Genomic DNA, 845,462 nt, shown 5'->3' on the forward strand with positions numbered 1-845,462 from the left:
AGAACCATGGATATTTATACATGGGAGGACTGACCATAACCTATACACGGATTTTCGACTGTGTGAAGAGGTGGCACACATAACCCTCCACGTTGTTCAAGGGTCAACTGTTTTTACTTATTCATTCTCATGAGAAGAAATTGGGTTATATTTCTCTTTTTTGCACACTTTTTGTCTTTTGTTCATAGTAAAGTTTTGCTGTTCTTGTGGAATGATTTATCAAACTTTTTAAAAAAGTCTTGCTTTGGTATTATTTATATATAACATGGAATATATCTGCTACTTGAAGTTTGATAGAAGTTTTCTATGAAATTACCTAGACCTAAGATCTTTTATTTTTTTTTATTTTTATTTTTTTTTTGCTATTTCTTGGGCCGCTCCTGCGGCATATGGAGGTTCCCAGGCTAGGGGTCGAATCGGTGCTGTAGCCACCGGCCTACACCAGAGCCACAGCAACGCAGGATCCGAGCCGCGTCTGCAACCTACACCACAGCTCACGGCAACACCGGATCGTTAACCCACTGAGCAAGGGCAGGGACCGAACCCGCAACCTCATGGTTCCTAGTCGGATTCATTAACCACTGCGCCACGACGGGAACTCCTAGACCTAAGATCTTTTAGAGAGCAGATTTTAGGAATTCTTGCTCTGGCACAGTGGGTTAATGATCTGGCTTGCTTCTGTAGTGTTGCAGGTTCATTCCAGTGGGTTAAGCATTGCTGGTGTAGGTCGCAGATGTGGTTGGAACTTCCACATGCCATGGGTGCAGAAAGAGAATAGATTTTATTGTATTTTTTTTCTTTTTAGGGACACACCTGTGCCATATGGAAGTTCCTGGGGTAGGGGTTAAACTGAAGCTGCAGCTGGACCCATACCACAGCCACAACTGTGCTGGATCTAAGCTGTATCTGCTACCTATGCCATAGCTTGTGGCAATGACAAATCCCTAACCCACTGAGCAAGGCCATGGATCAAACCCACATCCTCAGGGGTACTCTGTTGGGTTCTTAGCCCACTGAGCCACAGTGGGAACTCCAAAAAGAGTAGATTTTAATTGCCTTGGTCATTTCTTTGCTAATAAAACTTCTATTCCTTCTTTTACACTTCTTGAATTAATTGTAATAACATACACTTTTCTGTGAAGTAATACACTTTAGTTTTCTAAATTTGTGACATAAGGATAACCATGATATTTTCCTATAATTCTTACCTTGTTTAGTGTAATTTTATATTCCCTTCCCATCTATAATCTTGTTTACATGTGCTTTCCTAATTTTTTTTCCACTATAGTTGCCACTTGTTGAATTTAATGAGATTTTTCAAGAACAAATTTTGATTTTACTGGTTGTGCCTAATGTTCATTTTACTTAATCATTTTCTGCTTTTATATTTATTCTTTTCTTTAACGTTATTTTGTTCTGTTTTGTCAGTCTTTTCTGGTTCCTTAAGTTTGTATGTGTGACAGGATGAGTAATCAGGTATTTCCTGTCTCTGTTTTGTCTGAAACCTAAAGGCCAAAATAATAGGTGACAAGGACCTCTCCATTTCAAAATGATGGTTTAGTTTATCTATGTACAACTGACAAAAGAGGTAACTGAAAAACAGTTTTGTGACTCTTGGCCCCTCACCCAACTTGAGAAAATGAAAGGATTGTGTGTAGTAGGTAACATTTTTCCATCCATACTTCCCCACTGCACAGGATGTGGGGTAGGGGGTGAGGGAATGTTCCCTCTGACCTGAAGGCAAGTTAACGCTCCTTTTTCATTTTTGCCTTAAACTGGTGATTAATTAGCCTGGGCCTTTTATTTTCTTGTTCCAGTGGCTGGTTGCACTCAATAAAATCCATCTGATTTCACTGTTGTTATAATTATGATTTTTCCCCAAACCTTTCCAAGATTTGAGACATTGCACCCATCAGTGCTTTTCCTTCTACTGTGACCCTCCCTCATTTCACCACTAGTGAAATTTTAACAATTGCACTCTACAATAGTTTCCTAAGATGGTCTCAATTTTACCACATCCTACATGAAAATGTCGTACATCCTGTTTTCTCTCTCCTTGGATCTGGCCAAAGCTGTGATTTCTTTGATCAGTAGAATATGGTTTAAGTGGTACTCTTGGCCTAGCTTGTAATTGAACTAGGAGTTTTTACATCTTCTCTTTTGGAACACTTGTTCTTGGAATGTTCCCTCTTGGAACCCAGCTTCCATGATGTGAAAATTCCACATGTATGCACTCTGGTCACACATCCTAGGTGATCTTGCAGGTGAGGCCAGCCCATGGGAATGAGCCCAGTTAAGTTCCTAGATGATTGCGCTTCAGTTGATCTCTTTGAAGCTGAAAAACTGCCCAACTGAGCACACAAAGTCATGAGAAATAATGAAGTAGTTAATTTTAAGTTACTCAGTTTTGGAGTTACTTGTTATGAAACAATGTGTAATCAAAATATGGTATGATATGCCAGGAGCCGCCATATTCCATTCACTACCAATAATGGGATCTTCATTGTTAGCCAGATGATTGGTGGTTTGACTCCAAAATTCCATCCTTAAAGTTTACTTCCTTGGACCACCTGGTACAAACTATCTGAAATCAGATCCATATAGGAATATTTGTTAAGATAAAGATAATGCACAGTCTATTGGAAATTAGTCAGGAACAGTGCCTGCAAGGGAGTAAGAAAAAGATTAGGTAGATGGAGAGGTTGGACAAAGATGATACATTTGTCCCAGAAGTCTCAGCCAATCTCACTGAGACTATTGATATAGAATAGAGCTTCAGTATTACTTAAGTGAGGCATCCTCGACAGTGCACCACAATATCCACTGTAGTGCCACTTAAAATATTTTGTGATTCTATTTGTTTCTTTTTTACCCCCTGCCTTTTGTCTGTTAAACTTTCTTTGTTCTATTTCCTCTTCCCACCTTGTTGCTTGAAAGCTATAAACATTTCTATTCTTCTTATGGTTATCTTTACATTTTTGAATATATATTTAGCCTTACAACTTTCTATCAATGTCTATATTTAATCAGACTATCTGTGTTTTGCCTGGAAGGAATGGAATTTGTAATCTACCGTTATGTGTTTTCTGATCCAAGCCTCTTTTCTCTGCTGCCTCTCTAGAATAATATGCTATATAAATCTACCTTATTATGTTTTTCATTAATAATTTTTAAAATTTAATTTTTTTCTTCTGTTAGCACTCATTCTGTATCACTCACTTTCTTGCACATATTAAAGGTTTTATTGCAGTTAATCCTATAATTATTTCTTTTTTAATTCAGTGAATTTTATTATATCTATAGCTATACAACCATCATCACAACCTAATTTTAAAACATTTTCATCCCGGACACCCAGTTCATTCCCCCATCCTGTCTCCTTTGGTAACCATAAGTTTCTCAAAGTCTGTGAGTCTCTTTCTGTTCTGTAAATAAGTTCATTGTATCCTTTTTTTAGATTCCATGTATAAGTGATAGAATATGATGTTTCTGTCTCACTGTCTGATTAACTTCACTTAGCATGATAATTTATAGGTCCCATCCAAGTTGCTGCAAATGCCATCATTTCATTCCTTTTTATGGCTGAGTAATATTCCATTGTGTATATGTACCACTTCTTTATCCACTCCTCTGTCGATGGACATTTAGGTTGCTTCCATGTCTTGGATGTTGTATATGTAGTGCTGCAATGAACACTGGCGTAGATGTATCTTTTTGAGTCGTGGTTTTCTCCAGATAGATGTCCAGGAGTGGGATTGTTGGATGATATGATAATTCTATTTTTAGTTTTTTGAGTTATCTCCATGCTGTTTTCCATAGTGGTTGCACCAGTTTATGTTCCTACCAACAGTATAAGATGGTTCTCTTTTCTCCATACCCTCTCCAGCATTTATTGCTTATAGATTTTTTGATGATGGCCATTCTGGCTGATATAAGGTGATACCTCATAGTAGTTATGATTTGCATTCCTCTAACAATTAGTGATATTGATCATCTTTTCATGTGTTTTTTGGCCATCTGTAGGTCTTCTTTGAAGAATTATCTGCTTCAATAGATCTTTTGCCCATTTTTTGATGGGATTGTTTTTTTATATTGATCTACTGGAGGTGCTTATATATTTTGGAGATTAATCCCTTGGCACTCATTTGATTTGCAGATATTTTCTCCTATTTTGTGGGTTGTATTTTCATTTTGTTTTCTCCCATTTTGTGCATTGTCTTTTGTTTCGTTTAGGATTTCCTTTGCTGTGCAAAAAACTTTTAAGTTTAATTAGGTTCCATTTGTTTATTTTTGTTTTTATTGTCATTACTCTAGGAGGTGGATCTGACAAGATACTGTTATGGTTTATGTCAGAGAATGTTTAGCCTATGTTTTCCTTTAAGAGTTTTATAGTATCCTGTCTTATATTCAAGTCTTTAATAATCCGTTTTGAGTTTATTTTTGTTACGGAGTGTTCTAATTTCATTCTTTTGGCTGTAGCTGTTCACTTTTCCTAGCACCACTTACTGAAGAGACTGTCTTTTCTCCATTGTGATCTTTTCCTCTGTCATAGATGAGTTGACTGTAGGTGTGTGGGTTTAATTCTGGGCTTTCTATGCTGTTCCACTGATCTGTGTTTCTGTTTTTGTGCCAGTACCAGACTGTTTTGATGACTGTAGCTTTGTAGTAAGGTCTCAAGTCAGAGAGCCTGGTTCCTTCAGCTCTTCTTTCTCAGGATTTCTTTGACTATTCTGGGTCTTTTGTGCCTCCAAGAAAACTTTAAAATATTTTGTTCTAGTTCTGTGAAAAATGCGTTTGGTGATCTGAAAGAATTGCATGGAATCAGTAGATTGCCTTGGGTAGCATTGTCATTTTGATAATACTGATTCTTCCAGTCCAAGAGCATGGTATATCTCACTATCTGTTTGTAACATCTTTAATTTCTTTCATCAGCATCTTACAGTTTTCAGAGTGCAGGTCTTTTGTCTCATTAGGTAAGTTTATTCCCAGCTTTGTTTTTTTTTTTTTGTTGTTGTTATTGTTTTGTTTTGTTTTGTTTTTGATGTGATAGTAAATGGGCTTGTTTCCATAATTTTTATTTCTGATCTTTCATTGTTGGTATATAGAAATGGAGTTGATTTCTGTGTATTAATTTTGTATCCTGCAACTTTACCAAATTCACTGGTGAGCTCTAACAGTTTTCTAATAGTGACCTTAACATTTTCTAGGCATAGTGTCATATCATCTGCAAACAGTGATAGTTTTACTACTTCCTTTCCAATTTGAATTCATTTTATTTCTTTTTCTTCTCAAATTGTCATGGATAGGACCTCCAAAACTACTCTGAGTAGTAGTGCCGAAAACGGACCTCCTTGTCTTGTTCCTGATCTTAGTGGGAATTCTTTCAGCTTTTCACCATTGAGAATGATGTTACCTGTGGATTTATAATTTATGACCTTTATTATTTTGAGGTAGGTTCCCTATATGCGCACTTTCTGGAGGGTTTTTATCAGAAATGGGTGTTGGATTTTGTCAAAAGTTTTTTTTGCATTTATTGAGAGGATCATATGGTTTTTATTCTTCAGTTTGTTAAGGTGATGGGTGTATCGCAATGATTAATGTGCAGATTTTGAAGAATCCTTGCATCCCTGGGATATATCCCAGTTGGTTATGGTGTATGATCCTTTTAATGTATTGCTAGATTTGGTTTGCTAGTATTTTGTTGACGATTTTTGTGTCTATGTTCATCAGTGATATTGGCCTATAATTTTCTTTTTTTGTGGTATCTTTGTCTGGTTTTGGTTTCATGGTGATGATGGGCTCATAGAATGAGTCTGGAGTGTTCCATCCTCTTCAGTTTTTTGGAATAGTTTCAGAAGGATAGGTATTAGCTCTTCTCTAAATTTTTCATAGAATTTACCTGTGAAGCCATCTGGTCCTAAACTTTTGTTTGTTGGAAGTTTTGTAATTACTGTTTCAGTACTTACGATTTTTGGTTTTCAGTTACCATGAAGTTTTTATACAGAAGTCTATATACACACACACACACACACACACACACACAAGATTGTTTTAAGTTGCTAGTCTTTTAATTGCAAATGCATCTCTAGTATCCTACACTTATACCCTCCTCTTCTCACTATTTCTGGTTTTGGTAGATATTTGTGTGTGGATGATTTCCTACCTTTACTGTATGTATGCTTTTACTGGTGAGCCTTGTCATTTGTAATATTTTTGTTTCTAGCTGTGGCCTTTTCTTTTCTGCCTAGAGAAGTTCCTTTACTATTTCTTGTAAAGTTAGTTTAATGGTGCTGAATTCTCTTAGCTTTTGAAGCTTTTGAAGCTGTGAAGCTTTTGATTTCTCCTTCAAATCTAAATGAGAGCCTTGCTGGGTAGAATAATCTTGGTTGTAGGGTTTTTTCTTTCATCACTTTAAGTATATTGTGTCACTCCCTTCTTGCCTGCAGAGTTTCTGCTAAAACATCTGCCGATAACCTTATCAGGGTTCCCTTGTATGTTATTTGTTGCTTTTCCCTAGCTGCTTTCAGTATTTTCTCTTTGTCTTTAATTTTGGCCAATTTGATTAATATGTATCTTGAGTATATTTCCTCTTTGGTTTTATTTTACATGGTCTTCATTGTGCTTCCTGGATTTGAGTGAGTGGTTCCTTTCCTATATTAGGGGAGTTTTTGGCTGCTATCTCTTCACTTATTTTCTCTGGCCCTTTCTCTCTCTCTTATCCTTCTGGCACCCCTATAAAATGGATGTTGGTGCACTTAAAGTTGTCCCAGAGTTCTCTTAGTTCTCTGTCTTCATTTAATTTCAACTTTTTTTATCTTTTCTGTTCCTCATCAATGATTTCCACCAGTCTGTCTTCCACCTCACTTATTTGTTCTTCTGCCTCCTGTGCTATGCTGTTGGTTCCTTCTGAATTGTTTTATTTCATTTATTGTATTTTGCAACTCTTCCTGCTTAATCTTTAAATCTTCTATTTATTTGTTCAGTGTTTCTTATAATTTATCAATCTTTGCCTCCAGTTTATTTCCAAGATCTTGAATCATCTTTACTATCATTAGTCTGAAGTCTTTTTCATGGATGTTGAATCATCTTTACTATCAATAGTCTGAAGTCTTTTTCATGGATCACTTAGCTGTTTTTCTGTTTCTTTTTTGTTGTTGTTGTTCTTTTATCTGAGTCATAATTCTCTGCCTTTTCATTTTGTATAGATTTTTGTGTAGTCTCCTTTTTGCAGGCAGTAGGGTAGTAGCCTCTCTTGCTTCTGGTGTCTGCCCCTTGTGACTGAAGTTGGTACATGGGCTTGTTGCAGGCTTCCTGGTGGAAGTGACTGGTGCCTGCCCATTAGAAGGTGGAACTGATTCTTATCTCTCTGGTTGGTGGGGCTTTGTCTCTGGTTGTGATGGCTGAGTGCCTGGGAGGTCTTTAGGCAGCCTGTTGCTGATGGGTGGGGCTGTGTTCCCACCTGGTTTGTTGTTTGGTTTGGAGCTTCTAAGCCCTGATGGATGAGGACATATTTTTCCGAAATGGCCACCTCCAAGGGAGTTCACACTGATGGTTATTCCCTAGACCTTTGCTTCCAATGTCCTTCCCCTACAACGAGCCACAGTCACCCCTTGTTTTCGCAGGAGATCCTCCCAAGATCCACAGGCAGGTCTGACCCAGTTATCCATGGAGCCTCTTCTTTGCCCATGGAGCCTCTTCTTTGCCCCCCACTCTTTCAAGAGTGGAGGCTCTGTTTTCCCCAGTCCTGTGGAGCTCCTGCACACAAATCCCCTGGGCCTTCAATGCCAAATGTTCTGGTGGTTCCTTCTCCCAATGCCAGACCCCAAGCATGGGAACCTGATGTAGGGCTCAGAACTCACTCTTGTGGGTGAGCCTGTGTGATACAGTTACTTTCCAGTCTGTGGGCAACCCACCTGGGGGGTGTGGGCTTGCTTATATCATGTAATTGCCCCTCCCACCATCTCATGGTGACCTCTCTTTATGTTTTGGTATAGGGTATCTTTTTTGGTAGTTTGCAGTCTATTTTGTTGAAGGTTATTCAGCACTTGGTTGTAATTTTGTTGTTTTCAAGAGAGAAGTTGAGCTCCAGTCATTCTACTCTGCCATCTTAATCCTGTCCATCTATAGTGATTATTTCTGAGAGAATGAAAGGATGATCCATTTTCTGAATACCTTAATATTTGAAAATATCTGTTCTTTTGATTTATTTGAAATGCTAGTTGTTTGGGCATACTATATAGGTTCAAAACCAGTTTTTCACTTGAATTTTAAAGTTATTATTTCATTGTCTTCCAGCATTCAGTGTGAAGAAATTATAACTATTGTTTCTTTGTAGATGATCTGATTCTTTCCAGAAAATTGCACCCAGATATATCTTAATGTGGGCACTTTACTTTCAGTTTTTCTTCCAGAATTCCAAGTAAATAGAATCATACAATACATAAATCTTTGGGGTTTGAGTTCTTTTAATCACCTTAATGTTTTTGAAGCTCATTCATGTTTCTATGTATGTTAGTAGTTTATTCTTTTTGTTGATGATTAATAAAGCCACAGTTCTGTTCTCTATGTCTGTGAGTCCATTTCTATTTTGTAGATAGGTTCATTTGTGCCATGTTTTAGATTCAACATATAAGTGCTATCATATGGTGTTTGTCTTTCTTTTTCTTACTTACTTCACTTAGTATAAGGATTTCTAGTTGTATCCATGTTGCTGCAAATGGCATTATTTCATTCTTTTTTACTGGCCAAGTAGTATTCCATTGTATGTATGTACCACAACTTCTGAATCCATTCATTTGTCAGTAAATATTTATGTTGTTTCTATGTCTTGGCTCTTATGAATAGTGCTTCCGTGAACAAAGGGGTGTACATGTATCTTTTCAAATTATAGTTTTTCTGGATATATGCCCAGGTGTGGGATTGCTGGATCATATGGTAATTCTATATTTAATTTTCTGAGGAATCTTCTTACTGTTTTCCACAGTGGTTGTACCAGTTTACATTCCCACCAGCAGTGTAGGTAGGTTCCCTTTTCTCTATACCCTCTCTAGCATTTGTTATTTGTAGAGTTGTTAATGATTATAATAATAATCATTTTTATATCTCTATCAGATAATTCTAACATCCCCTTCATATCTGGGTCTGGTTTGGGCTGTAGCTTTGTTTCTTAGCAGTAGGTTGTTTATTTCTTGCCATTTTATTTACCCCATAATTTTGTATTGAAAGCTGTGCCTCTTGTGTTGGACAATAGAATGAGGTAAATAGACTTTATGTATCCCTTCTGCTAGGCATTTAGTGTATGAGTTTGAGTAATCTAGTGAGGAGTTTGGTTGAATTTGCAGTTTATTCATGCTGTGCTAATTCTCATCACACGGTATGCTTCATATTCCTCTCCCTAAGTCTTGTTTGGAATGTGAGCTAGTTTTCCCAAGCATTTTTCTCTTCATCTCTTCTACCCTTAGCTTTTAGTCTTCTATTTGCAGCATGCCATGAAGAATGTCTGTCTCCCTGCTCTTATAAATCTCCTATCAGTATTTCACTGTTACTTGTTACTCAATGCTTTTAGCATGGTGGTGGAAGCAGAGAGGACAGTGTCTGTCCTGATCAAACTGTAGTCTTACGTAACCCCTGTGTTCCTGAGTTTTGGGAATGTGACCTTCTTAGAGCTTTTGCCTTTCTACCATTTGTACTTGGTTTTCAGGACATATTCCTGCTTTTCCCTCTAGGGTATAGAGATTTTTCCTATGACTTTTCCCCATCTGCTATTGACTAATGTCAGTAGGCACTGTTGTAGACACAGTAGCTGCTGTTCTTCCCCTCCAGGTGTATTACAAGGCTTACTTTTTCAGGACTTTTAACCATCATTTGTTGTGTGCCCCATATAGTTTGTGAAGAAAAGCCTGCAAGAAGATGTGAACACCTTTTATATGTGTGGCTCCCAGGATTTCATAGTCATATTTTTGTGAACTCACGTTCAATATCCATCAATTTGTTAAGTCTTCATATCAAATTCTTACTGGTATAGACTGTGTTTGCTGCAGGTAAGCAGCTGCTATCTTTCCTTATGGACACTTGTCTCTCTTTAGATTTTAGACTGCTTGGTTTTCCTCTAAACTCAATTTTCTGAAAGTTTCATGAAAATCTTGATCTTGCATTTTGGCTTTTGGTTGTAGTATAAGGGTCAGAACAGTGTTTTTTCCTGAGCAGACAACAGAAATCTTTTATTTTATTTACATATTTTTTAGCCATGCTCATGGCATGCAGAAGTTCCCCCACCAGGGATTGAACCCACACCACAGTAGAAACCAGAGCTGCTACAGTGATGGTGCTGGATCCTTAACCTGCTGAGCCACAAGAGAACTCCATAAATATTTTAATCATTTATTTTTTTGAAAATTGATTTCTGTAAATTTTTTATATATTCTAGATACATATTCTTTGTCAGATATTTGTATCGAAAATATTTGCTTCCAGTCTGTGGCTTCTGTTTGTATTTTCTTAATTGTGTTTCTTGCTGTACTTAAGTTTTAGAATTTGATAAATTCCAGTTTTTAGTTTCTTTCGTTTAGAGCTCTCTGTGTCAAAGATATTTTTATCGGCTATAAGATCCTGAAGATACTCTTCCATGTTTTCTTTGAAAAGTGCCACTGTAGCTGTAGCTTATATGCAAACATCTATGATCTACCTTAATTTAATTTTTGTCTGTGGTACAAGGAAAATATTGAGGTTCATCTTTTTTTTTTTTTTTTTTGTCTTTTGTTGTTGTTGTTGTTGTTGTTGTTGTTGCTGTTGTTGTTGTTGTTGCTATTTCTTGGGCTGCTCCCGCGGCATATGGAGGTTCCCAGGCTAGGGGTTGAATCGGAGCTGTAGCCACCGGCCTACGCCAGAGCCACAGCAACGCGGGATCCGAGCCGCGTCTGCAACCTACACCACAGCTCACAGCAATGCCGGATTGTTAACCCACTGAGCAAGGGCAGGGACCGAACCCGCAACCTCATGGTTCCTAGTTGGATTCGTTAACCACTGCGCCACGACGGGAACTCCCATCTTTTTTTTATACTTATGCAATTGTTCTAGTACTATTTATTGAAAAGACTTGTCTTTGCCAATTAAATTACTTTGATACCTTTTTCAAAAATTAATTGACCACATGTATATGGTTTTACTTTTAAACTCTACTCTTCTCTGTTGACCTAATCTTTCTTTCTTCATCTTTTTAGAGCCACACCCATGGCATATGGAGATTCCCAGGCTAGGGGTAGAATCAGAGCTTGCTGGCCTACACCACATCTGCAGCAATGGCAGGATCTGAGCCACATCTGCAACCTACACCGTAGCTCATGGCAATTCTGGATCCTTAACACAGCAAGGCTAGGGACTGAACCTGTGTCCACATGGATACTAGTCGGGTTCATTACTGCTGAGCCACAGCAAGAACTCCCTACCTATTCTTTCCTTACACCATTACCAGCTGTCTTTATTTCTGTAGCTCTATTGTAAGTTTTGAAATCAGAATGAGACCTAAACTTTGATCATTTTTTGAATTGTTTCTATATTCCAGGTATTTTGTGTTTCTTTAAACATTATCACTCAAACTTTTCAGTTTTTCCGAACAAAGCCTACTAGCATTTGCCTGCATCTCAATTAGGGGAAAATTGATTTATTGACAATATTGAGTCTTCCAGTCAATGAACATGGTATATCTTTCCATTTATTTGAATCTTATTTGATTTCTCTTAGAAGTATTTGGTAGCTTTTACTGTAAAAGATTTGAATGTCTTCTGTTGAAATGTATTCATAAGTATTTTATGTTTTTTTATTATATTTATTTATTTATCTGTTTATTATTTATTTATTTAATTTTTCGTCCTTGCCTGTGGCATGTGGAAGTTCCTCAGGCCAGGGACTGAACCCAAACTATAGCAGTGACCTGAGCCACAGCTGTGACAGTGCTGAATCCTTAACCTGCTAGGCCACTAGGAACTCCTTTTATTATATTTTAATTGAAATGTTACTGAATTTCCAGTTGTTTCCTGCTAGTATGTGGAAATACAGTTGGTTATTTTATTCTGACCTTGTACCCTGTGACTTTACCAAATTCACTTCTTAATTTTAGGAATCTAAGCCAAATCTAGAATTTTTTTTTTGACCTTGTACCCTGTGACATTACCAAGTTCACTTATTAATTTTAGAAATCTAAGTCAAATTTGAGGATTTTTTATGTAAAAATCAAGTCATTTGTAAATGGTAGCAACTTAATGTCTTTCTTTTCAACATTTATGGACTTTTAACTTTACCTAAAATCAAATAATTGCAAGTGTTGGTATTACAGTTATTAATTGGCTTTATTGAGATGCAGTTTGCATGCAATAACATTTATTAATTTTAAAAGTATAACTAGAGTTTTGACAAATGCATAAAATCATGTACTAACCATCAAACTTAGACAGAGAACTTTGTGTCACCACCCAAATCCCTTCAAACCCATGTTCATTCACTCCTCTACCCTACCTTGACCCTGAGCACCGTGATCTGCATTCTATCACTTCACTTTGCCTCTCCTTGAATATTATTTAGGAGGAATTGTATGTAGTATTTTATATCACGTTTTACCTCTACATATAAACCACAAAATTCAGTGTTATAAGTGTTGCTTTAAACCATGATTTGTCTTCTAAATAAGAGAAGAATATGAAATATAGCCTTTTCCATTTACACATATATTCAGTTTCTGCCGTCTTCATTTCTTTCTGTATATCTGAGTTTCCTTCTTGTTTCTTTTCCTTCAGCCTAAAAATATTCCTTTAGTATGGAATTCTGGGTCTGTAGGGTTTTTTTCTTTCAATAGTTAAATATCTTCAAAGTTAAAAAACTTTAGAATCTAATTCTGTGTTTTTTTATCCTAATTATTTTGATTAGCCATCATGTGCCATTTGTATTACTTTCCTTAATATAGAATATATCCCCTCCCCCCCCCCCCCGAAGGGGATGCTTTCAAAAGTTTTTTAAAAAATCTCTTGTTTTCAAGCATTCGAGTTAGATGGACCTAGATGTGGTTTCATTTCTGTTTATTCTGTTTAGGTTTCTGAAATTCATGAATCTGTAAGTTGATGTTTACCTAATTTGAGAAAATTTCAGCCATTATTTTCTTCAAATAAATTTTCTTCCTGAATCATTCTCCTTTACTCCTGGGACTTCAGTTACAAGCTAAATATCTTTATATTGTCCAAAAATTCATTGAGACTTGTTCATTTTTTTAAAAAAAACAATTATTTGTTCTCTAGATTGGATTATTTTCATAGCTACATTTTTAATCAGTTCTATATTATGTATAACAAATTACTTCAGAATTTCATGACATAGCAGCAACAACCATTTAGCTCTCACAGTTTCTATGAATTCAGAATTCTGAATTATCTGAAATTCCGAAATTTTGAGTGGGTTCAGCTGAGATCTCTCGTGAAGTTACAATCAGATATTGGCTGGAGATACAGTCATTTGAAGGCTTGATTGGAGCTGGAGAGTCTACTTTAATTTGGCTTACTCATGTAACTAGCAAGTTGGTTCTTCTTTCCATCAGCACTCAATGGGGCCGCTTTGGGTTTCCTCATGTCATAGCTTCCCTCAGAATAAGCATTCCACAAGATCAAGGCAGAATTCGGCAATGCTTTTGCAATGCAATGACCTTGAAAATCACACACCTTCACTTCCACTATCTTCTCTTTGTTACATAGGTCAACTCTAATTTAATGTGGTAGGTAAACTCAGAAGGGCATGAATACTAGGAAGTGAAAATCAGTGGAAATGACCTCTCTCTCTCTGTCTTTTGCCACACCTACAGCATGTGGAAGTTCCCAGGCCAGGGATCAAACCCATACCACAGCAGTGACCCAAGCTGTAGCAGTGACAGACAACACTGGATCCTTAACCTGCTGAGCCACAAGGGGACTCCAGTGGGAATAATCTTGAAGGCTGGATACCATATTCTATTTTCATGTTCACCCACCCCTTTTTCTGCAATCTGCATACTTCTGTAAGCCCTTTGTGTGATTTTTTATTTCAAATTTCAGATAGTTTGCTTATTTAGTTCCTAAATTTCCAGTTATTTCTCTTGAATAGTTTTCATATCTCCGATAGGATTACCCATCTGTACAGTAATTATGTATCATTTTCTTTAATTATTTGAACATGTTTAGAATAGCTATTTTAAATAATTTGTCTGTGAATATCAACTTATGAATCATCTTGGGGTTTGTTTTTGTGGATTGATTTTTCTTTTGATTATGGTTCACATTTTCCTACCACTTCACATATATAGTCTTTTTTTTCTTTGCCACACTCATGTGGCATGTGGAAGTTCCTGGGCTAGGGATCAAATTTGCGCCATAGCTACAGCAACACTGCAACACCCAATCCTTAACCTCTTGGGCCGCAAGGGAACTGCTATAGACTTCTTTTTGAATGCCGTTATCTTTTTACTGAGGAGATTTTTTTTTCTCCTTCAAATTAAATTTGGTGGGATTCATACTCCAAAATCATGTCTCCCCTGTGGTGAAGAACAGCTAAGATTTCTCCTCAGTTTTCCAATCCTTCAGTTTTGCTTGGTGCATTTTGCTGGGCTCCTCGGAATCTTCCACACATATGCTTAAATCAAAGGTTAGCGTAGTGTTTGAGCATAGTTTATATGTAGATTTTTTGGTTCTTTCACTGTGGTCCTGTCTTTCTGGAATTTCTTCTTTAATTTTTAGGCTCTCTGTCAGCGTTGAATTCTGTTTTTGATACCTCCAGCTACTAAGAATTATGCTGCCTGCAGAGCTCTGTGAAGAAAAGCTGAGTAAATGTGCATTTTAATCAGAAGAGTTCCTTTCTTTCATGAGTTACCTCATTTCCAGTTTTCTGATTTTGCTGGATCTTTCTGCATATTTAAATAACTCTTTTTATAACTTAGTTCAGAGTGTATATTTGTCATATGAAGAAAGGTTAAACATATCAGATACTTAACCATATCAGAATTTTTTTTTTTCTGGCTGCCCAGTGGTATATGGCGTTCCCAGGCCAAGGATCTGATATGCATCTCACTTGTGACCTGTGCCAGACCACGGATCAAACCTGCGTCCCAGAGCTCCAGAGAGTCCAACGATTCCATTGGGAATCTCCAGTGGGAACTAGCCATATCAGAATGGAACCTTGTCCATTTGCATTAGAGTAAGGAAGGAAATAGCTCATTAGTAGCTTTGGGTCATTGATCCTGTTCAATGATGGACTTCACTGTGAGATGTTGACAGAAATCAAGATCCCTTATTGGAGTTGGGAGGTATCCTAACTGTTGGTATCCACAGATTCCCCCTTCCCCCTTGAATTATTTAGTTCTCTTACTGAGAAATCTTCCAATTTCTGTATGGCTGGGACTGTGATAGATATAAGACTGTTTTCCAGCATTCTGGGAGCTGACTGGACCTGAGAGTCTCACTGTTTATTATATAGAGTTTTATGAATCCCCCTGTTTCAAGTATATACCTGTGCCTTATGATCTAAGACATATTTCATTTTTTGCTTTTTTTTTTTTTTTTACGGCCACATATGCCACATGTGGAAGTTCCCAGCCTAGGGATTGAATTGGAGCTGCAGCTGCCGGCCTGTGCCACAGCCACAGCAACTCGGGATCTGAGCTGCATCTGCAGCTTACACCACAGCTGGATCTTTAACCCACTGGGCAACGCCAGGAATCAAACCCGCATCCTCATGGATACTAGTCAGGTTTGTAACTACTGAGCCACAATGGGAACTCCCATTTTTGGTTTAAGATTGAACAAAAGGAAGATTAAAGAATAAATCTACTCTTTTTTCAAAAGGCTTGGAAAGTGTGGTTTTTGGCTGTGAATGATAGAGGAAATGTAGGGGCCTAAGAGCTTCTTGGTTTTTTTTTGTTTTTTTTTTTTTTTTGTCTTTTTAGGGCTGCATGTGGGGCATATGGAAATTCCGAGGCTAGGGATCAAATCGTATCTGCAGCTGACAGCCTACACCACAGCCACGGCCATGTGGGATCTGAGCCACATCTGTAACCTACACCACAGCTCATGGACTGGACCCTTAACCCACTAAGTAAGGCCAGGGGTCGAACCTGAATCCTCATGGATACTAGTGAGGTTCTTAACCTGCTGAGCCACAGTGGGAACTCCCCTAAAAGCTTGTTATAAAAAACATTGAACTAACTAATATCTTATTCTCCATTCCACTTTTAGAAAGATCTGGTACTCCAATGAACATTTCTGAAATTCTGTGTTAAGAATTGTTTCTTCATATTGGCTTTTCCCATTACAAATCTGGGTTTCAAGTCTATCCAGTCTTCTAAGTGAGTTACCATTTGTTCGTATGTTCCAAGATTCACAGTTTTAGTTGATATTATTTCTCCCTCTCTTTTTGTGGCTATATGTCTCTGTTCCTTTTCTGTGATTTTATAGGTGATAGTTCATAATGAGTGACAGTTAATTGCATGGATTCTATTCCTGTTCCATTTGTTTAAATTTTTTTCATCTTCAGTTTTTAACTAACTATAAACTGCATGAAACCAAATACCTTCTTTTTAAACTTCAGCTAATATCACTTCTACAAAAGTCAGTTGTACAATGCATAGGTGTCAAATGACTAAACCAATGCTGATTGTAAATATCAATTCTGCTATCACCTCTATACCATGAAATGGTATTTCTCTAGCTATTGTTCCATAATAGAGAAGGAAGAAAAAGGCTTAACATCTCTTTCAATGTAATATGCTTACTTTGGACTTATATTGTAAAAGAATTGCTCACAACAGACAAATATCTACATGCAGCACTGCCACTTAAGGACTTGCCTCAAAAGAGTCTGAATAAAAATAGCCTAACCAGTACTGCATGCCCATCCCTCCAGTGGTCAGTGCAAGGCAAAGGGAAGCACTTAGTAAGAGCTAGAATTTACTTTCAAGACCTTTATTAGTTTGAACTTGGTTTTCTAAAAGGAGGATTAGTGAATTCATTTTCTGAAAAGAAACAAGTCATGTAAATATTTTCAGTCTTTCACCATATAATTCAGTATTTGAATTTGTATGAATCTGCATATACTTTCTGTTCTTTAGGCTATTTGTAAACCTGATCATATGCTAATCTTCATTAAATTACCTGTGAAGAATAGTTTTTGTATTTATTTTCCATTTCCAATCAACTAAGGATAGCATTCCTATAATTAATTGGTTAGATTTTTGGTTTTCTGGTTTTGCTCTTTGCCCAGGGTGGGCTGGTGGGATGGTAGGTCCCAATATGGCACAAGGACTTTCCATTGTGTCTCAGCAGCGGATTAAGAACCCGACATAGTGTCTCTGAAGATGTGCATTTGATCTCTGGCCTTGCTCAGTGAGTTAAGGATCCCACATTGCTGTGGCTGTGGTATAGGCCAGCAGCTACAGCTCAGATTCAACCCTAGCCTGGGAACTTTCATATGCCAAAGGTGCAGCAGTAAAAAAAAAGTAGTAGTAATATCTATATCTATCTCCCTCTCTCTATATATATCACAAAAGCTCTTAGGAGTAAGAAAGTAATCACTAATAGGAGAGACCATTGAACCATTGTGTTTACTATTGTAATCAGGAATGAGGACGCACTGAGAAGAATTTAGTGCATGTTGCGGGAAAGTAAAAAAAAAAAAAATAGTTTGAATAAAAATAAAAGAGTTATTTAGCCAGAAATGAGATGTGATATGTCCTTATACATGCAAAGATTTATTACAGAATATAATGACTGATTGTTGTTCATCTTTACCAAAATCTAAAAAGAAAAAAAAATGCTCAGGAGTATAAATATAAATGATAAAGATTTAACCGGTACTTAGAAGGATAGCCTGAAAGTTGATAGGCAGACATTAGAAGGCTTATGATGGGTCGCAAATCTTGGGAAAAGGAAAGAGTTTAAATGTAGCTATCTTCTCTGTCTTGGGTGATGACAAGTCCTGCCTTAAGTTGGCTTCCACAGGGCCCTTCCAGACCCGTAATTCTCAGGGTCACTTCTGTTGCTAGCCTTCTTCAGAAGTGCAAAGTCAGCTAAACATAGCAAATACCTGCTTTCAGGAGCTCCAACAGTTCCAAAGGAGGCAGTGCCAGCAGCAGCAGCACCACAGTGTCTATTATAACTGAAGACTTCATTCAAAGGTGAGTCAGGTCAGCATGGATCCAGGCACTTCCTTTTCCTTCACCTTTCACTGGCTCTAGGCACAGGAGCCCTTGCATGGGTCGTAGACCACAGAACACCCTCCCCAGCAATCACTAGAACCTTTGATAGAAGGAGGAGCAAAGGATGGCTGTTAGCTCGTGCTGGTTGGGAGGGGCTGCCACCTAGACGCGCTTAAGAGGAGATGAGTTGCGACAACAACCAGGTCCCTTTCTCACCATCCTGCTGGCCACAAGGGCCCATGTGCTCTCAAAGCACGCTGGGGACCCGCCACTCCCAGAACGGGTATCCTAATTCGTGCAGTCCCTTCCAGGCTCCCGGCTCCTGCAGGAGGGCGTGTGGGATGATGCTCAGGTCCTTGTGCCTACCCAAGCTCCTGCATCCGGAGCCGCCCTAGCTGGCACCGCCGCAGCCACAGCCACAGCCGGAGAGGGAGAAGAGAAAAAAGGGAGGGGGGTTGGAAAGGCTCGTAAGAGGGAGGAGTGAAGGTGGGGAGGGAAGGAGCGAAGGGGGAGGGAACCTTTCTCTTGTGCCTTGCCTCCGCCTCTTCTCTCTCTCTCTGTCTCTCTGGTTGGCAGAGTCTAGGGTTCTCCCTTCACACCCTCTCGCAGTTCCTCTCCCCCTGCTCTGACCACCCTTCCTCCCGACTGTGCCGAAAGGGAGTCGCAGCCGAGCGCGGCTGAGGGCGCCGGGGAGGTGGCGGTGGTGGGTGTGTGCGTGTGTGAAGGACGCCACCTCTCGCTCCTGCGTCTACAGGCGGTGGCGGGGCTTTTCGCTCCGGCAACGGTGGCGACAGCGGCCCCGGCTTCCGGAGTCCCGCCGCGAAGATGCTCAAAGTCACAGTGCCCTCCTGCTCCGCCTCGTCCTGCTCTTCGGTCACCGCCAGTGTGGCCCCGGTAACCGGGAGCCTCATCCCAGATTACTGGATCGACGGTTCCAACAGGGATGCTTTGAGCGATTTCTTCGAGGTGGAGTCGGAACTGGGACGGTAAGGCGGATGGGGGCGAGCTGAACGTCGTGGAGCCGGGCGCCCCGCTCTCAGACTTGGGCTTCTAGGGAAGCCCGCGGTGCACACAGGGGGCTGTCCCTTTCGCGGCGACAGCTTCGGAGGATGCGGGTGCTGGCCTCCCTGTCCTTTGGTTTCTACCCACCTCGTGTCGGGGAGAGAGCTCAGCACCATTTAAGTGCTGGTTGGGTCTCCCTGGGAGCACCCAGGCCAGTACAGCTGCGAGCAGCAGCCCCACTCTCTCCCACCCTTCCTCCTCCTCGCCGGCTGCCACTTCCCTTGGGTGACAGTTCTCACCACACGTGGGCCCTGCTTTCCCAATTGGTGTCTTAGCTCACGATTATAGCTTGCCAGAGGGTCCTGTTTGTCTAGTTATTTTTTGGGGTGGGAGGCGGAGGGTACCTCTCCAAATCATGACAGAATTATTAAATTCGATTCTTCCTCCTTTCCCTCATCAAGCTTTCCAAAAAGCAAGTGGCACTAGAAATTAAACTTAAACACTAGCTTCCCTGCAGAGTCTGCTCAGGAGTGATGGGGGGATGAATCATTTAAGAGAGTTGAAGGCAGAATAATGAACTAGTGTGGCTTTAAAGAAAATGCAGCACATGGGGTATAGGCAGTGGTAATTAGTGAAGAGTTTTGCTACTCTTCTTTCATATGCTGGAGTGATTTATTTATATTATGTATGCAAAAAGCCATCTCCCTGGGGTTGCAGAAATGTCCCTCATCCCTCCTCTGTAGATCCAGAAAGGTAGTGGTTTTGCCATGTGAATAATGCCATATGTCCTCATATTTTTATCCACTGAAAATTATTCTTTCCTTTCCCTTCCTCTTTTTTCATCTTTCCTTTCTGTTATCCATAGGTAAGGAGACTTCTTTTCAATGCTCATTTTAGAATCAGGCCCTTTATTGTAGGGAATCTAAAGATGTAATGTCAACAGTTAACAAGTTGAAGCTTCTGTACTTAATATTTCTTTGCAATTTTATTTTCCATTCTCTTTTTTTGCTGGAGTTTAGCTAACAACCATTTTCTTTGTTATGCTACTGGAGACTACAGGGTGAGATTCTGGATGCTAGTACTTAGTGGGACTGTGTGAAGGATAACCCTTCCCCTTCAAGTTGCTACTACTGTTAATGGCTCACAGAGTGTAGAGAGTGTGTAAGAGAGGCAAAACTTGTGAATGAAAATTTAAGAGTTGACACTGTTAAAAAAATGTTTCAAAGTATTTGAGCATTGGATAATGCTCTTGTTTTGGGCAAGTTTTTCTCTGCTCATTTGAAGATCTGTTACTGTGTGCATTCCCTAGTAGGCTAAGAATGAAATGTCTCCTGTAAGATTTGTAGCCTGCATAATTGTATGATGAGCTGCAGTGGAGCATTGTAAACTTCTGATTAAAGTGATAATCTGTTTAAAATTGTTTACTTGGTGAGTTTTAGAAACTGCCAACTAGTAGAGGAAGTATATGATGGTGCTACACGGACTGTCCAACCATCAAATCTGTTTTCTGAGTAACGTTTACCTTAGATGCCCCTAATTGGCTCTGACCTACCATCAGTACACATTGTCTTTGTGAATAAGCTTCATTATTGGGAAGCTCAAGAAATTTCCTTTAAGGAATGGGAAAGTGGGTAGAAAAATAAACTGCCATTTGTATACATATGCAGGATCATAGATTTCCTAGAGAAAACCTAAGGAATTTGAAGTTTATTATATTTTGTAAAAAACTTGAAATTTATTATATTTTGTAAAAAGCTTTTTCAGTGAATTTTGGAGCACAAATATAAATCAACTATATATTGCTAAGATTCTCTGCTGTCTAGTCATTTGATTGTCATGAAAATCACAATTAACATATTTTAAGAAAAGTTCGTACTTCTCTTTTTCAGTATTCATGTATGTTAGGTAAGTTCTCTGTAGATGGCAGTATTGGCGAGGTACATGCTTATTACTCCATTTGGTTGAGACCGAGAAATATTCTTCATGACCAAAGTTATTTTTTTTTTCAACAAAATAAACCTAAAACATAAAGCAGCCATATTACAGATATAATTACTAAGACTCTGTAAAGCCAGAGGATGCAATAGGAGTATAATTTTAGGTGTGGACTGAGTGACAAAAGGCTTCTTCCTTCCTGCACTAGCGATAAAGTTGAGGCTCAGTCAGTTGGTTTCAAATCTTTACTCTCTTTACTCCCAGTCTTGGGCCAAATCTCCCTACCAGTGGTGACTCCAAAGCCAAAACATTTAATTTATTAGCAACACAGTTGTCATTAAGATATAAGAGAACAATGCTCCTGATGTGTGCTGCCACTGTGGTTAGTTCTTTGGTGTAGACCTTTCCAGATAAGGAGCTGATAAAGTGTAGATTCAGTAATAGATTAATCTATTACAAGTAAATGTGGTAAGCTAATGACTCCAGAATTCAAGAAGATTAGACATATGACCATCAGGTCAGCATACCTTGAGGATATATTTGGGGATTTCAGGGAACAAAATTCCCAAGCTTTGAACCGTCTGAAGCCCCTGGATGGTGCTGGCAGCACTGATCCACATGTAGCCATTAAGATAGAGGTAGATGTGACACCTTTCTTTGGGGAGGAAGAGAGTAAGGCAGGGGTTGAATGGTGTTAAGAGTGATTATTTAAGAGTTTCAGGCAAAACTGATTTCTTCCCCCCAAACCACATTTGAAAATACTGCTTTGTTTTTAAAATTTGTTTAAAAGTTTATAAAAATCATGATACACCAACAAATTCAGTTCTACTTAAAAAGATGAATTGGCCATTTTCCTATTCAGGACTCCATTTCCTAGAGAGTGGTTGGTCCTTTGCCCAGAGATTTGAGAAAGTAACATTTTAAAAGGCCTTTCCAAGGAAGAAGGGAGCCTGCCTCTGTCCTAGATTCTGTCCAGTGCTTTGGCACATTGAAGGGACATATTTGTCCTGGGCTGCTCTCTGGTGAGGGTTTGGCCCTGTGCGTTCAAGCTCACATTCTGTCTTCAGTTATCTCTTGCTTTTTGTTTCCATTTGTTGTATAAGATTGAAAGAATATTTGTAACAAAATCAGATCTCTCTCCCCCTCTCCCATATACACAAGTTCAGAGAAACCAAATGAAAGATAGTTAAGATAAGAGAATGAGAGTATGAAGATCACAGATTTGAAATATTTTGAGAAAAAGTTATTCTGCACACTTTTTCAGAGCAGAAATTAATTTTTTTGGAATCACTTTTATAAAAAGTTTCCATTCCACTTAACTATAGTTTCTTTAGGCTAGTGACCTTCAATACCTGCCCCTCCCGACTTGGTTCACTTATATGGCAACCCAGTTTAAGTGTAATTATATAGAATCCCTTGCTCTGTGTATTCTTGCTCCAGAACCAAATAGATTTAGGTAGTGAGTCACAGGTGTGTATAAAGTGGAAAAAAGGGAGTTCCCGTCGTGGCGCAGTGGTTAACGAATCCAACTAGGAACCATGAGGTTGCGGGTTTGGTCCCTGCCCTTGCTCAGTGGGTTGACGATCCGGCTGTGGTGTAGGTTGCAGATGCGGCTCGGATCCCGCGTTGCTGTGGCTCTGGCGTAGGCCGGTGGCTACAGCTCCGATTCAACCCCTAGCCTGGGAACCTCCATATGCTGCGGGAGCGGCCCAAGAAATAGCAACAACAAAAAAGACAAAAAAAAAAAGACAAAAAAAAAAATAAATAAAAATAAAAAAATAAAGTGGAAAAAGCTTCATAAAACAATGTTTATTCATATTACTAGCAATATACTCTAGTATTTCCTCTCCTGTATTGTTTGATTTTATTCTAGTTCCTTACAAATGTTGGCTGAACCCATGTGATACTAGTAGGTTGTGACTCAGTTTGAAAAGTGCTGTTTTAGACTGTAAATCTGTATATGCCGTATTATGAAGCAGAGTCCTTTTGAAAGATGCTTTGCAGACCAGTTGGTAACACTGAGTAGTGTCCACTTACATAGCTCTGTAGAAAAAAAAGTTGTCCTATCTTTACCTCCAACATTATTGAGTTTCCCTTTCCAAATATTTTCGGAAAAACTCTGGTGTCTCCATAAGACCTGCTTTGTGCATTGTATTTTGGACTGGCTGAGTAGGACAGGAGGCTAGACCAGAGGCACCTTCACTGTGGAGCAGAGGAATCCAGAGGCCTGAGCAGGGCTGTATTCTACTTGGTAACACCTCAGTTTGGCCCCAGGTAATAGCAGCAAATGCTTCCTGTAAGTAAACAGGAAAGTGTGCATTTTCTCAAAGATGGGCTCCAACCATTGCTCCTGTCTGGGGAGAAATCGGATCTTCTTCTTTCCTTCTTCTCTCCCTTCTGTTTGTTCAAACCCCTTCCTGAACCATTCTTAGCCAGTCCTTTCAGGCTCTTGGTCTTCCCCCTATACCAGGTACTTTAGGGCCCCATGGCCTATCCAGTGTATCCTCACAGCTGGCTATGCGTCTCCTGCCACACACACTGTACTGGTATCTTAAGCTCTTTTGGAGCAGTGGTTTGTTTTTTGTTTGTTTGTTTTTTTATCTTACTAGGAATTTAAAGTATACCTGTTTAGTCCCCTCTTATTTTTTGTGTAACTGATACTTTTCTTAGGCAGTTGACTTAGGAGCAAGGTGGGGTTGCAAGTGGGAGAATAGAAACTGGGGCTGTGCAGATTTTGCTCCAACACTAACTACAAGGTCCTGGAAGGCAGGGCCTGTGGATTTGGTTGGTTCACTATTGTGTGCTCATCCATTGTCTAGCACAGTGCTTAGTACTCAGCAAATGCTCAGCAAATAATTTTAAGGAGAATGAAAGAATGATTATAAAATGCACCAGGCACAGTGGGCATGTGGTCTCTGTCGGTTGTGATGTAATGACCTCAGCTCTAGTGACCCCAGGGAAAGGGAAATCTGGTGACCTGTTTGTCTTCTCCCCAACACTTATGTGACTATGATCCTAATCTCACTCAGCATTGGTTTTCTTTCTTCACAGTGGGAGTATTGATAACTGCCACCTCTGTAGTTTGTAGGTGTTGAAAATAATGCTGCTTTTCTCTTGGCAGAGTGCTTTGTGGCTCTGAAATGAAAGGGATTCAGTTTCACCTTCACTATCATTTTACCACAGGCGTGTCAGAATTAGAAGTTCAATCAACTTGAATTTAAAAATATGAAATGCCTCCAAGCTATGCCAACCACTAAAGTTAATACATAGTAAATGCTAAATTTGGAAATACTCTTATTGTAAAGAGCCCTAAAGTCAAGCGAAGATTATGACAGGATCATTACTTTAAGAGCACACTATTTTCCCATGTTTAACTACTGTTGTAAGGGTAAAAATAACTTCTCATTTGGAAAAAAAAAAAAAAAAAGACGCAGGTGCTATCTGCTTCGTTGTTCTGGTGAACTTTACTTGGAAAAAAAAGAGAAAGAGAAAGAAAACACTAACCACAAAATAGCTTCAAAGACCTTTCTTGTAAACACTTTACCCTCAGACACATCTGTGTGGATTATGTGTTTGCAGTAATACTTTTGAGAATAAAATACTGAGTGGTAGCCAAGTAAACTGTTTCAACTACTAGTTACATTGTTGTATGTTAATGAGGTGTTTTTTTTTTTTTTTTTGGTAGCTTAAAAAATAGTTCTTTTAAGATTCCCTTTCAGGAAAGCTAACATATATAATAAAGATATTTTTTTTTTCAAATTTCAAGGTTGAGTTTGTTCTGCAAAATATAGTATTTAGTTGAATCAGTGAACTGTATAATTCAGGCTTAGAATAACTTTAGATGAAATCGGGAGCAGCTAGAAGCAAGGTTTTACTGAAATATATTAATCTTCACCTTAATTATTTTAAAAAATCTATTTGGTAATGCAGGATCATCTGAAAATTTTATAACTCCAATGGTTTAATTAGGAAGTGAGATCTATATTGATGGCATAGTATTAGTGTATAAAGGACATGTGCTCTTCAGTGTAGTCTATTTTTAAAATTCTAATTGCTAATGGAGGGCAATGGCTGTGTGGGTGATGTAAAATAATTAAAGGTCTGGGTGGGAGATTTTCCTCAGAATCTTATCAGTAGCAAAGATCAAATAAGGACAGAGTGCTGAACAGGGGTGATTCATAATGATGGGCAAAGGGTAGTATGTGTAGAGCTTGCTCTTAGAGTAGTTTCTCAACCTTGGCACTGTAGACATTTGAAGTTAGAAAATTCTTTGCTGTGGGATCTGTCCTGTGTGTCGTAGGATGTTTAGCAGTGTCCCTGGCCTCTGCCCACTAGATGCCAGTAGCAGCCCTGCCTCAACCATTCCCACTCCCACCAGTTGTGACAACCAACTAGGCATTAGCAAATGTCACCCCCTTTTCCTGTGGAAAACTATCAGCTTCGGAAGCTTGAAGCCAGTCTTTTACATTATTTTCTTTTAGTCATGTAGATGTAATAAGGAGTTGAGGGATAAAATCATTAGGCTGTATTGATTATCTGCTACAACCAAATGTTTCACCTATTTTTATGTAATACCATTGATTTCTGTCATATATGTATACTACCTGTGCTGTAATTTGCTTAATATTTTTGTTTAAATCACCTCATTTTTGTTAACCTAGATTTACTGAGAATACTCATTTTCATTAAATTGAAAACCACTATTCATGCAATAAATAGAAGCATATTGTAAAAATAAATTGCAATAAAAACAAAGCATTTCTATTAAATTGTAACTACAGATGTTTGCCTACAGAAGGCTCTAAGCCTGAGGATTTTTCTCTCTTTGTTAAAAAGGAGATTATCAAAGATTAGCAGGGTTAAAACCATAGTAGCACAAATTGAGGTTTCCTTCTTGATGTAATCTAAATGATTGAAAAATAATTGCAAAGAGAATAATGTTGACATTTTTCAATTCCTTATATAATTCCATGCCTTTGTACCACTTCAAAGTCTTCTCTATTACAGGTCTGACTATTTGATTAACTATGAACTAGTCAGTTTATGCTGGGTTTGTATGCATGTGTGTGTGGCAGGGCAAGGGGGCTAGAGTATGAATGAATATGATACATAAAACATGTTTGGCCTCAAGATGTATAGTCTACTGATAAGGCACTGACAGTAAATTGAATATGAGATAAATAACCAAATAAATAAAGCTAATTCCAGATGGAGGTAATGAAAATTACAGCAGTCTTTACAACAGAGTGATAATTCTGACTGGGAAGATTGAGGTAACTTCATGGAGGGTTGGACCATGAAATGTGGCAGGATTTTAACAAGATGGAGCTTTGGCGAAGAGCATACCAGATGGAAAGTACCTTCTTAAAAAAAAAAAAAAAAACTGGCAGAAAAATGTGGGGTATACATTTTATTTTGCAGACTTTACAAAACATTAACATTGTAATGGCATATTAGGTTGGGAGGGTAAGTTGCTATCAGACCAAAGAAAGTCTATTAAAAAAAAAATTGTGTCAACTACAAACCAAAATTGTAAGAGAAAGTAACCATTATGAGAGCAAAAGGTGGCTATAGAATCAACTATGTCTTGGGCTGAAGATGTGGAACTCAGAACTTGCCACTAATTCATGGTGTGGATAAGTGAGGGGGGTTGATAAGACAGAACTTACCACTTTGGTTAAAAAAAAAAAAAAATGAAAAAAGGAACCCTCCCACAGTCTATGACTAGAATTAAGAAAGGGGAAGTGTGGGATTGAGAGGATTAAGATCAGTTCCCTAGGCTGGGTAAAGAGCCTATAAAGGGACAGACAGTAACTTTTTGTGGGCCACAGTTCTCTTTGACAACTCTCAACTCTTAACAATTGGGTGAAAACAGCTGAAGACAATACAGAAACCAATGCACATGGCTGTGTTCCAGTAAAATTTTATGACAGTGAAATTTGAATTTTGTGTAATTTTCACATCATAAAATGTTATTCTTCTGATTTTAAAATAACATTTTAAAATGTAAAAGCTATTCTTCAGTTGCAGACTGTACAAAAACAAGTGGCTGTCATATTATTCCATTGGCCCCTGGTTTGCTGACCACTAACCTTGATCAGTCAAGGTAAAATTCTGCTCCTTCTCAGTTACACAAGAATTTCAGGTTAAAATGATATCAAGCCTTCATTTATTCAAGGTTACTTTGACAATGTTAACCTAATATTGCTTATTCCAGTGGGCACAAACTTTAAATGCATTCTTATTCTTTTTCTACATCTGTTGAAACTAAATTGCATATTTTACTCATATAGCACATTGGCTAGCTCCATTCATCATGTGTTTGAAAATGGAGTAGCTTTACTTGAAGTGTATTTAAGTTAAATTTCCATACCATGATCAGCATTTACATTCAAATATTTTTGGAGAGTCATTTGTTTCGTATATAACAATTAAATAGTTTTCAGCTTGATCATTTTCTTATATTTGAAGTGACAGTTTTAACAAAAATAATATGCTAAATAATCTATCAATAAAAGATTTACTTCAAGTAGTTTAATTCATTTTTCTGTTTACTAATATGTGCAAGTGGAGTTATCCTATATGCTATGCATATATCTCAGATGGATTAATAAAGGTCCTTTAAATTGAGATGGTTTAGGAGTTCCTGTTGTGGTTCAGCAGCTTAAGAACCCAACATGGTCTCTTTGAGGATGCGATTTCAATCCCTGGCCTCACTCTGTGGGTTAAGAATCTGATGTCACCTTAAATTCTGGCTATAGGTCAGGAGTAGGTCTTTAGCTGCTGTTCTGATTCGATCCCTAGGCTGGGAACTTCCATATGCAACAGGTACAGCCATAAAAAGAATTTCTAAAAATTGAGATTGTTTAAATAAGCATTTTTTGAAAAAAATTATTCCTGTTTATTTTGAATAGACTTTGGAGCTGTAATAAGCCAGTCACTCATGTGTTGACTGAAGCAGAGGTCTCCAAAATGGGATGCTCATATCCAGGGGGTGCATAATGGGGTACAGTATTAATTTTCTTTTCCTAATTTTTGCTTTTTTGTTTTTGAATGTTTTGAAAGAACATTATATAATGTTTCAGTAGCATATGCATGTATAAGTACATAAATGTACACAATTTGAGAGCACGTGCTCAAAAACATTTTATTAGATGATTGCTGGATCAAAGAATGATAATTGTAAGTGGTCACTGATAAGCTTCTTTGCTTATATTTAAATATTAATATTTTACATTGTGAAAATGATTTTAAAGCAAGTACATAGATCAAAACGCAAACAAAAAAATCACAATGCAAGGTGTGACTTTGTGCAGAAAGGGGAAGTGGGTGCATATGTGCACTTGTTATGCATTTTAAGACTACCTGATGAAAGGTTTTGATAAGGACTTAACTGCCATTATAACCAAAAAAGTCACATAGCAGAAAAAAAGAGAAAAGGAATACAGCTTACCTCCCAAGAAGGTTAAATGAATTTTCTATTTCTTTGTTGTTGAACCCCAAATTTATATTATTTGCAAGAACCTCACTTTCAAAATACCTAACTCACTTTATGCTGAGTTTTGTCAGCTGCTGGCTTAAGCAGCTGACTGGATTTGCCTAAAGTGTTTGGTGGGCAAGGCTTGAAGAGTAGTGAGCATTAGTCACAGGATACCGAGTTTAAACCTGGTGAACAAATCCATTGTAATCTCTTACTTAAGTCATGCTTCAGGGTGAAATGTTTGAAAAGTTCACCAGTTACAAAAATATTTTTCAAAAAATAAAAAAGCCTAGACTTGAGATAACACTCTTGATGAGAATGGCTTGCTAAAAAAGTAGTGCATATGACATGCTTGTAACTGTTTTTCTCTACTAGTATGTGGTAGCATTCTTTGTTAAAATTGTACTTTCCTTGATTCATGTCGTGATTATAGACAGAATTTGACTAATATTACAAACCAGGAAAAAGAGTAAGAGATAGCAAATCTGTAATTATGTTCAGATATTTATTGTTACTTGTAATGCAGTATTTGAATGATTTCTTCCCACTTTCAGTGCTTATGAACTATTCAATAGGGACTTTTGCTTGCATTTCCCCCTTCATTGCACAAAATCTTACTTTTTAGTTTAGTCTGCCTTATTTCTTGTACTGTCTTGAAAGGAGAGTTAGTGACTGCTTTAACTTAGTGACAACCTTCCATTTGGAATTCTAAGTGATGTACAAAATTGTTCTTTAGTTGTGACAACTAGTCAGTCCAAGTTTTATTTTTAACAGGGTGTAAATACACTGCTACCTATTCATTCAAGTGATTTTTTTTTCAAATCTCCGTGTTAGGACAACCACTGAGAAAATAAGACTATGTTATCAGATGTAACCAAATTCAAAATAGATAATTCAATAAATCAGTCTGGCCTCTTAGAGTGTGCAGTCATTTGGCCTATGAAGATTTCTTGTATGAGTGGAAACATTTTTAGTGGCTCCTGTGGGTCCTTTTCCCTAAATGTGAACATGTGAGCTAATAAAAATGTTCAATGAGGAAAACTTTTGAGAAGTTCTCCTGAGTGTAACCTGTATCTAGAAGTGAACTAAACACATGGTAAACAGAGCTTGACCTGTGGATGTCGCCATATTGACTGAAGTGGAAACCTGAGGAAATTCTCAGGGTGATTCACAGCAAAAGGTATAGTTATTTCAAATCTTGAGACACTAAGGAAATGAAACGTCAGGACAGAGCTGAGAACCCCCCTGGGGAGCAGATGAGGTTCTGGCCTAGGCCAGGAGGGGGCAGCAGAGTGCCAGTCCCACTTGAGCTGGCAGGTGGTAGAGGGGAGTGATCCTTAGGGAGCCACAGCCCGAGGGAACAGTTGGGCAAGGTAGCTACCCAGGAAATCTTTAAGACTAGGCAGCAAGGAGACCATTCTGGACCTGAGAGTGGAGATGAAGGAGGACTGCTGAGCAAGGCAGGCACTAAGAGCTAAGCTAGATGGTGCAGGGTACAGGCAGGAAAACAGGCAGGACAAAATTGATACTTGATGGTTGTGCCTTTGGGCATAACACTGGACCTCAGACTCATCTGTAAAATGAAAATTGTGGTAGTATATCCATCACAAAATTGCTATGATGATGAAATGAGATCACATATGTAAAAACACTTAGCTCCATAGCTGGCATGTAAGCTTAATATCATTCCCAGACAGGGCACAGGTGGGTAGGGGACAATGAATCCAAATTAAGTAGCTACAGGGGAAATACCATAGTCCTGCTTACCTGGCTCTTTTAGCGGTCTGATCCCAACTTGCCTGCCCACCACTTCTCCTAATTACCACCATGGAGTGTTCACCAGGAACTCTGTTGTAATTTTCCTGTCTTTATGTACATTGCTAATTATTTCAGTAATACAACAAGGTAGTCATCACCAGCACCATTTTTCAGAAGAGCCTGAAGCTCAGAGTGGTCAAGCAGCTCATTCAGGCTTACACAGCTGGAGCTGGGAGCAGAGCTGGGATTCAAGACCAGGTTTTTGGAATACAGTGCTCCTCTTTTACCTGCCATCCTCAAGGATTCTCCTATCTCCGTGATGTTGTGTGTGTGAAACTCTCATGGCCTGAAATGTCATTTTTTCTAATTCCTCCAGGATAGTCACCCTGCCCCCCCCCCCCAGGTGATAGGTTTCTCTTGCCTCCCCGTTCTCATACCATGTCACACATTTATGTCTTACAGGTGAATGCTTTGTGGCCCTCATCACCAGAGCTGCCCCCCCATAAGTGCTTCATAAGTGTTTGTGAGATAGCAAGTGAATGAACGAATATTAGAGAAATTAAATGAACAGCTGCAGAAATAAGCACACTCTTAAATCTCTCTTTTTTTTAGGATGTTTTCCTTATGCAGATCCTCTGCTAAAGCAGTACACTGTGAAATTACTTATTCAATGCCCATGGCCCCCTCTTTAGAATGTAAGCCTCTGTGGGCTGAGCCTCTGCCCCTTTGTTCACTGCTGTGTCCCCAGTCCTAGGGCAATGCCTAGTATGTAGTGGGCACTCAGTAAATATCTGTTGAGTGAGTCAGTTGTTCCAGCCAGGTGTCTGCAGTTGAAAGCCTTTTATAACGCTGGGGGCTTTTGGTCTTTCATCAGGCTGCTCTGTCTTAAAGGACCCCTATCTCTGAATGACTGGAGGTAGTGTGACCTTCTGTGATTAGATAATCTACCTCTAAGATAACTTCTAGCCACAAGTGTATAGACATCTGTGTTTTCTTCCATAGTTCTTTACTGTATGTTGCAGAGACAGAGCAGCTTTTGGATAAGTAGCGCTCTAAGCTTCAAAGGCTTTGTAAATGTGTTAGAAGATCCTTGGATAATTTTTATTCTTACTTTGTGCTTTTTAAATGCCTCATCTCTTTTTAGAAACATGTACTCATTGTTATATTTGCTCATCTTTGCTTCCTTTAGCGGAAGTAAAAATGCTAAAAGGGACTCATTTAAAATTATTTAAATTTTAAAATGATAAAGGAATCACTTCTTTAAAAAAATAAAAAAAAAAAAACACAATTTATGACCTGTTTGTGGCCGTGCAATGATTAGCAATGTTCTGTGACATAGTCCTGATATGCACACCCTGCTGGACCCACAGGAGGGGAAGGAAAGCTAAGGAGAGAATCATGCAAAAGATAGGAGCATGAATGACCTGTCCTGCATCTGTCTCTCTTTGGGGTTATTATTTAAAACCATTCTATTAAGATGTCTAATTATTTGATCAAATTTAAAAAGTCACTCCTTGACTTAATTTCCAAGTAGGCTCATTAACTTTACATTCATGATTTTTATGCACCATCAAAATAATTATTCTGGGGTCTTCCCTGGTGGCCTAGTAGTTAAGGATTCGGCATTGTCACTGCTGTGGCTCGTCTTCAGTCCCTGGCCCAGAAACTTCTGCATGCCATGGGCATGGCCAAAAAATTATTCTGGAAAACCCTATCCCTATTTTTGATGACAGAGGCCAGGAGAGTATGGTGAAGAAAGCACCACATAGGAGAAAGAAGGGAGAGATGGGGCTGAGGGATGGAAGAAAGGTCACTCCTCACCAGGACTACTACTTGTTTTCTACACCTCAACCCACAAGCACCTCTCTGTCCCTACCTGATTTCTCTCTGTTCCTGTGGTTCCACCAGAGCCCAGGCCCACTTCATTTTCTTGGTCTCTTCCCTTTTCATAGCCTGAGTGTTTGTGTCCTCCCTACAAATTCTCATATTGAAGCCCTAACCCCCAGTGTGATGGTATTGGAGAAGGGGCCTTTGGGAGGTGGTTAGGGTGAAATGAAGTCATGAGGACGGGGCCCTAATGATGAGATCTGTGCTCTTACAAGAAGAGAGACAGGAGAACATACTCTCTCTCCTTCTGCCATATGAGAACACGGCAAGAAGGCAACTCTCTGCAAACCATGAAGAGAGTCCTCATCAGAACCCAACCATGATCTTGAAGTTCCAGCCTGCAAAACTATGAGAAGTAAGTGCCTTTTGTGTAAGTCCGCCAGTCTGCGATACTTTGTTTTGGCAGCTGAGCCGACCAAGATGCCCTTATACCATTTACTTTGATCACAACCTCAGAATCTGCTTACTGTGTTACCTGAGTTAACCTAGGCTAATGTGGCAGGCAGAGCTTGAGGAAAGGGATGTGCTTTTCCTTTCCCAGATGTCTACCATTGTTGTTCTCCTAGGTGTGGGGGATTGTGGTCCAGAGACTCACTTCACAGGGAGCATAGCCCCACATTTGCTTTATCGAGGATGGCTAGAGCTGCTGTCTAGGCACACACCTTGGTATCTACTATGCATCCTTATCCATACCTGTTGGCTTTCTAAGTGTCCGTGCCTGCCAGCTCCCAGCACATTATTTCCTCAGCAGCTGGCACAGGATTTTTTTGGTTGCCAACTAGAAATATAGCTATTAAAAAATAAAACTTGGCCCATATTGAGTATCATATGTTTCCATCAGAATTTGAATCTGCATTCTGGTGCAACCCACACGGTCACTTGTGCACCTCCCTCAGGACTAAGAACCAGTGCTACTCTGACCAAGTTTTCACTTGCTTGTTCTAAATGCAGTTTTTGGCCTAGAAAAACCTGTGATGCTTATGATTGGTTGAACACCAGTCTACCAACATTTACTTGGTCTTACTGAATTTATTAACTTGTTCAGTGTTTCTTTAGCACTAGGCTGCCTGCTCTGAATAGTGTTAATTTTATAGCTTAAATTGTTAATTCTCTGGAATCATGTTCGTGTTTCTTAGTTTAATGAAAAGCTAACTCAAACACTGAGACATGGAATAAACACTGCATGACTTCACCTGAGCTTAAGGTAATCCAAGAAAGGAGACCTTAATGTTTATAAATATCTGACTACTATTCTTTGGCATTTCACATACTGAAAACAATGTATGGGATAACCTTAAGGTTTCCCATGCCTGCAGATAAAGGAGAATTAGGAAGTTTAAAATAACTGCTGTAGATGGTTCTTTTTTGTAGAATTCTTACATTTTGCTTTACTTATAAGAGGAGCCTTAAAATTGGAAAATATTAATCATTTTGTAGCTATGAGTTCTTATTTGTATCAACTTTAACTTTGTTATAGATTCATTAATTTTGTATTGAGAATAATGCATTCTTCACTGGAAAGTTAAATAACCAGACCCAGAATCACTGCACCTTGACTGTGGTGGAGAAATTAAGAGGAAAGTCCTGGAAATCATTTAAGGATATTAAAAAAAAAAAAAAAGAGTTCCCGGTACTGGCGCAGTGGAAATGAATCCAACCAGGAACCGTGAGGTTGTGGGTTCAATCCCTGGCCTTGTTCAGTGGGTTAAGGATCTGGCATTGCTGTGAGCTGTGGTGTAGGTCACAAACGTGGCTCGGATCCCCTTTTGCTGTGACTGTGGTATAGGCCAGCAGCTGTAGCTCTGATTTGACCCCTAGCCTGGGAACCTCCCTATGCCGTGGGTGTGGCCCTAAAAAGAGAAGAGAAAAAAAAAAAAAAAACAGATCTAGTAAGAAATATTTTAAAGCAGCCTGTAGTCTGTATATACTGGTAAAGAGAAACATATCTCATAAAAGAGATTTCTTGTATTGAAAGGATGTCACTATTAGCCATACCTAAAGACTGTATTTCTCTAACTTGGTACCTAAATAGTAAAATAAAGTTTGAGGTTTGGTTTCATCATACAGTTTACCCAAATAGTAAAATAAAGTTTGAGTTTTGGTTTCATCACGTATTTCTTTAGTAGCTGCTACTAATTGTCTTAGTCTCTTTTCTGCTGAAGGAATTTCTTTGTAGCATTTAAGAAAACAAATTAATAAACTTTGAGAAAGGTGTTAATGAGATACATATGGTAAGGGAAAAAATAGAGACTAGATGTCTTAGGAGATGTGTCCTACCTGACTGTCATTCAGGTAAGGGGCATTAATCATTGCTCTCTGTAAAGAAAGAGGTGATACCACAATCCTAAGTGATTGGATATCACCATCTTTCAGAAATGCCTTATTGTTCAAGATTCTGATTATGAGTTGACTATAGGCTGACTCTGAGAATAAAAATTGGGGCTGCAGGCCATATAAAATGAACCCATGGCTCCAGTAGATATTAATAGAACTCCCCGTGGCAACTATGATGGTGTAAAAATACATTCCAACTCTGGTACCTATTAGCTGTCTATTTTTAATGAATTTTTTAAACTGTAATGAGCTTCACTTTCCTCATCTGTAGAATGAAAATACTGGTGCCTTTCTCACAGGATTACTGCAAAGATTTTAAAAAGACAAATTATGTGGCTTTATTAAGCAAAAAAGTGCTGTGCATGTACTGCCTGAGGCTTTTTGTTTAAATAGCGATAATAGGGGTTTTTTATGTTTTGTTTTGTTTTACTATTAACCCCAGACTTTATTTGGATTTCATCAGCTTTTCCCTTAATGTCCTTCTCTTCCGACTCTAATCCAGGCAACCATGTTGCATTTAGTTGTCTTCTTTCCCTGCCTTCTCTGATAGGTGACAGTTTCTCTGTCTTTCCTTGCTTCTCTTGACCTTGACAGTCTTGAGGAATACTGGACAGGTATCCTTTAAAATGCCCCCTAATTGGGGTTTGCCTATCATTTTTCCACTTGATTAACTAAGGTTGTGAGTTTGGGGAAAAAATACCACAGAGGAAAAGTGCCCTTTTTGTCACATCATATCAGGGGTACTCGAAACTACCTGACATCCCTGGTGATTTTAACCTTCATCATTAGTGAAGGTGGTGTCTGCGGAGTTTCTCTGCAGTATAGTTACCACTTATCCTTTCCCCTGCTCTCTCTAGTCTTTGGAACAAAGTTGCAAAAGCTAAATCTAACCCTCTCATGGGAGGGAGGGCGATTAAGCGCCACCTCCTGGAGCAAGGAATATCTACATATTACATTATTTGTAGTTCTTCAGTAAGGAAGATTAATGAGATATTTTAGCACTAATAACTTCGAAAAGGTATAAAAGATGATTGAATATCTTATGTCATTTTCCAAAATTCTTTTAAAATATACTGCCAGCATAAATCATGCAATTAGTAACATACTCAATGGTGAGAAACTTTGAATGAGAGAAGCTGTCCCTGGCATCTCGTGCTTAGACAATGGAGAGAATTGGAGATGATGGTTTAAGGGGAAGGTGTGAAGTCAGAAACTCTCTTTCATTTACAGGGAGGTCAGCAGGTTCTAGATGGCCTATGTATGTGTCTTGTGGCCATACTTCATAATAGGAACAGTTCTCATTTCAGATGGCCTGTTCAACTTTCTGTTGAAAGACCACATAGGCAGCTTCAATGCAGGCTGTTCCAACTGACTCTTTCGTCCACTCACCTCCAACAAACAGCCACTACAAAACCTGTTTGTCTTGTGTATTCCATCTCAGTCAGTGTTACCACCGTCAACCTTGGCTCCCTACCTAGGATCTGGGACACATTGTGGACTTCTCATTCACCACTGCTAATAAGACATAATTCTTTCACTTAATAGGCATGTGATCTCTGGCACATCACTTATCCTTTCTGAGCCTCAGAAGAGTAATCTCATAAATTTATTATGGGGATTCAGTGAGATCGTGCATTATAAAGTTCTTGATGTGATATATATTCCACACATTCCTTGAAGAGTTAGATGTAATGTCTCCCTCTTAAATAGGTTTTCAATTAGGAGCCCTCTAATTGGCTCCTGGTTCTTTTAGTTCAATAAATTAGGAACTCTTTCCTTGAGTATTACCCCGATGTCTTAAATATTATCTCTACTCTCATCTACTTCCCATTCTGCCTGGAAGGTAACCTTTCAAAGCCTAGGTTTGATTGTGCCACTTCTCTGCTTAGAACCATTTAACGTCTTCCATCTTATCCAGGGTAGGGAACCCTTTTACATGGACAGCAGGTCTTTTCAGAACAGCTCCTCTTGCTTCCTGCCTTACTCCCACTCAGCCTACATTCTCACCTTGCGTGCCAGCCCCATCTAATGTTTCTCCTCATGTGAGACCTGTCAGGCTGACCCATTTCAGTGTGCAGCACTTCCACTGTTCCCTCCATAAGCAGCACCCCTTCTCACCACATACTCCTTATCTACTATATAAACATCTTTGCCCTCTTCAGGTGAGCACAGGAAACTTGGCCTGACTCAGAGGAAGGCCATCTTAAACTCTGCCCCTATAGCTTTGAGGCACTGCAGGGAAGGCTCCTTGCTCCTTCATCTTGATCAGGGCACTTCTAAGATGGTTTCATTCCCATGTGCCTGCCCAGGCTCTGGCGCAGGAAAGATTCTTGACTGCTGTGCTAAAGATAAACATTATATTATGACCAAGTTAACCTTACTGGGAATGTTACTAGCCTTGTGGGGGTCTCTATTCCTTCCCCTCTATGCCAACCGTGCCCTTTCTGTTATTTTTTTCTTTTCATCTTTTTGAAGCTTAGAGAGAATGAAGCAAGATTCAGGCAAATACAGGAAGAGGTACATAGATAATGGTTCTCTCCTCTTTTTGAAAAGGGACACTGTTGGTGAAATTGTCAAGTCTCAAATTGTAAAAACACTGAAAATATTGTGATTACAGGTGTGTAAGACTAAAATGTGCTTACATCTATACCATCCTTAAGATTCTGACATAGGTTTTCAGGACTTGAGCTGGGTAGCACCTTAGAAATCAAGCACAGGGAGGGCACGTGTTTTTCCCAGCTCTCCAAAACTAGTTAGTAGTAGCAGTGGGCCAGAACCTTGGTCTTTTGCACTCTGATTCTGTGACACACTTTATTTCCTCACAGGTGCTCTTTAGAAACCTGGGATTAAATTAAGCCAGTCCTAGCTCTTCTTTCTAGAACTTTCCTAAATTATTTGAGAATACAAAATTTCTTAATCTCCAGAAACTGTGACAGATTGTGGTTTCTCAATTGGCACTATTTTCTACTTTGTTGTGTTTACTTTTTTTTTTTTTTTTTTTGCAGAGGATATAGTCTTAAAAATTAAAATACACCAAAACTGTTAAATACTGGAAATTTTATAGTTGATTTCTTTCACATTTTATACAGTGTTCATTCACCTTGCGAAAAAACCCCTGTTCTTAAATGTATTGGGAAATCACATTAAGAGTCTCAGCATGCATGTCAGAGTGTATTCTGTTCCTGTTGGTATTTGAGGGCTAAGATTCTCTTTCTCGTACAACTCATTTAGAAACTAGTCAAAAAGTGCTCCATCTACTTTTAAATGGCCACCTGTATTAAACTATAACATAAAATAAATAGCCTTTATTTGTTCTTTCTAGCTCTGGGACAATCGAATGAGCAGGTAAATTGATTAATATATTACTCCAATATTAAGCTGTACTTAGGAACTGGAAAAATTAGATAGGGTATGTTTATGGTGCTTGCATATGTCATGAGACCAGACCGAGCCTGTTTTCTTATAGCTGGGACACAGCTGATTCCAAAAGTTCTTTATAAGACAAGTATATTGAATATTTATTCTTAATTTCATTTAATGCTGCCAGCATCTGATTTGATTTGTGTGAAATAAATATTCTTTTTAAAATTTATTTTTATTTATTTATTTTTTTTTAGACCACACCCATGGCATATGGAAGTTCCCAAGCTAGGGGTTGAATTGGAGCTACATCTGCTGGCCTACACCACAGCCACAGCAACATGGGATCCGAGCCGCATTGCTCATGGCAACAGCGGATCCTTTACCCACTGATCGAGGCCAGGGATCAAACCCACATCCTCATGGATTCTAGTCGGATTCGTTTCCACTGTGCTATAAGGGGGAACTCCTGTTAAATAAATATTCTTGTCTTTTCCTCCTAACCTTAGTTGTTTTTCTGACTACAGAGATGGCTGTCAAGTTAGGTTTTAAATTCCTTTTACTGATAAGAAAAAACTATATTTATTGTTGATAGAAATGGCAGAAGTTTTCATTATCTGTAACAGGGAAAATTGCAACAATGTCTTATTTCTTTTATTCACATGCCTATGTCTAAGCCTGTGCTGAAGAATATAACACTAATAATAGTTAATGCTTTATCTCTTCTTTCTTAGTCTACTTCCTCTGACATGAGTCAGCAGTGCCATTTTTTAAATTTCTCTCAAACAACTTCTGCTTTGGCCCTTTCAATCTGATTTTTATCCTCATAATTCCATTAAAAAGTGACGGGTGAGTTTCTACCTGACTTCTACCTCCTAAATTGATTCTCTGATCTCACTTTTTAAACCTCTTAACTGCCTGTCAATCTGCTGATAAGTTTTCACTTACCTTTTTAAAAGCCATAAGATGAACATGCTCTGTGTGCCATGAAATGCTGAGCATTCATGGACAAAGTTTACTGATATAAATGAAACATACCCTAAGATTCACTGAATGTGTATATCATAATCATGTGAACAGTGTTATCAGTCCCAGGAATAGATGGTTCTCCCAAATAACTCTAATTTGTATAACCTGTATTCAGCCAAACCTCATTTTTAGTTTTATTTTTCTGTATCTATTTATAACAGGCATCAGTGTTGACAGTTTTTCCTGCCACTATGTAGAGCAGGGATTCCTAACTTTAAACTTCCATGCCTCTGTTTTAGGACTACACGACACTCCTAAAACTGAAAGTGAAATATGTGTATAATCATTTTTTGGAGGAGAGTGACCATAGCTTTCAACAAATTTTCAAAGATGCTTAAGGAACCCTAATATTAGCAATTCATCCAGACACACACATATTCTTACATCTGCTCAGAACAGTTGGGTAGTATTGAGCTTATATTGACTTAATCATTTAGTAAACTCCTTTTCCCTCTTTTCTGTTGCCCTACCCAGTCCATTTATCCTCAAAAAGAGCTTTTTATATTCTTATATACTGTTTTTGCTTTTTCTATGTTCCCTTTAATTAATTAAGATACTGTTATGTGCAACTGCAGTTCAACAAGTGTATATTGAAATACCCAAAGGAACCCAGCTCAGACTGTCTAAGTAATGGCATAGATTAATTGCCTCAAATAATTGAAGTCTGGAGGTTTTTCAGGTTTTAACATGTGGTTTTACTTGAACCACAGATTTATTTATCCTCATTTCTTTTAATATTGCCCTCCTACATATGTAGGCTTGTCTTCGTGCCAGTTTTCCTCATGGTGGCAAAATGCTGCAGTTTGAGTCGTGGTGTTGGCAATTAACCATCTCATCCAGGACAGTAGGAGTCTTTCGTTTCTTTTACCATTTAATAAAGCAAAATCAGTATGGTTAAGGAGATGTCTTGGAGATCGAGGAGGTGCATTAACTGACATAAGCCTGTATTACCACCATACCTAAACAGGTCACAAAGAGAAAGGAGAAGAAGAGATTACTGTTTTTGGTTAGTGTCAGGCAAGGTCTACTTTTAGGACTCTGGCCATTCCACCTTGGGTGTGAGTGTGGGTACTGCTAGGAAAGATTCTGAGCAACAGCTAGCAACATTTATTATGCCCCTTAAATTAAGTGGGGTTCAAGCATAATGTTCCTGGTGTCTGATTACCATTAGGCTGTGAAAGATAGGATTTACTGCTGTAGAATATGGGACTTTTTTATTGTATTCCCTAAAGAAAGTTTGTGAAACATTAGTTCCTTGGGATGTTTTATCAATCAGAGTCCTACCAGAGGAAAAAAACCAGTAACACATACACATGCACACATGCACAAAGATTCATTTATTTTAAATAATATTATAAAATATAAGTATTTATTTACTTCTGGAATTTGCTTTATGTGATATGGAAGCTGGCAAGCCCAAAATTTGTGAGGCAAGCACTAGAAACTCTTGAGCCCGAGATGATGCTGTAGTCTTGAGATAGACTATCTTATTTCTCAAGAAAAGCTCAGATTTATTCTTCAAGGCTCTTAACTGGTTGGATGAAGCCTACCCACATCATTGAGAATAACCTGCACTTTAATGTCAACATTAATGAGATCGCCGGAATACCTTCACAGCAACATCAAGACTGGTGTTTAATTGAACAATAGGCTACTATAGCCTAGCAAAGTTGACACATAAAACTAACCATCACAGACTTTAGAAATTATAAGGACAAAGAAGGGTTCTTTGTTTAAATAAATGGAGAATTGTTATACTAAATGTTACTCTGAGACTTTTCATTTTTAAATGTGCTCAAATACACGTGGTTTTAAACTAATTCTCAAGCTTATTTGGTCAAGGACGTTTTTTCGTTCCCCTGAGGAACATCTCACTGGACTAGTGAATGCATTTTGGGAAACACTGGATTAAACTATGGTGGAGGAAAAGGGCTTTATTGTAACTGTGGGCAATTTTATTTGTTTGTATGTTTCTCTTTGAGTTCTTAACTGTATTAATGTGTGTTCCTCTTCTTTTGTTAGATTATAAGCCCCTTTGAGGTCATGCTTTGTGTCTTTACGAAGTGGAGATTCAGTAATGTTGACTGAGAAATATTTTTAGATAAATGAATGGTTATTAAGTCTTGAGCTAATGATCTTTATATTTGCTTAAGCCATCACTTTCCCTTGGCAGATATTAAATTGTAATAGCTTTAAAATGTTTGCTGCTCTTCGGAGATTTTCCCACTGTGAGGAACCATCCAGTAAGATGGACAGGTTCTATGTCCTGAGCACAATGTCTCACTTTATTATTATTTTTAACTTTTTAATGTGACAGGCTGTAACTTTGTTCCACTGAAGAGATTATTTAAATCCATTGAAAACAAGTGAAAGAAAAGGACAAAATAAGATTGGAAAGTAAGTCTGTTTCTGCTTTTGTTTTGTTTTACTGTCTTCTAACAGTATTCAGCACAATACTTTCACTGGTGCTTGGTATATGTTGTGCCTGACTCTTAGAAGAGAAAAATATTTCCTGTTAACATTGCATGAAACCATTTTTATTGTGATGATGAATTATTAGATCAAAGCTGAGATTTTCTCTCCTGCAACCTATCAAGAATATCATGTGGTCCATTACAGTTTATAGAGTCCAGAAGAGGGTTAGAGTCCTGGCCAAAGACAATGACCAGTAATCAAATCATGTTGTGGGTAGACCCATCTGTCTGGAAGGCAGTGGAGCATGAAAGGCAGATGTGATTGTCACCTGTACATCCTTGTGCCTGTGAGCTGTTATTTGGACCCCTGCCACATCCTCTGAGCTGTTTCCCATATGGGGGCACAGTGTTGTGAATAAGTAAACATATTTTTGGAAAATAAACCAAAATTTAAGGTCTGATATTATTGGAAAAATTCTGGAGGAATCTGAAGAAACTATTGTTTTAAAATAGCAAGTTTGATTGAATTCAGCCAGAATACTTAAAAGCCTGTTTGTGTGTATAGGCAAGAAAAAGTGGCCACATTAACTTCCCATTCCTTTCCTCATTGTCCTAAAGTAAAGGAGGCTTTAAAGCTGCCCTCAGTGAAGATGTTGGGTTAAAGCCCAACCTTATAAAACTTAAAAGGTTTATTCTTCTTGAGGACAGAGACTGTCCTGGAATTACCCGTTCTGCTTGAGAGAGTAGCTTGAAAATTAAAAAGAACTGGCTTTGAAAACTTTTTTCCCAGATTATAAAAAAACTCAAATATTATTATATATAACATATAAATGTATCTATATATATTATGTTTAAATATATTAAATAAAGTTATAGCATAAACTCACTTTGAGTATAGAAATTTTGGAAATGATAAAAGGCAGATTATAAAAATTACTTTTAATCCCATTACTCAGAAATGATCACTATTTACATTATGCTCAGTTTTTTGTATTTGTATATATATGTAATTGTCTTCACCTATTTATGTCCCCAGTTATTTTGTTTTAGGGTTTTAATATTAAAGTTTTCTATATTTATGAATATATTTATTGATCAATTTTAATATTCTTTTTAATAATTTAAATAAAATATAAAAATATTTAATATGTCCTTTCATTGAGTAGGCAAAAATCACATACAGTAATAGAAGCTGACCTTTAACAGCTGTGTACCATGAGCTGGGCGTTATCTTTATTCTTCTCAGTGCTCACGATCACCTGCCAGGTGGGCATTATTAAGCCAGGGAAGCAGAGGCCTGGGGCAAGCAATAGCTTGCCAGGTCACACAGGCATTAAGTGCCATGGCAGAGGATGGTCTCATTATCTGACTGCAAACTTATATTCCTAAAACTGTGATATTGCCTGTTCTGAAGTTAATTCCATATGGAATTTGCTAGGTCATTGACAAAATAGCTAAGATATAATGAAATTATGAGCAAATTGGCCAGGCATGCAAACTTGATATTCATTACCTAACACAGGCAATTCAGAGTGCTTTCACATTTGAGAGGTATGACATGACTGTACCACCAGGGAACTGTGAAGAACTGGGGGAGAGAGTCCTTTGGCCTGGTCCTACATGATTGAAGGCATGATGCACTTTCAAGAAGGAAAATTTTCTCTACAGGCTTTTCCTAAGAATCAGGCTTGTTTCTGATAATGACCTCAAAATGTATCAGAGGACCCAGATTGGTGACTTTTTAGCTGATAACCCATATTATATTTAGTTATCTGTAATCACTCCCCATGGACTCACCACATGTCAACATTTTACTTCCGGAAGGATGCGCACATAACTGAAGGCTCAACACCATTTCCCACTGTACTGCTTCTTCCTGTGGTGACTTCATTCCTTCAACATTTACTTTTAGTCCTCATATCTGCTTCATTCTTCATCCTTTCTGCCCTTCCCTGGCTCCCATTTTATCATCTCTCCTTTTTTTCTTTCAGTTTTCCATTTCCAATCACCATTGTCTTCTGTCCTAACCAGTGTTTTATCTTCCATGCTGACCTTCAACTCCTTTGTCAGGCAATGCTGAGCTCTATCCATGAGTTTTCTTATATTTTTCGGACTCTTTATGTAGCACTTCCCCACCCCTCAATGCAGCGTGACTTTCGTCAACCTGACACCTGTCTTTGTTTTATAAATTCTTAGACATAAATCCAATGTTGGTAGCTACATTTTATAGTTTCTACTTTCCTTAGCTGTACTTTGATGAGGTAGTAGTTCATTTGCCAGTGGAAGGGCTCTTGTGTTGTGAATAATCTGATTATATTTTACTTTTCAACATTCTGTTGTCTGCTGCACAAAGATTTTGACCACAGAAGTGGTATCTAGTACACTCTGCACTGACCAAGCCACTTTATTGCAGAGGAATAAGTGTCTTTTTGAATACTTTATCCAAGGTCATTTAGTCTAGCAGAGGTCTTGTCTACTTGGGTGTCCAAGTTGATCTTGGAAACACACAAGTGCACTAGTAGAAATTGAAAAAAATCTTCAAGACCATAGCAGAGGAGAACTACATAGCAAGACATATTCAATGTGTTTGTCATTCCCACTGTATCACAAGGCTAGAAGGAAGGCAAGACTGGGTTAATTACAGCTCCTTGTTAGCTTCTTTTTAAAACAAAAAATACAACTATGATTATTAAATTTGATAGAGATTTTATTTCTTTCTATGATTTTTCTGGTGTCAGTACTTTTCTTTGATGCTCTCCATTTGCTCTTAATTTTTTTCCGTTCTGCCTAGTCTATCCCTACCTTTAAAAGCTTCTAAATATCAAAACTAGATAAATGAGATGTGATATGTAACTATTATGGAAGAGAAATTTCAACACATATTCATCAGTGAAGGTTTCCTGGTACGGAAGTACACCGAGGAAGCTCATTCTTTTGCAGTCTGTGTTGTGTGGTCTAAGTATGTGACTTTGTGGCATTGAGTTTGGAGTTCACCAGGTCTTTGGTCTTCAAGTCTCCCTGCCACTAATGAACTCAGATTTGATGAGAGAAAGCAGGAGATAATTATGAATCCAAACTCATGCATCTATGTACTTTTTCCTTTCTCTTTATGCTTGTATTACATTTTGATTAGTGTTAACATAACAGAAGGCATCTGGGCCAAGGCAAAGTCACCAGATGCCAAGTCAGAGTCATTATTGTACGATGCCAATGTGCCATCATATTCATGGCAACTCTGGGAATTACTCCCCTAGTTTGTAATCATACACTTTCCAAGAATGGATCTGTTTGGAGGTGTATTTTAAACCTTGTCACCATCATTTGTCTTGGCTTCTTCAGTTTGATTTATGTGGGGACTCTGATGGTTGGCTGCTGAAGTACCATCTGCACATAGAGATACAGGGCTCATGCTGTAAATAGTAGGGTATACCGTAAAGCCTAAAAGAGTGAATGCCTTCTTATATGTTTTTGCTTAGTATGAGGAAGTGTGAGAGAACACAAATAAGACAGCTTCCTTATTTAGGGCTTCATGATATATTCAAGACCAGCATTTTCTTCTACAAATTTTCCCTGGATCTCTCTTTAAGCATTTTAAATTTAATAACATGTCTGGGGAACTGTGATTACTACTGGAGTTGGAATAACAAAACTCTACAAACTTATTTATAGGTCCCAAAAAAACTTATACATGATATTTAACTTTAAAAATCTATAATGACATTCTTAGCAATAGGCTAGTAACTAAAAAGTAATAATAATAATTTCAGTAGTAAGTTAATTGTGATGTAACACTTACAAAAAACTTGCTAGGAAAACCTTGACTAATCTTTTGTAATTTGCTGCATATTTTATTTTCTGGAGAAATTCTTTTATCTCTGGTTCTATTGACTTTCAAAATAAGGACTGGATAAGGACCTTGTCCGCAACATAATGATAGTTATTGATGTAGCATTGTATGGACTAGAAAAATAATTCCAGTAATCTACAAATTTTCACCAGTCTGACAACTGCTTAGCAATAGCAAGTGCTGCTACCTGTACTGGCGAGAGCTCGGCACAGAAAATGCATAAAGAGATATGACTCAGGCCATAAATTGTATTTGCATTTCTATTAAATTTCTTATTTTTGTTAAGCCTGTTTCCTTGTCTACAGAGACTTTAGGCCATTTGGCCTCTGCTTATTAAATAACTACTTTATAGCAACACAGACACACACACATCCACATTCATGTTGATAATGTCTTAGCCTCTGATGTGAAGGTAGACACTCATTTTTACATGGCTGATTCTTTAGTGTGCCTCTTCTGTACCACATTCCTGCCCTTTGTCTTCCTCCAAAAGCACCTTTGAGTTCTGGCAGCTGCACATGGAGAAGCCTTGGAGCCATGTGCTAATGCTCCTTTTTTGAGCAGACCTCCCCAACCAACAGCAGGTACTGGCTGCCCACTTGCCCCAGGAGCCTGGGAGGAGAGAGACTTCCAGTTCCAGACAGGGTTGGGCTCTTCTGCCTCAACAGATGGTCAACATTTGGTTTCTCAGTCCTGTCACCTGGACAACTCCAGTACTGTTATTTATTTTTCATTACTTCACTAAAAAGAAGCAGAAAGGGGGAATGCAAACCCATATCAAAATAGCCAAAAGCTTCAATGTTGACAGGAGTGAAACTTGATATTTTTAAAAAAGAAAAAGAATAGAAATGAAGATGGCACATTTGCTAAAATGCTTTAACTACAATGCTATGATCTTGATTGTATTTATTTTATTTATGGAGGATTAAACAGATTTAGCTATTGAGAAGCCATTGAGTAGATTTTATACTTTTTAAGATTTTTCAGAAATAAGTGTACCAGAAATTTTCACTTTAATTTTCTAATTTGATACTCCTGCATGCACACGGATATTTCTTCATCTCAGACAAGATGTTTGTCATTATCAACTCCATTAAGCTACATAATGACTAGTCAATTCATTATTCAAATAATTTCCAAATTTCAGTTATCTAAATAATAAATTGCTTGTTAGTTATATGTAAATAAAGAAGTTATTTCAGAAGTCTTATGGTGCTCAAATAAAGAACTCTGATAAAACTCTCAGTTTAAGATCTAAACATTGAGAGTTCCTGTCGTGGCTCAGTGGTAACAAACCTGACTAATATTCATGAGGACACGGGTTTGATACCTGGCCTCGCTCAGTGGGTTAAGGATCCAGTATTGCCGTGAGCTGTGGTATAGTTTGCAGACGTGTTGCTGGGGCTGTGGTATAGGCTGGCAGCTGTACCTCCCATTCGACCCCTAGCCTGCGAACTTCCATATGCTGAGGACACGGCTCTAAAAAGACCAAAAAAAAAATCTAAACATTGAATCTGGCTTATGAAAAATAGAAGCCCACAATAAATGATCTTCTAGATTACTGATGCACATAGATGTGGAAGGGACTCAGATTTTGTTCTCAGACATAGTCAGGATCTGTTTGGAAAGTTAAGGGCAAGGGCCTTAGTTCTGCCTCCTGGGATGTAACTAGTTGTATTGCTGTATCATATTAACTCATTTTATGAATTTGACACAAAAAAAGAGAAGCTGACAGAAATGAGGATTTAGGGTGGGGGGCTTGTGAGACCCAAATGGAGATCATCATGGGCAGACCCTCCAGAAAGCTGGCTTAGGTTCCTGCAATGTGCCCATTGCAGTGTGGCTTGTAAGATGACCTCAGGTTTCTGCTCAGAATCCTTTTCTAGATTGTGAGCAGTGTTGACACCCTTGATAAAACACCCTTGATAAAACACCCTTGATAAAACACCCTTGATAAAACAGAACAGACCTGTTACTCTCCTTCCCTCTTTGCTGTAACACAAACTGACATTATTTTATTTTATTTTATTTTTAGGGCCACACCCATGGCATATGGAAGTTCCCAGGCTAGGAGTCGAATGGGAGCTGCACCTGCCAGCCTTATCACAGCCACAGCATCGCCAGATCTGAGCCGCATCTGCAACCTATACCGCAGCTTGCAGCAGCACTGGATCCTTAACCCACTGAGTGGGGCCAGAGATTGAACCCACATCCTCATGGATACTAGTCGGGTTCATTACTGCCGAGCCACAAAGGAACTCCTCAAAATACAGATTTTAAAGTGTAGCAAAGGTGATGTTCATGTAAGATATGAAGAATTAACATTTTAAAAGAGAAACTGAGGAACTAAGAGGTCAGTTTCTCTCACAATTCAGAAATTCTTTCACATAAGCACATCTGCTCATTCTGTCTACTCTTGAGTACCTAGGTTTATCACCTACGATGGCCAGCATCTACAGGGCAAGGCATTGTCACTGCCAGTCCTTCAGCACTGCATGAGTATTGGCATCTAAAATTTGGGTGATGATGGTAAAAATGAAACTAGGTATGTGATTCATTGAGTAATGAAGGTGCTGGTCCCAATTCCCTTGTTTTCTCTGGGGTTGTGCTTCTTAAGGGCTGTTTCCATACCCTATGCAATTACTTGTGTTGACCTCTAGGGGACCCACATCAGGTGCTGAGGGGAAAACCTGAAGCACCACGTGGCAGTAGCACTGTAGTGAGATCGTGCAAAAGAATCCAACAAAATCTGTGTTCCTAAAGCTGAACTTTTTCCAACCTTTACTTAGAACTTAAAAAAAAATAAACACAGTGGTTTTATGTGTCATCTAAACTGGGGTTGATTACTGGAATTCCTTGGTTTGACTAAAGTACATTTCTGATTGACTTTATTGAAGGTCTGATATCATAGTTGAATATTATTTGATCTGCTTTTGATGGCCAGGTAGGCTGGTTCCTATGTCTTACACATGACTTTGGTTCGCCCATCCCATGTCCTTGTTACCCATATTGGATCTACTCATTTGGTGAGCTGTGAGTATAAAACTTCTTTCCAAGTACCAGACATTGGTAATTTTTGTCTCCTTACAAAGAGAAAATATTTGCAGCAGTCTTTTTTGTAATCTGAGTGGGTTTTCTTGGATTCATGCCCGGCAAGTTTATTTTTGTGTGGAGTAGGCTGATTTTCTAATATTCTGTATATTTCTTGATAGGGTTTACCAAACTATCCTTGTTGACAACTTCACCCAGGTCAGAGTTTGAATAAATGCAGTGGAGCCTTAAAAAAGTCTCTATCTAAATAAAGTTCCCTGAGATCTGTATTGCCCATTTTTAGAGTAACAATTTCTTTAGCACCTTAGCTCAGCCTGTCTTGGGAATGAAAATAAGAGCTAAGTTGTGTGTTTGCATTCCCAGAGCCCCAAGCTGTATCTGTAAAGTTCCCATTATTTATCTTTGTAGTCTCAGACACTTTGCATATGTGGATTCATTGTATCTTCATTTTAAGATCATCCAGAGTCTCTGATGGTATTCTAATTAAAAGCTCATTTCCTAGTTACCACAACACTGTTTTATGCTCCTTAAAATAGTAACCTCCCCCAGTGTAGTTTTGGATATGTGGGTAATGGGTTAGAATCTGCAGTACTGTGGGAAATAAGTGAATTTCAAGCTAATAGAATAAAGATTAAAAATGATCCCCTTTAAAGTAAGTTTTCTCATCTTTAGAACGCACACCAGCACACACACACACACCGTATATAGCTGTATATATTTTGATATTGACTAATTGTCCTTTTAAAACTGAATGTAGTCCAGGGAAAAATTTCAGCAACTAATGGATTCTCTCCATGTAATTTGAAGTATAGAAAAGAAAGAAACAATGATTTTAACTTAAATATCCCAAAGATTTTCTTACTGAACTCATGATATCCATGGGAAGAATATTGAAGGAGATATGGGCACATTTCCAGTGATCTGCTGGAAGTGACGAGGATCTCTGGGTCTGTAGAGGATGGGACGTGCGTAAAGGTACACTGTCCTGATTTCTCTTCACCAGGTCGTTACAGTGACCCACATGTACTGCTCCCAGTGATCAGAGGATGTTGTAATTTCTTAATGCCATAGCCATATGTATGATCTCATAATTGTTCTGGTTTCCATTAGGAAAATGTGATTCACAAAATTTCCACTGTAAAAAAACTAATTAAAAGTATTCCAAAAGAGCTTCACATTAACAAAGTATTTCCTGTGACATTCATTTAAGAGTGAACTCCTTTAGAGTGTGAAAGTGGATTTTTATAGATCATTAACAATCTGACAGGTTCTGGGAATAGAAAAGTATAAAACTGATGTGTTGGGGAGCAATGCCAATTGAAGATCAATCAAAAGTGACATGAAGTATTCCTGAAACCTTTAGATGAATTAAGCAGAAAGTAACTCAATTTATAAGCCATTTTGTAAGAACATATCAATTATATACCTTTGTACACTGTCTATAAATTCTTTTAATGTCATCATAAATAATAACCAAAGAGATTTTTAAAGAGGCAAAATAAGTGTACCTGTTCTTCCCTTTATGGCTAACATTCTGAAAAAGAAGTCAGGCTGCTTGTTTCTCCTTACCTGAGTCTCTTATTCTCTTCTCTATCCAGGTCAACCTTGGTTCTGTCCTTCTAGGTCACCTAAACAAATTCTAAGATCTTTTATCAGCGAAGTTCAGCAGAAATAATTTTTTGGCCCTTATATTCATTGACTTCTTTCTGACATTTGATAGCTTTAATCATATAAAACTTTTGGAAACATCTCCCTTTGGTTTCATTTATACCAGGCCTTCTGTTAAAAAAAAAATCATCATACTTTACTGGCCCTTTTCTACCTTTTTTGGGGCCCACACTTGTGGCACATGGCCATTCCAGGCTAGGGGTCGAATTGGAGCTACAGCTCTTGGCCTGTGCCACAGTCACAGCCACAGCAACACGGGATCTGAGCCACATCTGTGACCTACACTACAGCTCACAGCAACGCTGGATCCTTAACCCACTGAGGGAGGCCAGGGATCAGACTTGCATCCTCATGGATACTAGTCAGATTCGTTTCCACTGTGCCACATTGGGAACTCCCTTCTCTGCCTTCTTTACTGGCATTTCCTTCTTGGTCTATTCCTGAAGAATAGGCTTCACCCAAGCTCCACCCTCAGCCTCCTTGTCTTCCTCTACAGCTCTTGTTGTATGATCTTGTAAGTGCCAACATTTTTTATAGTATTACTCAGTATTCTTGACTGAATATGTGTCTATAGCATCTGACTCTTTTCTGTACTGTAGGCCTGATTTTCCAATCTGAGTATTTTGTCTTCCTCAAAAAGTTCATGCTTCTTTCCTTATATACCTGCTCTTAAACTTCCAAGTTCTCGTGGGGGTAGTCACAGGCTCTTTCTTAGCTCTGTTCACTCCTTATTTATCAGGTCACTCCATCATTTCCCAACCCTGAAGATCCTTCAAATCCAGAAACTTCTATGCTGCCACTGCTTTGTCAAAGCCCTCATCTTTCTCACCTGGATTACTTCACTGGTACCCTAATATGTATCCCGACCCCTAATTTCTTCCCTTTAACATTCACCCTCCTTATAAAGTCAAATATATTCCTAATTAAAATCTGATCATCTCAGTCTGATCTCTCCCTATATTTTTGTATACGTAAATTGGCTGCCAACTTAACTTTTGACACCTCCCTCTTAAAATGCATTTCACTCTTCCTAGAATGCCCTTTGTCAGACCTTGTCTATCTGGTGAACCCCTGCTCATTCTCTGTGATTAAGTTTGCTTGTCACACATGGTAAGGTTTTTTATGATTCTTCCAAAATTCACAAATGTATCACAAACAGTCACAGCAGTAATTGTCTGCATCTTCCTCACCTCATCATTCTTGGGATTTCATCCTCTGCCTCTGACAATTGCCTTTCATGTCACCATAGTAAGATCTTTATTGTGCTTCTAACATTGGGAGAGAGTCCTTCTATTTGGTTCCCACATTTAGCATTCAAAAGTTGGGAAGAATGTCCCTTACTTGTGTTGCATTCCCTTCCAATTTATGCATTGATCACGAGCAGAATTTTCCTCTTATCCCTTTAGTAATAACGCCCTATTCCATGACTTACTCTTCCTTACAGATCTCCTCTTGTGAAGCAGCTTAAGGTCTTTGGGACTAAAATATAACCAATTTGAGTGACTGACACTGTCTTCTTAAAAGTATTTCTTTTCTCCATATGCTTAACCATTGTCCAGAGTCATAGATTATACAGTATATCTCCTTTTTTCAAGATACATAATCTGAAGCATTAAAGAGAAGCCCTTATCCTTGATAGTTTAACAGTTCAGGAATCTTAGATCTGCAGGCTCATCCTTGTGTCCATTTATTAGCATCTTCCTTAGATTTCTGGTCTCCTCACTCCACCACCATATCTGCATGGGCTATGAAGACCCAACTTAGGTCTTCCTTCATCAAGTTTGATGTATTAAAGACAAATTTCACCACACCAGCTAAACAGGCAAAAAAAGACTTTATTCAAGACAGTTGCTGTAGGGGAGAGAGATTATTGTCATAGGAGAGAGAGCTTGAACTCAGCTCCATTGAAATAAAAGGCAGGAGAGATTTTAACTGCTGGGTTGAGCTCATGGAAAAATGCTAGAAGACATTAGTGGGGAGATTGGTCAGTGTTTTCAGGCCATCTGTATTTGCTAATCAGTGCTTGTGGAAGTTAGGCTCCTACCTTCCCACAGACACTAGGACATGGGGGGGACTATCTTTCTGGATGGTTACATTTCAGAGGGATAGCTCCCCTTTCCTGGAGAAATAAAGATATCCCTGGGTTATATAATATTTACTTCTCAAAGAGGCAAAGGAAACCTTATAAATGCAAGTTTTCTAAAGTAAATGCTGTAGGGAATGGGAAATCGGCTGACTATAGTCAGGAAGAAACTTGTCTAAAGTTTAGTCATTTTTAAGTCCATCTTGGTCAGATGGGTAAACATTATCTAAAACATAAATAAGACCCACTTAACTTGCTTTCTTGAGGCTTTTCATATTCCATTAGTAACAGTGAAATGGGGCAGGTGCCATTATTAGTGCAAGTTTTATGTATTTTCGTCTAATAATATGCTACAGTTGTGAATAATTTCCCTAAGTTATGTCCTTTTGAGAAGAAATGAAAAAACACTTCAAAATAAATGCTTTTCAGTTATCACTCTTCCTTCTGATTCTCCTTTATTAAAGGTGAATGCATTTATCATGCAAGTAGATACTTACAGTTTGATTGACTTGTATTATTACTTTCTCTCTACTGTGGAAGTACCCGTTAGGATTAGTCTTTTTTGCAGCTTAGGAAGTAATAATTTAGCACCTTAGCTGGGTTGTTTTCTAATATAAGTGAATCATAGTAAGCCATAAGTCAGATAGGTTAAAGGGTGGTAGTCAGTGAGACAACACAGAGAGATCGTAGTTCAGTATCACCATCTGTCTAAAGGGTACAGTTTCAAGGGTGCTTGTTGACTACATCAGATGATTTTCTTTTACACCTGATGGAAACAGTGTTTGACTTCGTTTCTCATGCCTGTTATATGAAATCTATTTCATAAATATAGTCAGTGATCTAGAGGCAGTACTGATTGTTAAATATTACATACATCATAATTATCATTGTGAACTGACCTTTTAGATAAAGTTTTCATGAAATGAGAAAGATGTGAGCTGAGTCAGGGTACTAAGTGAGGGGTGAGTAAAGGCTGTTCAGGGACAATCAATAATTTGAGTTCTTTAGGAAATAGCGTTATTAATCCTTCCACCTTTATTTTTGTTTGTATTGCTACTTTTGGCCACTGCTCCATTTCTTTCCTCCAGTATTGCTCCTGCACTAGCTCGCCTCACCAAACCCCATTACCCTTGCCATCTCCCTTTCTAGCTCCTCTTAGTTCCGAACTGACCTCCTGCATCTCAGCGAGAGTAGAGCAGTTTTTATTACCTTTGTATCTATTTTTTATACAGAGAAAGTCTTTAAAAATGTAAACCAGACCATATTTTTCTTCTTAATTTCTCTAAAACACTCCCATTGCTTCCCAATACACTCACAATGAGTTCCAAGCCGTGGACCTCAAAATCCAGCATTCTCTATATTCTGCCTCCCTCATTCACCCAGACTCTCATCTCTTACCACTTTCCCACTGGATCATGATCCCCAGGCATGCTGTCTTTTCTGTTCCTGCACCTGCCAAGCTTTTTTCTTCTCTGGAGTATTTGCCCTAACTGTTCCCTCTCCCTTAACAGCTTTGCCTCCAGATCTTGGTGTAGCAGGTTTTTTTTTTTTTTTTTTTTTTTTTTTTTGCCATTCATCTCTCAGCACAGACATCCTCCCCCCTCATCCATGAGGAAACCCTGACCACCCAATCTGTATCAGTCCCCTTTCTCCACTTGTTCACCCTCTGTAACCATCTTCTGGTTTAGTTCTCATTTTAACACATACAGTTACCTGAAATTTTCTTGTTTGTTTTGCTTGTCGAGTTGCTTTGAGAATATAAGCCCTATGCAGGCAAGGATCTGGCCTGTCCTATATAATGCTGTAACTAAAAAACTTTTTACTGCTTATTAAGAGGTATACATATGAGGATAAGCTGCTTACCCTGTCTTCAAGAAATATGAAATTTAGTAGGAAGAGATAAACTTTGTATCCTGATAAACATGAAATAAAGCTATGTCTTATAAATTCCATAAAAAAGACAGAACAAATAATAGAAGAATCTAAAAAAGGGAGCCATCACTCAGAGAGGAGATGAACAATAAATGCTCCGTTAGTAGATAAACTTCATGTTGGGTTTTAATAATCATTTGGGTTTCAGCAGATGAAGGAAATGGCACATACATAGGAAATGGCAAGGGAAGAGGAAGGAGTTTTTCAGATGAGCAGCAGCATCAGCGTGAAGTTTGGCAATGACCTCTCTCCTGGGAGGCTTTGAAATGTCCTTGGTAGGTGGTGGGAGCCACTGGAGATTTGTTTGCTGCACTGATGCTAGCACAGCAGTGCTTGTTAGCAAGAGTAAATTAGACATCTTTTAGTAAAACAGATTGGAGTGAAGACAGGCTGGAGGCAGGGAGACCAGCTGATTAGCAGTCTTTTTATGAAATGACAATCAAGAGATGACAGAATAACACTTTGACAGGATAGTAGTTTTCCTAAAGAAATATATTCAACACACATTTACACACATGCAGACACATTTGCGTACCTACAAAGAATGTTTCCCTTACTATATTTATCCTAAATCGGAGTTACTCCATACTTCAAACCTAGGTGTTTTTCCGTGTTGTTCATGATACTTCTATCTGTGGGCTACATTTTTTTTCGGGTCCATTTTGCTATTTTCATGTATTTAAAAGTGTGTTTAAGATCTCTATGACTCCTCAAAATGTTCCACATTTTTGACATAGCTAAAACATCTCGCCTCAGTTTGGCCACTAATGGTCTTTCTTTCTCTTGAATTACTATCTTGCTATTTAGGGGGCTTTCTCAACAGATTGGCATAGTTGGCCTAATTTTCTCTGTTAAGTCTTTCTTGCCTTTCCATTCCCCCAACACACACACACACACGCACACACACACACACACACACACACACACATCACGCACATCAGATTGAATCATGCTTATTCCAGAGATGTCTTGCCTTACAAATCACATGTCTAGCCATATGACATTTTGGTTATATATCACATTCATATATTTTGGTTGAGCCATATATCAGTATATCATAGCTCCAGTTAAGGGTGTCAAAGTGTTAAATCCACTGGATGTGTTTCAATTCTTACCTTACTGGAATTCTTAGAATATTGATGCTAATGACCACACTGTCCTTGAACCTTTTTTTTCCCATGAATTTCCATGATACAGCATTCTCTCTGTTTTCTTTTCTCTTTGTTTCTTAGTCTACATCTTCTCTAGTAGAATATTCTCTACTTGACCACCAAAATATTGACACTTCCCAAAGCCTAATTCCTCTTCTCGTTTAATTCTGCATGATCTCCCAGTTGTAACCTTCACTCTCATGTCTCTGGCCAGTAGAATCCTCTTCATTTTGGCTCCTAAATCCTTTTGAAATGACCCTACTAGTTCCTGATAGCTTCCTTGCTGTCTAGTTTGTTAAGATACTCCAGGCTCTACCTCTACATTTTGTGCCCTAAATCTGGGATCAGCCCTTTCTCCAAAAAGTTCTGGTTTCTTTTAGTGGGAGATGGTATTTTAAAACCATAATTTGGGTGCAGTGATGGTGTTGAGATAGGATTTGCCGTTGTTTCTTGGCTTTTCCATTATATATACACAAATTAACACTAATTCTTATAATTCAGATTTAGGACTATGTAGTTCTTATTTCATCTCTTGTATATTACATCTGTGTTTTCTTTTTTCCACAGTGAGAATCTTGGTTCTGAAGGGCACAGAGGATGACAGATTTAGAATATCCTACATTATAAACACAATAGCCTCAGAATAACAATTATAATACCACCAGTATTATTTATATTCTGCCTTTTTTTTTTTTGTCTTTTTGTCTTTTTTTTGTTTTGTTTTGTTTTTGTCTTTTTGCTATTTCTTGGGCCGCTCCCACGGCATATGGAGGTTCCCAGGCTAGGGGTCAAATCGGAGCTGTAGCCACCGGCCTACGCCACAGCCACAGCAATGCAGGATCCGAGCCGCGTCTGCAACCTACACCAAAGCTCACGGCAACGCCAGATCCTTAACCCACTGAGCAAGGCCAGGGACCGGACCCGCAACCTCATGATTCCTAGTCAGATTCGTTAACCACTGCGCCATGACGGGAGCTCCTCTTTTTGTCTTTTTAGGGCCGCACCCACGGCATATGGAGGTTCCCAGGCTAGGGGTCTAATTGGATCTGTAGCGGCCAGCCTGCGCCACAGCCACAGTGACGCTAGATCCTTGACCCGCTGAGCGAGGCCAGGGATTGAACCCACAACCTCATGGTTCCTAGTCGGATTCGTTTCCACTGAGCCGCAGTGGGAACTCCTATATATTTCTTTTGATTTAGGAAATGTTAGTGAGAATACTGATGACTTTGTTGTGTATATATTCTAATTGATTTATAATGTTACAGACCTCTGTATTATTTATTTGTTTGTGTAACAAATGGTACTGATTAGTAGGAGTGATTTTTTTTTTTCTCAGTGTTCCCTCCTTTATATTTGAGGTTATCAGTGGTTTCCAAGAGAAGCCAAGTGGGAATTCCACACTCAACAAGTAGAGGGTATAATTAATTACTGAGGAAACACCTGAAGGAGGCTAGCGGTGGGCCCTGTACTACTCATTATTTTTATTCCTCTTGTAATAAAGGGAACTTCCAGACTCACAAAATTACTAGATGCATTGGAAATCAGTAATTCACCTTTTATATGCTTTCCTTCCAGTGAACATAGTACTGATTTTTTGTTGCCTGCTAAGGTATATTTTAGTGGCTAAATCCCTTGAAAACTACTTTGAGAGGATCTTAATTGTTGTTCAAATAAAAATGAGTTTTTTTCTGATAGATCTAGGACAGAAAAGGAGTTTAATGGATTTGTTTTGGAATAACATATAAGGTAGATCGTTTAGGAGGAAAAGGAAAGCTGAAACAGATTTCTAGAGGAATAACAAGAAGGCTAGAATTTTCATAACAGCAGGGTCCTTGTGTTTCTGGGCCACAAATGATCTCTACTCAATTTTGTTTTTTTTTTTTTTCTCTAAGATTTAATATTTTTAAGGCAGCTCTAGGTTCAAAGCAAGATTGAGAGGAAGGCGTAATGGTTTACCATAACATGTCCCACTCGATTTTACTGTGTAAGTGTTACTTAGTACAGAGAAATCTTAACGTTTGCAGGAAATTAATGGGAAAAAACTAAAGTCTTTTGAGCTTTTGTCAAGCCAGTTTAGGGGAAGCTAAACTCACATTTAACTCTGAAAATATTAAGTAGGAAGGAAAAGGAATAGTAGGGAAATCATACTGTATACATTTGTGGTGTGATTTAATAGCTGAGAAGCTTGATTTGTGATGTGTGGCATTTCAAAGATAATTTCTTTCTGCTCCTATTTTAATATGATATCACTCACCAGGCATTCCTTTCTAGCTACTTCTAAACCTGAAAGGCATTAAAAAGAAAGAAATGACATGGAGAACATGGAAAAAATAGAATTAAGGAAACATGGGGATTCATTTAAAAGGAAAAATTACAGGAACTAAATATATACAGTTTGAATTACATCAGTTTAAGAAAGGATGTAATACACAAATAGTGATAAGCCCCAAAGGAAAATAAAAGCTGGGAAGATTTATTTGATAATGTAGGGGTATATGACTAAAAGGAATAAAATGAAATCGAGGTAGGAGAATTTAGTTTAAAAGTATCTTATTTTTTTTTTTTTTATGGCAGCGCCAGTGGCATATGGAAGTTCCCAGGCCAGGGGTTGAAGAAGAGCTGCAGCTGAGGCCTACGCCACAGCCATGGCAACACCAGATTCAAGCTGCATTTGCAACCTATGCCACAGGTTAGGGCGATGCCAGATCCTTAACACACTGAGGAGGCCAGGAATTGAACCCACATCCTCCAAGAAACAACATTGGGTGCTTAATCTGCTGAGCCACAATGGGAACTTGAAAAGTATTTTATATGAACCAATAATGATAACTTGGAAAAAATGCTTTTTAGTGTTTGTATGCATTGAAACTGTTACACACTATACCCATATTTGCCAAGAAAACAGAGGTATCTAATATCCTGTTGTAAACCAATCTGCATTGAATAATGGGGTTTGTGAGGGGTTTGACTGGGAAGAATGGAAACAGTAAACTTTAAACTTGACCATTTATTGTATCATATAATCTTCTGACTTAAGTGACCTATTTTGGGTAACTCATTCTCTTTCAAGTGACTTTTGAATCTGTTGTATTCCCTCCTTTCTTTATTTTCCTCTCTGAAGTGGCATTAGTTGTATGAGGGATGGGGCTTACATGATGTCTTGGTGGGATTAATAAGAGCCACATAACCAGTCCACATTCTTTGGACTTTCCTGGGTCCTTGAATCGTGGGGGCTGGTTTGGTTTGCTTTCTACACTGGTGGCTGCTGAAGTCTATCTGCCACGACTTACCGTGTGAGTGCCACATGCGCACTGAGAGCTGATGCTCCTGGTCCAAACTCTCTGCTTTTACTTACAAAGTCCCTGCACCCTGTGCTTATTTAGTCCTATTCCAACTCTTTTAGCACCTCCTCACTTTCTTCTGGATTTCCTGCATGCCCTAAAAGAGAACATCAAAGTCTTGGCACGCAAACCCAGCTCACCCATTGAGCCACTTTCATCTGCTTGTGCTCTGGTGTATGTCATACAGTACATGTCATGGGCATGCGAAGCCTTTCCTCAGACAACATGCATGGAAGTGTGCCACTAGCCAGACTTTCCAGTGTTTAAGAGCTCCATATGTCTATCCAAAAGTTTATATAATGATCAGCCCCTTTCAGAGTGAGAAAGTATAAGACCTGTGTGTCTGCCTTTTAGTCCTGCCAGTATCTCTCCTCTGGTCTCACAGGTCACCAGGCCAGGTCTGGCATCCTTTCATTCCCTCCTCCAACCTTACACTAGCTGCCTGTGCCATATCCTTGTCTATCCAGGAAGGGTTTCCCCCTCCCCTTCCATGATATTACAGTGTCAGAATAGCTGCTGGAAAACATGATTTTCTGGGAAGAGAAATGAAAACTCATATAGGCAATATTTTTAAACTTGTTACAACAATAAGAACAATGTTAGATGTAGGTTCTAGTATAAATGGTTGTGTAAATCTCCTTCCTACTAAGGCTCTCACTATCCTATCCACTACCCTTTCCCCTTCCTGTCCATCCCTTCACTGTTATTCCTCTTATACACTGAACAGCTAGGTACTTAGATCATATTTGCTTTCTACCTCTGGTGACCACCATCACCCTGGCCTCTGAGTTCCTCAGTGACCTAGTTACAGAATGCCTCCTCACCAGAAATTACTGTATCTTGTGGTCCCAGTCTTGTACCATAGCCTTTCCTTTCATTTTTCTCACATGATTACTGTGGAAATACTCTTTATTGTTCAGCTTGGCTTCTCAGTTCTCTTCTTGCCTATTAGCTCCCCCTTTTCCCTCTTTCTCATTTCTCTTCAATTCCGTGAATCATACCTTCATACTCTCTTAAAAGTATCCTCAATTCTCATTATTCTTCATTTTACCAGTCTGGCAAAACCTCAGTTTGCATCAATTTAGTTGTCCAATTTTTCCACCCTGCAACCTGGATTTCTCAGTGCAAAGCATAGCCCTTAGTATGTACTAATTACCTAATATTTGCTGAATGAATAAAGTCTGTGAAATACATATAGGGTAGTTTTTAAGATCATGGAATTTGGATAAGACATGGGTACTGCATTTTAAACTCTAGGGCCTTGGGCATGTTAATAAACTCTCTGTATTTAGATGTCTTCACCATTAAGATAAAGATCAGGAGTTCCTGTTGTGGTGGAGCAGAAACGAATCCGACTAGTATCCACGAGGATGCAGGTTTGCTCCCTGACCTCGCTCAGTGGGTTAAGGATTCAGCGTTGGCATTAGCTGTGGTGTAGTTTGCAGACACAGCTTGCATCCCGTGTTGCTGTGGCTGTGTATAGGCCAGCAGCTATAGCTCCGATTTGACTCCTACCCCGGGAACTTCCATATGCTGTGGGTGTGGCCCTAAAAAGCCAAAAAAAAAAAAAAAAAAAACACCTAAGATCACAGTGGTGTCTACCATATGTGAGGATTCAAAGGCCAAGTGAGGTTAAAGCACTTGACAAGGGGCTAGCCCATGGTGCCCTAAAAGGCATGCTAACTAGTGTGTAGTTGTTGAAACAGAGTAGACCAATCACCTACATTTGCACCATGGTTTATTTGAATTCCTCTACCGTGTTGCTTCAATAGATCAAATAGCTATGATTGGACTGGCTAGTGGGAGGAGTGGAGAGCAAGGGTAGAAGTTAGATGAGATCGCAGCAAGTAGGAGGTGGGAGTATCTTTCAGTGGTTAGTAAAATGATCATAGTAGTTCTCTTTTTTTTTTTAACGTTTTTTATTAGAGTTGATTTACAACATTGTGCCACTTTCTGCCATACAGCAGAGTGACCCAGTCGTGTGTGTGTGTGTGTGTGTGTGTGTGTGTGTGTGTGTGTGTGTGTGTGTGTATTAGGACACTGGTTTTCTAAATGTTCCATAAAAGTTCATATATGCTCTGTATTGGAAGTTTCAGCAACAACAACAACAACAACAACAACAAAAACAGAAAAAAATGGACATCACACATTAAGATAAAGATCAGGAGGTCCTGTTTTGGTGCAGTGGAAACAAGCCCAATTAGTATCCAAGAGGACGTGGGTTCGATCCCTGGCCTTGCTTAATGGGTCAAGGATCCAGCATTGCCATGAGCTGTGGTATAGGCTGGCAGCTGCAGCTCCAATTCAACCCCTAGCCCGAGAACTTCATGTGACCTGAGTGTAGCCCTAAAAAGAAAAAAAAACTTAACACCTGATTTAACATATTCATGTCATGTACTATGCCAATGACTGCAAATTAAAAATTAGATACTGTTACATATCTGAGTTTTTGTAATTAAGATAATTAATTACTTGGACGTGTTATAAGTAAAATTATTCTAGTATTTCAATAAAGTGGAAAAATGCCTGAGTACTAGTTTGAAGGAATTAAAATAAATTCTCTAATAGGAAATGTGGCTTTAGTAGAAAACAAGTCATGGGTATTTCTGCATAGTTTATAGAAAACTTTTAAAGAAGCCATTGATTTTAAGAGGTTTAAAGTCGTTTATCTTCATATCTTTGTGCACAGTGTTGATGAAATAGTTGGCAATAAAAATTAATTTGCTAGGGCCTTCCATACTCAATCATTAGGTTGTACATACCACTTTCTTCACTAATACACTCAGTTATGATTTAGAGGACCATGGTTTCTGCTTAATCATCAGTATCCATCTAAAGTATTATCTTTCTATGAAGGTATTCAAGTGCTAGGTCTATTTCTATGCTTCCCTGAGTCAGGAGTCTTTGGAAAGAGGTGTCTCACTGTGATTCACCTTTGTACGAGCCTAGAAAGTTTTGTCATGTTGGATATGTTATTGTGTAAATAAAGTATATGACTGTTGTCTGCACCAGTCATCACTTAGAATTTTCATTATGATTTCTCTTTTTTCACTTCATATTTCTTTCTTTTTTAAATTATTTTTATTACTCAATGAATTTTATAACATTTATAGTTGTACAACAATCATCACAACCCAATGTTATAACATTTCCATCCCAAACCCATAGCGCATCTCCCTACCTCCCCAGCCACCAGCCTACACCACAGCAACGCAGGATCCGAGCTGCGTCTGTGACCAACACCACAGCTCACAGCAACGCTGGATCCTTAACGCACTGAGTGAGGCCATGGATCGAACCCACAACCTCTTGGTTCCTAGTCAGATTCGTTAACCACTGAGCCACGACGGGGACTCCATCCATAAGTTTTTCAAAGTCTGTGTGTCAGTATCTGTTCTGCAGAGAAGTTCATTGTGCCTTTTTTAAGATTCCACATGTTAAGTGATAGCATATGATGTTGATGTCTCACAGTTTGATTAATTTCACTTAGCATGATAATTTCTAGGTCCATCCATGTTGCTGCAAATGCCATTATTTCTTTCCTTTTAATGGCAGAGTAATATTCCATTGTGTATATGTACCACCTCTTCTGGATCCACTCCTCTGTCGATGGACATTTAGGTTGTTTCCATGTCTTGGCTATTGCATATAGTGCTGGAATGAACGTTGGAGTACATGTATCTTTTCGAGTCATGATTTTCTCTGGATAGACGCCCAGGAGTGGGATTGCTGGATCAAAGGGTGATTCTGTTTTTAGTTTTCTGAGACATCTCCATACTGTTTTCCACAGTGGTTGCACCAGTTTACATTCCCACCAACAGTGTAATAGGATTTCCTTTTCTCTGCACCCTCTCCAACATTTATTGTTTGTAGTCTTTTTGATGATGGCCATTCTGGCTGGTATAAGGTGGTACCTCATGGTGGTTTTGATTTGCATTTCTCTAATAATGAGTGATGTTGAACATCTTTTCATGTGTTTTTTGGCCATCTGTATGCCTTCTTTGGAGAACTGTCTGTTTAGATCTTCTGCCCATTATTTGATGAGGTTGTTTGTTTTTTTGGTATTGAGCTGCAGGAGGTGTTTTATAAATTTTGAAGATTAATCCCTTGTCAGTTGATTCATTTGCAAAGATTTTCTCCCATTCTGAGTTTGTATTTTCATTTTTTTTAGGGTTTCCTTTGCTGTGCAGAAATTTTTAAGTTTAATTAAGTCCAATTTGTTTATTTTTGTTTTTACTGTCATTACTCTAGGAGGTGTATCTGAGAAGATGTTGCTGTCGTTTATGTCAGAGAGTGTTTGGCCTATGTTTTCCTCTAAGAATCTTATAGTATCTGCTATTATATTTAGGTCTTTAATCCATTTTCATTTCTAATTTTATTGATTTGAGTCTTCTCTCTTTTTTTCTTGATAAGTCTGGCTAAGGGTTTATCAATTTTTTTGATCTTTTCAAAGAACCAGCTTTTTGTTTCATTGATCTTTTCTATGGTTTTCTTTGTTTCTATTTCATTGATTTCTCCTCTGATCTTTATGATTTCTTTCCTTCTACTACCTTTAGGTCTTGTCTGTTCTTCCTCGAGCTGCTTTAGATGTAAAGTTAGCTTGTTTATTCGAGCTCTTGTTTCCAGAGGTTTGGCTTGTATTCCTATAAACTTTCCTCTTAGAATGGCTTTTGCTGCATCCCATAGGTTTTGGAGTGTCGTATCTTTGTTGTCATTTGCTTCTAGGTATTTTTTAATTTGCTCTTTGATTTCTTCAGTGATCCATTGGTTGTTTAGAAACATGTTGTTGAGTCTCCATGCATTTGTGTTTTTTGCAGTTTTTTTCTTGTTGTTGATTTCTGGTCGTATAGTGTTGTGGTCAGAAAAGATGCTTGATATGATTTCAATTTTCTGAAACTTACCGAGGCTTAATTTGTGGCCCAGAATGTGATCAGTCCTAGAGAATCTTCTGTGTGCACTTGAGAAGAATATGTATTCTGCTGCTTTTTAATGGAATGTCCTATAAATATCTATTAATTCCATCTGGTGTAATACATCGTTTAAGACCTGTGTTTCCTTGTTGATTTTCTGTCTGGATGATCTGTCCATTGCTGTAAGTGGTGTGTTAAAGTCCCCTGCTATTATTGTGTTATTGCCAATTTCTTGTTTTAAGGTTGTTAGCAGTTGCCTTACATATTGGGAGCATATATATTTACAGTTGTTAAATCTTCTTGGATTGATCCTGTGATCATTATGTATTGCCCTTCTTTGTCTCTTATAATATTCTTTATTTTAAGGTCTATTTTATCTGATATGAGTATTGTTTCTCCACCTTTCTTTTGATTTCCATTTGCATGGAATATTTTATTCCATCGTCTCACTTTCAATTTGTATGTGTTCCCAAGTGGGTCTCTTAAAGTCAGGATATATATGGATCTTGTTTTTGTATCTGTTCGGCCAGTCTATGTCTTTTGGTTGGGGTATTTAGTCCATTTACATTAAAGGTAATCATTGATATGTATGTTCTTGTTGCCATTTTATTAACTGTTTTGGATTTGTTTTTGCTGCTCTTTTTTCTTCTGTTCTTATTCTCTCCACTTGTGGTTTGATGACTATCTTTAGTGTTGTATTTGAGTTGATATTTCTTATTTGTTTGTTTATCAATCGTAGATTTTTGCTTTGCAGTTATCCTCAAGTTTTGATATAGGAATCCATATATATACGAGATTGTTTTAAGTTGTTGGTCTCTTAATTGCAAGTACATCTCCAGTGTCCTGCATTTGTACCCTCCTTTTCTCATGGTTTGTGATTTTGATAGCATATTTTTGCATGGTTGATTTCCTACCTTTACTGTATAAGCCTTTACTGGTAAGCCTTGTCATTTGCGGTATTTTTGTTTCTAGGCATGGCCTTTTCTTTTCTGCCTAGAGAAGTTCCTTTAGTATTTGTTACAAAGCTGGTTTAGTGTTGCTGAATTCTCTTAGCTTTTGCTTATCTGTAAAGCTTTTGATTTCTCCTTCAAATCTGAATGAGAGCCTTTCTGGGTTGAGTAATCTTGGTTGGGATTTTTTTCCTTTCATTACTTTAAGTATATTGTGCCACTCCCTTCTGGCCTGCGGAGTTACTACTGAAAAATCTGCCCATAACCTTATAGGGCTTCCCTTGTATGCTGTTTCTTTTCTCTAGCTGCCTTCAGTATTTTCTATTTGTCTGTAATTTTAGTCAGTTTGATTAATATGTCTGTTGGAGTGTTCCTCCTCAGGTTTTTTTATATGGTACTCATGTGCTTCCTGGATTTGAGTGAGTGGTTCCTTTCCATGTTAAGGAAGTTCTCCACCTATTATCTCTTCAAAGATTTTTTTGTCCCTTTCTGTCTTCTTCTGGAACCCCTATAATATGGATGTTGGCGCATTTAATGTTGTCCCAGAGTTCTCTTAGACTCTCTTCATTTCTTTTCAATCTTTTTTCTCTTTTCGGTTCTGCATTGGTGATTTCCACTAGTCTGTCCTCCGCCTTGCTTATTCATTCTTCTGCCTTGTGTATTCTGCTATTGGTTGCTTCTAATGAATTTTTTATTTCAGTTATTGTATTTTGCATCTTTGCTTGCTTAAGTTTTAAATCTTGTATTTCTTTTTTCAATGTTTGCTGTAAATTATCAATTTTTGCCTCCAGTTTATTTCCAGTATCTTGAATCATCTTCAGTATCATCAGTCTAAAGTCTTCTTCTATGCCACCAGAGCGGCCCAAGAAATAGCAAAAAAGACAAAAGAAAAAAAAAAGGAATTCCCGTCGTGGCGCAGTGGTTAACGAATCCAACTAGGAACCATGAGGTTGCGGGTTCGGTTCCTGCCCTTGCTCAGTGGGTTAACGATCCGGCGTTGCCGTGAGCTGTGGTAAAGGTTGCAGACGTGGCTCGGATCCCGCGTTGCTGTGGCTCTGGCATAGGCTGGTGGCTACAGCTTCGATTCAACCCCTAGCCTGGGAACCTTCATATGCTGCCGGAGCGGCCCAAGAAATAGCAAAAAAGACAAAAAAAAAAAAAAAAAATCTTTTTCCTGGAAGCGGGTAATTTCCATATCACTTATCTGTTTTTCTAGGTTTTTTTCTTGCTCCCTTATCTGAGTTATAGTTCTCTGCCTTTTCATTTTTATAGGTTTTTGGTGTGGTGCAGACAATAGAGTTGTAGCCTCTTTTACTTCTGATGTCTGCCCTGCTTGTGGCTCAAATTGGTACAGGGACTTGCTGTAGGCTTCCTTATGGGAGGGATTGGTGCCTGCCCACTGGTAGGTGGGGCTGATTCCTATGCCTCTGGTAGATGGGGCTTTATCTCTAGATGAGATTAGAGGAGGCTGTGTGCCTGGGGGGGTCTTTAGGCAGCCTGTTTACTGATGGATGGTCCTGTAATCTCACCTGGATTATTGTTTGGCATGGGGCTTCTCAATTTTGATGGTTGAGGCCAGATATTCCCAAAATGGCCACCTCTAGAGAAACACATGCTGATTAATATTCCCGAGAGGTTTGCCTCCAATGTCCTTACCCTACAACAACCCACAGTCATCCCTTTTCCCAGGATGTCCTCCAAGAAGTGCAATCAGGTCTGACCCAGATTCCTGTGGAGCCTCTGCTTTGTCCTGGGACCCAGTGCATATGAAAGCCTGTGTGTGCCTTTTAAGAATGGGGTTTCCTTTTCCTCCAGTCCCATGGAGCTCCTGTGCACAAGCCCCACTGGCCTTCAATGCCAGATGCTCCAGGGGCTCTTTCTCCCAATGCCAGATCCCCAGACATGGTGACCTGATGTGGGGCTCAGAACACTCACTCCTGTAGATGAGTCTCTGTGATACAGTTACTTTCCAGTCTGTGGGCTTCCCACCAGCAGGTATGGGGTTGCTTATATCTTGTAATCACTCCTCCTACCATCTTGATGTGGCCTTTTTGTCCTCTGGAGTAGGATATCCTTTTGAAAGTTTCCAGTCCATTTGGTTGAAGGTTGTTCAGCGTCTCATTGTGATTTTGTTGTTTTCTCAGTTGATGTTTCTTAATATCCCCTGCTGATGGCATAACACCTTTCATAGGACACACACACACACACACACACACACACACGAAAGTCAGATAGAATTTTCCAGAAAAAGTCAGTTTATATAAGTAATTATCACACTCATGTATCATTTATGTAGAAATTTACTTGTAAGATTTCAAAGAGCTCACCTGGAGAAGAATGTAGCAATAACACCCATTCTTTCAGGATATAAATTTTTGCTGGGTGGTTAAAGATGGTCATTATTTTTCTTCTAATTTTTAATTTAACAAATAATACATGTATTCATTCACATCATAAGGAAATTAAAAATATAGAGATGGGGAGTTCCTGTTGTGGCTCAGTGGGTTAAGAACCCCATGCTGTCTCTCTGAGGATGTGTGTTCAACCTCTGGCCTCAATCAGTGGTTTGAAGTTCCAGCATTGCTGCAAGCTGCAGCATAGGTTATAGATGTGGCTCTGATCAGGTGTTGTTGTGACTATAGCATAGGCCACCATCTGCAGTTCCAATTAGAACTGGGAACAGTTCCCTAGCCTGGGAACTTCCATATGCCCCAGGTGTGGCTGTAAAAAGAAAAAAAAAAGTCATATGTAAATATAGAGTTACTAAAATCCTTCCTGACTGCTTTCCCCATTCTAGAGCCATCCCCAAATGGTTTTGTCTTTGGAATGTATCTTTTCGGCTTAAAAAAAAAAGTGTTTATATACTATATGTACATAGGACATTTTAGCTTTGTCTTGTATATGTGTGTGTATGATTTTAATATAAAAGTATTACAAGTATACATTATTCTGCAACATTTTTGTAGTCTGTGTGTCCCACAGGCTCTGTACCAGGACATATATTTTGACACCTACATGATATCAACTTCAAATAAAATCCTTTATACTTGCCTGATGGGATCCATGGACTGTGGCCACCCAACCTCATTATCTTCCTTGATCCCTCTTTTCCACCCACACTGGCTATGCCCTGAAATTTCTAGAACATACTGAACGTACACCCATCTATGTCTCCTGCTTGACAGGTTCCAATCGTAGATATTTTCTTGCTTCATCCCCTTACTTCATTCAAGTCTGCACCAAAATATGCCCCATTGGGAACTCTCTGCTGTTCTTTTCCATCCCTTGCATGTTCCTATTTGGCTTCCCTCCCTTCCTCCCTCCCTCTCTCTCTCTCATCAGTCTATCTTCCCTTAACCTGCTTTATTTTTCTTCCTAACACCTATCACTACCTGGAAGGTAATAGATTTATTTCATCATTGTCCGTCTTCCTCCACTGGAATGTATAACATACTTTCAGAGTTTGTGCACTGATATATCCCCAGGAACTGCTACAATAGCTGGTGCGAAATTGATGTTCCACAAACATTTGTGAATGATCAATGAGTATGGAAGTTTATTTAGTTTATTTTACTGTTCCCTTTCTGATGGAAATTTAGGTTGTTTCCAAAGTTACCCTATGACAGACAGTGTCACAGTGAATGTTTTCTTATATGTCTTTATGTATATACATGCAGACGTGTTTAGGTAGGTTCGGATAATAAATATCTTTGCATTAACATGTATGAATATTTAAAATGTTAATAGACAAGGGAAGTAGCCCTCCAAAGGTTATACCAATGTATACCCTCCCAAATGGAAGTATATGTTTCCTCATATCCTCGCCACACCACATGTAATTTTTCAGTGTTCATCTGTTGGGAAAACCAAAATTTTTATGCTAAGGAAGAAAGAAAAAGTATGACTTCATAGGAAAACATTACTTTTGGCCTAAAAATTATTCATTTCCTTTAAATGTTCTATCAGTCTTTTTTTTTTTTTCTTTATTTATAAGCCAACTTATACTGAAAAAGTTCAGTACACTGTTGAGTAATAGAAGGGATAGGGTGACCATTTCTTATTCCTGGCCTTAGTTTTCACTAGTAAATGGGATTTTTGTTTTTTTCATAGCTTATATATTGAATCAAGAACATTTCTTAGTTTGCTATATATTCCTTGTTTTCCATGAGTTTTCTTTTTGTTGTAATCAGAAATGGATGTTGCATCTTATTTTGGGGGGATCCTCCTGTGGGTTTTTTCTCCTCCAGTGAATTATATTACTATATTTTTTTAGTATTATAACACAGTTACATTCTTGGAATAAATGCTTAACTTTGTCATGATGAAATTGATTTGCTACTACTTTTATTGGGAATTTTTACTACATGTCCACAAATAAGATTGACTTTTGTTTCCATATTATCCTGTCTAACTTTGGTATAGGAGTTATTTTAGCATTATAAAATGATTACAATAGCTTTTTCATTTTCTATGCTAGAGAGAAGTTCCTATAATCTTGAAATTATCTTCTTTCTGAAGGTGTATGGAGATGCATTCATTCAACTATTTTAGCAACTAACTTTTGGGGAGTAGATATGTAAAGCTTCTTATAGTGTTCTATCATTTTTTAATAAATCTCAATTTTTTTTCATTTTTAAAAATTTTGTTAAAGTGTGGTTGATTTACAATGTTGTGATAATTTCTGCTGTACAATGAAGTGATCGGTTATACATGTATACATATACCTTCTTTTTGAGTCTTTTCCCATATAGGTTATCACAGAACATGAAGCAGAATTCCCTGTGCTGTACAGCAGGTCTCTGTTGACTCTCCATTCCATATACAGTAGTGTGCATGTGCCTGTCCCACACTTCCAAACCATGTCTCCCCACCACCTTTGCCCTTTGGTAACCGTAAGTTTGTTTTTGAAGTCTGTGAGTCTGTTTCTGTTTTGTAAATAATTTCATTTGAATATTCCCTTTGTTATTCCATGTTTCCTCTCCCTTGCTCTTTTAAAAAATTTTACCTGCCAAACCATCTGGATTTTACGTAAATACTCCTATTTTTAAGTGTTGGCAACTAATTTGATTTTTTTTAAATAACTGAATTGGCCAGGCAAAATACTGGCACTGGCCAAACTTTGAGCTGATAATGATCGAAAATTATATTCCCTTCTTCCTTCTTCCTAGTGGAAAATCGTCATTATTAACAAACGTTTAAACGCATATTTTACTTCCAATGACAACAATTATTCTGTAGCTGTATTCTCTCCAGATAAGACCAGAATCAGAGGGCACTTTAATTTTTTTCTTCCTTTCTTTTTTTGACACTTCTCATGTTGACAGCACCTGGGATTTACATTGCAAATTGTTATTGCAGTTTTTTAAATTTGTAGTTTATACTTATCTTCACTTAACCAAACATTTTACTGTTTTCTTTGCTCGCCACTACTTCTGTGTTCCATTTTCCTCTTATAGTTATTTTTAATTGTATTACAGTATCGCCTGTAGTAATTCTTTCAGATAGTGTCTGAGAGTCATAAACTTTGAGCTTCACATGCTTAAAAATCTTTTTATTTTGCTTTCTTTATATAGCTTAGGAGCATTTTAAGTTCAAAGTAGTCTATCTCATAACTTTAAAGATACAGTTCCATTGTCCTCTTATATCAAATATTATTGAATACACTTTTTAAATGTAATATTTTTTTCTTCAGTGTTTCTACTGGAAGCTTAGTATTTTTTTTTTCTTTATTCTTAGTGTTCCCAGACTGACTGTGGTCTGTATCTGCTTATTTTCTGTCCTCTCTCATCTCTTTGATTGTGAGGGCTAATGTCTATTTAGATTTAAGAAATGTTCTTTTATGATTTTTGAGGCATTTCCTCTAGTCAGCTATATCTATTCTGTTTTAGGAACTATTATTATATAAATGCTTGAAGATTTATATCTATCCTCTAGGTCTTTATGTTTTTCTTTCAAGCTCCTGTTTTCTTTTTGTTGTTGTTATTTTTGAATTCTGGTATACTTTCTTAGCTCAGTTTTCCAGCTCACTTCATCACTCTTTTAAAATTGAATTTCTATACTTTAAAATGCACAGATCCCAAGTGAATAATAGAGATCAAGATTTGGAACAGTTAGAAGATTCCAGAAAGTCTTTTGGGGCTTCTTTCCAAAAAAGGGAGGGTGTCCCCACCCTCCACTGGAGACAACCCTTATTTTGATAGTACTATCACCTAAGATAGTTTTGCCTATTTTTGAATTTTATGTAAATGAAATTATGTAGCTTATATTCTTTTGCATCCGGTTTTCACTCTATGTTTTTGATCTTTTTTTTTCATGGTAATGTTTGTCTCAATAGTTTGTTCCTTTCTGAGAGTTATGCCGTTATATAAATATATTACAATTTGTTTATCCAGACTTTTGTTGATGAGCATTTGAACTGTTGTGGAAAAAGCTACTACAAACATTCTTGTACAAATATTTTATGGATGTATGCACTTATTTCTCTTGAGCCTATCCACTTTTGAGTTATATCTCTTTTGTTTCTTAGCCTATCTATTCAGTTTTTAATTTTAAAAAAATAATGTTTTCATTTTTAAGATCTCTTATTGGTTTTCTGTGTGTGATATAGTTTATTTCCAAATCACATGGAGAGTGATTTGTGTATTGAATGTGTTACTCTTTTTGTTCTATTTTCTGTTCTATAAATTGGGTTGATTTTGTATGTTTTCTTTGGGCCTCTCTTTCATGTGGTAATTCCATGTTGTCTTTTCATCTCTGTGAGTTTAAGACCTATTTACAGCATCTTGTGCTTCTCTATTCATGATTCTGAAAAAGCGATTGAATATACTTGAGGATGAGGCATCCCATAACTGGGCTGTTGGGAGCCAGCACTGGGGATTCTGTCTGGACATGACTGCTCAAGTCACCCTGGGGTCAGGTACCCCTGGTTTCTCCAGTACAGTGTAAGTGAGGCTTGGGGGTCATGAAAGGCAGGTTTGGCTATGGGAAAGCACATGATTGGTGATGCAGCCAAATGCCCTTAGCCCCTGGGCCACCTTCACTTCTCTAACTGACTGTATACCTGTTCCTACCACTCCCAAGTTTATTGTTTTCTTGGATCTAGCCTCCAACTTTTTTGTAGCAGGCTGAATTTTGGCATTTAAGTATTTCTTTTTGAGTTAGGTCATGTGTTGTTTTCCACCAGCTCTGTGAATATTTTGTTTTTCAAATATATTTTTGTCATTTGTATGGATTTTGAATGGGATGGGAGACTTCAATAACTTCTTATTCTGCCATTTTGATCCCATTCTTTCCTTAATGAAGGCTTGGATAATAGTAATAACTTCTCTGTCATAAACGTAGTTAAACATTAAAGATGTTAAGGCAGAAGAATCTTTACTGAAAAAAAATTTAATATGACTTGGGGACATCTTTCTATTATTTACTTATGGTCCTTCCCAATCACAAGAATTTGGTCCCTTTTAACCTTCAAAGGCTGTAAGAAATTTGTTCTTAAAACGAAGCATGTATGTTTTTATTCCCTTTGCCATAGATGGTATTTTGCTAGATTGAAATTACCTGTTTTAAATGAAAATCTCCACTTGGCTGAATTCCTATTTCCAGGAGATAGGCTCACATAGCTCACATGAGCTCACCATATATTATTGAAAAGTTATCTTTTATCTAGTTAATTTTCATTAAGATTTTTAAAACTTGGGTGAAAAACTTTGAGAAACTGGATTTTATGTATACAACACATGAAGCTCCATGAATAATTAGGTATTTGAATCTTAGAGATGTCAGCTGTGGCTTTGGAAGCTGCAGGCTTTCAACCATTTAAACTGGAATCTCGTGGAAGCTGAAAAAAGTCCTTGGCTTGTTCTTGCAGCAACTGGCTGAAAAATATCTATTGAATAAAACAGTGGCATGTGGTTATGCTGTGCCATAAAGCATTAGGAGCATAATACATCACACATACTCCCTGCAAAGTGATTTTCTGGGATTAAAGGTAATGTTTCACTCAGCCAGTTGTCTGTTACAATTTCAACTAACTTGAAGCCATTTTATTTTTATTTCCCTGCTTACCTTCCTCTCAGAGTTTCATATAATAAGATTTACAGTGACTTCAATTTTGGTAAGGAATCATAAATTTCAGCAGCTCCAAAAGGGTAAAGAGTCAGCATTATCTTGCAATCAGTGTAGTTTTTTAGGTGTTAAACAGCGCCCCCCCCCCAACACACACAAAAATTATGAATTTTTAAATGCTGGTCCTGAAACTTAGTCACATTTTCTTCTCTAATTTTATATTACACACCTCTTTGTATCTCTCAACTTTAGCTTCTACACTAAATTTCATATGTTTTACAATGTCAGCTAATTTATTAAAGTTTAGAGGACCAAATGATTATGTTTCTTACTGGTGAGAATTTATAATGTATTATAAGGCTATATACATATAATAATGTGAACCTAGAAAAAAATTTTAATTCAGTACTGCCAGAGGCAATGTTTGATCATTATGGATAATATTTACTTAATTTTAGGATATAGTATTTCTCAGAGAAAGAGGGAAAACTAATATATGTAAAAATACAGTAAAGATGTGTGGTATAAGAACTTAAAGAGTCAACTTTATTCTATTTATATTTCAATGGCTTTAATAATGTTTTTAGGTCATTCCTCTGTGTGCTTTATTTCTCCCTACCCAGACAGTAATGTCCATAAGGAGAAGAGTTTTTCTTTTGTTTCCCTCCTATATATAAATAGTTACAGCGTCAGTAAAGAAGATGCTTGAAAACTTTGGAGTCATGTGTATCCCCCTGGACACTTGGGAATATCTATTTTGTATGGAAAAAGCACGTTAACTCAAACCCATGCAATCATTCCATTTCACAGATCCATGCAATGATGAGTTTCAATAAGAAATTTAGAGGGGAGTTTCCGTCGTGGCTCAGTGGTTAATGAGCCTGACTAGGATCCATGAGGACACAGGTTCGATCCCTGGCCTCGCTCTATGGGTTAAGAATCTAGTGTTGCCTTGAGCTGTGGTGTAGGTTGCAGATGCAGCTCAGCTCCTGCATTGCTGTGGCTGTGGCTGTGGCCAGCGGCTACAGATCCAATTAGACCCCTATTAGCCTAGGAACCTCCATATGCCACGAGTGTGGCCCTAAAAAGTCAAAAGAGAAAAAAAAAAAAAGCAATTTAGAGAATTGAACATTTGTGTTTTTTTGTTTTATAGTGAAGCTAAAATAGTTGAGGATAATTTGAGAAAGACCATAATCAGTTAATAAAATCTTTAATGAAAAGTTGTTTTAAAATGTGCTTTTGTAACAAATACATATGAATTTATATATTGTAGTACATTATAATATTACAAATAGAGATCCTGTTAGGTGTATGTGAGTCAATAGTTAAGAGAACTAAATATACAAATATTTACTAAGTGCTATGAATTTGTAATTTGTATTTTTTTAGTTGGGCTTACCAGCTGCCTCCTACAAAAAAATCACTCATTTCTTTCCTTTCTGAAGAAATAAGAGGGAGGAAAAAAGGTATGGTTTCAAAGTGATTATAGAAAAAAATTAAAATATATACATATAACAGATTTCCTTTCATAGGGAAAAAGTGATCCTAGAGAGAGTTCTAGAAAGGACTGCAAAATGCCTTAAGACACTTACTCATTGACACAGGGTACCTCAGTACAGCCTCTGGGTGCAACCCTCAGAGAATATTCTAATGAATGCTACCCCCAAAGTATGAGCCTAGTGTGAATGACACCTCAGTGGGGTATTACAGCATGAGAGCTTGCTTAGAGAAGGAATTTTCATCATTTACCTGAAATGAATCCAGTTTGTACTTTAAATTCCCTTCGTTTGAAGCAAATTTAGTCATAGGTTTGAATTGATTGTGTGTATTGACCCAAGATGTTGGAATAGAAAAATGGATACTGCTGGGAAAAAGGAATGAGACCAGACTAGGATTCAGAAGGACCCGGGTTCCTGGCCCAGTGACTACAGTTCAATATTACACACCGTGACTGAGCTACTTGGATGCAGGAGCTCTGTCACCATAGCAACAGTGGGACCACTTGTACAGATCGTAAGCTGTCTCTACCAGTGAGCTCCCACCCTAAGCCATCAAATCCATTTACTATAAAGCCAGATGCTACACACTGAAGGATGCACAAACCAAACACAGATGAGCCAGAGGGAGGGAAGGCGTAAAATCTTCTCTGAAAGTAATTTTTTCCTCATATGATAGAAATAATTAATGGTTAGAGAATATAACTATTCTACTTTGTGTCAAAGTATAGTTAATTCATCAAATTCTGACTCCCATTGCTAATGAACTGCTTCTCTTTTAGAACTCAAGAACTTTATTTTTTATACTGACACTCATTATTATTGTGTTTTTGTTAGCAGTTCTCATGCAAACATGTGCATGTGCGTGTGTGTTTATTGTGTGTGTGTGTGGGTATGTGTTCTCCAATAGATTTTGAGTGCTCTGAGCATGAGAATTATGTTATTTATCGTTGCGTTCCTTGTACCTACCTCTGTTTGGCACTAAGCTAGGTATTCTTCACGAATGCTGTTTTAGTTGAATGTAATTAGGAATGTCTGAATTTAGTGAGTGATAACGTACTCCTGATTAGATTTAATTGGCAAGTGCATTGGAGGTGTCCATATAAAAGAAAGGAGTGTTAACAGAGCCTGTGTTTAGAATAATACTGAGGTCCAACAGTATTGAAACATAATTGTTAATTTTATGTGTGCAGCTTGTAAACAAAAACATTAGAAGAGAGTATTCATGAAGAGCATAAAAATGCCTTTCAAAGTGTGTGTTTTCATATGTCTGATTGTGGTTTACTAATAGAATAAGAACATTCCCCAGATATCACAGAAGGGAGCCCATTTTGAAACAGAATAAGCTTTGAAATGATATTTCGGGTAGTTATTAGACAGTAATGATAACCTCTTTGTTTTAAAAATCAGACCCAGGAAATTACAAGCTTGATATGGGAAGCATTCTGAAGGCACTGGAGAAGTATTACTGTATCTTAAAAAGCAGAAAAAGAATCCATTAGTTAAATTTCACTGTTTTGTTTTGGTTTTCTTTGAGAAATAATTCTGCCAGGGAATTCTCATTGTGGCTCAGTGGAAGTGAACCTGACTAGCATCCAAGAGGATGCAGGTTCAATCCCTGGCCTTGCTCAGTGGATTAAGGATCCAGCGTTGCGTGAGCTGTGGTGTTGGTCACAGACTTGGCTTGGATCCAGCGTTGCTGTGGCTGTGGTGTAGACCAGCAGCTACAGCTCCAATTTGACCCATAGCCTGCTAGCCTGGGAACCTCCATATGCCAAAGGTACAGCCCTTAAAAAATAAATAAATAAAAGCAGAGCACATAAAAAAATAAGACTGCCGGTAACATGGCCTAGTTATTAACCAAGTTTTAAGAGGCCTACCAATAGTCTTATCTTTAATACCCATGCTTCTTCCCCTCTGTCATGATGCTTTATTATAATTAAAATATATGCAGATGATCAAGAACTTGGCAAAGAAAATGAACACTCCAAAATTTGAAATACAGTTATTTCTATAGGAAAGCCAACTGTTCTGTTAAAAATCTAGGCTGACTGACCTAGATCTCCAAACTGAAAGGTTTGCTCAGACACGTGCAGCCATGTAAATCTCTAAGATGTGGGTTATTTAAACAGATGGTAACTGTGACACAGTAAGCTCCACATGCAAATTGGCAGAGGCCAAAACCAGAAAGAAAGCAGGCTAGAGAGGAAACATTATCTCACTGTGGCCCTCTGAGAATTTTAATTAAAACAATTCGGAATACTTGGATACACTTCTTTGGAATATTAATTGAATATTAGTAGTGGTTATATCATTGGTGTGATAGCAATAGTGGGAGAGGCTGGGGATTTTTTAGAATCTTCTTTAGATTTTAGTTAGTTTCTGGATGTTATTTGGTCCTGCCATTTATATTCACTCAAATAGGATCTGGAAGAAAAGAGTAAAGTGGGGGCAGTTGCTACTGTGGTACAGGCTCCATCCCCGGCCCTGGAACTTCTTCATGCCAGGTGTGGTTTTTTAAAAAAAAGTCAAACTTTTTATCTTTCGCTCATAAGGAAGAGGAGAATAGCATTTTAGGGGAAAGGAGTTAAGCTTATTCGTTAAGTACTCTGAGATTTTGGAACATGAGAAGATGATCAGGAGACATAAAGGATAAAACACTTCATCTGAGAAGTTAAGTTCATAAGAGTTTAAGGTTAGGTTTACAGCTTATATGCATCAAGACAGAACGTGAAAGAATGGCTGCTTCTCACCAAGAGCTGTTATCTCAAAATTGACAAGAAATTTCCTGAAATTAGGGCAACAAAGTTCCGTTTCTTTGTTTTGTTTTGTTTTGTTTTTTCTTTGTTGCATTTTTTTCTCCAAAGAGAGTTAAGGGCTGATCCACTTACAGGAGTGTCTCATCCTGCCGGATGGCTCTGACAGAGAGCTGAATAATCAAGTTCATGCTTGATCATTCTATCTGACATTTAAAATACAAAAATATGTGTAATTTCCTAATGTTATTGTACTTTCACAAGTTTGGAAGCTAATGTGGAAATTGAAAATTTTCCAACTAAAAAAATTAAAAAGACTGATATTTCCATTTGCCACTGAAAAGTAATTAACCCCTGGTGAATACTTGTGTATATTTACTTTCAATTTTCCTAGTTATGCAGTGTTTAAAAAAATATCCATAATGTAAGAGTATGGTTCTCACTTTAAAAGTAGAACTTTATGAATGATTAAATAATTTTTCTGTTATCCCTATTTCTGATGCCTTCACCTCCACCTGGCCCAAATTAACTTCTATAATTAGCTTTCTGTGTTTCCTTTCAGCTTATTTTTAATGTTTTGATCTGCAAGTAGATGTATATGGCCACAAATGTATAGGTTATAATCTTCCATTAGTTTGTTCTATATGAATAAGATCATATTCTATGTATATTTTTGCAACCTGCTTTTTTTTCCTTCAACAATATGCTTTGGAGATCTGTCCTTATATTTGGATATAGATCTACTATACTTGACTCATCAGTAATTTTGTTTTACTAAAATAGGAAAAAAAACCCAATGCCGATTGAACTGAGACTCATATTGAAAGAGCTCTTTTAGACGTATTTAGATGTACATTTTTATCACATTACTCTGGGTATATAGAAAGGAAAATAAAAGAAAATTAACTAGTTAAGATATTTCTAAAACCTCTTCACATTTAGAGTTAAATTCTTCTTGAATCACTACTTGACTGATACTTGCCTTTTTCTAACTAATGTCATTCTTTATGCCATCAAAAGTATTGATAAAAGAATGCTCTACTACTATTACCAATATTTTCTTCCAAGATGCCAATACCCATTGTGTCTATTTTGATGTTTACTCTTTCTTGATCTGTCCAGAAGGAGAATTGAGTATTTATAGATAACAATCAGGATTCATTTTTTTATTACTCAATGAATTTTATAACATTTATAATTGTACAGTGATCATCACCACCAAATTTTATAGCATTTCCATCCCAAACCCTCAGTGCATCCCCCCACCCCGCAAACTGTCTCATTTGGAAACCATAAATTTTTCAAAGTCTGTGACTCAGTATCTGTTCTGCAAAGAAATTCATTGTGTCCTTTTTTTAAGATTCCACATGTAAGTGATAGCATTTGATGTTGGTGTCTCATTGTCTGACTGACTTCACTTAGCATGATAATTTCTAGGTGCAGGATTCATATTTATTTTTCAAATAGTTCTTAAATGGTTTGCTGTGAGCAGTGTTGCAAGATGGTATTTGTTCAAGTGTGCCATCAGAAATAACTACTCATTTTTTGCGTGTTTAGCCAGTGGCAGCAGAACAATATATACTGCTTAGAGAACAGAGATCTTACAATGAAATAGATTATAAGAAGCAACGCTATTTCATAAAATAAAGTATGAAGAAATGCATCTTAGAATTGGTGAAATATGGTCATTTATCCTTTTAACTGCTAAATAGTATTCGATCTTAAAACTATACTGTATTTTAATGCTCTCTCCCTCTATTCCTTGGCATTTAGGTTGTTTCCTTTTCTTGTCATTCTGTTTCACTTGAAAATGTTCTTATTTTTGTGAAATGTGTCATAATATTTAAATTAGGTAACGTGTTACATCTATTTTCATAAAATTTTCATAGATAGATATAACACTTCGAATATGGTTAAACTTTAATATGTGATTAAAATAAAAAACTAAATTAATGCCAAGGTAACTGTTAAGTGAAAATTGTTGTCCCCCCTCTTTAAACATACTATTATACTATTATCACCATCAATTATTTAAATAATGCACTTTATGTCTTACTTATAACTCTGTAAGCCAGAAGATTTTCAAAATTTATGTTGATAAAAGATGATTGTGGGCAACAAACATTTCATATTTGGCTTTGACTTTTTTTAACTTAAATATAAATATGGGTTTGTCAAATAAACATTAATCAATATATTCATTCAAAAGACTTATATTGGTAGTTTTATACTGCAGGGCCCTGTATTGGGTAATATGAGAAATATTAACATGAAACTAAGATGTTATCGAGTCTCTTCATTATAAGCTCTTGTCCAGAATTGTTCCTTGTTTCTCGCTTGCACTTCACATTTGAAGTGCAGGTCTAAACTTTGAGGACTTACACGTACAGACTCTATACCAGGCAGATAAGAGTCCTCTCTAGATCTGGGCAGAGCCCTAGCCTGAGGTAACCCTTCCTGTTCCACCTCTCCATATCACATTCTAGGAGGATACTTTCTTTAGAGCTGTAAGTGCTTCCCTGGGTCTATAGGAAGAGAACTCTTGAAAATTAAAAGCTTTTGATAGGCACGAGTGTCCTGAGGAAGGGAGAAGCACCCAAGCACATCATTGCCTCTTCTTTCTGAAGCTATTTTTGCTGATTTGGAAGTTGAACATACTAGTGACTTTCCAATATGTTGATCCCTATGGAAATAGGCAAGACTATAGTTAGATTTTTGTTGTCTATCTAATTTACATTTTCATTTGTTTCTGATTTCTTCATCATTTTTAAGCTATAAAAAAAATCTTTATTGTATCTTCCCTCCAAAAAACACAACAAATTGGCTCTATCACAGAATTGCATATGGAACCTAACTATACATCAATAGACTCTGTCATCATGTCATATCTTACAAGCTTGGAAATATTCTAATTTTTAGCATTCATATATGATACATATGGAGTGTCTGTCACTAAAATAAGAGCCATATCACATATTGTTCTTTTGGCTGGAGCATAAAAATAAAGCCCTACTCCAAGGAATTGAAATAACTGAAAATTGTCTTAAAGTGATCATGGTACACCAGACGGAAAAAAAAAACTATGTATTTTCAAAACATGCAGAAATAAATATACTAGTGAACAGCTTAAGTATTATTTGGAAAATGAAATGCACACACACACATACATCTGAGATGTCCATGTATCTCCATGTGCATTTTAATGGATCCTACTAAATTTGTACTTTTCACAGTCTCTGATGTGTTTACACAAATCTCAGGTTCCCAATGTGATTTTCATGAAAATCAGAATGCCCTGTTACTTTACTAACTTAATTGTTCAATAACATAATGTTATGTGCTAGTAACAAGATGACACCTTTCAGCTTTCCTAAAACATCTATAAACATGCTTAAAAGTGCTGCAAAAAATGAGGTTCCTATGCATACTGATGTGCCCTACTGTGCTGTATGTTTGGCTCCAATGGATGCAGTTTGTTAATGCACTCAACATTCATGCTTTTTCATGTAGATAATTTCTCAGATCTTCTCTTTTTCTTTTCCTGACTGTAATTCTAACAGTGCTGTGCTCTTTGAGTAAAGTGACGTACTGTTTTTATGGTAGTCCCCTTAAGGGTAGGTTGTTTATGTTCCTCATTAGGTCCGTTATGATCAAAATGACGCAGTTAAAACTTTTCATCAGCAGGCAGAATCTCTGCTGATCCTTCTGTAGGTGCTCCTGTGATGGTATTTCCCTGTGGTAATCCATTTTTCTGATAAATTCATAAGAAGGGTTTCAGCAGTCTGTTGAGGAGGATCCTTTTCACTTTACATTTTGCTGTTAGTAGTGTTGCTTGGGTTGTTGAATGGAACACTAGCCAGAATCTATCACAGCCTGAGTTGATACATGACTAAAATACAAAGTATATATTATTAAGCTGGGAACATACTCTTGTAGGAAAAAAACGGAGGTATTCAAAAATGGAGCAAAATCCACATTCAACAAATAATCATGACATCTAAGAGTTAGAGGGTTCTAGTTTCTGTACATAGCAGCATATTTCATCTGATTTAATCATCGTAACAGCTCTTTCGAGGTAATTCTTAGCATTTTCTCTTCATAAAGATGAATAAATGGAGCTTCAGTGAGAGTAAAACTTTACTCTCCAGTATCACATAGCTCTGCCATTTGTCATCTCACTATATCATATAGAGAATTTTTACTTGATAATATATGGCTGACAAATTTTTGCTTATGCATACATATTGTAGGACTACTAAGTATAAAATTAGCTTAGCATAATAATTATGAACATTAATATAGTACATTTATAAGTTATATAGCAAATTTTACATGCCATATTCCATTTAACAAAGCTTTGAAGCCCAGAATGTTCAAGAAGTTTGCTCCAAATCACGTCTGTTAAGTTTCAAAGCCAGGACTTAAAACCCAGTTACTCAAGAGCCAAATTTCATGCTATTTGTTGTGTATCTAACAGTAATCTAAAAGTTTATTTTATGAAAATTTTGCTGCTTTAAATATTTCATTAAACCGCTAATGTTATAAATTTATTTTTAATGTAGTATTTCTATCAGTCACATGTCCAAATATAGAATACTAAATTTTAATCTAATCCTATTAGGAGCTTGTGAATTAATACACATTAGAAAGGAAAAACCAGAAAACTGCTACTAAACCTCATTCTTTTTTTTCTTTTTAGGGCTACACCCGTGGCATATGGCAGTTCCCAGGCTAGAGGCTGAATCGGAGGTACAGCTCCTGGCCTACACCACAGCCACAGCAATATGGGATCCAAGCCAGACCTGAGCCAGATATAAGCTTAATCTGCAACCTATACCACAGCTTGCAGCAGTGCCAAATCCTTAACCCACTGAGTGAGGCGAGAGATCAAACCCTAATCCTCATGGATACCAGTGTAGTTCCTAACCTGCTGAGCCACAACGGGAACTCCCTAAACCTCATTTTTTGATTCTTTAATAGGAGAATGAAGGTCTTTGAAGTTAAGTTTCCAGTGTTTTTAGACAAATTCATCCCTTCCTGTTGCTTATCATTCATTCATTTTCTTTCTCCCTTCCTCTGTCTCTTGCTTTCTCTTCCCTTATCAAAGCATTGAGCCTTTGTGTATGTTCCTGAGACTTTTGGAAGTCACAGATAATCAGACCTCTTTGACCTCTTCGTTAAAAGATTGCCAATTAGCGGGGATACTAGTATCTTTTGATAAGAATAACTTCTCTGAACCATCTTTAACTGATAGGTTTTTCTCAGGTTCCTACAGGTACCTATAGACAAAAGACTACTGCACTTTTCCCTCTTTTTTTCCTAAAGTATAAACAGGCCACTAGGAAAAAAGCCTGAATACTGTTCAGAGTAGACAGTAGGAGAGACGAATCAGGCCAGCTGAGGCAGGATAGGAACAAACTCCAGAGAACGTTGGTGTGGATTCGAGTGATTGTAATAGTGAATATAGTTAAAGTTTAGAAGAGGTCAACAAAAAAGCTTTTGTTAATACTTAAGTAGAAAATGCAACTTTCATTTTACAGTTCATATGAAATCTTGACTAATTTGGATTTCATTTATCCTGTTTTTAAATTTAATATTGCTAATGGTGATGTGATGAATTATTAGATATTAAGAAAAGCTGTTTTTCAGACATGTATGATATTTACCGTGATAGATATATTGTTTTGACTATTTTGTCAAAATATATTTGCATGCTATTTTGTTTATTTTAATACTTTAAAAAGTGATGGAAGTATTTGATTCTTATATAACAGTATCTTTCACATATCTGTAGCATTTGCTAATCTGTTAGAGATGATATAATAGTCAAAAATGGCCATCTCATATAAAAAGAATTAAAATTGCATGTTAACCTTTTTATGGCCCCCCCAAACACTCCACAGATATAGACAAATGGAAAATTACCAGCACTCCAGGAGCCTCTTTCCTGTCTTCTAATCATATCTCCTTCCTTTCTATGGTAATCAACTTCCTTGCTTTGCTTTATAATTTTACCCACTAAGTTTGCATTTCTAAATAATGCAGTTTAGTTTTGCCTGTTTTGACTTTTATAGAAATGAAATTATTCATTGAATACTATTTTGGTCTGTTTCTTTTGCTGAAATTTAGTTTTTTAAGATTTATTCACATTTTGAGTATTGTTATAGCTAATTATTTTCATTGCTTTATAGTACTCTATCATAAAAATAAGCCACAATTTATTTTTCTGTTCTGCCATTCAAGGAAAGATGAGTTGCTTCCAGGTTTTTGCTATTACAAACAATGATGCTCTGAACATCTTGTTTCGTAACCCAGGATACATGAGCAAGAGTTTCACTAGGATGGATAATCAGAAGTAGAATTGGGAGTTCCCGTCGTGGCGCAGTGGTTAACGAATCCGACTAGGAACCATGAGGTTGCGGGTTCGATCCCTGCCCTTGCTCAGTGGGTTAACGATCCGGCGTTGCCGTGAGCTGTGGTGTAGGTTGCAGACGCGGCTCGGATCCCGCGTTGCTGTGACTCTGGCGTAGGCCGGTGGCTACAGCTCCGATTCAACCCCTAGCCTGGGAACCTCCATATGCCGCGGGAGCGGCCCAAGAAATAGCAACAACAACAACAAAAAAGACAAAAGACAAAAAAAAAAAAAAGAAGTAGAATTGATGCTCATAGGGGATGCATGTTTTAGCTTTATTAGATAATGCTAAATTTTTTTCCGAAGGTATTATATCTCCTGACATGACCACCCGTAGTATATGAGAGTTTAAATTGCTTCACATGTTTGCCAAAATACTATTTTGATTTAATGTCTCAATTATCTTAATTTGCATTTGGTGATTACAAATGTTGAGCACTGTTTGATATATTTATTGCCTATTTAGATTTTCTCCTTTATGAAGTCTCTATTCCCTTTTGCCCAATTTTCTATTATGTTGTCCATCTTTTTTTTTGTTGATTTGTGAACATATATATTTTGGGCTTAGGCTTTTAGCCTTCCTTCCCCTTGTGGCAGAGCATGGAACAGAGGGATTGTCCACTATTAGTTTATTAAGAAATGCAATTCCAAAGAAAAGCAATGAGTAGCAAAGTGAGTAAAGCCGAAAAGAAGGGAGAATCAATGAACAGATGAATTACTGAGCGGGGTTCCCCTATGTGCAATTGATTGCTCAGTCTCGGAGGATTGTCCCCCAGGAACAATAAATGCCTCTCAAGATCTTTCACTGCAGGAGAGGAAGGGGAAAATATTTATCTGCCAGTCTGGTCAAAGGTCTGTTTGTCAAAGGCCCACTCACAGGTGTTAAGTAACGCACACTTCTGGGTTGCACACATGTGGGTGCTGAGTGGCTAGTGCAGAGTCAGTAGAAAAACTCATGGTGGGAGAAGACAGGCTGAAACACAGGTATAAGGTAAAGTATCCAGCTTTTGTATGAGGCCTTTATTTTTTGAGAATACAAGATGCCCCCCTCACTTCTACTAATCATCACAGCAACCTCTTCAATGTAGTGATCTATAATAATCTCTAAAAGACTTAGGCGAAAGGTATAGTGAAACAAGTAATAATCTCCATTGTTGTAGGTAACCTCAAGGCGGTAGTTTATATTCACTGTAAGTTTCTTTCAACATCAGTTCTATGTTTTTTTCTTACTCTTGGACATTTGAGTCAGGCTTGTTGCTGATTGGGTGAATAGTTCCAAAGCCTGGAGAAGTATGAACCTTTAGATATTTAGTTTTTGTTGGCCTATAGCTGCTGCAGTTGCCCAGTCATCATTATTGCAGAGGCACCATGAGATGACCAGCAAAGCACCCCATTGTGTAGCAGAAACTCTAGCTCCTCTTGATGATCAAGCTTGATTACCCCTGATAATATAGTAATTCATTTATTTGTCTACTGAGCCTCAAGCATGAGGTATCTAAAGTTTAATCGGAACATCACCATGTCTCCTGAGGAGGCATTATCTGCAGAGTCTAAACTTGTGGGGACAACAAGGACAAATCCCACAAGTGGGAAGTATTGTTGAAAAAGGCCAATCCTACCCCTCTCCCTAGATTCCCAGACCTGTGCATTCCAGACCAGTACTGTACCATATATTTGTCATTGGTTCAATATATAAACTTTGTTATAGAGAAGAGATACCCTCACTCAACCCCATGGAACTTTCTTTGAGCTGGTACCTAAAATGATCCTATAATTGGTCAGTTCATTGTGCTATTAAGCCACTTGCTTTTAATCTTAGAAGTAAAACCAGTGATTCCCACCATCGTGCACCTTTTTTCCTCTATCATGAGCATTTTTGCACCTTCTTGGCATAAAATGATCCCCAGCCAGAAATCAGAGGGTGAGGCCAAATCCTTTTGAGCTATCACTAATTAGGGAATTAAATACCAGGCATTAGGAGTGAAGGACAAGAGAAATGAACTAGAAAATGAAGGAGAGCCAAGATGAAGATGTTTTATTGTGATGGCAAACATTAAATGTAACTGCTTGATTCCATGATCCTTATGAACATCAGAGGAAGGGTTGAGGAGAGAGCACAGGTAAAGAGTTTGTCCACTGGCTCTTGAATTGGTCACAGAAGAACTCTAAGGAATTGCCCACACTTGTGAGTTGCACATCTATGGGTGCCAAGGGGGTCCAGTGTGGTACCAGCAGGGAAAGTCCATGGTAAGAGGTGGGAGAGAGATTGTTCAGGCATTAGATAAGGTGCCAGAAGTTCCACACTATTGTCCATAGGGTCTAAAATTGCACTTCTCTTATAGTTTTAAAAGTGAATATCTAAAACTTGAAGAACCAGTTGTGCAGATTTGGATTCTATCATGACACTTGGACTTGTAGTTCAAATGTCATTTAAATTATGAAAATGCTACATGGCTCCTTATGTTATCCTGAGGAAATCTTTTTTTTTTTTTTTTTTCTTTTTGCCTTTTCCAGGGCCGCTTCCCGCGGCATTTGGAGGTCCCCAGGCTAGGGTTCTAATCGGAGCTGAAGACGCCAGCCTATGCCAGAGCCACAGCAACGCGGGATCCGAGCCGCGTCTGCAACCTACACCACAGCTCACGGCAACGCCAGATCTTCAATCCACTGAGCAAGGGCAGGGATCGAACCCGAAACCTCATGGTTCCTAGTTGGATTCGTTAACCACTGAGCCATGACAGAAACTCCATGGAATTCTAAGGGAGGAATCTCAGAATCCATGTTCCTGGGGTGCGTATATACATGAAATTGAAAATAAGTGAAATCAGCACAAAAATTTTAAAGAATCATTTACCTTGATGTCAAATCATCTAATGTAGATATGCATTGGATTTAGTGATTGCATATCGGAGCTCTTTTCATTATGTGGTCAAAAATTGACAATTTGAAGACTCTCAGAGTTAACGGTGGTTATCTTTGGTACTTAAATTATTTTCTTCTTTATGCTTTTGTGTATTCTTCGAACATTCAATAAAAAATACATTTATGATCAGAAAAAAATAAAATGAATGTTTTAAAATGAGTAATGGCAGAAGGGCTGAGAAATGCTGATTTTTTTCCCATGTAAATCAGTTTCTTTCTTGAGACATGTAGACACACTGTATCACTTTTCTTTGAAGTTAACCGAAGCAGGTGGAAATTTCTGCTCAATCGTATGTCTTTGCATATCTTCTTGGTACCGTACAATATCTGAAACCTCTATTAAGATTTTAATCAGTCTGTATTTTTCAGCCTATACATAGTGTTTTTGCTTTTTCTCACGGTCTTTTCCTTATCTACCCTTGAAGTAATACTTCTCAGTTGTTTGAGATCTTGGGGTTTCTCTTGAAAACCTGTTCTTCTATAAACATCGCATAAAACATGTCTTACAATAACTTGCAGGTGCTTAAGAAAAGGAGATTAAAAGATTAAAAAAGCCACAGTGGGTATATATTTATGTTTCTAACATCCTGCATCATAATCTGTGATTGGCAGGGGAATTAAGAAGATGCCCATTTGTAGTGAATTTTATTTCCATCAAACCATAGGTCATGCTAACATTGGGTGGGTGCGACCATTCAGTCTACAGTAGCACCAGGGAGAGTGTCTCCTCAGTTACCTCCATGGTGTCGCCCTCAAAGGTTATAGTGTGTGTGAACTAGTTTGACTTTCAGTAACCTTCTGTTACTCTATCTGTATCATATTTGAATTTATCCAAGTTTCTTTAAAATTTATGTTTTACAACTATGCAATATCAACCACAGATTATTACAGAAATAAAATACTGCTGTATTTGAGAGATATATATGGTGTGTATAAATGAGGACATGTGTAGCAAGAGCTTACCTTATTATTTTAATGGATAAATAGCTTCAGAAAAATATAGGTTTTTTTTTCCATTTTCTAAAGTGAGTCAAGATTTTAAACTTTTATTTTGAAATAATTTTAGATACAAATTAAAAATTGGAGGAATAGTACAGACAGTTCCTGTTACTCCCAGCAAGGTTCTCTTAATGATAACATCTTATACAATCTCAATGCAACCGTTAAAATCAGGAAATTGCCAGTTGTGCAATTTTATAAGGTAAACCACATAACTTATTTGGGTTTCACATTTTTACATGTACTTTTTTTTTTGTATGAAATTTAATCACAGATATGGATAGCTGCCATTATAATCTGAATAGTGAACAGTTCCATAATCACAAAGACACTCTTTTGTGGTATCTCTTCATAGTCACACCTTCCCCACCAATCCTAATCCTGCAACCAAGAGTCTGCTCTAGATCTTTTTAAAAAAAATATATATATAGTTTTTTTTTCTCTCCTTAATAGCATACCATGAAAATTCTATATCCTTCCTTAGCCTTTAGATACTCATGAATTTGGATCATTAAAATGTATTTTAATCATCTCTTCTAAATAGATTTTTGTGGATTTTCATGTTTAAATATAGCAACACAGCTACCTTTAAAATTGGGTATTAATGACCTGCTGGCTTCCTATATTTGAAATAGTTTTGCATTGGAAGAGGTGACAGAGCAAGGATTTGATTTTTGTTAAATTTAACATAACTGATATTCAGAGGAATATAACCAGTGATTTCTCTGTATTTAAAAAGCAGTAGAAGAGACATCATTGTCACTGACATTGTCTTTTCTGCCACAAACATATATGAAGAAGTGGCAAGTGCCACACATTGTTTTGGATTCTGAGATACTCAGAGGATTAGGATGCCAATCCTTGATAATTGACTCAGCACATTCAGTTCATTGTTGAGTGAGCTTCCCTGGGAAAGTATTCACTTCAAGGTTTTTAGACTTTCTAACTCAAACTTATATGTAAATTTAAATTTCTGAAGGAAAATACTATGCTTATTGAAAAGTAGGTTATGTGTGATGTCTTTGTGTTCTTATAATTTTTAAAAATGGTTTGTTTTCTTGAAAATAATGGAAAGTTCATTCACTAGTTTTGGTTTATCTACTTATTCATTCACCATTTCATTCATTAATGTATTCAAATGCACATAGAGACCTCACAGTTGTTACGAATGAAATGTGCATAATAGCCCCTTAATTCTTACAGTAGGAAAGTAAAGAACTATGTAAGTGACTCATGGGTTTTAAAACTACAAATCTCATGATATGAATTTAAGCTTGTATGAATGGAGGGAACAAATCACCCCTAATTCTATCACAGGTAGCTTTGTACAATGCCTTTTAGTTATTTTATACATACACATGCATAATTTTAAACAGCTGCATTGGGGCATGTACATTTTTTATATTCTTTTTTAGCATTAATGTGAAAAATTAGAAGGAGCAACGTAAAAAAATTCACAATGCCACATTTTCCTTCATTTATTTTCATCCTGTGGTGTCCAGAGTCATGACTGAGATATATATTATTCAGGTACAAAAGAAAGATGGCGATATCATTAAGAATACTAGCATTATCTAAGCTACAAAAACTGATGCACATTGTTCTGTATTATGTTGCAAATATTGCTGATTCCTAGTGTTTTGGAGAGCACCCAGTGGGGGCTCGGAAGAACATCTGAGTGGTACTGAATATATCCTGTGGCAGAATCCCTTGGTGCTTGAGTTTCAAGTGTCCAAACTTGGCATGTTTCCTCCTTTTTAAAAAAAGCAGGTTGCATTCTTCATGAGAAAAAGTTGAGCTATTATTATTATAATTAATTATGAAGTTGCTGCAGATGCTGCTAAGCTCTGTTTAGTGTGTGAAACTGTTAAGTTTTTCACTTTAAAATCAAAGTGATGAAAATCTGATTTTCATACAGCTCTGGTATCTATTACAGGGAAGTAGCTCCATATAAAATGTTGAGATAAATTCCACTTCACTTTAGAAATTTGTGACTTGCAGATCTAAATTTAAAATTAAAAATATATTGCCAGCTGCCATAGTTTAGTAGGGCTTATTTGCAGTGTCCTGGCTTTCAAATATAACTCTTTATAATAATTCTCCCAAATTGATTGTCCCCTTTATCCTTCTATTTAAGACTTTAAAATAAAAAAGGAACCCAGAATATCTGCAAATGAATGGAATTGTGTGAAAGGGAGTTAGCTGCAGTGGTGGGGTTGGGGGCAGGGAAGGGGGAGTCCAACAATAAATATCTTAAAAGTATGACTGTTTTCCAAGTTCCTTCATATTCAATACATTTCTCATTCAGATGCACCACCAATTGATTTCCCAATCTGAAATTAATTGTCAGTATTGTATTACTCTAAACTTGAATATGAAGCATAGGGAATTCTAGTTCAAGTTAAGTTCAAGAACTCTAAAAAAGTTTACTAAAAGTTACAGTTTATCCTTTAGCCTCCAGCTTGAACATGTGAAAACTATAATTCATGGCAGTGTGCAAGGAGGAATCACCTCAGATTCCTATCTGTAAAAGCTCTACCTGTAATAAGGCAAATACATTTAGGTACTTATTAAAGCCATCGTGGAATTATGGCTCATGGAACATATAGGAAAGAATACTTTATTTACTCCTTAATTCCAAAGCTTATCTTGGAAATTGCATGCTGGGATAAGTCTGTAATATTTTAAAATATTCAAATACTGGGCTCCTCCCTCTTCTCCCAACTGTTGTATGGGAAACAGAAGAAACAGAAAATGAGAAAAGAGCAAGGACAACTTAGACTGACAGTTTTGGGTTTTTTTTCTTGTCATACTGTTTTTAAAAAATGAGGTTGCAGCATACAACCAAAATTAGGGTTTTTAAATGAACTATGAGTCCTGATTCTTTTTTGGTCTTCATTTACTGTGTTGTTGACCCTAGTAACTTCCTTCAAATAAGAGTTATTTACTGTGCATGCCTTCCTCTAGAGAATTAGCAGCTTTTCTTTTGGCACCCCTTCAATATCCCACCTCCATCCCTGCGGGTATGGCAAATATCAATATGTGCTCATTGGCTGTGTTGGAAAAAGAAGCATCTGGTAGCTCAACATAAGCTTCCTCTAAAAGAAATCAAGCTTCCCCCTCAGGAAATGTAAGGGAATATTTAAGTCTAGTGAAGACAATTCTGTTAATATCACTCCTACATTCCATCCCTCAGGAAAACAGTTAGGAAAGTTTCCACTGGTGGCCCTTATATAGAATTCCTAATCAAGAATTCCTGATTCAGCAAATCTTTTAAAAGGGAAAGGTAATTAACTGTAATCTTTGCTTTCAGGTTTTTTTTTTTTTCACTTATTTAAATTTGCATTTGCATATTGTGATTGTTTTATCAAATAAATATCTTCCATTGAAAATAGTCAAATATATATGTTTATGACATATATAAGACATTTATGATATATATGACATTTATGTCATATATATATGATAACTCTATACATTAGCTTAGGTAGACACATAACCTATGGCTTGAAAGAAATTGATCTGGAGTGAAAAGGTGTTGATAACCAAATGAGTGAGAGAACAACATCCTTGGAATATTGGCTTCATTATGATATTATTACAACCCTTGGGAAATGCTATTGGGTGATGGACCCAATTTCTACTGTGCTAGACATTTCAGATTCAATACCAGAAATTCTGGTTCTGTCTGTAATACTGAAAAGATTATTATCATTATCAACATTTAGATCTATATCAGTATATTTTAGATACGTGTACAGCATAAATCAAGTAAGTATATGTAGCAAAGTTGGAATTGATTAGAACCTTTATTAGGTTCTAAAAGGGAAAACTAATAAACCCTTTCTCATAATTACCTAAAATTGGCAAATAGAGTTCCCTGGTAGCCTAGTGGTTAGGATTTGGCATTATCACTGCTGTGGCTTGGGTTCAGTCCCTGGCCCAAGAACTTTGCCTGCCATGGGTGTGGAAAAAAAAAAAAAAATGGCAAAAATATACATTACGTTTGGTTCCTTTGACTGGTGGAGTTTCAATTTTTCTTTTTTTTGTTTTGTTTTGTTTTTTGTTGTTGTTGTTGCTTTGATGCCATGCCCATGGCATGCAGAAGTTCCTGGGCCAGGGATCAACATTAACCTAAGCCAGAGCAGTGACAATGCAAAGTCTTCAACCACTAGGCCACCAGGAAACTTCTCTTAAGTTACTTTAGGGTATAAAAGATTCACTTTTATGACTAAAATGCACAACAGTATTTTGATTTCTTGGAAATTTGCTCAGTTAGAATGCTATTGTAAAAATGAGTTACTTGTAGAAAACTTTAGAATTTACCTTAAAAAATGAAACATTGTTTTCCTTTTTCATATTCAACACTTTTATGTATACCATGCAATTAATTTTCAGTACCTGATTGTATAGGTGACTTAATAACTCATTTATAATTTTTGAAATCTCTCCTGGTGGTGCTTCTAAATTGATGAAGTACAGTGATCTCCATAGCACCTAAGGTAGAAATATTGCTTAATTTGATTCTAAGCTCCTTAAACAAAGAAGTAGGAATATTGCTGAATATTATTCAAAGCTGCTCTATAATGAGAACATTTTACAATTGGAAAATGATATATATTTCAACATCTTTTATTTTTAGAATTCTTTATTGCCTATTTAAAATTGTTATGGCTAAGTTCTAAATAAAGAAACATTATAAACATATGCTATCAAATTGGATCCCATATAAAATTAAGACTAGTAAAAGGAAATAGTTCCTGGTAAGGCCAGAATACTTTTCACTGAAATAATTAATGCACAATACACTTAATTTGGATAACTTTGACCTCTTTTGCAGAGTTCTCAAAATAACTAGGCAACTCAGCTATGATCATACTCTATCCAGTGAGAGAATTACCTTGGCTTTCTCCTTTCATTTCTCTTGTAACCCTCATAGGCCCTAGTTATGCAGGTGGGCATTGCCTATGAGAGCAGGATGGGATGAAATGTGGCAGACAGGAGTCCTAAAGCCCAAGAATGAAAGCAGAATTAACCCAAGGTAGCGTTAAGTAGGTTACAAAAATGCAAATTATTGTCCAGATGAAAAAACCCAAGACTATAGCTAAGAAAATACTGCTAAGAGACGGAGTTCCCATCCTGGCTAAGTGGTAATAAACCCAACTATTATCCATGAGGACGTGAGTTTAATCCCTGGCCTTGCTCAGTGGGTTAAGGAGTGTTACCATGAGCTGCGGCTCAGATCCAGCATTGCCGTAGCTGTGGTGTAGGCTGGTGGCTACAGCTCCAATTCGACCCCTAGCCTAGGAACTTCCATGTGCCATGGGTATGGCCCTAAAAAGAACTAAAAAAGAGAAAAGAAAATACTTCCAAAAGAGAAATCTAAAAGTTGAGGCCAGGATGAAAATGGGAGAAGGAACTCAAAATGGGTAGGTAGAGAGGTCTGGTGCCAAGTGGAATCAATGGTAGGACTGGAGAATGCAATTCAGAACTCAGCAGAGGGTAGGATTGTGCTGGAGCCCCACCCCCACCCCTTGGATGCTGTGCCATTTCCTTATGCTTTGGGAGTGTGGTGGGTACAGGGAGTCTTAACAACTGTAAAAAAACATATTTGTTCTTTGTCTTTACTTTTTTTTTTTTGTCTTTTTTTTTTTTTGTCTTTTTGCTATTTCTTTGGGCCGCTCCCGCGGCATATGGAGGTTCCCAGGCTAGGGGTTGAATCAGAGCTGTAGCCACTGGCCTACGCCAGAGCCACAGCAACGCGGGATCCGAGCCGCATCTGCAACCTACACCACAGCTCATGGCAATGCCAGATCGTTAACCCACTGAGCAATGCCAGGGATCAAACCCACAACCTCATGGTTCCTAGTCGGATTCGTTAACCACTGCGCCACGACGGGAACTCCTGTCTTTACTTTTTTAACTTCCATTTAACCCTCATCCCTCCACAACCTTTTTTTCTACCTGTAGCCCTCCAAGAAAACCACTCTCACTAAAATAAGTGTGGGACTTCATGGCCTCTGCAATGAGATAAACTCAGAGTCTCAGGGTGTCAGTGCTGCCAAGATAAAAATTACCAGACCCTTATTGCCCCTCCATCCCATTACAACTATTACAAATTTCTTGAGCCCCTCCTGCACAACTGGCCTACTTTGCTTCTGCATATGAGGAAAGATATTTGGCCACTCCTTTCCCCAACCCTGTAAGAAAGTATATGTCTCCAACCAATCAGCAAACGTGCAGTAAAACTTCACCTCTCTCCTTTGTTCCTGAGCTATAAGAATAGACAGAATTCATGTTTAGCACGGGCTCTCCCTGATCATCAGGAAGTCACCCCGTGTGCTAAGCAGCATTTCTTGCCTCAATAAGCTGGTCTTTCTCTTCACCCTCCTGTGAGTCGGGAAATTCTTTTCCAACCTGAGCACGGGCTGCATCAGTACCGACCTTCTAAGTAGCTGGTCCAATGAGCAAATTTTAGTCCCTGGGACTTAATATCATTAGGCCTACCCTCCTTATAAGTGGCCAGATTTAAGATCAAGTGTGTGTGATTTTACTGTTGTTTGGAAAGAGAAAAGAAAAGTTATATTTGTGGGGATAATTGTGACTGAATTTGTTTTCATCACCTCAGCTAATAGTTTAGGCTTGTGGTAGATATAATTTCATGCTGTCGCTGCCATTCATTTTGTGCACCTCATGTATTGCTCTCTACCAGCAATATTTTAACATAGGACAAAGGAAGCTCTAGGTTTGAGTTGAAGTAATGTAAAATGAGAAGAAAATGCGTGGAGCCTGACAGGGATAAAAGGTATATTTAGAGGACATTTGAAGAAACATTGCCATCTTAAAGAAAAGTTTGAAATATGGCTCTTTTCTGCTTTGGGGTTATTGTACTTTCCTAAGTTTTTATAAAATGTCTCATACATTTCCTGGAAGAGGACAAGATTACAGTAACTGCAAGAAATGTAGATATAGTCCTTGCTCTATGGAAAAAAGCACCTAATTTAGGAATGGGAAATGTGTATGTATGTTTCCAGTATAAGGCAGTCCAGTATTAAGCGCTAAAATAAACACACAAATAACTTTTTCATTTATTTAATATGAAATCATTGAGTGTTTAATGAATGCAAGCAACCATGTTAGGTGGTAAGAGGTTTGTATTGAGGACTGGGGGAGCAGAGTGAAAGAAAATGCTTTGGGAGAAAGGGAAAAAACCCGAGCTGGAGTGTCTGTGGGAGGCTGGTAGGAGAGTAGAAATCTGAGGGGTGACTGAGGATAGCTGTAAGTTTAAAAGGTGAAAGGAAATGAAGAAGTTTCTCTGGGCAGCAGCATAAGTCAATACGTGAACTGAGTAATGAACATGTCTCCCAGGCATAGTGGTGATGTCTAATTTTGCAATTCCCTGAAAAAAAAAAAATCAAAGAAATTGGTTGTAAAGGGCAAAATACATAGTTCCTAATGTTCTAGACTGTATTATCTAGTACAGGAGCCACCTCCCATTGTTATGACTACTGAGCAATTGAAATGGGCTGATCTGACTTGAGATGCATTTTAAGTGTAAAATATGTGGTAGATTTTAAAGACGTAGCACATGGACAAAAAAGAATGTAAAATATCTCAATTTTATATTGGTTACATATTGAAATGACAATATTTTTGGAAAATCCAATTTATATTGGGTATAATTTAGATATATTGATTATATCAAGTATATCGTTAAAATTAATTTTACTTGTTCCTTTTCCTTTTTAAAATGTGACTAATAGGATGTTAAATTACTTATGTGGTCAGCATTCATAGCTAGCACTTTGCTTCTATTGGACAGTGCTGTTCTAAATACTATAAAATAGAAGAGTATGGGAGTTCCTATGGTGGCACAGTGGTAACAAACCCAGCTAGTACCCATGAAGACGCAGGTTCGATTCCTGGCCTCGCTCAGTGGACTAAGGATCTGGTGTTGCCGTGAGCTGTGGTGTAGGTCGCAGACAAGGCTCAGATTCCACATTGCTGTGGCTGTAGTGTAGGCCAGCAGCTATAGTTCTCATTCACCCTCCTATCCTGGGAACTTCCATGTGCCGTGGGTGTGGCCCTTAAAAAAAAAAAAAGATATAAAAACCCTCAAAAAACAGAAGAGCATGGAAACAGATGAATTCTACACTGTGATTACTTCTCATGTACATATATTTTAAAAGCCTTCTTTGACTCCTAATCATATGCCTCATATGTGACTGAGGGTAGGATTTTCCTTTGGGTTGCCAAGTTGACTTGTACAGTATTATGAAGTTTCATCTATACTGAACTTCTCCTGGGGTCCATATACTAAGTAAGCCTGCAAGCAGCCTCTAGCTCCATCCAGGAGCCATCAAAGTTGGACTCTTAGCCAGGCACTTTTACACCCTGCCTCCTTGTCATTTTCATCTACCACTTCACCTAGAGGTTAAACAAATGAGAAAAGAGAATGAGAACTGAGACAAAGCATGAGATGATGAAGCTAGCTGAAATCACAGAAATGACAGACCAATTGTATGCTAATATCTAAGTCATGGACCTGCTTTGCTTCTAAGATTTGTGAAACAGGATAGAGTTGCAACCATGAATACAAGTGAAAAATACAAGGGCAAAAGAGCACATCTGCACTGATTGTATGTTAAGATGCTTACGTTTTTTTCTTCTTGGTAGTCTGAAACTTTGCCTTATATGGGACTATGACTCTTCACTTCCTCTAGTTTTTTGAATTATTTTGAGATTCTGTAATTGTCTTTTTGAAGAAAGCACCTAGTGATATATACTATTTTAGTAAAAATGAAGTCATTGATGAAACTGTAGATAATCCTTGCAGTGAGTCTTTTTGCCCAAGGTTTCTTCTCAAAGAAAAAAAAAAAAATTAATGTCTTATTTCCCCCTTTTTGTTAAAAATATTTAATTCACTAGCACTTCTTGGCCATTGATACTATAGTGGTGGATATCATAGACAAATTGCTAAAAAGAATATAATTTACTTTTTCACTGAATAAATGAGCTGGCTTTTTTTTTTGTAGTAGTAGTAGTATTTCATAGAAACTGACAAACTTCCACACATCACTTTAAGGAGTTGACCCATTTAAACTCTTGCAACCTATTTTAAATTAGTGAGAGAGAGAGGTTATGAAAAAATATGGGATGGTAAATGTTGGAGTGAAGTGAAAATTAGGTTACTTAACATCACTTTTTAATATGTCCTAAGAACTCTCCTGTTGAACTGCATTTTACATTAGATTTGGTTGAATGTGTATGCATCAAAATTACCACTTAAATTTCAGGGAAAAAAAATCTCTTGAGAGCCAAAATGGATTCAAAACATCTCTGTCCTTTGTGTTCAGGAACTCAGTGACCATAATTTTAAATAAGAAATTGTATTTATTTGGGAAAATTTGCAATTTGCAAATTTGCAATTTGAACTGACTCATAATCGATATTCACACACTGGAAAAGGACAATATAGCTTCATGATTAATTTTTTTTAACCAACCCTCTTCAGATACTATTTATAAAAGGTATGTTTGCATCCTTCACCCATTAGGTTGTCTCTTTGCTTCTGCATATCTCAGACAAAATATCTTCCTAATAATAATGATTATTTACCAGGAAATGGCAATGAAAGACTTTTTTGAGAATAACTCTTCTCATTCTATGGAATAATTCACATTCTTGCTTACATACTAAACAGTCACAATGAATATAAATGTGTACATTTAAATAACTTCAAATGATAGGAATTAACAAAGTGACTGATGGTAACTGCTGAACGGTTTTCACTTGGTGAAACTCTTAACCAAGTGGTTAAAGGATCTAGAAATCCTGATTTTATTCCAGTCATGTCTGGGATTAGAATGTCCACGAAGAAGAGCCATTTTTCTTTGAATGGGGTGTTGGAAAGGACCTAGATAGGAAGATGAATTTTTCTTGGTAAAAGTAGCTTTCATAGGGATATCTGGCTTGGAAATCATAAAATAGGTAAAGGAATTAGATTTTCGCAATTCAGAGAGACATAATTCCATTCTGTCCAGTTTCCTATGTCCTCTCCCTACTACATTTTGAGGACTTTGTTTTACCTAAGCGCTGCAAATTTTTTTTTTTTTTGTCTTTTGGGGACCAAATCTGCGGCATATGGAGGTTCCCAGGCTAGGGGTCTAATTGGAGCTGTTGCTGCTGGCCTACACCAGAGCCACAGCAATACCAGATCCAAGCCAGTCTTCAACCTACACCACAGCTCGCGGCAGTGCTGGATCCTTAACCCACTGAAAGGGGCCAGGGATCGAACCTGCAACCTCACGGTGACTAGTTGGATTCATTTCTGCTGCACCACAATGGGAACTTCTGCAAAATTTAACTTTATATAAACTCGGTTCCATTTACAGACTTAGATTCATTTTTAAGACAGGACTGAGGTATACGCCATTGTAGTTTTTTGCATATTCACTCCATCACTTATTTTGTCTTCCTGCTGTTTTCTTGGAAAAAGATTAAAACTTACTTGGCTTTCATATGATAAAGAGAGAAGTCTCTTTGTTCGGTTAAGAATCATTTATTTTGGGGAGTTCCCGTCATGGCACAGTGGTTAACAAATCCAACTAGGAACCATGAGGTTGTGGGTTCAATCCCTGTCCTTGCTCAGTGGGTTAAGGATCTGGCATTGCCGTGAGCTGTGGTGTAGGTCACAGAGGCGGCTTGGATCCCGAGTTGCTGTGGCTATGGCGTAGGCCAGCAGCTACAGCTCCAATTCGACCCCTAGCCTGGGAACCTCCATATGCTGTGACAGCGGCCCAAGAAATGGCAAAAAGACAAAAAAAAAAAAAAAGAATCATTTATTTTGAAAACTTTTTGATGTAATTAATCGGCATTTGCATTAGGTGAGGATACTTACTAAATAGTGAATATTCTTAAATTGTAAAGCCTTGGAATTTTTATACTTTTAAACTGCCATTGACTTTGGACTGAAAGGAAATGTTAAAGAATTTTATATTTATAGGCTCTGTTCTCTCAGTTTCCAGCTACTACTTGGTTGTGAATTAACCGCTTTTGGAAACTGCCTAAAGTTTTCGGGATTCTGAAGTTACCTTGTAAAGTATCAAAACCACTTATTGTTTTAAAATGTAACTTATTTACTAACAAAATATAGCTGTACCTTAATTATTAAAAGCCTAGGGTTTAAAAATCCCATATGTAGAATTATAAGAGAGGAAGTGATAAGGATCACAGAAAAATATTTTGTTTTACGAAATAAAGTTCTCTTTAAAGATAATAATTTGGGGGGATTTCCTATCGTGGCTGAGCAGTTAATGAACCCAACTAGTATCCATGAGGACATGGGTTTGATCCCTGGCCTTGCTCAGTGGGTTAAGGATCCGGCAATGCTGTGAGCTGTGGTGCAGGTCACACACGCAGCTCAGATCCCACATTGCTGTGGCTGCAGCATAGGCCAACAGCTACAGCTCTGACTTGACCTCTAGCCTGGGAACTTCCATATGCCATAGATACAGCCCTAAAAAGACCAAAAAAAAAAGTACTGTACTTATCAGTATTTATTTATGGATATTTAGCTGTAGGTCACGAAGTTTGCAAATAAAATTTAAAACAATTTTGGGAGCCATTGCCTTTGACAGTCCAAAATGACCCCAGAGTATCTCTGGAATTGAAATTTAGTTAATGCAGTAGAAAAATGCAATGTGATCTAGACATGTTCAGTTTCGTTGACACAACTTTTAGGAAAAGTCAGTTATGTAAAATATTCCATTTATGAAATGGGAAATAAGAGCTAGTTATCTGGGCTTTAGCCCTAGATATGTAACTCATTAAAAATGCCTTCTATAATCTCAAAATAAAACCCAGCTAATAATTTGAAAGAAAAAAGAAAATTAAATATCCAATTATTTGAAAGTAACATTTGTTTAATTATAGATGAAAAATACACTGAGTTGTAATTAACCTTCCACTTGGCACATGGGGTTTATCTGTGTTGTGGTTATATTTGTTTAATTTTATTGACTAATTGACTTCTTTGTATAACTAACAGGTACTAAATTCCTATCAGGTGCCAGGGACTGTATCCGTGCTGGAGACCTGAATGAATAAGACTTGATCCCTAGGCTTAGAAATCTTAAGAGTCTTGTGGGTTCAGACAAACAAACACACACAGAAGAGGGAAGCAGTGCCACAGGGTTGAGCAACTGTTGGTTCAGTGCCTTGTGAGTTATACTGGTTAATGATTGCAGGACATTGCAACCTAAGACTATTGTATTGCCAGTAAGCATCCACATCAGATCAGTTGCCACCTGAATGGTCTCATCAGTTCTCCTTGGTAAAAGGCAAAGAAGGCAGCACGGTTAATGACATGCATTTGTGTGAAACTCTTCGAGGTCTGGAGTCAACACCTCACTCCCTGTCTGGCAGCCCTGGCCACTCTTGGTTGGAATGTGTCAACCATTTTTTTGCTGCATGTAACCATCCTCATCAGGAACTATTGAAGTTGAATCTTCTTAAGCTAAAGCCAAATCAAGATGTGACCTTTGACATTTGGCCCCTTGGTGTTGACCCTGATTCTGAACTGTTGGATATCTGCTTAGTGTGGGGTAGTTCTTCCACGGGGAGCACTGTGGCCTCGTGCTTCTCACTGGATGTAGGCTGTTTTATCAGCTTCAGCTTGCTCTCCCTGCATTGCATGCCCCCTAACCACCATTCTTTCACATCCACCATCTCTTTAAATTTAACGTTGCTGATTGTTAAAAAGTGAGTTTGAAGTGAGCTGTATAGGGGGACTCAAGACTTAGGATTTATTTTATCCCTAGCACCATCACTGGTCTCTTGAGGGTGAGTGTAGACGTTGATTAAGGAATGTTTATTGGACTGATGCTTTTACTTGCAGGAAAGTAAATGTGCCATCTTTTAAATGCTTGGAAATAAACAGACAAATAGTTTCTTAAATTAAGGATGAGTACAAGAAAGAGTTCAATCTTGTGTATTTGTTCTCCACAACCTGAAGAGTGTTTAGTGCCCCCTTCTTTAGTATCCCTCCCTGGTGGGTACATGTTACTTAGCCTAACATGGAATATTCAGCTTTATTGGTATTGGTGCAGAGTTGAGTTAACCATGCTCCTCAGTCATGACGTCCTATATACTCCAGGCTATATGTGATATCTCCAGTTTTCCTCTTTACCAGCCTCCCTACCTCCTCTCCTAGAAAGTATCCATTCTAATGTATCTGGTCTATATCTTTAGAATGAATGTATCATTATAAAATTCAGTGTTTTCTGTATAAATATGCTTTTAATATATACAAATGGTACTATGCTGCTTAGTGAATGAGATGCCAGGGGGTTTTCAGAATTTCAGTAAGGCTTTAAGTGAAGGCACTAATAGCAGAAGAGGTAGGCAGGAGCCAATTGATGAATGATCTTATATGTCATGCTAAGGAATTGGGGTTTCACCCATCAATATAGTAGGGTGTTACTGAAAAGTTTTTTAAAAAGTATGACAATATCAGCTTTGAGGCTCAAGATTATTTTGACAGTAGCATGGAAGATGGCTTGAAGAGTATGCACATAAATGCTAAGCCTGGCACTTAGTAGGATCTTCTCAACACTGATAGCTATTGCTTTTCATCCTTCAGTAATCCCTGTCCTACTGAACACAATATCACTTTAATATTAAGAATATATTATGACACATTCACTTAAAGTTCTGGCGAATTACAAAAAGCGTACTAGTATTTTTTAAACTGGTTGAACTGCAAAAAAAAAAAAATCATTGTAAATATATCTTCTTCTCTAGCACACAGAACAATTATTTGTGTTCATTTGGAAAGCCTTGTCCACTGTTCTGGGTTGTGATGAGTGTGATGAGTCCCCTTAGCTGTGTTCACCTGAACACAGTGGTGAGCATTATTCTTACAGGCATGTTACAGATCTCATACATTACTATTCTGAGAGTATCATTAAAATGCAGTTGAATTTAAATAGTGAAGTGTATGTGCAGAGAGAATGTTATTAAAAACCTGATGGCCATCAATCGTTCTGTAATCAGAGCATTGCCTGGTTGAAAGAGGAACTTCAAATCCCACCTTGTACACCTTCCCCTGATCTCCCTCTGCTGTTGCGAGGAGATGTGACATCAGTTTAGCTGGCATAAGGTTGTAATAAAGTCCAAGGCAAAAAGAAAAAAAAATTATTCTAGTTCTTTTTCCTTATATTTTCTAAAATTGGCTGGTGGAAGGGGCTGCCTGCTGCCATGTGGCAGCCACCACCTGCACAGTTGCTGGCTTTGGAGAAGACTTGCTGAGAGAGAGTGCTGGTATTAGCATACTGTATAGTATGCCTTGTACCTCTATGATTTGTTTTGAGATTAAATGGGACTTGTATGGAAAAGCTCTAAACAAATGATACGTTAACCTATTTTCTCTGTGGAAGGAAAAAAGGTGCTGGAGATGGTAAAAAGGCTGCATAATGAATCAGAGACCAGCTGGACAGTCTGTGACTCCCACGGAATGTGTAGGGAGATATTCAGATTTTATAGAGCCAGCATCACACCCTCTGCTCATATGCCAGAGTTGTCATTCAAAAGAAAGTTTGAAGGAGTCCATGCTTTTTTAGAGATATTTCTCGAAGCCTGGTAATTGTAAATATTACATAAAAACACCTGTGTTTGCTGTTGTCTTTTGTCCCATTCCTGTAGAGGATCAATGAGTATGATTTTTCAGTCTTCTCAGTCTCGAGTAACAGTGAGGTGGGTTTGTGCTATTGTTGCTATTGTTTTTGCTTTTTGGTGTTTTTGTTGTTGTCGTTTCTTTGGTATTTCTTCACTGCCAATTCTCTTGGTGTATTCAGAAAGCCAGATTGAAAAGTCAAAGAACTGAAAATATGGAATGGATCTCTGTTCTGGAAACGTTACTCCTTTTCTTTTTAAGGCAAAGCAAATTCCTTGTTTTTCTAATTATAAATAGTTTTGGTACAAAGAACTTAATCATTCCAGGAAATACTTTATATCCTTGTGAGGTGATGCACCCTGCAAGATGACACAAATATTTCTCATGAAGCTGGGTTCCAGGACTTTAAGACCAAAGTGGAGGACTCCTCATGGACACCCAGAGGATGTAGGTTTGAGAAATTGCCAAGCAAGCCAGCTATCATGATGTTTACCAGCAGTGGCTCTAATGCTAGAGAGAACTTGGATCAAGCTCCAGATTTACCTCTTGCTAATTGAATGATTTTGAGTGGATAAGTAACCTCTCTGGGCTTCAATCTTTTCATCTGTAAAACAGGCATAAAATAGAATTATGCCCATATGTTCTGAGAATTAAAGGAGGTAATGCATGTAAAGAACATAGCACAATGCCTAACCTAGAGTAACTGCTTATTACGTGTTCATTACTGTTCTTTCTAAGATACCTGTATTTGTTCATATTTTTTGTGATCCCATCAGGCTCAATCAGAATATCCAGATGCATCCTTGACTTCTCCTTTTTAGATATCATGGAATTTCTCATGGTAGTCAGAAATTCCAAGACCCAAATGGATATTACTTCAACCACAGATTAAATAGAATTCTTCAGGCTATGCCTTATAAGTATTCTAGAGAAGTCCAAGAAACTCTCAGAGATGTCTTTGAGTTTAAAACACAGTGTAAGAATGAGCTGAGGGCCAGCAACCCATTGGTTCATGTGATTTGTGGGTGGATGGCTCCTGCAACTCATCTTGGTATCTTCAATGGGGAAACCTTTAGGACTTTGACTAAAATATATTTTTGGGAAACTTCAATTAGTAATGGGGCCCCTTTTTTCCATCATTGGGCAAATATGATTAAAACTAACTTCTTTGCAAACTTAAAACTTAACTTTAAAGCTACATGTGAAGAATTTTTACTGCGTCAGGTAGATGTCCCTTCTATTCTGGGTATTCTGTCTTCCTAAACAATTTACAATTCTAAATTAGGTGAGTCTCACCTTGAGCTAATGTTTCTTAACATCAGCACTGTTGACATTTTGGGGCCAGTAATTCTTTGGTCTTTTTTTTTTTTTTTTTTTTTTTTCTTTTCCTGGCTGCACCTGCTAGTCCCAGGCTGCACCTAATTCCCAGGCTTAGGGGCTGAATAGGAGCTTCAGTTGCTGGCCTACACCACAGCGACAGCACCATCAGATCTGAGCCACATTTACAACATACACCACAGCTTGAGGCAACACCAGATCCTCAACCCACTGAGCAATGCCAGGGATTGAACCCGCATCCTCGAAGACACTGTGCTGAGTTTTTAACCCACTGAGACACAATGGGAACTCCTAGTCTTTTTTTTTTTTTTTTTTTTTTTTTTTTTGAGTAATGTCATCTTGTCCTTTGTGGGATATTTAGCCACATCACTAGCCTCTGCTTACAAGATGACAGTAGCAAGTTGTGTCGCACTCAGAGAACAAAAATGTCTGTAGAGATTGATAAATGTCACCTAGAGATGGGGCAAAATCACTCCCAATTGAGAGCCACTGTCTTAAGTGCAGCTACTTATCATAGATAATTTTAATGCAGGTCTAATTACATGACAAACATTCTTGCTTTGAGCAATTTTGCTTTCTCCCCTTGATCTCTCTGTCCTTTGGAGGTCATTAAGACTCTTCTCTCTTTATACTTATTCTAATCTGTGGCATTACCCATCACCTCTGGTCATATGATGGTCAGGTCTTTCTAGTCTGGACATATTGGCTGGATTTTTTAGTTTTGAACTCCATATATCAAAACTGTTATTCAGTAGGTAGTAACCCGGAAGACCACCATTGTGATCAGGCCGAGATCTCCTGACTCCAGCTTTGGTGACTAAGAGTCCCCCAAAGAAAGAATAATTCATCTTTGTCCAATCCTGACTCCTGTCTGAAAACCTGTTTTTCTCCTTTTTACTATAAAACCCCTTGCAATTCTTTCTAAGGGGGAGTACAGTCTTTAAGGCATTAGACTGCTGTGACCCTCCTTTGCCTGGCAAAGTAATAAAGCTGTTTTTTCTCCTTTACCCCCCCAAAAAAGAAACCTGTTATTCAGAGAAACCTCCCTTTCTTCAAGTTCTTTCTCCTCTCTTCACCATTCTGCCGATGGCTCAGGCTGAAATTGAACCACCTCTGACCTCTCTGTCCATCTGTCTTTTTCTCCATCCCACCTCTATCATTCACCAAAATGACTTTTGAAATCTCTCCTACAACTTTCTATTTTCTCCTTTCCCTCCAACGCTGCCCTCCATCTCGCCATTTCTGATGACTTCTCTAACACTCTATTGGATTTTGTTCCTTCTCCCTGGAATATATCCTGCGTCATTTATCCTCTCAAAGCATTGATCATGTTACTTTCACACTCAGAAATCTCAGTAACTTTCCTCTGCCATAGGAGTTAATGACAGATTCCCAATCTTGGCAAGTAAAACTGGCCATACTCAAGTCTCATCTTATCTCACATTAGACTGCCCCCTCATCTACCCAATGGATTAACCTACCTAACATTTCTCACTGTTCTTTGTGTGTGAGTCTTGAATCCCAGCTTCTGAGCCATTTCTCACTTCCTTTTCATGGAATGGCCATGGCTCTCATCTCTTCCTGCTAAATTCTTCATACCCTTGAAAGGGAATTAAATGATACTTCCTTTATAAAGCTTTACCTGATTCCATCACTTTACTTTAAGATATGGTTGACCTTTTTCTGAGCCTCTTCCTTGTACTACTTGGTCTTCTAGCAGCATACATAATTAGAGACCCAAGAAAGATTAAGTGGATGAACAGAAATAGGATCTCTTCATTAACAGAATTAAAATTTGAAGTGTTTTTCTTTCTGCTTAAAGATCTGTTAGAAACTCTTTGTTATCAATTAATTTGTCATCATACTTAAGTAATATGAATAGCCACATAACTTTTCTTAAAAATATAAATTATGCAAGTCATCAAATCTTCCCTCCTCACTACATGTTAGGTTTGTGAACTTGGTCATATTACTTTATGTCTCTGAACCTGGGTTGTCTCATCTCTTCAAATAGGTTACTGTTTTGAGCTCATGTGTGCAGAGAGGTTCATGCAGTGCCTGGAATGTAGGGCTCAATACTGTTGGCTGTTTGTTCCTTACCATAGAACTATCTAAAACACACTCTTTAAGTGAGTTTCTTCTGTAAGGATGTCTACAAAATACCCATAATACAGACATAGCCATTGCTGCTTAGATATTTTATTGTCGAGAAATTAGGGGGAAAGCCAATGAAATGGGACTTAACTTTAATGTATGCTCTTTGAAGTGATATGTGAGGTGATGTAAATTGTCCTTTAAAGTAGTTTTCTTACAGTGATTGTATGGGTGTATAAAGTGACAGGAATAGAGGAGTTCTCCCATGGCACAGCATGTTAAGGATCTGATGTCACTACTGTGGCTCTGGTTACAGCTGTGGCACGAGTTCAATCCCTGGCCTAGGGAAATTCTACATGCTGTGGGTGTGGCCAAAAAAAGTGATAGTAAAGTCTTCTTTGTAGTGAACATTAGAATTCTTAAATATGTGTCTTTATTCCTTAATAGGACATTTTTCCCCCTTAGAGACCACTGTTCTAAAGTGTAATAGAAATTGGAGTTCCCATCGTCATGGCACAGCCGAAATGAATCAGACTAGGAACCATAAGGTTGCGGATTCGATCCCTGCCCTCACTCAGTGGGTTAAGGATCTCTTGTTGCCATGAGCAGTGGTGTAGGTTGCAGATGCGGCTCAGATCCTGCGTTGCTGTGGCTCTGGCATAGGCTGGCAGCAGCAGCTCTGATTGACTCCTAGCCTGGGAAACTCCATAGGCCGCAGATGTGGCCCTAAAAGGACAAAAGACAAAAAAATAATAATAATAAATAAAATGTAGCAGAAATTAATGGACAACCTCCTGGCCTATTCACAGGCAAATAAATAAATAATTGCTGTTTTAAGTTTAAAAAAATTAATGGGAAAAGCAGTCCATTTTAATTACGGTATTTAGGGAAATGCCCCTATTTAATACATAAGATATGGTTAGTACAAATGGAATTTTAAAGTAAGATTTGGTTAGTAAGATCTGACTGTGTAATTTTGTGGGAAAGTTTGTGATATTTTTTGGTGCTCTTTAAAACTACTCATAACAACTCATTTTCACTATCTTTGTCCACATCCAGATAAGATTTGACCAACAGTACATCAAAATCCATATAATGGAAAGTCACATTCTAATATTGTCCAAATTCTTTTGCAATCATAAATCTGCATTCCTTTGTTAGTAAATAGTATACCATTATCCAGTTTTGTAACAGTGAAGCCTGTTAATGAATATAAAGTATTTCTCTTCTTCATTGTATTTATAAGAACATAATTACAAGAATGTAAATTGTTTTATATTGTTCTGGTGAATGTAAAATACTGCTCATAATATACACCTTATGTTTCAAAAATTTGCTTTATAATTGACCAATAAATTTAATAGTGCCTTTAATCAAAAAGAGAAATAAACATGTTGCATTATCTTTTCAGAGTATTTTCATATTTGGGAATTTTAAAAAGCTGATGGTTAAAAATCTACAGAAATTAATTAATGTTATTAATATAATGATATTCTCCAGTATAATTTTGCATTTCATTCCTATTCTTGAATATGATTGAAAACCATTGAAATCATCGAATAAGTGTCTTGTTGATATGTAGAAATTAACATTTCCATCTTCATTAGGCACAATATACAAATGAGGACAAAGTTGGTATTTCCCGATATAGAAGAGTTTATTGTGTTTAAAATAAACCAGAAACAACTACAAACAACTGAGAGAGCTTTTTCAGTCTTGACATTTTGATAAGGTGATAATGTCAGTTTAGATGATGAAAATGTTATTTCTGAAATAGATGGATGTGATATCAAATAAGTATTTTATCAAAGATGGAGAATGCAATAGCAGCATGATATGACAAATGGATAACATACATGACTCCACATGGCTATTTCTGTTCAAGATACTTTGTTTTCTGATAAACATTTTATTACCTTATTTATTGCTGGGTCAACTGGGAAACTCTTCCATACCTTATTTGAAATGAATGTGCATTGTGCAACCTTTTGGCCAGAGTTCTTTCAGACGAAAGCTGTTAGTGGAAAGGTTTTATTTCTTCCACAAAATTAGTAATCAAAGGGAAAGGTCACTGTTTGCCCAGATAATTAGAAACTTTTGCTAGCATTAGCTTTTCAGTTGATTGGGGATAGAAATGGTGAGCTACTTTAATTTAAGGACTATTTGCCTTGTGGAATTTAATGAGTATTGATTTGTTCAGATTAATTTGAAATACTAACATTGTAGGTGGTGAACAGAACAGGGAATGTCATTTATTAATGAGACTATGTCTTTTTTGACTAGGTTAGTCTTCACTTGGGCTTTTGAAATCAAATGCATTAAGGAAAAAAGAAGGTATTAAAATTCAGTTTAGCTCCATTTAATGTACCTGACACTGCTAGGGTCTTTGACATAAAATATCCGATTTAATCCTCATGACAACCTTAGTTGTTGAGGATTATGATCTCCATTTTTTTACATATGAAGAAACTCTATTTACCTCATTCTTATCTCTTTCCCTCTAATTCTTAAACTCATTAATTCTTTTTCTGCAAGGTGCTTAGGAGGAGCTAAATAAAAGGTAGCTTGGAAAAAAACAATGATTTTCTGTTTGGCAGTGTTTAGACAATATGACCATGGGTTCATTCTCAGTTTTTCCATCTGCAGCCAGTGGCAACTTCTGCTGCTAGATAATTTTGATTGTCACCTGAATGATTACAGTGGGCTGTAATGCCATAGCCAGAATCTGTTTTGTCTGTGTAAATTATACATGCTTTACTGCTTTTTTCAGAAAGCAACACAGGTGTTCTAGGATTAAAATTGAGGAGGGGCACAGGAGCTTATCATTTTGTTTGGCTCATTAAGCATTAATTAGATGCCATTTCTAATTAATGCAGGAAGCAGAATAGACCACTACATTTTAGCCATTAAAGATCATTTTAGAACAACTCACATTACTTTATGACCCTAAGCAAACATTACAAACAATAAAGAGGAAATTGACATTCTCCCAGGGGGTTTCCAATCATTTCTAATCATATCAATGTCCTGGCATGCAGCCTAATGCTCTAATCCCTTCTTCCCAGCCTCCCTTGGCCATTCCCACTCCACAGAGTGGGGCAGGGGATGTCACCAGTCCCCTGGGGAAGATAAAGCATCTGCTCAGTCCTTTTCTGTAGCCAGCCTTTGTGGTTTCAGTTGAGGATACTTTGTGATCACCACTGTCCCACTTTGCTGTTCTCAACCATTTACTCCCACCCAACAGATATTTGCCCAGGAGGCCCAGTCTGACATTTGGGAACACACTTTTGAATTGTAACCTCCTTTTCCTTCACTTTTTCTTTGAAGATTAGGGCACCAACGTGGCTTTTCTTTTAACTCTGAGCCTTTGATATTAGTTGAGTGATTGATCTTCCTCCAGCTTTGGAGGCTAGACCCTTTGCTCTAAATAGATGCTGAGGTAAGCACATGAAGATGCGCAGAGAAGCCTCTTCTTCAGTCATAGAAAGGATTTATGTTCAATCAGAAAACTCCATTATGTGCTTAAATTAATTGTTTTAAAAACAGTTTTCTTAGGTCACATTTAGGAGGTATTATTACAAGAAAAAAGGGTGCAGAGCCTATAGTGTCTCAGTGTTTGAGCAGCATTGATAAATCACTGGGAAAAAGGAATCCATAATTTCAATTAATATTACATTTTCAGGGATAGGAATAGCAATATTCTACTGTGTTTCATAGCTATTTAAATGTTCCTGGAAGACCAAGTGAGAACAAAGACCAGAACAAAAAGTGAAGACATTTTACCTTCACACTAAAAACCGAGTCGGTTTTGTAATTGGATCATGGTTCTGTGTTTTGAGGATCAAGAACATATGGGAATTCCTTTTGAAATTTCTAGCCAGTTTACATTTGTCTCCTTTGCTTTTGTCCCAAAAGGAAAATGCAGGAAAATTAACTGAAGAGACATACAAAAATTAAAAAATTTTAAGCTTCTTCCCACAGGATAGGAAGTCCTGCCAAAAGGATACAAAAGCTCAGAATTAAGGAGACCTCAGGCTTCCTTCTTCATAAATTCTTATTTCAGCAAGAAAGAATAAATAGAGCCTATTAATGCCTTCAGTAAGTTAACATGCTAGGAGAATTTCTACATAGCGTCTAGGCAGTCTGGGGGCATATGGGTTATAAAACTAAGAACTGTCTGATGCAGGGGCTGGATGTGTCAGAAAATAAATGTAAAATTTCAGTTACATGACATAGTGATTTGAAACAGTTTAGTTAGTTTCAGAGAATCTGTTTGTGGTAGGTAGATGTTTCAGTAGACTGCTGTTTCAAGGGATATATTATTGTTTCCAAGTATTTAATTGGTGGAAAATATTAGGAAAGCCTGTTGTTTTAAGAAAGAATTTAGGTTTTCAGAGGAGAATAAGCAGTACTCATTTGTTTTAAATTTGGGCCTGTGGGGAGTGTTCTATAATATTAAATTTTTAAAAATGTGCATCACCCAGTAACTTTGTAGACAAAATTGTATATTTTAAAGTGTTTTGGAGTCTATAAAGCATTTGAACTTATCTCATGTGATCTTCACAGTGTCTATGAGAAGGACAAGGCACAGGTATGATTAGACCACATTTGTAGATGAATAATCTGAGGGTCAGGGAGCCCAAATGATTTGCTTCTGGTCAGGGCCACCTTCGTGAGCCTATGACCTCTACAGTCACATAGGTTCCCTCACTCACAAGAGATCTACACCTGTTTTTGTCCTTTTATTTATTGAGGTATAATTGACAGACAATATCATATTAGTATCAGGTGTACATCATAGTGATTCAGTATTTATATACATTTTGCTCACCATAAGTCTGGTTACCATCTGTCATCATACAAAGTTATCCCAATGTGATTGACTATATTCCCTATGCTATACATTACCTCCCCATGAATTATTTATTTTATCAGCGGAAGTTTGTGCCTCTTAATCTTCTTCGCCTATGTCACCCAGCCCCCAAGAACCATGCCATCATCAACTAGCAGTTTATTCTCTCTCTGAGTCTATTTCTGTTTTGCTGTGTTTGTTCATTTGTTTTGTTTTTTGGATTTCACATTTAAGTGTAATCATACAGTTTTTGTATTTATCTGACTTATTTCACTTAACATAATGCTCTGTAGGTCCCATTCATGTTGTCACAAATGGTAAGAGTTCATTCTTTTTCATTGCTGAATAATATTTCATTATTTATGTATGTGTATGTATATATACAAAACACATCTTCTTTACCCATTAATCTATCAAAGAACACTTAGATTGCTTCCATATCTTGGCCATTATAAATAATGCTGCAGTGAATATTGGGATACATATATCTTTTCACGTTATCATTTTCACTTTGGGGGCATAAATATCCAGAAGTGGAATTGCTAGATCATTTGGTAGTTTAATTTTTAGTTTTCTGAGGACCTTCCATACTTTTTTCCATAGTGGCTGTACAAATTTATATTCCTATCAACAGTGTACTAGGGTTCCCTTTCCTCCACATCCTCATCAACTCTGTTATTTGCTGTGTTTTGGTAATAACCATTCTGACAGGTGTAAGTTGTTATCTCTTTGTGGTTTTGATTTGTATTTCCTCAATAATTAGTAATGTTGATCATCTTTTCATATGCCTATTGGCTATCTGTATGTCTTCTTTGGAAAAATGTTTGTTCAAGTTCTCTGCTGATTTTTAAATCAGGTTGTTTGTCTTTTGACAATAAATTATATAAGTTCCTTATATATATTATGGATATTAAACCTCTTCTCAGATACATGATTTGAAAATTCATTCTTCATTCAGTGGGTTGCCTTTTTGGTTTATGGATGGTTTCCTTCACTATGCAAAAGCTGTTTGGTTTGATGTAGTCCCATTTACTTACTTTTGCTTTTTCTGTCCTTGCCTGAGGAGACAGATGCGAAAAAAATCACTGAGACCGATGTCAAAAAGCTTACTGCCTATATTTTCTTCTAGGAATATTATGCTTTCACATCTTACTTTAAGTCTTTAATCCATTTTGAGTTTGTTTTTGTATGTGGTATAAGATAATGATCCAGTTTTGTTCTTTTGCATCTATCTGTCCAGTTTTCCTAACCCAATTTTTTAAAGATACTGTCTTTTCTAAACTGTATATTTTTGCCTCCTCTGTCCTAGCTTCACTATAAATGCATGGGTTTGTTTCTGGGTTCTCTATTTTGTTCTATGTGTCTTCTTTCATGCCAATATTATACTTTGATTACTATAGTTTGGTAACATAGTTTGAAATCTAGGAGTGTGATACTTCCAGCTTCGTTCTTTCTTTGTTTTCTCTATTCAGGGTCTTTGCATCTGGTTTAATGCTCTGCTGTCACCATTTTGCTGGTCTCAATTTTTTAACCAGGTGCCCTGCGTTGTCCGAATGCAAACTTGCATTTTCCTTTTAAATAAATCTATAATCCAGAATCCTAAAAGTAGTGGAATAATATGTGAAAACACACAGAAAGTATTGAAAGGATATTTTTCAGTAGAATGCGTGAGTCTAGGTCGCTAAGAAAGGACAGGTTGGTACTATATACAGAAAGAACTGAAACATTTGATTCAGTTGGTATAAATTACTTAATCCTTTCAAACCCCAGCTTTCCATTTATGGCAAGATTATAATTATAAATAGTAATGGTTGGCTTATATAAGTATATTACTAAATTTAGTAAATGCATTAGGAGGAAGTAGGATATTTATCCATGACACTAAATGGCTTACTAAGTAATAGCTCTGAGAAAAATGATCATGCTTTCCTGTTTCAACTTAAAGTTGACAAAGTCTATGGCTAGCTGAATTCTCTATTCCTGTGATCCACACTGCTGAATCTCTGTGCCAAACCCAGGTTGTCAGATAGTAAAACTCTAAGTATGGTTCCTGTTTTCTGGGGCGAGTAAGTGAGACTCATTGAATACTGTTTAGGGAGCATAAGACTCTTTTAGCGTTGATTGCCTTAACATAACTATGAATGACAGTTATTTTATTCCCATCTGAAATTTATCACCTAAAGGGAAGGGGGTAGAAGACATTATGTTTTTAGAGGGGAATCCCAACAAACTGGAAAGTTTGTCAAGCTCTGCTATCAGTCAGAGTCAATTCAACTCAGACAGCACTGTCCAGAAGAGCAGTGTCACTTCCAATTGTAAGATTGACTTTTAAATTGTAATGAAATGTCACTGATAGGACACATTATCTGGCATTAATGAAAGAAACACATGATACATTAACAGAAAGGTGGCTGTGACCTGTGGAAACAAATAGAAACATCTGAAAGAATAAATATGACCGTGATGTAAGTAATACTTTTAAATCCTAAGTTTGAAGTAATATGATTTTATCAGTTTTATCACAACAAATACTGTTTGTAAAGATGGGAAACAGTAACTAGGTATAAGTGGACTCTTGTTTGCATGTTTATTTTTCTTCTTTTATAATAATAGTCTTCCTTCTTTCCTCATTCCCTTCATTTCTTTCCTTTCCTCCTTTAATATAACATGTAAGGCATTGTTATGATAAGAATAATAGGGAATAGAGACTTATTCATTCAATCCCTTTAAGTTATCTAAGCCAGTATTGCAGGTCTACTATATGAAAGTCATTGGCTGGGCACAAGCATCCTCAGGTCACTGTGAGGGAACATAGACCACAATGAACTGTCATACAAATCAATATGTGATAAGTTCTGTAGTGGTGGGGATATAGTAGAAGTGAGATTAATTATAAATTGAAAAAATATTGAGTTTTTGTGACCTCTCCAGATTGAAAGCCACATGAGATTGTGTATCTTTTTGAGAAACCCTAAGATATGGAGTAGAGACTTGGGTTTGGCCTCAGCTCTGCCTCTTATGAACTTTTTGAGCAAGACTAATTTCTTTATCAACTGTGAGTCATAATACCTACCTTGCCTCTTTGCTACACTGTGGTGATTATCACATCAGATTATCCAACTCAATATATAAAATATTTCTTGAACTCCAACTATATAGGAGTTTGGTACCAGGGTAATAGATCAGTAAAGTACTCCCTTAATTCAAGGAGTTCACAGTTCGGACCCAAAGTTGCACACTCTGATGCTTATAAAGGTCAGGGATGTATTTTAAATAAGCAAAAAGACACTGAAAACCAGGGGAAGGGAGTTCCTCATGGTCTAGTGGTTAGGATTCAGCATTTGCACTGCTGCAGCCTGGGTTTGATTTCTGGTTTGGGAACTAAAATCACACAGCAAGCTGCTGCATGCTGCAGCCAGAAAAAGAAAAAAACAAATGAAAAACCCTGTGAAGGGTTCCCTGACACACTGTAGAAACTGTCTAATCTGGATGGAGCAGCCTTTGTCAGCTTCAGCTGGTTATGATTATTGAGAAATGCTAGTCCCATGTTTCTAGGCTTAGTTTTCTTAAAATGTGAAATATCCCAACTTTATGTAGTCATCTAATTACAAAAATTGTCTAAACATTTTGTAGGCAAAATATATCTGTGAAGGGTGGAGTCAACTTATGAGAGGCCATTTGCAAGCTCTGGTCTAGACAGACATGCATTCATGTGAATACATCACAAAGCAACAGGCTCTCTCTAAAAGACAATTGCTTTTCAAGCTGTACCAACTACTGCTAGACCCAAATTAAAAATCAGTGCTGCTAGATTCAGGAAAAACGGGCATTCTGAATTTTTTAATGAAATCTCTTAATATTTAAATGTTGGCAAGACATTCGACATTTTTAAAAACCCTGTACAGGCCAAACATATACGTATGTTAAATAAGCTACCAATCTGTCTCTGCTAAGCCTCTTGTCAAAGTAGTGATTGTACTGATTTCTGTTCCTTACGGTTTCATAATATTAAACACTAGACATTGCTAAATGCCAAAGACAAGACTAAGTGATAGCTAGGAGAGATGAAATCTCTTCCTTGTTTTTATCAGCCATCTGGTACAGCTCTCAGCCACATAAATCTTTTAGAAGCAGCAGTTGGGTTAGACTTAAGGACTGTGATCTAAAATGGGTAAGTTACTTTATCCTAAAATATACTTGTTTGATCATCTATTCAACAGGAAAAATTTCTTGGGCACAGTGTTTTTGTTTTTAAATATTTTTATTATAGTTGATTTACAATGTTCTGTCAATTTCCACTGTACAGCAAAGTGACCCAGTTATACAAATATATATGTTCTTTTTCTCATATTATCTTCAATCATGTTCAGTCACAAATGATTGGATATAGTTCTCTGTGCTAAACAGCAGAACTTCATTGCTTATCTACTCAAAATGCAAGTTTGGATCTACTAACCTCAAACACCCAGTCCCTCCTGGTCCCTCCCCCTCCCCTTTGGCAACCACAAATGAGTTTGTTTCTCTTGTACAGATAGGTTCATTTGTGCCCCATTTTAGATTCCACATATAAGTGAAATCATATGGTATTTGTCTTTCTCTTTCCGACTTACTTCACTTAGTATGAAAATCTCTAGTTCCATCCATGTTGCTACAAATGGCATTGTTTTTTCTCTTTTATGGCTGAGTAGTATTCCATTATGTATATGTACCACAACTTTTTAATGGATGTTTAGGATGTTTCCATGTCTTGGCTATTGTGCCTGGTACTGCAGTGAACATAAGGATGCATGTATCTTTTTCAACGGAGGTTTTCTCCAGATATGTGCCCAGGAGTGAGATTGCTGGATCATGTGGCAGTTCTATATATAGTTTTCTAAGGTACCTCCATACTGTTTTTCACAGTGGTTATACCAGGTTACATTCCCACCAACAATGTAGGAGGGTTCCTTTTTTCCACACCCTCTCCAACATTTGTTATTTATAGACTTATTAATGATCCATTCTGACCAGTGTGAGGTGGTGCCTCACTGTAGTTTTGATTTGCGTTTCTCTAATTAGTGATGTTTGACATTTTTTCATATGCCTATTGCCATCCATTTGTCTCCTTTGGATAAATGTCTATTTAGGTCTTCTGCCCATTTTTTAGTTTGTTTGTTTGTTTGTTTTGCTGTTGAGTTGTATGAGTCGTTTGTATATTTTGGAGATTAAGCCTTTGTCAGTTGTGTCATTTGCAACTATTTTCTTACATTCTGTAGGTTGCCTTTTTTTTCTATGGTTTCCTTTGCTGTTGGGCATGGTATTTTGACATGATAAAATTAAATCTCATGCCTCAACATTCCTATTTTCTCCAGAAACAATAACAGAAGCTACTGATATTAAAACAGCTACTGAGAATGTCAAAGGAAAATTTCTTAACTCTGCCCTTATATATTTATCACTTGCAAATCTCCATCAATCAAGGCTTTGTCAACATTTGTAAAGTACTATCAATAAATGCATAAAGAACAAATAACAAAAACCAACCAAATCAAAAAATGGGCAAAAGACCTAAACAGACATTTCTCCAAAGAAAGTATACATATGGCCAGTAGGCACATGAAAAATGCTCAAATGGAGTTCCTGTCATGGCTCAGCGGTTGACAAATCCAACTAGCATCCATGAAGATGCGGATTCAATCCCTGGCCTCACTCAGTGGGTTAAGGCTCCAGCATTGCTGTGAGCTGTGATGTAGGTCGCAGACAAGGCTTTGATCCTGCATTGCTGTGGTTCTGGCATATGCCAGCAGCTGCAGCTCCAATTGCTCCCCTAGTCTAGGAACCTCCATATGCTACAGGTGCAGCCCTAAAAAGACAAAAAAAAAAAAAAAAAAAAAAGCTCAGCATCACTAATTATTAGAGAAATGCAAATCAAAACTACAATGAGGTAACACCTCACACCAGTCAGAATGGCTCTCATTAATAACTCTACAAAAAACAAGTGCTGAAGAGGGTGTGAAGAAAAGGGAACCCTCCTACACTGTTGATGGGATGTAAGTTGATACAACCACTATGGAAAACAGTATGGAGGTTCCTCAGAAAACGAAATATAGAATTACCATATGATCCAGCAATCCTACTCCTGGACATATATCCAGATAAAACTATAAGTCAGCTTGGGCTGTGGGATGGAAATGCTGTGAAATCAGATTGTTATGATTATTATACAACTACAGTTGTGATAAATTCATTTGAGTAACAAAAAAAGTAAAAAATAAATAAAGTCATACTAGATATGAAAAAAAAAAACTATAAGTTAAAAAGATGCATGCACCTCTGTGTTAATTGTAGCACCATGCACAATAGCCAAGACATGGAAACAACCTAAATGCCCATCAGTAGATGCATGGTTAAGGAAGATGTGGTACATATATAAGTGGAATACTGCTCAACCATAAAAAAGAAGAAAATAGTGCCATTTGTAGCAACATGGATGCAACTAGAGATTCTCATACTAAGTGAAGTAAGTCAGAAATAGAAAGACAAATACCATATGATATCAATTATTTGTGGATTCTAAACTATGGCACAAATGAAACTAATCTACAAAACTGAAACAGACTAGCAGATATAAAAAACAGACTGTGGTTGTCAAGGGGAAGATTCTATCAAGTTTGATTTTATTTGTTGCAAGAACAGATTTATTTGGGTTTTTGCACAAAAATACAAACTGTAAAAAAGAGCCTAACAGAAATTTTATTTTATTTATTATTTATTTATTTATTTATTTATTGTCTTTTTGCCTTTTCTAGGTCCGCTCCCGTGGCATATGGAGGTTCCCAGGCTAGGAGCTGTAGCCACTGGCCTACGCCAGAGCCACAGCAACGCAGGATCCAAGCCGCACCTGCAACCTACACCACAGCTCACAGCAATGCCAGATCCTTAACCCACTGAGCAAGGCCAGAGATCAAACCTGCAACCTCATGGTTCCTAGTCACATTTGTAAACCACTGAGCCACCATGGGAACTCCTAGAAATTTTAGAATTGAAATTGCATTACATGAAATTAAAAATTCATAGGCTTGAAGTAGATTGGAGGCTGCAGAAGAAAGACTTAGTGAACATGAAGACAATCCATAGAAATTATCTGAGTTGAAGATTAGAGAGAAAAATAATTGGTAAAGGAACAGAGACTTAGTCACTTGTGGGAAAATATCAAGAGGTCCACTATACTAGTAATATGTGCCCAGAGGGAGAGGAGAGAAAGAATTAGGAGGGGACCACAGCGAACATCATTCTCAATGGTGAAAAGCTGAAAGAATTCCCACTGAGATCAGGAACAAGACAAGGATGTCCGCTCTCGCCACTACTCTTCAACATAGTTCTGGAAGTCCTAGCCATGGCAATCAGAGAAGTAAAAGAAATAAAAGGAATCCAAATTGGAAAGGAAGAAGTAAAACTATCACTATTTGCAGATGACATGATACTATACTTAGAGAATCCTAAAGACTCTACCAGAAAACTGCTAGAGCACATCAATGAATTTGGCAAAGTTGCAGGATACAAAATCAATACACAGAAATTGACAGCATTTCTATATACTAACAATGAAATAGAAGAAAAGGAAATTAGGGAAGCAATCCCGTTTACCATCACATCCAAAAGAATAAAATACTTTTGTATAAACCTACCTAAAGAGATAAAAGACCTGTACTCTGAACACTATAAGCCACTGATGAAAGAAATCAAAGATGACACAAATAGATGAAAAGATATACTATGCTCGTGGATTGGAAGAGTTAATATTATCAAAATGACTATACTACCTAAGGCAATCTACAGATTCAGTGCAATCCCTATCAAATTACCAAGGACATTTTTCATAGAACTCGGACAAAATATATTAAAGTTTGTTTGGAAGCACAAAAGACCCAGAATAGCCAAAGACATCTTGAAAAAGAAAAATGGAGGTGGAGGAATCAGGCTCCCGGACTTCAAAGTATGCTACAAAGCAACAATCATCAAAACCGCATGGTACTGGCACAAAGACAGAGATATAGATCAGTGGAACAGAATAGAAAGCCCAGAATTAAACCCATGCACCTACATCCAACTAATCTATGACAAAGGAGGCAAGAATATACAATGGAGAAAGGACAGCTTGTTCAATAAGTGGTGCTGGGAAAACTGGACAGCCATATGTAAAAGAATGAAATTAGAACACTCCCTAATACCATACACAAAAATAAACTCCAAATGGATTAAAGACCTAGATATAAGACTAGACACTATCAAACTCCTAGAGGAAAACATAGGCCAAACACTCTCTGACATAAACGACAGCAACATCTTCTCAGAGCCACCTCTCAGAGTATTGACAACAAAAACCAAAATAAACAAATGGGACCTACTCAAACTTAAAAGTTTCTGCACAGCAAAGGAAACCCTAAACAAAATGAAAAGACAACCCACAGAATGGGAGAAAATCTTTGCAAGTGAATCAACTGACAAGGGATTCATCTCCAAAATTGATAAACACTTTCTGCAGCTCCATACCAAAAAACAAAAAAAAACCCATAAAAAAATGGGCAGAAGATTTAAACAGACAGTTCTCCAAAGAAGACATACAGATGGCCAAAAAACACATGAAAAGATGTTCAACATCGCTCATTATTAGAGAAATGCAAATCAAAACCACGATGAGGTACCACCTTACACCAGCCAGAATGGCCATCATCCAAAAGTGTACAAACAATAAGTGCTGGAGAGGGTGTGGAGAAAAAGGAAGCCTAGTACACTATTGGTGGGATTGTAAATTGGTGCAACCACTGTGGAAAGCAGTATGGAGATTCCTCAGAAAACTAAACATAGACCTACCATTTGATCGAGCAATCCAACTCCTGGGCATCTATCCAGAGAAAACCATGACTCGCAAAGACATGTACTCTGATGTTCACTGCAGCACTATTTGCAATAGCCAAGACATGGAAACAACCTAAATGTCCATCGACAGAGGAGTGGATCCAGAAGAGGTGGTACATATACACAATGGAATATTACTCAGCCATTAAAAGGAACGAACTACCAGCAATTTTTGCAACATGGATGGACCCAGAATCTATCATGCTAAGTGAAGTCAGCCATATAATGAGACACCAACATCAAATGCTTTCACTGACATGTGGAATTTGAAAAAAGGACAGACTGAATTTCTTTGCAGAACAGATGCTGACTCACAGACATTGAAAAACTTATGGTCTCCAGAGGAGACAGTTTGGGGGGTGGGGGAATGTGCTTGGGCTGTGGGATGGAAATCCTGTGAAATCAGATTGTTATGATCATTATACAACTACAGATGTGATAAATTCATTTGAGTAATAAAAAATAAATTAAAAAAAAAGAATTAGGAGGGGAAAAAATGTTTAAAGAAATAACAGGCAACTGCTTTTCAAATGTTATTAAGAACATTGTAGATTCAAAAAGCTCAATGAGGAGTTCCCGTCGTGGCTCAGTGGTTAACAAATCCGACTAGGAACCATGAGGTTGCAAGTTCGATCCCTGCCCCTGCTCAATGGGTTAAGGATCCGGCGTTGTCATGAGCTGTGGTGTAGGTTGCAGACACGGCTCAGATCCTGCGTTGCTGTGGCTCTGGTGTAGGCTAGTGGCTACAGCTCCAGGTCGACCCCTAGCCTGGTAACCTCCATATGCCGCAGAGTGGCCCTAGAAAAGGCAAAAAAGACAAAAAAAAAAAAAAAAAAAAAGCTCAGTGAGCAGCAGGTTTAATAATACAGCACAGGGAACTATATCTAGTCACCTGTGATGGAACATGATGGAGGATAATGTGAGAAAAAGAATATATATGTGTATATATATGTATATATATGTATATATATATATGACTGGGTCACTTTGCTGTACAGTAGAAACTGATGAAACACTGTAAATCAACTTAATGGAAGAAATAAAAATCATTGTAAAAAATAAATAAATCAACAGAAAACCAAACCTAGACAGGTAGGCCAAAGCCAGAAACCAATGGTAAAGGGGAAAATCCTTTAAGCAACCCAAGAAGATATATACATGGAACAGTGATATAGATTATGGCTAATAACCTCATCAGAAAAAATGGCGATCAGAAGATAGTGGAACAGCAGCTTTCAAGTTCTGAAGAAAAAAATCTTATCACTGCAGAATTCTATATCTAGTGAAAAATGTCTCTCAAAAATTAGAGTAAAATAAAGACATTTTAAAATAAATGAACACTGGGCAAATCTATTATCAGTGCACATGAACTTCAGGAAATGCTAAAGGAAGTTCTTTGGGCTGAAGGGAAATAATACCAGATAGAAATTCAGATTGTAAATAAAAGAATATAGGTAATATAAAGGACTTTTTCACTCTTTCCTTAATGTCTTTTAAAAACTAGTCATTTGAAGCAAAATAAAATCACTGCAGAATTAAAATACATGAAAATAATAACCAAAGAATAGACAAAGAAGGAAAGATGGTTAATGGAATTACATTTTGAGGTTCTTTGTTTTTGTGTATATGTAGTTTTTTGGGGGGAGAGGGAAGTTTGTTTGTTTGCTGTGATATTTGGTGCCTTGATGTGGGGTTTCATTTCCCAGAACAGGAATTGAACCCAGGCTGAAGCAGTGAAAGCACAATTACTAACCACTAGACTATCAGGGAACTCCCTATTTTGAGGTTCTTATATTTTATAGTATTAGCTATGAGCAGACTGTGATAAGCTAAGGATATATGCTGTGATCCTTAGAACAACCAGTAGCAAAATAGAACCATGAGATATACCTTAGAGGCCAAGAGAGGTGTTAAAATAGAATATTGACACACTAAAATACTTAAAGATAGTGGGAACAAAGGAACAAAGAACAGATGAAACAAATAAAAAATAGAAATGTGGATGATTTAAACCCAACTTTATCACTAATAATATTAAATGCAAATGAACTAAATACTGCAATCAGAAGGTGAAACACATGATTAAAAAGTGCACAGAGGAACTGAACAGACATTTTTCCAAAGGAGGCGTCCAAATAACCAATAGGAACATTAAACTTCTAAGCTTAACATTGCTAACCATCTGGGAAATGGAAATCAAAATCACAGTGAGATATCACCTCACACCTGTTAGAATGGCTATCATCAAGAAGACAAGAGATATGCTGGCAAGGGTATGGAGAAAAGGAAACCGTTATGTTGATAGGAATGTAAATTGATGTAGTCCTTACAGGAACCAGTATCAGGGTTCCTCTAAAAGTTAAAAATAGGACTGTATTATCCGGCAGTCCCACTTTTGTGTATATATCAAAAGAAACAAAACCAGGATACCAAAGAAATAGCTCCCATGTTCAATGTAACATTATTCACAATATACAAGGTATGGAAACAATCTAAATGTCTGTCAAAAGATATATGTATCACATCTTCTTTATGACATATGATATATATAAAATTCAGCAATGGAAAAAGACAGCCTACTGTTTGTGACAACATGAATGGACCGTGAGGGAGTTATGCTAAGTGAAATAAGTCAGACCGAGGAAGACAAATACTATGATATCAATTTTATGTGAAATATGAAAAAGCCAAACCTGTAGAAATAGAGAGTAGAACGGTGGTTGTCAGAGGTCGGGGGATAGGGGTTATAGGGAGATTGTCGTCAGAGGTTATAAACTTCCAGTTACGAGGTCAGTAAGTTCTGGAGATTTAATGCACAGCATGGTGATTACAGTTAACAATAAATACTGTACCATATACTTGCAAGTTGCTAAGAAAGCAGATCTTTTTTATAATTTTATTTATTAACGTATAGTTGATTTATAATGTTGTGCCAAATTTTGCTGTAGAGAGAGTAGATATTGAATGTTCTTACCATAAAAATGATAATTATGTGAGGTGATGATGGAAGTGTTAGCTAACACAACTGTGATAGTCATTTCACTGTATGTACTTGTATCAGATCAACATCAGTGCACACCTTAAACTTACACAATATAATATGTTAATTGTCTCTCAGTAAAATCAGTAAAATTTATTATAGTGTACAAAAACAATAGTACATATTGTATATATTTTTTAATTTATATGATTTTTATTTTTTCCATTACAGTTGATTTACAGTGTTCTGTCAATTTCTCCTGTATAGCAAAGTGACCCAGTCATACGTGTGTGTGTGTGTATGTGTATATATATACATATATATATATGTATATATATACTCTTTTCCTCACATTATCCTTCATCATGTCCCATCACAAGTAATTGGATATAGTTCCCTGTGCTATACAGCAGGATCTCATTGCTTATCCACTCCAAATGTAATAATTTGCATTTATTAACCCCAAATTCCCAGTCCATCCCACCCTACCCCACCTTGGCAACCACAAGTCTGTTTTCCAAGTCGTGAGTTTCTTTTCTGTGGAAAAGTTCATTTGTGCCCTATATTAGATTCCAGATATAAGTAATACACATACGGTATTTGTCTTTCTCTTTCTGACTTACTTCACTTCGTATGAGAATCTTTAGTTCCATCCATGTTGCTACAAATGGCATTATTTTGTTTTTTTAGGCTGAGTTTATTCCATTATGTATATGTACCGTATCTTCTTAATCCACTCATCGGTCAATGGACATTTAGGTTGTTTTCATGCCTTGGCTATTGTGAATAGTGCTGCAATGGACATATGGGTATTTTGCTTTGTTTTGTTTTGTTTTTGCTTTTTAAGGTCACACCCTCGGCATATAGAAGTTCCCAGGCTAGGGGTTGAATAGGAGCTATAACTACTGGCCTCTGCCATAGCCACAGGATCTGAGCCACATCTGTGACCTACTACAGCTCGGTAACACTGGATCCTTAACCACTGAGCAAGGCCAGGGATCGAATCCACATCCTCATGGATCCTAGTCAGGTTCATTAACCACTGAGCCATGAAGGGAACTCGCAGGGTTCATGTATCTTTTTCAATGAAAGTTTTGTCCGGATATATGCCCAAGAGTGGGATTGCTGAGTCATGTGGTAGTTTTATATTTAGTTTTCTGAGGTACCTCCATACTGTTTTACACAGTGGTTGTACCAATTTACATTCCCACCAATAATGAGGGAGGATACCCTTTTCTCCACACCCTGTCCAGCATTTATTTGTTGACTTGTTAATGAGGGCCATTCTGACTCATGTGAGGTAGTATCTCATAATAGTTTTTAATTATTAGAGAAATGCATTTGATGTTAATAAGCATAAGTGAAAATGTAAAAGTTGGATTAGATGGATATGTATTAAATATATTTTAGTAAATGGTATGGAATAGAAGAAAATGGGACTGGCAATGAAGGATAGATGTGATAAAAGAAGAATACATTACATCTGTCTTCATAATGTATCGTGGCATTAAACGATTGATTGGAAGTTCAGTTCTGTGTGTGCTGCATGCATGTGAACACACCCATTCAAAGAGATAAGAAAAATAAAATCTCCACAAGAAGTTGAATGGCTAACATAGGAGGCATTAAGTAGTTTGAAGCGAGAAAGGACTAGACTATTAACACCTTTTATATCTGTAGTTTTTACTGTTGTGTCACTTTGTGATTGAGAATGAACACTTAAGGCAACCTGATAATTTGAAGCTCTTTTTTATTTACTTTGTGGTAGCTGAACTTCAGCATTTGGATTTTAAAGCTTCTTAAGTTCTTAGGTTATCTTAGAATAGGAGTTTTATGAAATTTTTTAAATAAAAGGGGTCATATTTCAGCCAGTCCTTTTAGAGATTCAGGCACTAGGAACAAAGTCACAACTAGGTGCTGTCAGGCAACTGCTGAAGGAAATTGTTAACCAGACAAGCATGGTTGTGAAAAAACCAGAGGCACCCTAAGTAGGAAACGTAATGGTTCATTATCTGAGTTGATTACCAGGGTTGAAGAGTTAAGCATTTGGCAATGTATGTAGGTCCTAAGGAAGGTAGTATAGGTCAGTGTATGTAGGTCCTAAGGAAGGAATTAGACATAAATACAGTGGATATAGATAAAGCTGACATTGGGCAAAAAACAAGTGAGAATCTGTCAGAGAAACAGCTGCAAGAGTCACTGTAAGTCCCTGAGGAGAGAACATGATGTAACCCTGATACTGAAATGGAGTGCTTGCCCTTGGTCCCTGCAGGATTTAGCAAGTAAATGAACCTGAGAAGGGAGAGTGCAGATATGGACAGACTCTGAACACAAACTTGTTAGAACTTTGGACCTTGAGCACTTCTTGAGATCTGAGATTTAGTATCATTCCTCAATGTGATACTTTTGAGATTTACTTTTGGACTATAAAATTTAACTGACTTGGAAAAACTCCAGGTCTAATAACAACTTTCTGAATTCTAAAGGTTAGCCATTCTTCAAGTTGTTGATTGAAAATGCCAAATCAGTAATTAAATCATTTCAGTAATTTTTTCTTCCGTTCTTTGTTGGTTTAAGATTTAGATTTTGTTTGTTTGTTTGTTTAATCTTTGGTGATCAAAGAACATCTTGAAACACCTAAGTAGTAAAGAGCATTGAGGATTTGCAGCTGACCGTGATGGAGAAGGAAACACTGAAAAATTGTCACTGGAATGAAGCAAGATGTATGGTGACATTACACACTCAGAGATTTTGACTTTTCAGGCTCTTGTTCCTGAATGTGTCTCTCCTTTCTCCTCCAAGAAGAATCAATTTTGAGGTTATAACCAGTCTTCTTTAATAATTCATTTAATAAAAAAAAATCAATGAAAAGAATAGATGTGTTAAATAATAGCAGGTCAATCATGTGGAAGAAAAACCATGCTATGCAGTGTTGCACATAGGTTTTCATCATCTGATTGACAGTTCTTACCTTTTCACAGTGAGCATAAGGAAGATCTTTCCTGCAAACACATACACACCTTGGAAGTAAAAAATTTAAAAATCAAATGCAAAAACAAGAAATAAATTCATTAAAATATTTAGAAATGATTACTATTTTCACAAAGTTATATTCTTTAACCAAGCACCATCAGCATCAGAAAAAGATGACTCCTTCATTCCATTTCAAGATTCCTCCCACTTAAGAAAAATTAAAATCTTTAATGACTTATGAGGCCTAATATGCTTAGCAAAGACAGTTTTACATGCCTATGAAGCATGTCATTACAGAGATACGGTTGGGGCCAAGGAACAGAGTAGTCAACTTTTTCCAGACTTGTATATTAAGAGATTCCATATGTCAAGTTGTCGCGCATTTCCAAAAAGCAAGTTTTAGGTTTGGTGCCAAAAGAAGCCAAGCTCTATTGCTTCAACACAAATAGTCACAAATGTCCTGCTAGGTCCTCCCCCAGAAAGCCAGTCTCTGATTTATAGCCTCTCTTAATGGGAGAGTGACAGTGATTATAAATTGTCTTAACATTGTGTGGTCATCCTAATGCCCTGAAACACTTATGTCAATCCAGACTTCGGAATTCCTGTTGTATTTCGAATCAGATGTAACCTCTGTCTGGCTCATTGAATGTATTTGAATATCTATCTGTCTCTCAGCTGGTGGTTAGACAGTATGCCAATACACTTTGATTTTTTTTAAGGGAAAAATTAAATGAAACCAGTCTCTTTAGGAGTAAAAAGGTAAGATTATGAAAAAAAGAATAGAAGAAAAACTCTGTTATAAAAGAGATGAAAAACATTTTTAGGTGTTGTTCCTTAAGCGCTGGGCATGAGGAGCATGTAAAGGTGAAGCATAGGATAAAAAGCTCCCTTTTCTGTACTAAGTAGTCCAAAATGTGGTAGTAAGCGATTTTGCTTGACATGTCTTCAGGCAAATAAATATTATATCTGGAGCTTTTCCACCACATCTGTAAGTTTGGCTCATAGTGCCAAGTAGTAACATCAAGTGTATAATACACATACATTACAGATTTGAGATATAATTGACATATAACATTGTGTAAGTTTAAGTATACAAGGTAATGATTTAAGATAAATATATATTATAAAATTTATGCCTCCATATGATTAGTTATTACAACCATCGCCTCACATAGTTACAACTTTAGAAATAGCTTTTCAAAGAATGGAAAGATTAAATGAATAGAACAGCCCAAACTTATATGAGAATAACATTTCAGTAATTGAATCTACGATCTGCTGAAATTAGACAATTAAATCATTTAATGTGTGTAAACATTATTTTAGAAAGAAACCACATTTTCAGTATGTTTATATGAAAATAAAAATATTTTGCATATTAGCAGTAAATTTTTAATGCATAAAAAACTTTTTGTAATAGTGTTGTATCCACATTTCAAAATAAATTGTGTAAGTAGAGAATCACCATAAAACTTCCTAAGATATAAAAAGGAAGGATTTTGTATTCATGGAGTTATTCAACTGGAAAAAAAAAAAAGCTTTACTCTTCATTTATAGTCATTTAAAACATATTCTTTAACAAAAAAGCAAAGGAATATAGTACTATCTTTGTCTCTTTTTTCAGGCATTCCAATTAGTTTGTAGTTGTATTGCATTGTGGTTTTAATTTGCATTTCCCTAATGACTAATGATGACTAATCTTTCTTTGTGATTTTTGCCATCTATGTATTTTCTTTGGTGAAGTATATGTTCAAATTTTGAGCCCATCTTTAAAATGTATTGCTGGAGTACCCCTGTGGCCTATTAGTTAAGGATTTGGCATTGTCACTGTTGTGGCTCAGTTAGATCCCTAGTCCAGGAATTTCCACATGCTGTGGGCAAGGCGAAAAATAAATAAAACAAATAAAATAAAATACTTCCTTGTTATTGGGCATTGAGTTTGTTTCTAATTCTAGATACAAGTCATTTATGAGATAGGTAATTTAAAATTTTTCTGTCTGTGCCCTTCAAAAAGCAGCCATTCTTATTTTAAAGGAAGTCCAGTTTACCTGTGTATTCTCTAAATTATTGTGCTTTTGGTTTTGTATGTAAGAAATCACTGCCTTGCTGAAGGTCACAATTTTTTTTTAAGTTTTAGAATTCTAGGTCTTAATTTATATCTGTGTTCCATTTTGAATAATTTTTTGGTAGAGTGTGAATTTGGGTAAAGACTTTTTGTTTTTGCTTTTGTTTTTTGCCCATGTGTATCCACACTATTTATATTTAGAAAGACTGTCCTTTCTCCATCGATTTGCTTATTTCTCTTTATCAGAAACCAGTTAGCTGTGTATGTGTTGCCCTATCTCTGTATTCTTTTTTCCATTCCGCTTGTCTACATGTTTTTTCTTTCTTCAAAACCACTTTCTTGATTACTGTAGCTTGTATTAAGTCAGGAAATCAGTATATGAATCTTCTAACTTTAAAGAGTATGTGTATTCTGCTGTTTCTGTGTAGTATTCTCTAAATGTAATTGAGCTTAATTTAGTTGTTAAATTGTTCTGTCTTCTACATCCTTGATGATAATTTGTCTACTTTCTCTATTAATTGCTGAGAAGGTAAGTTTATGTCTCCAGCTATATTTGCAGATTTGTCTATTTCTCCTTTGAGTTTTATCAGTTTTTGCTTCATGTATTTTTTTGAATTTTTTAAATTTTTTAAGTTTTATTGAAGTGTAGTTGATTTACAATATTGTAATAATTTATGCTGTACGGCAAAGCGATTCAGCTATAAGGGTACACACATCCATTCTTCTTCAAATTCTTTTCCCATATAGATTATCACAGAGTATTGAGTAGAGTTTCCTATGCTAAATAGCAGTTCTGCATTGGCCAAACATTCCATATACCACAGTGTGCATATGCCAATCCCAAACCCCCAATCCATTTCTCACCCCCCTTGTCCCTTTTCATAACCATAAGTTTGATTTCAAAGTCTATGAGTCTGTTTCTGTTAGGCAAATAGATTCATTTGTGTCCTTTTTTAAATTCCGCAGATAAGTGATATCGTATGATATTTGTCTTTCTCTGTCTGACTTACTTCACTTAGTATGATGATCTCTAGGTCCATCCAAATTGCTGCAAATGGCATTATTTCATTCTTTTTTTGATGGCTAATTTTCCATCATATGTATGTACCACATCTTCTTTATCCTTTCCTCTGTTGACAGACATTTAAGTTCCTTCCATGTCTTAGCTATTGCAAATAGTGCTGCAGTGAACAAAGCAGTACATGTATCTTTTTGAATTATAGTTTTGTCCAGATATATGTCCAGGAGTGGGATTGCTGGGTCACATGGTAGTTCTATTTTTAGTTTTTTTGAGGAACTCCATACTGTTTTCCGCAGTGGTTGTACCAATTTACATTCCCAACAGTGTAGGAGGGTTCTCTTTTCTCCTCACCTCTCCAGCATTTATTGTTTGTAGACTTTTTTGATGACGGCCATTCTGACTGGCATGAGGTGCTACCTCATTGTAGTTTTGATTTGCATTTCTCTAATAATTAGTGATGTCGAACATCATTTCATGTGTTTTTTGAGGAAAACTGCGTGTCTTCTTTGGAGAAATGTCTATTTAGATCTTCTGCCCATTTTTTGATTGGGTTGTTTGGTTTTTTGATGTTGAGCGGCATGAGTTGTTTGGATATTTTGAAGTTTAAGCTCTTGTCAGTTGCTTCATTTGCAAATATTTTCTTCCATTCTGTGGATTGTCTTTTTGTTTTGTTTATGGTTTCCTTTGCTGTGCAAAAACTTTTAAGCTTAATTAGGTCCCATTTGTTTATTTTTGTTTCTATTTTCATGTATATATTTTGAAGCCTGTTGTTAGGTACATATACATGTACATTTGTTATGTCATTTTGGGAAATTGACCCTTAATAATTAAGTAGTGACCGTCTTTATCCTTGTTCTGAAGTCTGGCTGACATGATGTTAATACAGCTGTTCTTGCTTTCTTTGATTCGTGTTTGCATAATATTGCCCTTCTAGCATTTTATTTTTATCCTATTTACACCTTTATATTTAAAATGCATTTATTGGGAGTTCCCGTCGTGGTGCAGTGGTTAACGAATCCGACTAGGAACCATGAGGTTGCGGGTTCAGTCCCTGCCCTTGCTCAGTGGAGTTGTGGTGTGGCTCTGGAGTAGGCCGGTGGCTACAGCTCCGATTAGACCCCGAGCCTGGGAACCTCCATATGCCGCGGGAACAGCCCAAGAAATAGCTAAAAAGACCAAAAATAAAAATAAAATGCATTTATTGTACATGTTATATAGTGTGGTCTTCATTTTGCAATATAATCTTATCTTTATTTAAAATTGATATATTTATAAAATTTACATTTAATGCAATTTTTAGTATGATTGGATTAAAATCCACATTGTTGTTTTATTTTTTAACCTCTTACATTGTTTTTCCCCCAGCATTTCATTTTCGATTGTTCTATTTTAGCTTCATTATTGAAATTTTCATTTAAAAATTATTCATTGCCCTAGGTAATGCAATATACATCTTTAATTAATCAGTTTACTTTTAAATAATATCACACTAATTAACATGTAATATAAGGATTTAACAGTGTTTTCTCAATTTCTTTCCCCATTCTTTGTGCTATTGCTGTCATACATTTTACATTCTTATAAGTACAGTTGCTTGCTAATTTTTTTGCTTGACATAGATATCTTTTAATTAAAGGTGAAGAAAGTAGAATTTTATATTTACCTCCATTTATTCCATTACAACTTTTTATTTCTTTGTGTACAATGTTATATCTTACCAAAGTTTAAAAAAAAAAGCGTTGAAATTTTTCTTACCTATTAGCATTTATACCACCAGTTCCTAACTCTTCTAGGCTCTGTTAAAAATTCGTTGTGTATGGAGTTCCCGTCGTGGCACAGTGGTTAACAAATGCGACTAGGAACCATGAGGTTGCAGGTTCGATCCCTGGCCTTGCCCAGTGGGTTGGGGATCTGGCATTGCTGTGAGCTGTGGTGTAGGTTGCAGACGTGGCTCTGATCCTGCATTGCTGTGGCTCTGGCGTAGGCTGGTGGCTACAGCTCCAATTGGACCCCTAGCCTGGGAACCTCCGTATGCCGTGGAAGCAGCCCAAGAAATGGCAAAAAAAAAAAAAAAAAGACCAAAAAAAAAAAAAATTGTTGTGCATGGGTAGCTAGGAATGTGTCTGATTTTTATAATTATTTTTTCTTACTTAGAATTTCAGTACCATTGGACTAAATATACCATAAGGGATCCTTTGGCCTAATCTTCAAAGTCTGACAGATTTACTTCAACTGATCTTATTTTAAGACTTATCTGAAGTTCTCTTTCTAAGGTTGTACTTAAGCCTGCTTGGTCTCTTTTTGTCTCTGTCTCATTCTCTTGCTTTTATGACTGGAGAGGGAGCATCAGGACCATACTGTCCTACTTTTAATGTTCTCTTTTTAGTAACCTCACACATATATCACATATATAAAGGTAGTTATTGTGTCTCTTCTTACCATTCTCCTTTACAGGTGAAAAACGTTCTGTACCTCTCCAGGGTTTTTATAGAGGGATAAAATCTACTTTCTTCTCTGTTTGTCTTTAACCATTTTATAGTATTTTCTCCTGAACATTTAACAGTCATTTTTGTTCAGGCACATTCCTTCATCAAGATGAAGGAATCAGTATCTCTATGGGGCTAATATTGGCTCTGGGAGGATGTCAGGGCACCAACTGAGGTGGTATAAATTCTCAAGTGTCCCCAGCACCTTTGCCAAGTAATGAAGACTCTCTTGACTCATACGGTCTAGTACTGAACTTAAACCTTCTCCCTGAAACCATACGATCTTGTTTTTTTTTTTTTACTCCAGTCACATATCTTTAGAAAAGCTCACATATCTTTAGAAATTGAGTAGAGGTCCTCCAAAAGTTGCGTTTACCTGAGGAACTGGTTTATTCCAGATATGACCAAATACAGCAGGCTTAGGCATGTTACTTATTTAGGGATGGGCCAGGAGGAAAAGAGTAGACTGGAAAACCTAGAACTTTTCTGAGCACACTCTCTTCAGTTTTCAGAGAAAAAATCCTCTCAAGACTTGGGCCAGTCTTATAGTAGAACTTATAAACACTTGTCAGTTATGAGGGTAACTGCAAGAGATACTTATTTTCAAGCTTTCCTCTTGATTTCTTGTCCAAAGCATAACATTTTCTTTTTGTTTTTTTCCCCCTCAAGGGGTGCTACATCCATTGTGTACAGATGCAAACAGAAGGGGACCCAGAAGCCTTATGCTCTCAAAGTGTTAAAGAAAACAGTAAGTTTATTTCATTGTATAATAGCATCTCTAAGGGATTTGTGACCTGGAGAAGCCAGGAGCCCTGATTCAAAGGACAAAAGGGCCAGGCAGCTGCTATGTGCAGCTAACTCATTTGAATTGTGATTATGAGAGTGGAGCCCAGTGGGTTATTTTCTGATGGAAATTGTGAGATTCTTTGAAAACAACTGGATCTCAAATTAGATATGGTTGTGGGGAAGAGAAGTATGGAATGGAAAAACATTTAGAGCTGGCAGGTAGACTTTGGTTTGTATACAAATCATGTTTTCAGACATTTATGTACATATATATAATGTCTAATCACAGTTTAATGTACTAGAAAAGCTTGCTATTTAAAAATACCTAAATGAAACACAAATAGATGCATTTGTTAAGGAAGTCATCAGCTTCTAAGTTGATTTTCACATGGTGGGTTTGTGTCAGTAACGTACAACCGGACAAATGCTAATGTATCTGGGACTGAGTCTGCTCATCTAAGAAGATTGTATTTGAATGAGAAGAAAGGATTTTATTTTCGGATTGCTTCTTTTTTGCCCTATACTTGTAGGTGAGCTGAGGAGGCAAAAGTTACTTAGGCTCATCACCAATAAGTAAGAAATCCTAAGGTGAGAGTTCAAAATACAATGTATAGTGGCATTTTAATACTCCCTGACCCCTAAAAAGTATTTGTTATTGTAATTCTCTACTTAAACTTTCTGTTTTTATATGGTTCCTCCTTAGAAAGCCACAAAATGATAACATATTCTTTTAGAGCAAATTCTTCCTTTCTTAAATTTTATGTGAATAAATATATGAAATACATATATTTCATATATATTTATATGTGATTTTTATATATGTATATTTCATATATATAAATATAAATGTATATAAATATGTATATACTTCTGAAATATATACACCTAAGTTTGTGAAAAACCTAGCTGTAACATATTCTGAGGAGAGAAGTATCATTACTTTTGAAGTCAAATAATACCTCTTTGAGTCAAAGGGATTTTTTTCTAAAGGCAGCTTAATACCACCAGCTGTTTATATATTGTCTGGCACAGGGAAATTTTAGACTCTCATGTAAGAAGAAGAGAATAATGGCACAAGATTTTAAGTCAAGTAGAAATAGATTGACATTTTGAAACACTGTTAGAATTTAAGGGCATTCAGCTAACTAGAACAGTTTAATTGAAGAGGGTAATAATATAAATGGCAGTTGCTCTTAATAAACTCTTCATTCTGGATTTCCTTTTCAGTGTAGGCAATGATTTAAGCTACTCCAGGATGTAGAAGAATCTTTTGTTAAGTGTCTACTTTTTATGCAGCTATATTGGCATACTTTAGCAGTAGTCACTCAAGAGATGTTTTTGGACTTGGTTGTTTCCTTTCTTGCTGGTTAAAAAAATAGTCAGTAAAACTTGTGTGTGGTTATTTTATTTTCATAGCTGAGGAACTTTGAAAGGCACTAGCTATATAAACATGTAGAAAAATAAGTATTCAGAAATGACTTGTGAATGCTCAGAATCCCCAAGAACAAAGGGCTGGTTTAGAAAGTAATGGTTTATGTCAAAAATCTTTGGATGAAATGGAATAAGAAATAAGTGAAGACATCTGGTAGGTTCATGGCTCTTATTCATTGGAATAGTAAAGCTCTGATTTGCCCTGCATGTCCTCTCCACCTCTGTGGTGAAAACATCTTCCTCAGAAGACAGGCAGGAAGAAAACATGGATAGGAACCAAGTGTCAGATGGAGCTGCAGAACAATGCTGTAAGGCAGATGTTGTCAAACACAGTTAATGTTGTACCAAATAGAATGAGAGAAAAGCCCCAGAGAAACCTCAGTTTTGAGCATGAATTAGATGGAATTCCCAGCATTGTCTCCTAGAATCAGCCATGCCCAGAGATGTGTAAACGAGAGGAAATACAGGCAAAACCACAAAGAGCGATTGCCTCCAGCATTTAATTCCATGTAGGTCATGAAGACAGAACTTCCTCATCCAAATGAAGTGAATGAAGCCAAAGAATCTATTTATGGAGAAAAAGTGAGGCAGGGAAAATGAAGTATTTTTCTAGCCAATTCAGAAAAAGATCTTTTCTTGAGGGAGAAAAAGAGCTTTAGAATACTTGAATGATTTATATAATCTATTTATTAGATTGACCTACATAAAATTGCATCTATTATGCCATTTTCGAACTATAAAAGTGACAATTTTGTGTGTCTCAGATAACCTTGAGACCACTAAACCACCTCCCTGGATAGGTCCTTGGATCCTCATTTTATGACAAGACCTGAACCTCAAAGATCTGAAGAATTATCTGTATTCTGTCTGTATCTACCTATGATCTGCCAGCTATCTCTGAGAATTTCCTAGGGCTGGTGTAATAACCTGGATGGCTTAAAACAGTTAACATTTATTTTATTACAGTTTTAAAGGCTAGAAACCTGAAATTAAGGGGACAGCAGGGTTGATTCCTTCTTGAGGGCACTGAGGGTGAATTTGTTGCCACTCTACTAGCTTCTGGTGACCATCAGCAATGCTTGATTCCTTGACTTGGTTGACAGTGTTCCCTTGACTTGTCATTGCATCACTCTGATCTGTCTTCTTTATCACATGGCAGTCTTCTTCCTGCATGTCTTCATATCATCTTCCCTCGTTGCATGTCTGTGTTCAAATTTTCCTTTTTTTATAAGGATACCCTGTTGGATTAGAGGCCCACCCTACTCCATTGTGACCGCACCTTAAATCAACTGCTTATGTTTACAAAAACCAGTCATTCTCAGTAAAGTCACATCTTTAAGTACTAGGGCTTAGGACTTCAACATAGCTTTTGAGAGGAACACAGTTCCACCCATAATATGATCTGTAGGAGAAGAACTCTAAGGTGAATTTCAAAATGTTCCATTCAATAATCTATCTGAAGTTGAGTAAAAGTTTTATCACATTTAAGAAAGTAATAAGCATAAGAAAACCCATCTATTTTATGAGAGATTAGATTCACATAAAAACATTTTTATTCATTTATATATATTTTTTTTTTTTTGGCTTTTTTTTTTTTACTTTTTCTAGGACCGCTCCCACTGCATATGGAGGTTCCCAGGCTAGGGGTCAAATCAGAGCTGTAGCTGCCGGCCTACACCACAGCTTATGGCAATGCCAGTAACCCACTGAGCAAGGCCAGGGATTGAACCCGAAACCTCATGGTTTCTAGTCGGATTTGTTAACCACCACGCCGTGACGGGAACTCCTAAAAACGTTTTCAAGTCCAAGAATGTTTCCTATCTCTTCAACAAGTTAATCCTCTTTCCCAGGATCTGTTTAAATGCCTTTTCAAAACAGTTTACCCCAATTCTATTTTGTGACAGTATAATTATTCCTTTCTTATAGGTTAATATTTTAGGAAGGATTTAGTTTATATTAGCAAGGAGGGATGTTTTCCCCCCATTAAACACCCTGATTATCACTGGCAATACATTAAGCACTCATATGTCTTAGTGATAGGCAACGACTCTAATTTATCCATAGGAAGACAGACTGAAGCATCCACTGCCATGGAGAAATCTATGTTCCATTAGCTGTCAGGTAAAAGGACAGAGTTAATGTTGACAATAAACGTAAATTGTCAGGTTCAGAGAGTTGAGTATTTTGGCTAATAAAATATCCTTGTGGGAAATTAACATGTAATTATGACAAAATATTTAAAATTAGCATATATTTTATATATGGATATAATAGCATGTTCTTTGTATATAGATAACTAAAATTTCTAGAATTAGAATACATTAAAATACATCTCAACTAACATCAAGGTTTCTGCAACTTTCAAATAGTTCACAACAAAAAAAGTGTGAGTGTGTATAGGGAGAGAGAGAAAGAGAAAGAAAATACAGGAAAAATCAAGTTATTAAATTTAGGATGGCATAATAGTGTCCATGCTGGTATTTCAAAAAATTTCAATATGTAAGAAAATTCTCATCACAAAAAATGTTTGAATTAAAACATACTTCAGCATTGAGATCCTGTTCAACATAATATTTCTCTGGCCATTCAGAAAGCATTTCAAGATCTTACATTTTCTAAATGTCCTAATGAACACTAATAACTCTCTACTGCAGATGTATTGAAGTGCCAGAAAACAGAAAATGATAGTTAAACCAGTGTTTTACTGTATTGAAAATCCTGGGCTTTTCCAGAAACAACATCCATTTGTCTCATTGCATCACTAATGAGGATAATGCTCTGAGGGTAGTGAGAGTAAGCAGATGAAAATGAATTGAGGGGTTCTCTCGGTTGTTATTTAATTTTTTTCCACTTAGTGTTAGTGATTCTTGGACTGAAGAAGTTATCAAATCACGAGGAGTGGCATATCTACTCTCCTCGTAGGGAAAGGTGACCTCCTAGTAACTTTTTATTATGAAACAGTTACAGATTCACAGACAGTGCCATTTTTGTTGTTCACAAATACCTCATTACCTTGCATATAAGAACTTATTGGCTTGCGGATATTAGAGGAACTTTTGCTCTGAACTTTGTAAAACAATCCAAGGTGAGGAAACAAGACTCGCTCTTTTTTCCTTCACACGTGACCCTTTCATCCTCTCCTTTTATTGTGATATTTAGAAGAAATTGAGTAGAATAGAAAGATTTAATAAATTATGTCCTCAGATTAACAATTTTGGGGCATTACAGGATTCTGATAGACATGGCTAGTGGGACAATCAGTGACTTATAAGACAGGACCTTTTTACTGATGTGACATGGCTTTTGAATATGCTGAACTTAAAACTGAACAGAAGGAAAAAAACATAAATTCAAGTAAATGTCAAAATTTAAACAGATTAAGCAGATGGAACCTTCAGTCTGGACTGACATTTACTGAGTTAAATGGAATCACCACTTTTGAAGAATTTTGGTGACAATGGAGTCACAATTTCAGGAATGAGCTATAGGCATAATTATCTCTTTTCCTAAAGAGTATATACCTTAGAGTGTATCTAAATAATCACACTTTAGCCCTATCATTATGACTCATTTTCAAGAACTGATTGAGATTCAAGAAAATTATGCTCACTCACTTATAGTGTCCCTGGAATTTTGAAGACAAATATTTAAATTCTAGAATTCTGATAACATTTCTGGCTATATGGTATATGGCTCAGCTCTTGAAAAAGATTGCATTCAGTTTACTACAAAATCCTTTCTTGAGATACGCAGTATTGAGTATAAAGATTGATCTCTGTGTGTAAATTCAGAATTTATGAGTCTGAGAGCCAATCTCAGTGTATAAATTTAGAATGTATAGATCTTTTGACTTTCCTTAAGAATGGCTGTGCAGTAATGGGGTAAGATCATGGCTATGGGGACAGCTTAAGTTCAGGATTAATTCTGCTGCTTACTACTTGTGTGACTTTACAACAGTTATGTAAATCTCTCAATCAGTTTATTCATCTGTGAAATGGGTTTAAAACATCTACCTTATGGTGTATAAGTGACAATTAAAATGAGATAATTTATGTAAAATATTTCTCAGCACCTAGAAAGCCTGTAATAAATGGTGAACATTGTTCTTATTATTAGTTGTAATGGGTCCACACAGATATTTTATAATAGTACCAGCTCATTCTTTGCAATTCTGTTGTTGTCATTAGCTTGATTTAAAACCAAGCCGTGAAGTGTACAGAGATGAATTAAGCAGATATGCTGCCTTTGAGGTTTTTTTTCTTAATTTCATTTGTTTCTTTTTTAAAATTGAAGTGTAGTTAACTTACAATGCTGTGTTAGTTTCAAGTGTACAGCAAAATGATTTGGTTATACATACATATATATATATATATATATGTATGTATGTATTCTTTTTCAGATTCTTTTCCATTATAGGTTATTATAAGATATTGAATGTAGTTTTCTGTGCTATACAGTAGGTGCTTGTTGTTTACTTATTTTATATATAGTAGTGTGTATATGTTAATCCTAAATTCCTAAATTATCTCCCATCCCTGTCCCCACTATTCCCTTTGGTAACCATAAGTCTGTTTGCTATGTCTGTGGCCACTTTCTGTTTTATAAATAAATTCACTTGTATCATGTTTTTTAGATTCCACAATTATGTGATATCATATGGTATTTGTCTTTCTCTGTCTGACTCCACTTAATGTGATAACCTCTAGGTCCAACTGCATTGCTGCAAATGACATTACTTCATTCTTATACAATGGAATATTTTATAAATTATATAATTATACAATATTGTATATAATTATATAATATATATACGTATACACATGTACACATACATGTGTATATCCCCCCAAGATTTAATTATTTTTTCCTTTATTTTAAAATTTACATACAGTAAACTTTAATTTTGGGCATACATTTCTATGAGTTTTGACACATGCAGAGAATTGTGTAACCACCAGTGCAGTAGAGTTATAGAAGTTTTCCATCATCCTAAATGAATACCCCTTCCATGTCATACTTCAACCCTGGAAACCACAGATCTGTTTTCCACCCCTCTGGGTTTGCATTTTCCAGGATGTCATATAAATGGAATGATATAGTACATAGCATTTTGAGTCCAGTTTCTCTCTCTTAACATAATACATTTGAAATTTATCCTTATTATTGGATGTATCAATAATTTGTTAATTTTTATTACTGTGTAGTATTGACGTAACATATTTTATTCATCCATTCACCATTGGGTCACTTAGATTATTTACATTTTTATGGTGATTTATAATAGAGCTCCTATAAACTTTGGCATATAGGTTCTTTTTTTTCTTTTAATTATTTTATATTGTAGCATAGTTGATTTACAGTGTTGTGTTAGTTTCAGGTGTACAGAAAAATGATTCAGTTATACATATATACATTCGTTTTCAGATTCTTTAACCATGTAGGTTATTACAGAACGTTGATTGGAGTTCCTTGTCCTATACAGTAGGTCCTTGTTGATTACCTGTTTTATATATAGTATTGCATATATAATAATCCCAAACTCCTAAGTTATCCCTCCCCTCTACCTTTCCCATTTGGTAACCATAAGTTTGTTTTCAAAGACTGAGTCCATTTTTGTTTTGTAAATAAGTTTATTTGTATCATTTTTTTTAGATTCCACATATAAGTGGTATTATGTGATATTTGTCTTTCTCTGTTTGACTTAATTTACTTCATAGAATAATCTGTATGTCTGTCCATGTTGCTGCAAATGGCATTATTTCATTCTTTTTTGGCTGAGTAATATTCCATTGTATATATGTATCACATCTTCTGTATCGATTCCTCTGTCAATGGCATTTAGGTTGCTTCCATGTCTTGGCTATTGTAAATAGTGTTGCTTTGAAATATTGAGGTTCGTGTAGCTCTTTGAATTAGAGCTTTCTCCAGATATGTGCCCAGGAGTGAGATTGCTGGATCATGGGTAACTCTGTTTTTACTTGTTTAAGAAATTTCTGTACTTTTCTGTAGAATGGCTGCACAAATTTACGTTTCCACCAACAGTGTAGAAGGATTCCTTTTTCTCTGTATCCTCTACAGCATTTATTTGTAGACTTTTAATTTCTAGACTTTAATAGTAATGGCCATTCTAACTGGTGTAAGGGGATACCTCATAGTTTTGATTACAGTTCTCTAATAATTAGCAATACTGAGTAGTTTTTCATGTGCTTGTTGGCCATCTATATGTTTTCTTTGGGGAAATGTCTTTTTAGGTCTTCTGCCCATTTTTAAAATTTTTTTATGTTGAGTCATATGACCTATTTGTATATTTTGGAAATCAATCCCTTGCCATTAGTATCATTTGCAAGTATTTGCTCCCACTCTGTAGGCTGACTTTTTGTTTTATTTATGGTTTCCTGTGCTGTGCAAAAGCTTTTAAGTTTAATTATTTACCATTTATTTATTTTTGTTTTTATTTCCTTTACTCTAGGAGACAGATCCAAAAAAATATTGCTGCGAAGTATGGCAAAGAGTATTCTGCTTATGTTTTCCTCTGGAAGTTTTATAGTTTTATAGTATCCAGTCTTACATTTAGATCTTTAATCTGAGTTTATTTTTGTATATGGTATTGCAGAATATTCTAATTTCATTCTTTTTATTCCCTTTTTTTTGGCGGGGAGCATGCCCACAACATGCGCAAGTTCCTTGGCCAGGGATTGAACACGGGCCACAGCAATAACTCAAGCTACAGCAGGGACAGCGCTGAGTCCTTAGCCTGCTGAGTCACGAGGGAACTCCTAATTTCATTGTTTTACTTATAATAGTCCAGTTTTCCCAGCAGCACTTACTGAAGAGAATTTTTCTCCATTGTATATTCTTGCCTCCTTTGTCATAGATTAATTGACATCAATATGTGAGTTTATTTCAGGGCTTCCTATCTGTTCAATGATATGCATATATCTTTTTATGCCAGTACCATACTGTTTTGATGACTGTAGCTTTGTAGTAGCATCTGAAATCAGGGACTTCATCTTCGTATACTTTGTACACTTTAGTACCCGGCCCAGTGCCCAGCAGGTACTAATTGACACACGTCTATCTATCTATTCAGACATTCTCAATTCACAAGGAAGTAGTATTTCAAATATGCATTTGTAAATTGGCTTTTAGAAATCTGATTATATTTCCAGGCTAGCCTATAAAATCTTCTTTGCCCATTGTCTGTAATACTTTTGATTATAAAGAACAAAGTAAAAATAAAACCACTGCAAAAATAATGATGAAAGTATGGAAAAATAAAATTGAATAAGAAATTGTAAATAATCTGGATCAGCTGTATTTGAGAAATTTTATGTTTGATCTATGAAAAATGAAAAGCTGAAGGAGACTTAGAGGTTAGTGGAACCAGCCCTTTATTATGTCTAATTAAATTTCAAAGTTCATGAGTTTTTCCTTTTTACATAGTGAATTCTTATTGTTCTGTTCTTCTACTCTGACAGTTTTTAGCTCTGTGACTTTGGGCATGTAACTAAACCTGCCTATGCCTCAGTATGCTCACTGAAAAAAATTAGAATAATAGTAACTATCTTAGTGGATTATTGTGAATATTAAATTAAGTAACAGATATGCTGCTTAGAGGAGCATTTGGCATGTATTAAGTGCTTCTTAAATGTCGGATATTATTGTTGTTACTACTTATCTCTTTCTGATGCTCATATACTAAGTACTTCTTTAACTATCACATTCCTTCTTATTTTCTAGTTATTTATGTAATATCCCATTCATCTTAAAAGATTTTAATCTCTCTGCAGGCAGAGGATAGCTTCTATTACACAGAGCGTAAAGATGATATACCATTAGGACTTAGTAAATGTTTTTCAATAACGTTTTTGCTGTCATTTCAAAGCAAATCAAAGAATAGAGGAAGGACAGATGTAGCTTTCTTAGGGAGTTGTGAATGTGCGGTGAAATGGTTAATGTTATATATCAGCTTGACTAGGGTAAGCACCACCCAGATAACTGGTAAAACATCATTTCTTAATGTGTCTGTGAGGGTATTTCCCGAAGAGATTAGTTTTAGAATCAGTAGACTGAGTAATATTAGTGGGTACCGTCCAATCCTCTGGGAGCCTAGAACAAAATGGCAAAGGAATAATGAATTTACTCTCTCTTCTTGAGCTGGGACATCATCTTCTCCTTTCCTCAGACATCAGCACTCCTAATTTTAAGGCTTTCAGACTCAGCTCAGGACTTTATATTAACAGCTCGCTGATGCTCAGGCCTTTGGACTGGGAACTGAATTACACCAGTGGCTCCCCCAGTTCTCCAGATGGCAGATTGTCAGACTTCCCAGCTTCCATAACCATGTGAGCCAATTCCTATAATAAATTTCTTCTTATGTATATATCAAAAAAAAAACCCATAAGCAATGAGCAGCACCAGACATGTTGTATACTTCTGTATGAATAAATTAATTATATATCTGCTAAAAATAGATATATGTGTTACTATTATGAATAAAATTTAATATGATATTTTAAAAGATTTCTGATCATAGGACCTCATACTTAAACCAGTCTTGGATGCCTGTGATTTCTATATTTGGAACAATTTCATCCCTACTGCTCTATTCTTATTCTTGTCATTGGAGCAATGTGAGTTGATCCATAGTGTGAAAGCTGTTTCAGATCTAAATTTTGGCATATTTTAGTTATAATATAAAATTACCTGCAGATTTCAGGAAAGGCTTTTCTTGAATAATTTAATTAACATTCACCTAGTAAATGTTCCTAACTTTTATAAAATTTTATAAGTGCTAAAGTGTAAAAGAGACCTTTTATCCTCTGCAGTTAGTTGAAGAGCCACGCATTGTGACTTGCTAATAATTTTATGAGTTCTTAACTTGCATTCATTTTTCCTTATATTTTTATGAATTACCTCTATGAGTATATACATATGATGCTGCAGGAGACTTTGAAAGATTGCTCTGCATTAAAATGCAGAATGTACTCAGGCTGCCTTCAAATTCTTGGTAGTTAAATCTCCAGAACATCTCCATTAGAGGAGTTTTCAGGGTCCTCAGTTCTAAAATAGAGATAATTCCATTTAAACGGCTGTGTAAACTGAGGATTACCTGTTTTTTGTCTCCTTCGGTCTAACCTTTGGTAACATAGAAAACTGACCATGGACCATTCATTTTTCAGTTTCTGTGATGTATGTAATAGATGGCTAGGTTAATCTCAGTTAAAGATGTGCATCTATTAAGCATTGCCACAGCTACTTTTAACCACTCATGGTTATGCTCTAGAAGTGCAGTCAAGGTCGCCCTTGGTCAGTGACAGAGAAGAGAATAATAAATCACTGGCTCAAATAGACTTTTTCAGCCCAATTGAGGTCTCAGAACACATTAAGGAAAGTAGCTTCCAGATAACAAGCCGTGTCAAGTGAAGTGAAACTTCATTCATTCTGTCAGTTGGAACCTATTGATTTTCATAGGGACTATTAAGCTGGGTTTCCTGGAATAGGAACAGGGATATTTCTATTCAGTTTGTGACCAGTAAATGTCTACAAGTGAAGAGAGGTAGCAGGGTGGAATGTTAAAATTTTTGCCTGATTTGTATGCTTTACCGTTAAAGATCCACTTGGAAGTCTGAACATTCTCGCAGAGAATTAGTTGTTGCAGTTTGGTTTGTTTTCTTTCTTGATAGAAATGCTTTTGGAATCTTTCACAATTCCGCTCACTTATCTATTCCCTCATTATATTGATCTTTCACAGGTATTTTGTTGCCTTTAAAAAAATAAACACCCTAATTCAGAGGCAAGGTGAGGCAAGGCAGGTAAGGAGAGAGAAATTGAGAGATGGAGAGCTGGTGCCTATATGCTACTGACCAAAAAGAAATACTTTGCAGTTACACAGACCGCTTAAGTTATTAAAGGTAAACCTCTAGAACCCAGAACCCTCTTTTATAAGGAGTGTGTGGTTAGAACTCTAGTGACCTTGACCTTTACTATGAATCTATGGAAAAGAAAAAGGAGATAACTAACTAGCCCATACCAGAGGGAGAGCTTATGTTACTATACCCTAATACAAGAAAGAGACCAGAAACTCTCAGTGAGGTGGGTAGAAAAGGCCTTGTAACCAAAAGAGAGATACTGGACATTAGGAGAGTTGAGAGAAGCCCAAGGTCAGGAGGGCAGAGCTGGGGAGTGGTGCCTGATGGACCACAACCAGGAAAGCTGAGAGAGCCTGAAGGAACACAGCTGATCAGCCTCGAAGCAAACTTAGGATTCCTATCTTAGAAGGGAAAACCAGGAAAAACACTTTAATAAGTTTTGATTTTTGTATTTCTTTATGATACAAAGTTGAATGGTGGTCAAATCTTTATCCAGACAATTTAAGAAGAGGAGAAAGAAGGCTAAGAAAAGATCAAGTTGTGAAACTCCAAACCATTAATTTGCTAAGAGAAAGGAAATGAATGACTCTATGCAAAAGATATTGATTAGACGAGATCAAAATAATTTTCAGTATTGAATCTGCTCTTTTAAAAGTAAGCAGTCACTGGAGTTCCCGTCGTGGCGCAGTGGTTAACGAATCCGACTAGGAACCATGAGGTTGTGGGTTCGATCCCTGCCCTTGCTCAGTGGGTTAAGGATCCGGCGTTGCCGTGAGCTGTGGTGTAGGTTGCAGATGCGGCTCGGATCCCGAGTTGCTGTGGCTCTGGCGTAGGCCCCTAGCCTGGGAACCTCCATATGCCGCGGAAGCGGCCCAAGAAATAGCCAAAAAAAAAAAAAAAAAAAAAAAAAAGTAAGCAGTCACAAACTTCCTGCTGAGGCCCAGTAAGGTAACGAACGAACCTGACTAGGATCCACGAGGATGCGGATTTGGTCCCTGATCTTGCTCAAAGGGTGAGGGATCCAGCATTGCCGATGTGAGCTGTGATGTAGGTTGCAGACGTTGCTATGGCTGTGAGCAGGCCAGCAGCTGTAGCTCTTATTATACCCCTAGCCTGGGAACTTCCATATGCCTCGGGTGTGAGCCTAAAAAGACTAAATAAATAAATAAATAATAAAAGTAAATAAATAGGAGTTCCCATCGTGGTGCAGTGGTTAACGAATCCGACTAGGAACCATGAGGTTGCGGGTTCGGTCCCTGCCCTTGCTCAGTGTGTTGATGATCCAGCGTTGCCATGAGCCGTGGTGTAGGTTGCAGACGTAGCTCGGATCCCACGTTGCTGTGGCTCTGGCGTAGGCTGGTAGCTACAGCTCCGATTAGACCCCTAACCTGGGAATCTCCATATGCCATGAGAGCGGCCCAAGAAATAGCAAAAAGACAAAAAATAATAATAATTAATAAATAAATAAATAAAAGTAAGCACTCTCAAATCACCAGTTCAGTTGTTGTAACAGTAAAGAAACATAATACTGATATGAATGGAGCCCATGCATAATTTTTCCAGGATATGTAGCAACCCACTTCATATGTTAATAACAAGTGCCTCAAAGGAGTGTTTTGCTTAAGGGAGTTTTTTTTAAAAAAGGGATGTTTTCCTGAAGGACACAGTAGAATGGAGAAGTGGAACCCAGGGCTTTCCAAAATCTGAGTCCCTTCTATTGATACCAGCCAGGTCCTGAAAGAGAAAAAAGACCAAAAAAAAAAAAAAAAAAAAGTAAGGAATGACTGTGGCCCAGATCTGGGACTGAAACTAGATGTTGCTCCTTACGAAACTGATAAAGGATGAAAAAGCCTTTGCTGACACACAGGCACAGAGAAGCTGAGTGAAATTCATGTCACACTCTAAAACAAGAGTTTCCTATGTACAGAGAATACAAGCAACATATTTCTTTTCCAAATGCTGTTAAAACCTCAGTTTAATGAATTTCAGCATACAATATCTACTAACAAATGAAAGAAAAATAACGAGAGAGTGTGTAATATACAAAACGTTGCTTGGTGTGGCTCTGTTTGTCTTTTGCCTTTTTTTTTTTTTTTTTTTTCTTTCCTTTTTACAGCCACACCTGCAGCATTTGGAAGTTCACAGGCTAGGAGTTGAATCTGAGCTGCAGCTGCAGGCCCACCGCCACAGCATCACCTGATCCCAGCTGTATCTGTGACCTACAGCACAGCTTGTGGCAACTCTGGATCCTTAACCCACTGAGTGAGGCCGGAGATCAAACTTGCATCCTCAGGGAGACAAAGTTGGGTCCTTAACCCACTGAAGCACAATGGAAACTCCTGCCTTTTGTCTTATTGGTAGATGGGGTGAAGTAATGGTCCCTCTTGTGGCTGTGTATGTGGAATTCCAGTTTGCTTTCTGCTTTGTCAGTATCACAGGATAAATTCAATTAAAGCTGCTCATACTTATCTCTATCCTAGAATTCTGAAAAACGTATAAAATGGATAGTTATATCTACAATGCTTTTTTCCCCCACAGCATATCAGGCTGTCACTGGGAGGATTTTACTTTGAAATTTTGAGATCAGAATAATCTAGAACTGTTTTTCCATCATAGCATCAGGAAATAATTTGGGTGTCATGATCAGTTTCAGTTTATGACCTAAATAATCAAGTTTTTGACCTAAATAAATTGACCTAAATAATCAAGTACTATAGGCTATGAATGATTTCTTTTATGAATGATTAATCAAAGTGGATCCAAGAGTACCATCCTCATCTTTTAAATTTTGATGTTTCTTTTTCACAGCTGCACCTGCAGCATATGGAAGTTCCCAAGCTTGGGAACTTGGGGTCTAATTGGAGCTGCAGCTGCCAGCCTACACCACAGCCATAGTAACATGGGATCCAAGCCACATCTGCAACCTACGCCACAGCTTGCGACAACACCAGATCCTTAACCCACTGAGTGAGGCCGGGATCGAACCTACATCCTCAAGGATACTAGTTGGATTCTTAATGGGAACTCCAAATTTTGACATATTTTTATGAAGGGGAATGTGTTTGAGTATCAGTATTTACCTGCCATATTTATATCTGCAAAAAAAGAAATTTAAGTATCCTCTATTTTTTATGATAATTAAAATTCTTCCTGAATCTGGTACCAACTGAATATATTTGGGGGGAAATAGTTAAAGTTTTCCGTCAAAGATATCTTAGTCTTTTTCAGTTTAAGAGTCTCTTTTAATTTAAAAGAATTTCTTTAGGGTAAACATTCAGTGTAAATTCAGGTCTCTTTCAGAGCTCTCTCCCTCATCCCATTCTTCCCATACTGGCTTCAGGGCTCAAGGGCAACTAAGTTACCCATGGGAGCATGGTCCCTAGAGTGAGGCTGAAGCAGCACAGCCATGCAGCACAGCCCACAGCATCATCAGAGGCTGACTACCCTAGAGACCTGACTAGGTGAGAAGACCAGCAACTGTAGACAGCTGGGGGACACATCACGGGGTTGAATAATGGTCAGTCATTCAAAGACGGAATAGCCCAGTACCTGCCCCTTTCTACTGCCTTCTCTGAAGCCTGTCAGTCCTGGAAACTATCAGAGAGGAAGCAATGCTAGGGCACTAGCATGGGATGTATACATATCTACCCAATTACTCACACATGGGACTTCTAAGCTCTGAGCCATTTAATCCAGAGGAGATTTAAGGACACGCTGATGGAGTGCCTTGAGGTTGTACATATCACAGTAAAGAAAAAGACTTTGAGAAGGGCTGAGCTGGTATGCTTTAGTTCTGATTTCGGAAATATCTGGTCTCTTCCCAGAAAAATGAAGCTCTGGGGTTTATGTTAAGGCAAATCCAGACAAGAAGGAATACTACTGTGGAGTAACATCTAGAATGGAATTTTTTTCAAACTTTGAGTCATTAAGACTTCTAATACCTCTTTCCTATTCCAGCCTCATAGCATTCTTATATTACTTTTGGTGTCATTTAAATGCCTTTTTTGTCTATAGCCTGTTCTTTTTCTTTTTTTAAGGAAGTATCTTTAGTATTTTTGAAGACTATTAACCAGGGTATCTGAAGGTCTTAATTGTGTTAGAAAGAACAGTCAAGGAGCTAAAGCTTCTAAGAGTGTCCAGATGTTCCCCTATTCAAAGTATCCTCAGTAAGGGATTCAACCCTAAGATGTAATTGATGGGGTCTAAATGCTAATATATCCAGGAGTACTTTTTGTTTTCATTATTTGACAAGTTACAAAGTCACAAGCTTCTTGAATACCTAATTTCTCAGTTTTAGATCTCATAGATGATTACTTACTTTTAAGATCAAAGGGAGACCTCAGGGCTTCTGAAAGAATAGTGTTACGCCTCTCAACATTCTCTTTGTGAACATTAGGTATTCTTAAAACTTTGCTGTATTTTCAGTGAACATTATAAGAAACAAAGTTGTATTTCCATATTTATATAGAGAAATATGCATGGTTTTAAAAACTGAAAGGAAATGAACCTTTGAGTTTAATGATAATGATTATGTTATAATGGTAGATGTTTCTCTTATTTTTTATATTTTACATTTTTTTAAAGTGGCTATGATACTTCTATAGACATTTATAATATGTATTGCCCTCCAGCCCTGGCAATATGAACATAAAAGAGAATTGAGGAAGCTAATATTATTTTCCCTTTTTAAAATCACCAGGTAGCCATTTCTTTTTTGCATGAATCCGACCATGTGGGTATTGAAGCCACCTCAATATGGGAGTAGGGACCCAGCAAAGCTTTTCTTTGAAACTGTCCCCTGGTAGGCACAGAAACAAAGCAAAAACAAAAAACAAACAAACAAACAAAAAAACAGTTGTGTCCCGTCTCAAGAATTCTCTGCTTACCAAGGATCTCACTTCTTCTTTAGGAGTGCATGGTACATTCCAATTCTCACTGTTCTCTTTTCTAATTTTCATCATTTCACTCTCATTTAATCTCTTCTGTGGTTTTGTTTGACCCAAAGCATGGATCACACCAATTAAAGTCAAGGGGTGCTGTTTGAAAGAGAGACTATGAAAGCTCTTTGTCCTATAATGGGGTAGAGGAGCAGATATGGAGTATCAGTACCTGCTGCGATGAGTTTAGAAAGTCAGTACCTTCACCAGAACACCAGAATTAATTACATTTCATGGAGAATCCCCCGTTTTCTGTGGGAGAAAGTGGCCGTTTGTGGCTCACAGTTTGGAAATCACAAGCTATTATCTTTGTAAGCTCTAGGAGATCTGGGTACTTAGCTCAGACTGTGAGACAGGCAGGCATTCTCTACTCCATTGGTGTTGATAACATGACAAAAATGTTATATAAATTTGAATGGTGGGAGGAGAAATGACTAACCAAGTCCAGTCTCATCTAACCAAACAGGCATATTTCCCTTTAAACCACTAACCTTTTGTAGTCAAACAGCACCATCCCTCATTTATTCATTCAATAAATTAATGTATGCTAGGGGTTGGTAAATAACACTGGGAATACCGACGTGTAAAAAATAGACAAGCTCTTACTCTCATAGAGCTTCTGTTCTGGTGGAAGAAACAATGAATTCATGACTCAGTGGTAAGATAGATTTGTGTAACTGTTATAAAGGGATTAGAGTGATGATTGGGGTGTGTGTATGTGTCTGGGTGTGTAGCTATTTTTGATGCAGTGGCCAGGGAAGTCCTCTCAGTTACTCTCTGAGTGAAGTGAGATGATCTGGTGGAAGAAGGGGTAGCATGTGCAAAGAAAGGCCTTGGAGCCTGGTCTGGGACTTGGGGGGCCTGTGTAGAGAGAAAAAAATGACATGATCAAAAGGGTGAGACCAAGCCATCCTGAGTTTTAAGACCTTGATCAAGTTTGCATTTATTTTAAACACAATGGAATGCCAACAAAGGCATTTAAGTTGAAGAGAGACATGATCTGATTGACATTGTAAAGGTCTCACTCTGGCTGCTCTATGCAGAGGGAATGATTGCAAAGGCTAAGAATCAAAGCAGGGAGACTAGTCAGGAAGTGTTACAGTAACTATAGCCTTTAAAGTAAAAGAAAAGTCAGACCAGAATGGTGATAAGGAGTGATCCGTTTTGTGTGAGGAAGAGAGTGATCAAATATTATATTAAGTGCTGCTGATGGAATAAGATCAGAAAAGAAGCTAGTCTTCTACAAGGAGACCACTGATTTCTTCTAAAGGCAGTTTGGGAGGGGTTCTTGGGATGAAGCCAGATTAAATTGCACTGACAAACATATGGGAGAAGGGAGGAGGAAGTGGATAAAGAATGCAGAGACAGCTCTGGAGAGGTTTTCCACTAAGCCAGGTGGAGACCGGCTTTGGAAGCAGGAAAAGGGGTAAAGAACAAGATGAGGTCTTTTTAAAAATAAGAGATAAAAATAAGAGATAGTAAGTGAGGATTGCCACCATATATTCTCAATGCCAGAGATGAAACAAGAGAAAGAGGTGTGTAAAAATGTAAAGTCCTTTCTACTTTATATACCATGTTCTCTTCCTTCTTTTCTCTCCCTCTGTTAAGCCAGACCTGCTTCTAAAGAGAGTCTGGCATCAGCCACATCTTCTGCATAAACTTTGTTCAGCTTGTTGTCTCTCCCAGGAATTTTTTTTTTCTTTTTTGTCTGCACCCACAGCGTATGGAAGTTCCCCAGGCCAGGGATCAAAAGCCAAGCTACAGTGGCAGTCTAGGCCACAGGTGCAGCAATGCCAGATCCTTAGCCTGCTGCCCTTCAGTGGGGACTCCTCTCCCAGGAATATTTTAAGCCTACTTCATTCACTTTAAAGTCAAAGACTGTTTTCTGTGAAAGAATTTCTAGCATCTGTAAGCAGGAGGCTTATATTTTAGAATATAAGAATGAAGGAGCAGAGGTAACCTCCCTGGAGGAAGCTGTTCTCTTCTGAACCTACCTGACTTAGAGAAGTTTCAGGGTCTGAAAGACAAGTATCTTTCTTTCTGGGTTGAGCTTCTCAGTGAATTTTTGTCTTGCCTAAATTCTATTCTAACCTCTGAGCTCCTCTTCCACTAGAAAGCTTTCTTTTCTCCTTTTTGCCCTCCCAAATGTTTTAGAATTTCCAGGGAGTAGGAGATGGCTATTATAGAACTACCGAAATATGTTTCATAATATTCAACACCAAGCCTATTTGAGTGAAATGCTTCATTAGTTTGTCTTCCCATACTGATCAGAACCAGATTGGCATTATGCTAGAATTGGTAAATGTAACAGAGGATATTGGTTTCTCTACAATTTCCATGTTCTTCCTGTTCCCACCCCACCAAGTCCAGCGCTTATCACCACCTCCACCTTTGAACCATCACATCCTTCCTTTCTCCTCTCCATCAGATCCAAAGTCACACTGGGAGAATAACATTCAAGACAAAAGACTATCCAGTACAAAGTGGGGAGGTTCAGAAGTGGAAATGCCCTTTACGTCTTCAAAGATCAATTAGATGATCAGTGTTGTACTGTACTGTACTGTACTGTAGTAACAGGATGAATGGAAGACACAAGATAGCCAGGTTTCTGTTAGGTCTGGAAGATAAAGGGTATAATCAGACTTGGTTAAAATTCTGTAGTTATTAGACATATGAGCCTCATATAGGAAAACCTCAATATTTGTATCTGTGTCCCACATTTGATTTTTTGCGTGTTCAAACAGCAGTTCTTAGCTTTCAAATCTTTGTAGGCTAAAACTGTCATTCTTAAATTTAACAAAGCTCTAGTTGTCTTTTCACCACATATGTTAGTGCCAACATGTACTTGTTGATATGTCAGAAAACAGAATGCTAAATTAAGCAGAAGCTGTGCATAAAGAGTTGTGAAAAGTTAAAGACATTTGTCTGTTTACCCATTAATAATTTATATTTTGCTTCTTTCCACCAAAGATTTGAGGAGCACAGCTCTGTACTTCTTAACTTCACATCATGTTCTCTTTGTTAAAACCAAAAAGGAGCCCAAGAAGCCAGAGGGATAACAGAGACAAAAGAAGACATACGGTCTCAATCTCTGCAAAGAACATGAGATGAGGCTGAGAATTTTATGTGGAAATGCTATTTTATTTGACTGAATCATGGAAGAACTAAAGCATAATCTCTATCCATTTAGGTCACCCCAACTTGCCAAGAGTATTTGAAGTTTCAGAGTCTAGATGTAGAACATATATGAGGCAGCCAAGAGGATCGAGGCTGCCAGAAATCCATGTTGCAGTCCATCTCTTTTTCTCTAGTTCATTCACCACCTCTGTCTCTAGCCATCATTCTCACATGCAGAAGCTGGTCTTCCTTCCCACCCCCTCATTAATTCCTCATTACTTTCTTAATCACATATTTTTTAATTCTTCCTTCTTTTTTCCTCCCTCAACCTTCCCAACCCCAGCATAGGAGTAAATTTGCTGCATATCTCAATGAAGGGCTTGTATTTGATCAACTCTGTTCCAATGGTGGAGTCTTTTTCTCTGATATTACTCTAGAATTATACCTCTTATCCATTTCTTTCTTCCCCATGGAGACAGCAAATTTGGGATTTCTTTCAATATTAAGGAACCTGGATTTCTACAGAGTTTTAAAACTGTACAAATCTGTGTAATCACTCTTATGAAATTATTTTTTTCTTAAATGACTTTATGAGGATGAAAGGATATATTTCTTTGAATATTTAGGGCAGTTTAAATAAGGGAGGTAAAATGAAACTTTACAGAAAAACCCCATGTGTCCAAGCCATTTTATAATTATCCATTTCATATTGGCAACTAGAACAATGGCACAAAGAATGTAAGTGGGAGACGAAGCTCTTTCTGAGAGGCAATAAAATACAATAAATTAGAAAAGCAGAACTGTGGTCCCACTGCTGTCAATCTGGTTTACCTGTGACAGATTAAAAACTCAAGACTGAATCCTGTTTGGGCAAAATTCCTATGAGCCTCCTCAGATTCCTTCCACCTGCCTATCTTCCAAACCAGGGAGGGCTGGACCACCCACTGGCCATTTCATACTACCAGGCCAACCAAACATGTACCTTAAGTCTCTTTAAATTTGAGTGAGATATAACATCCTAGGAGGAGGGATATGGCATCACAAATAATAGCCCAAGAGATTAGATATGCAGTCAGAAGTATGGAAAGGATGGGAGTTCCCGTCGTGGCTCAGTGGTTAACAAATCTGACTAGCATCCATGAGGACTCATGTTCAATCCTTGGCCTTGCTCAGTGGGTTAAGAATATGGCGTTGCTGTGAGCTGTGGTGTAGATCACAGACACAGCTCAGATCCTTCATTGCTGTGGCTGTGGTGTAGGCCGGCAGCTATAGCTCTGATTCGACCCCTAGCCTGGGAACCTCCATATGCTGCAGGTGTGGCCCTAAGAAGAAAAAAAAAAAAAAGGTATGGAAAAGTTAGCACTGTGGGGCCAGAATTCACCAATGGGAAAGAGGAAGAGTTTCCTCAGCAGTAAACTCTCTTTCTTTCCTCCTGCCCATGAACTTTTTAAAGGCATGGTGGCCTTATATAGCTCTTCTGGAGAACTACCCACCAGTTGGATACAACTGCCCACATGACCTTCTGTGTCTTTACAGCTCAGTGTAAGCAGTGGGCTCACTGCACTGCTCATCTCTTACCTGGCCTCACTTCCCCTTTTCTTACTCTCACTGCCTTGGGTTTGCACTTTCCAAATAAAACACCTAAATGTTGATAGTCCACCTTAGGTTTGTTTTCTGGGAAACCTAAGTTAGAATTTTAGCAATGTATATTTTTTATAATTGAAAATTCTTAGTAATTAAAAACTACCATTCTTCAAGGTATTTCATAGATAGTAAAGGTACGTTGTTTGGGGTTTCAGTATTATTGTAATGTTTTGCTAAAGCCATCTGTCACTGTTTCTCAAGGTGCAGACTCTGTCCTCTTCTGCTGTCACAGTTTCAGAGGAAAAGAGAATATTTTTTTCTTGGTTATTTGAGCAAAATTTGGAGGGAGTTTCCTGATTGTGGTGATTTCGATCTGGTGGATGTCTCTGATGAAATCACTATGGCCAGAGAACAGAGTACTCTGATTGGTTAGGCTGGGTTAGGCTCTCTTCTGTGGAAGGAAGACAGGTGAAGTCATGGACAGCTCCAGTGGGCTTGGGACAGGGATCTATAAAAGAAAGGAAGATGAGGAGGAGTAGGTTGTGCCTTAGTGGTAATAGCAATGACTTTTGATAGCAAAGGGGCCATGCAAGGGGTCTGATACGTTGTGACCCATATTTTTGTATCTGAAGCAGAGGGGAAAGACCCTGCAGCTGGACAAAAAAGGGAGGAAGGAGACACGGGACAAAAAGTTTAGGAATTAATCTCTACAATTGACCTGATTCATCTAGATTGTTATTGCTATTTCTGATTCTCTACTCCAATGAAGACATTTCTAAGGTGGGAATATCTTTCAGTTTCTCTCATTTTTGCCTTTTAGGTGGACAAAAAAATCGTAAGAACTGAGATAGGAGTTCTTCTTCGCCTCTCACATCCAAACATTGTAAGTGGTTTTTAACCTACTGTTTCAATTAATGTCCAGAGTTACGGAATGAGATTTTTGTTTTTTACTTTCCATTCTGATAATGAGGAGATTCTTCCTCCAGCTCTTTTTCCTATCTGATCTTGTTTTTTAATTCTTTAACTGAATAAATCTTAAGAATACTGTCCCTTGAAAGAGTTTCCAAATGGACAGATAAGTAGTATATACCATCTTTATTTTCATGCATAAATGGATTTTCATGCATCTTTATTTTTCACACAAAAAAACCTGGAGGTTTTTTTTTTTTCTCTCTAATAAAACACTGGCTTTTTCCTTTTGTGTGCCTATCTTATTAATATGCCATCGCTGAAATGCCTGTGGAAAAAAAATGCATTTCTTTCCAAAGTCATTTCCATCTCCTATGAGAGAGTATTTGCTTCCGAAACAATGTGAAGATTCAAATAAATGATGTAGTTGAATGGAGAAAATAAAACATCCTCCGAAGCTCTGCTCTAGGCTATGTCCAGACAAAGGCACTGAGAGAAAAAAGAAGGGCTGGGGGAAAGCTTTCTAGAGCCAATGAAGTGAAAAGAACAAAATCATTTTCCAGGCCATAACTTGTTTTTATGAATTGAGCCACTTAAAATACTTTTCTCATTTCTTTGTGAAAGTTGCAGGGTTCAGGAGGATGACCTGCAATGCTTAGGCTCAAGGCAAAGTACTTAAAACTTCTATATTAGCTAGCAATGTATTCAGCTATAAATAACAGAAAACTCAAATATGGTGATTTAAACAAATATTTTCCTTCTGTTGTAAGAAATCAGAAGCTAGGCAGTCGTTGGCACTGGTTCAGCTCCTCAATGATGCCATCGAAGATCCAGATGCCTTCCATCCACTGGTTCTACCATCTTCAGTTGCACTGGCTTTCACCTCCATGCTATACCCTCCATGTTCCCTCCATGGTTTCCCTCACAGCTGCCGCACAGTCTTTACAAGTCTTCAAGTCTATATTCAAGACAAAAGGAATGCAAAGACCTCACTAGTAGAGTCTGATGAGAAGAGAAAAAGCTTTTCCATAATTTTCAGCTGCAGCAGAATTCTCTTCAGATTTTATTGACCAGAGCTAGTTACAAGATCACCCTAAACTGCATGGTGTCCAATCATAATCCTTAATTTGAGACTAGGCATCTTGCTTCCCTAAACAAACCAGAGTTCTGTTTGCAGTAAAACAGGGGGAGAAGGGCTTTGGATAAGCAATTAACAAAATTTGCCGTATACAATCACCACTTTTACATTATCCACATTTTTTTCTTTCAAAGAGAAGTCAATGTGGAATTTTCCTCAAATAGAGATGAGTCCTGGCCATTAGCTTTTCAGAAAGAAAGTATCCATAATTGGTTGGATTATCTGCATGTGATGAAAACCTTGTTATGTTCAGTCTAATCGATGTCACTATTACTTTTCTGAGTAATTTTTCATCTACCACAACTCTTTAGCTATTGAGGGATTTCCTTTCCATACACACAGGCTTTAATCTGGTCCTATTCTGTCTCAGACCCCTAACTGAAGTTCTTTTTCAAGGAGAAAGGGGCTTTTGTTTCTCTACTAACCACAGTGCTTTCAAATGGTTTCGGAAGTTTTGCATGTTTGCTTCTGTTTTTTTAATTTAATTCTGTTGACATTCAGAAATTGGGATGGTTTGGCAAAATTAGGAAGTGTTTATAAGGAAAGTATTTTTCAGCCATCAAAAGGAAAAATATAAAAACCTAAAAGGAGCTTTGAAGAAATAAGGTAACTGATCAAAACAACCAGAGAGTGACAAATGACTCCCTTTTACTAGAATAAGGAACCCTTATTAACCATAATCCAACATCTTGCTATTATAGAGAATGCTGTTGTAGCCATGGTTATAGTTATTTCCCAGAAAGATGAAAATAAAGAATTCATGGGTTTTTTTTTTTATGTCTTTTCCCAGATAAAACTTAAAGAGATATTCGAAACCCCTACAGAAATCAGTCTGGTCCTAGAACTCGTCACAGGAGGAGAGCTGTTTGACAGGTAAGTGGGTCCTGGAAATCCAACCACAGAAAGGTTTTACTTCCAGTTAACAACAACAACAAAAAAAAAAATGGAAAATTTCTCCTAAATTTTTTCATAATTACTTGTTATGGCAGTCGATAACTTCTACTAAAATAGATCTTAGAAAGAGTAAAGAATGGAAGGAGAGTGATATTTAAAAAGATGTAGGTAGATGAGAATTTGATATGTTTAGTGAGTAAAAAGAGAAACATTATACTATTTGCTTTTTGCAAACATTTACTTCCTCAATAAGAAGCTGAATTTCTAAAGTCATAATCTAAACTAAAAAAGATTTATGGTAATGTTTTGTGAGAAAATATTTGATGAAAATTGTGGAAAGTTAAACATGTACTGTAATAGTATTCTTTATTATGTTCCAAAAACTCATAAAGATCTATTCTCTCCAAATGATTATTTGTAGGCCTACTTTCTCTATTAGGATGTGTAAAGAGTTCCAAGTTGCAGAGAAAAAAAAGTGTTCTGTTATATCCAATTATAGCCAGTTTTAATTGTCTGTTCATATGTTCATCACTTAAGTCAAGGGTTTGAGGATGGCAGGGAGTATGCCTGGAAATCTGGTAGAAGATAGGCAAACTGTTTGTACAAGAGAAACATGCTTTAAGTCTCCGTAGCTTTCCCACCTTTCTCATCTTCTCAGAATTCCCTGTTCACCCTGATGGGCTCCTGGGAGCTCTTTGCTGTGCTCATCAGGGTAATCAAACAAGAATGGAATTGGAAAACAAAGAGACTGAATAGGTATATGTTGGAGATAATAAACTGTACACTGATATAAAGGTCTTATTGGTTGAAGAATGGGTTAAGGAGTTCCTGTTGTGCCTCAGTGGAAATGAATCTGACTGGTATCCATGAGGATACAGGTGTGATCCCTTGCCTACTCAGTGGGTTAAGGCGCCAGTGTTGCCATCGCAGATGTGGCTCCAATCTGGTGTTGCTCTGGCTGTGGCGTAGGCCAGCAGCTGCAGGTCTGATTTGACCCCTAGAGACAAGTAGGCTGCAGACAGAAAGAAAAGAGATTGAAGGAACCACTGCTAAAGCCTGAATGCCTGGAGCACAGTAAATTCTCAATAAATACTTGCTGCATGAATGAGTGAGTGAGCCACTGCTACAGTGAATGGACTCTGAAGAGAAAACTACCTTAAGGGGTAAGGTTTAGAATGTGTTGGAAGAAGAGCATGCCACCCCTCCCTCCCCACCAACTCCACCCAGTTATATTTGCTGCCTCTTCAAGAGCCTCCAAAAGTATTCATATTGGTTTTCAAAAGTTTTGTCTGTTTTTAATGTTACCCAGTATGGATTTGGATATTCAGATAGGAAGGAGCAAAATGGCCTTGACTGGAGCTACATATGTATCTTTAACAGATATATAATTTTGTTCATATATATGTTGAAATTTCCTCAGAACAAGTTATGTGAATTATCAGATTTTATAAATTGTAGCATTTAAACTATATTCACTCTTTACAAATAAATGTATCACCTAAGGGAAGGAGCCTAGACATACACTTCTAGAGGCATTTGGTTCATAGTCAGTTGGACTCATGGTTCTAAATCCTGACTTAAGGAGTAAATAATTCCACAGAGTGGTTTGCTTAACTTCTCTGAACCTCAGAATAAATCCAAAGCTGTGATATGTGGCTAAGGAAGCTTAGACACTCCAATCCACTATAAGAGCCTTGTCCTAAAACCATCATGTTCCCATATGCTTAGTCAAGGCTCCTCTGGACCAGCTTATTTGAATGTTACCTAAATTTGCCAATAATGGCTCCTTTTTCAACACCTCTTTAGCTGTCTCATTCATGGACATACTCCTTCTGTAGGTACATTAATAGAGTCAAATTATAGTTAGATCCTGCTGGCTTTGGAGCCATGAGGTATCCCTAAGGAAGACTTAGATATTTCTCTGCTAATTATGGTCTACCAGAGAGAAATCTCCTGTTCTTTGCAGATAATTGCAGAATAGAAATTCTACAGTTATCATCTACCAATAGAACTTACTATTTATAGCTTCTTACCTCTATTATTTGAATCTGTTGCATTTGAATAATGAGTCTTTTTCCTTCCCTTCTCCTTAGCCTTTCTTTCACGAAAAAATTCTTGTTCTCTCATCTTATAATCTAGCTGATTTTGATGGTATAGAGTTAATTCAGCTATAGATAAAAATGAAAAACTAGATGCTGTTGATAAATTTCATTTAATGATAAATGGATGAAATATTCAGATTTAACAGGGGACAGCCAAAGGATGGCAGACAGCCAGTAAAGCACTCAACCACTCTGTAAACTCTTGGTGGTCTTAGACGATAGACTTTTTCCCCTGAGTGTTGCTGTCCACCTATCTGTTGCCATATGTAAGATGAATTTGATTTCTCCATTAAGTTACTTAATTCTATAGTTATCTCTAAGGCTGTATCAAACTGAAAATATATCCTGAATTATTATCCATGTGTTGCTTTCTTTCTTGAGAGCTAAAAATCATATTATGGTCTCTTTCCTGTACTTAGGTCAACAACCAAATTTATTTAATTGTGATGATAGAAATTTATTCCTAGTCTAATGATGACTCTAATAGTATCTAATTAATGAACTAATGGAGCAACTAATAGAGAGATAATTATATTAGTCCATTATAGTCAAAATAGTTGTATTTTATTAGCAGAAGATATGTTCCACAGTGATCCTAAAAATTTAAACATAGTAAATCCAAGTGGAATCTGCTGTTTCATGTAGAATATGAATAATACATTGAATAGGGTAACTGATTACAATTTTTGGAATAAAATAAGTGATATTTTATGTCCAACAAAATCCCCCCCCTCCAAAGTCTCTACAAAATTATATCATGTAAAAAGAAAGCTCCAGAGGTTTTCTGTTTCATCTTTCTCAGTCTAGTCACAACTCTTATCAATTTATTGAACTTTTTAGGTGGACAAGGTATGAGGTTATTTGCTTAATAATAAATATTCAAGTTTTTTTCTGGAAAATGATTGTATTTTAAGGCAACTATTAGCAATATCCTTCTGGTCTTCTAATTAAAATTTTTTAAAGTTTTTTTTTTCTGATTTTTGTCTAACTCCTGTATCAGAGTATCTTGTAAATTTTTTAATTGTCTTGTTTTGGTTTGTTTTCTGTTTTCTTCTTGTATTTCTGCTTGCTGGATTATTCAAATGCCAAACATTATGTATAGAAGATTTTAGACTTTGGGGCTTTAAATGTTGTTGCCTTCCAAAAGAGCAGATTTTATTTTGCTCCAGCAGGCAGTTAAGGTAAGGAGCAGATCACTTTAATCTAATTAGGCATTGGACTGATTCAAAGCTGGGCTTCCTGAGGGTGAATCTATTTCTTGTCAACTCTTACTCATAGGGTTTTGCTCTTTAAGGGGCCCAAGTTAAGCCATGGGATTTTGCCAAGGCTCTCCTTCCTTGACAGACCCTAAATGCCAACTTCTGTTCTGTCCACCCCGGATGATGGCCTGTCAGCTGCTAATTTCGAATCAGTAAATGCCTTTAAAGGGAAGGCATAGGCATCAGATGTCAGGTTTGCTTTTCAGGTTTTTCTTCTCTTCTAGGACTTGGCTCCTAAAGGCTTCACTTCTTTGTAACTCTCTGATGTCTTCAAATGTACTTTAAAATATATTTTATTTAGCATGTTTTTATTGTTCTTATCTGTAGGCTTGTCTACCCACTATTACTGAGAGAAAAATTCAGTACATATGGTTTTATAAGTTTTCATAGATACTACTGAGTTTTCCTCTTTCATGTCAACACTTTGGGGCAGCAGGATGAAAAGCATTGTCCCCATTACACAGATGTGGAAACTGAGAATGAGTCAATGTAAATGATTTTCCCCACATAGACAACCCAACTGTCTTCTGGCCCAACTCTTCCTCCTCATATGGCCTCACTGTCTTTCTTATTAAATGCAGTTAGCCCTTTTCAAGTCATTTCAAAAGAATAAACTATTATTTACTTTGTTTAAGGAGAATCCCTGATACATTGATTGGTCCTATGCAAAGCTATATATGTATCTAACCTGCTCAATCACCCTTCAAGTGTTTTTTTGAAGTATTATTATCTACACTTTTCCAAGATCACAAACTCTAACAATTAGTAAGTCATAAAGTCAGGCTTGAAACTCGTGTCTGTCTGACTATACATTTTTTTTATTTTTCCAAAACTGAAAATACTCTCTTTTAAACTATAATAAATTATCAGTATGCAGGGGAAGTAGTGGTTATGTTTAGGGGTTATGCACTGAGCCCATTAGTTTACTTGACAAAGTCCTAGTATACTAGCCTTAATAGTCATTTGTACTTCAACATTCCTAGATCTCTTACTCTTGGTGAAAGTAAGGAATTTTCAGGACATTGTCATATTTAGAATTAGAACTTAGGGCTTTTCTCCAGTTTCCACGGAGTTGTGTCATGATTAGTGTTCCGGTTAACCAAACCCAGAACACATCTGTATTTGCAAAGACTATAGTGTCAAAAAATAGTCATTAATATAATGTCTAAAGTGAAGATCTATAAAATCCTATTCTCTGGAAGGATAATTAGTCACTGCAATGAGGGTCATTTTTGAGTGCCTTTTGGGGTCCTGGCAGTGGCAGGGCATTTTATTAAACATGATCTCATTTAATTCTCATAGCAGCATGTACACAAGGTCGGTCTGGATATATGCATTCCAGATTTTCCACCCACGTTATTCTCTTTCACCACCATGTTAACCAGAGTTCAGTGTCTTTACCCTCAAGGAGCTCATGGTCTAGAAAAAGGAAAGTAAAACTTTATTATGGACCCAAATATACTTTTAATACTACCATTACCTCAAAAAAATTATATTAGAGCTAATAGAGATAATCGTAATATCACAAGATAAAAAATAAAGGGGGACAGGGACTAAAAAAAATAAAGAATAATCAGTAGTACACAAAAAAACATATCATAATCTACTTTGCATTTGCTGGAGGTTGGTCACAAATTTACCTGGAAGGATTCATGTGGGGAAGATAAATGCTATAATTAGGGCATAAACACAGTACATTGGTCACAAATTAAGGAGGTCTTTTGAGTCAGAAATGACTTCACAGAGCTAATAGACCCTTTTGAGCTGAATCTTAGATGGGAAATAGGAAATTGGCAGGTGAAGAGTTGAGGGAAGGGCAAAGTGCCATCCAAGGCAGAGCACACTGGCAGGGGTTAGATAGGATGATCTTGGTGACCGTCTTAGAAGCTGTTCTAGAGAGGAAGCAAGCAGGTGCTGGCTACTTGTCAGATGAATGAATGAATAAACTCTGTGCTCTTGGGCAATGCGTATATCATTTTGGGGCCAGGCTTTTCCTTTATAGTATGAGAGAAATGGACTAGGAATCCCTTAGGCCCATTTCCAGGTGTCCAATTTCATTTGGCCTCCCCTTTCTCCTACACTGTCAACTCCTTGGCCAACACCCACATTGATCTACAATTCCCTCACTCTGTCCCTAGCTTTCAAATTTCATAGGTGCTAGTAATATACCCTTTGAAATGTGTTTTTTTTTTTTTTTTTTTTTTTTTTTTTAGCGTATAAACTTAATACTCTTCCGGAGAGTTCTTAGAGAAAGCATCAATACAGATAAAGATGCCATCAAGGATATGAGAGAAAAATAGTGAATCTTGTAAAGGAGTGGTGGATTTACACAGGGTACAGAAGAGGTCGTTTACATATAATTTTGTGTGTACCAGCATAATGATGTACTAGCAGCCCTTAAGACTTACTTCCTGAAACTCTTATTATTTGGGGCTTTTACCATATGCTATATGTTACTCAATCTCACCAGACCACTGTCTTTCTCACATAAACCTACAGTCATCTGATAACATCTTCATTTAAGAAAAAGCTGCCATTGGTAGGATGAGCAGTAGGGCTCCTAATCTTTGTGCCAGGAAGTCTGAGGGCCTCGGGATATGATCAATTAGAGCTTTTCAGCTGCATTGCCTGCACTGACTGCTGGGCTGGAGATGAGCTCAATTCAATTTGCAGCAATTAAGGTGACAGAAGCAAATGAACAAAAGTCATATTTCAAAGCAGATCAATGGAAAGAAATAGGCACTGCCTGTGTCTTCTCATCCTACAATTTTAAAATGATGAGAGGAAAAACAGTCCCAACTGGGGAGAAGAAGTGCATGTGGGCCGACACAGCAAAGAGTGGAAGTAAAAGGCACAGTCTTGGAGTAAGAAGGCCTGTGGAGACCAGAGATTCACAGCCTGGGAGCCAAGGGAAACATACCCCATTGTGCTTCCTTCCCAAGTCTCCAGAAGTAGTTAGGCCTTTCAGTGACTGTGAGACCTGTAGGAACTGGGACCCCAGGGCAGCCTTTGGGGCTGGTGCTATGATTAAAATCCTAGGAGAGATTTTATTTTTAGCACAGCTTACAGTGGAACAACAGGAAATTGTGTAGCATAGCTGCAAACTATATGGCCCTAGACTTTCAAAAATGATCTTAAGATACTGGTAGCAATAACTATCTTCCCATTGTTTCACAAAGCATAAAGAAGAAATTACTAACTCTGAAGGTAAATATGGCAATAAGTATGTTTAAATATAACAGATAAAAATATCCACTAAAATTTTCTTCCTATTTTTACATCTATAAAACTCCTACAGTAATTGAATATTTTGTTGCTTCTAAAAATTGAGGTCACTAGTACATTTTGTATAAAACTGTAAACTCTCGACTGTATGTACATTGTTCAATTTCATTGGCATTTTTTAAAATTCCAGCTAAATTTTTTGTAGGAATTGCTCTTTATTGCCTCATGAAATAAATATTTTGCTGAATTGAATCACTTTGATTTTGTTCAAATTATAAAAAAATCCATGTTATTACAATAACATCTAGAAACCATGCAACTCAAGTTTATTCCTCAGAACAGCAGTTTCCACCTGTTGCATTTTGCTTTGAGAATCATGTATATGGCTGTTCTCCCTCTGCATCCATGGCCAATGTGCCTGCCATGAGTGGGCATCACTTCCCAGTCTAGTACTTTTGTTCCCCATGATAAGAAACATAGACAGAGGAGTTGTCCAAGTGACCACAGTCTAAAATTTTTCTTACATCCATTCACTTAGCAACTAGTATTGATTCCACAAACATTTATTGACCACATACTATGAGTGAGGCTCCCCGAGTGATCAAAGCAGCAGTCTAGTGAGAAGGCTAAGAATTTTGCCACAATACCCATCAGAAGACATTGACCAAACACATCTACTATAGTCATGCTACCTAAATGAAGAGGAAAAGCTTGCAGTATTTCACTTTCCTTTTCTTGGTCACCAGTATCTTCACTTACAGTCTGAACTCTAAGTTATAAACCTGCATTTGCAACTTGAGAAATTCCCTGCTATTGCTCTTCCCAGTCAGTCATGGTTGGCCTAGCTGGTAGCTCACATTATAAAGTATTTAAAATTGAATGTCTAAGTCCAGAAACCTCTCCTGTGATACACTGATGAACAAATCAACTGAGAACAAAGTTCCTTTAGCAGAAGGAGCTTGAAAGAGAAGCACTTGAGTTCTGATGGTAGGACCAAGCTATGGTGTGCAGAGTTCATGTGAAATAAGGTAGGGAAGGCACCTGCATTTGTGTTCCTGCCCCACATCTGCTCTAGAGATGTTTCTGACAACAGAGTTAATAAATTTCTTGGATATACAGACCTTATTATAATACATGTTACATATATAATGGTGTTTTTATTAGTAATTCCTCTGGTCTCATCTGGGGCAGTACCCAAATCTTATTCTTTATTAAATCCAGCAAGTTCTTGGCTCACATTAAACAGAAATATTGACTGAATAGCATTACCCCATCCTCACAATCTATTTGGGTCCATAAAATAGAAAACTCTTATATGTGTATAATTGCATACTCCAAAGAAGAAAACCAAAGCAATGGAAGAAAATGTATATGAAACATTCTAATTCAGGAAAAATTTTTTAAAAAGAAAGACGTTAATTTGATATATGTAAAAAGAGCAAGTCCTTTATTTGGAAAAGAAAAGCAAAAGAGAGAGCGGGTGATTGAGAGAGAAGAGTAACAAGTTAAAAGAGAATAAGAGACATCAACGAATCCATTGCATGGATACTGATTCAAACAAACAAATTTTAACATGTCCAAGACAATTAGACATTTGAAACACTGCATATTTTATAATATTAAGGAATTATTGTAATTTATAGATATGATGATGGCATTGGAGTTACGATTTTTAAAAGGTTTTTTTTATCTTTCAGAGATACCTCCTTAAATATCTATGAATGAAATTGTTACTGAACCTAACTTGGGTCCACTTGCTCTCAAGCAGTGGAGCCAATCTGCTAACCCTGGGTTGTGATTAAGGAAATCAGCAGCATTATTGCAGAGCACTAAGCAAAGAGTTCAGGTAGCTAGTATTTAAAAGGCCCGAATTCCCCAAAAACTTTCAGGGAAAAGTCTTTAAAGATAGAGTGAAGGAGAAGGGTTGTGGGGAATGTGATCAGCTCACAGACATTCTTCTGATTGGTTTGAGGTAATCAGGAGTCAACATCATCAACCTTCTGGTTCTAATCAGTCTGGGGTCTACGTGCTTGTGAACAGCATACAGTTAATTTCTTTCACCTGGTGGAGGTTTCAATGTCTGCAAAACAGCTCAAAGGACATGGCTCAGAATATTATCTATGCCCCTTGAGGAGGAACTAAAAGTCCTGACTTTTTTTTTTTTTTTTTTTTGCCTTTTCTAGGGCTGCACCCACAGCACACAGAGGTTCCCAGGCTAGGGGTCGAATCGGAGCTGTAGCCACCAGCCTACACCACAGCCACAGCAACTCGGGATCCGAGCCGCGTCTGCGACCTACACCACAGCTCATGGCAACGCCGGGTCTTTAACCCACTGAGCAAGGGTGGGGATCGAACCCACAACCTCATGGTTCCTAGTCGGATTCGTTAACCACTGCGCCAAGATGGGAACTCCATAAAAGTCCTTGACTTTGTGTAATGGCTAAACTGTTATTATTTTGTCTTGCTTAACAGTGTTCCTTTGTTTCTGTGTTCTCTCACTTCTTTGATTAAATTTAATCTTTGAAACTGAGGAAGGCCTAGGAGGCTAAATGTTTTCTATGGAGAAGAAACAGGTGGAGGACACAAGGGTGTCTGTTGTGGGAAGGCCCCATAGGGTCCTGCTTGGTTACAAAATTATATGATGTTAGATATTTGCTTCAAAATAATATAGGAAGAGGAGAAGTTATTAATTGGATAGATCAAACATCACTGGCCAGGAATTAATAATTGCTGAAGAAGTGTGACAATTAAATGGGAGAGTTCATGGTATATTGTCTACTTGGTATACGTTTAAAACAATTTGCAATACAAAGTTTAAAAAGATTTTTTTGTGGGGGTGTTCCTGTTGTGGCCCAGCAGAAACAAATCTGACTAGCATCCATGAGGATGCAGGTACGATCCCTGGCCTCACTCAGTGGATTAAGGATCCAGTGTTGCCTTGAGCTGTGGTGTAGGTCATAGACGCAGCTCGGATCTGGCGTTGCTGTGACTGTGGCATAGGCCACCAGCTACAGCTCCGATTGGACCCCTATCCTGGGAACTTACATGTGCCTCAGATGTGGCCATAAAAGACAAAAAAAGAATTTTTTTTGTCCTCAATAGGATAGATAGTTCAGGCCTAGGCAAAATAAATGTTTTTCATTTTCCTAAATAAAAAATTTCTAGAACGCCAACTTATGGAAATTGTTCCCCTACTATTACGGTGGCTTGTTGCATTTGTTTAAATAAACCTTCTTTAACATTAATTTATTTAACTTTAATATCTACTCAACTGAATGGATATATCTGAGAAGCATTTCATGGTTTCTTTTTAGGATTGTGGAAAAGGGATATTATAGTGAACGAGATGCTGCAGATGCCGTCAAACAAATCCTGGAGGCAGTTGCTGTAAGTATGAAGTGACAGCAATAATGTCATTCTCGATAATCCCTTCCTTTTACAGAATGATCACTTAAGAAGTGTATGTCAATGACAAGCCATAATATTTACAGAAAAATAATATGAAATATTTATTAGAAAATGTTGAATAAATTTATGTTTTCTATTGATTACTCAAACTCTGAAAGATGCAGTCCCCATATGTAATGCCATAAATTTGTAAAAATCATTCAAATTCTATTATTATAAACAGATCAGACTTTGGAGTCTGTAGTTGTTCTTTCCATTTCTTGAGTTTGTCTCTGTATTGTTTTTGTTGTTTGGTTAGGGAAGAGGAAAAAGATTCAGTGAGATAAATATAGACCTTAGAGCGTAGAGATTATTGTTTTTCTTTCAAGGGGAGAAATGAATGAATCCTGAGGAAAAAAAGTCTGACAATTTTATTTTTTTAAAGAGAGAAATACATTAACATTTTAAACTGGAATAAAGTTTTATAAGTTAATGATGGAAACATGTGCACACATCTACCAAAAATATATTACTTTGAAGAAATTGTTTGTATCAAATTAATAAGAAAATATTTGCCTAGATAAAACTGAATGCACTGGTGAAAACCTTCTCGTTTATTTAGTAGTGTCTGTTATGTCCTGGGACACTTCAGTGATTCATCTATTGACTGTAAAGCCAGAACAAATTATTCTTGGGACAAACAGGATAGGGCCCAAAGGGAGCTATTTATCAAGATTAGTTAAAAAGACAAACCTATAAAATATACCCAGAACTATGGTATATTATATTAATCAGAGTCAGTTATGTAACTAAAATCATTATTCAATATCTTGAGAAGCTTAATGACACAAGTACATGTCCTATGAATTTTACCTACAACCAAAACAGGAAGGAGGGAAGGAGGAAGGAGAGGATGAAGGACTGCCAACACCTAACCAGCTTATGTACCAACTGTGGTGGGAGAAAAACCAGTCTCCACAGTCTTTGCACATGGCTGCCAGAAATAAAAAAACTTATGATCCAACCAAATCTGTTATTGAGCTATCAATTGACTTTATAGCCCAGGCTTTCCAAATTATTCTTGCCTATAAAAGTGTCGTAGTCTTTTTGCTGTGGTGGGAGATAAAAAAGTTTGGGGGATAGAGAAAAGCTAGAGAAGATGTCATGGAATTTTACTCTAAATACACAATGCAGTTCCTGATTATATGAATTTTGAATCTAATATTCATCTTCTCACTACCCTAAAATAACCACTCCAGTCCAGATTTTTCATCAGGTACAATGTATCTATCATCCTGGGCTCCTAAACTTGCCAACCTGGGGATGGTTTTTAACTTTTCTGTTACTATCTCTCCTCACATCCACCTTCCCAAATTCAATTCAATCTGCAAGTGTCCATGAACATCATCCTGCCCCTATGTCATGCTATGATTGTTTCTGGCATGATTAGAAATAATAATAATAATAATAATAATAAAACAAAAAATCTTTTAGTGGCTTCCAATTCCTATCGCCAAACATGCCCGCAACCTCTTTTGCAATCACTGTTTTCATTTTGTCACTTTTGAGTTCAAGAGTGGCAGTCTTATGCACTTCTTAATACTCATTTTAAAACTTCATGTCTCATTATTATATATCATAGAGTATCTGTTCAGTTAAACCTACTGGTATAGCAGTTAAGAGTACTTTGGGAGCCAAACAGAGCTAGGTTTTGTTTCTAGATGTGCGAGTTTGGGTCTATTTCTAAACACCTCTGAGCCTCAGTTTCTTCATGTAAAAAAGGCAGAACATTCAATGTAGCAGGGTTGTGGAAAAGACTAAGTGAGAGAAGGTATGGAAATCAGAGTACTGTTCAAAAAAGAGGGAAAAGAAAATAAACAACTCCAGAGTCAGTGTATTTATTTAAAGATGTATTACCCGTTATAAATCTATTTATACAGATCTACTCTACAGCTAAGTAGTATAATAAAAAGAAAATGACAATAGTGGCTGCTCAATAAATATTTACTGAATAAATAAATGAAAATTTATCAAAATAGTTATAAATAACCACTATTCTATATTTTGTCTTTCTACATGATACCACATTACTAAAACATTATTATTATCATTTTTCTATTCAATTCCTCTGCAACAAAGCTATGTAATTTGCTTCCATTCGTGAGATTCTTTTATGTTCCCTTACTATCGTTTAATTATTTTCCTTTCATTCAAAACTCACTTCCTTCAGTATGTTTTTTCTGGTTGCTTCCATGTACTTAAGTCAGCTCTTGAGTCTTTTGCTTATCACAGTGGGCATCCAATTTGGTAATAGTTCAGGTAGCTGACTGGAAAAATTTATTGTCATTCAGTAAATGAGAAATGGATGTTTTCAGCATCAGAATCTTCCACCTTTTGGAATTACGTCAATTAAGGAATCAAAGGGCCGCCAATGGAGATGCTACTGCTGGAGGTGCCCCACAAAGAATTGAGGGACAAGAGTTCTTAGAACTTTATTCCAGGCCTACAAAGATGAATTGATTAGACCACTGCTAGTCCTAAATTTAAAACAAGAACTTTGTTATTTTACCTACTCACAAAGCTCCACAAAGCTCCAATTGAAGAAGTAGGTTACCATATTCAAGTTAAACGTTCTTTGAAAGAATGTTTTATAAAAAGCAAATTTTCTCTGATTGTTTGAACTAAGGCTTAACTTAAAGAAAAAAAAATAATTTCTCTCAGTGTTTCACAGGTACAAAGCAAACAATTTAAAGCTTGTGAGAAGTAGCTGACATTTATGAAACAGTTTATTTCCAACTACATAGCTATAGGTAGCTATAAAAAATAGGACATTTAGGAGTTCCCGTCGTGGCGCAGTGGTTAACGAATCCGACTAGGAACCATGAGGTTGTGGGTTCGATCCCTGGCCTTGCTCAGTGGGTTAACGATCTGGCGTTGCTGTGAGCTGTGGTATAGGCCAGCGGCTTCAGCTCCAATTAGACCCCTAGCCTGGGAACTTCCATGTGCCGCGGGAGCAGCCCAAGAAATGGCAAAAAGATGGAAAAAAAAAGGACATTTGGGAATTCAAAGTAATCAGTGATATATCTCACATTTCCTCTGGATCCCACACCTCTTTTTTTTTTTTTTTCCGCTTTTTTTAAGGGCCACAGCCATGGCATATGGAAGTTCCCAAGCTAGGGGGTCAAATCGGAGCTATAGCTGCCAGCCTACACCACAGCCACAGCAACGGGAGATCTGAGCTGCATCTGTGACCTGCACCATGCCAGATCTCGGACCCACTGAGCGAGGCCAGGGATCAAACCTGCATCCTCATGGACACTAGTTGGCTTCGTTTCCACTGTGTCACAATGGAAACTCCCACACACACTTTTAAGAATGTATCTAGGCTGGCTTTTGAAAGCACAGAGGTAGAAAACTTTAAAAAGATTAAAAAGTTCTTGGGAAATATGTTGCAGGCATAATTATACCCCTTAGGCAACAAATATTACGATCCTTCCCTTCCTCCCCACTTCATCCCAATTCTTGCCCTAAATATTTCAGAGTATTTGTCTGAGTGTAATCTTGGCTTCTGTGTTTTAGCTTTAAATAGCATTTTTTAAAGCTTTTAAAGTGAATGTGAAAAATGTTTCTGCCTTTGCGTTTGGATTCATTCAGTTACTCTTTAGGTGCAGATCCTTAAGCCTTCCTGAGTAGTCCATCTTCTTGAAATGAATTCTAGGTAGGTCCAAGCTAAATAACCTAGTCATATGGACATTTGGGAAGGGTCATTGCATCATCTGTCATAAAGCATGATGCCACACGTTAAAGCCCTCCTTTTCCATTTACTTATAGAGATGACCAGGAGATAATATTTCACCTTCTCTGGGAGCTCACTGTTACCACCATCTCTTTCCTTGTCACCAGTGATATCTCACTGTTCCTTTATTTTCAGCAAAATCACTCTCCTCTTTTTTCCACCCCTGATGCTGCCTTCCTTCTTTTGCTAGCCACATTTCTCTTGAGCATGTCTTAATTGCAAAGCCATGAACTTGGAGCCTGGAATAACTTGATCTATATAGTATACACTGAATTTATTAAAATAAAAGGAAGAGATTTAAGAAATATTAAATATGTCTGCTATCCCAGCACATAGATTTTTTCATTTGGATTGTTTTAAATATTATAGCGATGGGCGTGAAGAGTTGCAAACAAAAGCATCTAACCCTTTAAAGTTATGGAAGCCAATATGGCATTTGAACATAGAAGAATAACAGGAAATAGACATGATTATAAGGATGCATAGAAAGATGAGACAGTAGAAGCTTGTTTTGGTACGTTTTTAAAAACCTATAATCTCCCCTTAAGAAGAACAGATTCAGCCCATTAGAGAAGCAGTCAGTGAAGAATTGATGACTAGATATTAAATAACTGGGAAAGCAAAAGGGGAACACTAAGCTAAGGTATTACAGAGGTAGCAACTTCAGGGAACGGCCTCCTCTTGGACTGGAGAAACCAAATAAAGAGGTTGAGATGATTAGAATTTAGACATGTAAAGGAGGTGCTCTATAGACCTGCGTGAAGGCTTAATGCTTGGCCTGGCTGGTATCTCACTTCTGAGCTCAGAAGAGTTGCCTCTGAAGCTGGCACACAGACCTTTGAGAATGGTGTTCTAGCCAGATAGTGCTGGTGTCTCTGAAGAGGGACCCTGGGATTGGTTGGTGCTGTGATCACTGGAAAAACTGCAAAATGGAATTAGAGGCTGCTGTCGGAATGATCTGCCATTATTGCAGAGTTAAAAAGTATTGATAGGGTGCATGGGAAGAATAAACAGAAAAACAGTCTCAGAAAGGGAGCAAGTTCATTCATCCTCTTAAAGCCACCCACTGTCTCCCTAATGTCCTCTAGGAGCAGAACCAATCAGGAGGCTAGCAGAAGAAGGGAAAGAATGACTTATAACTCAAGTCCCATCTTCACAAAGTAGACTATCAAAGCGTCGATTTAAAGCTAAAAGACAGGCGTTCCTGTTGTGGCTCAGTGGTAACTGAGTATACAACTGGTATACATGAGAATGCAGGTTCAATCCCTGGCCTCGCTCAGTGGGTTGGAGATCCAGTGTTGTGAGCTGTGGTGTAGGTTGTAGATGCAGCTCAGATCCCTCGATCCTATGGCTATGGTGTAAGCTGACAGCTGTAGCTCTGATTCATTTCCTAGACTGGGAACTTTTTTAGGGTGTGGCTCTAAAAAAACTGAGACAATAGCTTAATGAATGGTACTGGAATTTCTTTGAAAACAAATTCTCATAGTTTTGTTTCTATTCATAGACTCTTTTAAACTCTTCATAGTCTTTACTAATGTGCATGAAATGATTCTAGAAGTCAGTGAAATCAAAACAAGTGCAGCAGAGTTAAAAAAAATACTGTCTACATTTTCTATACTTGATAACATTTATAGGTTTAACAGGAAATATATATGTTATTCAGCTTTGCATTATATGATGTGTTTAAACCTTCTTCTGCCTGACCTCTTATTCCTTGATGTTACCAAATCAGGTCCACTGCTTGCCACTCAAAAATCCATACTTGAAAGATACAGTGTTGATAGAGAGGAAAATTGCTTTTAGTCAGAATACTGACAGTCTGGGGAGATGGTGGACTTTGTGTCCCCTGAAAACCACCTCCAAAGATACTGCTCAGCCATGGATGTTTTTAAAGGGAAAAATGGAAGTAATCTCAGTTAATCATTGAGATAAAGGGTCAGAGTCTAGTCATTCCCTACTGTATGCAGGGTGGTCAACTTGTGATTTTTCTTTAGGTGCTATCTTGTTTACACAATTCTAGAGTTTACTGAAGGGGAAGCTAGGGAAGAGATCTGGTCATCTGTTAATTACCCATTATTCATTTCTACTTCTTGGATCTATGGAAAGAACCAACAATTTAGGCAAGGTATTATGCAATCAAAAGATTTGAAAGATGTGCTAGGGCTGGAGATAAGAAGGACATGGGGCTACCTGGTTTAAGGTTACTAACAAGACAAAGGAGCCTCCGGCAGAGAGCTCTTTCCTGCCAAAAGCTGCTTACGTTGACAGAACCTATCTACTTTTATAAAGACAGAAAAGGTCAGAACTTCTTTTCCCACTGTTGGCTAAAAAATGCACAACCTAAAAATTGAGAATTATGTTTTATTTGGTAGACAAAACTGAGGACTTAAGCCTGAGGGACTGCTCTGAAGAAATAGGGGAGGAACAAGGATATATAGCAGTTTTTCAACAAAGACCAAAGTCAGAAACTTTAAAGGATTACTACTTTAAAGGATTACTGCTAAAGATATCTCAAGTAGTGAATTTAGTACTTTTCTGTGTTTGGGAAGATGCAAGAGTCTGGGATCTCTGAAATCATTCCTTTGATATACACCTTAACTATCTGGTATCCTGCTTTTTTCTCCATCCTGAATCCCATTAGGGTACACAGTTGGGAGTGGCTGCAATTGGCTGAGGGCTTGGCAGGGGGTCTCTTTGTCTCCATCCCAAGTTCCCTTGGGGCTCACCATTGAGCATGCCTTTAGTGGCTTGACAGTTGCAACATCCTTTGTTTACCTTACAGCAGGCAACATTTTTCATTCACACCACCCTCCCTTGCAGATAGACAGGGAGGGTGACCTGATCCTCACCCAGGAGTTCTGATGGGCAATCTACTTATGAGTTATTGGAGAAGTTTCCCTTTAATGAAAGGAAGACCCTGGAAGGAAAGGTCATTTCTCTTTTCACTGTCATATTTGGGGTTTGTATATGATGCGAAGAACTGCTTTTGCTGTCTGGTAATTATGAAGAGAAACATAACTATATTGAAGAAGTCAGAGAAAAAAGTAGACACCATTGAAATTCCCCTCTTGGTATTTCATAGAGGACAATAAGTTTCTCAATATTTCTGCCACTTTAAATTGTATATCTTGTTACTTGAAGCAATAAGATACCGAACTTCTTGAATAAATTTTGAGTATATGTTAATGATGGTTCTGTGTTCAGAGCAAGTTGTGTAATTTTCCATCCTTCTAAACATAGCCTAAAGGGCATACTCCAAGATAAAAAAGATTCTGGTCCTGCACATTTCTAAAAATTTAATTATGGAGTCCCCGTCGTGGCACAGTGGAAACAAATCTGACTAGGAACCGTGAGGTTGAGGGTTCGATCCCCGGCCTCACTCAGTGGGTTAAGGATCTGGTGTTGCCGTGAGCTGTGGAGTAGGTGGCAGACACGGCTCGGATCCTACATTGCTATGGCTATGGCGTAAGCCAGCAGCTGTAGCTCTGACTAGACCTCTAGCCTGGGAACGTCCATATGCCATGGGCGTGGCCCTAAAAATTTTTTTTAATTAAAAAATTAAAAATAAATTAATTAATTAAAATTTAATTTCATTGAATGTAACACCCACACACTGATAAATCAGGATTAAGTATGACTCGAAGGGGAATGAGGTTTGAGGTTATTAACAATAAGTTTGCTTCTGACACTTGTTCTTTGTTTTTGTGAATATTTGTCCTGCTTGAATCCACTTAGTGTTAATAAAATGATTCTTTTGAGGACTTAATTAAGCAATAAGAAACAAGAACAGAAAATGTGGCAGTTTTGTTGTTTAAGTTTGTTGGTTCCTATGGTATTTACTTTTTTTTTTCCCTGAAGAAATTTTGACGGTTGTTACTTTCATTTTGAACATTGATCTCTGGAGGATGGATTTTAATGCGAAGTTCAAGACAATGAAACACTACAATGATAATTTTACTAATAAAAATTTAAACTAGTTACGTATTCTCACTAAACTGAGAGATTACAGTCACCAGAGAAGAAATAACAAACAGTTCTGTTAATGTCCCAGTATTTTGATTTATAAAAAGAATAGAAGAACATTAGTCAAGGAAATTAAAGAAGATTGAAAGAAATGGAAAGGTATTCCATGCTCCTGGATTGGAAAAATTAATATTGTAAAAATGGCCATACTATACAAAGCAATCTACAGATTCAGTGCAATCCCTATTGAATCACCCATGATGTTTTTTTAAAGAACTAGAACAAACAATCCAAAAATTTATATGGGCCCAGAATTGCCAAAGCAATCTTAAGAGACAAAAACCAAGCAGGAAGCATAACTCTCCCAGACTTCAGGCACTATTACAAAGCCACAGTCATCAAGACAGTGTGGTCCTGGTACCAAAACAGACATACAGACCAATGGAACAGAACAGGGAACCCACCAATAAACCCGGATTCCTATGGTCAGTTAATCTTTGACAAAGGAGGCAAGAACATAAAATGGGGAAAAGACAGTCTTTTCAGTAGGTGGTGCTGGGAAAACTGGACAGCCACATGTAAATCAGTGAAACTGGAACACACCCTCATAGCATGCACAAAAATAAACTCAAAATGGCTTAAAGACTTAAATGTAAGACAAGACACCATCAGACTCCTAGAAGAGAACATAGGCAAAACATTCTCTGACATCAACCTTACAAATGTTTTTTCTGGTCAGTCTCCCAAGGCAACATAAACAAAAGCAAAAATAAACAAATGGGACCTAATCAAACTAACAAGCTTTTGCACAGCGAAGAAAACCATAAAAAAACACCAAAAGACAATTTATATAATGGAAGAAAATAGTTTCAAATGATGCAACTGACAAGGACTTAATCTCTAAAATATACAAGCAACTTATACAACTCAACAGCAAAAAAGCCAACAACCCAATTGAAAAATGGGCAAAAGACCTGATTAGACATTTCTCCAGAGAAGATATGCAGATGGCCAACAAGCACATGAAAAAATGCTCAACATCCCTGATTATTAGAGAAGTGCAAATCAAAACTAGTATGAGGTACTAGTCAGAATGGCCATCATTAATAAGTCCACAAATAACAAATGCTGGAGGGGGTATGGAGAAAAGGGAACCCTCCCTCATTGTTGGTGGAAATGTCAAGTGGTATAACCACTATGGAAAATACTATGGAGATACCTTAGAAAACTATACATAGAACTACCATAGGACCTGGCAATTCCACTATTGGGCATATATCTGGACAAAACTTTCCTTGAAAAAGATAACATGCACCCATATGTTCATTGCAACACCGTTCACAATGGCCAAGACTTGGAAACAACCTAAATGTCCATCGACAGATGATTGGATTAAGAAGAGGTGGTATATATACCCAATGGAATATTACCCAGCCATGAAAAAGAACAAAGTAATGCCATTTGCAACAACATGGATGGAACTAGAGACGCTCATACTAAGTGAAGTCAGAAAGATAAAGACAAATACCATATGATGTCACTTACATCTGGAATCTCATATATGGCACAAATGAACCTTTCCACAGAAAAGAAAATCATAGACTTGGAGAACAGACTTGTGGTTGCCAAGGGGGAGGAGGAGGGAGTGGGGTGGACTTGGAATTTGGGGTTCATAGATGCAAACTATTTCCTTTGGAATGTATAAGCAATGAGATCCTGCTGTATGGTGCTGAGAACTATGTCTAGTCACTTGTGATGGAGCATGATAATGTGAGAAAAAAGAATGCATGTGTGTATGTGTGACTGGGTCATCTTGCTGTACAGTAGAAAATTGATAGAACATTGTAAACCAGCAATAATGGAAAAAATTAAAATCATTAAATAAAAAAAACTAATTTTTTTAAAAAAGGAGTTCCTGTCATGGTGCAGCAGAAACGAATCCAGCTAGGAAGCATGAGGTTTCCGGATCAATCCCTGGCCTCACCCAGTGGGTTAAGAATCTGCTGTTGTCATGAGCTGTGGTGTAGATCACAGTCTCGGCTCAGATCCTGTGTTGCTATGGCTGTGGTGTAGGCCAGCAGATGTAGCTCCACTTCAGCCCCTAGTCTGGGAACCTCCATATGCTGCAGTTGCTGCCCTAAAAACAAAATAAAAAAAATTCTTTTCCCACCTTTATTTTCATTACACTGCATTCTCTTCTCACATCTCTGCCCACTTGCTCTCTGAGGCTTTACTCCATTCTTTTCCATCCAGTTGCACAATCCCTCTAAGGACCTTTTTCTTTGATTCCTTTTCCAGTCTACCTTTTTTTCTTTTTATACTCCGCTTTTGCCTCTCCTCTAGCCAAGAATAAGTGATAAATAAAACAACAGCAAAAAGCAAATGTTTCAAGAGACGAACCAAAGCCTCTAGCCCAGGATGACCATGTTCCTACACATAGCATGCACTGTAGGTCCTGAGGAGAGCTGCAGGAAGCATACATGAGGCACAGTCCCTGCCTGGAAGAATTTAACAAGAAAAAGAGGATTGAAAAACAACATCTGAGTTATCTTTCTTGAAAAGAAACACCTCAGGATTGAGATGAATGTTTTCACTATTGCAGAAGCCCCATGAAGTGTCATGGACATAACCTTTCTGAGTAGGTGTGACCTGATTCTTATTTGCCATCCTTGCATTACAGTCTCCAGAAGTTCATGCGCAGCTGTTTAGTCAGGTTTTCAGTTGCTCAAGGAATGAGATTCACAGAATCCCTGACTTTGGAGCAGGAAAATTGGATAACCTCAAAGGGTAAAAAAAAAAAAAAGTTTCTAGTTAATGGTGGCAAATGTAAAAGAAAAGCATTAAAAAAGGAAACAAAATGTAATAATAGAGAACTACCCGCAGTGTCCTTATGAGGTCAGAAAAGGCATGTATTGTTTCTGTCTCTATAGATGACCTACAGAAATTAATGTGAATAAGGAGAAAGAAAAAAGATGAGGATTCAAGTTATAAGGCAATATGGTTTTAAATAAGGTAATAAGTCTTAATTACATCTAAAATCTTTATTCCAAGCAGGTGCATATCAGATATGAGAGCAAGGATCTTATTATATTACCACAATACCTTTTCTATTTTAAATGAACTTTAGATTAAGTTGGAAATTTGGCCTCTTTTCTGTTCCTGTGACATTGTATCGCATACCTACCTATACTGTTCCTCTGAACCTGAATGCTCTGAAAAGCTAAAATTCAGAAAAAGCTGAGCAAAGAATTCTACCACCCACAATGGGCTCTCTAGGAGGACAGTCTCTTCTTGAGGTCAATATAGTTTTTGTGTGACAGCCTCTACCTACGGGCCACGAGGGAAGGACTCTTCAGCTGGAAAGATTCTTTTGAGGATGACCCCCCTTTTAAGAAAGACTGCTTGGATGGGAAATATCAAAGTATTGTGGTCTGAAGGTGAACAGTGATCCTTTCTTTGTTTATGGGTGCTTTTCTCCAAGGATAGTAGAATAACTAAGGTTACACTGTAGCTAACTATTTCTATGTTGTTCATTCATTGATTATTTATTGGAGCATAGATTTGGGACCATGAAATTTATTTCCTTGCTCTCAGGTAAGAGTTTGCCTGCCCCAAAACTACAGTATTATTTGTCTTGTGGGAATGAAGTCCTATTTTGTATTATATGGATTGATGTGCATCCTCTGCTTATGATGTCTCTGACCCATGAAAAATAAATTTTTATTTTGGGAATGGTTACTTCAGAAGTAGTGTGGAAAAAATGAACAATTCCCTGAAAGAGTCAGGTAGAATTTTTTTTTTTTACTGTCTGGGTCAGAAAAAGAGCTTTCAGGCAATATTATAATAAATACTCTGTTAACTTCATTCCTTGAACAATGAGTTTTGATTTTAATATTATTAAATAATTCAAGAACAAATTCTGCAAAATTTTTACAGAGTATTTTGCCTGCCTCATAAATGAGAAAAATATAATTCAATGAAGATGTCAAATTAACAAATAGGCATAGACCTAGGTCTGTACATTGCACCACTCGTGGACATAGAAGGTTAACTTGGTTTTCTTGGTTTAGTCATTGCCTTTGGTTCCATCTCAAGCGTGTAACTCCTGAATGAAGAGTGCTCACAAAAAAAATCCAACTTACTCACTTGACTAAGATTCAGAGTTTCTCAATGGAAACTATAGGAACACTAGGTTCATTTGGGCAGGGCAATTTTTTGTAGATGTTTAGCCTCTCTAGCTGTATTAACCTGTGCCAGCTGTATTAATCTGAATACCACAGATTGGGTGACTTAAACAAAAACATCAACAACAACAAAAAACATTTACTTCTGACAGTTCTGAAGGTCAAAAGGCCTAGAACAGGGTGCCAGTATGGTTAAATTCTTAGTGAGGCTCTGTCCTTGTTTATAGACTGCCATCTTCTTGCTGTGTCCTCACAAGGAAGAGAGAGAGAGCAAGCTCTGGTCACTTTGTCTTCTTATAAGGGCACTAATCTCATTACAGGGGCTTTGCCCTCATCTAAGACCTCATCTAAATCTAATTCCCTCAAAAGGTTTCACCTCTAAATACCATCACAGTGGGAATTAGGGTTTTAACATATGGATTCTGGGGGGACACAAACATTCAGTCCATAGCACTAGCCTCAATACACTGACTGCCAATAGGAGGTCCAGATACTGTAACTACAACAGGAAAAAATACTTTCACGGTTTCCAAAGTGTCTAAGTGAAACCGTCCCATTAATCTCTCTGTTCTCTCCGCGCCCCCCCCATCTCTTTATGTCTCCCTGTCTCTCTCTTTCCCTCTCTCCCTTCCCATCTCTCTTATGTTCAACCTCTCTCCTTTCCTCCTTCCTTCTTTCTTCTCTCTTTACTTTGTAAATTCCAGAGAATCATCACCATCCAGAGTTCTAAAGAAATGGAAACACCATTGTAATATATGCAGTATTAGACATTGTTAACTTTTTTGCCTAGTTTAAAGAAAAAATTCAGCAATCACCAGGGATTTCAAAATGTTTTCTTGACCTAAGAGAAGACAAGAACACCCTTTGCTCATTCCAGTGTCGCACTTGTCTTTCAGTCTTTTCTAAGTGTAACTTAAGGCCCCTTTATACAATATCCTCTATTTTTAGCTCATGAAAGAACTGTGAAGTAATTCTAATGCATTTTACATGCTATATATTTAATATTAATCTTCCATGATTTCTGACCTCAGTGTTTCCTCCCATTTATTTCACTTAAAGTAACAGAGCCTGCTCTACTTTTTTTTTTTTTTTCCCAAAAGAAATGGTTCCCCACATATCATCAGTCCATAAAATTTTGCTGGAGGGTCCAAATTCTGCCTACTAGGTTGTAAGCAGAGTTAATTGGTTAATTAAATAGATAAGTTCTTACCAGGGCTTTGGACACTTAAAAGTAGTTGAAACTCAGATTTTATTAGTAGAACATTCCAGGTGTTTTAAAAAATATGTATAAGTTACATGATTGTATTGGCAAATGATGACCACCAGGAAAATGAGTAGTATATGTACATAATGTGGAATGACAAGGGTAAGTCACAGTTAACTTCATTTTCTTTGTGTAGCAGTATATATTAAACCCAAAGTACAGTATTTCCCTTTTACTTTAGGCCTTGCCTTCCTTCGTTTCTTTTACTTGCAGTCAGCCATGGTCTGAGAATATTAAGTCTAAGATTCCAGAAATAAACAATTTATACGGTTTGGTTTTTTTTTTTTTTTTTTTTACTTTTTAAAAATTAAAGTATATTTGATTTACAATGTGCAAATTTCTGCTGTATAGCAAAGTGACCCAGTCATTTCCATATATATATATATATATTCCTTTTCTTACATTATCTTCCATCATGGTCTATCCCAAGAGACTAGATATATTCCCTGTGCTGTACAGTAGAACTTCATTACTTATCCATTCTAAATGTAATAGTTTGTACCTATCAATCCCCAAATCCTAGTCCATCCTACTCCATCCCCCCTTCCCCTTGGCAACCGCAAGTCTGTTCTCTATGTCTGTGAGTCTGTTTCTATTTTGTAGATAGGTTAACTTGTACCATATTTTAGATTCCACATACAAGTGATATCATATGGTATTTGTCTTTCTCTTTCGGGTTTACTTCACTCAGTATGAGAGTCTCTAGTTCCATCCATGTTACTGCAAGTGGCGTTATTTTGTTCTTTTTTTATGGCTGAGTAGTATTCCATTGTGTATATATACCACATCTTCCTAATCCAGTCATCTGTTAGTGGACATTTGGGTTGTTTCCACGTCTTGGCTATTGTGAATAGAGCTGCAATAAACATGCGGGTACATGTGTCTTTTTTAAGGAAAGTTTTCTCTGGGTATATGCCCAAGAGTGGGATTATTGGGTCATATGCTAATTTTATGTATAGATTTCTAAGGTACCTCCATACTGTGGCTGAATAGTATTCCGTTGTATGTATGTACCACATCTTCTTAATCCATTCATCTGTTAATGGACATTTAGGTTTCCATGTCTTGGCTATCGTGAATAGCCAAGTGCTGCAGTGAACATAGGGGTGCATGTATCTTTTTTAATGAAAGTTTTGTCCAGATACATGCCCAGGAGTGGAATTGCTGGATCATATGGTAGTTCTATATTTAGTTTTCTGAGATATCTCTGTACTGTTTTCCATAGTGGTTGTACCAATTTACAGTGCCACCAGCAGTGTAGGAGGGTTCCCTTTTCTCCACACTCTCTCCATCATTTGTTATTTGTAGACTTATTAACAGTGGCCATTCTGACCTAAAACACACCCCTCACACCATGCACAAAAGTAAACTCAAAATGGCTTAAAGATTGAAACATAAGACACCATAAAACTCTTGGAAGAAAACATGGGTGAAACATTCTCTGACATAAACCATACAGATGTTTTCTAGGTCAGTCTCCCAAGGCAATGGGAAATAAAATAAAATAAACAAATGGGACCTAATCAAACTTACAAACTTTTGCACAGAAAAGGAAACCATAAACAAATGAAAAAAAAAAAAACCCTACAGAATGGGAGAAAATAGTTGCAAACAGTGCAACTGACAAGGGCTTAATAGTTGCCAAATTATGCAAACTCATACAACTCAACAACAAAAAAACAACCTAATCAAAAAATGGGTAGAAGACCTAAGTAGACATTTCTCCAAAAAAGATGTACGGATGGCCAGTAGGCACATGAAGACATCATTAGTGAAATTAGGCAACATCACTAATTATTAGAGAAATGCAAATCAAGGAGTTCCCGTCGTGGCTCAGTGGTTAACTAATCCAACTAGGAACCATGAGGTTTCGGGTTCCATCCCTGGCCTTGCTCAGTGGGTTAAGGATCCGGCGTTGCCGTGAGCTGTGGTGTAGGTCGCAGACACGGCTCGGATCCTGGGTTTCTGTGGTTCTGGCATAGGCCGGTGGCTACAGCTCTGATTCGACCCCTAGCCTGGGAACCTCCATATGCCACGGGAGCGGCCCAAGAAATGGCAAAAAAGACGAAAAAGAAAAGAAAAGAAAGAACTGCAAATCAAAACTACAATGAGGTACCATCTTACACCAGTCAGAACAATTTATAGATTTAAATCGCACATCATTCTGAGCAGTATGATGAAATTCTGCACTGTCCAGCCCCATCCCACAATGGATATAAACCATCCCTCTGTGCAGCATATCCCACTAGTCGCTTAGTTGCATCTAGGTTATCAGATCAACTATTGCAGTATTGCAGTATTTGTGTTCAAGTAACCCTTATTTTACTTAGTAATGGCCTCACGTTCAAGAACAATGATACCAGCAATTGGGATTTGCCAAAGAGAACCGTAAAGTGAAAAGTGAAAAGTACGTGATAAGAAAGAAAAAAATCTCATTCCGAGGTTACTAAGATCTATAGTAGGAATGAATCTTATATGCATGAAATCGTGAAAAAGGAAAAAAGAAATTCCTGTTACTTTTGCTGTATCCCTCAAACTGCAGAAGTTATAGCCACAGTGTGTGTGGTAAGTGCTTGAAATGGAAAAGGCATTCTTTTTTTTTTTTTTTTTTTTTTTGGTCTTTTTAGGGCCGTACCTGCAGCACATGGAAGTTCCCAGGCTAGGGTTCGAATCGGAGCTATAGCCGCTGGCCTGCACCACAGCCACAGCAATGCCAGATCCTACCTCCTCTATGACCTGTACCACAGCTCACGGCAACATCAGATCCTTAACCTAATGAGCAATACCAAAGATTGAACCTGCATCTTCATGGATGGTAGTCAGATTCATTTCCACTGAGGCCAAGACAGAAACTCTGGAAAGGGCATTAAATTTTTACAGTCAAATATTTTTACAGTCAAAAATTGTTATAGTCAAATCACTTGAGAGAATAAAGTGATTAAAAAGTAGCATTTCTATGCACTAAAAAATATTTTTTTTTTTCGAGAAACCACACTCATATAACTTTTGTTACAGTATATTGTTATTTATTTTAACTTGGCCACCCCCCACACACCAGCATATGGAAGTTCCTGGGCCAAGAATTGAACCCATGCCACAACAGCAGCCCAAGCCACTACCGTGACAATGCTGGATCCTTAACCTGCTGCACCACAAGAGATTTCCAGTATATTATTATAATCATTCTATTTATTGTTAGCTATTGTTATTAAACTCTTATTTTGCTTAATTTATAAGTTAAATTTTTTCATAGGTATATACATAGGAAAAACAGAATATATATAGGGTGGAGTTCCATTTATGGTTTTCAGGCATCTACTGGAGTCTTGGAATATATCCTCTGAAAATTAGTGGGGCATTGTATAGCTTTCAACTTTAAATTTGATACAGCACACCTGCAAGTTGGGGATTATTGTGTTGGCATCTCTGTAGTAATCAGTTTTCTTCAGATTTATATTATTTAAAAAACTTTCTTCAGATGTTTAGTATCCTTGTTGATTTATAAGATAAAAGCATATGTCATATCACACCATTTCCCCCCTTAACTCTCCAGTGTCTCCTCATCACATTCACCGCCTCTGTGTGGCCTTCAAAGTCCTGCCTGAAAAGGCCCCTTGCTGACTTTATGACCCTCTCTCTCCATGGGCCTTCATTCACCTCATTCCAATGATCTTCTGTTCCTCTGGCATGAGAAGCTCTAGTCCCTGGGATTTTGAGCTCTTATTTGAAACTGGAATATAAATTCCCTGAGGTCTTGGACATCTTTCTATTATGTCCAACACTCAGATGACTCATAATACATACTGGGCATTCCATAAATATTTGTTGGCTGACTTGACTGACCAAAGATTATTTATTGCTTCATTCACTTATTCATTCATGCATTTACTCACCACCTACCCAAACTGAAGATATTTACCGAGCATATATTTAGACCCCAACACACTGTGAAGACAATAAGAGAGTACATGGCACTTGTGTGCCAAGAGCTGGTATTTATTTTCTGTAGTTCACTATTTGCTGACTGCAGAATACCCAGTATAGTAGTTTTCTAATCGTGACTAACAGATTACCACAAATTTAGCAGCTTAAAACAGCTCATTATTGTTCAGATCTATAGTTCTAAAATCCAAGGGGCTTTACTGGGTTCTCTACTTAGTTTCACAAAGTGGACACCAAGACGTTGGTTGTCCAGGTGCCTATCTGAAGGTTCTGGGGAAGAATCTGCTTCCAAGCTTGTTGACCCTCCAAGTTCATTGGTTAGATTTACTTACGTGAGGAAAAAAACGGGGTGGGGAAGTTCCCATCGTGGCGCAGCAGAAACAAATCAGACTGGGAAACATGAGGTTGCAGGTTCGATCCCTGGCCTTGAATAGTAGGTTAAGGATCTAGCGTTGCCATGAGCTGTGGTGTAGCCCACATATGCAGCTTGGATCCTTTGTTGCTGTGGCTGTGGCATAGGCCGGCAGCTGTAGCTCTGATTTGACCCCAAGCCTGGGAACCTCAATACGCCGTGGGTGCTGCCCTAAAAGCAAAAAAAAAGAAAAAATTTACTTTGATGTGGTTGTCTGACTGACCTGTTCCTTCGCTGCTTGTCAGTGGGTGTGCCGCTTTCAGCTCCTAAAGGCTACCTCATTCCTTGGCACATGCCTCCCTCTACCTTCAAAACTAAAGTACTTCAAATCCCTGACTTCCTTTTCTGACACCAGCCAGAGAAAACTCTCTGCTTTTCAAGGGTACATGTGATTTGATTAAACCTATCTGAATAATCTCTGGTTGTCACATAAATTAATATCCTAGGAATGCTGCCTCATCATATTCGTATATTCCACCTACACTCAAAAAGGAGGGCACTTAATATAAGAGCTAATTTCATACAGGAGTCCTTCATAGAATTCTGCCTCTTACAGCCAGACCAATCTACTCTTACTAATCAAGGTGTGATGCATTGGTTTTCTAATATGATGTATTCAAGTTAATTCAAAATATGGATTCTAGAGGGAAGTAAATTAAGAATACAAAGTTTGACCCAAACACAAGAATAAACTTGAATGTCATTGGTTTCCAGGCTTTTCAAAGACACTCACTGACAAGCGTTTGGTTAGTTTGTTTTCTAATGTTGTAGCACTTGTGTTCTCATGCTCTTCTCTCCTGTGTTTTTTGTTTGTTTGTTTTGATTTTTTGCTTTTTAGGGCCGCACCTGCAACATATGAAAGTTTTTGGGCTATAGGTCAAATTGGAGCTGTAGCTCCCGACCTACACCACAGCTACAGCAACATCAGATCCGAGCTGCCTCTATGACCTACACCACAGCTCATGGCAATTCCAGATCCTTAACCCAACGGGTGATGCCAGGGATTGAATCCGCATCCCCATGGATACTAGTCCAATTCATTTCTGCTGCAGCACAATGGGAACTCCCTCCTTTCTTTTTTTTTTTTCTTTTTTTAATACGTTAGGAAATCAGTTCTGTTACTTCAGAACATTAACCACAAGTATTTTCAAAGGTTTTCAAAACTATTTGCAATATCCTAGAAAACAAGCTGAAACACAGATCAGTGATCAAAAAGAAATGATGGCTGTGGCTGAAGCTATGTGGGGCATATTGGCAAAAATTATATAAATATGCAATATACTTACATACATTTGTTTTTTGTTTGTTTGTCTTTTTTCTTTTTAGGGCCACACCCACTGCATGTGGAGTTTCCTAGGCTAGGGGTCTAATTGGAGCTACAGCTGCCAGCCTACACCACAACCACAGCAACGCCAGATCCAAGCCGAGTCTGCCACCTACACCACAGTTCACAGCAACGCCGGATCCTTAACCCACTGAGTGAGGCCAGGGATCGAACCCGAGACCTCATGGTTCCTAGTTGGATTCTTTTCCACTGCACCATGACCGGAACTCCCGACTTACATACATTTGTTTTTTTTATGTTGCTCTCTATCTTATCTTTTCCCTTAATAATATGCTTTGGAAATTTGTTTCACTCATGTATTAGCTCTCTATTGCTGCATCACAAATTACCACAAACCTAACATTTAAAACAACACCATGTATTATCTTACAGCTTTGTAGGTCAAATGTTAGGCACAACATGACTAATTCCAAGATCAAGGCATCAGCCAGGCAGCCAGGCTGCACTTTTCTCTAGAGAGTCTGGGGAGGAATCCGCTTCCAAGCTTATTCAGTTTGTTGACAGAACTTAGTTCCTTGTGGTTCCCTTCACACTGGCCTTCTCCATCTTCACACCTGCCTGGAGCATCCAGTTCTTCTCATGGTTTGAATCTATTTCACTGATTCTCTGCCTTCTGCTGCTGCTTTTAAAGGCTTATACAATTATATTGGGCCCATTTGGATAATACAGGAAATCTCTGTATTTTAAGGCAATAGTGATTAGTAATTCTAACTACATCTGCAGAGTTCCTTTGCCATGTTACATGGTGTGTTTGGAGTCCCAAGACTAGAATATGGAATCTTCTTTGGGGCCGTGATAATGTCTACCATATTTTAGTGCATACGGATTTTTTTCATTCTTTTAATTGTTATGTCGTTTTTCGCACTATGAGTTCTATAATTTATTTGTCCAGTTCCTACATGTTTGTTTAAGGTTTTTTTCCAATTTTAAAAATTATAAATATTATTGTAACAAATATTTTTGTAGGCACATTTATGCACAGTGAAAATATTTCTTTAAGATACATTCCAAGAAGTGATTTGTATGAGATAAGTAATAAGATCATTTTATATTCCATTATGGATGCTGTTAAAGTGCAAGGCTTAACTAGTCTACAATACTGCTAATAGTTTGAATCTGCCTCTTTACCAATATGACCAATCCTGATCATTATATTCTTTATTCTATTCTTTGTTCTGTTTTTTCAGTGATTTTTATGTGTTTTCCTCCTGGTGTGGGAGCACTATATATATTCAAATCTGAATCTTTATGATATATTACAATCTCTTACATATATCTTTATGTATAATCTGTATCATATAGACAAATGGATAGAGTAAATATTTTCTAGTTTTGCTGTATGTTGTCTTGCATAATTTTCTTATAGGGGATCAAATTTATACGAGTTTTCCCCCATAGGTTCTAAGATTTTATATTTTTTATATCTTTCTCAGAAAATCCTTTCATATTCTCTTTCTTTTTCTCCCTCTCCATATATACTTAAAATCTTGTGTATTTACTCAAAATACTTTTATAGTCTTTTTGTTTTGCTGTTATCTTTTTCTTAGTTCAATAGCTCTTTTTTCCCCACAGTTTTGATAAAAATCTATTTCGTTATTGGTGGATGGCGCCTTTAACAGTTAAATACACTGAAATAATGTATAGATGGCTGCACAACTGCAGCACTGGTAACTAGATAGATAGCCAATTCACCTAGAAACCAGCTAACAAATAATTGTCCAAATATTTAAAATACAGCTCTTGTTTAGATCATCCTTTGGGTGATGATCACCTTCTTGGAGGGGGAGGGGAAGCCTGCTGGTCACACTGGAAATATATTAAGGGCAAATCTCACATCCGTTCCCAGAGGTTTCTTTCAGCTGCGTTAAGCCTCCAACTCCAGGGAAAACCCAAGTTTGTACCCTCCAGCATGAATGTTCTTCCCATCTACCAGCACAGATAATGGAAGCTTCACACCAGGCCTCAGAGTCTGAGTATATCCCACTCTACTTAAACTAGAATTGTTGACTTTTGCAGAAATGGAAACAGTGGGATCCAACTCTTTGGCTGCAATACAAAGCAAGGGCAGTTGGTTCTGGATGTCCAAGCAAGGTTTACTGATGTGTCAAGATCGTCACATACTTTTTGATAAATTGATCCTCTGAATTCTGTCCTATCAATGACATTAGTGTGCAGCTTGAAGTCCCCAGTCCCATAGCCCACTGCAGACTTACTGTTTGTGAGCTTTGATTAGGCACTGTCAAAGGTCAACTGGTACCCAGCAAGCAAGCCCTCATAACCAAAGACCCCTGAACCATGAATTGCAGGTCCAGCAAAATACAAGTCAACATCACAACCAAGGTTTATATACTCCCTTTTATAAGAAGACTTAACTTTACCACTTTTCTTTCCATTGTTCGGTGAAAATGTGTTATCAAGTATCAGTTTCAAACCTTGAGAAATCTGAGTTCCCACTGTGATGCAGCGGAAATGAATCTGACTAGTATCCATGAGGATGTAGGTTCGATCCCTAGCCTCGCCCAGTGGCTTGGTGATCCAGCTTTGCTCTGACCTGTGGTGTAGGTCACAGATGGGGATCAGATCCTGTGTTGCTGTGGCTGTGGTGAAGGCTGGCAGCTATATCTCTGATTTGACTCCTAGCCTGGGAATTTCCATATGCTGTGGGTACAGCCCTAAAAAAAATGGGAGAAAAAGACAAAAAAAAAAAAAACTTGACAAATCTAGTCTTCAATAGCAATTTCTTCTCCCAGAAATCAGTGTTTCACTTTTCTGTGAAAGTCAGACCACATTCACACCATTTATATTTGGTCTCCAAGGTCCCAGAAACTTTAGCAGTGTCTGTATCGGATGAGCCAGATGTTGAGAATTCCACTCCACTTCATCACTTTGTTCTCACATACAGTTTCACCAACTCCAAACCAAATCCTTTGTTGAAAATATCTCTGGCAGCTTTGCCAAGGTCAGCACATGATGGAAGAATATACATTGGCCATTGGCAGTTCTGTCCATAGATCACCATGGCGAAGCCACAGGAAGAGATGTTCCCCTCTACCCTAAGCAAGTGCTTTGGGTGCTTCTGGAAGACTGTCTCTCCTGGCCCAGGGAGAAATGAGTGGGGCACAGGGACTCCTCATGCATCCCTTCCTTCATCTGTTTAATAGCTTTTTTTTAAAGTATAGTTGATTTACAGTGTTTCATCAAGTTCTGTTGTACAACAAAGTTACCCAATCACACACATTTCCCTATGCTGTGCAGTAGGATCCCATTGCCCATCCATTCCTAATATAACAGTTTGCATCCCCCAAGCCCCCAAAATGCCCATCCATCCCCCTCGCTCCCCTTCCTCCTGCCTCCGGGAACTCCAAGCCTGCTCTTCTTGGCCATGATCTGTTTCTTTCTTTGTTTGTTTGCTTGTTTGTTTGTTTGTTATATTTAGATAGAATCATCTGTTCCGTATTGTAGATTCCACAAATAAGTGATATCATATGATATTTGTCTTTTTGTTTCTGGCTTACTTCAGTTAGTATGAAAGTCTCTAGATCCATCCACATTGCTGCAAATGGTGTTAGTTTGTCTTTTTTATGACTGAGTAGTATTCCATTGTGTATATATATATCATATCTTCTTAATCCATTCATCTGTCAATGGACATTTAGGTTGTTTCTGTGTCTTAGCTATTGTAAATAGTGCTGCTATGAATATAGGGATGCATGTATCTTTTTGAGTGAAAGTTTTGTCTAGATATATGCCCAGTAGTGGAATTTCTAGGTCGTATTATAGTTCTATATTTAGTTTTCTGAGATATCGCCATTTCTGAGATACGCCATACTGTTTTCCAAAGTGGTTGTACCAATTTACATTCCCACCAACAGTGAAGGAGGGTACCTTTTTCTCCACACTGTATCTTTTTGAATGAAAGTTTTGTCTAGATATATGCCCAGTAGTGGGATTGCTGGGTCATATGGTAGTTCTATATTTAATTTTCTGAAGTATCTCCATACTGTTTTCCATAGTGGTTGTACCAATTTACATTCTGACCAACAGTGAAGGAGGGTACCTTTTTCTCCACACCCTCTCCAGCATTTGTTATTTATGGACTTGTTAACGATGGCTATTCTGACTGGTGTGAGGTGGTACCTCATTGTAGTTTTGATTTGCATTTCTCTAATAATTAGTGATATTGAGCATTTTTGCATATGCCTGTTGGACATCCATATGTCTTCTTTGTAGAAATGTCTGTTAAGCTCTTCTGCCCATTTTTCAATTGGGTTGTTTGTTTTTTTGTTGTTGAGTGTTTAATAGCTCTTTAATCTACACATATTAGTTTGATCCATCTTTGTTTAATCCACATTATTTGTTCAATAACTTAATAAGTAGGTGCATGTCAGTTTTCATGGCTCTTTTACTATGAAGAAAGCAGCAATAGCATTTCCCCCATTTTAAAGTTGTGTACAAACAAGCTTGGAGAGGTGCAAACAGTGGAACCAAAGCTGTTAAAACTCCCAGTCTAGGCTTGACCACCTTGCCAGGCATCTATACAAATCTTCATTATTGGACTTTGGGATTCTGAGCCTTTTAAGTTTCAATCTGTACAAAAGTCCAGTAAGTTAAACAGCCTTATGGGCTCTGGATAATTTTCTGCACGTATTTCTAAGTCAAAGCAGATAGAAGAACATTTGGGCTATTTTGGTTTCCATGACTCCCTGGACCATTTCTAAGAGGTCTTCCAAACCCTAGTAATATAAGGTCCTACCCCCTCCTTCATTCACCTATAATAAATTCTTAAGCTAAATGCACATATTTGTTAAATTTTTTATGGCTGCACCCATGGTATATAGAAGTTCCCAGGCCAGGGACTGAATCCAAGCCACAGCTGAGACCTGTAGTGCAGCTACAGCAATTCCAGATCCTTTAACCCCTTGCAATGGGCCAGGGACCAAACCCATACCCACAGCAACCTGAATCAGTGCAGTCAGATTCTTAACCCTCTGCGCCACAGTGGGAATTCCTTGTTCTAATTTTTAACTTTTTCTTTTCCTAAGAGATAGAATTTTAGAATTTTAGAATTTCAACAAATCTACTTCCTTCCTTGCACTCTTCTGACATTTTCTACCACTGTTGTGATGCACTAACCATACTGTATTATGGTTAGTTGTGCATAGACCTGTCTCCTGAAATAGGCATGACTAATGACTTACTCATCTATGTCTGTCATCCTTTTCCTCTGCCCTCCACCCTTCTCCCCCCGACACACACACCCCATATACACCTTTGTATTCATAGCTCATAGCAGGTACAATATATATTCATTGACTTGAATCTAGTTATTTACAAAAGCTTGTTTAGGAGCTCAGCATTTTGAGTGCTGAGAATATTTTGGAACTGGCCTTATATCTTTGGTTTTTAAAAGATAATAAGACTTCAAATACATTTAATAATGCAAGATACTGTTAAATTACATTACTTTCAAAAATGATAATGCTAATCCCACTCTGCAGGAAAGCGGTTTTCATGGAATATAATGTCTTTTAAAATCTAAATACATATACATGACAATTTCTCTATGTCTTGGAAAAGATCTAATTTCATGGAACTTGACGTGATGATAGACACAGGGGAAAATCCATGTTGGAAAACGTAATCTCTCATACATACACCTTGCTTTTAGTCTTGGATTCGCCTTCTCAAAACTTAACCTTAAAACACATTTCTGTGAATAATATGTTGAATGTGCCATAGGTTCTGACCATCTGTGTGATTTATTCTCTGAAATAAATGTTCCCTTGTATGTTGGAACCTATCTAGAACCACAGTATTTAACTTTTTTTTTTTTTTTTTTGTCTTTTTGCTATTTCTTGGGCCGCTCCCGCGGCATATGGAGGTTCCCAGGCTAGGGGTCGAATTGGAGCTCTAGCCACTGGCCTACGCCAGAGCCACAGCAACGCGGGATCCGAGCCGCGTCTGCAACCTACACCACAGCTCACGGCAACGCCGGATCGTTAACCCACTGAGCAAGGGCAGGGACCAAACCCGCAACCTCATGGTTCCTAGTCGGATTCGTTAACCACTGCGCCACGACGGGAACTCCGTATTTAACTTTTAAATTAACATCCTAACTTTTGCCTGTGAAAGTACTGTTACAGAAACTTAACCACACTCAAGGCTTAGTCGCTCTGAATCTTACAGAATTCCAGAAATGCCATCTTATTGTAAGTTAAATTTCACTGAGGAAGACCCTTGTTACCCACTAAATTACATCATTCATATCTTCTATTTATATTTAATGCTTATGCTTTACTCTGCTAGAAAACTGAAAGAAGAAAGAATCTTGAGAGGAATATATGATATGACTAAGACCTAATAATAGCTATCTCAATAGTAATCGTACCAGCCATCACTACTACGTATTATTAAGCACTTATTGTGAACCAAGCTTTTGCTGAAATCTTTTTGTTAGTGATTTTTATTTTTTGCTAACATCTTTACAAAAATTATTTCACTTAATCTTCACACCTATAAGGATGTCCTTCTCTTTACATTAATTTCACAGATATGGAAACTGAGACTCAGAAAGGTTAGGTAACTTTTTTAAGATCACACAGCTGAATTGTGGCAGAATCAAGATTAGAACACAAAATAAAAGTTTACTTTAGAATTTATGCTCTTAGGAGTTCCCGTCGTGGCTCAGTGGTTAACAAATCCGACTAGGAACCATGAGGTTGCACGTTCGATCCCTGGCCTTGCTCAGTGGGTTAAGGATCTGGCGTTGCCATGAGCTGTGGTGTAGGTCACAGATGCGGCTCGGATCCCACGCTGCTGTGGCTCTGGCCTAGGCCGGCAGCTACAGTTCCGATTAGAACCCTAGCCTGGGAACCTCCATATGCCGCAGGTGCAGCCCTAGAAAAGGCAAAAAGACAAAAAAAAAAAAAAATTTTATGCTCTTAATCCCTCCACACTCTGCCTTCCTCTACCATATTCTGGTATAGTTGATGTTGGGCCCAAAGCTAGAGACACAGATGAGCAGACAGAGAGGCCTAAACACGGCAGGATTTTAAGGACTAACACTGAAACATGACAAATGAGATACATCTATTTGAGATACATCTATTTGAAAGATCACATGGCAAGAGAAAAATCACACTTTTTTAAAATACACATGTGCATTGCAGCTGGTGTGCCTGTTGACATTTGCCTTTGCTTTTTTACTCTTGAATTCAGTCCTTAAAAACTGCTTATTTGACATAATGAAAAAGGATCTCTTTATATGCTGTAATTAAAAAATTGTCTGTCTCAAATTAAGAATATATGCAAATGCATATTCCATTCTTTTTTTTTTGGACAAAAATAGCTGAGAATAATGATAGATCCACAGATGTAACTCTTCCAGATACAGTCAGCTCTATCACTTTGTCTACATCCAAAATGATGGTTGTATCAAAAGTTGAACATTCCTTTATGTGAGTTAATAGTACGAAATTAAGCAGAAGTTTTATTCAATTTTTTATAGCCAAATTCAGTGTACATTTAATTATTGTATTTCTTCACAAGTAGTTGCCTATTTAGCTAGTTTTAGGGGGTCATAAACATAGTACAGTACTCATGGCTTGATTATCCAGATTGGTCTTACCAGGCATGCTGATGATGAGGCTGACTCAAATAGCAGCACCCTGTGTTTTCAAAATGAAAGCATCTACCAGCTACTTCTTTGACATTTTGTAGAGTGAATCCTTTTTTCCTCAAAGTTAAATCAAACAACAGTTAGAACAGGCAAGCTCAGCTTGGCAGAATTTAGGACTTTCTTCATTCATTCATCTAACTTTTCTTAAATATTAAGAATAGTGGGGTAGGCTGAAAGGAATTAGCTAAAAGGAATTTTGTTATGGCAGGATAGTCAATACAGTGCCAATATGATTCTTTTTGCATTATAGAGTTTACTAAGTAACTTATTAGTTTTGCATATGATTAAAATCTTATTCCCCATGAGCACCAGAACCACATTTATATTCACATGGAATTTTCATGGAATGGGCGATATATTGAGATGCTTTGATTTGATTTTGGTTTTGATGTTAGATTTCTACCTTAATGTAACTTCAGGAGGTTAACTCTGAGCCTCATCATATGAATGGTGCATTTGTTAATAACTGATGGAAGTTCCCTTCATGGCTCAGCCACTAATGATCCCGACTAGGATCCATAAGGATGTGGGCTTGATCCCTGACTTTGCTCAGTGGTTTAAGGATCTGGCATTGCCATGAGCTGTGGTATAGGTCTCAGACGCAGCTCGGATCCCACGTTGCTGTGGCTGTGGCATAGGCTGGCAACTGTAGCTCTGATTTGATCCCTAGCCTGGGAACTTCCATATGCCAAGGGTGTGGCCCTAAAGAAAAAAAAAAAAAAAACCTGATGAATCTTAATTGACAAATCTTAATCACCCAAAGTCTATATACTTTACATTAGAGTTAACTCTCAGTGTTGTACATTCCCTGGGTTTGGACAAATATATAATGACACATATCCATCATTACTGTATCTTCCAGACTATTTTCACTGTCCTTATTCCTCTCTGTTCCACCTATTAATCCCTCCTGTCCCACCCCAACCCCTGGCAACCACTGAAAACATTTTTTTACTTTTTCCCTAGTTTTGCCTTTTCCAGAAAGTCTGATAGTTGCAATGATACAGTAGGTCACCTTTTCAGATAGATTTCTTTCAGTTAATAATATGCATTTAAGGTTATTCCATGTCTTTTCATAACTCAATAGCTTATTTCTTTTTAGTGCTTAATAATATCCATTGGGAGTTCCCGTCGTGGCGCAGTGGTTAACGAATCTGACTAGGAACCATGAGGTTGCGGGTTCGATCCCTGCCCCTGCTCAGTGGGTTAACGATCTGACGTTGCCGTAAGCTGTGGTGTAGGTCGCAGACTCGGCTCGGATCCCGTGTTGCTGTGGCTCTGGCGTAGGCCAGTGGCTACAGCTCTGATTAGACCCCTAGCCTGGGAACCTCCATATGCCGTAGAAGCGGCCCAAGAAATAGCAAAAAGACAAAAATAAAAAAATAAAATAAAATAAAAATACTAAAAAATAAAAATAAAAAATAATAATATTCCATTGTCTAGATGTAACACAGTTTATCACCTCGCCTACTGAAGGATATCTTGGTTCCTTCCAAGTTTTAGGAATTATGAATAAAGCTGCTGTAAACATCCACATACAGGTTTTGTGTGGACATAAATTTTCAGCTTCTGCAGGTAAATATCAAGGAGTATGATTGCTGGGTCACATAGTTGGAGTATGTTTAGTTTTACAAGTCGAGGCCATTTAAAGCTTAGAAGTAACTTTAGTAAATGAAGCCTTCACAGTTTTGTTTTTTTTTTTTTTTTTTTTTGTCTTTTGTCTTTTTGTCTTTTGTTGTTGTTGTTGTTGTTGTTGTTGTTGCTATTTCTTGGGCCGCTCCCGCGGCATATGGAGGTTCCCAGGCTAGGGGTTGAATCGGAGCTGTAGCCACCGGCCTACGCCAGAGCCACAGCAACGCAGGATCCGAGCCGCGTCTGCGACCTACACCACAGCTCACGGCAACGCCGGATCGTTAACCCACTGAGCAAGGGCAGGGACCGAACCCGCAACCTCATGGTTCCTAGTCGGATTCGTTAACCACTGTGCCACGACGGGAACTCCGCCTTCACAGTTTTGATAAAATTGTATTTTATTTTCTTTAAATGAAATATCATAGAACATTAGAGATCATTTGATCACTTTTATCTGTAATATAAGAGATTTTATGATTATCATAGAGTATAGAGAATCACCGAACAACCAACATATACAGATGATTTGATTTATTTTCTGAAGCATCACTCTGAAGTGTTTTAATTACTAAATGAACTATTGCTACTAATACATAAAAATTAGTAACCATCAATGTAATTCCTCATGTCAGTTCTTTAAGTAGGTTTCTTTAGTGATATATTTGCATGATAATAACACTTTTCATATATTTAAAGCCTTTTTTTGGGTAAATGTTCATTTTGCTTCAATAAATTTTAAAATGTTTATTTCATAAGTTATGTAAATATATATATAGTAGAATGTAATAAATGGGTACTTCATCTTTCCTTGGAAGGGAATACAGCCTGTAATGACTCAACTGTTTTATAGATTTAGGAATCATCACTAGGATTATTTCCAAGCTGAGTACTCTTGCCTTTATAGAAACTTACTGAATGTGACTTTTATCCTTTATATCTCTACAACTTTGGATCCATTTCACATCTGGCACCACTCTCAAGCACGCCTATGGGCCTACAAAAAGGGAAGAATTTCTCTCCAACCAAGAAACAAGCAGAAATTATTTTTTTTCTTTCCTATAAGAAACCTCAGGAACTTATAGGTGAATACAGTAGAAATTTCAAATGTAGAGTTTGATCAATGTTGAACTAAATGCAGAATTTCTCCAGTTGTCATTCTTTACTTCCTTAACAGCTTTTGGGTTTTGTTTTTTTTTTTTGTTTTTTTTATTGAAGTATAGCTTATTTACAATGTTGTGTTAGTTTCTGCTATACAGCAAAGTGATTCAGTTATACATATATTTATATTATTTTTCATATTCTTTTCCATTATGGTTTATCACAAGATATTGAATATAGTTCCCTGGGTCTTTCTTTAACAGCTTTAACTGCACTTACTGGTACATCAGTAGCAGTGATATGTTCAACATGGTCTCACATACCAAGGATAATTCCAATTTTAGGTATCAAGCAAAATATTATTTTTAAAATATTTAAAATGTAATAATTTGGTATTGTCTGCTCAGAACAAGGTGAAGTAAAGGGGAACCAATTTATATTTTTCCCTGAAACAAATAAGAGATATGAAACGTGATTTTCAGAAACTGGACATCAGGAAGCCCAAGTGATACCTGGAAAAGGGAGCACAAACAGTAGGAGCCCTGTAATTGCCTGAAGAGGATTCCTGGGCTACCATGTAAGGAGGAAAAAAGCAAAGGGAACGCAGCAGTCTCCCTGAGATGGGGACACAGAATAGAGAGTCTGAAACCCAAGGAGGTTGGAGTTCACAGAGCAGAGTACCAGAGGAGAAAGAGTGATCTCTGCGGGGCTGCAGATGCTCCCTCCCCCAAATCTTCAGCCCATGCACGTGAAGGAACAACCCAGGGCCAGGAAAAGAACCATGGATTAGGAGGAACGAGGCATGTTGCTCGCATAGGAGTGGGAAGAGTTTGTGTTCCCAATAGAGAAGACAAATTTAACAAAGTTTAAAAGCAAACCTCAAAAGGATCAAACTATTTTCAGTAGTATAACTTAACTGCACCCAGAACAAAGCTAAAGAAGATTACAAATACATCTGTATTTGCCCGGCATCCAGCAAGATAAAATCTGTGCCCAGTCACAAATTATGAGAAATGCATGCAGAAAGCACTTCCAGAGTGAGAGTGGATGAAAGCGGAAAAAAAAATAAATCAATAGAAACAAACTTAGAAACAACACAAATGAAAACAGTTATTTTACTGCAACCCATATATTCAAGAAGGGAGAGGAGAGATTGAGGATGTTAAATAGATTCATGGGAGGAATAAAAAAAAAGACTGAATTCAAACATCTAAAGATGAAAACTACAGTATCTGAGAAAATATACAGGGTGGAATTAACCCAGCAGATTAGGCATTCCAAAAATAAAAGAATATGAACTTGAAAACACAGCATTAAAAAGCCATCCAAGGTTGGAGTTCCCTTTGTGGCTCAGTGGGTTATGAATCCGACTAGAACCCATAAGGATGCAGGTTTGATCCCTGGCCTCACTCAGTGGGTTAGGAATCTGGCATTGCCCTGAGCTGTGGTGGTGTTCACAGACGCTGCTTGGATCCAGCATTGCTATGGCTGTGGCTGTGGCGTAGGCCGGCAGCTGCAGCTCCAATTTGACCCCTAGCCTGGGAACTTCCATATGCTGCAGGTGTGGCCCTGAAAATAAAAAAGCAAAAATCTATCCAAGGGGGAACACAGAGAAAAAAGACTAACAACAAAATGAAAAGAATACCAGGAGTTCCTGTCGTGGCGCAGCAGAAACGAATCCAACTAGGAACCATGAAGCTGCAGGTTCAATCCCTGGCCTTGCTCAGTGGGTTAAGGATCTGGTGTTGCCGTGAGCTGTGGTGTAGGTTGCAGACGCACATCCTGCCTTGCTGTGGCTCTGATCTGACCCCTGGCCTGGGAACCTCCATATGCCGCTGGTGTGGGCCTAAAAAAAGCAAAGCAAACAAACAAAAAGAACATCAGTAAGCTATGGAACATATATGCATATATATTATTTAGAAATGCATACATATGTATTTAATTGGAGTCATTGAAGAATGATGGGAGATAGAATTATATCTGAAGAAATAACGTATACAATTTTTCAAACAATGAATCTTATGAAGCCACACATTTAGAAACCTTAACGAATCTCAAGCACAGGGAACATGAAGAAATTGATACCTAGGCACATCATATTCAATTTTCTTAAAACTAAAAATAAATGAAATGCCAAAAAAGCAGCCAGAGGGAAAAATACATTGTATCAGAAGAACAAAGATACAGATGACATTAAATTTTTCATCAGAAATAATGCAAGTAAGAGATAGTGGGATAACATCATCAAAGTATTGTAAGAAAAAAAAAGAATAACCCAATATTCTGAACTCAGTGAAAATAGCTTTCAAAAACAAATAGAGTTCATCAGATACACACAACATCAAGAATTCATCGCTAGACACCAGTAGTACTAGGGTAAATTTGATCGTGCACTGCAAAAAGGAACTAATCAATTTGTTTTATCTCCCTTTCCAGCCTGCTGCCCAAGGGCAGCTGTTGACATTGCCTTAAACAAAGAGCAGGACAAGTTGAATTTACTAAGTTTTTTGAACATAGAGCCACAGGTTATGAATTGGTTTGGACATAGAACATCTTTCTAATCCGAAGACATTAAGAGCTGGTGCCTGGCCCAGCTCAGGTAGCTCCACCATTTTAGCTATGTAATAAACATTTATTAAGTGCTAGTATTAGCTGAACACCAGAGTGAATTCTAGCTATTTCTTGGGATTTTGTATCTATTTGTCGATGTCTGCTGTAGAGCCTCCTTCAGCCCACAATTCTGGTCATTCATTCATTCACTCCTTCTTTCAAACATTATCTCACATTTATCAAAACCTTACTAAGCCTTTTGCCTAGAGTCCATAGGTACAAAAGTGAATAAAACAGTCCCTTCTCTCAAGGAGTTTATCTTTTACTTTGATAGACAAATACACAATTAACTATGATAACAATATTAGTATCCCTGGACAGGGATGTGAAGAAAATGCCATGAGAGGCAGAGAAAATATTTGTTTTATTTGTAGAGTTAGAGGAAAATTTCATAGAGGGGGGTGATGTATAATCTGGGTTATGAAGTATTCCTGGTACTGTTGCCATGGTAACAAATGATCCCCAAACCTAGCAGTTTAAAAGAACTGTTTTACTATGCTCATATATTCTCTGGGTCAAGGCTTCAGATAGGGCATGGTGGGAATAGTAGTTATCTCTGTTCCATAATGCCTAGAGTATTAGCTGAGAAGACATAAAGCCTTGGGAGCTTAATGGCTGTAGGGCAGGAATCACTTCAAGGTGTCTTCACCTACATGTCTGGCAGTTGATGTCTGTCACATGGATCCTCAGCAGGCGCTGTCAGCTAGAACAGCCATACTTAGCTTCTCCAAGTTCAGTTTTCTTACAGCATTGAAGCTTCAGGTAGTCAGACTTTTGCATGGCAGCTCAGGGATCTAAAAAAGAGTATCTAGCAAACAGAGTAGAAGCTGCATTGACTTTTATAAGCTAACCTCAGAAGTCACTTCCACTGAATTCTTTTGGTTACCCGTCAAGTCACAGATGAGATTCAAGGGGAGGAAATTTATCTCCACCTTAAATGAGCAGTGCAAGAATCTGGAAGAGCATCTGAGATGAATAAAAGTGTTATAAGAATCTTTAGGAAATACCCTTTGGCACATGCAAGATCACTATTATTTGGGAACCAAATGGGTATATTGCATTCTTAGGAATAGTAACTAAGGCTATGTGCTAGAGCATGGTAAGAATCGTCCCAGGATGAAGTACAGCCATAAATTGGGAACAAACTTTGAAGGGCCTTTGATTTTCATGCTGAGGAGGTTAGGTCAGAAACCCTTAGTGATAAATTGTTTTTGTTTTCCAACTAGAGAATTGACATGAGTTCCTGTGTTTCAGAAAGATGACCTAGGTATTACGGGGTGTTGTAGGGTCAAACATTAATACCGCCAGTAGAGAATATGAAGGACTATATACAAAGTGGTAAGAATGTAAATGAAAAGAGTGAGAAGATATAAACTATATGCTGAGGATAGAATTATGACTGACTGGCTAAGGCTAGGAAAAGAAAAGAAGGCATCGCAGATGACACTGAAATAAATGAGAATGCCCCAGAACTTGACTGTTTTGTCTAACATGGATTCCTCAGGCCCTAGGATGATCGACGGATTAAGGCTTACATTGATCTGGTCAGGGGAGATAGTAGTTACGTACTTCACTTCTCATATATTTTGTTGACAGTTCTGAAGGCATCATAGAGTAGAGACTGAGGATAAAGATGATGTTAGTGGCAGGTCTCCAAAGCAGATATGACACAGAAGCAGAATGTTCATTTTTAAGCTCTTACTTTAATTTATATATATTAGTTCTAAACTTTCTGAGCAAATTTATGCAGTTTAATTTTTCTTCCCAATAGGAGAACTGTAGCCAGAATACCGTTTTCTTTTTTTAATGACTGGTTTTTCTTTGTCCTGTTAGATTTTTAAAGAGATTCAAACTTCCTCTTACCAACTCCTGAGACATTATCAATTAACCACACACAGCCCATCGAACACAGCATAGCTGTAATTAAACTAAATTACTATGCAGTAGCTTTCATTACACAATGACACAGTTTTTGTTAGGACCATAGAGAGAGTTTAATTACATGTCTAGACACCCCCTGAATTCATAGCAGCAGTGTTATCTTTGTCTATTTAAAAGAGAGTTTTTGCTTTTGGTGATTGCATTTTTTGAAAGACCCAATGAAAAGATACATTTCGGGTTTTTTCTTTTTTTTTTTTAAATTCCACATTCTACTTTAATACATATTTCATTTAGGAGCCATTTATACATCTGTGGATGGAAATGTTTCCCAAGAAAAAATGTCCAGAATTTCACTCTTTGACATATTTGAAATACATTTCATTGCATCCAAAAGCTTTCATTCTCTAATATATCCCAAATATCCTCTCATAAAGTTTTTGGGATTTTTTTTTTTTTTTTTTGGTCTTTTTGACATTTCTTGGACCGCGCCCGTGGCATATGGAGGTTCCCAGACTAGGGGTCGAATCAGAGCTGTAGCCGCCGGCCTCCACCAGAGCCACAGCAACAAGGGATCCAAGCCGCATCTGCGACCTACACCACAGCTCACGGCAATGCCAGATCCTTAACCCACTAAGCAAGGCCAGGGATCGAACCTGCAACCTCATGGTTCCTAGTCAGATTCATTAACCACTGAGCCATGATGGGAACTCCTTTTTATTTTTATTTTTATTTTTTTATAATGTATTAATGTATAAATTATAAACTGGAGTCTGAAGCATAGACATCTCTTAATATTTCCAGCTTCCTCAACCTTGTGAAGAAGCTCAACTCTTTGCCTGAGGATGGCATGCTGTCTACATTTATCCTCAGTCCTGCCCAATCAACTTCTCTGGACAGTATGGAGAATTCAATTTCTATGTAGTCTGTGTAGTCTCTGTTTGACCGGAGCATGCAGATCCGGGATTTCCCTTTATTTCTTTTGTGCTCCAACCTGTTATGGACATGGCTCGGATCATCAGTGTCGAAAAATGAGACACGTGAACACAGGGAGATCTCGACAAGGCTCTTTACTTCTGCAGAAGGGTGTGGTACTCCAAAAAGTGCACACACTGAACAAAGGACCCTCCTATTTATCCCTAATGTAGGTGATGTACTTGGCCCCTTCCCATAGGTCAGGTCAGGGTGCACATTCTTCCCGGTTGGCTAATTTGAAACAAATTGTTACTGTGAGAAGAGGGAAAGAGGAGGAGGGGGTCGCAGGAAGGCGAACAGGAGCCAGATGGAGTAACCAAGATTTCCTTTGATAGAAAAGACATTATGTTACTTTCCACAAACCTAATCTTTTCTTTCTTATTAAAAAAAGAAAAGAAAAGAAAAAAGAGTTTGCTGCTGTTTTCTGTGTAACTGCAGATCATTTTTTCTTTCTTTTTTTTTTTTTTTTTTTTTTTGGACCTTTTCCCAAGCTATTCATTGTCTTCTGAATATCGCCTTTATTTAATAGGTCAAGCCTTTCCTTAGCCTCCATTCCTAAAATCTCATCTTTCTTGAAATCTGACCATCTGCATTGGAAATAAAGAGATTGAAATTATGACAAACTTATCATCTCTAAATATTCTCAACAGCCCCTCAGGAAGTTGCCTCATAACATGCACTTGCTCTAATCTCATATACAAATACATTTTATATACTGATTTATTTGTAGATTACATGTATGTTGCTTAGTTTTCTTTATATTCTTGTATTCTTTTAGCATGCAGTTTGTCTAAGTTAAGACGCATCACTTTTTTCCATTAATTTTTTGCCTAATGCCTAATTTAAAATATCCATTCACTTTATAATTGCCTCTGGAGTTCCCGTCATTGCTCAGAGGTTAGTGAACCTGACTAGCATCCATGAGGACTCGGGTTTGATCCCTGGCCTCGCTCAGTGGGTTAAGGATCCAGCATTGCTGTGGCTGTGGTGTAGGCCGGCGGCTACAGTTCCAATTGGACCCCTAGCCTGGGAACCTGCATAAGGGTACAGCCCTAAAAGACAAAAAGAAAAAAAAAATTGCTGTTGATAGTAGTGATAAGTATTTATTGAAGTCTTGAGTGAATGGTTTGAAACTAAGAAAAATAGTATAGGCAAAAATGATATTTTCCATCTATAGTAAATAGATCATTCTGAAAAATATATACTTAATAGACTTTTATGGCATGCACATACATAGAAAGAAAAATGAATTTCCACCTTGCTTCAAGTACCCACGTTCCCCTACTCCGACTTGTGCACCAGGAGACTCGTACAAAAATCAGAAACAAGAATTGTATGACTGTTCTTCATGACCTCTTCCCCTGTCAACTAGTCTAGCCTTTTACCCCAGATTTCCCAGATAGTGACATGCAAAATCATCTGCTCTGTAAAAGCATCCTACTCCCTTTCCCGATGATATCACCACCCAGCAAGCATTTCCCCGCAAAGCTTTGCTTTATCCAAACACTTCAGGCCACACCCATAATTTAAACAATGATGGAGCCTTACTGCAGAAATTGTAGCAAACCCAGTCCTCTTCAGGCTCACCACTGAAGCCCAGCAGGACCCTTTCATTTACAAATGGAGGCCTTTTGGCCTGCCCACTCTTCACTAATGTATTATTAGAGCTGGACAATGCAGCTCCATTTTATTACAATGGGCAGTACAATTTATGAATGTTTTTAGACATGAAGGAAATTGAAGAGGAAGCTAACAGATGAGTTTTCAAGTGTCTTTCCCCAAACTCGCCTGAGGCATGTGTTGTATTGAATATTCAGATCAACTTCAAAGATGTGAAGAAATTAATTCAGCCATAACTATCAACTTAATGTTACTACAGAAGAAAAAATAATTATGTGATTATTCAAAATGTCACCTTGAAGATGAAACCCTTTGCCTGATCTTACAGTTGAAATGTTCTTATTGGATTTGGCTTTTCTCAAAGTGATGCTGTAAATCTCCTTCATCTAGGATAGTCCCTTGCACCTCTGAGGTGACGAAGTATTATTATCCAATAAGTATAGTGTATGTTTCATCAACAGATAGATGCAGAGCCCTACTTCAGCTAAATGTATCAAAGTGATGTTACTATGGAAATAATAGCACTACAATGTAAGCACAAGAATTTAAAATTCTGACAAATTAATAATGGTCTAGTCTGGAGATATTTCTATGTTGAAAGAGGAAGTAGCAGAGATAGGTGGAAGAAAAGGCAGTACTGGTAGGGCAGTGCTTCTGGGTAGGGAGGGGCCACAGTACAGGATCCAAAGCAGCACCCAGGGCTAGCTCTTAAGAACTACCAAAGACCAAGGACAATGGAGCATAAGCAAAACAGTAGACTTTGAAATGCAACTCATTGTGAATGACAAATACTGTTTGTCATAGAAATTCCTTGTTTTACAGTTGGGAAAAATAGAGTAAGAATGTTTCAAATCCTAATTGCCTCAAACTTTGTACCTTTTCTAACTTCTAAACATTCTTACTGTAAACTGTGAACACATATATAGCAATTTCATTTTGTATTTTACTTAGATTTGTTTCAGGGTGAAGAAAACTAATACATTCTAGGTCTCTGTAATTTATATTACACCTTCTTGAGAAGACAGGTTGTGGCAAATTAAATGAAAAATGCATACGAAACAAAGAAAAATTTTTTTAAAGTGAAGGAGACGTAAATATATCAGGAAAAGGATAGTTATTATAACTGGAAATATCTTTTTCACTGAGCTCTTTGGCAGCCAAAACAGAAGAAGGAAATATGATTAAATAAAAATTATGTATTTTCTGATCAAAGTATCCTTTAATACTTCAGAAAAGAGCAAATCTCAAAGGATTTCTAAATGTAATTTATTTTATAAGAGACATGGAACAACAAAAACTGAGACCTAACAACTCCTGCTCGCGGAGTAGAATATCTGCTACATGCTAAGGGCTTCCGTATCCATTTTCCGTTTTCACTACAAATGGACATTGCAGATAAGGAAACTGAGATTTAGAGGGTGGACGAATTGTTTAAGGTACACAGGTATACTTGGGGTATGTTGCCCCAAAGTACTTCTTATAATATTGTTCCTTACTAACTGTTTCACAAAAACCTTATTATGCTTTATTTCTTAAATTAACCCTTGATCTTGGTGCAACCACTGTGGAAAGCAGTATGGAGATTCCTCAGAAAACTAAACATAGACCTACCATTTGATCGAGCAATCCCACTCCTGGGCATCTATCCAGAGAAAACCATGACTCGCAAAGACACGTGTACTCTGATGTTCACTGCAGCACTATTTGCAATAGCCAAGACATGGAAACAACCTAAATGTCCATCGACAGAGGAGTGGATCCAGAAGAGGTGGTACATATACACAATGGAATATTACTCAGCCATTAAAAGGAACGAACTACCAGCATTTTTTGCAGCATGGATGGACCCAGAAACTATCATGCTAAGTGAAGTCAGCCATATAATGAGACACCAGCATCAAATGCTTTCACTGACATGTGGAATCTGAAAAAAGGACAGACAACTTCTTTGCAGAACAGATGCTGATTCACAAGACACTGAAAAACTTATGGTCTCTGGAGGAGACAGTTTGGGGGGTGGGGGGATGTGCCTGGGCTGTGGGATGGAAATCCTGTGAAATCAGATTGTTATGATCATTATACAACTACAGATGTGATAAATTCATTTGAGTAATTTAAAAAAATGGAAAAAAAAAACAATGTTAATGATAAAATGAAAAAAAAAAGTTAACTCTTGATCAAAACCAAGACCAAAATATTGGAACAGAACTCAGCAAAGATACACCCTTGGCACCAAAACATTAAAATTTTTATTATAAAATCCTTAAAAGTGCATTTGTTTCCCACCTTGATTTGTCTGCAGATAAAATTATACTTGTCATTTCATGCTTTTTTCTAAAAAAATAATGCACTTTCCAAAAGTTGAGCCACTAAATTGTTCTTGTCTGCCTCTGACACTTACTTTTCTTCCTCCTTCTCCTTCATCTTTTTATTTTCATAAAGTTTAAATTAAATTCATACTCATCTGGTTACTTGTTCTTCCAATTTCCTTATTAAATGTTACCATTTGTCAAGATAACCTTTAGTAATTAGAGAATTATTTCTCTTCATTAAATTGTTCAATTCACATAGGTTTGATAGCTCTTTTCCCAACTTTCAGGTGGTTTCCTTGCTTGTCCTCGATTTACTTTAATTATGATTATGTTTATTATGATTTCTAATCCTTTTTTCTATATACATTGAATCTCCATGATTTAAGTAATCTGTAGCTAAGATTGATTGTACATTATAAAGTCTATTTCTTTGTGATTAGATATTCCTTAATCAGTTCTATATCATCAGTATGATCTTATAGAATGTCTCTATTCTCCTGTGAATCCACGGTTTTGAGGAGTGTGGTTTCATTTTCCCCTTTAGATCTTTTTCTCCTCTGCTTCTCCATGTGCAGTGATCTCCATGTGTCTAAACGGGATTAGCATTTGATGAGAGTAGAAGTGTGTATTTCATTTAAAACCTTGTTTGAAAATAAGAGAGAGTGTGCCTATTATTCAGCTCTTAAACTGCTCTTTTTATGTCTTCAGATGCCATAAAACAAGTTTTCAAAGAATATTCTAGAGATTCCTGGAGGGTCCCTGAGTTTCCTTAAAGAGGTTCTGTGAGGTCAAAACTATTTCATCATGGAGTTCCCGTCGTGGCGCAGTGGTTAACGAATCCGACTAGGAACCATGAGGTTGCGGGTTCGGTCCCTGCCCCTTGCTCAGTGGGTTAACGATCCGGCGTTGCCGTGAGCTGTGGTGTAGGTTGCAGACGCGGCTCGGATCCTGCGTTGCTGTGGCTCTGGTGGAGGCCGGTGGCTACAGTTCCGATTCGACCCCTAGCCTGGGAACCTCCATATGCCGCGGGAGCGGCCCAAGAAATAGCAACAACAACAACAACAAAAGACAAAAGACAAAAAAATAAATAAATAAATAAATAAATAAATAAATAAAACTATTTCATCATAATATGAAAGAACGCCTCCTTACTTATCAAAGTACAGTGAAATTTTCCAGAGTCTACATGTCTGACTTTACAATAGAGAATAGAAGCAGATATGAGGATCCGCTGCTTTCCATTAAACCAGAAATTAAAGAAATTTATAAAACTTTAAAACAATAGTGTAGTGCTCACTGATTTTTTTTGTCTTAGAAAATATTTATATATTTAAATGTTTATGTTAACATCATGAGTTCATTTTATTTTTAAATAAATAAGTCATCTTTAGATTTCTTCATTTTCATTGCTTACACAGGAATTAATGTTAGCTATAACTCACCATTAAACAAAAGCTCTTTCAAGTTCTTAATATTTTTTTTTTTTTTTGGACTAAAAAGGTTGAGAATTGGTGCTCTGAAAATGTTGCTGCTTCTAATGATTTTATTTCCTTCAGGGAAGACAAAACATCATACTCTATGTTTTCTTTCCTCCTGGCTTAAAAGTTAAATATATTAACTATTGAACAAAGGCAATCAGTGGGTCTAAGCTAAAATAAAATAGTAGGAGTTCCCGTTGTGGCGCAGTGGTTAACGAATCCAACTAGGAACCATGAGGTTGAGGGTTCGATCCCTGCCCTTGCTCAGTGGGTTAAGGATCCGGTGTTGTTGTGAGCTGTGGTGTAGGTTGCAGACTCGACTCAGATCCTGCATTGCTGTGGCTCTGGTGTAGGCTGGCGGCTACAGCTCCAATTCGACCCCTAGCCTGGGAACATTCATATGCCGCGGGAGCGGCCCAAGAAATGGCAAAAAGACAAAATAAAATAAAATAAAAACAAAAAATAAAATAGTGATTCCTGCCATTTTGTCAATCAAATACATTGAAATGTCTCCTCCCATATATGTACATGATTGTGTCATAGCTTTTATCAAGTAATTTATAGCAAATGATCCCTGCCTTTAAAAGTCAGGTTCATGACTGCTAACATTTTATTGCTTTATTTTGTTTTTCAGTTTCTTCCTCTAGTAGTACATGACTCCTAAATCTATTATTTTCACTAAAACCTAGCTTCTCTTTTCTGGTCAAGCTGTCCTTTACAGAGTGCCAGATGGTGTTTTGTTTTTTGTTTGTTTTGTCTTGCTTTTTTTTACTTCAACTTAGAATACATAACCACTATTTCTGTTCAGGAAAGCCAGAACAACATTTAATGAGAATCTTTATATAATTTGTACTTTGCTAAACCAACACTTATCAGTTCATCTCATTTGTTGTTATTATGTTACTGTGTCATTTTCTTTCCAAAGCAATGGACCTTCTAAATTGGGTTAGATTAGGGAAGAAAATCAATATTTTCTATTGATCCCAAACTATGCAATTCTTAAGTATATTCCAAAGCTATTACATGAGATTTAGTATCTTTGCCTTCAAACTCAGCTTATATAAGATATAGTATCTTCCTCCTTAGGGATATGATGGCTTTTCCAGGGTATTATTCAAGGCTGGGCATGGTCATCTGTCATTCTCTCTCTATCATATTCTCGTTCTCCTTCTCCTCTCATTACCCTCCCTCTTCTCCATTATTCTTCCCTCTTCTCCTTCATTTTTATTTTCCTCTCATCACAGCCTACAAAATCAAATAATAAGTATTTCTGGAGCATCTGCTTAGGGTTTATGTCATGGGCAAGAGTATGAACTCTACTGCCAGTTGCCCAGGTCTGAACCCTGACACCACAGTGTCTAGTTGTGACATAGTGAAAATCTCTTAGCCTCTTTGTACCTCAGTTTTCTCACTTGCAGAGTAAGAATTATATGATTTATATCACAGACCCGTTGTGAAGATTAAATAAACTAGTAGGTCTAAGGTGTTGATAATAGTCTTGGACATAAATGGTATTATCTACGTGTGATAATGATCTAGTATAAGGAGTAAGCTATATGTGGTAAGACATGAACAAAAGTATTTTTTTCTCACTGTTGTCCTGACATATCAACACAGTGAATCCATTCTTCTCAGTGAATAAAATTTCAGGCCATGCCCATAGCTTTTCCAGTCCCCTTTGAGTAATGAAAAGACCAGAATTTGACTCATCCTGCTTTTTTTTTGGAGCTGTTTTTTTCCATTTTTAAAATTAAAATATAGTTGATTTATAGTGTTGTACCAATTTCTGCTGTACAGCAAAGTAATTGTTATACATATATGCATTACATATATCCATTTTTTTCAGACTCTTTTCCCATAAAGGTTATTACAGAATATTGGGTAGAGTTCCTTGTGCTATACAGTAGTCCCCATTAGGCAGTAATTCCATATAATACAGAGTTCATGCACCCATCCAAAACCCCCAATTCATCCCCCTCCCCATCCCCTTTAGTAACCATAAGTTTGTATTCAAAGTCTGTGGGCTCTGTTTCTGTTTAACATGATGATTTCCATGTCCATCCATGTTGCTGCAAATGGCATTATTTCATTCTTTTTATGGCTGAGTAATATTCCATTGTATGTATGTACCATATCTCCTTTATCCATTCCTCTGTTGATACATATTTAAGTGGCTTCCATGTCTTGGCTATTGTAAATAGTGCTACAGTGAACAGTGGGGTGCGTGTGTCTTTTTGAATTATGGTTTTCTCCGAATAGATGCCCAGGAGTAGGAATGCTGGATCATATGGTAGTTCTATATTTAATTTTTTGAGGAAAACTCCATACTGTTTTCCATAGTGGTTGCACCAATTTACATTCCTACCAACAGTGTAGGAGGGTTCCCTTTTCTCCACAACATCTTCAGTATTCATTGTTTGTAGATTTTTTGATGATGGCCATGCTGAGTAGTATGAGGAGGTGATATCTCATTATAGTTTTGATTTGCATTTCTCTTAATAATTAGTGATGTGGAGCATCTTTTCAGGTGTTTTTTGCCCATCTGTATGTCTTCTTTGGAGAAATATCTATTTAGACCTTCTGCCCTTTTTTTTAAATTAGGTTTTTTTTTTTTTTAATATTGAGCTACAGGAGGTGTTTGTATATTTTGAAGATTAATCCCTTGTCCATACCTTTGTTTGCAAATATTTTTCTTCCATTCTTTGGGTTGTCTTATTGTTTTCTTTATGGTTTCCTTTAAGTTTAATTAAGTTCCATTTATTTATTTTTATTTTATTTTCATTACTCTAGGAGTTGCATCTGAAAAGATATTGCTGCAGTTTATGTCAAAGTGTGTTCTGCCTGTTTTCCTCCAAGATTTTTATAGTATCCAGTCTTACATTAGGTCTTTAATCCATTTTTAGTTTATTTATCTTTATGATGTTAGAAAATGTTCTAATTTCATTCTTTTACATGTAGCTGTTCAGTTTTCCCAGCACCACTTATTGAAGAGACTGTTTTTTCTCTACTGTGCATTCTTAACTGCTTTGTCATAGATTAGTTGACCATAGGTGCATGGATTTATTTCTAGGCTTTCTATCCTGTTTCATTGATCTATGGTTTTACTTTTGTGCCAGTACCATACTATTTTGATGGCTGTAGCTTTATAGTATGGCTTCATCCAGTTTTAAACTTCTTCCCTCACCCAATTTGGACCTTAAAAATCTAAAATTTATAAATATAGGGGATACGGATTCTTGTTATTTTCTTTTTTTATCCTTTCTCTATTTCAGCCAGCTAGATACTGATCGAGCTCCTTCCAGGGTTGGGATCTGAAGGCAACAAGGAGGAGTAGGATAGGAAATAGAGGGTTAAGATTTTGTCTCACCATATTAGCATGGTCTAGCACCCGTGTTCTCTGGGTTTGGCAAGTTACAAAAGCCTGTTGTTCTTTCCCTATGTGACACCATTGATGGCTCTGCAGAGACTCACTGCAGTATAATTCTCTTAATCCAAGTGCTCTGAGTGGCTCCTCAGCTGCCTTCTATCATCTCCCTCATGTTCTGCTTCCTGTGATGCTGAGATATGGTGGCATCATTCCAGAAGAAACACTCCAGCAAAGGAACCTCTTCAGAGAGACTAGTGTCTGGTTTTCTTCTGCATAGTCCATACTGGACCCGTAAGAAATGCGCTTCTTTGTCCATTTATTACTTGAGGGCAGCTAAATATCATTGAGACCCTCTCTCCTCAATCACTACTCCAACCATTTTCCAGTTTCTCGTGAGTGAACCAGGTATCAGCCCCTATTTCCCCAAATCAGTAAGTGACACACGTCAAGTGCTACAAATTGTGACCTTGAAGCTATTCATCCCCTCTACTTGGCTTGAGTAGAAAATAAAGAGAGACCTCCTCCCTTCCCCTATGAGATGGGAAAAGAGAAAAACTACAGCACTCTGGCAACTTTTTATCTTAAGCCAAAAGAAAAATAGGCAAAGGATTTGAATGGGTAATTTATAAAAGATGAAAACCAATAAAGGTATGGTGAAAAAGTAGACTATAGCAGTAAACAGAGAAAGACAAATTAAACCAAACTTAAGTTATGATCTTTATGCTCCAACTCAGCATAAGTTAAAAATGTAAATTTAGAAAGATATTAGGGAAACATACACATTTACACTGTTTATGTGAGTAAACATTGATGGAGTCTTTTAGGAAAGTGATTTTGCACTATATATATTAAAATTTAAAATCTATATACTTTTTGACCCCACCAAACCTGCTTCCAGGTATCTGTCCTAGAAAACACCAGCAAAAATACTCAAATATTCAAGTACTGTAAGGTTTATTACAGCATTATTTGTAATTTTTAAAAACTTAAGTGTTTGTCAAAAAGGAAACAGCAAAATAAAAAATGATATATCCAGCAACAAGAAAAAAAGGATGCAAGGGTTAAAGAGAATGAGCTGTAGTGATATGTGGGAAAGATTTCACAGACATATTGTTAAAAATAAAAGCAGGAGTTCCCGTCGTGGCACAGTGGTTAACGAATCCGACTAGGAACCATGAGGTTGCGGGTTCAGTCCCTGCCCCTTGCTCAGTGGGTTAACGATCCGGCGTTGCCGTGAGCTGTGGTGTAGGTTGCAGACGTGGCTCGGATCCTGCGTTGCTGTGGCTCTGACGTAGACCAGTGGCTACAGCTCCGATTCAACCCCTAGCCTGGAAACCTCCATATGCCGCGGGAGCGGCCCAAGAAATAACAACAACAACAACAACAAAAGACAAAAAGACAAAAGACAAAAAAAATAAAAATAAAAAATAAAAGCAGTGTAAAATTCTTATTAATAATACCTTTATCAGAGCCCCCATCATGGCTCAGTGGAAATGAATCTGACTAGCACCCATGAGGACGCAGGTTCGATCCCTGGCCTTGCTCAGTGGGTTAAGGATCTGGTGTTGCCATGAGGTGTGGTGTAGGTCGCAGATGCAGCTTGTTCACAGATGCAGATGACATAGGCCAGCAGCTACAGCTCCAATTCACCCCCTAGCCTGGGAACCTCCGTATGCCATGGGTGTGGCCCTAAAAAGGTGTAATAATAATAATACATTTATGTAAGAAAATGGAAAAAATTGGGGATTTTCCTTGTACACACACATTCATGTTTGTAAATGAGTAGTAAAATGTTCATACTATTTCAAACTGTTGAATGATTACTTTTGTAGAGGGACTTGAGTCTTCCTCTGGAGGGGAAGCAGGATCAGGTAGAACTTCAGCATTCACAACAAGAGTGTTGCATGTGTGATTGCACATGATTTACAAAATAATTTAAAATATAAAATGAACAGAGTTATCAGAATTAACCTCTTAGATCATCTCAAATATAACACTCTATGTTAATAGGATTTACTAATCATCAGAAGAGCCTATGAGAGCATTCATTTTCATTAAACAATATTTATTATATTAAGAATGTACATATAATAATTGTATAATATATAATAATTACATCTAAATGTCTTTTAAATAAAATTTTGAAGACTTTGCTATGGTTGTGAATATCTAAGATGACATATGTAATTATGCTTTTCAGATAAATAATCAGACTAACTTCAATACAAAGCACCCTGACCCCATTATAATAATTAGCCAATTTGAGCTGATATGGTAATATGCGTATGAAAATTGCATCTAATACTTTCTGAGAAGTAAATATTTTACTTCTGGCAATTGTTTCTTTACAATTATATCCTGCATTTCACTTTCAGGAAACTATATGTAAGCTCTTCTCAAATGGCATATAGTTTAAAACATTTTCCTTCATGGTGTTTATTTTTAAATCATAATATATGTGTGGTTTTGAATCATATAACTTAGTAAAGATTGTTGTAATTCTGGAAAGATAAATATAAATGTTGGAACTATAAATATAACTACATCAATATTACTTCATTATTTTCCATTTAGTACCTACATGAAAATGGGATTGTTCATCGTGATCTCAAGCCAGAGAACCTTCTATATGCAACTCCAGCCCCAGATGCACCACTCAAAATCGGTAAGGATGTTTCCTAATGTCTTATGACCCCTTTTCCCAGAGCAGAAGAAATTTATTCCATGGAATTGCTCCATCCATTTTCAGCTCCATTAAATTTCCTCAGTTATTGGTGTCTATAAAGGAATAATACATTGTTTTGGAAGTCTGTGCTCTTTGCTGGAGTATTAATCTGAGTTAGTGCCTGGAAGTTGGTGCTTCATTTCTGGGCACGTATAGGAATCATTGCTCTTGGAAATGACAGGGACTTCAGAAGGTGACCTAGTATTTTATAGATAAGTTTTATAGATAAGTAGAAGAAAGTCACAGGCAATGCAACACTTCTTTTTTATTATTATTAACTTTTATTCCACGAGGTAATTAGAGTTTAATTTTAGATAAAGGAGAACTGTGATATAAAATGCTTACTGCATATCAGTGAGTTTGGACCTTGAATCATTTGTTCATATGAACAGAGCTAAATAGAGTCTGTATTTCTCGAAGTGCATGCCGCAGAACACTGGTCCTCAGTTGAATGAGCAAGTGTGAAAATTGCCTTTCAGTAAAAACAAGGATGGTTTGTGGAGGTGCTAAAGTTGGTCAAGTAAGTTAGGATATGCCAACTTAAATAAGATTTTTATTTCTGTGGGATTTTTGAGAAAGTTAAAAATGCTAATATGTAGACTGACATCTGAATTAATGTCTTTGTGGCTTTTCCCAAACCTTATTTGACTCTGGAAATTTTGTGATTTTTTTTTTCCGAATAAGCACTTTGAAGAACTTAGGGAAATCTACCCAAAAAGATCATTAAAACAGCATTTTAGAAAACATATTAAATGTTACTTTCTATGTCCCTTCCAAAGCACAACTTCATTTGCCAAAAAAAAAAATTATAAAATGTATTTTAAATGAAATCTCTTTAGTAAAATCTGTATTGAATCCTCTGAAGGGCATTGCCCCTTTGGCACTCCTTTATAATGCTAATCTGCTGAGTTCACTGCATTTATAAGTGTTAACACCTTTGAAAATTAAGTTGTACGTAGAGGAGCTCAGACAACATAATGTGCTTTATAAGCACAAGAACCTAAAGAAAAAACACTGAAGTCCTGCTGAGCAGCCAGCTTGTTCTCATAATCACTCCTGAAAGACAGTGGGCAGCAGGGAGTCTTCCATTTCCTTTGACATCACTTTCAAAGATTTTATCCTTAAAGAAATTTCTTTAAATGGATGGATAGATACTAATTTAGGCAGGAACACCTTTCTTTCTGAAGGACTTCCTGCTGCTTTTTCTGATAAGGATCAGTCAGCATCTCCATGGAAATTGGAGTTTATATTTGAAGCCTAAAATGGCATCAATTCTGAAACTACCATTCTTAAAGAATGGCCTTGAACTGTTTCCTGATGTTTCCTGAGTGAGAGAGATGCAGCCCAGCAAATAGACCATAATAGTAGCAATTTCTGATAATGTTGTATCTAGGTAAAATTCTGAGAAACAAATAACAAGGATTTTTGCACAGAAAAGCTTTATGTTTCTCATATGAGTGTAAATTTTATGTGTCACATACGCTAAGGAATAACATTATTAATTTTGAGGTAGAGTATATTTTGATGTTTTTGTTCATTTTTTGACATTTATGAGAGTCTAATTTTGTATTTATAATTTCTTGTAATGGGTTAAAAGTTCCGAATTATATCACTAATTTATATAGTTCTTTACAGTTAGTTTCCAAAAAATTTCATAATTAAGATCAGACAGAATGTACCTATTGGACCTCTTACTTCAAGAAGAAATAGCTTATTTACTAAAAGCTGATAATTACAAAAAAAGAGCATAAAATGTATTTGGGAGTCATTTTTTTTTATAGTTTAAAACAAGACTTGAATTATCATTTAGCTTTTTTAGTTTACTCTTGGAGATGACTAGTCCCTATCTACTTCCACCCTATCATCAAATACAAAAACAAGCAAACAAATAAGTTAGTTTTATTTTAAATAACAAATTATTCTGTCATAATGGCTAAGGAAAGACTTTATTAAAATTTGTTCTTGTCTTCTAAGCTGACTTTGGACTCTCTAAAATCGTGGAACATCAAGTGCTCATGAAGACAGTGTGTGGAACCCCAGGGTACTGCGGTATGCTCTTTTATACTGATATTTTACTCTTACTGTTATTTGAAATCCATGGTTTGATGATGTTGTTTTTCAACTCCTAATTTCTCTATTTAAGACTCTTACAATTTGGTGTGAGTCTCCATGAGGAAGGTATATATAATGACACTCAGACCACCTCTTGTTCTGCATGAGGGGTTCAGTGATGTTGATTTTAGGGCACCCCTGCTCGAACAGCAAGGAGAGAGGGGGCCCAAAGGAGGAGGGACCAGGTGCTCCACAACCACTTTTGGGGTAGTAGCTACTTGGACCCACTCAGGAGTAGAAAGACAGGCACCAGGACAAGGGTAAAGAAAGAGATTTGTGACTTTCCTTATTCACTTTTACTTGGGAGGATGTGTGAGGAGAGTATGTGCCATTAATTCAGACGGCGTTTAAGACAACAGTGAGAGTGGAGTAGTCTCTAGATCTCATTGATGGCCCTGGCCGAGCCTCGCTAGGACAAGGGCTGTAGGTGGGCTTTCCCACCAAAGTTCCCCCCGTTTCTGGGGATGAGCTGTGGGATGGTCCTCACATCCTTTTGTCCCGTCTCCCAGCATGGCTGAAGGCACCCCAGAATAGACTACGATCCAGAGACAGACAGTAGCATTTGACCCAAGCCAGGGTGAAGCTCGTCCTTTTTTCCTGACAGCTGTATTAATCTGGCAACAACCTAAAAGCCAATAAACCTTGCAAAAATTATCAAGAATTTCCCAAGTTTTTGTGACTTATGAGTATGTGGCAAATTAATTAAAATCCTAATTTGGATTACAAAGAAAAGAGACAAGATTTCAAGTTATTAGTCACAAGCTATCATTTCCTCTTGGAAGCATCATCTTTTTATGCAAATCTTCCTTCACTCACTCATCTCTTCAGCAAAATCACCAGCTAAATATTCAAGCCAGGGCTTAGCACTAGGGAGATGCATTTTCTTGCTCCCACCCGCCCCCCAGGGGTTCACAGACTATAGACATGTAAACTAAAAAAAGTATAGCACTGTAAGAAAGCATATGGAAAGGCTTCTATGGAAACATAGAAGGGTGGTATTTGGAGTTATCTTTTTCTTCTATGACATTTATATTTGTTAGTCACTTTGTCTCAGAAATACACACATAAGAACTACATAACTAACTCATTTTAACAGCTTTTGAATTCATAGAAATCAGACTGGAGAAGTACAATAAGATAACAACTGAAGCAAATGTATGATTAAATTCACAGAAGTTTAGTGCTGGAAGAAACTTTAAAGTTCACTTACTAATATCCTCATTTTACTAAGGCCAAAGAGTATGACTTCCCCAAGATTGCACATCCAGTTGTTAGTGGATCAGAGATGAGAATCCAGGTATCAAGGTCCTAAAAACAGAATTATACTTTTCCCTATTCAGAAAAGCAATATAGGTAAGTCAATATAGTTTCCCTTCATAGAAATATTTATTAGTTATTGCCTTTGGTTTAAAATATTTTCTATTTTAATTTTTTTAAGCCTCAGAAGTATTACTTGATCACTGCCAGAAATGAAAATCCAAACATACGAAATCAATATTAACAACCTCATGACTCTTCCACACTTTTCTCCATATTTATATGTTCACATAAGCATTTTATAATTTTGATTTTAACTAGTTTCCTTGACTTAAAATAGTATTTTAGGAGTTCCTGTTGTAGCTCAGTGGTAACGAACGTGACTAATATCCATGAGGCTGTGGGTTTGATCTCTAACCCCACCTAGCAGGTTAAGGATCAGGTGTTGCCATGAGCTACAATGTAGTTCACAGAGGCAGCTCAGATCTGGCATTGCAGTGGCAGTGGTATCACCAACAGCTGCAGCTCTGATTTGACCCCTAACCTGGGAACTTCCATATGCCGTGGGTGCGGCCCTAAATAAATAATATTTCAGATTAGTTTCTTGCAATTGAATTGTTCATAAATCCAGTAGTTATGCAGAATTAAGTAGTACATATCTTTCCATTAAATCTTTACATTGTGCCAAATACTCTCATTCTGTATCTTAAGATGATTGAGGAGTTCCTGTCATGGCTCAGTCGTTAACAAACCCAACTAGTATCCGTAGGACTCAGGTTCGATCCCTGGCCTCGCTCAGTGGGTTAAGGATCCGGCTTTGCCACAAGCTGTCGTATAGGTCACAGACGTGGCTCTCATCAGGTATTGCTGTGGAAGAAAGATCATTGAGAACAGGAGTAGTTTATTAATTATAAGTTAATTCAGAAAAACTATGGCTTAAACAAAACAGTTGATTTTTCTGATGCTAGAAGTCTAAAGAGAGGCAATCCTGGTGGGTCCACAGCTATGGCTTTGCAGATATAGCAAATCTCAGTACCAGAAATTCAGAATTTTTCTGTCTTAGTCTACCATTCCACAATATGTTTCCTCACAGTACAAAAAGGCTACTTGAAATCAGTCATTACATCTGCATTCTACACAAAAAGAAGGAAAAAAGACTAAAGAAGAGTGCACCTTTCACTATTAAGTTCTTTTGCTGAAGCCCCACATGTCACTTCCACTTATATCTTATTAGCCAGTACTAAATTATAGCCTCCACACTACCAGGAAAAGTGGCATTATGTCCCTTGGCTAGATGTGTTGCTATCCCAAATGAATTGAGGGTTCTGTTGCAAAGAATGAGTATTGCATTAGATAATTCACTATCTCTACCACAGGCTTATGAGAGGATCTACATCCTTAGAAAAGAATGTGAAAATCATTGTGGTATGTTCCCTATAGACATCCTCCTGTCTTGTTTTTGTACTTTTCATTTTCCTTAGAACCGTTAGCTAACAACCTATCCATGACTCTTCCCTTTTAATGATGCCATATGACCTTTTTTCCTTTCTCTAATTCATATATCCTAATTTGTCCTCATCTTGAATTTCTTTCATGCCCACCATATCACCAAGACTGTGGGGAAAAATAGGAACCCTGAATTAAGTACTTTGTGCCAAGTAGGGTTGCTCATTTGTGATCACTAATTGCTGACCAATTGATAAAAGTATTGAAAGAAGATTGAGAAAAGAATGATAGAACAAATTAAGGATTTCCCATAAGAAGAAAGCTGTTGTTCAATTTAGGAATCATTATGTAATATCATACTCTAAGTATTCCAAAGCGGTAGGTAGTTCAGAGAAATCCTCTGAGAATTGAGCAGTCCTGAAATGAGACGATCAGGGAGAAGTTACACTAGTGATCTCTCAGAGTTCCTTCTGTGACTAAGAGATAGCAGAGTCCTTTCAAGGGCTATAGTAATAGTGATAAGAGCAGTTCTTTCTTGCAGCAGTACTCAGTGTCATCCTATAAAAGAGTGATTCATGCATGGATAAAATGAACTTGAAATGTCTAATAGACTCCATGATAGGCACTTAGATCATAAGCGTGAACATAGTATGGTCTTTCTTTTCAAAGATTTCGTAGGCTGTAAAAGAAGAAAGACCTATACACAGTAAATCAGAGTTTGCTGTGATAAGCTCTATATTTTTCTGAGCCAAAGGCTCAATGATAAAAAGGGGAAGGAGCAATTAATCCTTCCTTTGGCCTTTGCAGAAGAGGGAAATTTGAGCTGGACGCTGAAGTATTAGTAGGAGTTCAACAAGTGAAGAGGTGACCACAAGGCATTCTTTGTCAGCAGGCACAGGAGAAGAAAAGCCAGAGCAGTAATAGCATCTGGCAAATTCAGGGATGTTAGTTACTTTTTCACTTTGCATGGTTAGAACATAGTCTTTGGTGCAGAGGATATAGATGGACTTGGAAAAGTAGGATGGACCAAATTTTAAAACAATCTATACATCAGCTTAAGGAATTCTGACTCACTTTGTAGTTAATAGTGATCCAGCAAAGGTTCTTAATCAGAGCAATTATATTTTTAAATCAAATCTGTATTTTATGAGTATTTTGATAATGACATTAGATCAGATGGATTTGAGAGAGAAAGAGATCAAAAAAAGACAAATTAGAAAACTATTATAAATATTCTTTCCTGTCACTCTAGAAACAGCTTCTCAGTAAATAATATTTGATCTACTCCCAAATCCTTTTTTAAAAATATAAAATTATTGTAAAAATACTGTTTCAACTCTTGTCATTGCCACCTTATAAAACAGGCTCATTTTAGAGATAATGCCACCTTATAATAGAGGCTTATTTTCCATTTGCTGTTTTTTTCCCTGCAGATATCCCTATCACCCTTGAGGCTATATAATGGGTGAAAAGGGAATTAAGTGGTTGAATGAGATCAAGATAATCCTTCCATTCTGCTATAGTAGAGGCTCACCAGGAAGGAATAATTTGCTGTATTATACAAAAAGGAAGGGAAAGCAGCTGGGAGCCTGGGGGAGGGGTGGAGATTGAGAGAAAAAATAGAAGTGCTTTGTGGACTCTTGACACCCTAAACATATGTGGAATTATTACTATATAGGCTGAAGCAGGCTTGGAAACCAAAAACAAGTAAGTTCAGTATATTTAAAAAGCAAGGTTCAAATTGTATATAAACAGACATATGTATTCATATAGGCTCTTGGTCAAAAGAAATACACTAGAATATTACCTCCAAGTGGGAGCAGAGGAGAGGGCAGGCTTTTAAGGATACACCTATGTTTAGTAACACAGAAAGCATTGGAAAAGCTAAGTTATGGAAAAACAGAAGTCCCAGTTACCCTTGGGCACAGGAAGTGGGTGACCTAGAAGAGAGGGAATATATGCGGTTTTGAATTTTTTAATTTAATATAATAATATATCTATTCGTCTGTTTTATAAACATTTAGGCAAGGCTGAAGTCCCCTTTGAAGGTTACCCTTAGGTCTAACCCTTCCTCCTTCACCACTTATAAGTCCTGTCATACTTTGCGTAGCCTTCTGAGAGTACTTAGGTAGGGAGGAAACTGTCCATTGATAGAATGACTTAAAAATGAGACCCAAGTACAAGACTGGCAGGAATCACTGTCATTCTGTAGAAAGCATGACTTTACACAGGGACTTTACATTTAACTTGGAATGGTGACAGAGGAAAGGGCTGAGCTTGTTTCCTTGCTTGATGTGAGGGTGATTGCATCCTAGGTCAGTTATGGTTCTGGTTCTGTATGCTGGGTCTAGTTTCTACCTTGAATAGAAGGGTTTTTCAATTACATCTTTTTAGGGAGTGGGTGTTTATGTAATACCATCTGTCATTTATCAGGAAATTAAAAAAGGAAAGCCACCCATTCAGTCTCATTTGTAGAAACTTTGCCCCAGGCTATGAATAGCAGAGGGTTCTCCTATAAATGAATCGAAAAAGAAAAATCACAGATGCTGCGTGTTTAAGCAAATACTCATTATTTCCTGGGAAATGTGCCCAGTTGAAACTAAATTCCAGGCCAGAAAACTAAAATTTGTGATTCAGATAAATGGAATCACTGCCTAGTGCTCTGAAATAGTCCATGAAAGGTTCAACATTGAAGAGATGCTCAAAATCTTGTTGTTGGGGAAAAAAAAAATAGGTCACAAGAAAGAAAAAATCCATCAGGCCATGGTTCCTGATAAGTGTGCTACAATGTAACTGTGCAATGTTATTCCCAAAATGTCTTAACTGGTTCAGATATTTAAGGCTTGAAGTCTGTGGGTGTTCAAACCTACCCATGCCCATCACAGAAAAGAAGTACAAGATGTTCAAGTAGAATAGAAAAGAAGTGGTTAGATTAAAAGAGTGTTTCTGTCTAATATCAGCTATCCACTTTAGACATGAGCTTAGTTAATTGAGCTATGTATGTTCACATTTTATATTCCTGCTTGTCTGTTTATCCAAATTCTGTTTTCAGAGACCTGAAGCTATTAAGAATTTCTGTCTTCTTGGCATCTGCCAGGGTCTTATTATCATAGAGATAATCCTACCTTGTTACCCCATTGCTGTGTTCTAAAGAAATAACCTATTCCATTCACAATACCAAAGTTACAGACATTTTTCAACAGTCTACAGTCAGAAAGAAGAGATTTCTGTCTACATGAACACACATTACTATGAAGAATGTTGAGAGTTTCCATTTTGGCACAGCAGGTTACAAACCTGACTAGTATCCATGAGGATGTGGGTTCAATCCCTGGCCTCGCTCAGTGGGTTAAGGATCTGACATCGCCATGAGCTGTGGCATAGATCACAGACATGGCTCAGATCTGGTCATTGCTGTGCCTGTGGCATAGGCCGGCAGCTGCAGCTCCGATTCACCCCCTAGGTTGGGAACTTCCATATACTGCAGCTGTGGCCCTAAAAAGTGAAGAAAGAATGAGAGAAAGAAGGAAAGAAAGAAAGGGAGAGAAAAAGGGAGGGAGAAAGGAAGAAAAACAGACAAAATAAAATACAAAAAAGAAAAATGTTGGAAACTTTAAATGAGATAAAAGTAAATTGAATAGCCTAAAATACAGACTTTCAGAACAATTTCATGGTTTTGTTTATTTCTAGAGAACTAAATAACTAAGGTGAATAATAAGAGTATCGAATTATGTTGGTAATCTAAACAAGTATGGGATGATTTCACCTGAAAACTAGTTAAATACCCAGAGCAATGACTTTCTTTTTGCAATGAACTTAAAAAATAAAATAAAAACACTGGAAGAAATAAATACATAGTAAAATGCCATCTGCACTGCCAGTAACCTCCTCCTTGACAGGCTGATGTCTAGTGTGTGTACACTCAGTTCCTGTGGGGCTTGTTGACAATAGGAAGGGAGCACGGAAGCTGAGGGGATGCTAAGCAGGTTGGTGAGGGGGGCCCAGATCCATCTCCCCTTCCTGACCACAGACTTTGTTTCCCCCGAGATAGGCCATATCCCTAAGGCATCATAGGGTTGTCCCAGGCATGCTTGCAGTACCTGATCCAAATGAACAAGTGCAGGGTAAAGGAGAAAGTGGGGCTAAGGGCAGATACAGCAGTGGTGAGAAAAGGTCGGAGCTCTTCTTGTTCTTGAGCTTGCAGAACGCAGGGATTCTGCAGTTGAGTGCAGGCTTGTTTTAAGCTGTCTTGGAAGTTTTAAATTTAGAGGAAAATGAGTCTCTTGGGGTCTTTGTGTTGGTCTGATACTGACCTAAACAAAGGGCATTCTGTGGAACTTTAGTCCTTTTTTCATTCAGTAAATGTTTTTTAAGCTCTTATGTACCAGGCACTATGCTAGGTGCTAGAGCTACAGCAGTAAAAAAATTTTCTTAGTTAAGGATGGTACATTTTAGAGGAGAAAGTCAAATAATAAACAAAATACATGTGTAAATTATATAAAAAGAGGTGATCATTTCTATGGAAGAATATAGAGTTGAAATGAGGATAGGAAGTGCTCAGAAACTAAGTTACCATTCAAACAGGGTGATCAGGGAAAGCTTCACAGGAGAAGGGAACATTAGAACAAAGGCTTGAAAGAGGTAGGGGAGAGGGCACGTGGGTATCTAGGGAAAGAATGTTCTACCTGGTGGGAACAGAGCACACCAACCCTGAGGCAGAAACATGCCTGTCCAGGAAAAGAGGCTGGTCGTTTAGAGTGAAGTGATAAAAGAGGGAAGATAGGTGAGGGGACAGAAAGCTCCTGCTGCAAGAGTATAGCTAACATTCACTGAGATGGGGAAGACTTTTGAAACAACAGGTTGGGGGCTTGTTGATTTTGAGATGCCTGTTAGAGATCCAAGTGGAGGTGACATATGGGCCAAAGATATATATCCCTGAAGTTCAGGAGCAAGGTCATGGCTCTTGATATCAATATGAGCAATATCAGCTATTTAAGGTCCTGAGACTATCCACCAACACCAAGGCAGAAAAGAAATGATCCAGACTTATCCCTGGGCAAGGCAACATCACCATAAGGAGGCCAGAGAGAAGAGACCACACAGTATCATTCATAGACCATAAAATTGTAGAAGCAGCTCCACAGGACAGAGTTAGGAATTATAAGTAGATGTTGTAATGCACAGATTTGGGACTTAGTAAACAAAACAATATTCTACCGTCTCAAGCTGTCAGCAATATTAAAGGCTGCTTCTCTGGCTTGGGAAATGGTCACAAAAGCTGAATGACTCATCTCTTGGGATTCAGGGTCATCAACAAGGGGAGGGGGGAAGAGTCCTGCACATTTCTGCATCGCCCAACAAATACCTGGCATATGGTATTAAATAATATTACCGTAAAAGCTGAGAGTATATTCTATATATGTAAACTAAGATGAGGATTATAACCACCTAGTTAAGTCAAAGTTAACCAAGTACACTTTGGCCTGAGATGGCTGAAACATTGAGTCTAAAGAGATTGTCACCAACATCATCCTCTCACTTCTCATGCTCCCTTTGGTTTAGAGCCGGTCTTTTAATGTAAACCTTAACTTCTGGGTCTCCATGTCACACATCATTTTTTGTGCCCACTTGCTTATAACTGGTAGGGACTACTTCAAGAACAGAACCAACTGTGCCAGAGAATTCAAGTGCTGTGAGAATTCAGCTCTATTATTACATATGTGAGGGTGGGATGATGGGAGGAAACGAGTTCAAAAGGAAGAGGTGATTGATGGCAAGTAGGTAGAAGACTTGCTTAAAATGTATTATTTGGGCTCTGCATACCCACAAAATGTTCCATTTTAGAATGTTTGGTACAGAATGGATCTGTGTAAAATAAACATTAAATGTTTCAAAAGAATTATTATTGATAATTATCAGTAAGATGCATAGCTTCTCTAAAGGAGAACACAGTGCTTGCCATACTTAACACGTGAGACAGAATTCAAATGCTAAGTCCATTACTTTATATCTGCTTCTCCATAAAAAAGAGATTCTTATATAATGTTAATAGTAGGATGAGATGTGTTTATTTATTTATATGCTCCCTTATCCCACAAAAGTGGAAAGGTGGCTTTTCAACAGTTAACACGCCTTTGCTGTGCCTGAGTCAGCATCCATCACGACTTTACAGTGACCCAGAGACTCAGTGTGATTAAGATATGGAATAAATAGTGATTACTCCAAGAGGAAAGGGCTCAATGGAATCACAGAAAAGTGAATTTCATAAAAATGAAACTTTCACAGCATAATAAAAATAAGTTGTGTTTTCTTTTTCCTCTTCTGAAAGGACTGGGTGTTCTCAAATATTTGATTTTCTCTTCAGGGTATTATTTAAAAAGTAAAAAGTAAAGTGAGGAAAATAAACAGGCTCTTTCTTCACCCATTTATAAGATTTATACAGAAATAAATGTCATTCAATTCCTGTGGCAAGGAAGACTTTTTTAACAGCTAAAATGAAAAACATAAAGCGAGAGTTGGATTGACTGATATTTGCGGTGTAAAAGATCAAGAGCCAAGGAAAATAGAAAGGATGCGTTAGAACATAAAGCAGCCTATCATGTGTGTTTTAAAACATTGATTCAAACTTTTTTCTTGCTCTACACTAACAAGTTATAAATAACTAAAGTGACAGAGGCTTCAAATGCCTCCTTGGTTCCTGTCAACCTTCCACAACATAGCATGCCTAGAATTGATGGTATTCTGAGCTTCACTGTAGTAAACTGACAAGCTGCTCCTGACCAGAGGCAGCCCCCTCGAGATCTGTGTTCCAGTCTGATCCATTCCACATCTTTAACACTTAACATACTGCACTGGGACATTACCCATCTTTGTTGTCAAAACAAAAATTGCACTTGACAAAGTTAAAAAGGTTGTGCCCCAATCCTGCCAATTGTATGTGACACCATAACAAAGGACTACATATCCAGTTTGGCATCTGCCACCTGTAGGATGCTGCCCTGAAGGTATCCTTCTCCTCTGGGTTCCTAGGCTAAGTTAGGAACCTCGCAGAGGCAGAGAATTTCCAAACACTGCTCTTCTGCTTCTGGCAAGTAAATCCCTCTCCCTTCTCCTTCCAGACTCCTCACTGCCCAGAGGCAAAGCTTAGAGAGACTTCTAGATGCTGTGCTAAAGATGCCATGGATTTTTGCGGCTCAAGAAAACTCTGACTTCAAGATAAGCCTCTGCAGTGAAAGTCCCGCAGCGTTTTCCCCTTAACTGTGGGAGGTGGAGTAGTCCTATAAAATCAGATTCAGGCTTTAAGATGAAAACAGATTTTTTTCCCCATTTTTTTTTAATTGAGGTATAGTTGATTATATTGTATTAGCTCTAGGTTACAACATAGTGATTCAAAATTTTTAGATTATACTCCATTTATAGTTATTATAAAACATTGGCTATATTTCCCACGTGTTTTGAATGGTTAAAATGAAAGTACAGGAGAGAATGTAAGAACAAAGGAACAAACAACAGCCCTGACCTAGAGGAATTTGCAGCCTGGCCTGCCAGGCACTGGTCACACCTGGGCCTCGCTGAACACCAGCTGTGCTCCCGCACACTGACTTATCCAGTTCCCTGAGAGCCTCCTCCCTCTTCCTGCTGCTGAATCTCTTCGTGTCTGCTTTCTCCACCCAGAACCCTCTTTGCTCTCCTTCCTCAACCACTGTCTCTACTTCTTTGCTTGGTTAACTTCTCTAGCTCTTTCGCATCTATTTAAACTTTGCTTTCTCTGATCCCCTTTCTTGATCTTTCTGACCAGGTCAACCCCCTATTAGAGACATGCTCCTTCCAAGCACTTCCGGTTGCCACTTTATACCTCATGTGGTTTTTCTTGATCAACATCTACCTTCCCCCCTGTAAGCTCTGTAATGGTGGAAACAACTTCTCCGTTACTCTGCATTATTCCCCCAGCACCACCTACCAATGCCTGTCATACAGCAGGTGCTTAACAGATAGTTCATGATTTATTCAGTGAGTGAGTGAATGAACCTGTTGATTTCCTTCACCTTAGTCTCCCTTGGATTTGTCTTTCTCAAAACAGTTAAGAGTAGTTTAAACAAGTCTTCCGATAAAGAATGCCACACTCTAGTTTTAACTCCGTAGAGAGGAAGGGATCATAAAGCTCATCCAGGGCATTGACAAAACGAAGGCACACTCCGTGACCAAAATTGTCCCTCAGTTTTCTCCTAGGGTTTCAGGAAAAGAGGAAAAACCTAGAATCAATGGTCCCTATTGGTGTGTACTTGATACTTCTTATTTTAGAACCCTTTCCAGTTGTGATGATTTTATTTAATAAACAATTAATTCCAATCTTTATTTGGACCTTAAATTTCTAGATGTTTTAATAGTACCACCATCTTGTTAAAAGAACAGCACTCTGAGGTCTAAGTGGTATGTTGGTAAATAAAAATCATAATTAAATTTTGAAATTTTAATATAGTTTTTATATTCAATTAAAATTGCTTTTTAAAAAGATAGGTATCTTGGCAATTCCGAGACCATTTACCAGAATTACTCTTTATTGGAGACTGGAGCGTGAGGTATCCTGGAGCTCTGGAGCATTTAATGTTAATGAGCAAAAACATGAATGATAAATTTATGAAGTGGCAGAAAACTTGGACCTGCTTAGATAGAAGGTCAATAAATTATTAATTGACTACTTCAGAAAAAAATGATTCTAACTCATTTAAAATTCATTTTAAAAAATTGTATTACAGGAGTTCCCATTGTGGTACAGTGGTTTACGAATCTGACTAGGAACCATGAGGTTGCGGGTTCCATCCCTGGCCTTGCTCAGTGGGTTGAGGATCCGGCGTTGCTGTGGGCTGTGGTGTGGGTTGCGGACGCAGCTCGGATCCTGTGTTGCTGTGGGTCTGGTGTAGGCCGGTGGCTACAGCTCTGATTGGTCCCCTAGCCTGGGAATCTCCATGTGCCACAGGTGCGGCCCAAGAAATCGCAAAAAACACCAATAAAATAATAATAATAAAAAATAAAAAACTGTATTACACCTTGAAATGTGTTTATTGTCCCATTATGTTTATTTGTTTACCTGTTTTGGCAGTGAGGTGAGAAAGATATGAAAAGCAGCATTAAAGAATAGACTAGTTGATGTCTTCTTGAACTAAATTGGAAGTAGTCAACAATTTCTCATTCCAAGAAATTACCCACAAATTACCCACAAGGACATTTGATACCTAGAAGACTTGAAGTGCTAGTATGCCAGAGCCTAAAATTTATTCTAGAAAAGCTTTTGGCTCTTGGAAAGGGTTCAGATAGATTATAGGGCATGTTCTGCTCAGTCAAGGCCATGTTAACTAGTGGTTTAAAATACTGAAAGATTACTGTGGATGGTATCTAATTGTGTCTAGGTGTTTAGAGTTTATTTCACTCAAATTTTATAATATGACTAGTAAATATAATATATATTTTGCTTTTTAAGTCTGCACCCGTGGCATATGGAAATTCCCGGGCTAGGGGTTGAATCGGAGCGACAGCTGCCAGCCTAGGCCACAGCGACAACACAGGATCCAAGCTGCATCTGTGACCTACACCACAGCTCATGGCGAAGCCGGATCCTTAACCCACTGAGGGATCAAACCCACGTCCTCATGGATAGTAGTTAGATTCGTTATCACCGAGTCACAACAGGAACTCCTGATGATTCTTTTTTTTTTATGATTTTCTGATAATTCATTTTAAAAATCCTTTTTAAGAGAAGTTTACTTTGGAGGGCAAAGACATTTTATATGCCTTTTGTCTCAGTTAACCTCATGGTGGAAAGTCTCGCTTTTCTCACCACTGGTTTACTCACATTGCAGCATAATGCCTTAGGAATAAATTGCCTCTTGAGTTGCACACACTGCTATGAAGGGAAGTCAGATATTGCCATGTCGGGTAGGAAACCCAGATGTCCTCTAAAGTGAATTCAAAGAGGATTTTGATCCACGGTATTTACTTTATTTGGAGCCTATGGCCTGGGAGCTGTGGAAGCTAGCCAAGAGAAAGCACCTGATCTTTGAGACAGCGTGCTGACCTCTGGACAGCACAGAATTGGAGGTTTGCTTTCACTGGAGCCAACAGGGTAGGTTCCCTCAGGGCAGCACACAGGGTTGGTGCTCCGGCAGGAGGGAGGAGAATGCAGCAGATTCTGTAGGTGGAATGCTTGTTCTCTCTTCTTGCTTGAACTCTCATTTAATTATCGCTTTACTTACATCACAGCAGCTAGCAGGATGAAACTCAAAGTAAACTTGGAAATTAGCTAGTCCAGTCCATCTTGATTTTAGAGGTAAAAAACTAAGACCCAAAAGATATATGACTCTCCCCAACATATTTATGTCTGCTTATCAGTGTGAGACTTGAAAGTGCTTCACTGATATGGAGACCTGGAATGGGGAAGGGCACATGGTACCAACTGTACATGTCAAATCCATGTGCCTTCAGCTCCTTGACAGTAGCAGCCCTCCTGAAAGTGGCAACATAACCTCAGATCCTTTTGTACTATGATGAGCAAAGCATGTGTGAGTGGGAGTTCAGTGTAGAGGCTGTTGGGGCCCAAAGGAACCGTCTGTGGGGTACAGATGGCTCTGAAAATGAAAGCTAACCTGAAAGAGGATGGTGTTGGCTTTGAGCATGCATTTTTTTTTCTCAATTATGTTAATTAAATCTTAAAAGGAAATTTTTCTAGGAATAATTTTCCTATAGATGAGAAAAATTTCTTGGCCCCAGATCCAATTCTTCAAAGGGTGCATCTTGCTGATTTGCTGCTGAGAGAGCTAGAATGCACACTCTCATTACATTGCACAGGCTCTTCATCGCCTATATTTTATGTAGCATAGTTTCTACAGGGAAATGAATATCCTAATTAGAAGGATGGAGAGAAGGGAAGACATCAGTGGAAAATCCACCGTGTTCCTAACTGTAAACTAAATTCAGAGTCCCATGAGGAGAGCTTTCTTCCAGAGCTCACTTTGACAATCTGCACTAAATGTAGTATTCCCAGGCTGCTTGGACAGGGATCCAGTTCATGCTCTTCTACCCCCACCATGGGAGGGAGGAGTACAGTGCCCCTGTCCCCAGTGCCTCCCTCAAGATGCCCTCAGCATTCACCAGTCAGCTCCCTCAAGGACCCCACTGACACCTACAGCTCTTTTGTTCAAAATGCCTCTCTTGACTGCTCTGGGCTATAAAGCTGAGCTCTATTTCTTTGTAGAAGGTAAAGCTCTCACTTCCCCTTTTCTTCCTTTGTTAGTTAGGCAAGCAAACACTTCCAATCCTCAGCGCAAACGTTGGACCCAGTTAACTCTCCTTTTCCATAGCTCTAAGGTAACAAAAACATGGAAGATCTCACTATTCTATGCTCTGTGGCCGTTTCATGGCTGAGAAGATCTTCCATTTTCACATGGTGGGCAAGGCTGATTAAAGCTGCCTCATTGCACACAGGGAAGCCCCTTTTCTCAGTTCATAGTCCCAAACTGACCGAGGACATCTGCTCTCTGGGAATCTACATGTAGCTCTCAGTACCAGGACACATGCCAGAGCCCCTCCAAGCTCCTGAGACAACTTTCTAGTACTCCAGACTTTCCAGTCCTTCCACCACCTGCCCTGGTCTCTGCCCTGCACACTGACACACACACACACTCATGGACACCCTGTGCCTCAGGTGGCATGATTGTGCCTTTTTCCCCTTGCTATGCAAAACTTTCACTTCTTTCTTTCCTTTGTCAGAGTTCGTTTTGTAGCAGAGATGTAGCACTGTCTATCAGATTTGAGCAGTATCATAATGTTCTGATGTAGAAATTACAGTCAATAACTTTGTATACCCCAAACACAGAGAGACTGTAATCTCTCCCACTACAACAGATGTAAAAAAAACTATAGCATCATACTTTGGTGTGAGGAGAGAAGATTGACTATAAAACTGCTCTGAAGTTTCTGTTGATGAATTCATTTCTTCCCATTGCTTGTTATTAAAATGTGAGTATTGAATTTAAACTCCAATTTAACACAATATTCATTCTTTCTGCAGCACCTGAAATTCTTAGAGGATGTGCCTATGGACCTGAGGTGGACATGTGGTCTGTAGGAATAATCACCTATATCTTGTAAGTAAAGAAAAGCAATCTCTATACATACTGTTTGCCTTGCTGTAGTATTTTCTAGGTACTCGTAGATTTCCTAAAAAGCACGATTTATTTTTGACTTTTTGTGTTTTTTTTATGACATACTAAATGGAGTTAGAGAGTTTTCTGAGAATAAGCTTTTTATTTTGTAATTTTTGGGGGGCCAGAACTTCTGTCTAGGGCTTTCCTGTGTCTCATTCTGCTATGCAGTGTATAGCAGATTTGGGGAAGAGTTTGTTATTTGATGGTAATAATGAACATGAAACTCAAGTCCATCTATTAAACTTGAATTTATTTTACTTATTTGCATCTCATCAAAATGATTAGAATAGTATTCCTTTTTAAAGGGCAAACGGCTATTTAAACTCTGAAGCAATCCCAAACTGGTGCATTTTATATCAGGAGTTTTTTAAAATGCCTTTGGCTATTCATTTTGTTTCCTATATCTAAGTTCTCAAGGACCTTTAGTCTAATACTCTAAACTCAGAGAAACCTTTCCTTTTTTTTTTTTTTTTTTTGTCTTTTTGCTATTTCTTGGGCCACTCCGGGGGCATATGGAGGTTCCCAGGCTAGGGGTTGAATCGGAGCTGCAGCCAACCGGCCTACGCCAGAGCCACAGCAACGTGGGATCTGAGCCGTGTCTGCAACCTACACCACAGCTCATGGCAACGCCGGATCATTAACCCACTGAGCAAGGGCAGGGACCGAACCTGCAACCTCATGGTTCCTAGTCATATTCATTAACCACTGCGCCACGACGGGAACTCCGAAACCTTTCCTCTTGTAGAAAAAAAAAAAAATGGGATAAATCTCTCATTCTCTGAAATCCCCAACTCCATTCCTGAGCTACTACAGGAACCTACTAATAAACATGGAATTTCAGGAAATTGGCCAAAGAGATTATGGAATTGCAGGCAAATACAAAGAAAATAAGCAAGAATGATGGAAGAGTGTTTGAGGAAGAAGGTTGATTTTAGAACAGCTACAAAAGCAGGATATCAGTGAATTCCAAAATTTAATCCAAAACAAGTAGATTTGGGTAATTTGATAGGATTGCATTAAATCTGTAGATTTCTTTGGGTAATCTTACCATTTTAACAATATTAGTTTTCTAATCCAAGATCATGGTATATCATTCCATTCTTTGCATCCTCTTTAATTCCCTTTATTAATGTTTTATAGTTTTCAGTATATGTCTTTCACCTCCTTTGTCAGGTTTATTCCTAGGGTTTTTTTTTGGGGGGGGGTTCAATTTTAAAAGGTATTTTTTTTTATGTTCCCTTTCTGATATTTCATTGTTAGTGTAAAGAATGAATGCAAGCAGTTTCTGAATGTTAATCTTGTATCCTGCTACTTTGCTGAATTCATTTATCAGATCTAGTTGTTTTTGTGTGGAGTCCTTAGGGTTTTCTGTATATGGTACATGTAATCTGTGTATAGTGATAGTTTTACCTCTTCCTTTCCAATGTGGACACCTTTTATTTCTTTTCCTTGTCTTGTTGCCATCACTAAGACTTCCAATACTATGTTGGATAGAAGTATTGAGAGTGGGCATCCTTGTCTTGTTCCAGATTTTAGTGGTTGCCAAGGGGGGAGGGGAGAGGGAAAGGGATGGTCTTGGAGTTTAGGGTTAGTAGATGCAAACTATTACAATTAGAATGGATAAACAGTGAGGTCCTACTGTATAGCACAGGGAACTATATCCAGTCTCCTGGGATAGACCATGATTGAAAGGAATATAAAAAACAAATTATAGGAGTTCCCCTTGTAGCTCAGCAGTAACAAATCTGACTAGTATCCATAAGGATGTGGGTTCAATCCCTGGCCCCACTCAGTGGGCTAAGGATCTGATGTTGCTGAGAGCTTCGGTATAGGTCACAGACTCGGCTCAGATCTGGTGTTGCTGTGGCTGTGGTGTAGGCTGGCAGCTGCAGCTCCAGTTCTGACCCCTAGCCCGGAAACTTCCACATGCCATGGGTTTGGCCCTTAAAAAAATAAATAAATAAATTAAGTAAAAGGAGGAAAGAAAGTATATATGTGTATAACCAAGTCACGTTGCTGTACAGTACAGATTAGCATACTGTAAATAAATTATACTTTAATTTAAAAAAAAAAAGACCTACCCACTGAAAGTTAAAAAGAGAAAACAGCAGGTTTGGTTGTCATTTAGAAGACACTGCATAGTTAATTGTTGGAACCTATAATTTTCAAATCCATAAAAAAATCTTGAAGAGTGTAGAAGAAAGTATATTAGCTCAAAGAAGGTTGCTGTGACAAAATATCACAGACTGGGTGGCTTAAATAGCAGACATGTGATTATATAATTCTGGAGGCTCAAAGTCTCAGGTCAGGATGCCAGTAGGTCGGATTCTGGTGTGAGCTCTCTTCCTGGCCTGTAGACAGTGCCCTTCTCATTGAGTCCTCACATGGCAACAAGAGACAGCAGATTCTCTGATCTCTTCTCCTCTAAGGACGTTAGTCACATTACAGGATCCAACCCTCATGACTTCATCTCCCCCCTAATTACTTGCCCAAGGCTCCCTCTCCAAATACCACCACAATGAGGGGTTAGGGCTTCAACACTGGAATTTTAGGGAGCACAGTGTAGTCCATAATAGAAAGAAGTTTGGTTTGGTTTGGCTAATTTGAAAGTACTCTTAGTGCACTGCCTAGGTAATATGAGCTAGGAAGGGAATAACTAAGGTTGGGTCCCTCAAGCAAATTAGCAAACTCTAAGTTCACCTGGGTTGGTATATTGTCTGGTAGTGACCACAAAAAGGTTTAACAAGCAACCCATAAAATAGATATCTGCTATTATATAATGTCAAAGATATTTTCAGTGATCAGTTTGTGACCTGTGTTTCCAGAATATATTAAAGCTTGAGAAGAATGTAGGGAATGTGTAGGGAATCATGCTTTTTCTTATGAAAGTGCAAACTGTTAGGTAATGGCTGTTTGCCACACTAAATGTTTAATTCATTAAAACGAATTCTCAAGGCCACATCATAGAATTCCTTCAGCTTATATTGAGGTCACTTTTATGCTGCCAAAAAATGTTGTCTCTTGAATTATTTAGGTGACATATCATTCTTAGTGATGTTAAATGAAAAACTGAACTGCAAATAATGATGCAGATTTGCCTCCAAAATGTAAACCTGCCTGCCCAATTATCGTTTTATTTTGAAATGTTATGAGAAGGGTTGATACGTTAAGAATATGCAAGAGAAGGACTTCCCTAGCCTGGGAACTTCCATATGCCGCAGTGCTGCCTTAAAAAGGAAAATAATAATAATAATAATATGCAAGAGAAGTTCTCATTGTGGCTCAGTGGGTCAGGAACTCAGCATAGTGTCCATGAGGATGTGGGTTCCCATCCCTGGCCTCACTCAGTGAGTTAAGGATCTAGCGTTGCTACCAGCTGCAGCGTAGGTCGTAGATGCCACTCAGATCCCGGTGTTGCTGGGGCTGTGGTGTAAGCTGGCAGCTGCAGCTCCAGTTTGATCCCTAACCCAGAACTTCCATATGCCACAGATGCGGCCCTAAAAAGAAAAAGAAAAAAGAATATTTAAGAACTCAGAGAGATGGAGGTAGGAAATTAAGTAAAATTTGCCCTGAAAAACTGAACTAGGATGATTAAAACTCCATGCAGTGATCACTGATATGGGGAAACGAAGGGGAGAAATGTGGCTCTTTGAGAAGCATGTTATTATAACACTGAAAATAATTTTAAAATCTGTCAAGTTTCTTACCCCTAGTTCACTTAAGGTCATCAGTTGATAGGTATTGGTTGAATAAGAAGTAGTAGCCTCCAAAATGCAAATAACAATGTTGCTCACAACTCATATCCTTTAGTTCTGTTCTAACTTTTGTCAGCCCCTAAGGCTACAGACTTTTTATTTAATCTGTAGTTCATTAATAATTGATGAAGTCTACCAGGCAAGCTCATCGGAACATTTTTTTCCAGTGGATCATGCCATTGGGTTTAGGTACCTCCTTTATTATTATTAAAAGTTCCACCAAGGTATTTTGTACTATGACCTTGCTGTTTCTTTTTTTCTTCTCTTTTTCTTTTCTCTTTTCTTTTCTTTTCTTTTCTTTTTGACTATGCTGGCCACATGCAGAAGTTCCCAGGCCAGAGATAGAACCTGCACCACAGCAGCCATGGTGGCCACAGCAGCAACAATGGTGGATTCTTAACTTAACGGTGCCACCAGGAAACTCCCCCACAAATTTTTTTAGGGCCAGTCCTGTGGCATGTGTAAGTTCCCAAGCTAGGGTTCTAATCAGAGCTACAGCTGCTGGCCTACACCACATCTCACAGCAACGCCAGATCCTTTAACCCTCTGAGCAAGGCCAAGGAGCAAACATGCATCCTTATGGTTACTAGTCAGGCTCATTAATGCTGCACTGCAATGGGAACTCCTTTTTGTTTTTAAATGACTTTGCTGTTTCTAAGGATGACAGTAGGCTGGAAATGAAGACCATTTTGTTATTTCTCACAAGAATTCTGATCCTTCTACTTTTACACCTAAACCCTTTGTCCCCACAGAAAAAAGCAACTGCTAATGTTCTCCGGTCAGAATCAGATAACATCAGAGATTCAAACTCTTTCAGCTTTCAGCCCTCCAATTCTGCCCAATGGCTTGGAGCTGCCCTGTATAATACACTCACACTTCCAGCCCTTATAATCCTAATGTCCTCTTAAACTATCCTTGTCACCATTCAAATATTTCCATTTCTGAAGGATTTTCTCTGTGTGTGTGTGTGTGTGTGTGTGTGTGTGTGTTTACATGCACACACTGTTCTCTGTCACATTTCTTCCAGTTCTGGCTTTTGAGGCTGAATATATAAACTTTTCCCCCAATTTTTGGCCACCCCAAGACATAGGGAGTTCCCAGGCTAAGGATCAGATCTGGGCTGCAGTTGTGACCTATACTGCCTCTGCAGCAACGCCAAATTCTTAACCCACTGTGCCATCCTGGAGATTGAATCTGTGTCTCAGTGCTCCAGAGACACTGATAGTCCCTTTGCACAAAGCAGGAACTCCATGAAAACACAAACTCTTTACCTCTGTCACCAGTGTTCAAATTTGCTGACATGATTGAGATGAAAGAAAGGCATTTGACTACTGTTTCTTCTGAACTGTCATTTTTCTCTCTAGATTTCCACAAGGGGAAACATGAGAGTTCCCTAAACTAAGCCTGGGAAGTTGGCTAATTTCTTTATGACTAGCCAAAAACAAGCTCTATTTTTCTGCTATTGTGTAGGGCAGAGGAGGGCCGGGTAAGGCTGAGCTGCCTCCTTGGCAAGTTATGGGCATCCTTATGCTGGAACAGGATTCCATGTGTGAAGCACTGCAGTGGGAGAGGAAAACTGCACAGCCCAGGCTTCAGCACCCACAGTGGGTTAAAATCCAGCATTGCCACAGCTGTGGTGTAGGTCACATCTGTGACTTGGAGTCAATCCCTGGTCCAGGGAACTTCCATATTCCACAAGTACAGCCAAAACAAAAAACAAACAAACAAAATCAGCCTTGGCTTTTCCTGGCTGGCCTCAGGATATTTGAAAGAGACAGAGACTTTCCCAACAGGGCATTCCCTGACCAAAAGGATGTGAGAAATTGCTTCTTTCTAGAAACCCCCTACATTAGGATGTACTACAACCAACCCAGCCAGTTTGAAGAAAAATTTGGGGAAACGTTTTTTAATTTATTCATCTTTCCCCCCATTCTTTGTCAAATGCAACACATGCCCTGGCAAGGACTTTTTTTTTTTTTTTTTTTTCCAAGTTCCCCTTTGATCTCTAATGAGTTCAGAACCTCCACAGACCTGTAAACAGTGGAAGCTTGGTGGTCCCAAACCAACAACTCACTTTTCGTCTCTTCTCTTTAGGATGCCAGAGATGGCTCTGTTTCTTTCTTCTCACTTTTCTCATACATTTTTATGCTGACCTGTGGTAGAAGATGAAGGTGAACATAGTGAGATGTCTTTGAGATGTGCAAAAGTGAGGGTCACATACCAGGTCGAGGGGATGTGAGGCTGCTTGCCTCTGTTGGCTGCATCTGCTGATTGTAGTAAGTCTTCAAAGGCCATTCCTGACAATGATGTTACCTACTATCTCTGCTCACTCTGAAATCCAAACTGGAATGGGCTAGAAATCTAATACTTTATTGATCTCTATGGAAGAATTCAGTGAATAGGGCTGAATAAAAATGACTAAAAACTTTTCTTCCACCTTTTACCTTTTTATTCTCGAAATCCTAACTTTTCCATTTTGTAATAAATTGGAACTCTAATCAATCTGTCTTCTCAATTCCTGGTGATAAAAAAAAAAAAAACCATGAAAAGTCATTAGCATAGTGCCTATAATAGTGTTAGCTATTATTGTTGTTGTTTTGTGTCATATTCATTAAAATGATTATACCTCTTATAGAAATGTTAGATTGGTTATGCATCTGTTCTTACTTCTTGAAGATATGACTAGGTGTTTATACAATCAAAAGTGGATTGTATCAAGGCAATTACGTACTTGTGCTGAGCAGATTTCCATTCATAACAGGAAGCTGTGAAAATGGACACTCTTAAATTTCTGCCAAATCTTGGTGAAATATACTTAGGCTTTTAAAGGCGTTTTATTACCTCTCTTTTGTCCCTGTAGACTCTGTGGATTTGAACCATTCTATGATGAAAGAGGTGATCAGTTCATGTTCAGGAGAATTCTGAATTGTGAATATTACTTTATCTCCCCCTGGTGGGATGAAGTGTCTCTAAATGCGAAGGATTTGGTAAGTGTGACCACAACAAAATGAAACTAAATCTCTTACATTCATTCTTAGGTAATTAATGGGCAGTGCCATTTTTTAAATTTGCCCTCCTTAAAATCTTATTTCTTTTTAAATTGTAAAGTATTGTAATAAAATAATGCACATGAATGCATTTTCCTTATAGATAATGAAAACTAGGTATGTTTCATTCATCACTAGCTAAATTATCAGAAATTACAAATTGCTGCAGTATTAATGAGTTTTTACCATCTAGTCAGTGTAGAACCCTACCTATGAAGGTGGCTGTGCTGGATGAATCCAAACATAATTTACATAGAATTCTATTTTAAAATGGTTTACAATTACATAGATTAGTTATACTTTGAGTAAAACAACATTGCTTCTTGAAATGTTCAAACTTATTAAGATATCCTCTTAGTAACTCAAGTCCCATTGCACATGATTGGCATTATAAACAAGTTACACTGTACATTTGTTTGGTTTTTGCTTGTTTGTATTACTTGGCTTATCACTTCAGGTAACAGTGATGTTTGTTTGCATTCCGGAAACACATACCCTCTGAGGATTTAGCCCACCTATTCTAAAATAAAGAGGATACTGGCGTGTAGTTGAAACATTTACCATCAGTCCTCTAGAGCAAAACCATAAAGAAAGAACTAAAGCCGACTTTTGAATCACAGAATGTTAGATCTCCAAGAGATCTTAAGAGCCATCTAATCTTCCTTGCATTTTAAAGATAAGTTTGCTAAAGCCCAGAGAATGAAGTGACTGTTCCAGTTCACACAGGTTCCCAGCGGAAAGCTATCATTAAGAGCTAAGGATCCAGGTTTCCAGACCCTTTATATAGTTCTCTTTTCCCTACTTACCATCTGTGTTCTTCCATGAAAACAGATTCCCTATGGGCCATGGCTTTTCCAGCGTGGTTGGGAAGGGAGGCAGCACATGTGATGTGTCGTGTGTCACCCCAGCTTCTCCCACACATCAGGCCCCACACTCCTAAACAGCTCTTCAATCCATCCATTTCTCTCCCACCTCTACCACCACTATCCCAGTCTAAGCCCCCATCCTCTCCTGGCCCATGGCCTTCTATTGTGCTCTCTTAAGTATGCTCTCCACACAGGATCCAGAGGAATAATGGTCTTATAAATCATTTGCATCATGTCACTCTTGTGCTTTAAGTCTCTGAGGATAAAAATCCAAAATCTTTAATAAGATCTTCAGACTTCCAGTCCCTTATCAGGGTAGCTCTGGCCATGGGCCATTGCTCTTTCTTCTGCTTTGTGAAGGTCTTTTCTCCTTCCTTCCTCATTCTTCCTCTCCATCTTTACACACATGTGCGCGCACGCGCGCGCGCGCGCGCGCACACACACACACACACACACACACACACACCTCTTTGCATGGGAAACTCTTACTTCAAGCCCTGGCTGCCATGTGACATCCTCTGGGAGACTTCATCTCCCGCACACCATTCTCACAATTGGTTTGTTCCTTCTGCCACCTGTTCCTCTGCCCCTTGCACTTCCTCTTCATGGTAGTCATCATTTATATATACTGGCTCAAAGGTGTTCTCTTAATTGGGTTGTAAGCTCTGGGAGAGGATGAAGCATGTGTGCCCAAATCTTAGTACCATATGGACATAAAAGTACAGGCTCAGTAAATGTTTATTGAATGAAACAGTGAATCATGAAATAGACCAAGGCTTCTTGAAGTCTGACACACCTGGATTCAAGTGCCCACTTTCTTATAAACTGTAGGTATGACCTTGGCCTTGTTACCTAACCTCTTTAGGTGTTAGTTTTCTTATCTAGGATAATACTGTTACCTATCTCTAAATTGTTGGGAGAATTAAGGGATATAATACATGTTGAGTAACTGCCACCAACATCCGCAGTAATCACCTTATTTAGTCCTCCTTCCATTTATTTTTTATTTTTAATCTTTTGGGAGCTGCACCTGCAGCATGCAAAAGTTCCTCTCTCTCCCTCTCTCCCTCGTCACTTTCTCCCTCTCTCCGTCTCTCTGCCTCCCTCTCTCTTTCTCTCCCTCCCTCCTCCTCTCTTCCTTCTTCCCTCCCTTATGCAGCCAGGGAGCAGCATTTTTAAAAAAGAAAGAAAGAAAAGGGCCCAAGAGGGGCCTTTTTAGTCACCCCGTTCATATGTGGGTCTTTGTATAAAGTCACAAAAGTAGAGACTTTGAACAAGTTAGGACTTGAACATGCCTCCTGACTCCACATAATCTCTGCCTCATTCCAGGTCCCCACTTCTGAGCCCACGGTTGGGAATTATCTTGGTTGTTGATCTTCCTAGCAATTTATTGTCTGCTTATCCTCAGAAGCAGGGGTAAACCTTTCAGAATGGGTTACCACTGGTTTGAATTCATTCCTTTAAACAAATCATACCCCCAAGCCACTGACATCTTTACTTTGATTCTAAATTGCTTTTTACTCCAGCTGTTGACTTAGTCTTTCAAGTACCCTGAAGGGATTAGAGAGACCTATGAACTTGATGATAGACTCATGCTGTAAACATTAAGGGCTATGATACTACCCTCTTTGTTTGCCATTCAATCCTCACAGAAATGAGGGATGCATGAATGATTCCATCTCCATTGAGATGTATTTTAAGTTCTGAATTCTAAGTGATGTAAAGTGCAGCCTAGAATTATTCAGATGCTAGTTTTCCTTCAAAGAACTTCCAGTCCACAGGCAAGGCAGGACTTGTTTCTTTGACCTCCAGGGGCAAGCTATCTGCCAGTTTGGGCTCTCAGGTAGCACACACCACAGCTTTCTCAGACTTCCTCAGTTAGCGGGACCTGAAGCTGTCCCCACAGTGACCTCTGGGGCTTAAAAGGGTTTTGTTTTGTTTTTTTAATGTATATATAGCATACTGTGAAGGAAATAGAATAATAATGTATATCTGGTGTACTGCCAAGGAAATAGAATAAGACCTAGAAGTTCATAAGCTGAGGTGCAAGCCCAGATCACCCCAGAAGTCTACCTAAAAAGTTGTGGTTCTTTATAACTTCAGGTCAGAAAATTAATTGTGTTGGATCCTAAGAAAAGGCTGACTACCTTCCAAGCTCTCCAGCACCCGTGGGTCACAGGTAAAGCAGCCAATTTTGTCCACATGGATACAGCTCAAAAGAAGCTCCAGGAATTCAATGCCCGGCGTAAGCTCAAGGTAAGATGCATTTATTTTGTTTTATTAAAAAAAAAAAAAAGATTTCTCACATACCTTTACAATCCAAGATAATTCTATTATTTATCTAATACTATTATTCATCGCCTGCGGTACCAAGAAAAATCTTGCTTTGAAACCCCAACAATGCTGATAAAAAGCCACTTAGAGTTCTGTTAATCCTCTCATAAGAATTAACTGTTAATAAAGAGAATTCTGTTACATGTTGAGATTCACTCACCAAATGAATACATTATTATTGCTTCTCACTTAGGGCTGCACTGCTTGAACATTTTCAGGAAACTGATATTTATTCAGAAAATTGTCCTCTTTCTTAATATGCAAAAACTGGGAAACAGTTTTTAAAACTATTTTGTAATATAGATAAATAATTATCATACTTGGCAAAAATTAAAATAAATCAACTGATAGGGGAAACTATCTACCAAAATATGTCTCTTTTTATGAAATATATATGAGATAGAGAGTAGATGTTTTTCTCTCACATAATGATGTTTAGGATTAGCTCTATCTGCAGGGCGTCTCAGAAAACAGCTGAGTGTCAAAAATAGTGTTCTGTTTAGAAATTGCTTACAGGCTGATAGAGACAAAATAAACCTAAAGGGTCCCATGGTCAAATTAATTTGAAGTACCCTAGATTAAATAACCTTGACTTAACCCAGGATTTCTCAAATAAATTTGACCATGAAACTCTGTTATCTCCATAGTACATATTAACATCCATGGAACTAGTGTTCCATGAAGCACATACTTTGGAAAACACAATCTAAAATTTTTGAATACTGGATGGGACTAGAGACTCATTCTAAGTGAAATAAGTCAAAAAGAGAAAGACAAATACCAAATGGTATCACGTATGTCTAGACTCTAATATATGGCACAAATGAACCTTTCCACAGAAAAGAAAATCATGGACTTGGAGAACAGACTTGTGGTTGCCGAGGGGGAGGGAGAGGGAGTGGGAGGGACTGGGAATTTGGGGTTGATAGATGCAAACTATTGCCTTTGGAATGGATAAGCAATGAGGTCCTGCTCCATAGCACTGGGAACTATATCTAGTCACTTATGATGGAGGATAATGTGAGAAAAAAGAATGTATATATGTTATGTGTGGCTGGGTCACCTTGCTGTACAGTAGAAAATTGGCAGAATACTGTAAACCAGCTATAATGGAAAAAATAAAAATTATTATTAAAAATTTTTTGAAAAATAAAATAAAATTTTTGAATACTGGTAATCCATAGGAAAATACATTTACTCAGGCTTTCAGTAGTCCAAATAATTAAATGTGCTAATTGGAGATTAAACAAATTTTGCCATTCATTCTCCAAGCAGGTTTTCATTAGACAATCTTAGAATAATGTACTTTGAAAGATTAAACACTAGCATATAATAACAAGCTCCTTAATGCCAAATTGAGCTTGAGCTCAGACCTGGGATTTTAAGTGGAAGTAACCCTTGACATTTTTCTGTTTCCACTCAGGCAGCAGTGAAGGCCGTGGTGGCCTCTTCCCGGTTGGGAAGTGCCAGCAGTAGTCATGGCAGCATCCAGGAAAGCCAGAAGGCCAGCCAAGAGCCATCTCCAACACAGGACGGCAGTGAAGATGTTAAAGCTCTTCCGGAGGGAGAGGAAATTCATGGATATGGGGCTCAAGTGGCAGTTGAGGGGGCAGAGGCTGAGCTGATGAAGGTGCAGGTTGTAGAGGAAGTTAAAGAAGCTGATATAAGTGCCACTGAGGCCACCGAGATGGTGTCTGAGGCACTGGAGGATGGGATAAAGGAGGCTGACCTGGAAATAGAGGAGGGCCTGGTGGAGGAAAAGCTGAAGACTGTTGAGGAAGCAGCGGCCCCCAAAGAAGGGCAAGAAAACCCTGCTCTGGAATTTGGAGCTCAGCAGAATGATGTGATCCTGCCAGAGTACTAAATTGGCTTCCTTCCAATCTGGGAGCCAAATCCTGGCACTTTATACATTTTGTCCTTCAGCAGGGAAGGTGTGGAAGCATGATATGCACTATCGTGATTTTGTTTTTGAGGTGCAAAAAATACATATATCTCAGTTGGTAATCCTAACTTCAATGCATGTGACTGCTTTATGAAAAAATAGTGTCATCTATGGTTTGTAATGGATACTTAATACAGATGAATTAAATTTGAAATTGCAAGTAAACAACATAACATTTAAAAACATACAGTTTCAGGGACCAGTAGCACACATTAGAAGTAAATAGTAACAGATTGTTTTTGCTGTGCAAACCTCACCATCCTACATCGTTTGGATTTCTTCACAAGGCGGTAATTCCTTTGGACTGTTGCTCAGCTAATGCTAGGTAGCACTGTAAGATGTGTTCCCATGACATTCACATTATTTTCAGTAATATGTTCAAACTGTTTACAAGGAGATTGTCAGGTTAGAGTTGTATGATATGTGCAAAAAAAAAATCCACTTATAATGGTGAGAAATTGAAGCATACTTTAATAAGGGCTATGAAACCATATGCCCCTAAAGTTCATGTGGAGAGTGGTTTTTTTTGTTTTTTTTTTTTAATCTTGTCTTTTCTTTCACAAAATTCCACCACTTCATAGTCCTGGAAAAATATTTTACAAACTCATGCTGAGGAATACATGTGTTCCTTCACCTGCTCCCTAATAAATCCTTCTGATGCACACTTAGGGTGAAATACAGAAATTTAGGGAAGAAAAGAGGTAAGACTAGGACTTAACTAATAAAGACTGATTCCTTGTCATTTTTCAGATAAAGTTGGATTTATTCATGAGCTTGTACAACTTGAAAAATAGGAACATTTTTATGGATAAACTCTATATTCAAATATTTAGAAAAATCTATCCCAAAAGCTGGTGCCAAAAGTGTCTAAATGGAGCGGGAGTAAGATCCCATTATAAGATCATTCATTACTGACTTTCCTATAGTAAGGAAACATTTTTGTTTATAAAAGTCCTTTTTTCGGGAGTTCCTGTTGTGACGCAGCGGAAACGAATCCAACTAGGAACCATGAGGTTGCGGGTTCAATCCCTGGCCTTGCTCAGTGGGTTAAGGATCCAGTGTTGCCATGAGCTGTGGTATGTAGATCAAAGACACAGCTCAGATCTGGCATTGCTGTGGCTGTGGTGTGGGCTGGCGGCTACAGCTCTAATTAAACCCCTAGCCTGGGAACCTCCATGTGCCACAGGTGCGGCCCTAAAAAGATTTTTTAAAAGTCCTTTTTTCCTTCATTTGGTGGTTATTTAGATATACTGTCTAGGGACTAAGGATATTTCTGAAAAACTAATGTATCTTTTTCTTAGAATAGAGGCACGCATAATTTGCAATGTAGATTTTAAAGTTGCCATGTTGAGCAATTTAAGACAATGCAACTTTTAATACACAAAGACAAAAAGCAACAAGGGAAAAAATACTGATTTCATATCAGAATTTTAAGAAATGTAACATTAGACTGAATACTTTACCGTGATATTTTTTTCAAAGTATTTCTCTTTGGTTTTCTTTGGGTGGGGGTGCATACCCACAGCGTGTGGAAGGTCCCAGGCCAGGGATTGAACCTATCCCACAACAGTGACCGAAGCCTTAATCCACTGTGCCACAAGAGAACTCCTCTTTGGTTTTCAAATGAACACTTTTTCCTTATAAAAATTACAGTTAAATTCCAAGTACCTCAGATGTATTTCTAGTTTGAGCTGAAATGAACGTTTTTATCAAATTAATTATGCAGCATATTTTTACTAGATTTCCTTAATTTTAAAATAGGGTTATTTTCAGGCCAATATTGTGGACAATAAAAATGACTATCACATAAAAATCCTCATCAAAAAAAGATCTTAAATTCTTTTGGCTCTTCCTCAGGACTATTAAATTGGAAAATGAAATTAAACCTCTGATTTCGGGGGACTATCAGACCTTGTAGACAATCTGCTTTCCAAGTACAAATCTTCTTTTATTACTGTTTTCATGAGAAGAAGATAAGGTAGAACTTTTTATCTTCCATAGTATAGGATCCTGCCAGATCAATGATGTGAAGGAAAAAGCCCTTAAGGGCACATCATCTGGGCTCAGAGAAAGATTTTTGTTTCATTTTATTTTTATTAACTAATAGAGAGTACTTTTCTTATTCAGTGTTTCTTTCCTTCTTTACTCTCTCTCTCTGAATTTCCATTTTAGCTATTAAAAGGGGCTCACTAGTCTTAACTTTTAAGAATGCCTTCTTCCCTAGGCGTTAAGATTTCCATTTTAAAAGACCAATTGCCTCGTGTACTTTTTCCAGAAAAACTTAACAGGTATATATATGGTAAGTGTCCCATATATTGGAAAAGGGAAGAGAGGGAAAGGACTCTTAGTGGAGAATGGCACTACTAGTTGGGAGATAACACGTTGTCCCTCCCTCACCACGATGCTGGTCCGCAGGCAGTCTTCCTATCATCCCAAACTCAGGGCTGACTGCAGTCGGTCCAACCAGTGGACTGGTTTGCAGTGAAGGCCACTGCAAACGCCAAGGCCAGTGTGTGTTTAAGAATTTACCCATTTACATGAGTACACATGCCTATTCCTTGGTAAATACTCAAGGGTTTGAGCGTACTTTCCTCTTTTGTTAACCTGTAAATTGCACTCCCTAAAATTCCATGAGAGTTTTAAATTTTGACTTGTATGTTAAAGATTAAATCCTGATAATGCTTAAAGAGTGACTGATTGAGTCATTTCAGTGGAAAGAAGTCAAACCTTCACAAAAATTGGCCATTTCAGCCAAATGATTCAACCTAAGATTTCATAGAGATGCAGTTTAAGTTAGGATAATTAGGTTAACATTTTTGAAAGAACAGTAAACATTTACATGACTTGTTAAAACGATATCTATCTCAAAGGTTACTTGGCTAAGTAATTGTAGACTATTGCAGATAGAACCTTAATTTGGTGAACTATTTCATAATGTTTCCTTTAATTGACACATTGTAGTCATTGTAGTCACAAAGCAAAATAATTAAAAGAATTTCAACAAACAAATTACATTTTACATTTTAGAGCTGACAGTTATTATTGATTTTTGTTTTCAGGTTAAGTTCAGATACAAAGCGTAAACTAAACCGTTTTACCATAAAGAAGGACAATCTTGAATTATTTCCCCCATTTAAAAAGTCTAATTGGAATCCCAATGATTTTTCTCTAATCATAAGAGCTCATTTATCCCATGAATACATAAATAAGGTTGAAATTAGAACAATATAGTTGAAGTCATTGTCTAGAATAAGTGCTGTCTAATATAAATGATACCACATATATAATTTTGAATTTTCTCTTAGCCACATTTTAAAAAGTTAAAAAAAAAAAGCAGGTAAAATTAGCTATGCATTTTAATCCAGTATGTCCAAACTACTATTCCAGTATATAATCAATAGGAAACATTTATGAGATCTTTTAAATTTTTAATTTTTGTACTTAGTTTTCAAAAGCATGATTATATATTGCACCTTTAGTACATCCAGTGCTCCATAGCCACATGTGACTAAGGGCTACTGTGCTGGAAGAGCACTGGTCTAGAGCACTTTTCAAGCAAAATGACACATGAATTTCTATGCTTAGATCTGCGCTGCCTCAGTTTTCCACACTGATACATTGGTAGGAGGCCAAAAAGAAAATGTTTCAGAAATATTGACTGAAATGAGTAAAAACCCTATTGGCTACTTCTACTTATTCATGTGCTTCAGAGGAGGAGTGTTTCTAACATGACTTTTAAAGAACTATACTCTCCTGGGTATTGATATTGTCTTTTGGCCACAGTTCTGTCATCCCTCTCTGGGCCTGGAATCTTGACCACAGGTTGGCACCCTCCTGAGCCCTGCCATGAAGCCAGTAGTAGCCTCATGTACCAAAATCTGCTGTGGGCGACCCACACAGAATCTAAATGGGATTTTTCTGGGCCTGGACTAAGCCGGATACCATCTCTGTGTTGCAGGCAATGTTTCTTTCTAGAAATCTTCTGAAACATACTGACTTTGCATGATAAAGATTGTATGATGAGGATATCATCCCAGTTATCCCTAAAATGGGGAGATGACTATCAGCTGACATTTTTTAGATTTCCTTAGAAGGGTTTGAACAACACTGCCATTACACATGGATTTAAAAGACTTTTGGAATTTTCTTACATACTGCTATTTTAGAATAATCCTCAAGGTTCTATAGCCATTTTCAGTGGCAGATTTTAAAACAAAGCAACAGTTTGCTTTTTACTGTGACTTCAATTACACAGTATTTTAAACATATTTTGTAATGTAGAATGTTTAGCAGTCCGTATTTCCAGTTTCACATGCAAGATAACTACTTTGCCTATAGACAGACTGAAGATTTAGAGAAAGCCATTTTTTTTTCATAATTCAGTTGTTTCACAGAAGCATCTGGTTGCATTTTAAATCAGAAAATAAAAGAAGTAAATACCAGAAAAGGCAAAGGATACAACCAGTAAATCATTTATTCTGTTTTAGGATTGTCCTTGCAAAGCAAATGCAAAAAAAAAAAAAGTCAAAAAAGTGAATCAGCACTAGGTTTTTCTTGATGAGGTTGATGCCACATAAATTAACATAAATATACTGAGCAGAGTTAGTTATATAATTACAGTGCCATTATGTAATTTACTTGTCTTGCAGAGTATTCAGTCTGGTTATCTTGGTCTACTTTGGCTGGTGCAAAATTTCCAGACGCTCACCTACATAATGGGATTTGTAATATCCTTGTAATTACTGCCTATTAGGTCATATTCCAGTTTCCTTAATGCTCATCACTGATATATTCCTCACCAACGTCGTTGCTAGAATTTGAGCATTTACTGGTTAAATACTTGTAGTTAAACTCTTTATGTGTGTCTTCAGTGTTTTTTAAACATTTGTGCATATATAATCTCAATATTAGTATTATAATATTCATAACCACATGATAAGCAGAAATGTGACCAATAATTTTTTATAAATTTTTTTTTCAAAGCTCTTTTCTTCCCCTGGCACAACTCAGGGTGAGTTCTGGCTCCTTGACAAATAGAAAAAAAAAAAAGATCACTGAAGAGATATCAGCTATCCACCCATGGTAACCAAGTTCAGCATTTCCTCTTTTTACATCCTGATCTATTAAAGGCTAGTTTTTGTCATTATTACTTTCAGATATCACCTGAGATCGGATAAGATAGCCTCAACTCATAAAGCCCAACGATTTATATACTTATTTTGGAGAGCAATAACAAACTTGACTGATTTGTTTGCTTGTTTAAAATTCCAAGTTTCATGTATTCTCTGTGATGAACTCTACGGGGTTTGAATGTGTGACCTTAACTTCCTTCAATATTCAGCCTTTTCCTTATCACCTGGCCCCGAGGTCTACCTAGTACAGGATGGAAGCCTTGCCATGAGAGTGGACCATCTGAGTCCTTGGCAGGAACCAGACATTGCTCTAGCAAAGATTCTTGGTTCTAACTTGGTTGACTTGGTTGAGCTCAAATGAGTCACATGGGGAAAAGCCTCTTCCATGCTTTGATTGAAAGTGATGCTGTTTGAATATTGGTGTGGTGCAATTAGAAATGGAAAATGGGTTTCATCAATCATTTGCTCATCCCATGACCTGCTGCCACGTGTCCCGGATCACTGTTTTGTTCCATCCCTCTGGCCATCAAGCTGCCCTCCAGGATTTTGAAATCCTCTAAACTTCTGGAAATAGTATCCAAGACTGGTTGAAGGAATTTGGAGGCCTTGGTGGTCCAGAATTTAATTTGAAGTTCTAAACAGCAGTGCAAAGACTGCAAAATAATGCTGTTCTTGAATAGTTGCTTTGGGCACATTTTGAAGATTGACCTAGAATATCCATGGATGTGGAATATTTATATGTGTAATCTTTCCCATGATTCACTGTGTTAAAAATGATAGCTATTTAATCTTCAGTCAGATTATATAATAATATTTATTTTCCATTTAAAAGATTATTTTGGGCTGCTTAAGTACAATAGGCTTCATATTAGAATTTTTGAAAACGATTGTTTTCCCTAAGCACTGTCGCACTCTGGCAATTGGTTGTGGATGATAAAAATTTACTAGGCTTGTCCTTTCTTTGTCCTTTCCTTGATATATGAATGGTAGGTAACCTGGTTCGTAAAAGACGCAAGTAAGAATGACTATACATTGCAACCTGTTACTTCATAACTGGCTCCTTTTAACCTGACTTATTTTTATAGACTATCATGCAGCTAATATACAGGAGCATACAAACAGCATATTCATTACATTTTTATTGTCAAGATTATTACTTATTTCAGAGTTTCCTGAAGTGTTTATATTCATGCACCCTTAATCTCAGTCATATTTTCACGGCTCCCCACCAAGCCAAAAGAATTACCTCACATGCCCATTCATTAAGTAGTTAGGTCCAAACAATGTAATAGTACTGCATTCCATGTCCAACAGATGTTGCTGTGTTTCCCTTGACATTGTAAAATGTCCTATGAGTTTACTGAGTGGGAACAGTCAAGAGGCAACAGTCTTTATGCTCAATAAACTATGGGTATGAGAAAAAAAGGATTATTTGTAAACAAGTTAGGGGCTAATGTTTATACTCTTATTTGAATGTTAATCATTGTTTTCTTTATGGTCTTTGTGTACATATAAAACTTATATGTACATTTTTTAAAAAGCAATTTCCAAATAATTACCCAAGGAAATAAATCTCCAAAAATGAGTTTTCAGAAGTCAGGCAAACTATGGTTCACAGACCAAATCCATCAGAAGCCTGTTTTATCAATGAAGTTTTATTAGAATACAACCATGTTCATTTATTTATACATTGCCTCTGGCTGCTTTCACACCGCTAGGACAGAGTTGAGTAGTTACAACAGAGACTATGGCCCAGAAAAGCCTAAAATGTTTATTTGACCCTTTGTAGAAAAAAAAAAAAACACAAAAAACTGATGACCCTCTTTATCATGGCACTCTGCCTTTTCAATGACATCAAGGAATACAGATTCCCATACTCCAGATTTCTCTCCTCCTCAGCTTGGGGTTCTTATTCCCCATTTGCTTCTCATGAAGTTAGTAGAGGTTCGTTTCTGTGCAGATACTCTCACAACAATAATTTCTCTGGAAGTACAACTTTAAAGTTTTATAGATTTAAAAATTCAAAATTGCATCATTCCTGAGAAAAGTTTAGAGCATATAGCAACTTGGTTAAAAGAGAGGAATTAAAAAGATTTCTATCACTTCAAGCATTTTAGAAATTTGATCCTTTTATTTAAAATCATGTAAATGACATCTTACATTGCTCATATTTAAGTCAATCTGCAGCTGGTACTTAGTAAGCTAAGAAATGAGAGCCCTTTGGTTCTGAATCTTTCATAATATTTTCAAGTAATTTATACCAATTGGATTTTCACTTAATCATTTTTAGGAAATAATGTGCCTCATTATGTGGCATTCTCTGACAATGATATGCTCATCGATAGCTCAGGAAACAGGCAAATGGCCATCTTTTTATGTAAGAAAGCTATTTCCAATCACCATGTTTTTCTGATTGTTATATACTTCATTTCTTCAAAAAGAGAAGGCCTTGAGTAGATGCTTTCCTTTCAACTTACATATTTAGAAATCCAAGAAGGGCCCTTCTCTTAGTCTATTTCTGTCACAGGGAAATTATTCATTACACAATATCTGCCTTAAGGGAAGCAGGTGGCCCAGATACTAAGAACGTGGGCATGCATAACCTTTGTGTTTGACTTTGACCATCTATAGCCAAAGGGTGTAAATGAGATATTGAGTAGAAAACCTATCTCAGTGTACTATGAGGAGTACCTAAAATTATATCATAACTCTGATTAAATAATATATTGTTTTCTTTAAACTATTGCAGCAATCAATATGAGGTGGCCCCTGGGATACACTATACAGGAAAAAAAGAGATGAATCGTCTGCTGGCTTCTCATATTTGATGTGAGTAGAAGGGAGGCTTTACTGGCATGGAAGAAGGAAAAGGTAAACTGTAGGTGAGGATTCCACATTCCCATCTGTCCATTTTTCTTGATTGCTCAGACTTTGAAGGCAGTTGTTAATGGACTGAAGTTATCATTTCTCAATAGCTCTCAATATCTGGGTCACCAGCTTCTTTTAGAAATGAAAAACCACAGCCAGTAGCTAATTTCCCTCCCACAATAATAAACAGTGCGGTTTAGGAAATATTAGGCCTACATCACAAGCATACTTTAAAGAAATGATTTGGTAGTTTTGAAAGTTTCCGGAAGCAGCCCATGCCAGAAACCGATTTTTTCAGCAAACTTCCACTGAGAAACAATTACGTACAATGAAAGAGTCAGAGTCAAATTAAACCCATGCTATCCTCTCAGAGTGAGCTTTGTAGTTGAAGAGAAAAAACAAGTGTGTATACAGCCTGTCCTAATTCTAGTCAGGCAGTAAGCCTCCAGAGATGGAAAGCAGGAAACGCCCCGTTTTCCTTGGAATGATCAAGGAAAGTTTCCAGGGAACATCAGCTAGATTTGAACGGTAGGGAGAACCTTTGCAAGTAGGGAAGATGGAGACGGTACATTTGGCTGAGAAATCTAGAGTGGAGAAGTGTGGTGAAGGAACAGTGCCGGGTGGGAAGGGCTGAAATCTGCAGGGATGTGTTGCTAAGACTGCATGAGTCTCAGATCCTGTGCAAAGTTGAACTAGACAGACCTCAGCCCTTTCTTAACTCTGCGTAGACACTTGTGCACCATTTCCTCAGAGCTTCCAGCCCTCTATGATTTCCTACATACGTGGCTAATTTGGTGCGTCCTCAAGCAGAATAAAAATCACCCAACACATCAAAGACATTTCTGCAAGTGACTGGTTGAAACAAAGCCTCAGTCGCTAAAAGCAAAAACTGCATTGGTAAGATCTCCACAGACAAAGAATAAAAGATGATAGTGATTATCTGAGTAAGTTTGGCAAAACTCCAGTATCTGAATAATTCCCTGTGACTCTAGAAAATCACCTTACCACTTGCTAAAGCTTTGCCAATGAAGGCCCATATCAAGGTTACTTCTTTCAGAGTTATTTTAACCTTTTAAATTATCTGACCTGAAAGGGCAGTTCCCACAGGATTTGAGACAGGGTTATACCTGAAAGCTTAGACTTCAAAAGACAATCTGTGCAAAACAGCTAAGCTTCAGACAGTGAAATTTAAAATTGTCAGAAATGCTTTCCCCAAACATTGAGCTGGTCCTGTGGAATTCTTTCTTCTACATTCCTCTCTTTTGCCCCTTTATACACCCTTCTATAATTTCCCTTTTCTATCACTCATTGCAGGCAGTATTTTACATCCATCTTCAAGAAACTTATTTTTAAAAAATAATCAGATTACAATATATATGCTTTTAGTTGTCTTGCCACATTGCTTGTTTCAGATATTGTCTGTTATTAGTAAATGGCTGCATCATTCCTCAGGGCAAATGAAATGAAGGAAGCTACAAAGGTTGACTATCTTCTGAGTGTTGGAGAAGAAGCCAAGACATAGACTGTAGGAGTACAGAAAACATAAGTTAGCACGAATTGAGAAAGGAATACTTCCTACTAGGGTTTTCAGACTCAGGTAGCATTATCTGGTATGTCTTTTCTAGGTTTTGTTTTTTGTTTTTTGTTTTTTTAAGGGCTACAGGCACGGCACATGGAAGTTCCCAGGCTAAGGGTCAAATCAGAGCTACAGCTGCCGCCTATGCCACAGTCACAGCAATGCCAGATCCGAGCTGTCTGCGACCTATGCCACAGCTCACAGCAATGCCGGATCCTTAACCCACAGAGGGTCCCAGGATGGAACATGAATCCTCATGGAGGCTCATTTCCACTGAGCCACAACAGGAACTCCCTTTTCTAGTTTTTCCTAGAGGAGAAATTTGCATTGCTGTGTTGTCAAAACTTTTCAGGACTGAAAAGATCTAAGCAGCTCAAGAACAGCATGGAGGATTAGATAATGGAAAACCATTAATATAGGAAACCTGCATCTCCAGTAGTTTAGACTGCAAGTCATTAGCCAAAAACAAGTGCATGTAGGATTTGGAGGACAAAGAAAAACTGTAAATATTTCAGTTTACACAGCCAAGATTATAGGCCACCTTCCTAATTTCTGACTGAAAAGTACTGGAAAAGGAGCTGTGAACATTTCATTTTTAAAACTTGTCAAAATGGTGCTATTGACTCCTTAATACAAAGATATATTGAAGTATTTTTAGGTAAACATGTAAGTCTGGCCTGGCCATAAATGTAAATATAGAGAATGTTTGTAGAGAATTCATCAAAACTACACCCATATGGTTCTGATTGAGCTACCATTTTCTTCAGTGGCAGTGACTGACAGTGAGTCCCTGCTTCCCTCAGATAGGACTCAGCAGAGTCATTGGCTCTCTCAGCTGCCCAAAGCTTGGGGCAGACAACATGAGAGCTTCTTCTTGGACTCAGGTTGGAATACCCAATTAAATGACCAAACATGCTCATTTTTTGGTGTTTCCCAGGAACATAAGGGAAGAACATGTGACATGAGGCAAAATGGATGTTGGTAGACTAAGTGTTGAAATTACCCTGGTGAAGGCCAGTGTTACTTTGTGTAAATCCACTCAGATTTGTCAGAGCATGCCAAAAGAAGCATATACCTTACGCTGGGAAACCTGTAAAGCAATCTGCATGTACAGTATGATAATAAATCATCTAAGAGCCCACCAATACTTTGGATTCTGTGATTTGAAATGTTACTACAATTCAAGAGTGACACAATGGACATTTTCCTTATACTGAAACTATGGAGTTGAATCCTTCTTTGAGTGTTTTTCCATTCTCTCAGGTAAAATTATACTCTGAGATTCACAACATTTTTAATCCTATACAGTGATGTCACAAAATCATAGCATTAAAAGGAGATCTTAGTAATCATTTAATCCAATAAGCTCATTTTATTAAAGGGAAGTATCAATCAGAGGTGATGGCTTATCTAAGGTCACAGTGGCTAAGAAGAGAAGAGATCCAGGTTGTCCGTCTCCTAGTCCACTGCTCTCATGACTGGGAAGTCAACTCAGTGGATACACAATAAATGCAGCAATTCATATAAAAATTGATTTTCATTATAAAAATTTGAAAATACAGAAAAGTAGCAAATTACTGCTAAAGAACGCCTTCCAGAGACAAGCATTGTCTTTTTTAAATCTAGCATTAGTTTTTTCTCTTACAGACTTTAATCATATTGTAATTTTTTTGCATCACCATAGCACTACAGCATAAGCATTTTTGGATAATCTTTACAAACATTTATGATAGCTGCACAATAATTCAGTGTCAATTCTTTTTCTTTTCTCAGTAACACTACATAAAGCTTTTTCTGAGTTTGGGGAAATCTAGTCTAAGGAAATAATCCTAATTTAGAATTATTGGTCCTAATGATATTCAGTGGTCCCTTCATGGTGATGCTTTCAAACCCACAGGACCTGAGAATGAGAGGGAAAAACTTTTAGTTCTCTCTTAAGAAGCTGATGTTTAGAAACACAAACTGTAAAAAGATATGAAAGTCCTTCTTGAGCTTGGCCTCTGAATTAGTAAACATTTGTATGAATGAAATACTTGAGGGAAAGGGGTTAATATGTCAGTAAGGTTTATTCTCAGAATTGCAGCTTGCTGCTAACTACTGTTAGATCCAAAATCCTCACTTTGTTGAGAAAACACACTTATCCTAAACCATGGCTTTTTTTTTTTTTTTTTTTTTTTTGGCTGCACCCATGGCGTATGAAAATTCCTGGGCCAGGGATCGAACTCACTCCACAGCAGCATCCCAAGCCCCTGCAGTGACAATGTCATATCCTTAACCCACTGCACCACAAGAGAAATCCAGCAATGACTTCTTGAGGGATATGCTACAGAAAAACAAAAACCTCTCCCATTTGCAAGTCCCTTTTTGACTACCTGAAACCTTTTTACTTCAACCTGGTTTTGCACAATCACCAGACTACTTCCTTTGATTAAAAAAAAGAAAAAAATTAGCTGCCTTGTACTTAAAGGATGCCATTAAATTATGTACTTAAAGTAGGAAAGCTCCTGAAAAAGGACAATACCATCAAATAATGAGTAAAAAGACCATTTTGGTACTTGTACACTATGCTTCCTCCAGAATTTTTATCGGCAAAATACTTCGCACTCCAAATCACCTATGTAGCTGATTACACAAGTAACATGGATCCACCCTGTATTTCCTGGGATACATTTGCAGTTCATGTTTTCCAGCAATTTCCCATCATCTCCTGGCACTGAAGGCTTCATCCATAGCGGACCCTCTGCTCCACAGAAATAGAAATGGTGTAATATAAACATAGGTCATTCACATTAGATGCCATGTGACACCAAGCATTAACAGCCTACTGAGGAAATGCACACATTATCTCAATTAAGGATAGCTATGTTGTATCTGCCATGTAGAAGGGGCCCAATAAATGTTTCATGAAGGAGTGAATGACTATGTTGCTATTTTCATTTCTATTTTGTGAGTCTGTCACTTTCTTAGTTGACATCTAAAGGATCTTTATACCCACTGCTCAGAGCTGATCCACTGAGAGATGCTGTGACTGGCTAACCAAAGAGCTATTACCAACCCTTTCTCCAAGAGGCTGGAAATACTTGCCTTCCCAATTAGGGGTAAGTCACATGCCTCAGACTACTGGAAAGAAAAGCTACTGAAGGCTAAGGAAAACCCTTTGCTTTCCTAATAAAAGAGACAGATAAGGGGTACCATGCCTTCCCCTACTTCTTCTTTACTTGAATGTACATGCAATTTCCAGGGCTTCTTGGTAACTATATCATATCTAAGGGAAAGATAGGAGAACTGTAGAAACACTGGCCCTGACATACTTGGGCTGATAAACACTAATAATTACCAATATTCAGATTTTTTCTTAAATGAGGAAAGTAACTCCCCATTTGCTTAAACCACTTAATAGTCGTATTTTCTTTTTTCTTTTTAATAGTCATATTTAGATTCTATTGCATATTCCCCACAGCATCTGTAACTCCTTTCTTATAACATAGATTAACAATTTCTTTGTAATCACTTCCAGCCTTTTTCAACTCCAAATTAAATCATCACCAACAAATGCTAATCAAGTTAATACAATTATTTAAAAATATGTACAATAAACCTTACCCATATGTTACTGTAGTAAGGGTAGAAGAGTAGAGTATGTCATCATCCTTGCTTTATAATAGCAAATCAAAATTCAGTAGTGTTGTGGCTAATATTATATGAGACATTGGCAGGAGATTAGCACATGCATTATTAATCTTAATTTTCCAGTTTATATTTTTCTTTAGTAGAAGTCCAGAAAGGTAAATTACATACTTTAAATTCAGATAAGGTGAAAGCAACTTATACAGATAGTATCAATAATTACAAGAGTGTCTAGAAATTTTATTGATATATTTCATAGCAATTTTAAAATAAATACACATTTTATTTATATTAATACATGCTCTTAGTTTCATAAAGATTCCAGATTTACATACTGGCTAATAAGAGAATTATAAACTTAAAAATAAAATCTATATATATAGTCTAGGTTTTATTGACTAGCAGGAGATGAATTTTTATTTAACCATACATGTAAAATCTGTGGAAACAACAAAACAACAAAGCAACTGTAATTCCAACTTCCTGTGTTCTGGGATTAATGTAATGTTTCTTCAGTGCTTAGATTCCACCATCTCCTACTTCTAGAAGTTGAATAAGAAAGGCATGAGAGATAGACTGGACAAATAATTATGCAACACAGGGTCTAATGGAAACCTGGTCAGGTATGCTAGCTTCTCAGGTATGCTAGCTTCTCTGCTAATTTATGCATTGGGTTGGGATAGCTACAGGATCCACTTAATTAAAAGAAACTGGATTTGAACAACTGATTGTAAGGATCCTACAGTGCTCTTAAGTAAACAGGTAATGCTTTTATCTACAACAAAGGGAATTACTCATACCTGAAAGTTCAACAGACCTGCAGGGCTTAAATTGTACTATCTTCTCCAGAGGCAACCTCAGTTACAGTTTTTAGACTGAGATGTTAATTTAATTCAAACTAATACCTGAGAAAATGTCCTTCAGTTAGGCAAGAAAGAGGGAGGAAAGAAAGGACTTTTTTTTTTTAATTGGGAGATAATTTTACATACAGAAATCTCTATTCATATATATCCAACCTCAGTAAAGAGTGAAATGAAGATATTTTTAAAATTTACAATCTGTCTTTAATATTCTAACAGTTTATATTGTACATAACTGTAGAACACTACATTCTCATAATTATTTTTGCTCAGTATTGTGTTAAACTTCAAGGATAATCAACACATACTAACATTTCATGCAAAAGTATCACTTATGATAAATTACTTTTTATTGTATGAAACTAATTTCCTTAAAAAAATAGGTATCATGTACTGAAAATAGTACTATGCCAAATATTTCCTGCATATACATGTTTCTAATACAAACTAGCTATAAGCTAGGGAAAATAATAAACCACACAACTCCAAAGAAGATTATATTCTTTCATTTCATCAGCTGCCTTATGAAAAGTTAATTATCTTTAAAGGAAAGTAATTTTTGGCCATAATTTTTATTGACAATTACTAACTGGTTTATTGCTGATATTAAGAAGTCCCCTTTAGCAAGGACTGGAGGCTTCAGAGACCAGAAAAGATTTTGAAGAAGAAAGTACTTCTACGGAATTCTCTACTTCATATTATAGAGACAAATTAATACATACAGAACTGTGCTGCTCACTAGAGGCTATTAGCCTCATGTGGATAATGCACACTTGATCTATAGCTAGCCCAAATTAGTAAAAAATACACCAGAGGTCAAAAAATTAATTTAAAAGAAGAATGGAAGCTATCCTAAAGATTTTTACACTGATTACACGTTGAAATGATAATATTTTGAATATAGACAGTTAAATGAACTCTGTTATTAAAATTATCTTAAGCTGTTTCTTTTTATTTTCTAATGTGGTTTCCAGAAAATTTTAAATTACATATATGGCTCATATTACTTTTTTGTTCTACAGCACTGCTACAGAAACAATAGACTTTTATATGTTAATATTAATCCCAACCAAAATTTTGTATCATTATGCTATTTGAGATAACATATTTAATACATTATCACAAGGTTCCTGAGTTTAGAATCAAATACACTTCTACTCTTGAAAAACAAAGTCAAACAAAACCTGCTATAATCTTTTTCATTATCTTCTTCATACTAGCACTTGTGCTAAACTTCGGTTATTTATGAATTAGCAAACAGGCAAAAGGGATCTTTTTGGGTGATAGAAATATTCTAAAACTGGACTGTGGTGATGCCTGCACAACTATCAAGGTATTCAAAATCACTGAATGTACACTTACAACTAGTAGTAATAGCATGGAAATTATACCTCCATAAAGCTGTGTTTCTTGTTTTGTTTTTTTAAAAAAGAACAAAGCTAGAGCTTAGCAGATCTAAAGTGCCGTCTAGAAGCTGCATATAAATTTCAAGTAATTCAAATTTAATCCATTATATGGCTCAATATTGCAATGAACATTTTTCCATGAGGATTCTGTTACCTGCAATGGTCCTCATTTAACAGTGGATTATATAATCACTAGTAGGAGGTATCATTTTAAAAAAGCAAAGAGAACATGGAGTAGCTGAGAGGGGACAGTTTATTTGCCTTTCAGGGCACCCAGCTCAGACAATAGTAGCCCTTATAATAACGTATACCTTGTTGCACACTTACCCAATCTGGGCACCCTGTTATTGGTATTCTGCCATCCTAGACAGAACACTGGAATATAAGAAACCGCCTACTCTACGCTAATAAAACCAAATAAAAGATAATAGATTAAGTCAAAATTAAATTTAACAATTTCCATGGGAAACTGAAAGTTAAATTTCTCAATTCTCCTTCCCATTGCAAGAAAAAAAAGTAGCAAAGAAATATAGCAACTCAAAAATTATAGTTGATTTGGAAAAACATTGGTGATAAGTAAATTTCAAGTTAAGAATATTGGATCATTTGTACATTGCTTCCGTCATACCTTGAAACAAATTATTTTCAGTCTCAAAACTGTGAGATTATTCACTGTGGATATTATTTGGTTTTTTGTATCTCATCTCCAATAGCCCCAAAATAAAAATATGTCAGCTCTACTTTTTCTACTTTATCAAAATAGATCTGAAGAACTATGACTTATGCTTCCTTTACACTCAGGAAAACACAGTAAAGTAAAACACAGATGAAGCCTTCATACAAATAAACCACAATATGCTTTTGTGCTTTCTGTGGTCTATCTAGCAAATAGTATTTCCAGAGTTCACTTTACCCTATATAACCAAAAAAGAAAGAAGGGAAGGAAGGAAGGAGCCGGGGGAGGAGGGAGGGGGAGAAAGAAAGGAAGGAAGAAAGAAAACAGTAGGAACAGTAATAACTCGTAAATAACTCACACTCAACACTAGAATAGATTTCAAGATGTGTGCATGTACACAATCATAAATACAGACAAAAATTTGAAAGGACACACTTGAGTTCCCTCAAGTTCTCATCTTAGGTGTAAACCAGCTAGATAGTTCAAAAGCCAAATATCATGTGGAATGTTAAAATCATTAAGGAATGTTCATTTAAGGCAGCCACAGAATCAAGGGACATATCATATACAGTCCACTCTATAGTTATAAAATGACCCATCTAGGCATTTGGATAAATTTATGAATGCATTTGTTACAGTTCTAGAGTAAAGTTACATCACAACTGTGAATGATTACAACATAGTAATTCTTTATGAGCTGAGTGACACTTAAGACTGAAACGTACAAAACATTCACTGAATTTGACTTTTTAGAAAGATAATTCTCTATTGGTCAGTAATGGATTCCACCACCCATTTCACACTACCTATAATACTGCCCAGTCAATATGGTGTCCCAGCACACATCTGGCAGTTTTATGCACTTATTCATGCATAAATGTTTTTAAGACTCTCAAAGTAAATGCACATAAAGATATAAATACATTTTTAAAGATATCTACAAAATAATGCTATCTAGGTATCAAAACTGAACTGCATTTTACTATGATATCTATTCCTTTCTTATTTCTGACCTGAAATACTTAAAGTAATACAAGTCAATTGACAATGAAGTTCATTTTTATGAAGTATAGAGAAAAGCTTTTTTCTTTTGGTCCAAGATACTGTTAAACTGATAGAGCATACTGAAAGTAAAACATTAATATTTAACTTCCAAAAAACTAGAAAACTTTTACAGAATGTTCATAAAGCTATAAAACAGGTGATTTTTACCCTATCAGCATGAAGCTTGGCTTTCTCTCATTTCTAAGCAGCCAATATATTCATACTGAGGCACTACTCGAGTTTGGGTCAAAAAACTCTTTATCTACTTCTTGGTGGATTTCTGTCATACTCTCCATTCCTAGACACAATGTCATACCAAACAGTGTGCATGTAACTGTCTAGAAAAACTGAAATGCCCCTCTTAGATGGCTATTTACTTTAGGAATAAAATAAACCAAAAAATTTCAAATTTTTCTACAGGCTATGTAGAAGAGGAAAGGATGATTTTTACAGGCCATACAGCTGAGACAGAGTTGATTCAGAGGACATAAAATCATAAGTTTAAACATATTATGTCTTCTGTAAGGCTTTTTGTAAATCTCCATAGAAGTTGATTAAAGTGCTTGCCATGGCTGTATCTACTGCAGACTGGGGTATCATTCCACGCAGATCCGTCTGAATATAGCCAGTCAAAAGACTCCGGTTAGGATTGTCTTTAAGAGGAACACAAAACCAACCACAGGGATGGTTATATCCACGAACAAATTCTGACCTCTTTTCACTCCAGTCAAGACTTATCCCTACAAGGCAATTTAAAATAACACAATTAATAACAATGATTGACATTTGTCTAAAACCCTCATTAAAGAATATTATCAGATTTGGAGTTCCCGTCGTGGCTCAGTGGTTAACGATTCCGACTAGGAACCATGAGGTTGCAGGTTTGATCCCTGGCCTTGCTCAGTGGGTTAAGGATCCCACGTTGCCGTGAGCTGTGGTTATAGGTTGCAGATGTGACTCGAATTCCGCATTGCTGTGGCTGTGGTGTAGGCCAGTGGCTATAGCTCTTATTAGACCAATAGCCTGGGAATCTCCATATGCCGTGGAGTGGCCCTAGAAAAGGCAAAAAGACAAAAAAATAAAAATTTTTTTAAAAAAAGAATATTATCAGTTTTCTTGTTTAAATATTTTTCTTCTTGTCCATGTAGATGAAAATTAAGCCCCAAGAATGATCATGGAAGAATGAAAAAGATAATTGCCAAGTGAAATTCCAACAGAGGCTGGTAGATATGCAATGGGGAAAGTTCTAATTCCTTCAGAACAGATGGCATCACATCATCTTGGTAACTCCCTGGAAACTATGAATCTTCACTGTAGCAGCCAGGCCTCTAGGTGCCAGTGATCACACTATGGTACCACCACTAGTCCCCACAGGCACTACTATATCCAACTTTGGTTCTGGCTGGTTAAGAATAAACAAGTAGATGTTTACCTACAACTGCCAACTCGAATATAGACTATACATACAAAGAATTAATTTACCTATTATATATTTTAGAAAGCAGAAGCCTTCTAATAAAAATACTTTTAATTTTGAAAACAAAAATATTACACAGATCAAGGAAGGAAAAATATTCTAACACATACCAAGCCTTTCTTCTAAGTTTACAACTAAAAAGCTGTTTCTTGAGAGTAACTTAAAAGGAAATCCACTGACTAGATCCCTTTCTTAGAGGCAATGATGTGATCCATATTTGTTAGCTGTGACTTGTAGGATTACTATGTAAGTGGGAATAAAAACTTATCAGAAAGATTGCAAAAACCATTCTCGATACTGTTAATTCCTAGCATTGGGCATTTGCAAACAGACTTTAGGGATTATAAAATAACTATGAAGGTTAAAAATATATCTTGTGTTGAAAGGAACATCCAGCCTAGAAGAGTCAAATATTTAAAACAAAACTGAAAGAAAATATAAGGTTTTGAGTAATTACCACAGGATAAAAGCCCTTCTTCATAGCCCACAGTATAGGAGAAGTCAACAAACTCTCTTGGGGAAATTATATTCCAAAGCTGACCAGCAGTAGTGTAACGCATCACACAGCAATTCTGAAAGAGAACAGGTAGCAGGTGTTCGTACTATGCAAAACACATACAGAGACTCACATTTGGTAAGTTAATCTTTAGTAAAAATTAATACTCACTTAAATGTATTATTATTAATCACATTTCTTACAGTGATTCTGACAGGTTGAGATCTCTACTCTAAATCTCATTGCTACTGTATGGACATAAGAGGATATACAACAAAATGCAGTAAGTTTCCCATATTCAAACCTCTTTCAACAGAGTCATCTTTTATCCTATATGATAAAAATCAAACTAGGGAGTATAGATTATGGGTTTATAAGATAAATATAAATACTTTGGCTAAAACATCAACTATGTCAATAAAGAAATTCAAACATGGCAGAAATGAATTAATAAAAATGGAAAAAGAAATCCATTTGGTTAGCTAATTCTCTAGTGTCTAAGGTAGCATTTTAATCTTTGATTCTGGTTTTCCAGCACAGTGGCATGCCCTGGTCATATAGTAGTTAGTACTCTGCATTGTGATTTTGGCTAAATATTAATGGAAAGCCCACATACAAAATTACCTAGAAACCTGAATATGATGGTGGTATTTTAGGAATTTTAGATTTCAGAACCTCAGTTAAAGTTTTACAATTAAAGACACTAATGGGGAGTTCCCTTCGTGGCTCAGCAGTTAACGATCCCGAGTAGGATCCATGAGGATGCAGGTTCGATCCCTGGCCTCACTCAGTGGGTTAAGGATCCAGCATTGCCATTAGCTGTGGTGTAGGTCACAGATGCGGCTAGGATCCTGTGTTGCTGTGTTGCTGTGGTGTAGCTGTTGGCTCCGATTCAATGCCTAGCCTGGGAATTTCCATATGCTGCAAGTGCTGCCCTAAAAAGAAAAAAAAAAAGAAAAAAAAAAAGACACTAATGATTTTCTTAAGCAGCAAGGGTAGAGCTACTACAGAAAACAAAGGTAGTTCTAATGTTCATTGGTTAATATGAGGAAACTCAAGCTTTTTAAAAGGCAGTAAGGATAGCCTTGTGAGATTTTTGCCATGACAACTTATTCTCAAAACAATGAATATAATAAATACAAGTGTGTACACATGTTCACATGTGCATGCTCGTACACACACACACACACACACACATACACACACAATCTGAAGTGACATTCCTAAACAAATACCTCTTCAAAGTGCTCTAAAATATCCATCGAGGTCATTAAGCTGTCCCAATCCAAGCGACAGGGACCTGGTCGTATATGGTCTATTACATTATTGACAACATCATCTATAACACCTTGGGCTTTGAAGCTGGAGGAAAAAATATAAAAGTCAAAAGCTATTAGAATGGAAATTTTCAGCATGCTCTCACAGTTCAGAGCTCAATTCAAAAAAGTAAACTCTAATGAGGATTTTTTTAAAAGAGTAAATCCCAACATCTCTTCTAATAAATTAGGTTCTATCAATTATTTCATCAGAATGTACGCTTTGTCCTCAAATCTGATAAGAGATATGAAGGCTATCTTGTGCATTATCATGAACATAGTAAAGTACCTTCATATTATGGTGTAGACAAGAACAGTCTATCGAACGCTATAAAGCTTCTATTTATTTTGTATGCTGTTCTTTTCGCAATTATGCTCTAACGCATTATTAGTATACACATATTTTTACCCTGACTTGAAAATAAAAACTATATTCTTACTTCACATTATTCAAAACAATTCCAGATAGACTATAGATGACTATGTAGAATTTAAAATTTTTAAACTATGAGACTACAAATTAATTCAGGCAACCTTTTGACCTCAGGATACAGGGAGATTACTTGAATACTTAAAACACAAAAACACAAATAACACAAGATGGTTAAAATTAAAAGCTTGCATATGACAAGTGATAGAATAAGTAGTTTCTTTAAAAAGTAGCTACAGGAGTTCCCGTCGTGGCGCAGTGGTTAACGAATCCGACTAGGAACCATGAGGTTGCAGGTTCGGTCCCTGCCCTTGCTCAGTGGGTTAACGGTCCGGCGTTGCCGTGAGCTGTGGTGTACGTTGCAGACGTGGCTCGGATCCCGCGTTGCTGTGGCTCTGGCGTAGGCCTGTGGCTACAGCTCCAATTAGACCCCTAGCCTGGGAACCTCCATATGCCATGGGAGTGGCCCAAGAAATAGCAAAAAGACAAAAAAAAAAATAAAAAAATTAAAAAAATTAAAAATAAAAAATAAAAAAATAAAAAGTAGCTACAGACAGGAAGATAAGTGCAACACATATAAACAGACACATACTTACTATAGCAGATATATGATTAATTCCTATGAACCAATGAGAAAAAAACAATCCAAAGAAAAGATGGGCAAAGAACAAGATTGACATGAAATGTCAATAAACTTAAGAAAGATGCTCAATTTCACTCATAATTAAGTCATGACTAGCAAGATACCACCTCCTATCCCTAAGACTAGCAGAGATGAAAAACGTACTAACAGGAGTTCCCTTCATGGCTCAGAGGAAACGAATCTGACTGGCATCCATGAGGACGCAGGTTCAATCCCTGGCCTTGCTCAGTGGGTTAAGGATCCAGCGTTGCTGTGACATGTGGTGTAGGTCGCAGACACAGCTCGGATCAGGCGTTGCTGTAGCTGTGGTGTAGGCTGCCTGCTACAGCTCCAATTCAACCCCTAGCCTGGGAACCTCCATGTGCTGTGGGTGTGGCCATAAAAAGACAAAAAAAAAAAAAAAAAAAAAGTAATAACAAGTATTGAATGGAAGGGAATGACAACTCTCCAAGTACTATTACCATGTCAGAGAGCAACTTGGCAATGTTTAGTAAAGCTGGATGATGTACATCTCTAAGACATGGGCACATACCCAGGAAAAGTATACATGTGCCTAGAAGGAGACATGTACCAAGAAGTTTACTGTCACACTGCACTTTATAGAGAAGAATTGACAACAACCTAAAAATTTATCAGGAGGCAAATCTGCAAGCAGATAAACACACTGTAGTATATGAATATAGAAGTGAAAGAGCAGATCAACATGTAACATCATGGGTACGTCTTGAAAACATAATATTGAATGGAAAAAAATAAATCAAATTACTAAAAGAAACACACATATGGTCAAAGTTTGAAATAGGAATAATATACACAGCTTCAAAACAGTAATTACCTCTGGGAGGAAAGAGAAGAAAAGGAAGATAGATTGGCTTTAACTCTATATCATTATTTTGCCAGGTCTTTGTTTCTTTTTTTTTTTTTTTTAAGCATCTGTAGCTTTTTTTTTAAATCATTTTGTAAGTATCTCAAGCTTAAGCTTATATTATCTATCCATCCTAAATCTGCTCTTTCCTGCTTGTGTTCTCTAACTTGGGATATCTGTGGGGGTAGTTGGGAGGGGGTATTAGGAACCAGTACTACAAATTAATTCAGGCACCCACATGAGAAATATGGGATTCAGAGTTTCCATCGTGGCTCAGCGGAATCGAATCTGACTAGGAGCCATGAGGTTGTGGGTTCAATCCCTGCCTGGCCTCACTCAGTGGGTTAAGGATCTGTCGTTGCCATGAGCTGTGGTGTAGGTCACAGACCAACTCAGATCTAGCGTTGCTGTGCTGTGGCACAGGCCAGCAGCTGCAGCTCCAATTTGACCCCTAGCCTGGGAAACTCCATATGCTGCGGGTGCGCCCCGCCCCCCCAAAAAAAGCAAAAAAAAAAAAAAATCATAGATCTTATCTTTCTGGAAATGCTATCTTTGGTAATACTCTTCGAAACACTCTGTATACAGTAAGTGCAAGTCAGAAGTTTTATTTTAGGAGTTCCTGTCGTGGGGCAGTGGTTAACGAATCCGACTAGGAACCATGAGGTTGCAGGTTCGGTCCCTGCCCTTGCTCAGTGGGTTAACGATCCGGCGTTGCTATGAGCTGCGGTGAAGGTTGCAGACACGGCTCAGATCCCACGTTGCTGTGGCTCTGGCGTAGGCCGGTGGCTACAGCTCCAATTCGACCCCTAGCCTGGGAACCTCCATATGCCGCAGGAGCAGCCCAAGAAATATCAAAAAGATGAAAAAAAAAAAAAGTTTCATCTTAAAAAGTGCCAAGTCCCAAATGATGTGAATATTTCACTCCAGCTTCACAAGGCAACTATCTCCACTGACTGTAAAAAACAATTTTTTTAAAACTGGTTAAAGGCATAACTTATGCTCAACTATATGCAAAAACCAAAAATCAAATGAAAATCATACATAAAAATGCCATCTAGAGGTACACACTTTGTGTTAAACAAAAGCATTTTAATATATAAAAAATATATTTAAAGTCAACCCAGAGATTGTGCTACAGTTTAGTATTCTGCTTTATTTACATATCTTGAGCATTTTCTTATGTTTTTAAATAATATCTGAAAATAATGGTTTTTTGTTTGTTTGTTTGTTTGTTTTATTTTCCCACTGTACAGCAAGGGGATCAAGTTATCCTTAGATGTATACATTGCAATTACATTTTTTCCCCCACCCTTTCTTCTGTTGCAACATGAGTATCTAGACATAGTTCTCAATGCTATTCAGCAGGATCTCCTTGTAAATCTATTCTAGGTTGTGTCTGATAAGCCCAAGCTCCCGATCCCTCCCACTCCCTCCCCCTCCCATCAGGCAACCACAAGTCTCTTCTCCAAGTCCATGATTTTCTTTTCTGAGGAGATGTTCTTTTGTGCTGGATATTAGATTCCAGTTATAAGTGATATCATATGGTATTTGTCTTGGTCTTTCTGGCTCATTTCACTCAGGATGAGATTCTCTAGTTCCATCCATGTTGCTGCAAATGGCATGATGTCATCCTTTTTTATGGCTGAGTAGTATTCCATTGTGTATATATACCACCTCTTCCGAATCCAATCATCTGTCGATGGACATTTGGATTGTTTCCATGTCCTGGCTATTGTGAATAGTGCTGCAATGAACATGCGGGTGCATGTGTCTCTTTTAAGTAGAGCTTTGTCTGGATAGATGCCCAAGAGTGGGATTGCAGGGTCATATGGAAGTTCTATGTATAGATTTCTAAGGTGTCTCCAAACTGTTCTCCATAGTGGCTGTACCAGTTGACATTCCCACCAGCAGTGCAGGAGGGTTCCCTTTTCTCCACAGCCCCTCCAGCACTTGTTATTTGTGGATTTATTAATGATGGCCATTCTGCCTGGTGTGAGGTGGTATCTGATGGTAGTTTTGATTTGCATTTCTCTTATAATCAGCGATGTTGAGCATTTCTTCATGTGTTTGTTGGCCATCTGTATATCTTCTTTGGAGAAATGTCTATTCAGGTCTTTTGCCCATGTTTCCATTGATTGATTGGTTTTTTTGTTGTTGAGTTGTATAAGTTGTTTATATATTCTAGAGATTAAGCCCTTGTCAGTTGCATCATTTGAAACTCTTTTCTCCCATTCTGTAAGTTGTCTTTTTGTTTTCTTTTGGGTTTCCTTTGCTGTGCAAAAGCTTTTCAGTTTGATGAGGTCCCATGGGTTTATTTTTGCTCTAATTTCTATTGCTTTGGGAGACTGACCTGAGAAAATATTCATGATGTTGATGTCAGAGAGTGTTTTGCCTATGTTTTCTTCTAGGAGTTTGATGGTGTCCTGTCGTATATTTAAGTCTTTCAGCCATTTGGAGTTTATTTTTGTGCATGGTGTGAGGGTGTGTTCTAGTTTCATTGCTTTGCATGCAGCTGTCCAGGTTTCCCAGCAATGCTTGCTGAATAGACTTTCCTTTTCCCATTTGATGTTCTTGCCTCCCTTGTCAAAGATTAATTGACCATAGGTGTCAGGGTTTATTTCCGGATTCTCTATTCTGTTCCATTGGTCTGCCTGTCTGTTTTGATACCAGTACCACACTGTTTTGATGACTGTGGCTTTGTAGTATTTCTTGAAGTCTGGGAGAGTTATGCCTCCTGCTTGGTTTTTGTTTCTCAGGATGAAAATAATGGTTTTTAAAGACTATAAAATAGCATGCTTTATAATTTAACCATTTCCCAACTATTGGTTATTTAGGTTGTTTGTAATTATTAATATTAATTAGTAATGCTGTGATGGAGGAGACAACTACTTATATATATAACTATTATCTTCCTGATGATTTCTTCAAGATAAATTCTTAGAATAAAGTATGCTATGCACTGAGTAAATACATACAGAATACTAGAAGGATTTTTTTTTTTTTTTTTTTTTTTTTTTTTTGGCCTTTTGTCTTTTTAAGGGCAACACCCTCAGCACATGGAGGTTCCCAGGCTAGGGGTCTGTTCGGAGCTATAGCTGCTGGCCTACACCACAGACACAGCATGCAGGGTCCGAATTGGGTCTGCAACCTATACCACAGCTCATGGCAATTCTGGATCCCCAACCCACTGAGTGAGGCCAGGGATTGAACCCACAACCTCATGGTTCCTAGTCAGATTTGTTTCCACTGTGCCACAACAGGAACTCCAGTTTGTTTTTTGTTTGTTTGTTTGTTTTTTGCTAGAGGGATCTTATACACCATGGTAAGAAATTAAAATTTTCTCAACCATTCGATATTATTATTTATGATCCCCTCACCACCAACTGATCCCTTCAGTCCACCAGGGATCTAGGCATTTTAAAGGCTCTGAATTCATAACATAGTTTGCCCTCAGAAAGTTTAAAATCTTAAAAGCAAAAGCCAAATGTTACTAGCAATGATCATATAGTGATCATTTGTATATACACTTAAAGTTTAGCAGTGTCTTAAGGGCTACATAAAACTACAAGAATTTACTTACAGATGTCCATTGAATTCTTCTGAAGGCTTCCTCCAAATTGTTACATCTTTCTAGAAAAATAAAAACAGTGTATAGTGATAATTACATAGGTGGAAACCTAGATATAAAACTGACAACTTCAGAAAATCTAGATTATTAGCTTTTTCATGAAGATAAAAACTTTAAGTAGATATTCAAAGAAATACATAAGTCATTTATACCATCAGGTAAATCATTTCTTACTTAAATTAAAGACCTCCAAGAAATATTTTTCAGTAGCTCAATGATACCCAAACACTGTTAAGATTAGTGATGGCCCTATTTTATTGGCCATTATTATTTGCCTCATTCCAATCTCATCTATTTACTGTTACTACCAGATTTAGAGTAGGATAATAGAAATGTTCAATATTTCATTCTGAACTTACTCATACCTCTTTTTTAAATTAAATCACTCACATCTATTATGATAGTGCCACCTTGAATCAGTCCCTACATTTTTTTCCAGACCATTTCCCAGGAAATGTGGAATATCAGAATAGCTAGAGCACTTAACTGGAAGAGTCCTGGGCTCTAGGATTAGCTCTGTCAATGCTCAGTTATATTGTTGGTTTGGGCAAGTCATACTGGTAAAAAAGAATACTAACTGGCCATCTCCACAGACTTGTTAAAACGTGTGAAACTATTTCACACTGTCTATCTCTATACTTCCTTAAATTGACAATGACACATTTTATTTATTGACTTGAGAGGCTGCTCTTTGGAATCTTGTTACCATGAGTACACTCGCATGTCCAATATCTGAAGAACAAATGAAAGTGAAGGATTACTACGTTTCTTCCTTTGTGAGATGTGAAACACCAATTTTATTAGCACAATTATCTATCCTGCACATCCATCTAAAGTACAGACCATATTTTTTCATTACACAGAAGATATACCCCAAATAGAAGTAATTTAATTAATTTACCATTTTCTTAGCAACTCGCCACTTATCATCTTCAATGCTATGGTATTGGAGGAGAGTGTTTTTAAGTCTAGTCGCCAAAACAGCTGCATCAGGCAGGCCTTCCATCTGTTTTTCCTGTAACAAAGAGTAAGATCAGCATCAGCAAATACCAGCATTAGATGCAGTAGGCCAGGGAGTCTAAATCTAGCTTCAAAATAGAATCACCTGAGGAGCTGTAAAAGATACCTGCATCCCACCTCAAATCAACTAATCAAAATCTCTGATGGTAGGACCTAGGCATAGGTTATTTTCCTAAAAGCTTCCAAGGTGTGGAACACATAGGGATCAGAAACACATATCTTGAGTTATTAAAATCACTCATATAAAAACTAAACTAAAACCCTATTTCCCCTTCTAGTAGAATCTAACAAAAAGGAATAAACTATAAAGCTCCAGATGAGTTAAAGAAAAAAAAAATACTGCTCTTTCCAAAATATAAAAATAACATACATGGCATAAACTCCTAATCCTTAGAGCTTCAGCCATTGAAAAATTTTTATTTTATAATCCAACACATAGAACTCATTAAAGCAGACAAATGGCAACCACAGTTGGAAACCTCTTCTAACATCCTTTAAGGATACATCGCCAGACTTCTGAGGAATTTTAAAAGTTTGAAGAACTCTACTGTCTTCAATATTTTATTTCACTTGATGAAGTGTCAGAGGATTCAGTGAGGTATCTGTGTAACCAAGGAGGTGACAGGAAGACTTTAGAACCACCAGTACAGCATAAACAGGTGATTTATAATTTTAAGGCAATAATCTTAACTATATAAAGAGGAAAGTACTATATCATTAATAATTCCAAAGATAAGCTAAGTTCAACAGTACTTCTAAAGGGAAATGATTACTAACCTTGAAAGATAATAAATTTAATAAAATGAGGGATTCTAAATATAATCATTTTAAAATACTGCTGCAAATTCTTTGACATACTTGTCATCAAGAGGTGGAGTCTGTGACACTGCATGACTTCCACACCCAGGCTAGAAAAGTCCATGCAGCCCCTGTATGTCTCTTTTAGAATAATCGCTCTGGGAGCTTCTGATCCAACATACAGAGATATATGATCCTGATCATCAGCATCTGGTGATCCTGAGGCTGATGGGTGGAAGGCCCAGGGGGAAAGAAGAGGAAGAGAGGGAAAAAGAGAGGGACAGAGACAGACAAGGACACACAAACACATGGATCCAAAGTCCCAGGTCCAGAAGCCGATTTAGAGCTTCTTTCCTAATAGGCATCTCTTGCTTCCCCAGGCCTCCTTTAATTTGCCTCAGTCTTCCTTGTGGCAAGACATGTTTCCTTGAAAACTCCATCTTGTCCTTCTTTACTTTATCCCATCTTCTTGTCTTACTTTATCCCATCTTCCTGCTTTGAAAAACTAGTCCAGTATAGGTAAATGACTTAAGCTTAAGAACAAAGACCTAAAGGCATAAGTGACTTAAGCTTAAGAACTGTTATGTGCCTAGAGGTCAGAGTAAGAGCTTAACCCTTTACCACCTAAGTGGCTTTCTAAATAGTAAAAGAACTTATATAAACAAACCCTGTATCATCCACCCATAGCCACTCCTCACTTGATCTCATCTAAAGAGCACAATAAAAGCAGTGTGGTTTCTTGAAGCAGGGCGCTCTCGGTCCCTGAAACCTTGAGTCCCCCGGTTCCCACCTTTACTTAAGATAAATGTCTCTGTGTCTTGTTTTATGTTAACTTTTTTTCCTTAAGTTTCCCAGCACCTGTTCTTCAGCCCCATCCTGCTGAGCTGGCCTTGGCACTTCCTCATCTTAATAATTCCACTATTAGAATGATAATTGAGCCAGTTGCTCAAAGTCCAAAGCCTGGGCATCATCCCTAATAGGAATTAGTAGATTCTTCACATACCATTGCCTACAATATTCTTGTTCTACTGGTCTGATTTGCTTTCCATCCCTTAAATAGCTTGTCAATAATAACTTGCTATTATTTTTCTGCCTGGATTAGTAGATCCTAAATCTGAGCACGACACATAACAACTTGTAATAACAATTTAGTTTAAACCTCCTGTCCTTAGTATAACCTTCCCCAAATCACTATTATACCCTTCTTTTATTTTCTTCTCAGTGCATCACTATGTGAAATTAACTTGTTTCTTTATTGATGTACTATATTCTACTTTGACCACCATGTCCCCAACTAAAAGAGGAGTGGTCTCATGTCTGCCTTTCTCTCTACTACATCCCCACCAACTAGAATACTTCCTGGAACACAGTAGGCCCTTAATATCTGTTGAAGTGTGTTTGCTTCAAAACATGAATTATTTGGTCTTAACTTCTCTCCTTTTGGTGCTATGGTACTCTCCAGTAAAAGGCTTTAGGAGTAAGCTGTCCATTTACAGAACCACCAAGTTACTATTAAAAAGATGAAGAAAAGATCTAAATGAAATATCAAGGCTCAAACTTCTATGGGAATAAGGATGCAGTTTTCAAGTACAAATGCATACACGGGAATCACCTTTGTTATAATTTGTAGTAGTTGCTGAAGTTGATAAAGACTTTCTCCTGTCAGACTCCTCTGAGTCTTATTTTTGACGAGGCCTAGCTCTTAGGCTTGTCCTTGGACCCCTTAGTCCAGTTTTAGAATCCTATTGAGTCAGTTTAGTGAAAATTCCCTACCCTCAAATTTCCTTATCCCACCCTCAATCTTAGCACGTTGGCCTGCCTTCAACAAGAATATTGTCAAGTTTGTTTGGGGCAAATCCTCCTTACCCTAATGTTTCCTTTAGTAATTTTTCATTCACTGACACCCACCTTGCTCCTTGGCTATATACCCTTACTTGCCCTTGTTGTATTCAGAATGGAACCTAGTTCACACCAAGGTTTCTTTTCCACTGTTCTTGAATAAGATGTGCCTTTACCACTTCAATGTCTGTACGTCTCTGGTTTTCTGTGACGCTGTCTTTGGATATTAGCTTTCATGGCCCACAGCCAGACAGTCTGATTCAAGTGGGTCTGTTCTTGAATAGGCCCCCAAAATCTAGGTCCTTTAAAAAGCGTCACTGGGAGTTCCCATCGTGGCACAGTGGTTAACGAATCCGACTGGGAACCATGAGGTTGCGGGTTCAATCCCTGCCCTTGCTCAGTGGGTTGATGATCCAGCGTTGCCATGAGCTGTGGTGTAGGTTCCAGACGCGGCTCGGATCTTGCATTGCTGTGGCTCTGGTGTAGGCCAGTGGCTACAGCTCTGATTCAACCCCTAGCCTGGGAACCTCCACATGCCGCTGGAGCGGCCCAAGAAATGGCAAAAAGACAAAAAAAAAAAAAAAAAAAAAAAAAAAAAAAAAGTGTCACTGATCATTTTGTTATCCAGTCAGGAGTGGCAACCACTAATTTAAAAATTAAGGTGACAAAAATAAATCAGTGCTGTAATCAAATTTAAACAGCACAAAGCAGAGCATAAAAGCCATTAAGCATGATAAACATTAAAATGATATAGAAGGAAAGGGGAAAAAAATTTTCCCTCTACTATTGTCTTATGTTCTGTCTCTGGGACCTGCAAAGTAAATTGAAAAGTGATAGACTAACAAAAGAAAAGACAAAGTTTATTTGATTTTAATACTTTAACTGTTATTTGCAAAGAGGCCTTCAAAGAAAAAAAAACTGGAGACCCAGAAAAGCAATTATACCTGGGGCTTATACACCATTTTAACAAGGGTGATAAATTGTGGAGAAATGACAAGGGAAAGGGATTTGAGCTTCTAAGGGTGGTAAATTATGGGAAGCTAAGTATATGGGAAGAAACTAACAAGAGATAAGGGCTATTTTAGTAAAGTGTGTTTGTGCAGACCATCCCAGTGCCAACTTTCTGTCTCCAGTGATAGCAGTTATTCTCCTGGTACAGGAGAGGGAAGAGGAAAGACCTTCACAAAAGGAAATTTATATTCTACTTGTAGGCAGATAGTGGAAGTAAAACTAGTTCCTTCTGCATTTGCTGCTTCTTAATTGCCTTCAGCTCAAAGTAACCTTTATTCCAAAGTGGCGTATTTGGGGGGGGGGGTTGCCATATCCCTTCAAAAACATGGGAAAGTATATATAAAAAATTCAGTAATATCAAACTTAGGATCTATGGAAGTGATAACAAAATGTTTAACAAGTATAGATCCCACTCATAGACAAAATGTGGATGAGCTTGTTCAAAAGGTTGGCCAGTCAGGAATATATCTCATTTCCACTCAAGAGACTGCCAACTGGATAGGCAGTACAATGACCTTATTTAAGGGCATGTAATAAACAAGCACAAGTTCTGAGAGAGGACATGCAAAAGAAAGTTGATTTATCTTACTGGGATCATTATCATAGACAACACTCTTTAAATCCAAAAGTCACTTGCCAGATTCCTGTGGCTGGAAGATAAGATTATTTTTCAAAACTCTTTGATAGAAATAAAAGATGAAGTGGAAAACAGAGACAACATTATCTTTATGCAAATCTAGCATAAAAAAAGTAAGCAATAAAAAACTACCTGTAAAGATGAGAATCTGAATCTTTAAGGTGTTCACCTTAGTTATCATTTAATCCTACTGGTTAATATAAAGCACAAACTCCTTAATATGGCTTATGGGCCCTTTTATATTTTGGCCAAGCTCATTGCCTAATTGCCTTTCTTAGCTCCCCCTCCAATGTTAAATACTCCTATTAATGAGATTCTTTAGGTGTGGTGGGTAGGAGGTAGGAAAAAAAGAAAGCAAAGTAAATATAAACTTGGAAAGCTGTCTTTTAGCCCAATGGCCTATACAGCCAGGCAGTTAACTCTTACATGGATCTTTTTTCATCAAGACTAAGTCCAAAAATGAATAACAGTTACTGTCTAAGCTGATAATCTGTGTGTGTGTGCAAGCAAGACAGAGCATCTCTCAAGAACCAAGGTGGGGGGGGGGGGCAGGGGAACAGTATTAGGGTTATCAATATTTTGGTGCTCTCCTAATACAGCACACTCGTACTAATTGGAAAGAAAGCACACAATATGCCCTACTGCAGTCTCTTTCTGTGGAAATGGTCGGGAAATGTTTTAAATACATGTGAACTCCCTCTTACTAATTCTTTTATTTTCCTTCTTGACCTTATATCAGGAAATTCTCCAACTCCAACACTTACATGTCAGAGAAAACAGGTACTACTTAAACTGTGTCAAAATCTAACAGCTCAAGGGTTATACACTCTTCACAATGCTATGACCAAGTGCTGAGTAATATCCACCTTTATTTTTTCCTTAATCTTTTTGTTCATGTTTTCTATGTTTATGTCTTTGAAGTGATCACTAGTGTAGACAGTGACTGCCATGACAGAGGGGCAACTTTCACAAGTTAAAAATTTTCTTGAGGTCATTTTTTTTTTTTTTTTTTGGTCTTTTTTGCCATTTCTTGGGCCGCTCCCACGGCATAAGGAAGTTCCTAGGCTAGGGGTCTAATCAGAGCTGTAGCCACTGTCCTACGCCAGAGCCACAGCAACACGGGATCCAAGCCACGTCTGCAACCTACACCACAGCTCACAGCAATGCCAGATCGTTAACCCACTGAGCAAGGGCAGGGATCAAACCCGCAACCTCAAGGTTCCTACTCGGATTCATTAACCACTGCGCCATGACGGGAACTCCCTCTTGAGGTCATTTATCAGCACCAGAATCTTTGACCAATACAATTTCAATTTTTGTCAAATGTCAATGAAATGATCATAGGTTTTAATTAAATATGGAACATAATAAACATTTTAACCTCTAAGAACTGAATGCCATAAAAATCTGTACTTATGTAGTATAATTAAGTCAGAAGTCCCTTATTAAAGAAGCTCATAATCAGAATTGTTTTACATTCCATTACCTAATTGATATGGGTTTCATTTATGTGAACAGCTTCAATTTAACATGTCATAGATTTCTCGCAAAGATGTGCAAACTAAGGCCTTGTAAATTAAATTATATAGTCTACCTAACATAAAAATTTCAGCACATACTTAATTTCCAATCAATTTTGAATTTAGTAATTCAGCTTTTCGAATTTGGTCAAGTACAGTAGTTTCTCATTTTTGAGACTGGCCATAGCAGGAATGCAACAGAGAAGCCTTTTTCTGCCATGTGACTAATGAATACTCCTCTGATTTGGTGCTAACTTTGGCTTATTTTAGGACAAGCTTTATAACACTAATGAGATTTTTACAACACTTAAGACAATATTAAATTCTAATACTGTCACAACTTTGAGTTCAAGTTAATGAACTCCTAATACTCTAATCCTTTATTTAAAAAAACTAACTAACTAACATTTACTGATCATTTACTATGTGATCGGTCTTTCTGGCCACTTTAAGTTGTATTATTTAATTTAATCCTCACAAACAACCTTAAGAGGTGATCCTCCAACTAAGAGGCAAAAGTATCAACAGAGAGATTAATTCGCTTATCCAAGAACACACAGCTAATAAGTGATGGAGCCAGAATTCCAACCCAGGACCTTTGCCTTCAGAGACTAAAGGTCAATTCTGTAAAACATTACACGCGGATCACAGGCTGAAAAAGACTACATTAAAAACTGTGACACCATGTTGCATCTGTCAAATTTTGTTTTGGCTCCTCAACCTGAAAACTCTCAGGTAATCTTTCTTAATTTTAAATGACAGATAATACCAACATTAATTTATTAAGGAATTACAAGAGTTAATACATTTAGTATCGAACCTGGAAAAGAGTAAGCTCTCAGAAGACTATGCCACTTAGCAACAACACATCTCAAAGCCTGGCCTGAGAGAATGGACCTTCGCGGTCTGTGCATCTACTAAGAACCGAGAAGCACTGTAGCCATCACAGAACACGACCTCAATGAGTCTTCACCAAGGCCGCCCGAAGCGAGGTTGTTACATCCGTTTCCCATTTGACAGATGAACTGAGGCATCATCGGAGTCCACACGATGGTGAACTGGGTAGAAGGGCGAGGTGCAAGCCCTGAAATCCTTCCAGCGCGACCCTTCCTCTCACTTCTAAGGTCCACAACCGCCCCGACGCCGACCCACCACCCTGGACCTCCACGGAGGCTTTCCTCGCCCACAGTCCAGAACAGCTCCGGGAAGACTCCCCTGCCTCCCTCCCTCCAGAGGGCCTCACTTTCATGCCTCTACTCACAGCGACCGAAGGTGGAGCGAGGAGCGGTCCGGAGTTCAGTCGCGCCGGGCTGGTACCGACTCCCCGGAGCTCTCGCTCAGCTTCCCCGCCCGCCGAAGCTTAGGCAGCAGCAGCCAGTGGGCGCGAAGCCACTGCTAGTCGCAGCCAATTGGAAGGCAAAAAGCTCTTCCGGGAAAGGCGGGCTGAATTCCGTAGCCACGCCCCCGGCACGAGCCTGGGGCTTCAGGGGTATTGGGGGCCGAATTTGGCCAGAGCAACGTGTGTTTGCTTGGATTGGCTAGCGGGGCAGCGTGCGAAGTGCTGATTGGTCGCTGGGAGATGGAACGATTTCGCGTGGGGTGTGAGTTGGTCCGAAGCTGGCCACCTGCGTGTGTAAGCAAGCTTGGGAGTTTGGCTCAGGCAGGGTGTCCTGTGGCATTTAATTGAGAAAGAACTTTACGTGGCGGTAAATCCGTCTGGAAGGGAAAAAAGCACAAAGAGGCTGTATAAGGACAGCGAGGGATAGACTGGCTTAAATTCGCGTGAAGATTTAGTATCGCGCGGCTGTACTAGTGATCCCAGGGCCAAAAGTCAAATAAGGAAGGAAGGAAACGCGCCCGTGAGAGAATAAAGGGCGCTTTGGCCTCCCGAGGTCTCTCACGACTCAGAGGCTTATAAACAAAGTCGCTGCCACAGTGTGAATTGACGTTTTGCCAAATTCTTGTCTTCAGATAAGGGAATTCTGAAAACGACCTTGAAAGTAGAGAAGAGGAGTGTGCAGATAGCTTTAGCAGCCTCGCAAAGGGTTCTTGTGTTCATCTATTTGAAGGTGAGTGACATTTCTTCCAGGGGCTGTGAAGTCACCCATCTGATAGGATGTCTGACAAATCCCGATACTGAAAATCAGAAGTTTGCAAGTTACATTTACTAGAATCTGTAATTTGAGAACCAAGATTAGAAAGGAATGCAGTGCTACACGATTAGACATTTTTGATAGACTTGTACTGAGAATAAATAATACTCCATATATGTTTAATTAGCATCACTGAAAGAATCACCAAATACCACTTGCTAGTTATCGCTGGCAGATATTTTAAATTCTATCTCAGTGTTACATATAAAAGGAGTAATAATTTGGGGATTACTTTTCCATTATCATCTTACCTGTATTCACCTGTAAAACACACCTGCGGGGCGGGGTACTATGTGGATTCAATGAGATATAAGGTATGTGTAACTTTAACCAAAGTACTTTTCCACGACTCTCTCAAGGTATTATCTATATATACATGCAAACAAGAACTACAGTAATTGGCCAATAATAACTAATAAGTGATTGGAGCCCAGGCATAACTCTTAAGGCAGATTTCATTTCTGAGCAGCTGAACTGGAAGTTGGTCTAGGTCTGCTGGACTTTAAAGCTGAAACTTTTAACCCCCAGGAAACTCATAATGTTTCCCAGCTCTCTGTTAGGCATCTACCTGTGCACAGCAGTGGGGGGGACCAGAAATGCAAAGCATAATCCCTGAAGATTTACAGTTAAATGGTAGAGAGAAACAAGTTCACATTAACCACTTCAGAAAAGTAGAAAATTAGTATCTCTCATTATTAGAGTTGAACTGTGGGCACGTAGCTCAGTAGCTCTGCATATTCTTTCACAGAATCTGGTGGAATATGTTTGAAACAAAATCAACTTGGCTTTTTTTTTTTTTTTTTGGAGGTGCTGCATAAGAGCTCACATCAAACTTATGCCTATAGGGAGGTTTTTGTTTCTTTGCCCTTTGCTAATCATCTGTTGCTGTGTTTTTCTCAGAAAGAAGTTGGGTTAATTCAAAAGCACCCTATATCTATAAAGTGGAATGCTAATAAAAGCAAAACTGCAGGTTCATAAAAAATAATATTATCTGAAGCTATTATTGAGGGTTATTGACCAGGCAGAGCACTAAGCATTTTACAGGTATTAATTCATTTAATCCTGATAACAATAATGTATGCACTATTATTATTATACTCATGAGGGAACTGTAATATATAGGGCAATAGACAGGTCCCTATACAAATAGTTTGGAATACATGCAGCAGAAGAAATTATCCTTCCATCTAGAGTTCAAGTATAAAAGAGACATATAATGTATCTGATCAGCTATAGAAAGTCACCCCAGGAGGAAAAATAGCTTCCCTGCCAGGCCTTGTATGTAATCAGCCTGAATTTTTTACATATCTAAAAAAAGGAATTTTCAAGAAGAAAAACAAAAAAGTTCCAAGACACAGAAATAATATATCCACTATTTCTGTCGGTGGCAATAAACCTAGAAATAAAAATAAATAAATAAAACTTGCACAAATATCCCCAACTCCTTGAAAAAAAGTTTTTTTAAATCTGTCCTCCAGACTCTCTTTGATCAGAAAGAAAACCAGCTATACTGAAGAACATTAATAAAATGTTTAGCATTAATATTAATAATTATTAACATTTATAAAAATAAAACCCCTACCTATCAAAACGGGGGAAATGACAAATTCTATACTTAGAAAATTTGATTCAGGAAAATTCATAGCTTTAATTCAAATCAACAAATATTTATAAAATCTCTGTTGTTAGAAACCTATTGGAGCTCCCATCGTGGCTCAGCGGAAACAAATCTGACTAGTATCCATGAGGATGCAGGTTCAATCCATGAGGCTTTGCTCAATTGGTTAAGGATCCAGCATTGCCATGAGCTGTGGTGTAGGTCGCAGATGCTGCTCAGACCTGGCATTGCTGTGGCTGTGATGTGTGTAGGCCAGTGGCTACAGCTCCGATTCTACCCCTAGCCTGGGAACCTCCATATGCCACAAGTGCAGCCCTAAAAAAAAGTCAGTTTGAGTTGACTTCCTCTCATTTGGGATGAAAGAGGTTTTAGGGAATAGAGGAACCCTTTTCTCTTGGAACACTTTCTTCCTGTGTTCCATCCAGCCATGGCCTGGAGTTAGGTGAAAACAGGGAGGAGGTGAGTGTTAGGAGGGAACGTCACAGCTGTAGCTATAAAGGAGGGAGGACCTGAACATTTCCATCTATGGCTATGGGGAAACAAGAATAGTTCCTGCATTCCTGGGTGGGTCCTGTGCCTGGCTGGAGCAACCTCTTGGTGTAGGGCATTTATATATACATGGGTAGAAGACATGCATGAAAATTACCTATTTCTTCTCTTGTTACAAGTATCTCAAACACCCAAGGTTGTGTTTAAAGGAATTTTAAGGCCAAGTTGTGTTTTCTATGTTCAAGTTCCATGAAATCCTCCTATATCCTTTCCATAAGCCTTCTTCACATCTTTTGAATGAGTTTCTTTTCCTTGTAATCAATCCCTGACTGTCATAGAAGTATATCCCTATCCCCTGGAGGAAATGTTTTCTATGCTTGAACTAATATCAACCATGATATTAACTACATATTCTTATCAAGGAAGGAGGCAGAAAACTTTGCACAAATCATTAAAATAACTGAGCCTCAGCTTCTTCACCTGCAATATGACATTGACCTACAAAAATCCAAACAGTATTGTTGTGGTACAAAAACAGATATTTAGATCAAGGGAACAGGATAGAAAGCTCAGAAATAAACTGATACACTTACAGTCACTTAATCTACGGCAAAGGAGGCAAGAATATGCAATGGAGAAAAGAGAGTCTCTTCAATAACAGATGCTGGGGAAACTGGACAGCTACATATAGAAGAATGAAATTAGAATATTCTCTAAAATCATACACAAAAATAAACTCAAAATGGATTAAAACCCTAAATGTAATACCAGATACAGAAACTAGAGGAAAGCATAGGCAGAACACTCTGACATAAATCACGGCAATTTTTTTTGGATCCATTTCCTAGAGTAATGGAAATAAAAACAAAATTAAATAAATTGTTTGCAGCAACATGGATGGAACTAGAGTTTCTCATGCTAAGTGAAATGAGAAATAGACAAATACCATATGGTGTCACTTACATGTGTAATCTAACATATGGCACAAAGGAACCCATCTACAGAAAATAAACAAACTCATGGATGCTGAGAACAGATTTGTGGTTGCCAAGAAGGGGGGGAGGGAGTGGGATGGCCTGGGAGTTTGAGGTTAGCAGATGCAAACTATTGCATTTGGAGTGGATAAGCTATGAGGTCCTGCTACATAGTACAGGGAACTATATCCAGTCACTGGTGATGGAACATGATGGAAGATAATATGAGTAAAAGAATGTATATATGTGTATAACTGGGTCACTTTGATGTACAGCAGAAATTGACAGAACATTGTAAGTAAACAATAATAAAAAATTTTAAAAATAAGTTTGTCTTATCCACCTTCAAAAAGAAAATAAATGGGAATTAAATAAGTTTAAAAGCTTTTGCACAGCAAATGAAAACATAAATAAAATGAAAATACAACCTACAGAATAGGACAAAATATTTGCAAACAATACTATCAACAAGGGATTAATTTCCAAAATATACAAAAAGCTCATACAGCTCCATATTTTAAAAAACTTAACAGCCCAATCAAAAAATGGGCAGAAGACCTGAAGAGACATTTCTCCAAAGAGGACATACAGATGGCCAACAGGCACATGAAAGATGCTCAATATTGTTTATTATTAGAAGTATACAAACCAGTACAGTCAGAATGGCCATCATTAAAAAGTCTACAAATAACAAATGCTGTAGAGGGTGTGGAGAAAAAGGAACTCTCCTACACTGTTGGTGGGAATGTAAATTGGTGCAGCCATCATGGGGAGCAGTATGAAGATTCCTTAAAAGACTAAAAATAGGAATTGCCTTGTGATTCACTGGGTTAAGAATCACATGTTGTCACTGCTGTGGCTCAACAGTTTGATCCCTGGCCCTGGAAATTCCACATGCTGTGGGCACAGCTAAAAAAATAAGTTAATTAAATAAAATAAAGTCATTTTAAAAAAAAACTAAAAACAGTTACCATGTGATCCTACAGTCCCAATCCTGGGCATGTATCTGGGGAAAATTCAGAAAGATACATGCACCCCATAGCAGCACTATTTACAATAGCCGGGACATGGAAACAACCTAAATGTCCATTGACACAAGAATGAATAAAGAAGATGTGGTACATATATAAATGGAATATTACTCGGGCATGAAAAAACAATAAAATAATGCCATCTGCAGCAACATGGATGGACCTAGAGATTATCATATTAAGTGAAATAAGTCAGAGAAAGACAAATACCATATGATATCACTTATACGTGAAATCTAAAAAATGATACAAATGAACTTATTTACAAAGCCAAAGTAGACTCACAAACTATTGAGTCTGTGAATACAATCTTATGGTTACAAAAGGAGATTGTGAGGGGTGGGAGAGATAAATTAGAATTTGGGGATCAACCTATACACACTACTACATGTGAAATAAACAACAAGGACCTACTGTATAGCACAGGGATCTATACTCAGTATCTTGTAATAATCTATAATGGAAGAGTCTGAAAAAGAATATATGTATACTGAATCACTTTGCTCTACACCTGAAATTAACACAACATTGTAAATGAACCATCTTTCGATTTAAAATTTTAAAAAAGTTTTCAATTTAAAAAAAATTTTTTAAGTGTATCTTCTTTGTAGGGTTGTTATAAGTAATCAAGACAGTGGCTGCAGAGGCTGGCACGGATTTTGATACTGACGGGCACACAGAAATGGCAGCAGGGGTTGGGGAAGAACCCTAGGATGAGAACACAAGTCAGAGTGTAGAGCAGAGGTCTCCAGATCTCACATACCTCCACATTATAGGAGGCATTTAAAAATACAGACTTCAAGCCCTATCCTGAAACTATGAAATCAGAATCTTTGGGGGTGAGGATCTAGGAATGCAATTTCTGGATGATATCCCACAGCTAATCTAAGACCAGTCTGACGCTTGCTTAAGACCCCCCAGGAAAGAAGAGGGAGCAAGCTTTGTTTGAGAAGAGAGCAGGTCAGAGACACAAGCAATTAAGATTCGGTGGGTGAAATACTGAATTGTCTATGGTATTTATTTCTGTTACTTCTTGTGCTTTACTCTTTTGTGCTGTCTGCTCTATTGTTTAAATCTTATGCTAATATTTTAAAAATACGCTTTTAAGAAAATTGAGGGCAGGAGTTCCCATCGTGGCTCAGTGGTTAACGAATCTGACTAGGAACCATGAGGTTGCGGGTTCGATCCCTGGCCTTTCTTAGTGGGTTAAAGATCTGGCGCTGCCGTGAGCTGTGGTGTAGGTTGCAGACTCGGCTCAGATCCTGCGTTGCTGTGGCTGTGGCGTAGGCCGGGGGCTACAGCTCCGATTAGACCCCTAACCTGGGAACCTCCATATGACACAGGTGTGGCCCTAAAAAGACAAAAGACAAAAAAAAAAAAATCCAGTCTGAAACTTTATAGTAAAACTTTGCTAATCTCTGCTTTAAAACATATTTCACCAATCTAGGTTTAAGATTTAAAAATTTAAAGAGAGGAGTTCCTATCGTGGCACAGTGGAAACAAATCTGACAAGGAACCATGAGGTTGCGGATTCGGTCTCTGGCCTCGCTCAGGGTTAAGGATCTGGTGTTGCCGTGTAAGTCGCAGATGCTGCTTGGATCTGGCATTGCTGTGGCTGTGATGTAGGCCAGCAACTATAGCTCTGATTAGACCCCTAGCTTGGGAACCTCCATATGCCGCAGGTGAGGTCCTGAAAAGACAAAAGACACACACACACACACACACACACACACAAAACCTGCTAAAAAAAATTAAAAATAAAATTTAAAGAGAGAAATTCAGTCTTGATACTCATCTGAGATTCCTTGTTTCCTTGAATCATGAATATCAAGCAGATGGGGAGGTGAAACCCCTTGATAAGGAAAAAAGTATAAGCAAATTCAATTGGACCAAGACCTTTGACTTAATAAGGTCAGTTACTCCTCCTGAGAATGTACTTTGTTCAAGGGAAGAGCACATTTGTAAATATTCCAGGGAAGAGAACATTGTATTACATTCGAATAAACAAAAGCACAAACTGATTGTGACATGTTTGCCTTTGACAAAGCTGATGTTTCTGGTTTCCCATTTCTCCTCTTAACTGTATTGTTTCCAGGGCCTCTTCTGTATCAGAAATACTTATAAAATATTTACATTCGCAGTCTGACTAGTCTTTATCTCCTTCCCCCCTTTTCTCTCACAGAATGAGAGCCCTTAATTTTCAGCTGGGCTCATCATAGTCCAGAGTAGCAGATGTTTGCCAGGCCCTCTGATAGCTAGAGCTCTGTGTGGACTTGGATCCTGCTAATCAGATGTGCCTGTGAGAGGTCTGCGGTGTAGAAGCCATGCTGTTATTGCTTCTGCAGGTCTAGGCAGCTTTCTGTCTCCCATTGCCCTGCCCCTGTTCAAGGTTGCTTTGGTCCTGGTGATTCCCCACTAGCTATAGGAACATCTGCCTTGGTGGCCCCACACTGCATTGATGGTTGTACTGTCCTCAAAGGATTCCTTCAGCCTCTCACTGATTCTCTAAGCCATAACAAAACCTGTACCAAATCCTTTTGATTAAACTAGTTAAAATGGATTCTGTTCTCTGCAAAGGAGCAATACAAAGCTTGGAATTGAGAAATGAGGTGATGCCCTGAAGGATATTAATGTATGTTTTCTTGATTTAGCAGTCCAATAAGCAGGTGACGAGGACAAGCCACAGTTGTCCCTCCTTATCCACTGATTCTGCATCTGCTACTTCAACCATAGAACCCAAGGATACTGAGGGCCGACTTTTTCTTTGCTAAGGAAAGGACTGAGGATCTGAAACTGTAGCAGACTCTCACCTGTGTCAGAAAATCTCAAATATTTGTGAGCCTGATAATTTGGTGTCTCCCAATGTTGGAAAAGTCCACTGTGTCTGTACCTCTACACTAAGGCAATAATAAGTGTTTGCTCTGAAGGAGTATGGTGGCCCCGGCTATTACAAACACCTCCCTGAAGTACTCTGGGCTAGACAAGAAGAATCAACCCAGCAACACAGATCAGATTAAGAGTGTCGCCTTACCATTCAAGGCCCTTATTTTAGGGCATTATGGAAGCTGTATTAGTTTGCTAGGCCACTGTACAAAGTACTATGAACTGGGTGGCTTAAACAACACAAAATTTATCGTCTTAGAGTTCTAGAGGCTAGACATTTGAGATCAAGGTGCAGCAGGGTGGTTTCTTCTGAGAGCTGAGAGGAAAATCTGTTCCATGACTCTCTTCTGGCTTCTAGTGGTTTACTAGCAACTGCAGGCATTCCTTGGCTTGTGGCTGCATCTCCTTGAGCTCTGCCTTTATCTTCACATGGCATTCTCCCTGTGTGCATGACTGTCCACTCTTCCTCCTTTTATAACGACATCAGTCAGATTGGGTTAGGGCTTACATTAATGACCTTATTTCAACTTGATTACTTCTGTAAAGATTCTGCCTCCAGGAGCTGCTGTCGTGGCTCAGAGGTTAACAAATCTGATAAGTATCCATGAGGACGCAGGTTCGATCCCTGGCCTCACTCAGTAGTTTAAGGATCGGGCATTGTTGTCAGCTGTGGTGTAGGTTGCAGATACAGCTCAGATCCTGTGTTGCTGTGGCTATGGCGTAGGCCAGCAGCTACAGCTCCGGTTCGATCCCTAGCCTGGGACCCTCCATATGCCATGGGTGCAGTGCTAAAAAGCAAAAAAAAAAGAAGATTCGGCCTCCAAATAAGGTCACATTCTGAGGTACTGGGAGAGTTAAGAATCAAAACATCTTTTTTGGTGGGGAGGCCCAATTCAGCCCACGAACACCACAGATAGGTTGAAAAGAGCCTGTGAAGATCATAGCAAGTAATAATTAAAGCCAGATCTGAAAGTGTGTGTGTGTGTTTTTCTGTATTTCTGTGTCTGTGTGTCTGTGTGGGCATGGAGAATAACTCACCAGTCACTTCCTGGATCTCCTGTCCACAGGTAGCCACATCTGAGCCTGATAGAGAGAACTTTGCGTTGACGTCCTGGCCTGTGAGCTGCGTTTAGTCTCTGGATGGGACTTTGAAGTCATACTCCTCAGGTAGAGTCTGAATTATCCTCTCTTTGGGGAAAGGGGTGCTTGCAGATCCCAGAGGTGGAAGTGGTGGTCTGTGGCAGACTGCTAGATGTCCTCCAACAGCTGTTCTTTCCCTTTTTTTTAGTCTATGGCAGTAGAAAATCTAATTTTTTATCTGGACGCAAGATCAGTCCAAATAAAGACTGTATTTCTGAGCCTCCCATGCAGCTGCAGCTTTGGTTATGAGTTAGTTTCTGCCAGTCAGCTGCTCTCTTGGAATATTTAAAAGGCAAAAGCTAGGAGGGGCAACGTGAAAGTCTCTTGCTTGCCTGCAATGGCTTCTCTACCAGGGAGGCTTTCCTGGTTGTGATAGAGGCAATGTAGTTTTAGAACTGGTGACTATAGCGTCAGCTTCCCAAATGGATAAGCGCCTTCCTGAACGCAGAAGAGACAGTAGGTCCCTAGGGGCCTAGTTTTATGTGTGACTCTCAGATTTGTTTTTGAGAGCTCAAACTATAACCTACTTTATCAGTCTTCCCTACAGTTTTATATGGCATAAGACTCCATAGAAAATTCCTTCTCTATTTAAACTAGGAGAGAGATTAGATTTACTGTCACTGAGTTTGTCCAATGAGAACTGGAATTTTTTTTTTCAATTTATGGATGTTGCTGGATGAAGAAACAAAGGCTTAGAGACAGTAGTGAGCTGGTAAACCAGCTGTCTAGTGGGGGAAATTGCCCCATTTGTAGCATTTGACACCATCTATGGTAACTACTCTTACCATGGATGATTCCAAGTCTCCAAAATTTAAAAAATTGTAGGCAAAATTCCTGAAAGTGTAGCAACTGGAGTTTACAAACTGGCTCCTGTTCTAACACACCACTGCTTACAGAATGTAACTTTCCCAAGGTATCAAGTCAGTAAGTATTTAATAAAAAGATCGAAAATAGAATGACATTTATTCTACCTAAAAAACTATTGTACCTTATCAAGAGAGTTTTGGGCTCTCAGCATAACACTAAATATTTACATCACGTGGTATAAATGCTTTCAATGAGTTTACTTCAGAGATTTAGTTAATGAATGTTGAGGCAGTAGTGGAGGAGTTCGTAGTATTTTAAAAGCTTTAGGGAGGATGTGGGTAAATGGTCATTACCGTTATTATTACATGCACATGACATAAACAGAGATTTGAACAGCTTAAGACCATCAAAGTTGCAGACAGGACTTAAGAAATAAGGGAAATATAATTAATAAATTTAAAGGTGGTGCTTCTTGACTCCATTGAAACTTAGTTTGCGGTTGAGATAGTAAAACAACTGACCTGCTAGAAAATTCCTGAAGACCACAGAGTGAATTGAAACTGGGCTTTCTTCAAGCACATTTAGATGATCATAGTATTGCTTCTGTTAAGGAAGTGATAAAGAAACTGTTTGGCTGGGTGGCGGGGGGTGGGGGGGGAGTGTTGTGAGGAAATTTGATGCTTAGTCTAATTAGTTAAGACCTGGCCATTGATGGAGCCTCCGAGAACAGTGAAGCCAGGCATCTATTCTTTACCTCACTGTTGCTGGGACAACCTGGCCAAGACAAAAAGTAAGTGTTCAGAAGAAACCTTAAAATAAGATGACAGATCTTATTTTTGGAATTTGAGCAAAAAGCTAAATAATACTAAAATAACAGGTAAATTTTGCAAATGCACACAATAATGAACATTTCATAGATCTTAGCATTCTAAAACTATAAGGCGAGAATGGTAGGAAAGAGAAGTACAAAGGACAAGAAGTGGGTAAAGAAAGATGTGATTGTGAGGCTCAGACATGGACCTTCTCCTTGTATTGAACAAACCAACCCACCAAGCCACCGCCCTGAGCCCGGTCTCCCATGGCCCCACTGGGCTGTGTTCTCTCTGGGCTTTATGGACAGGAAGGCTTGGTGAGTTCTCCTTCTCTAGTCAGGTGACCAAACAGGTTTTGCTTTCGTTTTTTGTTTTTTATTTTTTTGCTTTTTAGAAGGTGTATGGAATTTCCCAGGCTAAGGGTCAAATCAGAGCTACAACTGCTGGGCTAAGCCACAGCCACAGCAACACTGGATCCGAGCCTCGTCTGTGACCTACACCACAGCTCATGGCAATGCCAGATCCTTAACCCACTGAGCGAGGCCAGGGATCAAACCTCAGCCTAATGATTCCTAGTCCGATTCGTTTCTGCTGAGCCACGACAGGAACTCCAGGTTTTGCTTTCGCACAAGTAAAACTATAGTAAGATTAGAGGTAATTCTCAAATCTGCTGTTTCTTTATATGGAAACAATATAATTCAAAAGGACAAACCATTTTGAGACTGAGAATTCCCTCGAAAGTAAGGTGGAGTTATATGAATCCTGTTCTTCCTCAGATATAATTGCTTTGAAAGCGTTTCTCCTGGTTTCCTTTTATGAAGAAAACTTTATTGAGTAATTAGAAAATATTACCACTTGACAAGTGAGAACAAACGCTAAGAAAATAGATACTTCAAGATAAGCGTGAAGACACAATTTTATCTAAAAATGCTACTTCTTCATAGATGGAAATTAATGTTAATTTCCGCCTCAGTCACAAGTGTGATAGTCTTTTGTTTTCACATTTCTTCAACCCCTTCTGACATCTTCCTCTGTCACCACCACAGCCTCATGTTAATAGTATTATATTGGAATCCTAATGGTATGGAACACATTTCCCCACTTCTACTCTTTCTCAGCCCAAATCTATCCTCTACTAAGTAGTTCCTGACTAATTTTCCTAAATCACTGCTTTTATGAGGCAGTATTTTTCCACAAACTAATGATCCATGTGTGATTTATTAAAGCATTATGGAAATTTGTCCCAAATTAGAAAGAGCCAAGTTGTGCCACAATAGAGGATTATTAAATCTGATTCAGTATATCAATAAAATGTTATGCAGTCATTAAGAACATGTTATAGAAAACATTATCGACCTGAAGAAAATATGTGTTGGAGTTCCTGTGTGGTGCAACAGCATGGGTAGTGCCTCTGCAGCGCCAGGATGCAGGTTCAATCCCTGGCCTTGTACATTGGGTTGAAGGATCCAGCATTGCTGCAGCTGCAGCAAAGGTCGCAACTGCAGTGCAGATCTGATCCCTGGCCCAGAAACTCCATATGCCGTAGGGCAACCAAAAATGAAAAGAAAAGAAAAAATATTTGCACACTGTTGAGTATAAAGAAAAGCATGAAACAAGCCACCTAGCAATATTTACAGATTCTATGAAAAGAAGTAACCACTCTGATTCAGAACTTTTGCTTCTTGGAATTTATCTGAGAAAATACTAAAGAATGGGTGCAAAAATTCCAAGTTCATCTTCATCCAAGAATTGTTTTTAATTGCACAAAAATTATAAACAACCTACAAGTCCAAAAATATGGGGTTGAATTTCTGTGTGCAATCAAGCTAGAGTAACAAAGTATGTTCTCTGACCACAGTGAAATTAAATTAGAAATCAATAACAGAAAGTTATCTGGACAAGCATTTAATTCTTAAATACTTGGAAATTAAATGACATACTTTAAAATAACTCATGAGGAGTTCCCGTTGTGGCTCAGCACATTGAGACCCGACTAATATGCACAAGGATGTGAGTTCAATCCCTGGCCTTGCTCATTGGGTTAAGGAGAATTGCTTCAGTTTGCAGTTTAGGTCAAAGATGCAGATTGGATCCCGTGTTGCTGCGGCTGTGGTGTAGGCTGGCACCTATGACTCTGATTTGACCCGTAGCCTGGGAACTTCCATATGCAGCAGGTGCAGCTGTAAAAAGAAAAACAAACAAACCAAAAATATTCATGAGCTAAAAACGAAATCTAAAGCAAAATTAGGAAAAAATTTAACTGAATAAAAGTGAAAACATAGCATATGAAAATTTATGGTATACAGCTAAAGCAGTAATATTACCTAAAGCAGGAATATAGGTGGAATATTTTTCCCTTATACCTATATTAAAAAATACCTATAATACAAAAGAAGATCTTGAGTGAATGGCATCAGCTTCCAACTTAAGAAGCAACAAACAAAAAAAAGTCCAAGTCTTTTAGATACAAACTACCAGGCTTATTCAAGAAGAAATAGATAACCTGAGGAGCCCTATATGAAGATACTGAATTTGAAGTTTTAAACCTTCCCACAAAGAAAATTCCATTCTTAGATGCCTTCACTGATGATTCCTACCAGCCATTTAGGGGAGAAAGAATATTTCAACACAAACTCTTCCAGAAAATCGAAGAGTTCTCAACTCGTTCTATGAGGTCAGTACTCTGATCCTGAAATCAGAAAAAGATACTATAAGAAAACTACAGGACAATATCCCTCATGAACATAGAGACAATTCTTAAAAAATTTTGACAAGTCAAATCTAACACTATCAAAAGATAACACAACCTGACTGAGAGGGGTCTGTCTCAGGAATGAAAAGAGCGTTAACATTTGAAAAACAATTCAAATCAGTGTAACTTACCATGTCAACAGACTCAAAAAGGAAAACGATGTTATCTTCTCAATAGATGAAGAAAAAGCATTTGACAAATAACCAACTTTGATCCTGGAAAAACTCTCAGCAAACTAGGAATAGAAGGAGTAGCCTCAGCCTGATAAAGGGCACCTATGAAAACTGTAGTGCTAACATCATAATGTGAAAGATGAAATTCTTCTGCTAGGGTGTGGAGACATGCAAGGATGTCCACTCTCATTGCATCTACTTGACAATGTACTGGAGGTTTTCTCCAGTCCAGCCAGGCAAGAAAGAGAAATAAAAGACATCCAGACTGGAGATGAAGAAGTGAAATTGTCTTTAATCACAGATAACATGATCATCTATATAGAAAATCCCATATATATCAACATATTTATTAGAGCTAATAAGTTTGGCAAGATTGGAAGATGTGAAATCAATACACTAGCAATAAACAGCTGGAAATTGAAATTAAAATAAAAATACCATTTATGATCACATAAGAACATGAACTACTTAGCAATAAATATAACGAGAAAATGGGTAAGACCTGTGCACTGCAAACTACAAAATATAGTGAGAGAAATTAACTCCTACATAAAGACAAATGCTGTATTTATGGATAAGTATGGAGAAAATATCAGTTCTCCCCAATTTGATCTATAGATAAAATACAATCTTAATTAAAACCTCTGCAGGGGCGTTCTCTTTTGGCCTAGTGGGTTAAGGATCCAGTGTTGTTCCTGCTGTGGTGTGGGTTTGGACCCTGGCTCTGGAACTTTAACATGCCGCAAGTGCGGCAAAAAAAAAACAAAAAAACAAAAAATAAAAACTCAGCATGCTAACTTGTAGATGTTGACAGCTAATTCTAAAATTCAGGTGGGAATGCAAAGAACATCAAATAGCCAAGACTAACTTTGAAAAAGAAGAAAAAAGTTGACTAATTTTACCACCTGACTTCAGGTCTTAGTATAAAGTTACATTGATCTTTTGTAATATTAGAATTAAGAAAGACAAATAGATCAATAGAATAGAATAGCAACTATAGCAATAGACTCACACATATATGTTTAATTGATTTTCAAGAAAGAGGCAAAGGCAATTTAAAAACATGATGCTAATTGAGTAAACTATTTTGTAACCATTAAATTTTGCTGTAAAAACGCATGTCAACAGGAGTTCCCATCGTGGCTCAGTGGTTAAAGAATCCAACTAGGAACCATGGAGTTGAGGGTTCAATCCCTGGCCTCGCTCAGCAGGTTAAGGATCTTAGTATAAAGTTACATTGATCGTTTTATTTATTTATTTATTTTTTTGCCACACTTGTGGCATGTTAAAGTGCCATGAGCCGTGGTGTAAGTTGCAGACGTGGCTCGGTCCCACGTTGCTGTGGCACTGGCATAGGCTGGTGGCTACAGCTCCGATTCCACCCCTAGCCTGGGAACCTCCATATGCCACAGGTACAGCCCTAGAAAAGACCAAAAACAAAAAACAAAAAAACACATGTCAACATAGCAAAGTAATCATGATGTATTAAAAGAAAACTGTAGGGTCTAAAACAGTGTGTAAATTATTATTCTATTTTTGAATAGAATCTATATTTTTTCTAGAAGGATACATAGATACATACATGCATGCACACATAATAAAAGCGATTGCTGAAGTTCCTGTTGTGGCTCAGTGAAAACAAACCCGACTAGTACCCATGAGGATGCGAGTTTGATCCCTGGCCCCACTCTTTGGGTTAAGGATCCAGTGTTGCTGTGAGCTGCAGTGTAGGTCGTAGACACAGCTCCGATGTGGTGTTGCTCTGGCTGTGGTGTAGGCCTGCAGCTATAGCTCTGATTCCACCCCTGGCCTGGGAACTTCCATGTGCTACGGGTGCAGCTGTAAATAATAAATAAATAAATAAAAAGTGATTGTTAATAGCAGGAACTTGGAGGGAGTCCCCTGGTGCTCTAGCAGTTAAGTGTCCCACATATCACTGCTGTGGCTCGGGTTCAATCCCTGGCCTGGCAACTTCAGCATACCACAGGTGTGGCCAAAAAAAAAATAGTAAGAACTTGTAACTGCTTATAATTTTAACTTTACTTTCATTGTTTATGCTTCTATTTTATTTATTTATAATAGATATTCACTGCAATAAAAGATAAAATGAAAATATCGGAGTTCCCATCGTGGCTTGGTGGAAACAAATCTGACCAGTATCCATGAGGACACAGGTTCAATCCCTGGCCTCGCTCAGTGGACTAAGGATCTGGCATTAGCGTAAGCTGTGGTGTAGGTCGCAGACACGGCTAGGATCTGGCATTGCTGTGGCTTGAGTAGGCCAGCATTTGCAGCTCCAATTCGACCCTTAGCCTGGGAACCTCCATGTGCCACAGGTGCCCTAAAAAGACAAAAAGACAAAAAAAAAGAAAATATTAAAATACTATCACATTATCATGTGAAGTGTAATAACATTGTTGTTTGGGAAAAATGTGGTGTGTGTAACGTAAAGATTGAAAATATATTCCAAGTAATACAAAGAGGTGGAGTTCCACACGGTCTTTTATCTTTGTCCTTCTTTGTTTGCAAACTTTCAACACTGGGCATATCTTGATTTTGAAAAATTATAAAGCAGATTAATGTAATTTTTTTAATGCTTAGTAATTCTCTATAACTACCCCACTAAGATCTAAATTCTTAATCCGATGTTAAGATCCTCTATGAACAATATGACCCCAAACTAACCTTTCTGATTTTCCTCTCTTCCCCCATGAGTCCAGTTCTCTACTTCATTTACCTGGTTCTGTTCACAGCACCCACCCTCCCTCCCTTCGCGCACTGCACTGTTACCTTTGCTTGCTGTCCCTTCTTACTCAGGCCATGCGTCCTTCTCCTCCTTATTAGAGCTAATAAGTTCGGCAGTGTTGGAAGATGTGAAATCAACACACTAGCAACAACCAAGTGGAAATTAAAATTAAAATACCATTTATGATCACATTTCTATTTCATACCAAAGTTTGAAGTCAAGTTCAAGTCTCTGAATTCTTGTGGCACTTCTGTCTTTCCCATGTGTTTGAAACTCCACCACATTCTAGTTACTGGATAAGCAAGCGTTAGGTTAGTGGGGAGAGTTTTTGATGCCACAGTCCTAACGTACATACTTACCTTATGCTAAGGAGAATTAAGATTCTGGAGCTTGACTGTTAGGTTTTAAATCCTGGCTTTAGGAGTTCCCGTCGTGGCGCAGTGGTTAACAAATCCGACTAGGAACCATGAGGTTGCGGGTTCGGTCCCTGCCCTTGCTCAGTGGGTTAAGGATCCTGAGTTGCCGTGAGCTGTGGTGTAGGTCGCAGACGCGGCTCAGATCCCGCATTGCTGTGGCTCTGGCGTAGGCTGGTGGCTACAGCTCTGATTCGACCCCTAGCCTGGGAACCTCCATATGCCGCAGGAGCAGCCCAAGAAATAGCAACAACAACAACAAAAAGACAAAAGACAAAAATAAATAAATAAATAAATAAATAAATCCTGGCTTTACCTGTTAATAAGTGGTTGATCTTGGGGCAAATTATCACATTTTTTAATCTCAGTTTTCTTTTAAAAATCATATACAAGAGGACATACCTTGTCGTGAGGTAAATGAGTAGTACTTTAAACTATTAGAATATTGCCTGGAATGTGGCAAACACTCAACGATGTCAGCTATGTTATTACAATTATTACTACTATTGTCATCACAACCCTTCAGACCAAGACTTAGTCACATACATCCTGTTGGTAAACCCAGAAGTTTAAGGGCTCAGAAAGCATTCTGAAATAACTCCTATATTTTACTTTCCAATATCTTGTCCCCTTAATCTAATATTACTCATATGCTGTCTGTCCATAAGCCATTTTTAGGCAGCAAATAAAGTTAGAATTTAGAGCTGATGGAAAATTAAATGTCCAAGTGCAATGCCCAGTTTTGCCCACAAGGTGGCAATAAAACACCATCTATGATTTTTAAATCACCTAGGAGAAACTCATAATTTAGCTATTCCATATTTCACCTTTACTGACACAATTGCTAATTTCTCCCTTCTCACCTAGGGACAAAGGCGAGAGAGGGAACCAGGAGTCGGAACTCTTCCTCTTCGAGACCACGGGGCGTGGTCAGAGGGACTTCCTAGCTTGGCTGCATATCCTGACAAGAAGCCTGCAAAGGTCGTGTTCTATAAGAAGCACTGTTCATCTAACCCATGCACTCTGGATATGAAAAACTCTGATTTTTCCACTACTTGCTGCCAAAAAAATAGGTGGAAGCTTCTTTACCTGCAGGCTTCCTCTGGCTAATTGTTCCATGAGTGGCAGCAATGCTGTGGTCTGACATGAGAGAGCACAGGCGTCCAGCAGTGAGGATGGAGGCAGAAATGAGGTTTAATTTTACTTTTTAATCTTTTTAGGGCCACACCTGTCACATATGGTTCCCAGGCTAGGGTTCACATCGGAGCTGTAGCCGCTGGCCTACACCACAGCCACAGCTCAGGCACACAGGACCCGAGCCTCATCTTTGACCTTCACCACAGCTCACGGCGACACCAGATCCTTAACCCACTGAGCGAGGCCAGGAATCGAACCTGCATCCTCATGGATGCATCACATTCGTTTCTGCTGAGCCACAACAGGAACTCCCAGAAATAAGGTTTAATGCTGAGGAGGTTGTCGGTGACTCATCTAAGCAGCCTGCACAAGTTCAAGGGAAGGCTTGTGTCCCTGGGGGTCAGTGCTCTAATGATTTGCAAATACAAAATTCTCAGTCTCTGTATCTGCAAGTCCTAAACATTCAAATTTGAAACATAGGGTTGTCCACTGTATTTAAAGTTTTTGAGTATATTCTCCCCCAAGTGGCTACCACCAGCCATTTCTTGCCAAGGAACAGCTCCTCTCTGCACTTAGAGATAATGCCTGAGAGCCTCAGGCCACTGCCCCTGCCGCCGCTGTGGAGTGCAGAGAGAACAGAATTCCCTTCTCCTTTTGTTAGGGGAGGGAGGGGGACCTTCCAGATCCAGGTCAAGTCTCTAACTGGTCTAAACCTAGACCCCCGCTCCTGCAAACCTACAAATGTTCTCTACAGATGCCACTTCTCAGAACAAGTAAGTCATTATGTGTTAAAACTGCAAAACATCAAATTTACCATTTTAGCCTTTTTAAAGTACACAATTCGGTGGCATTTAGTACATTCACAACTTGTGCCACTGTCATCATTACTCATTTCCAGAAGTTTTTTTATCATCCAAACAGAACATTTGTGCACATTACACAAAAACTTCCCATCACCTCCTCCCTCAGGGGAATACTTTTAAACACTTTTGGTGCCAACACAATCTGTAGCTGTTTTTACACCTCTTTTACAGGCTTTTGTTATTTTATTTATTTAAAAACACTTATTAGGCAACCATACGGGGTGAACTCAGGTAAATTCCTGGAGGAACTTGCAGTGAAGGAACTTGCAATGAGCTAAGACAGAGACACAGATAGATGATAACACACAGTGTGATAAATGCTACAATAGAGAAAGGAAAGAAGAGAACTGGCTAGAGATCTAGTGTTTATGGAACACAAACTGTCAGATTGCAACAAGTGCTTCTGCATTTCATTTCCCTTCATAATAGCCCTGTAAAGTAATTACTGTTAACCCACTTTGTGGATAAGGAAGCTCAAATCTAGAATGGTCTAGCAAGTTGCCTACACATTCAGTAGCGGGTGCAAGCCCTAAGCAGACAAGTGCCAAACCAGGCTGGGTGATTAGCCAGCTTCATGCATGTAGGTTTGTGCTCACAGTTCCCTGGACCTTAGTTTTCTTGTGTAAAATGGCAGAACTACACTAGTAGACCTCTTAGGGCCTTTACATCAGGAAGCTGAAGAAGACTGAGTGGACATGGATCATTCGAGTTGCAGATCTGAAGAAACCGAAGAGAATTCCGCACCTTTGGACTCAGCCTGAGAGGGCCACTGAACTGAGACCCCTTTAGCTGGATGGGTGGGGCTTTGGGACCACAGAAGTGAGACTTCTAAATCAGTTTGGGACTCAAGAACTGCTTAACATGGAGTTCCCACTGTGGCTCAACGGTAATGAACCCAACTAGTACCCATGAGGACAGGGTTTCATCCCTGGCCTCACTCAGTGGGTTAAGGATCCGTCATTGCCACAAGCTGTGGTGTAGGTCACAGACATGGCTCCTATCCTGCATTGCTGTGCATTGGCCAGCAGCTGCAGCTCTGATTCAATCCCTGGCCTGGGAATCTCTACATGCCATGGGTGTAGCAGCTAAAAAAAATGACAAAAGGAAAAAAAAGAACTGCCAAACAGAGGGGGTTGGACTTGGTCTGATACATTTTGCTGAGTTACTAATTTGCGTTCTCTGCCTCAATTTCCTGTTTTCTTTGCTCCATACTCAGACATCCAAACTACCTTCCGCCCCAGGATAAGCCTGTGGCAGGGAGGCTTGTATTCAAACCTACCCACCTAGAGATTATATGGAGGGAGCAGAGGGAAATACGATCAGGAGGGGACTGAAATGTAGGTCTTAGATAAGATTCCTCCAGGCTGGGAGGGAGACAGTCAAAGGTATTGGGTGGGATTCTCAGAAGTTTACTTAACTGTGTCCTGGCACTGCTGATGGGGTGGAGGTAGAAAACCCTCAGACAAACCAGGTGGGGTGTCGGCAGAGCACCATAGCCTCACATCAGTAGCAAATATGGGTAGATCTCCCCAAATACATAACAGAATATGATGCTTTCAGGCCCGGATCAATGCTGTGCTCTCTGCCTGGAGAGGTCGTCCTTTCTTATCTACCTGTTGACTTTCTATGTCAAAGCAAAACTGCACCAAAGTTAAACAGGCAAGGAAGCCCTAATTCAAAGCTATTGCAAGAAGGGATCGGACTCAGAACCAAGTCTGAACTCAACTCCACTGAAACAAAGAGGATTTTTAAGAGCCAGACAAGCTGGAAGAGTACTCAGGATCATTAGGGGGATGTGCCCACACACTGAGTAACTCCTGAGTTTGTAAAGGATTTTTCCTGTGATGAAAGGTGGTGTTTGCCAGGTGGTGCCATGGAAGTTAGGCTCCTCCCTCCCACAGTGACTGGGTATGGGGGTGCCATACTCCTTGATGAAAAGGAATGACTCCCAGGTCCTTGAGAAAGACAGTCTTGGGGTGTAAAACTGGCAAGGGGCTGAGGCTCTTCAGAAGGTTTACATCTCAAAGGGCATAGATCCTGCTGTAGAGCCCTGGGAACTGTATCTCGTCACTTATGATGGAGCATGATAATGTGAGAAAAAGAATGTATATATGTATGTGTGACTGGGTCACCTTGCTGTACAGTAGCAAACTGACAGAACACTGTAAACCAGCTATGATGGGAAAAATAAAAATCATTTAAAAATAAATACATTTTTTAAAAGGGCAGAGAACAATTTGCAAGTTTTCTAGAATAATTGCTCTAAGAAAAGGTAGGTCAGGGTCTAGAATCAGAAGCAAGACTTTTAAAGGTTAATCAAGCTGAGGGAAACCTTAAGGCCAATCTTGGCCATTTATTTTTAAACTCCACTTTTCTATCCCTGAAAATACGACATATCTCCTGATTCTCTTTCTTTCCTCCTATCCCTAAATTTTACTTCAGAATCTATAGAAATTCTGATTCTTGTTCATGTATCCATTGCCAATATATGGAAATGAACTGCAAGTATCCATTTATATATTTGAGGTGCTTGAAGCAGGAACAATATTTTATTCCATCACTTAGTACCGTGTTGATCACATGGTTGTGATAGGGCTGGAATAGGCGCAGGTGGTTGTAGAAGTCCTAATAGGGGATCACAGATAAAGAGGGAAACCTGGGAGATGCTGGGAGACCACTGCAAGTTCAAGAAAGCCATCAGAACAAGGCAGTTTTGCGTGACTAGTGGAGTTGTAAGAATTGGAGTTCCCGTCATGGCTCAGTGGTTAACGAATCCGACTAGGGACCATGAGGTTGCAGGTTCCATCCCTAGCCTTGCTCAGTGGGTTAAAGATCTGGTATTGCCCTGAGTTGTGGTGTAGGTCACAGACGCAGCTCGGATCTGGCATTGCTGTGGCACTCGCGTAGGCCAGCGGCTGCAGCTACGATTTGACCCCTAGCCTGGGAACCTCCATATACCGAGAATGCGGCCCTAGAAAAGACAAAAGAGACCAAAAAAAAAAAAAAAAAAAAAGAATTTCCTCAGGTCGTTGGATGGGGGTGGGATGAGGCCTGCGTTCAGATTCAGACCAAGGGCAAGAGTTTGAGGACCAACTGCCCTTCAGCTGATTTGAATACACACCTTACGGGATACTAAGGAGGAGCTACTATTCCCAGAAAGGAAGAGGCGGGCCTTTCCGACCCCCAGCCCCCTTGGATAATAAAACTGTGGCCCAACGGATCCTGCAGGCAGAGCTTCTTTGCCTGCCTGCTTGCATCTCTCACAAGTGTTCTATCCCAGTAAATCTGTTTCTTGCCTATCACTTTGTTTCTTGCTGAATTCCTTCTGTGTGGAGGCATAAAGAAACTGAACCCCAGTGAGTCCAGACCCAGGGTGAGTAATTCTAATTTAAAACTGTGGGGGAGTTCCCGTTGTGGCGCAGTGGTTAACGAATCTGACTAGGAACCATGAGGTTGCAGGTTCGATCCCTGGCCTTGCTCAGTGGGTGGTTGCAGGTTCAATCCCTGGCCTTGCTCAGTGGGTGGTTGCAGGTTCGATCCCTGGCCTCGCTCAGTGGGTTAAGGATCTGGCATTGCCATGGGCTGTGGTATAGTTCGCAGATGCGGCTCAGATCCCGCGTTGCTGTGGCTCTGGTGTAGGCTGGTGGCCACAGCTCCAATTGGACCCCTAACCTGCAACCTCCATGTGCCATGGGAGCGGCCCTAGAAAAGACCAAAAACTAACAAACAAAAACACAAAAAAAACCCCACTGTGGGGTTAAGTGCCAATCTGGGTTTTGGCTGGGTTCAAGTCCAGGCACATGGGTTTTGGTTGTGTTCAAGTTCCAGCATGTGGGTTCAAGTCCCAATCTGTGTTCTGTCCAGGTTCAGGCCATTAGTGCTGTCAATTTCAGTTGGAAATGCAGAATAAATATTTACTAAACTGTACTAGGTCTTATCAACTCACACAGGCTTTTTCACTAATTGACCCTTCCATCAAACTGGCTAATTATATCAATAAATGCACTTTTCCCTCACCTATTCACCACATGTGACTTGGGTTTTTTTTTTTTAATTTTAAAATTGTGCTATGTCCTTAGATTAAATGACCAGAATTCTGATGGGACACACTACTCCTCAGTTTGAGCCAAGTTCAAAGACTGGATAATTTTTTGCTACAGTCTCAGTTTTGGCAGTAAGTGTTCCACTTTCTCTATTAGCAACACTCATGGATGATAACACCAAAAATGACCTGCTATGATGGTTACTTTTGGAAAGCGAATTTGAGCATCAAAATGGCTCCTAATTGCCCATCAGCTAAAACACTGCTCCTCACATGGTCCCATCAGTGATGGTACATAGCCAAGACTTCACCTTCACACAGCAAAGGGATGCCTTGAAGACATGGTTTGCATTGATCTCAACTCCCCTCTTCAAGGTCCTCTAGCAAGAGGAAACGTCAAACCTTTCATCTGAATGATCCAGAACTAGTGTCTTGTTTGATTAAATGTACCAGACAATTTCTAGTCAGCACTGAGCAGTAATCCTATTGAGCCACCCAGATGGCTGAAGATGCTATGCCAACATCCTTTTTCTTGCTACCAGACACAGCCTGATTATTACCTTGAATTTCAATAGGCTCACACGCAAACAATATGAAGTGTTATATAGTTGTTATTGTTTTTACAGCAGGCAAGGGAATTATCCCTCTCGAGTCTTCGGACCAACAATTCCTGCTGACCACTAGAGTAGCATTTTGTATGCATCACCAGTAGGTGGATCCCATTCACATGAAAGCGTTAAAGTGTTTCTAAAAAGCGTCCGTTGCTAGTCGCAGAAAGTCAATTATGTCCAGACCACCAGATGACAAGGAAATAAGATCACATTCAAGTCTAATGATAAAATGCATCCAGATTAATTTTGCGCTGGCTGGAATATAAGGATGTTTTTTTCCCCCAAAGAGAGTGAGGTCTTTTGAAATAAACCACATTTCTTGAAATATGGGCCGCTGTTTTCAAATATATCGTCCTCATAACCCTCCACTGCCTTATTTCTCTCAATTACAGAATATTTGTAATATAATGATCTGCTTTGTTCACTTGGAGATTGGTGCAATATGTATGCTAAACTGAAAACAGTTACATGAGAAATATGAATGAGAAGATGGACTCTCATGAGAAGACTATGTAAGATGTTTTTTCATCACTTTTAAGTGAAAGACTCTGATTGGTGTTGTGTTTGTTAGAGACGTTATTTATACCTTTTTTTTTTGGCCATACCCACTGCATTTGGAAGTAGCTGAGCCAGAGATTGAATCTGAGCTGCAGCTGCAACTTGTGCATTGGGTTAAAGAGCCCGTGCTGTGATTCAGGTTCCTATGCTGCAGCTGTGGCAATGCCAGATCCTTTAACCCACTACACCAGGCCAGGGATTCAACCCACACCTCCGCAGAGACCCGAGCCACTGCAGTTAGGTACTTAACCCACTATGCCAAGCAGGAACGCTTATTTATATCAGTTTTTAAAATATTTCCTCCTAAGTATTTTTGGTACAGGCAGAAGAAAGAAGAGCACACGTTTAGATGCTAAAGATCTCCTCTGTTTTTATGCAGCTGATGTCTTCTTAATTTGATTTGACAGTGGGCTCTGATGCTGGTAAAGCTGTGGCATAAATACATTCTACTGTCTAGTTTACGGTGCCTCATATCTTTGGGTGTCCTTCATGTTTAAGATTTTTGTTTATACACATAGAGCTTTGGAATGATGTCATTAATAAGTTGTATCCCTAGTTCTCTCATGAAAAAGGTCATGCCTCTACTAGCCCACTGAGTCAATTAACTTCACATTCAATTCACTTCAGTTATGAAAGCTCAAACGGCCATGATTAACCATTTCTCACTGTGCATCTGCTATAGAGGAGAAAAGGATAATCGAACAAAGATAATCATCACACCTCATTTTTCTCAAGGAGAACATTCAGTGTATGCACATGGCAATAATTAAAGGGGGTAAAATTTTATACATTTAGTATGAATCATAAAATAATAGTCTCACAATTTAAGAATCTACCATGAAAACAAAGCCCTTACCCACAAACAAAAGAGTTCAGGTAAGAGATATCGATTTCTCTAAATCTGATTTTAAGCAAATGTATGAGCAAATGATTCCTTTTTTATTTTTGGCCACACCCACAGCATGCAGAAGTTCCCAAGCCAGGGATCAAGCCCAAACCACAGCAGTGACAATTCCAAATCCTTAACTGCTACGCCACCAGGGAACTCTATCCCTTTTTCTATCTGTGCTACCATGAAAAGTTATTTCACACCATTGGACCTGTGTTCCTCAGTGCCCTCATCTGTAAAATCAGAATAACAGCACCTGCCTCTTAAAGGTTGATGTAAGATATTTAAGGTATTATTTGATTACGATATTATTATTATTGCTTTTTAGGTCCACATCCACAGCACATGGAGATTCCCAGGCTAGGGATCTAATCAGAGCTGTAGCCACTGGCCTATATCGCAGCCACAACAACGCCAGATCTGAGCCACGTCTGCAACCTACACCACAGCTCACAGCAACGCCGGATCCTTAACCCATCGAGCGAGGCCAGGGGTCAAACCCGCAACTTCATGGTTCCTAGTCAGATTCGTTTCTGCTGCGCCACAGTGGGAACTCCTGATTAAGATATTATTTAAAGCACTTAGAAAAATGATTGGTGCATATTAAATTCTCAGTAAATGCCAACCATTACTAGTTGTGGAATTAGAGGGGAAAGAGCCTAAGAAGACGGGTAAAATGTCACTGCCCCAACACCGACTGGAGAGCCATGGGAACCAGCAAGTCCCAGGGATCCATGGCTCCTTTAGCTCTATTAGTCATGACATTTCCTGTTTCTCCTCCCGACATTTCCCTTGCTTTTCCTCCCTTTATGGAAACCCACAAAGGTGCTCCAACTTCTAAATCCCACTCGTATTTTCTTATTAATCACAGATGTCTGGGCCTCAGCCTGCTTTCTTCTCCTCTTCGTAACTGCACTACCCATTTCCCCCGGATGTCCTGTTCCTTCCAATCTGCTAGAATAAGGGTATGATCTCCCCACCGCCTTCACTCATTTCTTACCTGAAAGTATGAGACTCCTGCCGTGGTTCATCAACATAAGGGAGGACAGCATATGTGGGAAAGATAAAAGTAGGTTAATGCGGCTGGCACTGGAGCACAGGGGCAAGCGGGGAGAGAAGGGGTCAGACTGTGGATGCCTGGAAGTTTCTGCTGAGAGGCTGGATTTTATCCTGAAGCCAAGCATAAGTCAATGAGGTACAATTTAAGCCAGGAGGGACCCGAGCATTTGTCCTTTCTCTAAGGAAGACTTGGCCTATACCATTGAGAATGGATTGGAAGGTCAGATCAATTAGGAAGAAATAACAGGAGACTCTATAAAAGCAGTGGGAACAGGAATGGAGAAAAGAAACCAATGTGAGGAGATATTAAGGAGGCCGATTAGCCAGGACATGGTGGCTCACAGGAAGTGAGGGACAGAGGGAGGCAAGGACTCTGGGGTTTCTGGTTTCTTTGTCTAAGTGAATGACAGACATCCTAAGAGGAGCCAGCTCTGGGGAAGAGAATAAACCGGAAAAGGCAAGCAAAGGAACATGCATGGTCCTGCTGACACTTTGATTCATGAGATTCATTTTGAATTTCTGAACTTCAGAGCTGTAAGATAATAAATTAGTGCTGTGTTAAGCCACTAAATTTGTGATAATTTGTTACAGCAGTAAGAGGGAATCAATACGGGCCATTTTAGCTCCAGAGCTTTCTGTGGGGTCAGACAAGGCTGCTCTGGGACCTGCATCATAGCGTGACTTCTCCCTCTTTCCATGCTGCTTCCTTCACCTCCATTTCACACCTGTTGGGGTACAAAGGACACTTCCAGGTAAGCATTCTGTACCTGAAACTCTGTCTTGGAGTCGACCTCCAGAAAACCCACCCTGGGACAGACTGCAAAAGCTCATGGTAACTTCTCATGCCTGTAAATATAGGAATAACAAATATAGAAATGTAAATTTTATCATTGGTTTTGCTTTTCAATGTCACTCAAAAAGTATAATGCCTCACGTGAACTGCACTGACCTTGATATTAAGATAATTTGAAGTAAATAATAATATGTATTTGACAGAAACTAAAAGTTCTATTCCAGCCCCTTTACTTGATCACATTGCTTGAACTTTTTGGATTTAACTCCCCTCCTTGCCCCCCTCTACCCCATAAATAGAAATGATAAATACTTTGCCCCACTAGGCAGCATTAAGGTGGAGCATTTAGACTGCTGACCTGTAACAAGGGCTCCATGAAAGATAGTCAAGCTCCCTCAACTGTACCTCACTGTTATAACTGATGCTCTGGGGAGTTCTGTCATGGCTCAACGGTAACAAACCGGACTAGTATCCAAGAGGATACAGGTTTGATCCCTGGCCTCGTTCAGTGGGTTAAGGATCCAGCATTGCTGCGAGCTCTGGTGTAGGTCACAGACCCAGCTCAGATCCCGTGTTGCTGTGGCTGTGGCGTAGGCCTGCAGATACAGCTGATTGGACCCCTAGCCCGGGAACTACCATATACCCAAGGTATGGCCCTAAAAAGGACAAAGCAAACAAAAAACATCTGAGAGACGAGTTCCCACTGTGGCACAGCAAGTTAAGGATCTGGAGTTGTCTCTGCAGGGCTTGGGTCATTGCTGAGGTGCCCGTTTGATTCCCAGCCCAGCGCAGTGGGTTAAGGAACTGGTGTTGCTGCATCTTCAATGTAGGTCACAATTCCAGCTTGGATTCCATCCCTGGCCCAGGAACTTCCATATGCCGCAGCCAAGACAAAACAAAAGAACACCCGAGATCAAGAAAAGTGAGAGAAAACCAGAGAGAAGGCATCATAGGGGTCCTCAGTCCAACTCCAGCGTGTAGTACTAGTTCAGGTAAACAGAATTTGTACCAGTCAAATTTGCACAGTGCTGCAACTGTTTTGGTTGTTTTAACTGGCAACATTAGACACAGAAGACAGTATATCTTACAATGTATATACAAGTGTATTTTGATATGTACAACATAAATATGAAGTGTTAGTATAACCAAGAGGAATCTAAGAAGGAAAAAGCTGGATGAGGACCACAGTGTTGAGCTATCTACTCATCACAGATAAATATACAAAACCTTTGAAATTATGACATAACCAGTCCTCTGAGATTTATGGCTGGGGTACTGCTCTCATTCCAAGCTCCTGCTTTACATTTATCATCTTTATATTCATATGGCATCTCTATTTTCAAAGTCTTACAGATGTTTCCCTCTCCTAGTAACCTTTTCAGCTGAAATTTTATATGCTTCACATTCACTCAGAAGCAAATTCTTTTCTGAAAGGTTAAATCTCTCTGTTCGACCATTTCTGGTTACCCAAGCATGAACAAATGTTGTTTGGGAAATTTGTCAAGATCTACTTTTTATGTGTTCAGATTTAATTTATGAGCTGTCATGTACATATTCTCTCTCAAAAAAAAAAAAAAACCACACATTTTTTGCTTTAAGATACAATTGGTTGAGGTTGACACTCCACTTTCTGCATAGAGTGTCATTATAAAGAGATCTGCTCCTATCCTGGATTTTCAGACCCTCCTTGCATATTTATAAGAATGCTTTTTTCTTTTGTTCTCCCAAACTATCGACTGTTTAGGAGAGCTTGAGGGTAACAACTCCTGTCTGGGTGTTTATTGTCAAATGACAAGAAAAGTTTTATTCTGTGAAAAATTAGAAAAATAAAGATTTTACATGTTTATTGTTGATTGAAACAGGCATTGGTCCTCATTCTGTTATGGACAGGAATATCTATTGGAAATAGTATCTTTTAAGCAAATAATATTGGTTATATTGGCAAGACTTTTCTAAGATGGCATACTATTCATCTTAAGATTATAAGTGTCCTGAAATACGGGGCACTTACAAAATTAAAATGAACTAAAGTAGGAATGGGCGGATGGAGCAGAAACAGGAGAACAGAGGGCAGAGACACTTTGCTTCTGAATTGGCAGACATTCTCAAGACGTATGGACATATTCCAGTTATTGTTGTGTGATAAATCAGCTCAAAACTTAGTGGCTTAAAACCCAATCCTTTTAATATCTCTGGGGGTTGGCTGGGCTCAAATAACTTTTTGCTCAGGGTTTCTCATGCAGTTGCGACATCCAGGGCTAGTATCCTGGGAAGATTCACTCACTCGCTCACTCATGTCATGTGTAGCACCTGGGCTGGAAAGCCTCACACCCCTGAGGCTCCTAGGGCATCTCTTTATGTCTCTACATGGTCTCTCTATGTCCCAGTGATAGAGCCAAATTGAATCTCTATTGTCTTTTCTAACCTGGCCTGGGAAGTCAAGACAGGCGCAAAGTTCCTCTTGGGTTGGAGGGGAGGCGACAGACTCCACCTCTTGATGAGAGATGCACCAAAGAATCTGCAGATGTGTTTTAAAACTACCACAGGATTTCATAACCTCTGGCAGAAAGTCTGGGACAGAATAACGAGTCATTCATGGAACCACAAATTGGCTCCTTGTGGTTCCCCATCTGCTGTGGTGGAAGGATACTACCATGTTTAAGGGCTCCTGTTCTGGAGTAAGACGGCCAGCCTAGCCTGGCCTTTGTCCTGACACTAAGCCCAGAGCCTTAAGTAAGTTCAGGTGCCTCAATTTTCTTATCTGTAAGTTGGAGATAATGAGAGCTAACATTTATTGATCACAGTCGGTGCCAGGCATTGCCGTAAGTGCATTGTATACGGTCTTATTTTATAACGAAGTCAATTCTATGAGATACTTTATAAGTCGTAAGAGTTGACAATAATAGACATCTTTCAGGCCTTTGGTGTGGATCAAGTGAGACTTATTAGGTTCCCTTTTGATGTTATTAAACCTGATGTGGCAAATTCTAGCCATGTCAGGAGAGCGAGCCATTTCCGGAAATGCACAAACGTGCACAATGCCACGTAGGAGCGCAAATGATCCTCGGTCTAGTGCGGGAGACCTAAGGAGGGTCAGATTTCCTGACAGGTGTTAAAAATGAATTTATAAAACTAGCCAATCCGGGTTTCATTTGGGGCTACAGAATTCAGCGCAATCCAGCAGACAGGGACCAGGAGTTCGCAAAAACGGCAGTGTTTATCTTAAAAAAGAGATCCACAACAGGGAGCAGTCCAAAGAGTTCTGCCCAGAGAACGCCCGCCCTCCGCCCGAAGCCTTCCCCAGGTGTCAGGGGCCCGCGTCGTAGCCGGAGGCACTGACCTGACCACCTTCCCGAGGGCCTCCCCTCGCGTCCCCATCGCCACCCTCACTTCCCTGACTCCACGACCCACCTTCCCTCCTCCCTCTCCCCTAAGGTGTCTACTCCCGCGACTGCAGAGCGCCCATCTTCAAGCCCGGGCAAAACCCGGAGAGGTGGAATCCCTCTCCCGGAGCGCCCCGGCGGCCACTGGGCATGCTCCGTCGTCAGGCAGGTTCGGGGCTGGGAGCAGCTTGTGCGCCTCGCGGATTCCTCCTGCGGCCGCGCGTCCTCCGCCTCGCGAGCAGCGAGCGGACGCATGATGGCGGCCGCGGCGGGGAGCGCCAGCGGCGGCAGTAGCGGCGGCGGCCGCGGCGGCAGCAGCAGCAGCGACACGTCCAGCACGGGCGAGGAGGAGAGGATGCGGCGCCTCTTCCAGACGTGCGACGGCGACGGCGACGGCTACATTAGCAGGTACTTGGGGAGGTCCGTGAAACCGGATGCGTCGTGATGAGCCTCTCGGCGCTGCCCTTGACCCCTCCTCCGTCCCCTCGCCCCAACTTTCCGCAAGTTGCTCAGAAGCTCACGGGAAGAGTTGGCTGCGACTCTGAGAGCGCGTCGACAGTTCGGCCACTGAGGCGGGCCGAGGGGGCTGTTCTGCTCGTCTTCTGGGGGTGCCAGTTGATCCAACTTTTTCCAGTGCCGTCTTTGTCTGGGCTTTGGGAGACATCTCTTTGGGATGCGGGTCCTTCCCCCGGACTCCTGCGCTCTTGCTGGTGGGCAAACGTGTTCTGGCTACTTGTCCCACGTAGAAGGTAGAAGAGACTGCACTGCAGCCTCGGGCTTCTTTCTAGGTGTCAAGACGCTGTGGCCTCTGGGCAGCGATCTTGTCCGGTTGCTCGGTGGGCAGACCCGTGGCTGGACCAGGATAGGGATGCTCTCTGAGCAACAGAGTTGAATATGAAAAGAGGCTGTGAAAAACTTTCATGTGACGCAGAGCCCCTGCGTTCCAAACTTTGGAACCCAAAGAACGGGCATAGTTTGCCACTCGGTGCAGATTGAAACGTATTAACCTGAAAGGAACGAAGCGCTCAGGCGCAGACTGGGGGTTTAGGGGTGAGGCTGGCATACTCCCTACGCCGGCTCCTCGCTGTGACCAGGTGGGCCCGGGAGGGGTCTCGCAGCGTCTGTGCGCGACCACTCGCTACCCTCGCAGTGCTTGCTTCCAGCCCTCCTACAGGGGCGGTGTTGCAACATCAAGCCGCAGCTCTTGGCAAAATAATTACTTCTACCCACATTTTTGTCACCTATCAGACACTGATGGTGAAGAAGGTCCTGTTTTACGGTGTGCGTGTATGAGAGATCGCCACAGGGCGCCCATGACTGTACCCGCCGAAATTTGAATTGCCTTCAGGGGAGTAGACAGCCTAAATTGTGTATCACATGTTTCTTTAGCCTTTGTCTTGATGATGCTGGAGATCTTCTGAAAATCCCAGGATACCTCCTGTTAATTGTCCTTGGCTACCTAGAGAGAGGGAAAAAAAAAAAAAATGGGGAATCCTTCCCCACCCCCAAATGTTTAAAAATCCGAGATGATTTGACATGTAAAATAATTTAACATTTAAAAAGTAGTTATTTATTTGGGAGTCGACTCAATTATGCTAATTCTTATTACTTTTATGAAGTAAAAATGGTATGAATTTTATTACTTTTCTAAAGTTTCATTGGGAAACGTTAGAAAGATATCAGAAAACTTCATGGAGTAATTCTATTCTGAAATGAAAAAAAATGTAACTCTAGTTGATCACGTGTAGATTTTTATCTGAAAAGTCTTTCTCTGTTTTTCTAGGATAAAAATTTCATGATCTAGTTTAGATTATTATTGTTTTCCTACTTGAAAGGCCATTATCTCATCTGCAATAAGAAAGACTATTTTTCATGTTGGAATGCAAAGATAATTTAATTTTACGTGGGCAAGAGTGCATACAGGAAACTAGCAGAATTTGCTCCTTCCCTTCCTCTATTCCTATTATTCCTAATATTATAACTATTAATATGTTGCTTCATCTGAACTACATTATATATATATAATGTATCCATGAGGACATGGGTTTGACCCCTGGCCTTGCTCAGTGGGAGAGGATCTGGCGTTGCCGTGGGCTGTGGTGTTGGAATCAATTATGCTAATTCTTATTACTCATGTTATTTTGAATGGGGGCTGTATGAACACTGAAGGATGATGACAATTTTAAGCATGGGTTGAGAATTTTGTTTTGGAGATTGAAGCACTGTAAGGGCATGATGTTAAAGAAGGAATTTTAGATGAAGGTTGGGCAAAAGTGGGGAAAACTGTTGTTATTCTTTGAGCCACATCTCTTTAATATAACTGCTTAAAAGTTGGATGGTATGTGCAGTTGTGGACCCAAAGCCAGAACTTTAGCTGTGGGTAGAGTTGCTCTGAAAGTTTTTTTTAGGCTATGACAAAATTTCCATATAGGAGGTCAGGGTGGCAATCTTATTGAAAGAGGCACACACACAAAAAATTGTTTAGAACTGTGTTTACATAGCAAGCACAGTTTTACTGGAATATATGTTTATTTGGTATGGCTTGAGGAATGGGGTTAATGAAAATAATGACTCCCTCTCCAATGTCACTCCTTTGTGCTGTCCCTGTTTAATGACTTTACTGACCCCTCTACAGTGGGAAGTAAGGTGTGGAATGTGGTGAATTTTCTCTTTTAGTAAACATGAGCATTGGGCTTTCTACTTTAAAACCTTAAAAACCTTGAATTCTTCAATAGATGTCAAGTTTATACTAATGGTAAATAGCTGTACCCAGTTAGGATTTTGGTTTGGCTTTGTATAATAGAAATCTAATCACACTCAAATAAGGATTGACTTTCACACCTAGAAGCCTGGAGGTGGGCCAGCCAGACTGAGGCAGCAGCTCCACAGCGGTATCAGTGGTAGCAAATCCAGCTAGTATCTATGAGGATATGGGTTTGATCCTGGCCTTGCTCAGTGGGATAGGACCTGGCTTTGCCGTGGGCTGTGGTCGGTCACAGATGCGGCGCAGATCCCGTGATGCTGTAGCTGTGGTATAGGCTGGCAGCTGTCGCTCCGATTTGACCCCTAGCCTGGGAACTGCCATGTGTCACAGGTGTGGCCCTAAAAAGGCAAAAGAAAGAAAGAAAGAAAGAAAGAAAGACAGAAAGTTAGGGTTTTTGTCTTGAATATTCTCTTGGCTCAGCCTTCCCCGTCAGGCTGCCAAAAAAAGGCATTAGCTAACTAGAGGTTTCTGGAACTGCTACTCTGCCCAGGAACTCCCAGCCTGCCAGAGGGACCCAGAATCACTCCCATGAATGCTTTAGCTGGCACAGACAACAACCATCAGGTGGAGCCAAGCCACAGCCTGTACAGGGCAGGATTTTGGTTGTGCACAGTGTGACCACAGCAGACTCTTCTGGTGCATTCATCAACCTTACGATGATTTAACCCCACCTTTGTAGTATTGAGTTTGGGGATCCCTATTTATTATGTTATAGAAGATGGTGGTTTTATTCTATTTGTTGAAATTAATTTCCTTTTGGAATTTTAAGGTGTCTCATTCTTACCCTTCAGGTTTTTTATTTTCCTTTTTCTTTTTTTATGGCTGCATCTGCAACACACAGAAGTTCCTGGGCTAGGAGTCAAATTGGAGCTATAGCTGCCAGGCTATGCTACAGCCACAGCAGCACGGGGTCTGAGCCCCATCTGCAACCTACATTGCAGCCTGCATCAATGCCACATCCTTAAGCCATTAAGCAAGGCCAGGGATCGAACCTACCTCCTTGGCAAGACAGCATCAGGTCCTTAACCTGCTGAGCCACAACAGGAGCTCCTTGTTTTTATCCTTCCATTTAAGAAAATATTTATGTTGAACATTTAGGCAAATAGCTAACAATTACATTTATATTTAGCCCCTGAGCCTCAGCTCAAACATTGTCCGCCTTAGAGAGCCCTTCCATGAGCACTGTGTCAAAGCGAGTTAGCTCTACCCCAGCATTACTCTCCCTCACCGTCCCAGTGGCCTTCTTCTGAAGCCTTCCCTACACCTCGTAATTACATTTCAGTTTGCTACCTCGTTTGTCCATTTATCATCATTCTCCCACTAGATGTAGCCTTCATGAAGGCCAAAATCATGTCTGTTTTGTTAAACCAGTACCCTCAGGATCTAGCACTGTATTTGCCATGTAGCATCCAATCAGTAAATTCTGAGGAATAGATAACTAAAAATAAAACAGCAATATGTTCATCTATATTGAAAAATCTTTCAAGTATTTTCATTTCTAAGCATATTCCATGTTTATGAAATACTTGAAATGTGAGGATATTTAAGTATATAATATTTTCCTTTAAAAATAGCTTCTTTCCAGTTATATAAAAGATGTTTTTGTTGCTGAAAATTTGGAAAATATGGAAATATATAAAAATAAAGTCAAAATCATCCATTATCCCATAACTGAGGACTATCATTTCTGTTTTCCTGGTGGCATGTCCACATCATATCCTTCCTCCAGTGCTTTAAAAATGATTGGATAAAAGGGAAGACATCTCACTTTCATGAATAGGGAGATTTAATATTGTTATGATGGCAGTATTCCCCCACACTGATCCATAGATTCAGTATAATCTTTCTCAGAATCCCAGCTGACAAAGGAATAGACATATAGATCAGTGAAATAGAACTGAGAGTCCAAAAATAAACCCAAATGTCTTCAGTGAATTGATTTTCAACGAGCATGCCAAGACAAAATTATCAGAATCAAGGGAGAAAAAATAGACTTTTCAACAAATGGTGCCAGGACAACGTGATAGCCACATGTAAAAGAGTGAAGGTGGAATACTTTTCTCACATTTAAAAATGTATATTCCTCATATACAAAATGTATGTATTCCTCAATTCCTCATATACAAAAATTAATTCAGATGGATCAAAAAGTTAAAATATAAAAACAAAAACTATTAAATGCTTAGAAAACATAGAACAAAATCTTTGTCATCTTGGATTTGGCAATGGATTTTTTTGTGTGTGTGCCTTTTTTTAGGGCTGCTTATGGAAGTTCCCAGGCTAGGGGTTGATTCAGAGATATAGCTGCTGGCCTACACCACAACCACAGCAATGTGGGATCCGAGGTGTGTTTGCGACCTACACCACAGCTCACAGCAATTCCAGATCCTTAACCCAATGAGCGGGACCAGGAATCAAACCCGTGTCCTCATGGATATTAGTTGGGTTCATTACTACTAAGCCACAATGGAAACTACATTGGCAATGGATCCTTATATGTGATACCAAAAGCGTAGGCTGCATAAGAAAGCTAGACATATTGGGCTTCATGAGGTTTTTAAAACTATGCTTCAAGTGACTCTATCAAAAGAATGAATGACAGTGTGGAAGATGGGACAAAGTATTTGCAAATCATATATTTGATGAAGAATTTGCATCTAGATTATATAAAGAAATCTTGCAACTCAGCAATGAAAAGATAATAACCTAATTAAAAATGGGTAAAGGATCTGAATGGACTTTTCTCCAAAGAAGATATACAAATGGCCAATAAGCACATTAAAAAGATGTTCAACATCATTAGCCACCAGAGAAAAGAGAAATCAAACAAATAATACGATACTACTTTAAACCCACTAGGATGGCTATAATCAAAAATGCAGAAAATAACAAGTGTTGACAGGATGTGGAGAAATTGAAATCTTCAAATACTGCTGGTAGGAGCATGAAATAGTGCAGCCACTTTGGAAAGTAATAGCAGTCCCTCATAAATGTAAACACAGAATTACCACATGATCCAGCAATTCTACTCCTAGGTATATATTGTAAGAGAACTGAAAACATATGTCCTTACATAAACTTGTGCGCAGATATTCAGCAGCATTATTCAGAATAGTCAACAGATGTAGACAACCCAAATGTTTATCAGCTGATAAATAAATAAATAAGATGTGGTGTACTCCATGCAATGGAATATTATTCACTCATAAAAAGGAATGAAGGAGTGAAATATGCTGTGATGTGGATAGACTTTGAAAGCATTATGCTATGAAAGAAGCCAGTCACAAAAGACTGTACATTACATGTTTCCACATATATGACATGTCCAGAATATATAGACATAAAGTAGATTAATGGTTGCTAAGTGGTGCGGGTAATGGAGGGATTGAAGGATGGTCGTTAGTGTATAGGATTTCTTTTTCGATGATGGAAATGTGCTGAAGTTGACCATAGTTGCACCACTTTAGGAATATATTTTTTTAAAAAAAAATTAGACTGTATACTTTACTTGAGTGGGTTTTATGTTATGTGGATTATATCTCAATAAAGCTGCCACCCTCCAAAAATGATTGAAAACGTGATTCATAATTATAATATTCTGTTATCCTCTTAAACCCTTATTGTTTGGCATTTAGGTTGTTTGTAATTATTTACTTTGGAATTTCATTAAATCTAGGATGCCATATGGACTGGAACACACCATTTTATGTACCTATCAAACTATGTGAGGGTCTTGACTACAATTTGATGCTGCTTTGAACATTCATTTCTTTGTTTTTTGGTTTTTGTTTTTTTTCTTTTTTTGGATGCCCCATGGCATATGGAGTTCCCAGGCCAGGGATCAGATCTGAGCTGCAGTTGCAGCCTACGTCATAGCTGCAGCAACACTGGATCTTTTAACCTACTGTGTAGGACCGGGGCTCAAACCTGCATCCTGGTGCTGCAGAGACGCTGCCAATCCCATTGCACCACAGCAGGAATTTTGTCTTTGGCTTTTTTTTGAAGCAACTTTGTTGAGATAAACCTTGCATACAATATAATTCACCTATTTAAGGTGTACAATTCAGTGTTTTTAGTATATCCACAGAGTTGTGCAACCATCATCATAATCAATTTTAGGACATTTCATCACCTTAGCTAGAAGCCCTATACCCTTGTAGCAGTTATTCCCCATTTTGCCCCAACCTCCCCAGCCCTAGGCAACCATTAATCTATTTTCTGTCTCTAGAGAGTTGCCATAATGGATATTTCATGTAAATGGAATCATACATTATGCGACCTTTAGTTGCTTATGTTTTGGTGTCATATCCAAGAAGGTTTTGAACCCAAGGTCACAGGGATTCACTTGTAAGTTTTCTTTTAAAAGTTTTTTAGATTTAGTTCTTATATTTAGGTCCATAATCCATTTCAGGTTTATTTTTGTTTATGGAGTGAAGAAAGGGGTCCAAGTTCATTCTTTGGGGTGTGAATATCAAGTTGTTTTAACATGACTATTGTTTCCCACTCTTGTCAACAATCAATTGACCATAAACCTAAGAGTTTATTTCTGGACTCTCAGTTCTTCTCCATTAACACATATGTCCAGCCTTATACCAGTACCACACCATTTTGAATACTGTTGCTTTGCTATACATTTTGAAATTGAGGAATGTGGAGTTTTCGTTGTGGATCAGTGGTTAACGAACCTGACTAGCATCCATGAGGACACTGGTTCGATCCCTGGCCTTGCTCAGTGGGTTAAGGGTCTGGCATTGCTGTGAACTGTGGTGTAGGTTGCAGACACGGCTTGGATCCAGTGTTGCTGTGGCTCTGGTGTAGGCTGGCGGCTGCAGGTCCTATTGGACCCCTAGCCTGGACGTGTGTGCAACCCTAACAAGACAAAAAAGAAAAGAAAAGAAATTGAGCAATGTGAATCCTTCAGTGTTATTCTTCTTAAGACTGGCTGTCTGTAGTCCTCTGAGTTCCCATACACATTTTGGGATCAGCTTGTCAATTTCTTCGAAACAGGTAGTGGGAATATTTAATTGTGTTTGTGTCGAATCTATAGATCAGGTTTGTTCACATGCATTTTTTTTTTTTTTTTTTTTTTTTTTGCATATGGAGGTTCCCAGGCTAGGGGTGGAATCGGAGCTATAGCCACTGGCCTACACCAGAGCCACAGCAACGCGGGATCCGAGCCACGTCTGCAACCTACACCACAGCTCACGGCAACGCCAGATCCTTAACCCACTGAGCAAGGGCAGGGACCGAACCCGCAACCTCATGGTTCCTAGTCGGATTCGTTAACCACTGCGCCACGATGGGAACTCCCACATGCATTTTTTAATAACTGTATTTTTCAGGATAGTTTTTTTTTTTTTTCCCATCAGCCCTTTATTTTTACAGTCTTTTAATTTGGAATCAGCATATTTGTGAACATCCAACTTAATATTAGCAAATGTTATAGATTTATAGTTTACAACCAGTTAGTCCATAAATTATCTCATTTAATTCTTGCAACAGGAATTAAATCTTTATTTTAAGACAAGTAGCCAAGATAACATAGCCTCTGAGGCACAAGAATGAACCTGTGGCCCTTACCACAGGCCCTTACCTTTTTTACCATATATGCTGTGCGGCTAACATAAGAAAACCTATGAAAACCCCAAAGGCCTTAAAGTTATTTTCTGTTTAATTTACCCAAGGTCTATGGTGCAGATGAATTTTCATTTTAACACTGGCTTCCTAGCATCAGTGGGAATGGCATTTAAATTCTTGGTACAGAAGGTGAGACATTTGCATTCTAAATGAATTTCCACGGGGGTCTCAGCTGGGGAGACTCTCTGTTGTTTGGTAAATTGAAAATCTCTTTAAGTGTTCATCCCAGAGTAGAAACCATATGGAGAGAAAGGGCATTTCCTTAGAGAACAGTTAATTGTCAGCTTTTCATTGTCATTTCAAAATGTCAGTTTAAATATGTAAATGAGTAATTACTAAATTTGTGCGGTTGATTATTGATGACTCTAACTGATGGGGGAAAGAGTTGGGTAGGCAGAAGGACTCTCTGGACCTCTTCATTTTTCAAACATTTGGATCCCCATCCTTTGACAGAGTGAAAATGTAAATGGAACACATTGCTAGACCAACCCGTGTGTTTGTCTGATGTGACACTTGTTAGCTGAGTTTAAGTGTGGCTCTCAGTTGACTATTTAGCTGTAAAACTTTTGCTTGGAAAACTCTAGTTAGATGAGCTCTTTGTTTAATTTTTTAAGCATTCGTACCATCATATAGAAGATACTTGAAAACGAATCTTAGACTTGATGTTGGTGTTAATTGGACGTCTATTCAATGTCATGGCAAGCGCTGTAGATTAAGACACCTGCCGTCCATTGTTTCATAGTTCAGCACACTTTGCATTCGTGACAGAGATGCAGGAAGTAAAAACACAGGGTGAAGGAAGGCCTTTGTAAAAATGGAACTATGTTTCCTTTAAGTGTCAGGAATTTTCACTTACAAAAAAATCACAACTTCTTTCTGAGACTAACAAGCTTAACAGAATATTCTGCATTAGAGGTTAATGCTTTTTAGGCAAGAGTTTTACTTTGATAGTTTCATGTCCTGTAGAGTCTTCACCTGAGTGTATTTCACAATAGACAGGGCAGAAATCACTGTGAGAATGTTGTTGGGGAAGCATGTACTCTTCTAAAAACATGTTGGTGGTTTTATAGTTATTATAAGCAAAGGATGACATCATTGCTGCTCATCTCCCCTTTCTGGTTTCCTAAATTCCTTCCTCTTGCTGACTAAATGAGCATTATTATCCTAGGGTCCTATCCTGCAGGCTCGGCTCCTTGGAGCCCCTCTGCATGGATCCTGAAGTCATTTTTCTATAACACAAAACTGAACAGTCAGCTCTTCTTAAAGTCTTTCAACAATTGCCTGTGTCCCTTACACATAAGCTCAGATCCTCTAGAGCCATTAGATTTGAAGCACCTGGCCATCTGGCACAGTGACTCCATCCCCTCTAGCATTCTTTCACGCTCCCTCCCCCAGCATGCCCAGCTGTTCCAAAAGGCTGTGCTTCTCACCTGCAGCTCCTTCTGTAAGTCCCCATCCCTCCCCCTTGTCTGCCTGATGTGCACCTTATTTCTTCTAGTCTCAATTCTCATGCAGCTCGGTCTTTCCGGAGACCTCCCCTCATGCCTCAACACCTTACACACCCTCCTCGGCCAGCACAGCTCACATTTGATATTCTCACTGTTTCCACTCCTTTGCTCCCCACACTCAAAGGCAGAGACTATACTTTTTTTGCCTTTTGTCTTCACTAACTCAGCACCCGACATGTAATAGGAACTTACTAGGTATTCATCAAATAAATAAAATTGTTCGTGTGTAATGGTAATTTCAAACATTTTAGAATATTTAGAAAAAGTTGTTTTTTTTTTTTTTCCTTTTTTTTTTTTAGGGCCGCACCCATGGCATGTGGAAGTTCCCAGGTTAGGGATCGAATCGGAGCTACAGCTGCTGGCCTACACCACAGCTCACGGCAAGGCCAAATCCTTAACACACTGAGCAAGGCCAGGGATCGAACCCAAAACCTCATGGTTCCTAGTCGGATTCATTTCCACTGTGCCACGACGGGAACTCCAGAATATTTAGAAAAAGATTTATCAGATTTTGCCCACCTTAGAAGCTGGAAATCTAAATGTCCATTAACAGAGGAATGGATACAATGGAATGTTACTCAGCCATAAAACATAATGAAATAATGTCATTTGCGGCAACATGAATAGACCAAGGGATTATCATACTAAGTGAAGTAAACCAGACAGAAAAGCACAAATATCATATCACTTATATGTGGAATCTAAAATATGATACAAATGAACTTATTTTCAAAATGGAAACAGAGTCTCAAAGAAAATAAACTAATGGTTACCAAGGAGGACAGGGGGAAGGGGGTGAGGGAGGGATAAATTAGAAGTTCATGATTAGCGAATACAACGAATACAAAGTCCTCCTGTAGGAGTTCTCTCAGTGGCTCAGTGGTAATGAACCCAGCAATTATCCATGAGGATGTGGGTTCGATCCCTGGCCTTGCCCAGTGGGTTAAGGGTCCATTGCTGCTGTGAGCTGCAGTGTTGGTCACAGATGCAGCTTGAATCCTGCATTGCTGTGGCTGTGGTGTAGTCTGGCAGCTGTAGCTCCAAATTGACCCCTAGCCTAGGAACTTCCATATGCCGCAGGTGTGCTGAAAATCATATTTTATATAATATATATATGGTTTCAAATTAATATTTATGGTCTTCTTTTCTTAGCCTATTCTGTGGTTATTGGGTATTTACAGTGAACAAACATTTGAAACTAAGAATAAAATAAAAATAAGAGAATTGCTCAATCCTAATTTGTACTATAGTAACTTTTTTTTTTCTTTTCTTTTCTTTTTTTTTTTTTTTTTTTTTTTTTTTTTTGTCTTTTTAGGACCACACCGGGGGCACATGGAGGTTCCCAGGCTAGGGGTCAAATCGGAGCTGTAGCTGCTGGCCTACACCACAGCCACAGCTACATGGGATCTGAGCTGTGTCTGCAACCTTGTACTATGGTAACTTTTATTTAACTTCTTTTGCCTACCAAATTACCAGCTTCATGAATGTAACAACCATGCCTCAGGATCTCTCACACCCTCGTACATAGATGCTGTGTACGTAGATGTTAAATCAATGTTGAATGAATGAACTGATGGATTAATACTGCCTTAAGACAAAATTATGTTGCTGTTTCTACACTTGCATGTAGGATTTTGATTTTTCTCATTCCTAAAATAGAGAAAAACTTGTGCCCATGTTAATCTATCTCTACTTATTTGCTACCTGCCTCTAGAATTACCATCAGTAAAATGACATGAAATGAGGAAAATACAAAGACAATTGCTGTGTAAGTTAGTTTGTTGAAACCCTTTATTTTGGTCATATAAAATACAGGTTCCCTTGAAGTAATAATTTGTTATTCATACTGGTTTTTTTACATTATAAATTCCTCCTGAATCTTCCGTACTTGTAGCATCTGAGGACTGTTACACCAGATCAAGCTTAAGGATATTAATTTTTATTTTTAAATACTTATTGAGGCGTTTCCACTGTGGCTCAGTGGTAACGAACCTCACTAGTATCCTTGAGGGCGCAGGTTCGACCTCTGGCCTCGCTCAGGGGGTTAAGGATGTGGCGTTGATGTGGGCCGTGGGCTGTGGTATAGGTTGCAGATGCAGCTCGGAGCCCTTACTGTGGCTCAGTGTAGACCTATAAGCAGCTACAGTTCCGATTTGACCTCTAGCCTGTGAACTCCCATATGCTACAGGTGCAGCCCTAAAAAGACAAATATATATATATATATATATATATATATATATATATATATATATAGAATGCCCAGTATATGCAGAGAGGCATACAATGATGTGGGTATTATAACTGCTTTTAAGGAGTGTTTGGTCTAATGTAATAAGTATTCACAGGACCAGAAACAGGGAAAAGTACCAAGCATTTCGGATGGTTCAAGGGAGGAGGAAAACAACTGGGCTTTATAGGAGGATATTGTGCTCGTAAGTTTGTTGCAAGGAATATGTTACTGTCCGGGAACTGTCATCCTAGATCATGACCTCTTTCCTTACTTTGGCCAAACTGGCTCTGGATGATGGCCTCCCTGCTGGCCTGCTCCCTCCCACAGACAGAGGGGCCCAGAGCAGCCCTGACCAACAGGAGAGCCCACCATCCAGAGGCTCTGGCTTCCTGAGGTGTTGTGGACTCACACCCTGTGACTGTAGAAGTGCCTACATTTGGAGATAAGGTCTTTAAAGAGATAATTTAGGTTAAATGAGGCTTTTGTGGGTGGACCCTAATCCAACACGTCTGATGCTCTTACAAGAGGAGATGAGGACACAGACACACACAGAGGGAAGACCTTGTGAAGAAGACACAGGGAGAAGATGGCCATCTACAAGCTAAGGAGGATGACCTCAGAATGAAATCAACACCTGGATCTTGGACTTCTAGCCTCCAGAATCGAGAGAAAATAAATTTCTGCTGTTTAAGCCACCTAGTCTATGGTACTTTGTTATGGCAGCACTAGAAAACTAATAAACCCTTGTCTGAATATCTGGGTTAATATATTACTAATTACCTTCTAGAATTTCCTTTGCCATCAGCAGTCAATAGAAGTGCCCGCTTCCTCACATATTCAGTAGCATTACGTATTATTACCTTTTTTAGCCTTCCTCAGTCTGACATCTGAATAATGGCATCACATTATTTAATTTTACAATTCTTTGAATCCTAGTAAATTTGGACATCTTTTTCATTTATTTATTGGCTGCCTGTGTTTCTCATTTGTGAATGCTTGTTTTTTTGTTTGTTTTTCTGTTAGAGAATCTATTTCTCTTTTTGGTTTATAAGAAGTCTTCGTATATTAGGGACATTAATTTTTTGGGGGTTGCAAATGGTTTCTCTCAATGTTCTCTTCCTTTTAAAACTTCTTTGCAATATCTTTTGTAAAACAAAAATTTTAAATTTTTATGGAGCTGAATCTGTCACTTTCTTCTTTACTTTTGCACATATTAAGGTTCTATCTATTGAGTTCAGCAGGCAATAGTGACCTTATTTTCCTATAGTTACCTTATGGTTTCATTTTAAAAATATCTAATTCTTCTGGAATTTATGTGTATATGGTTTACATAACGGGAGACATTATTTTTTCCCAAAATGGTTACTCAGTTGTCCTAATCTTGTTTGATAAATCTATCCTTTCTGTAATGATCTGAAAGTATACTTTATTAAATGCTAACTTTAAAAGTCTGTGCACTTGCTTGTGTTATAGATAACTACATTTTCTTTCTTTCTTTTTTTTTTTTTTTTGTCTTTTTTTTTTGCCATTTCTTGGGCCGCTCCCACGGCATATGGAGGTTCCCAGGCTAGGGGTCAAATCGGAGCTGTAGCCGCCAGCCTACACCAGAGCCACAGCAACGTGGGATCCGAGCTGCGTCTGCGAACTACACCATAGCTCACGGCAACGCCGGATCCTTATCCCACTCAGCAAGGCCAGGGACCGAACCCGCAACTTCATGGTTCCTAGTCGGATTCGTTAACCACTGCGCCACGACAGGAACTCCACTACATTTTCTTTTTATTGATCTGCTTGTTCTTGTATTAATACTGCTCCTTCATAACATGGTTAAATATTCCACATGGACTGGCTTCCATCATTGTTTCTCCTCAACCCCGAAAAAACATTTTGGCTATTTTCAGGCATTTTTCCCTTCTAAAAGAACTTTAGAAATTCCATTGACTTTTCCCACCCTCTACTTTTATCGAGATATAATATGCATATAGCATTGTATATGTTTAAGGTACATAGCATAATGATTTGACTTGTATACATCATGAAATGATTACTGCAATGAGTTTAGTGATCATGTGTCATTGCATATAGACAGAAAATAAAAGCAAGAGGAAAAACATGTTTTCCTTGTGATGAGAACACTAAGGATTTGCTCTCTTAACAACTTGCATATGTAACATACAACAGTGTCAATTATTCTTATCGTGTTGTACATTATATTCCTGGTACTTACTTATAACTAGAAGTTTTTTTGTTTGTTTTATCTTTTGTTTTTTTAGGGCTGCACCCGTGGCATGCGGAGGTTCCCAGGCAAGGGGTCTCTTCAGAGCTATAGCTGCCGGCCTACGTCACAGCCACAGCAATGCCAGATCCAAGCTGCATCTGCGACCTACTCCACAGCTCATGGCAATACCGGATCCTTAGCCCACTGAGCAAGGCCAGGGTTCTAACCCGAAACCTCATGGTTCCTAGTCCGATTTGTTGCCACTGCGCCACAACAGGAACTCCTTATAACTAGAAGTTTGTACCTTTTGACCACCTCATCTAATTTCCCCTCCTTCCACCCCCATCTCTGGACACTAGAAATCTGATCACTTTTTCTATAAGTTTATTAGTTTTTGAAGTATATTTGAACAACAACACTATGTGAGTTCCTCTGCACAACGTAGTGACCCAATCTTCCTATACATTATAGAATGATCACTACTATGTCTGGCTACCATCTGTCACCAAAAATATTATATTATTACTGACTGTATTCCCCACGCTGTATATTTTATGCTCGGACCTCATTTATTTTATAACTGAAAGTTTGTAACTTTTTTTTTTTTTTTTTTTTTTTTTTTTTTTGGTCTTTTTGCCTTTTCTAGGGCCGCTTCCGCGGCATATGGAGGTTCCCAGGCTAGGGGTCTAATACGCCAGAGCCACAGCAATGCAGGATCCAAGCCGCGTCTGCTACCTACACCACAGCTCACAGCAACGCCAAATCCTTAACCCACTGAGCAAGGCAGGAATCGAACCCGAAACCTCATGGTTCCTAGTTGGATTCGTTAACCACTGCACCACAGACGGGAACTCCCCAAAGTTTGTAACTCTTAATTTCCTCCAGCTTTTTCTCTCATCCCCTCACCCTCCTCCCTGGCAACCACTGTTTATTCTCTGTATTTATGACTCTGTTTCTGTCTTGTTATGGTGGTTCATTTGTTTTCTTTTTTATATTACGTATATGACTGAAATCACATGGTTGTCTTTCTCCATCTGATTTATTTCACTTAATACCCTCTAGGTCCATCCATGTTGTCACAAATAGCAAGATTTCATTTTCATGGCTGAGTGTGTGTGTGTCCATTCATTTACCAGTGGGCACTTAGGTTACTTCCATATCTTGGTTATTGTAGATATTGCTACGATTAACCTAGGGGTGCCTATCTTTCCAAATTAGTGTTTTAATTTTCTTGAAATAAATACCCAGGAGTAGAATTTTGGATTATGTGGTAGTTATAATTTTAATTGTTAAAGGGCCCTCCATACTATTTTCCATAGTGGCTGCACCCATTTACATTCCCACCAATAATGCGCAAGGGTTCCCTTTTCGCCACATCCTCACCAATACCAGTTATTTATTGTTTTTTTGATTATGGCCATTCTGACTGGTGTGAGGCAATATCTCATTGTGGTTTTGGTTTGCATTTCCTTGATGATTAGTGGTATTGAACATCATTTCATGTGCCTATTGGCCATCTGTATATCTTTTTTTGGGAAAATATCTATTCAGATCCTCTATCCATTTTAAATAAAATTGTTTATTTCTTTGGTATTGAGTTATATGTTTATTTTGGATATTAGCACCTTATATATTGTTTGCAAATCCTCTGCCATTCAATAGGCAGACTTTTTGTTTTGTTGGTAGTTTGTTTTACCGTGCAAAATCTTTTTAGTTTGATGTAGAAATTTTATTGACTAAAAAAAATTGTGTTATTAAAGTATAGTTGATTTACAGTGTGCCAGTTTCTGCTGTACAATAAAGTGATTCTGTCATACTTATAAATACTTTTTTTTTTTAATGGCTGTACCCATTACATGTGGAAGTTCCTGGACCAGGGAATGAGTCCGAGCCACAGTTGCAACCTACACCACAGCTGAGGCAATGCTAGATCCTTAACCCATTGAGTGGTCCAGAGATCGAACTTGTGTACCACAGAGACAACAGCAGATCCCTAACCTACTGCACCACAGCAGGAACTCCCTAAACTCATTTTTTTTTTTAAAGTGTTATTTTCCATCATGGTCTGTCTCAGGAGATTGGATATAGTTACCTGTGTTATACAAAAGGACCTTGTTGTTTATCCATTCCAGATGTAATATTTTAAATTGACTTTTGTGTGTGTGTGTGTGTGTGTGCACGTGCATGCTTTTTTGCTTTTTAGGGCCATACCTGTGGTATATGGAGATTCCCAGGCTAGGGGTCCAATCGGAGAATAGCTGCCAGCCTACGCCAGAGCCACAGCAACACCAAATCTGAGCTGTGCCTGCGACCTGCACCACAGCTCATGGCAACACCGGATCCTTAACCCTCTGATCAAGGCCAGGGATCGAACCTGCAACCTCATGGTTCTTAGTTGGAGTCATTTTCACTGTGCCATGACGGGAACTCCTCCTGCATTGATTTTTAATGGGACTTATGATACATTTCTAAGTTAATATGGGAAGAATTAATATCTGTGCAAGTCAGGTTTTTTTGTTTGTTTGTTTTTGTGGTTTTTTTTGTAAAGGGGATAGTATGCCTTTACATTTACTCATGTCTTTTTTTCTATCACTTAGTAGTTTTCCTTATAAGTGCACATTATTTTTTTGTTTTGTTTCTCTGTCTTTCCCTCCAAATTTTATTGTAATCAGGAATGGAGCTTTTTAAAAAACCTTTTTGTTTTTCTAGTTGATAATCGATGGTATTTAGTAAAGCTATTCATTTTAGTTGTTCAAATATTTTATTTTTTCGACAGCTATTTATTGAGTGCTCACTAAGTCACAGACACTGGTCTAATCACCGGGACTATAGCAGTGACCAAAAAAGACAAAATTCTTTTCCCTCAAGAAACTTACATTCTTGAGGGTGGGTGAAATCAGTAGTTAACATAAAACAGAATATATGTCCAATGGAGAAGAGTACCAGATAAAGCAGGGGAGGGAATAAGGAGAGTAGGTGCATAGGTTACTTTTCATATTAAATAGGGTAGTTAGGGGAGACCTCACCGAGAAAATAATTTTTGAACAAAGACCCAAAGAGTTAGGGAGCAGCTGTTTGTTAACATGGAGGATTAAAATTCCTGGTCGAAGGAACAGGCAGACCCATAAGCTGAGAGGTGGACGCTGGTGCATCCAGAGAACAAAGAAGTAAGAAAGGGAAGAGACGTGGATGATGCAGTAAGGAGGGCGTAGGTTGTACAGCAACATGGGATCTGAGACTCATCTGCAACCTACACCACAGCTCATGGCAACGCCAGATCCTTAACCTACTGAGCAAGGCCAGGGATCGAACCTGCATCCTCTTGGATGCTAGTCAGGTTCATTTCTGCTGTGCCACGATGGGAACCCTTATGGAAATCTTGACCTTGTCCTTGACACCCCTTTTCCATCAACTCTCATACTGGCTTCATTGCCAAGTCTTACTATTTTACCTACTAAATCTCTCCTATCTGTCGGCTTCTTTCCATCTGTTCCTCCCACCCTAGTCCTTTCACTTGGAGGACTGCAGGTACTCCTTAGTGACTTTCTTGGGTCCCTTCTGGCCCTCCTCCCATCCAATCTTCCACGCTGTAGCCAGAAGAGAGCTTTCTAAAGTGCCAGGTTGCTCATGTCCTGCCTGAGCTGAGTGTAAATTCCTAACTTGGCCAGCACAGGCCCTGCCTGGTCCCACCTCCTCCTCCTTCTCCTGCCTCATCTTGTTCTCTCCGCTGCCGGCTCTCTGTCCACCAGCCTCTCCAGTCCTTGAATTTCGGTTTCTCCATTAAGTTCTGTTCTCGGTTCCCATCTTGTTCCCATGTAGCCGAGAATATCCAGCTATTCTCAAACCCCTGAACTCAGCTTCAGCTTCAGTGTCTCTTTTTCAGCCTTCCTTGGCCCTCCCATCTTTCTTGCCTTCAGAGCCCTTCAGTTTGTAACAATGTGTTTGTTTGTAGGCATTTCTTTTCTTTTTTCTTTTTTTTACTTTTTAGGGCTGCACCCGCAGCATATGGAAGTTCTCAGGCTAGGGATCAAATCAGAGCCAGAGCCACAGCCATGCAGGATCCGAGCCGGGTCTGCGACCTACACCACAGCTCACAGCAACGCTGGATCCTTAACCATTTGAGTGAGGCCAGGGATCAAACCTGCGTCTTCATGGATACTAGTTGGATTCGTTATCACTGAGGCACGATGGAAACTCCTGTTTGTGGGAGTTTCTTGATGAACGTCTTTCTGGCCCACTCAACCACAGTTCACGAAAACAGGGACTATGTCTGTTTTTGTTCACCATTAAGTCCTCAGGCCTGGCACAGAAACCTGGCTCATGTAGGCACTCAGTAAATATTTGTAGAAAGAATCAATGAAGTCCTTTTTGCATCTTAGAACTAAACCCAAACTTGCATCTTTGCATAACTGGCCCACTAGTACATTTATTTTGATTTGCATGGACAGTTTATTTCTGTAAACATAAAAAGCACCCTTTTTGAAAGGTGTCTGGGTTTTTCTGGAGTTGCTAGAGAAGACGTTGCTGTGGGGGTTTTTCTTACTTTATCAAGGTCTGATGTAACTCCTCTGTTGTTTGTGCATGGCCCCTAGACTCAGGATTGAGGAAATATGAGGGGTCTGAGATGAAAGCTGTCCAACGCTGTTAATGACTTTTCCAAGTATGTTAAAGGTGTTGCTTTGACTGGGGTGAGATCCACTCTCTGGAAGCTTCAGGAAAATATTACAGACTGAGGTGCTATTTCCTGGTGTTTCTGTTGAACGCTGCCCAGGGGACTATGAAATAGGCAGCCAGGAAATCCAAGTCTGTGGGCAAATTTGAGATCAGAGCTGCGAGGTGTTTCCGAAGGATGCAGAGCCCAGAAAAGAAGGTAGGAAGTGGGTGAGTGCCTGGGCCTCCTGAATCACATCACCACAGAGACAGCCCAGAAGCCCAGCTCTGTGGGTCGTCTGCAGCTAGTTTTGAAGTATTTTGACCTGACTTTGACAAGCCAAGCAAGAAAAGTACCAATATTTAAAAAAAAATTTTTTTAGTCCTTTTAGAGCCACACCTGCGGCATATGGAGGTTCCCAGGCTAGGGGTCCAATTGGAGCTCTAGCCACTGGCCTATGGCACAGCCACAGCAATGCCAGATCTGAGCTGTGTCTGTGACCCACACCACAGCTCACGGCAATGCCAGATCCTTAACCCACTGAGAGAGGCCAGGGATCGAACCTGCGACCTCATGGATGCTAGTTAGATTTGTTTCTGCTGAGCCATGACGGGAACTTCCCAATATTTATTTATTTATTTGTTTATTTTTTGTCTTTTCTAGGGCCACACCCACGGCACATGGAGGTTCCCAGGCTAGGGGTCTAACTGGAGCTATTGCTGCCGGCCTACACCACAGCCGTGGCAACGCCGGATGCCTAACCCACTGAGCAAGGCCAGGAATCGAACCTGCAACCTCATGGTTCCTAGTCAGATTCGTTAACCACTGAGCCACGATGGGAACTCCCCCAATATTTAAATCTTATTGGAACTCCCTGGTGGCCTAGCAGTTAAGGATCCAGCATTGTCACTGCAGTGGCACGAGTCACTGCTGTGGCGTGGATTCTGTCCCTAGCCCAGGAACTTCTGCATGCTGCAGGCACAGCCAAAAACAAAACAAAACAAAAAAACCGTCCTATTTGTTTCCCTCAGTTTCTAATGCCTCATGTAGGCATTAAGAGGGTAAAGTTCCCTGACATGTGGGTTAAACCTTTTTAACTTTACCCTTCAAATTGATCTTCATTTCTAAAGCTGTTTTTAAATATATCACTAAAGTGTAATAATTTTTGTTTATTTAATATAATAATTTTGTTTATATACCAAATGTCCCTCTTGCTTATCTTGGATGCCTGATCATTTGGTGGGAAAAGCTTTCACTTCCTGTAGCTTTTCCTGAATTAACAGTCCTTTTGGAGCAGAGGGTCCCTCTGGACATTGTAATCTAATCCATAGGTTCCAGAACTATTATTGTTTTCAACACCTGCGGATATTTTTTTAATGGTGCAAAGAATCCCTCCTTTAATATCACTTCTCATTATGCAGTGCACGTCTCCAAGAGGCAAATAGCGTAGAGTTATGACATATCGAATGGCTTCTGGTGTTCTAATCCTGACTCCATCACATGCCAGCTCTGTGACCCTAGAGAAGTACTTAATGTGTTTGTACCTTGGTTTCCTCCTCTGTAAAATGGAAGTAGAAGAATATCTGCCATCCTATTATAAGTTAGGTTATTCTGAGGAGTAAATGAGTTACTATTGGAAAAATGTGGTTTTAAGAGTGCTTAGCTTAATTTCTATGAATGTTTCTTAAATAGAATCAATGTGATGAAAGTTCCATAAACCTGTACCTCTAAAATTTAAATCATCTGAGGATATTGTTAAATGGCAGATTCTGATGTGCAGTTCTGCTGTGGAACCTGAGAGTCTACGTTTCTAAGAAGCTCCCAGGTATTGCAGCAGCTGCAGGTGCACAGACCACACTTGGAGGAGCAGCAGCCAAATACACGGTAGCAAGTTACGTCTATCTCCACAATTCTGCTCAGATGTGATGCGCTGCGTTTATAAGAAGCCAGGTTTGGAAAGGATACTTGCTCTGCAGCTCCGTGGGCACAGTGGGCACCCTGTGTGGTGTGGCTGTTAGGGAGCCCTGAGCTGTCCTCAGGCCACCAAGGTGCCCACAGCGTTCGGTGGGAGAAGCTACCATCCTTACTGCCAGGAACTCCTCTAATCAGCTGGGGGTGAGCTACGCACACAGTGTGTGTGTGTGTGTGAGGTATGTTTAGGGGGAAAGAGAAGGAAGAGGGAAAGCTGATGAGAAAATTCACAGGAAAAGAGATAGTCATCCAGATATTTGTTAAAGAACCAAGAGTCATTAGAGGTAACTGTGCCTCCTCATTGACAAAGTGACTCATCAGAGGATGGGCTACATGCTTGACCTACGGTGATAATGAAAAGCTAGAAGTAATTTCCGCTACAAACACTTGGGAGGTTGTTCTTTTTTTTCATTCCCCCCCTTAAACTTTGTTTTAATGGTTTAGGCATGAGCGCTCTGTTTTCGCACAGGGGACCCTCTTAGGCAACCAACTTATTCTCTTTTGAGTACTTTCCCTTTCTCTCAGTTTTCCATGGATGTCCTGTGGATGGAGCAGGAGTTTACAGCTCAGTTCGCTGCCCTAGGATGTGTCGTTTCCCTTTCTTTAAAAGTTTGCACCCACGGAATACAGCTCAGGTGCATGTGCGCCCCATGTGTGTGTGCAGTTTCCATAGTCATTTGGGGATTTTTTTTTTTTTTTGAATGAGTGTCTGAGTCATCTAGCTTCCTTTGAAGCATTTGTCCGCCCTTTGACTTTCAAAGCATTGATGTAAAAGTAGAGTGGATGAGTAGCAACACAGGTTTCTGAGGTAGCACACGGGTACTCACTGCTTCTCGTCCAAAGTGCGTCTTAAAGCAAGCTTGCTCCTCCTCCCCCATCAGTCAGAATAACAGGGTGTTTATTGTTCAGTTCACATAAGATTCTGAGCACACAGCATACTGATTCTTTCAAAAGATCTATTTTTCCAAGATCTTCGTTCATGGTCTACACACACACACACACACACACACACACATACACACACAGTCATGTAGTCTCACTCACACACACACCCCCTCAGCCCTGGTCTTGATCGGACCTCTCGGCTCGCCTGGATCTTGAGCAGGCTTTCTGGGAGAGGCTGGTGTCTGGCACCACTGGGATGTTTGTTCTCAAAAAAACTCTCCCATAAAGTCAGTTCCATTTTGCTAAGGCGAAAATCCTTTCATCCTCGGCAACTTTGATCCAGGTGAGTTGAAGATTCCTCTGGTCAACTCGAGTGCTGCAAGTGAGATCTTATTAAACAAGCCAGGCCCGTTTGGGTTTTGTCTTTATCTGAGGACAACCATGCCAGACACCCGCTGGGGCTCTCTGTGTATGTAAACCCACAAGCCTTCCTTTCAAAGCCCTTCTGCTCAGCCCAGCAGCTGAGGTCCACAGACAGCCCGCACGCTTGTAATTCTGGCCTACACAGCAGCACACACCAGTCTGTCCTGGGCTCATACACGTTACAGCTTTACCCGTTGGGCCTTGTAAAAAAGCCCTCGTTCATTTATACCTCAAATTGCATCATTTTGACAACTTGGAAGCAATATGACTTTGCCTCCTCCTTTCACAAGTCCCTTGATACTATAAAAGAACTTAATTTCCCCTGGGCCCCACCCCAGAGCTAACACTGGAAGCCTTTAAAACCCAGTCATGCAAACCCATTGTAACACAATGGTAATAACTTAGCCTTAGCCTGCCCTGGGGTGCTGTACCCCGGGGTTAAGATCAGTGTTCATCTCTGTAAGTTAGATGACAGGTTAACTTTTAATTTATTATTTTTCATATATTTTTTATTTTTTATAAAATTTTAAAATTTACTATTTTTATGAGCATTCATTTTCATAAATAAGACATCCTGTTTTGTGTGTATCAAATGCTATATACCTTTTTAAAATTTTGCGTTCTGGAGTTAGGCATTAAATTCTAGTTTATTTGCTGTAAATTTGGGCCAAGTTACTTAAGCTTCTGTGCCTCGTTTCTTCATTTCTAAAATATAGAGGGATAATTGTGCAGGTCTATACTCATTTATTTTCATTTCTGAAATCCACAAAGCTCCAAAACTGACAGCTTTTTTCACAAGGTTGCTGCAGGCTCAGTTGGAAGCAAAACTCAATTTGAACCGACCAGAGCCTACTTACAAGTCTTCATTTACTCCACATAATGTGATTATTCATATGTGTGGTTGATTATGTGATTATATGTGTATGATGATCAGTGATGCCTCAGATCCCTCTGGGGGTGTTCTGTATACTCTTTAATATAACATATTGCCTTGCTAAAATACAAAAACTTCTGAAATTCACACCATATGTAACCTCAGGAGATTTGGAAAAGTGTTTGAACTTCTACTTTCCACCTCGTGGGTAATCTATTGGGTAATCAATTGCAGTTGCGTATTGTGTAAGTTATGTCAGTTGTTACAGACCCCTGAAAAACAAACAAAAAAATAAGCCATTTTTAACAGGGAGGATACAAACAACTTGGGGGGGGGGAGTTTTTGTTTGTTTGTTTTGTTTGTTTTTTGCTTTTTAGGGCTTCACTCATGGTATATGGAGGTTCCCAGGCAAGGAGTCCAGTCGAAGCTACAGCTGCTGACCTACACCACAGCCACAGCAACCCAGGATCCGAGCCGCATCTACGACTTACAGCACAGCTCACAGCAATGCCAGATCCCTGACCCACTGAACAAGGCCAGGGATTGAACTTGCATCCCCAGGGGTACTAGTCCAATTCGTTTCCACTGCACCATTATGGCAACTCCTTGGGGGGGGGATTCTTTTAAAATATTCTTTGTTTTTTGGGGGTTTTTAGCTTTTTTTTTTTTTTTTTTTTTTTTTTTTGGCACATGGAGGTTCCCAGGCTAGGGATCTAATTGGAGCTACAGCTGGCAGCCTATGCCACAGCCACAGCAACACCAGATCTGAGCTGTATCTGCAACCTACGCCACAGCTCATGGCAACACTGGATCCTTAACCCACTGACTGAGGCCAGGGATCGAACCCACAACTTCATAGTTCCCAGTGAGATCCCATCATGCTGCACCATGATGGGAACTCCTAAAAATAGTCTTTGTTGGAGTTCCATTGTGGCTCACTGGTAAGAAACCCAACTAGGAGCCATGAGGATATGGGTTTGATCCCCAGTCTTGTTCAGTGGGTTGAGGCGTTACTGTGAGCTGTGGTGTAGGTTGCAGATGTGGCTCAGATCCCACTTTGCTGTGGCTGTGTTGTAGGCCGGCAGCTGTAGCTCCAATTCAACCCCTAGCCTGGGAATTTCCACATGCCTTGGGTTCGGCCCTAAAGAGACCAAAAAAAAAAAAAAAGGGAAAAAAGAAAAAAATGTTTATTATGAGTTTATTACTTTAATAATTTTGCGTGTGTGTGTGTCCTTTCTAGGGCCACACCAGCAGCATGTGGATGGAGGTTCCCAGGCTAGGGGTCTAATTGGAGCTATAGCTGCTGGCCTACACCACAGCCACAGCAACGTGGGATCCGAGCAGCATCTGCGACCTACACCACAGCTCACAGCAATGCCAGATCCTTAACCCACTGAGCAAGGCCAAGGATCGAACCCGCACCTCATGAATTTGTTCCTAGTTGGATTTGTTAACCACTGAGCCACGATGGGAACTCCACTTTAATAATTTTTAACTTAGTCCCTGCACCCTTGCCCTAGGAATCTTCTCTTCTGTGGCTTTCTTGTTATTTCACCTGATTTAACTGTGAGGACACAGAAAACAACTGGAAGGCAGCTGTCAAGTCCCTAATAAACCAGACCTGCTTTCACAGGAGGGAAACCCCTCTCTTGGTGGTTTGATTCCAGAAAGGGAATCATCACACGTGCCTTAGCCAAACAAGGTGACAGAGGCGCAGCCACTGCTGCCTGCTGCCTGCTCATGAAGTAGGGTGGTGATGGCTCAGACTGTGACACTCCATGGGGGTGCCACTTACTCCGGGAGATTTGTGAAAACCTAAAAAAAAGTGTCGACTTTAATTTTCACTTATTTAAAATAGGTGTTCTACAACATTTTTAGTGGTAGGACTCTGTATGCGGGCTTGTGTGTGTACAAGCCGCGGCCGTGGACACGTGGGTGTGTTAGGTGAGTTAGGAATGGAGGAATTTCATGCCTAAAAGAATCTCAGCTGTAACCGTGTATCTGTCTAAGGAGAGGGTTTAATGAGGTGACCACTAAATGTGCCTTCAAGCCAAAAAATTTAATAAGACTGTGAATCAGTGACATAAACAACCTTCTTCCCATGATTTTTGCTGCCAAGTGGCTCTTTGCCATGAACGTTCATCAGCCTATCATTTGTCACCTCTTACCTTGCTCTTAAAGCCCTTATTGAGAACGTTAGCGTTAGGCATATTGTTAAGTCAAATTAACATACATTTATATAAGGGCTTAGGTTGATCTCTGCTTTCCAAAAAGTGACACATAAAGGCAAAGGTGCAGTGATCACCTGAGAGCACATAGGGCATTACTTTCTTGTGCCTGTGTGTGTGTGTGTCTGTAGTGAAACCTAACTCTAGCCTTGAATGTTAAGGAATTAGTAGAACAGTGATATTCCCACTGTTCTCCCTGAGTTGCAGCTGTGCCCTTCTTTGTGTGGGACATTGTCTGCAAATATAGCTGCCTACACTTCTTCAGTGTGTTGTGCATGCAGCTTCAGCATCAACACACTGAATCTCTTTCCTTCCCCTTGAATCTGGTTGGCCATGGCTTGCTTTGCCCAGTAGAATGCAGTAGAAGTGATATTGTGTGACTTCCTGGCCTAGGTTTTCAGAGACCTGGCAAGTTTCCATTTTTGCCCTTTGGAAATCCTGCCACGTAAAGAAGTCTGGGCTACCCCGCTAGAGAGACCATGAGGAAAGGGGTCTTGGGAGATGGGGTTGAGAGGTCATGTGGAGGAGAGTCACAGAGCCCTCACCAAGGGCCAGCACCTACAGCCATACCTGAGAGGGAGGCCCTCTTGATTATTCTGGCCCTAGCCAAGCTCCCAAGGGACACTTTTTGAAGCAGAACTGCCCAGCCAACCCAGAGTCGCGAGTCATTATAAGTTGATTTTTCTGAGCCGTTGCACTTTGGGGTAGTTTGTGACACAGCAGTAAATAAGTGAAACACTTGGTGTGTGACGTGGGCAAATGATCTGACTATTCCGAACCTCAGTTTTCCTAATCTATAAAATGGGGATTATACAAATGATACTTGCCTCACAGTTTTGTCCTGGTGACCAGTGAGATGGGTAAATGTTTTGGATAAACTATAAATTGAATTTCAAATGCTAGTTGTTAAATTGCTTTTCCTCCTTCATCTCCTCCTGAAGAAGCACTTGTTTTTACTTGAGGGTCTTTGGTTATAGCACAGAGGGAAGGCAGGCCCCTGTGGAGGATATACATGCAAAGACATTCCGCCTCGTTCAGATTATTTAAAACATTCTCTCAGAGTTCCTGTTGTGGCACAGAGGAAATGAATTTGACTAGTATTCATGAGAATGCAAGTTCGATCCCTGGCCTCGCTCAGTGGGTCAGGGATCCTGCGTTGCCTTGAGCTATGGTGTAGGTCGCAGGTGCAGCTCCTATTCGACCCCTAGCCTGGGAACTTCCATATGCTGCGGGTACAGCCCTAAAAAGCAAAAAAAAAAAAAAAAAGAAATCTCTTGGTGTTCTTTTTTTCTCTACAATTAGCCCTTTTCCTTTTGGCAGTTTGACGTGTATATGTGTGTTGTGTATTTATTTGCAAATATAGACATCCTTTCAACATTTGGTTGAGAAGAGGCTCTCTAAATTATTTCATGCGGGTCATATAAACGAAAGTGTTTGGGCGTGGAAAATATTTTCTTTCCTACTTTTAAGTATGAAGCTGAAAAACTATTATTTAAGTGTGGAGCTCTACGTAAATGTAAAGCCTGTAGAACAGTGTTCAGGACTTGGTAAGAGCTTAGTAGGTGTTCACTGTTGCTTTTATAATAAAGGCCCATCACTGCTCGCTCCACAATCTCTCCACCATCCCCCACCGCCCCCTCCAAGCCCTCCACAGGCATCTGGCTTCATCTCAGGGCTCCGAAGAAGAGGGGAATGGGTGCTGGGATAAAGCCTCTCAGCAGGTGTGGTTAAGCGCATGGCACCAGGTAGGAAGTCTTATTTTACTTCCTGAATTCCACGTAAAGGGCCACACTGTGTGGTAGCGTGTACTGGCCTGTGGCACAGGTAAGAAAGAAAGACACACAATTGTGGAAAAGGAAAGATGTCTGAGAATAAGCAAAGCACCAAGGATGTGGGTCAGAGAGAAAATCAAGGAGAAGAAAAGCCAAGAAAAGGACGATAGCGGCTGTCCTCAGAAAGAGTGCATTTCACCCTAGAAGGGCCTTCTGTTCGTACGATGAGGACTAAGCCTTGTCCTCTTTCAGAATAGAAAAGGCAGTCTTGTCAACGTATTTCAGGAATTTACATCTGCAGGCTTGACCCAAGCTGCTGAGGGTGCCCTGAGGAAGCACTCCCTCTGGAGAGAGCCTTTTCTCAGGTGGGGAGGGCATGTGTACCGTGGAAGAGGCCGTTTAAGGGTTTAAGGGGAAGGTGTTTGAAAATGCTCGTGGCAAGAAATTCGGAATCAGCTTCACAGAGGGGTGTGGAAATTCTGCACTCCCTGACAAGCCTTTCTGATCGCAGTGTAAGCTGTGAGAACATCTGTTACATGGCTTCAGAAGCGTGCTGCATCTCCTAGGGGTTGTGCTGTTAGCAAATGGCCCAGCCCAAATGCTTTCTCTCCCAGGGTTCACACACACTCCTGTTCCTGATGCTGCCAAGTTCGGGGGCACCCTATCAGTCACAGACAGTCATATTTGCAAAAGAAGTGTCTCAAGCTGCCAGGTGCCCCAGGGCCAGGCCCACAGCTCTCTTACCCAGCTCCTCCCAGAGGCCCCTGGCAGCCTGAGCCCCTCCAAGGCCTCCCAGCTGCTCAGAGGCAGTGCTCCAGGCTTAATTTCCTAACGGAATTCAAGGTAAGGTGTTAATAGCCAGATAAGATCTAATGTCGTTTCTCCTCCACCCAGTATTTGATTTTAACTGTGAACTTCTACTCTGACTCAAAGGAAGAGGTTAATGAAGGAACTTCATTCTTAGGGCCTTGAGGAAGGGTGTATATGGGGAGACAACCTTCCAGTGTCCGTAAAATCATATCTTAAAAAGTTCTCAAAAATGCTGGCCATGTATTCTTCAAATTGTACATAGTAAGCTGCGTCCCTTTCATAAAGGAGAAAGTAATTTTTTTTTTTTTTTTACTTTTTAGGGCATATGGAGGTTCCCAGGCTAGGGGTCAAGTTGGAGCCGTAGCCACCGGCCTACACCACAGCCACAGCAACATGGGATCTGAGCTGCGTCTGCCACCTACACCACAGCTTGTGGCAATGCTGGATCCTTAACCCACTGAGCTAGGCTGGGGATCAAACCTGTGTCCTTGTGGATGCTAGTCAGATTCGTTTCCACCAAGCCACGATGGGCACACCAAAAGTGAACTTTCTAAAATTGAAAAAGTCCAACTCTAAATGCAGCCGTATACCTCACCATGGGAGACACCCAGGTCTCCCCATCCAACCCAAGGTGCTCTCTTTTTTTGTCCCATGCAGGAGTAAAAATAAAGTTTCTCATCTGACAATACATAGACTCTTTTTTGCTTTTTAGGGTTGCACATGTGACATATGGAGGTTCCCAGGCTAGGGGTTGAATCAAAGCTGCAGCTGCTGGCCTTCACCACAGCCACAGCAACATCAGATACGAGCCATGTCTGCAGTATACACCACAGCTCATGGCAACGCTGGATCCTTAACCCAGGGTGAGAGGCCAGGAACCAACATCCTCATGGATACTAGTTGGATTGATTTCCACTGAGCCACAGCTGGAACTCCAGTACATATACTTTGAAAAATCATCACTTATTTGTTGTGATTTGAAGATACTGCTAGGATCATATCAGGTAAATGTGACCAAGTTCATGTCTGTTTTTGTCTTGTGGGCTGTCCTCCACCACCTGCTGGATGACTGCTCTGAATTTGAGTACCGCCTTTTTCCTGTTTCACTTTACCCTACTCTGATTTCCTCAAGAAGGAAAAGAAGAAGCTTCAATAAGCTAAATCCCAGTTTAAACCTTTGTCCTTAGATAAAACTACCCAGAAATCATTACAGAGAAGTGAGGAACTGGCCTTTGCTGGGGCAACACCCAGCCAGGGTCAGGCTGAGAGTGCAAACCAGGGCTTAGAAGGGAGGGAGGGAGGAAGTGAAGGAGAAAGGGAGGGATGGAAGGAGGGAGAAGAGAAGGGAGGGAGGGAGGAGAGAAGGGAGGGAGGGAGGAGAGAAGGGAGGGAGGAAGGAGAGAAGAGAGGGAGGGAGGGAGGAAGACCCTTCCTCACTTCCCAGTTACAGTGTTGGGTCCCTGACATCGCTCACTTGGTCTCATTTTATTCTTGTTTTTGCTTCTGTGTCCCAGCCATCTTTTCTGCTCTTCATATATGCAGGAAGGCCTTTATTAGACCATATTCTTCAGCCTTGCCTTTTCCAGGTTAAGCGATTCGTTTCTCTTCGCTTTCCTCAAAGGTCCTCTTCTCTAGCTTTTACAATTAGCTGTTTTTCTCTCCCTTAAATCCCTGGTGCTGTCAGATTGGCTTCCAGTAAGGATCTGCCCTGACCTGAGAGTAATTACACAATTGATTCATCCATGAGCCATTTGTGCTGTTTCATTCCCAGTAACCGAGGGAGCCAGCTCCCCTGTAGGACTGTCCCGGTGACCATGAGAGATGGAGCAGGCACTGAGGAATGGCTGAATGTTACCAGTAAATCAGAGCGCAGACAAACAGTGTTGGCTTTTACCCATTATGTGCAACATATGTGACACACAATGGATTGATTTTAAAAAATTGCATCTATATTGTAAGCCCTCTTTACTCGAGAGAAATAAATCAAATACAGGATTGACAAGGTCACGATCAACTTTTATGCCGCCATTTAGTAGCTGCTTTGGAAAATTTTTTAAAGCTCATCCTGTCTTATTTTTCCCTCTTGTTAGCATTGAAATCTTGGGACTTCACAGAGGTCATTTTGAAGGTGATAATTTTGTCATGCCAGGAAAAAAAATATTAAATAGGAAATCCTTAATATGCAAAATGGAGTATTCCTAATATCAATATGAAGGCTAAATTTTTAAGAATCTGGGGTCTATATGCATCACAGCCGAAGGGAGTATTATCAGATCTGGAAAACGAAAGACGTCCGGGTCATTGAACCTACAGCTGTTATTCTGTGTCCTTTGGTCTGACCGTCTGGGGAGGCCTCTATTCATTCTCTTTCGTTGAGGACATCACTGCCTTTTTTGTTGGAGGTGTTATTTAAACTCTATGATATCTGGGTTTACTTAAGTTTAATATTTAAACAAAATGTTTGCCCTGGATAGATCTTTCTGATGTGAAGCCAGTTGTGTCTGGAGCCATGATATTTTCACGAGTTATGTGTCCTTACCAGACTCTCAGCTCTTCCCTCAAAGGTTACTCACCAGAAAGCAGGAGAAGGAGTGGCAGCCTGCCTGCCCTGTGAGTCCTGGGACGCTCCAGCCCTCAAAACGGGGCTCTGAGCCTCAGCATAATTAACAACTTTCGGAAGCCAAGAGCAAGCAAATAGCAGAAACATCCCATTGTGGGATGTCACGGGTTCCCCATTTTATTGACAGTGATGGTAAAATCCACACTTCATAAACGGGTGATTTTCAAGGTAGTTTTCGTTTTCCTTCCTTCCTCCTCCTGTTCCCTTTTCCCAGCCCCTTTCCATCTCTCCCCAAAGAATGGCCAGATTCCAGCCCCGCAGGACTCCTGAAGAAGCTCCACACAAAGCCACAGCTCTGTGTTGGCTCTCTTCCAGCGTTGCTCTGGAGTGAGGCAGCTGGTGCTCTGTCTCCGTGTGCTCCCTCGGTGGGCTGCCCCGTGGCAGTTCCAGACGCTGCGGGACGTTTGGTGGCAGCACAGAGGCCCCATGTGCTGAGCAGGCTCTCAGAGGCAGCATCTTCCATCTTTGAGAGAGCAGATCTGGAGAGCAAGAATGTGGGGAGGATGTATTTATCTGAATTCTAGCCAATATAATAGTATCTCAAGTTTTTTTTTTTTTTTTAAAGATAAATCTTAAAAAAAAAAAAAATCCTTGGGGAATGAGCCAACTCTGAGAGATGTCAGCACGTATTCATAGTGAATATGTGCTCTCCCGCACTTATCAGGGAGGTGGTGGGACTAGATACTCCTGAGACCTCTTTGAGCTCCAAATTCAGCTGTAGGAAAGTCTCATAATGGACACAGGTACCTGTAAACCCTCAGGGAGACAGGTTCTGTCAAAGCTGAGGAACGGAGGGTGCAGGCAGGACTGGACCATTGCTACAAACTCTGTCATGTTCCCAATGGAGGACCCGGTGGAGGACTCAGAGAGAGACAAAGAAGGTTGCTGCAGCCTCTCTGGAAAGTGGGGGAAAGGGACCGTACTCCAGGGTGGAGAGAGTTGAAGTCCCTGCATTGCATCTGAAATGCTTACAGTCATTCAGGAGATGGAATGATTAAAGGAACCTACATCTCATCGAATCAGTTAGATACACCACAACTCCGCCCTTCACTAACCTTGACCTTGGAAAAGTTACTTACATGCTTTGAACCTCAGTTTCCTCATCTACAGCTAACCTTCCGTGACTTAAAACAGTGTAAAGCCCACTTTTAAATTATCATTGTTATTATTGCCTTTGGGTCATTGGCCAAGAATTTGATTAAAGGCCTCCAGTATAGAGAATTGTAATGCTAAATGAGTCACTAACCAAAAAGAGCTGTAATAATTGATGAGCAAAAGAAAGCCTTTCCATTAGGATGAATAAAAGTGCCAAGAATCAGGAGCCACAATAAGGAGATCGATGGGCTTTGAGCTCCAGTAATGAAGCACTGGTCTGAGGACCAGGCGTCACAGAGATGGCTCCCTAGCCCATCCTTCCTTTGATTGTTCTCAAGGTTGTATGGTCCGGATGTGGACTCTTACCCAGGTAAATCTGGGCTCCATGTGACCCAGTCTTGCTTCCTTCTTTCCTCCTTCAAAGAAACTCAATCCAGTCACTCTTGAAGAACATCAAAGTAAATCCAGCTCATAACTTACAACTCCAGTTTTAATAATTGCAGTGTGTCAGTGTCTTTTATCTCGTAGCTACCCAATATCTCTTTTCCCATCCCTCACTTTCAACTTTCAGCAAAAACCCTTTCTAGGCCTTCAGGCTCTTTCTTCTTTCTTCCTCCCCTTTCTAGGAATGGGCAAACTATGGCTCTTGGGCCAAATTTGACCTATAACTTCTTTTGTACATTCCTCAGGATTAAGAATGGTTTTAAATTTTTAAAGCATTGTACCAAAAAAAAATAATAATAAAGGAATTTGTGACAGAGCACATGTAGCCCTCAGAGCCTAAAATATTGACTGTCTAGCTCTTTATGGAAATGTTTACCAATACCTGTTATTTTCTTTTTTTTCTTTTTAGGGCTGTACCTGCGGCATGTGGAAGTTCCGGGGCTAGGGGTCAAATTGGAGCTGCAGCTGCCGGCCTACACCACAGCCACACGGGATTCGAGCCGCATCTGCAACCTACAGCTCACAGCAACACCAGATCCTTAACCCACTGAGCGAGGCCAGGGATCGAACCCGTGTCCTCATGGATACCAGTCAGGTTCATTTCTGCTGCACCACAAGGGGAACTCTCACCAATGCTTGTTCTTCACCACTCCCTTTCCTCTGCTGCACGTGGAACTTGTTTCTAATTCCTCACCTGCCTTTCTTGGTTATTCACCTGCCTTATTAGCCTAATCTACAAATACATAGTAAGGACGGGGTAGAGAGGAGAAGCAGCTATAAACTCTTAGACACTAACAGTTCTTGTCCTTGTCACACCATGATTCCAGCAGTTTTATAAAAAACCAGGTGGTATCTTTCATTAGCAATGTTGTTGTATGTTATGTTAAACTTCTCCTGATAAAACCCTCTCTTTCTTTCTTCTTCTCTCTTTCCAGTTCTCTCTTATTCCTCTACTGTCTTCATTTGCCCACAGATTTACTGAAAATGAGCTCTTCCTTGTTCCTTTAAAGGACACAGGCATCTTTTCTTTCCTTCCCCCCGCCCCCCGCCCCTCCTCTCCCCACCTTCCCCTCTGCCTCTGTTTCTCTTTCTCTCCTTCCTTCTATTTCTTACCTTTCTTGTTCCTTTGAACAAGTGTCTCTTGAGGACCTACAAAGCGTTGTGCACTGAGAATCCGGGGACAAAGAAGATGTGATATTTGTCATGGAAACACAGCTGGGGAGAGAGATAAGTACAGGAACACCTCCACTGTAGAGTGTTAAGTGTCTGTGATAAAAATGAGATCAAGGTGTTGTGGCCTGACTGGGGATGGGGTGAAGAGGAAAGTCATGGAAGGTTGCAGAGAAGACAGGGCCAGGCAGAAAAGAGGGGACCAGGCAGTCTAGGCAGGGTTGGCAGCCCATGCAGAGGCTCAGAGATGAGAGACATGGAGAACATTGTTCACTTGTGATGTTGAAGGGAGTCAGGAGAGAACAGCAGGAACTAGACGTGAAGGGCCTGAGATTTGGAAGCATCTCTGCTTTTCCCTAAGGGCAGTAGAGATCTATTTCAAAATTTGAAGCAGAGGAGTAAACAATCCAGATTCGCCTTTAATAAAGAATCCTGAGGTTACACTAAGGAAAAATGCTAGACCTGAAACAGAGACCAGTCAGGAGGCTGTCCCAGCACCTAGGTGAGAAAAAATGAGTGTATCCACAAAGGCAGCATCAGCAAGGTGGCCCAGATGTGATTGGGTGACCATTAATAACATCTAACTCTAGTTAAGCACCTACTGTGTGCTAGCCTTTTGCTAAGCCCTATCCATCATTATCTCACTGGTTCCTTGCAGTAAGCCTGTGAAATAGATACTGTTACTGCTCTTCTTTTACAAATGTGGATACAGAGGCTCAAAGAGATTGAATCAGTTAATGAATGGCAACCTTAGCCTGGGATTTTCCTTGTGCCTCTCTCACCAATGGCATGACCATAGTAGAAGATTTGTGACTGACTGTTGGATTTTGCTTCCTTGTCCTGACAGGTAGTCCAGGGCACTGAGAAGCCTTCTGAGGGCACCTGCCATGTTTTATTCATCCCCAGCTCAACTGTGGTATTTTTCATATAATAAAGGTTTGTTCCTTACTACAGGGATTCCTTTGTCTGTGGGTTTGTTTGTTTGTTTGTTTTTTCTTTTCGGTCTTTTTAGGCCACACTTGTGGCATATGGAGGTTCCCAGGCTAGGGGTCAAATCAGAGCTACAGCTGTCGGCCACAGCCACAGCCACAGCAATGCCAGATCTGAGCCGTGTCTGTGACCTACACCACAGCTCACAGCAATGCTGGATCCTTAACCCACTGAGTTAGGCCAGGGATCCAATTTGCATCCTCGTGGATGCTAGTCAGAGTCATTTCCTCTGAGCCATGATAGGAACTCCTATTCCTTTTTCTGTTTCATTCAGATGTGTTTCCCTTTCCTGTCTAAGCTAGCTATAGCTGCCTGTTTAACTCTTACACTTGTTCCAAGGCCCCATGTCTCACCTCCTCCAGGCACCCCTCTATCTCTTGTTAGCCCCTTGACATGCACTCAGCATGCCTTCACAGCCAGGTCTCAGGCTTTACTGAAACTTACCCGGAGCCTGTCACTCACCACTCGTCTTGCTCCCTGACCCCATGGCTTTGGCCTGACTGATTGACCAGTAACCTGGGCTCCTTATGACTTTACAAACTGAACTTTGGTTCCCACTTTTATGTCTGATCCCTTGCATTTTTCAGCCTGTTTATTAATGGTTTCCTTAGCTCAGACCTTGGCCCTGCACTGTGCACTGTCTGTCCAGAGTGATCCTTGGCCTCTAAAGATTATGCTCTTAGTGTCTGTTCTCTGGTTTTAAGAACAGTGGTCTTAGAGGCTGCTTCCTCCACACCCTGCCATGGGTCACCTCCCAACCACTACTTAAGTTTATAACCTCAATATTATAACGTTCATGTGTATTCTAGTGATTTTCCCAAATAAGTATAAAAGTTTGTTAAAAGATGGGGCCATATAATTTTTTAGCTTCCCCACAGTACCTAATAGTACTGAGAAAAGTGTTCAATAGATACTTGAAGCTTATTTGTTTACAGAATCCCTTCTAGAATGTTCCAAGCTAGATCTGCATTATACTGAATGCCATCTTGTACATAATTTGGACCCAGTATAGTAGGCTGGCTCTGCTTAAGACCGTTATGGCATAATGCATAATGCCATAATGATATTAGGGTAATAAGAGGTAATGTGCCAGGAATTATCACATTTAATCTTTATAATAATTGTGTGGAGTGCATCCCTGCTTCACAGATGATAATCCGAGAAGAATGCCAGTTACTTTCCCAAAGTCACACCGCTGATATGATATGGCCACTGTGTTTTTTTTTTTTTTTTTTTTTTTGTTGTTGTTGTTGTTGTTGTTATTGTTGCTATTTCTTGGGCCGGTCCCGCGGCATATGGAGGTTCCCAGGCTAGGGGTCAAATCGGAGCTGTAGCCACCAGCCTACGCCAGAGCCACAGCAACACAGGATCCGAGCCGCGTCTGCAACCTACACCACAGCTCACGGCAACGCCGGATCGTTAACCCACTGAGCAAGGGCAGGGACCGAACCCGCAACCTCATGGTTCCTAGTCGGATTCGTTAACCACTGCGCCACAACGGGAACTCCGCCACTGTGTTTTAAAAGCAGACTTACCTGCTCTGCATCTGACATTCTTAGCCTTGCTCTGCTTTTGTGACTCTCCACATGGCAGAAGGAGCCCTTGAAAATGCACCTCTCGAGATATAGAATCACAAAGTGTTAGGTGTGGAAAGGATCTTAAGAATTTTTAGTGAACATGCTTCCCCCCACCCCAAATAAGAAAACTAAGGGGAGAGAGGCGCACATCACTTGCTTAAAGTCACAAAGTTGTCTGAGCTCCAGGACCACATTTTCCTTCCCAGATCTTCAGGATTCTGCTTGCTCTGTCACTCGGTCTTGTAAACAGGTGGTGATGCTAGGATAACTTTGTCAACCTATGGGGTGGTTTTCAAAGAGAATCTCATGAGGCACTGAGGAACAGACGTGTGGCATGCAGCAGCAAAGCTGGGTGTCTTCGGGCCCCTCATCCCCACCCAAATCCACAGAAGACATTTATCCACTCACCCTATACCCAAGAGCGATCTAGACAATAATAAAATGCCATAGTTGCAGCTCTGGAATTGCTCTATGACCTGGAGAGTAGATCAGGAGCTCTTTGTCCTGAAAGCATCTGAAGAATCAAAGGGGGACAAAAGGGGGTGGGTGCTGGAGAGTTGCTTTCTGAAGTCTGCTCAGGGAATTTTGAGCAAAAGCAGATATCATTATGAGCCCTGCAGTAGTTCTGCTTTATCTCCAAGTGTTTTGTATGTATGTCTATGTATGAGTATGCATATCATCTGTCACCCAGATTTGCATGAAATGCACATATCCAGTGACCCGATCAGCTTAGGATTTTAGGTGTGATGTTCCTCCATAATCCCAAGGTAATTAGTTGTCCTCCTGAGTGAATACCTCACCCGTCATGGTCTTTCTCCTCCAACTACACAAAACACAAAAAAAGATCAAGGAGTAATAAAAGCAAATGGGTTTTTCCCCTCCCCTTCTGTGCCTCAGTCAGTCGAGGCAGCCAGTGTTTATTCAGTGCGTGACTGCGTGTGAGGCTCTATGCGGAGGGCAGCCAGGGGACACAGATGGGAAAGCCCAGTTTGCAAGGCGCTGTCTTCCTTGCCTCTCTCCTGTGTTTGCCTTTGCTTGTCTCTCCCTATTTCCTCTGTCAGATAACAGCCCTGGGACCAAAATAAAATTGTTTGAGCTGCTTTCTTCCTAAGGGTAAACATCACACTGGATGTTTGTCATGGTAGACAGCAATAAAGATAAACTTTTAAGGGCGACTTGAAAAATATTTTTCAAGGATTAAGCTGATGGAAATCCTGGAAATCTTGTGCTCCACATGTGCTTCTTTCAATCCTATCTTAGATTCTCAGGAGTAGCATAGAGACTGGAGAAAATGGGAGGAAAGATGAGAAGAAATAGAAGCTGACTGGACCTTGAGTTTGGTCCGTTTTGATTTTCTTATCTCTCCCTCTTGTTCAGATTCTGTGCTGGTAAATATTCTGTATTTGAAAGTGAGCAATTGGAAATGTTATCCACTTCTAACTCTTTTTTATTCTTGAGCCTTCTCTTTGTAACTGTTAGTGTAGCTAATCACTCTCTCTCACTCTCCCCAGAAGAAAACTTGATAGATTAAGGAAAAGGTTTTATTTTTCTTTTCTATTCATACACTTTTTATTTAAATGCTAATCTCTCATTAATGGACAAATGCTTCAGCCAATACTATAAGCAGGAAAACATAATCTTCTTGAATGAATGGATTAGGAAGATGTGGTATATATACACAATGGAATACTACTCAGCCATAAAAAAGAACAAAATAATGCCATTTGTGGCAGCATGGATGGAACTTATACTAACGGAAGTAAGTCAGAAAGAGAAAGACAAATACCATATGATATCACTTATATTTGGAATCTAATGTATGGCCCAAATCAACCTTTCCACAGAAAAGAAAATTATAGACTTGGAGAATAGACTTGTGGTTGCCAAGGGGGAGGGGGAGGGAGTGGGATGGACTGGGAATTTGGGGTTAATAGATGCAAACTATTGCCTTTGCAATGGATAGGCAATGAGATCCTGCTGTATAGCATTGGGAACTGTATCTAGTCACTTATAATGGAGGATGATGGAGGATATGTGAGAAAAAGAATGTGTATATGTATGTATGACTGTATCACCTTGCTATACAATATAAAATTGATAGAACACTGTAAACCAGCTATGATGGAAACAATAAAAATCATTAAAAAAAACCCCATAATTGGGAGTTCCTGTCATGGCTGAGAGGTTAACAAACCCGACTAGCATCCATGAGGATGTGGGTTCAATCCCTGACCTTGTTCAGTGGGTTAAGGATCTGGCATTGCTGTGAGCTGTGGTGTAGGTTGCAGACATGACTCCGATTCTACCCCTAGCCTGGAAACTTCCATGTGCCTTAGGTGTGGCCCTAAAAAGACCAAAAAAACCCCATAATCATCTTGACTATGAATTTTTGATTCCTGTAGACCCTTTTACTCGATGTACGTTACGATCTTGGCTAGTTAACCTGGGCTAGTTAACTGAATGAGTATGGGTTTCTTTATCTATAAAATGAGGAAAATCATAGTAGCAACCTCATTAGGTTAAAGTGTTTAGCTCTCATAATTTCATGGGATAGATCTTATTGTTCTTCCCATTTTATAAATAGGAAATTGAAGAAAAGTCAGTTTTTTAATAACTTTGTCATATGAGAAATAAGCGACTGGACTGAGCTTAAAACCCAGACCCTTCAGCTCCAGAGCACACACACTCGACTGCCAACTGTGGCTTCGAAGTGTATCCCTTGAAGTCCCATCCTCATGACCTGTCGCAGGTGGGGGTAGGAGGAATTCCGAGTCCATGCCCAGGTGTCTTTGAACAGCAGCACCTTTGCCTCTGTTTTCCTAGAACCTCAGAAGGCCCTGAGTTAATTGTGTGCCCCCCGGGTTTGTACTGTCGAAGTGCTCACTTCCAGTATCTCAGAATGTGACCTGATTTTGAAAGAGGGTCATTGCAGATGGTATTATTGTTATTTTGGCCACAGCTGTGGCATGCGGAAGCTCCCTGGCCAGGGATGGAACCTGTGCCACAGTTGGGGGCTGTACCCTCGCTGCAGCAGCCCCAGATTCTTAACTTGCTGTGGCTGCATCACATGGGAACTTCCAGATAGAATTATTTAAGACGAGGTCGTACTGGAGTTGGGTGAGCACCTAATCCACTAAGATTTATCAAAGGAAACCGTGAACACAGGCAGGCACACAGGAGGCTGCCACGTGGAGATGAGAGTGATGCTTTTGTGAGCCAGTTAACTGCTAGAAGCTTGGGGAGAGGCTTGGAACAGACCCTTTCCTACTGCCGTCAGAAGAAGCATGGTCCTGCCAACCTTGGTCTTGGACTTGCAGCCTCTAGAACTGGGAGACAGTATGTTTCTGGTGGTTAAGCCGCTCAGTTTGTGGTAGTTACAGCAGCCCTCGCAAACACGCATGGCGTGCAGCTAACCTGGTTAGGCCCCCAGCGCTGCACAGTGAGTCCTCTCCTCCCCCGCTCTCATCTCCACCTTCAGCCTGTGCACTGCTTCCCCCAGCACCTTCCCTGTCTCAAGCTCCTCTCCCTTCCTCCTCCCTCAGCAGATGACACTTTCTACCCTCCTGAGGCCTCACCACCTCCTATGAGACCTCTCACATCTCGCATCCTCCTCTGTCCCCACAGGCCCTTCTCTTCCTCAGCCCATTGCTGCTATTATCATTCACATTCTAGCTCTCCAAGGGCTTGGTCCCTCTCCATCTTTCTCTCTCCACCCGCCCCTCCCAGTGTTCATATTCACTCACATAATTTCAAGTATCAATCCTGCACCAAACTCGGATGCTTTTTCCAGCAGCCCAGCTCCCCTCCAGAGCCCATGCCCATCATTCACAACCACTTCATGGTCAATTCCACCTGCCGCCTCTTCAGTCCCTGCCTTCCAGCCTGGCCTAATACAGAAGTTTACTTTTTTTTTCTTTTTTGTCTTTTTAGGGCTGCACCCACAGCATATGGAGGTTCCCAGGCGAGGGGTCGAATTAGCGCTATAGCGCCACAGCCTGTGCCACAGCCACAGCAGTGCAGGATCCGAGCCACATCTGCAACCTACACTATAGCTCATGGCAACGCCAGATCTTTAACCCACTGAGCGAGCCCAGGGATCAAACCCACATCCTTATGGTTACTAGTCAGGTTCATTAACCACTGAGCCACGACAGGAACTCCCAGAAATTTATTTCCTTAACAGTTCTGAAGGCTAGGGAGTCCACGTTCAGGGTGTCAGCCAATTTGTTTCTGGCAAGAGCTCTCTTCCTGGATTATAGATGGCTGCCTTCTTGCTGTGCCCTCTCATGGCAGAGAGAGAAGTGTCTCTCTTTTCCTCTTCTTAGAAGGTCACTGTCTTGTAGGATTAGGGGCCCACCCTTATGACCTCATTTAACCATAATTACCTCCTAAAGACCCTATTTCCAGATGCAGTTACATTGAGGGCTAGGGCTTCAACATATGAATTTGAGGGGAAGAGGACACGATTCAGTTCATAGCATCCCCCTCACAGAAAAGTGTACATAAAGGTTTCTTCCCCTGTTGAGTAAGTGGAAGAGAGCTGATGGACAGTGAGATACTTAGATACAGTGTGAGTACAGATACAGTAAGTTCTGACCCAACATACCTACCCGATAGGTCAAGGTTAGTAGCTAGACTGGGAAGCAATTTTGCCTGATACCATCTTGTTATTTTAACATAAGTGAACCTAGGGGCTTCGAAGACAGTTATTCCAGGAGTTCCTGTTGTGGCTGAGTGGAAACGAATCTGACTAGTATCTATGAGGACACAGGTTCTATCCCTGGCCTCGCTCAGTAGGTTAAGGATCCGGCATTGCTGTGAGCTATGGTGTAGGTCACAGATGTGGCTTGGATCCAGCGTTGCTGTGGCTGTGGTGTAGGCCGGCATCTACAGCTCCGATTCGATCCCTAGCCTGGGAACTTCTACATGCCACTGGTGTGGCCCTAAAAAGACAAAAAAAAAAAAGACAGTTATTCTATTGGGAGGCCTGAATTTCATTCAATGTCTTATGGACTCAGACACTATGAACCCTTAATCTAGAAAGTTCAGCTGTGTTTCATTGGAATTGATGTACTTTCTCACTGAAAGCCAAACTATGTTGATGGGGTTCCCCTTAAATCCTTTCTTGAGTTCTTCAAATGGGGATGTCTTAGGTCAGGTTCCCCACCAAACAGACTTAGAGAGAGATGTGGGTATAGACGGATTGTTGGGGAGCCCCTTGGGAATCAACACTCATGGGGGAGTTGAGAGAAGCAGGATTAGGAGATGAAGACGTGGGACTGTGATGCATGTACAGGTGTTGCAGCTGATCTTGTGGGGCGCTCTGGGAGTCAGACGGCAGTCAACATAGCCAAGGGTTGAGGAAAGGGGGCCAGGTCTTTGTCCACCAGTTATTAGCTGCTTCTGGGGAAGGGGTATCACATTGGACAAGGTGGCTCCCTTACCCAGAGGAGGACCCAATCATGACACTCCTCGAGCTTCAGCCCACAAAGGAGGGTCTGTTGCAGCATCGCTGCATCTACTACACAGGGTGAGAGCTCAGGCCAAGAAGCCTTAGTTATACATTAAAATCTGTTGACACTCCTCTGCATTTTTTTCTCTTGTGGCTAAAAGAGCACCCTTGTGCTCGAGACGAAAGATTTTTGTGTGTAAGAACTCTCTCAAAATGCGGGCTGAAGCTGGCTAAGACTGGTAATTACTTGTAAAACCGAAATGCACAATATTGTCGTGTCGTTACAAGCCTACGGGAGGGAGGAGCTAGGACCAGTTGTACGCGCTTAGTCGAAAGTTACTGACAGATGATGTGCTGAGGAGCCAGGTTCAGACAAGCCTGGACATTTATTTTGGAGGAGCTGATTTTCCTCAGAGGTATATGTAGTTTCTCTAACCTTCCTGAACTTTTCTTCCCCTGAGAATGTCTATGTTCTTTTACTAGAATTAGCAGAGGTGTTAGGGATGTGGACAGTGGGTCCCCGGCCTTGTAAGTGTACCACAACACTTGACTGTTAATAGGTGTGGTTAGGGTTAATAAGCTCATTTAATAACAATATTCCTACTGAGAATTTTATTGGGCTCCAAATTCTTCAATTTAATAATGCAAAACATGTTTGTGGACTGTGGATAATGGTTGTAGGACTTGGAGAGAGTAAAATACTGGAAGGTTAAGTGTAGTAGATTAATAAGAAAACCCAAACTACCTTTCAAAGTGGCTCCATAATGATCTTCACTTTGCTTTAATGAGTAAAGCAGGCCATATCTAATGCCATTTGTGCTTGTGAGTTTAAAAGCAGCCTTCAAAGCTGGCAAATTTAGATGAGACGAAACACAAACACAGCAAAATATTCGGTTTGGCAACCAGGGTTTTGTTTTCTGTACTGATCCATTCAATTGAATAACTCGATTTTCTTACAAGATGTCAACAATATGTTTCCTCCATCTAGAGAAATCAGTGGGAACTCTCCCATCAACTCCTAAACAGCAGCAGCCTGCATCAGCAGTGGTCCACATAAGCATTTGGGAGATGTTTTTAATTGCTTTAATTGCGTTTTAGTGAAATGACACAAACTTCTGATTATAGCTTTTCTAGAGTAAGCAATTCATTTAAATTGGCTAAGAACTTTAAGCTGATAATAAATGCTCTTTATGTGATACATTCTAAACTATTTTCAGCAGACTTCTCAGGATGATGAATGTGTTTTGTAATTTGTTTGTAATGAGTTATTGGGATCCGGGGAAGGTATATTCCTCAGTTTTCCCATCTGCACAATAGGGATAGGGGGGAAAAAGTTTCAATTAGGATGTGATAAGGCAATGTGTGATGAAGTGTGCACACTTGGAGTTCTCCAGGGTCCTCAAAGGCAATTTTATTTGAGGATGAGTTTTGTGGATTTGTTTGTGGAGAGATAATTATTCCAAACAGGAATCCTGGGGGAGAATATTGAACTCATTTTCCACTCCCAGGGGGTTACAGACTGAACCAAAAATTATAATTAGGAAAATGGGTAAAGGGGAAGTAGAGTGAATTTTGAGATTCTGAAATATTAAAAATGTCTAGAAGTCGCAGCTGCCAATCACATCCATTCCCATCATATTGGGAAGGCATATCTATTCAGAATGTGTTTAGTTACTTTATTTCAAGCATCAGGAATTCTGGGGTAGGTAGCTCAATCATGCTTCCAGTGAATCTTTTTCTTTTCTCCCCCCACCCCTTTATGCTCTACATCCATAGAATACCTGCTGCTGCAGGCTTGTAAGATGTTCAGCCCATACAAGGTGTTGCAGTTGCAGGCATGAGGGAGATGAAAAGAGGGAGCAGGAAACTGTGGCACCTATATCTCGAGAGCAAGCTTTTCCAGGAACTTTCAATGTTTGTTTCATTGGCTGCATGTTATTTTATTGTGTGGATGCAGTACAGTTTAACTGGTCCTCAGGGAAGATTTTGTTGAGCTACATATGGCACCCAGGAAGGGACTTACAGACATTGCAAAGGAAGAGGGTGACCCCCAGCTCTCAGATCTAGAGACTGGGGTTGATTTAGTGTTTGTCAGGCCACTGAGGTTTCTAGTTGTGCTTCCTGTGTTGCTCTGTCTTCCAGGCTAAGCTTGACCCTGGTGCCTAGCTCATTCAAGGCAGAGGTAGAGAGTGACTCCAAGTCCAGCGGGCCTCGGCATCTGCTCACCTTGGCCGCCATACAGGCTCCAGCCTGGTGTCCCAGTTCTGCTCCCCAGGTCCCTGTGTTACATTGTTTCCTGGGCTTGACTCCCTGCCTTGGAAACCTACCAGCCATCAGACCCTGGAGGGCTTGGCCCGTCCTAGTTCTCATTTGCTCTCCTTGAGGGAGGGAGATCTAGCTTTGAGCTTCTGCCTAATGGCTGGGGTTCCACCCTCTGCTGACAGACTTAGTTAATGATGCCCGGAGCCTCAGAGCATTGCCAGCTCCCCTGGCACCAGATCCCTGGCCTGGCTTCCACCTACTCGTGTACCACACACAGATACACACACACACACACACACACACGTGCACACGCTTGTGTGTGTTTGATCAAAGACACATGGTTTAAAATATCAGATAGATAGTCGAGATTCATAATGAAAAACGGCATTGTTCTGTCCACCCCTCCCTATTTCCAATTCTTTTCTGTATAACACTTATAATACTGTTACCTTTGCCTTCATAATTTATTAATTGCTTATATTGCTGTTTCTTCCATTTTACTTCAGTTGTAGATATTGCATATTGTTTTTTTTTTTTTTCACAGCCACACCCATGCCATATGGAAGTTCCCAGGCTAGGGGTCAAATTGGAGCTGTGGCTGCTGGCCTGTGCCACAGCCACAGCAACAAAGGATCCATGCTGCATGTGCAGTCTATGCCACAGCTTGCAGCCACCCCAGATCCTTAATCCACTGAGTGAGGCCAGGGATCGAACTTGCATCCTTACGAACACTATGTCGGGTTCTTAACCCATTGAGCCACAACAAGAACCCCTGTATATTGATTTTCTTCAAAGAAATATGTGGATGTAGTGCCCTTCCCCCAAACACATACCTACTTCCTCTTTACCCATTCTCGTAATTACAATTTTTGGTTAGACAGATATTCAGATTTCTTGTTACATAGGAGAAAAGTCAACTTTCTTGCTAATGCCACTTTTACCTGGTCACTGATTGTATGCAGCTGATATACCGTGTTTCTCCCTTTACTGAGAACGCTCCTTTTTTTTTTTTTTTTTTTTTTTTTTTTTTATTGTGGTGGGACCCTCCTCTAGTATATTCCTGAGAAAGCATCCAGGACCTCTAAATGTTTTGATAAATGTCTTAATTCTGCTGGTTCATTTGATTGATAGTTTGGGCATTGAATTTAAAGTTGGACATTGTTGGAGTCCCCATTGTGGTTCAGCAGGTTAAGAACTCAACTAGTATCCATGAGGATGAAGGTTCGATCCCTGGCCTCACTCAGTGGGTTAAGGATCCAGTGTTGCCCTGAGCTGTGGTGCAGGTCACAGATACAGCTTGGATCCTGAGTTGCTGTGGCTGTGCTGTAGGCCGGCAGCTATAGTTCAATTTGACCCCTAGCCTGGGAACTTCCATATGCGGTGTGTGCGGCCCTAAAAGGAAAAAAAGGTTGGAAATTATTTTCTCTAGGAATTTTGAAGTGATTTTTTCAGGGTCTTCCAGCACCCAGAGCTGTGATCCAAAAAGTAGGTTCCATTTTGATTCCCAGTCCTTTGTGTGAGAACTCGTTTTTCTTTTTCTTTTCTGGGAATTACAGAATCTTCTTTGCCCATTGTTCCAAAATGTCATGTTGCTGTGTCAGCACGGGTGCAAGTCTTTTTTTTTAAGTCCATCATCTTGGTCCCATGAAAGGACCCCTCTTGGGGAAACTGATATCCTTCAGGTCGGGAAATTTTTTTAAATTATATCTCTCTATGATAGTTTCCTCCTCTCTATCTTCTTTGTCATTCTTTCTAGAACCCTGCCATTTGGATATTGAATATTCTAAAATGATCTTATAATTTTACTTTATGTCTTGTATTCTCCAGTTCTTTGGTTTTTGTTCATAATATTACTGTTCTATTTTCTGGGGAGAGTTTCCTAAAATCACCTTTTTTTTTTTTTTTTTTTGGTTTTTAGGGCCACACCTGCAGCCTATGGAAGTTAGTTACCAGGCTAGGGTTCCAATCGGAGTTGCACTGCTGGCTTACACCATAGCCAGAGTAACGCGGGATCCTAGCTGCATCTGTGAACCTACACCACAGTTCACAGCAACACTGGACCCTTAACGTACTAAGCGAGGCCAGGGACTGAACCTGCATCCTCATGGATGCTAGTTGGGTTTGTAACCACTGAGCCATAAACAGGACTCCTCAAGAGTTTTTTTATATTGGTAGTCTCTGGGTGTCTTTTTAAATATCTTCCTATTCTCTTTTTTTTTTTTTTTTTGTCTTTTTGCCTTTTCTCGGGCTGCTCCTGTGGCATATGGAGGTTCCCAGACTAGGGGTCTAATCAGAGCCACAGCCCCTGGCCTACACCAGAGCCACAGCAACTCGGGATCTGAGCCATGTCTGCGACCTATATCATAGCTCACGGCAACGCCGGATCCTTAACCCACTGAGCAAGGCCATGGATCGAACCTGAAACCTCATGGTTCCTAGTTGGATTTGTTAACCACTGAGCCATGCCAGGGAACTCCAAATCTTCCTATTCTTATTCCATGAATGTTATATCAGTATTTAACTCTATACAGCCCCATGGTAGTTTGGGGGCAGTTTTCTTATGTTCCAGCATTATTTCTCTATTTCCTCCCAGTTTTTTTCTTCTTTTGTTTCTCTCGCTCTCTCTTTTTTTTTCGGGGGAGGGGGGAGGGAGGGGGTGTCTCATACCCACGGTGTGTGAAAGTTCCCAGGCTGGGGATGGAGCACAAGTTGCTGCAGTGACCATGTGGAATCCTTAACTGTGAGGCCACCAAGGACCTCCTGCTTTTGTCTCTCTTATGTTAGACACTCTCTTCAAATATCCAGTTGTTGTTGGCTGTTTCCTCACATTGAAGAGTCAGGCACAACACACCTACTTAGCAGGGGTGTGTGTGTGTGTGTGTGTGTGTATGTGTGTGTGTATTCAGGAGAGGAGGACTTTTTGGTCAGTGGGCTTCACCATAACTGCCTGTTATATTCAGGTGCTTTCCCTTGGCTCAGGCAGTACCCCCAGAGGGACATTCTTCAGTCTCCTGCCTGGATGGTGTAACCCTAACAGGGAGTCTTCCCAGAGCTGAGTGAGAGAAAAGAAGCCAAGGTTCCTATCACTCAGTGTGTGGCCTTCACTCAACCCCCCATTTTCAGGACAGCACCCTTCTTCTCTGAGGGGTGCCCGAATCAGAATCAATTTTGGAATCACCTTCTGTAAACCTCTAGTTTTCTGCCTGAGTTGGGAGGACTCGGCTGTGCTGGGTTGGGGCTGAGACTCAGGGGTCTCACAGCTTCTTATGTGCACCTTCAACCAGTCCACCTGTTTGGCCGTCTTGTTTCCGAGCCTGTCCAAAGTGTTGCCCTGGCTTTCTCTGGGGAGCTACATTCACCCATCCATCTGCCTCAGAACTTCTGAAAGTGAATTCTCATCTTCTCTCCTTGACATTATGCAGTGGGTTCTCCTTATTTGCAGTAATTATATTCTATAAAGTTGCTCTAAACACTGAATTAGTAAATACTGAACCATTGCTCTAAGGGGGATACAGGTGAGGTACCTGCAAACCTCATCAACGAATCAACACATCACCTTGTGTCTATAATCTCTAAGATATCTACTAGATATTATTGATTCATTCACATGGAACTTACGGCCAATGGCAGGATAACTCAGGCTGCAGTGAAGCGTATCCTACACACATTTTCCCCATGTGGTGCATGGCAGCCTTCTTGTTCTTAGAAACACTAAACAGCACCTCAGTGGTATGCTTGGGGCCATTTTAAATAGCAAGATCACCAACAAAGAGCACAAAACTTTGCAATACATGTCACTAAATAGTGAGAAGGACACTTATTTTGTGAGAACTGAATCAAAAAAGCAGAGGGTCACCTTGTTCGAGCTTACAGAAAACTTGAGCATCTGGAGATTTAAAATTTTTAACCACTTGGATCATGTCCTCAAATGACTGTGAAAGCACCATGAGTATTGCTTTGGGGTTTAGAAATAAGTTTTAAAGAGGAGGCAAGTGCACAAATAAAGAATCTGCAAATAATGAGGATTGACCATGGTTTTATGCTCTTTTTAAAAAATTCCTTTATCTTTTTAGAGTGGCTTCAGGAAGGATGGAAGGGAAACGAGGAAGATAAATGAGCATATTAAGTCCACCACATTTAACTGGACGTCTGTGGTTCATCCTAGTTATTTTGTATAGGACCCGCTGATGCTACTTGTCTACATGTCAGTCTTTCCTAGCTCAGTCTGCGTCTTCCATCCTTCTGCATCCTCACTGGGCTCATTCCAGGCACAGACCCCAGTACCCCTCAGGGGATCCAGGTCCTCTGTGGCAACCTGGGCTGTGCCTGACATGTCACAAAATACTAATGGTGGTGTATAGGTTTTCACTTACCCTATAATCCCTGGTGTGCTGGACCTGGCTCATACTGGTGAACAAAAACCAGTTGCTAATTTTTCAGAAATTCTGTGAGGCCCCTGTTCAACACAACCATTGTTAAAAATCAGCTCCCACAAATTCCCGTTGTGGCTCAGCAGTAACAAACCCAACCAGGATCCATGAGGACAGGGGTTAGATTCCTGGCCTTGCTCAGTGGGTTAAGGATCCAGCGTTGCTGTGAGCTGTGGTGTAGGCCAGCGGCTACAGCTCCAATTCCGCCCCTAGCCTGGGAACTTCCATATGCCATGGGTGCAGCCCTAAAAAGAAAAAAAAAAAACAAAAAACAAATCACATAAACTTACAATTAAGTCAGTTATATTAAGAATGGAAGTAATAAACGCTCAAAACTCACCACTTCCTGATCAGTTCCTGATCATCTATGTCCTTGAGGTTACTTCTCTTGTGTCTCTCTGGTGGGCTACTGCACATCTCTTCCGAATTCACAGTCAATAACCATGACAGTGATGGCTTAAAATCACCAGTAGCGGAGGCACCATGGAAATAAGCAAACGCTACAAAGCTGGGCTTTTTGCCCCCAGCAAGCCCATTGTTAAACATTCACCAACACGCCCCTGAAAAATTGTGTGGAATTGAGTGAGAATAGAAATTAACTGATAAAGGCCATAAGGAAGGCATCGGTAGCAAGATCCAAAGATATATCTTAGCTACCTGGATATTTATTAAGCAGACATAAAGAAGAAAATGAAACGAAGACTGGTAGACAGTCACTGAAAAAGAATCTGAGTCTTTTTTTGCCATACATTTATTACAGGATCTGACCCCTCTGAGCTAAAGGGTCTTGTATATGTGAGCTTGGAAGAACTTTTATAATTAACAGATGGGGGTTAAAAACTGTTGCTACCTAGTTAGAATCCTAATGCCTAGGAAATGCAATATGTGGGAATCAGAGATGATTGACCCACATAATAGGTGATTTCTCTGCCCAGTTAGTACTGTTGTGCAATCAGAGTGAAAATTAGTGTTTCCCCTGAGCAATGGCTCTAGGGCAGTTTGTTGAAATAATGGTTGCAGGAAAATCCCTAAGGAAAAAACAACCTATTTAAAATTATTTTACAAATTTTCTCCTAGTTGAAGATGTTTGGAAACGTTCACGTTACTGGCTTGTAGTATAAAGTCAGTAAGTATTTTTAGGAGATTTAAATGTGTTAGATTTAACTTTGTGTGCTTACAATCCGTTGATTCCAAAGAGTGAAAAAAGCAAATTGACTGGTCTATCCCGGGAAAGGCGGTTAAGATCAATGCGGAGGTAAAAATAGAAAATAATGCCGCTGTCCGCCCTAGTGATCATTTCATGAAAAAAACTGCTTGTATTTTCAAAGCAGAATAATTCCTCTTCATGGTCACAGCCTATTGGTGTGTATGGGAAGGTGCCCCCCCTGCGCCCACTGTCGTCTTGGTTCTTAGTTTTTGTCCCAACTTCTGGCTTGGGGACTCTTTAGTGTAATGTCTTTGAGGGAAAAAGAATTGCTGTCAGATTTATATATTAAAATCTGCTTCACGAAGATGATCCTTGCTTCAAGTGTTTATCCCTTGAAGCCAATTGATAGACTTAATGCAGCTGTTCAAGGGATAAGGCAAAAATGTCTTTCCTGTGTTGTTTGATGCAATTTCAACATAATGGATATTTTGCACATAGTCTATTCGATTTCTTTCTTCCTTTTCTTTGAACTGTTTCCAGTCTGTTTCCCACTTGCATTTGATGCCGTTGTTATTGCATCTGCTTTTTTCTTTCGTGGACAACAAAAATCATTCTTCCAAATTACAACATTCATCATAAATATAGATAATCTCTGGCACCATCAGTGATTTATTTCTTTTGTTTCCAATCGTGATATAATTTATGTAACATACAATTTGCCATTTAAAGTGTACAAACCACTGGTTTTTAGTATATTCATTATGTTGAACAACCATCACTGCTGTCTAATATCAGGACATTTCCATCATCCTCAAAAGAAAACCCCCGTACCTATTAGCAGGTAATTTTCAATTCTCTTGGATATGTACCCAGAGTGGAGTCGCAGGGTCAAGTGGTAATTCTTTGCTGAACTTTTTGAGGAACTGCCAAACTGCTTTCCCGGGAATTGTCTCTTTGGTTCCCTATAAGTCTGCAACCCTCACTGGTAGGTTGTGCAGCTTGTGATGTCCTGTGAGAGAAGAGACCAGAAAACAGTACATCCCATGTCTGGGATGAGGTGCTGCTTGAGGTAGTGTGCACATTGCTGATTTTTGTTTTGTTCTGTTTGTCTGCAGCTTGTCCAGAAATATTTATTTAAAGATCCCCGTATACCCAGGACTGCTATACGTAAACTCATGTGTGGTTTCTGGTCTGTTCTGCCTTTACCCTGACAAATGGCCACATTCTGTGTTTGTCTTTTTTTTTTTGGCTTTTTTGGGCCATAGCCATGGCATATGGAAGTTCCCGGGCTAGGAGTCCAATTGGAGCTACAGCTGCCAGCCTATGCCACAGCAACTCGGGATCCAAGCGGCATCTACAGCCTATACCATAGCTTGTGGTATCACCGGATCCTTAACCCACTGATCGAGGCCAGGGATCGAACCCGCATCCTCGTGGATACTAGTTGGATTCATTATCACTGAGCCACGAAGGGAACTCCCGTGTTGTCTTCTTGATGGTGATGGTGATGACATCGCCACTTGTGAGCTGCTTACTCTGTGTGAGGAGGCGCTGCCCTCAGAGCTTTGCATGTATTATTTTATGTAATCTCACAATATGCTTTTGAGGTGGATATTTTAAACTCCCTTTTCACTTGAGCCCACCAAGGTTTAAATCAGTGAAGACATTCTGGAGGTCGACAGAATGGAAGGAAGGTGCTGCCACTGGAAAAGTTAACCTATGACTGGGGCCTCTGGCTCCTTGGAAAAGTTAAACTGTGGCTATTCAAATGTGATTCTTTTCATTTAGTTTGTCCTACTTTATTTGAAAACCGAGATCGTAGCTATACCTATATCAAATAGAAAGGAAAAAAAGAAGAAAGCCTTAGATAAAACCACCATGTAGTTTCAAATGCTATACCTGAAAAAATAACACCAGAAGAAAAAAATGACCACAAAAGCAGCATGCAGGGAGTTCCTGTTGTGGCTCAGCGGTAATGAAGCTGACTAGTATCCATGAGGACATGGGTTTGATCCCAGGTTCTGCTCAGCGGGTTACAGATCCAGCATTGCTGGGAGCTGCGGTGTAATTCACAGACACAGCTCGGATCCGGAGTTGCTACTGCTGTGGTGTAGACCAGCAGCTGCAGCTCTAATTTGGCCCCTAGCCTGGGAACTTCCATATGCTGCAGGTGAAGCCCTAAAAAAGAAAAAAAAAGGAAAAAAAATCAGCATGCAGTTGCCCTTCTCAATTCTATATTTATGTCAACTATCCTTTATAAATGGCACTAGGAAGATTATCTCTTATTTTCAGTTTAGTATGACATTTTAATTTTGCCCATTACGCAGACATCATAAACCTAGAGAAAAGTACACTAATGATTATCGGCTTTTAGATTCCCAAGATGAAAATTCTTTCTGTCCTACATTCATCATGGTTGTGGCTTTTCAACTGTAGAAACTGTTTTGTGCCTCAGTGGACCTCCCTTGCTGCACTGGTGCCAAGGACAGTTATTGATTGCCTAGGCAACCGTGGTATAAGCTGCAGCAGCATTTCCCTAAATGAAAGCCTGGCCACTGGTAGCATAAAACAAGCTGCTCTGCTTTATGAGTAGGTTTGCCCAAGGTGCTTGTGGATTTTAAAACTAGCATAGGAGTTTTTTGAAAGCTATGTCTTAGACAGAGCACGAAAAGGACGTTCACAAGAGAAGAAATAGCCAATAGGTACATAAAAACCTGTTCAACCTCTCGTCCAAAAATGTAAACTACAATGACATAGAAATTTTGTGTATTTATTTATTTATTATTGAACAGGTAATACAAAATCATACAGAGTGAAAACTGTATGTCTTTCTTCTCATTCTCTTCTCTGGCCCCTCCATTCTCCTCAAGAGCACCTGTCATTACCAGCTTTTTATGAACACCTTTAATGGTTGGCCATGAACATGAGTATGTGTATATTATACTTGTTTACATGTATATATCTGTATATATGTGTGTGTGTGTATATGTATCTATATAATATATACATAATGTTAAAATGTTCTACACCATACTTTTTTTCACATAGCTGTGCAGATTTTTCCATATAGCTATAAATACATGGATACCTCATTCTTTATCCCCCTAACATTTTTCGTTTTTTAAAATAAAAGTTTTCAAGCATACAGAAAGTTGAGACCTTACTGTTTTTAATAGTGGGCATGGTATTTCATTATGTAGATGGACCACAATTCATTCTACTAGGCCTCTCTTGACATATACTTCAGTTGTTTCTCATCATTTGCCTTTATAAAATAATGCTGCAATGAAATCCTTATATAGAGATAATTTGACATATATAAGAATATATCAGTATGGTAAGAGTAGAATTGCTAGGTCAGGAATATATGTATTTTTAATTTTATAGATATCACCAAACTTTCTCCATGGAAATTTGTAACAATTTATGCTTATAATCAGAGTGTATAAGAGTGGTTGTTACCCCATGCTCTCACTAAAGTGTTGTCAAAAATGTGATTTTTGTCAGTGTTCTCACTGTGGCACAGTTAAGAAACTGACTGCAGCGGCTTGAGTCCCCAGCCCTGCATAGTGGGTTAAAGGATCCAGCATTCCTGCAGCTACAGCAGAGGTTGCATCTGTGGCTCAGATTCCATCCCTGGCCTGGGAACTTCCATATGCCATGGGGTGGCCATAAAAAAAAAAAAAAAAAAAAAAAAAAAAAGGATCTTTGTCAACTTTAATGAATGGAAAGACCAAGAGAGTTTTTTCCTATTGTTTTTGAAAATAGTTTTAAATAAGCGAATACGCAGTGTTGGTGTAGGTGTCACCAAAAAAAGTAAGGAAGACTCATACGTATTGGTAAAAGATTGATCCAGTCTTTCTGTAGGGCTGTTTAACATGTGTTAAAATCCTTTCTAACCATGTTTTTTTTCCTTTAACAATTCTGCCTCTAGCAATTTCACCTTTAACCTAAGGAAATTGCCAGACAAGTGTTCAATGATGTTCATCACAGCATTTTATAAGGGAAATGATAGAAACAATCAAATAAATAGATTTTTAAACATATTATGCTATATCTATACAATGGATACCTTGTAAGTGTTAAAAATAATATGCAGGAGCTCCTGCCATGGCTCAGCAATAATAAACCCAACTAGTATCCATTAGGACATGAGTTTGATCCCTGGCCTCGCCGAGTGGGTTAAGGATCTGGCGTTGCTGGGAACTGTGGGTAGGTCACAGATGCAGCTTGGATCCTGACTTGCTGTGGCTGTGGTGTAGGCCAGCGGCGGTAGCTCCGATTGGACCCCTAGCCTGGGACTCTCCATGTGCCGCAGGTGGGGTCCTAAAAAATAAAGAAATAAATAATCACCACATTTTGATTGGTGAGAATTATCCTAATGATTCAAACATAGCACTCAAATATTTAAGAGTGTTTTTAATGGAATCTGGAAGTTGCATTTTCATTGTCCCGGAAAAGAAGGCCTTTATGGGAAGATTTCAGTTTATCTTAAGAGAGTTTGGAAGTGAAGATGAGAACACGCATCTAGAAGTGTCTTTCCTAGTTAACCACATGCCACACAAGTTCAAATACACGTTTTTCATTCCCAAGTGCAGAAGAGAAGGAGAACTACCAGGCTGTGCAGTGGAATTCTAATCTGTTTTAGTTCTAGGGCCTCACTGTGCTTCTATTCCCACCCAGAGCCATCAACAGACTCTTACGACTGAGGACTTGGCTTTTATTACTTACTGGCAGGCACTAGAATTAACCCAGGCCCTGAACGCTTTAAAATCCTGAAGCCCCTTAACAGTGAGCTTCAAATTTTATTTTTAGGTTTTTGTTTTTTCTATTATAGTTGATTTACATTGTTCTGTCAATTTCTGCTATGCAGCAAAGTGGCCCAGTTGTGTGCATTTGGTTAGGGTTAGGGTTGTGCACATGCACACACACATATACACATGTGCACATGCACACATACATATACACATGTGTTTGTGTGTGTATATATATACACACATCCATTTTTTTTTCATATTATCTTCCGTCATGCTCCATCTCAAGAGACTAAGAGTTCCCTGCACTATACAGCAGGATCTCATTGCTTATCCACTCTAAATGCAATATTTAAGCTGTGAAAACTTCAATAAAAGTCTTAATCTGTATCCTGATATATATAACGGACCAGCAGGGTGGTGAGAGGGAGGTGATGGCCCTGAGACCTGGCTCACTGCCGTCTGCTCCTGTGCCCTGGCTCCCTTCAGTGCTGAAGCGCAAATTGAAAGCCCCTGCCCCTGAGGGAGTCCCCCAGCCAACCAGTTCATGATGAACAACCTTCAGGGTTTGCCTAGAATAGCGATTATCAAACTTTAGCCCTCATTGGACTCCCCCGGAGCACTTGGCAGAACACCCCACCAGCTTCTAATTTTGTAGGCTGGGGGTTGGGCCTGATAATTCATGTTTCTAATCAGTACCCTGATGATGCTAATGCTGCGGGTCTGGGAACCACACTTTGAGAACCTCAGACCAGCGGGCGCTGGATGGAACATTTGTTTCACACTCAGTGGGCCATTCTGTTGTCAGGTTAAGATCAGAAAATACTGGGTTGAGAAGCTTTAAGCAGGGCTATTCTAAAGTTTGTCAGGTTAGAGTTCCTTGGTGGCCAAGTGGTTAAGGGATCTGGTGTTGTCACTGCTATGGCGTGGATTTGGTCCCTGGCCTGGGAATTTGCACGTCATGGGTGTGGCCCCCATATTTTTTTTTTTAATTTAAGAAAAAAGGTTTGTAGTATTTATTGGTATACTTTATTTCTCTAAGAGAAGGATCTAGTAGTTGACCAGAACACCCTTCCTTTCCCTTTTTTCTTCCAAAAATAAACACAGAAAATAGTACAGTGAAGGAATTCCCTTGTGGCACAGCAGGTTAAGTATCCAGCACTGTCACTGCAGTGGTCCAGGTCGCTGCTGTGGCGTGGGTTCGATCCCTGGCCATGTGCCACAGACATGGCCAAAAAAAAAAAAAAAAATAAAAGGAGAAAAGAAAATAATATAGTGTACATACCAAAGGTAGAATTCAGAAAAACTAGGACACAAGGTAGAACGATACATGTTAAGTTTATTTTTATTGCCTCAGAAGTTTGCCTTCCTCTGGCTTAGACCACTGTCCTAGGTCCAGCTTTTACTTTAAGAAAGCAACAAATCCCTTATAATTTTTTCTTTTTTTCTTTTTTGGCCATCCCACATCGTATGGAGTTCCCAGGTCAGGGATCAGATCCGACCTGGGGTTGCGACTTATCCAGCAGCTGCGGCAAAGCCAGGTCCTTAACCCATGGTGCCGGGCCAGGGATCGAACCTTCGTCCCAGCATTCCAGAGACGCTGTCCATCCCAGTTTGCCACAGCAAGAACTTCAGCAAATCCCTTATAATTGAAGTACTGGATGCGAGCATTAGATGAGGAACTTTCTCACTCCAGGGCATATATCTTTCAGATGGACTTAAAGTTGTTCGCTGGGATAATATTAGGAATTTGAATTAAAATACCTCATCTGCTCTTCCTGCCCCCTCACCTACCAAGCCTCTTGAGGAGCTGAGAGGGCACTGGACTGGGAGTCAGAAACCTTTGTCCCAGCTCTGCCATTAACTGGTCACTCATTTAGCCTCCAGGCCTCAGCTTCCTAATGTGTAAGGACCTTGAACCAGGTGAACGCAGAGATTGCAACTCTCATGTTCTGTAGCCAGCAGCCTCTGCTTGGCCAAGTGAATAACAGACAATGTGGAGTGTATTGAATGTGTGGACCCTGCTGTAGGGAGGCACAAGGCTCACCACTTTCTCAGACATCATCCTAAATAGAAAATTGCCCTATTCTTCGCAGACAAGGCTATAGGGACTGAGAGAGGTTCGGTAACTAAGTCACCTGCCTAGAAAGTGGCAAAGGTAGGATCTCAACCTATCTCTGAGTCTGAAGAATGCTTTCCACTGCAGTAATATACTTACCACCCAGCTTCTCCTTAAACTGTTTGTTTTTTAAAAAACATTTCCTGTGGAAGTTCCCATTGTGGCTCAGCAGAAACAAACCCAAAGGTATCCAGGAGGATGCAGGTGTGATCCCTGGCCTCACCTAGTGGGTTAAGGATCCGGCATTGCCATGAGCTGAGCTGTGTTGTAGGTCACAGATTCAGCTTAGATCCTGAGTTGCTGTGGCTGTGGTGTAGACTGGCCGCTGCAGTTCCAGTTTGACCCCTAGCCTGGGAACTGCCATGTGCTGGTGCAGCCCTAAAAAAACAAAACAAAGCAAAACAAAAAACAAACCCCACAACAACAACAGCAAACACATTTCCTGTGGTTCCTTTGAGATCAGGTAGTTTTGGACTCGTTTCAGCTCAGCAACTTTATAGCTAATGAGTTACTCAACCTCCCTGATCCTTTGTCATTGCCGTAACTTCAAAAAGAGGATAATAATATCCTCTTCACATATTTATTATGAGGATTATGTCAAGTGCTGAGCACAAAATAACTGCTCAGTAAATAATAATTACATTAACTTACTCTGGAATCATACTCGTTGGAAATACGACTTTGTATTCTGCCTTTTTCTCTTGAATAATTTATTATCAGGTATTTCTTATGTTGTCCAGAATGTTCATGTTTATATGTAGGGGCTCCGTCTGTTTTCACTAAGGGTATAAATAATGTTTACTCATCTTTTCTGTTAAGACTGACATTTAGGTGCTCTTGCTCATTTTATTACCGTGGGACGAACATAGATTTTAAGAGCCAGACATATCTGAGTTAAAATTTCTAATTCTACTGCTATTTGGTTTTGGATTGGTTGCTTGAATTTTCTGGCAATAACAGTACTTCCTTTGTGATCAGTGGCTGATGTGACCTCATCCTGACTCCCTTCTCTGCATCTCTCTTACATCCTCCATGGAGCCCCTGGTTTATGCAGCCCAGATCTGCCCTCTGTCCACTCAGCCACTGTCGAAGTCCCTTCTTAGAACATCGGGCTACACAGAAAGGAAGAGTAACCCAGGACCCTACACATCAGCCATTGATCAGCCAGGAGAGGCCACCCTGTAAGTTAAACCCTGTTCCAAGTTAAGCTACCTGCTGACGAGTTGAGGATGATCGGGAGGACAGAGGCATTGAGTGAAGACCACAGGAGTGAGGGGAGGCCGTATGGATTCCAGGATGACTCCAATGCACAGGTACAAGGACACGCTAACTCAGGGTACCATGTAGGTATGATTAAGAAGAAAGAAGAAACCTTAAAGTCTAAGCAGCTCTTTTAAGGCCACATGAAAACATCTACCTGTTCAAACTCAGTGTTAAACTATAGGAGTCAATTGTCCATTTGATTGGGGGAGAGGGTCGAGAATTCTTGAAAGTGTGATTTGATCAGTTACTCAAAAAGAAGAATCAGGTTTTTTGTTTGTTTGTTTGTTTTTGTCTTTCTGCCATTTCTTGGGCCACCCCCGCGGCATATGGAGATTCCCGGGCTAGGGATCGAATCGGAGCTGTAGCCACCGGCCTACAACAGAGCCACAGCAACGTGGGATCCAAGCCGCATCTGCGACCTACACCACAGCTCACAGCAACGCCGGATCCTTAACCCGCTGAGCAAGGCCAGGGATCGACCCCGCAACCTCATGTTTCCTAGTCGGATTCGTTAACCACTGCGCCACGATGAGAACTCCAGGGGTTTTTTTAAGTAGCTGTGTGAGAAGCTCTGCTACAACTATTATCTGTGTCACTGTGGATGAGTCACTTCAATACTGTTAGTATTATATCTACATTTTCATTTGAAAAAAATTAATGAATTAGACTGTATAAAAATGTTTTAATAATACTCTGCAGCATTGTCCTGAGAATTAAAGAAAACAAGCAGCAACTATAAAACTCTTGGCCAGGCCCATGACCTGTTGTCAAGACATGCTGGTTCTGTACCCTCTCCACCTGATGGGCGAGGCTCTAAGTGTGGAACATCTAAGGCAGAGGTGCTGGAACTTGGATCTACCCCTGTCGGCTCTTCCCTGCAGACCTCACTGAGGCTCCCTGCCTGACCCTGTCAAACTGCTGTAGGAGAGCAGTGACGCTCAAGTCTCTATGTAAGATGCCTGGCTCTAAACTAAGAGTCATCTTCACTTCTTAATTCATTTGTTACTTGCTTTGCTATGAGTGAAAATTGTTTTTCAAACATTATTCTGAATGAAAAGCCAGTTACATTTAGGCTGACTTGAAAAGATGTAGTTTAACTCTGCTTTCACTAGTGGGTACAAATGTAGATTACAAACGAGATTATAAGAATTCTTTTTTATTGCTGGTTCAGAGAAGAGGGCAGAGGAACACAGAAGTTTCAGCTTGAGGAGAATCTGCATTACATTAACATAGGCAAGAGTTTTATTATATCCCAGCAGAACGTGTCTGATTTGGGTAATTTTAGGAGATTCTCCAATGAGACCAGAATTGTTATTCCATGGTATAAATGAGTTTGTGACTGCTTCAATTTTTTGGCTCAAAGAGGATATCCACATGTAAGATGATTTTAGCTGGCAACTTGTTTAGTACAGCTGGAAGGAAATGGAACAGCATAGAGCTGGGTTCTAAGATGTAAATTGCAGGGAAGAAGATGTGACTGTAATTAACTTAGAAAATACTGTTTGCGTTTAACTTCACCATAATTTTTTAGGATGAACAAATTGTACATTAGATAGGGCAGGCAAGAAGTCAGACTTTTAACAAATGTAATTTTTTTCCTGGTTGTAATTTTTAGGATGAACTTGTGAACTTTTAATTTATATGCTGGTTTGGCGTAATTAGCCTTGAATTGTCTAGCATTTGAAACATAATTCTTTACAAGAGGGATGGACCATGGAGAACATCTTTATTTTCTAAATCTTCGGAGGAAAAATGATACCCTTCACTGAAAATCATACAGTAATGCTCAAAAGGAAAATATAACATAATCATGGAGACGTCTGCTAGGTGCTTGAAATAATATTATTTTGTTTGTTTTGCAAAAGCCACAATACATTTTGTATGACTCTTTGCCCCCTACAAAGCACCTTGCCTGGTAGACTTTCAGCACTTTTCTGTCCTTAAAAAGTTTGGAGAGTGGGTGAAAAGAATTCAAATTCTCTCCAATTACCAGGCAATTAAATCCTGTTTTGATATCTTAGATAGTGATGTCTTTATTACATAAGTCACCAAAGATTTGCTAATGAGCGTTGGACAATAGAAGGGAACTGTTGTCAAGACCAAGTGTGAATTGCAAGCTACTGAAAAATCTTGACAGGATAATAGTTGGAATTACCTGTAAGCTGATACATGGTATGGAGGCATCTGGTTTCCCTCTCAGGTGGACACTGGGTGACAAAGCTAAGCTCCCAGCTTACTTTTCTCCGCCGCTGCTCTTTCGATACCAGAACTCTGTGGGCCTGCTATGTAGCTTTCTTGAAAAATACATTATATGCAAAAACGAATCAAAATTCACAATGCGCCCCAAAAGGTAGAAAGTGGAGTGAATTTCTGTCCCAACTCTCTCCTCCAGGCAGTCCCCTCTCCATCGACAGTCCCTGCTAACAGTTCCTTAGGTGCCTTTCCAGAGAGAAGCTGTGTACATTGGGTGTGTAAGGACACCTCCTACTTCTGCTTCTTACACATGGTCACATATCATATACACGGCTCTGCATCTGCCTTTTTTTAACTTGACCTGTTTTGGGAATCATGCCATCATTACACAGAGCTGCCTCCCTTTTTAAAGGTTGTTCAGTATTCGTTGCATTGTACGGATGGGACTGTGATTTATTTACCAGACTCCCACTGGTGGTTGTTCCGATGATTTCCAGTCCTTGGCTAATACTACAAGCAGGACTGCCCTGAATAACTGTATACTCATCGTTTTTGCACACATCAGCACATCTGTGGGGCACATTCCTAGACATGGAATTGCTGGACCAAACAGTTTGCGTTTTCTATTTGGACAAATACTGCCAATGTGCAGTAGATGTGGTACCAGTTAGACACCCCCCAACAGGATATGAGAGTGGCATGTGCTTTTAAATCCTATCCTTTGCCTTGGTCATAGAAGAGTGTTTTTTGTTTTGTTTTGTTTTGTTTTTTTGGTTTTTTTCTGGAACCTAGTCACAGTCCCCAACCTCTGGGTTCACTTGTGTTATGTGGGTGGTTTTCTGTTTGTGCTCAGGACTCATTTTTCAGCACTCTTGTACGCTGTGTTCTTTTCCAACGATTTGAGGTCATTGCTTAAGCCTCAATAGGGAATAGGCTTATTTTTATATGAGTTTCCCCATAGATGAGGGAATTAAGGGCGGTGCTTGAGTTTTAGAGCCCTTCAGAGTTTAGGCTGTGCTGAGGCATTAGAGGGGTTTATTTTCCTCATTTTGAAAATCAGCATAGGAAGGAACCTCAAGTAAAGAAACAAACTGAAGTTTTGACCTTTAAAGCTAGTGTTGGTGATGTCAGCGATGTCATATGGCTGGCACCTCACCACCGAGCTGCTCTCTGCCAACCCCACAGGACACCCACTCCAGGTGCTAGGGAGTGGGAGAGGGGTGGGGTGGACGCCTTTCCCTATTCTTGTTCCCATCCTTCGTTTTCTCTTCTCCTTCTCATCCAAAAGGCTTCTTCTGACTTCTGTTGGAACTTTACCACCTCTCCCTAAGCCATCGAGGTAATGGGACAGGTTCAAGCACGCACCAGAGCAAGCTGCCCTTGATTTTTTTGTTTTTTTTTTTTTTGTTTTTTTTGTTTTTTGTTTTTTTTTGGTCTTTTTGCCATTTCTTGGGCCGCTTCTGTGGCATATGGAGGTTCCCAGGCTAGGGGTCTAATTGGAGCTGTAGCCGCTGGCCTACACCACAGCCACAGCAACGCGGGATCCGAGCTGCGTCTGCGACCTACAGCACAGCTCATGGCAACACCAGATCGTTAACCCCCTGAGCAAGGGCAGGGATCGAACCCGCAACCTCATGGTTCCTAGTCGGATTCGCCAACCACTGAGCCACGACGGGAACTCCTGCCCTTGATTTTTAAATCTATAGATCTTTCTCCCCGTGCGTACTGTTATATAGTCTTTCTATCGTTTGTATTCCAAACTTCTAAAGTGTAAAGAACTCTTTCTGTTCAATTATGTAAAGCACCTGGCTCACACTGCTCATTTAAATATACATTATTGTGGTTAATTGAGGGATACTTTTTCAGGATTTTGGCTTTAAATTTATTTGAATTTAAATGTATTTATATTTATAAATGTATGCATATATTTATAGAAAACATTTTTATTTTATGTATTTCTTTAAAATATAAATATTTTTCATTTAACGTTGTTAATTTAAATATATTTATAAACTATGAAACCTTGCAAGCATTTCTGTAGGTTATTTCCCAGTACAGTGTTCCCTAGGACTGAACACGGACTTAAATGTCATGTCGTGTATACTTACTTTCCTTAGAATGGCTTGTCTAGGTGGACAAAGATGGTGAGCCACCAAGGGCATTGGTATTGGTGCCAGTTGGCACCATTCTTCCCACATTGGTCTCTCAGCTATGGGGTCAGGAATTGCTTTAGTCACAGCCATGATGTCTGGAACAGAACTACTCCAAGAGTGGTCTGCAGAGCACTGCTTTCCTTACCTGATTGCAAAGAGGTAAGCCTAGGAATTGGAAGGATGTGTTCAGAAACTTTTATACCAGTTTGATCAAATCGAACCTAAATTTTATGTATTTATTTATCTGTTTTGTTTTTTGTTTTTTTAGGGCCGCACCTGCGGCATATGGAAGTTCCCAGGCTAGGGGTCAAATCAGAAATACAGCTGCCGGCCTACACCACAGCCACAGCAACCACAGTTCATGGCAACGCCAGATCCTTAACCCACTGAGCGAGGCCAGGGATCAAATCTACAATGTCATGGTTACATTGTGGTAATGAACCCAACTAGTATGGATGAGGATGCAGGTTTGATCCCTCGCCTCACTCAGTAGGTTAAGGATCTGGCGTTGCCATGAGCTGTGGTGTAGGTTGAAGATGCAGGTCGGATCCTGTGTTGCTGTGGCTGTGGCGTAGGCCAGTGGCTACAGCTCCGTTTAGACCCCTATCCTGGGAACCTCCATATGCTGCAGGAAGAGGCCCTAGAAAAGCCAAAAAGACAAAAAAGTATATATATGAATGAGTTGCTTTGCTGTACAGCAGAAATTGGCACAACATTGTAAATCAACTATAATTTTAAAAAATTGGCACACTTCCCAGATTCTTCTATTGCCCCCAAACTTATATCTATTAGCCTTTTCCATGTATGTTCTCTTTTAGACATGAGTGCCTTACATAGTCTTTGGATTCAAGGTCAATTGCTTAGTGTTGGTGGAGTTTGGGGAGGAACATCTATATTTTAAGAACCACTTAAACATTTGTCATATGGCCCATTATTGTTAGTATATTCAATTAGTAAGGATTTACCAGAAAGTGCTCACTGCAAGGTCTTATGTCTATCACTGAGATTGCAAAAGAGGTGCCCTTGGGAGTTCCCGTATTGGTGCGGCAGAAACGAATCCAACTAGGAACCATGAGGTTGAGGGTTCGATCCCTGGCCTCATTCAGTGGGTTAAGCACCTGGCATTGCCATGAGCTATGTGTAGGTCACAGATGCGGCTCGGATCTGGTGTTGGCTGTGGCTGTTGAGTAACCCAGGCCAGCAGCAGTAACTCCGATTTGACCCCTAGCCTGGGAATCTCCATATGCTGCGGCTGCAGCCCTAAAAAGCCAAACAGACAAACAAAAGAGGTGCCCTCTGTTCACCCACAAACTTATTAAAGTATCTGCAATGGATCAAGTACAGGGCCAGGAGCTTGGGACAGGCTCCCTTTTACAAGGAACTGATAAGACTCTGTAAAATGGAGATAGTAGCTGTTCACGTTATCGTGAGGCTTAGATGAAATAATATTTCTAAAGCACCTAGCACAGCCCCTGAGTCATAGATGCTGTGAATGAGTATTTCCCCAGGAATGGCAGAGATTCCTTTTGAGAAGTTTTTACAAATCTTTGTGAAGATAGGCTGAATCTTGCTTAATAAAGAATGTTAATTTGCTGATTAAAAAAATAATCCAGGAGTTCCCATTGTGGCTCAGCAGTAATGGAACGTACTAGTAACCATGAGGATATGGGTTAGATCCCTGACCTCACTCAGTGGATTGAAGGATCTGGCATTACCGTGAGCTGCAGTGTAGGTCACAGACACGGTTCAAGTCTGGCATTGCTGTGGCTGTGGTGTAGGCCGGCAGCTGTAGCTCTGATTCCACCCCTGGCCTGGGAATCTCCATATACTGTGGGTTTGGCTCTAAAAAGCAAAAAGAAAGAAAAAAAAAAACAAAAAAAGTGAAAGTAATATTTTACTTGCTTGCAGATGCTTTCTTGTTGAATATGCGCCTTTAGTCACTCTTTGATGTTTCACTTGGAGGAAGGGAAGCCATCATGGCATTGACTGATCTTGGCTATTTGTTACTTCAGTGAACTCTCAAGAAGTTCAGGCTAAACATCAGAAAGAATTAATATTACAATAACTCAAATCTAAGAAGACAAAGCTAGCCCTTCCTCTAGGGAATATACACATCTCTCTACCTGCCCCTCAAAGTCTGGTGAATCTTTCAACCAAAGTTGTTTTCCTCAGGGGGTAGTGTATTGAACATGAATTTGAATCTGATCCAGTTTCCTTAATCAAAAAGTGGGTATTTCGTGTGTGTGTCCTATGATTAAGAGTGGATCCAAGACTCGAAAATCAGCTGCAAAGAAAACTAACAGATTTATGACATAATGGCTTTTCTATATTCAGGCTTCTTCTGTGTCCAGTTTTGCAGCTCATTCTTTATCTAGTAGTAATAACTGATATTTGTAACAATTTCCTTGCTTGACTGATACTATCGCCTGAAGCTTTTGAGGGTGTTGTACTTTATTTTATTTTCCTAGTGCCGTCCAATAGGACTTGCTGTGATGATGGAAGTGTCCTTTATCTGTTCTGTGCAGTGTGGTAGCCTCTAGCCACAGGTGGCTGTTGAGCTACTACAACTGAGGATATAATTTTTATTGTATTTAATTTAAATTAATTTCAGTGTAAACTTAAACAGCCGCTTGTGTGTAGTGACTACCATTTCGAACTGTGCAACTCAGGCTATAAATATTAATTCACATGAGTTAAAATAGGTCTCAGCACAGATAATATTGGGGAAACTGTTAATGGGAAGTTCTGGTTTTGCAAAGAGCTTGTATTTCATATACAAGGGATTATAAAATGAACAAATAGTAAACCCTGTCCTCTAAGAATTTTCCATCTAGTGCAGAAGTTTGCAATCTTTTTTTTTTTTTAATAAAAGCCCATAGAGTAAAGATTTTTGTTTTTACAGACCATGTAGTCTCTGTCACAGTATTCAGCTCAGCTGTTGTAGTGAGAAAGTAGCCATAGACAATACATAGACAGATGAGTGTGTCTGGTTCCAATAAACTTGATTTACAAAAGCAGACAAGGGTCTGGATTTGCCTGCAGGCTTTAGTTACCAACCTCTGGTCTGGTAGAAGAGAGAGAAAATAGATCAATAATTACTGTACAATGGGGTAAGTGATCAAAGCAAGAATAGATGCCTTAGTAAATAGAGAAGGGGCAGCGAATTAGACTGGGGGTTACCTGCAATATTCAGGGAAGATTGCTGAAGGAGGTGCTATTCAAGTGAGTGATGGAGCATCGGCTGGCATTTGAAGAAAGGTAAAGGAAGGATTTTCCAAGCAGAGGGGCAACTGTGTATAAAGTACGGGCATGTAAAACAACAGTGCCTCTCATGGGGCCTAAAAGAAACTGAGTGGACTAGAATGTGGGTTCTCTAGTCTAGCAGGGGAGTGAGGCTAGAGGGATAAGCCCGAGCCATATTCTGACAGGGCTTGGCTGTGAAGTGAGAAATATGGCTGTGAAGCCGAGACCATTGTAGGAATTCAAATGAAAAATGATGGGGGTGATAAGGATGATCAGGATGGGATGGATATAAGAGCCATTTAGAACCACATTCTCTGGGTTTGGTGGCTTATTGCATGATGGGGAGAAATGAGAAGGAAGGAACTTAGACAATTTTTAGACTTCTGCTGTGGTTGGTCGATGGTATAATTTATAATGATAGGAGGAATCACCTTGTTAAGGGGTACAAGATAATGCCTTCGGTTTAGGACTTCAAGTTCAAGATAAATGTATGACACTGAAGTGTAGCTACAGAGTCGAAATGGATTAAAACTTAACCAGAGAGGGAGACTCGGGGGAGGAGGGCGTCACTGTTCATAGTGATGGATCAGGCCATCCATTTAAATTAGATCTGTTATTTATGGAGTCTATAAAGTGAACAAAGGAGAAAGGACAAGGCCTTGGGTAACATGGTTATGTAAGGACAAGAACTTCAAAGGAGCAGTCTTGTAGAGGTGGGGAAGCTAGAAGACAGGGCTCTTATACAGGCTGATGCAGGAAGGCGTTTCAAGGAAAAGGCAGCCGTCAGTGTTTAATGCTGCAGAGAAGGAAAGAAATGTGTCCTTGGGATTGTGCGGCCTGAAGGCCTCTGCAGAAAAGAGGGCGGGGCGACACCATAGAGATGGGGAATTCAGCTCTGCTCTCCAGAAAAGTGGCTGGGTGTGGGCAGCTCAGACACTGCTCATGGGACTACAAATTGATAGATGCTTCTCAAGGGATGTTTGAAAAACTGTATTGATCCTGCTGTGTAGCCCTGGGAACTACATCTAGTCACTTATGATGGAGCATGATAATGTGAGAAAAAAGAATGTGTACACATATGTGTTACTGGGTCACCTTGCTATACAGTAGAAAATTGACAGACCACTGTAAACCAGCTATAATGGAAAAAATAAAAATCATTATTTAAAAAAGCTGTATTGGAGTTCCCGTCGTGGCGCAGTGGTTAACGAATCCGACTAGGAACCATGAGGTTGTGGGTTCAGTCCCTGCCCTTGCTCAGTAGGTTAAGGATCCAGCGTTGCCATGAGCTGTGGTGTAGGTTGCAGACGTGGCTTGGATCCTGCGTTGCCGTGGCTCTGGCATAGGCTGGCAGCTACAGCTCCGATTGGACCCCTAGCCTGGGAACCTCCATATGCCGCGGGAGCGGCCCAAAGAAATGGCAAAAAGACAAAAAAAATAAAAATAAAAAATAAAAAATAAAAAAGCTGTATTGAGAGATTAGACCATTTAACAATAAGTTATTTGACTTTTAGAAATCACACCAGGAAAACAATCAGATGTGCCATAGCCTGTAAGGATGATCAGTGTCGTTTTGGATCATCTGATTTGATTAACTGGAAGAGATGTGTCCTATACACGCTTACTGATAGGAATGACATCGTTCATTTTATTTTATTATTTTTTATTTATTTTATTTTTTTGTCTTTTTGCCTTTTCTAAGGCCGCTCCCGTGGCACATGGAGGTTCCCAGGTTTGGGGTCAAATTGGAGCTGTAGCCGCCGGCCTATGCCAGAGCCACAGCAACTCGGGATCCGAGCCACGTCTGCAACCTACACCACAGCTCACGGCAACGCCAGATCCTTAACCCACTGAGCAAGGGCAGGGACTGAACCCGCAATCTCATGGTTCCTAGTCAGATTCGTTAACCACTGCGCCATGACGGGAACTCCACATCGTTCATTTTAAATGGTTTACCTTCCAATCATGGCCTCAGACCTAATTTATTTTAAATTGGTTTTTCCTATGTTAGATTTTTTTCTATTAATACAGATTTTAAATATTGAAAATTACAACATGTAAACATACATGCACCATTACCTAGACTGAAAATATGTTAACATTGTGTCATATTTGCTTATGATATTAAAAGCCTTTTATACCTTCCCCAATCCTTCTCTCCTCTCCCCTTCACCACTTTACAGTTGATGTTTATGCTTCTTGACCTTCTATTATTTGCCTATGTATAAATTCATATATAATTTATCGTGGTTTTTTGGGTGTATTTTTAAACTTTAGATAAGTACTGTCCTATCGCTCATGTTATTCCTCAGTTTGAGGTTTTTACTCACCACTGTTTTGTGATTTATTAATTATGATCGATAGTAAATGTATTTCTTCTGAAAATTCTCTTCTCTGGTCTTTTGTTAGCTGACAATTCCTCACTTTGTGTTTCCACCAGCTTAGCCCTGGCACACAGGAAGCATTCAGTGAATGTCAGCTATTTTCATTAGGAAAATTATTAATATTATTATTAAGCTTTTTCCAAATCTTTGCTGTTACAGGAATTGTGCATGTCTCCTTGTGTCCTTGCATAACTTTCTTTAGTGTATCGAGCTGAAAGTTGAATTTCTGGTTGAAGGGTGTGCATTTTTTAGATGTTGCCAAATTTCTTTCTAAAGGTGTGGTACCAATTTTTCTTCCAACACCATGTGAAAGTTTCTGCTTTTTTTGTCAACATTTGGTGTTATCACACTAGCATTTTTGGCCAGTCTTAAACATATTAAAATGGTGTCCCATTGTTCAGTTTAATTTCCATTTTCATTATGTTTATCAGGGTCGAGGATATTTTCACATTTTTATTGGCCATTTGCATTTTCTTTTTTGTCAACTTTCTCTTCATACCATTTGCCCATTTTTTGATTATGTTGTTATCTTTTTCCTATTATATTGTAGGAATTCATTATGTCTAAGTATAGTCTTTTGTCTGTCATATCTCAGATTACATTAATGACTTTTTTTTGTATTTTAATTTTTTTTTTTTTTTTTTTTTTTTTTGTCTTTTTGCCATTTCTTTGGGCCACTCTTGCGGCACCTGGAGGTTCCCAGGCTAGGGGTCCAATCAGAGCTGTAGCCACCGGCCTATACCAGAGCCACAGCAACGCGGGATCCGAGCCGCGTCTGCAACCTACACCACAGCTCACGGCAACGCCGGATCCTGAGCAAGGGCAGGGACCGAACCCACAACCTCATGGTTCCTAGTCAGATTCGTTAACCACTGCGCCATGACGGGAAGACCTGTATTTGAAAATTTTTTATTGAAACAATTTATACACATGGTAAAATAACAAGATTAAATAGTAGCACATGATAAAACACAAGTCTCTTTCCCCACCCCACCCTGCCCCATGCCCAAGCCCACTCCCAAAATAATTTTTTTTTTATCGTTTATGCTTTTAGTTCTCTTGATGATGTTTTTCCATAATGTTCTTACACCACTGTTCAGGTATCCTGATTTATCACCTTTGAGCAACATCTATTTGTTCCATGCTCTGCAAGGTTAGGTAGCCCCACTCTTTGCAGCCCCCTTCTCATTCTCATCATGCATCACTGGCCAGCTTCTCCCATATCTTTAATATCTCTCTGAAATTGCCAAAATCCCTTAGGTTGATAAGCTTATCTCCTTTTAACTGTGGGTTTGTTTTCTTATTTAGTTACTTGTTTTGTTCTTTACTTTAGATCAAGTAAACTCAGTGGCAGTGATGAAAGGCAAATGCATTTGCTCCCTCCAACAGCTATACCCCAAATTACCAACTGTAGCCCAGAAGCCTATTTTTAAATGACTTATTTATGATTTTTCACACTTGGAATATTTGTGGAACTGAAATTAGAGTTTCATAAATTACATTTTGTGTAACTCAAACTGACCAGTTAGGGGCATAATGAACTTTTAGACTTATTTTGAGTTTTTCCATAAGCAGCAACTTCTGATGTACCTACTGGTTCCTTAGGTGCCTGTTAGTTGAGAATTGTGAGCAGAAGCATCTAACCTTTACTCAAAGTAACAACTGCTTTTGCATAGCTTTCCTTCCCACTGGGTTTAAGATTTAGTATCATTGTGAGGAAGAAGAGTGTTTTTCTCTACATCTGCCCTTGAGAGACCTAAACCCATCTTTCCCATTATCCATTTCAAGGCTTAGGATGTGAATTTCTCTGAATGATAAATTTCTTCATTGAATTTTCACTTTCTACTCAATTTCTTTATAAGTTAAAGGAAAAAGAATAGCCAAGAGGCCAAAAGGCTCTTGTGTACAGAAAGGAATAGCTCTGCCTTGTAAAACCATGTGGTTTTGAGCTAGAAGCACTGATCTTCAATCATGTTTTAATTCTACTGCCTGGTGATTGGTGTTCTGTGCAGAGCAAAGTATTACCTGACTTGGCTAGTTCCTCTGCACTAAACTGGAATCTGTTCCTTTTTTTGCATCATGGTTATATATGTATAAGATATACATATATGAATATGAATAAATATGAGCATTTGTAGCAATGACGAAAGGAAAATTTTATTTGGAGGAAATGTCTTTATTTAGGAGAAACTTAGAGGAAAAAATGTTTGCTAAAATTGTGTGAAGTTAATTAAACCCTTCACTCTGGATATTGCTGGATGAAAGGATGGCATGTGATTTGTATTTTCTTCTTTTTGCCTGTCTACGTTTTCAATGATGTATGGGTCTCTTTTCTGAAATAATATACAAAAGTTTGCTAGTTTTTATTGTAATGGCAGGTGCCTTTTATGATGATATTATTGCTACTGAAATAGTTCTTCACTGTGCTATCTTAGTACAGCTTAGTATCTCTTCCTCTGGAAAACATTCCTGACCCGGGGCAGACAAACTGTCATGCTGCTCTGTCACTAAGGCTACAAGGTTGTTGTTTGTTTTTACGCTGCCCATTGGTCATTCATTCGTGCTGAGCGTCCTGTGTGCTGCCGTCTATGGGAAAATGCAAAGCAGGTACAGGTAGGAAAATATCAAATGAAGTAGGGACCCTTCAAAAGAATGATCATGCTTAACTTCTGAGAGTTTATGAATCCATCTATCAAAACAGATGTGATGGAGTTCCCATTGTGGCTCAGCGGTAATGAACCCGACTTGGATCCATGAAGATGTGGGTTCAATCCCTGGCCTTGCACAGTATGTTAAGGATCCAGCGTTGCTATGAGTTAAGAGTATAGGTCTCAGACACAGCTTGGATCTGGCGTTACTGTGGCTATGGCATAGGCCAGCAGCTGCAGCTCCAGTTTGACCCCTAGCCTGGAAACTTCCATATGCCACAGGTGCGGCCCTAAAAAGCAAAACAACAAACAAACAAAAAACAGATATGATGGAGTCCTGCTGTGTTCAGGCCCATGTGCTGAGTGCCACATGGAACTTAAGGGAGACCCATGCATGGCCACTGGTTTCCTGGAGCCTGTGGTCAGGTTGGGAAGGTAAGACTTGAGGGTGTGAAAATACTTCTTTAAAAAAAGAGGAAGAGGAGTTCCCTTCATGGCTCAGTGGTTAACGAATCTGACTAGGAACCATGAGGTTGCCGATTCGATCCCTGGCCTTGCTCAGTGGGTTAAGGATCTGGCGTTGCCGTGAGCTGTGGTGTAGGTTGCAGACACGGCTCAGATGCCGAGTTGCTGTGGCTCTGGCATAGGCTGGCGGCTACAGCTCCAATTAGACCCCTAGCCTGGTAGCCTCCATATGCCTCGAGTGCGGCCCTAGAAATGGCAAAAAAAGACAAAAACAAACAAAAAAAAAAAAAAGAGGAAGAGAAATGAAAGTTTAGTACAACAATCTGTAAGTTGTCCCAAGGCTGTATATAGTCACTGAATGAATGGTACAGGTGCTAAATACTAGCAGAAGACCGCTTGTGGGCCCATGTGGGCGACAAGAACAGCATGAAGTTGAAAGGATTTGAGCTGACAGTGAAAGCTACAAGGCATCTTAAAGTCTGTGTTCAGGAATCCTAGAATGTGAGTTATTTCTGCCACATTTCATTGGTCAAAGCAAGTCACAAGGCCAGCCCAGATTCAAGGGCAGGGAGATAGCCTCCATCCGTTGATGGCAGGCATGGCAACGACACATTGCACAGGGGCATGTCGTGTATTGCAGCCTGCTTGAAACAGCCTAGCACAATGGCTGATAGTAAAACTGTGACTGATGCAAGTTCTTGGGTCTCACTCTGGTATGTGAAGGAGAGCTTTGGGAATTTTTTTTTTCTCTTGTGACTGTTTACCCATGCTGATGACAAATGTAACATTATTCTCATCCATATTTAACATAGACAGGGAGCACACATATAGATGTATGTAGTCTTTCTGGTTTAGTATAAAAGTTTTGCTAGTTAATGACTGTTGATTATCATGTTGCTCCTATTCTTGCTGCCCTTAGATGTGTTCAGAGGCCAAGATTTAGGTATTGTTGACATCCAAGGGGTTGTTTAGTAGAGCAAAAGGGACAACAGCTTTGGAATTAGACTGATTTTGTTTAGATTCCTGGCTCTGCCACATATTAGCTCTGGGACTCTTTCAGTCTTCATTTTTTTTTTTTTTTTTTTTTTTTTTTTTTTTTTTTTTTGCTTTTTAGGGCCACACCCGAGGCATCTGGAAGTTCCCAGGCCAGGGGTCAAAATAGAGCTGCAGCTGCTGGCCTGCCCTACAGCAACAGTAATGCAAGATCCGAGCCTCGTCTGTGACCTACACCACGGCTCATGGAAACACCAGATACTTAACCCACCTAGCAAGGCCAGGAATCAAGCCTGCATTCTCATGGATACTAGTTGGGTTCATTACTGCTGAACCACAGTGGGAACTCTTCAGTCTTCATCTCTTCATGGAAAATGGGGATAATAGCATTTTCGCTGCCAGTTTGTTAGCTGTTGTTGCTAATTCTGCATTTCCACACTGAGAAACTTTTGCTTTAATTTAGTTTTTAGAAACTAGCACTGCTATTTAAAGATTACAATCTGACTTAATTCAGTAGAATGCACTGTACTTTGCTTTTGATCTTTTATGTCAGCCTTTCAACGGCCCACACTTTTAAAATACAAATACGGGAGTTCCTGTCTTGGCGCAGTGGAAACGAATCCAGTTAAGAACCATGAGGTTGCAAGTTTGATCCCTGGCCTCTCTCAGTGGGCTAAGAATCCGGCGTTGCCATGAGCTGTGATATAGGTCGCAGACGCGGCTTGGATCTGGCATTGCTGTAGGCTGGCAGCAACAGCTCCGATTAAACCCCTGGGCTGGTAACCTCCATATGCTGCAGGTTTGGCCCTAAAAAGACAAAAAAATGAAAAGTAAAAAAATAGAAAATAAAATAGATAAAATACAAATACGGTATTACACATTCTCCTATGAATTGGCATTTTTAGAACACAAATCCTTTTTTTGAGCTGCTTTTTGTAGAGGGGTGCTTCTCAAGCTTGGACAGACTTGGATTTCTCACCAGGGTGCCCAGTATTCATAAGTGTAAGTGGGCCCCAGGCAGAGAGAAAGGCCAGCCTCTGCAGACAGATTGCTCCACTGAGTGAGGCAGTCAGTTCAGTTCAGTAAGCATTCTTTTCCCCTGAGCAGATTGTGCTTAATTACTAAAGACTTTCTCTTGAAACTGGGGCATTGTGAAAGATTTACGATCAATAATTATAAAGTAATCATAACAATGGCTACTATTTATTGAGTATGTAAGATTTGCCAAGAACTATGTTTATGTTAAATGCTTTACATGCATTATCTCATTTATCCTCTGAACAACCCTAAGAGATAGGTGTTATTATTATCCTCATTTTTAAAATAAAAAAAATGACATAGCAGTTTATGAATATAGTACTTGTAGGAAGTTACAAATACAGATGGGCAAAAATAAGAAAACAAAAATGCCATATTCCTACCATTCAGAAAATATTAGTGTTAACATCTTAGTATGTGAACCTCTGGAATTTAGAAAACTTGTCTCCTACCAAGCCTACTTTTTAGGACTATGATCTAAAAACATAAAAAAGAAATTCTTGTATTAGAACATAGATCCTAAACATTGACCCTTTCTTTTAATTTGCATTCCTGCTTTACCAATTCCCCTCTTGAGATGAATCCAGCTGAGTATCAGATGGGTTGTATTCAGAGAAGGGAAAAAAATAAGCATATGAATACATTAAAAATCATTCCAGTGTGTCAGCTGTTAGTGAGAAACAATCACGAAATCTCATTGTATAGACAGTAAGGATTTATTCTTTTTTTTTTTTTTTTTTTTTTTAATTTTCCCACTGTACAGCAAGGGGGTCAGGTTATCCTTACATGTATACATTACAATTACAGTTTTTCCCCCACCCTTTATTTCTTGATCACTCATCTTTGGGTCAGCTGAGGCGGTTCTTCTTAGGCTACAGGTCTGCAAACTCAGCAGAGGTGGCTCATTTTGAGGCCCAGGCTAGAAGGTTAATCGCTAACATGGTTTGTTCTTCTTATAATGATAGAGAAGCAAAAGGGGACCAGCCCAACTGGGAGTAAACTGGATAAACACCTAAATCCCAGAAGCTAAGTTAGATGTCAAGTTTAGGACTAATAAATTAATCTATCATACCACCTTCCATATATAGATGTATATCATCCACTCATCCATCTATCTTACAAATAAAAACATAAATACGTAAACATAAGCATTACATATATGACATACCAACAAGATAAAATAAAATTGTAGCTACATATCAGAATTCTACGTATCATGAAAATGGGATGGCATATGGAAGCAAGGTGATCAGCTAAGAAGCTAATGTAATAGACATGGTATTAAACTGAGAAGGTTTGAGGAGTTCCTATTGTGGCTCAGAGGGTTAAAGAATCCATGAACATGCAGGTTCAATCCCTAGTAGCCATGAGGATGCAGGTTCAATCCCTGATTTCGCCCAGTGGGTTAAAGGATCTGGTGTTCCCAAGAGCTGTGGTTTAGGTCACAGATGCGGCTCAGATCTGGCATTGCTGCGGCTGTGGTATAGGCTGGCAGCTGCAGCTCCAATTCAACCCCTAACCTGGGAACTTCCATTTGCTCCGGGCACAGCCCTAAAAAGACAACAACAACAAAACTGAGAAGATTTTGGTGAGTGTTATGCATTTTGAAATAATAATATAGACTAAATATAAAAATATATGTATAAGAAAGATTAATTATAAAAGCATTTGGGGGACAAGACCAACAGAAATTTGAGGTAAATTGGATACTGGGGACAAGGACTGGGGGGATTAGAGTTAAATGGAGTGAAGGAGAAGATGTTAAAATATCTACAACTCTATGAGCCTGAGAACTTGGGGAATCATACTAGGGTGGACCAGAAGGTATTTGTGAAGGGTGACTGGCAGAGAAGAGTCAGTCTTTTCATGGTTACATTTCAGGCATCAGCAAACATCACATTGGTCATGGTCTCCAGATGATTGGATTTGGTGGTGTGTTGAGACAGGAGCACTGATTAACTTTGTTTGTGACCGTGGCCTAGTTCCTACTACCTCTTCCAGCTCTTAAATCCATAATCCTTTGACTTTTATTGAGATATACACCTGGAGCAACATGAACAAAATGTTTCCCCCAAGGAGTTTAGAGAGAAAAGAACAAGACTTACGGGGGTTCCCACTGTGGCACAGCAGATAATGATCCGGCTTGTCTCTGTGACGTTGCCAGTTCAATCCCAAACCCAGTACAGCCCAGATCCTGGTTAAGGAGCCAGCATTGCCCCAGCTGTGGCATAGGTCACAGATGCGGCTCAGATTTGATCCCTGACCTGGAAACTTCCATATGCCGTGGGTGTGGCCAGTTACAAAAGAAAAAGAAAAGAAAAGAACAAGACTTATGTGTCCAGAGTAAAGTGACGTGCTTCAGATAAATGTTCTTGGCCAACAAACGTGGAATTGTTCTTTTTTTTATATTGTTCTTTTTCTTTGTCCTTCTTTAACTTGAGAACTTACAGTGTGGCTGCGCTTCCCTGTCCAGCCACAGACTGCACCGACCCCTCTTGTCTTAGATCCACCCGCTTCACACATTTACATTGTGTCCTAGATCCGGAAGGGGCTTTTTATTTTTTATTTATTTATTTATTTTTGCTTTTTAAGGCTGCACTCGCAGCATATGGAGGTTCCCCAGGCTAGGGGTTGAATCGGAGCTACAGCTGCTGGCCTATACCACAGCCACTGCAATGCCAGATCGGAGCTGTGGCTGCGACTTCCACCACAGCTCATGGCAACACCAGATCCTTAACCCACTGAGCAAGGCCAGGGATGGAACCCGCAACCTCATGGTTCCTATTTGGATTCGTTTCCACTGTGCCACGATGGGAACTCCCAACATTTGGGCTTTTGATCCCTGTTCTAAGGCTTAGGGTTTACTAATTGCTGATAGGAAGGGAGAAAACATTCAAAGAAAATCAGGAAAAAACAGAGGTCAGCGAGCACTGAGTCATGAAAGTCAAGATTAAATAACACTGTAAGGAAGTCCTAAAATTAGCTGATCGGTCCAGAAAGCTGAAAATTGAACTTGCTGAAATTTTTGTTGTTCTTTTACAATTTGACTAGATTTTAAACTCTTGGCAAGAGTAGAAACAATATCTTTTCTGCGGTCTGAAATTTTATCTTACTGTGAGAATACAGAGCTACCCTCTACAGTTGCTCTACCAATTTCAAAAGAAAGAAAAGGGGGGATGGGCATGGATACAGGAGACAAGAGAGAACAAAGGGTTTAAAGTTGCCTCACTTTTCCAAATAATAATAGAGTTCTTGTCTAGAATAACCCAGATGGAACAGATCTTTTTGCACACTTAACACTTTTACAAAAGCAATGAGAAAAGTGTGATATATTCAAGAAACACTCTTTTTTTTTTTATGCACCATTTTCTCCAGCTCAAATGGCTCTACTCCTAAGTGTTTCTTCTGTTCAAACCCCTTATGTAGAAACGACTTGCTGATGGTGTGTCGCCAATTGAATATGGAAGAGTCTGTGGCGGAGATCATGAACCAGCTGGGCGCAGATGAAAACGGCAAGATTTCCTTTCAAGATTTTACAAGATGCCGCATGCAGCTCGTCAGGGAAATCCGGAAGGAGGAAGTAGGCCTTTCGGAGAGGTCAGACAACTCCTGTAAGAAGAAAAAGCTGAGGGATAGAATTGCCTCCTGGCCCACGAGCAGTGACAACAGTCTGGGTAGGTACCACCTGGCGACTGTTTGATAGTTCATCTCTAGCCATGAACCTTTGTGAGGGTGGCCGCTCAGCCTGCTACCAGCTGGTCCCCAGGTTGCCTTCTGGCCCCCGCTTGCTTGGGCAAGTGCTCACCAGTCCCCCAGTTCTGTCTTGTGGCTTCCTAGCTCCTGGTTTGCTGCTCTTCTTTATTTTGGTTCTTCCATTCCCCAGGTGTAATGATGCACTCACATAGCTCTTGGAGAGGAAAGGGAGGCTGCACGGGGGAGGTGGGAATGGCCTCAGAAACTACCTGGGGACTCCTTCAAAGCTTAGTTCTGATCTGCAGGGTGAGGTTTTTAATCATTTCTTTTTTACTTAATGTTTTAAAATGTGTCTACAGATGTTTTCCTGTCTATAAGTACTGTTGTTTCCTACTAATGCAGGATAAGGAGCTAGAAAGAAAATTTTGCAAAAATGTTCCCAATTATTGAAGCTAAGTGATAGGAACATGGGGTTTATTGCACATATTGTTGAAGCACTCAAATACACATATTTTTTATTATGTTTATAATTTTTCACCATAAAAAGTTTAAAGGAAAAGGTGCATCTTAAAGGGATAATCTGAACAGAAGTATGCGGCAAAGTGTCTGAATTTTCTACCTTGACTTTAGAGAATGTTTTTCCCTTGGAAGTGTCTCCTCAGTCTCCCTCCGTTTCTTTCACAGCTAGGTAGATCTAGTGGCAAGAAGCAAAGCTCCGTGATTTTTTTCTTTTGTTTTATTTTTTCAACTTGAAATACAGTTGAGTTACAATGTTGTGTTAGATTTAGGTATACAGAACAGTGATTCTGTAATACATGTATCTGTTCTTTTTCAGATTCTTTTCTCTTATAGGTTATTATAAAATATTGAGTATAGTGCCCCATGCTATACAGGAGGTCCTTATTCATTATTTATATTACATATATTAGTGTGTACATGTTAATCCCCAAAGCTCCATGTTAATTATCCATCATTTGTTAAACGTACTAATTAGCATGGATAATTCTATTGCCCCCTCAAAACACGCACACTCTAAATGTTGTTCCTGGAGGCAGTAGAATCATTTGGAGCATTATTATTGATTAACTGAAATAATAATGTCCTTTTATCCCCTATGCCTTACCATCGTAATGGATTCCATTTTACCTGCAAATTAGATGTCTGGTAATGTGTGTGCTCTGAAGTGTAGTATGTAGAAATATTTAATTTTTTGGAGTTCCTGTGGTGGCTCAGTGGGTTAAGAACCCAGCTGCGGTAGCGCACATTGCTGAGGAGGCAGGGAGGTTCCATCCCTGGCAGACACAGTGGGTTCAAGGATCTGGCATTGCTGCAGCTGTAGCATAGGTAGCAGCTGTGGCTTGGATTCATTCCCTGGCCTGGGAACTGCCATATACCATGGGTTCAGGGCTCCCTACCACCACCGCAAAAAAAGAGAAATATTTAATTTTTGAATTAACGTTTTTCTGAGTATTAAAGTTACATATGTTCATTATAGGAAAATAAGGAAAAGGGAGAGCAGAAGAAAATAAAAATCATCCTTAGTGATTAATAAGAAATAACTACCAGCCAGAAATAGTAACTACTGCTTACATCTCTCCCTCTCTCTTTCTCATGTGGTGTGTGTGTACGTGTGATTTAATTGTTTTTTACTAATTTTTTTCACATACTTCCCGTATAACTTTTTATCCTGCAGTTTTTCCTCTGCGTTTTTCTCATGTTTTTAAATAGCGTTAGAGAAAGCATGACTTGCCATGGTTGCATGATGTCAAATGGACACTCAGTAATATTTATTAAATGAAAGGGTGAGTGGAATTCTCTTTGCTAAGCTGTACTCTCTAACGTTTCTGCCCAGAACTGGGACTCCTTCTATAAATACATAAGCACATACACATATTTGTACTTGAAGGATTAAGTAAACTGTGGTATGTCCCAGCAATTGAATACCACATGGCCATTAAAGTCATATATAAATATGTATCAAATGTGTTTATAGAAGGAACACTTGTATGGAAAAAAGTCATACTAACTGTCAAAGATTACATTTTAATGTGTAGTAAGTTTTTATGAACTATCCTGAAAGGAACAGTTTTGATGGAATTGCTGCCCACGTCTGATTGGTTTAATTATCTCAGAAGGTTGCCCCAACTAAAGAAAGATTTGAAACTTGGTTCCCTTTTATCCTTTTCTTAGATTTTTTTTTTAATTTGTTTTTTGTCTTTTTGCCATTTTTTGGGCCGCTCCCACGGCATATGGAGGTTCCCAGGCTAGGGGTCGAATCAGAGCTGTAGCCGCCAGCCTACGCCAGAGCCATAGCAAGCTTTTATCCTTTTCTATAACTACCTGTCTTTAGAGAAAGAAGAGGTTACTGAGAGGAGGGAAATCATAAAACAGGTCTTGAATTGAGGAAATAACAGCACATGCAAAACCGTTTACCACTTTATCTTGGTAGTTAAGGCTTCTGAGGCAAAGTATCAACAGTGAGTGCTGGTCCTGTCACTTAACTCTCTACACAGCACTAGACAAGTTACTTAATCTCAGTTTCCCTGTAAGTGTAACATGAGAACAGTTACTATTATTTGGAGGAATAAAGACACTAATAGACATGGAAAGCATGTAAAAGAATGCCTGGCACAAAATAAGCACTAGATACAAGTCAAGGAAATCTTGTTATTATTATCACCACTCAGTTTTATTTCCTGGAGATCATCACAATTACAACTCATATGTTGGAATACAGCTTCCTACTCAGTCTAATGTAAAGCAAATACATTTAAAAATCTATACTAATTGGAGTTCCCATTGTGGCTCAGTGGCTAACAAACCCGACTAAGATCCACGAGGACACGGGTTCGATCCCTGACCTCACTCAGTGGGTTAAGGATCCGGCATTGCTGTGAGCTGTGGTGTAGGTCACAGACACAGCTCAGATCTGGCATAGCTGTAGCTGTGGCACAGGCCAGCAGCTACAGCTCCAACTCGACCCCTAGCCTGGGAACTTCTATATGCCACGGGTATGACCCTAAAAACCAAAATAATAATAATAATAATAATTTCTTTGGTCAATTAGTCCCTCTCTTTTCTACATCTTTTCTTCTGATTCTACATAGATAAACCCTAGTATCTCCCCATCTCAGGCTTAAGTGGAAGCCCTTTCTTGATTGCATGTCCCTTCTAACTACTGCCACACTCTCAGCTCCTCCTCATAGCAAAATTTTTGAAGAGTTTGTCTACAGCGAATGCTGATCAGTCCTCACCTCTCATTCCCCCTTCAGCCCACCCTTCCCAGCTCCAGTCATCAACCCTCCACTGACCCTGCTCCCACAGCCTCCTTGCGGACCAACCAGTGATTCCTCCTCTGTCCTCATCCAGACCTTTGGCGTTGGCTCTGTGGACTCCTTCTTCATTCAGCTGCACTTTATTTTCTTGGGCTTCTCCATACCACATTCTCCTGGGTGTCTGCCTACTGATTTGCTTCCCTTTCTCTCTCTCTCCCTCTCCCTTTCTTTCCTTTTTTTTTTTTTTTTTTTTTTTTTTTTTAACTCCTCTCCTCCTGGACCACTTCCAAGTTTTCAGGTGTTTTGAGGTTACATTTTCTCCCTAGACAACCTCATGTGGTCTCATGATTTTTAATACTAATTGTGTGCCACTGACTCTCCCTGCCCTTTCCTCTGAGCTTCAGAATCAGGGGAAATTGACACATATTCCTGGATCCCTATAGACTTCTCAGCCTTAACATGGTCCAAAAGGACTGTTGGTCCTCTTCACCACCCTGTCTCCTCAGGTCATCCCCTTCCCAGATGCTCCCATCCAGGACACACCACCTTCCACTAGTTTGCTCAAGCCAGCAAGTCCCATTATCTCTTTCACCAAAGTACTTCCAGAATATGCCCCCCTCCTTGGCTGTCCTGCCACCACCCTTTTCTTAATGTCTTTTTTAAAAAATTTTAAATTACAGTTGATTGACCATGTAGTACCCTTTTCGAAAGCATCATGTCTAACTTTGGCTGCTCAACGAGACTTTAAGTGGCCTCTAACCCTGATTCCCCCCTTAAGTCCCTACATTTCATTCTTTTCCCTGCAGTCAGAGTGGTTTTTAGCATGAAGAAAACAGGCTTAGCTCGTTCCTGTGCTTACACCACTCCATGGCTTCATTATGACCTAAAATTAAGTCCAAATTCCTTACCCCGGGCAAGCCCGTACTCACTGCTCCAAGTTGATCTCATAGCAATTCACCTGACTCTTTTTCAGGCTCCAGCCACACTGGTCCTCCTGCTTGCCCACTAACTCAGTAAGCTTAGCCAGCCTCCAGCCTTTGCCTTGGCCTTTCCTCTCCTCTAGAACATCTTTTTTTTGGGCCTTATCTTTGCATGGCTGGCTCTTTCCTGTTATTCAGATTTCAGCTTAAATATTCCCTCTTTGGAGAGGCCTTTCTAAGCTAATATAACCTGTCCTCATTCACTCTTTCACCTGCCCTTCCTGCTTCATAACATTAATTATTATCTGACCTTGTATTATGTCCTTACTTGAACACTTATTTGTTTGTCTCCCCCAGTGCAATAGAAGTTCCACTAGAATACTGACAGCCTTGCTGGGATCCTGCTGTACCCCAGCACTTAGAACAGTGTCTGGCCCTGGGGCACACTCAATGCATATTTGTGGAATGAATGAATGAGTAAGCAATGCACTGTGTTCATGCTCTTTTAGGGCTTCACAGAAGTGCGATGCAAAGTTCCAGACACTAAATAACTTACAATCTAGTTGTGGATTCTTAAGCACATGACACATTAGATAGCAATAAGGTTTAGAGTCAATGAAACTAAAAGCCACCGGGTAGTGTGGAAGATAAGGTCTCTAAGGAGACCTAAGAAATACTATGAGCAGAAGTTTCAGGAAAGGGTTGTGATTTTTACCTGCGACTGCGTTGTGAAGAAAAATACAAAGGATGTTTTACTGTTGTTAAAAAAAAAAAAAAAAAAAAAAGCCCGAGAAAAACTTAGGTTAAACAGTTAAGCATCATAAAGGCTTTACTGTCAGCTCTGACAGTTCATAGCACATCCACAATGGGGAGCTGTGTTAGGAGGAAAAGAAGACCTTTCAAAACATTCCATGCTCAACTTGGAATAATTTTGATAGATTTATTTTTTCCAAATGTTTTCCTCAAAACACTGATTTCAAGAGGGAGTTTCCATCATGGCTCAGTGGAAACAAATCTGACTAGTACCCATGAGGATGCAAGTTTAATCCCTGGCCTTGTTCATTGGGTTAAGGATCCGGCATTGCTGTGAGCTGTTGTGTAGGTCGAAGATGCAGCTCGGATCCTGCGTTGCTGTGGCTATGGTTTAGGCCAGTGGCTACAGCTCGGATTCGACCACTAGCCTGGGAACTTCCATTTGCTGCAGATGTGACCCTAGGAAAAAGCAAAAAAAAAGGGAAATGCTCGTAAATATTATATGAAGTACAAGTGTTCTCTTCAAAAATCTTTGAAAACTTTGAGTTACATTAGTTGAATAATTTTCTTTAGTGTGAGATATCTCATTGTCTGTAATGTGCTAATGTTTCTTGTGAATCTCCAGGAGAAGAATAAAATACATAGCATTCCCTACATTTAATTGACCATAAATTTTTATTTGCGAATCTTCTCTTTGGCCTTTCTGAAATATACTTTGGGGAAAAATTAATAATCTGACCAACTAGGTCATAACAGATTTTTGTATCTCTTTTAAATCATCTTAGAAATAATATTTCAATAATGTATGTCTTCCAGGTAACTGCTACATAAAATTTAATAGTTACAGCAATAAGAATAATAAAAGTGGTTAACAATTACCAATATTTACTAGGCACAAGGCAGTTTTCTAGGAACATGTATTATATGCTAGAATAATAAATCCCAGGTTCACCACTGAGGAACTTAGGCTGAGTTCCCGGTTATTCTGAGCTTCACTCTTCTTATCTCTAAAGGTACAGTAGTAATAACTGACTTATAGGGTATCTGGAAGGACTTGGTGAGATATGACTTGTAAAGATCCTATGCAGTGCTTATTCACATTAGGTTTTCAACAAGAAATAACATTAATTATCATTATCAAATCTAAGCCTTTTGAGTACATTCCAAGTTTAGGGTAGACTCCTCTATATAGAGGAGGACACTGAGGCTCAGAGCAGTTAAGTGACTTATTCTAGCCACAGAACTCCTTAAGGAGCTGAGAACACTAAGACATTACTTATGGAAAGAGATAGTTCATGGTGTCCCCTGCAGATAAGAAACTGTCCTGATGATCAAGGTGTAAACTAAAAAGAATACTGCCATCCAGAGGCCACTCCTGGCAATTGCAGACACATGGTCCCCAGGGTCTAGAGGAGGGATCTGAGGATCATGCCTGAAAGTGAAGCCCACCTCTTCATAATGCATGCTTCAGTGACAGCATACATTATGCCAAAATAGTTATGAGGTTGTGTGTGTGACTTCCCAGGGGAAAAAAACTAATTAGATTCATTATAAGTATTTGTAACTTCAACTGAATTTTTTTGTGATTTAAAATTTTTCATTTTAGGAGTTCCCGTCGTGGCTCAGTGGTTAACGAATCCGACTAGGAACCATGAAGTTGCGGGTTCGATCCCTGCCCTTGCTCAGTGGGTTAAGGATCCGGCGTTGCCGTGAGCTGTGGTGTAGGTTGCAGATGTGGCTCGGATCCAGCGTTGCTGTGGCTCTGGCATAGGCCAGTGGCTACAGCTCCGATTGGACCCCTAGCCTGGGAACCTCCATATGCCGCGGGAGCAGCCCAAGAAATGGCAAAAAGACAAAAAATAAATAAATAACTAAAATAAAATTTTTCATTTTAAAATTTAAAAAAATTTTAAAGTTAAATCACATATGAAAATTATGATTTAAATTTTTTCAACTTTCTCTGTGATGAGGAAAGATTCTGGAGTTTTAAAAAATTCCTAGGCTTAGGTATTTATAAATATCAGCAATTCCAACAGAACCTTTATTCAGGCATGCCCTTTTAAATAAACAACGAGTTTTTTACTGCAGCCAAGCTGTGAACTTTACACATGATTTCCACATATTCCTGTCAAATGTGTGAATTATGTGAAAAAGGTAGTGCTTCAGGGCGATGATCATTGGAAAAAAACTGCTGAATTGCCTGGGGAGAGCTGATACACGCCTGCAAGCTTGCCTAATGAGCTTGTTGCCAGTCTCCTTTTCAGATCTTTGGGGGCACTTGTTTTTCTTTGGTCAGGTCTCAGAGAGCCCAAGAACTTCTTTAAATCAAGTCCCATGGTTTTAAAACATTGTTTTAAAACAGCAGACATTAAAACCTAATTAATGCAACCAAACTTAATTTATGCTAAGCTTAGAACCATGGGCACAGGAGTTCCCGTCGTGGCGCAGTGGTTAACGAATCCGACTGGGAACCACGAGGTTGTGGGTTCGATCCCTGCACTTGCTCAGTGGATTAACGATCCGGCGTTGCCGTGAGCTGTGGTGTAGGTTGTGTAGGTTGCAGACGTGGCTCGGATCCAGCATTGCTGTGGCTCTGGCGTAGGCCGGTGGCTACAGCTCCGATTCGACCCCTAGCCTGGGAACCTCCATATGCCGCGGGAGCGGCCTAAGAAATAGCAAAAAGACAAAAAAAAAAAAAAAAAAAAAAAAAAAACCATGGGCACAATTTTCAAGAACCTGTATCTTCAGAGATGCTTTATTTGCCTTTCCATGAAATATATTCCCACCTAGTGTGTCAGCCTTCCTGACTGCTCGACTGGTGCCCTGTGGTCCAAAAGGAACATATACAGCACCAAAGCTTCTCGGAGAAACTAACAGCAAGGATTTTCCTTAAGAGTAACTCAAAGTAAAAAAGTTAGATCAAAGAATGTATAGTTCAGACAGGAAGGATTCCAAATCCCACAAGCCTGAGGAAGGAAATGTAAGGAGATAGCCTGCTTCCTGAGCAGATTTAAAGAGACAAATAAGCAACCCCCCTGAATTTTGGTTTAATGTCTTGCTTTTAAAAAACTACAACCGGAGTTCCCGTCGTGGCGCAGTGGAAACGAACCATGAGGTTGCAGGTTTGATCCCTGGCCTCGCTCAGAGGTTTAAGGATCCAGTGTTGCCATGAGCTGTGGTGTAGGTCACAGATGCAGCTTGGATCTGGCATTGCTGTGGCTGTGGTGTAGGCCGGCAGCTGTAGCTCCCATTGGACCCCTAGCCTGGGAACTTCCATATGCTGCAGGTGCGGCCCTAAAAAGACAAAAGACAAAACAAACAAAAAAACCGGGGCGTGGGGAGGGGGGATGGATTGGGAGTCTGGAGTTAGTAGATGAAAATTCTCGCAGTTAGAGTGGACAGGCAATGAGATCCTGCTGTATAGTGCAGGGAACTATATATCTAATCACTTGTAATAGAACATGATAGAAGATAATGTGAGAAAAAGAATATATATATGTACGACGGGGTCACTTTGCTATACAACACAGAACATTGTAAATCAATCATAATAAAAATTTTAAAAGAACATCAAAAAACTAAAACTGCAATTAGTTAGTGTACACAAAACTTGCATGGTTCTGAAACATCCCAGTTTTTTTCAGAATGAATGTTACTCTTATATATTGTTGAGGTTTTTTTTTTTCTATGTGTATAAATACTTTTCTAAACTCTTAAAACAGGTTAAATTATGTGAGACAAGAGGACATTTTCCAATCCAGTTGAACTGGTCTTAGTATATAGAGTTCTGGCTGGTAAATTAAGAAATTCGGATGTGGAGTTCCCATCGTGGCCCAGTGGTTAACAAATCCGACTAGGAACCATGAGGTTGTGGGTTCGGTCCCTGCCCTTGCTCAGGGGGTTAAGGATCTGGCATTGCTGTGGTGTAGGTCACAGACACGGCTCGGATCCTGCGTTGCTGTGGCTCTGGCGTAGGCCGGCGGCTACAGCTCTGATTAGACCCCTAACCTGGGAACCTCCATATGCCGTGGAGAGTGGCCCTAGAAAAGGCAAAAAGACAAAAAAAAAAAGAAGAAGAAAGAAAATCATATGTGCTTTAAGTCTTCTATGTACTCTGGATGATGAATTAATAATTAACACAGAGGAGTTCCCGTTGTGGCTCAGCACATTACAAACACGCCTGGTCTCCATGAAATGCAGGTTTGATCCCTGGCCTCCCGCATTGGGTTAAGGATCCAGCATTGCTGCAAGCTGCAGTGTAGTTCACAGATAAAGCTCAAATCAAGCATAGCTATGGCTGTGGCATAGGCCGGCAGCTGCAGCACCGATTCAACCCTAGACTGAAACTTCCATATGCCCTAGGTGTGGCACTAAAAAAAAAAAAAGAAAAGAAAAGAAATTAACACAGAGCCTTTTAAATGAAATCACTCATGAGAGTGATTCCTTCTTAAAAATACTGCCCAGCTCACATTAAAACCTGACTAAAGTCACAGTAATTTTTAGCCCAATTGAAGGTTTTAGGAAGTCTGTTTTATCGTTGGTGGTAATGGTAGTTTTTTACATACGCTGCGACCTATGTCATAGTGTGAACAGTATGTTTAATTATTCTACTTCTAAATTGAAGGTAAGAACAGGCTTCTAAGTTCTTTAAGTAATAGGTACCACGTTGCATTCTTCTGTCTCATTCCGAGAATACTGTCAACAACTGTCTGTAGATTGACTATTTATAGACTTGGTTTGGGTAGACTTAGTTCTTAATTAACTCAGTCCACTTGTATCCCTTTTTATTAATCATCACCCTTCCTGGCCTGAGGAGTCCCTAATCTCCCTCGATGCATCCATTCATCCTTCTCGGTTTGGCATTGCCTGGCTCAGATCTGGGTCCTCCTCCCCATCCTCTGAATTATTGCAGTTTCCTCCCAACAGTTCTCCGCCTGATTCCAGTTGATGCTGCTCTGACTTCTGAGTATATTAAACATGTACTCGTGGTAAAAGTGCACTGATTCTCTTCTGTCTACTTAAGAGTCTCTACTAGATGTCAAGACACATCACCATCCGGTTGGCTCATCCTACGTCCTACCTTATTTGGTCTTGTTCCCCGTTACTTCTTCCCATGGTGCTTAGCTTCAGTAATAATGGCCTTCTTATTGATACATTCTCCTCAAACCTGTTTTGTTTTGTTGTTTTTTAGGGTCACACTTGAGGCATATGGAGGTTCCCAGGCTAGGGGTCCAATTGGAACTGCAGCTGCTGGTCTACACCACAGCAACGCAGGATCCAAGCCATGTCTGCAACCTGCACCATAGCTCACAGCAATGCCACATCCTTAACCCACTGAGCAAGGCAATGGATCAAACCCGCAACCTCATGGTTCCTAGTTGACTTTGTTTCCATTGCACCACAACGAGAACTCAAACCTGTTCTTTGAGTTTTGTTCCTTCTGTAGTATGTTCAAGTTTTTTGGTGACACACAGCAAACACTCAACATTAACATTTTGAAAGATAAGAGGAAGAGGAGAAGGACAGGGAAGAGGGAGGAAATGTCAGCATATTGGAGAAGTCCAGGCAGGTAGAGCCGGCATGAAAAGCTCTAGAGACTCAAATGCCGTCAATCGTCTTCTCTCCCTGTGTCAGCCCTTTGCCTCGGAAGTGGCTTTGTTCTCAGGGCTATGTGTTGGGGTGCACAGCAGCCCAGGATTACTCCCTTCCTGCTGAGTAACCACAAGAGAAAGAGGGATTTTTCTCCTCATAGAAGCTCCACACAAATCCCTGGAATTGAGCTCACTAGATCTTCTTGGGTCACACACGTATCCCTGAGCAAGTCTCTCTGGCCAGAAGGATGCAGTGGTCTGATTGGCCAGGCCTGGACCACACACTCCACTTGTAAGACTGAAGTTGTTTCTGTCCACATCAAATGGACTGAGAGTTGAGGAAAAGAGGGAGGGAGTCAAGGTGCTGTCAGCACAGGAAGGGAAAATGGATGCTGGGCAGGAAATAAGAGCAGATGTCCACCACATGGTCCTACATGTAAATCTTGCCTCCTTTCTTTTCTTTGAATATGTACCCTTACAACCCCCAAGTGGCTTTAATAATGCTACGTAAATCTGCATGTACACATATATAGTTAGCAACTAGGAGATCCAGTGTGTCATGTCACACAAACAAACCATGAAATTTTTAGTGAATTTTAAAGTATGCTTCTATTATATCCTATGCCTCTTTGTATTCTTGTAATTATAAACCATCCTACATTATTATTTTACATTTATATGTCTGTCTCCTCTACTAGACTAGGTATTCTGGGTGAATAGCAGAGTCTCACACATGCCAGACACTGGATGGATGTTTGATCAATAAATGAACATATCAGTGAGCAAAACTGGTACCCATAGTACCTGGTCTTAGGTTTGGTAGGTTTAGTAACTGTTTGCTGATTTATTGTCGACCTTCAAACCATGGGCCTCTTTCTTTGAGGTATAGCTGTTCCTTTCGAATACGACACACATGTTTGGATCTGGGCATTTCTTCAAAGAAAACTAGTCCAAGAAATGAGTTAGAGATCAAACTCATATATAAAATAGATAAACTGGCACAGTATTGTAAATCCACTATACTTCAACAGCAACCAAAAATAAATAAGGCAGAGAAAAGCAGACACTCTATGTTCTAACTTACATGTGAAATCTAAAAAAGCTGAACTCAAAAAGAGTAGAAGGGTGATTGCCAAAGGGAGAGGATGGGGAGGAAAGGGGGTGATGGTCGTGGGGTACATGCTTTCGCTGTAAGATGAAAAAGTACAACACGGGGACTATGATCATACTGTATTACATACCAGACAGTTTTTAAGAAAATAGATCTTTGGAGTTCCTGTCGTGGCTCAGCAGTTAACGAACCCAGCTAGCATCCACGAGGACGCGCGTTCACTCCCTGGCCTCGATCAGTGGGTTAAGGATCCGGCGTTGCCGTGAGCTGTGGTGTAGATCACAGATGCACCTCAGATCCCACGTTGCTGTGGCTGTGGTGTAGGCCGGCGGCTACAATTCCCTTTCGACCCTTAGCCTGGGAACCTCCATGTGCCATGAGTACGGCCCTAAAAAATGTCAAAAAGACCCCCCCCCCAAAAAAGGAAAATAGATCTTCAATGTTTTCACACAAAAAAGTAATTATTTGAGAGGGTAAACATGTTAGCTAATCTTATCGTGGTAATCATTTTGTAATATATGTGTGTATCAAATCATTTTGCACCCCTTAAACTTACATATGTTGTGTGTTAATGATAGCTCATTAGGAGTTCCCATTGTGGCTCAGTGGGTTAAGAACCTGACATAGTCTCCATGAGGAGACTGGCTCAGTGGATTAAGAATCCGGTGTTGCTGTGAGCTGCGGCATAGGTTACAGATCTGGTATTGCTGTGGCTGTGCTCTGGGCCGGCAGCTGTAGCTTGGATTCAACCGAACCCCTAGCTCAGGGAACTTCCATATGCCACAGGTACGGCCATAAGAAGAAGAGAGAGAGAAAAGTGATATCTCATTAAAGCTAGAAAAACAAGAGAAAATGCATAAATATATCTACTGCAAGATTATGTATGATCAGGTGAAGAATATGTGAAGTAAACAAGATGTGCTAAGGGCAATGAGATAGAAAAATCATTGTTGGGCAGGGAAACTGCAGAAGACTCCTGGAAAAAATAAAGCCCACATTGATTGTGGAGAGCTGGAAGAATCGGAGGGATGTAGGAAGAAGGAAACGCACCTAGCTGGTGATGAGTTAGAGAAGAATTCTTTAGAAACGAATTAACCTACACTTAAATTGAGTGTCCCTGTACCCCATACTGTTGTGTGAACATTTGGGGAGCACATGGAAGTGGTTGGGGGTGGGGGAGGACTAAAGCCCCTAAAACAACATGGTGCATCTTCTCAAGCATCAATTTCGTTGATTATTTGAAGGAAAAGTTGTATAACTTGGTAATTTAAAGAAAATTATATTAAAGCAAATGCTGGTGTATGTGGAGTAGAATTAAAAATTCAAATGGGAGTTCCCTTCATGACACAGTGGAAATAAATCTGACTAGGAACCATGAGGTTTTGGGTTTGATCCTTGGCCTCAATCAGTGGGTTAAGGATCTGGTGTTGCCGTGAGCTGTGGTGTAGGTCGTAGACATGGCTCAGATCTTGCATTGCTATGGCTGTGTTGTAGGCCTGCAGCTGTAGCTCTGATTTGACGCCTAGCCTGTGAACCTCCATATGCCGCGGGTGTGGTCCTAAAAAGAAAAAAAAGAATAAAAATCAGGAGTTCCCATCGTGGCGCAGTGGTTAATGAATCCGACTAGGAACCATGAGGTTGCGGGTTCGGTCCCTGCCCTTGCTCAGTGGGTTAAGGATCCGGCGTTGCCGTGAGCTGTGGTGTAGGTTGCAGACGCGGCTCAGATCCCGCGTTGCTGCGGCTCTGGTGTAGGCCGGAGGCTACAGCTCCGATTCGACCCCTAGCCTGGGAACCTCCATATGCCGCGGGAGCAGCCCAAGAAATAGCAAAAAGACAAAAAAAAAAAAAAAAAAATCAAATAAATTTTCAGGATAAAACACGAGACTTCAGAGAAATCTCTGGCTTGGAGGTAATTCAGTCTATCCCTCAGACTTCCTTGACTCTCCTCTCCCTTGGGTTACTTTGGTGGAAACAACTGAGAAATACCGTATTAAAGGATCTGTTTAAAGGTGTATAAACTTAAGAGCTTCATTCTCTTGTAGTTTGTTTTCTTGAGCTGTTTAAGGCTCTTGACATTTGAGCTGACAGTGGCTCTGGTACCAGATAGTAACCTACAGAGCCCATCAAGGTCAAGTCTTTATTTAAGAGCATCAGGAGTTCCCGTCGTGGCGCAGTGGTTAACGAATCTGACTAGGAACCATGAGGTTGCGGGTTCGGTCCCTGCCCTTGCTCAGTGGGTTAACGATCCGGCGTTGCCGTGAGCTGTGGTGTAGGTTGCAGACGCGGCTCGGATCCCGCGTTGCTGTGGCTCTGGCGTAGGCTGGTGGCTACAGCTCCGATTCAACCCCTAGCCTGGGAACCTCCATATGCCAAGGGAGCGGCCCAAGAAATAGCAACAACAACAACAACAAAAAAGACAAAAGACAAAAAAAAAAAAAAAAAAGAGCATCAAAGGCTGCCCAAACACTGTTAAGGTCACCACCAAAGGCATTTTCTAGAGTGCTATTGCAATGGCTTTGATATTTAAAAAAAATTTTTTTTAAAAAGCAGAATCAAAGTTTCCAACTCAGCATATACAGGGAAGCAATCTTGCCAGAAAATCTTGATTATCCAGCAGCAGCTTGTATGTGGCAAACCTTGCTTTCAAATTTGAGCATATTTAAGGATATAACATAATGTCTTTAATATATCTCACAGATTTAGTAACCCGAAGATCAGCAGCATCCATTAAAACAAAACATTTTCCTTTTCCCTAACCCAGAGGAAGTATGAAACACTGAAATTGAGTGAAAATCTATTTGGGTTTAATCTGAGAAGTCGTGTCATTTGTTGTGAAGAGATTTAAGAGGTTTTCCAAACAAGACACTGGGGTAGGAAATTGTCAATCATTTCTCCCTGCATCCCCAGCATCACCAAGTATCCACATTGGTTGGTTAAGGTTTTGTGGGTTCTCAAATAATTGAATACATATATTAAAAGATTAGTCCAAAACAGCTAACGAACCCAGAGACAACAAATGTTTTTGACATCATCTGAGAGAGTGATCAAGCGTCATTTTATGTTATTTATCTATCAGAATGAAAATGTTTCTGTATTGGGTGTATATATGTGTGTATGTGTGCGTGTGTGTGTGTGTGTGTGTGTGTGTGTACATATATAGTCTTTTTAGGGCCGTCTCTGAAGCATATAGAGGTTCCCAGGCTAGGGGTCAAATCGGAGCTATAGCTGCCAGCCTATAACACAACCACAGCAACTCGGGATCTGAGCCACATCAACAATCCACACCACAGCCCATGGCAATGCCAGATCCTTAACCCACTGAACAAGGCCAGGGACTGAACCTCTGTCCTCATGGATACTGGTCAGGTTCGCTAACCGCTGAGCCGTGATGGAAACTCCTGTACTGGGTATATTTGAACTTCAGTTCTGTGTGTGTATGCATGCATGCACATGTGTAAACTTTAAATTCTTCACTTAAGATGTCAAATTCTATTTATATTACCTTGGCTTTCATCTCTACATTCTGTAGTCACTGCAGACAGAAGAAAGAAAATGTATTTTTTTTAAACTTCTAAGCAAGCATGTATAAGATCACTGGATTCTGAGGTATTTCTTGAAATATTAAATATTATAGACTTCTTTTGTAGATTAGTATCTCACATAATAAAATAGACTCTTCTGTGGTAGTCTAAATTCTTGTGAAATGATGTCTCAAGCAGTGCAGACTTGTTCTGTCTTACTTCCTAATTTTGTCTTTTATCAGAATTTCAAGCGATGTGATTCTGCTCTTTTTGAATATATTATTTTAGCCTGCTTCCCAGTGGCATTAATCACACTTTATTCTAGTCAGCATAAAACAAAGAGTTCATGGAAATCCAGGTGTGTTTATCTCAGGTGGTAATCCTAGGACGAAGGGTGCCAGTGATTACCTATGTTGATTATATCTTTTGAACCACACAGAACACAGTAAAATTGTTCATCTGTTTTCTCTCCAGCATGATTTAACTGAAGCAATTCATTAAGTGTCACTGTTTTTATGGGATGTTGACGCTATTCCAATTTCAGTGGCAGTGATACAAGTTGGCAGGATTTTAGACACTTTTCATGAAATAAAAATGATTGCTTGGCTGAGATAAAGGCTCAGTCTGCTCACGGCAAGTGTTTGGTTTGGCCAGACTCTTTCATTGTCCATTGTTCATTCTAGAGAAACTGTCACTCAACGTTATGAACACAAACGGCTCAGGAAGGCTTATTTTGCTTCCCGTTTTATCTCTTGTAAGACTACTGCAGGTTCACTGAAGAACATAAATGAAGGGCATGAATAACTGACTGTTTCAAGCAGTTAAATTTTTATGGTTCTTTTGGAAGAATTTTGTACGGTTTCCAGTTGATGCATTTAAATTTGCTATCTGCAAGAAAATCAAATTGAAGGAGAATTTAATCCCATACTTTGTGTATTTACTTAGCTTTCATTTTATGAAGGTATATCAGTCAGTTCTAGATAAATTTTAATGTAAAAAATTACCATGTCAAATTTCTCTCTTGGTATTTATACTGTTTCCTTTGATTTATGTGACTTAAGGTTTAGAGTACTTTGATAAAATTTTGCCCTTGAATTATAAGATTACGGTTTAGAGAATCTGTTAAATATCATCTAGTTTTACTCTGTATATAGTCCAGATAAGGAAATGGAGAACTGGAGGATTAAATAATAATTGTCAAGTCACAGAGTTAGTGGCATGGCTAGAACTAGACTAGAAGTCTCCTGGCTCCTGGTTCATTTTTCTACTAATTCACACTGCTGTGTTCTTTCCTCCTCTTTTTCTCTTGCTGTATTAACAAAACTTTAGAATTCCAACCTCTAAGATTGTTTGTTTTTTTCTCTTGGGAATTTCTATGTAAAGATGTAGAATTTTAAACTCTCTGAACTCCTAATTTCGTTACCAATCTCACCTACTTCAGTTGCTTTAATGCCAAAACCAAGACACTTGAAATGCTTATATTTTTCTAACACTTCTTTTTATGTAGGTTATATTATTCTTCAAAGGATTTTTTTTTTTTTTTACTTAATGTATCTCATTTGGGTAATAGTGCCCAGGACTAGAATCAGGAATGTCAGCATTAACATTTTCACCTTGCCCTGTGTGTGTCAACATGGTACTTAGATGTCATCCATCTCCAAACTTGCCCCTGGATGTTTCTGGCTCTTGGGCAAAAACCCTTATAAGAAAAGAACCCCGGAGTTCCCGTTGTGGCGCAGTGGTTAACGAATCCGACTAGGAACCATGAGGTTGCGGGTTCGATCCCTGCCCTTGCTCAGTGGGTTAACGATCCAGCGTTGCCATGAGCTGTGGTGTAGGCTGCAGATGCGGCTCGGATCCTGCATTGCTGTGGCTCTGGCGTAGGCCGGTGGCTACAGCTCCGATTCGACCCCTAGCCTGGGAACCTCCATATGCCGCGGGAGCGGCCCAAGAAATAGCAAAAAAAAAAAAAAAAAAAGAAAAGAACCCCATTGTTAGTGTTCTAATTATTAAGTGTATGAATATTGAGACTATAGTATATGGTATATACTTAAATCTGCAAAGCCACAGCCCTGAGATGCATGGAGTCTCCCCTGAAGGGGAAGGTGATTTCTGATGGTTCCTCCCAATCTGTCACCTGGGAAAGAGTAAGTCCTCAGATACAGAGCTGCAGCTTAAAAGGAAGGCTTGCAGATGCTTACTGAGGGCAAATAGACAGTGTAGATGAGTGAAGCTGACCTGGTGTAGGCTCCAGAAAACTGGAGGACATGTGCCCATTTGCAAAGAGGCAGCCATGGTTCAACTACAGCCAAATGTGGGAATGGAAGCCATGGTTCCAGACCTTGTGTGTATCTTCAATGCCAGAAAATGTTTTTACTTTTTAAAAATGTGATCTCTCCAAATTTTCAATATGGATGACTAAATTTTTAAAACATGATTTTTTTAGGCGTTCCCATTGTGGCTCAGTGGCTAATAAACCCAACTAGTGTCCATGTGGGTGCAGGTTCGATCCCTGGCCTTGCTCAGTGGGTTAAGGATCTGGCATTGCCGTGAGCTGTGGTGTAGATTGCAGACGTGGCTTGGATTCTGCATTGCTGTGGCTGTGGCATAGGCCGGCAGCTGTAGCTCCGATTCGACCCCTAGCCTGGGAACCTCCATATGCTGCGGGTGCAGCCCTAAAAAGACCAAAAAAAAAGATTTTTAAGTAGAGCAGAATCAACAAAATGTATCTGTGGGCTATGTCTATAGTTCATAGCCCACCAGTCTGCAGCTTCTGTCAGAAGAAAGTCTTGAGTCAGCGGAATAGGAGATGACTTCTTTCTGAGCCTTCACCCCTTACTTTTGGAATAAGAGGAATTCAACTATCTAGTCTATGCTCTTAAACATTGGGAACTGGGATAATATAATATAGGGCCAGACTGGGAATTAGGATGGGATAGAAGTAGTACCCACAAAAAGTAAATCTCCTCTGATATGCCTGATTATCTAGTTTCATGCCATTTTTATGTTAATTGTCTTTAGTTGTTTATCAGAATCTCTTATGAATGCAGCCACTTCGCTGTGTTTGGGGTGTGAAGGAGGAACAGTAGTGCATTCCTGGACCACAGTGTCAAAGGGGAAACAACTGCCTCTTCATGGTCTGGGAGTGGGTGTCGGGGTCATGAGAGGGAAACCCCAAAGGGGAAGGTGAATTCTGGAGGATAATAGTTGGGTTATGAAGTCCTGCTACAGCATCTGTTGTGGAGATTCTCCCTGCCTTACTAGCCTTGCAGGAGAAGAAGTTTGTTTTTATTAAGCAAGTTGTCTATCTTCTTACACCTTTCTGCTGATTTTCTGTGTCATTGACTAAATTATACCCTTAGAGTCTATTTCTTTGGTCTTTGTCCCCAAGAAATGCGTTTGTCCTCCTTTTTCTTGGCCGTGCCTGGAACAAGTAGAAGTTCCGGGGTGAGGGATCAAACCGGTGCCACAGCAGTGACCCCGAGCAGTGGCAGTGCTAATGCCAGATAGACTGCTAGACCGTCAGGGGAGCTCCTGCCTTCAGTTTTTTTTTGTTTTTTTTGTTTTGTTTTTTTTTGCCTTCAATTTTAAAAAGCCAAATACTAGAAAATATATTTAGCCTTATCCATGGTTCCTACTGTGTATAAATAAGTTAATCAGGTTTTTTATTTGAACTGGCTCTAATGAGGGAAATCCAAGGGAGTGATCCTGCAGGACAGAGGTGGGAAGAGGGAGAATGAATGTGGACGAAGCCTGAGGAAGGAAGGAGGTAGGGCTCGGGAAAGACAATTTGTCTTTCTCACTTCTGCCCTTGCCTGGTCTGATAAAGTTCCCATTCGTTATTTCCTAAGCTGGGCCTCCTAGGCTACCATTGTTTTGGAAGTGATGAACCAAGATCTTAGAGCTGGAACAGGTCATGTGACCCAAAGGAGCAAACAACCCAGGAGCACCAAGACATCTGAGGAATTCCTTTGAAATGAAAGATAGAGACTAAAACAGGGCAACAGAGACTCTGCAAGGAGAATGCTCAGAATGGTCCCTCTGTGAAATATACTGTGAAATAGAGAAGAAAATATTGTGTCCACAAAAAAAAAAAAAAAAAAAAAAAAAAACAGAAGAAGAAACACTTTTTAAGAACCTACTCTGGGAAGAAAAAAAAAATAGCATAAATTATAAGCCCAACACAAAGTATGAGAGATAAAGATAAGAATATCTTGTAGAAAGAGAAGAAGAGAAACAAAGAAATGTAAAATAGGAAACAAAGATAGGACACATTAGAAGGCTGGTGCAAGGTGCTTACCACTCAAATCATAGGCTTTCTCAAAAGAGCAAAGAAAACACAGGGGAAGAAATTGTCAACAAAATGGCCTATGAAATTGTCCTCCAAACTGAAGGATGTGAGTTTCCTGATAGAAGGGGTCTACCAAGTATTACCTGTCACAAAATCGTAAGGCACATGTCATTGTGAAATTTCATAAGGGACAAAGAGATTTGTCAGACTTCCAGAGGAAAAATAAAACAGGACAAATATAAAAGATTTGGAATCAGAATGGCATCCGAGTGTTCCTCTTGTGGCTCGGGGGTTAAGAACCCAACAGTGTCTGTGGAGATGTGGGTTCGATCCCTGGCCTCGCTCAGTGGGTTAAGGATCTGGTATTGCCACAGGCTGTGGCATAGGTCACAGATGCCGCTCAGATCTGGTGTTGCTGTGGCTGTGGTGTAGGTTGGTAGCTGAAGCTTGGATTCGACCCTTAGCCCGGAAATTGCCATATGCTGCAGGTGCGATGGTAAAAAGAAGAGTCAAGAAAAGAATGGCTTCTGACTTCTCAGAAACAATGCCAAACATTAAATGATCACTCATTGTCTTCAAAATTTTGAAGGAAAATTGTTTCCAACTTAGAATGCCTTACAAGTGATTCATTAAGTATAAGGATAGAATATAAATGTTTCATGCTTGCAAAGTCTCAGAAAATGTATTTTCCATGCCTGATTTCTTAAAAATCTACTAGGTCTCCAAAAAAAAGAGTTAACCTAGGAAGAGAAGTACTTGGAACCATGAAACAGAAAGTGAAAACAAATTAGAAATGAAGTACAATGGTCATTTGAACCAGTCTGGACTAGAGCAGGTGAAAAGGCTCCAGGAGATATTTTTATTACCAAATTTGATGAAATATCTATGCATCTTAAATTATTATGAGGAAAATTACATAATTATCTAAGAATCTGAGCCTGAATTCATGAAAATATAAAAGCTAAACCAAAAAAAAAGTATTAACTTTAGGAAAAACAAAAAATTGTTCAAGAAAAGAAAAGTAGGGCATTCCTGTCGTGGCTCAGCAGAAACGAATCTGACTAATACCTATGAGGATGAGGGTTTGATCCCTGGCCTCGCTTAGTGGATCGGGGATCTGGCATTGCCGTGAGCTGTGGTGTAGGTCGCAGACACATCTCAGATCCCACATTGCTGTGATGCAGGCTGGCAGCGGTAGCTCCGATTTGACCCTTAGCCTGGGAACTTCCATTTGCTGCAGGTGTGGTCCTTAAAAGGGAAAAAAAAGGGGGGGGGGAGAAAGGAAGGAAAGATAAGAAAAGAAGAAAGGAAAAGAAAAGTAGGCATGACCCATTTGTGAATATGTAGCTTTTACATTATCATAATTCACACAGTCATATTTTAAAGAAAAAAACTGATTTCCATATCAAGTAACATGGTTAAATACCAGGACCAGTCTCCTAGCTGAAACACTTTATAAAACTGAAATAGCTTTATTTTTAAGCCATCCTATAACACACTAAATATCTAGTGAAATAGTAAAATTTGAGTCTGAAATCTAAGAAAATGAGGCAGCTTGGAGCATCAAGCTACCTTTACTTTGAGATTATTTTCTGAAACTGGTAAAGTTGAATTTTGGATTACATGATCTTGTGCGTCCTAGGAACAGAAGCCAAATTCCAAGGACTCCTCAGGTAGGGAAAAATTTATAAAATATACTCTTTTTTCCCAAATGCTATAATACTAGAGGTCTCAACCCTCTGTGTAAGGTTGAACCAGAAATCTAGCAGCTCATATACTACCCTCAGGGTATTCTAAGGGAAGTTGCCTTGGAGGTGAGTTAAGCAGTTCTAAAAGTATCTCCACAAATAATTTCTAGAAAATGTGGGAAACTCAGTATCTAAAATTACTAAGTATATAAGGAGACTGCATACCATGAGTAGGAACTAACATTAAAAAAAAGCCACCAAGATTTCATTTGTTGGAATTATCAGACTCAGAATATAAAGTAATTATGTTGACTATGTTCAGAGAGAAAAATCTAAGGTAGGAAAAGAAAACCAAGGGAGTCCCCTAGTGGCTCAGCTGGTTAAGAATCCAACATTATCACTGCTGTTGCTCTGGCTACTGCTGTGGGGCAGGTTTGATCCCTAGCTCAGGAACTTGAGCATGCTGCAGGTGTGGCAAGAAAGGAAGGAAAGCAGTTCCTGTCGTGGCTCGGTGGTTAAAGAATCTGACTAGAAATCATGAGGTTGTGGGTTCGATCCCTGGCCTTGCTCAGTGGGTTAAGGATCCGGCGTTGCCATGAGCTGTGATGTAAGTCGCAGACGCACTTTGGATCTGGTGTTGCTGTGGCTCTGGCGTAGGCCAGCGGCTACAGCTCTGATTAGACCCCTAGCCTGGGAACCTCCATATGCTGCAGGAGCAGCCCAAGAAATGGCAAAAAGACAAAAAAAAAAAAAAAAGAAGGAAGAAGGAAGGAAAGAAAGAAAGAATGAACGAACAGACTAAAAATCAAGCAGATCTGAAAAAGAACAAAAGAACAAAATGGAATAAGAAATGTTATAATTGAAATAAAATTAAATTAAAATTAACAACAAATAAGAGATGAAGAGAGAATTAGTGAAATAGAAGAAAGGTTAGATGACATTATAGAGCATTGAAAAAACACATATAAAATGTAATATATGAAAAAGACTTAAAGTCAGGAAAGTTTAACATAACATAAAATTGGATTCTCAGAAGGAAAGGAAAGAGTGAAGCAGAAGTAATGGCTCATAATTTTTGAAAACTAATAAAAGACACTAACCTGTAGCTTTCAGAATCCCAATGAGTTCTAAGCATGAAAAATGACAAGAAATGTACGTACCAAGAAACATACTTAAATAATTAGACACATTATAGTGAGCCTACAGAACACCAAAGATAAAGAAAAATCAAAACGCTAAAGATAAAGAAAAAGACAACTGTAGCTCTAATTGGAGCTACAGCTGCCAACCTATGCAAGATCCAAGCAGCGTCTCCGACCTACACTACAGCTCACGGCAACACCAGATCCTTGGCCCACTGAGTGAGTCAGGGATTGAACCCGCATCCTCGTGGATACTAGCCAGGTTCTTTTCCACTGTGCCACAATGGGAACTCCCCAGACTACTTTCAAAGGAGCAACAATTAGGGAGTTCCTGTCATGGCTCAGCAGAAACGAATCTGACTATCATCCATGAGGATGCAGGTTTGATCCCTGGCCTCGCTCAGTGGATTAAGGACCTGTCATTGCCATGAGCTACAGTGTAGGTCACAGACACGACTCGGATCTGGCATTGCTGTGGTTGTGGTGTAGGCCAATGGCTACAGCTCCAATTGGACCCCTAGCCTGAGTGTGGCCCTAAAAAAAAAAAAAAAAAAAAAAAAAAAAGGCAAAGGAGCAACAATTAGGCTGAGAGCAGCCTCTCGAGAACAGTGGAAGACAATAGGCAGTGGCATCCTGTGTCCGCTATGTACTGAGAAAGATAATTGACAAACTAGCATGCCATACCCAGCGAAAGTATCTTTCAAGAACCAGGGTGAAATGAAGATATTTAAAGGTAAGCATAAACCTAGAGAAGACCTTCGTTAAAGGAAAGTCTAAAGAATATACTTAAAATGAGAGTGGTTCTAGGTAGAAGTTCTGAGTTGGAAGGGAGAAAGAAGAATAAAGAAAGTCGTAAATATGTGGATAAACTTAAATTAAGACAGTATAGGAGTTCCTGTCATGGCTCAGTGGTTAACGAATCTGACTAGGAACCATGAGGTTGCAGGTTCGATCCCTGGCCTCACCCCAGTGGGTTAAGGATCCGGTGTTACTGTGAGCTGTGGTGTAGGGTGCAGATGAGGCTTGGCTCCTGCATTGCTGTGGCTGTGGTATAGGCCAGCAGCTGTAGCTCCGATTCGATCCCTAGCTTGGGAACCTCCATATGCCGCAGATGAGACCCTAGAAAGAGACAAAAAAAAAAAAAAAAAAAAAGGTATAAACAATAAAACTTTTCTTGGAGTTTTAAAAGAAAATAAATATACAATAATACAAGTATATAGGTTGGGAGTGGGATGAAGAGGTTTGCTAAGAAGCTAGAATCGCACTCATTGTTTGTTTTCAATTTGTGTATTCCATCCCCTCCCCCCAGTATTTCTCATTTAATTTTCAGATAAGACATATGATAAGCTCTGTGGGCACACCAACCAAAGGATGTATGTAATACTTCTTACCACAGAGAGCAAGTCCAGATTAGCATTTTCCCCATTCAGTCTTATGGTACTTAAAAATCAGTGGCTACCACAAGTTCCCGTGTGGCACAGCAAGTTAAAGATCTCTCATTGCCCCAGCTGTGGCACGGGTTGCAACTGCAACATGAGTTCCATCCCCGGCCCAGGAACTTCCACGTGCTGTGGATACAACAAAAAAATAAAAAAGTAGCAACTACCAAGATCTCACTGAATTTGTGCTCCATTAATATGCCTTATAAGAGAAAGATAATTTGATCCAAAATATAGTGCCTGCCTTCTAACCAAAAGAGACAAATCTTAAAAAACAACAACAACAACAACAACAACAAAACCCTTAAATTCTTGTAGACGGGAACTCCCATTTCTTCATTTCTTTCTTTCTTGTCTCAGAATAGAGGAGAAAGAGAATTGCACTTCAAAATACATCTATGCTGAAACATGGATGCATCTAGAGATTCTCATACTAAAAGTGAAGTAAGCCAGAAAGAGGAAGACAAATGCCATATGATATCACTTATATGTGGAATCTAAAATATGGCACAAATGAGCCTATCTACAAGATAGAAATGGACTCACAGACGTAGAAAACAGACTTCTGGTTGCTAAGGGGGAAGAGGGAAGGAGTGGGATGGATGGGGAGTTTGGGGTTAATAGATGCAAACTATTACATTTAGAATGGATAAGCATCAAAGTCCTACTGTACAGCACAGGGAACTGTATCCAGTCTCTTGTAATAGCACATGATGGAAGATAATATGAGAAAAAGAATGTATATATATATGTATGACTGAGTCACTTTGCTGTATAGCAGAAATTGGCACAGCATTATAAATCAAGTGTATCCTAATTTAAAAAAAAATTTTTTTTAAAAAGAAAGAAACGGAGTTCCTGTCATGGTGCAGTGGTTAACAAATCCGACTAGGGGAGTTCCCGTCGTGGCGCAGTGGTTAACGAATCCAACTAGGAACCATGAGGTTGCGGGTTCGGTCCCTGCCCTTGCTCAGTGGGTTAACGATCCGGCGTTGCCGTGAGCTGTGGTGTAGGTTGCAGACGCAGCTCAGATCCCACGTTGCTGTGGCTCTGGCGTAGGCCGGTGGCTACAGCTCCAATTCAACCCCTAGCCTGTGAACCTCCATATGCCGCGGGAGCGGCCCAAGAAATAGCAACAACAACAAAAAAAAAAAACAAAAAAAAAGACAAAAGACAAAAAAAAAAATCCGACCAGGAACCATGAGGTTGTGGGTTTGATCCCTGGCCTCACTCAGTGGGTTAAGGATCCGGTGTTGCCGTGAGCTGTGGCTTGGATCCCACGTTGCTGTGGCTCTAGCGTAGGCCGGTGTTTACAGCTCCAATTAGACCCCTAGCCTGGGAACCTCCATATGCCATGGGAAGCGGCCCTAGAAAAGGAAAAAAAGACAAAAAAATAAAATAAATAAAAAAGAAAAATACATCTTCTACTCTATTCCCAATGTGTCTTTGAAAATTCAGTGCATTGTCCCCAGATGTGACACATGTGACATGTATTCAAAATAGGACACTAAGAGACTCACTTCCAAAAGATTGCCAAAGGCCAAAGAACTGATTTTACCACTAAGGGGAGGTAATATAATATTTTTTACCTCCCCTTAGTAGGACACGTGCTGTGAATTGCTTTTTGGTGTTTGTTTTTTCCCAAGAGAAGGATACATAGGCTCTTTTATCTATCCTTTCCCAGCCAGTTTTCCTGGTGGCTGCAGACACAGAATTTAAGACAGTTGGCCTGTGTTTGCAATGTAATTTGTCCTGGAGGAAGTTGGAGGCCCTCTTGGAAATTGAGCTCCTGAATTTTGTACGAAGAATTGACATTAATAAATGACCAAAGACTCATACAGTGATTCTGCTTCGGACTGAAGGTTGGACTGGGGCTTCTGTTAATGTCAGTATTATCTGGAAAGGGTTAAATGTGCTACGGCAGGGAAAGCTGACACCTGGCAGCCAATTTGTTCAAATTCCCCCAGACTTCTTTCTATTAGTGTGATAGGTCTCAATTCAGAAAGGTAGCTGCTTCTGGTGTTTTGAAAGGAGTGTTTTCTCTCTTGCCACTGAGGGGAATATATTAGGCAATGTTCTCTAAACAATCCACAGAAACGAAAGATTAATGACCACTAAATACAAGCAATACACAAAGTTCTATTAATACAGGCTCGGGATCCCGCAAACACTGTGCATTATCACCTGCCTGTCATATGATGAGAGGCTCCTGCCATGCAGATGAAAGATGGAAAAGAAAGAGCTGAAGGTGGAAACCAGAGGGGTGGCCGGGGTGACCAGAGTCTGATGACTAAATCACACCTACCTTGCCTCCAAGCTGCTGCCACCCCTGCTGCTGCTGCTGCCTGGCTGTGCAGGTTTCCCCTGCACATAAGAGCTGGCCAAATAGCATAGGGAAGCAAAGTCTATCAAACCCAATAATCAAAGACTGTGACTTATTAATGGAATATTCCATACTCAGACATAACTTTGGTTCTGACCTAATTCTCTGTTTTCATTATCTTTCACACTTACGCATCAGGTAAAACTCTTGATGAAATTTTAGCTACTGGTTAGGTGCCAACAATTTGTTTTTAAAGAATTAGTCGCTTGGAGTTCCCGTCGTGGCGCAGTGGTTAACGAATCCGACTAGGAAACATGAGGTTGCGGGGTCGATCCCTGCCCTTGCTCAGTGGGTTAAGGATCCAGCGTTGCTGTGAGCTGTGGTGTAGGTTGCAGACTCGGCTCAGATCCCACGTTGCTGTGCCTCTGGCGTAGGCTGGTGGCTACAGCTCCGATTCGACCCCTAGCCTGGGAACATACACATGCTACAGGAGCAGCCCTAGAAAAGGCAAAAAGACAAGACAAAAAAAAAAAAAAAGAAAAGAAAAAAAAGAATCACTTTAGGAGTTCCCTGGTGGCCTTGCAGATTAAGGATTTGGTATTATCACTGCTGTGGCATAGGTTCAGTCCCTAGCCCAGGAACTTTTGCATGTCATGGGTATGCCCCCCCCCCAAAAGAAAAGAATTAGTCAATTTAAAAGGCAGCTTTCAGAACCTGGAAGGGTATAGCTTTCTCTCATATATTTAGTCCTTATTAAATTGTCCAAAATGGCCTTCTAAATAACTGAAATTATGAGGCGTGACCAGATAATTGCTCATGTTTGTTGAAAGTTTATCATATCCCAGGGATTGTCTAATATGTTCTTCATATTTTAATCATATTTAACTTTCACAGCACCTCTATGAAATACATGTTATTATCCCCACTTTAAAGGTGGGAAAACTGGGGAGTTCCCTTGTATCTCAGTGGGTTAAGGATCTGGTGTTGTCACTGCTGTGGCATAGGATCAATCCCTGGCCCAAAAACTTCTGCATGACGTGGGCGTAGCCAAAAAAAATTTTTTAAAAATGAGAAAACTGAAGCTTAAGTTAAACAATTTGCTTGCAGTCACATAGCTGGTCATGGTGACTTTTGATTTGTCATCAAAGAATCTGACTACAAAACACCAACTCGGGAGTTCCCATCATGGTGCAGCAGAAATGAATCCAACTAGGAACCATGAGGTTTCAGGTTTGATCCCTGGCCTCGCTCAGTGGGTTAAGGATCTGGTGTTGTCGTGAGCTGTGGTAGTAGGTTGCAGACAGCTCAGATCTGGCACTGCTGTGGCTGTGGTGAAGGCCGGCAGCTGTAGCTCTGATTAGACCCCTAGCCTGGGCACATCCATATGCTGTGCATGTGGCCCTGAAAAAAAAAAGACAAGACAAAACACACCAACACTTAACCACTCTTCTGTGCAAATGAGCAGGTCCCCAAAATGAAACTGAAAGATTAAAAATGTATTTTTCTAAAAATGGAAAAATGAATTAGTATTCATAGACAAATATTTAGACATAGATCTAAATGAGATGACACTAGTAAGGTTCTCTGAAGAGTGCCTGGCTTCGAATAAATCTCAGCTATCATGATTGATGCATCTGCCAGGTAAATCTCAGGTGTTTCAGCTGTTGGTTTGCCTTATTTTCACAGGGAGCTTGGCCCATGGGAAGGTGGCATAGTGCCTTTGGTGAATAAGCACAGTAATTGCAGGCTTTGGAACCAAACCTGGGTGGCACTTTGAAAATGGGATTAAAGCCCTAGCATGTAGCTGCCAAGTACCCAGCAGAGCAAAGATCTCAGTCTTGGGCAGATTTTCTCTTCCAGCATCGTCTCTGAAAGCAGGGTTTTCCCAGTGATGTATTTTATAAACATGTCAAATTGCCACTTGTTTCTGTACTTTTCTGATATGAGAAACATTTGGAATCTTGTACTCTGTTGTCTTTATTTATTTATTTTTTTGTCTTTTTGCTATTTCTTGGGACGATCCCGCGGCATATGGAGGTTCCCAGGCTAGGGGTCCAATCGGAACTGCAGCCACCGGCCTTCGCCAGAGCCACAGCAACGCGGGATCCGAGCCGCGTCTGCAACCTACAGCACAGCTCACGGCAACGCCGGATCGTTAACCCACTGAGCAAGGCCAGGGACCGAACCCGCAACCTCATGGTTCCTAGTCGGATTCGTGAACCACTGCGCCACGACGGGAACTCCTCTGTTGTCTTTAAATGCTAAATTTAGTTTTTAAAAAGAATACATCTTACCTCTTACTTTAGAGCACCCTATAGCATTATGATGGCAGATATTATGGCCTCCTTTGGTTCTGTGTGTGCAGAGACCTCTGGCCTTTGGGACTTAAAGGAATAACAAATAGTCACTTTCCTTACGGGCCTGGAGAGCAGCTGCTCAGTGGTTACTGTGGACTGAATGTTTGTGTCCCCCCCAAATCCATATGTTGAAGCCGCAGCCCCCCATGTGGTGGTGATTGGAGATGGGGCCTTTGGAAGCTGAACAGAATTAGAATTAGATGAAGTCATGGTGATGGGGCCCTTGGGATTAATGTCCTTAAAAGAAGGGACATCAGAGGGAATTCCTGCTATGGCTCAGCAAGTTAAGAATCCAACTAATTTCCATGAAGATGAGGGTTTGATCCCTGGCCCCACCTAGTGGGTTGCTGTAAGCTTCAGTGTAGGTCACAGATGTGGCTCGGATCTGTCCTTTGCCATGGCTGTGGTATAGGCTAGCAGCTATAGCTCCAATTCAACTCCTAGCCTGGGAACTTCCCTATTCTGTGGGTGTGGCCCTAAAAAAAAAGACCAAAAAAAATCCCCAAAACAAGATGAATGGGACCTAATCACTCTTACAAGCTTTTAAACATTAAAAAAAAAAAAAAAATACAGCCTGCAGAATGGGAGAAGATAGCTACAAACGATGCCACCTTGACTTAATCTCCAAAATATACAAACAACTCATACATCTCAACAACAAAACAACCCAATCGAAAAATGGGCAGAAGAACCAAATAGACATTTCTCCAGAGAATATATATGGATGGCCAGTAGGCACATGAAAAGATGTTCAACATCACTGATTATTAGAGAAATGCAAACCAAAACTACAGTGAGGTGCCACCTCATGCTGGTCAGAATGACCATCATTAATCTTTACAAATAACAAATGCTGAGAGGGTGTGAAGAAAAGGGAACCCTCCTATACCACTGGTAGGAATGTAAATTGTAAATTGGTACAATCACTATTGAAACCAGTATGGAGGTTCCTCAGAAAACTAAATTTAGAACTAGCATATGATCCAGCAATCTCACTCCTGGGCATATATCCAGACAAAACTACAACTCAACAAGTAGGTACACCTGTTTGTTCATAGTAGCACTATTCAAGATAGCCAAGACATGGAAACAACCTAAATGTCCACTGACAGATGAGTGGACTAAGAAGATGTAGTACATATATACCATGGAATACTATTCAACCATAAAAAAGAAGGAAGTCATGCCTTTCACAGCAACATGGATGCAAGAGATTCTCATTAAGTGAAATAAGTCAGAGAAAGACAAATACCATATATCGTTTATATGTGGAATCTAAAATATGGCACAGGGAGTTCCCGTCGTGGTGCAGTGGTTAACGAATCCGACTAGGAACCATGAGGTTGCAGGTTCGAGCCCTGCCCTTGCTCAGTGGATTAACGATCCGGCGTTGCTGTGGCTCTGGCGTAGGCCAGTGGCTACAGCTCCGATTCGACCCCTAGCCTGGGAACCTCCATATGCCGCGGGTGTGGCCCAAAGAAATAGCAAAAAGACAAAAATAAATAAATAAATAAAATAAAATAAAATATGGCACAAATGAACTTGTCTACAAAACAGAAAGAGACTCAGACATGGAGAACAAACTTGTGGTTGCTGAGGGGGAGGGAATTGTATGGACTGGGAGTTTGGGGTTAGTAGATGCAAACTATTACATTTAGAATGGATAAGCAATGAGGTCCTATGTAGAGCACAGGGAACTATATCCAGTCTCTTGGGATAGGCAATGATGGAAGATAATATAGGAAAAGGAATGTATATATGTATAATTGGGTCACTTTGCTATATGGCTTAAATTGGCAAAACGTTGTTAATCAACTATAATACAAAAATTTAAAAAGAAAGAAAAATACAGCTTCTACTCTTCCCAATGTTTCATTGTTTCACTATACTTTACTTTTTAAGTGAAACAAATTTTAAAAATAAGACAGTAATAGGGATAGTCCACTGTATTTTTAAAATGTACTTTCCTTTTTGGGGTCCATTGTATGTGTTTGCTAATATAATTGCCTGGTTCCTTAGCAAAGGATCTGAGATCTCAACAACACTTCAGCAGAAATCATTATGCTAATAGTGTGAGGGCCTTTTGATCTTGTGATTAACATGGAGCTTGACTAACCTGATTATATGACTCTGCTGGAAACTGAGTTTCGGTCTGTTAATACAGCATAATAAATTCAAATGAGACTTCCTTGGGCTGTCTTATCCTAGAACTGTCGTGTTTTATTATTTGAAAATGAATCTCTCTGTTCGCATAAAGAAAAAGTTTAAGAGTGTGTCATTTATTGTGATTTCCACACCCCCACCTCGGGCCCCACAGGCAGCATGTGGAGGTTCCCAGGCTAGGGCTCCAATTGGAGCCACAGCTGCCAGCCTATGCCACAGCTATACCCCCAGTACCTAGCATGGTGCCTGTGTGTAGCCCTTTGTCATGTTTTCTGGTGCCCAAGCCTTTTGAATACTCTTCCTATGTTTAGGTAAGGTCTCACTTTACAAATCCTACCTCCCAAAAGTGGAAGCGAGAAAACAAATTTCCCAGCCTCCCTTGCAGCTAAGACAGAGCCATGTGACCCATTATCCACTGACCCACTGCATCCAGAAAGGACTTGAGCTTTACCCTCATCTCACTTTTCTAGCAAAGGTATTGACTGAAGCATCAGGCTTTCTCCTCGGGTAAGCTTTCCCTAAGCGCCCTCCCATCCCTCTCCAGGACAGTCTCGGGTTTGATGCCCCTTCTCTAGGTCTACTTTTTCATTGTACTTTCCCATGGTATTATAATGGTTAGCATCTTTTATTAGGTTCTGATCTGCTGTGACAGTTATGGTAATCCTAGCAGTTCTTACAAACCCACACCAAAGATAGATGGTGAATCAAACACAAAAGAAGTTTCCCTTTCCTGATCTCGTAACGTCAAAATGGTACCTGGGCACAGCAGCCAGCCCACCTGCAGGAGGTTCACGGATCCAGGCATCTTCCATCTTCCATCACACGGCTTTGCCATCTGTACCGTGCAGCTTCCAAGGCTCATCTGAAGCAGGCTAGAGGCAAAGGGCATGAGGAAGCATACCCCAGGGCTTTTATAAGCCAGGCTCTGAAGCTCTGTGTATCACTCCTGCTCACGTTCTGTTGCTCAGAGTTCAACTGCATGGCTACACCTAACTGGCAAATACAGCCCCGCTTCCTGCACCTTCTTCCAGATAAGAATACGTGGACACTAGAAAAAAAAATTTCTTTTTAGGGCCACACCCACAGCATATAGAGATTCTCAGGCTAGGGGTCCAATTGGAGCTACAGTTGCCAGCCTATACCACAGCCACAGCAACGCAGGAGCCTAGCCTCATCTGCAACCTACACCACAGCTCACGGCAACGCCAGGTCCTTATCCCACTGAGCAAGGCCAGGGATCGAACCTGCAACCTCATGGTTCCTAGTGGGATTTGTTTCTGCTGTGCCATGACAAGAACTCCGACACCAGAAAATTACGATGAAGGGCCATATCTAACTTTGTGTCTTCTCACTTGCTTCCTTCCTCCTCGGCTGGGAAAAAGGATGACAGTAAGAAGGCTAATCATGCAGTAACACTGTGTAAATCACAGACAGCTGTAGCTCTGATCTGGATTCTCTTTTCTTGGCTCTTCGGTGCTTTTTGCTAAACGTTTCTGTTTGGGGGGCACATATTCATTGGATGGTTATTTCTGAATACTCTGCCTAGAACTGCTTTTATCTCCAGGCTCCCCATGTGTCACTTTGAAAGGGAAAGTGCTTAGCCTGCAGCCTGGGCACCACATGTGTTCTGAGGGGCTGGCAGGCGGAAGAGTTAGGAAGTTCCAAATCATTGCCTGTTGGCCACCCACAGGCTAATGAAGGAAACATCTTTTTTTCTCCCCTTCTCTCCCTCTCCTGGATCTAGGTGCTGTATCAGCAGCCAGGGAGAGCTGGGAATATGACTCCGGTGCCAGGGACCTCCAGAGCCCGGACTTACAGACTCAGTCAGCCCTACAGAAGCTTCTGGAGTATGGGGGGAGCTCTTGGCACCAGCAGGCTGCCGCTCTCCACAAGCTGCTTGCACAGTCCCCGCGTTTTGGCAGCTCTGTAGGAGGCAGCTATCTGGAGCTGGCCAACACGGTAAGTACTTTCCGGTTCATGGAACACATCTCTAGGATGGTGTGTATTCCAAGGCAAATATTTAAATGCTGCGCTCCAGGGGACGTATCGGATATTGTCTTTTTTATTAATCTACACGTTGTGCCGTTGCCAACATCGCCAATGATGTTGAGTGTTCCAAATATTTATGATTGGCAACGTCACTGCCATTATTCAGAGAAGAGTTGTCTCCTAAAAAGTGTTTTAAGTCTGTACCTTATCCCGATTTGATTACTAGAATATCTCCAGTGGCTTCACCGTAACTAGAATGCTTTTCTGACACCAGATGCTACACATTAATCAGTTATCATCCTTCCTTTGTGTTCCCTAACTTGGACTTGACTCATTTGGAAAACAAAGAGGAAAATATGTCATTGAAAGCTTGGTAATTGTTTCTGCTTGTACTTTAAGAACATATTCTGGGAGTTCCCACCGTGGCACAATGGGATCGGCGGTGTCTCTGGAGCGCTGGGACTCGGGTTTGATCCCCCGCTGGCGTGGTGGGTTGGGGACTCGGACATTGCTGCAGCTGTGGCTCAGATCTGATCCTTAACCTGGGAACTCCATATGCCACAGAGCAGCCAAAAAAGAAAAAAAAAAAAAAAAAAAAATCTGTCGAAAACTATGGAACCACCTAGAATTCCATTGCTTTAAGTTAAACTTCCCTTTTACCTCAGGATAAATCATTTCCATGATGGCCTTTGGGTGACAAGCTATAATATTCCCTTTTAAGTTGGAACTGGGGGATGAGAGTGTGTGGCTAACAGCCTGAGGCATTTTGGGGTGACATGCAGGTAGTTTATAAATTGAGATTGCTGTCTAACCACCCTGTGTGAAAGGTCCAGAAACCTACCTTGCTTTTTGAAGCTGAAGTTTGAAACCGAAGGTGGTGTGAGCCTCTTGACAACTTCATTTATGCATATTTTCAATCCATTTTGAGGTAAACCGGTGGTTTTCAGACTCTGTGTTTGAGGTATATTTTCTTTTTTTTTTTTTTTTTTTCTTTATAAGGCTATGCCTGTCGCACATGGAAGTTCCCAGGCTCGGGGTCGAATTGGAGCTACAGCTGCCAGCCTACACCACAGCCACAGGAATGGGAATCTGAGCCACGTCTGTGACCTACACCACAGCTCACAGCAGCACTGGATCGCTGACTCATTGAGGAAAGCCAGGGATCAAACCCACATGAATTCATCCTCACGAATACTAGTTGGATTCGTTTCTGCTGCGCCACAAAGGGAACTCCGAGGTATATTTTCTAATTCTCGTATTTTTGGTGACATGTTTACAGGCACTAACAATCCTAAATATACCAGCAATAAATAAAATACAGTCATCAGACAAATCCCAATTATTACACATCCCATGAAATACTTGCTTGGTACTGCTTGGAATTGTCAAGGATATCAAAAGTAAGGAAAGCCTGAGAAAGAGCAACTGTCACAGCTAAGGGGAGCCTTACATTTATAACAACTAAATGTATTGTTGGACCCTGGATGGGACATGAGGTGAAAACTAAAGAAACCTGGATAAATTATCGATTTTAGTTAATAATGTATCAGTATTGATTTTACTAATTGTGACACTATATCATAATAATGTAAGATTTTCATAATAGGGGAAACTGGGTGTGGAGTATAGGAGAACACTTGGTCCCATCTTTGCAACTTTTCTGTAAATCTTAAATTATTATAAAATTTTAAAAAATTTAAACATTTTCTGCTAGAGTGTTATTATATCTCATAAAAGCTATAAAAGCATCCATAGTTATTGCACTGTTTATCGCTCAGATACCCTTCAGGACATTCTTGCTCAGTTTGCGTTGAACTTTTAACTATCCTAATCTCACCTTCCTGAGCACCCAGGAGACTAGGCAAGTGGCAGGAAATATGTCATCTTTCTCTGGCATGGACCTGGACTTAGGCTATGCTTTTACAGATAACTCGCACCAAGTAGGCCTTTCCTTTGTGTGCTATCAGTTCAGGCTTTTTCAAGACAGACAGTGCCATAGCAGTATGGGTTATAGCAAGAATCAGTGTTACACACTGATCAAAATTTGTTCATTTTTTTATCTTTTTTTTTTTTTTTTTTTTTTTTTAGGGCCGCATCCACAGCATGTTGAAGTTCCCAGGCTAGGGGTCGAATCAGAGCTGCAGCCCCTGGCCTACACCACAGCCACAGCAACGCCAGATCTGAGCTGCATCTTCGACCTACACCACAGCTTACATGCTGGATCCTTAGCCCACTGAGCGAGGCCAGGGATGGAACCCTCGTCCTCATGGATACTAGTTGGGTTCGTTACCACTGAGCCATGACGGAAAGGCCATATACTGATCCAAATTGGGTGGCACTCCCTCGGAAGGATTCAGGCTTGAGGCCCACCAGTTTTCTACAGCAAACCTACTGGTGAAAACTATAGAAGTTGGCTTTTCCTACCTCTTTGTGACTCCTTGATTCTGAACCACTGCAGTAACCACTTGGATTTGGTTCTGTTCTCCCTTTTCTCCTGGGCAGAAGCCTACTCAGCCCCTGGTCCCACAGCCAGGTTCCCTTGTGTATTGTTGGGGAAGCTGTATATTGTTTAAAACTGATGAGAGTCTGCCTGTGATGGCCTCTGCAGAGGCCAGTTTGGGAAACCCTCCCTTAAATTTGAGCATCCAGCTCACGCAAAAGTGTTCACTTTATTAAGAATCATGAACTGGAATTCCTGCCATGTCTCAGTGGTTAACAAACCCAGCTAGTATCCATGAGAATGCAGGTTTGATCCCTGGCCTTGCTTGGTGGGTCAAGGATCCAGTGTTGCTGTGAACTGTGGTGTAGTTTGCAGACACAGCTTGGATCCAGCGATGCAGTGGCTCTGACATAGACCAGCAGCTACAGCTCCACTTCAACCCCTAGCCGGGAACCTCCATATGCCTCGGATGCAGCCCTAAAAAGACCAAAAAAGAAAAAAAAAAAATCACGAACTGTACATTTACAGTTTACGCCCTTTTCTGTATATGTGTTGTCACATAAAATAATCAATAAACAGAAATTCCCTGGTGCCTTAGCAGGTTAAGGATCTGACATTGTCACTAGTGGCACAGGTTCGATCTCTGGCCTGGGAACTTCTGCATGCCACAGGCACAACCAAAAAAAAAAAATCAGTAAACAATCTGTAATAGAAATAGGAAAGAGGCCAAACTGAGGACTATAGCCCAGAGCAGTTCTGAGGAACTTCCCTAGAGAAACATGGTTTTTAATACGCTTCTATATCTTGTCAGAACACACATTAGGAGTTCCCATCACGGCTCAGTGGTTAACGAATCTGACCAGGAACCACAAGGTTGCAGGTTCAATCCCTGGCCTCGCTCAGTGAGTTAAGGATCCGGCATTGCTTGCTGTGAGCTGTGGTATAGTTCACAGATGCAGCTCGGATCCCAAGTTGCTGTGTCTGTGGTATAGGCCAGCGGCTACAGCTCCGATTAGACCCCTAGCTCAGGAACCTCCATGTGCTGAGGGTGTGGCCCTAGAAAAGACAGAAAGACAAGAAAAAGAACAAACATTAAACAAGACAGAGGTACGTTTCTTTAAGGTTTCCAAAAAACAGAGCAGCATGTACACACAGCACCTCAGCCTGGCCTTGGCACCTGGGAAGGAGCTTTTATGACTGTAGGAGAACCAGCATTGGCATTTCAGGAAGGAAGGCATTTTATCTTTAGTTTTAACATAGACATTCTTTACTTCTGGTCAGTGCACTCTTTTGCTTAATAAATAAAGCAGATGTATAGTGTATGTTTGATATGCTACAAACAAGCTGTTTTAGGTAGAAAATTCAAGTTCACTCATGTATTGAGAATGAGTTATCTGTTATGTAAAAATTTCTTTTATCAATGTTATATGTCTCTAAGAGCTTATGATAAACACAGAATCAATGGCAATGACTGGTTCATTGGAATACATTGAATGCGCATTTTAAAAAAGCTAATAATGGAGTTCCTGTCGTGGCTCGGTGGTTAACGAATCCGACTAGGAACCATGAGGTTGTAGGTTCGATCTCTGGCCTTGCTCAGTGGGTTAAGGATCTGGCATTACCGTGAGCTGTGGTGTGGGTTGCAGACTCAGCTTGGATCTGGTGTTGCTGTGGCTCTGGCATAGGCCGGCGGCTACAGCTCCAATTAGACCCTAGCCTGTGAACCTCTATATGCTGTGGATGCTGCCCTAGAAAAAGACAAAAAGACAAAAAAAAAAAAAAAGGAAAAGCTAATAACTCCACGAATGAACAAATAAGGTTGTACGTGTTCACCTATGGTGATCCTTGGAAGGAACCAGATTACAAATGCACATCCAGGCACTTGAAGTCTGTGACAGCAATTATGTTCTTGGTTTTTACTCTAAATTGAAAACACACAATTTAAAAATGCTGTTTAGGAGTTCCTGTCGTGACGCAGTGGTTAACGAATCCGACTAGGAATGATGAGGTTGCGGGTTTGGTCCCTACCCTTGCTCAGTGGGTTAAGGATCTGGCGTTGCCATGAGCTGTGGTGTAGGTTGCAGACGCGGCTCGGATCCAGCATTGCTATGGCTCTGGCATAGTTCGGTGGCTACAGCTCCGATTTGACCCCTAGCCTGGGAACCTCCAAATGCCACGAGAGCGGCCCAAGAAATGGCAAAAAGACAAAAATAAATAAATAAATAAATAAATAAAAATGCTGTTTAAACTCATAAACCCTTGATACTGACCTTGGACCATGTGGCAGAATGCCTTTTGAAACCTGGTTCTTTATTCTTTACTCTCTCTTCACCATTTCTCATTTGTAACTTTGGAGTATCCCTGTTAAAATGTGAGAAATAATAAGTCATCGCTGTTTTAACCATTGCATTTAGGGAGGTTTGTTTCATAGCAATAGGTAACTCAGAGCCTGCTCACTGAGGTCCATGGAGCCCAGTTTGAGAAATACCCCTTTTAAGGAGCCAAAGAAAGCAAAGACCTTCTCTCAGCTGCAACTTGGGCACACTTACACAATCACATGAAAACTAGTTTATGTTTGGAGTTCCTCCTGTGGTGCAATGGGTTAAGAATGTGGCTGCCGAGGCTCAGGTTGCTGCAGAGGCTCCAGTTGGATCCCCTGCCTGTGGCGTAAAGGATCTGGCATTGCCACAGATGCAGTGTAGCTTGCAGTTGCAGTTGTGATTTAATCCCTGGGCCATGAACTTCCATATGCTGTGGGTGTGGCCATAAAAAAAAATAGTTTATGTCCCTTGTAAAACAAAATCCTGAACTAATAAAATTAAATTCTAGGGTTTGGGAGCTTTTTACTAAATAGCTACTGAAAGGCTTTTGACATTTTATCAGTGGCCAGTTAGGAGACAGAAAGCACATGGCAATTCACACAGGGTAAGTTTAACATGAAAATGTGTTAACTAGTAGCAGGGGCTTACATGCTGAGGAGTAGAGAAAACCTGATGAATATAGCAATGGCACATGCAAAGAGCAGTCGCTCCCTCTAAACCTGCGTCAGGGTACCTGAAGCAGGAGCATGTTGGGAAAAGGGCCCTCCCTTTTCCCAGGGCCGAGATTCAGATCCCATTAAGAGAAGTGACTGGGCTCCACTGGATGGCAGGAAAATTCCCCTGAGATGCCACAGACCAGGGTTCGCATCGGGAAGCCAGCCCCCCGGAGTGTTGGCCCAACTGGCTAGAAGTTAGGAAGGTGCCTATAGAGGAATCACTGGGAAGCAGCCTGCTGGAGTGGCAGCAAAAGCCACCAAGAAGTCCCCCCAATAGTGCCACTGAAACTTCCTGGGGATGAGTGCCCCTGGAAGTCCTCGGCCACTGGCCCCCACCTACCACAGGAGCAGGCAGGGAAGAGGACAGAATCTGAATCCCCTTCTCTCACCAGTGTCCCTCCAGGGCCCCTATGGCCAGAGGAGAGATGTCCAGCTTCGGTACCCTAAAGCAGGACACAGAAAGGCAGATTTGGAGATGAGGGATGATGGATTGATAACTGGCAAAGGCACTTTTAATGTTGGGCAGTTTCTGGGAGCATCCTATAGAAGATTAACCTTTCTAATAAGCATCCCTTCTTTTCTTCTGCAACCAAATACGTGTTTTCTCCTGCCAACAAAGTGACTATGATGACCTCGAGGCTTAATGCACTGTTCAAAATGCAGATGCAACAAAATGATGGACCTAGAACTGGTAGCGATTTCGAGTTTTATCTGAGAGGACGAATGGCTCCCCATGATATAGAATAAAGGACGTATGATGGAGCAGTGTATGCAGGCTGTTGATGCTGCATCTGTGTGGAGTCTGAAGTTAATTTGGGTCTGTCAAATGAGCAGATACGAGGGAGGATGAAGAGGACAGCAAGGACGAATGGAGATGCATGAGCACAGATTGGGACCCAGGAGGACAACCTAGCACCCAGTTCTGTCTCTGAACCATGTCCAACCTCAATGCTGTGGGTGACCCACAGGAGAGCTAGCAGCCATTATCAGGGAACCACACACACATCTGGCCCTGGACTCAGAGAAGCTGCAGCAGGGGCCTTGGGCAATTGGAGTTACTACAAGTCTGATGCACCAAGTAGGGAAGCAGTGGATTGGCAACAACTTTCAGAGCATAAAAAGAATGGCTTCTTCCCTTTGACATTCTGGCCTTCACACAGAGTGTCTCTCCTGGCCGGACAGAACCATACAGAAAACACAGTTCAACTTAGCTAAGTGAACTTAGCACCATAGAGCCACAGAGAAACTGCCACTGCAATCTGCACCCTGTTCCTAAAGCCATCAGCAAAACAAAATGAGACTTTTTGGTTTAGTAAAGAAGAGATGCAGTGGGAAAGATGTACTGTCTGTTCTTTGATGAATTTTCTCTCAGATTTGCATTTCAGGAAAGAGTCCAGGTATAAGTTATAATGCTATAGATTCTGAGTAGTGACATATTTAAGTCTTATAAAGCACAAAACACAACGAAGGGTTTTTGTTTTGTCTTTTTTTTTTTCCCTTCTTCTTCTTTTTCAGCCACACCCACGGCATATGAAAGTTTCTGGGCCAGGGATCCAATCTGAGCTGGATTTTATAAAGCACAAAAAACAACGAAGGGTTTTTGTATTGTCTTTTTTTTCTTCTTCTTCTTTTTCAGCCACACCAAAGCTGCAGCAACACTGGATCCTTCACCCACTGCACTATAGCAGGAACTCCCAAAGTTTTATTTTCTAGCTGCAACACTGTTAAACTTCTGAAAAAAATTCCAATTTCTCCATAGATTCTTGTAGCCATGCTATTGGTTTTTAAGTATTCATTCCCAGGTTTATTAATTTTTTTAAGAAAAATATTAATTCATTGATGATTAGGTAATTATGACCAGTTATACCATAAAGAAGTCATGCACAAGATATAAAATATTTGAACCAGTATAGAAAGTTGATTAAAAGATAAAGCCATCATTTGTCTCCCTGGTTCTTCATTCATTTAAAAGGTCTTCACCAATTTTTTTTTTTTTTTAAGTGTATCCCTGAGCTGCTTTTATTTATTTATTTATTTATTTTCCTTTTTTGGGCCGCACCCGGCGGCATATGGAGGTTCCCAGACTAGGGGTTGAATCCGAGCCACTGCTGCTGGCCTCCAACACAACCACAGCAATGCAGGATCCGAGCTGAGTCTGTGACCTACACCACAGCTCACGTCAGTGCCAGATCCTTAACCCGCTGAGTGCCAGGGATCGAACTCGCAACTTCATTGTTCCTAGTTGGATTCATTTCTACTGCTCCATGATGGGAACTCCCTGAGTTGCTTTTAAACCAAGGAACTTTCCATTTCTCCCTTGGTAGTATTAATTAATGTGATGCTAATGATCCTAATATAACATGCTATGATTATTATGGTACTTGCCAACCTTGGGATTGCCATATTGAAACTTTTGGTCAAGAGGATGTGTCCTGGCTCTGTGATCCAAGCAAGGCTGATGGTTCTGCCAGCACCCTCTTCTGGATGTTGTTCAGAATCCATGACAGGAAATCCTTAAGCCTAGGGCATGCGTCTTAACTTTTAGATTTTCAGAAAGTTAGGACCAGTACAAATGAAAGTTAGGACTCTTGAGAGTACCTAAGGGAGGATCTGGAAAATCGAGTGATAGGAAAAAATTTGAGACTCTTAAATGGTCCCTTCTAAATGATTGAAGCCAAATTTCAAAATAAGTCATCAAGGAGTTTGAAAATTCTTAAAGCGTTATCAAAAATTTGGAAGTGAAAGATCACTGGTTATCCTTTCAAAGTCCTATCAGAACACTGTACAATGGGGTGCATATGATGAGCTATTGATGCTACAGGAGATGTAGCCTTGTGTGGCTTACTGTCTATGAACAAAGGGTAGTAGAATATACCACCCAGATGTGACTGTAAGAGTTCAGGACATGGTACCCTAAAATATGCCACTTTGGTATTTTGATTATTTTGAGCTGCAGCCACTTGATTAACAGCAAATGGAAGGAGAGGCTCTCCCTGAACCCCCCTAATCTGCCTAAAAACTGATCCTCCAGGAGGACCTCAGTTGTCATAGATGCCCTTCCCAGAATGTCATCAACCAGGGAAGACTGACTCCTGTCCCAGGAGAAAAGAGAAGTCAGCAAGCACCACACCCTCACAGACTTTGTCAGAAACCATCACACCTCCTGCCTGGCATCTTTCCTGAAAATATTTTACTCTGCACCCTAAGAGCCCCACATCCCCCAGCCCTTTCCATAGTAAGATCGTATTTAATCCTGGGGAAGGTATTCTTTTTTCCCTGCCCCCCCTTTTTCTCTCAGGTGCGCATGAGAGAAATACATGTATAAATAAACTTGTTTGCTTTTCTCTTGTTAATCTGTCTTTTATCATAGGGTCTCAGTTAAGAATTCAAAAAAATTATTTTCCTTCCCCTACGCTGTTAATTTGGGTCCAGTTTTTTTGGGTTTTTTTGTTTTGTTTTGTTTTGTTTTCTGTTTTTTTAAGGGCCGCACTTGCGGCATATGGAAGTTCCCAGGCTAGGGGTTGAATCTGAGCTATAACCACCGGCCTACACCACAGCCACAGCAACGCAGGATCTGAGCTGCGTCTGCGACCTACACCACAGCTCATAGCAACGCTGGATCCTTAACCCACTGAGTGAGGCCGGGGATCAAACCCACATCCTCATGGGTCCTAGTCGGATTCATTTCCACTGACCCACGACAGGAACTCCTGGGTCTAGATTCTTTAAGTGTGATTGTTATTTTGCAGAAGGCTGATGAATTATCAAAGGTTTTTAACTGCTCTAAATTATTTTTCTCCAGCAGAAAAGGTAACCTCCAGTGCTACATTTTATTTGCCTTGGTAAGGCATTAACTGTGATCTTATTCCAGCATTCTTTTTCATCTACTGTCAATCAGCTTTATTCCTCTAGGTTCCAGAATGAATTATATAAATCTCAAGAAAAATGGTCACCCTGTATTTATCTGAAAGTCCTGTTTTTTTCCTTTCGTTTGTTTGTTTACCACTAGTGAAAATAGAAAAGCAGATAGGAGTTAACAAATGAAGCCCTTTTACAGGGATAATTTCTGTCTACCTCCAGTTGCTACCTTTAGATTAGGCCTTTAGATCAACTTCTTACTGACTCTTTCCCATTCTCATTTCTCTTAATGGAAAATCCTTTCATACTTCTTTGTCTTTTATCCTCACCTCCCCCACCCCCATCAACCTCACCTCCCTTCTGTGAGAAAAATCCCCCCGCATGATCCTGAGAGTGGCTACTTCCTGTAGGGAATAGAAAGAAATAGAGTCCTGTGAATTTTTTATCTCCAAGGAAATGCATCACATCACCGGGGAGACTTGGAACTAGTGGCATCAAGCTGTGTCACCTGGGTTCTGTCCTTGGTCAGTAAGAAGGAGAGTACGAATGTGTATATAGAGCTGTCATTTCAGCTCATATTTTTGTTAACTATGTGACATGAAAGCATCCAGAAGTTGCCTCCCTCCCCTCCCAAAAAAGGGATGAGAGGGAGATTTTGCCGGATGTTTATTGGCGTTTTGGGAGATTTCCACAATTGTACAGGTGTGATTTATTATGGCATATTCTAATTCTTCACAAAGACTGAGTTTTTAAGAAGTCCTAATAAATACTTTTTAATCTCAGAATACTCTGCAGTCATAAATTTGAGGTGAAGTTCTAACATCGTTTTGAAATGACAATACTCTTTTTGGGAAGACCTAACAATTTGACAATGATCTTTATTCATGAAAATGAAGATAGGAGTTCCCGTCGTGGCGCAGTGGTTAACGAATCCGACTAGGAACCATGAGGTTGCGGGTTCGGTCCCTGCCCTTGCTCAGTGGGTTAACGATCCGGCGTTGCCGTGAGCTGTGGTGTAGGTTGCAGACGCGGCTCGGATCCCGCGTTGCTGTGGCTCTGGCGTAGGCTGGTGGCTACAGCTCCGACTCAACCCCTAGCCTGGGAACCTCCATATGCCGCGGGAGTGGCCCAAGAAATAGCAACAACAACAACAGACAAAAAAAGACAAAAAAAAAAAAAAAATATGAAGATAGAGTATCTTCAGTATTAAAGGTTGTTGTTATTATTATTATTACTGCCATTAATAGTATAAAATCTGCAAATGCAGAATCTATGGTTTATATTCTGTATTTTTTTTTCTTTTTTCTTTTTTGTGGAATGATTTTCTGTTCTCGGTCAGAGGAATCTGAGCTTACTTACTGTTACTTTCCACTGTTCTTAGCTTTGCTTCCGTTTCCACCATGTCTGTGCCATAAATGAAAGAACTTATATAATGGTCAGAGGAATCCTTCTTTTCCTCCCATGGCATCTTGCGGACTGTGAAGAGATAATGTGACTCTCCTTACCAACAGGTTATCATCAACAAGGCATACAAAGAACCAGCACACCACCTTTCAGAAGCTTTTGAACCTTGGGAATTGTCATGGTCCATGCCCACGAATCAGAAAAAGAATTTTCCAGGGAGTTCCCATTGTTCAGTGATGAACCCAACTAGTAACCATGAGGATGCAGATTTGATCCCCAGCCTCGATCAGTGGGTTAAGGATCTGGCGTTGCCATAAGCTGTGGTGTAGGTCACAGACATGGCTCAGATACTGTGTTGCTATGGCTGTGGCGTAGGCCGGCAGCTACAGCTCTGATTCCACCCATAGCCTGGGAACTTCTGTATGCTGCAGATGTGGCCCTAAAAAATACAAAAAGAAAAAAAAGGGTAAGTTCCCATTGTGGCGTGGCGCAGCAGAAATGAATACAACTAGGAACCATGAGGTTGCGGGTTCGATTCCTGGCCTCGATCAGTGGGTTAAGGATCTGGCGTTGCCATGAGCTGTGGTGTAGGTCACAGACAAGGCTCAGATCCTACATTGCTGTGGCTATGGCGTCGGCCAGCAGCTATAGCTCCAATTAGAATCCTAGCCTGGGACTCTCCATATGCAGGGAGGGCAGCCCTAAAAAAGAAAAGAAAAACGGAAAAAGAAAATTTCCAACATAGCCAAGTGAAGAGCAAGTAGAGTTTATTGAGATAAGAGATGCTGCTAGGGCAGTGGGATGACTTCTGATGATCAGGGAGAGTGGATTCCGAGCTGTTTTTATAACCCAGGGAGAGAGGAGTGGTCTCAAAATACACTTGCTGACCTGCTGATTGGCTGGGAAAGAGGGGTCTTATGATATACTTGCTGGTTGATTGGGGGCATGTAATGCCCCTATGGGGGCAGGGTCAGGAGTGGGCCACATACCGTTCCTGGTAGGGGGTAGGAACAAGTAAGTCAGGTCGCTCAAGGTAGGGGAGGCACCATTACCATGAGACTGGTGGGTCCATGATAAGGTCTGGTAATTTTTGTCTTGGCCAGAGGCTTTGAGTTCAATCTCCTTGAAGAGGCCTTCATGTCCAACAGGAATAAACAGCACCTGCACAACAAATGCTCAAACCACGAGGAACAATTGCTCCCAGATATTGCAATTTCATGGACGGGTAAGATTTCAAAAGATTGACACTTGCCAGATTTTTATGTTGCTGAAAATCAAAAGCCATTCTGGGGAGGGTGGAACTGGATCAGGAAGAATGGTATAAAAATGAAAAACATCAACATGCACTTCAAATGTGACAAGAAGAGCACAAGGGCTGTCATGATTGCTTGAGTTCAGACTTTATACTGGAAGGAAGTTAGAGGTGAACCCTAATTTCTTAGTTCTAAATAAGCATCTCTTCTTGGGAACTAGAAAAAAAAAAAAAAAAAAAGGAGTCCTTTGAAGAAAAATGTGTTTCTTAAATCAACCCCAGTGACTTCTATGCAAAAAAACTCTTAAGGATACTAGCAAAAGCCACCCTATCTACTGCCTCATATCACTGTCTACTATCATTTCATAAAAGAATGGACTTTTTAGCACCCAAGGTGTTAGGTCTTGCTAAATAAGTAAATAAATGAAAAGATAAAGTTAACTTCAGGGGAAGTTCACAGTTGTTCGTGGTTGTTCGTGGTTCTAACATTTCTTCACTAACTGAGGGGAGTAGCTGAGGCTGTGGACTTTGGCCACACACATCCTGCTCTTAGGTCTGACTTTGGACAAATCACTTAACCTCTTTTAGCCTCTGCATTAAGGAAAGTGGGAATAATAATAATACCTCCCTCTATGGTTGTCATAGGAATTAAATGGATAATGCATGTAAATTGTTTGATACAGTGCCTCATGTAAATAGCTGCTCGGCAAAGAGTAGTGGTTGTTAGGGGTGTTTCCCCAAGCTCATTAGCAGAAACAAATCCTGAGAGTTACTTACAGGTGGATGCATTTGGAGTACAATTGGGAAGTAAAAATTCAGAAGAAATGTCATGACTCAAGGAGATTTCAGGGTATTTACTGAGCACTTTTTTAGGAGCTAGGAGCTGCCTCAAAGATGTCATTAAAAATTATAGTGAAAAGGAGTTCCCTGGTGGCCTAGTGCTTAAGGATCTGGCATTGTCATTGCTGTGGCTCAAGTCACTGCCTTAGCACAGTTTCCATCCTTTGCGGGGGAACTTTCTCATGCCTCAAGCACGATTAATAAAAATATATATATATATATATATATATATATATATATATATATATATATATATACACATATAGGAAGTTCTCGTTGTGGCTTAGCGGTAACGAACAGGACTAGTATCCATCAAGATGTGGGTTCTATCCCTGGCCTCACTCAGTGGGCTAAAGATCATATGTTGCCATGAGCTGTGGTGTAGGTCACAGATGTGGCTTGGATCCCATGTTGCTGTGACTGCGGTGTAGGCCTGCAGCTGAAGCTCCAATTCAACCCCTAGCCTGGGAACGTCCATATGCCGCTGGTGTGGCCCTAAAAAAAATTAAAATAAAAAAAATTTAATGGGGGTATGTTATCCCACATCAAATGATCTGCTTAAAGTGACAGTGGGAGGAGAAGGGAGACTAGGTTGAGGGCAGGTGTCCTGACAGCCCAGCACTGACACCATCTGGCCGGTGCCCTGCACTGGGGTCCATGTCTCCTGTCATTGGCAGAAGAAATAACTGCTGGTGGGAGGCAAGGATCCCTGCCTCTGTCCTTAGCATCTTTGCTATTGGTCTATAGGTTGCCCTTCTCCCTGCTGAGTGGTACTGGGTTGCCCCTCTTCAGGTTCTTTAATCTCTTTTGTGAGTTAATGTTCAGGCGGAACACTCTAGGATAGACACCCATTTGTTCAAATCTTGGTGTACTTTTTTGTTTGTTTTTTTGTTGTTTGGTTGGTTGGGTTTTTTGTTTGTTTGTTTGTTTGTTTTTGGTGTACCTTTGAGGCAGAATACTAACTCAGATGGTCAGTGTAGGAGCTTGGGCTTCGATGCATTCTTTGATATGGCCATTGATTAACATTTGCGGCTTAAGGGCTCCAGGGAGTAACATCCCCACAGACCTTGTTTACTATAGGGAGCGTACCGATGCCCAGATGGACATTAATCCCTAATCCCCCGTGACTCAGTTTACGGGAAGAGAAGGGCAAAGAAACTATGAGACTTATGGGACATTTCCACCCCTGTTGGACAAGGACTGACATAGGTAACTGGGCAAGGCCAATGGGAGAAAACCACATCTTTCTGGACCCCACATTGACACCCGGCCATCTTTAAGGGATCAAAACCCCTATAGGACAATAGAGAGGGAGAGGGGGACTCTTGTTCCTCCTCTCAGCCTGTACTGGGAGCTGTTTGCTTTCCTGTAATAAAGACTTTGCTTGCTTGCTGCCTGTGTGTTCACAAAGGTCATTCTTCTGCTACCAAACAAGAACCCGGATTCCGGTAACATCTTTCTGGCATCACTTTTGTGCCATCGCGCCCCCGCCCTCGCCGCCCTGGAACCTGGTCCCCTCTCCCAGGTGCCCCTGCTTCCCCATGATTCAGCCTCTAAAAGGTGAATCCTGGCCCTACAGGGGCCCCAGCACTGCTGCCAGCTGGCATCTTGCAGGCATCTGTTCTGGACGCCAGTGTCTGTGCCATACCATTTGTCAAATATTTTTAATACCTCTTCTGTCCTTTTGGCAATCTGGTGGACCAAAAACAATAAATCTATTTTTTTAGGGCCTGATATGAGTGTGTGGGTACAGATAGGAAGATGATAGGGAGCCATCAAATCTCACTCTCTTAAAAATTTCCATTATTTTTAAAATGATTCTCCTGCATAGTTCACCAGGGTGCAGGTTTTATTCCGTTTTACACTGTCTTTGGGGTAAAGATCTCTGCTTTCCTGGGATAAAGGTATTTTGCAAATTTTAAAGTACACACTAGAGGGCAGTGGCCCCATATCTAGACACCTAGCAATTACCACTGTCTTCTCATTTCTCTGCCCTTCCTGTGCCTGGGGGCAGGCACGGGTGGGGCTCTCCTCCACATCATACAAATGCCATTTATGTCTGAAGTATTTTATGAAAACAGATCAGCTGCTTGGCAGTACCCTGTCTATCATTTCTTGTTTCTTTTCCATCCTTCTTCCAGCGATTTATCTCTGCAGTTTTAGTAACAGAGCTGTAGTGACATCTTAATGACCTTTTTCTTCTTTAAAGACAAGGCAAAGGAGAGGTGGGGACCCTATGTTCCTCTTTTGGAGTAGAGAGGTTTTTTATCTTTGCATCTTTGCGAATTAAGAATGAAGAAGAAGAAAGGAGTGGTGAGGTGTTCTTGCAATTTGTATGTGCAGAGGCAAACACCATTTACAGGAGTCTGCAGAGCTGCCCCCTTCCTTATGATCACTAGGGAGAATCATGTTTCAGCTCAACCTTTACCACTCCAGCCTACTCCTAAGTAGGAGAGTCCTGTGCACTAGGAGGGGCAAAGCTGGCCTGGACCATCAAGAGCCGGCTGGGGTCACGGGACTGAGAGAGAGCAGAGCCCCTAGGCTGGGTGGGTGCAGAGCTCTGTGGTAGCCGAGAAAGGTTCCAGTGCATCTGAACAGGGTGGTGAAGTTCAAGAGGAAAGCAAAGGGACCTTGAGAATTTAGTGGATTATTTAAGCATCTGCCTTTGATGGCATCTGAGGAACCTAACGGATTTGATTTATTTTTAATTACTTTTGGTTGTCGGACTGTTTCTTTGAAAAGAATAACCCTCTGAAACCGGATTATGTGACTCCCTCAATATATAGGCCTCCCTCAGACCCCTGCAGTAAAGCACATATCGAAATAAAGGGAATCACATGAATGTTTTGGTTTCCCAGTGCATATAAAAGTTATCTTTACACTATACTGCAGTCTTTTAAGTGTGCATTAGCACTATGTTTTAAAAAAACAAGGTACATACTTTAATTCAAAAATATTTTATTGCTAAAAAAGGCTAACCATCACCTGAGCCTTCAGCAAGTCTTAGTAGTAACACCAAAATCACTGATCACAGATCACCATAACAAATACAATAATAATTTAAAGGTTTGGGAGGTCCCCGATGGTGCAATGGGAAAAGGATCTGGTTTTATCACTCCCATGGCTCTAATTACTGCTGCGGCGCAGGTTTGACCCCTGGCCCTGGAACTTGCACCTGCTGTGGGCACAGCCAAAAAAAAGTTTGAAATATTACAAGAATTACCAAAAAGTAACACATAGAAACAAAGCAAGTAAATGCTGTTGGGAAAAGGACATCTAAAGACTTTTTGCCACAATCTTTCAATGTGTAAAAAAAAGAAAATGCTGTTATCTTTGAAGGGCAATAAAGCAAAGCACAATAAAACTAGATATGCTTATACAAATGTTATGTATTGAATGAATTTGCCGGTGGTTGCTTTTGAATTTGTGAAATCTGAAGCAGTTGTGTTCCTTTCTATTTATTTTTAAGTGTCGGTTCACTGCATTTACTCTCAAATACAGGAGGGAGGTAAGATACTCTTTTTTGGATTCACTCAACCAGGTCCTGGGTGGAAGAAAGGACACCTGGACTGTCTTAGCAGCTTGTGCTTTGTAACAGGCTGCAACATGAGACTCTGTCTGCATTTCTCTCAGCTAATATTTATTGAGCATTTACTATATATTACATATCGTGTTAAGTGCTTTGCAGAGATTATCTTGCTTAATTTTCACAACCTCATGCCATAGGCATGGTTATGATCTATTTCCAGATGAGGAACTTGAGAATTAGAGAGGTTGTCTGGCATGAAACAGTGAGGATGCAGTAGGCTGATGTTTGAAACCAGGTTTGTCTGCCTCTGAGCTTATTACCATCGTTTATATGCCTCCAGGGGACAGAAAGAGGCTGCTTGCGGTTCCATTGTGAAATTAACCCTTCTCCTGACCAGCCCTGCAGAGTGCGTTGCTGTCTCACACACCCTGAGCTGGGTATGGGTTCCTGATCTTGTTCCTTCATAGGACAGCAAACCATGCCCTGGCTGTTCTGGGATAGCCAGGGCCAACACACACACACACACACACACGCACACGCACACGCACACGCACACGCACACGCACACACACAGTGTCACTTGTTGGGTTTTCATTTCTCTGATTTTCTGTAAGACGCTATCATTGGAGAGTAATTAAAACTTCTTGTGGATTTATGGTGGGGTCTCCTGACGTGGTTGTGTAGTTATTTATGCCTAGATGACAGGGGAGATTAGCATCAAATGCTGAGAGAAATGCACCTGCCACTTTGATGCAGTTAAAAGCATCTATCAAAGATGCATTCGGAACCCAAAGACCTCAATTTAATTGCCAAGAATGCTGTAGGCTTTCTTCAGCTGGAGAAAAAGTAGTTAGTGGGAACAGGGGTGGGCCTCAACTTGTCAGTAGATTCTTCGGGGGCAGAGGAGACATCCCTTGCCCAGTCTTGTCTCCCTTGGTCTTTGAGGTAATAGTCCTTGTGCCACAGAAGAGGGCAAAACCCTCTTTCAAAGATGGAAGCAGGCGGAAGGACTTGTGTGTCCGTACTATTACTCTTACTAATAATTGGTCGCGTGTGTTAAGTGTTTATTATGTGTTCAGTATTGAGGGGAGGGCCTTGCCCGTATCATCTCATCCACTCCTTAGATGGCCAGCCCCTCTTTCAAGCCTGACCCCTCCCCCTACTGTGCCATTTGTTTCTCTAGGGGGAGCGGAAGGGCCCTGCTTATTTGTAACATTGGCATTCAGCTAAGCTCAAGAAGTAAATATTGCTGGTGACTAAGGCACAAAAAGATCAGCAGGTCTATAATTTATGGTGTCCATAAGAATAACTTGTTAAATTTTATTTCATGTGTACAGATGTATGTTTCCTACTAGAATAATAAGTAGCAGTAGTAATCATATTATTAATAACCCAAATGTCAACCGCCCCTTTGTCCCGCAGTTTCAGTGGCTGGTCATCTCTGATTTTGCCCCATTGAAACCCAGATTTGGAACCCAGAGAGAAGATTCCATGATCACAAAAGAATTGGTGAGCAATACTGATTTCAGTAAGTGAGGAAGAATGGAGGAGATCTGTATCACCCCATACACAGGCATGCATCCCTCCTGTTAGGCAAGGAACTTAAGTCCATATTAGACACCTCTATCTTCCAGGGACCCTCCCCATCCCAGGTCTGAAGGTTTTCTCTCTATGCTCCAGTCTCTTCTCCCCAGCAGTGCCCTTGCTCACTCTTCTCTATGTCCTTCTCCTTCTTAGAAAGGATGCAAATTGCTCTCCTAATATGTTGTAGTTTATAAACTAATTTTTTGTCTTGTTAGGGTCATACCCACAGCGTATGGAGGTTCCCGGGCTATGGATTGAATTGGAGCTGTAGCCGATGGCCTACTCCCCAGCCACAGCAATGTTGGATCCGAGCTGCATCTGCAACCTACACCACAGCTCATGGCAAGGCCAGATCCTTAACTCACTGAGCAAGTCCAGGGATCAAACCTGTGTCCTCATGGATGCTAGTCAGATTCATTTCCACTGAGCCATGAGGGGAACTCCCTATAAACTACCTTTTGTTACTAAGCTTGTCCTTAGCATCTAACACTTCGACTCTTTGTGATTTTGAACTGTTGCTTTCAAAGAATCTTTCCTTACAAGAAATTCTAGGAGATTAAATTTTCATTTTGTTATAGAAACAGGCCTTATTAAGACAAATCTGAAATGAGGGACCATTTACAGAATTTAAATTCTAAGTAGTCTGATATACTACACCCCAATTCAGATTCTTGAAGGGGTTCATTAGCATGGGAATTTATGAAAATGACAAAAAGAGTGTTGAAAATGGCTAAGTCCTTGCTTTATAGTGAGAAGCATAGAAAATTCTTTGTAAGAGCTCTGCAGTGGCTCCTTGGGTTAAAGATCCAACATTGTCACCGCTGTGCCATGGGTTCTGTCCCCGGCCCAGGAACTTCTGCACGCAATGGATGTAGCCAAATACCCTCCCCCAGAAAAGAAAGCTCTCTTTAAAAAGAAAAAAAAGAGGAGTTCCCGTCGTGGCGCAGTGGTTAACGAATCCGACTAGGAACCATGAAGTTGCAGGTTCAGTCCCTGCCCTTGCTCAGTGGGTTAACGATCCGGAGTTGCCACGAGCTATGGTGTAGGTTGCAGACACGGCTTGGATCCCTCGTTGCTGTGGCTCTGGCGTAGGCCAGGGGCTACAGCTCCGATTCAACCCCTAGCCTGGGAACCTCCATATGCCACGGGAGCGGCCCAAAGAAATAGCAAAAAGACAAAAAAAAAAAAGAAAAAAGAAAAGAAAATTCTAAAGAACTTAATACAGCACCGAAATTATATGTAAATAATATACAGTGATTTCTGTAATAATAATAACTTTTTCCCTGCAATGAAACCAGTTATAACCTTTACTCTTGTCCCTAGTTTTGATGCATAGTTAGATGTGAGAAATTCATACCATATCACAGTCAAACACATTTCTCCTCTTGTGCCCACTAATGCATTTAACCAAGACAGAACATCTAATTTACAACCAAAGGTGTAAATGAAACCCTAATTCATATATTTGCTCCTTGCCATCCTCCTCCCCCCACCCCCGACACCCAGAGGCTTCTCACGTTACCTTTTTATAAGGCCGTGCAAATTCCCAGTTTCACCACAGCTTTCCAAAGTTCAGGCACATTAAGATCATGTCTCTGTTAGACCCTGATGGCTAAAAATATTCCCAGTGAATCCAAATAGGTAATTATGGTATCAGAGTGTAAAACTATATCACGATTGGCTATAGATGGGTGTTTGTAAAGTCCTGTGAAATGTAACTGTAGTGGTTACAAAATGCAAGTTTAGGCTCTTAAAAGTTGAAAGTCTGCCCTCAAATGAATTAAACCTCCATTGGAATGGCATCATGCATGGTAATACTTCCCATTAAGTAAATGGCTTTAATTGTTCAATAAAATATTCAAGATTATCACTGAGATTTAAGTTTTCCTGGGCCAACAGCACTTATGATTCTGGGCGATTGCCTAAGATAGCAGCAAAAGATTTTGTAGGGGAGTCCAAGAAATAATATGAGAATAAGAATGGCTGATGTCCAGGAGGGGAAGAATTTTTACTATAAACTTGGATTTGGGTCATTAGGAATATACTGAGGGAAACGTAAGTAACCAAGACAACCAGAATTTAATGTACTTCTCCAGACAGATGTTACTTTGAGGTTGAAAATTGAGGTGAGCGTACTCATCGTGTGAATTACTGTAAGTTTATCCATCTCTTCAAGCATTGCCCCTATGCTGTATTACGGAGGAGAATTGCTGACTAGGGTTTGTGGTGAGAAGGAACTTCTTTTTTCTACCCTCTATACCTTATTTATCTCCAAATGAGGTATAAAAATGGTGCCAAACTCATCTACAGTGAACAGTCCTTAACTTTTAGTTTCCTTTTCTAATGAGCCGAAGGGGTAGGCTGAAAGTCAGGAAATGATTATATGTAAAATGGCAGCTCAGAGTGACAGCTGCAGACTTGAATGAGTCTCCAGCTGCCTTAGGACTCTCAGCAAGAAATAGAGGTCATATTATTGGTACCCTTTATTTATTTTTAAAAATATTTTCTACATCTTCAAAACTGCCTAACACTAGCATTTATGGTTTTCATAATGTTGAAGGACAAAAATCTTCTGTATTTTTAGTCTATTTTTTTTTTTTCCGAAGAGTTTGAAAAGGTTTGGTATTAAATCTTCTTTGAACATTTGGTAGAATTTGCCAGTGAAGCCATCTGGTCCTGGACTTTTGTTTTCGATTAGTGATTTAATCTCCTTATAAGTCATTGGTCTGTTCAGATTTTCTGTTTCATCATGATTCTGTCTTGGTAGGTTCTATGTTTCTAGCAATGTATCCATTTCTTCCAGGTTGTCCAATTTGTTAGCATGTAATTGTTCCTAGCGGTCTCTTGTGATTCTTTGTATTTCTACGGTTTGCCTTTAATACCTCCTTCATTTCTGATTTTATTCATTTGTGTCCTCTTTTTCTCTTGGTATAGCTAGCTAAAAGGTTGACAGTTTATCTTTTCAAAGAAGCAGTTCTTAGTTTCATCTACCTTTTCTGAGTACCTTTTCTGATGTCTTTTTAGTCTCTATTTCATTTTTTTTTTCTGCAATCTTTTTTATTGCCTTCCTTCTATTAATTTGGGGCTTTATTTTTTTCTTCTTTATCTTTTTTCTTATCTTTTTAAGTTAAAGTATAGTTGATTTACAATGTTGTGCTAATTTCTGCTGTACAGCAAAGTGATATTTATATATTTACATATGCACATTCCCTTTCTTTTTTTTTGTCTTTTTTTTTTTTTGTCTTTTTGCCATTTCTTGGGCCACTCCCGTGGCATATGGGGTTCCCAGGCTAGGGGTCGAATCGGAGCTGTAGCCTCTGGCCTACACTAGAGCCACAGCAACGCGGGATCGGAGCCACATCTGCAACCCACACCACAGCTCATGGCAACACCGGATCGTCAACCCACTGAGCAAGGGCAGGAATCGAACCCGCAACCTCATGGTTCCCAGTCAGATTCATCAACCACGGTGCCACGACGGGAACTCCCCCTTTCTCATATTATCTTCTACCACAGTCTATCCCAAGAGACTGGATATAGTTCCCTGTGCTCTGCATTGGGACCTTGTTGTTTATCCACTCTAACTGTAATAGTTTTGGTCTCCTCACCCCAAACTCCCAGTCCATCCCACTCCCTCTTTTCTTCTTGTTCCTTCAGGGGTAGAATTACTTTGAACTCTTTGTCAGGTAAATTACACTCTCCATTTCATTCAAGTTTCTTCCCGAGGCTTTATCTTGTTCTGTCATTTGGAGCACATTCCCGTGTTCCTTCCTTTTGCTTTACTCACTGTGCTGGTTTCTATAGATGAAAAAACCACCTCTTCCTGGCTCAAATGGTTGGCCTTTGTGCAAGAGGAACCTTGTCATTCAACCGAACCTCAGCGTGTGGTTGTCTCCCCAACTACTGTGCTTGTTCAAGCAGCCTTTTGTATTTTTAGTAGCTCCAAGTCATTGAGGATGTGTCAGTACCTGTCAGCATCCCAAGGGGAAGGCACTCAGCACCTTCATTCAGGCTGACTGGAAGCCAGACCCTCAGGAATCAGATTTTAAAAGTACTCACATAGGAGTTCCTGCTGTGGCACAGTGGTTAACGAATCCGACTGGAAACCATGAGGTTGCGGGTTCGATCCCTGGCCTTGCTCAGTGGGTTAATGATCCTGCGTTGCCGTGAGCTGTGGTGTAGGTTGCAGATGCGGCTCAGATCCCGTGTTGCTGTGGCTGTGGCATAGGCCAGCGGCTATAGCTCTGATTGGACCCCTAGCCTGGGAACCTCCATATGCCGTAGGAGTGGCCCTAGAAAAGGCAAAAAGACAAAAAAATTAAAAAATAAAAAATAAAAGTACTCAAATATATACATTCTGTGGGACTGTGAACATAAGCTTGCTTGGCCATCAGAACTTAAGTGATCAGTGGGTATTGCCTGAGTAGAGCTACAAAACCCAGCACACCAGACCCAAATCCCAGTGTACCAGGTGCATGTAAAGCTCCTCTCCAGGAGACTGTGGCACTCTGGGGTGTGGAAAAGGGTGAGCCCCCAAATAGTACCCCCCCACCAAGGTCTCTGAAAAGGATTAGAATTGGGCCCAAGATGTATGCCTAATCAGAAGCCTGACCCAAGGCCATAGTCATGATCATCAGCTCCTAGGTCTCCTTCACAGAAAGACCAAGCCCATTAGCTCTTGCTGTGCCCTGGATGTGGTACCTGTTTAAGAGCACTTTTTCCATTGGTCACAGTCCTGTGGGACCCACAGTTGTAATCCCCACTGGATACCAGTGCCAGGCAATGTAGAGTTGTCTCCTGGCAGCAGTCACAAAAACTGGGGCAACAGACAGGGCCGTGAGCTCCTTTGGGTGACATCAATTATTATATTCCCAGAGTTCCTGTCCTGGCTCAGTGGTTAACAATCTTGACTAGGAACCAAGAGGTTGCAGGTTCAATCCCTGACCTCACTCAATGGGTTAAGGATCTGGTGTTGCTCTGGCGCTGGAGAAGGCCAGTAGCTACAGGTCCAATTAGACCCCTAGCCTGGGGACCTCCATATGCCACGGGTGCAGCCCTAGAAAAGACAAAAGAGGAAAAGAAAAAAAAAAATTATTATATTCCCATGGGATCAGGAACACAAGCTCCCCTGTTTCCAGAGCCAGGCTATCAAGAGGCATCCTCTAGGTAGGAGCCAAAAAATTGGGACACAAGATGTGTGCAGAAGCTCCCCTCCAGGAGACACGGTTTTCTGGAGCATGACAAAGGGATGGTGCAACTACAGTGCCCCTCAGTCTCCATCCCAGAGATTGTTCAAGCAGACTCATAGATGTGTGCATTAATTAGATGCCTGCTGCTCAGGCTCTGCTTTAATATAAGCAGTTGAGCCTCCTTCATTTTAAGTATGGGCACCATTGGCTGCCATTGAGGGTTGAGGTGGGCCTTGGGATGGGTGAGTCCAAGCACATAAGCTCTTTAAGAGTGACTTCTCAGATGGCTAGAGTCTTATGGGTCTCCGGATATAAGCACTTTTGGTTTTCAAAGCCTGATGTGATGGGCGCTTATCTCTCAAGTGTATGTTCCCAAAGTCAGGATGCCCAATGTGAGGGTATAAACCACTTGCTCCTCAGGGAGAAACTCTTGTTTTTTAGGTCCTTCCTGGTTGTGTGATGCCACATTAGGGGTGGGGTTCCTGGCGAGACTGTGTCCTCGCCTCTTCCACCCACCTTCATGTGGTTTTCTTCTCATTTGCCCACTAATGTAGTTGTCACCTAGCCAGGTTTTAGGTTTTTCTAAGAGGAAATTGTTCCATAAGTAGCTGTGGCCTCTGTGTCCATGGAAGGAATATATATATATATATATTCTTACATAAAAGTAAATAAGAATATAATATATAAATATTTTATGTAAGTATGTAAGTAACATATAAAAGTAAGCTCATGGACAGAATGGACTTGTAGTTGTCAGGCTCAGGGGATGAGGGGGTAGAAGAAATGAGCTAACTTTTGGGTTTTTTTTTTAAGTTTAAATATATTTGTGGAGTTCCCGTCATGGCGCAGTGGTTAACGAATCCGACTAGGAACCATGAGGTTGCAGGTTAGGTCCCTGCCCGGGTTCGGTCCCTGCCCTTGCTCAGTGGGTTAATGATCCTGCGTTGCCGTGAGCTGTGGTGTAGGTTGCAGACGCGGCTCGGATCCTGCGTTGCTGTGCCTCTGGCATAGGCCGGGAGCAGCTCCGATTAGACCCCTAGCCTGGGAACCTCCATATGCCACAGGAAGCAGCCCAAAGAAATAGCAATAAATAAATAAATAAATAAATAAATATATTTGTTTTTTTTTTAATTTGACAATATGAATCTTAGTTGTAACCAGTATATATTACATATAGTCATAGGGATACTAGAAGGATACTTAACAACATGAAAACAGTATTTATCTTACAGTAATCGAGTGGTGGATAATTTTTAGTTTGTTCTCTTTTGCACATCCATTTAAAAATTTTTCTGTAATGCACATTACCTGCAATAATGAGCATTGTCCTACAATAAGCATTATCTACAAAATAACAAAATTGTTTGTTTGTTTATTTATTTATTTATTTTATGGCTGCACCTGCAGTATATGGAAATTTCCAGGCCAAGAATTGAATCCAAGTCACAACCATGACCTATGCCACAGCTGTGGCAACACCAGATTCTTTAACCTACTGTTCAGGGACCTGAGCTGCTACAGTTGGATTCTTAACCTAGTGCACCACAGTGGGAACTCCAAAAAACTGTATTTTTAAAAATCATATCCATACCAAAAAGTAAATGTGTTCTTCTTCCACATTAACCTTTTAGACTTCAGTTTCAGTTGTTCTGAGGATATTTCAGTAAAACACAGGAAACGATTCCTGAACCATAAATGTATGATGAAATGTCACATGGCCATGCTTTTCCTTTTACGAAAAAATTTAGCCTTAGGAATTCCTGTCGTGGCTCAGCGGTTAACAAACCCGATTAGCATCCATGAGGACACCGGTTCAATCCCTGGCCTTGCTCAGTGGGTTAAGGATCCGGTGTTGCTGTGAGCTGTGGTGTAGGTCACAGACGTGGCTCGAATCCTGTGTTGCTGTGACCGTGGTGTTGGCTGGTAGCTGTAGCTCTGATTCCACCCTTATCCTGGGAACATCCCTATGCCACAGGTATGGCCCTAAAAAAAAAAAATTGGCTTTAGAAAATTAGAGCAATTGACTTCCCCAATGCTGCATATATAATTGTGTCAACTAAGGACGTGTGGATATTACAAATATTTGAGAAAGTATCATTAGTGCTGTATTGATACCTTGTTAGAGAGAAATAAATGAATTGGCATTCAACTCAAATCTCTCTTCACATTTCCAAAATCTGGCTGAATGATCTTATATTTCAGAGCAAGACCTCACTTACATACTAACTTCTCTACCATGATTTTTATTCAGTAAGGTCCATGTGCTAGTCACGGAGCCCAGGCTTGAACTGCCAAGGGGAGGGTGTGCTGTGTGTGGGAAACACTGTTTTTGAAGCAATAATTTGGTCAGGGACCTCTGTTGATAATTAAGCTAGTAGCTGGCTCCTGAAACTTTTAAGATGTAAGCAGTATGCTCTCCCAATTCTAAAATATACATGTATTTCTCTAAATATAAACATTCAGAACAAGTAGAAGGCTTGTAGTTTATCAGTCATCTTTGCCAGTTAATATCTGTCCCTCCCAGGGTGATAACTGAAATTGGTTTGTTGGTTGGTTGATTGGTTGATTGGGTTTTTTCTTTTTGTTTTTTTGGCAGTGACTCTGGTGCATTTTCTTAAGTAGTCTTGTATCACAAACAATTTTATCACCATTGGAAAATCTGTTTCCTGACATGACCTGAATTTGTATTTCTTTCATTTTCAATGTATTTCTCACTTAAGATCCATTCCCATCTCTGCTACTGAAATTCCGTTTTTTGAGAGAAATAGGTGTGTGTGTGTTGCTATATAGATAGTAGGTTTGAATTCATGCATGTGAATGTGGGTTTTTCTGGGAAAACATGGTACATGCACATAAAAATACAGAAAGCCAAAACATTGTTTTTATTTTTGAAGTAGCTTATATACATTATTAAACATGCTAGGGAGTCAAATTATAGAATTTAAGAAACAAAATACTTTTTTAAATTTTTTAAAAGTTTTGGAGTTCCCATTGTGGTGCAGTGGAAATGAATCTGACTAGGAACCATGAGGTTGCGGGTTTGATCCCTGGCCTCTCTCAGTGGGTTGAGGATCCAGCGTTGCTGTGGTGTAGGTTACAGACTTGGTCCGGATCCTGCGTTGCTATGGCTGTGGCATAGATGGCAGCTGTAGCTCCAATTTGACCCCTTAGCCTGGGAACTTCCATATGCCGTGGGTGGGGCCCTAAAAAAAAAAAGAAAAGAACAGACCCAATACATTTCCTTCTGTCTTCCTTTACTCACCAGAAATGCTCAGCCAATGGCATATGCTTCCCCGGGGTGGCCAGCATGCCACAGGTGGCAGGCGTAGTGATTCCAGTGGGACACCCATGTGTGCCACACACCGTTACCAGACAGGATAGGAATGGACTTCTCATTTTAATTCTCCTTCAGTCCTTCTGCTTACATCAAGAGAAAAGCCTCCTTTTAGTGCACAAAGGGCTTTCATACCTTGCAAATTGTCCAAACCCTCCTTACAAGGAAAAGGCAGGCCTCAGGTTCAGAGCTTTGTGTAGGCAACCATGTTTAGCTAGAACTTAATTAATTTTTCATTTGCCTTTTGCTTATGCCAAATGATATTTCCATTAATAATAGTATTATAATTTTTTATTTGAAAATGCATATTCTAAAGTATAAATCTATGAATTAGAGAAAAAATATTAAGTAGCCGTAACACACAGGGTACACAGTCTTGTCAAAGTTATAAGGTTGATACATGAAAGACTGCCTTGGTAAATGCTTGTGTATAAAAACAACAGGCTTTAGAATCAGATGAGATAGATTTTGAATTCACATCTCTATTCAGGCACTTACCAGCTTTGTGACTTTGGGGAAATTATTTCATCACTGTGCTTTAGTTGTCTTCATCTCAAAATGGCAATAAGCAGTGATACCATGTATGTGTATAAAATGTAGCCCCGTGCTTTAAAAAATGAATGTACTCAAAATGCAGCTTGCTCCCCCACTAACTAAACTCTTTAAGACTGCATAACTTATATCTAATTTCTTTCACAAATCCATCTCAATCCATCTCCCAACACTGCGGTATCAATAATTGGAAATCATCTGATTGCCACCTCTTTATAATTGATTTGCTTCCCTTTTGTCCTTATATGATTTATAAAGCACTTGGGTCTCCCTCTGCATCCTGAGATGCCTAAGCTATGTAAAGTAGTACCTCTAGAGACTGTCAGTAAGGAGGCTGAAATTGGATTCTGATCATATTTTTTCTTTTGATAGTCATGAAGTGGCTCTGGAATTTCTGGGTCCTCTGGGTGTTGTGAGGTAGCCAACTTAATAGTATACCTTTTCCCCATTCGCATCGTCATTAGCCCATCTACGCTGCCATTGCTGAAGATGAGGATGGCATCAAAATTTACATGGCCATATGCTCCCATTCCATTTTGTAATTCTATTTGTGGAATGAAGATTTTATGGAAAACGTTTTGCTACAGAGTTATGAATGTGCTTAGGAAGAGCCATGTCATACATCATGACAGCCCTTTTCTGATCATCACCACATGCACTCGCCTCCTTATTTGAGGTGCCTTCTTTAGCATCTGGCCATACACATCCCTTTTTGGTATTAAACTGCTGGTAGACCTGTATAAATTTGAGCGATGGCACATTTGATTAAATAGACATGCCCATTAGACTGTCATATGCTCAAATAAATCTCCCAATGTCCATTTTAATATAATGCAATAAACTCACTTTTCCGGCAAACTCAGAAATTGCAAGCCACGCTCCATGTTGACCCAAGAGTCTGTTCATTCCACATATGGCCAATTTCCTGAAGGGAGATGTTTGGATACAGGATTTTTATTTTTTAAGTGGGTTAGCTAACAGAAAATTTAATTCATATGCTAAAGTGTGTCACGCAGCATTCTGTTCATCATTATCTTGAATTGTGGGTTTAATCAAGTTCCTTCACTTCATCTGAATGTTTGTGTTCAAAACCTAGCATCCTGCTTTAAGGAAAACCCTCACCTTTTATTTCTTTTGGATAGTCCCCAGTTTCATGAAATCTGATGAAGGCAGCCAGTGAAGTGACTCTAATTTGGGTGGTTGAATACTGAGGTGGAATCAGGAGGAGCACGAGAAAGTGTTGCTTTCATTAAAATAGCTTCGTCCAAGAAGACATTTTCACCAGACTTTTGCATCTGTTCCAGTGTTATTTCCATTTTGCCTTGCTGAAGTTAAAAAGGAATGCTATTACAATGAAAACTTGGATATATATATATATAATATTCAGCTCAAGGCAGTGGGTTGAGCTGAATAGTATTTGACAGATTTTGCATGTCTGCCCCAGAATGAGAAAGCAGTTCAGTGTACCCTTTGATACACAGCCACACATGTAATGGAGTTTATTTGTTCAGAGCTGGGCATCAGGTAAGAGAATTATACTGTGTTTATGTGACCCTGCCTTTTTATAGCCCTGTAGTTGCTCATTCATTCATTTTTCAGATGTAAATGAAAACTGGAGATTGTAGATTAGATGTGCCAGGGCTCATGTGGGTTCTGTGAAATGTAGTTTCTCTCACTCTTGGAACTTACTGGATCATGACAGAAATATAAATGAGCTCTAGGACAATATTCAACTCTTATGAGAATTCATTTCCGTCAAGAGTAGGTAGTTGCCTTGGCTAGCAGATGAAGCCTGTACATGCATTTTTTCCCCCCGGTTTGGTTATTTTAGTTCAGTTAGCAATTAAAGGACTTTAAACAATATTCTCAAGTTATCTCTATAATCTTTCAATTATAAATATGACTAATGTTAAGTAGATTCTCCTACTTAATAGAAGAAACATCCTTTTTTTTTTTTGGCCCCACCGCGAGGCATGTGGAAGTTCTAGGGCCAAGCATTGAACCCACAACATCACAGAGACCCGAACTGCCGCAGTGACAACGCCAGATTCTTAATCCACTGTGCCATAGAGAACTCCAAAGAAATATCTTTTGAGAGTCTGTGCCCAACAGTGTCTGGGTACTTCACAAGGAGAAAGAATCCAGGAGTTGCTGCTACGGTGGAGTGGGTTAATGATCCAGCTTGTCTCTGTGGAGGCACTGGTTGGATCCCCAGCCTGGCGCAGTGGGTTAAGGATCTGGCATTGCTGCAGCTGTGGCATAGCCTGCAGCTCCTGCTTGGATTAGGTCCCTAGCCTGAGAACTTTTTCTTTTTGTCTTTTCTAGGACCATGCCCGTGATACATGGAGGTTCCCAGGCTAGGGGGCTAATCAGAGCTATAGCCGCTGGCCTATGCCACAGCCACAGCAACACCAGATCCGAACCGCCTCTGCGAACTACGCCACAGCTTAAGGCAATGCCAGATCCTTAACCCACTGAGCGAGGCCAGGGATCGAACCCACAACCTCATGGTTCCTAGTCGGATTCGTTAACCACTGTCCCACAACAGGAACTCCTGGCCTGAGAACTTCTATATGCCACTACACCGCATGAGCAGGTGGAAAAGGGAAGGAAAAAAATAATAATAAAAGATAAAGAATCCAATTATTCCAATCTTCTGCTGTCATTTTTTCAAAAGATCAGTGAAGAATATTTGACCTCTTTGGATGCTATCAAAATCACTTCCTTACAGGAAGTTCCCGTTGTGGCTCAGCAGTAACAAACCCGACTAGTATCCATGAGGACTCAGGTTCAATCCCTGGCCTTACTCCATTGGTTAAAGATCTGCCATTGCTGTGAGCTGTGGTGTAGGTCACACTCTGAGCTCAGATCCTGAGTTGCTGTGGCTGCAGTGTAGGCTGTAGCCAGGGCTCCGATTTGACCCCTCGCCTGGGAACTTCCATGTGTCATGGGCATGGCCCTAAAAAAAAAAAAGACAAAAAAAAAAATTACTTACGTACTTCCAACTTGACTGTCTAAGCTGGCTTTGTGCCACAGAACTTAGTATTAAGTGGAACTATTTAAAATTGATGCTATTTACTAACTTCATAAGGTTTTACCTAATGCCTATAAGTTGTTGAGCTCCCACTAAATAAATAATTATATTCAACATGTAAAGAATATGCTGACAATAAAGAAAGGGTACCTTTGGAATTGCTAAAGAAGAAAAGTTTGCTGACATGGGTGTTATTAGGAGTTTGGGAATTTTCTAACAAGGTTGAGAATCTAGGAATGAGAGGACCAGAGCTGGATTTGGGATTTATAATTTAATATCTTCTAATCCATACTATTTATTATTTTTTTTGGGGGGGGTCTTTTTAGGGCCACACCCATGGCATATGTAAGTTACCAGGCTAGGGATAGAATTGGAGCTGTCTATCTAATTGGAGCTGGCCTACGCCACAGATAGCAATGCCAGATCCCAGCCGTGTCTGCGGCCTACACTATGGCTCACGGCAATGCAGGATCCTTAACCCACTGAGCGAGGCCAGGGATTGAACCTGCATCCTCATGGATACTGGTAGGGTTCTTAACCTGCTGAGCCATGATGGGAACTCCATTAATCCTTACTTTAACAGCGCCTCATCTAAAAATAAGAATCAGGAGGGATCGGGAGCTTGGGGTTATCAGACACAACTTAGAATAGATTTACAAGGAGATCCTGCTCAGTAGCATTGAGAACTATGTCTAGATACTCATGTTGCAACAGAACAAAGGGTGGGGGAAAAAATGTATACATGTAAGGATAACTTGATCCCCTTGCTGTACGGTGGGAAAATAAAATAAAACAAAATTAAATTAAATTAAAAAAGAATCAGGGAATTGCTGTTTGGTTCAATGGTAACTAACCTGACCAGTATCCATGAGGATTCGGGTTTAATCCCTGGTCTTGCTCAGTGGATTAAGGATCTGGCGTTGCCGTGAGCTGTGGCATAGGTCACAGAGGCGTCTCAGATCCCACATTGCTATGGCTATAGCATAGGCTGGCAGCTACAACTCCAATTTGACTCCTAGCCTGGGAACTTCCATAGGCCACTAGCATATCCTAAAAAAAAAAAAAAAAAAAAAAAATTTTAATTAAAAAAAAAGAATCAACATTATTTGCAAAGAACGTGTATACTGAATAGAGCTTATAATGTATTTCTTTTTTAAAAATAGCTTAATGGCTTTATTGGGATATAGTTCATGCTACCTACACAGAATACAGTCCATCCATTTTTTACATTAAAGTGTAGTTGATTTACAATGTTGTGCAATTTTCTGCTGTACAGCAAAGTAACTCAGTCTATGATGTATTTCTTTACAAAAAAGTTTTTTATTGCTTGGCGGTGCACAAGGCTCACTGGCAGATTAAATCTGCAAACAAAGGGAATATGAGAATCAAAGGCCAAAAGGAGCCAAACCCTTGAAAGAGAACTAAGAAGGTCCTGCTGGAGCTCCATAGTGACTTGTCAAAGTGAACATGATGGCCCAGGGGAACATACCTGGAGAGTTTGGAGGCATGGGGGAGGCCCTTTCCGGGCCCACGGCATACATGAACTCAGCACTCACGGTGTCTGGCTGTGTGCTTTGGGGCTGAGCAACGCAGTTGTCTCGGGTGATAGTTGTCTCTCCTGCAGCACTTAAGTGCCCTCTCCCTATGCCTCTCTAGTCAGGCTTTGGGGAAAAGGACGTCTTCTCTGAAACCGAGGGTTACAGGTATCCTCCCTTTACCTCCAAGCCCATTCATATTGTAATTGGGGAAATGACCTTTTGTTTGCCTACTGTGTCAGGTTAAAAGGCCAATAAGAGGCAAAAAGAAGCCCCTTGGGCCTTTGATTTTATTCTATCTTTTTTCCCTAGAAAAAGGCAGATTCTTAGATGGGCCTCTCCTGGAGTTTTGAGAGAATCTGAAATCTCTCTCTTGAATTAGAGGTATCTTCTCACCTACTATGTTTCCACTAAAGGATGCACATGGAACATCCCAGAATAATAGGAATCTGAAAAAATAGCTGAAGACTTATCGGTAGCTTCTGGATCTGGGGATAGATTCATGGGAAGGTAGCCTGGATGTCTCTCCTCTTATTTGCCTCCCATTTCAAGTCTGTCTCCAACCCAGCTACCCACTCAGCCATCCATGTCAGATATGACAGAAGCTTTCAGGTTGGAATAGGAACTGTCATTGCCTCAAGCACATTTTACTTTTGCCCTCACAGATATTCCTTCTCTGCACTTCTAAAGAACACTGTTGCAATATCTCTGGGTTAGCGAGGATGTCTGTTTTTTCCCCTCCTAGACTGTGAGCAGGTTAAGCACAGGAGACCTGTCTTTTTGTTTCTCTGGTACCTATCAGATTGTTTGACACAGCCCCATTCATGGAGTTAATCTCTGAATCATATATTCATTCCAAATTGGAGCCTTTTAATAAATGTTCATTAATAAATGGATGGATGAATGATATCCTTGTTTCAGAGCTAGCTTGAAAAATTCACGGGCACATTCCAAGGTGTTTGTATGAGAAACTGTATACCCATGCTACAGCTAGGTAAGCAAGCATTTGAGAAGAACAACTGTTATTGTCGTCTTAAAACTACCCAGGAAGTTCCTGTTGTGGCTCTGTGGTAATGAACCTGACTAATATCCATGAGGATGGGTGTTCGATCCCTGGCCTGGATCAGTGGATTAAGGATCTGGCATTGCCCTGAGCTGTGGTGTAGGTCACAGCCACGGCTCAGATTCCACATTGCTGTGGCTGTGGTGTAGGCCAGTGGCTATAGCTCCGATTGGACCCCTAGCCTGGAGCCTCTGTATGCCGAGGGTGAGACCCTAAAAAAAAGCAAAAAACAACAACAGAAAAACCCAGCCAGTAGTTCTCAGTTTTTTGGATCAAGTCAGACCCTTCATCTGTTCGGCAAAGCTGTCTGCTTGCTCCAGTCACTGCCTCTCATTCTGGCCCCATTGCTTTGCATCCTCCCCTTTATTGCCATGTTGCAGCCTTACTGGTCTTCTTAGAGTGACTGAGTCACCACTCCTGCCATGGAAGGCCTTTGCACGTGCCACTCCAGTGGCTTAAACAACTCATTCCCCCAGTCTTCACCTAGCTAACTACTGTGCATCCTTCAGATCTTATATCACACATCTCTTCCTTAAAGAAATGTTCTCTAAAAGAATGTAAATGTGTATGTGTGACTGGGTCACCTTGCTGTCCAGTAGAAAATTGACAGAACACTGTAAACCAGCTGTGATGGAAAAAATAAAAATCACTAAAAAAAACCCCCACAGGTCAAGTATTTCTGATGAAAATTTAGTGACTGAATTTTGACATACATAAATGAAAACATACATTGTATTTCAAAATATAGGCAAAAATAATGTAAAATATATCATTCATTTTTTAAAATACCCTATGTTGAATGCATCAATCTATTATAAAAATGTAGATATGTTATTTTAAATAAAATATACTGTAAATAAGAAAAAAAAAGGAAGTATTCTCCAGCCTCCCTTCCCCACCCAGTCTAGGCTAGATCTAGCTTGCATGTACTCACATATTTCTGTATGTATTTCACATACTGCAGCTTGTGATTTTATGTTCATTGTTATGATTAAGTGGTATACCAGTTATCTGTTGCCACATAATGCTGTATAATAAAACACCGCAAAATCTCATTGGCATTCAGCAATAAATGTTTATTGCTCATGTATTTGGGGTCAGCTCTAGGCTGGCAGGGCAACTGCTGTGCTGGGCTGGAGGCTGGTCTAGCTCATCTATCTGGGGACCAGCTGGCTGACTGCTAATCTAAGCCTCAGTTTGAGTGACTGTAGAACTGCTCGCATGTCTGTCATCCCCCAGAAAGCTATCCCAGGCATCTCCTGTTAGTGGCAGATGTGCAAGAGGAAACCTGAAAGGCTTCTTGAGGTGGCACAGACATACCATTACTTCTGGCTTATTCTAGTGGGAAGAGTTAAGTCACGTGGACAGGTCCAAAATCGCACTGGTAAAGCACTGCAATGTTACAGACAAAGACTTGTTTACAAGAGGCCGTCTTTGTGTTCTACCATGAGGTGACTCCAGGATCAGCTGATGGCATCTGATGGCATCTCTCTCTCTCTTTTTTTTTTTTTTTTTTTTTTGCTTTTTAGGACCATACCTGTGGCATATGGAGGTTCCCAGGCTAGGGGTTGAATCACAGCTGCAGCTGCAGGCTTATACCACAGCCACAGCAATGCAGGATCTGAGCTGTGTCAGTGACCTACACCACAGCTCACAGTAATGCCGGATCCTTAACCCACTGAGAGAGGCCCGGAATCGAACCTGCATCTTCAAGGATACTGGCAGGGTATGTAACCCTCTGAGCCACGATGGGAACTCCTGGGCATCTCTTTTTATTCACCATTATATTTTTAGTACCCAGCAAAGTGCATGAACGTTGTAGTTGATAATTAAATATTTCTTGGAGTTCTCTCTGTGGCACAGTGAGTTAAGGATCTAGCATTGCCACAGCTGAGGTATAAGTTGCTGCTGTGGCTCAGATTCAGTCCCTGGCCAGGAAACTTCCTTATGCCCCAGGTGCGGCAGAAAAAGGAAAAAAAAAATGTCTTGAATATGAAAAGGCATTAAATTTGCTGCCATTGTCTCAAGATAGAGAAATATTCACTTTTGAAGAAGGTTCCCACCTTAAGAAAAGCAAAAGAAATTAGTTTAAATTGTTAGCCATTTCTTGCTCTTTAGATTCCCCAGTTCCTCCAGATAACAGCTGTTGGCATCTTTGAGTTAGCTCTTATATTCCAAGAGATTCATTTCCCACTCTATCCCTGGTGCCAGTAATGGTATGTGAAAAAATAATTAGAAATGAAAAGAGTTGGGAGTTCCCGTCGTGGCTCAGTGGTTAACGAATCTGACCAGGAACCATGGGGTTGCGGGTTCGATCCCTGGCCTCGCTCAGTGGGTTAAGGATCCGGCATTGCTGTGAGCTGTGGTGTAGGTTGCAGATGCGGCTGAGATCCCGCGTTGCTGTGGTTCTGGTGTAGGCCAGTGGCTACCGCTCCCATTCGACCCCCAGGCTGGGAACCTCCATATGCCGCGGATGTGGCCCTAAAAACACAAAAGATGAAAAAAAGAAAGAGTATGGTGATTGTTTAGTGGAACCATGTAATTGGGTATCTTTCATTTTACTTTGATTCTGTCTTCATTTAAGACATATGATCTCTTCTCTGCAGGGGTGATATTCAAACTGCTTGATAGTGGGACTAGCCTTCAGCAACAGGGGGAGGTTTCAGAGCCCTTGATTGTACCAAGTGTCAGCCCTATGGCTCCTAGACTGTGGAAAGCTCTGGGGTCCTAGAGGTAGGAATGGGGAAGCCTGGATGGCAGATAGTCAGGGAGCGGGCACTCTGTTTTGGGAGACTGGTTATTTACCAGCTGGAACTGAATTGTTTCCACTTTCTAGGACTGACACAGCCCTAGGAGTCCTGGTTTTCCCTTTACTTACTGAGTTCAGCATCATATAACTTGGTCTTTAATGGAGCCATGAAGGACAGATATGTGGAAGGATTTCAGAGAAGAGAAAGATCAAAACACAGACAGAAAGCGTAGGCAAGAATGTTGATAAATTGAAACCCTCATACATTGCTGGTGGGAATGTGAGATGATTCAGCCGTTAGGGAAATAATTTGGTAGTTCCTCAAAATGTTAAACACAGAACTACCAAATTACCAAGTAATTCCATCCCTAGGCACATACCTAGGGATTGAAAACATATGTATGCAGAGACCTGCTCACAAATGTCCATGGAAATATTATTCATTATAGGCCCCCCCCCAAACAAAGGAAACAACTCAAATGTCCATCAACTGATGAATGGGTAAAAAAAATGCAGCATAACCATACAATGGAATATTATTTGTCAATAAAAAGAAATGAAAGACTGATACATACAACAATATGGATGAACCTTGAAAAGATTATGCTAAGTGAAAGAAAACAGAAAGTGCCTCATATTGTTTTATTTCAGGGTATGAAGCGTCCAAAATAGGCAAATCTATAGAGACACCAAGTAGATTAGTGATTGGGATGAATAGGAAATGATAGTTAAAGAGTATATAGGTTTCTTTGAGGGGGTTCTTTTGGGGGTGATGAAAATGTTCTAAATTGGGCAGTGGGTTGCACAACTCTGTGAATATAGTAAAAAGCACAGAATTGTACATGTTAAAAAAGGTGACATTTATGGTATATGAATTGTGTTTCAGTAAAGCTTATAAAATATCTTTTAAAAGATTTACTTGTACAGTGACCTGAAAGAAAGCTGTATTTTGGAGAAAAATAGCTGGGCTAGAGAATGCAGAATGACTTGGAGTTGAGTCATTTCATTAAGTTATAGATACCAAAATATAAAAAGACAAGGCCTTGAAGATGCTGCCAGCAGGAAGTAGAGAGCAAGGAGGGAAGGAAGGGCTGAATGACTGGAAGAGGAGATGGAGAAGGGAACTGAAAACGACTCCAGAGTTATGGGACTGGAAACTCTGATTCCATTTACAGAAATGTGCAAGCTGAAATTTAACCTTGCTTTTGGTGGAACATGACAAATCTAGTTATAGATGTGCCTTATGGGAATGAGAAGACTTAAAAGTGTCTGGAGTCACGTGAAAAAACATTAACTGGGAGTTCTCTTGAGGCCCATTGGTTAAGGAGTCACTGCAGCGGCTTGGGTCACTGCTGTGGCACAGGTTCAATGCCTGGCCCAGGAATTTCTACATGCCACAGGTGTGGCCAGAAGAGAACCAGAAACGAAACATTAACTGGAGCATAAGTAAGTGTCGTGGCTAAACGTACCAATGAAAGAGAATTTGCTCAGAAGGGAGCATGTCTGCTCACATGGTGGTCATGCGTAACCATTGAGAATGGCTGGGACAGGGAAGATGACTTATTATTCCCTAGAGGGACACCCTGAGCCTGGCCTCATGCCTCAGGGTGTTCCTCTAGGAAATCTCCACCCAAGCACCCGGCCACAGAACTTGGTGGACCCTTAGTGTGGAATGATGGCTTTCCCCTGCCTAGGGCTCCAGTCTCCCGTCTTCGTCCATCAGCTTGGTACGATGCCAAGTGAACTGCCTCTGGCATTAGGTCTGTGAGGTGTTACATTATGTTAATTCTTTCTTTGCCCCTTTCGGGCCACTGCTGCAACATATTCTAGCTGAAAGAGAAATGGAATGATGCTGTTTTAGCCTCCCTAAGAGCTCGGGAAATAACAGTGGCAGGCATTTGGAATTCATTTCATTTCAGCAAGTTCTCCAAATTTTACTACATTTATTTTCATGCATCAATGTAATATAATATTTTCCTTTTTCCTTTCCAGGAGATTGGCCCTATGCAGGTACTCCTGGGAGGATTTTATTTTATTTTTTTATTTTTTTTGTCTTTTTTGTCTTTTTTTTTTTTTTTTTTTTTTGTTGTTGTTGTTGCTATTTCTTGGGCCGCTCCCGCGGCGTATGGAGGTTCCCAGGCTAGGGGTCGAATCGGAGCTGTAGCCACCGGCCTACGCCAGAGCCACAGCAACGCGGGATCCGAGCCGCGTCTGCAATCTACACCACAGCTCACGGCAACGCCGGATCGTTAACCCACTGAGCAAGGGCAGGGACCGAACCCACAACCTCATGGTTCCTAGTCGGATTCGTTAACCACTGCGCCACGACGGGAACTCCTCCTGGGAGGATTTTAAACTTTTTTTTTTTTTTTTTAACACTTCCTTGGCTTTCCAAATCCCTAATCTCCCCTGATTATTTTTCCTTTCCATGGAGAATCTGATACAGTTTAAGAAATTTTGAGAACAAATAAAGATTTTTGAAAAATACTCTGAGTTTTTAAGACAAGATGACACAGATACTAAGTTTTGAGCTCCAAAATGTCTTATCAGACAGTGGAGCAGTTTGACAGCCTCACATGATGCAAGCTTGTGGTAGTGAATCTCAATGAGGAATTCCCCACTGATAATATTTGGGACGGTGATGCTAAGCGATTCTAGGTTAGAAGAATTCTATGCCGAGGCTGGGCGTGAGGCGGTTCGTGGATGTAATTAATGAGACAGACACCAGAGGATTGCTTTCTGTGCTTGAGTTATATTTGTAGTTAAGAAGGCTAGATTTTTTTGTTTGTTCTATGTGTGAGGTTTAATCTGGAAATAGTTTTCAAGTATTTCTTTTCTCAGCAAATTTTAAACATAGATGAGCCAAATGATCTACGGCATTCCACCCATGTCACAGCAAGAAGTTACTGGGTCTCAAAGAAAGGCTGCTGATTTATTAACAGCAAGGTGAAGACCCAGTATGATGGAACAAGCTGCAGTTATCAGTTTAGGGAGGGGTCCACTGTGCTAACAACTCAGTCTCTCTAATCCCAGCCAAGTGACTCTAAGAAGACTGAAGGGGCACAGTAAAGAGAGAAAAGCTCAAAAGTGGAAGATAGGACTGGCTTAAGAGCTCAGTGATAGTTCTATGGTGGTGAGGCTTTGGGCAACATGCTTCTCAAAAATTATGTCCATGGGCTCTCAACACTTTCTCTTCCTAGTCACTATTCAGTCCACCCTAATCTAGCTTCTATCCATCTCTACCACTTAATGAAATTGCTCCTCTGAAGGTCCCCACTAATCTCCAGTACCGAAGGATACTTCTTCATTGTCACTTTTTTGAACTCTCAGCAGCATTCCACATAGGTTGCAACTCTCCCTGACACGCTGGTCTCTTGTCTGTAGGGAGTCACATCTTCAGTTTTGCTCTTTCTCACTGGTTGCTCTTTCTTGATCTTCCGTGCTGGACTCTCTTCCTCTGCCCTCTGGAAATATTGGAGCATCTCAGTGATAATTCTTGGGACTGTGCCTTTGTACTTACTCTCTTCCTAGGTGATCTCTTGTATTCTTGTGACTTTCAACATCAATTACAATCTACATGCTGGTGACTTGCAAGGCCATTTGTCTAGCCTGACTCTCCCATGAACTCCAAACTCATTTATCCAATTGCGACTGGCATCTTCTTAATTGTCAAATAGGAATCTCCAATTTGATGTATCCGGAGTAGGACCCTTGATTCCCCAAACCCAGTCCTTCCCCACACGCTACTGTTTAACCCCAAAACTGATGGACAGGGAGTTCCCTTAATAGCTCAGTGGTTAATGAATCTGACTAGTATCCATGAGGATTCGGGTTCGATCCCTGGCCTGGCTCAGTGGGTTAAGGAACTAGCATTGCCATGAGCTTCGGTGTAAGTTGCAGATGCAGCTCGAATCCTGAATTGCCATGGCTGTGGCTGTGGCTGTGGCCAGCAGGGGTAACTCTGATTTGACCCCTAGCCTAGGAACTTCCTTATGCCGCTGGTGCGGCTCTAAAAAAGCAAAACGAAACAAAACAAAACAAACTGATGGACATCTGAATTCCTCTTTGTCTCACTACCTGCATCCAATCATTCACCAAGTCTGGGTCAGTTTTACCTAAATAATATATCTTCATTGACTTACTGAGTTTCAAGCCACAGGCATCCACTTATAATTGTAAAAGCCTTAACAAGTTTCCTTGCTTGACTTTTATGGCACAACGACTCATTCTTTATATAAAAGCAAGATTATCCTTTGTTGGCTTTTTTATTATGAAGATTTTCAAACATGTACTATTGGAGAGAGGGAGTAACTTGAACTCGTATGTGTCTGTCACCCAGCTTTAACAGTTACCAATTCATATCAGACTATTTCATTGAAAACCCCATTGGTTTCTTTGTCTTCTCTAGTATTTTTGACACAAATCATATCTTTTCACCCCTAAATATTTCAACATATATCGTGAAAAAAAACCCCACTCTTTTTGAATCACTATCCTATAAGGAGCACCTATTACAATTGGTTATAAGTGTCCCTTCCTTTAATATCTCACTCGTTCAGTTGCTTTTTTTCTTCCCTTTGCAATTTACTTGTTTAAAGAAACCAGATTGTTTGTCCTGTAGAGTTACAGTCTGGATTTTGCTGATTGCATCCCTGTGGCTAATGTAACAGGTTCCTTCATGTTGTAAATTGGCTTCATGGGTGGTATTGAATTCTTCCATCAGAAGTCACATGTTTAGAAGTTCCCTTTGTAGCGCAGTGGAAACGAATTCAACTAGTAACCATGAGGTTTCAGGTTTGATCCCTGGCTTCGCTCAGTGGGTTAAAGATCTGGTATTGCCGTGAACTGTGGTTTAGGTTGCAGACACAGCTCAGATCTGGTGTTGCTGTGGCTGTGGCAGCTATAGCTCTGATTCTACCCCTAGCCTGGGAATCTCCATGTGCCACAGATGCAGCTCTAAAAAGCAAAAAAAAAAAAAAAAAAAAAAAAAAAGAAAAAGAAAAAAAAAAGAAAAGAAAAGAAAAAGAAGACACATGTTTAGTTGCATGTCTTTTTGTGATGTCACAAGCCGTTGTGGTGCTTTATGCCTAAAGCTGTTCATTCATTAGAGGTTGCAGAATAGGAATATTTCCATTCTATCCATTCTTCATTTATTTGAAGGAATTCTCATATAAATGAGGAAATTTCTTTTGTCTACTTTTTAGGTTACCTAGTGGTTAAGTTTGCATGGGAATAGATTTATTTTTTAAAAACGTAAGTTGGATCATGTTTCTGCCCTGCTTAAAGTCTTCCTGTGGCATCTCTATGCACACAGAATGGAATCTGTGGTCTGGCTCGTCAGTCATTTTTTCATCATGTTCCATCATAATGTGTACCTTTTTCTTTCTTTCTTTTCCTTTTTTTTTTTTTTGGCTTTTTAGGGCTGTGCCCTCGGCATATGGGGGTTCCCAGTCTAGGGGTCGAATCGGAGCTACAGCTGCTGGCCTACACCACAGCCACAGCAGCACCAGATCCGAGCCGAGTCTGCAACCTACACCACAGGTCACGGCAATGCCGGATCCTGAGCGAGGCCAGGGATCAAGCCTGCATCCTCATGGATCCTAGTTAGATTCATTTCCACTGAGCCACGACAGGAACACCTTTTTTTTTTTTTTTTAATTAAAATTAAATTTAAAACGTGGAATATATTGGAGAGGTCAAGCCCTTTTCTGCCCCAGGATTTTTGCACTTGCCCATCCTTCTGCCTGGCCTTCTGCCTCCTTTTTGACCTTCATGTTGAAAGGTTATCTCCTCACTGAGGTCTTCTGTGACTACTTCACTTTAGGGGCCTGCTCTCCCTCATCATAGCTCCTTTTTAATTCCCTTATAGCATCCATCACAAGCTATAACTATCTTCTTTATTTATTGATCATTTTCCATCAAGATCAAGCTCTGTGAAAACAAAGATTTTTTTCTGTTCCCTACACCACTGATTCCCAACATAGCACAGTGTCTGGTACACAGTGGCTGTTTTTTTGTTTGTTTGTTTGTTTTTTTGAATCAACACCACAACCTTGCTGACCCTGCATGTCCTTACCTATGTAAGTGAAATGTAGGGATGAACTAGGTGATTATAAGATTTTTCCAGGTTTTTTTTTTTTTTTTGTCTTCTTAGGGCCGTACCTGTGACATATGGAGGTTCCCAGGCTAGTGGTCAAATCGGAGCTGTAGCTCCTGGACTACACGACAGCCATAGCAATGCCAGATCCAACCACGTCTGACCTACACCACAGCTCATGGCAATGCCAGATCATTAAACCACTGAGCGAGGCCAGGGATTGAACCTGTGTGTCTTCCTCATGGATACTCATCAGATTTGTTTCTGCTGAGCCACGATGGGAACTCCCATATTTTTTCCAGGTTTTTAATGTTGTTTTCTGAGAACGCAGAGACCAAGACAAAGATCATCCAGTACAATGCTTCCTGAATTTTTTTTTTCTTTTCCTTTAAACGGCTGTACCTGGGGCATATGGAAGTTCCCAGAATAGGGGTCGAATTGGAGCTGTAGCTGCCAGCCTCTGCTATAGCCACAGCAACACTGGATCCGAGCCACAGCTTGGGACAATACTGGATCCTTGGCGAAGCCAGGTATTGAGCTCACATCCTCATGGGGCACTACGTCAGGTTTTTAACCTGCTGAGCCACCCAGGAACTCCTTCCTGAAGCCTCTATGTTGTAGCACCTGGAGCCAGTGATGTCTGCTGGGGCAGGATACTGAGGCAGGCTAAGAGTCTCTCAACCTCGGTCTCAGTCCTGGCTCAGGGCCTGAGAGAGGAGCTGGCTTGGTGGGTGATTGAACAGAGGGCCACAGGAATTGGGTTAGGAAGAGCATTTCTGGACTCATGGGGGTGGTCTTGTAGATTTAGAGTAGGAAATTCTTTTGAGTGTATACTTGACTTTTTTTTTTTTTTTTTTTTGTCTTTTTGCCTTCTAGGGCTGCTTCTGAGGCATATGGAGGTTCCCAGGCTAGGGGTCCAGTCGGAGCTGTAGCCACTGGCCTACGCCAGAGCCACAGCAACTCGGGATCTGAGCCGCATCCGCGACCTACACCACAGCTCACGGCAACGCCAGATCCTTAACCCACTGAGCGAAGCCAGGTATCGAACTTGCAACCTCATGGTTCCTAGTCGGATTCATTAACCACTGCGCCACGACGGGAACTCCTATACTTGACTTTTATGACTCTCAAGGACTCGGAGGGCTAGGACTTCCTGCATCTCCACAGGGTGCTGACAGCCTCAGGAAATCCCACCAACTCTGCACTCTTTCAAAGCATTCTCTTTTACCACACACATATACTCTGGTTTCTCTTCAGATCGCATAAATCTCTTGTCTTTTACAACACACATACTTTGGGCTTGGTTAAAAAGATTATTTTTTCACCTTGGTGTGAATTAGCTTAACCTGGCTGCTTTCTTCCTAAAGTCTAAGGTATCAAAGTTGGGTTTAGCTTAAGAGAGTCAAGGGAGAAGGGGGCGGTTTTGGAGTTTGGGTCCTTGTGTGGGCTGGAGGAGACAGCCTGACTCAGCATAGTGGATTGGGGTGGTGGCGGTGGCCACGGCAGCGGCAGCCAGGGGCGGTTTGGACACCCTAGGTGCAGAGACCAGGGCTGAGGTCAGCTGGTCGCAGAGTTCAATCACTTTCTTTAATGCTGGAGATTCAAGACTTCAACCCAAGATTGCTTTATTTCATCTAATGCTCATTACCAGTGGAGGGCACAGATAAGACCCAGAATAGAATCCCTACCATGTAGAAATTGACTGAAGTCAGCAGCCATCATGCATAGAGGGGCCAGCGTGCCCTGACAGTGGAAAGGCAATGCTGGTGCACTACAGCGTGTGTTCAGGGCACAGACCCAACCACGTAATTGTCACGTAATTGACAACTGCTTTCCCAGGAACTCCCAGGACCACCGCTGCCTCCCTCTCTTCTCTCAGAAACCAGATGAGAAGAGATCAGCTTCTAGGGAAGACAAGGCCAGGAAGAAGGGGAACTCAGGGTACTGCCCAGTCAGAAGACAGGTTTTTCTGCTTCTCCCAGACCTGCTCCCTGATCTTGATAAATTCTCCTGCCATGACCTGTCTACACCTCTCATTAGGAGCTAACTCTCTGTTGAAGCAGAACTTGGATAAGCTCTTTGAGAGGGGTCATGCTGCAGCAGCTGTGACATGAAAGGATTTGTAGACACGCAGTTATTCACTTGGTAAACCAGGGTGAGCACGAATCTTGATCTGTTTCTTATTATATTGGAAATGCACTTGGGGCTCCATTCCCCTTTGGTGTGTTGACATGACAGGCTGAGTGGCTCCATGCATTTCTGATATACCTAGGACATTGACCCAGTTTCATTCTTGTCTACATCAATGTCTTAGCTTTCTTGAGAGTAGAGATTCCCAGCCTGATTTCTAACCAACTAAGAGGTGAAAAACACCCACAAAACATTTAAACTCCCCCCCTTCATTTCATGGAGCCTTGGGTTGGAAGAACACTAATTTGGACTCCTCACTTACTGCATGAAGCTATACTCTACCTACTTGCAGTGTTTCCCAGCAACCTTGAACCTACACTTGAACAATTTCAAGGGTGGGGATCACAACTACCCTATCCTCCTGTGCACTGATGGACAATCCCTGTTCTTAAGTTAAAATCTGATGATAAATTATCCTTAGGCTTCACTACCCCTCCACAATCACACAGAGGAAGTTGGATGACTCTATAAACAAATATTCTTGGTTACCGTGTATCTCTGACGTCTTCTCTTTACTAGTGTGTAAATTCTCCAGCTCTCTCCCAACCCTTGCGGGTCTCCTAGGAAGGAACATCCGAATTCTCCTCCTCCCCAAGCCCACTCCAAAGCTAAGCTCATGATTTTTGTTCCTCACCCTTTCCTTCCCTCCTTTTTTAGGAACTCCTCATCATTTCCCTTTTCTCTCTGTGTCTCTAAGTTTCCCTTAGTCTCGAATACAAATATGCCCATTCTACCCTCTCCTCAGCACTGCTTACCTACCGTAAGAAACTATCCCATCTCTGTTACCATCAAGTTTATGGAAAGAGTAGTACATGGCTAGTGTCCCTGGTTCCTGTGGGAATCTGCATTCTCTCCCCTTGGCTTGTTAGAGCTTCATCTTTGAAAGACATCCGTGCTCTTCCCTCAGTCTCCAGGCTCCTTCCCCGCTCCCCTATAGCCTATAATATCGATGCTGTCCCTTCTGTCTTGATACCTCCCTTGGACTCCCAGACTCAGAGTTCTCCAGATGATCTTCCTGTTTCTCTAACAGGCCTTCCTATTCCTTCTTTTATTCTTTCCCCTTTTACCATGAAAAAGACTTTCCTTAAGAGAATGTCCTCAGGCCACTTTTCTTTTCTCTGTCTTCCCTTCCTTAGCAAGCGTAGCTGTTTCCAGAGTTTTAGGTATTATTCTAATAGGGGAAACCCCTCACTTCCATCTCTGTCTCAACCTTGATTGATCTCTATCGGTTCTTTTCAAGTTTCCTTCTAAACATTTCCACTTGACTCTGCCACCCCAAACTGACAAAGATGCCACCTTAAACTTAGGGAGATCCCAGATATAGTTTCCTCCTGAACTTATTTCTTCTCTGGAATACCTGTTTTTGTCGAGGACATTTCTCCCAAACCCACTCCGCCAAGTTCTAGATCTACAAGGCATTTTTTTTTTTTTTTTTTTTTTGTCTTTTTGCCATTTCTTGGGCCGCTCTCGCGGCATATGGAGGTTCCCAGGCCAGGGGTTGAATTGGAGCTGTAGCCACTGGCCTACGCCAGAGCCACAGCAACGCGGGATCCGAGCCGTGTCTGCAACCTACACCACAGCTCACAGCAACGCCGGATCGTTAACCCACTGAGCAAGGGCAGGGACCGAACCTGCAACCTCATGGTTCCTAGTCGGATTCGTCAACCACTGCGCCACGACGGGAACTCCTACAAGGCATTTTTAAGCTCTCCTCTTTCCACTACAGTTTCTGTCTACTATCTTTCTATAGAACCTCTTATGTCTGCCCTTCCCATCCATTTCCATCATCCCAAATCAATTCAGGCCCTTTTCGCCTCTTGCTGGATTGTTGGGATAGTCCAGTTGGCAAGTCCATTTCCTACTTCCAATTTACTACATTACTGCTGCCAGATTATAGTGGGGATTAAGTATTAAAGTCATTGTTTAAGAAGAAAATCCCATATAGGCAACAGTGCTCTTGAAAATGCCTTATATTGCCCATAAAGGAGAATCTGCAGCCATATTACTTCTTAATAAGTTCAGCACCGCCAATTTTTCCTCCACTCTTGGAACAGATCGCTTTTCTTTTGGTTGAACACCAGATGAAGTCATCTGCTTGGTTTTAGTATGAAAAATATGTTTCTTTAAACACCAGAATCACATTCAACACTAGTCTGTTTGAATTCATGTTAGTTACTCATGAATGTGATACAGATCCACTGGAATGTCTAAAAAAGCACATCTCTGATCCTATTATTTCTGTGCTCAAAAACCTTTAGAGGCTCCCCCCCCGCCACTGCCAATCAGAAGTCCCATTTCTTTAGCCTGGCACTCATCTGGCTTCAGCTCACTATCTAATCCAGATTCCATTCCAAAATAGAACACCTGCCATTCCCCACGCATACGTTCACATTCCCGTCTCCATCACATTTTCTCCCAGAGTGGTCCCACATCCTGGGACACCTTCTCCTCACTCCCCATCTCTGCTGGGCTCAGCCATTCTTCAAAGATCAACTCATGCTGCCTCTCCTAAGATTCCTTCACAGTCTTCTCCCACCCAGCCCAGCCAAAAATCTCATTTCCCTCCTTGAACTGCAACAGATCCTCATTTGTCCTGCTTTTATGGCAAGTATCCAGTTCTCTTTATTTTTATTTATTTACTTATTTTTGTCCTTTTTAGGGTCGAACCCACAGCATATGGAGGCTCCCAGGCTAGGAGTCTAATTGCAGCTGTTGGGGCTGGTCTATGCCACAGCCACAGCGGCAGCAACGCAGGATCCTTAACCCACTGAGCCAGGATCGAACGCTCCACCTTATGGTTCCTAGTCAGATTCGTTTCCTCTGTGCCACCATGGGAACGCCATCTGTGCTCCTTCTTAAACAGCAAAATAAACATCCTACTTGATTAAAAAAAAAAAAAAAAAGTCCTTGGTAATTAACAATACAATGGCTTTTTCATAGAAGGCTTCCGGAAATGCCAAGGTCTGTCATTGAGGCGGATGGAGACATTTTGTTCCCATTGTGTAGACAGTGACTGATGAGGCCTTTTAAGCAATCCTGCAGACCTACTGTTAAAGGACAGGAACATTTTTCAGTGCATCTCAAGTTCAGTTGAACCATTAGTTCAACCATAAGTTGAACCATTATGGAGAGAACATCTCAGCCCCACCCCCACCCCCCCATGGACTTTTTTTTTTACCTCGGGGAAACTCAAGGCTGCCGGGAGCTCAGATTCCAGGAGTCCACTTGAGTCACTTCTGAGTTATACTCCATGCCCCAGAAATACAAATCTAGCTCTGCTCAGATAAGGTGTAAGATTTTTAAGGAAGCCCTGGGGGTTGAAGCTGATGGGAAATGTAATAATTTTAAGGACTGTGTGAGAGTTGGAGAGGGTGGGAATTTTGAGCCTGTCATACCTCCTTCATGTGATGGAGCATCTCGATCTTTATTAAGAATATGCAGAAAATAAAATCTGCCCCAGAGAGAGAGAGAGAGAGAGAGGATGAGGATGTTTGACAGTGAATTTACACGCTCAGTGGTGAATTTAGGCTGATTCAGGGAAAATGACCGCCGCACACTCCTGTAAAGTCTTAATGTACCATAAGTGCACAGCGCTGCTTAATGTGCAGTGTTCAGATTTATCTCGACCTTCTGACATTATAGAAAGTGGATACTAGGAGCGAAGTTTTTTGGTTTTGGTTTTTTTTTTTTCATTTTTCTGCACAATTACTCAGGTGGATTTTCCTGTTTCTTCTCTCCTCCTGGACTTGGGTTCTGTAATTACTATCGCAGAGGGCTGGAAGGATGCCCGCTCTCCCGGCAAGGTCTCCGCTGCTCTCTACCTCCTCCCTTTTTTTTTTTTTCTCCTTTTCTCTTTCTGGCCCCGCCTCCTCCGCTCACGCCGTAGCCAGCAGCTAGACAGCTGTGTTCAATCAGAAAGCACTTCCAACTCCAGACGATTCAAACGGGAAACTTCAGCGTGAAGCGCAGCCCCGCTCCGTCTCTCTCTCGCTTTCTTTCCTTCCCGGGAACCCGAGGCGCGGATTTTCCTCGCCCCGCCGCTTCGGTGTCTTCCGGAGGTCGCCAAAGCCCTTCAAGGGGCCGGATCCTGCTGGGGGTGCCCTCCCGCTGGGTGATGGGGGGCGGCGAGACACCGTAGGAGAGGCGAGGCGGCGCCGAGGGTGGCACTGCCCCGGGGTCCCCGCGCCGGCTCGGCCGCTGCGGCAGCTGCGAGCGCGCCACGCCGCCCAGCCTCCTGCAGCAATGGCTCGTCGGTGAAACGCGAGCCGGCTCTGTTCCTTTGAGGAGTGCCTGCATCCTTCGTTTGGGCTTCACCACTGTCCTGGGTGAAAATGGCTGTCTAGACTAAAATGTGTCAGAAGAGACCGAGCAGTGGAGAGCCAGCCTGCTAAGCCCAACTCGTAAACCCCGAGACCTGGAGGAGGAGGAGCTCGGCTCTGAAAAGTGCAGTCATGAATTCTGGAGTTGCCGTGAAATATGGAAACGACTCCTCGGCCGAGCTGAGTGAGGTAAGGAACAGCTGAGGTCGGGAGCTCTGGTTTCTTAGGCATTTGCTTGGCGACAAATTCCCCTGCCTCCCTATCTCCCCCAGCCCCACCCGCCACCCGCCTTGCGCTCCCAAGTCTGGAGGCAGCGCAATTAAAGATTAATAGATTTTTTTCTGGATCGTGCTGTAACTTGTTGTGCTACTCAGGAAATGACCTGAACTGGGCTTGATATTTCAGTCTGAAACGAGTGGCTTAAAAAAGAAACAAGCTCTCACCATGTTGCCAAGGCGTCTTAACTCTCCGTGGCCTGGGTCCCCTGTCCTTTCCCACCCCCGACCCCTTCCTCCAGTTTGTGTACTGCATTCCCTTTCGTAGTTGGCAAAATGCAGGGGTATCCCAGCTGAGCCTAAGCTGATGGTAAGTGCTTTCTTTGGAGGGGCCGGGAGCTCACCGGAGTACTTAGGGCTGCCACTGGCTCCCACGTGTGATGCGTTTAGCTCCGCTCTGGCCAGGTGGTCTTTCCTCGGCGGAGACGAAGGACCCGCGCTGGGAAGGGGAGTGGGGAGAAAGCACATCAAAGCGGCTTAGAACTTTATTTCCTGCCCGGGACTGGACTCCCGAGTCTTTGAGGCCAGTGCATTTGCAATTCCTGGCTCTCACAGTAACAAATCCACTGGAGTGTTGGAGACCTGCTTTGAAATTAAAGCGACATCAAACGATATGCAAATACAGGAGGCGTCAGATGCTGGAGGCCACCTTTTTTGATGACTTTAGGGATGCCTCTGGCACTTTCCCCCCTTCCCGCCCCCGCGCCACTTTGAATACCTCAAAAGTGGTGACGGGAAACCTACAGAACTGGCCGCTCGGAAAGAGAAGAGGAAGGCTGCAGGAGGCTTGGCGGCTGTGGATTTTCCTCTTGGCACCATTATTGAGCCATTTATGGGGCAAAAGTGGAATAAATAGTCTGTGTTTCTTGAGGATGGCTGGAGATAGGAAGGGGAAGAAAGGAGACCCGTAAAAAGAGCCGAAAGGTAGATCGACGGGATGTCAGATTACCAACCGTGAAGGGAAAATGAAAGGACGGAGCCCTCTTGAGGGGGTCGGGGGGCTGGTGCTGGGGAAGAGAGGGAGGAGTAGATGGGGGAAATCCGAGTAGGTCTGCGGCTAGTGTCCAGCAGTGAGTGCTCTTGGCCCCTGCCTGGTGCTCCAAGTGTCTTGCTGATGTGCTGTCCCTGCTCTGATTTGAACAGCCTTTTGAGATACTGGCTGCATGAGGGAGAGGCATGTCCTAATCCCCTTGTCTTTCCTTGTGATGCAGAAAGCTGGGAGATGTTAAGGGCGAGGGCTTGCCTTAAAAAATGGGAGGTGGGGGAAGAGGCAGATGTAAAACAGAACTCAGGACCCTGCTCCATTAATAACACTATTCAAGAAGCCTTTGACTTATCTTTTAAGGTCATTTGCGAAGGTGAAACTAAAGGCATGAATCTTGCGGTCTTTGCCAGGCCCTTTACATGATGTGTTTTTATGTCACAGCTTTAACTCTATCACCTGAAGTGTACTGTTCAGATACTTTTGTTTAAAAACGAATCACAGATTTAGGATGAAGTTGGCTAGAACATGGAAAAGAGCGGCCTGGCTTGACTTGAAGAGTCTTGGCACAGTCAGTGAATGTATTAGATGAACCAAGAGTATTTATGAAACTCAAGTGGGAGGTAAAATTCTGCATTCTTTGCCTGGTTATAGTCGCTCCTGAAGTGCTCCTTGGAAAACTTAAGGCCAGATGAAAGAGCTGAGGGTGCTTTGTGGCCTTTGCATTAGTTGAAATAGTAATATTTGAGCATGATGGGACATAGTTTTGTCCTGAAGAAAATAAGTTTCTGCCTTAACCATATCCTTTACCAAATTTTCTCTCCTTTCCCTCAGTGTTTGCTCATTCATTCCCTGCCCTCTTCCTAGCCTTCCTAGGTTCATTGATTTAGGGTCCCCTCTGTCCCTCTAGCCTTCGTTTCCCTGGAGATTGAGTGGTTGCAGTGGACTATAATGATAATTATTTTTAGTTTTTGTACATAGGGCCACACCTGTGGCATAAGTGCATATTGTAGGGTGTATGTAAAGAGAATTTGTAAGCAAAAGGGAGTTGTATGATTCATACCTTGTGGACCTTAAATCTCAGTTCAGTTTATCATAGTTTATGATTCTAATTGTAGAATTTGCCTTTTCTACGATATGTATTGAGCAGTTATGTGTATGATCCATAGATTTAAATACAATTCATTTGTATTTTTCACATTAGGTCTGTGATGAAGCAGAGTTTCTTTTCGCTGTAGCTTTTTCCTTAAATACTAGTTTTACTTCATCTTGGGGGCAGAGTTGCTTTCCTCTTTTGTTGGTGGCTTCCTCCTTCTCACCTGGAAGCAGAGCTAATAAATACCCCCAGAGGCTCCTTTAGTGCCATATCTCTTATTGCCCAGGAGCCTCAATGCTATCTGGAGGTCACTGTGGGGTCACATTCAGCCTGATGGTCTCCAGGCATTTCAGGGGCAGGAAGAACTCTGAAAGGGCCTCACATTATCCTGGGTATCACAGACAAGAGGCCTCCCTCATTGGTGTTGACTTGTGAGCTTACCCCTTCTACAAGGATCCTCTAACCACAGGTGTCATGGATTCTTTGACAAGGGTGTTGACACTGACTCCATAACATTCTAAACAAGGGGGAGGGACTCCAATCAATTTCTAATTGTCATCTGCTGTGTCCTATTCATGAGTGCAGCCAGGTTTGGTCGGCACTGAGATGCTGGCTTCTGCCTACAGTGCTCCAGCAGTTCTTGGGTGCGAGAGCAGAAAGAGGGCTTTGGGTTTGAGGGATAAAGATTAGGAGACCTTGAAGTTGCCATTATGGCTCAGCAGTAACAACCAGACTAGTATCCATGAGGACGCGGTTCAATACCTGGTCCTGCTCAGTGGGTCAAGGATCCGGCGTTACCATGAGCTGTGGTGTAGGTCACAGACATGGCTCAGATCTGGTGTTGCTGTTGGTGTGGCTGTGGTGTAGGCCAGCAGGTTGCAGCTCCTATTCCACCCCTCGCCTGGGAACTTTGTATGCTGTGGGCAAGGCCCTAAAAAAGACAGGAAGAAAAAAATTAGGAAACCTAAAGCTGGGTGTTGGGTGAGGTGTTTTGTATGTGTTAGAACTTAAAAATAGGAGTTCCCGTCGTGGCGCAGTGGTTAATGAATCCGACTAGGAACCATGAGGTTGCAGGTTCGGTCCCTGCCCTTGCTCAATGGGTTAACGATCCGGCGTTGCCGCGAGCTGTGGTGTAGGTTGCAGATGCGGCTTGGATCCCGAGTTGCTGTGGCTCTGGCATAGGTCGGTGGCTACAGCTCCAATTCGACCCCTAGCCTGTGAACCTCCATATGCTGCGGGAGCGGCCCAAGAACTAGCAAAAAGACCAAAAAAAAAAAAACCTTAAAAATGGAAAAACAGGAAATTCACAAGTGTGTTCCTTTTGTGTCTTTATTTTGAACAAAAGCTATTTAAGATCCTGTTGAAGATTATAAGAGACAGTAAGATGGTCTCTGCTTGTGGACATTCAGAACTCTGAGAATTGTCTATTTTTATCTTCTACTCATTTTTTGATTTTTTTTTTTTATATTGAGCTGTATGAGCTGTTTGTATATTTTGGAGATTGATTCCTTGTCAGTTGCTTCATTAGCAAGTATTTTCTCATTTTGTGGGTTGTCTTTTTGTTTTGTTTATGATTTCCTTTGCTGTGCAAAGACTTTTAGGTTTGGTTAGGTCCCGTTTGTTTCTATTTGTTTTTATTATCATTACTCTAGGAGGTAGATCCAAAAAAGACATCACTGTGATTTATGTCAAAAGAGTATTTTGCCTCTATTTTCTTCCAAGAGTTTTATAATATCCAGTCTTACATTTAGGTCTTTAATCCATTTTGAATTTATTTTTGTGTATGATGTTAGAAAATGTTGCAATTTCATTATTTTACCTGTAGCTCCCAGCTGTCCCAGCACCACTTACTGAAGAGACTGTCTTTCCTTTGTTGTATATTCTTGCCTTGTTTGTCATAGATTCATTGACCAGAAGGATCTTCTTTGCCTTTTAGGCATTATACAATGAATAGATAAAATTCTCCTATCACTGTTTACTTTGAAACTCTAGTTGCCCTGGGAAATCATACTTCCTTACTCTGGCTTTATTGCTTCATTCAAAGCCTCTTTCATAAAATGATTCCACTCCTGAATGTAGGTTATAGAGGCAACTCTCCATGCTTTCCCTGTTCACTTGTTGGGTGGCTATGGAAACCCTATCTTGATTGATCTTCTAATTAAGAAGTGGATTTGTATAGGAGAAAATTGTTCTCTGGATAATCTTGTATGACTATCTCTAAGTGGCTGTCTCACAGAAGTGCTTAATCTAAATCATCAGGTTACAAAATATGAGTTGGAAGGGACTGTGAGATGGTGCAGTATTCCTGCACCCCTTTGTACTTCTTTTTTTTTTTTGGCTTTTTTAGGGCCACTCTAGTGGCATATGGAGGTTCCCAGGCTAGGGGTCTAATCAGAGCTGTAGCCTCTGGCCTACACCACAGCCACAGCAATGCCAGAACTGAGCCGCGTCTGCGACGTACACCAGAGCTCAGGGCAATGCCCGATCCTTAACCCACTGAGCAAGGCCAGGGATCGAACCTGCAACCTCATGATTCCTAGTTGGGTTCATTTCCGCTGCACCACAACGGGAACTCCTCTTTTTTTGTCTTTTTAGGGCTGCACCCTAGGCATATGGAAGTTCCAGAGCTAGAGCTGCCAGCCTACACCACAGCCACAGGAATGTGGGATCTGGGCCTCGTCTGTGACCTACACCACAGCTCACTGCAGCGCTGGATCTTGAACCCACTGAGCGAGGCCAGGGATCGACCTGAGTCCTCATGGATACTAGCTGGCTTCGTTACCTCTTGAGCCACAACAGGAACTCCCCTTTATACTCTTCTGTCCTTATGGACTCAAAGTTCATTGTAATGAGTTGTCTCATGTCTGTTTTAGATACAGGCCATAAGCATCATAATAAAAGTGTCACAACCTGTCCCAGAGGCTGGCACATAGTAGTTGTTCTACAAAGGTTTAAATGAATGCCTTGCTTTTTCTCCTTCATTCCTGTTTTATAAGCAGAGAAGTTGAGGAACTGGTAAGTTCTTGGTCTTACGCCTTTTTTTTTTTTTTTTTTTTTTTGCAGCCTATCACTATATAACAAACTACCCACCAAATTTGGAATCTTAAACAACCTTATTAGCTCACGCTTTCCCAGTTTTGGGTGGAGCTGATGGGAGGTGGGGGGGTGTAGGATTTGGGTCTGTGACTCCAGCCAGAAGCTGTGCTTCCAAAATGGCATGGCTGGCAAACTGGCTCTGGCTGTGGACTGGAGACCACCTCACTTCTCCACTACTGGGCCTGTCCATGTGTTGCTTGGCTTTCCTCTCAGCCTAGCAGCTGGGTTCTAAGGAGGAGGTGGAAGCAGCCGATTTTTTTAAAATGTAGGGCTGAAATTGGCACAAGGTCATGCCTGTGTTTTGGTTAAAAGAGCTGCATCCTTAGCCCAGATTCAAAGGAGTGAAGAAATAGATCTCACCTCTTCAAGGGGGATGAGATAAAGAATTTGCAACCATTTTTAATGTACAACAGAGGTCACACAACAAGAGCCATGTCTAAAATCCCAGTCTCTAAATTCCCAATGGCTGGCAGTAGTTTTTGTTTTATTTCATCCTTTTTAGCTATTAAGTTAGTGATTTATAATAGGTAACACTTTTTTTTTTCCTGTCACATGCAGCACATGGAGGTTCCCAGACTAGGGGTTGAATTGGAGCTACAGCCACTGGCCTACACCACAGCCACAGCAACACCAGATCTGAGCCGCGTCTGTGACCTACCCCACAGCCCCCACCAGTGTCAGATCCCTAACCCACTGAGGGAGGCCAGGGATTGAACCCAAAACCTCATGGTTCCTAGTCAGATTTGTTTCCACTGCGTCACGATGGAAACTTCTATAATAGGTAACACTTTGTAAGCTTTTCCCAGGTATCGACATACTTGATTATCCAAAGACCCTCGGAGATACCTTCTGTTATGCCCATGCTGCAGGTGGAGAAATTAAGGCATAAAGAGGTGAAAACCTTTACCAAGATTACACAGACTGTGAATGGTGAAGTCAGAATTTGAGCCCAGGTAGTCCTGTTTCAGAATCTACTCGTCAAACACTGTTTGATTTTGTTAGTTTTTGTTACTGCTCTCAGCTTTTTTGGTCACATGTTCCTAGGAGGGAGTATTCCATTTCCTAAGCCAGTTGAACTTTATTTGCACTGTAATCTCTACACGGTACCCAGATAAATGCTTTTGTAAGCATGAAATGAATATGGTCATTGCCATCACCTTTAAGTATCTGAAGAATTCTAGACAGTGATTTTCTAGAGCCTTAAAAGCAGATTTATTGATACAGGAGGCCCTCCTTCTGTCCCTGGTTCTTACAGGGGAGGGAGCGGCACCAAGCCCTCTGTCCCACTGGCCGTGTGCGCTGCATCATCCCAGGAATTAGTGCTGCATTGTGTGAGCTGCCAGGATGAGAGTAAGATTTCCTTTGTCACAAGAATTAGGGCTCTCACCCTGCAGGTGGGGCTCTAGGCTTCTCCAGCCCTTGGTAAGTCCTATGGGGCTGCAGAGTGATGAGGCTGATGAAAAAGCTGGTCAGGTAGATGCCAGAACTGCACAGCAAGGCAGCTGCTGGTGGCCTGGTCCCGAGGAAACCTGTGCTGAAGATGCCGGCCAAACTGTGTGCCGTTGAACCCAGCAGGCGAGGACGCGTAGATGGAGTGTGGCCGGAACCAGGTGGTAGTCAGGGAACAAGGGAAGGAGAAGTGCGATGAGGGGAGGAAGTCAGGCCAAGACCAGGCAGGAGATCAGGAACTGAGGGGGCTGTAGGCCTGAGATAAGAGCGAGAACCCTGATTCTGAGGAAGTGCTTTGCCCAGTCAGGAAGTTTTGAAATGAATCCCAAGACAGGCATTATTGAGGCATTATGTACAGAACCATGGGTACCAGACTTGAGGTGCCAGAACTTTGAATGGGGGCGTCCATCCCAAGTAGGGAATGTTGACTCAGGGAGTCAACTCAAGGTGCTGCTTTCAGAGCTGCCCGAAGCTCATTTACCCAGTGCCAGTCATGGGGAAGGCTTCCTCCGAAGCCAGACTGTCCCTGGAAAATAAAAGCCGCCTTATGGCAAGCTTAAGAAGTCGGTGATGAACAACGATTTCACATTTAGGCTTTGATCCAAGGAGAGAAATTTCAGAAAACCAAGATGACATTTTAAGTAATCTCTAGATTCTGGGAAGGAGGTTTATGTTGGTGGGATTACAGAATCAGACAAGCCAAAAAAAGACAGAAAATTGGTAGTAGATAGGACGTGGATTTTTATATCAATGAGGGGCTGGCAAGGCAGCGATAAATCCCTAACGGTAAGTGGCCATCTTTCATTCTTGAAAGAAACAAGAAAAGAATAAACTGGATTACCTAGGTAAGCAGACATTCAGTTTATAGAGTAAATATTTGCTGAGACCACAAAGCCATCCCTTCTTTCTAGGAAATGTCCTTTTTCTCTTGCTGATCAGAAACAGCCAAAATTAATACTCTTGAGAAGGAGGACACCTTTTGGAAGGTTTGCGTTATCATCAGGAGTGACTAAAGTTATAAAGCACTTTGCATGTGTACATCCTTCAAGATGTTTTTGAAACTCGGCAGAAGAGTTAAACAGTGAGGCTGTCTAGGAAAAAAAAAACAACAACTCAGCATTAGCAGCTGTTGATTCTACTTGCCATGCAGAAAGCTATAGGTTAGGGTTGTTAACTTTGTACATAGCAATCAAAGTCTGTTGGGCTGGGAAGATTGTGTGCTTAAGCTACTTGATGCTTTAGTTGGTGGGATATTTTGAGGCAGATCTCTTGTCATGAGGCTTGATCACTGCTTGGAACACGTGGCGGAAACTTTGGGGCCCAAGATGGAAATGTGTCTTTAGCCAAAGGCTGTAGTGTTCCATTACCTGCAAACAGAAAGTTTCCGGAAACTTCAGTGTGCGTGCATGCACATCAGTTAATGACCCCAGTTGGAATTGTGAGCAATACTGAAGCAGTTGTCAAGGGAAGAATGCCAACGTGGAAAAAGATGGCCTGGCAATTAGAAAAGCAGTGGAGTCTTCTGGTCGGTTGCAGGGTAACAGTGGCAGTAATTGCTTGTCTCTGTTTCCTCCGGGTTGTGTGGACTTGTCCACAGAGTACATGGCACATGTGCAGTGACTGCTTGCTTCTGCCTGGCTTCCTCTCAGCTTCCCAGGGTAGTCGATCCTTCCCTCATCTGTGCTCAGAACACTTATTTTAATATCCTCGGCCGCCCTGGGAGACTATGAGATCTTTGAAGGCAGGAACAGGAGTTCCCATTGTGGCACAGTGGAAATGAATCCAACAAGGAACGTTGAGGCTGCAGGTTTGATCCCTGGCCTCGCTCAGTGGGTTAAGGATCTGGCGTTGCTGTGAGCTGTGGTGTAGGTCACAGAAGTGACTCAGATCCTGCTTGGCTGTGGGATAGGCTGGTAGCTGTAGCTCCGATTTGACCCCTAGCATGCCCCAGGTGTGGCCCTAAAAAGCAAAAAAGAGAAAAAATAAAGAAAGGGAGGGAGAAGGGCGGAGGGGCGTTACCATAGTTACCATAGTGCTGAGGGCAGACCTGTCTGTGGGTATCTTTGAATGGAGACCTGAGTGCAAGGAGGAAGAGAGTGATGCAAACATGAAGATGATCACTTCAGGCAGTGGAATGAACAAGGGTCAAGATGCAGAGGCCAGAGCATGCATGGTGTGTGTCAGCAAGGAGGTGATGTGGCCGGGAGTGTGGTGCCAAGGGGAGAGTGGAAGGAGGTGAGGTCTGAGCAAATAGTTCTGGCCAGGTCACCTATAGCCTCATAGGCATTGGAGAAGAATCTAGATTTCTCTGGAGTGTTTTGGATATATGTTTCGAATGACTTTTTAAAAAAATCCTTTTCCTGTATATCTGTGTTTTTATTGTGGGGTAGGGGCAAGGAGATGTCCTCTGGAAGAGAAGAACCTGGCAAAGAAAAGGCCAGGAAGGTTGTGGCCCAAAAGCCAGTGAAAGAAAGTATTTTCAGAAGCGGGTAGAGTGATGAGTCAGATGCTTCTCTTTTAGTTTCTTTCACTCTCTTAAAGCCTTTGCGTAGCCCCAGACTTTCAGAGGGTGTCATTTTCTCCAATCAGAAATAATTGTTAGGTGCTTTAAAAATAAACTATAATGATTTTTGGACATCTTCAGTGTATGAGAGTGTATTTTCCCCTTAAAAGGAATGGTTTAAAGAAGTGAGTGGTGTGGACACTGGCCAAGAACGATTTGAAAACTGCCTTCCCTTGATGGATGGTTCAGTGTTGATGGATGCTGATGATGCACAATATAGGTGGGTTCTGAATTAAGAAAACTGGGCTCTTTCTGCTGTCACTTGGACCAATTTCCTCCCACTGTTTAGAAATACTTTATTTTTATGAACTTTCAAATCAGTTTATTGATTTATAACCAATGTAGCTCCAAGGAACCTGGAATACTGACAGTTTTTTCCTATTGAAAAGCTATTTGGCAGTCAGATGATGACCAGAAAGTGGCCAGGTAAGCCTGGGTTTAGACAAAGGGGGCGCTCCTGTTGGGTGGCACCATTAAGCTGTTCTTTGATTTGCAATTTATTTTATCCAAACCATTTTCATAGCTGATGAGGAAACTGAGGCAGGAAAGTAGCTGGCTAGTGGCGGAGGAGAAGATATAGAACCCAGGACTTTTTCCCCTTAACTTCCAGGGATAATTTTTCCTCTTCTGCCTCAACTTCCGCAGTTTCTGCATCACAGGATTTGCTTTAAAGTATGTGTTTGGATTTTGCTTTGTTTTTTGTTTGTTTTGTTTTGTTTGAGGCTTGATGTGGGATCTCAGTTCCTAGATCAGGAATGGAACTCAGGCTGCTGCTGTGAAAGCACTGAGTCCTAACCACTAGGAGTCTTGCTTTAAAGTATATGTTTTATAATAGTCTATAATTTTTTTTTTTTTTTTTTTTTTTTTTGCTTTTTAGGGCCGCACCTGTAGCATATGGAGGTTCCCAGGCTAGGGTTCCAGTCAGAGCTATAGCTGCCAGCCTATACCACAGCCACAGCAACACCAGATCTGAGCCCTGTCTGTGACCTACACCACAGCTCATGTCAATGCCAGATCCCTAACCCACTGAGCGAGGCTAGGGATCGAATCTGCGTCCTCATGGATACTAGTCTGGTTCATAACCCACCGAGCCACAATGGGAACTCCAGGAGTTCTTCATATACACCAATTCCCCATCCCTTTTCTCCTTTCTCCAGGTCTGATTTTTTCTGTGCTTGGGTCTTTGCATGACTGCTGGCTCCTTGCTATTTCCAAATGGACTTAGAGCGACTGTACAGTGAGGCATGAGCATAAACTGCTTCTCCGAGGAAAATTGCTTCTCCTCGCACAAGCACAGGAGGCTCCTTCCTCCGTGGTATCCAGGAAGAAGTGGCTTCCTGCCTGGTCGTGGACCCAGGGCTCATTTCACAGGCTGGGAACCAGCAGCCCTGCCTCTGGACACACTAGATGATCCTGAGCCACGTTAGGCAGGCCTCAGAGTGAAGAGTTATGACCATGGCATTTGAAGAGTTAGTTACATTGCTCCACCGACATGGGGTGATTCCATAATATTGAAAGAGGATTTTTAAGAGAGGGCTTTAGCAAGAGGGGCCTGTGGAGAGTAGCCAGGAAGTCTGCAGCTGGCCTGTTAGATTAGATAACTGTTACTTTATTTCTTGGTGCTGTGAATCTAAGCCTGGTTAAACCAAAATCTAATTTATTTTCATGCTTGATTGGGAGCACTTTTGATTAAGTGTTTGGATGAGAGTAAGCGTGGAATAGTACTGTGGGAGCGAGATAGTCCAGGGGCTACTTTGCCTGGGCTGATTATTAAGAGAGGGTTAATAGTGAGGAGGGGGAAGGAAAATAGGAGAGTCGGACCCCAGGACAGGAGTTTTTACTTCCTATGGGTAGATTTAAACTTAAATTGGTATCCCCCCTTTCCAGGATGCTTTGATGCAAGCATGGGGTGGGAAGCAGTATGCTTTCTGGTATGATTGATAGAGTGACTTCTAAGACCGTTTCTCATTTGGGGCTTCTGAGCTGCTTTTCAAAATACTGTCTGGACATACATGTAATTATGGCCAAAGAAAGTGTCGCATGCTGATAAAGCTACCTTCCCACCCTTTAATTTCCCAAATGTCAAAGATGGGACATCTTCCGTATTTGGCAGTAAAATGTCCCAGCTAGCAGTGGTGATATCTTAGGGCTAGGGGATGTGTTTAATGACTAGGAAAGGCCTCTGTTTTTTGGCTGCCTTCTTGACTCACTTCTCCTCTGGGCCAAGTCACTTGATGGGTCAACTCCGTTGGTCTTTCTGAAAAACTCTGTGTGGCAAAGTTGTGTGGAAATCATAGCTCTGCCACTTCTTAGCTCAGCAATGTGGGGAAAGTTAGTTTTCTGGGCCACACATTACCTACTACAAAATGGTAATGATAAGTTAGACAATAATAACTTAGACAGATGTTGTGAAGACATAGCGTATGTGGTGCTTATCAAAGTGCCTGGTAAATACTGTTTGTTAACGCTTACAGTAATAGTGTTATTATTTTGCTACTACAAACAGAACATTATTGGCTGTGGTTTTAATGGACACTAAAATAATTTAAGAGTAATTCTTTTTTTTTTTTTTGCCTTTTAGGCCTGAACCTGCGGCATGTGGAAGTTTCCAGACTAGGGGTCGAATTGGAGCTAGTGCTGCCAGCCTATACCACAGCCACAGCCACGAGGGATCTGAGCCACGTCTGTGACCTACACCACAGCTCACAGCAATGCCAGATCCCCCACCCACCAAGGAAGGCCAGGGATCAAACACGCGTCCTCACAGACGCTAGTGGATACTATTCAGATTCGTTTCCGCTGTACCACAGCGGGAACTCTCTAAAAGTAATTCTTAAGTGGAGTCAGATTTTTCATGAAGACGATATCCAGGAATCCTAAGAGTCTCACGGCCTGCTGATGGTTTTCCTCTGGACCTTAATGCCAAAAGCTCATTATCTGGGAAAACGTTCTTCCAAATATTGGCAAGTCTTAGAAAAGAAAGTTATTTCCTTTTTTGGATTGGTAGAACCACATGTTAATGAGCTAACAAGTGGCAGTACTAATTGCTTTTGATTTGTATTTATTTATTTTTGGGCTCAGCCTGCAGCGGCTTAATGTGGGATCTCAGTTCCCAGACCAGGGATTGAACCTGGGCCACACTAGTGAAAGCACCAAATCCTTACCACTCGACCACCAGGGAACCAGTTGCTTTTTAAATTTCATTTTGCTGATCATTTTTATTTAATTTGTCCTAATTTCGTCCCAGCCGAAGTACTCTCAGACGGTCTGTGCCTGAGATTGACCTTAGGACAACCATCCTAGTTGATAGCATAATAGGGAGAGGGAAGGCACGGCAGGCCACTGCCCACGCCCAGAGTACGGATTGCATTGCAGAGAGACACATGATGTTCATGTGTTGCATAACTATTTCTTTCACAGAGATAAGGTTTTTTTTTTTTTTTTTTTTTTTTTCTGTTTGGGGCTACATGCACAGCATATGGAAGTTTCCAGGCTAGGGGTCAAATAAGAGCTACAGTTGCCTGCCTATGCCACAGGTACAGCCACACAGGATCCAAGCCACATCTGCGACCTATACCACAGCTCACGGCAATAGCAGATCCTTAGCCCACTGAGCAAGGCCACGGTTTGAACCCGCGTCTTCGCAGATATTAGTCGGATTCGTTTCTGCTACACCACAACAGGAACTCCCCGGAGATAAGGTTTTATCAGTGATGCACACTTTGTGATCCCCTTAAAAGCTGTAATCTGTTTACCGTAAGAAAGTTGCAGCAGCTCTTGGGGAGCTTTGCCTGGCGAGCAGTCACTGATGAGGGAGGCTCATCTGCTGAAGGAGAAGGGGAAGCCTTGGTAAGTGGGTTTGAGAGGACTTGGGATGTGCGCCCGCCTCCCAGCAATGAAGGCCGTGTCCATTTCTGTTTACAGCTAACTCTTCCACTTGGAAGAATTTTTTAAAAGCAAGGTTTTGTCTAATGGTCAGAAAGGAGAAAGTGGTGCAACATTCTCTCTTGGGCTTCGAAGTTGTTAGACAGTTTGATCATATGCTCAAGAGCATATACTTGAGAGCCATGGGAAGGAAACGCGCATGAGCCATAGACCCAAATCCTGGGCTCTGATGTCTCACTTTTGGTTCCCTTGAGCTCCCATCTCCGGCTTATCTCTAAGAAGGCTCCTACAGTGAAGTTACTCATTCCTGTGGCTTTAGCGCCCATCTCTAAGCTGTTGCCTCACAAGTCCGTATCTCCAACCCAGATCCATGCGAATACCTGACAGGTGAAAGGAGAAGTGCAGGTCTTGTGTAATACAGAAGCTTCTGGAGTCAGTGTTCTTTGTCCTCCTCCCTCCTGCCTCTCGTATGAAGACTCATGCCAGGCTCCGGGAGGCCTTTGTCATCTCCCAGTTAATGCTGTGTCAAGCCTCCTGTGATGTCTGGCAACACTGCCTGCTCCTCTGACTTAATCCTGAGCGCTCTATCGTCTGATCTTTCACGGATTTCTCTGTCTCAGAGGCTTACCTGGTAGGGGAGTGGCCAGGGGCTGGAGAAATGTATTATTCTCAGAGCCCATTATTGCAGTGTGGTTGCTAGGACACGTGGCAGTTATGAATGAGAAAAAGATGCAAGGAGACTCAAAGATAGAAGGCAATGCTTTTGTACCAGTTAGTGCTGCGAGCTTCCCCGCTGCCCCCGCCCAGGCCCCCCCTCCTTGAAGTTACCCTACATCTCCTTCTGAAAGCGAACACTTGGCCTGAGGAGCCCACCCAGTACAACTGGGGTTGGAGAGCTTTGCTTCTAGCTGAATCTCATGGGGTATCTGAACCTGGCTCAGGAGACCGCTTGGAAGCAGGTCCTAGTCCTGGGATGGTGGGAGTAGCTCCCAGAGCTAGAATTAGACTGTGTTACCATGTTAAAAAAGATGAATGTGAAGGATGGCAGTGCAGATATTTTGTTGGAATACTTCAAGTGAAGCAATATGGTGCAAAATAACTTCTGTTTCATCTTGCAAATACTCCCTCCCTTTGTGCATATCAGAGGCTAAATCTATACTTTTAAAAACATGTTGGAATTCCCTGGTGTTCTAGTGGGTTAAGGATCCGTTGTCACCGCTGTGGTGTGGGTTTTGTCCCTGGCTTGGGAACTTCCACATGCCACGGGCACGGCCAAATAGTAATAATGATAATAATGGTAATTATGATGATAATAATAGAATATGTTGCCTTCAATAGACCCAAACTCTGATGCACAATATTGTGCCGGTGCTTAGGAGCATCCTGTTTAAGTTATTGTTCATTAATACTCTGATTAAAGTAAAATTGTTACAACTCATGAGAGTGGTAACTTAATGCCTCTAGCCTTATCCAGGTTTCTTCTCAAAACAGAAATGAGTATTTAGTATTTAAGGTTGAGGGCGTGGAGAATAATTCTATATGTGATTGCGCCCTACATGCAAAGGGACATCCTTATAAAGGTAGGGAAGTCCCTGTAGTAAAGCTTCAGCCATCATTTGTAAATGACAGAGATGTTAAGTAGTTTTCTTTGGGTGACTGTTTCGTAATCTAATGGGAATAGTAAAGATTTCAATTCATTTCACTACTTTAGGTTTCTAAAAATATCAGTGTTCGTAGGTTTCGATATGCAGCTAATAAGGGATTCCAGCGAGGTCTGGGTTACTGGTTAGATTTCATCAACTGCGCTGGAACTCGGTGGTAGAATCACATTTTCATGAAAGCAATCAGTGCATGATGCTTTGGGTGATTCTGGTGCTTATGTGGGCTGGATGGGAAGATTAGAACACATTATGCTATGAAATGATGAGGCTGATGTGGTGTCTTACAAATACTACTTAGCACCGCAGTTGCAGTTGAGAAGCTAGCATAATCGGTTATGTGGAGAGTTCCGAGGTTTATGACTTAAATAAGAAGTTAACCTTCTCATTGTTCTTGTGATTGTCAAAGAGACCAGGTGAAGACTGATGGGATTTTCCCTTTACAGCTCTGCCTTTAATCCACCAAATAAATTGAGAAAACATTTTAAATTGTTTTTTTTTTTTTCTGTTTTTTTTTTTAAATTATAGTTGATTTACAATATTGTGCCAATTCCTTTTTTTTTCTTTTTTCTTTTTTTCTTTTTTTTTGTCTTTTTGCTATTTCTTTGGGCCACTCCTGCGGCATATGGAGGTTCCCAGGCTAGGGGTCCAATCGGAGCTGTAGCCACTGGCCTACGCCAGAGCCACAGCAATGCAGGATCTGAGCCGCATCTGCAACCTACACCACAGCTCACGGCAACGCCGGATCGTTAACCCACTGAGCAAGGGTAGGGACCGAACCCGCAACCTCATGGTTCCTAGTCGGATTCGTTAACCACTGTGCCACGATGGGAACTCCCCAACTGCTTTTTAAAAATACTCTAGGGGAGTTCCCTTTGTGACTCAGTGGTTAACGAACCCAACTAGGATCCATGAGGATGTTGGTTCCATCCCTGGCCTTGCTCAGTGGGTTAGGGATCCGGCATTGCCGTGACCTGTATGGTCACAGATGTGGCTTGGATCCCAAGTTGTTATGGCTGTGGTGTAGGCCAGCAGCTGTAGATTCAATTCAGCCCCTAGCCTGGGAACTTCCAAATGCCATGGGTGCAGACCTAAAAAGCAAAAAATATATATAGGAGTTCCCATTGTGGCTCAGTGGTAAATATCCCTACGACGATCCATGAGGATGCAGGTTCAATATCTGGCCTCGCTCAGTGGGTTAAGGATCCGGCATTGACATGAGCTGTGGTGTAGGTCAGCAGCTACAGCTCTGATTAGACCCCTAGCCTGGGAACCTCCATATGCTGTGGGGGTGGCCCTGAAAATACCCCCCCCCACACACACACACACACACAAAGACATAAGACTGTAAATTTCTGGACAGCTTAAACTGGAGATATATATAGTAATAAAAATGAAGGCAGTTACAGTATTTAGGAATAGCGCTCAGAAGTGCTAAGGACTTTGCATGCATTTTTTAAAAGTGTCATTTCCCTGCTTACAACCTTCATTTCATGGTACCCGCTCCTTAGCCCCTGGTGACATCTCCAGCCATATCTGGCCACCTCTCCAGCCATATCTGGCCACTTCTCACCCTCACATGCTGCCCTCCAGCCAACGCAACTCCTTGCAATACCTTCTAGGTGCCTGGTTGTGTCTTGACCTTAGAACTTCACAGTTGCTGTTGCTCTGCTGATTCTCTACCCATATCCTCCACCTTCGCATATGTGCCTCCTGCTCATCCTATAGGACTTAAAGTATTAATTCACTTGAAAATCTTCCCTGACATTCTCATCCTAGATTCCACCCTCTCCCCTGTGCTCCCATAGCATTGGGCATTTCTGCAGTAATAGCACTTAATACAAGTACCGGCCTGCAGATTTGGTAGTTTCTACCAGAGTGGCTGCTGTTCACCATTGATCACTAGCACGTGTGTAGCACCTAGCCTTTAACATCCCATTTTGAATGTGTGAGGTTGTTTAAACTTTGCAACAGTCTTGTGACATAGGTCCCATCCTTAGGGTCATTCGGAAGCTCAGACAGAGATTAAGGGTCTGACCCAAGGTCATAGATCTAGTAGTTGGCAGGGCCAAGTTTATCCTTGGATCTGATTTCAGACGTCTCTGCTGTTTGCATGATGCATGTAGCCTTCTCTGACAATGTGGTCATGGCCAGTAGAACTGGCATTGGTAAGACCTGGCCTTGCCGCGTAAGTTGGTAGGTTGCTGGGAGGGAGAGGCATTAGGGCTGATATCCCGGTTTCTGAGAGGATTGTGCTGATGGGCGAGACTGGCAATTTCCTGTAAAATCCAGTTTGTGGGGAATGATGAGTCTGGACTTCGGCATGCTGCATTTGAGATGTCTGTTGGTCATCTAAGCGGACATGTGGGCTAATAGGGCTCAGAAAGAGGTCAGTTGGGCAATCTTTGGTCGTCATGGCTATTCACTTACAGTGCAGACGAGTCGAAGGCTAATGTTGTAGTTCATTCCAGCCTCTCCACGGTAGGTGTGTGCCCTCATGTACCCCACAGACGAGGAGTAGGATGAAGAAGGCAGATGGAGCTCTGTGTACTCCAGTGCAGGTCAGAGGACCACAGTCTCTGCTTTCTGGCGTTTTATGTATGTGTAATACATGCACACAAATACATGCTTCAGAATCTGCCATTATAACTGAAACAGGTTGTGCTTTTTTAAGTCATATTTTTGAAAAAGTTGAAAGGAAAATCCAGTTAGTTCATCATATCACATAAGCATTTCTGTCTTTGATTCTTCCTTAAGAAAGGGCAGGGTGAGGGGTAAGGGTTTGCTGGTATGATCACAGAAGTGATGCATGTGCTTAATTTGGACGATGAGTGAGTAAAAAAACTTACACTATTAGGTAGTGTTTTGGTATGTTCTCTTAGTTACTAATATTTTTAAAGGGATTATACTTGGGTCTTATTATGTTATATCATATTTTCCTCAAGTTTTCCTTGATATATTTTCTTTTTTAAAAACTTGAGTTTTGGGAGTTCCCGTCGTGGCGCAGTGGTTAACGAATCCGACTAGGAACCATGAGGTTGTGGGTTTGGTCCCTGCCCTTGCTCAGTGGGTTAGCGATCCGGCGTTACCGTGAGCTGTGGTGTAGGTTGCAGATGCGGCTCGGATCCTGCATTGCTGTGGCTCTGGCGTAGGCTGGTGGCTATAGCTCCGATTCGACCTCTAGCCTGGGAACCTCCATATGCCGCGGGAGCGGCCCAAGAAATAGCAAAAAGACAAAAAAAACAAAAAACAAAAAAAAAAACAAACTTGAGTTTTGGGAGTTCCCGTTGTGGTGCAGCGGAAACAAATCCGACCAGTATCCACGAGGATGTGTGTTTGATCCCTGGCCTCCATCAGTGGGTTAAGGATCCAGCATTGCCATGAGCTGAGCTGTGGTGTAGGTCGCAGACAAGGCTCAGATCCCGTGTAGCTGTAGCTGTGAGGTAGGCTGGCAGCTATAGCTCCAATTTGAACCTCTAGCCTGGGAACTTCCATATGCAGCACCTGCAGCCCTAAAACGCAAAAAATTAAAAATAAATCAAAAAAATTAAAACAAAAAACTTGAAGTTCCCTTCATGGCTCAGTGGTTAACGAACCTGAGTAGAACCCATGAGGATGTGTGTTCAATCCCTGGCCTCTTTTAGTGGGTTAAAAGGATCTGGTGTTGCTGTGAGCTGTGGTGTAGGTCGCAGACAGGGCTCAGATTCCACATTGCTGTGGCTGTGGTGTAGGCTGGCAGCTGTAGCTCCAATTCGACCCCTAGCCTGGGAACTTCCACATGCTGCAGGTGAGGCCTTAGAAAAAAATAAAAGTAAAAATAAATAAAAAACTTGAGGAGTTCCCGTCGTTGGCTCAGTGGTTAACGAATCTGACTAGGAACGATGAGGTTGTGGGTTCAATTCCTGGCCTCGCTCAGTGGGTTAAGGATCTGGTGTTGCCGTGAGCTGCGGTATAGGTCACAGATGTGGCTAGGATCCCTCATTGCTGTGCCTGTGGTGTAGGCCGGCAGCTACAGCTCCGATTAAACCCCTAGCCTGGGAACCTCCATATGCCCAGGAGTAGCCCTAGAAAAGGCAAAAAGAAAAAACAACCCCCCCTGAAAAACCTTGAGTTTTAATAATTAATATACCATATTATATGCTGTAATAGCTATTGAACAAATAGTTAGGTTTTCAGTCTTTGCTCATATAAATAATGCACCTTTGACACTTTGTGTTTTCTTATGTATTTAGGGCAGATATGGGGGGGGGGTGTAAATAAAGCAGCTGTGCAATGTGTCATGCCAAATGGTGTCTGATGTTAAAGAAGAATAAACAACGGTACCTTGAGGCCCTGAGGTGGTCTTTGTAAAATAATCCAAAGACTGCAAAGGACGATTAAAAAAACAAAAAACAAATATCCAGGCTAAAGTAAATTGGGACCATCTGTTGTTCTACCTTGGCCTGCATATGTAGTCTTCTGCTTGTTGCTTATTTTAAAATGTCTTTAAAATGATGAAGGAGGGTTGTTGGATGTCAGATGGCACTTGGAAAGGAGTGCAGAGAGACCAGCATGGCTGTGGCCACTGTGGCCTTGACATTCTGATCCACTGAGGTGTGGGAGGTAAGGAGGAGGGTGAATTATCCTGCCTTAAAAACAAATAAGCAAAAAAAAAAAAAAAAAAAAAAAAACCAAGGAAAATGAATTTTACAATGACGTTTTTTAAAAGAATATTTCCCCTGAACACCTAATAATGTATTATTGTTACTTGCTTATATGTATGTTTTTACTTCCTGTCTCTGCCTCATTTCATGTTAACCTACAGTTGCAAAGTCTTCTGTGAACCAATCTAATTGTAAGAAGCTTAATCCCTGCGGCCCAGTGGAGTCCTTTTTAATCATAGGAGCTGCTGAAATTTATTTTCTGGCCACTTGAGACCATTATGAATTGCCAGTGTTTCTCTCTTTTAACAGCGACTTTCTATAAATAACAAACAAAAGTATTACTTAGAAATCCCAGAATTGAAGTGCATTGCTAGTACAAGTCTACAGTTAAAGGCTTTATTTAATTTTTATTTAAAATGGATATGACCAAAATACTAATTTAGAGCAACATTTAACCTATTGGCTTGGCAAACTATGCTATGTAATCATTTTAGTTCTTGGAATCAGACTGACTGTTCTAGCAGAATGGAGGAGGGCCCACATGTAGCTTCAGGGTGTTTTTGGTGTTTTTGTTGTTTGCATTTTTCTTTTATGGAGTTAATTAATCCAGTGGCCTGCCCTGGGTGATCTGTTAGCTGGAGGCTTTGGTTGTTGGGATGATCTTAGGTCTTTGCTGCTTTCGGAAAACGAAGTGAGAGCCTCAGGCTCTGTGAGTGAAGCCTTGTTTTCCTCTGCACCCCCTGTACCTCTTCTCTGACAGACTGAAAGCCAAGCCTGGAATATAGGCAGAGGGTAGGGATGTGTCAGAGCCTGATTTCTGCCCCAGAAATGTCATTGAATGCAAATATGTTTTAATTCTAAGGATTAAAATTCATTCAGAAATGAGTATGGGAGCTTGGATGACGAAAACTTTCTTACTTGGTGATTTCAAACAGCCCAGTCTTCAAAGAATTGTAATGGGAGGAATACCCTTTGTGCTTCAACAGAAACGAATCTGACTAGTATCCATGAGGATGCAGGTTCAATCCCTGGCCTTGCTCGGTGGGTTGGGGATCGGCTTTGCCATTGGCTGCACTGTAGGTCGCAGATGCAGCTTGGATCCCATGTTGCTGTGCTGTGGGCCAGCCGCTGCAGTTCTCCTAGCCTGGGAACTTCGTTATGCTGTGGATGAGGGAAGGAAAAAAAAGAATTGTAATGGAAACTTGATTGATTGAAAGATTGGAAATAGCTATCTGTGTGCTAGTCTGGCCTCAGTTTCATTAACCTTCAAAAGTGTCTTTAGCCAAGGAGTTCCTGTTGTGGCTCAGTGGGTTAAGAACCCAACATATGGTCCACAAGGATTTGGGTTTAATTTGGGTTTGATTCCTGGACTTGTTTAGTGGGTTAAGGACCTAGTGTTGCTATAAACTGCTGCATAGGTCCCAGATGCTGCTCAGATTCAGTATTGCCATGGCTGCAGTGAAAGCCTGCAGCTGCAGCTCCAATTCTACCCTTGCCCCAGGAACTTCCATATGCCGTGGGTGTGGCCACAAAAAGAAAAAAAGCATCTTTAGTCAAAATTAAATGATCCCAGCTTAGTACAGATGCTTCTCTACTGGTTTCTCCCTTTCCTAGGAAGAAGTTGGTTTGCTGAGAATTACACCATTCTTAGCAAAGTAGAGGAAGGAACTGCCCCATTTCTTATGCCCAGAGTCAGATTTAGGCTCCACTCCAAGTACTCCTCTACATTGCCGAAAGCATTGAGGCTGCCATTGGAAGCAGGTGTTATCTGATAGCGTGGTTGAACTAAGTCGCAAAGTGGTACTCTTCTGTGACCTTCTGGAAGTCCCCCACCCTGCTTCATATGGCTGGTGGATATACAATGTTCAGCAACTTGTGTGTGCCAGAGGTGAAACCCTTCTTCCTCTGTATGCCAGTGGTACAGATAAGCTCCGAGGGCAGCCCATGATTAGGAGTGGAATTGGGGATTGTAACATGATAGACAGAACTGGGAGGAGGAAGAAAGGAAACCAGGACCATGCACTTCATGGAGGGAGGACTTATTAGCTTGTCGACCCTTGATATGACTCAGTGTTTCTTTTATCATCCAGTTGGTGGTTATGGATGAGGAGATTCCTGGTCTTTATTACCATGCATTTGCATAGTGTCCTTTGCATTTCTTTACTTAATCCAATTTAATTATGAAAATGCTCGTGTTTGATCCAGCTGACTCTGCTTGGAACCACTGCATGCCTGCTCTTGTCCTTTTCCAAAAATCCTATTGCATTTAGTTTTTACAAGCACACGTTAAGTACTTTAAAACTGTGGCTTCATCCTGTAGTCATGGTTAGGTTTTTCCTCCTGTACAAGTTTGTAAGTATCTTCAGTGGCTGGGAGTGGCTGGAACTGGATGTATTTTCCTGCTGTCGCTCCATAATACCAAGCACCAGATGAGAAAATCCAAGGTGACCCAATTGACAAAGACCCTGAGTGTTGACGGTATGACCCAGAATAGAGCACAGACTCCCTGACTCTCAGCTTTCTGTAAACTCCTTGCTTATCTGCAGTGCTTCCCTGGCAGGCAGCTTTTAGAAAACCCGGAGCAAGTCGGAAACCTCTGATCCCCTTCTGTAGCGGGGGCTGCAGTCGGATAATGGAACCTTGCCAGAGGGGGAAAAGGGCACACTTCAGGCATTCCTACTGTTTGCTGGGAGCTATGCTTTGATTTGGTAGTTGATAATGAGTCAGTTTCCTGCTCCAGAGGAAATGCGTTTCTCTACTCCAAAAATGTGTCTGAAATGTCACTCCCAGCCCCTCTGGTACTGTTCTGATAAATACGGTAGATGGGCTTCTGGTCCATTATCATAGGACTAGTAGTTCTCTCTCCTTAGTTCATTAATGCTTTCACATCAGTGAAATAGTAATGTCTTGAAACCATTCCTTGCTCTATTTCTATAGTCTCTGTTGCCAGCCGCCCCAAGATTCAGCAGCCACCTTGTCAACATTATTACATTTTTGTGATTCCTCTGCCGCCTCTCACTTGATAGCCCATGATTTTATTAGCTTGAGATTGAAAATTCAAATGAATAAAGGACAACAAGTAAAAGGAACCTGGTCAGATATGATGAGAGTAACATCCCTTAATTCATTCACTGGAGGGTTTCTTTGCAATCCATGCACTATCATATTCATTTTAAAAGAATAATTACGGTATTTTGTTGAAAGAGTAGGCTCATAAATTCCAAGAAGCTAATTATATTTTGCTCCTGGTGTTGCTAGAATTCTAATAAGCTTATTCCTCCTTCTCGGTTCGTGGTTGGAAAAGGAAACACATCCCAATGTGGACAAGTATATCCTGGTAATTAGAAATTACCGAGAGATATAATGATATTTTTTTTATTAAGTTTTCTAACACTTGGTTATTTAAATTGAGCACGACAGAGCCTTAATTTAGATTGAAGAAGGAAATGAAATGACTCCTTTATTTTTTATGTAGGTCTGCCAGAAAAAAAGGGGAAGAATTAAGGAGAACCCATCAACCCAACTGTATTTGTAGGCTCTTCTGAGATATATATATAAAAAAAAAAAAAAAAAAAGGGAAAAAGAAAATAATAGAGGTGATGATGATTTTTAAAATCACCCGTAGGAAAAATGTGGTATTACCACTAGGCTTAGAGTATTAAATTGAGATGATGTTGCTGGTCCCCCTTTGGGTGTTTCCTGTGTGCCTGACATGATGAGGAACTTGAGCAAGAGAGGTTCAGTTACTTAGCCAAGGTCACAGAGTTAACTAAATCTTTACCTATCTTTGGTGAAACTGAAAAAAAAAAAAAAAAATCAAGGAAAAGGTAAAATAGATACAAGCTAAAGCTGGTCAAGCTCCAATTTTTAATGCAGAGAATTGAGTTTCAAGGTGATCAGTCTACTTTGATTCTGCAACTCATTTGAGTTTCTGTTACGGTGACCGTCAGTTTACCCATGGATTTTAGTGCAAAAACCTTGATGGTCCTGAACACACTGGGATGGTTGGTCACCTTATTTCTGAGGTTGGTAACCAAGTTTTGTTTCTAATTTCGCAGTAGGAAATTTTGTACTGAAGCAAGGCTGACCGATCGTTAGAAACCTTTTTCTCTTTACTTTGTAAGCTAGGTCTCCTGCCTGTGTTTTTTGTCTGTCTTCTCTTTGAGTCTAGACACCAACGCTGTGCACACAGTGCTTAGTACTTGCTTCCTACTTTGTGAATCTAATGTTCTGGGTGGGTGGTTGACAAAATAGCAACTACTACCCCATTGTTAGTGATGGGGAAACTAAGTCAAGGAAAAGCAAAACATTTTCTTAGGGCTATGGGAATCAGAGCATCTGAATCAGCAGCCTTCTGTCCTTGAGTCTGTGCTTGGAAATGTTAACATAGGCCTCTCAGATAAAAATATTTCCACTATCTTAAAGTAAACATATTTGATCACTTAAGGGTCCTGTTGTAAGTAGTACTGCTGCAGTCAAGGACTTGGTTACATTGCTTATTAAGCTAGACTAATGGATAGAAATTTTAATGAAGCAAATGTTTTTAGCCTTACAAACAATTTTCCTCAAGGAGAGATTAAATGAGGCCCATATATGCCAATTTTTTATTTGTGTATTTCTTTGGGGTTTTTTTGGCAGGGAGATTTAGGAGGTAAAGCTCAAGAGTTACCTTTCTGTCAAAGGTTTTTCTTAACATCTGTTTTGGTCGTGTTGGGGCCCTCGAGAGAGCAAAGATGTACAGGGCTGCTTAGAAGGTGGCGGGGAGGAAGTGAGGGGTGTAGTTCAGGACACATGGGCTTTGGTGTTGGCATTTGCATTTCTCAACTTTCCAAGCAGGGGCCTTGTTAGCATGTTCTCTGCTGCTTCCTCTGATAAGTTGAAAAGTTAAAATGGACCTTGATTGAGAAAATACAAAGCATTTTGATATCCCATTCGGTGGGATAAAGAGAGTCTGGGAGAGATTGGGCTGAAAACAAGGAGGATGAGCCATTGTTACTTTGGGAGCCAGGAACTTTCACTGCTCATGAGGTCAGCTGTTGGGATGTTGCCGGAGTGCTTTATTTCCTTCTCCTTCATTTTGCCTATCCTTTTTCAGAATAATTGGAATGAATCTGATGTGTCCCCAAGGCAAATTTTGGAATCCTGTCAGGGAAAGGCTGGCTCCAGCTCCTCAAATGAACACACATGCATGGGTTTCCTCCCCTGACTCTGTGGCCTTCCATGTTCAGATGTCCAGACACCCAGGACCTAAAGGTGAACAGCCCTGTTCTCCATCCCTGACTCAGACTGGTTACATTTGTTGCCACTTAGGCTTATATAAGAAGGGATAAGTTGAGATTGCTAAAGAAGGAATCTATTTTTATTTTGTCTTGAATAAGGCATAAGCAAAAAAAAATTTTTTTAGTGCAAAAGTGATGAAAGCCATCTAGATCTAGCTCCTTCAGATACCCTTATTTAGCATCCTAGAATTTGCCATGAATGGGAGCAAATGGTGTTAAACAGTCGTGCTCTTCGCACCTCTTCCCCCAACACATTTTCTTAACACCCTCTTCCTTCTGCAGGGAAGCGTCTGGGATGTTTGAGAATTTGAAAATGTAATTGTACTTCAGACAGAACACGTGGGCATACTTGGGTACTGAGCTTTGTGTGCTCTGTTGCCTTGTCACTGAACTAAGTCTGAGTGGGGAAAGAAAAATAAAAGCAATCTGTCAGTTGGGTGTTCTTGCTCCCCTTCTAGCCGTCATCTTTATTGCCCTTCGTTTCCCCTGATGGCTGCTCTGACATTTCCATGAAAATTACCGAGGGCAGCTGAACTAGATAAATTAGGCCCTTCCTGACCAAATAAAAAACCATTGACATTTCGGCAGTGCTAAATTCATTAACAGCGTTAGGCAGGAGTCCTCCTTTTAGTAGAGCTCCATCCCGACCATGTAACTGTAGGTTAGGGACGATAAAGACCTTCCAGCTCCTAATTAGCAAGAGTAATAAATGGCAAACATTTGTTTGCGGGAGTCCCGGAATAACATGAATCAAATTTCGAGCACCACCACACTTTAATAATATGTTTCACTGTCAGTGTGAAAAAACACATTCTGCCCGAGTTGTGAAGGAAGTGGTTTTTTGATGTGTTATCATTGCAGAAGTGATAGGAGCTGAGGCACAGAAGCATTCGTTACCCTTCAGGTTTTCTTTGAAAAAGCTTACAGCCAAGAGTTCACTGGCCTCCGGCTCCCCTTGGAAGGGTCTTTTGGAGTCAAAGGGCTCAGCCCCCAGCAGGGGAGGAGAGTGGCGCCTCCGGAAGGGAACTTGCCTGCTGGTGTTGCAGGGGTTTGTGTGAGCAGAGAATTGGTCTTCCCTGTCCGCTATAGCTTGCAAAGCTGTGTGTGTGTAACGTTTGTTTCTTCATCTCTGTCTTCTCTGTCAGGTGTTCATCCGCCCTCGTCCCCTTCAGTACCCTTTGCTTCGTGCCTGCATTTTCATCTTTGAGAATAGTCTGACCCTCACAGATAATACCGGTCAGTGTTAATACTCTTGTCTTTATGTTTCATACGAACCAGTCAGGATACCATTGGGTAGAACTGTTGGCTTCTCCAAGCCGATCTGTCCTCGCTGATGTTACTTTGCCCTTAAGCCCAGTCTTGGAACCATTTGAGGAGCCAGTTATAACTAGTTCCCAGATAACCAAAGATTAAGGGGCAGTTTAAGAAAAATCTGGAGTTCCTGTTGTGCTGCCAACACTAGTAATGAACCTGGATAGTATCCATGACGACCCACGTTGGGTTCCCAGCTTCACTCAGTTGGGTTAAAGGATCCAGCGCTGCCATGAGCTGCAGTGTAGGTCGAAGACCCAGCTTGGTTCTGGTGTTGCTGTGACTGTGGCATAGGCCAGCAGCTGCAGCTCCAATTCGACCCCTAGCCTGGGAATTTCCATATGCTGCTGGTGCAAACCGCCCTCCCCCAAAAAAGAAAAGACAGAAATCCACTTCCCAAACTAAAAAAATTTTTCCCAAACTAAAAATTTTTCTTTTGCTGTCAACTTCTGGAGTGTTACATTAGATAGTAAATCGGTGAAGTATTATTTCTAGGCACCCAGGATGGTCTTTAATGATAGCTAACTTCAGTGACACTTTATGGTATCCTACAGCTATGAATGAAAGGAGGACACTGCCTGCCTGCCTGAGCTGTCTTTTGACTGTCCCTGGGGGACAGAACACAAAATTGTCCTCTCTTGTAAACTAAGTATCAAGTGAATCCTACAGACTTAGAAATGCTAGGTGTTGGAAGAAACAGCGTGATGGTCTGGCATGGTCAGGGAGAACTGGTGGAAGTGGCCCATCCTGGAGGATTGCCATAAACAGGAAGAAGGGATTTTGGGGGGTGCTGGGGCTCTGGGTATGGGGTTGGGTGCTGGAGAGTTGAGCAGACTAGCCTGACAAGGTGGGACCTCTAGATGCAGGGGAAAGGAAGGGTAGGTGCAGCTTGCCTCCTGAGGCCCTCTGTGTGTTCCATGCTGAGTTAGGTACGAAAATTGGCCACTCTAGGAAAAACCCTTGCAGGGTTAGCGGGAAAGGGGTGCAGAAAAATGGTGCTTTGCGGAAGAGGGATTTTTTTGTGGAAGAGGAATTTTGAACATGTTTTCGTGGGAGTGTTTAGATAGGGAGATGTGGGTAGTCAGGAAAAGGAGTTGGGAGTTGTTTCAGTAACCCGGGTTTGTAGAGATGAGGTGTGGGTTCAGATGGGGAAGGTATTGGATTCAAGAGTGACAGGATTGGGTGAGTGAGAGACTGTGAAGGAAAGGAGCAGAGGGAAGTTACAGATGAAGCTGCATTGTTTTTTTTTAAAAAAACATCCTTTCCGGAATTCCCATCGTGGCACAGCGGAAACAAATCTGACGAGGAACCATGAGGTTGAGGGTTCGATCCCATGCCTTGCTCACTGAGTAAAGGATTTAGCATTGCCGTGAGGTGTGGTGTAGATCACAGACACAGCTTGAATCCCAGGTTGCTGTGGTGTGGTGTAGGCCCCAGCTGTAGTTCCAACTAGACCCCTAGCCTGGGAACCTCCACATGCTGCAGGTGTGGCCCTAAAAAGCAAAAAATAAAAATAATAAAAAAATAACAAAATTAAAAACCATCCATTCTACTTTATTTGATTCTACTTTAAAATTATTTCTGTTTGAGCAAACATATTTATTAGATGTTATGTAGAAGTATAAAAGTTATTTTTAATAGCTTTATTGAGATTTACACAGAATAAAATTTATCCATTTAAAGTTTGCAATTCAGTGGGTTATGTATATTCACAAGAATGTGTAACCATCACCACAATCTAATTTTAGAATATTTTTATCATCCCTGAAAGAGACCCGATTATCAGTCACTCCCTGCCTCCCACCCTTCTAGGCAGCTTCCAGTCCACTTCTGTCACTATGGGTTTGCCTGTTCTGGAAATCCTATATCATGTGGCCTTTTGTGATTAGATTCTGTCACTTAGCAGGACATTTTCAAGGGTCATCCACCTTGTAGCATTTTTCAGTAGGTGACTAGGTTGTGATTTGACCATTGAATCGATAGAGAATGGTGCTCCTGCCAGAAAGAAGCCTGGAGGTGGGGTGACATGCCTCATCTGTTAAATGGGAATGCCAAGGCCACCCTCTTGACTTCCAAAGTTATTCTGAAGATCAGATAATCTGTATGAACATCTCTTTATTTAGCTACTTAGTTTATATAAACTTAGAAGTTTGAGAGTTCCCATTGTGGCTCAGGGGTAACGAATCTGACTAGTATCCATGAGGACACGGGTTTGATCCCTGGCCTTGCTCAGTGGGTCAAGGATCCGGTGTTGCCATGAGCTGTGGTGTAGGTCGCAGATGTAGCTCGGATCTGGCGTTGCTGTGGCTGTGATGTAGGCTGACAAATACACCCCCAATTCGACCCCTAACCTGGGAACCTCTGTATGCCCTGGGTGTGGACCTAAAAAAACAAAACAAAAGTTTTCATGGCATATTTTGGGACGAGAAAACAAGTTTTTAAGGGCCAGGGGGTGGAACGAGACATCAGTATGTGCAGGTGGATGATAGCATATGTGTCAGTGTCAATGGGTAGGCTGACGAGCCTCTGGGGGAGTCATGCTGCTTGAGTCCATGAGAGCTGATGAGACTCTCCAGGGCAGAGGTGAAGGAAGGATGAGCAGATGGCTGAGGTTTGGAGAAGAAGGTCTGTTGTTGGAGGGGAGGAAAGAAAAGCACTGCAGAGAGGGAGTTTTAAACCTGTTCTGGAAGTTCTTGTCGTGGCTCAGTGGTTAACGAACCCGACTAGGAACCATGAGGTTGCGGGTTCGATTCCTGCCCTTGCTCAGTGGGTTAACGATCCGGCATTGCCCTGAGCTGTGGTGTAGGTTGCAGACGCGGCTCGGATCCAGCGTTGCTGTGGCTCTGGTGTAGGCTGGTGGCTACAGCTCCGATTCAACCCCTAGCCTGGGAACCTCCATATGCCGTGACAGCGGCCCAAGAAAATGGCAAAAAGACCAAAAATAAAATAAAATAAATAAATAAATAAATAAACCTGTTCTGCTGAAATGGTATAATGAAGCAGTCACTGCTAAGTTCTCCTAATTAGCCAAGTCAAGTCTGTGCAGGATTCTCTGACCCAGTTTATTTTTGGCCCCAGCCGCCTTGCTAACTGGTCAGTGATTTAGGCCTTTGTTTGGTTTCCTTTTGTTTTTTAAATAATCAAGTGCTCTGGGCTGGAAATGTGACCTGGATCCCAGGCCAAGCTTGCCCTACCTCCTGTGCTGGCTCGAGCGCTCGCCTGATCTCTTTGAGCCTTGGGTGGTTTTTGTCTGGATAGGACAGTTAGCTCCCTTGCTGGGAGAGGGAAGACCACTTCCCAGGCGAGAGGATGTGCACGAAGGCTAAGTGCTATGATGACCTCGAAAGCAAGAGCGTGGTGCTCTTCTGTCTGTTGGCCACCCCTGCCCCAAATCAATACAGACCCAGATGTCAGACACTGGGGATCTCCCCAGGACTGCTGCTGGCTGCCTTTGCAAGAAGCTCGGGCTGTGTTGGGTAACATGTCTGTGAATGGTGTCATTGATTGTGCTGAATCCACGGAACTCCACTTGGGGAGAAATCACATCTATGTATCCACCCCTCCCCAAGCAGGGTTTTTTCAGGAGAGGTGATATTTTTGTGGTGCTAGTGGTAGGGGTGTGTGTGTGTGTGTGAGAGAGAGAGAGAGAGAGAGAGAGAGAGAATGGTGTAGTGGAGAGCATGAATGTTAGAGCCAGTCCCACTTAGAGAGAGAATGTGGAATGCGAAAGGGGACATAAGCAAAATGAAATGTAGCTAGAAGGTGGAGGTGGTGGGAACTTGAACCAGGACCCAGAAGTGTAGCTGTTTTTCAGGTTTCCAGAAGAAGGAATGAAGCAAAGAGGGAACACACAAAAAGAACCGTAGTTTTTCCTGGGGTTTGGAGTGAGACCTAGGGTTTTAGTAAAAGACAAAGTCATATCCTTGAGATGTCCCCATAGTGTAAGAGTCTTAGTAGACTCGTCCTTGGAAGGACACTTAGACTGTCCTTCCTTCTAAATTCACACAGCTTGTTCTCCCCACCTCTGCTATGACAGGTGAAGCGGATACTTAAAATATTTTTTATCCAGGTCTCCCCATCCTCATTTTCCAGGCACCATGCCATACTCCATCTCTGCCACGACATTGGGCCCTATAAACTTAACCCATCTCCTGGGGATTTGGAAATGGCGTGTGTTTGTCTCCCAGTCTGTCGCTGAATCAGGGGAGACATTACCTGTCTCTTAATCAGGTGGCCTGTGCAGCGGGAAGGGGCAGGGCTGGCCTGCAATGAGGGCAGGTTGCAGGCGAGGTCCAGAGAAGGACACAATCAGAGGTGAGCACAGGTTCCTGCACGGCCCCCTCATGCTCCAGGAGAGCCCCGTGTGCTTAGATGAAAAGAGAATTGGTTCACGTTTTCACTTCCACTATCCCAAGTCATCTTGGGAACCTGCAACCCAAAGAGCCATAACTCATTTAGTAGTTAAAAGCAGCTGGAAACATTTGCAGCTATTCTGAGGACCTATTGTAAGATAAAGCAGAGGATGTAAGTAGGGGGCTGAGCTGCTAAGCACTTGGCTCCGTGGAGGGGGCTGCGTCGTCCTTCCCCGAGCGTAGATGTTGAAGTTGGGGCAGGTCCCGTGACCTAGTGGCCTAGCTCTGAACTAGAAGGAGAAGCCTCTGTCAGAGGTGCCGGTTGGAAAAAAATGACCACTGTGTTGCTTTTCAGGACAGTTGTCTATTTCCAGCATTCACTTTGGAATTCGTTCACCGCCAGTCTCAAAATGCTCAGGCCAGTGTAGGACTTGCACCTAGAGCAGGGATAGGCACACATTTTCTGTAAAGGGCCAAATAGTAAATATTTTCTATTTACTGTTTGTGTAAGTTGTGTGGTCTCCATTACAACCCCTCTGTTGTGGTAGGGTCAGTGCAGTCATAGACAACATGTAAACTAATGGCCGTGGCTATGTTCTGGCACAACTGTATATACCAACTTGAAAATTTGAAATTTATATCAGTTTTGCATGTCATGAGATAATCTTTTATTTTTTTCCCAACCATTAAATAAATGCAAAAATGCTTCTTTGCTTAGAGGCTGTGCAAAAACACCCAGTAAGGTGGATTTGGCCTGTGGGCCTTTGTAGTTGGCAGACCCTTAAAGCATGCCGTGGAAGCAGAGAGGGACACATGTGCTTTTATAATGGCTCAGGTGGATGAGAACAGCTTTCATAGAGTGTGGGTCCTGAATATTTTAACCTTTCCATTAACCCCCCCTGGACCTCTGTGGGATAGATGACTAGCGTAGTAACCAACCTTTGACGTAGAGGAAAGGTTTTAAATCCAGTGAGCTGGTTTTAGAACTGGGGGCTAATGACTACCCAGAGCAGGCTTTTAGGTGCTTGACCCCATGACTGAGGCTCTCTGTGCATTGCCAGGTGGGCAGTGCTGTTTCCACATGTTCAGTAGAGAGCCATCAAGCCTCCTGAATACTGAGTAATGCTTATGAGAAGCCGGATTAAAACTACAGAGTTTAATTTTTGTCTAGTTTAGCCCCTGAAATCAACGCCTTCCCTTGATCAGTACTTGAAAGATCTAAGTGTGTACGCTATTTTACCAAAAAATCTTTTATTGAGGTGTAAGTGACAGAAAGTGGACTGCATGTATTTAAGGCACACAGTTTGAGAAATTTTTTATATATGTATATATCTGAAACCATTACCACAATCAAGATGCTGAACATATCTCTCACTGCCGCCCCCGCCCCGAGTTTTCCTCTTCTCTCTCCCCTCTCCCCATTGCCTTTCTCTTTCCTAGATAGTCTCTGATTGGCTGTCACTCTCCACTGATTTGCATCTTACTGAACTTTCTGTAAATGGAATCTTACAATATGTACTGGTTTTGGGGGTCTGGCTTCTTGGGTTCAGCATAATTTTTAGATTCATCCATGTTGCATGTATCAATAATTCACTCCTTCTTGTTGCTGAGGACATCCCATTGAATGAATGTTGGCTCATTCATCTGCTGAAGGACATCTGCACTGTTTCCAGTTTGGGGGAACCTTAACCAATACATTGGCTGTTAATTTTTGTGTATAGGTCTTTTTATGGACATATGCTCATTGCTCTTGGGTGAAGACCAAGGTGTGAAATAGCTGGTCACATGGAAAAAATGTGTTTAACTTCGTAGGAAACTTCCACACTTTTCCCAAGAGGTTGTCCCGTTTTATGGTCCCACCAGCAGTGTAGGAAGATTCTTCTTCTTCACATGCTCGCCAACTAAGTGTGCTGGTTTAAGGAAGCGTTTTTCATGAACATTTATGTTATACACTCTCTTAAATACAGAAAATCACATCCTCGAGGATCCTTTAAATTTTTTTTGTTTCCAAAGAGCACTAAGGCTTGCCTGCCGTTTCATTCCCAGGACATCCCTGTCAGAGGAATTACAGGACCGAATCAGATGCCTGGCTTAGGCAAAGTCACATGGTTTGGCTTCCAGTCTGACCAGCGTTGTTATTTTCTTTTTCCTTTTTCTGTCCTTCAAACATATGCCCACTGGCTCCCTTTCCTTTCCTTTTTTACTTCCTCCAGTTACTTTGCTTTCGCCGTGTTGAGATGTGAGGTTTGCGTCTCCATCTGTGTGGAATCGGTACGTGAGAATCAAGCTGTTTTCTGCCGCACCATCAATGTCTCAGGAAAATTAAGATGCTCCTGAAGATCACCCCTTAGGTAATAGCTGTATTACAGCTTTCACTTTGCACCACGGCTTCCCTGTAATAAAATTATTGCTGTCTTTTGGCCCTGTCCTCGAGGTATGTTACCCTGAGAAATGAAATGTTGCTGAGGACGTGTGTGTCTCAGTAGGAGTTTTAAACAATTTAAAAGAGCTGTGTTTTAACAGTGCCAATTTCGCAGCTTACCAGGCAGGGGTTTGTTACATCGAACCCATAGCTCTTCAGCTGTCCAAGTGAATCAGGGCCACTATTGATTAATCAATAGGAACTCAGCCTTGATTCTTGGGTATGGGAGCCAATATCTGATCCTGAGTTAATGTACTGAGAAGATGTCTCCTCTGGTACGTTCTGTTTCCTGGCCTTTTGCCTTCAGCTTCCATCCCTATTAAGGGTTCTCCTCATCCGAGTTGCTTAGATTTTGCTGCTCCACCCTAACTAGTCAACTTGGAGAGCTGTCTGTTGTAATATCCAGCAGATGCTGCTAAACTGGCAGTTGGCTTAAAAGAGACAACACTGGTTGTTAGGGCCAGTCTCTTTGCTCTTTCCTAAGTTGAGAACACTCTCCCTCTCCCAGGTGAAGAACTCTGGAGACTGAAGTTTTCTTACCAGCTCTTCTCTGCCAGAACGGTGGGGATAGTGGTGGCCGTTCTGCAGATGCAGTGGTGCCATGATGGATGTAGGTTTTCTTGAATGGCATGGCTAGAGAGCAAGAAAATACAGAGTAGGAAAAAGCATTTCTCAAATTGAATTTTGGAAAATATATTGGAGTTCCCATCGTGGCTCGGTGATTAACGAATCTGACTAGGAACCATGAGATTGTGGGTTCAATCCCTGGCCTTGCTCAGTGGGTTAAGGATCCGGCGTTGCCCTGAGCTGTGGTGTAGGTCGCAGACGTGGCTTGGATCCGGCATTGCTGTGGCTCTGGAGTAGGCCAGTGGCTACATCTCTGATTAGACCCCTAGCCTGGGAACCTCCATGTGCCAAGGGAGCGGCCCTAGAAAAGGCAAAAAAAAAAAAAAAAAAAAAAAAAAAAAATCGGAATTCCAACCTCTTTCCTCCATGTAAATGGAAGCAGTGTTAGCCTTCCTTTGCCTTCTGCATATCTACTGAACCTTCTACAAGGTCGTGTTGGTTTAGAGCAGTCATTCTCTAAGTGTAGTCCCTGGACCCGCAGCAGGAGCATCTTGGGGGAACTTGGCAGAATTGTAGATTTTTGGGCCGCATTCCAGACTGACTGAATCCGGAAATCTGGAGATGGGTCCAGGCGTTTTTTTAAGAGACCCTGCAGGTAATTCTAATTCATGCTGGTGTTTCAGAACCACTCGTTGAGATCCTAGCTAACTGGGGAGTAAGTACTTTCCCTTCAGTTTCTTGATTTCTATAGAAAGAGTATAACCATCTCTACCTTTTAAGGTCATTGTGGGGATTAAGATGATAAGTATGAATATTTGCTCATAAGTACTCAGTAAATAATAACTGCTAATATTCGGTACCATCTTTTAAAAGGTATGGTGATAGACAATGAGAAAATAAAGGCATAAAAGAGGGACTTGGCCCTGAAAAATATGCAGTGAGAAGAGGTGACCTATATATACATGATTATCTGTTCTCCCCAAATGGTAACCTTTGTCATAAAACCCAAGCCAAGGATTGACTTTTTTTCCCTTTCTGATAGTAGGTGTGCATTTGCACCTATACAAACCTCATACTTTGAAAGTATGTTTTAGCAGTTATTACATCATTGTGAAGACTCTATAATTAAAGAAAGTGATTAGCAGAAATGTCTTGGATTTTGGACAAACACAGTTTGTTTTGTCAAAATCTCAGAAGGACAGTCTATGGGAAAGAAACTATAAAAATACCTGTTTCTTTTTACCTTCTATGGCAAAAGATGGAGCCTAATTTCTTGCATGTAGGGTGGAATAGAATAGGATTTGTATTTCGTTTTTGTTTGTGGGTGATGTTGAACTCAAGTTGTTGGGTTTTTTAACTTAAAAATAAATGATTATATTTGTCAGGTTCCCATATTTTAGTTGTATTTGTTATTAGTGACTATTTGTAAATTCTTTTAAAGGAATAGAGAGCTGCCATCTGCTTAAGAAGTTTGGGCCTTGGTTTTTTGGCTAGTTTGTCTAACATAGAAAAACCTCAGGTAGAGAAATGTACACTTGTTAAAGTGTAGCTGGTACCATAATATATAAGCATGGTTTTTTACTCTTTTTTTTTTCACTTAACATTATATCGTGAGCATTTTCCCATACCATAAAATTACCTGTCAACAGTATAATGGCTACATAATTGCTCATGAGGGTGTATCCTAACTTAACTAATCTCTTTTTGAGCACTTAAACCATTTGACAGTTTCTCAGAAATAAACGAGGAGCCTGTCAGCTTCAAGAAAAACCCCTGATGGTGTATGTTGCCAGTGACAAAATTTGAGTTGTCAAGTGAAAAGTGAAAATTGGATTTTTGGAAAACTTGTGTTTGAAACCCTGTGATTGACAGCTTTTCAATAGCTAAAGACATTTTGATTGTAATATTAACAAATGTGACTTTGTAATGTTTTTCCAAAGAAATTGGTCAGCTATGGAATATCTATGTAACTAATTGAACCAAGAATTTTCAGAATCATGCATGGATAATGAAAGATCCTTTCAAAGTGCAAGATAGACTACTGGATTTTCATGTAACAGTGCAGGGAGTTCGCTTTAGATTCTACACTGCAATTAACTTTTTCAGAAACTACTCATCAAATTATGTATACTTGTCAAGCTGTTTCCCTTAAATATGTCCAGCTTTTTGTATGCCAATCCTATTTCACTTGAATGATTTGGGGGAAAAAAAAGAGAGAGTGATGAATTTTAGGGAAGCACCAAAGAAGCATCCACAGTCATCTGAAAAGGCCATTAAAATACCCCTACACTTTCCAACTACAGAGCTGTATGAGGACCGATTTTCTTCATGAGGTTCAACCTAAATAACCCATTTCAACAGATTGCATGCAAGAGCAGGCATGAGACTCTACTGTTTTTTTTTGTTTGTTTGTTTTGTTTTGTTTTACTTTAATTGCAGAAGAGAAACATAGGGCAAATTACGGGGGAAGGTGTGAGGAACTTCCATCCCTCTCCAGATGGACCACTCTCCTGGCACCCTCACGTGTTCGTCATCCTAGAAGTTCTCGTTTCTTAAAATTTGCTTGGCATAGAGTCGATTTACAGTGTTGTATTGGTTTCAGGGGTACAGCAAAGTGATTCAGTTACACATATACACTTGGCCATTCATTCTCTTTTAGATTCTTTTTCCATATAGGTTATTACAGCATATTGAATAGAGTTTCCAGTGTTAATACCATAGGTCCTTGTTGATTATCTATTTTATATATAGTGGTGGGTATATGTCGATGTCAAACTCTCAATTTCTCCCTTCCCCCCACATTTCCCCTTTGGTAACCATAAGTTTGATTTCAAAATCTGTGAGTCTGTTTCTGTTTTGTAAAATAAGTTTATTTGTATCGTTTTTATTACATTCCACATGTAAGTGATATCATGTGATGTTTGTCTTTCTCTGTCTGTCTTGACTTAGTATGATAATTTCTAGGTCCATTCATCTTGCTGCAAGTGGCATTATTTCATTCTTTTTAATGTAATATTCCTCTATGTTTCTATTAAGCCAGATGTTTAAGAGATTTGAAAAACTACAAAGCAATGTCATTCTTCTCACTAAATATTTTCTTTTGGAAAATATATTTTTCACTGAAAGTGTTAAGTTAATGAAATCTAAAAAATTTTTTTAAATGAATATGTTTTAAATTTCTTAATTTTGAATATGATGAGTAGCAATAGGTACACCCCCACATAACAGAAGCTCTTTGAGGTCCTCAATAAATTGAGTGTGAAAGGGTCCTGAGACCAAATAGTTTGAAAAGCTCTGGCTTAGATGAATTTCTTTGTTTAAAAGTTTAGTGTTTTTTCTTTTCCCGGAGTTGGAGGTTATTGTTTCCTTTTACTACTCTTGAATTTGTATTGAATTCAAGCCACTTTGAAGGATAATATTCATAATCTACTAAATTATTCATCTTTTTCCATCTTTTCTGGAGTTATTTTGTGGTTAGAGCTTATTTATACATTTCGGTTGAGCCTTGACTTTTCCTAGAAACATTTATTGCTTCCACGAAGCATTGCATTTTGTGATATCAATTACAGTGTCACATATAAAATAGCTTCACTTTTATTGTGATGATGAACGTATCCTGGGAATTGGAATAAAGGGAAAAATAAGCCATGTGCTCCCCCCTCCCACCAAGTTTAAGCTATCTTTGCAGATGACTTTGAAAGCATGTTAAGAGCAGTGTGCTTTGCAGTTAATTTTGTTTTCCTTTAGTAAATGATAATGAGTCTGTTAAATGACTTGGAGGTGCGAGTGGAGTTGATTACCTGGCAACTTCCTGTTTGTTTTTCCAAGGCTGTCTTCTAACCTGTTCAGTAGACTTATGGAATTAGATGTCAGGGCTAAATGATTTTGAAGGGCCGTCTTGATTTCTGAATAGTATTTGGGCAAATGAGAAAGATGACCATGTTTTTTTTGTTTTTTGTTTTTTTTTTTTACTATTTCATTTGGGATTTACCTATAACAGTGGGGCATCTCACAAATGAGTGAGAATGGAAAGTAGATGCCCTTTTCTGTACTGGAGTCCCTGTTTGATTTCTTTGGAGGTGGTGGAGTACCTTTGTCTTTCTAAGAGAGTTTATTTGGCTTCAGTTATTAGATAATACTTAGTAAGAATGGAGTTTGCGGAGCTTTTGTCTTGCTTTTTGCTACTGTAGATCATAAAAAATATGGGTGTTTTGAAAGTAAAACACCTTTTAACCTTTTCACTGAGTGCGTGATAATATCCCCCACGTTAAATAGATCATTTAAAGATCTTTCAGTATAAGAGTTTTAATGGAAGACAAAAAGCATAATGATGTGGTCAAGCAGAGTAGTACAGTCTCTTAATTTACTGTCAAATTACTTTAAAAGTTTTAATTAGCATAATTAAGTAGCATAAGTGATAAGGTATATTACTTTATGTATTTTTATAGGTATTCTCTCCTTGAGTCACTGCATTTAACAGGAGCCTTTCAATTTAATTACCTCCTCTCCTCTGGGCCAGGCATGAGGCACAAATGATGACAATGTAGATTCGTGCCTTGACAAACTCAGCTGTGTCTAACCTCACCTGAGTTCTCAGTGCTCCTGAGTGATTCCTTCTATTTGTCCGAGTCTGTTGGCTTTCGCGTGTTTTGACTGCCACGCCCTGAATGAACACTTTACATCATGACAGAGTATACACGTGAACATACGTTGTATTAATTTCTTACATGTAATGACAGTCTTTATGCTTTGTCTTCTGATTTTTTAGTTCTCTCTCTCTCTCTCTTTTTTTTTTTTTTTTTGGCTTTTCTCTAAGGCCGTACCCATGGCATATGGAGGTTCCCAAGCTAGGGGTCTAATGGGAGCTGCGGCCACCGGCCAGTGCCAGATCCGAGCCAAATCTGTGACCTACACCACAGCAACGCCGGATCCTTAACCTGCTGAGCGAGGCCAGGGATTGAACCTGCAACCTCATGCTTTCTAGGCAGGTTCATTAACCACTGAGCCATGACGGGAACTCCCATGATTTTTTTATTCTCTTCTTAAAAAGTACTGATTTCAGAACCTGTCATAATCAGCTCACTAGAAAACACTGACTTGGACAAGTCTGTCTGCCACTCACCATAGCAGTGGTTGTCTCCTGTCTTTTCGACTCTTACATCTGAATCCTCTCCATCTTAGCAGACACCCTGGCCTCCTGCTCCACAGAGAGAGAGCCACTGAGTTTTGATTTCCTCAGCTTGTCACAAGCCTGCAGATTTCTGCTCTGGTACAGTGCTTCGGTCCCCTCTCCCTCCCACTGTGAGAGAGGTTTCCTTTTCTCCCTACACGCTCTAGATAGCACAGTTTGAACACTGGCCCCATAAACCACACTGGGCCGGGATGACTGGCTGTCATGCCTGGAGTTTATGCTAGATGCCCATGAACCTTAAAATTGAACATGCTCAGCCTCACAAACCCCCAGCTGCCTATTTATTTGGTATCACAAATGTGTATCCACCAAAAAGATAGAAGGGATAATGGAGTTCCCTGGTGGCCTAGCAGTTAAGGGATCTGGTATTGTCGCTGTGGCAAGGGTTCAATCTCTAGCCTGGGAATTCCCGCATACTGCAGACTAGTCTGGGGGAAAAAAAAAAAAAGATAGGGCGACAAGGTGAGTTTGTGACAACCACTAGTGCCACCAGATGTAGGAAGAGGGTAATGGAGCCTGATAACCTCCTGCTGGGTTTCATCTCCTGCTGCAAAGATGTGAATTGAAATTAGTCACCTTGGAGAAATCAAGAGAGGCTGTAATCTGGCTTTCAGAATGATTTGCTTTGCTTTACTAGCATTTTCTGCAGAATAAGCAAAAAGCTGGTATGATGAGGAAATAAAGCAAAAGCTGGTATTATCCCAGATTTGAAGATTACAGTGCCTGTTTTCTCAGACTTGAGATTATATACACTAAATGTCTGTGTCAGTTTGAAAGAGTGAGTGGCAGTGTTCGCAGGAATCGGACAGCTCTTAAACTGCCTGCTGGAATCCTGTTTGAATATCCAAACCCGTGCTCCTCTAGGTTCTTCATTTCAGTCTACCCGGATATACAGGTAGACACTTGCATTGAACCTGAACTCCACGCTCCTTGACTACGCCGTGTTGTGTTTTCCCTCTAGACCTTTGCATGTGCTGATTCCTTTGTCAGGAGAACCCGTCCCCTCCTATATCCTGCTTTTTCTAGGACTCATTCCCTGGCCACCCTCTAAGTCCCTATTCTGTATTTCCACAAGACTCTAATTTCTTCTCCCTAGGACTCAGTATATTATGTTTTAATGGTTCAGAGACTCTTTTCTGTCTGAACCTCTACTTCACCCCCCTGGCAGGTACTTTCTTCTTCTTCTTCTTTTGTTTTTTTTTTTTTTGTTTGTTTGTTTGTTTTGTTTTGTTTTTTGTTTTTTGTCTTTCTATCTTTTTAGGGCTGCACCCATGGCATATGGAGGTTCCCAGGCTAGGGGTCCAATTGGAGCTGTAGCCGCTGGCCTATGCCAGGGCCACAGCAATGTGGGATCTGAACCGTGTCTACAACCTACACCACAGCTCATGGCAACATCGGATCCTTAACCCACTGAGTGAGGCCAGGGATCAAACCTGCATCTACATGGATGCCAGTCAGGTTCGTTAACCTCTGAGCCACAATGAGAAACTCCGGGTACTTTCTTATTTTCTGAAATATCCACAACACCTGGCATAGCATCTGTCCTAGTAAGTGCTCATTTAATAATGGTTTTTGTTTGCTTGTTTGGTGTTCCGCAGCATGTGGACGTTCTGGTGCTAGGGACTGAACCTGCACCATAGCAGTGACCCAAGCTGCTGCAGTGGTAATGCCAGATCCTTAACCTGCAGCACCATGAGGGAACTCCCAATATTGTTAAATTATTGAAACGAGCAGTGCTAAGATGAGAACGGGCTCTAATTCAGCTCGTGTGATGGTATCCAGCTGCCTCTTGCATGGAAACTGGGGAGAACCAGGAATAATTCCACTAAAGAGAATAGCGTTGGCACAGCTAAACGACATGCTGGTTTCTTTTGACTTAGAACCTTCCATTTGGATTCAATTTACTTGGGGTGTGGTGAATTCCCAGAATAACAGACACACCCAGTTTAAAATATAAATTCATTCAAGGCAAATAATATTTTGGCTTATCCGTGCCATTATTGAGTGAATAATTAAGAGTTTACTGGTGAATAAAACGTTGATGCAGTTGAATCAGAGCAAAAAAGCACACTTGCATTTTAGAGTTTATTATGTTGTAAAATATTACTAGATTGGCCTAAATAAATTCCTTTACTGTGTGTATATAGTATAATCCCATCATCTGACAATACTATGTGTGCCTAAACTTCCCGCCCCATTTTACTGGGGCCCAGGAAGGTAAATGCAGTGTTTTGTTAGGCATCTCAGATTCAGCAAAGAAATGAGCCTGTGGTTAGGGCCACATGGGACCCTACACAACCTCCTGCTCCTCCTGAGGCAGAAGGTAAAAGATTTGGTCTTTGACTATGGCTCTTTTTTCTCTGGAGCAGAGTGCAAAGAAAGAAGATATGTGTGACTCAGATCTGTCTTGCTTGTGGATGGGGGAAACCCAACTCAAACTGAGTTTCATTCAAAATAGGAAATTGAATCCATTTTCCGTTACGAATGTGTTCCCCCAACACCGCCACCACCAAGAATGCAACTAACATCTTATTTTTTTATTATTATTATTTTTAGTGATTTTTATTTTTTCCATTATAGCTGGTTTACCATGTTCTGTCAGTTTTCTACTGCACAGCAAGGTGACCCACTCACACATACATACATGTATACATTCTTTTTTCTCACATTATCATGCTCTGTTACAAGTGACCAGACATAGTTCCCAGTGCTATACAGCAGGATCCCATTGCTTATCCATCCCAAAAGCAATAGTTTGCATCCATTAACCCCAAGCACCCAATCCCTCCCACACCCTCCGCCTCGGCAACCACAAGTCTATTTTCCAAGTTCATGATTTTCTTTTCTGTGGAGACGTTCATTTGTGCTGTATATTAGATTCCAGATATAAGTGATAACATTTGGTATTTGTCTTTCTCTTTCTGACTTTACTCAGTATGAGAGTCTCTAGTTCCATCCATGTTGCTGCAAATGGTATTATCTTGTTCTTTTTTATGCTGAGTAGCATTCCATTGTGTATATATACCGCATCATCTTAATCCAATCATCTGTGACGGACATTCAGGTTGTTTCCATATCTTAGCTATTGTGAATAGTGCTGCAATGAACATGTGGGTACATGTGTCTTTTTCAAGGAAAGTTTTGTTCAGATATATGGCCAAGAGTGGGATTGCTGGGTCATGTGGTAGTTCTATGTATAATTTTCTAAGGTACCTCCACACTGTTCTCCATAGTGGTTGTACCAGCTTACATTCCCACCAACAATGCAAGAGGGTTCCCTTTTCTCCACACCCTCTCCAGCATTTATTATTTGCGGACTTCTGAATGATGGCCATTCTGACTGGTGTGAGGCGGTATCTCATGGTAGTTTTGATTTGTGTTTCTCTAATAATCAGCAATGTTGAACATCTTTTCATGTGCTTGTTGCGGATGTACTTTCCCTACTCTGACAAACAGCTGCTGTCCCTGTTGACCTATCCCATCACTGGGAGGGCTGACTGAGTTCTGAAGCCAAGGCTGCCATGTGTCAGAGAGCAGGTTCCCTTTGAGGGTGTGTCAAGGAGGAGCCAGGTCCCCTCAAAGGGTTGCTGATCCCTCCCGGCAGATCTATTGCTCCCTTTGGAGGGTAGATATCTGACTCGGGCTAGGGGAAGATACTGTACTGTCCTCAGAGGCTGGGGAAGTGGAGTCGGGCTGTGTCACCCCTGTGATGGGCACTCCTTTCAGTTTCTCACCTTCCTACCAACTTCCACCTCCACGCTTGCCTTCACCTGTGTGTGTCTTAAGCTCTGCTGTGCTTTATTTCTCAAGCTTCTCTCATCTCAATTCTTAAAATCTTTGTGTAACATACGGAAGTTCCCAGGCTAGGGGTTGAATTGGAGCTGCAGCTGCTGGCCTATACCACAGCCACAGCCACGCCACGCCAGATCTGAGCTGCATCTGCGGCCTACACCACAGCTCATAGCAATGCCTATCCTTAACCCACTGAGTGAAGGCAGGGATCAAACCTATGTCCTCATGGATACTCGTTGGATTCTTTTCCACTGAGCCATGACAGGAACTCCCCTTCTCAAAATCTTTAGTGTTTGGATGTGCCTTAGTGGCTTGGGCTGAGAAGATATCTTGCTTCTTAATCTAGAAGCCCTGGGGCAATAAAGTTTTAAAAAACGTCTATTTTTGAGAAAGTAGTACTCACATGGTGAAAATAATTTTTCAAAAAGTTCAGAAGGAGGAAGTTTCCATTGTGGCTCAGCAGTTAACGAACCTGACTAGTATCCATGAGGACATGGGTTCCATCCCCGACCTCACTCAGTGTTGCCCTGAGCTGTGGTGTAGGTCACAGACGCGGCTCGAAATTGGCATTGCTGTGGCTGTGGTGTAGGCCAACAGCGACAGCTCTGATTTGACCCCTAGCCTGGGAACCTCCATATGCCTCAAGTGTGGCCCTAAAAAGACAAAAACAAAACAAAACCTAACAACAACAAAAAGTACAGAAGGAGACACAGAGGAAAACAAACCTTCCTCAAACCTGGGCTCCCAGTTCTCCACATCCCTCTCTCAGAGGCAACCATTATTAGCAGTGCCCTGCATACTTCTAGAAAATTTATGGGAGTTTCCTGGTGGCCTAGCAGGTAAGGATCTGGTGTTGTCACTGCTAGGGCTCTGGTTACAACTGTGGTGTAGGTTCAGTCCCTGGCCCGGGGAACTTCCTTATGCTGCAGAAGTGGCCAAAAATTAAAAACAAAAACAAACAAACTTGGGAGATCCCCTCATGACTCAGTGGAAACAAATCTGACCAGCATCCATGAGGACACAGGTTCAATCCCTGGCCTCGCTCAGTGGATTAAGGATTCAGCGTTGCCGTGAGCTGTGGTATAGGTCACAGATGTGGCTTGGATCCCACGTTGCTGTGGCTGTGGTGTAGGCTAGCCGCTACAGCTCTGAATCAGCCCATAGCTGGGAACCTCCACATGCTGCGGTGCAGCCCTAAAAAACAAAACAAAACAAAACAACTTACACAAAGAATGTAATTAGTAAAGAAATACCAGTAGTCAGTCATTTGGAAAAAAAAAAAAAAAAGAGAGAGAGGACTAGGGTTGGGGTGAGGTAGGGAGAGAGAGAAACTGATTTCTGGGGGAGCCATGGTGACACGAGTGGTATAGGCCATGGCTGAGGGTTGCATCAAGGTAATGGGCAGGGAATAAGGGACGAGATAATGAGATAATTCCAGAAGGACGTGCAAGATCCAGCCACTGGTTGGGTGTTGGCAAGATGTCAGGGATGGCTAACTAAATGGGGTGAATTGGGTTGTGAGGAGAGTAGGCCTCTGGGTCAATTTTGTAGCGGACGGAGGATGGATGGGGGTTTATATGCATTAACCCAGTGACTTTACAAAGAATCTGAATGCTCTGTTTATCCCTCATGTCTATAAACCCTTAATAATTTGCCATCTCTGCTCATGTTCTTGTTCCTTTTACATGTTCCCTTAGGCCACTGGAGGGTTTCTGAGACTCACGTTCTAAAATGATTTTAAGAGTAGTATTGAATATGCTTCATGCGCTTTTCCTGTAAAGGAGAGGCTGCTAACTGGAAACTCAACAACCGAGTCTAGCCCGTGGGCATACTTGGACGGGCACAAACAGCATTTTGTTTTCTACTTGAGTTCACATCTTAAAAAAAAATTGAGACTTGCCCCCAAACCTGATTGTATGGTCTTGAGAAAGAGGAAAATCCGCTGCACTGAACCGGTCTTCTCATTGTAGTAACTGGCAAAGTCGGAACAGCTGCCTCCCCCGAAGACCGGCTGTACCTTCTCCACTTGGCACAGCCCTTGTGACTCGCTGAGTTACCTGCCAAGACCCTGCAGCCCTGCAGTAGTCATCCGGGCTGTTAGAGTTGCTGCTGCAAAAGATTCCAAACTATCAGAGAAGCTGTGTCTGTCTTCTAAGGTAGAAAAACCCTCGAAGGTTTTTCTTAGGACACTCTGTTGTGGCACTCCCCCCCCCCACCCCAGCAGAAACAAATTTGGTAATATGGATATTTGAATGCTAAAAGTTTGCATCTAACCTATACCAGCCTTTTTTGTTCGAAAAGAAAAATGCTGGCCGCACTGATTTAAAGTGATGAAAAAAAGCATACCTTTTGGCTTGGCCAGACTGATGTAAATATTCCTGATGCTGTGGTCAGCGCAGCTGCTGTTCACCATGAGGTTACAACGCCTAACACCTGGAATTCTCCTTCTGCGGTTCATAAGCTAAGAGATGGGGTAACTTTCTTTTCCCCTGGACCCTGGTGATGCAGGAAAGTAGAGCCGGATAAAACAGTTTTGCTTGTATTGTTGGAGTACCTTAAGAAACGCTTCTGGATAAAATCTCTGCCTCTGAAGTCAATAAGGAAAAGATATAAATCCCTTGGGCGACATAATAATTGGAAAGAGGCTTGTCAGTTGAGATAGTTTATTGGCCTGAAGTACCCTAAATTTACCCGTTTGGGGGGCTGTGTTTTTTCTGAGACCATCCTAGGGAGTTCCCTTGGTGCGTGGAACTTGACCTTGGACTAACCCCAAGGTTTCTAGTCACCAGAACGTGGGAAGTGGAGGGAGTAGTATTACATAGGCTTGGAACCCAGCCCATTAGAAAAAGGCGCAAGCGTTTTCCAGGGCCGGCCGTCTTTGTCTTCAGTTTTGAGTCACTCACTGCGTATTTGATCTGAATTCCCCACACTCGTTACATAAACAGTTCCATGCTCTCCTCAGGAAGTGGGTGACATAAGTCAGTGATGGATGTTCCAATTCCAACAGCAAGAACACACAGTCACAGAAAAGGTCTGGTCGTCTAAGTCACGTGGGTTAATTTATAAAGGGACATGTCTCAGCATGTGGAAGAACAGATGTCGGGAGGCATTGCGCTAGGAGCAGGGTGAATTGGGCTGCTGGCTCAAGGAGCACGGATTCTAACCCCAGCACGGTCTCTGTCCTGCCGTGTGACCTGGGAGCAGATTTTCTCCAAATCTCCTTTTCCTTTTGCATAAATGAAGGAGGTTGCACTGATCATCTTCTAGGCAGCATTCCCATCGTCTTTGCTCGAGCAGTCCTTTACTGTCATCGTCTTTGCTTGAGAAGTTGAGACTCCTGGGGAGAACCGTCCTGCCCCACTGTCCCATCAGTGATGGTGGTTGGACTCTGCTTGATAAAAATCACACAGTGTTGGAGTTCCCCTTGCGGCACAGCAGAAACAAATCCAACTCGTGTCCAGGAGGATGCGGGTTCGATCCCTGGCCTCGCCGGTGGGTCAGGGATCCGGCATGGCCGTGGGGTGTGGTGTAGGTCACAGATGCGGCTCGAATCCTGCATTGCTGTGGCTGTGGTGTAGGCCTGCAGCTGTAGCTCTGATTGGACCTCTAGCCTGGGAACTGCCCTATGCCATATGCCATGGGGCGGCCCTAGGGGAAAAAAAAAGGCACACACACACACACACACACACACACACACACACACACACACACAATAACACAGTATCCTATATAACCCGTGACACTGATGATTCTTCACTGACCTCTTCAACTGCTCTGAATCTTGCATGTTTGGAGACACTATGGGAAGCAAGACTGGCTTTACAGGGAGAAGGTCTTTTCTGTCTGAGTTTCAGAATGCCAGGGGCGTTCTGTTCCTTCCAGAGATTTCTCTTACTTTGTAATGATTCCTGAAATTCTGCAATATTTCTTTTCTTCTTTAACCACTTTGATGTTTCCTTCTCGAAGCCTGTGTTTTGGAGTGTGAAGAGGCTGGTAGCAGGGCGGCTGTTAGACTCACAGCAGATTAGTGTAGCGAATGGCACAACCAAAGGGCTCTGTATAGACAGTGACACCAGCAGAAGGAGCAGTGGGTAGGAGGGCCTGAAGGCCATCTTTATCCGTCTGATAAACTTGTCCAGACTGGTCCTGGTTGAGCAGGTCTGGAAGGAAGAGGAAGCTGCTGCTCTGCAAAGCTCTGCTTCCTGCCCTTGAACTCCAGCAGAGGCAGGTGTGGTTCTGCATGCTCCGAACACACACACCTACAGAGACGCCCAGACCTACCTGAGCACATTGGTGGGGTCAACCAGGAGGAAAGAAGACACAGAGGAGAGGACACACCTCATGGAACGGCAGTGGGGCAGAGGCTGGAAAGAATGGGATTGGAATGTAAGTAGAGGGTGAGGGTTTGCCGGACGTGATAAGAAAGCTCGTCATTGCCGAAAGCTTTGAAGGAGAAGAATGACTGCATCTGTGGCTGGGACACTGGGGAGATGAGGCTGTGAGGAGTTGTGTTGCTTCTGACTTGTGCTCAGGGGGGTAGACAAGTCTCCCTGTCCTCATCTCTCCCCGACCTCCTGTGCTTTCTGTGTTTTATTTGGTTCTAAGTGGATCTTTATGTTGGGATTGGCATTTGGAGGAAAATAATCACCGTAGAGTAAACAGCAGGGATTCGGCTCTGCTCTACACGCTCCCATCCCCCGTTTCTGAGTCAGCAGAGAGTGTGTTGTTCAGTTCGGTGTTTAAACACTAGAGATGGCTGTGTGTGTGCCCAGAGCCAGTGGCCGTTGTTCTGTCCTGTTCCTGGTGCAGACAATTTGAAAGAAAATCAAAACCTCGCTGTTACTCTAGAATGGGAAGGTGACGGTACCTTTACTATAGTGACTGTATTGGACCAAAAGGACATGACCTTTGTCCCTTTGAGCATTTAGAAGATCACCAGGGTTCCCACACTGAATTGTGGAAGCAGCCAGGTCATTTCTTATGCTGCCCTCTTAGACCAAGTTCACTTAGATATAAAACTTATTTTGTCTTTACCAAAGCAATGAAGCCATGGTAACACATGATAAGGCTGAGTATTGCGCTTGCTGTGATTCACATTCTCCAGCGTGACTCTCATTTCCAGCTGCCTGTTGAGAGCAAAAAGGCTCAAGTCAAGGATCAGCAAGCACCCTCTCCTGGGTTTCTGCTTCATTGGAAATAAAGTGAAGCCTCTTGTTGAGTTGTGAAGAAGTGAGAAAAAGAGAAGCTGTGTCTTTCCTTAAGACCTTTCAGAGCATTCCCTTGTGGCTTAGCCGATTAAGGATCCAGCTTGGTCACTGCTGTGGCTCGGGTTCCATCCCTGGCCCCGGAACTTCTGCATGCCATAGGCATGGCCAAAAAGACCCCCACAAGAACAAACAAAAAATAACAACAACAACAAAAAAAGCCAAAAAGAAAGACCTTTCAAGGGCATGCTCTAACACAGAGCTCCAGCATCTTAGGAGGTTAAGGCTGGAAATGTTAGATATTAGTGAAGCCTACCCATTATTTTCCAGGTGAGCAAGCAAGCTCAGAAGGCCTGTTCTGGTCCAGTGCGACACTGGACCTCAAGGAGAAGAGCATGGGGACTAAGGGTGCAGATGAAGCTTCAGACAGCCTGGGTCACATAGCATAGCCACTCATTAGCCTGTGCCCTTGGGCAAGTTCCTGAACCTCTCAGTGCCCCATTTTCTACATTTAAAAAAAAAAGGGGGGGGGGAGGACTAACAGGACTCACTTGGCAGACCTGCTGTAGGGGTTGAATTCAGTAACGCAGGTCACGTGCGGAGCACAGGGTAGCGCCCCTGTTCCATGCTCAGCCCCTGGGAGCTGGTCTTACTGTCAAATTTCCCATTTCCCGAGTCCTAGTGCACAGAGCCTTCTGTTATGTGTCATTGCCTTCACATGGTATTGATGTTACATCTTACAAATGATCAGTGTAGATGGTTCTTACTCCCACGTCTCTTTTTGTTTTATTGCTTATCATCAGCTTTCTTACTTTTGCTCCTCATATCCGTGATGATCTTCTTAGCACCTCATAAAACACACCCAGGGTGTTTTATCTGTGTTCATTGACTTTGATTCCTTGGGCATTTACTACCATGGTGAGGCTCTCTCCTGCCTATGTCCTAAGTGCTGCCTTCATGCTTCACCTCTTTCTGAGGCTTTTCCTTGTCTCTTCCCTTCCCTTCCCTTCCCTTCCCTGACTTGTGCTTCTTCCTGCCCCCCTGACAGTCGTCTGTACCCCAGACTGAGCTCTGGGACTCCTTGCATGACCAGTCGCCCTTCGGGTTTGGCTCTTTCGTATCCCATGTAACTCTGGTTCCTAGTGTCTTTCCAGAGCTTCAGGTCAACGTTTGATCTCTGCAGTCAAATTCTCTGCTCTGAGCTCTACCCTCTGCAGTTGATCTCTGTCTGCTGGGTCTCTCTTCACACGTGACGGCCCCCAGCCCCGTCCCCTCCAGTCGGGTGTTCCTGACCCTCTGCTTTCTGGCTGGGGAGATACCCATCCCTTCACACGTGCGTGTGCCAAGAGATTTGAATCCTTCTTCAATTCCTCCGTCTCCCTTTCCTGCCCACATCCAGTTTTTGGCCAGATCCCATTGCCCTTTCTTTGAGGACCTTTCTTATATTGGTCCTTTGTTCCTCTGCATCCCAGTTCCCATCCTCTCATACCTGACCTGCTCCTCTCCTCAGATTCCCTGACTTCAGCCTCTCTTCACTCCACCTTGTGCTGTATTTCCAGAACTCTTCTCTTAAAAAAATTGCTTTGTACGCATCACTTTTATTTCTACTAAAGCTTCTATCTGTACCAATGAGCATCTTTTTTTTTTTTGGTCTTTTTAGGGCCACACTCATGGCATATGAAAGTTCCCAGGCTAGGGGTCAAATCAGAGCTGTAGCTGCTGGCCTATGCCACAGCCACAGCCACAGCCGCATTGGATCTGAGCCATGGCTGTGACCTACACCTTAGCTCTCGGGCGATGCTTGATCCTTAACCCACTGAACAAGGCCAGGGATTGAACCTGCATCCTCAAGGATGCTAGTTATTCATTTCCGCTATGCCATGATGGGAACTCCCCCAACAGGCATCTTTACTAGCTGCCTGGTAAATAAAATCCAGATGTCATAGTTTGGCATGAAAGACTTTCTGTAGTTGTTCTCCTTCCTTCTCATTTCTGTTTGCATTGTTCTCTCATGTCTAAAATATATCATGAGTCATTCCAACATCTGTCTTTGTGTGCTGGGCATAGGACTGTACCCTCTTTCTCTCCCCTGTTCAGAGTGGTCTCCGCTGGCGCTCACCTGTGCATAACCCACCAAAGCCATCATCAAACCTTCCTCTGCTGCCCCTGCTCATTGGTAAAGCTTCCGTGTCTGGATTCCTCTAGGATTTTTCATTAGCCATGTTATCAGCTGTGTTTTCATGTATCAGCCCAGTTGTAAACTGCTCCAGGGCAGGGATCATGTCTTAAGACTGTTTCCAGCAGCCGAGAGCCTCCTGTCATCAAACCATTTAAGTACAAGGGTAGAGAGAATGGGCTTTGTAATGGACTGAACAGTGAACCAAGTGGAGAAAACTGGGTTAGAATCTTCTCATCTGGGTTAGACGGCCTCTTCCCCGAGAACTTTGCCCTATCTCCTGATCTTTCTGGGCCTCCGTTTTTGCACACTTAGCTATGAAGGGAGCCGAAGCCATTTTTCAGGTCCTCACCCTGATGTTACATGAATGACTCTGACGACTGGATTTGGAAACGATACCTGTGCTGCGGCCTCCCCTCCTCTGTTAGGATGAAGCAGGAGAGTAGAGGGTTTACAGAAGCAATGTGTAACTTGATAAAGACAGTATAGAGAGTTCACGGATAAAGTGGAAGGATTTTTTTCTTAAACACAATCACAGAAAGTGATGAGACAACTTTCAAAAAAGAAAAAAAAAAAAAAAGAAGAGCTCACACTGAAGACCAAAGACAGTATCTCAGGATTCATTTACTTGGTTCTCAGCCTCTTTCTGTGTCCTAAATAGGATTAGCTGCCTCTTCTTTCCATTCTTCTGAATTCCTGGTCGAATTGGCAAATAGCAGGCATTTAGCAAAGCTGTCACTTGGCCTTCCTGTCCTCCTAAAAATGAGATCCACCCCCTTCTTCCCCACACCACCCTTCAATCTGAAAGACGTAATCCAAGTTCTTTTCAAACCCATGATAAATCACTGCCCTTCTTTCTGCTTTTAAGCTTTTCCCCTTTATATTCCCTTCCTCTAAATCAAGATGAGGCTGCTTTTCATGAGAAATTGCTTTGGGAAGAATGAATTGATTTCCCAATTTAACAATTAAAAAAAAAAATTTGCAGGGAGGTCCTGTTGTGGCTCAGTGGGTTGAGAACCTGACTAGTATGCATGAGGGTAAGGGTAGTGAGCAGTAATGAACACAACCAGTATTCACAAGGACATGGGTTCACTCCCTGGCCGAGCTCGGTGGGTTATGGATCTGGTGTTGCTGGGAGCTGAGGTGTAGGTCACAGGTACCACTTCGATCCCGCTGTGGTGTAAGCCTGCAGGTACAGCTCTGATTCATCCCCTAGCCCAGGAACTTCCTTATGCTGCAGATGGGGCCCTAAAAAATTCATTGAATAGGAAGAATGTACTTACTACATTCACTGAATAGGGAATTCATTGAGTAGGGATCTCATCATACTAAATCTTTGATAAGGGGCTCAAAAGCAGAAACATAATTTAACTGTCTCTAAACACTGAAACTTGTAGCATCTGAGTTGCTACAGAGAGTCTTAAAATTCTGGCTAAATGCTTTTCCCCACCATTGTTTATGGTTGAGTTCAGTATTCTATAACTGAATCCAAATGTCTCTTTTTTCCTAAGACTTTCATTCTTTTTTCTTCCCTGTCTTCCCCTTGGGAAATATTTTTGGTTAGGACCTTATCTCAAAGCCTTTCTCCTAAGATCTTTTTCGAAAAGCTCTGAAGTAACCCTGCTCTCCTTGGCCCTCGTGTCTTTGTGAAGCCCAGACAGGCAGACCTTTTCTGATCCCATTAGGTGTTGATTGTGTGGTTGGCCCTCACTCCTTTCAAAGGGGCAGTGGTTGTGATTGAATGGGTTTTAAACTGTCTCAGTAGGAGTTCTTTACCGCTTGGATCTCTTTGGATTTTCCACCTCTTGGGGGAGGGGATTAGAAGAACCCTATGAGGTTTGGCTGACATGTGTTGCTGAAACTGAGAAGGGGGCACATCCCCTAGGAAGGCTGCAGGGTGATAACACAGCTTCACCATGAACACGAGGAGTCTTGTTTCTTACACTGAATTCCAAACCGACTATTACTGAGGCGGTGTCCTTCTTAGAGGCCTCATGCCCTTGATTGCTCCAAAGATAATGGGGCAAAGACTGTATTCCACTCTGCTAACTGCTCTCTGACTAGTTGGATTGCTCATGGCTTCGGCACATGTAACGTAATCAACTTGAAATGTTCAACTGGGAAAGAACAAAGGAAACCAGATGACTAGGACAACACAAAAAAGAGGAACATAAGAGATGTCTCTTTGGTTTCTTCTCAGGGGTTTTGGGGTTGAACCTCCATTGGAAAAAAATATGTTTATGTTCTTTCCAGAAGCAAGTCTGCGTAATTTTTTTTTAAACCCACGTTGACTGATTGATACTAGTTTTTCTATACTTGTGGGCAGCATTGCTGGAAAACTCAGATTTTTATCTGACAAATGTATTGTCACAGTGGACTTGCATTTCATGTATATTTAGGGAGCATTGTACTAATAAGAGTATATAGGTATGGTTGGGGATAGCAGTGAAATGAAATATTATTTTCCTAATTACTTTAGGGAGCTGTCTCTTCCCATTGTTTAGCCGTCTTTACTACTAGCCTCGGAGAGTAGGACTCGGTAAATTCACTCAGTGAAATCATTTCTCCGGTGGGAGAGTAGGTGTGGGTTTGCGCTAATTTTGTTTCATTCCTTTGGAGTCTGACATTTTATCTATCTAAGTAAATTCTCAGTCACAAGAGATATTCCTAGTAGCCAAATGTATTTGGAAATGTTATTTAAGGCTTTTTGCTTTTTTTAAGCTGAGACATCTAAAGTTTCAAAATGTGTAGGCTAATCTTCAGAGCAGATGTTAAATGCATTCTCACGCCAACTCCACAGATGATATCAAGTATTATGTAATTGGGAGTATTTCCTCCGTTTACTCAGTCTATAACTATTGGGAGGTCAGAATACATTGTGTTTATTCCTATAAGCTTTAATATTTAAGTCTGCTTTTATTTAATTTGTATTTCATGGAAATACAGATGATCATTCCATGTGTTGTCAAATGATCAGTAACTGAGGCCAGCAATCATATTCATATTACATACGTAATTTAGCAATGACAGAGGCATGTTACTGTTTAGAAATTTGTTTCTTGGAAAAGTGAGGTCTGTCAAAATCAGTTATTTAGACAGTCTCGGTATATCCACATATACTGTCCAAAGAAACATCTTTTTTTTTTTTTTTTTTTTGATGTGCTTGTGGACGTTCCTGGGCTAGAGATCAAACCCATACCACAGCAGTGACAATGCCAGCTCCTTAACCCACTGAGCCACCAGGGAACTCCTCAAAGAAACATCTTAACTAGATTTTTGTATGTTTCCTTTGCTTGTCCAGTAGAATGGGATCCTGGTACATGCTTACTGTTGCCAGGTATGTAACGTAGTGTTCTAATCCACTGCATAGCATCACACATAGAATTCAGAGGTGGGTTGAGCTAGGTGTTGGATGGGTGGGAGAAGCAGAGGAAGATGGAAATGGAGGCTGATGCAAGGAGAGGGGATAGAGAAATGCTGGATGTGGGGTCACTTGGCTGCAGCATGGGGCTGAGGAAGGCTAGCACTGAGAACCAGGCTCCCAGGAGCCCATCCAAGGGGCCTTCTGTGCCAGGAGGTTGGTAGTTCATGAATCAGAGGGAGTCATTAATAGTTTCTAAACAGGAAGAAAGGTAAAAACAGTTATGTGGCCAGCACTTTGGAATTATGTTCCAGAAACCAAAGTTTGGCTCTCATGATTATAATCTGCCAAAACTTTATGGCCATGTGAGTTAATACTTGTTTTTTTTTTTTTTTTAATGAAATAAACTTTTCTTTACCTTTCATTTACATAGGCTGATGATTCATTACCAGAAAAGGCTGTTTTAACTGCAGTAAAATTCCAGATCATGCCGGTACTTGATTCTGTCCCATTAAAAACAGAAAACAAAAAGCAGGGTTAGAGACAGTCCATTTTTAGACCTGGGCTTCTTGAATGGATTGATTGCAAGATGAGGGATACAGAGGGTGTGGTTGTAACTTTTGGAATTCAGTAGACCACATAAGGGGATGTTTTGGCTTACATTAGTAAAATAAATAATTGACTAGAAACAGAAGCGTTTCCCTCTGTGGCATCTCACTGGGAGCTGGATTTATTTGCTGCTCCCAGTCCGAACGGTGAGGGGAGACACTCAGGGCGCCTGTTCACCAGTCCCAGTTTGATCTGACTCTCCTGTTACTGTTTTTGTGCAGTTACAGCTTCACCTCCTCAATTTCCCATGCACTGTTTTCTATTCCTTGTGAGATTGGAGAGAACGGTTTTCTGAAGCACCTGCAGCAAGAAGCCCACACTTAATCTTGCTCGGTCTTAAGCCATGTCACTTTGGGAATGTGTCTCTGTCAGGTCCTGCCCTGCCCACCACCCTCTTGAAGTGCAGCCTGTGAGTCAGCTTGGCCAGGTCCAGCCGTGCAAAAGGGCGCCCTGGCGCCCCACTTTTCCTGCCACCATCTAACAGGGTATTCATCCTTGGGGCAGCTATTTTATAGAAGAATCACTCACACTGTGCAGGAAGCTCATATTCCTGAGGTTATATTTTGAGGTTTTAATTACTTAATAATTTGAGTAATTTATATCTCTCCCTATTTGTACAGTTCTCGAAAAACATGAATGTAAGTCACTTTTTGATTTAGTCATTTTCGTCCTTTATTCTGCCTAGCATTTCCGTTTCAGTTTGGGCAGGATTCTGGTTCTGCGGCATGTATTTTGGCTGTCCTCCCTGCAGTGGTGTCATCTAGAAGTTTGAGAACCATACCATTCCAATGACATACTTAGCAATATTACTTGCACGAAGGTCACATCAGCCAGAATGGATGCCTTTGGACAACGGGCGACCTCTTCCCTAAGTCAAGTCATTCAGCCTGGCCCCTGGGAACGCAAATGATGTCCTGGAGGAATTTGTTAACGCCTTGCTGACGCCCAGACTATTGTGAAGGGATCCAGGTGTATCATGCACATTGGTCTACTCGCCCAAGATGGCTAAGGTGGGGGATTCGGTTAGTACTGGTAAGGGGAAAGAGGTCATAGAAAATATTGTGTGGTTTATGAGGGGGAGAGTTTGCATTTTACTTATTTATTTATTTTTTCTTTTTGCCTTTTCTTGAGCTACTCCCACAGCATATGGAGGTTCCCTGGCTAGGGGTCCAATCGGAGCTGTAGCCACCAGCCTACGCCAGAACCACAGCAACGCGGGATCCGAGCCTCGTCTGCAACCCACACCACAGCTCATGGCAACACCGGATCCTTAATCCACTGAGCAAGGCCAGGGATAGAACCCGCTACCTCATGGTTCCTAGTCGGATTCGTTAACCCCTGAGCCACGACGGAGACTCCTCTGACCCTATTATTATTATAAAATTCAAGTTATTTCTAAATGACCTCCTGATGTTACTCAGTTTTGGATGCAACCGATTTATAGGGCAGCCAGCTTATGGCAGTGCATTGCCACTTGTGTTCTACAGCATCCTGGACAAGCTTTGTTGTGGGGCGAGGACTAGTGTGGTGACTGCATGATGCTCCAAGTTGAATTATTCCCCCTCGAGGACCCAGTTCCTTATATGGGAATAAGGGCCTTTTAGGATACATATGCTGTGATTCCCAGCACAAGTGCCATCGGCTAAGGGGAGGACGGCTTGTATAAAAGCCACGCGCCTCTCACTCTGGACCTGGAGACCCTCAAGCACATGGGAGCTGAAATCCCTGTGAAATATCTCTGCTTCTCTGTAAAGTGGAATGTGAGGGCCGGCTCAGATTCCCAGCTCTTCAGGTTCCTGGAGCACAGATGCTTGTTGGCTGTAATGCAAACGCCCACGTGCTCTTCTGCAGCAGCTGGTGTGCTAACTGTGTGAATGAAATCGCCAGGTTTGCTGAGTGCCGTATAGGCTAGAGGGCTGGAAACTGTTACAGTTAGCATTACTTTCTGTGAAAGGGAAATGTGATACCCAGGCCATCTCCACTGAAACTGTCCTCCTTGTAAAAAGTCCCACTGAGCTATACAGTATGCTGTTTTAGAGGAAGGAAGTTCAGTGCAATTGAGCTCCATAAACTAGAGGGTGCAAATCATGGATCATGTGACATGCTTAAGTCCCGCTTTGTGGAACGATCTGGACATATTTATTCTGATAGCCTTAGAGACACATCACACATATCTAGCAGGTCAGTCCAACACGGTCTAGGTTCTAGGTTTATTTCAGTTGGAAGTTGAGAACCTATTCCACATTAGCTTAAAACACCAGCAGCAGGGAGTTCTCGTTATGGCTCAGCGATTAACGAACCTGACTAGTATCCATGAGCATGTGGGTTCGATCCCTGGCCTTGCTCAGTGGGTTAAGGATCTGGCATTGCCGTAAGCTGTGGTATAGGTTGCAGATGTGGCTTGGATCCTGCATTGCTGTGGCTCTGGTGTAGGCCGGTGGCTACAGCTTGGATTGGATCCCTAGCCTGTGAACCTCCACATGCTGAGGGTGTGGCCCTAAGAAGACCAAAAAAAAAAAAACCGCAAAACACCAACACCAGGGAGTTCCTGTTGGGGCACAGCAAAATAAATCCGACTAGTATCCAGAGGCTGCGAGTTTAATCCCTGGCCTTGCTCAGTGGGTTAAGGATCTGGCGTTGCCGTGAGCTGTGGTGTAGGTCACAGATGCGGCTCAGATCTCGTGTGGCTGAGGCTGTGGCTGTGGCTGTGGCGTAGGCTGGCAGCTCCAGCTCTGATTCGACCCCTAGCCTGGGAACTTGCATATGCTGTGGGTGCAGCCCTGAAAAGCAGAAAACAAAAAGACAAAAAACACCATCAACAAAATTAGTTCATATAACTTGTAAGTCTAGGAGTGACCTTAGGTGTAGTCAGATCCTGAGGCCCATGTATTCTACTCCGGCCTCACTCTTGGCCCTTGTGTACATGGACCTCAGGGAGGGTTCACTTGCATCAAGTTCTAACCCCAGCCCAGTCACCACCTGGCAAGAGGGCCATCATGACCATCCTTCTTCAGGCACCAGCCCCTGGCATCCACATAGCAGCGGGAAGTGTTTTCCCCAAAAAGAACAGGGTGGGCACTGACCACAGCTCCCTACCACTCTCTGCTTCCAACAGCATTTATAGTCACTGCTGAGGACTGAATCTGCAGAACAGGAAACTAGAAACTAGAGCAGGCTTTGGATCTTTTTAAGTAGGCAGAAAGCCAGACGATAAAATGAATAATGACCTGGCCAGATTTGTGTCCTAAAGCTCCCCCCGGGCCCCACATGGAGAATCAATCACCTAAACTGTGGTGGAACTAGGAGACCAGGTAATGATCAGGAACTGGTAGCTCCTGGCACAGAACCAGGACTCTGTCTTCGATGTTTGGATTGCACCCAGAGAGGAGCTGGCAGTTCGCGGTGGGAAATCTGACAAGTGAGAAATGTGTGTGTGACACATGAGTGTACACACCGCGGCTGATGAAGATAAGCATCCCAGACTTAGGCCCCCTCCCACACAAGCCATGTCTTTCCCAGTGGAGAATTTCCCGCAGACGTGCTGCTTTTGGATAAATTGGACCTTGAGGCCCCATCCCCATCCTGACTTGACAACTGAGGTCCTTTCTAGTTGTGGCTGAGTCCACCTTCTGCTTCCTGGGATCATGGTTCCAGGAACGCATGTGGTTTCAGCAGGTACATCAATCAGCCCCCTGAAAAAGTCTGAGGAGAAAGGCCCCTTGCACTTAGCAGATTAAGAGGGGGCTGAACTGAAGGAGATGAAGCACCCCTGCTTCCTGAACATCCCCCCCCCCCCCCCACCGGAGAAGCCAGATAGCCCTGCTTTCTCTCAGAACTCCTGTTCTGGGATTCCAGACTCCTGTTACTCAGCTTACTTCTGAAAGAGCCATCGTGTCATGGAATGCTGCAATGACAGATTTATCCCTGGGGCTGTCCCAGTTGAAGTGTGGGACATAATTTTATAAAGAGATTTTTTTATAAGGTCACAAATAAGAGTAAGGCTGGTGTTACTGTTGAAGCTAATGGTCTCCAAACTTGTCTGTTTAACAACTACGTGGTTCGTTCGAGAGCCAATTTGTGGATGTTTAGAATATAAATACTTGCCCTCCTGCACTAGGAGTTAACACAAACTAGGTGTTAAGGACCACGTGAGAAATAAACAGATAGATGGATTTTCTCTCCACACCTAAGTGAACTGTCACAATGACCTTATCTTTGAGACCTTTGGTTTAAACTACACGGATTAAATAGATTTTGTAGAAATAATACCCCAACCTCTTTCTTGCACTATTTCCCTGGAGAATTTTTTGTTGTTGTTATTTTTTCTTTTTTAGGGCGTATTGCAAGTTCCCAGTCTAGGGGTCGAATGGGAACTACGGCGGCTGGCCTATGCCACAGCTACAACAAAGCCAGATCTGAGCTGTGTCTGCAACCTACACCACAGCTCACAGCAATGCTGGATCCTTAACCCACTGAGTGAGGCCAGGGATCAAACCGACATCCTCATGGATACTAGTCAGGTTTGTTTCTGCTGTGCCACAAAGGGAACTCCTGGAGAAGTTGTTTTTAAGTTCTACGCAACCATTTAACAGATTTAGGGGCTACAACTTTGTTATAAATTTGAGACTCTGTGTCGCTTCCTACTGCCACATTGTATACCCTGGTAAGGACTGGATTATGTCCACACTGCACCCCATTGGGAGGACAAACACTGGCTAATCCTCTGAGTTCCTGAATGTGTTGACAGTTTTTTTCCTAGTCTCTTGGCTTTGCCTATACTTTTGAACTCTTAGCATTAACAACTTTTGTTTTTGATTTAGACGAACAACTACCATCACAGAACCTTAAAGTTGGGAGAAATCTTTGAGCGAAGTTGAGTTTTGCTTAAGTTACTGGGTTATTTCGACAGCTTCAGTAAAGAATTTTTTAAGAACAAAATAAAATGCAGAACTGGATTTCTCGTGTGTATCATGTTTAACTGCCAAATAGGAAATAGAAAAAAAAAAGACTAGAATAAAATATGCAAAATGCTAATAATAAATTGTGGAAGGTGATAGTGTAGGTGGCTTTTTTTCTCTGCATTTCCCAGTTTTCAGTGCTATCAGATACAATTACTTTGTTTACAAAACAAACATTTTTTTCCCCCAAATGTTACTGCCATTTCTTAAAGTGCCCAAACTCATCAGCCTGATTTGAGCTGTTCAGTAGACAGTGATAGACCTTGAAATACGAATTGATATTTTACATTCTAAATTACCCAGGTGGTCCCCACCCCCCAAAGCTTTGTAATTCTTGCATTGCCTGTTTTCCGAATTTAAATAACTGCAGGGTCGAGTGTGTATTACTGTGATGGCTGCTTATGCTGCGTGGGAGGCCAAATATAGCTGCGTTCTGATGTCTGTCTGATGTCAGTCTAACAGCAGACAGATTTGAGCTCTCCCCCATTGTTGAAGGAGGGAAAATCCACAAAGCACACTTCCTTCCTTCACCTCAGAATGCCTCCTTTAGTTAATACCCACCTCTTCCATCATACTCAAGTCATGGAACTTATTTTTTAACTATTGCTGGAAAATAATTGAGTTCTGACACTTCAGGCATGAGATGACCCTGATTGTTTTTCACTGATCTTGCCTCAGAAGAAATTAAATCACCAGCAATATTTTGCATCCAGCCAACACACAAGAACTCCTGCCTGTCTTGGCTTTAAGAGCCTCAGAAGTTTCTCAGTCATTGAGAAATTTTAGTAGAGCTGAGACTGATCAATAGGAAAGCCCATTTTGCTTTTCCAATACCATCTCTCTCTCTTGTGGCTCATGTGTGTGCCTGTGCTTTCTCTAAAATACAATGGATTCTTAATCTCTTGTTTTGGACCGGAAGCCTCTGTGTCCACACCATACGTACATACACCCACCCCTGCAACCCTCTTCCGGCGAACAGCCGTCATTTCAATGTAAGTGACTCTTCTGTAGATGTGAACTTTCCTTGGATTTTCCTTGGCAGAAATAAGATTAGGTAATTTTATGACCTCCTAAATCTAGAGGCACTGGTTTTCCCAGTTGGCAAATTTTTTTATTGGGTTTCTCTATTAAAAAATATAGTAGGGATGTCAAGATATATGAGCAATAGAAACAGTTGCTTTTCAGGGATCACGCCTGTTTATTTCCCCATCATAGTCTGTATGATGTCAGTGAAAATACCTGAATTTTATTAAAACATCTTTGAGGTATGAAACTCAAACATTTCTGCTGTGTCCGCTTTCAACATGATAGCCAAAGCTGTGCTCTTTAAAAAGCAGACATAAAATGTTCTCGTTTTTGCCTCAGTGAGCTGAGTAGTATATTTGTACCAATTAAATATTTAACTTACACATAAACTGAAGTCTACGGTGACTATTCCGAAGCCAGATACTTAGTGAATTGTGTACACCAAGCGTTACTCCCTGAGGGCATATACATTTCCAAGTTCTCTTTGAACCGGCAAGTTCAGTCAATTAGTAAGTGTTTAATGAACACCCCGAGGGCTTTTAGTACATTAGGAGCCCCCTTTACTACTTCCCTTCCCAATTTTTTAAAAAATGTGTCAGAGTGAATACAACTTCATTTCAGGCTGTAATATCTTTCAATGTGTGCATTCTGACTTTTTTTTTCTTTTTTTCTCTGACTTATTTTTTTAAACTTCAGTAGAAATTCGGTCTCCCGGGCATCGACCCTGTGGGAACACCTTCCTGGCCCTGCCTCCCAACCCTGCATCCACCCAATTCCCCCCAAACAGACATCGACCAGCTTTTGGAAAGACTTGGTTCTCTTCTCCCAGGGTTAGGTGGCTCTCCACCTGCTCTGCCCTGAACTTGGGCTTGAACTTCATGTTCTGTTGCTGGTCCTCAGAATGCCTTACTTGGGAAATTAGAATATTGATAGCTGGTAACACAAATAATAAGAAATAACATTCCGTGGCACTCAGCTGTATGCCTGGCATCATCCTAAGCGCTTTATAATTCATTAACCTAATGACACCTTCATCACCTCAGCAACCTGAGACGTAATTATCCGTATTTCTTCAGATGAGGAAGCAGTGACAGCAAAATTAAATGACTTGTCCAAAGTCACATAGCTAGTTAGCATCACAGCTGAGATCAAACCAGGGGGAGTCTGGTTCCAGAGCCTGTGCTAATAACCACTACACTGCCTCCCAGGGCTGCAAGCCTATAAGCCTCTTGGCTACCAGCAGCTGTAGGACTTATTGAAGTTTATATTTCAGATTATTGGTGTCCTTCTTAGTTTATGCAGTAAACACAGCAGTATCATTTCAAAGCCAAGATGAAGTATCCCGCAACTTAGAAGCTGCCACCTTGAGCCCTCTTAGGAGTGCGGCTTTGTTGTGTAGATCAAAGAAGCCTGAAAGGGGGTACTGCCACCAGCATCTTGCTCTCTCTACCTTTTTTTTTTTTTTACCTTTTAGATCCGTACCTGAGGCACATGGAGGTTCCCAGGCTAGAGGTCGAATTGGAGCTACAGCTGCCAGCCTACATCACAGCCTCAGCAATGCAGGATCTAAGCTGAGTCTTCAACCTAGACCATAGCTCATGGCAACGCGAGATCCCCACCCCCACAAGCGAGGCCAGGGATCAAACCTGTGTCCTCATGGATACTAGTTGGATTCATTTCCACTGTGCCACAAAGGAAATTTTCTCTTTCTTTCTTTCCTTTTTTTTTTTTTTTTAAGTGTCTTACTGTCTTGTAAGATTCCCCCATTGGGGCACTCAAAGGTCTACCATGAACATGGAGAAGTCCAGGCTACTGAGGTCAGGACACCAAGGGTATGATAGCAGAAATACCATTAATGCTGCCTTCGTCTTCTGGACTCCCAAATAGTCTAGCAGACCCTGCCAGAGTCTTAACAATTAGGAACATTAGGTAAAGTAAGCAGAATGTTCAGATTCTAGTTCTGCTTCTGCAGTGTTTGAGCTGTCAAACTTGGTATAACGTTAGAGTCAAAGGATGTCCCCCCAAAACTTGTGTTTCCCTGGAGGATAGAAATTGTGAAAGTCTTTTTTTTTTTTTTTGTCTTTTTGCCATTTTTTGGGCCGCTCCCACGGCATATGGAGGTTCCCAGGCTAGGGGTCTAATTGGAGCTGTAGCCGCCAGCCTGCACCAGAGCCACAGCAACACGGGATCCAAGCTGTGTCTGCAACCTACACCACAGCTCACGGCAACGCCAGATCCTTAACCCACTGAGCAAGGCCAGGGATCGAACCTGCAACCTCACGGTTCCTAGTCATTAACCACTGCGCCACGATGGGAACTCCGTTTTTTTTTTTTTTTTTTTTTTTTTGAAAGTCTTCTTATCAAAATGGTTTTCTGCAGTAGATTTCTTGCCCAATCACAGAAACTTCTTTGCACCCTAAGATGTGGTTCTACTGTGGAAAGAACGTGGATAAGGAGAGAGTTTCCCAAGCAGTCTGCTCTCAGACGCCAAGACTGTTAAATTCACATTTTTATTGTACTCCCCAGACCCAGTTCTTCTTATGTTCCGGGATCTTGTTAATTCTCAACTGCTAAATTCCATTTAAACTTTTTTTGAGGATTGTTTACTTTTTTCACATTACATGGGTTGAAGAACTGAATCCACTTGCAATCTGAATTAGATTTCAATTTATTTGGGAATTCCTTTTGGGAAGTAGCATGGCATATGTTTGTGTTGGGTTGTTGGAATCTACATTTAAAAGGAGGCTGGTGTTTTTATTTAGAGGAAAATTCCTCTTTGATTCCTTACTCATGTGTACTGAAGTCATCCTTTTGAAGAACCCAGAATGTGACGTGGTAAGAAGGAGAGGAGAGTTTTGTGTTGTTCCCAGAACTGATTTTTTTTTTAATTAGACCCCATTTTTACTGTCAGGCAATTGAAAGTGTGCATATGCCCCCCTTCATCTTGTATAGCTCCCTGAGCCTCGTCATCTCACCCCTAAACAATTCGAGAAAATCCATTCAGCCCAGAGTAAGAGACACAGAACCAGAATGCAGCATCTTAATGCGTGTTTTTGGTAATAACACACAGCTCGAAGTTACCACCTAGGTCTGTGGCAGGAGGCTAAGGATCCTGACTAAGGATCAGGCCCTTGGCTTTTTCTCCTTGTATGTGGCATTTATGTCTCTTTCATCTGTCTTCGGGCTGAATTGCTAGAACCTAAGACCTCATCAGTTCAGCAAGGAACCTGTCGCTGCTTTTAGCAGCAAAGGTTTTATTTGTAGTCTGTGTATCCGGGATCCATGAAGAAGCATAGTATTATGTACAAGGCTGGGTGGGGCCGTGCATTTCCTTGAGGAAATGGGCAGGAAGAAGAATCCAATTTTAACTCTGGTTCTTTTCTGTATATAATATCTGTCCTCAGTGTAGCTTTCTGTGTTTCTGTCTTTTTGAAGGAAAACTCGAGGTAGAGCTAGAGACCTTTTCTTCAGGGATTTTGGTTTTGTAGAAAGCTTAGGAGGACCTGCCCTGGCAGCCCGAAGCGTCATACTGCCCTTGTAGTATGTTCCTCTGCCTTGGTCTGATGCAGACACACTTCACAAAGGAAGAAGCTGGTAAGCTGATTGCATTTTGTTATTGTGTTGCTCTCAGGAGCCTCCTCTTCTGGGCAGGTTCATAACACTTGACTTTATGCAAGTAAATATTTATGTAGATGAGATTTCAGGTTTCTTCTAGTAACCTGAATCTGTGTCAAGAATTCGTCTCAAGTATGCTAAATGTTGAAAGTGACTGGGTCGCAGTGACTCTGGCTTGGATTGTCAGTGTCAAAAAGTAAGATGCATGCACATGGGGAGATCTCAGCCTCTTTACTTTTGCAGAAGGGCCCGAGGGCTCAAAAAGCGCTCAAGAAAGAGGGAAGACACCCCCCCCCCATTTATCCCTAACGCAGGTGGTATACTTGTCCCCTTCCCATTGGTCAGGTCAGGGGGCACAATTTGAAACAAATTGTTACTGGGAGAAGAGGGAGAGGGGGGAGTGGAGGAGGGTGTCTCAGACCAAGCAGGAACAAACTGGAGTAACCAAGACTTCCTTTGATGTTAATTCTCACAACAGTAGGCAGCTTTCTCAAATAAGTAATTTTCTGAGTTCCCGCTGTGGCACAGTAGGTTAAGAATCTGATTGCATGGCTTGGGTCACTGCGAAGGTGAGGGTTAGACCATGGCCTGGTACAGTGAGTTAAAGGATCCGGTGTTGCTACAGCTGTGGAATAGGTCACAGCTGCAGCTCAGGTGCAATCCCTGGTCCAGGAACTTGCATGTGCCAAGTGTGCTGCCATGAAAAAGAATAAAGAAAAATGATATTAATAACAATTTTCAGTAGTATGGCAATATTTATATGAAGTTTCTTTATGTGTCCTTAATCTTCAAAGTGATAATGAGGCAATTTCATTTTCATGAACCATCGCAATGTCCCTGAAAGTAGGTCAGTACCACTAAATTCAGTTAGTTAAAGAATATTGACTGCTCATTTTTCTTTCAATTTAATGAATCTTTAAGTCTAAAATTCTCTGTTGATGACAAGTGGTTCAACTCCCCCCCCACAATTGATAGAGAGGAAGAAGTTTTCCTTTGGCAGGTACCCTCTGTCTCTCTGTTCTTTTCTCCCCAGGGCATCTCCGTTTTGTGAACTCTTTGCTGTTTGGGAGCAGGCGATGATCAGATAAGCAGAATTGTTCTGACAGTCAGGGTCCTCCTAGGCCATCAGTTAGTCTGACAGATTTCATAGTAGTTAGGCTGGAATATTATTGGTAATCTAGGGATTTGGGGCAGCCAAATATATCTCGGGTGATGGGATGGATTTAGATCTAATTCCCAAAGAAATGTTGATTTAATGGTAAATGCTTCTGCCTTTCTCTGCTCAAGCGGCAGGTGCACTGTTAACAGCTGGCTGAAGGAGGGGTGGGGAGAAACTCAGGAGGGAGAGGAGAGCGTGTGCACACACACACACACACAGACACATGCACATACACGTTCGCAGGACTTTTAATTCCTGGGGTTTCAGAGAATCTGGCAAGTTGGAGTGACTTGATTGCATTCATATTTGGATTTGGAGCCAGTAGCATGATCACTTTGGTCATTTTTTTCTTAAATTGGTAACCTGAGGTACTTCCTAATCTGAGCCATTGAGAGGCATTTGGGGTCTTTGTTGAGTTACCTCAGATATTTATAGGAAATCATCAAAACCCTTTTGATAACGTTTGCTCCCATGATTTTAGGTATTTTGGTCCTTTTCAATTCATTATGACAATTTACTGTGTAAAATAAATATTCCATCCACACCCCCCTCCCAAAGTTTGTTCCGAAGGAGCCTGTTTCCCTTGCTCTAACAGTTTGAGATAAAGTGAATGGGCTGATGCCATTGGCTCTTTTTACGTAATTTTGTTTCATTAATATTTAGTGTTAGTTAAGTTCATGCAGCCCTCACTGCTTGCTGAATGCTTTACTGAGTGCCTTCCGAGGATTATCTCATTTAACCCCTTCAACAAGCTTCTGTGGTGGGGAGAGAGGTGGATTTATCGTGCAGCTAGCTCCTCTTCACTTGAGTGGCCACTTCCAAAGTTCTGGAAGGCTTGTCTATGGCTTCACGCAATCATTTGCCAATGACCGCCCACTCTGTAAGCGGCAGCTCCTCCTAACATGGTTCAGCCTCTGGGTAGAGACTTGTAATGAACTCCGTTTTATAGTTGAGAAGACAGATGTTGAGAAACTTGCCCCACAGAGTTCCCATCTTGGCTCAGTGGTTCCTGAACCTGACTGGTATCCATGAGGACTCAGGTCTGATCCCTGGCCTTGCTCAGTGGGTTAAGGATCCAGCATTGCTGTGAGCTGCGGTGTAGCGGCTCGGACCCCGAGTTGCTGTGGCTGTGGCGTAGGCCAGCAGCCATAGCTCTGATTTGACCCCTAGCCTGGGAACCTCTATATGCTGTGGTGTGGCCCCAAAAAGACCAAAAAAAAAAAAAAAGGAAGGAAAGAAACCTGCCCCAGGTCACATAGCAAGTGGTAGAACCCTGAAGAAGCCCCGGCTGCCTGACTCCAAGCCCCTGCGCTACTCAGCACTCCAGTAGGAGGCTAGGTTTTTCAGAAGATCTCTATAGAAGTTCCATCTCATAGACATGTGATATTAATTATATTTAATATGCAATCCTGTATTCTCCTTAGTGTTCAAATAGGTCCTTTCTTGCTTTAATCAATTTTCAAAATATCCTTCATTAGAATTAGAGATTTTTTTCAAGTGTTGATACATTGAATATGTGTGTATAATTTATGCATTGATCATAATTTTATGCTAATGTAAAAAAACTTACCAAATAAATGGAAAAATTCTCCAGTCTTACCTATTGGGAGAATTTAGGCAAGTGAATCCAGAATAGGGAGGCAAGGGGAACATTTGGGGGTGACTGAAAAAGTGACAGACCAGGGCAGGGGTACAGATGCGATGGCTCCCGTGGCCGGCTGCTCTTGTGTGGTAGTGTCTGGGCATCTAGTGTGGAAGAGAGACTACAAAAGTGAACTAACCCCTCATTCACCCACTGAGGCCCAGTGTTCCAGCACTGATGGATAGGATACAGTCATGCTATATGAAGTAGATGAAGCAGAAATGATTAATGCAAATCTGAAAAAGTTTCTGATATGTTGTTTCCCGACCTCAGTGTACATGGATGTGGCTTTCATGTGTGTTTTTTTTTTTTTTTTTTTTTTTGTCTTTTGTCCTTTTAGGGCCACACCTGTGGCATATGGAGGTTCTCAGGCCAGGGGTCCAATTGGAGCAGCAGCCACAGCAACGCGGGATCTGAGCTGCGTCTGCAACCTACACCACAGCTCACGGCAACGCCGGATCCTTAACCCACTGAACGAGGCCAGGGATTGAACCCGCAAACTCATGATTCCTAGTCAGATTCGTTTCTGCTGCGCCACGACGGGAACTCCTAATGTTGGTATATAAAAACCTAGGGATTGGTCTAGATGGCATTGAAGTATCTTAGCATAGACTTTGATTCGGATGTCCCTTAGGAACACTGGTCATGTGACATACCCTTGGAATAAACAGGAAAGCTCACAAACCTCTGTTAATATCGACAAACTCTTAATACTCTATGTTGTCTCAACGTTCAATATATATTTTCCCAGTTTCTCTCATACAGACTGGCCACTCGGTGATCATGATTGTCTTAGAGACATAGCTCTCGTTGCTGTCAAGAAAATGTGTGAGCTTTTCCTTTCTAGGAGAAAATTCCCATTTAGAGATGATGTGAGAGGGAAGGGATTAATGAGAAAGTTCATTAACATATTTGGCCATAAGAACAGGGCACACGTGGGAGCCAGCCACGACTAATGGCTGGAACGTCACCCATGTCCTGTGGTCGTGGGACTCTTCTGAGTTGTGATCTGATCAAGTCACAGGTCTCCTTCATTTTCAGGAAACATGTTAAGAATATGTACTTGGCAAAACTGAAGCAGTGGGATTCTTTTTTTTTTAAAGGATTTACATCCTAAGATAGTCTTCAGATGGGAGCGTGTCTGCTGGCGATGCGTGAGAACACGACACAGACTGAGCTCCTAACTTAGAGTTGGAAGTGTGACATTAGGGAATCTCGAAAGCTGGGAGCTCTTTTTCAAGGACAGGGAGAAACGTGCAAGGAGTGAGAAGCACTGAAGTAAGGAAATGTGGCCATACCTTCATACTCCAGTTTTTCTCAAAAGAATGTAATCTCTGTAATTTTCACCAGGGATTGAAGATCAAGCTTTTGAATTTTTGTTTCCACCCTGAGGAAACATTTCTGGAATTAGATAGGAGTTTTGGAGAACAGGATTTGCTTTTCAGAATGTGGACTTTAACACTTTGACTGCAACATTTAAATTCTGCAGTCAAGGAATTTCTGTAGCTGGAAAAGAAGTGTTTGTTGGACTCCCTTTTTTTTAGGATCAGAAAATCCCTTGTAAGGTAAAGGGAGCACATAGGAGCATGCTAATAAAAAGTGAGAGAAAATGGTAACAGATAAACACCACTATAAAAAAGATAAACAAGGACTTAATGTATAGTGCAGGGAACTATATTCAATATCATATAATAACCTATGTAGACAAAAATCTGTAAAAGAAAATGTGTGTGTGTATACTGAATCACTTTGCTGGACACCTCACCATCGAAAATCAACCATAATTGATTTAAAACTTTTAAATAAATTTAAAGAATTTTGAAAAAAGAAGTAGAGTTCCTATTGTGGTTCAATGGTTAACGAACCCGACTAAGATCCATGAGGATATGGGTTTGCTCCCTGGCCTCAATCAGTGGGTTAAGGCGTTGCCACGAGCTGTGGTGTACGTTGCAGACACTGCTCGGATCTGGCTTGGCTGTGGCTGTGGCATAGGCCTGGGGCTGCAGCTCCGATTCAACCCCTAGCCTGGGAACCTCCATATGCCTCAGGTGTGGCCCTAAAAAGACAAAAAAAAAAAAAAAAAGAACCCAACATAGTGTCCGTGAGGATGCAAGTTTGATCCCTGGCCTCCATCAGTGGGTTAAGGATCTGACATTGCTGCAAGCTGTGGCTTGGATCCTTGTTGCTGTGGCTGTGGCATAGACTGGCAGCTGCAGCTCTGATTCGGTCCCTAGCTTGGGAACTTCCATATCTTGCAGGTGTGGCCCTAAAAAGGAAAAAGTGGTGGAGCGTGGGCTGTTCTGCAATCCTGTGTAGTAATTTGAACCAATTGCTTGAATAGAAAGTCAGTGCAATTGAAAGTTTTTGTTTTAGAGCTGTTAACAAAGTGGGGGCTCGGTCACGTCACCAGGTTTATATGACGGAAATGGACACCAGGGTTTTCCTAGTTGCACCATTCATATTTATACCTGCAAATTAGTACACTAAATTGAAGCTTCCAAAGAAGAGGAAGAATAAACCTGTTTCCACATTTGGCTGTACATACCATGTTCTTTCTGTTTTTGATCAACTAGAGTTCTGGTTGGATCAGAGACATAACTTTGCTATACTGGGAAAAAAAAATCAGTGTGAATTATTTTCTCTCTCAAGGAAGAAATGTTAGGTTACCATAGCTTTCACTTCTCTGTGCTAGAAAAAAATGGTAAGATGAACACTGTTGCATATAAGAATTTGATTAGAAAAAAAAAAGAAAGAAAAGGGAGTTCCCTTTGTGGCTCATCGATTAATGAACCCGACTAGGATCCATGAGGATGCGGGTTTGATCCCTGACCTTGTTCAGTGGGTTAAGGATCCAGTGCTGCCATGAGCTTTGGTGTAGGTTGCAGCTGAGGCTCAGGTCCTGCGTTGCGTTGGCTGTGGCGCGGGCTGGTGGCTGTTTCTCCCATTCAACCCCTAGCCTGGGAACTTACATATGCCATAGGTGCGGCCCTAAAAAGCAATAAAAGAAAAAGAAAAAAAAAAGAATTTGATTAGGGCCCTTTTTATTAGCATGAATGATACAAGATGGATCATTTCTGAGAATACAGTGGTTCTTGTGAGGACATGAGAAAGGTGAGGTCTCCCACTGTGTCAAAACTGTACTACCTGGGAGTCATGTCTCAAGGACATTGGTGTATTAACTCTCCTAAGAGAGGTTTCACATTGAAATTTTAATGAAGGTATGTTGAAATGATGAAAGCAAGTTTTAAAATCCATTAACTGTTTGTAAAAATCCTATTGCTGCCCTCATGTAATAGGAAAAAGGATTGGGTAGTTGAACCACCCCACAGCCATTTTTAGAATCCACTGTTTAACATCTTCTCCACTGAAAAGTTACCGAGAGTGACTGAGGTGATGCGAAGGCTTCAATTTGTTTTCATCCCTTGCCTACACGTTTGCCGGAGAGAAGAATTCCAATAGAGCAGAAATGAGGCATGTATTGTAATTGCCAAATAGTTTGTTACATTCCTGCTTAGACCCACCTGAAGTCTGTGTCCAGACCTATATTGAGGGCATCAGAAAATGGTTGAGTTGGGCCAGTAATCCTCAAAAAGCTCAGTTTTGCTGACCTGAAAGTTTTTCTTTTCTTTTTTTTTTTTTTTTTTTTTTTGCTTTTTAGGGCCACACCTGCAGCATATGGACGTTTCCAGGTGAAGGGTCGAATTGGAGCTGCAGCTGCCGGCCTGCACCACAGCCACAGCAACTCGGGATCTGAACCATGTCTGTGATCTACACCACAGCTCATGGCACACCAGATCCTGACCCATGGAGCGAGACCAGGGATTAAACCAATGTCCCCTTGGATACTTGTCGGATTCATTTCCATTGCACCACAGTGGGAACTCCCCATTTTTTTTTTAAGTCATCTTTTCCGTTTGCATGTTATTGGGGTCACTGATAATTTACAATGTTAGGTGCTTGGAAGAATATTAATGCAATTTCTGGTTATTTGTCACCCTTGTGTGACTAATAATAGGGTATTTAATTGTACACTCCTTTCAGGTACAAACAGTATTTTTCCCAGTTTCCAAAGCTTTGAATAGATCTTTAGTTCCGTTGTGATAGTAGGTCCAGGATGCTATTGTCCTTGGCTCTCCTTCCACCACAATGCCTGCCCCTCTCGCTGGTCTTTCTTGGTCCTTCCATCCTTCCCCATCTCCTCACCTGAGGATGTCTTAGCTGGTCCCATGGCTGAAACCACCATCCAGACACTGACTGCTGTATCCATATCGTCAGCCCAGACCTCTCTCCTAATTCCAGAGTCATATTCAGCTACCTCTTCATCCTCTTTACTTGAATATCTAACAGGTATCTCAGACTGGAAACACTAAAGCTAAATACTGTGAACTTTGCATTCTTTCCTGCATATGTAAATATCCACTCTGTTCTCTTAAGCCAAAAATCTGGAGTTTGCATGTATTTCTTTCTCAAACCCCACTCCCAGTCTCTCACCAAATCATGTTGCCTCTACCTTCGAAAGCTGTCTAGAATCTGATCACTTGGCACCATACTCACAGCCAAGCCATCATCACCTGAGTCATCTGGATTTGTTTGCTTTGTGATGTTTGTGTAACCGGTCTCTATCTATCCAGCCTTGCCTTTCTACAGTCTGTTCCAACCACAGCAGCTGGGTGATCCTTTAAAAATGTGACTCAATCCATGCTATTCCTCTGCTCAAAACTCTCTTTCCATCTCACTCAGTTTAGAAGCTGCCAAGTCCTAGAGCTCCCCCTGTGGCTCAGTGGTTAATGAACCTGACTAGTATTCATGAGGATGCAGGTTCGTTCCCCAGCCTTGCTCAGTGGATTAAGGGTCCATTGTTGCTGTGAGCTGTGGTGTAGGTCACAGATGCAGCTCGGATTCTGTGCTGCTGTGGCTCTGGTGTAGGCTGGCAGCTGTAGCTCCGATTCGACCCCTAGCCTGGAAACCTCCATATGCCATGGGTTTGGCCCTAAATAGACAAAAGACAAAAACAAAACAAACAGCCAAATCCTAAAAGTGGGCCATGAAGCCCTGTATGGTCACCTACCACCTCCACCCCCACCCCCCCTACAATTTCCCTCTTTTTCTCCTGGCCCCAGACATCAGTTGCTTTGCTCTTCCCCTAAGCATGTCATCAGCATCTTTCTCGGGGGACACACTTTTCCCAGATTGACGTATGAGTTGCTCCTTCACTTCTTTCAGGTCCCTGCTCAAAAGCCCCTTGTCAATGAGGCCTCTTGGACCATCCTAGAATTATGGCAACACCCTCCCTGTCCCTCTGCTGCTGTAGTCCCAACACCATTGGAATTTTTATATAATATAAAAATACAAGTCTTTAGAAATACAAAATATCTGTGTATATATATGTATTTCTTTACTGTCCCCTAACTGAAATATAAGTGACGTAGGGCAGGAACTTGATTTGCTTACTGCTGTGTTCCTGGCAGCCAATGTAGTGCTGGCTACATGGTAGTTTCTGAATCAATATTTAAAAGACTAAATGGACTTTGAATCCTTTTTTTCCCCTGCAAAAGTTGTAAAAATACACTATTTTATATTGATCTCAATAATTATGTTCTCAATAATTTTTTTTGTTTGTTTGTTTTTAGGGCTGGACCCACAGTATATGGAGGTTTCCAAGCTAGGGCTCTAATCGGAGCTGTAGCTGCCGGCCTACGCCAGAGCCACAGCAACACCAGATCTGAGCCATGTCTGCAGCCTACACCACAGCTCACAGCAACGCTGGCTCCTTAACCCACAGAGCGAGGTCAGGGTTCGAACCCGCAACCTCATGGTTCCTAGTCAGATTGTTTCCACTGTGCTACGCCGGGAACTCCTATTCTCAGTAATATTGTTCTCCTGGATAATTTCCATTCAGTTTCTCTCCATTAAAAAGCCTTATCTGGAGTTCCCATCGTGGTGCAATGGAAACAAATTCAACTAGGAACCATGGGGTTGCCAGTTCAATCCCTGGCCTCGATCAGTGGGTTAGGGATCTGGCGTTGCTGCGGTGTAGGTTGCAGACAGGGCATGGATCTGATGTTGCTGCAGCTGTGGTGCCTAGCAGCCCTAAAAAGCAAAAAAACCTGTATACCCGTCACTGATTCTAACATTTTGCTACAATCTCTGTCTGTGCCTGGGTTTATCTGATTTTTTTTTTTTTTTTTTTTTGGCTGTACCTGCAGCATTTGTAGGTACCCAGGCCAGGGATGAAATCCGAGCTGCAGCTGTGGCCCAGGCCACAGCAGTATCGATGCCAGGTCCTTTAACCCACTTCACTGAGCTGGGGTTTGAACTCATACGTCAGCAGTGACCTGAGCTGCTACAGAGACAACTCCAGCTCCTTAACCCACTGCGCCACAGCAGGAACTCCTATATAATTTTTTTCTAAACCATTTGAATGAGTTGTAGACACCATGACCTTTCATGCCTAAAATGTTTCAGAATATATCTTTTAAGAACAAGGACATTTCCCTATACATCCATGATGTAAGTATTATTTTCAAAAAAATTGAATATTGATACAGAACTACTACCACCTAATATTTATACATAATAGCCAAGTTTCCCCAATTGTCTCTGCAATGCCCATTGTAACTGTTTTTCAAAATCCAGAGTCTAATCAATTTTCATTGATTGCATTAATTGTCCTGCCTCTTTAGTGTCCTTTAATCTAGAATTAGGTCCCTGGGTTTTATTGGTCTGTCACAACATTTTTTCAGAACCTCGGCCAGCTGTTTGGCAGGATGTCCTTCAATTTTGATTTGCGTGATTATGTAATCTGAGTTAATCAAGATAAAATTATTTTGGCAGGAATAGAACACAGATGCTGTGGCGTGTATCTCAGACTGTCGTCAGCAGGCACATCATGTCACCTTGTCTCATCACTGGGGACACAGTGTGGATCATTAGGTTAAGGTGTGTCCATCAAACTTCTCTGTTGTGAAGATGTCTTTTTTCTTTTGTAGTTAGTGGTCTCTGAAGTGATACTTTGAGACTCTATTTGAATCGTGCTCCCCAGCAACCTTTCACCCAGTGGTATCACTATCTATTAATGATTCTTAAATAAAAGAATTACTGTGCTGTGTGTAAAAATGGCAAATGTTTTTCTATTGTTTCTTCTATATTTATTTGTTGATACTCTTCTGTATAAAGCTTTCCCTTCTCTCTCTCCCTTGTTTTAAAATCTTTTTATATCCAGTGTGTTCTCATCCATTCCTATGACTCATTTTGATACCCACATTGTTCCAAATTTGGTTAGCGGGCGTTCGGTATTCCAGTTTCGTTGGGAAAAAATAATTGAGACATCTTTTCTTCAATATTTGAAGAAATAAAGGAGTTTCCTAATAACGGTGTAACATGGAAGAGAACAATAGCATAGTAGAAGCTTTATGGGGAAATTGAAGAGGCCTCGGGTGTCCCAGAGTGAACAGCCTTGTTTAGCTGGCTTCCTGCCAGCTGCTCTATAAATGTCTCAGGCAGGTTGGGAACTGGGATCCTTCTGTCCTGGAATCATTCCCACCCGGAGAAGGGCAATTTGGCGGAGTCTGGGAAAGACTTGGTTCTGTCCCTTGAGCAGTGGTTTCCAAATGTTGTCAATTGCCAGGAGAGACATTTTGACATTTATTTATTTACTTAAGTACAGCTTCCAGCCCTATAGAATCTGACTGTTTGGATTGGACTCCATGTCTGTTCTGAATGATTAATCTTGATAGCTTAGGTTTGGAAATGAGTGTGTTGGTTTGACAAGGACTTGAGTCGTCAAATACTCTCATCTCTTGGGTTTTGTTGAGCCCAGCCTCACTGGGGCTAAAGGGTGTAGATAACCTGTGGGTTGAGAGCAAGTGGCCTGCCTTGAGCTCTGTGGCACTTAATACCTTTGCCTGGTGTGGTTAGATTAGACCAAGGTTTAACCAGAAGGATGTATTGCCCTAGGAGTCAAAGATCAGACATGTAACTGATGAGAAGTCTTCCTTACAGAAGTATATCAATAAGGTATTTTTGTAAAAAAAAATTTCTTTCTAGGGAGTTTGTGTTAGCATGGATCCTCCTGCCTGCTCGTCTTCTCACCTTAACCTTAGTTTCTTCATCTCTAAAGTTAAGGTATTAGAGGCAATCATTTAACATCCTTCTCAGTTCTTCCCAGACATCCTGTAATTCTCACTGTTTGCTGAGATGCCAGTGAGCGTGTGCCTGTGACTTGCCAGCACACATCAGTGAGTCAGGAGCAAAGGATACACCTGGTATAAGTTCCCTGGATTGTGATTCCCACCCTCCCACTGTAATAGTGTTCAAAGATCGAGGAGGTGAAGTGCTCATCAGACCTGAGGGTGAATGAGGGTGTGAGTGTTCAGAGAAAGTGCCTGGGAGAATTTGGCCATGAATGTTCCGTGAATGCCTGGTAGTAACTGTTGAGACCCAAAGGAAGTTTACTGGAAGAGAGGTAGGACAGGTAGATGGGTGATTGAAGTTTGGTTGAAGAGGGAACTCTTGATAGTGAACTGTCAGAGCTAAAACAGTTGTAAATGGTGCAGGGTGTATATGTGGACTGCTTGGGGTGGGTTGGAACTGGGATCTTTGGATTGGTGGCAGTCCGAACCCATCAAGGGCAAGAGTTTTAGATGGAAACTCATTGATTATGTTAGTTCCATGGAACATAGGGGAAGGTATATAAGGTTTAGAGTTATACTTGGGCCAGGTCAAAATGCAGATAATGACAAGCTTGGTGATATTGGCATCCTTGATTCTGTGTATGAACGTGTAAATTCGCATCTCAGAGGTGATCCCCAAATTAGGCAATGTTTATAAAGGCTTTAGGGAAATCAATACAGTTCCGTGCAGATACATTGGTGGTTGTTTGGCCCTTGTGGGTGTGGTTTCATTCTTCTTTTCTTTCTACAGACTGGGTGTAGGGCCACCACTTCTAAGTCTCTTGCATCCTACCACCTTCTGTTCAATTTTCAGCCTAACTTTCCCATACAGTTGATTTCTGACAAAAACTTTTCTTAAGGAATTTCTTGCTATTCCCTGGTTGAAGTTGTTTCTATGAAAGGGAGTGTGTACATAGACGTACCTCATTGCATCTTTAAGAGATTTGAAGTTAGTAGCAACCCCACATGGCCACTGTTTGTACTTTAGGAAGGTTCTTTTGATGACCTTTCAGTTAGGTTTTTTCTCTATTTACTCCCATCTGAAGAGCTGATCTTTGGATTAGTGGTGGAACTTTTGGAATTTACACAGAAGAAAGCATACTGTTTACTGAGTCTGAGCGCCTTAAAAAGCTTCTGTTCTTCCAACAGTGATGTTAAAAAAAGTTCAAAGGTATACCACCATTAGAAAATTCTTTAAAAAAAGGATAGTTCCTCCAAGGAAAACAGGTATTTTCAGTTTTAATCCCCTCCAATTCAGGCTTGGAATAAGGAAAAATAGTTGCCATGCATTCACTGCATAAAAAGCAGGCTTTTAAAAAGAAGGTGGAGATGAAGAAATAAAGGGTAAAAGAAGAAATTCTGTATAGGTGTACCCCTACTTAAAGGATATTCCATTATAAAAAGTTGTGCATTTGAACAGGTAATAGAGATGGAATTGAATGATCTATAAAAAGATTTGGTATAAATATTTCCAAATCTTTTCGAGATCATTAAATTATTTAAAATATTAGACTAGTGGCAATGAAGCTTAAAACCCAAATGTTAGAAGTGAAAATTAATGAAGATCAATTGAAAGTAGAGATTAAAGGTGTTCCTACTATGGTTCAGTGGGTCCAGGATCTGGTGGTGTCTCTGCCACAGCACAGATTCAATCCCCTGCCTGGCACAGTGGGTTAAGGATCCAGCATTGCAGCTGTGGTATAGGTTACAGCTGTGCCTTGAATTCCATCCCTGGCCCGGAAACTTCCATATGCTGCAGGTGTGGGCAAAAAAAAAAGGGGGATATTAAACATGTATGATAATAATGTTGGAGAGAAAATAGAATTTGACTTGACTATCACATTGGTTTAGGGCCCTATCCGTAGAGCAAAAGTAACTTGGAGAAGAGAAGCCTGAAGGAGGTGTGCTGATAGCCAGCTTGAGGTTTTCAAAGTGCATTCACATGAGGATGGTATTAGATACGTCTTTGGGGATTCATGCGTTGCTTGATCCATCCAATTTGCAGGATCTATAGGAAGAACCTATGAGGTTGTCACTAGCCGGATGTAGACGTCCCATATGCTGTTCGGAGAGAATGGGCATTGAGGCTTCACCAGGGCATGGTACAAAAGAGAGGATTCCTCCACCCTCCAGTGTCATCTTTAGGGAACCGAGATCTGTACTTGCAAATGGTTCTTCACTGATGAGCCTGGTACAGAGACCACTGGGCTAGATGGTACCAAGGAAGGGGTAGTGTGTGGGTGGAAATGATCAGCTCAGTCACCTGTCAAGTTGCTTTACACTCTGAGTTTTCAGAGTCTCTCAGTTATAGATTATTCAAGTACACTGTGAAAAAAACCGTCACGAACACATGGTCTACCTAGAGTCAGACTGCCTAGGTTCCAATTCCATCCCTGTCACTTATTAGCCATGTGTCTTCTGGCACGTTGCTTAACCTCTCTACTGTCTTACTTGTGAAATAGACATATTAACACTACCTATTCCAAGAATTGCTATCAGTATGATTTGAGGTATTGTTTGTAAAAAACTTTAAAATAGTACCTCGTACATAGGAAGCTGTCCGGAAGTGTTGTTGGTATAGCAGCAGAGCAAGGAGATGGAGGTCACACTGAGAAGACCTCAGCAGTCCTTGCCCTAGGGACCCACTGATAATGCCAGTATTGGAGGGCTTGCAAGGAGTGACAGTTTTCAAGCAAGATGTATTGGCAATGAAATACTTATGTGGTAAAATGTTCGGTTCATAGCCAGGTACGAAAAACCATTCTACCCACACCGAGGACTTTGCCATTCGGTTTTCTAGGGGGAGAACCTTGACTCTTCCCTCTATTGAATCCATTTAATCCATGGTTAAAAAAAAAACAAATCTCAACCCTCCTTCCTTTCCAGGTCCTGTTTGCACTGCCCTCATCCAAGCTGCTGCATCCCTTATACCGTCCTCTCAACCAGTTGTCCTGTTGGAGGCTTGGTGCTGCCACCAGAGTGACTTGATCTGATACTCAGTGCCATTATCAAATGCCCCCTCAAGGGCCCAGGTTGGGGGTGGACCTTGGTGAAGTAGGGTAGCTTGAAGGGGGACAGATGCTTCTCAACTCTGAGAATCATGGACTCCGTATGGTCCCATCATCGTAAGAGAAGCCCCGAACCCAAATTTGTATGTGAATCCCGAGTTTTAACTTTGGTAATGGATGTTTCAAAAACAGATCATGCTCATGGGCACACGAGCCCTTCCGTGAGAAGCCTCCTGCTTGCCTCCACCCCCCATCTTCTTGCACTTCCTGTTTCACACTTGAAGCTGCCCCTGTAGCTGGTTGTTTTTCTATGCATCCATTGTTATACCTGTGCCCCCACCCCAGTTAGTGAAGTCCTGGCTGCCTGCAATGCATGCTTTGACCTCCTCACATCCTCCTATTTGGCCTGGCACAGCCCTCCTACCCTGAGATTTGTAGGAAAATATCTGAGCCCTAGGCACTGAAGTGATGGGTAGAATGTCTCTTCTTTGTCTTCACTGCCTTCTCTTTGCAGCCTCTCATTGGCTCAGGGGTCATAACCCCAAGGGCTTGTCCCTGAAGACTCCTCCAAACTACCCTAGCACAATTCCGCACCGAAATCTCACATGTATGGATGTTTCCACACCAGCAAGCATTTCTCAGACACCAGCTGGGTGTCCTACAATTCAACTCAATTCTGACACTGTCTACCCAGACACAGCATCAGACTCCACAGGTTAAGGGCTCAGTCCCACAAGGCTGCCCTCCGTGGTCAATCCCAAGTTCAGGTTGTTTTCTGTGCATCCGATTGACTGGCTGTCACTCAAAGGTTTCCATGATGCCCGTCTTGGATTTGGTCCATTTGTGAGACTGGCTCACCTAACTCAGGAAAGCAGTTTATTCACCAGATGACTGGTTTATTATAAAGGCTTTCAAAGGATAGGAATCATTAGCCCGATGAAGGGATATGTAGGGCATGGAGCTTCCTTGCTCTCTGAGCATGCCACAGTCCTTAAATCTCTGTGTGTTCTGCAGCCCGGAACCCACTACACGCCCACAAGAATGACTACAACTAAAAAGACTGAATAGGACAAGGATTGGCGTGAACGTGGAGGAAACAGGGCTCTGATACCCTGCTGTTGTGCAACCAGTATTGCTCACCGCTTTAGAAAGCAGTTGGGCAGTTTCTTAAAATGTTCAGCATACACACTCTGTATCATCCATTTGTTCCAAACAGCTGGACATGAATGTTTGCAGCAGCTTTATTTGCAACAGCCAAAAGCAAGAACCAACCCAGATGTCCATCAGCAAGTGAATAGATAAGCAGAGGGGGTAATAGCCACACAGTAAAGTATACTCAGTAGTGTGAACTATGGATCCATGCAGCCTTGTGGATAAATCTCAAAATAATCATGCTGAGTGAAACAAACTAGGCAAAAAAAAAAAAAAAAAAGTGCAGAGTGTATGATTCCATTTATATAAAACGATAGTAATGCAAACCGATCTCTATTGACAGAAAGCAGATCAGTGATTGCCTAGAGGAAGCAGGAACAGGCAGGGGAACTTTTTGAGGGTCATTGGATATGTTCACTCTCTTGATTGTGGCAATTGTTTCAGAGGTGTAAATATGTCAACTTTTTTTTTTTTTTTTTTTTTTTTTTTTTTTTTTTTGGGCTTTTTGGCTTTTTGGCTGTTTGGCTTTTCTAGGGCCTCTTCCTGCAGCATATGGAGGTTCCCAGGCTAGGAGTCTAATTGGAGTTGTTGTCACCAGCCTATGCCACAGCCGTAGCTACGCAGGATCCCAGCCACAGCTGCGACCTACACACAGCTCACGGCAATGTCAGATCCTTAACCCACTGAGCAAGGCCAGGGATCGAACTTGCAACCTCATGGTTCCTAGTCGGATTCGTTAACCACTGTACCACGATGGGAACTTCTGTCAACTTTTCTAATTGTCTGCTTAAAATATATGCAGGGATGTGTATGTGTGTGGTGGTGGTGGGGGAACTATTATGCCTCAAAACCAAAAAGTAAGATCCAGTATTTCTTTGATCTTGTCCATTGTCTAGAATACATTGTTGCTTATAATAGGTGCTTGTTAATTAACTCCCAAAATGAATTTCTTTCAAAAATAAAGTTGGGTGTGGAGGAGAGCAGACTAGGAAAAGGTGTGAAAAACTGCTGTAAGTTCTACAGTCTCAGCTTTCTCTCTTCACATGAAGGAAGGCTGGCTGGGACCACCTTTCCTTTTCAGCTCCTCTACTTCTTGTCTTCAGTAGACTCGTTTCTGGAAGAAAAACTGAAAACAGATGTGGTTTTGAGCTCCAATAGTTAGAACCTTAGGGTTGTACACCTTTGTGCCCAGAAGGGCCTTAATCATGTGAAGGCGAACTTGGCTTTTTATAGGCGCGTAAACCAGACCTGAAGCGTCCTAGAAGCCAGACTGACAGCGTTGTGTTGGCCTTCACGTACACGGCTTCACATTTCTTAGCTTTCCTGTTCACCCTTTTGGTGTGGCAGATGTTTTCTCCAAGTCACATTGCCACTCCAGTTTGTTTTCCTGCCTGATTCAGAGAGTCGAGGAAGGTTAAGGAAACCTGAGTGATTGCTGAACCAAATTATTTATAGATTTTGATTCTATTTAATAACGTCCCTCTGTGTTTCTGCTGGAAATGACCTCAGTCACTTTGTCTCTGGATCTGGGTGTTGCTGTTTTTAAAGCCTTCGTGTGAAATGCAATAGACCAGAGAGCTCTTGATCAGGAGGGTTGGCTTTGTTTCAATCACTAACCGGGAGCATGCGCTGAACCAGTTTTTTGTTCTGGTGTGTCAAGGTTCCTCCCAAAAGCATTGTATAGAGCAGAAAGGGGTATAAGAAAAAGAATAAGAAGTGCTGTAAAATTTGGTTGTGGTGATTGTTGTACACCTATAAATGTAATAAAATTCATTAAGTAATTTAAAAAAAAAAAAAAAAAGAACAAGAAGAACTGTCCTGCAGGTCAGTTTGGCTGGTTGAAGAGGGCTCAGTACCTTTATCACAACAGAACCAAACCTTCTGGACTGTGGTTTGAGGGACATGAAGTTAAGCCCTTAACTGTATTTACCTGGCCTTCTGAGACCTAAAATAATGTCTTTGTTGTGGAAAATTTCAGCCATATACAAAGTTGAGAAAATAGGTACACAGGGATTCATTAGACTGTTCCCCAGCTGGGACTGCTTATTAAAATTTTTTTGCAATTTTTTTTATTTTTTTGCTTTTTAGGGCTGCACTTGCAGCATATGGAAGTTTCCAGGCTAGGGGTCAAATCGGAGATGCACCTGCCAGCCTACCCCCACAGCTTCAGCAATGCCAGATCCTAGCCACGTCTGCGACCTACACCACCTTTCTCGGCAATGCCGGATCCTTAACCCATTGAGCGAGAGGGGATCGAACCCGCACCCTCATGCATACTTTGTTACCACTGAGCCCCAAAGGAAGCTCCTAAAATTTCAAAATAATGAGTATGTGGCTGTCAATAATGTGCTATGACTAATGCAGTGAGAAGTGATATCTTTTGTGAGATACTCATGTTTTAACCTCACATTTCTTCAAATAGGCTTTTTTGAAAATAAAAATATCGTGCTGAAACTATTTCTAGGTAAATTTGTGGATAAATATAACAGCTGATCCTTAGTGTGTTTTCATAGTTGATCCTTAATGCTAGTAACTTGCTGTTGGAAGCCAAATCCTAGCAGGAGTTCAGGCCCCGAGGAGAGGCCTCAGGGGCGAGTTCCTTGCCAGGGGCCGTTTCCGCAAACCTTCCTGTGCACAGACTGCACGGCACCTTCCAAACAATAGCTTCCAGACTTATTTGGCAACAGAACTCTTTGTTCAAATGAAATTTTCAGCATCCCAACATTGAAAACTGCCACAAAGATAAAAGCAATGAACAGGTTTCTTCCTTAGGCATTTTATTCCAAGTTTGACAGCAAATCCCTTATTGTTTTCAGAAACCTTATAAACACTTTCAGGAGGCAGAGAACAATTTCCAAACTGCTGTCTTGCTGCATTTCTCTCTTAGGAAGATTTTTAAAGTACCCTCTGTCCTCCTCCCATCAACACAAATCCCCACTAATTACATTTTATCCATCATCTGTTGAGAATTTCTGTGGATAATCTTCGTTCTAGATTATTTCCAAAGCTGGTTCTTGAATGTTGCCTTTTTTTATTGACGGGTAGTTATTCATTTAAAGATTTTATTACAAAGAGCTAAACTGAGGTTTCCTCGCATCTAAGTACATCTCGACTTGCACAGAAGATACCGCAAATCAAATGTTTAATTATTTTAAGTGCCTGAGAAGCCATTCATATTCTAAATGAATTCTGTAGTGGGTTCATTTGTAGTGTGGAAAAAAAAAGCTTCCTAACTTATTTGAGATTTCTTTCTTCTTTTTTAAAAACTTTTTAACCTGGATATATCACAATGCACCTATGCTTTGACGTCATGAAGTTCGTTTTTACCTCTAGGCGTTTTCTCATTCGTTGCTCATGGGATTTGTAGGAAAGAAGGGGAAAAACCCCTAATGCACTTAACTGATTATTCTGACCTACCTTATACCCTTCTGGTTGAGTGGATGGTAGCGTCGGTAATAAGGAGAAAGCAGAGGCACTCAGTAAATCACCCTCTGCCCTCTGCCCTTGTCTGACATTCACTCTGCTCCCGAAACTCTGTTCCACCCAACCCCCAACCTTTCAGCTCAGGGACAGAACTACCCAGCAGATGTTAAGAAGATGCAGCTGTTAGAGATGAGAAAGAATAAAATTGTAAAAAGCCAGGGTACAGATCCACCTACCCAGCATACACGTTGAATGTCCTGTATCCTAGAGGAGGCGTGGACCAGCCAGTGTCAGGTTGGTGAGTAAGAGAAGCTGGGAGGAGGGCCCTGTCACTCATCTCCCCACCCTCCTCCTGGTTGCTTCTCAGGAGCTGGACGCTTGGTTAGGAGTTGTCACTCCTTTCTCAACAACTTCAACTCTGTGCACAGTCTGGTTAGCCCCGGGCAGATCAAGCTGCAGAATATGCTGAAGAATTCTGTCTCATGGGTCTACTCCCTATTTCCTCAGCACACACCCCCACCCCCCACCAAAATGTGTTTGAGTTGGAAGAGGAGTACTTGGCGTGATGTGCGCATACACACACACACACACACACACACAGCCTGTGTCCTTTCTGACCTCTCAATGTTCTCTTTTCTCCTGGGATTAGATGGAGCAGCACTTCTACAAGCAATGCTCAGTGGGCTCTGCTTGAATTCTCTGGTTTCACTCCAAAAGATAAATGACAGGGCTTTGGCTATCCATCATAGTCACATGAGGCAGCCAGAGCATCAATTAAAGGATATAGGTGGAAGGCAGAGCTTTTCCCCTAATCAGCTTAAAACTCTACTCTCCCCCGACCCTTAATTCCCAGCCGCTCCAAATATTTTAATATACTGGGGGGATAGCTGTGTGTTTCCTTTCTGTGAATTTAATGGTATTACTCCCTCTTTTTGTTTTGACACGTGCAGAACTGAAGTATCTCCATCCTGGAGGCGACATAATAACCTCTACTTTTAAAGAAAGAAAAAGTTTCACATGTATTCATTAACTTGGAAAAAATACCTTTGCCATAGTAAGACCTTAAAAGTTCATTCACACAATATTATTGTTTTGGTTAGCAAAATATCTACCCTTAAAAATTTGCAGCTTGAGAGAGTTCCCCTTGTGGCTCAGTGGAAACAAATCTGACTAGTATCCATGAGGATGCAGGGTCAATCCCTGGCCTCACTCAGTGGGTCAGGGATCCAGTGTTGCTGTGAGTTCTCGTTTAAGTCTTAGATTCGGCTGGGATCCTGCATTGCTGTGGCTGTGGCGTAAGGCAGCAGCTGTAGCTCGGATTCGACCTCTAGCCTGGGAATTGCCATATGCCGCAGATGCAGCCCTAAAGAGAAAAAAAATTTAAAAAATAAAATTAAAAAAGTTTGCCGCTTGAGTCTTAAGCTATGTGTTACAGCTGGAGCAGCAAGTTTTGATAAAGTCTATCAGGAAAAGGCAATTTACAGAACAGTCTGTTTATGCTTCTATTTAGTGTCAGCACTAATATTTTTAAACTGGAGCTTCATGGGGAGAGGGAAACACTCCTCTCTTAGAGTTTGATCTTTATTTTGAAGGGTAATTATTCATTGAAGACCCAGCACTTGTTTTTATAATATAAAATATGAAACAACCACCTGAACCTGGGCTCCTGCTATGAAAAGCTAGTGTGATGTCCTAACACAGAGATGTCAATTATATCCACATTCATTGCCATTCTACTTAGAGCCTTAAAGCACAACTTGTCCATAAAAAAGATACTGCTATGTATTGAACACTGAAATTGCTTGACAAGGTGGTAGATGTGTTATATACATTCTTGGATTCACAACCACCTGTTATCTCCATTTTACAGATGAGGCAGCCGAGGCTCCGAGAATTGGCATCTTAACTAAGATCATACAGCTAGTAAATGGCACGTTCAGACTTTGAACTCTGGCTTAGATGAGAATTCCCCTACTCAGGGTTTCTGCTTTGTTACCCATGCTGCCTGTAGACAGGTCAAAACTGATGACACAAAGAAGAGAAACTTCGTGAATCGAATGCTGTTTTTTCCCAAGAGATCCCAGTGGAACTTTCTCCAGAGCCTCTGAATATATTTTTGAAACACCTTGTAAACTCTCATTTGCCTACTTGATGTTTTTTGAATGGTTGCCGTGTGCCTGGAGCTATGCTGAGTTATGGCTGAAAGAGGCGGACTCTGTCCTCAAGGAGCTAGTCTATTGGGGCAGATAAAGCATCTTGCACGTAACATTATAGGTTTGTGGTAGAGGATGTTTGGGTGCCATGGGAGCCGTGATGGTGGGAGGGAGGCGTGTCAGTGAGAAGGTGATGGACAGAATTCTGCGGAGCACCAGCCTCCACCTCCACTGGGCAACAGAAGACAAAAGCCTGGGGCGGTACATTCATGGAGGTGGGAAGGAAGCCCACAGGAAAAAGTTACCACACACAGGGCAGGGCTCAGCCAGCTACTCCAAAGGGCCAAGTGGAAAATATAAGCTATAAGCATTGTGGGCCGTATGGTCTCTGATATAGCGACTAAACTGCCATTGTGGCAGTGAAAGCAATCATGGTCACCACGTAAATGACCAGACATGGCTGTGTTCCAAATAGAAGTTTAGCTACAGGAGATCCCGTCATGGCGCAGTGGTTAACGAATCTGACTAGGAACCACAAGGTTGCGGGTTCGATCCCTGGCCTTGCTCAGTGGGTTAAGGATCTGGCGTTGCCCTGAGCTGTGATGTAGGTTGAAGACATGGCTTGGATCCTGCATTGCTGTGGCTCTGGCGTAGGCCAGAGGCTACAGCTCCAATTAGACCCCTAGCCTGGGAACCTCCATATGCTGTGGGAGTGGCTCTAGAAAAGGCAAAAAAAAAAAAAAGTTTAGCTACAGAAACAGGCAGTGGGCTAGATTTGTCTTACGTGACATAGTTCCATGACCCCTGGAATAGGGGAAGAAAAAGGGTTTGTTACCAACAAGACAGGACCAGAAGGGAATACTTTTGACTGGACAACAAAGCACTTGGTGGCTCCTTGGAGAGATTAGTGTGATCTTTCTTGTCCCTATAGTAAGTATTTGTCAAATGACTAAATGGTGGCTTCTGTTAGGGCTTGGGATAGTAACTGAGGCCATGTGGTAGTGAAGGGACAGGTGACTGTGATGGAAGTTTGGTTCACATTTTAAGTGGATGGTGCATAAATTGCTTGTGTTTTAAAGAAAAAGTCATGTGGTTTGAAAGCTTATTTTTACTTTTAAATGGAGTCCTAATTATGGCCACCTGTTTGGGGGCCAGCAGGCATACTGTTATTTGTGGTTTGGTTTTCCAGTGGGGGTGGTAAGGTGGTTGGTACTTAGTTTCCGAAGATGTCGAAGTAGTTGAAACTGAAGAAAATTTTGATCTCTCATTGAAAGTCTGAGAATATATATTATCCACAGCGCACAGGCAGAATGCTTGTTGAATATGACCAGAGTTTGGGGAAAGCGTAAACTTCAAGGTATTCATTTTTTTGTTGTTGCTGCCATTAGGTGATTTCAATAACATCCTATATATATATTGTTTGTTTGTTTGCTTGCTTGCTTTTTAGGGCCATACCCACAGCATACGGAGGTTCCCAGCCTAGGGGGTCTGATTGGAGCTACAGCTTCCAGCCTACATCACAGCCACAGCAACACTAGATCTGAGCCACATCTGCGATCTACACCACAGCTCACGGCAACGTCAGGTCCTAACCCACTGAGAGAGGCCAGGGATCGAACCTGCAACCTCATGGCTCCTAGTTGGATTTGTTTCCGCTGCACCACAGCAGGAATGCCAACATCCTATTGATGTAAGAGTATGAATGCTTCTTTTCACACTGTTCTTGCTCTTGAACATCTGTGACAGCATCACAAACCAGGTCTTTTTTTTTTTTTTTTTTTTTTTTTAAGTGTAGTTAATTTACAATATGGTGTTAGCTTCTGCTGTACAGTCAGGTGATTTAGTTATACATATATATACATGTTCTTTTTCTTTTTGGCCACGCCCACAGCATATGAAAGAGTCAGGGATTGACCCTGCACCACAGCAGCGACCCAGGCTGCAACAGTGACAGTGCTGGGTCCTTAACCCACAGTGCCGCAGAGGCACTCCAAGTATACCTACTCTTTTTCATATTCTTTTCCATGGCGGTTGATTACAGGATATTGATTGTTGCCTCTACTATACAGTAGGTTGTTTATGTTTACCTGTTTCATATATAGTGGTTTGTATCTGCTAATCCCAAACTCCTAATTTATTTCCCCCGCCCCACGCACCCTTTTGGTAACCGTAAGTTTGTCTTCTATGTCTGGAAACCAGTTGTGTTGTTATTTGAGTCACAGTGACAAATAGTTGTCCATAGTTCCCTTGTGCAAATAAAAATTAATCTGAACAATTCAGCTTGGCGGTCTTTTGGTGGTACCAAAGTGAAGTATCATTGACCCTTGAACAACCAAGGGTCAGGGGAACCCACCCTTCATGCAGTCAAAACTCCCCGTATAACTTACTGTGGGCCCTCCATAGCCACCCATCTCCCTTGATATCCACAGTTCTGCATTCTTGGATTCAGCCAACCACAGGCTGAGTAGTAGTGTTGTATTTGCTATTGAAGAAATCCTCATGGAAGTGGACCTGCGCAGTTCAGACTAGTATTGTTCAAGGTTCACCTGTCCTTCCTCCCATATTGGGGAAGGCAGGACCTGTCTCTGCAGTCATGATGGATGTGGAAGGGTGAGGTTTATGGGTGGGTGGGCTTGGCAGTTGTTTTAAGATGAGGATCTTTCCAAGATGACAACCACAGACAGCATGATTCCTTTCCTTCAAGACTCAGATGACCTTGGAGTTCCCATCGTGGCACAGTGGTTAACGAATTCGACTAGGAACCATGAGGTTGCAGGTTTGATCCCTGGCCTCGCTTGGTGGGTTGAGGACCCAGCATTGCCATGAGCTGTGGTGTAGGTTGCAGACACAGCTCGGATCTCGCGTTGCTGTGGCTGTCGTGTAGTTTGCAGACTTGGCTTGGATCCTATATAGCTGTGGCATAGGCCAGCGGCTACAGCTCCGATTAGACCCCTAGCCTGGGAACCTCCATGTGCTGCAGGTGTGGCCCTAGAAAAGACAAAAAAAAAAAAAACACTCGGATGATCTCTTCGTGTAAGAAGCCTTCCAGACTTTCCATTTACTCAACCATTGCCTGCATCAGTCAGGCACTATGCTAAGGACAAAGACATAAAGTCATAGTTCCTGTCCTCATGACTCCTTATTTTTAGCAGACGTCAAGAGACTACTCTATGTAAGGTTCCACTCTAGGCCCCCAAGTGGTTTGCTGTCTAGTGGAGGAAAGAGATAAGCTAACAAGCACTTATAATACAAGGTCATAAGTTTTACAGGAGGAATTTAAAGGAGAGGCATCTAGGGAGTTCTTCTCGTGGCCCAGCAGAAACGAATCAGACCAGGAACCATGAGGTTGAGGGTTTGATCCCTGGCCTCACTCAGTGGGTTAAGGATCTGGCATTGCTTGAGCAGTGGTGTAGGTCACAGATGTGGCTTGGATCCTGTGTGGCTGTGGCTGTGGTGTAGGCCAGCAGCTGTAGCTCCAATTTGGCCCCTAGCCTGGGAACCTCCCTAGGCTGTGGGTTCGGCCCTAAAAAGCAAAAAAAAAAAAGGAGTTTTGCCTAAGGTGGTCAGCAAAGGCTTCTGGAGGAAATGATATCTGCCCATAAACTTAAAGGACTGAGTACAGCTAGGTAATAAAGGATGAGGGGCTTGGGGAAATGGGAATTGTCTTCTGAACGGAGGGGAATGGTTTATGTGCAGAGTCCTGGGGCCAGATGGAGCATGGTGACGTGGGGGTACTATGTACACTGAGTTTTTCAGGCAGGTGCTGGTGAGGCATGGGCTGATGGAAGGGTTACACATGGCGTTACCATATGGACTTTATCTTGCTGGCAGTAAGGATCCACTGGCTGATCATTTTGTAATTATTAGGGGTCGGGGGGAAACCACATCGAATTTGAACTTCGAAACATGCACCTGGCCGCCTTGTGGAGCATGGCTTGAGGGAGCTGAGATGAGAAATGATGAGAACAGTCAGAAGTGTTGGGGAGGGAGATGCTCATGACCTTACTGAGTGAGTGGTGGAGCAGAAGAACAGACTGACAGGTGAGGTTCAGGAACCGATAACCTTGGTGTTTGGATGGAGAAGCTGAAAGAGTCAAGAAACACACCTAGGGTGCTATAGACACTCGTGTCTGCCTTTGTTCTAGCACATGTCCCATGGTGTTTTAAGTGTTCGTATCTTCGATTCCTGAGTTTGACTCTACATTACTTGAGGATTCACCCTTGTATCCACTGCACCCATTGTGGAAGGGCAACATGAACATGCGTGGGAGGTCAAGCTAGGGGATTGATGGAGCAAAGTTGTGTGCATGTGGCCCACAGGAAGGGACTGCTGAGCAGAGCACTGAGTGTGTGGTGGCGCCTCTCGTCCTCAGCTCTTTGCTCCCGTCTTTTGTGGGCTTTGAAAGCAAGCTGGACAGAATGACTAGGGGCACACTGGACCTCAGCTGAAGCCCGGGGAGCTTTTCAGGACTGAAGCAGAAGCTGCTTGGTGTGTGGCTTTGTGCTTTTGTGCATTCACACCACTGTGTGTGGACTTGCATTGAAAGTCTGCAGTGTGGAGACAGGGTAGGAGGCGGGACCCAGGAGAGATAATAGCACGGCAAAAAAAAAAAAAAAAAAAAAAAAGTGACAAATTCTCACTTGGCTGCCTGGGTCCCTGGTGCTGTTTTGTGCCCCAGGAATGAGGCCGACTTAGGAAGTGGCGGGGAGGGGAATAAATGAAGCACCCTGCAGGGAAATGCTCGGGCACTCCAGAGAACTTAAGGATTAGCTGGTGTGTCCTCTTCCGGACAGAGTAGCGTTTCACAGAACCCTGAGTGACAGGATGACAAAGAGAAGTTGCTGGCTCAGTGAGTGTGTGTGAAAGAGCACACGTGTCCAGAATTAGAAATGGACCATGCATCTGAGTCAGGCAGCATCAGAACACGCTTATCCCTCCCACCCTCTCTCTGTCCTGCAAAGGACCTCAGCATGCCTTCTCTTTCTTCTCCGAGGTGCTTTGATGCGAGGCTGTCAAGTCCCTGGGCAGCTTGTTGGGCACAAGGCCTCCCTCCTTCGTGAGGCCCCACACATTCTTCAGGCTCCATTGTTGTCCTCCTTTTATGACTATATATTTTTCTTAAGACAGTACTTGCCACGAGCTGCCTGAAATATCGCAGTGGTTATGAGCACTTACTGAAAGCCGTGAATGCTGTGAGACCAGAGGCTTTGCATTTCACACGGCCTCTGCACATGAGATTTTGTTATCTCTCCCTTCCAAGCCTCTGTGGCTCTGTGTAACTCTTAGGGCAGTGTTCGCCTTCTGTTTCATATTCTCATACCTCGTGGTATATCTTATTGGCCCAATAACTTTGCTCCTTGAAGCCTCTGGTTATTTTCATGCTGATTCCTCGTTCTGTGAGTTAGTTGGGTGTGCCGTTCTCAGTACATTTGCAGAGACCCTAGATAAAGTGGCAAACTAGAGCAGCGATTGCAGTTATCATAATCTTATAAAAACAATCTTGGGTGGATTATTCTAAAATACAGGTCAAGGGACGTTTTCACTGGAAAGCAAGGTGAATTTGAAAATGCCAGAAAAAAACACTTCAGAGGGAAGAAGGACACTACAGACAGAGAAGCCGTGTTTGAGGGGAGTAAATGAGTAAAAATGAGTGAAGTCCATCAACAGTAAAGAGAACCCAGAATTGGCTGCAAAAGGGAGCGCTGGTGTGAAAGAGGGTAGATTAAAGCAATGCACAAGGTGGGTTTTGTTTTGGCCCTTTTCTTCAAAAAAGCAGCAGTTGGAGGACTGACGCCTCAGAAACTGTGCAACCTGGAAAGTGCTTGAAAGTCTCCCCTCGAGCTTGTTCGATTTTGTCGCTGTGTGTTCTGTGCCTGGCACAGTGTCTTGGCATGCAGTAAATGGTGGTCCATGAGTCGGAGGCAGAGCAGTCTCTCATATCTTTGGAGAAATGGGCTGGGAGTTGAGAGAATGAAACTGCAGGTAGAGATCACTGTTGCCTGAAAGGGTGGAGATTTGGGGGTTGAATATTGGCATTATAAAATAAGGGTGGTTATATTTAGATGCTTTCATTTTTGTTCTGTTTGCATGCATGTAACAACTGAGAATGCTAAGTGACGCTGTTGGCGTTGTGGGATTTTTTTGGTTTGAAAAGATCAGGCCACGTGTGGCAGTTGAATACTTTCCAAGAATGGTGTGAAGCCTTCTCTGTGCCCTTCCCCAGAGTGGAGTCAGGACATGGAGCTGTGCCTGATGGTGGCTGGCAGCGATGAATGTCCGTGTTCAAAATGTCTAGAGGTCCCCTAAGCCAATTTGGTTATGTTTAATTAAGTGGGGGTTGGGTGGATATTGACAAAAACCAATAGCTGAGGTAGACGAGTGTCTTCTGCAAAGCCTGCTGTGTGTGCAAACACTTCATTGCTTAAGTAGGCAGGGAAAAGTCTGTTCTCTGAACTTGCAGAGGCTTTGATAATGCCTTACATGAAACATTACTTTGAAGCAGACACAGAACAGACTTGTGGTTGTCAAGGGGGAGGATGTGAGGGAGGGACGAATTGGGAGTTGAGGATTAGTAGATGCAAACTACTACCTGTAGAGCGGATAAACAGCAAGGTCCCGCTGTATAGCACAGGGAACTATATTCAATCTCCTGTGATAAACCATAATGGAAAAGAATCTGCAAAAGAAGGTATATATGCATAACTAAATCGCTTTACTGTACAACAGAAATTAACACGATGATGTAAATCAACTATGCTTCAATAAAATAAATTTTTGGAGTTCCTGTCGTGGCTCAGTGGTTAACGAATACAACTGGGAACCATGAGGTTGCAGGTTCCATCCTTGGCCTCACTCATTGGGTTAAGGTCCATTGTTGCCGTGAGCTGTGGTGTCGGTCGCAGATGCGGCTCGGATCCTGTGTTGCTGTGGGTGTAGGTCAGCAGCTACAGTTCTGATTAGACCCCCTAACCTGGGAACCTTCATATGCTGCGGGAGCGGCCCTGGAAAAGGCAAAAAGACATAATAATAATAATAAATTGATAAATTTTTAAAAATTACTGTAAAGGATTTCCCACGGTGGTGTGGTGGGTTAAGAATATGACTGTAGCAGCTTGGGTTGCTGTGGCGGTGTGGGTTCAATCCTTGGCCCAGTGCACTGGGCTAAGGGATCCAGCCTTCCTGCAGCCTTGACATAGGTTGAAGCTGCGGCTCAGGTTCAAGGCCTGGTCTGGGAACTTCTATGTGTTGTGGGTGCATCCATAAAAATAAAAGTCATTGTGAAGCACATGTGACATTTCTGAGGGTGGGATTTGGCTAACCTAGTCAGGGTCAGGTGATAGGATGCCTCCAAGCCAATGGCTTCACACAGGATTGTTAAACAGTCAGGCTGTGAGCACCATTGCACAGAGTAAGGTTGGGCTGGGCTTCTCAAACTCTCTTAGCTTCTTCATCCTTGGGTGGAGTGCCTATTCCATTTTTCTAGCCAATACACAGATCTTAAACACCATGGATTTCACAGTGAGAACTCTTTGCTAACCTCCACTGAATTAATTGACAAAGCCTTCAGCAGCCGCATGGATGGAACTAGAGACTCTCATACTAAGTGAAGTAAGTCAGAAAGGGAAAGACAAATACCATATGATATCACTTATATCTAGAATCTAACATATGGCACATATGAACCTATCTACAGAAAAGAAGAAAACTCATGGACTTGGAGAACAGACTTGTGGTTGCCGTTTGGGGGGGGAGTGGGAGTTTGGGGTTAATAGATGCAAACTATTGCATTTGGAGTGGATAGGCAATGAGATGATGCTGTATAGCACAGGGAACTATATCTGGTCACCTGTGATGAAACATGATGGAGGATAATGTGAGAAAAAGAATGTGTGACTGGGTCACTTTGCTGGACAGCCGAAATTTACAGAACATTGTAAATTAAAAAATAAAAATAGAAAAAATAAAAATCTTTAAAAAAAAGGACAGAGGAAGGAAGGAAAGAGAGGGGAGAGAGAGAGAGAAAGAAAGGAAAGAAGGAAGGAAAGAAAGAAAAAGGAAGGAGGATGGGAAGGAGGGAGAGAGAAAAGAGGGGGGTGGAAGCAGAGAGAGGGAGAGAGAAAAAAAATCTATTAAATGCAAAGCACCTAACCAGATTCCTTTGGACTAAGCTTTTTTTCCAAGAGGAGCAGATTATTTCTGCTTTTTCCTCTTTTTTTCTGTTCCCCTGAATTTGTCTTCAGGCAATCATCCTGCACTTGTAAAAACTCCATGAAATGACTAAAACAGAGCACAGAGACATGGCAAACTGCTGTGGAAATGCACTTTGGGAGAGTGATGCTGAAATTGCCCTAAATAGCTCTTCAAGTCTAGGAGCAGAGAGCAAGAGCATCACGGCCTATGGCCCTCAGTGGCCTGCCTTATGCTCTGATTGAGCCAGAGCACTGGAAGGGAGGGATGGCTTGAAACAAAGGAAACAAAATGTAAGACAACCAGTTCAACACTAGACCATTTGACACACAGCTCAGAACTTCCCTTAGGTTATTAGACTCCCTTAAGGACAAATGATAAATTTTATTCTATCTGTTACTAATGCCAAATGAGAAGAAACACTGTCCCCTTTACCCTACCCCGATATGGTATGATTCCTTTGAAATGGTGATTTTAGTTTAATCTCCAACCGTTCTCTTCCACCAATACCAAATATTATTAAAGACAAATTTTGAGATTATATTTTCTAAGTTTTTTACACCTTTTAATTAGAGTGAGTTTTATATCAAGACCTGCTTAGGGACTGCCTAGACTTGATCTTCTGTCTGAAGTGTAAGCCTTTATGTTTTTAATTTTTTTAAAATTATAGCTGATTTACAATGTTGTGTCAATTTCTGCTGTACAGTAGAGTGACTCGGCCGTATATATCTAAACATTCTCTCTCATATTTTCTTCCGTCATGTTCCATCGCAAGTGATTGGATATGGTTGCCTGTGCTATACAGCAGGAGCTCACTGCTTATCCACTCCAAATGCAATAGTTTGCATCTACCAGCCTCAAATGTCCAGTCCATCCCATTCCCTCCTCCTCTTCCTCAGCAACCACAGGTCTATTCTCCAGTCACTCTCACCACTTTTATTCAACATAGTGTTGGAAGTCCTGGCCAGAGCAATCAGACAAACGAAATAAAACATATCCAAATTGGAAGAGAAGAGGCCAAGTTGTCACTGTATGTGGATGACATGATACTATATATAGAAAATCCTAAGGGCTCCACACAAAATACTGCAAGCCGTGGCAAGCCCACTACATGCTGTGGCAGGAAAGGAAAGGGAAGGAAAGGGATGAGAAGAGAAGGGATGGGAGGGGAGGGGAGGGGAGGGAAGGAGGCCAAAAGAGACAGGAGAAGTTTGTCATTTTCATCTGAAATGTGAGGTGAAAAAAAGCAAACCTTCTGAGCATAGGAGACAAGTACAGGAGTTCTCATTGGGGCTCAGCAGGTTAAGGACCCCACATAGTGTCTGTGAGGATGTGGGTTTGATCCTTGGCCTCGTTTAGTTGGTTCAGGACCCGGCGTTGCCATGCTGCAGTGTGGGTTGCAGACGTGGCTCGGATCTGATGTTGCTATGGCTGTGGTGTAGGCTGGCAGCTCCTGCTTCAATTTGACCCTCAGCCCAGGAACTTCCATATGTCGCACATGTGGCCATACAAAGAAAAAAAAAGACAAGTACAGTTGGTGCTGTAAGAAGGTAACCTTGTAGAGGAAGTCACAGAAATTTTACCTAACAGAATACCACATGGAAAGCAAAAACACGTCCATTTCCAGACAGATTCAGTTCTTTCAAGAGGTACCTCTCACCTCAAGAAGTATAGAGGTCACCGTGACATTATTCAAAGGCAATGTCACCAATAACATGGCTACAAAAATCCATACATGGATTATTATTATTATTATTATTATTTTGTTTTTAGGCTGCACCTGAGTCACATGGAAGTTCCCAGGCTAGGGGTTGAATTGGAGCTACAGCTGCCGGCCTACACCACAGCCACAGCAACTCAGGATCCGAGCCTCCTCTGCAACCTACATCACAGCTCACGGCAACGCCAGATCCCTGACCCACTGAGCGGGGCCAGGGATTGAATCCGCATCCTCATGGAAACTAGTGAGGTTCATTACCACTGAGCCACAATGGGAACTCCCACACATGGACTTCTTAATACTCTTGTATATTCCAACTCACTCTAAAATTCAGAGGTCAGATCCTGAATTCCTCCTCTGAGGGGTTAAGGGATACAGCACAGGTCAAGTTCCTATGCTGGTCTCCTGTCCTGCAGTGGTCTAATTTTCTCCTAGGACAGATCCTGAAATACTTCAAGAAGTGGATTGATATAGACGGCCTCTTAAATTGCTGTCCCAAAATATCATCTCTTAGACCCAGGGTTTTTATGGAAGCTATATATTCAACAGAGCAAGGTTATATTCTGCATCTGGAGTCTAGGTACCCTGACAAGCTCTTTTATTCCAGGATTGGCATTCTAAGCAATTCATTACTCCACACGCACGAAACTCATTCAGATTTTAGAGATGACTTGACATGTTTACCTGAAATCATAAAGAACAGACTTATTAAAATGCTTCAGAAGTACAGAAAGTAAGGCTTCAAAAATTATTTTCATTCCGCAAATGTTATTGCTCCCAATTGTCATATATCACGGGCGCCCCCTCAGTCACGCTGTGCCTCAGCCAAGCTGTAAAACATCAGCCAGTGCCTAAGGCAACTCCACGGGGTTGCTGCAAACAGAGCCCATAAAGACTACAAAGGGAAGAGGGAGATGACAGAAGCTATACACCTCATTGGAGACCTAGCCTGATTTCCTTTAGGCTTTGGGTACATGACCACCTTTATGGCGGCAATAACTTTACTGTAAAGACCTGGCAGAGAAATTTCTTCTGGGAAGGAGCTTTATATTAAGTTGTCAAGAAAAAAGCAAATTATGTTTTTTCTCATTCAAGGACACCACTGCACTCAGAACAGCAAAGGAGCCACTTTCAAACATTAGACTGTCGCTCCTGGTGTCAGCTGATCCCCAGCCACTCTCCTCCTTCTGTGGCCATTCCTACGGGAAAGCATCTACTGCCTGGGTCATCGTATTTTGGCCAGATCCTGCATTTATCTTACGTACCCCTTTTTAAAAGAGAAACACCAAGTCTGCCCCCCCCCCCCCGCAAAGAAAAAGGATGAGTGGAGAGGAGCAGATGGTGTTTTCATTTATAAATGGCTGTATCAAGAGTTTTCTTTCATTTTTGCTTATAAAAATGCGTCCATGCTTATATTCACCTGTGTCAGCAGTGATAAGATTGGTAACATACAGTCTCCACCTGACTTAGTGGACACATGGTTGAGTGTTATATTTTCTTTTTTCTTTTTCTTTGGCTTTTTAGGGCCGCACTCATGGCATATGGAGGTTTTCAGGCAAGGGGTCCAATCAGAGCTACAGCTGGTGGCCTACAAAAGCAGGTATCTTGTGTTGATATCTTTTTCAAGGAAAGTTTTGTCCCGATTTATGCCCAAGAGTGGGACTGCTGGGTCATATATGGTAGTTCTATATTTAGTTTTCTGAGGCATCTCTGTACTGTTTTCCATAGTGGTTGTACCAATTTACATTCCCACTATCAATGTAGGAGGGTGCCCTTTTTTCTCTATATCCTCTCCAGCATTTGTTGTTTGTTGACTTGTTAATCATGACCATTCCGACAGGTGTGAGGTGGTACCTCTTAGTAGTTTTGATTTGCATTTCTCTAATAATTAGTAATTTTTCATGTGCCTATTGGCCATCTGTATATCTTCTTTGGGTAAATGTCTCTTCAGGTCTTCTGCCCATTTTTCTTTTTATTTCATTTTTTTATATAATGATTTTTATTTTCTTCCATTATAGCTGATTTACAGTGTTCTGTCAACTCTTTCCTGTACAGCATGGTGACCCAGTTATACATACATTCTTTTTTCTCAAATTATCAGGCTCCATCATAAGTGACTAGACATAGTTCCTAGTGCTACACAGCAGGATCTCATTGCTAAATCCATTCCAAAGGCAATAGTCTGTGTCTATTAACCCCAAGCTCCTAATGCATCCCACTCCCTTCCCCTCCCCGTTGGCAACCAAGTCCATGATTTTCTTTTCTATGAAAAGGTTCCTTTGTGCCATATATTAGGTTCCAGATATGTGATATCATATGGTATTTGTCTTTCTCTTCCTGACTTACTTCACTCAGGATGAGAGTCTCTAGTTCCATCCATGTTACTGCAGATGGCATTATTTCATTCTTTTTTATGGCTGAGTACTATTCCATTGTGTGTGTATACCACGTCTTCCTAATCCAATCATCTGTCAGTGGACATTAAGGTTGTTTCCATGTCTTGGCTGTTGTGACTAGTGCTGCAATGAACATGTGAGTGCATGTGTCTTTTTAAAGTAGAGTTATGTCTGGATATATGGCCAAGAGTGGGATTGCTGGGTCATATGGTAGTTCTATGTATAATTTTCTAAGGTACCTCCATACTGTTCTCCATAGTGGTTGTACCAGCTTACATTCCCACCAACAGTGCAGGAGGGTTCCCTTTTCTCCAGCATTTGCTATTTGTGGACTTATTAATGATGGCCATTCAGACTGGTGTGAGGTAGTTTTGATTTGTGTTTCTCTAATAATCAGTGATGCGGAGCATTGTTTCAAGTGTTTCTTGGCCATCTGTGTATTTTCCTTGAAGAAATGTCTCTTCAGTTCCTTTGCCCATTTTTCCATTGGGTTGTAGGCTTTTTTGCTGTTGAGTTGTGTAAGTTGTATATTTTAGAGATTAAGCCCTTGTCAGTTGCATCACATGAAACTATTTTCTCCCGTTCTGTAAGTTGTCTTTTTGTTTTCTTTTGGGTTTCCTTTGTTGTGCAAAAGCTTGTCAGTTTGAATAGGTCCCATTGGTTTATTTTTGCTCTTATTTCTGTTGCTTTGGGAGACTGACCTGAGAAAACATTTGTAAGGTTGATGTCAGAGAATGTTTTGCCTATGTTCTCTTCCAGGAGTTTGATGGTGTCTTGTCTTACATTTAAGTCTTTAAGCCATTTTGAGTTTATTTTCGTGCATGGCGTGAGGGTATGTTCTAGTTCCATTGCTTTGCATGCAGCTGTCCAGGTTTCCCAGCAATGCTTGCTGAATAGACTTTCCTTTTCCCATTTTATGTTCTTGCCTCCCTTGTCAAAGATTAATTGACCATAGGAATCCGGGCTTATTCGTGGGTTCCGTGTTCTGTTCCTTTGGTCTGTATGTCTGTGTTGGTACCAGGACCACACTGTCTTGATGACTGTGGCTTTGTAATAGTGCCTGAAGTCTGGGAGACTTATGCCTCCTGCTTGGTTTTTGTTCCTCAGAATGGCTTTGGCAATTCTGGGTCTTTTGTGGTTCCATATAAATGTTTGGATTGTTTGTTCTAGTTCTGTGAAAAATGTCATGGGTAATTTGATAGGGATTGCACTGACTTTGTAGATTGCTTTGGGTAATATGGCCATTTTAACAATATTAATTTTTCCAACCCAGGAGCATGAAATATCTTTCCATTTCTTTGCGTCCTCTTTAATTTCCTTGATTAATGTTTTATAGTTCTCAGCATGTAAGTCTTGTACCTCCTTAGTCAGGTTTATTCCTAGATATCTAATTTTTGGGGGTGCAATTTTAAAAGGTATTGTATTTTGTATTCCTTTTCTAATATTTCATTGTTAGTATATAGAAATGCAACCAATTTCTGAATGTTAATCTTGTATCCTGCTACTTTGCTGAATTCATTGATCAGTTCCAGTAGTTTTTGTGTGAAGTCATTAGGGTTTTCTATATATAGTATCATGTCATCTGCGTAGAGTGGCAGTTTTACCTCTTCGCTTCCAATTTGGATACTTTTTATTTATTTTGTTTGATTACTGTGGCTAGGACTTCCAATACTATGTTGAATAAAAATGGTGAGAGTGAGCATCCTTGTCTTATTCCAGATTTTAGTGGAAAAGCTTTCAGCTTTTCTCCATTGCGTATTATATTTGCTGTGGGTTTGTTGTAAATGGCTTTTATTATGTTTTTTTTTTTTTTTTTAATAAGGGCAGCAGCCTGAGACAGGGATGAGCCATCTAAGAGGCCAGCTGTAAATAGCTGCCAGGTGTCTTGAAGGATGGTAGTTTTCCTTCCACACCAGGTTAAGAAACTTTGTAGATTGGAGTTCCCATCCTGGCTCAGTAGTTAATGAACCCGACTAGTATCCATGAGGACGTGGGTTCAGTCCCTGGCCTTGCTCAGGGGGTTAAGGATCGGGCATTGCCGTGAGCTGTGGTGTAGGCCGCAGACTTGGCTCGGATCCTGCCTTGCTGTGGCTGTGACATAGGTAGCAGCTACAGATCTAGTTTTACCTCTATCCTGGGAACCTCCATATGCTGTGGGTGCGGCCCTAAAAAGACCAAAAATAGAAAAAGAAACTTGGTGGAAAGGAATCAGTCTTGTCCATCAAGGTAAAGGACAGCTAGATGCCAGCCTCCTGCTCATAAATTTTGCTATGCAGAGGATTGACTTAAGCTAGTTATCCAGCTTGCGGATTATATTTGGTGAACTTTCTTTCTTGTATCTTTAGCAGCAGAACTTTTTTCTTTTCTTTTACCCAAAGAGAGTTCACTGGCTATTTCACTTTGGCTGCATCTCTGCTTCATCCACATTGGGTCCTTTGACTACCAGGAACAGGGGGCAAAGGGGATGAATGGAGAGGAGGTTGAAACCATAGCACAAAGTGGAGATAGTGGGATTGTTGTCTTTGCCACCTTTGGTAAGCGAGCAGATGCTGCCCGTGAGGAAGCATTTGGCCACATCAGTTCTCTCCTCCAAAGGAAGTCAAACACCACTAATTTCTTATCTCCTGGGCTCTGCTTCTGTTGAGAGAAGGGCCTTCATTCAGCTGGCCCCTCTCTTTGGCCTTTGGGGGAAGGATTTTTTTGTACTGTTTTAAAAAAAAAAAGTCATTTTCTCGAGGTTCTTAGGTATTTATTTCCAGTAGCTAGGGTCAGAATGGACCACTGATTTGCCCCATTTCATCCAGTGGGTATAACTCTCAAAAGTCATGTGAGTGTAACTTTTATAAATGAGCTCACATTGTAAGCCTTCTAGGAAAACTCCTGATTCAAGGGAGCCCTGCTGAGAATCGTTTGTGAGGCGCTGTGCTCACAGTGGGCACTAGATGAGCATGTAGACAGAGGGATGAAAAGATGGATCCTTTTATATGAACAAGCCATTTATTAAAGCCATTCTCTAAGAGTCAGCTCCTCCAGCAACACTCTCTGAAACCCGGGGTGGGTGTCTCCAGACCGTGCTCCAGGAAAGGCCCTCCTCTGTCTCTGTCATTGTGCTGTGTTCATGTTCATTAAAACAGGTAGTACTTACTGAGCAAACACTCAATAAGACCCTGTACCGCACATCTTTCACCTGTCATCTCATTTAATTTTCTCGGCAGCCCTGTGAGCTGAAGGAAGTGTAGTCTGCAGAGGCTTGCCCATGGCTTTAATTAGTAAAGGGTACAATCTAGTGTGAAATGTGAGTCTGTCTGATTCCAAAGCTTCTACCCCCTGAATTCATGTCTTTGCTGTGTGTGTGTGTGTGTGTGTGTGTGTGTGTGTGTATCTGCCCACTCAATGCTAGCTCCTGGAAAATTTGAACTGTTTTATACATCTTTGTCTACTCAGTTTCAACCACCCTGCCTGGTATGTAGTAGACTCTTAGTTTGAATGAATGGAGAAGGAAGACCTGGGTTCAGCCTTGTTGTGGCCCCAGATAAATCATTTACCCTCCCTAAAGCACCACATAAATTGGGGACGTAATCCTTGCCCTGCTTACATCACAGAGCTGTTGTGAGGATCAAATGAGAAAGAGCTCATGGAAATCATAAGGAGCTGAAAAAATATTAAGAAGGATTCATAAACTAATTACCTGATTTACCTATTTTGTATGTTCAGAAGGGTTCATGGCCAGGGTTCCTCAGAGCGCCTGAGTATTTAAATTTTTGGAAAAGAATTGGTCTCAGGAAAGATAGGGAATAATGATTTTCATCCAGCCAGGGGAAGAATGTACTCTAAGATAAATTTATGGTCATACGGTGCATATATACACACTGACAGATGGGCAGGAAATAGGGATTCCACTTAGATGGAGAAGAGCACCCCATGCCAGAGGAAGGTACACTGGGTGAGGAGTTTGGAGTCCAGGGTGCTCTGCAGAGCTTGGATGCTGCCTTTCTTGGCCAAGTGCCTTCATCTTCTTGCTGGGCCTCAGTTTCCCTGTCTGTCAATGAGATATTTGGACAGAAGGACTCTAGCCTCCAGTGCCCTCAACTTGGGTATGCTGGGCAGTCCTGCAGGACCGAGGGGCAGAATTGCCACTGTTTACTCCAGGTGCTAGCACAGGGTGGGCTCAGCTTTGGGCTTTTCACAGGCTGGCAAAGGGCTGGGCAGAGGCTTCTAGGCTGGAGCAGCAGAAAGGACCCATCCTGCATGGTGCCTTCAAGGTGCCTTACAGAAGCCGGATGCCAAAGCTGGTCTGTGTATGGCATCAACCTGGGCTTCTCATTCATACAAGAGGTGTGGTTTCAATAGTCTTCTTCCACACAATGTTCTATTTCTGCTTAATGCCACCCCCATTGTTTCTTTACTGTCTCATCTCTAATCCAGTGATTAGAAGTTGTTCAAATTCCCTTGTTTAAAGCAAGTAAGATATTTTCTTAGCGAACAATGGAAAAGTGTTAAGACCTTCCACCTTAGGAGTTCCCGTGCGGCTCAGCGATAACAAACCTGTCCAATATCCATGAGGACGCAGGTTCCATCCCTTGCTCAGCGGGTTAAGGATCCGGCGTTGCTGTGAGCTGTGGTGTAGGTCCCAGATGAGGCTCGGATCCCATGTTGCTGTGGCTGTGGCGTAGACCAGCAGCTGTAGCTCTGTTTTGACCCCTAGCCTGGGAACTTCCATATGCTCATGTGCAGCCCTAAAAAAGAAAAAAAAAGAAAAAGAAAAAAAGCCTTTTTATTTTAGAACTATTTATACTTTCCAAACTTAGTGTTTGGATAAACAGCCCCTTTGATACTGATAAGCATGTGTCCTCTGATAACATCTTGTGTTTGGTAATGTTTGTTTTGAGTGCATTGTTTAATCGTCATGTTGACCCTGGCAGGTACACAGAGCAGGAATGACTATCTGCATTTTACACGAGAGCCTAAGAAGGGAAGGCGAGCACACGAGGGACGTGGCAGCGCTGGGCTCTGAATTTTGTTCTCACCCTCACATTTAGTCCACCTTCTCAACAGTGTGAAGCCACATTCACCTCTGTGGCCATGCAGGCACCAGGTGGGTCCTGTTGAGAATGCCAGCAGGGCAGCTGTGACACCGCTATTCCAGCTGTGCAGATGGCGCCTCAGACGCTGACCTCCTGCCGTGGGGCTGTGGCTGTCAGATCTCTAACCCACCCCTGCCGCCTCCCACTTATCTCCTTGACAGTTTGTAGGCTCTGTTACTGTACAAGTAGATTTTCATTTTAGTGTATCCTGTGAAAGTTCCAGGCAGGGGCTTTGTCTCACCAAAAGAGACATGGTAGTTGAGGAGCTCAGTGGGGGAAAGCCCTAGTAAGGCAGGGGTCGGGAGAAGGAGAAGAAGAAGACCAGCATTTGGGTTGCCTGCCTCCTTAACTAAGAGCAGGAAGCAGTCCTTAGTGATGGAATTCTCTCCTACTTTGTAGAACCATAACCCAGGCCAAAACACCCTGCCTCAGCCCTGCCCTGGGCTTTGGGGAAAGTTACAGACAGTTCCCCAATGAATTCTAACTGTTTTGTCTATTTTCTCTATTCTTGCCTATTTGCATTTATTAATCATTACGTGTACCAGTAAGACTTTAAAATGGATGCAATTTAATTTTTCAAGTTAATCCACTTTGAATTTGAAGTCTAACGTCTGACAAATTGCAAAAGGTGTTAGGGTCGGAGTTCCCATCATGGCACAGTGGAAATGAATCCAACTAGGAACCATGAGGTTGCTGGTTCCATCCCTGGCCTCGTTCAGTGGGTTAAGGATCTGGCATTGTGCTGAGCTGTGACATAGGTTGCAGACACGGCTCGGATCCTGTGTTGCTGTGGCTGTGGTATAGGCTAGCATCTGTAGCTCCGATTCGACCCCTAGCCTGGGAACCTCCATATGCTGCGGGTCAGGCCCTAAAAAGAAAAAAAAAAAAAGGTGTTACGATCAGAAAGTACTTGAAACCACCCTCCTCTCTGGTAATAACTGGAATTCTGAGACAGAGAGCAAGCAACTTCGGAAGGAAGGAATCAGCCCATAGTCAATACCACCCCCCTGCTCCTAACTCCCCCACCCTAACTCCCCAACCCCCCACCCCCCCTTGGGCGACGGGGGGGGGGGAGGCATGATGGCCATGCTTTCCCTCCCTGTTTTGTTCACCTGGAAGCTCATTTCTACTGCTCACAACCTGCACCCCCCATCCCATCTCTTCTCTCTGATGTTCTCCAAAGCTCTGATCTGTGAAGCTGATTTCAACTGGAACTTGAATAAGCTGCAAGTATTTTAATACTAAAAATACATTTTTATTTGGTGCATTTTTTTTTTCATTTGAATGCATTCCTAAGGAAAAGAGATTGAATTTTTCAATAGCAATTCTCACAGCTTCAGAACTAAAAACCTTTCAAGATCAATAAGTAAGAGCTTTTCTGAGAACAGAGCTGTGTGCGCAGAGGGCTTCATGGGTGGAGATAACTTTCTAACTTAACATTTCATGCTGGAAGACTCCTTTGTGACGATTTTATATATGGCCTAGCATTCTTGTTCTTGCACGTAATGCTGATGAAACTCTTCTTGTAAAAACCTCAAGACCGTCTCTGCAGGCACGTTTGTGGGCTTCTCTGGGCTGGGAACACCCAGTTATCTCCTTGACAGTTGGTAGGCTCTGTACTCATTCCTCTTATTTATCTTGTCCGCTCAGAAAGGCTGTAGAAAGAGACCAGGAACAGGGATAAAAACTGCTGGGAAAGGGGGAGGGGATTGGTCCAGTCTGGTTCCCTTGCATCTTCTTGCAGTTGAGTTTGATTGCCCTCTGTTCAGGATCACTTTAGGCGGTTTTGGTTAAGAACCAATCTTAGTAATTGTCTTAGCACTGTTAAAAAACATTCTGTATTTAATTCAAATTAATCTGAGAATAAAACACCTCGTTGTTATGCCTTGGCTCTGTAGCAAAAGAAATATAATAGCAAAATCAATACATCTGGTGTATATATATATATATATATATATATATATATATATATTGCACAGAATGAAATTTTTATTTTTATTGTAATGATTTTTATTTTTTCCTTAATAGCTGGTTTACAGCGTTCTGTCAATTTTCTACTGTACGGCAAGGTGACCCAGTCACACATACATGTACACATTTTTTTTCTCAATTATCATGCTCCATCATAAGTGACCAGATAGAGTTCCCAGTGCATCTGGTATTTTTGCGTTCCTCTTAACCTGTCATTTAATATGCAGCCTTTATTCATAATCTTTTGGGTTGGTGGCCGTGCTGGTGCGTACAGGGACCCTCCTCTGCCATGGTAGGTGGTGTTTCATAGAACCCAGAGTGATTTTTATCACCGCATCTCTGTAGGATCCACAGCGCCTGGTTGAGTGGTTGAAGAGTGGATGCCGAGTTGCTTTGTTAAAGTCACAAACTTTGGAAGTGAAATCATCACACCAAGCGAGCCAGCTGGTGTCGGCTCTCCTGTAAATAGTCCGTGCTGGGGGAGTATTCTCTGGCCCCCGGGGAAGGTCAGCAGAGTGGCTGTGAGACAGAGTAATCTGGTCTGCGTCGTGCTGAAAGCTCTTATTGATACGGGATTAGTCTCGGTGGAGACAACGTGCTGTCACATGGGCATCACTACGTCGGAGAGGAGTGAGATGGGAGGCTGTGGGGAGGGGCCGGGGAAGGGGGTGCCGCTGAGTCACTGAGGTCATGTAAAGGCTACTGCACAGGCGGCCGGTGGCACAACCAACCCTGTGCTGTGCTGCGGCTGCTCCCACACCTCCCGGGGAGTTCAGACTTCATGCCAGGCCAGGAGGGCTGCAGCTCTTGCCAAGGTAGGAACTCGAGAGGCTGGTCGGTCTGACGGTCGGCAAGCACCTCTCCCACAGCTGAGCAGTTCTGGGCGGTGGAAGAGTGAGGCCCCAGCTGAGATGCTGGGAACCGCAGCTTCCTAGGGCTTTGCCTTCTCCACACAATGCGAAGGCGGCACCCAAAGGGCACCTGACCTGGTGGCTCAGAAGTGCAGAAAGGGGAAAAAGAAAAGTGTATATGTTTGACTAGTAGCCAGCAGTCAAATCGTGTGCCAGGTGGGGTATCACCAGAAGTCACATTTAAACTTGGCAGTGAGCGGGTGGTGTTGATGTGGAAAACAGAGAATATCTTAGCCTCTGTTCTTTCTTAGGTGCCATACAGTTAGTCTGAAGCTTCCAGACCACTAGAAAAAGCACAAAAATGGCAGACTTTTCTCTGCATTTGGGGCAGGGGGAGGAAGGTAGAAGGTATTTGAGATGGGGACAAGTGGAGCAGAAATCGTAAAGTCTGATAAACAGTGTCTCACCTCTCAGAGAGGAGAGTATTTGTATGGTCTTTGCCTTAAGTTGTGGTCCTGGTCTTAGACAATTAATACTCCTGGTGTGTATGCGTGTGTCCTGTGTGCTGGACAGAGATGGCATGTGGGTTTTTGTGTCCCCATCACATACACTGGAGACATAGCTGAATGACTGTTAATACATGAACATGACCAAAAGAAAAGAAAAAAAAAAAACTACAGAGATGGGTCTCTAGACCAAGTGTGTGTGTGTGTGTGTTGTCAAAAAAGATTGAGAGTTGGTGGCAGTGCCTGGAGAACACTTTTCAAAGTGAACTCTGACGGAGCTCCCCCAGTGTAGGTTATTTGTTCTGGAGAATTGATTTTGGCAAATCTAGGTTAAAAAGTGACTGCTTGGACTAGATGAGTCTCTTTTTTAAATTTTATTTTTACTTTTAAAGGAACTGGTAAGAAGTCATTTCCTCTTGATATTCCTTGAGCATCGAGACAGAATATAAGGGCTGCTTTATTTTTGAGCAGCTTCTCCCATTCCTCCCTTTTCTCCCCCTTTGGCCAAACTGAATACTGAATTCTATTCATCTCAATTTGTTCAGAGGTGTCTAAGGCAAGGGAAACAGATGGTAGATGTTCGGTGGCTTTGGGGAACGGGGGAGGGAGATGAGTACTGGAAAACCGGGGTTGTACAGGGTCATAGAAGAAGGAAAGCCTGTTTGGTATAAGCAGCATTTGCTGTTGAATTGGTTGTGTTGGCAGCTAGTAAGGACTGGGAGGGAGAGAGAGGAAAGATGCAGAGAATGGGGTGGGGAGGGTCATTGCTTGCTGCTGTCACCTTTTTGCTGACTGGTGTCAGTGAAGCCTGTCATGGCATGTTGCTTGGATGGCCCGTCAGGAAATCAGTCCAATTCCTGGCTCTCCTGGCCTCTGTTAGCTTGAGGGTAAAAAAAAAACTTGTTTGGTTTAATCCTCGCCTCTAGTAAAATAAGACTCCCCCCCCACCTTTTTTTTTTTTTTTTTTTTTTTTTTTTGTCTTTTTGCCATTTCTAAGGCCACTTCTGCGGCATATGGAGGTTCCCAGGCTAGGGGTTCAATCGGAGCTGTAGCCACTGGCCTACGCCAGAGCCACAGCAACGTGGGATCCAAGCTGCGTCTGCGACCTACACCACAGCTCACGGCAACGCTGGATCCTTAACCCACTGAGCGAGGCCAGGGATCAAACCCGCAACCTCATGGTTCCTAGTCGGATTTGTTAACCACTGCGCCACGACGGGAACTCCAAGACTTCCCCCTTTTAAAGCGAAAGGAATATGTGTCTTGTGCATTGGCGAACCTTTGCTAAACTAACCTTCCTGAATGATGAAATGACTTGCTTTCAAGTCAAAGAGCACCTAAAAACTAGTAAGAGTTGGAGTATGGCCCAAACGTAGTTTAAAACTTTAGTTCAAATTTTAAGAAAAGTTGGAAAGATGAGAATGTCAGGGGAGTTCCCATCGTGGCTCAGTGGTTATCAAATCCGACTAGCAACCATGAGGACGTGGGCTCAACCCCTGGCCTTGATGAGTGGGTTAAGGATCCGGCGTTACCACAAGCGGTGGTGTAGGTGGCAGATGCGGCTTGGAGCCCGTGATGCTGTGGCCACAGCATGGGCCGGCGGCTACAGTTCTGATTCGACCCCTAGCCTGGGAGCCTCCATATGCGGTGGGCGTGGCCCTAAAAAGACAAAAAAAGGGGTGGGGGGAATGTCAAAAGGACTCTGAAATGCAGGATGTTTGTTTAGCAACACTCAGAGAAGAAAATCAAAAGCTAGTTGGTTCTGGGGTATTTTAAGTCACGAGTAAGGAGCTGTGGATTAGGGCTTCATCTAACTTGGGACCCCAGATTTACGGCCGGGTGGGAATGCTAGATTGCTAGTCATTTCTAATTCCAGATCTAAGATATATGGTGGCAAGTCAGTTTTAGAGGAATAGATCCGGAAGCCTTTTTCCTGTGTAATGGTTCAACATAAGAATTGGAACGTTTGATGTTAAATAAGCAGTCATATTCCAGACAACCTGCAGATTAATTAAGAGTGTGAGCCCTTGGTCTGTTGCACAGTCAAGTTAATTTGTGTTCAAGAAAGACAAATACATGGAATTCCCCTGTGGCTCAGTGGTTAACGAACCTGACTAGGATCCATGAGGATGTGGGTTTGATCCCTGGCCTCACTCAGTGGGTTGATTCAGTGTTACTGTGAGCTGTGGTGTAGGTCACAGACGCAGTTTGGATCTGTTGTTGCTGTGGCTCTGGCATAGGCCCGCAGCTACAGCTCTGATTCGACCTCCTGGCCTGTGAACTTCCATATGCCACCGGTGTGGCCCTCAAAAGGCAAAAACAAACAAACAAACAAAAACCCACAAATACATTTAAAAATTTAGCCTGACGAATGCCCTCCCCCTGACTTTATGGAGCACAGCACCAGTTCCTGCCTCCTGGTCTCACCTACAGACCAGACTGCAGGGGTGCTGTCTAACTTCAAACCTTCTCATTGCTCAGAGTTCCTGTTGTGGAGCAGCAGAAATGAATTCAACTAGGAACCATGAGGTTGCAGGTTCGATCCCTGGCCTCGCTCAGTGGGTTAAGGATCTACCGTTGCCGTGAGCTGTGGTATAGGTTGTAAATGTGGCTCAGATCTGGCATTGCTGTGACTCTAATTCTACCCCTAGCCTGGGAACCTCCATATGCCACAGGTACAGCCCTAAAAAAAAAAAAGAAAAAAAAACTCTCATTGCTCTAATTTTGTAACTTCTCTTTGTTTTTGACTATTGACCCTTTTTGCTTCCAAGATTAGCTAGATTTTTTTAAATGTAAGTTTTTTTCAGCATTTCCATATATTTGAAGTAAGAGGTTTCCTGTATCATCTCCATCTGTTTTACAGACCCAAGATGGAGCTTAACTAAATGGAACAGGGAAGTTCAGTATGGGAGAACGTTTCTTCCAGCTGAACCAGTAAGTCTCGGTGGTAGAAAGAACCCTGCCCCCACCCTCCTTTGTATAGTCTTCTGCCTTCTAATGGGGAGGGGAGTCTGTGCAGGCTGCCAGGATGTGTTCTTAGAGCCCCGCGTGGTTCCACTCTGAGGTCATCATCTTGACACACAGCTGGTCTCCTGTGCCCTCTCCTAGGATGGCTTTCACCGAATAAGATACACCTTTCCTTCGGGAGGAAGTTCAGGTTCATGATGTTTAGACACATGGTCTATGCATTTTTGGTGATATTCCAGCTCCCTTTTATTTTTTCCCTATTATGATTGAAACCCCTTCTGTGGTAATTGAACATATTTATTGCCTTCCACTATAATTGGGTTTCAAGCTTTACCTAAGTGTCTTTCTCTGCGTCCCACATTTCACATTAAAGCTTGTTCCCCTTGTCACTGTGTTGACTGCAGAATTTCTTCCTACTAATGATCAAGAAGTGTCCTTTCTCCCAGTAAGGAATTATCTTTCTAGCACCTTATGTACATTGTATCTAAAACAATAACAGTAAGAAAAAGAACTCCTCTTTCCCCTCATTGTCTCTTTTGCTCTAATTCATGCCTACCTCTATCTTTAAAAATCAATGATCTTCACTTGGAAGAAAGCAGGAAAGTACCCCCCCCCCCACTTTGGGTTTCAGGACTCTCCTCAGAAAGTCCAGGATGTGTTCTGGGGGTCCCTTATTTCTGTGTGGAATTGAGTAAGTGGGCGAAGAGAGGCAGGGTCAGCCTCAGAGAGCTGGCCCCACCAGCTTCTCTGCCGTTTTCTTCAGGAGGCCTGCAGCCACTGGGGGGTAATGATCTTTTCCATGTGGGGCCCCAACACCCTGACCCTCTCTGGGAACATCCCAGGGCCTCTTTCTGTGGCCCAGGACACTCGGCGCCTGCTGCAGTGCGGCTGTTTCACTTCCTGCCCTTTCTCACCCTAGTTTTAACTCTCTTAAGATAAGGAATCCTTCCAAGATTCTGCAAACTGCAGACTTTCCTCCCAGAGAAAATCTGTACACGTTCAAGTTCGTGTCCGCTCCCATGGCACGGAGCAGGTCCTAATCAAGGTGCAGGAATCTGGGTGAAAGACCCCTGGCAAAAATCATACACAGGTTGCCTTGAAACTGGCAATTTCTTTTATTGCAGGCTGTCTTATGGATTGTCTGCTCTGCATGTTATGCGATTCTGTGTATTACTTACTTTGGGAACTCAGGTGCACAGAATTAGGTTAATCACGGTCTTTGGTTCATATCATGCTCGTTTCTGATCTCCACAGGTTCTTCTTCCATCACTGTTATTTCTGTGTAACAAGGAACACTTCAGAGCCCACCCCCAGCACAGAAACTAGAATGTGACACCATTCACTTCAGCCTGTGTCATCCTAGCTACTCAGCCCAGCGTAGCCTCCCCGCTGAATCTCGGACCAGCTGTTTCTTCGTTTTCTTCAGTAATAATTTTGTCACCTCTATACATTTCCAAAAGGTTAGAAATAATCTTGTCCCATTTACACATTTCTCAAAGGTTCTATACATTTCCGAAAAGTATGGTTTAGTTCATCACCCTATCTAGAAGTGTATACGTTCCCCAAGGTTTATTTATTTTGAAATACGTGCACTCCTACTGGGTGGCAGAAGATGGAAACAGAACGACAGCCCCTGCTGTCTCGCAACTCAGGAAGAGGCAGAAATACTTGAAACTCAAATAAATACATCAGCAGAGACAGGAACGCGTGGAACCACCTTATGTGGGTGATGCCATTTTTGTCCATGGAAGGAGACCTGTTTGATGCCAGACTATTACACGTGAGGCGGAAGGAAGCTCTGCCGTGCACCCAGGTTTCTGGCAACTGAATCAGGGTTCCTCCTCCCAGCGCAGCCAGCAGCCACTCTCCCACCTGTCACATCTTCCCGGCTCCGCCCTCTTACTCTCAGCCATGCTGTCACACTTAGCTCAGGTGACACACTTCCTTCGCCACCTCCTGGCAAGGAGGGCAAAGAGCACAGGCCGTGGTGCCTGCGGCCTCGGGTTCGAGGCCTGGTTTACACTCGCTCTGTGACCTTGAGTAGGTTGCCTTGTGCCCTCCCTCCTCTTTCCTTAGCTGTGACACGATGAAAGGAATGCTTCTTCTTAAGGTTCCTCTGAGGATTGAGTGCAGTAAGTTTGCTTTGTTTAATTTCTCCCTGAAATCATTGAAATAAAAGGCTCGCTATGTCGTGCCCTGTACAAAGTAGTATTTGATGCCGCCACTAACTGGCCTGATAAAAGCGGAGAAATAGTAGGAGGTGGAAGAAAATAAAGGAGCTTGGCACCATCCCTTACAGTAGGAGGTACCAGACTCCCTGCGTAGGAGGGGCTGTAATGAGAGCTTCTTTGAATAAGACCGAAGCCTGGAGTTCCTGTTGTGGCTCAGCAGTTAGCGAACCCGACTAATATCCACGAGGACCTGGGTTCGATCCCTGGCCTTGCTCAGTGGTATTAAGGATCCGGCGTTGCCATGAGCTGTGGTGTAGGTCGCAGATGTGGCTCGGATCCCGCATTGCTGCGGCTCTGGCGTAGGCCGGCACCTACAGCTCCAATTGGACCATATGCCGTGGGTGAGGCTCTAAAAAGACAAAAGACAAAATAAATAAATAAATAAATAAATAAAACAAAAACCAGAATGAAGCCGGTCACAGTGAGCACTTGGCCTGTGACAACCCTTCTCACCTCAAAACCTCGAGAGTCCCTTTTTCTGCGCTATCAGCATGTGCTGTCACTTCTTGCTTCCATCACTACCTTTTCATTACAGATCCAGTTCTAGGGTTCAAACTCCCAGAGAGCAGAAACTATCTTTCATTTTCACTGTTAAATTAAGGACAACCCCCTTAATAAAGAGCTGTAGAGCAAATCAGTGGAAGGTCTAAATCATGGACCCCAGACTCACACTTGGAACCCATAGACATGCCTCTCTTTACCCACACAGCATATGGATTTTTTAAATTAGTAAGTTGCCCACATCAAAGTATTCCACTTGAAAATCTAGGTATTTGGGGTTTTTTTTCCTTTCGCAAAATGATCTAGCAAATGTGGGAAATGGGGCCCCCATTTTCACCTGGCAACAAATGCTGGGGTTGAGAACCCAGTGGAAACGGGGCCCACCCTGTCCAGTTTACCATAGTCCCCAGCGCTCCCTAATGCTCACCCACCACTGTTCCCTCCTGTCTTACCCTCCTCATCACCTGAACCCTGGAGTTAGTGACTCAGTCCCCATGATGGTCTGAGAGCCCAGTACCCAAAAGGAGGGTATCCATCCATGGACCACTTCTACGACCTGGGACTGGGTGCTGAGGGAGAGCAAGGGAGGCAGACCTGAAGCACAGGACCAGCTCATGCGTGTCGCCAGGAGGGGCAGTGATGACTGTGCTGGAAGACTCTATGTGCCAAATGAATGTGCAAACAAACAACTGCAAGAAGGAGCATCTGCTTCTGCCTGAGCTGCTCATGGGGTCTCCTCTTAAAGGATGATAGGATTTCAGTATCTGGAGGAGAAAACAGCCTTCTCCCTGGAGGGTGTGACATATGCAGGGAAAGGCAGCTGGGACTTGACCAGTTTGACCCCTCCATGGAGAGTCGAAGGAACTGAAAAGGGTGGGGGGTGGGGTGGCAGACAAGGGACCTTTAAGGCCAGAGAGTGGCACTTGGAACTCAGGCACTGGGAACTCAGGCGCTGGGGAGCTGCCAGAGATTTTTGAGAATATTGTTTATGATCAAAGAAGTTGGAGAAACTAACGTTTTTTCAACTGTCAGCACAGAAGCCAAAGGCAGAAATGGCATAGGCACGTTTGCTTGGATGTCCCCTCCACCCACCATCCTGCTTTTTTGTTGAACCTCTTTCTTCCAAGGGTGCTCTGATCATGTCAGAAAGATCGCCCTTTCCGTCTAGACCCGCAGCTTCTGCCGGGTTGGCAGAGTCCCAGTGCCCTCAGGCCCAGAGCCCATAGACAGGTGATAAATTTCACATGCAATTGGAAGTGCATTAAAAGGGTGTGGTGACATTTGGAGAGGAGTTTAACCTGCCTGTCAGATACAGAGATGAGGAGTGTGTCTTGGGCTGCTCTAAATTATTTCAGATTGATTCAGACGGTGTGTATCTGGCTCCAGCCAGATTGTAAGTCTCATCATGTAAGTGAGACTCGTTGAGTTCTGATTTATATGATTGGCTGCCCACTGTGAGCACTGGCAGAGATGCTGCCTTCCAGGTGTTTGGTACCAGGGTCTGAGGGATGGCGAGAAACACTGCCATCCCCTTTGGAGCCCCTTCTGTTAAGAATGGTGCTTATCCTGCTCAGTGATTGTTGATCGATGCCTTCACCAGGGCTGCCGCGGTCTCCACATTGGGTGTGATCTACTTGTGATCTTCAAGCTGGCTTCCTTTGCTGCTCCCTTCAAGAAACACTTTGATATGTCCAGTACACACTGTGCCCTCAGAAAGCCTCTGGGCTCATCACCATCAGAAAGGGTGCAGATGCTTTTTGGCTGGGATGACCTGTCTCACTCGCAGTTAAAACACCTCGCTGTGATGTTGCCGCAGAAGCAGAGAAGTGAGGTTCATGCCTCGAGCCACAGGGACGCTTATTCCTTTGTCCATTTGGTGACTGTTTCAGGTCTGGTGTGTTTCATTTGCTCTTTGCAATGCGTCTAGATGTGTTTTCATGACGGGTTCTTGAGAAGTGACTTCTGATAAAGGAATTTGAGATGGTGGAGGTGCTCCTAGTGATTAGGGGTCATCCCACAGCAGCTCTGTGGCATCTGGAGGCCTTTCAGATAGCCTCGTGTCATGTTTTTATGGGGCAGGGCTGGGCTTCTTTCCCCCTTTAGCTCAACGGAAGTTTTCTAGGTGTGGATTGTGTGCATTCAGTTTCCTGCAAAGCTCTGGAGAAGTGAGTGACAGATAAGTGACCATCGTGCCTGACTGCTGGATTCCTAGACTTCTTGGTGACAAATTCAAGACAGATTCATTCGCTTGTCAAATAGAACCATTTTCCTTTTCCCCCAGCCATAAAACCGGAAATGTGACACCTGTCACTTAACGGGCATGGGTTTCCAGGATGAGTCCTCTGCACTTGGGTTCATTGTGCCCAAGTGTTATTTCTACAGTTTGTGAACAGAGGTGCCTGCAAACATGAGGTAGAGTGGGTAGGAGGATGATCTCCAGGTTTCAGGTAAATGGAAGAACAACAGAAATAGCCCACAAAACATGCTTTCTTGAAAAATAGCACATATTCCCTAGGTAGTGCTTGATTTATTGTTCTTTAGAAAAGAAACAGAGTAGAGGTGGAGTCCCAGGTGTGTGGCATTCACTGAAGGAAACCTCAGCTGGACTGGAGACCTAGGTGGGGAAATTGGCCCCATAAACAAATGGGAATGCATATGCATGTGTCAATGAGGAGCATAAATTCTGGGAGAGTAGATCCCACGTTATCCAGTGGTTTCCAGGGTGAAGAAGAATTTACTCTTACTTTATCTGTTTCTGTATGTTTTGAGTTTGTAGCAGTGAGTCAGATACACGCAGACACCTGCATATGTAGACAAATGCAAACCTGACTGGCTGTGGAAGGAATTCCTAGGCTTAACATGAGTGGGCGACATGACAAAAGAACAGAGCCATAGGATTTGACGACCCATGTGTTACTTTGGCGGAAAGAATTTAAACAAACTGGGGAAAATACGCCCAACGTATTGATGTGAGCATCCTCAGGGAGCTTCATATAGTCAGAGCGTCTGGCAGGTTGCTTTCATCTGGCTGTTCAAGAATGCGACTAACAGCACATCCCTCCTCTGAGATGCCCACGTCCTAATCCCTAGAATTTATGAATACGTCACCAGACATGTTAAAGGGAGCGTTGACTATGTGATTAACTTCATCTTGAGATGGCAGTGTTATCCTGGGTTACCAGGTGGCCCTGATAGGATCAAAAGGGTCTGTATAAGAGGGAGGCAGGACGATCAAAGTCAGAAGAAAGAGATGTGATGACAGAAACAGAGGCTCAGAGTCTGAGAGAGATTTGAAGATGGGAGAAGGGGCCCTAAGCCAAGGAATGCCTGCCGTCACCAGAGGATGGAAGGAGAAAGGAGATGATTTGTCCCCCCAGAGCCTCTGGGAATCCTCATTCTGGCCTAAGTGAAACCATTTTAGATTCTGACCTCCAGGGCTGTAAGAAAATAAATGGGAGTTAAGTCACAATGTTTGTGGTAATTTGTTGTGGCATCCATAGGAAACTAACCCAGAGCCCAAATGAATGAGAAACTTTTCTGGTGGTGCCTGCCATCACGTATTAAGTGCTTCTGTGCGTGGGCTGCGTTGTGTGCTTTTCCCATATCGCCTTTCACTGTCCTCACGAATCTTTGGGAAAGGTAGTATACCTCTTGTTTTTTGCCTATAAGTATAAGGCTTAAAGTATTATTTTTTTTATTGTTATTTCCCCAGTACAATTTTAAGGCTTAAATTATTAAATTGTGTATCACACCACTGGTGTCAGAGCTAGGAGTCTGTCTGGTCCACATGACCCCAGAACCCATACCTATAACCCTCACTTATAGGTACATGCAAAGGATATGTGCTATCCTGTAAATAGTGGTTGGGGTTATAAGTGATATTTTCTGCTTATGGTTCGTTTGCTCTCATTTACAATTTTTTTTTTTTTTTAATGGAGAGCGTATAATCTTATGTTCAGGAGAAAGGGGAAACGTTCTTAGTCAAAAACTGGTACCTTGCCTCTCGTCTTTCTCATCATTGACAACCAAGTCTCCCAGAGAATGTTCTTTTCTGAATCAGAAGCCTGTAGAATGGATTCAGAAAGGTGGTTTTCAAAGGGTGCCTTGATCTAATAGTTGAGCCTTATCAAAACATCTCCGGGTATTGTCCTCGCTTCCTCCCAGGAGTGGGCGTGTGTTCAGGGCCAGGTGGTAGATGCTGGGGTGAGGGGAGGGGCAGAAACCAGCCGGGGTGGGGGGTGGGGGGCACGTGGCCTTGGGGCCAGCAGAAGGTGAAGGGTGCCGTGCTGGTGACAGACGGCCCACCAGCAGGCTGCCTTTTTAGTTGCTCTTTAGTTGATTGTGTCACCTTCACTGTCACATGAAAAGAAATTTTAAAATGGTGGCACCTTCCTTAGGCTTGCTTACTTTCTCTTCTTCATGTGCACAAGGTGTGGCTCAAGAAACCATGCTGCCAAAGGTCAGGAGGTAGCCTCTGCCTCCATCGCCGTGAGATCGGGGAGCCTTATGGTTGTCATCTTTGTTTGCCTTGCGCCCCTCTTTCTTCCATCTGCCCATCCTTCCTTCACTCTAGCTGAAGGTGGCAACCTGGCTGCAGGGGAACGTGGTCCAGCGGGAAGCTCTCTGGACACGCCCATTTCCCCACATCAGTTTTTGCCTCTCCAGGACCACCAATGCTCCTGCATGGGCCAAAGCCAGAAGGGGCCGTATTAAAAAAGAGAGGGGGCTGCCTTGTTCCTCTGAAGGGAAAGAGGGAGAGGAGAGTGGCAAAAGCAAAGGCTGGGGCCAATGTGACATGGAGAACGAGGTAGACAGTTGCAACGATTTCTCAAAACCTGAGATGCTGGAAAAGAATAAAGTTCGAAAACGTGTGGAAAGCTGCCGTGGAGGCTGATGGAAGCAGATCACCCTTCCTGCTTCTGCCATTTGTCATGACCGGATGGGAAGGAATCAGGCATGTGGACAGGTAACCCGCTCGCACCTTCTCAGTGACGTTTGCGAATTTACACGCAAGGTGATGGATAATGCCAAAGGGAATTGACTGAATTTTTACATTTGACAATTTCTGCTCCTTTGATGCTATTAATATAATCCTTCCTGCTTGATAGCACAGGGAACCATCTAATCACTTGCGATGGAGGATCATGTGAAAAAAAGAATGTATATACATGTATAACTGGGTCACTTTGCTGTACAGAAGAAATTGATGGAACATTGTAAATCAACTATAATAAAAATTTTTTAAAAATAAAACTATTACTATAATCTGCAGAGGACCAGCTGTCCTGAACATGCCTGCTGGGAGCAGGCACCAAGCTCTGGCTTCCGCTTCATCTCCCTTCCCACTTCCCGGTACTTTGGCCCTAAAGACGATTGTGGATGTGGCTGTGGGGCATGTTTTTGAGATGTTTTTATTCTGAAACGTGAGGGACAGATACTGTTTTTCTTTGTCTCTCAGAATGAGGCTGACTCCAGGGGAAGCCGTCAGCGGGTGTTTTGATGCACTTCCTCTCACCTCTGCCCAGGACTCCTTGGCAGAGCCTTTGTGCATCTCTAGATGCTGTAATTCGTGAACCATTAAGATATTTCTGTGCTATTGTAGCAGCTTTTGCGTTCCACCCCACCGCACCCTAATGCTTGTGGCTAGTTTGTCTGCGTGTTTGGTTTTACCAGCAGAAGGGAGAGGTAATAGCAGCCATAGCTCTACTCAAGGAACAAGTGTTCCTCCTTAGATCTGGGGCTTAGCTCTGTTTTGATCCAGAGCCAACACGGTTCTCTTGTTCCAAGCCGCCTCCTTTTCCTGTGGAGTGTGTCGTTGAGAGTTTTCTAACATTGGAGCATCCTTGTAAGTTCTTAAGAGCCCTTCTCCACTGAGCTCCACGTAGAAATGGAGATCCAGTGGCCTCAGGATATCGCAACTTGTAACAGCCTTGCACATGGAAGCACAGGACTGCTAACTAGCTCTTTCCCATCAGATCACCTGACCTGGAAGCGGCGCAGTTAGCTCACTTTACAACAGTTTGACCAAGGGTGTCACAGCAGCTGCCCAGGCAGGAAATATCGTGGGCACTTTAGCACTTAATTGGATGTTAGTGGAAGAGCCTGGGGCAGAGGGGGTGGGGGGGTGGTTGATGGTCTGCAGGTGGCTTGGCTGGATCCACACGCTGTTGGGAGGTTGGCACCTGGGGAAGCGGAAGCGACTTGAGTAGCTCTTGCTAGGAAGGAAGCCTGGGGCTCCTCCTGCAGGAACATCGCACAGCTGTGGCGGTGGTGGTTCTCAGTTGCCTCTTCATGGGTGGCTATTTAATTAAGATTGTGGCTAATAAAAAGTAAGCAGCCAGGCTTTTACAATTAAATGTGGTAGTACCCACCCGTGTCCTTAAACACGACATCTCTTTCCAAGCTTAAACTGTGATTTCACCAGATTCTGGTTATGCCCGCAGCGCTTGGAGCTTCTTGGTTGCTTAGTTGATGTGCTTTTGTTTTGATTGAGTTTCTGACTGTTGTTTCTGCATGATTATAGGGGGCCATGTGAGGCAGTGCAGCATAGTGATAGACTGTGGAGCGTGGAGTCCCCGGAGTCCTGGCTCTGCTTTAGCCGGTCTGAGTGATCTTGGTAGGTCCAGTTAACTTCCTAGGCTCAGTTTCACCACCTGTAAAATGGACTTATGCCTGAAGGGCAGGCTCTGACTTTGAGACTACTTTTTGAGGAGGAGGAGGATAGCAACTAACATTTTGTGAGCACTTGCTGTATGCCAGACACATTATATTAGGCGCTTTAAGCACATTATTTAATCATAATAATGCTTCTATTCTAGTTTGGGGGGTGGGGGCACTGCATGTGGAAATGTCTGGACCAGGGATCAAATCTGCACGTCAGCAGCAACCTGAGCTGCTGCTGAGACAATGCTGGCTCCTTAACCCACTACGTCACAGTGGGAACTCTGAAAGAGAAACAGTTTTGTACATGTGTGGAAGGTTATGTTGTATGGAAAACTGGAAGGGCAGGTTCACATCAGCCTCGGTGGAGTGCCTATCTTAGGGCAAGAGAATGACGTCAAGGATGGATGCAAAAGGGTGCTTCAGGTTAAGCTGTAACATATTCTTTCAAAAAATCTGAAAGCAACTATGGTTAAAGGTTGGTGTCTATTAAATCGAGGTAGGCAGCACACAGTATGACTGTACTTTTCTGTGTTTTCTAAATCTTCTCTGATTAAAGGGGAGGAAGCACAGAGATTACATTTGGGGTGCTCTCCATTTGGGATTCCTTGCAAAAACTGCTGCCCTTTTGACCTTTTCTGCATAACCACTCATCTTCCTTCTTTGGGGAGAAATTCAGTAAAAGGGGAGTTCCCATCGTGGTACAGTGGAAGTGAATCTTACTAGGAACCATGAGGTTGCAGGTTTGATCCCTGGCCTCGCTCAGTGGGTTAAGGATCCATCGTTGCTGTGAGCTGTGGTGTAGGTCACAGACACTGCTCGAATCCCGCGTTGCTGTGGCTATGGCATAGGCTGGCAGCTATAGCTCTGATTGGACCCCTAGCCTGGGAACCTCCATATGCTTTGGGTATGGCGCTAAAAAAAAAAAGTAAAAGGCAGTTGCATTGAATCTGAATGAGGTAGATTCTAAATCAGGAGAGTGCTGGTTTTTAATTAGAATTTGGCGTGGCTGTCACAGACAGTGAATGGTTGAGTGGCAGTAGCATCATGGGAACGAGTGCCAGTCCTCCCCAGCAGACCTTTCGTGTAGGTGTAAGTTGGGTCTGCTGGTTAGTAGGTTAGCCTTGCTGTTGACCTGCCTCATGACCAGCCGCATGTCCTCTGACAGACCCGCAGGGCCCATCTCTGCTTCAGTCACCTGGTCCTTGAAGCTCCATTCTCTTCTGTTTAAGTGTAAACTTAGGCTAAAACTTCCAGGTTTCTTTTTTCTGTCCTGTGAGGTCAGGGGATGGTCTGTAGTGAGTCCCTCCACCAGCGCCACAGCCGAGAGCCTCCCGCTCCAGGGGACTGTTGACTGATAGTCACCATCTAGGGTGTCAGAGGATGCAGAGAGGATGTCAGAGCAAAGAGAGGGCCAGGGCTCAGAACGCACACATTGGAGTGTTCTGGGAATGCTGGCGAAAGCCTTTAGAAGCAGTGATAGAGCTCAGGTGTTCCTTTTGGCCTCGTAGATGCTTAGCCCTGTGACTGCTCTTCTCAGGGCTCGATAACAGCCACCCTCTTCCAAGGAGAGGGTACGGCTCTGCCTGCAGAAAATCTCTTGTGAAAAGTTCATCTTTGGGAGTTCCCCTTGTGGCTCAGCAATAATGAACCTGACCAGTATCCATGAGGACGCAGGTCCGATCCCTGGGTTCACTCAGTGGATTAAGGATCTGGTGTTGCCATGAGCTATGGCTGGCAGCTACAGCTCTGACTTGACCTCTAGCCTGGGACCTTCCATATGCCTTGGGGGTGGCCCTACAAAGACAGAAAGAAAAAAGGTCATCTTTGTCCTGTGGAGCAACAGCCGTTTCTCTTCGCTCATTTACTTTTCCTTGATTAGTAGCCTTTTCTCATTTACACTGTCTCATGCTGGCTTTCAGGGTTCTTGGTGGAGCTACGCATTTACCTAAGTAAAAGGCAGGGCCTTGGAGTCAGGCAGACAGTTTGATTCTTGGCTTGGCCTAGGATTGAGCAGCTGTGTGGCTTCGTTCCGACACATTATTCAGCCTCCGAGACTCACTTAGCTACACTTAGAAGATGAGAATATCAACAGCACCTTTCCTGATGGGCTGCTGGGGATGAGTCAGTGAGGTGTCGAGTGTACAGCCCTCGCCTTTGACTTTCAGGTTAAATAGGGGCTGGCATCCCCAGAGCATCCTCCCTGAAAAGCATGTGCACCCTTGAGTCTCGATTTCCCGCTTTGCTCTGCTGTTGGATTTTACGTAGTACATCTTTACTTAATGATGATGGAAATGTAAAGCCTTCAGCCTCTTGGTCACATTTACTTGTTGAGAAATATAAACTTAGCAGCCCCTGCAGCCACTGTGTAGTCCTGTGAAACTAAATTCAGACTGTATGGTATTCCGTGGCAGAGGATGTGAAGCTCTGTTTCTTGGTTACCTGTTTCATGACGATGCTGGAATAATTAGAATTTTTTTTTTTCCCCTCCTCTCAGTAACCACTGAGATGAATTTAGTTTGGCAGCTGGCTCTTGTCTTTGCCTGAAGCTTGACAACATCCGATCAAGGGGGCGTAATACATTTATAAAGGAAAATGGGGCATCCAGGAGCAACCCCAGGCTTGTGCGCAAACCGGACAAGCTGTTCTTGCAATTGCCGTCTGAGGTCCCCGCCTCCTTAACGCTAAATAATGCATGGCTACTCGCACATGCCCTTTTCAAAACCCTGGGAGTCCGAGAGGCTTGTTTATGGCTTGGTTTACTTGCTCCTCCTTTGCCATCTCTAGGATGATAATGGGATCCCACACCAGCAAGGCCACATGCCAGATGTGTTATTACTCCTGTCATTACGTCTTTGTCCCTCGATTTGTTCTGCATAAGCAATACAGCTGTAAGGAGCCTGGCTTGTCCTGTGGGTTCTGTCTAACCCTGTGGGCCCTGCATTGCTGATAACTTACCTCTTTAGGAGAGTCCCTCGGTTTTCTCTTTTGGTCACGGGGGCACATACTTTGGTTGATGCATTTTGCAGCATTCTCTGCTGAACTCATTGCTGCTTACAGGGTGTTTGGGAGCTTGCCGAGTGTTTTTACCACTTGGGAGCTGAAGTCTATGCCGCCAGCTTAGACTCTAAAGGATGTTAGTACTGGAATTGTATTCCGGGGCTGAGCACAATAAAATGCGCCAAGCTATTTCAGGAATTCTACAGCGGACACAAATGGGTCTGGGCTCCTTGCTGTGGCCTTAGGTGGGTGGGTATTTAATCTCTATTTGGGGAAAAGGCCCTCTCTCAGCATCTTGTTGGATCTTCAGAGAATCCCAACTCTGGGGTCAGGTGACTCTGTCCCTGGGGAATGCAGGGTATGTCTCAGGGCGGGGCTGTCTCCCTCGCTGTGCTAACGGGATTCCTACCAAAAGCCCCAGTGTCACTGTGGGATTTAAAGAGGACCTGGCCTTAAGGGATCCGTGCTGCCCCAAACCCCCTTGTCTAAGTTCTTTTAAAAAAATATTTATTTATTTATCGATTGATTGCTTTTTTAGGGCTGAACCCGAGGCATATGGAAGTTCCCAGGCTAGGGGTCGAATTGGAGCTGTAGCTGCTGGCCTACATCACAGCCACAGCAACTCGGAACCGAGCCACATCTGAAACCTATACCACAGCGCACAACAAGCTTCATCCTTAACCCACCAAGAGAGGTTGTCAGGGATCAAACCCATGTCCTCATGGATACTAGTCAGATTCATTCCTGCTGTGTCACATTGGGAACTCTGACCTCCTGGTCTAAGTTCTGATCCTCACAACAGCCCAGTCCATTGAGGGTGCTCCCATCGGTTTTCGCAAAGAGAAAGTGAGGACAAGAGACGGTACAGAAACCCAAGTCCATGGGAGCCTGAGTACAGAGCCCAGGCCTTCAACCACTCGAGAGTGAATATGTGTGCTCATTGCCCTTCAGACAGCAGGGCTGTAAGTCCTAAGTGAAGGGATAGAAATACAGACGGAATGACACAGAACAAAGGCTGTTATATTTATGATATCGTCAAGGTGATGCTTTGTTTTGCTGTTTTGTCACTTTAGTTGTTTAAAATAAGAGGACACAGGAGTTCCCGTTGTGGCACAGCAGAAATGAATCCGACTAGGAATCATGAAGTTGTGGGTTCAATCCCTGGCCTCACTGCTCAGTGGGTTAAGGATCCGGCGTTGCCGTGAGCTGTGGTGTAGGTCACAGAGGTGGCTTGGATCTGGCATTGCTGTGGCTGTGGGTGTAGGCTGGCAGCTATAGCTCCGATTTGACCCCTGGCCTGGGAACCTCTGTATGCCGTGGGTACGGACCTAGAAAGAAAAAAAGAAAAGAAAAGAACACAGAAGGAAGTGATCTCAAGTTGGCGAGGGGACCTTGAGGTCAGCTTCTAGGAGGAGGTAGTTTTGAGGGCAACCTTCAAAGGTAGGCAGGGCTGCCTGGAAGGGTGTGGCATTAATACCTTGGGGCAGGGCAAGTTGAGCATGTGAAGGGGCAAAGGCTTTCAGGACCTGTGAGGGGTGGAGGAGAAGCGACCAGACAGGGACGCCTGGATGCATTTGGGATGCTACTTGGGGCTGGATGTTGAGGAGCCTCAGAATACCCTAAATCCTCTAGCTCTTCTCAAACATTCCTCGAAAGCAGGGTTTCTCAGCCTCAGCTTTTGACTGGGAAATCCTTTGTCCTCCTGGCTCTCCTGTACATAATGGGATTTCAGCAGCTCCGTGGCCTCTACCCACTAGATGCTAGTAGCACCCTGCCCTCAACTCTGACAACCAAAAATGTCTCTGGACATTGCCTGGGAACAAAACTGCCCCTGTTTGAGAACCACCGCCCCAAAACATAACAAGATGAGAAACTGCCACCCCTCAGGAAGCAGAGTACAGCCTGTGGTGACTCTTGAAAGAGCCTATAGCTTGGAAATTCTTCAACACCTCAGGGCTGGTAGAGGTTTTGTCTTAAAAGTACACGTGTGTTGGAGTTTCCTTCGTGGCTCAGAGGTTAACGAACTCAACCAGGGTCCATGAGAATGCAGGTTCGATCCCTGGCCTCGCTCAGTGGTTAAGGATCCTGAATTGCTGTGTGCTGTGGTGTAGGTTCCAGACGCGGCTTGGATTCTGCGTTGCTGTGGCTGTGGTGTAGGCTGGCGGCTGTAGTTCCGATTGGACCCCTAGCCTGGGAACTTCCATATGCTGTGCAGTCTTAAAATAGCAAAAAAAATAAATAAAAAACAAAAAAAAAGTGCACATGTGTTTTACATTGCTCTGTGATATATCCCTGTCGGTCTTAAATATATAAAATATTGTTGCATTTAAATCAAGTAAAGTATTGCTCCAGGGCAGTCTTAGCGACCTCCAATGCCAGGCAGGCTAGGTTACAAAGGTGAAGTGGGCTAGGAGGTGGAATCGTTTCCATTTTAAAGGAGGTGGCTGTAACTATGGAAGGTAGTGACCAAGGCAGGAAACTGGCCTTACTTCTAGACCACTGTCCCCATGCCTACTGCAGGCCTGGGCTGCCAGAGGGCAGGTGGTTTAAAAAAATCTGGAAATGTGTTTTCAGTGGTAAATCCACTCATATTTAAAAGACTCAAAGGAGGGAGATTGTTCAAACTACAGACAGGGTGTTTGTGTGGCCAGTTTGTAACCCCCGCCCCACACCCATACCAAAGTCACGTACGTTGTGGCTTCAAGTGCCTAGTGGCACAGACGCTGTGACCCATACTCCAGGTCCCCCGAGTTTGAGAAACAAGTCCTCTGAACTGGTGATATGGCGTGAATGCAGGCAAATCATTGAAAGGATCAGTTGCAGGAGTTTCTGTTGTGGCTCAGTGTTAAGGAACCCGACTAGTATCCATGAGGATGCAGGTTCGATCCCTGGCCTCGCTCGGTGGGTTAAGGATCTGGCATTGGCATGAGCTGTGGTGTAGGTTGGAGCCGTGGCTCTGATCCCGCATTGCTGTGGCCGTGGTGTAGGCTGGTGGCTGCAGCTCCAATTCAACCCCTAGCCTGGGAACCTCCGTATGCCTCGGGTACCCAAGGAAAGAAGGAGGGGAGGGATTGAAGAAAGGAAGGAAGAAAGGAGGGGAGGAAGTGGGGGAGGGAGGGAAGAAAGGGTCAATTGCAGCACAAATGTGTGTCTTTCCCTGAGAATCCTTCTGCCACTTCCCCCAGTACCCCTCCCCGCTTCAGCAGCAGCTCCCCTTCAGTCCTCCATACTGGGTTTATGTACCCCAGCCCCCACCCCCCTCCATCTAGAAACAATGACAACCCCAAAAACCCCCTTTCTCATATGACTCATTTTTAACACTTAGGGTCCTGGTGTGTCTCTCATCTGAATGCACACTTATTTTTTTATTCGCTACACAAGCAAGTCCAGAAATGGACAGAGCCCACCAGGGTGCTGTGGGGTTGGGAGGAGTCACCTGCCGGCTCACCCTGGCCATGCAGCCTCTGTTACTGTGTCCTAAGAGTGCAGAGCTCCCAGGCAGGCCCAGGCACGCTTAATTCACCATGAACTTGGTGTGAACTAAGATTCCTAAATCTCTTTTACATGTTTGGCTACCGAGCCGTATTTCTCTCCTGTGCTTGTCATAAATTATTTTAGCATGCTCGGAAATGGCCATGACTCAGGAGCAACTGAAGTTTGTTAATCCATTTGTCCCTCTCAGTGGCCCTAGATGGCAGCTGAGTTTTATAGCGGGTTGGCTTTTTAAAATGATTGTCTCTTTTCCTTTTGTGTCCCCTGTCAGCTCTTGCTGTCATCCGTGTAGGTGCCTCTTGCCTTTTAATTTGCTGCTTCTCATCTCCCATGAGTCGGGAAGTCTGTGTTCAGGAATTTTAGACACTTTAGCCAGAATTTTTAGAACTTCAACCAAGATAGATGGCCTCTGTGTATGGTGGACCCTCCATGGGGGTCAGGGTTGGGAGTTCAGGTTGGACACGATCTCTCCTTCGCTGGCCAGAGCTACTTTTTGCTCACGATTTTCGCTCACGATTTTCAAGTGTGTGGCATTGCCCCCTCCAGGGCTTGCCTGCGTAGCCCAGCCCCGCTCTTCATACAGTCACCCTTCCTCACCCTCTCCTCCTGCCTCATGGCTGGAGAATCAGGACCTCAACTTGGAGACAAGTCTAGACAGTCAGGATCCAAACTAGGAAAAATTCAGAGTTGCCACTGTGGCTCAGCCGATCGAGAACTCGGTGTTGTCTCTGTGAGGATGCAGGTTTGATCTCTGGCCTCACTCAGTGGGTTAAGGATCCGGCATTGCCCCAAGCTGTGGTGATGGTGGCAGATGTGGGATCCAGTGTGGCTGTGGCTGTGGCTGTGGCGTAGGCTGGCAGCTGCAGCTCTGATTCAGCCTCTAGCCTGGAAATTTCCATAAGCCATGGGTGTGGCCATTAAAAAAAAAAAAAACAACAAACTGGGAGGAATGCAAACCCTCATGCCCACTCATTCCACAACCATGGTGGAAGGGCTGTGCGTGCATGGAAGAGTTAACAGCCTCCCGGGGCTTGACATTTATTCCTCGTTTTCAAACCAGTGTTAATGCAGCAGATGTGAGTGCATCATTAGACCCCCTGGGGTGCCTTTATCCCTTGCAGTTAAAAGGTGGAGGAGATGAGATTTGGGTTTGGAGACAGAGGTTCTCAGAGTAGCTTTTTCCTTCTTTGTCTCACTACCATGTATGTCATTAGGGTATATAAAGTTAAGGTTGTCTGACTGTGTATTCGAGAGTATAATTCTAGAATTGGAGCTGTGGACTGAAGCTCTTTGCTGCCTAGCATGCCTCTGTCGGTGGAATATAAACGTTTTACACAGGTTATGTGTTCTACAGTTGCAGACTTACGTGTTTGACTTACACCTGTGTGTTTCTTCTTTTGATATTTTTAATAAAAGTCTGGTTGACCTCTATTCCTGTCGGATTACAGAAGCTGAACTGCTCTAGGGGAAAGCCAGGTGCTGTTCCACACATTAGAAAAAATAGTTTGACACATGGGTCTGATTTTCCTTCCAACATCTTTCGAACCATCCAAACAAAAAAAGTTAAATTACACTTAGTAGTTAAGGACAATTACTTGAGCTGGTGGGAGAGCTGGTGGCACAGAATTAGAAGCCAATGTTATAGCTTTTTTAGAGTATCTTAAAGAGAAACAGAGCTTTGGGTTAAGAACCTGAACTGTCCTGTTATGTTCTGCCACAGTATTGATGTTATCCAGATTCATCTCAACAAATACATGGTACTCGTGAGTGGGAAAACACTCTCATAAGAGTGAATGCTAACAGCAGTTCCCATGGTGGTGCAGCGGAAACAATCCTGATTAGTATCCATGAGGATGTGGGTTCGATCCCTGGCCTCGATCAGTGGGTCATGGATCTGGCATGGCTGTGAGCTGTGGTGTAGGTCACAGATGCAGCTTGGATCTGGTGTTGCTGTGGCTGTGGTAAAGGCCAGCGGCTCTAGCTCTGATTCAACCCTCGCCTGGAAACGTCCATATGCCTCGAGTGTGGCCCTAAAAAGACAAAAAAAAAAAAAAAAAAAAAAAAGAGTGAATGTTAACAGTAAGAAATGACAGTTCTTTGGAATATCATGAAAAATTAAATGTCAGCTGTCTCCTCTCGTGAGCTTTGGGGGTGAAGAGGGTGGCGTCAGACATTCGTTCTCCTTGCCAGCTTTGTGACTTTGGGTAGTTACCCTAATGTCCAAGGCCTTCACTTTGCACAGCTGAAAAAAAGAGTTGAGAATCGTGAAGATGGGAGGTGAAGAAGGGGTAACAGAGGAGGAGCCGGTGGCAGGCATGTGGAAGGAGCACAGTCATGGTAGCCCTTTTCTTCCCACTCCTTGTCCCCAAGCCAGTCTTCAGACAGAACCTCAGAGAATTCACTAGTGACGGTTTCCAGACAGCTCCTTTGGCTCTGGATGATCCGGCTTCCCTGTGGCGCTCCAGAATCAGCACATTCCTGCAGATGCCTGACTGGCTGGAATGGCTGGAACCCCCCCGCCCTTCTCTGTGCTGGTACAGTCAGTCTTCCTATCTATCCAGTTGGGCCACTAGAGCAACCTTTTAAATCAGTAACAGTAAGGAGCAGCCGAGGTTGGACTGGCCTGTGGGACACAAATGCAGTGTCGCCCCTCCCCCAGGCTTATTTGGAAGTGAAGCCAGGCCCCTCCCGAGGAGGGCCACAGCTGGTGGGAGGCGGGCTGCTGAGGATAATAAGGTCATGATGTTTTCATCAGAGGCTGAACACCGTTGTACACTCCCCTTTTTTTCTGAGATAAGAAAGGAAAGAATGTTCTTTTTTTTTTTTTTTTTTTTTTTTTTTTGTCTTTTTGCCATTTCTTCTGCCGCTCCCGCGGCATGTGGAGGTTCCCAGGCTAGGGGTCGAATCAGTGCCATAGCCACCAGCCTACACCAGAACCACAACCATGCGGGATCCGAGCCGCGTCTGCAACCTACACCACAGCTCAGGTCAACGCCGGATCCTTAACCCACTGAGCAAGGCCAGGGATCAAACCCGCAGCCTCATGGTTCCTAGTCGGATTCGTAACCACTGTGCCACAACAGGAACTCCAAGAAAGGAAAGAATGTTCTTGAGAGGGTTTTATAGGTTTTCTCCAACTGGCACCTAATGGAAGAAAGAAAAGATAGATTTAAAGAGTCATATATTGAAAAATTGAAATTTGGAGAAGCTTACTCTATTACAAAGGAAAAATCTCTGCTTCTCTCTCTCTGTCTCTCCCCCTCCCCCCCGCACAGCTTAAACTTCAAATCTCTTTCCAGTTAGAATCACAGTCTCTCAAGAGTGTGAGGAATCTGCATTTGGGCCACTAGAGCAACCTTTTAAATCAGTAACAGTAAGGAGCAGATGGGGCCACTGAGAGCCAGAGCCCCAGCTGCATAAGGCCCATCTTCTGGTGGCTGTGTACACAGCACAAATCATGTGATGCTTTCACTTAAGCCATCTGCCCACCTGACCCTCTTCCACCCCACCCCCAACTCTCGTTCCATGTACCTGTTGAAATCCTATTTCTAGGCTTAGCCCAAATGCCCATTCTCAAAAAAAAAAAAAAAAAAAAAAAGGAAAGAAAAGAAAACCTTTCTCAGTCATCTCAGGTAGGACCCACAGGGAACTAACTCTTCTGTCTTGTGGTGAATTATTGGGACTTCCGCTACGGCCCTTACCACAAGCTTCCTGTGACTGCAGGGTTATTCACTAAGCTCTCTGTTACAGAGATTGTCAATTTTCGTGGGCTAAACATGCAAAGAGTTGCAACTGTGTGCCAGTTCAGACTGTTGTGCTAGAAACTGGAAGTAGGTGAATCTAGAAGCTGACTCTGATGCATGGAGACCAGCATGGGTAAATACAAACTTCACCGAAATGTACATAGTACAGTGAAAGGAGGTATCGAGTGCGTTCATATTTTCATGTGAGTGTCTTCTGTGTAGCTTTCTTTTTTTTTTTTTTTGGTTTTTAGGGCTGCACCTGCAGCATATGGAGGTTCCCGGGCTAGGAGTCCAATTGGAACTGTAGCTGCTGGCCTACGCCACAGCCACACCAGATCCAAGCCGAGTCTGCAACCTATACCACAGCTCACAGCAACGCCAGATCCTTCACCCACTGAGCGAGGCCAGGGATCGAACCTGAAACCTCATGGTTCCTAGTTGGATTCCTTTCCGCTGCACCACCATAGGAAGTCCATGTGTAGTTTATGAGGCCAGTTCTTTTGATGTTGGAGAGTGTCTTTAGCAATCTTTTACTTCTATACCTGACAGAATGCCTAACACCTAACAGGTACCGGATACATGCATATTGAATGAATCACTCCCACCTAGTTAGCAAAAACAATGTGTGTCCAGTTAACCACACGGTAACACTGTGTCTGCCTTGAGTGCTCTGCTGGAAGCACAGACACAAAGCCATAGAAAGCTAGGACACCTTTCATGGAAACCATCTGGTAAATGCTAATGGAACCAAGAAATTCTGTGTAGTGTATAAGGCAGTTTCATCCTCCCTCTACAGTAAAAACCTCCTGAAAAGCATTTCAGCTCCCCTCGTATAGGAATTAAACTGGCAAGGAAGAAGTAGCCCTAGTGAGGAAGAGGCGCCCTGGCCATTCCCTGGGAAATGCAGAGGACGCTGCAGCGGAATCCTGGGAGCTGGTGGACACAGGGCGGCTCTGCCCTGGAGCTGCAGGGAGGCCTCTGGCTGCATCACTGGGGAAGAACAGAGGCCACCCATGAGCCACAGCTGACGGGAGACATCCCTGCATGGTGACTGTTAGAAGCACGGGGCGGGACAGGGAATGGATGATGGGGCTGCAGTTACAAGTAACAGGATCACTCCTCCTTCCGTTTCTTTTCTCCCCTCCCTCTTTTTTTTTGGCCACACCCAGCACATGGAAGTTCCCAAGCCAGGGATCGAACCTGTGCCACAGCACTGACCCCAGCCACTGCAGTAATAATGCTGGATTCTTAATCAGTGTTAACAAGAGAACTCCAATGATCAGTTTGTCTACCTTTTTTCTTTTTAATTGAGATATAATTGATGTTCAGTATTACTTAATGTTCAGGTTTACAATATAGTGATGTACAATTTTTAAAGGTTATATTACATTTATGGTTATTATAAAATATTTGCTACATCCCTGTATTGTATAATAATATATCCTCATAACTTATTTATTTTTTATTTTTATTTTTTGCTTTTTAGGGCCACACCCACATCATGTGGAAGTTCCCAGGCTAGGGGCAGAATCAGAGCTACAGCTGCTGGCCTACAGTATAGGTAACAGCAACACCAGGTCATTAACCCACCGAGCAAGGCCTGGGATTGAACCCTCATCCTCATGGATACTAGTCGGATTCATTTCTGCTGCGCCACAACAGGAAGTCCCATGGCTTATTTTATACATAGTAGTTTGTACCTCTTATTCCCCTACCCCTATATTGCCCCTTACCACTTGCCTATCCCCACTGGTAACCACTTGCTTGTTCTCTGTATCTGTGAGTCTATTTCTTTTTTGTTATATTTGCTAATATGTTATATTTTTTAGATTCCGCATATAAGAGATAACATATAGTATTTGCGTTTCCTTGTCTGACTTATTCCACTTAGCATAATATCATCCAAGTCCATCCCTGTTATTGCAAAGGGCAAATTTTCATTCTTTTTCTTTGCTAAGTAATATTCCACTGCGTATATGTACCACATTTTCTTGACCTATTCATTTCTTGATGGACACCTAGGTTGCTTTCATATCTGGGCTATTGTAAAAAGAGCTGCTATAAACATTAGGGACATGTATCTTTTTGAATTAGTGTTGGGTGTTTTTTTTGTGTGTCTTTTGTTTGTTTGCATGTATAGCCAGGAGTGGAATTACTGGATCACATGGTAACTCTATTTTTGGTTTTTTGAGAAACCTCCATACTGTTGTCCATAGTGGCTGCTACCAGTTTACATTCCTATCAACAGTGTAGGAGGGTTCCCTTTTCAGCCCATCCTCTCTAGCATTTGTTATTTGTGGCTTTTTTGATGATAGCCATTCTGACAGGTGTGAGGTGATAACTCTTTTCTTGTTTTCTTTGTTTTTTTAATTCTGTTTTCCTTTTGGAGCTGTGACTTTTACATGTGAAGAAAGGAACTGTGTAGGCTTCCAAACTAATGATCTTCCTGTTAGTTTGAGGTTTGCCTCTTGTGGTGAATACTGTAAGCCCAGCACCTTACCTGCATGACTCAATTTCCATTCCTTCCTATGCACCCTCTCACTGGATCATCTCCAGGGGACTGATGATCCCATTCTGTGGCTGAGAAAACTGAGACCCGGGAGTAAAGTCAGATTCGATGGCCCTCTGCTAACAGCTGAGCACAGTCAGAATGTAGCTAAGGCCACTCTGCGTCCTTTGTCATTTATAGTCAGAAGTGAAAGGTATTTTTGCTGAATACTATCCGTTTAGTCTTTGGAGTTTGTATATTCTCCTTTAATTTCTTAAGTATTGATTTCAACTATTACAAAAAGCAGAACAGCCAAACTAGGTTCATTGAGTCGCAGGAAAATTGTAGTTGACTGGGATCCGTTTCTAAATTCTAATCAGGACACGTCAAGGCTGGACACGGTAGGCTGACAGAGAGGGCTGGTCCGCAGTTTGCCTGATAGAATCTTAAGGAAGCCTGTGCACATCCAGCTGTATTTCGTTAGCAGAAGAACCAAGAAAAGTGCTTTTTGGGAATCAAAGCTTTCCATCAAAATCCATATTTAGGAATTGCCTAAATTTGGCACCTGTCTAAATTGTCTGTTTCTGGAGATTTAAATGTAAGTTGTTGTTAATGGGTGTTATCAGGTCATGTAGACATTTATTGGTCTCAGTATTAAACATGGAGCTCAGAAGACTTACATGTAGGTTTTTAGGGCACTGCTACATTAATGTAATTTAATCAATTTGGCAAGTCAAAGCTTTTGCTCTGCAAAATTGGAAGTGGCTACTCAGGATCATTTTAGATTAAATTGTAAACAGGGTTAATGAGGACATGCAAAATAGGGTGCTGAATGAGGATGGGCAGGCCATAAATGACATTACAGAATTAGAATTTTTTATCAGAGAAGCAATTCTACTTGTGTAAAATTAGCAAGTCAGAAGAATAATAAAACCAAACTTTCCTAAAATCCCACATCCAGATATATTTAGCATTTATGTTTTCATATTTTCTGTTATATAGAGAAAAGAATTTTTTAACACTTTTTGAGATCCTAATGTATGTACAAATGTAGAAATATATTTGTTTGGGTAAGAAGGGGTCACAATACTCACATAGAAAACAAACTTATGGTTATCAGGAGGGAGTGGAGGGAGATCATTTTGAAATTTGGGATTAACAAAAACACACTACTCTATAAAATGAACATCAGGGGCCTACTGTATAGCACAGGGAACTATATTCAATATCTTTTAACAACTTTAGTGGAAAGGCATCTGAAAAAGAATGTATATGTATGAATCATTTTGCTATCCACCTGAAACTAACCCACATTGTAAATTAACTATACTTCAATTTAAAAAATGATTTAAAAGAAAGGAGTCACATTATAGCATAAGCATTTCTCATGTCTGTCTTAGGACTTTTTGTTAAGCAGCTGGTCGTGGGCCACCCCTTACCTAGAAGCTGAAAGAGAAAGATCCCAAATCTCAAAGAATATTCTCCTGTCTCTTCACTTTGCACTCACCTTCGTGGGCTGAGCAGGGTTGAAAGAAAAGGGGTGAAGGGGTGAAGGGAAAGAGGAAGAAATCAGAAGTCCTGCTCGTGAGGGGGTAAAAAGTGAGTTTTGCAGATGTGTTCTCTCTACAGTAGATCCCATAAATCTGAGTCATACCATATTTGTTTTCCTTCCCTGGGTTTCTGAACTGAAAGCGCTGTACTAAAAACTTGAAATGGCTATGGTTATTAGTTTGAAAGCACAAGAGGCAGGATGGAATTGAAAAAGAAATAGAGGTTAAGCCCAACAGAGAGACGGCATGGGGAATGGGAAAATGGCACATTCAGAACCACATGCAAGATGAGCGTTGGAGATGGACCCATGGAATCCAAACCCCAGTGAAGATATGGTGTTTTGGGAGGACAGAGTGACAGGCTACATCTGTCCTAAAACTGAGGGAGGAGGTTGTCAGGCCACTGTATTCATTCTCTATACAAGTCCTCCTTACAGGGAGGAATATCTAGTAAATAATATAAACATACATACATACAGCGTATGAAGTTTCTTTTTCAGGTAATTAAAACCAGGATTTAGGTATGCATTAACAGTCACTTACTGGGGACATACCCCAAGCCCTTGGCCAGGGACATTGTCGGGCTGGGTGTGAAATGTGCCAAATCGTTTGGTACTCGCCGTACCCAGGGCAGCTGGGCATGGAGGTGGACAGTGGCGCAGCTGAGATGTGGAGCTGGGATCTGAACCTGGGTGTGCCTGTAGGTAAGGCCCATGCTCTTGTCAGCCCTGGCCAGCCTTGGCTCTGACGTGCCCCAATATGCCCTACTACGAACAGCTGGTGTGCCCTTAGCAAGTGCACGCAGTTGCTAATGGGATTGTCGAATCTTACTGCAAAATCCCACTGAATGCGGCTGCATCCTTTTGTCTGGAAGCGAACTTGCATATGATTAATTGGTAAACGAAAAGACATGTCAACGATTTAAAAGAAATCGATGGAAATCAATATAATTTGTCTTAGTTGAATAAAATCCTACTATCTACTCTTTCTTTTTTAAAAAAATCTACTTTTTTTTTAAAGGATCAAAACACAACCACCGTGGCAACCAAAAGACCTTGAACCAGTTTGGGGAAGCCTTTCCCTTGGATTCTCTCTGTAAGGAACGTTGAGTCAGTCTCATAAGAGTACTGAGCGTTGCCTTGAAGTGGCTCTCAGGTTACTAACAGCCAGTGTTCTTGCCTCTAACAGCCTTTGGGAAGATAAATGTACCCAGTGCTGGGTGGCAAATGGATTAAAGCAGTGTTGATCCTCATCTGTCAGAACAATTAACATGAGTAAAATACTTGCCCTACTTAAAGCAGATGGAGGGAGGGGCGGGGAGGCAGAGGGGCTGGCGCTCCGTGGTCCTGTTCCTAAGATTAATGTTGCTCTACGGGCAGCGGAGAGCCCTGGATTTATTTCCTGAACATTACATGGATTTAAAGGGATGTCAGTTACTGCTGAAAGCACAGGCTGTGTTTTTAAAGGGTCTCTGTAGGGTATTGCATGAGGCACCAAAGAGGCGTGGGGGTGGGGAAAGGCGCATGAGATAGACAATGTTTTCAATTGTAAAGTATGACTGGTTGACCATGTTTTTCCTCCAGTTTTGTTTTGTTTTGTTTTTTCCTTTTTAGGGCCATACCTGTGGCATATGGAATTTCTCCAAGCTAGGGGTCGAATTGAAGCTGCAGCAGCCGGCCGACACCACAGCCACAGCCATGCAGGATCTGAGCCACGTCTGCAACCTACACCACAGCTCACGACAACGCCTGATCCTTAACCCGCTGAGCAAGGCCAGGGATTGAACCCGAATCCTCATGAATATTAGTCATGTTCGTTGCCGCTGAGCCACAACGGGAACTCCTTTCCTCCAGTCTTTTAAGCTCTGCTGAAGTCAAGGCTTCCCAGCAAGCTGACTTCTTAGAGGATGTATAAATGTTAAGATCTGGGGATAAAAGTAAATGGAGTAAATAGATGGAAATGGACCTGTAAGCACTTGAGATTACAGCTTTGGGTTGGCAGGGAGGCTTGACGACGCCTTTGCCTTCCATTAGAGCTGGATTAGTGCTGCTAGGGTGGGAGGAAAAGAAAACAGCATCTTCATTAAGAAGGTGATATCTAGGAGGATATTATTCTTTGGCAGTGGAGGTGGAATGGGAAACTTGTTGAGGTTAGCACAAGAATGACTGAAGGTGACAGCTGTGTGAGAAATAATATTTACGTGAATGCTGAATCACATTTTACTTATAGGACGCCTGCTGAGGGAGGAATCAGGCTGTTGGGAGAAGCTGAACTATCCCTGCCAGGGCTGGACTTGGGGGCGAGGAGGTGGCATTATTGAGTGACCACTGATCATGGCAGAATGGGTTGAGATTCCCCTCCCCCTTCAGATATGCTCCCCAGAATGTTGTTCAAAAGAATTTTTTTGCCCCGGTGGCCACTTTCCCCTTGTTGACCTTCTTCTTCTTGCCTTTTCGTCCCCCAGGTACGGAAAAAAGATCACAAGCCTCTGCTATCTGTCATGGCTTTTTTTTTTTTTTTTTTGTCTTTTTGCCTTTTTGCTATTTCTTGGGCCGCTCCAGCAGCATATGGAGGTTCCCAGGCTAGGGGTCCAATCGGAACTGTAGCCACCAGCCTACGCCAGAGCCACAGCAACGCAGGATCCGAGCCGCGTCTGCAACCTACACCACAGCTCACGGCAACGCCGGATCGTTAACCCACTGAGCAAGGGCAGGGACCGAACCCGCAACCTCATGGTTCCTAGTCGGATTCGTTAACCACTGCGCCACGACGGGAACTCCCTGTCATGGCTTTTGTGCTTAAATGGGATACCAGAGTTCCTGTCGAGGCACAGAGGAAACAAATCCGACTAGGAACTATGAGGTTGCGGGTTCGATCACTGGCCTCGCTCAGTGGGTTCACGATCTGGCGTTGCCGTGAGCTATGGTGTAGGTTGCAGATGTGGCTCAGATCTGGCGTTGCTGTGGTTGTGGCATAGGCCGGCAGCTGTAGCTCCAATTAGACCCCTAGTCTGAGAACCTCCATATTCCATGGGTGTGGTCCTGAAAGTACAAAAAAAAAGGATACCTACCCCTTGCTGGAAAAGCTGCTGTGCTGAGATGTCAAAATGGTCCTCTCACCACTGGGATGCCCTGTGTCTGGGCAGGGACAGCTAAAGAGCAGAGTCTTAGTTGACTGAGAACCAAACCTAACTCTAGAATTGCTTGTCTCTTGTCTTGCAGGAACGTCTGAATTCCTGCTTATCTGCATTCCTTTCGGCAGGGTCTCTTCCCTTCTCCTGCCTTCTCCATCACCACTCACAGCTTCCTTTCTTGTCATTCCTCCACCAGGCATGGGTATTGATCCGCAAGCTTTCTTCTTTAATGACACTAACCACCACTTGGAATGTTGTTGGTGTGGACAGTGTCCCAAGCATGCATTCTTTGCAGGTTCTCTTTGGTAATGAAGTAATCCTCTAGAATGAGAGGGGAAAAATGAATTCTGTCCTAATTAGAAAAAAAAGTATATGTTTGTTTTCTGTATCTGTTACCGTGTGATTTAAATTAGTCAAGATTAGAACCTACCTAAATGTGATTAAGAAAATTGCAACATACTTCCTTGGTGGTGTTTATTCTGTCGTTAAAATGATGAATGTGTACCCACTTGAGAAAAACTATACAGAATAATAGTAAATTAGCATGCTATGATTATAGCTATTGAATGAAAAACACAAACATATGGATTAAAAAAAATGGAAAGGCCAGAGTTCCCACTGTGGCACAGCAGAACAAATCCAACCAGTATCCATGAGGATATGGGTTCAATCCTTGGCCTTGCTTAGGGGGTTGGCCATCTGGCGTTGCTGTAAGCTGTGGTATAGTTTGCAGACTTGGTTTGGATCCTGTGTGGCTGTGGTGTAGGCCAGTGGTTACAGCTCCAGTTAGACCCCTAGCTTAGGAACTTCCATATGCCAAAAGTGTGGCCCTAGAAAGTGGGGAGGGGAGAGCAAGGGAAAGGCCAGGGAGAAATGTGACAGCTCTTACAATTATGACTTTTTTTTTTTTTCTGTCTTTTTTGCCTTTTCTAGGGCTGCTTCCAGGGCATGTGGAGGTTCCCAGGCTAGGGGTCTAGCTGGAGCGGTAGCCACCAGCCTACGCCAGAGCCACAGCAACTCGGGATCCGAGCCGCGTCTGTGACCTACACCACAGCTCACGGCAACGCCGGATCGTTAACCCACTGAGCAAGGGCAGGGACCGAACCCGAAACCTCATGGTTCCTAGTCAGATTCGTTAACCACTGCGCCTCGACAGGAACTCCCTACAATTGTGACTTTTTAAGTATAATTTCTTTATATAAAGGAAAACCAGGTGTCGAAGATCAGATTCACTTAATGATGACATTGTTTATAAGCAGATGTACACAATTGACGTGAACACCCCCTTTTGTCTTAGGTTGTACGGCAGAACATCTACCTTCTAGGTTTTCCATCCTTCGGCATCTCCGAGGTTTTATGGTTTCCCAGCCACTGGTGAAAGTCCACTTTGTGTGACTGTGCAAATCAACGATGACCTCCAGTGCCTGGTCTGGCTTTTCCATCGTTCCCATTGCCCTACACAGAGGAACTGATGCATGTTAATCTTTCACATATATGTGTTCAGTGTTTGCTTTCATTCAGGCACAGTGGTGGGTATTGTCAGGCAATCAGACACCAGGCCACTCCTCAAGGAACTGACCCACCTCATGGAGGAGACCAAAGCCAGGGAGCCAGCCACTGAGCCGTGTGATAGATGCTGTGATCTGAATGAGGATGCACAGTGAGGGCTGTGCCCACCAAGGTCTTTCCAGAGGGCACCTGAGTGCAGAGTGGAGTTAAGTGGCAAGGGTAGGGGGGACAGGAGGGCATTTGACTTACCTGGAGAACTGCAGCTTGTTCTGAATGGCTTGGGCAGAAAGGGGGTTACGAGACCACGTTGAGAAATTTGGACTCGCCCCGAGGACAAAGAGCAGCCCTGAAGGGTGGTGGTTATTTATATTTAGTTTTTAGCAAGAGACGTGATACACTCAGTATTGCATTTTGAGTGTTGGCTCCAAGTTTGGGAGAATAGTTTGGAGAGAAAGTAGGAAAACCAGTGTCCACTGTTGCCATAATCCAGGTGAGCAGACGTATCCTGAGCTAGAATGATGCCAAGCAGGTGTGGGGAGGAGTGAACAGTTTCCAGAAAGATTTATGAGGTAAGATCAACAGAAACGAGTGATAAGAGAGAAGAGTAGGGAGGAAGGATTCAACAAAGATGCCGAGCCTCTGGCTAAGGCAGTTGGGCACATGGAACCTGGCTCTCAGCACTTACTCATTTAGTTGAAGGGCAGGAGCTGGTGGCGTAGTAGGTTAAGGATCTGGCATTGTCACCACTGCAGCTCAGATCACTGCTGTGGTGCAGGTTTGATCCCTGTCCTAGGAACTTCTGCATGCCATAGGCACAGCCAGCCCCCACCCCCCACCGCCAAAAAAAAAAAAAAGAAGAAGAAGAAGAAGAGGAAGGGCAGCACGGTGGATGTGTGTGGTGGGTTGGCCTGTAAGGAAGGAAGACAGATGGAGTTTAGAATACAGTGAATTGCATCTGTCTGGGCACAAAGATCTGGTAGGTAGCTGGTCATCCGTGAGCTGCCACCCATGGCTATCAGATGTGTGGTCATTGCTTTACTTCTGAGTGTGACACACATGCTAGAGCTTCAGTAATACAGGTAATCTACCCTGAGGCTTTTGCTGGCAGCAGTGTCCTTCCTAGTGCCAATAAGCCCAGCTGAAGATGTAACATTTCAGATTGGAGTGTTTACTCTTGTTGCCATTCAGGACAGTTCCTCTCTGTTCAGCAGCTTCTGGTGAATGCAGTCCTTCAGAACCTAGCCACATCTCTGCATTATAACTTTATTGCTGTGATCTTCCTTGTTTTTATGCAGCATTTGAATGTATAAGAGAAGGGGATTTAGGAATTTTTTCTCAGGGAGAAGTCCAGAGGCAAAGCCTCTTACCCATAATAACACACACTTCACTGAGAGGTAGAGGAAATAAAAATTACCTCTTGAATTGTCTAATAGATACTTGAACTTGACTTTTTTTTTTTTTCTTTTTTTTTCCCATGGCGAAATTAGTTCCTTGAAAATCAGCACAGGATGTGGCCATACAGACTTGAGAGAAAGCGTTTTGCTCCTGCTGGCTGGAAGTAAAAGGTGCAGGGATATGCCCAGAAAAAAAGGGGGGTGTAGTATTTAATGCAATAGTTTTTAAGATTTTTCTTTCTTTCTTTTCTTTTCTTTTAGGCCTACACCCGCGGCATATGGAGGTTCCCAGTCTAGGGGTCGAAGCAGAGCTATAGCTGCCAACCTACACCAGAGCCATAGCAACTTGGGATCCGAGCTGCATCTGCAACCTGCACGGCAACTCCGGATCCTTAACCCACTGAGCAAGGCCAGGGATCGAACCGACGTCCTTATGGATGCCAGTCGTGTTCACTAACCTTTGAGATATGACGGGAACCCTGCTTTTTTTTTTTTTTTCTTAATAAACACACTAAGTTTATTGATAGAGCCATTGAAGGGTCATGACTCACAGGTTGAAAACAATCATGAAAAGTACTCTAGGGATGGTTGACTGGGGACCATTAGATCTCTTCCTTAAAGTTGACTCTTAGAGTGTATTACAAAGAATATCACCTGGTTGACCTTTAATTTGTCCCCTGGGCGATTCCACAGCAAATTAGCCATCTCATGCACGTCTCATACTTTCTCCTAAACATTTTCCCAAACAAGTCAAGGCTTTCCAAAATCAGATAAACTGACTCACAAATACAGCTGTAGCATCATCTCTATGTACCTGTCCCTGTTTCCCCTCCAGCTTGAGTGGCTAATCAAACACTAACTGCAGCCATCTGATTTGCATTTTCCCTGTCAAATGTGCCACTCTATGAATAGCTAAATTAACTTAGTCTTCCTGGAACATGCCCAAATGTCGAGAACCATTTAGGACCTTTCATAAACCATTTGGTTTATTCGCTCTGTCTTGAGATAAGCTGCATAAATAAGTCCCTGAAATCAAAGGAAAACTAATTGTAGTACCTCTTTCCAGCTCTTTTGAGTCATCAAAGCTTGACTATCTCAAGTGCGTACTAATGGGGTTCATTATTTTGTTTGTTCTACGTTTGATAAATCTGAGATAGTTTTACATTTGCATTGTTAATACCCATTTTCAAAATTTGTTGACGTGCCTATTTATTTTTGAGAATAATCACTTAGTAGCTTTTCCTTTCAAGGCTCAAAAGCAATGCATGCCCATTGTAACAAGTCAAATGACAAAGACATACACAGTCATCCCTTGGGATCTTGAGGGGATTGGTTGGAGGATGCTTGTAGAAACCAAAATCTGAGGATGCTCAACTCCCTTACGTAAAAATGCATAGTAGAGCAGGCCCATGGCATCTGTGGGTTCTTTATCCGCCAAGACAGCGGCCTGACTCCAGCATGCAAAAGCTACCTGAGCCCCTTTCCCTCCATATGTTGCCATCTCCCTCTTCAACCCATGTTACCAGCTTGGTGTTTATTCTTCAGTACCCATCTGTGCTCGTATACAATACACAAATACTTGTGTATGTGGTGACTATTTTTATAAAAATTGATCAGACTATTTGTGTGTGTGTGTATAGAGATACACACACACACACACACACACATACACAGACATCCTAATCTTTTTTAAAAAACCTTCGCAATATATCATAGTTTTCTAAAATCCCTAATAGATCTTTCTTTTTCACAGCCACAAAATGTGGACATGCCACAGTTAATTCATTCACTCCCCTGTAGAAGCATTTATGTATCTCAGTTGTTTAGTTTTTGTCATTAGTAATAGTGCTATAATCTTTGTAGATATATCTGAAAACTAGCAAATTGTTAGATTGAAAGAGGTGCTCCATAGATGTCGTAAATCACGTGGGTGATCCTGACCAGTAATTGAGGTGCGATTCATCATTCCTTCCAGCCTCTACCAGCAGACTGGATTTTATTAGTTGAGTCTCTTCAGCAAGGTGGTGGGAAGAAGATGGGTCAGGAGCACTAATTTGGGCCATCTTTTTTTTTTTTTTTTTTTTGTGGTCTTTTTGCCTTTTCTAGGACTGTTCCTGTGACATATGGAGGTTCCCAGGCTAGGGGTCTAATTGAAGCTATAGCCACCGGCCTACGCCAGAGCCACAGCAACTCGGGATCCAAGCCGTGTCTGTAACCTACACCACAGCTCATGGCAACGCTGGATCCTTGACCCACTGAGCGAGGCCAGGTTGAGGAAACTGCAACCTCATTTGTTAACCACGGCACCACAACGGGAACTCCTGGCCATCTTTTTGACCCATGATGCTTCACTCTCTACCTACCCCTGTCCTAGGCCATCAATTTTTTTTTTTTTTTTTTTTTTTTTTTTTGTCTTTTTAGGGCCGAAACCACAGGCTAGGGGTGTAATCGGAGCTGCAGCTGCTGGCCTGTACCACAGCCACAGCAACATCAGATCCAAGCCTTGTCTGTGACCTACACCGTAGCTCACAGCAATGCCGGATCCTTAACCCACTGAGCGAGGCCAGGTATTGAACCGCAGCCTCATGGATACCAGTTGGGTTCGTTAACCACGGAGCCACAATGCGAACTCCACCGCTCTTTAAATGTCCAAAATCTCTCTTCATATTGGGCCTGGGACTTTTAAAAAGCACTCTGCTGATTTCCTCTCCTCCATGGCAATGATAGAAAAAGGACCTTACTGTAGTAAAGATTCTGTAGTTCTCACGCATGAATTCCTAAACTATTGATTTTAGGTCATCTCTATCCCAGTGTCACCCTCCTCTTCCTTTTGCCCTTTGTCCTGACATTGCAGTAATTTAGGAAGGTCTCCATCTTTGGGTTGGTTGTGCCATTAGCCAGCATTGGAAACAGTGGCTTTTAAATCCCTTGTATGCCTTTGTTCAGTTTATACATACCTGGTGCATTCACAGTTATATTGCCCTTTTAGCTATTTGGGGTTAGAGATACTAAATATGACACTCAAGACAAAAAAACAGTTCTAGATCACTTTGATTTCATTCATTCATGATACATACAGTACATTTGCACCGTTCTGTGTACTAGGAAGGGAATATAATGAGGAGCAAAGTAGACGTCATGTTTGTCCTCAAAGAATTTGGGTCTAGGTTAAGGAGAGCCACTAAAATAAAAATTTACAACCGAGGAATGGAATGTCCATGTTATTATATGGAATTCAATTTTATATGTAACTATACTGACTCAGGGGAGGGTGAAAGTTTAATGTTGTTCTGATCCAAAGCACTATGAGATTTTAAATCTTCATAGTAATTTTGTCTTGAAGAATAAACAAATAGCTAAAATATTTCTGAGAAACAAAGGGGATATTTTACATTAATGCAACATTAGACACTGTAATACTGTAATTTAAAATAATATGTAAAGGATTTAGCTATACCATAATGGCTTCAGTGAGAACATTAGAAAAGGCTGAATTATTCCATAGTGCTGGAACAAATGTAAATATAAACAACAGTTAGATTTGTAATTTATGTATCCAATGAAATGCCACATGGAATAAAGTCTTTCTTAATGACTGACCCTGTTTTTAAAAATTTGCAGTGAAGGAAATGTAGCTAATTGATCAGAGTGGAGAAGGACTTTCTAAGCAAAAAGTAGAGGGAAAATTCTGTAAAGGAAAAGATTTATGGAGACAACATAAAAATTTAAACCATACAGATGTCAAAAATGCTATATAAATTAAAAGCTAAGTCGCCAACTGGAGAAGAATATTTGCCATACATACAGGAAAGGTTAGTGTCTGCAATACATATCAAACTCCAAGAGGTCAACATCCTGTCAAAATGGGCAAAGAACATGAACAGATAGTTAAAACATGAAGCCACATGTCCAATGGATATATGGAAAAACTTTAATCTCAAATAATCAAGGAAATGAAGACTAAAAGTCATCTTGGAACCATACTGGTAAAAATAAAATACTTAAATGGTATATCCAGGGTTGTTGGGAGGAAAGCAAAAGAGATATAGCTAGCAGAAGTATATAATACAATAAATAGCTTTTATGGGGGAGGCAATTTCATACTCAGAAGCTTTGCCCAATATTAGTTTCATTTCTAAGCATCTGTCCTATTGCTCTTCATTGTAACATCATATAACAAGGAAAACTTGGGAGTTCCCATCGTGGCGCAGTGGTTAGCGAATCCGACTAGGAACCATGAGGTTGCGGGTTCGATCCCTGCCCTTGCTCAGTGGGTTAACGATCCGGCATTGCCATGAGCTGTGGTGCAGGTTGCAGACATGGCTCGGATCCTGCGTTGCTGTGGCTCTGACATAGGCCGGTGGCTACATCTCCAATTCGACCCCTAGCCTGGGAACCTCTATATGCTGTGGGAGCGGCCCAAGAAATGGCAAAAAGACAAAAAAAAAAAAAAAAAAAAAAAAAAAAAAAAAACAAGGAAAACTTGTCACATATCCAGTAATTACTTTACGGTTAAACTGTAGTACCTCCAGCACCTAGGTGATTATGTTAAGATGGATAGATGGCCATCGGTGGGTTTTCTTTCTTGTAGCCTGGTTTGTTGTGGGTTCTGTGAGTTGTTTAAAATGTTCAGGAAAGAGCAAAACCTTCTATTTGCAACCCCTAACTCTTTTTATTCAGACATTGTTACTTAGGAGGGGGAAGATACATACATGCAAGGTAAAGATTTCTTAGCTATAAAGCTGTAAGAAGTAGCCACATTTAGTGTGAAACAGAAATGAAGCCTATTCGGTATTTACATGAAGTGCTGAAGAAGCTAAATAGCTGTAATAACCTCCCAAATCTGACGTAGGCTGTTTAGTAACTTTAAAGAGGTGATTTGACACCTAAAGGTGCTTACTTGGGTAGTTCTGTGATCACATGGACAGAAGCCGTGCCAATCTCTGTCTCTGTCTCTTTTTTTTTTTTTTTTTTGTCTTTTTAGGGCCACACCCATGGCACATGGAAGTTCCAGGCTAGGGGTTGAATCAGAGCTGTAGCTGCCAGCCTACACCACAGCCACAGCCACAGCAACCCAGGATCTGAGCCGAGTCTGCAACCTACACCACAGCTCACGGCAATGCCGGATCCTTAACCTACTGAGTGAGACCAGGGATCAAACCTGCGTCCTCATGGATGCTATTCAAGTTCATTCACTGCTGTGCCACAATGGGAACTCCCAGTCTCATTTTTAAGTGGGATTTGGTCATCAGTGTGAAGTCACGTACCTGGATTGTTTGCGCTGAATCATATTCACTTGGTCAGTACCGACCCCTGGTGAGTGTCTGTCTGGTCTTCCATTCCTGGAGTGGAGAAAAGTACCCTCTGTGTTCTCACACAGAATGCTTTCCTTGAGTAATACATCTTTTCTTTCCCAGGGCTCCCACAGTGCTTGAAGGCAGTCAACCACAATTGGGTAGCTTTCCATTTCACTTTTTCTAGGTCAGCAAGTTCAACTGATGGTAGATGGATCATGGGGACAGGAAAGGGAGAGCATTGCTTAGCAGGGGGTGTCCTGCAACAATGTCAATCACTGATGAGACCCAGGACTCCCTGATTGACAGGCAGGTATCTCTGAAACTTTCTGTGCCTTGAAACCTCCCGGTTTCTGGAGAATTCCTTCGCCATAGCTCCTTCTTTTCTTGGAGGCTGCCCAGTAACCACTGTGAAATGATATGAGATACAGAGCCACCAATTATATTTTTGGGGTTGAGGGGGTTTCCACTCTGCTTGTCTGTGCATTTTTGCCTTTGTCAGCTAATTGCCAGACAGAAGCTTACAGGCTCCTCTGTACCAAAGTGATGAAACAGCACTATTTGCTCTGCTTCCTCATTTAGTCTTTAGAGTCAAGAAAATGGCTCCCTTCTGATGGGAACTGATCTTGTACCATGCAGTCCTTGTGCTCTGCAGGATCTGGCTCAGAACCTCCTCATGGATATACACATTTGTGATTCGGTGTTTTTTTATGTGCTGAAGGAAGACATTTGAGTGTATTTCCAGGAACTGACTTGCTGTGATTTGATAAGGTCATGGTCAAAGACTCCTACAAAACAGAAATGGTTCTCAAGAATGCTCAGCATATCTGAAACTAGAGCTTTAGGAACCCTCAAACCCAGCACTTCAGGGAAGTCTTGGTTCAGGATGAAAAAAATACCCATCCTGGAGTTCCCATTGTGGCTCAGCAGAAACAAATCTGACTAGCATCCATGAGGGCGCAGGTTTGATCCCTGGCCCTGCTGAGTGTGTTAAGTATCCCGCATTGCCATGAGCTGTGATGTAGGTTAGAGACGTGGCTCTGATCTGACATGGCTGTGGCATAGGCCAGTGACTACAGCTCTAATTCGACCCCTCGCCTGGGAACCTCCATATGCCCTGAGTGCGGCCCTAAGACCAAAAAAAGAAAACAAAACAAAAAAAAAACCTTATTTGAGGAGAGTCCTCTTAGTGTAATGATATTGGAAGGGATTTAGCAATATCTGAATTCTGACCCTCAAATTTCAAGTGTCATTCTTAAAGATCAGTGCTCCTTAAAGCTCTTTTGTGGGAGCAGAATACATCAGAGATGGCTTGTTTCTGCTCAAACTGCTGACTTTATTAAAGTATGTTAGAGGGGTTCCCGTCATGGCACAGTGGTTAACGAATCCGACTAGGAACCGTGAGGTCACGGGTTCGATCCCTGGCCTTGCTCAGTGGGTTAAGCATCCGGCATTGCCGTGAGCTGTGGTGTAGGTCGCAGATGCGGCTCGGATCCCACGCTGCTGTGGCTCTGGCGTAGGCCAGTGGCTACAGCTCCAATTAGACCCCTAGCCTGGGAACCTCCATATGCCATGGGAGTGGCTCAAGAAAAAAGGCAAAAAGACAAAAAAAATAAAGTATGTTAGAGATGAATTTTAAGGACCCAAGTAAGGAGACTTACATACAAAGGTCAGTAAATACCATTTGAAACTGTGTCATATATTGTAACTAACATTTTTATTGTGCTTATAATGTACAACTCTTAGATAAACATTGCTCCTTCTCCCAACATTCTTGGTAAGTGGGTAGGATAGATACTATCTTCCACAGAACAGATAAGGATACAGGAGTGGGGGTGGGTAGACAGAGGTTGAGTCCTAAGGTACTTAAGTTGCAGGCATCTGTGTGCACAGGTGGACGCACTCGTGCGCTCGCGTGCACATACACACACACACGGCACCATTCATGCAGTTGTGGTTTATCAGAAGTTTTCAGAAATACAGCCTCCTGCTTGAGAGGTGGGAAAATGGTATATTGCCCAATTCTACAAGAGAAGGATGTTTCTACCATGGGGTAGAAATAGAGTCTATTGAAGAAAAAGAGAAAAAGATGAAGGAAATAATCCTACAACTCCATATGTCCTTGTTCAAAAGAAGTAGTTGCAAAAAAAAGAAAAAAATTAACTTAGACACCATTAATTACATCTTCCCATGAAGAGCAGACCTACTAAAGAACTTGTCCTTTCAAAAAAACCATTTGTGTATCTTATTAAAAATCCTAAGGATTGGAGTTCCCGTTGTGGCTCAGTGGTTAACGAATTCGACTAGGAACCATGAGGTTGCAGGTTCGATCCCTGGCCTTGCTCAGTGTGTTAAGGATCTGGCATTGTCATGAGCTGTCGTGTAGGTCGCAGCTCGGATCCCGCATTGCTGTGGCTCTGGCATAGGCCGGTGGCTACAGCTCCGATTGAACCCCTAGCCTGGGAACCTCCATATGCAGCAGGAAGCGGCCCTAGAAATGGCAAAAACACCAAAAAAAAAAAAAAAAAAAAAAAACAACCCTAAGGATTTTACATTGGAATTGAGGTTTGTAGAGTACATCCATCTAATTCTATTTGAGTAGCCATGGCCATGGTATCATGTACTTGGCATGCCCAGAAGAAAGTACTTTATTTAACCAAAGTGAAATTGGGCAATGCGTAAACACTGGAGCAGAACAGAAACATATCATTTATGCAGATCTCCTAGTCATTGCGCTTTGCTGGCTATCTCTGAATTGCCTCTTGCTGCCTGAATAGCTACTATTGAAGAAAGGAGGCATTTTATTTTCCAGACAGCCCTCTGATTGTTCGCTACATTCACACAGGAGTGCCTGGCTGCGAAGCTCTCTATTTTTCTCCCAGGTCATCTCCAAGTAGTTCAAAAGGTGACCTTTAAAGAAGAGGGAAGAGGGCCAGTCAATGCATTTTAAGAAAACTGCCCATGAATTTCCCGTTGTGGCTCAGTGGTTAACGAACCCAACTAGGATCCATGAGGATGCAGGTTCAATCCCTGGCCTCGATCAGTGGGTTAAGGATCCGGCATTGCTGTGCGCAATGTGTGTCGAGGACACACAGCTTGGATCCCATGTTGCTGTGGCGTGGGCTGGCAGCTGCAGCTCTGATTTGACCCCTATCCTAGGAACTTCCATATGCCGTGGGTGTGGCCCTCAGAAGACAAGAAGAGAGAGGGAGGAAGGAAGGAAAGAAGGAAGAAAGAAAAGAAAGAACTATCCTCCCTTGTGTCTCCTCATGGTCAAAATGTAACCCACATGGAGTTTCTGAACTTGAATATTATTAACCCCCTTGGCTCTGCACCTGAGCAATTTGACTGGGTCCGAATGAGAGAGTTTTTTTTTTTTTTCTGTCTTTACTAGGGCCGCACCCTCGGCATATGGAGGTTCCCAGGCTGGGGGTCTAATCGGAGCTGTAGCTGCCGGCCTACGCCACAGCCATAGCAACACAGGATCTGAGCCGCATCTGTGACCTACACCACAGCTCACGGCAACACCGGATCCTTAACTCACTGAGCAAGGCCAGGGATCAAACCCTCAACCTCATGGTTCCCAGTAGGATTCGTTAACCACTGAGCCACGAGGGGAACTCCAAGAGAGTTCTTTTTTGAGCACGACCTTGAGCTGCTTTTCGGTCCACACTTCAACTCTACCCTGTTATCTGAGCATGCGTGGTCCTCCTTGGAATGCTGGCTGGGAGGATGGCATTACAGGAGCTGATGCAAAAATGAAGGCTTTGTCACATTTAGGAGCAGGAATCGTCCTGCAAAAAATAGTCTTTCAAAGGTCCTTTAAAAAAAAAAAAAAAGGAAGCATAATGGACGTACGACAGTATATTAGTTTCAGGTGTACAGTATAATGGTTCTGTATTTGTGTCTGTTGCAAAGTGATCACCACAGTGAGTCTAGTTAACATCCACCACCACACTGACAGAATTTTTTTTCCTTGTGAGGTTTTAAGATCTCCCTCAGCAACATTCAGATAAGCAGTACAGTATTGTTAATTACGTGAATGCTGTGCATTACGTCCTTGGGAATTATTTATTTTACAACTGGAAGTTTGTACCTTTGGCCTCCTTCACCCATTTTGCACCACCAGCCCGTCCCCCCCCACCTCTGGCAACCACCCGTTTATTCTCCAAATCTATTAATTTAGTTTTTTCCCCCCCAAAGTGCTCATGTTTTCAAACCTATCATGGCAATTCCCATAATTATTTTCTCCATGTTCTCCTTTCTCCTTCTTCCTCTTTTTTTTTTCTTTTTTAAAATTTTTTGTTTTAGGGCCACACCCACGGCATATGGAGGTTCCCAGGCTAGGGGGCGTCATCATAGCTGTAGCTGCCGGCCTACCCCATAGTCACAGCAGTGCAAAGATATGAGCTGTGTCTGTGACCTACACCGCAGCTCACGGCAACACCGGATCCTTAACCCATTAAGCGAGGCCAGGGATCCAACCTGCATCCTCATGGATGTTAGTTAGATTCATTTCCTCTGAACCACAACAAGAACTCCCCTTTCTTCTTCTGCATCTCTTGGCTTCCTTCAGCATTAGTGGCTACCTCCGGGTGTATGGCACATCCATTCTGCTTCCCCTGCCCTTTGGATTGAATTCTTTCCCTTTTCCCTTCTTACCCACAAAACCACAAGGGCGATGCAAATTAGTGTCTCCTCTTCCCCTCCCACACAACAGAGGTCTCTAGACTGTGGCAGTTGTGGAATTTCTATACAGGAGGGACTTGGGATGCTCCGGGGCAAGGGACTGGGCGTGGGGGGCGAAGGGAGCTTGTCTTAAAGCTTGGTTTTCATAGCCAGCACAATCTTTACACGACTGTAAAGACCCTACATCTTTACATGACTGTTTTTATTGGATGCTTGCAGAAGAGCTGTGGATACCATGAGGGCTGAAGCCTGCCTTAGCTGGGTGAGCCCAAGTTCAGTGATCTCTGCAATGCTGACTTTAAGGCAATGTGTGGTGTTAGCTTTGCCAAATCTTTCCCCTGCCCTGTCTGCCCCTCCCCACCTCCCATCTGTTTGCTGCCTTTTCCCTTAACTTGAAACCCCACCCTCCAGGAAGGCTTAATAAAAAATCCATACACACATCAGAAAAGCTGTGGCCCGCGCCCCCTCTTCAGACTTGGAGGTTCCGAATTCCATAAACCACAAGAGTTTTGTGCATATGATATATTCTGGAATTTGAAGTCACCACAGACAAGGTCTGCTTTCTATTACTGTCTTTCGTAGCATAGATTGATCATTCCATATACTCCACTAATGCATTTCTTTGGAAATCATTTCACTTATGGGGAATAACTAATGTCTTTAAAGTGTTTTTTTGTTTGTTTGTTTTTTAGTACATGGATAACTGCATTTTTGTCTATAAAATGCAATAGAAAGAAATGCAATTACATTTTTTTAGAAGGTTTTAAAGAATCAGATTATGTAAAAAACTGGTCTCTGAATGGATATAAAGCTACTCTTAACATCTGGAATTTATTAGGGGGAAAAAAAGGAGCACATTTTCAGCCAAATTCTGACACTCTGCTGTTGAGTTATCAATTCCTTATGGCTCGCTAGTTGCCGTGTTGATGGGAGCATGTATAGTGCAGAAGCTCCACGTGGGCTTGCCGTGGTGTGCCCGTGGTTTATTACTGCACTAGGCATAAAAAAAGTCAAGGTAACCCTTTTTAAGGGTCCTCTCTGGCTCTGTGCTTCCTCAGGAAATGCTTTGATGGGTTGTCAGTTTTTCTTTGTGCACATAAATCTGTTGCCCCAAAGAATGCCATATCTGATGGGGTGGGGTAGTTTTTTGGTGTGGGGGTTTTTTGGGCTGCACCTGCAGCATAAGGATGTAGTTCCTAGGCCAGGGTGCAGCCTGTGCCACAGTAGTGACAACACCGGGTCTTTAACCTGCTGAGTGATAAGAGAACTCCTGGGGTAAATTATTAATGTGTAAAATCTTGAGATAGCAGGCAACTTTGAATAATTATTTTATTTTCTTTTAACATGGCAATTGAAAGGGCAAGTGGATAGGTAAGATTAGATTTCTCTGCGCCAGGTAAGATTGTCTTAAAAGTCTAGGGAGTTTCTGCCAAGGCTCAGCATAGGCAAATCTGACTAGTATCCATGAGAATGCAGGTTCAATCCCTGGCCTCACTCAATAGATTATGGAGCCCATGTTGCCATGAGCTGTGGGGTATGTCGCAGGTGAAGTTTGGATCTGGCGTGGCTGTGGTGTAGCCCTGAAGCTGTAGCTTCTATATGACCCCTAGCCTGGGAACCTCCATATGCCTCAGGTTCTGCCCTAAATAGCCCAAAAAAAAAAAAAAAAAAAGTCTAAAGGGAGTTGGGATCTCTTTCATTGCAAATTTAAGGTAGTTCATTCACTGTACCTCTTTTTTCACTCTTGCTCGTTATTTGGCGAGAGGTGGAGCTATTCCTTTTATTCCTTTATTTAATCACCTTTAAATAAGGAGATTGGTACTGCAGTCATTTTCCCATAGCCCTGGTCTTGCAGGTATGTAAATGCCACAGCGCAGCAAGCGATGAAGTGCCCTGGTCCTGGGCTTCTGTAAATGTTACTCGGTTAACCAGGGCACAATCGCCAGGGTTTTAAAACGCCAAGAAAACCAGCCCCAAAAGCTTGCTCTGAGGTGGCCTGGCCTCCCTAGAAATGACCTCTGTTTTTCTTTGCCACATGAAAAGAAATGTCCTCCATAATCACTCCATGTTGACTCACCTTTTTCACCCGACACATCTCTTGGTGTAAAATGAATCACCAGACTGGAATGAATTTCGAAAGGCTGTAGACAAAACTCCCAGGCAGGACTGTACCCACATTAGCCCAGAGAGAGGAGACACACCCTTGTCTGGAAAGGTTTTCCAGGAGAGAAATTCCATAGCCATTGCTGCACCTTTTAAGACAGAACAAGCTGCAGTGTCAGGGTGAGGTTGAAAGCACACCGGAATCCTCAAGCTGAAATGTAGACTCATTATCTCAGGCTGTGTATGCTGGTGCCTGCTCTCTGTGTAAGAGCTCATGATTTACGTGTTGACTCGGGCTAACTGGCCTTCATCCTTCTTGCCTTGGAGTCAAGAATCCCACATCAAATTTGTGATATTTTTCTGGGAGCCCAAAGAGAGGCTCCGGGTTTTTTTAATAAACGAAGTCCTGGATGGAGACCGATAGGAAGACTCTCCCATGGAGTCTTTGGAATTTGTCATCCTGTTTAGCAATCTCAGAATGCTGTTTGCATTTAAAGTGTAACATCACCCACACTGTTTCATAATTAGCATCAGAAACTTGACAACAGGGCAAACAAAAAGGGCAACTCATTCAGGCCTCTAAGGACTGTGCATCCGAATATCAGGTCAAAGCTGGCTCCCCACCTTTCTTTCTTTCTTTTTTTTTTTTTTTTTTTTGATCTTTTCAGGGCCTCACCCAGGCCTGGGGTCAAATCGGAGCTACAGCTGCCAGCCTATACCACAGTCACAGCAACACCAGATCCGAGCTGCATCTGTGACCTATACCACAGCTCACGGCAACACCAGATCCTTAACCCACTGAGCGAGGCCAGGAATCGAACCTTCGGCCTCATGGATACTAGTCAGATTTGTTTGCATTGAGCCACAACGGGAATTCCTTTTTTTCTAGCTCCATGTTTAGTCCTGTGCCTAGTGATGGACAGTATCCACTTCTCTAGCATGTAAGCTTAGCTTTAGTAGTTTGAGTACATTTTGGTTTTTGCATTGTTGAAACCGCAATATTTCTAGTCCCTGGCAGATGTAGGCTTTCCTTTGATACTTTAATCTAGGTTGGCAATGTTCCATTCTTAAACAGCCTGGAATCTTTAATATTTTTTCTGCTCACTGTCTTTCTGCTTGTGGAAAATAAATTGAGGCAGCTTTAGGGAATTTTCTGTTTGCATTTCTATATCTATAAGGAGGTAAGTGGAAGCGGATGTTGGGGAGAGGGTAGACATGGCAAGAAATTCAAGGATTTTATGTCACTTCTTTTGCTATGGAGTGTTTGGTCTGTTGAGTAAGTTCAGACTTCTTGATCTTGGGAAGATATGCAGCTCTTCCCATACAAGCACCGGGGGAGTTTTGTTTGTGAGTAAACATTTATGATGGGAAGAGACCAATGCTGTATTAAAAATGTGTGATGAAAGGACATCTCACCTCTAGGAGGCTGGAGGCTATTTGGTTACCCCCAGAGCCTCCCACTCCCCTGAGCATCCGACTTGTCTGTCTCTGCCTCCATCCCTCAGCGTGGTCAAGACCATGTTTGGGGTTTGCTGGAGGACTGTGTACTAGAGGCTGGAAGATGGCCCCTCCCCACTGGGGACTCCTTCCATTTAGAGAAGGTCAGACACCACTGATGGTTTCTGTTTCATCAGCCGTCCAGCGTGGCCTCCTCTTCATCCTTTCTGCTGCTTCTCTGCTAAGGCTGGTGCTGCAGGCCCAGGACAGCCAAGGGCCAGGTGAGCAGCGCTGTAGGAGACCTCTCCTTGTCCTTAGCTTCCCCGCCCACAGGCAGTGCATCCTGCCACACCCTCCGCTGTATTTATTCATTTCAGAACTCGCCGGTGAAATGGAGGAGGCAGGAAAGGGGAATAAGTCAATTTGTAAGAGACAAAATTGTCCAGGCATAGGTGATAAAATGCATTCTCTCTAGGTGGGGTGCGGCAAGGAGGCTTTGTTTATTCAGATGCTGCGGAGCTGTTCAGACCTTTCGAATTTATATTGCGTTGCGGTTTCTAGGGGCCAAGTGGGAGGGTCCAGTGCCTTTGAGGGAGCAGCAGCTCCTTACAGGAAAGGAGCCGGAATGCTGTCAAGCTGGCCTCAAACCACAGTGTTTTTGTTCTAGTCTGTGGCTCACTTGCACCTGCAATTCTGACCTCTTTGGGATCAGGCAAGGGATTGTGAAACACTCCCCGGGTGCTGGCCCGGTCGGTGCTGGTGGTTGGGTGGGGGGCACACCTACCTGGATGGGTTAGTGGCTCTCCTGCCCGTCCCCTGCCCTGTGCTTCCTTCCTCCTGTCTCGGCACTGGCAAAACAAGGACAGGAGGTCTCGCGGCAACTCCCTGCTGGTGCCAGTGGTGTTTCCAGCTTGTGCAGCAGTCCTATCAGCCATCTGGCACTGAGCGCCACGGAGCACCCGCCAAGTCCACAATCCCGGCTGCTCACCCTCTCTCCAAGGACACCTCAGATCATGTGATCTAAAACATTTGACCCCGAATGCCCCTGGTGAATGAGATGCAGTAATGGTAAAGAGGATGGTCAGCTGGGGAGGATGTTTTTGTTTTTTTTTTTTCCTTTTTTCTTTTTTAGGTCTTTTTGCCATTTCTTGGGCTGCTCCCGCGGCATATGGAGGTTCCCAGGCTAGGGGTCTAATCGGAGCTGTAGCCTCCGGCCTATGCCACAGCCACAGCAAGGCGGGATCCGAGCTGCGTCTGCAACCTACACCACAGCTCATGGTCAACGCTGGATCCTCAACCCACTGAGCAAGGCCAGGGATCGAAACTACAACCTCATGGTTCCTAGTCGGATTCGTTAACCACTGCGCCACGACGGGAACGCCAGGATGTAGTTTTAAGTACTAGAAAAACTGTGCCTCCGTTTCCTTATCTATAGATGAGGTAATAATGGCTCCCATCTTGTTGGGTGAGATTTCAGTGAAAAACCCATATGAGGCCATTGGCAGGGTCCCTGGCACCTAGATATGTGCTGCACAAAATTCATCTGGAGTGTGGTGCTTGGTCCTAGGTAACGATGTACCAAAGGAACACTGACATCCTGAAGGTGCCCCTGGGGGATGGAGAAATGTTCTAGAGATGTGGTGACTTAGAAGGGATATTAATGATACCGTGAATTACTTGGAAAGTTGGAAGGATAGAAGGAAGTACTACATTAAACATTGTTTCACCAAAGCTATTTATTTTATAAGCAATTTGTATTTACACGTAGGAAGATACCTGACATGCCTGCAAGTGGTGTGAACTCTAGGTGGTAGGGGTAAGGATGATGTAAATTCTTTTTTTTTTTTTTTTTTGCCTTTTCCAGGGTCGCACCTGCAGCATATGGAGGTTTCCAGGCTAGGGGTCGAATTGGAGCTGTAGCTGCTGGCCACAGCCACGGCTAATGCGGGATCCAAGCCTCATCTGCAACCTACACCACATCTTACGGCAACGCTGGATCAAGGCCTGACATTGAACATGCATCTTCGTGGATCCTCGATGGGTTCATTATCACTGAGCCACCATGGGAACTCCTATGTATATTTTCTAGTTTTCTAAATTCTCTGTTCAGCAAATTTGTCTGAGGTTCAGCCATGTGCCGGGCACCCTTCATTGTGTTCATTGGCTATTTCCCCAGTTACATGGCATGTCTGCCTTCTTGGAATACATCGCCTCATGGGGAAGTGAGGCAACCAAAAACGTGTGTGATAGCTTGTCAGGGACTGATACATATTAGGAAAAAATAAAGCAAGTGAAAGGCTAGAGGAAGAGGAGGAGAGAAGGAAAACTTGTTCCAGGTGGGTGGTGGCGACAGGTGAAAAGCAGCCTGAATGAATTGAGGGACTGAGCGTCCATATGGGAAATTATGACTCCCATGTTAATTATATTTCTCTGTTTTGTTGGCAACATACTGTATTGTGCATATCATGCAATTTATTCAGCTACTCTTTTTCTTTTTTCTTCTTTTTTTTTTTTTTTACTATCACAAGCAGGTCTTTGTACATATCCTTGCTTTTACAGTAAGCTCTTTTGTCTTTTTACCATTCAGATTTTTTTTTTTTTTTTAAGGGCCTTGCCGTATGGAAATTCCCAAGCTAGGGGATCTCATCAGAGGTACAGCTGCCAGCTTACACCACAGCTCACAGCAATGCCAGATCCTTCACCTTCTGAGCAAGGGCAGGGATCAAACTTGCAACCTTACGGATACTCGTCGGACTTGTTTCCGCTGCACCACAACAGGAACTCCCCAGATACACTTTTATGGAAGGTCATTTTGGGATCACTTTATGTGTCCCACTTGCTTCTTGACCATCTCTTACCTTGTGTTATGAGGAACCAGAGGTGGGGTACAGGCTGGGTGTGCCACTACTCCAGTTTCTAGGCTATTGAGGATAAATGTGGTTGCCTGCCGACATGCGGGCCCAGCCAGGATGTAGGGAGCAGCTGATCCAACTTGCACATGTTGAGGGGCGGGCAGAGCATGGATTACTCTGATTAATGTGATCTAGGCGTCAAGCTGATGAGTCATTCTGATTGCTTAGTCAGGGTTTGTATAAACAAGGAGGTAGGAGAGTAAACCATCAGTGCTTTCAAGGCCCAGTGTATCTTGATACCTTTTAGCAAGCACAGAGCGTGGTATGACGATTGTGATAATTCAGATAATAGTCACTGTGGCCAACCTTCTGCCAGGCAGCCTGGTGGTCAAATGAGTTGCCTGTGGCGTGTTCCATTTGAGTTTTCAACTCTGTATGGTTGGGTTTCATTCCCATTCTATTGGGTGAGTAAACTGATGCTCAGGAAATTTTAACAACTTAACCAAGCTTGAACTCGTACTCAGGTCTGGGGGTTTTGTTTGGTTTTGTTTCATGATAAAGCCTCTGTCCTTAACCACTAAACCGTATTTTCCCATCATGTTCTCTCTGTCTTCTCCAGCTCCCGTTTTCCTTCCTTTGTAAAGAATGAGTCCTGGCTGGGAATAGTATTGGTCGTTAGGTGATTTGGAAGGAGAGGAAATTCAGACCTTTTCTTCTCTCTCTCTCACACACACTGTTCTCTGAAGCAATCAGCAGGGTCCCTGGTGGGAGAGAATACTGAGCAGATTGGAAATGGGTCTTCTACCCTTTGCTTGTGCTTTGGCCTAGATGGACTAGCGAGCGGTGAAATGGCCCATCGGTCAGCAGCCCTGTGGTGAGGAAGAAGCCAGAGGCTGAGCCTTCCCTGAAATGGGAGCTCGATGATGGCATCAAGTGTTTGAAAGGGATTTTCTTTAAAAGAAGTAATGCATATGGAAATATCTCCTAGCTGTTTGGAATGCATTTGAAAATGATTGTACTGGAGTTCCCATCGTGGTGCAGCAGAAACGAATCCAGCTAGGAACCATGAGGTTGCGGGTTCGATCCCTGACTTCTTTCAGTGGATTAAGGATCCGGCACTGCCGTAAGCTGTGGCGTAGGTCACAGATGTGGATCGGATCCTGTGTTGCTGTGGTGTAGGCTGGTGGCTACAGCTCCGATTAGACCCTTAGCCTGGGAACCTCCATAGCTGTGGGTGTGGCCCTAAAAAGACAAAAAGAAAAAAAAAAAAAAAGATTGTACTGAATATCTCAAGAGTTGACATCTTGGGTGTCCCCTATGCTTGAATAAAAAGTGAGGATGTGCCTTGAGATTTTTGTACATAGAAAGTTCATATGTATAATGTGTGTTGGAGTCCCCATCGTGGCTCAGTGGAAATGAATCTGACTAGCATCCATGAGGATGCAGTTTTGATCCTTGACCTCCCTCACTGGGTTAAGGATCCCATGCTGCCGTGAGCTGTGGTGTAGATCGAAGATGCGGCTTGAATCTGGCATTTATGTGGCTGTGGTGTAGGCCAGCAGCTACAGCTCTGATTCGACCCCTAGCCTGGGAACCTCGAGTGCAGCCCTAGAAGACAAAAAAAAAAAAAAAAAAAAAAAAGTGTGTTAATACATGTGGGTGTGTAAAGTATGTTTCTGTATGTGTGTGCACACCCATACACACTCAAATCTAAATCTCCAGTTGTTTCCCAAAGAAAAAACACTGTCCTCAGTCCAGTAAAACATAAAGTACTTCCAAAGCACTCAACTATTGCTGTAAACATACCTTGTTCTTTTTCCGATCTGCAAAGTTTATTGAGTGTTTCACCGTTAAAGGTGCTTGGTTTCTCCCGAATGGGGAATTCAATACCTACTAAATTGGATCAATATAAAAATTTATGAACAATGCAGACCTTATCAGGGGACTCTTTTACTCCTGTTCATATAATTCTCTGTGGGAGCTTCTGCCTTGGGGATCACATCCGTATTTAGTGCACACTGAAATATTCATGTCCTCTGATTAGCAGGATTTAATTATTACCTCTCCATCTCCTTCACGATGTGTCATTAGGATGCAGCCCACCTTGAAATTTAAGTGAATGCTGAAGTTTATTGCGATGTCTTTATTTTGCTTGTCTTTCTTTCCAAATATCTTTCTATTGCACTTAATTTCAGTGTCCCTTGCAAAATGAAAAAAAACCCACAAAAAGTAAGAATTTACGTATTAGTGGAAAATGCTTAGGGACTTATTTTTCTAGCAAGTATTATAGAGTAAATATTAAGGTGTGTATGTATCTAATATTCTGTATAGATTTTTTATTTTTTAAGCTCTATCGGTTAAAGTAAACGTTTCCTCACACGGACTGTTTAATTAGCATAATTAAGAGCTTTTCCACCAACACTGCAGTAATGTTTTCCTCTAACTTTCCCTCCTAGGGTATGGAACTAGCCGGAGATTAAATTTCCTCTCCTGCTCTCCTGGGTTTCATATCAGCTAAATGGTCTTGTGTTTCTCAAAATGGTGGATGTTTTAAAGAATTAAAACGTTTTCCCTCATGCTAATTTTGCAGTCCTGCTTGTTCCTGTCTGATAAAAAGAACCCTCTGTCAGAGACCTTATCTTCTCATTCGTTTCATGGCTATCTGTCAGATCTCAGAAGTGCTAGGTTAGTCGGTTGCAAAGCATAAGGTGTGGTGAGTGTGAACCAGGCTCTGGGGTTAGACAGACCAGAGAGCTTTGATTCCAGCTCTGCCACTTACTAGTTTGACAAGTTACTGAACTTCTAAGCCTCGATTCCTACCTCTTTATTTTTTTTTATTTTTAAAAATTACGTATTGCTTTTTGCTTTGTAGGGCCGTACCCATGCCATGTGGAAGTTCCCATGCTAGGGGTCGAATCAGAGCTGTAGCCACAGAAATGCTGGATCTGAGCCGTCTGTGATGTATATTACAGCTCACGGCAACGCCGGGTTCTTAGCCCACTGATAGAGGCCAGGGATTGAACCCCGTGTCTTCATGGATACTAGTTGGACTCATTTCCGATGAGTCATGATGGGAACTCCCAATTCCTACCTCTTTAAATTGAGGTTAACTACGCACCTATCCCATAAATGTATGTGAAAAATACTTGAGAAAAGTGCACACTTTAAATGTTGCCGTAGCACGTAGTACACATCCACATGTTAATTAATATTATTCCCACTAAAATTAGGTGACTTATTTAATTTTTTATTGAAGTATAGTTGATGTATATTATGTAAGGTATATGTGTGCAATATAGTGATTCGCAATTTTTTTTTCTGTCTTTTTGCCTTTTCTTGAGCCACTCCTGCAGCATATGGAGGGTCACAGGCTAGGAGTCTAATCGGAGCTGTTGCCACTGGCCTATGCCAGAGCCACAGCAACACCAGATTTGAGCCGTGTCTGCAACTCACACCACAGCTCACGGCCATGCCGGTTCCTCAACCCACTGAGCAAGGCCAGGGATCGAACCTGCAGCCTCATGGTTCCTAGTTGGATTCGTTAACCACTGAGCCAGGATGGGAACTCCTAATGATTCACAATTTTTAAAGGTTATATTCCATTTATAGTTATTATAAAATATTGGCTATATTTCCTGTTCTACAACATATCCTTGTAGCTTGTTTTATGTATAGTATAGTAGTTTGTACATCTCCCCCTTCCCTCTCCCCACTGGTAAGCCACTAGTTTGTTCTCTGCATCTGTGAGTCTGCTTCTTTTTTGTTATATTTGTTGTATTTTTTAGATGCACCATAAAAGTGAGATTATATGGTATTTGTCTTTAGCTATCTGACTTATTTCACTTAGCATAAAGACCCATCCATTCATCTCTTGATGGACACTTAGGTTGCTTCCATATCTCGGTAATCATAAATAACGCTGCTCTGACCACTGAAGTGCATGTATCTTTTTGAATTAGTGTTTGTGGGTTTGTTGGTTTTTTGTTTTTTTTTAATATATTAATATACCCAGGAATGAAAGTGCTCCATCTTTTGGTAGTTCTATCTTTAGTTTTTTTTAAAAACCTCCATACTGTTTTCCTCAGTGGCTGCACCAATTAACATTCCCACCAACAGTGTATGAGTGTTTCCTTTTCTCCACATTCTTGCCAACATTAGTGTTCTTTTTGTTGATGGCCATTCTGACAGGTATGAGGCGATACCTCATTGTGGTTTTGATGTTCATTTCCCTGATAATGAGCAGCATTGAACATCTTTTCATGTGGTTGTTGGCTATCTTCATTTCTCTTTGGTAAAACATCTGTTCCGTTTTTCTGCTCATTTTTTAAAAATTTAGGTTGTTTTTTTATGTTGAACTGTATGAGCTGTTTATATATGTTGAATATTAACCCCTAATTGGTCATATCATTTGCAAATGTTTTCTCCCATTCAGTAGATTGTCTTTTTGTTTTGTCAGTGACTTCCTTTGCTGTGCAAAAGCTTTTAAGTTTAATTGGGTCCCGTTTGTTTATTTTTGCTTTTATTTCCTTTGTTTTAGGAGACAGATCCAAAAAAATGTAGTTATGAGTTACGTCAAAGAGTGTTTTGCCTATGTTTTCCTCTAGGAGTTTTATGGTATCCAGGCTTACATTTAGGTCTATAATCCATTTTCAGTTTATTTTTATATATGATGTTAGAGAATGCTCTAACTTCATTCTTTTACATATAGCTTTCCAGTTTTCTTAGCACCACTCGTGACAGAGACTGTCTTTTCTCCATTGTATATTCTTGCCTCTTTTGTCATAGATTAATTGACCATAAATGCACAGGTTTATTTATGGCTCTCTCTCTGTTCCACTGATCTATGTGTCTATTTTTGTGCCAGTACCATCCTATTTTGATTACTGTAGCTTTGTAGTATTATCTGAAGTTAGAGAATGCAATTCCTCCAGCTCTCTTCTTTTTCAGATTTTTTTTAGCTCTTCAGGATCTTTTGTGTTTCCACACACATTTTAAAGTGACATGTTCTAGTTAGTATGCAAGGATGTTTCAGTACTTGCAGATCAACCAGTGTCATATACCACATTAACAAACTGAAGGGTAAAAATCATATCATCATCCCAATAGATGCAGAAAAAGCTTTTGATAAAATTCAGCGTCTATGTATGATAAAAACTCTCCAGAAAGTGGGCATAGAGGGAACATATCTCAACATACTAAGGGCCTTATATGACAGACTCACAGCTTACATCATACTCAATAGTGAAAGGCCGAAAGCATTTACTCTAAGATCAGGAACAAGACAAGGCTGTCTACTCTTGCCACTTTTATTCAACATAGTATTGGAAGTCCTAGCCACAACAATAAGACAAGAAAAATAAATAAAAGGAATTCATACCAGAAAGAAAGAAGTAAAACTGTCACTTTTTGCAGATGACATGATACTATACATAGAAAAACCTGAAAACACCACCAGAAAACTACTGGAGTTCATCAATAAATTGGGTAAAGTTGCAGGATACAAAATTAATATACAAAAATCTGTTGCAGTAGTTCCCGTCGTGGCTCAGTGGTTAACAAATCCAACTAGGAACCATGAGGTTGCAGATTCGATCCCTGGCCTTGCTCAGCAGGTTAGGGATCTGGCATTTCTGTGAGCTGTGGTGTAGATTGCAGATGTGGCTTGGATCCCTCATTGCTGTGGCTCTGGCGTAGGCCAGCAGCTATGGCTCCAATTCGACCCCTAGCCTGGGAACCTCCATATGCCACAGGAGCGTCCCAAGAAATGGCAAAAAGACAAAAAAAAAAAAAATGCTGCATTTTTATATACTAACAATGAAGTATTAGAATAAGAAATTAAGGAAATAATCACATCAAAAAAAATAAAATACCTGGGAATAAACCTACCTAAGGAGGTAAAAGCCTGTACTTGGAAAACTGATGAAAGAAATTGAAGATGACACAAAAAGATGAAAAGATAAAATCTGGTATTGGATTAGAAGAATTAACACTGTTAAAATGACCATACTACCCAAGACAATCTACTAATTCAGTGTAACTTATTTTTAGAGGAGCATATTTTTGCAGATTGTATGGGATTGAGGATTATCTTCAAAGTTGGGGTGGTCAATTTTGGACACCTCCCCTCCCTGACAGCCATCTCCCCAGACATTTATGAAGCAAGGGAAGAACTGGATTGGCTTAGGTGGGTCCTGGGGGTGATGTAGCTGTTTTCACAGTTAGTACTGGGGTCAGGCTTTGGGATTTGGTGCCATCAGTTCCATCAGGTACTCTTGGATGCAGTTTTTCTCGTGGATAGTATTTTAGTGCTACCATGTTGAAGGGGACTTACGAATGCTGTTTCCAAGAACTAAATTTCACTGGAGGTTTAAACAGTAACTTGGGGGCTACTGATCAATGAAATCATCAGGTAAAATGAAAGACGAAAAGCTGCTGCTTTCTGAGTTGATCTAAGGCAGCAAAAAGTGATTAGCATGCAAGGGGGGCAGTCTTGTAGATGGTGTTTAATGAGTTTTAGGTTTCAAGGCTATGAAGATCCTTTCTTGAAAAATTACACAGCAGGTGCCCCTAGTTGGAATTCTAGCAGTAAACAGAAATGTTCCAGTCCTGGAAACTACTGAACAGTCCTGATTGTGTCCATCTGGCAGGGACTGCTACCCTTTTGCCAGGGATTTTGTTCTTTATGTATCTGAATTAGAGCACCTAGGGTGTGGGGAATTTTGTGAAGGAAGCCAAACGAGGCTGCTTTCTCATACAGAGAAATGTCTCCTGCTATTTCCAAAGACGTGGCTGAGATATAGACATTTATTCACTACCCAGGAGCTCTTGGATTGCCATGTGGGAGAGCAGGAAGCCTCTGGACAGAGAATGGGGAAATCTGAATTTGATGAGCTTTGTTTCTCTGAGTCTGTTTAATGCCTTTCCAACGAAGGAACGAAACTAGGCATTCTTGAATTCCCTCGCTAGTGGTAAGGTTCTGTGTGATTCTGAGCACCTTTCAGTTTCCAGGGGAAAGATGTTGCTGATCAGTTCTGTATATAGTGACCCTTCCTTTTGCAGTGAGGTGCTGCACGTCCTTTCTGGGGCCAGTGGGCAACTAAAGTATGCAAAGCCCCAGGTGCACAACTCAGGGCAGGGCCATCTAGACTGAAATCCTTCTCAAAAGGATGAAAAAGCACAGGGAGTTAGAGTGCCCCACATTCATGCCAAGCTGATTAACTGCCCGTCCTAAGCTTCGGTACTGTCCCTAGAGAGCTTGCCCTGCCACATCCGAGTGCTCCTGCCTCTCCCCACATGCCCACCCCTGCCAATGCACACCTCTGACCTCCCACCCCATACCTTCCCTTCCACCCACATGCATGCGCGCATGTGTACTGCAAGCTGGGGCATCAGTGGCATGTTGAGTCAAAGCATCAGCAGCATATGGAGCAGAGAAGATGAGAGCTTGGAGTGTCTGTGTGTGAATATCTCTTCCATTGTTTATCAGTTTCCTGCCCTTGGGGTGATTGCCTATTCCTCCTCTGTGCCTTGGTTCCTCATTTGTCAGAAGGAAGTAATAATACCTATGTCATAGCATTATGGTGAGGGTTCAATGAAATACTGCATGAAATGTGCTTAGCCTAAGTGCCTGGTACCCATTAAAGATTCACCAAGTGATGACTATTAATGTTATGACTTACTGCTCTCGAGTTGCCTGGAATCCTTAAAATATTCCCAGAGCTTGGCTTGGGGTTGTGACACTGCCTTTCTTCTGCAGGAGTCTGCATCCGATTGAATTACGTAAAGTCTAGAAGGCACTTAGGGCAGAACTGGTCAAGAATGTGTTCAGTAAAGTTTAGTTGAGCTTACTTCTTCCCCTTTAAGGAAGAGAACAGTTCACTAAACGAGAGAAGTTGGCATGACCTATTGTCATTACTCAGCCATGAGCAAAAACCGTGTCTGTCTTGTAAGCTGGAGGGCAAGTGGCCCAATTGGAAGGACAGGATGGGGCTTCCCATCATCACTGGTGGGAAGGAAATAGCAGTACCCTGGCAGCGAATGGCTTACAGGAGCCAGACCAAGTAAGGAGAGAGAAAGAACAAGCACAGTTGGCTCAGAGTGAGCTTACCTGCTAACAAAGCAGGGAAGGCCAGCTTGGCCGTCTCACCATTGGTGCTCCACGGTGGCCATCTCTGGATGGGGACTAGGGCATGAACTCATTCCTGTTTAAGATGTGACTGTGGAAGCCTTTGGTCCCTCTGAGGACAGTGCTATGAAAGTGTGCTCCTACGTCCCAGAAAGAGTAGTAAAATGGTAGACCTAGAGTTTTGCAGCCTAGATTTCTGGTCCTGGATCCCCCTCACCAACTGTGGTCCTTGGGAAGAGTACTTGTCCTTCAGAGAATTGGGAATCAGAGCCTCCTTGTGGACCCCAGAGCTTTGGGATGATGGAGACCCAGTGGGATGATGCCTGGGAGGTGCCAAGTGGTGAGGACCGTGCCAGCATGTGTGTGTTGTTTTTATCACCAGTAGTAGCAAGATGAGGAAGTACCTTATAACCAGAAATACAGACCGTTGCTCTTGGGGGCTCAATAGAGTCACTAGGTTGCAGGCTTAAAAGAGTACCTTAAGAGGAGTTCCCGTTATGACTAGGACTAGTATCCATGAGGATGTGGGTTCAATCCTTGGCCCCCTCAGTGGGTTAAGGATCCAGTGTTGCTGTGAGCTGTGGTGTAGGTCACACACATGGCTTGGATCTGGTGTGGCTGTGGCTGTGGCGCAGGCTGGCAGCTACAGCTCCAATTCGACCCCTAGCCTGGGAACTTCCATATGCCACATGTGCGGCCTTAAAAAAGAAAAAAAAGGAGTTCCTCTCGTGGCTCAGTGGTTAGCAAATCTGATCAGGAACGATGAGGTTGCAGGTTCGATTCCTGGCCTTGCTCAGTGGGTTAAGGATCTGGCGTTGCCGTGAGCTGTGGTGTAGGTTGCAGACGCGGCTTGAATCCCGCGTTGCTGTGGCTCTGGCATAGGCCGGCAGCTATGGCTTCGATTCGACCCCTAGCCTGGGAATCTCCATATTTTGCGGGAGCGGCCCAAGAAATGGCAAAAAAGACTGAAAAAAAAAAGGCAAAAAAGGGATCTTAAGAAGTGTGGGAGTTTCTTTTGTAGCTCAGTGGTAATGAACCTGCCTAGTATCCATGAGGATGCAGGTTCGATCCCTGGTTCCTCTCAGGGGGCTAAAGATCTGATGTTACCGTGAGCTGTGGTGTAGGTCGTGTATGCGACTGGTAGCATAGGCCAGCAGCTACAGCTCTGATTGGACCCCTAGCCTGGGAACCCCCATTGCCACAGGTATGGCCCTAAAAAGACCAAAAAAAGAAAATAAAAAGAAAAAAAGATTGTTAAAGAAAGAAGTGTGAAGCCCTTTGTCTCATGGCTGGTGGGTAACAGGGAGCCATCTATCCTCGTAGCCAGGAGAAGCCACCAGGAGAGGCTGTCACAGAGGCACTGCTTGCTCCTCACCCAGGCCCAGCGGCTGGACACCTTATCTATCAGAGGCTCCTTGAAAGCTTGTCCTTACCGCCAGCTGAACTGTGAAATATTAGTCAAGTCATGTTTCATCCAAAAATAACAACCATTTTGACAGTTGTCTTGAAGCCAAATTTCCAGGTGGTTTACTTTCATGTGGATACACAGTGTAAAATGAATATGAAGCCGGGCTCAAAACCGCCTAGGGAATTAGTATCTTTTATCACCAGATATATGAGGTGTGTATGGATTTATATCCTTCACACGCTAGACCCAAAATTGTACAGGAAGTATCATGGTCCCACCCCAGCCTTGCTGAGGCCCCAGGTTAAAATTTCACAGAGAATTAAGAGCCTTCTCGGTCAGCTGCTTAAGCCATAGGACTTGAGCAGAATCCTACAAAACAGCTATGGTTTCTCACTCCTGAGCTGTTAAGCTCCGGGAAGTGTCCCCTTCCCAGACAGGATTGCGTGACTTCCTCATCTAAACGTACCTCTCACTCACCTGCAACGAGGCTTCATCTGACAATGCAGTTGACTTGAAGGTGGCCGACTTAAAACCTGGCTGAGCGAGAAGAAATGCACGTTTGCTGAGTGCTTACTTGGTTTCACAGGCTGTGCTCGTTGGTCATTTTATGGATTTTTTTTTTTTTTCTTTTCTTTTCCTTTTTTGGCCTCCCCATGGCATATGGAGCTCCCCAGCCAGGGATGCGATCTGAGCTGACGTTGCGACCTAAGCACAGCTGTGGCAACTGCAGATGCTTAACCCAACGTTCCACACCAGAGATGGAACTGGCGCTGCAGTGCTCCCAAGACACTGCCAGCTTTAGTTGCTTTGGAAAATTTTTCTTTCCAGAATTTAAACTCAGAGACACTCTTTTTAAAAATTACCCAGAAAGGAGTTCCCATCGTGGCTCACCAGAAACAAATCTGAGGATCCATGAGGATGTAGGTTTGATCCCTGGCCTCGCTCTGTGTTAAGGATCTGGCGTTGCCTTGAGCTTGGTGTAGGTCACACACGCGGTTCGGATTTGGTGTGGCAGTGACTGTGGCCGGCAGCTGCAGCTCCAGTTTGACCCCTAGCCTGGGAACTTCCATATGCCGTGGGTGCGGCCCTAAAAAGAACCCCCCCCCCAAAAAAAAAATTACCCAGAAAGACCACCACCACCAGTTTTTTTTTTTTTTTTTTTTTAAATGCTGGACTTGACCCAAAGCTGCACAGGTTCTGTCCTAACACTTGTAGCATCGCTCTCAAACCCTCTAGCCTTTGAATTTGCAGGGTTACCACCACTTCTGTTAGAACAAGGGAGGCGAAGCCCCCAAAGAAGGAGATCTAGTAGGCTTCTGAGTATTGAGTGATTGACAGGGTGGAAGTGGGCTCTGGAACTGAAGTTGGCAGGGAGCATCTACTCCTCCAGGAGAGTACAGAACTCCTCCAGGGTTTGGTGTTGGCGTGGGGGAGGGGCCGGTCAGCCTGATTCTTACCAACACATCTTGTGACTTGTGGACACGCTTCTTTCCCCTCTCCACCTCCCCACCTCTGTAGTTTAGCTTCTGTCAGGTAATCGTCAGTGACACTAGGAACATGTGTATATTCTACCTGGTGGACAGGGAAAGAAGATGCAGCAGGGAAGAAAAAGTGTAACTTTTTTTTTTTTTTTTTTGGTCTTTTTGCCATTTTTTTGGGCTGCTCCCGTGGCATATGGAGGTTCCCAGGCTAGGGGTCTAATCGGAGCTGTAGCCACTGACCTACGCCAGAGCCACAGCAACTCGGGATCCAAGCCGCGTCTGCAACCTACACCACAGTTCACAGTAACACCGTATCCTTAACCCACTGAGCAAGGCCAGGGATCGAACCCATAACCTCATGGTTCCTAGTCGGATTCGTTAACCACTGAGCCACCACGGGAACTCCCCTTTACACTTTTTACGCTGCAGCCTTCACCTACAGAAAACGGGATCACAAATCTTGCTTCTTTAATACAAAAATCTCTTTCTCTTAAAACAAAAACAAACTCTACAGAAGGTCCCCGTTGGCCGGTGACAGAGAACTCTACCCAATACTCTGTGATAATCTATGTGGGGAAAGAATCTGAAAGAGAATGGGTGTGTGTACATGTATAATGGAATCACTTTGTTGTACAGCAGGCATTATCCCAACACTAAATCAACTCTACTTCCATAAAATTTTTTTTTTTTTGTCTTTTTGCTATTTCTTTGGGCCGCTTCTGCAGCATAAAATTTTTAAAAATGCAAAGAAAAAAATCTTCGGGGATATACAAATCCGAATGCTTATATTCATGTTAATTATAATATTGTTTATACCAGCAAAGTAACCAGAAGTAAACATCGAGGAAGAAGGGAATAATAATATTCCATACCACTATTGCATACAGCCCAAAAAAAAAAACTTACTAAACAAAAAGTATTCCAGAAAAGTTTGAAGCCACAAGGCTACCACCAAAAAGTTAGAATGCCATCTTTCTCATTTTTCTGTTACATATTCATTATTTTTACAATCAAAGGGAAATTTTTCAGTAAAGTTTTCATCCACATTCTTTAAAAAAAAAGACACCTGAAAATGACTGTCACCTATAGCACTGTATGGTGACGAAAGGGCACTGGTGGCCATGGTTGTGGTGCTAAGCTCTCATGGGACCTGGAGTAAGCAAGTCTGTCTCTGGCTTTCAGATCCTCACTTGCAGATGTGGCAATGGGAGGCGCCACGTACCAGGGCCCTTTTCCCATTCGAACATCTGTGCGGATGACACTTGACCCAGTCTACAGAGCCGGCATCTAGTCCAGATGGTTCTGAGTTTGGAGTTCATACATAGATTCCCCAGTGTGTCATCACCTTAATTAGATGGAACACATGCATTAACCCCACATTTATACTCTTGTCCAGGAGCAGGGCTCATCCCACTGATGACATTCTTAGGGAATCTTCAGAACAACTGATCTCTCATTTCGTGGCTAGGCATCCAGGGAGGCCAAGGGGCTTTGCCCCATGTGCACATCTGCTAGATCCTTGGGCAGTCTGGAGAGCTGGTGTTGTCTGCTTCAAGCCCAGGCCCCCCTCCATAGCAATGACCTGTCCTGCCCTGTACTGGGGTGGAAACAACCGCTCTGTGTGTCTCCCCATCTGGTCTAAAGCATGAAGTCACTATGGAGTGTAGAGTATATAGCTTCTTCTGTCAGCTTCCCCCTCCCCCTACTCCAGTTCTCCCTCACCCCCTCCTGGCAGCCCTTTCCTCCAGAAGAAGAAGAGAAGATGCATGGAAGAGGAAGCACGCTTGGATCCCTGTTTGCATACCTATATTTCCCTCTTCCTCCCTTCCTTCCTCTCTTTCTTTTTTTGCTCTGCCCACAGCATGTGGATGTTCCCAGGGCCAGGGATGGAACCCATGCCACAGCAACAACCTAAGCCACTGCAGTGACAACGCCGAATCCTTAACCCACTGCATGACAAGGCAACTCCCTCCATACCTATATTTCTTTTGTTGTTATTGTTAGGGTTGATTTACAATGTTACACCAACTTCTGCTGTGCAAGTAAAATGATCCAGCCACGCACACACACACACATACACACACACACACACACACACACACACACACACATTCCCTTTCTTGTATTCTCTTCCATCATGTTCTATCACAAGAGACTGGATATAGTTCCTTGTGCTGTACAGCAGACCTCATTGCCCATTCACTCTAAATGTAATAATTTGCATCTATGTTGAAACTATTATATTTCTTAAAGAACATGTCAGCTCTCCATGTAGTTCATTCTTCTCACCAGAGGTGAGGTAGTGAATCTTCTCCCAAGACCAGATATAATAGCACAACAGACCACGGAGTCTGACCTGAAGGACAGTCCTGGATGGACAGTTCAGAGGCAGGGGGGCAACCCTACATCTAAGGGAGCGCATGTGTATCCCTTCTCTCCACAGTGGGAGCCAAACTGCCTCCAAAAAAGTGATACAATGGGAGGACTGTGGTATTTGTGCTGAGAATTCATCACACAAACCCTGCATCTGAAACCCATAGTGACCTTTTCTGAGCAGCCCTAGTCCTACATGAGAAGGCAAATAACGACAGATTGCCTGACATTTCCTTTTTTAAATTTCAAGCATTCCTGATTTCAGATCAGCTATTGATCTGTTAGTTTGCAGCCCCGATGCGATTAAATGAACTTATATTCACTGCTGTGATAGTCTAACAAACAAGTGCTTTGAAACCCCAGCTGCCGCCCCCTGTCTCCTCCTTGCCTCCTCACCCTCTCTCAAGCCTCCCAGCCACCATCAGCATCAAGGGGCAGGTTGCAGAAAAGAGCATTTTTCTAAACTGGATATGAAAATCTCCAAAGTGGATTGTATACCGCTGCACTGTGACCATCGTGAAAGATCAAATTTATGTACTTACTCCTTACTTCAATTCTTGGCAAAAGCTATGTAAAGGATTCACTCTGATTCTGGTCATTCACCCAAGTGTGTGGGATTCAGCTAGGGGATGGTGTGGGCTCTACCTGGGATTGACTCAAAGGCAGTGACTCAGGGCAAAGAAGGTTGGAAGGTGCTGCTCCAGGAGCCATGGTTGAACAGATCTTAAAGATGACCTCAGCCATCTACCTGCAAAGCCACACCAGGCACATGTGGGAAGGGTGTGGGTGCATCTGAAGGTCATTGTGCAGAACCTGAAATTTGAGAAGGTGGAGGTGCATGATACACCTGTCGATCTGCTAAAGGACGTTGTTTCTTGTTCCACTTACCCTGAGGGAGTTGACTGAGGAACGGAATAGAGAGGGACTCTGGATTTCTCTCTCCATTGCATGATGTACCAGAGTTCTGGTTCTGCCAGCACAGAAGCAGCATCTGGTCAATCTCGTCTGTCTGGAGGACAGTCATGCAGAAGGAGCTGGCAAAAAAATTAATGGGTCCACTTGAGGAGGAGAGCATCTGACACCATGAGCTTTCCCATTCTTTTCTTAGTACTCAGCCCCTTGGTCTGTGTGGACCCGCAGCAATATGGGTGATTGAAAAACCCCCATTCACCTTGCTTGTTTTCCCACCAGTAAAGGCTAATTTGGTCCTGCCTTTTCCTTGCTTTTTGAGTGTGAGACAGTCCACACCAGCTCTTCATCTCATCCTTGCTGAGTAAATCGGAGAAAGCCCTCAGAAGGAACAGCCTTGTTCTCTATTTTAATATGACCATCTGAAATTAGGTCCTATTGCCCACACATAACATTTTTCTCCTCGTTACACTGAGGGTAACTGTATAACCCAGCTTGCCAATAAGACACCTGTTTTATGTCCATTGTCCCCTGAGATTAATATCACCCGGCGGGTCCCGTTGTGGATGAAACCTTTTTTCTTATATATAATCACGCTAATTACAGGGAATGGAGGGAAGCAAATGAGTTTCTGCTGAAGGGTCTGACCTTGTGCTCCTTTCTTTCTGTCGCTGCAGCTCCACTTGGCAGCCCTGGCATCACTCAAGGGGGATATAGTGGAGCTTAATAAACGTCTGCAGCAAACGGAGCGGGAACGGGACCTTCTGGAAAAGAAGTTGGCCAAGGCACAGGTAAGACATCTGGAGAGGTGGTTTTAAAAAAAAAAAAAAAAACTTAAAAAAATATTTTTAAGATAAAACATAGGCATTGAAATCCCCACAGAACAAATGACACCTTAATGAGCAAACATTCTCATAACCGATATCCAGGTCAGGAATTTGAGGAGGAGTTCCCATTGTGGTGGTAACGAACCCGACTGGTATCCATGAGGATGCTGGATCAATCCTTGGCCTTGCTCAATGGGTTAAGGATCCGGCATTGCCATGAGCTGTGGTGTGGGTCGCAGATGTAGCTTGGATCTGATGTTGCTGTGGCTGCGGTGTAGACTGATGGCTATAGCTCTGATTTGACCCCTAGCCTGGGAACTTAAATATGCTGTGGGTGCAGCCCTAAAAAGAAAAAGAAAAAAAAAATTAGAATTTTCCAGTCATCCCACAAGTCCTTTCTCATGTCCCATCCCAGTCCCACTTTCCCTCCCACCAAGATGACAACTACTGTGACTTTTACAGTCATATTTCCTATTTTTTTTTTTTTTACTGTTTATTGCTGGAGTTTGTATGTCACTAGACAGTAGAGTTTTGTCTTGTATATTGAAAGCTACGTGTTTCCTTCGAGTCTCCTAATCCATAGGTTTTTCCTACATTGTTTATTGACTTAATATTGAATCTGTTAAAGCCTGGCCATTTGACCTGCAGAGTTTCCCACAGACCAGACGCTGCTGATTGCTCACCTGTGGTGCAGTTCAGTGTGTTCCTCTGTCCCCTATATGTCCTGCAGAATGGCCCTGTATCTAGAGACTCATTTGGATTCATGGTCAGTCCCTTTGGCAAGTCCCTTTGGCAAATGGTATTTGTTTTTTCACTAGGAAGCATATAATATCTGATTGTCTTGCTTTCTGAGATATTAGAAATGCCTAAATTCATTGATTCATCAAGACTTATAAAACCATGATATTTTAGTTCTGCAATTTCTTCCTTGATTTTTTTTTGTTTTTTTTTTGTTTTTGTTTTTTATCACTACTCCTACAGCATATGAAGTTCCCAGGCTAGGGGTCAAATCAGAGCTGCAGCTGCTAATCTATACCACAGACACAGAAACTGCAGGTCCAACAGATCCAAGCCATGTCTGTGAAGTACACCACAGCTCACACCAAAGCTGGATCCTTTTTTTTTTTTTGTCAACAGTCCACCTTAACAAAGGGACTGACATTTATTTCTTTATTTTTTTGTCTTTTTGCCTTTTCTAGGGCCACTTCCCATGGCATATGGAGGTTCCCAGGCTAGGGGTCAAATCGGAGCTGCCAGCCTACGCCAGAGCCACAGCAACTCGGGATCCGGGCCATGTCTGCAACCTACACCACAGTTCATGGCAATGCCGGATCCTTAAGCCACTAAGCAAGGCCAGGGATTGAACTCGCAACCTCATGGTTCCTAGTTGGATTTGATAACCACTGTACCATGACAGGAACTCCCCAAAGCTGGATCCTTAAGCTGCTGAGTGAGGCCAGGGATCGAGCCTTCATCCTCATGGATATTAGTTGGGTTCATTTCCACTGAGCCACACAGAAACGCCTTTCTTGATTATTACTTGAAGCATTTTTATAGAGACATTTCCCATCCTCTATGATTTATTGAAACAATGGGGGAAAAGCAGAATCAATGCTTCATTCTTCTCATTTATTTAACATGTTCGGGGTAATTAATTGATTACTTATTGATTATTAAGTGCTCAATTTTTTAAATAATTACAGATTGAGGGATTTAAACATATTTGGGTTTCAGTCGTTTGTAATATTTTCCTTGTAGAAATGGAAAGTATACTATCTTTGGTAAGTAAGAACCTCTTCAGGTTGGCTCTTGAGAGTTTTGACATGAGCCTAGTAGTTATACCAGGCTCATCTAGTTCATTTCTCACCCCAAACCTGAAATTAAGCTTTCTTCAAATAGCCCTGGTTTTTCTCTGTAGAAAATGTTGAGAGTTCCTGTCATGGCTCAACACTAATGAACCTGACTAGTATACATGAGGTGGGAGGCTCGATCCCTGGCCTTGCTCAGTGGGTTAAGGATCCAGCATTGCCGTGAGCTGTGGTGTAGGTCACAGATGTGGCTCGGATCCTGTGTTGCTGTGGCTGTGGTGTAGGCCAGCAGCTATAGCTCTGAATCAGCCCCTAACCCGGGAACTTCCATATGCTTCAGGTGCAGCCCTAAAAAGGAAAAAAAAAAAAAAAAAAAAAAAAAGAGAGAGAGAAAAAGAAAATATTATCTCAAAACCACAATCTGGCTGCTAAAGGTGTTTATTACTTCTAGGTATGTCATTTTTTGGGGGTCCTCTTTTATAAATATAGCCAGGAAATTCTTTCTTATTTATTCATCTACATATGTATATATTTACAAATTTTAAGATGAAATACATTAGGAGCTCATACTGATCTCTCCAGTTTAAATTCAGACTACTAGGTGCTTTTACTTATCTTCTGTATTTGTTTGTATCTCCTTTCTTTCACACTAAAAATATTGATTCTTAAGTTTACAGAGGATGATTGGATTAGAATATTCCATGATTACTCATTTGGTTCATTCCATGCCATATAGAAACAGTCTCAAAATGATAATATTAATACTACTATAGCAAATATAGTTACTGAGAAGAATTTTTTAAGTTTTTTTGCTTATGATTTCTTCATTCTCCCAATTTTTTGCAGTGGTACTGTATCCACGCTGCCTGACCATATGACTGCTATGTCTTACACTCTCCTTTTAGTTTTCATTTAATCTTCTGCAAGTAAACTATATATTTAATGTTTATTGTAGTCTTTATGTCAATGTCCCTCTGTTTGTTCATTATCTGAACCTTATTTCCTAGTAGCTTTCCTCAGGGAGGACTCATGGGAATAATCTTCACCACCTTCTTGCTTGTTAAAATAGTATGTCTTTGCCCTTTGTGGTTAAAAGCTATTTTTGCTGGGTATAAAACCCTTGACTCATCTTTACTTGAGTATGTTTCTTTATTCCCTTTTGGTATAGAGTGTTACTCTCAAAATCTGTTAATAATACAACTTTTATATTATACAACAAGACAGTTATTCTAGACATTTGTAGCATCTTTCTTTCCTTCTTTTCTTTTCTTTTCTTTTCTTTCTTTCTTTCTTTCTTTCTTTCTTTCTTTCTTTCTTTCTTTCTTTCTTTCTTCCCTCTCTTCCTTCTTTCCTTCCTTACTTTTCCTTTCCCTTCTTTTCCCTTTCCTTTCCTCTCCCTCTCTCCTTCCTTCCATAATTTTATTAGAGTAACTCTTATTCTTAGTCATTCTGATTGATATTCATGTTTGCTATGTTTTCTTTTGATTATATTTTGTAATCTTTTTTAATTTCAGAGAAGTTTTTTTATTGCAGTGTTTAATATTAGTTTCATTCCCTTGCCTTTTTTTCTCTTCAAAGATGTTTATTATTTATATCTTAGCTCTTCTTTGCCTGTCTTCAGTGTCTTTCACTATCTGAAATCCTTTTTCTCTCTCCTGTTTTTCCTTATTGTTCCTGTTCTCCATCTTCTGTTTTTCTTGGACCTTGTGTGTTGTGTTTACCTATTGCCTCTTGTGTACCATCTAGTTTAGTCTTTATTTCCGCATTTTTATTTTATTTCTCTTCTGTGTGTTTTCGAATACCTTCTTTCTGAATTTTTCTGATTGTGAATTAATGTTGTTTCATGTTTTATGTCATTTCATCTCCTAAAAGTCTTTTAGTTTATTTTGAAATAGTCTATTGTTTGGAGCTTATGGCAGGGAGGGTTTCTAATTTGCGGCATGGTTTCATAGTTTATAGAAATGTTATTCTGCTCTTTTTTCTTTCTTCTTTCTTATAACTTCATATGGAACTTGACCTCGGTACTGTTCTGTTTTTCATTTTTATGTGAAAAATAGTTTCTTTGAACTCTTAGGAGGGAGAGTTGAAGATGGCTTTTTAAGTTCAGAGAGCTTAGTCTTCTGTGGTTTGGTGTATTCATAGATATGGCAGCCTGCCTTCTGACACTTCCTGACTCTGTTCCCCTCACCTGCTTCCACCAGGATCTGTTCTTTCTTTTGTCTGTGCTACCTGATCTCTGTTGATTTTTTTTTCCCCCTTATAGGGCCAAACCCCAGGGATATGGAAGTTCCCAGCCTAGGGGTCAAATTGGAGCCATAGCTGCCGGCCTATACCACAGCCACAGTAATGCAGGATCCAAGATGCACCTGCAAGCTACACCACAGCTCATGGCAACACCGGATCCTTAACCTACTGAGCAAGCCCAGGAATCGAACCCATGTCCTCATGGATACTAGTCAGGTTTGTTATCACTGAGCCACAATGGGAACTCCCCTGCTAAATTTTGATTCTGCTCCCAGCAGTTTCTTCTCCTGGCAGGGAGTCTGGGGGCCAGTCTTGAAAGTTCATAGGACCAACTGGCTTTAGCCACTTCAGATCTCACTGCGGGCTCATTGCTCACTCACTCTTGGCTCAGGCAAACCCTCCCAGTTTTATCTGCTGCTCTCCAGTTGGCCCTCCTCTCCTTCCTCTGTGTACTTAATGGTTATTTGGGGGTTTTCCAATTCTCAGGTCCATCAACCTTGTTTCTTCCCTCTGCTTCTGCTGCACAGATGCCATTCATGTCTTGTGGGTGCTTTTGGTCTCTCCCTACCTGCTTCTGTTTTGTTGTTCAGGAGGATGCCTTATCTCCAGGCATTTAGTGTTGATGTATAGGTTTTCTGTTTCTGTGTGGGAATTCAGAAAGATGAAAAAGCAGGCTGCCACAACCCTCGGTCTAAAATGACCTATGGAAAGTTTGAAAAACTCATGTCTCATAATTGTAGACTGTCTGTGCTGGAGGGAAAGACCCTTTGTACTTGAGATCATCTGCTTCCACATTTGACAGGCAACCCCCAGAGGTTAACTTGCTTACCCAAGGTCAAACGCACAACCTAGCACCAGAGCCAAGACAAGGCATCCAGTGTTCTTTTCTCATATGGGCTGTTAGACAAAGTTTTTCAGTTTTTACTTAGATGAAAACTTGAAGTATTTTTCCATCTGATTATGAAAGTAATAAAAATGGGATAGAAAAACTGGAAAGACAGCTTTATAATGTTTCAGTAGTGGACTCTGGTGAATTAAAACTTTTAAAAATGCTTTTGTGTTGTTCCTGAAGGGTTTTTTTTTTTTTTTTAAAGTGGTTATTTTTGTGTTAAAGAAGACTATAGAATGGTGTTAAGTTGGTGTAAAGCCAGCTATTGTCAATAGCCCTTATGGGTGAGCATTTTTTTTTTAAGAAGAAAAGAAATTGTGAGTGCTTTTAACCGGAAGCTGGCATGTATCCCAGTCTTGGATGTTAAAAGATGACTAGGAAGGTATTTATTAAAATTTAAGCCTGCAAAGGGCAGCTCGTGCAGAGGATAAGAGGCTAAAGGGAAACTTTTTGTCTTCTCTGTGAAGGGGTGATTCAACTCCCTTTTGAATTACATACGGTCAAGACAATCTCATGTAATAGTTTTGATGGTTTTACCCTGATGATTACATAGCACCATTAGTTGAGTCTCTTGTTTGCATTCTCACAGTAAATATACTTAAAAATTACCCTCTGTTCCTTCCACTGGTGATATCGTCACAATTCAGAGACTGGAACCCAGGGAAAGAACATGTCAAAAAGGTCAGACTTGCCAGGCTCCTACCTGAGTTATGATTTAAGATGAGATTTATGGTTTAAGATGAGATTTATGGAGGAAAAATTAAAACAAGGAAATAGCTGTGTCATGCTTTCTGTGTTGTGTGTCTTGGTGAGTGATTCATGTTTGAAGCTTTACCAGATGGTGGAAGAGCAAGTGTGTTTTAAATGTATACTCTGTGTGTGGCTTTAGTAAGTTTTACCAGCTCTCTAAATATTGCAGAGCTCTGATTAAAATGTGAAATATAAACGGTGATTGTGTTCGTTAGAAATAATCAAAGCAAGCTTCAACATCTGCTGAATAATTATGAAAGGTGACATTGGCACTAGATGAATAGAAGAAGATTCTTTATACATGGTCATAAGTTAATAAAGTTTTAAGAATAGCGATGTGAAGGGATGGTTGAGTAAAGGAGCCCATACCAAGGTGATAGGGAAGGCAAAGGGCTTGTGTGTTGGTTTTCTACTGCTGTGTAACAAATTGCCCCAAACCTACTGGCTTAAAACAACACACATTTTTCATCTCACTTTTCTGTGCATCAGAAGCTCAGGCCTGGCTTACCTGGGTCTTCTGCTGCAGTCAGGGTGTTAGCAGAGCTGAATGCTCATCTAAATGCTCAACTGGGTAGGAGTTCATCTCCAGACTCACTTATATCATTGAGGGGATTTCTTTGTGTGTGTAGGATTCATGGTAGCTTGCTTCCTCAAGGCCAGCAATGGAGAGAAAGATTCTAGAATAAATCTGCTGGCAAGACAGAGTCTTATACAGTGTCCTGCTGTTATGGCAGGGACATGCCATCACCCTTGCTGCACTGTGTTAGATAGAAGGCAGTCACACATCCCACCCAGGCTTGGTGAGATGGTATCACATAAAGGAGACACAGGGATGGTAGGAGCACCTTAGAGTCTGTGTCCATCACAGCTTCCTGGGGGACTTGATGAACGTCACCACTATTACCTTATACCCATAGTGATCATCACCACACTTGAGCTCTCTTTTGTGCCAGGCAGCATGGCAGGCACTCCACATGCTTGATCTCACTGAGTTCTCATGATGATCCTTCATGTAGATGGTATTAGCATTCCCATTCTACACATGAAAAAATTGAGGTTTAGGTACTTTGAATATCTTGCCTGGGGTTCTGTAGTTAGGAAGCACCGAGAATCAGGTTTTGAATCCAGGTTTTATGGAAATCCCTTGCGATACGAATCCTGTGTCGTGCTTTAAGCTGCCCAGGCTCCCCAGAGGGAATCCCATCGAGGGTAGGGGACTAGGGCACAGGTTGGTTTGGTTTAAATCTCTCTCCCCTCCCAAATCTCTCTCCCCTCCCACGTGAAACTGGTGCATGCATTTGCACCCATAGGAAACAGCCTCATGGGGAGCAGCCTGGTGGGAAACTGGCAACGATCATATAGTGTACTGATTTGTTGCTTTCAGCATGTTTCCTCTTTATTTAGTACCAACAATTATTTTAAAAAACTGCATTTTTTAAGAAGAACTACCAAAGGCAGTATATCAAAATGAGTGTCTTCCTATTGACCCTTGGAAATCGATCAGTGGTAAGTAATTCAGAACACCTTCTGTTTCTGAGCTCTCTAATTTTAGAAAGCAAAGATTCTGAATTTTTTACCTCTTGGCATTTAGGATGAAAACGTACACTGTTTTCATTAAATGCAGTGGTGAGGGCGTCTTCTTTTTTCTTTGTCTTGTGTGGGCTACAGATGGAGTTTGAATGCCTTCTCTTGGCCAGGCTCCACCCCACCCCACCCCTGTTCCTTTCTATTTGTTTACTCTTTGGGACACCACTTTGTCTGTGTTATTTTGTCACTGGCATTTCCATTTGTGCTGGGCCTCTTTGTTTAGTTGGCTTGGTTCCTTAGCCTACCCCTTGGGAGAACCCAGGCATGGACTTAGAATGAGGTTAGAAATATCCTGTGTAGTCCAGTTGTGACTTGCGATCAGTCCCATGTGACCCTGTGGCGCTACTTCTTAGCATGTTTGCAAAGGCAGTGGTGCTGACCCCTTGCCCATTTGGTCGAGAGGGTTAACAAATGAATGATGGCATTGCATTTTTCAAGAATGGCGTTTCTAATACTCTTAGGTTTGACAGCTGAGACTAATGTGATGATTAAAGATCAGTGGCCTCTGTGGAGTAAGATAAAACCCAGTGAAGAACATTAACCAAACCATAAAGCTCCTTAGCAGACCCATGCTGCACACTGCACAGGATTTTTCCAACAAGAGCTCAGGTTCTCGGGCCAGTCTGTCTCAAGGCTGACTCACAGCCTTATCCCTGGACTTCACCAGTTGCAGAGATGAGCCTAAAGGGTTTTATTCTTGGTGGTTGTAATGATGATATGGCTTGTTTTTATTAAACATTTTTGCTTATAGGCATTTTCACCAATTTATGGTGCTAGACGCAAGTATTTATATAGGTTTTAAATTTGCTTCATCATCATGTTAGGAGAGCTAAAACCTAGGGGAAACGCTCAGGGTATGTATTAAGCACTGGATGAGATTCAGGAACAGCAGAATTCTATTGTTTTTTATTTTTATTTTTACTTTTTTGTCTTTTTGACTATTTTCTAGGGCTGCACCCACAGCATATGGAGGTTCCCAGGTAGGGGGTCCAATCAGAGCTACAGCTGCCAGCCTACACCACAGCCACAGCAACGCAGGATCTGAGCCGCATCTGCAGCCTACACCCTAGCTCACAGATACTGTCTACGAGACACTGTCATTTTGTGGATTTCTGTTGTTTCTTTTCAAGTGTGATGGATCATATATGGAAAGGCCTAATTACATAGGAAGAGGTATTTTTCCCATTTTATTTTGTTTATTTTATATTGTAGTATAGTCGATTCACAGCGTTGTTAGTTTCAGGTGTACAGTGAAGTGATTCAGTTATACGTATACATATGTTCATGCTTTTTCACATTCTTTTTCCATATAGGTTATTACAGTATATTGAGGAGAGTTCCCTGTGCTATATAGTAGGTCCCTGTCAGTTACATATCTTATACATAGTATAAAATATTTTATACACAGTGTGTGCATGTGAGTCCCAAGAGTATTTGTGGCCTGTTACAGCTTCGGTCTGGTTCGGAGGGCTTCCGTGCAGATGGGACTTTTCACTCTGCCCTCCTCTTTGCCTCTGGTTCCACGTACTTCATGTGTGTTGGATGTTGAGCAGAGGTTATTTGATGTGTCAGCTTGTCACTAAGAACAGTTCACATCACTCGTTCTCTGCAAGTCACCATCTCACAAAGGCTTGTGACACAGGTTCCACAGCCTGGTCACCTCCAGTCTCATTTCTGGAGCACCCAGGAAGTTACTACATTCATATTAATCAGCTGTTGTTTCTAGGTGTGGCCCCTGCTGTGATTTCTACCAGCGTATTTATCAGATTTGCTGAGTACTTCTGTTTCATTGTTGAGTTGGGCTTAGTGGAGCGTTCTGTTTATTTTTGAAGGCTTTGTGTCCCTGCCCAGGAGCTTCTGGGCAACACCATTGGAAGCCTAGCCCTGAGGGCGAGGGGAGGACCTTGGAGGTGGTGGGTACAAAGTCTTACCCTTGCCTGCCTGCCACTGACCCCACAATTGCAAAGCTGGCAGGTACAGGGGGCTCTTGGCATTAGGAAAACCTTGCTGGAAATGAAATTAACATTCCTCTGCTGGACAGGAAATTAATCAGGGCCGTACACAGTAGGCAGGAACAGGAGCTAGACTCCCTGTTCTCTCACCTACTAGTGTTTTTATTCTTATGTAAATGAGATTAAATGCGCAGTAACTGGTGAGGGGCTAGGAGGAGGCAGAGCAGTGAAAGAAATGAGCAGCTTCCTTAGGATTTAAACTTGAGCTACAAAAAATGTTTACAGCATCTGCTGCTTCTTAGTTCGTCAAATGCTGAGCAAGGGAAGCATCCGGCTTCTTTTGTCATTGCCTCTGCATAGCAGCTTTCTCGATGGTGTGATCCACTGCAGTTTATCCATCCCATCGCCCTTCGAGGTCACCCACCTTGAACCAGACTTGTGCTCAGGCTAAGTCCTGAAAAAACCTAGCCTCTGCCTTCCCAGAGTTTATAACCTGGAAGGAAAGGATATTGGAAAGCCTTCTGTCTGCAAATAGCCAGCCAGATAAGAAATGGTATCATACAATTCAGGATTACTTCGTTGAAAAATAGCCGAAACATAGCCCAGCAAATTTCAGCAGAAAAGGAATGAATTGTTCAAGGAAAAACTGAGCAGCTGTCAAGAAACTTGGGAAGGAAGCTCCGAGGAGAGAGGTGACAGGAACTAAGGGGCCATCTCATCAGGACTGACCTCGGTCAAGTGAATTGGACCTTGGATCCATTCACTCAAGATTCGGATTCCAAAACAAGGTATCTGATACATCTAGCATGGGCCACTTGCCCACTTTTTGGCTGAAGACTTGGATGGTGCCGCAAAGATCGTGCACCATGGCAGAGGGGGACCTGTCCCCAAGGAGCAAATGAGAGCTAGAAAGGTAAAGACTTGGACGTCCCCTAGGGGCTGTGTAGAGTTGAGTCGTTGACGTGTCTTCTGGGGTTCATGGCCGATGAGCAGGTATATGTTTATTTGGGGGCATACTCGGCATTGCGGTTGTGATGGTTTGAAGCTGTAAGACTTAAGAGTCTCTCATCCATGGGTGCATCTGCTCACTGGCACTTCTGTCTTGTTCTCTCGACCCCAGTGTGAGCAGTCCCACCTCATGAGAGAGCATGAGGACGTCCAGGAGCGAACGACACTTCGGTACGAGGAACGCATCACTGAACTCCACAGCATCATTGCGGAGCTCAATAAGAAGATAGACCGTTTGCAAGGCACCACCATCAGGTAGTCCGGTCCATGTCAAGGCTCTCGCTCCATCTCTCTGGGCGGTAACCTGGGTCCTGACCTTGAAGTCCCTCCTATGAATTACAACAATGTTTTGTTTGTAACTCAGACTTTTATAGTTGCTCAGTATTGTCTCTTTACTTTGTTAACTATCTGCTTTCTTCACCATATTCTCTTCCGACCTGGATCCTCATGGTAACCCTAAAAGGTAGACAGGGTGGGAGTTGTCATCCTCACAGTTAAGTGAGATGCTTTATCAACAAGTTCTAAATGGAGCCCCCCCCATCTCTGTCTTCAAGATTAGCATCCTCACCCCCTTTTTATGCACCAGGTCTGCTCTCGCTATACAAATGCTGGTGCCTTCCTTGGGGATTTGGAGAGATTTATGAATGTGGCTTTTAACTAGGCATTACATAGGCTTCTAGATAATCTAATAATATTTTGAGCTCACCTCAAGTTGACTTACCAACATTGACGTAGCCACTTATAGACTCCTAAGGGAGAGGGCCAGATTTGATCCATCACTTCGCCAGCGAAAAAGCTGGGGCTTAAAAATGCTAAGTGACTACTTGGAAGTTATGCTTAGCAGAGGGCAGAAGTGGCATTGGAACCCACAATATCTCTGCTTTTACTCAATTTTCTTCCATAAAAGAGTTGTTAAGGAGCCTGCCTTCCCTGCATATCCAGCAGTGGCCCCTTGGTCCACCACACAGAGTGGTTGGTGTGTCTGCCCTGCTGTTCAGAAGAAGGGTTTGCTTTGCGTGACTTAGGAGCCAAGGATAAGAACTTTGATCTTCCTGCCTGTGCTCAGGAAGTAGCCCCGAGGAAAGCAAATGGTTGGCTTTGTTACGGACAAAGGGTGCTTTGTTCTCTGACTATTTTGTATAAACCACAATTAAAACCATTTTAGAGATAGCTTCCTTAAACTCTCCCCCTAAAAGTCCTGGGTCAGAAGAAATTTTGGATGCATTTTGTTCCAACTTGGAGACTCACAGTAATGATGGGGCTACTTGTTGAGGGTACTGATGGGCTTCTGTTTCAGGACAAAGTTGTGGGAAAATTGGCACTGAACTGGAGCCACACAATAAATTTCATATTTCAGTTTAGGCCCTCAAGGCTTTTAAATTGCATCCTGGTCTTCAGAGTGATTGTAGGTTAGAAATGCATGAACAGAGAATTTCCAGCCAAGAGAAATGATCAGAGCAGACTTAAAGGAGGCTGACAGAGTACACTGGCCAATTTGTAATTGCCATTCAAACACGTTGCGCTTTTAAACACTCGAGAAGGTGAAGGCGAATGAGCTCAGTGAGTTGTGAAAAAAAATGCATCGCACATCACCTGGAAAACTCAATTTCAAGGTGTTTAAATTGAATAAAAGGGCCAAACTGCTTCATGTTAAAATACAGTGAGCTTCTTGAACATAAACATTTATGGGTGCTTTTTATTTAAAGGAAGATTGCATCTGTACAGATGTCACATTAAATCCTGCCGGTTTTCATTATGCAGATGAGCTAGCCCCTCCTTGAGGAAGGGACTCCCTGCAAGGCTGGAAGGCTGGAAGGCAGCAGACGGATGGGCAAATAAGGCAGGGTTCTTGTCCTCTGGCTGAGGCATCTCCCAGCCCCCACCACCCCAGGAAATTGATTTGCCCTCAGGTCCTGAGATGCTGCAACAGAGCCACTGCAGTAGGAGCCAGAGGCTCTGGAGGAATTTTAACTGTCTCTGTGTATCCAGGGTGTAGAGAATTGTCACGTGAGTCAGGCCAGTACCTTACCTCATAGACTTTCCTGTCACTTGAGTCTAGGCCTGAGTTAGGAATTTTTTGGAAAATTTAAAAAATCATTAATAAGGGAATAGTTTATGATATATCCACACTGAAGCCATACTACACTGCAGAAGGAAAGAATATGACAATCTCCTAGTTTAGACTTTTTAATCTCAGGTCACAGTCAGAGAGCCGGGGACCTTCTGTGACTGCCCTAGAAGACTTTCCCATCTCTTATAGCCACAGGGCTAAAGTAGCCGAGACTCAGATACTGCAGGTCACTGGATTCCACTGTGAGTGGAGTTCACAGCCACATCAGATCTCTTAGGTTAAAGGTTAAGCACTGATAGGAAAAGATGAAGTAGTGAGAATTTGAATGGAGACATTTGAGTCGATTCAAATGACTCCAAATACCTAGAGCCTACAAACCCTGACCAGTTTCCCCTCCTGCAGGAACAGCCCCACTCCCTGTCTGATAAAGTCATTCATGCCCTGCTTGGAGACTCCGTAGCATCTGATCCCACGTAGAGGGTACCAGATACATTCATGCCCTACTGCGACTCCATTCTTCTTCATCTCTAGGCCTGAAAATAGCCAAATTCTGTCATAAGCTAGAGGGACAAGTAGAAAATCCAACTCAGAAAAATACAGCTAAAATAGGAAAAGATCTGTAAGATTTTATTCATTTATATTCACAGGAACTTGGGGAGAATATGTATAGGAATTAGACCTAAGTATTCTAGACCAGGGAGGGAAGAATATAGTGTTGGATTGATGGATGAATTTATTTATTTTTTTATTATTTATTTTGTTTTGTTTTGTTTTTTTTTTTTTTTTTTTTGGTTTTGTTTTTTTGTCTTTTTGCTATTTCTTGGGCAGCTCCCGCGGCATATGGAGGTTCCCAGGCTAGGGGTCGAATCGGAGCTGTAGCCACCGGCCTACGCCAGAGCCACAGCAACGCGGGATCCGAGCCGCGTCTGCAACCTACACCACAGCTCACGGTAACGGTAACGCCAGATCCTTAACCCACTGAGCAAGGGCAGAGACCGAACCCGCAACCTCATTGTTCCTAGTTGGATTCGTTAAACACTGCGCCACGACGGGAACTCCTGTTTTGTTTTGTTTTGTTTGCCTTTCTCTAGGGCCGCTCTTCTCTAGGGTATGGAGTTCCCAGGCTAGGGATCCAATCGGACCTGTAGCCACCGACCTACACCACAGCTCATGGCAATGCCGGATCGTTAATCCACTGAGCAAGGCCAGGGATCGAACCCACAACCTCATGGTTCCTGGTTGGATCCGTTAACCACTGCGCCACGACGTGAACTCCTGGATGAATTTATTGATAGGACTGTTCTGATCAGATATTATGAACTTAGTATCTTAGCTCCAGCAATTTGATTAAATGAAAACTAGATTCATTGGAGGATTACACTAAATAATGTTGAAAAGCCAGAACTTCCCTACTATAATATAAGAGTCTAGAAGCCAAAGGAATCAGGAATGTTGGGTGGGAGATGACATCATTAAAATGGGGTCTTTGATGCCACTTTACTGGAGCCAATGTGAGCTTGGTTGCCGTCCTATCAAGAGGGATCCAGTAGTGATCAAAATGATTTGACTTGCAGAGTTTTTAATATTGGCTAATCAATCTTAGGATGTCTAGGACCAATATAAGTGGGAAGCCTGCTAAAGTTTTACTTGTTTTTTTTTGTTTTCCTTTTTAGGGCTGCACCTGCAGCACATGGAGGTTCCCAGGCTAGGGGTCGAATTGGAGCTGCAGCTGCCAGCCTACACCACAGCAGTGCCAGGTCTGAGCCACATCTGCAACCTACACCACAGCTCACGGCAACGCCGGATCCTTAACCCACTGAGCAAGGCCAGGGATCCAACCCATATCCTCATGGATACTAGTCAGGTTTGTAACCAACTGAGCCACAACAGGAACTCCCTACTTGATCTTTGTAATCCAAAAAAAAAAAAAAAAAGAAAAGAAAAGATAATGACAACAGAAAACCCTGGCCTGTCTGATGAACAGAGACTTGACTTACCCCTGCGGTGGTGAACCATGGCCTCTTTTCTAGTTCCCTTACGTGACTCAGTTGGCAGATCCAGATCCTTTTAGATGAGGATGTTTGTAACCCTTCTACCCCTTTCATAAGGGAGACTGTGCAGTGGGAAAAAAGAGATCTTCACATTCTGGGCTGATTATTGGCTCTGATGATAGCCCCTGGGATCCAATATACCTGTGGTCTTCGAGTCTGGATAAAGATTTATGAGGGTTTAACAGTCAGCTCAGGCTTCTGTAACAAAATACTATAGACTGGGTAGCTTAAACAACAGGAATTTTTTTCCCACAGTCTGGAGTCTGGGAAGTCCAAGATCAAAGTGCCAGCCAGTTCATTGCCCCAGTAAAGGCTCTCTTCCTGACTTGCAAAAGGCCACCTTCTGTCTGTGTCCTCACATGGCAGGGAGAGAAAGAGGAAGCAAGCTGTTATCTCATCTTATAAAGGCACAAATCCTGTCATGAGGGTCCCACCCTCGTGACCTCATCAAGCCTAATTATCTCCCAAGGGTCCCATCTCCAAATACCATCAAGTTGAAGGTTTAGGGCTGAAACATGTGAATTTGGGGACTGTGTGTGTGTGTGTGTGTGTGTGTGTGTGTAGTGTAGTGAAGGTGACAGTGGACAGTAATACATAGTTTAGTCCGTAGCAAATCAGGTGACAAGTAGCATCATGACCTGACTCCATCCCATAATGGACCTTGTTGACTCTAGTGTGCCATCTGGGAGTGACATTATTTATTTCCCTGTGCATGCTCCCAATTAGCAACAGCATATGGTGCTGCTTTTTGGGGTTCAGGAAATAAGAGGTGGAAATAGACGTGGCTTTTCTCATTCATGCGCCTAAAAGACCACTTTAAAAAAATTATTGCTTCTCAGAGTTCCCCCTGTGCCGCAATGAGATTGGCCACATCTCTGCCAGGGTGCAGGTTCAATTCCTGGACTGGCACAGTGGGCTAAAGCATCTAATGTTGCCACAGCTGCAGTGTAGGTCGCATCTACGGCTCAGATCTGATTCCTGGCCTGGGAACTCTGTAAGCTGAAGGGGGAGCCAAAAAAGGAAAAAAAAAAAAAAAAAATTAATGCTTCTCATCCTTGCAAGTTTGAGCTCTGCCAGTTTAGAAGTCTTCATCCCCAAGGGAACTGTGTCTCCACCAGAGAATACAGCAGGTTCCAGTGACTACCAACTGGCCCTTGGGACACCTCATGCCACTGAACCAATAAACAATGAAGGAATTTACTGTACTGGCTGGAGTGACCAATCTGACTGTCAGGAGAAAATTAGCCTATTGTATAGCACAGGGAACTGTACTCAATATCTTGTAATACCGTATAATAGGAAAGAATCTGAAAAAGAAAAAATATATATATATATGTATCACTTTGCTATACACCTGAAACTAACACACATTGTAAATCAGTTGTATTTCAATAAAAAAATTTTTTTAAAAAGAGGAAATTAGATTGTTGCAATGCCGGGAGGCAGGGAGTACTATGTCTGGAACTTGTGGGATTCTCTAGAATAACTGCTAGAAATTGCCCAGTGATAAAAGGCAGTAGATGAGAGGATCACAGTCCAGGTCAGACCACCTAGGGCAGGTCCCTCAGGAATAAAGATTTCTAATTATTTCACTAGGTGAAGAATTGTAACCATCTGAGATGCTGGCCAAACAAGGAAATACTAATGTTCTAGTGGACGAAGGAAATTGTGTGTATTATCTATAGTCTCCTGACCAGCTACAAAAAGGATGGCTAAATTATGCATATTATCTTGCTTGTTTATGTCTATATGTAATTTCCTTTTTGTTCCTTTATTTTCTCCCTATTATATAGGGTGAGTTGGTATTGGTGAAACTTAGCATGTAATAGTTGGGTTATATGATACCTAGGTGAATTTGCCATTGAACTAGAAGAGGAGGAATCATCTAACCATGAATCTAATTACTGATGGGACTTGGAATCTCCCATTTGGATGAGAAGGTGCATGTATTTACATTTGAACCAAGGGTAGTTACAGAAGCTTGCTGTTTTTGCTATTGCAATTTGGAAATTTAAGTATGTGTGAAAGGATGTGTATGGCTGTCAAGTAGCCAAAGACGGTAGATTATGGTGGATGTCGTCTAGCACCTGGTCCCATTCCCTTCTCTCTACTCTGCCCCCAGAATCCAAGAAGCTTGACCCTGGGGAATTACTTCCCAAACTCCCTTGATAACTGGGCTCTGGACATAGCTTTGGTTCTGCCCATGAGACACGTTCACCTGGATCTGGAAGACAGACAGGAGGTGGGAGCTTGTGTTTCTCAGGCCACGATGGAGGCAGCTGACATGCAGGCTTTGGTGAACATGAGGTCTTGCATTGACTGAGCAGACCCTGAAGCTGTGGGCAGGTGTGAAGGCAGCAGCAATTTCCCCATCCTGGGCTTGGGGGGAGACCACAGTTGTGATGGCAAATCTGACCCCTCCTGGGAGCCTCTACCTACCCTTCCCTTCTCCGGTCCTTCCAATTGTTTTGTAAGCAAGAAGCTGACCGACATCCAGAGTAGTTTATTTTCGTAACTAAACCCTGCCTAATGCATCCTAAATCTCATCTCCTTGGATTAAATACTGAACAATTTGTATTTACAGCCTCCTAAAAATTTTATTCATGAATATTTTAAACAAATTGGATCATATAGCACACACTGTTTTGTGATATGTGCTTTTTCACTTAACTGTATGTTATGAGTGGCTTTTTCGAATGCTTATCTGACTTAGGGAGGTTGTATAACAGGATGGAGAAAATGGAAAAATACATCAGTTGCTCACTTTGGATCTGGGGAAGAAAAAGCCTATCTAAGCAAATTAAATACGAGGTCTTTTGTCTCCCGAGGAGATTATTTTCTTTTCCTAAAAGCTGCTCTCATAATATGAGCCTTTCACTGCCAACTCTCATGAGTAGCCCATGATTTCAGCTTCATTTCCTGCTTGCTTGTTAGCCCACAGGTGTCTGGCTTCTGACCCCAACAGTTTGCAAAACCTCTTTTGGCCATGGACCGAATGTGCCCCCTCCCACCTTTAGTTCATATGGCAAACCCTCCATGTGATGGTATTTGGAGACAGGGCCTTGGGGAGGTCATCCTGTTTAGCTGAGGTCTTGAGGATGCAGACCACATGATAGGATTGGTGAGTGTCCTTATAGGAAGAGACACCAGAGAACTAGCTTGCACTCTTGTTCCTTCCCTGCCATGCGAGGACGCAGTGAGAAGGCAGCCATCCGCAAGCCAGGAAGAGAGCCTTTACCAGACCGCAGCATGCTGGCCCCTTGATTTTGCACTGCCAACTAAATCTAAGACTATGAGCAAATAAATTTCTGTTGCTTAAGCTGGCCTGTGGTACTTTGTTAGAACAGCCTAAGCTAAGGCACATTTTTGAAAAATCACCAGTGATTTCTTAAAAAATATCCGATGGGAATTCCCGTTGTGGCTCAGTGGAAACCAGTCCGACTAGTATCCAGGAATATGTTTCCTCCTGTTTCTTAAAAAAAAAAAAAAAAAACTTTGTTCTTGGAGTTTTTACTGTGGCACAGTGGGTTAAGAATCCCACTGCTGTGGCTCAGGTCACTGTAGAAGTGAGGATTTAATAACCAGCCTGGGGCAATGGGTTAAAGAATTGGTGTTGCTGCAGCTGTGGCTCAGATTCAGTCCCTTGCCTCGGAACTTCCATATGCCGTGGGGGCAGCCATTGAAGGAAGAGAGGAAGGAAGGAAGAAAGAAATCTTTATTCTGTGAGGGAATGATAGCCATTTTAAGGCAAGTCTGTCTTTAATTGAGAAACAGATGTGTTTCAGAAGAACCATGAGGTCAGGTAGACTGGGTGAGCTGGACAAAGTTGACTGACAGTTGCCAAGACAGGAAGATGTCCTTCTGGGTCTTGTTGACCAGTCACTCCAATCCAGTGAGACAAGGCAAGAAGGTGTACCCCAAAATAGAATAGATAGAGGGATTGCTGCAAAGTGATATTTTATCAAACGCTACTGATTCCACTGGACTTCAGCTTGAGGTCTGGAAAGCATGATAAGAAGTATATTTTCATTGACTTTTTCCTTTTCTTAATTAGATCATTTCACCCCTAGCCAATAACAAGAATCTTTAAAAATAAAAAAATAAAAAAATCTTTTCCTTAGGCCATCATGTTGTTGTTTGATTGGTCCTAAATTTAGGAATTAGGCTGTGTTGCTGACTAGTTGCATAAATTTAGGTAAGCCGCTTAGCCTCTTGAAGCTTCACTTGTTTTATTTGTAAAACAAAAGTATTGATCCTGGCTTAGAGGATCACTAAGATCCCTTCCAGAGTCCCAGCCTATGACTTTATAGCCTCTGCTGGTTGCATAGGTATGTGTACAGTCTAATGCCTCTCTTCTTAAGAGTGTTTTGTTTGTGTTTTGTTGTTAAGCTAGTAGCAAGCATTAATCATTGCACCTCTAAACAGAGCACCTGCGAAGCACTCCCAAATGCTTCCAAGTGAATGAAGTAATGTACATTTAGAATCCTGTGAGATGAGCCTTTATGTTCCAAAGAGAAATACCTGAGACTCTGCAATTCCATTATTATGAAATTGCCACAATAGCAAATAATTATCAACATATATCAGTTGATCAAATCTTCTGATTTTTTGGAGTTCCCGTTGTGGCTTAGCGGTAACCAACCCAACTAGTATCCTCGAGGACGTGGGTTCAGTCCCTGGCCTTGCTCAGTGGGTTAAGGATCCAGCTTTGGCCGTGAGCTTTGGTGTAGATGGCAGATGTGGCTCAGATCTGGCATTGCTGTGGCTGTGGAGTTGGCCAGTGGCTACAGCTCCGATTAGACCCCTAGCCTGGGAACTTCCATATGCCACAGATGTGGCCCTAAAAATACCCTCCCCCCCAAAAAAACTTCTGATTTTCTGGCTTAAATTGATTACGTCTCAGACCTATTCATGTTTTCTTCCTTTTCATCACCAACTTTAGCAGTTGGTGTTCTTTGGGGAGGCATTGTTTTTTCCCCTAAAGAAATAAGTTATTATTTACCAAGAGTTGCTATATTTACTGTATACACCACAGAAGGAAGCAAACAATAAAGCCGCTTTGAGGTGCTGTTGCTGCATCGGTCACTAGACACCTTGACCAGCTAGCTGATGCCTGCCGCTCAGAGTAGCCTTGAAAACACACCTCGCCTGCCTGTCTTGCCTTTGTAAAATTCCTGTGGACCTGCAGCGTGTTTTTGACCCCTTGTTCTCTTTCTCTGGATGGACCAGTGCTTAGGAATAAAGCAGTAGGGAGAGACACCCCACCCCCAGCATCAGTCTTCTACATACACCGCAGTCCCAAATTGATTGTCAGCTTACAAAGGGCTCTGAAAGAACTGGCATTTGTCACATTCCAGTCCAAGATTCCCACCTCTTTGAGGAATGATGACAATAATGGTGTTCAGGAGATAATAAAAACATGCAACTGCAAATTTTTTTTTTTACCAAAGTTGGTGGGAGAAACAGAGTCGCACCTAAACAGGTATCTAGATTCAGTTTAACCTTTTTATACTTCTCTCTCTTTTTTTTTTTTTTTTTTTTTTTTTGGTAGCGCAAAACCCTGCCCAATGTTCTCATAAGGTTGCTTTCTACTTGTAACTGCTGTGTACTTGGGTCGTTAAATTCTCTAACCTTCATCATGGTTACCATAAGGAGGAACTTTAACCAGGGATGATGTGTGCTCAGCCCAGCCCCTCCCTGTAGAGTCAAGGACACAGACCATCTGTACTTTCCTGCTGCTCACGTTTTCTGTGTCCATACAGGACCTCAGCAATACTCTTTGCCCTGAATTCCTTGATTTCACACTTTTTTTTTTTTATTTCTATCATCTCACCCTGATCGTATGCCTTCTTCAGTACGATAAATTCTCATTCTGATCAGAATTGCCCATTTGGCACGTGGCCTGACTGCTTCTGCAGCCTCGTAGTCCCGTCCTGCAACCCATTTTGATTTTAGTTCTCCCGAACGCCTACCCTAAGCTCCATATGTCCACGTTCACGTTCATGGACGCCTCTGAGTCTCTGCATGTGCCCTTCCACCCCTGTGACCGATCTAAAGTCTACTTGCCTTGAGATTCGTCCTAAGTGCTATTCCATCAGAAGTCTGCCCTGGTCCCTACTCACCAGCAAACCCAGATGTTCCTCCTGCATCCATCCACAGCATCCTTCTTCAGTTTGAATTAGTTGTGAACCTCTTTGACTCCCAGAAGACAGCATCTGTTTGGTTTTTGCTTTCTTATCTTCATTTTGGTGCTCACATACAATGAATGAGGATGCTTATGTCAACTTTAAAAAAATGCACAACATGAGATTCGTGAGTTAAGTTTTATTTGAGGCCAAATGAGGACTGTAGCCTAGGTGTCACATTTCAGATAGCTCTGAAAGATCACTCCAAAAAGGTAGGGGAAAGGTCAGTATATATGTGATTCTTGGTGAAGGTACATGCAATGAAGCGCACATTTTTCTCAGTGTTGCTGCTAGTTTAGAGAAGGTGACTGCTAGCCACAAGGAGCAGACGTCACCATGAAGGATTTGAGTGCTTTTCCAGATATGAGGAGATGCAACAATTGAGCTCATGAAATCTTATCCTGAAAATATCAAGCTAGCTGAAGACCCGTTCTGCCAGTTTTTCCCAGAGCACAGAGTGCCTCACTCCTGATCTCTACTCAGAATTTTTTCAGGGGATGTTGAGAGTCAGCAGCTGCAGCACCTCCCAATTTAATTCTTGTAGAGGTCGATGGCAAGTGGCAATTTCCAGTTGGCACTTAAGCTAGCATTTTATGACACTGAAAGCCATCTGCCTGAGGTGCATCTCTAGTGTGGTGTAATTCCTCTGACCTCATTTGTTTCCTTTTATCAACAGCTTCCTTCTCCCTCCCCTTCCCTCTTCCCTCCTTTATAAAGCCCACCCTAATAAGTGATCTCTTACTAAGCAGAAGGTTTGGCAGGCACCGTATGTTATGGAAGCTGCCAAGCCAAGAGGGTTGAAGGTGACTATGAAAGATTTTACAAATGCCATTTATATCGGAGATAGTGGAGCTGTGTATTTCTGGCCTTTTTTGGCTGTAAAATAATCTCAGCCAAGCTGAAGCTGATTGCATTGGCCCGGCAACAAAGGTAATTTATTCATCATACACAAAATCTCCCATTAACTCAAATCAGAATTTTAACTGCTGATTGAAAGGAGAGTGGATCTATCAGAGCACAATTACCCTCCAGACCAAAAAGGTGACTCTTAAGAGAACTTTTTAATTGTTTTCTTTCCTAAACCTAATTATTGTTGGCTTTGCAGATGTCTAATAATTAACTTACTCAGAGAACATTAACCTATATCTTTTTTTTGCCTTCACCACTGCCATTCTAATTCATATTTTGCATGTCTGGAGGTTTTATATCTGTTTGAGGTCTTCCCAGATGTCTGGGTGGCTTTTATTAGAAATACTTTGTAAAGCAAAGGCTCAGCTGAATTCCTTCCCTGAGAGAATGTTGATTTCTTGAGAGAACAAGAACCCTGGCGAGTTCTTCCCATTTCTCTAATGTATATGTGTCTCCCCAGCTTCCAATGGCAATTGCCTCTTCCTCAAATTCTGGTGATCACCACTCACAATCATGGTCCATTCCAAACCCAGAACTGAGCTTTCTGCCCCTCTGGTTGTCACCAACTTAAAGTGAATGCGAGGAGTTCCTGTCATGGCTCAGTGGTTAGTGAATCTGACTAGGAACCATGAGGTTGCAGGTTCGATCCCTGGCCTTGCTCAGTGGGTTAAGGATCCGGCGTTGCCGTGAGCTGTGATGTAGGTTGCAGATTCGGCTTGGATCTGGTGTTGCTGTGGCTCTGGTGTAGGCTGGCGGCTACAGCTCCAATTAGACTCCTAGCCTGGGAACCTCCATCTGCCACAGGAGCAGCCCTAGAAATGGCAAAAAAATAAATAAATAAATGAAATAAATAAATAAATAATAAAAATAAAGTGAATGCGAGGTTGAGGGAACTTCTTCTCTTCGAACCTTTCTCCACAGACACCTTCCCCCGGGGCTGAGCAGATACCTATGGACTTTCCAACCTCATAATTAAATTCCTTGACAATTTTGTTTTCTGCTCACTTGCAAAATAAGTGCTTCCAAGAGAGTTAATTTTTGCTCTCTTCCACGTCTGTATCCAGTGAGTGTGTAATGATGCTGGTGGTGACATGGGGAGGATGTATGTGTGTGCTTTGAGATACAGACTACAGTTTTAAGTTTTCCTAGCTCTTAGCTCATTCGGAGACCAAAGGTTGTGAGGGAACCATGAAGGGTTGAGAAGGGGTAGGTGTGCTCATTGCAAATGAAACATGGCTGTAGTTAAATGTTTTCTTTCCGCCAGCAAATGCAAATGGAAGGAAAGAGACTATGGAGTGGTATTCTTGCCCTCACTGATTTCCTTTTTCTCCTCACCCCATCCTCCTTTCCTACCCTCTGCCTCTACGTACTTAGAGCAAGTAAGAGTGGTACTTCTCAGACAGGCTGACCCACATACCTCTCAGAGCATCAGTTTTGATCTGCATAAATGAGGTGCTGGTTTTCCAGTCCTTCAGCCTCAACACTTCTTATGTCCCCTGCCAAGAAGGAAGCCCACCAGTGGAACCCTGGTGGTGATGAGCCATTACTATTCACCAGACTTTTTTTTTTTTTTGTCTTTTTAGGGCCACACCCACAGTATATGGAAGTTCCCAGGCTAGGGGTTGAGTCAGAGCTATAGCTCCTCACCTACACCACAGTCACAGCAGCGCAGGGTCCTTAACCCACGGAATGAGGCCAGGGATCAAACCCATGTCCTCATGGATACTAGTCAGGTTCGCTAACTGCTAGCCCCAACGGGAACTCCTCACCAGACTTGTAATCATGCTGCTCACTGTAGCCTCCGTGCTGGCAGTCTCCATTCTTTTTCACATCAGAATTTGAGGGGCTGAAGAAATCTAATTTCTTTAGGAAATCTTTGGAGGGGGAAAGTGTTAATAGGCTCTTAGATGAATCTGGTTTGGTATTTGGGTGTGTATATGGACATAGAAGCAAACCTTCTGTTTCAAATACTGGCCATTGCTGTGCCCATCTATTTTGCCTGAAGGGAATCCTGCTTCATGTAGCCTGGAGAAGAGACCTGCCCGTTTTCTTCGTGAACGTCCTTTCCTTGTCCTTAAAAGACAGGTTCTCCGGGGATTTGTCCTCCACCTCTTTCAGTGGCAGCTGACTCCCCTTTTTTTCTCAGGGAGGAAGATGAGTACTCAGAACTGCGATCAGAACTCAGCCAGAGTCAACACGAGGTCAATGAGGACTCCCGCAGTGTGGACCAAGACCAGACCTCCGTCTCCATCCCTGAAAACCAGTCCACCATGGTCACTGCAGACATGGGTGAGTCTACCTGCCATGACCACAAAGCCAGAGTTTGGTTTCTGGATTGTAATAGGAACTTTAGAAATGTAAGGCAACCTAGATTAAAATTTAATTAATCAAGGAGCTTGTGGAGTCAACAAAGAGCCATGAATGTCAGTTCTTTACATAGTTCTTTTTTGGTCAATATGGAACCTAAATGCTGAATTCACTGTCTGCCTTGATGTTTGTGATTCAAGTATATGTCACCTCTATCTGAAAAGTCTGGAGGTAGAGAACCAGTTAAAGGGCTATTGCAGGGTCCCAAGTTACAGTAGAATCTGAACTGGGATGCCAGGAATGGAAGATGGAATAAATGGTGACACATTGCAGTGGACGAACCACCAGTGGGTTTTAGCAACTTGTGGGTAAAGAAGGATCCAAAATGACTTTGATAGGTTCTTCCTGGGTGACTAAGAGAATAATCATATTCTTTAGTAAGGGAATTTGGTTGAGAAATGAGTTGGGAAATAGATGTATTATCTTTTGAGGCTGCAGTTCTGGTACAGCGTGTGGGTATGGTGTGTTTTGAAGTACAGGTCATGACCCATGAGTGGGTCATAAAATCATATGGAAAATAAAATATGTTTTAATTGAAATCAAAAAGGAAAAACGTAGAATGACAGCATTGTTTCACGAAACATTTTTGTTGCATGTGTTGTATACACAGTAAGTTGCCAAGTGAAATGTTCCAGCTGTGAGTTGCAGTCGAAATGTTGCCAAACCCCTGGTCTACTTGGAGATGCTTAACTAGATCTCTAGAGAGATTGGGGTTGAGGATAAAAGCTTTGAAGTTATGAGGCAAGGAGATCCCTTTGGTGGAGAGGGTGTGGAATCAAAACGGGGAGAGGCACCATCTTAAGAAATGTTCACATGTAGACAAGTGATGGAAAAAGAAGGAAGAGTAAGCATAGTACAGTTTACAGCGGAACTTCAGGTTGCATTGAGGAGAGAGACTTTAATCAAATATTAAACATTTATGTTTAATTATAAATGTATATAAGTGCTATAACATCAAGAAACATAGCACCATGACCATGTATCAAAGGAATTCAGTTTAGGATTTCCAAGATAGCTTCCTCTAGGAACTGACATTTAAGCTGAGATCTGGAGGAGGAGGAATTGAGTAGGTAAAAGAGGAATTGGCATTCAGGAGAAGGGGGACAGATGCAGGAGAAGGGGGACAGGTGCATTCAAGGAGGTGAAAAAAATTCATCCTGTATGGAGGGCACGGAGGTGTGAGAGGGAGGCGTGGTGAGGTAGGCAGGAACCAGATCATGTAAGAGCTTAGGGAGTATGTCAGAGTCTGACCTTTATTCAAAGATCCACGAGAAATGACTGACGATTTTTTTTTTTCTGTTTAGGGCCACACTCCAGCATATGGAGTTTCCCGGGCTAGGAGTCAAATCGGAGCTGTAGCCACCGACCTACACCACAACCACAGCAACACCAGATCCAAGCCACATCTGCAACCAATACCACTGCTCATGGCAATGCCAGATCCGTAACCCACTGAGTAAGGCCAGGGATGGCGCCCAAGTCCTCATAGATACTAGTCAGGTTTGTTGTACCGCTGAGCTACAATAGGAACTCCAACTTAATGATTTTAGTAGTTGGAGGCGGGGGAATGAGATGATCAGATTTGCATTTTGAATCAGTCACACCAGAGTGAAGAGAAAGAATTGGTGGATCAAAAGTGAATGGGGGGGAGTTCCCCTCGTGGTTCAGTGGAAACAAATTTGACTAGTAACCATGAGGAAGCATGTTCAATCCCTGGCCTTGCTCAGTGGGTTTCGGATCCGGTGTTGCCCTGAGCTGTGCTATAAGTTGAAGGCTTGGCTTGGATCCCCAGTTGCTGTGGATGTGGTGTAGGCTAGCAGCTGTAGCTCAGATTCGATCCCTGGCCTGGCAACTTCCATGTGCAGGTACGGCCCTAAAAAAGGCAAAAAAAAAAAAAAAAAAAAAAAAAGAAAGAGTGAATGGGGGAGGTCAGCTAGGAAACCATTGCTAAACTCTTAAGTGGGCAAAAGGGTAGCTAGGATTAAGGTGGTGGCAGCTGAGATGTGGAAAAGCAGAGGAGTTGTAGAAAAGGTATAAATTTGGCAAGATCTGCTGAAGGATAGGAAACAGGGTGAAGGAGGAGGTACATATGTGCAGGTGTCTTCGAAGTGTTGGGTTTGCACACTGGATGGGCAGTGGAGCCAGTCACCAATATGGGAGCAAAGGAAAAAGGACCAGGTCGATTTGCTCTGATTTTGGCTTTGTTTTGCTTGGGGGAGGGTTGGGGGTAGGTTGAGGTCTTGTGTTTTGTTTGGCCATAAGTTTGAGACATCTGGAAGTATCTGGGTGGAGTCGCTGGGAAGACAGTAGTTATACATAAGCCAGAAGAGGTTGGGCTGAAGAAAAGCAGTTGGGAGACATCATGTTGTTTAGATAGTTACTGAAGCCAGCCGTGAAAGTTGACATGCAGAGTGAGAAGTGTGGCAAGCTGGAGACAAAGCCTTGGGGGCCAGCCGCTGAAGAGGAGACCCAGCAGTAACTCATGGCATGGATGCACCTCTCAGCTTTTCAGTCTCAGTTTAAATTCCCCTCCTCCAAAAGCATTTTGTGAGCACCAATCTGTGCAAATCCCTACACTGACTCTGAAGCTTCCCCATTGGTTTCCTTCTTACATCACTGGAATTTTAAATGATGCATTTGTATTTCTTTGTGTGACTGACTCCCGTTAAACCCCACTGGGCAGAAGCATGTTTGTTTTATCTACTGGTAACTCTTCAGAGCCCACCACAGGGCCTGGCACATAGCATGTGTTCAGAGATACTTGTTTGAATGAATGAGTGAAGGGACTTCCTGCTGTGGTGCAGCGGAAACGAATCCGACTAGTATCCATGAGGATGCGGGTTCGATCCCTGCCCTCACTCAGTGGGTGGGGGATCCGGCGTTGCTGTGAGCTGTGGTGTAGGTTGTAGACATGGCTCAGATCCCGCGTTGCTGTGGCTCTGGCGTAGGCTCGAAGCCGTAGCTCTGGTTAGACCCCTAGCCTGGGAAACTGCACATGCTGCAGTGCAGCCCTAAAAAGACGAAAGACAAAAAAACCCCCAAAAAACCAACATCATAACCTCTAACTCCTACAGCTCTAGGGTTCTAGACACTGTCTTCCAGCCTTAGGCAGTCACACAAGTGCAAGCGGCCAAGAAATTCCCCAGCACCTCAAAGAGACATTCCCACACGGATTCCTCCACTCCTTTCTCGGAAGTTGTTTTTCATGAGATTAGGCAAAGTGACCCACATTCCAACAAAACGTCTTAATCAGACAAGCTTGGGGGATGTAGGGCAGACCCGCTCAGGCAGGCGTCTTCACTGTGAGCTGTCTCAGGGCTCCTGCCGTGAGCGGGCAGCTGCAGCCCTGGCTCCCCACACGGGAGCTGGGGTCCGCCACGCTGCACTGTGATCTGGCTTGGTTTTCCCAAATCATTTGCCTCAAATTGCGAATTTTCACACTTCCCTTCAGTAAAAATGTATACTTGTTATACCTGGTACCCTTCCCATCAAGACTGGGCTTCTGGAGGGAAGGGACTCTGTTTGCCCGAGGCCTGGGCTTGTTCTCTGCTCCTAATAGGAGGCCTTCATTCATTTATTCCCCAGTGCACTGGGTGCTGTGCCCAGGACCAGGGATGCGAGACACAGACTCCGCCACAGCGCTGTGCTCTCTCACTCAAATCCCTCACCCATGGAGTGACATCATCACCTTGGCCTGCAGGGCCCCCCAGAATCTGGGCATCCCCCTCCTCAAACCTCGCCCTCGCCAACTCTCTCTGTTTTCCTTTCCGCTCTGGCCACGCCAGCCTCCTTGCTGTCCCTTGACCTGACCAGCATCTCTGGCCTCAGCATCTCTGCATTTACTGCTCCTCTGCCTGTAGTGCTCCCTCAGCTATCCTCCCATCACAGGCCCTACCTCACCCCCTAGTAGCGTCCAAGCTGTCACTCACTCTCATGCTGCAAGCTGTCCCCTTTGCCCCCTGCTTCATTTTTCTTCATAGCCTCCAGCATGACCCAATGATGCCTAAATTTGCATTTCTTTCCTTCCATATATATCGCCAGTCTTAATCAGTCTCTTGCATGAGAATACAGGCAGCCGGCAGGTAGGGACTTCGGCTCGCCTATGGACCAACATCACAGTGCCTGCTCGAGGGAGGCACCCAGAAACAGGCGTAGCAGTCAACACGTTTGGAGCTTACAGTTCCTTGGATGATGCAGATGGGGACTTCAGGTGTCACCCTCGGGTGGGAGCATCCGACAAGATGTATGCTGTTAAGTCACATCTAAGTAGAAAGCTGAGGGATAAGTGGGAACAATGAGAGTGAAGAGCAGGGGGCAGGAGGAGAGAGCTATGGGCACAGGGCCTCACCTGCTAGTCCCCAGAGGGGACCAGGGCCCCTGCAGAGTCAGTTCCTGTGTGTTCCTTGGAACCGGACGCACGCCGGCCTTTTCTTATTCCTTTGCCACTTTCCAATTAAATTGCATGAGTAGGGAAAAAAGCTTCCATTTATAAACACCATTATAGGAAATCATTAAAAAGCAGCCCTTTCACTATGCCTGCTATATTTGCAAAGCTGCATTAGCAACCGAGAGGTTTTCTTGAGCTGGATTTCATATGCAGAGTTTGCTGCAGTATATTTGCTGACCTCCATTGAAGATACCAGGAGTATTCCCTTCCTCAGAAAGCACTTTTCTTTTGTTTTCAAACCCCACCCATCAGACTGGGGCTACTCCCTCAATAAGCTCTCTCTGGGGCACTGTCCTCAGAACCTGGAGGAGCAAACAAGTAATTTAGAAAGTGCTTTCATTTACCTAAGCAGTCCTATACAGGAGAAAGGTCCCAGTGGCGTGACACTGCATCTTCAAATAAATTGCATTACCTCTGTATAAACCTGGTCACAAAATCATTTGTAAAATAAAGGTAATTAAATGGACAAAGATAAGGTAGGAGTTATGGCGTGGGATTTTTATTTGCTCAATTTAGCAAAGAGTTTTAGTTAAAAGCTAACATGCTTTGCTCACTTCTTTGTGTTCAGCATTTAGCTGCATGCTCAGGTTCAGTCTCAACCTTGAAGGAGGCCCTGGAAATCTCCTCTGTAAACCTGGGATGCTGGAGTTCAGAGAGGACAAGTCACTTATCCAAGGCCACACAGCTAAGCAGTTGTTTTGGTTGTTGTTGCCCATATTTCTATAGACAGGTATGCTTTTTTTTTTTTTTTTTTTAAATGCATCTCCGCTTCAACAATGAAACGTGCCTATGATCAGCATGTTCCACGTACTGCCATCCTTTGAGGTCTCTGGTGCCCGTGGCAGAATTTAGGGAGCAGCTGTCTGATCACAGCACCTGGCTGAATAGCAGAGTGAGATTTCACAGATCACCATCTTAGAAACAACACTCTTAGACCCAGCCGTTCTGGGTGTTGCCCTGGAGCTGAGCACAGATGTGTGAGATGGGCCCAGCCCTGCGTTGTGCGTGTTAGCGCGTGCGGGGTGCACTCCCTAGCGGGCCATCTTCCCAGCTCTGTTCCTCAAATAGCACAGCCTGTCTGGAGCAATTGTCTATAAAACAAACAAAATCCCTGACCCAGCGGACCTTTGCACAAGCTGCGATGGGTTCTGCTCCCGTATTTTGAAATCTCTTCTGGTTTTAGGTGAGAAGTTTTTCTTTTTGTGGAAGTTAGCTATAAATGATTATACCGTCGGGGATGAAAGGAAGCAGATGATACCGTGCTTGCTGGTGTGATCATTTAGATAGAGATTTCCTCCTTAAGTGTAGTTTTTGGAGGACAACCAAGGAAGAATTTACACATGAAACCTGGCTGTTTGGCACGGTTGTGACTATGAAACATATTTAATGTTAAAGCCAGATTTTCCTGGCTTAATGGCCCATGAGGCTCAATGGCTTCAGGAGAAATGATCCAAAGTGTCCAGCAACCCCTCCCAGTGGATGGGGGAGGGGGGAGCTGGGTTGGGGGGAGGGTCGGGGCAGGGAAAGGCAATCCTGCCTTCTCAAAAAAAAAAAAAAAAATCATTTCTGCAGTGTGTCAGAGAAGCGTTTACTAAGGCAAGGCAGCCTTTCCGGAGAAAACAGGATTTCTGTTAGGAATGAGGCACTAAGTAGGCAGTTAGCCTCCAGCAGAGAATTTTTAAAGGAGAATCAGAGTATTGGTACCCTGATTCTGAAACTTGGAGAAACCAGTCCCCACGTTGGAAAAGTTAGACAAGACTGAAACTAACACCCTGACCAGATGGCAAAACAGGCCAAGCCCTGTATTGCTTTTTTTCTTCTTTTTCTTCTCCTTACTTTAATTGGGCAACTTAATTTCTCCCAAGAGGTTCATGATGTTGGTCATCCCTGAGAAGCAAACCCAGGGAAAGCTTAAAAACTTTGAAGAGGAGTTCCCATAGTGGCTCAGCAGGTTAAGAACCCATCTAGTATCCGTGAGGTTGCGGGTCCTGGTTTGATCCCTGGCCTCGCTCATTGGGTTAAGGATCTGGTGTTGCCACAGGGTCGTGGATGCGGCTTGGATTTGGCATCGCTGTGGCTGTGGTGTAGGCCAATAGCTGTGGCTACAACTCCAATTTGACCCCTCGCCTGGAAACTTCCATATGCTGCATATGCAGCCTAAAAAGACAAAGTGCTTCAAACATTGACTCACAGAAGACTCTCTGATGTGTCTGTGTGCTTCTTCCCAGGGATGTGAGCCTGGTCAAACAAATATCATAATGTGTTAGCAGGGCCAAGTGGTTGAGGAGGCCACCTGAAATCATTCTAGAACTTTCCTCAGAGGGGAACCAACCTTGAAAGAAAGAAGGACTATTGCTCCACTGTACTTAGTGTTACTTTTAATTATGGAGCTGGAGGGAAATATTCAAATCATTTTTTCAGTCCCCCGAGGAGAGCTGGAAAGGCATTGATCATTTGTTCAAAATGAGCTCCCATCATTTTTGGGTTTCATGAACTCCTTTTCTAAGACAGGCAGCCTTTATTTTCCAAACAGATCATGTCCCCTCAGGATGGGGGCATATTCTTACTTAAAACTAGCATCATAGGGGTTCCCATCGTGTTGCAGCAGCCCAACGAATCCGACTAGGAACCACGAGGTTTCGGGTTTGGTCCCTGGCCTTGCTCAGCATTGCCGTGAGCTGTGGTGTAGGTTGCAGATTCGGTTTGGATCCCACATTGCTGTGGCTGTGGCATAGGCCAGCAGCTGCAGCTCCAATGTGACTCCTAGTCCGGGAACCTCCATATGCCATGGGTATGGCCCTAAAAAAAAAACCAAATTAATTAATTAAAATTTAAAAACTAGCATCATAAAGGAGTGTTAGTTTCCCAGACCAGCCTCTGAAAGCCTAATCCTCTGTCATGGACATAAAGTATGGGACCTCAGTAGTGCTCCTGCAACCCCCAGCTCTCCATGCAGACATTGTTCATGAGTAGAGATGCTGTGGACCACATGTGGATGTCAGAAGGATATCTTCTCCTTTCTTTTGGTGGCTTTGGAAATTCCCCCACCCCTACCATAGTCAGAGCTGTGGGCTCTGGGACTGGTAATGACCTACGATGCACGGGTACTGTTTAATCTCAGAGGCTAGAGATACCCTGCCCCTTGAGCTGGGATGGACAGTCTAAGCTTGGAGAAAACCCATTTGCCCTGGCAGTTAGTGAGCTTTGGGGATAGTGGTCAGAGGTGAGGCCTGAGAGCCGGCCAGGCAGAGGCCAATGATGGAGGGCCCTAGAGGTACAGTGAGGGGGCTACAGTTTGTCCTCTAAATGCTCCACTACCTACTTCTTCAAGATAACCTCTCAGAGGTATAGATACAAGATCATATCTTGAAGGCTTTGCACAGATGACACCAAATCACATCCCCTCTCTGCCCCAAAGGTTCTCAGCTCTGCAACACTGGGTATTTTCTTATTCTTAAAGCTATGGCATAGTTCCTATTGTGGCTCAGTGGGTTAAGAATCCAACTAGTATCCATGAGGATGCAGGTTCAATCCCTGGCCTCGCTCAGTGGGTTAAGGATCCAGCATTGCCACTACCTGCAGTGTAGGTTGCACACACGGCTTGGATCTGGTATTGCTGTTGGTGTGGCATAGGCCCTCTATTACCTGGGAACTTCCATATGCTGCAGGTACGACCCTAAAAGAAAAAAAAAAAAAAAAGCTGTGGCAATTCAAGTGTTTAGTCATCAAATAAGTAAAATGACTAGATGTGAACTTGAATGTTTCTCAAGCTTTTGGAGCCTTGCTCTCTAGAAACCACCGCCAGAACCCTTCTGCCTCACAGGGCTGGGGCGGGGTGGGTGGCTGAGAATTTTGTCGTGTTTGGGGCAGCTTACAGGGAGGGGTCCTGAAGCAGCAGCTGGGCACCTGGGGTTTGCAGCTGGTGTTAGGTTATCTTTCTTATGCCTTCACCATCTTGAAGACCAAGCTGACTGTTGTAGAGAAACAAACTGTTAACAGCTGCAAAGCGACAACAGCAAAAATGAAGATAAATCCCAGCCTGGTGAGATTTGCTAAAATAGAAGTTCTGAGACTGTGACGTTTTATTTGGGAAAAGAAACACGGAAGAGGGGCTTCCCTCCCAGTGAAGTCAGGACCTGGAGGGGGCGGCAGCAGGTGGCCTGCTCATGGTCCTCTCACCCTGAGGAAGGCCTGTGCTCTTGGGGTTGGGGGCGGGGCAGGGGGATACTTTGGGTGATGTTCCCATTCTCCTAGCTGCATTGAGAGAACGCGCATCATTGTGGTCCCCGCACTAAATCTACACCTTAGCATTTCCAAGCCGTGTCAGACCTCTTTGCCTTGAGTGTTGAGGTATTGGTTTTCCCCTACAGCTTTTTATGTGTGAAGATTTCAAAGGTCCGTAAAAGATAAAATGAACACCCCAAATGCTTTACCCGTATTCACCACTTGGCACTGTTTTACCGCATTGATATTTTTCTCTCTCCTATGTGCAGAACTTTTTCTTTTTCTGAGCCATTTGACACCATGATGCTTCACTCTAAATGTATGGGCACCAACCTTCTGAAAAAAGGGACTTTCTCTGTCATAACCTCGGCTCCTTTACCACCCTGGAGAATTTCACCACTGCTGAACCAGTACCTACATGCAGTCCACGTGCAAATTGCCCCACATGCCCCATTAACGTCTTTGTTGCTTTCGCTCAATCCAAGATCACTTTGGCCTTGCACATTCTATTTAGTTACCATGTCTCTCTCATCTCCTTTAATCTAGACCAGGTCCCTCCCTACTTTTTCTGTCATTCATGACATGGATGTTTCAAGCAGGCCAGGTTAGTGGTATCATAGAAAGTCCCTCAGTCCACATGTTCTGATTCTTATTGTTCAATCAGAGATTAACATTCTTTGCAAGACTAGGCCTCGGTGATGATGTGTGCTCACTGCTGTGTTGCAGCAGGAGATTCAGTGTCAGTGGGTCTGTTACTGGTGACTCTGGGATACTTTTAAGCTTAGAAATGTCTTGGTGATCAAGAGATTCTCAGCCTCCAGGAAAAAGACTTTAGACTGTTGATGCTGAAGATGATGCAAGACATTGGAAATAAACTGGAGGCAAAGATGGATAACTTACAGGAAACACTGAGCAAAGAGATACAAGATATAAAACTTAAACAAGAAAAGATGCAAAATACAATAACTGAAATAAAAAATTCACTAGAAGCAGCCAACAGCAGAATACAGGAGACAGAAGAACGAATAAGCAAGGTGGAGGACAGATTAGTGGAAATTACGGATGTAGAACAGAAAAGAGAAAAAAGATTGAAAACAAATGAAGAGAGTCTCAGAGAACTCTGGGACAACGTTAAACATACCATCTGTATTATAGGGGTGCCAGAAGGAGAAGAGAGTGAGAAGGGGACAGAAAAAATATTCCAAGAGATAATAACCAAAAACTTCCCTAAAATGGGAAAGGAACCACTCACTCAAATCCAGGAAGTACAACGAGTACTATATAAAATAAACCCAAGGAGGAATACACTGAGATACATATTAATCAAAATGACCAAAATTAAAGACTAAGAGAAAATCTTGAAAGCAGCTAGGGAAAAGAAACACGTAACATACAAGGGAACCCCAATAAGGATATTGGCAGATTTTTCAACAGAAACTCTGCAGGCCAGAAGGGAGTGGCATGATATACTTAACGTGATGAAAGGAAAAACACTCCAACCAAGATTACTTTACCCAGCAAGGCTCTCATTCAGATTTGAAGGAGAAATCAAAACCTTCACAGATAAGCAAAAGTTGAGAGAATTCAGCAATACTAAACCAGCCTTACAACAAATACTAAAGGAACTTCTCTAGGCAGAAAAGAAAACACAGCAACAGGAAACAAAAATTCCACAAATGACAAGGCTCACCAGTAAAGGTATATACACAGTAAAGATATAAAATCATCCATGCACAATTATACCACCAAAATCAGAAATCAGGAGAAGATGTGGGTACAAATGTGGGACACTGGAGATGAACTTGCAATTAAGAGAACATCAACTTAAAACAATCTCATATACATATAGACTTTTATATCAAACCAAAAATCTACAATTGATACACAAACAAGGAATCTCTGGAGAAGAAATATATCTCATAGTACATAAGCACATAATCCACCATGAAGGGGGTCATTTGACATCATTCTTGGAGTGCTGAAGTCTTTTTACATCTGATTCTGGTTTCCTCTCCATCAAAGAATTTATGATATTTATAATTAAATAATGCCACTATACAATTAAATGACACAGTTCTAAAATTGTATTATTGATAACCATTTCTCTCCATGGTACAATGTAAGGTCTGTAATGTCTTGTTTATCACATCACCTAGAATGGTGTAATGCCTTTATTGAAGAATCAATAAGATGTAACAAATTGTGAGGACATATTTATATAGTTACACTGTTTTTTAACTAATTTATGCATTTTATATTTTACTCATTTTCAGAGGGTGTATTATTTTTGTTATTCTTACCAGTTAAGTTATTCTTTTTATTATGCTATATAAAATATTTAATGGTATATAAGGCTTTCTTCTTTATAAATTTTAGTTGCATAATATACACAATTTTAATACAATGCTAGTTTTTAAAGAAAAATTGAAATGGAATAGATAATACTAAATAGTAAAGATGAAAGCCATACAAAATGGGATAAAGTATAGAATAAATTTCCTATTTGTCTCAGCATATTTTCCATTCCACTTCTCCAGAGGGAGACAATCTAAGATCCATGATATAATAATCTGTCTGAATGTAATTGTGTTTAAATATATGTATTTTATTCTGTAAAAAAATATTCTGTGATAATCTATGTGGGAAAAGATTGTGAAAGGGAATGGATGTAGGTACATGTATAACTGAATCTCTTTGTTATACAGCAGAAATTATCACAACCTTGTAAATCAACTATACGTCAATAAATTTTTTTTTAATAAAAAAAAAAAGAAAAAGAAATGTCTTGGAGTTCCCTTCATGGCGCAGTAGTTAACGAATCTGACTAGGAACCATGAGGTTGCAGGTTTGATCCCTGTCCTTGCTCAGTGGGTTAAGGATCGGGCATTGCCATGAGTTATGATGTATATTGCAGACGCGGCTCAGATCCCTCCTTGCTGTGGCTCTGGCATAGGCCGGCAGCTGCAGCTCCGATGAGACCCCTAGCCTGGGAACCTCCATATGCTTTGGGTGCGGCCCTAGAATAGACAAAAAAAAAAAAAAGCTTAGAAATGCCTTGTTTTCAGTAGATGTGGGCACAGTGAACACGATGCAGGGTGTAACCTCCATAGATACTCTCTTACTCCTTTCCTCTCAGGCCCTTCCATCTTCACCTTGGCCCTTAGACTGAGAAGTCAACTATTCTGCTCTGTCATTTTCTTTTCATTATCGTTTTTTGTCTTTTTAGGGCCGCACCTGCAGCCTATGGAGGTTTCCAGGCTAGGGGTCAAATATTAGCTACAGCTGCTGGCCTAAGCCACAGCCACAGCAACACCAGATCCAACCTATACCACAGTTCATGGCAATGCCTAATCCTTAACCCACTGAGCGAGGCCAGGGATCGAACCTGTGTCCTCATGGATGTTAGATTTGTTTCCACTGAGCCATGAGAGGAATTCCTGTTCTGTCGTTTTCTTTGAGGTTTTGTCCTGGTTTTGTTGATTCCTTGCTGGAATTAGGGAGGGCCTTGGTGCCTGCAGAGTGGGGGGTGCTGCTAAAAAGAAAGCAGGAGCCCTTCTGGTTTCAGCCATCAGGCCACAACAGGTTCAGAACTGTGACATCCCTAGGATGTCACATCTTGCCTCTAAGCAGAGTATCTGTCCTAATGCTGAACATGTAGCTCTTTCCCTGACTTGACTTGCTTTCTGATACGTGACCTGTGTGCTGGGTCAGAACAGAGGCAGGGGCTGCGTGTCAGCCCTGGGAAGGCCACGAGGGTTATGGTTATGGCCTGATGTGCTGCATTCATACGGGAAGACTTTCAGACTGTTCATAGCAGGCCTACGGCTCTTCTGTCTCTCGGAGTGGCTGCAATTCAGTGTGGCTAATAGCACCAGCTACAGTGGAAGCTTCCACCTTAGGGATCCACAGTAACTGGAAGCTTTCCTCTTCGGCAGGGTGTGGTATGGCACAGGATATGTCTTAGATTTGATGGTACTTGGTCAAAGAGTAGGCAAACCAAAACTTGATATTTTAAAGGGGGGGTGCTTAGAAAATCTTTTATACGTTCCCCTCATGCAGTCTTTATGGAGCACTCCTCCATGCCCAGTGTCATGAGCATCTGGGAACACAAGGATGGATGTACAGAGTCTCTGTTTCCCAGAGCCAGGCTTTGGAGGTATGTCAGATACCAAGTAGTTATGGGGAATATGATTCTTTCTTTCAAAGAGAGAAGTAAATACGAGACTGAAGGTCATCAGGGAAGACTTCCTGGAAGAAGAGATTTTTAAGACAAAGCTTTAAAAAGAACCATAATGAAGAAGAGAAAGAGGGGCTTCCAAAGTAGGCAGAGACATAACCAAATGAACCGAATGCCAAGCTCCAGGAGTAAGTACATTTGAAGTTGGGACTCTGATTTGGAGCAGATTAATTCTGGTTAAGTGCCCACTGCTTGGAATCACAGGACCAAGGGAATATTTTCAACATCTACCCTGTTTAGCTGCATTTTTCTTTGAGTTAGGGTTTTTAGGAGAGTTCAGAAAAAGTGGAAGCAGCCTTTAACAGTGGGATCAAAACGAAACAGCTCTGATATGGTTTATGTTGTACAACCTGGGGATAGGCCTAGGTGACCCTGAGAAAGAAGAAAACCAGCCCATCAGTATGCGTTTAACCCAGCAGGCATGCTGGTGAGGCTTAATTCTCATAGCCATGAATGTTCTCAGACACCTCTCCTTCCAGATTTCCCAGGCACTGGGGTCTTCCCTCAAATAGGAAAAGACAAACAAAGGCTTCGGTTCTCATTAGAAACATTTAACCTGAGCTGTCTTTTCTTCAACTCCTATCAGAAGTCTAGCCGGGGAAAGTTTCATTTAGAAAAGTGGTGGGCAGAAGATGGGGTGATGGAAGTGGACAGAAATAGGGGAGCACCTTGGCTACTGCAGGTTGCTGTTGTGGGAAGAGCTCAGCCCAGGACTGCCCAACCTCCTATTTTCACAGAAATAGCTATAAATTCTAGTGATTTTTAAATGTTGACAATTAATTTTAAGAGTTTTTTAAAAAGAAAAGGCTATGCCAGAATGCCAGATATCAAACCCTGACATCCAAAAAAAACACATGTGTGACTGCAGGGGGCTCACTTGCATCCTCTGGGTGAAGGGAGAAGTGCATTTCATTTATCCCTCTGGGTCCTGTTTCGTCTCTACAGCAAAGTAGACAACTGGAAGGCAGGGTGCCAAGATGGTGTGAGCTCAGCCCTTCCCAGAATAGCCTTTCCGTTGGTTTGCAGCTTAATTTTAATTGAAAGTCAGTATCGGAGGATAGGACAGGAAATCTGCAAGTGTGTGAAACTGTAGCTGAAAAGACTTGCAGTCACATCACCTTACACCACATATGAAGTCCCAAGTACCTGCCAGCCTATGCCGAAGCCACAAGGCGGGATCTGAGCTACATCTGCAGCCTATACCACAGCTCACAGCAACGTTGGATCCTTTAACCCCCAATGATTGAGGCCAGGGATCGAACCTGCATCATCATGGGTGCTAGTCAGATTTGTTTCCGTTGCGCCACAACGGGAACTCCCCTGCCACACTGTTTTCCAAAGCAGTTGCACCATTTTGCTGTTCACACCAACAGTGCCCAAGGATCCCAATTTTTCCACTTCCTCCCCATCACCTCTTATTTTCTGTTGCTGGTGGCCATCCTGACGGGCCTGAAGTGGTGTTTCATTGTGGTTTTGATTTGTAAATGAGGCACCTTTTCTTTGCTCTGGAACACTTGATCTTCTGCTTCTGGTCTTTTACAAGGACCCCACCTGTCTCAGAGCTTCTGTGTTGAAGCTCCAGTCCCTGGCAGGGCCCAGACTCTGCAGGGCACTGTAGGCTAAGGGAAGGAATTGAGGATTTATTCTAAGTCTATATTCAGAAGAACATGCTACAGACGGAAAGATAAGGCCACCCTGTATCCAATAGCACTGATGCTGGGGTGAGTGGTGGTGAGTGGTTGGGGCCATGTGACAGCGCTGACAGGGGACCCAGAATGTCTGCTCCTGCTGGCCTGGCCACCTTGTCCTCCTATGAGGCCCTAAACCAGGAACACTGACAAAGGACAGCCACGTGTCACCTGATCACTGGTGGGACTTGTGTAAAACCAGCGCAGAGCTCTGTGGGTAACAGGCAAGAGTATGGGGAGCTCATCATCCCGCCTGTGTGATACACACTTGGCTTCCTAAGACCAAAGAAGATGTTTATAGCCCTTGCTGGTATGAACAGAAGAGGCTCCTGAGCTGTTTGCTGTCTCTGTGTTCATTTAAATGCCTTGCTCAGTCTTCTGATGCTCTGTCCTGTACATGCATCGTGTTTTCTCGGGTTACTTTCCCCAGGGTGGTGGCGGACAGCTGGGAGAGAGGTCTGTGGCTTGTGCCCCGTACCTCTGTGAGCCTCTCAGAGTTGAGGGTCTCGTGTTCATCCCTGTACCCTGCTTCTAGCCTGAGGCCAGGGCTCAGCAGCTGATTAAAGAATGAAAAAGGAATACTGATACGATCCCTCCACTTTGCTCATGTTTCCTGTAGCCCAGCATCTTCAGGACACAGCCTGGCAGCATCTCTAAAGTCCTACTGTGAAGGCCCATCAGCAGTCATGTGTGGGGTGTTGACTGCATCGGGCAGGGCTGGGCTAGGGATACCCTTGTGAATGGCTGAACAGAGGCACCTTCCTTCCTCATCCCACACAGGAGCACTAGTTATGCAAATAATTCAGGACCGTGTGTTAACTCCAGCTCAGGTACCAGCAAACCCTGCACCTCAAGGTAAATGATCACTTGGAGAAACTTCTCCAGTTGTTACCCTGGAATCACGTATGCCCTGGAGAGAGTTCCACCAGCCCGTGTGGTCACTAAGGAAGGCTGCTCCTGGCTCTGGGCCTCCTTGTCTTGCTTTGATGGTGGGCACCTGCCCTCCATCCCCAGAGAGGAGGTGCCAGTGGAGATTATCTCCCAGTTGTTGTCATGAGGACAGAAAGCATAAGGTGGACCTAAAACATGCTGCCGTTGACAGTCTCTGTTTCTAGTCTTGTGGGCTCTTAAACATATAGTGATGTAGTGTTTATATTTGTTCATTTAAAAAATAACTTTGATTGCCTCGCCTGTGTTGGGGATGAAATGAGGAGGAGAATCAAAATCCCTTCTTCCATGATGTTTACACTTCAGTACAGGAGAGATGACAGAGGCACAAGTCAGATCAGATAGTGATAATTGCCATAGAGAAGATAAGATCTAGGTCAGGGACTAATTAAGCAGGGGGAAGAGATGGAACCTCCTGCTTTAGGTAGAGAAGAAGTTGGTGAGGAGGTGGCATTTGAGCTGAGAGCTGAACGTTAGAGGAGATTTGGGTGGAAGTCAGTCTTGGCAGAAGCAACAAAAGAGGAGAAGAAAGCTCTGGGGCAGACGGGAGGGTGGCATCTTCCAAGGCTGGAAAGAAGACAGGAGCGTGAACACAGCAGAGTGATGCGGGGAAGGTGACCGATGAGGCAAGGCCAAGACCGATCAGTGGTTCCCACCCCAATGACACTACTGTTGGAACTATCTGAGGAACTTAAAAAAAAAAAACAACTTTTCCAGTGTCAGAGCTCCACCCCTCGAGATTGTGATCTAACTGGCCTGGGTGGGACCTGGACACTAGTGTTTTATAAAAGCTCCCCAGGGAGTTCCATGGTACAGCCTGGGTTGAGAACATCAACAGTGTTGATCATGCAGAGTCTTACAGACTCTGGTAAGGAGTTAAGACTGTAGTGCGAAGCCATGTGGTGGTTTGGGCCAGGGGAGTCACATGATCTGACTTATGTCCTGGAGAGACTCACTTTGGCTACATTGTGGGGACTGGCGGTAGGAGGTTGTTCACCTGGTTCAGTTGAGAAGTGATGGTGGCTTTGGACCAAGGCTGGTGTCAGTGGAGATGGTAAGAAGAGGTCAGTTTGGGGATATGTTTTGGAGGTTGCAGTCCCCAGGATGGATTTGATTTAGGGGGTGAAGCAAAAGGAAATCACGGCTACCTGAGAGTTGACCAGAGTAGCCAGGTGGATGGTGGTGCTATTCACAGAGATGCGAGAGACGGGGAAAAGCAGTTCGGAGAGGAGGGGGAATAACTGTGCTCATTGGTTGGAATAAACGCTTCAGACTTACCTTCGATCTAGATTTAGGTAACTCGTAGATATAGCCAGTCAACTAAAGGTGACCATAATAGTCTAAGAAATCCTCTTACTAGAATGCAAGACTTGCCTTGTGTCTTCCACAGGAAAGGACCAAAGATGAGGGACTATTTTAGTGCGTGGAACCTGCGATGAAGAGGGAAGTGTGAAGACAATAAGCTTCTTTCATGCAGGAGTCAGGCTGGATGTGAGGGAAAGTTGTACTTGGACAAATTGCTGTACTTAATGCCTGTCTTGCTACAAGAACTGAGTGGCCTTGGAATTACCGCTGTGGCACAGCGGAAATGAATCCAGCTAGTATCCATGAGGTTGCAGGTTCAATCCCTGGCCTCCATCAGTGGGTCAGGGATCCAGCATTGCCATGAGCTAGCAGCTCAGAACTGTGGTTGTGGCAGCTGTAACTCCAAATTCGACCTCTAGCCTGGGAACCTCCACATGCCGAGGTTATAGCCCTAAAAAGGCAAACAAACAAAAAAAAGAATTGAGTGGCATAGTTATACATAGAATCCAAAATAGGTAAAGATATATGTATTTGATACATATTTTTTCCCCAACAAAATTATTTTTTAAGATATGTCTAGCTCACATTAAGATTATAATTAGGTGTTCAGGTTGTGGCCCAGTGAGTTGAAGATACAGCGTTCCAAAGCTGTGGCATAGGTCACAGTGGTGGCTCGGGTTCAGTCCCTGGCCTGGGAACTGCCATATGCCACCAGTGTGGCCATAAAAGAAAAAAAATTATAATTAATTTACCTTCCCTGACCAGGCCCTGGGGCTCCAGCAATTAAAAATAACCCAGATTTTTAAGTCAGAATCAAATTATTAGACTTGCTGCAAACTCATGGATGCTAGTTGGATTCATTTCCATTGCACCACAATATGCAATTTGTTAGAACAGTTTGTTTGTCCTCTGGTGGAAAAAGTGGTATCAGTTGCAATGGCAGAGCATGTTGATTGGCTATATCAGGGGAAAAGTCCTGACTACAAGCTCACTGAGGGCAAGAATTGCCTCTTAAACAGTTTCTACTTTTTAAAACACCTACTGTCTCTGCTCACTCTGGGTTTTTTTGTTTGTTTTATTTGTTTAGTAAAGTTACGGGGTCATTTTAGCGTAAGCACTTCATGAAATCAGTCCTACCTTGAATGGCTGCATAGAAAGGTTGACCAGAAGTCGCCTGAAGTCCCAAGAGCTCCTTCTAGGACACGTCTTTGTTCTTACTAAGGGTGTGGCTGCCTTTGAGTGAAGGCCAAGAGAATTCAGTGTGGCATGGCTATCCAGAAAATGGCCACAGTCTGAAACTCCTTAATAAAAGCCTTTGCAGTGCTCCAGGCCTCTGAAGCAGTGCCAGCAGCCTGGGAGTTTAGACTTGAACGTACCAAGCTCCGTTGCCGTCCATTTCATCTGAATGGGTTCCTTGCGGTAAGCACAACAGAGAGCCTGCCCACCTGCCTGCTTAACTCACTGTGTCCACATCCCCTCACAGATAACTGCAGTGACCTGAACTCGGAACTGCAGAGGGTGCTGACGGGGCTGGAGAACGTTGTCTGCTGCAGGAAGAAGAGCAGCTGCAGCCTCTCCGTGGCGGAGGTGGACAGGCACATCGAGCAGCTCACCACGGCCAGTGAGCACTGTGACTTGGCTATTAAGGTAGGACCCACCTCCACGCCCATCTGGCTCTTTGGGAGCCTCTGAGGGAAATGATGAGATGCCTCTTTTCTGCCAGGTGATTTTTTTCAAATATCTGTTAGGGAGTGAGTGTTTCTAAGAAAGCCATAGTATAGATTGGGCCACCAGGGAGAAGCAGGAGCCCTGTACATTTTTGTTAGGTCGAGTCACGTTAGGAAAAGTCATTAGATCAATAGTTAAGGTCGCTGGCTTTGCTGCGAAAATGACAGTTTCCTTGGAAACTATTCAACTACCAATATTGAACCACATCATCTTAGTGTCATGCATCATATAGCACTCTGGGGCTGTAAGATTAATTTGGAAATTTTATTAAAGCTTTCTAGCCTTTAGAATATTATTTCCGGAGTTATCAGTTCATGGCACTAACAAGCAGGACGTTCAGAGCCTGAATGAGTCATCTCTCCTGAGCAGCGGCCTGGGCCTCAGTCCCGCCTATCGCATGCATTCTTCATCTTACTGCTTAGGGAAGACCAGGTGAGAAGAATTTGCTGAATCTGCACAAGCTCATCATGAACAATGGGAACGTCACATTCCATCGATAAGGGGCCTCTGATATCTTTATATTACTTTACTAAAGCTTAGTGACCCAGGCATAGTAATTGAACCTGATAAATCTGGGAGAAGCCAATGGAAAGGGAAAGTGGGATACAATTTTTGAAAAATGTTCGAGGACTCTGTGCCCAAGTTTCCATCACCAGCAATCCTGGATTTCACAAAAGAGCTGTGGTATCTCAAAGTAAACCATGATTCATGTTTACAGTACATCGGGTTTTCCATCTTTATCCATCACGATTATAAATATATAGTTGATGTGCTTTGGGGGAACAGCCACTAGTGTTTCTTTCTCTGGTCTCTCCAGGGCCTGTATTTGATGGTAATAGCATCATGGTGCTACCCCAGCCTTAGCATTGCGAGGGAAGGAGGAAGCCAAGGGTTTCTGCAGAGTGGGCCCCTGAAGCAGGACTGAGTAGAATGTGAGTCCCCCATTTGAGAGGAAGGACAAAGCATTGCATGTGGAAAGTGGCAGCAAGATTTGGGTACTAATCTTCGAACCAGTGTTAGCATCCAAGAGCGACACACCGTTTCGTCACTCATTTTTGAGACCTGTTTCACATCTCATTTCTTCACTGCCCTTCTACCCCTACGTGGTAATTCCAACCTCCTCTTTCTTTCTTTTTTCTTTTTTTTTTTTTCTTTCTTTTTTTTTTAGGGCTGCACGTGTGGCATATAGAAGCTCCAAGGCTGCAGGTTGAATCATAGCTGCAGCTGCCAGCCACAGCCACAGCAATGCCGATCCTTAACCCATTGAGCTGGGCCAGGGATGGAACCCACAGCCTCACGAATATTAGTCAGGTCCATTACCACTGAGCCACAATGGGAACTCCCCACCTCCTCTTTCCAAATCACTTGGCTGGTGCTTCATTTTCCAAAGGACGGTAATTGTGAATGAATAGTTTCTGAAAGCAAACAGAATGAGTTCTTCCTTCTTTTCAAATTTTATGCATGTTTCTTCTCCATTAATATTGGTGTTTTAAATGAATTTTTAAACACCTCTTCTAATACTATTCAGATTCTGTTCTTTTAAAACTCATAGCTGTCTTACTAAATCCCTTCTTAGAAACCTTCACAATGAGCTGCCTCTTTTCTGTGTCACTGAGGTTTATTTCTGTCTTTCATATCTTGGGACTGAACCCCATTCACACCTTCTGATGCTGCTGTGATGCTAAAAGCTGGAAATGCTGATGTGACCTGTCCTGTTGCTGAGTTGGAACATGGGAAACCTGTAATTTAGGAAACTTTCAAGTTAGATTTTGTACACAGTTTGCGACCTTGCGTTTGCTTCATCAAGATCACTCACTGGCTTGCTGTCTGGTTATATGTAGTCACCGACTCCGGAGCGTAGGCGAGGGAGATAAACATCCGTATGGACGTGGCAGGTGGCACTACAGACTGACTTAGATACCAGGAAGGGATTATGTTTTTCTTACTGGGGGACTGCTGGGTAACACAGACTGTGACCCAGGCAAGTGACAGAGCCTCATCGGAAAATGAGTAGAGGACAATTCCCGTGTATCACCAATGTGGATTACCTTGTGCCCTGCGGTGGCTCTGGAACCCACCGCCACCTGTGGATGCTTGACCCTCTCTAGCCTGTGTTCCTCCCCCCTCGCCGTTCTCCCAGGGAGCTCCCTTAGCTTTTGCCTTTGTGCCTGTGTTTTCCAGACAGTGGAGGAGATCGAGGGGGTCCTTGGCCGGGACCTGTACCCCAACCTGGCTGAAGAGCGCTCTCGATGGGAGAAGGAGCTGGCTGGGCTGAGGGAAGAGAATGAGAGCCTGACTGCCATGCTGTGCAGCAAAGAGGAGGAGCTGAACAGGACCAAGGCCACCATGAACGCCATCCGCGAGGAGCGCGACCGGCTGCGGAGGAGGGTGAGTGCCCTGGGGGGCGGGGCCTAGAGAGATGCTGGCAGGTAGGGCCACGGGCAGCCCCAAGAATTGGGTGACGTTTCTAGTCTGGTGAATCGCCATGCCTTTCTGGCTACGCTGTCTGTCTTAAAAGCAGTTGGAAAGTGCCGAGGCATGCGGGTAAATTTCTAAAAACACTCTTCTCTGCAATCTCAAATCGAAGCGGATGGTAAAAAGTATGTTGGTGCTGTCACTCTCAACCATCTAGGTGCACGTCTTCCCCAACTTCTATTAAAATGTTCTTCTTTTAAGGTAGGCTAATAATATTTTATAATTTGCAGAAATATATAGAATTATCCCCTTTGTAGTTTCTTATATAAAATTTCCTTTGAGTATGTGATACCTGCTCTCACGTAAGCACATGGAATCTAATGTAAAATGGCATCTCCTCTAGTGCAGAGTAATAATTGTGTGTGTGTGAGAGAGAGAGAGAGAGAGAGAGAGAGATTGATGATCGATTGATTGATTCCCAGCCTACCTAATGGCTCCGTGGCCTGAACAGGCTTGAGAACCCCTTTGTTTAGGAAATACATCCATGACCAAAGGAGCTGATGCTTCAGCATAGAAATATTTGGCAGAATTGTTACAGCATTTACCTTCCCAAAGATGGAGTTTCTTTCTCGGGAACCCACAAGTACTGCTTTGTTTGGCTGTGAATCTGATCTGTGATTGGACTGGGGGTGAAACAATGAAGTCTTCAATCCGCAGCAATTCCCTTTGAACTTCACTTTGAATTACCAGATCTACTTTACTCTCTTTCTCCACCTTGGCAATATTAAGAGCTCACTTTCTAGTTGTGCTCTGACTGGTAACTTTACCCAGATAGAGGAGGAAAAAAATAATCTCACCAGCACCCTTGAACTTGCTTTTCAGTGACATCAGCATGTGTACATCATTTTACTTTGAATCTATTCACAGTCTTTATAGTTGTCATATGTATGAATATGGAAGAAATGACTTTTGGGAGGGGGGCACACCCAGAGCATGTAGAGGTTCCCATGCTAGGGGTCTAATCGGAGCTGTTGCTGCCAGCCTACGCCACAGCAACACCAGATCCGAGTTCATCTGTGACCTACACCACAGCTCACAGCAACACTGGTTCCTTAATCCATTGATTGAGGCTAGGGATGGAACCTGCAACCTCATGGTTCCTAGTCAGATTCATTTCCGCTGCACTGCAGCAGGAACTCCAGAAATGACTGTTTTTGAATGTTGGCTTTTTTCCTCATTTGTGCCTCATGCCAGCGTTCCTAAGTCTCGCATCAGAAGGTCATTTTGTCTGAACTCACGTGCATAAGCTTATTTTTAGAACCCAGCTGTATCAGATGCTGTTCTCCAGCCTTGTAGCAGCAGGTGTAAATCATGCCAGTCAGCAGAGGCTTTATCTGGACGAGCCGAGGACATTTACTTAGTGCCAGGGACCTCCCCACCTGTCGTTTCCTGAGGTCCCTCACTCTCAGATCATCATGACTAATGCCCTAATGAGGTGCGCTTGCTCTTAGTCGGCACATTCTGATGGTGCGTGTTGTTGAAAGAAATGTCAGTCTTAGGCCTAATTACATGTTGTGGTTTAGAATACATTTCCTCCTCTAACTTGAGTTCCCAAAGAGCAAGACAGCCCTTGATTGTGACTAGCAGAGAAGGAAAAGCCAATTCCCCTTCTTTGGTATTTTCTCTAACTCTGGAAGTTAGGTGTTTTGTGTTTTTTTGGGGGGATGGGGTTTGTTTTTGCCTTTTAGGAGGTTCCCAGACTAGGGGTCAAATCGAAGCTTCAGCCACTGGCCTACGCCACAGCCACATGGGATCCGAGCCACATCTGTGACCTATACCACAGCTCACGGCAACGCCGGATCCTCAACCCACTGAGCGAGGCCAGGGATTGAACCCGCAACCTCATGGTTCCTAGTCAGATTCATTTCTGCTGCACCACAGTGGGAACTCCCTGGAAGTTAGCATTAAGGATGGTGTTGTGTGATGGCACTGCACCGTGTCCCTGAGCTCTGTGACCACCTGCAGTCCCAGCCTGATCTACCAAGTCACCCTGAATCTTTGCAAAGTCACCTCACCTCTCTGTGCCTCAGTTTACTTTGCCACCAGGTGGGAAAAATGATTGTACCCAGTGCAGGAAAACTAGGTAATCTTCATGAGTCATCTAAGCCCCTAACCAAACACTTCACATGTAGTAAATGCTCAAAAAATATCAGTAATTGTCTGGTGTGAAATCTAGAGTTATCTTTTTAGTGCTCTGGAAAGAATAACACCATACCATCTTTTCTCCCCTAGGAATCCTTTGATATTTGAGAAACTCCAGAATGGACAATGAATAACTACATAACTACACACACACACACACACACACACACTTACGCATTGTACTCAAAATCTTTCTTCTGATGACATGTATTATCTTGTAAGTTTTGCAGTTAATATGGTTTTATGTAAATTTATGTAATTTATATTTCAGTTACCTCCAAGTAAAACTATGATAAGGAACCTGTAGCTCTTCCTCACCTGGAAATATCTTCAGGAATTTGTACACATACCCATGCATTGGATTTATTTCTCTTTATTCCACGACAGTTGCGAGTGTCAGCGTTTGCTAGATGCCTCTGAATGCCAGTTTGCTAGACTTTAAATGCCGGATGACTTCCACTTACCACCACCCAATATAATTTATTTCCCTACAGGGAAATCTGTCTTTTGTGGTTGGTTGTCTTTGGTTCTTCATGATGTATATCTCTGTGGAATGGCTGAGATATGGTTTCCTTTCCATCCCTGTGGTACCACATGATAACGTGGCTGGTTTGCCTTTCCTGTCTTTATAGCAACTCTGAATGCACAGTTCATCCAAGCTGCCTGAAAAGCAACCAAGGCCACTTTTTTTTTTTTTTCATTGCCCTTATTCATTGTATAGAATTTGAACTGACCAGATCAATAGGATTGGTGCTTGTCCCCTGCCCGTAATTAAACAGAGTGTTCTCAGTAGGTTTTCTGAGCCTTGTTCAAGATTTAATTAAATTAGATTTTTAATGTCAGTTAACAGATTGGGCTACTTGGCAGAGCAATAACTAAGGAACAATAGGCAGACAATTTTTATTACAGGTCCCAGCTCATTATTAAATGAGATGATCATTTATTTCTGCATGCTCTGTAAGAAGACCACTCATTTCCTCAAAGAAGTGGGTTTAATTTAGGCAAAGTAGAATTAATTACTCTAGAAAGGGAAGCCTTTAGCTCTTCATTTATTCATTTCGTCAACACCATTGGTCATCTCCTCTGTGCCAGGCAGAGGGGATACAGTGATGAACAGGACCGGTCCCAGGCCTAGAGGATGTTGAGGAGACACACGAATAAAGATGTTGTTGAGATGGTACATGTCAAGTGGCAGAGAAGGGTGGACACAGAGGACACCCTGGGAACTCACAGGAAGGACATGAGATGGCAGATCAAGCTTCTTTACACTATTTGCAATTTTTACCGAATTGTGTAGGTCGGCTGACATGTAGCAAAAGTCATCCATGCTTTCCCCAAATAGTTTGGTAAAGCAAATTGGATGTGACCACAAGCTCATCAGTTTGTGTCCCACTCAGTCAAAAACAGGCTGCACAAATTCCTTCTGAGATTTTATATAAACTCTTCCAAAAGTTCTACAAATCCATGGCATAAGGTGGTGGTAGATTAAATCAGGATTTCTTCCTTGTACTTGGGGCCCTACGTGGGTATCTTCACCATGCCTGGGAATGAATTCCATCATCATGTCTGGCTTCCTTCATCCCTGGAGGTCTGGCTTCTGCTTTGACATTCTGGCCTTCACCACAGTAAATTCAAGAATCTAGAAGGCACACTGTTTTGGACCATATAAAAGTCTTCTAATCTGAAGTTTCTCCCTATCAATTTACCCACTTTCCCTCAAACTAGCTTTTTTTTTTTTTTTTAATCCCCCTCAAACTATCTTTTAAAATGTTTCGTATTAGTCAATTGATTGGGCTGGGCGAGGGAGGGAAGTATGTCTACCAGTGATAAGAAGATATAAATATGGAGTTCCCGTCATGGCTCAGTGGTTAACGAATCCGACTAGAAACCATGAGGTTGCAGGTTTGATCCCTGACCTTGCTCAGTGAGTTAAGAATCTGGTGTTGCCATAAGCTGTTGTGTAGGCTAGCAGCTATAGCTCCGATTAGATCCCTAGCCTGGGAACCTCCATATGCTGCGGGAGCAGCCCTAGCAAAAGGCCAAAAAAAGACCAAAAAAAAAAAAAGAAGACACAAATATCTTTTCCAAACCAATTACTCTTGATGGCGAGATACATTGTTACATTTATGAAGAGATTTCATTGTGTTTCTAAGACCAATGTAATAAAAATGGAATCACCCGGTTCTGCTAAAATCTTTTAAAATATAAATTAAGGGCCCTAAACGCCAGGCTACCATTTGGCTCCTTAACCAGAGAAAAGGGCAGGTAAACATCCAGAATGCTACAGTGCCCGTCTCCTTCTCTCTCACTTCATCCTCCTTAACAGAAAGTAACCCCAGAGTCCTGGCCTTGTGGGGGCTGGGAGGGAAGTGGAACTGAGAAAGGAGGCATGAAAGGAAGGATGCAGGTAAGAGGAGAGAAATTGTCTTCACTTCACTCTCTGAGGACCCATTTATTCCATAAGCTGGTCAAAGCAGTACTCCTATAGAGTCTCCCTTTGGGCTACTTTTGAAAAAAATCTATAGTTATAGTTTTATTATAGCAAAAAATAAAAATCAGAACCAGCCAAAACATAAGAGGAGCAGAGATAAATTCTGGAAGAGGTCCGAAAGCAAAGCTCCCAGCTGTCTTCTTCCCCTGGAGTCCTGCAAGGTGTTACCTCCTTTCCACTGTGATGTGCGCCACACTCAAGGTGCCGCCAACCAGGGAAGTTCACCCACGCTTCAGAATCTGAAGTCCTTATTGAGGTTTAAGTATCTAAGTGTGATTGATTGAATCATGGGCCACGTGGGTGAACTCAGTTCCTAGTTCCTTCTCCTTCAAGGAAGTCAGGATGACATCCTTTGGGACACTTTTAAGTTGGTGAGCCTGACAGGCATGGTGGTCTACACTGCATCTGCCCACAGTTATGCTCATGCAGGAGGGATCTGGAGGTGTGACAGGCAAGTGTGCAGCGTGCAGGTCTAGCACTCATCCTGTAACTCACCACCCATGGTGCTGTACTGAGTATCCTCTTTTTTTAGGGTTTGTTTTTTTTTAATTGAAACACAGTTGAATTATAGTGTTGCATTAGTGTCTGCTATATAGCAAAGTGATTCAATTATGCATATATGTACATTCTTTTTAAAAAATATTTTCCCTATTATGGTTTATCATAGAACACTCAGTGTTATTCTCTGTGCTATACAGTAGGACCTCATTGCTTATTCATTCTAAATGTAATAGTTTGCATCTACTAATCCCAAATGCCCAATGCATCCCACTCCCCCCCCTCCTCCTTGGCAACCACAAGTCTGTTCTCCATGTCTGTGAGTCTGTATCTGTCTTACAGATAGGTTCGTCTGTGCTGTATTTTAGAGTCCAGATACAAGTGATTTCATATGGTATTTGTCTTTCTCTTTCTGATTTACTTAGTATGAGAATCTCTAGTTCCATCCCTGTTGCTGCAAATGGCATTATTTTGTTCTTTTTTATGGCTGAGTAGTATCCCATTGTGTATATGTACCACATCTTAATCCATTCATTTGTCGATGGACATTTAGGTTGTTTCCATGTCTTGGCTATTGTGAATAGTGCTTCTTTGAACATAGGAGTGTATGTGTCTTTTTGAATTATAGTTTTATCTGGATATACTGCGCATCCTCTTGTATGAGCCCAAGGTCCACCCCTAGAGCCATTAGTTCTAAATCTATGGGTGCCTGGTTCTGGGTGCTGCACTAGTTCTGAGAGCAAATTGAATCCACCTTCAGTATTCACTCTTATCTCGGGGGCACGTGGCAACCAGTGTTTATGCTTAAAGGGGTTGGACAGAGGAGTCCAAGTTACATGAAAGAATCTGCTTAGAAAGAGTGGTGACCTTAAAGGTTGACCGTGTGTGTTATTACCAACTTCTTTCTACTGCTTAATTCATTTGTAATGTACACTTACCGTTAGGGAGTTAAAACGTATTGGGTCACTGAGGTATCCAGAGCCGGTCTCTGAAGCAGCTATTGACTTTGTCTGAATTATCTTCCAGTACAGCCTGCATCAGTATTGCTTTGATATTTTTAACTAAAAATCGGTAACAGCGGAGATATTTCTGGAAGTGAAACTGTTGTGACCTTAAGTAGGTTAAATAAAGATTCATCTCCATTTTGCCTTATTTGGCCTTAGCTCCCATGAACTCTCCCCACTCAGCTTCCCCCTCTGTGATATTTTTCTTGACCACCATGTCTATATATTGAAAATACAGGACTGCAAAACAGTACTTAATATTTACTGTGAATTTATATGTGTATAAATGTGCATTAATTGTCAACATGCGCAGTGTTTGTATATTGAAGACACAGGACTGCTCAATAGTACTTTGTATTTACTCTGAATTTATATGTGTATAAATGTGCATGAATTTTATGTGTGCATATAAAAATTCTTAAAATAGACCAGAACAACTTAAACCAATTTCATAATAGTTATGGGGGTGAAGAAGGTCGGAGTGAGGAGTGAGTACCTGTGGGTGTGGGTCAAAGAGTACTTGAACATTCTGTAGTGTTCTAGTTTAAAGTATGTATTCTTGGAGTTCCCGTCATGGCGCAGTGGTTAACGAATCCGACTAGGAACCATGAGGTTGCGGGTTCAATCCCTGGCCTTGCTCAGTGAGTTAAGGATCCGGCGTTGCCGTGAGCTGTGGTGTAGGTTGCAGACATGGCTCGGATCCCGCGTTGCTGTGGCTCTGGCGTAGGCCAGTGGCTACAGTTCCGATTCGACCCCTAGCCTGGGAACCTCCATATGCCGCGGGAGCAGCCCAAGAAATAGCAAAAAAAAATAAAGTATGTATTCTTGCATTTGTATGCTTTTTAATATATAGAAATATGTACACAGAAATGGGAAGCTAATATGCTAAAATATTAAGAGGCTAAGTCTAGGCAGTGAAAAGATGGGCTTTTTTTTTTTCCTTTCCTTTCTGCTCTTCCTTAATTTTCAAATTGAAGCAGCAAAAAATCAAGTGTGAATTATGGACCATGACCAGAATCTCCCAGCTTTAACAACTTGATAGCCACGCACAAGCACATTTACTCTCTTTTGTCCATGATGGGAATTTACCTGTTCCATTTCCTCTTGGGATTGTCTTTTTTTTTTTTTTTTTTTTTTTTTTTTTTTTTTTTTTTTTTTTTGCTTTTTTGGGCTGCACCCACGGCATATGGGGGTTTCCAGGCTAGGGGGTCGAATCGGAGTTGCATCTGCCAGCCTGCCTACACCACAGCCGCAGCAACACAGGTTCTGAGCTGCCACAGCTCACAGCCACCCTGGATCCGTAACCCCTTGAGTGAGGCCAGGGATCGAACCCGCAACCTCATGATTCCTAGTTGGATTCGTTTCTGCTGTACCACAATGGGAACTCCGGGATTTTCTTTATATGAGCAAGAAGATGCCAGTATTAGCTGAGTTTAAGTTCATGAAAGATTTATTTTAAAAACAACAACAACAACAACAACAACAACAACCCTATTTTAACATTCCCAGCCCTAATCTGGCCTCCCCTTAAGAGGGAGCCAACAGGGGGGAAATCTGGCTCCACTGTTCTCTTTCTACCTCAGTTTGGGGTCTCAGAGGTCTCATGTATGACTGGAGTATTAGTGATGAGGATAGATTATATAACAGTAACAAACTACTCCCCGACCCCGTTTTAGCAGTGTGGACCACCCAAACTTTAGCTTATTTCCTGCTTGTGCACTTCACGTCCAGTGCAGGTTTGGAGCTGAGCACACAGCTCTATTCCATGTCTTCACTCAGGAACCCAGGCTGATGGTAACCCACTGTCTAAGTCATCCCTCGAACAGACTCACCCCGACACCTGGGTGCTTCTGCTCACAGCCCATTGGCCAGAACTAAATAAGCGCTCCAGGAAACTTTGGAGGGGCTGAGAAACAGGAAGGAGCATGTGGGTCTTTGCCGAGCAGTAAATGTTCCCAGCCCCGCTGGCTTATTTGCGTTGAGTGTGATACAAGATAGACTTGGACATGAATCAGAGGCTGTTTTGCTCATCTTCTTGTGGTGGCTCTCAACCCGTGTGTCAGAATCACTGGGAAGCTCTTTCAGAGGGTGGATGCCCAGGCCCTTGTGTGAGCCCCGGAATCATGGGTGTAGGACTCTGGCTCGCTTGCCCGTTGTGATCCCAGCAAGCACTCAGACATGAAAGGGAAGGCAGTGTCCTTCAGTCACCCACTGGGCGTGGGATGCAAAAGCCTCTCCAGGCTTCTTTTACCTCTCTCCCCACAGAAAGAGTGAGGAGAGAGGGAACCACAGCCTTTCTGGCATCTTTTTTTTTTTTTTTTTTTTTTTTGTCTTTCTGCTATTTCTTTGGGTGCTGCCATGGCATATGGAGGTTCCCAGACTAGGGGTTGAATTGGAGCTGTAGCTCCCGGCCTACGCCAGAGCCACAGCAACGCGGGATCCAAGCTGCGTCTGCAACCTACACCACAGCTCACGGCAACGCTGGATCCTTAACCCACTGAGCAAGGGCAGGGACCGACCCTGCAACCTCATGGTTCCTGGTCAGATTCGTTAACCACTGCGCCACGACGGCAATTCCTCTGGCACCTTCTATTCACACCTATCCCATTCCTCTGGGGGCCACCGGGTGGCAGTGGTAAAACCTGCACCTCAAAGAGGAGGGGTTCTCAACCCCGCCTATCCTCTCACCAGGGTCACATGAGCCAGAAGAAGGGGAGCAGAGAAGGGAGGGCTCATCCTAGAATCTGGCAGGACATGGGCACCTTGAGGCTCCAAAGGCTAAGGGGCTTTGCCTGGCACGGGGGAGAACTTCCAGTGCTCACCCAGGGAAGGAGGATGGAGTTTTACAAGGTGCCACCTAGAACGCACTAGATTTTTTTTTCCCCCAATGCAGTCTTGATAGTTTCTTTTTAAGGACTTGTTAATGATGTTGATAGTATTAACATGCTTTGGACATTTTCAGACTAAACATATCTCTCAAACTAAAAATAGAGACCTCTCACACTAAAAATAGTTGCCTCTGAAGGCAAAGCAAGAGCTAAAGCCGGAATTACCACCCGGAACATGCTCTGAGCATTTCCTTGTGGTGAGCAGTGATTTGTACCCACCTCATTTAATCTGCACCAGAATTCTACAAGAGATGCTATTACGCCCTTCTTAGAGATGAGAAAACTAGGCCCGCAACAGTTTAAAAATCTTGGGCTACACTGACCTTAACTCTTAGCACTCTAGTTTCAGCTCTGGTGACCTCACTGTGGGATGAAGCAGTCCTTGTTCAATTGTTCAGACTCCTTCCCAATGTCCTCCGCCCTTTTTCCCATTTCGTCTCCTGCTTTCATGCAGACCGGCAGTAAAACACCTCTATTGTAGTGACATGGGTGCGGACTTCCTTAAGGTACCACAGATGAGTCTTCCTGGCCTTCCAAAACCACACATAGTGAAGACGAAGTAAGTTTGTGTCATAGACAAGAAGCGATTCATGCATTTAGTTGTCTTGATTTGAACCAAGCAGAGCCTTATTGGCCAAACCTAGTACCCCTCTTCTCTATAGTTTATGCAAGTTGTAAGCGCCACCGAAGGCAAAGAACCCTCAGAACTATGATTTTTCTCATGTCCTTCTTAGAAATGGTTTCCAAAAGGGCTCTGCGCACATTGGTGCCCTGGAAATTGTGGAGGAACGTTTTTAGTCGTGGGCACCAGCTTGGCTTCTCCATCTCTGTCCACCCTTCTCCAACCCCTGCTCCTGTGAGGAAGTCTAGTTGTATAAAGGTGAACTCTTGGCTATAAGGCAGGTAGCTGACTCCATTTGTTTGAAAGCTGGTAAGAAATTAAGATGACCACCAAAGCACTGACCTTCTCCCTGTTGCAGCCACTTAGATAATCTGGTCTAGGATCCTTAGCGGGCTGCAGAAACAAAAGGAGAACACAGTACGCCCATCACTTCTTTGGAGAATGGAAATACTGCTGGCTTTGTTTCTCTCCTCTATCTCGTGGTCTTTTCCTTTTGTTTTTGTTTTTGTTTAGGGCAGCACCCATGGCATATGGAGGTTCCGGGCTAGGGGTCGAATCAGAGCTACAGCTGCCAGCCGACACCACAGCCACAGCAACAACAGATCCGAGCTACGTCTGCAACCCACTCCATAGCTCACGGCGATGCCAGATTCCTAACCTACTGAGTGAGACTAGGGATCAAACCTTTGTCCTCATAGATTCTAGTCAGATTCGTTTCCAGTGAGCCATGAGGGAAACCTCTCTTCCTCTTCTTCTTTTTTTTTTTTTTTTCTTTTTCTTTTTTGCTATTTCTTGGGCCACTCTCGCGGAATATGGAGGTTCCCAGGCTAGGGGTCTAATCAGAGCTGTAGCCACCAGCCTATGCCAGAGCCACAGCAACGCAGGATCCGAGCCACGTCTGCGACCTACACCACAGCTCACAGCAACGCCAGATCGTTAACCCACGGAGCAAGGGCAGGGATCGAACCCACAACCTCATGGTTCCTAGTCGGATTCGTTAACCACTGCGCCACCATGGGAACTCCTCTTCCTCTTCTGATTCAGCCAAAGTGCACTTGCCATTAATGGCAGAATACTACTTTGCTGAAACAGATCGCATTTGTAGGAATAAATATGTCTTTTCTGTAAATAAATTCTGATTTCCCATTTATTGGAGGGCTGCAAGAAATCACAGTCTGGGGAGTTCCCATCATGGCCCAGCAGAAACGAATCCGCCTAGGAACCATGAGGTTGCAGGTTCGATCCCTGGCCTCACTCAGTGGGTTAAGGATCCGGGGTGTTGCCATGAGCTGTGGTATAGGTCGCAGACATGGCTCGGATCCCAAGTTGCTGTGGCTGTGGCATAGGCTGGTGGCTACAGCTCTGATTAGACCCCTAGCCTGGGAACATCTATATACTGTAGGTGCGGCCCTGAAAAGACAAAAGACAAAAAAAAAAGAAAGCACAGTCTTACAGAATCTCTAATAGGAGACAGTGGTGCTCTGCACAGCACTCCCCAAGCCTGGCCTGGGAGGGGGCAGCTTTCTGAGAACTACGCAGGACTCACAGCCCCAAGCTCATTAAGCAGAATTTTCCTGGACCAGTGATCTGTACCCCTCTACCATGTAGAAATTATCTCATCTCAACCAACTCCATTACACAGAGAAATTCTGAATTACAGCCTAATTGCCTGAAATTATAGCTACGCAGTGACCACTGCACCACATAATCAGCAGAACAGACTTGTTCCTTTTTTTTTTTTTTTTTTTTTGCTTTTTAGGGCAGCACCCGCGGCATACAGAGGTCAAATTGGACCTACCGCTGCCAGCCACAGCCACAGCAACGCCAGATCCGAGCCACATCTGTGATCTACACCACAGCTCACGGCAATGCCGGATCCTTAACCCACTGAGTGAGGCCGGGGATCGAACACCCAACCTCATGGATGCTAGTCAGGTTCGTTTCTGCTGTGCCACGATGGGAACTCCCAGATTCGTCCTTTTATGACTAATGATAAGGTTTCTCACCCTTCCCAGGTCTCGGGTGCCTACCTGTCACTCACCTGAGGACTTCATCAGCAGACGCGATCATCCTGTCTGTCTGTGCTCCTCCAGTTGTCCCTGGAGTGTGAAGGGTGGCTGGTAGCCGGCCCTGCCAACACTCACCCTCGCCTTACTCTCTCAGTGAACTGCCTCCCTTTACGGAAACCCACCCCATCTAGTACCACTCTTCCTCCTCGCCAGCATCTCACCCTCCTGCTCCACACAATCCCTTAGGCTCCTAAACACCCATCTTTGTATTCATTTGTTTGTTTTAATTTGGCTTGCAAGGCAGAGCAATAAGCTGATTACATCCCTCTCTTAAAACACACTCATTGATCATGCCAAGGCCCTCTTTTAATATATTTACTGCTTTTCCCTTCCACTCCCTCCCCCTCGTCTTGTGTGTGTCCTTATACACAGTGTTTGGTGTGTCATCTTTAGCTTCTATCCATCGTGTTGTGCTGTAGACATCTCCCCCGCCCCGTGCCCCGAGCACTCTGATGTTAAGGTCTGTTTGTGTTGCTGTGGATGCATGAGGTCTGACAGGCTTCTGGAATTCAGTGTCCCCACTACACTCCTGTGCCTGACATCCAGACTTCCTGCTTCCACAGACAGCCCTCCAGGGCATATTCCCATGCACCTGTCTTCTCAGGTCCTATGTGGAAAGTTCTCTGGAATACATGTCCAAGAGTGAGGTTTCAGGGTCCTGGGGTGTACACGTTCTTACTTGGACCAAATTTGGCAGTGCCAGAGTTCCCATGGTGGCGCAGTAGTAACAAACCCAACTAGTATCCATGAGGACACGGGTTTGATCCCTGGCCTCACTCAGTGGGTTGGGGATCCGGCATTACCATGAGTTGTGGTGTGGGTTGCAGACGCGGCTCGGATCTGCTGTTGCTATGGCTGTGGTGTCGGCTGGCAGCTGTAGCTCTGATTCGACCCCTAGCCTGGGAACCTCCATATGCCTTGGGTGCAGCCCTAAAAAGACAAAAAAAAAAAAAAAAAAAATTGTCAGTGCAGCTTTCCAGGCTGGTTCGCCCCATCCACCCACTCACTGGCAGCATAGGAAGGTTCCTTCTGCTGTTACATCCCAGCCAGTTTTTGTGCTTATCATTATTCCCTCGATCCCATTATTTTTCCAGGTTTAATTTTCTTATTCCTAAAAACTAGGTCTCCTTAGGAGGTTCTTTCAGCAAAGGTCTATGGGTACTTAATTTTTAATTCTTTGAGAATGTCTTTACGTTTGCCCACACTCTCCATGAGAGGGGTATAGTTGGTGTAACAAATGACCTCAAACAGTGGCTTGAAATAACACAGGCTTACTGTTTCCCAGTTCTGGAGGTCAGAAGGTGAAATGTGTCTCACTCACTGAAATCAGTGTCATCGGGGCTATGTCCCCTCGCCGTTCTGCTTCCTCGCCTTTTCCAGTCATTCCTGCACATTCCCCTTTGCCATGTAAGGAGAATACATTCTCAGGTTTCCAGAATCGGATGTGGACATCTCTGGGGCCATTACGCAGCTCATCACTGTAGTCTAGCTTGGTGCTGGATTTTCGGGTGACGGTTCAATGTTCAACTGATTGTATTGAGACCAGCACTGCGTCAGACACCGTTCAACCTGATGAATCCAGTAGTGAGTGAGACAGACCAACACCCCCACCTCATGGCCCAAGGAGAGGCCCTCTCTCCCACCAAATAGCGCTAAGATTCTCTCTCTGTCCTCTCCCCAACCCCTCCCTTTGCACCGTGGTTTTTCTGGATATGCAATTGTTTTCATCCTCTTCTTGCAGTTAGCATCAACTGCCTAACAAACCACCCCAAATGTGGAGACCTAAAACAACAATCATTTACTATTATCTTCATGGTCCTGGGGATGACTGGGTCCCGGTGACAGTTCTCTCTTGGGCTCAGATGTGGTTGCAGTCAGGCGGTGGCCAGGGCCATAATCACATTCCAGGCTTACTTAGTCATACACCTGGTGGGTGAGGCCAGCTGTTGTCTGGACTTTTGCAGGGAGGTTTGGTTGGAACACTAACCAGCATCCTCTCCGGGTGACCTAGGCTTCCTTGCAGCACAGTATCAGCTTATATGGGCTAGCATCCCCAGACAGAGGCAAAATTGTACTGCCTTTTCTAACCTCGCCATGGAAGTTACATAGCATCACGTTTGCTGCATCCTGTCCATCAGGTGCAATCTCTCAGGCAGGACACATACCAGGAAAGGAGAACTGGATTCCACCTTTGATGGAGGGAATATCAAAGCATGTGGAGTCATATCTAAGAGCTGCCACAACTGCTTAGCACCTGACCTGATAATTTAGTCTCGGGATTTACACTGGACACTGTGTCTGGAAAGTTTCCCCATCATTTCCTGTGTTCCCTTCTCTGGAACTTCTTTATTTTTCTTTTCTTTTTTTAGAGCCATACTCTCCGCATAATGAATTTCCCAGGCTAGGGGTCCAATCGGAGCTGCCACTGCAGGCCTACGCCACAGCCACAGCAACTCAGGATCCAAGCCCCGTCTGCAACCTACACCACAGCTCGCTGCAATGCTGGATCCTTTACCCACTGAGCAAGGGCAGGGATTAAACCTGCAACTTCATGGTTCCTAGTTGGATTCATTAACCACTGAGCCACGACGGGAACTCCCACACCTGCTTATTTTGTGTCTCTTTAGCTCCCCATGCTGTCTGTGTTCTGCGTTAATTTCTCTGTGCGGTGTTCTTGTTCACTAATTCTCTTTCTGATTTCATCCAGTCTAGAGCTTAACCTGTACGTTGATTTTATTTCATGTGACTGTGTTGGCCACAGGTTTTTTTCCTCACCCACCTATTCTTTGAAATCTGCTAGTGTTTTGTTTCATAATGTCTTATTCTGTGCGGAAATTATTCTTTTTATCTCTTCAAGGGCCCTAAACATACTGTGATGTGGTTTACTGGTTGCTTTATTCTTTTTTTGTTGTTTTTTGTTTTTTGTTTTTCCTTTTCAGGGCCCCATGGTCCCATGGACTCCCAGTCATGGGAGGCTTCAATCTCTTCCTGTTCCTAATGATGTTGGGTGATTTACCAGTTAGGTTTCTGGGGCAGTGAGTGGCCTGGCAAAATCCAGATCAGTTTTCAGGGTTAATTTATGAGATGCCCCCCCGCCCCACATGGAGGCAGTATGAACGTGGACTCCACCCCCAAATGTGTCACGGGTCTGAGATGTTGGCTGCTGATGCTTGACGCCTCTGCACAGCCCAAGGGCTTCTTTCCAGCTTCCTGGGCAGCCCATTCAGTCCACTTTTCAGAAATCAGAGGGCCAGGGAGGCTCCCAGCTTGATGTGGGAGGAAAGGCTAAAACAGCCTGACCTGTGGGGGCTCCTGTCCATCTCCCGCCCTGCCTGGCAGGAGCATTCCGTGCCCTGCTCTCCGTTCCCACGGCTGCCTATAGCACACGCTCCGTCCTCACGACGCTAGCCTCCTTTTCACTTCATCGCTGGCACCTGGAGATTGTACTGTCTTTCTTTAACCTTGGCAGGGAATTTCTTTCTCATTGTTCCTTTTTATGCAGCATTTCTATGCATTTTTAATAGGAAGACTGCCTGTTTCCTTGAGCTGACGCTGTCATATGCTAGAGATTTTCATTTGTTCTCTATACAGACAGTTACCCCTCCCACGTTCAGCCCTATTTCTGACTCTTGTCCTTTGTAGTGCCTGCCAAGGCTGAGTCTAAATGCTGCCAACCTTGTTCTGGGCAGATTGGCCACCTCGCCTTGTATAGTTTATAGCATTGGGCTTTTCCCATTCTGTTTCTTTCATCAGGACTCTTCTTTCCACTCTGCCGCTAAGGAATGCGCCCAAATCTTCTTTCTGCTAATGCCCGAAGCACATTCTTTTCACTGTTATGGTTTTGACTTTTTTATTCTTTACTGCTACTTTCACGTGTCTTCCAGGATTTGGAGAAAACAATGCACTGACTCAGTCTGCTGTTTAGAATGAAAGAGCTCAGCTAAGTTTTCAGTACTTCAGTGTAAGCTTTTCTTCTTCCCTGCCTCTTTCTCTATTCCTCCCTCTCTTCTTCTTCCCTCTTTCTTTCTCTTCCTTTCCCTCCCCCCTTCCTTCTTTCCTTCCTTCCTTCCTTCCTTCCATCTTTATATGGCCACACCTGTGGCATGTGGAGGTTCCCAGGCTCAGGGTTGAATGGGAGCTGTAACTGCTGTCCTACGCTACAGCCACAGCAGCACCCGATCCTTAACCCACTGAGCGAAGACAGGGATGGAACCTGTGTCCTCATGGACACTAGTCTGGTTCCTTACCACTGAGCTGTGATGGGAACTCTTTCTTTCTTTTCTTTCCTTCTCTCTCCCTCTCTCTTTCTTCCTTTCTTACCGGTCAGCTCCCTTTCTTCCTTTCTGACAGCTGCTCTTTCCTCCCCCTCTCCTAGCAGAGGGCCTTAACTCTTCTAAGAGAAACAGAAGCCATCAGGTGGGAGCCCTCCCGTTTCCCATCTGCATTTCTCTAGTGTGCACACTCAGCATTCTTTCTTTCTTTTTTTTTTTTTTTTGGTCTTTTTAGGGCCACACCCATGGCATATGGAGGTTCCCAGGCTAGGGGTCTAATCGGAGCTACAGCTGCCGGCCTACACCACAGCCACAGCAACACAGGATCCGAGCCGCATCTACAAACTACACCACAGCTCACGGCAGCGCCTCGATCCTGAGCAAGACCCGGGATTGAACCCGCAACCTCATGGTTCCTAGTTGGATTCGTTAACCACTGCACCATGATGGAAACTCCTCATCATTCTTACTATAAACTCTACATCCACTTCTGATCTCCCTCCCTCAGACCCTCTTTTTCATGTTGACTGAATATCCTTCTTCACACACCTGATGGTTTCCTCAAGTTCAGCATGTCCAAAATTGGCATCTTTGCTTATTTCCAAAAAATCAGCTGCCGCTTGTGTTTTCCCCATTTTGCCAAAGAGTACCGTGATCCACTAAGACATCTCAGCCACAAGGTGGGGTGTCTTGTTCCTTTCTTGAATCATTCTAGAACTGCATCGACCAGTGCAGTAAGCAACTAGCCACATACATGTATTTAAGTTTGAATTTAAATGAATTAACATAGAGTACAATTAAAAATAAAGTGCCTTGAGTACACTAAGCATATTGCATATGCTTGGGGCTACTGTGGTGGCCAGTGGGGCTATAAAGCATTCCCGTTGTTATAGGAAGTTGTGCTGGATGATGCTGGCCGGGGGGTATTTGCCATTTTTGCTCTTACTTCACTGATGGTGCTGGAGTCTTCATTTGTCACGTACAGCTCTTGATACACTTCCTCTCTCTCCCTCACTCTAGTCCTTTCTCTTCTGTAGTGAAATGATTTGAAGCCCTTTTCTGTCTTGGATGGTCCTTGAGGTCTAAGCGAGAGAAGCAGAGTTGTGGCATCGTACTGTCACTTCCTTCCTTGAACCTTGGAAACCTCATGCCTTTTTCTCTTTATTTGCTTGTTAGGCAGCGCCTCCCCCTTCAAGACTGCGTGCCAGGGTTTCCTACACTGGAAAGGCAGAGGCTGCTTCTTTCACTCACTGACACTCCTTGCTGTTGTCCCTTTTCTGAGCCCACGTTGCAAGGTGTCTGGTTAGACTCTGAGCCCCTGCCAGAGTCCTACCTTCCTACTCTGCCAGGTTTCCAGTGTATACTCCTGACAGACTTCTCTTCTGGGCCTCTTCATGGGGACTGGCTACATCTCTTTAAGAGAAATGAGAATGTGGCCACTGAAAGCATGTTCTGTGCTCTGCTGTTGAAGAACTCCAGTTAGGAAAGATGATAGGGTGATGAAGCCCCTTCCTACACATGCTAGTTCTTAGCCTAGGGCTGCTGGGATTCCTGGCTATGTCCTGACTCCAAACCACATGTTTCATTGAGAGAAATACATTTTCTTTTCTTTTTTTCCTTTTTACAGCCACACCTGCAGCATATGGAAATTCCCAGGCTAGGGGTTGAATTAGAGCTGCAGCTGCCACGCTACAGCACAGCCACACCCGATATGAGCCACATCTGTGACCTATGCCACAGCTTGTTGCAATGCCAGGTCCTTAACCCACTGGGTGAAGCCAGGGATCAAAGCCGAATCTTTATAGAGACCATCTGGGTCCTTAACCTGCTGAGCAACAATGGGAACTCCCAGGAAATATATTTTAATAAAATATCTTCAGTGAAAGATGGATATATTAGTCAATTATATATCCTTGGTGACATAAAACAATAAAAATGTATTCTCCCACCAATCCACAGTCTACAAAATCAAGGTAATATTGGCAGGGCTACACTTCCTCCAAAGGCTCTAGACAAGAATCCTTTCTTGGAGTTCCTGTTGTGGTGCAGCAGAAACAATCCGACTAGTATCCATGAGAAGGTGGGTTCAGTCCCTGGCCTTGCTTAGAGGGTGGGGCATCCGGTGTTTCTGTAAACTGTGGTGTAGGTCACAGATGTGGCTCAGATCCCACGTTGTTGTGGCTGTGTTTATGCCGGCCACCGGAGCTCTTGTTTGACCCCTAGCCTGGGAACCTTCATATGCCAGAGGGGCAACCCTAAAAAGAAGAAAAAAACAAACAATCCTTTTTTGCCTTTTGGAGCTTCTGGTATTTTCTGGTTTCTGACCAGTTTCCACCTTCATCTTTACAAGGCCTTTGCCTCTGTGTCTGAAATCTCCCTCTCTCTTTTATAAGGACATCAGTCATTAGATTTAGGGCCCACCCTAAACCCAGGGTAAGCTCATCTTGAGATTCTTGTATCTACAAAGACCATAATTCAAAGTACGGGCAGAGTTCCCGCTGTGGCCCAGTGGTTAACGAATCCGACTGGGAACCATGAGGTTGTGGGTTCGATCTCTGGCCTTGCTCAGTGGGTTAAGGATCCGGTGTTGCCATGAGCTGTGGTGTAGGTCGCAGACATGGCTCGGATCCCACACTGCTGTGGCTGTGGCTGTGGCGTAGGCCGATGGCTACAGCTCCAATTTGACCCCAAGCCCGAGAACCTCCATGTGCCACGGGAAGCAGCCCTGGAAAAGAAAAAGAAAAAAAAAAGGAGAGAGACAAAAATACGGTCACAGGAGTCACAGGAGTCCCATCTTTCCCAGCAGTTAACGAATATGACTAGAAACCATGTGGTTGCGGGTTCGATCCCTGGCCTCGCTCAGTGGGTTAAGGATCCGGCGTTGCCATGAGCTGTGGTGTAGGTCACAAGATGTGGCTCAGATCCATCATTGTTGTGGCTCTGGCGTAGGCCAGCGGCTACAGCTCCGATGAGATCCCTAGCCTGGGAACCTCCATACGGCCTGGGTGCGGCCCTAGAAAAGACAAAAAATATATGTATATATGATCACATTCACAGGTCCTGGGGGTTTAGAACTTGGACATATCTTTTGGCGGGAACACAGTTCAACTTTCTCTGCTGGGAAGGAATAAAAGTGAGGATTGTAGTAATTGCTCTCTCTCTCCCCCCTCGCTCAAGCATCGCTGAAGCTGAATCAGCAAATTGATTGATGCTTTCACTTCACTTAAGACCTCACCCCCAACCCTGGAGCAAGAGAGGAGAGAAGCCTCTTTAATTCAAACAGCTGTCTCTCTTTCTTTTCATGACAGGCTCACTCCACTCCACTCCCTTCAGCTGGATGTCTTTTTTCCACTGCCTAACAGTTCTCATTAAATAATAAAGCGTTGCCCAAAATAAACTTGTTTATTGTCCTGTAGTTTTCAAAGACATTCTCTGAGTCCAGAGCTTTTCAACTGAAAAATGGGTATTTAGGTGAAGAAATCACTTTTGTGGCCTGTGCAGCCACAAGCATACCGTGGAAAATGACTAGGAGCTATTGTCTCTGGATAATGAGGAAGAATGTAGGTACTTTTGGTGTTTTCATTTTCCAGTGTCAAGGCCACCAAATTTCTAAATTTTCCACAGTGTATATGTTTCACTTTAGTGGTTAGAAGAAGAAACACATTTTTTATAACATGGGTAGCTTTCATGAAGTCTTTATGAAATACCCAAGACAGTTTGTTGGTTTTAAAAGTGAGATAAGGAGTTCCCATTATGGCTCAGCAGTAAGGAACCTGACTAGTATTCATGAGGATTTGGGTTGGATCCCTGGCCTTGCTCAGGGGGTGAAGGATCCAGCATTGCCATGAGCTGGGGTGTAGGTCGCAGATGTGGCTCGGATCTGGCGTAGCTGTGGCTGTGCTGTAGGCTGGCAGCTGCTGCTGCTGCTGCAATTCGACCCCTAGCCTGGCAACTTCCATATGTCACCGAGTGCAGCCCTAAAAAGACAAAAAAATAAATAAATAAAATTGAGATGAGTGTGCCTGTTGGGATTCTAGGAACACCAGATCGCTGGTTGTTTGGGGAATGATTTGGACACCCTTTCGATTTGGGAGTGATGCTAACTAACATTGCTGATGACTCACAACCTCGTCAGACTTTGACAGCAGCAGAAATTGAGATCCGTGGTCTCCGCCAGGGCATCTCCTCTGTGCCAGGATGCTGGCCTGATGGAAAAGTGGGTCCTGTCCCTGTGCCATGGGGCACAGTGAGCCACAGTTTGTGGGACCATTCCAGAACAAGCCCTGTGATCTCTCAGCTGCAGTACCCCTTGACTTAGACAGGCATGTGTTTTTCTTTGGTCTTTAAATTATCTTGAGGGCAGCCCCGTGTCTGGCGCTTTATGAGAGTGGCACGCGTTTCTGTTAACCTGCAGTTATGGAAGCCACAGCAGAGCCACAGCTATTAGGTACTTTTGAGCCATTTCACCATTGAATGCCATTTGCTCCAAGGGAATTTTCCTATTTTGGATTCTAATATGCTGATGAATTATTGAAATTTCAATTACTTTTGTTTCCCGATTTAGCAGGATGGAGACATCCAAGATACTTAATATGCAAAGCTTTCCAGTCGCTTTTAGAGAAGGGTTTGCCTAGAAGGGTTTGGCGTCAGGGCTGGGGCTCTGCTCCTCTGTCTCTGGCACCAAAGTGCTATGTGGCCTTGGCAGTCCATTAGGTCAGTGCTGTGCAAAATATGAGCCCCTGACCAGGACCTGCCTCGGCATCTCCCAGGAGCTTGTTAGATATGCAGATTCAGGAGTTCCTGTCATAGCCCAACAGAAATGAATCCAAATCCTACTAGGAGACTAGGAACCGTGAGGTTGCGGGGTTGGTCCCTGGCCTTGCTTAGTGGGTTAAGAATGTGGTGTTGCAGTGAGCTGTGGTGTAGATCGCAGACACATCTCAGATCCTGCATTGCTGCGGCTGGGGCGTAGGCCAGCAGCTACAGCTCCTATTTGACCCCTAGCCTGGGAACCTCCATGTGCCACTGGTGCGGCCTTAAAACAAACAAAAAAAAAAACAACCAAAACGATATGCAGATTCCACCTGAAGCCCTGGGGGTGGGTCTCTGCTTTGTGTTTTAACAAGCCCCCTGGGACATTTTGATGCACCCAAGAGTTTGGAAAACCCTGCCTGAGATGTCCCAGTGCTAATTCTTCTCAGTGTGGCCTGGTGTCTGTTTTTAAGATGCTGTCTGTGGTCATTGCTCCCTTTAAGATAGACGTGGTACACAAAGATAAACTGGGATCAGGGTCCTCAGAAAGATCAGCTTTTTATTTATTTATTTTATTTTATTTTATTTTTTTTTTTGGTTTTTAGGGCCATGCCCATGGCATATGGGAGTTCTCAGGCTAGGGGCCGAATTGGAGCTCCAGCTGCCGGCCTACACCACAGCCACAGCAATGCTGGATCCAAGGCGCGTCTGTGACCTATGCCACATCTCATGGCAATACTGGCTTTAAGCCACTGATCGAGGCCAGGGATTGAACCTGTGTCCTCATGCATCCTAGTTGGGTTCATTACCGCTGAGCCAGGATGGGAATTCCAGAAAGATCAGCTTTTAACAATCATCTTCACTTGGTTGGAACACTTCTCTCTTTGGAAGTCAGTGAGCCGTAATCACAGAGAAGCAGGATTTGGACACTGAAATTCTGTGCGGGTAAATGTGTGTCCTTAGTGTCATTGAGAAGGCCCTGTGCGTGTTTATACTGAAGGGCTATTTAGACATTCCTTCCCACGGTCCCCAGGCTAATCCTGTCTTGAAGTCCCTTGCGGGAGATTCTGTGGGTACCATCTCTGTCTCATTACCTTAGCCTCACCTCCTACCCAGGACAGGTCTCTATCCTCCACGATTTGTACTGAATAACTTGCAGTTCTTCAGACAAAGCGTGTCTTCCGAGCTGTCCCCCCCAACCCACCACCACCACCAAAGCCAGCCCCTTAATCCTCTCCTTTGCAACCTTGTTCGCCTGTGAGACCCTCCTCAAAGACAGTCCCCCGATGACTTCTTCCCCTTCTCTGCTTCCTGCGCCTTCTAGATTCTTGTAGCAAGAACGTGAGCTGGTGTTGAAACTGCCTCTGCCCTGAGCTCCACGACAGTGCAGATCTCATCCTAGGTTCTGCCTCTTATCCCCAGGACAGCATCAGAGACATGAGGCTGAAGAATAACTTCCCTTTAAGATGGTCGTTCTACTTCTGCTGGAAGCTTCCAGTGCCTTAGAAACATATTCTCCTCGTACTTACGAAGGACCCATACTGGCCAGCCTCTGCAGGTTGAGTTAAGAACAGTGGTACCTCTTATGTGGACTCAACCAACTTAGCTTTTTTCAGGAAGCTGATTTTTTTTTTTTTTTTTTTTTTTTTTTGCCTTTTCTAGAGCTGCACCTGCGGCACATGGAGGGTCCCAGGCTAGGGATTTAATTGGAGCTGTAGCCGCAGGCCTACGCCCCAGCCACAGCAATGCCAAATCTGAGCCACATCTTCGACCTACACCAGAGTTCATGGCAATGCCAGATCCTTAACCCACTGAGTGAGGCCAGGGATCAAACCTGCAACCTCATGGTTCCTCATCGGATTCATTAACCACTGGGCCACAACGGGAACTTCAGGAAGCTGATTTCTTATGAAAGCTCTGCCCTCTGCCCACCTGGCTCTTTTGCTCTTTGGTCTGAAGGCATTGTTATTTCAGGTTCGAGAGCTTCAAACTCGACTACAGAGCGTGCAGGCCACAGGCCCCTCCAGCCCTGGCCGCCTCACTTCGGCCAACCGCCCCGTTAACCCGAGCACCGGAGAGCTGAGCACGAGCAGCAGCAGCAATGACATTCCCATTGCCAAGGTGAGCTCCCGGGGTGGTGGGAGCACCTTCTGTTATCTGGAAGCATCAGGCTCCGTGTAGCATGGCCACTGGGCCGTGTGCAGTTAACTTAGCCAGGCCCCCAGGGGCTTCCTGGGGGCCCTCACAGGCCTGCTGTGCTGGAGCTGCAGGGAGAGATAACCCCCTAATAGTTTTAAGTTTCTCTCGGCTGCAATCTGGACGCCAGCTCTCATTCATCAGCCGGCTGGAGCATGTCACAGCTGACAGGTCGTTGTGGAGAAGTGAGATGTTTTGTCAGGTTCTACAATGCTAAGGGGTGGATGGAGAGTTGCTCTCGAGGATCAAGGTTCAGCTGAGGAGGGGACCCTGAGTAATGAAGCAATGATCTCCCCACTCACAGGGCTGACAGCTCTGCCGGCAGAAAAATAGATTATGCTGGGCAGGCCATGGCAGCTGTGTAATGTAGCCCGTCCAATCTCGGCCGCAGCCCCCCTGATTCTATGTTAAGTCTGCCCCCGAGAGACTGCGCCAATGATCCGTGCTCTCTTCCCAGTAGCCCTAGCAGCCCCTATAAGAAGGTTGGTTCTCAACCATCTCAACTATGAAGTCAAAATGTGATTCTCAACCATAAGTGACTTTCGTCCCCCAAGGAATACTTGGCAGTATATTGGATACCTTTTTTGATGATGCTTTATGAGTGCCAATGGCATCTTACAGCCAGAAGCCAAACATCCTACAGTGCATGGAACAGCCCCCTGTAACAATGTCCCATCTGAAATGTCACCAGGGCTGAGATCGAAAAACCCTGGGTTAAGCAGATGGTAGAAAAATGAGACAAGTGAGTTGTTTTGCAGAATTAATCCATTTAGATGCCACAGTTAAAGAATAGCTTTGTGTAAACACTATCTCAACAGTTTATATGGGGAGTGGCATATTGAGGATTTTTTTTGATAAGTCTCTGTTTTGTTTGTTAAGATTGCCGAGAGGGTGAAGCTGTCAAAGACCAGGTCCGAATCTTCGTCGTCAGATCGGCCTGTCCTGGGCTCTGAAATCAGCAGCATAGGGGTGAGTGTGCTCAAGGCAGGAAAGTAGCCAGGAGAGCTGCTCATCCCTGAAAGAAGAATGTCCAGGGTTCATCTTCAGTAAACTAGTTAATTATAATAATAAATCAGACCCAGAATTCCTGTTGTGGCGCAACAGAACCGAATCTGACTAGGAACCATGAGGTTGCGGGTTCAATCCCTGACCTCGCTCAGTGGGTTAAGGATCTGGCAGCGTTGCCGTGAGCTGTGGTGTAGGTCACAGACGCGGCTCGCATCTGGGGTTGCTGTGGCTCTGGCGTAGGACGGTGGCTACAGCTCCTATTAGACCCCTAGCCTGGGAACCTCCATATGCCACAGGTGCAGCCCTAAAAGGACAAAAGACAAAAAAGTAAATAAATAAATCAACCCTGATCTCCTTCCAGAGGATCAGACTAAAATGTACAGTGGTTTGCATGTGGTGAATTACTTCTTCAGCTTTAAGGGAGATTTTTTTTCCCCTCTATTAAAACCATTCAGAAAGAAATGATTTAGGTCTAGTTTCTAAAGGCCATGTGGATGAAAGTCTTGAGATGTCTGCTTTATATCACCCTGCTTCCCCAGAGACCAAGTGAGTCAGGAAGCTCTAAAAGAACTTGAAAGGGAATGTGCTGTCCAGTGAGGACCGTCGCTGCCTTTGAAGCGTGGCCAATGCAGTGACAGACCAGAACCTTCCAGCTCAGTTCTAGAGTTTTCATTTGTAGAGCCTCGGACCCCCTGGGGCTGTGAGCTGTAACACGGTGAAAAGGGAGTGGGTTCACTTTCCTGGGGATGTCTTTGAGGATTTGGAGTGAAGCTGGGATATCCAGCTGCTTGATCCACAGGGGTGGGTAAAATCTGAACAGCACTTTTTTTTTTTTTTGGAGGGGGGATGTCTCTTTAGGGCTGCGCTTGTGGCATATGGAAGTTCCCAAGCTAGGTGTCTAATCGGAGCTGCAGCTGCCGGCCCACACCACAGCCATAGCAACTCGGGATCTGAGCTGCATCTGCAACCTACACCATAGCTCACGGCAACGCTGGATCCTTAACCCACTGAGTGAGGCCAGGAATCGAACCCACAACGTCATGGTTCCTAGTTGGATTTCTTTCCACTGCTCCACAACGGGAACTCTGAGCAGCACATTTAAAGCCCTAAGTTAGAATATGCACTGGACAAGAAGTGTGTGCACCTGGATTTAGTGCCAGAGCCAAATTATGGATACAGCGTCCAGAGACGGCCAGGGCTGGCAGGGGGATTGGGAAGGGGGAGGGGAGTCCAGACTCTGTCGAATATTCAAAACTTTCAGACTCTAAAGACGCCACGTCCCCCATGCCTGCTTCCCAGCAGCATGCGCCTGTAGGTTGCAGCTGTATTTTGTCCCGTTTTTGTGTACTGCTTTCATAGCAGTTAACTTTTTGCATGAGAACTCACAAAGATCGGGTGGCTCTCTCCTGGTGCCTGATCCTCAAGGAGCATCAGCTTTACCTTGTTGTACATGCAACCCTGAGCCCAGAGTCCTTGAAGTGACACTGTGCACAGGGGGATTAATACTCACCTGTACAGGTATCCAGCAGCGTGGCAGAGCACCTGGCCCACTCTCTTCAGGACTGCTCCAACATCCAAGAGATCTTCCAGACACTCTACTCCCATGGATCTGCCATCTCGGAAAGCAAAATTAGAGAGTTTGAGGTGGAAACGGAACGGTTGAACAGGTAAGGAGAAACCCTTTGTAATTGGGTGGTGGTGCTGGGGGGGGGCGGGGCGCGCGGAGAGGACTCCTTTGCCTTCCCAAGGGTCAGTTCAGCTTGGCTTAAGGATTACAACATGGAGTGATGCTGCCAGGCTGGTGGGTGGGGAGCTTCCGCCATCCTGTTCATCACAGGAGGGCTGACAATAGCCAGGGCCGGCTTCATGGCTATTGTGTGACCTGTCATCAAATGCACAGGGCCTTGTGCTTAGAAGGACCCCGCAATTGCTTTATGACTCTTTTCTCATGCTTTTAAAATCTTTATCATGTATGAACCAGGGGCCCCACCTTTTCATTGTGCACTGGCCCTAGAAAATTATGGAGCAAGTTCTGAGAGCCATCCCTATAGAATGATAAGTAGGTCAGGATGGCAAGATAGCCAGCAGGCATGCAGGCCTGAGCTGCCAAGAACCACAGAGGGCAGCTCTGGAATGTGGAGTCAGCATCCCAGGGCTGCCTGGGGCTGCCAGGAGCCAGCAAAGCAACTGGATCCAGGCGTTCCTGGGATGGACCGGGCATGCTGATCTAACCCTGCCTGCTCTGACAGAGGGTTGCCTGATTTTACTTCTGCTTTTGGCACATGCTCCTATCCCTCCATCCCTGTATCCTATTCGACATAGGTCTGATTTTCTAAGCAGGTCTAACTAAGAGTAATCATATCACATAGCCAGTTTGACGGGTTCCTCTCAAATCTCATGACGGAGGTAGTTTGAGTTTGTCCTTCTGCCTCTTGACAAAGACTGGCTTGTGTGCCATTCCAGCATGAAAGAGAATCATGAAAAAAAAAAAAAGTAAAGAAGGACCAGGGCCAAACCGCAGTAACTGCTCTGACTCAGAATTGGTTCCACAGTGACAGAAGAGACTGGGAAATAGCATCCCAGTGTGGTGTGGCTGCCCTGACTTACCATTCTGCGTTGGGAGCGCAGAGTAAGGGTTGGAAAGGCTCATGAACTAACCAGTAAGAAATGTGGCTACCACGCCCCATCCACCATGGCTTAATGCTGTTCCCCTCGGGGATGGCAAACCTGAATAAATTGAATTATCCTGTTAGTCCTCCCTGATTTGAAGCTGTTTAATATAGCACTTGAGAAACTCAGGAAATGTGGCAATCTAGGTCATTTTAAATCGTGAAATTAAATGGTTTCCTTATTAAATCCAAAATACTTAAGAGTGACAGTCCTGATGATTACCTTGTAGCGGTAAAGAAGGAGCCCTCTCAGTATCCCAGGCTGGGGCGTGCTTAAAAATTGAATCAGATATGCCCTTTGCAATTTAATGAAGTCAGATGCCTTCAGGGGCCCTCTCTGTAGTGAGGATCTGGGATTTAACAAGCCTGCTTTGTGGCTGAATTTGGAGGGAGGTTCCTTTCTCTTCAATTACATGCACCTAGGAGAAACCAAAAAGGGAGGAACTATTTGGTGTGGGTAGCTCACATTATCATGGAATTCAGCAGCTTAGAAAAGGCTCTCACAGACCACCACTTCATCTTGCACTTGGGCTGGCAGAATAGTCCCTTTCGCAAATGAGAAAACAAAAGGCTTCGATGTCGAGTGACTTGCCGCAAGTCCAGAGCCATTAAATAGCCTAGCTCATTGACCCCAGCCCTTCCACCTTGGTCCATTTTCTTCTGTATTGTCACATCTACTGCTAGAACATGGAAGCGCTTATCAGTCATCTACCAGTATGTTTTGGTGTCTGTATTAACTACCTATCTCAAAGCTAGATCCTATTATGCTCCAAAAAATTGCAACCTTTACCTTGTGGGGTCTTTCTTTGGGGGGCGGAGGTAGCCTGCTCTAAATTTGTTGCTTCATTTAACACGTAGGTGTGAAGCACCTCCTATATGCTGGACTGTGTGCATGCAAAGGAAAGCACAGTGGGCCAGATTCCTGCTTTCGCGGAGCTTATATTCTCTTAAGGGATCTAGACAAAAAGCAAACAAATAACTAAGAGCCTAAGAGAGCTCCAAGTCAACTGGACACTGTGACAGAATAGGGAGGGTTGGTTTTAGGTAGAGAGCCAGGAAAGGCAGCTCTGAAAGGGGACATATAAATTGAGATGTCCAGGGAAGGAAGAAACGGCCATATGACAAACAAGGAAGAGTCTTAGGGGCCAGCTTATCTGTTTCAAGGCTAGGAAGTGATTGGCATGAAGTTGGAACTGCCCAAATGCCAATGGAACTGAAATAGAATGAGTGAAAGGAGGTGTTGCATGAGATAAGGGGGGAGAATAGGCAGGGCTTTCGGGGGGGATGTGAAATGTGAGGCCATGGACCAAGTTCGTTCTTTAAGTGCCACTAGAAGTTGTTAAAGGGTTTTAAGTAGGAAAAGAACAGATACATTGAAATCATCAGTATCTCAGGGCAGAAAACAGAGAGGCTGAAGGCTTATGTCTTTTTTTTTTTTTTTTTTTTTTTTTTGTCTTTTTGCCTTTTCTAGGGCCGCTCCCTCGTCATATGGAGGTTCCCAGGCTAGGGGTCTAATCGGAGCTGTAGCCACTGACCTACGCCACAGCCACAGCCACAGCAACGTGGAATCCGAGCCGTGTCTGTGACCCACACCACAGCTCACGGCAACGCCAGATCGTTAACCCACTGAGCAAGGCCAGGGATGGAACCTGCAACCTCATGGTTCCGAATCGGATTCGTTAACCACTGCGCCATGACAGGAACTCCAGCTTATGTCTTTCTGATTTGTTTCTGACTTCGCCATAAACTCATTTGTCCTGAATGTATAGTTCTGATCCCTATAAAACTTTTTCTTAGGCCACACCCGCTGCCTGTGGAAGTTCTGAGGCCAAGGATTGAACCCATGCCACAGCAGTGACCTGAGCCACTGCAATGACCACACCGTCTGATCCCTATAAAACTTAAAGCTCCTGCCAGTTGTCCTCGCAATAGTTAGCAGTTAGGGGACTGTCCGGGCTAGAAGGAGCTTTGACCGCAGTTCACAGTTCCCACACAGGTGCAGTGTCTTGTGCACGCACTGATTCATTGTTTGCTTCTGCTCTGTGGTGAGTCAGTTGGGTATAGGATCTGGAGTCAAACTGCCTGGTTCAGAGAGTTCCCTGGTGGCTCAGCAGGTTAAGGATCTGGCATCATCATTGCTGTGGCAGGGTTGGTCCCTGGCCCCAGAACTTTTGTATACTGCAGGAGCAGCCCCCCCCCAAAAAAAACTGCCTCATTCATATCCCAGGAGTTAACCTTTCTCTGAGAAATGGGAATAAAGACTTAATTCAAAGAGCTATTGGAAGAATTGTTGAACAAGGGCTTAGCAAACAGTAGATACTACTGTGTTGCTTCTTGTCCTTGTCCCTATGGAACATACTAGTCAGAATAACTCTCATGAGGGCCTGAGGCCCCACAACTGGCTCCTTTCCTTGGTGTATCTCCAAGAGCGTAGCTCATACCTGGCAAATGACTTGTCAGTGGCTGGTTGGGAAATAACCAAAGGGGTTATTTTGTATTTCTAATTTCACGCAGAATTTAGTGATGCTTCAGCTTAGTCTCCTCCTTTATTGCTTCTCCTCAGTTAACATTTGCTGCAACATCTGACAAGCTTCCATCTGAACATGCATTTCTGGCCAGAATCTAGAGCAGATGACAAAAATCTTGGCAGATGAATTGGAATCCTAGTGTCCATTTGTGAAAGTGATTTTCCTTCCCTTGTAGCCGTATCGAACACCTCAAATCCCAGAATGACCTTCTGACTATAACCCTGGAAGAGTGCAAAAGCAATGCTGAGCGGATGAGCATGCTGGTGGGAAAATATGAATCCAACGCCACCGCACTGAGGCTGGCCCTGCAGTACAGGTGCGGAAGGGGGGCGGGTTGTGGGGGGAGCCCATTTAATTGAGAAATGCATCCATAGCAGGCTTCTGCCAAAAAGTAGAAAACAGGCTTTTAGAAAACATTACTGGGGGCTGGACTAGCAAATGCTAGTGCACTACATACTGGAAATCAATTAGCACCCTGAGAGCAATGAAGAAAATAAGGGTAATGAGTATGATATTTAGTAATCAGGTATGTTTCCATTAGCATAGTCAACTTAAATGGGATTTCACATAAGTAAGTTCACTCAAAATAGCAATGCTTGTGTTCCAGGTTCACGTCCTGTTCTTTCCAGGTTTTATTTGTATGCGTATATATTTTCCATTGCTATTAATCTAGTGCATTCCCTTCCTTCAATTTGTTCAAATTATGTAATGTTCCCTGGAAGTCTCCATTTATTTTGACTGGCTGTATCTCCTACATCACGTTTATATGGTCTTATTTTATTACTCATTTCTCTAAAAGACATTTTGACTTTTGCAGACTCTTGATATTGAAAATAATTCAATGGTGAATAATTCAATACACAAGGCTTCTTTCTTGTATTTTCCTCGAGATGAAATCCCCGAAGCAGGAATTATAGGTCAAAGGATATAAATACTTTCATGGATCTTCAGGCATGCTGCCCGTTTTTTTTCCCATAAAAACAAACTGGTTTACATGAGTATGATTCATTCGTTTTTCAGCCTCATCATCTTTGGAATGTATCTATTTTTAAAGTACTGCTTGTTTAATAGCTACAAAACAATGCTCTAGCATTGTTTTCATAGATTTATTTTATTAGTATCACCACTTAGGCATATTTACCCAAGTCCCAGAGTAGTGACTAGATCTTACTCTTGGCATCCTCTAAAAAACTCAATATTGTTTTAAGAAGCATTGCTTCTTCAGAAAACAATATCAAGCCAAAATATAAGAGACCAAAGCTAGAGAGCAGTCCTGCTAGTTTACAGACACACGGAAACATACAGTTCATTGTCAGTGACAGCTCTTGAGACAGGCTGTTCTACACCCATGGTCTGTCTTTCAGCTGGAAAGATGAAGCAGTGTCCCAGCGTCTCTAACCAGAAAGACAGACTGCCCTTGAAAGGAGGAGCTGCCAGCACCCAGAGCCAGTCATTGAGCCCTTTCCTTATCTCTCAGTAAAGGAATTTGGAAGTGCAGACCATCAAAAATAGTCTATTGACTAAATGTTGTGTAAAGCATTTACTGCTCACCTTGGAGATGCTAATCAGTTCTTTGCTTGGGGGAAATTTTACTCCTACAGTCATGTGTCCAAGATGAGTTGGGTACCCGACATGGGTCCATTTGTGGTCACGGCAGCAATGGCTTTCAAGAGGTCACCCGTTGATCTTCCACCTGGTATCCCCAAAGAGAGACTAATTTTCTTCCACTTAGAAATCTGAAGTCAAACTCTTGTCAGAGATTTTGTGAATGTTTCATGAGACAGTTTTACAAACATCTAAAAGGACTTCCTGTGATGATGGAACTGGTCTCTGTCTGCGCTGTCCAGTATGGTAACTGCTGGCCACACACGGCTATTAAACATGAAATATGGTTATGGCAACAGAAGAACTGAAGTTTTCATTTTATTTAACTTAAATTCTTTTTTATTTAGATATCCACCTGTACTTATTGAATAGGCAGGGCTAGGTCAAAATCGTCCCCTTTCTAGGATGCTATATGGATTGCCTCTTACTGTGTATCCATGTACAGTTTCATAGTTTCTGGGAATCTGGGAGTGATTCGTCGAGGTGGTTCTGGCTCAAGGTCTCTTAGGAGGATCTGGTCAAGCTCTCAGCCAGAGCTGCATCCGCTAAAACCTTAACTGGGGCTGGCACATCTGCTTTGAGGATGCTCTTGAGACCTCAGTCCTTCATGGGCTGTTGGCTGGGCGCCTTGGTTCCTAACCACATGGACCTCTCCATGGGGCCACTCAAGAGTCTTCAAGACTTGGTAGCTGGCCTCCTCTGAGGATGAGGATCCATGAGGAAAAGCGAAGAGGAGAGAGAGGCCAAGATGGCAACCACTATGGTTTTTAATAACCTAATCTTGGGTTAACATCCCATCACTTCTGCCCTATTGTGTCAGTCACATCAACCAGCCCTGGAACAGTATGGAAAGGGATTTTGCAAGGCTGTGGGTACCTGTGTGTAGAGATCAAGGTGGGCGGGAGCATCTTGGAGGCTGGCTACCAAGGGCATGTCACTTTCCTCTTTTACCTGATTGTCAAGGAGGCAACAGACTTAAGTTCTCTCATCTTTATTCCTATCTTTTTTTTTTGGGCCGCATCTGCCACGTGTGGGAGTTCTGGGCCAAGGATCATACCCACACCACGGCAGTGACCCAAGCTGCTGCACTGACAACACTGGATCCGTAATCCACTGCACCACAGAAAAACTCATTATTTCTTCTCTTGTATTTGTCTAGATATCAGTTTAAAGTTTAAAAAAAAACCTGAGTTCCCGTGATGGCTCAGTGGTTAATGAACCTGACTAGTATCCATGAGAACTCTGGTTTGATCCCTGGCCTTGCTCAGTGGGTTAAGGATCCGGCATTGCCATGACCTATGGTGTAGGTCGCAGATGCAGCTTGGATCTCGAGTTGCTGTGGCCGTGGCATAGGTGGGCAGCTACAGCTCCAATTGGACCCCTAGCCTGGGAACCTTCATAGGCCCCAGGTGCAGCCCACAAAAGGAAAAACAAAAAACAAAAAACAGGCAGGGGAGGGGACCACATAGCAGAGCAAGCCCCTGGCGGTGGGAGTACTTGCAGGTATTTCCCTGCTGACATGGATGGTGTACCATCCTTTGCCCGGGTTGAGGCTGCTGTGTGCTTCTGTTTCAGTGAGCAGTGTATCGAAGCCTACGAACTCCTCCTGGCGCTGGCAGAGAGTGAGCAGAGCCTCATCCTGGGGCAGTTCCGGGCAGCCGGTGTGGGGTCGTCTCCTGGTAAGTGTGGCCAGGGTGCCTCCATCCTCTTCCTCCTTGTCCCCATGCCTCTTTGGCTCCCCTGCCCCCACCTCGGCTGTTGGCACTGGAATGCCTCCTGACAGCATGAAATGTGCTTGTCAAGTATGTTTTTTCATTTTTTTCCTCGTGACCGAGTGAGTAAATTGTTTATGTTGAGAGCAGCAAGAACTGGAGTGGAAACAGAATTACAGACAAGTTAAAACAAACCAGCCCTCTCGGGCAACACACTCTGCTGCGCTGACAGTAGAACCAGATGGAGCGGGGGCCCAGGTTCGTGGTGAAAGGGACTGGCTTTCCCACAGCCTCTCTGTAACTCTGGCTGTTGTGGATCCCCTTGCTGCCTGCAAGGCCTTTGCCTTATCTGCCTACGTGCACTGGATGTGCTTCTTCTCCAGGTTTGTGCCTTTGGGTAGTTGGGAGCATGCATTTCCCCTGCCTGGTCTTCAGGTGTCGTGGCAGTGCAAAGGCAGGTTTGCCACCTTGCTCCTGTCAGCCTCAGCCAGCACTGACCACATGAGCAGCCCTGTGGCCCAGCGGGGTGTCTGCGGCCACGCCGCCTCCCTGCCCCTTCTCCCAGATCGGGTCATGCATCCCGTTGGCATGATTTGTCCCTCCACATCTGCACTGTCCCCACTTCCGTCCCTCCGTGCTGAGTAACTGGAAGGGGTATGAACTGAAAAGGACCTAAACACGGCATCCTGGTTACCATCATTTGCTAAAAGTTCCCCCGTGACTGGCTCTGGGCCTTGAGAGAATGTGAGGAGGACGGCAGTAGAAAGAGGGCCTGGGGAGTTCCTGTCATGGCTCAGCAAAAACGCATCTGACTGGCATCCATGAGGACACAGGTTCAATCCCTGGCCTCGCCCAGTGGGTTAAGGATCCAGCATTGCCATGAGCGATCTCGGCTCGGATCCCGTGTGGCTGTGGTTGTGGCTGTGGCCGCCAGCTGTAGCTCTGATTCAGTCCCCTAGCCTGGGAACCTCCACATGCCTGTGCCTTGGGTGCGGCCCTAAAAAGGCAGGCGCGCACGCACGCACGCACACACACACACACACACACACACACACAAAGAAAGAAAGAAATAGAAATAGGGCCTGGGAGGAAAGAGAGAGCAAGGGACAAAGGTTGCCACCTCCGGTGCTGAGGCTGGTACACTCCCTCAGCCTGCTCTTGGGAACGGCAGCTTCTCCGGAGAAGCTGTTGGCAGGTCAACCAAAAACTAAAGTGACCAGACCACTCCACTCCGGAGTCCGGCAGGGTGGGCACCGTGGGCAGGCCGGGAGCCGTCATGGATTGGCTTTTCTCTGCGCACGCTGAGCCCCCACTAGGGCTAGTGCTTCCAGGACACAGCTTGCAAAGAAATTCACCATCAGGGAACCTCCCCAGTACATCCCGCCGTCCTCCTTACCGGCTCCTCCCTCCCTGCCTGGGCGCTGGCTTTTGCACTCAGCACGCATCTCTTTTTCCCTCCGTCAGTTTTGACTTGGGCAGGAATCTAAAGCACATCTGAAGGAAAGGAAGCGTCCTGGGGTATTAATTTCCTGCTTCATAGCCAAGTCATCCCGCGAGGAAGCAGCTTTCCATTTGTATGGGTGACCATCCTCTGCTCCCCGCTTTGGGGCTTCTGGGGTTTTTTTTTTCGTAATAGTATTATCATCCCAGCCCAGAAGCAGAAACTCTGCCAGCATTTCCATTAGGAACCTCATTTTTCAGGGTCTTTGAACCAAACCATAAAACTTTATTCCTCCTATTAAACAGATCCTAAAATGATATTGGCCTGCTGTCAGATTTTTTTTTTTCTTGATATAGGTATTAAGGAAAACCATCAATTCAAGGAAAAAAATCAATCATCGTATTTCCAGTTTGTATCAGAGGAATGTCTTAAATGGTTCCATCCTCGAAAGGTACTTATTAGGAAAGAGGCTTGTACCTACTCAGCACAGTTACTTGGTAGAAGCTGAAAGGACTTAAATAAATCTGCAATTTAAATATTTAAAATCAATACTAAAATGCCTCGTATTAACGTGATCTTGGGTAGCTCATGGCTCTATTTATAAAACGAGGCCATCAGTAATACGCCTCTTCAGAATTCAGGGAGGAGTCAGTTGGTGAGACAGCCGTGAAATATCTTCTTTGTGGAAGGAAAAGAAACACATGAAGTTGTCAGAGGAATGGCCAGAGGGAGGTCCAGGGAATCTCAGTCTCCTTCCACCCCACCCTCTGTAAAGTGGGGCGATGGCTGACTTTGTAGCAGCTCCCCATTAAATATCAGTCTTCCATGATGCTCGCAATGTCAGCTGACCTGTCGCTCGGCCTTAAGATGCCACGTGATTGCACAGCAAGCTCTCGTTGTACGTGTCAGTTACGGTAGCTTTTTCCTTTGTTTCTTGTTGGCAGGATAGGCATTCATTACGACGTTCATCTAGACGATTTAGACCAGTGGTTATCCAAAGTGCCTTTGAAGCTGGAGGAGTTTCTCTGGGCCTCAGGGATGGGCTTGGAGGCTGGGAAAGCTGAGCTACCCCTGCCCACTTCAACCTCTTGTGTACTCACCACTTGTGTATCTTAGGCTTTGGTATAAGATTTCAGTTATAAATATTTGGAAGACCAGGGACTTATTCAGCCAGCTGGGTTTGTAAAAACACAACAGGGGAGTTCCCACCATGGCTCAGCAGAAACAAACCCAGCTGGTGTCCATGAGGTTGTTTGTGGGTTCGATCCCTGGCCTCCTTCAGTGGTTTAAGGATTCGGAATTGCCATGGGCTGTAGTAATTGTAGGTTGTAGACACAGTCCAGATCCTGCATTGCTGTGGCCGTGGCATGGGCTGATAGCTGCGGCTGCAACTCAAACCCTAGCCTGGGAACTTCCATGTGCCCCAGGTACGGCCCTATAAAGAAAAAAATAATAAAAACAAACAAACAAACAAACAAAAAACACAACAGGAATGTGACTTTCTCAGGCAGGGTATTTATTGCCTAGCTCTGTGCTGGTGGCCACCACTCCTGGTGCCTTGCTCCAACCCAGTCACCTGGCTCCTGGAGGCACCTGAGCTCACCTGCAGCCATGACCAAGCTCAGAGAGAAAGGGCAGGGATAGCATCAGTGCAGAACACCAGAGCCAATCTCAAGTCCTCATTTTAACCATGAGTTCTATGTCTCATGCCTCCATGGAGCTCTAAGCAAAGCAGCATGGAGTTCCCGTCGTGGCTCAGTGGAAAGGCATCTGGCTAGTATCCGTGAGGACACAAGTTTGATCCCTGGCCTCACTCAGTGGGTTATAGATCCAGTGTTGCCAAGAGCTGTGGTGTAGTTTGCAGACACGGCTCAGATCCTGCATGGCTGTGGCTGTGGCATAGGCCGGCACATATAGCTCAGATTCATCCCCTAGCCTGGGAACCTCTATATGCCCCAAGTGCGGCCCTAAAGAGACAGAAAGAAAAAAAGCAGCAGAGGTGTGCAGTTTGGCCTCATTTCTTCCCTGACCTTGCTCAAGAAGAAGTGCCAACTCGGGGAGAAGAGCCACCTAGCAGACTTGTGCCTGGGCACGAGGAGCAGACAGGAGCCTGAGGGGTTAGAAAATCATAGCAGGTTAAAGCTGGAAACAGACCACAGAGATCACATTGCCCAGACCTTCCTTTGTCCATGAACACTGTGGAGCCCAGAGCTGAGATATGCCTTCCTCACTGCCATTCCTGGGTGGCAGAGCCAGGTCCAGGACTCAGCTCTCTTCCTTGGTGCCCATAGCTGGCTCCTCTCCACCTCTCCCCTGACTAACTGGGTACTGATTATCCAGACTCACTTACCTAGACCACTACTGATGAACCCATTGGCTTCTCTGTGATCTAGGAGACCAATCAGGGGATGAGAACATCACTCAGATGCTCAAACGAGCTCACGACTGCCGGAAGACAGCCGAGAATGCCGCCAAAGCCCTGCTCATGAAGCTGGATGGCAGCTGCGGAGGGGCCTTTGCCGTGGCCGGCTGCAGCGTGCAGCCCTGGGAGAGCCTGTCCTCCAACAGTCACACCAGGTAACTCTCAGCCTTTCCGCCACAAGCTGTAGTCTGCTCGCGTGAAGTGCGGTGCCCAGCTCTCGAGGGTTGTGAGGCTTGGGGAAGAGCAGAATTCTCCCCCAACTTGCAGTCTGCTCCCTGCCAGAGTCAGGGAACCAGAACGGAGAGCCGAGATGACCACGTGCCAGTGCACGAAAAGCCGCCCAGAGAGAAGTGGTGATTTGCTGGAGGAAGTGGAAGCCAAACCTACCTTTCTGTCCAGTGCTCTTTCCCCTATTCTGTTCTGCCCTTCATTTCTTTCTCTTTTTGCTTTTTTGGTTTTTTAGGGCCGCATGTGGAAGTTCCCAGGGAGGCGGTCAAATTGGAGCTGCACCTGCCAGCCTACGCCACAGCCACAGACATGCAGGATCAGAGCCATGTCTGTGACCTACACCACAGCTCATGGCAACACCGGATCCTTAACGCACTGTTCCCGGCCACGGATCAAACCCGTGTCCTCATGGATACTAGTTGGGTTCATTTCCGCTGAGCTACAATGGGAATTCCCCCTCCATTTCTTTATAGTCCTTGATTTTTAAGAAGTATTTGTGGTGGCAAAAACCCATTGCGGTAAATGATCCTTCAGCACCCGGGACCAGACCGCCTCCCATTTATTCGCAGGCTCCATTCTCTCCCTTCCTCTGTGCTTCTGTCTTGGTAAGCTCTTCTCAGGTAACAGCCTTCCCTTTTCCCATCTCTTTGCCTTAAAGAGTGATGTCATAATCATAGTGTGGGCTTAGCAGGCACTTAATCACGAACCTGGGTTCAAGTTCAGTATCTGTGAATCTAGAAAACTGAAGTGGGTACTTGAAAAAGATGGAGAGCAAAGCAGTGAACCCCTTGCTCAGCATACTTTTCTGAAGCCATTGGATTCTTTTGGATGTAGGTGGAAGGTCAGAAGGAAACCTTTTCTAATGATCATCTCATTTCTTGCCACCAAAGCCCATAAAAACATGAATGCCTTCCTTTAAAAAAAAAAATTGAGTTACAGTGTTGTATTAGTTTCTGCTGTATCGCATAGTGATACACACAGTCTTTTTCATATTCTTTTTCGTTATGGTTTATCACGGAATATTGAATTTAGCTGCTTGTGCTATACAGTATGACTGTCGTTTAAGCATCCTGCATATACCAGCCAGCATTTTTTTTTATCAATTTTTATTTTAGGTTCGTATAATTGATTTACGATGTTGTGTTAGCTCAGGTGTACAGCAAAGTGATTCAGCTGTACATATACATGTATCTATTCTTATTTACATTCTTTTCCTGGAGTTCCCACTGTGGGTTAATGGTCCACCTTATGTCTCTGGAGGCACTGGTTCAATTCCTGGCCCAGCACAGTGGGTGAAGGATCTGGCGTTGCTGCAGCTGTGGCATAGGTCACAGCCCCAGCTCTGATTCCATCCCTGGCCTGGGAACTTCCATATGCCATGAGTGCAGACAGAAAACAAAAATAACAAATTCTTTTCCGGAGTTCCCATCGTGGCTCAGTGGTTAAGGAATCCGACTAGGAACCATGAGGTTGCGGGTTCGATTCTTGGCCTTGCTCAGTGGGTTAAGGATCTGGCGTTGCCGTGAGCTGTGGTGTAGGTCGCAGACGCGGCTCGGATCCCACGTTGCTGTGGCTCTGGCATAGGCCGGTGGCTACAGCTCCGATTGGACCCCTAGCCTGGGAACCTCCATATGCCAAGGGTGCGGCCTAAAAGGACAAAAGACATGAAATAAATAAAGTGACAGTTGTTTAAAAAAAAAAATTCTTTTCCCATCTAGGTTATTTTAGAATATTGAGTAGAGTTCCCAGTGCTCTCCAGTTGGACCTTGTTGTTTATTTTGTGTATGGTTGTATCTGCTAATCCCAAACTCCTCATTTGTTCCTTCTCCTTCCCCTTCGGTAACCATAAGTTTGTTTTCAATATCTGTGAGTCTGTTTCTGTCTTGTAAATAAGGTCATCCGTATCATATTTTAGATTCCACATACATGATATTTGTCCTTCTCTATCTGAATTACTTTACTCATATGACAGTCTCTATCTAGGTCCATCTACGTTGTTGCAAATGGAATTGCCTTCTCTTTATATCCCAGTTCTCAGTTTAGAAAGTACTTTGTTAGAGATTCTTCTGTAGTAACCAGATCACAAAAGACAGGAAGGGTAGCTTACCCTATTTTTACAGGCAAGACAACTTGGACTCAGAAGTGTTTGAGTGACTTGCCTAAATAATGTCACATGGCTCCTAGATAAGAGGGAAGTCAAAACTTGAGTCCAAGACTTTAGCACCGTGAGTTTTAGTGTTTTCACTATGCCAGAGTAGATCTTATGATTAAAAACAAACAAGGAGTTCCCATTGTGGTGCAGCAGAAACAAACCTGACTAGCATCCATCAGGGATGCAGGTTTGATCACTTGCCTCACTTCCAGGTTAAGGATCAGGCGTTGCTGTGAGCTATGTTGGAGGTTGCACACGCGGCTCAGATCTGGCGTTGCTGTGGCTGTGGCGTAGGTTGGCAGCTCTGACTGGACCCCTAGCCTGGGAATCTCCATATGCCGAGGGTTCAGGCCTAAGAAGACAAAAGCAAACAAAACAAAAATCAAAAACAGTGTCTGCTTTCAGATCAACTAACCAAAGCCACTTAAGGGGAGACTGAATCTCAAAAGCAAAAGGAGAGACACTGATGTTTTCCAGTACCCGAAAGAAACTTAGTGCTGCCATGTGTCTTCCCCACCAGCAGCACCGAGCCATCTGCCTAAGTGCTTCCATGTATCTGTCTTGGACCCGGTGTCCCAGGAAAGGGGACATTCCCAGTACCACACTTGGCCAGGTGCCCACAGACACAGGGGACAGATTTCCTTTGGACTCCAGCACCAATTGTCTTACTCAGGGAAGCATAGATTATCATTTATTTTTGTCTTCAAACCAGATTCTTCTGTTTAAACACAGAAAGCAGATGCCCTTCCTAATGACTTTTCCAGATGCGTATAATCTGTAATTTCCACTTTCATTTAGAATAGAAATGCAGTTCTCATGTTATCAGTGGTATCATTCTGTGGAATTAGTGAGCATGAGAACCGGGTTGACGGGAAATCATGTGCTGTTTCAGTAGCTTGTAAGGGGTGTGTTAACACATCTTTGGCTCTCACCTCCCCCCACCCCCCCCACCCCCCGCAAAAAATAATTTCGTTGTTTTAACCTAAATCAGGGACAGAATTAGAGCCAGCTATTTAGTGGGAACCCTGGCTGTGACTGTTTCTTAGACATATTTTAATGTATGGATGAGCCCTGATTTTTGAGAAAGTCGTCTTAGAGAAGCTGAAGTGTAGGCAGTATATCTTCTGTCAATGGAGACGAACTCAGAACATAGATGACCTCACTAAAGAACAGCCCTAGAACTGAATTCCATCTTGAATGGATCCTCTCATCAAAGTACAGAGGCCGGTAGCTCTGATTTCACTCAACTCTCTTTAAAAATTCCCTTTTACACACCCACCCCGACCAGAGCAGGTCGCAAAGGGTGCGGAGAAACCACACACCAGGCATTCATGTGGCGACACACGTTTCTGGGAGCTGATACAGCCAGACTGCTTGTGTTCCTTGTGGCTCAGAAGAAAAAGTCCCAAAGCAGCAGACACTTTCATAATTAGAATGTTTAACTTTGTTTGTAAATCTCGCCGTTCCCCTCAGGCATTCTCCCATGTCACGATGGTGGAAGGAGGAAAGACAAGCTTTCTGAGCTGGAACTCAGAGGGCTAGGTGGCTCTGTATACCCCCTTCCCTCCCACTGTGGCCAACTGGCATGGAGTTTTTTGGTTGGTTTTGTTTTTTGTTTTTGCTTTTTTTTAGGTCCACACCCAGGGCATATGGAGGTTCCCAGGCTAAGGGTCGAATCAGAGCAGTAGCTGCCAGCCGATGCCACAGCCACAGCCACACAGGATTCGCACCACATCTGCAACCTACACTACAGCTCATGGCAACGCCAGATCCTTAACCCACTCAGCGAGGCCAGGGATTGAACCTGTGTCCTCATGGATGCTAGTCAGATTCGTTAACCACTGAGCCACGACGGGAATTAATTTTAAACAATTTAAATCCAAGCATTACATAAAATTCTGCATGCTAGGACCCTCCCTGGAAAAGGCACCGCAAACAATTTGGAATAGATCCCCACAGGTTTCCTGTTACTGATGTATAGTTGATTTACAATGTTTTAGGTGTATAGCAAAGTGGTTCAATTTTATACGCACACACACACACCACTTTTTCAGATTCTTTTCTATTTTAAATTAATATGAGATATTGAATATAGTTCTCTGTGCTATACAATAGGTCCTTGTTTATTTTTTATATAGTAGTGTGTATCCTAAACTCCTAATTTACCCCTGTCTCTCGCCCCCATTTCCCTTCGATAAGCAGTTTGTTTTCTGATTTTGAGTCTCTTTCTGTTTTGTAAATAATTTTATTTGCATCCTTTTTTTATTCCACATAAATGACAATTCATCTTTCTCTGACCGATATGATCATCTCTAGGTCCATTCATGTTGCAGCAAATGGCATTATTTCATTCTTTTTATGGCTGAGTAATTTTCCATTGTATATATATCTTTTTTTATCCATTCATCCATCTGTCCATGGACTTTTAAGTTGCTTCCATGTTTTGGCTTTGTAAATAGTGCTGCTATGATATATCTCTACAGTTTTAATTGTCCATTTTTTTTTATTACCTAGACCCTTGGTTGCCAGTGACTGAAACATATTCAAATAGCTTGAAAAGAGGTCTTGGTGGAAGGATTTGGGGTCTCCCCTACGAGAGTCGTGTGTGCAGGCAGAAGGCAGAGAGCTACATTGAGCCCGAGCAGCAGCAGAACCAGGCACCAGAGTGCAGCCAGGCCAGACCAGGCCACACCTGGCCTGTGCACATGGCTTTTTACCTCCTTGCTGCTGCAGGCCATTCCCCAGGTGACCGAAAACCAATGTACGCCTGGTTAAGCCACCTGTGTTAGTATATGAGGCTAACTCGTTTCACTGGTGTCAAGTAAGAAAATCCTGGGAAGGGACAACTGGTCCAGCTGGGCTCAAGTGCTGACCCAGTCATCCATGGTCACAGCAGTTCCCACAGGAGCCACCTGGGTGGAGAGAAGGGGTAGGTCCCGGGAGAAGGAGGAAGGTGTGTAGTCTGTAGACCAAAACAAGGCATCTTTAAAATTGTGACTCCATCTCATTTTAACCCAGCGAGGGTCTTGTTGTGTAGCCTCTCTGAAACTTGCTTTTGCCCCTTAGTATTGCATTTTTAGATCCCTTTCCACCTGTGTCATTCTTTTCATTAGTGCCCAGTCTTCCATTGGATGACAGTCCATCATATATTTAAACAGCTGCCTCTTGCTGGATGTTTGTATCCAGTTTTTTACTCTCAGAACATTGTTGCAGCTACCAACCTTGTCCTTCCACCTGTTCTCCTCCTGTAGTTTCTGTGGGACCAATTCTTTTTTTTTTTTTTTGCCTTTTTTTTTTTTATTACTCAAATGAATTTATCACATCTGTAGTTGTATAATGATATAACAATCTGATTTCACAGGATTTCCATCCCACAGCCCAAGCATATCCCCCCCACCCCCAAAATGTCTCCACCGGAGACCATAAGTTTTTCAATGTCTGTGAGTCAGCATCTGTTCTGCAAAGAAGTTCAGTCTGTCCTTTTTTCAGATTCCACATGTCAGTGAAAGCATTTGATGTTGGTATCTCATTGTATGGCTGACTTCACTTAGCATGATAGTTTCTAGGTCCATCCATGTTGCTAAAAATGCTGGTATTTCGTTCTTTTTGATGGCTGAGTAATATTCCATTGTGTATAGGTACCACCTCTTCTGGATCCACTCCTCTGTCGATGGACATTTAGGTTGTTTCCATGTCTTGGCTATTGTAAATAGTGCTGCAGTGAACATTGGAGTACATGTGTCTTTGCAAGTCGTGGTTTTCTCTGGATAGATGCCCAGCAGTGGGATTGCTGGATCAGATGGTAGTTCTATATTTAGTTTTCTGAGGAATCTCCATACTGCTTTCCACAGTGGTTGTATCTGTGGGACCAATTCTGAGAAGTAAAATGTGCTGGCTAAAAAATGTGCTGGCTAGGGAGTTCCCACTCTGGCTCGGCAGTAATGAGCTTGACTAGTATCCATGAGGATTTGGGTTCATTCCCTGGCCTGGCTCAGTGGGTTAAGGATCTGGCTTTGCCACAAGCTGCGGTGTAGTTTGCACACTGGCATTGCTGTGACTGTGGTGTAGGCCAGCAGCTGCAGCTCCAGTTCGACCCCTAGCCTGGGAACTTCCATATGCTGTGGATCCAGCCAAAAAAAAAAGCCTAACCATGTTTCAAATGTCAAATAGCCCTTGGTACATGATCCAGCCAGTGTGTGAGGGCCTCTTCCTCTACACCCTTGCTAAAACTTGCTAATGTACATTTTTTTTTTAATTCAGCCAATCTCTTGGCAGAAAAAAAAAATTTAATGTTTTACTTTGATTCTCTTAACTAGTAATGATATTGAAAATCATTTAGAGTCTTCCTTCGGTATCCATGGTGGTGGGGGCTGGGTGTTGGTTCTAAAACCAAAATCCAAGGATACTCAAGTCCCTTCTATAAAACATTGCAGTATTTGCATTAGAACCTACAAACATCCTCTCAGGTATTTTAAGTCATCTCTAGGTTACTTATAATACCTAATATAATGTAAATGCTATGCATAGTTGCCAGCATGTGGAAAATTCAAGTTTTTCTCTTTGGAACTTTCTGGATTTTTTTTTTACCCCCAAATCTTCCATCCATGGTTGGTTGAATCTGAAGGTGCAGAATTCTTAAATCGGGAATGCTGACTACTTAATTTTTCTAATGCCAGAGAAAGTATTAGCAGCAGTATAGATGTCAGGTCTAGATGGTATTTATCTTGGTGTGTTATCAGCCAGCACCCAAATTAGGTGTAGGTTCGTATTTGTTTTTTAGAGATGCCTAATTTCCAGCACCATCATAATAGCCCCTTACAAATAGCTACAGAAATAGAACCTGTCTCCCAAGTGTGTCTCTCATTTTGCCTTCCACTCTCAGCTGCCTCCTTTTTTTTTTTTTTTTTTTTTTTTTTTTGGTCTTTTTGCTATTTCTTTGGGCCGCTTCTGTGGCATATGGAGGTTCCCAGGCTAGGGGTCAAATCGGAGCTGTAGCCACGGGCCTACGCCAGAGCCACAGCAACGCAGGATCCGAGCTGCATCTGCAACCTACACCACAGCTCATGGCAATGCCGGATCGTTAACCCACTGAGCAAGGGCAGGGACCGAACCCACAACCTCATGATTCCTAGTCGGATTTATTAACCACTGCACCACGATGGGAACTCCTCAGCTGCCTTCTTAGGGGCTTTCTGGGACCAGGCAGTTTTTGAGGATTTCCGTTACCTGGCATCAGGTTTCCCCTACCTGTGTAGTCATGTCCTTGGTATCCAGGGCATACATTCCAGGACCACCACAGATTCCTTCAACTCTGATCATAAAGACAGTACTATATTTATTTTTAAAAATCCACGTTTAGGAGTTCCCATCATGGTGCAGCTGAAACGAATCCGACTGGGAACCATGAGGATACGGGTTCAATCCCTGGCCTCTCTCAGTGGGTTAAGGATCCGGCGTTGCTGTGAGCTGTGGTGTACATCGCAGACGTGGCTTGGATCTGGCATTGCTGTGGCTGTGATGTAGGCCGGCAGCTGTAGCTCCGATTCAACCCCTAGCCTGGGAACCTCCATGTGCCGCGGGTGTGGCCCTAAAAAGCAAAAAAAAATTAAACTCCAGGTTTAAGTGACCAGCACTGTTCATACTCCGTGGTGTTCAAGAGTCAACTGTATTTTGTTAGGTAATTTTTCCTTCTTGAGCCACTTCTAGAGAATACTGGTAATCATTTGAAGGCATACAGACATAAGGGGTTTGGATTGTGACAAAGAATTCTAAAAAAAGAGGGGCTGAAGGTGGGACGGTACCTAGCACGGCCCTGGAGGATATAGGCAGGTGACATGGCCTGAGCTTCTGCTTAGTGGGTCCACGTCACCTGGCCTGACCCCCTCCTTCCTCGTTATAAATTTAAAATGCCCAGGAACCAAAAGGCCCCCTGGGTGGCACTTTCCTTGGGAGAATGAGCTGCTCCTTGATGTAACCGAGATCCTAACTGGGGCTAGGGAAAAACTTTAGGAAAAATCCATCTCTGATTTTCAAGGCAAAAGAAATGTTCTTTTCAGCTTCTGCCAAGACAAGATGAGAAAGCTGAAGAAAAATGGATTCTTCTAAAAAGCAGGATGGGGAGTTGTTGATGCCCTGTAGATGGCAAGGATGGAACACCGTGGAGAGGGACAGGAGAGAGGACATTTACAATCAGTGGCTATTTGAGTAAAGTGCACCCACATCGCACGGTGAGCAGGGCAGGAGGGATGGTTGGGTGTCCCAGGCCCGGCCAGGGCCCCCCACAATGTGCAGTGAGCAGAGAGACCACAGCTAATAGGCACAGAGCAGAGCCAGCAGGAGGGGAGCTCAGGCAGAGCCTCACAGAGAGGAGAGCCCACGTGACCCAACCCAGCTCCCGGAAAAACCAGAGTAAAATGCAAAAATGTGCAGCTCCCCCCTGTCCTGGGCCGAGCTGGGGTTTACTTCCTCTGCAGCCCTCTGCACCATCCGTCACCCTGGCGAGGAGGAGGAAGAACTCGGCCTCCTCAGAAAGTGATTTATTCCCCCCTGATGCTGAGCTCATCCGGCATTCCAGGCCTGGAGAGTTAATGGATGACTGAACCCTCCCCAGCAGCCAGCGGCAGCCCCCAGGGAGACAGGCAACGTCTTTGTCTGCAGGAGGCCAGAGAAAAGGCCCTGGCTTCCCCGCCTCTCACTGTTGTCATAATCATATTCCGCGGTGGAACGTGAAGAGCACAAAGCAGAATTGTCATTAACCCCGCCTGATCTGTCCCCTGCTGGTGTCCTGGAAGACAGAGGAGGGAAGCCAGAGAGGCGGCGAGTCTAGGTGCTTTTCTCGAAATTAAACTTCCCCCTGCAAAAGCATCTTGCAGCTCTGAGCTGCCCACAGGGGTAGAATATCCTTGGAGGGAGATCTTTTGTCCTTTCGTTCTTTTGCTTCCTTTCTTAACACTCTACCCACAGCAGAGATGGTGAAACAAAAGCCTTCCTTGCCTGGCCAGAGATGGTGCCCTAGAGAGCCCCAGCACACCCCGGAGCCTGGCAGCCTCTGCCCACCCACATGTGTATCTCCCAGACAGTTCAGAGGTGGGGAGGTTCAAGTCCAGTCAAGCATTGGCTGCTTTGCTCCTCCCTCAGAGCAGTGGTTTTTTGTAGGACCTGCTAGGTAGGTGGCGTGGGACTGATGTTGGGGATTATGGGACCAGTGACACAGCTGTCCCTCTTCCTCCCCCAGAACGAGTACCGTGTGTTGGGGATGGGGGGTTAGAAGGGTGCTGGCTTTAGGACCTGTTGTCTCTTTTGCATAACCTGGTGATGTGGGAACTGTTAGTATCTCCACTTCATCACAGGCCGGAGAGGTTTAGTGATTTATTCTGGGCCATAAGCTCAGCAGTGACAGAGGAAGAACATTTACCGGGTCTGCCTGATGGCAGAGACCTGCTCATAACTGCTGGGACCCACCACATCAGCCCAGGAGTACAGTGGCCTCTCCCTAGAGAATCTGGGATGCGGTCCCATTACCTTTCGGGCTACTTTGCAAATACCCACTTATCCTGTGGGGTAGACTAGTTGTTCAGAAGCCTGGCTCTGCCTCAGAATCAGTGGAAGGGTGCATTAAGACAAATGACTGGGAGTTCCCATCATGGCTCAACAATTACAAACCCATCTAGTATCCGTGAGGACTCAGGTTCGATCCCTGGCCTGGCTCAGTGGATTAAGGATCCCGCATTTCTATGGCCTGGGGTGTAGATCGAAGAGGCAGCTCGGATCCAGCATTGCTGTGGCTGTGGTGCAGGCCGGGAGCTACAGCTCCAGTTTGAGACTCCCAGCCTGGGAACCTCCATATGCCGCAAGTACACCTGCCCCCCACCCCTCCCGAAAAGACCAAATAAATAAGTACATAAAACAAATGGTATATATATATTTTTTTTTTTGTCTTTTGTCCTTTTTTAGGGCCGCACTTGCAGCATATGGAGGTCTAATCGGAGCTACAGCTGCCGGCCTACACCACAGCCACAGCAGCGCCAGACCCTTAACCCACTGAGCAAGGCCAGGAATCGAACCCACAGCCTCATGGTTCCCAGTTGGATTCGTTTCTGCTGCACCACGACGGGATCGCCCCAAAAATAATTTTTAATGGAAAGAAGGACTAGAGTTGTAGAGTGACCCTCTGGTGCTGAGTCGTAGCTTCACAGGAAAGGCTTTCATAACTGAAGCCTCCTACCAACTCATGGCAAGAGAAGCACTGCTATTTCCCAGCACTGCACTGTCCAGATGTGCCTCTCCTGGGAGCGCGTCTCCCCACTCAGCCCTATGGAATGTGCGGTAAATGGTTTTGTTGCTCACACATAGAACCCTAGGCATCTGTTTCTCCACATTGTGTTGACAATGCTTGAAGGCGAGCTCGGAGTCCTCTTGAGTGGTTTTGTGTGAGGCATGCCTGCCATGCCGCTGTTAGCAAACAGGTCTTTAGTAAAGAACGCATAGATGTCTAAGGAAGGACCTTTTTTCTCCCTAGGATAAGTCCCTCTTGTTGGGCAGCTGTCATCCTCAGACACCCGCTGGCTCTCTGGTGCCCTCTGCTGGTGGTATTGTTTGCTCTTTCATGCTTTTCTTGAGCTGCTTTGTTTCTTGAGGCAGTTGCACCTGAAGTGGCCCAAGTGGAGGCTGTTACTGCTTCTCCCATCAAGTCCTCTTTAAAACTCAGCGTAGGAACACATGACACTGATGATTAATCATTTTTAACCTCCTTCCTGCCTTCCCAGCTTCCACTGTATTTCCCAATTGTTGCAATAGCCCGTAAAACATCTGGCTGCCTCTGCTCTCATCTCCCTGCAGCCAGAGGGATCCTATAAGATGAAAGGCAGATCACGTCACTCCTCTATTACAAACCCTCCAGTGGCTTCCGTTCTAATTCTAGAGGAAAGTACACAACCCTTTCGAGACCCTACATGTTCAGGCCCCTGCCCCTAGGACCACATCCTCTCTGACCAGCTCTCTTCCCTGTCCCCTGACTGATTCCAATTCAGAAACACTCTCATTCTTGCTGTCCTACTGCCTCAGGCCTCTGCATTTGCTAGGTCCTCCGTCTGGATCCAATATCCACACAGCTCCCCTTCTTACCTCCTTTAGGCCCACTCACGTGTAATTCAGTCACAGAGGCCTTCTCTGTAACTCTGTTTGGAAGAGTCACCTGATCCCCTTAGTGCTGCCCATAAGCGCATCATTTTTCTCCCTGGTATGTCTCACTGCCTAATATGCTGTACATTTTACCTCTTTATCTCCCCTGTTAGACTCTTGAGTTCCCAGAGTTCCCACTGAGGCTCAGCGGTGATGAACCCACCTAGTATCCATGAGGATGCAGGTTCTATCTCTGGCCCTGCTCAGCAGGTTAAGGATCCGGGGTGGCTGTGAGCTGTGATAGAGGTCGAAGATGCAGCTCAGATCCCACATGGCTATGGCTGTGGTGTAGGCTGATTCAACCCATAACCTTGGAACTTCCATATGACTCGGAAAAAAAAAAAAAAAGAAAATTTGAGTTCCTGAAGGCAGATATTTTTTTTCCCCTAAGACCTAGAAAAGTGATCTATGGTGAGCACTCCAATATTTCTTGAATGAATGAGAGAAAGTTACAGTTATCGAGTACTCTGCGGGGTTGCAGAGGAGCATCATTCCAAACATTTTATCTCATTTGATCCTCACCACAGGCTCAGGAGGCATACAGTGTATTACCTTCACTTTAAAGAAAAGGAAGTAGGTATGGAGAATCTGAGTGGTGTTGACTCTAAATCTGCAAATCGTATAAGATGCTTGGGTCTCGGAGTTCCCATCGAGGCTCAGTGGTTAACGAATCCGACTAGGAGCCGTGGGGTTGCAGGTTCGATCCCTGCCCTTGCTCAGTGGGTTAAGGATCCGGCGTTGCTGTGAGCTGTGGTGTAGGCCGGTGGCTATAGATCCAATTCGACCCCTAGCCTGGGAATCTCCATATGCCGGGGGAGTGGCCCAAGAAATGGCTAAAAGACAGAAAAGAAAAAAAAAAAAAAAAAGATCTTGGGTTTCAGGTAAAGGTAGCACCTTCCTATTTGGTTTTCCCAGAGGAATGGAACTGATAGGGGTGTGTAGGCGGGTATGGGTGTATATGGATGGAGAGACTGATTGATGGATTGATTTTTATGAATTGGTTCATTTGATTATGGGGGCTGCCACATCCTACAGCTACAGGGTGGGCAGGCTGGAGACCCCAGGAAGAGTTGGTGTTGCCGTCTTGAATTCACATGCCATCTGGAGGCAAGGTTTCTTCTTTCTTGAGGGATCTGGGTCTCATCTTTTAGGGCTTGAATTGATTAGATCAGACCCACCTATGCTGTGGGGGGGTAATCTGCTTTACTCAAAGTCTCCAGATTTAAATGTTAATCACATAAAAAATACCTTCACAGCAGCATCTGAGATGGGTGTTTGGCCAAGCAGTGGGGCTCCACAGCCTTGCCCCGTTGATGTGTGTGATTAAATCAAATTAACCATCAGCCTAACTCAAGAGGTGGTGTGTGTTGGTCAGACTGATCTTGTTCCCTTCATCTCTAAGCTCCATCCCCCTGTCCTGATGGGGTGAAGGGTGGTTGGGGGCACAGAGTGTGTGGGGCTCGGGGCCTCCCAGTCCTGTAGCAGGAGTTCTCTGACTTGAAGGCCACCCCAAGCCCTAAGAGGTTCTCTTCCTCATGTTCATAGCTTCCCATTTCTTCTCACCCTTCCCTCCCCAGAAGCCTCCTTGTCTTGATCATGTGTCATGTACAAGAGTACAGCGGCTCCTGGCCACCTCTCAGTGATGGGAGGAGAATACATCTGCTAACTAGGGGTCCTGGGCCTGTTACCCCTGTTCCAGTGTGAGGTGAGGCGGGCAGGCCTGGGCCAGAGCAGCCAGCAGCCTGTGGGTGCCACTCCCTGTTCCTGGCACAGCTCCTAGCAATGGGAATCCTGGGGAGACTGGGCTGTGAATGGGGAGATGCAGCCACCGTCCAGCTGCACCAGTTTCCAGCCTCATGACCAGGCAAGCCCCTTAACGTCTCTGAGCCTCCGTTTGCAAACATGTAACGACAGAGATAACACAGAGCTGACTGTGGTGATGAGTTAAATGGGCCCCTGTTTGTTTATCTGCCATCTTTGCCCAGCCAGGTCCAGGAGGGCTGCCTCAAGTGTAGAAACTGCTGTAGGTCCATGCCGGCCTCAAGTGCTTGAGAATGGGTAGCATGGGCTTCATTCTGAACCTGTGGGGCAGCCTCCCTGCTTCTGGAAAAGGCCCCAACCCTCCTGAGAGCCAGGCCTCAGCGTTCCTGTGGTGCTCTCCCTTCCCTGATAGTCTGGGTCCCACAGAAACTTCCATGGCCACCATGTTCCCGGGGGTCAGCCCTGGGGGCTCTTTGGGTCTGCCAGCCCCTGCTCAGTGACCATTCAGCATGGATGGCCAAGGGTCACTTGGACCAGCCTCAGTCTCTGTGGTGAATGTTATACCCAGCGTGAGGAATGGCTATGGAGGCCTGGGGTTTCCTGCTTTCTCCATTTCGGCCGTGCCACCCACACAGAGGCCCCCCCGACTACTACCACTGCTTCCTGTTCCCACCCTCTGGGACTGCTGTCAGCAGTCTGAGATGTGTGTACACACACACACACACACAATCTGTAGGTCACGCCATAGGTATTTTGTTTTTCAACTTCTTTTGTCCCTTTAAAATATCCTTTTTTTTCTTTTTATTCTTTTTTTTTTTTTTTGGCTTTTTAGGACCACACCTACAGCATATGGAGGTTCCCAGGCTAGGGGTCGAATCAGAGCAGCAGCTGCCAGCCTACACCACAGCCACAGCAACACGGTATCCAAGCCATGTCTGCAACCTACACCACAGCTCACGGCAGTGCCAGCTCCTTAACCCACTGAGTGAGGCCGGGGAGTGAACCCCCATCCTCATGGATGCTAGTTACCAGTGAGCCACTATGGAAACTCCAGCATAACCTTTTTTAAACTCCTATCCACATGTACATCTATTTTTGCTACATAGTGCTGTTTCTTCACTCAAACTGTCTTAATTCTTACTATATTGTCCACATAATTTCCTTCTTTTTGAAATGTCCTATTATCCACTGAATCTTATATTCCATGAAGCATCTTTGTGTTCGTGTTTCTGGTTGCTCCCGTGGAATTATTTCCTTAGAATTCATTTCTCTGGTCCACACATTGTGGTGAAATATGTAAACAGCTATTCTTTATACTTGTGTCTTTCTCAAAAGGTAGTATCAATTTACTGTGCCATGCTATTTTTTTTTTGGGGGGGGGGACTTATCATCTAAATACTATTATGGTGAAAAGGGTATGGAGAAAAATGAGGGAAAAAAGACGTGTTAGCAGATTTCATGCAGTGGGTTAGGAATCTGACCGCAGTGGCTAGGGTATGGGTTTGATCCCCAGCCCAGGAACTTCCATATGCTGCAGGTGGGTGCAGCCATAAAAAGGAAGAGAGACCCACTGGCAGTGACTGGGAATGTGATGGGTTTTCTTTGTTTTCTCAGCACCACCAGCTCCACAGCCAGCAGCTGCGATACAGAGTTCACTAAGGAAGATGAGCAGAGGCTGAAGGATTATATCCAGCAGCTCAAGAACGACAGGGCCGCAGTCAAGCTGACCATGCTGGAGTTGGAAAGCATCCACATCGATCCTCTTAGCTACGATGTCAAGCCCCGGGGAGACAGCCAGCGGCTAGACCTGGAAAACGCGGTGCTGATGCAGGAGCTGATGGCCATGAAGGTATCCCTGGTGGGGGAGGGAGATCTGTCCTCAAACCCTGACCCCCTTCACTTTACCGTCATCAGGAGGAAATGTTGAAAGCAGGTCAGCCCATCTGTGTGCAGTCGCCCTCTCCCCTGGAGGACAGCCGGAGCCTCGAGTGTAGACAGGGATGGTTTTGGTGTGTCTTGGAGTCATACCGTGTGCTGGACGTGTTCCTGGAGAGGTGAGCTAACGTCAGGAGAATGTCCAGGCCAGAATGGAACACTTCGTCTCCAAGAGAAGCCAGACCAGACCCCCTGCAGGGTTCAGCAGCCTCTGTCTATATAAAAGGACCCCTGTCTCCAGAATGCCGCTTGCAAGTGCTCTTCCCAGGCTGATGCTGGCATTAATGTGAGACAGAGGAGAACAGGGCAAGGCCAGCTGCAGGATTTGCACAAGAGCCCTGGCTCCCTGAACCATTGTCCCTTTGGTGCCATGTGAAACATCAACAACCGTCATCCCCAGGAGTTCCCATTGTGGTGCAGCGGAAATGAATCCAGCTAGTATCCATGAGGATGCGGGTTCCATCCCTGGCCTCATTCAGTGGGTTAAGGATCTGGTATTCCCATGAGCTGTGGTGTAGATTGCAGATAAGGCTCAAATCTGGCTTTGCTGTGGCTGTGACATAGGCAACAGCAACTCCAATTTGACCCTTAGCCTGGGAACTTCCATATGCTGCGGGTATGGCCCTTAAAAAAAAAAAAAAAAAAAAAAAAAAAAAAAAAAAACGAAAACACCATGCCAGCACATGCTGGGGTGACTTGCTCAGCACACCCCAGCCCTCGGAGGCTGCTCCAGCTGGAGTCTAGGTGAAGCCTGGGGAGACTTGGGGGGTAGTACCAGCCCAACCCAGACCCTGACTTGACTCCCACTGGCAAATCCTCATGTGATTGTGGCTGATTTCCCCTCTCACTGCCCACGAGCCGGGCATTGGGTCCATAACCAAAGTGCCTCTGCCCCCAACTCCATGGCCCTTTGCCCCCTGTGGCATGAGCTGTGAAGATGCCCTTCCATTATTTCTTCCAAGCATCACATTTCCTTTGCTGCTTGCAAATGAGTACACAACACAGAAATTTTCTAAAAAACAGAATTGATGAAAAGCTGGGAGAAGAGTTCCTCCTGCAGCGCAACGGCATTGGCGGTGTCTCTGCGGCACTGGAAAGCAGGTTTGATCCTCAGCCCAGCACAGAGAGTTAAAGGATCTGGTGTTACCACCGTTGAGGCATAAATCGAAACTGAGCTCAGATCTGATCCCTGGCCCAGGAACTCCTTATGCCACAGGGTGGCCAAACAAGAAAAAGGGGGGAAAAAACTCTGGGAGAGAAATAACCCATAATACCATGACCAAGGGACAGCCACTGCTAGCATTCTGGCTTGGTTCCCACCCTAGGCGTTTCTTGAAGGACAAACATCAGTCACCCCCCTTCCCTATATGTCCCTAGTGGTCCGTTCGTGGATGTGCGCTCACCCACATCAGATCCACTGACAGCACATTATGTTGGATTTCACCATATTGTTCTAGGAGACAACTGCTGAGAAACTCCAGTTTGTGGGGGGTGTTATTTGTTCATTTGTCTCTACTTCTTGTACTTAATCTTTTGTAAACAACTGGAGCTGTAGCTGCTGGCTACAGCAACGCCACAGCCACAGCAACGCCAGATCCAAGCTGCATCTGCGACCTACACCACAGCTCACAGCAACGATGGATCCTTAACCCACTGAGCAAGGCCAGGAATCGAACTGTCGTCTTGCTGGGTTTGCTACGGTTGAGCCATGATGGGAATTCCCAAAAGAGGCTTTTCTTTCTTTTCCCACCCAAAACCCAATGGATGACATGTTTCTTTGCCACATCTCCAGAAGGAGCTGGGACTTGCCACGTGCCACCTCTGAGAGCCAAGATCCTGAGCCTCCCCTCCTGTCTGATGCCCCTGATGGCTGGCACCGTGGCCGCCTCGCCTTTCCTCTTAGGCAGAGTTCCCACCTCATTCTGACACCCGCGGACGGAGTCATCTTCCCTCTGTCAAGCTCATGCGTGTATGTTCTGGCTGTGACTGCCCACATTAGCTCACTGTACAGTGTTGCCAGAACCCTTCGGAATCCTGCCTCCGATGGCACAAGACAAGCAGGTTCAGCGTAGGGAAACACCTCCCATCCTGGTTTTAGGTCCTCATTAGGAAGGCTTGGCGTCTGCTTTTGAGTGGTCACTGGGACGTGGCTACTCCATGGGTAGCACCCCCAGCCCTGAGTGTTACTGGCTGACACAGGTGCCCTCTCAGGGTTTCCCCACATTGGAGGTGAGAACATCGATGGGGGGTGGGCGGGTGGTCTGGGCTTTACCCAGGGGAGCACAGCAGGCCCATGGCTTGCGACCTCAGAGAAGGTTCACTTTGAGGGATGACTAGAGTCAGTGATCTTGGTGAATCCCTCTCAAGGTGGTGACGCAGCATTCTGAAGAATCCTTTTAAAGTGGGGTTCCCGTCTTGGTTCAGCAGAAACGAATCTGACTGGCATCCATGAGGACGCCGATTTGATCCCTGGCCTCGCTCAGTGGGTTAAGGATCCGGTGTTGCCTTGAGCTGTGGTACAGGTCACAGAGGCAGTTCAGATCTGGCGTGGCTGTGGCTGTGGCATAGGCCAGTGGCTACAGCTCCAATTCGACCCTAGCCTGGGAACCTCCATATGCTGTGGATGTGGCCCTAAAAAAAGTAAAAAAGAAAAGAAAAGAAAACAGTGTGACATGCTCAGTAAATGCTGGTGGTTATCACTGTTACCTGGCTTCCGGCCCCAGGACAGCACTGTCCCCTTTTGGAGTCTCCTCCACAGCAGCCTCTCATTGAAGTTCTCTGCGATACTTTAAGACGTTACCTGATGAATAGTCACCTGTGAGGGGCTCGATTTTGACTGATGACATTTGGATCCAGAGATAGATAAGAGCTGGGGCAGTACTGTTGCTGCGGGCATGGCCCCAGGGTGCCATCAGGGGTAATTAAATGCGTGGCCAGGTAACGTGGAAAATGGTAAAGGAAACGGGAGTTGGAAGGGACCTAATCAGATCCAGTCCTGTGTGAATGTCCCGTTTTACAACCTCTTTGATAAACCTGGGCCTCTGCCTGTCAGAACCCTGCTTTCCACCAAGGCTGGTGTGACCACAGGGAAAGCAGGGGCAGGATATTCTAGTTGTTAGAAAGGTTTTCCTTGGAGTTCCCAGTGTGGCTCAGCGGTGGCAAACCCAATTAGTGTCCATGAGAACGCTGGTTCGATCCCTGGCCTCGCTCAGCAGATGAAGGATCTGGCATTGCCATGAGCTGTGGTGTAGGTCACAGACATGGATCCCATGTTGCTGTGGCTGTGGCACAGGCCAGCGGCTACAGCTGCAATTGAACCCCTAGCCTGGAAACACATGTGCCATGGGTGCAGCCCTAAAGAGCAAGAAAAAAAGAGAGAAAGGTTTTCCTTATAATCTTCCTTATAGTGAACCAATATGTGCTTGCCTGTAACTTCTACCCACTTATCTCAGTTCTAGAGTGACGAGCGTGTGGCTCGGGGCCCACATCAGTCCAACAGACGTGCAGACAGCCATCTAGTCTCCTCCGGGCCATTTTCTCTGCCACTATGAGTGATACCTCCTGTGGGGCTGTGGGTGGTGGTCAGAGACCCCCCCCTTTCCATGCCCAGCCCTGCTCTCAGCCCTCGTGTGCTCTGTTCCCTGCAGGAAGAGATGGCCGAGCTGAAGGCCCAGCTCTACCTCCTGGAGAAAGAGAAGAAGGCCCTGGAGCTGAAGCTGAGTACACGGGAGGCCCAGGAGCAGGCCTACCTGGTGCACATCGAGCACCTGAAGTCCGAGGTGGAGGAGCAGAAGGAGCAGCGCACGCGGTCCCTCAGCTCCACCAGCAGCGGCGGCAAGGACAAGGCTGGCAAGGTAGGGGTGCGGGGACCCAGGGCTCGGGCTCATCTTCTGCCGTCCTCACTGCCCTTTGCCTCAGCTTCCTTGTTGGCATAAGAATTACAGACCATTAGAGAAATCTGAAAGAAGGTGACATTTTGAATGTAAAGAAACCAAATCTCCATTTTATTATCATTATTATTATTGCTTTGTGTGTGTGTGTCTTTTTGTCTTTAGGGCTGCACCTGCAGCATATGGAGATTCCCAGGCTAGGGTCTATGCCAGAGCCATAGCAATGCACAATCCAAGCCGCATCTGTGACCCACACCGCAGCTCATGGCAACACCGGATCCTTAACCCACTGAGTAAGGCCAGGGATCAAACCTGCAACCTCATGGTTCCTAGTCGGATTCGATAACCACTGAGCCACAACAGGAACTCCGTATTATTGCTTTTTAAAGCCACACCTGCAGCGCATGGAAGTTCCCAGGCCAGGGAGAGAATCAGAGCTACAGCTGCCAGCCTACACCACAGCCACAGCCATGCTGGATCCAAGCCACGTCTGCAACCTACACCACAGCTCACAGCAATGCTGGATCCTTAACCCACTGAACAAGGCCAGAGATTGAACCCACATCCTCATGGATCCTAGTCGAGTTCATTAACCACTGAGCCACAAAGGGGCATACCCCAAATCTACATTTTTTTTTTTTCCAAAAAATAATCTCACTTTTTGTAACAGGTAAAACGTTTTCACAGATGCCCGTCTTAGCAGGGAGTGATCTGTGTGGTGGTCCAGGAATCTGGTTGTGGCTCCACCTCCAGCCGTCCCATGTCACACAGTGGCTGTCCTTGTTGATCACTGGGACTGGTCACTGCATCTGTCATCTCCCTTAAGTCTCACAGCTCTAAGGAAGGAAGGCTTATCCCCACTTACATGACGAAAATGAAGTTTAAAAGAAGTGAGGGAGTCTCACAGCTAATAAAGGGAAGATTCAGGATTTAACCCCAATCTGGCTGACGGGCCCTCCTTCTCTGCTCTGGCTCCTCCTCAACTTCTGTGAGGTGGAGGCAGAAAGCAGCTAAGACAGAGGGGAGGAAGGCGAAGCCTGATTGCCCAGAGGGTACCACAGTGGGCTGTGGCTGATAGCATCTTGCAGACTGATGCTGTCATTAGCCCACAAGCCATTTTTTTCTAGAATCCAAGCTCATTCCATATCAGCCTGTATCTCAGAATATTTCCAAACACTGCATTAGAGGAAAAAAATACTCTAGACCCTCAAGAAAGATATCCCTCATCCCAGGGTGCTGGAATTCTGTGCCTCGGGCTTTCTGTTCCTAATTAATGCCAGCTTCTCCTAACTCTGGTTTATCTTGGGCCCAGGACTCATGGGCGTGCGCTGACGTGCTGGTCTAATGACGTGCTGGTCCTCATGGCCAAGGGGCAGGGGTGTCTCCATGAGAGAGAGGGGTGTATACCTGCAGAGAAAGCAACTTGCCGATGCTGTGTGGCAGTGAACGGTCACCTTCCAAACAGCTAAGAACTGTGCTCCACAGAGGCCATGGCCACCCACCTCTCACCTCTGAAGGCCCCAAGGGCGTCCACACTGTAACACCAGCTGGGTGCTCTCCCAAGTCCCCAGCTGCTTCTCAGTCATCCATTCACCTGATGGATGTGATTCGGCCCAAGTGCCAGAGGCAGTTCCAGGAGTTAGGATTCCAATGCAGGATGCCGATGGGCAAACAGATGTTCTCAATACAAGGACATTGTGTCCTGAGAGGAAGGATCGATGCTTAGGGGAAGGGAAGGCCACAGCCCAGACCCAGAATCCAGATTTGGAGATTCAGGACAGGTTTCCTGAACGGAGACCCAGTGGAGAGTGGGCGCTAGGCCAATGAGGAGGGCCGGGGCAGATGAGGAAGTCCGCCCTAGGCCAATGGATGGCATGCCCCGACAGCCTGGAGGGAGGAGGCGATCCATGGGCTGAGAGGCCAGCCAGAACCTAGAGCGATCACTGTGGGGCTTTTGCAAGAGGGGATGTGACATGGTCTGGGCTTTTGGAAAGGTCACCGTGTTGGGTGCACCCTGAAATCTTGTTCCCCGGGGCCTGGGGGATCTGGGTGAGGTGAGCAGAGGAGGACCTGGGGCTTGGGGAGATGGGGTTTTCTGTTCATTGCTAACAGCTTCAGACTCTTTGGAGAGCCTGTTGAGTTTATTAGCAGTCACTTGGGCCAGAGACCGAGAGACAGAGCTCCAGTGTTGATATGCGTGTGCTTAGGGTGTGGCAGAAATGGACTTGCTAGGCTCTCGCCAGAAGGCCCATGAACTGAGCATTTCCCCCCTGGTTCTTAGTATTGATTTTGAGTGGGGGAAGCGCTGTGTTTTGTGGAGTGGCTTCAAAGTACAGAGATCTCTTGGACAGAAAAGGCCAGATGATCTTATTTTTATTTTTTTATATTCGAGTGAAGAGCTTTACAAGAGTACCCTGTGTTGTTCAGGTAATGAAATTAAAGTAAACTGATTATTTGGTCTTTCAGAAATCAGATCCATTTACTATATCCATACTGTCTCCCTTCTGGGCTATTCATTTGCCCTTATTTGTTGCTAGATGAGGCAGGCAGTCTGGAGCAGGGGCTGGGAAACTGTAAAAGGCCAGAGAGTCAATATTGTAGGGTTTGGGGGTCATACAGACTCTGCCGCCACTACCTAGCTTTGCCGGTGCAGAATTGTGCTGCAAAGGCAGAGACCATCTGGACACAGAGACTGTGTGCTAACACGTTGTTAACAGACGCTGAAATTGGAATTTCATAACACAAAACTTGCCTTGGATTTTTTTTCACTATTTAAAAAATAGAAAAAAAAAGGGGGGGGGGATTTCCCATTGTGACACAGTGGAAACGAATCTGACGAGTATCCATGAGGAGGCTGGTTCCATCCCTGGCCTCACTCAGTGCACTGGGGATCTGGCGTTGCCATGAGCTGTGGTGTAGGTCACAGACAGCGCTAGGATCTGGCGTTGCTGTGGCTTTGGCTTAGGCGGGCAGTGACAGCTCCAATTGGACCCCTAGCCTGGGAACCTCCATATGCCGCAGGTGTGGCCCTAAAAAGCAAAAAAATAAAATATTAAAAATAGGAAAACAATTCTTACTCTTCAGGCTTTATAATAATAGGTGGCAAGCCAGATCGGGATCTAGAACACCCACTCTTGCTCCGCAAGAGGGAGTGTCGTGCTTGTTTTAAAACTGCCCTCCAGCCAACAAGCTGGGTCCCAAATCCCGCCCAAGCAAGTTACATTTGGTTTTCTTAGTTCTTGTCTTAGTTTGGTTTTCTTAGTTCTTAGTTCTTGCAGCAGAGCTTACCAGACCTGTTTGTTGAGAGGCGCCGGGGGAGACAAAGCTGTCCTCTGTCTGTAAGGAGTCTTTTTGTTTGTTTGGTTGTTTGTTCTAGGGCCACACTCATGGTACATGGAGGTTCCCAGGCTAGGGGTCGAACAGGAGCTGTAGTTGCCGGTCTACACCACAGCCAGGATCCAAGCCATGTCTGCGACCTACTCCACAGCTCATGGCAACACCAGATCCGGAATTCACTGGGCGAGATTGAACCCACATCCTCATGGATACTAGTTGGGTTCGTAACCCAGTGAGCCACAACAGAAACTCCTGTTTTTTATTTGTATTATTTAGGAGTCCTATGAGGAGCTCCCGTCGTGGCGCAGTGGTTAACGAATCCGACTAGGAACCATGAGGTTGCGGGTTCGGTCCCTGCCCTTGCTCAGTGGGTTAATGATCCGGCGTTGCCGTGAGCTGTGGTGTAGGTTGCTGACGCGGCTCGGATCCCACGTTGCTGTGGCTCTGGCATAGGCCTGTGGCTACAGCTCCGATTCGACCCCTAGCCTGGGAACCTCCATATGCCGTGGGAGTGGCCCAAGAAATAGCAAAAAGACAAAAAAAAATTAAAAAAAATAAAATTAAAAAAAAAAAAAGAAATGTTAGCCTCACAAGGCTGGTCCATGGGGGCTGGGGTCCACAGGGCTCTGGATGGAGAGGACGGAGGGAAAGCAGGGGCGGCAGAGGGCAGGGTGTTGAGATGTTGCTGCCTCCTACACGGGAGCCCGGATGTGGTGGCACTTCCCTACCAGAGGGCAGAGGAGACCCAGTGCCCTCCTGCCATCTGGACTTCTAGCTCTGGCTGCATCCTGCGTTGTATCTCCCTGTGTACATTCTGTCTCATGTAACAGATCACGGGCTTTTTGTTCTCAAACCAGGGCTGTAGTTGCTCCTCCGTAAGGGTGTTTCTGAGCACGCTCTCAGATGGCGCTGTCCCCGGGGCCACTTTACCACACAGCATGGCAGCTGCCCTCTGGCTGTATGCAGAGAAAGTAGAGCCCTCTAAGGGGTATGATCGTTGATTCATGCATAGCCTGGACTCCTTTGAGAGCTTCTGGCTCTTAGGTTTCCTCATCTGTAAAAGGAGAGGCTTTGGTTTAGATGATGTCCACGTTCCAGTCTAATGATAACCGTGGGGGTGCACTTCTGGTCTCCTCCTCCTTTGCAGGGTTTTCTAGATGCTTACCCTGCAAGCCCTAAATCCCTCACTCTAGACATGATTGCTTTCTCCCCAGGGACTGTGGGGCGAGGGGAGGGATGACACAGGACACTCACATGTATTTCCCACTTGTCTGTCATGAGTTACAAGAGGCTGAACCCAGTGGTGCAGGGCACAGACCTGGAGCCAGCCGACCTGGATTGGAATCCTGGTTCCGCCGTGTCCTAGCTGGTGACTTCTCCTTGGGGAGGGGATGACGATGGTGTCTGTCTGCCTCAGAGGGTCGTCACAAGGAGTAGATGCGGGAACATGTGGGCAGGGCTCAGACTAGTGCCCGGCTCAGCGGGGCACTAAGGGGTCATCATCGCCCCAGATGTGGGGACACCCGCTGCCCGGTCCCCTCCCGACCCCTCCTGTGGGTGCCCTGGCCCAGCCCCAGCCCTAACCCGGGTGTGTTTGCTGTCCTTAGGAGTGTGCTGATGCCACCTCCCCAGCTCTGTCTCTGGCTGAACTAAGGACGGCGTGCAGTGACAGCGAGCTGGCTGCGGAGTTCGCCAACGCCATCCGTCGGTAAGCACCCTGCCTGCCGCCCCGATGGGCACGTATTCCAGGAGTGGCAGCTTGCTCCTCGGTTCTCCTGGCTGCTGACGTCCGCTCCCCACAGAGTATTACGGGCTGCCTGGGTGGGGGGTGAGGGGGGTGCATGGAGGAAACCTGGCCCCGGGCCCGGAGGTCAGGGAGGGGGTTTACAAGGAGAGTAGACAGTCATTTCACCTGCAGAGAGAAAAAGTCTCTGTCTTTGCTTTTTTTGTTGCGGTAGGGCTTTGGCTAGAACCTCAGGACTGTGTTAAGTGGTGACAATCAAAACAGGCATCTTTGGGTATCACGAGGATAGAATATTGCAAATTTTGTTGGATCTTTAGGGATTTTTTTTTTTTTCTGGTCTTTTTGCCTTTTCTAGGGCCACTCCCATGGCATATGGAGAGTCCCAGGCTAGGGGTCGAATCGGAGCTATAGCCTACACCAGAGCCACAGCAATGCGGAATTGGAGCCACATCTGCGAACTACACCACAGTTCACGGCCACGCCAGATCCTTAACCCACTGAGCAAGACCAGGGATCGAACCTGCAACCTCATGGTTCCTAGTCAGATTTGTTAACCACTGCACCATGACGGGAACTCTGGATCTTTAGGGAATTTTTAACACTTTCTTTGGCTGCTTTACATGTCTTTTATATTCTTGAAATATAAAGATAATTCAGTTGACTGAAGGGAAAAAGCAGCCACCACCACTAAACATCTTTATGTGGTTTCCAGCTTTAGTGAGAATGTCTGCATCCCTGGCTCTCTCCAGTCAGGGGGCCTCATCGCTTTCACTTGCAGACAACGTCCCCTTGTTGTGACAGTGTTTCTTCCTCTCCATTCCTTCCAGATCTGTCTTCTACATCCTGACTTTTCATACTCTCCCCACGCTCTGCACCCTATACTAGAGCAGGGCTGCCCAGTAGATGTGCAGTGCAAACTGCACCATCGTTTTAAATGTTCTAGAAGCCACATTAAAACAGTAAAAAGAAACAGACACAAGCCACTTTAAGAGCTTGTGTACCTAAAATACCACATCTGTACGTAAATCAATATTTTTTCAGGATATTAACGAGATAGCTTATCTTCCAATTTTTTCCCTGTATTTTCAAAATCCACTGTAAATTTGGTAAATTTACTTTCAGCACATCTCAGATTCAAAGCAGCCACTATGTCCAGGGTTCAGTAGCTTGCATGGCTGTGGCTGCCCCGTCAAATAACACGGTTCTGGGGGAGAGAGGTCTTCAACTCTGTTTTCCAGCTCACTCAGCTCTTCCTCAGCTAGAGCCATCATGGCGTTTGGCTGATGGGGTGAGTTTAGTTTGGTGATGAAACCTCTCCTCTCCTTTGCAGTGATATCTTCTTGCATCTCTCTGAGGATGTTTATGACACTTATTCTGAAATGTAATTTTGCCTGCTGTATTAACGGTTTGCCTGCATGTGCGCTTCTGGGGTTGAGTTGTGTGACTCTTTCTTGGCCTTGGCTCAAGCTCGCCTTTCTGGCCTCTCTGCTTCCCCTGGCTGACGACAGCTCTCTAGGCGGTGTATCTGACCCAAGCGTCTGGTCCCCTTCCGTTCTGATGGCCGGCCCCTCTGGTTTGCAGCCCCTCTGCGTCCCCTTCTTCCTATTGCCGCAGCTTTCTTCTCTGTGCATTTGGGGTGGTGGTTTCCCTTTTCAAAAAGGACAAAAATCAGGAGTCCCTGTCATGGCTCAGTGCTTGGCAAACCCGACTAGCATCCATGAGGATGAGGGTTCAATCCCTGGTCTCGCTCAGTGGGTTAAGGATCCAGTGTTGCCATGCGCTGTGGTGTAGATCGCAGACGCGGCTTGGATCCTGTGTTGCTGTGGCTGTGGTGTAGGCCAGTGGTTACAGCTCCAATTGGACCCCTAGCCTGGGAATGCCACTGGCGAAGCCCTAAAAAGACAAAAAGACCAAAAAAAAGGGGGGGGGACAAAAATCTGCCCTTCCTTTTTTATGATCGCTCATGGTTTCTGGCAGACAGAGAGCACTCCTTGGTTTCCATTATGCTTAAGGGTTTTTTTTTGTTGTTGTTGTTTAATACGTTTCCCGTTATTTTGGGGGCTCTGGGGTAGGAGGGCTACAGTTTCTGCTCAAGCTGCTATCTTGGTCTGGCCGGGGCTGTTTATTTTCTGGGGTAGCCTCCAGGCTGAGGGGGGATCTGAGGCTGCCTTGTGGGGAGCCTCACTGCTCTTCCGATTTACTCACTGCCACTTACTTTTTGTCTTGCCTTCCAAGTTGTAATAGCTCAGTTTTTACACTGCCAGCGCCTCTGGCCATGTGGTTAAATGGTAATCGCTTTGCTAGAAGCGGGAAGAGAGAAACTGCAGGGGGAAATGCCCTCGGCTCATCCTAATGTTGTGACTGCGCCAGAAACGCGGGATGCACACCACCCCCTGCTTCCAACAGGGAGCCATTTGGATGTTGTCTCTGTAAGCTAAGCCCCCGCATGTTTCAAGTTCCCCGAACCTCAGAGGCTTTCGCTGGCACAAGCAGGATGCAGGTTCTGCTGACTCAACATAAAGAGACTGCATTTGTTCTGTCAGTCACAATGGATTTCCAATAACCAGCCTTAAGTCGGTTAGCATGGATTTCTAATCAAGGCCCCAAGATACGGAGCCAGGAAACAACCCGCAGGGCTACAGGAGAAAGGAAAATAACATAATTATCCTGTAAATACAGCCCAGGAGCTGGAATCATCATTTCATGAGGGTATATAATACAGACACCTGAGGGCTGAGGTTGGGGGGTGTTTTTATTTTTCAAATCAAATGGAAACCAATGCCTTCTTGGAAGGTCTTAAATCACCACTGAGCTAGTGGCTGAATCCGGGGAGGGATTCTTCCCAGAATTTTGAGAAATAGCCCTTCCTTGGGAAAGCCTGGTTCCAAACCTCAAAGTTGTGGACTGGGGGAACCAGACTGAAGGGAGCAGGTGAGGATTGGGTGGGTGGGCAGAGGCTGGGTGGTGGTCTTTTCGGGAGGAGTGCCCTGAGGGACGGTGCCTCGTGGCACTCCAGCCACTGGTTCCGGTTACTGTCCTGTCCCAGCCCAGTCTCCCCAACACCCAGACAGGCCAGAGCCTTGGTCAGACCCCTGCCTCCCAACTTTGCTCTCTCAGGGTGCCTGCCCCCCGTCCTTCTTCTGTTTGGAACAGAACCAGGCCTCAATGCAGTCACACATGTACCATCTAACACCCATCTGCTGTGATTCTGTTCCCTCCACTTCTGTGAACGTTTATTGTGATTTGTTGGCTCCGGTGTGGCCATCAAAGCCCATCTGGATGGCCAGGTTTCCAGTCTTGCACATGAGGAGTTTTCTTGTCAGGGTACCTTGTCTTTGCCGTTGCCTGCACCGGCTACGCGCTCCAAAACCCTTCCAAAATCCATCCCGGATCCCTCTCGCCCGAGGTCCTAGTAAAATTTAATTGAACCACCTTTCCCCTTAGGAGGCGAACTATAAAAATGCAGTTAAGGAGAGGGAATTACCAGAAAGACGTCATCTTTGTACTTACATGGTATTTGTGTAGCCTGCCCTCGGGACCCCAGCTCGGCTGGGATACTTCATCTCCAGCATATGCTTAGGAGGCGGCCAGGAGCAGGTGGTGTTCTCCATATGATGTGGGCTGCAGGAGACGGGCACAGCAAGGCTGAGCAGTTTCCCAAAGTCACACAGCAAGCCATGGGGAATTCTCACTCTCCACCTTCTCTGCTGGCAGAGGTTTACGTGCAGCTGAGTGTGAGTTGAGCCTGCTCATGTGAGCTCACCTTCACCTGGACCCACTGTGCTGTGCATGGTCTGGGCGAGCTCATTCCCCTGTGCCCCTGGCACGCAGCCACCAAATGCCGAGGGCATGTGACGTGCTTGCGGTGGGGACAGACTTTCCCAGATGCACAGTCCCCAGGTTGTGGTTAAAAGGTAAGGACGCTGGGCCTCTCGGTGCTGGGCCTCAGAGAGGGGTCAGGAAAGGGCTGTGACGTGGCAACTCGCACCACCCCACATGATCCTGCGCCACCTGTCACTGGGCCCCCAAGCAGGGCAGGACCAGCTCCAGCCACACAGGCACCACCAAGAATGGCCACTCTTGGAGTTCCCATCACCGCTCAGCTGTAAGGAATCCAACTAGCATCCAGGAGGACGTGGGTTCTATCCCTGGCCTCACTTAGTGGGTTGAGGATCCAGCGTTGCCATGAGCTGTGGTGTAGGTCACAGATGCGACTTGGATCCTGAGTGGATGTGGTGTAGGCTGGCAGCCACAGCTCTGATATGACCCCTAGCCAGGAACCTCCATATGCCTTGGGTGCAGCCCAAAAAAAGAAAAAAAGAACGGCTGTCCTTTGCCTGCAAGAGATTGTGCTCATTTAGTCACAGACTCACCAGGGGTCTTCAGGGAGCTGCTGAGCCCTTCAGGGCCCTGGGATCTGCCACCTGTGTCTGCCCGTGCCAGACAGTTCTATAAAATACGAAGTGAAGGCAGTCAGCAAACCGCAGCGCCCCTCTGCCTGGGGACAGGATGTGCCCAACTCTAGCAGAGGAGGGGCCCTGAGGCCTCCTTTTATCTCTCTGATGAGTAACAAGCGAGTCGCTGCAGGGAGGGGGCTGCAGGTCAGATCCCTGTAAGACGACATGGGGGCAGGCAGGCCCTGTCTGATCAGTGTGGTCACGGAGGCCAGCTCTAGAGAACCTGGACGTGGCCCTGTTGGATGTGGGTCAGGCGCAGGCAGGAAGTCACATGAGGGTGTCTCAGAGTTCAAAGGGATGGAATGGAGGGGAACCCCAGTCACCCGGCCCCTGGGCCTCCACTGCTGGGCAAATTGCTTAAATTGCCAGCGAAGGGATCCCACCTCCAACCACAGGGGCAGCACTGAAGCCAAGAGAAGAAAAGTTTTCAAAGCAAGGAGGCACCCCCTTTAATATGGTTGGGAAGAAGGGGGAAGGCAATCTGGAGAAGGTGGCTGTGCAGGGAGCAGAGCTCTGGAGAAACTCTTGGGAAGGTGATCCCAGAGCTCCTGAGAGTAACCGTATAAAAGAGAGGGTGGGGGATGTCTTTCAGGGTCACGGAGTAACCTCACACGATGGGAATCTGGTGGGTATGGTCCTAAAAGTGTTCTGTTGCCAAGCAACAAATTACCACAAGTTTTGCAGCTTAAAACAAGGCCCATTCTGGGAGTTCCTGTTCTGGCGCAGCAGAAACGAATCTAACTGGTATCCATGAGGATGCAGGTTCGATCCCTGGCCTCGCTCAGTGGGTTAAGGATCTGCCATTGCTGTGAGCTGTGGTATAGGTTGCAGACGCGGCTTGGATCCGTGTTGCTCTGGCTGTGGTATAGGCAGGCAGCTGCTGCTCCAATTCAACCCCTAGCCTGGGAACCTCCATGTGCTGTAGGTGCGGTCCTAAAAAGCCAAAAAAAAAAAAAGAAAAAGGATTAGCGTCAGTGCAGAACGCCAGAGCCAATCTCAAAAAAAAAAAAAAAAAAAGCCCTAAGAAAAGCAAAAAATAAATACATAAATAAATAAAGCCCATGCATTAACTCAGTTTCCATGGGTCAGAAATCTGGGCCCAGCATGGCTGGCTTCCCTGCCTAGGGGCTTAAGAGGCTGCATTCAAGGCCGTGTTCTCATCTGGAAGCTCTTGTGAAAAATCAGCTTCCAAGCTCATTCTGTGTTGGCAGGAGTTAGGTCCTTGTGGTTGTCGGGCTGACATCTCTCTTTTTTTTTTTTTTTTTTTTGCTGGCTCTTGTCCAGAGGCAACTCCCAGCTCCCAGAGGCCTCCTGAAAGTCTCCTGCACAGTCTCCCTGATCCTCAGGGCAGCAAGCCCCTCCCTCTCATCAGATCCTTTTCCTGCTTCAAATCTCTTTCCAGGAAGAGCCCAGGCCTGTTGAAGGACTCACCTAATTAGACCGGGTCTACTCAGAATTATCTTACCTGAAGATCAGCTGTTTGGGGCCTTAATTACATCTGCAGCATTCCCTCACAGGAGCACGCCACCAAAGACATCTTAAGCCACACTTCTGATCGTGTGGCTCTGCAGACAGACAGACAGACCTGCAGTGGCTTGGCCTTTAAGATCCCCCGTAGGTCCCTAACGTAATTTGCTAGCCTGTATTTCACGTTTCTATTCACGGAATCCGTGGTCCAGATTCAGGCAGATGTTCATCTTGCTGAGAGCATGCCTTTGCTCTGTCCCCCGCCTGTCCCGGCTCCCCCACCCTGCGGGCCCTCCTCCTCATCGCCTCCAGCAGGACACTCATCTTCCTGACCCTCCTCTGTCACCTCTCCTCTGAGCTCCTGATGGTACAGACTCACCACCTATCAGTGCCCGCAGAGCATGTGGTTGTCAGAGGGCCTTCAAACAAACCACATCCAGCTTCCTTGAGTTCAAATCCATGTCCGTGTTCCAAAGCCATTGGCCTAGCTCTAGAAATAGGGCCGTGAGAGGCAACATGGCACTGACAGACCCTTGTTTGAGCAGCTAAGGATTAATCGTGTTTTTGTGTCATACACATAGTGGAATGAAATGGGAACTGGTTGGGGTCCTTTTAAAGAGGGAGCACCCGCTGAGCAAACACGCAGCAGAATCTTCACCATCTTATTAGTAGGACCATTATTTTTAAAGGTGCTGCTTTATTAAACGTGCACTTGCTGATTCCTCCTATGTGGCTGATTTACAACAGCAATCAGGCAGTGGAAGTTGTGCTTAGAATTCCATAAATGCACAGGGGTCTGCAGGACGTTAATGGAATACCAAGTGTGCCTCTGAGTTCATTAGCACGTAAATAAATGGCTAAGCTCCAGAGCCGGCCTCCCAGGGCACAGGGAAAGACGAGTACTGGCCCGGGAGTTGAGGTGGGCGTTGCTTGGGTAACTGAGATTTCTTTTCATTTCTTTCATTCCCCCCATATTCCAGAAGGCCTTCCCCGGGATCCCAGAAAAGCAGAGGGATGGAGAACATCAGAGCACCCCGCAGGAGGGCAAGGCTGCAGCATGCAGATGGGCGGGAATCATGTCTGGACAGGGAGGTCTGGGCTACCATCTCGCTTCCGCCCCTGGCAAACTCTCCCTGGAACAACATCTGCATCACGTCCTTCTGTGCGACACCCCTTCTTAGTTCCACGGGCCTGGGCTCTTGACTGGAGGGCTCTGTCTCCTGCTCCAGTGTCTGCTCTTTATGGATCAGCATACTTCAGCAAGATGCTGAGAAGCAGGCTCCCGGGCAGACCCCTGTGTGCGCCCCAGCTCTGTGGGTAGACTGGCAAGTCTCTTTGCTGCATCTCAAGTGCCTCATCTAGAAAACTAGAATACTAATAGTCCCAACTTCTAAGGCTTGGGAAGACGAAGGAACTTCATCCTTGTAAAGGGCTTAGAGGTGGCTATTACTGCCGGCTGGATTTTTTCTAAAAGATAAGTCGTTATGCCTCACATGATATAGTCACTGTGAAGAATTTTTTCTTTTCTAAAAAAATCAAATATTGATTGCAGTGAATAGTGAGGAAATGACAAGCTGCTAGGTGCTGGATGTCGTAACTCTGGGAGATTTGGATGGGTGATCAGGGTGGGCTTCTCTGAGGAGGTGACATTTAAGCTGAGATGAGAAGGAGGGAAGGTAGCCAAGTGGAGGGGACTGACGCCTGGGGTTCTGTTGTGGGAAAAAGCTTGGCACGTGCTAAGAATGGAAAGGATTCCAGGGTGCGAGGGGGAGGGCATCACCAAAAGGCTAGGTCAAGCAGGGCCTCACAGTCCAAGTAAGATCACAGGCTTTATTCTAAATACAAGTCAATGATATGATCTGTCATACTAAAAAGCTCTTCTAGCCGCTCTGTGGAAACTAGACTACAGGGTATAAAGGTAAAGGAGAGAAACCAAATTAGGAGGGTCCCGTGGTTGTCCAGGCAAGACATGATGGCAGCTTGGCCCTGGATGATGGTGTAGGAATGGCTCCATATGGTCCATGGGGTTGCTGTTGAGTGGATACCGAGGGAAGGGTTACGGCTGATTTGAGACCAGTGTCAGCACCAAGAAAAATGGCCTTGCCGACTGCTGACCAGGGAGGATGCGTGGATGGGCGAGACCATCTCAGAGGTTCTTCTTTGGACCTGCTGGATCAGAGATGCCCGTTAAGCAGAGATGTCAAATAGACACATCCGGAGATCTGAGGAAAGGCCTAAAGATAAAAGATGTACAAGTTTTTAGCGTGTATGTAGTTTTTAGGGGGGAAAAAATGGAAATGGAGTGAAGCCAGTAATGAAAGCTGGGGCATAAAGTAGGGTCCAGGACCAGCACTAGGAGGTGGAGCCAGGAGCCAGGGCAGACGACCAAGGGGATGGCTGGTGGGGTAGGATGAAATCCAGGTGCTCGGGCAAGAGGAGAAGGTAAAGTGAGGACAGAGAGGGACCTTTGGATGTGGCCACGTCGAGATCAGCAGTGACCCCGTGAGCAGTGATAGTGGAGACAGTGGCCTGGTTGGGGTTAATAAGGAAATGGAAGGTGAGGCAGAGGAAGCACATAGGCAGACAGTTCTCTCTCAGTGACTAATTGCGTGTCATGAGCAATCGCTAAGAAATTCCAGGCCCTGGGGCTGCGGGGCCATGACTCCCTGCAGTCGGTCTGAATACAGCTCCTCTGGAAGGTTTCCTGGCTGGGCACACAGCCATTCAGCACCTCATCAGCCCAGGACTCTCACCCTGCCTCCTCATTCAGACTTGGCTGTTAAAGTCCTGCTGCTGGCCTTTAGATTTTAAGGGGGATGCAGCCTCCTCCCTGATGGCCCCCAGGCCTGCTTCCAGGCTCCCAAGCACACCAGCAAGACCTCGGCAGAGGCCTGCAACGCCGGCCCCTGCCCAGCCTCCTGGCTGCCCGCCTGGCTTTTCACCTCCGCACTCCCACCCTGAATCTGCCTCTCAGATCCCCTGTGTATATGCCACTGCCAACAATTATGCTTCAGTTAAAAAGGTACAAAGCAGAGCTCCTGTCGTGGTTCCTGAATCTGACTAGTAACCATGAGGACGCAGGTTCGATCCCTGGTCTTGCTTTGTGGGTTAAGGATCCGGTGTTGCCATGAGCTGTGGTGTAAGTTGCAGATGTGGCTTGGATCCTGCATTGTTGTGGCTGTGGCACAGGCCAGCAGCTATAGCTCCGATTCGACTCCTAGCCTGGGAACCCCCATATGCTGCAGGTGTGGCCCTAAAAAGACAAAAAAAAAAAAAAAAGATAAAAAAGCACCTCTGTGTGGCTCCAGTAAGATTCAAGGACCCTTTGTGGCCAGAAATAATCCTGGGGAGTGGAAAGACCTGTAACTGAAACCCATGTGTATGCTGGGGGTGGGGAGGATGTGTAGTATGTTGAGGAGGATGGGTTAATGTGCTAATAGAAAGGTCCAGCCTTGGAGTTCCCGTCGTGGCTCAGTGGTTAACAAACCTGAATAGTATCCATGAGGTTGCAGGTTCGATCCCTGGCCTTGCCAAGTGGGTTGGGAATCCTGCATTACTATGAGCTGAGGTGTAGGTCGCAGACGCAGCTCAGATCCCATGTTGCTGTGGCTGTGGCTGTGGCATGAGCCCGTGGCTACACCTCCGATTCAGCCCCTAGCCTGGGAACCTCCATGTACTGTGGTTGAGGCCCTAAAATAACAAAAGACAAAAAAAAAAAAAAAAAAAGGAAGAAAGAAAAAGTAAGGTCCGGTCTTGTCTTCTTAGTTGATGCTGTAGGTTCAAATTTATGGGAGCCTATACTACTAAGAATAAAAAAACAAGAGATTACCCAGCTCTGGGCATTCCAGAAAACACTGTGTGAACACATTCCCACTGAGGGGGCAGATGGAACATGCAGTGTTTCCTTTGTACTTTCTCATCTGCGTGGAGCCTAGTAAAGTGCTCCTTATTTAGCCTTATTACCTAGACAAACCATATAAATTCTTTCTTGACTGAAAGCCAAGCCAAGGTGAATTAGAAACTAGAAGGAACAGGACATGAATGGCTGAGGTTCCAAAGGGACTTGGATTATCAGCTTTATGGTTTGTTTTTCAAAGCCTCCTCTGAAAATCTGAGGAAAGCTACAGACTTCAGAAAAGCGGGCCCATGCGTGTCATCTTACATAAAAATTCAGCGTTCAAGACCACGTGAAGCTCATTCACAGACCCCAGTGAAGAGCACAGCTGCCTTAACAGAGTTTCCCAAATTTGCACAATAATAAGACTCACCCGGGGCACTCTTTTTATTGGCAGAAAATGGACCTATAACATGATATTAGTTTCGGGTGTACAACATGCTGATTCAGTATTTGTATATATTGCAAAATGGCCACTAAAAAAAGTTTGGTTAACATCTGCCACCATACACAGTTACCAAAAATTTTTATTTCTTGAGAACTTCTAAGATCTCCTCTCCCAGCAACGTTCAAATATACAGTACAGCATCATTAACTCTAGGCTGCATGCTATATGTTACATCTCTAGGACTTATTTATTTTATAAATGGAAGTTCATACCTTTTGACCCCCTTCTCCCATTTCACCAACTCCTACCCCCCACCCCCGCACCTCTGGCAACCACCAGTCTGTTCTCTGTATCTATGAGCTTGCTTTTTATTTTGCTTTTTGTATTGTTGATCTCCACGTATAAGTGAGAGCATATGGTGTTTGTCTTTCTCTGTCTTACTTCACTTAGCATGAAGCCCTCGGGGTCCATCCATGTTATTGCAAATGGCAAAATTTCATTCTATTTTATGGCCAAATAATGATCCATTGTACATATACCATATCTTCTTTACCCATTTATCTATTGATAGGCACTTAGGTTGTTTCCATATCTTGGCTATTGCTAAGTAATGCTGCAGTGAACATGAGGGTGCAAATATCTTCTTGAGATGGTGATTTCATTTTCTTCGGATAAATATCCAGAAGGGCAACCGCTGGATCATATGGTAGTTTTATTTTTAATTTTTGGGGGAACCCCCATTCTGTTTTCCATAGTGGCTGCACCAGTTTACATTCCCACCAGCAGCACACAAAGGTCCCTCTTCTCCTACACTTGTTATTTCTTATCTTTTTGATAATAACCATTCTGACAAGTATGAGGTTACTGATCCTTATGGTCCTGATTTGCATTTCTCTGATAATTAGTGATGTCTAGCATCTTTTCATATATTTGGTGGTTACCTATTTTGTCCTTGGAAAAAAGGTCTATTCAGATCTTCTGTTCATTTTTTAAAATAATGATTTTTATTTTTATTTTTCCATTATAGCTGGCTTACAGTGTTCTGTCAATTTTCTACTGTACAGCAAGGTGACCCAGTCACACATATATGTATACATTCTCTTTTCTCATTCTCTTTTCTATACATTCTCTTATGATCATGCTCTATCATAAGTGACTAGATATAGTTCCCAGTGCTATACAGCAGGACCTCATTGCTTATCCATTCCAAAGGCAATAGTTTGCATCTATTAACCCCAAATTCCCAGTCCCTCCCACTCCCTCCCCCTTCTGCTTGGCAACCACAAGTCTGTTTTCCAAGTCCATGAGTTTCTTTTCTGTGGAAAGGTTCATTTGTGCCATATGTTGGAGTCCAGATATAAGTGATATCATATGGTATTCGTCTTTCTCTTTCTGACTTACTTCACTTAGTATGAGACTCTCTGGTTCTATCCATGTTGCTGCAAATGGCATTATCTTGTTCTTTTTTATGGCTGAGTAGTATTCCATTGTGTATATATACCACATCTTCTTAATCCATTTACCTGTCAATGGACGTTTCGGTTGTTTCCATGTCTTGGCTGTTGTGAATAGTGCTGCAACGAACATGCGGGTGCATGTGTCTTTTTCAAGGCAAGTTTTGTCCAGATATATGCCCAAGAATGGAATTGCTGGGTCCTGTGGTAGTTCTATGTATAGTTTTCTAAGGTACCTCCATACTGTTTTCCGTAGTGGTTGTACCAATTGACATTCCCACCAACAGTGCAGGAGGGCTCCCTTTTCTTCACACCCCCTCCAGCATTTGTTATTTGTGGACTTCTTAATGATGGCCATTCCAGTTGGTGTGAGGTGGTACCTCGTAATAGTTTTGATTTGCATTTCTCTACTAATCAGTGATGTGGAACATTGTTTCATGTGCTTGTTGGCCATCTGTATATCTTCTTTGGAGAAATGTCTATTCAGGTCTTTTGCCCATTTTTCAATTGGGTTGTTAGCTTTTTTGCTGTTGAGTTGTCTAAGTTGTTTGTATATTCTAGAGAGTAAGCCCTTGTCAGTTGCATCGTTTGAAACCATTTTCTCCCATTCTGTAAGTTGTCTTTTTTTATTGTTCATTTTTAATCAGGTTGGTTTTTTGCTGTAGAGTTACCTGGATTCTTTATGTATTTTGGATATTAGCCCCTTGTTTGAAACATAATTTACAAATATTTTCTCCCATTCAACAGGTTGTCCTTTGATTTTGTCGATGGTTTTCCTTTGATATGCAAAGTAATTTTAATTTGATATAGTCCCATTTCTTTATTTTTGCTTGTGTTGCCTTTGCTTTTGGTGTCCAATTAAAAAAATCACCAAAACCACCACCAAGAGTGATATCAAGTACAGCCGAAATGACAACAACATAGTAAATCAACTACACATCAGTAAAACTGAAAAAAAAAAAAAAAAAGTCAGTGTCAAGGAGTTTACTGCCTATGTTTTCTTCTAGTTTGATGGTTTCAGGCCTTAGCAAGTGTTTAATCCATTTTGAGTTAATTTTGGTGTATGTTCTAAAACAATGATCCAGTTTTGTTGTCTTGCACATGGCTATTCTCTTCTCCTAAGACGGTTTATCACAGAGAATATTCTTTCCCATTGTATAGTCTTGATTCCTTTGTTGTAAATTAAATGAATACATATATATATGTATATATTCATGTATATATGATGGGTTTTTCTGGGGGCTCTTTATTCTGTTGCATTGATCATGCATCTGTTTTTATGCAGTACCATACTGTTTTGATCACCAAGAACACTTCATAAAACTCTAATTCCTGCGTCTCAACCCAAACTTAGTGAATCAGAACCCAGGACACCCTGGGTACCATTACTGGAAACACATACTCTAGAGCACCACTGTCTGCTAGTAACATGACATGAGCCACAAAGACAAGCCCCACGTGTGACTGTACATGTTCTCGCAGCTACTTAAAAACTTTTAAAAGCAGTTTAACATATTTGGCCCAAAGTATCTAAAATATTATCATTTCAATGTGTATTCATTGTTTTTTCAGTTATTAAGGTATTTTGCATCCTTTTTTTCATATTAAGTCTTCAAACGCCGGTGCGTACTGTACACTTAGAGCCCATCTCAGTTCAGACTGGCCGTGTGTCACGTGCCCAAATGGCCTGGGCTCCAGAGTTGTTACCTCGGAGGGTTTGAGTGTTTGTTTCCGTTCAGATTAGCGACACTGGAGGCCTGACTGTGACTGTAGGCCTCTGCCTCGCACAACAAAACCAGGTATAAAACAACTCACATATTAGGTTAAAATTTGAGGTTTAGCCTCATCTTTCTATCTTGACACAAATCAGCATCATGGTTCTACCCTGGAATTTGAACAGTAGTAGTTCACTCCTGTCTCCCTTCCTGAGGCCTAAAGGTTTGGGGGACAGTTCTCAGCTCCCAGAGGTGGCTTCCCACGCCCAGCCCTGTCCCCCATCTCCCCTCATCCCCAGCCGGTGATGGGCAGGGTCTCCAAGGGCCTCTCTTGGCTTCCTGTGTTCTGTCCTCCACGGGAGGCTGCCGAGGTCTGGAAAGTTCCCCCTGTCCCCAGAGTCCTGGGCACTGGGGAAGGAAGCCCTTTGTTTAGGGAGGGCTGGTTCTTCCCAAACTCCCGCTTTGGGGTTGGGGCAGGGATGTGGATGTACTCAGGGTTCTGGGCAGGCTCAGGCTATGTGTGTGAGTTCATGGTTAGACTGCAAGTTCTCTTCATAATTTTCTTCTTTCCCTTTACATTATTATTATTATTTTTTTTTTTTTTTTGCTGTTTCTTCTATCTTTGTTTTTTTTTTTTTTTTTTTTTTTTTTTTTAATTTTCCCACTGTACAACAAGGGGGTCAGGTTATCCTTACATGTATACATTGCAATTACAGTTTTTCCCCCACTCTATAGTGGGTATAGAGGGAACATTCCTGAATATAATCAAAGCCATTTATGATAAACCTTTACATTATTAATCAACTTTAGAATAAAAGATAAAAGAATCGGGAACTGTAACAAAATGAAAAACCAGTAACCCTTACTCTTTTTAGCCAGAAGGAAGAGGGGAAGAATCTTCGATGCTCTCCTGACTTTCCCTCAGGGGAAAGAGGTTAGCCTGGAAAGTGGCGAGGAGGGGCTGGGAAGGGAGGGAGGAAGGGGGCCGCCCTCCCAAGACCTCTGGTTGCACATGGTGCCACTCTCATACCCATAGATCCGCAAACAGATCTGAGGAGATTTCCTGGTGGCTGCCAGGGCCCAGGGGAGACACCAGCAGGGCTCCTGCTTCCTTAGGGATGGTGGGAAGAAGTCACAGGGTGTTATCCTCACTTAAAAAGATAAAGGCAGGCCTGGATTTTTGTGTTGCCATTCCTTTCTTCAGGAATTAATTAGGAAAGCTGGAACTGCACTTCGAATAGCCTGAGGCTGAAATGTAAAAGACATTTGAAAAGCCGGAGGCTACACAACAAGCAGGCCCGAACCACTGAGCACCTGAGAGCCCTTCTCTTTGAGGTTACCCCTCCCCCCCCCAAGACTCTCACCTTACAGGGAAGCACAACTGAGACTCCACACATGCTTTACCAAAGCATCCAGAATTATAAACATTTCAAGCAATGTCAAATGAGTAAACAGACCATGGAAGCCTCCCTCACCCTCCTTCTGGGAGGTACTGTGGAGGACTTAGCCTTCTAGTCAGTTGTTAGAGTATATCTGCTGTTCACGCATTTTTGGTTGTGTCTGCAAAGACGATATCCAGTAAGAACTCACCCTTTTCACTTGATGGAATTTCAGAATCCCATATCCTCTACCTGCATTTTTTCTAATGGTGCAGACCATTTTAATAGAACCAATACTCTGTTCTTAACCAGCCCCCTGGTAGTTCCCCAGTCTTAGCTGTTACAGTCAGTGCTAACATGAATCCAGGTATTCTCATGTATCTTTAAGAACCTGCACTCATACTGTTTCTGTAAGAAACATTCCTAGAAGCCAAGTTGCTTAGTCAAGAGATGTGTTCATTTTTAATTTTGCTGAATACTGCCAGTTGCTTTCCAAAACCATTGTATTAATTAATTTACATTCCTCACATGCTCAGATGTTGTTTTTAGAGGAATTTCTTCCTTCAGTTCTGGTTTCTCAGTTTCTGCAAGGAATCACACACCTTCAGTGAGTTCTTCTGAGCTGTTTTAAGTATTGTCACCGTGAAGCTGTTCCTCAGGCATGGCGCTCGTCGGCACTGGGGAACACACCAAAGTCCTTGGGGCTCAGAGAATACGTACTGGTGTGGGAACCTGCTCAGCTCACATGTTACACAGAACATGGCAGACTGTGGCAATGTGCCACGTGTGACCCAACACAGAGTGACCGTGATGGGGATCTTGGGAGGGAGGAGGGTGGTCTGTAAAGTCTCCTTGCCCAGGTCTTGTGCTCTTGGAATTAGAGGAACTGCACTAAGCTGACAGGATACCTAAAGCCTCCTAAGTAAGCTTGGGTCACTGTGGCAGTGAAGACCCAGTGGAACTTGAAGCTGGGGAATGGGGAGTCAAGTGAAAGTGCACATAGAACTTCAGTACTTCAAAGGCAATCAGAGACCTTCAGCATGAGAAGAATCCCCATTCCGCTCCCTCTACCATGACCACCTTTTATTGTTTTGGAACGTGGGATGGTGTTGATGTCACTGATAAGGACTTGTCCAAGGAAGGCGCCCAGACCAGATGTTTCTGCTCTGGATCCCCTGAGTGCTTTGGGAGATGCTCAGCACACTTGGAAAAAGGCACGGAGAGCAAGACTCAATTTGTGGTCAGGCTGCATTCTCTTTGGTGAGCATGTGCTAAACCCACACCAGAAAAGAACTGAGCCCCTCAGCTGAGTTTCCCCTGCTGGAAAACTAGAAACAACATCCTGTCTTGTACCTTGGCGACACCCACTTAGATCTCTAAAGGGTCCTGGTCATTGAAAACAGCAGGTTCCAGCAGGCCTTGAAGAAGTCCGTAGGTGTGGGGCTCTGTGCACGGGAGCGCTTGTGCCCTCTAGTGGCTGCCCTTTGTTATTACTCCTGCCTTTGGCCTTCGGAAGCTAAACCTTCCTCCTCTCTGCCACCACTTCCAGGGCCATAGCCATCTCCACCATCATCTCACGTTACTCAGGGTATGCTTCATCTCTCCTTGATACAGGGAAAAGAAGCTAAAGGCCAGAGTTCAAGAGTTAGTGAGTGCCTTGGAAAGACTCACCAAGAGCAGTGAAATCCGACACCAGCAATCAGCAGAGTTTGTGAATGACTTAAAGAGAGCCAACAGGTAAGATCTCCCCGTTTGTAATCATCAGTGGTGCTTGTACACCAGAGGAGACCATTTCCATAATTGCTGAGAATCAACTGTGGAGAATGCTGAGAGCCCGATCTTCCTAGGGCATCATTTCTCAGTGTTCCACAGAAACCCAAGTGATGCTCGGTAAGAACAAGAAGCCCTTGGGCCAGATGTGTTTGGGAAATGCAGCTGACTCTGGCCCCCTCTTAATGCTTCACATGGTAAAGGTTCTGAGCAGTCATGTAATTAAAGAGAAAAAAAATCAGCCTGTTTTAAGTCAATGTTTCACAAACAAAACTGGCTACAGAACTTTTTATCTGAGTAGCATTCAAGAATCGGGTGCGACACTTCGGGGAGCACTGCTGTGAGACAGCAGCTTCAAACTTTGGGCTCATGACCTCTTTACCCTCATCAAAAATTGAGGACCTCAAAGAGTTTTGTTCTTAATTATCTATTAATAAATCTCATTCGAAGAACCTCAAACAGATTTTTAAGAGTTTTTATTAATTTACCCAAAAAAACCCCCAATAAATTCACTAGCTATAAAACAAATGTCATTTACTTTAAAAATTATTATTTTCCAAAAAATAATTAGAATGGCACTGTTTTTAACAACTCTGAAGATCTTTTTGATGTCAGGTTTATATAAAACAGCTAATAAATTCTTACCTCTGCTTCTGTAGGCAATACAGATTTTTTGGGAAACATTTTCTAACTACAAATAGGCATGAAGATGGGTTTTCTCAATATCTGCAGCTGGAAAATAAAGGACCTCACAGATTTCCCCTGAGAGGGCTTTGCGAATCCCAGGGGGTTGGTCCTCAGACCACGTTGGAGAATCCGATAGTATATGAAAGGGATCTGGGCTGCTGTTTTGTACCAGAGAGGGTGTGCGGCCTTACCAAACTCTGGGCTCAGACCCTGTGCCCTCCCCACCCCAGGAGGGGACAGTTCACAGAGGTCTGTGTTGTTTGGCTGGCAGCATTCGCTTATGACCTCTGTGCTCTGAATTCCATGGGCCCAAAGCATGGCCGCCTATCAGCCCTCATCCTAGGTGAGGGCCCTCAGGCTGTAGGTGAGGGCCCTCTGCTGCAGCTTACACTTGAACATGTTGCAAGCAGCCATGGAACAACAAATAGACCCACTCTCTGTGTTTCTGTGACAGATTTCCGGAAGTCAGGTACCTTTTCTGCTTATGTATTTTGGATGTGGCTAGTTTGGATTTCAGATTTAAACCCCTAATAGGTTAGCTGCATGCTGCTAGCAGTTGGGCTGAATTTTGTTATTAATACAAGAATGTTCATGAGTGTTGAGACACTACTTAATTTCAAATTTTTACTGAAGGAGTTCCTGTCATGGCTCAGCAGTTAACAAACCCAACTAGTATCCCTGAGGTTGCGGGTTCGATCCCTGGCCTTGCTCAGGGGGTTAAGGAGCCGGCATTGCCGTGAGCTGTGGTGTAGGTCACAGACAAGGCTCAGATCCTGTGTTGCTATGGCTGTGGTGTAGGCTGGCAGCTATAGCTCTGATGCAATCCCTAGCCTGGAAACCTCTATATGTTGAGGGTACGGCCCTAAAAAAAAATAAATAAATAAAAAAAATAAAATTCTTACTGAAGAGGCTGCATACTTTCAATTATCTGCATTGGCAAGGATAAAACATCTGGTGGTTATTTACTGGACCAGGTTACCCAGTGGAGAGGACAGTGTGTAATCTCAGTGCTGCTGAGGATAAGTCTGCACTCTCATTTCCATCTCTTCTCACATAGCAACCTGGTGGCTGCCTATGAAAAAGCAAAGAAGAAGCATCAAAACAAACTGAAGAAGCTGGAGTCTCAGATGATGGCCATGGTGGAGAGGCACGAGACCCAAGTGAGGATGCTCAAGCAGAGGATAGCTCTGCTGGAGGAGGAGAACTCGCGGCCACACACCAACGAAACTTCACTTTAATTGGCACTCAGACTCTCAAGCTCTGCTCGTGGAAGCTAAACTCTAGCAGGTCACTGAGGAGAGAGGGGCGCTGGGGGACAGAGGACCTGTTGGGAGAACGAAGAAAGGGGAGATTGGCAGGTAGGTCAGCACATGGACAGTGAAGTGCCCTGGTCTCAGCCCTGGTGACACCACATAGACTACCCAGAGGATGCTGCTTCTCCCCTCTCGGGCCTTGGACAGTGTGGGAACACCTGCCAGGCATGCCGGCTCCACAGGCTGTGCTTTTGCTTTCAGCACTGGCTGTCACTCTCTCACCTTTTCTGTTCTGAAAGTTGTGTGTGGCTGGTATAACTTGGGTATTGTCTGTTTTTTAAGATTTTCCATTCTTTTTTTTTTTTTTTCTCTCCTTTTAGTAGACCACAGCCTTACCTCTGACGTCCCCAGTGTATCTTCTTTCCTTCTTCTTCAGGGGAAAACTAATGGGGTGGGGGTGGGGGTGAGCATCTAGAAGAACTGCTCATTTGTTTATTGCAACCAGGCTTTGGTTTTCAAATCCCACATATCACTAAGGTGTTCTGGGAGGTAGATCACAGGCAGATGGCACACAGGTGTTACTTACAGGCACGGGTATGTCGAAGCCACAGGTAGAACAGCTGGGACTGAAGAGTTCTGTGTGGGATCAGGAAGACCCATTATACTTAATCTCAGCCCCAGGCATTAGCTAACTGCCTGAGTCCAAGCTTGTCCACATGAGTACACACAGAGCTCTGGACCTGCCTCTGCTCCTCTAGGGCAAGAGGCAGGATGCTGAGGAGGTGTTGTTTTGCAGGCCAACCCCACCTACTTAAGAGATTTTTACTGCAGCGCCAGTTCAAGACTTCAGACCCATTAAAGGGTGAAGGGAGGGCAAGGGGAAGGGCACGGTCGCTGAGGCCTCAGACATGGCGATGGTCACCATGTGGTGCCTCGGCAGGTGACATGTCCAGCAAAATGCTGACAGAACTGAGCAGGGCCAGAGTACCTGAATTCTTTCAGGAAGGTCTTCCATCTTAAATGCATCCTTCTCTTTCTACTGTAACCTTCTCTGTTTCACTTTGTTTTTCAATTCTTCCATCCCTGCCCTACACTGACCGATACATTGTAGAGGACCACTTGCCATTTGAGTCCCTGTGCCCATACGCTGTTTTCCAAGGGCATGGCACAAGTTCCTCCGCCTTTTCTGCATGGTGGGGAAGGATGTCTTAGCCACCACCTCAGAAGGCAGAGCAGTTCTGTCCCCAAAGCAACCACCCTTCCCTCTCAGGCCAGCAGTGAGGCTCCCCATCTTTAAAAAAAAAAAAAAAAAAAAAAAAAAAAATCAACTGGTGTGTGTGCGAAGGGCCTGGCTTTGGGATGATTTGATTGCTGCCAAGTACCATTTCTCCCAAGTCAGGCAAACTTGGTTCTTGTCAGTGATATTCAGTCACCTTTTACTCTTTGGATAAAGCTTCACTTTGTTATAAGAAAAAATTTAGGAGTTCCCGTCGTGGCTCAGTGGCTAACAAATCCAACTAGGAACCATGACGTTTCAGGTTCGATCCCTGGCCTTGCTCAGTGGGTTAAGAATCCGGTGCTGCCATTAGCTGTGGTGTAGGTCACAGCTGTGGTGTAGGTCACAGAGGCAGCTCCGATCTGGCGTTGCTGTGGCCCTGGTGTAGGCTGGCAGCAACAGCTCAGATTAGACCCCTAGCCTGGGAACCTCCATATGCCATTGGGTACAGCCCTGAAAAAAGGACAAAAGACCAAAAAAAGAAAAATGTGTGCAAAAAAAGGTGCAATGGACAAAATCATGGTTTTCCCCATTTTTCCAGCTTGCCCAGGGAAAATGTCCTCCTTAAGCAAACTGGGCTATGCAAAGCAGGGAACCAGTCGTGGCTTTCTCTTGTGTGACTGAACAGGCATCAGAACAGATGGACGGTTTTCATTTTTACCAACGTTGAAAAGTAGAGCGGACCCAGGAATTAACATCCTATTTGCTGAGCTGTCTACCATGCTTGCTCCAAGTGAAAACAGAACCTGCTCTAGGGGCATGGAACGCCTCCAGACCCGCAAAGTCTCGGCCCCTCCACTATGAGCCCCAGTATTACTGATCCTACTTGGCCTCATTCTGAGTTTATACTTCAACATAATACTTGCAGATAAGTGGTGATGGGGTGAAAACTCTTTCCCTGGCAAAACTGTTACTTATGTATAGAATAAAAGCTATTAAATAGTTGATTACCTTTCCTTGTATTTTTCACCTACTCTTAATCCTTGTTGAAGGTGAACTTCCAGGCACTTGATTACTATGCTAATTGCAGGGCTTAAGAAAACCGCATTGATTAAAATAAATGATTGCAGGTGCCTGGATCATTTTGTTTATAACCAAAATTTTTCTTTCTAAATAGGAGCTGGTTTATATCAACATCTCCATCAGAGGTAAACAATGATCCTGATTATAACCTGTACAAGGTTAAAAATGTTCAGACTTTAATTTTTTCATTTTCCCCAGTGGTTACCCATTTTAGGCAGTCACCTTTGCTGTTCAGACTTTAATCTCTGGTTCTTAGATAAATAGGCATGAGAAGATGGACCCATTGCACCGTTGCTTTGGAGAATAAGTGGGCCTATCAAGCGGATCTGATGTTCTGCCAAACCCCATGTGCACCAAACTGCCATGGACTTGTAGGCGGTAAGATTCCCCCTTTGAGATTTACACCAAAAATCACTTATGACTAAGGATCTTACATGATCAGACAGTTGGGATTTAGCATGACCTTGATCCCGCAGAGGTACACCAGATATTTTATCCTTGTCAGTGCAGGTAATTAACTGTTTGATAGTCACTCTCATCTGCTGACATGTCAGGTTTCTGAAGTCACTATCCATGCTGCCTGAAACTGGAATAGTAGGATAATAAAAAAAATTAAGTGCCAGTGAAACATAATTGCTTAATTCTCCTTTGAGATGATGCATTCCTATGAGCCTGGAGCGATACATTTTACAGGACAACCTCTGAGAACTGGACATTCTATTCCACAGAGCCAGTCCAAATAAGGCTCTCTTTTTAGGATGAGCAGAGCAGAGATTTTACTTTTCTAAGATAAACTTGAAATTACTGGCTAGTCCCCTGGTTCCCAGCTGCATACAGGTTACATCATTTTAAATGAGGGAAAAAAAAAAATGCCTCAGTTACCTGATCTGCACTGGACTGCCTAGGTCGTTGGCATGACTTGTTAACTATAACCCACATAAATTATTCTTTAATCAAACATCTAACAGCTCTCAAGAGTTTGCGGTATTGTGCTTATATTTTAAGTGAAAATGAAAAAGACTACAGAAGACACCCAAACTTTTATTAATAACTTCTGAAAGTCGTAATTTTTTTCCATAAAATTTTAAACTATTCACAAATTTGTAACAGTATGTCTTACCAATGAAACTATATAGAGAGAAAAGATCATGTTTGGTAAGTTACAGCTGCACCTATTTCTAAATGCAGCAAATAGCATTTAATTAAAAAGTAGTCTTAAGGGGAGAGAATTCTGATTGAAATTTCTGTATTGAATGTAGTGAGAATACAACCCATAGGGCTGCCAAGGTTCTGGGAGGAAAGAAGCATAAGTGACATTTAGTTTTTCTGCTATAAGTGAGTTTGGTAAAACAATGCCAAAAGAAAAAAACCCTGAAAAAACCATGTAGCAATTATTTTTCTCTTTCGCCAATGGAATGGCCTATTTGACAAGAAATGATGCAATTACAACCTTTCACTGAGGCTTGCTGGGCACTAGTTTGTAGAGGCATCGATTGTTACAAAACACAAATTAGGCCTCTGCTAACACACAATTCTTATGAAGTCTATCCAAGTCCTGTTCTAGTTCATTGAAATCTTATGTTCGCATGGGCCAGGCTGAAGCTAGCTCTGAACCTGTCACCTTCTGAAGCTTCTGTTTCACACACTTGAAGTTACTTTCTAACTAACTACACTTGTACTCACTAGTAGATGTATGACTATGGTTGCCAAACACTAATTTTTTAGAATTGGCGCCCTAATTAATGCTGGCTACAGCCACCAGAGCATCACTGAGTACTCAGTGGCCATTAAATAATTAAGGACATGGAAAAGGATACAAGTTGAATAGCAGCTGTTCACATATTCTTATTTTGCTAATTCTTATGTAAAGAAACAAACATAGATTCACAGACAACTATTAAATTTCTGGTGATGGGTTATACTGGATAAACTGTCACACTGCATGTGAGTGAGATTTTGCACGTGACCAAGATAAGACATCCTTCTGTCCTAAGAACAGCAACTGCTATTGGGTAACTATATCCATACCCAGTAGTACTGATTTTTCCAGTCAAGGCAGCTATAACCTCACTCATCCACTAATCATCTGAAATATCAGCTCAGCAGTACAGAGCAAGCTAGAGACAAAATTCCCTCCCACTGATGACCTGCTTATTTGTTCTGGCTCTCCTGTTCACTTTTGCACTTTTTTGCAAATCAAATCCATGTGGAGAATGTTCTGTTTGTAGAACTCTTGAGTATTCACTTACAGTTAGTGCTCATGTCAGGACGGCCAGGTGAATGGGAACCCATAGTAATCCGCTTCTGTCTGAACCCAATGCAAAGATGCTGAAACACGTTCACTTCTAAACAGTTTTTAGACATTGTCAAGACTTATTTTTACTTTGCATGAGATTTTAGTTTCCTATTATTTGAAAATGTGCTACTTTTAAGCCGCTTGAATGTACTGTCAGTTATTAAAGCACATGCGTCTAAGTTTGCATTTGTCAGTATTGTTCTGCTGTTTGTATTAAAATCTCATTTTAAAGTTGCCATTTAACACTGTACTATATATACCTTGTAATTTTTTAGATTCTTCACTTGTAGGCTTTAAATGTTTCCAGATGCCTTTAGTTTTTAGCTGCTGTAAAAGAGCTTTGTGTTATTTGATATAGAATTGTTTAAAAAAAAACTTCATTTATTTATACAGAGACATTTATAATATTTTACAAACATTCTTATATTCTGAATAAATATTTCTAATTCCAATGACGTGCTTAAACTGTGTTCAATGACTTTTACGGCTGTCCTTCTACACTGCTGTTTGTCTAATGCCAAACAAACATCACAGATTTGATATTTACATCAAGAGCCCCCGTCAATGGAGTTCCTGTTGTGGCTCAGAGGTAACCATCCATGAGGACTCAGGTTCGATCCCTGGTCTCCCTCAGAGGGTTAAGGCTCTGGTGTTGCCATGCGCTGTGGTGTAGGTCACATACGTGGCTCAGATCCCAAGTTGCTGAGGGGTAGGCCAACAGCTGCAGCCCGAAATAGACCCCTAACCTGGGAACTTCCAATATGCCTCAAGTGTGGCCCTAAAAAGACCCAAAAAAGCCGGGGGGGGGGGCACCTGTCAAATCAGGGAACTACACATAGCCAACAGCCAAAGGTTAAAACGGCCAACAGCTAAAGAAAACTCATGTATCACCACTTTCTACTGGGCTGTGTCAAATTTGGTATAAATGTGAGAGTTTATCTACCAAAGGATCTGGATTTTTTTTCTTTTAAAAAATTACTGAACGAGGGCCTATAATAGCAAACTGCAAGGTCAGGAGAGATGGAGCCAGCTCTGCAAGGTGTCTGCTAGACGAGTGTCACTACAGTGCTGCCACTCCTCCTTAGCAAAGAACCTTTGACAGTAAGAGCGTTACACCCTGGTCACTCTTTCCGAAAGTTTGCTATAATATAGCTGAGGTCCCCAGTAGAGAAGAATGTTGCTTTCACTCCTGAGAGCCAAAGACTGTCAAGCAGTCTATTCAGAAAACCTGGTTCTAAGAATACAAATTTAAGAATTGTTGGATTTTATGTATCTAATTAACACACACTATAATCTTGCTTTTAAAAAGCAACGCCCAAACCATAAAGTGAGATGGAGAATACATAACAGTTACTTTCCTTTTTGCTCACAATCCTTCATGTAAACACACCTTTGTCTCATATCTGTCATTTTTTTTTTGGTCCCAAGAGATTCAACCAAAATATGAGAACCTGAAACCTACAAGTACCAGTAGCAGAAGCCAGGTTAAGGTAGTAATTAAAACTGCCCACGCAGCAAAATTTATTGATATTGCACTACAGATTCTAATTTTAACACGATAATGTTTTTTACAGAAAGCCAATATTTGAACAATCAACTGTAAAGATGTTGTAAAATACAAAGGAAACTTCCATCATTCGAACTGCATTTTTTAAGATAAAAGGTTTTTCATCTCTCAACTGGTGTTATTTACATCAAAAGAGCTTTCAAAAAGAGCACAACTGTTAAGACATAGGACTTCATTCATTTTCTCAGTGGAGAGTACAGCTAGCATTTCTAGTCAACTTTGGAAGTGCATTCATCCTGCAAACTTGTAAATTCCTGATTCATAAACAAGTCACTAGAAATCCTTTACTTATGATGAACACAACCAATGTAAGTGATAATCAGTCCTCACCCTTTCATTAACACTGAGGGAAAGCTAGTCTTCAGTCAGAATGCATTAAGCCCAGAAACACAATATTGTTCTAAAGGGATCAATTCATATAACTACAAGGTGTACCCAACAGGTGTTTGGGGGGTCCTTTTCTGCTTTTCCTAAATGTTTGACAATTTATTAAAACAAGCACCAAGAACTTCATTACCACCAAAGACAGAATGAATGGTTTACTTACTCAGTCTTTCTCTAAACATTAAAATGCCCTAGAAGATAAAGTAATAAAATGCTTCTAAAATTAAGGCAAAAATTACATGTTAAATCATTTTACATGAGACAAAAATTGTTACTGAATAAACTTGACAAATCTATCACATTTACTCTAAAGTCCAGTTTTCTCAACTGAATATCGTGTTTAGTGAAACCATTTCAATTTTTTTCTACCAGACTTTGTAGGTCCCAAATAATTTGTTCAACATGACCTTCACCTTTTTTCAGACTAAAACCTACTCCCAAGAAAACTGTTTTAAGACTACATATTTTCCATGAACATTACCTAGTGTCCACAGCATCAAAAACACATCAAATCTCGTTTTGAAAATAGGCAGGGAATAAAAAGAAATCAATTCTTATCTTTCCCATCCAAACTTAACCCTTATCTTGGTGGTCAAATGAAAAACAATCTTAGATAAGAGGATTTCACCTAAGTTAGTTAACACATGAATCATAATTCCATTTGATTAATCATTTTATTCTGAAATAAGACTTTTAAATGTCCACTAAAGCCAACAGGTAAAATTAAAAATCTGAGTTACGTGTCAATACTTAACGAATATGAACTTTTATAAAGTATTAAGCTAATACACAAAATTCAGAAACAATTATAAGAAAAAATATACTGTGTGTATATATATATATATATATATACACCAAATATATATATATATATGCAAAATAGTTCATGGTTTTATTTTCCTTCCCTATTTATTACTGAAGAAAAATGGTTTATAATATTTAAAAAATGGAAGTCAGGTTAGCTGTCCTAACTATCCTGTCCTAACTTTAAAATAAGCAAAAACGTAGCATTAAAGAATTGGTTCTTCGGACTCTTGCATTTGAAATTAAAAGGTACTTGTGCAAGATCCAAACACAAACCTCAAATATCCAGCAGAGACAGCAGTGCCCTAGGACAGTAGTGAAGTGCACAAAGAAACTGCAGGTCTGTCTTTTGTGCTTTTCTATCAGTGCATATCATACATTTAAGACATGAAGAGTCCAAGTCCACCGATACTTATTTGTTCCAAAAGTATTAACGCATCTAATCAACCAAACTGCTAAGGAATAGTTACTACCTTTCTTAATTTCGGTCAGAGTTCAGAACCTTTGCTTCCATTTGCTGCCACCCATAGTCTCTTCCTAAATATCACAAAAGCATAATAAGCGAAGATACCATTTTACAAAGAATTTTCTAATTTCCTAAAGCTTGAGAAATGACCAACAATGAAGATTTGTGCCCAAAATGTTTCATACCATAGTCTGCAGCTATATATAGACTGTTTTAGAACCTCCGAGTCGATGAATTATAAGTACATGAAAATAAAATGCTACATTCTACCTCAAAAAGAAAACAACCTAGAAATGTTAACTAAGACTTCTCCAAGATGAAGGACCAGCAGAACATTGTCCACTTTGCCCTAGCATTACACGGTCTTCTTTGTTCCCAAACCAATGTGATAGCTACCTGTATGAGAGACTAAAAATAGCAAAGGTGTCTACAGTTCTCCTGTTTATGGCCAAAGGGGGTCAAAGTCAAGATGCAATCACTGCTCGAAAATGTCCACAGTGGCAGTCACCATTTAGGGGATGCATCGCTGGAAAAATTTAAAGAAAAAAAAAATTTTTAACAGAAAGTCATGCGGTGGGAGTGGAGGGTCCCCACCAGGCAGACTCAATGGCATCTTTCTGACCAGTCACCCCAAGAAAAAGGATTAAACAAACAACAGGTCTCCAAATAGCACTCACCAGACAGAGGCCAATAACCAAGAGAACACCCAAACACCAAAACAGCAGCAAATGTTCAGGACCTTATTCTCATACTGGACTCAAGGACTAAAGGCTACTAAGAGGAAGGTCCATTTGAAACAAAGTTACAAACATAGGCAACTGACTTAGGCATTCAACCTCTTTCCTACTGAGAGCACACACTATATAGCTAATGCAAGCACCTTGTTAAAGTGAATTCGTCTTCAGATTGTGCTTTTATATACCATCCTCTCTGCCAACCATAGAAGACCCAAGTGGAACGGAATCTCCTTGCTGGTGGTTTCATAAATCTGAGACCCCAGATTAAAGAGCGAATTATGAACATTTCTGAAGATATAACTCTCATACTTCATCATAGTTTTTGTTAACGCCTCTCTGTACCTTATGTTGAAGTCTCAGCAACTATGCCTGCAGAAGCCAGACCTTCAAAGTCCACTCCCATGCAGGGAGGTAGCTTTACTCTGTTCCCTAGCTACAGACCACTATTTTAGTAATAAATACTGTCTGTCACAAGGAAACCAGATGGAAAGGACCACCATTCAGGACAAATGGATTACTACCATGTGAAGAGACTGATTATGGCTGTGTGTGCTCTGGGTTATGTTCCTGTAAGAAAGCAGCGTAGTTTAGCATGGCTGGAGTTGTGAAGTATCATCAGCACAGGATCCACAGACTCCAAAACACTGATCTTGAAGGTGAGGAAAACTTCAGATCTACTGGGTGGCTTGGCAACCATACTTAGAAAAAATTACACCCAGAGCCAGAAAACGCTTGGTAATGGCCACATATATTAATCTCTGCTTGGATGTGGCAATGACCACATTTCTGGCACTCAATAATTCATTTTACCTTCTAAAATTTCTTTCTTATGTTTTCTTTGCCCGGCAATGATAGCTATCTTCTCCCTTCTTCAGGGCACTTTTGTTCTGTAATATAAACTTATCATACTTTTTGAAGCTGCAATCCAGAAGGGTACTGTGAACAGCATGAGACACAGCCAATACTGTCCATCTGCAGTCTGCCACCTTTATGACAGAGAGGTACAGTCTTCATCAGCAACTCAATTCTAAGAAGAAAAAGATGCTGAGAAAACCCATCATAATCTCATTTTTTAGAATTTTTGGTAACTATATATATGCATTTTAAAGTCTCAGGACAGAATACAAAATAAGGAACATTAAGTAGGCTTTACCAAACTATCAGGAATAAGGTTTAACAAAATTGTTATTTTACTAACACCCGTTTACCAAGAGACAAGTACTTAAACATAAAGGATATTGATACCTTCAGGCAAAACAAGAGTTTGTCTTCCTTATCATTAATCTAAAGTTACAACAATACATATGACCCCTTCCCCAGGCTAGAAAATAATCCCAGTCAAAACTGCAAGGGAACACTTATTTTCCTTTAAACAGAAAACTTTTTAATGCATCTGACCTTTTAACTATGATTAATATGCAAAGAAAATACTGCCTCGGAGAATACAGACACAACAGATGCCGATCAAAAGACTCTGAACGAGTAAGACGGAAATCCACTGGTACAAAAATAAAGATAAAAAGCTAAGAGATGCTATAATAAGAAAAATAACTTGGCAAAAAGTCTAATTTAACTGACTTGGCTTCTTACTGTTCAAGTTAACTGTTAGAAACAAAAAGCAAGGGAAGAGGTAATGAAATACTTTTAATTTCTTTTTAATGCACACATTGTCAGACCTGAACTTTTCTAAAAACCACCACATTGTATTAAGTGTTAGAAGAATTTAATCCTTGTGGAAGGAGGTTTTTTTTTTAATATTAACACACAAATTACTAAAAACCTAAAATATAACAACCCCATCTCAGTGATGTAATTTCACCATATACATCTTAATCATCTGTACTAATTGATACTTAGTTCAAAGCAGCAAGCAGTGACCACCATGCCTATAGCAAACTCACCTTTATATATAACCAATCCAACTTAATCTTCAAACATCTTCAATCAAATTTCACCCATGCTAAAAGAGTTCTATTAGGTTCTCAGACTTCCATGTTCATGTCTCAGGAGAGCATCAGGTTTGAAATCTTAAATCCATTCATTTTCTATTTCTGAATAAAAGTCTGTGAAAGCATGTAAACTTGACCTCTATGCTCTGGATTACAATGGTTAAGGACAAAAACAATTCATTGAACATCTTAACAAATCATTACAGTTATACAGAAAAGCACCTAAGAAATTTTTTAAAAATAAAAGATTCACAGTGCACTGAACCTTGGAACATAGAAGGTCGGAAGATTAGAACATTTAAAAAGTGGATTCAAGGACCTATTTCTCTCTCAAACACATGAAACATAAAGCCAACACAACTACTTTTCTTAGCTAGCTTCTTAAAATGCAGCACACAGAATTAAAGTATTGCATATTCAGTATACTTCTTTATTACATGATTTCTTCAAACCATGCTAAGATTTCTCAAATGAGAAATCTAGTTCTGTGCTAATCATGGCCTTTCCCAGGGTAACCTGAACACTGAGAAACTAATAACACAGGTTCAAGGGAATAAGTATAGCAGATGTACAAAAAACAGGTACATCCAACTTATCCATTTTCTGCATAGTTTAGTCACATCACACACACCAACTCCAACTCATCTTTTAACTTTTTCTTTTTGGCCGCACCCGCAGCACGTGGAAGTTCCCGGGCCAAGGATTAAACCCACACCACAGCAACGACCTGAGCTGCAGCAGTGACGATGCCAGATCCTTAACCCACTGAGCCACAAGAGAACTCCTCTTTTAACATTTTTTTAAATCTCAAACTGTCAAGAGAGCTGAAAGCCTCAAGTCACCAAAGTCCCATCCCAACAAAAACCCTTATTTTGTTCCACAGTGCATTAAATGAAGCAGCACAACAGCAATAATATTTAATCATAGTTTAACTACCATAATTGAAAAGAAATAATTTGTTGGTTCTTTTTTTTTTGGCCGCACTCACAGCACACAAAAGTTCCCAGGCTAGGGACAATGCAGGCCACTAGGGAACTCCCAATTTGTGGGTTCCTGAAAAGGCTCAATACCATTAGAGGCCATACTTCTGGTAAGGAACTCTATAATCTCTACTGCTTTAGTATCGAGAGCTGAAAATCCAACTCGAGGCACCAGAAAGACTGACCAAAGCACTCACTTAAAAAAAAAAAACAAAAAAAACCCAAATCATTAAACTTAAATGGTTTCCAGATGGCAGTAAATGAGTGAAAATGATTTATCTGCCAGGCAAAGTATGTTTTCATTCCCCTAACAATCTAACAGAAATATGGAATGCTGGGACCAACTATAAATATGGCTCAAGGAGACCCATGCAAAGCAGCTGTATTTTTGGAAAGGACAGTTAAGAGCTTCCAAACACAATCATATAATGCATTTTTTTTAAAAAGATCACAGAAAGATTCACAAATTTGTCACATTAAGAGATGCAGGATTGTGAATAACATAATTCTAAACAAGCTGCTATAAATGAAGTATCCTGCTTAGCACCAAGAAGGTGACACTTTATTATTAATAAATAGAATTTCTCCTTTAAAATCAGGCCATTTAAAAGCTAAAGCAAAGTAATACCAAGTGACAATAGCACTTCTTTTGAAAGTGCCACTGGGTTCAATAGAACCCCTATTAAATAGGCTATCTATACATAATAAAGATTTCTACAATAAAATTTACAAGCAGAGATATATTTTGTGGATGCCACACGTAAAAAAGATTTTTAAAACCCACATGACAGATGCACATGCACGCATATGCTTGCACACTCTACCCCCGCCCCGCCCCCACCGAGACACCTTCAGTGAGGTCAGCAGCAGCCCAAACACTAAAGCCTCCTTACAGCCCTGGTGATTGTCCTTAATTATACAGTTAAAATCCTTCTTTAAATGGGCAATGCCATCCTTATTTGCATTTAAGAATCCTGAAGGAGCAAAATACATTCCTAGGAGTAAATTATAAATGTCACTTCCATGTTCTGATCCTCTCCGCTGGTGAAATGCTTTATGTGGACTTGGGTCAAGTGCCTACCCTTCCCTTTTTGCTCCATCATCCAGGGACTTCAGCTCGCTAAAAAAAGTGTGTCAGTTCTCTGCTACTACTGCACACTGGAACCTAGTATCAGTTTCGAGAGATCAACACTGAGATGCAATGTAAAACCTTATAATGTCAGTCAATATTCCATACATATTTACACAACTGTAAAACAGAACGAAATCATCAGATGATACTAAGGGGCTGGCAGCAGGATGGTGCAGATGTGACAAAGCAGTTTCGGGGTCCCAGCCCCCATGCTCTCTCTCCATTCACTCTCTCCAGTCTCACGGGGCACAACTCAAAATTAGAGCGTCAACTCCCCACCCAACCAACTCAGTCCCTCTCCAGGCTGAGGACTTTGTCCTTTAATGAAGAGCCAAGAGTTCATTTTGAACATGAACACTATATAGCAGATGCTGACTCTATGTAAAACCTTTTAACAAAACTCCAAGCAGAGAATTAGAGAACCCAAGTGGTTAGTAGCAGACAAATGCATAAAATGCCACCAAAGCAGATGACCTGCAATCTTGACTTTTGTGACATTTCAGCTTTTGTAATCATTTAATAACCGTGTATTTTAAGTTTCCTTTAAAATTTTCAACATAAGGAAACTAGTATTATAATCACTGTAATGGGTAGACAGAGCATTCCCATTAACTTGGCGACTAAATAATGACACAAACACTATTTTCTTGACTAGAATACAAAATAAAAACCACAATCACACAGAAAAAAATGCCCCATAAAAAGCAACTTAAATTCGTTAGCCAAACACTGAAAGGGTACATGTATATAAAAAGTTATAACTGCATTTACAGTGCAAACTCATGTTTCTTTCTACTCTCTCTTCTGCACAGAGAACGATTTCTTCAGAAACATCATTGCTTCCCTGCATTTCTTTAAAACACCTGAGAAAGGTAAGGCTCAAAGAGACACCCACTCAAATGCACCAGGTCTCTGATCTTGAGATTTCCACAATACATGTGCTGCTATCAAAGGTCCAAGATTTTCATTATAGCATTATGGTCAAACTTGAAACTCAGAAAGGCTCTAGATGAAAATGGGAACTTGCAATGTCCATTACATGCCACAGACTGGCCCTCAGCATGTTCTAGCAATTGGTCTTCACCAGAGCAAGGTAAGTCATATGCAGCATCTGTTTAAAAAACAAAATAAATAAAGCCAATAACTCAGTAAGAAATCAAATCCTGCCCTTCACCTTTTTTTACAAAGGAATTCATGTGCATTGTGTGTGTGTGTGTGTGTGTGTGTGTAATTTTTTATTTTTTGTCTTTTTAGGGCTGCACCCTTGGCATATGGAGATTCCCAGGCCAGGGGTCAAATCGGAGCTGTAGCACCAGCCTATGCCATAGCCACAGCAATGCCAGATCCCAGGCATGCCTGCAACCTACACCACAGCTCACAGCAACGCCAGATCGTTAACCCACTGAGCAAGGCCAGGGATGGAACCTGAGTCCTCATGGATGCGAGTCAGATTCCTTTCCACTGAGCCATGATGGGAACTCCCATGCAGTATATACTTAATTCCCCACACTCTAAATCTAACCTAAGGAGAACCACAATATATTTTCCTTTTCCTGAACTGGTACACAATTTCTAATTTACTATTGCTTATTCCACATAAACATTCAAATCTTAATCTTAGCCTTTATTTTAAGACACTTAATAGTCACTTGCTTTCACAGTTTCCCTGTGGCTTAGTGGGTTAAGGAACCAGCATTGTCAACTGCAGTGGTTCAGATCGCTGCTGTAGCACAGGTTTGATTGCTAGCCTGGGAGCTTCCACATGCCTCAGGGAAAGCCAAAAAAAAAAAAAAATTTTTGCTTGCTTTAAAAAACCGGCATATCTCCGAGCTCCTGTTGTGGCGCAGTGGAAACAAATCTGGCTAGTAACCATGAGGATGAGGGTTTACCCCTGGCCTCCCTCAGTAGGTTAAGGATCTGGCATTGCCGTGAGCTGTGGTATACATCACAGACTCAGCTCAGATGCTGCATTGCTGTGGCTGTGGCGTAGGCTGGCAGCTGTCGCTCCGATTCGACCCCTAGCCTGAGAACCTCTATATGCCTCGGGTGAGGCCCTAAAAAGCAAAAAGAAAATAAAAAATAAAAAACAGGCATATCTTTATTTACTTCCTCTATTTGTATTCTGTGCCAACATAATGGAAGTTTCTTTACAGAGATCAAAATGTAAACATTACAAATATTACAATTCCAATTCTAGAAAAATAAAGCTGGAGGTTACCAAATCTTCAGGGAATAAATCACTCTAAAAAAATCAAATTTTCAAAATCACAATACAATAAAACTGCAACTTATCAGGGTGTATGCGTGTGTGTGTGTGTGTGTGTGTGTGTGTGTGTGTGTATTTTTTTTCCCCTTAAAGTAGAACAGGGACCTGACCATGAAAGTAGGTATGGAATATTCTGATACCAAGAGACTGAGGCAAAAACAAAGTCTGATAGGAGGTTTCCCAAGACAAGAACCCTTTTATACAAGGGTTCAAAGACAATTCAAAATTTTATATATCCATAGCATCATGCCTAGGTTTGGTATATGTTATAGTGTGCCTTTTTTAATGTTCCTAAACATAAGACTTTTTAAATATTTTGTGAATAGTTGATTTCTGAAGTTACGTTAATTCAGCTATCAGCCTATCATGTCTATACCACCTAAGGTGTCCATAAAAGTCCTACTAAGAGGACTTTTACTCTATAATGTAATGACAGTTCCAACTTCTTAATCTTAAAAATTTTCCAAAATAGGGTTAAAGCATCTCTTTTGAAATGGCTTCTACCTTGCTTAAATTATAGACAAGAATGCAAGAAGATGTGATGATAATGCTTCTCAATTCTTAAGAGTATTCTATATGAAAGCCTTAAATTTAGATGATAAATAAATGCCTGTCTACTGCACAGGGAATTCATACCATTCAAAACCGTAAGGAACAAGAGTCTACTACACTTCTATTGAGTCAGTATTACCAAAGAGCTTTCGACACTCCTCAGCATTACTTCCCAAATCAGATCACACACCTGCTCGGCGTAACTGAGGAGGGAGAAGTTCCAATACCATTTTAACAAGAGCCATCCTGAGTACCACCACCTTAACAAGTCGACCTCCACCTTTCCATTAAGAGGGAAATGTCCCCCTTCTCAAGTTAGCTCCCTTTACTTATAGCAGAGAATGAGGTCTCCTGGCCATTATAATACTTGGTTCTACGTCCCCTCAAACCCTTCAGCAATTATTTATTTACTTAACAATATTTGCGCATAGCACCAAGGCTTGACAAGAGAAAAACCATGCTGAAAGGGCAAATAATTTCATTTGGAACATTTAAATAAATTCATTTTAGCCAGGTGCATATTTAGAGCACTTGTCCACATATATGAACTCTCTTTCTGCAGACCGTGTGCAACTCTTTCGGCTTACCACAGTTCATCACACACTACTAAAATCAGAGTTACTTCAAAATCATACTCAATCACAACTAGGCAGAGATTTTAAAAGGGAAATGACTTGCCTGCTTCAAAAGTATCCTGAAGTTTTCGTGGATGAAGTTTTTTTTCACATTTCTATTAAAAAACACAAACACATGACATACCATCTCCAGTTATTCCACTTATTATAAGTGAGGAGATATACTATCAAAATTCTCAGGAAGAAAGTTAAACCAAGAATATAATCACCATGCCCACCTCACATTGGTATTTTTTAATTTTTTTTAAGCCTAAAACTATTTTTAGTTCTTGATAACATGTACACTATAGAAACAACAGAAAAAAGAAAATTATTCATTAAATTTCTCAACCCAGAGATAATTACTATTAACACTCCAGTACATCTTTTCAGCTTTCTTCTATGAAGATATGCGTGAATATATTTCATATGGTTATGTAACAAGTAAATAAAATTATTCAGTAATACTACTAGTCTATAACCCACTTTTAAAATGTAATATACTCTGGGAGTTCCCGTCATGGCGCAGTGGTTAACGAATCCGACTAGGAACCATGAGGTTGCAGTTTCGGTCCCTGGCCTTGCTCAGTGGGTTAAGGATCTGGCGTTGCGTTGCCGTGAGCTGTGGTGTAGGTTGCAGACACAGCTTGGATCCCGTGTTGCTGTGGCTCTGGTGTAGGCTGGCGGCTACAGCTCCAATTCGACCCCTAGCCTGGGAACCTCCATCTGCCGCAGGAGCAGCCCTAGAAAAGGCAAAAAGACAAAATAAATAAATAAATAAATGAATAAATAAATGCAATGTAATATACTCTAACATATTCTTTTTCCAATAAATACAAAAAATACAAATCTACACCATCACTTTTAATGACTACATGGTAGTCTGTGGCACAGATCTACAGTATTGTATTTAGTACTATCTCCTTGGATATTTAGATTGTTTCCATGTATTCATAATTAAGACTAATGGGGTGAACATTCTTTAAATTTCTCTTCTAGGAAAACAAGGTAAGAACTTTTCAGACTTTCAGGGTAGCCATACTACCCTCTAGAAGGCTGTAGTAATTAGTAATTTTTACATGTTGTCAATGTACTCTACAATAACTGGCTATCTTTGCCAATCTAATAGGGAAAAGGAGTGTCCCATTTTAATTTACTTTCCCTGATAACATATTTATGTTTATCAGTCACTTGTTTTTCTTCCCTGATAAGCTGTTCATATACAATTGCTGCTCTCCAACTTTAACTTTCTCTTAAAAACTTTTAAAAAAAATCTATTCAAGTTTTTCTAGGCAAATATGAGTCATTTGTGAAGTTTCCCCAAAAAGATCCACCAGGATTTTAATTGGCATTGAATTAAATCTATACATCTGAGAAGAATTAACATTTGTACAGTACAATCACTTCAATCTGTCCAGCTTCTGTTAGGGACAGATGCTAACTTAGATTAAAAGACTTGTGAGCACCTATTAAGACTGTTTTGTGGAGTTCCCATCGTGGCTCAGTGGTTAACGAATCCGACTAGGAACCATGAGGTTGCGGGTTCGATTCTTGGCCTTGCTCAGTGGGTTAAGGATCTGGCATTGCCGTGAGCAGTGGTGTAGGTTGCAGACGCGACCCTGATCCCATGTTGCTGTGGCTCTGGCGTAGGCTGGTGGCTACTGCTCCAACTAGACCCTAGCCTGGCAACCTCCATATGGAGCAGGAGTGGCCCTAGGAAAAAAAAAACAAAAAAAAAAACACTGTTTTGTTCTTGTCCCTTTTTCTACCAGAGTGGAGTGCAATCCTAGCAAATTTAATTGATCTTAAAACATATGCTTGCTAGTGGACTCAATACACCCCAAGTTACACCAAAAGCACCTAGGGAATTCAGGTAAACTACTTTCACTAAAAACTTGAAATTACTATTATAACCCACTGTTAAAGAAAGAAAAATAGGTGCAGCCACAATAAGAAGAGTCAACATACAAATACCAGAACTTACAGAAAAGATAAGCAAAGAGACTATTGTTATGAATTACTTTCTGGAGTACAGACTAGAAGAATGGAAGTAGGAGTTACCGCCGTGGCACAGAGGAAACGAATCTGACTAGGAACCATGAGGTTGTAGGTTCTATCCCTGGCCTCGATCAGTGGGTTAACTAGGAACCTCCACATGCTGCAGGTGCAGCCCGAAAAAGCGAAAAAAAAAAAAAAGAAAGAAAAAAAAAAAAGAATGGAATGGAAGTAAATGCCTTAAGATGTTCACAGGTATTTGTCTTTTAGCCTAGTCTAATGACTAAGGTTCTGGATGTAGTTTGTTTTGTTTTGGGGTTTTATTGTTGTTGAGGTTTTATTTCCATTTTCTAAATTTAATCAAATTGAAGGAAAAAAAGAAAAAGATACACTATGATGTTCTTCCAAACTTTTAACATCATTAAAATCATACAGACTTAAAAAAATATAAAGAGAATACCTAGGACTTGTCTAGAAAGCAGGGTTGACTACACATTGCTTCTAAAGTATTAAAATGAATCTAAATGCCCATACAAAAAAAGCAAAGATTAGATGTGCAATTGAATCAATGTTATAAATTGAGAGTAGGCAGAGATTTTTTAGGGAGTGAACAGTGCATTCACAGCAGGTTCATAAATATCTTATCAATGTATCAATTTAACGGGCCTTGACAACACCCTTGCCCAATTTTAAAAAGGGTGACCTTCCTTCTTAGCTTGAGAGCTGTTAACCCTTACCATCAAGGGATTCTGCTGCTTGGCTGGCTGGCTGTGGGCCCCATTTGTTCTTCTCTTTTGATTAGGTGAATCTTGATACTGTTTTCTGCCATTTCCCCTCATACTCTGATTCTGTTTTTCCAATAAAAACAAATAAAATATAAATCTATAGCATAATGTAACAGGATAAAACAATGTACCCCTATGAATATATTTAGCTGGTTGATTCAGAGTTTAGCAAAGCCCCCTCACCCAAATCTTCCTAAAACACTGGAGAAGCTCTCCCAATATATTTTCTTATAGAAGACAGGACTTCAAAAAGCAAGATTCCTCTAAAGATGTGAAAGAGCTAATACAATGGTCCCCAGGACTCTTTCCACACCTCTTGCCTTATCTCATTTCTGCTCATGAGGAGTTGAAGAAGAATGGGAGCAAGGAGAATAACTTTTAAAACCTTCTATGACCATCAAAGAAAACCGCTCTGTGAGGAAATGCTGAGGCACATTGACTACACTTCTCAGAGCAGGAAACAGGCAGTAAATGTAATCACAGTTACCCTGAGGTCTGCTTCAAATTATTAATAAACAAAGAAGAATTTTAAAATTAGTAATCTCTTTTTAAACAAAACAATAAAAAAGACTGATGTTTCTAAAATTTGGGCCATTCTCCCTCAATTTAGACCTAAAACCTAAACATGCATCAGTTGACATCTTGCTATTACACTGCTTTAACATCTGTTAATTTTCTTACAAAGTAATTCTAATTTTGACTTAAAACACAAAGATTTTAAGTACTAATTTGGCCTCCAAGGTCTTGAAAAGACAACTATTTAAGAAGACTGCCTAAAACAGTAAATAAGACACTTTTATTATTATTTAAAAATATACAAAAGTACTATTTTATTTATGTACATTCTAACTGCCTACAGAAAAAATTAAGCAGTTCCTAAGGCAGCTAGAAAACAATTAGCTAACGTAAAGAAAGAATGGTAGGCAGGGTTCCCATTATGGCTCAGCGGATTCCCGACTAGTAGCCATGAGGATGCAGTTTGGATCCGTAGTCTCTATCAGTGGGTTAAGGACCTGATGGTGCTCTGAGCTGTGGTGAAGGTCACAGACACGTATCAGATCCTGCACTGCTGTGGCTGTGGTGTAGGCCAGCAGCTATAGCTCCGATTAGACCCCTAGCCTGGCAACTCTCATCTGCTGCAGGTGCAGCCCTAAAAAACTAAAAAAAAAAAAAAAAAAAAAGAGAGAGAACGGTAGGGAAATACAGCTTTCAGAGACTCACGTTACCGCACACTTTTAATTCAATTTCATTCCATTCTTCTTGGTTTTTATTTTTTATTGTGGTTACACATACACACAGTTTTATATACATGTGTGTATATATAATGTGGTTATATACATAATTTATCACTTTAGTCACTTTTAAATGTATAATCCAGTGGCAGTAAGTACAGTCACAATGTTGTGCAGCCACCACTAGCATCCATCTCCAAAACTTTTTGATCATCCAAAAAGAACTTTGTAACCATTAAATAATTCCATATTCCTTCCTGTTCCTTAGCCCAGGTAACCTCAAGTTAATTTCTGTCTCTATAAATTTGTCTACACTAGGCATTTCATGTAAGTGGAATCATACAATATTGGAACTTTTGTGTGTGGCTTATTTCACTTAACATGTGGTTAAGCATCACCTATATTATAGTAGGTATGTGTCACAATTTCATTCCTTTTAAAAGCCGAATAATATTCTGTTGTATGTATATTTTGTTTATCCATCCATCTGACAGACACGTAGGTTTTTTCTATCTTTCAGCTATCATGAATAATGCTATTATCAACATGGGTATACAAGTTATCTGTTTGAGTCCCTGCTTTCTTTCTTTTTTTTTTTTTTTTTTTGTCTTTTGTCTCTTTAGGGCTGCACCAGCAGCATATGGAGGTTCCCAGCCTGGGGATCTAATTGGAGCTACAGCTGCCAGCCTACACTAAAGCCACAGCAATGCCAGATCCAAGCCACATCTTTGACCTACACCACAGCTCATGGCAATGCCGGATCCTTAACCCACTGAGCAAGGCCAGGGGTGGAACCCGCAGTCTCATGGTTCCTAGTCAGATTCGTTTCCAATGCACCACAACAGGAACTCCTGCTTTTGATGTACCTAAAAGCTGTTAAGCTGGGTTATGTGAAAATTCTATGTTTAACTTTTTGAGGAACCACTAAACTGTTTTCCATGGCAGCTGTACCGTTTTACATTTGTACCTGCAATGCACAAGGTTTCCAATTTTCCAATTTTTCTACATTCCTATCAACACTTATTTTTCATTTTTGATTAATTTTTATTAGTTTATACCTAGTAGATATTAGGTAGCAACCCACTGTGGTTTTGATTTACATTTTACTAATGATGTTGAGTCTCTTTTCAGTGATTAGTGGCCATTTGCATATCCTCTTTAAAGAAAAGTCTAGGAGTTCCGATTGGACCCCTGGCCTGGGAACCTCCATTTGTCATAGGTGAGACCATAAAAAGGCCAAAAAAAAAAATTGTTGTTGTTAAGCTGTAGTTCTCCATATATATTGGATATTATTCCATCAGATTTGCAAATTCTTCCATTCCATGGGTTCGCTCCCTCTTTTTTTTTTTTTAAGGGCTGCACCCACAACATGTGGAGGTTCCCAGGCTAGGAGTCGAATCAGAGCTACAGCTGCTGGCCTATACCAAAGCCTCAGCAATGCCAGATCCAAGCTGCATCTACGACCTACACCACAGCACACTGGATCCTTAAGCCACTGAACAAGGCCAGGGATAGAACCTGCATCCTCATGGATGCTAGTCAGATTCACTTCCACTGATCCATGATGGCAACTCCTCTTTTGACTCTTTTCATAATGACCTCTGATGCACAAGGTGTTTTTTTTATTTTACTTTATTGAAGTATAGTTGATGTACAATATTGTGTTAGCAAAAGTTTTTAATTTTGATGAATCTAGTATATGTTTTAAAGAATGAAAATAAAAAGCAAGAGTGACATCAAAATAGATGACTAAAATAATAAAAACAGGTAATACCAAGGTAGTAAGGATGTGGAACAATCCTTATGGAACTCTCATATATTTTGCTGGAGATATGAATTATTTGAGAATACTGTTTTCAGTATATACTCAAGAACACAAGCATATCCAATGCTCCAACAATTCTATATACACAAAAGAACTGTGCATATTTTTCAAAAGACATGTAGAGAAATACTCATAGCATCATTATTTGTAAAAGCCCCAGAGTGAAAACCACCAACATATCCACTTAGAATAAACTAGATGTAATCATTATATCAGAATAAAACACAGTAATGAACCTTCCACTGGTAGCATTCACAGCAAAATCTGATGTTAATTCCTACTTATTACTAAACTGGGTTTATACTGTAAACCTAAAAAGCTGTAAAGGTTAAGGAGTCTCAGTCCTGCTTTACATAACAAGTCAGAAACACAGGAGCCTTTGATTAACAATTCAGAGCTCTGTAACTGTTCATCCCTCAATTCAGATACATTTCAAAAACAAATGCCAAAGTTATGAAAATCTTTATCACTCACCTTTACTTTTAAAAGGTCAGACATTTCAGAATGATTATTATTATATGGTTTTTGCTGCAGCGGTTGCCTGTGCTTTACCCACTGGTCACCAGGAGAACCTTCTGGAAATAACTGCTGACTGTGGCGGTATTTGGTTCGACTATACCAGGATTTAAAAAGCAAAAATCAGATCAGAAAATTTTTATTCACACTTCTAACAACACCTTGAGAGTTTATCGTACAGACTCTAAGTTTTATCTTCTTTATTGTCTGTGTCCCCTCATGGGAATGTAAGTTCCATGAGGGCAGGGCTTCTTGTCAGCTTTGCCTATCACTTATTTCGAGCACTCAGAGTATCTAGGGTTCCATATTTCTTGAATGAATTAATAATGTTACTTTTAATCCCGAAGTTTCCTACCAATTCCTTCCTAGAAGTGACTGTACTTTTAAAAATCTGAAAATAACAATTCTGTCATAAATTAAATAAATTTAGTAATACATAAATTAAAGAAATAAATTTAGTGGAAACAAATGTAAGTGGATCTTCTCAATTCTCCAACAGAATGCTGAAGTATGGAATTTGATCCTGCACAGGCCAGCTATGGACACCATCCATGCTGCCAGAGGATCTGAAAAATTAAACTACATTCTACAGCAAAAATGAAGGGGCCCAAAACAATGGATAAGCAAATTAAACAAAGACCCAGTTTCAAATTCTTTTTTTTTTTTTTTTTTGTCTTTCTGCCATTTCTTGGGCCACTCCCATGGCATATGGAGATTCCCAGGCTAGGGGTCGAATCAGAGCTATAGCCACCGGCCTACGCCAGAGCCACAGCAACCTGGGATCCGAGCCGCATCTGCAACCTATACTATAGCTCATGGCAACGCCGGATCCTTAACCCGCTGAGCAAGGCCAGGGATCGAACCCGCAACCTCATGGTTCTTAGTCGGATTCATTAACCACTGCGCCACGACGGGAACTCTAAGTCTCAAATTCTTATTCAAAAGAATCTAACTGCAGAAGCAGTTAGTAGTAGAGACAAATCATATTCTATAGTATCATGCACATGCATAAGACAGCCTAGAGTCATTAATCCCAAGATCCATGTTATAATAACATTGTTTTTGAATATTTCAGAATCCATTCCCCTTCCCCTTTAAAAATTCTAATTAAACTGCAGACTCTCTACTCTTTCTTTAGGCAAAATTTGGATATTTCCTCCAACACATCATCAGATGTTAGTCTATATGCTAAAAACAGACCCTACCCTCCCTAAGAAACCTGACACTTGGTTAGAGAAGCTGTTTTATTATCTCCTTATTCTACTCTCTAGAACCCAAACCTAGGACTGACTAAAGGTGTGGGCAGTTAATCACACAATACCATGGAAATATTCTCCCAAATGTGAAAAGTGACACAAATTCTTTTCAAACACTGTCACTGTTTCATAACTTTTTAGTACTGATTTTTTTCTTAACTACATTTACGCCTACTTTTTCTGTACTGCTTCACTTATGTCTAGTAGTACATAATTCGATGATTATAATTATAGATTCTGAGAAGCAGAAATTACTTTCAAAATATTTAGTCTAATCTCCTATCCCCATAAAATCCAACTAAAATGCAATATTCCCTGTGTATTTAAAAAATATTGACTGTGGGTTTACTCCTCTTGTTTACTTTTTGAAGCTCTAGGATAAAAACAGAACATCTATATTAAATATAAAAAGCAACTCTCTCTGAACCTAAGAAAGGCAGAGTTCTAGCAAGTTGATTACAAATATACACACATTTAACAAAATTACTTATTCAGCCTACTCTATGATTGTGATCTGGATACAATTAAGTTCCAACCAAGAAAATGTTCTTGTGGTTCATGTCCACAACAGTCACTCTTTATACTACGGTCTAGGCGAGGGAGAGAAAAGCAGCCAGCCCAAGTCTCCTCCGCACTGCTATCTTTCTGACAAATGACATATCAGCATCCCTCATCTCCTCTACACAAAAACAGGTATCAATATATCATCCCCCATTCAACCATCTTCAGAAACTCAAATCATTTCTAAAGTAAGGATATGAGAAGGGAGTATAAACACACACAAAGAGAGATTTGTTTTCTTCTGTTCATATTCTATCCAGCTAAAAAGTTTGTACCTTCTTGTGTATACTATTTTAAAATCATCCTGAAGCTCTTTTCCAACTTCAATTAACCTTTGCTATCTCACAAAAAAAATCTTTAAAAAACGTTTTCTATTATCTGAGATCAATAACAAAATCGTACATCTAAAACGAAAGCCAATACCTCTCCAAACTTTAGAAGCAAAATGCTACTGCATTAAAAACTATCCAAAAGTCAAAATCCTACGTATATATTTCTTTACCTCAGTTTTTCCACAGTGGGTTTAGCTGGTGTGCTACCAGCTGAGGAAAATCCATTGTCACTATCTGAGGAATCTCCAAATCTTCTAGAAAGCCAGTCCCTTAATGGTCTATGGAAACAGTAAAATTTCACATTTAGAACTTGGCTAGGAACAGAGACTTACTATCAGAATTATGAAGTTTTGTATTTCAAGAAATGCAAATATACCTGATAAAAGGAATGGCCATAAAAAATTTGTTAGGTGCCAAACCGAGTTTGGATTTGGGGGTCATATCATTTCTATGACAGGGCAATTTCTCAATGGAGAACCACTCAATGTTCTGAAACACAAGAAAATAATTCATTTATTTATTTATTATCAAGGAATTTCTAAAAGCAATTTCCTACATCATTCAACTGGGATACTGTCCTGCAACCTGAAACACTTTTCAATTACATACCCGAATTTCTCTTCTGGTTTTTGGGTTAAATTTTGTATCTTTTGGAATTCCTGGAATGATGTACAAACGAGCAAGCTGGTCATTGATTCGAAGTTCAATGTAATCATCCTTACAGATATAATCTTTAATATCAAAACCAGTTTCTTCAAAGACCTGTAAATAACAAATTTCAAGTTTGGTTATTAGGTCTTCAGTTCATTAAAATTTATTTCAAAGACAAAAATTCAGAAATATCGGGGCAATAAGTCATGAAAACACTAGGCAAAACGAGTATTTCAGGAGTTCCCATTGTGGCTCAGAGGTAACAAATGTGACTGGTATCCAAGAGGACATAGGTTCGATCCTTGGCCTTGCTCAGTGGGTTAAGGATCCGGCATTGCTATGAACTGCGATGTAGGCCGCAGGCATGACCCAGATCCTGTGTGGCTGTATGGCTGTGGCTGTGGCTGACAGCTGTAGCTCTGTCTGGAAACATCCATAGGCCGCATGTGCAATCCTAAAAAGCAAAAAAAGAAAAAAGAAAAAAAGAACATTTCAGGGAGTAGTCCTAGCTTTGCCACTACTCAACTGTTCACTATGGAGAAACTTCTGACATAACTGAACCTAAGTTTCTTCACCTATTCAATGAAGGGAGTTCTGTGATATGGTGATTTACAATAATAAATATTTGGTCACTGTCCTTCTTTCTAACACAGGAGCTCCTAAAACCCTTGGAATGTCTTAAATGAGGAAAGCAAGTGTTTTTTGTTATGTTAATTAGGTGGGTTTTGGAGCCCAGTAAGGACAGAGGCTGTTGCCAGGTGAATAAAAGAGCATTGGCAGTGGGAAAATAAAAAAATTAAAAAAAAAAAAAGAGCATTGGAACTTTCAGTGCTCCCCACCCCTACCTCCCAGGGAGGAGAGAGAAGGGGATTGAGCTCAACTGCCAAGAGCCAATGATTTACTTAATTGTGCCACCACTGAAGCCCCCATAAAAACGGAAAAGGACACTTTCTGGGTTGGTGAACACACAGATTTGGGGGGAGCGGTGTGCTAGGAGAAAGCAGGAAAGCTCCTCTCCCTTTCTCCACACCCCGTCCTGTGTGTTTCTGTCTTCCATCTGGCTACTGCTGAGTCACATCCTTTTGTAATAAGTTGGTTATCTACTAAGGAAAATGTTTCTCTGACTTTTGTGAATCACTCTAGCAAATTAATCAAACCCAAGGAGGGGAATCAGAAATACAGATTGCTACCTGGAGGTGTGAGTGACATCTGAACTGGAAGATAGTCTTATGGGATTGAGCTTTTAACCTGTGCAGTCTGATGCTTTCTATCTCTGGATGTCAGAACTGATTTGAACTGTAGGACACCCACCTAAAGTCCAAAAATCACTTGGTGATAAGGAGAAACACCTCCCACAAACACACACTCTAACTTGGTCCAGAGCCCTTAAGATGTTAGAATACATCAGTAGGCCCCACTCTATAGAAGTCCGGGGACTCTATATGGATTTTATTCACAACCACCAATATACATGTATACCAAGCTACAGTAATGAAAAATGTCTTAAATAAAACAACTTTTCAAACATGTGAACTGTGATTAATACTAATATTTATTTATTCATTTATTTATTTATTTTGCCTTTCTGCCTTTTATAGGGCCACTCCTGCGGCACATGGAGGTTCCCAGGCTAGGGTTCGAATTGGAGCCATAGCCACCGGCCTACACCACAGCCACAGCAACGCGAGATCCGAACCACGTCTACAATCTACACCACAGCTCACGGCAACGCCAGATCCTTGACCCACTGAACAAGGCCAGGGATCAAACCCGAAACCTCATGGTTCCTGGTCGGATTCATTAACCACTGAGCCATGACGGGAACTCCTCCAATACTAATATTTAAACGGACAGATCTCGAGTACATCACATCTGTGCATGTGTGCTCACGTGATGGGGAGAGTGTAAATGCAAAAGAAATGAAAACTAGTGAACTAACCGGATTAATGGTTCCAAAAATGCCTTCATTCAGTAGTGCCTCAGGACTGCAGGAGGAGGAACTGGGAGAACATAAATCTCAGGAATAAAGTTACAGCTAAACAAAACCTTTTCCTGGAGTTCCCGTCATGGCGCAGTGGTTAACGAATCCGACTAGGAACCATGAGGTTGCGGGTTCGGTCCCTGCCCTTGCTCAGTGGGTTAACGATCTGGCGTTGCCGCGAGCTGTGGTGTAGGTTGCAGACGTGGCTCGGATCCCGAGTTGCTGTGGCTCTGGCGTAGGCCAGTGGCTACAGCTCCGATTCAACCCCTAGCCTGGGAACCTCCATATGCCGCAGGAGCGGCCCAAAGAAATAGCAAAAAGACAAAAAACAAAACAAAACAAAACCTTTTCCTTCAACCACAGAAGCCATGCTTAATTTGATTAAAATCCTGGGCTTCTGGGAGGTCCCATTGTGGCTCAGGGAAACGAACCCAACGGAGGTTCGTTCCTCAGTATACAGGAAGATGCCGGTTCAATCCCTGGCCTTGCTCAGTGGGTTAAAGATTCAGCATTGTCGTGAGCTTTGGTGTAGGCTGCAGACGCGGCTCGGGTCTGGCATTACTGTGGCTGTGGTGCAGGCCACCAGCTGCAGTTCAATTCAACCCCAAGCCTGGGAACCTCCATATACCACAGGTGCAGCCCTAAAAAGCAAAAACACATTTAAAAAAACAAAAATAAAATCCTGGGCTTCTGCCTAACATTAAATACAAACAAACAGACAAAAAACACTGGCCTTTTCTAGCCTTAAGATTCTCCTTCACTAACATTTGTATTCTGTGACAAAGTCCTTCTCCACCTCACCACCAAAGCAAACAGGCTATGGATTCTCAGTGGCTAGAAATCACTCTGCGTCTTGTCAAGTGAAGTTACCTTTATTCCTAATTTTAGGAACTAGGTGAATATAATTAACTTGAAAATTGCTCTATCGTATATAGAAAAAAAGAGACATTACTTGTACTCCCTACTTCTAGAAATGATAGACCAGATACAAAAATACATATATGTTATATATACAAAAAGTTTAGTTCTATACCAAAACTATATTCTTTTTCCAGAATTAATTCTGAATGCTCAGAGTTTTTGTAGTTTTCCATTTCCCCAAAACTTAACATTTATATACACAAGACAATGTAAATAAACCATCAGTCTTGTGGATTTATTTCACAATGCATATATGCTAGCTAAATGTTCCCACTGGAACTAAAGTCCGGATACTGGTTTTGCTTTTCTTTGAAGCTAAGGTCTGACTATACTGCTTGAGACACAGCTTAAAATGGCTTTATTATGAAGCACTCTTGACAGAACCTAAATTTTTTTTTTTTTTATTTGAGCTTTTTCTTGTTTCCTGGGGTGAGCTTGTATTACTATAAACTTTCCTCTTAGAATGGCTTTTGCTGCATCCCATGGGTTTTGGAATGTCGTATCTTTGTTGTCAGTTGCTTCTAGGTATTTTTTAATTTCTTCTTTGATTTCTTCAGGGATCCATTGGTTGTTTAGTAGCATGTTGTTGAGTCTCCATGTGTTTGTGCTTTTTTTGCAGATTTTTTTCTTGTTGATTTCCAGTCGTATAGTGTTGTGGTCGGAAAAGATGCTTGATATGATTTCAATTTTCTTAAAGTTACTGAGGTTGGATTTGTAGCCCAGGATGTGATCAATCTTAGAGAATGTTCCATATGCACTTGAGAAGAATGTGTATTCTGTTGCTTTTGGATGGAAGGTCCTGTAAATGTCTATTAAGTCCATCTGGTTTAATGCACCATTCAGGGCCTGTGTTTCCTTATTGATTTTCTGTCTGGTTGATCTGTCCATTGCCATAAGTGAGGTGTTAAAGTCTCCCACTATTATTGTGTTATTGTTGATTTTTCCTTTTAAGGTTGTTGGCAGTTGCCTTATATATTGTGGTGAATCTATGTTGGGTGCGTAGATATTTAAAATTGTTGTATCTTCTTCTTGGATTGATCCTTTGATCATTATGTACTGACCTTCTTTGTCCCTTCAAACATTCTTCATTTTAAAGTCCATTTTGTCTGATATGAGTATTGCTACTCCAGCTTTCTTTTGATCCCCGTTTGAATGAAATATTGTCTTCCATCCTCTCACTTTCAATTTGTACGTGTCCCTAGAAGTGAAGTGGGTCTCTTGAAGGCAGCATATATATGGATCTTGTTTTTGTATCCATTCAGCCAGTCTATGTCTTTTGGTTGGGGCGTTTAGTCCCTTAACATTTAAGTTAGTTATTTATATTTATGTTCTTATTGCCATTTTATTAATTGCTTTGGATTTGTTTTTGTTGCTTTTTTCTTTCCTTCTTCTCTTGTTCTTTTCTGCCTAGAGAAGTTCCTTTAGTATTTGTTGTAAGGCTGGTTTAGTGTTGCTGAATTCTCTCAGTTTTTGCTTATCTGGGAAGGTTTTGATTTCTCCTTCGAATCTGAATGAGAGCCTTGCTGGGTAAAGTAATCTTGGTGGGAGGTTTTTTCCTTTCATCACATGAAGTATATCATGCCACTCCCTTCTGGCCTGCAGAGTTTCAGCTGAAAAATCTGCCAATAACCTTACTGGGGTTCCCTTGTATGTTATTTGTTTCTTTTCCCTAGCTGCTTTCAAGATTTTCTCTATGTCTTTAATTTTGGTCAGTTTGATTAATATGTGTCTCGGGGTGTTCCTCCTTGGGTTTATTTTATATGGTACTTGTTGTGCTTCCTGGATTTGAGTGAGTGGTTCCTTTCCCATGTTAGGGACGTTTTCAGCTGTTATCTCTTAGAATATTTTTTCTGTCCCCCTTCTCTCTCTCTTCTCCTTCTGGCACCCTTATAATACGGATGTTGGTGCGTTTCACATTGTGCCAGAGTTCTCTGAGACTCTCTTCATTTGTTTTCAGTCTTTTTTCTCTTTTCTGTTCTGCATCCATAATTTCCACTAATCTGTCCTCCACCTTGCTTATTCATTCTTCTGCCTCCTGTATTCTGCTGCTAGCTGCCTCTAGGACAGATACTACATTTATAAGTGAAACAATTTGGTTTTTCTAAAAGTTTACCTATCAGTGACATAAAATTGTTTCTCTTCATCAAAGTTTCTACTAAGAAGTTCAAAAGGGAAGACAGAAACCAGAAGACATTCATAACATACACAAATCCAGAATATATTAGGAGTTCCCATAGGGGCGCAGAGGAAACAAATCTGACTAGGAACCATGAGGTTGGGGGTTCGATCCCTAGCCTCACTCAGTGGTTAAGGATCTGGTGATGCCATGAGTTGGTATAGGTCACAGACACAGCTTAGATCTGGTGCCGCTGTGGCTGTGGTGAAGGCTGGCAGCTGTAGTTCCAGTGATTAGGCTCCCAGCCTGGGAACCTCCATGTGCCAAAGATTCGGCCCTAAAAAGCAAAACAAAACAAAACAAAACAAAAACAAGAAAAAACAAAAAACAAATCCAGAATATATTAAAAAGTTCTATATATCAACAAGACAAGCAAGCCAATTTAAAATAATGGATAAAATGTGAGTAGGGCATTCCTGTTGTGGCTCAGAGGTAACAAACCCGACTAGTATCCACGAGGACTTGGGTTCGATCCCCCATCCAGCTCAGTTTGGGTTAAGGATCTAGTGTTGCCATGAGCTGTGGTGTAGGTTGCAGATGTGGCTTGAATCTGGCACTGCTGTGGCTGTGGTGTAGGCCGGCAGCTATAGCTCCAATTCGACCCCTGAAGCCTGGGAACTTCCATATGCTGCAGATGCAGCTCTTAAAAAAAAAGACAAAAGGAGTTCCCATCGTGGCACAGTGGTTAGTGAATCCGACTAGGAACCATGAGGTTGCAGGTTCAGTCCCTGGCCTTGCTCAGTGGGTTAAGGATCTGGTGTTGCTGTGAGCTGTGGTGTGGGTCGCGGACACGGCTTGGATCCTGCATTGCTGTGGCTCTGGCGTAGGCCGGTAGCTACAGCTCCGACTGGACCCCTGGCCTGGGAACCTCCATGTGCCGTGGGAGTGGCTCAGGAAAAGGCAAAAAGACAAAAAAAAATAAAAATAAAAAAAGACAAAAATTGTAAGTAGGTACTTAATAAGAAGATATTCAAATGGCCAATAAGAATATGACAATATGATTAACATCATTAACCTTCATGAACATGTAAATGTGAAGCAGAATGATAGACCATTACATTATCAACAGCTAAAATTTTTAAAAACTGAGGTGTCATTAATATACAACATTATATTAGCTTCAGGTGTACAACATAATGATTTCTTGTATATACTGAGAAATAACCATAAAATTCTTCCCAGTTTTACTTAGATGTAATTGACATACATCACTGCATAAGTTTAAGGGCTACACTATAATGGTTCAACAACATACACAGTGAAATGATTACTCCAAGTTTTAGCTAGCATTCGTCCTCATATAGATAAAATATAAAGTTTTAAAAGGGGTTCCTGGTAATGAGAACTCTTAGGATCTTCTCTCTCAACAACTTTTATATCTATTATATCACAGTGTTAACTACAGTCATGTTGTATCCCTAGCACTTATTTAGCTTCTAAGTCAGCTTGTGCTTTCAGACTACCTTCCTACATACACATGTCCTCTGGTGACCACAAATCTGATCTCTCCTATGAGTTTTGTTTGTTCCAGAGTCCACATGTGAGACTGTACAAAATCTGTTTTTGTCTTATTTCACTTTGCATAACGCCTTCAATGTCCATCCACAGTGCAAATGGCAGGATTCTTTTTCTAACAGCTGAATGTATGCCTTTTTTTCCTAACAGCTGAATGTATGCCTTTCTGTGTGTATGTATACGTGTGTGTGTGTGTGTGTGTGTGTGTGTGTACATGTCTTCTTTATCCATTCATCCATTGATAAACACTTAGGTAGTTTCCAGGTCTTGGCTATTATAAATAATAATGCTATCAACATTAACGTGAATGGACCTTTTTGAATTAGTGTTTTTGTTTTCTTCACATACATGCTCAGGAGTGGAACTGCTGGATCATATGGTATTTCTATTTTTAATTTTTGGGGGATCATCCATATAGTTTTCTGTACCAGTGTACAATCCTACCAACCGTGTACAAGGGACCCCTTTTCTCCACATTCTTCTGTTTTTTTGAAGGTGGCCATACTAACAGGTATGAGGAATAGTTCATTGTGATTTTGATTTGAATCTGCTTAATTACTTAGTATCTTTTCACATACCAATTATGAGGTAGAGCCATTCCTTTATCTTCTTTGGGAAAATGTATATCCAGGTCTTTTGCTCATTGTTTAACTGAATTATTTGTTATTGAGTTGCATGGGTTCTTTGTACATTTTGGATTTTTTTTTTTTTTTTTTTTTCCTTTTTAGGGCTGCAGCCACGACATATGGAGGTTCCAGGGCTAGGGATCAAATCAGAGCCACAGCTGCTGGCCTACACCACAGTCACAGCAACGCCAGATCCTTAACCCACTGAGCGAGGCCAGGGATTGAATCCACAACCTCATGGTTCCTAGTCGGATTTGTTTCTGCTGTGCCATAACGGAAACTCTGGTACATTGTGGATATTAACCTCTTATTCAATACATGGTATGTAAGTACTTTCTCCCATTCCATAGGCTGTCTCTCCACTTTGTTGACTGTTTCTTTCTCTGTACAAAAGCCTTTGGCTTGATGTGGTCCCACTTGTTTATTTTTACTTTGATACTTGTGCGTTTGATGTTATATTCAAAAAGTCATTACCAAGATCCATGTCAAGGAGCGTTTTTCCTCTTGTCTTATAGGAAGTTTATGGTTTCAGATCTTATATTTAAGTTTTTAATCCACTTCAAGTGAATTTCTGTGAGTGGTTTAAGATAGGGATCTAGTTTTGTTCTTTTACATGCGAATATCCAATTTCTCCAGCACCATTTAAAAAAAAAACAACAACAACAGCTGTACCTCTGTCATACGGCAGTTCCTGAGCTGGGGTCAAATCAAGCTGCAGCTGAGGCCTATACCACAGCCACTGCAAGACTAGATCCTGGCCACAGCTGTGACCTATGCTGTAGATTACTGCATTGCTAGATACTTAACCCACTGAGCAAAGCCAGGGGTCGAACCTACAGCCTCACAGAGACAATGTCAGGTCCTTAACCCACTGGGCCATAACTGGAACTCCTCCAGCACCATTTATTGGAGACTTTCTTTTCCTCATTGAGTTTTCTAGGCTCCCTCTTCAAATATCAGTTGACCATACATGCAAGGTTTTATTTCTGGGATCTCAATTCTGCTCCACTGACCTATTTGTCTTTTTTCTTGTTTGTTTTGTTTTTTGTCTTTTTAGGGCCACACCTGTGGCTTATGGAAGTTCCCCGGCTAGGGGACAAATTAGCGCTATAGCTGCTGGCCTATGCCACAGCCTAGCAGGATCCAAGCCATGTCTGTGACCTACACCATAAGTTCACAGCAACACCAGATCCTTAACCCACTGAGCAAGGCCAGGGATCAAACCCAGAACCTCATGGTTCCTAGTCAGATTTGCTAACCACTGCGCCACAAGGGGAACTCCTAAATATCTTTAACTGGTAATTTTATGTATAGGCCAGGAAAACTAGAACACTCATATGTAGGTGGAAGGAATATAAATTGGTTCAACCACCTAGAAAACCCCTAGTGGTAGATATGCAACTTTCCTGTGACTCAGTAGTTCCACTACTAGAGAAATGAAAGTTTATTTTCCTCAAACAATATGTCCAAGAATATTTACAGCAATTTTAATCTTAAAAGCCCAAAATTACATACAATGCAATGCATAAGAGAATAGATAGAGAACTGTGGTATGCTTGTATGGTGGAACACTATGAAGAGCAATTAAAAAGGAACAAGTGCTAAAATATGCAAGATTAATCTCACCGGCATTATACTGAACCAAGACACAAAACACAACGAACACCTACCTCAAAATCCTAATTATATTAAGCTCAAGAACAAGCAAAACCAATCAATGGTGATATTAAATTAAAATAGTGTTTTTTTCCAGGAAATGTGGGAAAAAAAGTAGGCACCAATTAAGAAGGAGCAGAAAAGAATCTTCTGAGGTGTTGGAAACATCCTCTGATCTACGTGGTGGTTTCACAGGCATATATGTATATAAAAAATGAATAATCTATTAAGATTAGTGTATTTTATGTTCTTACCCTCCAACAAAAAAAATTTTTTTAATAATTTTTAGGAGTTCCTGCTGTGGTGCAGTGGGTTAATAATCTGGCTTGTCTCTGTGCAGCTGGTTTGATCTCTGGCCCAGCACAGTGAGTTAAGGATCTGGCGTTCCTGCTGCTGTGGCGTAGGTCTCAGATGCAGCTCAGATTCAATCCCTGGCCCAGGAATTTCCATACACCATAGGTGCAGCGAAAAACAGGGAAGATAGTAATTTTATATGATTCTTAATTCTATTTTTACACTTATTCCCTTTAGCTCCCTGCTTTGAAAACCTTCTAATCAGAACTTAGTATACACACACACATACATATATATATATATATATCAGTCACATATAAAAATTGGAAGCTATGCTAAAAATAAAATGTACAATCTAACTACCTTATGAGCAGAGCCCACTACCTTTGTGTTACAAAAAAGAATCTAACTGAATACATGCTCATAATAAAATAAGTACTTAAGGACTGAAAGACTTTCAGATTAAAGACTGAAGACACAACAATTAAATGCAAATCAGTGCATGAACCTGGATAGGATCCTAGATGGGGGAAGAAGTAGAAGCTGCAGGAAAAGACCGTAATGTACCAACTAGTAAATATAAATATGAACCATCTGTTAGATAAAGGAACCTATCAATGTCACATTCCTGACTTTGTAATTACACTGTAATAATATAAGAGAACTTCCAAGTTCTTAAAATTTACAGCAGAACTAATTAGGGGTTAAGGGGCATTATGTCTGCAATTTTCTCCTAAATTAATTAGCAATAATAATAAAAACTATATATATATATCAAAATTATAAGGCAAACATGGTAAAATATTAACAGGCAAATCTATTCTTTATATTATTCTTACTATTTTTCTGTATACTTGAAATTATCTCAATATTAACACAATTTTAAAGTCACATGTAACTATTGTTTAGTTCTTTCTAGTGCATTCAAATATGTACTGTATGCTTAATAAGTGGCAGGTATTATCCTAGGCACTGACTTCAGAAATGAATAAAGCAAGGACTGCTTTTTAAGGAGCTCCATCTAAAAGAAAAAATAATTTCAAAATTATGTAAGTGCCAAAAGGCAGGTGGGTGCAATGGGAGTACAGAATCAAGGGGCCTAACTCAGCCTTGGTATAGGTGAGCTGTGAGCCTGGGTGGTCACCTTTGGAAGGCTGACATGGACAGCAGTGTATTCTGCTGAATACACTTAGCTAGGATTTTAAAGATGAATAGAAGTTTGCTAGATAGACAAGAAGAAAAAGTTCAGAGCGCTGGAAATGGCTACAACTGATGAAAATTATGTGAGATAAAGTGATACAACATGAGTTCATCAGCATTAAAGCAACCAAACTTCGTAAACATAATAAAGTAACAGATCACCCAACTCTCAAGAAGAAAACGACTGATTCACCTCTACAATTAGGTATTCACTCTCATCCTATACTTACTAGGCAACAGTTTTAATAGCTCACTTACATGTACAAACAAGTATTAAAATGTTAGTACCATACCTTCTATGTATCAAAATCCATTCCTCTATTAGAATACATAGTTAACGTTCCTGGCACATGGAATAGGACTAACTTCTCAAATGATATCAGATAAATATCTTTATGTAAGATTTAAAACTGTGCTACTCAAAGAACACCAGCACAGAAAGGCAATTTAATTCTCTGCCTAAAAGCTATGTCCTATAAATCTACAAGAAGAGGTAGGATAAATCAACCAACAGTTCTATGAATAAATTTTACCAAGATTAAATCACATAAATGCATATTAAAGTAAGCTTCAGGAGTTCCCGTGGTGGCGCAGTGGTTAACGAATCCGACTAGGAACCATGAGGTTGCGGGTTCGATCCCTGCCCTTGCTCAGTGGGTTAACGATCCGGCGTTGCCATGAGTTGTGGTGTAGGTTGCAGACGTGGCTCAGATCCCGCGTTGCTGTGGCTCTGGCGTAGGCCGGCAGCTACAGCTCCGATTGGACCCCTAGCCTGGGAACCTCCATATGCTGTGGGAGCGGCCCAAGAAATAGCAAAAAGACAAAAAAAAAAAAAAAAAAAAAAGTAAGCTTCATTACAATAAAGTGTTTTGCCAGAAAATAAGCAACAATATGAAATCTTGAAAATAATTATTTTCTCAAAAACAGCTGGTATTTCATCACAACTAATAACAAAAATATACTAAGGTTATCCTAATTTATCCTTTCAACAATATCTAGAAAACATTTTTTACATCTGTCCTCAATCTACTTCACTGAATAATAGTGATAAAAACTTTACCCAATTAACAAAAGTGAGCCAAAAAGTCTAAGACTGGAAATGGCCAATTGAGATGGCCCTTAGCTTTCTATTGACAATTATTCAAACGTTCTGAGAAGCCTGCTTGCCACTGCTTCTTTTAGGTCAGTCCACATACAGAGCCCTTATAGGACATGTCAAACCCTGCTAGAACATAACAAAATAACTTTACACAGCTATCTACAGTAATATAATAATACTAATATCATAATAAACCAAACTAGAATGTTCTAATAGTCAAATTAAAATGCTACTGGAGTTCCCGTTGTGGCTCATTGGTGAATAAATCTGACTAGTATCCATGAGGACAAAGGTTCCATTCCTGGCCTTGCTCAGTGGGTTAAGGATCCGGCGTTGCCATGAGCTGTGGTGTAGGTCGCAGACACGGCTCCGACCCGGCATTGCTGTGGCTGTGGTGTAGGTCAGCAGCTACAGCTCCGATTCAACCCTTAGCCTGGGAAGCTCCATATGCCCCGTGGGTGTGGCCCTAAAAAGACACACACACACAAAAAAAAGGACAAAAATAAGTAAAAAATAAATAATAAAATATTACCAAGTAACGTAAAATAAAGGTAAGCACTCATGGAACATCTGCGTAACAAAATCAAGGGAAAAAGTACTTAAGACATTAGCCTAAGTCTAACTAATGTCAGCTAAAAAACTAGGACAAAAACCTTTCCATGTATGTTAAGACAAGTGAAAATTAAAAGGAATAATGTGATATTTACATAAACTTCTATAAACAGACTAACAACTTGGTTTTAACTAAGACAACACTGGTGGTTTTCCACCTCCTCAGTGCTGCTCCTGTTATACTGCAGCACCACCAAGTGGCAGAAGGATGTACTACAACTCTAGAACTGCTAGTTGAATATCACTCAAAAATGGCAACTACTATGGACTGGCTCTCCAAAATTCATCTGTTGAAGTCCTAACCCCAAATGCGACTGTACCTGGAGATAAGGCCTGTATGGAGGATAAAGGTTAAATGAGGTCACATGGATAGGACTCAAATCCAAAAGGGCTCGTACCCTTGTAAGAAGAGGAGGAACTAGTGCTTTCTGCCCTCACACAGGCACCCAAGAAAGGCCGCATGAGCACACAGGGAAAAGGCAGCCAAATGCAAGCCAGGATCAAAGTCCTCACCAGGAACCCAATCAGCAGGCAGCTTTGACCTGTGACTTGCCAGCCTCCAGAGCAGTAGAAAACAAATTTCCATTGTTTAAGCCATCTGTCTGTGGTATCTGGTTAGGAGAGGCCTGAGTAGACTACCACAACAATGCTCCACCTTAGTCCCCAAACTCTATTCTTTAAGACAAAAGTATTCACTTAAAAATCAAGAATAAAAGTAAAAGGCTTGGCTTTTAAAGTTCTAACACCAAAATTTCAGAAATTAAAGTCTTTACTGATAAGTTCCTTTATCAGCTGAAAGAGGCTATTATTTAGATCAAAAAGGTTAGAAGTCAGGATTAATTATTATTAGCAAAGGGAACATTTTCTCCTAAAATTAAAGGACTATGGTTCTGTGCTTTCCTCAGAGCAAGACAAAAACTCTTGAAACAGAAAAAAAAAAAACAAAACAAAACTCATACAAGTCCAGATAGGTAAATGCTATTAGAAAATACTTAAAAATTACAAATTCCTTCTGTTATCATCTGTGTACATGTGCTTAGAAATACCCATTTACAAATATCCCTTGACTGCCTATAAAGCAGTCAAGAAAGAACATGAACTTCAGAACCCTATAAATAGCCCTATAAATTGGCAACCCTGTTTTGCTGCTTACTGTGAGATGGTGAGCTATTTCAGTGCCCCAGTTGTGAAGTGGAGATAAGCACCTGCCATAATGGTGGTATCTCTTCCTACAGGATTCTCTTTAGATCCTATATATCCACAATCCATTCTTCCACTCCCATACCCTAAAAAATTTTATTTACTTACAAATCATGGTGATCCACTATTATTACTGATACACTAGCACCACCTAGATAGGACATTTTATCTTAGTGTCCCAGAGAAGAGACCAAACAAATAAACCAAAGTGAAAACTGTCTCAGTTCACAGGTTAACTTCCTCTGTCTCCTACCCAAATGCCTTACTTCTGTACCATCCTAACTCTTTACAATACAGTGTATAAAACTCATCAAAGGGAGGGTTTCAGTGGTAGAAGCAGACAGATCCCGAGTCTAGAGTACTTCTTCAGGTTTTCCAAGGTTAGGTATTTGATTCCTCCAAGAAGATCCAATTACAGAGATCACTGATTTCACCCATTTTAGCCTAAATTTCTATTACTCCAGTTAATGTACTATCTCGAACCTATCTCACTGTTGTAGGAATAGTCTAACTCCATTTGTAAGATTTACAGATCAATTCCTCTAAAAAGGATGCTATGGTTCTCATTTTGGCCTTCCTTATAAGCAAGACTTCAAAATTTGAAGACACTACTTCATTTCATCTCCTGCCATCTGCAGAAAGAAAGAGAAAGCTCTTCAAAGATGTGACAAATCCTTATCTGCTCCCTAAATAGCCTGCGATTTTAAAAGGCAGGCATTAACCTTTACTTTCTGGTACATAAAGGCTGGGTCTATAAGCTACTGCAAATACCTGCCTAGATAAGTTATTCCGTACTCAATTAAAATGCAGCATTTTCAATTATTTTTAAAATCTTACTCCAAAGTAAATAACCACTACTAGTTTTTTTCCACAGCAAATAACTAACTAGTGATTTACTAAGAATGAAGGGTATAAGGTAGAAACTGAGAACTGAGACGATAAAAACCAGAGAAAGAATATTGTGGGCTTCGTCAGGCCTAAAGACAGGGAAAATCAATGTGACAGAATGCCAGATGGGACAGCTATGAAATAGAAAAAAAATCATACAGACGAGAGACAGGATTAAGATGGCAGAAAAGAAGGACTGGAGCTCACCTTCTCTCATAAAAACAACAGAATTACAACCAAATGCTTCAACCAAATGGACTGGAACTTTCAACCAAATGGACTGGAAACTTTCAAAAAGATATCCTACTCCATAGGACAAAGAGGAGGCCCCATCAAGATGTAGGAGGGGTGACTATGAGATATAAGCAACCCCACACCTCCCAGGTGGGAAGCCCACAGACTAGAAAGTAACTATATCGCAGAGGCTCACCTAGAGGAGTGAGATTTCTGAGCCCCACATCAGGTCCCCACACCTGGAGATCTGGCATTGGGAGAAAGAGTGCCTGGAGCGTCTGCATTGACAGCCAGTGGGGCTTGTGTGCAGGAGCTCCATGGGACTGGGATAAAAGGAAACCCCATTCTTGAAAGGCACACACAGGCTTTCATGTGCATTGGGTCCCAGGGCAAAACAGAGACTCCATAGGAATCTGGGTTGGACCTGACTGCAGTTCTTGAAGGATCTTCTGGGAAAAGAGGTGGTAACTGTGGCTTGTCCTGGGAGAAAGACATTGTAGGCAAAGGTCTCGGGAATATCCATCAGCAAGTGTTCCTCTAGAGGTGGCCATTTTGGGAAAATCTGGCCCAACCCATCAGCGCTGAGAAGCCCCAGGCCAAACAAAAATCCGGGTGGGTCACAGCCCCACCTATCAGTAAACAGGCTGCCTAAAGACCCTCCCAAGTACACAGCCGCCTCTAATCTCACCCAGAGACAAAGCCCCACCCAACAGATGCATAGGAATAAAGCCCCACCTACCAGTGGGCAGGTACCAGTCCCTCCCATCAGGAAGCCTACAGTAAGCCCTGGAACCAACTTCGGCCACAAGGGGGGGCAGACATCAAAAGTAAGAAAGGCTACAACTCTATCGTCTGCAAAAAGGAGACCACACCAAAAACTTATAAAAACGAAAAGGCTGGGAACTATAACTCAGATAAGAGAACAATAAAAAAACCCAAGAAAAACACCTAAGTGACCTGGAGATTATCAGGCTCCAGGAAAAAGACTTTAGACTGATAATGCTGAAGATGACACTGGAAATAAACTGGAGGCAAAGACATAATTTACAGCAAACACTGAGCAAAGAAATACAAGATTTAAAACTTAAGCAGAGATGCAAAGTACAGTAACTGAAATAAAAAATTCATTAGAAACAACCAACAGCAGAATACAGGAGGCAGAAGAACGAATAAGCGAGGTGGAGGACAGATTAGTGGAAATTATGGATGCAGAACAGAAAAGATAAGAAAGATTGAAAAGAAATGAAGATAGTCTAAAAGAACTCTGGGACAATGTTAAACACATGAACATCCGTATTTTAAGGGTGCCAGAAGAAGAGAGAGAGAAAAGGACAGAAAAAATATTCGAAGAGATAATAGCCACAAACTTTCCTAAGTTCCCGGATTTGAATGAGTGAAAGAAACCAAGGAAGAACACCCCAAGACTCGTATTAATCAAATTGACCAAAATCAAAAACAAAGAGAAAATACTGAAAACAGCTAGGGAAAAGAAACAAGTAACATACAAGGGATGAGCAGATTTTTCAGCAGAAACTCTGCAGGCCAGAAAGGAGTGGCACGTTATACTTAAAGTGATGAAAGGACAAAACCTCCAACCAAGATTAATTCACCCAGCAAGGCTCTCATTCAGATTTGAAGGAGTAATCAAAAGCTTTACAGATAAACAAAAGCTAAGAGAATTCAGCAACACCAAATTGGCTTTACAGCAAATACTAAAGGAACTTCTCTCGGCAGGAAAGAAAAGGCCACAACTAAAAACAAAAATATCACAAATGATAAGGATCACCAGTAAAGGCATATATACAGTAAACGTAGGAAATCATCCACATACAAATATGCTACCAAAATCAGAAATCATGAGAAGAGGAGGGTACAAATGCAGGACACTGGAGATGTACTTGCAATTAAGAGACCAACAACTTAAATCAATCTTGTATATGTGTGTGTGTGTATATGTGTATATACACATATACACACACACACATATATCAGAACTTCAGGGTAACTACAAACCAAAAATCTACAATTGATACACAAACAAGTAAGAAAAATCAACTCAAATATAACACAAAAGATAGTTATCAAACCACAAGAGGAGAGAACAAGAGAAGAAGGGAAGAAAAAAGAGTAACAAAAACAAATTCAAAGCAATTAATAAAACAGCAATAAGAACATACATATCAATAATTACCTTAAATGTAAATGGACTAAATGCCCCAACCAAAAGACATAGACTGGCTGAATGGATACAAAAACAAGACCCATATATGCTGTCGTCAGGAAACCCACTTCACTTCTAGGGACACATACAAATTGAAAGTGAGAGGATGTTAAGAAGATATTACATGCAAATGGGAATCAAAAGAAAGCTGGAGGAGCAATACTCATATCAGACAAAACAGACCTTAGACAATATTATAAGAGACAAAGAAGGACATTACATAATGATTGAAGGATCAATCCAAGAAGAAGATACAACAATTGTAAATATATATGCACCCAACATAGAATCACCTCAATATATTAGGCAACTGCTAACAACCCTAAAAGGAGAAACTGACAATAACACAGTAACACTGTAACAGCAGGGGACTTTAACCCTCCACTTTCCACAAGTGGACAGATCATCTGGACAGAAAATCAACAAGTAAACACAGGCCCTAAATGAAGCATTAAACCAGATGGACTTAACAGATATTTACAGGACATTCCATCCAAAAGCAGCAGAATAGACATTCTTCTCAAGTGCACAGGGAACACTCTCGAGGATTGATCACATTCTGGGCCACAAATCAAGCACCAGTAGCTTTAAGAAAACTGAAATCACATCAAGCATTTTTTCTGACCACAATGCTATATGAATGGAAATCAACGACAAGAGAAAAATCACAAAAAACACAAATATGTTGTTTAAATACGCTACTGAACCACCACTGGATCACTGAAGAAATCAAAGAGGAAATTAAAAAATACCTAGAAGCAAATGGCAACAAAGATACGACACTCCAAAACCTACGAGATGCGGCAAAAGCAGTTCTAAGAGGGAAGTTTATAGCAATACAAGCCTACCTCAGGAAACAAGAAAAAGCTCAGACAATCTAACCTTACATCTAAAGCAGCTAGAGAGAGAAGAACAGACAAGACCTAAAGTTAGCAGAAGAAAGCATAAAGATCAGAGCAAGAATTCCCCTCGTGGCTCAGCAGTTAATAAATCTGACTAGTTCCCATGAGCGACCCCTGGCCTCGCTCAGTGGGTTAAGGATCTGGTGATGCCGTGAGCTGTGGTTTAGGTCACAGACACGGCTCGGATCCAGCGTTGCTGTGGCTGTGGTGTAGGCCAGCAGCTGTAACTCTGATTGGACCCCTAGCCTGGGAACCTCCATATGCCTCAGGTGTGGCCCTAAAAAGCCAAAGAAAAAATTTTTTAATTTAAAAAATAAAAATATAAAAAACTTCCAACAAACAAAAGTCCAGGACCAGATGGTTTCACATGTGAATTTCATCAAACATTTAGAGAAAAGCTAACACCTATCCTTCTGAAACTATTCCAAAAAATTGCAGAGGAAGGAACACTCCCAAACTCATTCTAGGAGGCCACCATCGCCCTGATACCAAGACCAAAGATATCACAAAAAAAGAAAATTACAGGCCAATTTCACTGATGAACATAAATGCAAAATCCTCAACAAAATACTAGCAAACCAAATCCAAGGATACATTAAAAGGATTGTACATCATGATCAAGTGGGATTTATCCCAGGGATGCAAGGATTCTTCAATATTTTAAAATTGATCAGTGTAATACACCACATTAACAAACTGAAGAATAAAAACCATATGATCCTCTCAATAGATGCAGAGAAAACTTTTGACAAAAATCCAACACTCATTTCCAATAAAACCCAGTTTTATCGAGGTATTGTTGACAAAGTTATAATCTAAAATATAAAATTGTAAAATAAAAAAAAATTTTTTTGAAAGATACATGTACTCCAATGTTCACTGCAGCACTATAAAAAATAGCCAAGACATGGAAACAACCTAAATGTCCATCAACAGAGGAGTGGATAAAGAAGATGTGGTACATATACACAACGGAATATTACTCCACCATTAAAAGGAAAGAAATAATGGCATTTGCAGCAACATGGATGGACCTAGAAATTATCATGCTAAGTCAGACAATGAGACACCAACATCAAATGCTATCACTTACATGTGGAATCTAAAAAAGGACGTAGTGAACTTCTTTGCAGAACAGATACTGACCCAGACTTTGAAAAACTTATGTGTTCCAAATGAGACAGGTTGGGGGGGGGGGGAATGCATGGGGGTTTGGATGGAAATGTTATAAAATTGGGTTCTGATGATCACTGTACACCTATAAATATAATAAAATTCATTGACTAATTAAAAAAAAGAACACAGATGAAAGAATCAGGTTGGATTTATGTGACAGTATTAGAGCAGTAATATGCTAAAGTTTTTCATTAGCGTAGCCATAATAATCCATAAGGTTCCAAATATGCCTCAATTTTATTATCTATAAAATTAATGACATAAAAATCTATGAAACCTATGAGACGGATTTACATTATGAAGACTAAATTGAATTCATTCTAATACTAAAGGAAAAAATGAAGACTGATTAAAAAACTATTGTAAGTTTAAAGTATAGTATCTAAAACAGTGTCTGGATTTAAGTAATCACAGTATAAGTATTGGTTAAAAAAAAAAAGAAAGAAAAGAAAAGAAAGAATACATGATGTGAAGTTTGTGAGTCTGTGGACCCAGGTGCTGGTTCCTTGTTTTTGGTGATTGTCTGAGCAAAATCCTGAAAACCATCCCCTAAAACACAGATGGATAAGATGGGCAACCATCTTTCACAGTGGTTCATTAAAACAGAGGTTCTTTTTTTTTTTTTTTACTTTTCTCAGGCTGCTCCTAAAGCATAGGAAGGTTCCCAGGCTAGGGGTCTAATCGGAGCTGTAGGCGCGAGCCTGCGCCAGAGGCACAGCAATGCCAGATCTGAGCCGTATCTGCAACCTACACACAGCTCATGGCAAAGCCGGATCCTTAACCCACTGAGGGAGGCCAGGGATCGAACCCTCAACCTCATGGTTCCTATGGTTCCTAGTCGGATTTGTTAACCACTGAGCCATGACAGGAACTCCTAAAGCAGAGGTTCTTAATAGCTCATGTAGAAGGTGAAGTGGGGATGTCAGAACACTGCAGTATGGCTGAAGACAAGACAGCATGGACGGTATGTGTGTGTGCATGTGTGTGTTTGATGAAGACCTTTGTATCCTTAATAATATTCTAACTTGTCTTCCTGTGTTTCGCTTCTTTCTTCTAGGATTACTTCTATACTTTAATCTCTTCATTCATGCTTTTAATTTTAGCACCTACAACAGTGTGTGTGGCACATAACATGATCTTAGTAAATATCTACTAAATGGATAAACTCTGTTTCCCCATTAGTTGTATTAAAAAAAAAAAAAAAAAAAAAAACAACTAAGTAGTGGTGGCTCATCAGAATTTTAACTATTATCCCTCACTAATAATTACACCCAAGGAGTTTATCAGGTGGCAGAGTGGATTAAGGATCCATCGTTGTCACTGCAGGGCCTGCGTTGTTGCCATGGCATGCAACAGTTCCACCCCTGGTCCTGGAACTTCCACATGCTACAGACACATCCAAAAAAAAGTACATCCAAACTGAAACTAGGAAATGAACACTACTGCAGGAAAACCCTGAATCATAAAATAAATACAAATAAGGCAAGAGATCCAAATAAAAATACACCACAAAGTCCATAACTGCCATCTCAAAACTATCTCAAAATTCACACCAGTTTAGATTTTAAAGATATCACTTCTAGTTATGAAGATCTTACTTCCAGTTATGGAGTCCTTGAGTGACTCTTCTCAATTTTGGGGAGCTCCCATTGTGGCTCAACAGAAATGAACCTGACTAGTATCTATAAGAATGCAGGTTCAATCCCTGGCCTAATTCAGTGGGTTAGGAATCCAGTGTCATCATGAGCTATGATATAGGCTGCAGTTGTGGCTTGGATCTGGCATCGCTGTGGCTATGGTATCGGTCAGCAGCTCTAACATCAATTAGATCCCTAGCCTGGAAACTTCCATATGCCACACCTCTAGCCCTAAAACAATAATAATAATAATAATAATAATTTTCTATCTTACAGAGATTAAGTGACTGGCCCAAAGTCTCTAGTCTATTGACAATACATATTAAAACTGAAATGGAACAAAACCCTTTCAACTCCTAGGCCAGTTGTCTTTCCATTTTATCATACTTCCTTATGACTCAACTTCTCAAATTCAAGGGCAAGGTACAATGTTATAAATAATTAGGAACTGATAAATTAAAATACAGTATATATTACATCACAAGGTACTATATAATTAATGCCAATCAAATGATAAAGAGAGCAATTGCTTTTAAAGTTCAGATTACTGTGGGCTAGAGCTGACTGGTTACATTTTAAAATAAATTGAATTTTAAATGACTTCCTCATTTTACAAATAAGAAACTCAGGTCTTGTATAAAGAGCAGGTTGGAAGCAGTCCTTCAAAGGAAAAGAATATTTTGAGCTCGGTCTAGAAATATACCTAAATAGGATATGAATAACAGGAGGAAAGGACTTTCCAGGTGGGTAAATAATATAAGCAGGAGTTCCCGTCGTGGCGCAGTGGTTAACGAATCCGACTAGGAACCATGAGGTTTCGGGTTTGATCCCTGGCCTTGCTCAGTGGGTTAACGATCCGGCATTGCCATGAGCTGTGGTGTAGGTCGCAGACGTGGCTCGGATCCCACGTTGCTGTGGCTCTGATGTAGGCCGGAGGCTACAGCTCCAATTCAACCCCTAGCCTGGGAACCTCCATATGCTGCGGGAGCAGCCCAAGAAATGGCAAAAAGACAAAAAAAATAAAAATAATAATAATAATATAAGCAAAAGCTCAGAGGCTGAATCAATTAAGTCAAATTCAGGGGACAAAGAATTAATTCTCTTGACTAAGAATAATGAAAGACAAATTTAGGAATGGTTAAGTTGCATGTTGGAGGTAGGGGAGGTTGTTTCAATACTTGACATTTCAACCTTATCCTGCAGTGAGAAGCTAGAATGAGTTTTGAACAACAAATGTAAATTTCTTAGAAAAGCCCACAATGTGCCTTGTCTGCAAGCCAAGACTATATAATATCAAACAAGAATTATAATAGCCAGAATATTTTACCAATGACAAATCCAAGTATAAAAGGAAATGTGGAGGAGACAGCAAGGAAAAAAAGGGGTTAAAAAAACACTCAAAGCCTAAGTGCCAAATGTTACTATTTCAAACAGCAATAACTCACCTCTCTAGCAGCACAATCATGAGGAGCTTCTTCTTTATTCACTTTTCCTTTTGGAAATCCCCAGCCTGATTTTGCTAGGTACCCCTGAACCAGTAGTACCTACAAAACAATCAGAGGTAAAAATAAAACTTGCCCTCTTGCCCATGCTCCTTTCTAAAAGCCAAAGGGTGATTTTCTTTTCTTTTTTTTTTTTTTTTTAGGGCTGCACCCACAGCATATGGAGGTTCCCAGGCTAGGGGTCTAATCAGAGCTGTAGCCACCAGCCTACACCAGAGCCACAGCAACGCTAGATCAGAGCTGCATCTGTGACCTACTACAATCACTAACAGCAACACCAGATCCTTAACCCACTGAGCAAGGCCAGCGATCGAACCTGTGTCCTCACGAATACTAGTCAGGTTCTTTAACCACTGAGCCATGACGGGAACTCCCAAAGGGTGATTTTTCTCACTTCAGGCAAACTGTTACCACCAATAATTTTATACAGTACTTGGTTAACTATCTTCCAGGAGGCTGAATGTACTACTACTCTACTGTGAAGAAAGGCATTCCACCCATTATAAAGTATCCCTTCAACAATCAAGTGATTTATGGGTTCCAATTGTGGTGCAACAGGATTTGCAGCAGTGACTTGGGAGAGCTGGGATACAGGTTTCATCCCCAGGCCGCCACAGTGGGTTAAGGATCCAACATTGCAGCAGCTGCGGCTTAGATCGCAACTGCATCTCGGATCTGATTCCTGGCCTGGGAACTCCATACACCAAGGGGTAGCCAAAAAAAGGGGGGGAAAAAAAAAAATCAAGTGCTATCTTTGCAATAAGCTATACTGCAACAGGTATAAATTACTAAGACCCAGGGTAGAGATAAAACATGCAAAGTTTGGCTTTTTAGCACTAAAAATCTATTTTTAAAACCTCGGTTCAGAACATTATAGAATCAACATACATTAAAATTACTTGGATGAAATAGCTGATTACCATTTCACTGAAAGTCTCTTATTACTCTCACTCACATTTTCAAGTGTCTCATCAAGAATAATTGCACCATATGTTGGCACTCCCATTTTATACTCCTTCCATTCATCCAAAATTTTTTCCACATCTTCACCTTGAGGCAGCAAAAATGGACAATGATTGAAGAGTATACCTTGTGTTAAGGAAGCTACATTCTCCCTTAATACAGCTTAAGAACTTACATACAGAAAGAGATCTAGTTAAGTGTATATTTTATATGAAATTCCTCATATCTTCATCTCACCTAAGTTTATCCTTCTTGCTTTTATTTTTTCACATTTGTTTTCTCTTAAACAAGTCATTGCTAACTTCTGAATTTAGCCTAAAAAAAACCAAGTAAACTGTGAACATTCCTATAGTCTGGCTCCTTAAGTTAATACAAATACATCAGGACCACGAGACCACCTCAAATACTTCTCATGCAAGTCAAATTTGGAGTTTCCTGGTGGCACAGTGGGTTAAGGATCTGGTGTTGTCATTGCTATGGCACAGGTTCAATCCCTGGCCCTGGAACTTCCACATGCCATGGGTGTGGCAAAAAAAAAAAAAAAAAAAAAGTGGGTCAAATTTGTCAGGTTAGGAGTCAACAGGTACTGAAACTGACAGCAAGGAATCTAAGCACAGTACACATACAGGTAAGAGGTAAAAACCATCAGAACAAGATAAAGTGGCTAACTCTGGGAGATAGGACTAGGGACACAGTATACCACTCAACACTGCTTAATTTCTTTAACATGTCTATGTACTGCTTTTATAATTTAAAACAATTTTAAGATGAAGATTAAGGATTATAGAGAAAAGTAAATCTAGGTATTAAGGAAAGTATAGCCTATTTCAAAAGAAACTAAGTATGCCTCCTCAAAATTGGGTGGAGTTAACATAATCTTTTTTAAGTAAACAAAATCTAAACCTGCCAAGCATATGCTGAGGCTTCCAATACTCCATGCTACCAAATGCCTCATCACTACAACACTGTTAGTTATAAAAACAGTGAGGAAAACTACAATTTACAATAGTGTTTCTCAAATCAAGAATATACTCCTTTATGAAAACTTACATGTTGTTTTCATTTTTATGTTAATCTAAAAACATAAAATATGCTCATATTTTCAATCATTTGGATGATCACATATATCAAGTACCACACTGCTTAATGTTACTTTATTTTTACATTATTATTATTCTATTTAGGGCCACACCTGTAGCATATGCAAGTTCCCAGAATAGCAGTCGAATCAGAGCTGCAGCTGCCAGCCTACGGCACAGCCCAGCAATGCCAGATCCAAGCCACATCTGCAACCTACGCTGCAGCCTGCAGCAATGCTGGACCTTTAACCCACTGAGCGAGGACAGGGATCGAACCTGCATCTTCATGGGGACTAGCCAGTTCTTAACCTGCTGAGACACAACAGGAACTCCTACACTACTTGATTTTAAAGACTATAATGGTACTAGTAGTTCAACTGTGGTGGGCTACTAAAAAACCCAAGAAACACAATAGGCAAATGGTGCACTAGGGTCAAATGATATTCCAACTTAACACAGAAAGGAAGGTTTCTTATCAGATAGATGTAGTACGAGCACATCAAAATACCCTCAGTAATAGTCAGCAGCATATTCACACTGTGACCCATGGTTTGGTTTAAACAAAAACATCACATTAAATTCATTTTACAAAAATAATCATTATGAGTTCTACGGCTTTGTGTTTAAAATTTTTGCTTTGGTTTTACAGGTGTAGTAAGAGCTAAGATTCTTAAGGAGCTTAAGGAAGTCAACCATCTATGACAACACTATAATTAAAAGAGAGGCATTTGATGGAAGATGAGAAAAAGAATGTGTATATATATATATATATATATATATGTATGTATGACTGGCTCTCACTTTGCTATACAGCAGAAATTAACACAACACTGTAAATCAACTACACTTTAATTAAAAAAAAAAATTTTTCAAAGCGAAAAAAGATAGGAGCTCCCATCATGGCTCAGCAGTTAACAAACCTGACTAGTATCCATGAGGACACAGGTTTGATCCCTGGCCTTGCTCAGTGTGTTAAGGATCCCGAATTGCTGTGGCTGTGGCTGAGGCTGTAGGCTGGCAGCTGTAGCTCCAATTCAACCCCCTAGCCTGGGAACTTCCATATGCCGCAGGTGCAGCTCTAAAGACAAACACACACACAAAATAACTTTAAGGAGTTCTCATCATGGCGCAGCAGAAATAAATCTGACTAGGAGCCGTGAGGTTGCGGGTTCCATCTCTGGCCTCGCTCAGTGGGTTAAGGATCTGGCGTTGGCCATAAGCTGTGGTGCAGCTTGCAGACTTGGCTCGGATCCCACATTGCTCTGGCTGTGGTGCCTGTGGTGTACGTCGGCAGCTGTCCAATTCAACCTCTAGCCTGGAAACCTCGATATGCCATGGATATGGCCCTAAAAGGCAAAAATAAAACTAATAAAATTAAAAACAAAAAAGAGAGAGGCACTCAATTAATCTCAATATAAATACTCCTTGCCTTCATTGAGAATAAAATTTGAATACAAATTACCCATTCCATGAAATCCTATGGCTCTACACCAGCTAGCTAAGATTCTGCAAGTAATTTCCCAAAAGTCGTCTGGCTTAGGATGTCTAGTAAAAGCTCTCAAGTGTTTTAAAATCACCACAGATTTTTTTTTCATCTACTTATAAATTTTAAATAAATGGACATTTTTTTCCATTAAAAATTTAAGCATAGAGAAAAATATATTAGTTAAAACACCCCAGGAAGAAAGATAACTTTCAGTAATTCAGAAAGAAAGACACTTATTCAGATTTTTTCTTTCTCTTCTTTCTACCTACAATGCTCCTAATAATTGCAAAATGCATTAGTGTCTCTACAATGAAGTGTTCTCATTTTTTGACCAATTAAACAATTTCTTTAAAAAGAGTAACAAAAAGAAAGGTGTACCAAGAGAAATTAAATCAATCAACATAACCTTGGAATTTATATTCTTTATTTAACCATTTTTCCTACTCCAAAATCACCAAAAAATAAATGAGCTCATGAACGAAGCAATCGAAGTTCAAGATACAGTTGGAATTAATGTTAAAAAAGAATCTAAGTATTTACTAAAGTTGACACAATTAGCAAATAACAGAACTCAATCCAAAATGACATCAATTTCCCCAGTGACCACTCTTCAATCCTCCTCCATAGTCAACAGTACATAAAGTAATTCAGTTCAAACATGGAAAATGCTTAAATATCATTTTTATGTAATGACACAATGTATTTAATTCAAAAAGCCCTACAATATGTGCTGAGTAATGATGTTATTTATCTTTATAATTTTTACTAAAATTCTTACCTGACTACTATATGATTTTCTTAATCACTAAATTATTTTGTGTCTTGAATCTGTTACTGGGCCTTACACAGTAGCTCTAAGACAAAGACAGAAGGTCGCACTGATTATATAAAGAACGTAAAAAATGGGAGTTCCCTTCACGGCTCAGCAGTTAACAAACGTGACTGGGATCCATGAGGATGAGGGTCCAATCCCTGGTCTCAATCAGTGGGTTAAGGATCTGGTTGCCCTGAGCTGTGGTACAGGTTGCAGACGCAGCTCGGATCCTGCATTGCTGTGGCTGTGACGTAGGCTGGCAGCTGTAGCTCTGCTTCCACCCGAGCCTGGAACTTCCATATGCCACATATGCAGCCCTAAAAAGCAAAAAGGCGGTAAGAAATTTTAAGTACATTTATCTACTTGTACATACAAACATCAATCTTTATTCTTTAACAGTTCAGTGATTTTTAATATATTCTTTCTATTCTAACATTTTTGTAAAAACATAAAAAAAAACCTGCTCTAGGTATAAACAATCACTTAGACAGCAATCGCCATCCAACATCCTTCCATTATCATAAATGATATGGAATTCCCCATGGACAACTCATCTCAAGATCTAGCCTCAGTTCCTTGTATTCCTTGTCCTTCACATGCATTCCCAAATTGGGAACCAATTGCCACTGTAGTATTCCAGACTTGCCATCACTGGAACTATCACAGTTAGTTTGATTAGAATAAAATATTGTGACTATCTTCCACAGTAGTCCTTAAATTACTCACACTACCCTGTTACTTTATATCAATTTTTGACAGTTTCCCTTTCTCCATATTAGCACCCTCCTGCTTTTATTTTCTTCTCTAAATAATATGGCCTATCATTTTAATCAATGTCTTAACAATATTCAATACCCCTTGGAGTTCTCGTCATGGCTCAGTGGTTAACGAATCCAACTAGGAACCATGAGGTTGAGGGTTCGATCCCTGGCCTTGCTCAGCGGGTTAAGGATCTGGCGTTGCCATGCACTGTGGTGTAGGTCGAAGATGCAGCTCAGATCCTGCGTTGCTGTTGCTGTGGTGTAGGCCGGCAGCTACAGCTCTAATTGGACCCTAGCCTGGGAACTTCCATATGCTGCGGGAGCGGCCCTAGAAAAGGAACAAAAAAACAAACAATATTCAATACCCCTTTGCCCCACTGTTCTCTAAATATAGCTCCCACTCAAAACTGAAACCCAGGAGCAAATCCTAGATAACTGTTCTATAACCATATTGCTGAGTGCTTACCGAAGAAAAATCACAAGACTATGCACAATTAACAAAAGAGAAAACAGAGACGCAGAAAAGCCCCACAATTTGCTTATGGTCACAGGGCTGATAAAGGGCAAAGGTGGGAGGTCAACCCAAGGATTCTAGCTCCAGAACTCATACTAATAACTTCCATTCTACACAGTCTCACCACTTCAATATCCCACAGGTACCACAAACCAACGTGTCCACAACTGAGCCCATGGTTCCCCCACAACACTTCTCCTCCTTTGTTTTTCTACAAATAGAATGGCACACCCATTCGTTCAACTTCTCAAATCAAAAACCTGGATACCATCCCTGATTCTTCCTTTCACCTTTCCTCAGAGATCCAAGTCAAGACAAATTTTACCTCCTAAATATCTCTCAAATTTAATTTCTATTCACTTCTATCACAAGTTTCCATTCCTCTCTCATAAATTAATGACACAGCATTTTAATTAGGTTTCCAGTTATCACCTTCCTCCAATTCACTGTCTACACTATTTTGGAGCCATCTTGCAAAACACCGCTAGAGAGAAATAAAGCAAATAGGGCAGGAGGTTAACAGAACAAATACATAAAAAGGGCATAATGGTAGTTGATTGTAATGTTCTTCAACTTTTATGTAAGTTAAAGTTTTTCCCAAAATAAAAGGTAGCTTTTTGAATTAAAAAAAAAAAAAACAACTCTATATTCTTTTATTATTCTTATGAGTCCAAACAAACATGGCCTATAAGATACCTCCTCCAAAGAGAACCTTTACCTTATTCCAAATCTGGGCTGAGTATCCCTGTTAGCTATTCCTACTGACCCGTATGCTACCTTATCAAAGCCTAGCCGACTGCCATGTAATCACATCCTTTCCTGCCTCTCATTTGCTTGAAGATAGTGACCAAATCTAATTTTTCTCTGCACGATGCCTGACCCAGAGGAAGCACTCAACTATTTAATGAAATCTAGCAAGTTTTTCCCTCCATAAAACTGAATTAAGAGTAACTTAACTAGGAGTTCCCATCGTGGCACAGTGGTTAATGCATCCGACTAGGAACCATGAGGTTGCAGGTTCGATCTCTGCCCTTGCTCAGTGAGTTAAGGATCCAGCGTTGCTGTGGCTCTGGCGTAGACCACCTTCATATGCCTCGGGTGTGGCCCAAGAAATGGCAAAAAGACCAAAAAAAAAGAAAAAAAAAAAGCAACTAAAACGGAGGCATTTTCTTTTAATAATAAGGAAACTTTAAAATTCACATGCATATACACAATCTTATCCAGAACCCAAAGTATGTGCGGTTGCTCTGGCAGAACCCTGCTTAAGAGACTAAAACCATGTAAGATTTTCCTGTTTTAATCATGTTCCTATAACTAGATTATAGCTCCTTAAAAGCAAATTCTTTTATGATTTCTTCATAGAACCTGCTACCAAAACAGTTCTCAATAATACTTGTATTCCCCTTTGATTACTCATTTACTTCTCCATATTTAAGCTGTCAAACAGCTTGAGCATTTTGGCCACTGAAAGGTATCCCTTCAGTCTTTTCTTTATAGTCCCTCAGTTATGTTTCAGGACCTTACACCTCCACCTCAAGTAAATCAATAGTCCTCCCTGTGGTTCAACCTATCCTGCCTAGTAACTTTTCTTGACTACCATTTTCAAATGATCTGAGTAATATTCTTAATTCAGCCCTGCTCAGAAACTTTTAATGGCTGTTACACAAAATAAAGTTTCATCCATTTTCTGCAGAAACCCAGAGGGTTCCTTCTTTCATACGGCTCAAGACAAAGCATGGAGAAGGGAGTAGGAGGAGTTATTTTATGTCATCTATCCCTACTCCAACTCTAGTCTTGTACAGTGCACTTACAGGTACAATTCCATCTGAACACATGATTTGGGTTAAAAACAATGACCTAAGAAATAAAAACTAAAACACTTTGGCTCAAGACTTAAAAACCTACAAATTCCCCCTATATAACTTTCATTCGTATCTCCTCTTATATTCCTAAAGAACCTCAATACAAACTTACCAATTTCCCAACACACCCATTATCCTTTCCAGTGCTCCAATTCTCCTCAATCCCTTTTCTTTATCTGCAATATACTCCCCACTGCTGCCTATTTAGAAAATTCTATATTTCCGTAAAAATGTAACTTTGTCTAAAATCTTTTCGCCTTTTGTCAATACTAAAGTACTTAATATCAGGATAATTAGCAATTCATCGATTTTGCCTTGAGATATCGCTTCTTTCAAATATTAAATATTCATATATATCTTTTATAATTAATAAATTATAAGCTGCTGTCTTATTTATAAATAGGAACAAAAACTTCTCTAAGGCAAGGACTTTTTTTTTTGGCCATACCCAAGGCATATGGAAATTCCCAGGCCAGGGATCAAATCTGAGCCGTAGTTGTGACCTACACCTGAGCTGCAGTGACGTCAGATCCTTAACCCACTTCACCACAGCAGGAACACCAAGGACTTCTTTACATTTGCCACAGAACCAAAAAACTCTGCTTTGAACACAGTAAGTATTTAATAATTAAGAACTTCTGGGGAGTTCCCATTGGGGCGCAGTGGAAACGAATCCAACTAGGAACCATCACGTTGCAGATTCGATCCCTGGCCTTGCTCAGTGGCTTAAGGATCCGGCGTTGCTGTGAGCTGTGGTGTAGGTCACAGACACAGCTTGGATCCTGCGTTGCTATGGTTGTGATGTAGGCCGGCCGCTGTAGCTCCGATTCAGTTCCTAGCCTGGGAACCTCCATGTGCTCCAGGCGTAGCCCTAAAAAGAAAAAAAAAAAAAAAAAAAAAAATCTATCCCAGGAGTTCCTTGGTGGTCTAGAGGTTAGGACTCTGTGCTCTCACCACTGTGGCCCAGGTTCAATCCCTGGTCTGGGAATTAAGAGTCCCCGATTAAGCTGCTGCATGCCATGGGCAAAAAAAAAAAAAAATTTCTATCCAAGAAAGGTAGGAATTTGAACAAAGATCATCCGGTTAAGTGGAACAGCAAGAGGAACGTAAAACACAGATATGTTCTAGAAACGGGCTAGCTATATCTGAAAGAAAAGAAAACCAAATTTAATTCTAATTTATCAGTACATATTTTAGGGGGTCCACCACATAAAACTAAGAATATGGTCAGCCCTCCAGTATTCACAGATGTGGGACCCACAGATGCCAAGGGCCCACTGTACTATGCCATTTTACACAGTCTCAGGAACTTGAGAATCCACAAATTTTGGTACCCTTGTGGGGGGGAGGTCCTAGAACCACCCCTGTGAACACCAACATACAACCATACTATCAATTTGTGCCTGGTATAACCAGACACAAATCACATTTATGTTTTTATATATCTGACAATGAATGTTTTATCTAAAGACAAGCAAAAGGAAGTTTGCTCTAAAGTATCTTATTAACAAGGACGAAAGACAATCATTGCAGTAATAAAAAGGATATCAGCTTTAGCAAAGTCTCTTATCCCACACTGAGGTAATCCTGGTGTGTTCTGCATGTAGAAATCCAAGTAAAACCAATGGGCAAGTTCAATCTGAAAACACACTCGGATAGCATTGTCTCTTTCCTCGCTGGGAATATGCAAAATAAATCGGCTGTCAAAAACAAAAAAACATACAAAAATTACATTTATAAACCATAACAATTTATTTTAATCTTTTTAATTGCTTCATTCCCTGACCCACCAACATAGAAAAGGGACCAACAGGAAGCAAATTACTACAGGAAAGATGAGACTTTATACCACATGCATCTCATTCATAACAGAAATGTTTTAAGAGGCCATCTACCCTCTGTTCACAAGTAGAGAGAAACTTAAGAGCTCACTGACAATAAAGTTGAGCAAGGAAACAACCTTCACTAGACTTCCTCCCATGCCAGGTAAGATTTTCAGAGAACATATGCAAATATATTTCTACAATCAAATACAAAAGATGTTAGCTGCTTAATGTCATATTTCAAGTATTACAAAGAAATATCAAAGAAATCTTTAGACTTGGAGTTCCTGTCGAGGCTCAGTGGCTAACAAATCCGACTGGGAACCATGAGCTTACGGGTTAGATCCCTGGCCTTGCTCAGTGGCTTAAGGATCCCACATTGCCATGAGCTGTGGTGTACATCGTAAACATGGCTTGGATCCCATGTGGCTGTGGCGTGGGCCGGAGGCTACAGCTCTGATTAGACCCCTAGCCTGGGAACCTCCATATGCCGCAGGTGCAGCCCTAGAAAATACAAAAAAAAAAAAGAAATCTTTACTCATTAATAGGTCAGACTTCCCAAAAGAGCTCATTTGAAAACTGAGAGTTCAAAATAACTTTCAGGTATACTCACTTTTAAAAAATCTAAATTGTCTTTTCCAAGTACACTCAAAAGGAGAAAGGAACATATTTAAAACACAAGTAAAAATGTACATTATAAAAACATATGCATATATAATGACTAAGATAATGAACCCCCTTTTTGTGTAACAAAAATTTATGTGATTTACAGGACTCATTAAGCAACCAATGTTAAGCTTCTTGCAAGCTTAACATTTTTGGTAATCTTTTATTCTTTTTGGTGACCTTTACAGAAAGACTGAATTACATAAAAGAAAACCACCAGTTTTATTATAATCTTTTTTTTTTTTCTCTTTTCGGACACACCCACAGCATATGGAAGTCCCCAGGCCAGGGATCGAATGTGAGTTGATGCTGCAACCCATGCTACAGCTGTGGCAACGCCAGATCCTTAACTCAATGCAGCAGGCCAGGGATCGAACAGGCACCTCCACAGAGACAAGCCCTATCATTAACCCAGTGCACCACAGCAGGAACTCCTAGAGTCATTTTTTTAAATTAAAAAAAGCATCACCCAGTTTGATCACTTAGACTACTCACTAGCTATGGTGCTAAATGTTTTCTGTTGTTTTCAAGTTTCAAGTCAAACATCAAAAAAATGCTTTTAAGGGAGTTCCCATCGTGGCTCAGCAGTAACTAATCTGACTAGCAACCATGTGGACACAGGTTCAATCCCTGGCCTAGCTCAGTGGGTAAAGGATCTGGCGTTGCCGTGACCTGTGGTATAGGTCACAGATGCGGCTCGGATCCCATGTTGCTGTGGCTGCAGTATAAGCCGGCAGCTGCAGCTTTGATTGGACCCCTAGCCTGGGAACTTGCATATGCCATGGGTGTGGCTCTAAAAAGACAAAAAGAAAAAACTTTAAAATTATAAAAATAATTTAACATTCCAATAGGGATTGAAGAAGCCAATTTTTTTTTTTTTTTTTTTTTTTTTGCCATTTCTTGAGCCGCTCCCGCGGCATATGGAGGTTCCCAGGCTAGGGGTCTAATCGGAGCTGTAGCTGCCAGCCTACGCCAGAGACACAGCAACGCAGGATCCGAGCTGCATCTGCGACCTACACCACAGCTCAGGGCAACGCCGGATCATTAACCCACCGAGCAAGGGCAGGGATCGAACCCGAAACCTCATGGTTCCTAGTCGGATTCATTAACCACTGTGCCACGATGGGAACTCCGAAGAAGCCAATGTTAACACAGATACATGTACAATAATTTACAGTTCAATACAGAAAAACAATGGAGAAAAGGAGCTTAAACTGCACCTACACTAAAAACTAGATATGTAACCTGCAACCCTGACGCCATTACCCAAGATATAAAAATCTGAGGGAATTCCCTTGTGGTACAGCAGGTTAAGGATCCGACATTGTCACTGCAGTGGCTTGGGTTGCTGCTATGGCTCAGGTTCCATCCCTGGCTCACGATCTTCCACATGCCATGGATACAACAAAAAACAATCTGAGCTCTTTATACAGCATTCAAGATCTGCTGCCTGCTGACCTGCACAACCTCTATCACTCTATAAGGTTCTTTATACACAGAAACACCTAATTCCTGGAAATGTCCTCAGTTGCCATCCACATACGGAATATTTATATCTATTCTGCCCTTCTCCTGCCCATCTAGCAAACTTGTAATTCATCCCTCATGACTTACAAACACTACATCTCCTATATACGTACATCAGACTCCTCTGAACAGATTTATATACCCTCTCAACTGCTACTCTATTATAGCAATTATCTAACTTTTACTATTGCTGTCCATATTCTTCCAAATTAGTCCACTAGGATAACCTACTATATCTTTGCACATTTTTATTCCCACAGTCTAACAAACTGTATGACACATGATGATAGCGACAGTTTATTTTGGAAAGGTAAGATGGAATAAGCATCTTCTGCTCTGTCCCTCCCCATAAAATGCAGCTATGAAAGCTGACAAGATGTATGAAGCAGCTATTTGAGGGCTCCAAAAAGTAAACAGCAGCAGAAAGGAAGGAGGAAGACCAATATTTGAATTTACCATTTTTCCACCCTCCAGTATCCCTTGGATGGACTGAGGGTTAGATGTAACAAGCTCCAGAGGCCCTTTAGTTCAAGAATTAAGGGAAGGAGGGTTAAGAAAGGAGTCTAAAGGAATCTCCTAACACTCAAAGACAGCAAGAGAAATTCCTCCTTTCTTTTCTATTCTGCTCCAGCCCCCAAGCAATTCCACACTGGTTGGAGTTGGCAGCAACAGTGGCGGTAACAGGAATCCAAAGAGACTAAAACTCTGATGGACGGGAACCTTCTCTCTGATCGTAAGAACTGTGTAGTCCCAAGAGAGGAGGGCCAACCTCCATTGGTTATTTTTTCTTCTAACCTCCAGCCACTTGGTCCCAGGCATGAGCAGAGTTACATGAAATGTGTGGGAGAGTGGCTTTCAATCTGTGCCTCTTTTCAATATTCAATTTCTTCAAAAAGGCGAGCCAGGAGGCAAGAAGTACCAGAGAGAGACAGAAAAGGAGCTCAGGAAAATGGCCCCACGAAACTGTTTATGAACTCAGAGGCTCAACCCCAAGTTGCACAAACTTGGATTAGATTACAAACAACATACTACAAACTCTGTGAACTGAACTATGTATGAGTCAGACTACTACCAAAGTCTCAGACTGGCCAGTGGATGATACACAAACAGCACTGTAAAAACTAGCCTCCTTTTATCTGATTAACTTACATCAAGTCTTAAAGAAAAACACCTATTTCTTATTTTCCCTGCTTGGGACATTTTCTATTGATTTCCATTATGGAAGATGAAGAACAAACAACTCTATTCCTCTCACTCTCTTCCACACATCCTTCTCATCTGTCCATCCTCCCAACAAAATATTTTAATTCTGGTTAGTCTGTCAACTTCGACACTGCTGACATTTGGAGAAGGTAACTGTTTAGAGCAACTGCCCTGTGTGCTGTAGGTATTTACAGCATCCTTAGCCTCCGCTGATTCCATAGCACCCTCCAGCAAATTGCGACAACCAAAACTATCTACCAGACATTCCCAAGGGGAGCCAAAAATCACTCCTGGATGATAACGACAGGTTTACATTACTATGACTCTGTAAGTGCAATTCATGACTAAGCCATGTGGTGGGCTATGATTTTCCTTTTATGCACAATGGTTCTTCTGCTGCTAATTAATTATTAATGTCATTGCCTTTGCTTCCTTTTCTCTATACTTGCCACTAACTCAATCTTCCACTAGTTTCCTGAATTTTTTTCTCAAGATGTTAATTCAGACCCATCATCTTCAACACTATCCCTGAGTCTTCTGATCTGTTCCAGTCTGGATTGGCTGTCGTTTTCACATCTGTCATACTATGCTGTCCTTTCACCAGCATCCTGTGGTTCCATACACCGTCATCGTATATTAGATCTGTTTCTGGTATCCTGTCTTCCTCCTCCTCAGTGTACTTCACTATTTTCATGAAGTACATCCTCCCAGGTCTTCTGAGGAAAGGATGCAAAGGAGATAAATATTACGACATTGTGAATTTGAAAATATCTTTATACTCATACTGATAATTTGGCTAGGTAAAGAATTCTAGGTTGAAAATCATTTTCCTCCAGAATCCTAAAGACAGTGCTTTCTCCTGCCAGCCTACAATTCTGATGAGGAGAAGACTGAAGCCACTCAGATTCCCTCCTTTGACCTGCTTCTTCAGACTGGAAGCGTCTATGTTCTTTCCTCAGTCCTCAGTGTTCTGAAATTTTCCAGTTGTCTATTTTCCATCCACTGCATTGGCCTTTCAATGGACTGACCTTACCTATTTGTATACTCACATCCTGCAGCACTGAAGTACTTCATGGACTGATAATATGATTCTTCACTTTTCTCTGATACTTCCTAACTCTGATTTCCTAAGCCTCCCTTACTTTCTAGAAAACAGTCTCTTGCAAGCCAACCTATCTATTGAGGTTTTTGTTTCTGCTCTCACATATAAAATTCCAAATGGTATTTTTAGTGGTTTAAATTATGCTTTCATAGATGATTCTGTCATTCCAAGACTAAAAATCTACCTAAGGAAATCAATGTAGTTTTGAGGTTTAGGGTTTGTTGTTTGTTTGTTAAGTTTTCTTCTACCTGTATAGCTGATTCTTGTCTGTTGCTTTTTCTTTTAGTTTCAAGTTCTACCTTTCATGTTGAAAGGCCTATTTCAGATGTTCACATTTAAGTGTGACAGACCACAAAGCTATTTAGGAGGGTTGTCAAACTATCAGACACCGTTTAAAGGCGGTGAGGCTGTGCCATTTAATCGAGTAACCTCTAATATCAGTATCTTTAGGTGTTTCCTCATGGGTAGTCAGACTGCCTAGGCAAGAGCCTTCCAATTTCCCACCTGGAGGGTAAAGGCCAGGCTGCCACATTCTAAGAGCTCAGCAGGGAAGAATTTCAGTATGTACACAGGAAGCAAAACTCACTTCTGCCACTATTCAATATTCTCTAATATCTCTAATTCTGAAGTAGACTAATACAGTAGTCCCTCATTCAGTCTATCAGGTCTATAAAGTCATAAACCACTTTCCCTTCTGCTGAATAGTTTCCAAATTTTGTTGCTCATCTCTTCATCCATTCTTCCTTTTCTTATGAATTTATGCATTTAAAAATTTTTAAACTTTCCTCTTTTAATGGTTACTATTTTTAATTAGAAATTCACATTTCAACAAATTTCTAGATCAAAAATAGGGTAAGAGAGGGAGTTCCCCTTGTGGCTCAGTGGGTTAAGAATCCAACTAGTATCCATGAGGATGTAGGTTCAATCCCTGGCCTCATTCAATGGGTTAAACATCTGGCATTGCCACAGCTGCAGCATAAGTTGCAAATGGGGCTCAGATAAGGGGTTGCTGTGGCTGTGGCGCAGGCCAGAAGCTGCAGCTCCGATTCACCCCCTAGCCTGGGAACTTCCATATGCCACAGGTGCAGCTCAAAAAAGAAAAAATAAATAAATAAATAAAAATAAAATAAAATTATATATATATATATATTATATATATATAGGGTAGGAGGAGTTCCTGCAACGCATTAAGAATCCAACTGCAGTGTAACTCAGGTCGCTGCAGAAGCTCGAGTTCCATCTCCAGCCCAGGTTAGTGGGTTAAAAGGAGCCAGCATTGCTGCCCCTACAGCAATTTCCCTGATCCGGAAATTTCTATACATCATGGATGCAGCCATGAAATACAAAAAATAAAAAATAAGTAAAATGGGGTAAGAAAATGCCTAAGGCAGAGAAATCCAATCCCATTCCAACACAGAAAACACCCAAGTAAATAAAGGTAAGCTCAAACAAGGGAGTAAGAAATAAAACTTTTAAAAAGGTAAACAGCAAGGTCAATTTATGTAACAGAAGAATATCTACTCTTTCACTCCTCTGACAGTCAGGAGTTTCTCTCAGAAAAGGTGAGGGAAGGAGGAACAATACCCAAGGGTCTTTTCTAACTTTAACAGATAGGTTTGGGTGTTGGCACTAAAAGCAACTCCTACACACTGGTATTCAAGGGTGCCCCAGGGTAAGAGCCAGCTCCCTAGGTACTCACATAAAGAAGCCTATTAACATATAAGCCTCTCTACAGCCTCATCTTAAATATGAAACAGCAATAAAAAATCATCCAACATCTAAGGAAAACTGAGTCATGACAAAAAAAATTCAACACATTAGCAAATACGGCCCTGAAAAAAAGACAGTGTTGAGGACATCGCCTAAAATTTTAGTACTGAAAGTGTGGACCCTGGACCACCTGGGAGCCTAACTGTGAGAAGAGAAACAGACATTTCTTTCAGTCATATATATGGACTTAGAATATTTACTCCCTAATGACGCCCTCAAAGGAAATTACTTTAGAATGTGCACCAGCAAAACAAAAATGAAAACCAAGAAAGCATATGAGGCTCAAGAGAGAAGAGACACCCTTGGGAGAAGGGGGAAAGGGAATTCTAGTGTACCAGTTGTCTGGCAAGACTAGGAAGCAACCAATCCAGATTAGACTAGGAGAGTGGATGTCTCCAAGAGGGTATTCTTCAGGAAAAAACAATTCAGTAGAATGGTAGATGGTATGACTGAGGGACATAATTAAGGAGCAGAAGGGGGGCAGGGGTGAAGGGTAGAAGGCAGGTAGAAACTTTGAGCATGTTAGAGGAGATGGGTAAACGTACAAGAGAATTATAGTCTAAACATGAAGCAAACAAAAGGACAAAACAAAAATTAGAACGAAGTGCAAAAATTTTATGTTGAAAACAGCTAAAAGAAATCAGGGAATAATGAAGAAAGCATAAGCTTCTTTCTTCAAAAGAAAAATTAAAAGATCATAGTGACCCATGTGTAGAAAGTAAGAAAGGAGAATTCATTTGGACATTCTCTTTGAAGACTCTTGCAAAGGGAACATGACTATGACCAGATGGGAAAAAAACACAAAATTCTAGCCACTGTAGACTTGCCTCTACTGTAAAAAATATTGACGTATTCATAATACATAACAAGTGCTTTGGGAATTCCCGTCATGGTGCAATGGTTAACGAATCCGACTAGGAACCATGAGGTTGCGGGTTCGATCCCTGCCCTTGCTCAGTGGGTTAAGGATCTGGCATTGCCGTAAGCTGTGGTGTAGGTTGCAGACACAGCTCAGATCCCGCATTGCTGCGGCTCTGGCGTAGGTCGGCGGCTACACCTCTGATTAGACCCCTAGCCTGGGAACCTCCATATGCTGCGGGAAGCGGCCCTAGAAAAGACAAAAACAAAAAACAAAAAAAAAAAACAAGTGCTTTGCTCAGCTTTTGCAATTAACCAATACAAAAAGTATAACAGACTTCATAAGGCTACAAAACTAAATGTAAATATCATTAATTTTAATTTTCATTTTAAGTTCACTTGGATAGAAGCTAAGGGAATGAGTAAGAAAGAAATGGAAAAAATAATGGGGTACTGTTTCACCCTTATCAAATAGAGACTCAAGAGATACTGTTTAGAACTTCAGAACACAGAAATATTAACATCACAAAGGTAACTGGAAGTTCCCGTCGTGGCGCAGTGGTTAACGAATCCGACTAGGAACCATGAGGTTGCGGGTTCGGTCCCTGCCCTTGCTCAGTGGGTTAACGATCTGGCGTTGCCGTGAGCTGAGGTGTAGGTCACAGACGCGGATCGGATCCTGCGTTGCTGTGGCTCTGGCGTAGGCTGGTGGCTACAGCTCCGATTAGACCCCCTAGCCTGGGAACCTCCATATGCCGCAGGAACGGCCCCAGAAATAGCAAAAAGACAAAAAAAAAAAAAAAAGGTAACTGGCCTCACTCAGTTGGTTTAAGGATCCAGCATCACCATGAGCTGTGGTGTAGGTCAAAGATGAGTAGAGTAGGTCAAGTAAGCAGGTGGTTGTAGCTCTGATTTAACCCCTTAGCGTGGGAACTCACATATGCTGTAGGTGCAGTCCTAAAAAAAAAAAAAAAAAATCTCAAAAAGGGAGTTCCCACTATAGCACAGCAGGTTAAGGACCCAGCATTGTCTGCAGTGGCCCAGGTCACTGCTGAGGCATCGGTTCCATTCCCAACCCAGCACAGTGGGTTAAGGACCTGGAGCTGCTACAAGCTGCATAGGGCACAGCTGGGGCTTGAATTCAATCCCTGGTCTGGGTTCAACCAAAAAAAAAAAAAAAGCAAAAAGAGAAAACCAACAAAGATATCATAAATATTAACTTGTAAATGATATTACTTTTAAAACCTACAGTTTTTGTTTGTTTTTGTCTTTTTAGGGCCACACCTGCGGCATGGGGGGTTCCCAGGCTAGGGATCGAATCGGAGTTGTAGCCGCTGGCCTACACCATAGCCACTTGGGGTCTGAGCCACGTCTGTGACCAACTCCACAACTTAGAGCAACACCAGATTCTTAACCCACTGAGCAAAGCCAGAGATCAAACCTATATCCTCATGGATACTAGTCAGATTCGCTTCCACTGATGAGAACTCCAAAAGCTACAGTTTTAAGAAATAGTTGTTTGGTTCTGAAATGGAGCAGGACCCTGCTGACCTTCCTGGGGAAACACAGCCCCACCCTCCACCCCCCCATTCGCTGTGGCCTACCTCTTATTTAGAGAAATTTTTAGCCGCCAAGGCTAATTTGGTTCAGAGAAGCAAGAAAATGCAGAAACAAAAGAAAGCAGTCAAGCAAGACAAAATATTAATAGCTTAGCCATAAAACAAAGTCAAAGACCTTTAGTTCCTCCTCAAGGTCTATGGATAATATCCTGAGCCATACCCTCAAGTTGTTTTGCAAAAATTAAAACCCCACCAGGTGGAGGAAGTTAACTGCATGCTAACCTTCAGCACACAAGCCTCAGACCCTTGAAACCAGAAGGTTGATAATTTGAGATTCCCAAAATCTCACCACTAACCAATCAGAAAGATGTCCATGAGCTGATGACTCACCAGGGACCCTCTCCTTCAACTTGCCTTTAAAAACTCTTCCCTGAAAGCCACTGGGGAGTTCAACTTTTGGCCTCAACTGCACTTTCTCGCTTATCCCAGCAATAAATGCTCTACTTCCCGTCACCATAACCCTGTGTCAGTAGTGGCTCTCTGGCTTATCAGGCTAGAAGACCCACGTTTGGTTTGGTAACACTTTCATTATTAGTTTAGCAAGCAGCTAGCCCTAACTTTTCAACACATCATCCTTACAGAGCCAAAACAAGTAATTACAAAAAACTTTCCTTAAGGGAAAAAACAAAATTTCTCTATTCCAAAAGATTTGTGTAAAATAGCTTAAACACACTCAGGAAAACTAAGAATCTTTAACACTCACAGATGTTTAACATGATGTTAACAAACACACCACCATTATTTTGTAAGATGATGACACACATAAAATCAATCACCTTCATAATGGTTGATGACTTCTTTAAATGTAATCTTCGGTAATACACAGAATAAACCCAATACTAATGGGATAATTAGTTTAGGTGCCTGTAAAAAGTAGATTACCCACCTTTTCTAAATCAACCTCTATCTCCATTAACTAATACACAGTTATTGCTCACCTTCGCAAATATTACCCATATTTAACTTTTCTAACTATAAAATGCATATGCTTTATAATCTTGGAAACATGAATAATAAATAAAAATCATAATCCCACTTTTGGTACAAATTCTTCCAGTCACTTATCTATACAGACATCAAACCTCTTTTTTCTTAAGAAATTGGATATCATAGAAAATGAGTGCCTTAAGTGGTTCATTCGAGTCTCCCATATTCCAAAAGTTATCATCACAACATTATAAAGAAGTACAGTGTTGTTACTTCTTAGCAGTTGCAGAATTTGCCTATTTACTTATTCATATGTAGTTTTCTTCTGTGAGGGTATGATGTTAGACTTGATTTTCTACTACATCCACTTGTGTAAGAGAAAAAGCACAGACATGAAAGAGAAAAAGGCCTAGCTTTCAAATCTTGATTTTCTAAATTAGGATGAATGTGACCTTGTGTAAATTACAACCTCTCAGTGTGTCTCTTAGATGGAAATGGAAATAAATGCACCAACCAAACAGAGTTGTTTCTAGGATTAAATGATACATGTGAAGAGAGCAACCAGTGCCTGCCTGGCATTCAGTATTAACTCCACAAATACAGTTCTTCCCATTAAAAAAGGCGTGAATGAGACACAACTACTAAAAATCATACTTTTAGACATAAATACGGTGAAAAGCGGTTATTTTAATCAGAACTTGCACTCATTTGTAATTTAAATTACTTCGCAACCCACTTACGCCAACGAAAACTCGGGGTATTACTGCACTAAAAATATTTTCTTTTCCTGAAGTAAAATTTTAAGTCCGTTTTACACATGCTTAGCTAACTGAAAATACAGCCATCGAGAAGAATGTAGAAAATCTCTCTTGTAAAACTATACTATGAGCTAAAAGCCTGCAGTTGAGAATTTCTTTTAAGAAGGATAATTAAGGGATGAAAAAAAGAAAACGAAAATGGAACTCTAGGCTTTTTTTTCCACTTCTAATGTTAAGTTTGGGGATGAACAAGACAGCAATTCTTTATAGTAGTTTAGAGAACGCCACAGAAGAGAAGGGTAAATGTGAACTGCTCCCTCCGTAGGTCCAATGACCTGGGATCCTAAGACTTAAAAAAACTTGGGGTTTTTCAACGGCACTGGGGAATCAGGCGGAGGGGAGGAGGGGAGAATACGGTCTGTAAAAGTGAGAGCAGAAAAAGCAAAGGGAGGGGGAGGGGCAGCCCCCAAAAGCCAAAGACAGAAGCTTTGGCGAAGCGGCATTGGGAAAGAAAAATAGGGAACTAAGAAAACGAGGGAATTCCAACGCAGAGCAAGGAGGAGTGGAGGGAAACGTGAGCAATCAGGAGGCTGCGGGCAAAAGATGGGCAGTGTCATCCACGGTAAGGGTCGACCCGGGGAAGGGAGCAGCAGCAGGACCAGAAAGCCAAGACAGGATGTGGGCCCGGGTAGGAGACCCAGAGGCCTCCGGGGTCGCCGAAACTGAGAGAAAAGAAGCTGGGGGAGGAAGGGGGCCGGAGCAGCACTGGGCGCTACGGTACCTGCAGAGATCGTCCAGGACGCTGCCGGGAATCTCCACCCGTTTGGTCTCCATGATGAGGACCCACAGCAGGAGCAGTGCATCCCGGCTCCGCGCGGCCGGGGACCGAGGACACGGAACGGAGACTCCGGCTAGTCAGAAAGGGGGCAGCGGTGGCAGCGGTTCCAACGAAAACGAGAAGGGGAAGGGGCGGGACCCGCTCACTTCCGTCCGGCTCTCTCAACCCAGGACCCCGAGGCTGGGCCCGGGCGCGGGGCGGAGCCCCTGGGGCCACGCCCCTGCTCTGCTTGAAAGGCCCAATGGGAAGGCTGGAGAACCGGGAGCCTGGACAAGCTAAGCCAATGAGACATTTGTTTATTGGTCCGTCGGCTCCAATCCGCCTTCAAGCTGCTCAGTCGCTACTCAGAAAACCAACTTCCCGCCGCCTCGGACTGGGCCTTGGGGCGGGGGACAGGCGCATGCGCCCTATGCTTTCTTGGCACTACTAGAAAGTCTACAGGACTTCAATTTTACTTGTAGATCTCGAGACCATATCCGGGATGTGGGCAAGGTCTGCGCGTCCTCTTGGTGGCTGAGTAGGCTCCGACGTCTGTACTGCAGAGCCTGCAGGCCTGGTTCCTGTCACCTGATATCCCCAACACACACTCACCGCCGCCCCTAACCCCTGCAGGCTAAGGGTTATGTCTCTTTTCGCTACAAACCCCTGAAAAGAGTTTTTTAAGTTTTGTAGTGGCTCGCCTCTGTCCCTCTGCGGGCACCCAGCCCTGGCTGTGAAGACAAGGGTCTCTATCCCAGTATTTGACACACTATGAGATCACAGAAATACGAATTGATTTTTACCCAAACTCAGGAGCTTGCATTCCGCTTTCTGTATGCTCACACCACTCCAACCGGCTAGTACTCATTCCCCATCTTGCGTAATGGAGTCCAATCCATTTGGGATGAATCCTTAAAGAAACTCTGGATCCATCCATTTTTTTAACTTGCTCCTTTGCTATCAGACCCACAGGCCCACATGCACGGTCGTGAAATTTAGTCCATTCTTCGACTTAATCTCCCATCTTTTTTCTAAATTTCTGTCCAAACACACTTTGCCTTTATATCAGTTTGGGTTTTTTTTTTTTTTTTTTTTCTCTCTCTTTTTTTTTTAAGGGCCGCACCTGCAGCGTATGGAAATTCCCAGGCTATGGGTCAGATTGGAGCTGAAGCTGCCCGCCTACACCACAGCCACAGCAAAGCTGGATCCCAGCAGTGTCTGCAACCTACACCACAGCTCACAGGCAACAACAGATCCTTAACCCACTGAGTGAGGCTAGGGATGGAATCTGTTTCCTCATGGATGCTAGTCAGATTCTTTCCGCTGAGCCATACTGGAAACTCCTGGTTGGCATTATTTTTCCTCACAAATCTGAGACCTCTGCCTCCATTTTTTGCCTGTACCAAACCCTGCCCAATTTTTGTTGTGTTTTGTTTTGTTCAGATATGTGCTTGTTACCATCTTTTTGGCTTCCGATACCTCCCCTGCATTATCTTCTGACATATGATCAAGCCCAAACTTGACACAGGAGCCCTATTACCATCTATTTTACTCTCCTGTTTTCCATCTTTGACCTTTGCTTTTTTACTGGAGGATTCTCCAACTTTATTTTCAAGCTGTCTATAATATTTACTTTTCTAGAATTCTTTCATTCTGCAAATGTCTCTTTGGGTTTGTTGTTTTGGGGTTTTGTTTTGTTTGTTTGCTTTTTAGGGCCGAACCCGAGGCATATGGAGGTTCCCAGGCTAGGGGTCCAACCAGAGCTCATCTGCCGGCCTAAGACACAGCCACATCAATGCAGAATCTGAGCCACGCCTGTGACCTACACCACAGCTCATGGCAATGCCGGATTCTTAACCCACTGAGCAAGGCCAGGGATCAAACCCAAAACCTCATGGTTCCTGGTTGGATTCATTTCTGGGCCATGACAGGAATTCCAAGTGTCTCTTTATTGTGGTGTCACAGTCTTGCTTCAAAGATGCCCTATCCCTAGGGGGATATTAATACATTTTTAACATTTCCTTCTTCCTGAATAGTCTTTTATTCGTCTCAGTTGCTTTTTCCTATTAATTTGGTGTCCACCTATCATATTAGAAGTTTTCTGGTGGTCCTCAACTATTCACTCATACTTAAGAGTAAGTATGGAACTAAAAAACTGAAGGCAAGTGCTATAAAAGCTGATCAGAAACTCCCAGCATGCAAGTGGGACTTGTTTTCCAAGAGCTTCACAGTAGGATTATCTGACTGGGCTATTGGTTGGGAACACATGGAGTCAGTATCTGTAGGTCAGTCTTTCCAGCTGGTCAATTCCCTGAAGAGAAAAATCCTTCCAGCCAAACTGGAAATAATTCTGGGAGTCAAGTTGGGGCGAACAGGCTGACATACTCTGTTTGCTTTATTCAATCTTCCCTGGCACAGTACAAGTCTAGTTTGGGCTTCCTAAGAAGCAGGCCCTGAGACAGGGCTTGAGTGCAAGTAGGTTATTTGGGAGGTGATCCTGGGAAAGACTCGCGGCCGAGCAGGGAAGTGAGTAGAGGAAGGGAAGAAAGCCAAGGAAGGGAAAGGGGCCAACGCCAAAAAAAAAAAAAAAAAAAAAAAATCAGGTTACCAGCCCACTGAAGAACCGAGAGGAAGTCTCCCTGCTCCCTCATCTCTTTATAGTCTCCTGACTCAGGGGAAGCTATATGACTACCTTTTTGGCTTTTAGGGGCCAGAAACTCATTCAAAGTGCTAAACCAATCGCCCCCCCCCCCCCCCCGAGACTGCCAGTGATGTCTGGGGGCAAGCATTTTCCAAGTTACTTCCCTGCCCATTCCCCCCTCACCCCTGCCTCCTCTGACACACATTCCTAAGCCCTGGGCTAGTGCACAGGAGCAACCCTCATAGCGGTCCTCCAAGCTGTGACTTCCACAGAACCCGAGACCTGATCCAAACCCACCTATGCACAGGCCTCTGCAGCCTGTGGCTTGAGAAAGGGAAATAAACTGGAGTTTAGAGTTAAGGGTTAGTGTTCTTAAATTCTAATACTGATAGGATTTTTAAATAATCGGGTTGATCAAAACCTTTTTTTTTTTTTTCCTTGTTTTGTCTTTTTAGGGCTGTACCTGTGGCATATGGAAGTTCCCCAGGCTAGGAATCAAATCGGAGCTATAACTGCTGGCCTCTGCCACAGCCACAGCAGCTCAGGGCCCAAGGCACATCTACAACCTACACAGCAGTGCACACCAACACCGGATCTTTAACCCACCGAACAAGGCCAGGGATCGAACCCACATCCTCATGGATGCTAGTCAGGTTGTTACCAATGAGCTTGATGGGAACTCTCAATCAAAATATTCTTGATCCTTATACTTTTTGAGTTCCCCCGTGGCCTAGCAGTTAAGGATCTAGTATTGTCACTGCTGTGGTGTGGGTTCTATCCCTGGTCCAGGAACTTCTGCATGCAGTGGTCACACCCAAAAACAAAAAAAAATGAATAAACAAAAACCTTTATTTTTCTAAAATATGCTATCTCATTTGGTGTATATAACCACTTGGGATAGGCAGATAGCAATTAATGAGGTTTATAAAGACTAAATGACTTCTGTAAGGGAGCCAGGGCTAGAATTCAGGTCGTCTGAACTCAAAGTAGAAATTCTGACATGACAGTAATTATTAGAGTTTTTTTGTTTTGTGTGTGTGTGTGTGTGTGTGTGTGTGTGTGTGTGTGGTGTTTTTTTTTTTTTTTTTGGCCACACCCGCACCATATGGAGGTTCCCAGGCTAGGGGTCTAATTAAAGCTACAGCTGCCGGCCTATGCCACAGCCACAGCAACGCCAGATCCAAGCCACGTCTGTGACCTACACCATAGCTCACAGCAACACTGGATCCTTAACCCACTGAGTGAGGCCAGGGATTGAACCAGCAACCTCATGGTTCCTGGTTGGATTCATTTCCGCTGAGCCATTATGTGAACTCCCATTATTAGAGTCTGTACAGGAGATTATAGTATAAAATTACTTATAAATGCAATGATCTTCACAACCAAACAACTTGTGGAATTCTAAAGAAATACTTAAGGAGTTCCCTGGTGGCTCAGAGGAGTAAAGATCCAGGGTTGTCACTTCTGTGGCTTAGGTCACTGCTGTGGTGAGGGTTTGATCCCTGTCCTGGGAACTTCCACATGTCATAGGCACAGCCCCCCAAAAAGGCTTTACGTGCTTATTGCCCTCTCCCAACTCACCTGAGCTCTTGAGCTCTGGGGTCTATTTTCTACAGGTCTTTCTGCTTTTCCCTACTCCACGTTAGCTTTAACTCAGGACAATGTTTTGTTTGTTTGTTTGTTTTTGTTTTTCTAGTGCCGCACTCGTGGCACATGTAGGTTCCCAGGCTAGGAGTCGAACTGGAGCTGAAGTGGCTGGGCTACACCACATCCATAGCAATGCAGGATCCAAACTTTGTCTGTGACCTACATCACAGCTCATGATAACACTGGATCCTTAACCCACTGAGCGAGGCCAGGGATCGAACCTGCATCCTCATGGATGCCAGTCACATTTATTTCCGCTGAGCCACGGCAGAAACTCCACCTCAGGTCAATGTTGAGATGACCCTCATAGTTCCAGACATTGTGTTCTAACCTGCTGACATTCAAAAAAAGAGAAAGAGAATGAGAGCTGTCAGGTGTCCATGTATCCAATGAAACCAGCAAGCCAAAAATGAAAGAGTTAAGCCTTTGATTTCTTACCGTGATGGTAAGAGCAAGAAATTAAAACCAGACAAAGTGTGACACCCTCCTTTCTATTTTCCAAATGGAACCGAGGTCAGGTGGATAGGCTCTGATCCACCTGTGCTGCAGGTGCTTTCACTAAACAAAAGATTACAGTTTTAAGGACCCTTGCAAAGGGAGGGCCTAGGAGGAAGAGGTCTCAGCAGAAGTGCCTGAAGAAACCCTCTGCCCAAGTCTTAGATAAAGAGAGCTGGGAATTCCCTGGTGGCTCAGTGGGTTAAGAATTTGGTGTTATCATTACAGCAGCTTGAGTGGTTGTTGTGGTGGGGGTTTGATCTCTGGCCCAGGAACTTCCACATCCTTCAGCGCAGCCGAAAAAAAAAGAGAGAGAGAGAGACCTAGGATTGAAGACCTCAAGGCTAGGACTGCAAGTTGTGAAGCACAGGAGTCCAAGAGGCCTGAGTCCTTGACCGTAACATCCCTCGGAGACTGCAGTGCACAGGCTGTGCACCAAGGCTGAGTATAGAAGGCAGATACTCCCCATGAGGCCTGCTAGGCAAAGCTTTTGTAATTGCCCATGATTAGGTCTGAAAAATCCAGATCTTTAATCATGAGCCAACCTCCTCAATACTGCTGGATTTAAGAGAACTATGAAGCCTGTCCTATCTCTGAACCTACATGAACACATACATTTCTTTTTATATCAGCCTAAGATTTCTACTTGTGTCCTAATCATTCCAATTGATAGGTGTCACTAGCCACCAGGAGTGAATCTTTTTTTTTTTTTAGGGCCACAACTGAGACATATGGAGGTTCTCGAGCTAGGGGTTGAGTCAGGGCTGTAGCTGTTGGCCTATGCCACAGCCAAAGCAACCTGGGATCTGAGCAGCAACTGCAACCTACACCTCACGGCAATGCCAGAACCTTAAGCCACTGACCAAGGCTAGGGATCGATCCTGTATCCTCAAGGATGCTAGTCAGATTCATTCCCACTGAGCCATGACGGGAACTCCCCAGAATGAATCTTGATTCCTACCTTTCTTACACATTAATCATAGCGGCAGAGTATGATAGAACGAGGCTGACTTGCTTGACTAGGGGGGGCACGAGATATGCCTCAGGTCATTGGTTGGGGGATGAAGTAAGGTCTGCATTCAGGTTCAGACCAAGGGCAGGAGTTTAAGGACCACCCTTCTGCTGATTTGAATAAGCGCCATAACAGCTCTCATAACAGTTTGGCCTTTTAGGCCAAATACTGTCCTACCAGATACCAAGGAGGAGCCACTGCTCAAAGAAAGAGGATGAGGTGGACTTTTCCCACCCCCACTCCCTTTGGATGATAAAACTGTAATCCACCTAATCCTCGGGGCAGAGCCTCCTTGCCTGCCCGCTTGCATCTCTCTCACAAGCATCCTACTTTATTAAATCTATTTCTTGCCTATCACTTTGTCTCTCTCTGAATTCTTTCTGCAAGGAGGCATAAAGAACCTGAACTTCAGTAAGTCCAGGATAAGTGATTCTAATTTTAAAACTGTGGGTCAGGAGTTCCCATCGTGGCTCAGTGGTTAACGAATCCGACTAGGAACCATAAGGTTGCAGGTTTGATCCCTGGCCTCGCTCACTGTGTTAAGGATCTGGCATTTCCATGAGCTGTGGTGTAGGTCGCAGACGTGGCTTAGATCCAGCGTTGCTGTGGCTGTGACATAGGCCAGCGGCTACAGCTCTGATTAGACCCCTAGCCTGGGAATCTCCATGTGCCACGGATTCGGCCCCAGAAAAGACAAAAAGACAAAAAAAAAAAAAAAAAAAAAAAAAAAACTGGGTCAAATCCTGATCTGTGTTTGAGTCCCGGCACATGAGTTCAAGTCCCAATCTGGGTTTTGGCTAGGTTCAAGCCATTAGTTCTTTCAGTTTCATTACATTTCCAATCCATCATTGAGTCCTGATCAGTCTACCTCTCAAAACTATCTAAAAACCCATCCCCTTTTCTTCGCCTCAGCTTTTGCCACCTGAATCCAAGCCACCTTGTCTCTCACTTGGACTACTTCGATGGGCTCCTAACTGCTCTCCTGGCTTCTGCTCCTGCCTTATTTTTTTGAAAGTTTTTTTAATAGTTGATTTACAATGTTCTGTCTATTTCTGATGTACAGCAAAGGACCTGTTGTAGTGTATGCATGCAGGTTGGAAAAGAATTTCTGGACCTGTATCGGAGTGAAAAGAAAGAAGAGTCTATAGAGCACTGGAACGACTTCCTGATGATCAGGTAGAGCTGACATGGAGAGAGCAGTCCTGTCTTTATAACCCAAGGAAAGGACAGGTCTCAGGATACACATGCTGACCTGATGTTTGGTTGGGGAAAGCGGGGTCTTATGATACACGTGCTGGTTGGTTGGGGGTGTATAAGGCCCTTATAGGGGCAGGGTGAGGAGTGGGCCATACACATTTCTGAGTAGGGGACAGAATGGAGTAGGCCAGGTCACTCAAGGTGGGGGAAGGGGCATCACAAAGACATGGGTGGGACGACGGTAAGTGTCTGGTGCTTCTTGTCTTAGCCAGAGGCTTTGCATTCTGTTTCCTTGGAGGTGACTTGAAGTCCAACATGACCCAGTCATACATATATGTACATCCTTTTTCTCATGATATCTTCTATCCATTGCCCCATTTTAATCTGTTCTCCACATAGCAGTGAGATCGTATGTATGTATGTATGTATGTATGTATGTATTTGCTTTTTAGGGCCACTCCCATGGCATGTGGAGCTTCCCAGACTAGGGGTCAAATCAGAGCTACAGCTGCCAGCCTACACCACGGCCACAGCAACACGGGATCCAAGCCACATCTGCAACCTACACCATAGCTCACGGTAATGCCAGATCCTTAACCCACTGAGTGAGGCCAGGGATCAAACCGGCAACTTCATTGTTCTTAGTCGGTTTGGTTTCCACTGCGTCATGTCAGGAACTTCTAGAGATCATCTGAAAACACAAATTTGATCACATTGCACCCCTGCTTGAAAATCTTCATGACCCTTAGAGTAAAATCCAATTTTGCATGCCATGCCTAGGATACTTTATAAGATGGGGCACCTGACTACCACTCTAGGTCCCTTCTACATCCATCCTCATCTTTCTCTCTCTCTCTCTCATGGCACCCTAACCACACTAGCCTTCTTCCAATTCATGAAAAACCCCAAACTCTTCCTGCACACCATTCACTTTACCTGGGATGCTGCCCATCCCCTTCCATAACTCCCTCCTTTTTATCCTTTATATGCAGCTTAAACATCACCTCTTCAAAATTCTTCCCTACTCACCCTATCAAAATTGTCTGTACTGTTGTTATCTATTCTTTTGTTTCCTTTATACTGAGACAGAAGGGAAAGGGGGCAGGACACAACACTTAAAAGAATGACACAACTGGGAGTTCCCATCGTGGTGCAGTGGTTAACAAATCTGACTAGGAACAATGAGGTTGTGGTTCGATCCCTGCCCTTGCTCAGTGGGTTGAGGATCCTGTATTGCTGTGAGCTGTGGTGTAGGCTGCAGACACAGCTCAGATCCCACATTGCTGTGGCTCTAGCGTAGGTCGGTGGCTACAGCTCCAATTCGACCCCTAGCCTGGGAACCTCCTTATGCCAGGGGAGCGACCCTAGAAAAGGCAAAAAGACAAAAAAGAAAAAGAAAAAAAGAATGACACAACCATAAAGAAGATAGCAGGATACAACAAAAACCTCATAGGTTAGAAGGCCCAAGATGGCAGAAGGTTCAACTTTCACTGGATTTGGAGCATCCTTATATGCGCATTGTAATAAAGAAGCAAGCTATGGGAGTTCCCCTTCATGGCTCAGCAGTTAAGGAACCTGACTGGGATCCATGAGGATACGGGTTCAATCCCTGGCCTTGCTCAATAGGTTAAGTATCCTGCATAGCCTGGGAACTTACATAGGCCACAGGGTCAGCCCTAAAAAGCAAAAATAAATAAATTAAATAAATAAATAGAAAGTTCAATGACACACCCACAGGCATCAAGACAGTTTCCAGGCAGACCAGAAAAGGCCAAAAAGAACTCTCTGCCCCTTCTCCAAGATGGAATATTCCTCTCCAAGATAGTTAGAATATTCGCATATGAAATCACACAGTCCATTAAAACTAACCACTCCCACACCTTGGGCTACCCTCAAGACTTCCTACCCTGGGGCAGCCCTCACTTTCTGAGATGGTCCACACCCTGTTTATGGAGTATCTCCGTGAATAAACCTGCTTTCACTCTACTTTTCCTAGCTCTTGAATTTTTTCCTGCATGAAGCCAAGGACTCAGGGCCTCATCTAAGTCCTATATCGCAACCATCCTCTCACACCCCAATTTTCCTGCAACAACACTATGCTTCTAAAAGAGGAGGGAAGGAAGCAGGACACAACTCTTAAAATAATGACATAGTTCTTGACGATATGACAACAGCTAGGTTCTAGAGGGTGGATGATTTGACTGACTTCCAGTGGACCTTGAGTTTCATTATGTACTCATTCTTTTTTTTTTTTTTTTTGCTTTTTAGGGCCGAATCTTGGCACATGTAGGTTCCCAGGCTAGGGGCCACATCAGAGCTATAGCTGCAGACCTACGCCACAGCCATAGCCACAGCAACACCAGATCTGAGCCAAGTCTGCAACTGACAGCACAGCTCAGGGCAACTCCAGATCCTTAACCCACTGAGTGAGGTCAGGGATCCAACCTGCAACCTCATGGTTCTTAGTCAGATTCGTTTCCGCTGCTGCATGACAGGAATTCCTATGGACTCATTTTAATTTTAACACATTAACATGCTGAATGACATGCCCACAGGTGCCACAGCAGTTCAAAAACTCTCCAACCATAAAAGGCCATAAAATGGGTGATGGCCCACTTCCTAGAAACCCTGAAAAATTCGAGGAAGCCCTTCCCTGAAATAGCTGGAATAATCTTCCCACTTATTAGTCTAGGAAGTTTCCCAGCCTATAAAAACTCAACACCCCATATTTTGGGGCCTATTGTCCTCTCACTTCTTGCCCCTTGTGGTGGCCCACACTGTGTCTACAGCGTGTTTCTCCCAGGGCTGCTCTCTTGCCTTTTGAGACAGCCCACACTTTGTCTCTCTCAATAAATCTGCTACTTACCTATCACTCTGCCTCTTGCTGAATTCCTTCTGTGCTGAGACTAAAGAAACTAAACTTCAAGAGTTCCCGTTGTGGCTCAGTGGAAACAAATCTGACTGGTATCCATGAGGACACAGGTTCAATCCCTGGCCTCATGCATTGGGTTAAGGATCCAGCATTGCCATGAACTGTGGTGTAGGTCAAAGACATGGCTCAGGTCCAGAGTTGCTGTGGCTGTGATGTAGGCCAGTGGCTTCAGCTCCAATTTGTCCCCTAGGTGGGATCTTACACATGCTGAGGGTTCTTCCCTAAAACAACAACAACAACAACAACAAAAAGAAGAACCTAAACTTCAGTAACTCCTAGGACCAGGTATGTGATTTTAATTAAAAAAAAAAAACAGTGGGTTTGAGTCCCAATTCGAGAGTTGGCTGGGTTAGAGTCTAGCATGTGGGTTCAAGTCCCAATCTGAGCTATGCGGCTCCACTTCTTCAGTGTGAATTTTTGCAACCCATTTTTCCTCTTCCCCTCTATACCATAAGTTACCAGAAAGCAAGGATCTTTGTTATTCATTAAATCCCCCGTGTTTAGAATGTCTTTGGTAGGGACTCTTAGGTAGGACTCTATAAACAATTGCTAATTAAGGATAGGCAATAAATTATCACCAAATATGTGCTGAGGTTACTGAGGAGGAGGTGACAAGATGCAAAATTTTAATATAAGTGTAAATCTCAAAAAAAAAAGTGAATCTCTGCTTAGAAATCTGTTGGAAAAGCTGAACTCATTCTAGCCCATATGGGTTATTGTTTCTTTCACCAAAGAGTTCTAATTAATGCAGAATTCATTATATATATGTGTATATATTTTTTTATATATACACATATATAAATATATATAGTATACAAAATTAATATAATAAATATATAATACATAACTCTGGTAAACATAAATATATGTATAAATATAAAACAACTCTACATTCTCAAATTCTTGCATATCTTCCTTTCCTTTCCTTTTTTTTTTTTTTTTATGGCTACACTCATGGCATATAGAAATTCATAGGCCAGGGGTCAAATCAGAACTGCAACTACAGGCCTACGTCACAGCCACAGAAAGACCAGATCTGAGCCACATCTGTGACCTACGCTGTAGCTTGTGGCAACGCCGGATTCTTAATCCATTGAGTGAGGCCCGGGATGGAACCCAAATCCTCAGAGGGACAACATCAGGTTCTTATCCTGCTGAGCCACAATGGGAACTCCTAGAAATAATTTGATCATTTTTTTCAGGGCCACACCCATAGCACATGTAAGTTCCCACGCTAGGGGTCGAATCTGAGCTATAGCTGCCAGCCTACACCCTAGCCACAGCCACACTGGATCTGAGCAGCATCTGTGATCTATACCACAGCTCATGGCAACACCAGATCCTTAATGCACTGAGTGGGGCCAGAGACAAAACCTGCATCCTCATGGATAATAGCTGGGTTCATTAAAGCTGAGCCACAACAGATGTTGAATCTTTGAATAAATTTTGTTGTTGCATAAGCATGCTGGAGGCTTCTTTCTTTTTCTTTCTTAACTGATACTGTAAGCATTTGTTTTGTGTGTAAGCATTTTAATTAGAGAAATCTATTTATCTCACAGCATCATATATATAATATACATATGTATATGTGTGTGTGTGCATATGTGATTGTGTGTGTGTGTGTGTGTGTGTGTGTGTATACTGGCTGCGCCCACAGCATGTGGAAGTTCCTGGGCCAGGGATCAAACCCAAGCCATAGCCATGACAATGCCAAGCCCTTAACCATTAGGCCACCAGGGAACTCCCTGCATCTCTTATATTAAATTCTTTAAAAGAAGAAATCTTGTTGAAATAATAGCAAGCAAATCCTAAGTATCTTTCCAATCACTCATTAAAATAATCAGCTTAGTTGGGCCCCTATTGCACATAGCCCTTATGGGACTCAGAGTCCACAATTGCTCCCTCACTCTCTAGATGGAGGCCCCACCTCTGACAGGCTTGTGTAACCCTCACTGTTCCCAGAATATACCAGGAACCAGAATCCAAAACACTGAAAGTCTGTTTTGTATCTACCAGCAGAGGGTGTCCATTCCTTTTTCCCATGTTTAAAGCTGATATTATATTGCCACACATAGGACTCTACTTCTAATGACTCCGGGTAATCTGGTTCATTGATTCTGGTTTCTGAAAAAACACTTTCCCATATAATGAAACTTCTCCCTTAAAGATGGCCTTCTCTTCACCACCTATAGTCATTGTAGCACTGCCAAATGCTGATATAATCTCACTCAGTACATTAGTTTCACATTATATTGCTGCCCTAAGAAACTACCAATTTTTGTTTTGTTTTCTTTTGTTTTTGCCTTTTTGTCTTTTTTGGGCTGTACCTGCAGCATATGAAGGTTCCCTCGCCAAGGGTCAAATCGGAGCTGTAGCCGTCAAACTACGCCATAGCCATAGCAATGCCAGATCTGAGCCATGTCTGTGACCTACACCAGAGCTCCTGGCGACGACAGATCTTTGACACACTAAGCAAGGCCAGGGATCGAACCCACAACATCATGGTTCCTAGTTGGAGTCATTTCTGCTGCGCCACTAAGGGAACTCCAGAAATTACTAAATTTGATGGCTTCAACATTACAGATTTGTGAGTTTATAGTTCTAGAGTTTAAAAGCCCAACACAGGAGTTCCCGTCGTGGCGCAGTGGTTAACGAATCCGACTAGGAACCACGAGGTTTCGGGTTCGATCCCTGCCCTTGCTCAGTGGGTTAATGATCCGGCGTTGCCATGAGCTGTGGTGTAGGTTGCAGACGCGGCTCGGATCCTGCGTTGCTGTGGCTCTGACATAGGCCGGTGGCTACAGCTCCAATTCGACCCCTAGCCTGGGAATCTCCATATGCCGCGGGAGTGGCCCAAAGAAATAGCAAAAAGACAAAAAAATTTAAAAATAAATAAATAAATAAATAAATAAAAGCCCAACACAGGGAATTCCTGTCGTGGCTCAGTGGTTAACAAAGACGACTAGGAACCATGAGGTTGCACGTTCGATCCCTGGCCTTGCTCAGTGGGTTAAGGATCTGGCGTTGCCCTGAGCTGTGGTGTAGGTCGCAGACATGCCTTGGTTCCCACATTGCTGTGGCTCTGGCGTAGGCTGGTGGCTACAGCTCCAATTAGATCCCTAGAGTGGGGACCTCCATATGCTGCAGGAGTGGCCCTAGAAAAGGCAAAAAGACAAAAATAAATAAATAAATAAATAAATAAATAAGCCCAACACAGATTCCACTGGGCTAAAATCAGGATGTTGCCTCGGCAGTGTTTTCTACCATTGGCTCTAAGGGATAGTAAGTTTCCTTGCCTTTTTCAGCCTCTAGAAACCACCTTTGCTTTCTTTGCCTCATGTTCTCCTTCCTCCCCTAGAAATGTCAGGTTGATTTCCTTCTTATAAAACATCACTGTGACCTTTCCTCATCCCATTTCCCTATGACTCTGCTGGTTCCTCTTATCTAGAAGCAAAGGCTATTCTCATTTGAGGCTTGAGATTGCTCTTTTGATTTGGAAACAACAACAACAAAAACCACTTCAATAGTTTTTGATGATATAAAATTAAAGGCCTGAAAGGGAGTCTGAGACAACTGGAAAGGAACCAGCTCTGTGGAATGATGCAAAATTTTCTCCTCCTTTGGGTAGAGTTGAGGCTCTGCAGAAAGAGGGTTACAATATTGGAGAAAGGGAGAAGGAGAACAAAGGAAGGGCTGCTTCTCTTTTTTTTTTAATTTGTTTATTTCTTTTTTGGCTGTCCCGTGGCATATGGAGTTCCCCGGCCAGGGATCAGATCCAAGCCAAAGCTGTGCCAGATCCTGAACCCTCTGGGCAGGGCCAGGGATCAAACCCATGTCCCAGCACTGCCAAGACGCCGCTGATCCTGTTATGCCACAGGGGGAACTGCTCCTTTCTTTTTAGAAGAAAAAAAGGGGTAGAGTTTAAGTTCAGGATTCCCACATCTATCATCTGTTCTCTCAAAGACACCCCTGCCCTCAGGGGCCTGTGGGGCAGCCTTCTGTAGAGACGGATCTGGGAACCAGGATATCTTAGAGTCAGGATAATTTTAAGGTATATTTTTGTTTTCTGCACAGTAATTATCTTTGCTGATGTCCAAGTGTAGGGAGCATCTGCCTTTTCTTCCCTGTTTTTCTTTTCAGCATACATTTTCCCTCTGGTAACATGAAGGCATGTTTCCTTCAGGAGGAACTCCTCCCCCATTCTCATCTGTACATTTTGGGTGGTGTTTTTTTTCCTTACCCCCAACCCCTTCACCCCAGCCCCCAATCTCTAAGAGCACTTGTCACACTGATTTTTTTAAGGGATAAGCTAGAATCCAAGTCATGTTCAATAGACCCAGTGCTGTGATACTTGTGGGACTTAGTGGGAAAGAAATGCCTTATTTCTGCTCTACTTACTAAGGTGCTCAGAACAGAAGATCAAAGATTCTGTGCCTTCTCTGCCACCACTCAGGAGAGCCTGCCTGGGAACAAAGCCAAAAGAGAGGAAACAGGAAGATGAAAAGAAATGAATTTCTGGGAGTTTTTATTGTGACTCAGTGGTGATGAACCTGACTAGTAACCATGAGGACGCTGGTTCGATCCTTGGCCTTCCTCAGTGGGTTGGGGATCCGGCGTTGCCATGAACTATGGTGTAGGTCACAGACGTGACTCAGTTCTGACACTGCTGTGGCTGTGGCATAGGCCAACAGCTGTAGCTCCAATTTGACCCCTAGCCAGAGAACTTCCATATGTTTCGGGTGTGGCCCTAAAAAGACAGAAAAAAAAAAAAAAAAAAAGAAAAGAAAAGAAAAGAAAGAAAGAAAAAAAGAAAAAGGAAATGAATTTCTGATAATATTGTTTGAATAGCTGGAATCCAACTGAGGCTTGAACTACATGTATCCCCTGGATTTTTCATTACCTTAACCAACACACTCTCTTTTACTGATGGTGGTATCATTTCTCTTTAAAATCAGTTTGAGTTGAGTGTCTGCCTCTTGTAGCCTAAGTCCTGACTGACACACTGTCAGGTGTTCCTGTGCTTTGGAGAATCAAGGAAGGGGTGTGTGCCCATATTTGAATGGTGTTTATTAAGGAAGCAAATCAGCATGAAAAAAAAAAAAAGTTATGAGAGCAAGAGATGATGAGCAAGGATAGAGCAGAAGCCCAAGAGCAAGAGGGCGACCTTGGGGATGAAGATGAGAGCTTACATCCTCTACTTTGGCACAACACAGGAATGACCTTCGAAACCTGGAGAACTTGGGAGCACTCTCATTACATGAATATAGTCAATATATCATGAATGAACTGATAGGTTCAAGTGGGAAGGGCTGAACCAGATGGTTGGCTAATATTATTCACACCTCCAAAAAAAAAAAAAAAAAAAAAAAAACCAGTGATCCAACAAGTCACAGAGAAGAGAACTTGAAAGAGACCTGAGATGGGGAATTTGGTCAAGCCTCTCCACATCCCACAGAATGGGGACACATTGAAGAGCCAACTTGACCACCTGCTTGGCAGTACTTCCAAATGATGGAAGGATAGGACCATTTATTTATTTAGTCTTTTTAGGGCTATACCTGCAGCACATAGAAGTTCCCTGGGTAGGGGTCGAATTGGAGCTTCAGCTGCCAGCCTATGCCGGCAAAAACCATTTGAGAGAATACAGTGTCGAACTGCACCAGGAGGCCAAGTCCAAAGGGTTCGGTCCCTGATCTCGCTCAGTGGGTAAGGATCCGGCATTGCCATGAGCTGTGGTGTAGGTCACAGACTCGACTTGGATCCAGCACTGCTGTGGCTGTGGCCGGCAGCTACGGCTCTGATTCGACCCCTAGCCCGGCCCTAAAAACAAAAAAGAGAGAAAGAAAGAAAGGAAGGAAGAAAGAAAGAAAGAAAGAAAGAAAGAAAGGAAGGAAGGGGAGAGAGAGAGAAAGAAAGAAAGAGAAAGAAAGAGAAAGAAAAAGAGAAAGAGAGAATCAGAGAAAGAAAGAAAGAAAGAAAGAAAGAAAGAAAGAAAGAAGGAAAGAAGGAAAGAAGGAAAGAAGGAAAGAAGGAAAGAAAGAAAGAAAGAAAGAAAGAAAGAAAGAAAGAAAGAAAGAAAGAAAGAAAGAAAGAAAGAAAGAAAGAAAGAAAAAGAAAGAAAGAAAGAAAGAAAGAAAGAAAGAGAAAATGAACAAGGAGATTTTGGTAATTGCTCTAATCAAACTGGAGGGTCTGTATCCGGCCTTTGTTGACTAGGGCTCTGAGAGATTGATCTGGGGCTGCTTGAAAGACAGGGTGCACAGCATTGGTCCTTGATTTTTGCATGATAGAAGGCTCCCTGTCTAGTAGGGGCCAAATCCATTTCCTTAGTGTTTGAAATACCATTTTAGAAACTTAGTCCTTTGTCCTAAAGCTTTTTCCCTTCTAAAAATGCAAATCTCCATGAAGAACATTAATATATCAAGCTCCATGACTCATGTAGACTTTTTTTTTTCTTTTGCTTTGTCAGGTCACACCCGAGGCATATGGAGGTTCCCAGGCTAGGGATCCAATTGGAGCTACAGCCGCCAGCCTACGCCACAGCAACAGCAATGCCAGATCCAAGCTGCATCTGTGACCTACACCAGAGGTCATGGCAACCCTGGATCCTTAACCCACTGCATGAGGCCAGGGATCGAACCCATATCCTCATGGTTCCTAGTCAATTCGTTTCCACTGTGCCACTAAGGGAACTCCTCATGTAGACATTCTTATTGAGAGTTTTCTTTTTTTGAGCCAAAATTAACTGCCTTCTGTTTTACTGCTTAAAAGAGCTTCAGGCGTTCTCGCCATGGCACAGTGGGTTAAGAATCTAACTGCAGCAGCTGGGTCACTGCAGAGGCGCAGGTTTGATCCCCTGCCTGGCCCAGTGGGTTAAAGGATCCAGAGTTACCACAGCTGCAGTGTAGATTGCAGCTGTGGCTTGGATTCAATCCCTGGCTCAGGAAGATCCATATCCTGGCAGTGTAGCTAAAAGGGGGAAAAAAGGTTTCATTGCTTTTACTAATAAGTAACTTTCTAAAAGTTAATTTTCCTAACTTTGAATTCATGCAAATCAATGAAGGAATCACTCTGGGAATAAATAATGTATGTACGCAGTTTTTAGACTTAAAAAGTCCAAGCCATGATATCATCAATATGCAAAAATAGATTATTTATTTGCACACATCTAACCACATATCCCCTTATTTTCATGACAGTGGGGTGTGTGAACCATAAATTTACAGTTTTCAAGATTACATATCTTTTTTTTTTTTTTTTTTTTTTTTTTTTTTTTTTTTTTTATTATTTTCCCACTGTACAGCAAGGGGGTCAGGTCATCCTTAGATGTATACATTGCAGTTACAGTTTTTTTCCCCAAAAAATTACATATCTTAAAGTTTATCCTCCTCTAGTTTTTGAGTGTCATTGCTTCAGAAGTATTTATTTGGGAAAGAATGGCAAATAATGGCCAGCAGGCAGACTGCCAGGTTTCAAAAGAACTAGTTTGGCCTTGTTTCACTACCAACATTAAAGTTTGCTTATTTAATTTTCTACAGAAGAGAATTTGCTTTGCTAAACTTGGAATGTAAAGCATGCATCCTGAATTTAGGTAAAACACCCATTCTGCCACCACTCCATAATTAGAAAACAGCCATAAAAGCTATACAAAAGCATATGTTAGTTTTCAAAAATTTTAAGTTTTATTTGCAAAGCATCAGCCCACTCCATATAGGTGCTACACTATGAATCATGGGCTATGGAATGAACTATTGTTCACAACCCCTGCACTGCTTATATCCCAGTCTTGTTTATCTCCTCTCTCATCCCTTCTCCTCAGTAATCTGTTTCCCCTCCTCTGAACAGGTTAACAATTTCTGTGGGTCCTTGAATGCCTTCTCCCAACTCTTTTAATTAGGCAAACATATAAATATGGAGATCTCCTCCGCATTGTCTTACAAAACAAAGGAGGGTTATAACATTTAAAATGTTTTCTTTCTTAGTAAAAATATGTGGAAATCTCTCCAGGTCGATCGATAGAGAACTCACTCACTAAATATATGCTATTCTGTGTTGCTTAATAGTCTATGACGTGACTATAGTACAGTTTAGTCAATTATTTCCCTACCGATGGGCATATACTTTGTTCTCTATCTTTTGTCCCTGCAAAAAGTTCTGCAACACAAGTCCTTTATGCAACCCCTTAAGTACTGGTGCCTTTATTTCTAAGGACTAGCAGGAGTGAGACTACTGGGGCAAAGGTGTGCATATTTTTAATTTTAACATGTACTGCCAGATGGCCTTCCCAATGGACAGTATTGAATTCATAGTTTCAAATGTAGTGTATGAGTGTGCCCTTCCCTGCACTCACCTCCTACCAGTCATAGCCATTATTATTCCTTTTAATCATTGCATATTGGTAAAAAAGTGATTGCTGGCATGCTCCCTGACTTCAGACTACACTACAAAACTGCATTCATCAAAACAGCTTAGTACTGGCACAAACACAAACACAAACACATAGATCAATGGAATGGGATAGAAAGCCCAGAAATAAACCCACATGCTTATGTGGTCAATTAATCTGCAACAAAGAAATCAAGAATATACAATGGAAAAAAGACAGTCTCTTCAATAAGTGGTGCAGGGAAACTGGACAGCTACATGTTAAAGAATGAAATTAAACATTCTCTAATATCACATGCAAAATAACCCCTCAAAATTATTTAAAGACCTAAATCTAAGCCTGGACACTATAAAACTCCTAAAGAAAAATGTAGGCAGAACACTCTTTGACATAAATTGCAGCAATATCTTTTTGGATCCATCTCCTGGAGTAATGGAAATAGAAACAAAAACAAAAGCAGGGAGTTCCTGCTTTGGCACAGTGAGTTAAGGATTCAACATTGCTGCAGCTGTGGTGTAGGTTTCAGCTGTAGCTTGGAATTGATTCCTGGGCCAGGAGCTTCCATATGCTGGCAAAAAAAAAAAGTAAACTTAAAAGCTTTTGCACAGCAAAGGAAACCATAAACAAAACAAAAAGACAACCCATGGAATGGGAGAAAATATTTGTAAATGATGCTATAGACAAGAGATTAGTTTCCAAAATTCAGAATCAACTCATACAGCTTAACACTAAAAAAAAATACAAACAACCCAGAGTTCCCATTGTGGTGCAGCAGAAACAAATCTGACTAGGAACCATGAGGACACAGGTTCAATCCCTGGCCTTGCTTAGTGGGTTAAGGAACTGGCGTTGCCATGAGCTGTGATGTAGGTGGCAGACATGGCTTGGATCTGGGGTTGCTGTGGCTGTGGCGTAGGCCAGTGGCTATAATTCAGATTCACCCCCCTAGCCTGGGAACCTCCATTTGACACAGGTGCAGCCATAAAAAGCAAAAAAAAAAAAAAAGTCTACAAGGAAGTTCTCTTATGGCACACTGGGTTAAGGATCCAATAAAGTGCAGCTATGGAGCAGGTGGCAACTGTGGTGTGGTTTGGCCCCTGGCCTGGGAATGTCCACATAGAGCAGGTGTGGCCAAAAAAAAAAAAAAAAGTCTACAAATAATAAATGCTGGAGGGGGTATATAGAAAAGGGAACCCTCTTACACTCTTGATGGGAATGTAAATGGGTATAGTCAGAATGGAGAAGAGTATGGAGTTTCCATAAAAAACTAAAAATAGAGTTAACTGATAATCCTGCAATCCCACTCCTGGGGAAATATTCAGAGAAAACTCTAATTCAAAAAGATACATGCACCCCAGTGTTCACTGCAGCACTATTTACAGTAGCCAAGACATGGGAGCAATCAAATATCCATTGACAGATGAATGGGTTAAGAAAACATGGTACACAGACAAAATGGAATACCACTCAGCCAAAAAAAAAAAGAAGTAATACCATTTGTAGCAAAATGGATGTACTTAGAAATTACCATACTAAGTGAAGTCAGAAAGAGAAGAACAAATACCACATGATAATTATTTATATATGGAATCTAAAAAAAGATACAAAGGAACTTATTTACAAAACAGGAATAGACTCATAGACATAGAAAATAAGAGTTAGCAAAGTGGAAGGGGGGAGGGATAAATTTGCAATTTGAAATTAATAGATGCAGACTACGATACATGGAATGGATAAAAAAACAATGACCTGCTTATAGCACAGGGAACTGTATTCAACATCTTGTAATAAACTATAATGGAAAAGAATCTGAAAAAGATTATATATGTATATATGTATATGTATGTATGTATAACTAAATCGCTTTGCCATATACCTGAAACTAGCACAATAGTGTAAATTAACTATAATTTTTTAAAAATGGAAAAAAGTGATTGTTGGGTTTTTAACATTCATTTTTGTTAATTTCATCTTGAATGCACACACGAGCAGTTCTGGATGAGTCAGATTTTATAATAACTCAAGGTAAATCGGGTGCTGGTCTCCTCGCCCCGGTATGATCCACCTGTCTCTATCATGGGGGACTTCTGTGATGAGCTCTCTGAATTTCAAGGATCCGCACAGATCTTTCTTTCCCCTTTACAGATGAATGCTATCTGAGCTAGGTAAAGATTTCTGGGTAGGGTTTTTTGGTTTTGTTTTTGTGTTGTCTCTCAATATTCTGAAGATTTTATTTTACTCTCTTTAGTTTCAGATTTTTAGTTTTCTGGCCATGCTCCAGCATGCAGAAGTCCCAGGCCAGGGTTCAAATGTGCACCACAGCACTGACAATGCCAGATCCTTAATCACTAGGGCACCAGGGAACTCCCTAGCTTCAGATTTTTAATGGGAAATCTGATGCCAGGCTGATTTTCTTTCTATGGCCATACCCGTGGCATATGGAAGTTCCCGGGCCAGGGGTCAAATCTGAGCTGCAAATGCGGCCTATGCCACAACCACGGCAACACCGGATCCGAGCTGCATCTGTGACCTATGCTGCAGCTTGCAGTCATGCTGGATTCTTAACCCACTGAATGAGGCCAGGGGTTGAACCCTCGTCCTCACAGAGACAACATCAGGTCCTTAACCTGCTGAGCCACAACAGGTACTACAAGAAAAATTTTCCTTTTTAGGTAAATTTTTCTTTCTATCTAACAGAATCTAAGATGAGTACTGTTGATTCTTAGAGTTTAGGAAATTTATTAGACCATGACTGCATGTGAATATATGTTTGGTTTTTTGTTACTATTATGTTTTATTCAATCTGACTGGAACTCAGGAAGATCTTCCAATCTTCAGATTCAAATTTTTTTTAGCTCAATTTTCTTCTTTTTGGGGTTCAGTTATTGCCTCTTTTCCATTTTTTTCCTTTTTCTCCCTCTGGTAATATTATTTACATGTTGGATCTTCAATATCTGCCCTCTATCTCTTTATTTTTTCATCATTTCCACTGCTTTTTTCTTTGGTGTTTTGAAATCTTTGATTCTCTGATTTGACCGTTAGTCCAGGAACTGCCATATGTTGCAGGTACAGCTCTAAAAAATGGGGGAGGGGCATTTCTAAACATATACAAACAGATATACATAATGTATAAAGACATATTTTTGGTTTCTTGCTTTGAAATAATTTTGGCCTTAAAGAAAAAATTATGAAATGGCACAGAAAACATATACTCTTCATCCAGACTCCTCAAGTATTAGTATTTTTCCACGTTTGCTTTATTATCCTCTCTCTATGTATACTTTTTCCTGAATAATTCGAAATAGGGTTGCAAACATGATGCCCCTTTATCACTAAATACATCAGTGTGTTTCCTTAAAAAATGGACATTTTTCTTTACAGCCAGAGTATAATTTTTTTTCAGCCAGAGTATAATTATCAATATCAAGAAATGGCACCATGTAATATTATTGTCTAATCTAGATCTTATTCAAGTGTCATTGATTAACTCACTAATGTCTTTTATAGCAAAAAAGAAAAAGCCACAGTTCCCGTCGTGGCTCCGTGGAAACGAATCTGACTAGTATCCATAAGGACAGGACACAGGTTCAATCCTTGGCCTCTCTTGGTAGGCCAAGGATCTGGGGTTGCCCTGAGCTGTGGTGTAGGTTGAAGAGGAGGCGCAGATCTGGTGTTGCTGCAGCTGTGGTGTAGGCTAGCGGCTGCAGCTCTCTGGGAACCTCCATATGCCGTGGGTACAGCCCTAAAAAGACAAAAAAAAAAAAAAAAGCCTTTTTTTTTTTCTGGTTCAGGATCAAATACGAGGTCATACACTGCATTTAGTTGCCATGCCTCTTTAGTCTCCCTTAAGCTGGAGTTCCTCAGTCTTTCTTTTTCTATAATATATGTCTTCATTAAATCATGGATAGAATAATTCTATATAAATATATGTACCTTGACTCTTTTACTTAGCACATCTTGGACAATTTCCATTTCAGTACATATATAACTATCATATTCATTTAATTGGCTGCTCAGTAGACTGTATCTGTCAGGATAATCTAAGCTACACTACAATAAAAAAGAACACAGGTAGTTTCCGTGCTGGGGCAGTGGAAATGAATCTGCCTAGGAACCATGAGGTTTCGGGTTTGATCCCTGGCTTCACTCAGTGGGTTAAGGATCCACTGTGGCTGGCAAAGGCCAACAGCTGTAGCTCTGATTGGACCTCTAGCCTGGGAGCCTCCATATGCCATGGGTACAGCCCTAAAAAGCAAAAGATAAAAAGAACACCAGACCCTCAGAGGCTTAACACCACAAAAGCCGATTTCCTGTGTGTGCGAAAATGGCAGTCTTCACTGAGAAGGCTCAGCCCTGCTGCTTCTGTCTTGTGGCTTTCCTTCCCTGTGTGTGTGTGTACAACTGCTCCAGTAGAAGAGACCATGGAAAATTACCCCTGGGCTCTTAAAATGCTTCTCAAATTTCAAGTGCCAAAGCAAATCACATCAGCAAGGCTCAACATCAAAGGAGCAAGGACTCAGAAGGAGAAGGGATCAAGAAATATCAGTGGGAGTTCCCGTCATGGCTCAGTGGTTAACGAATCTGACTAGGAACCATGAGGTTGCGGGTTCGATCCCTGGCCCTGCTCAGTGGGTTAAGGATCCAGTGTTGCTGTGAGCTGTGGTGTAGGTCACAGACACGGCTCGGATCCCAAGTTGCTGTGGCTCTGGTGTGGCCGATTAGACCCCTAGCCTGGGACCCTCCATATGCTGAGGCAGTGGCCCAAGAATGGCAAAAAAAAAAAAAAAAAAAGACCAAAAAAAAAAAAAAGAAATATCAGTGAAGACTAGTAATATCTAGCACATTTATCACTGAATGGGTGTATCATAATTTACTTAAGTAGTCCCTTATTGATGGACACTTAGATTGCTTCTGAGTTTGTTTTTTTCAGAGATCCTTCATGCATTTGTTTTTTCACATTTGGGTGAGTGTATCTACAGCATAAATGCCCCCCCAAAAAAATTGTTTGCGAAAGTAAAAGGAACGTGGAGCTAAAAATATTGATAGATCAAACCTGCCATTTTGAAGGATACGCACGGTGAGGGAACAGAGGAAGGCAGAGAGCAATGGAGACAGAGACAGAAAACCCAAGGAGGAGTTCCCATCGTGGCCCAGTGGTTAACGAATCCGACTAGGAACCATGAGGCTGCGGGTTTGGTCCCTGCCCTTGCTCAGTGGGTTAACGATCCGGCGTTGCCGTGAGCTGTGGTGTAGGTTGAAGATGAGGCTCGGACCCCTTGCTGCTGTGGCTGTGGTGTGGGCCAGCAGCTACAGCTCTGATTGGACCCCTAGCCTGGGAACCTCCATATGCCATGCGAGCAGCCCAAGAAATAGCAAAAAGACAAAAAAGAAAAAAGAAAAAAAGAAAAGAAAACCCAAGGAAAGAAAGGGATGGGCAGGACAGGGAGGAGAGCTCAAAGCCTGACTGTGCAATTCAC

General features: G+C 41.6%; 5 protein-coding genes, 5 long non-coding RNA genes and 1 pseudogene across 48 annotated transcripts; 6 read left to right on the forward strand and 5 right to left on the reverse strand.

The window, feature by feature from the left end:
* The first annotated feature begins 18,347 nt into the window (after nt 1-18,347).
* Nucleotides 18,348-242,924, forward strand: CAMK4 (calcium/calmodulin dependent protein kinase IV). Of its 3 annotated transcripts, none has more exons than XM_085014225.1 (11): nt 18,348-18,482; nt 18,954-19,185; nt 152,906-152,968; nt 154,923-155,005; nt 164,927-164,999; nt 211,128-211,218; nt 213,253-213,327; nt 228,158-228,233; nt 234,909-235,035; nt 238,065-238,217; nt 239,719-242,924. In XM_085014225.1, the coding sequence occupies exons 1-11, from the start codon at nt 18,382-18,384 to the stop codon at nt 240,157-240,159; spliced, it is 1,515 nt and encodes a 504-aa protein (XP_084870351.1). In that variant the 5' UTR covers nt 18,348-18,381; the 3' UTR covers nt 240,160-242,924. The 3 variants fall into 3 exon arrangements, with proteins under 3 accessions (XP_084870351.1, XP_084870352.1, XP_020940277.1); XM_085014226.1 differs by having other exon boundaries at nt 18,424-18,551; XM_021084618.2 differs by lacking the exon at nt 18,348-18,482 and adding an exon at nt 131,028-131,106 and having other exon boundaries at nt 18,751-19,185.
* Nucleotides 103,285-107,659, forward strand: LOC146405673 (uncharacterized). The gene is made up of 2 exons (XR_014838545.1): nt 103,285-103,337; nt 105,778-107,659. It is a non-coding gene; the product is annotated as an uncharacterized LOC146405673 (long non-coding RNA).
* Nucleotides 185,770-186,924, reverse strand: LOC100515531 (non-selective voltage-gated ion channel VDAC2-like; annotated as a pseudogene).
* A 10,735-nt stretch (nt 242,925-253,659) lies between the features above and the next one.
* On the reverse strand, nt 253,660-274,421 carry STARD4 (StAR related lipid transfer domain containing 4). Of its 3 annotated transcripts, none has more exons than XM_021077159.2 (6): nt 274,368-274,421; nt 267,183-267,296; nt 266,234-266,283; nt 260,635-260,761; nt 259,361-259,475; nt 253,660-258,166 (listed from the first exon to the last, which is right to left on the reverse strand). In XM_021077159.2, the coding sequence occupies exons 2-6, from the start codon at nt 267,285-267,287 to the stop codon at nt 257,937-257,939; spliced, it is 627 nt and encodes a 208-aa protein (XP_020932818.1). In that variant the 5' UTR covers nt 267,288-267,296; nt 274,368-274,421; the 3' UTR covers nt 253,660-257,936.
* LOC102158757 (uncharacterized) lies at nt 274,157-295,325 on the forward strand. Of its 3 annotated transcripts, XM_085014228.1 has the most exons (5): nt 274,157-274,739; nt 275,078-275,175; nt 280,819-281,053; nt 283,322-283,421; nt 291,965-295,325. In XM_085014228.1, the coding sequence occupies exon 1, from the start codon at nt 274,157-274,159 to the stop codon at nt 274,646-274,648; it is 492 nt and encodes a 163-aa protein (XP_084870354.1). In that variant the 3' UTR covers nt 274,649-274,739; nt 275,078-275,175; nt 280,819-281,053; nt 283,322-283,421; nt 291,965-295,325. The 3 variants fall into 3 exon arrangements, 1 of the variants encoding a protein (XP_084870354.1); XR_014838525.1 differs by lacking the exon at nt 280,819-281,053 and having other exon boundaries at nt 274,670-274,739; XR_001307128.3 differs by lacking the exon at nt 280,819-281,053 and having other exon boundaries at nt 274,738-275,175.
* Nucleotides 295,326-304,611: 9,286 nt separating this feature from the next.
* On the forward strand, nt 304,612-759,134 carry MCC (MCC regulator of WNT signaling pathway). Of its 29 annotated transcripts, XR_014838496.1 has the most exons (20): nt 304,612-304,840; nt 380,270-380,517; nt 412,855-413,069; nt 630,056-630,169; nt 640,556-640,698; nt 653,806-653,948; nt 672,359-672,522; nt 674,785-674,991; nt 697,790-697,936; nt 698,891-698,980; nt 700,538-700,686; nt 704,392-704,532; nt 707,397-707,500; nt 711,368-711,551; nt 726,332-726,566; nt 730,300-730,506; nt 735,486-735,586; nt 751,992-752,114; nt 753,892-754,192; nt 755,905-759,134. XR_014838496.1 is itself a non-coding variant. In XM_085014211.1 (19 exons), the coding sequence occupies exons 1-19, from the start codon at nt 304,686-304,688 to the stop codon at nt 754,070-754,072; spliced, it is 3,063 nt and encodes a 1,020-aa protein (XP_084870337.1). In that variant the 5' UTR covers nt 304,612-304,685; the 3' UTR covers nt 754,073-755,850. The 29 variants fall into 29 exon arrangements, 10 of the variants coding, with proteins under 10 accessions (XP_084870337.1, XP_020940283.2, XP_084870342.1 ...); XM_085014211.1 differs by lacking the exon at nt 755,905-759,134 and having other exon boundaries at nt 304,612-304,852; nt 753,892-755,850; XM_021084624.2 differs by lacking the exon at nt 755,905-759,134 and having other exon boundaries at nt 753,892-755,850.
* On the reverse strand, nt 501,160-504,953 carry LOC146405674 (uncharacterized). 2 transcript variants are annotated; one of them, XR_014838544.1, is made up of 2 exons: nt 504,282-504,953; nt 501,160-503,612 (listed from the first exon to the last, which is right to left on the reverse strand). It is a non-coding gene; the product is annotated as an uncharacterized LOC146405674 (long non-coding RNA). The 2 variants fall into 2 exon arrangements; XR_014838543.1 differs by having other exon boundaries at nt 501,160-503,608; nt 504,282-504,629.
* On the forward strand, nt 523,323-529,127 carry LOC146405675 (uncharacterized). The gene is made up of 2 exons (XR_014838540.1): nt 523,323-526,814; nt 527,901-529,127. It is a non-coding gene; the product is annotated as an uncharacterized LOC146405675 (long non-coding RNA).
* LOC146405676 (uncharacterized) lies at nt 579,383-586,926 on the forward strand. Its single transcript, XR_014838541.1, has 3 exons — nt 579,383-581,130; nt 582,206-582,244; nt 583,740-586,926. It is a non-coding gene; the product is annotated as an uncharacterized LOC146405676 (long non-coding RNA).
* LOC146405677 (uncharacterized) lies at nt 609,847-616,355 on the reverse strand. Its single transcript, XR_014838542.1, has 2 exons — nt 611,553-616,355; nt 609,847-611,506 (listed from the first exon to the last, which is right to left on the reverse strand). It is a non-coding gene; the product is annotated as an uncharacterized LOC146405677 (long non-coding RNA).
* A 1,033-nt stretch (nt 759,135-760,167) lies between the features above and the next one.
* Nucleotides 760,168-821,904, reverse strand: DCP2 (decapping mRNA 2). 4 transcript variants are annotated; one of them, XM_003123832.6, is made up of 11 exons: nt 821,640-821,904; nt 810,154-810,305; nt 802,082-802,209; nt 801,070-801,168; nt 779,245-779,397; nt 779,012-779,124; nt 778,806-778,913; nt 776,445-776,583; nt 772,866-772,976; nt 770,198-770,249; nt 760,168-767,812 (listed from the first exon to the last, which is right to left on the reverse strand). In XM_003123832.6, the coding sequence occupies exons 1-11, from the start codon at nt 821,690-821,692 to the stop codon at nt 767,649-767,651; spliced, it is 1,272 nt and encodes a 423-aa protein (XP_003123880.1). In that variant the 5' UTR covers nt 821,693-821,904; the 3' UTR covers nt 760,168-767,648. The 4 variants fall into 4 exon arrangements, 2 of the variants coding, with proteins under 2 accessions (XP_003123880.1, XP_013850487.1); XM_013995033.3 differs by lacking the exon at nt 772,866-772,976; XR_014838524.1 differs by lacking the exons at nt 760,168-767,812; nt 770,198-770,249; nt 772,866-772,976 and adding an exon at nt 770,414-770,840 and having other exon boundaries at nt 775,614-776,583.
* Nucleotides 821,905-845,462: the final 23,558 nt, after the last annotated feature.

This window comes from Sus scrofa, chromosome 2, assembly GCF_054392235.1.
Source record: "Sus scrofa isolate SSC_HxYL_T2T_F1_AM1 chromosome 2, Sscrofa_HxYL_maternal_Yorkshire_Landrace_v2.0, whole genome shotgun sequence".
Classification (NCBI taxonomy): Eukaryota; Metazoa; Chordata; class Mammalia; order Artiodactyla; family Suidae; genus Sus; species Sus scrofa.

What these genes read in the sequence shown, in the direction of transcription:
- CAMK4 (XM_085014226.1), top strand. Translation starts at nt 18,439, where the DNA reads ATGTGCTCTCAAAGCACGCTGGGGACCCGCCACTCCCAGAACGGGTAT. An exon ending in TGGAACCCCAGGGTACTGCG is followed by an intron (nt 213,328 to 228,157) that starts GTATGCTCTTTT and finishes TTCTTTCTGCAG; the next exon opens with CACCTGAAATTCTTAGAGGA. An exon ending in CTCTAAATGCGAAGGATTTG is followed by an intron (nt 235,036 to 238,064) that starts GTAAGTGTGACC and finishes TTATAACTTCAG; the next exon opens with GTCAGAAAATTAATTGTGTT.
- STARD4 (XM_021077159.2), bottom strand. Translation starts at nt 267,287, where the DNA reads ATGGAAGGCCTGCCTGATGCAGCTGTTTTGGCGACTAGACTTAAAAAC. An exon ending in GGCGAGTTGCTAAGAAAATG is followed by an intron (nt 266,284 to 267,182) that starts GTAAATTAATTA and finishes TTATTTTTCTAG; the next exon opens with AAAGATGTAACAATTTGGAG. An exon ending in AGAAGGGCTTTTATCCTGTG is followed by an intron (nt 258,167 to 259,360) that starts GTAATTACTCAA and finishes ATTGCCTTGTAG; the next exon opens with GGATAAGTCTTGACTGGAGT.
- LOC102158757 (XM_085014228.1), top strand. Translation starts at nt 274,157, where the DNA reads ATGGTGAACTGGGTAGAAGGGCGAGGTGCAAGCCCTGAAATCCTTCCA.
- MCC (XM_085014211.1), top strand. Translation starts at nt 304,686, where the DNA reads ATGATGGCGGCCGCGGCGGGGAGCGCCAGCGGCGGCAGTAGCGGCGGC. An exon ending in CGGTGTGGGGTCGTCTCCTG is followed by an intron (nt 707,501 to 711,367) that starts GTAAGTGTGGCC and finishes TCTGTGATCTAG; the next exon opens with GAGACCAATCAGGGGATGAG. An exon ending in GCAAGGACAAGGCTGGCAAG is followed by an intron (nt 730,507 to 735,485) that starts GTAGGGGTGCGG and finishes TGCTGTCCTTAG; the next exon opens with GAGTGTGCTGATGCCACCTC.
- DCP2 (XM_003123832.6), bottom strand. Translation starts at nt 821,692, where the DNA reads ATGGAGACCAAACGGGTGGAGATTCCCGGCAGCGTCCTGGACGATCTC. An exon ending in CCCACTGTGGAAAAACTGAG is followed by an intron (nt 776,584 to 778,805) that starts GTAAAGAAATAT and finishes ATCCTGGTATAG; the next exon opens with TCGAACCAAATACCGCCACA. An exon ending in TCAGGATACTTTTGAAGCAG is followed by an intron (nt 767,813 to 770,197) that starts GCAAGTCATTTC and finishes TTTTTTAAACAG; the next exon opens with ATGCTGCATATGACTTACCT.